Source organism: Megachile rotundata, chromosome 11, assembly GCF_050947335.1.
Source record: "Megachile rotundata isolate GNS110a chromosome 11, iyMegRotu1, whole genome shotgun sequence".
NCBI classification, from domain to species: Eukaryota; Metazoa; Arthropoda; class Insecta; order Hymenoptera; family Megachilidae; genus Megachile; species Megachile rotundata.
Window position 1 is genome coordinate 360,792 of NC_134993.1, and position 1,153,433 is coordinate 1,514,224.

Sequence of the window (1,153,433 nt, forward strand, 5' to 3'; positions counted from 1 at the left end):
CACACAATCACAATCACACAATCACGATCACACAATCACGATCACACAATCACGATCACACAAACACGATCACACGATCACAATCACACAATCACAAACACACAGTCGCGATCACACGATCACGATCACACAATCACGATCACACAGTCACGATCACACAATCACAATCACACAATCACGATCACACAATCACAATCACAATCACGATCACACAGTCACGATCACACCATCACGATCACACGATCACCATCACACAATCACGATCACACAATCACAATCACACAATGACGATCACACCATCACCATCACACAATCACGACCACACAATCACGATCACACAATCACGATCACACAATCACGATCACACAATCGCCATCACACAATCACGATCACTCAATCACAATCACACAATCACGACCACTCAATCACAATCACACAATCACAAACACACAGTCGCGATCACTCGATCACGATCACAAAGTCACGATCACACAATCACGATCACACGATCACGATCACACAATCGTTATCACACAATCACGATCACACAATCACCATCACACAATCAAGGCCACACAATGACGATCACACAATCACCATCACACAATCACAATCACACAATCACAATCACACAATCACACTGTCACAATCCCACAATCACGATCACATAATCACGATCACACAGTCACGATCACACGATCACGATCACACAATAACAATCACACAATCACAATCACACAATCACGAGCACACAATCACGATCACACAATCACGATCACACAATCACGATCACACAATCACGATCACACAATCACGATCACACAATCACGACCACTCAATCACGATCACACAATCACGATCACACAATCACAATCACACAATCACAATCACACAATCAAAATCACACAATCACAATCACACAATCAAGGTCACACAATGACGATCACACAATCACCATCACACAATCTCGACCACACAATCACGATCACACAATCACGATCACACAATCACGTTCACACAATCACAAACACAAAGTCGCGATCACTCGATCACGATCACACAATCACGATCACACAATCACGATCACACAATCACGATCACTCAATCACAATCACACAATCACAAACACACAGTCGCGATCACACGATCACGATCACACGATAACGATCACACGATCACGATCACACAATCACAATCAGACAATCGTTATCACACAATCACGATCACACAATCACGATCACACAATCACAATCACACAATCACACAATCAAGGTCACACAATGACGATCACACAATCACCATCACACAATCACGATCACACAATCACAATCACACAATCACGATCACACAATCACGATCACACAATCACGATCACACAAACACGATCACACGATCACAATCACACAATCACAAACACACAGTCGCGATCACACGATCACGATCACACGATCACGATCACACAATCACAATCACACAATCAAGGTCACACAATGACGATCACACCATCACCATCACACAACCACGACCACACAATCACGATCACACAATCACGATCACACAATCACGATCACACAATCACGATCACACGATCACGATCACACGATCACGATCACACAATCACAATCACACAATCAAGGTCACACAATGATGATCACACAATCACCATCACACAATCACGATCACACAATCACAAACACACAGTCGCGATCACTCGATCACGATCACACAATCACGATCACACAGTCACTATCACACAATCACAATCACACAATCACAATATCACAATCGCAATCACACAATCACAATAACACAATCAGACAATCACACAATCACACAATCACACAATCACACAATCACGATCACACAATCATGATCACACAATCACGATCACACAATCACGATCACACAATGACGATCACACAATCACAATCACACAATCAAGGTCACACAATGACGATCACACAATCACCATCACACAATCACGATCACACAATCACGATCACACAATCACGATCACACAATCACAAACACACAGTCGCGATCACACGATCACGATCACACAATCACGATCACACAGTCACGATCACACAATCACAATCACACAATCACGATCACACAATCACAATCACAATCACGATCACACAGTCACGATCACACCATCACGATCACACGATCACCATCACACAATCACGATCACACAATCACAATCACACAATGACGATCACACCATCACCATCACACAATCACGACCACACAATCACGATCACACAATCACGATCACACAATCACGTTCACACAATAACAAACACACAGTCGCGATCGCTCGATCACGATCACACAATCATGATCACACAGTCACGATCACACAATCACAACCACACAATCACAATGTCACAATCGCAATCACACAATCACAATAACACAATCAGACAATCACACAATCACACAATCACACAATCACACAATCACACAATCACGATAACACAATCACGATCACACAATCACGATCACACAATCACGATCACACAATCACGATCACACAATCACGATCACACAATCACCATCACACAATCACGATCACTCAATCACAATCACACAATCACGACCACTCAATCACAATCACACAATCACAAACACACAGTCGCGATCACTCGATCACGATCACAAAGTCACGATCACACAATCACGATCACACGATCACGATCACACAATCGTTATCACACAATCACGATCACACAATCACCATCACACAATCAAGGCCACACAATGACGATCACACAATCACCATCACACAATCACAATCACACAATCACAATCACACAATCACAATCACACAATCACAATCACACAATCACACTGTCACAATCCCACAATCACGATCACATAATCACGATCACACAGTCACGATCACACGATCACGATCACACAATAACAATCACACAATCACAATCACACAATCACGAGCACACAATCACGATCACACAATCACGATCACACAATCACGATCACACAATCACGATCACACAATCACGATCACACAATCACGATCACACAATCACGATCACACAATCACGATCACACAATCACGATCACACAATCACGATCACACAATCACGACCAGACAATCACGATCACACAACCACGATCACACAATCACGATCACACAATCACGATCACACAATCACGATCACACAATCACAATCACACAATCACAATCACACAATCACACAATCACAATCACACAATCACAATCACACAATCACAATCACACAATCACAATCACACAATCACAATCACACAATCACAATCACACAATCACAATCACACAATCACAATCACACAATCACAATCACACAATCACAATCACAATCACGATCACACAGTCACGAACACACCATCACGATCACACAATCAAGGTCACAAAATGACGATCACACAATCACCATCACACAATCACGATCAGACAATCACAATCACACAATCACGATCACACAATCACGATCACACAATCACAATCACACAATCAAGGTCACACAATGACGATCACACCATCACCATCACACAATCACGACCACACAATCACGATCACACAATCACGATCACACAATCACGTTCACACAATCACAAACACACAGTCGCGATCACTCGATCACGATCACACGATCACGATCACACAATCACAATCACACAATCAAGGTCTCACAATGACGATCACACCATCACCATCACACAATCACGACCACTCAATCACGATCACACAATCACGATCACACAATCGCGATCACACAATCACGTTCACACAATCACAAGCACAGAGTCGCGATCACACGATCACGATCACACAACCACGATCACACAGTCACGATCACACAATCACGATCACACAGTCACCATCACACAATCAGAGTCACACAATCACAATCACACAACCACAATCACACAATCACACAGTCACAATCCCACAATCACGACCACACAGTCACGATCACACAATCACAATCATACAATCACAATCACACAATCACATTAACACAATCAGACAATCACACAGTCACACAATCACGATCACACAATCACGATCACACAATCACGATCACACAATCACGATCACACAATCACGATCACACAATCACGATCACACAATCACGATCACACAATCACGATCACACAATCACAATCACACAATCAAAATCACACAATCACGATCACACAATCACGATCACACAATCACGATCACACAATCACGATCACACAATCACGATCACACAATCACGATCACACAATCACGATCACACAATCACGATCACACAATCACGATCACACAATCACGATCACACAATCACGATCACACAATCACGATCACACAATCACGATCACACAATCACAATCGCACAATCACAATCACACAATCACAATCACACAATCACAATCACACAATCACAATCACGATCACACAGTCACGAACACACCATCACGATCACACAATCAAGGTCACACAATGACGATCACACCATCACCATCACACAATCACGACCACACAATCACGATCACACAATCACGTTCACACAATCACAAACACACAGTCGCGATCACTCGATCACGATCACACAATCACGATCACACAATCACGATCACACAATCACGATCACACAATCACAATCGCACAATCACAATCACACAATCACAATCACACAATCACAATCACACAATCACAATCACGATCACACAGTCACGAACACACCATCACGATCACACAATCAAGGTCACACAATGACGATCACACCATCACCATCACACAATCACGACCACACAATCACGATCACACAATCACGTTCACACAATCACAAACACACAGTCGCGATCACTCGATCACGATCACACAATCACGATCACACAATCACGATCACACAATCACGATCACACAATCACAATCACACAATCACAATATCACAATCGCAATCACACAATCACAATATCACAATCAGACAATCACACAATCACACAATCACACGATCACACAATCACGATCACACAACCACGATCACACAATCACGATCACACAATCACGATCACACAATCACAATCACACAATCACAATCACACAATCACAATCACACAATCGCAATCACACAATCACAATCACACAATCACAATCACACAATCACAATCACACAATCAAAATCACACAATCACAATCACACAATCACAATCACACAATCACAATCACACAATCACAATCACGATCACACAGTCACGAACACACCATCACGATCACACAATCAAGGTCACACAATGACGATCACACCATCACCATCACACAATCACGACCACACAATCACGATCACACAATCACGATCACACAATCACGTTCACACAATCACAAACACACAGTCGCGATCACTCGATCACGATCACACAATCACGATCACACAATCACGAACACACAATCACGATCACACAATCACAGTCACACAATCACAATATCACAATCGCAATCACACAATCACAATATCACAATCAGACAATCACACAATCACGCTCACACTATCACGATCTCACAATCACGATCACACAATCACGATCACACAATCACGATCACACAATCACGATCACACAATCACGATCACACAATCACCATCACACAATCACCATCACACAATCACAATCACACAATCAAGGTCACACAATGACGATCACACAATCACCATCACACAATCACGACCACTCAATCACGATCACACAATCACGATCACACAATCACAATCACACAATCACAATCACACAATCAAAATCACACAATCACAATCACACAATCAAGGTCACACAATGACGATCACACAATCACCATCACACAATCTCGACCACACAATCACGATCACACAATCACGATCACACAATCACGTTCACACAATCACAAACACACAGTCGCGATCACTCGATCACGATCACACAATCACGATCACACAATCACGATCACACAATCACGATCACTCAATCACAATCACACAATCACAAACACACAGTCGCGATCACACGATCACGATCACACGATAACGATCACACGATCACGATCACACAATCACAATCAGACAATCGTTATCACACAATCACGATCACACAATCACGATCACACAATCACAATTACACAATCACACAATCAAGGTCACACAATGACGATCACACAATCACCATCACACAATCACGATCACACAATCACAATCACACAATCACGATCACACAATCACGATCACACAATCACGATCACACAAACATGATCACACGATCACAATCACACAATCACAAACACACAGTCGCGATCACACGATCACGATCACACGATCACGATCACACGATCGCGATCACACGATCACGATCGCACGATCACGATCACACGATCACGATCACACAATCACAATCACACAATCAAGGTCACACAATGACGATCACACCATCACCATCACACAACCACGACCACACAATCACGATCACACAATCACGATCACACAATCACGATCACACAATCACGATCACACGATCACGATCACACGATCACGATCACACAATCACAATCACACAATCAAGGTCACACAATGATGATCACACAATCACCATCACACAATCACGATCACACAATCACAAACACACAGTCGCGATCACTCGATCACGATCACACAATCACGATCACACAGTCACTATCACACAATCACAATCACACAATCACAATATCACAATCGCAATCACACAATCACAATAACACAATCAGACAATCACACAATGACACAATCACACAATCACACAATCACGATCACACAATCATGATCACACAATCACGATCACACAATCACGATCACACAATGACGATCACACAATCACAATCACACAATCAAGGTCACACAATGACGATCACACAATCACCATCACACAATCACGATCACACAATCACGATCACACAATCACAAACACACAGTCGCGATCACACGATCACGATCACACAATCACGATCACACAGTCACGATCACACAATCACAATCACACAATCACGATCACACAATCACAATCACAATCACGATCACACAGTCACGATCACACCATCACGATCACACGATCACCATCACACAATCACGATCACACAATCACAATCACACAATGACGATCACACCATCACCATCACACAATCACGACCACACAATCACGATCACACAATCACGATCACACAATCACGTTCACACAATAACAAACACACAGTCGCGATCGCTCGATCACGATCACACAATCATGATCACACAGTCACGATCACACAATCACAATCACACAATCACAATGTCACAATCGCAATCACACAATCACAATAACACAATCAGACAATCACACAATCACACAATCACACAATCACGATAACACAATCATGATCACACAATCACGATCACACAATCACGATCACACAATCACGATCACACAATCACGATCACACAATCACCATCACACAATCACGATCACTCAATCACAATCACACAATCACGACCACTCAATCACAATCACACAATCACAAACACACAGTCGCGATCACTCGATCACGATCACAAAGTCACGATCACACAATCACGATCACACGATCACGATCACACAATCGTTATCACACAATCACGATCACACAATCACCATCACACAATCAAGGCCACACAATGACGATCACACAATCACCATCACACAATCACAATCACACAATCACAATCACACAATCACACTGTCACAATCCCACAATCACGATCACATAATCACGATCACACAGTCACGATCACACGATCACGATCACACAATAACAATCACACAATCACAATCACACAATCACGAGCACACAATCACGATCACACAATCACGATCACACAATCACGATCACACAATCACGATCACACAATCACGATCACACAATCACGATCACACAATCACGATCACACAATCACGATCACACAATCACGATCACACAATCACGATCACACAATCACGACCACACAATCACGATCACACAACCACGATCACACAATCACGATCACACAATCACGATCACACAATCACGATCACACAATCACAATCACACAATCACAATCACACAATCACACAATCACAATCACACAATCACAATCACACAATCACAATCACACAATCACAATCACACAATCACAATCACACAATCACAATCACACAATCACAATCACACAATCACAATCACACAATCACAATCACACAATCACAATCACACAATCACAATCACACAATCACAATCACACAATCACAATCACACAATCACAATCACAATCACGATCACACAGTCACGAACACACCATCACGATCACACAATCAAGGTCACACAATGACGATCACACAATCACCATCACACAATCACGATCAGACAATCACAATCACACAATCACGATCACACAATCACGATCACACAATCACAATCACACAATCAAGGTCACACAATGACGATCACACCATCACCATCACACAATCACGACCACACAATCACGATCACACAATCACGATCACACAATCACGTTCACACAATCACAAACACACAGTCGCGATCACTCGATCACGATCACACGATCACGATCACACAATCACAATCACACAATCAAGGTCTCACAATGACGATCACACCATCACCATCACACAATCACGACCACTCAATCACGATCACACAATCACGATCACACAATCGCGATCACACAATCACGTTCACACAATCACAAGCACAGAGTCGCGATCACACGATCACGATCACACAACCACGATCACACAGTCACGATCACACAATCACGATCACACAGTCACCATCACACAATCAGAGTCACACAATCACAATCACACAACCACAATCACACAATCACACAGTCACAATCCCACAATCACGACCACACAGTCACGATCACACAATCACAATCATACAATCACAATCACACAATCACATTAACACAATCAGACAATCACACAGTCACACAATCACGATCACACAATCACGATCACACAATCACGATCACACAATCACGATCACACAATCACGATCACACAATCACGATCACACAATCACGATCACACAATCACGATCACACAATCACAATCACACAATCAAAATCACACAATCAAAATCACACAATCACAATCACACAATCAAGGTCACACAATGACGATCACACCATCACCATCACACAATCACGACCACACAATCACGATCACACAATCACCATCACACAATCACGATCATACAATCACGTTCACACAATAACAAACACACAGTCGCGATCACTCGATCACGATCACACGATCACGATCACATAATCACGATCACACAATCACGATCACACAATCACGATCACACAATCACGATCACACTATCACGACCACACAATAACAGTCACACAATCACAATCACACAATCACAATCACAATCACGATCACACAGTCACGATCACACAATCACGATCACACGATCACGATCACACAATCACAATCACACAATCGTTATCACACAATCACGATCACACAATCACCATCACACAATCAAGGCCACACAATGACGATCACACAATCACCATCACACAATCACAATCACACAATCACGATCACACAATCACGATCACACAATCACGATCACACAATCACGATCACACAATCACGATCACACAATCGCGATCACACAATCGCGATCACACAATCGCGATCACACAATCGCGATCACACAATCGCGATCACACAATCACGATCACACAATCACGATCACACAATCACGATCACACAATCACGATCACACAATCACGATCACACAATCACGATCACACAATCACGATCACACAATCGCAATCACACAATCGCAATCACACAATCACAATCACACAATCACAATCACACAATCACAATCACACAATCACAATCACACAATCACAATCACACAATCACAATCACACAATCACAATCACACAATCACAATCACACAATCACAATCACACAATCACAATCACACAATCACAATCACACAATCAAAATCACACAATCACAATCACACAATCAAGGTCACACAATGACGATCACACAATCACCATCACACAATCTCGACCACACAATCACGATCACACAATCACGATCACACAATCACGTTCACACAATCACAAACACACAGTCGCGATCACTCGATCACGATCACACAATCACGATCACACAATCACGATCACTCAATCACAATCACACAATCACAAACACACAGTCGCGATCACACGATCACGATCACACGATCACGATCACACGATCACGATCACACAATCACAATCAGACAATCGTTATCACACAATCACGATCACACAATCACGATCACACAATCACAATCACACAATCACAATCACACAATCAAGGTCACACAATGACGATCACACAATCACCATCACACAATCACGATCACACAATCAGAATCACACAATCACGATCACACAATCACGATCACACAATCACGATCACACAAACACGGTCACACGATCACAATCACACAATCGCAAACACACAGTCGCGATCACACGATCACGATCACACGATCACGATCACACGATCACGATCACACAATCACAATCAGACAATCGTTATCACACAATCACGATCACACAATCACGATCACACAATCACAATCACACAATCACAATCACACAATCAAGGTCACACAATGACGATCACACAATCACCATCACACAATCACGATCACACAATCACAATCACACAATCACGATCACACAATCACCATCACACAATCACAAACACACAGTCGCGATCACTCGATCACGATCACACAAACACGATCACACAGTCACTATCACACAATCACAATCACACAATCACAATATCACAATCGCAATCACACAATCACAATAACACAATCAGACAATCACACAATCACACAATCACGATCACACAATCATGATCACACAATCACGATCACACAATCACGATCACACAATCACGATCACACAATCACAATCACACAATCAAGGTCACACAATCACACTCACACAATGACGATCACACCATCACCATCACACAATCACGACCACACAATCACGATCACACAATCACGATCACACAATCACGTTCACACAATAACAAACACACAGTCGCGATCACTCGATCACGATCACACAATCATGATCACACAGTCACGATCACACAATCACAATCACACAATCACAATGTCACAATCGCAATCACACAATCACAATAACACAATCAGACAATCACACAATCACACAATCACACAATCACGATCACACAATCATGATCACACAATCACGATCACACAATCACGATCACACAATCACGATCACACAATCACGATCACACAATCACCATCACACAATCACGATCACTCAATCACAATCACACAATCACGATCACTCAATCACAATCACACAATCACAAACACACAGTCGCGATCACACGATCACGATCACACGATCACGATCACACGATCACGATCACACAATCACAATCACACAATCAACGCCACACAATGACGATCACACAATCACCATCACACAATCTCGACAACACAATCACGATGACACAATCACGATCACACAATCACGTTCACACAATCACAAACACACAGTCCCGACCACTCGATCACGATCACACAGTCACGATCACACAATCACAATCACGCAATAACAATATCACAATCGCAATCACACAATCACAATAACACAATCAGACAATCACACAATCACACAATCACACAATCACACAATCACGATCACACAATCACGATCACACAATCACGATCACACAATCACCATCACACAATCACCATCACACCATCACAATCACACAATCAAGGTCACACAATGACGATCACACAATCTCCATCACACAATCACGACCACTCAATCACGATCACACAATCACGTTCACACAATCACAAACACAGAGTCGCGATCACACGATCACGATCACACAATCACCATCACACAATCACGATCACTCAATCACAATCACACAATCACGATCACTCAATCACCATCACACAATCTCGACCACACAATCACGATCCCACAATCACGATCACACAATGACGATCACACAATCACGATCACACAATCACGATCACACAATCACCATCACACAATCAAGGCCACACAATGACGATCACACAATCACCATCACACAATCACAATCACACAATCACGATCACACAATCACGATCACACAATCACGATCACACAATCACGATCACACAATCACGATCTCACAATCACGATCACACAATCACGATCACACAATCACGATCACACAATCACGATCACACAATCACGATCACACAATCACGATCACACAATCACGATCACACAATCACGATCACACAATCACGATCACACAATCACGACCACACAATCACGATCACACAACCACGATCACACAATCACGATCACACAATCACGATCACACAATCACGATCACACAATCACAATCACACAATCACAATCACACAATCACACAATCACAATCACACAATCACAATCACACAATCACAATCACACAATCACAATCACACAATCACAATCACACAATCACAATCACACAATCACAATCACACAATCACAATCACACAATCACAATCACACAATCACAATCACACAATCACAATCACAATCACGATCACACAGTCACGAACACACCATCACGATCACACAATCAAGGTCACAAAATGACGATCACACAATCACCATCACACAATCACGATCAGACAATCACAATCACACAATCACGATCACACAATCACGATCACACAATCACAATCACACAATCAAGGTCACACAATGACGATCACACCATCACCATCACACAATCACGACCACACAATCACGATCACACAATCACGATCACACAATCACGTTCACACAATCACAAACACACAGTCGCGATCACTCGATCACGATCACACGATCACGATCACACAATCACAATCACACAATCAAGGTCTCACAATGACGATCACACCATCACCATCACACAATCACGACCACTCAATCACGATCACACAATCACGATCACACAATCGCGATCACACAATCACGTTCACACAATCACAAGCACAGAGTCGCGATCACACGATCACGATCACACAACCACGATCACACAGTCACGATCACACAATCACGATCACACAGTCACCATCACACAATCAGAGTCACACAATCACAATCACACAACCACAATCACACAATCACACAGTCACAATCCCACAATCACGACCACACAGTCACGATCACACAATCACAATCATACAATCACAATCACACAATCACATTAACACAATCAGACAATCACACAGTCACACAATCACGATCACACAATCACGATCACACAATCACGATCACACAATCACGATCACACAATCACGATCACACAATCACGATCACACAATCACGATCACACAATCACGATCACACAATCACAATCACACAATCAAAATCACACAATCACGATCACACAATCACGATCACACAATCACGATCACACAATCACGATCACACAATCACGATCACACAATCACGATCACACAATCACGATCACACAATCACGATCACACAATCACGATCACACAATCACGATCACACAATCACGATCACACAATCACGATCACACAATCACGATCACACAATCACAATCGCACAATCACAATCACACAATCACAATCACACAATCACAATCACACAATCACAATCACGATCACACAGTCACGAACACACCATCACGATCACACAATCAAGGTCACACAATGACGATCACACCATCACCATCACACAATCACGACCACACAATCACGATCACACAATCACGTTCACACAATCACAAACACACAGTCGCGATCACTCGATCACGATCACACAATCACGATCACACAATCACGATCACACAATCACGATCACACAATCACAATCGCACAATCACAATCACACAATCACAATCACACAATCACAATCACACAATCACAATCACGATCACACAGTCACGAACACACCATCACGATCACACAATCAAGGTCACACAATGACGATCACACCATCACCATCACACAATCACGACCACACAATCACGATCACACAATCACGTTCACACAATCACAAACACACAGTCGCGATCACTCGATCACGATCACACAATCACGATCACACAATCACGATCACACAATCACGATCACACAATCACAATCACACAATCACAATATCACAATCGCAATCACACAATCACAATATCACAATCAGACAATCACACAATCACACAATCACACGATCACACAATCACGATCACACAACCACGATCACACAATCACGATCACACAATCACGATCACACAATCACAATCACACAATCACAATCACACAATCACAATCACACAATCGCAATCACACAATCACAATCACACAATCACAATCACACAATCACAATCACACAATCAAAATCACACAATCACAATCACACAATCACAATCACACAATCACAATCACACAATCACAATCACGATCACACAGTCACGAACACACCATCACGATCACACAATCAAGGTCACACAATGACGATCACACCATCACCATCACACAATCACGACCACACAATCACGATCACACAATCACGATCACACAATCACGTTCACACAATCACAAACACACAGTCGCGATCACTCGATCACGATCACACAATCACGATCACACAATCACGAACACACAATCACGATCACACAATCACAGTCACACAATCACAATATCACAATCGCAATCACACAATCACAATATCACAATCAGACAATCACACAATCACGCTCACACTATCACGATCTCACAATCACGATCACACAATCACGATCACACAATCACGATCACACAATCACGATCACACAATCACGATCACACAATCACCATCACACAATCACCATCACACAATCACAATCACACAATCAAGGTCACACAATGACGATCACACAATCACCATCACACAATCACGACCACTCAATCACGATCACACAATCACGATCACACAATCACAATCACACAATCACAATCACACAATCAAAATCACACAATCACAATCACACAATCAAGGTCACACAATGACGATCACACAATCACCATCACACAATCTCGACCACACAATCACGATCACACAATCACGATCACACAATCACGTTCACACAATCACAAACACACAGTCGCGATCACTCGATCACGATCACACAATCACGATCACACAATCACGATCACACAATCACGATCACTCAATCACAATCACACAATCACAAACACACAGTCGCGATCACACGATCACGATCACACGATAACGATCACACGATCACGATCACACAATCACAATCAGACAATCGTTATCACACAATCACGATCACACAATCACGATCACACAATCACAATTACACAATCACACAATCAAGGTCACACAATGACGATCACACAATCACCATCACACAATCACGATCACACAATCACAATCACACAATCACGATCACACAATCACGATCACACAATCACGATCACACAAACATGATCACACGATCACAATCACACAATCACAAACACACAGTCGCGATCACACGATCACGATCACACGATCACGATCACACGATCGCGATCACACGATCACGATCGCACGATCACGATCACACGATCACGATCACACAATCACAATCACACAATCAAGGTCACACAATGACGATCACACCATCACCATCACACAACCACGACCACACAATCACGATCACACAATCACGATCACACAATCACGATCACACAATCACGATCACACGATCACGATCACACGATCACGATCACACAATCACAATCACACAATCAAGGTCACACAATGATGATCACACAATCACCATCACACAATCACGATCACACAATCACAAACACACAGTCGCGATCACTCGATCACGATCACACAATCACGATCACACAGTCACTATCACACAATCACAATCACACAATCACAATATCACAATCGCAATCACACAATCACAATAACACAATCAGACAATCACACAATGACACAATCACACAATCACACAATCACGATCACACAATCATGATCACACAATCACGATCACACAATCACGATCACACAATGACGATCACACAATCACAATCACACAATCAAGGTCACACAATGACGATCACACAATCACCATCACACAATCACGATCACACAATCACGATCACACAATCACGATCACACAATCACAAACACACAGTCGCGATCACACGATCACGATCACACAATCACGATCACACAGTCACGATCACACAATCACAATCACACAATCACGATCACACAATCACAATCACAATCACGATCACACAGTCACGATCACACCATCACGATCACACGATCACCATCACACAATCACGATCACACAATCACAATCACACAATGACGATCACACCATCACCATCACACAATCACGACCACACAATCACGATCACACAATCACGATCACACAATCACGTTCACACAATAACAAACACACAGTCGCGATCGCTCGATCACGATCACACAATCATGATCACACAGTCACGATCACACAATCACAATCACACAATCACAATGTCACAATCGCAATCACACAATCACAATAACACAATCAGACAATCACACAATCACACAATCACACAATCACGATAACACAATCATGATCACACAATCACGATCACACAATCACGATCACACAATCACGATCACACAATCACGATCACACAATCACCATCACACAATCACGATCACTCAATCACAATCACACAATCACGACCACTCAATCACAATCACACAATCACAAACACACAGTCGCGATCACTCGATCACGATCACAAAGTCACGATCACACAATCACGATCACACGATCACGATCACACAATCGTTATCACACAATCACGATCACACAATCACCATCACACAATCAAGGCCACACAATGACGATCACACAATCACCATCACACAATCACAATCACACAATCACAATCACACAATCACACTGTCACAATCCCACAATCACGATCACATAATCACGATCACACAGTCACGATCACACGATCACGATCACACAATAACAATCACACAATCACAATCACACAATCACGAGCACACAATCACGATCACACAATCACGATCACACAATCACGATCACACAATCACGATCACACAATCACGATCACACAATCACGATCACACAATCACGATCACACAATCACGATCACACAATCACGATCACACAATCACGATCACACAATCACGACCACACAATCACGATCACACAACCACGATCACACAATCACGATCACACAATCACGATCACACAATCACGATCACACAATCACAATCACACAATCACAATCACACAATCACACAATCACAATCACACAATCACAATCACACAATCACAATCACACAATCACAATCACACAATCACAATCACACAATCACAATCACACAATCACAATCACACAATCACAATCACACAATCACAATCACACAATCACAATCACACAATCACAATCACACAATCACAATCACACAATCACAATCACACAATCACAATCACACAATCACAATCACACAATCACAATCACAATCACGATCACACAGTCACGAACACACCATCACGATCACACAATCAAGGTCACACAATGACGATCACACAATCACCATCACACAATCACGATCAGACAATCACAATCACACAATCACGATCACACAATCACGATCACACAATCACAATCACACAATCAAGGTCACACAATGACGATCACACCATCACCATCACACAATCACGACCACACAATCACGATCACACAATCACGATCACACAATCACGTTCACACAATCACAAACACACAGTCGCGATCACTCGATCACGATCACACGATCACGATCACACAATCACAATCACACAATCAAGGTCTCACAATGACGATCACACCATCACCATCACACAATCACGACCACTCAATCACGATCACACAATCACGATCACACAATCGCGATCACACAATCACGTTCACACAATCACAAGCACAGAGTCGCGATCACACGATCACGATCACACAACCACGATCACACAGTCACGATCACACAATCACGATCACACAGTCACCATCACACAATCAGAGTCACACAATCACAATCACACAACCACAATCACACAATCACACAGTCACAATCCCACAATCACGACCACACAGTCACGATCACACAATCACAATCATACAATCACAATCACACAATCACATTAACACAATCAGACAATCACACAGTCACACAATCACGATCACACAATCACGATCACACAATCACGATCACACAATCACGATCACACAATCACGATCACACAATCACGATCACACAATCACGATCACACAATCACGATCACACAATCACGATCACACAATCACAATCACACAATCAAAATCACACAATCAAAATCACACAATCACAATCACACAATCAAGGTCACACAATGACGATCACACCATCACCATCACACAATCACGACCACACAATCACGATCACACAATCACCATCACACAATCACGATCATACAATCACGTTCACACAATAACAAACACACAGTCGCGATCACTCGATCACGATCACACGATCACGATCACATAATCACGATCACACAATCACGATCACACAATCACGATCACACAATCACGATCACACTATCACGACCACACAATAACAGTCACACAATCACAATCACACAATCACAATCACAATCACGATCACACAGTCACGATCACACAATCACGATCACACGATCACGATCACACAATCACAATCACACAATTGTTATCACACAATCACGATCACACAATCACCATCACACAATCAAGGCCACACAATGACGATCACACAATCACCATCACACAATCACAATCACACAATCACGATCACACAATCACGATCACACAATCACGATCACACAATCACGATCACACAATCACGATCACACAATCGCGATCACACAATCGCGATCACACAATCGCGATCACACAATCGCGATCACACAATCGCGATCACACAATCACGATCACACAATCACGATCACACAATCACGATCACACAATCACGATCACACAATCACGATCACACAATCACGATCACACAATCGCAATCACACAATCGCAATCACACAATCACAATCACACAATCACAATCACACAATCACAATCACACAATCACAATCACACAATCACAATCACACAATCACAATCACACAATCACAATCACACAATCACAATCACACAATCACAATCACACAATCACAATCACACAATCACAATCACACAATCAAAATCACACAATCACAATCACACAATCAAGGTCACACAATGACGATCACACAATCACCATCACACAATCTCGACCACACAATCACGATCACACAATCACGATCACACAATCACGTTCACACAATCACAAACACACAGTCGCGATCACTCGATCACGATCACACAATCACGATCACACAATCACGATCACTCAATCACAATCACACAATCACAAACACACAGTCGCGATCACACGATCACGATCACACGATCACGATCACACGATCACGATCACACAATCACAATCAGACAATCGTTATCACACAATCACGATCACACAATCACGATCACACAATCACAATCACACAATCACAATCACACAATCAAGGTCACACAATGACGATCACACAATCACCATCACACAATCACGATCACACAATCAGAATCACACAATCACGATCACACAATCACGATCACACAATCACGATCACACAAACACGGTCACACGATCACAATCACACAATCGCAAACACACAGTCGCGATCACACGATCACGATCACACGATCACGATCACACGATCACGATCACACAATCACAATCAGACAATCGTTATCACACAATCACGATCACACAATCACGATCACACAATCACAATCACACAATCACAATCACACAATCAAGGTCACACAATGACGATCACACAATCACCATCACACAATCACGATCACACAATCACAATCACACAATCACGATCACACAATCACCATCACACAATCACAAACACACAGTCGCGATCACTCGATCACGATCACACAAACACGATCACACAGTCACTATCACACAATCACAATCACACAATCACAATATCACAATCGCAATCACACAATCACAATAACACAATCAGACAATCACACAATCACACAATCACGATCACACAATCATGATCACACAATCACGATCACACAATCACGATCACACAATCACGATCACACAATCACAATCACACAATCAAGGTCACACAATCACACTCACACAATGACGATCACACCATCACCATCACACAATCACGACCACACAATCACGATCACACAATCACGATCACACAATCACGTTCACACAATAACAAACACACAGTCGCGATCACTCGATCACGATCACACAATCATGATCACACAGTCACGATCACACAATCACAATCACACAATCACAATGTCACAATCGCAATCACACAATCACAATAACACAATCAGACAATCACACAATCACACAATCACACAATCACGATCACACAATCATGATCACACAATCACGATCACACAATCACGATCACACAATCACGATCACACAATCACGATCACACAATCACCATCACACAATCACGATCACTCAATCACAATCACACAATCACGATCACTCAATCACAATCACACAATCACAAACACACAGTCGCGATCACACGATCACGATCACACGATCACGATCACACGATCACGATCACACAATCACAATCACACAATCAACGCCACACAATGACGATCACACAATCACCATCACACAATCTCGACAACACAATCACGATGACACAATCACGATCACACAATCACGTTCACACAATCACAAACACACAGTCCCGACCACTCGATCACGATCACACAGTCACGATCACACAATCACAATCACGCAATAACAATATCACAATCGCAATCACACAATCACAATAACACAATCAGACAATCACACAATCACACAATCACACAATCACACAATCACGATCACACAATCACGATCACACAATCACGATCACACAATCACCATCACACAATCACCATCACACCATCACAATCACACAATCAAGGTCACACAATGACGATCACACAATCTCCATCACACAATCACGACCACTCAATCACGATCACACAATCACGTTCACACAATCACAAACACAGAGTCGCGATCACACGATCACGATCACACAATCACCATCACACAATCACGATCACTCAATCACAATCACACAATCACGATCACTCAATCACCATCACACAATCTCGACCACACAATCACGATCCCACAATCACGATCACACAATGACGATCACACAATCACGATCACACAATCACGATCACACAATCACCATCACACAATCAAGGCCACACAATGACGATCACACAATCACCATCACACAATCACAATCACACAATCACGATCACACAATCACGATCACACAATCACGATCACACAATCACGATCACACAATCACGATCTCACAATCACGATCACACAATCACGATCACACAATCACGATCACACAATCACGATCACACAATCACGATCACACAATCACGATCACACAATCACCATCACACAATCACGATCACACAATCACGATCACACAGTCACTATCACACAATCACAATCACACAATCACAATATCACAATCGCAATCACACAATCACAATAACACAATCAGACAATCACACAATCACACAATCACACAATCACACAATCACGATCACACAATCATGATCACACAATCACGATCACACAATCACGATCACACAATGACGATCACACAATCACAATCACACAATCAAGGTCACACAATGACGATCACACCATCACCATCACACAATCACGACCACACAATCACGATCACACAATCACGATCACACAATCACGTTCACACAATAACAAACACACAGTCGCGATCGCTTGATCACGATCACACAATCACGTTCACACAATAACAAACACACAGTCGCGATCGCTTGATCACGATCACACAATCATGATCACACAGTCACGATCACACAATCACAATCACACAATCACAATGTCACAATCGCAATCACACAATCACAATAACACAATCAGACAATCACACAATCACACAATCACACAATCACACAATCACACAATCACGATAACACAATCATGATCACACAATCACGATCACACAATCACGATCACACAATCACGATCACACAATCACGATCACACAATCGCCATCACACAATCACGATCACTCAATCACAATCACACAATCACGACCACTCAATCACAATCACACAATCACAAACACACAGTCGCGATCACTCGATCACGATCACAAAGTCACGATCACACAATCACGATCACACGATCACGATCACACAATCGTTATCACACAATCACGATCACACAATCACCATCACACAATCAAGGCCACACAATGACGATCACACAATCACCATCACACAATCACAATCACACAATCACAATCACACAATCACACTGTCACAATCCCACAATCACGATCACATAATCACGATCACACAGTCACGATCACACGATCACGATCACACAATAACAATCACACAATCACAATCACACAATCACGAGCACACAATCACGATCACACAATCACGATCACACAATCACGATCACACAATCACGATCACACAATCACGATCACACAATCACGACCACTCAATCACGATCACACAATCACGATCACACAATCACAATCACACAATCACAATCACACAATCAAAATCACACAATCACAATCACACAATCAAGGTCACACAATGACGATCACACAATCACCATCACACAATCTCGACCACACAATCACGATCACACAATCACGATCACACAATCACGTTCACACAATCACAAACACAAAGTCGCGATCACTCGATCACGATCACACAATCACGATCACACAATCACGATCACACAATCACGATCACTCAATCACAATCACACAATCACAAACACACAGTCGCGATCACACGATCACGATCACACGATAACGATCACACGATCACGATCACACAATCACAATCAGACAATCGTTATCACACAATCACGATCACACAATCACGATCACACAATCACAATCACACAATCACACAATCAAGGTCACACAATGACGATCACACAATCACCATCACACAATCACGATCACACAATCACAATCACACAATCACGATCACACAATCACGATCACACAATCACGATCACACAAACACGATCACACGATCACAATCACACAATCACAAACACACAGTCGCGATCACACGATCACGATCACACGATCACGATCACACAATCACAATCACACAATCAAGGTCACACAATGACGATCACACCATCACCATCACACAACCACGACCACCCAACCACGATCACACAATCACGATCACACAATCACGATCACACAATCACGATCACACAATCACAATCACACAATCACAATCACACAATCACACAATCACAATCACACAATCACAATCACACAATCACAATCACACAATCACACAATCACAATCACACAATCACAATCACACAACCACAATCACACAATCACAATCACAATCACGATCACACAGTCACGAACACACCATCACGATCACACAATCAAGGTCACACTATGACGACCACACAATCACCATCACACAATCACGATCAGACAATCACAATCACACAATCACGATCACACAATCACGATCACACAATCACAATCACACAATCAAGGTCACACAATGACGATCACACCATCACCATCACACAATCACGACCACACAATCGCGATCACACAATCACGATCACACAATCACGTTCACACAATCACAAACACACAGTCGCGATCACTCGATCACGATCACACGATCACGATCACACAATCACAATCACACAATCAAGGTCACACAATGACGATCACACCATCACCATCACACAATCACGACCACTCAATCACGATCACACAATCACGATCACACAATCACGATCACACAATCACGTTCACACAATCACAAACACAGAGTCGCGATCACACGATCACGATCACACAACCACGATCACACAGTCACGATCACACAATCACGATCACACAGTCACGATCACACAATCAGAGTCACACAATCACAATCACACAACCACAATCACACAATCACACAGTCACAATCCCAGAATCACGACCACACAGTCACGATCACACAATCACAATCATACTATCACAATCACACAATCACATTAACACAATCAGACAATCACACAGTCACACAATCACGATCACACAATCACGATCACACAATCACGATCACACAATCACGATCACACAATCACGATCACACAATCACGATCACACAATCACGATCACACAATCACGATCACACAATCACGATCACACAATCACAATCACACAATCACAATCACGCAATCAAAATCACACAATCACAATCACACAATCAAGGTCACACAATCACGATCACACAATCACCATCACACAATCTCGACCACACAATCACGATCACACAATCACGTTCACACAATCACAAACACACAGTCGCGATCACTCGATCACGATCACACAATCACGATCACACAATCACGGTCACTCAATCACAATCACACAATCGTTATCACACAATCACGATCACACAATCACGATCACACAATCACAATCACACAATCACAATCACACAATCAAGGTCACACAATGACGATCACACAATCACCATCACACAATCACGATCACTCAATCACAATCACACAATCACAAACACACAGTCGCGATCACACGATCACGATCACACAATCACAGTCACACAATCACAATCACACAATCACAATCACAATCACGATCACAAAGTCACGATCACACAATCACGATCACACGATCACGATCACACAATCACAATCACACAATCGTTATCACACAATCACGATCACACAATCACCATCACACAATCAAGGCCACACAATGACGATCACACAATCACCATCACACAATCACAATCACACAATCACACTGTCACAATCCCACAATCACGATCACATAATCACGATCACACAGTCACGATCACACGATCACGATCACACAATAACAATCACACAATCACGAGCACGCAATCACGATCACACAATCACGATCACACAATCACGATCACACAACCACGATCACACAACCACGATCACACAATCACGATCACACAATCACGATCACACAATCACGATCACACAATCACGATCACACAATCACGATCACACAATCACAATCACACAATCACAATCACACAATCACAATCACACAATCACGATCACACAATCACAATCACACAATCACAATCACACAATCACGTTCACACAATCACAAACACAGAGTCGCGATCACACGATCACGATCACACAATCACAATCACACAGTCAACGCCACACAATGACGATCACACAATCACCATCACACAATCTCGACCACACAATCACGATCCCACAATCACGATCACACAATGACGATCACACAATCACGATCACACAATCACGATCACACAATCACCATCACACAATCAAGGCCACACAATGACGATCACACAATCACCATCACACAATCACAATCACACAATCACGATCACACAATCACGATCACACAATCACGATCACACAATCACGATCACACAATCACGATCTCACAATCACGATCACACAATCACGATCACACAATCACGATCACACAATCACGATCACACAATCACGATCACACAATCACGATCACACAATCACCATCACACAATCACGATCACACAATCACGATCACACAATCACGATCACACAATCACGATCACACAATCACGATCACACAATCACGATCACACAACCACGATCACACAACCACGATCACACAATCACGATCACACAATCACGATCACACAATCACGATCACACAATCACGATCACACAATCACGATCACACAATCACAATCACACAATCACAATCACACAATCACAATCACACAATCACAATCACACAATCACAATCACACAATCACAATCACGATCACACAGTCACGAACACACCATCACGATCACACAATCAAGGTCACACAATGACGATCACACCATCACCATCACACAATCACGACCACACAATCACGATCACACAATCACGTTCACACAATCACAAACACACAGTCGCGATCACTCGATCACGATCACACAATCACGATCACACAATCACGATCACACAATCACAATCACACAATCACAATATCACAATCGCAATCACGCAATCACAATATCACAATCAGACAATCACACAATCACACAATCACACAATCACACAATCACGCTCACACTATCACGATCACACAATCACGATCACACAATCACGATCACACAATCACGATCACACAATCACGATCACACAATCACGATCACACAATCACGATCACACAATCACCATCACACAATCACCATCACACAATCACAATCACACAATCAAGGTCACACAATGACGATCACACAATCACCATCACACAATCACGACCACTCAATCACGATCACACAATCACGATCACACAATCACGATCACACAATCACGATCACACAATCACGATCACACAATCACAATCACACAATCAAGGTCACACAATGACGATCACACAATCACCATCACACAATCACGATCACACAATCACAAACACACAGTCGCGATCACACGATCACGATCACACAATCACGATCACACAGTCACGATCACACAATCACAATCACACAATCACGATCACACAATCACAATCACAATCACGATCACACAGTCACGATCACACCATCACGATCACACGATCACCATCACACAATCACGATCACACAATCACAATCACACAATGACGATCACACCATCACCATCACACAATCACAACCACACAATCACGATCACACAATCACGATCACACAATCACGATCATACAATCACGTTCACACAATAACAAACACACAGTCGCGATCACTCGATCACGATCACACAATCAAGATCACATAATCACGATCACACAATCACGATCACACAATCACGATCACACAATCACGATCACACTATCACGATCACACAATCACAGTCACACAATCACAATCACACAATCACAATCACAATCACGATCACACAGTCACGATCACACAATCACGATCACACGATCACGATCACACAATCACAATCACACAATCGTTATCACACAATCACGATCACACAATCACCATCACACAATCAAGGCCACACAATGACGATCACACAATCACCATCACACAATCACAATCACACAATCACGATCACACAATCACGATCACACAATCACGATCACACAATCACAATCACACAATCACGATCACACAATCACAATCACACAATCACAATCACAAAATCACAATCACACAATCACAATCACACAATCACAATCACACAATCACAATCACGATCACACAGTCACGAACACACCATCACGATCACACAATCAAGGTCACACAATGACGATCACACCATCACCATCACACAATCACGACCACACAATCACGATCACACAATCACGATCACACAATCACGTTCACACAATCACAAACACACAGTCGCGATCACTCGATCACGATCACACAATCACGATCACACAATCACGAACACACAATCACGATCACACAATCACAATCACACAATCACAATATCACAATCGCAATCACACAATCACAATATCACAATCAGACAATCACACAATCACGCTCACACTATCACGATCACACAATCACGATCACACAATCACGATCACACAATCACGATCACACAATCACGATCACACAATCACGATCACACAATCACGATCACACAATCACCATCACACAATCACCATCACACAATCACAATCACACAATCAAGGTCACACAATGACGATCACACAATCACCATCACACAATCACGACCACACAATCAGGATCACACAATCACGATCACACAATCACGTTCACACAATCACAAACACACAGTCGCGTTCACTCGATCACGATCACACAATCACGATCACACAATCACGATCACACAAACACGATCACACGATCACAATCACACAATCACAAACACACAGTCGCGATCACACGATCACGATCACACGATCACGATCACACGATCACGATCACACGATCGCGATCACACGATCACGATCGCACGATCACGATCACACGATCACGATCACACAATCACAATCACACAATCAAGGTCACACAATGACGATCACACCATCACCATCACACAACCACGACCACACAATCACGATCACACAATCACGATCACACAATCACGATCACACAATCACGATCACACGATCACGATCACACGATCACGATCACACAATCACAATCACACAATCAAGGTCACACAATGACGATCACACAATCACCATCACACAATCACGATCACACAATCACAAACACACAGTCGCGATCACTCGATCACGATCACACAATCACGATCACACAGTCACTATCACACAATCACAATCACACAATCACAATATCACAATCGCAATCACAGAATCACAATAACACAATCAGACAATCACACAATCACACAATCACACAGTCACACAATCACGATCACACAATCATGATCACACAATCACGATCACACAATCACGATCACACAATCACGATCACACAATCACAATCACACAATCAAGGTCACACAATGACGATCACACAATCACCATCACACAATCACGATCACACAATCACGATCACACAATCACGATCACACAATCACAAACACACAGTCGCGATCACACGATCACGATCACACAATCACGATCACACAGTCACGATCACACAATCACAATCACACAATCACGATCACACAATCACAATCACAATCACGATCACACAGTCACGATCACACCATCACGATCACACGATCACCATCACACAATCACGATCACACAATCACAATCACACAATGACGATCACACCATCACCATCACACAATCACGACCACACAATCACGATCACACAATCACGATCACACAATCACGTTCACACAATAACAAACACACAGTCGCGATCACTCGATCACGATCACACAATCATGATCACACAGTCACGATCACACAATCACAATCACACAATCACAATGTCACAATCGCAATCACACAATCACAATAACACAATCAGACAATCACACAATCACACAATCACACAATCACGATCACACAATCATGATCACACAATCACGATCACACAATCACGATCACACAATCACGATCACACAATCACCATCACACAATCACGATCAGAAAATCACAATCACACAATCACGATCACACAATCACGATCACACAATCACAATCACACAATCAAGGTCACACAATGACGATCACACCATCACCATCACACAATCACGACCACACAATCGCGATCACACAATCACGATCACACAATCACGTTCACACAATCACAAACACACAGTCGCGATCACTCGATCACGATCACACGATCACGATCACACAATCACAATCACACAATCAAGGTCACACAATGACGATCACACCATCACCATCACACAATCACGACCACTCAATCACGATCACACAATCACGATCACACAATCACGATCACACAATCACGTTCACACAATCACAAACACAGAGTCGCGATCACACGATCACGATCACACAACCACGATCACACAGTCACGATCACACAATCACGATCACACAGTCACGATCACACAATCAGAGTCACACAATCACAATCACACAACCACAATCACACAATCACACAGTCACAATCCCACAATCACGACCACACAGTCACGATCACACAATCACAATCATACTATCACAATCACACAATCACATTAACACAATCAGACAATCACACAGTCACACAATCACGATCACACAATCACGATCACACAATCACGATCACACAATCACGATCACACAATCACGATCACACAATCACAATCACACAATCACAATCACACAATCAAAATCACACAATCACAATCACACAATCATGGTCACACAATGACGATCACACAATCACCATCACACAATCTCGACCACACAATCACGATCACACAATCACGTTCACACAATCACAAACACACAGTCGCGATCACTCGATCACGATCACACAATCACGATCACACAATCACGATCACTCAATCACAATCACACAATCGTTATCACACAATCACGATCACACAATCACGATCACACAATCACAATCACACAATCACAATCACACAATCAAGGTCACACAATGACGATCACACAATCACCATCACACAATCACGATCACTCAATCACAATCACACAATCACAAACACACAGTCGCGATCACACGATCACGATCACACAATCACAGTCACACAATCACAATCACACAATCACAATCACAATCACGATCACAAAGTCACGATCACACAATCACGATCACACAATCGTTATCACACAATCACGATCACACAATCACCATCACACAATCAAGGCCACACAATGACGATCACACAATCACCATCACACAATCACAATCACACAATCACACTGTCACAATCCCACAATCACGATCACATAATCACGATCACACAGTCACGATCACACGATCACGATCACACAATAACAATCACACAATCACAATCACACAATCACGAGCACACAATCACGATCACACAATCACGATCACACAATCACGATCACACAATCACGATCACACAATCACGATCACACAATCACGATCACACAATCACGATCACACAATCACGATCACACAATCACGATCACACAATCACGATCACACAATCACGATCACACAACCACGATCACACAATCACGATCACACAATCACGATCACACAATCACGATCACACAATCTCAATCACACAATCACAATCACACAATCACACAATCACAATCACACAATCACAATCACACAATCACAATCACACAATCACAATCACACAATCACAATCACACAATCACAATCACACAATCACAATCACACAATCACAATCACACAATCACAATCACACCATCACAATCACAATCACGATCACACAGTCACGAACACACCATCACGATCACACAATCAAGGTCACACAATGACGATCACACAATCACCATCACACAATCACGATCAGACAATCACAATCACACAATCACGATCACACAATCACGATCACACAATCACAATCACACAATCAAAGTCACACAATGACGATCACACCATCACCATCACACAATCACGACCACACAATCACGATCACACAATCACGATCACACAATCACGTTCACACAATCACAAACACACAGTCGCGATCACTCGATCACGATCACACGATCACGATCACACAATCACAATCACACAATCACGATCACACAATCACGATCACACAATCACGATCACACAAACACGATCACACGATCACAATCACACAATCACAAACACACAGTCGCGATCACACGATCACGATCACACGATCACGATCACACGATCACGATCACACGATCGCGATCACACGATCGCGATCACACGATCACGATCACACGATCACGATCACACAGTCACAATCACACAATCAAGGTCACACAATGACGATCACACCATCACCATCACACACTCACGACCACACAATCACGATCACACAATCACGATCACACAATCACAATCACGCAATCACAATCACACAATCACAATCACACAATCACAATCACACAATCACAATCACACAATCACAATCACACAATCACAATCACACAATCACAATCACACAATCACAATCACACAATCACAATCACACAATCACAATCACACAATCACAATCACACAATCACAATCACACAATCACAATCACACAATCACAATCACACAATCACGTTCACACAATCACAAACACAGAGTCGCGATCACACAATCACGATCACACAATCACGATCACACAATCACAATCACGCAATCACAATCACACAATCACGATCACACAATCACGATCATACAATCACGTTCACACAATAACAAACACACAGTCGCGATCACTCGATCACGATCACACAATCAAGATCACATAATCACGATCACACAATCACGATCACACAATCACGATCACACAATCACGATCACACTATCACGATCACACAATCACAGTCACACAATCACAATCACACAATCACAATCACAATCACGATCACACAGTCACGATCACACAATCACGATCACACGATCACGATCACACAATCACAATCACACAATCGTTATCACACAATCACGATCACACAATCACCATCACACAATCAAGGCCACACAATGACGATCACACAATCACCATCACACAATCACAATCACACAATCACGATCACACAATCACGATCACACAATCACGATCACACAATCACAATCACACAATCACGATCACACAATCACAATCACACAATCACAATCACACAATCACAATCACACAATCACAATCACACAATCACAATCACACAATCACAATCACGATCACACAGTCACGAACACACCATCACGATCACACAATCAAGGTCACACAATGACGATCACACCATCACCATCACACAATCACGACCACACAATCACGATCACACAATCACGATCACACAATCACGTTCACACAATCACAAACACACAGTCGCGATCACTCGATCACGATCACACAATCACGATCACACAATCACGAACACACAATCACGATCACACAATCACAATCTCACAATCACACAATCACAATATCACAATCGCAATCACACAATCACAATATCACAATCAGACAATCACACAATCACGCTCACACTATCACGATCACACAATCACGATCACACAATCACGATCACACAATCACGATCACACAATCACGATCACACAATCACGATCACACAATCACGATCACACAATCACCATCACACAATCACCATCACACAATCACAATCACACAATCAAGGTCACACAATGACGATCACACAATCACCATCACACAATCACGACCACACAATCAGGATCACACAATCACGATCACACAATCACGTTCACACAATCACAAACACACAGTCGCGTTCACTCGATCACGATCACACAATCACGATCACACAATCACGATCACACAAACACGATCACACGATCACAATCACACAATCACAAACACACAGTCGCGATCACACGATCACGATCACACGATCACGATCACACGATCACGATCACACGATCGCGATCACACGATCACGATCGCACGATCACGATCACACGATCACGATCACACAATCACAATCACACAATCAAGGTCACACAATGACGATCACACCATCACCATCACACAACCACGACCACACAATCACGATCACACAATCACGATCACACAATCACGATCACACAATCACGATCACACGATCACGATCACACGATCACGATCACACAATCACAATCACACAATCAAGGTCACACAATGACGATCACACAATCACCATCACACAATCACGATCACACAATCACAAACACACAGTCGCGATCACTCGATCACGATCACACAATCACGATCACACAATCACCATCACACAATCACGATCAGAAAATCACAATCACACAATCACGATCACACAATCACGATCACACAATCACAATCACACAATCAAGGTCACACAATGACGATCACACCATCACCATCACACAATCACGACCACTCAATCACGATCACACAATCACGATCACACAATCACGATCACACAATCACGTTCACACAATCACAAACACAGAGTCGCGATCACACGATCACGATCACACAACCACGATCACACAGTCACAATCACACAATCACGATCACACAGTCACGATCACACAATCACGATCACACAATCACGATCACACTATCACGATCACACAATCACAGTCACACAATCACAATCACACAATCACAATCACAATCACGATCACACAGTCACGATCACACAATCACGATCACACGATCACGATCACACAATCACAATCACACAATCGTTATCACACAATCACGATCACACAATCACCATCACACAATCAAGGCCACACAATGACGATCACACAATCACCATCACACAATCACAATCACACAATCACGATCACACAATCACGATCACACAATCACGATCACACAATCACAATCACACAATCACGATCACACAATCACAATCACACAATCACAATCACACAATCACAATCACACAATCACAATCACACAATCACAATCACACAATCACAATCACGATCACACAGTCACGAACACACCATCACGATCACACAATCAAGGTCACACAATGACGATCACACCATCACCATCACACAATCACGACCACACAATCACGATCACACAATCACGATCACACAATCACGTTCACACAATCACAAACACACAGTCGCGATCACTCGATCACGATCACACAATCACGATCACACAATCACGAACACACAATCACGATCACACAATCACAATCTCACAATCACACAATCACAATATCACAATCGCAATCACACAATCACAATATCACAATCAGACAATCACACAATCACGCTCACACTATCACGATCACACAATCACGATCACACAATCACGATCACACAATCACGATCACACAATCACGATCACACAATCACGATCACACAATCACGATCACACAATCACCATCACACAATCACCATCACACAATCACAATCACACAATCAAGGTCACACAATGACGATCACACAATCACCATCACACAATCACGACCACACAATCAGGATCACACAATCACGATCACACAATCACGTTCACACAATCACAAACACACAGTCGCGTTCACTCGATCACGATCACACAATCACGATCACACAATCACGATCACACAAACACGATCACACGATCACAATCACACAATCACAAACACACAGTCGCGATCACACGATCACGATCACACGATCACGATCACACGATCACGATCACACGATCGCGATCACACGATCACGATCGCACGATCACGATCACACGATCACGATCACACAATCACAATCACACAATCAAGGTCACACAATGACGATCACACCATCACCATCACACAACCACGACCACACAATCACGATCACACAATCACGATCACACAATCACGATCACACAATCACGATCACACGATCACGATCACACGATCACGATCACACAATCACAATCACACAATCAAGGTCACACAATGACGATCACACAATCACCATCACACAATCACGATCACACAATCACAAACACACAGTCGCGATCACTCGATCACGATCACACAATCACGATCACACAATCACCATCACACAATCACGATCAGAAAATCACAATCACACAATCACGATCACACAATCACGATCACACAATCACAATCACACAATCAAGGTCACACAATGACGATCACACCATCACCATCACACAATCACGACCACTCAATCACGATCACACAATCACGATCACACAATCACGATCACACAATCACGTTCACACAATCACAAACACAGAGTCGCGATCACACGATCACGATCACACAACCACGATCACACAGTCACAATCACACAATCACGATCACACAGTCACGATCACACAATCAGAGTCACACAATCACAATCACACAACCACAATCACACAATCACACAGTCACAATCCCACAATCACGACCACACAGTCACGATCACACAATCACAATCATACTATCACAATCACACAATCACATTAACACAATCAGACAATCACACAGTCACACAATCACGATCACACAATCACGATCACACAATCACGATCACACAATCACGATCACACAATCACGATCACACAATCACGATCACACAATCACGATCACACAATCACAATCACACAATCACAATCACACAATCAAAATCACACAATCACAATCACACAATCAAGGTCACACAATGACGATCACACAATCACCATCACACAATCTCGACCACACAATCACGATCACACAATCACGTTCACACAATCACAAACACACAGTCGCGATCACTCGATCACGATCACACAATCACGATCACACAATCACGATCACTCAATCACAATCACACAATCGTTATCACACAATCACGATCACACAATCACGATCACACAATCACAATCACACAATCACAATCACACAATCAAGGTCACACAATGACGATCACACAATCACCATCACACAATCACGATCACTCAATCACAATCACACAATCACAAACACACAGTCGCGATCACACGATCACGATCACACAATCACAGTCACACAATCACAATCACACAATCACAATCACAATCACGATCACAAAGTCACGATCACACAATCACGATCACACAATCGTTATCACACAATCACGATCACACAATCACCATCACACAATCAAGGCCACACAATGACGATCACACAATCACCATCACACAATCACAATCACACAATCACACTGTCACAATCCCACAATCACGATCACATAATCACGATCACACAGTCACGATCACACGATCACGATCACACAATAACAATCACACAATCACAATCACACAATCACGAGCACACAATCACGATCACACAATCACGATCACACAATCACGATCACACAATCACGATCACACAATCACGATCACACAATCACGATCACACAATCACGATCACACAATCACGATCACACAATCACGATCACACAATCACGATCACACAATCACGATCACACAACCACGATCACACAATCACGATCACACAATCACGATCACACAATCTCAATCACACAATCACAATCACACAATCACACAATCACAATCACACAATCACAATCACACAATCACAATCACACAATCACAATCACACAATCACAATCACACAATCACAATCACACAATCACAATCACACAATCACAATCACACAATCACAATCACACCATCACAATCACAATCACGATCACACAGTCACGAACACACCATCACGATCACACAATCAAGGTCACACAATGACGATCACACAATCACCATCACACAATCACGATCAGACAATCACAATCACACAATCACGATCACACAATCACGATCACACAATCACAATCACACAATCAAAGTCACACAATGACGATCACACCATCACCATCACACAATCACGACCACACAATCACGATCACACAATCACGATCACACAATCACGTTCACACAATCACAAACACACAGTCGCGATCACTCGATCACGATCACACGATCACGATCACACAATCACAATCACACAATCACGATCACACAATCACGATCACACAATCACGATCACACAAACACGATCACACGATCACAATCACACAATCACAAACACACAGTCGCGATCACACGATCACGATCACACGATCACGATCACACGATCACGATCACACGATCGCGATCACACGATCGCGATCACACGATCACGATCACACGATCACGATCACACAGTCACAATCACACAATCAAGGTCACACAATGACGATCACACCATCACCATCACACACTCACGACCACACAATCACGATCACACAATCACGATCACACAATCACAATCACGCAATCACAATCACACAATCACAATCACACAATCACAATCACACAATCACAATCACACAATCACAATCACACAATCACAATCACACAATCACAATCACACAATCACAATCACACAATCACAATCACACAATCACAATCACACAATCACAATCACACAATCACAATCACACAATCACAATCACACAATCACGTTCACACAATCACAAACACAGAGTCGCGATCACACAATCACGATCACACAATCACGATCACACAATCACAATCACGCAATCACAATCACACAATCACGATCACACAATCACGATCATACAATCACGTTCACACAATAACAAACACACAGTCGCGATCACTCGATCACGATCACACAATCAAGATCACATAATCACGATCACACAATCACGATCACACAATCACGATCACACAATCACGATCACACTATCACGATCACACAATCACAGTCACACAATCACAATCACACAATCACAATCACAATCACGATCACACAGTCACGATCACACAATCACGATCACACGATCACGATCACACAATCACAATCACACAATCGTTATCACACAATCACGATCACACAATCACCATCACACAATCAAGGCCACACAATGACGATCACACAATCACCATCACACAATCACAATCACACAATCACGATCACACAATCACGATCACACAATCACGATCACACAATCACAATCACACAATCACGATCACACAATCACAATCACACAATCACAATCACACAATCACAATCACACAATCACAATCACACAATCACAATCACACAATCACAATCACGATCACACAGTCACGAACACACCATCACGATCACACAATCAAGGTCACACAATGACGATCACACCATCACCATCACACAATCACGACCACACAATCACGATCACACAATCACGATCACACAATCACGTTCACACAATCACAAACACACAGTCGCGATCACTCGATCACGATCACACAATCACGATCACACAATCACGAACACACAATCACGATCACACAATCACAATCACACAATCACAATATCACAATCGCAATCACACAATCACAATATCACAATCAGACAATCACACAATCACGCTCACACTATCACGATCACACAATCACGATCACACAATCACGATCACACAATCACGATCACACAATCACGATCACACAATCACGATCACACAATCACCATCACACAATCACCATCACACAATCACAATCACACAATCAAGGTCACACAATGACGATCACACAATCACCATCACACAATCACGACCACACAATCAGGATCACACAATCACGATCACACAATCACGTTCACACAATCACAAACACACAGTCGCGTTCACTCGATCACGATCACACAATCACGATCACACAATCACGATCACACAAACACGATCACACGATCACAATCACACAATCACAAACACACAGTCGCGATCACACGATCACGATCACACGATCACGATCACACGATCACGATCACACGATCGCGATCACACGATCACGATCGCACGATCACGATCACACGATCACGATCACACAATCACAATCACACAATCAAGGTCACACAATGACGATCACACCATCACCATCACACAACCACGACCACACAATCACGATCACACAATCACGATCACACAATCACGATCACACAATCACGATCACACGATCACGATCACACGATCACGATCACACAATCACAATCACACAATCAAGGTCACACAATGACGATCACACAATCACCATCACACAATCACGATCACACAATCACAAACACACAGTCGCGATCACTCGATCACGATCACACAATCACGATCACACAGTCACTATCACACAATCACAATCACACAATCACAATATCACAATCGCAATCACAGAATCACAATAACACAATCAGACAATCACACAATCACACAATCACACAGTCACACAATCACGATCACACAATCATGATCACACAATCACGATCACACAATCACGATCACACAATCACGATCACACAATCACAATCACACAATCAAGGTCACACAATGACGATCACACAATCACCATCACACAATCACGATCACACAATCACGATCACACAATCACGATCACACAATCACAAACACACAGTCGCGATCACACGATCACGATCACACAATCACGATCACACAGTCACGATCACACAATCACAATCACACAATCACGATCACACAATCACAATCACAATCACGATCACACAGTCACGATCACACCATCACGATCACACGATCACCATCACACAATCACGATCACACAATCACAATCACACAATGACGATCACACCATCACCATCACACAATCACGACCACACAATCACGATCACACAATCACGATCACACAATCACGTTCACACAATAACAAACACACAGTCGCGATCACTCGATCACGATCACACAATCATGATCACACAGTCACGATCACACAATCACAATCACACAATCACAATGTCACAATCGCAATCACACAATCACAATAACACAATCAGACAATCACACAATCACACAATCACACAATCACGATCACACAATCATGATCACACAATCACGATCACACAATCACGATCACACAATCACGATCACACAATCACGATCACACAATCACCATCACACAATCACGATCAGACAATCACAATCACACAATCACGATCACACAATCACGATCACACAATCACAATCACACAATCAAGGTCACACAATGACGATCACACCATCACCATCACACAATCACGACCACACAATCGCGATCACACAATCACGATCACACAATCACGTTCACACAATCACAAACACACAGTCGCGATCACTCGATCACGATCACACGATCACGATCACACAATCACAATCACACAATCAAGGTCACACAATGACGATCACACCATCACCATCACACAATCACGACCACTCAATCACGATCACACAATCACGATCACACAATCACGATCACACAATCACGTTCACACAATCACAAACACAGAGTCGCGATCACACGATCACGATCACACAACCACGATCACACAGTCACGATCACACAATCACGATCACACAGTCACGATCACACAATCAGAGTCACACAATCACAATCACACAACCACAATCACACAATCACACAGTCACAATCCCACAATCACGACCACACAGTCACGATCACACAATCACAATCATACTATCACAATCACACAATCACATTAACACAATCAGACAATCACACAGTCACACAATCACGATCACACAATCACGATCACACAATCACGATCACACAATCACGATCACACAATCACGATCACACAATCACGATCACACAATCACGATCTCACAATCACAATCACACAATCACAATCACACAATCAAAATCACACAATCACAATCACACAATCAAGGTCACACAATGACGATCACACAATCACCATCACACAATCTCGACCACACAATCACGATCACACAATCACGTTCACACAATCACAAACACACAGTCGCGATCACTCGATCACGATCACACAATCACGATCACACAATCACGATCACTCAATCACAATCACACAATCGTTATCACACAATCACGATCACACAATCACGATCACACAATCACAATCACACAATCACAATCACACAATCAAGGTCACACAATGACGATCACACAATCACCATCACACAATCACGATCACTCAATCACAATCACACAATCACAAACACACAGTCGCGATCACACGATCACGATCACACAATCACAGTCACACAATCACAATCACACAATCACAATCACAATCACGATCACAAAGTCACGATCACACAATCACGATCACACAATCGTTATCACACAATCACGATCACACAATCACCATCACACAATCAAGGCCACACAATGACGATCACACAATCACCATCACACAATCACAATCACACAATCACACTGTCACAATCCCACAATCACGATCACATAATCACGATCACACAGTCACGATCACACGATCACGATCACACAATAACAATCACACAATCACAATCACACAATCACGAGCACACAATCACGATCACACAATCACGATCACACAATCACGATCACACAATCACGATCACACAATCACGATCACACAATCACGATCACACAATCACGATCACACAATCACGATCACACAATCACGATCACACAACCACGATCACACAATCACGATCACACAATCACGATCACACAATCACGATCACACAATCTCAATCACACAATCACAATCACACAATCACACAATCACAATCACACAATCACAATCACACAATCACAATCACACAATCACAATCACACAAACACAATCACACAATCACAATCACACAATCACAATCACACAATCACAATCACACAATCACAATCACACAATCACAATCACACAATCACAATCACACCATCACAATCACAATCACGATCACACAGTCACGAACACACCATCACGATCACACAATCAAGGTCACACAATGACGATCACACAATCACCATCACACAATCACGATCAGACAATCACAATCACACAATCACGATCACACAATCACGATCACACAATCACAATCACACAATCAAAGTCACACAATGACGATCACACCATCACCATCACACAATCACGACCACACAATCACGATCACACAATCACGATCACACAATCACGTTCACACAATCACAAACACACAGTCGCGATCACTCGATCACGATCACACGATCACGATCACACAATCGCAATCACACAATCACGATCACACAATCACGATCATACAATCACGATCACACAAACACGATCACACGATCACAATCACACAATCACAAACACACAGTCGCGATCACACGATCACGATCACACGATCACGATCACACGATCACGATCACACGATCGCGATCACACGATCGCGATCACACGATCACGATCACACGATCACGATCACACAGTCACAATCACACAATCAAGGTCACACAATGACGATCACACCATCACCATCACACACTCACGACCACACAATCACGATCACACAATCACGATCACACAATCACAATCACGCAATCACAATCACACAATCACAATCACACAATCACAATCACACAATCACAATCACACAATCACAATCACACAATCACAATCACACAATCACAATAACACAATCACAATCACACAATCACAATCACACAATCACAATCACACAATCACGTTCACACAATCACAAACACAGAGTCGCGATCACACGATCACGATCACACAATCACAATCACACAGTCAACGCCACTCAATGACGATCACACAATCACCATCACACAATCTCGACCACACAATCACGATCCCACAATCACGATCCCACAATCACGATCACACAATCACGATCACACAATCACGATCACACAATCACCATCACACAATCAAGGCCACACAATGACGATCACACAATCACCATCACACAATCACAATCACACAATCACGATCACACAATCACGATCACACAATCACGATCACACAATCACGATCACACAATCACGATCACACAATCACGATCACACAATCACGATCACACAATCACGATCACACAATCACGATCACACAATCACGATCACACAATCACGATCACACAATCACGATCACACAATCACGATCACACAATCACGATCACACAATCACGATCACACAACCACGATCACACAACCACGATCACACAATCACGATCACACAATCACGATCACACAATCACGATCACACAATCACGATCACACAATCACGATCACACAATCACGATCACACAATCACAATCACACAATCACAATCACACAATCAAAATCACACAATCACAATCACACAATCAAGGTCACACAATGACGATCACACAATCACCATCACACAATCTCGACCACACAATCACGATCACACAATCACGTTCACACAATCACAAACACACAGTCGCGATCACTCGATCACGATCACACAATCACGATCACACAATCACGATCACTCAATCACAATCACACAATCGTTATCACACAATCACGATCACACAATCACGATCACACAATCACAATCACACAATCACAATCACACAATCAAGGTCACACAATGACGATCACACAATCACCATCACACAATCACGATCACTCAATCACAATCACACAATCACAAACACACAGTCGCGATCACACGATCACGATCACACAATCACAGTCACACAATCACAATCACACAATCACAATCACAATCACGATCACAAAGTCACGATCACACAATCACGATCACACAATCGTTATCACACAATCACGATCACACAATCACCATCACACAATCAAGGCCACACAATGACGATCACACAATCACCATCACACAATCACAATCACACAATCACACTGTCACAATCCCACAATCACGATCACATAATCACGATCACACAGTCACGATCACACGATCACGATCACACAATAACAATCACACAATCACAATCACACAATCACGAGCACACAATCACGATCACACAATCACGATCACACAATCACGATCACACAATCACGATCACACAATCACGATCACACAATCACGATCACACAATCACGATCACACAATCACGATCACACAATCACGATCACACAATCACGATCACACAATCACGATCACACAACCACGATCACACAATCACGATCACACAATCACGATCACACAATCACGATCACACAATCTCAATCACACAATCACAATCACACAATCACACAATCACAATCACACAATCACAATCACACAATCACAATCACACAATCACAATCACACAATCACAATCACACAATCACAATCACACAATCACAATCACACAATCACAATCACACAATCACAATCACACCATCACAATCACAATCACGATCACACAGTCACGAACACACCATCACGATCACACAATCAAGGTCACACAATGACGATCACACAATCACCATCACACAATCACGATCACACAATCACGATCACACAATCACGATCACAAAGTCACGATCACACAATCACGATCACACAATCACAATCACACAATCACGATCACACAATCACGATCACACAATCACGATCACACAAACACGATCACACGATCACAATCACACAATCACAAACACACAGTCGCGATCACACGATCACGATCACACGATCACGATCACACGATCGCGATCACACGATCACGATCGCACGATCACGATCACACGATCACGATCACACAATCACAATCACACAATCAAGGTCACACAATGACGATCACACCATCACCATCACACAACCACGACCACACAATCACGATCACACAATCACGATCACACAATCACGATCACACAATCACGATCACACGATCACGATCACACGATCACGATCACACAATCACAATCACACAATCAAGGTCACACAATGACGATCACACAATCACCATCACACAATCACGATCACACAATCACAAACACACAGTCGCGATCACTCGATCACGATCACACAATCACGATCACACAGTCACTATCACACAATCACAATCACACAATCACAATATCACAATCGCAATCACAGAATCACAATAACACAATCAGACAATCACACAATCACACAATCACACAGTCACACAATCACGATCACACAATCATGATCACACATTCACGATCACACAATCACGATCACACAATCACGATCACACAATCACAATCACACAATCAAGGTCACACAAAGACGATCACACAATCACCATCACACAATCACGATCACACAATCACGATCACACAATCACGATCACACAATCACAAACACACAGTCGCGATCACACGATCACGATCACACAATCACGATCACACAGTCACGATCACACAATCACAATCACACAATCACGATCACACAATCACAATCACAATCACGATCACACAGTCACGATCACACCATCACGATCACACGATCACCATCACACAATCACGATCACACAATCACAATCACACAATGACGATCACACCATCACCATCACACAATCACGACCACACAATCACGATCACACAATCACGATCACACAATCACGTTCACACAATAACAAACACACAGTCGCGATCACTCGATCACGATCACACAATCATGATCACACAGTCACGATCACACAATCACAATCACACAATCACAATGTCACAATCGCAATCACACAATCACAATAACACAATCAGACAATCACACAATCACACAATCACACAATCACGATCACACAATCATGATCACACAATCACGATCACACAATCACGATCACACAATCACGATCACACAATCACGATCACACAATCACCATCACACAATCACGATCACTCAATCACAATCACACAATCACGATCACTCAATCACAATCACACAATCACAAACATACAGTCGCGATCACACGATCACGATCACACGATCACGATCACACGATCACGATCACACAATCACAATCACACAATCAACGCCACACAATGACGATCACACAATCACCATCACACAATCTCGACAACACAATCACGATCACACAATCACGATCACACAATCACGTTCACACAATCACAAACACACAGTCCCGACCACTCGATCACGATCACACAATCACAATCACACAGTCACGATCACAACAATCACAATCACACAATCACAATATCACAATCGCAATCACACAATCACAATAACACAATCAGACAATCACACAATCACACAATCACACAATCACACAATCACACAATCACGATCACACGATCACGATCACACGATCACGATCACACGATCGCGATCACAAGATCACGATCGCACGATCACGATCACACGATCACGATCACACAATCACAATCACACAATCAAGGTCACACAATGACGATCACACCATCACCATCACACAACCACGACCACACAATCACGATCACACAATCACGATCACACAATCACGATCACACAATCACGATCACACGATCACGATCACACGATCACGATCACACAATCACAATCACACAATCAAGGTCACACAATGACGATCACACAATCACCATCACACAATCACGATCACACAATCACAAACACACAGTCGCGATCACTCGATCACGATCACACAATCACGATCACACAGTCACTATCACACAATCACAATCACACAATCACAATATCACAATCGCAATCACACAATCACAATAACACAATCAGACAATCACACAATCACACAATCACACAATCACACAATCACGATCACACAATCATGATCACACAATCACGATCACACAATCACGATCACACAATCACGATCACACAATCACAATCACACAATCAAGGTCACACAATGACGATCACACAATCACCATCACACAATCACGATCACACAATCACGATCACACAATCACGATCACACAATCACAAACACACAGTCGCGATCACACGATCACGATCACACAATCACGATCACACAGTCACGATCACACAATCACAATCACACAATCACGATCACACAATCACAATCACAATCACGATCACACAGTCACGATCACACCATCACGATCACACGATCACCATCACACAATCACGATCACAAAATCACAATCACACAATGACGATCACACCATCACCATCACACAATCACGACCACACAATCACGATCACACAATCACGATCACACAATCACGTTCACACAATAACAAACACACAGTCGCGATCACCCGATCACGATCACACAATCATGATCACACAGTCACGATCACACAATCACAATCACACAATCACAATGTCACAATCGCAATCACACAATCACAATAACACAATCAGACAATCACACAATCACACAATCACACAATCACGATCACACAATCATGATCACACAATCACGATCACACAATCACGATCACCCAATCACGATCACACAATCACGATCACACAATCACCATCACACAATCACGATCACTCAATCACAATCACACAACCAACGCCACACAATGACGATCACACAATCACCATCACACAATCTCGACAACACAATCACGATCACACAATCACGATCACACAATCACGTTCACACAATCACAAACACACAGTCCCGACCACTCGATCACGATCACACAATCACGATCACACAGTCACGATCACACAATCACAATCACACAATCACAATATCACAATCGCAATCACACAATCACAATAACACAATCAGACAATCACACAATCACACAATCACACAATCACAATATCACAATCGCAATCACACAATCACAATAACACAATCAGACAATCACACAATCACACAATCACACAATCACACAATCACACAATCACGATCACACGATCACGATCACACGATCACGATCACACGATCACGATCACACGATCGCGATCACACGATCACGATCGCACGATCACGATCACACGATCACGATCACACAATCACAATCACACAATCAAGGTCACACAATGACGATCACACCATCACCATCACACAACCACGACCACACAATCACGATCACACAATCACGATGACACAATCACGATCACACGATCACGATCACACGATCACGATCACACAATCACAATCACACAATCAAGGACACACAATCACAATCATACAATCACAATCACACAATCACATTAACACCATCAGACAATCACACAGTCACACAATCACGATCACACAATCACGATCACACAATCACGAACACACAATCACGATCACACAATCACGATCACACAATCACGATCACACAGTCACAATCACACAATCACAATCACACAATCAAAATCACACAATCACAATCACACCATCAAGGTCACACAATGACGATCACACAATCACCATCACACAATCACGATCACACAATCACAATCACACAATCACGATCACACAATCACGATCACTCAATCACAATCACACAATCACAAACACACAGTCGCGATCACTCGATCACGATCACACGATCACGATCACACAATCACAATCACACAATCAAGGTCACACAATGACGATCACACCATCACCATCACACAATCACGACCACACAATCACGATCACACAATCACAATCACACAATCACAATATCACAATCGCAATCACACAATCACAATATCACAATCAGACAATCCCACAATCACACAATCACACAGTCACAATCCCACAATCACGATCACACAATCACGATCACACAATCACAATCACACAATCACAATCACACAATCACAATCACACAATCACACTGTCACAATCCCACAATCACGATCACATAATCACGATCACACAGTCACGATCACACGATCACGATCACACAATAACAATCACACAATCACAATCACACAATCACGAGCACACAATCACGATCACACAATCACCATCACACAATCACGATCACACAATCACGATCACACAATCACAATCACACAATCACGATCACACAATCACGATCACACAACCACGACCACACAATCACGATCACACAATCACGATCATACAATCACGTTCACACAATCGCAAACACACAGTCGCGATCACACTATCACGATCACACAATCACAGTCACACAATCACAATCACACAATCACAATCACAATCACGATCACACAGTCACGAACACACCATCACGATCACACAATCAAGGTCACACAATGACGATCACACAATCACCATCACAAAACCACGATCACTCAATCACAATCACACAATCACAAACACACAGTCGCGATCACACGATCACGATCACACAATCACAGTCACACAATCACCATCACACAATCAAGGCCACACAATGACGATCACACAATCACCATCACACAATCACAATCACACAATCACAATCACACAATCACAATCACACAATCACAATCACACAATCACACTGTCACAATCCCACAATCACGATCACATAATCACGATCACACAATCACGATCACACAATCACGATCACACAATCACGATCACACAATCACGATCACACAATCACGATCACACAATCACGATCACACAATCACGATCACACAATCACGATCACACAACCACGATCACACAATCACGATCACACAATCACGATCACACAATCACGATCACACAATCACGATCACACAATCACAATCACACAATCACACAATCACAATCACACAATCACAATCACACAATCACAATCACACAATCACAATCACACAATCACAATCACACAATCACAATCCCACAACCACAATCACACAATCGCAATCACAATCACGATCACACAGTCACGAACACACCATCACGATCACACAATCAAGGTCACACAATGACGATCACACAATCACCATCACACAATCACGATCAGACAATCACAATCACACAATCACGATCACACAATCACGATCACACAATCACAATCACACAATCAAGGTCACACAATGACGATCACACCATCACCATCACACAATCACGACCACACAATCACGATCACACAATCACGATCACACAATCACGTTCACACAATCACAAACACACAGTCGCGATCACTCGATCACGATCACACGATCACGATCACACAATCACAATCACACAATCAAGGTCACACAATGACGATCACACCATCACCATCACACAATCACGACCACTCAATCACGATCACACAATCACGATCACACAATCACGATCACACAATCACGATCACACAATCACGATCACACAATCACGATCACACAATCACGATCACACAATCACGATCACACAATCACGATCACACAATCACGATCACACAATCACAATCACACAATCACAATCACACAATCAAAATCACACAATCACAATCACACAATCAAGGTCACACAATGACGATCACACAATCACCATCACACAATCTCGACCACACAATCACGATCACACAATCGCGTTCACACAATCACAAACACACAGTCGCGATCACTCGATCACGATCACACAATCACGATCACACAATCACGATCACTCAATCACAATCACACAATCGTTATCACACAATCACGATCACACAATCACGATCACACAATCACAATCACATAATCACAATCACACAATCAAGGCCACACAATGACGATCACACAATCACCATCACACAATCACGATCACACAATCACAATCACACAATCACGATCACACAATCACGATCACACAATCACGATCACACAAACACGATCACACGATCGCAATCACACAATCACAAACACACAGTCGCGATCACACGATCACGATCACACGATCACGATCACACGATCACGATCACACGATCACGATCACACGATCGCGATCACACGATCACGATCACACGATCACGATCACACAATCACAATCACACAATCAAGGTCACGCAATGACGATCACATCATCACCATCACACAATCACGACCACACAATCACGATCACACAATCACGATCACACAATCACGATCACACAAACACGATCACACGATCACAATCACACAATCACAAACACACAGTCGCGATCACACGATCACGATCACACGATCACGATCACACGATCACGATCACACAATCACAATCACACAATCGTTATCACACAATCACGATCACACAATCACCATCACACAATCAAGGCCACACAATGACGATCACACAATCACCATCACACAATCACGACCACACAATCACGATCACACAATCACGATCACACAGTCACGATCACACAATCACAATCACACAATCACAATATCACAATCGCAATCACACAATCACAATCACACAATCACACAATCACACAATCACACAATCACACAATCACACAATCACGATCACACAATCATGATCACACAATAACGATCACACAATCACGATCACACAATCACGATCACACAATCACGATCACACAATCACCATCACACAATCACCATCACACCATCACAATCACACAATCAAGGTCACACAATGACGATCACACAATCTTCATCACACAATCACGACCACTCAATCACGATCACACAATCACGTTCACACAATCACAAACACAGAGTCGCGATCACACGATCACGATCACACAATCACGATCACACAATCACGATCACTCAATCACAATCACACAATCGTTATCACACAATCACGATCACACAATCACGATCACACAATCACAATCACACAATCACAATCACACAATCAAGGTCACACAATGACGATCACACAATCACCATCACACAATCACGATCACTCAATCACAATCACACAATCACAAACACACAGTCGCGATCACACGATCACGATCACACAATCACAGTCACACAATCACAATCACACAATCACAATTACAATCACGATCACAAAGTCACGATCACACAATCACGATCACACGATCACGATCACACAATCACAATCACACAATCGTTATCACACAATCACGATCACACAATCACCATCACACAATCAAGGCCACACAATGACGATCACACAATCACCATCACACAATCACAATCACACAATCACACTGTCACAATCCCACAATCACGATCACATAATCACGATCACACAGTCACGATCACACGATCACGATCACACAATAACAATCACACAATCACAATCACACAATCACGAGCACACAATCACGATCACACAATCACGATCACACAATCACGATCACACAATCACGATCACACAATCACGATCACACAATCACGATCACACAATCACGATCACACAATCACGATCACACAATCACGATCACACAATCACGATCACACAACCACGATCACACAATCACGATCACACAATCACGATCACACAATCACGATCACACAATCTCAATCACACAATCACAATCACACAATCACACAATCACAATCACACAATCACAATCACACAATCACAATCACACAATCACAATCACACAATCACAATCACACAATCACAATCACACAATCACAATCACACAATCACAATCACACCATCGCAATCACAATCACGATCACACAGTCACGACCACACCATCACGATCACACAATCAAGGTCACACAATGACGATCACACAATCACCATCACACAATCACGATCAGACAATCACAATCACACAATCACGATCACACAATCACGATCACACAATCACAATCACACAATCAAAGTCACACAATGACGATCACACCATCACCATCACACAATCACGACCACACAATCACGATCACACAATCACGATCACACAATCACGTTCACACAATCACAAACACACAGTCGCGATCACTCGATCACGATCACACGATCACGATCACACAATCACAATCACACAATCACAATCACACAATCACGATCACACAATCACGATCACACAATCACGATCACACAAACACGATCACACGATCACAATCACACAATCACAAACACACAGTCGCGATCACACGATCACGATCACACGATCACGATCACACGATCACGATCACACAATCACGATCACACAATCACGATCACACAATCACGATCACACAACCACGATCACACAATCACGATCACACAATCACGATCACACAATCACGATCACACAATCTCAATCACACAATCACAATCACACAATCACACAATCACAATCACACAATCACAATCACACAATCACAATCACACAATCACAATCACACAATCACAATCACACAATCACAATCACACAATCACAATCACACAATCACAATCACACCATCACAATCACAATCACGATCACACAGTCACGAACACACCATCACGATCACACAATCAAGGTCACACAATGACGATCACACAATCACCATCACACAATCACGATCAGACAATCACAATCACACAATCACGATCACACAATCACGATCACACAATCACAATCACACAATCAAAGTCACACAATGACGATCACACCATCACCATCACACAATCACGACCACACAATCACGATCACACAATCACGATCACACAATCACGTTCACACAATCACAAACACACAGTCGCGATCACTCGATCACGATCACACGATCACGATCACACAATCACAATCACACAATCACGATCACACAATCACGATCACACAATCACGATCACACAAACACGATCACACGATCACAATCACACAATCACAAACACACAGTCGCGATCACACGATCACGATCACACGATCACGATCACACGATCACGATCACACGATCGCGATCACACGATCGCGATCACACGATCACGATCACACGATCACGATCACACAATCACAATCACACAATCAAGGTCACACAATGACGATCACACCATCACCATCACACACTCACGACCACACAATCACGATCACACAATCACGATCACACAATCACAATCACGCAATCACAATCACACAATCACAATCACACAATCACAATCACACAATCACAATCACACAATCACAATCACACAATCACAATCACACAATCACAATCACACAATCACAATCACACAATCACGTTCACACAATCACAAACACAGAGTCGCGATCACACGATCACGATCACACAATCACAATCACACAGTCAACGCCACACAATGACGATCACACAATCACCATCACACAATCTCGACCACACAATCACGATCCCACAATCACGATCACACAATCACGATCACACAATCACGATCACACAATCACGATCACACAATCACCATCACACAATCAAGGCCACACAATGACGATCACACAATCACCATCACACAATCACGATCACACAATCACGATCACACAATCACGATCACACAATCACGATCACACAATCACGATCACACAATCACGATCACACAATCACGATCACACAATCACGATCACACAATCACGATCACACAATCACGATCACACAATCACCATCACACAATCACGATCACACAATCACGATCACACAATCACGATCACACAATCACGATCACACAATCACGATCACACAATCACGATCACACAACCACGATCACACAACCACGATCACACAATCACGATCACACAATCACGATCACACAATCACGATCACACAATCACGATCACACAATCACGATCACACAATCACGATCACACAATCACAATCACACAATCACAATCACACAATCACAATCACACAATCACAATCACACAATCACAATCACACAATCACAATCACACAATCACAATCACACAATCACAATCACACAATCACAATCACACAATCACAATCACACAATCACAATCACACAATCACACAGTCACGAACACACCATCACGATCACACAATCAAGGTCACACAATGACGATCACACCATCACCATCACACAATCACGACCACACAATCACGATCACACAATCACGTTCACACAATCACAAACACACAGTCGCGATCACTCGATCACGATCACACAATCACGATCACACAATCACGATCACACAATCACAATCACACAATCACAATATCACAATCGCAATCACACAATCACAATATCACAATCAGACAATCACACAATCACACAATCACACAATCACACAATCACGCTCACACTATCACGATCACACAATCACGATCACACAATCACGATCACACAATCACGATCACACAATCACGATCACACAATCACGATCACACAATCACGATCACACAATCACCATCACACAATCACCATCACACAATCACAATCACACAATCAAGGTCACACAATGACGATCACACAATCACCATCACACAATCACGACCACTCAATCACGATCACACAATCACGATCACACAATCACGATCACACAATCACGTTCACACAATCACAAACACAGAGTCGCGATCACACGATCACGATCACACAATCACAATCACACAGCCAACGCCACACAATGACGATCACACAATCACCATCACACAATCTCGACCACACAATCACGATCACACAATCACGATCACACAATCACGATCACACAATCACGATCACACAATCACGATCACACAATCACAATCACACAATCAAGGTCACACAATGACGATCACACAATCACCATCACACAATCACGATCACACAATCACGATCACACAATCACGATCACACAATCACGATCACACAATCACAATCACACAATGACGATCACACCATCACCATCACACAATCACAACCACACAATCACGATCACACAATCACGATCACACAATCACGATCACACAATCACGATCATACAATCACGTTCACACAATAACAAACACACAGTCGCGATCACTCGATCACGATCACACAATCACGATCACATAATCACGATCACACAATCACGATCACACAATCACGATCACACAATCACGATCACACTATCACGATCACACAATCACAGTCACACAATCACAATCACACAATCACAATCACAATCACGATCACACAGTCACGATCACACAATCACGATCACACGATCACGATCACACAATCACAATCACACAATCGTTATCACACAATCACGATCACACAATCACCATCACACAATCAAGGCCACACAATGACGATCACACAATCGCCATCACACAATCACGATCACACAATCACGATCACACAATCACGATCACACAATCACGATCACACAATCACAATCACACAATCACGATCACACAATCACAATCACACAATCACAATCACACAATCACAATCACACAATCACAATCACACAATCACAATCACACAATCACAATCACACAATCACAATCACACAATCACAATCACACAATCACAATCACGATCACACAGTCACGAACACACCATCACGATCACACAATCAAGGTCACACAATGACGATCACACCATCACCATCACACAATCACGACCACACAATCACGATCACACAATCACGATCACACAATCACGTTCACACAATCACAAACACACAGTCGCGATCACTCGATCACGATCACACAATCACGATCACACAATCACGAACACACAATCACGATCACACAATCACAATCACACAATCACAATATCACAATCGCAATCACACAATCACAATATCACAATCAGACAATCACACAATCACGCTCACACTATCACGATCACACAATCACGATCACACAATCACGATCACACAATCACGATCACACAATCACGATCACACAATCACGATCACACAATCACGATCACACAATCACCATCACACAATCACCATCACACAATCACAATCACACAATCAAGGTCACACAATGACGATCACAAAATCACCATCACACAATCACGACCACTCAATCACGATCACACAATCACGATCACACAATCACAATCACACAATCACAATCACACAATCAAAATCACACAATCACAATCACACAATCAAGGTCACACAATGACGATCACACAATCACCATCACACAATCTCGACCACACAATCAGGATCACACAATCACGATCACACAATCACGTTCACACAATCACAAACACACAGTCGCGTTCACTCGATCACGATCACACAATCACGATCACACAATCACGATCACTCAATCACAATCACACAATCACAAACATACAGTCGCGATCACACGATCACGATCACACGATCACGATCACACGATCACGATCACACAACCACAATCACACAATCAACGCCACACAATGACGATCACACAATCACCATCACACAATCTCGACAACACAATCACGATCACACAATCACGATCACACAATCACGTTCACACAATCACAAACACACAGTCCCGACCACTCGATCACGATCACACAATCACGATCACACAGTCACGATCACAACAATCACAATCACACAATCACAATATCACAATCGCAATCACACAATCACAATAACACAATCAGACAATCACACAATCACACAATCACACAATCACACAATCACACAATCACGATCACACGATCACGATCACACGATCACGATCACACGATCACGATCACACGATCGCGATCACACGATCACGATCGCACGATCACGATCACACGATCACGATCACACAATCACAATCACACAATCAAGGTCACACAATGACGATCACACCATCACCATCACACAATCACGATCACACAATCACGATCACACAATCACGATCACACAATCACGATCACACAATCACAAACACACAGTCGCGATCACACGATCACGATCACACAATCACGATCACACAGTCACGATCACACAATCACAATCACACAATCACGATCACACAATCACAATCACAATCACGATCACACAGTCACGATCACACCATCACGATCACACGATCACCATCACACAATCACGATCACACAATGACAATCACACAATGACGATCAAACCATCACCATCACACAATCACGACCACACAATCACGATCACACAATCACGATCACACAATCACGTTCACACAATAACAAACACACAGTCGCGATCACTCGATCACGATCACACAATCATGATCACACAGTCACGATCACACAATCACAATCACACAATCACAATGTCACAATCGCAATCACACAATCACAATAACACAATCAGACAATCACACAATCACACAATCACACAATCACGATCACACAATCATGATCACACAATCACGATCACACAATCACGATCACACAATCACGATCACACAATCACGATCACACAATCACCATCACACAATCACGATCACTCAATCACAATCACACAATCAACGCCAGACAATGACGATCACACAATCACCATCACACAATCTCGACAACACAATCACGATCACACAATCACGATCACACAATCACGTTCACACAATCACAAACACACAGTCCCGACCACTCGATCACGATCACACAATCACGATCACACAGTCACGATCACACAATCACAATCACACAATCACAATATCACAATCGCAATCACACAATCACAATAACACAATCAGACAATCACACAATCACACAATCACACAATCACAATATCACAATCGCAATCACACAATCACAATAACACAATCAGACAATCACACAAACACACAATCACACAATCACGATCACACAATCATGATCACACAATCACGATCACACAATCACGATCACACGGTCACGATCACACGATCACGATCACACGAGCACGATCACACGATCGCGATCACACGATCACGATCGCACGATCACGATCACACGATCACGATCACACAATCACAATCACACAATCAAGGTCACACAATGACGATCACACCATCACCATCACACAACCACGACCACACAATCACGATCACACAATCACGATCACACAATCACGATCACACGATCACGATCACACGATCACGATCACACAATCACAATCACACAATCAAGGACACACAATCACAATCATACAATCACAATCACACAATCACATTAACACAATCAGACAATCACACAGTCACACAATCACGATCACACAATCACGATCACACAATCACGATCACACAATCACGATCACACAATCACGATCACACAATCACGATCACACAATAACAAACACACAGTCGCGATCACTCGATCACGATCACACAATCATGATCACACAGTCACGATCACACAATCACAATCACACAATCACAATGTCACAATCGCAATCACACAATCACAATAACACAATCAGACAATCACACAATCACACAATCACACAATCACGATCACACAATCATGATCACACAATCACGATCACACAATCACGATCACACGATCACGATCACACGATCACGATCACACGATCACGATCACACGATCGCGATCACACGATCACGATCGCACGATCACGATCACACGATCACGATCACACAATCACAATCACACAATCAAGGTCACACAATGACGATCACACCATCACCATCACACAACCACGACCACACAATCACGATCACACAATCACGATCACACAATCACGATCACACGATCACGATCACACGATCACGATCACACAATCACAATCGCACAATCAAGGACACACAATCACAATCATACAATCACAATCACACAATCACATTAACACAATCAGACAATCACACAGTCACACAATCACGATCACACAATCACGATCACACAATCACGATCACACAATCACGATCACACAATCACCATCACACAATCACGATCACTCAATCACAATCACACAATCACGATCACTCAATCACAAACACACAGTCGCGATCACACGATCACGATCACACAATCACGATCACACAGTCACGATCACACAATCACAATCATACAATCACGATCACACAATCACAATCACAATCACGATCACACAGTCACGATCACACCATCACGATCACACGATCACCATCACACAATCACGATCACACATTCACAATCACACAATGACGATCACACCATCACCATCACACAATCACGATCACTCAATCACAATCACACAATCACGATCACTCAATCACAAACACACAGTCGCGATCACACGATCACGATCACACAATCACGATCACACAATCACGATCACACAATCACGTTCACACAATAACAAACACACAGTCGCGATCACTCGATCACGATCACACAATCATGATCACACAGTCACGATCACACAATCACAATCACACAATCACAATGTCACAATCGCAATCACACAATCACAATAACACAATCAGACAATCACACAATCACACAATCACACAATCACGATCACACAATCATGATCACACAATCACGATCACACAATCACGATCACACAATCACGATCACACAATCACGATCACACAATCACCATCACACAATCACGATCACTCAACCACAATCACACAATCACGATCACTCAATCACAATCACACAATCACAAACACACAGTCGCGATCACACGATCACGATCACACGATCACGATCACACGATCACGATCACACAATCACAATCACACAATCAACGCCACACAATGACGATCACACAATCACCATCACACAATCTCGACAACACAATCACGATCACACAATCACGATCACACAATCACGTTCACACAATCACAAACACACAGTCCCGACCACTCGATCACGATCACACAATCACGATCACACAGTCACGATCACAACAATCACAATCACACAATCACAATATCACAATCGCAATCACACAATCACAATAACACAATCAGACAATCACACAATCACACAATCACACAATCACACAATCACACAATCACGATCACACGATCACGATCACACGATCACGATCACACGATCACGATCACACGATCGCGATCACACGATCACGATCGCACGATCACGATCACACGATCACGATCACACAATCACAATCACACAATCAAGGTCACACAATGACGATCACACCATCACCATCACACAACCACGACCACACAATCACGATCACACAATCACCATCACACAATCAAGGCCACACAATGACGATCACACAATCACCATCACACAATCACAATCACACAATCACGATCACACAATCACGATCACACAATCACGATCACACAATCACAATCACACAATCACGATCACACAATCACAATCACACAATCACAATCACACAATCACAATCGCACAATCACAATCACACAATCACAATCACACAATCACAATCACACAATCACAATCACACAATCACAATCACGATCACACAGTCACGAACACACCATCACGATCACACAATCAAGGTCACACAATGACGATCACACCATCACCATCACACAATCACGACCACACAATCACGATCACACAATCACGTTCACACAATCACAAACACACAGTCGCGATCACTCGATCACGATCACACAATCACGATCACACAATCACGAACACACAATCACGATCACACAATCACAATCACACAATCACAATATCACAATCGCAATCACACAATCACAATATCACAATCAGACAATCACACAATCACGCTCACACTATCACGATCACACAATCACGATCACACAATCACGATCACACAATCACGATCACACAATCACGATCACACAATCACGATCACACAATCACGATCACACAATCACCATCACACAATCACCATCACACAATCACAATCACACAATCAAGGTCACACAATGACGATCACAAAATCACCATCACACAATCACGACCACTCAATCACGATCACACAATCACGATCACACAATCACAATCACACAATCACAATCACACAATCAAAATCACACAATCACAATCACACAATCAAGGTCACACAATGACGATCACACAATCACCATCACACAATCTCGACCACACAATCAGGATCACACAATCACGATCACACAATCACGTTCACACAATCACAAACACACAGTCGCGTTCACTCGATCACGATCACACAATCACGATCACACAATCACGATCACTCAATCACAATCACACAATCACAAACATACAGTCGCGATCACACGATCACGATCACACGATCACGATCACACGATCACGATCACACAATCACAATCACACAATCAACGCCACACAATGACGATCACACAATCACCATCACACAATCTCGACAACACAATCACGATCACACAATCACGATCACACAATCACGTTCACACAATCACAAACACACAGTCCCGACCACTCGATCACGATCACACAATCACGATCACACAGTCACGATCACAACAATCACAATCACACAATCACAATATCACAATCGCAATCACACAATCACAATAACACAATCAGACAATCACACAATCACACAATCACACAATCACACAATCACACAATCACGATCACACGATCACGATCACACGATCACGATCACACGATCACGATCACACGATCGCGATCACACGATCACGATCGCACGATCACGATCACACGATCACGATCACACAATCACAATCACACAATCAAGGTCACACAATGACGATCACACCATCACCATCACACAACCACGACCACACAATCACGATCACACAATCACGATCACACAATCACGATCACACAATCACGATCACACGATCACGATCACACGATCACGATCACTCAATCACAATCACACAATCACGATCACTCAATCACAATCACACAATCACAAACACACAGTCGCGATCACACGATCACGATCACACGATCACGATCACACGATCACGATCACACAATCACAATCACACAATCAACGCCACACAATGACGATCACACAATCACCATCACACAATCTCGACAACACAATCACGATCACACAATCACGATCACACAATCACGTTCACACAATCACAAACACACAGTCCCGACCACTCGATCACGATCACACAATCACGATCACACAGTCACGATCACAACAATCACAATCACACAATCACAATATCACAATCGCAATCACACAATCACAATAACACAATCAGACAATCACACAATCACACAATCACACAATCACACAATCACACAATCACGATCACACGATCACGATCACACGATCACGATCACACGATCACGATCACACGATCGCGATCACACGATCACGATCGCACGATCACGATCACACGATCACGATCACACAATCACAATCACACAATCAAGGTCACACAATGACGATCACACCATCACCATCACACAACCACGACCACACAATCACGATCACACAATCACGATCACACAATCACGATGACACAATCACGATCACACGATCACGATCACACGATCACGATCACACAATCACAATCACACAATCAAGGTCACACAATGACGATCACACAATCACCATCACACAATCACGATCACACAATCACAAACACACAGTCGCGATCACTCGATCACGATCACACAATCACGATCACACAGTCACTATCACACAATCACAATCACACAATCACAATATCACAATCGCAATCACACAATCACAATAACACAATCAGACAATCACACAATCACACAATCACACAATCACACAATCACGATCACACAATCATGATCACACAATCACGATCACACAATCACGATCACACAATCACAATCACACAATCACAAACACACAGTCGCGATCACACGATCACGATCACACGATCACGATCACACGATCACGATCACACAATCACAATCACACAATCAACGCCACACAATGACGATCACACAATCACCATCACACAATCACGACAACACAATCACGATCACACAATCACGATCACACAATCACGTTCACACAATCAAGGTCACACAATGACGATCACACCATCACCATCACACAACCATTACCACACAATCACGATCACACAATCACGATCACACAATCACGATCACACAATCACGATCACACGATCACGATCACACGATCACGATCACACGATCGCGATCACACGATCACGATCGCACGATCACGATCACACGATCACGATCACACAATCACAATCACACAATCAAGGTCACACAATGACGATCACACCATCACCATCACACAACCACGACCACACAATCACGATCACACAATCACGATCACACAATCACGATCACACAATCACGATCACACGATCACGATCACACGATCACGATCACTCAATCACAATCACACAATCACGATCACTCAATCACAATCACACAATCACAAACACACAGTCGCGATCACACGATCACGATCACACGATCACGATCACACGATCACGATCACACAATCACAATCACACAATCAACGCCACACAATGACGATCACACAATCACCATCACACAATCTCGACAACACAATCACGATCACACAATCACGATCACACAATCACGTTCACACAATCACAAACACACAGTCCCGACCACTCGATCACGATCACACAATCACGATCACACAGTCACGATCACAACAATCACAATCACACAATCACAATATCACAATCGCAATCACACAATCACAATAACACAATCAGACAATCACACAATCACACAATCACACAATCACACAATCACACAATCACGATCACACGATCACGATCACACGATCACGATCACACGATCACGATCACACGATCGCGATCACACGATCACGATCGCACGATCACGATCACACGATCACGATCACACAATCACAATCACACAATCAAGGTCACACAATGACGATCACACCATCACCATCACACAACCACGACCACACAATCACGATCACACAATCACGATCACACAATCACGATGACACAATCACGATCACACGATCACGATCACACGATCACGATCACACAATCACAATCACACAATCAAGGTCACACAATGACGATCACACAATCACCATCACACAATCACGATCACACAATCACAAACACACAGTCGCGATCACTCGATCACGATCACACAATCACGATCACACAGTCACTATCACACAATCACAATCACACAATCACAATATCACAATCGCAATCACACAATCACAATAACACAATCAGACAATCACACAATCACACAATCACACAATCACACAATCACGATCACACAATCATGATCACACAATCACGATCACACAATCACGATCACACAATCACGATCACACAATCACAATCACACAATCAAGGTCACACAATGACGATCACACAATCACCATCACACAATCACGATCACACAATCACGATCACACAATCACGATCACACAATCACAAACACACAGTCGCGATCACACGATCACGATCACACAATCACGATCACACAGTCACGATCACACAATCACAATCACACAATCACGATCACACAATCACAATCACACAATCACAATCACACAATCACAATGTCACAATCGCAATCACACAATCACAATAACACAATCAGACAATCACACAATCACACAATCACACAATCACGATCACACAATCATGATCACACAATCACGATCACACAATCACGATCACACAATCACGATCACACAATCACGATCACACAATCACCATCACACAATCACGATCACTCAATCACAATCACACAATCAACGCCACACAATGACGATCACACAATCACCATCACACAATCTCGACAACACAATCACGATCACACAATCACGATCACACAATCACGTTCACACAATCACAAACACACAGTCCCGACCACTCGATCACGATCACACAATCACGATCACACAGTCACGATCACACAATCACAATCACACAATCACAATATCACAATCGCAATCACACAATCACAATAACACAATCAGACAATCACACAATCACACAATCACACAATCACAATATCACAATCGCAATCACACAATCACAATAACACAATCAGGCAATCACACAATCACACAATCACACAATCACGATCACACAATCATGATCACACAATCACGATCACACAATCACGATCACACGATCACGATCACACGATCACGATCACACGATCACGATCACACGATCGCGATCACACGATCACGATCGCACGATCACGATCACACGATCACGATCACACAATCACAATCACACAATCAAGGTCACACAATGACGATCACACCATCACCATCACACAACCACGACCACACAATCACGATCACACAATCACGATCACACAATCACGATCACACGATCACGATCACACGATCACGATCACACAATCACAATCACACAATCAAGGACACACAATCACAATCATACAATCACAATCACACAATCACATTAACACAATCAGACAATCACACAGTCACACAATCACGATCACACAATCACGATCACACAATCACGATCACACAATCACGATCACACAATCACGATCACACAATAACAAACACACAGTCGCGATCACTCGATCACGATCACACAATCATGATCACACAGTCACGATCACACAATCACAATCACACAATCACAATGTCACAATCGCAATCACACAATCACAATAACACAATCAGACAATCACACAATCACACAATCACACAATCACGATCACACAATCATGATCACACAATCACGATCACACAATCACGATCACACGATCACGATCACACGATCACGATCACACGATCACGATCACACGATCGCGATCACACGATCACGATCGCACGATCACGATCACACGATCACGATCACACAATCACAATCACACAATCAAGGTCACACAATGACGATCACACCATCACCATCACACAACCACGACCACACAATCACGATCACACAATCACGATCACACAATCACGATCACACGATCACGATCACACGATCACGATCACACAATCACAATCGCACAATCAAGGACACACAATCACAATCATACAATCACAATCACACAATCACATTAACACAATCAGACAATCACACAGTCACACAATCACGATCACACAATCACGATCACACAATCACGATCACACAATCACGATCACACAATCACCATCACACAATCACGATCACTCAATCACAATCACACAATCACGATCACTCAATCACAAACACACAGTCGCGATCACACGATCACGATCACACAATCACGATCACACAGTCACGATCACACAATCACAATCACACAATCACGATCACACAATCACAATCACAATCACGATCACACAGTCACGATCACACCATCACGATCACACGATCACCATCACACAATCACGATCACACAATCACAATCACACAATGACGATCACACCATCACCATCACACAATCACGACCACACAATCACGATCACACAATCACGATCACACAATCACGTTCACACAATAACAAACACACAGTCGCGATCACTCGATCACGATCACACAATCATGATCACACAGTCACGATCACACAATCACAATCACACAATCACAATGTCACAATCGCAATCACACAATCACAATAACACAATCAGACAATCACACAATCACACAATCACACAATCACGATCACACAATCATGATCACACAATCACGATCACACAATCACGATCACACAATCACGATCACACAATCACGATCACACAATCACCATCACACAATCACGATCACTCAATCACAATCACACAATCACGATCACTCAATCACAATCACACAATCACAAACACACAGTCGCGATCACACGATCACGATCACACGATCACGATCACACGATCACGATCACACAATCACAATCACACAATCAACGCCACACAATGACGATCACACAATCACCATCACACAATCTCGACAACACAATCACGATCACACAATCACGATCACACAATCACGTTCACACAATCACAAACACACAGTCCCGACCACTCGATCACGATCACACAATCACGATCACACAGTCACGATCACAAGAATCACAATCACACAATCACAATATCACAATCGCAATCACACAATCACAATAACACAATCAGACAATCACACAATCACACAATCACACAATCACACAATCACACAATCACGATCACACGATCACGATCACACGATCACGATCACACGATCGCGATCACACGATCACGATCGCACGATCACGATCACACGATCACGATCACACAATCACAATCACACAATCAAGGTCACACAATGACGATCACACCATCACCATCACACAACCACGACCACACAATCACGATCACACAATCACGATCACACAATCACGATGACACAATCACGATCACACGATCACGATCACACGATCACGATCACACAATCACAATCACACAATCAAGGTCACACAATGACGATCACACAATCACCATCACACAATCACGATCACACAATCACAAACACACAGTCGCGATCACTCGATCACGATCACACAATCACGATCACACAGTCACTATCACACAATCACAATCACACAATCACAATATCACAATCGCAATCACACAATCACAATAACACAATCAGACAATCACACAATCACACAATCACACAATCACACAATCACGATCACACAATCATGATCACACAATCACGATCACACAATCACGATCACACAATCACGATCACACAATCACAATCACACAATCAAGGTCACACAATGACGATCACACAATCACCATCACACAATCACGATCACACAATCACGATCACACAATCACGATCACACAATCACAAACACACAGTCGCGATCACACGATCACGATCACACAATCACGATCACACAGTCACGATCACACAATCACAATCACACAATCACGATCACACAATCACAATCACACAATCACAATCACACAATCACAATGTCACAATCGCAATCACACAATCACAATAACACAATCAGACAATCACACAATCACACAATCACACAATCACGATCACACAATCATGATCACACAATCACGATCACACAATCACGATCACACAATCACGATCACACAATCACGATCACACAATCACCATCACACAATCACGATCACTCAATCACAATCACACAATCAACGCCACACAATGACGATCACACAATCACCATCACACAATCTCGACAACACAATCACGATCACACAATCACGATCACACAATCACGTTCACACAATCACAAACACACAGTCCCGACCACTCGATCACGATCACACAATCACGATCACACAGTCACGATCACACAATCACAATCACACAATCACAATATCACAATCGCAATCACACAATCACAATAACACAATCAGACAATCACACAATCACACAATCACACAATCACAATATCACAATCGCAATCACACAATCACAATAACACAATCAGACAATCACACAATCACACAATCACACAATCACGATCACACAATCATGATCACACAATCACGATCACACAATCACGATCACACGATCACGATCACACGATCACGATCACACGATCACGATCACACGATCGCGATCACACGATCACGATCGCACGATCACGATCACACGATCACGATCACACAATCACAATCACACAATCAAGGTCACACAATGACGATCACACCATCACCATCACACAACCACGACCACACAATCACGATCACACAATCACGATCACACAATCACGATCACACGATCACGATCACACGATCACGATCACACAATCACAATCACACAATCAAGGACACACAATCACAATCATACAATCACAATCACACAATCACATTAACACAATCAGACAATCACACAGTCACACAATCACGATCACACAATCACGATCACACAATCACGATCACACAATCACGATCACACAATCACGATCACACAATAACAAACACACAGTCGCGATCACTCGATCACGATCACACAATCATGATCACACAGTCACGATCACACAATCACAATCACACAATCACAATGTCACAATCGCAATCACACAATCACAATAACACAATCAGACAATCACACAATCACACAATCACACAATCACGATCACACAATCATGATCACACAATCACGATCACACAATCACGATCACACGATCACGATCACACGATCACGATCACACGATCACGATCACACGATCGCGATCACACGATCACGATCGCACGATCACGATCACACGATCACGATCACACAATCACAATCACACAATCAAGGTCACACAATGACGATCACACCATCACCATCACACAACCACGACCACACAATCACGATCACACAATCACGATCACACAATCACAAACACACAGTCGCGATCACACGATCACGATCACACAATCACGATCACACAGTCACGATCACACAATCACAATCATACAATCACAATCACACAATCACATTAACACAATCAGACAATCACACAGTCACACAATCACGATCACACAATCACGATCACACAATCACGATCACACAATCACGATCACACAATCACCATCACACAATCACGATCACTCAATCACAATCACACAATCACGATCACTCAATCACAAACACACAGTCGCGATCACACGATCACGATCACACAATCACGATCACACAGTCACGATCACACAATCACAATCACACAATCACGATCACACAATCACAATCACAATCACGATCACACAGTCACGATCACACCATCACGATCACACGATCACCATCACACAATCACGATCACACAATCACAATCACACAATGACGATCACACCATCACCATCACACAATCACGACCACACAATCACGATCACACAATCACGATCACACAATCACGTTCACACAATAACAAACACACAGTCGCGATCACTCGATCACGATCACACAATCATGATCACACAGTCACGATCACACAATCACAATCACACAATCACAATGTCACAATCGCAATCACACAATCACAATAACACAATCAGACAATCACACAATCACACAATCACACAATCACGATCACACAATCATGATCACACAATCACGATCACACAATCACGATCACACAATCACGATCACACAATCACGATCACACAATCACCATCACACAATCACGATCACTCAATCACAATCACACAATCACGATCACTCAATCACAATCACACAATCACAAACACACAGTCGCGATCACACGATCACGATCACACGATCACGATCACACGATCACGATCACACAATCACAATCACACAATCAACGCCACACAATGACGATCACACAATCACCATCACACAATCTCGACAACACAATCACGATCACACAATCACGATCACACAATCACGTTCACACAATCACAAACACACAGTCCCGACCACTCGATCACGATCACACAATCACGATCACACAGTCACGATCACAAGAATCACAATCACACAATCACAATATCACAATCGCAATCACACAATCACAATAACACAATCAGACAATCACACAATCACACAATCACACAATCACACAATCACACAATCACGATCACACGATCACGATCACACGATCACGATCACACGATCGCGATCACACGATCACGATCGCACGATCACGATCACACGATCACGATCACACAATCACAATCACACAATCAAGGTCACACAATGACGATCACACCATCACCATCACACAACCACGACCACACAATCACGATCACACAATCACGATCACACAATCACGATCACACAATCACGATCACACGATCACGATCACACGATCACGATCACACAATCACAATCACACAATCAAGGTCACACAATGACGATCACACAATCACCATCACACAATCACGATCACACAATCACAAACACACAGTCGCGATCACTCGATCACGATCACACAATCACGATCACACAGTCACTATCACACAATCACAATCACACAATCACAATATCACAATCGCAATCACACAATCACAATAACACAATCAGACAATCACACAATCACACAATCACACAATCACACAATCACGATCACACAATCATGATCACACAATCACGATCACACAATCACGATCACACAATCACGATCACACAATCACAATCACACAATCAAGGTCACACAATGACGATCACACAATCACCATCACACAATCACGATCACACAATCACGATCACACAATCACGATCACACAATCACAAACACACAGTCGCGATCACACGATCACGATCACACAATCACGATCACACAGTCACGATCACACAATCACAATCACACAATCACGATCACACAATCACAATCACAATCACGATCACACAGTCACGATCACACCATCACGATCACACGATCACCATCACACAATCACGATCACACAATCACAATCACACAATGACGATCAAACCATCACCATCACGCAATCACGACCACACAATCACGATCACACAATCACGTTCACACAATAACAAACACACATTCGCGATCACTCGATCACGATCACACAATCATGATCACACAGTCACGATCACACAATCACAATCACACAATCACAATGTCACAATCGCAATCACACAATCACAATAACACAATCAGACAATCACACAATCACACAATCACACAATCACGATCACACAATCATGATCACACAATCACGATCACACAATCACGATCACACAATCACGATCACACAATCACGATCACACAATCACCATCACACAATCACGATCACTCAATCACAATCACACAATCAACGCCACACAATGACGATCACACAATCACCATCACACAATCTCGACAACACAATCACGATCACACAATCACGATCACACAATCACGTTCACACAATCACAAACACACAGTCCCGACCACTCGATCACGATCACACAATCACGATCACACAGTCACGATCACACAATCACAACCACACAATCACAATATCACAATCGCAATCACACAATCACAATAACACAATCAGACAATCACACAATCACACAATCACACAATCACAATATCACAATCGCAATCACACCATCACAATAACACAATCAGACAATCACACAATCACACAATCACACAATCACGATCACACAATCACGATCACACGATCGCGATCACACGATCACGATCGCACGATCACGATCACACGATCACGATCACACAATCACAATCACACAATCAAGGTCACACAATGACGATCACACCATCACCATCACACAACCACGACCACACAATCACGATCACACAATCACGATCACACAATCACGATCACACGATCACGATCACACGATCACGATCACACAATCACAATCACACAATCAAGGACACACAATCACAATCATACAATCACAATCACACAATCACATTAACACAATCAGACAATCACACAGTCACACAATCACGATCACACAATCACGATCACACAATCACGATCACACAATCACGATCACACAATAACAAACACACAGTCGCGATCACTCGATCACGATCACACAATCATGATCACACAATCACGATCACACAATCACGATCACACAATCACGATCACACAATCACAATCACACAATCACGATCACACAATCACAATCACAATCACGATCACACAGTCACGATCACACCATCACGATCACACGATCACCATCACACAATCACGATCACACAATCACAATCACACAATGACGATCACACCATCACCATCACACAATCACGACCACACAATCACGATCACACAATCACGATCACACAATCACGTTCACACAATAACAAACACACAGTCGCGATCACTCGATCACGATCACACAATCATGATCACACAGTCACGATCACACAATCACAATCACACAATCACAATGTCACAATCGCAATCACACAATCACAATAACACAATCAGACAATCACACAATCACACAATCACACAATCACGATCACACAATCATGATCACACAATCACGATCACACAATCACGATCACACAATCACGATCACACAATCACGATCACACAATCACCATCACACAATCACGATCACTCAATCACAATCACACAATCACGATCACTCAATCACAATCACACAATCACAAACACACAGTCGCGATCACACGATCACGATCACACGATCACGATCACACGATCACGATCACACAATCACAATCACACAATCAACGCCACACAATGACGATCACACAATCACCATCACACAATCTCGACAACACAATCACGATCACACAATCACGATCACACAATCACGTTCACACAATCACAAACACACAGTCCCGACCACTCGATCACGATCACACAATCACGATCACACAGTCACGATCACAAGAATCACAATCACACAATCACAATATCACAATCGCAATCACACAATCACAATAACACAATCAGACAATCACACAATCACACAATCACACAATCACACAATCACACAATCACACAATCACGATCACACGATCACGATCACACGATCACGATCACACGATCACGATCACACGATCGCGATCACACGATCACGATCGCACGATCACGATCACACGATCACGATCACACAATCACAATCACACAATCAAGGTCACACAATGACGATCACACCATCACCATCACACAACCACGACCACACAATCACGATCACACAATCACGATCACACAATCACGATCACACAATCACGATCACACGATCACGATCACACGATCACGATCACACAATCACAATCACACAATCAAGGTCACACAATGACGATCACACAATCACCATCACACAATCACGATCACACAATCACAAACACACAGTCCCGACCACTCGATCACGATCACACAATCACGATCACACAGTCACGATCACAAGAATCACAATCACACAATCACAATATCACAATCGCAATCACACAATCACAATAACACAATCAGACAATCACACAATCACACAATCACACAATCACACAATCACGATCACACGATCACGATCACACGATCACGATCACACGATCACGATCACACGATCGCGATCACACGATCACGATCGCACGATCACGATCACACGATCACGATCACACAATCACAATCACACAATCAAGGTCACACAATGACGATCACACCATCACCATCACACAACCACGACCACACAATCACGATCACACAATCACGATCACACAATCACGATCACACAATCACGATCACACGATCACGATCACACGATCACGATCACACAATCACAATCACACAATCAAGGTCACACAATGACGATCACACAATCACCATCACACAATCACGATCACACAATCACAAACACACAGTCGCGATCACTCGATCACGATCACACAATCACGATCACACAGTCACTATCACACAATCACAATCACACAATCACAATATCACAATCGCAATCACACAATCACAATAACACAATCAGACAATCACACAATCACACAATCACACAATCACACAATCACGATCACACAATCATGATCACACAATCACGATCACACAATCACGATCACACAATCACGATCACACAATCACAATCACACAATCAAGGTCACACAATGACGATCACACAATCACCATCACACAATCACGATCACACAATCACGATCACACAATCACGATCACACAATCACAAACACACAGTCGCGATCACACGATCACGATCACACAATCACGATCACACAGTCACGATCACACAATCACAATCACACAATCACGATCACACAATCACAATCACAATCACGATCACACAGTCACGATCACACCATCACGATCACACGATCACCATCACACAATCACGATCACACAATCACAATCACACAATGACGATCAAACCATCACCATCACACAATCACGACCACACAATCACGATCACACAATCACGTTCACACAATAACAAACACACATTCGCGATCACTCGATCACGATCACACAATCATGATCACACAGTCACGATCACACAATCACAATCACACAATCACAATGTCACAATCGCAATCACACAATCACAATAACACAATCAGACAATCACACAATCACACAATCACACAATCACGATCACACAATCATGATCACACAATCACGATCACACAATCACGATCACACAATCACGATCACACAATCACCATCACACAATCACGATCACTCAATCACAATCACACAATCAACGCCACACAATGACGATCACACAATCACCATCACACAATCTCGACAACACAATCACGATCACACAATCACGATCACACAATCACGTTCACACAATCACAAACACACAGTCCCGACCACTCGATCACGATCACACAATCACGATCACACAGTCACGATCACACAATCACAACCACACAATCACAATATCACAATCGCAATCACACAATCACAATAACACAATCAGACAATCACACAATCACACAATCACACAATCACAATATCACAATCGCAATCACACCATCACAATAACACAATCAGACAATCACACAATCACACAATCACACAATCACGATCACACAATCACGATCACACGATCGCGATCACACGATCACGATCGCACGATCACGATCACACGATCACGATCACACAATCACAATCACACAATCAAGGTCACACAATGACGATCACACCATCACCATCACACAACCACGACCACACAATCACGATCACACAATCACGATCACACAATCACGATCACACGATCACGATCACACGATCACGATCACACAATCACAATCACACAATCAAGGACACACAATCACAATCATACAATCACAATCACACAATCACATTAACACAATCAGACAATCACACAGTCACACAATCACGATCACACAATCACGATCACACAATCACGATCACACAATCACGATCACACAATAACAAACACACAGTCGCGATCACTCGATCACGATCACACAATCATGATCACACAGTCACGATCACACAATCACAATCACACAATCACAATGTCACAATCGCAATCACACAATCACAATAACACAATCAGACAATCACACAATCACACAATCACACAATCACACAATCACGATCACACAATCATGATCACACAATCACGATCACACAATCACGATCACACGATCACGATCACACGATCACGATCACACGATCACGATCACACGATCGCGATCACACGATCACGATCGCACGATCACGATCACACGATCACGATCACACAATCACAATCACACAATCAAGGTCACACAATGACGATCACACCATCACCATCACACAACCACGACCACACAATCACGATCACACAATCACGATCACACAATCACGATCACACGATCACGATCACACGATCACGATCACACAATCACAATCACACAATCAAGGACACACAATCACAATCATACAATCACAATCACACAATCACATTAACACAATCAGACAATCACACAGTCACACAATCACGATCACACAATCACGATCACACAATCACGATCACACAATCACGATCACACAATCACGATCACACAATCACGATCACACAGTCACAATCACACAATCACAATCACACAATCAAAATCACACAATCACAATCACACCATCAAGGTCACACAATGACGATCACACAATCACCATCACACAATCACGATCACACAATCACAATCACACAATCACGATCACACAATCACGATCACTCAATCACAATCACACAATCACAAACACACAGTCGCGATCACTCGATCACGATCACACGATCACTATCACACAATCACAATCACACAATCAAGGTCACACAATGACGATCACACCATCACCATCACACAATCACGACCACACAATCACGATCACACAATCACAATCACACAATCACAATATCACAATCGCAATCACACAATCACAATATCACAATCAGACAATCCCACAATCACACAATCACACAGTCACAATCCCACAATCACGATCACACAATCACGATCACACAATCACAATCACACAATCACAATCACAATCACGATCACACAGTCACGAACACACCATCACGATCACACAATCAAGGTCACACAATGACGATCACACAATCACCATCACAAAACCACGATCACTCAATCACAATCACACAATCACAAACACACAGTCGCGATCACACGATCACGATCACACAATCACAGTCACACAATCACCATCACACTATCAAGGCCACACAATGACGATCACACAATCACCATCACACAATCACAATCACACAATCACAATCACACAATCACACTGTCACAATCCCACAATCACGATCACATAATCACGATCACACAGTCACGATCACACGATCACGATCACACAATTACAATCACACAATCACAATCACACAATCACGAGCACACAATCACAATCACACAATCACGATCACACGATCACGATCACACGATCACGATCACACAATCACAATCGCACAATCAAGGACACACAATCACAATCATACAATCACAATCACACAATCACATTAACACAATCAGACAATCACACAGTCACACAATCACGATCACACAATCACGATCACACAATCACGATCACACAATCACGATCACACAATCACCATCACACAATCACGATCACTCAATCACAATCACACAATCACGATCACTCAATCACAAACACACAGTCGCGATCACACGATCACGATCACACAATCACGATCACACAGTCACGATCACACAATCACAATCACACAATCACGATCACACAATCACAATCACAATCACGATCACACAGTCACGATCACACCATCACGATCACACGATCACCATCGCACAATCACGATCACACAATCACAATCACACAATGACGATCACACCATCACCATCACACAATCACGACCACACAATCACGATCACACAATCACGATCACACAATCACGTTCACACAATAACAAACACACAGTCGCGATCACTCGATCACGATCACACAATCATGATCACACAGTCACGATCACACAATCACAATCACACAATCACAATGTCACAATCGCAATCACACAATCACAATAACACAATCAGACAATCACACAATCACACAATCACACAATCACGATCACACAATCATGATCACACAATCACGATCACACAATCACGATCACACAATCACGATCACACAATCACGATCACACAATCACCATCACACAATCACGATCACTCAATCACAATCACACAATCACGATCACTCAATCACAATCACACAATCACAAACACACAGTCGCGATCACACGATCACGATCACACGATCACGATCACACGATCACGATCACACAATCACAATCACACAATCAACGCCACACAATGACGATCACACAATCACCATCACACAATCTCGACAACACAATCACGATCACACAATCACGATCACACAATCACGTTCACACAATCACAAACACACAGTCCCGACCACTCGATCACGATCACACAATCACGATCACACAGTCACGATCACAAGAATCACAATCACACAATCACAATATCACAATCGCAATCACACAATCACAATAACACAATCAGACAATCACACAATCACACAATCACACAATCACACAATCACACAATCACACAATCACGATCACACGATCACGATCACACGATCACGATCACACGATCACGATCACACGATCGCGATCACACGATCACGATCGCACGATCACGATCACACGATCACGATCACACAATCACAATCACACAATCAAGGTCACACAATGACGATCACACCATCACCATCACACAACCACGACCACACAATCACGATCACACAATCACGATCACACAATCACGATCACACAATCACGATCACACGATCACGATCACACGATCACGATCACACAATCACAATCACACAATCAAGGTCACACAATGACGATCACACAATCACCATCACACAATCACGATCACACAATCACAAACACACAGTCGCGATCACTCGATCACGATCACACAATCACGATCACACAGTCACTATCACACAATCACAATCACACAATCACAATATCACAATCGCAATCACACAATCACAATAACACAATCAGACAATCACACAATCACACAATCACACAATCACACAATCACGATCACACAATCATGATCACACAATCACGATCACACAATCACGATCACACAATCACGATCACACAATCACAATCACACAATCAAGGTCACACAATGACGATCACACAATCACCATCACACAATCACGATCACACAATCACGATCACACAATCACGATCACACAATCACAAACACACAGTCGCGATCACACGATCACGATCACACAATCACGATCACACAGTCACGATCACACAATCACAATCACACAATCACGATCACACAATCACAATCACAATCACGATCACACAGTCACGATCACACCATCACGATCACACGATCACCATCACACAATCACGATCACACAATCACAATCACACAATGACGATCAAACCATCACCATCACACAATCACGACCACACAATCACGATCACACAATCACGATCACACAATCACGTTCACACAATAACAAACACACAGTCGCGATCACTCGATCACGATCACACAATCATGATCACACAGTCACGATCACACAATCTCAATCACACAATCACAATGTCACAATCGCAATCACACAATCACAATAACACAATCAGACAATCACACAATCACACAATCACACAATCACGATCACACAATCATGATCACACAATCACGATCACACAATCACGATCACACAATCACGATCACACAATCACGATCACACAATCACCATCACACAATCACGATCACTCAATCACAATCACACAATCAACGCCACACAATGACGATCACACAATCACCATCACACAATCTCGACAACACAATCACGATCACACAATCACGATCACACAATCACGTTCACACAATCACAAACACACAGTCCCGACCACTCGATCACGATCACACAATCACGATCACACAGTCACGATCACACAATCACAATCACACAATCACAATATCACAATCGCAATCACACAATCACAATAACACAATCAGACAATCACACAATCACACAATCACACAATCACAATATCACAATCGCAATCACACCATCACAATAACACAATCAGACAATCACACAATCACACAATCACACAATCACGATCACACAATCACGATCACACGATCGCGATCACACGATCACGATCGCACGATCACGATCACACGATCACGATCACACAATCACAATCACACAATCAAGGTCACACAATGACGATCACACCATCACCATCACACAACCACGACCACACAATCACGATCACACAATCACGATCACACAATCACGATCACACGATCACGATCACACGATCACGATCACACAATCACAATCACACAATCAAGGACACACAATCACAATCATACAATCACAATCACACAATCACATTAACACAATCAGACAATCACACAGTCACACAATCACGATCACACAATCACGATCACACAATCACGATCACACAATAACAAACACACAGTCGCGATCACTCGATCACGATCACACAATCATGATCACACAGTCACGATCACACAATCACAATCACACAATCACAATGTCACAATCGCAATCACACAATCACAATAACACAATCAGACAATCACACAATCACACAATCACACAATCACGATCACACAATCATGATCACACAATCACGATCACACAATCACGATCACACGATCACGATCACACGATCACGATCACACGATCGCGATCACACGATCACGATCGCACGATCACGATCACACGATCACGATCACACAATCACAATCACACAATCAAGGTCACACAATGACGATCACACCATCACCATCACACAACCACGACCACACAATCACGATCACACAATCACGATCACACAATCACGATCACACGATCACGATCACACGATCACGATCACACAATCACAATCACACAATCAAGGACACACAATCACAATCATACAATCACAATCACACAATCACATTAACACAATCAGACAATCACACAGTCACACAATCACGATCACACAATCACGATCACACAATCACGATCACACAATCACGATCACACAATCACGATCACACAATCACGATCACACAGTCACAATCACACAATCACAATCACACAATCAAAATCACACAATCACAATCACACCATCAAGGTCACACAATGACGATCACACAATCACCATCACACAATCACGATCACACAATCACAATCACACAATCACGATCACACAATCACGATCACTCAATCACAATCACACAATCACAAACACACAGTCGCGATCACTCGATCACGATCACACGATCACGATCACACAATCACAATCACACAATCAAGGTCACACAATGACGATCACACCATCACCATCACACAATCACGACCACACAATCACGATCACACAATCACAATCACACAATCACAATATCACAATCGCAATCACACAATCACAATATCACAATCAGACAATCCCACAATCACACAATCACACAGTCACAATCCCACAATCACGATCACACAATCACGATCACACAATCACAATCACACAATCACGATCACACAATCACGATCACACAACCACGACCACACAATCACGATCACACAATCACGATCATACAATCACGTTCACACAATCGCAAACACACAGTCGCGATCACACTATCACGATCACACAATCACAGTCACACAATCACAATCACACTATCAAGGCCACACAATGACGATCACACAATCACCATCACACAATCTCGACCACACAATCACGATCACACAATCACGTTCACACAATCACAAACACACAGTCGCGATCACTCGATCACGATCACACAATCACGATCACACAAACACAGTCACACAATCAAGGTCACACAATGACGATCACACCATCACCATCACACAATCACGACCACACAATCACGATCACACAATCACAATCACACAATCACAATATCACAATCGCAATCACACAATCACAATATCACAATCAGACAATCCCACAATCACACAATCACACAGTCACAATCCCACAATCACGATCACACAATCACGATCACACAATCACAATCACACAATCACAATCACAATCACGATCACACAGTCACGAACACACCATCACGATCACACAATCAAGGTCACACAATGACGATCACACAATCACCATCACAAAACCACGATCACTCAATCACAATCACACAATCACAAACACACAGTCGCGATCACACGATCACGATCACACAATCACAGTCACACAATCACCATCACACTATCAAGGCCACACAATGACGATCACACAATCACCATCACACAATCACAATCACACAATCACAATCACACAATCACACTGTCACAATCCCACAATCACGATCACATAATCACGATCACACAGTCACGATCACACGATCACGATCACACAATTACAATCACACAATCACAATCACACAATCACGAGCACACAATCACAATCACACAATCACGATCACACAATCACGATCACACAATCACGACCACACAATCACGATCACACAATCACGATCACACAATCACGATCACACAATCACGATCACACAATCACGATCACACAATCACGTTCACACAATCACAAACACACAGTCGCGATCACTCGATCACGATCACACAATCACGATCACACAATCATGATCACTCAATCACAATCACACAATCGTTATCACACAATCACGATCACACAATCACGATCACACAATCAAGGTCACACAATGACGATCACACAATCACCATCACACAATCACGATCACACAATCACAATCACACAATCACGATCACACAATCACGATCACACAATCACGATCACACAAACACGATCACACGATCACAATCACACAATCACAAACACACAGTCGCGATCACACGATCACGATCACACGATCACGATCACACGATCACGATCACACGATCGCGATCACACGATCACGATCACACGATCACGATCACACAATCACAATCACACAATCAAGGTCACACAATGACGATCACACCATCACCATCACACAATCACGACCACACAATCACGATCACACAATCACGATCACACAATCACGATCACACAAACACGATCACACGATCACAATCACACAATCACAAACACACAGTCGCGATCACACGATCACGATCACACGATCACGATCACACGATCACGATCACACAATCACAATCACACAATCGTTATCACACAATCACGATCACACAATCACCATCACACAATCAAGGCCACACAATGACGATCACACAATCACCATCACACAATCACGACCACACAATCACGACCACACAATCACGATCACACAGTCACGATCACACAATCACAATCACACAATCACAATATCACAATCGCAATCACACAATCACAATAACACAATCAGACAATCACACAATCACACAATCACACAATCACACAATCACACAATCACGATCACACAATCATGATCACACAATAACGATCACACAATCACGATCACACAATCACGATCACACAATCACCATCACACAATCACCATCACACCATCACAATCACACAATCAAGGTCACACAATGACGATCACACAATCTTCATCACACAATCACGACCACTCAATCACGATCACACAATCACGTTCACACAATCACAAACACAGAGTCGCGATCACACGATCACGATCACACAATCACGATCACACAGTCACGATCACACAATCACGATCACACAGTCACGATCACTCGATCACGATCACACGATCACGATCACACAATCACAATCACACAATCAAGGTCACACAATGACGATCACACCATCACCATCACACAATCACGACCACACAATCACGATCACACAATCACAATCACACAATCACAATATCACAATCGCAATCACACAATCACAATATCACAATCAGACAATCCCACAATCACACAATCACACAGTCACAATCCCACAATCACGATCACACAATCACGATCACACAATCACGATCACACTATCACGATCACACAATCACGATCACACAGTCACAATCACACAATCACAATCACACAATCAAAATCACACAATCACAATCACACCATCAAGGTCACACAATGACGATCACACAATCACCATCACACAATCACGATCACACAATCACAATCACACAATCACGATCACACAATCACGATCACTCAATCACAATCACACAATCACAAACACACAGTCGCGATCACTCGATCACGATCACACGATCACGATCACACAATCACAATCACACAATCAAGGTCACACAATGACGATCACACCATCACCATCACACAATCACGACCACACAATCACGATCACACAATCACAATCACACAATCACAATATCACAATCGCAATCACACAATCACAATATCACAATCAGACAATCCCACAATCACACAATCACACAGTCACAATCCCACAATCACGATCACACAATCACGATCACACAATCACAATCACACAATCACAATCACACAATCACAATCACACAATCACACTGTCACAATCCCACAATCACGATCACATAATCACGATCACACAGTCACGATCACACGATCACGATCACACAATAACAATCACACAATCACAATCACACAATCACGAGCACACAATCACGATCACACAATCACCATCACACAATCACCATCACACAATCACGATCACACAATCACAATCACACAATCACGATCACACAATCACGATCACACAACCACGACCACACAATCACGATCACACAATCACGATCATACAATCACGTTCACACAATCGCAAACACACAGTCGCGATCACACTATCACGATCACACAATCACAGTCACACAATCACAATCACACAATCACAATGACAATCACGATCACACAGTCACGAACACACCATCACGATCACACAATCAAGGTCACACAATGACGATCACACAATCACCATCACAAAACCACGATCACTCAATCACAATCACACAGTCGCGATCACACGATCACGATCACACAATCACTGTCACACAATCACCATCACACAATCAAGGCCACACAATGACGATCACACAATCACCATCACACAATCACAATCACACATTCACAATCACACAATCACACTGTCACAATCCCACAATCACGATCACACAGTCACGATCACACGATCACGATCACACAATAACAATCACACAACACAATCACACAATCACGAGCACACAATCACGATCACACAATCACGATCACACAATCACGATCACACAATCACGATCACACAATCACGATCACACAATCACGATCACACAATCACGATCACACAATCACGATCACACAATCACGATCACACAATCTCGATCACACAATCACGATCACACAATCACGATCACACAATCACGATCACACAATCACGATCACACAACCACGATCACACAATCACGATCACACAATCACGATCACACAATCACGATCACACAATCACGATCACACAATCACAATCACACAATCACACAATCACAATCACACAATCACAATCACACAATCACAATCACACAATCACAATCACACAATCACAATCACACAATCACAATCACACAACCACAATCACACAATCACAATCACAATCACGATCACACAGTCACGAACACACCATCACGATCACACAATCAAGGTCACACAATGACGATCACACAATCACCATCACACAATCACGATCAGACAATCACAATCACACAATCACGATCACACAATCACGATCACACAATCACAATCACACAATCAAGGTCACACAATGACGATCACACCATCACCATCCCACAATCACGACCACACAATCAGTGTCACACAATCACAATCACACAACCACAATCACACAATCACACAGTCACAATCCCACAATCACGACCACACAGTCACGATCACACAATCACAATCATACAATCACAATCACACAATCACATTAACACAATCAGACAATCACACAGTCACACAATCACGATCACACAATCACGATCACACAATCACGATCACACAATCACGATCACACAATCACGATCACACAATCACGATCACACAATCACGATCACACAATCACATTCACACAATCACAATCACACAATCAAAATCACACAATCACAATCACACAATCAAGGTCACACAATGACGATCACACAATCACCATCACACAATCTCGACCACACAATCACGATCACACAATCACGATCACACAATCACGATCACACAATCACGATCACACAATCACGATCACACAATCACGATCACACAATCACGATCACACAATCACGATCACACAATCACGATCACACAACCACGATCACACAATCACGATCACACAATCACGATCACACAACCACGATCACACAATCACGATCACACAATCACGTTCACACAATCACAAACACACAGTCGCGATCACTCGATCACGATCACACAATCACGATCACACAATCACGATCACTCAATCACAATCACACAATCGTTATCACACAATCACGAGCACACAATCACGATCACACAATCACAATCACACAATCACAATCACACAATCAAGGTCACACAATGACGATTACACAATCACGATCACACAATCACGATCAGACAATCACAATCACACAATCACGATCACACAATCACGATCACACAATCACAATCACACAATCAAGGTCACACAATGACGATCACACCATCACCATCACACAATCACGACCACACAATCACGATCACACAATCACGATCACACAATCACGTTCACACAATCACAAACACACAGTCGCGATCACTCGATCACGATCACACGATCACGATCAGACAATCACAATCACACAATCACGATCACACAATCACGATCACACAATCACAATCACACAATCAAGGTCACACAATGACGATCACACCATCACCATCACACAATCACGACCACACAATCACGATCACACAATCACGATCACACAATCACAATCATACAATCACAATCACACAATCACATTAACACAATCAGACAATCACACAGTCACACAATCACGATCACACAATCACGATCACACAATCACGATCACACAATCACGATCACACAATCACGATCACACAATCACGATCACACAGTCACAATCACACAATCACAATCACACAATCAAAATCACACAATCACAATCACACCATCAAGGTCACACAATGACGATCACACAATCACCATCACACAATCACGATCACACAATCACAATATCACAATCGCAATCACACAATCACAATATCACAATCAGACAATCCCACAATCACACAATCACACAGTCACAATCCCACAATCACGATCACACAATCACGATCACACAATCACAATCACACAATCACAATCACACAATCACAATCACACAATCACACTGTCACAATCCCACAATCACGATCACATAATCACGATCACACAGTCACGATCACACGATCACGATCACACAATAACAATCACACAATCACAATCACACAATCACGAGCACACAATCACGATCACACAATCACCATCACACAATCACGATCACACAATCACGATCACACAATCACAATCACACAATCACGATCACACAACCACGACCACACAATCACGATCACACAATCACGATCATACAATCACGTTCACACAATCGCAAACACACAGTCGCGATCACACTATCACGATCACACAATCACAGTCACACAATCACAATCACACAATCACAATCACAATCACGATCACACAGTCACGAACACACCATCACGATCACACAATCAAGGTCACACAATGACGATCACACAATCACCATCACAAAACCACGATCACTCAATCACAATCACACAATCACAAACACACAGTCGCGATCACACGATCACGATCACACAATCACAGTCACACAATCACCATCACACTATCAAGGCCACACAATGACGATCACACAATCACCATCACACAATCACAATCACACAATCACAATCACACAATCACACTGTCACAATCCCACAATCACGATCACACAATCACGATCACACAATCACGACCACACAATCACGATCACACAATCACGATCACACAATCACGATCACACAATCACGATCACACAATCACGATCACACAATCACGATCACACAATCACGATCACACAATCACGATCACACAATCACGATCACACAATCACGATCACACAATCACGATCACACAACCACGATCACACAATCAAGGTCACACAATGACGATCACACAATCACCATCACACAATCTCGACCACACAATCACGATCACACAATCACGTTCACACAATCACAAACACACAGTCGCGATCACTCGATCACGATCACACAATCACGATCACACAATCATGATCACTCAATCACAATCACACAATCGTTATCACACAATCACGATCACACAATCACGATCACACAATCACAATCACACAATCACAATCACACAATCAAAGTCACACAATGACGATCACACAATCACCATCACACAATCACGATCACACAATCACAATCACACAATCACGATCACACAATCACGACCACACAATCACGATCACACAAACACGATCACACGATCACAATCACACAATCACAAACACACAGTCGCGATCACACGATCACGATCACACGATCACGATCACACGATCGCGATCACACGATCACGATCACACGATCACGATCACACAATCACAATCACACAATCAAGGTCACACAATGACGATCACACCATCACCATCACACAATCACGACCACACAATCACGATCACACAATCACGATCACACAATCACGATCACACAAACACGATCACACGATCACAATCACACAATCACAAACACACAGTCGCGATCACACGATCACGATCACACGATCACGATCACACGATCACGATCACACGATCACGATCACACAATCACAATCACACAATCGTTATCACACAATCACGATCACACAATCACCATCACACAATCAAGGCCACACAATGACGATCACACAATCACCATCACACAATCACGACCACACAATCACGATCACACAATCACGATCACACAGTCACGATCACACAATCACAATCACACAATCACAATATCACAATCGCAATCACACAATCACAATAACACAATCAGATAATCACACAATCACACAATCACACAATCACACAATCACACAATCACGATCACACAATCATGATCACACAATAACGATCACACAATCACGATCACACAATCACGATCACACAATCACGATCACACAATCACCATCACACAATCACCATCACACCATCACAATCACACAATCAAGGTCACACAATGACGATCACACAATCTTCATCACATAATCACGACCACTCAATCACGATCACACAATCACGTTCACACAATCACAAACACACAGTCGCGATCACTCGATCACGATCACACAATCACGATCACACAATCATGATCACTCAATCACAATCACACAATCGCGATCACACGATCACGATCGCACGATCACGATCACACGATCACGATCACACAATCACAATCACACAATCAAGGTCACACAATGACGATCACACCATCACCATCACACAACCACGACCACACAATCACGATCACACAATCACGATCACACAATCACGATCACACGATCACGATCACACGATCACGATCACACAATCACAATCACACAATCAAGGACACACAATCACAATCATACAATCACAATCACACAATCACATTAACACAATCAGACAATCACACAGTCACACAATCACGATCACACAATCACGATCACACAATCACGATCACACAATCACGATCACACAATAACAAACACACAGTCGCGATCACTCGATCACGATCACACAATCATGATCACACAATCACGATCACACAATCACGATCACACAATCACGATCACACAATCACAATCACACAATCACGATCACACAATCACAATCACAATCACGATCACACAGTCACGATCACACCATCACGATCACACGATCACCATCACACAATCACGATCACACAATCACAATCACACAATGACGATCACACCATCACCATCACACAATCACGACCACACAATCACGATCACACAATCACGATCACACAATCACGTTCACACAATAACAAACACACAGTCGCGATCACTCGATCACGATCACACAATCATGATCACACAGTCACGATCACACAATCACAATCACACAATCACAATGTCACAATCGCAATCACACAATCACAATAACACAATCAGACAATCACACAATCACACAATCACACAATCACGATCACACAATCATGATCACACAATCACGATCACACAATCACGATCACACAATCACGATCACACAATCACGATCACACAATCACCATCACACAATCACGATCACTCAATCACAATCACACAATCACGATCACTCAATCACAATCACACAATCACAAACACACAGTCGCGATCACACGATCACGATCACACGATCACGATCACACGATCACGATCACACAATCACAATCACACAATCAACGCCACACAATGACGATCACACAATCACCATCACACAATCTCGACAACACAATCACGATCACACAATCACGATCACACAATCACGTTCACACAATCACAAACACACAGTCCCGACCACTCGATCACGATCACACAATCACGATCACACAGTCACGATCACAAGAATCACAATCACACAATCACAATATCACAATCGCAATCACACAATCACAATAACACAATCAGACAATCACACAATCACACAATCACACAATCACACAATCACACAATCACACAATCACGATCACACGATCACGATCACACGATCACGATCACACGATCACGATCACACGATCGCGATCACACGATCACGATCGCACGATCACGATCACACGATCACGATCACACAATCACAATCACACAATCAAGGTCACACAATGACGATCACACCATCACCATCACACAACCACGACCACACAATCACGATCACACAATCACGATCACACAATCACGATCACACAATCACGATCACACGATCACGATCACACGATCACGATCACACAATCACAATCACACAATCAAGGTCACACAATGACGATCACACAATCACCATCACACAATCACGATCACACAATCACAAACACACAGTCCCGACCACTCGATCACGATCACACAATCACGATCACACAGTCACGATCACAAGAATCACAATCACACAATCACAATATCACAATCGCAATCACACAATCACAATAACACAATCAGACAATCACACAATCACACAATCACACAATCACACAATCACGATCACACGATCACGATCACACGATCACGATCACACGATCACGATCACACGATCGCGATCACACGATCACGATCGCACGATCACGATCACACGATCACGATCACACAATCACAATCACACAATCAAGGTCACACAATGACGATCACACCATCACCATCACACAACCACGACCACACAATCACGATCACACAATCACGATCACACAATCACGATCACACAATCACGATCACACGATCACGATCACACGATCACGATCACACAATCACAATCACACAATCAAGGTCACACAATGACGATCACACAATCACCATCACACAATCACGATCACACAATCACAAACACACAGTCGCGATCACTCGATCACGATCACACAATCACGATCACACAGTCACTATCACACAATCACAATCACACAATCACAATATCACAATCGCAATCACACAATCACAATAACACAATCAGACAATCACACAATCACACAATCACACAATCACACAATCACGATCACACAATCATGATCACACAATCACGATCACACAATCACGATCACACAATCACGATCACACAATCACAATCACACAATCAAGGTCACACAATGACGATCACACAATCACCATCACACAATCACGATCACACAATCACGATCACACAATCACGATCACACAATCACAAACACACAGTCGCGATCACACGATCACGATCACACAATCACGATCACACAGTCACGATCACACAATCACAATCACACAATCACGATCACACAATCACAATCACAATCACGATCACACAGTCACGATCACACCATCACGATCACACGATCACCATCACACAATCACGATCACACAATCACAATCACACAATGACGATCAAACCATCACCATCACACAATCACGACCACACAATCACGATCACACAATCACGTTCACACAATAACAAACACACATTCGCGATCACTCGATCACGATCACACAATCATGATCACACAGTCACGATCACACAATCACAATCACACAATCACAATGTCACAATCGCAATCACACAATCACAATAACACAATCAGACAATCACACAATCACACAATCACACAATCACGATCACACAATCATGATCACACAATCACGATCACACAATCACGATCACACAATCACGATCACACAATCACCATCACACAATCACGATCACTCAATCACAATCACACAATCAACGCCACACAATGACGATCACACAATCACCATCACACAATCTCGACAACACAATCACGATCACACAATCACGATCACACAATCACGTTCACACAATCACAAACACACAGTCCCGACCACTCGATCACGATCACACAATCACGATCACACAGTCACGATCACACAATCACAACCACACAATCACAATATCACAATCGCAATCACACAATCACAATAACACAATCAGACAATCACACAATCACACAATCACACAATCACAATATCACAATCGCAATCACACCATCACAATAACACAATCAGACAATCACACAATCACACAATCACACAATCACGATCACACAATCACGATCACACGATCGCGATCACACGATCACGATCGCACGATCACGATCACACGATCACGATCACACAATCACAATCACACAATCAAGGTCACACAATGACGATCACACCATCACCATCACACAACCACGACCACACAATCACGATCACACAATCACGATCACACAATCACGATCACACGATCACGATCACACGATCACGATCACACAATCACAATCACACAATCAAGGACACACAATCACAATCATACAATCACAATCACACAATCACATTAACACAATCAGACAATCACACAGTCACACAATCACGATCACACAATCACGATCACACAATCACGATCACACAATCACGATCACACAATAACAAACACACAGTCGCGATCACTCGATCACGATCACACAATCATGATCACACAGTCACGATCACACAATCACAATCACACAATCACAATGTCACAATCGCAATCACACAATCACAATAACACAATCAGACAATCACACAATCACACAATCACACAATCACACAATCACGATCACACAATCATGATCACACAATCACGATCACACAATCACGATCACACGATCACGATCACACGATCACGATCACACGATCACGATCACACGATCGCGATCACACGATCACGATCGCACGATCACGATCACACGATCACGATCACACAATCACAATCACACAATCAAGGTCACACAATGACGATCACACCATCACCATCACACAACCACGACCACACAATCACGATCACACAATCACGATCACACAATCACGATCACACGATCACGATCACACGATCACGATCACACAATCACAATCACACAATCAAGGACACACAATCACAATCATACAATCACAATCACACAATCACATTAACACAATCAGACAATCACACAGTCACACAATCACGATCACACAATCACGATCACACAATCACGATCACACAATCACGATCACACAATCACGATCACACAATCACGATCACACAGTCACAATCACACAATCACAATCACACAATCAAAATCACACAATCACAATCACACCATCAAGGTCACACAATGACGATCACACAATCACCATCACACAATCACGATCACACAATCACAATCACACAATCACGATCACACAATCACGATCACTCAATCACAATCACACAATCACAAACACACAGTCGCGATCACTCGATCACGATCACACGATCACTATCACACAATCACAATCACACAATCAAGGTCACACAATGACGATCACACCATCACCATCACACAATCACGACCACACAATCACGATCACACAATCACAATCACACAATCACAATATCACAATCGCAATCACACAATCACAATATCACAATCAGACAATCCCACAATCACACAATCACACAGTCACAATCCCACAATCACGATCACACAATCACGATCACACAATCACAATCACACAATCACAATCACAATCACGATCACACAGTCACGAACACACCATCACGATCACACAATCAAGGTCACACAATGACGATCACACAATCACCATCACAAAACCACGATCACTCAATCACAATCACACAATCACAAACACACAGTCGCGATCACACGATCACGATCACACAATCACAGTCACACAATCACCATCACACTATCAAGGCCACACAATGACGATCACACAATCACCATCACACAATCACAATCACACAATCACAATCACACAATCACACTGTCACAATCCCACAATCACGATCACATAATCACGATCACACAGTCACGATCACACGATCACGATCACACAATTACAATCACACAATCACAATCACACAATCACGAGCACACAATCACAATCACACAATCACGATCACACGATCACGATCACACGATCACGATCACACAATCACAATCGCACAATCAAGGACACACAATCACAATCATACAATCACAATCACACAATCACATTAACACAATCAGACAATCACACAGTCACACAATCACGATCACACAATCACGATCACACAATCACGATCACACAATCACGATCACACAATCACCATCACACAATCACGATCACTCAATCACAATCACACAATCACGATCACTCAATCACAAACACACAGTCGCGATCACACGATCACGATCACACAATCACGATCACACAGTCACGATCACACAATCACAATCACACAATCACGATCACACAATCACAATCACAATCACGATCACACAGTCACGATCACACCATCACGATCACACGATCACCATCACACAATCACGATCACACAATCACAATCACACAATGACGATCACACCATCACCATCACACAATCACGACCACACAATCACGATCACACAATCACGATCACACAATCACGTTCACACAATAACAAACACACAGTCGCGATCACTCGATCACGATCACACAATCATGATCACACAGTCACGATCACACAATCACAATCACACAATCACAATGTCACAATCGCAATCACACAATCACAATAACACAATCAGACAATCACACAATCACACAATCACACAATCACGATCACACAATCATGATCACACAATCACGATCACACAATCTCGACAACACAATCACGATCACACAATCACGATCACACAATCACGTTCACACAATCACAAACACACAGTCCCGACCACTCGATCACGATCACACAATCACGATCACACAGTCACGATCACAAGAATCACAATCACACAATCACAATATCACAATCGCAATCACACAATCACAATAACACAATCAGACAATCACACAATCACACAATCACACAATCACACAATCACACAATCACACAATCACGATCACACGATCACGATCACACGATCACGATCACACGATCACGATCACACGATCGCGATCACACGATCACGATCGCACGATCACGATCACACGATCACGATCACACAATCACAATCACACAATCAAGGTCACACAATGACGATCACACCATCACCATCACACAACCACGACCACACAATCACGATCACACAATCACGATCACACAATCACGATCACACAATCACGATCACACGATCACGATCACACGATCACGATCACACAATCACAATCACACAATCAAGGTCACACAATGACGATCACACAATCACCATCACACAATCACGATCACACAATCACAAACACACAGTCGCGATCACTCGATCACGATCACACAATCACGATCACACAGTCACTATCACACAATCACAATCACACAATCACAATATCACAATCGCAATCACACAATCACAATAACACAATCAGACAATCACACAATCACACAATCACACAATCACACAATCACGATCACACAATCATGATCACACAATCACGATCACACAATCACGATCACACAATCACGATCACACAATCACAATCACACAATCAAGGTCACACAATGACGATCACACAATCACCATCACACAATCACGATCACACAATCACGATCACACAATCACGATCACACAATCACAAACACACAGTCGCGATCACACGATCACGATCACACAATCACGATCACACAGTCACGATCACACAATCACAATCACACAATCACGATCACACAATCACAATCACAATCACGATCACACAGTCACGATCACACCATCACGATCACACGATCACCATCACACAATCACGATCACACAATCACAATCACACAATGACGATCAAACCATCACCATCACACAATCACGACCACACAATCACGATCACACAATCACGATCACACAATCACGTTCACACAATAACAAACACACAGTCGCGATCACTCGATCACGATCACACAATCATGATCACACAGTCACGATCACACAATCTCAATCACACAATCACAATGTCACAATCGCAATCACACAATCACAATAACACAATCAGACAATCACACAATCACACAATCACACAATCACGATCACACAATCATGATCACACAATCACGATCACACAATCACGATCACACAATCACGATCACACAATCACGATCACACAATCACCATCACACAATCACGATCACTCAATCACAATCACACAATCAACGCCACACAATGACGATCACACAATCACCATCACACAATCTCGACAACACAATCACGATCACACAATCACGATCACACAATCACGTTCACACAATCACAAACACACAGTCCCGACCACTCGATCACGATCACACAATCACGATCACACAGTCACGATCACACAATCACAATCACACAATCACAATATCACAATCGCAATCACACAATCACAATAACACAATCAGACAATCACACAATCACACAATCACACAATCACAATATCACAATCGCAATCACACCATCACAATAACACAATCAGACAATCACACAATCACACAATCACACAATCACGATCACACAATCACGATCACACGATCGCGATCACACGATCACGATCGCACGATCACGATCACACGATCACGATCACACAATCACAATCACACAATCAAGGTCACACAATGACGATCACACCATCACCATCACACAACCACGACCACACAATCACGATCACACAATCACGATCACACAATCACGATCACACGATCACGATCACACGATCACGATCACACAATCACAATCACACAATCAAGGACACACAATCACAATCATACAATCACAATCACACAATCACATTAACACAATCAGACAATCACACAGTCACACAATCACGATCACACAATCACGATCACACAATCACGATCACACAATAACAAACACACAGTCGCGATCACTCGATCACGATCACACAATCATGATCACACAGTCACGATCACACAATCACAATCACACAATCACAATGTCACAATCGCAATCACACAATCACAATAACACAATCAGACAATCACACAATCACACAATCACACAATCACGATCACACAATCATGATCACACAATCACGATCACACAATCACGATCACACGATCACGATCACACGATCACGATCACACGATCGCGATCACACGATCACGATCGCACGATCACGATCACACGATCACGATCACACAATCACAATCACACAATCAAGGTCACACAATGACGATCACACCATCACCATCACACAACCACGACCACACAATCACGATCACACAATCACGATCACACAATCACGATCACACGATCACGATCACACGATCACGATCACACAATCACAATCACACAATCAAGGACACACAATCACAATCATACAATCACAATCACACAATCACATTAACACAATCAGACAATCACACAGTCACACAATCACGATCACACAATCACGATCACACAATCACGATCACACAATCACGATCACACAATCACGATCACACAATCACGATCACACAGTCACAATCACACAATCACAATCACACAATCAAAATCACACAATCACAATCACACCATCAAGGTCACACAATGACGATCACACAATCACCATCACACAATCACGATCACACAATCACAATCACACAATCACGATCACACAATCACGATCACTCAATCACAATCACACAATCACAAACACACAGTCGCGATCACTCGATCACGATCACACGATCACGATCACACAATCACAATCACACAATCAAGGTCACACAATGACGATCACACCATCACCATCACACAATCACGACCACACAATCACGATCACACAATCACAATCACACAATCACAATATCACAATCGCAATCACACAATCACAATATCACAATCAGACAATCCCACAATCACACAATCACACAGTCACAATCCCACAATCACGATCACACAATCACGATCACACAATCACAATCACACAATCACGATCACACAATCACGATCACACAACCACGACCACACAATCACGATCACACAATCACGATCATACAATCACGTTCACACAATCGCAAACACACAGTCGCGATCACACTATCACGATCACACAATCACAGTCACACAATCACAATCACACTATCAAGGCCACACAATGACGATCACACAATCACCATCACACAATCTCGACCACACAATCACGATCACACAATCACGTTCACACAATCACAAACACACAGTCGCGATCACTCGATCACGATCACACAATCACGATCACACAATCACAGTCACACAATCAAGGTCACACAATGACGATCACACCATCACCATCACACAATCACGACCACACAATCACGATCACACAATCACAATCACACAATCACAATATCACAATCGCAATCACACAATCACAATATCACAATCAGACAATCCCACAATCACACAATCACACAGTCACAATCCCACAATCACGATCACACAATCACGATCACACAATCACAATCACACAATCACAATCACAATCACGATCACACAGTCACGAACACACCATCACGATCACACAATCAAGGTCACACAATGACGATCACACAATCACCATCACAAAACCACGATCACTCAATCACAATCACACAATCACAAACACACAGTCGCGATCACACGATCACGATCACACAATCACAGTCACACAATCACCATCACACTATCAAGGCCACACAATGACGATCACACAATCACCATCACACAATCACAATCACACAATCACAATCACACAATCACACTGTCACAATCCCACAATCACGATCACATAATCACGATCACACAGTCACGATCACACGATCACGATCACACAATTACAATCACACAATCACAATCACACAATCACGAGCACACAATCACAATCACACAATCACGATCACACAATCACGATCACACAATCACGACCACACAATCACGATCACACAATCACGATCACACAATCACGATCACACAATCACGATCACACAATCACGATCACACAATCACGTTCACACAATCACAAACACACAGTCGCGATCACTCGATCACGATCACACAATCACGATCACACAATCATGATCACTCAATCACAATCACACAATCGTTATCACACAATCACGATCACACAATCACGATCACACAATCAAGGTCACACAATGACGATCACACAATCACCATCACACAATCACGATCACACAATCACAATCACACAATCACGATCACACAATCACGATCACACAATCACGATCACACAAACACGATCACACGATCACAATCACACAATCACAAACACACAGTCGCGATCACACGATCACGATCACACGATCACGATCACACGATCACGATCACACGATCGCGATCACACGATCACGATCACACGATCACGATCACACAATCACAATCACACAATCAAGGTCACACAATGACGATCACACCATCACCATCACACAATCACGACCACACAATCACGATCACACAATCACGATCACACAATCACGATCACACAAACACGATCACACGATCACAATCACACAATCACAAACACACAGTCGCGATCACACGATCACGATCACACGATCACGATCACACGATCACGATCACACAATCACAATCACACAATCGTTATCACACAATCACGATCACACAATCACCATCACACAATCAAGGCCACACAATGACGATCACACAATCACCATCACACAATCACGACCACACAATCACGACCACACAATCACGATCACACAGTCACGATCACACAATCACAATCACACAATCACAATATCACAATCGCAATCACACAATCACAATAACACAATCAGACAATCACACAATCACACAATCACACAATCACACAATCACACAATCACGATCACACAATCATGATCACACAATAACGATCACACAATCACGATCACACAATCACGATCACACAATCACCATCACACAATCACCATCACACCATCACAATCACACAATCAAGGTCACACAATGACGATCACACAATCTTCATCACACAATCACGACCACTCAATCACGATCACACAATCACGTTCACACAATCACAAACACAGAGTCGCGATCACACGATCACGATCACACAATCACGATCACACAGTCACGATCACACAATCACGATCACACAGTCACGATCACTCGATCACGATCACACGATCACGATCACACAATCACAATCACACAATCAAGGTCACACAATGACGATCACACCATCACCATCACACAATCACGACCACACAATCACGATCACACAATCACAATCACACAATCACAATATCACAATCGCAATCACACAATCACAATATCACAATCAGACAATCCCACAATCACACAATCACACAGTCACAATCCCACAATCACGATCACACAATCACGATCACACAATCACGATCACACTATCACGATCACACAATCACGATCACACAGTCACAATCACACAATCACAATCACACAATCAAAATCACACAATCACAATCACACCATCAAGGTCACACAATGACGATCACACAATCACCATCACACAATCACGATCACACAATCACAATCACACAATCACGATCACACAATCACGATCACTCAATCACAATCACACAATCACAAACACACAGTCGCGATCACTCGATCACGATCACACGATCACGATCACACAATCACAATCACACAATCAAGGTCACACAATGACGATCACACCATCACCATCACACAATCACGACCACACAATCACGATCACACAATCACAATCACACAATCACAATATCACAATCGCAATCACACAATCACAATATCACAATCAGACAATCCCACAATCACACAATCACACAGTCACAATCCCACAATCACGATCACACAATCACGATCACACAATCACAATCACACAATCACAATCACACAATCACAATCACACAATCACACTGTCACAATCCCACAATCACGATCACATAATCACGATCACACAGTCACGATCACACGATCACGATCACACAATAACAATCACACAATCACAATCACACAATCACGAGCACACAATCACGATCACACAATCACCATCACACAATCACCATCACACAATCACGATCACACAATCACAATCACACAATCACGATCACACAATCACGATCACACAACCACGACCACACAATCACGATCACACAATCACGATCATACAATCACGTTCACACAATCGCAAACACACAGTCGCGATCACACTATCACGATCACACAATCACAGTCACACAATCACAATCACACAATCACAATGACAATCACGATCACACAGTCACGAACACACCATCACGATCACACAATCAAGGTCACACAATGACGATCACACAATCACCATCACAAAACCACGATCACTCAATCACAATCACACAGTCGCGATCACACGATCACGATCACACAATCACTGTCACACAATCACCATCACACAATCAAGGCCACACAATGACGATCACACAATCACCATCACACAATCACAATCACACATTCACAATCACACAATCACACTGTCACAATCCCACAATCACGATCACACAGTCACGATCACACGATCACGATCACACAATAACAATCACACAACACAATCACACAATCACGAGCACACAATCACGATCACACAATCACGATCACACAATCACGATCACACAATCACGATCACACAATCACGATCACACAATCACGATCACACAATCACGATCACACAATCACGATCACACAATCACGATCACACAATCTCGATCACACAATCACGATCACACAATCACGATCACACAATCACGATCACACAATCACGATCACACAACCACGATCACACAATCACGATCACACAATCACGATCACACAATCACGATCACACAATCACGATCACACAATCACAATCACACAATCACACAATCACAATCACACAATCACAATCACACAATCACAATCACACAATCACAATCACACAATCACAATCACACAATCACAATCACACAACCACAATCACACAATCACAATCACAATCACGATCACACAGTCACGAACACACCATCACGATCACACAATCAAGGTCACACAATGACGATCACACAATCACCATCACACAATCACGATCAGACAATCACAATCACACAATCACGATCACACAATCACGATCACACAATCACAATCACACAATCAAGGTCACACAATGACGATCACACCATCACCATCCCACAATCACGACCACACAATCAGTGTCACACAATCACAATCACACAACCACAATCACACAATCACACAGTCACAATCCCACAATCACGACCACACAGTCACGATCACACAATCACAATCATACAATCACAATCACACAATCACATTAACACAATCAGACAATCACACAGTCACACAATCACGATCACACAATCACGATCACACAATCACGATCACACAATCACGATCACACAATCACGATCACACAATCACGATCACACAATCACGATCACACAATCACATTCACACAATCACAATCACACAATCAAAATCACACAATCACAATCACACAATCAAGGTCACACAATGACGATCACACAATCACCATCACACAATCTCGACCACACAATCACGATCACACAATCACGATCACACAATCACGATCACACAATCACGATCACACAATCACGATCACACAATCACGATCACACAATCACGATCACACAATCACGATCACACAATCACGATCACACAACCACGATCACACAATCACGATCACACAATCACGATCACACAACCACGATCACACAATCACGATCACACAATCACGTTCACACAATCACAAACACACAGTCGCGATCACTCGATCACGATCACACAATCACGATCACACAATCACGATCACTCAATCACAATCACACAATCGTTATCACACAATCACGAGCACACAATCACGATCACACAATCACAATCACACAATCACAATCACACAATCAAGGTCACACAATGACGATTACACAATCACGATCACACAATCACGATCAGACAATCACAATCACACAATCACGATCACACAATCACGATCACACAATCACAATCACACAATCAAGGTCACACAATGACGATCACACCATCACCATCACACAATCACGACCACACAATCACGATCACACAATCACGATCACACAATCACGTTCACACAATCACAAACACACAGTCGCGATCACTCGATCACGATCACACGATCACGATCAGACAATCACAATCACACAATCACGATCACACAATCACGATCACACAATCACAATCACACAATCAAGGTCACACAATGACGATCACACCATCACCATCACACAATCACGACCACACAATCACGATCACACAATCACGATCACACAATCACAATCATACAATCACAATCACACAATCACATTAACACAATCAGACAATCACACAGTCACACAATCACGATCACACAATCACGATCACACAATCACGATCACACAATCACGATCACACAATCACGATCACACAATCACGATCACACAGTCACAATCACACAATCACAATCACACAATCAAAATCACACAATCACAATCACACCATCAAGGTCACACAATGACGATCACACAATCACCATCACACAATCACGATCACACAATCACAATATCACAATCGCAATCACACAATCACAATATCACAATCAGACAATCCCACAATCACACAATCACACAGTCACAATCCCACAATCACGATCACACAATCACGATCACACAATCACAATCACACAATCACAATCACACAATCACAATCACACAATCACACTGTCACAATCCCACAATCACGATCACATAATCACGATCACACAGTCACGATCACACGATCACGATCACACAATAACAATCACACAATCACAATCACACAATCACGAGCACACAATCACGATCACACAATCACCATCACACAATCACGATCACACAATCACGATCACACAATCACAATCACACAATCACGATCACACAACCACGACCACACAATCACGATCACACAATCACGATCATACAATCACGTTCACACAATCGCAAACACACAGTCGCGATCACACTATCACGATCACACAATCACAGTCACACAATCACAATCACACAATCACAATCACAATCACGATCACACAGTCACGAACACACCATCACGATCACACAATCAAGGTCACACAATGACGATCACACAATCACCATCACAAAACCACGATCACTCAATCACAATCACACAATCACAAACACACAGTCGCGATCACACGATCACGATCACACAATCACAGTCACACAATCACCATCACACTATCAAGGCCACACAATGACGATCACACAATCACCATCACACAATCACAATCACACAATCACAATCACACAATCACACTGTCACAATCCCACAATCACGATCACACAATCACGATCACACAATCACGACCACACAATCACGATCACACAATCACGATCACACAATCACGATCACACAATCACGATCACACAATCACGATCACACAATCACGATCACACAATCACGATCACACAATCACGATCACACAATCACGATCACACAATCACGATCACACAATCACGATCACACAACCACGATCACACAATCAAGGTCACACAATGACGATCACACAATCACCATCACACAATCTCGACCACACAATCACGATCACACAATCACGTTCACACAATCACAAACACACAGTCGCGATCACTCGATCACGATCACACAATCACGATCACACAATCATGATCACTCAATCACAATCACACAATCGTTATCACACAATCACGATCACACAATCACGATCACACAATCACAATCACACAATCACAATCACACAATCAAAGTCACACAATGACGATCACACAATCACCATCACACAATCACGATCACACAATCACAATCACACAATCACGATCACACAATCACGACCACACAATCACGATCACACAAACACGATCACACGATCACAATCACACAATCACAAACACACAGTCGCGATCACACGATCACGATCACACGATCACGATCACACGATCGCGATCACACGATCACGATCACACGATCACGATCACACAATCACAATCACACAATCAAGGTCACACAATGACGATCACACCATCACCATCACACAATCACGACCACACAATCACGATCACACAATCACGATCACACAATCACGATCACACAAACACGATCACACGATCACAATCACACAATCACAAACACACAGTCGCGATCACACGATCACGATCACACGATCACGATCACACGATCACGATCACACGATCACGATCACACAATCACAATCACACAATCGTTATCACACAATCACGATCACACAATCACCATCACACAATCAAGGCCACACAATGACGATCACACAATCACCATCACACAATCACGACCACACAATCACGATCACACAATCACGATCACACAGTCACGATCACACAATCACAATCACACAATCACAATATCACAATCGCAATCACACAATCACAATAACACAATCAGATAATCACACAATCACACAATCACACAATCACACAATCACACAATCACGATCACACAATCATGATCACACAATAACGATCACACAATCACGATCACACAATCACGATCACACAATCACGATCACACAATCACCATCACACAATCACCATCACACCATCACAATCACACAATCAAGGTCACACAATGACGATCACACAATCTTCATCACATAATCACGACCACTCAATCACGATCACACAATCACGTTCACACAATCACAAACACAGAGTCGCGATCACACGATCACGATCACACAATCACGATCACACAGTCACGATCACACAATCACGATCACACAGTCACGATCACTCGATCACGATCACACGATCACGATCACACAATCACAATCACACAATCAAGGTCACACAATGACTATCACACCATCACCATCACACAATCACGACCACACAATCACGATCACACAATCACAATCACACAATCACAATATCACAATCGCAATCACACAATCACAATATCACAATCAGACAATCCCACAATCACACAATCACACAGTCACAATCCCACAATCACGATCACACAATCACGATCACACAATCACGATCACACAATCACGATCACACAATCACGATCACACAATCACGATCACACAGTCACAATCACACAATCACAATCACACAATCAAAATCACACAATCACAATCACACCATCAAGGTCACACAATGACGATCACACAATCACCATCACACAATCACGATCACACAATCACAATCACACAATCACGATCACACAATCACGATCACTCAATCACAATCACACAATCACAAACACACAGTCGCGATCACTCGATCACGATCACACGATCACGATCACACAATCACAATCACACAATCAAGGTCACACAATGACGATCACACCATCACCATCACACAATCACGACCACACAATCACGATCACACAATCACAATCACACAATCACAATATCACAATCGCAATCACACAATCACAATATCACAATCAGACAATCCCACAATCACACAATCACACAGTCACAATCCCACAATCACGATCACACAATCACGATCACACAATCACAATCACACAATCACAATCACACAATCACAATCACACAATCACACTGTCACAATCCCACAATCACGATCACATAATCACGATCACACAGTCACGATCACACGATCACGATCACACAATAACAATCACACAATCACAATCACACAATCACGAGCACACAATCACGATCACACAATCACCATCACACAATCACCATCACACAATCACGATCACACAATCACAATCACACAATCACGATCACACAATCACGATCACACAACCACGACCACACAATCACGATCACACAATCACGATCATACAATCACGTTCACACAATCGCAAACACACAGTCGCGATCACACTATCACGATCACACAATCACAGTCACACAATCACAATCACACAATCACAATCACAATCACGATCACACAGTCACGAACACACCATCACGATCACACAATCAAGGTCACACAATGACGATCACACAATCACCATCACAAAACCACGATCACTCAATCACAATCACACAATCACAAACACACAGTCGCGATCACACGATCACGATCACACAATCACTGTCACACAATCACCATCACACAATCAAGGCCACACAATGACGATCACACAATCACCATCACACAATCACAATCACACATTCACAATCACACAATCACACTGTCACAATCCCACAATCACGATCACACAGTCACGATCACACGATCACGATCACACAATAACAATCACACAACACAATCACACAATCACGAGCACACAATCACGATCACACAATCACGATCACACAATCACGATCACACAATCACGATCACACAATCACGATCACACAATCACGATCACACAATCACGATCACACAATCACGATCACACAATCTCGATCACACAATCACGATCACACAATCACGATCACACAATCACGATCACACAATCACGATCACACAACCACGATCACACAATCACGATCACACAATCACGATCACACAATCACGATCACACAATCACGATCACACAATCACAATCACACAATCACACAATCACAATCACACAATCACAATCACACAATCACAATCACACAATCACAATCACACAATCACAATCACACAATCACAATCACACAATCACAATCACACAACCACAATCACACAATCACAATCACAATCACGATCACACAGTCACGAACACACCATCACGATCACACAATCAAGGTCACACAATGACGATCACACAATCACCATCACACAATCACGATCAGACAATCACAATCACACAATCAAGATCACACAATCACGATCACACAATCACAATCACACAATCAAGGTCACACAATGACGATCACACCATCACCATCCCACAATCACGACCACACAATCAGAGTCACACAATCACAATCACACAACCACAATCACACAATCACACAGTCACAATCCCACAATCACGACCACACAGTCACGATCACACAATCACAATCATACAATCACAATCACACAATCACATTAACACAATCAGACAATCACACAGTCACACAATCACGATCACACAATCACGATCACACAATCACGATCACACAATCACGATCACACAATCACGATCACACAATCACGATCGGGCAATCACGATCACACAATCACATTCACACAATCACAATCACACAATCAAAATCACACAATCACAATCACACAATCAAGGTCACACAATGACGATCACACAATCACCATCACACAATCTCGACCACACAATCACGATCACACAATCACGATCACACAATCACGATCACACAATCACGATCACACAATCACGATCACACAATCACGATCACACAATCACGATCACACAATCACGATCACACAATCACGATCACACAACCACGATCACACAATCACAATCACACAATCACGATCACACAACCACGATCACACAATCACGATCACACAATCACGTTCACACAATCACAAACACACAGTCGCGATCACTCGATCACGATCACACAATCACGATCACACAATCACGATCACTCAATCACAATCACACAATCGTTATCACACAATCACGAGCACACAATCACGATCACACAATCACAATCACACAATCACAATCACACAATCAAGGTCACACAATGACGATCACACAATCACGATCACACAATCACGATCAGACAATCACAATCACACAATCACGATCACACAATCACGATCACACAATCACAATCACACAATCAAGGTCACACAATGACGATCACACCATCACCATCACACAATCACGACCACACAATCACGATCACACAATCACGATCACACAATCACGTTCACACAATCACAAACACACAGTCGCGATCACTCGATCACGATCACACGATCACGATCACACAATCACAATCACACAATCAAGGTCACACAATGACGATCACACAATCACGATCACACAATCACGATCAGACAATCACAATCACACAATCACGATCACACAATCACGATCACACAATCACAATCACACAATCAAGGTCACACAATGACGATCACACCATCACCATCACACAATCACGACCACACAGTCACGATCACACAATCACAATCATACAATCACAATCACACAATCACATTAACACAATCAGACAATCACACAGTCACACAATCACGATCACACAATCACGATCACACAATCACGATCACACAATCACGATCACACAATCACGATCACACAATCACGATCACACAGTCACAATCACACAATCACAATCACACAATCAAAATCACACAATCACAATCACACCATCAAGGTCACACAATGACGATCACACAATCACCATCACACAATCACGATCACACAATCACAATCACACAATCACGATCACACAATCACGATCACTCAATCACAATCACACAATCACAAACACACAGTCGCGATCACTCGATCACGATCACACGATCACGATCACACAATCACAATCACACAATCAAGGTCACACAATGACGATCACACCATCACCATCACACAATCACGACCACACAATCACGATCACACAATCACAATCACACAATCACAATATCACAATCGCAATCACACAATCACAATATCACAATCAGACAATCCCACAATCACACAATCACACAGTCACAATCCCACAATCACGATCACACAATCACGATCACACAATCACAATCACACAATCACAATCACACAATCACAATCACACAATCACACTGTCACAATCCCACAATCACGATCACATAATCACGATCACACAGTCACGATCACACGATCACGATCACACAATAACAATCACACAATCACAATCACACAATCACGAGCACACAATCACGATCACACAATCAACATCACACAATCACCATCACGCAATCACCATCACACAATCACGATCACACAATCACAATCACACAATCACGATCACACAATCACGATCACACAACCACGACCACACAATCACGATCACACAATCACGATCATACAATCACGTTCACACAATCGCAAACACACAATCACGATCACACTATCACGATCACACAATCACAGTCACACAATCACAATCACACAATCACAATCACACAATCACAATCACAATCACGATCACACAGTCACGAACACACCATCACGATCACACAATCACCATCACAAAACCGCGATCACTCAATCACAATCACACAATCACAAACACACAGTTGCGATCACACGATCACGATCACACAATCACAGTCACACAATCACCATCACACAATCAAGGCCACACAATGACGATCACACAATCACCATCACACAATCACAATCACACATTCACAATCACACAATCACACTGTCACAATCCCACAATCACGATCACATAATCACGATCACACAGTCACGATCACACGATCACGATCACACAATAACAATCACACAACACAATCACACAATCACGAGCACACAATCACGATCACACAATCACGATCACACAATCACGATCACACAATCACGATCACACAATCACGATCACACAATCACGATCACACAATCACAATCACACAATCAAGGTCACACAATGACGATCACACCATCACCATCACACAATCACGACCACACAATCACGATCACACAATCACGATCACACAATCACGTTCACACAATCACAAACACACAGTCGCGATCACTCGATCACGATCACACGATCACGACCACACAATCACAATCACACAATCAAGGTCACACAATGACGATCACACCATCACCATCACACAATCACGACCACTCAATCACGATCACACAATCACGATCACACAATCACGATCACACAATCACGTTCACACAATCACAAACACAGAGTCGCGATCACACGATCACGATCACACAACCACGATCACACAGTCACGATCACACAATCACGATCACACAGTCACGATCACACAATCAGAGTCACACAATCGCAATCACACAACCACAATCACACAATCACACAGTCACAATCCCACAATCACGACCACACAGTCACGATCACACAATCACAATCATACAATCACAATCACACAATCACATTAACACAATCAGACAATCACACAGTCACACAATCACGATCACACAATCACGATCACACAATCACGATCACACAATCACGATCACACAATCACGATCACACAATCACGATCACACAAACACAATCACACAATCACAATCACACAATCAAAATCACACAATCACAATCACACAATCAAGGTCACACAATGACGATCACACAATCACCATCACACAATCTCGACCACACAATCACGATCACACAATCACGTTCACACAATCACAAACACACAGTCGCGATCACTCGATCACGATCACACAATCACGATCACACAATCACGATCACACAATCACGATCACACAATCACAATCACACAATCACAATCACACAATCAAGGTCACACAATGACGATCACACAATCACGATCACACAATCACGATCAGACAATCACAATCACACAATCACGATCACACAATCACGATCACACAATCACAATCACACAATCAAGGTCACACAATGACGATCACACCATCACCATCACACAATCACGACCACACAATCACGATCACACAATCACGATCACACAATCACGTTCACACAATCACAAACGCACAGTCGCGATCACTCGATCACGATCACACGATCACGATCATACAATCACAATCACACAATCAAGGTCTCACAATGACGATCACACCATCACCATCACACAATCACGACCACTTAATCACGATCACACAATCACGATCACACAATCACGTTCACACAATCACAAACACAGAGTCGCGATCACACGATCACGATCACACAACCACGATCACACAGTCACGATCACACAATCACGATCACACAGTCTCGATCACACAATCAGAGTCACACAATCACAATCACACAACCACAATCACACAATCACACAGTCACAATCCCACAATCACGACCACACAGTCACGATCACACAATCACAATCATACAATCACAATCACACAATCACATTAACACAATCAGACAATCACACAGTCACACAATCACGATCACACAATCACGATCACACAATCACGATCACACAATCACGATCACACAATCACGATCACACAATCACGATCACACAATCACGATCACACAATCACAATCACACAATCACAATCACACAATCAAAATCACACAATCACAATCACACAATCAAGGTCACCCAATGACGATCACACAATCACCATCACACAATCTCGACCACACAATCACGATCACACAATCACGTTCACACAATCACAAACACACAGTCGCGATCACTCGATCACGATCACACAATCACGATCACACAATCACGATCACACAATCACGATCACTCAATCACAATCACACAATCGTTATCACACAATCACGATCACACAATCACGATCACACAATCACAATCACACAATCACAATCACACAATCAAGGTCACACAATGACGATCACACAATCACCATCACACAATCACGATCACACAATCACAATCACACAATCACGATCACACAATCACGATCACACAATCACGATCACACAAACACGATCACACGATCACAATCACACAATCACAAACACACAGTCGCGATCACACGATCATGATCACACGATCACGATCACACGATCACGATCACACAATCACAATCACACAATCAAGGTCACACAATGACGATCACGCCATCACCATCACACAATCACGACCACACAATCACGATCACACAATCACGATCACACAATCACGATCACACAAACACGATCACACGATCACAATCACACAATCACAATCACACAATCACAAACACACAGTCGCGATCACACGATCACGATCACACGATCACGATCACACGATCACGATCACACGATCACGATCACACGATCACGATCACACGATCACGATCACACGATCACGATCACACGATCACGATCACACGATCACGATCACACGATCACGATCACACAATCACAATCACACAATCGTTATCACACAATCACGATCACACAATCACCATCACACAATCAAGGCCACACAATGACGATCACACAATCACCATCACACAATCACGATCACACAATCACGATCACACAATCACGATCACACAATCACGATCACACAATCACGATCACACAATCACGATCACACAATCACGATCACACAATCACGATCACACAATCACGATCACACAATCACGATCACACAATCACGATCACACAATCACGATCACACAACCACGATCACACAATCACGATCACACAATCACGATCACACAACCACGATCACACAATCACGATCACACAATCACGATCACACAATCACGATCACACAATCACAATCACACAATCACAATCACACAATCACAATCACACAATCACAATCACACAATCACAATCACACAATCACAATCACACAATCACAATCACACAATCACAATCACACAATCACAATCACACAATCACAATCACACAATCACAATCACACAATCACAATCACGATCACACAGTCACGAACACACCATCACGATCACACAATCAAGGTCACACAATGACGATCACACCATCACCATCACACAATCACGACCACACAATCACGATCACACAATCACGTTCACACAATCACAAACACACAGTCGCGATCACTCGATCACGATCACACGATCACGATCACACAATCACAATCACACAATCAAGGTCTCACAATGACGATCACACCATCACCATCACACAATCACGACCACTCAATCACGATCACACAATCACGATCACACAATCACGTTCACACAATCACAAACACAGAGTCGCGATCACACGATCACGATCACACAATCACGATCACACAGTCACGATCACACAATCACGACCACACAGTCACGATCACACAATCAGAGTCACACATTTACAATCACACAACCACACTCACACAATCACACAGTCACAATCCCACAATCACGATCACACAATCACGACCACACAGTCACGATCACACAATCACAATCATACAATCACAATCACACAATCACATTAACACAATCAGACAATCACACAGTCACACAATCACGATCACACAATCACGATCACACAATCACGATCACACAATCACGATCACACAATCACGATCACACAATCACGATCACACAGTCACAATCACACAATCACAATCACACAATCAAAATCACACAATCACAATCACACCATCAAGGTCACACAATGACGATCACACAATCACCATCACACAATCACGATCACACAATCACAATCACACAATCACGATCACACAATCACGATCACTCAATCACAATCACACAATCACAAACACACAGTCGCGATCACTCGATCACGATCACACGATCACGATCACACAATCACAATCACACAATCAAGGTCACACAATGACGATCACACCATCACCATCACACAATCACGACCACACAATCACGATCACACAATCACAATCACACAATCACAATATCACAATCGCAATCACACAATCACAATATCACAATCAGACAATCCCACAATCACACAATCACACAGTCACAATCCCACAATCACGATCACACAATCACGATCACACAATCACGATCACACAATCACAATCACACAATCACAATCACACAATCACAATCACACAATCACACTGTCACAATCCCACAATCACGATCACATAATCACGATCACACAGTCACGATCACACGATCACGATCACACAATAACAATCACACAATCACGATCACACAATCACGATCACACAATCACGATCACACAATCACGATCACACAATCACGATCACACAATCACGATCACACAACCACGATCACACAATCACGATCACACAACCACGATCACACAATCACGATCACACAATCACGATCACACAATCACGATCACACAACCACGATCACACAACCACGATCACACAATCACGATCACACAATCACGATCACACAATCACGATCACACAATCACGATCACACAATCACAATCACACAATCACAATCACACAATCACAATCACACAATCACAATCACACAATCACAATCACACAATCACAATCACGATCACACAGTCACGAACACACCACCACGATCACACAATCAGAGTCACACATTTACAATCACACAACCACACTCACACAATCACACAGTCACAATCCCACAATCACGATCACACAATCACGACCACACAGTCACGATCACACAATCACAATCATACAATCACAATCACACAATCACATTAACACAATCAGACAATCACACAGTCACACAATCACGATCACACAATCACGATCACACAATCACGATCACACAATCACGATCACACAATCACGATCACACAATCACGATCACACAGTCACAATCACACAATCACAATCACACAATCAAAATCACACAATCACAATCACACCATCAAGGTCACACAATGACGATCACACAATCACCATCACACAATCACGATCACACAATCACAATCACACAATCACGATCACACAATCACGATCACTCAATCACAATCACACAATCACGATCACACAACCACGATCACACAACCACGATCACACAATCACGATCACACAATCACGATCACACAATCACACTGTCACAATCCCACAATCACGATCACATAATCACGATCACACAGTCACAATCACACCATCAAGGTCACACAATGACGATCACACAATCACCATCACACAATCACGATCACACAATCACAATCACACAATCACGATCACACAATCACGATCACTCAATCACAATCACACAATCACAAACACACAGTCGCGATCACTCGATCACGATCACACGATCACGATCACACAATCACAATCACACAATCAAGGTCACACAATGACGATCACACCATCACCATCACACAATCACGACCACACAATCACGATCACACAATCACAATCACACAATCACAATATCACAATCGCAATCACACAATCACAATATCACAATCAGACAATCCCACAATCACACAATCACACAGTCACAATCCCACAATCACGATCACACAATCACGATCACACAATCACAATCACACAATCACAATCACACAATCACAATCACACAATCACACTGTCACAATCCCACAATCACGATCACATAATCACGATCACACAGTCACGATCACACGATCACGATCACACAATAACAATCACACAATCACGATCACACAATCACGATCACACAATCACGATCACACAATCACGATCACACAATCACGATCACACAATCACGATCACACAACCACGATCACACAATCACGATCACACAACCACGATCACACAATCACGATCACACAATCACGATCACACAATCACGATCACACAACCACGATCACACAACCACGATCACACAATCACGATCACACAATCACGATCACACAATCACGATCACACAATCACGATCACACAATCACAATCACACAATCACAATCACACAATCACAATCACACAATCACAATCACACAATCACAATCACACAATCACAATCACACAATCACAATCACGATCACACAGTCACGAACACACCATCACGATCACACAATCAGAGTCACACATTTACAATCACACAACCACACTCACACAATCACACAGTCACAATCCCACAATCACGATCACACAATCACGACCACACAGTCACGATCACACAATCACAATCATACAATCACAATCACACAATCACATTAACACAATCAGACAATCACACAGTCACACAATCACGATCACACAATCACGATCACACAATCACGATCACACAATCACGATCACACAATCACGATCACACAATCACGATCACACAGTCACAATCACACAATCACAATCACACAATCAAAATCACACAATCACAATCACACCATCAAGGTCACACAATGACGATCACACAATCACCATCACACAATCACGATCACACAATCACAATCACACAATCACGATCACACAATCACGATCACTCAATCACAATCACACAATCACAAACACACAGTCGCGATCACTCGATCACGATCACACGATCACGATCACACAATCACAATCACACAATCAAGGTCACACAATGACGATCATACCATCACCATCACACAATCACGACCACACAATCACGATCACACAATCACAATCACACAATCACAATATCACAATCGCAATCACACAATCACAATATCACAATCAGACAATCCCACAATCACACAATCACACAGCCACAATCCCACAATCACGATCACACAATCACGATCACACAATCACAATCACACAATCACAATCACACAATCACAATCACACAATCACACTGTCACAATCCCACAATCACGATCACATAATCACGATCACACAGTCACGATCACACGATCACGATCACACAATAACAATCACACAATCACAATCACACAATCACGAGCACAAAATCACGATCACACAATCACCATCACACAATCACCATCACACAATCACCATCACACAATCACGATCACACAATCACAATCACACAATCACGATCACACAATCACGATCACACAACCACGACCACACAATCACGATCACACAATCACGATCATACAATCACGTTCACACAATCGCAAACACACAGTCGCGATCACACTATCACGATCACACAATCACAGTCACACAATCACAATCACACAATCACAATCACAATCACGATCACACAGTCACGAACACACCATCACGATCACACAATCAAGGTCACACAATGACGATCACACAATCACCATCACAAAACCACGATCACTCAATCACAATCACACAATCACAAACACACAGTTGCGATCACACGATCACGATCACACAATCACAGTCACACAATCACCATCACACAATCAAGGCCACACAATGACGATCACACAATCACCATCACACAATCACAATCACACATTCACAATCACACAATCACACTGTCACAATCCCACAATCACGATCACATAATCACGATCACACAGTCACGATCACACGATCACGATCACACAATAACAATCACACAACACAATCACACAATCACGAGCACACAATCACGATCACACAATCACGATCACACAATCACGATCACACAATCACGATCACACAATCACGATCACACAATCACGATCACACAATCACGATCACACAATCACGATCACACAATCACGATCACACAATCACGATCACACAATCACGATCACACAATCACGATCACACAATCACGATCACACAATCACGATCACACAATCACGATCACACAATCACGATCACACAATCACGATCACACAATCACGATCACACAACCACGATCACACAACCACGATCACACAATCACGATCACACAATCACGATCACACAATCACGATCACACAATCACGATCACACAATCACGATCACACAATCACGATCACACAATCACCATCACACAATCACAATCACACAATCACAATCACACAATCACAATCACACAATCACAATCACACAATCACAATCACACAATCACAATCACACAATCACAATCACACAATCACAATCACACAATCACAATCACCATCACACAGTCACGAACACACCATCACGATCACACAATCAAGGTCACACAATGACGATCACACCATCACCATCACACAATCACGACCACACAATCACGATCACACAATCACGTTCACACAATCACAAACACACAGTCGCGATCACTCGATCACGATCACACAATCACGATCACACAATCACGATCACACAATCACAATCACACAATCACAATATCACAATCGCAATCACACAATCACAATATCACAATCAGACAATCACACAATCACACAATCACACAATCACACAATCACGCTCACACTATTACGATCACACAATCACGATCACACAATCACGATCACACCATCACGATCACACAATCACGATCACACAATCACGATCACACAATCACGATCACACAATCACCATCACACAATCACCATCACACAATCACAATCACACAATCAAGGTCACACAATGACGATCACACAATCACCATCACACAATCACGACCACTCAATCACGATCACACAATCACGATCACACAATCACGATCACACAATCACGTTCACACAATCACAAACACAGAGTCGCGATCACACGATCACGATCACACAATCACAATCACACAGTCAACGCCACACAATGACGATCACACAATCACCATCACACAATCTCGACCACACAATCACGATCACACAATCACGATCACACAATCACGATCACACAATCACGATCACACAATCACGATCACACAATCACAATCACACAATCAAGGTCACACAATGACGATCACACAATCACCATCACACAATCACGATCACACAATCACGATCACACAATCACAATGTCACAATCGCAATCACACAATCACAATAACACAATCAGACAACCACACAATCACACAATCACGATCACACAATCATGATCACACAATCACGATCACACAATCACGATCACACAATCACGATCACACAATCACGATCACACAATCACCATCACACAATCACGATCACACAATCACGATCACACAATCACGATCACACAATCACGATCTCACAACCACGATCACACAACCACGATCACACAATCACGATCACACAATCACAATCACACAATCACAATCACACAGTCACAATCACACAATCACAATCACACAATCGCAATCACACAATCACAATCACACAATCACAATCACACAATCACAATCACACAATCACAAACACACAATCACAATCACGATCACACAGTCACGAACATACCATCACGATCACACAATCAAGGTCACACAATGACGATCACACCATCACCATCACACAATCACGACCACACAATCACGATCACACAATCACGTTCACACAATCACAAACACACAGTCGCGATCACTCGATCACGATCACACAATCACGATCACACAATCACCATCACACAATCAAGGCCACACAATGACGATCACACAATCACCATCACACAATCACGACCACACAATCACGATCACACAATCACGATCACACAGTCACGATCACACAATCACAATCACACAATCACAATATCACAATCGCAATCACACAATCACAATAACACAATCAGACAATCACACAATCACACAATCACACAATCACACAATCACACAATCACGATCACACAATCATGATCACACAATAACGATCACACAATCACGATCACACAATCACGATCACACAATCACGATCACACAATCACCATCACACAATCACCATCACACCATCACAATCACACAAACAAGGTCACACAATGACGATCACACAATCTCCATCACACAATCACGACCACTCAATCACGATCACACAATCACGTTCACACAATCACAAACACAGAGTCGCGATCACACGATCACGATCACACAATCACGATCACACAGTCACGATCACACAATCAGAGTCACACATTTACAATCACACAACCACAATCACACAATCACACAGTCACAATCCCACAATCACGATCACACAATCACAATCATACAATCACAATCACACAATCACATTAACACAATCAGACAATCACACAGTCACACAATCACGATCACACAATCACGATCACACAATCACGATCACACAATCACGATCACACAATCACGATCACACAATCACGATCACACAGTCACAATCACACAATCACAATCACACAATCAAAATCACACAATCACAATCACACCATCAAGGTCACACAATGACGTTCACACAATCACCATCACACAATCACGATCACACAATCACAATCACACAATCACGATCACACAATCACGATCACTCAATCACAATCACACAATCACAAACACACAGTCGCGATCACTCGATCACGATCACACGATCGCGATCACACAATCACAATCACACAATCAAGGTCACACAATGACGATCACACCATCACCATCACACAATCACGACCACACAATCACGATCACACAATCACAATCACACAATCACAATATCACAATCGCAATCACACAATCACAATATCACAATCAGACAATCACACAATCACACAATCACACAATCACACAATCACGATCACACTATCACGATCACACAATCACGATCACACAATCACGATCACACAATCACGATCACACTATCACGATCACACTATCACGATCACACAATCACAGTCACACAATCACAGTCACACAATCACAATCACACAATCACAATCACAATCACGATCACACAGTCATGATCACACCATCACAATCACACGTTCACGATCACACAATCACAATCACACAATCGTTATCACACAATCACGACCACACAATCACCATCCCACAATCACCATCACACAATCACCATCACACAATCACGATCACACAATCACGATCACACAATCACGTTCACACAATCGCAAACACACAGTCGCGATCACACTATCACGATCACACAATCACAGTCACACAATCACAATCACACAATCACAATCACAATCACGATCACACAGTCACGAACACACCATCACGATCACACAATCAAGGTCACACAATGACGATCACACAATCACCATCACAAAACCACGATCACTCAATCACAATCACACAATCACAAACACACAGTCGCGATCACACGATCACGATCACACGATCACGATCACACGATCACGATCACACGATCACGATCACACGATCACGATCACACAATCACAGTCACACAATCCCAATCACACAATCACAATCACAATCACGATCACACAGTCACGATCACACAATCACGATCACACGATCACGATCACACAATCACAATCACACAATCGTTATCACACAATCACGATCACACGATCACGATCACACGATCACGATCACACGATCACGATCACACGATCACGATCACACGATCACGATCACACGATCACGATCACACAATCACGATCACACAATCACGATCACACAACCACGATCACACAATCACGATCACACAATCACGATTACACAATCAAGATCACACAATCACGATCACACAATCACAATCACACAATCACAATCACACAATCACAATCACACAATCACAATCACACAATCACAGTCACACAATCACAATCACAATCACGATCACACAGTCACGAACACACCATCACGATCACACAATCAAGGTCACACAATGACGATCACACAATCACCATCACACAATCACGATCAGACAATCACAATCACACAATCACGATCACACAATCACAATCACACAATCAAGGTCACACAATGACGATCACACCATCACCATCACACAATCACGACCATACAATCACGATCACACAATCACGATCACACAATCACGTTCACACAATCACAAACACACAGTCGCGATCACTCGATCTCGATCACACGATCACGATCACACAATCACAATCACACAATCAAGGTCACACAATGACGATCACACCATCACCATCACACAATCACGACCACACAATCACGACCACACAACCACAATCACACAATCACAATATCACAATCGCAATCACACAATCACAATATCACAATCAGACAATCACACAATCACACAATCACACAATCACACAATCACGATCACACAATCACGATCACACAATCACGATCACACAATCACGATCACACAATCACGATCACACAACCACGACCACACAATCACGATCACACAATCACGATCATACAATCACGTTCACACAATCGCAAACACACAGTCGCGATCACACTATCACGATCACACAATCACAGTCACACAATCACAATCACACAATCACAATCACAATCACAATCACGATCACACAGTCACGAACACACTATCACAAACACACAGTCCCGACCACTCGATCACGATCACACAATCACGATCACACAGTCACGATCACACAATCACAATCACACAATCACAATATCACAATCGCAATCACACAATCACAATAACACAATCAGACAATCACACAATCACACAATCACACAATCACGATCACACAATCATGATCACACAATCACGATCACACAATCACGATCACACAATCACGATCACACAATCACGATCACACAATAACCATCACACAATCACCATCACACAATCACAATCACACAATCAAGGCCACACAATGACGATCACACAATCACCATCACACAATCACGACCACACAATCACGATCACACAATCACGATCACACAATCACGTTCACACAATCACAAACACACAGTCGCGATCACTCGATCACGATCACACGATCACGATCACACAATCACAATCACACAATCAAGGTCACACAATGACGATCACACCATCACCATCACGCAATCACGACCACACAATCACGATCACACAATCACAATCACACAATCACAATATCACAATCGCAATCACACAATCACAATATCACAATCAGACAATCACACAATCACACAATCACACAATCACGATCACACAATCACGATCACACAATCACGATCCCACAATCACGATCACACAATCACCATCCCACAATCACAATCACACAATCACAATCACACAATCACAATCACACAATCACAATCACACAATCACAATCACACAATCACAATCACACAATCACAATCACACAATCCCAATCACACAATCACAATCACAATCACAATCCCACAATCACGATCACACAATCACGATCACACAATCACCATCACACAATCACCATCACACAATCACAATCACACAATCAAGGTCATACAATGACGATCACACAATCACCAGCATACAATCACGACCAGACAATCACGATCACACAATCACGTTCACACAATCACAAACACACAGTCGCGATCACACAATCACAATCCCACAATCACGATCACACAATCACGATCACACAATCACGATCCCACAATCACGATCACACAATCACGATCACACAATCACCATCACACAATCACCATCACACAATCACAATCACACAATCAAGGTCACACAATGACGATCACACAATCACCATCATACAATCACGACCAGACAATCACGATCACACAATCACGTTCACACAATCACAAACACACAGTCGCGATCACACAATCACAATCCCACAATCGCGATCACACGATCACGATCACACAATCACGATCACACAATCACGATCTCACAATCACGATCACACAATCACGATCACACAATCACTGTCACACAATCACAATCACACAATCACAATCACACAGTCACACAATCACAATCACAATCAGACAATCACAAACACACAATCACGATCACACAATCACGATCACACAATCACGATCACACAATCACGATCACACAATTACGATCACACGATCACAATCACGCAGTCACACTATCACAATCACAATCACAATCACAATCACAATCACAATCACAATCACAATCACAATCACACAATCACACAATCACAATCCCACAATCACAATCACACAATCACAGTCACACAATCACAATCACACAATCACACAGTCACAATCCCACAATCACGATCACACAATCACGATCGCACAGTCACGATCACACGATCACGATCACACAATCACAATCACACAATCACAATCACACAATCACGATCACACAGTCACCATCACACAATTACCATCACACAATCACGATCACACAATCAAGGTCACACAATGACGATCACACAATCACCATCACACAATCACGATCACACAATCACAATCACACAATCACGATCACACAATCACGATCACACAATCACAATCACACAATCAAGGTCACACAATGACGATCACACCATCACCATCACACAATCAGGTCCACACAATCACGATCACACAATCACAAACACACAGTCGCGATCACTCGATCACGATCACACAATCACGATCACACAGTCACTATCACACAATCACAATCACACAATCACAATATCACAATCGCAATCACACAATCACCATCACACAATCACGATCACACAATCACGATCACACAATCACGATCACACAATCACGATCACACAATCACAATCACGCAATCACAATCACACAATCGCAATCACACAATCACAATCATACAATCACAATCTCACAATCACAATCACACAATCATAATCACACAATCACAATCACACAATCACAATCACACAATCACAATCACACAATCACAATCCTACAATCACAATCCCACAATCACAATCACACAACCACAATCGCACAATCACGCAGTCACAATCCCACAACCACGATCACACAATCCCGATCACACAATCACAATCACACAATCACAATCACACAATCACACTGTCACAATCCCACAATCACGATCACACAATCACGATCACACAGTCACGATCACACGATCACGATCACACAAAAACAATGACACAATCACAATCACACAATCACGAGCACACAATCACGATCACACAATCACCATCACACAATCACGATCACACAATCACGATCACACAATCACGATCACACAATCACGTTCACACAATCACAAACACACAGTCGCGATCACTCGATCACGATCACACGATCACGATCACACAATCACAATCACACAATCAAGGTCACACAATGATGATCACACCATCACCATCACACAATCACGACCACACAATCACGATCACACAATCACAATCACACAATCACAATATCACAATCGCAATCACACAATCACAATATCACAATCAGACAATCACACAATCACACAATCACACAATCACGATCACACTATCACGATCACACAATCACGATCACACAATCACGATCACACAATCACGATCACACAATCACGATCACACAATCACGATCACACAATCACGATCACACAATCACCATCACACAATCACCATCACACAATCACAATCACACAATCAAGGTCACACAATGACGATCACACAATCACCATCACACAATCACGACCACTCAATCACGATCATACAATCACGATCACACAATCACGATCACACAATCACGTTCACACAATCACAAACACAGAGTCGCGATCACACGATCGCGATCACACAACCACGATCACACAGTCACGATCACACAATCACGATCACACAGTCACGATCACACAATCAGAGTCACACAATCACAATCACACAACCACAATCACACAATCACACAGTCACAATCCCACAATCACGACCACACAGTCACGATCACACAATCACAATCATACAATCACAATCACACAATCACATTAACACAATCAGACAATCACACAGTCACACAATCACGATCACACAATCACGATCACACAATCACGATCACACAATCACCATCACACAATCTCGACCACACAATCACGATCACACAATCACGATCACACAATCACGTTCACACAATCACAAACACACAGTCGCGATCACTCGATCACGAACACACAATCACGATCACACAATCACGATCACACAATCACGATCACACAATCACGATCACACAATCACGATCACACAATCACAATCACACAATCACAATCACACAATCACAATCACACAATCAAAATCACACAATCACAATCACACAATCAAGGTCACACAATGACGATCACACAATCACCATCACACAATCTCGACCACACAATCACGATCACACAATCACGATCACACAGTCACGTTCACACAATCGCAAACACACAGTCGCGATCACACGATCACGATCACACGATCACGATCACACGATCACGATCACACAATCACAATCACACAATCAAGGTCACACAATGACGATCACACCATCACCATCACACAATCACGACCACACAATCACGATCACACAATCACGATCACACAATCACGTTCACACAATCACCATCCCACAATCACAATCACACAATCACAATCACACAATCACAATCACACAATCACAATCACACAATCACAATCACACAATCACAATCACACAATCACAATCACAATCACAATCCCACAATCACGATCACACAATCACGATCACACAATCACCATCACACAATCACCATCACACAATCACAATCACACAATCAAGGTCACACAATGACGATCACACAATCACCAGCATACAATCACGACCAGACAATCACGATCACACAATCACGTTCACACAATCACAAACACACAGTCGCGATCACACAATCACAATCCCACAATCACGATCACACAATCACGATCCCACAATCACGATCACACAATCACGATCACACAATCACCATCACACAATCACCATCACACAATCACAATCACACAATCAAGGTCACACAATGACGATCACACAATCACCATCATACAATCACGACCAGACAATCACGATCACACAATCACGTTCACACAATCACAAACACGCAGTCGCGATCACACAATCACAATCCCACAATCGCGATCACACGATCACGATCACACAATCACGATCACACAATCACGATCTCACAATCACGATCACACAATCACGATCACACAATCACTATCACACAATCACTATCACACAATCACGATCACACAATCACGATCACACAATCACGCAGTCACACTATCACAATCACAATCACAATCACAATCACAATCACAATCACAATCACAATCACAATCACAATCACACAATCACACAATCACAATCCCACAATCACAATCACACAATCACAGTCACACAATCACAATCACACAATCACGCAATCACAATCCCACAATCACGATCACACAACCACGATCGCACAGTCACGATCACACGATCACGATCACACAATAACAATCACACAATCACAATCACACAATCACGATCACACAATCACGATCACACAGTCACGATCACACAATCACAATCTCACAATCACGATCACACAATCACCATCACACAATCACCATCACACAATCACGATCACACAATCACGATCACACTATCACGATCACACAATCACGATCACACAATCACGATCACACAATCACGATCACACAATCACTATCACACAATCACAATCACACAATCACAATCACACAGTCACACAATCACAATCACAATCAGACAATCACAAACACACAATCACGATCACACAATCACGATCACACAATCACGATCACACAATCACGATCACACAATTACGATCACACAATCACAATCACGCAGTCACACTATCACAATCACAATCACAATCACAATCACAATCACAATCACAATCACAATCACAATCACAATCACACAATCACACAATCACAATCCCACAATCACAATCACACAATCACAGTCACACAATCACAATCACACAATCACACAGTCACAATCCCACAATCACGATCACACAATCACGATCGCACAGTCACGATCACACGATCACGATCACACAATCACAATCACACAATCACAATCACACAATCACGATCACACAGTCACCATCACACAATTACCATCACACAATCACGATCACACAATCAAGGTCACACAATGACGATCACACAATCACCATCACACAATCACGATCACACAATCACAATCACACAATCACGATCACACAATCACGATCACACAATCACAATCACACAATCAAGGTCACACAATGACGATCACACCATCACCATCACACAATCAGGACCACACAATCACGATCACACAATCACAAACACACAGTCGCGATCACTCGATCACGATCACACAATCACGATCACACAGTCACTATCACACAATCACGATCACACAGTCACCATCACACAATTACCATCACACAATCACGATCACACAATCAAGGTCACACAATGACGATCACACAATCACCATCACACAATCACGATCACACAATCACAATCACACAATCACGATCACACAATCACGATCACACAATCACAATCACACAATCAAGGTCACACAATGACGATCACACCATCACCATCACACAATCAGGACCACACAATCACGATCACACAATCACAAACACACAGTCGCGATCACTCGATCACGATCACACAATCACGATCACACAGTCACTATCACACAATCACAATCACACAATCACAATATCACAATCGCAATCACACAATCACCATCACACAATCACGATCACACAATCACGATCACACAATCACGATCACACAATCACGATCACACAATCACAATCACGCAATCACAATCACACAATCGCAATCACACAATCACAATCATACAATCACAATCTCACAATCACAATCACACAATCACAATCACACAATCACAATCACACAATCACAATCACACAATCACAATCACACAATCACAATCCTACAATCACAATCCCACAATCACAATCACACAACCACAATCGCACAATCACGCAGTCACAATCCCACAACCACGATCACACAATCCCGATCACACAATCACAATCACACAAACACAATCACACAATCACACTGTCACAATCCCACAATCACGATCACACAATCACGATCACACAGTCACGATCACACGATCACGATCACACAAAAACAATGACACAATCACAATCACACAATCACGAGCACACAATCACGATCACACAATCACCATCACACAATCACGATCACACAATCACGATCACACAATCACGATCACACAATCACGTTCACACAATCACAAACACACAGTCGCGATCACTCGATCACGATCACACGATCACGATCACACAATCACAATCACACAATCAAGGTCACACAATGATGATCACACCATCACCATCACACAATCACGACCACACAATCACGATCACACAATCACAATCACACAATCACAATATCACAATCGCAATCACACAATCACAATATCACAATCAGACAATCACACAATCACACAATCACACAATCACGATCACACTATCACGATCACACAATCACGATCACACAATCACGATCACACAATCACGATCACACAATCACGATCACACAATCACGATCACACAATCACGATCACACAATCACGATCACACAATCACCATCACACAATCACCATCACACAATCACAATCACACAATCAAGGTCACACAATGACGATCACACAATCACCATCACACAATCACGACCACTCAATCACGATCATACAATCACGATCACACAATCACGATCACACAATCACGTTCACACAATCACAAACACAGAGTCGCGATCACACGATCACGATCACACAACCACGATCACACAGTCACGATCACACAATCACGATCACACAGTCACGATCACACAATCAGAGTCACACAATCACAATCACACAACCACAATCACACAATCACACAGTCACAATCCCACAATGACGACCACACAGTCACGATCACACAATCACAATCATACAATCACAATCACACAATCACATTAACACAATCAGACAATCACACAGTCACACAATCACGATCACACAATCACGATCACACAATCATGATCACACAATCACGATCACACAATCACGATCACACAATCACGATCACACAATCACGATCACACAATCACAATCACACAATCACAATCACACAATCACAATCACACAATCAAAATCACACAATCACAATCACACAATCAAGGTCACACAATGACGATCACAAAATCACCATCACACAATCTCGACCACACAATCACGATCACACAATCACGATCACACAATCACGTTCACACAATCACAAACACACAGTCGCGATCACTCGATCACGAACACACAATCACGATCACACAATCACGATCACACAATCACGATCACACAATCACGATCACACAATCACGATCACACAATCACAATCACACAATCACAATCACACAATCACAATCACACAATCAAAATCACACAATCACAATCACACAATCAAGGTCACACAATGACGATCACACAATCACCATCACACAATCTCGACCACACAATCACGATCACACAATCACGATCACACAATCACGTTCACACAATCACAAACACACAGTCGCGATCACACGATCACGATCACACGATCACGATCACACGATCACGATCACACAATCACAATCACACAATCAAGGTCACACAATGACGATCACACCATCACCATCACACAATCACGACCACACAATCACGATCACACAATCACGATCACACAATCACCATCACACAATCACCATCACACAATCACAATCACACAATCAAGGTCACACAATGACGATCACACAATCACCATCATACAATCACGACCAGACAATCACGATCACACAATCACGTTCACACAATCACAAACACGCAGTCGCGATCACACAATCACAATCCCACAATCGCGATCACACGATCACGATCACACAATCACGATCACACAATCACGATCTCACAATCACGATCACACAATCACGATCACACAATCACTATCACACAATCACTATCACACAATCACGATCACACAATCACGATCACACAATCACGCAGTCACACTATCACAATCACAATCACAATCACAATCACAATCACAATCACAATCACAATCACAATCACACAATCACACAATCACAATCCCACAATCACAATCACACAATCACAGTCACACAATCACAATCACACAATCACGCAATCACAATCCCACAATCACGATCACACAACCACGATCGCACAGTCACGATCACACGATCACGATCACACAATAACAATCACACAATCACAATCACACAATCACGATCACACAATCACCATCACACAATCACCATCACACAATCACGATCACACAATCACGATCGCACAATCACAATCACACAATCACGATCACACAATCACGATCACACAGTCACGATCACACAATCACAATCTCACAATCACGATCACACAATCACCATCACACAATCACCATCACACAATCACGATCACACAATCACGATCACACTATCACGATCACACAATCACGATCACACAATCACGATCACACAATCACGATCACACAATCACTATCACACAATCACAATCACACAATCACAATCACACAGTCACACAATCACAATCACAATCAGACAATCACAAACACACAATCACGATCACACAATCACGATCACACAATTACGATCACACAATCACAATCACGCAGTCACACTATCACAATCACAATCACAATCACAATCACAATCACAATCACAATCACAATCACAATCACAATCACAATCACACAATCACACAATCACAATCCCACAATCACAATCACACAATCACAGTCACACAATCACAATCACACAATCACACAGTCACAATCCCACAATCACGATCACACAATCACGATCGCACAGTCACGATCACACGATCACGATCACACAATCACAATCACACAATCACAATCACACAATCACGATCACACAGTCACCATCACACAATTACCATCACACAATCACGATCACACAATCAAGGTCACACAATGACGATCACACAATCACCATCACACAATCACGATCACACAATCACAATCACACAATCACGATCACACAATCACGATCACACAATCACAATCACACAATCAAGGTCACACAATGACGATCACACCATCACCATCACACAATCAGGACCACACAATCACGATCACACAATCACAAACACACAGTCGCGATCACTCGATCACGATCACACAATCACGATCACACAGTCACTATCACACAATCACAATCACACAATCACAATATCACAATCGCAATCACACAATCACCATCACACAATCACGATCACACAATCACGATCACACAATCACGATCACACAATCACGATCACACAATCACAATCACGCAATCACAATCACACAATCGCAATCACACAATCACAATCATACAATCACAATCTCACAATCACAATCACACAATCACAATCACACAATCACAATCACACAATCACAATCACACAATCACAATCACACAATCACAATCACACAATCACAATCCTACAATCACAATCCCACAATCACAATCACACAACCACAATCGCACAATCACGCAGTCACAATCCCACAACCACGATCACACAATCCCGATCACACAATCACAATCACACAATCACAATCACACAATCACACTGTCACAATCCCACAATCACGATCACACAATCACGATCACACAGTCACGATCACACGATCACGATCACACAAAAACAATGACACAATCACAATCACACAATCACGAGCACACAATCACGATCACACAATCACCATCACACAATCACGATCACACAATCACGATCACACAATCACGATCACACAATCACGTTCACACAATCACAAACACACAGTCGCGATCACTCGATCACGATCACACGATCACGATCACACAATCACAATCACACAATCAAGGTCACACAATGATGATCACACCATCACCATCACACAATCACGACCACACAATCACGATCACACAATCACAATCACACAATCACAATATCACAATCGCAATCACACAATCACAATATCACAATCAGACAATCACACAATCACACAATCACACAATCACGACCACACTATCACGATCACACAATCACGATCACACAATCACGATCACATAATCACGATCACACAATCACGATCACACAATCACGATCACACAATCACGATCACACAATCACGATCACACAATCACCATCACACAATCACCATCACACAATCACAATCACACAATCAAGGTCACACAATGACGATCACACAATCACCATCACACAATCACGACCACTCAATCACGATCATACAATCACGATCACACAATCACGATCACACAATCACGTTCACACAATCACAAACACAGAGTCGCGATCACACGATCACGATCACACAACCACGATCACACAATCACGATCACACAGTCACGATCACACAATCAGAGTCACACAATCACAATCACACAACCACAATCACACAATCACACAGTCACAATCCCACAATCACGACCACACAGTCACGATCACACAATCACAATCATACAATCACAATCACACAATCACATTAACACAATCAGACAATCACACAGTCACACAATCACGATCACACAATCACGATCACACAATCACGATCACACAATCACGATCACACAATCACGATCACACAATCACAATCACACAATCACAATCACACAATCACAATCACACAATCAAAATCACACAATCACAATCACACAATCAAGGTCACACAATGACGATCACACAATCACCATCACACAATCTCGACCACACAATCACGATCACACAATCACGTTCACACAATCACAAACACACAGTCGCGATCACTCGATCACGAACACACAATCACGAACACACAATCACGATCACACAATCACGATCACACAATCACGATCACACAATCACGATCACACAATCACGATCACACAATCACAATCACACAATCACAATCACACAATCACAATCACACAATCAAAATCACACAATCACAATCACACAATCAAGGTCACACAATGACGATCACACAATCACCATCACACAATCTCGACCACACAATCACGATCACACAATCACGATCACACAATCACGTTCACACAATCACAAACACACAGTCGCGATCACACGATCACGATCACACGATCACGATCACACGATCACGATCACACAATCACAATCACACAATCAAGGTCACACGATGACGATCACACCATCACCATCACACAATCACGACCACACAATCACGATCACACAATCACGATCACACAATCACGTTCACACAATCACAAACACACAGTCGCGATCACTCGATCACGATCACACAATCACGATCACACAGTTACTATCACACAATCACAATCACACAATCACAATATCACAATCGCAATCACACAATCAGAATAACACAATCAGACAATCACACAATCACACAATCACACAATCACGATCACACAATCATGATCACACAATCACGATCACACAATCACGATCACACAATCACGATCACACAATCACGATCACACAATCACCATCACACAATCACAATCACACAATCAAGGTCACACAATGACGATCACACAATCACCATCACACAATCACGATCACACAATCACGATCACACAATCACGATCACACAATCACGATCACACAATCACAAACACACAGTCGCGATCACACGATCACGATCACACAATCACGATCACACAGTCGCGATCACACAATCACAATCACACAATCACGATCACACAATCACAATCACAATCACGATCACACCGTCACGATCGCACCATCCCGATCACACGATCACCATCACACAATCACGATCACACAATCACAATCACACAATGACGATCACACCATCACCATCACACAATCACGACCACACAATCACGATCACACAATCACGCTCACACAATCACAAACACACAGTCGCGATCACTCGATCACGATCACACAATCACGATCACACAGTCACGATCACACAATCACAATCACACAATCACAATGTCACAATCGCAATCACACAATCACAATAACACAATCAGACAATCACACAATCACACAATCACACAATCACGATCACACAATCATGATCACACAATCACGATCACACAATCACGATCACACAATCACGATCACACAATCACCATCACACAATCACAATCACACAATCAAGGTCACACAATGACGATCACACAATCACCAGCATACAATCACGACCAGACAATCACGATCACACAATCACGTTCACACAATCACAAACACACAGTCGGGATCACACAATCACAATCCCACAATCACGATCACACAATCACGATCACACAATCACCATCACACAATCACCATCACACAATCACAATCACACAATCAAGGTCACACAATGACGATCACACAATCACCATCATACAATCACGACCACACAATCACGATCACACAATCACGATCACACAATCACGATCACACAATCACGTTCACACAATCACAAACCCACAATCGCGATCACACGATCACGATCACACAATCACGATCCCACAATCACGATCACACAATCACGATCACACAATCACCATCACACAATCACCATCACACAATCACAATCACACAATCAAGGTCACACGATGACGATCACACAATCACCATCATACAATCACGACCAGACAATCACGATCACACAATCACGATCACACAATCACTATCACACAATCACTATCACACAATCACGATCACACAATCACGATCACACAATCACGCAGTCACACTATTACAATCACAATCACAATCACAATCACAATCACAATCACAATCACAATCACAATCACAATCACACAATCACACAATCGCAATCCCACAATCACAATCACACAATCACAGTCACACAATCACAATCACACAATCACGCAATCACAATCCCACAATCACGATCACACAACCACGATCGCACAGTCACGATCACACGATCACGATCACACAATAACAATCACACAATCACAATCACACAATCACGATCACACAATCACGATCACACAATCACGTTCACACAATCACAAACACAGAGTCGCGATCACACGATCACGATCACACAACCACGATCACACAGTCACGATCACACAATCACGATCACACAGTCACGATCACACAATCAGAGTCACACAATCACAATCACACAACCACAATCACACAATCACACAGTCACAATCCCACAATCACGACCACACAGTCACGATCACACAATCGCAATCATACAATCACAATCACACAATCACATTAACACAATCAGACAATCACACAGTCACACAATCACGATCACACAATCACGATCACACAATCACGATCACACAATCACGATCACACAATCACGATCACACAATCACGATCACACAATCACGATCACACAATCACGATCACACAATCACGATCACACAATCACAATCACACAATCACAATCACACAATCAAAATCACACAATCACAATCACACAATCAAGGTCACACAATGACGATCACACAATCACCATCACACAATCTCGACCACACAATCACGATCACACAATCACGATCACACAATCACGTTCACACAATCACAAACACACAGTCGCGATCACTCGATCACGAACACACAATCACGATCACACAATCACGATCACACAATCACGATCACACAATCACGATCACACAATCACGATCACACAATCACAATCACACAATCACAATCACACAATCACAATCACACAATCAAAATCACACAATCACAATCACACAATCAAGGTCACACAATGACGATCACACAATCACCATCACACAATCTCGACCACACAATCACGATCACACAATCACGATCACACAATCACGTTCACACAATCACAAACACACAGTCGCGATCACACGATCACGATCACACGATCACGATCACACGATCACGATCACACAATCACAATCACACAATCAAGGTCACACGATGACGATCACACAATCACCATCATACAATCACGACCAGACAATCACGATCACACAATCACGATCACACAATCACTATCACACAATCACTATCACACAATCACGATCACACAATCACGATCACACAATCACGCAGTCACACTATTACAATCACAATCACAATCACAATCACAATCACAATCACAATCACACAATCACACAATCACAATCCCACAATCACAATCACACAATCACAGTCACACAATCACAATCACACAATCACGCAATCACAATCCCACAATCACGATCACACAACCACGATCGCACAGTCACGATCACACGATCACGATCACACAATAACAATCACACAATCACAATCACACAATCACGATCACACAATCACGATCACACAATCACGTTCACACAATCACAAACACAGAGTCGCGATCACACGATCACGATCACACAACCACGATCACACAGTCACGATCACACAATCACGATCACACAGTCACGATCACACAATCAGAGTCACACAATCACAATCACACAACCACAATCACACAATCACACAGTCACAATCCCACAATCACGACCACACAATCACGATCACACAATCACAATCATACAATCACAATCACACAATCACATTAACACAATCAGACAATCACACAGTCACACAATCACGATCACACAATCACGATCACACAATCACGATCACACAATCACGATCACACAATCACGATCACACAATCACGATCACACAATCACAATCACACAATCACAATCACACAATCACAATCACACAATCAAAATCACACAATCAGAATCACACAATCAAGGTCACACAATGACGATCACACAATCACCATCACACAATCTCGACCACACAATCACGATCACACAATCACGATCACACAATCACGTTCACACAATCACAAACACACAGTCGCGATCACTCGATCACGAACACACATCACGATCACACAATCACGATCACACAATCACGATCACACAATCACGATCACACAATCACGATCACACAATCACAATCACACAATCACAATCACACAATCACAATCACACAATCAAAATCACACAATCACAATCACACAATCAAGGTCACACAATGACGATCACACAATCACCATCACACAATCTCGACCACACAATCACGATCACACAATCACGATCACACAATCACGTTCACACAATCACAAACACACAGTCGCGATCACACGATCACGATCACACGATCACGATCACACGATCACGATCACACAATCACAATCACACAATCAAGGTCACACAATGACGATCACACCATCACCATCACACAATCACGACCACACAATCACGATCACACAATCACGATCACACAATCACGTTCACACAATCACAAACACACAGTCGCGATCACTCGATCACGATCACACAATCACGATCACACAGTTACTATCACACAATCACAATCACACAATCACAATATCACAATCGCAATCACACAATCACTATAACACAATCAGACAATCACACAATCACACAATCACACAATCACGATCACACAATCATGATCACACAATCACGATCACACAATCACGATCACACAATCACGATCACACAATCACGATCACACAATCACCATCACACAATCACAATCACACAATCAAGGTCACACAATGACGATCACACAATCACCATCACACAATCACGATCACACAATCACGATCACACAATCACGATCACACAATCACAAACACACAGTCGCGATCACACGATCACGATCACACAATCACGATCACACAGTCGCGATCACACAATCACAATCACACAATCACGATCACACAATCACAATCACAATCACGATCACACCGTCACGATCGCACCATCCCGATCACACGATCACCATCACACAATCACGATCACACAATCACGCAGTCACACTATTACAATCACAATCACAATCACAATCACAATCACAATCACAATCACAATCACAATCACAATCACACAATCACACAATCACAATCCCACAATCACAATCACACAATCACAGTCACACAATCACAATCACACAATCACGCAATCACAATCCCACAATCACGATCACACAACCACGATCGCACAGTCACGATCACACGATCACGATCACACAATAACAATCACACAATCACAATCACACAATCACGATCACACAATCACGATCACACAATCACGTTCACACAATCAGAAACACAGAGTCGCGATCACACGATCACGATCACACAACCACGATCACACAGTCACGATCACACAATCACGATCACACAGTCACGATCACACAATCAGAGTCACACAATCACAATCACACAACCACAATCACACAATCACACAGTCACAATCCCACAATCACGACCACACAGTCACGATCACACAATCACAATCATACAATCACAATCACACAATCACATTAACACAATCAGACAATCACACAGTCACACAATCACGATCACACAATCACGATCACACAATCACGATCACACAATCACGATCACACAATCACGATCACACAATCACGATCACACAATCACGATCACACAATCACGATCACACAATCACAATCACACAATCACAATCACACAATCAAAATCACACAATCACAATCACACAATCAAGGTCACACAATGACGATCACACAATCACCATCACACAATCTCGACCACACAATCACGATCACACAATCACGATCACACAATCACGTTCACACAATCACAAACACACAGTCGCGATCACTCGATCACGAACACACAATCACGATCACACAATCACGATCACACAATCACGATCACACAATCACGATCACACAATCACGATCACACAATCACAATCACACAATCACAATCACACAATCACAATCACACAATCAAAATCACACAATCACAATCACACAATCAAGGTCACACAATGACGATCACACAATCACCATCACACAATCTCGACCACACAATCACGATCACACAATCACGATCACACAATCACGTTCACACAATCACAAACACACAGTCGCGATCACACGATCACGATCACACGATCACGATCACACAATCACAATCACACAATCAAGGTCACACAATGACGATCACACCATCACCATCACACAATCACGACCACACAATCACGATCACACAATCACGACCACACAATCACGATCACACAATCACGCTCACACAATCACAAACACACAGTCGCGATCGCTCGATCACGATCACACAATCACGATCACACAGTCACGATCACACAATCACAATCACACAATCACAATGTCACAATCGCAATCACACAATCACAATAACACAATCAGACAATCACACAATCACACAATCACACAATCACGATCACACAATCATGATCACACAATCACGATCACACAATCACGATCACACAATCACGATCACACAATCACCATCACACAATCACAATCACACAATCAAGGTCACACAATGACGATCACACAATCACCAGCATACAATCACGACCAGACAATCACGATCACACAATCACGTTCACACAATCACAAACACACAGTCGGGATCACACAATCACAATCCCACAATCACGATCACACAATCACGATCACACAATCACCATCACACAATCACCATCACACAATCACAATCACACAATCAAGGTCACACAATGACGATCACACAATCACCATCATACAATCACGACCACACAATCACGATCACACAATCACGATCACACAATCACGATCACACAATCACGTTCACACAATCACAAACCCACAATCGCGATCACACGATCACGATCACACAATCACGATCCCACAATCACGATCACACAATCACGATCACACAATCACCATCACACAATCACCATCACACAATCACAATCACACAATCAAGGTCACACGATGACGATCACACAATCACCATCATACAATCACGACCAGACAATCACGATCACACAATCACGATCACACAATCACTATCACACAATCACTATCACACAATCACGATCACACAATCACGATCACACAATCACGCAGTCACACTATTACAATCACAATCACAATCACAATCACAATCACAATCACAATCACACAATCACACAATCACAATCCCACAATCACAATCACACAATCACAGTCACACAATCACAATCACACAATCACGCAATCACAATCCCACAATCACGATCACACAACCACGATCGCACAGTCACGATCACACGATCACGATCACACAATAACAATCACACAATCACAATCACACAATCACGATCACACAATCACGATCACACAATCACGTTCACACAATCACAAACACAGAGTCGCGATCACACGATCACGATCACACAACCACGATCACACAGTCACGATCACACAATCACGATCACACAGTCACGATCACACAATCAGAGTCACACAATCACAATCACACAACCACAATCACACAATCACACAGTCACAATCCCACAATCACGACCACACAGTCACGATCACACAATCACAATCATACAATCACAATCACACAATCACATTAACACAATCAGACAATCACACAGTCACACAATCACGATCACACAATCACGATCACACAATCACGATCACACAATCACGATCACACAATCACGATCACACAATCACGATCACACAATCACAATCACACAATCACAATCACACAATCACAATCACACAATCAAAATCACACAATCACAATCACACAATCAAGGTCACACAATGACGATCACACAATCACCATCACACAATCTCGACCACACAATCACGATCACACAATCACGATCACACAATCACGTTCACACAATCACAAACACACAGTCGCGATCACTCGATCACGAACACACAATCACGATCACACAATCACGATCACACAATCACGATCACACAATCACGATCACACAATCACGATCACACAATCACAATCACACAATCACAATCACACAATCACAATCACACAATCAAAATCACACAATCACAATCACACAATCAAGGTCACACAATGACGATCACACAATCACCATCACACAATCTCGACCACACAATCACGATCACACAATCACGATCACACAATCACGTTCACACAATCACAAACACACAGTCGCGATCACACGATCACGATCACACGATCACGATCACACGATCACGATCACACAATCACAATCACACAATCAAGGTCACACAATGACGATCACACCATCACCATCACACAATCACGACCACACAATCACGATCACACAATCACGATCACACAATCACGTTCACACAATCACAAACACACAGTCGCGATCACTCGATCACGATCACACAATCACGATCACACAGTTACTATCACACAATCACAATCACACAATCACAATATCACAATCGCAATCACACAATCACAATAACACAATCAGACAATCACACAATCACACAATCACACAATCACGATCACACAATCATGATCACACAATCACGATCACACAATCACGATCACACAATCACGATCACACAATCACGATCACACAATCACCATCACACAATCACAATCACACAATCAAGGTCACACAATGACGATCACACAATCACCATCACACAATCACGATCACACAATCACGATCACACAATCACGATCACACAATCACAAACACACAGTCGCGATCACACGATCACGATCACACAATCACGATCACACAGTCGCGATCACACAATCACAATCACACAATCACGATCACACAATCACAATCACAATCACGATCACACCGTCACGATCGCACCATCCCGATCACACGATCACCATCACACAATCACGATCACACAATCACAATCACACAATGACGATCACACCATCACCATCATACAATCACGACCACACAATCACGATCACACAATCACGCTCACACAATCACAAACCCACAATCGCGATCACACGATCACGATCACACAATCACGATCCCACAATCACGATCACACAATCACGATCACACAATCACCATCACACAATCACCATCACACAATCACAATCACCCAATCAAGGTCACACGATGACGATCACACAATCACCATCATACAATCACGACCAGACAATCACGATCACACAATCACGATCACACAATCACTATCACACAATCACTATCACACAATCACGATCACACAATCACGATCACACAATCACGCAGTCACACTATTACAATCACAATCACAATCACAATCACAATCACAATCACAATCACAATCACAATCACAATCACAATCACACAATCACACAATCACAATCCCACAATCACAATCACACAATCACAGTCACACAATCACAATCACACAATCACGCAATCACAATCCCACAATCACGATCACACAACCACGATCGCACAGTCACGATCACACGATCACGATCACACAATAACAATCACACAATCACAATCACACAATCACGATCACACAATCACCATCACACAATCACCATCACACAATCACCATCACACAATCACGATCACACAATCACGATCGCACAATCACAAGCACACGATCACGATCACACAATCACGATCACACAGTCACGATCACACAATCACAATCTCACAATCACGATCACACAATCACCATCACACAATCACCATCACACAATCACGATCACACAATCACGATCACACTATCACGATCACACATTCACGATCACACAATCACGATCACACAATCACGATCACACAATCACTATCACACAATCACAATCACACAACCACAATAACACAATCACAATCACACAGTCACACAATCACAATCACAATCAGACAATCACAAACACACAATCACGATCACACAATCACGATCACACAATCACGATCACACAATCACGATCACACAATTACGATCACACAATCACTATCACGCAGTCACACTATAACAATCACAATCACAATCACAATCACAATCACAATCACAATCACAATCACAATCACAATCACAATCACACAATCACACAATCACAATCCCACAATCACAATCACACAATCACAGTCACACAATCACAATCATGCAATCACACAGTCACAATCCCACAATCACGATCACACAATCACGATCGCACAGTCACGACCACACGATCACGATCACACAATCACAATCACACAATCACAATCACACAATCACGATCACACAGTCACCATCACACAATTACCATCACACAATCACGATCACACAATCAAGGTCACACAATGACAATCACACAATCACCATCACACAATCACGATCACACAATAACAATCACACAATCACGATCACACAATCACGATCACACGATCACAATCACACAATCAACGTCACACAATGACGATCACACCATCACCATCACACAATCAGGACCACACAATCACGATCACACAATCACAAACACACAGTCGCGATCACTCGATCACGATCACACAATCACGATCACACAGTCACTATCACACAATCACAATCACACAATCACAATATCACAATCGCAATCACACAATCACAATCACACAATCAATGTCACACAATGACGATCACACAATCACCATCACACAATCTCGACCACACAATCACGATCACACAATCTCGATCACACAATCACGTTCACACAATCACAAACACACAGTCGCGATCACTCGATCACGATCACACAATCACGATCACACAATCACGATCACACAATCACGATCACTCAATCACAATCACACAATCACAAACACACAGTCGCGATCACATGATCACGATCACACGATCACGATCACACAATCACAATCACACAATCACGATCACACAATCACGATCACACAATCACGATCACACAAACACGATCACACGATCACAATCACACAATCACAAACACACAGTCGCGATCACACGATCACGATCACACGATCACGATCACACGATCGCGATCACACGATCACGATCACACGATCACGATCACACGATCACGATCACACAATCACAATCACACAATCAAGGCACACAATGACGATCACACCATCATCATCACACAATCACGACCACACAATCACGATCACACAATCACGATCACACAATCACGTTCACACAATCACAAACACACAGTCGCGATCACTCGATCACGATCACACAATCACGATCACACAGACACTATCACACAATCGCAATCACACAATCACAATATCACAATCGCAATCACACAATCACAATAACACAATCAGACAATCACACAATCACACAATCACACAATCACGATCACACAATCATGATCACACAATCACGATCACACAATCACGATCACACAATCACGATCACACAATCACGATCACACAATCACCATCACACAATCACAATCACACAATCAAGGTCACACAATGACGATCACACAATCACGATCACACGATCACAATCACACAATCACAAACACACAGTCGCGATCACACGATCACGATCACACGATCACGATCACACGATCGCGATCACACGATCACGATCACACGATCACGATCACACAATCACAATCACACAATCAAGGTCACACAATGACGATCACACCATCACCATCACACAATCACGACCACACAATCACGATCACACAATCACGATCACACAATCACGATCACACAATCACAAACACACAGTCGCGATCACACGATCACGATCACACAATCACGATCACACAGTCACGATCACACAATCACAATCACACAATCACGATCACACAATCACAATCACAATCACGATCACACAGTCAGGATCACACCATCACGATCACACGATCACCATCACACAATCACGATCACACAATCACAATCACACAATGACGATCACACCATCACCATCACACAATCACGACCACACAATCACGATCACACAATCACGTTCACACAATCACGAACACACAGTCGCGATCACTCGATCACGATCACACAATCACGATCACACAGTCACGATCACACAATCACAATCACACAATCACAATGTCACAATCGCAATCACACAATCACAATAACACAATCAGACAATCACACAATCACACAATCACACAATCACGATCACACAATCATGATCACACAATCACGATCACACAATCACGATCACACAATCACGATCACACAATCACCATCACACAATCACAATCACACAATCAAGGTCACACAATGACGATCACACAATCACCAGCATACAATCACGACCAGACAATCACGATCACACAATCACGTTCACACAATCACAAACACACAGTCGGGATCACACAATCACAATCCCACAATCACGATCACACAATCACGATCACACAATCACCCTCACACAATCACCATCACACAATCACAATCACACAATCAAGGTCACACAATGACGATCACACAATCACCATCATACAATCACGACCACACAATCACGATCACACAATCACGATCACACAATCACGATCACACAATCACGTTCACACAATCACAAACCCACAATCGCGATCACACGATCACGATCACACAATCACGATCCCACAATCACGATCACACAATCACGATCACACAATCACCATCACACAATCACCATCACACAATCACAATCACCCAATCAAGGTCACACGATGACGATCACACAATCACCATCATACAATCACGACCAGACAATCACGATCACACAATCACGATCACACAATCACTATCACACAATCACTATCACACAATCACGATCACACAATCACGATCACACAATCACGCAGTCACACTATTACAATCACAATCACAATCACAATCACAATCACAATCACAATCACAATCACAATCACAATCACAATCACACAATCACACAATCACAATCCCACAATCACAATCACACAATCACAGTCACACAATCACAATCACACAATCACGCAATCACAATCCCACAATCACGATCACACAACCACGATCGCACAGTCACGATCACACGATCACGATCACACAATAACAATCACACAATCACAATCACACAATCACGATCACACAATCACCATCACACAATCACCATCACACAATCACGATCACACAATCACGATCGCACAATCACAAGCACACGATCACGATCACACAATCACGATCACACAGTCACGATCACACAATCACAATCTCACAATCACGATCACACAATCACCATCACACAATCACCATCACACAATCACGATCACACAATCACGATCACACTATCACGATCACACATTCACGATCACACAATCACGATCACACAATCACGATCACACAATCACTATCACACAATCACAATCACACAACCACAATAACACAATCACAATCACACAGTCACACAATCACAATCACAATCAGACAATCACAAACACACAATCACGATCACACAATCACGATCACACAATCACGATCACACAATTACGATCACACAATCACTATCACGCAGTCACACTATAACAATCACAATCACAATCACAATCACAATCACAATCACAATCACAATCACAATCACAATCACAATCACACAATCACACAATCACAATCCCACAATCACAATCACACAATCACAGTCACACAATCACAATCATGCAATCACACAGTCACAATCCCACAATCACGATCACACAATCACGATCGCACAGTCACGACCACACGATCACGATCACACAATCACAATCACACAATCACAATCACACAATCACGATCACACAGTCACCATCACACAATTACCATCACACAATCACGATCACACAATCAAGGTCACACAATGACAATCACACAATCACCATCACACAATCACGATCACACAATAACAATCACACAATCACGATCACACAATCACGATCACACGATCACAATCACACAATCAACGTCACACAATGACGATCACACCATCACCATCACACAATCAGGACCACACAATCACGATCACACAATCACAAACACACAGTCGCGATCACTCGATCACGATCACACAATCACGATCACACAGTCACTATCACACAATCACAATCACACAATCACAATATCACAATCGCAATCACACAATCACAATCACACAATCAATGTCACACAATGACGATCACACAATCACCATCACACAATCTCGACCACACAATCACGATCACACAATCTCGATCACACAATCACGTTCACACAATCACAAACACACAGTCGCGATCACTCGATCACGATCACACAATCACGATCACACAATCACGATCACACAATCACGATCACTCAATCACAATCACACAATCACAAACACACAGTCGCGATCACATGATCACGATCACACGATCACGATCACACAATCACAATCACACAATCACGATCACACAATCACGATCACACAATCACGATCACACAAACACGATCACACGATCACAATCACACAATCACAAACACACAGTCGCGATCACACGATCACGATCACACGATCACGATCACACGATCGCGATCACACGATCACGATCACACGATCACGATCACACGATCACGATCACACAATCACAATCACACAATCAAGGCACACAATGACGATCACACCATCATCATCACACAATCACGACCACACAATCACGATCACACAATCACGATCACACAATCACGTTCACACAATCACAAACACACAGTCGCGATCACTCGATCACGATCACACAATCACGATCACACAGACACTATCACACAATCGCAATCACACAATCACAATATCACAATCGCAATCACACAATCACAATAACACAATCAGACAATCACACAATCACACAATCACACAATCACGATCACACAATCATGATCACACAATCACGATCACACAATCACGATCACACAATCACGATCACACAATCACGATCACACAATCACCATCACACAATCACAATCACACAATCAAGGTCACACAATGACGATCACACAATCACGATCACACGATCACAATCACACAATCACAAACACACAGTCGCGATCACACGATCACGATCACACGATCACGATCACACGATCGCGATCACACGATCACGATCACACGATCACGATCACACAATCACAATCACACAATCAAGGTCACACAATGACGATCACACCATCACCATCACACAATCACGACCACACAATCACGATCACACAATCACGATCACACAATCACGATCACACAATCACAAACACACAGTCGCGATCACACGATCACGATCACACAATCACGATCACACAGTCACGATCACACAATCACAATCACACAATCACGATCACACAATCACAATCACAATCACGATCACACAGTCAGGATCACACCATCACGATCACACGATCACCATCACACAATCACGATCACACAATCACAATCACACAATGACGATCACACCATCACCATCACACAATCACGACCACACAATCACGATCACACAATCACGTTCACACAATCACGAACACACAGTCGCGATCACTCGATCACGATCACACAATCACGATCACACAGTCACGATCACACAATCACAATCACACAATCACAATGTCACAATCGCAATCACACAATCACAATAACACAATCAGACAATCACACAATCACACAATCACACAATCACGATCACACAATCATGATCACACAATCACGATCACACAATCACGATCACACAATCACCATCACACAATCACAATCACACAATGAAGGTCACACAATGACGATCACACAATCACCATCACACAATCACGATCACACAATCACGATCACACAATCACGATCACACAATCACGATCACACAATCACGTTCACACAATCACAAACACACAGTCGCGATCACACGATCACGATCACACAATCACGATCACACAGTCACGATCACACAATCACAATCACACAATCACGATCACACAATCACCATCGCACAATCACGATCAGACAATCACGATCACACAATCACGATCACACAATCACGATCACACAATCACAGTCACACAATCACAATCACACAATCACAACCACAATCACGATCACACAGTCACGATCACACCACCACGATCACACGATCACGATCACACAATCACAATCACACAATCGTTATCACACAATCACGATCACACAATCACCATCCCACAATCACCATCACACAATCACCATCACACAATCACAATCATACAATCACAATCACACAATCAAGGTCACACAATGACGATCACACAATCACCAGCATACAATCACGACCAGACAATCACGATCACACAATCACGTTCACACAATCACAAACACACAGTCGCGATCACACAATCACAATCCCACAATCACGATCACACAATCACGATCACACAATCACCATCACACAATCACCATCACACAAACACAATCACACAATCAAGGTCACACAATGACGATCACACAATCACCATCATACAATCACGACCACACAATCACGATCACACAATCACGATCACACAATCACGATCACACAATCACGTTCACACAATCACAAACCCACAATCGCGATCACACGATCACGATCACACAATCACGATCCCACAATCACGATCACACAATCACCATCACACAATCACCATCACACAATCACAATCACACAATCAAGGTCACACAATGACGATCACACAATCACCATCATACAATCACGACCAGACAATCACGATCACACAATCGCGTTCACACAATCACAAACCCACAATCGCGATCACACGATCACGATCACACAATCACGATCCCACAATCACGATCACACAATCACCATCACACAATCACCATCACACAATCACAATCACACAATCAAGGTCACACAATGACGATCACACAATCACCATCATACAATCACGACCAGACAATCACGATCACACAATCACGTTCACACAATCACAAACACACAGTCGCGATCACACAATCACAATCCCACAATCGCGATCACACGATCACGATCACACAATCACGATCACACAATCACGATCACACAATCACGATCACACAATCACTATCACACAATCACTATCACACAATCACGATCACACAATCACGATCACACAATCACGCAGTCACACTATCACAATCACAATCACAATCACAATCACAATCACAATCACAATCACACAATCACGCAATCACTATCACACAATCACGATCACACAATCACGATCACACAATCACGCAGTCACACTATCACAATCACAATCACAATCACAATCACAATCACAATCACACAATCACGCAATCACAATCCCACAATCACAATCACACAATCACAGTCACACAATCACAATCACACAATCACGCAATCACAATCCCACAATCACGATCACACAACCACGATCGCACAGTCACGATCACACGATCACGATCACACAATAACAATCACACAATCACAATCACACAATCACGATCACACAATCACCATCACACAATCACCATCACGCAATCACCATCACACAATCACGATCACACAATCACGATCGCACAATCACAATCACACGATCACGATCACACAATCACGATCACACAGTCACGATCACACAATCACAATCTCACAATCACGATCACACAATCACCATCACACAATCACCATCACACAATCACGATCACACAATCACGATCACACTATCACGATCACACAATCACGATCACACAATCACGATCACACAATCACGATCACACAATCACTATCACACAATCACAATCACACAATCACAATCACACAATCACAATCACACAGTCACACAATCACAATCACAATCAGACAATCACAAACACACAATCACGATCACACAATCACGATCACACAATCACGATCACACAATTACGATCACACAATCACAATCACGCAGTCACACTATCACAATCACAATCGCAATCACAATCACAATCACAATCACAATCACAATCACTATCACAATCACAATCACAATCACAATCACAATCACAATCACACAATCACACAATCACAATCCCACAATCACAATCACACAATCACAGTCACACAATCACAATCAGACAATCACACAGTCACAATCCCACATTCACGATCACACAATCACGATCGCACAGTCACGATCACACGATCACGATCACACAATCACAATCACACAATCACAATCACACAATCACGATCACACAATCACAATCACACAATCAAGGTCACACAATGACGATCACACCATCACCATCACACAATCAGGACCACACAATCACGATCACACAATCACAAACACACAGTCGCGATCACTCGATCACGATCACACAATCACGATCACACAGTCACTATCACACAATCACAATCACACAATCACAATATCACAATCGCAATCACACAATCACCATCACACAATCACAATCATACAATCGCAATCACACAATCACCATCACACAATCACGATCACACAATAACGATCACACAATCACGATCACACAATCACAATCACGCAATCACAATCACACAATCGCAATCACACAATCACAATCATACAACCACAAGCGCACAATCACGCAGTCACAATCCCACAATCACGATCACACAATCACGATCACACAATCACAATCACACAATCACAATCACACAATCACGCTGTCACAATCCCACAATCACGATCACACAATCACGATCACACAGTCACGATCACACGATCACGATCACACAAAAACAATGACACAATCACAATCACACAATCACGAGCACACAATCACGATCACACAATCACCATCACACAATCACGATCACACAATCACGATCACACAATCACGATCACACTATCACGATCACACAATCACAGTCACACAATCACAATCACACAATCACAATCACAATCACGATCACACAGTCACGATCACACAATCAGAGTCACACAATCACAATCACACAACCACAATCACACAATCACACAGTCACAATCCCACAATCACGATCACACAATCACGACCACACAGTCACGATCACACAATCACAATCACACAATCACAATCACACAATCACAATAACGCAATCAGACAATCACATAGTCACACAATCACGATCACACAAGCACGATCACACAATCACGATCACACAATCACGTTCACACAGTCGCGATCACACAATCACGATGACACAATCACGATCACACAATCACAATCACACAATCACAATCACACAATCAAAATCACACAATCACAATCACACAATCAACGTCACACAATGACGATCACACAATCACCATCACACAATCACGATCACACAATCACAATCACACAATCACGATCACACAATCACGATCACTCAATCACAATCACACAATCACAAACACACAGTCGCGATCACACGATCACGATCACACGATCACGATCACACGATCACGATCACACAATCACAATCACACAATCAACGCCACACAATGACGATCACACAATCACCATCACACAATCTCGACCACACAATCACGATCACACAATCACGATCACACAATCACGTTCACACAATCAACGCCACACAATGACGATCACACAATCACCATCACACAATCTCGACCACACAATCACGATCACACAATCACGATCACACAGTCACGTTCACACAATCACAAACACACAGTCCCGATCACTCGATCACGATCACACAATCACGATCACACAATCACGATCACACAATCACAATCACACAATCACAATCACACAGTCAAAATCACACAATCACAATCACACAATCAAGGTCACACAATGACGATCACACAATCACCATCACACAATCACGGTCACACAATCACGATCACACAATCACGATCACTCAATCACAATCACAATCACACAATCACAAACACACAGTCGCGATCACACGATCACGATCACACGATCATGATCACACGATCACGATCACACGATCACGATCACACGATCACGATCACACAATCACAATCACACAATCAAGGCCACACAATGACGATCACACAATCACCATCACACAATCTCGACCACACAATCACGATCACACAGTCACGATCACACAATCACGTTCACACAATAACAAACACACAGTCGCGATCACTCGATCACGATCACACAATCACGATCACACAGTCACGATCACACAATCACAATCACACAATCACGATCACACAATCACGATCACATAATCACGATCACACAATCACGATCACACAATCACCATCACACAATCACGATCACACAATCACGATCACACAATCACGATCACACAATCACCATCACACAATCACAATCACGCAATCAAGGCCACACAATGACGATCACACAATCACCATCACACAATCTCGACCACACAATCACGATCACACAATCACGATCACACAATCACGATCACTCAATCACAATCACAATCACACAATCACAAACACACAGTCGCGATCACACGATCACGATCACACGATCACGATCACACGATCGCGATCACACGATCACGATCACACGATCACGATCACACAATCACAATCACACAATCAAGGTCACACAATCACAATATCACAATCGCAATCACACAATCACAATATCACAATCAGACAATCACACAATCACACAATCACACAATCACGATCACACTATCACGATCACACAATCACGATCACACAATCACGATCACACAATCACGATCACACAATCACGATCACACAATCACGATCACACAATCACGATCACACAATCACCATCACACAATCACCATCACACAATCACAATCACACAATCAAGGTCACACAATGACGATCACACAATCACGACCACTCAATCACGATCACACAATCACGATCACACAATCACGATCACACAATCACGTTCACACAATCACAAACACAGAGTCGCGATCACACGATCACGATCACACAACCACGATCACACAGTCACGATCACACAATCACGATCACACAGTCACGATCACACAATCAGAGTCACACAATGACAATCACACAACCACAATCACACAATCACACAGTCACAATCCCACAATCACGACCACACAGTCACGATCACACAATCACAATCATACAATCACAATCACACAATCACATTAACACAATCAGACAATCACACAGTCACACAATCACGATCACACAATCACGATCACACAATCACGATCACACAATCACGATCACACAATCACGATCACACAATCACAATCACACAATCACAATCACACAATCACAATCACACAATCAAAATCACGCAATCACAATCACACAATCAAGGTCACACAATGACGATCACACAATCACCATCACACAATCTCGACCACACAATCACGATCACACAATCACGATCACACGATCACAATCACACAATCACAAACACACAGTCGCGATCACACGATCACGATCACACGATCACGATCACACGATCGCGATCACACGATCACGATCACACGATCACGATCACACAATCACAATCACACAATCAAGGTCACACAATGACGATCACACCATCGCCATCACACAATCACGACCACACAATCACGATCACACAATCACGATCACACAATCACGTTCACACAATCACAAACACACAGTCGCGATCACTCGATCACGATCACACAGTCACGATCACACAGTCACTATCACACAATGACAATCACACAATCACAATATCACAATCGCAATCACACAATCACAATAACACAATCAGACAATCACACAATCACACAATCACACAATCACGATCACACAATCATGATCACACAATCACGATCACACAATCGCGATCACACAATCACGATCACACAATCACGATCACACAATCACGATCACACAATCACAGTCACACAATCACAATCACACAATCACAACCACAATCACGATCACACAGTCACGATCACACCATCACGATCACACGATCACGATCACACAATCACAATCACACAATCGTTATCACACAATCACGATCACACAATCACCATCCCACAATCACCATCACACAATCACCATCACACAATCACGATCACACAATCACGATCACACAATCACAATCACACAATCACAATCACACAGTCACAATCACACAATCACAATCATACAATCACAATCACACAATCACAATCTCACAATCACAATCACACTATCACAATCACACAATCACAATCACACAATCACAATCACACAATCACAATCACACAATCACAATCACACAATCACAATCACAATCACAATCCCACAATCACGATCACACAATCACCATCACACAATCACCATCACACAATCACAATCTTACAATCAAGGTCACACAATGACGATCACACAATCACCAGCATACAATCACGACCAGACAATCACGATCACACAATCACGTTCACACAATCACAAACACACAGTCGCGATCACACAATCACCATTCCACAATCACCATCACACAATCACCATCACGCAATCACGATCACACAATCACGATCACACAATCACAATCACACAATCACAATCACACAATCACAATCACACAGTCACAATCACACAATCACAATCATACAATCACAATCACACAATCACAATCTCACAATCACAATCACACTATCACAATCACACAATCACAATCACACAATCACAATCACACAATCACAATCACACAATCACAATCACACAATCACAATCACACAATCACAATCACACAATCACACAATCACAATCACAATCACAATCCCACAATCACGATCACACAATCACGATCACACAATCACCATCACACAATCACCATCACACAATCACAATCACACAATCAAGGTCACACAATGACGATCACACAATCACCAGCATACAATCACGACCAGACAATCACGATCACACAATCACGTTCACACAATCACAAACACACAGTCGCGATCACACAATCACAATCCCACAATCACGATCACACAATCACGATCACACAATCACGATCCCACAATCACGATCACACAATCACGATCACACAATCACCATCACACAATCACCATCACACAATCACAATCACACAATCAAGGTCACACAATGACGATCACACAATCACCATCATACAATCACGACCAGACAATCACGATCACACAATCACGTTCACACAATCACAAACACACAATCACGATCACACAATCACGATCACACAATCACGATCACACAGTCACGATCACACAATCACGATCACACAGTCGCGATCACGCAATCACAATCACACAATCACAATCACACAATCACACAATCACAATCCCACAATCACAATCACACTATCACAGTCACACAATCACAATCACACAATCACACAGTCACAATCCCACAATCACGATCACACAATCACGATCGCACAGTCACGATCACACGATCACGATCACACAATCACAATCACACAATCACAATCACACAATCACGATCACACAATCACGATCACACAGTCACCATCACACAATTACCATCACACAATCACGATCACACAATCAAGGTCACACAATGACGATCACACAATTACCATCACACAATCACGATCACACAATCAAGGTCACACAATGACGATCACACAAGCACCATCACACAATCACGATCACACAATCACAATCACACAATCACGATCACACAATCACGATCACACAATCACAATCACACAATCAAGGTCACACAATGACGATCACACTATCACCATCACACAATCAGGACCACACAATCACGATCACACAATCACAAACACACAGTCGCGATCACTCGATCACGATCACACAATCACGATCACACAGTCACTATCACACAATCACAATCACACAATCACAATATCACAATCGCAATCACACAATCACCATCACACAATCACGATCACACAATCACGATCACACAATCACGATCACACAATCACAATCACGCAATCACAATCACACAATCGCAATCACACAATCACAATCATACAATCACAATCTCACAATCACAATCACACAATCACAATCACACAATCACAATCACACAATCACAATCACACAATCACAATCACACAATCACAATCCTACAATCACAATCCCACAATCACAATCACACAACCACAATCGCACAATCACGCAGTCACAATCCCACAACCACGATCGCACAATCCCGATCACACAATCACAATCACACAATCACAATCACACAATCACAATCACACAATCACACTGTCACAATCCCACAATCACGATCACACAATCACGATCACACAGTCACGATCACACGATCACGATCACACAAAAACAATGACACAATCACAATCACACAATCACGAGCACACAATCACGATCACACAATCACCATCACACAATCACGATCACACAATCACGATCACACAATCACGTTCACACAATCACAAACACACAGTCGCGATCACTCGATCACGATCACACAATCACGATCACACAATCACCATCACACAATCACCATCACACAATCACCATCACACAATCACAATCACACAATCAAGGTCACACAATGACGATCACACAATCACCATCACACAATCACGACCACTCAATCACGATCACACAATCACGATCACACAATCACGATCACACAATCACGATCACACAATCACGATCACACAATCACGATCACACAATCACGATCACACAATCACAATCACACAATCACAATCACACAATCACAATCACACAATCAAAATCACACAATCACAATCACACAATCAAGGTCACACAATGACGATCACACAATCACCATCACACAATCTCGACCACACAATCACGATCACACAATCACGATCACACAATCACGTTCACACAATCACAAACACACAGTCGCGATCACTCGATCACGAACACACAATCACGATCACACAATCACGATCACTCAATCACAATCACACAATCACAAACACACAGTCGCGATCACACGATCACGATCACACGATCACGATCACACGATCACGATCACACGATCACGATCACACGATCACGATCACACAATCACAATCACACAATCAAGGTCACACAATGACGATCACACCATCACCATCACACAATCACGACCACACAATCACGATCACACAATCACGTTCACACAATCACGATCACACAATCACGTTCACACAATCACAAACACACAGTCGCGATCACTCGATCACGATCACACAATCACGATCACACAGTTACTATCACACAATCACAATCACACAATCACAATATCACAATCGCAATCACACAATCACAATAACACAATCAGACAATCACACAATCACACAATCACACAATCACGATCACACAATCATGATCACACAATCACGATCACACAATCACGATCACACAATCACGATCACACAATCACGATCACACAATCACCATCACACAATCACAATCACACAATCAAGGTCACACAATGACGATCACACAATCACCATCACACAATCACGATCACACAATCACGATCACACAATCACGATCACACAATCACAAACACACAGTCGCGATCACACGATCACGATCACACAATCACGATCACACAGTCGCGATCACACAATCACAATCACACAATCACCATCACACAATCACAATCACAATCACGATCACACCGTCACGATCACACCATCACGATCACACGATCACCATCACACAATCACGATCACACAATCACAATCACACAATGACGATCACACCATCACCATCACACAATCACGACCACACAATCACGATCACACAATCACGTTCACACAATCATAAACACACAGTCGCGATCACTCGATCACGATCACACAATCACGATCACACAGTCACGATCACACAATCACAATCACACAATCACAATGTCACAATCGCAATCACACAATCACAATAACACAATCAGACAATCACACAATCACACAATCACACAATCACGATCACACAATCATGATCACACAATCACGATCACACAATCACGATCACACAATCACGATCACACAATCACCATCACACAATCACAATCACACAATCAAGGTCACACAATGACGATCACACAATCACCAGCATACAATCACGACCAGACAATCACGATCACACAATCACGTTCACACAATCACAAACACACAGTCGGGATCACACAATCACAATCCCACAATCACGATCACACAATCACGATCACACAATCACCATCACACAATCACCATCACACAATCACAATCACACAATCAAGGTCACACAATGACGATCACACAATCACCATCATACAATCACGACCACACAATCACGATCACACAATCACGATCACACAATCACGATCACACAATCACGTTCACACAATCACAAACCCACAATCGCGATCACACGATCACGATCACACAATCACGATCCCACAATCACGATCACACAATCACGATCACACAATCACCATCACACAATCACCATCACACAATCACAATCACACAATCAAGGTCACACAATGACGACCACACAATCACCATCATACAATCACGACCAGACAATCACGATCACACAATCACGATCACACAATCACTATCACACAATCACGATCACACAATCACGATCGCACAATCACAATCACACGATCACGATCACACAATCACGATCACACAGTCACGATCACACAATCACAATCTCACAATCACGATCACACAATCACGCAGTCACACTATCACAATCACAATCACAATCACAATCACAATCACAATCACAATCACAATCACAATCACAATCACAATCACACAATCACACAATCACAATCCCACAATCACAATCACACAATCACAGTCACACAATCACAATCACACAATCACGCAATCACAATCCCACAATCACGATCACACAACCACGATCGCACAGTCACGATCACACGATCACGATCACACGATAACAATCACACAATCACAATCACACAATCACGATCACACAATCACCATCACACAATCACCATCACACAATCACGATCACACAATCACGATCGCACAATCACAATCACACGATCACGATCACACAATCACGATCACACAGTCACGATCACACAATCACAATCTCACAATCACGATCACACAATCACCATCACACAATCACCATCACACAAACACGATCACACAATCACGATCACACTATCACGATCACACAATCACGATCACACAATCACGATCACAAAATCACGATCACACAATCACTATCACACAATCACAATCACACAACCACAATAACACAATCACAATCACACAGTCACACAATCACAATCACAATCAGACAATCACAAACACACAATCACGATCACACAATCACGATCACACAATCACGATCACACAATTACGATCACACAATCACTATCACGCAGTCACACTATCACAATCACAATCACAATCACAATCACAATCACAATCACAATCACAATCACAATCACAATCACACAATCACACAATCACAATCCCACAATCACAATCACACAATCACAGTCACACAATCACAATCATGCAATCACACAGTCACAATCCCACAATCACGATCACACAATCACGATCGCACAGTCACGACCACACGATCACGATCACACAATCACAATCACACAATCACAATCACACAATCACGATCACACAGTCACCATCACACAATTACCATCACACAATCACGATCACACAATCAAAGTCACACATGACGATCACACAATCACCATCACACAATCACGATCACACAATCACAACCACACAATCACGAACACACAATGACGATCACACAATCACAATCACACAATCAAGGTCACACAATGACGATCACACAATCACGATCACACAATCACCATCACACAATCACCATCACACAATCACAATCACACAATCAAGGTCACACAATGACGACCACACAATCACCATCATACAATCACGACCAGACAATCACGACCACACAATCACGATCACACAATCACGTTCACACAATCACAAACCCACAATCGCGATCACACGATCACGATCACACAATCACGATCCCACAATCACGATCACACAATCACGATCACACAATCACCATCACACAATCACCATCACACAATCACAATCACCCAATCAAGGTCACACGATGACGATCACACAATCACCATCATACAATCACGACCAGACAATCACGATCACACAATCACGATCACACAATCACTATCACACAATCACTATCACACAATCACGATCACACAATCACGATCACACAATCACGCAGTCACACTATTACAATCACAATCACAATCACAATCACAATCACAATCACAATCACAATCACAATCACAATCACAATCACACAATCACACAATCACAATCCCACAATCACAATCACACAATCACAGTCACACAATCACAATCACACAATCACGCAATCACAATCCCACAATCACGATCACACAACCACGATCGCACAGTCACGATCACACGATCACGATCACACAATAACAATCACACAATCACAATCACACAATCACGATCACACAATCACCATCACACAATCACCATCACACAATCACGATCACACAATCACGATCGCACAATCACAAGCACACGATCACGATCACACAATCACGATCACACAGTCACGATCACACAATCACAATCTCACAATCACGATCACACAATCACCATCACACAATCACCATCACACAATCACGATCACACAATCACGATCACACTATCACGATCACACATTCACGATCACACAATCACGATCACACAATCACGATCACACAATCACTATCACACAATCACAATCACACAACCACAATAACACAATCACAATCACACAGTCACACAATCACAATCACAATCAGACAATCACAAACACACAATCACGATCACACAATCACGATCACACAATCACGATCACACAATCACGATCACACAATCACTATCACGCAGTCACACTATAACAATCACAATCACAATCACAATCACAATCACAATCACAATCACAATCACAATCACAATCACAATCACAATCACACAATCACACAATCACAATCCCACAATCACAATCACACAAACACAGTCACACAATCACAATCATGCAATCACACAGTCACAATCCCACAATCACGATCACACAATCACGATCGCACAGTCACGACCACACGATCACGATCACACAATCACAATCACACAATCACAATCACACAATCACAATCACACAATCACGATCACACAGTCACCATCACACAATTACCATCACACAATCACGATCACACAATCAAGGTCACACAATGACAATCACACAATCACCATCACACAATCACGATCACACAATCACAATCACACAATCACGATCACACAATCACGATCACACAATCACAATCACACAATCAACGTCACACAATGACGATCACACCATCACCATCACACAATCAGGACCACACAATCACGATCACACAATCACAAACACACAGTCGCGATCACTCGATCACGATCACACAATCACGATCACACAGTCACTATCACACAATCACAATCACACAATCACAATATCACAATCGCAATCACACAATCACAATCACACAATCAATGTCACACAATGACGATCACACAATCACCATCACACAATCTCGACCACACAATCACGATCACACAATCTCGATCACACAATCACGTTCACACAATCACAAACACACAGTCGCGATCACTCGATCACGATCACACAATCACGATCACACAATCACGATCACACAATCACGATCACTCAATCACAATCACACAATCACAAACACACAGTCGCGATCACATGATCACGATCACACGATCACGATCACACAATCACAATCACACAATCACGATCACACAATCACGATCACACAATCACGATCACACAAACACGATCACACGATCACAATCACACAATCACAAACACACAGTCGCGATCACACGATCACGATCACACGATCACGATCACACGATCGCGATCACACGATCACGATCACACGATCACGATCACACAATCACAATCACACAATCAAGGCACACAATGACGATCACACCATCATCATCACACAATCACGACCACACAATCACGATCACACAATCACGATCACACAATCACGTTCACACAATCACAAACACACAGTCGCGATCACTCGATCACGATCACACAATCACGATCACACAGACACTATCACACAATCGCAATCACACAATCACAATATCACAATCGCAATCACACAATCACAATAACACAATCAGACAATCACACAATCACACAATCACACAATCACGATCACACAATCATGATCACACAATCACGATCACACAATCACGATCACACAATCACGATCACACAATCACGATCACACAATCACCATCACACAATCACAATCACACAATCAAGGTCACACAATGACGATCACACAATCACGATCACACGATCACAATCACACAATCACAAACACACAGTCGCGATCACACGATCACGATCACACGATCACGATCACACGATCGCGATCACACGATCACGATCACACGATCACGATCACACAATCACAATCACACAATCAAGGTCACACAATGACGATCACACCATCACCATCACACAATCACGACCACACAATCACGATCACACAATCACGATCACACAATCACGATCACACAATCACGATCACACAATCACAAACACACAGTCGCGATCACACGATCACGATCACACAATCACGATCACACAGTCACGATCACACAATCACAATCACACAATCACGATCACACAATCACAATCACAATCACGATCACACAGTCACGATCACACCATCACGATCACACGATCACCATCACACAATCACGATCACACAATCACAATCACACAATGACGATCACACCATCACCATCACACAATCACGACCACACAATCACGATCACACAATCACGTTCACACAATCACGAACACACAGTCGCGATCACTCGATCACGATCACACAATCACGATCACACAGTCACGATCACACAATCACAATCACACAATCACAATGTCACAATCGCAATCACACAATCACAATAACACAATCAGACAATCACACAATCACACAATCACACAATCACGATCACACAATCATGATCACACAATCACGATCACACAATCACGATCACACAATCATCATCACACAATCACAATCACACAATGAAGGTCACACAATGACGATCACACAATCACCATCACACAATCACGATCACACAATCACGATCGCACAGTCACGACCACACGATCACGATCACACAATCACAATCACACAATCACAATCACACAATCACGATCACACAGTCACCATCACACAATTACCATCACACAATCACGATCACACAATCAAAGTCACACAATGACGATCACACAATCACCATCACACAATCACGATCACACAATCACGATCACACAATCACAACCACACAATCACGAACACACAATGACGATCACACAATCACAATCACACAATCAAGGTCACACAATGACGATCACACAATCACGATCACACAATCACCATCACACAATCACCATCACACAATCACAATCACACAATCAAGGTCACACAATGACGACCACACAATCACCATCATACAATCACGACCAGACAATCACGACCACACAATCACGATCACACAATCACGTTCACACAATCACAAACCCACAATCGCGATCACACGATCACGATCACACAATCACGATCCCACAATCACGATCACACAATCACGATCACACAATCACCATCACACAATCACCATCACACAATCACAATCACCCAATCAAGGTCACACGATGACGATCACACAATCACCATCATACAATCACGACCAGACAATCACGATCACACAATCACGATCACACAATCACTATCACACAATCACTATCACACAATCACGATCACACAATCACGATCACACAATCACGCAGTCACACTATTACAATCACAGTCACAATCACAATCACAATCACAATCACAATCACAATCACAATCACACAATCACACAATCACAATCCCACAATCACAATCACACAATCACAGTCACACAATCACAATCACACAATCACGCAATCACAATCCCACAATCACGATCACACAACCACGATCGCACAGTCACGATCACACGATCACGATCACACAATAACAATCACACAATCACAATCACACAATCACGATCACACAATCACCATCACACAATCACCATCACACAATCACGATCACACAATCACGATCGCACAATCACAAGCACACGATCACGATCACACAATCACGATCACACAGTCACGATCACACAATCACAATCTCACAATCACGATCACACAATCACCATCACACAATCACCATCACACAATCACGATCACACAATCACGATCACACTATCACGATCACACATTCACGATCACACAATCACGATCACACAATCACGATCACACAATCACTATCACACAATCACAATCACACAACCACAATAACACAATCACAATCACACAGTCACACAATCACAATCACAATCAGACAATCACAAACACACAATCACGATCACACAATCACGATCACACAATCACGATCACACAATTACGATCACACAATCACTATCACGCAGTCACACTATAACAATCACAATCACAATCACAATCACAATCACAATCACAATCACAATCACAATCACAATCACACAATCACACAATCACAATCCCACAATCACAATCACACAATCACAGTCACACAATCACAATCATGCAATCACACAGTCACAATCCCACAATCACGATCACACAATCACGATCGCACAGTCACGACCACACGATCACGATCACACAATCACAATCACACAATCACAATCACACAATCACGATCACACAGTCACCATCACACAATTACCATCACACAATCACGATCACACAATCAAGGTCACACAATGACAATCACACAATCACCATCACACAATCACGATCACACAATCACAATCACACAATCACGATCACACAATCACGATCACACAATCACAATCACACAATCAACGTCACACAATGACGATCACACCATCACCATCACACAATCAGGACCACACAATCACGATCACACAATCACAAACACACAGTCGCGATCACTCGATCACGATCACACAATCACGATCACACAGTCACTATCACACAATCACAATCACACAATCACAATATCACAATCGCAATCACACAATCACAATCACACAATCAATGTCACACAATGACGATCACACAATCACCATCACACAATCTCGACCACACAATCACGATCACACAATCTCGATCACACAATCACGTTCACACAATCACAAACACACAGTCGCGATCACTCGATCACGATCACACAATCACGATCACACAATCACGATCACACAATCACGATCACTCAATCACAATCACACAATCACAAACACACAGTCGCGATCACATGATCACGATCACACGATCACGATCACACAATCACAATCACACAATCACGATCACACAATCACGATCACACAATCACGATCACACAAACACGATCACACGATCACAATCACACAATCACAAACACACAGTCGCGATCACACGATCACGATCACACGATCACGATCACACGATCGCGATCACACGATCACGATCACACGATCACGATCACACAATCACAATCACACAATCAAGGCACACAATGACGATCACACCATCATCATCACACAATCACGACCACACAATCACGATCACACAATCACGATCACACAATCACGTTCACACAATCACAAACACACAGTCGCGATCACTCGATCACGATCACACAATCACGATCACACAGACACTATCACACAATCGCAATCACACAATCACAATATCACAATCGCAATCACACAATCACAATAACACAATCAGACAATCACACAATCACACAATCACACAATCACGATCACACAATCATGATCACACAATCACGATCACACAATCACGATCACACAATCACGATCACACAATCACGATCACACAATCACCATCACACAATCACAATCACACAATCAAGGTCACACAATGACGATCACACAATCACGATCACACGATCACAATCACACAATCACAAACACACAGTCGCGATCACACGATCACGATCACACGATCACGATCACACGATCGCGATCACACGATCACGATCACACGATCACGATCACACAATCACAATCACACAATCAAGGTCACACAATGACGATCACACCATCACCATCACACAATCACGACCACACAATCACGATCACACAATCACGATCACACAATCACGATCACACAATCACAAACACACAGTCGCGATCACACGATCACGATCACACAATCACGATCACACAGTCACGATCACACAATCGCAATCACACAATCACGATCACACAATCACAATCACAATCACGATCACACAGTCACGATCACACCATCACGATCACACGATCACCATCACACAATCACGGTCACACAATCACAATCACACAATGACGATCACACCATCACCATCACACAATCACGACCACACAATCACGATCACACAATCACGTTCACACAATCACGAACACACAGTCGCGATCACTCGATCACGATCACACAATCACGATCACACAGTCACGATCACACAATCACAATCACACAATCACAATGTCACAATCGCAATCACACAATCACAATAACACAATCAGACAATCACACAATCACACAATCACACAATCACGATCACACAATCATGATCACACAATCACGATCACACAATCACGATCACACAATCACCATCACACAATCACAATCACACAATGAAGGTCACACAATGACGATCACACAATCACCATCACACAATCACGATCACACAATCACGATCGCACAGTCACGACCACACGATCACGATCACACAATCACAATCACACAATCACAATCACACAATCACGATCACACAGTCACCATCACACAATTACCATCACACAATCACGATCACACAATCAAAGTCACACAATGACGATCACACAATCACCATCACACAATCACGATCACACAATCACAACCACACAATCACGAACACACAATGACGATCACACAATCACAATCACACAATCAAGGTCACACAATGACGATCACACAATCACGATCACACAATCACCATCACACAATCACCATCACACAATCACAATCACACAATCAAGGTCACACAATGACGACCACACAATCACCATCATACAATCACGACCAGACAATCACGACCACACAATCACGATCACACAATCACGTTCACACAATCACAAACCCACAATCGCGATCACACGATCACGATCACACAATCACGATCCCACAATCACGATCACACAATCACGATCACACAATCACCATCACACAATCACCATCACACAATCACAATCACCCAATCAAGGTCACACGATGACGATCACACAATCACCATCATACAATCACGACCAGACAATCACGATCACACAATCACGATCACACAATCACTATCACACAATCACTATCACACAATCACGATCACACAATCACGATCACACAATCACGCAGTCACACTATTACAATCACAATCACAATCACAATCACAATCACAATCACAATCACAATCACAATCACAATCACAATCACAATCACACAATCACACAATCACAATCCCACAATCACAATCACACAATCACAGTCACACAATCACAATCACACAATCACGCAATCACAATCCCACAATCACGATCACACAACCACGATCGCACAGTCACGATCACACGATCACGATCACACAATAACAATCACACAATCACAATCACACAATCACGATCACACAATCACCATCACACAATCACCATCACACAATCACGATCACACAATCACGATCGCACAATCACAAGCACACGATCACGATCACACAATCACGATCACACAGTCACGATCACACAATCACAATCTCACAATCACGATCACACAATCACCATCACACAATCACCATCACACAATCACGATCACACAATCACGATCACACTATCACGATCACACATTCACGATCACACAATCACGATCACACAATCACGATCACACAATCACTATCACACAATCACAATCACACAACCACAATAACACAATCACAATCACACAGTCACACAATCACAATCACAATCAGACAATCACAAACACACAATCACGATCACACAATCACGATCACACAATCACGATCACACAATTACGATCACACAATCACTATCACGCAGTCACACTATAACAATCACAATCACAATCACAATCACAATCACAATCACAATCACAATCACAATCACAATCACACAATCACACAATCACAATCCCACAATCACAATCACACAAACACAGTCACACAATCACAATCATGCAATCACACAGTCACAATCCCACAATCACGATCACACAATCACGATCGCACAGTCACGACCACACGATCACGATCACACAATCACAATCACACAATCACAATCACACAATCACGATCACACAGTCACCATCACACAATTACCATCACACAATCACGATCACACAATCAAGGTCACACAATGACAATCACACAATCACCATCACACAATCACGATCACACAATCACAATCACACAATCACGATCACACAATCACGATCACACAATCACAATCACACAATCAACGTCACACAATGACAATCACACCATCACCATCACACAATCAGGACCACACAATCACGATCACACAATCACAAACACACAGTCGCGATCACTCGATCACGATCACACAATCACGATCACACAGTCACTATCACACAATCACAATCACACAATCACAATATCACAATCGCAATCACACAATCACAATCACACAATCAATGTCACACAATGACGATCACACAATCACCATCACACAATCTCGACCACACAATCACGATCACACAATCTCGATCACACAATCACGTTCACACAATCACAAACACACAGTCGCGATCACTCGATCACGATCACACAATCACGATCACACAATCACGATCACACAATCACGATCACTCAATCACAATCACACAATCACAAACACACAGTCGCGATCACATGATCACGATCACACGATCACGATCACACAATCACAATCACACAATCACGATCACACAATCACGATCACACAATCACGATCACACAAACACGATCACACGATCACAATCACACAATCACAAACACACAGTCGCGATCACACGATCACGATCACACGATCACGATCACACGATCGCGATCACACGATCACGATCACACGATCACGATCACACAATCACAATCACACAATCAAGGCACACAATGACGATCACACCATCATCATCACACAATCACGACCACACAATCACGATCACACAATCACGATCACACAATCACGTTCACACAATCACAAACACACAGTCGCGATCACTCGATCACGATCACACAATCACGATCACACAGACACTATCACACAATCGCAATCACACAATCACAATATCACAATCGCAATCACACAATCACAATAACACAATCAGACAATCACACAATCACACAATCACACAATCACGATCACACAATCATGATCACACAATCACGATCACACAATCACGATCACACAATCACGATCACACAATCACGATCACACAATCACCATCACACAATCACAATCACACAATCAAGGTCACACAATGACGATCACACAATCACGATCACACGATCACAATCACACAATCACAAACACACAGTCGCGATCACACGATCACGATCACACGATCACGATCACACGATCGCGATCACACGATCACGATCACACGATCACGATCACACAATCACAATCACACAATCAAGGTCACACAATGACGATCACACCATCACCATCACACAATCACGACCACACAATCACGATCACACAATCACGATCACACAATCACGATCACACAATCACAAACACACAGTCGCGATCACACGATCACGATCACACAATCACGATCACACAGTCACGATCACACAATCACAATCACACAATCACGATCACACAATCACAATCACAATCACGATCACACAGTCACGATCACACCATCACGATCACACGATCACCATCACACAATCACGATCACACAATCACAATCACACAATGACGATCACACCATCACCATCACACAATCACGACCACACAATCACGATCACACAATCACGTTCACACAATCACGAACACACAGTCGCGATCACTCGATCACGATCACACAATCACGATCACACAGTCACGATCACACAATCACAATCACACAATCACAATGTCACAATCGCAATCACACAATCACAATAACACAATCAGACAATCACACAATCACACAATCACACAATCACGATCACACAATCATGATCACACAATCACGATCACACAATCACGATCACACAATCACCATCACACAATCACAATCACACAATGAAGGTCACACAATGACGATCACACAATCACCATCACACAATCACGATCACACAATCACGATCACACAATCACGATCACACAATCACGATCACACAATCACGTTCACACAATCACAAACACACAGTCGCGATCACACGATCACGATCACACAATCACGATCACACAGTCACGATCACACAATCACAATCACACAATCACGATCACACAATCACCATCGCACAATCACGATCACACAATCACGATCACACAATCACGATCACACAATCACGATCACACAATCAGAGTCACACAATCACAATCACACAATCACAACCACAATCACGATCACACAGTCACGATCACACCACCACGATCACACGATCACGATCACACAATCACAATCACACAATCGTTATCACACAATCACGATCACACAATCACCATCCCACAATCACCATCACACAATCACCATCACACAATCACAATCATACAATCACAATCACACAATCAAGGTCACACAATGACGATCACACAATCACCAGCATACAATCACGACCAGACAATCACGATCACACAATCACGTTCACACAATCACAAACACACAGTCGCGATCACACAATCACAATCCCACAATCACGATCACACAATCACGATCACACAATCACCATCACACAATCACCATCACACAAACACAATCACACAATCAAGGTCACACAATGACGATCACACAATCACCATCATACAATCACGACCACACAATCACGATCACACAATCACGATCACACAATCACGATCACACAATCACGTTCACACAATCACAAACCCACAATCGCGATCACACGATCACGATCACACAATCACGATCCCACAATCACGATCACACAATCACCATCACACAATCACCATCACACAATCACCATCACACAATCACAATCACACAATCAAGGTCACACAATGACGATCACACAATCACCATCATACAATCACGACCAGACAATCACGATCACACAATCGCGTTCACACAATCACAAACCCACAATCGCGATCACACGATCACGATCACACAATCACGATCCCACAATCACGATCACACAATCACCATCACACAATCACCATCACACAATCACAATCACACAATCAAGGTCACACAATGACGATCACACAATCACCATCATACAATCACGACCAGACAATCACGATCACACAATCACGTTCACACAATCACAAACACACAGTCGCGATCACACAATCACAATCCCACAATCGCGATCACACGATCACGATCACACAATCACGATCACACAATCACGATCACACAATCACGATCACACAATCACTATCACACAATCACTATCACACAATCACGATCACACAATCACGATCACACAATCACGCAGTCACACTATCACAATCACAATCACAATCACAATCACAATCACAATCACAATCACACAATCACGCAATCACTATCACACAATCACGATCACACAATCACGATCACACAATCACGCAGTCACACTATCACAATCACAATCACAATCACAATCACAATCACAATCACAATCACAATCACACAATCACGCAATCACAATCCCACAATCACAATCACACAATCACAGTCACACAATCACAATCACACAATCACGCAATCACAATCCCACAATCACGATCACACAACCACGATCGCACAGTCACGATCACACGATCACGATCACACAATAACAATCACACAATCACAATCACACAATCACGATCACACAATCACCATCACACAATCACCATCACGCAATCACCATCACACAATCACGATCACACAATCACGATCACACAATCACCATCACACAATCACAATCACACAATGAAGGTCACACAATGACGATCACACAATCACCATCACACAATCACGATCACACAATCACGATCACACAATCACGATCACACAATCACGATCACACAATCACGTTCACACAATCACAAACACACAGTCGCGATCACACGATCACGATCACACAATCACGATCACACAGTCACGATCACACAATCACAATCACACAATCACGATCACACAATCACCATCGCACAATCACGATCACACAATCACGATCACACAATCACGATCACACAATCACGATCACACAATCAGAGTCACACAATCACAATCACACAATCACAACCACAATCACGATCACACAGTCACGATCACACCACCACGATCACACGATCACGATCACACAATCACAATCACACAATCGTTATCACACAATCACGATCACACAATCACCATCCCACAATCACCATCACACAATCACCATCACACAATCACAATCATACAATCACAATCACACAATCAAGGTCACACAATGACGATCACACAATCACCAGCATACAATCACGACCAGACAATCACGATCACACAATCACGTTCACACAATCACAAACACACAGTCGCGATCACACAATCACAATCCCACAATCACGATCACACAATCACGATCACACAATCACCATCACACAATCACCATCACACAAACACAATCACACAATCAAGGTCACACAATGACGATCACACAATCACCATCATACAATCACGACCACACAATCACGATCACACAATCACGATCACACAATCACGATCACACAATCACGTTCACACAATCACAAACCCACAATCGCGATCACACGATCACGATCACACAATCACGATCCCACAATCACGATCACACAATCACCATCACACAATCACCATCACACAATCACCATCACACAATCACAATCACACAATCAAGGTCACACAATGACGATCACACAATCACCATCATACAATCACGACCAGACAATCACGATCACACAATCGCGTTCACACAATCACAAACCCACAATCGCGATCACACGATCACGATCACACAATCACGATCCCACAATCACGATCACACAATCACCATCACACAATCACCATCACACAATCACAATCACACAATCAAGGTCACACAATGACGATCACACAATCACCATCATACAATCACGACCAGACAATCACGATCACACAATCACGTTCACACAATCACAAACACACAGTCGCGATCACACAATCACAATCCCACAATCGCGATCACACGATCACGATCACACAATCACGATCACACAATCACGATCACACAATCACGATCACACAATCACTATCACACAATCACTATCACACAATCACGATCACACAATCACGATCACACAATCACGCAGTCACACTATCACAATCACAATCACAATCACAATCACAATCACAATCACAATCACACAATCACGCAATCACTATCACACAATCACGATCACACAATCACGATCACACAATCACGCAGTCACACTATCACAATCACAATCACAATCACAATCACAATCACAATCACAATCACAATCACACAATCACGCAATCACAATCCCACAATCACAATCACACAATCACAGTCACACAATCACAATCACACAATCACGCAATCACAATCCCACAATCACGATCACACAACCACGATCGCACAGTCACGATCACACGATCACGATCACACAATAACAATCACACAATCACAATCACACAATCACGATCACACAATCACCATCACACAATCACCATCACGCAATCACCATCACACAATCACGATCACACAATCACGATCGCACAATCACAATCACACGATCACGATCACACAATCACGATCACACAGTCACGATCACACAATCACAATCTCACAATCACGATCACACAATCACCATCACACAATCACCATCACACAATCACGATCACACAATCACGATCACACTATCACGATCACACAATCACGATCACACAATCACGATCACACAATCACGATCACACAATCACTATCACACAATCACAATCACACAATCACAATCACACAATCACAATCACACAGTCACACAATCACAATCACAATCAGACAATCACAAACACACAATCACGATCACACAATCACGATCACACAATCACGATCACACAATTACGATCACACAATCACAATCACGCAGTCACACTATCACAATCACAATCACAATCACAATCACAATCACAATCACAATCACAATCACAATCACAATCACAATCACAATCACAATCACAATCACACAATCACACAATCACAATCCCACAATCACAATCACACAATCACAGTCACACAATCACAATCAGACAATCACACAGTCACAATCCCACATTCACGATCACACAATCACGATCGCACAGTCACGATCACACGATCACGATCACACAATCACAATCACACAATCACAATCACACAATCACGATCACACAGTCACCATCACACAATTACCATCACACAATCACGATCACACAATCAAGGTCACACAATGACGATCACACAATCACCATCACACAATCACGATCACACAATCACAATCACACAATCACGATCACACAATCACGATCACACAATCACAATCACACAATCAAGGTCACACAATGACGATCACACCATCACCATCACACAATCAGGACCACACAATCACGATCACACAATCACAAACACACAGTCGCGATCACTCGATCACGATCACACAATCACGATCACACAGTCACTATCACACAATCACAATCACACAATCACAATATCACAATCGCAATCACACAATCACCATCACACAATCACAATCATACAATCGCAATCACACAATCACCATCACACAATCACGATCACACAATAACGATCACACAATCACGATCACACAATCACAATCACGCAATCACAATCACACAATCGCAATCACACAATCACAATCATACAACCACAAGCGCACAATCACGCAGTCACAATCCCACAATCACGATCACACAATCACGATCACACAATCACAATCACACAATCACAATCACACAATCACGCTGTCACAATCCCACAATCACGATCACACAATCACGATCACACAGTCACGATCACACGATCACGGTCACACAAAAACAATGACACAATCACAATCACACAATCACGAGCACACAATCACGATCACACAATCACATAGTCACACAATCACGATCACACAAGCACGATCACACAATCACGATCACACAATCACGTTCACACAGTCGCGATCACACAATCACGATGACACAATCACGATCACACAATCACAATCACACAATCACAATCACACAATCAAAATCACACAATCACAATCACACAATGAACGTCACACAATGACGATCACACAATCACCATCACACAATCACGATCACACAATCACAATCACACAATCACGATCACACAATCACGATCACTCAATCACAATCACACAATCACAAACACACAGTCGCGATCACACGATCACGATCACACGATCACGATCACACGATCACGATCACACAATCACAATCACACAATCAACGCCACACAATGACGATCACACAATCACCATCACACAATCTCGACCACACAATCACGATCACACAATCACGATCACACAATCACGTTCACACAATCAACGCCACACAATGACGATCACACAATCACCATCACACAATCTCGACCACACAATCACGATCACACAATCACGATCACACAGTCACGTTCACACAATCACAAACACACAGTCCCGATCACTCGATCACGATCACACAATCACGATCACACAATCACGATCACACAATCACAATCACACAATCACAGTCACACAGTCAAAATCACACAATCACAATCACACAATCAAGGTCACACAATGACGATCACACAATCACCATCACACAATCACGGTCACACAATCACGATCACACAATCACGATCACTCAATCACAATCACAATCACACAATCACAAACACACAGTCGCGATCACACGATCACGATCACACGATCATGATCACACGATCACGATCACACGATCACGATCACACGATCACGATCACACAATCACAATCACACAATCAAGGCCACACAATGACGATCACACAATCACCATCACACAATCTCGACCACACAATCACGATCACACAGTCACGATCACACAATCACGTTCACACAATCACAAACACACAGTCGCGATCACTCGATCACGATCACACAATCACGATCACACAGTCACTATCACACAATGACAATCACACAATCACAATATCACAATCGCAATCACACAATCACAATAACACAATCAGACAATCACACAATCACACAATCACACAATCACGATCACACAATCATGATCACACAATCACGATCACACAATCGCGATCACACAATCACGATCACACAATCACGATCACACAATCACCATCACACAATCACAATCACACAATCAAGGTCACACAATGACGATCACACAATCACCATCACACAATCACGATCACACAATCACGATCACACAATCACGATCACACAATCACAAACACACAGTCGCGATCACACGATCACGATCACACAATCACGATCACACAGTCGCGATCACACAATCACAATCACACAATCACGATCACACAATCACCATCACACAATCACGATCACACAATCACGATCACACAATCACGATCACACAATCACAGTCACACAATCACAATCACACAATCACAACCACAATCACGATCACACAGTCACGATCACACCATCACGATCACACGATCACGATCACACAATCACAATCACACAATCGTTATCACACAATCACGATCACACAATCACCATCCCACAATCACCATCACACAATCACCATCACACAATCACGATCACACAATCACGATCACACAATCACAATCACACAATCACAATCACACAGTCACAATCACACAATCACAATCATACAATCACAATCACACAATCACAATCTCACAATCACAATCACACTATCACAATCACACAATCACAATCACACAATCACAATCACACAATCACAATCACACAATCACAATCACACAATCACAATCACACAATCACAATCACACAATCACAATCACACAATCACAATCACAATCACAATCCCACAATCACGATCACACAATCACCATCACACAATCACCATCACACAATCACAATCTTACAATCAAGGTCACACAATGACGATCACACAATCACCAGCATACAATCACGACCAGACAATCACGATCACACAATCACGTTCACACAATCACAAACACACAGTCGCGATCACACAATCACCATTCCACAATCACCATCACACAATCACCATCACGCAATCACGATCACACAATCACGATCACACAATCACAATCACACAATCACAATCACACAATCACAATCACACAGTCACAATCACACAATCACAATCATACAATCACAATCACACAATCACAATCTCACAATCACAATCACACTATCACAATCACACAATCACAATCACACAATCACAATCACACAATCACAATCACACAATCACAATCACACAATCACAATCACACAATCACAATCACACAATCACAATCACAATCACAATCCCACAATCACGATCACACAATCACGATCACACAATCACCATCACACAATCACCATCACACAATCACAATCACACAATCAAGGTCACACAATGACGATCACACAATCACCAGCATACAATCACGACCAGACAATCACGATCACACAATCACGTTCACACAATCACAAACACACAGTCGCGATCACACAATCACAATCCCACAATCACGATCACACAATCACGATCACACAATCACGATCCCACAATCACGATCACACAATCACGATCACACAATCACCATCACACAATCACCATCACACAATCACAATCACACAATCAAGGTCACACAATGACGATCACACAATCACCATCATACAATCACGACCAGACAATCACGATCACACAATCACGTTCACACAATCACAAACACACAATCACGATCACACAATCACGATCACACAATCACGATCACACAGTCACGATCACACAATCACAATCTCACAATCACGATCACACAATCACCATCACACAATCACCATCACACAATCACGATCACACAATCACGATCACACTATCACGATCACACAATCACGATCACACAATCACGATCACACAATCACGATCACACAATCACTATCACACAATCACAATCACAAAATCACAATCACACAATCACAATCACACAGTCACACAATCACAATCACAATCAGACAATCACAAACACACAATCACGATCACACAATCACGATCACACAATCACAATCACGCAGTCACACTATCACAATCACAATCACAATCACAATCACAATCACAATCACAATCACAATCACAATCACAATCACAATCACAATCACAATCACAATCACAATCACAATCACACAATCACACAATCACAATCCCACAATCACAATCACACAATCACAGTCACACAATCACAATCACACAATCACACAGTCACAATCCCACAATCACGATCACACAATCACGATCGCACAGTCACGATCACACGATCACGATCACACAATCACAATCACACAATCACAATCACACAATCACGATCACACAGTCACCATCGCACAATTACCATCACACAATCACGATCACACAATCAAGGTCACACAATGACGATCACACAATCACCATCACACAATCACGATCACACAATCACAATCACACAATCACGATCACACAATCACGATCACACAATCACAATCACACAATCACACTGTCACAATCCCACAATCACGATCACACAATCACGATCACACAATCACGATCACACAGTCGCGATCACGCAATCACAATCACACAATCACAATCACACAATCACACAATCACAATCCCACAATCACAATCACACTATCACAGTCACACAATCACAATCACACAATCACACAGTCACAATCCCACAATCACGATCACACAATCACGATCGCACAGTCACGATCACACGATCACGATCACACAATCACAATCACACAATCACAATCACACAATCACGATCACACAATCACGATCACACAGTCACCATCACACAATTACCATCACACAATCACGATCACACAATCAAGGTCACACAATGACGATCACACAAGCACCATCACACAATCACGATCACACAATCACAATCACACAATCACGATCACACAATCACGATCACACAATCACAATCACACAATCAAGGTCACACAATGACGATCACACTATCACCATCACACAATCAGGACCACACAATCACGATCACACAATCACAAACACACAGTCGCGATCACTCGATCACGATCACACAATCACGATCACACAGTCACTATCACACAATCACAATCACACAATCACAATATCACAATCGCAATCACACAATCACCATCACACAATCACGATCACACAATCACGATCACACAATCACGATCACACAATCACAATCACGCAATCACAATCACACAATCGCAATCACACAATCACAATCATACAATCACAATCTCACAATCACAATCACACAATCACAATCACACAATCACAATCACACAATCACAATCACACAATCACAATCACACAATCACAATCCTACAATCACAATCCCACAATCACAATCACACAACCACAATCGCACAATCACGCAGTCACAATCCCACAACCACGATCACACAATCCCGATCACACAATCACAATCACACAATCACAATCACACAATCACAATCACACAATCACACTGTCACAATCCCACAATCACGATCACACAATCACGATCACACAGTCACGATCACACGATCACGATCACACAAAAACAATGACACAATCACAATCACACAATCACGAGCACACAATCACGATCACACAATCACCATCACACAATCACGATCACACAATCACGATCACACAACCACGTTCACACAATCACAAACACACAGTCGCGATCACTCGATCACGATCACACAATCACGATCACACAATCACCATCACACAATCACCATCACACAATCACCATCACACAATCACAATCACACAATCAAGGTCACACAATGACGATCACACAATCACCATCACACAATCACGACCACTCAATCACGATCACACAATCACGATCACACAATCACGATCACACAATCACGATCACACAATCACGATCACACAATCACGATCACACAATCACGATCACACAATCACAATCACACAATCACAATCACACAATCACAATCACACAATCAAAATCACACAATCACAATCACACAATCAAGGTCACACAATGACGATCACACAATCACCATCACACAATCTCGACCACACAATCACGATCACACAATCACGATCACACAATCACGTTCACACAATCACAAACACACAGTCGCGATCACTCGATCACGAACACACAATCACGATCACACAATCACGATCACTCAATCACAATCACACAATCACAAACACACAGTCGCGATCACACGATCACGATCACACGATCACGATCACACGATCACGATCACACGATCACGATCACACGATCACGATCACACAATCACAATCACACAATCAAGGTCACACAATGACGATCACACCATCACCATCACACAATCACGACCACACAATCACGATCACACAATCACGATCACACAATCACGATCACACAATCACGTTCACACAATCACAAACACACAGTCGCGATCACTCGATCACGATCACACAATCACGATCACACAGTTACTATCACACAATCACAATCACACAATCACAATATCACAATCGCAATCACACAATCACAATAACACAATCAGACAATCACACAATCACACAATCACACAATCACGATCACACAATCATGATCACACAATCACGATCACACAATCACGATCACACAATCACGATCACACAATCACGATCACACAATCACCATCACACAATCACAATCACACAATCAAGGTCACACAATGACGATCACACAATCACCATCACACAATCACGATCACACAATCACGATCACACAATCACGATCACACAATCACAAACACACAGTCGCGATCACACGATCACGATCACACAATCACGATCACACAGTCGCGATCACACAATCACAATCACACAATCACGATCACACAATCACAATCACAATCACGATCACACCGTCACGATCACACCATCACGATCACACGATCACCATCACACAATCACGATCACACAATCACAATCACACAATGACGATCACACCATCACCATCACACAATCACGACCACACAATCACGATCACACAATCACGTTCACACAATCATAAACACACAGTCGCGATCACTCGATCACGATCACACAATCACGATCACACAGTCACGATCACACAATCACAATCACACAATCACAATGTCACAATCGCAATCACACAATCACAATAACACAATCAGACAATCACACAATCACACAATCACACAATCACGATCACACAATCATGATCACACAATCACGATCACACAATCACGATCACACAATCACGATCACACAATCACCATCACACAATCACAATCACACAATCAAGGTCACACAATGACGATCACACAATCACCAGCATACAATCACGACCAGACAATCACGATCACACAATCACGTTCACACAATCACAAACACACAGTCGGGATCACACAATCACAATCCCACAATCACGATCACACAATCACGATCACACAATCACCATCACACAATCACCATCACACAATCACAATCACACAATCAAGGTCACACAATGACGATCACACAATCACCATCATACAATCACGACCACACAATCACGATCACACAATCACGATCACACAATCACGATCACACAATCACGTTCACACAATCACAAACCCACAATCGCGATCACACGATCACGATCACACAATCACGATCCCACAATCACGATCACACAATCACGATCACACAATCACCATCACACAATCACCATCACACAATCACAATCACACAATCAAGGTCACACAATGACGACCACACAATCACCATCATACAATCACGACCAGACAATCACGATCACACAATCACGATCACACAATCACTATCACACAATCACGATCACACAATCACGATCGCACAATCACAATCACACGATCACGATCACACAATCACGATCACACAGTCACAATCACACAATCACAATCTCACAATCACGATCACACAATCACGCAGTCACACTATCACAATCACAATCACAATCACAATCACAATCACAATCAAAATCACAATCACAATCACACAATCACACAATCACAATCCCACAATCACAATCACACAATCACAGTCACACAATCACAATCACACAATCACGCAATCACAATCCCACAATCACGATCACACAACCACGATCGCACAGTCACGATCACACGATCACGATCACACGATAACAATCACACAATCACAATCACACAATCACGATCACACAATCACCATCACACAATCACCATCACACAATCACGATCACACAATCACGATCGCACAATCACAATCACACGATCACGATCACACAATCACGATCACACAGTCACGATCACACAATCACAATCTCACAATCACGATCACACAATCACCATCACACAATCGCCATCACACAAACACGATCACACAATCACGATCACACTATCACGATCACACAATCACGATCACACAATCACGATCACAAAATCACGATCACACAATCACTATCACACAATCACAATCACACAACCACAATAACACAATCACAATCACACAGTCACACAATCACAATCACACTCAGACAATCACAAACACACAATCACGATCACACAATCACGATCACACAATCACGATCACACAATTACGATCACACAATCACTATCACGCAGTCACACTATCACAATCACAATCACAATCACAATCACAATCACAATCACAATCACAATCACAATCACAATCACACAATCACACAATCACAATCCCACAATCACAATCACACAATCACAGTCACACAATCACAATCATGCAATCACACAGTCACAATCCCACAATCACGATCACACAATCACGATCGCACAGTCACGACCACACGATCACGATCACACAATCACAATCACACAATCACAATCACACAATCACGATCACACAGTCACCATCACACAATTACCATCACACAATCACGATCACACAATCAAAGTCACACAATGACGATCACACAATCACCATCACACAATCACGATCACACAATCACAACCACACAATCACGAACACACAATGACGATCACACAATCACAATCACACAATCAAGGTCACACAATGACGATCACACAATCACCATCACACAATCACGGTCACACAATCACGATCACACAATCACGATCACTCAATCACAATCACAATCACACAATCACAAACACAAAGTCGCGTTCACACGATCACGATCACACGATCACGATCACACGATCACGATCACACAATCACAATCACACAATCAAGGCCACACAATGACGATCACACAATCACCATCACACAATCTCGACGACACAATCACGATCACACAATTACGATCACACAATCACGTTCACACAATAACAAACACACAGTCGCGATCACTCGATCACGATCACACAATCACGATCACACAGTCACGATCACACAATCACAATCAAACAATCACGGTCACACAATCACGATCACATAATCACGATCACACAATCACGATCACACAATCACGATCACACAATCACCATCACACAATCACGATCACACAATCACGATCACACAATCACGATCACACAATCACGATCACACAATCACGATCACACAATCACGATCACACAATCACGATCACACAATCACGATCACACAATCACAATCACACAATCACAATCACACAATCACAATCACACAATCACAATCACACAATCACAATCACAATCACGACCACACAGTCACGAACACACCATCACGATCACACAATCAAGGTCACACAATGACGATCACACAATCACCATCACACAATCACGATCAGACAATCACAATCACACAATCACGATCACACAATCACGATCACACAATCACGATCACACAATCACAATCACACAATCACAAACACACAGTCGCCATCACACGATCACGATCACACGATCACGATCACACAATCACAATCACACAATCAAGGTCACACAATGACGATCACACCATCACCATCACACAATCACGACCACACAATCACGATCACACAATTACGATCACACAATCACGATCACACAATCACGTTTACACAATCACAAACACACAGTCGCGATCACTCGATCACGATCACACGATCACGATCACACAATCACAATCACACAATCAAGGTCACACAATGACGATCACACCATCACCATCACACAATCACGACCACACAATCACGATCACACAATCACAATCACACAATCACAATATCACAATCGCAATCACACAATCACAATATCACAATCAGACAATCACACAATCACACAATCACACAATCACGATCACACTATCACGATCACACAATCACGATCACACAATCACGATCACACAATCACCATCACACAATCACCATCACACAATCACAATCACACAATCAAGGTCACACAATGACGATCACACAATCACCATCACACAATCACGACCACTCAATCACGATCACACAATCACGATCACACAATCACGTTCACACAATCACAAACACAGAGTCGCGAACACACGATCACGATCACACAACCACGATCACACAGTCACGATCACACAATCACGATCACACAGTCACGATCACACAATCAGAGTCGCACAACCACAATCACACAACCACAATCACACAATCACACAGTCACAATCCCACAATCACGACCACACTGTCACGATCACACAATCACAATCATACAATCACAATCACACAATCACATTAACGCAATCAGACAATCACACAGTCACACAATCACGATCACACAATCACGATCACACAATCACGATCACACAATCACGATCACACAATCACGATCACACAATCACGATCACACAATCACGATCACACAATCACGATCACACAATCACGATCACACAATCACAATCACACAACCAAAATCACACAATCACAATCACACAATCAATGTCACACAATGACGATCACACAATCACCATCACACAATCTCGACCACACTATCACGATCACACAATCACGATCACACAATCACGTTCACACAATCACAAACACACAGTCGCGATCACTCGATCACGATCACACAATCACGATCACACAATCACGATCACTCAATCACAATCACACAATCACAAACACACAGTCGCGATCACATGATCACGATCACACGATCACGATCACACAATCACAATCACACAATCACGATCACACAATCACGATCACACAATCACGATCACACAAACACGATCACACGATCACAATCACACAATCACAAACACACAGTCGCGATCACACGATCACGATCACACGATCGCGATCACACAATCACAATCACACAATCACAATGTCACAATCGCAATCACACAATCACAATAACACAATCAGACAATCACACAATCACACAATCACACAATCACGATCACACAATCATGATCACACAATCACGATCACACAATCACGATCACACAATCACAATCACACAATGACGATCACACCATCACCATCACACAATCACGACCACACAATCACGATCACACAATCACGATCACACAATCACCATCGCACAATCACGATCACACAATCACGATCACACAATCACGATCACACAATCACGATCACACAATCACAGTCACACAATCACAATCACACAATCACAACCACAATCACGATCACACAGTCACGATCACACCACCACGATCACACGATCACGATCACACAATCACAATCACACAATCGTTATCACACAATCACGATCACACAATCACCATCCCACAATCACCATCACACAATCACCATCACACAATCACAATCATACAATCACAATCACACAATCAAGGTCACACAATGACGATCACACAATCACCATCATACAATCACGACCACACAATCACGATCACACAATCACAATCACACAATCACAATATCACAATCGCAATCACACAATCACCATCACACAATCACGATCACACAATCACGATCACACAATCACGATCACACAATCACGATCACACAATCACAATCACGCAATCACAATCACACAATCGCAATCACACAATCACAATCATACAATCGCAATCACACAATCACCATCACACAATCACGATCACACAATAACGATCACACAATCACGATCACACAATCACAATCACGCAATCACAATCACACAATCGCAATCACACAATCACAATCATACAACCACAAGCGCACAATCACGCAGTCACAATCCCACAATCACGATCACACAATCACGATCACACAATCACAATCACACAATCACAATCACACAATCACGCTGTCACAATCCCACAATCACGATCACACAATCACGATCACACAGTCACGATCACACGATCACGATCACACAAAAACAATGACACAATCACAATCACACAATCACGAGCACACAATCACGATCACACAATCACCATCACACAATCACGATCACACAATCACGATCACACAATCACGATCACACTATCACGATCACACAATCACAGTCACACAATCACAATCACACAATCACAATCACAATCACGATCACACAGTCACGATCACACAATCAGAGTCACACAATCACAATCACACAACCACAATCACACAATCACACAGTCACAATCCCACAATCACGATCACACAATCACGACCACACAGTCACGATCACACAATCACAATCACACAATCACAATCACACAATCACAATAACACAATCAGACAATCACATAGTCACACAATCACGATCACACAAGCACGATCACACAATCACGATCACACAATCACGTTCACACAGTCGCGATCACACAATCACGATGACACAATCACGATCACACAATCACAATCACACAATCACAATCACACAATCAAAATCACACAATCACAATCACACAATCAACGTCACACAATGACGATCACACAATCACCATCACACAATCACGATCACACAATCACAATCACACAATCACGATCACACAATCACGATCACTCAATCACAATCACACAATCACAAACACACAGTCGCGATCACACGATCACGATCACACGATCACGATCACACAATCACAATCACACAATCAACGCCACACAATGACGATCACACAATCACCATCACACAATCTCGACCACACAATCACGATCACACAATCACGATCACACAATCACGTTCACACAATCAACGCCACACAATGACGATCACACAATCACCATCACACAATCTCGACCACACAATCACGATCACACAATCACGATCACACAGTCACGTTCACACAATCACAAACACACAGTCCCGATCACTCGATCACGATCACACAATCACGATCACACAATCACGATCACACAATCACAATCACACAATCACAATCACACAGTCAAAATCACACAATCACAATCACACAATCAAGGTCACACAATGACGATCACACAATCACCATCACACAATCACGGTCACACAATCACGATCACACAATCACGATCACTCAATCACAATCACAATCACACAATCACAAACACACAGTCGCGATCACACGATCACGATCACACGATCATGATCACACGATCACGATCACACGATCACGATCACACGATCACGATCACACAATCACAATCACACAATCAAGGCCACACAATGACGATCACACAATCACCATCACACAATCTCGACCACACAATCACGATCACACAGTCACGATCACACAATCACGTTCACACAATAACAAACACACAGTCGCGATCACTCGATCACGATCACACAATCACGATCACACAGTCACGATCACACAATCACAATCACACAATCACGATCACACAATCACGATCACATAATCACGATCACACAATCACGATCACACAATCACCATCACACAATCACGATCACACAATCACGATCACACAATCACGATCACACAATCACCATCACACAATCACAATCACGCAATCAAGGTCACAGAATGACGATCACACAATCACCATCACACAATCACGACCACACAATCACGATCACACAATCACGCTCACACAATCACGATCACACAATCACGTTCACACAATCACAAACACACAGTCGCGATCACACGATCACGATCACACAATCACGATCACACAGTCACGATCACACAATCACAATCACACAATCACGATCACTCAATCACCATCACACAATCACGATCACACAATCACGATCACACAACCACGATCACACTATCACGATCAGACAATCACAGTCACACAATCACAATCACACAATCACAATCACAATCACGATCACACAGTCACGATCACACAATCACGATCACACGATCACGATCACACAATCACAATCACACAATCGTTATCACACAATCACCATCACACAATCAAGGCCACACAATGACGATCACACAATCACCATCACACAATCACGATCACACAATCACAATCACACAATCACAATCACAACCACAATCGCACAATCACACAATCACAATCCCACAATCACAATCACACAATCACAGTCACACAATCACAATCACACAATCACACAGTCACAATCCCACAATCACGATCACACAATCACGATCGCACAGTCACGATCACACGGTCACAATCACACAATCACAAACACACAGTCGCGATCACACGATCACGATCACACGATCACGATCACACGATCGCGATCACACGATCACGATCACACGATCACGATCACACAATCACAATCACACAATCAAGGTCACACAATCACAATATCACAATCGCAATCACACAATCACAATATCACAATAAGACAATCACACAATCACACAATCACACAATCACGATCACACTATCACGATCACACAATCACGATCACACAATCACGATCACACAATCACGATCACACAATCACGATCACACAATCACGATCACACAATCACGATCACACAATCACCATCACACAATCACCATCACACAATCACAATCACACAATCAAGGTCACACAATGACGATCACACAATCACCATCACACAATCACGACCACTCAATCACGATCACACAATCACGATCACACAATCACGATCACACAATCACGTTCACACAATCACAAACACAGAGTCGCGATCACACGATCACGATCACACAACCACGATCACACAGTCACGATCACACAATCACGATCACACAGTCACGATCACACAATCAGAGTCACACAATGACAATCACACAACCACAATCACACAATCACACAGTCACAATCCCACAATCACGACCACACAGTCACGATCACACAATCACAATCATACAATCACAATCACACAATCACATTAACACAATCAGACAATCACACAGTCACACAATCACGATCACACAATCACGATCACACAATCACGATCACACAATCACGATCACACAATCACGATCACACAATCACAATCACACAATCACAATCACACAATCACAATCACACAATCAAAATCACGCAATCACAATCACACAATCAAGGTCACACAATGACGATCACACAATCACCATCACACAATCTCGACCACACAATCACGATCACACAATCACGATCACACGATCACAATCACACAATCACAAACACACAGTCGCGATCACACGATCACGATCACACGATCACGATCACACGGTCGCGATCACACGATCACGATCACACGATCACGATCACACAATCACAATCACACAATCAAGGTCACACAATGACGATCACACCATCGCCATCACACAATCACGACCACACAATCACGATCACACAATCACGATCACACAATCACGTTCACACAATCACACACACACAGTCGCGATCACTCGATCACGATCACACAATCACGATCACACAGTCACTATCACACAATGACAATCACACAATCACAATATCACAATCGCAATCACACAATCACAATAACACAATCAGACAATCACACAATCACACAATCACACAATCACGATCACACAATCATGATCACACAATCACGATCACACAATCGCGATCACACAATCACGATCACACAATCACGACCACACAATCACCATCACACAATCACAATCACACAATCAAGGTCACACAATGACGATCACACAATCACCATCACACAATCACGATCACACAATCACGATCACACAATCACGATCACACAATCACAAACACACAGTCGCGATCACACGATCACGATCACACAATCACGATCACACAGTCGCGATCACACAATCACAATCACACAATCACGATCACACAATCACCATCACACAATCACGATCACACAATCACGATCACACAATCACAGTCACACAATCACAATCACACAATCACAACCACAATCACGATCACACAGTCACGATCACACCATCACGATCACACGATCACGATCACACAATCACAATCACACAATCGTTATCACACAATCACGATCACACAATCACCATCCCACAATCACCATCACACAATCACCATCACACAATCACGATCACACAATCACGATCACACAATCACAATCACACAATCACAATCACACAGTCACAATCACACAATCACAATCATACAATCACAATCACACAATCACAATCTCACAATCACAATCACACTATCACAATCACACAATCACAATCACACAATCACAATCACACAATCACAATCACACAATCACAATCACACAATCACAATCACACAATCACAATCACACAATCACAATCACAATCACAATCCCACAATCACGATCACACAATCACCATCACACAATCACCATCACACATCACAATCTTACAATCAAGGTCACACAATGACGATCACACAATCACCAGCATACAATCACGACCAGACAATCACGATCACACAATCACGTTCACACAATCACAAACACACAGTCGCGATCACACAATCACCATCCCACAATCACCATCACACAATCACCATCACGCAATCACGATCACACAATCACGATCACACAATCACAATCACACAATCACAATCACACAATCACAATCACACAGTCACAATCACACAATCACAATCATACAATCACAATCACACAATCACAATCTCACAATCACAATCACACTATCACAATCACACAATCACAATCACACAATCACAATCACACAATCACAATCACACAATCACAATCACACAATCACAATCACACAATCACAATCACAATCACAATCCCACAATCACGATCACACAATCACGATCACACAATCACCATCACACAATCACCATCACACAATCACAATCACACAATCAAGGTCACACAATGACGATCACACAATCACCAGCATACAATCACGACCAGACAATCACGATCACACAATCACGTTCACACAATCACAAACACACAGTCGCGATCACACAATCACAATCCCACAATCACGATCACACAATCACGATCACACAATCACGATCCCACAATCACGATCACACAATCACGATCACACAATCAACATCACACAATCACCATCACACAATCACAATCACACAATCAAGGTCACACAATGACGATCACACAATCACCATCATACAATCACGACCAGACAATCACGATCACACAATCACGTTCACACAATCACAAACACACAATCACGATCACACAATCACGATCACACAATCACGATCACACAGTCACGATCACACAATCACAATCTCACAATCACGATCACACAATCACCATCACACAATCACCATCACACAATCACGATCACACAATCACGATCACACTATCACGATCACACAATCACGATCACACAATCACGATCACACAATCACGATCACACAATCACTATCACACAATCACAATCACAAAATCACAATCACACAATCACAATCACACAGTCACACAATCACAATCACAATCAGACAATCACAAACACACAATCACGATCACACAATCACGATCACACAATCACGATCACACAATTACGATCACACAATCACAATCACGCAGTCACACTATCACAATCACAATCACAATCACAATCACAATCACAATCACAATCACAATCACAATCACAATCACAATCACAATCACAATCACACAATCACACAATCACAATCCCACAATCACAATCACACAATCACAGTCACACAATCACAATCACACAATCACACAGTCACAATCCCAAAATCACGATCACAGAATCACGATCGCACAGTCACGATCACACGATCACGATCACACAATCACAATCACACAATCACAATCACACAATCACGATCACACAGTCACCATCGCACAATTACCATCACACAATCACGATCACACAATCAAGGTCACACAATGACGATCACACAATCACCATCACACAATCACGATCACACAATCACAATCACACAATCACGATCACACAATCACGATCACACAATCACAATCACACAATCACACTGTCACAATCCCACAATCACGATCACACAATCACGATCACACAATCACGATCACACAGTCGCGATCACGCAATCACAATCACACAATCACAATCACACAATCACACAATCACAATCCCACAATCACAATCACACTATCACAGTCACACAATCACAATCACACAATCACACAGTCACAATCCCACAATCACGATCACACAATCACGATCGCACAGTCACGATCACACGATCACGATCACACAATCACAATCACACAATCACAATCACACAATCACGATCACACAATCACGATCACACAGTCACCATCACACAATTACCATCACACAATCACGATCACACAATCAAGGTCACACAATGACGATCACACAAGCACCATCACACAATCACGATCACACAATCACAATCACACAATCACGATCACACAATCACGATCACACAATCACAATCACACAATCAAGGTCACACAATGACGATCACACTATCACCATCACACAATCAGGACCACACAATCACGATCACACAATCACAAACACACAGTCGCGATCACACGATCACGATCACACGATCACGATCACACAATCACGATCACACAGTCACGATCACACAATCACAATCACACAATCACAATGTCACAATCGCAATCACACAATCACAATAACACAATCAGACAATCGCACAATCACACAATCACACAATCACGATCACACAATCATGATCACACAATCACGATCACACAATCACGATCACACAATCACGATCACACAATCACCATCACACAATCACAATCACACAATCAAGGTCACACAATGACGATCACACAATCACCAGCATACAATCACGACCAGACAATCACGATCACACAATCACGTTCACACAATCACAAACACACAGTCGGGATCACACAATCACAATCCCACAATCACGATCACACAATCACGATCACACAATCACCATCACACAATCACCATCACACAATCACAATCACACAATCAAGGTCACACAATGACGATCACACAATCACCATCATACAATCACGACCAAACAATCACGATCACACAATCACGATCACACAATCACGATCACACAATCACGTTCACACAATCACAAACCCACAATCGCGATCACACGATCACGATCACACAATCACGATCCCACAATCACGATCACACAATCACGATCACAAAATCACCATCACACAATCACCATCACACAATCACAATCACACAATCAAGGTCACACAATGACGACCACACAATCACCATCATACAATCACGACCAGACAATCACGATCACACAATCACGATCACACAATCACTATCACACAATCACTATCACACAATCACGATCACACAATCACGATCACACAATCACGCAGTCACACTATCACAATCACAATCACAATCACAATCACAATCACAATCACAATCACAATCACAATCACACAATCACACAATCACAATCCCACAATCACAATCACACAATCACAGTCACACAATCACAATCACACAATCACGCAATCACAATCCCACAATCACGATCACACAACCACGATCGCACAGTCACGATCACACGATCACGATCACACAATAACAATCACACAATCACAATCACACAATCACGATCACACAATCACCATCACACAATCACCATCACACAATCACGATCACACAATCACGATCGCACAATCACAATCACACGATCACGATCACACAATCACGATCACACAGTCACGATCACACAATCACAATCTCACAATCACGATCACACAATCACCATCACACAATCACCATCACACAAACACGATCACACAATCACGATCACACTATCACGATCACACAATCACGATCACACAATCACGATCACAAAATCACGATCACACAATCACTATCACACAATCACAATCACACAACCACAATAACACAATCACAATCACACAGTCACACAATCACAATCACAATCAGACAATCACAAACACACAATCACGATCACACAATCACGATCACACAATCACGATCACACAATTACGATCACACAATCACTATCACGCAGTCACACAATCACAATCACAATCACAATCACAATCACAATCACAATCACAATCGCACAATCACACAATCACAATCCCACAATCACAATCACACAATCACAGTCACACAATCACAATCATGCAATCACACAGTCACAATCCCACAATCACGATCACACAATCACGATCGCACAGTCACGACCACACGATCACGATCACACAATCACAATCACACAATCACAATCACACAATCACGATCACACAGTCACCATCACACAATTACCATCACGCAATCACGATCACACAATCAAAGTCACACAATGACGATCACACAATCACCATCACACAATCACGATCACACAATCACAACCACACAATCACGAACACACAATGACGATCACACAATCACAATCACACAATCAACGTCACACAATGACGATCACACCATCACCATCACACAATCAGGACCACACAATCACGATCACACAATCACAAACACACAGTCGCGATCACTCGATCACGATCACACAATCACGATCACACAGTCACTATCACACAATCACAATCACACAATCACAATATCACAATCGCAATCACACAATCACCATCACACAATCACGATCACACAATCACAATCACACAATCACAATCACACAGTCAAAATCACACAATCACAATCACACAATCAAGGTCACACAATGACGATCACACAATCACCATCACACAATCACGGTCACACAATCACGATCACACAATCACGATCACTCAATCACAATCACAATCACACAATCACAAACACAAAGTCGCGTTCACACGATCACGATCACACGATCACGATCACACAATCACAATCACACAATCAAGGCCACACAATGACGATCACACAATCACCATCACACAATCTCGACCACACAATCACGATCACACAATTACGATCACACAATCACGTTCACACAATAACAAACACACAGTCGCGATCACTCGATCACGATCACACAATCACGATCACACAGTCACGATCACACAATCACAATCAAACAATCACGGTCACACAATCACGATCACATAATCACGATCACACAATCACGATCACACAATCACGATCACACAATCACCATCACACAATCACGATCACACAATCACGATCACACAATCACGATCACACAATCACGATCACACAATCACGATCACACAATCACGATCACACAATCACGATCACACAATCACGATCACACAATCACAATCACACAATCACAATCACACAATCACAATCACACAATCACAATCACAATCACGACCACACAGTCACGAACACACCATCACGATCACACAATCAAGGTCACACAATGACGATCACACAATCACCATCACACAATCACGATCAGACAATCACAATCACACAATCACGATCACACAATCACGATCACACAATCACAATCACACAATCACAAACACACAGTCGCCATCACACGATCACGATCACACGATCACGATCACACAATCACAATCACACAATCAAGGTCACACAATGACGATCACACCATCACCATCACACAATCACGACCACACAATCACGATCACACAATTACGATCACACAATCACGATCACACAATCACGTTTACACAATCACAAACACACAGTCGCGATCACTCGATCACGATCACACGATCACGATCACACAATCACAATCACACAATCAAGGTCACACAATGACGATCACACCATCACCATCACACAATCACGACCACACAATCACGATCACACAATCACAATCACACAATCACAATATCACAATCGCAATCACACAATCACAATATCACAATCAGACAATCACACAATCACACAATCACACAATCACGATCACACTATCACGATCACACAATCACGATCACACAATCACGATCACACAATCACCATCACACAATCACCATCACACAATCACAATCACACAATCAAGGTCACACAATGACGATCACACAATCACCATCACACAATCACGACCACTCAATCACGATCACACAATCACGATCACACAATCACGTTCACACAATCACAAACACAGAGTCGCGAACACACGATCACGATCACACAACCACGATCACACAGTCACGATCACACAATCACGATCACACAGTCACGATCACACAATCAGAGTCGCACAACCACAATCACACAACCACAATCACACAATCACGCAGTCACAATCCCACAATCACGACCACACTGTCACGATCACACAATCACAATCATACAATCACAATCACACAATCACATTAACGCAATCAGACAATCACACAGTCACACAATCACGATCACACAATCACGATCACACAATCACGATCACACAATCACGATCACACAATCACGATCACACAATCACGATCACACAATCACGATCACACAATCACGATCACACAATCACAATCACACAATCACAATCACACAACCAAAATCACACAATCACAATCACACAATCAATGTCACACAATGACGATCACACAATCACCATCACACAATCTCGACCACACTATCACGATCACACAATCACGATCACACAATCACGTTCACACAATCACAAACACACAGTCGCGATCACTCGATCACGATCACACAATCACGATCACACAATCACGATCACTCAATCACAATCACACAATCACAAACACACAGTCGCGATCACATGATCACGATCACACGATCACGATCACACAATCACAATCACACAATCACGATCACACAATCACGATCACACAATCACGATCACACAAACACGATCACACGATCACAATCACACAATCACAAACACACAGTCGCGATCACACGATCACGATCACACGATCGCGATCACACAATCACAATCACACAATCACAATGTCACAATCGCAATCACACAATCACAATAACACAATCAGACAATCACACAATCACACAATCACACAATCACGATCACACAATCATGATCACACAATCACGATCACACAATCACGATCACACAATCACAATCACACAATGACGATCACACCATCACCATCACACAATCACGACCACACAATCACGATCACACAATCACGATCACACAATCACCATCGCACAATCACGATCACACAATCACGATCACACAATCACGATCACACATTCACGATCACACAATCACAGTCACACAATCACAATCACACAATCACAACCACAATCACGATCACACAGTCACGATCACACCACCACGATCACACGATCACGATCACACAATCACAATCACACAATCGTTATCACACAATCACGATCACACAATCACCATCCCACAATCACCATCACACAATCACCATCACACAATCACAATCATACAATCACAATCACACAATCAAGGTCACACAATGACGATCACACAATCACCATCATACAATCACGACCACACAATCACGATCACACAATCACGATCACACAATCACGTTCACACGATCACGATCACACAATCACGATCACACAGTCACGATCACACAATCACAATCTCACAATCACGATCACACAATCACCATCACACAATCACCATCACACAATCACGATCACACAATCACGATCACACTATCACGATCACACAATCACGACCACACAATCACGATCACACAATCACGATCACACAATCACGATCACACAATCACGTTCACACAATCACAAACCCACAATCGCGATCACACGATCACGATCACACAATCACGATCACACAATCACGATCACACAATCACGATCACACAATCACGATCACACAATCACCATCACACAATCACAATCACACAATCAAGGTCACACAATGACGATCACACAATCACCATCACACAATCACGATCACACAATCACGATCACACAATCACGATCACACAATCACAAACACACAGTCGCGATCACACGATCACGATCACACAATCACGATCACACAGTCGCGATCACACAATCACAATCACACAATCACGATCACACAATCACAATCACAATCACGATCACACCGTCACGATCACACCATCACGATCACACGATCACCATCACACAATCACGATCACACAATCACAATCACACAATGACGATCACACCATCACCATCACACAATCACGACCACACAATCACGATCACACAATCACGTTCACACAATCACAAACACACAGTCGCGATCACTCGATCACGATCACACAATCACGATCACACAGTCACGATCACACAATCACAATCACACAATCACAATGTCACAATCGCAATCACACAATCACAATAACACAATCAGACAATCACACAATCACACAATCACACAATCACGATCACACAATCATGATGACACAATCACGATCACACAATCACGATCACACAATCACGATCACACAATCACCATCACACAATCACAATCACACAATCAAGGTCACACAATGACGATCACACAATCACCAGCATACAATCACGACCAGACAATCACGATCACACAATCACGTTCACACAATCACAAACACACAGTCGGGATCACACAATCACAATCCCACAATCACGATCACACAATCACGATCACACAATCACCATCACACAATCACCATCACACAATCACAATCACACAATCAAGGTCACACAATGACGATCACACAATCACCATCATACAATCACGACCACACAATCACGATCACACAATCACGATCACACAATCACGATCACACAACCACGTTCACACAATCACAAACCCACAATCGCGATCACACGATCACGATCACACAATCACGACCACACAATCACGATCACACAATCACGTTCACACAATCACAAACACACAGTCGCGATCACTCGATCACAACCACACAATCACGAACACACAATGACGATCACACAATCACAATCACACAATCAACGTCACACAATGACGATCACACCATCACCATCACACAATCAGGACCACACAATCACGATCACACAATCACAAACACACAGTCGCGATCACTCGATCACGATCACACAATCACGATCACACAGTCACTATCACACAATCACAATCACACAATCACAATATCACAATCGCAATCACACAATCACCATCACACAATCACGATCACACAATCACAATCACACAATCACAATCACACAGTCAAAATCACACAATCACAATCACACAATCAAGGTCACACAATGACGATCACACAATCACCATCACACAATCACGGTCACACAATCACGATCACACAATCACGATCACTCAATCACAATCACAATCACACAATCACAAACACAAAGTCGCGTTCACACGATCACGATCACACGATCACGATCACACAATCACAATCACACAATCAAGGCCACACAATGACGATCACACAATCACCATCACACAATCTCGACCACACAATCACGATCACACAATTACGATCACACAATCACGTTCACACAATAACAAACACACAGTCGCGATCACTCGATCACGATCACACAATCACGATCACACAGTCACGATCACACAATCACAATCAAACAATCACGGTCACACAATCACGATCACATAATCACGATCACACAATCACGATCACACAATCACGATCACACAATCACCATCACACAATCACGATCACACAATCACGATCACACAATCACGATCACACAATCACGATCACACAATCACGATCACACAATCACGATCACACAATCACGATCACACAATCACGATCACACAATCACAATCACACAATCACAATCACACAATCACAATCACACAATCACAATCACAATCACGACCACACAGTCACGAACACACCATCACGATCACACAATCAAGGTCACACAATGACGATCACACAATCACCATCACACAATCACGATCAGACAATCACAATCACACAATCACGATCACACAATCACGATCACACAATCACGATCACACAATCACAATCACACAATCACAAACACACAGTCGCCATCACACGATCACGATCACACGATCACGATCACACAATCACAATCACACAATCAAGGTCACACAATGACGATCACACCATCACCATCACACAATCACGACCACACAATCACGATCACACAATTACGATCACACAATCACGATCACACAATCACGTTTACACAATCACAAACACACAGTCGCGATCACTCGATCACGATCACACGATCACGATCACACAATCACAATCACACAATCAAGGTCACACAATGACGATCACACCATCACCATCACACAATCACGACCACACAATCACGATCACACAATCACAATCACACAATCACAATATCACAATCGCAATCACACAATCACAATATCACAATCAGACAATCACACAATCACACAATCACACAATCACGATCACACTATCACGATCACACAATCACGATCACACAATCACGATCACACAATCACCATCACACAATCACCATCACACAATCACAATCACACAATCAAGGTCACACAATGACGATCACACAATCACCATCACACAATCACGACCACTCAATCACGATCACACAATCACGATCACACAATCACGTTCACACAATCACAAACACAGAGTCGCGAACACACGATCACGATCACACAACCACGATCACACAGTCACGATCACACAATCACGATCACACAGTCACGATCACACAATCAGAGTCGCACAACCACAATCACACAACCACAATCACACAATCACGCAGTCACAATCCCACAATCACGACCACACTGTCACGATCACACAATCACAATCATACAATCACAATCACACAATCACATTAACGCAATCAGACAATCACACAGTCACACAATCACGATCACACAATCACGATCACACAATCACGATCACACAATCACGATCACACAATCACGATCACACAATCACGATCACACAATCACGATCACACAATCACGATCACACAATCACAATCACACAATCACAATCACACAACCAAAATCACACAATCACAATCACACAATCAATGTCACACAATGACGATCACACAATCACCATCACACAATCTCGACCACACTATCACGATCACACAATCACGATCACACAATCACGTTCACACAATCACAAACACACAGTCGCGATCACTCGATCACGATCACACAATCACGATCACACAATCACGATCACTCAATCACAATCACACAATCACAAACACACAGTCGCGATCACATGATCACGATCACACGATCACGATCACACAATCACAATCACACAATCACGATCACACAATCACGATCACACAATCACGATCACACAAACACGATCACACGATCACAATCACACAATCACAAACACACAGTCGCGATCACACGATCACGATCACACGATCGCGATCACACAATCACAATCACACAATCACAATGTCACAATCGCAATCACACAATCACAATAACACAATCAGACAATCACACAATCACACAATCACACAATCACGATCACACAATCATGATCACACAATCACGATCACACAATCACGATCACACAATCACAATCACACAATGACGATCACACCATCACCATCACACAATCACGACCACACAATCACGATCACACAATCACGATCACACAATCACCATCGCACAATCACGATCACACAATCACGATCACACAATCACGATCACACATTCACGATCACACAATCACAGTCACACAATCACAATCACACAATCACAACCACAATCACGATCACACAGTCACGATCACACCACCACGATCACACGATCACGATCACACAATCACAATCACACAATCGTTATCACACAATCACGATCACACAATCACCATCCCACAATCACCATCACACAATCACCATCACACAATCACAATCATACAATCACAATCACACAATCAAGGTCACACAATGACGATCACACAATCACCATCATACAATCACGACCACACAATCACGATCACACAATCACGATCACACAATCACGTTCACACAATCACGAACACACAGTCGCGATCACTCGATCACGATCACACAATCACGATCACACAGTCACGATCACACAATCACAATCACACAATCACAATGTCACAATCGCAATCACACAATCAGACAATCACACAATCACACAATCACACAATCACGATCACACAATCATGATCACACAATCACGACCACACAATCACGATCACACAATCACGATCACACAATCACGTTCACACGATCACGATCACACAATCACGATCACACAGTCACGATCACACAATCACAATCTCACAATCACGATCACACAATCACCATCACACAATCACCATCACACAATCACGATCACACAATCACGATCACACTATCACGATCACACAATCACGACCACACAATCACGATCACACAATCACGATCACACAATCACGATCACACAATCACGTTCACACAATCACAAACCCACAATCGCGATCACACGATCACGATCACACAATCACGATCACACAATCACGATCACACAATCACGATCACACAATCACGATCACACAATCACCATCACACAATCACAATCACACAATCAAGGTCACACAATGACGATCACACAATCACCATCACACAATCACGATCACACAATCACGATCACACAATCACGATCACACAATCACAAACACACAGTCGCGATCACACGATCACGATCACACAATCACGATCACACAGTCGCGATCACACAATCACAATCACACAATCACGATCACACAATCACAATCACAATCACGATCACACCGTCACGATCACACCATCACGATCACACGATCACCATCACACAATCACGATCACACAATCACAATCACACAATGACGATCACACCATCACCATCACACAATCACGACCACACAATCACGATCACACAATCACGTTCACACAATCACAAACACACAGTCGCGATCACTCGATCACGATCACACAATCACGATCACACAGTCACGATCACACAATCACAATCACACAATCACAATGTCACAATCGCAATCACACAATCACAATAACACAATCAGACAATCACACAATCACACAATCACACAATCACGATCACACAATCATGATCACACAATCACGATCACACAATCACGATCACACAATCACGATCACACAATCACCATCACACAATCACAATCACACAATCAAGGTCACACAATGACGATCACACAATCACCAGCATACAATCACGACCAGACAATCACGATCACACAATCACGTTCACACAATCACAAACACACAGTCGGGATCACACAATCACAATCCCACAATCACGATCACACAATCACGATCACACAATCACCATCACACAATCACCATCACACAATCACAATCACACAATCAAGGTCACACAATGACGATCACACAATCACCATCATACAATCACGACCACACAATCACGATCACACAATCACGATCACACAATCACGATCACACAACCACGTTCACACAATCACAAACCCACAATCGCGATCACACGATCACGATCACACAATCACGATCCCACAATCACGATCACACAATCACGATCACACAATCACCATCACACAATCACCATCACACAATCACAATCACACAATCAAGGTCACACAATGACGACCACACAATCACCATCATACAATCACGACCAGACAATCACGATCACACAATCACTATCACACAATCACTATCACACAATCACGATCACACAATCACGATCACACAATCACGCAGTCACACTATCACAATCACAATCACAATCACAATCACAATCACAATCACAATCACAATCACAATCACAATCACAATCACACAATCACACAATCACAATCCCACAATCACAATCACACAATCACAGTCACACAATCACAATCACACAATCACGCAATCACAATCCCACAATCACGATCACACAACCACGATCGCACAGTCACGATCACACGATCACGATCACACAATAACAATCACACAATCACAATCACACAATCACGATCACACAATCACCATCACACAATCACCATCACACAATCACGATCACACAATCACGATCGCACAATCACAATCACACGATCACGATCACACAATCACGATCACACAGTCACGATCACACAATCACAATCTCACAATCACGATCACACAATCACCATCACACAATCACCATCACACAATCACGATCACACAATCACGATCACACTATCACGATCACACAATCACGATCACACAATCACGATCACACAATCACGATCACACAATCACTATCACACAATCACAATCACACAACCACAATAACACAATCACAATCACACAGTCACACAATCACAATCACAATCAGACAATCACAAACACACAATCACGATCACACAATCACGATCACACAATCACGATCACACAATTACGATCACACAATCACTATCACGCAGTCACACTATCACAATCACAATCACAATCACAATCACAATCACAATCACAATCACAATCACAATCACACAATCACACAATCACAATCCCACAATCACAATCACACAATCACAGTCACACAATCACAATCATGCAATCACACAGTCACAATCCCACAATCACGATCACACAATCACGATCGCACAGTCACGACCACACGATCACGATCACACAATCACAATCACACAATCACAATCACACAATCACGATCACACAGTCACCATCACACAATTACCATCACACAATCACGATCACACAATCAAAGTCACACAATGACGATCACACAATCACCATCACACAATCACGATCACACAATCACAATCACACAATCACGATCACACAATCACGATCACACAATCACAATCACACAATCAACGTCACACAATGACGATCACACCATCACCATCACACAATCAGGACCACACAATCACGATCACACAATCACAAACACACAGTCGCGATCACTCGATCACGATCACACAATCACGATCACACAGTCACTATCACACAATCACAATCACACAATCACAATATCACAATCGCAATCACACAATCACCATCACACAATCACGATCACACAATCACAATCACACAGTCAAGATCACACAATCACAATCTCACAATCACGATCACACAATCACCATCACACAATCACCATCACACAATCACGATCACACAATCACGATCACACTATCACGATCACACAATCACGACCACACAATCACGATCACACAATCACGATCACACAATCACGATCACACAATCACGATCACACAATCACGTTCACACAATCACAAACCCACAATCGCGATCACACGATCACGATCACACAATCACGATCACACAATCACGATCACACAATCACGATCACACAATCACGATCACACAATCACCATCACACAATCACAATCACACAATCAAGGTCACACAATGACGATCACACAATCACCATCACACAATCACGATCACACAATCACGATCACACAATCACGATCACACAATCACAAACACACAGTCGCGATCACACGATCACGATCACACAATCACGATCACACAGTCGCGATCACACAATCACAAACACACAGTCGCGATCACACGATCACGATCACACAATCACGATCACACAGTCGCGATCACACAATCACAATCACACAATCACGATCACACAATCACAATCACAATCACGATCACACCGTCACGATCACACCATCACGATCACACGATCACCATCACACAATCACGATCACACAATCACAATCACACAATGACGATCACACCATCACCATCACACAATCACGACCACACAATCACGATCACACAATCACGTTCACACAATCACAAACACACAGTCGCGATCACTCGATCACGATCACACAATCACGATCACACAGTCACGATCACACAATCACAATCACACAATCACAATGTCACAATCGCAATCACACAATCACAATAACACAATCAGACAATCACACAATCACACAATCACACAATCACGATCACACAATCATGATCACACAATCACGATCACACAATCACGATCACACAATCACGATCACACAATCACCATCACACAATCACAATCACACAATCAAGGTCACACAATGACGATCACACAATCACCAGCATACAATCACGACCAGACAATCACGATCACACAATCACGTTCACACAATCACAAACACACAGTCGGGATCACACAATCACAATCCCACAATCACGATCTCACAATCACGATCACACAATCACCATCACACAATCACCATCACACAATCACAATCACACAATCAAGGTCACACAATGACGATCACACAATCACCATCATACAATCACGACCACACAATCACGATCACACAATCACGATCACACAATCACGATCACACAATCACGTTCACACAATCACAAACCCACAATCGCGATCACACGATCACGATCACACAATCACGATCCCACAATCACGATCACACAATCACGATCACACAATCACCATCACACAATCACCATCACACAATCACAATCACACAATCAAGGTCACACAATGACGACCACACAATCACCATCATACAATCACGACCAGACAATCACGATCACACAATCACGATCACACAATCACTATCACACAATCACTATCACACAATCACGATCACACAATCACCATCACACAATCTCGACCACACTATCACGATCACACAATCACGATCACACAATCACGTTCACACAATCACAAACACACAGTCGCGATCACTCGATCACGATCACACAATCACGATCACACAATCACGATCACTCAATCACAATCACACAATCACAAACACACAGTCGCGATCACATGATCACGATCACACGATCGCGATCACACAATCACAGTCACACAATCACAATCACACAATCAATGTCACACAATGACGATCACACAATCACCATCACACAATCTCGACCACACTATCACGATCACACAATCACGATCACACAATCACGTTCACACAATCACAAACACACAGTCGCGATCACTCGATCACGATCACACAATCACGATCACACAATCACGATCACTCAATCACAATCACACAATCACAAACACACAGTCGCGATCACATGATCACGATCACACGATCACGATCACACAATCACAATCACACAATCACGATCACACAATCACGATCACACAATCACGATCACACAAACACGATCACACGATCACAATCACACAATCACAAACACACAGTCGCGATCACACGATCACGATCGCACGATCGCGATCACACAATCACAATCACACAATCACAATGTCACAATCGCAATCACACAATCACAATAACACAATCAGACAATCACACAATCACACAATCACACAATCACGATCACACAATCATGATCACACAATCACGATCACACAATCACGATCACACAATCACAATCACACAATGACGATCACACCATCACCATCACACAATCACGACCACACAATCACGATCACACAATCACGATCACACAATCACCATCGCACAATCACGATCACACAATCACGATCACACAATCACGATCACACATTCACGATCACACAATCACAGTCACACAATCACAATCACACAATCACAACCACAATCACGATCACACAGTCACGATCACACCACCACGATCACACGATCACGGTCACACAATCACAATCACACAATCGTTATCACACAATCACGATCACACAATCACAATCACACAATCAAGGTCACACAATGACGATCACACAATCACCATCACACAATCACGATCACACAATCACGATCACACAATCACGATCACACAATCACAAACACACAGTCGCGATCACACGATCACGATCATACAATCACGATCACACAGTCGCGATCACACAATCACAATCACACAATCACAATGTCACAATCGCAATCACACAATCACCATCACACAATCACGATCACACAATCACGATCACACTATCACGATCACACAATCACGACCACACAATCACGATCACACAATCACGATCACACAATCACGATCACACAATCACGTTCACACAATCACAAACCCACAATCGCGATCACACGATCACGATCACACAATCACGATCACACAATCACGATCACACAATCACGATCACACAATCACGATCACACAATCACCATCACACAATCACAATCACACAATCAAGGTCACACAATGACGATCACACAATCACCATCACACAATCACGATCACACAATCACGATCACACAATCACGATCACACAATCGCAAACACACAGTCGCGATCACACGATCACGATCACACAATCACGATCACACAGTCGCGATCACACAATCACAATCACACAATCACGATCACACAATCACAATCACAATCACGATCACACCGTCACGATCACACCATCACGATCACACGATCACCATCACACAATCACGATCACACAATCACAATCACACAATGACGATCACACCATCACCATCACACAATCACGACCACACAATCACGATCACACAATCACGTTCACACAATCACAAACACACAGTCGCGATCACTCGATCACGATCACACAATCACGATCACACAGTCACGATCACACAATCACAATCACACAATCACAATGTCACAATCGCAATCACACAATCACAATAACACAATCAGACAATCACACAATCACACAATCACACAATCACGATCACACAATCATGATCACACAATCACGATCACACAATCACGATCACACAATCACGATCACACAATCACCATCACACAATCACAATCACACAATCAAGGTCACACAATGACGATCACACAATCACCAGCATACAATCACGACCAGACAATCACGATCACACAATCACGTTCACACAATCACAAACACACAGTCGGGATCACACAATCACAATCCCACAATCACGATCACACAATCACGATCACACAATCACCATCACACAATCACCATCACACAATCACAATCACACAATGACGATCACACAATCACCATCATACAATCACGACCACACAATCACGATCACACAATCACGATCACACAATCACGATCACACAATCACGTTCACACAATCACAAACCCACAATCGCGATCACACGATCACGATCACACAATCACGATCCCACAATCACGATCACACAATCACGATCACACAATCACCATCACACAATCACCATCACACAATCACAATCACACAATCAAGGTCACACAATGACGACCACACAATCACCATCATACAATCACGACCAGACAATCACGATCACACAATCACTATCACACAATCACTATCACACAATCACGATCACACAATCACGATCACACAATCACGCAGTCACACTATCACAATCACAATCACAATCACAATCACAATCACAATCACAATCACAATCACAATCACAATCACAATCACACAATCACACAATCACAATCCCACAATCACAATCACACAATCACAGTCACACAATCACAATCACACAATCACGCAATCACAATCCCACAATCACGATCACACAACCACGATCGCACAGTCACGATCACACGATCACGATCACACAATAACAATCACACAATCACAATCACACAATCACGATCACACAATCACCATCACACAATCACCATCACACAATCACGATCACACAATCACGATCGCACAATCACAATCACACGATCACGATCACACAATCACGATCACACAGTCACGATCACACAATCACAATCTCACAATCACGATCACACAATCACCATCACACAATCACCATCACACAATCACGATCACACAATCACGATCACACTATCACGATCACACAATCACGATCACACAATCACGATCACACAATCACGATCACACAATCACTATCACACAATCACAATCACACAACCACAATAACACAATCACAATCACACAGTCACACAATCACAATCACAATCAGACAATCACAAACACACAATCACGATCACACAATCACGATCACACAATCACGATCACACAATTACGATCACACAATCACTATCACGCAGTCACACTATCACAATCACAATCACAATCACAATCACAATCACAATCACAATCACAATCACACAATCACACAATCACAATCCCACAATCACAATCACACAATCACAGTCACACAATCACAATCATGCAATCACACAGTCACAATCCCACAATCACGATCACACAATCACGATCGCACAGTCACGACCACACGATCACGATCACACAATCACAATCACACAATCACAATCACACAATCACGATCACACAGTCACCATCACACAATTACCATCACACAATCACGATCACACAATCAAAGTCACACAATGACGATCACACAATCACCATCACACAATCACGATCACACAATCACAATCACACAATCACGATCACACAATCACGATCACACAATCACAATCACACAATCAACGTCACACAATGACGATCACACCATCACCATCACACAATCAGGACCACACAATCACGATCACACAATCACAAACACACAGTCGCGATCACTCGATCACGATCACACAATCACGATCACACAGTCACTATCACACAATCACAATCACACAATCACAATATCACAATCGCAATCACACAATCACCATCACACAATCACGATCACACAATCACAATCACACAGTCAAGATCACACAATCACAATCTCACAATCACGATCACACAATCACCATCACACAATCACCATCACACAATCACGATCACACAATCACGATCACACTATCACGATCACACAATCACGACCACACAATCACGATCACACAATCACGATCACACAATCACGATCACACAATCACGATCACACAATCACGTTCACACAATCACAAACCCACAATCGCGATCACACGATCACGATCACACAATCACGATCACACAATCACGATCACACAATCACGATCACACAATCACGATCACACAATCACCATCACACAATCACAATCACACAATCAAGGTCACACAATGACGATCACACAATCACCATCACACAATCACGATCACACAATCACGATCACACAATCACGATCACACAATCACAAACACACAGTCGCGATCACACGATCACGATCACACAATCACGATCACACAGTCGCGATCACACAATCACAAACACACAGTCGCGATCACACGATCACGATCACACAATCACGATCACACAGTCGCGATCACACAATCACAATCACACAATCACGATCACACAATCACAATCACAATCACGATCACACCGTCACGATCTCACCATCACGATCACACGATCACCATCACACAATCACGATCACACAATCACAATCACACAATGACGATCACACCATCACCATCACACAATCACGACCACACAATCACGATCACACAATCACGTTCACACAATCACAAACACACAGTCGCGATCACTCGATCACGATCACACAATCACGATCACACAGTCACGATCACACAATCACAATCACACAATCACAATGTCACAATCGCAATCACACAATCACAATAACACAATCAGACAATCACACAATCACACAATCACACAATCACGATCACACAATCATGATCACACAATCACGATCACACAATCACGATCACACAATCACGATCACACAATCACCATCACACAATCACAATCACACAATCAAGGTCACACAATGACGATCACACAATCACCAGCATACAATCACGACCAGACAATCACGATCACACAATGACGTTCACACAATCACAAACACACAGTCGGGATCACACAATCACAATCCCACAATCACGATCTCACAATCACGATCACACAATCACCATCACACAATCACCATCACACAATCACAATCACACAATCAAGGTCACACAATGACGATCACACAATCACCATCATACAATCACGACCACACAATCACGATCACACAATCACGATCACACAATCACGATCACACAATCACGTTCACACAATCACAAACCCACAATCGCGATCACACGATCACGATCACACAATCACGATCCCACAATCACGATCACACAATCACGATCACACAATCACCATCACACAATCACCATCACACAATCACAATCACACAATCAAGGTCACACAATGACGACCACACAATCACCATCATACAATCACGACCAGACAATCACGATCACACAATCACGATCACACAATCACTATCACACAATCACTATCACACAATCACGATCACACAATCACGATCACACAATCACGCAGTCACACTATCACAATCACAATCACAATCACAATCGCAATCACAATCACAATCACAATCACACAATCACACAATCACACAATCACACAATCACAATCCCACAATCACAATCACACAATCACAGTCACACAATCACAATCACACAATCACGCAATCACAATCCCACAATCACGATCACACAACCACGATCGCACAGTCACGATCACACGATCACGATCACACAATAACAATCACACAATCACAATCACACAATCACGATCACACAATCACCATCACACAATCACCATCACACAATCACGATCACACAATCACGATCGCACAATCACAATCACACGATCACGATCACACAATCACGATCACACAGTCACGATCACACAATCACAATCTCACAATCACGATCACACAATCACCATCACACAATCACCATCACACAATCACGATCACACAATCACGATCACACTATCACGATCACACAATCACGATCACACAATCACGATCACACAATCACGATCACACAATCACTATCACACAATCACAATCACACAACCACAATAACACAATCACAATCACACAGTCACACAATCACAATCACAATCAGACAATCACAAACACACAATCACGATCACACAATCACGATCACACAATCACAATCACACAATCACGATCACACAATCACGATCACACAATCACAATCACACAATCAACGTCACACAATGACGATCACACCATCACCATCACACAATCAGGACCACACAATCACGATCACACAATCACAAACACACAGTCGCGATCACTCGATCACGATCACACAATCACGATCACAAAGTCACTATCACACAATCACAATCACAATCACACAATCACAATATCACAATCGCAATCACACAATCACCATCACACAATCACGATCACACAATCACAATCACACAATCACAATCACACAATCACAATCACACAATCAAGGTCACACAATGACGATCACACAATCACCATCACACAATCACGGTCACACAATCACGATCACACAATCACGATCACTCAATCACAATCACAATCACACAATCACAAACACAACGTCGCGATCACACGATCACGATCACACGATCACGATCACACGATCACGATCACACAATCACAATCACACAATCAAGGCCACACAATGACGATCACACAATCACCATCACACAATCTCGACCACACAATCACGATCACACAATTACGATCACACAATCACGTTCACACAATAACAAACACACAGTCGCGATCACTCGATCACGATCACACAATCACGATCACACAGTCACGATCACACAATCACAATCACACAATCACGATCACACAATCACGATCACATAATCACGATCACACAATCACGATCACACAATCACGATCACACAATCACCATCACACAATCACGATCACACAATCACGATCACACAATCACGATCACACAATCACGATCACACAATCACGATCACACAATCACGATCACACAATCACGATCACACAATCACGATCACACAATCACGATCACACAATCACGATCACACAATCACGATCACACAATCACGAACACACAATCACGATCACACAATCACGATCACACAATCACGATCACACAATCACGATCACACAATCACGATCACACAATCACAATCACACAATCACAATCACACAATCACAATCACACAATCACAATCACAATCACGACCACACAGTCACGAACACACCATCACGATCACACAATCAAGGTCACACAATGACGATCACACAATCACCATCACACAATCACGATCAGACAATCACGACCACACAATCACGATCACACAATTACGATCACACAATCACGATCACACAATCACGTTTACACAATCACAAACACACAGTCGCGATCACTCGATCACGATCACACGATCACGATCACACAATCACAATCACACAATCAAGGTCACACAATGACGATCACACCATCACCATCACACAATCACGACCACACAATCACGATCACACAATCACAATCACACAATCACAATATCACAATCGCAATCACACAATCACAATATCACAATCAGACAATCACACAATCACACAATCACACAATCACGATCACACTATCACGATCACACAATCACGATCACACAATCACGATCACACAATCACCATCACACAATCACCATCACACAATCACAATCACACAATCAAGGTCACACAATGACGATCACACAATCACCATCACACAATCACGACCACTCAATCACGATAACACAATCACGATCACACAATCACGATCACACAATCACGTTCACACAATCACAAACACAGAGTCGCGAACACACGATCACGATCACACAACCACGATCACACAGTCACGATCACACAATCACGATCACACAGTCACGATCACACAATCAGAGTCGCACAACCACAATCACACAACCACAATCACACAATCACACAGTCACAATCCCACAATCACGACCACACAGTCACGATCACACAATCACAATCACACAATCACAATGTCACAATCGCAATCACACAATCACAATAACACAATCAGACAATCACACAATCACACAATCACACAATCACGATCACACAATCATGATCACACAATCACGATCACACAATCACGATCACACAATGACGATCACACCATCACCATCACACAATCACGACCACACAATCACAATCACACAACCAAAATCACACAATCACAATCACACAATCAATGTCACACAATGACGATCACACAATCACCATCACACAATCTCGACCACACTATCACGATCACACAATCACGATCACACAATCACGTTCACACAATCACAAACACACAGTCGCGATCACTCGATCACGATCACACAATCACGATCACACAATCACGAACACTCAATCACAATCACACAATCACAAACACACAGTCGCGATCACATGATCACGATCACACGATCACGATCACACAATCACAATCACACAATCACGATCACACAATCACGATCACACAATCACGATCACACAAACACGATCACACGATCACAGTCACACAATCACAAACACACAGTCGCGATCACACGATCACGATCACACGATCACGATCACACGATCGCGATCACACGATCACGATCACACGATCACGATCACACAATCACAATCACACAATCAAGGCACACAATGACGATCACACCATCACCATCACACAATCACGACCACACAATCACGATCACACAATCACGATCACACAATCACGTTCACACAATCACAAACACACAGTCGCGATCACTCGATCACGATCACACAATCACGATCACACAGTCACTATCACAGAATCACAATCACACAATCACAATATCACAATCGCAATCACACAATCACAATAACACAATCAGACAATCACACAATCACACAATCACACAATCACGATCACACAATCATGATCACACAATCACGATCACACAATCACGATCACACAATCACGATCACACAATCACCATCACACAATCACAATCACACAATCAAGGTCACACAATGACGATCACACAATCACGATCACACGATCACAATCACACAATCACAAACACACAGTCGCGATCACACGATCACGATCACACGATCACGATCACACGATCGCCATCACACGATCACGATCACACGATCACGATCACACAATCACAATCACACAATCAATGTCACACAATGACGATCACACCATCACCATCACACAATCACGACCACACAATCACGATCACACAATCACGATCGCACAATCACGATCACACAATCACAAACACACAGTCGCGATCACACGATCACGATCACACAATCACGATCACACAATCACGATCACACAGTCACGATCACACAATCACAATCACACAATCACGATCACACAATCACAATCACAATCACGATCACACAGTCACGATCACACCATCACGATCACACGATCACCATCACACAATCACGATCACACAATCACAATCACACAATGACGATCACACCATCACCATCACACAATGACGACCACACAATCACGATCACACAATCACGTTCACACAATCACGAACACACAGTCGCGATCACTCGATCACGATCACATAATCACGATCACACAGTCACCATCACACAATCACAATCACACAATCACAATGTCACAATCGCAATCACACAATCACAATAACACAATCAGACAATCACACAATCACACAATCACACAATCACGATCACACAATCATGATCACACAATCACGATCACACAATCACGATTACACAATGACGATCACACCATCACCATCACACAATCACGACCACACAATCACGATCACACAATCACGATCACACAATCACCATCGCACAATCACGATCACACAATCACGATCACACAATCACGATCACACAATCACGATCACACAGTCACGATCACACAATCACAATCACACAATCACGATCACACAATCACAATCACAATCACGATCACACAGTCACGATCACACCATCACGATCACACGATCACCATCACACAATCACGATCACACAATCACAATCACACAATGACGATCACACCATCACCATCACACAATCACGACCACACAATCACGATCACACAATCACGTTCACACAATCACGAACACACAGTCGCGATCACTCGATCACGATCACACAATCACGATCACACAGTCACGATCACACAATCACAATCACACAATCACAATGTCACAATCGCAATCACACAATCACAATAACACAATCAGACAATCACACAATCACACAATCACACAATCACGATCACACAATCATGATCACACAATCACGATCACACAATCACGATCACACAATCACAATCACACAATGACGATCACACCATCACCATTACACAATCACGACCACACAATCACGATCACACAATCACGATCACACAATCACCATCGCACAATCACGATCACACAATCACGATCACACAATCACGATCACACAATCACCATCACACAATCACCATCACACAATCACAATCACACAATCAAGGTCACACAATGACGATCACACAATCACCATCATACAATCACGACCAGACAATCACGATCACACAATCACGTTCACACAATCACAAACACACAGTCGCGATCACACAATCACAATCCCACAATCGCGATCACACGATCACGATCACACAATCACGATCACGCAATCACGATCACACAATCACGATCACTCAATCACAATCACACAATCACAAACACACAGTCGCGATCACACGATCACGATCACACGATCACGATCACACGATCACGATCACACAATCACAATCACACAATCAAGGCCACACAATGACGATCACACAATCACCATCACACAATCTCGACCACACAATCACGATCACACAGTCACGATCACACAATCACGTTCACACAATAACAAACACACAGTCGCGATCACTCGATCACGATCACACAATCACGATCACACAGTCACGATCACACAATCACAATCACACAATCACGATCACACAATCACGATCACATAATCACGATCACACAATCACGATCACACAATCACCATCACACAATCACGATCACACAATCACGATCACACAATCACGATCACACAATCACCATCACACAATCACAATCACGCAATCAAGGTCACAGAATGACGATCACACAATCACCATCACACAATTACCATCACACAATCACAATCACACAATCACGAGCACACAATCACGATCACACAATCACCATCACACAATCACGATCACACAATCACGATCACACAATCACGATCACACTATCACGATCACACAATCACCGTCACACAATCACAATCACACAATCACAATCACAATCACGATAACACAGTCACGATCACACAATCAGAGTCACACAATCACAATCACACAACCACAATCACACAATCACACAGTCACAATCCCACAATCACGATCACACAATCACGACCACACAGTCACGATCACACAATCACAATCACACAATCACAATCACACAATCACAATAACACAATCAGACAATCACACAATCACACAATCACACAATCACGATCACACAATCATGATCACACAATCACGATCACACAATCACGATCACACAATCACGATCACAAAATCACGATCACACAATCACCATCACACAATCACAATCACACAATCAAGGTCACACAATGACGATCACATAATCACCATCACACAATCACGATCACACAATCACGATCACACAATCACGATCACACAATCACAAACACACAGTCGCCATCACACGATCACGATCACACAATCACGATCACACAGTCGCGATCACACAATCACAATCACACAATCACGATCACACAATCACAATCACAATCACGATCACACCGTCACGATCACACCATCGCGATCACACGATCACCATCACACAATCACGATCACACAATCACAATCACACAATGACGATCACACCATCACCATCACACAATCACGACCACACAATCACGATCACACAATCACGTTCACACAATCACAAACACACAGTCGCGATCACTCGATCACGATCACACAATCACGATCACACAGTCACGATCACACAATCACAATCACACAATCACAATGTCACAATCGCAATCACACAATCACAATAACACAATCAGACAATCACACAATCACACAATCACACAATCACGATCACACAATCATGATCACACAATCACGATCACACAATCACGATCACACAATCACGATCACACAATCACCATCACACAATCACAATCACACAATCAAGGTCACACAATGACGATCACACAATCACCAGCATACAATCACGACCAGACAATCACGATCACACAATCACGTTCACACAATCACAAACACACAGTCGGGATCACACAATCACAATCCCACAATCACGATCACACAATCACGATCACACAATCACCATCACACAATCACCATCACACAATCACAATCACACAATCAAGGTCACACAATGACGATCACACAATCACCATCATACAATCACGACCACACAATCACGATCACACAATCACGATCACACAATCACGATCACACAATCACGTTCACACAATCACAAACCCACAATCGCGATCACACGATCACGATCACACAATCACGATCCCACAATCACGATCACACAATCACGATCACACAATCACCATCACACAATCACCATCACACAATCACAATCACACAATCAAGGTCACACAATGACGACCACACAATCACCATCATACAATCACGACCAGACAATCACGATCACACAATCACGATCACACAATCACTATCACACAATCACTATCACACAATCACGATCACACAATCACGATCACACAATCACGCAGTCACACTATCACAATCACAATCACAATCACAATCACAATCACAATCACAATCACAATCACAATCACAATCACACAATCACACAATCACAATCCCACAATCACAATCACACAATCACAGTCACACAATCACAATCACACAATCACGCAATGACAATCCCACAATCACGATCACACATCCACGATCGCACAGTCACGATCACACGATCACGATCACACAATAACAATCACACAATCACAATCACACAATCACGATCACACAATCACCATCACACAATCACCATCACACAATCACGATCACACAATCACGATCGCACAATCACAATCACACGATCACGATCACACAATCACGATCACACAGTCACGATCACACAATCACAATCTCACAATCACGATCTCACAATCACCATCACACAATCACCATCACACAATCACGATCACACAATCACGATCACACAATCACGATCACACAATCACTATCACACAATCACAATCACACAACCACAATAACACAATCACAATCACACAGTCACACAATCACAATCACAATCAGACAATCACAAACACACAATCACGATCACGCAATCACGATCACACAATCACGATCACACAATTACGATCACACAATCACTATCACGCAGTCACACTATCGCAATCACAATCACAATCACAATCACAATCACAATCACAATCACAATCACAATCACAATCACAATCACACAATCACACAATCACAATCCCACAATCACAATCACACAATCACAGTCACACAATCACAATCATGCAATCACACAGTCACAATCCCACAATCACGATCACACAATCACGATCGCACAGTCACGACCACACGATCACGATCACACAATCACAATCACACAATCACAATCACACAATCACGATCACACAGTCACCATCACACAATTACCATCACACAATCACGATCACACAATCAAGGTCACACAATGACGATCACACAATCACCATCACACAATCACGATCACACAATCACAATCACACAATCACGATCACACAATCACGATCACACAATCACAATCACACAATCAACGTCACACAATGACGATCACACCATCACCATCACACAATCAGGACCACACAATCACGATCACACAAACACAAACACACAGTCGCGATCACTCGATCACGATCACACAATCACGATCACACAGTCACTATCACACAATCACAATCACACAATCACAATATCACAATCGCAATCACACAATCACCATCACACAATCACGATCACACAATCACAATCACACAATCACAATCACACAGTCAAAATCACACAATCACAATCACACAATCAAGGTCACACAATGACGATCACACAATCACCATCACACAATCACGGTCACACAATCACGATCACACAATCACGATCACTCAATCACAGTCACAATCACACAATCACAAACACAAAGTCGCGATCACACGATCACGATCACACGATCACGATCACACGATCACGATCACACGATCACGATCACACAATCACAGTCACACAATCAAGGCCACACAATGACGATCACACAATCACCATCACACAATCTCGACCACACAATCGCGATCACACAATCACGATCACACAGTCACGTTCACACAATAACAAACACACAGTCGCGATCACTCGATCACGATCACACAATCACGATCACACAGTCACGATCACACAATCACAATCACACAATCACGATCACACAATCACGATCACATAATCACGATCACACAATCACGATCACACAATCACGATCACACAATCACCATCACACAATCACGATCACACGATCACGATCACACAATCACGATCACACAATCACGATCACACAATCACGATCACACAATCACGAACGCACAATCACGATCACACAATCACGATCACACAATCACGATCACACAATCACGATCACACAATCACGATCACACAATCACGATCACACAATCACGATCACACAATCACGATCACACAATCACAATCACACAATCACAATCACACAATCACAATCACACAATCACAATCACACAATCACAATCACACAATCACAATCACACAATCACAATCACAATCACGACCACACAGTCACGAACACACCATCACGATCACACAATCAAGGTCACACAATGACGATCACACAATCACCATCACACAATCACGATCAGACAATCACAATCACACAATCACGATCACACAATCACAATCACACAATCACGATCACACAATCACAATCACACAATCACAAACACACAGTCGCCATCACACGATCACGATCACACGATCACGATCACACAATCACAATCACACAATCAAGGTCACACAATGACGATCACACCATCACCATCACACAATCACGACCACACAATCACGATCACACAATCACGATCACACAATCACGATCACACAATCACGTTCACACAATCACAAACACACAGTCGCGATCACTCGATCACGATCACACGACCACGATCACACAATCACAATCACACAATCAAGGTCACACAATGACGATCACACCATCACCATCACACAATCACGACCACACAATCACGATCACACAATCACAATCACAATCACGATCACACAGTCACGATCACACCATCACGATCACACGATCACCATCACACAATCACGATCACACAATCACAATCACACAATGACGATCACACCATCACCATCACACAATCACGACCACACAATCACGATCACACAATCACGTTCACACAATCACAAACACACAGTCGCGATCACACAATCACAATCCCACAATCACGATCACACAATCACGATCACACAATCACAATCACACAATCACCATCACACAATCACCATCACACAAACACAATCACACAATCAAGGTCACACAATGACGATCACACAATCACCATCATACAATCACGACCACACAATCACGATCACACAATCACGATCACACAATCACGATCACACAATCACCATCACACAATCACAATCACACAATCAAGGTCACACAATGACGATCACACAATCACCATCACACAATCACGATCACACAATCACGATCACACAATCACGATCACACAATCACGTACACACAATCACAAACACACAGTCGCGATCACACGATCACGATCACACAATCACGATCACACAGTCACGATCACACAATCACAATCACACAATCACGATCACACAATCACCATCGCACAATCACGATCACACAATCACGATCACACAATCACGATCACACAATCACGATCACACAATCACAGTCACACAATCACAATCACACAATCACAACCACAATCACGATCACACAGTCACGATCACACCACCACGATCACACGATCACGATCACACAATCACAATCACACAATCGTTATCACACAATCACGATCACACAATCACCATCCCACAATCACCATCACACAATCACCATCACACAATCACAATCATACAATCACAATCACACAATCAAGGTCACACAATGACGATCACACAATCACCAGCATACAATCACGACCAGACAATCACGATCACACAATCACGTTCACACAATCACAAACACACAGTCGAGATCACACAATCACAATCCCACAATCACGATCACACAATCACGGTCACACAATCACAATCACACAATCACGATCACACAATCACGATCACACTATCACGATCACACAATCACGATAACACAATCACGATCACACAATCACGATCACACAATCACTATCACACAATCAAAATCACACAATCACAATCACACAATCACAATCACACAGTCACAAAATCACAATCACAATCAGACAATCACAAACACACAATCACGATCACACAATCACGATCACACAATCACGATCACACAATTACGATCACACAATCACAATCACGCAGTCACACTATCACAATCACAATCACAATCACAATCACAATCACAATCACAATCACAATCACAATCACACAATCACACAATCACAATCCCACAATCACAATCACACAATCACAGTCACACAATCACAATCAGACAATCACACAGTCACAATCCCACATTCACGATCACACAATCACGATCGCACAGTCACGATCACACGATCACGATCACACAATCACAATCACACAATCACAATCACACAATCACGATCACACAGTCACCATCACACAATTACCATCACACAATCACGATCACACAATCAAGGTCACACAATGACGATCACACAATCACCATCACACAATCACGATCACACAATCACAATCACACAATCACGATCACACAATCACGATCACACAATCACAATCACACAATCAAGGTCACACAATGACGATCAACACCATCACCATCACACAATCAGGACCACACAATCACGATCACACAATCACAAACACACAGTCGCGATCACTCGATCACGATCACACAATCACGATCACACAGTCACTATCACACAATCACAATCACACAATCACAATATCACAATCGCAATCACACAATCACCATCACACAATCACGATCACACAATCACGATCACACAATCACGATCACACAATCACAATCACGCAATCACAATCACACAATCGCAATCACACAATCACAATCATACAATCGCAATCACACAATCACCATCACACAATCACGATCACACAATAACGATCCCACAATCACGATCACACAATCACAATCACGCAATCACAATCACACAATCGCAATCACACAATCACAATCATACAACCACAAGCGCACAATCACGCAGTCACAATCCCACAATCACGATCACACAATCACGATCACACAATTACAATCACACAATCACAATCACACAATCACGCTGTCACAATCCCACAATCACGATCACACAATCACGATCACACAGTCACGATCACACGATCACGATCACACAAAAACAATGACACAATCACAATCACACAATCACGAGCACACAATCACGATCACACAATCACCATCACACAATCACGATCACACAATCACGATCACACAATCACGATCACACAATCACGATCACACAATCACGATCACACAATCACGTTCACACAGTCGCGATCACACAATCACGATGACACAATCACGATCACACAATCACAATCACACAATCACGATCACACAATCACGATCACATAATCACGATCACATAATCACGTTCACACAATCACCATCACACAATCACGATCACACAATCACGATCACACAATCACGATCACACAATCACCATCACAAAATCACAATCACGCAATCAAGGTCACAGAATGACGATCACACAATCACCATCACACAATCACGACCACACAATCACGATCACACAATCACGCTCACACAATCACGATCACACAATCACGTTCACACAATCACAAACACACAGTCGCGATCACACGATCACGATCACACAATCACGATCACACAATCACGATCACACAATCACCATCACACAATCACAATCACACAATCAAGGTCACACAATGACGATCACACAATCACCATCACACAATCACGATCACACAATCACGATCACACAATCACGATCACACAATCACGTTCACACAATCACAAACACACAGTCGCGATCACACGATCACGATCACACAATCACGATCACACAGTCACGATCACACAATCACAATCACACAATCACGATCACACAATCACCATCGCACAATCACGATCACACAATCACGATCACACAATCACGATCACACAATCGCGATCACACAATCACAGTCACACAATCACAATCACACAATCACAACCACAATCACGATCACACAGTCACGATCACACCACCACGATCACACGATCACGATCACACAATCACAATCACACAATCGTTATCACACAATCACGATCACACAATCACCATCCCACAATCACCATCACACAATCACCATCACACAATCACAATCATACAATCACAATCACACAATCAAGGTCACACAATGACGATCACACAATCACCAGCATACAATCACGACCAGACAATCACGATCACACAATCACGTTCACACAATCACAAACACACAGTCGAGATCACACAATCACAATCCCACAATCACGATCACACAATCACGATCACACAATCACAATCACACAATCACCATCACACAATCACCATCACACAAACACAATCACACAATCAAGGTCACACAATGACGATCACACAATCACCATCATACAATCACGACCACACAATCACGATCACACAATCACGATCACACAATCACGATCACACAATCACGTTCACACAATCACAAACCCACAATCGCGATCACACGATCACGATCACACAATCACGATCCCACAATCACGATCACACAATCACCATCACACAATCACCATCACACAATCACAATCACACAATCAAGGTCACACAATGACGATCACACAATCACCATCATACAATCACGACCAGACAATCACGATCACACAATCACGTTCACACAATCACAAACACACAGTCGCGATCACACAATCACAATCCCACAATCGCGATCACACGATCACGATCACACAATCACGATCACACAATCACGATCACACAATCACGATCACACAATCACTATCACACAATCACGATCACACAATCACGATCACACAATCACGCAGTCACACTATCACAATCACAATCACAATCACAATCACAATCACAATCACAATCACACAATCACGCAATCACAATCCCACAATCACAATCACACAATCACAGTCACACAATCACAATCACACAATCACGCAATCACAATCCCACAATCACGATCACACAACCACGATCGCACAGTCACGATCACACGATCACGATCACACAATAACAATCACACAATCACAATCACACAATCACGATCACACAATCACCATCACACAATCACCATCACGCAATCACCATCACACAATCACGATCACACAATCACGATCGCACAATCACAATCACACGATCACGATCACACAATCACAATCACACGATCACGATCACACAATCACGATCACACAGTCACGATCACACAATCACAATCTCACAATCACGATCACACAATCACCATCACACAATCACCATCACACAATCACGATCACACAATCACGATCACACTATCACGATCACACAATCACGATAACACAATCACGATCACACAATCACGATCACACAATCACTATCACACAATCACAATCACACAATCACAATCACACAATCACAATCACACAATCACAATCACACAGTCACAAAATCACAATCACAATCAGACAATCACAAACACACAATCACGATCACACAATCACGATCACACAATCACGATCACACAATTACGATCACACAATCACAATCACGCAGTCACACTATCACAATCACAATCACAATCACAATCACAATCACAATCACAATCACAATCACAATCACACAATCACACAATCACAATCCCACAATCACAATCACACAATCACAGTCACACAATCACAATCAGACAATCACACAGTCACAATCCCACATTCACGATCACACAATCACGATCGCACAGTCACGATCACACGATCACGATCACACAATCACAATCACACAATCACAATCACACAATCACGATCACACAGTCACCATCACACAATTACCATCACACAATCACGATCACACAATCAAGGTCACACAATGACGATCACACAATCACCATCACACAATCACGATCACACAATCACAATCACACAATCACGATCACACAATCACGATCACACAATCACAATCACACAATCAAGGTCACACAATGACGATCACACCATCACCATCACACAATCAGGACCACACAATCACGATCACACAATCACAAACACACAGTCGCGATCACTCGATCACGATCACACAATCACGATCACACAGTCACTATCACACAATCACAATCACACAATCACAATATCACAATCGCAATCACACAATCACCATCACACAATCACGATCACACATTCACGATCACACAATCACGATCACACAATCACAATCACGCAATCACAATCACACAATCGCAATCACACAATCACAATCATACAATCGCAATCACACAATCACCATCACACAATCACGATCACACAATAACGATCCCACAATCACGATCACACAATCACAATCACGCAATCACAATCACACAATCGCAATCACACAATCACAATCATACAACCACAAGCGCACAATCACGCAGTCACAATCCCACAATCACGATCACACAATCACGATCACACAATCACAATCACACAATCACAATCACACAATCACGCTGTCACAATCCCACAATCACGATCACACAATCACGATCACACAGTCACGATCACACGATCACGATCACACAAAAACAATGACACAATCACAATCACACAATCACGAGCACACAATCACGATCACACAATCACCATCACACAATCACGATCACACAATCACGATCACACAATCACGATCACACAATCACGATCACACAATCACGATCACACAATCACGTTCACACAGTCGCGATCACACAATCACGATGACACAATCACGATCACACAATCACAATCACACAATCACGATCACACAATCACGATCACATAATCACGATCACATAATCACGTTCACACAATCACCATCACACAATCACGATCACACAATCACGATCACACAATCACGATCACACAATCACCATCACAAAATCACAATCACGCAATCAAGGTCACAGAATGACGATCACACAATCACCATCACACAATCACGACCACACAATCACGATCACACAATCACGCTCACACAATCACGATCACACAGTCACGTTCACACAATCACAAACACACAGTCCCGATCACTCGATCACGATCACACAATCACGATCACACAATCACGATCACACAATCACAATCACACAATCACAATCACACAGTCAAAATCACACAATCACAATCACACAATCAAGGTCACACAATGACGATCACACAATCACCATCACACAATCACGGTCACACAATCACGATCACACAATCACGATCACTCAATCACAATCACAATCACACAAGCACAAACACACAGTCGCGATCACACGATCACGATCACACGATCATGATCACACGATCACGATCACACGATCACGATCACACGATCACGATCACACAATCACAATCACACAATCAAGGCCACACAATGACGATCACACAATCACCATCACACAATCTCGACCACACAATCACGATCACACAGTCACGATCACACAATCACGTTCACACAATAACAAACACACAGTCGCGATCACTCGATCACGATCACACAATCACGATCACACAGTCACGATCACACAATCACAATCACACAATCACGATCACTCAATCACCATCACACAATCACGATCACACAATTACGATCACACAACCACGATCACACTATCACGATCACACAATCACAGTCACACAATCACAATCACACAATCACAATCACAATCACGATCACACAGTCACGATCACACAATCACGATCACACGATCACGATCACACAATCACAATCACACAATCGTTATCACGCAATCACGATCACACAATCACCATCACACAATCAAGGCCACACAATGACGATCACACAATCACCATCACACAATCACGATCACACAATCACAATCACACAATCACAATCACAACCACAATCACACAATCACACAATCACAATCCCACAATCACAATCACACAATCACAGTCACACAATCTCAATCACACAATCACACAGTCACAATCCCACAATCACGATCACACAATCACGATCGCACAGTCACGATCACACGATCACGATCACACAATCACAATCACACAATCACAATCACACAATCACAATCACACAATCACAAACACACAGTCGCCATCACACGATCACGATCACACGATCACGATCACACAATCACAATCACACAATCACGATCACACAATCACGATCACACAATCACGATCACACAATCACGTTCACACAATCACAAACACACAGTCGCGATCACTCGATCACGATCACACGATCACGATCACACAGTCACAATCACACAATCAAGTTCACGCAATGACGATCACACCATCACCATCACACAATCACGACCACACAATCACGATCACACAATCACAATCACACAATCACAATATCACAATCGCAATCACACAATCACAATATCACAATCAGACAATCACACAATCACACAATCACACAATCACACAATCACGATCACACTATCACGATCACACAATCACGATCACACAATCACGATCACACAATCACCATCACACAATCACCATCACACAATCACAATCACACAATCAAGGTCACACAATGACGATCACACAATCACCATCACACAATCACGACCACTCAATCACGATCACACAATCACGATCACACAATCACGTTCACACAATCACAAACACAGAGTCGCGAACACACGATCACGATCACACAACCACGATCACACAGTCACGATCACACAATCACGATCACACAGTCACGATCACACAATCAGAGTCGCACAACCACAATCACACAACCACAATCACACAATCACACAGTCACAATCCCACAATCACGACCACACAGTCACGATCACACAATCACAATCATACAATCACAATCACACAATCACATTAACACAATCAGACAATCACACAGTCACACAATCACGATCACAAAATCACGATCACACAATCACGATCACACAATCACGATCACACAATCACGATCACACAATCACGATCACACAATCACGATCACACAATCACGATCACACAATCACAATCACACAATCACAATCACACAATCAAAATCACACAATCACAATCACACAATCAATGTCACACAATGACGGTCACACAATCACCATCACACAATCTCGAACACACAATCACGATCACACAATCACGATCACACAATCACGTTCACACAATCACAAACACACAGTCGCGATCACTCGATCACGATCACACAATCACGATCACACAATCACGATCACTCAATCACAATCACACAATCACAAACACACAGTCGCGATCACATGATCACGATCACACGATCACGATCACACAATCACGATCACACAATCACGATCACACAATCACGATCACACAAACACGATCACACGATCACAATCACACAATCACAAACACACAGTCGCGATCACACGATCACGATCACACGATCACGATCACACGATCGCGATCACACGATCACGATCACACGATCACGATCACACAATCACAATCACACAATCAAGGCACACAATGACGATCACACCATCACCATCACACAATCACGACCACACAATCACGATCACACAATCACGATCACACAATCACGTTCACACGATCACAAACACACAGTCGCGATCACTCGATCACGATCACACAATCACGATCACACAGTCACTATCACACAATCACAATCACACAATCACAATATCACAATCGCAATCACACAATCACAATAACACAATCAGACTATCACACAATCACACAATCACACAATCACGATCACACAATCATGATCACACAATCACGATCACACAATCACGATCACAGAATCACGATCACACAATCACCATCACACAATCACAATCACACAATCAAGGTCACACAATGACGATCACACAATCACGATCACACGATCACAATCACACAATCACAAACACACAGTCGCGACCACACGATCACGATCACACGATCACGATCACACGATCGCGATCACACGATCACGATCACACGATCACGATCACACAATCACAATCACACAATCAAGGTCACACAATGACGATCACACCATCACCATCACACAATCACGACCACACAATCACGATCACACAATCACAAACACACAGTCGCGATCACACGATCACGATCACACAATCACGATCACACAGTCACGATCACACAATCACAATCACACAATCACGATCACACAATCACAATCACAATCACGATCACACAGTCACGATCACACCATCACCATCACACGATCACGATCACACAATCACAATCACACAATCAAGGCACACAATGACGATCACACCATCACCATCACACAATCACGACCACACAATCTCGATCACACAATCACGATCACACAATCACGTTCACACGATCACAAACACACAGTCGCGATCACTCGATCACGATCACACAATCACGATCACACAGTCACTATCACACAATCACAATCACACAATCACAATATCACAATCGCAATCACACAATCACAATAACACAATCAGACGATCACACAATCACACAATCACACAATCACACAATCACGATCACACAATCATGATCACACAATCACGATCACACAATCACGATCACACAATCACGATCACACAATCACGATCACACAATCACCATCACACAATCACAATCACACAATCAAGGTCACACAATGACGATCACACCATCACGATCACACGATCACAATCACACAATCACAAACACACAGTCGCGATCACACGATAACGATCACACGATCACGATCACACGATCGCGATCACACGATCACGATCACACGATCACGATCACACAACCACGATCACACAATCACGATCACACAATAACAATCACACAATCACGATCACACAATCACGATCACACAATCACGATCACACAATCACGATCGCACAATCGCGATCACACAATCGCGATCACACAATCGCGATCACACAATCACGATCACACAATCACGATCACACAACCACGATCACACAATCACGATCACACAATCACGATCACACAATCACGATCACACAATCACGATCACACAATCACGATCACACAATCACAATCACACAATCACACAATCACAATCACACAATCACAATCACACAATCACAATCACACAATCACAATCACACAATCACAATCACACAATCACAATCACACAATCACAATCACACAATCACAATCACACAATCACAATCACACAATCACAATCACACAATCACAATCACACAATCACAATCACACAATCACAATCACACAATCACAATCACACAATCACAATCACACAATCACAATCACACAATCACAATCACACAATCACAATCACACAATCACAATCACACAATCACAATCACACAATCACAATCACAATCACGATCACAATCACGATCACACAGTCACGATGATACCATCACGATCACACAATCAAGGTCACACAATGACGATCACACAATCACCATCACACAATCACGATCAGACAATCACAATCACACAATCACGATCACACAATCACGATCACACAATCACAATCACACAATCAAGGTCACACAATGACGATCACACAATCACCATCACACAATCACAATCACACAATCACAATCACACAATCACACTGTCACAATCCCACAGTCACGATCACATAATCACGATCACACAGTCACGATCACACGATCACGATCACACAATAACAATCACACAATCACAATCACACAATCACGAGCACACAATCACGATCACACAATCACGATCACACAATCACGATCACACAGTCACGATCACACAATCACGATCACACAATCACGATCACACAATCACGATCACACAATCACGATCACACAATCACGATCACACAATCACGATCACACAATCACGATCACACAATCACGATCACACAATCACGATCACACAATCACAATATCACAATCGCAATCACACAATCACAATAACACAATCAGACGATCACACAATCACACAATCACACAATCACACAATCACGATCACACAATCATGATCACACAATCACGATCACACAATCACGATCACACAATCACGATCACACAATCACGATCACACAATCACCATCACACAATCACAATCACACAATCAAGGTCACACAATGACGATCACACCATCACGATCACACGATCACAATCACACAATCACAAACACACAGTCGCGATCACACGATAACGATCACACGATCACGATCACACGATCGCGATCACACGATCACGATCACACGATCACGATCACACAATCACAATCACACAATCAAGGTCACACAATGACGATCACACCATCACCATCACACAATCACGATCACACAATCACGATCACACAATCACGATCACACAATCGTTATCACACAATCACGATCACACAATCACCATCACACAATCAAGGCCACACAATGACGATCACACAATCACCATCACACAATCACAATCACACAATCACAATCACACAATCACACTGTCACAATCCCACAATCACGATCACATAATCACGATCACACAGTCACGATCACACGATCACGATCACACAATAACAATCACACAATCACGATCACACAATCACGATCACACAATCACGATCGCACAATCACAATCACACAATCACAATCACACAGTCAAAATCACACAATCACAATCACACAATCAAGGTCACACAATGACGATCACACAATCACCATCACACAATCACGGTCACACAATCACGATCACACAATCACGATCACACAGTCACGTTCACACAATCACAAACACACAGTCCCGATCACTCGATCACGATCACACAATCACGATCACACAATCACGATCACACAATCACAATCACACAATCACAATCACACAGTCAAAATCACACAATCACAATCACACAATCAAGGTCACACAATGACGATCACACAATCACCATCACACAATCACGGTCACACAATCACGATCACACAATCACGATCACTCAATCACAATCACAATCACACAAGCACAAACACACAGTCGCGATCACACGATCACGATCACACGATCATGATCACACGATCACGATCACACGATCACGATCACACGATCACGATCACACAATCACAATCACACAATCAAGGCCACACAATGACGATCACACAATCACCATCACACAATCTCGACCACACAATCACGATCACACAGTCACGATCACACAATCACGTTCACACAGTAACAAACACACAGTCGCGATCACTCGATCACGATCACACAATCACGATCACACAGTCACGATCACACAATCACAATCACACAATCACGATCACTCAATCACCATCACACAATCACGATCACACAATTACGATCACACAACCACGATCACACTATCACGATCACACAATCACAGTCACACAATCACAATCACACAATCACAATCACAATCACGATCACACAGTCACGATCACACAATCACGATCACACGATCACGATCACACAATCACAATCACACAATCGTTATCACGCAATCACGATCACACAATCACCATCACACAATCAAGGCCACACAATGACGATCACACAATCACCATCACACAATCACGATCACACAATCACAATCACACAATCACAATCACAACCACAATCACACAATCACACAATCACAATCCCACAATCACAATCACACAATCACAGTCACACAATCTCAATCACACAATCACACAGTCACAATCCCACAATCACGATCACACAATCACGATCGCACAGTCACGATCACACGATCACGATCACACAATCACAATCACACAATCACAATCACACAATCACAATCACACAATCACAAACACACAGTCGCCATCACACGATCACGATCACACGATCACGATCACACAATCACAATCACACAATCACGATCACACAATCACGATCACACAATCACGATCACACAATCACGTTCACACAATCACAAACACACAGTCGCGATCACTCGATCACGATCACACGATCACGATCACACAGTCACAATCACACAATCAAGTTCACGCAATGACGATCACACCATCACCATCACACAATCACGACCACACAATCACGATCACACAATCACAATCACACAATCACAATATCACAATCGCAATCACACAATCACAATATCACAATCAGACAATCACACAATCACACAATCACACAATCACACAATCACGATCACACTATCACGATCACACAATCACGATCACACAATCACGATCACACAATCACCATCACACAATCACCATCACACAATCACAATCACACAATCAAGGTCACACAATGACGATCACACAATCACCATCACACAATCACGACCACTCAATCACGATCACACAATCACGATCACACAATCACGTTCACACAATCACAAACACAGAGTCGCGAACACACGATCACGATCACACAACCACGATCACACAGTCACGATCACACAATCACGATCACACAGTCACGATCACACAATCAGAGTCGCACAACCACAATCACACAACCACAATCACACAATCACACAGTCACAATCCCACAATCACGACCACACAGTCACGATCACACAATCACAATCATACAATCACAATCACACAATCACATTAACACAATCAGACAATCACACAGTCACACAATCACGATCACAAAATCACGATCACACAATCACGATCACACAATCACGATCACACAATCACGATCACACAATCACGATCACACAATCACGATCACACAATCACGATCACACAATCACAATCACACAATCACAATCACACAATCAAAATCACACAATCACAATCACACAATCAATGTCACACAATGACGATCACACAATCACCATCACACAATCTCGAACACACAATCACGATCACACAATCACGATCACACAATCACGTTCACACAATCACAAACACACAGTCGCGATCACTCGATCACGATCACACAATCACGATCACACAATCACGATCACTCAATCACAATCACACAATCACAAACACACAGTCGCGATCACATGATCACGATCACACGATCACGATCACACAATCACGATCACACAATCACGATCACACAATCACGATCACACAAACACGATCACACGATCACAATCACACAATCACAAACACACAGTCGCGATCACACGATCACGATCACACGATCACGATCACACGATCGCGATCACACGATCACGATCACACGATCACGATCACACAATCACAATCACACAATCAAGGCACACAATGACGACCACACCATCACCATCACACAATCACGACCACACAATCACGATCACACAATCACGTTCACACGATTACAAACACACAGTCGCGATCACTCGATCACGATCACACAATCACGATCACACAGTCACTATCACACAATCACAATCACACAATCACAATATCACAATCGCAATCACACAATCACAATAACACAATCAGACTATCACACAATCACACAATCACACAATCACGATCACACAATCATGATCACACAATCACGATCACACAATCACGATCACAGAATCACGATCACACAATCACCATCACACAATCACAATCACACAATCAAGGTCACACAATGACGATCACACAATCACGATCACACGATCACAATCACACAATCACAAACACACAGTCGCGACCACACGATCACGATCACACGATCACGATCACACGATCACGATCACACAATCACAATCACACAATCAAGGTCACACAATGACGATCACACCATCACCATCACACAATCACGACCACACAATCACGATCACACAATCACAAACACACAGTCGCGATCACACGATCACGATCACACAATCACGATCACACAGTCACGATCACACAATCACAATCACACAATCACGATCACACAATCACAATCACAATCACGATCACACAGTCACGATCACACCATCACCATCACACGATCACGATCACACAATCACAATCACACAATCAAGGCACACAATGACGATCACACCATCACCATCACACAATCACGACCACACAATCTCGATCACACAATCACGATCACACAATCACGTTCACACGATCACAAACACACAGTCGCGATCACTCGATCACGATCACACAATCACGATCACACAGTCACTATCACACAATCACAATCACACAATCACAATATCACAATCGCAATCACACAATCACAATAACACAATCAGACGATCACACAATCACACAATCACACAATCACACAATCACGATCACACAATCATGATCACACAATCACGATCACACAATCACGATCACACAATCACGATCACACAATCACGATCACACAATCACCATCACACAATCACAATCACACAATCAAGGTCACACAATGACGATCACACCATCACGATCACACGATCACAATCACACAATCACAAACACACAGTCGCGATCACACGATAACGATCACACGATCACGATCACACGATCGCGATCACACGATCACGATCACACAACCACGATCACACAATCACGATCACACAATAACAATCACACAATCACGATCACACAATCACGATCACACAATCACGATCACACAATCACGATCGCACAATCGCGATCACACAATCGCGATCACACAATCGCGATCACACAATCACGATCACACAATCACGATCACACAACCACGATCACACAATCACGATCACACAATCACGATCACACAATCACGATCACACAATCACGATCACACAATCACCATCACACAATCACAATCACACAATCACACAATCACAATCACACAATCACAATCACACAATCACAATCACACAATCACAATCACACAATCACAATCACACAATCACAATCACACAATCACAATCACACAATCACAATCACACAATCACAATCACACAATCACAATCACACAATCACAATCACACAATCACAATCACACAATCACAATCACACAATCACAATCACACAATCACAATCACACAATCACAATCACACAATCACAATCACAATCACGATCACAATCACGATCACACAGTCACGATGATACCATCACGATCACACAATCAAGGTCACACAATGACGATCACACAATCACCATCACACAATCACGATCACACAATCACAATCACACAATCAAGGTCACACAATGACGATCACACAATCACCATCACACAATCACAATCACACAATCACAATCACACAATCACAATCACACAATCACAATCACACAATCCCACTGTCACAATCCCACAGTCACGATCACATAATCACGATCACACAGTCACGATCACACGATCACGATCACACAATAACAATCACACAATCACAATCACACAATCACGAGCACACAATCACGATCACACAATCACGATCACACAATCACGATCACACAATCACGATCACACAATCACGATCACACAATCACGATCACACAATCACGATCACACAATCACGATCACACAATCACGATCACACAATCACGATCACACAATCACGATCACACAATCACGATCACACAATCACGATCACACAATCACAATATCACAATCGCAATCACACAATCACAATAACACAATCAGACGATCACACAATCACACAATCACACAATCACACAATCACGATCACACAATCATGATCACACAATCACGATCACACAATCACGATCACACAATCACGATCACACAATCACGATCACACAATCACCATCACACAATCACAATCACACAATCAAGGTCACACAATGACGATCACACCATCACGATCACACGATCACAATCACACAATCACAAACACACAGTCGCGATCACACGATAACGATCACACGATCACGATCACACGATCGCGATCACACGATCACGATCACACGATCACGATCACACAATCACAATCACACAATCAAGGTCACACAATGACGATCACACCATCACCATCACACAATCACGATCACACAATCACGATCACACAATCACGATCACACAATCGTTATCACACAATCACGATCACACAATCACCATCACACAATCAAGGCCACACAATGACGATCACACAATCACCATCACACAATCACAATCACACAATCACAATCACACAATCACACTGTCGCAATCCCACAATCACGATCACATAATCACGATCACACAGTCACGATCACACGATCACGATCACACAATAACAATCACACAATCACGATCACACAATCACGATCACACAATCACGATCGCACAATCACGATCGCACAATCGCGATCACACAATCGCGATCACACAATCGCGATCACACAATCACGATCACACAATCACGATCACACAACCACGATCACACAATCACGATCACACAATCACGATCACACAATCACCATCACACAATCACGATCACACAATCACCATCACACAATCACAATCACACAATCACACAATCACAATCACACAATCACAATCACACAATCACAATCACACAATCACAATCACACAATCACAATCACACAATCACAATCACACAATCACAATCACACAATCACAATCACACAATCACAATCACACAATCACAATCACACAATCACAATCACACAATCACAATCACACAATCACAATCACACAATCACAATCACACAATCACAATCACACAATCACAATCACACAATCACAATCACACAATCACAATCACACAATCACAATCACACAATCACAATCACACAATCACAATCACACAATCACAATCACACAATCACAATCACAATCACGATCACAATCACGATCACACAGTCACGATGATACCATCACGATCACACAATCAAGGTCACACAATGACGATCACACAATCACCATCACACAATCACGATCAGACAATCACAATCACACAATCACGATCACACAATCACGATCACACAATCACAATCACACAATCAAGGTCACACAATGACGATCACACAATCACCATCACACAATCACAATCACACAATCACAATCACACAATCACACTGTCACAATCCCACAATCACGATCACATAATCACGATCACACAGTCACGATCACACGATCACGATCACACAATAACAATCACACAATCACAATCACACAATCACGAGCACACAATCACGATCACACAATCACGATCACACAATCACGATCACACAATCACGATCACACAATCACGATCACACAATCACGATCACACAATCACGATCACACAATCACGATCACACAATCACGATCACACAATCACGATCACACAATCACGATCACACAATCACGATCACACAATCACGATCACACAATCACGATCACACAATCACGATCACACAATCACGATCACACAATCACGATCACACAACCACGATCACACAATCACGATCACACAATCACGATCACACAATCACGATCACACAATCACAATCACACAATCACAATCACACAATCACACAATCACAATCACACAATCACAATCACACAATCACAATCACACAATCACAATCACACAATCACAATCACACAATCACAATCACACAATCACAATCACACAATCACAATCACACAATCACAATCACACAATCACAATCACACAATCACAATCACACAATCACAATCACACAGTCGCGATCACACGATCACGATCACACGATCACGATCACAAAATCACAATCACACAATCAAGGCCACACAATGACGATCACACAATCACCATCACACAATCTCGACCACACAATCACGATGACACAATCGCGTTCACACAATAACAAACACACAGTTGCGATCACTCGATCACGATCACACAATCACGATCACACAATCACGATCACTCAATCACAATCACACAATCACAAACACACAGTCGCGATCACATGATCACGATCACACGATCACGATCACACAATCACAATCACACAATCACGATCACACAATCACGATCACACAATCACGATCACACAAACACGATCACACGATCACAATCACACAATCACAAACACACAGTCGCGATCACACGATCACGATCACACGATCACGATCACACGATCGCGATCACACGATCACGATCACACGATCACGATCACACAATCACAATCACACAATCAAGGCACACAATGACGATCACACCATCACCATCACACAATCACGACCACACAATCACGATCACACAATCACGATCACACAATCACGTTCACACGATCACAAACACACAGTCGCGATCACTCGATCACGATCACACAATCACGATCACACAGTCACTATCACACAATCACAATCACACAATCACAATATCACAATCGCAATCACACAATCACAATAACACAATCAGACGATCACACAATCACACAATCACACAATCACGATCACACAATCATGATCACACAATCACGATCACACAATCACGATCACACAATCACGATCACACAATCACCATCACACAATCACAATCACACAATCACAATATCACAATCGCAATCACACAATCACAATAACACAATCAGACGATCACACAATCACACAATCACACAATCACGATCACACAATCATGATCACACAATCACGATCACACAATCACGATCACACAATCACGATCACACAATCACGATCACACAATCACGTTCACAGAATGACGATCACACAATCACCATCACACAATCACGACCACACAATCACGATCACACAATCACGCTCACACAATCACGATCACACAATCACGTTCACACAATCACGATCACACAGTCACTATCACACAATCACAATCACACAATCACAATATCACAATCGCAATCACACAATCACAATAACACAATCAGACGATCACACAATCACACAATCACACAATCACGATCACACAATCATGATCACACAATCACGATCACACAATCACGATCACACAATCACCATCACACAATCACAATCACACAATCAAGGTCACACAATGACGATAACACCATCACCATCACACAATCACGACCACACAATCACGATCACACAATCACGATCACACAATCACGATCACACAATCACGATCACACAATCACGATCACACAATCACAAACACACAGTCGCGATCACACGATCACGATCACACAATCACGATCACACAGTCACGATCACACAATCACAATCACACAATCACGATGACACAATCACAATCACAATCACGATCACACAGTCACGATCACACCATCACCATCACACGATCACGATCACACAATCACAATCACACAATCAAGGCACACAATGACGATCACACCATCACCATCACACAATCACGACCACACAATCACGATCACACAATCACGATCACACAATCACGTTCACACGACCACAAACACACAGTCGCGATCACTCGATCACGATCACACAATCACGATCACACAGTCACTATCACACAATCACAATCACACAATCACAATATCACAATCGCAATCACACAATCACAATAACACAATCAGACGATCACACAATCACACAATCACACAATCACGATCACACAATCATGATCACACAATCACGATCACACAATCACGATCACACAATCACGATCACACAATCACGATCACACAATCACCATCACACAATCACAATCACACAATCAAGGTCACACAATGACGATCACACAATCACGATCACACGATCACAATCACACAATCACAAACACACAGTCGCGATCACACGATCACGATCACACGATCACGATCACACGATCGCGATCACACGATCACGATCACACGACCACGATCACACAATCACAATCACACAATCAAGGTCACACAATGACGATCACACCATCACCATCACACAATCACGACCACACAATCACGATCACACAATCACGATCACACAATCACAAACACACAGTCGCGATCACACGATCACGATCACACAATCACGATCACACAGTCACGATCACACAATCACAATCACACAATCACGATCACACAATCACGATCACACAATCACAATCACAATCACGATCACACAGTCACGATCACACCATCACGATCACACGATCACCATCACACAATCACGATCACACAATCACAATCACACAATGACGATCACACCATCACCATCACACAATCACGACCACACAATCACGATCACACAATCACGTTCACACAATCACGAACACACAGTCGCGATCACTCGATCACGATCACACAATCACGATCACACAGTCACGATCACACAATCACAATCACACAATCACAATGTCACAATCGCAATCACACAATCACAATAACACAATCAGACAATCACACAATCACACAATCACACAATCACGATCACACAATCATGATCACACAATCACGATCACACAATCACGATCACACAATCACGATCACACAATCACCATCACACAATCACAATAACACAATCAGACAATCACACAATCACACAATCACACAATCACGATCACACAATCATGATCACACAATCACGATCACACAATCACGATCACACAATCACGATCACACAATCACCATCACACAATCACGATCACACAATCACGATCACACAATCACAATCACACAATCACGATCACACAATCACGATCACACAACCACGACCACACAATCACGATCACACAATCACGATCATACAATCACGTTCACACAATCGCAAACACACAGTCGCGATCACACTATCACGATCACACAATCACAGTCACACAATCACAATCACACAATCACAATCACAATCACGATCACACAGTCACGAACACACCATCACGATCACACAATCAAGGTCGCACAATGACGATCACACAATCACCATCACAAAACCACGATCACTCAATCACAATCACACAATCACAAACACACAGTCGCGATCACACGATCACGATCACACAATCACAGTCACACAATCACAATCACACAATCACAATCACAATCACGATCACACAGTCACGATCACACAATCACAATCACACGATCACGATCACACAATCACAATCACACAATCGTTATCACACAATCACGATCACACAATCACCATCACACAATCAAGGCCACACAATGACGATCACACAATCACCATCACACAATCACAATCACACAATCACAATCACACAATCACACTGTCACAATCCCACAATCACGATCACATAATCACGATCACACAGTCACGATCACACGATCACGATCACACAATAACAATCACACAATCACAATCACACAATCACGATCACACAATCACGATCACACAATCACGATCACACAATCACGATCACACAATCACGATCACACAATCACGATCACACAATCACGATCACACAATCACGATCACACAATCACGATCACACAATCACGATCACACAATCACGATCACACAATCACGATCATACAATCACGATCACACAATCACGATCACACAATCGCGATCACACAATCGCGATCACACAATCGCGATCACACAATCACGATCACACAACCACGATCACACAATCACGATCACACAATCACGATCACACAATCACGATCACACAATCACCATCACACAACCACAATCACACAATCACACAATCACAATCACACAATCACAATCACACAATCACAATCACACAATCACAATCACACAATCACAATCACACAATCACAATCACACAATCACAATCACACAATCACAATCACACAATCACAATCACACAGTCGCGATCACACGATCACGATCACACGATCACGATCACACGATCACGATCACACGATCACGATCACACAATCACAATCACACAATCAAGGCCACACAATGACGATCACACAATCACCATCACACAATCTCGACCACACAATCACGATCACACAATCGCGTTCACACAATAACAAACACACAGTCGCGATCACTCGATCACGATCACACAATCACGATCACACAGTCACGATCACACAATCACAATCACACAATCACGATCACACAATCACGATCACATAACCACGATCACACAATCACGATCACACAATCACCATCACACAATCACGATCACACAATCACGATCACACAATCACGATCACACAATCACCATCACACAATCACAATCACACAATCAAGGTCACAGAATGACGATCACACAATCACCATCACACAATCACGACCACACAATCACGATCACACAATCACGCTCACACAATCACGATCACACAATCACGTTCACACAATCACAAACACACAGTCGCGATCACACGATCACGATCACACAATCACGATCACACAATCACGATCACACAATCACCATCACACAATCACGATCACACAATCACGATCACACAATCACGATCACACAATCACCATCACACAATCACAATCACACAATCAAGGTCACAGAATGACGATCACACAATTACCATCACACAATCACGACCACACAATCACGATCACACAATCACGCTCACACAATCACGATCACACAATCACGTTCACACAATCACAAACACAGAGTCGCGATCACACGATCACGATCACACAATCACGATCACACAGTCACGATCACACAATCACGATCACACAGTCACGATCACGCAATCAGAGTCACACATTTACAATCACACAACCACAATCACACAATCACACAGTCACAATCCCACAATCACGATCACACAATCACGAGCACACAGTCACGATCACACAATCACAATCATACAATCACAATCACACAATCACATTAACACAATCAGACAATCACACAGTCACACAATCACGATCACACAATCACGATCACACAATCACGATCACACAATCACGATCACACAATCACGATCACACAATCACGATCACAAGGTCACAATCACACAATCACAATCACACAATCAAAATCACACAATCACAATCACACCATCAAGGTCACACAATGACGATCACACAATCACCATCACACAATCACGATCACACAATCACGATCACACAATCACAATCACACAATCACGATCACACAATCACGATCACTCAATCACAATCACACAATCACAAACACACAGTCGCGATCACACGATCACGATCACACGACCACGATCACACAATCACAATCACACAATCAAGGCCACACAATGACGATCACACAATCACCCTCACACAATCTCGACCACACAATCACGATCACACAATCACGATCACACAATCACGTTCACACAATCACAAACACACAGTCGCGATCACTCGATCACGATCACACAATCACGATCACACGGTCACGATCACACAATCACAATCGCACAATCACGATCACACAATCACGATCACACTATCACGATCACACAATCGCAGTCACACAATCACAATCACACAATCACACAATCACAATCACAATCACGATCACACAGTCACGAACACACCATCACGATCACACAATCAAGGTCACACAATGACGATCACACAATCACCATCACACAATCACGATCAGACAATCACAATCACACAATCACGATCACACAATCACGATCACACAATCACAATCACACAATCACAAACACACAGTCGCGATCACTCGATCACGATCACACGATCACGATCACACAATCACAATCACACAATCAAGGTCACACAATGACGATCACACCATCACCATCACACAATCACGACCACACAATCACGATCACACAATCACAATCACACAATCACAATATCACAATCGCAATCACACAATCACAATATCACAATCAGACAATCCCACAATCACACAATCACACAGTCACAATCCCACAATCACCATCACACAATCACGATCACACAATCACAATCACACAATCACAATCACACAATCGCAATCACACAATCACACTGTCACAATCCCACAATCACGATCACATAATCACGATCACACAGTCACGATCACACGATCACGATCACACAATAACAATCACACAGTCGCGATCACACTATCGCGATCACACAATCACAGTCACACAATCACAATCACACAATCACAATCACAATCACGATCACACAGTCACGAACACACCATCACGATCACACAATCAAGGTCACACAATGACGATCACACAATCACCATCACAAAACCACGATCACTCAATCACAATCACACAATCACAAACACACAGTCGCGATCACACAATCACGACCACACAATCACGATCACACAATCACGTTCACACAATCACAAACACACAGTCGCGATCACTCGATCACGATCACACGATCACGATCACACAATCACAATCACACAATCAAGGTCACACAATGACGATCACACCATCACCATCACACAATCACGACCACACAATCACGATCACACAATCACAATCACACAATCACAATATCACAATCGCAATCACACAATCACAATATCACAATCAGACAATCACACAATCACACAATCACACAATCACGATCACACTATCACGATCACACAATCACGATCACACAATCACGATCACACAATCACCATCACACAATCACCATCACACAATCACAATCACACAATCAAGGTCACACAATGACGATCACACAATCACCATCACACAATCACGCCCACTCAATCACGATAACACAATCACGATCACACAATCACGATCACACAATCACGTTCACACAATCACAAACACAGAGTCGCGAACACACGATCACGATCACACAACCACGATCACACAGTCACGATCACACAATCACGATCACACAGTCACGATCACACAATCAGAGTCGCACAACCACAATCACACAACCACAATCACACAATCACGATCACACAATCACGATCACACAAACACGATCACACGATCACAATCACACAATCACAAACACACAGTCGCGATCACACGATCACGATCACACGATCACGATCACACGATCGCGATCACACGATCACGATCACACGATCACGATCACACAATCACAATCACACAATCAAGGCACACAATGACGATCACACCATCACCATCACACAATCACGACCACACAATCACGATCACACAATCACGATCACACAATCACGTTCACACAATCACAAACACACAGTCGCGATCACTCGATCACGATCACACAATCACGATCACACAGTCACTATCACAGAATCACAATCACACAATCACAATATCACAATCGCAATCACACAATCACAATAACACAATCAGCCAATCACACAATCACACAATCACACAATCACGATCACACAATCATGATCACACAATCACGATCACACAATCACGATCACACAATCACGATCACACAATCACCATCACACAATCACAATCACACAATCAAGGTCACACAATGACGATCACACAATCACGATCACACGATCACAATCACACAATCACAAACACACAGTCGCGATCACACGATCACGATCACACGATCACGATCACACGATCGCGATCACACGATCACGATCACACGATCACGATCACACAATCACAATCACACAATCAATGTCACACAATGACGATCACACCATCACCATCACACAATCACGACCACACAATCACGATCACACAATCACGATCGCACAATCACGATCACACAATCACAAACACACAGTCGCGATCACACGATCACGATCACACAATCACGATCACACAGTCACGATCACACAATCACAATCACACAATCACGATCACACAATCACGTTCACACAATCACGAACACACAGTCGCGATCACTCGATCACGATCACACAATCACGATCACACAGTCACGATCACACAATCACAATCACACAATCACAATGTCACAATCGCAATCACACAATCACAATAACACAATCAGACAATCACACAATCACACAATCACACAATCACGATCACACAATCATGATCACACAATCACGATCACACAATCACGATCACACAATCACAATCACACAATGACGATCACACCATCACCATTACACAATCACGACCACACAATCACGATCACACAATCACCATCGCACAATCACGATCACACAATCACGATCACACAATCACGATCACACAATCACGATCACACAATCACAGTCACACAATCACAATCACACAATCACAACCACAATCACGATCACACAGTCACGATCACACCACCACGATCACACGATCACGATCACACAATCACAATCACACAATCGTTATCACACAATCACGATCACACAATCACCATCCCACAATCACCATCACACAATCACCATCACATTATCACAATCATACAATCACAATCACACAATCAAGGTCACACAATGACGATCACACAATCACCAGCATACAATCACGACCAGACAATCACGATCACACAATCACGTTCACACAATCACAAACACACAGTCGCGATCACACAATCACAATCCCACAATCACGATCACACAATCACGATCACACAATCACCATCACACAATCACCATCACACAAACACAATCACACAATCAAGGTCACACAATGACGATCACACAATCACCATCATACAATCACGACCACACAATCACGATCACACAATCACGATCACACAATCACGATCACACAATCACGTTCACACAATCACAAACCCACAATCGCGATCACACGATCACGATCACACAATCACGATCCCACAATCACGATCACACAATCACCATCACACAATCACCATCACACAATCACAATCACACAATCAAGGTCACACAATGACGATCACACAATCACCATCATACAATCACGACCAGACAATCACGATCACACAATCACGTTCACACAATCACAAACACACAGTCGCGATCACACAATCACAATCCCACAATCGCGATCACACGATCACGATCACACAATCACGATCACACAATCACGATCACACAATCACGATCACACAATCACTATCACACAATCACGATCACACAATCACGATCACACAATCACGATCACACAGTCACGATCACACGATCACGATCACACAAAAACAATGACACAATCACAATCACACAATCAAGGTCACACAATGACGATCACACCATCACCATCACACAATCACGACCACACAATCACGATCACACAATCACGATCACACAATCACAAACACACAGTCGCGATCACACGATCACGATCACACAATCACGATCACACAGTCACGATCACACAATCACAATCACACAATCACGATCACACAATCACGATCACACAATCACAATCACAATCACGATCACACAGTCACGATCACACCATCACGATCACACGATCACCATCACACAATCACGATCACACAATCACAATCACACAATGACGATCACACCATCACCATCACACAATCACGACCACACAATCACGATCACACAATCACGTTCACACAATCACGAACACACAGTCGCGATCACTCGATCACGATCACACAATCACGATCACACAGTCACGATCACACAATCACAATCACACAATCACAATGTCACAATCGCAATCACACAATCACAATAACACAATCAGACAATCACACAATCACACAATCACACAATCACGATCACACAATCATGATCACACAATCACGATCACACAATCACGATCACACAATCACGATCACACAATCACCATCACACAATCACAATAACACAATCAGACAATCACACAATCACACAATCACACAATCACGATCACACAATCATGATCACACAATCACGATCACACAATCACGATCACACAATCACGATCACACAATCACCATCACACAATCACGATCACACAATCACGATCACACAATCACAATCACACAATCACGATCACACAATCACGATCACACAACCACGACCACACAATCACGATCACACAATCACGATCATACAATCACGTTCACACAATCGCAAACACACAGTCGCGATCACACTATCACGATCACACAATCACAGTCACACAATCACAATCACACAATCACAATCACAATCACGATCACACAGTCACGAACACACCATCACGATCACACAATCAAGGTCGCACAATGACGATCACACAATCACCATCACAAAACCACGATCACTCAATCACAATCACACAATCACAAACACACAGTCGCGATCACACGATCACGATCACACAATCACAGTCACACAATCACAATCACACAATCACAATCACAATCACGATCACACAGTCACGATCACACAATCACAATCACACGATCACGATCACACAATCACAATCACACAATCGTTATCACACAATCACGATCACACAATCACCATCACACAATCAAGGCCACACAATGACGATCACACAATCACCATCACACAATCACAATCACACAATCACAATCACACAATCACACTGTCACAATCCCACAATCACGATCACATAATCACGATCACACAGTCACGATCACACGATCACGATCACACAATAACAATCACACAATCACAATCACACAATCACGATCACACAATCACGATCACACAATCACGATCACACAATCACGATCACACAATCACGATCACACAATCACGATCACACAATCACGATCACACAATCACGATCACACAATCACGATCACACAATCACGATCACACAATCACGATCACACAATCACGATCATACAATCACGATCACACAATCACGATCACACAATCGCGATCACACAATCGCGATCACACAATCGCGATCACACAATCACGATCACACAACCACGATCACACAATCACGATCACACAATCACGATCACACAATCACGATCACACAATCACCATCACACAACCACAATCACACAATCACACAATCACAATCACACAATCACAATCACACAATCACAATCACACAATCACAATCACACAATCACAATCACACAATCACAATCACACAATCACAATCACACAATCACAATCACACAATCACAATCACACAGTCGCGATCACACGATCACGATCACACGATCACGATCACACGATCACGATCACACGATCACGATCACACAATCACAATCACACAATCAAGGCCACACAATGACGATCACACAATCACCATCACACAATCTCGACCACACAATCACGATCACACAATCGCGTTCACACAATAACAAACACACAGTCGCGATCACTCGATCACGATCACACAATCACGATCACACAGTCACGATCACACAATCACAATCACACAATCACGATCACACAATCACGATCACATAACCACGATCACACAATCACGATCACACAATCACCATCACACAATCACGATCACACAATCACGATCACACAATCACGATCACACAATCACCATCACACAATCACAATCACACAATCAAGGTCACAGAATGACGATCACACAATCACCATCACACAATCACGACCACACAATCACGATCACACAATCACGCTCACACAATCACGATCACACAATCACGTTCACACAATCACAAACACACAGTCGCGATCACACGATCACGATCACACAATCACGATCACACAATCACGATCACACAATCACCATCACACAATCACGATCACACAATCACGATCACACAATCACGATCACACAATCACCATCACACAATCACAATCACACAATCAAGGTCACAGAATGACGATCACACAATTACCATCACACAATCACGACCACACAATCACGATCACACAATCACGCTCACACAATCACGATCACACAATCACGTTCACACAATCACAAACACAGAGTCGCGATCACACGATCACGATCACACAATCACGATCACACAGTCACGATCACACAATCACGATCACACAGTCACGATCACGCAATCAGAGTCACACATTTACAATCACACAACCACAATCACACAATCACACAGTCACAATCCCACAATCACGATCACACAATCACGAGCACACAGTCACGATCACACAATCACAATCATACAATCACAATCACACAATCACATTAACACAATCAGACAATCACACAGTCACACAATCACGATCACACAATCACGATCACACAATCACGATCACACAATCACGATCACACAATCACGATCACACAATCACGATCACAAGGTCACAATCACACAATCACAATCACACAATCAAAATCACACAATCACAATCACACCATCAAGGTCACACAATGACGATCACACAATCACCATCACACAATCACGATCACACAATCACGATCACACAATCACAATCACACAATCACGATCACACAATCACGATCACTCAATCACAATCACACAATCACAAACACACAGTCGCGATCACACGATCACGATCACACGACCACGATCACACAATCACAATCACACAATCAAGGCCACACAATGACGATCACACAATCACCCTCACACAATCTCGACCACACAATCACGATCACACAATCACGATCACACAATCACGTTCACACAATCACAAACACACAGTCGCGATCACTCGATCACGATCACACAATCACGATCACACGGTCACGATCACACAATCACAATCGCACAATCACGATCACACAATCACGATCACACTATCACGATCACACAATCGCAGTCACACAATCACAATCACACAATCACACAATCACAATCACAATCACGATCACACAGTCACGAACACACCATCACGATCACACAATCAAGGTCACACAATGACGATCACACAATCACCATCACACAATCACGATCAGACAATCACAATCACACAATCACGATCACACAATCACGATCACACAATCACAATCACACAATCACAAACACACAGTCGCGATCACTCGATCACGATCACACGATCACGATCACACAATCACAATCACACAATCAAGGTCACACAATGACGATCACACCATCACCATCACACAATCACGACCACACAATCACGATCACACAATCACAATCACACAATCACAATATCACAATCGCAATCACACAATCACAATATCACAATCAGACAATCCCACAATCACACAATCACACAGTCACAATCCCACAATCACCATCACACAATCACGATCACACAATCACAATCACACAATCACAATCACACAATCGCAATCACACAATCACACTGTCACAATCCCACAATCACGATCACATAATCACGATCACACAGTCACGATCACACGATCACGATCACACAATAACAATCACACAGTCGCGATCACACTATCGCGATCACACAATCACAGTCACACAATCACAATCACACAATCACAATCACAATCACGATCACACAGTCACGAACACACCATCACGATCACACAATCAAGGTCACACAATGACGATCACACAATCACCATCACAAAACCACGATCACTCAATCACAATCACACAATCACAAACACACAGTCGCGATCACACAATCACGACCACACAATCACGATCACACAATCACGTTCACACAATCACAAACACACAGTCGCGATCACTCGATCACGATCACACGATCACGATCACACAATCACAATCACACAATCAAGGTCACACAATGACGATCACACCATCACCATCACACAATCACGACCACACAATCACGATCACACAATCACAATCACACAATCACAATATCACAATCGCAATCACACAATCACAATATCACAATCAGACAATCACACAATCACACAATCACACAATCACGATCACACTATCACGATCACACAATCACGATCACACAATCACGATCACACAATCACCATCACACAATCACCATCACACAATCACAATCACACAATCAAGGTCACACAATGACGATCACACAATCACCATCACACAATCACGCCCACTCAATCACGATAACACAATCACGATCACACAATCACGATCACACAATCACGTTCACACAATCACAAACACAGAGTCGCGAACACACGATCACGATCACACAACCACGATCACACAGTCACGATCACACAATCACGATCACACAGTCACGATCACACAATCAGAGTCGCACAACCACAATCACACAACCACAATCACACAATCACGATCACACAATCACGATCACACAAACACGATCACACGATCACAATCACACAATCACAAACACACAGTCGCGATCACACGATCACGATCACACGATCACGATCACACGATCGCGATCACACGATCACGATCACACGATCACGATCACACAATCACAATCACACAATCAAGGCACACAATGACGATCACACCATCACCATCACACAATCACGACCACACAATCACGATCACACAATCACGATCACACAATCACGTTCACACAATCACAAACACACAGTCGCGATCACTCGATCACGATCACACAATCACGATCACACAGTCACTATCACAGAATCACAATCACACAATCACAATATCACAATCGCAATCACACAATCACAATAACACAATCAGCCAATCACACAATCACACAATCACACAATCACGATCACACAATCATGATCACACAATCACGATCACACAATCACGATCACACAATCACGATCACACAATCACCATCACACAATCACAATCACACAATCAAGGTCACACAATGACGATCACACAATCACGATCACACGATCACAATCACACAATCACAAACACACAGTCGCGATCACACGATCACGATCACACGATCACGATCACACGATCGCGATCACACGATCACGATCACACGATCACGATCACACAATCACAATCACACAATCAATGTCACACAATGACGATCACACCATCACCATCACACAATCACGACCACACAATCACGATCACACAATCACGATCGCACAATCACGATCACACAATCACAAACACACAGTCGCGATCACACGATCACGATCACACAATCACGATCACACAGTCACGATCACACAATCACAATCACACAATCACGATCACACAATCACGTTCACACAATCACGAACACACAGTCGCGATCACTCGATCACGATCACACAATCACGATCACACAGTCACGATCACACAATCACAATCACACAATCACAATGTCACAATCGCAATCACACAATCACAATAACACAATCAGACAATCACACAATCACACAATCACACAATCACGATCACACAATCATGATCACACAATCACGATCACACAATCACGATCACACAATCACAATCACACAATGACGATCACACCATCACCATTACACAATCACGACCACACAATCACGATCACACAATCACCATCGCACAATCACGATCACACAATCACGATCACACAATCACGATCACACAATCACGATCACACAATCACAGTCACACAATCACAATCACACAATCACAACCACAATCACGATCACACAGTCACGATCACACCACCACGATCACACGATCACGATCACACAATCACAATCACACAATCGTTATCACACAATCACGATCACACAATCACCATCCCACAATCACCATCACACAATCACCATCACATTATCACAATCATACAATCACAATCACACAATCAAGGTCACACAATGACGATCACACAATCACCAGCATACAATCACGACCAGACAATCACGATCACACAATCACGTTCACACAATCACAAACACACAGTCGCGATCACACAATCACAATCCCACAATCACGATCACACAATCACGATCACACAATCACCATCACACAATCACCATCACACAAACACAATCACACAATCAAGGTCACACAATGACGATCACACAATCACCATCATACAATCACGACCACACAATCACGATCACACAATCACGATCACACAATCACGATCACACAATCACGTTCACACAATCACAAACCCACAATCGCGATCACACGATCACGATCACACAATCACGATCCCACAATCACGATCACACAATCACCATCACACAATCACCATCACACAATCACAATCACACAATCAAGGTCACACAATGACGATCACACAATCACCATCATACAATCACGACCAGACAATCACGATCACACAATCACGTTCACACAATCACAAACACACAGTCGCGACCACACAATCACAATCCCACAATCGCGATCACACGATCACGATCACACAATCACGATCACACAATCACGATCACACAATCACGATCACACAATCACTATCACACAATCACGATCACACAATCACGATCACACAATCACGATCACACAATCACAATCACGCAATCACAATCACACAATCGCAATCACACAATCACAATCATACAACCACAAGCGCACAATCACGCAGTCACAATCCCACAATCACGATCACACAATCACGATCACACAATCACAATCACACAATCACAATCACACAATCACGCTGTCACAATCCCACAATCACGATCACACAATCACGATCACACAGTCACGATCACACGATCACGATCACACAAAAACAATGACACAATCACAATCACACAATCACGAGCACACAATCACGATCACACAATCACCATCACACAATCACGATCACACAATCACGATCACACAATCACGATCACACTATCACGATCACACAATCACAGTCACACAATCACAATCACACAATCACAATCACAATCACGATCACACAGTCACGATCACACAATCAGAGTCACACAATCACAATCACAAAACCACAATCACACAATCACACAGTCACAATCCCACAGTCACGATCACACAATCACGACCACACAGTCACGATCACACAATCATAATCACACAATCACAATCACACAATCACAATAACACAATCAGACAATCAAACAGTCACACAATCACGATCACACAATCACGATCACACAATCACGATCACACAATCACGTTCACACAGTCTCGATCACACAATCACGATGACACAATCACGATCACACAATCAACGTCACACAATGACGATCACACAATCACCATCACACAATCACGATCACACAATCACAATCACACAATCACGATCACACAATCACGATCACTCAATCACAATCACACAATCACAAACACACAGTCGCGATCACACGATCACGATCACACGATCACGATCACACGATCACGATCACACAATCACGTTCACACAATCAACGCCACACAATGACGATCACACAGTCACCATCACACAATCTCGACCACACAATCACGATCACAAAATCACGATCACACAGTCACGATCACACAATCACAATCACACAATCACAATCACACAGTCAAAATCACACAATCACAATCACACAATCAAGGTCACACAATGACGATCACACAATCACCATCACACAATCACGGTCACACAATCACGATCACACAATCACGATCACTCAATCACAATCACAATCACACAATCACAAACACACAGTAGCGATCACACGATCACGATCACACGATCATGATCACACGATCACGATCACACGATCACGATCACACGATCACGATCACACAATCACAATCACACAATCAAGGCCACACAATGACGATCACACAATCACCATCACACAATCTCGACCACACAATCACGATCACACAGTCACGATCACACAATCACGTTCACACAATAACAAACACACAGTCGCGATCACTCGATCACGATCACACAATCACGATCACACAGTCACGATCACACAATCACGATCACACAATCACGATCACACAATCACCATCACACAATCACAATCACGCAATCAAGGTCACAGAATGACGATCACACAATCACCATCACACAATTACCATCACACAATCACAATCACACAATCACGAGCACACAATCACGATCACACAATCACCATCACACAATCACGATCACACAATCACGATCACACAATCACGATCACACTATCACGATCACACAATCACCGTCACACAATCACAATCACACAATCACAATCACAATCACGATCACACAGTCACGATCACACAATCACAATCACACAATCACAATGTCACAATCGCAATCACACAATCACAATAACACAATCAGACAATCACACAATCACACAATCACACAATCACGATCACACAATCATGATCACACAATCACGATCACACAATCACGATCACACAATCACGATCACACAATCACCATCACACAATCACAATCACACAATCAAGGTCACACAATGACGATCACACAATCACCAGCATACAATCACGACCAGACAATCACGATCACACAATCACGTTCACACAATCACAAACACACAGTCGGGATCACACAATCACAATCCCACAATCACGATCACACAATCACGATCACACAATCACCATCACACAATCACCATCACACAATCACAATCACACAATCAAGGTCACACAATGACGATCACACAATCACCATCATACAATCACGACCACACAATCACGATCACACAATCACGATCACACAATCACGATCACACAATCACGTTCACACAATCACAAACCCACAATCGCGATCACACGATCACGATCACACAATCACGATCCCACAATCACGATCACACAATCACGATCACACAATCACCATCACACAATCACCATCACACAATCACAATCACACAATCAAGGTCACACAATGACGACCACACAATCACCATCATACAATCACGACCAGACAATCACGATCACACAATCACGATCACACAATCACTATCACACAATCACTATCACACAATCACGATCACACAATCACGATCACACAATCACGCAGTCACACTATCACAATCACAATCACAATCACAATCACAATCACAATCACAATCACAATCACAATCACACAATCACACAATCACAATCCCACAATCACAATCACACAATCACAGTCACACAATCACAATCACACAATCACGCAATGACAATCCCACAATCACGATCACACAACCACGATCGCACAGTCACGATCACACGATCACGATCACACAATAACAATCACACAATCACAATCACACAATCACGATCACACAATCACCATCACACAATCACCATCACACAATCACGATCACACAATCACGATCGCACAATCACAATCACACGATCACGATCACACAATCACGATCACACAGTCACGATCACACAATCACAATCTCACAATCACGATCACACAATCACCATCACACAGTCACCATCACACAATCACGATCACACAATCACGATCACACAATCACGATCACACAATCACTATCACACAATCACAATCACACAACCACAATAACACAATCACAATCACACAGTCACACAATCACAATCACAATCAGACAATCACAAACACACAATCACGATCACGCAATCACGATCACACAATCACGATCACACAATTACGATCACACAATCACTATCACGCAGTCACACTATCGCAATCACAATCACAATCACAATCACAATCACAATCACAATCACAATCACAATCACAATCACAATCACAATCACAATCACAATCACAATCACACAATCACACAATCACAATCCCACAATCACAATCACACAATCACAGTCACACAATCACAATCATGCAATCACACAGTCACAATCCCACAATCACGATCACACAATCACGATCGCACAGTCACGACCACACGATCACGATCACACAATCACAATCACACAATCACAATCACACAATCACGATCACACAGTCACCATCACACAATTACCATCACACAATCACGATCACACAATCAAGGTCACACAATGACGATCACACAATCACCATCACACAATCACAATCACACAATCACGATCACACAATCACGATCACACAATCACAATCACACAATCGACGTCACACAATGACGATCACACCATCACCATCACACAATCAGGACCACACAATCACGATCACACAAACACAAACACACAGTCGCGATCACTCGATCACGATCACACAATCACGATCACACAGACACTATCACACAATCACAATATCACAATCGCAATCACACAATCACCATCACACAATCACGATCACACAATCACAATCACACAATCACAATCACACAGTCAAAATCACACAATCACAATCACACAATCAAGGTCACACAATGACGATCACACAATCACCATCACACAATCACGGTCACACAATCACGATCACACAATCACGATCACTCAATCACAGTCACAATCACACAATCACAAACACAAAGTCGCGATCACACGATCACGATCACACGATCACGATCACACGATCACGATCACACAATCACAATCACACAATCAAGGCCACACAATGACGATCACACAATCACCATCACACAATCTCGACCACACAATCGCGATCACACAATCACGATCACACAATCACGTTCACACAATAACAAACACACAGTCGCGATCACTCGATCACGATCACACAATCACGATCACACAATCAAGGTCACACAATGACGATCACACCATCACCATCACACAGTCACGACCACACAATCACGATCACACAATCACGATCACACAATCACGTTCACACAATCACAAACACACACCCGCGATCACTCGATCACGATCACACAATCACGATCACACAGTCAAGATCACACAATCACAATCACACAATCACAATATCACAATCGCAATCACACAATCACAATCTCACAATCACAATCACAAAATCACAATCACACAATCACAATCACACAATCACAATCTCACAATCACAATCACACAATCACAATCCCACAATCACAATCCCACAATCACAATCCCACAATCACAATCCCACAATCACACAATCACACAGTCACAATCCCACAATCACGATCACACAATCACGATCACACAATCACAATCACACAATCATACTGTCACAATCCCACAATCACGATCACACAGTCACGATCACACGATCGCGATCACACAATAACAATCACACAATCACAATCACACAATCACGAGCACACAATCACGATCACACAATCACCATCACACAATCACGATCACACAATCGCGATCACACAATCACGATCACACTATCACGATCACACAATCACAGTCACAGAATCACAATCACACAATCACAATCACAATCACGATCACACAGTCACAATCACACAATCAGAGTCACACAATCACAATCACAAAACCACAATCACACAATCACACAGTCACAATCCCACAATCACGATCACACAATCACGACCACACATTCACGGTCACACAATCACAATCCCACAATCACAATCCCACAATCACAATCCCACAGTCACAATCCCACAATCACGATCACACAATCACGATCACACAATCACAATCACACAATCATACTGTCACAATCCCACAATCACGATCACACAGTCACGATCACACGATCGCGATCACACAATAACAATCACACAATCACAATCACACAATCACGAGCACACAATCACGATCACACAATCACCATCACACAATCACGATCACACAATCGCGATCACACAATCACGATCACACTATCACGATCACACAATCACAGTCACAGAATCACAATCACACAATCACAATCACAATCACGATCACACAGTCACAATCACACAATCAGAGTCACACAATCACAATCACAAAACCACAATCACACAATCACACAGTCACAATCCCACAATCACGATCACACAATCACGACCACACATTCACGGTCACACAATCACAATCCCACAATCACAATCCCACAATCACAATCCCACAGTCACAATCCCACAATCACGATCACACAATCACGATCACACAATCACAATCACACAATCATACTGTCACAATCCCACAATCACGATCACACAGTCACGATCACACGATCGCGATCACACAATAACAATCACACAATCACAATCACACAATCACGAGCACACAATCACGATCACACAATCACCATCACACAATCACGATCACACAATCGCGATCACACAATCACGATCACACTATCACGATCACACAATCACAGTCACAGAATCACAATCACACAATCACAATCACAATCACGATCACACAGTCACAATCACACAATCAGAGTCACACAATCACAATCACACAATCACGAGCACACAATCACGATCACACAATCACCATCACACAATCACGATCACACAATCGCGATCACACAATCACGATCACACGATCACGATCACACAATCACAATCACACAATCGTTATCACACAATCACGATCACACAATCACCATCACACAATCAAGGCCACACAATGACGATCACACAATCACCATCACACAATCACAATCACACAATCACGATCACACAATCACGATCACACAATCACGATCACACAATCACGATCACACAATCACGATCACACAATCACGATCACACAATCACGATCACACAATCACGATCACACAATCACGATCACACAATCACGACCACACAATCACGATCACACAATCACGATCACACAATCACGTTCACACAATCACAAACACACAGTCGCGATCACTCGATCACGATCACACAATCACGATCACACAATCACGATCACACAATCACGATCACACAATCACAATGACACAATCCCAATCATGCAATCACAATCACACAATCACAATCTCACAATCACAATCACACAATCACAATCACACAATCACAATCCCACAATCACAATCCCACAATCACAATCCCACAATCACAATCCGACAATCACAATCCCACAATCACAATCCCACAATCACAATCCCACAATCACAATCCCACAATCACAATCCGACAATCACAATCCCACAATCACAATCCCACAGTCACAATCCCACAATCACGATCACACAATCACGATCACACAATCACAATCACACAATCACAATCACACAATCACACTGTCACAATCCCACAATCACGATCACACAATCACGATCACACAGTCACGATCACACGATCACGATCACACAATAACAATCACACAATAACAATCACACAATCACAATCACACAATCACGAGCACACAATCACGATCACACAATCACCATCACACAATCACGATCACACAATCACGATCACACAATCACAATCACACAATCACGATCACACAATCACTATCACACAATCACAATCACACAATCACAAACACACAGTCGCGATCACACGACCACGATCACACGATCACGATCACACAATCACAATCACACAATCAAGGTCACACAATGACGATCACACCATCACCATCACACAATCACGACCACACAATCACGATCACACAATCACGATCACACAATCACGTTCACACAATCACAAACACACACTCGCGATCACTCGATCGCGATCACACAATCACGATCACACAGCCAAGATCACAAAATCACAATCACACAATCACAATATCACAATCGCAATCACACAATCACAATAACACAATCAGACAATCACACAATCACACAATCACGATCACACTATCACGATCACACAATCACGATAACACAATCACGATCACACAATCACGATCACACAATCACGATCACACAATCACGATCACACAATCACAATCACGCAATCACAATCACACAATCACAATGACACAATCACAATCATGCAATCACAATCACACAATCACAATCTCACAATCACAATCACACAATCACAATCACACAATCACAATCACACAATCACAATCACACAATCACAATCACACAATCACAATCACACAATCACAATCACACAATCACAATCACACAATCACAATCACACAATCACAATCCCACAATCACAATCCCACAATCACAATCCCACAATCACAATCCCACAATCACAATCCCACAATCACAATCCCACAATCACAATCCCACAATCCCACAATCACACCGTCACAATCCCACAATCACGATCACACAATCACGATCACACAATCACAATCACACAATCACAATCACACAATCACACTGTCACAATCCCACAATCACGATCACACAATCACGATCACACAGTCACGATCACACGTTCACGATCACACAATAACAATCACACAATCACAATCACACAATCACGAGCACACAATCACGATCACACAATCACCATCACACAATCACGATCACACAATCACGATCACACAATCACAATCACACAATCACGATCACACAATCACTATCACACAATCACAATCACACAATCACAAACACACAGTCGCGATCACACGACCACGATCACACAATCACGATAACACAATCACGATCACACAATCACGATCACACAATCACGATCACATAATCACGATCACACAGTCACGATCACACGATCGCGATCACACAATAACAATCACACAATCACAATCACACAATCACGAGCACACAATCACGATCACACAATCATCATCACATAATCACGATCACACAATCGCGATCACACAATCACGATCACACTATCACGATCACACAATCACAGTCACAGAATCACAATCACACAATCACAATCACAATCACGATCACACAGTCACAATCACACAATCAGAGTCACACAATCACAATCACACAACCACAATCACACAATCACACAGTCACAATCCGACAATCACGATCACACAATCACGACCACACATTCACGGTCACACAATCGCAATCACACAATCGCAATCACACAATCGCAATCACATAATCACAATCACACAATCGCAATCACACAATCACAATCACACAATCACAATCACACAATCACAATCACACAATCACAATCACACAATCACGATCACACAATCACGTTCACACAATAACAAACACACAGTCGCGATCACTCGATCACGATCACACAATCACGATCACACAGTCACGATCACACAATCACAATCACACAATCACGATCACACAATCACGATCACATAATCACGATCACACAATCACGATCACACAATCACCATCACACAATCACGATCACACAATCACGATCACACAATCACGATCACACAATCACCATCACACAATCACGATCACACAATCACGATCACACAATCACGATCACACAATCACGATCACACAATCACGACCACACAATCACGATCACACAATCACGATCACACAATCACGTTCACACAATCACAAACACACAGTCGCGATCACTCGATCACGATCACACAATCACGATCACACAATCACAATCACGCAATCACAATCACACAATCACAATGACACAATCCCAATCATGCAATCACAATCACACAATCACAATCTCACAATCACAATCACACAATCACAATCACACAATCACAATCACACAATCACAATCACACAACCACAATCACACAATCACAATCACACAATCACAATCACACAATCACAATCACACAATCACAATCCCACAATCACAATCCCACAATCACAATCCCACAATCACAATCCCACAATCACAATCCCACAATCACAATCCCACAATCACAATCCCACAATCACAATCCCACAATCACAATCCCACAATCACAATCCCACAATCACAATCCCACAATCACAATCCGACAATCACAATCCCACAATCACAATCCCACAGTCACAATCCCACAATCACGATCACACAATCACGATCACACAATCACAATCACACAATCACAATCACACAATCACACTGTCACAATCCCACAATCACGATCACACAATCACGATCACACAGTCACGATCACACGATCACGATCACACAATAACAATCACACAATCACGAGCACACAATCACGATCACACAATCACCATCACACAATCACGATCACACAATCACGATCACACAATCACAATCACACAATCACGATCACACAATCACTATCACACAATCACAATCACACAATCACAAACACACAGTCGCGATCACACGACCACGATCACACGATCACGATCACACAATCACAATCACACAATCAAGGTCACACAATGACGATCACACCATCACCATCACACAATCACGACCACACAATCACGATCACACAATCACGATCACACAATCACGTTCACACAATCACAAACACACACTCGCGATCACTCGATCACGATCACACAATCACGATCACACAGCCAAGATCACAAAATCACAATCACACAATCACAATATCACAATCGCAATCACACAATCACAATAACACAATCAGACAATCACACAATCACACAATCACGATCACACTATCACGATCACACAATCACGATAACACAATCACGATCACACAATCACGATCACACAATCACGATCACACAATCACGATCACACAATCACAATCACGCAATCACAATCACACAATCACAATGACACAATCACAATCATGCAATCACAATCACACAATCACAATCTCACAATCACAATCACACAATCACAATCACACAATCACAATCACACAATCACAATCACACAATCACAATCACACAATCACAATCACACAATCACAATCACACAATCACAATCACACAATCACAATCACACAATCACAATCCCACAATCACAATCCCACAATCACAATCCCACAATCACAATCCCACAATCACAATCCCACAATCACAATCCCACAATCACAATCCCACAATCACAATCCCACAATCCCACAATCACACCGTCACAATCCCACAATCACGATCACACAATCACGATCACACAATCACAATCACACAATCACAATCACACAATCACACTGTCACAATCCCACAATCACGATCACACAATCACGATCACACAGTCACGATCACACGTTCACGATCACACAATAACAATCACACAATCACAATCACACAATCACGAGCACACAATCACGATCACACAATCACCATCACACAATCACGATCACACAATCACGATCACACAATCACAATCACACAATCACGATCACACAATCACTATCACACAATCACAATCACACAATCACAAACACACAGTCGCGATCACACGACCACGATCACACAATCACGATAACACAATCACGATCACACAATCACGATCACACAATCACGATCACATAATCACGATCACACAGTCACGATCACACGATCGCGATCACACAATAACAATCACACAATCACAATCACACAATCACGAGCACACAATCACGATCACACAATCATCATCACATAATCACGATCACACAATCGCGATCACACAATCACGATCACACTATCACGATCACACAATCACAGTCACAGAATCACAATCACACAATCACAATCACAATCACGATCACACAGTCACAATCACACAATCAGAGTCACACAATCACAATCACACAACCACAATCACACAATCACACAGTCACAATCCGACAATCACGATCACACAATCACGACCACACATTCACGGTCACACAATCGCAATCACACAATCGCAATCACACAATCGCAATCACATAATCACAATCACACAATCGCAATCACACAATCACAATCACACAATCACAATCACACAATCACAATCACACAATCACAATCACACAATCACGATCACACAATCACGTTCACACAATAACAAACACACAGTCGCGATCACTCGATCACGATCACACAATCACGATTACACAGTCACGATCACACAATCACAATCACACAATCACGATCACACAATCACGATCACATAATCACGATCACACAATCACGATCACACAATCACCATCACACAATCACGATCACACAATCACGATCACACAATCACGATCACACAATCACGATCACACAATCACCATCACACAATCACGATCACACAATCACGATCACACAATCACGATCACACAATCACGACCACACAATCACGATCACACAATCACGATCACACAATCACGTTCACACAATCACAAACACACAGTCGCGATCACTCGATCACGATCACACAATCACGATCACACAATCACAATCACGCAATCACAATCACACAATCACAATGACACAATCCCAATCATGCAATCACAATCACACAATCACAATCTCACAATCACAATCACACAATCACAATCACACAATCACAATCACACAATCACAATCACACAATCACAATCACACAATCACAATCACACAATCACAATCACACAATCACAATCACACAATCACAATCACACAATCACAATCACACAATCACAATCCCACAAACACAATCCCACAATCACAATCCCACAATCACAATCCCACAATCACAATCCCACAATCACAATCCCACAATCACAATCCCACAATCACAATCCCACAATCACAATCCCACAATCACAATCCCACAATCACAATCCGACAATCACAATCCCACAATCACAATCCCACAGTCACAATCCCACAATCACGATCACACAATCACAATCACACAATCACAATCACACAATCACACTGTCACAATCCCACAATCACGATCACACAGTCACGATCACACAGTCACGATCACACGATCACGATCACACAATAACAATCACACAATCACGAGCACACAATCACGATCACACAATCACCATCACACAATCACGATCACACAATCACGATCACACAATCACAATCACACAATCACGATCACACAATCACTATCACACAATCACAATCACACAATCACAAACACACAGTCGCGATCACACGACCACGATCACACGATCACGATCACACAATCACAATCACACAATCAAGGTCACACAATGACGATCACACCATCACCATCACACAATCACGACCACACAATCACGATCACACAATCACGATCACACAATCACGTTCACACAATCACGTTCACACAATCACAAACACACACTCGCGATCACTCGATCACGATCACACAATCACGATCACACAGTCAAGATCACAAAATCACAATCACACAATCACAATATCACAATCGCAATCACACAATCACAATAACACAATCAGACAATCACACAATCACACAATCACGATCACACTATCACGATCACACAATCACGATAACACAATCACGATCACACAATCACGATCACACAATCACGATCACACAATCACGATCACGCAATCACAATCACGCAATCACAATCACACAATCACAATGACACAACCACAATCATGCAATCACAATCACACAATCACAATCTCACAATCACAATCACACAATCACAATCACACAATCACAATCACACAATCACAATCACACAATCACAATCACACAATCACAATCACACAATCACAATCACACAATCACAATCACACAATCACAATCACACAATCACAATCACACAATCACAATCACACAATCACAATCACACAATCACAATCCCACAATCACAATCCCACAATCACAATCCCACAATCACAATCCCACAATCACAATCCCACAATCACAATCCCACAATCACAATCCCACAATCACAATCCCACAATCACAATCCCACAATCCCACAATCACACCGTCACAATCCCACAATCACGATCACACAATCACGATCACACAATCACAATCACACAATCACAATCACACAATCACACTGTCACAATCCCACAATCACGATCACACAATCACGATCACACAGTCACGATCACACGTTCACGATCACACAATAACAATCACACAATCACAATCACACAATCACGAGCACACAATCACGATCACACAATCACCATCACACAATCACGATCACACAATCACGATCACACAATCACAATCACACAATCACGATCACACAATCACTATCACACAATCACAATCACACAATCACAAACACACAGTCGCGATCACACGACCACGATCACACAATCACGATAACACAATCACGATCACACAATCACGATCACACAACCACGATCACATAATCACGATCACACAGTCACGATCACACGATCGCGATCACACAATAACAATCACACAATCACAATCACACAATCACGAGCACACAATCACGATCACACAATCATCATCACACAATCACGATCACACAATCGCGATCACACAATCACGATCACACTATCACGATCACACAATCACAGTCACAGAATCACAATCACACAATCACAATCACAATCACGATCACACAGTCACAATCACACAATCAGAGTCACACAATCACAATCACACAACCACAATCACACAATCACACAGTCACAATCCGACAATCACGATCACACAAACACGACCACACATTCACGGTCACACAATCGCAATCACACAATCGCAATCACACAATCGCAATCACATAATCACAATCACACAATCGCAATCACACAATCACAATCACACAATCACAATCACACAATCACAATCACACAATCACGATCACACAATCACGATCACTCAATCACAATCACACAATCACAAACACACAGTCGCGATCACACGATCACGATCACACGATCACGATCACACGATCACGATCACACAATCACGTTCACACAATCAACGCCACACAATGACGATCACACAGTCACCATCACACAATCTCGACCACACAATCACGATCACAAAATCACGATCACACAGTCACGATCACACAATCACAATCACACAATCACAATCACACAGTCAAAATCACACAATCACAATCACACAATCAAGGTCACACAATGACGATCACACAATCACCATCACACAATCACGGTCACACAATCACGATCACACAATCACGATCACTCAATCACAATCACAATCACACAATCACAAACACACAGTAGCGATCACACGATCACGATCACACGATCATGATCACACGATCACGATCACACGATCACGATCACACGATCACGATCACACAATCACAATCACACAATCAAGGCCACACAATGACGATCACACAATCACCATCACACAATCTCGACCACACAATCACGATCACACAGTCACGATCACACAATCACGTTCACACAATAACAAACACACAGTCGCGATCACTCGATCACGATCACACAATCACGATCACACAGTCACGATCACACAATCACGATCACACAATCACGATCACACAATCACCATCACACAATCACAATCACGCAATCAAGGTCACAGAATGACGATCACACAATCACCATCACACAATTACCATCACACAATCACAATCACACAATCACGAGCACACAATCACGATCACACAATCACCATCACACAATCACGATCACACAATCACGATCACACAATCACGATCACACTATCACGATCACACAATCACCGTCACACAATCACAATCACACAATCACAATCACAATCACGATCACACAGTCACGATCACACAATCACAATCACACAATCACAATGTCACAATCGCAATCACACAATCACAATAACACAATCAGACAATCACACAATCACACAATCACACAATCACGATCACACAATCATGATCACACAATCACGATCACACAATCACGATCACACAATCACGATCACACAATCACCATCACACAATCACAATCACACAATCAAGGTCACACAATGACGATCACACAATCACCAGCATACAATCACGACCAGACAATCACGATCACACAATCACGTTCACACAATCACAAACACACAGTCGGGATCACACAATCACAATCCCACAATCACGATCACACAATCACGATCACACAATCACCATCACACAATCACCATCACACAATCACAATCACACAATCAAGGTCACACAATGACGATCACACAATCACCATCATACAATCACGACCACACAATCACGATCACACAATCACGATCACACAATCACGATCACACAATCACGTTCACACAATCACAAACCCACAATCGCGATCACACGATCACGATCACACAATCACGATCCCACAATCACGATCACACAATCACGATCACACAATCACCATCACACAATCACCATCACACAATCACAATCACACAATCAAGGTCACACAATGACGACCACACAATCACCATCATACAATCACGACCAGACAATCACGATCACACAATCACGATCACACAATCACTATCACACAATCACTATCACACAATCACGATCACACAATCACGATCACACAATCACGCAGTCACACTATCACAATCACAATCACAATCACAATCACAATCACAATCACAATCACAATCACACAATCACACAATCACAATCCCACAATCACAATCACACAATCACAGTCACACAATCACAATCACACAATCACGCAATGACAATCCCACAATCACGATCACACAACCACGATCGCACAGTCACGATCACACGATCACGATCACACAATAACAATCACACAATCACAATCACACAATCACGATCACACAATCACCATCACACAATCACCATCACACAATCACGATCACACAATCACGATCGCACAATCACAATCACACGATCACGATCACACAATCACGATCACACAGTCACGATCACACAATCACAATCTCACAATCACGATCACACAATCACCATCACACAGTCACCATCACACAATCACGATCACACAATCACGATCACACAATCACGATCACACAATCACTATCACACAATCACAATCACACAACCACAATAACACAATCACAATCACACAGTCACACAATCACAATAACAATCAGACAATCACAAACACACAATCACGATCACGCAATCACGATCACACAATCACGATCACACAATTACGATCACACAATCACTATCACGCAGTCACACTATCGCAATCACAATCACAATCACAATCACAATCACAATCACAATCACAATCACAATCACAATCACAATCACAATCACAATCACAATCACACAATCACACAATCACAATCCCACAATCACAATCACACAATCACAGTCACACAATCACAATCATGCAATCACACAGTCACAATCCCACAATCACGATCACACAATCACGATCGCACAGTCACGACCACACGATCACGATCACACAATCACAATCACACAATCACAATCACACAATCACGATCACACAGTCACCATCACACAATTACCATCACACAATCACGATCACACAATCAAGGTCACACAATGACGATCACACAATCACCATCACACAATCACGGTCACACAATCACGATCACACAATCACGATCACACAATCACGTTCACACAATCACAAACACACACCCGCGATCACTCGATCACGATCACACAATCACGATCACACAGTCAAGATCACACAATCACAATCACACAATCACAATATCACAATCGCAATCACACAATCACAATCTCACAATCACAATCACAAAATCACAATCACACAATCACAATCACACAATCACAATCTCACAATCACAATCACACAATCACAATCCCACAATCACAATCCCACAATCACAATCCCACAATCACAATCCCACAATCACACAATCACACAGTCACAATCCCACAATCACGATCACACAATCACGATCACACAATCACAATCACACAATCATACTGTCACAATCCCACAATCACGATCACACAGTCACGATCACACGATCGCGATCACACAATAACAATCACACAATCACAATCACACAATCACGAGCACACAATCACGATCACACAATCACCATCACACAATCACGATCACACAATCGCGATCACACAATCACGATCACACTATCACGATCACACAATCACAGTCACAGAATCACAATCACACAATCACAATCACAATCACGATCACACAGTCACAATCACACAATCAGAGTCACACAATCACAATCACAAAACCACAATCACACAATCACACAGTCACAATCCCACAATCACGATCACACAATCACGACCACACATTCACGGTCACACAATCACAATCCCACAATCACAATCCCACAATCACAATCCCACAGTCACAATCCCACAATCACGATCACACAATCACGATCACACAATCACAATCACACAATCATACTGTCACAATCCCACAATCACGATCACACAGTCACGATCACACGATCGCGATCACACAATAACAATCACACAATCACAATCACACAATCACGAGCACACAATCACGATCACACAATCACCATCACACAATCACGATCACACAATCGCGATCACACAATCACGATCACACTATCACGATCACACAATCACAGTCACAGAATCACAATCACACAATCACAATCACAATCACGATCACACAGTCACAATCACACAATCAGAGTCACACAATCACAATCACAAAACCACAATCACACAATCACACAGTCACAATCCCACAATCACGATCACACAATCACGACCACACATTCACGGTCACACAATCACAATCCCACAATCACAATCCCACAATCACAATCCCACAGTCACAATCCCACAATCACGATCACACAATCACGATCACACAATCACAATCACACAATCATACTGTCACAATCCCACAATCACGATCACACAGTCACGATCACACGATCGCGATCACACAATAACAATCACACAATCACAATCACACAATCACGAGCACACAATCACGATCACACAATCACCATCACACAATCACGATCACACAATCGCGATCACACAATCACGATCACACTATCACGATCACACAATCACAGTCACAGAATCACAATCACACAATCACAATCACAATCACGATCACACAGTCACAATCACACAATCAGAGTCACACAATCACAATCACACAATCACGAGCACACAATCACGATCACACAATCACCATCACACAATCACGATCACACAATCGCGATCACACAATCACGATCACACGATCACGATCACACAATCACAATCACACAATCGTTATCACACAATCACGATCACACAATCACCATCACACAATCAAGGCCACACAATGACGATCACACAATCACCATCACACAATCACAATCACACAATCACGATCACACAATCACGATCACACAATCACGATCACACAATCACGATCACACAATCACGATCACACAATCACGACCACACAATCACGATCACACAATCACGATCACACAATCACGATCACACAATCACGATCACACAATCACGACCACACAATCACGATCACACAATCACGATCACACAATCACTATCACACAATCACAATCACACAATCACAAACACACAGTCGCGATCACACGACCACGATCACACGATCACGATCACACAATCACAATCACACAATCACACTGTCACAATCCCACAATCACGATCACACAATCACGATCACACAGTCACGATCACACGATCACGATCACACAATAACAATCACACAATAACAATCACACAATCACAATCACACAATCACGAGCACACAATCACGATCACACAATCACCATCACACAATCACGATCACACAATCACGATCACACAATCACAATCACACAATCACGATCACACAATCACTATCACACAATCACAATCACACAATCACAAACACACAGTCGCGATCACACGACCACGATCACACGATCACGATCACACAATCACAATCACACAATCAAGGTCACACAATGACGATCACACCATCACCATCACACAATCACGACCACACAATCACGATCACACAATCACGATCACACAATCACGTTCACACAATCACAAACACACACTCGCGATCACTCGATCGCGATCACACAATCACGATCACACAGCCAAGATCACAAAATCACAATCACACAATCACAATATCACAATCGCAATCACACAATCACAATAACACAATCAGACAATCACACAATCACACAATCACGATCACACTATCACGATCACACAATCACGATAACACAATCACGATCACACAATCACGATCACACAATCACGATCACACAATCACGATCACACAATCACAATCACGCAATCACAATCACACAATCACAATGACACAATCACAATCATGCAATCACAATCACACAATCACAATCTCACAATCACAATCACACAATCACAATCACACAATCACAATCACACAATCACAATCACACAATCACAATCACACAATCACAATCACACAATCACAATCACACAATCACAATCACACAATCACAATCACACAATCACAATCCCACAATCACAATCCCACAATCACAATCCCACAATCACAATCCCACAATCACAATCCCACAATCACAATCCCACAATCACAATCCCACAATCCCACAATCACACCGTCACAATCCCACAATCACGATCACACAATCACGATCACACAATCACAATCACACAATCACAATCACACAATCACACTGTCACAATCCCACAATCACGATCACACAATCACGATCACACAGTCACGATCACACGTTCACGATCACACAATAACAATCACACAATCACAATCACACAATCACGAGCACACAATCACGATCACACAATCACCATCACACAATCACGATCACACAATCACGATCACACAATCACAATCACACAATCACGATCACACAATCACTATCACACAATCACAATCACACAATCACAAACACACAGTCGCGATCACACGACCACGATCACACAATCACGATAACACAATCACGATCACACAATCACGATCACACAATCACGATCACATAATCACGATCACACAGTCACGATCACACGATCGCGATCACACAATAACAATCACACAATCACAATCACACAATCACGAGCACACAATCACGATCACACAATCATCATCACATAATCACGATCACACAATCGCGATCACACAATCACGATCACACTATCACGATCACACAATCACAGTCACAGAATCACAATCACACAATCACAATCACAATCACGATCACACAGTCACAATCACACAATCAGAGTCACACAATCACAATCACACAACCACAATCACACAATCACACAGTCACAATCCGACAATCACGATCACACAATCACGACCACACATTCACGGTCACACAATCGCAATCACACAATCGCAATCACACAATCGCAATCACATAATCACAATCACACAATCGCAATCACACAATCACAATCACACAATCACAATCACACAATCACAATCACACAATCACAATCACACAATCACGATCACACAATCACGTTCACACAATAACAAACACACAGTCGCGATCACTCGATCACGATCACACAATCACGATCACACAGTCACGATCACACAATCACAATCACACAATCACGATCACACAATCACGATCACATAATCACGATCACACAATCACGATCACACAATCACCATCACACAATCACGATCACACAATCACGATCACACAATCACGATCACACAATCACCATCACACAATCACGATCACACAATCACGATCACACAATCACGATCACACAATCACGATCACACAATCACGACCACACAATCACGATCACACAATCACGATCACACAATCACGTTCACACAATCACAAACACACAGTCGCGATCACTCGATCACGATCACACAATCACGATCACACAATCACAATCACGCAATCACAATCACACAATCACAATGACACAATCCCAATCATGCAATCACAATCACACAATCACAATCTCACAATCACAATCACACAATCACAATCACACAATCACAATCACACAATCACAATCACACAACCACAATCACACAATCACAATCACACAATCACAATCACACAATCACAATCACACAATCACAATCCCACAATCACAATCCCACAATCACAATCCCACAATCACAATCCCACAATCACAATCCCACAATCACAATCCCACAATCACAATCCCACAATCACAATCCCACAATCACAATCCCACAATCACAATCCCACAATCACAATCCCACAATCACAATCCGACAATCACAATCCCACAATCACAATCCCACAGTCACAATCCCACAATCACGATCACACAATCACGATCACACAATCACAATCACACAATCACAATCACACAATCACACTGTCACAATCCCACAATCACGATCACACAATCACGATCACACAGTCACGATCACACGATCACGATCACACAATAACAATCACACAATCACGAGCACACAATCACGATCACACAATCACCATCACACAATCACGATCACACAATCACGATCACACAATCACAATCACACAATCACGATCACACAATCACTATCACACAATCACAATCACACAATCACAAACACACAGTCGCGATCACACGACCACGATCACACGATCACGATCACACAATCACAATCACACAATCAAGGTCACACAATGACGATCACACCATCACCATCACACAATCACGACCACACAATCACGATCACACAATCACGATCACACAATCACGTTCACACAATCACAAACACACACTCGCGATCACTCGATCACGATCACACAATCACGATCACACAGCCAAGATCACAAAATCACAATCACACAATCACAATATCACAATCGCAATCACACAATCACAATAACACAATCAGACAATCACACAATCACACAATCACGATCACACTATCACGATCACACAATCACGATAACACAATCACGATCACACAATCACGATCACACAATCACGATCACACAATCACGATCACACAATCACAATCACGCAATCACAATCACACAATCACAATGACACAATCACAATCATGCAATCACAATCACACAATCACAATCTCACAATCACAATCACACAATCACAATCACACAATCACAATCACACAATCACAATCACACAATCACAATCACACAATCACAATCACACAATCACAATCACACAATCACAATCACACAATCACAATCACACAATCACAATCCCACAATCACAATCCCACAATCACAATCCCACAATCACAATCCCACAATCACAATCCCACAATCACAATCCCACAATCACAATCCCACAATCACAATCCCACAATCCCACAATCACACCGTCACAATCCCACAATCACGATCACACAATCACGATCACACAATCACAATCACACAATCACAATCACACAATCACACTGTCACAATCCCACAATCACGATCACACAATCACGATCACACAGTCACGATCACACGTTCACGATCACACAATAACAATCACACAATCACAATCACACAATCACGAGCACACAATCACGATCACACAATCACCATCACACAATCACGATCACACAATCACGATCACACAATCACAATCACACAATCACGATCACACAATCACTATCACACAATCACAATCACACAATCACAAACACACAGTCGCGATCACACGACCACGATCACACAATCACGATAACACAATCACGATCACACAATCACGATCACACAATCACGATCACATAATCACGATCACACAGTCACGATCACACGATCGCGATCACACAATAACAATCACACAATCACAATCACACAATCACGAGCACACAATCACGATCACACAATCATCATCACATAATCACGATCACACAATCGCGATCACACAATCACGATCACACTATCACGATCACACAATCACAGTCACAGAATCACAATCACACAATCACAATCACAATCACGATCACACAGTCACAATCACACAATCAGAGTCACACAATCACAATCACACAACCACAATCACACAATCACACAGTCACAATCCGACAATCACGATCACACAATCACGACCACACATTCACGGTCACACAATCGCAATCACACAATCGCAATCACACAATCGCAATCACATAATCACAATCACACAATCGCAATCACACAATCACAATCACACAATCACAATCACACAATCACAATCACACAATCACAATCACACAATCACGATCACACAATCACGTTCACACAATAACAAACACACAGTCGCGATCACTCGATCACGATCACACAATCACGATTACACAGTCACGATCACACAATCACAATCACACAATCACGATCACACAATCACGATCACATAATCACGATCACACAATCACGATCACACAATCACCATCACACAATCACGATCACACAATCACGATCACACAATCACGATCACACAATCACGATCACACAATCACCATCACACAATCACGATCACACAATCACGATCACACAATCACGATCACACAATCACGACCACACAATCACGATCACACAATCACGATCACACAATCACGTTCACACAATCACAAACACACAGTCGCGATCACTCGATCACGATCACACAATCACGATCACACAATCACAATCACGCAATCACAATCACACAATCACAATGACACAATCCCAATCATGCAATCACAATCACACAATCACAATCTCACAATCACAATCACACAATCACAATCACACAATCACAATCACACAATCACAATCACACAATCACAATCACACAATCACAATCACACAATCACAATCACACAATCACAATCACACAATCACAATCACACAATCACAATCACACAATCACAATCACACAATCACAATCCCACAAACACAATCCCACAATCACAATCCCACAATCACAATCCCACAATCACAATCCCACAATCACAATCCCACAATCACAATCCCACAATCACAATCCCACAATCACAATCCCACAATCACAATCCCACAATCACAATCCGACAATCACAATCCCACAATCACAATCCCACAGTCACAATCCCACAATCACGATCACACAATCACAATCACACAATCACAATCACACAATCACACTGTCACAATCCCACAATCACGATCACACAGTCACGATCACACAGTCACGATCACACGATCACGATCACACAATAACAATCACACAATCACGAGCACACAATCACGATCACACAATCACCATCACACAATCACGATCACACAATCACGATCACACAATCACAATCACACAATCACGATCACACAATCACTATCACACAATCACAATCACACAATCACAAACACACAGTCGCGATCACACGACCACGATCACACGATCACGATCACACAATCACAATCACACAATCAAGGTCACACAATGACGATCACACCATCACCATCACACAATCACGACCACACAATCACGATCACACAATCACGATCACACAATCACGTTCACACAATCACGTTCACACAATCACAAACACACACTCGCGATCACTCGATCACGATCACACAATCACGATCACACAGTCAAGATCACAAAATCACAATCACACAATCACAATATCACAATCGCAATCACACAATCACAATAACACAATCAGACAATCACACAATCACACAATCACGATCACACTATCACGATCACACAATCACGATAACACAATCACGATCACACAATCACGATCACACAATCACGATCACACAATCACGATCACGCAATCACAATCACGCAATCACAATCACACAATCACAATGACACAACCACAATCATGCAATCACAATCACACAATCACAATCTCACAATCACAATCACACAATCACAATCACACAATCACAATCACACAATCACAATCACACAATCACAATCACACAATCACAATCACACAATCACAATCACACAATCACAATCACACAATCACAATCACACAATCACAATCACACAATCACAATCACACAATCACAATCACACAATCACAATCCCACAATCACAATCCCACAATCACAATCCCACAATCACAATCCCACAATCACAATCCCACAATCACAATCCCACAATCACAATCCCACAATCACAATCCCACAATCCCACAATCACACCGTCACAATCCCACAATCACGATCACACAATCACGATCACACAATCACAATCACACAATCACAATCACACAATCACACTGTCACAATCCCACAATCACGATCACACAATCACGATCACACAGTCACGATCACACGTTCACGATCACACAATAACAATCACACAATCACAATCACACAATCACGAGCACACAATCACGATCACACAATCACCATCACACAATCACGATCACACAATCACGATCACACAATCACAATCACACAATCACGATCACACAATCACTATCACACAATCACAATCACACAATCACAAACACACAGTCGCGATCACACGACCACGATCACACAATCACGATAACACAATCACGATCACACAATCACGATCACACAACCACGATCACATAATCACGATCACACAGTCACGATCACACGATCGCGATCACACAATAACAATCACACAATCACAATCACACAATCACGAGCACACAATCACGATCACACAATCATCATCACACAATCACGATCACACAATCGCGATCACACAATCACGATCACACTATCACGATCACACAATCACAGTCACAGAATCACAATCACACAATCACAATCACAATCACGATCACACAGTCACAATCACACAATCAGAGTCACACAATCACAATCACACAACCACAATCACACAATCACACAGTCACAATCCGACAATCACGATCACACAAACACGACCACACATTCACGGTCACACAATCGCAATCACACAATCGCAATCACACAATCGCAATCACATAATCACAATCACACAATCGCAATCACACAATCACAATCACACAATCACAATCACACAATCACAATCACACAATCACGATCACACAATCACGATCACTCAATCACAATCACACAATCACAAACACACAGTCGCGATCACACGATCACGATCACACGATCACGATCACACGATCACGATCACACAATCACGTTCACACAATCAACGCCACACAATGACGATCACACAGTCACCATCACACAATCTCGACCACACAATCACGATCACAAAATCACGATCACACAGTCACGATCACACAATCACAATCACACAATCACAATCACACAGTCAAAATCACACAATCACAATCACACAATCAAGGTCACACAATGACGATCACACAATCACCATCACACAATCACGGTCACACAATCACGATCACACAATCACGATCACTCAATCACAATCACAATCACACAATCACAAACACACAGTAGCGATCACACGATCACGATCACACGATCATGATCACACGATCACGATCACACGATCACGATCACACGATCACGATCACACAATCACAATCACACAATCAAGGCCACACAATGACGATCACACAATCACCATCACACAATCTCGACCACACAATCACGATCACACAGTCACGATCACACAATCACGTTCACACAATAACAAACACACAGTCGCGATCACTCGATCACGATCACACAATCACGATCACACAGTCACGATCACACAATCACGATCACACAATCACGATCACACAATCACCATCACACAATCACAATCACGCAATCAAGGTCACAGAATGACGATCACACAATCACCATCACACAATTACCATCACACAATCACAATCACACAATCACGAGCACACAATCACGATCACACAATCACCATCACACAATCACGATCACACAATCACGATCACACAATCACGATCACACTATCACGATCACACAATCACCGTCACACAATCACAATCACACAATCACAATCACAATCACGATCACACAGTCACGATCACACAATCACAATCACACAATCACAATGTCACAATCGCAATCACACAATCACAATAACACAATCAGACAATCACACAATCACACAATCACACAATCACGATCACACAATCATGATCACACAATCACGATCACACAATCACGATCACACAATCACGATCACACAATCACCATCACACAATCACAATCACACAATCAAGGTCACACAATGACGATCACACAATCACCAGCATACAATCACGACCAGACAATCACGATCACACAATCACGTTCACACAATCACAAACACACAGTCGGGATCACACAATCACAATCCCACAATCACGATCACACAATCACGATCACACAATCACCATCACACAATCACCATCACACAATCACAATCACACAATCAAGGTCACACAATGACGATCACACAATCACCATCATACAATCACGACCACACAATCACGATCACACAATCACGATCACACAATCACGATCACACAATCACGTTCACACAATCACAAACCCACAATCGCGATCACACGATCACGATCACACAATCACGATCCCACAATCACGATCACACAATCACGATCACACAATCACCATCACACAATCACCATCACACAATCACAATCACACAATCAAGGTCACACAATGACGACCACACAATCACCATCATACAATCACGACCAGACAATCACGATCACACAATCACGATCACACAATCACTATCACACAATCACTATCACACAATCACGATCACACAATCACGATCACACAATCACGCAGTCACACTATCACAATCACAATCACAATCACAATCACAATCACAATCACAATCACAATCACACAATCACACAATCACAATCCCACAATCACAATCACACAATCACAGTCACACAATCACAATCACACAATCACGCAATGACAATCCCACAATCACGATCACACAACCACGATCGCACAGTCACGATCACACGATCACGATCACACAATAACAATCACACAATCACAATCACACAATCACGATCACACAATCACCATCACACAATCACCATCACACAATCACGATCACACAATCACGATCGCACAATCACAATCACACGATCACGATCACACAATCACGATCACACAGTCACGATCACACAATCACAATCTCACAATCACGATCACACAATCACCATCACACAGTCACCATCACACAATCACGATCACACAATCACGATCACACAATCACGATCACACAATCACTATCACACAATCACAATCACACAACCACAATAACACAATCACAATCACACAGTCACACAATCACAATAACAATCAGACAATCACAAACACACAATCACGATCACGCAATCACGATCACACAATCACGATCACACAATTACGATCACACAATCACTATCACGCAGTCACACTATCGCAATCACAATCACAATCACAATCACAATCACAATCACAATCACAATCACAATCACAATCACAATCACAATCACACAATCACACAATCACAATCCCACAATCACAATCACACAATCACAGTCACACAATCACAATCATGCAATCACACAGTCACAATCCCACAATCACGATCACACAATCACGATCGCACAGTCACGACCACACGATCACGATCACACAATCACAATCACACAATCACAATCACACAATCACGATCACACAGTCACCATCACACAATTACCATCACACAATCACGATCACACAATCAAGGTCACACAATGACGATCACACAATCACCATCACACAATCACGGTCACACAATCACGATCACACAATCACGATCACACAATCACGTTCACACAATCACAAACACACACCCGCGATCACTCGATCACGATCACACAATCACGATCACACAGTCAAGATCACACAATCACAATCACACAATCACAATATCACAATCGCAATCACACAATCACAATCTCACAATCACAATCACAAAATCACAATCACACAATCACAATCACACAATCACAATCTCACAATCACAATCACACAATCACAATCCCACAATCACAATCCCACAATCACAATCCCACAATCACAATCCCACAATCACACAATCACACAGTCACAATCCCACAATCACGATCACACAATCACGATCACACAATCACAATCACACAATCATACTGTCACAATCCCACAATCACGATCACACAGTCACGATCACACGATCGCGATCACACAATAACAATCACACAATCACAATCACACAATCACGAGCACACAATCACGATCACACAATCACCATCACACAATCACGATCACACAATCGCGATCACACAATCACGATCACACTATCACGATCACACAATCACAGTCACAGAATCACAATCACACAATCACAATCACAATCACGATCACACAGTCACAATCACACAATCAGAGTCACACAATCACAATCACAAAACCACAATCACACAATCACACAGTCACAATCCCACAATCACGATCACACAATCACGACCACACATTCACGGTCACACAATCACAATCCCACAATCACAATCCCACAATCACAATCCCACAGTCACAATCCCACAATCACGATCACACAATCACGATCACACAATCACAATCACACAATCATACTGTCACAATCCCACAATCACGATCACACAGTCACGATCACACGATCGCGATCACACAATAACAATCACACAATCACAATCACACAATCACGAGCACACAATCACGATCACACAATCACCATCACACAATCACGATCACACAATCGCGATCACACAATCACGATCACACTATCACGATCACACAATCACAGTCACAGAATCACAATCACACAATCACAATCACAATCACGATCACACAGTCACAATCACACAATCAGAGTCACACAATCACAATCACAAAACCACAATCACACAATCACACAGTCACAATCCCACAATCACGATCACACAATCACGACCACACATTCACGGTCACACAATCACAATCCCACAATCACAATCCCACAATCACAATCCCACAGTCACAATCCCACAATCACGATCACACAATCACGATCACACAATCACAATCACACAATCATACTGTCACAATCCCACAATCACGATCACACAGTCACGATCACACGATCGCGATCACACAATAACAATCACACAATCACAATCACACAATCACGAGCACACAATCACGATCACACAATCACCATCACACAATCACGATCACACAATCGCGATCACACAATCACGATCACACTATCACGATCACACAATCACAGTCACAGAATCACAATCACACAATCACAATCACAATCACGATCACACAGTCACAATCACACAATCAGAGTCACACAATCACAATCACACAATCACGAGCACACAATCACGATCACACAATCACCATCACACAATCACGATCACACAATCGCGATCACACAATCACGATCACACGATCACGATCACACAATCACAATCACACAATCGTTATCACACAATCACGATCACACAATCACCATCACACAATCAAGGCCACACAATGACGATCACACAATCACCATCACACAATCACAATCACACAATCACGATCACACAATCACGATCACACAATCACGATCACACAATCACGATCACACAATCACGATCACACAATCACGATCACACAATCACGATCACACAATCACGATCACACAATCACGATCACACAATCACGACCACACAATCACGATCACACAATCACGATCACACAATCACGTTCACACAATCACAAACACACAGTCGCGATCACTCGATCACGATCACACAATCACGATCACACAATCACGATCACACAATCACGATCACACAATCACAATGACACAATCCCAATCATGCAATCACAATCACACAATCACAATCTAACAATCACAATCACACAATCACAATCACACAATCACAATCACACAATCACAATCCCACAATCACAATCCCACAATCACAATCCCACAATCACAATCCGACAATCACAATCCCACAATCACAATCCCACAATCACAATCCCACAATCACAATCCCACAATCACAATCCGACAATCACAATCCCACAATCACAATCCCACAGTCACAATCCCACAATCACGATCACACAATCACGATCACACAATCACAATCACACAATCACAATCACACAATCACACTGTCACAATCCCACAATCACGATCACACAATCACGATCACACAGTCACGATCACACGATCACGATCACACAATAACAATCACACAATAACAATCACACAATCACAATCACACAATCACGAGCACACAATCACGATCACACAATCACCATCACACAATCACGATCACACAATCACGATCACACAATCACAATCACACAATCACGATCACACAATCACTATCACACAATCACAATCACACAATCACAAACACACAGTCGCGATCACACGACCACGATCACACGATCACGATCACACAATCACAATCACACAATCAAGGTCACACAATGACGATCACACCATCACCATCACACAATCACGACCACACAATCACGATCACACAATCACGATCACACAATCACGTTCACACAATCACAAACACACACTCGCGATCACTCGATCGCGATCACACAATCACGATCACACAGCCAAGATCACAAAATCACAATCACACAATCACAATATCACAATCGCAATCACACAATCACAATAACACAATCAGACAATCACACAATCACACAATCACGATCACACTATCACGATCACACAATCACGATAACACAATCACGATCACACAATCACGATCACACAATCACGATCACACAATCACGATCACACAATCACAATCACGCAATCACAATCACACAATCACAATGACACAATCACAATCATGCAATCACAATCACACAATCACAATCTCACAATCACAATCACACAATCACAATCACACAATCACAATCACACAATCACAATCACACAATCACAATCACACAATCACAATCACACAATCACAATCACACAATCACAATCACACAATCACAATCACACAATCACAATCCCACAATCACAATCCCACAATCACAATCCCACAATCACAATCCCACAATCACAATCCCACAATCACAATCCCACAATCACAATCCCACAATCACAATCCCACAATCCCACAATCACACCGTCACAATCCCACAATCACGATCACACAATCACGATCACACAATCACAATCACACAATCACAATCACACAATCACACTGTCACAATCCCACAATCACGATCACACAATCACGATCACACAGTCACGATCACACGTTCACGATCACACAATAACAATCACACAATCACAATCACACAATCACGAGCACACAATCACGATCACACAATCACCATCACACAATCACGATCACACAATCACGATCACACAATCACAATCACACAATCACGATCACACAATCACTATCACACAATCACAATCACACAATCACAAACACACAGTCGCGATCACACGACCACGATCACACAATCACGATAACACAATCACGATCACACAATCACGATCACACAATCACGATCACATAATCACGATCACACAGTCACGATCACACGATCGCGATCACACAATAACAATCACACAATCACAATCACACAATCACGAGCACACAATCACGATCACACAATCATCATCACATAATCACGATCACACAATCGCGATCACACAATCACGATCACACTATCACGATCACACAATCACAGTCACAGAATCACAATCACACAATCACAATCACAATCACGATCACACAGTCACAATCACACAATCAGAGTCACACAATCACAATCACACAACCACAATCACACAATCACACAGTCACAATCCGACAATCACGATCACACAATCACGACCACACATTCACGGTCACACAATCGCAATCACACAATCGCAATCACACAATCGCAATCACATAATCACAATCACACAATCGCAATCACACAATCACAATCACACAATCACAATCACACAATCACAATCACACAATCACAATCACACAATCACGATCACACAATCACGTTCACACAATAACAAACACACAGTCGCGATCACTCGATCACGATCACACAATCACGATCACACAGTCACGATCACACAATCACAATCACACAATCACGATCACACAATCACGATCACATAATCACGATCACACAATCACGATCACACAATCACCATCACACAATCACGATCACACAATCACGATCACACAATCACGATCACACAATCACCATCACACAATCACGATCACACAATCACGATCACACAATCACGATCACACAATCACGATCACACAATCACGACCACACAATCACGATCACACAATCACGATCACACAATCACGTTCACACAATCACAAACACACAGTCGCGATCACTCGATCACGATCACACAATCACGATCACACAATCACAATCACGCAATCACAATCACACAATCACAATGACACAATCCCAATCATGCAATCACAATCACACAATCACAATCTCACAATCACAATCACACAATCACAATCACACAATCACAATCACACAATCACAATCACACAACCACAATCACACAATCACAATCACACAATCACAATCACACAATCACAATCACACAATCACAATCCCACAATCACAATCCCACAATCACAATCCCACAATCACAATCCCACAATCACAATCCCACAATCACAATCCCACAATCACAATCCCACAATCACAATCCCACAATCACAATCCCACAATCACAATCCCACAATCACAATCCCACAATCACAATCCGACAATCACAATCCCACAATCACAATCCCACAGTCACAATCCCACAATCACGATCACACAATCACGATCACACAATCACAATCACACAATCACAATCACACAATCACACTGTCACAATCCCACAATCACGATCACACAATCACGATCACACAGTCACGATCACACGATCACGATCACACAATAACAATCACACAATCACGAGCACACAATCACGATCACACAATCACCATCACACAATCACGATCACACAATCACGATCACACAATCACAATCACACAATCACGATCACACAATCACTATCACACAATCACAATCACACAATCACAAACACACAGTCGCGATCACACGACCACGATCACACGATCACGATCACACAATCACAATCACACAATCAAGGTCACACAATGACGATCACACCATCACCATCACACAATCACGACCACACAATCACGATCACACAATCACGATCACACAATCACGTTCACACAATCACAAACACACACTCGCGATCACTCGATCACGATCACAGAATCACGATCACACAGCCAAGATCACAAAATCACAATCACACAATCACAATATCACAATCGCAATCACACAATCACAATAACACAATCAGACAATCACACAATCACACAATCACGATCACACTATCACGATCACACAATCACGATAACACAATCACGATCACACAATCACGATCACACAATCACGATCACACAATCACGATCACACAATCACAATCACGCAATCACAATCACACAATCACAATGACACAATCACAATCATGCAATCACAATCACACAATCACAATCTCACAATCACAATCACACAATCACAATCACACAATCACAATCACACAATCACAATCACACAATCACAATCACACAATCACAATCACACAATCACAATCACACAATCACAATCACACAATCACAATCACACAATCACAATCCCACAATCACAATCCCACAATCACAATCCCACAATCACAATCCCACAATCACAATCCCACAATCACAATCCCACAATCACAATCCCACAATCACAATCCCACAATCACAATCCCACAATCCCACAATCACACCGTCACAATCCCACAATCACGATCACACAATCACGATCACACAATCACAATCACACAATCACAATCACACAATCACACTGTCACAATCCCACAATCACGATCACACAATCACGATCACACAGTCACGATCACACGTTCACGATCACACAATAACAATCACACAATCACAATCACACAATCACGAGCACACAATCACGATCACACAATCACCATCACACAATCACGATCACACAATCACGATCACACAATCACAATCACACAATCACGATCACACAATCACTATCACACAATCACAATCACACAATCACAAACACACAGTCGCGATCACACGACCACGATCACACAATCACGATAACACAATCACGATCACACAATCACGATCACACAATCACGATCACATAATCACGATCACACAGTCACGATCACACGATCGCGATCACACAATAACAATCACACAATCACAATCACACAATCACGAGCACACAATCACGATCACACAATCATCATCACATAATCACGATCACACAATCGCGATCACACAATCACGATCACACTATCACGATCACACAATCACAGTCACAGAATCACAATCACACAATCACAATCACAATCACGATCACACAGTCACAATCACACAATCAGAGTCACACAATCACAATCACACAACCACAATCACACAATCACACAGTCACAATCCGACAATCACGATCACACAATCACGACCACACATTCACGGTCACACAATCGCAATCACACAATCGCAATCACACAATCGCAATCACATAATCACAATCACACAATCGCAATCACACAATCACAATCACACAATCACAATCACACAATCACAATCACACAATCACAATCACACAATCACGATCACACAATCACGTTCACACAATAACAAACACACAGTCGCGATCACTCGATCACGATCACACAATCACGATTACACAGTCACGATCACACAATCACAATCACACAATCACGATCACACAATCACGATCACATAATCACGATCACACAATCACGATCACACAATCACCATCACACAATCACGATCACACAATCACGATCACACAATCACGATCACACAATCACGATCACACAATCACCATCACACAATCACGATCACACAATCACGATCACACAATCACGATCACACAATCACGACCACACAATCACGATCACACAATCACGATCACACAATCACGTTCACACAATCACAAACACACAGTCGCGATCACTCGATCACGATCACACAATCACGATCACACAATCACAATCACGCAATCACAATCACACAATCACAATGACACAATCCCAATCATGCAATCACAATCACACAATCACAATCTCACAATCACAATCACACAATCACAATCACACAATCACAATCACACAATCACAATCACACAATCACAATCACACAATCACAATCACACAATCACAATCACACAATCACAATCACACAATCACAATCACACAATCACAATCACACAATCACAATCACACAATCACAATCCCACAAACACAATCCCACAATCACAATCCCACAATCACAATCCCACAATCACAATCCCACAATCACAATCCCACAATCACAATCCCACAATCACAATCCCACAATCACAATCCCACAATCACAATCCCACAATCACAATCCGACAATCACAATCCCACAATCACAATCCCACAGTCACAATCCCACAATCACGATCACACAATCACGATCACACAATCACAATCACACAATCACAATCACACAATCACACTGTCACAATCCCACAATCACGATCACACAATCACGATCACACAGTCACGATCACACGATCACGATCACACAATAACAATCACACAATCACGAGCACACAATCACGATCACACAATCACCATCACACAATCACGATCACACAATCACGATCACACAATCACAATCACACAATCACGATCACACAATCACTATCACACAATCACAATCACACAATCACAAACACACAGTCGCGATCACACGACCACGATCACACGATCACGATCACACAATCACAATCACACAATCAAGGTCACACAATGACGATCACACCATCACCATCACACAATCACGACCACACAATCACGATCACACAATCACGATCACACAATCACGTTCACACAATCACGTTCACACAATCACAAACACACACTCGCGATCACTCGATCACGATCACACAATCACGATCACACAGTCAAGATCACAAAATCACAATCACACAATCACAATATCACAATCGCAATCACACAATCACAATAACACAATCAGACAATCACACAATCACACAATCACGATCACACTATCACGATCACACAATCACGATAACACAATCACGATCACACAATCACGATCACACAATCACGATCACACAATCACGATCACGCAATCACAATCACGCAATCACAATCACACAATCACAATGACACAACCACAATCATGCAATCACAATCACACAATCACAATCTCACAATCACAATCACACAATCACAATCACACAATCACAATCACACAATCACAATCACACAATCACAATCACACAATCACAATCACACAATCACAATCACACAATCACAATCACACAATCACAATCACACAATCACAATCACACAATCACAATCACACAATCACAATCCCACAATCACAATCCCACAATCACAATCCCACAATCACAATCCCACAATCACAATCCCACAATCACAATCCCACAATCACAATCCCACAATCACAATCCCACAATCACAATCCCACAATCCCACAATCACACCGTCACAATCCCACAATCACGATCACACAATCACGATCACACAATCACAATCACACAATCACAATCACACAATCACACTGTCACAATCCCACAATCACGATCACACAATCACGATCACACAGTCACGATCACACGTTCACGATCACACAATAACAATCACACAATCACAATCACACAATCACGAGCACACAATCACGATCACACAATCACCATCACACAATCACGATCACACAATCACGATCACACAATCACAATCACACAATCACGATCACACAATCACTATCACACAATCACAATCACACAATCACAAACACACAGTCGCGATCACACGACCACGATCACACAATCACGATAACACAATCACGATCACACAATCACGATCACACAATCACGATCACATAATCACGATCACACAGTCACGATCACACGATCGCGATCACACAATAACAATCACACAATCACAATCACACAATCACGAGCACACAATCACGATCACACAATCATCATCACACAATCACGATCACACAATCGCGATCACACAATCACGATCACACTATCACGATCACACAATCACAGTCACAGAATCACAATCACACAATCACAATCACAATCACGATCACACAGTCACAATCACACAATCAGAGTCACACAATCACAATCACACAACCACAATCACACAATCACACAGTCACAATCCGACAATCACGATCACACAAACACGACCACACATTCACGGTCACACAATCGCAATCACACAATCGCAATCACACAATCGCAATCACATAATCACAATCACACAATCGCAATCACACAATCACAATCACACAATCACAATCACACAATCACAATCACACAATCACAATCACACAATCACGATCACACAATCACGTTCACACAATAACAAACACACAGTCGCGATCACTCGATCACGATCACACAATCACGATCACACAGTCACGATCACACAATCACAATCACACAATCACGATCACACAATCACGATCACATAATCACGATCACACAATCACGATCACACAATCACCATCACACAATCACGATCACACAATCACGATCACACAATCACGATCACACAATCACCATCACACAATCACAATCACACAATCAAGGTCACAGAATGACGATCACACAATCACCATCACACAATCACGACCACACAATCACGATCACACAATCACGCTCACACAATCACGATCACACATTCACGTTTACACAATCACAAACACACAGTCGCGATCACACGATCACGATCACACAATCACGATCACACAGTCACGATCACACAATCACAATCACACAATCACGATCACACAATCACCATCACACAATCACGATCACACAATCACGATCACACAATCACGATCAGACTATCACGATCACACAATCACAGTCACACAATCACAATCACACAATCACAATCACAATCACGATCACACAGTCACGATCACACAATCACGATCACACGATCACGATCACACAATCACAATCACACAATCGTTATCACACAATCACGATCACACAATCACCATCACACAATCAAGGCCACACAATGACGATCACACAATCACAATCCCACAATCACAATCCCACAATCACAATCCCACAATCACAATCCGACAATCACAATCCCACAATCACAATCCCACAGTCACAATCCCACAATCACGATCACACAATCACAATCACACAATCAGAGTCACACAATCACAATCACACAACCACAATCACACAATCACACAGTCACAATCCGACAATCACGATCACACAAACACGACCACACATTCACGGTCACACAATCGCAATCACACAATCGCAATCACACAATCGCAATCACATAATCACAATCACACAATCGCAATCACACAATCACAATCACACAATCACAATCACACAATCACGATCACACAATCACGATCACACGATCACGATCACACAATAACAATCACACAATCACGAGCACACAATCACGATCACACAATCACCATCACGCAATCACGATCACACAATCACGATCACACAATCACAATCACACAATCACGATCACACAATCACTATCACACAATCACAATCACACAATCACAAACACACAGTCGCGATCACACGACCACGATCACACGATCACGATCACACAATCACAATCACACAATCAAGGTCACACAATGACGATCACACCATCACCATCACACAATCACGACCACACAATCACGATCACACAATCACGATCACACAATCACGTTCACACAATCACAAACACACACTCGCGATCACTCGATCACGATCACACAATCACGATCACACAGCCAAGATCACAAAATCACAATCACACAATCACAATATCACAATCGCAATCACACAATCACAATAACACAATCAGACAATCACACAATCACACAATCACGATCACACTATCACGATCACACAATCACGATAACACAATCACGATCACACAATCACGATCACACAATCACGATCACACAATCACGATCACACAATCACAATCACGCAATCACAATCACACAATCACAATGACACAATCACAATCATGCAATCACAATCACACAATCACAATCTCACAATCACAATCACACAATCACAATCACACAATCACAATCACACAATCACAATCACACAATCACAATCACACAATCACAATCACACAATCACAATCACACAATCACAATCACACAATCACAATCCCACAATCACAATCCCACAATCACAATCCCACAATCACAATCCCACAATCACAATCCCACAATCACAATCCCACAATCACAATCCCACAATCACAATCCCACAATCACAATCCCACAATCACAATCCCACAATCCCACAATCACACCGTCACAATCCCACAATCACGATCACACAATCACGATCACACAATCACAATCACACAATCACAATCACACAATCACACTGTCACAATCCCACAATCACGATCACACAATCACGATCACACAGTCACGATCACACGTTCACGATCACACAATAACAATCACACAATCACAATCACACAATCACGAGCACACAATCACGATCACACAATCACCATCACACAATCACGATCACACAATCACGATCACACAATCACAATCACACAATCACCATCACACAATCACTATCACACAATCACAATCACACAATCACAAACACACAGTCGCGATCACACGACCACGATCACACAATCACGATAACACAATCACGATCACACAATCACGATCACACAATCACGATCACATAATCACGATCACACAGTCACGATCACACGATCGCGATCACACAGTCACGATCACACGATCGCGATCACACAATAACAATCACACAATCACAATCACACAATCACGAGCACACAATCACGATCACACAATCATCATCACATAATCACGATCACACAATCGCGATCACACAATCACGATCACAGAATCACAATCACACAATCACAATCACAATCACGATCACACAGTCACAATCACACAATCAGAGTCACACAATCACAATCACACAACCACAATCACACAATCACACAGTCACAATCCGACAATCACGATCACACAATCACGACCACACATTCACGGTCACACAATCGCAATCACACAATCGCAATCACACAATCGCAATCACATAATCACAATCACACAATCGCAATCACACAATCACAATCACACAATCACAATCACACAATCACAATCACACAATCACAATCACACAATCACGATCACACAATCACGTTCACACAATAACAAACACACAGTCGCGATCACTCGATCACGATCACACAATCACGATTACACAGTCACGATCACACAATCACAATCACACAATCACGATCACACAATCACGATCACATAATCACGATCACACAATCACGATCACACAATCACCATCACACAATCACGATCACACAATCACGATCACACAATCACGATCACACAATCACGATCACACAATCACCATCACACAATCACGATCACACAATCACGATCACACAATCACGATCACACAATCACGATCACACAATCACGACCACACAATCACGATCACACAATCACGATCACACAATCACGTTCACACAATCACAAACACACAGTCGCGATCACTCGATCACGATCACACAATCACGATCACACAATCACAATCACGCAATCACAATCACACAATCACAATGACACAATCCCAATCATGCAATCACAATCACACAATCACAATCTCACAATCACAATCACACAATCACAATCACACAATCACAATCACACAATCACAATCACACAATCACAATCCCACAATCACAATCCGACAATCACAATCCCACAATCACAATCCCACAGTCACAATCCCACAATCACGATCACACAATCACGATCACACAATCACAATCACACAATCACAATCACACAATCACAATCACACAATCACACTGTCACAATCCCACAATCACGATCACACAATCACGATCACACAGTCACGATCACACGATCACGATCACACAATAACAATCACACAATCACGAGCACACAATCACGATCACACAATCACCATCACACAATCACGATCACACAATCACGATCACACAATCACAATCACACAATCACGATCACACAATCACTATCACACAATCACAATCACACTATCACAAACACACAGTCGCGATCACACGACCACGATCACACGATCACGATCACACAATCACAATCACACAATCAAGGTCACACAATGACGATCACACCATCACCATCACACAATCACGATCACACAGTCACGATCACACGTTCACGATCACACAATAACAATCACACAATCACAATCACACAATCACGAGCACACAATCACGATCACACAATCACCATCACACAACCACGATCACACAATCACGATCACACAATCACAATCACACAATCACGATCACACAATCACTATCACACAATCACAATCACACAATCACAAACACACAGTCGCGATCACACGACCACGATCACACAATCACGATAACACAATCACGATCACACAATCACGATCACACAATCACGATCACATAATCACGATCACACAGTCACGATCACACGATCGCGATCACACAATAACAATCACACAATCACAATCACACAATCACGAGCACACAATCACGATCACACAATCATCATCACACAATCACGATCACACAATCGCGATCACACAATCACGATCACACTATCACGATCACACAATCACAGTCACAGAATCACAATCACACAATCACAATCACAATCACGATCACACAGTCACAATCACACAATCAGAGTCACACAATCACAATCACACAACCACAATCACACAATCACACAGTCACAATCCGACAATCACGATCACACAAACACGACCACACATTCACGGTCACACAATCGCAATCACACAATCGCAATCACACAATCGCAATCACACAATCACAATCACACAATCGCAATCACACAATCACAATCACACAATCACAATCACACAATCACAATCACACAATCACAATCACACAATCACGATCACACAATCACGTTCACACAATAACAAACACACAGTCGCGATCACTCGATCACGATCACACAATCACGATCACACAGTCACGATCACACAATCACAATCACACAATCACGATCACACAATCACGATCACATAATCACGATCACACAATCACGATCACACAATCACCATCACACAATCACGATCACACAATCACGATCACACAATCACGATCACACAATCACCATCACACAATCACAATCACACAATCAAGGTCACAGAATGACGATCACACAATCACCATCACACAATCACGACCACACAATCACGATCACACAATCACGCTCACACAATCACGATCACACATTCACGTTTACACAATCACAAACACACAGTCGCGATCACACGATTACGATCACACAATCACGATCACACAGTCACGATCACACAATCACAATCACACAATCACGATCACACAATCACCATCACACAATCACGATCACACAATCACGATCACACAATCACGATCACACTATCACGATCACACAATCACAGTCACACAATCACAATCACACAATCACAATCACAATCACGATCACACAGTCACGATCACACAATCACGATCACACGATCACGATCACACAATCACAATCACACAATCGTTATCACACAATCACGATCACACAATCACCATCACACAATCAAGGCCACACAATGACGATCACACAATCACCATCACACAATCACGAGCACACAATCACGATCACACAATCACCATCACACAATCAAGGCCACACAATGACGATCACACAATCACAATCACACAATCACGAGCACACAATCACGATCACACAATCACCATCACACAATCACGATCACACAATCGCGATCACACAATCACGATCACACGATCACGATCACACAATCACAATCACACAATCGTTATCACACAACCACGATCACACAATCACCATCACACAATCAAGGCCACACAATGACGATCACACAATCACCATCACACAATCACAATCACACAATCACGATCACACAATCACGATCACACAATCACGATCACACAATCACGATCACACAATCACGATCACACAATCACGATCACACAATCACGATCACACAATCACGATCACACAATCACGACCACACAATCACGATCACACAATCACGATCACACAATCACGTTCACACAATCACAAACACACAGTCGCGATCACTCGATCACGATCACACAATCACGATCACACAATCACGATCACACAATCACGATCACACAATCACAATGACACAATCCCAATCATGCAATCACAATCACACAATCACAATCTCACAATCACAATCACACAATCACAATCACACAATCACAATCCCACAATCACAATCCCACAATCACAATCCCACAATCACAATCCGACAATCACAATCCCACAATCACAATCCCACAATCACAATCCCACAATCACAATCCCACAATCACAATCCGACAATCACAATCCCACAATCACAATCCCACAGTCACAATCCCACAATCACGATCACACAATCACGATCACACAATCACAATCACACAATCACAATCACACAATCACACTGTCACAATCCCACAATCACGATCACACAATCACGATCACACAGTCACGATCACACGATCACGATCACACAATAACAATCACACAATAACAATCACACAATCACAATCACACAATCACGAGCACACAATCACGATCACACAATCACCATCACACAATCACGATCACACAATCACGATCACACAATCACAATCACACAATCACGATCACACAATCACTATCACACAATCACAATCACACAATCACAAACACACAGTCGCGATCACACGACCACGATCACACGATCACGATCACACAATCACAATCACACAATCAAGGTCACACAATGACGATCACACCATCACCATCACACAATCACGACCACACAATCACGATCACACAATCACGATCACACAATCACGTTCACACAATCACAAACACACACTCGCGATCACTCGATCACGATCACACAATCACGATCACACAGCCAAGATCACAAAATCACAATCACACAATCACAATATCACAATCGCAATCACACAATCACAATAACACAATCAGACAATCACACAATCACACAATCACGATCACACTATCACGATCACACAATCACGATAACACAATCACGATCACACAATCACGATCACACAATCACGATCACACAATCACGATCACACAATCACAATCACGCAATCACAATCACACAATCACAATGACACAATCACAATCATGCAATCACAATCACACAATCACAATCTCACAATCACAATCACACAATCACAATCACACAATCACAATCACACAATCACAATCACACAATCACAATCACACAATCACAATCACACAATCACAATCACACAATCACAATCACACAATCACAATCACACAATCACAATCACACAATCACAATCACACAATCACAATCCCACAATCACAATCGCACAATCACAATCCCACAATCACAATCCGACAATCACAATCCCACAATCACAATCCCACAATCACAATCCCACAATCACAATCCCACAATCACAATCCGACAATCACAATCCCACAATCACAATCCCACAGTCACAATCCCACAATCACGATCACACAATCACAATCCCACAATCACAATCCCACAATCACAATCCCACAATCACAATCCCACAATCACAATCCCACAATCACAATCCCACAATCACAATCCCACAATCACAATCCCACAATCACAATCCCACAATCCCACAATCACACCGTCACAATCCCACAATCACGATCACACAATCACGATCACACAATCACAATCACACAATCACAATCACACAATCACACTGTCACAATCCCACAATCACGATCACACAATCACGATCACACAGTCACGATCACACGTTCTCAATCACACAATAACAATCACACAATCACAATCACACAATCACGAGCACACAATCACGATCACACAATCACCATCACACAATCACGATCACACAATCACGATCACACAATCACAATCACACAATCACGATCACACAATCACTATCACACAATCACAATCACACAATCACAAACACACAGTCGCGATCACACGACCACGATCACACAATCACGATAACACAATCACGATCACACAATCACGATCACACAATCACGATCACATAATCACGATCACACAGTCACGATCACACGATCGCGATCACACAATAACAATCACACAATCACAATCACACAATCACGAGCACACAATCACGATCACACAATCATCATCACACAATCACGATCACACAATCGCGATCACACAATCACGATCACACTATCACGATCACACAATCACAGTCACAGAATCACAATCACACAATCACAATCACAATCACGATCACACAGTCACAATCACACAATCAGAGTCACACAATCACAATCACACAACCACAATCACACAATCACACAGTCACAATCCGACAATCACGATCACACAATCACGACCACACATTCACGGTCACACAATCGCAATCACACAATCGCAATCACACAATCGCAATCACATAATCACAATCACACAATCGCAATCACACAATCACAATCACACAATCACAATCACACAATCACAATCACACAATCACAATCACACAATCACGATCACACAATCACGTTCACACAATAACAAACACACAGTCGCGATCACTCGATCACGATCACACAATCACGATTACACAGTCACGATCACACAATCACAATCACACAATCACGATCACACAATCACGATCACATAATCACGATCACACAATCACGATCACACAATCACCATCACACAATCACGATCACACAATCACGATCACACAATCACGATCACACAATCACGATCACACAATCACCATCACACAATCACGATCACACAATCACGATCACACAATCACGATCACACAATCACGATCACACAATCACGACCACACAATCACGATCACACAATCACGATCACACAATCACGTTCACACAATCACAAACACACAGTCGCGATCACTCGATCACGATCACACAATCACGATCACACAATCACAATCACGCAATCACAATCACACAATCACAATGACACAATCCCAATCATGCAATCACAATCACACAATCACAATCTCACAATCACAATCACACAATCACAATCACACAATCACAATCACACAATCACAATCACACAATCACAATCACACAATCACAATCACACAATCACAATCACACAATCACAATCCCACAATCACAATCCCACAATCACAATCCCACAATCACAATCCCACAATCACAATCCCACAATCACAATCCCACAATCACAATCCCACAATCACAATCCCACAATCACAATCCCACAATCACAATCCGACAATCACAATCCCACAATCACAATCCCACAGTCACAATCCCACAATCACGATCACACAATCACGATCACACAATCACAATCACACAATCACAATCACACAATCACACTGTCACAATCCCACAATCACGATCACACAATCACGATCACACAGTCACGATCACACGATCACGATCACACAATAACAATCACACAATCACGAGCACACAATCACGATCACACAATCACGATCACAATCACGATCACACAGTCACGATCACACAATCACGATCACACGATCACGATCACACAATCACAATCACACAATCGTTATCACACAATCACGATCACACAATCACCATCACACAATCAAGGCCACACAATGACGATCACACAATCACCATCACACAATCACGAGCACACAATCACGATCACACAATCACCATCACACAATCACGATCACACAATCACGATCACACAATCACAATCACACAATCACGATCACACAATCACTATCACACAATCACAATCACACAATCACAAACACACAGTCGCGATCACACGACCACGATCACACGATCACGATCACACAATCACAATCACACAATCAAGGTCACACAATGACGATCACACCATCACCATCACACAATCACGACCACACAATCACGATCACACAATCACGATCACACAATCACGTTCACACAATCACAAACACACACTCGCGATCACTCGATCACGATCACACAATCACGATCACACAGTCAAGATCACACAATCACAATCACACAATCACAATATCACAATCGCAATCACACAATCACAATAACACAATCAGACAATCACACAATCACACAATCACGATCACACTATCACGATCACACAATCACGATAACACAATCACGATCACACAATCACGATCACACAATCACGATCACACAATCACGATCACACAATCACGATCACACAATCACAATCACGCAATCGCAATCACACAATCACAATGACACAATCACAATAATGCAATCACAATCACACAATCAAAATCTCACAATCACAATCACACAATCACAATCACACAATCACAATCACACAATCACAATCACACAATCACAATCACACAATCACAATCACACAATCACAATCCCACAATCACAATCCCACAATCACAATCCCACAATCACAATCCCACAATCCCACAATCACACAGTCACAATCCCACAATCACGATCACACAATCACGATCACACAATGACAATCACACAATCACAATCACACAATCACACTGTCACAATCCCACAATCACGATCACACAATCACGATCACACAGTCACGATCACACGATCACGATCACACAATAACAATCACACAATCACAATCACACAATCACGAGCACACAATCACGATCACACAATCACCATCACACAATCACGATCACACAATCACGATCACACAATCACAATCACACAATCACGATCACACAATCACTATCACACAATCACAATCACACAATCACAAACACACAATCACAAACACACAGTCGCGATCACACGACCACGATCACACGATCACGATCACACAATCACAATCACACAATCAAGGTCACACAATGACGATCACACCATCACCATCACACAGTCACGACCACACAATCACGATCACACAATCACGATCACACAATCACGTTCACACAATCACAAACACACACCCGCGATCACTCGATCACGATCACACAATCACGATCACGCAGTCAAGATCACACAATCACAATCACACAATCACAATATCACAATCGCAATCACACAATCACAATAACACAATCAGACAATCACACAATCACACAATCACACAATCACGATCACACTATCACGATCACACAATCACGATAACACAATCACGATCACACAATCACGATCACACAATCACGATCACACAATCACGATCACACAATCACGTTCACACAATCACAAACACACAGTCGCGATCACTAGATCACGATCACACGATCACGATCACACAACCACAATCACACAATCAAGGTCACACAATGACGATCACACCATCACCATCACACAATCACGACCACACAATCACGATCACACAATTACAATCACACAATCACAATATCACAATCGCAATCACACAATCACAATATCACAATCAGACAATCACACAATCACACAATCACACAATCACGATCACACTATCACGATCACACAATCACGATCACACAATCACGTTCACACAATCACAAACACACAGTCGCGATCACTAGATCACGATCACACGATCACGATCACACAACCACAATCACACAATCAAGGTCACACAATGACGATCACACCATCACCATCACACGATCACGACCACACAATCACGATCACACAATCACAATCACACAATCACAATATCACAATCGCAATCACACAATCACAATATCACAATCAGACAATCACACAATCACACAATCACACAATCACGATCACACAATCACGATCACACAATCACGATTACACAATCACAATCACGCAATCACAATCCCACAATCACAATCACACAATCACAATCATACAATCACAATCACACAATCACAATCTCACAATCACAATCACACAATCACAATCACACAATCACAATCACACAATCACAATCACACAATCACAATCACACAATCACAATCACACAATCACAATCACACAATCACAATCACACAATCACAATCACAATCACACAATCACAATCACACAATCACAATCCCACAATCACAAACCCACAATCACAATCCCACAATCACAATCCCACAATCACACAATCACACAGTCACAATCCCACAATCACGATCACACAATCACGATCACACAATCACAATCACACAATCACAATCACACAATCACACTGTCACAATCCCACAATCACGATCACACAATCACGATCACACAGTCACGATCACACGATCACGATCACACAATAACAATCACACAATCACAATCACACAATCACGCGCACACAATCACGATCACACAATCACCATCACACAATCACGATCACACAATCACGATCACGCAATCACGATCACGCAATCACGATCACACAATCACGATCACACAATCACGATCACACAATCACGATCACACAATCACGATCACACAATCACGATCACACAATCACGATCACACAATCACGATCACACAATCACGATCACACAATCACGATCACACAATCACGATCACACAATCACGATCACACAACCACGATCACACAATCGCCATCACACAATCGCAATCACAAAATCGCAATCACACAATCGCAATCACACAATCGTAATCACACAATCACAATCACACAATTACAATCACACAATCACAATCACACAATCACAATCACACAATCACAATCACACAATCACAATCACACAATCACAATCACACAATCACAATCACACAATCACAATCACACAATCACAATCACACAATCACAATCACACAATCACAATCCCACAATCACAATCACACAATCACACAATCACAATCCCACAATCACAATCCCGCAATCACACAATCACACAGTCACAATCCCACAATCACGATCACACAATCACGATCACACAATCACACAATCACAATCACACAATCACACTGTCACAATCCCACAATCACGATCACACAATCACGATCACACAGTCACGATCACACGATCACGATCACACAATAACAATCACACAATCACAATCACACAATCACGCGCACACAATCGCGATCACACAATCACCATCACACAATCACGATCACACAATCACGATCACACAATCACCATCACGCAATCACGATCACACAATCACGATCACACAATCACGATCACACAATCACGATCACACAATCACGATCACACAATCACGATCACACAATCACGATCACACAATCACGATCACACAATCACGATCACACAATCACGATCACACAATCACGATCACACAATCACGATCACACAATCACGATCACACAATCACGATCACACAATCACGATCACACAATCACGATCACACAACCACGATCACACAATCGCAATCACACAATCGCAATCACAAAATCGCAATCACACAATCGCAATCACACAATCGTTATCACACAATCGCAATCACACAATCGCAATCACACAATCACAATCACACAATCACAATCACACAATCACAATCACACAATCACAATCACACAATCACAATCACACAATCACAATCACACAATCACAATCACACAATCACAATCACACAATCACAATCACACAATCACAATCACACAGTCACAATCACACAGTCACAATCACACAAGCACAATCACACAATCACAATCCCACAATCACAATCACACAATCACAATCCCACAATCACACAATCACACAGTCACAATCCCACAATCACGATCACACAATCACGATCACACAATCACAATCACACAATCACAATCACACAGTCACACTGTCACAATCCCACAATCACGATCACACAATCACGATCACACGATCACGATCACACAATAACAATCACACAATCACAATCACACAATCACGAGCACACAATCACGATCACACAATCACCATCACACAATCACGATCACACAATCACGATCACACAATCACAATCACACAATCACGATCACACAATCACTATCACACAATCACAATCACACAATCACAAACACACAGTCGCGATCACACGACCACGATCTCACGATCACGATCACACAATCACAATCACACAATCACAATCACACAATCAAGGTCACACAATGACGATCACACAATCACCATCACACAATCACGGTCACACAATCACGATCACACAATCACGATCACTCAATCACAATCACAATCACACAATCACAAACACACAGTCGCGATCACACGTTCACGATCACACGATCATGATCACACGATCACGATCACACGATCACGATCACACAATCACAATCACACAATCAAGGCCACACAATGACGATCACACAATCACCATCACACAATCTCGACCACACAATCACGATCACACAATCACGATCACACAATCACGATCACACAATCACCATCACACAATCACGATCACACAATCACGATCACACAATCACGATCACACAATCACCATCACACAATCACAATCACACAATCAAGGTCACACAATGACGATCACACAATCACCATCACACAACCACGACCACACAATCACGACCACACAATCACGCTCACGCAATCACGATCACACAATCACGACCACACAATCACGATCACACAATCACGATCACACAATCACGATCACACAATCACGATCACACAATCACAAACACACAGTCGCGATCACACTATCACGATCACACAATCACAGTCACACAATCACAATCACACAATCACAATCACAATCACGATCACACAGTCACGAACACACCATCACGATCACACAATCAAGGTCACACAATGACGATCACACAATCACCATCACACAATCACGATCAGACAATCACAATCACACAATCACGATCACACAATCACGATCACACAATCACAATCACGCAATCACAAACACACAGTCGCGATCACACGATCATGATCACACAATCACAATCACACAATCAAGGTCACACAATGACGATCACACCATCACCATCACACAATCACGACCACACAATCACGATCACACAATCACGTTCACACAATCACAAACACACAGTCGCGATCACTCGATCACGATCACACGATCACGATCACACAATCACAATCACACAATCAAGGTCACACAATGACGATCACACCATCACCATCACACAATCACGACCACACAATCACGATCACACAATTACAATCACACAATCACAATATCACAATCGCAATCACACAATCACAATATCACAATCAGACAATCACACAATCACACAATCACACAATCACGATCACACTATCACGATCACACAATCACGATCACACAATCACGTTCACACAATCACAAACACACAGTCGCGATCACTAGATCACGATCACACGATCACGATCACACAACCACAATCACACAATCAAGGTCACACAATGACGATCACACCATCACCATCACACGATCACGACCACACAATCACGATCACACAATCACAATCACACAATCACAATATCACAATCGCAATCACACAATCACAATATCACAATCAGACAATCACACAATCACACAATCACACAATCACGATCACACAATCACGATCACACAATCACGATTACACAATCACAATCACGCAATCACAATCCCACAATCACAATCACACAATCACAATCATACAATCACAATCACACAATCACAATCTCACAATCACAATCACACAATCACAATCACACAATCACAATCACACAATCACAATCACACAATCACAATCACACAATCACAATCACACAATCACAATCACACAATCGCAATCACAATCACACAATCACAATCACACAATCACAATCCCACAATCACAAACCCACAATCACAATCCCACAATCACAATCCCACAATCACAATCCCACAATCACACAATCACACAGTCACAATCCCACAATCACGATCACACAATCACGATCACACAATCACAATCACACAATCACAATCACACAATCACACTGTCACAATCCCACAATCACGATCACACAATCACGATCACACAGTCACGATCACACGATCACGATCACACAATAACAATCACACAATCACAATCACACAATCACGCGCACACAATCACGATCACACAATCACCATCACACAATCACGATCACACAATCACGATCACGCAATCACGATCACGCAATCACGATCACACAACCACGATCACACAATCGCCATCACACAATCGCAATCACAAAATCGCAATCACACAATCGCAATCACACAATCGTAATCACACAATCACAATCACACAATTACAATCACACAATCACAATCACACAATCACAATCACACAATCACAATCACACAATCACAATCACACAATCACAATCACACAATCACAATCACACAATCACAATCACACAATCACAATCACACAATCACAATCACACAATCACAATCACACAATCACAATCACACAATCACAATCACACAATCACAATCACACAATCACAATCCCACAATCACAATCACACAATCACACAATCACAATCCCACAATCACAATCCCGCAATCACACAATCACACAGTCACAATCCCACAATCACGATCACACAATCACGATCACACAATCACACAATCACAATCACACAATCACACTGTCACAATCCCACAATCACGATCACACAATCACGATCACACAGTCACGATCACACGATCACGATCACACAATAACAATCACACAATCACAATCACACAATCACGCGCACACAATCGCGATCACACAATCACCATCACACAATCACGATCACACAATCACGATCACACAATCACCATCACGCAATCACGATCACACAATCACGATCACACAATCACGATCACACAATCACGATCACACAATCACGATCACACAATCACGATCACACAATCACGATCACACAATCACGATCACACAATCACGATCACACAATCACGATCACACAATCACGATCACACAATCACGATCACACAATCACGATCACACAATCACGATCACACAATCACGATCACACAATCACGATCACACAATCACGATCACACAACCACGATCACACAATCGCAATCACACAATCGCAATCACAAAATCGCAATCACACAATCGCAATCACACAATCGTTATCACACAATCGCAATCACACAATCGCAATCACACAATCACAATCACACAATCACAATCACACAATCACAATCACACAATCACAATCACACAATCACAATCACACAATCACAATCACACAATCACAATCACACAATCACAATCACACAATCACAATCACACAATCACAATCACACAATCACAATCACACAGTCACAATCACACAGTCACAATCACACAGTCACAATCACACAAGCACAATCACACAATCACAATCCCACAATCACAATCACACAATCACAATCCCACAATCACACAATCACACAGTCACAATCCCACAATCACGATCACACAATCACGATCACACAATCACAATCACACAATCACAATCACACAGTCACACTGTCACAATCCCACAATCACGATCACACAATCACGATCACACGATCACGATCACACAATAACAATCACACAATCACAATCACACAATCACGAGCACACAATCACGATCACACAATCACCATCACACAATCACGATCACACAATCACGATCACACAATCACAATCACACAATCACGATCACACAATCACTATCACACAATCACAATCACACAATCACAAACACACAGTCGCGATCACACGACCACGATCTCACGATCACGATCACACAATCACAATCACACAATCACAATCACACAATCAAGGTCACACAATGACGATCACATAATCACCATCACACAATCACGGTCACACAATCACGATCACACAATCACGATCACTCAATCACAATCACAATCACACAATCACAAACACACAGTCGCGATCACACGTTCACGATCACACGATCATGATCACACGATCACGATCACACGATCACGATCACACAATCACAATCACACAATCAAGGCCACACAATGACGATCACACAATCACCATCACACAATCTCGACCACACAATCACGATCACACAATCACGATCACACAATCACGATCACACAATCACCATCACACAATCACGATCACACAATCACGATCACACAATCACGATCACACAATCACCATCACACAATCACAATCACACAATCAAGGTCACACAATGACGATCACACAATCACCATCACACAACCACGACCACACAATCACGACCACACAATCACGCTCACGCAATCACGATCACACAATCACGACCACACAATCACGATCACACAATCACGATCACACAATCACGATCACACAATCACGATCACACAATCACAAACACACAGTCGCGATCACACTATCACGATCACACAATCACAGTCACACAATCACAATCACACAATCACAATCACAATCACGATCACACAGTCACGAACACACCATCACGATCACACAATCAAGGTCACACAATGACGATCACACAATCACCATCACACAATCACGATCAGACAATCACAATCACACAATCACGATCACACAATCACGATCACACAATCACAATCACGCAATCACAAACACACAGTCGCGATCACACGATCATGATCACACAATCACAATCACACAATCAAGGTCACACAATGACGATCACACCATCACCATCACACAATCACGACCACACAATCACGATCACACAATCACGTTCACACAATCACAAACACACAGTCGCGATCACTCGATCACGATCACACGATCACGATCACACAATCACAATCACACAATCAAGGTCACACAATGACGATCACACCATCACCATCACACAATCACGACCACACAATCACGATCACACAATTACAATCACACAATCACAATATCACAATCGCAATCACACAATCACAATATCACAATCAGACAATCACACAATCACACAATCACACAATCACGATCACACTATCACGATCACACAATCACGATCACACAATCAGGTTCACACAATCACAAACACACAGTCGCGATCACTCGATCACGATCACACGATCACGATCACACAATCACAATCACACAATCAAGGTCACACAATGACGATCACACCATCACCATCACACAATCACGACCACACAATCACGATCACACAATCACAATCACTCAATCACAATATCACAATCGCAATCACACGATCACAATATCACAATCAGACAATCACACAATCACACAATCACACAATCACGATCACACTATCACGATCACACAATCACGATCACACAATCACGATCACACAATCACCATCACACAATCACAATCACACAATCAAGGTCACACAATGACGATCACACAATCACCATCACACAACCACGACCACACAATCACGACCACACAATCACGCTCACGCAATCACGATCACACAATCACGACCACACAATCACGATCACACAATCACGATCACACAATCGCAATCACACAATCGCAATCACACAATCGCAATCACACAATCGCAATCACACAATCACAATCACACAATCACAATCACACAATCACAATCACACAATCACAATCACAATCACGATCACACAGTCACGACCACACGATCACGATCACACGATCATGATCACACAATCACGATCACACAATCACGATCACACAATCACCATCACACAATCACGATCACACAACCACGATCACACAATCGCTATCACACAATCGCTATCACACAATCACGATCACACAATCACGATCACACAATCACGATCACACAATCACGATCGCACAATCACTATCACACAATCACACAATCACACAATCACAATCACACAATCACACAGTCACAATCCCACAATCACGATCACACAATCACAATCACACAATCACAATCACACAATCACAATCACACAATCACGATCACACAATCACAATCACGCAGTCACACTAACACAATCACAATCACAATCACAATCACAATCACGATCACACAGTCACGATCACACGATCACGATCACACGATCACGATCACACAATCACGATCACACAATCACGATCACACAATCGCTATCACACAATCGCTATCACACAATCACAATCACACAATCACGATCACACAATCACCATCACACAATCACCATCACACAATCACGATCACACAATCACGATCACACAATCACGATCAGACTATCACGATCACACAATCACAGTCACACAATCACAATCACACAATCACAATCACAATCACGATCACACAGTCACGACCACACGATCACGATCACACGATCATGATCACACAATCACGATCACACAATCACGATCACACAATCACCATCACACAATCACGATCACACAACCACGATCACACAATCGCTATCACACAATCGCTATCACACAATCACGATCACACAATCACGATCACACAATCACGATCACAATATCACAATCACACAGTCCCACTTTCACAATCACAATCACAATCACAATCACAATCACAATCACGATCACAGAATCACAATCACACACTCACACAATCACAACCACAATCACAATCGCAATCACAATCACAATCACAATCACAATCACAATCACAATCACAATCACAATCACAATCACAATCACAATCACAATCACAATCACAATCACATTCACAATCACACAATCACATCACACAATCACGATCACACAATCACGATCACACAATCACGATCACACAATCACGATCACACAATCACGATCACACAATCACGATCACACAATCACGATCACACAATCACGATCACACAATCACGATCACACAATCACGATCACACAATCACGATCACACAAACACGATCACACAATCACGATCACACAATCACGATCACACAATCACAGTCACACAATCACGATCACACACTCCCAATCACACAATCACAATCACACAATCACGATCACTCAATCACGATCACACAATCACGATCGCACAATCACGATCACACAATCACGATCACACAATCACGATCACACAATCACGATCACACTATCACGATCACACAATCACGGTCACACCATCACGATCACACAATCACGATCACACAATCACTATCACAAAATCACAATCACACAGTCACACAATCACAATCACAATCAGACAATCACAAACACACAATCACGATCACACAATCACGATCACACAATCACGATCACACAATCACAAACACACAGTCGCGATTACACGATCACGATCACACGATCACGATCACACGATCACGATCACACAATCACAATCACACAATCAAGGTCACACAATGACGATCACACCATCACCATCACACAATCACGACCACACAATCACGATCACACAATCGCGATCACACAATCACGATCACAATATCACAATCACACAGTCACACAATCCCAATCACAATAACAATCACAATCACAATCACAATCACAATCACAATCACAATCACAATCACAATCACAATCACAATCACAATCACGATCACACAATCACGATCACACAATCACGATCACACAATCACGATCACACAATCACGATCACACAATCACGATCACACAATCACGATCACACAATCACGATCACACAATCACGATCACACAATCACGATCACACAATCACGATCACACAATCACGATCACACAATCACGATCACACAATCACGATCACACAATCACGATCACACAATCACGATCACACAATCACGATCACACAATCACGTTCACACAATCACAAACACACAATCACGATCACACAATCACGATCACACAATCACGATCACACTATCACGATCACACAATCACAGTCACACAATCACAATCACACAATCACAATCACAATCACGATCACACAGTCACGATCACACAATCACGATCACACGATCACGATCACACAATCACAATCGCACAATCGTTATCACACAATCACGATCACACAATCACGATCACACAGTCACGATCACACAATCACAATCACACAATCACGATCACACAATCACGATCACATAATCACGATCACACAATCACGATCACACAATCACCATCACACAATCACGATCACACAATCACGATCACACAATCACGATCACACAATCACCATCACACAATCACAATCACACAATCAAGGTCACAGAATGACGATCACACAATCACCATCACACAATCACGACCACACAATCACGATCACACAATCACGCTCACACAATCACGATGACACAATCACGTTCACACAATCACAAACACACAGTCGCGATCACACGATCACGATCACACAATCACGATCACACAGTCACGATCACACAATCACAATCACACAATCACGATCACACAATCACCATCACACAATCACGATCACACAATCACGATCACACAATCACGATCACACTATCACGATCACACAATCACAGTCACACAATCACAATCACACAATCACAATCACAATCACGATCACACAGTCACGATCACACAATCACGATCACACGATCACGATCACACAATCACAATCACACAATCGTTATCACACAATCACGATCACACAATCACCATCACACAATCAAGGCCACACAATGACGATCACACAATCACCATCACACAATCACAATCACACAATCACGATCACACAATCACGATCACAACATCACGATCACACAATCACGATCACACAATCACGATCACACAATCACGATCACACAATCACAATCACACAATCACAATTACACAAACACGATCACACAATCACGATCACACAATCACGATCACACAATCACTATCACACAATCACACAATCACACAATCACAATCACACAATCACACAGTCACAATCCTACAATCACGATCACACAATCACAATCACACAATCACAATCACACAATCACGATCACACAATCACAATCACGCAGTCACACTAACACAATCACCATCACAATCACAATCACAATCACGATCACACAGTCACGATCACACGATCGCGATCACACGATCACGATCACACAATCACGATCACACAATCGCTATCACACAATCGCTATCACACAATCACGATCACAAAATCACGATCACAAAATCACGATCACAATATCACAATCACACAGTCCCACAATCACAATCACAATCACAATCACAATCACAATCACAATCACAATCACAATCACAATCACAATCACAATCACAATCACGATCACAGAATCACAATCACACAGTCACACAATCACAATCGCAATCACAATCGCAATCACGATCACGATCACAATCACAATCACAATCACAATCACAATCACAATCACAATCACAATCACAATCACAATCACAATCACAATCACAATCACAATCACAATCACAATCACAATCACAATCACAATCACAATCACAATCACATTCACAATCACACAATCACATCACACAATCACGATCACACAATCACGATCACACAATCACGATCACGCAGTCACACTATCACAATCACAATCACAATCAAAATCACAATCACAATCACAATCACAATCACACAATCACACAATCACAATCCCACAATCACAATCACACAATCACAGTCACACAATCACAATCACACAATCACACAGTCACCATCCCACAATCGCAATCACACAATCACGATCGCACAGTCACGATCACACGATCACGATCACACAATCACAATCACACAATCACAATCACACAATCACGATCACACAATCACCATCACACAATCACCATCACACAATCACGATCACACAATCAAGGTCACACAATGACGATCACACAATCACCATCACACAATCACGATCACACAATCACAATCACACAATCACGATCACACAATCACGATCACAGAATAACAATCACACAATCACGATCACACAATCACGATCACACAATCACGATCACACAATCACTATCACACAATCACACAATCACACAATCACAATCACACAATCACACAGTCACAATCCTACAATCACGATCACACAATCACAATCACACAATCACAATCACACAATCACGATCACACAATCACAATCACGCAGTCACACTAACACAATCACCATCACAATCACAATCACAATCACGATCACACAGTCACGATCACACGATCGCGATCACACGATCACGATCACACAATCACGATCACACAATCGCTATCACACAATCGCTATCACACAATCACGATCACAAAATCACGATCACAAAATCACGATCACAATATCACAATCACACAGTCCCACAATCACAATCACAATCACAATCACAATCACAATCACAATCACAATCACAATCACAATCACAATCACAATCACAATCACGATCACAGAATCACAATCACACAGTCACACAATCACAATCGCAATCACAATCGCAATCACGATCACGATCACAATCACAATCACAATCACAATCACAATCACAATCACAATCACAATCACAATCACAATCACAATCACAATCACAATCACAATCACAATCACAATCACAATCACAATCACAATCACAATCACAATCACATTCACAATCACACAATCACATCACACAATCACGATCACACAATCACGATCACACAATCACGATCACGCAGTCACACTATCACAATCACAATCACAATCAAAATCACAATCACAATCACAATCACAATCACACAATCACACAATCACAATCCCACAATCACAATCACACAATCACAGTCACACAATCACAATCACACAATCACACAGTCACCATCCCACAATCGCAATCACACAATCACGATCGCACAGTCACGATCACACGATCACGATCACACAATCACAATCACACAATCACAATCACACAATCACGATCACACAATCACCATCACACAATCACCATCACACAATCACGATCACACAATCAAGGTCACACAATGACGATCACACAATCACCATCACACAATCACGATCACACAATCACAATCACACAATCACGATCACACAATCACGATCACAGAATAACAATCACACAATCACAAACACACAGTCGCGATCACACGATCACGATCACACGATCACGATCACACAATCACAATCACACAATCAAGGTCACACAATGACGATCACACCATCACCATCACACAATCACGACCACACAATCACGATCACACAATCACGATCACACAATCACGTTCACACAATCACAAACACACAGTCGCGATCACTCGATCACGATCACACAATCACGATCACACAGTCACGATCACACAATCACAATCACACAATCACAATATCACAATCGCAATCACACAATCACAATAACACAATCAGACAATCACACAATCACACAATCACACAATCACACAATCACGATCAGACTATCACGATCACACAATCACGATCACACAATCACGATCACACAATCACGATCACACAATCACGATCACACTATCACGATCAGACAATCACAGTCACACAATCACAATCACACAATCACAATCACAATCACGATCACACAGTCACGATCACACCATCACGATCACACGATCACGATCACACAATCACAATCACACAATCACGATCACACAATCACTATCACACAATCACAATCACACAATCACAATCACACAATCACACTGTCACAATCCCACAATCACGATCACACAATCACGATCACACAGTCACGATCACACGATCACGATCACACAATAACAATCACACAATCACAATCACACAATCACGAGCACACAATCACGATCACACAATCACCATCACACAATCACGATCACACAATCACGATCACACAATCACAATCACACAATCACGATCACACAATCACTATCACACAATCACAATCACACAATCACAAACACACAGTCGCGATCACACGACAACGATCACACGATCACGATCACACAATCACAATCACACAATCAAGGTCACACAATGACGATCACACCATCACCATCACACAATCACGACCACACAATCACGATCACACAATCACGATCACACAATCACGTTCACACAATCACAAACACACACTCGCGATCACTCGATCACGATCACACAATCACGATCACACAGTCAAGATCACAAAATCACAATCACACAATCACAATATCACAATCGCAATCACACAATCACAATAACACAATCAGACAATCACACAATCACACAATCACGATCACACTATCACGATCACACAATCACGATAACACAATCACGATCACACAATCACGATCACACAATCACGATCACACAATCACGATCACACAATCACAATCACGCAATCACAATCACACAATCACAATGACACAATCCCAATCATGCAATCACAATCACACAATCACAATCTCACAATCACAATCACACAATCACAATCACACAATCACAATCACACAATCACAATCACACAATCACAATCACACAATCACAATCACACAATCACAATCACACAATCACAATCACACAATCACAATCCCACAATCACAATCCCACAATCACAATCCCACAATCACAATCCCACAATCACAATCCCACAATCACAATCCCACAATCACAATCCCACAATCACAATCCGACAATCACAATCCCACAATCACAATCCCACAGTCACAATCCCACAATCACGATCACACAATCACGATCACACAATCACAATCACACAATCACAATCACACAATCACACTGTCACAATCCCACAATCACGATCACACAATCACGATCACACAGTCACGATCACACGATCACGATCACACAATAACAATCACACAATCACAATCACACAATCACGAGCATACAATCACGATCACACAATCACCATCACACAATCACGATCACACAATCACGATCACACAATCACAATCACACAATCACGATCACACAATCACTATCACACAATCACAATCACACAATCACAAACACACAGTCGCGATCACACGACCACGATCACACGATCACGATCGCACAATCACAATCACACAATCAAGATCACACAATGACGATCACACCATCACCATCACACAATCACGACCACAAAATCACGATCACACAATCACGATCACACAATCACGTTCACACAATCACAAACACACACTCGCGATCACTCGATCACGATCACACAATCACGATCACACAGTCAAGATCACACAATCACAATCACACAATCACAATATCACAATCGCGATCACACAATCACAATAACACAATCAGACAATCACACAATCACACAATCACGATCACACAATCACAATCACACAATCACGATCACACAATCACTATCACACAATCACGACCACACAATCACGATCACACAATCACGATCACACAATCACGTTCACACAATCACAAACACACACTAGCGATCACTCGATCACGATCACACAATCACGATCACACAGTCAAGATCACAAAATCACAATCACACAATCACAATATCACAATCGCAATCACACAATCACAATAACACAATCAGACAATCACACATTCACACAATCACGATCACACTATCACGATCACACAATCACGATAACACAATCACGATCACACAATCACGATCACACAATCACGATCACACAATCACGATCACACAATCACACAATCACAATGACACAATCACAATCATGCAATCACAATCACACAATCACAATCTCCCAATCACAATCACACAATCACAATCACACAATCACAATCACACAATCACAATCACACAATCCCAATCACACAATCACAATCACACAATCACAATCACACAATCACAATCACACAATCACAATCCCACAATCACAATCCCACAATCACAATCCCACAATCACAATCCCACAATCACAATCCCACAATCACAATCCCACAATCACAATCCCACAATCACAATCCCACAATCACAATCCCACAATCACAATCCCACAATCACAATCCCACAATCACAATCCCACAATCCCACAATCACACAGTCACAATCCCACAATCACGATCACACAATCACGATCACACATTCACAATCACACAATCACAATCACACAATCACACTGTCACAATCCCACAATCACGATCACACAATCACGATCACACAGTCACGATCACACGTTCACGATCACACAATAACAATCACACAATCACAATCACACAATCACGAGCACACAATCACGATCACACAATCACCATCACACAATCACGATCACACAATCACGATCACACAATCACAATCACACAATCACGATCACACAATCACTATCACACAATCACAATCACACAATCACAAACACACAGTCGCGATCTCACGACCACGATCACACAATCACGATAACACAATCACGATCACACAATCACGATCACACAATCACGATCACATAATCACGATCACACAGTCACGATCACATGATCGCGATCACACAATAACAATCACACAATCACAATCACACAATCACGAGCACACAATCACGATCACACAATCACCATCACACAATCACGATCACACGATCACGATCACACAATCACCATCACACAATCACAATCACACAATCACGATCACACAATCACGGTCACACAATCACGATCACACAATCACGATCACACCATCACGGTCACACAATCACGATCACACAATCACGATCACACAATCACGACCACACAATCACGATCACACAATCACGATCACACAATCACGTTCACACAATCACAAACACACAGTCGCGATCACTCGATCACGACCACACAATCACGATCACACAATCACAATCACGCAATCACAATCACACAATCACAATGACACAATCCCAATCATGCAATCACAATCACACAATCACAATCTCACAATCACAATCACACAATCACAATCACACAATCACAATCACACAATCACAATCACACAATCACAATCACACAATCACAATCACACAATCACAATCACACAATCACAATCACACAATCACAATCCCAAAATCACAATCCCACAATCACAATCCCACAATCACAATCCCACAATCACAATCCCACAATCACAATCCCACAATCACAATCCCACAATCACAATCCCACAATCACAATCCCACAATCACAATCCGACAATCACAATCCCACAATCACAATCCCACAGTCACAATCCCACAATCACGATCACACAATCACGATCACACAATCACAATCACACAATCACAATCACACAATCACACTGTCACAATCCCACAATCACGATCACACAACCACGATCACACAGTCACGATCACACGATCACGATCACACAATAACAATCACACAATCACAATCACACAATCACGAGCACACAATCACGATCACACAATCACCATCACACAATCACGATCACACAATCACGATCACACAATCACAATCACACAATCACGATCACACAATCACTATCACACAATCACAATCACACAATCACAAACACACAGTCGCGATCACACGACCACGATCACAGGATCACGATCACACAATCACAATCACACAATCAAGGTCACACAATGACGATCACACCATCACCATCACACAATCACGACCACACAATCACGATCACACAATCACGATCACACAATCACGTTCACACAATCACAAACACACACTCGCGATCACTCGATCACGATCACACAATCACGATCACACAGTCAAGATCACAAAATCACAATCACACAATCACAATATCACAATCGCAATCACACAATCACAATAACACAATCAGGCAATCACACAATCACACAATCACGATCACACTATCACGATCACACAATCACGATAACACAATCACGATCACACAATCACGATCACACAATCACGATCACACAATCACGATCACACAATCACAATCACACAATCACAATGACACAATCACAATCATGCAATCACAATCATGCAATCACAATCTCACAATCACAATCTCACAATCACAATCACACAATCACAATCACACAATCACAATCACACAATCACAATCACACAATCACAATCACACAATCACAATCACACAATCACAATCACACAATCACAATCACACAATCACAATCACACAATCACAATCACACAATCACAATCACACAATCACAATCACACAATCACAATCCCACAACCACAATCCCACAATCACAATCCCACAATCACAATCCCACAATCACAATCCCACAATCACAATCCCACAATCACAATCCCACAATAACAATCCCACAATCACAATCCCACAATCACAATCCCACAATCACAATCCCACAATCCCACAATCACACAGTCACAATCCCACAATCACGATCACACAATCACGATCACACAATCACAATCACACAATCACAATCACACAATCACACTGTCACAATCCCACAATCACGATCACACAATCACGATCACACAGTCACGATCACACGTTCACGATCACACAATAACAATCACACAATCACGATCACACAATCAAGGTCACACAATGACGATCACACAATCACCATCACACAATCACGATCACACAATCACAATCACACAATCACGATCACACAATCACGATCACAGAATAACAATCACACAATCACAAACACACAGTCGCGATCACACGATCACGATCACACAATCACAATCACACAATCAAGGTCACACAATGACGATCACACCATCACCATCACACAATCACGACCACACAATCACGATCACACAATCACGATCACACAATCACGTTCACACAATCACAAACACACAGTCGCGATCACTCGATCACGATCACACAATCACGATCACACAGTCACGATCACACAATCACAGTCACACAATCACAATATCACAATCGCAATCACACAATCACAATAACACAATCAGACAATCACACAATCACACAATCACACAATCACACAATCACGATCAGACTATCACGATCACACAATCACGATCACACAATCACGATCACACAATCACGATCACACAATCACGATCACACTATCACGATCAGACAATCACGATCACACAATCACTATCACACAATCACAATCACACAATCACAATCACACAATCACACTGTCACAATCCCACAATCACGATCACACAATCACGATCACACAGTCACGATCACACGATCACGATCACACAATAACAATCACACAATCACAATCACACAATCACGAGCACACAATCACGATCACACAATCACCATCACACAATCACGATCACACAATCACGATCACACAATCACAATCACACAATCACGATCACACAATCACTATCACACAATCACAATCACACAATCACAAACACACAGTCGCGATCACACGACAACGATCACACGATCACGATCACACAATCACAATCACACAATCAAGGTCACACAATGACGATCACACCATCACCATCACACAATCACGACCACACAATCACGATCACACAATCACGATCACACAATCACGTTCACACAATCACAAACACACACTCGCGATCACTCGATCACGATCACACAATCACGATCACACAGTCAAGATCACAAAATCACAATCACACAATCACAATATCACAATCGCAATCACACAATCACAATAACACAATCAGACAATCACACAATCACACAATCACGATCACACTATCACGATCACACAATCACGATAACACAATCACGATCACACAATCACGATCACACAATCACGATCACACAATCACGATCACACAATCACAATCACGCAATCACAATCACACAATCACAATGACACAATCCCAATCATGCAATCACAATCACACAATCACAATCTCACAATCACAATCACACAATCACAATCACACAATCACAATCACACAATCACAATCACACAATCACAATCACACAATCACAATCACACAATCACAATCACACAATCACAATCACACAATCACAATCACACAATCACAATCACACAATCACAATCACACAGTCACAATCCCACAATCACGATCACACAATCACGATCACACAATCACAATCACACAATCACAATCACACAATCACACTGTCACAATCCCACAATCACGATCACACAATCACGATCACACAGTCACGATCACACGTTCACGATCACACAATAACAATCACACAATCACAATCACACAATCACGAGCACACAATCACGATCACACAATCACCATCACACAATCACGATCACACAATCACGATCACACAATCACAATCACACAATCACGATCACACAATCACTATCACACAATCACAATCACACAATCACAAACACACAGTCGCGATCACACGACCACGATCACACAATCACGATAACACAATCACGATCACACAATCACGATCACACAATCACGATCACATAATCACGATCACACAGTCACGATCACACGATCGCGATCACACAATAACAATCACACAATCACAATCACACAATCACGAGCACACAATCACGATCACACAATCACCATCACACAATCACGATCACACGATCACGATCACACAATTACCATCACACAATCACAATCACACAATCACGATCACACAATCACGATCACACAATCACGATCACACAATCACGATCACACAATCACGATCACACAATCACGATCACACAATCACGATCACACAATCACGATCACACAATCACGACCACACAATCACGATCACACAATCACGATCACACAATCACGTTCACACAATCACAAACACACAGTCGCGATCACTCGATCACGATCACACAATCACGATCACACAATCACAATCACGCAATCACAATCACACAATCACAATGACACAATCCCAATCATGCAATCACAATCACACAATCACAATCTCACAATCACAATCACACAATCACAATCACACAATCACAATCACACAATCACAATCACACAATCACAATCACACAATCACAATCACACAATCACAATCACACAATCACAATCACACAATCACAATCCCAAAATCACAATCCCACAATCACAATCCCACAATCACAATCCCACAATCACAATCCCACAATCACAATCCCACAATCACAATCCCACAATCACAATCCCACAATCACGATCACACAATCACGATCACACAATCACAATCACACAATCGCAATCACACAATCACACTGTCACAATCCCACAATCACGATCACACAATCACGATCACACAGTCACGATCACACGATCACGATCACACAATAACAATCACACAATCACAATCACACAATCACGAGCACACAATCACGATCACACAATCACCATCACACAATCACGATCACACAATCACGATCACACAATCACAATCACACAATCACGATCACACAATCACTATCACACAATCACAATCACACAATCACAAACACACAGTCGCGATCACACGACCACGATCACAGGATCACGATCACACAATCACAATCACACAATCAAGGTCACACAATGACGATCACACCATCACCATCACACAATCACGACCACACAATCACGATCACACAATCACGATCACACAATCACGTTCACACAATCACAAACACACACTCGCGATCACTCGATCACGATCACACAATCACGATCACACAGTCAAGATCACAAAATCACAATCACCCAATCACACAATCACAATATCACAATCGCAATCACGCATTCACAATAACACAATCAGGCAATCACACAATCACACAATCACGATCACACTATCACGATCACACAATCACGATAACACAATCACGATCACACAATCACGATCACACAATCACGATCACACAATCACGATCACACAATCACAATCACGCAATCACAATCACACAATCACAATGACACAATCACAATCATGCAATCACAATCACACAATCACAATCTCACAATCACAATCACACAATCACAATCACACAATCACAATCACACAATCACAATCACACAATCACAATCACACAATCACAATCACACAATCACAATCACACAATCACAATCACACAATCACAATCCCACAATCACAATCCCACAATCACAATCCCACAATCACAATCCCACAATCACAATCCCACAATCACAATCCCACAATCACAAACCCACAATCACAATCCCACAATCACAATCCCACAATCCCACAATCACACAGTCACAATCCCACAATCACGATCACACAATCACGATCACACAATCACAATCACACAATCACAATCACACAATCACACTGTCACAATCCCACAATCACGATCACACAATCACGATCACACAGTCACGATCACACGTTCACGATCACACAATAACAATCACACAATCACAATCACACAATCACGAGCACACAATCACGATCACACAATCACCATCACACAATCACGATCACACAATCACGATCACACAATCACAATCACACAATCACGATCACACAATCACTATCACACAATCACAATCACACAATCACAAACACACAGCCGCGATCACACGACCACGATCACACAATCACGATAACACAATCACGATCACACAATCACGATCACACAATCACGATCACATAATCACGATCACACAGTCACGATCACACGATCGCGATCACACAATAACAATCACACAATCACAATCACACAATCACGAGCACACAATCACGATCACACAATCACCATCACACAATCACGATCACACAATCGCGATCACACAATCACGATCACACTATCACGATCACACAATCACAGTCACAGAATCACAATCACACAATCACAATCACAATCACGATCACACAGTCACAATCACACAATCAGAGTCACACAATCACAATCACACAACCACAATCACACAATCACACAGTCACAATCCGACAATCACGATCACACAATCACGACCACACATTCACGGTCACACAATCGCAATCACACAATCGCAATCACACAATCGCAATCACATAATCACAATCACACAATCGCAATCACACAATCACAATCACACAATCACAAACACACAGTCGCGATCACACGACCACGATCACACAATCACGATAACACAATCACGATCACACAATCACGATCACACAATCACGATCACATAATCACGATCACACAGTCACGATCACACGATCGCGATCACACAATAACAATCACACAATCACAATCACACAATCACGAGCACACAATCACGATCACACAATCACCATCACACAATCACGATCACACAATCGCGATCACACAATCACGATCACACTATCACGATCACACAATCACAGTCACAGAATCACAATCACACAATCACAATCACAATCACGATCACACAGTCACAATCACACAATCAGAGTCACACAATCACAATCACACAACCACAATCACACAATCACACAGTCACAATCCGACAATCACGATCACACAATCACGACCACACATTCACGGTCACACAATCGCAATCACACAATCGCAATCACACAATCGCAATCACATAATCACAATCACACAATCGCAATCACACAATCACAATCACACAATCACAATCACACAATCACAATCACACAATCACAATCACACAATCACGATCACACAATCACGTTCACACAATAACAAACACACAGTCGCGATCACTCGATCACGATCACACAATCACGATCACACAGTCACGATCACACAATCACAATCACACAATCACGATCACACAATCACGATCACATAATCACGATCACACAATCACGATCACACAATCACCATCACACAATCACGATCACACAATCACGATCACACAATCACGGTCACACAATCACCATCACACAATCACAATCACACAATCAAGGTCACAGAATGACGATCACACAATCACCATCACACAATCACGACCACACAATCACGATCACACAATCACGCTCACACAATCACGATCACACAATCACGTTCACACAATCACAAACACACAGTCGCGATCACACGATCACGATCACACAATCACGATCACACAGTCACGATCACACAATCACAATCACACAATCACGATCACACAATCACCATCACACAATCACGATCACACAATCACGATCACACAATCACGATCACACTATCACGATCACACAATCACAGTCACACAATCACAATCACACAATCACAATCACAATCACAATCACGATCACACAGTCACGATCACACATTCACGATCACACGATCACGATCACACAATCACAATCACACAATCGTTATCACACAATCACGATCACACAATCACCATCACACAATCAAGGCCACACAATGACGATCACACAATCACCATCACACAATCACAATCACACAATCACGATCACACAATCACGATCACACAATCACGATCACACAATCACGATCACACAATCACGATCACACAATCACGATCACACAATCACGACCACACAATCACGATCACACAATCACGTTCACACAATCACAAACACACAGTCGCGATCACTCGATCACGATCACACAATCACGATCACACAGTCACGATCACACAATCACAATCACACAATCACAATATCACAATCGCAATCACACAATCACAATAACACAATCAGACAATAACACAATCACACAATCACACAATCACACAATCACGATCAGACTATCACGATCACACAATCACGATCACACAATCACGATCATACAATCACGATCACACTATCACGATCAGGCAATCACAGTCACACAATCACAATCACACAATCACAATCACAATCACGATCACACAGTCGCGATCACACCATCACGATCACACGATCACGATCACACAATCGCAACCACACAATCGTTATCACACAATCACGATCACACAATCACCATCCCACAATCACCATCACACAATCACAATCACACAATCACGATCACACAATCACGATCACACAATCACGATCACACAACCACGATCACACAATCGCAATCACACAATCGCAATCACACAATCACAATCACACAATCACAATCACACAATCACAATCACACAATCACAATCACACAATCACAATCACACAATCACAATCACACAATCACAATCACACAATCACAATCCCACAATCACAATCCCACAATCACAATCCCACAATCACAATCCCACAATCACAATCCCACAATCCCACAATCACACAGTCACAATCCCACTATCACGATAACACAATCACGATCACACAATCACAATCACACCATCACAATCACACAATCACAATCACACAATCACACTGTCACAATCCCACAATCACGATCACACAATCACGATCACACAGTCACGATCACACGATCACGATCACACAATAACAATCACACAATCACAATCACACAATCACGAGCACACAATCACGATCACACAATCACCATCACACAATCACGATCACACAATCACGATCACACAATCACAATCACACAATCACTATCACACAATCACAATCACACAATCACAAACACACAATCACAAACACACAGTCGCGATCACACGACCACGATCACACGATCACGATCACACAATCACAATCACACAATCAAGGTCACACAATGACGATCACACCATCACCATCACACAGTCACGACCACACAATCACGATCACACAATCACGATCACACAATCACGTTCACACAATCACAAACACACACCCGCGATCACTCGATCACGATCACACAATCACGATCACACAGTCAAGATCACACAATCACAATCACACAATCACAATATCACAATCGCAATCACACAATCACAATAACACAATCAGACAATCACACAATCACACAATCACGAACACACTATCACGATCACACAATCACGATAACACAATCACGATCACACAATCACGATCACACAATCACGATCACACAATCACGATCACACAATCACAATCACGCAATCACAATCACACAATCACAATGACACAATCACAATCATGCAATCACAATCACACAATCACAATCTCACAATCACAATCACACAATCACAATCACACAATCACAATCACACAATCACAATCACACAATCACAAACACACAATCACAATCACACAATCACAATCACACAATCACAATCACACAATCACAATCACACAATCACAATCCCACAATCACAATCCCACAATCACAATCCCACAATCACAATCCCACAATCACAATCCCACAATCACAATCCCACAATCACAATCCCACAATCCCACAATCACACCGTCACAATCCCACAATCACGATCACACAATCACGATCACACAATCACAATCACACAATCACAATCACACAATCACACTGTCACAATCCCACAATCACGATCACACAATCACGATCACACAGTCACGATCACACGTTCACGATCACACAATAACAATCACACAATCACAATCACACAATCACGAGCACACAATCACGATCACACAATCACCATCACACAATCACGATCACACAATCACGATCACACAATCACAATCACACAATCACGATCACACAATCACTATCACACAATCACAATCACACAATCACAAACACACAGTCGCGATCACACGACCACGATCACACAATCACGATAACACAATCACGATCACACAATCACGATCACACAATCACGATCACATAATCACGATCACACAGTCACGATCACACGATCGCGATCACACAATAACAATCACACAATCACAATCACACAATCACGAGCACACAATCACGATCACACAATCACGATCACACAATCATCATCACATAATCACGATCACACAATCGCGATCACACAATCACGATCACACTATCACGATCACACAATCACAGTCACAGAATCACAATCACACAATCACAATCACAATCACGATCACACAGTCACAATCACACAATCAGAGTCACACAATCACAATCACACAACCACAATCACACAATCACACAGTCACAATCCGACAATCACGATCACACAATCACGACCACACATTCACGGTCACACAATCGCAATCACACAATCGCAATCACACAATCGCAATCACATAATCACAATCACACAATCGCAATCACACAATCACAATCACACAATCACAATCACACAATCACAATCACACAATCACAATCACACAATCACGATCACACAATCACGTTCACACAATAACAAACACACAGTCGCGATCACTAGATCACGATCACACAATCACGATCACACAGTCACGATCACACAATCACAATCACACAATCACGATCACACAATCACGATCACATAATCACGATCACACAATCACGATCACACAATCACCATCACACAATCACGATCACACAATCACGATCACACAATCACGATCACACGATCACGATCACACAATCGCAATCACACAATCACGATCACACAATCACGATCACACAGTCACGATCACACGATCACGATCACACAATAACAATCACACAATCACAATCACACAATCACGAGCACACAATCACGATCACACAATCACCATCACACAATCACGATCACACAATCACGATCACACAATCACAATCACACAATCACTATCACACAATCACAATCACACAATCACAAACACACAATCACAAACACACAGTCGCGATCACACGACCACGATCACACGATCACGATCACACAATCACAATCACACAATCAAGGTCACACAATGACGATCACACCATCACCATCACACAGTCACGACCACACAATCACGATCACACAATCACGATCACACAATCACGTTCACACAATCACAAACACACACCCGCGATCACTCGATCACGATCACACAATCACGATCACACAGTCAAGATCACACAATCACAATCACACAATCACAATATCACAATCGCAATCACACAATCACAATAACACAATCAGACAATCACACAATCACACAATCACGATCACACTATCACGATCACACAATCACGATAACACAATCACGATCACACAATCACGATCACACAATCACGATCACACAATCACGATCACACAATCACGATCACACAATCACAATCACGCAATCACAATCACACAATCACAATGACACAATCACAATCATGCAATCACAATCACACAATCACAATCTCACAATCACAATCACAAAATCACAATCACACAATCACAATCACACAATCACAATCACACAATCACAATCACACAATCACAATCCCACAATCACAATCCCACAATCACAATCCCACAATCACACAATCACACAGTCACAATCCCACAATCACGATCACACAATCACGATCACACAATCACAATCACAATCATACTGTCACAATCCCACAATCACGATCACACAGTCACGATCACACGATCGCGATCACACAATAACAATCACACAATCACAATCACACAATCACGAGCACACAATCACGATCACACAATCACCATCACACAATCACGATCACACAATCGCGATCACACAATCACGATCACACTATCACGATCACACAATCACAGTCACAGAATCACAATCACACAATCACAATCACAATCACGATCACACAGTCACAATCACACAATCAGAGTCACACAATCACAATCACACAACCACAATCACACAATCACACAGTCACAATCCCACAATCACGATCACACAATCACGACCACACATTCACGGTCACACAATCACAATCCCACAATCACAATCCCACAATCACAATCCCACAGTCACAATCCCACAATCACGATCACACAATCACGATCACACAATCACAATCACACAATCATACTGTCACAATCCCACAATCACGATCACACAGTCACGATCACACGATCGCGATCACACAATAACAATCACACAATCACAATCACACAATCACGAGCACACAATCACGATCACACAATCACCATCACACAATCACGATCACACAATCGCGATCACACAATCACGATCACACTATCACGATCACACAATCACAGTCACAGAATCACAATCACACAATCACAATCACAATCACGATCACACAGTCACAATCACACAATCAGAGTCACACAATCACAATCACACAATCACGAGCACACAATCACGATCACACAATCACCATCACACAATCACGATCACACAATCGCGATCACACAATCACGATCACACGATCACGATCACACAATCACAATCACACAATCGTTATCACACAATCACGATCACACAATCACCATCACACAATCAAGGCCACACAATGACGATCACACAATCACCATCACACAATCACAATCACACAATCACGATCACACAATCACGATCACACAATCACGATCACACAATCACGATCACACAATCACGATCACACAATCACGATCACACAATCACGATCACACAATCACGATCACACAATCACGATCACACAATCACGACCACACAATCACGATCACACAATCACGATCACACAATCACGTTCACACAATCACAAACACACAGTCGCGATCACTCGATCACGATCACACAATCACGATCACACAATCACAATCACGCAATCACAATCACACAATCACAATGACACAATCCCAATCATGCAATCACAATCACACAATCACAATCTCACAATCACAATCACACAATCACAATCACACAATCACAATCACACAATCACAATCACACAATCACAATCACACAATCACAATCACACAATCACAATCACACAATCACAATCACACAATCACAATCCCACAATCACAATCCCACAATCACAATCCCACAATCACAATCCCACAATCACAATCCCACAATCACAATCCCACAATCACAATCCCACAATCACAATCCCACAATCACAATCCGACAATCACAATCCCACAATCACAATCCCACAGTCACAATCCCACAATCACGATCACACAATCACGATCACACAATCACAATCACACAATCACAATCACACAATCACACTGTCACAATCCCACAATCACGATCACACAATCACAATCATGCAATCACAATCACACAATCACAATCTCACAATCACAATCACACAATCACAATCACACAATCACAATCACACAATCACAATCACACAATCACAAACACACAATCACAATCACACAATCACAATCACACAATCACAATCACACAATCACAATCACACAATCACAATCCCACAATCACAATCCCACAATCACAATCCCACAATCACAATCCCACAATCACAATCCCACAATCACAATCCCACAATCACAATCCCACAATCACAATCCCACAATCCCACAATCACACCGTCACAATCCCACAATCACGATCACACAATCACGATCACACAATCACAATCACACAATCACAATCACACAATCACACTGTCACAATCCCACAATCACGATCACACAATCACGATCACACAGTCACGATCACACGTTCACGATCACACAATAACAATCACACAATCACAATCACACAATCACGAGCACACAATCACGATCACACAATCACCATCACACAATCACGATCACACAATCACGATCACACAATCACAATCACACAATCACGATCACACAATCACTATCACACAATCACAATCACACAATCACAAACACACAGTCGCGATCACACGACCACGATCACACAATCACGATAACACAATCACGATCACACAATCACGATCACACAATCACGATCACATAATCACGATCACACAGTCACGATCACACGATCGCGATCACACAATAACAATCACACAATCACAATCACACAATCACGAGCACACAATCACGATCACACAATCACGATCACACAATCATCATCACATAATCACGATCACACAATCGCGATCACACAATCACGATCACACTATCACGATCACACAATCACAGTCACAGAATCACAATCACACAATCACAATCACAATCACGATCACACAGTCACAATCACACAATCAGAGTCACACAATCACAATCACACAACCACAATCACACAATCACACAGTCACAATCCGACAATCACGATCACACAATCACGACCACACATTCACGGTCACACAATCGCAATCACACAATCGCAATCACACAATCGCAATCACATAATCACAATCACACAATCGCAATCACACAATCACAATCACACAATCACAATCACACAATCACAATCACACAATCACAATCACACAATCACGATCACACAATCACGTTCACACAATAACAAACACACAGTCGCGATCACTCGATCACGATCACACAATCACGATCACACAGTCACGATCACACAATCACAATCACACAATCACGATCACACAATCACGATCACATAATCACGATCACACAATCACGATCACACAATCACCATCACACAATCACGATCACACAATCACGATCACACAATCACGATCACACAATCACCATCACACAATCACGATCACACAATCACGATCACACAATCACGATCACACAATCACGATCACACAATCACGACCACACAATCACGATCACACAATCACGATCACACAATCACGTTCACACAATCACAAACACACAGTCGCGATCACTCGATCACGATCACACAATCACGATCACACAATCACAATCACGCAATCACAATCACACAATCACAATGACACAATCCCAATCATGCAATCACAATCACACAATCACGATCACACAATCACGATCACACAATCACGATCACACAATCACCATCACACAATCACGATCACACAATCACGATCACACAATCACGATCACACAATCACGATCACACAATCACGACCACACAATCACGATCACACAATCACGATCACACAATCACGTTCACACAATCACCATCACACAGTCGCGATCACTCGATCACGATCACACAATCACGATCACACAATCACAATCACGCAATCACAATCACACAATCACAATGACACAATCACGATCACACAATCACGATCACACAATCACAATCACACAATCACAATCACACAATCACAATCACACAATCACAATCACACAATCACAATCACACAATCACAATCCCACAATCACAATCCCACAATCACAATCCCACAATCACAATCCCACAATCACAATCCCACAATCACAATCCCACAATCACAATCCCACAATCACAATCCCACAATCACAATCCGACAATCACAATCCCACAATCACAATCCCACAGTCACAATCCCACAATCACGATCACACAATCACGATCACACAATCACAATCACACAATCACAATCACACAATCACACTGTCACAATCCCACAATCACGATCACACAATCACAATCATGCAATCACAATCACACAATCACAATCTCACAATCACAATCACACAATCACAATCACACAATCACAATCACACAATCACAATCACACAATCACAAACACACAATCACAATCACACAATCACAATCACACAATCACAATCACACAATCACAATCACACAATCACAATCCCACAATCACAATCCCACAATCACAATCCCACAATCACAATCCCACAATCACAATCCCACAATCACAATCCCACAATCACAATCCCACAATCACAATCCCACAATCCCACAATCACACCGTCACAATCCCACAATCACGATCACACAATCACGATCACACAATCACAATCACACAATCACAATCACACAATCACACTGTCACAATCCCACAATCACGATCACACAATCACGATCACACAGTCACGATCACACGTTCACGATCACACAATAACAATCACACAATCACAATCACACAAACACGAGCACACAATCACGATCACACAATCACCATCACACAATCACGATCACACAATCACGATCACACAATCACAATCACACAATCACGATCACACAATCACTATCACACAATCACAATCACACAATCACAAACACACAGTCGCGATCACACGACCACGATCACACAATCACGATAACACAATCACGATCACACAATCACGATCACACAATCACGATCACATAATCACGATCACACAGTCACGATCACACGATCGCGATCACACAATAACAATCACACAATCACAATCACACAATCACGAGCACACAATCACGATCACACAATCACGATCACACAATCATCATCACATAATCACGATCACACAATCGCGATCACACAATCACGATCACACTATCACGATCACACAATCACAGTCACAGAATCACAATCACACAATCACAATCACAATCACGATCACACAGTCACAATCACACAGTCACAATCACACAATCAGAGTCACACAATCACAATCACACAACCACAATCACACAATCACACAGTCACAATCCGACAATCACGATCACACAATCACGACCACACATTCACGGTCACACAATCGCAATCACACAATCGCAATCACACAATCGCAATCACATAATCACAATCACACAATCGCAATCACACAATCACAATCACACAATCACAATCACACAATCACAATCACACAATCACAATCACACAATCACGATCACACAATCACGTTCACACAATAACAAACACACAGTCGCGATCACTCGATCACGATCACACAATCACGATCACACAGTCACGATCACACAATCACAATCACACAATCACGATCACACAATCACGATCACATAATCACGATCACACAATCACGATCACACAATCACCATCACACAATCACGATCACACAATCACGATCACACAATCACGATCACACAATCACCATCACACAATCACGATCACACAATCACGATCACACAATCACGATCACACAATCACGATCACACAATCACGACCACACAATCACGATCACACAATCACGATCACACAATCACGTTCACACAATCACAAACACACAGTCGCGATCACTCGATCACGATCACACAATCACGATCACACAATCACAATCACGCAATCACAATCACACAATCACAATGACACAATCCCAATCATGCAATCACAATCACACAATCACAATCTCACAATCACAATCACACAATCACAATCACACAATCACAATCACACAATCACAATCACACAATCACAATCACACAATCACAATCACACAATCACAATCACACAATCACAATCCCACAATCACAATCCCACAATCACAATCCCACAATCACAATCCCACAATCACAATCCCACAATCACAATCCCACAATCACAATCCCACAATCACAATCCCACAATCACAATCCCACAATCACAATCCCACAATCACAATCCGACAATCACAATCCCACAATCACAATCCCACAGTCACAATCCCACAATCACGATCACACAATCACGATCACACAATCACAATCACACAATCACAATTACACAATCACACTGTCACAATCCCACAATCACGATCACACAATCACGATCACACAGTCACGATCACACGATCACGATCACACAATAACAATCACACAATCACAATCACACAATCACGAGCACACAATCACGATCACACAATCACCATCACACAATCACGATCACACAATCACGATCACACAATCACAATCACACAATCACGATCACACAATCACAATCACACAATCACAATCACACAATCACAAACACACAGTCGCGATCACACGACCACGATCACACGATCACGATCACACAATCACAATCACACAATCAAGGTCACACAATGACGATCACACCATCACCATCACACAATCACGACCACACAATCACGATCACACAATCACGATCACACAATCACGTTCACACAATCACAAACACACACTCGCGATCACTCGATCACGATCACACAATCACGATCACACAGTCAAGATCACAAAATCACAATCACACAATCACAATATCACAATCGCAATCACACAATCACAATAACACAATCAGACAATCACACAATCACACAATCACGATCACACTATCACGATCACACAATCACGATAACACAATCACCATCACACAATCACGATCACACGATCACGATCACACAATCACCATCACACAATCACAATCACACAATCACGATCACACAATCACGATCACACAATCACGATCACACAATCACGATCACACCATCACGGTCACACAATCACGATCACACAATCACGATCACACAATCACGACCACACAATCACGATCACACAATCACGATCACACAATCACGTTCACACAATCACAAACACACAGTCGCGATCACTCGATCACGACCACACAATCACGATCACACAATCACAATCACGCAATCACAATCACACAATCACAATGACACAATCCCAATCATGCAATCACAATCACACAATCACAATCTCACAATCACAATCACACAATCACAATCACACAATCACAATCACACAATCACAATCACACAATCACAATCACACAATCACAATCACACAATCACAATCACACAATCACAATCACACAATCACAATCCCAAAATCACAATCCCACAATCACAATCCCACAATCACAATCCCACAATCACAATCCCACAATCACAATCCCACAATCACAATCCCACAATCACAATCCCACAATCACAATCCCACAATCACAATCCGACAATCACAATCCCACAATCACAATCCCACAGTCACAATCCCACAATCACGATCACACAATCACGATCACACAATCACAATCACACAATCACAATCACACAATCACACTGTCACAATCCCACAATCACGATCACACAACCACGATCACACAGTCACGATCACACGATCACGATCACACAATAACAATCACACAATCACAATCACACAATCACGAGCACACAATCACGATCACACAATCACCATCACACAATCACGATCACACAATCACGATCACACAATCACAATCACACAATCACGATCACACAATCACTATCACACAATCACAATCACACAATCACAAACACACAGTCGCGATCACACGACCACGATCACAGGATCACGATCACACAATCACAATCACACAATCAAGGTCACACAATGACGATCACACCATCACCATCACACAATCACGACCACACAATCACGATCACACAATCACGATCACACAATCACGTTCACACAATCACAAACACACACTCGCGATCACTCGATCACGATCACACAATCACGATCACACAGTCAAGATCACAAAATCACAATCACACAATCACAATATCACAATCGCAATCACACAATCACAATAACACAATCAGGCAATCACACAATCACACAATCACGATCACACTATCACGATCACACAATCACGATAACACAATCACGATCACACAATCACGATCACACAATCACGATCACACAATCACGATCACACAATCACAATCACACAATCACAATGACACAATCACAATCATGCAATCACAATCATGCAATCACAATCTCACAATCACAATCTCACAATCACAATCACACAATCACAATCACACAATCACAATCACACAATCACAATCACACAATCACAATCACACAATCACAATCACACAATCACAATCACACAATCACAATCACACAATCACAATCACACAATCACAATCACACAATCACAATCACACAATCACAATCCCACAACCACAATCCCACAATCACAATCCCACAATCACAATCCCACAATCACAATCCCACAATCACAATCCCACAATCACAATCCCACAATAACAATCCCACAATCACAATCCCACAATCACAATCCCACAATCACAATCCCACAATCCCACAATCACACAGTCACAATCCCACAATCACGATCACACAATCACGATCACACAATCACAATCACACAATCACAATCACACAATCACACTGTCACAATCCCACAATCACGATCACACAATCACGATCACACAGTCACGATCACACGTTCACGATCACACAATAACAATCACACAATCACGATCACACAATCAAGGTCACACAATGACGATCACACAATCACCATCACACAATCACGATCACACAATCACAATCACACAATCACGATCACACAATCACGATCACAGAATAACAATCACACAATCACAAACACACAGTCGCGATCACACGATCACGATCACACAATCACAATCACACAATCAATGTCACACAATGACGATCACACCATCACCATCACACAATCACGACCACACAATCACGATCACACAATCACGATCACACAATCACGTTCACACAATCACAAACACACAGTCGCGATCACTCGATCACGATCACACAATCACGATCACACAGTCACGATCACACAATCACAGTCACACAATCACAATATCACAATCGCAATCACACAATCACAATAACACAATCAGACAATCACACAATCACACAATCACACAATCACACAATCACGATCAGACTATCACGATCACACAATCACGATCACACAATCACGATCACACAATCACGATCACACAATCACGATCACACTATCACGATCAGACAATCACGATCACACAATCACTATCACACAATCACAATCACACAATCACAATCACACAATCACACTGTCACAATCCCACAATCACGATCACACAATCACGATCACACAGTCACGATCACACGATCACGATCACACAATAACAATCACACAATCACAATCACACAATCACGAGCACACAATCACGATCACACAATCACCATCACACAATCACGATCACACAATCACGATCACACAATCACAATCACACAATCACGATCACACAATCACTATCACACAATCACAATCACACAATCACAAACACACAGTCGCGATCACACGACAACGATCACACGATCACGATCACACAATCACAATCACACAATCAAGGTCACACAATGACGATCACACCATCACCATCACACAATCACGACCACACAATCACGATCACACAATCACGATCACACAATCACGTTCACACAATCACAAACACACACTCGCGATCACTCGATCACGATCACACAATCACGATCACACAGTCAAGATCACAAAATCACAATCACACAATCACAATATCACAATCGCAATCACACAATCACAATAACACAATCAGACAATCACACAATCACACAATCACGATCACACTATCACGATCACACAATCACGATAACACAATCACGATCACACAATCACGATCACACAATCACGATCACACAATCACGATCACACAATCACAATCACGCAATCACAATCACACAATCACAATGACACAATCCCAATCATGCAATCACAATCACACAATCACAATCTCACAATCACAATCACACAATCACAATCACACAATCACAATCACACAATCACAATCACACAATCACAATCACACAATCACAATCACACAATCACAATCACACAATCACAATCACACAATCACAATCACACAATCACAATCACACAATCACAATCACACAATCACAATCACACAGTCACAATCCCACAATCACGATCACACAATCACGATCACACAATCACAATCACACAATCACAATCACACAATCACACTGTCACAATCCCACAATCACGATCACACAATCACGATCACACAGTCACGATCACACGTTCACGATCACACAATAACAATCACACAATCACAATCACACAATCACGAGCACACAATCACGATCACACAATCACCATCACACAATCACGATCACACAATCACGATCACACAATCACAATCACACAATCACGATCACACAATCACTATCACACAATCACAATCACACAATCACAAACACACAGTCGCGATCACACGACCACGATCACACAATCACGATAACACAATCACGATCACACAATCACGATCACACAATCACGATCACATAATCACGATCACACAGTCACGATCACACGATCGCGATCACACAATAACAATCACACAATCACAATCACACAATCACGAGCACACAATCACGATCACACAATCACCATCACACAATCACGATCACACGATCACGATCACACAATTACCATCACACAATCACAATCACACAATCACGATCACACAATCACGATCACACAATCACGATCACACAATCACGATCACACAATCACGATCACACAATCACGATCACACAATCACGATCACACAATCACGACCACACAATCACGATCACACAATCACGATCACACAATCACGTTCACACAATCACAAACACACAGTCGCGATCACTCGATCACGATCACACAATCACGATCACACAATCACAATCACGCAATCACAATCACACAATCACAATGACACAATCCCAATCATGCAATCACAATCACACAATCACAATCTCACAATCACAATCACACAATCACAATCACACAATCACAATCACACAATCACAATCACACAATCACAATCACACAATCACAATCACACAATCACAATCACACAATCACAATCACACAATCACAATCCCAAAATCACAATCCCACAATCACAATCCCACAATCACAATCCCACAATCACAATCCCACAATCACAATCCCACAATCACAATCCCACAATCACAATCCCACAATCACGATCACACAATCACGATCACACAATCACAATCACACAATCGCAATCACACAATCACACTGTCACAATCCCACAATCACGATCACACAATCACGATCACACAGTCACGATCACACGATCACGATCACACAATAACAATCACACAATCACAATCACACAATCACGAGCACACAATCACGATCACACAATCACCATCACACAATCACGATCACACAATCACGATCACACAATCACAATCACACAATCACGATCACACAATCACTATCACACAATCACAATCACACAATCACAAACACACAGTCGCGATCACACGACCACGATCACAGGATCACGATCACACAATCACAATCACACAATCAAGGTCACACAATGACGATCACACCATCACCATCACACAATCACGACCACACAATCACGATCACACAATCACGATCACACAATCACGTTCACACAATCACAAACACACACTCGCGATCACTCGATCACGATCACACAATCACGATCACACAGTCAAGATCACAAAATCACAATCACCCAATCACACAATCACAATATCACAATCGCAATCACGCATTCACAATAACACAATCAGGCAATCACACAATCACACAATCACGATCACACTATCACGATCACACAATCACGATAACACAATCACGATCACACAATCACGATCACACAATCACGATCACACAATCACGATCACACAATCACAATCACGCAATCACAATCACACAATCACAATGACACAATCACAATCATGCAATCACAATCACACAATCACAATCTCACAATCACAATCACACAATCACAATCACACAATCACAATCACACAATCACAATCACACAATCACAATCACACAATCACAATCACACAATCACAATCACACAATCACAATCACACAATCACAATCCCACAATCACAATCCCACAATCACAATCCCACAATCACAATCCCACAATCACAATCCCACAATCACAATCCCACAATCACAATCCCACAATCACAATCCCACAATCACAATCCCACAATCCCACAATCACACAGTCACAATCCCACAATCACGATCACACAATCACGATCACACAATCACAATCACACAATCACAATCACACAATCACACTGTCACAATCCCACAATCACGATCACACAATCACGATCACACAGTCACGATCACACGTTCACGATCACACAATAACAATCACACAATCACAATCACACAATCACGAGCACACAATCACGATCACACAATCACCATCACACAATCACGATCACACAATCACGATCACACAATCACAATCACACAATCACGATCACACAATCACTATCACACAATCACAATCACACAATCACAAACACACAGCCGCGATCACACGACCACGATCACACAATCACGATAACACAATCACGATCACACAATCACGATCACACAATCACGATCACATAATCACGATCACACAGTCACGATCACACGATCGCGATCACACAATAACAATCACACAATCACAATCACACAATCACGAGCACACAATCACGATCACACAATCACCATCACACAATCACGATCACACAATCGCGATCACACAATCACGATCACACTATCACGATCACACAATCACAGTCACAGAATCACAATCACACAATCACAATCACAATCACGATCACACAGTCACAATCACACAATCAGAGTCACACAATCACAATCACACAACCACAATCACACAATCACACAGTCACAATCCGACAATCACGATCACACAATCACGACCACACATTCACGGTCACACAATCGCAATCACACAATCGCAATCACACAATCGCAATCACATAATCACAATCACACAATCGCAATCACACAATCACAATCACACAATCACAAACACACAGTCGCGATCACACGACCACGATCACACAATCACGATAACACAATCACGATCACACAATCACGATCACACAATCACGATCACATAATCACGATCACACAGTCACGATCACACGATCGCGATCACACAATAACAATCACACAATCACAATCACACAATCACGAGCACACAATCACGATCACACAATCACCATCACACAATCACGATCACACAATCGCGATCACACAATCACGATCACACTATCACGATCACACAATCACAGTCACAGAATCACAATCACACAATCACAATCACAATCACGATCACACAGTCACAATCACACAATCAGAGTCACACAATCACAATCACACAACCACAATCACACAATCACACAGTCACAATCCGACAATCACGATCACACAATCACGACCACACATTCACGGTCACACAATCGCAATCACACAATCGCAATCACACAATCGCAATCACATAATCACAATCACACAATCGCAATCACACAATCACAATCACACAATCACAATCACACAATCACAATCACACAATCACAATCACACAATCACGATCACACAATCACGTTCACACAATAACAAACACACAGTCGCGATCACTCGATCACGATCACACAATCACGATCACACAGTCACGATCACACAATCACAATCACACAATCACGATCACACAATCACGATCACATAATCACGATCACACAATCACGATCACACAATCACCATCACACAATCACGATCACACAATCACGATCACACAATCACGGTCACACAATCACCATCACACAATCACAATCACACAATCAAGGTCACAGAATGACGATCACACAATCACCATCACACAATCACGACCACACAATCACGATCACACAATCACGCTCACACAATCACGATCACACAATCACGTTCACACAATCACAAACACACAGTCGCGATCACACGATCACGATCACACAATCACGATCACACAGTCACGATCACACAATCACAATCACACAATCACGATCACACAATCACCATCACACAATCACGATCACACAATCACGATCACACAATCACGATCACACTATCACGATCACACAATCACAGTCACACAATCACAATCACACAATCACAATCACAATCACAATCACGATCACACAGTCACGATCACACATTCACGATCACACGATCACGATCACACAATCACAATCACACAATCGTTATCACACAATCACGATCACACAATCACCATCACACAATCAAGGCCACACAATGACGATCACACAATCACCATCACACAATCACAATCACACAATCACGATCACACAATCACGATCACACAATCACGATCACACAATCACGATCACACAATCACGATCACACAATCACGATCACACAATCACGACCACACAATCACGATCACACAATCACGTTCACACAATCACAAACACACAGTCGCGATCACTCGATCACGATCACACAATCACGATCACACAGTCACGATCACACAATCACAATCACACAATCACAATATCACAATCGCAATCACACAATCACAATAACACAATCAGACAATAACACAATCACACAATCACACAATCACACAATCACGATCAGACTATCACGATCACACAATCACGATCACACAATCACGATCATACAATCACGATCACACTATCACGATCAGGCAATCACAGTCACACAATCACAATCACACAATCACAATCACAATCACGATCACACAGTCGCGATCACACCATCACGATCACACGATCACGATCACACAATCGCAACCACACAATCGTTATCACACAATCACGATCACACAATCACCATCCCACAATCACCATCACACAATCACAATCACACAATCACGATCACACAATCACGATCACACAATCACGATCACACAACCACGATCACACAATCGCAATCACACAATCGCAATCACACAATCACAATCACACAATCACAATCACACAATCACAATCACACAATCACAATCACACAATCACAATCACACAATCACAATCACACAATCACAATCACACAATCACAATCCCACAATCACAATCCCACAATCACAATCCCACAATCACAATCCCACAATCACAATCCCACAATCACAATCCCACAATCCCACAATCACACAGTCACAATCCCACTATCACGATAACACAATCACGATCACACAATCACAATCACACCATCACAATCACACAATCACAATCACACAATCACACTGTCACAATCCCACAATCACGATCACACAATCACGATCACACAGTCACGATCACACGATCACGATCACACAATAACAATCACACAATCACAATCACACAATCACGAGCACACAATCACGATCACACAATCACCATCACACAATCACGATCACACAATCACGATCACACAATCACAATCACACAATCACTATCACACAATCACAATCACACAATCACAAACACACAATCACAAACACACAGTCGCGATCACACGACCACGATCACACGATCACGATCACACAATCACAATCACACAATCAAGGTCACACAATGACGATCACACCATCACCATCACACAGTCACGACCACACAATCACGATCACACAATCACGATCACACAATCACGTTCACACAATCACAAACACACACCCGCGATCACTCGATCACGATCACACAATCACGATCACACAGTCAAGATCACACAATCACAATCACACAATCACAATATCACAATCGCAATCACACAATCACAATAACACAATCAGACAATCACACAATCACACAATCACGAACACACTATCACGATCACACAATCACGATAACACAATCACGATCACACAATCACGATCACACAATCACGATCACACAATCACGATCACACAATCACAATCACGCAATCACAATCACACAATCACAATGACACAATCACAATCATGCAATCACAATCACACAATCACAATCTCACAATCACAATCACACAATCACAATCACACAATCACAATCACACAATCACAATCACACAATCACAAACACACAATCACAATCACACAATCACAATCACACAATCACAATCACACAATCACAATCACACAATCACAATCCCACAATCACAATCCCACAATCACAATCCCACAATCACAATCCCACAATCACAATCCCACAATCACAATCCCACAATCACAATCCCACAATCCCACAATCACACCGTCACAATCCCACAATCACGATCACACAATCACGATCACACAATCACAATCACACAATCACAATCACACAATCACACTGTCACAATCCCACAATCACGATCACACAATCACGATCACACAGTCACGATCACACGTTCACGATCACACAATAACAATCACACAATCACAATCACACAATCACGAGCACACAATCACGATCACACAATCACCATCACACAATCACGATCACACAATCACGATCACACAATCACAATCACACAATCACGATCACACAATCACTATCACACAATCACAATCACACAATCACAAACACACAGTCGCGATCACACGACCACGATCACACAATCACGATAACACAATCACGATCACACAATCACGATCACACAATCACGATCACATAATCACGATCACACAGTCACGATCACACGATCGCGATCACACAATAACAATCACACAATCACAATCACACAATCACGAGCACACAATCACGATCACACAATCACGATCACACAATCATCATCACATAATCACGATCACACAATCGCGATCACACAATCACGATCACACTATCACGATCACACAATCACAGTCACAGAATCACAATCACACAATCACAATCACAATCACGATCACACAGTCACAATCACACAATCAGAGTCACACAATCACAATCACACAACCACAATCACACAATCACACAGTCACAATCCGACAATCACGATCACACAATCACGACCACACATTCACGGTCACACAATCGCAATCACACAATCGCAATCACACAATCGCAATCACATAATCACAATCACACAATCGCAATCACACAATCACAATCACACAATCACAATCACACAATCACAATCACACAATCACAATCACACAATCACGATCACACAATCACGTTCACACAATAACAAACACACAGTCGCGATCACTAGATCACGATCACACAATCACGATCACACAGTCACGATCACACAATCACAATCACACAATCACGATCACACAATCACGATCACATAATCACGATCACACAATCACGATCACACAATCACCATCACACAATCACGATCACACAATCACGATCACACAATCACGATCACACGATCACGATCACACAATCGCAATCACACAATCACGATCACACAATCACGATCACACAGTCACGATCACACGATCACGATCACACAATAACAATCACACAATCACAATCACACAATCACGAGCACACAATCACGATCACACAATCACCATCACACAATCACGATCACACAATCACGATCACACAATCACAATCACACAATCACTATCACACAATCACAATCACACAATCACAAACACACAATCACAAACACACAGTCGCGATCACACGACCACGATCACACGATCACGATCACACAATCACAATCACACAATCAAGGTCACACAATGACGATCACACCATCACCATCACACAGTCACGACCACACAATCACGATCACACAATCACGATCACACAATCACGTTCACACAATCACAAACACACACCCGCGATCACTCGATCACGATCACACAATCACGATCACACAGTCAAGATCACACAATCACAATCACACAATCACAATATCACAATCGCAATCACACAATCACAATAACACAATCAGACAATCACACAATCACACAATCACGATCACACTATCACGATCACACAATCACGATAACACAATCACGATCACACAATCACGATCACACAATCACGATCACACAATCACGATCACACAATCACGATCACACAATCACAATCACGCAATCACAATCACACAATCACAATGACACAATCACAATCATGCAATCACAATCACACAATCACAATCTCACAATCACAATCACAAAATCACAATCACACAATCACAATCACACAATCACAATCACACAATCACAATCACACAATCACAATCCCACAATCACAATCCCACAATCACAATCCCACAATCACACAATCACACAGTCACAATCCCACAATCACGATCACACAATCACGATCACACAATCACAATCACAATCATACTGTCACAATCCCACAATCACGATCACACAGTCACGATCACACGATCGCGATCACACAATAACAATCACACAATCACAATCACACAATCACGAGCACACAATCACGATCACACAATCACCATCACACAATCACGATCACACAATCGCGATCACACAATCACGATCACACTATCACGATCACACAATCACAGTCACAGAATCACAATCACACAATCACAATCACAATCACGATCACACAGTCACAATCACACAATCAGAGTCACACAATCACAATCACACAACCACAATCACACAATCACACAGTCACAATCCCACAATCACGATCACACAATCACGACCACACATTCACGGTCACACAATCACAATCCCACAATCACAATCCCACAATCACAATCCCACAGTCACAATCCCACAATCACGATCACACAATCACGATCACACAATCACAATCACACAATCATACTGTCACAATCCCACAATCACGATCACACAGTCACGATCACACGATCGCGATCACACAATAACAATCACACAATCACAATCACACAATCACGAGCACACAATCACGATCACACAATCACCATCACACAATCACGATCACACAATCGCGATCACACAATCACGATCACACTATCACGATCACACAATCACAGTCACAGAATCACAATCACACAATCACAATCACAATCACGATCACACAGTCACAATCACACAATCAGAGTCACACAATCACAATCACACAATCACGAGCACACAATCACGATCACACAATCACCATCACACAATCACGATCACACAATCGCGATCACACAATCACGATCACACGATCACGATCACACAATCACAATCACACAATCGTTATCACACAATCACGATCACACAATCACCATCACACAATCAAGGCCACACAATGACGATCACACAATCACCATCACACAATCACAATCACACAATCACGATCACACAATCACGATCACACAATCACGATCACACAATCACGATCACACAATCACGATCACACAATCACGATCACACAATCACGATCACACAATCACGATCACACAATCACGATCACACAATCACGACCACACAATCACGATCACACAATCACGATCACACAATCACGTTCACACAATCACAAACACACAGTCGCGATCACTCGATCACGATCACACAATCACGATCACACAATCACAATCACGCAATCACAATCACACAATCACAATGACACAATCCCAATCATGCAATCACAATCACACAATCACAATCTCACAATCACAATCACACAATCACAATCACACAATCACAATCACACAATCACAATCACACAATCACAATCACACAATCACAATCACACAATCACAATCACACAATCACAATCACACAATCACAATCCCACAATCACAATCCCACAATCACAATCCCACAATCACAATCCCACAATCACAATCCCACAATCACAATCCCACAATCACAATCCCACAATCACAATCCCACAATCACAATCCGACAATCACAATCCCACAATCACAATCCCACAGTCACAATCCCACAATCACGATCACACAATCACGATCACACAATCACAATCACACAATCACAATCACACAATCACACTGTCACAATCCCACAATCACGATCACACAATCACAATCATGCAATCACAATCACACAATCACAATCTCACAATCACAATCACACAATCACAATCACACAATCACAATCACACAATCACAATCACACAATCACAAACACACAATCACAATCACACAATCACAATCACACAATCACAATCACACAATCACAATCACACAATCACAATCCCACAATCACAATCCCACAATCACAATCCCACAATCACAATCCCACAATCACAATCCCACAATCACAATCCCACAATCCCACAATCACACCGTCACAATCCCACAATCACGATCACACAATCACGATCACACAATCACAATCACACAATCACAATCACACAATCACACTGTCACAATCCCACAATCACGATCACACAATCACGATCACACAGTCACGATCACACGTTCACGATCACACAATAACAATCACACAATCACAATCACACAATCACGAGCACACAATCACGATCACACAATCACCATCACACAATCACGATCACACAATCACGATCACACAATCACAATCACACAATCACGATCACACAATCACTATCACACAATCACAATCACACAATCACAAACACACAGTCGCGATCACACGACCACGATCACACAATCACGATAACACAATCACGATCACACAATCACGATCACACAATCACGATCACATAATCACGATCACACAGTCACGATCACACGATCGCGATCACACAATAACAATCACACAATCACAATCACACAATCACGAGCACACAATCACGATCACACAATCACGATCACACAATCATCATCACATAATCACGATCACACAATCGCGATCACACAATCACGATCACACTATCACGATCACACAATCACAGTCACAGAATCACAATCACACAATCACAATCACAATCACGATCACACAGTCACAATCACACAATCAGAGTCACACAATCACAATCACACAACCACAATCACACAATCACACAGTCACAATCCGACAATCACGATCACACAATCACGACCACACATTCACGGTCACACAATCGCAATCACACAATCGCAATCACACAATCGCAATCACATAATCACAATCACACAATCGCAATCACACAATCACAATCACACAATCACAATCACACAATCACAATCACACAATCACAATCACACAATCACGATCACACAATCACGTTCACACAATAACAAACACACAGTCGCGATCACTCGATCACGATCACACAATCACGATCACACAGTCACGATCACACAATCACAATCACACAATCACGATCACACAATCACGATCACATAATCACGATCACACAATCACGATCACACAATCACCATCACACAATCACGATCACACAATCACGATCACACAATCACGATCACACAATCACCATCACACAATCACGATCACACAATCACGATCACACAATCACGATCACACAATCACGATCACACAATCACGACCACACAATCACGATCACACAATCACGATCACACAATCACGTTCACACAATCACAAACACACAGTCGCGATCACTCGATCACGATCACACAATCACGATCACACAATCACAATCACGCAATCACAATCACACAATCACAATGACACAATCCCAATCATGCAATCACAATCACACAATCACGATCACACAATCACGATCACACAATCACGATCACACAATCACCATCACACAATCACGATCACACAATCACGATCACACAATCACGATCACACAATCACGATCACACAATCACGACCACACAATCACGATCACACAATCACGATCACACAATCACGTTCACACAATCACCATCACACAGTCGCGATCACTCGATCACGATCACACAATCACGATCACACAATCACAATCACGCAATCACAATCACACAATCACAATGACACAATCACGATCACACAATCACGATCACACAATCACAATCACACAATCACAATCACACAATCACAATCACACAATCACAATCACACAATCACAATCACACAATCACAATCCCACAATCACAATCCCACAATCACAATCCCACAATCACAATCCCACAATCACAATCCCACAATCACAATCCCACAATCACAATCCCACAATCACAATCCCACAATCACAATCCCACAATCACAATCCGACAATCACAATCCCACAATCACAATCCCACAGTCACAATCCCACAATCACGATCACACAATCACGATCACACAATCACAATCACACAATCACAATCACACAATCACACTGTCACAATCCCACAATCACGATCACACAATCACAATCATGCAATCACAATCACACAATCACAATCTCACAATCACAATCACACAATCACAATCACACAATCACAATCACACAATCACAATCACACAATCACAAACACACAATCACAATCACACAATCACAATCACACAATCACAATCACACAATCACAATCACACAATCACAATCCCACAATCACAATCCCACAATCACAATCCCACAATCACAATCCCACAATCACAATCCCACAATCACAATCCCACAATCACAATCCCACAATCCCACAATCACACCGTCACAATCCCACAATCACGATCACACAATCACGATCACACAATCACAATCACACAATCACAATCACACAATCACACTGTCACAATCCCACAATCACGATCACACAATCACGATCACACAGTCACGATCACACGTTCACGATCACACAATAACAATCACACAATCACAATCACACAAACACGAGCACACAATCACGATCACACAATCACCATCACACAATCACGATCACACAATCACGATCACACAATCACAATCACACAATCACGATCACACAATCACTATCACACAATCACAATCACACAATCACAAACACACAGTCGCGATCACACGACCACGATCACACAATCACGATAACACAATCACGATCACACAATCACGATCACACAATCACGATCACATAATCACGATCACACAGTCACGATCACACGATCGCGATCACACAATAACAATCACACAATCACAATCACACAATCACGAGCACACAATCACGATCACACAATCACGATCACACAATCATCATCACATAATCACGATCACACAATCGCGATCACACAATCACGATCACACTATCACGATCACACAATCACAGTCACAGAATCACAATCACACAATCACAATCACAATCACGATCACACAGTCACAATCACACAATCAGAGTCACACAATCACAATCACACAACCACAATCACACAATCACACAGTCACAATCCGACAATCACGATCACACAATCACGACCACACATTCACGGTCACACAATCGCAATCACACAATCGCAATCACACAATCGCAATCACATAATCACAATCACACAATCGCAATCACACAATCACAATCACACAATCACAATCACACAATCACAATCACACAATCACAATCACACAATCACGATCACACAATCACGTTCACACAATAACAAACACACAGTCGCGATCACTCGATCACGATCACACAATCACGATCACACAGTCACGATCACACAATCACAATCACACAATCACGATCACACAATCACGATCACATAATCACGATCACACAATCACGATCACACAATCACCATCACACAATCACGATCACACAATCACGATCACACAATCACGATCACACAATCACCATCACACAATCACGATCACACAATCACGATCACACAATCACGATCACACAATCACGATCACACAATCACGACCACACAATCACGATCACACAATCACGATCACACAATCACGTTCACACAATCACAAACACACAGTCGCGATCACTCGATCACGATCACACAATCACGATCACACAATCACAATCACGCAATCACAATCACACAATCACAATGACACAATCCCAATCATGCAATCACAATCACACAATCACAATCTCACAATCACAATCACACAATCACAATCACACAATCACAATCACACAATCACAATCACACAATCACAATCACACAATCACAATCACACAATCACAATCACACAATCACAATCCCACAATCACAATCCCACAATCACAATCCCACAATCACAATCCCACAATCACAATCCCACAATCACAATCCCACAATCACAATCCCACAATCACAATCCCACAATCACAATCCCACAATCACAATCCCACAATCACAATCCGACAATCACAATCCCACAATCACAATCCCACAGTCACAATCCCACAATCACGATCACACAATCACGATCACACAATCACAATCACACAATCACAATTACACAATCACACTGTCACAATCCCACAATCACGATCACACAATCACGATCACACAGTCACGATCACACGATCACGATCACACAATAACAATCACACAATCACAATCACACAATCACGAGCACACAATCACGATCACACAATCACCATCACACAATCACGATCACACAATCACGATCACACAATCACAATCACACAATCACGATCACACAATCACAATCACACAATCACAATCACACAATCACAAACACACAGTCGCGATCACACGACCACGATCACACGATCACGATCACACAATCACAATCACACAATCAAGGTCACACAATGACGATCACACCATCACCATCACACAATCACGACCACACAATCACGATCACACAATCACGATCACACAATCACGTTCACACAATCACAAACACACACTCGCGATCACTCGATCACGATCACACAATCACGATCACACAGTCAAGATCACAAAATCACAATCACACAATCACAATATCACAATCGCAATCACACAATCACAATAACACAATCAGACAATCACACAATCACACAATCACGATCACACTATCACGATCACACAATCACGATAACACAATCACGATCACACAATCACGATCACACAATCACGATCACACAATCACGATCACACAATCACAATCACGCAATCACAATCACACAATCACAATGACACAATCACAATCATGCAATCACAATCACACAATCACAATCTCACAATCACAATCACACAATCACAATCACACAATCACAATCACACAATCACAATCACACAATCACAATCACACAATCACAATCACACAATCGCAATCACACAATCACAATCACACAATCACAATCACACAATCACAATCCCACAATCACAATCCCACAATCACAATCCCACAATCACAATCCCACAATCACAATCCCGCAATCACAATCCCACAATCACAATCCCACAATCACAATCCCACAATCCCACAATCACACCGTCACAATCCCACAATCACGATCACACAATCACGATCACACAATCACAATCACACAATCACAATCACACAATCACACTGTCACAATCCCACAATCACGATCACACAATCACGATCACACAGTCACGATCACACGTTCACGATCACACAATAACAATCACACAATCACAATCACACAATCACGAGCACACAATCACGATCACACAATCACCATCACACAATCACGATCACACAATCACGATCACACAATCACAATCACACAATCACAATATCACAATCACAAACACACAGTCGCGATCACACGATCACGATCACACAATCACGATCACACAGTCACGATCACACAATCACAATCACACAATCACGATCACACAATCACCATCACACAATCACGATCACACAATCACGATCACACAATCACGATCACACTATCACGATCACACAATCACAGTCACACAATCACAATCACACAATCACAATCACAATCACGATCACACAGTCACGATCACACAATCACGATCACACGATCACGATCACACAATCACAATCACACAATCGTTATCACACAATCACGATCACACAATCACCATCACACAATCAAGGCCACACAATGACGATCACACAATCACCATCACACAATCACGAGCACACAATCACGATCACACAATCACCATCACACAATCACGATCACACAATCACGATCACACAATCACAATCACACAATCACGATCACACAATCACTATCACACAATCACAATCACACAATCACAAACACACAGTCGCGATCACACGACCACGATCACACGATCACGATCACACAATCACAATCACACAATCAAGGTCACACAATGACGATCACACCATCACCATCACACAATCACGACCACACAATCACGATCACGCAATCACGATCACACAATCACGTTCACACAATCACAAACACACACTCGCGATCACTCGATCACGATCACACAATCACGATCACACAGTCAAGATCACACAATCACAATCACACAATCACAATATCACAATCGCAATCACACAATCACAATAACACAATCAGACAATCACACAATCACACAATCACGATCACACTATCACGACCACACAATCACGATAACACAATCACGATCACACAATCACGATCACACAATCACGATCACACAATCACGATCACAAAATCACAATCACGCAATCGCAATCACACAATCACAATGACACAATCACAATAATGCAATCACAATCACACAATCAAAATCTCACAATCACAATCACACAATCACAATCACACAATCACAATCACACAATCACAATCACACAATCACAATCACACAATCACAATCACACAATCACAATCCCACAATCACAATCCCACAATCACAATCCCACAATCACAATCCCACAATCCCACAATCACACAGTCACAATCCCACAATCACGATCACACAATCACGATCACACAATGACAATCACACAATCACAATCACACAATCACACTGTCACAATCCCACAATCACGATCACACAATCACGATCACACAGTCACGATCACACGATCACGATCACACAATAACAATCACACAATCACAATCACACAATCACGAGCACACAATCACAATCACACAATCACAATCACACAATCACGATCACACAATCACGTTCACACAATAACAAACACACAGTCGCGATCACTCGATCACGATCACACAATCACGATCACACAGTCACGATCACACAATCACAATCACACAATCACGATCACACAATCACGATCACATAATCACGATCACACAATCACGATCACACAATCACCATCACACAATCACGATCACACAATCACGATCACACAATCACGATCACACAATCACCATCACACAATCACGATCACACAATCACGATCACACAATCACGATCACACAATCACGATCACACAATCACGACCACACAATCACGATCACACAATCACGATCACACAATCACGTTCACACAATCACAAACACACAGTCGCGATCACTCGATCACGATCACACAATCACGATCACACAATCACAATCACGCAATCACAATCACACAATCACAATGACACAATCCCAATCATGCAATCACAATCACACAATCACAATCTCACAATCACAATCACACAATCACAATCACACAATCACAATCACACAATCACAATCACACAATCACAATCACACAATCACAATCACACAATCACAATCACACAATCACAATCACACAATCACAATCCCACAATCACAATCCCACAATCACAATCCCACAATCACAATCCCACAATCACAATCCCACAATCACAATCCCACAATCACAATCCCACAATCACAATCCCACAATCACAATCCCACAATCACAATCCCACAATCACAATCCGACAATCACAATCCCACAATCACAATCCCACAGTCACAATCCCACAATCACGATCACACAATCACGATCACACAATCACAATCACACAATCACAATTACACAATCACACTGTCACAATCCCACAATCACGATCACACAATCACGATCACACAGTCACGATCACACGATCACGATCACACAATAACAATCACACAATCACAATCACACAATCACGAGCACACAATCACGATCACACAATCACCATCACACAATCACGATCACACAATCACGATCACACAATCACAATCACACAATCACGATCACACAATCACAATCACACAATCACAATCACACAATCACAAACACACAGTCGCGATCACACGACCACGATCACACGATCACGATCACACAATCACAATCACACAATCAAGGTCACACAATGACGATCACACCATCACCATCACACAATCACGACCACACAATCACGATCACACAATCACGATCACACAATCACGTTCACACAATCACAAACACACACTCGCGATCACTCGATCACGATCACACAATCACGATCACACAGTCAAGATCACAAAATCACAATCACACAATCACAATATCACAATCGCAATCACACAATCACAATAACACAATCAGACAATCACACAATCACACAATCACGATCACACTATCACGATCACACAATCACGATAACACAATCACGATCACACAATCACGATTACACAATCACGATCACACAATCACGATCACACAATCACAATCACGCAATCACAATCACACAATCACAATGACACAATCACAATCATGCAATCACAATCACACAATCACAATCTCACAATCACAATCACACAATCACAATCACACAATCACAATCACACAATCACAATCACACAATCACAATCACACAATCACAATCACACAATCGCAATCACACAATCACAATCACACAATCACAATCACACAATCACAATCCCACAATCACAATCCCACAATCACAATCCCACAATCACAATCCCACAATCACAATCCCGCAATCACAATCCCACAATCACAATCCCACAATCACAATCCCACAATCACAATCCCACAATCCCACAATCACACCGTCACAATCCCACAATCACGATCACACAATCACGATCACACAATCACAATCACACAATCACAATCACACAATCACACTGTCACAATCCCACAATCACGATCACACAATCACGATCACACAGTCACGATCACACGTTCACGATCACACAATAACAATCACACAATCACAATCACACAATCACGAGCACACAATCACGATCACACAATCACCATCACACAATCACGATCACACAATCACGATCACACAATCACAATCACACAATCACAATATCACAATCACAAACACACAGTCGCGATCACACGATCACGATCACACAATCACGATCACACAGTCACGATCACACAATCACAATCACACAATCACGATCACACAATCACCATCACACAATCACGATCACACAATCACGATCACACAATCACGATCACACTATCACGATCACACAATCACAGTCACACAATCACAATCACACAATCACAATCACAATCACGATCACACAGTCACGTTCACACAATCACGATCACACGATCACGATCACACAATCACAATCACACAATCGTTATCACACAATCACGATCACACAATCACCATCACACAATCAAGGCCACACAATGACGATCACACAATCACCATCACACAATCACGAGCACACAATCACGATCACACAATCACCATCACACAATCACGATCACACAATCACGATCACACAATCACAATCACACAATCACGATCACACAATCACTATCTCACAATCACAATCACACAATCACAAACACACAGTCGCGATCACACGACCACGATCACACGATCACGATCACACAATCACAATCACACAATCAAGGTCACACAATGACGATCACACCATCACCATCACACAATCACGACCACACAATCACGATCACGCAATCACGATCACACAATCACGTTCACACAATCACAAACACACACTCGCGATCACTCGATCACGATCACACAATCACGATCACACAGTCAAGATCACACAATCACAATCACACAATCACAATATCACAATCGCAATCACACAATCACAATAACACAATCAGACAATCACACAATCACACAATCACGATCACACTATCACGATCACACAATCACGATAACACAATCACGATCACACAATCACGATCACACAATCACGATCACACAATCACGATCACAAAATCACAATCACGCAATCGCAATCACACAATCACAATGACACAATCACAATAATGCAATCACAATCACACAATCAAAATCTCACAATCACAATCACACAATCACAATCACACAATCACAATCACACAATCACAATCACACAATCACAATCACACAATCACAATCACACAATCACAATCCCACAATCACAATCCCACAATCACAATCCCACAATCACAATCCCACAATCCCACAATCACACAGTCACAATCCCACAATCACGATCACACAATCACGATCACACAATGACAATCACACAATCACAATCACACAATCACACTGTCACAATCCCACAATCACGATCACACAATCACGATCACACAGTCACGATCACACGATCACGATCACACAATAACAATCACACAATCACAATCACACAATCACGAGCACACAATCACGATCACACAATCACCATCACACAATCACGATCACACAATCACGATCACACAATCACAATCACACAATCACGATCACACAATCACTATCACACAATCACAATCACACAATCACAAACACACAATCACAAACACACAGTCGCGATCACACGACCACGATCACACGATCACGATCACACAATCACAATCACACAATCAAGGTCACACAATGACGATCACACCATCACCATCACACAGTCACGACCACACAATCACGATCACACAATCACGATCACACAATCACGTTCACACAATCACAAACACACACCCGCGATCACTCGATCACGATCTCACAATCACGATCACGCAGTCAAGATCACACAATCACAATCACACAATCACAATATCACAATCGCAATCACACAATCACAATAAAACAATCAGACAATCACACAATCACACAATCACGATCACACTATCACGATCACACAATCACGATAACACAATCACGATCACACAATCACGATCACACAATCACGATCACACAATCACGATCACACAATCACGATCACACAGTCACAATCACGCAATCACAATCACACAATCACAATGACACAATCACAATCATGCAATCACAATCACACAATCACAATCTCACAATCACGATCCCACAATCACACAATCACACAGTCACAATCCCACAATCACGATCACACAATCACGATCACACAATCACAATCACACAATCATACTGTCACAATCCCACAATCACGATCACACAGTCACGATCACACGATCGCGATCACACAATAACAATCACACAATCACAATCACACAATCACGAGCACACAATCACGATCACACAATCACCATCACACAATCACGATCACACAATCGCGATCACACAATCACGATCACACTATCACGATCACACAATCACAGTCACAGAATCACAATCACACAATCACAATCACAATCACGATCACACAGTCACAATCACACAATCAGAGTCACACAATCACAATCACACAACCACAATCACACAATCACACAGTCACAATCCCACAATCACGATCACACAATCACGACCACACATTCACGGTCACACAATCACAATCCCACAATCACAATCCCACAATCACAATCCCACAATCACAATCCCACAATCCCACAATCACACAGTCACAATCCCACAATCACGATCACACAATCACGATCACACAGTGACAATCACACAATCACAATCACACAATCACACTGTCACAATCCCACAATCACGATCACACAATCACGATCTCACAGTCACGATCACACGATCACGATCACACAATAACAATCACACAATCACAATCACACAATCACGAGCACACAATCACGATCACACAATCACCATCACACAATCACGATCACACAATCACGATCACACAATCACAATCACACAATCACGATCACACAATCACTATCACACAATCACAATCACACAATCACAATCACACAATCACGAGCACACAATCACGATCACACAATCAGCATCACACAATCACGATCACACAATCACGATCACACAATCACAATCACACAATCACAAACACACAGTCCCGACCACTCGATCACGATCACACAATCACGATCACACAGTCACGATCACACAATCACAATCACACAATCACAATATCACAATCGCAATCACACAATCACAATAACACAATCAGACAATCACACAATCACACATTCACACAATCACACAATCACACAATCACGATCACGCAATCATGATCACACAATCACGATCACACAATCACGATCACACAATCACGATCACACAATCACGATCACACAATCACCATCACACGATCACGATCACACAATCACAATCACACAATCAAGGTCACACAATGACGATCACACCATCACCATCACACAATCACGACCACACAATCACGATCACACAATCACGTTCACACAATCACAAACACACACTCGCGATCACTCGATCACGATCACACAATCACGATCACACAGTCAAGATCACACAATCACAATCACACAATCACAATATCACAATCGCAATCACACAATCACAATAACACAATCAGACAATCACACAATCACACAATCACGATCACACTATCACGATCACACAATCACGATCACACAATCACGATCACACAATCACAATCACGCAATCACAATCACACAATCACAATGACACAATCACAATCATGCAAGCACAATCACACAATCACAATCTCACAATCACAATCACACAATCACAATCACACAATCACAATCACACAATCACAATCACACAATCACAATCACACAATCACAATCACACAATCACAATCCCACAATCACAATCCCACAATCACACAATCACACAGTCACAATCCCACAATCACGATCACACAATCACGATCACACAATCACCATCACACAATCACGATCCCACAATCACGATCACACAATCACGACCACACATTCACGGTCACACAATCACAATCACACAATCACAATCACACAATCACAATAACACATTCAGACAATCACACAGTCACACAATCACGATCACACAATCACGATCACACAATCACGATCACACAATCGCGATCACACAACCACGATCACACAATCACGATCACACAATCGCAATCACACAATCACAATCACACAATCACGATCACACAGTCACGATCACACAATCACGATCACACAGTCACGATCACACAATCAGAATCACACAATCACAATCACACAACCAGAATCACACAATCACACAGTCACAATCCCACAATCACGATCACACAATCACGACCACACAGTCACGATCACACAATCACAATCATACAATCACAATCACACAATCACATTAACACATTCAGACAATCACACAGTCACACAATCACGATCACACAATCACGATCACACAATCACGATCACACAATCACGATCACACAGTCACAATCACACAATCACAATCACACAATCAAAATCACACAATCACAATCACACCATCAAGGTCACACAATGACGATCACACAATCACCATCACACAATCACGATCAGACAATCACAATCACACAATCACGATCACACAATCACGATCACTCAATCACAATCACACAATCACAAACACACAGTCGCGATCACACGATCACGATCACACGACCACGATCACACGATCACGATCACACAATCACAATCACACAATCAAGGCCACACAATGACGATCACACAATCACCATCACACAATCTCGACCACACAATCACGATCACACAATCACGATCACACAATCACGTTCACACAATCACAAACACACAGTCGCGATCACTCGATCACGGTCACACAATCACGATCACACAGTCACGATCACACAATCACAATCGCACAATCACGATCACACAATCACGATCACACAATCACGATCACACAATCACGATCACACAATCACCATCACACAATCACGATCACACAATCACGATCACACAATCACGATCACACAATCACCATCACACAATCACAAGCACACAATCAAGGTCACACAATGACGATCACACAATCACCATCACACAACCACGACCACACAATCACGATCACACAATCACGCTCACGCAATCACGATCACACAATCACGACCACACAATCACGATCACACAATCACGATCACACAATCACAAACACACAGTCGCGATCACACTATCACGATCACACAATCACAGTCACAATCACACAATCACAATCACAATCACGATCACACAGTCACGAACACACCATCACGATCACACAATCAAGGTCACACAATGACGATCACACAATCACCATCACAAAATCACGATCACTCAATCACAATCACACAATCACAAACACACAGTCGCGATCACACGATCACGATCGCACGACCACGATCACACGATCACGATCACACAATCACAATCACACAATCAAGGCCACACAATGACGATCACACAATCACCATCAAACAATCTCGACCACACAATCACGATCACACAATCACAATCACACAATCACGTTCACACAATCACAAACACACAGTCGCGATCACTCGATCACGATCACACAATCACGATCACACAGTCACGATCACACAATCACAATCGCACAATCACGATCACACAATCACGATCACACAATCACGATCACACAATCACGATCACACAATCACCATCACACAATCACAATCACACAATCAAGGTCACACAATGACGATCACACAATCACCATCACACAACCACGACCACACAATCACGACCACACAATCACGCTCACGCAATCACGATCACACAATCACGACCACACAATCACGATCGCACAATCACGATCACACAATCACGATCACACAATCACAAACACACAGTCGCGATCACACTATCACGATCACACCATCACAGTCACACAATCACAATCACACAATCACAATCACAATCACGATCACACAGTCACGAACACACCATCACGATCACACAATCAAGGTCACACAATGACGATCACACAATCACCATCACACAATCACGATCAGACAATCACAATCACACAATCACGATCACACAATCACGATCACACAATCACAATCACACAATCACAAACACACAGTCGCGATCACACGATCACGATCACACAATCACAATCACACAATCAAGGTCACACAATGACGATCACACCATCACCAGCACACAATCACGACCACACAATCACGACCACACAATCACGATCACACAATCACGTTCACACAATCACAAACACACAGTCGCGATCACTCGATCACGATCACACGATCACGATCACACAATCACAATCACACAATCAAGGTCACACAATGACGATCACACCATCACCATCACACAATCACGACCACACAATCACGATCACACAATTACAATCACACAATCACAATATCACAATCGCAATCACACAATCACAATATCACAATCAGACAATCACACAATCACACAATCACACAATCACGATCACACTATCACGATCACACAATCACGATCACACAATCACGTTCACACAATCACAAACACACAGTCGCGATCACTAGATCACGATCACACGATCACGATCACACAACCACAATCACACAATCAAGGTCACACAATGACGATCACACCATCACCATCACACGATCACGACCACACAATCACGATCACACAATCACAATCACACAATCACAATATCACAATCGCAATCACACAATCACAATATCACAATCAGACAATCACACAATCACACAATCACACAATCACGATCACACAATCACGATCACACAATCACGATCACACAATCACAATCACGCAATCACAATCCCACAATCACAATCACACAATCACAATCATACAATCACAATCACACAATCACAATCTCACAATCACAATCACACAATCACAATCACACAATCACAATCACACAATCACAATCACACAATCACAATCACACAATCACAATCACAATCACACAATCACAATCACACAATCACAATCCCACAATCACAATCCCACAATCACAATCCCACAATCACAATCCCACAATCACACAATCACACAGTCACAATCCCACAATCACGATCACACAATCACGATCACACAATCACAATCACACAATCACAATCACACAATCACACTGTCACAATCCCACAATCACGATCACACAATCACGATCACACAGTCACGATCACACGATCACGATCACACAATAACAATCACACAATCACAATCACACAATCACGCGCACACAATCACGATCACACAATCACCATCACACAATCACGATCACACAATCACGATCACGCAATCACGATCACGCAATCACGATCACACAATCACGATCACACAATCACGATCACACAATCACGATCACACAATCACGATCACACAATCACGATCACACAATCACGATCACACAATCACGATCACACAATCACGATCACACAATCACGATCACACAATCACGATCACACAACCACGATCACACAATCGCCATCACACAATCGCAATCACAAAATCGCAATCACACAATCGCAATCACACAATCGTAATCACACAATCACAATCACACAATCACAATCACACAATCACAATCACACAATCACAATCACACAATCACAATCACACAATCACAATGACACAATCACAATCACACAATCACAATCACACAATCACAATCACACAATCACAATCACACAATCACAATCACACAATCACAATCACACAATCACAATCACACAATCACAATCACACAATCACAATCACACAATCACAATCCCACAATCACAATCACACAATCACAATCCCACAATCACAATCCCACAATCACACAATCACACAGTCACAATCCCACAATCACGATCACACAATCACGATCACACAATCACACAATCACAATCACACAATCACACTGTCACAATCCCACAATCACGATCACACAATAACAATCACACAATCACAATCACACAATCACGCGCACACAATCGCGATCACACAATCACCATCACACAATCACGATCACACAATCACGATCACACAATCACCATCACGCAATCACGATCACACAATCACGATCACACAATCACGATCACACAATCACGATCACACAATCACGATCACACAATCACGATCACACAATCACGATCACACAATCACGATCACACAATCACGATCACACAATCACGATCACACAATCACGATCACACAATCACGATCACACAATCACGATCACACAATCACGATCACACAATCACGATCACACAAACACGATCACACAATCGCAATCACACAATCGCAATCACAAAATCGCAATCACACAATCGCAATCACACAATCGTTATCACACAATCGCAATCACACAATCGCAATCACACAATCACAATCACACAATCACAATCACACAATCACAATCACACAATCACAATCACACAATCACAATCACACAATCACAATCACACAATCACAATCACACAATCACAATCACACAATCACAATCACACAATCACAATCACACAGTCACAATCACACAGTCACAATCACACAGTCACAATCACACAGTCACAATCACACAAGCACAATCACACAATCACAATCCCACAATCACAATCACACAATCACAATCCCACAATCACACAATCACACAGTCACAATCCCACAATCACGATCACACAATCACGATCACACAATCACAATCACACAATCACAATCACACAGTCACACTGTCACAATCCCACAATCACGATCACACAATCACGATCACACGATCACGATCACACAATAACAATCACACAATCACAATCACACAATCACAATCACACAATCACAATCACACAATCACGATCACACAATCACGTTCACACAATAACAAACACACAGTCGCGATCACTCGATCACGATCACACAATCACGATCACACAGTCACGATCACACAATCACCATCACACAATCACGATCACACAATCACGATCACACAATCACGATCACACAATCACGATCACACAATCACGACCACACAATCACGATCACACAATCACGATCACACAATCACGTTCACACAATCACAAACACACAGTCGCGATCACTCGATCACGATCACACAATCACGATCACACAATCACAATCACGCAATCACAATCACACAATCACGATCACACAATAACAATCACACAATCACAATCACACAATCACGAGCACACAATCACGATCACACAATCACCATCACACAATCACGATCACACAATCACGATCACACAATCACAATCACACAATCACGATCACACAATCACAATCACACAATCACAATCACACAATCACAAACACACAGTCGCGATCACACGACCACGATCACACGATCACGATCACACAATCACAATCACACAATCAAGGTCACACAATGACGATCACACCATCACCATCACACAATCACGATCACACAATCACTATCACACAATCACAATCACACAATCACAAACACACAATCACAAACACACAGTCGCGATCACACGACCACGATCACACGATCACGATCACACAATCACAATCACACAATCAAGGTCACACAATGACGATCACACCATCACCATCACACAGTCACGACCACACAATCACGATCACACAATCACGATCACACAATCACGTTCACACAATCACAAACACACACCCGCGATCACTCGATCACGATCACACAATCACGATCACGCAGTCAAGATCACACAATCACAATCACACAATCACAATATCACAATCGCAATCACACAATCACAATAAAACAATCAGACAATCACACAATCACACAATCACGATCACACTATCACGATCACACAATCACGATAACACAATCACGATCACACAATCACGATCACACAATCACGATCACACAATCACGATCACACAATCACGATCACACAGTCACAATCACGCAATCACAATCACACAATCACAATGACACAATCACAATCATGCAATCACAATCACACAATCACAATCTCACAATCACGATCCCACAATCACACAATCACACAGTCACAATCCCACAATCACGATCACACAATCACGATCACACAATCACAATCACACAATCATACTGTCACAATCCCACAATCACGATCACACAGTCACGATCACACGATCGCGATCACACAATAACAATCACACAATCACAATCACACAATCACGAGCACACAATCACGATCACACAATCACCATCACACAATCACGATCACACAATCGCGATCACACAATCACGATCACACTATCACGATCACACAATCACAGTCACAGAATCACAATCACACAATCACAATCACAATCACGATCACACAGTCACAATCACACAATCAGAGTCACACAATCACAATCACACAACCACAATCACACAATCACACAGTCACAATCCCACAATCACGATCACACAATCACGACCACACATTCACGGTCACACAATCACAATCCCACAATCACAATCCCACAATCACAATCCCACAATCACAATCCCACAATCCCACAATCACACAGTCACAATCCCACAATCACGATCACACAATCACGATCACACAGTGACAATCACACAATCACAATCACACAATCACACTGTCACAATCCCACAATCACGATCACACAATCACGATCTCACAGTCACGATCACACGATCACGATCACACAATAACAATCACACAATCACAATCACACAATCACGAGCACACAATCACGATCACACAATCACCATCACACAATCACGATCACACAATCACGATCACACAATCACAATCACACAATCACGATCACACAATCACTATCACACAATCACAATCACACAATCACAATCACACTATCACGAGCACACAATCACGATCACACAATCAGCATCACACAATCACGATCACACAATCACGATCACACAATCACAATCACACAATCACAAACACACAGTCCCGACCACTCGATCACGATCACACAATCACGATCACACAGTCACGATCACACAATCACAATCACACAATCACAATATCACAATCGCAATCACACAATCACAATAACACAATCAGACAATCACACAATCACACATTCACACAATCACACAATCACACAATCACGATCACGCAATCATGATCACACAATCACGATCACACAACCACGATCACACAATCACGATCACACAATCACGATCACACAATCACCATCACACGATCACGATCACACAATCACAATCACACAATCGCCATCACACAATCGCAATCACAAAATCGCAATCACACAATCGCAATCACACAATCGTAATCACACAATCACAATCACACAATCACAATCACACAATCACAATCACACAATCACAATCACACAATCACAATGACACAATCACAATCACACAATCACAATCACACAATCACAATCACACAATCACAATCACACAATCACAATCACACAATCACAATCACACAATCACAATCACACAATCACAATCACACAATCACAATCACACAATCACAATCACACAATCACAATCACACAATCACAATCCCACAATCACAATCACACAATCACAATCCCACAATCACAATCCCACAATCACACAATCACACAGTCACAATCCCACAATCACGATCACACAATCACGATCACACAATCACACAATCACAATCACACAATCACACTGTCACAATCCCACAATCACGATCACACAATAACAATCACACAATCACAATCACACAATCACGCGCACACAATCGCGATCACACAATCACCATCACACAATCACGATCACACAATCACGATCACACAATCACCATCACGCAATCACGATCACACAATCACGATCACACAATCACGATCACACAATCACGATCACACAATCACGATCACACAATCACGATCACACAATCACGATCACACAATCACGATCACACAATCACGATCACACAATCACGATCACACAATCACGATCACACAATCACGATCACACAATCACGATCACACAATCACGATCACACAAACACGATCACACAATCGCAATCACACAATCGCAATCACAAAATCGCAATCACACAATCGCAATCACACAATCGTTATCACACAATCGCAATCACACAATCGCAATCACACAATCACAATCACACAATCACAATCACACAATCACAATCACACAGTCACAATCACACAGTCACAATCACACAGTCACAATCACACAAGCACAATCACACAATCACAATCCCACAATCACAATCACACAATCACAATCCCACAATCACACAATCACACAGTCACAATCCCACAATCACGATCACACAATCACGATCACACAATCACAATCACACAATCACAATCACACAGTCACACTGTCACAATCCCACAATCACGATCACACAATCACGATCACACGATCACGATCACACAATAACAATCACACAATCACAATCACACAATCACGAGCACACAATCACGATCACACAATCACCATCACACAATCACGATCACACAATCACGATCACACAATCACAATCACACAATCACGATCACACAATCACTATCACACAATCACAATCACACAATCACAAACACACAGTCGCGATCACACGACCACGATCTCACGATCACGATCACACAATCACAATCACACAATCACAATCACACAATCACAATCACACAATCACAATCACACAATCACAATCACACAATCACAATCACAATCACACAATCACAATCACACAATCACAATCCCACAATCACAATCCCACAATCACAATCCCACAATCACAATCCCACAATCACACAATCACACAGTCACAATCCCACAATCACGATCACACAATCACGATCACACAATCACAATCACACAATCACAATCACACAATCACACTGTCACAATCCCACAATCACGATCACACAATCACGATCACACAGTCACGATCACACGATCACGATCACACAATAACAATCACACAATCACAATCACACAATCACGCGCACACAATCACGATCACACAATCACCATCACACAATCACGATCACGCAATCACGATCACGCAATCACGATCACGCAATCACGATCACACAATCACGATCACACAATCACGATCACACAATCACGATCACACAATCACGATCACACAATCACGATCACACAATCACGATCACACAATCACGATCACACAATCACGATCACACAATCACGATCACACAATCACGATCACACAACCACGATCACACAATCGCCATCACACAATCGCAATCACAAAATCGCAATCACACAATCGCAATCACACAATCGTAATCACACAATCACAATCACACAATCACAATCACACAATCACAATCACACAATCACAATCACACAATCACAATCACACAATCACAATGACACAATCACAATCACACAATCACAATCACACAATCACAATCACACAATCACAATCACACAATCACAATCACACAATCACAATCACACAATCACAATCACACAATCACAATCACACAATCACAATCACACAATCACAATCACACAATCACAATCCCACAATCACAATCACACAATCACAATCCCACAATCACAATCCCACAATCACACAATCACACAGTCACAATCCCACAATCACGATCACACAATCACGATCACACAATCACACAATCACAATCACACAATCACACTGTCACAATCCCACAATCACGATCACACAATAACAATCACACAATCACAATCACACAATCACGCGCACACAATCGCGATCACACAATCACCATCACACAATCACGATCACACAATCACGATCACACAATCACCATCACGCAATCACGATCACACAATCACGATCACACAATCACGATCACACAATCACGATCACACAATCACGATCACACAATCACGATCACACAATCACGATCACACAATCACGATCACACAATCACGATCACACAATCACGATCACACAATCACGATCACACAATCACGATCACACAAACACGATCACACAATCGCGATCACACAATCGCAATCACAAAATCGCAATCACACAATCGCAATCACACAATCGTTATCACACAATCGCAATCACACAATCGCAATCACACAATCACAATCACACAATCACAATCACACAATCACAATCACACAATCACAATCACACAATCACAATCACACAATCACAATCACACAATCACAATCACACAATCACAATCACACAATCACAATCACACAATCACAATCACACAATCACAATCACACAATCACAATCACACAGTCACAATCACACAGTCACAATCACACAGTCACAATCACACAGTCACAATCACACAAGCACAATCACACAATCACAATCCCACAATCACAATCACACAATCACAATCCCACAATCACACAATCACACAGTCACAATCCCACAATCATGATCACACAATCACGATCACACAATCACAATCACACAATCACAATCACACAGTCACACTGTCACAATCCCACAATCACGATCACACAATCACGATCACACGATCACGATCACACAATAACAATCACACAATCACAATCACACAATCACGAGCACACAATCACGATCACACAATCACCATCACACAATCACGATCACACAATCACGATCACACAATCACAATCACACAATCACGATCACACAATCACTATCACACAATCACAATCACACAATCACAAACACACAGTCGCGATCACACGACCACGATCTCACGATCACGATCACACAATCACAATCACACAATCACAATCACACAATCAAGGTCACACAATGACGATCACACAATCACCATCACACAATCACGGTCACACAATCACGATCACACAATCACGATCACTCAATCACAATCACAATCACACAATCACAAACACACAGTCGCGATCACACGTTCACGATCACACGATCACGATCACACGATCACGATCACACGATCACGATCACACAATCACAATCACACAATCAAGGCCACACAATGACGATCACACAATCACCATCACACAATCTCGACCACACAATCACGATCACACAATCACGATCACACAATCACGATCACACAATCACCATCACACAATCACGATCACACAATCACGATCACACAATCACGATCACACAATCACCATCACACAATCACAATCACACAATCAAGGTCACACAATGACGATCACACAATCACCATCACACAACCACGACCACACAATCACGACCACACAATCACGCTCACGCAATCACGATCACACAATCACGACCACACAATCACGATCACACAATCACGATCACACAATCACGATCACACAATCACGAACACACCATCACGATCACACAATCAAGGTCACACAATGACGATCACACAATCACCATCACACAATCACGATCAGACAATCACAATCACACAATCACGATCACACAATCACGATCACACAATCACAATCACGCAATCACAAACACACAGTCGCGATCACACGATCATGATCACACAATCACAATCACACAATCAAGGTCACACAATGACGATCACACCATCACCATCACACAATCACGACCACACAATCACGATCACACAATCACGTTCACACAATCACAAACACACAGTCGCGATCACTCGATCACGATCACACGATCACGATCACACAATCACAATCACACAATCAAGGTCACACAATGACGATCACACCATCACCATCACACAATCACGACCACACAATCACGATCACACAATTACAATCACACAATCACAATATCACAATCGCAATCACACAATCACAATATCACAATCAGACAATCACACAATCACACAATCACACAATCACGATCACACTATCACGATCACACAATCACGATCACACAATCACGTTCACACAATCACAAACACACTGTCGCGATCACTCGATCACGATCACACGATCACGATCACACAATCACAATCACACAATCAAGGTCACACAATGACGATCACACCATCACCATCACACAATCACGACCACACAATCACGATCACACAATCACAATCACTCAATCACAATATCACAATCGCAATCACACGATCACAATATCACAATCAGACAATCACACAATCACACAATCACACAATCACGATCACACTATCACGATCACACAATCACGATCACACAATCACGATCACACAATCACGATCACACAATCACCATCACACAATCACAATCACACAATCAAGGTCACACAATGACGATCACACAATCACCATCACACAACCACGACCACACATTCACGACCACACAATCACGCTCACGCAATCACGATCACACAATCACGACCACACAATCACGATCACACAATCACGATCACACAATCGCAATCACACAATCGCAATCACACAATCGCAATCACACAATCGCAATCACACAATCACAATCACACAATCACAATCACACAATCACAATCACACAATCACAATCACGATCTCGATCACACAATCACAATCACACAATCACACAATCACAATCCCACAATCACAATCACACAATCACAGTCACACAATCACAATCACACAATCACAATCACACAATCACAATCACACAATCACAATCACACAATCACAGTCACACAATCACAGTCACACAATCACAATCACACAATCACAATTACACAAACACGATCACACAATCACGATCACACAATCACGATCGCACAATCACTATCACACAATCACACAATCACACAATCACAATCACACAATCACACAGTCACAATCCCACAATCACGATCACACAATCACAATCACACAATCACAATCACACAATCACAATCACACAATCACGATCACACAATCACAATCACGCAGTCACACTAACACAATCACAATCACAATCACAATCACAATCACGATCACACAGTCACGATCACACGATCACGATCACACGATCACGATCACACAATCACGATCACACAATCACGATCACACAATCGCTATCACACAATCGCTATCACACAATCACAATCACACAATCACGATCACACAATCACCATCACACAATCACCATCACACAATCACGATCACACAATCACGATCACACAATCACGATCAGACTATCACGATCACACAATCACAGTCACACAATCACAATCACACAATCACAATCACAATCACGATCACACAGTCACGACCACACGATCACGATCACACGATCATGATCACACAATCACGATCACACAATCACGATCACACAATCACCATCACACAATCACGATCACACAACCACGATCACACAATCGCTATCACACAATCGCTATCACACAATCACGATCACACAATCACGATCACACAATCACGATCACAATATCACAATCACACAGTCCCACTTTCACAATCACAATCACAATCACAATCACAATCACAATCACGATCACAGAATCACAATCACACACTCACACAATCACAATCACAATCACAATCGCAATCACAATCACAATCACAATCACAATCACAATCACAATCACAATCACAATCACAATCACAATCACAATCACAATCACAATCACAATCACAATCACAATCACAATCACATTCACAATCACACAATCACATCACACAATCACGATCACACAATCACGATCACACAATCACGATCACACAATCACGATCACACAATCACGATCACACAATCACGATCACACAATCACGATCACACAATCACGATCACACAATCACGATCACACAATCACGATCACACAATCACGATCACACAATCACGATCACACAAACACGATCACACAATCACGATCACACAATCACGATCACACAATCACAGTCACACAATCACGATCACACACTCCCAATCACACAATCACAATCACACAATCACGATCACTCAATCACGATCACACAATCACGATCGCACAATCACGATCACACAATCACGATCACACAATCACGATCACACAATCACGATCACACTATCACGATCACACAATCACGGTCACACCATCACGATCACACAATCACGATCACACAATCACTATCACAAAATCACAATCACACAGTCACACAATCACAATCACAATCAGACAATCACAAACACACAATCACGATCACACAATCACGATCACACAATCACGATCACACAATCACAAACACACAGTCGCGATCACACAATCACGATCACACGATCACGATCACACGATCACGATCACACAATCACAATCACACAATCAAGGTCACACAATGACGATCACACCATCACCATCACACAATCACGATCACACAATCACGATCACACAATCGCGATCACACAATCACGATCACAATATCACAATCACACAGTCACACAATCCCAATCACAATAACAATCACAATCACAATCATGATCACACAATCACAATCACACAGTCACACAATCACAATCACAATCACAATCACAATCACAATCACAATCACAATCACAATCACAATCACAATCACGATCACACAATCACGATCACACAATCACGATCACACAATCACGATCACACAATCACGATCACACAATCACGATCACACAATCACGATCACACAATCACGATCACACAATCACGATCACACAATCACGATCACACAATCACGATCACACAATCACGATCACACAATCACGATCACACAATCACGATCACACAATCACGATCACACAATCACGATCACACAATCACGATCACACAATCACAATCAAAATCACAATCACAATCACACAATCACACAATCACACAATCACAATCCCACAATCACAATCACACAATCACAGTCACACAATCACAATCACACAATCACACAGTCACAATCCCACAATCACGATCACACAATCACAATCGCACAGTCACGATCACACGATCACGATCACACAATCACAATCACACAATCACAAACACACAGTCGCGATCACACGATCACGATCTCACGATCACGATCACACTATCACAATCACACAATCAAGGTCACACAATGACGATCACCCAATCACCATCACACAATCACGACCACACAATCACGATCACACAATCACGATCACACAATCACGTTCACACAATCACAAACACACAGTCGCGATCACTCGATCACGATCACACAATCACGATCACACAGTCACGATCACACAATCACAATCACACAATCACAATATCACAATCGCAATCACACAATCACAATAACACAATCAGACAATCACACAATCACACAATCACACAATCACACAATCACGATCAGACTATCACGATCACACAATCACGATCACACAATCACGATCACACAATCACGATCACACTATCACGATCAGACAATCACAGTCACACAATCACAATCACACAATCACAATCACAATCACGATCACACAGTCACGATCACACCATCACGATCACACGATCACGATCACACAATTACAATTACACAATCGTTATCACACAATCACGATCACACAATCACCATCCCACAATCACCATCACACAATCACCGTCACACAATCACGATCACACAATCACAATCACGCAATCACAATCCCACAATCACAATCACAAAATCACAATCATACAATCACAATCACACAACCACAATCTCACAATCACAATCACACAATCACAATCACACAATCACAATCACACAATCACAATCACAATCACACAATCACAATCACACAATCACAATCACACAATCACAATCACACAATCACAATCCCACAATCACAATCCCACAATCACAATCCCACAATCACAATCCCACAATCACAATCCCACAATCACAATCCCACAATCACAATCCCACAATCACACAATCACACAGTCACAATCCCACAATCACGATCACACAATCACGATCACACAATCACAATCACACAATCACGCGCACACAATCACGATCACACAATCACCATCACACAATCACGATCACACAATCACGATCACACAATCACGATCACGCAATCACAAACACACACTCGCGATCACTCGATCACGATCACACAATCACGATCACACAATCACAATCACACAATCACGATCACACAATCACTATCACACAATCACAATCGCACAATCACAAACACACAGTCGCGATCACACGACCACGATCACACGATCACGATCACACAATCACAATCACACAATCAAGGTCACACAATGACGATCACACCATCACCATCACAAAATCACGACCACACAATCACGATCACACAATCACGATCACACAATCACGTTCACACAATCACAAACACACACTCGCGATCACTCGATCACGATCACACAATCACGATCACACAGTCAAGATCACACAATCACAATCACACAATCACAATATCACAATCGCAATCACACAATCACAATAACATAATCAGACAATCACACAATCACACAATCACGATCACACTATCACGATCACACAATCACGATAACACAATCACGATCACACAATCACGATCACACAATCACGATCACACAATCACGATCACACAATCACAATCACGCAATCAGAATCACACAATCACAATGACACAATCACAATCATGCAATCACAATCACACAATCATACTGTCACAATCCCACAATCACGATCACATAATCACGATCACACAGTCACGATCACACGATCGCGATCACACAATAACAATCACACAATCACAATCACACAATCACGAGCACACAATCACGATCACAATCACGATCACAATCACGATCACAATCACGATCACACAGTCACAATCACACAATCAGAGTCACACAATCACAATCACACAACCACAATCACACAATCACACAGTCACAATCCCACAATCACGATCACACAATCACGACCACACATTCACGGTCACACAATTACAATCACACAATCACAATCACACAATCACAATAACACAATCAGACAATCGCACAGTCACACAATCACGATCACACAATCACGATCACACAATCACGATCACACAATCGCGATCACACAATCACGATCACACAGTCACGATCACACATTCACAATCACACAATCACAATCACACAATCAAAATCACACAATCACAATCACACAATCAAGGTCACACAATGACGATCACACAATCACCATCACACAATCACGATCACACAATCACAATCACACAATCACGATCACACAATCACGATCACTCAATCACAATCACACAATCACAAACACACAGTTGCGATCACACGATCACGATCACACGATCACGATCACACGATCACGATCACACAATCACAATCACACAATCAACGCCACACAATGACGATCACACAATCACCATCACACAATCTCGACCACACAATCACGATCACACAATCACGTTCACACAATCACAAACACACAGTCCCGACCACTCGATCACGATCACACAATCACGATCACACAGTCACGATCACACAATCACAATCACACAATCACAATATCACAATCGCAATCACACAATCACAATAACACAATCAGACAATCACACAATCACACAATCACGATCACACAATCATGATCACACAATCACGATCACACAACCACGATCACACAATCACGATCACACAATCACGATCACACAATCACCATCACACAATCACCATCACACAATCACAATCACACAATCAAGGTCACGCAATGACGATCACACAATCACCATCACACAATCACGATCACACAATCACAATCACACAATCACGATCACACAATCACGATCACTCGATCACAATCACACAATCACAAACACACAGTTGCGATCACACGATCACGATCACACGATCACGATCACACGATCACGATCACACGATCACGATCACACGATCACGATCACACGATCACGATCACACAATCGCAATCACACAATCAAGGTCACACAATGACGATCACACCATCACCATCACACAATCACGACCACACAATCACGATCACACAATCGCGATCACACAATCACGATCACAATATCACAATCACACAGTCACACAATCCCAATCACAATAACAATCACAATCACAATCACAATCACAATCATGATCACACAATCACAATCACACAGTCACACAATCACAATCACAATCACAATCACAATCACAATCACAATCACAATCACAGTCACAATCACAATCACAATCACGATCACACAATCACGATCACACAATCACGATCACACAATCACGATCACACAATCACGATCACACAATCACGATCACACAATCACGATCACACAATCACGATCACACAATCACCATCACACAATCACGACCACACAATCACGATCACACAATCACGATCACACAATCACGTTCACACAATCACAAACACACAGTCGCGATCACTCGATCACGATCACACAATCACGATCACACAGTCACGATCACACAATCACAATCACACAATCACAATATCACAATCGCAATCACACAATCACAATAACACAATCAGACAATCACACAATCACACAATCACACAATCACACAATCACGATCAGACTATCACGATCACACAATCACGATCACACAATCACGATCACACAATCACGATCACACTATCACGATCAGACAATCACAGTCACACAATCACAATCACACAATCACAATCACAATCACGATCACACAGTCACGATCACACCATCACGATCACACGATCACGATCACACAATTACAATTACACAATCGTTATCACACAATCACGATCACACAATCACCATCCCACAATCACCATCACACAATCACCGTCACACAATCACGATCACACAATCACAATCACGCAATCACAATCCCACAATCACAATCACAAAATCACAATCATACAATCACAATCACACAACCACAATCTCACAATCACAATCACACAATCACAATCACACAATCACAATCACACAATCACAATCACAATCACACAATCACAATCACACAATCACAATCACACAATCACAATCACACAATCACAATCCCACAATCACAATCCCACAATCACAATCCCACAATCACAATCCCACAATCACAATCCCACAATCACAATCCCACAATCACACAATCACACAGTCACAATCCCACAATCACGATCACACAATCACGATCACACAATCACAATCACACAATCACGCGCACACAATCACGATCACACAATCACCATCACACAATCACGATCACACAATCACGATCACACAATCACGATCACGCAATCACAAACACACACTCGCGATCACTCGATCACGATCACACAATCACGATCACACAATCACAATCACACAATCACGATCACACAATCACTATCACACAATCACAATCGCACAATCACAAACACACAGTCGCGATCACACGACCACGATCACACGATCACGATCACACAATCACAATCACACAATCAAGGTCACACAATGACGATCACACCATCACCATCACAAAATCACGACCACACAATCACGATCACACAATCACGATCACACAATCACGTTCACACAATCACAAACACACACTCGCGATCACTCGATCACGATCACACAATCACGATCACACAGTCAAGATCACACAATCACAATCACACAATCACAATATCACAATCGCAATCACACAATCACAATAACATAATCAGACAATCACACAATCACACAATCACGATCACACTATCACGATCACACAATCACGATAACACAATCACGATCACACAATCACGATCACACAATCACGATCACACAATCACGATCACACAATCACGATCACACAATCACGATCACACAATCACGATCACACAATCACGATCACACAATCACGATCACACAATCACGATCACACAATCACGATCACACAATCACGATCACACAATCACGATCACACAATCACGATCACACAATCACAATCGCACAGTCACGATCACACGATCACGATCACACAATCACAATCACACAATCACAATCGCACAATCACGATCACACAATCACCATCACACAATCACCATCACACTATCACGATCACACAATCAAGGTCACACAATGACGATCACACAATCACCATCACACAATCACGATCACACAATCACAATCACACAATCACAAACACACAGTCGCGATCACACGATCACGATCACACGATCACGATCACACAATCACAATCACACAATCAAGGTCACACAATGACGATCACCCCATCACCATCACACAATCACGACCACACAATCACGATCACACAATCACGATCACACAATCACGTTCACACAATCACAAACACACAGTCGCGATCACTCGATCACGATCACACAATCACGATCACACAGTCACGATCACACAATCACAATCACACAATCACAATATCACAATCGCAATCACACAATCACAATAACACAATCAGACAATCACACAATCACACAATCACACAATCACACAATCACGATCAGACTATCACGATCACACAATCACGATCACACAATCACGATCACACAATCACGATCACACAATCACGATCACACTATCACGATCAGACAATCACAGTCACACAATCACAATCACACAATCACAATCACAATCACGATCACACAGTCACGATCACACCATCACGATCACACGATCACGATCACACAATCACAATCACACAATCGTTATCACACAATCACGATCACACAACCACCATCCCACAATCACCATCACACAATCACCATCACACAATCACGATCACACAATCACAATCACGCAATCACAATCCCACAATCACAATCACAAAATCACAATCATACAATCACAATCACACAACCACAATCTCACAATCACAATCACACAATCACAATCACACAATCACAATCACAATCACACAATCACAATCACACAATCACAATCACACAATCACAATCACACAATCACAATCCCACAATCACAATCCCACAATCACAATCCCACAATCACAATCTCACAATCACAATCCCACAATCACAATCCCACAATCACAATCCCACAATCACACAATCACACAGTCACAATCCCACAATCACGATCACACAATCACGATCACACAATCACAATCACACAATCACGCGCACACAATCACGATCACACAATCACCATCACACAATCACGATCACACAATCACGATCACACAATCACAATCACGCAATCACGATCACACAATCACGATCACACAATCACGATCACACAATCACGATCACACAATCACGATCACACAATCACGATCACACAATCACGATCACACAATCACGATCACACAATCACGATCACACAATCACGATCACACAATCACGATCACACAATCACGATCACACAATCACGATCACACAACCACGATCACACAATCGCAATCACACAATCGCAATCACACAATCGCGATCACACAATCACGATCACACATTCACAATCACACAATCACAATCACACAATCAAAATCACACAATCACAATCACACAATCAAGGTCACACAATGACGATCACACAATCACAATCACACAATCACAATCACACAATCACGATCCCACAATCACGATCACACAATCAGGATCACACAATCACAATCACACAATCACAATCACACAATCACACTGTCACAATCCCACAATCACGATCACACAATCACGATCACACAGTCACGATCACACGATCACGATCACACAATAACAATCACACAATCACAATCACACAATCACGAGCACCCAATCACGATCACACAATCACCATCACACAATCACGATCACACAATCACGATCACACAATCACAATCACACAATCACGATCACACAATCACTATCACACAATCACAATCGCACAATCACAAACACACAGTCGCGATCACACGACCACGATCACACGATCACGATCACACAATCACAATCGCACAATCAAGGTCACACAATGACGATCACACCATCACCATCACAAAATCACGACCACACAATCACGATCACACAATCACGATCACACAATCACGTTCACACAATCACAAACACACACTCGCGATCACTCGATCACGATCACACAATCACGATCACACAGTCAAGATCACACAATCACAATCACACAATCACAATATCACAATCGCAATCACACAATCACAATAACACAATCAGACAATCACACAATCACACAATCACGATCACACTATCACGATCACACAATCACGATAACACAATCACGATCACACAATCACGATCACACAATCACGATCACACAATCACGATCACACAATCACAACCACGCAATCAGAATCACACAATCACAATGACACAATCACAATCATGCAATCACAATCACACAATCATACTGTCACAATCCCACAATCACGATCACATAATCACGATCACACAGTCACGATCACACGATCGCGATCACACAATAACAATCACACAATCACAATCACACAATCACGAGCACACAATCACGATCACAATCACGATCACACAGTCACAATCACACAATCAGAGTCACACAATCACAATCACACAACCACAATCACACAATCACACAGTCACAATCCCACAATCACGATCACACAATCACGACCACACATTCACGGTCACACAATCACCATCACACAATCACGATCACACAATCACAATCACACAATCACGATCACACAATCACGATCACTCAATCACAATCACACAATCACAAACACACAGTTGCGATCACACGACCACGATCACACGATCACGATCACACGATCACGATCACACAATCACAATCACACAATCAACGCCACACAATGACGATCACACAATCACCATCACACAATCTCGACCACACAATCACGATCACACAATCACGTTCACACAATCACAAACACACAGTCCCGACCACTCGATCACGATCACACAATCACGATCACACAGTCACGATCACACAATCACAATCACACAATCACAATATCACAATCGCAATCACACAATCACAATAACACAATCAGACAATCACACAATCACACAATCACACAATCACACAATCACACAATCACACAATCACGATCACACAATCATGATCACACAATCACGATCACACAACCACGATCACACAATCACGATCACACAATCACGATCACACAATCACCATCACACAATCACCATCACACAATCACAATCACACAATCAAGGTCACGCAATGACGATCACACAATCACCATCACACAATCACGACCACTGAATCACGATCACACAACCACGTTCACACAATCACAAACACAGAGTCGCGATCACACGATCACGATCACACAATCACGATCACACAGTCACGATCACACAATCACGATCACACAGTCACGATCACACAATCAGAATCACACAATCACAATCACACAACCACAATCACACAATCACACAGTCACAATACCACAATCACGATCACACAATCACGACTACACAGTCGCGATCACACAATCACAATCATACAATCACAATCACGCAATCTCATTAACACAATCAGACAATCACACAGTCACACAATCACGATCACACAATCACGATCACACAATCACGATCACACAATCACGATCACACAGTCACAATCACACAATCACAATCACACAATCAAAATCACACAATCACAATCATGCAATCACAATCACACAATCATACTGTCACAATCCCACAATCACGATCACATAATCACGATCACACAGTCACGATCACACGATCGCGATCACACAATAACAATCACACAATCACAATCACACAATCACGAGCACACAATCACGATCACAATCACGATCACACAGTCACAATCACACAATCAGAGTCACACAATTACAATCACACAACCACAATCACACAATCACACAGTCACAATTCCACAATCACGATCACACAATCACGACCACACATTCACGGTCACACAATCACAATCACACAATCACAATCACAGAATCACAATAACACAATCAGACAATCACACAGTCACACAATCACGATCACACAATCACCATCACACAATCACGATCACACAATCACGATCACACAATCACGATCACACAATCACGATCACACAATCACGATCACACAATCACGATCACACAATCCCGATCACACAATCGCGATCACACAATCGCGATCACACAATCGCGATCACACAATCGCGATCACACAACCGCGATCACACAACCGCGATCACACAACCGCGATCACACAATCGCGATCACACAATCGCGATCACACAATCGCGATCACACAATCGCGATCACACAATCGCGATCACACAATCGCAATCACACAATCGCAATCACACAATCGCAATCACACAATCGCAATCACACAATCACAATCACACAATCACAATCACACAATCGCAATCACACAATCGCAATCACACAATCGCTATCACACAATCACGATCACACAATCACGATCACACAATCACGATCACAATATCACAATCACACAGTCCCACTTTCACAATCACAATCACAATCACAATCACAATCACAATCACAATCACAATCACGATCACAGAATCACAATCACACAGTCACACAATCACAATCACAATCACAATCGCAATCACAATCACAATCACAATCATGATCACACAATCACAATCACACAGTCACACAATCACAATCACAATCACAATCACAATCACAATCACAATCACAATCACAATCACAATCACAATCACAATCACAATCACAATCACAATCACAATCACAATCACAATCACAATCACAAGCACAATCACAATCACAATCACAATCACAATCACAATCACAATCACAATCACAATCACAATCACAATCACAATCACAATCACGATCACACAATCACGATCACACAATCACCATCACACAATCACCATCACACAATCACGATCACACAATCACGATCACACGATCACGATCAGACTATCACGATCACACAATCACAGTCACACAATCACAATCACACAATCACAATCACAATCACGATCACACAGTCACGACCACACGATCACGATCACACGATCATGATCACACAATCACGATCACACAATCACGATCACACAATCACCATCACACAATCACGATCACACAACCACGATCACACAATCGCTATCACACAATCGCTATCACACAATCACGATCACACAATCACAATCACACAATCAAGGTCACACAATGACGATCACACCATCACCATCACACAATCACGACCACACAATCACGATCACACAATCACGATCACACAATCACGTTCACACAATCACAAACACACACTCGCGATCACTCGATCACGATCACGCAATCACAATCACACAATCACAATGACACAATCACAATCATGCAATCACAATCACACAATCACAATCACACAATCACAATCACGATCTCGATCACACAATCACAATCACACAATCACAATCACGATCTCGATCACACAATCACAATCACACAATCACACAATCACAATCCCACAATCACAATCACACAATCACAGTCACACAATCACAATCACACAATCACAATCACACAATCACAATCACACAATCACAGTCACACAATCACAGTCACACAATCACAATCACACAATCACAATTACACAAACACGATCACACAATCACGATCACACAATCACGATCGCACAATCACTATCACACAATCACACAATCACACAATCACAATCACACAATCACACAGTCACAATCCCACAATCACGATCACACAATCACAATTACACAATCACAATCACACAATCACGATCACACAATCACAATCACGCAGTCACACTAACACAATCACAATCACAATCACAATCGCAATCACGATCACACAGTCACGATCACACGATCACGATCACACGATCACGATCACACAATCACGATCACACAATCACGATCACACAATCGCTATCACACAATCGCTATCACACAATCACAATCACACAATCACGATCACACAATCACCATCACACAATCACCATCACACAATCATGATCACACAATCACGATCACACAATCACGATCAGACTATCACGATCACACAATCACAGTCACACAATCACAATCACACAATCACAATCACAATCACGATCACACAGTCACGACCACACGATCACGATCACACGATCATGATCACACAATCACGATCACACAATCGCGATCACACAATCACGATCACAATATCACAATCACACAGTCACACAATCCCAATCACAATAAAAATCACAATCACAATCACAATCACAATCATGATCACACAATCACAATCACAATCACAATCACAATCACAATCACAATCACAATCACAATCACAATCACAATCACAATCACAATCACAATCACAATCACAATCACAATCACAATCACAATCACAATCACAATCACAATCACAATCACGATCACACAATCACGATCACACAATCACGATCACACAATCACGATCACACAATCACGATCACACAATCACGATCACACAATCACGATCACACAATCACGATCACACAATCACGATCACACAATCACGATCACACAATCACGATCACACAATCACGATCACACAATCACGATCACACAATCACGATCACGCAGTCACTATCACAATCACAATCACAATCAAAATCACAATCAAAATCACAATCACACAATCACACAATCACACAATCACAATCCCACAATCACAATCACACAATCACAGTCACACAATCACAATCACACAATCACACAGTCACAATCCCACAATCACGATCACACAATCACAATCGCTCAGTCACGATCACACGATCACGATCACACAATCACAATCACACAATCACAATCGCTCAATCACGATCACACAATCACCATCACACAATCACCATCACACAATCACGATCACACAATCAAGGTCACACAATGACGATCACACAATCACCATCACACAATCACGATCACACAATCACAATCACACAATCACAATCACACAATCAAAATCACACAATCACAATCACACAATCAAGGTCACACAATGACGATCACACAATCACAATCACACAATCACAATCACACAATCACGATCCCACAATCACGATCACACAATCACGATCACACAATCACAATCACACAATCACAATCACACAATCACACTGTCACAATCCCACAATCACGATCACACAAACACGATCACACAGTCACGATCACACGATCACGATCACACAATAACAATCACACAATCACGAGCACCCAATCACGATCACACAATCACCATCACACAATCACGATCACACAATCACGATCACACAATCAGAATCACACAATCACGATCACACAATCACTATCACACAATCACAATCACACAATCACAAACACACAGTCGCGATCACACGACCACGATCACACGATCACGATCACACAATCACAATCACACAATCAAGGTCACACAATGACGATCACACCATCACCATCACACAATCACGACCACACAATCACGATCACACAATCACGATCACAGAATCACGTTCACACAATCACAAACACACACTCGCGATCATTCGATCACGATCACACAATCACGATCACACAGTCAAGATCACACAATCACAATCACACAATCACAATATCACAATCGCAATCACACAATCACAATAACACAATCAGACAATCACACAATCACACAATCACGATCACACTATCACGATCACACAATCACGATCACACAATCACGATCACACAATCACGATCACACAATCACGATCACACAATCACAATCACGCAATCACAATCACACAATCACAATGACACAATCACAATCATGCAATCACAATCACACAATCATACTGTCACAATCCCACAATCACGATCACATAATCACGATCACACAGTCACGATCACACGATCGCGATCACACAATAACAATCACACAATCACAATCACACAATCACGAGCACACAATCACGATCACAATCACGATCACACAGTCACAATCACACAATCAGAGTCACACAATCACAATCACACAACCACAATCACACAATCACACAGTCACAATCCCACAATCACGATCACACAATCACGACCACACATTCACGGTCACACAATCACAATCACACAATCACAATCACACAATCACAATAACACAATCAGACAATCACACAGTCACACAATCACGATCACACAATCACGATCACACAATCACGGTCACACAATCGCGATCACACAATCACGATCACACAATCACGATCACACATTCACAATCACACAATCACAATCACACAATCAAAATCACACAATTACAATCACACAATCAAGGTCACACAATGACGATCACAAAATCACCATCACACAATCACGATCACACAATCACAATCACACAATCACGATCACACAATCACGATCACTCAATCACAATCACACAATCACAAACACACAGTTGCGATCACACGATCACGATCACACAATCACAATCACACAATCACAATATCACAATCGCTATCACACAATCGCTATCACACAATCACAATCACACAATCACGATCACACAATCACCATCACACAATCACCATCACACAATCACGATCACACAATCACGATCACACAATCACGATCAGACTATCACGATCACACAATCACAGTCACACAATCACAATCACACAATCACAATCACAATCACGATCACACAGTCACGACCACACGATCACGATCACACGATCATGATCACACAATCACGATCACACAATCACGATCACACAATCACCATCACACAATCACGATCACACAACCACGATCACACAATCGCTATCACACAATCGCTATCACACAATCACGATCACACAATCACGATCACACAATCACGATCACAATATCACAATCACACAGTCCCACTTTCACAATCACAATCACAATCACAATCACAATCACAATCACGATCACAGAATCACAATCACACAGTCACACAATCACAATCACAATCACAATCGCAATCACAATCACAATCACAATCACAATCACAATCACAATCACAATCACAATCACAATCACAATCACAATCACAATCACAATCACAATCACATTCACAATCACACAATCACATCACACAATCACGATCACACAATCACGATCACACAATCACGATCACACAATCACGATCACACAATCACGATCACACAATCACGATCACACAATCACGATCACACAATCACGATCACACAATCACGATCACACAATCACGATCACACAATCACGATCACACAAACACGATCACACAATCACGATCACACAATCACGATCACACAATCACAGTCACACAATCACGATCACACACTCCCAATCACACAATCACAATCACACAATCACGATCACTCAATCACGATCACACAATCACGATCGCACAATCACGATCACACAATCACGATCACACAATCACGATCACACAATCACGATCACACTATCACGATCACACAATCACGGTCACACCATCACGATCACACAATCACGATCACACAATCACTATCACAAAATCACAATCACACAGTCACACAATCACAATCACAATCAGACAATCACAAACACACAATCACGATCACACAATCACGATCACACAATCACGATCACACAATCACGATCACACAATCACAAACACACAGTCGCGATCACACGATCACGATCACACGATCACGATCACACAATCACAATCACACAATCAAGGTCACACAATGACGATCAGACCATCACCATCACACAATCACGACCACACAATCACGATCACACAATCGCGATCACACAATCACGATCACAATATCACAATCACACAGTCACACAATCCCAATCACAATAACAATCACAATCACAATCACAATCACAATCACAATCATGATCACACAATCACAATCACACAGTCACACAATCACAATCACAATCACAATCACAATCACAATCACAATCACAATCACAATCACAATCACAATCACAATCACGATCACACAATCACGATCACACAATCACGATCACACAATCACGATCACACAATCACGATCACACAATCACGATCACACAATCACGATCACACAATCACGATCACACAATCACGATCACACAATCACGATCACACAATCACGATCACACAATCACGATCACACAATCACGATCACACAATCACGATCACACAATCACGATCACACAATCACGATCACACAATCACGATCACACAATCACGATCACACAATCACAATCAAAATCACAATCACAATCACACAATCACACAATCACACAATCACAATCCCACAATCACAATCACACAATCACAGTCACACAATCACAATCACACAATCACACAGTCACAATCCCACAATCACGATCACACAATCACAATCGCACAGTCACGATCACACGATCACGATCACACAATCACAATCACGCAATCACAATCCCACAATCACAATCACAAAATCACAATCATACAATCACAATCACACAACCACAATCTCACAATCACAATCACAATCACACAATCACAATCACAATCACACAATCACAATCACACAATCACAATCACACAATCACAATCACACAATCACAATCCCACAATCACAATCCCACAATCACAATCCCACAATCACAATCCCACAATCACAATCCCACAATCACAATCCCACAATCACAATCCCACAATCACAATCCCACAATCACACAATCACACAGTCACAATCCCACAATCACGATCACACAATCACGATCACACAATCACTATCACAAAATCACAATCACACAGTCACACAATCACAATCACAATCAGACAATCACAAACACACAATCACGATCACACAATCACGATCACACAATCACGATCACACAATCACGATCACACAATCACGATCACAATATCACAATCACACAGTCCCACTTTCACAATCACAATCACAATCACAATCACAATCACAATCACGATCACAGAATCACAATCACACAGTCACACAATTACAATCACAATCACAATCGCAATCACAATCACAATCACAATCACAATCACAATCACAATCACAATCACAATCACAATCACAATCACAATCACAATCACAATCACAATCACAATCACAATCACAATCACATTCACAATCACACAATCACAATCACACAATCACAATCACAATCACGATCACACAGTCACGATCACACCATCACGATCACACGATCACGATCACACAATCACAATCACACAATCGTTATCACACAATCACGATCACACAACCACCATCCCACAATCACCATCACACAATCACCATCACACAATCACGATCACACAATCACAATCACGCAATCACAATCCCACAATCACAATCACAAAATCACAATCATACAATCACAATCACACAACCACAATCTCACAATCACAATCACACAATCACAATCACACAATCACAATCACAATCACACAATCACAATCACACAATCACAATCACACAATCACAATCACACAATCACAATCCCACAATCACAATCCCACAATCACAATCCCACAATCACAATCCCACAATCACAATCCCACAATCACACAATCACACAGTCACAATCCCACAATCACGATCACACAATCACGATCACACAATCACAATCACACAATCACGCGCACACAATCACGATCACACAATCACCATCACACAATCACGATCACACAATCACGATCACACAATCACAATCACGCAATCACGATCACACAATCACGATCACACAATCACGATCACACAATCACGATCACACAATCACGATCACACAATCACGATCACACAATCACGATCACACAATCACGATCACACAATCACGATCACACAATCACGATCACACAATCACGATCACACAATCACGATCACACAATCACGATCACACAATCACGATCACACAACCACGATCACACAATCGCAATCACACAATCGCAATCACACAATCGCAATCACACAATCACGATCACATATTCACAATCACACAATCACAATCACACAATCAAAATCACACAATCACAATCACACAATCAAGGTCACACAATGACGATCACACAATCACAATCACACAATCACAATCACACAATCACGATCCCACAATCACGATCACACAATCAGGATCACACAATCACAATCACACAATCACAATCACACAATCACACTGTCACAATCCCACAATCACGATCACACAATCACGATCACACAGTCACGATCACACGATCACGATCACACAATAACAATCACACAATCACAATCACACAATCACGAGCACCCAATCACGATCACACAATCACCATCACACAATCACGATCACACAATCACGATCACACAATCACAATCACACAATCACGATCACACAATCACTATCACACAATCACAATCGCACAATCACAAACACACAGTCGCGATCACACGACCACGATCACACGATCACGATCACACAATCACAATCGCACAATCAAGGTCACACAATGACGATCACACCATCACCATCACAAAATCACGACCACACAATCACGATCACACAATCACGATCACACAATCACGATCACACAATCACGTTCACACAATCACAAACACACACTCGCGATCACTCGATCACGATCACACAATCACGATCACACAGTCAAGATCACACAATCACAATCACACAATCACAATATCACAATCGCAATCACACAATCACAATAACACAATCAGACAATCACACAATCACACAATCACGATCACACTATCACGATCACACAATCACGATAACACAATCACGATCACACAATCACGATCACACAATCACGATCACACAATCACGATCACACAATCACAACCACGCAATCAGAATCACACAATCACAATGACACAATCACAATCATGCAATCACAATCACACAATCATACTGTCACAATCCCACAATCACGATCACATAATCACGATCACACAGTCACGATCACACGATCGCGATCACACAATAACAATCACACAATCACAATCACACAATCACGAGCACACAATCACGATCACAATCACGATCACACAGTCACAATCACACAATCAGAGTCACACAATCACAATCACACAACCACAATCACACAATCACACAGTCACAATCCCACAATCACGATCACACAATCACGACCACACATTCACGGTCACACAATCACCATCACACAATCACGATCACACAATCACAATCACACAATCACGATCACACAATCACGATCACTCAATCACAATCACACAATCACAAACACACAGTTGCGATCACACGATCACGATCACACGATCACGATCACACGATCACGATCACACAATCACAATCACACAATCAACGCCACACAATGACGATCACACAATCACCATCACACAATCTCGACCACACAATCACGATCACACAATCACGTTCACACAATCACAAACACACAGTCCCGACCACTCGATCACGATCACACAATCACGATCACACAGTCACGATCACACAATCACAATCACACAATCACAATATCACAATCGCAATCACACAATCACAATAACACAATCAGACAATCACACAATCACACAATCACACAATCACACAATCACACAATCACACAATCACGATCACACAATCATGATCACACAATCACGATCACACAACCACGATCACACAATCACGATCACACAATCACGATCACACAATCACCATCACACAATCACCATCACACAATCACAATCACACAATCAAGGTCACGCAATGACGATCACACAATCACCATCACACAATCACGACCACTCAATCACGATCACACAACCACGTTCACACAATCACAAACACAGAGTCGCGATCACACGATCACGATCACACAATCACGATCACACAGTCACGATCACACAATCACGATCACACAGTCACGATCACACAATCAGAATCACACAATCACAATCACACAACCACAATCACACAATCACACAGTCACAATACCACAATCACGATCACACAATCACGACTACACAGTCGCGATCACACAATCACAATCATACAATCACAATCACGCAATCTCATTAACACAATCAGACAATCACACAGTCACACAATCACGATCACACAATCACGATCACACAATCACGATCACACAATCACGATCACACAGTCACAATCACACAATCACAATCACACAATCAAAATCACACAATCACAATCATGCAATCACAATCACACAATCATACTGTCACAATCCCACAATCACGATCACATAATCACGATCACACAGTCACGATCACACGATCGCGATCACACAATAACAATCACACAATCACAATCACACAATCACGAGCACACAATCACGATCACAATCACGATCACACAGTCACAATCACACAATCAGAGTCACACAATTACAATCACACAACCACAATCACACAATCACACAGTCACAATCCCACAATCACGATCACACAATCACGACCACACATTCACGGTCACACAATCACAATCACACAATCACAATCACAGAATCACAATAACACAATCAGACAATCACACAGTCACACAATCACGATCACACAATCACCATCACACAATCACGATCACACAATCACGATCACACAATCACGATCACACAATCACGATCACACAATCACGATCACACAATCACGATCACACAATCCCGATCACACAATCGCGATCACACAATCGCGATTACACAATCGCGATCACACAATCGCGATCACACAACCGCGATCACACAACCGCGATCACACAACCGCGATCACACAATCGCGATCACACAATCGCGATCACACAATCGCGATCACACAATCGCGATCACACAATCGCAATCACACAATCGCAATCACACAATCGCAATCACACAATCGCAATCACACAATCGCAATCACACAATCACAATCACACAATCACAATCACACAATCGCAATCACACAATCGCTATCACACAATCACGATCACACAATCACGATCACACAATCACGATCACAATATCACAATCACACAGTCCCACTTTCACAATCACAATCACAATCACAATCACAATCACAATCACAATCACAATCACGATCACAGAATCACAATCACACAGTCACACAATCACAATCACAATCACAATCGCAATCACAATCACAATCACAATCATGATCACACAATCACAATCACACAGTCACACAATCACAATCACAATCACAATCACAATCACAATCACAATCACAATCACAATCACAATCACAATCACAATCACAATCACAATCACAATCACAATCACAATCACAATCACAATCACAATCACAAGCACAATCACAAGCACAATCACAATCACAATCACAATCACAATCACAATCACAATCACAATCACAATCACAATCACAATCACAATCACAATCACAATCACGATCACACAATCACGATCACACAATCACCATCACACAATCACCATCACACAATCACGATCACACAATCACGATCACACAATCACGATCAGACTATCACGATCACACAATCACAGTCACACAATCACAATCACACAATCACAATCACAATCACGATCACACAGTCACGACCACACGATCACGATCACACGATCATGATCACACAATCACGATCACACAATCACGATCACACAATCACCATCACACAATCACGATCACACAACCACGATCACACAATCGCTATCACACAATCGCTATCACACAATCACGATCACACGATCACAATCACACAATCAAGGTCACACAATGACGATCACACCATCACCATCACACAATCACGACCACACAATCACGATCACACAATCACGATCACACAATCACGTTCACACAATCACAAACACACACTCGCGATCACTCGATCACGATCACGCAATCACAATCACACAATCACAATGACACAATCACAATCATGCAATCACAATCACACAATCACAATCACACAATCACAATCACGATCTCGATCACACAATCACAATCACACAATCACAATCACACAATCACAATCACGATCTCGATCACACAATCACAATCACACAATCACACAATCACAATCCCACAATCACAATCACACAATCACAGTCACACAATCACAATCACACAATCACAATCACACAATCACAATCACACAATCACAGTCACACAATCACAGTCACACAATCACAATCACACAATCACAATTACACAAACACGATCACACAATCACGATCACACAATCACGATCGCACAATCACTATCACACAATCACACAATCACACAATCACAATCACACAATCACACAGTCACAATCCCACAATCACGATCACACAATCACAATTACACAATCACAATCACACAATCACGATCACACAATCACAATCACGCAGTCACACTAACACAATCACAATCACAATCACAATCGCAATCACGATCACACAGTCACGATCACACGATCACGATCACACGATCACGATCACACAATCACGATCACACAATCACGATCACACAATCGCTATCACACAATCGCTATCACACAATCACAATCACACAATCACGATCACACAATCACCATCACACAATCACCATCACACAATCATGATCACACAATCACGATCACACAATCACGATCAGACTATCACGATCACACAATCACAGTCACACAATCACAATCACACAATCACAATCACAATCACGATCACACAGTCACGACCACACGATCACGATCACACGATCATGATCACACAATCACGATCACACAATCACGATCACAATATCACAATCACACAGTCCCACAATCACAATCACAATCACAATCACAATCACAATCACAATCACAATCACAATCACAATCACAATCACAATCACGATCACAGAATCACAATCACACAGTCACACAATCACAATCACAATCACAATCGCAATCACAATCACATTCACAATCACACAATCACATCACACAATCACCATCACACAATCATGATCACACAATCATGACCACACAATCACGATCACACAATCGCGATCACACAATCACGATCACAATATCACAATCACACAGTCACACAATCCCAATCACAATAACAATCACAATCACAATCACAATCACAATCATGATCACACAATCACAATCACACAGTCACACAATCACAATCACAATCACAATCACAATCACAATCACAATCACAATCACAATCACAATCACAATCACAATCACAATCACAATCACAATCACAATCACAATCACAATCACAATCACAATCACAATCACAATCACGATCACACAATCACGATCACACAATCACGATCACACAATCACGATCACACAATCACGATCACACAATCACGATCACACAATCACGATCACACAATCACGATCACACAATCACGATCACACAATCACGATCACACAATCACGATCACACAATCACGATCACACAATCACGATCACACAATCACGATCACACAATCACGATCACACAATCACGATCACGCAATCACGATCACGCAGTCACTATCACAATCACAATCACAATCAAAATCACAATCACACAATCACACAATCACACAATCACAATCCCACAATCACAATCACACAATCACAGTCACACAATCACAATCACACAATCACACAGTCACAATCCCACAATCACGATCACACAATCACAATCGCTCAGTCACGATCACACGATCACGATCACACAATCACAATCACACAATCACAATCGCACAATCACGATCACACAATCACCATCACACAATCACCATCACACAATCACGATCACACAATCAAGGTCACACAATGACGATCACACAATCACCATCACACAATCACGATCACACAATCACAATCACACAATCACAATCACACAATCAAAATCACACAATCACAATCACACAATCAAGGTCACACAATGACGATCACACAATCACAATCACACAATCACAATCACACAATCACGATCCCACAATCACGATCACACAATCACGATCACACAATCACAATCACACAATCACAATCACACAATCACACTGTCACAATCCCACAATCACGATCACACAAACACGATCACACAGTCACGATCACACGATCACGATCACACAATAACAATCACACAATCACGAGCACCCAATCACGATCACACAATCACCATCACACAATCACGATCACACAATCACGATCACACAATCACAATCACACAATCACAAACACACAGTCGCGATCACACGACCACGATCACACGATCACGATCACACAATCACAATCACACAATCAGGGTCACACAATGACGATCACACCATCACCATCACACAATCACGACCACACAATCACGATCACACAATCACGATCACACAATCACGTTCACACAATCACAAACACACACTCGCGATCATTCGATCACGATCACACAATCACGATCACACAGTCAAGATCACACAATCACAATCACACAATCACAATATCACAATCGCAATCACACAATCACAATAACACAATCAGACAATCACACAATCACACAATCACGATCACACTATCACGATCACACAATCACGATCACACAATCACGATCACACAATGACGATCACACAATCACGATCACACAATCACAATCACGCAATCACAATCACACAATCACAATGACACAATCACAATCATGCAATCACAATCACACAATCATACTGTCACAATCCCACAATCACGATCACATAATCACGATCACACAGTCACGATCACACGATCGCGATCACACAATAACAATCACACAATCACAATCACACAATCACGAGCACACAATCACGATCACAATCACGATCACACAGTCACAATCACACAATCAGAGTCACACAATCACAATCACACAACCACAATCACACAATCACACAGTCACAATCCCACAATCACGATCACACAATCACGACCACACATTCACGGTCACACAATCACAATCACACAATCACAATCACACAATCACAATAACACAATCAGACAATCACACAGTCACACAATCACGATCACACAATCACGATCACACAATCACGGTCACACAATCGCGATCACACAATCACGATCACACAATCACGATCACACATTCACAATCACACAATCACAATCACAAAATCAAAATCACACAATTACAATCACACAATCAAGGTCACACAATGACGATCACAAAATCACCATCACACAATCACGATCACACAATCACAATCACACAATCACGATCACACAATCACGATCACTCAATCACAATCACACAATCACAAACACACAGTTGCGATCACACGATCACGATCACACGATCACGATCACACGATCACGATCACACAATCACAATCACACAATCAACGCCACACAATCACAATCACACAATCAACGCCACACAATGACGATCACACAATCACCATCACACAATCTCGACCACACAATCACGATCACACAATCACGTTCACACAATCACAAACACACAGTCCCGACCACTCGATCACGATCACACAATCACGATCACACAGTCACGATCACACAATCACAATCACACAATCACAATATCACAATCGCAATCACACAATCACAATAACACAATCAGACAATCACACAATCACACAATCACACAATCACACAATCACACAATCACACAATCACGATCACACAATCATGATCACACAATCACGATCACACAACCACGATCACACAATCACGATCACACAATCACGATCACACAATCACCATCACACAATCACCATCACACAATCACAATCACACAATCAAGGTCACGCAATGACGATCACACAATCACCATCACACAATCACGACCACTCAATCACGATCACACAACCACGTTCACACAATCACAAACACAGAGTCGCGATCACACGATCACGATCACACAATCACGATCACACAGTCACGATCACACAATCACGATCACACAGTCACGATCACACAATCAGAATCACACAATCACAATCACACAACCACAATCACACAATCACACAGTCACAATACCACAATCACGATCACACAATCACGACTACACAGTCGCGATCACACAATCACAATCATACAATCACAATCACGCAATCTCATTAACACAATCAGACAATCACACAGTCACACAATCACGATCACACAATCACGATCACACAATCACGATCACACAATCACGATCACACAGTCACAATCACACAATCACAATCACACAATCAAAATCACACAATCACAATCATGCAATCACAATCACACAATCATACTGTCACAATCCCACAATCACGATCACATAATCACGATCACACAGTCACGATCACACGATCGCGATCACACAATAACAATCACACAATCACAATCACACAATCACGAGCACACAATCACGATCACAATCACGATCACACAGTCACAATCACACAATCAGAGTCACACAATTACAATCACACAACCACAATCACACAATCACACAACCACAATCACACAATCACACAGTCACAATCCCACAATCACGATCACACAATCACGACCACACATTCACGGTCACACAATCACAATCACACAATCACAATCACAGAATCACAATAACACAATCAGACAATCACACAGTCACACAATCACGATCACACAATCACCATCACACAATCACGATCACACAATCACGATCACACAATCACGATCACACAATCACGATCACACAATCACGATCACACAATCACGATCACACAATCCCGATCACACAATCGCGATCACACAATCGCGATTACACAATCGCGATCACACAATCGCGATCACACAACCGCGATCACACAACCGCGATCACACAACCGCGATCACACAATCGCGATCACACAATCGCGATCACACAATCGCGATCACACAATCGCGATCACACAATCGCAATCACACAATCGCAATCACACAATCGCAATCACACAATCGCAATCACACAATCGCAATCACACAATCACAATCACACAATCACAATCACACAATCGCAATCACACAATCGCTATCACACAATCACGATCACACAATCACGATCACACAATCACGATCACAATATCACAATCACACAGTCCCACTTTCACAATCACAATCACAATCACAATCACAATCACAATCACAATCACAATCACAATCACAATCACGATCACAGAATCACAATCACACAGTCACACAATCACAATCACAATCACAATCGCAATCACAATCACAATCACAATCATGATCACACAATCACAATCACACAGTCACACAATCACAATCACAATCACAATCACAATCACAATCACAATCACAATCACAATCACAATCACAATCACAATCACAATCACAATCACAATCACAATCACAATCACAATCACAATCACAAGCACAATCACAATCACAATCACAATCACAATCACAATCACAATCACAATCACAATCACAATCACAATCACAATCACAATCACAATCACGATCACACAATCACGATCACACAATCACCATCACACAATCACCATCACACAATCACGATCACACAATCACGATCACACAATCACGATCAGACTATCACGATCACACAATCACAGTCACACAATCACAATCACACAATCACAATCACAATCACGATCACACAGTCACGACCACACGATCACGATCACACGATCATGATCACACAATCACGATCACACAATCACGATCACACAATCACCATCACACAATCACGATCACACAACCACGATCACACAATCGCTATCACACAATCGCTATCACACAATCACGATCACACGATCACAATCACACAATCAAGGTCACACAATGACGATCACACCATCACCATCACACAATCACGACCACACAATCACGATCACACAATCACGATCACACAATCACGTTCACACAATCACAAACACACACTCGCGATCACTCGATCACGATCACGCAATCACAATCACACAATCACAATGACACAATCACAATCATGCAATCACAATCACACAATCACAATCACACAATCACAATCACGATCTCGATCACACAATCACAATCACACAATCACAATCACACAATCACAATCACGATCTCGATCACACAATCACAATCACACAATCACACAATCACAATCCCACAATCACAATCACACAATCACAGTCACACAATCACAATCACACAATCACAATCACACAATCACAATCACACAATCACAGTCACACAATCACAGTCACACAATCACAATCACACAATCACAATTACACAAACACGATCACACAATCACGATCACACAATCACGATCGCACAATCACTATCACACAATCACACAATCACACAATCACAATCACACAATCACACAGTCACAATCCCACAATCACGATCACACAATCACAATTACACAATCACAATCACACAATCACGATCACACAATCACAATCACGCAGTCACACTAACACAATCACAATCACAATCACAATCGCAATCACGATCACACAGTCACGATCACACGATCACGATCACACGATCACGATCACACAATCACGATCACACAATCACGATCACACAATCGCTATCACACAATCGCTATCACACAATCACAATCACACAATCACGATCACACAATCACCATCACACAATCACCATCACACAATCATGATCACACAATCACGATCACACAATCACGATCAGACTATCACGATCACACAATCACAGTCACACAATCACAATCACACAATCACAATCACAATCACGATCACACAGTCACGACCACACGATCACGATCACACGATCATGATCACACAATCACGATCACACAATCACGATCACAATATCACAATCACACAGTCCCACAATCACAATCACAATCACAATCACAATCACAATCACAATCACAATCACAATCACAATCACAATCACAATCACGATCACAGAATCACAATCACACAGTCACACAATCACAATCACAATCACAATCGCAATCACAATCACATTCACAATCACACAATCACATCACACAATCACCATCACACAATCATGATCACACAATCACGACCACACAATCACGATCACACAATCGCGATCACACAATCACGATCACAATATCACAATCACACAGTCACACAATCCCAATCACAATAACAATCACAATCACAATCACAATCACAATCATGATCACACAATCACAATCACACAGTCACACAATCACAATCACAATCACAATCACAATCACAATCACAATCACAATCACAATCACAATCACAATCACAATCACAATCACAATCACAATCACAATCACAATCACAATCACAATCACAATCACGATCACACAATCACGATCACACAATCACGATCACACAATCACGATCACACAATCACGATCACACAATCACGATCACACAATCACGATCACACAATCACGATCACACAATCACGATCACACAATCACGATCACACAATCACGATCACGCAATCACGATCACGCAGTCACTATCACAATCACAATCACAATCAAAATCACAATCACACAATCACACAATCACACAATCACAATCCCACAATCACAATCACACAATCACAGTCACACAATCACAATCACACAATCACACAGTCACAATCCCACAATCACGATCACACAATCACAATCGCTCAGTCACGATCACACGATCACGATCACACAATCACAATCACACAATCACAATCGCACAATCACGATCACACAATCACCATCACACAATCACCATCACACAATCACGATCACACAATCAAGGTCACACAATGACGATCACACAATCACCATCACACAATCACGATCACACAATCACAATCACACAATCACAATCACACAATCAAAATCACACAATCACAATCACACAATCAAGGTCACACAATGACGATCACACAATCACAATCACACAATCACAATCACACAATCACGATCCCACAATCACGATCACACAATCACGATCACACAATCACAATCACACAATCACAATCACACAATCACACTATCACAATCCCACAATCACGATCACACAAACACGATCACACAGTCACGATCACACGATCACGATCACACAATAACAATCACACAATCACGAGCACCCAATCACGATCACACAATCACCATCACACAATCACGATCACACAATCACGATCACACAATCACAAACACACAGTCGCGATCACACGACCACGATCACACGATCACGATCACACAATCACAATCACACAATCAAGGTCACACAATGACGATCACACCATCACCATCACACAATCACGACCACACAATCACGATCACACAATCACGATCACACAATCACGTTCACACAATCACAAACACACACTCGCGATCATTCGATCACGATCACACAATCACGATCACACAGTCAAGATCACACAATCACAATCACACAATCACAATATCACAATCGCAATCACACAATCACAATAACACAATCAGACAAACACACAATCACACAATCACGATCACACTATCACGATCACACAATCACGATCACACAATCACGATCACACAATCACGATCACACAATCACGATCACACAATCACAATCACGCAATCACAATCACACAATCACAATGACACAATCACAATCATGCAATCACAATCACACAATCATACTGTCACAATCCCACAATCACGATCACATAATCACGATCACACAGTCACGATCACACGATCGCGATCACACAATAACAATCACACAATCACAATCACACAATCACGAGCACACAATCACGATCACAATCACGATCACACAGTCACAATCACACAATCAGAGTCACACAATCACAATCACACAACCACAATCACACAATCACACAGTCACAATCCCACAATCACGATCACACAATCACGACCACACATTCACGGTCACACAATCACAATCACACAATCACAATCACACAATCACAATAACACAATCAGACAATCACACAGTCACACAATCACGATCACACAATCACGATCACACAATCACGGTCACACAATCGCGATCACACAATCACGATCACACAATCACGATCACACATTCACAATCACACAATCACAATCACAAAATCAAAATCACACAATTACAATCACACAATCAAGGTCACACAATGACGATCACAAAATCACCATCACACAATCACGATCACACAATCACAATCACACAATCACGATCACACAATCACGATCACTCAATCACAATCACACAATCACAAACACACAGTTGCGATCACACGATCACGATCACACGATCACGATCACACGATCACGATCACACAATCACAATCACACAATCAACGCCACACAATGACGATCACACAATCACCATCACACAATCTCGACCACACAATCACGATCACACAATCACGTTCACACAATCACAAACACACAGTCCCGACCACTCGATCACGATCACACAATCACGATCACACAGTCACGATCACACAATCACAATCACACAATCGCTATCACACAATCGCTATCACACAATCGCTATCACACAATCACAATCACACAATCACGATCACACAATCACCATCACACAATCACCATCACACAATCACGATCACACAATCACGATCACACAATCACGATCACACAATCACGATCAGACTATCACGATCACACAATCACAGTCACACAATCACAATCACACAATCACAATCACAATCACGATCACACAGTCACGACCACACGATCACGATCACACGATCATGATCACACAATCACGATCACACAATCACGATCACACAATCACCATCACACAATCACGATCACACAACCACGATCACACAATCGCTATCACACAATCGCTATCACACAATCACGATCACACAATCACGATCACACAATCACGATCACAATATCACAATCACACAGTCCCACTTTCACAATCACAATCACAATCACAATCACAATCACAATCACGATCACAGAATCACAATCACACAGTCACACAATCACAATCACAATCACAATCGCAATCACAATCACAATCACAATCACAATCACAATCACAATCACAATCACAATCACAATCACAATCACAATCACAATCACAATCACAATCACAATCACAATCACATTCACAATCACACAATCACATCACACAATCACGATCACACAATCACGATCACACAATCACGATCACACAATCACGATCACACAATCACGATCACACAATCACGATCACACAATCACGATCACACAATCACGATCACACAATCACGATCACACAATCACGATCACACAATCACGATCACACAATCACGATCACACAAACACGATCACACAATCACGATCACACAATCACGATCACACAATCACAGTCACACAATCACGATCACACACTCCCAATCACACAATCACAATCACACAATCACGATCACTCAATCACGATCACACAATCACGATCGCACAATCACGATCACACAATCACGATCACACAATCACGATCACACAATCACGATCACACTATCACGATCACACAATCACGGTCACACCATCACGATCACACAATCACGATCACACAATCACTATCACAAAATCACAATCACACAGTCACACAATCACAATCACAATCAGACAATCACAAACACACAATCACGATCACACAATCACGATCACACAATCACGATCACACAATCACGATCACACAATCACAAACACACAGTCGCGATCACACGATCACGATCACACGATCACGATCACACGATCACGATCACACAATCACAATCACACAATCAAGGTCACACAATGACGATCAGACCATCACCATCACACAATCACGACCACACAATCACGATCACACAATCGCGATCACACAATCACGATCACAATATCACAATCACACAGTCACACAATCCCAATCACAATAACAATCACAATCACAATCACAATCACAATCATGATCACACAATCACAATCACACAGTCACACAATCACAATCACAATCACAATCACAATCACAATCACAATCACAATCACAATCACAATCACAATCACAATCACAATCACAATCACAATCACGATCACACAATCACGATCACACAATCACGATCACACAATCACGATCACACAATCACGATCACACAATCACGATCACACAATCACGATCACACAATCACGATCACACAATCACGATCACACAATCACGATCACACAATCACGATCACACAATCACGATCACACAATCACAATCAAAATCACAATCACAATCACACAATCACACAATCACACAATCACACAATCACAATCCCACAATCACAATCACACAATCACAGTCACACAATCACAATCACACAATCACACAGTCACAATCCCACAATCACGATCACACAATCACAATCGCACAGTCACGATCACACGATCACGATCACACAATCACAATCACGCAATCACAATCCCACAATCACAATCACAAAATCACAATCATACAATCACAATCACACAACCACAATCTCACAATCACAATCACACAATCACAATCACACAATCACAATCACAATCACACAATCACAATCACACAATCACAATCACACAATCACAATCACACAATCACAATCCCACAATCACAATCCCACAATCACAATCCCACAATCACAATCCCACAATCACAATCCCACAATCACAATCCCACAATCACAATCCCACAATCACACAATCACACAGTCACAATCCCACAATCACGATCACACAATCACGATCACACAATCACAATCACACAATCACGCGCACACAATCACGATCACACAATCACCATCACACAATCACGATCACACAATCACGATCACACAATCACAATCACGCAATCACGATCACACAATCACGATCACACAATCACGATCACACAATCACGATCACACAATCACGATCACACAATCACGATCACACAATCACGATCACACAATCACGATCACACAATCACGATCACACAATCACGATCACACAATCACGATCACACAACCACGATCACACAATCGCAATCACACAATCGCAATCACACAATCGCAATCACACAATCACGATCACACATTCACAATCACACAATCACAATCACACAATCAAAATCACACAATCACAATCACACAATCAAGGTCACACAATGACGATCACACAATCACAATCACACAATCACAATCACACAATCACGATCCCACAATCACGATCACACAATCAGGATCACACAATCACAATCACACAATCACAATCACACAATCACACTGTCACAATCCCACAATCACGATCACACAATCACGATCACACAGTCACGATCACACGATCACGATCACACAATAACAATCACACAATCACAATCACACAATCACGAGCACCCAATCACGATCACACAATCACCATCACACAATCACGATAACACAATCACGATCACACAATCACGATCACACAATCACGATCACACAATCACGATCACACAATCACAATCACGCAATCAGAATCACACAATCACAATGACACAATCACAATCATGCAATCACAATCACACAATCATACTGTCACAATCCCACAATCACGATCACATAATCACGATCACACAGTCACGATCACACGATCGCGATCACACAATAACAATCACACAATCACAATCACACAATCACGAGCACACAATCACGATCACAATCACGATCACACAGTCACAATCACACAATCAGTGTCACACAATCACAATCACACAACCACAATCACACAATCACACAGTCACAATCCCACAATCACGATCACACAATCACGACCACACATTCACGGTCACACAATCACCATCACACAATCAAGATCACACAATCACAATCACACAATCACGATCACACAATCACGATCACTCAATCACAATCACACAATCACAAACACACAGTTGCGATCACACGATCACGATCACACGATCACGATCACACGATCACGATCACACAATCACAATCACACAATCAACGCCACACAATGACGATCACACAATCACCATCACACAATCTCGACCACACAATCACGATCACACAATCACGTTCACACAATCACAAACACACAGTCCCGACCACTCGATCACGATCACACAATCACGATCACACAGTCACGATCACACAATCACAATCACACAATCACAATATCACAATCGCAATCACACAATCACAATAACACAATCAGACAATCACACAATCACACAATCACACAATCACACAATCACGATCACACAATCATGATCACACAATCACGATCACACAACCACGATCACACAATCACGATCACACAATCACGATCACACAATCACCATCACACAATCACCATCACACAATCACAATCACACAATCAAGGTCACGCAATGACGATCACACAATCACCATCACACAATCACGACCACTCAATCACGATCACACAACCACGTTCACACAATCACAAACACAGAGTCGCGATCACACGATCACGATCACACAATCACGATCACACAGTCACGATCACACAATCACGATCACACAGTCACGATCACACAATCAGAATCACACAATCACAATCACACAACCGCAATCACACAATCACACAGTCACAATACCACAATCACGATCACACAATCACGACTACACAGTCGCGATCACACAATCACAATCATACAATCACAATCACGCAATCTCATTAACACAATCAGACAATCACACAGTCACACAATCACGATCACACAATCACGATCACACAATCACGATCACACAATCACGATCACACAGTCACAATCACACAATCACAATCACACAATCAAAATCACACAATCACAATCATGCAATCACAATCACACAATCATACTGTCACAATCCCACAATCACGATCACATAATCACGATCACACAGTCACGATCACACGATCGCGATCACACAATAACAATCACACAATCACAATCACACAATCACGAGCACACAATCACGATCACAATCACGATCACACAGTCACAATCACACAATCAGAGTCACACAATTACAATCACACAACCACAATCACACAATCACACAGTCACAATACCACAATCACGATCACACAATCACGACTACACAGTCGCGATCATACAATCACAATCATACAATCACAATCACGCAATCTCATTAACACAATCAGACAATCACACAGTCACACAATCACGATCACACAATCACGATCACACAATCACGATCACACAATCACGATCACACAGTCACAATCCCACAATCACGATCACACAATCACGACCACACATTCACGGTCACACAATCACAATCACACAATCACAATCACAGAATCACAATAACACAATCAGACAATCACACAGTCACACAATCACGATCACACAATCACCATCACACAATCACGATCACACAATCACGATCACACAATCGCGATCACACAATCGCGATCACACAATCGCGATCACACAATCGCGATCACACAATCGCGATCACACAATCGCGATCACACAATCGCGATCACACAATCGCGATCACACAATCGCGATCACACAATCGCGATCACACAATCGCGATCACACAATCGCGATCACACAATCGCGATCACACAATCGCGATCACACAATCGCGATCACACAACCGCGATCACACAACCGCGATCACACAATCGCGATCACACAATCGCGATCACACAATCGCAATCACACAATCGCAATCACACAATCGCAATCACACAATCGCAATCACACAATCGCAATCACACAATCCCAATCACACAATCCCAATCACACAATCGCAATCACACAATCGCAATCACACAATCGCAATCACACAATCACAATCACACAATCACAATCACACAATCACCATCACACAATCACGATCACACAATCACGATCACACAATCACGATCACACAATCACGATCACACAATCACGATCACACAATCCCGATCACACAATCGCGATCACACAATCGCGATCACACAATCGCGATCACACAACCGCGGTCACACAACCGCGATCACACAACCGCGATCACACAATCGCGATCACACAATCGCGATCACACAATCGCAATCACACAATCGCAATCACACAATCGCAATCACACAATCGCAATCACACAATCGCAATCACACAATCACAATCACACAATCACAATCACACAATCACAATCACACAATCACAATCACACAATCACAATCACACAATCACAATCACACAATCACAATCACACAATCACAATCACACAATCACAATCACGATCTCGATCACACAATCACAATCACACAATCACACAATCACAATCCCACAATCACAATCACACAATCACAGTCACACAATCACAATCACACAACCACGATCACACAATCGCTATCACACAATCGCTATCACACAATCACGATCACACAATCACGATCACACAATCACGATCACAATATCACAATCACACAGTCCCACTTTCACAATCACAATCACAATCACAATCACAATCACAATCACAATCACAATCACGATCACAGAATCACAATCACACAGTCACACAATCACAATCACAATCACAATCGCAATCACAATCACAATCACAATCATGATCACACAATCACAATCACACAGTCACACAATCACAATCACAATCACAATCACAATCACAATCACAATCACAATCACAATCACAATCACAATCACAATCACAATCACAATCACAATCACAATCACAATCACAATCACAATCACAATCACAATCACAATCACAAGCACAATCACAATCACAATCACAATCACAATCACAATCACAATCACAATCACAATCACAATCACAATCACAATCACGATCACACAATCACGATCACACAATCACCATCACACAATCACCATCACACAATCACGATCACACAATCACGATCACACAATCACGATCAGACTATCACGATCACACAATCACAGTCACACAATCACAATCACACAATCACAATCACAATCACGATCACACAGTCACGACCACACGATCACGATCACACGATCATGATCACACAATCACGATCACACAATCACGATCACACAATCACCATCACACAATCACGATCACACAACCACGATCACACAATCGCTATCACACAATCGCTATCACACAATCACGATCACACAATCACAATCACACAATCACGATCTCGATCACACAATCACAATCACACAATCACACAATCACAATCCCACAATCACAATCACACAATCACAGTCACACAATCACAATCACACAATCACAATCACACAATCACAATCACACAATCACAATCACACAATCACAGTCACACAATCACAGTCACACAATCACAATCACACAATCACAATTACACAAACACGATCACACAATCACGATCACACAATCACGATCGCACAATCACTATCACACAATCACACAATCACACAATCACACAATCACAATCACACAATCACACAGTCACAATCCCACAATCACGATCACACAATCACAATTACACAATCACAATCACACAATCACGATCACACAATCACAATCACGCAGTCACACTAACACAATCACAATCACAATCACAATCGCAATCACGATCACACAGTCACGATCACACGATCACGATCACACGATCACGATCACACAATCACGATCACACAATCACGATCACACAATCGCTATCACACAATCGCTATCACACAATCACAATCACACAATCACGATCACACAATCACCATCACACAGTCACGATCACACAATCAGAATCACACAATCACAATCACACAATCACGATCACACAATCACGATCACACAATCACGATCGCACAATCACTATCACACAATCACACAATCACACAATCACAATCACACAATCACACAGTCACAAACCCACAATCACGATCACACAATCACAATTACACAATCACAATCACACAATCACGATCACACAATCACAATCACGCAGTCACACTAACACAATCACAATCACAATCACAATCGCAATCACGATCACACAGTCACGATCACACGATCACGATCACACGATCACGATCACACAATCACGATCACACAATCACGATCACACAATCACGATCACACAATCGCTATCACACAATCACGATCACACAATCACGATCACACAATCACGATCACAATATCACAATCACACAGTCCCACAATCACAATCACAATCACAATCACAATCACAATCACAATCACAATCACGATCACAGAATCACAATCACACAGTCACACAATCACAATCACAATCACAATCGCAATCACAATCACAATCACAATCACAATCACAATCACAATCACAATCACAATCACAATCACAATCACAATCACAATCACAATCACCATCACAATCACAATCACAATCACAATCACATTCACAATCACACAATCACATCACACAATCACGATCACACAATCACGATCACACAATCACGATCACACAATCACGGTCACACAATCACGATCACACAATCACGATCACACAATCACGATCACACAATCACGATCACACAATCACGATCACACAATCACGATCACACAATCACGATCACACTATCACGATCACACAATCACGGTCACACAATCACAATCACACAATCACGAGCACACAATCACGATCACAATCACGATCACACAGTCACAATCACACAATCAGAGTCACACAATCACAATCACACAACCACAATCACACAATCACACAGTCACAATCCCACAATCACGATCACACAATCACGACCACACATTCACGGTCACACAATCACAATCACACAATCACAATCACACAATCACAATAACACAATCAGACAATCACACAGTCACACAATCACGATCACACAATCACCATCACACAATCACGATCACATAATCACGATCACACAGTCACGATCACACGATCGCGATCACACAATAACAATCACACAATCACAATCACACAATCACGATCACACAATCACGATCACACAATCACGATCACACAACCGCGATCACACAATCGCGATCACACAATCGCGATCACACAATCGCAATCACACAATCGCAATCACACAATCGCAATCACACAATCACAATCACACAACCACAATCACACAATCACAATCACACAATCACGATCACACAATCACGATCACACATTCACGATCGCACAATCACTATCACACAATCACACAATCACACAATCACAATCACACAATCACACAGTCACAATCCCACAATCACGATCACACAATCACAATTACACAATCACAATCACACAATCACGATCACACAATCACAATCACGCAGTCACAATAACACAATCACAATCACAATCACAATCGCAATCACGATCACACAGTCACGATCACACGATCACGATCACACGATCACGATCACACAATCACGATCACAATCACGATCACACAGTCACAATCACACAATCAGAGTCACACAATCACAATCACACAACCACAATCACACAATCACACAGTCACAATCCCACAATCACGATCACACAATCACGACCACACATTCACGGTCACACAATCACAATCACACAATCACAATCACACAATCACAATAACACAATCAGACAATCACACAGTCACACAATCACGATCACACAATCACGATCACACAATCACGGTCACACAATCGCGATCACACAATCACGATCACACAATCACGATCACACATTCACAATCACACAATCACAATCACACAATCAAAATCACACAATTACAATCACACAATCAAGGTCACACAATGACGATCACAAAATCACCATCACACAATCACGATCACACAATCACAATCACACAATCACGATCACACAATCACGATCACTCAATCACAATCACACAATCACAAACACACAGTTGCGATCACACGATCACGATCACACGATCACGATCACACGATCACGATCACACAATCACAATCACACAATCAACGCCACACAATGACGATCACACAATCACCATCACACAATCTCGACCACACAATCACGATCACACAATCACGTTCACACAATCACAAACACACAGTCCCGACCACTCGATCACGATCACACAATCACGATCACACAGTCACGATCACACAATCACAATCACACAATCACAATATCACAATCGCAATCACACACTCACAATAACACAATCAGACAATCACACAATCACACAATCACACAATCACACAATCACACAATCACGATCACACAATCATGATCACACAATCACGATCACACAACCACGATCACACAATCACGATCACACAATCACGATCACACAATCACCATCACACAATCACCATCACACAATCACAATCACACAATCAAGGTCACGCAATGACGATCACACAATCACCATCACACAATCACGACCACTCAATCACGATCACACACCCACGTTCACACAATCACAAACACAGAGTCGCGATCACACGATCACGATCACACAATCACGATCACACAGTCACGATCACACAATCACGATCACACAGTCACGATCACACAATCAGAATCACACAATCACAATCACACAACCACAATCACACAATCACACAGTCACAATCCCACAATCACGATCACACAATCACGACTACACAGTCACGATCACACAATCACAATCATACAATCACAATCACACAATCACATTAACACAATCAGACAATCACACAGTCACACAATCACGATCACACAATCACGATCACACAATCACGATCACACAATCACGATCACACAGTCACAATCACACAATCACAATCACACAATCAAAATCACACAATCACAATCATGCAATCACAATCACACAATCATACTGTCACAATCCCACAATCACAATCACACAATCACAATCACACAATCACAATCACGATCTCGATCACACAATCACAATCACACAATCACACAATCACAATCCCACAATCACAATCACACAATCACAGTCACACAATCACAATCACACAACCACGATCACACAATCGCTATCACACAATCGCTATCACACAATCACGATCACACAATCACGATCACACAATCACGATCACAATATCACAATCACACAGTCCCACTTTCACAATCACAATCACAATCACAATCACAATCACAATCACAATCACAATCACGATCACAGAATCACAATCACACAGTCACACAATCACAATCACAATCACAATCGCAATCACAATCACAATCACAATCATGATCACACAATCACAATCACACAGTCCCGACCACTCGATCACGATCACACAATCACGATCACACAGTCACGATCACACAATCACAATCACACAATCACAATATCACAATCGCAATCACACACTCACAATAACACAATCAGACAATCACACAATCACACAATCACACAATCACACAATCACACAATCACGATCACACAATCATGATCACACAATCACGATCACACAACCACGATCACACAATCACGATCACACAATCACGATCACACAATCACCATCACACAATCACCATCACACAATCACAATCACACAATCAAGGTCACGCAATGACGATCACACAATCACCATCACACAATCACGACCACTCAATCACGATCACACACCCACGTTCACACAATCACAAACACAGAGTCGCGATCACACGATCACGATCACACAATCACGATCACACAGTCACGATCACACAATCACGATCACACAGTCACGATCACACAATCAGAATCACACAATCACAATCACACAACCACAATCACACAATCACACAGTCACAATCCCACAATCACGATCACACAATCACGACTACACAGTCACGATCACACAATCACAATCATACAATCACAATCACACAATCACATTAACACAATCAGACAATCACACAGTCACACAATCACGATCACACAATCACGATCACACAATCACGATCACACAGTCACAATCACACAATCACAATCACACAATCAAAATCACACAATCACAATCATGCAATCACAATCACACAATCATACTGTCACAATCCCACAATCACGATCACATAATCACGATCACACAGTCACGATCACACGATCGCGATCACACAATAACAATCACACAATCACAATCACACAATCACGAGCACACAATCACGATCACAATCACGATCACACAGTCACAATCACACAATCAGAGTCACACAATTACAATCACACAACCACAATCACACAATCACACAGTCACAATCCCACAATCACGATCACACAATCACGACCACACATTCACGGTCACACAATCACAATCACTCAATCACAATCACACAATCACAATAACACAATCAGACAATCACACAGTCACACAATCACGATCACACAATCACCATCACACAATCACGATCACATAATCACGATCACACAGTCACGATCACACGATCGCGATCACACAATAACAATCACACAATCACAATCACACAATCACGATCACACAATCACGATCACACAATCACGATCACACAACCGCGATCACACAATCGCGATCACACAATCGCGATCACACAATCGCAATCACACAATCGCAATCACACAATCGCAATCACACAATCACAATCACACAATCACAATCACACAATCACAATCACACAATCACGATCACACAATCACGATCACACAATCACGATCGCACAATCACTATCACACAATCACACAATCACACAATCACAATCACACAATCACACAGTCACAAACCCACAATCACGATCACACAATCACAATTACACAATCACAATCACACAATCACGATCACACAATCACAATCACGCAGTCACACTAACACAATCACAATCACAATCACAATCGCAATCACGATCACACAGTCACGATCACACGATCACGATCACACGATCACGATCACACAATCACGATCACACAATCACGATCACACAATCACGATCACACAATCGCTATCACACAATCGCTATGACACAATCACAATCACACAATCACGATCACACAATCACCATCACACAATCACCATCACACAATCACGATCACACAATCACGATCACACAATCACGATCAGACTATCACGATCACACAATCACAGTCACACAATCACAATCACACAATCACAATCACAATCACGATCACACAGTCACGACCACACGATCACGATCACACGATCATGATCACACAATCACGATCACACAATCACGATCACACAATCACCATCACACAATCACGATCACACAACCACGATCACACAATCGCTATCACACAATCGCTATCACACAATCACGATCACACAATCACGATCACACAATCACGATCACAATATCACAATCACACAGTCCCACAATCACAATCACAATCACAATCACAATCACAATCACAATCACAATCACGATCACAGAATCACAATCACACAGTCACACAATCACAATCACAATCACAATCGCAATCACAATCACAATCACAATCACAATCACAATCACAATCACAATCACAATCACAATCACAATCACAATCACAATCACAATCACCATCACAATCACAATCACAATCACAATCACATTCACAATCACACAATCACATCACACAATCACGATCACACAATCACGATCACACAATCACGATCACACAATCACGATCACACAATCACGGTCACACAATCACGATCACACAATCACGATCACACAATCACGATCACACAATCACGATCACACAATCACGATCACACAATCACGATCACACAATCACGATCACACTATCACGATCACACAATCACGGTCACACAATCACAATCACACAATCACGAGCACACAATCACGATCACAATCACGATCACACAGTCACAATCACACAATCAGAGTCACACAATCACAATCACACAACCACAATCACACAATCACACAGTCACAATCCCACAATCACGATCACACAATCACGACCACACATTCACGGTCACACAATCACAATCACACAATCACAATCACACAATCACAATAACACAATCAGACAATCACACAGTCACACAATCACGATCACACAATCACCATCACACAATCACGATCACATAATCACGATCACACAGTCACGATCACACGATCGCGATCACACAATAACAATCACACAATCACAATCACACAATCACGATCACACAATCACGATCACACAATCACGATCACACAACCGCGATCACACAATCGCGATCACACAATCGCGATCACACAATCGCAATCACACAATCGCAATCACACAATCGCAATCACACAATCACAATCACACAACCACAATCACACAATCACAATCACACAATCACGATCACACAATCACGATCACACATTCACGATCGCACAATCACTATCACACAATCACACAATCACACAATCACAATCACACAATCACACAGTCACAATCCCACAATCACGATCACACAATCACAATTACACAATCACAATCACACAATCACGATCACACAATCACAATCACGCAGTCACAATAACACAATCACAATCACAATCACAATCGCAATCACGATCACACAGTCACGATCACACGATCACGATCACACGATCACGATCACACAATCACGATCACAATCACGATCACACAGTCACAATCACACAATCAGAGTCACACAATCACAATCACACAACCACAATCACACAATCACACAGTCACAATCCCACAATCACGATCACACAATCACGACCACACATTCACGGTCACACAATCACAATCACACAATCACAATCACACAATCACAATAACACAATCAGACAATCACACAGTCACACAATCACGATCACACAATCACGATCACACAATCACGGTCACACAATCGCGATCACACAATCACGATCACACAATCACGATCACACATTCACAATCACACAATCACAATCACACAATCAAAATCACACAATTACAATCACACAATCAAGGTCACACAATGACGATCACAAAATCACCATCACACAATCACGATCACACAATCACAATCACACAATCACGATCACACAATCACGATCACTCAATCACAATCACACAATCACAAACACACAGTTGCGATCACACGATCACGATCACACGATCACGATCACACGATCACGATCACACAATCACAATCACACAATCAACGCCACACAATGACGATCACACAATCACCATCACACAATCTCGACCACACAATCACGATCACACAATCACGTTCACACAATCACAAACACACAGTCCCGACCACTCGATCACGATCACACAATCACGATCACACAGTCACGATCACAGAATCACAATCACACAATCACAATATCACAATCGCAATCACACACTCACAATAACACAATCAGACAATCACACAATCACACAATCACACAATCACACAATCACACAATCACGATCACACAATCATGATCACACAATCACGATCACACAACCACGATCACACAATCACGATCACACAATCACGATCACACAATCACCATCACACAATCACCATCACACAATCACAATCACACAATCAAGGTCACGCAATGACGATCACACAATCACCATCACACAATCACGACCACTCAATCACGATCACACACCCACGTTCACACAATCACAAACACAGAGTCGCGATCACACGATCACGATCACACAATCACGATCACACAGTCACGATCACACAATCACGATCACACAGTCACGATCACACAATCAGAATCACACAATCACAATCACACAACCACAATCACACAATCACACAGTCACAATCCCACAATCACGATCACACAATCACGACTACACAGTCACGATCACACAATCACAATCATACAATCACAATCACACAATCACATTAACACAATCAGACAATCACACAGTCACACAATCACGATCACACAATCACGATCACACAATCACGATCACACAATCACGATCACACAGTCACAATCACACAATCACAATCACACAATCAAAATCACACAATCACAATCATGCAATCACAATCACACAATCATACTGTCACAATCCCACAATCACGATCACATAATCACGATCACACAGTCACGATCACACGATCGCGATCACACAATAACAATCACACAATCACAATCACACAATCACGAGCACACAATCACGATCACAATCACGATCACACAGTCACAATCACACAATCAGAGTCACACAATTACAATCACACAACCACAATCACACAATCACACAGTCACAATCCCACAATCACGATCACACAATCACGACCACACATTCACGGTCACACAATCACAATCACTCAATCACAATCACACAATCACAATAACACAATCAGACAATCACACAGTCACACAATCACGATCACACAATCACCATCACACAATCACGATCACATAATCACGATCACACAGTCACGATCACACGATCGCGATCACACAATAACAATCACACAATCACAATCACACAATCACGATCACACAATCACGATCACACAATCACGATCACACAACCGCGATCACACAATCGCGATCACACAATCGCGATCACACAATCGCAATCACACAATCGCAATCACACAATCGCAATCACACAATCACAATCACACAATCACAATCACACAATCACAATCACACAATCACGATCACACAATCACGATCACACAATCACGATCGCACAATCACTATCACACAATCACACAATCACACAATCACAATCACACAATCACACAGTCACAAACCCACAATCACGATCACACAATCACAATTACACAATCACAATCACACAATCACGATCACACAATCACAATCACGCAGTCACACTAACACAATCACAATCACAATCACAATCGCAATCACGATCACACAGTCACGATCACACGATCACGATCACACGATCACGATCACACAATCACGATCACACAATCACGATCACACAATCACGATCACACAATCGCTATCACACAATCGCTATGACACAATCACAATCACACAATCACGATCACACAATCACCATCACACAATCACCATCACACAATCACGATCACACAATCACGATCACACAATCACGATCAGACTATCACGATCACACAATCACAGTCACACAATCACAATCACACAATCACAATCACAATCACGATCACACAGTCACGACCACACGATCACGATCACACGATCATGATCACACAATCACGATCACACAATCACGATCACACAATCACCATCACACAATCACGATCACACAACCACGATCACACAATCGCTATCACACAATCGCTATCACACAATCACGATCACACAATCACGATCACACAATCACGATCACAATATCACAATCACACAGTCCCACAATCACAATCACAATCACAATCACAATCACAATCACAATCACAATCACGATCACAGAATCACAATCACACAGTCACACAATCACAATCACAATCACAATCGCAATCACAATCACAATCACAATCACAATCACAATCACAATCACAATCACAATCACAATCACAATCACAATCACAATCACAATCACCATCACAATCACAATCACAATCACAATCACATTCACAATCACACAATCACATCACACAATCACGATCACACAATCACGATCACACAATCACGATCACACAATCACGATCACACAATCACGGTCACACAATCACGATCACACAATCACGATCACACAATCACGATCACACAATCACGATCACACAATCACGATCACACAATCACGATCACACAATCACGATCACACTATCACGATCACACAATCACGGTCACACAATCACAATCACACAATCACGAGCACACAATCACGATCACAATCACGATCACACAGTCACAATCACACAATCAGAGTCACACAATCACAATCACACAACCACAATCACACAATCACACAGTCACAATCCCACAATCACGATCACACAATCACGACCACACATTCACGGTCACACAATCACAATCACACAATCACAATCACACAATCACAATAACACAATCAGACAATCACACAGTCACACAATCACGATCACACAATCACCATCACACAATCACGATCACATAATCACGATCACACAGTCACGATCACACGATCGCGATCACACAATAACAATCACACAATCACAATCACACAATCACGATCACACAATCACGATCACACAATCACGATCACACAACCGCGATCACACAATCGCGATCACACAATCGCGATCACACAATCGCAATCACACAATCGCAATCACACAATCGCAATCACACAATCACAATCACACAACCACAATCACACAATCACAATCACACAATCACGATCACACAATCACGATCACACATTCACGATCGCACAATCACTATCACACAATCACACAATCACACAATCACAATCACACAATCACACAGTCACAATCCCACAATCACGATCACACAATCACAATTACACAATCACAATCACACAATCACGATCACACAATCACAATCACGCAGTCACAATAACACAATCACAATCACAATCACAATCGCAATCACGATCACACAGTCACGATCACACGATCACGATCACACGATCACGATCACACAATCACGATCACACAATCACGATCACACAATCACGATCACACAATCACGATCACACAATCGCTATCACACAATCGCTATCACACAATCACAATCACACAATCACGATCACACAATCACCATCACACAATCACCACCACACAATCACGATCACACAATCACGATCACACAATCACGATCAGACTATCACGATCACACAATCACAGTCACACAATCACAATCACACAATCACAATCACAATCACAAACACACAGTCCCGACCACTCGATCACGATCACACAATCACAATCACACAGTCACGATCACACAATCACAATCACACAATCACAATATCACAATCGCAATCACACAATCACAATAACACAATCCGACAATCACACAATCACACAATCACACAATCACACAATCACACAATCACGATCACACAATCATGATCACACAATCACGATCACACAACCACGATCACACAATCACGATCACACAATCACGATCACACAATCACGATCAGACTATCACGATCACACAATCACAGTCACACAATCACAATCACACAATCACAATCACAATCACGATCACACAGTCACGACCACACGATCACGATCACACGATCATGATCACACAATCACGATCACACAATCACGATCACACAATCACGATCACACAACCACGATCACACAATCGCTATCACACAATCGCTATCACACAATCACGATCACACAATCACGATCACACAATCACGATCACAATATCACAATCACACAGTCCCACAATCACAATCACAATCACAATCACAATCACAATCACAATCACGATCACAGAATCACAATCACACAGTCACACAATCACAATCACAATCACAATCGCAATCACAATCACAATCACAATCACAATCACAATCACAATCACAATCACAATCACATTCACAATCACACAATCACATCACACAATCACGATCACACAATCACGATCACACAATCACGATCACACAATCACGATCACACAATCACGGTCACACAATCACGATCACACAATCACGATCACACAATCACGATCACACAATCACGATCACACAATCACGATCACACAATCACGATCACACAATCACGATCACACTATCACGATCACACAATCACGGTCACACAATCACAATCACACAATCACGAGCACACAATCACGATCACAATCACGATCACACAGTCACAATCACACAATCAGAGTCACACAATCACAATCACACAACCACAATCACACAATCACACAGTCACAATCCCACAATCACGATCACACAATCACGACCACACATTCACGGTCACACAATCACAATCACACAATCACAATCACACAATCACAATAACACAATCAGACAATCACACAGTCACACAATCACGATCACACAATCACCATCACACAATCACGATCACATAATCACGATCACACAGTCACGATCACACGATCGCGATCACACAATAACAATCACACAATCACAATCACACAATCACGATCACACAATCACGATCACACAATCACGATCACACAACCGCGATCACACAATCGCGATCACACAATCGCGATCACACAATCGCAATCACACAATCGCAATCACACAATCGCAATCACACAATCACAATCACACAACCACAATCACACAATCACAATCACACAATCACGATCACACAATCACGATCACACATTCACGATCGCACAATCACTATCACACAATCACACAATCACACAATCACAATCACACAATCACACAGTCACAATCCCACAATCACGATCACACAATCACAATTACACAATCACAATCACACAATCACGATCACACAATCACAATCACGCAGTCACAATAACACAATCACAATCACAATCACAATCGCAATCACGATCACACAGTCACGATCACACGATCACGATCACACGATCACGATCACACAATCACGATCACACAATCACGATCACACAATCACGATCACACAATCACGATCACACAATCGCTATCACACAATCGCTATCACACAATCACAATCACACAATCACGATCACACAATCACCATCACACAATCACCACCACACAATCACGATCACACAATCACGATCACACAATCACGATCAGACTATCACGATCACACAATCACAGTCACACAATCACAATCACACAATCACAATCACAATCACGATCACACAGTCACGACCACACGATCACGATCACACGATCATGATCACACAATCACGATCACACAATCACGATCACACAATCACCATCACACAATCACGATCACACAACCACGATCACACAATCGCTATCACACAATCGCTATCACACAATCACGATCACACAATCACGATCACACAATCACGATCACAATATCACAATCACACAGTCCCACAATCACAATCACAATCACAATCACAATCACAATCACAATCACAATCACGATCACAGAATCACAATCACACAGTCACACAATCACAATCACAATCACAATCGCAATCACAATCACAATCACAATCACAATCACAATCACAATCACAATCACAATCACAATCACAATCACAATCACAATCACAATCACAATCACAATCACAATCACAATCACAATCACAATCACAATCACAATCACATTCACAATCACACAATCACATCACACAATCACGATCACACAATCACGATCACACAATCACGATCACACAATCACGATCACACAATCACGATCACACAATCACGATCACACAATCACGATCACACAATCACGATCACACAATCACGATCACACAATCACGATCACACAATCACGATCACACAATCACGATCACACAATCACGATCACACAAACACGATCACACAATCACGATCACACAATCACGATCACACAATCACAGTCACACAATCACGATCACACACTCCCGATCACACAATCACAATCACACAATCACGATCACACAATCACGATCACACAATCACGATCACACAATCACGATCACACAATCACGATCACACAATCACGATCACACAATCACGATCACACAATCACGTTCACACAATCACGATCACACTATCACGATCACACTATCACGATCACACAATCACGGTCACACAATCACAATCACACAATCACGAGCACACAATCACGATCACAATCACGATCACACAGTCAGAATCACACAATCAGAGTCACACAATCACAATCACACAACCACAATCACACAATCACACAGTCACAATCCCACAATCACGATCACACAATCACGACCACACATTCACGGTCACACAATCACAATCACACAATCACAATCACACAATCACAATCACACAATCACAATAACACAATCAGACAATCACACAGTCACACAATCACGATCACACAATCACGATCACACAATCACGGTCACACAATCGCGATCACACAATCACGATCACACAATCACGATCACACATTCACAATCACACAATCACAATCACACAATCAAAATCACACAATCACAATCACACAATCAATGTCACACAATGACGATCACACAATCACCATCACACAATCACGATCACACAATCACAATCACACAATCACGATCACACAATCACGATCACTCAATCACAATCACACAATCACAAACACACAGTTGCGATCACACGATCACGATCACACGATCACGATCACACGATCACGATCACACAATCACAATCACACAATCAACGCCACACAATGACGATCACACAATCACCATCACACAATCTCGACCACACAATCACGATCACACAATCACGTTCACACAATCACAAACACACAGTCCCGACCACTCGATCACGATCACACAATCACAATCACACAGTCACGATCACACAATCACAATCACACAATCACAATATCACAATCGCAATCACACAATCACAATAACACAATCCGACAATCACACAATCACACAATCACACAATCACACAATCACACAATCACGATCACACAATCATGATCACACAATCACGATCACACAACCACGATCACACAATCACGATCACACAATCACGATCACACAATCACGATCAGACTATCACGATCACACAATCACAGTCACACAATCACAATCACACAATCACAATCACAATCACGATCACACAGTCACGACCACACGATCACGATCACACGATCATGATCACACAATCACGATCACACAATCACGATCACACAATCACGATCACACAACCACGATCACACAATCGCTATCACACAATCGCTATCACACAATCACGATCACACAATCACGATCACACAATCACGATCACAATATCACAATCACACAGTCCCACAATCACAATCACAATCACAATCACAATCACAATCACAATCACGATCACAGAATCACAATCACACAGTCACACAATCACAATCACAATCACAATCGCAATCACAATCACAATCACAATCACAATCACAATCACAATCACAATCACAATCACATTCACAATCACACAATCACATCACACAATCACGATCACACAATCACGATCACACAATCACGATCACACAATCACGATCACACAATCACGATCACACAATCACGATCACACAATCACGATCACACAATCACGATCACACAATCACGATCACACAATCACGATCACACAAACACGATCACACAATCACGATCACACAATCACGATCACACAATCACAGTCACACAATCACGATCACACACTCCCAATCACACAATCACAATCACACAATCACGATCACACAATCACGATCACACAATCACGATCACACAATCACGATCACACAATCACGATCACACAATCACGATCACACAATCACGATCACACTATCACGATCACACAATCACGGTCACACAATCACAATCACACAATCACGAGCACACAATCACGATCACAATCACGATCACACAGTCACAATCACACAATCAGAGTCACACAATCACAATCACACAACCACAATCACACAATCACACAGTCACAATCCCACAATCACGATCACACAATCACGACCACACATTCACGGTCACACAATCACAATCACACAATCACAATCACACAATCACAATAACACAATCAGACAATCACACAGTCACACAATCACGATCACACAATCACGATCACACAATCACGGTCACACAATCGCGATCACACAATCACGATCACACAATCACGATCACACATTCACAATCACACAATCACAATCACACAATCAAAATCACACAATCACAATCACACAATCAAGGTCACACAATGACGATCACACAATCACCATCACACAATCACGATCACACAATCACAATCACACAATCACGATCACACAATCACGATCACTCAATCACAATCACACAATCACAAACACACAGTTGCGATCACACAATCACGATCACACGATCACGATCACACGATCACGATCACACGATCACGATCACACAATCACAATCACACAATCAACGCCACACAATGACGATCACACAATCACCATCACACAATCTCGACCACACAATCACGATCACACAATCACGTTCACACAATCACAAACACACAGTCCCGACCACTCGATCACGATCACACAATCACGATCACACAGTCACGATCACACAATCACAATCACACAATCACAATATCACAATCGCAATCACACAATCACAATAACACAATCCGACAATCACACAATCACACAATCACACAATCACACAATCACACAATCACGATCACACAATCATGATCACACAATCACGATCACACAACCACGATCACACAATCACGATCACACAATCACGATCACACAATCACCATCACACAATCACCATCACACAATCACAATCACACAATCAAGGTCACGCAATGACGATCACACAATCACCATCACACAATCACGACCACTCAATCACGATCACACAACCACGTTCACACAATCACAAACACAGAGTCGCGATCACACGATCACGATCACACAATCACGATCACACAGTCACGATCACACAATCACGATCACACAGTCACGATCACACAATCAGAATCACGCAATCACAATCACACAACCACAATCACACAATCACACAGTCACAATCCCACAATCACGATCACACAATCACGACTACACAGTCACGATCACACAATCACAATCATACAATCACAATCACACAATCACATTAACACAATCAGACAATCACACAGTCACACAATCACGATCACACAATCACGATCACACAATCACGATCACACAATCACGATCACACAGTCACAATCACACAATCACAATCACACAATCAAAATCACACAATCACAATCATGCAATCACAATCACACAATCATACTGTCACAATCCCACAATCACGATCACATAATCACGATCACACAGTCACGATCACACGATCGCGATCACACAATAACAATCACACAATCACAGTCACACAATCACGAGCACACAATCACGATCACAATCACGATCACACAGTCACAATCACACAATCAGAGTCACACAATTACAATCACACAACCACAATCACACAATCACACAGTCACAATCCCACAATCACGATCACACAATCACGACCACACATTCACGGTCACACAATCACAATCACACAATCACAATCACACAATCACAATCACACAATCACAATCACACAATCACAATCACACAATCACAATCACACAATCACAATCACGATCTCGATCACACAATCACAATCACACAATCACAATCACGATCTCGATCACACAATCACAATCACACAATCACAATCACGATCTCGATCACACAATCACAATCACACAATCACACAATCACAATCCCACAATCACAATCACACAATCACAGTCACACAATCACAATCACACAATCACAATCACACAATCACAATCACACAATCACAATCACACAATCACAGTCACACAATCACAGTCACACAATCACAATCACACAATCACAATTACACAAACACGATCGCACAATCACGATCACACAATCACGATCGCACAATCACTATCACACAATCACACAATCACGCAATCACAATCACACAATCACACAGTCACAATCCCACAATCACGATCACACAATCACAATTACACAATCACAATCACGCAATCACGATCACACAATCACAATCACGCAGTCACACTAACACAATCACAATCACAATCACAATCGCAATCACGATCACACAGTCACGATCACACGATCACGATCACACGATCACGATCACACAATCACGATCACACAATCACGATCACACAATCGCTATCACACAATCGCTATCACACAATCACAATCACACAATCACGATCACACAATCACCATCACACAATCGCCATCACACAATCACGATCACACAATCACGATCACACAATCACGATCAGACTATCACGATCACACAATCACAGTCACACAATCACAATCACACAATCACAATCACAATCACGATCACACAGTCACGACCACACGATCACGATCACACGATCATGATCACACAATCACGATCACACAATCACGATCACACAATCACCATCACACAATCACGATCACACAACCACGATCACACAATCGCTATCACACAATCGCTATCACACAATCACGATCACACAATCACGATCACACAATCACGATCACAATATCACAATCGCAATCACAATCACAATCACAATCACAATCACAATCACAATCACGATCACAGAATCACAATCACACAGTCACACAATCACAATCACAATCACAATCGCAATCACAATCACAATCACAATCACAATCACAATCACAATCACAATCACAATCACAATCACAATCACAATCACAATCACATTCACAATCACACAATCACATCACACAATCACGATCACACAATCACGATCACACAATCACGATCACACAATCACGATCACACAATCACGATCACACAATCACGATCACACAATCACGATCACACAATCACGATCACACAATCACAAACACACAGTCGCGATCACACGATCACGATCACACGATCACGATCACACAATCACAATCACACAATCAAGGTCACACAATGACGATCACACCATCACCATCACACAATCACGACCACACAATCACGATCACACAATCGCGATCACACAATCACGATCACAATATCACAATCACACAGTCACACAATCCCAATCACAATAACAATCACAATCACAATCACAATCACAATCATGATCAAACAATCACAATCACACAGTCACACAATCACAATCACAATCACAATCACAATCACAATCAAAATCACAATCACAATCACAATCACAATCACAATCACAATCACAATCACAATCACAATCACAATCACAATCACAATCACGATCACACAATCACGATCACACGATCACGATCACACAATCACGATCACACAATCACGATCACACAATCACGATCACACAATCACGATCACACAATCACGATCACACAATCACGATCACACAATCACGATCACACAATCACGATCACACAATCACGATCACACAATCACGATCACACAATCACGATCACACAATCACGATCACACAATCACGATCACACAATCACGATCACACAATCACGATCACGCAGTCACACTATCACAATCACAATCACAATCAAAATCACAATCACAATCACAATCACACAATCACACAATCACACAATCACAATCCCACAATCACAATCACACAATCACAGTCACACAATCACAATCACACAATCACAATCACACAATCACACAGTCACAATCCCACAATCACGATCACACAATCACAATCGCACAGTCACGATCACACGATCACGATCACACAATCACAATCACACAATCACAATCGCACAATCACGATCACACAATCACCATCACACAATCACCATCACACAATCACGATCACACAATCAAGGTCACACAATGACGATCACACAATCACCATCACACAATCACGATCACACAATCACAATCACACAATCACAAACACACAGTCGCGATCACACGATCACGATCACACGATCACGATCACACAATCACAATCACACAATCAAGGTCACACAATGACGATCACCCCATCACCATCACACAATCACGACCACACAATCACGATCACACAATCACGTTCACACAATCACAAACACACAGTCGCGATCACTCGATCACGATCACACAATCACGATCACACAGTCACGATCACACAATCACAATCACACAATCACAATATCACAATCGCAATCACACAATCACAATAACACAATCAGACAATCACACAATCACACAATCACACAATCACACAATCACGATCAGACTATCACGATCACACAATCACGATCACACAATCACGATCACACAATCACGATCACACAATCACGATCACACTATCACGATCAGACAATCACAGTCACACAATCACAATCACACAATCACAATCACAATCACGATCACACAGTCACGATCACACCATCACGATCACACGATCACGATCACACAATCACAATCACATAATCGTTATCACACAATCACGATCACACAATCACCATCCCACAATCACCATCACACAATCACCATCACACAATCACGGTCACACAATCACAATCACGCAATCACAATCCCACAATCACAATCACAAAATCACAATCATACAATCACAATCACACAATCACAATCTCACAATCACAATCACACAATCACAATCACACAATCACAATCACACAATCACAATCACAATCACACAATCACAATCACACAATCACAATCACACAATCACAATCCCACAATCACAATCCCACAATTACAATCCCACAATCACAATCCCACAATCACAATCCCACAATCACAATCCGACAATCACACAATCACACAGTCACAATCCCACAATCACGATCACACAATCACGATCACACAATCACAATCACACAATCACGCGCACACAATCACGATCACACAATCACCATCACACAATCACGATCACACAATCACGATCACACAATCACGATCACGCAATCACGATCACACAATCACGATCACACAATCACGATCACACAATCACGATCACACAATCACGATCACACAATCACGATCACACAATCACGATCACACAATCACGATCACACAATCACGATCACACAACCACGATCACACAATCGCAATCACACAATCGCAATCACACAATCGCAATCGCACAATCGCGATCACACAATCGCGATCACACAATCACGATCACACATTCACAATCACACAATCACAATCACACAATCAAAATCACACAATCACAATCACACAATCAAGGTCACGCAATGACGATCACACAATCACAATCACACAATCACAATCACACAATCACAATCACACAATCACCATCACACAATCACGATCACACAATCACAATCACACAATCACGATCACACAATCACGATCACTCAATCACAATCACACAATCACAAACACACAGTCGCGATCACACGATCACGATCACACGATCACGATCACACAATCACAATCACACAATCAAGGTCACACAATGACGATCACACCATCACCATCACACAATCACGACCACACAATCACGATCACACAATCGCGATCACACAATCACGATCACAATATCACAATCACACAGTCACACAATCCCAATCACAATAACAATCACAATCACAATCACAATCACAATCATGATCACACAATCACAATCACACAGTCACACAATCACAATCACAATCACAATCACAATCACAATCACAATCACAATCACAATCACAATCACAATCACAATCACAATCACAATCACAATCACAATCACAATCACAATCACAATCACAATCACAATCACAATCACAATCACAATCACAATCACAATCACAATCACAATCACAATCACAATCACAATCACAATCACAATCACAATCACATTCACAATCACACAATCACATCACACAATCACGATCACACAATCACGATCACACAATCACGATCACACTATCACGATCACACAATCACGATCACACAATCACGATCACACAATCACGATCACACAATCACGATCACACAATCACGATCACACAATCACGATCACACAATCACAATCACACAATCACAATAACACAATCAGACAATCACACAGTCACACAATCACGATCACACAATCACGATCACACAATCACGGTCACACAATCGCGATCACACAATCACGATCACACAATCACGATCACACATTCACAATCACACAATCACAATCACACAATCAAAATCACACAATCACAATCACACAATCAAGGTCACACAATGACGATCACACAATCACCATCACACAATCACGATCACACAATCACAATCACACAATCACGATCACACAATCACGATCACTCAATCACAATCACACAATCACAAACACACAGTTGCGATCACACGATCACGATCACACGATCACGATCACACGATCACGATCACACGATCACGATCACACAATCACAATCACACAATCAACGCCACACAATGACGATCACACAATCACCATCACACAATCTCGACCACACAATCACGATCACACAATCACGTTCACACAATCACAAACACACAGTCCCGACCACTCGATCACGATCACACAATCACGATCACACAGTCACGATCACACAATCACAATCACACAATCACAATATCACAATCGCAATCACACAATCACAATAACACAATCCGACAATCACACAATCACACAATCACACAATCACACAATCACACAATCACGATCACACAATCATGATCACACAATCACGATCACACAACCACGATCACACAATCACGATCACACAATCACGATCACACAATCACCATCACACAATCACCATCACACAATCACAATCACACAATCAAGGTCACGCAATGACGATCACACAATCACCATCACACAATCACGACCACTCAATCACGATCACACAACCACGTTCACACAATCACAAACACAGAGTCGCGATCACACGATCACGATCACACAATCACGATCACACAGTCACGATCACACAATCACGATCACACAGTCACGATCACACAATCAGAATCACACAATCACAATCACACAACCACAATCACACAATCACACAGTCACAATCCCACAATCACGATCACACAATCACGACTACACAGTCACGATCACACAATCACAATCATACAATCACAATCACACAATCACATTAACACAATCAGACAATCACACAGTCACACAATCACGATCACACAATCACGATCACACAATCACGATCACACAATCACGATCACACAGTCACAATCACACAATCACAATCACACAATCAAAATCACACAATCACAATCATGCAATCACAATCACACAATCATACTGTCACAATCCCACAATCACGATCACATAATCACGATCACACAGTCACGATCACACGATCGCGATCACACAATAACAATCACACAATCACAATCACACAATCACGAGCACACAATCACGATCACAATCACGATCACACAGTCACAATCACACAATCAGAGTCACACAATTACAATCACACAACCACAATCACACAATCACACAGTCACAATCCCACAATCACGATCACACAATCACGACCACACATTCACGGTCACACAATCACAATCACACAATCACAATCACACAATCACAATAACACAATCAGACAATCACACAGTCACACAATCACGATCACACAATCACCATCACACAATCACGATCACATAATCACGATCACACAGTCACGATCACACGATCGCGATCACACAATAACAATCACACAATCACAATCACACAATCACGATCACACAATCACGATCACACAATCACGATCACACAACCGCGATCACACAATCGCGATCACACAATCGCGATCACACAATCGCAATCACACAATCGCAATCACACAATCGCAATCACACAATCGCAATCACACAATCACAATCACACAATCACAATCACACAATCACAATCACACAATCACAATCACACAATCACAATCACACAATCACAATCACACAATCACAATCACACAATCACAATCACACAATCACAATCACACAATCACAATCACGATCTCGATCACACAATCACAATCACACAATCACAATCACGATCTCGATCACACAATCACAATCACACAATCACACAATCACAATCCCACAATCACAATCACACAATCACAGTCACACAATCACAATCACACAATCACAATCACACAATCACAATCACACAATCACAATCACACAATCACAGTCACACAATCACAGTCACACAATCACAATCACACAATCACAATTACACAAACACGATCACACAATCACGATCACACAATCACGATCGCACAATCACTATCACACAATCACACAATCACACAATCACAATCACACAATCACACAGTCACAATCCCACAATCACGATCACACAATCACAATTACACAATCACAATCACGCAATCACGATCACACAATCACAATCACGCAGTCACACTAACACAATCACAATCACAATCACAATCGCAATCACGATCACACAGTCACGATCACACGATCACGATCACACGATCACGATCACACAATCACGATCACACAATCACGATCACACAATCGCTATCACACAATCGCTATCACACAATCACAATCACACAATCACGATCACACAATCACCATCACACAATCGCCATCACACAATCACGATCACACAATCACGATCACACAATCACGATCAGACTATCACGATCACACAATCACAGTCACACAATCACAATCACACAATCACAATCACAATCACGATCACACAGTCACGACCACACGATCACGATCACACGATCATGATCACACAATCACGATCACACAATCACGATCACACAATCACCATCACACAATCACGATCACACAACCACGATCACACAATCGCTATCACACAATCGCTATCACACAATCACGATCACACAATCACGATCACACAATCACGATCACAATATCACAATCACACAGTCCCACAATCGCAATCACAATCACAATCACAATCACAATCACAATCACAATCACGATCACAGAATCACAATCACACAGTCACACAATCACAATCACAATCACAATCGCAATCACAATCACAATCACAATCACAATCACAATCACAATCACAATCACAATCACAATCACAATCACAATCACAATCACATTCACAATCACACAATCACATCACACAATCACGATCACACAATCACGATCACACAATCACGATCACACAATCACGATCACACAATCACGATCACACAATCACGATCACACAATCACGATCACACAATCACGATCACACAATCACAAACACACAGTCGCGATCACACGATCACGATCACACGATCACGATCACACAATCACAATCACACAATCAAGGTCACACAATGACGATCACACCATCACCATCACACAATCACGACCACACAATCACGATCACACAATCGCGATCACACAATCACGATCACAATATCACAATCACACAGTCACACAATCCCAATCACAATAACAATCACAATCACAATCACAATCACAATCATGATCAAACAATCACAATCACACAGTCACACAATCACAATCACAATCACAATCACAATCACAATCAAAATCACAATCACAATCACAATCACAATCACAATCACAATCACAATCACAATCACAATCACAATCACAATCACAATCACAATCACGATCACACGATCACGATCACACGATCACGATCACACAATCACGATCACACAATCACGATCACACAATCACGATCACACAATCACGATCACACAATCACGATCACACAATCACGATCACACAATCACGATCACACAATCACGATCACACAATCACGATCACACAATCACGATCACACAATCACGATCACACAATCACGATCACGCAGTCACACTATCACAATCACAATCACAATCAAAATCACAATCACAATCACAATCACACAATCACACAATCACACAATCACACAATCACAATCCCACAATCACAATCACACAATCACAGTCACACAATCACAATCACACAATCACACAGTCACAATCCCACAATCACGATCACACAATCACAATCGCACAGTCACGATCACACGATCACGATCACACAATCACAATCACACAATCACAATCGCACAATCACGATCACACAATCACCATCACACAATCACCATCACACAATCACGATCACACAATCAAGGTCACACAATGACGATCACACAATCACCATCACACAATCACGATCACACAATCACAATCACACAATCACAAACACACAGTCGCGATCACACGATCACGATCACACGATCACGATCACACAATCACAATCACACAATCAAGGTCACACAATGACGATCACCCCATCACCATCACACAATCACGACCACACAATCACGATCACACAATCACGTTCACACAATCACAAACACACAGTCGCGATCACTCGATCACGATCACACAATCACGATCACACAGTCACGATCACACAATCACAATCACACAATCACAAAATCACAATCGCAATCACACAATCACAATAACACAATCAGACAATCACACAATCACACAATCACACAATCACACAATCACGATCAGACTATCACGATCACACAATCACGATCACACAATCACGATCACACAATCACGATCACACAATCACGATCACACTATCACGATCAGACAATCACAGTCACACAATCACAATCACACAATCACAATCACAATCACGATCACACAGTCACGATCACACCATCACGATCACACGATCACGATCACACAAACACAATCACACAATCGTTATCACACAATCACGATCACACAATCACCATCCCACAATCACCATCACGCAATCACCATCACACAATCACGATCACACAATCACAATCACGCAATCACAATCCCACAATCACAATCACAAAATCACAATCATACAATCACAATCACACAATCACAATCTCACAATCACAATCACACAATCACAATCACACAATCACAATCACACAATCACAATCACAATCACACAATCACAATCACACAATCACAATCACACAATCACAATCCCACAATCACAATCCCACAATTACAATCCCACAATCACAATCCCACAATCACAATCCCACAATCACAATCCGACAATCACACAATCACACAGTCACAATCCCACAATCACGATCACACAATCACGATCACACAATCACAATCACACAATCACGCGCACACAATCACGATCACACAATCACCATCACACAATCACGATCACACAATCACGATCACACAATCACGATCACGCAATCACGATCACACAATCACGATCACACAATCACGATCACACAATCACGATCACACAATCACGATCACACAATCACGATCACACAATCACGATCACACAATCACGATCACACAATCACGATCACACAACCACGATCACACAATCGCAATCACACAATCGCAATCACACAATCGCAATCGCACAATCGCGATCACACAATCACGATCACACATTCACAATCACACAATCACAATCACACAATCAAAATCACACAATCACAATCACACAATCAAGGTCACGCAATGACGATCACACAATCACAATCACACAATCACAATCACACAATCACCATCACACAATCACGATCACACAATCACAATCACACAATCACGATCACACAATCACGATCACTCAATCACAATCACACAATCACAAACACACAGTCGCGATCACACGATCACGATCACACGATCACGATCACACAATCACAATCACACAATCAAGGTCACACAATGACGATCACACCATCACCATCACACAATCACGACCACACAATCACGATCACACAATCGCGATCACACAATCACGATCACAATATCACAATCACACAGTCACACAATCCCAATCACAATAACAATCACAATCACAATCACAATCACAATCATGATCACACAATCACAATCACACAGTCACACAATCACAATCACAATCACAATCACAATCACAATCACAATCACAATCACAATCACAATCACAATCACAATCACAATCACAATCACAATCACAATCACAATCACAATCACAATCACAATCACAATCACAATCACAATCACAATCACAATCACAATCACGATCACGATCACAGAATCACGATCACACAATCACGATCACACAATCACGATCACACAATCACGATCACACAATCACGATCACACAATCACGATCACACAATCACGATCACACAATCACGATCACACAATCACGATCACACAATCACGATCACACAATCACGATCACACAATCACGATCACACAAACACGATCACACAATCACGATCACACAATCACGATCACACAATCACAGTCACACAATCACGATCACACAATCACGATCACACACTCCCAATCACACAATCACGATCACACAATCACGATCACACAATCACGATTACCCAATCACGATCACACAATCACGATCACACAATCACGGTCACACAATCACGATCACACAATCACGATCACACAATCACGATCACACAATCACGATCACACAATCACGATCACACAATCACGATCACGCAGTAACACTATCACAATCACAATCACAATCTAAATCACAATCACAATCACAATGACACAATCACACAATCACACAATCACAATCCCACAATCACAATCACACAATCGCAGTCACACAATCACAATCACACAATCACACAGTCACAATCCCACAATCACGATCACACAATCACGATCGCACAGTCACGATCACACGATCACGGTCACACAATCACAATCACACAATCACAATCACACAATCACGATCACACAATCACCATCACACAATCACCATCACACAATCACGATCACACAATCAAGGTCACACAATGACGATCACACAATCACCATCTCACAATCACGATCACACAATCACAATCACACAATCACAAACACACAGTCGCGATCACACGATCACGATCACACGATCACGATCACACAATCACAATCACACAATCAAGGTCACACAATGACGATTACCCCATCACCATCACAAAATCACGACCACACAATCACGATCACACAATCACGATCACACAATCACGTTCACACAATCACAAACACACAGTCGCGATCACTCGATCACGATCACACAATCACGATCACACAGTCACGATCACACAATCACAATCACACAATCACATTATCACAATCGCAATCACACAATCACAATAACACAATCAGACAATCACACAATCACAATAACACAATCAGACAATCACACAATCACACAATCACGATCAGACTATCACGAACACAATCACGATCACACAATCACGATCACACAATCACGATCACACTATCACGATCAGACAATCACAGTCACACAATCACAATCGCACAATCACAATCACAATCACGATCACACAGTCACGATCACACCATCACGATCACACGATCACGATCACACAATCACAATCACACAATCGTTATCACACAATCACGATCACACAATCACCATCCCACAATCACCATCACACAATCACCATCACACAATCACGATCACACAATCACGATCACACAATCACGATCACACAATCACAATCACGCAATCACAATCCCACAATCACAATCACACAATCACAATCATACAATCACAATCACACAATCACAATCTCACAATCACAATCACACAATCACAATCACACAATCACAATCACACAATCACAATCACACAATCACAATCACACAATCACAATCACACAATCACAATCCCACAATCACAATCCCACAATCACAATCCCACAATCACACAATCACACAGTCACAATCCCACAATCACGATCACACAATCACGATCACACAATCACAATCACACAATCACGCGCACACAATCACGATCACACAATCACCATCACACAATCACGATCACACAATCACGATCACACAATCACAATCACGCAATCACGATCACACAATCACGATCACACAATCACGATCACACAATCACGATCACACAATCACGATCACACAATCACGATCACACAATCACGATCACACAATCACGATCACACAATCACGGTCACACAATCACGGTCACACAATCACGATCACACAATCACGATCACACAATCACGATCACACAATCACGATCACACAATCACGATCACACAACCACGATCACACAATCGCAATCACACAATCGCAATCACACAATCGCAATCACACAACCGCAATCACAAAATCGCAATCACACAATCGCAATCACACAATCACAATCACACAATCACAATCACACAATCACAATCACACAATCACAATCACACAATCATGATCACACAATCACGATCACACAACCACGATCACACAAACACGATCACACAATCACGATCACACAATCACCATCACACAATCGCCATCACACAATCACAACCACACAATCAAGGTCACGCAATGACGATCACACAATCACGATCACACAATCACGATCACACAATCACCATCACACAATCACGATCACACAATCACGATCACACAATCACGATCACACAATCACGATCACACAGTCACAATCACACAATCACAATCACACAATCAAAATCACACAATCACAATCATGCAATCACAATCACACAATCATACTGTCACAATCCCACAATCACGATCACATAATCACAATCACACAATCACGAGCACACAATCACGATCACAATCACGATCACGCAGTCACAATCACACAAGCAGAGTCACACAATTACAATCACACAACCACAATCACACAATCACACAGTCACAATCCCACAATCACGATCACACAATCACGACCACACATTCACGGTCACACAATCACAATCACACAATCACAATCACACAATCACAATAACACAATCAGACAATCACACAGTCACACAATCACGATCACACAATCACGATCACACAATCACGATTACCCAATCACGATCACACAATCACGATCACACAATCACGGTCACACAATCACGATCACACAATCACGATCACACAATCACGATCACACAATCACGATCACACAATCACGATCACACAATCACGATCACGCAGTCACACTATCACAATCACAATCACAATCAAAATCACAATCACAATCACAATGACACAATCACACAATCACACAATCACAATCCCACAATCACAATCTCACAATCACGATCACACAGTCACCATCACACAATCACCATCACACAATCACGATCACACAATCAAGGTCACACAATGACGATCACACAATCACCATCACACAATCACGATTACACAATCACAATCACACAATCATGATCACACAATCACGATCACACAATCACAATCACGCAATCACGATCACACAATCACGACCACACAATCACGATCACACAATCACAAACACACAGTCGCGATCACACTATCACGATCACACAATCACAGTCACACAATCACAATCACACAATCACAATCACAATCACGATCACACAGTCACGAACACACCATCACGATCACACAATCAAGGTCACACAATGACGATCACACAATCACCATCACACAATCACGATCACTCAATCACAATCACACAATCACAAACACACAGTCGCGATCACACGATCACGATCGCACGACCACGATCACACGATCACGATCACACAATCACAATCACACAATCAAGGTCACACAATGACGATCACACCATCACCATCACACAATCACGACCACACAATCACGATCACACAATCACGATCACACAATCACGTTCACACAATCACAAGCACACAGTCGCGATCACTCGATCACGATCACACGATCACGATCATACAATCACAATCACACAATCAAGGTCACACAATGACGATCACACCATTACCATCACACAATCACGACCACACAATCACGATCACACAATTACAATCACACAATCACAATATCACAATCGCAATCACACAATCACAATATCACAATCAGACAATCACACAATCACACAATCACACAATCACGATCACACTATCACGATCACACAATCACGATCACACAATCACGTTCACACAATCACAAACACACAGTCGCGATCACTCGATCACGATCACACAATCACAATCACACAACCACAATCACACAATCACACAGTCACAATCCCACAATCACGACCACACAGTCACGATCACACAATCACAATCATACAATCACAATCACACAATCACATTAACACAATCAGACAATCACACGGTCACACAATCACGATCACACAATCACGATCACACAATCACGATCACACAATCACGATCACACAATCACGTTCACACAATCACAAACACACAGTCGCGATCACTCGATCACGATCACACAATCACGATCACACAATCACGATCACACAATCACGATCACACAATCACGATCACACAATCACGACCACACAATCACAATCACGCAATCACAATCCCAAAATCACAATCACACAATCACAATCATACAATCACAATCACACAATCACAATCTCACAATCACAATCACACAATCACAATCACAATCACACAATCACAATCACACAATCACAATCACACAATCACAATCACACAATCACAATCACACAATCACAATCACACAATCACAATCCCACAATCACAATCCCACAATCAGAATCCCACAATCACAATCCCACAATCACAATCCCACAATCACAATCCCACAATCACAATCCCACAATCACAATCCCACAATCACACAATCACACAGTCACAATCCCACAATCACGATCACACAATCACGATCACACAATCACAATCACACAATCACGCGCACACAATCACGATCACACAATCACGATCACACAATCACGATCACACAATCACGATCACGCAATCACGATCACACAATCACGATCACACAATCACGATCACACAATCACGATCACACAATCACGATCACAAAATCACGATCACACAATCACGATCACACAATCACGATCACACAATCGCGATCACGCAGTCACACTATCACAATCACAATCACAATCAAAATCACAATCACAATCACAATCACACAATCACACAATCACACAATCACAATCCCACAATCACAATCACACAATCACAGTCACACAATCACAATCACACAATCACACTGTCACAATCCCACAATCACGATCACACAATCACGATCACACAGTCACGATCACACGATCACGATCACGCAATAACAATCACACAATCACAATCACACAATCACGAGCACACAATCACGATCACACAATCACCATCACACAATCACGATCACACAATCACGATCACACAATCACAATCACACAATCACGATCACACAATCACTATCACACAATCGCAATCACACAATCGCAAACACTCAGTCGCGATCACACGACCACGATCACAAGATCACGATCACACAATCACAATCACACAATCAAGGTCACACAATGACGATCACACCATCACCATCACACAATCACGACCACACAATCACGATCACACAATCACGATCACACAATCACGTTCACACAATCACAAACACACACTCGCGATCACTCGATCACGATCACACAATCACGATCACACAGTCAAGATCACACAATCACAATCACACAATCACAATATCACAATCGCAATCACACAATCACAATAACACAATCAGACAATCACACAATCACACAATCACGATCACACTATCACGATCACACAATCACGATAACACAATCACGATCACACAATCACGATCACACAATCACGATCACACAATCACGATCACACAATCACAATCACGCAATCACAATCACACAATCACAATGACACAATCACAATCATGCAATCACAATCACACAATCATACTGTCACAATCCCACAATCACGATCACATAATCACGATCACACAGTCACGATCACACGATCGCGGTCACACAATAACAATCACACAATCACAATCACACAATCACAATCACACAATCACGAGCACACAATCACGATCACAATCACGATCACACAGTCACAATCACACAATCAGAGTCACACAATCACAATCACACAACCACAATCACACAATCACACAGTCACAATCCCACAATCACGATCACACAATCACGACCACACATTCACGGTTACACAATCACAATCACACAATCACAATCACACAATCACAATAACACAATCAGACAATCACACAATCACACAATCACGATCACACAATCACGATCACACAATCACGATCACACAATCGCGATCACACAATCACGATCACACGATCACGATCACACAATCACAATCACACAATCAAGGCCACACAATGACAATCACACAATCACCATCACACAATCTCGACCACACAATCACGATCACACAATCACGTTCACACAATCACAAACACACAGTTGCGATCACTCGATCACAATCACACAATCACGATCACACAATCACCATCACACAATCACAATCACACAATCAAGGTCACACAATGACGATCATACAATCACCATCACACAACCACGACCACACAATCACGATCACACAATCACGCTCACGCAATCACGATCACACAATCACGACCACACAATCACGATCACACAATCACGATCACACAATCACAAACACACAGTCGCGATCACACTATCACGATCACACAATCACAGTCACACAATCACAATCACACAATCACAATCACAATCACGATCACACAGTCACGAACACACCATCACGATCACACAATCAAGGTCACACAATGACGATCACACAATCACCATCACACAATCACGATCACTCAATCACAATCACTCAATCACAATCACACAATCACAAACACACAGTCGCGATCACACGATCACGATCGCACGACCACGATCACACGATCACGATCACACAATCACAATCACACAATCAAGGCCACACAATGACGATCACACAATCACCATCACACAATCTCGACCACACAATCACGATCACACAATCACGTTCACACAATCACAAACACACAGTCGCGATCACACAATCACGATCACACAATCACAAACACACAGTCGCGATCACACTATCACGATCACACAATCACAGTCACACAATCACAATCACACAATCACAATCACAATCACGATCACACAGTCACGAACACACCATCACGATCACACAATCAAGGTCACACAATGACGATCACACAATCACCATCACACAATCACGATCACTCAATCACAATCACTCAATCACAATCACACAATCACAAACACACAGTCGCGATCACACGATCACGATCGCACGACCACGATCACACGATCACGATCACACAATCACAATCACACAATCAAGGCCACACAATGACGATCACACAATCACCATCACACAATCTCGACCACACAATCACGATCACACAATCACGATCACACAATCACGTTCACACAATCACAAACACACAGTCGCGATCGCTCGATCACGATCACACAATCACGATCACACAGTCACGATCACACAATCACAATCGCACAATCACGATCACACAATCACCATCACACAATCACGATCACACAATCACGATCACACAATCACGACCACACAACCACGCTCACGCAATCACGATCACACAATCACGACCACACAATCACGATCACACAATCACGATCACACAATCACGATCACACAATCACGATCACACTATCACGATCACACTATCACGATCACACAATCACAGTCACACAATCACAATCACACAATCACAATCACAATCACGATCACACAGTCATGATCACACCATCACGATCACACGATCACGATCAGACAATCACAATCACACAATCGTTATCACACAGTCACGATCACACAATCACGATCACACAATCACGAGCACACAATCACAAACACACAGTCGCGATCACACTATCACGATCACACAATCACAGTCACACAATCACAATCACACAATCACAATCACAATCACGATCACACAGTCACGAACACACCATCACGATCACACAATCAAGGTCACACAATGACGATCACACAATCACCATCACACAATCACGATCAGACAATCACAATCACACAATCACGATCACACAATCACGATCACACAATCACAATCACACAATCACAAACACACAGTCGCGATCACACGACCACGATCACACAATCACAATCACACAATCAAGGTCACACAATGACGATCACACCATCACCATCACACAATCACGACCTCACAATCACGATCACACAATCACGTTCTCACAATCACAAACACACAGTCGCGATCACTCGATCACGATCACACGATCACGATCACACAATCACAATCACACAATCAGGGTCACACAATGACGATCACACCATCACAATCACACAATCACGACCACACAATCACGATCACACAATTACAATCACACAATCACAATATCACAATCGCAATCACACAATCACAATATCACAATCAGACAATCACACAATCACACAATCACACAATCACGACCACACAATCACGCTCACGCAATCACGATCACACAATCACGACCACACAAACACGATCACACAATCACAATCACACAATCACGATCACACAATCACGACCACACATTCACGGTCACACAATCACAATCACACAATCACAATCACACAATCACAATAACACAATCAGACAATCACACAGTCACACAATCACGATCACACAATCACGATCACACAATCACGATCACACAATCGCGATCACACAATCACGATCACACGATCACGATCACACAATCACAATCACACAATCAAGGCCACACAATGACGATCACACAATCACCATCACACAATCTCGACCACACAATCACGATCACACAATCACGATCACACAATCACGTTCACACAATCACAAACACACAGTCGCGATCACTCGATCACAATCACACAATCACGATCACACAATCACCATCACACAATCACAATCACACAATCAAGGTCACACAATGACGATCACACAATCACCATCACACAACCACGACCACACAATCACGATCACACAATCACGCTCACGCAATCACGATCACACAATCACGACCACACAATCACGATCACACAATCACGATCACACAATCACAAACACACAGTCGCGATCACACTATCACGATCACACAATCACAGTCACACAATCACAATCACACAATCACAATCACACAATCACAATCACAATCACGATCACACAGTCACGAACACACCATCACGATCACACAATCAAGGTCACACAATGACGATCACACAATCACCATCACACAATCACGATCACTCAATCACAATCACACAATCACAAACACACAGTCGCGATCACACGATCACGATCGCACGACCACGATCACACAATCACCATCACACAATCACAATCACACAATCAAGGTCACACAATCACGATCACACAATCACGATCTCACAATCACGATCACACAATCACCATCACACAATCACGATCACACAATCACGATCACACAATCACGATCACACAATCACCATCACACAATCACAATCACACAATCAAGGTCACACAATGACGATCACACAATCACCATCACACAACCACGACCACACAATCACGACCACACAATCACGCTCACGCAATCACGATCACACAATCACGACCACACAATCACGATCACACAATCACAGTCACACAATCACAATCACACAATCACAATCACAATCACGATCACACAGTCATGATCACACCATCACGATCACACGATCACGATCAGACAATCACAATCACACAATCGTTATCACACAGTCACGATCACACAATCACGATCACACAATCACGATCACACAATCACAAACACACAGTCGCGATCACACTATCACGATCACACAATCACAGTCACACAATCACAATCACACAATCACAATCACAATCACGATCACACAGTCACGAACACACCATCACGATCACACGATCACGATCACACAATCACAATCACACAATCAAGGTCACACAATGACGATCACACCATCACCATCACACAATCACGATCACACAATCACGATCACACAATCACGTTCACACAATCACAAACACACAGTCGCGATCACTCGATCACGATCACACGATCACGATCACACAATCACAATCACACGATCAAGGTCACACAATGACGATCACACCATCACCATCACACAATCACGACCACACAATCACGATCACACAATCAAAATCACACAATCACAATATCACAATCGCAATCACACAATCACAATATCACAATCAGACAATCACACAATCACACAATCACACAATCACGATCACACTATCACGATCACACAATCACGATCACACAATCACGATCACACAATCACGGTCACACAATCACGATCACACAATGACGATCACACAATCACCATCACACAATCACGATCACACAATCACAATCACACAATCACGATCACACAATCACGATCACACAATCACGATCACACAAACACGATCACACGATCACAATCACACAATCACAAACACACAGTCGCGATCACACTATCACGATCACACGATCACGATCACACGATCGCGATCACACGATCACGATCACACGATCACGATCACACAATCACAATCACACAATCAAGGTCACACAATGACGATCACACCATCACCATCACACAATCACGACCACACAATCACGATCACACAATCACGTTCACACAATCACAAGCACACAGTCGCGATCACTCGATCACGATCACACAATCACGATCACACAGTCACCATCACACAATCACAATCACACAATCACAATATCACAATCGCAATCACACAATCACAATAACACAATCAGACAATCACACAATCACACAATCACACAATCACGATCACACAATCATGATCACACAATCACGATCACACAATCACGATCACACAATCACGATCACACAATCACAGTCACACAATCACAATCACACAATCACAATTACACAAACACGATCACACAATCACGATCACACAATCACGATCACACAATCACGATCACACAATCACACAATCACACAATCACAATCACACAATCACACAGTCACAATCCCACAATCACGATCACACAATCACGATCACACAGTTACGATCACACAATCACGATCACACAATCACAGTCACACAATCACAATCACACAGTCACAATCACAATCACGATCACACAAACACGATCGCACAATCACGATCACACAATCTCGACCACACAATCACGATCACACAAACACGATCACACAATCACTATCACACAATCACTATCACACAATCACGATCACACAATTACGATCACACAATCACAATCACGCAGTCACACTATCACAATCACAATCACAATCACAATCACAATCACAATCACACAATCACACAATCACAATCCCACAATCACAATCACACAATCACCATCACACAATCACGATCACACAATCAAGGTCACACAATGACGATCACACAATCACCATCACACAATCACGATTACACAATCACAATCACACAATCACGATCACACAATCACGATCACACAATCACAATCAAGCAATCACGATCACACAATCACGACCACACAATCACGATCACACAATCACGATCACACAATCACAAACACACAGTCGCGATCACACTATCACGATCACACAATCACAGTCACACAATCACAATCACACAATCACAATCACAATCACGATCACACAGTCACGAAGACACCATCACGATCACACAATCAAGGTCACACAATGACGATCACACAATCACCATCACACAATCACGATCACTCAATCACAATCACACAATCACAAACACACAGTCGCGATCACACGATCACGATCGCACGACCACGATCACACGATCACGATCACACAATCACAATCACACAATCAAGGTCACACAATGACGATCACACCATCACCATCACACAATCACGACCACACAATCACGATCACACAATCACGATCACACAATCACAAACACACAGTCGCGATCACACTATCACGATCACACAATCACAGTCACACAATCACAATCACACAATCACAATCACAATCACGATCACACAGTCACGAACACACCATCACGATCACACAATCAAGGTCACACAATGACGATCACACAATCACCATCACACAATCACGATCAGACAATCACAATCCCACAATCACGATCACACAATCACGATCACACAATCACAATCACACAATCACAATCACACAATCACACTGTCACAATCCCACAATCACGATCACATAATCACGATCACACAGTCACGATCACACGATCACGATCACACAATTGTGGGAATGAGAGAATGATGAGAGAATGACTGAGAGAATGTGAGAGAATGATGAGAGAATGACTGAGAGAATGACGCTGTCGGTGACCGAATGTCGGTAACAACATTGTAAATTATTATAAGTTATCGACAGTATTACTATAAGTTATCGACAGTTTAGAATGTTGTAAGCGAGCGGGCGTGATGTGTGTTTTTTTTATAAAAGGAGCGTTGTTGATTAGAGACCGTGTTTGTGAGTGGACGTATGAGAAGAGAAAAGGCGAAAAAAGTCGGGAAAAAAGTTGTAAATGTAAAGTCGTTTTATTTTAAAAGTTCTTGTGTTAAGTTTTGTTCTTTAGTATTAGTGTTAATGTTTTGTTTTACCCTTAATACATAATAAAAGAGTCTTTTTTCTTTGTACAAAAACCGAATCAAACGGTGCAAAAATCATTTCAACATCTTAATTCCTACAATTTTTGGGGGCTCGTCCGGGATTCAGAGAAAAGGATCCGAAAAGATTGCGTGGTTATTTGCATTGTTGGTGCGTGCAAAGAATCAAACGTTTAAGAACAAAATATGCCGAGGCACACTGTATCAGAATTAAAAGACATGCTGCGAACTTTCGGACTAAATACATCAGGAAGTAAGACCGAACTAATAGCGCGACTGCACGAACATGATCCGTCGGGCAGGTGGATGAATGCTTCGAATGAGGAGAACGATCTGCGTAATGAAAGTGTGTCCATCACGGAAGAGGAAGAAGGAGCAGTTGGTGGGGTAAGTGCTCCTTTGATAATGGGAAAAGATGAACTTGAAAGAAGTCGTTTAGAAATTGATCTCCTGCGACGGGAAAAAGCTTTGATGGAGCGTGAGCTTGCGGTCACGCAGCGTGAGCTTCAGATGGTAAGAATGGAGCGTCCGAGTATTGCCGAAGAACAGCCGGCAGTGCGTAGCAGCCGGATAGGGGTGGCGACTGTTGCAGAGTTGCTGAAATTCTTCGACGGGAAGTCGGAAGATTTTCCAAGCTGGGCCAAGCAAATTCAGATGTTGCAGGCAACGTATCGGCTTGAGGATGAAGAAGTGAAAGTGCTAATAGGAATGAGGCTGCAAGGAAAAGCTAGGGAATGGATGCAGTCTCGTCCAGAATTCATTGAGATGAATGTTAAACAGCTGCTTGACCGATTCAAAGAAATGTTTCACCATAGGCCAAGCGTAGTTGCGGTGCGTCAGCAGTTCCAGGAGCGGACTTGGAAAAGGGGTGAGCCGTTTGATGAATATTTTTATGACAAAATTATAAAAGCAAACAGGGTGCCGGTGGAAGATCCAATAGAGCTCGTTGAGTATCTGGTCGAGGGAATTCCGGATCCTATGCTTCGGAATCAAGCAAGAATGCAATGTTTCGTCACTCCGGATGCATTATTGCGCGCATTCGAGAGGCTTTCGCTGCCGTCAGGGAATCAGCAGACTGGTGCTGTTCGAGTAAATCATCCAAAACCTGTGGCTGCAGCGATGGCAGGTACTTCAGGAGTTAGAAGAGTTGACGAATGGGCGCCAAGAAGAGGATCGGATAGGTGTTATAACTGCGGAGGAGCGGGGCATATTAGCAGGAACTGTCCCACTAAGGAGCGCGGATTAAAATGCTATCATTGCAACGAATATGGACACATCGCTCCAGAATGTAAAAAACATGATGAGAAGCAAGCAACCCGGAGTACGAATTACGTGGAGCAACCGGCAGCGGAAAAAACTTATAAAACGGTGAGAATGAATGATCATGACATTCTAGCGCTCATTGATACAGGTAGTGACTTGACTCTCATGACGGTAGCATGTTATGTTAAAATTGGTGAGCCGCGATTATCAACAAGCGAGTTAGTGTTCCGAGGCGTAGGAGGAACTACTTTTAAGACGTTAGGAAAGTTTATAGCGAAACTCGCGGTGGACGGTCATTTGTATGAGGTTATGGTTCATGTGGTGTTAGATACGGTATTAAAACACGACGTTTTGTTAGGTACGGATTTTTTGGGCTCAGTAAAAGTAACAATAAATTGCGGATCGGTCACAATCCTTCCAACTTGCCAAAAATCTGATTCTGATAATGAGGTTCCGGATATTTTTCTAATTGAATGTGATGAGAAAAAATCAAAGGTAGACTTATCTCATCTTGGAGAGGGTATGATTAAGGAAAAAGTACAGACATTGGTTGAAAGTTATATTCCTGATAGAACGCGAGAAACTGAAGTGCGAATGCATATAATATTGAAAGACGACAGGCCAGTTTACCAGCGAGCGAGGCGATTAGCTCCGATAGAAAGGCAAATTGTGAATACACAAATAGAAGAGTGGTTGAGAGATGGTATCATCCAGCCATCGCTTTCTGAATATGCTAGTCCTGTCGTCTTAGTAAAAAAAAAAGACGGCTCCACACGTTTATGTGTAGATTATCGACAGATAAATAAGAAAATTGTAAAAGATCGCTATCCTTTACCCCTTGTCGAAGATCAGTTGGATGCGTTACAAGGGGCGAGAATTTTTAGCACTCTCGATCTTAAAAACGGATTTTTCCATGTGCCAGTAGGTGAGGATAGTCGAAAATTTACTGCTTTTATCGTACCTGATGGCCAGTACGAATTTTTACGCGTACCTTTCGGTCTTTGCAACTCGCCAGCTGTCTTCGCCAAATTTATTCATGCTGAGTTCAGAGGATTGATAAATGAGGGAATTGTAATGGTATACATGGATGATTTAATAATACCGTCGAATAACATTGAAGAGGGGGTGCAGAGGCTCGAGAGAATTCTTTTAGTGGCAAGGGACGGGGGGTTAGATATTAATTGGAAAAAATGCCGAATTTTACAGAAAAGGGTTCAATTTCTTGGACATGTAATAGAGAATGGGAATGTTCAGCCTTCTGAAGAAAAAACGGAAGCCGTAGTAAAATTTCCGATACCGAAGAGCGCGAAAAATGTACAAAGCTTCCTGGGATTGACCGGTTATTTCCGTAAATTTGTACGCGAATACGCCTTGATTGCTAGACCTTTAACGAATTTGTTGCGGGCTGATGCGAAATTTAAATTTGAGAATGAGGAAGTAAAAGCATTTGAAACTTTGAAAGCTCGATTGTGTGAAAAACCGATATTAAGATTGTATCAAATAGGTGCGGCAACTGAACTGCATACTGATGCTTCAATGTATGGGTTTGGGGCGATTTTGATGCAGTATGATGATAGCGATGGCAAAATGCACCCTGTACACTTCGCGAGCGGGAAAACGACATCTGCGGAATCAAGATACGCGAGTTACGAACTTGAAGTTTTAGCTATAGTGCGGGCACTTAAAAAATTTCGTGTATATTTAATAGGGATACGATTCAAGATTGTAACAGATTGTAAGGCTTTTGCCTTAACTATGAATAAGCGTGATTTATGTGTTCGGGTTGCTAGATGGGCCCTACTGTTGGAGGAGTTCGATTACGAAATTGAGCATCGTGCAAGTGGGCGTATGGCGCATGTAGATGCACTGAGTCGAAATCCTCTTCCCAGGTGCTTATTAGTATATAGAGAATTGGATGGTTTATCAGCGAAAATTTACAAGGCGCAACGGGAGGATGAAGGAGTTCGGAAAGTATTGGAGTTAGTTGAGCAGGGGAAAATTGAGGGTTATTTAACACGAGGAGGCGTTTTATTTAAATTAGTTGAGGGTGATATTCGTCTTGTGGTACCGAAGGCGTTACAGTCGCAGCTTATACGCAGTGTACATGAAAGGGGGCATTTTGCGGTGGCTAAAACAGAGGCGATGTTGCGTGGGGACTACTGGTTTCAGGGTATTGGGCCGAAAGTTGAGAGAGTGGTTAAAAATTGTGTGCAATGTATTTTAGCCGAAAGAAAAGCAGGTAGACAGGAGGGGTTTCTCCATCCGATTGACAAGGGAGAGTTGCCTCTTGACACTTATCATATTGATCATCTCGGCCCACTTTTGTCGACAAAAAAAAGCTATAAATATATTTTTGCCGTAGTCGATGCATTTACTAAATTTGTTTGGTTGTATACGACTAAAACCACTAATAGTCGCGAGGTAGTTCGGCACTTAGAGAAACAGGCGGTTATATTCGGGAATCCACGTCGGATTATCTCTGATCGAGGAACGGCATTCACTTCCAGCGAATTTGAAGAATATTGCGTGCGAGAAAAAATTGAACATTCGCTCATTGCAACAGGTGTACCACGAGGCAACGGACAAGTAGAAAGGCTGAACCGAACGCTTATTCCACTCTTAACAAAATTGGCAACGCCGAATCCGAATGAGTGGTTCAAATATCTAGAGTCAATCCAGAGGTATCTAAATTCAACACATCATCGAAGTATAAACACCACGCCTTTTCAATTATTTTTCGGGACACGAATGCGAGCGAAAGATGACGCACCGGTTCGGGAGATTCTTGAACAGGAATGGGCGACAATGTTTCAAGAAGAACGGGATAAAGAGAGGACAGTCGCCAAAAACAACATTGCAAAGATCCAGGCCGAAAATCGAAAAACTTATGATAAAAACAGGAAGGAGGCTAGAGTCTACGGTGATGGTGAATTGGTAGCAATTAAGCGAACTCAATTGGGGCCCGGATTGAAACTAGCAACGAAATACCTTGGTCCGTACCGCGTTAGCAGAACATTGCGCAACCATCGCTACGTTGTAGAAAAAGAAGGAGATCATGAAGGGCCGCGACAGACAACCACTGTTGCGGACCATATGAAACCATGGGTGGACATGGATTCGGAGATGAGCGACGAAGACGAGGATTCGGAAGGTGCAGCATCCGAGGGCGGATGCTAGTGCAGGATGGCCGAGTGTGGGAATGAGAGAATGATGAGAGAATGACTGAGAGAATGTGAGAGAATGATGAGAGAATGACTGAGAGAATGACGCTGTCGGTGACCGAATGTCGGTAACAACATTGTAAATTATTATAAGTTATCGACAGTATTACTATAAGTTATCGACAGTTTAGAATGTTGTAAGCGAGCGGGCGTGATGTGTGTTTTTTTTATAAAAGGAGCGTTGTTGATTAGAGACCGTGTTTGTGAGTGGACGTATGAGAAGAGAAAAGGCGAAAAAAGTCGGGAAAAAAGTTGTAAATGTAAAGTCGTTTTATTTTAAAAGTTCTTGTGTTAAGTTTTGTTCTTTAGTATTAGTGTTAAAGTTTTGTTTTACCCTTAATACATAATAAAAGAGTCTTTTTTCTTTGTACAAAAACCGAATCAAACGGTGCAAAAATCATTTCAACATCTTAATTCCTACACAATCAAGGTCACACAATGACGATCACACCATCACCATCACACAATCACGATCACACAATCACGATCACACAATCACGTTCACACAATCACAAACACACAGTCGCGATCACTCGATCACGATCACACGATCACGATCACACAATCACAATCACACGATCAAGGTCACACAATGACGATCACACCATCACCATCACACAATCACGACCACACAATCACGATCACACAATCAAAATCACACAATCACAATATCACAATCGCAATCACACAATCACAATATCACAATCAGACAATCACACAATCACACAATCACACAATCACGATCACACTATCACGATCACACAATCACGATCACACAATCACGATCACACAATCACGGTCACACAATCACGATCACACAATCACGATCACACAATGACGATCACACAATCACCATCACACAATCACGATCACACAATCACAATCACACAATCACGATCACACAATCACGATCACACAATCACGATCACACAAACACGATCACACGATCACAATCACACAATCACAAACACACAGTCGCGATCACACGATCACGATCACACGATCACGATCACACGATCGCGATCACACGATCACGATCACACGATCACGATCACACAATCACAATCACACAATCAAGGTCACACAATGACGATCACACCATCACCATCACACAATCACGACCACACAATCACGATCACACAATCACGTTCACACAATCACAAGCACACAGTCGCGATCACTCGATCACGATCACACAATCACGATCACACAGTCCCTATCACACAATCACAATATCACAATCGCAATCACACAATCACAATAACACAATCAGACAATCACACAATCACACAATCACACAATCACGATCACACAATCATGATCACACAATCACGATCACACAATCACGATCACACAATCACGATCACACAATCACAGTCACACAATCACAATCACACAATCACAATTACACAAACACGATCACACAATCACGATCACACAATCACGATCACACAATCACGATCACACAATCACACAATCACACAATCACAATCACACAATCACACAGTCACAATCCCACAATCACGATCACACAATCACGATCACACAGTTACGATCACACAATCACGATCACACAATCACAGTCACACAATCACAATCACACAGTCACAATCACAATCACGATCACACAAACACGATCGCACAATCACGATCACACAATCTCGACCACACAATCACGATCACACAAACACGATCACACAATCACTATCACACAATCACTATCACACAATCACGATCACACAATTACGATCACACAATCACAATCACGCAGTCACACTATCACAATCACAATCACAATCACAATCACAATCACAATCACAATCACAATCACAATCACAATCACAATCACACAATCACACAATCACAATCCCACAATCACAATCACACAATCACAGCCACACAATCACAATCACACAATCACACAGTCACAATCCCACAATCACGATCACACAATCACGATCGCACAGTCACGATCGCACGATCACGATCACACAATCACAATCACACAATCACAATCACACAATCACGATCACACAGTCACCATCACACAATCACCATCACACAATCACAAACACACAGTCGCGATCACACTATCACGATCACACAATCACAGTCACACAATCACAATCACACAATCACAATCACAATCACGATCACACAGTCACGAACACACCATCACGATCACACAATCAAGGTCACACAATGACGATCACACAATCACCATCACACAATCACGATCACTCAATCACAATCACACAATCACAAACACACAGTCGCGATCACACGATCACGATCGCACGACCACGATCACACGATCACGATCACACAATCACAATCACACAATCAAGGTCACACAATGACGATCACACCATCACCATCACACAATCACGACCACACAATCACGATCACACAATCACGATCACACAATCACGTTCACACAATCACAAGCACACAGTCGCGATCACTCGATCACGATAACACGATCACGATCACACAATCACAATCACACAATCAAGGTCACACAATGACGATCACACCATCACCATCACACAATCACGACCACACAATCACGATCACACAATTACAATCACACAATCACAATATCACAATCGCAATCACACAATCACAATATCACAATCAGACAATCACACAATCACAAAATCACACAATCACGATCACACTATCACGATCACACAATCACGATCACACAATCACGTTCACACAATCACAAACACACAGTCGCGATCACTCGATCACGATCACACGATCACGATCACACAATCACAATCACACAATCAATGTCACACAATGACGATCACACCATCACCATCACACAATCACGACCACACAATCACGATCACACAATTATAATCACACAATCACAATATCACAATCGCAATCACACAATCACAATATCACAATCAGACAATCACACAATCACAAAATCACACAATCACGATCACACTATCACGATCACACAATCACGATCACACAATCACGTTCACACAATCACAAACACACAGTCGCGATCACTCGATCACGATCACACGATCACGATCACACAATCACAATCACACAATCAATGTCACACAATCACACAATCACACAATCACGACCACTCAATCACGATCACACAATCACGATCACACAATCACGATCACACAATCACGTTCACACAATCACAAACACAGAGTCGCGATCACACGATCACGATCACACAACCACGATCACACAGTCACGATCACACAATCACGATCACACAGTCACGATCACACAATCAGAGTCACACAATCACAATCACACAACCACAATCACACAATCACACAGTCACAATCCCACAATCACGACCACACAGTCACGATCACACAATCACAATCATACAATCACAATCATACAATCACAATCACACAATCACATTAACACAATCAGACAATCACACAGTCACACAATCACGATCACACAATCACGATCACACAATCACGATCACACAATCACGATCACACAATCACGATCACACAATCACAATCACACAATCACAATCACACAATCACAATCACACAATCAAAATCACACAATCACAATCACACAATCAAGGCCACACAATGACGATCACACAATCACCATCACACAATCTCGACCACACAATCACGATCACACAATCACGATCACACAATCACGTTCACACAATCGCAAACACACAGTCGCGATCACTCGATCACGATCACACAATCACGATCACACAATTACGATCACTCAATCACAATCACACAATCACAAACACACAGTCGCGATCACACGATCACGATCACACGATCACGATCACACAATCACAATCACACAATCGTTATCACACAATCACGATCACACAATCACGATCACACAATCACAATCACACAATCACAATCACACAATCAAGGTCACACAATGACGATCACACAATCACCATCACACAATCACGATCACACAATCACAATCACACAATCACGATCACACAATCACGATCACACAATCACGATCACACAAACACGATCACACGATCACAATCACACAATCACAAACACACAATCAAGGTCACACAATGACGATCACACAATCACCATCACACAATCACGACCACTCAATCACGATCACACAATCACGATCACACAATCACGATCACACAATCACGTTCACACAATCACGATCACACAATCACAATCACACAATCACGGTCTCACAATGACGATCACACAATCACCATCACACAATCACGACCACTCAATCACGATCACACAATCACGATCACACAATCACGTTCACACAATCACAAACACAGAGTCGCGATCACACGATCACGATCACACAACCACGATCACACAGTCACGATCACACAATCAGAGTCACACAATCACAATCACACAACCACAATCACACAATCACACAGTCACAATCCCACAATCCTGACCACACAGTCACGATCACACAATCACAATCATACAATCACAATCACACAATCACATTAACACAATCAGACAATCACACAGTCACACAATCATGATCACACAATCACGATCACACAATCACGATCACACAATCACGATCACACAATCACGATCACACAATCACGATCACACAATCACGATCACACAATCACAATCACACAATCACAATATCACAATCGCAATCACACAATCACAATATCACAATCAGACAATCACACAATCACACAATCGCACAATCACGATCACACAATCACGATCACACAATCACGATCACACAATCACGATCACACAATCGCGATCACACTATCACGATCACACTATCACGATCACACAATCACAGTCACACAATCACAATCACACAATCACAATCACAATCACGATCACACAGTCATGATCACACCATCACGATCACACGATCACGATCAGACAATCACAATCACACAATCGTTATCACACAATCACGATCACACAATCACCATCCCACAATCACCATCACACAATCACCATCACACAATCACCATCACACAATCACGATCACACAATCACAATCTCACAATCACAATCACACAATCACAATCACACAATCACAATCACACAATCACAATCACACAATCACAATTACACAATCACAATCACACAATCACAATCCCACAATCACAATCCCACAATCACAGTGCCACAATCACAATCCCACAATCACAATCCCACAATCACACAATCACACAGTCACAATCCCACAATCACGATCACACAATCACAATCACACAATCACAATCACACAATCACACTGTCACAATCCCACAATCACGATCACATAATCACGATCACACAGTCACGATCACACGATCACGACCACACAATCACAATCACACAATCGTTGTCACACAATCACGATCACACAATCACGATCACACAATCACAATCACACAATCACAATCACACAATCACAATCACACAATCAAGGTCACACAATGACGATCACACAATCACCATCACACAATCACGATCACACAATCACAATCACACAATCACGATCACACAATCACGATCACACAATCACGATCACACAAACACGATCACACGATCACAATCACACAATTACAAACACACAGTCGCGATCACACGATCACGATCACACGATCACGATCACACGATCGCGATCACACGATCACGATCACACGATCACGATCACACAATCACAATCACACAATCAAGGTCACACAATGACGACCACACCATCACCATCACACAATCACGACCACACAATCACGATCACACAATCACGTTCACACAATCACAAGCACACAGTCGCGATCACTCGATCACGATCACACAATCACGATCACACAGTCACTATCACACAATCACAATCACACAATCACAATATCACAATCGCAATCACACAATCACAATATCACAATCAGACAATCACACAATCACACAATCACACAATCACGATCACACTATCACGATCACACAATCACGATCACACAATCACGTTCACACAATCACAAACACACAGTCGCGATCACTCGATCACGATCACACGATCACGATCACACAATCACAATCACACAATCAAGGTCACACAATGACGATCACACCATCACCATCACACAATCACGACCACACAATCACGATCACACAATCACAATCACACAATCACAATATCACAATCGCAATCACACAATCACAATATCACAATCAGACAATCACACAATCACACAATCGCACAATCACGATCACACAATCACGATCACACAATCACGATCACACAATCACGATCACACAATCGCGATCACACTATCACGATCACACTATCACGATCACACAATCACAGTCACACAATCACAATCACACAATCACAATCACAATCACGATCACACAGTCATGATCACACCATCACGATCACACGATCACGATCAGACAATCACAATCACACAATCGTTATCACACAATCACGATCACACAATCACCATCCCACAATCACCATCACACAATCACCATCACACAATCACCATCACACAATCACGATCACACAATCACAATCTCACAATCACAATCACACAATCACAATCACACAATCACAATCACACAATCACAATCACACAATCACAATTACACAATCACAATCACACAATCACAATCCCACAATCACAATCCCACAATCACAGTCCCACAATCACAATCCCACAATCACAATCCCACAATCACACAATCACACAGTCACAATCCCACAATCACGATCACACAATCACAATCACACAATCACAATCACACAATCACACTGTCACAATCCCACAATCACGATCACATAATCACGATCACACAGTCACGATCACACGATCACGATCACACAATCAAGGTCACACAATGACGATCACACCATCACCATCACACAATCACGACCACACAATCACGATCACACAATCACGGTCACACAATCACGTTCACACAATCACAAACACACAGTCGCGATCACTCGATCACGATCACACGATCACGATCACACAATCACAATCACACAATCAAGGTCACACAATGACGATCACACCATCACCATCACACAATCACGACCACACAATCACGACCACACAATCACGATCACACAATCACAATCACACAATCACAATATCACAATCGCAATCACACAATCACAATATCACAATCAGACAATCACACTATCACACAATCACACAATCACGATCACACTATCACGATCACACAATCACGATCACACAATCACGATCACACAATCACGGTCACACAATCACGATCACACAATCACGATCTCACAATCACGACCACACAATCACGATCACACAATCACCATCACACAATCACCATCACACAATCACAATCACACAATCAAGGTCACACAATGACGATCACACAATCACCATCACACAATCACGACCACTCAATCACGATCACACAATCACGATCACACAATCACGATCACACAATCACGTTCACACAATCACAAACACAGAGTCGCGATCACACGATCACCATCACACAACCACGATCACACAGTCACGATCACACAATCACGATCACACAGTCACGATCACACAATCAGAGTCACACAATCACAATCACACAACCACAATCACACAATCACACAGTCACAATCCCACAATCACGACCACACAGTCACGATCACACAATCACAATCATACAATCACAATCACACAATCACATTAACACAATCAGACAATCACACAGTCACACAATCACGATCACACAATCACGATCACACAATCACGATCACACAATCACGATCACACAATCACGATCACACAATCACGATCACACAATCACAATCACACAATCACAATCACACAATCAAAATCACACAATCACAATCACACAATCAAGGTCACACAATGACGATCACACAATCACCATCACACAATCTCGACCACACAATCACGATCACACAATCACGATCACACAATCACGATCACACAATCACGTTCACACAATCGCAAACACACAGTCGCGATCACTCGATCACGATCACACAATCACGATCACACAATCACGATCACACAATCACATTCACACAATCACAAACACACAATCACAATCACACAATCAAGGTCACACAATGACGATCACACAATCACCATCACACAATCACGATCACACAATCACAATCACACAATCACGATCACACAATCACGATCACACAAACACGATCACACGATCACAATCACACAATCACAAACACACAGTCGCGATCGCACGATCACGATCACACGATTACGATCACACAATCACAATCACACAATCAAGGTCACACAATGACGATCACACCATCACCATCACACAATCACGACCACACAATCACGATCACACAACCACGTTCACACAATCACAAGCACACAGTCGCGATCACTCGATCACGATCACACAATCACGATCACACAGTCACTATCACACAATCACAATCACACAATCACAATATCACAATCGCAATCACACAATCACAATAACACAATCAGACAATCACACAATCACACAATCACACAATCACGATCACACAATCATGATCACACAATCACGATCACACAATCACGATCACACAATCACGATCACACAATCACAGTCACACAATCACAATCACACAATCACAATTACACAAACACGATCACACAATCACGATCACACAATCACGATCACACAATCACGATCACACAATCACACAATCACACAATCACAATCACACAGTCACAATCCCACAATCACGATCACACAATCACGATCACACAATCACTATCACACAATCACTATCACACAATCACGATCACACAATTACGATCACACAATCACAATCACGCAGTCACACTATCACAATCAGAATCACAATCACAATCACAATCACACAATCACACAATCACAATCCCACAATCACAATCACACAATCACAGTCACACAATCACAATCACACAATCACACAGTCACAATCCCACAATCACGATCACACAATCACGATCGCACAGTCACGATCACACGATCACGATCACACAATCACAATCACACAATCACAATCACACAATCACGATCACACAGTCACCATCGCACAATCACCATCACACAATCACGATCACACAATCAAGGTCACACAATGACGATCACACAATCACCATCACACATTCACGATTACACAATCACAATCACACAATCACGATCACACAATCACGATCACACAATCACGATCACACAATCACAATCACGCAATCACGATCACACAATCACGACCGCACAATCACGATCACACAATCACGATCACACAATCACAAACACACAGTCGCGATCACACTATCACGATCACACAATCACAGTCACACAATCACAATCACACAATCACAATCACAATCACGATCACACAGTCACGAACACACCATCACGATCACACAATCAAGGTCACACAATGACGATCACACAATCACCATCACACAATCACGATCACTCAATCACAATCACACAATCACAAACACACAGTCGCGATCACACGATCACGATCGCACGACCACGATCACACGATCACGATCACACAATCACAATCACACAATCAAGGTCACACAATGACGATCACACCATCACCATCACACAATCACGACCACACAATCACGATCACACAATCACGATCACACAATCACGTTCACACAATCACAAGCACACAGTCGCGATCACTCGATCACGATCACACGATCACGATCACACAATCACAATCACACAATCAAGGTCACACAATGACGATCACACCATCACCATCACACAATCACGACCACATAATCACGATCACACAATTACAATCACACAATCACAATATCACAATCGCAATCACACAATCACAATATCACAATCAGACAATCACACAATCACACAATCACACATTCACGATCCCACTATCACGATCACACAATCACGATCACACAATCACGATCACACAATCACGATCACACAATCACGTTCACACAATCACAAACACAGAGTCGCGATCACACGATCACGATCACACAACCACGATCACACAGTCACGATCACACAATCACGATCACACAGTCACGATCACACAATCAGAGTCACACAATCACAATCACACAACCACAATCACACAATCACACAGTCACAATCCCACAATCACGACCACACAGTCACGATCACACAATCACAATCATACAATCACAATCACACAATCACATTAACACAATCAGACAATCACACAGTCACACAATCACGATCACACAATCACGATCACACAATCACGATCACACAATCACGATCACACAATCACGATCACACAATCACAATCACACAATCACAATCACACAATCACAATCACACAATCAAAATCACACAATCACAATCACACAATCAAGGCCACACAATGACGATCACACAATCACCATCACACAATCTCGACCACACAATCACGATCACACAATCACGATCACACAATCACGTTCACACAATCGCAAACACACAGTCGCGATCACTCGATCACGATCACACAATCACGATCACACAATCACGATCACTCAATCACAATCACACAATCACAAACACACAGTCGCGATCACACGATCACGATCACACGATCACGATCACACAATCACAATCACACAATCGATATCACACAATCACGATCACACAATCACGATCACACAATCACAATCACACAATCACGTTCACACAATCACAAACACAGAGTCGCAATCACACGATAACGATCACACAACCACGATCACACAGTCACGATCACACAATCACGATCACACAGTCACGATCACACAATCAGAGTCACACAATCACAATCACACAACCACAATCACACAATCACACAGTCACAATCCCACAATCACGACCACACAGTCACGATCACACAATCACAATCATACAATCAAGGTCACACAATGACGATCACGCCATCACCATCACACAATCACGACCACACAATCACGATCACACAATCACGATCACACAATCACGTTCACACAATCAGAAGCACACAGTCGCGATCACTCGATCACGATCACACGATCACGATCACACAATCACAATCACACAATCAAGGTCACACAATGACGATCACACCATCACCATCACACAATCACGACCACACAATCACGATCACACAATTACAATCACACAATCACAATATCACAATCGCAATCACACAATCACAATATCACAATCAGACAATCACACAATCACACAATCACACAATCACGATCACACTATCACGATCACACAATCACGATCACACAATCACGTTCACACAATCACAAACACACAGTCGCGATCACTCGATCACGATCACACGATCACGATCACACAATCACAATCACACAATCAATGTCACACAATGACGATCACACCATCACCATCACACAATCACGACCACACAATCACGATCACACAATCACAATCACACAATCACAATATCACAATCGCAATCACACAATCACAATATCACAATCAGACAATCACACAATCACACAATCACACAATCACGATCACACTATCACGATCACACAATCACGATCACACAATCACGATCACACAATCACGATCACACAATCACGATCACACAATCACCATCACACAATCGCCATCACACAATCACAATCACACAATCAAGGTCACACAATGACGATCACACAATCACCATCACACAATCACGACCACTCAATCACGATCACACAATCACGATCACACAATCACGATCACACAATCACGTTCACACAATCACAAACACAGAGTCGCGATCACACGATCACGATCACACAACCACGATCACACAGTCACGATCACACAGTCACGATCACACAATCACGATCACACAGTCACGATCACACAATCAGAGTCACACAATCACAATCACACAACCACAATCACACAATCACACAGTCACAATCCCACAATCACGACCACACAGTCACGATCACACAATCACAATCATACAAACACAATCACACAATCACATTAACACAATCAGACAATCACACAGTCACACAATCACGATCACACAATCACGATCACACAATCACGATCACACAATCACGATCACACAATCACGATCACACAATCACAATCACACAATCACAATCACACAATCACAATCACACAATCAAAATCACAAAATCACAATCACACAATCAAGGCCACACAATGACGATCACACAATCACCATCACACAATCTCGACCACACAATCACGATCACACAATCACGATCACACAATCACGTTCACACAATCGCAAACACACAGTCGCGATCACTCGATCACGATCACACAATCACGATCACACAATCACGATCACCCAATCACAATCACACAGTCACGATCACACAATCAGAGTCACACAATCACAATCACACAACCACAATCACACAATCACACAGTCACAATCCCACAATCACGACCACACAGTCACGATCACACAATCACAATCATACAATCACAATCACACAATCACACTAACACAATCAGACAATCACACAGTCACACAATCACGATCACACAATCACGATCACACAATCACGATCACACAATCACGATCACACAATCACGATCACACAATCACAATCACACAATCACAATCACACAATCACAATCACACAATCAAAATCACACAATCACAATCACACAATCAAGGCCACACAATGACGATCACACAATCACCATCACACAATCTCGACCACACAATCACGATCACACAATCACGATCACACAATCACGTTCACACAATCGCAAACACACAGTCGCGATCACTCGATCACGATCACACAATCACGATCACACAATCACGATCACTCAATCACAATCACACAATCACAAACACACAGTCGCGATCGCACGATCACGATCACACGATCACGATCACACAATCACAATCACACAATCGTTATCACACAATCACGATCACACAATCACGATCACACAATCACAATCACACAATCACAATCACACAATCACAATCACACAATCAAGGTCACACAATGACGATCACACAATCACCATCACACAATCACGATCACACAATCACAATCACACAATCACAGCCACACAATCACAATCACACAATCACGATCACACAAACACGATCACACGATCACAATCACACAATCACAAACACACAGTCGCGATCACACGATCACGATCACACGATCACGATCACACGATCACGATCACACGATCGCGATCACACGATCACGATCACACGATCACGATCACACAGTCACGATCACACCATCACGATCACACGATCACGATCACACAATCACAATCACACAATCGTTATCACACAATCACGATCACACAATCACCATCCCACAATCACCATCACACAATCACCATCACACAATCACGATCACAAAATCACGATCACACAATCACAATCACACAATCAAGGCCACACAATGACGATCACACAATCACCATCACACAATCTCGACCACACAATCACGATCACACAATCACGATCACACAATCACGTTCACACAATCACAAACACACAGTCGCGATCACTCGATCACAATCACACAATCACGATCACACAATCACCATCACACAATCACAATCACACAATCAAGGTCACACAATGACGATCACACAATCACCATCACACAACCACGACCACACAATCACGATCACACAACCACGCTCACGCAATCACGATCACACAATCACGACCACACAATCACGATCACACAATCACGATCACACAATCACAAACACACAGTCGCGATCACACTATCACGATCACACAATCACAGTCACACAATCGCAATCACACAATCACAATCACAATCACGATCACACAGTCACGAACACACCATCACGATCACACAATCAAGGTCACACAATGACGATCACACAATCACCATCACACAATCACGATCACTCAATCACAATCACACAATCACAAACACACAGTCGCGATCACACGATCACGATCGCACGACCACGATCACACGATCACGATCACACAATCACAATCACACAATCAAGGCCACACAATGACGATCACACAATCACCATCACACAATCTCGACCACACAATCACGATCACACAATCACGATCACACAATCACGTTCACACAATCACAAACACACATTCGCGATCACTCGATCACGATCACACAATCACGATCACACAGTCACGATCACACAATCACAATCGCACAATCACGATCACACAATCACGTTCACACAATCACGATCACACAATCACGATCACACAATCACCATCACACAATCACGATCACACAATCACGATCACACAATCACCATCACACAATCACAATCACACAATCAAGGTCACACAATGACGATCACACAATCACCATCACACAACCACGACCACACAATCACGACCACACAATCACGCTCACGCAATCACGATCACACAATCACGACCACACAATCACGATCACACAATCACGATCACACAATCACGATCACACAATCACAAACACACAGTCGCGATCACACTATCACGATCACACAATCACAGCCACACAATCACAATCACACAATCACAATCACAATCACGATCACACAGTCACGAACACACCATCACGATCACACAATCAAGGTCACACAATGACGATCACACAATCACCATCACACAATCACGATCAGACAATCACAATCACACAATCACGATCACACAATCACGATCACACAATCACAATCACACAATCACAAACACACAGTCGCGATCACACGATCACGATCACACAATCACAATCACACAATCAAGGTCACACAATGACGATCACACCATCACCATCACACAATCACGACCACACAATCACGATCACACAATCACAAACGCACAGTCGCGATCACTCGATCACGATCACACGATCACGATCACACAATCACAATCACACAATCAAGGTCACACAATGACGATCACACCATCACCATCACACAATCACGACCACACAATCACGATCACACAATTACAATCACACAATCACAATATCACAATCGCAATCACACAATCACAATATCACAATCAGACAATCACACAATCACACAATCACACAATCACGATCACACTATCACGATCACACAATCACGATCACACAATCACGTTCACACAATCACAAACACACAGTCGCGATCACTCGATCACGATCACACGATCACGATCACACAATCACAATCACACAATCAAGGTCACACAATGACGATCACACCATCACCATCACACAATCACGACCACACAATCACGATCACACAATCACAATCACACAATCACAATATCACAATCGCAATCACACAATCACAATATCACAATCAGACAATCACACAATCACACAATCACACAATCACGATCACACAATCACGATCACACAATCACGATCACACAATCACGATCACACAATCACGATCACACTATCACGATCACACTATCACGATCACACAATCACAGTGACACAATCACAATCACACAATCACAATCACAATCACGATCACACAGTCATGATCACACCATCACGATCACACGATCACGATCAGACAATCACAATCACACAATCGTTATCACACAATCACGATCACACAATCACCATCCCACAATCACCATCACACAATCACCATCACACAATCACCATCACACAATCACGATCACACAATCACAATCTCACAATCACAATCACACAATCACAATCACACAATCACAATCACACAATCACAATCACACAATCACAATCACACAATCACTATTACACAATCACAATCACAATCCCACAATCACAATCCCACAATCACAATCCCACAATCACAATCCCACAATCACACAATCACACAGTCACAATCCCACAATCACGATCACACAATCACGATCACACAATCACAATCACACAATCACAATCACACAATCACACTGTCACAATCCCACAATCACGATCACACAGTCACGATCACACGATCACGATCACACAATCAAGGTCACACAATGACGATCACACCATCCCCATCACACAATCACGACCACACAATCACGATCACACAATCACGATCACACAATCACGTTCACACAATCACAAACACACAGTCGCGATCACTCGATCACGATCACACGATCACGATCACACAATCACAATCAAACAATCAAGGTCACACAATGACGATCACACCATCACCATCACACAGTCACGACCACACAATCACGACCACACAATCACGATCACACAATCACAATCACACAATCACAATATCACAATCGCAATCACACAATCACAATATCACAATCAGACAATCACACAATCACACAATCACACAATCACGATCACACTATCACGATCACACAATCACGATCACACAATCACGATCACACAATCACGGTCACACAATCACGATCACACAATCACGATCACACAATCACGATCACACAATCACTACCACTCAATCACGATCACACAATCACGATCACACAATCACGATCACACAGTCACGATCACACAATCACGATCACACAGTCGCGATCACACGATCACGATCACACGATCACGATCACACAATCACAATCACACAATCGTTATCACACAATCACGATCACACAATCACGATCACACAATCACAATCACACAATCACAATCACACAATCAAGGTCACACAATGACGATCACACAATCACCATCACACAATCACGATCACACAATCACAATCACACAATCACGATCACACAATCACGATCACACAATCACGATCACACAAACACGATCACACGATCACAATCACACAGTCACAAACACACAGTCGCGATCACACGATCACGATCACACGATCACGATCACACGATCGCGATCACACGATCACGATCACACGATCACGATCACACAATCACAATCACACAATCAAGGTCACACAATGACGATCACACCATCACCATCACACAATCACGACCACACAATCACGATCACACAATCACGTTCACACAATCACAAGCACACAGTCGCGATCACTCGATCACGATCACACAATCACGATCACACAGTCACTATCACACAATCACAATCGCACAATCACAATATCACAATCGCAATCACACAATCACAATAACACAATCAGACAATCACACAATCACACAATCACACAATCACGATCACACAATCATGATCACACAATCACGATCACACAATCACGATCACACAATCACGATCACACAATCACAGTCACACAATCACAATCACACAATCACAATTACACAAACACGATCACACAATCACGATCACACAATCACGATCACACAATCACGATCACACAATCACACAATCACACAATCACAATCACACAATCACACAGTCACAATCCCACAATCACGATCACACAATCACGATCACACAGTTACGATCACACAATCACGATCACACAATCACAGTCACACAATCACAATCACACAGTCACAATCACATTCACGATCACACAAACACGATCACACAATCACGATCACACAATCTCGACCACACAATCACGATCACACAAACGCGATCACACAATCACTATCACACAATCACTATCACACAATCACGATCACACAATTACGATCACACAATCACAATCACGCAGTCACACTATCACAATCACAATCACAATCACAATCACAATCACACAATCACACAATCGCAATCCCACAATCACAATCACACAATCACAGTCACACAATCACAATCACACAATCACACAGTCACAATCCCACAATCACGATCACACAATCAGGATCGCACAGTCACGATCACACGATCACGATCACACAATCACAATCACACAATCACAATCACACAATCACGATCACACAGTCACCATCACACAATCACCATCACACAATCACGATCACACAATCAAGGTCACACAATGACGATCACACAATCACCATCACACAATCACGATTACACAATCACAATCACACAATCACGATCACACAATCACGATCACACAATCACAATCACGCAATCACGATCACACAATCACGACTACACAATCACGATCACACAATCACGATCACACAATCACAAACACACAGTCGCGATCACATAATCACGATCACACAATCACAGTCACACAATCACAGTCACACAATCACAATCACACAATCACACAGTCACAATCCCACAATCACGATCACACAATCAGGATCGCACAGTCACGATCACACGATCACGATCACACAATCACAATCACACAATCACAATCACACAATCACGATCACACAGTCACCATCACACAATCACCATCACACAATCACGATCACACAATCAAGGTCACACAATGACGATCACACAATCACCATCACACAATCACCATCACTCAATCACAATCACACAATCACAAACACACAGTCGCGATCACACGATCACGATCGCACGACCACGATCACACGATCACGATCACACAATCACAATCACACAATCAAGGTCACACAATGACGATCACACCATCGCCATCACACAATCACGACCACACAATCACGATCACACAATCACGATCACACAATCACGTTCACACAATCACAAGCACACAGTCGCGATCACTCGATCACGATCACACGATCACGATCACGCAATCACAATCACACAATCAAGGTCACACAATGACGATCACACCATCACCATCACACAATCACGACCACACAACCACGATCACACAATTACAATCACACAATCACAATATCACAATCGCAATCACACAATCACAATATCACAATCAGACAATCACACAATCACACAATCACACAATCACGATCACACTATCACGATCACACAATCACGATCACACAATCACGTTCACACAATCACAAACACACAGTCGCGATCACTCGATCACGATCACACGATCACGATCACACAATCACAATTACACAATCAATGTCACACAATGACGATCACACCATCACCATCACACAATCACGACCACACAATCACGATCACACAATCACAATCACACAATCACAATATCACAATTGCAATCACACAATCACAATATCACAATCAGACAATCACACAATCACACAATCACACAATCACGATCACACTATCACGATCACACAATCACGATCACACAATCACGATCACACAATCACGATCACACAATCACGATCACACAATCACGATCACACAATCACCATCACACAATCACCATCACACAATCACAATCACACAATCAAGGTCACACAATGACGATCACACAATCACCATCACACAATCACGACCACTCAATCACGATCACACAATCACGATCACACAATCACGATCACACAATCACGTTCACACAATCACAAACACAGAGTCGCGATCACACGATCACGATCACACAACCACGATCACACAGTCACGATCACACAATCACGATCACACAGTCACGATCACACAATCAGAGTCACACAATCACAATCACACAACTACAATCACACAATCGCACAGTCACAATCCCACAATCACGACCACACAGTCACGATCACACAATCACAATCATACAATCACAATCACACAATCACATTAACACAATCAGACAATCACACAGTCACACAATCACGATCACACAATCAAGGCCACACAATGACGATCACACAATCACCATCACACAATCTCGACCACACAATCACGATCACACAATCACGATCACACAATCACGATCACACAAACACGATCACACGATCACAATCACACAGTCACAAACACACAGTCGCGATCACACGATCACGATCACACGATCACGATCACACGATCGCGATCACACGATCACGATCACACGATCACGATCACACAATCACAATCACACAATCAAGGTCACACAATGACGATCACACCATCACCATCACACAATCACGACCACACAATCACGATCACACAATCACGTTCACACAATCACAAGCACACAGTCGCGATCACTCGATCACGATCACACAATCACGATCACACAGTCACTATCACACAATCACAATCGCACAATCAAGGTCACACAATCACGATCACACAATCACCATCACACAATCACGACCACTCAATCACGATCACACAATCACGATCACACAATCACGATCACACAATCACGTTCACACAATCACAAGCACACAGTCGCGATCACTCGATCACGATCACACAATCACGATCACACAGTCACTATCACACAATCACAATCGCACAATCACAATATCACAATCGCAATCACACAATCACAATAACACAATCAGACAATCACACAATCACACAATCACACAATCACGATCACACAATCATGTTCACACAATCACGATCACACAATCACGATCACACAATCACGATCACACAATCACAGTCACACAATCACAATCACACAATCACGATTACACAAACACGATCACACAATCACGATCACACAATCACGATCACACAATCACGATCACACAATCACACAATCACACAATCACAATCACACAATCACACAGTCACAATCCCACAATCACGATCACACAATCACGATCACACAGTTACGATCACACAATCACGATCACACAATCACAGTCACACAATCACAATCACACAGTCACAATCACAATCACGATCACACAAACACGATCACACAATCACGATCACACAATCTCGACCACACAATCACGATCACACAGACACGATCACACAATCACTATCACACAATCACTATCACACAATCACGATCACACAATTACGATCACACAATCACAATCACGCAGTCACACTATCACAATCACAATCACAATCACAATCACAATCACACAATCACACAATCGCAATCCCACAATCACATTCACACAATCACAGTCACACAATCACAATCACACAATCACACAGTCACAATCCCACAATCACGATCACACAATCACGATCACACAATCATGATCACACAATCACGATCACACAGTCACCATCACACAATCACCATCACACAATGACGATCACACAATCACCATCACACAATCACGATCACTCAATCACAATCACACAATCACAAACACACAGTCGCGATCACACGATCACGATCGCACGACCACGATCACACGATCACGATCACACAATCACAATCACACAATCAAGGCCACACAATGACGATCACACAATCACCATCACACAATCTCGACCACACAATCACGATCACACAATCACGATCACACAATCACGTTCACACAATCACAAACACACAGTCGCGATCACTCGATCACGATCACACAATCACGATCACACAGTCACGATCACACAATCACAATCGCACAATTACGATCACACAATCACGATCACACAATCACGATCACACAATCACGATCACACAATCACCATCACACAATCACGATCACACAATCACGATCACACAATCACCATCACACAATCACAATCACACAATCAAGGTCACACAATGACGATCACACAATCACCATCACACAACCACGACCACACAATCACGACCACACAATCACGCTCACGCAATCACGATCACACAATCACGACCACACAATCACGATCACACAATCACGATCACACAATCACGATCACACAATCACAAACACACAGTCGCGATCACACTATCACGATCACACAATCACAGTCACACAATCACAATCACACAATCACAATCACAATCACGATCACACAGTCACGAACACACCATCACGATCACACAATCAAGGTCACACAATGACGATCACACAATCACCATCACACAATCACGATCAGACAATCACAATCACACAATCACGATCACACAATCACGATCACACAATCACAATCACACAATCACAAACACACAGTCGCGATCACACGATCACGATCACACAATCACAATCACACAATCAAGGTCACACAATGACGATCACACCATCACCATCACACAATCACGACCACACAATCACGATCACACAATCACAAACACACAGTCGCGATCACTCGATCACGATCACGCGATCACGATCGCACAATCACAATCACACAATCAAGGTCACACAATGACGATCACACCATCACAATCACACAATCACGACCACACAATCACGATCACACAATTACAATCACACAATCACAATATCACAATCGCAATGACACAATCACAATATCACAATCAGACAATCACACAATCACACAATCACACAATCACGATCACACTATCACGATCACACAATCACGATCACACAATCACGTTCACACAATCACAAACACACAGTCGCGATCACTCGATCACGATCACACGATCACGATCACACAATCACAATCACACAATCAAGGTCAGACAATGACGATCACACCATCACCATCACACAATCACGACCACACAATCACGATCACACAATCACAATCACACAATCACAATATCACAATCGCAATCACACAATCACAATATCACAATCAGACAATCACACAATCACACAATCACACAATCACGATCACACAATCACCATCACACAATCACGATCACACAATCACAGTCACACAATCACAATCACACAATCACAATCACAATCACGATCACACAGTCATGATCACACCATCACGATCACACGATCACGATCAGACAATCACAATCACACAATCGTTATCACACAATCACGATCACACAATCACCATCCCACAATCACCATCACACAATCACCATCACACAATCACCATCACACAATCACGATCACACAATCACAATCTCACAATCACAATCACACAATCACAATCACACAATCACAATCACACAATCACAATCACAATCACACAATCACTATTACACAATCACAATCACAATCCCACAATCACAATCCCACAATCACAATCCCACAATCACAATCCCACAATCACAATCCCACAATCACACAATCACACAGTCACAATCCCACAATCACGATCACACAATCACGATCACACAATCACAATCACACAATCACAATCACACAATCACACTGTCACAATCCCACAATCACGATCACATAATCACGATCACACAGTCACGATCACACGATCACGATTACACAATCAAGGTCACACAATGACGATCACACCATCACCATCACACAATCACGACCACTCAATCACGATCACACAATCACGATCACACAATCACGTTCACACAATCACAAACACACAGTCGCGATCACTTGATCACGATCACACTATCACGATCACACAATCACAATCACACAATCAAGGTCACACAATGACGATCACACCATCACCATCACACAATCACGATCACACAATCACGATCACACAATCACGATCACACAATCACCATCACACAATCACCATCACACAATCACCATCACACAATCACCATCACACAATCACAATCACACAATCAAGGTCACACAATGACGATCACACAATCACCATCACACAATCACGACCACTCAATCACGATCACACAATCACGATCACACAATCACGATCACACAATCACGTTCACACAATCACAAACACAGAGTCGCGATCACACGATCACGATCACACAACCACGATCACACAGTCACGATCACACAATCACGATCACACAGTCACGATCACACAATCAGAGTCACACAATCACAATCACACAACCACAATCACACAATCGCACAGTCACAATCCCACAATCACGACCACACAGTCACGATCACACAATCACAATCATACAATCACAATCACACAATCACATTAACACAATCAGACAATCACACAGTCACACAATCACGATCACACAATCAAGGCCACACAATGACGATCACACAATCACCATCACACAATCTCGACCACACAATCACGATCACACAATCACGATCACACAATCACGATCACACAAACACGATCACACGATCACAATCACACAGTCACAAACACACAGTCGCGATCACACGATCACGATCACACGATCACGATCACACGATCGCGATCACACGATCACGATCACACGATCACGATCACACGATCACAATCACACAATCAAGGTCACACAATGACGATCGCACCATCACCATCACACAATCACGACCACACAATCACGATCACACAATTACGTTCACACAATCACAAGCACACAGTCGCGATCACTCGATCACGATCACACAATCACGATCACACAGTCACTATCACACAATCACAATCGCACAATCACAATATCACAATCGCAATCACACAATCACAATAACACAATCAGACAATCACACAATCACACAATCACACAATCACACAATCACGATCACACAATCATGATCACACAATCACGATCACACAATCACGATCACACAATCACGATCACACAATCACAGTCACACAATCACAATCACACAATCACGATTACACAAACACGATCACACAATCACGATCACACAATCACGATCACACAATCACGATCACACAATCACACAATCACAATCACACAATCACACAGTCACAATCCCACAATCACGATCACACAATCACGATCACACAGTTACGATCACACAATCACGATCACACAATCACAGTCACACAATCACAATCACACAGTCACAATCACAATCACGATCACACAAACACGATCACACAATCACGATCACACAATCTCGACCACACAATCACGATCACACAAACACGATCACACAATCACTATCACACAATCACTATCACACAATCACGATCACACAATTACGATCACACAATCACAATCACGCAGTCACACTATCACAATCACAATCACAATCACAATCACAATCACACAATCACTCAATCGCAATCCCACAATCACAATCACACAATCACAGTCACACAATCACAATCACACAATCACACAGTCACAATCCCACAATCACGATCGCACAATCACGATCGCACAGTCACGATCACACGATCACGATCACACAATCACAATCACACAATCACAATCACACAATCACGATCACACAGTCACCATCACACAATCACCATCACACAATCACGATCACACAATCAAGGTCACACAATGACGATCACACAATCACCATCACACAATCACGATCACACAATCACAATCACACAATCACGATCACACAATCACGATCACACAATCACGATCACACAATCACGATCACACTATCACGATCACACTATCACGATCACACAATCACAGTGACACAATCACAATCACACAATCACAATCACAATCACGATCACACAGTCATGATCACACCATCACGATCACACGATCACGATCAGACAATCACAATCACACAATCGTTATCACACAATCACGATCACACAATCACCATCCCACAATCACCATCACACAATCACCATCACACAATCACCATCACACAATCACGATCACACAATCACAATCTCACAATCACAATCACACAATCACAATCACACAATCACAATCACACAATCACAATCACACAATCACAATCACACAATCACTATTACACAATCACAATCACAATCCCACAATCACAATCCCACAATCACAATCCCACAATCACAATCCCACAATCACACAATCACACAGTCACAATCCCACAATCACGATCACACAATCACGATCACACAATCACAATCACACAATCACAATCACACAATCACACTGTCACAATCCCACAATCACGATCACACAGTCACGATCACACGATCACGATCACACAATCAAGGTCACACAATGACGATCACACCATCCCCATCACACAATCACGACCACACAATCACGATCACACAATCACGATCACACAATCACGTTCACACAATCACAAACACACAGTCGCGATCACTCGATCACGATCACACGATCACGATCACACAATCACAATCAAACAATCAAGGTCACACAATGACGATCACACCATCACCATCACACAGTCACGACCACACAATCACGACCACACAATCACGATCACACAATCACAATCACACAATCACAATATCACAATCGCAATCACACAATCACAATATCACAATCAGACAATCACACAATCACACAATCACACAATCACGATCACACTATCACGATCACACAATCACGATCACACAATCACGATCACACAATCACGGTCACACAATCACGATCACACAATCACGATCACACAATCACGATCACACAATCACTACCACTCAATCACGATCACACAATCACGATCACACAATCACGATCACACAGTCACGATCACACAATCACGATCACACAGTCGCGATCACACGATCACGATCACACGATCACGATCACACAATCACAATCACACAATCGTTATCACACAATCACGATCACACAATCACGATCACACAATCACAATCACACAATCACAATCACACAATCAAGGTCACACAATGACGATCACACAATCACCATCACACAATCACGATCACACAATCACAATCACACAATCACGATCACACAATCACGATCACACAATCACGATCACACAAACACGATCACACGATCACAATCACACAGTCACAAACACACAGTCGCGATCACACGATCACGATCACACGATCACGATCACACGATCGCGATCACACGATCACGATCACACGATCACGATCACACAATCACAATCACACAATCAAGGTCACACAATGACGATCACACCATCACCATCACACAATCACGACCACACAATCACGATCACACAATCACGTTCACACAATCACAAGCACACAGTCGCGATCACTCGATCACGATCACACAATCACGATCACACAGTCACTATCACACAATCACAATCGCACAATCACAATATCACAATCGCAATCACACAATCACAATAACACAATCAGACAATCACACAATCACACAATCACACAATCACGATCACACAATCATGATCACACAATCACGATCACACAATCACGATCACACAATCACGATCACACAATCACAGTCACACAATCACAATCACACAATCACAATTACACAAACACGATCACACAATCACGATCACACAATCACGATCACACAATCACGATCACACAATCACACAATCACACAATCACAATCACACAATCACACAGTCACAATCCCACAATCACGATCACACAATCACGATCACACAGTTACGATCACACAATCACGATCACACAATCACAGTCACACAATCACAATCACACAGTCACAATCACATTCACGATCACACAAACACGATCACACAATCACGATCACACAATCTCGACCACACAATCACGATCACACAAACGCGATCACACAATCACTATCACACAATCACTATCACACAATCACGATCACACAATTACGATCACACAATCACAATCACGCAGTCACACTATCACAATCACAATCACAATCACAATCACAATCACACAATCACACAATCGCAATCCCACAATCACAATCACACAATCACAGTCACACAATCACAATCACACAATCACACAGTCACAATCCCACAATCACGATCACACAATCAGGATCGCACAGTCACGATCACACGATCACGATCACACAATCACAATCACACAATCACAATCACACAATCACGATCACACAGTCACCATCACACAATCACCATCACACAATCACGATCACACAATCAAGGTCACACAATGACGATCACACAATCACCATCACACAATCACGATTACACAATCACAATCACACAATCACGATCACACAATCACGATCACACAATCACAATCACGCAATCACGATCACACAATCACGACTACACAATCACGATCACACAATCACGATCACACAATCACAAACACACAGTCGCGATCACATAATCACGATCACACAATCACAGTCACACAATCACAGTCACACAATCACAATCACACAATCACACAGTCACAATCCCACAATCACGATCACACAATCAGGATCGCACAGTCACGATCACACGATCACGATCACACAATCACAATCACACAATCACAATCACACAATCACGATCACACAGTCACCATCACACAATCACCATCACACAATCACGATCACACAATCAAGGTCACACAATGACGATCACACAATCACCATCACACAATCACCATCACTCAATCACAATCACACAATCACAAACACACAGTCGCGATCACACGATCACGATCGCACGACCACGATCACACGATCACGATCACACAATCACAATCACACAATCAAGGTCACACAATGACGATCACACCATCGCCATCACACAATCACGACCACACAATCACGATCACACAATCACGATCACACAATCACGTTCACACAATCACAAGCACACAGTCGCGATCACTCGATCACGATCACACGATCACGATCACGCAATCACAATCACACAATCAAGGTCACACAATGACGATCACACCATCACCATCACACAATCACGACCACACAACCACGATCACACAATTACAATCACACAATCACAATATCACAATCGCAATCACACAATCACAATATCACAATCAGACAATCACACAATCACACAATCACACAATCACGATCACACTATCACGATCACACAATCACGATCACACAATCACGTTCACACAATCACAAACACACAGTCGCGATCACTCGATCACGATCACACGATCACGATCACACAATCACAATTACACAATCAATGTCACACAATGACGATCACACCATCACCATCACACAATCACGACCACACAATCACGATCACACAATCACAATCACACAATCACAATATCACAATCGCAATCACACAATCACAATATCACAATCAGACAATCACACAATCACACAATCACACAATCACGATCACACTATCACGATCACACAATCACGATCACACAATCACGATCACACAATCACGATCACACAATCACGATCACACAATCACGATCACACAATCACCATCACACAATCACCATCACACAATCACAATCACACAATCAAGGTCACACAATGACGATCACACAATCACCATCACACAATCACGACCACTCAATCACGATCACACAATCACGATCACACAATCACGATCACACAATCACGTTCACACAATCACAAACACAGAGTCGCGATCACACGATCACGATCACACAACCACGATCACACAGTCACGATCACACAATCACGATCACACAGTCACGATCACACAATCAGAGTCACACAATCACAATCACACAACTACAATCACACAATCGCACAGTCACAATCCCACAATCACGACCACACAGTCACGATCACACAATCACAATCATACAATCACAATCACACAATCACATTAACACAATCAGACAATCACACAGTCACACAATCACGATCACACAATCAAGGCCACACAATGACGATCACACAATCACCATCACACAATCTCGACCACACAATCACGATCACACAATCACGATCACACAATCACGATCACACAAACACGATCACACGATCACAATCACACAGTCACAAACACACAGTCGCGATCACACGATCACGATCACACGATCACGATCACACGATCGCGATCACACGATCACGATCACACGATCACGATCACACAATCACAATCACACAATCAAGGTCACACAATGACGATCACACCATCACCATCACACAATCACGACCACACAATCACGATCACACAATCACGTTCACACAATCACAAGCACACAGTCGCGATCACTCGATCACGATCACACAATCACGATCACACAGTCACTATCACACAATCACAATCGCACAATCAAGGTCACACAATCACGATCACACAATCACCATCACACAATCACGACCACTCAATCACGATCACACAATCACGATCACACAATCACGATCACACAATCACGTTCACACAATCACAAGCACACAGTCGCGATCACTCGATCACGATCACACAATCACGATCACACAGTCACTATCACACAATCACAATCGCACAATCACAATATCACAATCGCAATCACACAATCACAATAACACAATCAGACAATCACACAATCACACAATCACACAATCACGATCACACAATCATGTTCACACAATCACGATCACACAATCACGATCACACAATCACGATCACACAATCACAGTCACACAATCACAATCACACAATCACGATTACACAAACACGATCACACAATCACGATCACACAATCACGATCACACAATCACGATCACACAATCACACAATCACACAATCACAATCACACAATCACACAGTCACAATCCCACAATCACGATCACACAATCACGATCACACAGTTACGATCACACAATCACGATCACACAATCACAGTCACACAATCATAATCACACAGTCACAATCACAATCACGATCACACAAACACGATCACACAATCACGATCACACAATCTCGACCACACAATCACGATCACACAGACACGATCACACAATCACTATCACACAATCACTATCACACAATCACGATCACACAATTACGATCACACAATCACAATCACGCAGTCACACTATCACAATCACAATCACAATCACAATCACAATCACACAATCACACAATCGCAATCCCACAATCACATTCACACAATCACAGTCACACAATCACAATCACACAATCACACAGTCACAATCCCACAATCACGATCACACAATCACGATCACACAATCATGATCACACAATCACGATCACACAGTCACCATCACACAATCACCATCACACAATGACGATCACACAATCACCATCACACAATCACGATCACTCAATCACAATCACACAATCACAAACACACAGTCGCGATCACACGATCACGATCGCACGACCACGATCACACGATCACGATCACACAATCACAATCACACAATCAAGGCCACACAATGACGATCACACAATCACCATCACACAATCTCGACCACACAATCACGATCACACAATCACGATCACACAATCACGTTCACACAATCACAAACACACAGTCGCGATCACTCGATCACGATCACACAATCACGATCACACAGTCACGATCACACAATCACAATCGCACAATTACGATCACACAATCACGATCACACAATCACGATCACACAATCACGATCACACAATCACCATCACACAATCACGATCACACAATCACGATCACACAATCACCATCACACAATCACAATCACACAATCAAGGTCACACAATGACGATCACACAATCACCATCACACAACCACGACCACACAATCACGACCACACAATCACGCTCACGCAATCACGATCACACAATCACGACCACACAATCACGATCACACAATCACGATCACACAATCACGATCACACAATCACAAACACACAGTCGCGATCACACTATCACGATCACACAATCACAGTCACACAATCACAATCACACAATCACAATCACAATCACGATCACACAGTCACGAACACACCATCACGATCACACAATCAAGGTCACACAATGACGATCACACAATCACCATCACACAATCACGATCAGACAATCACAATCACACAATCACGATCACACAATCACGATCACACAATCACAATCACACAATCACAAACACACAGTCGCGATCACACGATCACGATCACACAATCACAATCACACAATCAAGGTCACACAATGACGATCACACCATCACCATCACACAATCACGACCACACAATCACGATCACACAATCACAAACACACAGTCGCGATCACTCGATCACGATCACGCGATCACGATCGCACAATCACAATCACACAATCAAGGTCACACAATGACGATCACACCATCACAATCACACAATCACGACCACACAATCACGATCACACAATTACAATCACACAATCACAATATCACAATCGCAATGACACAATCACAATATCACAATCAGACAATCACACAATCACACAATCACACAATCACGATCACACTATCACGATCACACAATCACGATCACACAATCACGTTCACACAATCACAAACACACAGTCGCGATCACTCGATCACGATCACACGATCACGATCACACAATCACAATCACACAATCAAGGTCAGACAATGACGATCACACCATCACCATCACACAATCACGACCACACAATCACGATCACACAATCACAATCACACAATCACAATATCACAATCGCAATCACACAATCACAATATCACAATCAGACAATCACACAATCACACAATCACACAATCACGATCACACAATCACCATCACACAATCACGATCACACAATCACAGTCACACAATCACAATCACACAATCACAATCACAATCACGATCACACAGTCATGATCACACCATCACGATCACACGATCACGATCAGACAATCACAATCACACAATCGTTATCACACAATCACGATCACACAATCACCATCCCACAATCACCATCACACAATCACCATCACACAATCACCATCACACAATCACGATCACACAATCACAATCTCACAATCACAATCACACAATCACAATCACACAATCACAATCACACAATCACAATCACAATCACACAATCACTATTACACAATCACAATCACAATACCACAATCACAATCCCACAATCACAATCCCACAATCACAATCCCACAATCACACAATCACACAGTCACAATCCCACAATCACGATCACACAATCACGATCACACAATCACAATCACACAATCACAATCACACAATCACACTGTCACAATCCCACAATCACGATCACATAATCACGATCACACAGTCACGATCACACGATCACGATTACACAATCAAGGTCACACAATGACGATCACACCATCACCATCACACAATCACGACCACTCAATCACGATCACACAATCACGATCACACAATCACGTTCACACAATCACAAACACACAGTCGCGATCACTTGATCACGATCACACTATCACGATCACACAATCACAATCACACAATCAAGGTCACACAATGACGATCACACCATCACCATCACACAATCACGATCACACAATCACGATCACACAATCACGATCACACAATCACCATCACACAATCACCATCACACAATCACCATCACACAATCACAATCACACAATCAAGGTCACACAATGACGATCACACAATCACCATCACACAATCACGACCACTCAATCACGATCACACAATCACGATCACACAATCACGATCACACAATCACGTTCACACAATCACAAACACAGAGTCGCGATCACACGATCACGATCACACAACCACGATCACACAGTCACGATCACACAATCACGATCACACAGTCACGATCACACAATCAGAGTCACACAATCACAATCACACAACCACAATCACACAATCGCACAGTCACAATCCCACAATCACGACCACACAGTCACGATCACACAATCACAATCATACAATCACAATCACACAATCACATTAACACAATCAGACAATCACACAGTCACACAATCACGATCACACAATCAAGGCCACACAATGACGATCACACAATCACCATCACACAATCTCGACCACACAATCACGATCACACAATCACGATCACACAATCACGATCACACAAACACGATCACACGATCACAATCACACAGTCACAAACACACAGTCGCGATCACACGATCACGATCACACGATCACGATCACACGATCGCGATCACACGATCACGATCACACGATCACGATCACACGATCACAATCACACAATCAAGGTCACACAATGACGATCGCACCATCACCATCACACAATCACGACCACACAATCACGATCACACAATTACGTTCACACAATCACAAGCACACAGTCGCGATCACTCGATCACGATCACACAATCACGATCACACAGTCACTATCACACAATCACAATCGCACAATCACAATATCACAATCGCAATCACACAATCACAATAACACAATCAGACAATCACACAATCACACAATCACACAATCACACAATCACGATCACACAATCATGATCACACAATCACGATCACACAATCACGATCACACAATCACGATCACACAATCACAGTCACACAATCACAATCACACAATCACGATTACACAAACACGATCACACAATCACGATCACACAATCACGATCACACAATCACGATCACACAATCACACAATCACAATCACACAATCACACAGTCACAATCCCACAATCACGATCACACAATCACGATCACACAGTTACGATCACACAATCACGATCACACAATCACAGTCACACAATCACAATCACACAGTCACAATCACAATCACGATCACACAAACACGATCACACAATCACGATCACACAATCTCGACCACACAATCACGATCACACAAACACGATCACACAATCACTATCACACAATCACTATCACACAATCACGATCACACAATTACGATCACACAATCACAATCACGCAGTCACACTATCACAATCACAATCACAATCACAATCACAATCACACAATCACTCAATCGCAATCCCACAATCACAATCACACAATCACAGTCACACAATCACAATCACACAATCACACAGTCACAATCCCACAATCACGATCGCACAATCACGATCGCACAGTCACGATCACACGATCACGATCACACAATCACAATCACACAATCACAATCACACAATCACGATCACACAGTCACCATCACACAATCACCATCACACAATCACGATCACACAATCAAGGTCACACAATGACGATCACACAATCACCATCACACAATCACGATTACACAATCACAATCACACAATCACGATCACACAATCACGATCACACAATCACAATCACGCAATCACGATCACACAATCACGACTACACAATCACGATCACACAATCACGATCACACAATCACAAACACACAGTCGCGATCACACTATCACGATCACACAATCACAGTCACACAATCACAATCACACAATCACAATCACAATCACGATCACACAGTCAAGAACACACCATCACGATCACACAATCAATGTCACACAATGACGATCACACAATCACCATCACACAATCACCATCACACAATCACAATCACACAATCACAAACACACAGTCGCGATCACACGATCACGATCGCACGACCACGATCACACGATCACGATCACACAATCACAATCACACAATCAAGGTCACACAATGACGATCACACCATCGCCATCACACAATCACGACCACACAATCACGATCACGCAATCACGAACACACAATCACGTTCACACAATCACAAGCACACAGTCGCGATCACTCGATCACGATCACACGATCACGATCACACAATCACAATCACACAATCAAGGTCACACAATGACGATCACACCATCACCATCACACAATCACGACCACACAATCACGATCACACAATTACAATCACACAATCACAATATCACAATCGCAATCACACAATCACAATATCACAATCAGACAATCACACAATCACACAATCACACAATCACGATCACACTATCACGATCACACAATCACGATCACACAATCACGTTCACACAATCGCAAACACACAGTCGCGATCACTCGATCACGATCACACAATCACGATCACACAATCACAATAACACAATCAGACAATCACACAATCACACAATCACACAATCACGATCACACAATCATGATCACACAATCACGATCACACAATCACGATCACACAATCCCGATCACACAATCACAGTCACACAATCACAATCACACAATCACAATTACACAAACACGATCACACAATCACGATCACACAATCACGATCACACAATTACAATCACACAATCACAATATCACAATCGCAATCACACAATCACAATATCACAATCAGACAATCACACAATCACACAATCACACAATCACGATCACACTATCACGATCACACAATCACGATCACACAATCACGTTCACACAATCACAAACACAGAGTCGCGATCACACGATCACGATCACACAACCACGATCACACAGTCACGATCACACAATCACGATCACACAGTCACGATCACACAATCAGAGTCACACAATCACAATCACACAACCACAATCACACAATCACACAGTCACAATCCCACAATCACGACCACACAGTCACGATCACACAATCACAATCATACAATCACAATCACACAATCACATTAACACAATCAGACAATCACACAGTCACACAATCACGATCACACAATCAGGATCACACAATCACGATCACACAATTACGATCACACAATCACGATCACACAATCACAATCACACAACCACAATCACACAATCACACAGTCACAATCCCACAATCACGACCACACAGTCACGATCACACAATCACAATCATACAATCACAATCACACAATCACATTAACACAATCAGACAATCACACAGTCACACAATCACGATCACACAATCAGGATCACACAATCACGATCACACAATTACGATCACACAATCACGATCACACAATCACAATCACACAATCACAATCACACAATCACAATCACACAATCAAAATCACACAATCACAATCACACAATCAAGGCCACACAATGACGATCACACAATCACCATCACACAATCTCGACCACACAATCACGATCACACAAACACGATCACACGATCACAATCACACAGTCACAAACACACAGTCGCGATCACACGATCACGATCACACGATCACGATCACACGATCGCGATCACACGATCACGATCACACGATCACGATCACACAATCACAATCACACAATCAAGGTCACACAATGACGATCACACCATCACCATCACACAATCACGACCACACAATCACGATCACACAATCACGTTCACACAATCACAAGCACACAGTCGCGATCACTCGATCACGATCACACAATCACGATCACACAGTCACTATCACACAATCACAATCGCACAATCACAATATCACAATCGCAATCACACAATCACAATAACACAATCAGACAATCACACAATCACACAATCACACAATCACGATCACACAATCATGATCACACAATCACGATCACACAATCACGATCACACAATCACGATCACACAATCACAGTCACACAATCACAATCACACAATCACAATTACACAAACACGATCACACAATCACGATCACACAATCACGATCACACAATCACGATCACACAATCACACAATCACACAATCACAATCACACAATCACACAGTCACAATCCCACAATCACGATCACACAATCACGATCACACAGTTACGATCACACAATCACGATCACACAATCACAGTCACACAATCACAATCACACAGTCACAATCACAATCACGATCACACAAACACGATCACACAATCACGATCACACAATCTCGACCACACAATCACGATCACACAAACACGATCACACAATCACTATCACACAATCACTATCACACAATCACGATCACACAATTACGATCACACAATCACAATCACGCAGTCACACTATCACAATCACAATCACAATCACAATCACAATCACACAATCACACAATCGCAATCCCACAATCACAATCACACAATCACAGTCACACAATCACAATCACACAATCACACAGTCACAATCCCACAATCACGATCACACAATCACGATCGCACAGTCACGATCACACGATCACGATCACACAATCACAATCACACAATCACAATCACACAATCACGATCACACAGTCACCATCACACAATCACCATCACACAATCACGATCACACAATCAAGGTCACACAATGACGATCACACAATCACCATCACACAATCACGATTACACAATCACAATCACACAATCACGATCACACAATCACGATCACACAATCACAATCACGCAATCACGATCACACAATCACGACTACACAATCACGATCACACAATCACGATCACACAATCACAAACACACAGTCGCGATCACACTATCACGATCACACAATCACAGTCACACAATCACAATCACACAATCACAATCACAATCACGATCACACAGTCAAGAACACACCATCACGATCACACAATCAAGGTCACACAATGACGATCACAAAATCACCATCACACAATCACCATCACTCAATCACAATCACACAATCACAAACACACAGTCGCGATCACACGATCACGATCGCACGACCACGATCACACGATCACGATCACACAATCACAATCACACAATCAAGGTCACACAATGACGATCACACCATCGCCATCACACAATCACGATCACACAATCACGATCACACAATCACGATCACACAATCACGTTCACACAATCACAAGCACACAGTCGCGATCACTCGATCACGATCACACGATCACGATCACACAATCACAATCACACAATCAAGGTCACACAATGACGATCACACCATCACCATCACACAATCACGACCACACAATCACGATCACACAATTACAATCACACAATCACAATATCACAATCGCAATCACATAATCACAATATCACAATCAGACAATCACACAATCACACAATCACACAATCACGATCACACTATCACGATCACACAATCACGATCACACAATCACGTTCACACAATCACAAACACAGAGTCGCGATCACACGATCACGATCACACAACCACGATCACACAGTCACGATCACACAATCACGATCACACAGTCACAATAACACAATCAGACAATCACACAATCACACAATCACACAATCACACAATCACGATCACACAATCATGATCACACAATCACGATCACACAATCACGATCACCAAATCACGATCACACAATCACAGTCACACAATCACAATCACACAATCACAATTACACAAACACGATCACACAATCACGATCACACAATCACGATCACACAATCACAAACACACAGTCGCGATCACACTATCACGATCACACAATCACAGACCCACAATCACAATCACACAATCACAATCACACAATCAAAATCACACAATCACAATCACACAATCAAGGCCACACAATGACGATCACACAATCTCGACCACACAATCACGATCACACAATCACGATCACACAATCACGTTCACACAATCGCAAACACACAGTCGCGATCACTCGATCATGATCACACAATCACGATCACACAATCACGATCACTCAATCACAATCACACAATCACAAACACACAGTCGCGGTCACACGATCACGATCACACGATCACGATCACACGATCACGATCACACAATCACAATCACACAATCGTTATCACACAATCACGATCACACAATCACGATCACACAATCACAATCACACAATCACAATCACACAATCAAGGTCACACAATGACGATCACACAATCACCATGACACAATCACGATCACACAATCACGTTCACACAATCACTGTCACACAATCACAATCACACAATCACAATCACAATCACGATCACACAAACACGATCACACAATCACGATCACACAATCACAATCACACAATCAAGGTCACACAATGACGATCACACCATCGCCATCACACAATCACGACCACTCAATCACGATCACACAATCACGATCACACAATCACGTTCACACAATCACAAGCACACAGTCGCGATCACTCGATCACGATCACACGATCACGATCACACAATCACAATCACACAATCAAGGTCACACAATGACGATCACACCATCACCATCACACAATCACGACCACACAATCACGATCACACAATTACAATCACACAATCACAATATCACAATCGCAATCACACAATCACAATATCACAATCAGACAATCACACAATCACACAATCACGATCACACTATCACGATCACACAATCACGATCACACAATCACGATCACACAATCACGATCACACAATCACGATCACACAATCACCATCACACAATCACCATCACACAATCACCATCACACAATCACCATCACACAATCACAATCACACAATCAAGGTCACACAATGACGATCACACAATCACCATCACACAATCACGACCACTCAATCACGATCACACAATCACGATCACACAATCACGATCACACAATCACGTTCACACAATCACAAACACAGAGTCGCGATCACACGATCACGATCACACAACCACGATCACACAGTCACGATCACACAATCACGATCACACAGTCACGATCACACAATCAGAGTCACACAATCACAATCACACAACCACAATCACACAATCGCACAGTCACAATCCCACAATCACGACCACACAGTCACGATCACACAATCACAATCATACAATCACAATCACACAATCACATTAACACAATCAGACAATCACACAGTCACACAATCACGATCACACAATCAAGGCCACACAATGACGATCACACAATCACCATCACACAATCTCGACCACACAATCACGATCACACAATCACGATCACACAATCACGATCACACAAACACGATCACACGATCACAATCACACAGTCACAAACACACAGTCGCGATCACACGATCACGATCACACGATCACGATCACACGATCGCGATCACACGATCACGATCACACGATCACGATCACACGATCACAATCACACAATCAAGGTCACACAATGACGATCGCACCATCACCATCACACAATCACGACCACACAATCACGATCACACAATCACGTTCACACAATCACAAGCACACAGTCGCGATCACTCGATCACGATCACACAATCACGATCACACAGTCACTATCACACAATCACAATCGCACAATCACAATATCACAATCGCAATCACACAATCACAATAACACAATCAGACAATCACACAATCACACAATCACACAATCACACAATCACGATCACACAATCATGATCACACAATCACGATCACACAATCACGATCACACAATCACGATCACACAATCACAGTCACACAATCACAATCACACAATCACGATTACACAAACACGATCACACAATCACGATCACACAATCACGATCACACAATCACGATCACACAATCACACAATCACAATCACACAATCACACAGTCACAATCCCACAATCACGATCACACAATCACGATCACACAGTTACGATCACACAATCACGATCACACAATCACAGTCACACAATCACAATCACACAGTCACAATCACAATCACGATCACACAAACACGATCACACAATCACGATCACACAATCTCGACCACACAATCACGATCACACAAACACGATCACACAATCACTATCACACAATCACTATCACACAATCACGATCACACAATTACGATCACACAATCACAATCACGCAGTCACACTATCACAATCACAATCACAATCACAATCACAATCACACAATCACTCAATCGCAATCCCACAATCACAATCACACAATCACAGTCACACAATCACAATCACACAATCACACAGTCACAATCCCACAATCACGATCACACAATCACGATCGCACAGTCACGATCACACGATCACGATCACACAATCACAATCACACAATCACAATCACACAATCACGATCACACAGTCACCATCACACAATCACCATCACACAATCACGATCACACAATCAAGGTCACACAATGACGATCACACAATCACCATCACACAATCACGATTACACAATCACAATGACACAATCACGATCACACAATCACGATCACACAATCACAATCACGCAATCACGATCACACAATCACGACTACACAATCACGATCACACAATCACAAACACACAGTCGCGATCACACTATCACGATCACACAATCACAGTCACACAATCACAATCACACAATCACAATCACAATCACGATCACACAGTCAAGAACACACCATCACGATCACACAATCAATGTCACACAATGACGATCACACAATCACCATCACACAATCACCATCACACAATCACAATCACACAATCACAAACACACAGTCGCGATCACACGATCACGATCGCACGACCACGATCACACGATCACGATCACACAATCACAATCACACAATCAAGGTCACACAATGACGATCACACCATCGCCATCACACAATCACGACCACACAATCACGATCACGCAATCACGAACACACAATCACGTTCACACAATCACAAGCACACAGTCGCGATCACTCGATCACGATCACACGATCACGATCACACAATCACAATCACACAATCAAGGTCACACAATGACGATCACACCATCACCATCACACAATCACGACCACACAATCACGATCACACAATTACAATCACACAATCACAATATCACAATCGCAATCACACAATCACAATATCACAATCAGACAATCACACAATCACACAATCACACAATCACGATCACACTATCACGATCACACAATCACGATCACACAATCACGTTCACACAATCGCAAACACACAGTCGCGATCACTCGATCACGATCACACAATCACGATCACACAATCACAATAACACAATCAGACAATCACACAATCACACAATCACACAATCACGATCACACAATCATGATCACACAATCACGATCACACAATCACGATCACACAATCCCGATCACACAATCACAGTCACACAATCACAATCACACAATCACAATTACACAAACACGATCACACAATCACGATCACACAATCACGATCACACAATTACAATCACACAATCACAATATCACAATCGCAATCACACAATCACAATATCACAATCAGACAATCACACAATCACACAATCACACAATCACGATCACACTATCACGATCACACAATCACGATCACACAATCACGTTCACACAATCACAAACACAGAGTCGCGATCACACGATCACGATCACACAACCACGATCACACAGTCACGATCACACAATCACGATCACACAGTCACGATCACACAATCAGAGTCACACAATCACAATCACACAACCACAATCACACAATCACACAGTCACAATCCCACAATCACGACCACACAGTCACGATCACACAATCACAATCATACAATCACAATCACACAATCACATTAACACAATCAGACAATCACACAGTCACACAATCACGATCACACAATCAGGATCACACAATCACGATCACACAATTACGATCACACAATCACGATCACACAATCACAATCACACAACCACAATCACACAATCACACAGTCACAATCCCACAATCACGACCACACAGTCACGATCACACAATCACAATCATACAATCACAATCACACAATCACATTAACACAATCAGACAATCACACAGTCACACAATCACGATCACACAATCAGGATCACACAATCACGATCACACAATTACGATCACACAATCACGATCACACAATCACAATCACACAATCACAATCACACAATCACAATCACACAATCAAAATCACACAATCACAATCACACAATCAAGGCCACACAATGACGATCACACAATCACCATCACACAATCTCGACCACACAATCACGATCACACAAACACGATCACACGATCACAATCACACAGTCACAAACACACAGTCGCGATCACACGATCACGATCACACGATCACGATCACACGATCGCGATCACACGATCACGATCACACGATCACGATCACACAATCACAATCACACAATCAAGGTCACACAATGACGATCACACCATCACCATCACACAATCACGACCACACAATCACGATCACACAATCACGTTCACACAATCACAAGCACACAGTCGCGATCACTCGATCACGATCACACAATCACGATCACACAGTCACTATCACACAATCACAATCGCACAATCACAATATCACAATCGCAATCACACAATCACAATAACACAATCAGACAATCACACAATCACACAATCACACAATCACGATCACACAATCATGATCACACAATCACGATCACACAATCACGATCACACAATCACGATCACACAATCACAGTCACACAATCACAATCACACAATCACAATTACACAAACACGATCACACAATCACGATCACACAATCACGATCACACAATCACGATCACACAATCACACAATCACACAATCACAATCACACAATCACACAGTCACAATCCCACAATCACGATCACACAATCACGATCACACAGTTACGATCACACAATCACGATCACACAATCACAGTCACACAATCACAATCACACAGTCACAATCACAATCACGATCACACAAACACGATCACACAATCACGATCACACAATCTCGACCACACAATCACGATCACACAAACACGATCACACAATCACTATCACACAATCACTATCACACAATCACGATCACACAATTACGATCACACAATCACAATCACGCAGTCACACTATCACAATCACAATCACAATCACAATCACAATCACACAATCACACAATCGCAATCCCACAATCACAATCACACAATCACAGTCACACAATCACAATCACACAATCACACAGTCACAATCCCACAATCACGATCACACAATCACGATCGCACAGTCACGATCACACGATCACGATCACACAATCACAATCACACAATCACAATCACACAATCACGATCACACAGTCACCATCACACAATCACCATCACACAATCACGATCACACAATCAAGGTCACACAATGACGATCACACAATCACCATCACACAATCACGATTACACAATCACAATCACACAATCACGATCACACAATCACGATCACACAATCACAATCACGCAATCACGATCACACAATCACGACTACACAATCACGATCACACAATCACGATCACACAATCACAAACACACAGTCGCGATCACACTATCACGATCACACAATCACAGTCACACAATCACAATCACACAATCACAATCACAATCACGATCACACAGTCAAGAACACACCATCACGATCACACAATCAAGGTCACACAATGACGATCACAAAATCACCATCACACAATCACCATCACTCAATCACAATCACACAATCACAAACACACAGTCGCGATCACACGATCACGATCGCACGACCACGATCACACGATCACGATCACACAATCACAATCACACAATCAAGGTCACACAATGACGATCACACCATCGCCATCACACAATCACGATCACACAATCACGATCACACAATCACGATCACACAATCACGTTCACACAATCACAAGCACACAGTCGCGATCACTCGATCACGATCACACGATCACGATCACACAATCACAATCACACAATCAAGGTCACACAATGACGATCACACCATCACCATCACACAATCACGACCACACAATCACGATCACACAATTACAATCACACAATCACAATATCACAATCGCAATCACACAATCACAATATCACAATCAGACAATCACACAATCACACAATCACACAATCACGATCACACTATCACGATCACACAATCACGATCACACAATCACGTTCACACAATCACAAACACAGAGTCGCGATCACACGATCACGATCACACAACCACGATCACACAGTCACGATCACACAATCACGATCACACAGTCACAATAACACAATCAGACAATCACACAATCACACAATCACACAATCACACAATCACGATCACACAATCATGATCACACAATCACGATCACACAATCACGATCACCAAATCACGATCACACAATCACAGTCACACAATCACAATCACACAATCACAATTACACAAACACGATCACACAATCACGATCACACAATCACGATCACACAATCACAAACACACAGTCGCGATCACACTATCACGATCACACAATCACAGACCCACAATCACAATCACACAATCACAATCACACAATCAAAATCACACAATCACAATCACACAATCAAGGCCACACAATGACGATCACACAATCTCGACCACACAATCACGATCACACAATCACGATCACACAATCACGTTCACACAATCGCAAACACACAGTCGCGATCACTCGATCATGATCACACAATCACGATCACACAATCACGATCACTCAATCACAATCACACAATCACAAACACACAGTCGCGGTCACACGATCACGATCACACGATAACGATCACACGATCACGATCACACAATCACAATCACACAATCGTTATCACACAATCACGATCACACAATCACGATCACACAATCACAATCACACAATCACAATCACACAATCAAGGTCACACAATGACGATCACACAATCACCATGACACAATCACGATCACACAATCACGTTCACACAATCACTGTCACACAATCACAATCACACAATCACAATCACAATCACGATCACACAAACACGATCACACAATCACGATCACACAATCACAATCACACAATCAAGGTCACACAATGACGATCACACCATCGCCATCACACAATCACGACCACTCAATCACGATCACACAATCACGATCACACAATCACGTTCACACAATCACAAGCACACAGTCGCGATCACTCGATCACGATCACACGATCACGATCACACAATCACAATCACACAATCAAGGTCACACAATGACGATCACACCATCACCATCACACAATCACGACCACACAATCACGATCACACAATTACAATCACACAATCACAATATCACAATCGCAATCACACAATCACAATATCACAATCAGACAATCACACAATCACACAATCACGATCACACTATCACGATCACACAATCACGATCACACAATCACGATCACACAATCACGATCACACAATCACGATCACACAATCACCATCACACAATCACCATCACACAATCACCATCACACAATCACCATCACACAATCACAATCACACAATCAAGGTCACACAATGACGATCACACAATCACCATCACACAATCACGACCACTCAATCACGATCACACAATCACGATCACACAATCACGATCACACAATCACGTTCACACAATCACAAACACAGAGTCGCGATCACACGATCACGATCACACAACCACGATCACACAGTCACGATCACACAATCACGATCACACTGTCACGATCACACAATCAGAGTCACACAATCACAATCACACAACCACAATCACACAGTCACAATCCCACAATCACGACCACACAGTCACGATCACACAATCACAATCATACAATCACAATCACACAATCACATTAACACAATCAGACAATCACACAGTCACACAATCACAATCACACAATCACAATCACACAATCAAAATCACACAATCACAATCACACAATCAAGGCCACACAATGACGATCACACAATCACCATCACACAATCTCGACCACACAATCACGATCACACAATCACGATCACACAATCACGATCACACAAAAACGATCACACGATCACAATCACACAGTCACAAACACACAGTCGCGATCACACGATCACGATCGCACGACCACGATCACACGATCACGATCACACAATCACAATCACACAATCACGATCACACAGTCACCATCACACAATCACCATCACACAATCACGATCACACAATCAAGGTCACACAATGACGATCACACAATCACCATCACACAATCACGATTACACAATCACAATCACACAATCACGATCACACAATCACGATCACACAATCACAATCACGCAATCACGATCACACAATCACGACTACACAATCACGATCACACAATCACGATCACACAATCACAAACACACAGTCGCGATCACACTATCACGATCACACAATCACAGTCACACAATCACAATCACACAATCACAATCACAATCACGATCACACAGTCAAGAACACACCATCACGATCACACAATCAATGTCACACAATGACGATCACACAATCACCATCACACAATCACCATCACTCAATCACAATCACACAATCACAAACACACAGTCGCGATCACACGATCACGATCGCACGACCACGATCACACGATCACGATCACACAATCGCAATCACACAATCAAGGTCACACAATGACGATCACACCATCGCCATCACACAATCACGACCACACAATCACGATCACGCAATCACGAACACACAATCACGTTCACACAATCACAAGCACACAGTCGCGATCACTCGATCACGATCACACGATCACGATCACACAATCACAATCACACAATCAAGGTCACACAATGACGATCACACCATCACCATCACACAATCACGACCACACAATCACGATCACACAATTACAATCACACAATCACAATATCACAATCGCAATCACACAATCTCAATATCACAATCAGACAATCACACAATCACACAATCACACAATCACGATCACACTATCACGATCACACAATCACGATCACACAATCACGTTCACACAATCACAAACACAGAGTCGCGATCGCACGATCACGATCACACAACCACGATCACACAGTCACGATCGCACAATCACGATCACACAGTCACGATCACACAATCAGAGTCACACAATCACAATCACACAACCACAATCACACAATCACACAGTCACAATCCCACAATCACGACCACACAGTCACGATCACACAATCACAATCATACAATCACAATCACACAATCACATTAACACAATCAGACAATCACACAGTCACACAATCACGATCACACAATCAGGATCACACAATCACGATCACACAATTACGATCACACAATCACGATCACACAATCACAATCACACAACCACAATCACACAATCACACAGTCACAATCCCACAATCACGATCACACAGTCACGATCACACAATCACAATCATACAATCACAATCACACAATCACATTAACACAATCAGACAATCACACAGTCACACAATCACGATCACACAATCAGGATCACACAATCACGATCACACAATTACGATCACACAATCACGATCACACAATCACAATCACACAATCACAATCACACAATCACAATCACACAATCAAAATCACACAATCACAATCACACAATCAAGGCCACACAATGGCGATCACACAATCACCATCACACAATCTCGACCACACAATCACGATCACACAATCACGATCACACAATCACGATCACACAAACACGATCACACGATCACAATCACACAGTCACAAACACACAGTCGCGATCACACGATCACGATCACACGATCACGATCACACGATCGCGATCACACGATCACGATCACACGATCACGATCACACAATCACAATCACACAATCAAGGTCACACAATGACGATCACACCATCACCATCACACAATCACGACCACACAATCACGATCACACAAGCACGTTCACACAATCACAAGCACACAGTCGCGATCACTCGATCACGATCACACAATCACGATCACACAGTCACTATCACACAATCACAATCGCACAATCACAATATCACAATCGCAATCACACAATCACAATAACACAATCAGACAATCACACAATCACACAATCACACAATCACGATCACACAATCATGATCACACAATCACGATCACACAATCACGATCACACAATCACGATCACACAATCACAGTCACACAATCACAATCACACAATCACAATTACACAAACACGATCACACAATCACGATCACACAATCACGATCACACAATCACGATCACACAATCACACAATCACACAATCACAATCACACAATCACACAGTCACAATCCCACAATCACGATCACACAATCACGATCACACAGTTACGATCACACAATCACGATCACACTATCACAGTCACACAATCACAATCACACAGTCACAATCACAATCACGATCACACAAACACGATCACACAATCACGATCACACAATCTCGACCACACAATCACGATCACACAAACACGATCACACAATCACTATCACACAATCACTATCACACAATCACGATCACACAATTACGATCACACAATCACAATCACGCAGTCACACTATCACAATCACAATCACAATCACAATCACAATCACACAATCACACAATCGCAATCCCACAATCACAATCACACAATCACAGTCACACAATCACAATCACACAATCACACAGTCACAATCCCACAATCACGATCACACAATCACGATCGCACAGTCACGATCACACGATCACGATCACACAATCACAATCACACAATCACAATCACACAATCACGATCACACAGTCACCATCACAGAATCACCATCACACAATCACGATCACACAATCAAGGTCACACAATGACGATCACACAATCACCATCACACAATCACGATTACACAATCACAATCACACAATCACGATCACACAATCACGATCACACAATCACAATCACGCAATCACGATCACACAATCACGACTACACAATCACGATCACACAATCACGATCACACAATCACAAACACACAGTCGCGATCACACTATCACGATCACACAATCACAGTCACACAATCACAATCACACAATCACAATCACAATCACGATCACACAGTCAAGAACACACCATCACGATCACACAATCAAGGTCACACAATGACGATCACACAATCACCATCACACAATCACCATCACTCAATCACAATCACACAATCACAAACACACAGTCGCGATCACACGATCACGATCGCACGACCACGATCACACGATCACGATCACACAATCACAATCACACAATCAAGGTCACACAATGACGATCACACCATCGCCATCACACAATCACGACCACACAATCACGATCACACAATCACGATCACACAATCACGTTCACACAATCACAAGCACACAGTCGCGATCACTCGATCACGATCACACGATCACGATCACACAATCACAATCACACAATCAAGGTCACACAATGACGATCACACCATCACCATCACACAATCACGACCACACAATCACGATCACACAATTACAATCACACAATCACAATATCACAATCGCAATCACACAATCACAATATCACAATCAGACAATCACACAATCACACAATCACACAATCACGATCACACTATCACGATCACACAATCACGATCACACAATCACGTTCACACAATCACAAACACAGAGTCGCGATCACACGATCACGATCACACAACCACGATCACACAGTCATGATCACACAATCACGATCACACAGTCACGATCACACAATCAGAGTCACACAATCACATTAACACAATCAGACAATCACACAGTCACACAATCACGATCACACAATCAGGATCACACAATCACGATCACACAATTACGATCACACAATCACGATCACACAATCACAATCACACAATCACAATCACACAATCACAATCACACAATCAAAATCACACAATCACAATCACACAATCAAGGCCACACAATGACGATCACACAATCACCATCACACAATCTCGACCACACAATCACGATCACACAATCACGTTCACACAATCGCAAACACACAGTCGCGATCACTCGATCACGATCACACAATCACGATCACACAATCACAATAACACAATCAGACAATCACACAATCACACAATCACACAATCACACAATCACGATCACACAATCATGATCACACAATCACGATCACACAATCACGATCACCAAATCACGATCACACAATCACAGTCACACAATCGCAATCACACAATCACAATTACACAAACACGATCACACAATCACGATCACACAATTACAATCACACAATCACAATATCACAATCGCAATCACACAATCACAATATCACAATCAGACAATCACACAATCACACAATCACACAATCATGATCACACTATCACGATCACACAATCACGATCACACAATCACGTTCACACAATCACAAACACAGAGTCGCGATCACACGATCACGATCACACAACCACGATCACACAGTCACGATCACACAATCACGATCACACAGTCACGATCACACAATCAGAGTCACACAATCACAATCACACAACCACAATCACACAATCACACAGTCACAATTCCACAATCACGACCACACAGTCACGATCACACAATCACAATCATACAATCACAATCACACAATCACATTAACACAATCAGACAATCACACAGTCACACAATCACGATCACACAATCAGGATCACACAATCACGATCACACAATTACGATCACACAATCACGATCACACAATCACAATCACACAATCACAATCACACAATCACAATCACACAATCAAAATCACACAATCACAATCACACAATCAAGGCCACACAATGACGATCACACCATCAGCATCACACAATCACGACCACACAATCACGATCACACAATCACGTTCACACAATCACAAGCACACAGTCGCGATCACTCGATCACGATCACACAATCACGATCACACAGTCACTATCACACAATCACAATCGCACAATCACAATATCACAATCGCAATCACACAATCACAATAACACAATCAGACAATCACACAATCACACAATCACACAATCACGATCACACAATCATGATCACACAATCACGATCACACAATCACGATCACACAATCACAGTCACACAATCACAATCACACAATCACAATTACACAAACACGATCACACAATCATGATCACACAATCACGATCACACAATCACGATCACACAATCACACAATCACACAATCACAATCACACAATCACACAGTCACAATCCCACAATCACGATCACACAGTTACGATCACACAATCACGATCACACAATCACAGTCACACAATCACAATCACGCAGTCACAATCACAATCACGATCACACAAACACGATCGCACAATCACGATCACACAATCTCGACCACACAATCACGATCACACAATCACAATCACGCAGTCACACTATCACAATCACAATCACAACCACAATCACAATCACAATCACACAATCACACAATCGCAATCCCACAATCACAATCACACAATCACAGTCACACAATCACAATCACACAATCACACAGTCACAATCCCACAATCACGATCACACAATCACGATCGCACAGTCACGATCACACGATCACGATCACACAATCACAATCACACAATCACGATCACACAGTCACCATCACACAATCACCATCACACAATCACGATCACACAATCAAGGTCACACAATGACGATCACACAATCACCATCACACAATCACGATTACACAATCACAATCACACAATCACGATCACACAATCACGATCACACAATCACGATCACACAATCACAAACACATAGTCGCGATCACACTATCACGATCACACAATCACAGTCACACAATCACAATCACACAATCACAATCACAATCACGATCACACAGTCAAGAACACACCATCACGATCACACAATCAAGGTCACACAATGACGATCACACAATCACCATCACACAATCACCATCACTCAATCACAATCACACAATCACAAACACACAGTCGCGATCACACGATCACGATCGCACGACCACGATCACACGATCACGATCACACAATCACAATCACACAATCAAGGCCACACAATGACGATCACACAATCACCATCACACAATCTCGACCACACAATCACGATCACACAATCACGATCAAACAATCACAATCACGTTCACACAATCGCAAACACACAGTCGCGATCACTCGATCACGATCACACAATCACGATCACACAATCACAATAACACAATCAGACAATCACACAATCACACAATCACACAATCACGATCACACAATCATGATCACACAATCACGATCACACAATCACGATCACACAATCACGATCACACAATCACAGTCACACAATCACAATCACACAATCACAATTACACAAACACGATCACACAATCACGATCACACAATCACGATCACACAATCACGATCACACAATCACACAATCACACAATCACAATCACACAATCACACAGTCACAATCCCACAATCACGATCACACAATCACGATCACACAATCACGATCACACAGTTACGATCACACAATCACGATCACACAATCACAGTCACACAATCACAATCACACAGTCACAATCACAATCACGATCACACAAACACGATCACACAATCACGATCACACAATCTCGACCACACAATCACGATCACACAAACACGTTCACACAATCACTATCACACAATCACTATCACACAATCACGATCACACAATTACGATCACACAATCACAATCACGCAGTCACACTATCACAATCACAATCACAATCACAATCACAATCACACAATCACACAATCACAATCCCACAATCACAATCACACAATCACAGTCACACAATCACAATCACACAATCACGATCACACAGTCACCATCACACAATCACCATCACACAATCACGATCACACAATCAAGGTCACACAATGACGATCACACAATCACCATGACACAATCACGATCACACAATCACGATCACACAATCACAGTCACACAATCACAATCACACAATCACAATTACACAAACACGATCACACAATTACGATCACACAATCACAACCACGCAGTCACACTATCACAATCACAATCACAATCACAATCACAATCACACAATCACACAATCACAATCCCACAATCACAATCACACAATCACAGTCACACAATCACAATCACACAATCACACAGTCACAATCCCACAATCACGATCACACAATCACGATCGCACAGTCACGATCACACGATCACGATCACACAATCACAATCACACAATCACAATCACACAATCACGATCACACAGTCACCATCACACAATCACCATCACACAATCACGATCACACAATCAAGGTCACACAATGACGATCACACAATCACCATCACACAATCACGATTACACAATCACAATCACACAATCACGATCACACAATCACGATCACACAATCACAATCACGCAATCACGATCACACAATCACGACTACACAATCACGATCACACAATCACGATCACACAATCACAAACACACAGTCGCGATCACACTATCACGATCACACAATCACAGTCACACAATCACAATCACACAATCACAATCACACAATCAAAATCACACAATCACACTCACACAATCAAGGCCACACAATGACGATCACACAATCACCATCACACAATCTCGACCACACAATCACGATCACACAATCACGATCACACAATCACGTTCACACAATCGCAAACACACAGTCGCGATCACTCGATCACGATCACACAATCACGATCACACAATCACGATCACTCAATCACAATCACACAATCACAAACACACAGTCGCGGTCACACGATCACGATCACACGATCACGATCACACAATCACAATCACACAATCGTTATCACACAATCACGATCACACAATCACGATCACACAATCACAATCACACAATCACAATCACACAATCAAGGTCACACAATGACGATCACACAATCACCATGACACAATCACGATCACACAATCACGTTCACACAATCACAGTCACACAATCACAATCACACAATCACAATCACAATCACGATCACACAAACACGATCACACAATCACGATCACACAATCACAATCACACAATCAAGGTCACACAATGACGATCACACCATCGCCATCACACAATCACGACCACTCAATCACGATCACACAATCACGATCACACAATCACGTTCACACAATCACAAGCACACAGTCGCGATCACTCGATCACGATCACACGATCACGATCACACAATCACAATCACACAATCAAGGTCACACAATGACGATCACACCATCACCATCACACAATCACGACCACACAATCACGATCACACAATTACAATCACACAATCACAATATCACAATCGCAATCACACAATCACAATATCACAATCAGACAATCACACAATCACACAATCACACAATCACGATCACACTATCACGATCACACAATCACGATCACACAATCACGATCACACAATCACGATCACACAATCACGATCACACAATCACGATCACACAATCACGATCACACAATCACCATCACACAATCACCATCACACAATCACAGTCACACAATCACAATCACACAATCACACAGTCACAATCCCACAATCACGATCACACAATCACGATCGCACAGTCACGATCACACGATCACGATCACACAATCACAATCACACAATCACAATCACACAATCACGATCACACAGTCACCATCACACAATCACCATCACACAATCACGATCACACAATCAAGGTCACACAATGACGATCACACAATCACCATCACACAATCACGATTACACAATCACAATCACACAATCACGATCACACAATCACGATCACACAATCACAATCACGCAATCACGATCACACAATCACGACTACACAATCACGATCACACAATCACGATCACACAATCACAAACACACAGTCGCGATCACACTATCACGATCACACAATCACAGTCACACAATCACAATCACACAATCACAATCACACAATCAAAATCACACAATCACACTCACACAATCAAGGCCACACAATGACGATCACACAATCACCATCACACAATCTCGACCACACAATCACGATCACACAATCACGATCACACAATCACGTTCACACAATCGCAAACACACAGTCGCGATCACTCGATCACGATCACACAATCACGATCACACAATCACGATCACTCAATCACAATCACACAATCACAAACACACAGTCGCGGTCACACGATCACGATCACACGATCACGATCACACAATCACAATCACACAATCGTTATCACACAATCACGATCACACAATCACGATCACACAATCACAATCACACAATCACAATCACACAATCAAGGTCACACAATGACGATCACACAATCACCATGACACAATCACGATCACACAATCACGTTCACACAATCACAGTCACACAATCACAATCACACAATCACAATCACAATCACGATCACACAAACACGATCACACAATCACGATCACACAATCACAATCACACAATCAAGGTCACACAATGACGATCACACCATCGCCATCACACAATCACGACCACTCAATCACGATCACACAATCACGATCACACAATCACGTTCACACAATCACAAGCACACAGTCGCGATCACTCGATCACGATCACACGATCACGATCACACAATCACAATCACACAATCAAGGTCACACAATGACGATCACACCATCACCATCACACAATCACGACCACACAATCACGATCACACAATTACAATCACACAATCACAATATCACAATCGCAATCACACAATCACAATATCACAATCAGACAATCACACAATCACACAATCACACAATCACGATCACACTATCACGATCACACAATCACGATCACACAATCACGATCACACAATCACGATCACACAATCACGATCACACAATCACGATCACACAATCACGATCACACAATCACCATCACACAATCACCATCACACAATCACCATCACACAATCACAATCACACAATCAAGGTCACACAATGACGATTACACAATCACCATCACACAATCACGACCACTCAATCACGATCACACAATCACGATCACACAATCACGATCACACAATCACGTTCACACAATCACAAACACAGAGTCGCGATCACACGATCACGATCACACAACCACGATCACACAGTCACGATCACACAATCACGATCACACAGTCACGATCACACAATCAGAGTCACACAATCACAATCACACAACCACAATCACACAATCGCACAGTCACAATCCCACAATCACGACCACACAGTCACGATCACACAATCACAATCATACAATCACAATCACACAATCACATTAACACAATCAGACAATCACACAGTCACACAATCACGATCACCCAATCACGATCACACAATCACGATCACACAATCACGATCACACAATCACGATCACACAATCACGATCACACAATCACAATCACACAATCACAATCACACAATCACAATCACACAATCAAAATCACACAATCACAATCACCCAATCAAGGCCACACAATGACGATCACACAATCACCATCACACAATCTCGACCACACAATCACGATCACACAATCACGAAAACACAATCACGTTCACACAATCGCAAACACACAGTCGCGATCACTCGATCACGATCACACAATCACGATCACTCAATCACAATCACACAATCACAAACACACAGTCGCGATCACACGATCACGATCACACGATCACGATCACACAATCACAATCACACAATCGTTATCACACAATCACGATCACACAATCACGATCACACAATCACAATCACACAATCACAATCACACAATCAAGGTCACACAATGACGATCACACAATCACCATCACACAATCACGATCACACAATCACAATCACACAATCACGATCACACAATCACGATCACACAATCACGATCACACAAACGCGATCACACGATCACAATCTCACAATCACAAACACACAATCAAGGTCACACAATGACGATCACACAATCACCATCACACAATCACGACCACTCAATCACGATCACACAATCACGATCACACAATCACGTTCACACAATCACAAACACAGAGTCGCGATCACACGATCACGATCACACAACCACGATCACACAGTCACGATCACACAATCACGATCACACTGTCACGATCACACAATCAGAGTCACACAATCACAATCACACAACCACAATCACACAATCACACAGTCACAATCCCACAATCACGACCACACAGTCACGATCACACAATCACAATCATACAATCACAATCACACAATCACATTAACACAATCAGACAATCACACAGTCACACAATCACGATCACACAATCAGGATCACACAACCACGATCACACAATTACGATCACACAATCACGATCACACAATCACAATCACACAATCACAATCACACAATCACAATCACACAATCAAAATCACACAATCACAATCACACAATCAAGGCCACACAATGACGATCACACAATCACCATCATACAATCTCGACCACACAATCACGATCACACAATCACGATCACACAATCACGATCACACAAACACGATCACACGATCACAATCACACAGTCACAAACACACAGTCGCGATCACACGATCACGATCACACGATCACGATCACACGATCGCGATCACACGATCACGATCACACGATCACGATCACACAATCACAATCATACAATCAAGGTCACACAATGACGATCACACCATCACCATCACACAATCACGACCACACAATCACGATCACACAATCACGTTCACACAATCACAAGCACACAGTCGCGATCACTCGATCACGATCACACAATCACGATCACACAGACACTATCACACAATCACAATCGCACAATCACAATATCACAATCGCAATCACACAATCACAATAACGCAATCAGACAATCACACAATCACACAATCACACAATCACGATCACACAATCATGATCACACAATCACGATCACACAATCACGATCACACAATCACGATCACACAATCACAGTCACACAATCACAATCACACAATCACAATTACACAAACACGATCACACAATCATGATCACACAATCACGATCACACAATCACACAATCACACAATCACAATCACACAATCACACAGTCACAATCCCACAATCACGATCACACAGTTACGATCACACAATCACGATCACACAATCACAGTCACACAATCACAATCACGCAGTCACAATCACAATCACGATCACACAAACACGATCACACAATCACGATCACACAATCTCGACCACACAATCACGATCACACAAACACGATCACACAATCACTATCACACAATCACTATCACACAATCACGATCACACAATTACGATCACACAATCACAATCACGCAGTCACACTATCACAATCACAATCACAATCACAATCACAATCACAATCACACAATCACACAATCGCAATCCCACAATCACAATCACACAATCACAGTCACACAATCACAATCACACAATCACACATTCACAATCCCACAATCACGATCACACAATCACGATCGCACAGTCACGATCACACGATCACGATCACACAATCACAATCACACAATCACGATCACACAGTCACCATCACACAATCACCATCACACAATCACGATCACACAATCAAGGTCACACAATGACGATCACACAATCACCATCACACAATCACGATTACACAATCACAATCACACAATCACGATCACACAATCACGATCACACAATCACAATCACGCAATCACGATCACACAATCACGACTACACAATCACGATCACACAATCACGATCACACAATCACAAACACACAGTCGCGATCACACTATCACGATCACACAATCACAGTCACACAATCACAATCACACAATCACAATCACAATCACGATCACACAGTCAAGAACACACCATCACGATCACACAATCAAGGTCACACAATGACGATCACACAATCACCATCACACAATCACCATCACTCAATCACAATCACACAATCACAAACACACAGTCGCGATCACACGATCACGATCGCACGACCACGATCACACGATCACGATCACACAATCACAATCACACAATCAAGGTCACACAATGACGATCACACCATCGCCATCACACAATCACGACCACACAATCACGATCACACAATCACGATCACACAATCACGTTCACACAATCACAAGCACACAGTCGCGATCACTCGATCACGATCACACGATCACGATCACACAATCACGATCACACAATTACAATCACACAATCACAATATCACAATCGCAATCACACAATCACAATATCACAATCAGACAATCACACAATCACACAATCACACAATCACGATCACACTATCACGATCACACAATCACGATCACACAATCACGTGCACACAATCACAAACACAGAGTCGCGATCACACGATCACGTTCACACAACCACGATCACACAGTCACGATCACACAATCACGATCACACAGTCACGATCACACAATCAGAGTCACACAATCACAATCACACAACCACAATCACACAATCACACAGTCACAATCCCACAATCACGACCACACAGTCACGATCACACAATCACAATCATACAATCACAATCACACAATCACATTAACACAATCAGACAATCACACAGTCACACAATCACGATCACACAATCAGGATCACACAATCACGATCACACAATTACGATCACACAATCACGATCACACAATCACAATCACACAATCACAATCACACAATCACAATCACACAATCAAAATCACACAATCACAATCACACAATCAAGGCCACACAATGACGATCACACAATCACCATCACACAATCTCGACCACACAATCACGATCACACAATCACGATCAAACAATCACAATCACGTTCACACAATCGCAAACACACAGTCGCGATCACTCGATCACGATCACACAATCACGATCACACAATCACAATAACACAATCAGACAATCACACAATCACACAATGACACAATCACGATCACACAATCATGATCACACAATCACGATCACACAATCACGATCACACAATCACGATCACACAATCACAGTCACACAATCACAATCACACAATCACAATTACACAAACACGATCACACAATCACGATCACACAATCACGATCACACAATCACGATCACACAATCACACAATCACACAATCACAATCACACAATCACACAGTCACAATCCCACAATCACGATCACACAATCACGATCACACAGTTACGATCACACAATCACGATCACACAATCACAGTCACACAATCACAATCACGCAGTCACAATCACAATCACGATCACACAAACACGATCACACAATCACGATCACACAATCTCGACCACACAATCACGATCACACAAACACGATCACACAATCACTATCACACAATCACTATCACACAATCACGATCACACAATTACGATCACACAATCACAATCACGCAGTCACACTATCACAATCACAATCACAATCACAATCACAATCACAATCACAATCACACAATCACACAATCGCAATCCCACAATCACAATCACACAATCACAGTCACACAATCACAATCACACAATCACACATTCACAATCCCACAATCACGATCACACAATCACGATCGCACAGTCACGATCACACGATCACGATCACACAATCACAATCACACAATCACGATCACACAGTCACCATCACACAATCACCATCACACAATCACGATCACACAATCAAGGTCACACAATGACGATCACACAATCACCATCACACAATCACGATTACACAATCACAATCACACAATCACGATCACACAATCACGATCACACAATCACAATCACGCAATCACGATCACACAATCACGACTACACAATCACGATCACACAATCACGATCACACAATCACAAACACACAGTCGCGATCACACTATCACGATCACACAATCACAGTCACACAATCACAATCACACAATCACAATCACAATCACGATCACACAGTCAAGAACACACCATCACGATCACACAATCAAGGTCACACAATGACGATCACACAATCACCATCACACAATCACCATCACTCAATCACAATCACACAATCACAAACACACAGTCGCGATCACACGATCACGATCGCACGACCACGATCACACGATCACGATCACACAATCACAATCACACAATCAAGGTCACACAATGACGATCACACCATCGCCATCACACAATCACGACCACACAATCACGATCACACAATCACGATCACACAATCACGTTCACACAATCACAAGCACACAGTCTCGATCACTCGATCACGATCACACGATCACGATCACACAATCACGATCACACAATTACAATCACACAATCACAATATCACAATCGCAATCACACAATCACAATATCACAATCAGACAATCACACAATCACACAATCACACAATCACGATCACACTATCACGATCACACAATCACGATCACACAATCACGTGCACACAATCACAAACACAGAGTCGCGATCACACGATCACGATCACACAACCACGATCACACAGTCACGATCACACAATCACGATCACACAGTCACGATCACACAATCAGAGTCACACAATCACAATCACACAACCACAATCACACAATCACACAGTCACAATCCCACAATCACGACCACACAGTCACGATCACACAATCACAATCATACAATCACAATCACACAATCACATTAACACAATCAGACAATCACACAGTCACACAATCACGATCACACAATCAGGATCACACAATCACGATCACACAATTACGATCACACAATCACGATCACACAATCACAATCACACAATCACAATCACACAATCACAATCACACAATCAAAATCACACAATCACAATCACACAATCAAGGCCACACAATGACGATCACACAATCACCATCACACAATCTCGACCACACAATCACGATCACACAATCACGATCAAACAATCACAATCACGTTCACACAATCGCAAACACACAGTCGCGATCACTCGATCACGATCACACAATCACGATCACACAATCACGATCACACAATCACAATAACACAATCAGACAATCACACAATCACACAATGACACAATCACGATCACACAATCATGATCACACAATCACGATCACACAATCACGATCACACAATCACGATCACACAATCACAGTCACACAATCACAATCACACAATCACAATTACACAAACACGATCACACAATCACGATCACACAATCACGATCACACAATCACGATCACACAATCACACAATCACACAATCACAATCACACAATCACACAGTCACAATCCCACAATCACGATCACACAATCACGATCACACAGTTACGATCACACAATCACGATCACACAATCACAGTCACACAATCACAATCACACAGTCACAATCACAATCACGATCACACAAACACGATCACACAATCACGATCACACAATCTCGACCACACAATCACGATCACACAAACACGTTCACACAATCACTATCACACAATCACTATCACACAATCACGATCACACAATTACGATCACACAATCACAATCACGCAGTCACACTATCACAATCACAATCACAATCACAATCACAATCACACAATCACACAATCACAATCCCACAATCACAATCACACAATCACAGTCACACAATCACAATCACACAATCACACAGTCACAATCCCACAATCACGATCACACAATCACGATCGCACAGTCACGATCACACGATCACGATCACACAATCACAATCACACAATCACAATCACACAATCACGATCACACAGTCACCATCACACAATCACCATCACACAATCACGATCACACAATCAAGGTCACACAATGACGATCACACAATCACCATCACACAATCACGATTACACAATCGCAATCACACAATCACGATCACACAATCACGATCACACAATCACAATCACGCAATCACGATCACACAATCACGACTACACAATTTCGATCACACAATCACGATCACACAATCACAAACACACAGTCGCGATCACACTATCACGATCACACAATCACAGTCACACAATCACAATCACACAATCACAATCACACAATCACAATATCACAATCAGACAATCACACAATCACACATTCACACAATCACGATCACACTATCACGATCACACAATCACGATCACACAATCACGATCACACAATCACGTTCACACAATCACGATCACACAATCACCATCACACAATCACCATCACACAATCACAACCACACAATCAAGGTCACACAATGACGATCACACAATCACCATCACACAATCACGACCACTCAATCACGATCACACAATCACGATCACACAATCACGATCACACAATCACGTTCACACAATCACAAACACAGAGTCGCCATCACACGATCACGATCACACAACCACGATCACACAGTCACGATCACACAATCACGATCACACAGTCACGATCACACAATCAGAGTCATACAATCACAATCACACAACCACAATCACACAATCGCACAGTCACAATCCCACAATCACGACCACACAGTCACGATCACACAATCACAATCATACAATCACAATCACACAATCACATTAACACAATCAGACAATCACACAGTCACACAATCACGATCACACAATCACGATCACACAATCACGATCACACAATCACGATCACACAATCACGATCACACAATCACAATCACACAATCACAATCACACAATCACAATCACACAATCAAAATCACACAATCACAATCACACAATCAAGGCCACACAATGACGATCACACAATCACCATCACACAATCTCCACCACACAATAATTATCACACAATCACGATCACACAATCACGTTCACACAATCGCAAACACACAGTCGCGATCACTCGATCACGGTCACACAATCACGATCACACAATCACGATCACTCAATCACAATCACACAATCACAAACACACAGTCGCGATCACACGATCACGATCACACGATCACGATCACACAATCACAATCACACAATCGTTATCACACAATCACGATCACACAATCACGATCACACAATCACGATCACACAATCACAATCACACAATCACGATCACACAATCAGGATCACACAATCACGATCACACAAACACGATCACACGATCACAATCACACAATCACAAACACACAATCAAGGTCACACAATGACGATCACACAATCACCATCACACAATCACGACCACTCAATCACGATCACACAATCACGATCACACAATCACGATCACACAATCACGTTCACACAATCACAAACACAGAGTCGCGATCACACGATCACGATCACACAACCACGATCACACAGTCACGATCACACAGTCACGATCACACAATCAGAGTCACACAATCACAATCACACAACCACAATCACACAATCACACAGTCACAATCCCACAATCACGACCACACAGTCACGATCACACAATCACAATCATACAATCACAATCACACAATCACATTAACACAATCAGACAATCACACAGTCACACAATCACGATCACACAATCAGGATCACACAATCACGATCACACAATCACGATCACACAATCACGATCACACAATCACAATCACACAATCACAATCACACAATCACAATCACACAATCAAAATCACACAATCACAATCACACAATCAAGGCCACACAATGACGATCACACAATCACCATCACACAATCTCGACCACACAATCACGATCACACAATCACGATCACACAATCACGATCACACAATCACAATCACGCAATCACGATCACACAATCACGACTACACAATCACGATCACACAATCACGATCACACAATCACAAACACACAGTCGCGATCACACTATCACGATCACACAATCACAGTCACACAATCACAATCAAACAATCACAATCACAATCACGATCACACAGTCACGAACACACCATCACGATCACACAATCAAGGTCACACAATGACGATCACACAATCGCCATCACACAATCACGATCACTCAATCACAATCACACAATCACAAACACACAGTCGCGATCACACGATCACGATGGCACGACCACGATCACACGATCACGATCACACAATCACAATCACACAATCAAGGTCACACAATGACGATCACACCATCACCATCACACAATCACGACCACACAATCACGATCACACAATCACGATCACACAATCACGTTCACACAATCACAAGCACACAGTCGCGATCACTCGATCACGATCACACGATCACGATCACACAATCACAATCACACAATCAAGGTCACACAATGACGATCACACAATCGCCATCACACAATCACGATCACTCAATCACAATCACACAATCACAAACACACAGTCGCGATCACACGATCACGATGGCACGACCACGATCGCACGATCACGATCACACAATCACAATCACACTATCAATGTCACACAATGACGATCACACCATCACCATCACACAATCACGACCACACAATCACGATCACACAATCACAATCACACAATCACAATATCACAATCGCAATCACACAATCACAATATCACAATCAGACAATCACACAATCACACAATCACACAATCACGATCACACTATCACGATCACACAATCACGATCACACAATCACGATCACACAATCACGATCACACAATCACGATCACACAATCACCATCACACAATCACCATCACACAATCACAATCACACAATCAAGGTCACACAATGACGATCACACAATCACCATCACACAATCAGGACCACTCAATCACGATCACACAATCACGATCACACAATCACGATCACACAATCACGTTCACACAATCACAAACACAGAGTCGCGATCACACGATCACGATCACACAACCACGATCACACAGTCACGATCACACAATCACGATCACACAGTCACGATCACACAATCAGAGTCACACAATCACAATCACACAACCACAATCACACAATCGCACAGTCACAATCCCACAATCACGACCACACAGTCACGATCACACAATCACAATCATACAATCACAATCACACAATCACATTAACACAATCAGACAATCACACAGTCACACAATCACGATCACACAATCACGATCACACAATCACGATCACACAATCACGATCACACAATCACGATCACACAATCACAATCACACAATCACAATCACACAATCAAAATCACACAATCACAATCACACAATCAAGGCCACACAATGACGATCACACAATCACCATCACACAATCTCGACAACACAATCACGATCACACAATCACATTCACACAATCGCAAACACACAGTCGCGATCACTCGATCACGATCACACAATCACGATCACACAATCACGATCACTCAATCACAATCACACAATCACAAACACACAGTCGCGATCACACGATCACGATCACACGATCACGATCACACAATCACAATCACACAATCGTTATCACACAATCACGATCACACAATCACAATCACACAATCACAATCACACAATCAAGGTCACACAATGACTATCACACAATCACCATCACACAATCACGATCACACAATCACAATCACACAATCACGATCACACAATCACGATCACACAATCACGATCACACAAACACGATCACACGATCACAATCACACAATCACAAACACACAATCAAGGTCACACAATGACGATCACACAATCACCATCACACAATCACGACCACTCAATCACGATCACACAATCACGATCACACAGTCACGATCACACAATCAGAGTCACACAATCACAATCACACAACCACAATCACACAATCACACAGTCACAATCCCACAATCACGACCACACAGTCACGATCACACAATCACAATCATACAATCACAATCACACAATCACATTAACACAATCAGACAATCACACAGTCACACAATCACGATCACACAATCAGGTTCACACAATCACGATCACACAATCACGATCACACAATCACGATCACACAATCACAATCACACAATCACAATCACACAATCACAATCACACAATCAAAATCACACAATCACAATCACACAATCAAGGCCACACAATGACGATCACACAATCACCATCACACAATCTCGACCACACAATCACGATCACACAATCACGATCACACAATCACGTTCGCACAATCGCAAACACACAGTCGCGATCACTCGATCACGATCACACAATCACGATCACACAATCACGATCACTCAATCACAATCACACAATCACAAACACACAGTCGCGATCACACGATCACGATCACACGATCACGATCACACAATCACAATCACACAATCGTTATCACACAATCACGATCACACAATCACGATCACACAATCACGATCACACAATCACAATCACACAATCACAATCACACAATCAAGGTCACACAATGACGATCACACAATCACCATCACACAATCACGATCACACAATCACAATCACACAATCACGATCACACAATCACGATCACACAATCACGATCACACAATCACAATCACACAATCAAGGTCACACAATGGCGATCACACCATCACCATCACACAATCACGACCACACAATCACGATCACACAATCACGTTCACACAATCACAAACACACAGTCGCGATCACTCGATCACGATCACACAATCACGATCACACAGTCACTATCACACAATCACAATCACACAATCACAATATCACAATCGCAATCACACAATCACAATAACACAATCAGACAATCACACAATCACACAATCACGATCACACAATCATGATCACACAATCACGATCACACAATCACGATCACACAATCACGATCACACAATCACAGTCACACAATCACAATCACACAATCACAATTACACAAACACGATCACACATTCACGATCACACAATCACGATCACACAATCACGATCACACAATCACACAATCACACAATCACACAATCACACAATCACACAATCACAATCACACAATCACACAGTCACAATCCCACAATCACGATCACACAATCACGATCACACAGTCACGATCACACAATCACGATCACACAATCACAGTCACACAATCACAATCACACAGTCACAATCACAATCAAGATCACACAAACACGATCACACAATCACGATCACACAATCTCGACCACACAATCACGATCACACAAACACGATCACACAATCACTATCACACAATCACTATCACACAATCACGATCACACAATTACTATCACGCAATCACAATCACGCAGTCACACTATCACAATCACAATCACAATCGCAATCACAATCACACAATCACACAATCACAATCCCACAATCACAATCACAATAACACAATCACAGTCACACAATCACAGTCACACAATCACAATCACACAATCACACAGTCACAATCCCACAATCACGATCACACAATCACGATCGCACAGTCACGATCACACGATCACGATCACACAATCACAATCACACAATCACAATCACACAATCACGATCACACAGTCACCATCACACAATCACCATCACACAATCACGATCACACAATCAAGGTCACACAATGACGATCACACAATCACCATCACACAATCACGATTACACAATCACAATCACACAATCACGATCACAAAATCACGATCACACAATCACAATCACGCAATCACGATCACACAATCACGACCACACAATCACGATCACACAATCACGATCACACAATCACAAACACACAGTCGCGATCACACTATCACGATCACACAATCACAGTCACACAATCACAATCACACAATCACAATCACAATCACGATCACACAGTCACGAACACACCATCACGATCACACAATCAAGGTCACACAATGACGATCACACAATCACCATCACACAATCACGATCACTCAATCACAATCACACAATCACAAACACACAGTCGCGATCACACGATCACGATCGCACGACCACGATCACACAATCACAATCACACAATCACAATTACACAAACACGATCACACATTCACGATCACACAATAACGATCACACAATCACGATCACACAATCACACAATCACACAATCACAATCACACAATCACACAGTCACAATCCCACAATCACGATCACACAATCACGATCACACAGTCACGATCACACAATCACGATCACGCAATCACAGTCACACAATCACAATCACACAGTCACAATCACAATCAAGATCACACAAACACGATCACACAATCACGATCACACAATCTCGACCACACAATCACGATCACACAAACACGATCACACAATCACTATCACACAATCACTATCACACAATCACGATCACACAATTACGATCACACAATCACAATCACGCAGTCACACTATCACAATCACAATCACAATCACAATCACAATCACACAATCACACAATCACACAATCACAATCCCACAATCACAATCACACAATCACAGTCACACAATCACAATCACACAATCACACAGTCACAATCCCACAATCACGATCACACAATCACGATCGCACAGTCACGATCACACGATCACGATCACACAATCACAATCACACAATCAAGGCCACACAATGACGATCACACAATCACAATCGCACAATCACGATCACACAATCACGATCACACAATCACGATCACACAATCACCATCACACAATCACGATCACACAATCACGATCACACAATCACGATCACACAATCACCATCACACAATCACAACCACACAATCAAGGTCACACAATGACGATCACACAATCACCATCACACAACCACGACCACACAATCACGACCACACAATCACGCTCACGCAATCACGATCACACAATCACGACCACACAATCACGATCACACAATCACGATCACACAATCACGATCACACAATCACGATCACACAATCACGATCACACAATCACGATCACACAATCACAAACACACAGTCGCGATCACACTATCACGATCACACAATCACAGTCACACAATCACAATCACACAATCACACTCACAATCACGATCACACAGTCAAGGTCACACAATCACAATCACACAATCACAAACACACAGTCGCGATCACACGATCACGATCACACAATCACGATCACACAATCACAATCACACAATCAAGGTCACACAATGACGATCACACCATCACCATCACACAATCACGACCACACAATCACGATCACACAATCACGATCACACAATCACGTTCACACAATCACAAACACACAGTCGCGATCACTCGATCACGATCACACGATCACGATCACACAATCACAATCACACAATCAAGGTCACACAATGACGATCGCACCATCACCATCACACAATCACGACCACACAATCACGATCACACAATCACAATCACACAATCACAATATCACAATCGCAATCACACAATCACAATATCACAATCAGACAACCACACAATCACACAATCACACAATCACGATCACACTATCACGATCAGACAATCACGATCACACAATCACGTTCACACAATCACAAACACACAGTCGCGATCACTCGATCACGATCACGCGATCACGATCACACAATCACAATCACACAATCAAGGTCACACAATGACGATCACACCATCACCATCACACAATCACGACCACACAATCACGATCACACAATCACGATCACACAATCACGTTCACACAATCACAAACACACAGTCGCGATCACTCGATCACGATCACACGATCACGATCACACAATCACAATCACAAAATCAAGGTCACACAATGACGATCACACCATCACCATCACACAATCACGACCACACAATCACGATCACACAATTACAATCACACAATCACAATATCACAATCGCAATCACACAATCACAATATCACAATCAGACAATCACACAATCACACAATCACACAATCACGATCACACTATCACGATCACACAATCACGATCACACAATCACGTTCACACAATCACAAACACACAGTCGCGATCACTCGATCACGATCACACGATCACGATCACACAATCACCATCACACAATCACCATCACACAATCACAATCACACAATCAAGGTCACAAAATGACGATCACACAATCACCATCACACAATCACGACCACTCAATCACGATCACACAATCACGATCACACAATCACGATCACTCAATCACAATCACACAATCACAAACACACAGTCGCGATCACACGATCACGATCACACAATCACAATCACACAATCGTTCTCACACAATCACGATCACACAATCACAATCACACAATCACAATCACACAATCAAGGTCACACAATGACTATCACACAATCACCATCACACAATCACGATCACACAATCACAATCACACAATCACGATCACACAATCACGATCACACAATCACGATCACACAAACACGATCACACGATCACAATCACACAATCACAAACACACAATCAAGGTCACACAATGACGATCACACAATCACCATCACACAATCACGACCACTCAATCACGATCACACAATCACGATCACACAATCACGATCACACAATCACGTTCACACAATCACAAACACAGAGTCGCGATCACACGATCACGATCACACAACCACGATCACACAGTCACGATCACACAATCACGATCACACAGTCACGATCACACAATCAGAGTCACACAATCACAATCACACAACCACAATCACACAATCACACAGTCACAATCCCACAATCACGACCACACAGTCACGATCACACAATCACAATCATACAATCACAATCACACAATCACATTAACACAATCAGACAATCACACAGTCACACAATCACGATCACACAATCAGGTTCACACAATCACGATCACACAATCACGATCACACAATCACGATCACACAATCACAATCACACAATCACAATCACACAATCACAATCACACAATCAAAATCACACAATCACAATCACACAATCAAGGCCACACAATGACGATCACACAATCACCATCATACAATCTCGACCACACAATCACGATCACACAATCACGATCACACAATCACGTTCACACAATCGCAAACACACAGTCGCGATCACTCGATCACGATCACACAATCACGATCACACAATCACGATCACTCAATCACAATCACACAATCACAAACACACAGTCGCGATCACACGATCACGATCACACGATCACGATCACACAATCACAATCACACAATCGTTATCACACAATCACGATCACACAATCACGATCACACAATCACGATCACACAATCACAATCACACAATCACAATCACACAATCAAGGTCACACAATGACGATCACACAATCACCATCACACAATCACGATCACACAATCACAATCACACAATCACGATCACACAATCACGATCACACAATCACGATCACACAATCACAATCACACAATCAAGGTCACACAATGGCGATCACACCATCACCATCACACAATCACGACCACACAATCACGATCACACAATCACGTTCACACAATCACAAACACACAGTCGCGATCACTCGATCACGATCACACAATCACGATCACACAGTCACTATCACACAATCACAATCACACAATCACAATATCACAATCGCAATCACACAATCACAATAACACAATCAGACAATCACACAATCACACAATCACGATCACACAATCATGATCACACAATCACGATCACACAATCACGATCACACAATCACGATCACACAATCACAGTCACACAATCACAATCACACAATCACAATTACACAAACGCGATCACACATTCACGATCACACAATCACGATCACACAATCACGATCACACAATCACACAATCACACAATCACAATCACACAATCACACAGTCACAATCCCACAATCACGATCACACAATCACGATCACACAGTCACGATCACACAATCACGATCACACAATCACAGTCACACAATCACAATCACACAGTCACAATCACAATCAAGATCACACAAACACGATCACACAATCACGATCACACAATCTCGACCACACAATCACGATCACACAAACACGATCACACAATCACTATCACACAATCACTATCACACAATCACGATCACACAATTACTATCACACAATCACAATCACGCAGTCACACTATCACAATCACAATCACAATCACAATCACAATCACAATCACACAATCACACAATCACAATCCCACAATCACAATCACACAATCACAGTCACACAATCACAGTCACACAATCACAATCACACAATCACACAGTCACAATCCCACAATCACGATCACACAATCACGATCGCACAGTCACGATCACACGATCACGATCACACAATCACAATCACACAATCACAATCACACAATCACGACCACACAGTCACCATCACACAATCACCATCACACAATCACGATCACACAATCAAGGTCACACAATGACGATCACACAATCACCATCACACAATCACGATTACACAATCACAATCACACAATCACGATCACAAAATCACGATCACACAATCACAATCACGCAATCACGATCACACAATCACGACCACACAATCACGATCACACAATCACGATCACACAATCACAAACACACAGTCGCGATCACACTATCACGATCACACAATCACAGTCACACAATCACAATCACACAATCACAATCACAATCACGATCACACAGTCACGAACACACCATCACGATCACACAATCAAGGTCACACAATGACGATCACACAATCACCATCACACAATCACGATCACTCAATCACAATCACACAATCACAAACACACAGTCGCGATCACACGATCACGATCGCACGATCACGATCACACAATCACAATCACACAATCACAATTACACAAACACCATCACACATTCACGATCACACAATAACGATCACACAATCACGATCACACAATCACACAATCACACAATCACAATCACACAATCACACAGTCACAATCCCACAATCACGATCACACAATCACGATCACACAGTCACGATCACACAATCACGATCACACAATCACAGTCACACAATCACAATCACACAGTCACAATCACAATCAAGATCACACAAACACGATCACACAATCACGATCACACAATCTCGACCACACAATCACGATCACACAAACACGATCACACAATCACTATCACACAATCACTATCACACAATCACGATCACACAATTACGATCACACAATCACAATCACGCAGTCACACTATCACAATCACAATCACAATCACAATCACAATCACACAATCACACAATCACACAATCACAATCCCACAATCACAATCACACAATCACAGTCACACAATCACAATCACACAATCACACAGTCACAATCCCACAATCACGATCACACAATCACGATCGCACAGTCACGATCACACGATCACGATCACACGATCACAATCACACAATCAAGGCCACACAATGACGATCACACAATCACAATCGCACAATCACGATCACACAATCACGATCACACAATCACGATCACACAATCACCATCACACAATCACGATCACACAATCACGATCACATAATCACGATCACACAATCACCATCACACAATCACAACCACACAATCAAGGTCACACAATGACGATCACACAATCACCATCACACAACCACGACCACACAATCACGACCACACAATCACGCTCACGCAATCACGATCACACAATCACGACCACACAATCACGATCACACAATCACGATCACACAATCACGATCACACAATCACGATCACACAATCACGATCACACAATCACGATCACACAATCACAAACACACAGTCGCGATCACACTATCACGATCACACAATCACAGTCACACAATCACAATCACACAATCACACTCACAATCACGATCACACAGTCAAGGTCACACAATCACAATCACACAATCACAAACACACAGTCGCGATCACACGATCACGATCACACAATCACGATCACACAATCACAATCACACAATCAAGGTCACACAATGACGATCACACCATCACCATCACACAATCACGACCACACAATCACGATCACACAATCACGATCACACAATCACGTTCACACAATCACAAACACACAGTCGCGATCACTCGATCACGATCACACGATCACGATCACACAATCACAATCACACAATCAAGGTCACACAATGACGATCGCACCATCACCATCACACAATCACAACCACACAATCACGATCACACAATCACAATCACACAATCACAATATCACAATCGCAATCACACAATCACAATATCACAATCAGACAACCACACAATCACACAATCACACAATCACGATCACACTATCACGATCAGACAATCACGATCACACAATCACGTTCACACAATCACAAACACACAGTCGCGATCACTCGATCACGATCACGCGATCACGATCACACAATCACAATCACACAATCAAGGTCACACAATGACGATCACACCATCGCCATCACACAATCACGACCACACAATCACGATCACACAATCACGATCACACAATCACGTTCACACAATCACAAACACACAGTCGCGATCACTCGATCACGATCACACGATCACGATCACACAATCACAATCACAAAATCAAGGTCACACAATGACGATCACACCATCACCATCACACAATCACGACCACACAATCACGATCACACAATTACAATCACACAATCACAATATCACAATCGCAATCACACAATCACAATATCACAATCAGACAATCACACAATCACACAATCACACAATCACGATCACACTATCACGATCACACAATCACGATCACACAATCACGTTCACACAATCACAAACACACAGTCGCGATCACTCGATCACGATCACACGATCACGATCACACAATCACCATCACACAATCACCATCACACAATCACAATCACACAATCAAGGTCACAAAATGACGATCACACAATCACCATCACACAATCACGACCACTCAATCACGATCACACAATCACGATCACACAATCACGATCACTCAATCACAATCACACAATCACAAACACACAGTCGCGATCACACGATCACGATCACACAATCACAATCACACAATCGTTCTCACACAATCACGATCACACAATCACAATCACACAATCACAATCACACAATCAAGGTCACACAATGACGATCACACAATCACAATCGCACAATCACGATCACACAATCACGATCACACAATCACGATCACACAATCACCATCACACAATCACGATCACACAATCACGATCACACAATCACGATCACACAATCACCATCACACAATCACAATCACACAATCAAGGTCACACAATGACGATCACACAATCACCATCACACAACCACGACCACACAATCACGACCACACAATCACGCTCACGCAATCACGATCACACAATCACGACCACACAATCACAAACGCACAGTCGCGATCACACTATCACGATCACACAATCACAGTCACACAATCACAATCACACAATCACAATCACAATCACGATCACACAGTCACGAACACACCATCACGATCACACAATCAAGGTCAGACAATCACAATCACACAATCACAAACACACAGTCGCGATCACACGATCACGATCACACGATCACGATCACACAATCACGATCACACAGTCACGATCACACAATCACGATCACACAATCACAGTCACACAATCACAATCACACAGTCACAATCACAATCAAGATCACACAAACACGATCACACAATCACGATCACACAATCACAAACACACAGTCGCGATCACACGATCACGATCACACAATCACGATCACACAATCACAATCACACAATCAAGGTCACACAATGACGATCACACCATCACCATCACACAATCACGACCACACAATCACGATCACACAATCACGATCACACAATCACGTTCACACAATCACAAACACACAGTCGCGATCACTCGATCACGATCACACGATCACGATCACACAATCACAATCACACAATCAAGGTCACACAATGACGATCGCACCATCACCATCACACAATCACAACCACACAATCACGATCACACAATCACAATCACACAATCACAATATCACAATCGCAATCACACAATCACAATATCACAATCAGACAACCACACAATCACACAATCACACAATCACGATCACACTATCACGATCAGACAATCACGATCACACAATCACGTTCACACAATCACAAACACACAGTCGCGATCACTCGATCACGATCACGCGATCACGATCACACAATCACAATCACACAATCAAGGTCACACAATGACGATCACACCATCACCATCACACAATCACGACCACACAATCACGATCACACAATCACGATCACACAATCACGTTCACACAATCACAAACACACAGTCGCGATCACTCGATCACGATCACACGATCACGATCACACAATCACAATCACAAAATCAAGGTCACACAATGACGATCACACCATCACCATCACACAATCACGACCACACAATCACGATCACACAATTACAATCACACAATCACAATATCACAATCGCAATCACACAATCACAATATCACAATCAGACAATCACACAATCACACAATCACACAATCACGATCACACTATCACGATCACACAATCACGATCACACAATCACGTTCACACAATCACAAACACACAGTCGCGATCACTCGATCACGATCACACGATCACGATCACACAATCACCATCACACAATCACCATCACACAATCACAATCACACAATCAAGGTCACAAAATGACGATCACACAATCACCATCACACAATCACGACCACTCAATCACGATCACACAATCACGATCACACAATCACGATCACTCAATCACAATCACACAATCACAAACACACAGTCGCGATCACACGATCACGATCACACAATCACAATCACACAATCGTTCTCACACAATCACGATCACACAATCACAATCACACAATCACAATCACACAATCAAGGTCACACAATGACGATCACACAATCACAATCGCACAATCACGATCACACAATCACGATCACACAATCACGATCACACAATCACCATCACACAATCACGATCACACAATCACGATCACACAATCACGATCACACAATCACCATCACACAATCACAATCACACAATCAAGGTCACACAATGACGATCACACAATCACCATCACACAACCACGACCACACAATCACGACCACACAATCACGCTCACGCAATCACGATCACACAATCACGACCACACAATCACAAACGCACAGTCGCGATCACACTATCACGATCACACAATCACAGTCACACAATCACAATCACACAATCACAATCACAATCACGATCACACAGTCACGAACACACCATCACGATCACACAATCAAGGTCAGACAATCACAATCACACAATCACAAACACACAGTCGCGATCACACGATCACGATCACACGATCACGATCACACAATCACGATCACACAGTCACGATCACACAATCACGATCACACAATCACAGTCACACAATCACAATCACACAGTCACAATCACAATCAAGATCACACAAACACGATCACACAATCACGATCACACAATCTCGACCACACAATCACGATCACACAAACACGATCACACAATCACGATCACACAATCACAATCACACAATCAAGGTCACACAATGACGATCGCACCATCACCATCACACAATCACGACCACACAATCACGATCACACAATCACAATCACACAATCACAATATCACAATCGCAATCACACAATCACAATATCACAATCAGACAACCACACAATCACACAATCACACAATCACGATCACACTATCACGATCACACAATCACGATCACACAATCACAAACACACAGTCGCGATCACTCGATCACGATCACACGATCACGATCACACAATCACAATCACACAATCAAGGTCACACAATGACGATCACACCATCACCATCACACAATCACGACCACACAATCACGATCACACAATCACGATCACACAATCACGTTCACACAATCACAAGCACACAGTCGCGATCACTCGATCACGATCACACGATCACGATCACACAATCACAATCACACAACCAAGGTCACACAATGACGATCACACCATCACCATTACACAATCACGACCACACAATCACGATCACACAATCACAATCACACAATCACAATATCACAATCGCAATCACACAATCACAATATCACAATCAGACAATCACACAATCACACAATCACACAATCACGATCACACTATCACGATCACACAATCACAATCACACAATCACAGTCACACAATCACAATCACACAGTCACAATCCCACAATCACGATCACACAATCACGATCGCACAGTCACGATCACACGATCACGATCACACAATCACAATCACACAATCACAATCACACAATCACGATCACACAGTCACCATCACACAATCACCATCACACAATCACGATCACACAATCAAGGTCACACAATGACGATCACACAATCACCATCACACAATCACGATTACACAATCACAATCACACAATCACGATCACACAATCACGATCACACAATCACAATCACGCAATCACGATCACACAATCACGACCACACAATCACGATCACACAATCACGATCACACAATCACAAACACACAGTCGCGATCACACTATCACGATCACACAATCACAGTCGCACAATCACAATCACACAATCACAATCACACAATCACAATCACACAATCACGATCACTCAATCACAATCACACAATCATAAACACACAGTCGCGATCACACGATCACGATCGCACGACCACGATCACACGATCACGATCACACAATCACAATCACACAATCAAGGTCACACAATGACGATCACACCATCACCATCACACAATCACGACCACACAATCACGATCACACAATCACGATCACACAATCACGTTCACACAATCACAAACACACAGTCGCGATCACTCGATCACAATCACACGATCACGATCACACAATCACAATCACACAATCAAGGTCACACAATGACGATCACACCATCACCATCACACAATCACGACCACACAATCACGATCACACAATCACAATCACACAATCACAATATCACAATCGCATACACACAATCACAATATCACAATCAGACAATCACACAATCACACAATCACACAATCACGATCACACTATCACGATCACACAATCACGATCACACAATCACGATCACACAATCACGATCACACAATCACGTTCACACAATCACAAACACAGAGTCGCGATCACACGATCACGATCACACAACCACGATCACACAGTCACGATCACACAGTCACGATCACACAATCAGAGTCACACAATCACAATCACACAACCACAATCACACAATCACACAGTCACAATCCCACAATCACGACCACACAGTCACGATCACACAATCACAATCATACAATCACAATCACACAATCACATTAACACAATCAGACAATCACACAGTCACACAATCACGATCACACAATCAGGATCACACAATCACGATCACACAATCACGATCAGACAATCACGATCACACAATCACAATCACACAATCACAATCACACAATCACAATCACACAATCAAAATCACACAATCACAATCACACAATCAAGGCCACACAATGACGATCACACAATCACCATCACACAATCTCGACCACACAATCACGATCACACAATCACGATCACACAATCACGATCACACAATCACAATCACGCAATCACGATCACACAATCACGACTACACAATCACGATCATACAATCACGATCACACAATCACAAACACACAGTCGCGATCACACTATCACGATCACACAATCACAGTCACACAATCACAATCACACAATCACAATCACAATCACGATCACACAGTCACGAACACACCATCACGATCACACAATCAAGGTCACACAATGACGATCACACAATCACCATCACACAATCACGATCACTCAATCACAATCACACAATCACAAACACACAGTCGCGATCACACGATCACGATGGCACGACCACGATCACACGATCACGATCACACAATCACAATCACACAATCAAGGTCACACAATGACGATCACACCATCACCATCACACAATCACGACCACACAATCACGATCACACAATCACGATCACACAATCACGTTCACACAATCACAAGCACACAGTCGCGATCACTCGATCACGATCACACGATCACGATCACACAATCACAATCACACAATCAAGGTCACACAATGACGATCACACCATCACCATCACACAATCACGACCACACAATCACGATCACACAATTACAATCACACAATCACAATATCACAATCGCAATCACACAATCACAATATCACAATCAGACAATCACACAATCACACAATCACACAATCACGATCACACTATCACGATCACACAATCACGATCACACAATCACGTTCACACAATCACAAACACACAGTCGCGATCACTCGATCACGATCGCACGATCACGATCACACAATCACAATCACACTATCAATGTCACACAATGACGATCACACCATCACCATCACACAATCACGACCACACAATCACGATCACACAATCACAATCACACAATCACAATATCACAATCGCAATCACACAATCACAATATCACAATCAGACAATCACACAATCACACAATCACACAATCACGATCACACTATCACAATCACACAATCACGATCACACAATCACGATCACACAATCACGATCACACAATCACGATCACACAATCACCATCACACAATCACCATCACACAATCACAATCACACAATCAAGGTCACACAATGACGATCACACAATCACCATCACACAATCAGGACCACTCAATCACGATCACACAATCACGATCACACAATCACGATCACACAATCACGTTCACACAATCACAAACACAGAGTCGCGATCACACGATCACGATCACACAACCACGATCACACAGTCACGATCACACAATCACGATCACACAGTCACGATCACACAATCAGAGTCACACAATCACAATCACACAACCACAATCACACAATCGCACAGTCACAATCCCACAATCACGACCACACAGTCACGATCACACAATCACAATCATACAATCACAATCACACAATCACATTAACACAATCAGACAATCACACAGTCACACAATCACGATCACACAATCACGATCACACAATCACGATCACACAATCACGATCACACAATCACGATCACACAATCACAATCACACAATCACAATCACACAATCAAAATCACACAATCACAATCACACAATCAAGGCCACACAATGACGATCACACAATCACCATCACACAATCTCGACAACACAATCACGATCACACAATCACGATCACACAATCACATTCACACAATCGCAAACACACAGTCGCGATCACTCGATCACGATCACACAATCTCGATCACACAATCACGATCACTCAATCACAATCACACAATCACAAACACACAGTCGCGATCACACGATCACGATCACACGATCACGATCACACAATCACAATCACACAATCGTTATCACACAATCACGATCACACAATCACAATCACACAATCACAATCACACAATCAAGGTCACACAATGACTATCACACAATCACCATCACACAATCACGATCACACAATCACAATCACAGAATCACGATCACACAAACACGATCACACAATCACGATCACACAAACACGATCACACGATCACAATCACACAATCACAAACACACAATCAAGGTCACACAATGACGATCACACAATCACCATCACACAATCACGACCACTCAATCACGATCACACAATCACGATCACACAATCACGATCACACAATCACGTTCACACAATCACAAGCACAGAGTCGCGATCACACGATCACGATCACACAACCACGATCACACAGTCACGATCACACAATCACGATCACACAGTCACGATCACACAATCAGAGTCACACAATCACAATCACACAACCACAATCACACAATCACACAGTCACAATCCCACAATCACGACCACACAGTCACGATCACACAATCACAATCATACAATCACAATCACACAATCACATTAACACAATCAGACAATCACACTGTCACACAATCACGATCACACAATCAGGTTCACACAATCACGATCACACAATCACGATCACACAATCACGATCACACAATCACAATCACACAATCACAATCACACAATCACAATCACACAATCAAAATCACACAATCACAATCACACAATCAAGGCCACACAATGACGAACACACAATCACCATCACACAATCTCGACCACACAATCACGATCACACAATCACGATCACACAATCACGTTCACACAATCGCAAACACACAGTCGCGATCACTCGATCACGATCACACAATCACGATCACTCAATCACAATCACACAATCACAAACACACAGTCGCGATCACACGATCACGATCACACGATCACGATCACACAATCACAATTACACAATCGTTATCACACAATCACGATCACACAATCACGATCACACAATCACGATCACACAATCACAATCACACAATCACAATCACACAATCAAGGTCACACAATGACGGTCACACAATCACCATCACACAATCACGATCACACAATCACAATCACACAATCACGATCACATAATCACGATCACACAATCACGATCACACAATCACAATCACACAATCAAGGTCACACAATGGCGATCACACCATCACCATCACACAATCACGACCACACAATCACGATCACACAATCACGTTCACACAATCACAAACACACAGTCGCGATCACTCGATCACGATCACACAATCACGATCACACAGTCACTATCACACAATCACAATCACACAATCACAATATCACAATCGCAATCACACAATCACAATAACACAATCAGACAATCACACAATCACACAATCACGATCACACAATCATGATCACACAATCACAATCACACAATCACGATCCCACAATCACGATCACACAATCACAGTCACACAATCACAATCACACAATCACAATTACACAAACACGATCACACATTCACGATCACACAATCACGATCACACAATCACGATCACACAATCACACAATCACACAATCACACAATCACAATCACACAATCACACAGTCACAATCCCACAATCACGATCACACAATCACGATCACACAGTCACGATCACACAATCACGATCACACAATCACAGTCACACAATCACAATCACACAGTCACAATCACAATCAAGATCACACAAACACGATCACACAATCACGATCACACAATCTCGACCACACAATCACGATCACACAAACACGATCACACAATCACTATCACACAATCACTATCACACAATCACGATCACACAATTACTATCACACAATCACAATCACGCAGTCACACTATCACAATCACAATCACAATCACAATCACAATCACAATCACACAATCACACAATCACAATCCCACAATCACAATCACACAATCACAGTCACACAATCACAATCACACAATCACACAGTCACAATCCCACAATCACGATCACACAATCACGATCGCACAGTCACGATCACACGATCACGATCACACAATCACAATCACACAATCACAATTACACAAACACGATCACACAATCACGATCACACAATCACAGTCACACAATCACAATCACACAGTCACAATCACAATCAAGATCACACAAACACGATCACACAATCACGATCACACAATCTCGACCACACAATCACGATCACACAAACACGATCACACAATCACTATCACACAATCACGATCACACAATCACCATCACACAATCACGATCACACAATCACGATCACACAATCACGATCACACAATCACCATCACACAATCACAACCACACAATCAAGGTCACACAATGACGATCACACAATCACCATCACACAACCACGACCACACAATCACGACCACACAATCACGCTCACGCAATCACGATCACACAATCACGACCACACAATCACGATCACACAATCACGATCACACAATCACGATCACACAATCACGATCACACAATCACGATCACACAATCACGATCACACAATCACAAACACACAGTCGCGATCACACTATCACGATCACACAATCACAGTCACACAATCACAATCACACAATCACAATCACAATCACGATCACACAGTCAAGGTCACACAATCACAATCACACAATCACAAACACACAGTCGCGATCACACGATCACGATCACACAATCACGATCACACAATCACAATCACACAATCAAGGTCACACAATGACGATCACACCATCACCATCACACAATCACGACCACACAATCACGATCACACAATCACGATCACACAATCACGTTCACACAATCACAAACACACAGTCGCGATCACTCGATCACGATCACACGATCACGATCGCACAATCACAATCACACAATCAAGGTCACACAATGACGATCGCACCATCACCATCACACAATCACGACCACACAATCACGATCACACAATCACAATCACACAATCACAATATCACAATCGCAATCACACAATCACAATATCACAATCAGACAACCACACAATCACACAATCACACAATCACGATCACACTATCACGATCAGACAATCACGATCACACAATCACGTTCACACAATCACAAACACACAGTCGCGATCACTCGATCACGATCACGCGATCACGATCACACAATCACAATCACACAATCAAGGTCACACAATGACGATCACACCATCACCATCACACAATCACGACCACACAATCACGATCACACAATCACGATCACACAATCACGTTCACACAATCACAAGCACACAGTCGCGATCACTCGATCACGATCACACGATCACGATCACACAATCACAATCACACAATCAAGGTCACACAACGACGATCACACCATCACCATCACACAATCACGACCACACAATCACGATCACACAATTACAATCACACAATCACAATATCACAATCGCAATCACACAATCACAATATCACAATCAGACAATCACACAATCACACAATCACACAATCACGATCACACTATCACGATCACACAACCACGATCACACAATCACGTTCACACAATCACAAACACACAGTCGCGATCACTCGATCACGATCACACGATCACGATCACACAATCACCATCACACAATCACCATCACACAATCACAATCACACAATCAAGGTCACACAATGACGATCACACAATCACCATCACACAATCACGACCACTCAATCACGATCACACAATCACGATCACACAATCACGATCACTCAATCACAATCACACAATCACAAACACACAGTCGCGATCACACGATCACGATCACACAATCACAATCACACAATCGTTCTCACACAATCACGATCACACAATCACAATCACACAATCACAATCACACAATCAAGGTCACACAATGACGATCACACAATCACAATCGCACAATCACGATCACACAATCACGATCACACAATCACGATCACACAATCACCATCACACAATCACGATCACACAATCACGATCACACAATCACGATCACACAATCACCATCACACAATCACAATCACACAATCAAGGTCACACAATGACGATCACACAATCACCATCACACAACCACGACCACACAATCACGACCACACAATCACGCTCACGCAATCACGATCACACAATCACGACCACACAATCACGATCACACAATCACGATCACACAATCACGATCACACAATCACGATCACACAATCACGATCACACAATCACAAACGCACAGTCGCGATCACACTATCACGATCACACAATCACAGTCACACAATCACAATCACACAATCACAATCACAATCACGATCACACAGTCACGAACACACCATCACGATCACACAATCAAGGTCAGACAATCACAATCACACAATCACAAACACACAGTCGCGATCACACGATCACGATCACACAATCACGATCACACAGTCACGATCACACAATCACGATCACACAATCACAGTCACACAATCACAATCACACAGTCACAATCACAATCAAGATCACACAAACACGATCACACAATCACGATCACACAATCTCGACCACACAATCACGATCACACAAACACGATCACACAATCACGATCACACAATCACAATCACACAATCAAGGTCACACAATGACGATCGCACCATCACCATCACACAATCACGACCACACAATCACGATCACACAATCACAATCACACAATCACAATATCACAATCGCAATCACACAATCACAATATCACAATCAGACAACCACACAATCACACAATCACACAATCACGATCACACTATCACGATCACACAATCACGATCACACAATCACAAACACACAGTCGCGATCACTCGATCACGATCACACGATCACGATCACACAATCACAATCACACAATCAAGGTCACACAATGACGATCACACCATCACCATCACACAATCACGACCACACAATCACGATCACACAATCACGATCACACAATCACGTTCACACAATCACAAGCACACAGTCGCGATCACTCGATCACGATCACACGATCACGATCACACAATCACAATCACACAACCAAGGTCACACAATGACGATCACACCATCACCATCACACAATCACGACCACACAATCACGATCACACAATCACGATCACACAATCACGTTCACACAATCACAAGCACAGAGTCGCGATCACACGATCACGATCACACAACCACGATCACACAGTCACGATCACACAATCACGATCACACAGTCACGATCACACAATCAGAGTCACACAATCACAATCACACAACCACAATCACACAATCACACAGTCACAATCCCACAATCACGACCACACAGTCACGATCACACAATCACAATCATACAATCACAATCACACAATCACATTAACACAATCAGACAATCACACTGTCACACAATCACGATCACACAATCAGGTTCACACAATCACGATCACACAATCACGATCACACAATCACGATCACACAATCACAATCACACAATCACAATCACACAATCACAATCACACAATCAAAATCACACAATCACAATCACACAATCAAGGCCACACAATGACGAACACACAATCACCATCACACAATCTCGACCACACAATCACGATCACACAATCACGATCACACAATCACGTTCACACAATCGCAAACACACAGTCGCGATCACTCGATCACGATCACACAATCACGATCACTCAATCACAATCACACAATCACAAACACACAGTCGCGATCACACGATCACGATCACACGATCACGATCACACAATCACAATCACACAATCGTTATCACACAATCACGATCACACAATCACGATCACACAATCACGATCACACAATCACAATCACACAATCACAATCACACAATCAAGGTCACACAATGACGATCACACAATCACCATCACACAATCACGATCACACAATCACAATCACACAATCACGATCACACAATCACGATCACACAATCACGATCACACAATCACAATCACACAATCAAGGTCACACAATGGCGATCACACCATCACCATCACACAATCACGACCACACAATCACGATCACACAATCACGTTCACACAATCACAAACACACAGTCGCGATCACTCGATCACGATCACACAATCACGATCACACAGTCACTATCACACAATCACAATCACACAATCACAATATCACAATCGCAATCACACAATCACAATAACACAATCAGACAATCACACAATCACACAATCACGATCACACAATCATGATCACACAATCACAATCACACAATCACGATCACACAATCACGATCACACAATCACAGTCACACAATCACAATCACACAATCACAATTACACAAACACGATCACACATTCACGATCACACAATCACGATCACACAATCACGATCACACAATCACACAATCACACAATCACAATCACACAATCACACAGTCACAATCCCACAATCACGATCACACAATCACGATCACACAGTCACGATCACACAATCACGATCACACAATCACAGTCACACAATCACAATCACACAGTCACAATCACAATCAAGATCACACAAACACGATCACACAATCACGATCACACAATCTCGACCACACAATCACGATCACACAAACACGATCACACAATCACTATCACACAATCACTATCACACAATCACGATCACACAATTACTATCACACAATCACAATCACGCAGTCACACTATCACAATCACAATCACAATCACAATCACAATCACACAATCACACAATCACAATCCCACAATCACAATCACACAATCACAGTCACACAATCACAATCACACAATCACACAGTCACAATCCCACAATCACGATCACACAATCACGATCGCACAGTCACGATCACACGATCACGATCACACAATCACAATCACACAATCACAATCACACAATCACGATCACACAGTCACCATCACACAATCACCATCACACAATCACGATCACACAATCAAGGTCACACAATGACGATCACACAATCACCATCACACAATCACGATTACACAATCACAATCACACAATCACGATCACAAAATCACGATCACACAATCACAATCACGCAATCACGATCACACAATCACGACCACACAATCACGATCACACAATCACGATCACACAATCACAAACACACAGTCGCGATCACACTATCACGATCACACAATCACAGTCACACAATCACAATCACACAATCACAATCACAATCACGATCACACAGTCACGAACACACCATCACGATCACACAATCAAGGTCACACAATGACGATCACACAATCACCATCACACAATCACGATCACTCAATCACAATCACACAATCACAAACACACAGTCGCGATCACACGATCACGATCGCACGACCACGATCACACAATCACAATCACACAATCACAATTACACAAACACGATCACACATTCACGATCACACAATAACGATCACACAATCACGATCACACAATCACACAATCACACAATCACAATCACACAATCACACAGTCACAATCCCACAATCACGATCACACAATCACGATCACACAGTCACGATCACACAATCACGATCACACAATCACAGTCACACAATCACAATCACACAGTCACAATCACAATCAAGATCACACAAACACGATCACACAATCACGATCACACAATCTCGACCACACAATCACGATCACACAAACACGATCACACAATCACTATCACACAATCACTATCACACAATCACGATCACACAATTACGATCACACAATCACAATCACGCAGTCACACTATCACAATCACAATCACAATCACAATCACAATCACACAATCACACAATCACACAATCACAATCCCACAATCACAATCACACAATCACAGTCACACAATCACAATCACACAATCACACAGTCACAATCCCACAATCACGATCACACAATCACGATCGCACAGTCACGATCACACGATCACGATCACACAATCACAATCACACAATCAAGGCCACACAATGACGATCACACAATCACAATCGCACAATCACGATCACACAATCACGATCACACAATCACGATCACACAATCACCATCACACAATCACGATCACACAATCACGATCACACAATCACGATCACACAATCACCATCACACAATCACAACCACACAATCAAGGTCACACAATGACGATCACACAATCACCATCACACAACCACGACCACACAATCACGACCACACAATCACGCTCACGCAATCACGATCACACAATCACGACCACACAATCACGATCACACAATCACGATCACACAATCACGATCACACAATCACGATCACACAATCACGATCACACAATCACGATCACACAATCACAAACACACAGTCGCGATCACACTATCACGATCACACAATCACAGTCACACAATCACAATCACACAATCACAATCACAATCACGATCACACAGTCAAGGTCACACAATCACAATCACACAATCACAAACACACAGTCGCGATCACACGATCACGATCACACAATCACGATCACACAATCACAATCACACAATCAAGGTCACACAATGACGATCACACCATCACCATCACACAATCACGACCACACAATCACGATCACACAATCACGATCACACAATCACGTTCACACAATCACAAACACACAGTCGCGATCACTCGATCACGATCACACGATCACGATCACACAATCACAATCACACAATCAAGGTCACACAATGACGATCGCACCATCACCATCACACAATCACGACCACACAATCACGATCACACAATCACAATCACACAATCACAATATCACAATCGCAATCACACAATCACAATATCACAATCAGACAACCACACAATCACACAATCACACCATCACGATCACACTATCACGATCAGACAATCACGATCACACAATCACGTTCACACAATCACAAACACACAGTCGCGATCACTCGATCACGATCACGCGATCACGATCACACAATCACAATCACACAATCAAGGTCACACAATGACGATCACACCATCACCATCACACAATCACGACCACACAATCACGATCACACAATCACGATCACACAATCACGTTCACACAATCACAAACACACAGTCGCGATCACTCGATCACGATCACACGATAACGATCACACAATCACAATCACACAATCAAGGTCACACAATGACGATCACACCATCACCATCACACAATCACGACCACACAATCACGATCACACAATTACAATCACACAATCACAATATCACAATCGCAATCACACAATCACAATATCACAATCAGACAATCACACAATCACACAATCACACAATCACGATCACACTATCACGATCACACAATCACGATCACACAATCACGTTCACACAATCACAAACACACAGTCGCGATCACTCGATCACGATCACACGATCACGATCACACAATCACCATCACACAATCACCATCACACAATCACAATCACACAATCAAGGTCACACAATGACGATCACACAATCACCATCACACAATCACGACCACTCAATCACGATCACACAATCACGATCACACAATCACGATCACTCAATCACAATCACACAATCACAAACACACAGTCGCGATCACACGATCACGATCACACAATCACAATCACACAATCGTTCTCACACAATCACGATCACACAATCACAATCACACAATCACAATCACACAATCAAGGTCACACAATGACGATCACACAATCACAATCGCACAATCACGATCACACAATCACGATCACACAATCACGATCACACAATCACCATCACACAATCACGATCACACAATCACGATCACACAATCACGATCACACAATCACCATCACACAATCACAATCACACAATCAAGGTCACACAATGACGATCACACAATCACCATCACACAACCACGACCACACAATCACGACCACACAATCACGCTCACGCAATCACGATCACACAATCACGACCACACAATCACGATCACACAATCACGATCACACAATCACGATCACACAATCACGATCACACAATCACGATCACACAATCACAAACGCACAGTCGCGATCACACTATCACGATCACACAATCACAGTCACACAATCACAATCACACAATCACAATCACAATCACGATCACACAGTCACGAACACACCATCACGATCACACAATCAAGGTCAGACAATCACAATCACACAATCACAAACACACAGTCGCGATCACACGATCACGATCACACGATCACGATCACACAATCACGATCACACAGTCACGATCACACAATCACGATCACACAATCACAGTCACACAATCACAATCACACAGTCACAATCACAATCAAGATCACACAAACACGATCACACAATCACGATCACACAATCACGATCACACAATCACAATCACACAATCACAATCACACAATAAAGGTCACACAATGACGATCACACAATCACCATCACACAATCACGATCACACAATCACAATCACACAATCACGATCACACAATCACAATCACACAATCAAGGTCACACAATGACGATCACACAATCACCATCACACAACCACGACCACACAATCACGACCACACAATCACGCTCACGCAATCACGATCACACAATCACGACCACACAATCACGATCACACAATCACGATCACACAATCACGATCACACAATCACGATCACACAATCACGATCACACAACCACAAACGCACAGTCGCGATCACACTATCACGATCACACAATCACAGTCACACAATCACAATCACACAATCACAATCACAATCACGATCACACAGTCACGAACACACCATCACGATCACACAATCAAGGTCAGACAATCACAATCACACAATCACAAACACACAGTCGCGATCACACGATCACGATCACACGATCACGATCACACAATCACGATCACACAGTCACGATCACACAATCACGATCACACAATCACAGTCACACAATCACAATCACACAACCAAGGTCACACAATGACGATCACACCATCACCATCACACAATCACGACCACACAATCACGATCACACAATCACAATCACACAATCACAATATCACAATCGCAATCACACAATCACAATATCACAATCAGACAATCACACAATCACGATCACACTATCACGATCACACAATCACGATCACACAATCACGATCACACAATCACGATCACACAATCACCATCACACAATCTCGACCACACAATCACGATCACACAATCACGATCACACAATCACAATCACACAACCAAGGTCACACAATGACGATCACACAATCACCATCACACAATCACGACCACTCAATCACGATCACACAATCACGACCACTCAATCACGATCACACAATCACGATCACACAATCACGATCACACAATCACGATCACACAATCACGTTCACACAATCACAAACACAGAGTCGCGATCACACGATCACGATCACACAACCACGATCACACAGTCACGATCACACAATCACGATCACACAGTCACGATCACACAATCAGAGTCACACAATCACAATCACACAACCACAATCACACAATCACACAGTCACAATCCCACAATCACGACCACACAGTCACGATCACACAATCACAATCATACAATCACAATCACACAATCACATTAACACAATCAGACAATCACACAGTCACACAATCACGATCACACAATCACGATCACACAATCACGATCACACAATCACGATCACACAATCACGATCACACAATCACGATCACACAATCACGATCACACAATCACGATCACACAATCACAATCACACAATCACAATCACACAATCACAATCACACAATCAAAATCACACAATCACAATCACACAATCAAGGCCACACAATGACGATCACACAATCACCATCACACAATCTCGACCACACAATCACGATCACACAATCACGATCACACAATCACGTTCACACAATCGCAAACACACAGTCGCGATCACTCGATCACGATCACACAATCACGATCACACAATCACGATCACTCAATCACAATCACACAATCACAAACACACAGTCGCGATCACACGATCACGATCACACAATCACAATCACACAATCGTTATCACACAATCACGATCACACAATCACGATCACACAATCACAATCACGCCATCACAATCACACAATCAAGGTCACACAATGACGATCACACCATCACCATCACACAATCACGATCACACAATCACGTTCACACAATCACAAACACACAGTCGCGATCACTCGATCACGATCACACAATCACGATCACACAGTCACTATCACACAATCACAATCACAAAATCACAATATCACAATCGCAATCACACAATTACAATAACACAATCAGACAATCACACAATCACACAATCACGATCACACAATCATGATCACACAATCACGATCACACAATCACGATCACACAATCACGATCACACAATCACAGTCACACAATCACAATCACACAATCACAATTACACAAACACGATCACACAATCACGATCACACAATCACGATCACACAATCACGTTCACACAATCACACAATCACACAATCACGATCACACAATCACGATCACACAATCACGATCACACTATCACGATCACACTATCACGATCACACAATCACAGTCACACAATCACAATCACACAATCGCAATCACAATCACGATCACACAGTCATGATCACGCCATCACGATCACACGATCACGATCACACAATCACAATCACACAATCGTTATCACACAATCACGATCACACAATCACCATCCCACAATCACCATCATACAATCACCATCACACAATCACCATCACACAATCACGATCACACAATCACAATCTCACAATCACAATCACACAATCACAATCACACAATCACAATCACACTATCACAATCACACAATCACAATTACACAATGACAATCACACAATCACAATCCCACAATCACAATCCCACAATCACAATCCCACAATCACAATCCCACAATCACAATCCCACAATCACACAATCACACAGTCACAATCCCACAATCACGATCACACAATCACGATCACACAATCACAATCACACAATCACAATCACACAATCACAATCACACAATCACACTGTCACAATCCCACAATCACGATCACATAATCACGATCACACAGTCACGATCACACGATCACGATCACACAATCAAGGTCACACAATGACGATCACACCATCACCATCACACAATCACGACCACACAATCACGATCACACAATCACGATCACACAATCACGTTCACACAATCACAAACACAGAGTCGCGATCACACGATCACGATCACACAACCACGATCACACAGTGACGATCACACAATCACGATCACACAATCAGAGTCACACAATCACAATCACACAACCACAATCACACAGTCACAATCCCACAATCACGACCACACAGTCACGATCACACAATCACTATCATACAATCACAATCACACAATCACATTAACACAATCAGACAATCACACAGTCACACAATCACGATCACACAATCACGATCACACAATCACGATCACACAATCACGATCACACAGTCGCGATCACTCGATCACGATCACACGATCACGATCACACGATCACGATCACACAATCACAATCACACAATCAAGGTCACACAATGACGATCACACCATCACCATCACACAATCACGACCACACAATAACGATCACACAATCACAATCACACAATCACAATATCACAATCGCAATCACACAATCACAATATCACAATCAGACAATCACACAATCACACAATCACACAATCACGATCACACTATCACGATCACACAATCACGATCACACAATCACGATCACACAATCACGATCACACAATCACGATCACACAGTCATGATCACGCCATCACGATCACACGATCACGATCACACAATCACAATCACACAATCGTTATCACACAATCACGATCACACAATCACCATCCCACAATCACCATCACACAATCACCATCACACAATCACCATCACACAATCACGATCACACAATCACAATCTCACAATCACAATCACACAATCACAATCACACAATCACAATCACACAATCACAATCACACAATCACAATCACACAATCACAATTACACAATGACAATCACACAATCACATTCCCACAATCACAATCCCACAATCACAATCCCACAATCACAATCCCACAATCACAATCCCACAATCACAATCCCACAATCACAATCCCACAATCACACAATCACACAGTCACAATCCCACAATCACGATCACACAATCACGATCACACAATCACAATCACACAATCACAATCACACAATCACAATCACACCATCACACTGTCACAATCCCACAATCACGATCACATAATCACGATCACACAGTCACGATCACACGATCACGATCACACAATCAAGGTCACACAATGACGATCACACCATCACCATTACACAATCACGACCACACAATCGCGATCACACAATCACGATCACACAATCACGTTCACACAATCACAAACACACAGTCGCGATCACTCGATCACGATCACACAATCACAATCACACAATCAAGGTCACGCAATGACGATCACACCATCGCCATCACACAATCACGACCACACAATCACGATCACACAATCACAATCACACAATCACAATATCACAATCGCAATCACGCAATCACAATATCACAATCAGACAATCACACAATCACACAATCACACAATCACGATCAAACTATCACGATCACACAATCACGATCACACAATCACGATCACACAATCACGATCACACAATCACGATCACACAATCACGATCACACAATCACCATCACACAATCACCATCACACAATCACAATCACACAATCAAGGTCACACAATGACGATCACACAATCACCATCACACAATCACGAGCACTCAATCACGATCACACAATCACGATCACACAATCACGATCACACAATCACGTTCACACAATCACAAACACATAGTCGCGATCACACGATCACGATCACACAACCACGATCACACAGTGACGATCACACAATCACGATCACACAGTCACGATCACACAATCAGAGTCACACAATCACAATCACACAACCACAATCACACAGTCACAATCCCACAATCACGACCACACCGTCACGATCACACAATCACAATCATACAATCACAATCACACAATCACATTAACACAATCAGACAATCACACAGTCACACAATCGCGATCACACAATCACGATCACACAATCACGATCACACAATCACGATCACACAATCACGATCACACAATCACGATCACACAATCACGATCACACAATCACGGTCACGCAGTCACACTATCACAATCACAATCACAATCACAATCACAATCACAATCACAATCACAATCACAATCACATAATCACACAATCACACAATCACAATCCCACAATCACAATCACACAATCACAGTCACACAATCACAATCACACAATCACACAGTCACAATCCCACAATCACGATCACACAATCACGATCGCACAGTCACGATCACACGATCACGATCACACAATCACAATCACACAATCACAATCACACAATCACGATCACACAATCACCATCACACAATCACCATCACACAATCACGATCACACAATCAAGGTCACACAATGACGATCACACAATCACCATCACACAATCACGATCACACAATCACAATCACACAATCACAATCACACAATCACAATCACACAATCAAAATCGCACAATCACAATCACACAATCAACGCCACACAATGACGATCACACAATCACCATCACACAATCTCGACCACACAATCACGATCACACAATCACGATCACACAATCACAATCACACAACCAAGGTCACACAATGACGATCACACCATCACCATCACACAATCACGACCGCACAATCACGATCACACAATCACAATCACACAATCACAATATCACAATCGCAATCACACAATCACAATATCACAATCAGACAATCACACAATCACACAATCACACAATCACGATCACACTATCACGATCACACAATCACAATCACACAATCACAGTCACACAATCACAATCACACAATCACACAGTCACAATCCCACAATCACGATCACACAATCACGATCGCACAGTCACGATCACACGATCACGATCACACAATCACAATCACACAATCACAATCACACAATCACGATCACACAGTCACCATCACACAATCACCATCACACAATCACGATCACACAATCAAGGTCACACAATGACGATCACACAATCACCATCACACAATCACGATTACACAATCACAATCACACAATCACGATCACACAATCACGATCACACAATCACAATCACGCAATCACGATGACACAATCACGACCACACAATCACGATCACACAATCACGATCACACAATCAAGGTCACACAATGACGATCACACAATCACCATCACACAATCACGACCACTCAATCACGATCACACAATCACGATCACACAATCACGATCACACAATCACGTTCACACTATCACAAACACAGAGTCGCGATCACACGATCACGATCACACAACCACGATCACACAGTCACGATCACACAATCACGATCACACAGTCACGATCACACAATCAGAGTCACACAATCACAATCACACAACCACAATCACACAATCACACAGTCACAATCCCACAATCACAACCACACAGTCACGATCACACAATCACAATCATACAATCACAATCACACAATCACATTAACACAATCAGACAATCACACAGTCACACAATCACGATCACACAATCACGATCACACAATCACGATCACACAATCACGATCACACAATCACGATGACACAATCACGATCACACAATCACAATCACACAATCACAATCACACAATCACAATCACACAATCAAAATCACACAATCACAATCACACAATCAAGGCCACACAATGACGATCACACAATCACCATCACACAATCTCGACCACACAATCACGATCACACAATCACGATCACACAATCACGTTCACACAATCGCAAACACACAGCCGCGATCACTCGATCACGATCACACAATTACGATCACACAATCACGATCACTCAATCACAATCACACAATCACAAACACACAGTCGCGATCACACGATCACGATCACACAATCACAATCACACAATCGTTATCACACAACCACGATCACACAATCACGATCACACAATCACAATCACGCAATCACAATCACACAATCAAGGTCAGACAATGACGATCACACCATCACCATCACACAATCACGATCACACAATCACGTTCACACAATCACAAACACACAGTCGCGATCACTCGATCACGATCACACAATCACGATCACACAGTCACTATCACACAATCACAATCACACAATCACAATATCACAATCGCAATCACACAATTACAATAACACAATCAGACAATCACACAATCACACAATCACGATCACACAATCATGATCACACAATCACGATCACACAATCGCGATCACACAATCACGATCACACAATCACGATCACACAGTCACGATCACACAATCACAATCGCACAATCACGATCACACAATCACGATCACACAATCACGATCACACAATCACCATCACACAATCACGATCACACAATCACGATCACACAATCACGATCACACAATCACCATCACACAATCACAATCACACAATCACAATATCACAATCGCAATCACGCAATCACAATATCACAATCAGACAATCACACAATCACACAATCACACAATCACGATCAAACTATCACGATCACACAATCACGATCACACAATCACGATCACACAATCACGATCACACAATCACGATCACACAATCACGATCACACAATCACCATCACACAATCACCATCACACAATCACAATCACACAATCAAGGTCACACAATGACGATCACACAATCACCATCACACAATCACGACCACTCAATCACGATCACACAATCACGATCACACAATCACGATCACACAATCACGTTCACACAATCACAAACACATAGTCGCGATCACACGATCACGATCACACAACCACGATCACACAGTGACGATCACACAATCACGATCACACAGTCACGATCACACAATCAGAGTCACACAATCACAATCACACAACCACAATCACACAGTCACAATCCCACAATCACGACCACACCGTCACGATCACACAATCACAATCATACAATCACAATCACACAATCACATTAACACAATCAGACAATCACACAGTCACACAATCACGATCACACAATCACGATCACACAATCACGATCACACAATCACGATCACACAATCACGATCACACAATCACGATCACACAATCACGATCACACAATCACGATCACGCAGTCACACTATCTCAATCACAATCACAATCACAATCACAATCACATAATCACACAATCACACAATCACAATCCCACAATCACAATCACACAATCACAGTCACACAATCACAATCACACAATCACACAGTCACAATCCCACAATCACGATCACACAATCACGATCGCACAGTCACGATCACACGATCACGATCACACAATCACAATCACACAATCACAATCACACAATCACGATCACACAATCACCATCACACAATCACCATCACACAATCACCATCACACAATCACGATCACACAATCAAGGTCACACAATGACGATCACACAATCACCATCACACAATCACGATCACACAATCACAATCACACAATCACAATCACACAATCACAATCACACAATCAAAATCACACAATCACAATCACACAATCAACGCCACACAATGACGATCACACAATCACCATCACACAATCTCGACCACACAATCACGATCACACAATCACGATCACACAATCACAATCACACAACCAAGGTCACACAATGACGATCACACCATCACCATCACACAATCACGACCGCACAATCACGATCACACAATCACAATCACACAATCACAATATCACAATCGCAATCACACAATCACAATATCACAATCAGACAATCACACAATCACACAATCACACAATCACGATCACACTATCACGATCACACAATCAGAATCACACAATCACAGTCACACAATCACAATCACACAATCACACAGTCACAATCCCACAATCACGATCACACAATCACGATCGCACAGTCACGATCACACGATCACGATCACACAATCACAATCACACAATCACAATCACACAATCACGATCACACAGTCACCATCACACAATCACCATCACACAATCACGATCACACAATCAAGGTCACACAATGACGATCACACAATCACCATCACACAATCACGATTACACAATCACAATCACACAATCACGATCACACAATCACGATCACACAATCACAATCACGCAATCACGATCACACAATCACGACCACACAATCACGATCACACAATCACGATCACACAATCAAGGTCACACAATGACGATCACACAATCACCATCACACAATCACGACCACTCAATCACGATCACACAATCACGATCACACAATCACGATCACACAATCACGTTCACACTATCACAAACACAGAGTCGCGATCACACGATCACGATCACACAACCACGATCACACAGTCACGATCACACAATCACGATCACACAGTCACGATCACACAATCAGAGTCACACAATCACAATCACACAACCACAATCACACAATCACACAGTCACAATCCCACAATCACGACCACACAGTCACGATCACACAATCACAATCATACAATCACAATCACACAATCACATTAACACAATCAGACAATCACACAGTCACACAATCACGATCACACAATCACGATCACACAATCACGATCACACAATCACGATCACACAATCACGATCACACAATCACGATCACACAATCACAATCACACAATCACAATCACACAATCACAATCACACAATCACAATCACACAATCAAAATCACACAATCACAATCACACAATCAAGGCCACACAATGACGATCACACAATCACCATCACACAATCTCGACCACACAATCACGATCACACAATCACGATCACACAATCACGTTCACACAATCGCAAACACACAGTCGCGATCACTCGATCACGATCACACAATTACGATCACACAATCACGATCACTCAATCACAATCACACAATCACAAACACACAGTCGCGATCACACGATCACGATCACACAATCACAATCACACAATCGTTATCACACAACCACGATCACACAATCACGATCACACAATCACAATCACGCAATCACAATCACACAATCAAGGTCAGACAATGACGATCACACCATCACCATCACACAATCACGATCACACAATCACGTTCACACAATCACAAACACACAGTCGCGATCACTCGATCACGATCACACAATCACGATCACACAGTCACTATCACACAATCACAATCACACAATCACAATATCACAATCGCAATCACACAATTACAATAACACAATCAGACAATCACACAATCACACAATCACGATCACACAATCATGATCACACAATCACGATCACACAATCACGATCACACAATCACGATCACACAATCACGATCACACAGTCACGATCACACAATCACAATCGCACAATCACGATCACACAATCACGATCACACAATCACGATCACACAATCACCATCACACAATCACGATCACACAATCACGATCACACAATCACGATCACACAATCACCATCACACAATCACAATCACACAATCAAGGTCACACAATGACGATCACACCATCACCATCACACAATCACGACCACACAATCACGATCACACAATCACGATCACACAATCACGTTCACACAATCACAAACACACAGTCGCGATCACTTGATCACGATCACACAATCACCATCACACAATCACCATCACACAATCACAATCACACAATCAAGGTCACACAATGACGATCACACAATCACGATCACACAATCACGATCACACAATCACGATCACACAATCACGATCACACAATCACGATCACACAATCACGTTCACACAATCACAAACACAGAGTCGCGATCACACGATCACGATCACACAACCACGATCACACAGTGACGATCACACAATCACGATCACACAGTCACGATCACACAATCAGAGTCACACAATCACAATCACACAACCACAATCACACAGTCACAATCCCACAATCACGACCACACAGTCACGATCACACAATCACAATCATACAATCACAATCACACAATCACATTAACACAATCAGACAATCACACAGTCACACAATCACGATCACACAATCACGATCACACAATCACGATCACACAATCACGATCACACAATCACGATCACACAATCACGATCACACAATCACGATCACACAATCACGATCACACAATCACAATCACACAATCACAATCACACAATCAAAATCACACAATCACAATCACACAATCAAGGTCACACAATGACGATCACACAATCACCATCACACAATCTCGACCACACAATCACGATCACACAATCACGATCACACAATCACGATCACACAATCACGTTCACACAATCGCAAACACACAGTCGCGAACACTCGATCACGATCACACAACCACGATCACACAATCACTATCACTCAATCAAAATCACACAATCACAAACACACAGTCGCGATCACACGATCACGATCACACGATCACGATCACACAATCACAATCACACAATCGTTATCACACAATCACGATCACACAATTACAATCACACAATCACAATCACACAATCACAATCACACAATCAAGGTCACACAATGACGATCACACAATCACCATCACACAATCACGATCACACAATCGCAATCACACAATCACGATCACACAATCACGATCACACAATCACAATCACACAAACACGATCACACGATCACAATCACACAATCACAAACACACAGTCGCGATCACACGATCACGATCACACGATCACGATCACACGACCGCGATCACACGATCACGATCACACGATCACGATCACACAATCACAATCACACAATCAAGGTCACACAATGACGATCACACCATCACCATCACACAATCACGACCACACAATCACAATCACACAATCACGTTCACACAATCACAAACACACAGTCGCGATCACTCGATCACGATCACACAATGACGATCACACAGTCACTATCACACAATCACAATCACACAATCACAATATCACAATCGCAATCACACAATCACAATAACACAATCAGACAATCACACAATCACACAATCACACAATCACGATCACACAATCATGATCACACAATCACGATCACACAATCACGATCACACAATCACGATCACACGATCACAGTCACACAATCACAATCACACAATCACAATTACACAAACACGGTCACACAATCACGATCACACAATCACGATCACACAATCACGATCACACAATCACGATCACACAAACACGATCACACAATCACGATCACACAATCACGATCACACAATCACAGTCACACAATCACGATCACACACTCCCAATCACACTATCACAATCACACAATCACAATCACACAATCACGATCACACAATCACGATCACACAATCACGATCACACAATCACGTTCACACAATCACGATCACACTGTCACGATCACACAATCACGGTCACACAATCACGATCACAAAATCACAATCACACAGTCACACAATCACAATCACAATCAGACAATCACAAACACACAATCACGATCACACAATCACGATCACACAATCACTCTCACAGAATCACAAACACACAGTCGCGATCACACGATCACGATCACACGATCACGATCACACAATCACAATCACACAATCAAGGTCACACAATGACGATCACACCATCACCATTTCACAATCACGATCACACAATCGCGATCACACAATCACGATCACAATATCACAATCACACAGTCACACAATCCCAATCACAATAACAATCACAATCACAATCACAATCACAATCATGATCACACAATCACAATCACACTGTCACACAATCACAATCACAATCACAATCACAATCACAATCACAATCACAATCACAATCACAATCACAATCACAATCACGATCACAATCACGATCACAATCACAATCACGATCACAATCACAATCACGACCACACAATCACGATCACACAATCACGATCACACAATCACGATCACACAATCACGATCACACAATCACGATCACACAATCACGATCACACAATCACGATCACACAATCACGATCACACAATCACGATCACACAATCACGATCACACAATCACGATCACACAATCACGATCACACAATCACGATCACGCAGTCACACTATCACAATCACAATCACAATCACAATCACAATCACAATCACAATCACAATCACAATCACAATCACAATCACAATCACACAATCACACAATCACACAATCACACAATCACAATCCCACAATCACAATCACACAATCACAGTCACACAATCACAATCACACAATCACACAGTCACAATTCCACAATCACGATCACACAATCACGATCGCACAGTCACGATCACACGATCACGATCACACAATCACAATCACACAATCACAATCACACAATCACAATCACACAATCACGATCACACAATCACCATCACACAATCACCATCACACAATCACCATCACACAATCAAGGTCACACAATGACGATCACACAATCACCATCACACAATCACGATCACACAATCACAATCACACAATCACGATCACACAATCACGATCACACAATCACGATCACACAATAACAATCACACAATCACAAACACACAGTCGCGATCACACGATCACGATCACACAATCACAATCACACAATCAAGGTCACACAAAGACGATCACACCATCACCATCACACAATCACGACCACACAATCACGATCACACAATCACGATCACACAATCACGTTCACACAATCACAAACACACAGTCGCGATCACTCGATCACGATCGCACAATCACGATCACACAGTCACGATCACACAATCACAATCACACAATCACAATATCACAATCGCAATCACACAATCACAATAACACAATCAGACAATCACACAATCACACAATCACACAATCACACAATCACGATCAGACTATCACGATCACACAATCACGATCACACAATCACGATCACACAATCACGATCACACAATCACGATCACACTATCACGATCAGACAATCACAGTCACACAATCACAATCACACAATCACAATCACACAATCACAATCACAATCACGATCACACAGTCACGATCACACCATCACGATCACACGATCACGATCACACAATCACAATCACACAATCGTTATCACACAATCACGATCACACAATCACCATCCCACAATCACCATCACACAATCACCATCACACAATCACGATCACACAATCACGATCACACAATCACGATCACACAATCACAATCACGCAATCACAATCCCATAATCACAATCACACAATCACAATCATACAATCACAATCACACAATCACAATCTCACAATCAGAATCACACAATCACAATCACACAATCACAAACACACAGTCGCGATCACACGACCACGATCACACGATCACGATCGCACAATCACAATCACACAATCAAGGTCACACAATGACGATCACACCATCACCATCACACAATCACGACCACACAATCACGATCACACAATCACGATCACACAATCACGTTCACACAATCACAAACACACACTCGCGATCACTCGATCACGATCACACAATCACGATCACACAGTCCAGATCACACAATCACAATCACACAATCGCAATATCACAATCAGACAATCACACAATCACCCAATCACGATCACACTATCACGATCACACAATCACGATAGCACAATCACGATCACACAATCACGATCACACAATCACGATCACACAATCACGATCACACAATCACAATCACGCAATCACAATCACACAATCACAATGACACAATCACAATCATGCAATCACAATCACACAATCACAATCTCACAATCACAATCACACAATCACAATCACACAATCACAATCACACAATCACAATCACACAATCACAATCACACAATCACACAATCACAATCACACAATCACAATCACACAATCACAATCACACAATCACAATCCCACAATTACAATCCCACAATCACAATCCCACAATCACACAATCACACAGTCACAATCCCACAATCACGATCACACAATCACAATCACACAATCACAATCACACAATCATACTGTCACAATCCCACAATCACGATCACATAATTACGATCACACAGTCACGATCACACGATCGCGATCACACAATAACAATCACACAATCACAATCACACAATCACGAGCACACAATCACGATCACACAATCACCATCACACAATCACGATCACACAATCGCAATCACACAATCACGATCACACTATCACGATCACACAATCACAGTCACAGAATCACAATCACACAATCACAATCACAATCACGATCACACAGTCACAATCACACAATCAGAGACACACAATCACAATCACACAACCACAATCACACAATCACACAGTCACAATCCCACAATCACGATCACACAATCACGACCACACATTCACGGTCACACAATCACAATCACACAATCACAATCACACAATCACAATAACACAATCAGACAATCACACAGTCACACAATCACGATCACACAATCACGATCACACAATCACGATCACACAATCGCGATCACACAATCACGATCACACAATCACGATCACACAATCACAATCACACAATCACAATCACACAATCACAATCACACAATCACAATCACACAATCAAGGTCACACAATGACGATCACACAATCACCATCACACAATCACGATCACACAATCGCAATCACACAATCACGATCACACAATCACGATCACACAATCACAATCACACAAACACGATCACACGATCACAATCACACAATCACAAACACACAGTCGCGATCACACGATCACGATCACACAATCACGATCACACAATCACGGTCACACAATCACAATCACGCAATCACAATCCCATAATCGCAATCACACAATCACAATCATACAATCACAATCACACAATCACAATCTCACAATCAGAATCACACAATCACAATCACACAATCACAATCACACAATCGCAATATCACAATCAGACAATCACACAATCACCCAATCACGATCACACTATCACGATCACACAATCACGATAGCACAATCACGATCACACAATCACGATCACACAATCACGATCACACAATCACGATCACACAATCACAATCACGCAATCACAATCACACAATCACAATGACACAATCACAATCATGCAATCACAATCACACAATCACAATCTCACAATCACAATCACACAATCACAATCACACAATCACAATCACACAATCACAATCACACAATCACAATCACACAATCACAATCACACAATCACAATCCCACAATTACAATCCCACAATCACAATCCCACAATCACACAATCACACAGTCACAATCCCACAATCACGATCACACAATCACAATCACACAATCACAATCACACAATCATACTGTCACAATCCCACAATCACGATCACATAATTACGATCACACAGTCACGATCACACGATCGCGATCACACAATAACAATCACACAATCACAATCACACAATCACGAGCACACAATCACGATCACACAATCACCATCACACAATCACGATCACACAATCGCAATCACACAATCACGATCACACTATCACGATCACACAATCACAGTCACAGAATCACAATCACACAATCACAATCACAATCACGATCACACAGTCACAATCACACAATCAGAGACACACAATCACAATCACACAACCACAATCACACAATCACACAGTCACAATCCCACAATCACGATCACACAATCACGACCACACATTCACGGTCACACAATCACAATCACACAATCACAATCACACAATCACAATAACACAATCAGACAATCACACAGTCACACAATCACGATCACACAATCACGATCACACAATCACGATCACACAATCGCGATCACACAATCACGATCACACAATCACGATCACACAATCACAATCACACAATCACAATCACACAATCACAATCACACAATCAAGGTCACACAATGACGATCACACAATCACCATCACACAATCACGATCACACAATCGCAATCACACAATCACGATCACACAATCACGATCACACAATCACAATCACACAAACACGATCACACGATCACAATCACACAATCACAAACACACAGTCGCGATCACACGATCACGATCACACGACCGCGATCACACGATCACGATCACACGATCACGATCACACAATCACAATCACACAATCAAGGTCACACAATGACGATCACACCATCACCATCACACAATCACGACCACACAAGCACAATCACACAATCACGTTCACACAATCACAAACACACAGTCGCGATCACTCGATCACGATCACACAATGACGATCACACAGTCACTATCACACAATCACAATCACACAATCACAATATCACAATCGCAATCACACAATCACAATAACACAATCAGACAATCACACAATCACACAATCACACAATCACGATCACACAATCATGATCACACAATCACGATCACACAATCACGATCACACAATCACGATCACACGATCACAGTCACACAATCACAATCACACAATCACAATTACACAAACACGGTCACACAATCACGATCACACAATCACGATCACACAATCACGATCACACAATCACGATCACACAAACACGATCACACAATCACGATCACACAATCACGATCACACAATCACAGTCACACAATCACGATCACACACTCCCAATCACACAATCACAATCGCACAATCACAATCACACAATCACGATCACACAATCACGATCACACAATCACGATCACACAATCACATTCACACAATCACGATCACACTGTCACGATCACACAATCACGGTCACACAATCACGATCACAAAATCACAATCACACAGTCACACAATCACAATCACAATCAGACAATCACAAACACACAATCACGATCACACAATCACGATCACACAATCACTCTCACAGAATCACAAACACACAGTCGCGATCACACGATCACGATCACACGATCACGATCACACAATCACAATCACACAATCAAGGTCACACAATGACGATCACACCATCACCATTTCACAATCACGATCACACAATCGCGATCACACAATCACGATCACAATATCACAATCACACAGTCACACAATCCCAATCACAATAACAATCACAATCACAATCACAATCACAATCATGATCACACAATCACAATCACACTGTCACACAATCACAATCACAATCACAATCACAATCACAATCACAATCACAATCACAATCACAATCACAATCACAATCACAATCACAATCACAATCACAATCACGATCACAATCACGATCACAATCACAATCACGATCACAATCACAATCACGATCACACAATCACGATCACACAATCACGATCACACAATCACGATCACACAATCACGATCACACAATCACGATCACACAATCACGATCACACAATCACGATCACACAATCACGATCACACAATCACGATCACACAATCACGATCACACAATCACGATCACACAATCACAATCACACAATCACCATCACACAATCACCATCACACAATCACAGTCACACAATCACAATCACACAATCACACAGTCACAATTCCACAATCACGATCACACAATCACGATCGCACAGTCACGATCACACGATCACGATCACACAATCACAATCACACAATCACAATCACACAATCACAATCACACAATCACGATCACACAATCACCATCACACAATCACCATCACACAATCACCATCACACAATCAAGGTCACACAATGACGATCACACAATCACCATCACACAATCACGATCACACAATCACAATCACACAATCACGATCACACAATCACGATCACACAATAACAATCACACAATCACAAACACACAGTCGCGATCACACGATCACGATCACACAATCACAATCACACAATCAAGGTCACACAAAGACGATCACACCATCACCATCACACAATCACGACCACACAATCACGATCACACAATCACGATCACACAATCACGTTCACACAATCACAAACACACAGTCGCGATCACTCGATCACGATCACACAATCACGATCACACAGTCACGATCACACAATCACAATCACACAATCACAATATCACAATCGCAATCACACAATCACAATAACACAATCAGACAATCACACAATCACACAATCACACAATCACGATCAGACTATCACGACCACACAATCACGATCACACAATCACGATCACACAATCACGATCACACAATCACGATCACACTATAACGATCAGACAATCACAGTCACACAATCACAATCACACAATCACAATCACACAATCACAATCACAATCACGATCACACAGTCACGATCACACCATCACGATCACACGATCACGATCACACAATCACAATCACACAATCGTTATCACACAATCACGATCACACAATCACCATCCCACAATCACCATCACACAATCACCATCACACAATCACGATCACACAATCACGATCACACAATCACGATCACACAATCACAATCACGCAATCACAATCCCATAATCACAATCACACAATCACAATCATACAATCACAATCACACAATCACAATCTCACAATCAGAATCACACAATCACAATCACACAATCACAAACACACAGTCGCGATCACACGACCACGATCACACGATCACGATCGCACAATCACAATCACACAATCAAGGTCACACAATGACGATCACACCATCACCATCACACAATCACGACCACACAATCACGATCACACAATCACGATCACACAATCACGTTCACACAATCACAAACACACACTCGCGATCACTCGATCACGATCACACAATCACGATCACACAGTCAAGATCACACAATCACAATCACACAATCGCAATATCACAATCAGACAATCACACAATCACCCAATCACGATCACACTATCACGATCACACAATCACGATAGCACAATCACGATCACACAATCACGATCACACAATCACGATCACACAATCACGATCACACAATCACAATCTCGCAATCACAATCACACAATCACAATGACACAATCACAATCATGCAATCACAATCACACAATCACAATCTCACAATCACAATCACACAATCACAATCACACAATCACAATCACACAATCACAATCACACAATCACAATCACACAATCACAATCACACAATCACAATCACACAATCACAATCCCACAATTACAATCCCACAATCACAATCCCACAATCACACAATCACACAGTCACAATCCCACAATCACGATCACACAATCACAATCACACAATCACAATCACACAATCATACTGTCACAATCCCACAATCACGATCACATAATTACGATCACACAGTCACGATCACACGATCGCGATCACACAATAACAATCACACAATCACAATCACACAATCACGAGCACACAATCACGATCACACAATCACCATCACACAATCACGATCACACAATCGCGATCACACAATCACGATCACACTATCACGATCACACAATCACAGTCACAGAATCACAATCACACAATCACAATCACAATCACGATCACACAGTCACAATCACACAATCAGAGACACACAATCACAATCACACAACCACAATCACACAATCACACAGTCACAATCCCACAATCACGATCACACAATCACGACCACACATTCACGGTCACACAATCACAATCACACAATCACAATCACACAATCACAATAACACAATCGGACAATCACACAGTCACACAATCACGATCACACAATCACGATCACACAATCACGATCACACAATCGCGATCACACAATCACGATCACACAATCACGATCACACAATCACAATCACACAATCACAATCACACAATCAAAATCACACAATCACAATCACACAATCAAGGTCACACAATGACGATCACACAATCACCATCACACAATCACGATCACACAATCACAATCACACAATCACGATCACACAATCATGATCACACAATCACGATCACACAACCACGATCACACAATCACGATCACACAATCACGATCACACAATCACCATCACACAATCACCATCACACAATCACAATCACACAATCAAGGTCACGCAATGACGATCACACAATCACCATCACACAATCACGACCACTCAATCACGATCACACAATCACGTTCACACAATCACAAACACAGAGTCGCGATCACACGATCACGATCACACAATCACGATCACACAATCAGGATCACACAATCACGATCACACAATCACAATCACACAATCACAAACACACAGTCGCGATCACACGATCACGATCACACGACCACGATCACACGATCACGATCACACAATCACAATCACACAATCAAGGCCACACAATGACGATCACACAATCACCATCACACAATCTCGACCACACAATCACGATCACACAATCACGATCACACAATCACGTTCACACAATCACAAACACACAGTCGCGATCACTCGATCACGATCACACAATCACGATCACACAGTCACGACCGCACAATCACGATCACACAATCACGATCACACAATCACGATCACACAATCACGATCACACAATCACCATCACACAATCACGATCACACAATCACGATCACACAATCACGATCACACAATCACCATCACACAATCACAATCACACAATCAAGGTCACACAATGACGATCACACAATCACCATCACACAACCACGACCACACAATCACGATCACACAATCACGCTCACGCAATCACGATCACACAATCACGACCACACAATCACGATCACACAATCACGATCACACAATCACAAACACACAGTCGCGATCACACTATCACTATCACACAATCACAGTCACACAATCACAATCACACAATCACAATCACAATCACGATCACACAATCACCATCCCACAATCACCATCACACAATCACCATCACACAATCACGATCACACAATCACGATCACACAATCACGATCACACAATCACAATCACGCAATCACAATCCCACAATCACAATCACACAATCACAATCATACAATCACAATCACACAATCACAATCTCACAATCACAATCACACAATCACAATCACACAATCACAAACACACAGTCGCGATCACACGACCACGATCACACAATCACAATCACACAATCAAGGTCACACAATGACGATCACACCATCACCATCACACAATCACGACCACACAATCACGATCACACAATCACGATCACACAATCACGTTCACACAATCACAAACACACACTCGCGATCACTCGATCACGATCACACAATCACGATCACACAGTCAAGATCACAAAATCACAATCACACGATCACAATATCACAATCAGACAATCACACAATCACACAATCACGATCACACTATCACGATCACACAATCACGATAACACAATCACGATCACACAATTACGATCACACAATCACGATCACACAATCACAATGACGCAATCACAATCACACAATCACAATGACACAATCACAATCATGCAATCACAATCACACAATCACAATCTCACAATCACAATCACACAATCACAATCACACAATCACAATCACACAATCACAATCACACAATCACAATCACACAATCACAATCACACAATCACAATCCCACAATCACAATCCCACAATCACAATCCCACAATCACAATCCCACAATCACACAATCACACAGTCACAATCCCACAATCCCGATCACACAATCACGATCACACAATCACAATCACACAATCACAATCACACAATCATACTGTCACAATCCTACAATCACGATCACATAATCACGATCACACAGTCACGATCACACGATCGCGATCACACAATAACAATCACACAATCACAATCACACAATCACGAGCACACAATCACGATCACACAATCACCATCACACAATCACGATCACACAATCGCGATCACACAATCACGATCACACTATCACGATCACACAATCACAGTCACAGAATCACAATCACACAATCACAATCACAATAACGATCACACAGTCACAATCACACAATCAGAGACACACAACCACAATCACACAACCACAATCACACAAACACACAGTCACAATCCCACAATCACGATCACACAATCACGACCACACATTCACGGTCACACAATCACAATCACACAATCACAATCACACAATCACAATAACACAATCAGACAATCACACAGTCACACAATCACGATCACACAATCACGATCACACAATCACGATCACACAATCGCGATCACACAATCACGATCACACAATCACGATCACACAATCACAATCACACAATCACAATCACACAATCAAAATCACACAATCACAATCACACAATCAAGGTCACACAATGACGATCACACAATCACCATCACACAATCACGATCACACAATCACGATCACACAATCACGATCACACAGTCACGATCACACAATCACGATCACACAGTCACGATCACACAATCAGAATCACACAATCACAATCACACAACCACAATCACACAATCACACAGTCACAATCCCACAATCACGATCACACAATCACGACCACACAGTCACGATCACACAATCACAATTATACAATCACAATCACACAATCACATTAACACAATCATACAATCACACAGTCACACAATCACGATCACACAATCACGATCACACAATCACGATCACACAATCACGATCACACAATCACGATCACACAATCACGATCACACAATCACAATCACACAATCACAAACACACAGTCGCGATCACACGATCACGATCACACGACCACGATCACACGATCACGATCACACAATCACAATCACACAATCAAGGCCACACAATGACGATCACACAATCACCATCTCACAATCTCGACCACACAATCACGATCACACAATCACGATCACACAATCACGTTCACACAATCACAAACACACAGTCGCGATCACTCGATCACGATCACACAATCACGATCACACAGTCACGATCGCACAATCACGATCACACAATCACGATCACACAATCACGATCACACAATCACGATCACACAATCACCATCACACAATCACGATCACACAATCACGATCACACAATCACCATCACACAATCACCATCACACAATCACGATCACACTATCACGATCACACAATCACAATCACGCAATCACAATCCCACAATCACAATCACACAATCACAATCATACAATCACAATCACACAATCACAATCTCACAATCACAATCACACAATCACAATCACACAATCACAAACACACAGTCGCGATCACACGACCACGATCACACGATCACGATCACACAATCACAATCACACAATCAAGGTCACACAATGACGATCACACCATCACCATCCCACAATCACCATCACACAATCACCATCACACAATCACCATCACACAATCACGACCACACAATCACGATCACACAATCACGATCACACAATCACGTTCACACAATCACAAACACACACTCGCGATCACTCGATCACGATCACACAATCACGATCACACAGTCAAGATCACACAATCACAATCACACAATCACAATATCACAATCAGACAATCACACAATCACACAATCACGATCACACTATCACGATCACACAATCACGATCACACAATCACGATCACACAATTACGATCACACAATCACCATCACACAATCACGATCACACAATCGCGATCACACAATCACGATCACACTATCACGATCACACAATCACAGTCACAGAATCACAATCACACAATCACAATCACAATCACGATCACACAGTCACAATCACACAATCAGAGACACACAATCACAATCACACAACCACAATCACACAATCACACAGTCACAATCCCACAATCACGATCACACAATCACGACCACACATTCACGGTCACACAATCACAATCACACAATCACAATCACACAATCACAATAACACAATCAGACAATCACACAGTCACACAATCACGATCACACAATCACGATCACACAATCACGATCACACAATCGCGATCACACAATCACGATCACACAATCACGATCACACAATCACAATCACACAATCACAATCACACAATCAAAATCACACAATCACAATCACACAATCAAGGTCACACAATGACGATCACACAATCACCATCACACAATCACGATCACACAATCACAATCACACAATCACGATCACACAATCATGATCACACAATCACGATCACACAACCACGATCACACAATCACGATCACACAATCACGATCACACAATCACCATCACACAATCACCATCACACAATCACAATCACACAATCAAGGTCACGCAATGACGATCACACAATCACCATCACACAATCACGACCACTCAATCACGATCACACAATCACGTTCACACAATCACAAACACAGAGTCGCGATCACACGATCACGATCACACAATCACGATCACACAATCAGGATCACACAATCACGATCACACAATCACAATCACACAATCACAAACACACAGTCGCGATCACACGATCACGATCACACGACCACGATCACACGATCGCGATCACACAATCACAATCACACAATCAAGGCCACACAATGACGATCACACAATCACCATCACACAATCTCGACCACACAATCACGATCACACAATCACGATCACACAATCACGTTCACACAATCACAAACACACAGTCGCGATCACTCGATCACGATCACACAATCACGATCACACAGTCACGACCGCACAATCACGATCACACAATCACGATCACACAATCACGATCACACAATCACCATCACACAATCACGATCACACAATCACGATCACACAATCACGATCACACAATCACCATCACACAATCACAATCACACAATCAAGGTCACACAATGACGATCACACAATCACCATCACACAACCACGACCACACAATCACGATCACACAATCACGCTCACGCAATCACGATCACACAATCACGACCACACAATGACGATCACACAATCACGATCACACAATCACAAACACACAGTCGCGATCACACTATCACGATCACACAATCACAGTCACACAATCACAATCACACAATCACAATCACAATCACGATCACACAATCACCATCCCACAATCACCATCACACAATCACCATCACACAATCACGATCACACAATCACGATCACACAATCACGATCACACAATCACAATCACGCAATCACAATCCCACAATCACAATCACACAATCACAATCATACAATCACAATCACACAATCACAATCTCACAATCACAATCACACAATCACAATCACACAATCACAAACACACAGTCGCGATCACACGACCACGATCACACGATCACGATCACACAATCACAATCACACAATCAAGGTCACACAATGACGATCACACCATCACCATCACACAATCACGACCACACAATCACGATCACACAATCACGATCACACAATCACGTTCACACAATCACAAACACACACTCGCGATCACTCGATCACGATCACACAATCACGATCACACAGTCAAGATCACAAAATCACAATCACACGATCACAATATCACAATCAGACAATCACACAATCACACAATCACGATCACACTATCACGATCACACAATCACGATAACACAATCACGATCACACAATTACGATCACACAATCACGATCACACAATCACAATGACGCAATCACAATCACACAATCACAATGACACAATCACAATCATGCAATCACAATCACACAATCACAATCTCACAATCACAATCACACAATCACAATCACACAATCACAATCACACAATCACAATCACACAATCACAATCACACAATCACAATCACACAATCACAATCCCACAATCACAATCCCACAATCACAATCCCACAATCACAATCCCACAATCACACAATCACACAGTCACAATCCCACAATCCCGATCACACAATCACGATCACACAATCACAATCACACAATCACAATCACACAATCATACTGTCACAATCCTACAATCACGATCACATAATCACGATCACACAGTCACGATCACACGATCGCGATCACACAATAACAATCACACAATCACAATCACACAATCACGAGCACACAATCACGATCACACAATCACCATCACACAATCACGATCACACAATCGCGATCACACAATCACGATCACACTATCACGATCACACAATCACAGTCACAGAATCACAATCACACAATCACAATCACAATAACGATCACACAGTCACAATCACACAATCAGAGACACACAACCACAATCACACAACCACAATCACACAAACACACAGTCACAATCCCACAATCACGATCACACAATCACGACCACACATTCACGGTCACACAATCACAATCACACAATCACAATCACACAATCACAATAACACAATCAGACAATCACACAGTCACACAATCACGATCACACAATCACGATCACACAATCACGATCACACAATCGCGATCACACAATCACGATCACACAATCACGATCACACAATCACAATCACACAATCACAATCACACAATCAAAATCACACAATCACAATCACACAAACAAGGTCACACAATGACGATCACACAATCACCATCACACAATCACGATCACACAATCACGATCACACAATCACGATCACACAGTCACGATCACACAATCACGATCACACAGTCACGATCACACAATCAGAATCACACAATCACAATCACACAACCACAATCACACAATCACACAGTCACAATCCCACAATCACGATCACACAATCACGACCACACAGTCACGATCACACAATCACAATCATACAATCACAATCACACAATCACATTAACACAATCATACAATCACACAGTCACACAATCACGATCACACAATCACGATCACACAATCACGATCACACAATCACGATCACACAATCACGATCACACAATCACGATCACACAATCACAATCACACAATCACAAACACACAGTCGCGATCACACGATCACGATCACACGACCACGATCACACGATCACGATCACACAATCACAATCACACAATCAAGGCCACACAATGACGATCACACAATCACCATCACACAATCTCGACCACACAATCACGATCACACAATCACGATCACACAATCACGTTCACACAATCACAAACACACAGTCGCGATCACTCGATCACGATCACACAATCACGATCACACAGTCACGATCGCACAATCACGATCACACAATCACGATCACACAATCACGATCACACAATCACGATCACACAATCACCATCACACAATCACGATCACACAATCACGATCACACAATCACCATCACACAATCACCATCACACAATCACGATCACACTATCACGATCACACAATCACAATCACGCAATCACAATCCCACAATCACAATCACACAATCACAATCATACAATCACAATCACACAATCACAATCTCACAATCACAATCACACAATCACAATCACACAATCACAAACACACAGTCGCGATCACACGACCACGATCACACGATCACGATCACACAATCACAATCACACAATCAAGGTCACACAATGACGATCACACCATCACCATCCCACAATCACCATCACACAATCACCATCACACAATCACCATCACACAATCACGACCACACAATCACGATCACACAATCACGATCACACAATCACGTTCACACAATCACAAACACACACTCGCGATCACTCGATCACGATCACACAATCACGATCACACAGTCAAGATCACACAATCACAATCACACAATCACAATATCACAATCAGACAATCACACAATCACACAATCACGATCACACTATCACGATCACACAATCACGATCACACAATCACGATCACACAATCACGATCACACAATCACAATCACGCAATCACAATCACACAATCACAATGACACAATCACAATCATGCAATCACAATCACACAATCACAATCTCACAATCACAATCACACAATCACAATCACACAATCACAATCACACAATCACAATCACACAATCACAATCACACAATCACAATCACACAATCACAATCACACAATCACAATCCCACAATCACAATCCCACAATCACAATCCCACAATCACACAATCACACAGTCACAATCCCACAATCACAATCACACAATCACAATCACACAATCACAATCACAAAATCACGATCACACAATCACGATCACACAATCACGATCACACAATCACGATCACACAATCACGATCACACAATCACAATCACACAATCACAAACACACAGTCGCGATCACACGATCACGATCACACGACCACGATCACACGATCACGATCACACAATCACAATCACACAATCAAGGCCACACAATGACGATCACACAATGACCATCACACAATCTCGACCACACAATCACGATCACACAATCACGATCACACAATCACGTTCACACAATCACAAACACACAGTCGCGATCACTCGATCACGATCACACAATCACGATCACACAGTCACGATCGCACTATCACGATCACACAATCACGATCACACAATCACGATCACACAATCACGATCACACAATCACCATCACACAATCACGATCACACAATCACGATCACACAATCACGATCACACAATCACCATCACACAATCACAATCACACAATCAAGGTCACACAATGACGATCACACAATCACCATCACACAACCACGACCACACAATCACGATCACACAATCACGCTCACGCAATCACGATCACACAATCACGACCACACAATCACGATCACACAATCACGATCACACAATCACAAACACACAGTCGCGATCACACTATCACGATCACACAATCACAGTCACACAATCACAATCACACAATCACAATCACAATCACGATCACACAGTCACGAACACACCATCACGATCACACAATCAAGGTCACACAATGACGATCACACAATCACCATCACACAATCACGATCACTCAATCACAATCACACAATCACAAACACACAGTCGCGATCACACGATCACAATCGCACGACCACGATCACACGATCACGATCACACAATCACAATCACACAATCAAGGCCACACAATGACGATCACACAATCACCATCACACAATCTCGACCACACAATCACGATCACACAATCACGATCACACAATCACGTTCACACAATCGCAAACACACAGTCGCGATCACTCGATCACGATCACACAATCACGATCACACAGTCCCGATCACACAATCACAATCGCACAGTCACGATCACACAATCACGATCACACAATCACGATCACACAATCACGATCACACAATCACCATCACACAATCACGATCACACAATCACGATCACACAATCACGATCACACAATCACCATCACACAATCACAATCACACAATCAAGGTCACACAATGACGATCACACAATCACCATCACACAACCACGACCACACAATCACGATCACACAATCGCGATCACACAATCACGATCACACTATCACGATCACACAATCACAGTCACAGAATCACAATCACACAATCACAATCACAATAACGATCACACAGTCACAATCACACAATCAGAGACACACAACCACAATCACACAACCACAATCACACAAACACACAGTCACAATCCCACAATCACGATCACACAATCACGACCACACATTCACGGTCACACAATCACAATCACACAATCACAATCACACAATCACAATAACACAATCAGACAATCACACAGTCACACAATCACGATCACACAATCACGATCACACAATCACGATCACACAATCGCGATCACACAATCACGATCACACAATCACGATCACACAATCACAATCACACAATCACAATCACACAATCAAAATCACACAATCACAATCACACAATCAAGGTCACACAATGACGATCACACAATCACCATCACACAATCACGATCACACAATCACGATCACACAATCACGATCACACAGTCACGATCACACAATCACGATCACACAGTCACGATCACACAATCAGAATCACACAATCACAATCACACAACCACAATCACACAATCACACAGTCACAATCCCACAATCACGATCACACAATCACGACCACACAGTCACGATCACACAATCACAATCATACAATCACAATCACACAATCACATTAACACAATCATACAATCACACAGTCACACAATCACGATCACACAATCACGATCACACAATCACGATCACACAATCACGATCACACAATCACGATCACACAATCACGATCACACAATCACAATCACACAATCACAAACACACAGTCGCGATCACACGATCACGATCACACGACCACGATCACACGATCACGATCACACAATCACAATCACACAATCAAGGCCACACAATGACGATCACACAATCACCATCACACAATCTCGACCACACAATCACGATCACACAATCACGATCACACAATCACGTTCACACAATCACAAACACACAGTCGCGATCACTCGATCACGATCACACAATCACGATCACACAGTCACGATCGCACAATCACGATCACACAATCACGATCACACAATCACGATCACACAATCACGATCACACAATCACCATCACACAATCACGATCACACAATCACGATCACACAATCACCATCACACAATCACCATCACACAATCACGATCACACTATCACGATCACACAATCACAATCACGCAATCACAATCCCACAATCACAATCACACAATCACAATCATACAATCACAATCACACAATCACAATCTCACAATCACAATCACACAATCACAATCACACAATCACAAACACACAGTCGCGATCACACGACCACGATCACACGATCACGATCACACAATCACAATCACACAATCAAGGTCACACAATGACGATCACACCATCACCATCCCACAATCACCATCACACAATCACCATCACACAATCACCATCACACAATCACGACCACACAATCACGATCACACAATCACGATCACACAATCACGTTCACACAATCACAAACACACACTCGCGATCACTCGATCACGATCACACAATCACGATCACACAGTCAAGATCACACAATCACAATCACACAATCACAATATCACAATCAGACAATCACACAATCACACAATCACGATCACACTATCACGATCACACAATCACGATCACACAATCACGATCACACAATCACGATCACACAATCACAATCACGCAATCACAATCACACAATCACAATGACACAATCACAATCATGCAATCACAATCACACAATCACAATCTCACAATCACAATCACACAATCACAATCACACAATCACAATCACACAATCACAATCACACAATCACAATCACACAATCACAATCACACAATCACAATCACACAATCACAATCCCACAATCACAATCCCACAATCACAATCCCACAATCACACAATCACACAGTCACAATCCCACAATCACAATCACACAATCACAATCACACAATCACAATCACAAAATCACGATCACACAATCACGATCACACAATCACGATCACACAATCACGATCACACAATCACGATCACACAATCACAATCACACAATCACAAACACACAGTCGCGATCACACGATCACGATCACACGACCACGATCACACGATCACGATCACACAATCACAATCACACAATCAAGGCCACACAATGACGATCACACAATGACCATCACACAATCTCGACCACACAATCACGATCACACAATCACGATCACACAATCACGTTCACACAATCACAAACACACAGTCGCGATCACTCGATCACGATCACACAATCACGATCACACAGTCACGATCGCACTATCACGATCACACAATCACGATCACACAATCACGATCACACAATCACGATCACACAATCACCATCACACAATCACGATCACACAATCACGATCACACAATCACGATCACACAATCACCATCACACAATCACAATCACACAATCAAGGTCACACAATGACGATCACACAATCACCATCACACAACCACGACCACACAATCACGATCACACAATCACGCTCACGCAATCACGATCACACAATCACGACCACACAATCACGATCACACAATCACGATCACACAATCACAAACACACAGTCGCGATCACACTATCACGATCACACAATCACAGTCACACAATCACAATCACACAATCACAATCACAATCACGATCACACAGTCACGAACACACCATCACGATCACACAATCAAGGTCACACAATGACGATCACACAATCACCATCACACAATCACGATCACTCAATCACAATCACACAATCACAAACACACAGTCGCGATCACACGATCACAATCGCACGACCACGATCACACGATCACGATCACACAATCACAATCACACAATCAAGGCCACACAATGACGATCACACAATCACCATCACACAATCTCGACCACACAATCACGATCACACAATCACGATCACACAATCACGTTCACACAATCGCAAACACACAGTCGCGATCACTCGATCACGATCACACAATCACGATCACACAGTCCCGATCACACAATCACAATCGCACAGTCACGATCACACAATCACGATCACACAATCACGATCACACAATCACGATCACACAATCACCATCACACAATCACGATCACACAATCACGATCACACAATCACGATCACACAATCACCATCACACAATCACAATCACACAATCAAGGTCACACAATGACGATCACACAATCACCATCACACAACCACGACCACACAATCACGACCACACAATCACGCTCACGCAATCACGATCACACAATCACGACCACACAATCACGATCACACAATCACGATCACACAATCACGATCACACAATCACAGTCACACAATCACAATCACACAATCACAATCACAATCACGATCACACAGTCACGAATACACCATCACGATCACACAATCAAGATCACACAATGACGATCACACCATCACCATCACACAATCACGACCACACAATCACGATCACACAATTACAATCACACAATCACAATATCACAATCGCAATCACACAATCACAATATCACAATCAGACAATCAGACAATCACACAATCACACAATCACACAATCACGATCACACTATCACGATCACACAATCACGATCACACAATCACGTTCACACAATCACAAACACACAGTCGCGATCACTCGATCACGATCACACGATCACGATCACACAATCACAATCACACAATCAAGGTCACACAATGACGATCACACCATCACCATCACACAATCACGACCACACAATCACGATCACACAATCACAATCACACAATCACAATATCACAATCGCAATCACACAATCACAATATCACAATCAGGCAATCACACAATCACACAATCACACAATCACGATCACACTATCACGATCACACAACCACGATCACACAATCACGATCACACAATCACGATCACACAGTCACGATCGCACAATCACGATCACACAATCACGATCACACAATCACGATCACACAATCACGATCACACAATCACCATCACACAATCACGATCACACAATCACGATCACACAATCACCATCACACAATCACCATCACACAATCACGATCACACTATCACGATCACACAATCACAATCACGCAATCACAATCCCACAATCACAATCACACAATCACAATCATACAATCACAATCACACAATCACAATCTCACAATCACAATCACACAATCACAATCACACAATCACAAACACACAGTCGCGATCACACGACCACGATCACACGATCACGATCACACAATCACAATCACACAATCAAGGTCACACAATGACGATCACACCATCACCATCCCACAATCACCATCACACAATCACCATCACACAATCACCATCACACAATCACGACCACACAATCACGATCACACAATCACGATCACACAATCACGTTCACACAATCACAAACACACACTCGCGATCACTCGATCACGATCACACAATCACGATCACACAGTCAAGATCACACAATCACAATCACACAATCACAATATCACAATCAGACAATCACACAATCACACAATCACGATCACACTATCACGATCACACAATCACGATCACACAATCACGATCACACAATCACGATCACACAATCACCATCACACAATCACGATCACACAATCGCGATCACACAATCACGATCACACTATCACGATCACACAATCACAGTCACAGAATCACAATCACACAATCACAATCACAATCACGATCACACAGTCACAATCACACAATCAGAGACACACAATCACAATCACACAACCACAATCACACAATCACACAGTCACAATCCCACAATCACGATCACACAATCACGACCACACATTCACGGTCACACAATCACAATCACACAATCACAATCACACAATCACAATAACACAATCAGACAATCACACAGTCACACAATCACGATCACACAATCACCATCACACAATCACGATCACACAATCACAATCACACAATCACGATCACACAATCATGATCACACAATCACGATCACACAACCACGATCACACAATCACGATCACACAATCACGATCACACAATCACCATCACACAATCACCATCACACAATCACAATCACACAATCAAGGTCACGCAATGACGATCACACAATCACCATCACACAATCACGACCACTCAATCACGATCACACAATCACGTTCACACAATCACAAACACAGAGTCGCGATCACACGATCACGATCACACAATCACGATCACACAATCAGGATCACACAATCACGATCACACAATCACAATCACACAATCACAAACACACAGTCGCGATCACACGATCACGATCACACGACCACGATCACACGATCACGATCACACAATCACAATCACACAATCAAGGCCACACAATGACGATCACACAATCACCATCACACAATCTCGACCACACAATCACGATCACACAATCACGATCACACAATCACGTTCACACAATCACAAACACACAGTCGCGATCACTCGATCACGATCACACAATCACGATCACACATTCACGACCGCACAATCACGATCACACAATCACGATCACACAATCACGATCACACAATCACCATCACACAATCACGATCACACAATCACGATCACAAAATCACGATCACACAATCACCATCACACAATCACAATCACACAATCAAGGTCACACAATGACGATCACACAATCACCATCACACAACCACGACCACACAATCACGATCACACAATCACGCTCACGCAATCACGATCACACAATCACGACCACACAATCACGATCACACAATCACGATCACACAATCACAAACACACAGTCGCGATCACACTATCACGATCACACAATCACAGTCACACAATCACAATCACACAATCACAATCACAATCACGATCACACAATCACCATCCCACAATCACCATCACACAATCACCATCACACAATCACGATCACACAATCACGATCACACAATCACGATCACACAATCACAATCACGCAATCACAATCCCACAATCACAATCACACAATCACAATCATACAATCACAATCACACAATCACAATCTCACAATCACAATCACACAATCACAATCACACAATCACAAACACACAGTCGCGATCACACGACCACGATCACACGATCACGATCACACAATCACAATCACACAATCAAGGTCACACAATGACGATCACACCATCACCATCACACAATCACGACCACACAATCACGATCACACAATCACGATCACACAATCACGTTCACACAATCACAAACACACACTCGCGATCACTCGATCACGATCACACAATCACGATCACACAGTCAAGATCACAAAATCACAATCACACGATCACAATATCACAATCAGACAATCACACAATCACACAATCACGATCACACTATCACGATCACACAATCACGATAACACAATCACGATCACACAATTACGATCACACAATCACGATCACACAATCACAATGACGCAATCACAATCACACAATCACAATGACACAATCACAATCATGCAATCACAATCACACAATCACAATCTCACAATCACAATCACACAATCACAATCACACAATCACAATCACACAATCACAATCACACAATCACAATCACACAATCACAATCACACAATCACAATCTCACAATCACAATCACACAATCACAATCACACAATCACAAACACACAGTCGCGATCACACGACCACGATCACACGATCACGATCACACAATCACAATCACACAATCAAGGTCACACAATGACGATCACACCATCACCATCCCACAATCACCATCACACAATCACCATCACACAATCACCATCACACAATCACGACCACACAATCACGATCACACAATCACGATCACACAATCACGTTCACACAATCACAAACACACACTCGCGATCACTCGATCACGATCACACAATCACGATCACACAGTCAAGATCACACAATCACAATCACACAATCACAATATCACAATCAGACAATCACACAATCACACAATCACGATCACACTATCACGATCACACAATCACGATCACACAATCACGATCACACAATCACGATCACACAATCACAATCACGCAATCACAATCACACAATCACAATGACACAATCACAATCATGCAATCACAATCACACAATCACAATCTCACAATCACAATCACACAATCACAATCACACAATCACAATCACACAATCACAATCACACAATCACAATCACACAATCACAATCACACAATCACAATCACACAATCACAATCCCACAATCACAATCCCACAATCACAATCCCACAATCACACAATCACACAGTCACAATCCCACAATCACAATCACACAATCACAATCACACAATCACAATCACACAATCACGATCACACAATCACGATCACACAATCACGATCACACAATCACGATCACACAATCACGATCACACAATCACAATCACACAATCACAAACACACAGTCGCGATCACACGATCACGATCACACGACCACGATCACACGATCACGATCACACAATCACAATCACACAATCAAGGCCACACAATGACGATCACACAATGACCATCACACAATCTCGACCACACAATCACGATCACACAATCACGATCACACAATCACGTTCACACAATCACAAACACACAGTCGCGATCACTCGATCACGATCACACAATCACGATCACACAGTCACGATCGCACTATCACGATCACACAATCACGATCACACAATCACGATCACACAATCACGATCACACAATCACCATCACACAATCACGATCACACAATCACGATCACACAATCACGATCACACAATCACCATCACACAATCACAATCACACCATCAAGGTCACACAATGACGATCACACCATCACCATCCCACAATCACCATCACACAATCACCATCACACAATCACCATCACACAATCACGATCACACTATCACGATCACACAATCACAATCACGCAATCACAATCCCACAATCACAATCACACAATCACAATCATACAATCACAATCACACAATCACAATCTCACAATCACAATCACACAATCACAATCACACAATCACAAACACACAGTCGCGATCACACGACCACGATCACACGATCACGATCACACAATCACAATCACACAATCAAGGTCACACAATGACGATCACACCATCACCATCCCACAATCACCATCACACAATCACCATCACACAATCACCATCACACAATCACGACCACACAATCACGATCACACAATCACGATCACACAATCACGTTCACACAATCACAAACACACACTCGCGATCACTCGATCACGATCACACAATCACGATCACACAGTCAAGATCACACAATCACAATCACACAATCACAATATCACAATCAGACAATCACACAATCACACAATCACGATCACACTATCACGATCACACAATCACGATCACACAATCACGATCACACAATCACGATCACACAATCACCATCACACAATCACGATCACACAATCGCGATCACACAATCACGATCACACTATCACGATCACACAATCACAGTCACAGAATCACAATCACACAATCACAATCACAATCACGATCACACAGTCACAATCACACAATCAGAGACACACAATCACAATCACACAACCACAATCACACAATCACACAGTCACAATCCCACAATCACGATCACACAATCACGACCACACATTCACGGTCACACAATCACAATCACACAATCACAATCACACAATCACAATAACACAATCAGACAATCACACAGTCACACAATCACGATCACACAATCACCATCACACAATCACGATCACACAATCACAATCACACAATCACGATCACACAATCATGATCACACAATCACGATCACACAACCACGATCACACAATCACGATCACACAATCACGATCACACAATCACCATCACACAATCACCATCACACAATCACAATCACACAATCAAGGTCACGCAATGACGATCACACAATCACCATCACACAATCACGACCACTCAATCACGATCACACAATCACGTTCACACAATCACAAACACAGAGTCGCGATCACACGATCACGATCACACAATCACGATCACACAATCAGGATCACACAATCACGATCACACAATCACAATCACACAATCACAAACACACAGTCGCGATCACACGATCACGATCACACGACCACGATCACACGATCACGATCACACAATCACAATCACACAATCAAGGCCACACAATGACGATCACACAATCACCATCACACAATCTCGACCACACAATCACGATCACACAATCACGATCACACAATCACGTTCACACAATCACAAACACACAGTCGCGATCACTCGATCACGATCACACAATCACGATCACACAGTCACGACCGCACAATCACGATCACACAATCACGATCACACAATCACGATCACACAATCACCATCACACAATCACGATCACACAATCACGATCACAAAATCACGATCACACAATCACCATCACACAATCACAATCACACAATCAAGGTCACACAATGACGATCACACAATCACCATCACACAACCACGACCACACAATCACGATCACACAATCACGCTCACGCAATCACGATCACACAATCACGACCACACAATCACGATCACACAATCACGATCACACAATCACAAACACACAGTCGCGATCACACTATCACGATCACACAATCACAGTCACACAATCACAATCACACAATCACAATCACAATCACGATCACACAATCACCATCCCACAATCACCATCACACAATCACCATCACACAATCACGATCACACAATCACGATCACACAATCACGATCACACAATCACAATCACGCAATCACAATCCCACAATCACAATCACACAATCACAATCATACAATCACAATCACACAATCACAATCTCACAATCACAATCACACAATCACAATCACACAATCACAAACACACAGTCGCGATCACACGACCACGATCACACGATCACGATCACACAATCACAATCACACAATCAAGGTCACACAATGACGATCACACCATCACCATCACACAATCACGACCACACAATCACGATCACACAATCACGATCACACAATCACGTTCACACAATCACAAACACACACTCGCGATCACTCGATCACGATCACACAATCACGATCACACAGTCAAGATCACAAAATCACAATCACACGATCACAATATCACAATCAGACAATCACACAATCACACAATCACGATCACACTATCACGATCACACAATCACGATAACACAATCACGATCACACAATTACGATCACACAATCACGATCACACAATCACAATGACGCAATCACAATCACACAATCACAATGACACAATCACAATCATGCAATCACAATCACACAATCACAATCTCACAATCACAATCACACAATCACAATCACACAATCACAATCACACAATCACAATCACACAATCACAATCACACAATCACAATCTCACAATCACAATCACACAATCACAATCACACAATCACAAACACACAGTCGCGATCACACGACCACGATCACACGATCACGATCACACAATCACAATCACACAATCAAGGTCACACAATGACGATCACACCATCACCATCCCACAATCACCATCACACAATCACCATCACACAATCACCATCACACAATCACGACCACACAATCACGATCACACAATCACGATCACACAATCACGTTCACACAATCACAAACACACACTCGCGATCACTCGATCACGATCACACAATCACGATCACACAGTCAAGATCACACAATCACAATCACACAATCACAATATCACAATCAGACAATCACACAATCACACAATCACGATCACACTATCACGATCACACAATCACGATCACACAATCACGATCACACAATCACGATCACACAATCACGTTCACACAATCACAAACACACACTCGCGATCACTCGATCACGATCACACAATCACGATCACACAATCACGATCACACTATCACGATCAGACAATCACAGTCACACAGTCACAATCACACAATCACAATCACAATCACGATCACACAGTCACGATCACACCATCACGATCACACGATCACGATCACACAATCACAATCACACAATCGTTATCACACAATCACGATCACACAATCACCATCCCACAATCACCATCACACAATCACCATCACACAATCACGATCACACTATCACGATCACACAATCACGATCACACAATCACAATCACGCAATCACAATCCCACAATCACAATCACACAATCACAATCATACAATCACAATCACACAATCACAATCACACAATCACAATCACACAATCACAAACACACAGTCGCGATCACACGACCACGATCACACGATCACGATCACACAATCACAATCACACAATCAAGGTCACACAATGACGATCACACCATCACCATCCCACAATCACCATCACACAATCACCATCTCACAATCACGACCACACAATCACGATCACACAATCACGTTCACACAATCACAAACAGTCACTCGCGATCACTCGATCACGATCACACAATCACGATCACACAGTCAAGATCACACAATCACAATCACACAATCACAATATCACAATCAGACAATCACACAATCACACAATCACGATCACACTATCACGATCACACAATCACGATCACACAATCACGATCACACAATCACGATCACACAATCACAATCACGCAATCACAATCACACAATCACAATGACACAATCACAATCATGCAATCACAATCACACAATCACAATCTCACAATCACAATCACACAATCACAATCACACAATCACAATCACACAATCACAATCACACAATCACAATCACACAATCACAATCACACAATCACAATCACACAATCACAATCACACAATCACAATCACACAATCACAATCACACAATCACAATCCCACAATCACAATCCCACAATCACAATCCCACAATCACAATCCCACAATCACACAATCACACAGTCACAATCCCACAATCCCGATCACACAATCACGATCACACAATCACAATCACACAATCACAATCACACAATCATACTGTCACAATCCTACAATCACGATCACATAATCACGATCACACAGTCACGATCACACGATCGTGATCACACAATAACAATCACACAATCACAATCACACAATCACGAGCACACAATCACGATCACACAATCACCATCACACAATCACGATCACACAATCGCGATCACACAATCACGATCACACTATCACGATCACACTATCACGATCACACAATCACAGTCACAGAATCACAATCACACAATCACAATCACAATCACGATCACACAGTCACAATCACACAATCAGAGACACACAATCACAATCACACAACCACAATCACACAATCACACAGTCACAATCCCACAATCACGATCACACAATCACGACCACACATTCACGGTCACACAATCACAATCACACAATCACAATCACACAATCACAATAACACAATCAGACAATCACACAGTCACACAATCACGATCACACAATCACGATCACACAATCACGATCACACAATCGCGATCACACAATCACGATCACACAATCACGATCACACAATCACAATCACACAATCACAATCACACAATCAAGATCACACAATCACAATCACACAATCAAGGTCACACAATGACGATCACACAATCACCATCACACAATCACGATCACACAATCACAATCACACAATCACGATCACACAATCATGATCACACAATCACGATCACACAACCACGATCACACAATCACGATCACACAATCACGATCACACAATCACCATCACACAATCACCATCACACAATCACAATCACACAATCAAGGTCACGCAATGACGATCACACAATCACCATCACACAATCACGACCACTCAATCACAATCACACAATCACGATCACACAATCATGATCACACAATCACGATCACACTATCACGATCACACAATCACGTTCACACAATCACAAATACACAGTCGCGATCACTCGATCACGATCACACGATCACGATCACACAATCACAATCACACAATCAAGGTCACACAATGACGATCACACCATCACCATCACACAATCACGACCACACAATCACGATCACACAATCACAATCACACAATCACAATATCACAATCGCAATCACACAATCACAATATCACAATCAGGCAATCACACAATCACACAATCACACAATCACGATCACACTATCACGATCACACAACCACGATCACACAATCACGATCACACAATCACGATCACACTATCACGATCACACTATCACGATCACACAATCACAGTCACACAATCACAATCACACAATCACAATCACAATCACGATCACACAATCATGATCACACCATCACGATCACACGATCACGATCACACAATCACCATCACACAATCACGATCACACAATCACAATCTCACAATCACAATCACACAATCACAATCACACAATCACAATCCCACAATCACACAATCACACAGTCACAATCCCACAATCACGATCACACAATCACGATCACACAATCACGATCACACAATCACGTTCACACAATCACAAACACAGAGTCGCTATCACACGATCACGATCGCACAACCACGATCACACAGTCACGATCACACAATCACGATCACACAGTCACGATCACACAATCAGAGTCACACAATCACAATCACACAATCACAATAACACAATCAGACAATCACACAATCACACAATCACACAATCACGATCACACAATCATGATCACACAATCACGATCACACAATCACGATCACACAATCACGATCACACAATCACGATCACACAATCACAATCACGCAATCACAATCACACAATCACAATGACACAATCACAATCATGCAATCACAATCACACAATCACAATCTCACAATCACAATCACACAATCACAATCACACAATCACAATCACACAATCACAATCACACAATCACAATCACACAATCACAATCACACAATCACAATCACACAATCACAATCCCACAATCACAATCCCACAATCACAATCCCACAATCACACAATCACACAGTCACAATCCCACAATCACAATCACACAATCACAATCACACAATCACAATCACACAATCACGATCACACAATCACGATCACACAATCACGATCACACAATCACGATCACACAATCACGATCACACAATCACAATCACACAATCACAAACACACAGTCGCGATCACACGATCACGATCACACGACCACGATCACACGATCACGATCACACAATCACAATCACACAATCAAGGCCACACAATGACGATCACACAATGACCATCACACAATCTCGACCACACAATCACGATCACACAATCACGATCACACAATCACGTTCACACAATCACAAACACACAGTCGCGATCACTCGATCACGATCACACAATCACGATCACACAGTCACGATCGCACTATCACGATCACACAATCACGATCACACAATCACGATCACACAATCACGATCACACAATCACCATCACACAATCACGATCACACAATCACGATCACACAATCACGATCACACAATCACCATCACACAATCACAATCACACAATCAAGGTCACACAATGACGATCACACCATCACCATCCCACAATCACCATCACACAATCACCATCACACAATCACCATCACACAATCACGATCACACTATCACGATCACACAATCACAATCACGCAATCACAATCCCACAATCACAATCACACAATCACAATCATACAATCACAATCACACAATCACAATCTCACAATCACAATCACACAATCACAATCACACAATCACAAACACACAGTCGCGATCACACGACCACGATCACACGATCACGATCACACAATCACAATCACACAATCAAGGTCACACAATGACGATCACACCATCACCATCCCACAATCACCATCACACAATCACCATCACACAATCACCATCACACAATCACGACCACACAATCACGATCACACAATCACGATCACACAATCACGTTCACACAATCACAAACACACACTCGCGATCACTCGATCACGATCACACAATCACGATCACACAGTCAAGATCACACAATCACAATCACACAATCACAATATCACAATCAGACAATCACACAATCACACAATCACGATCACACTATCACGATCACACAATCACGATCACACAATCACGATCACACAATCACGATCACACAATCACCATCACACAATCACGATCACACAATCGCGATCACACAATCACGATCACACTATCACGATCACACAATCACAGTCACAGAATCACAATCACACAATCACAATCACAATCACGATCACACAGTCACAATCACACAATCAGAGACACACAATCACAATCACACAACCACAATCACACAATCACACAGTCACAATCCCACAATCACGATCACACAATCACGACCACACATTCACGGTCACACAATCACAATCACACAATCACAATCACACAATCACAATAACACAATCAGACAATCACACAGTCACACAATCACGATCACACAATCACCATCACACAATCACGATCACACAATCACAATCACACAATCACGATCACACAATCATGATCACACAATCACGATCACACAACCACGATCACACAATCACGATCACACAATCACGATCACACAATCACCATCACACAATCACCATCACACAATCACAATCACACAATCAAGGTCACGCAATGACGATCACACAATCACCATCACACAATCACGACCACTCAATCACGATCACACAATCACGTTCACACAATCACAAACACAGAGTCGCGATCACACGATCACGATCACACAATCACGATCACACAATCAGGATCACACAATCACGATCACACAATCACAATCACACAATCACAAACACACAGTCGCGATCACACGATCACGAACACACGACCACGATCACACGATCACGATCACACAATCACAATCACACAATCAAGGCCACACAATGACGATCACACAATCACCATCACACAATCTCGACCACACAATCACGATCACACAATCACGATCACACAATCACGTTCACACAATCACAAACACACAGTCGCGATCACTCGATCACGATCACACAATCACGATCACACAGTCACGACCGCACAATCACGATCACACAATCACGATCACACAATCACGATCACACAATCACCATCACACAATCACGATCACACAATCACGATCACAAAATCACGATCACACAATCACCATCACACAATCACAATCACACAATCAAGGTCACACAATGACGATCACACAATCACCATCACACAACCACGACCACACAATCACGATCACACAATCACGCTCACGCAATCACGATCACACAATCACGACCACACAATCACGATCACACAATCACGATCACACAATCACAAACACACAGTCGCGATCACACTATCACGATCACACAATCACAGTCACACAATCACAATCACACAATCACAATCACAATCACGATCACACAATCACCATCCCACAATCACCATCACACAATCACCATCACACAATCACGATCACACAATCACGATCACACAATCACGATCACACAATCACAATCACGCAATCACAATCCCACAATCACAATCACACAATCACAATCATACAATCACAATCACACAATCACAATCTCACAATCACAATCACACAATCACAATCACACAATCACAAACACACAGTCGCGATCACACGACCACGATCACACGATCACGATCACACAATCACAATCACACAATCAAGGTCACACAATGACGATCACACCATCACCATCACACAATCACGACCACACAATCACGATCACACAATCACGATCACACAATCACGTTCACACAATCACAAACACACACTCGCGATCACTCGATCACGATCACACAATCACGATCACACAGTCAAGATCACAAAATCACAATCACACGATCACAATATCACAATCAGACAATCACACAATCACACAATCACGATCACACTATCACGATCACACAATCACGATAACACAATCACGATCACACAATTACGATCACACAATCACGATCACACAATCACAATGACGCAATCACAATCACACAATCACAATGACACAATCACAATCATGCAATCACAATCACACAATCACAATCTCACAATCACAATCACACAATCACAATCACACAATCACAATCACACAATCACAATCACACAATCACAATCACACAATCACAATCTCACAATCACAATCACACAATCACAATCACACAATCACAAACACACAGTCGCGATCACACGACCACGATCACACGATCACGATCACACAATCACAATCACACAATCAAGGTCACACAATGACGATCACACCATCACCATCCCACAATCACCATCACACAATCACCATCACACAATCACCATCACACAATCACGACCACACAATCACGATCACACAATCACGATCACACAATCACGTTCACACAATCACAAACACACACTCGCGATCACTCGATCACGATCACACAATCACGATCACACAGTCAAGATCACACAATCACAATCACACAATCACAATATCACAATCAGACAATCACACAATCACACAATCACGATCACACTATCACGATCACACAATCACGATCACACAATCACGATCACACAATCACGATCACACAATCACAATCACGCAATCACAATCACACAATCACAATGACACAATCACAATCATGCAATCACAATCACACAATCACAATCTCACAATCACAATCACACAATCACAATCACACAATCACAATCACACAATCACAATCACACAATCACAATCACACAATCACAATCACACAATCACAATCCCACAATCACAATCCCACAATCACAATCCCACAATCACAATCCCACAATCACACAATCACACAGTCACAATCCCACAATCACAATCACACAATCACAATCACACAATCACAATCACACAATCACGATCACACAATCACGATCACACAATCACGATCACACAATCACGATCACACAATCACGATCACACAATCACAATCACACAATCACAAACACACAGTCGCGATCACACGATCACGATCACACGACCACGATCACACGATCACGATCACACAATCACAATCACACAATCAAGGCCACACAATGACGATCACACAATGACCATCACACAATCTCGACCACACAATCACGATCACACAATCACGATCACACAATCACGTTCACACAATCACAAACACACAGTCGCGATCACTCGATCACGATCACACAATCACGATCACACAGTCACGATCGCACTATCACGATCACACAATCACGATCACACAATCACGATCACACAATCACGATCACACAATCACCATCACACAATCACGATCACACAATCACGATCACACAATCACGATCACACAATCACCATCACACAATCACAATCACACAATCAAGGTCACACAATGACGATCACACAATCACCATCACACAACCACGACCACACAATCACGATCACACAATCACGCTCACGCAATCACGATCACACAATCACGACCACACAATCACGATCACACAATCACGATCACACAATCACAAACACACAGTCGCGATCACACTATCACGATCACACAATCACAGTCACACAATCACAATCACACAATCACAATCACAATCACGATCACACAGTCACGAACACACCATCATGATCACACAATCAAGGTCACACAATGACGATCACACAATCACCATCACACAATCACGATCACTCAATCACAATCACACAATCACAAACACACAGTCGCGATCACACGATCACGATCGCACGACCACGATCACACGATCACGATCACACAATCACAATCACACAATCAAGGCCACACAATGACGATCACACAATCACCATCACACAATCTCGACCACACAATCACGATCACACAATCACGATCACACAATCACGTTCACACAATCGCAAACACACAGTCGCGATCACTCGATCACGATCACACAATCACGATCACACAGTCCCGATCACACAATCACAATCGCACAGTCACGATCACACAATCACGATCACACAATCACGATCACACAATCACCATCACACAATCACGATCACACAATCACGATCACACAATCACGATCACACAATCACCATCACACAATCACAATCACACAATCAAGGTCACACAATGACGATCACACAATCACCATCACACAACCACGACCACACAATCACGACCACACAATCACGCTCACGCAATCACGATCACACAATCACGACCACACAATCACGATCACACAATCACGATCACACAATCACGATCACACAATCACAGTCACACAATCACAATCACACAATCACAATCACAATCACGATCACACAGTCACGAATACACCATCACGATCACACAATCAAGATCACACAATGACGATCACACCATCACCATCACACAATCACGACCACACAATCACGATCACACAATTACAATCACACAATCACAATATCACAATCGCAATCACACAATCACAATATCACAATCAGACAATCACACAATCACACAATCACACAATCACGATCACACTATCACGATCACACAATCACGATCACACAATCACGTTCACACAATCACAAACACACAGTCGCGATCACTCGATCACGATCACACGATCACGATCACACAATCACAATCACACAATCAAGGTCACACAATGACGATCACACCATCACCATCACACAATCACGACCACACAATCACGATCACACAATCACAATCACACAATCACAATATCACAATCGCAATCACACAATCACAATATCACAATCAGGCAATCACACAATCACACAATCACACAATCACGATCACACTATCACGATCACACAACCACGATCACACAATCACGATCACACAATCACGATCACACTATCACGATCACACTATCACGATCACACAATCACAGTCACACAATCACAATCACACAATCACAATCACAATCACGATCACACAGTCATGATCACACCATCACGATCACACGATCACGATCACACGATCACGATCACACGATCACGATCACACGATCACGATCACACAATCACAATCACACAATCGTTATCACACAATCACGATCACACAATCACCATCCCACAATCACCATCACACAATCACCATCACACAATCACCATCACACAATCACGATCACACAATCACAATCTCACAATCACAATCACACAATCACAATCACACAATCACAATCATACAATCACAATTACACAATCACAATCACACAATCACAATCCCACAATCACAATCCCACAATCACAATCCCACAATCACAATCCCACAATCACAATCCCGCAATCACACAATCACACAGTCACAATCCCACAATCACGATCACACAATCACGATCACACAATCACGATCACACAATCACGTTCACACAATCACAAACACAGAGTCGCTATCACACGATCACGATCACACAACCACGATCACACAGTCACGATCACACAATCACGATCACACAATCACCATCCCACAATCACCATCACACAATCACCATCACACAATCACCATCACACAATCACGATCACACAATCACAATCTCACAATCACAATCACACAATCACAATCACACAATCACAATCATACAATCACAATCACACAATCACGATCACACAATCACGATCACACAATAACAATCACACAATCACAAACACACAGTCGCGATCACACGATCACGATCACACGATCACGATCACACAATCACAATCACACAATCAAGGTCACACAATCACGATCACACCATCACCATCACACAATCACGACCACACAATCACGATCACACAATCACGATCACAAAATCACGTTCACACAATCACAAACACACAGTCGCGATCACTCGATCACGATCACACAATCACGATCACACAGTCACGATCACACAATCAGAATCACACAATCACAATATCACAATCGCAATCACACAATCACAATAACACAATCAGACAATCACACAATCACACAATCACACAATCACGATCAGACTATCACGATCACACAATCACGATCACACAATCACGATCACACAATCACGATCACACTATCACGATCAGACAATCACAGTCACACAGTCACAATCACACAATCACAATCACAATCACGATCACACAGTCACGATCACACCATCACGATCACACGATCACGATCACACAATCACAATCACACAATCGTTATCACACAATCACGATCACACAATCACCATCCCACAATCACCATCACACAATCACCATCACACAATCACGATCACACTATCACGATCACACAATCACGATCACACAATCACAATCACGCAATCACAATCCCACAATCACAATCACACAATCACAATCATACAATCACAATCACACAATCACAATCACACAATCACAATCACACAATCACAAACACACAGTCGCGATCACACGACCACGATCACACGATCACGATCACACAATCACAATCACACAATCAAGGTCACACAATGACGATCACACCATCACCATCCCACAATCACCATCACACAATCACCATCTCACAATCACGACCACACAATCACGATCACACAATCACGTTCACACAATCACAAACAGTCACTCGCGATCACTCGATCACGATCACACAATCACGATCACACAGTCAAGATCACACAATCACAATCACACAATCACAATATCACAATCAGACAATCACACAATCACACAATCACGATCACGCTATCACGATCACACAATCACGATCACACAATCACGATCACACAATCACGATCACACAATCACAATCACGCAATCACAATCACACAATCACAATGACACAATCACAATCATGCAATCACAATCACACAATCACAATCTCACAATCACAATCACACAATCACAATCACACAATCACAATCACACAATCACAATCACACAATCACAATCACACAATCACAATCACACAATCACAATCACACAATCACAATCACACAATCACAATCACACAATCACAATCACACAATCACAATCCCACAATCACAATCCCACAATCACAATCCCACAATCACAATCCCACAATCACACAATCACACAGTCACAATCCCACAATCCCGATCACACAATCACGATCACACAATCACAATCACACAATCACAATCACACAATCATACTGTCACAATCCTACAATCACGATCACATAATCACGATCACACAGTCACGATCACACGATCGTGATCACACAATAACAATCACACAATCACAATCACACAATCACGAGCACACAATCACGATCACACAATCACCATCACACAATCACGATCACACAATCGCGATCACACAATCACGATCACACTATCACGATCACACTATCACGATCACACAATCACAGTCACAGAATCACAATCACACAATCACAATCACAATCACGATCACACAGTCACAATCACACAATCAGAGACACACAATCACAATCACACAACCACAATCACACAATCACACAGTCACAATCCCACAATCACGATCACACAATCACGACCACACATTCACGGTCACACAATCACAATCACACAATCACAATCACACAATCACAATAACACAATCAGACAATCACACAGTCACACAATCACGATCACACAATCACGATCACACAATCACGATCACACAATCGCGATCACACAATCACGATCACACAATCACGATCACACAATCACAATCACACAATCACAATCACACAATCAAGATCACACAATCACAATCACACAATCAAGGTCACACAATGACGATCACACAATCACCATCACACAATCACGATCACACAATCACAATCACACAATCACGATCACACAATCATGATCACACAATCACGATCACACAACCACGATCACACAATCACGATCACACAATCACGATCACACAATCACCATCACACAATCACCATCACACAATCACAATCACACAATCAAGGTCACGCAATGACGATCACACAATCACCATCACACAATCACGACCACTCAATCACAATCACACAATCACGATCACACAATCATGATCACACAATCACGATCACACTATCACGATCACACAATCACGTTCACACAATCACAAATACACAGTCGCGATCACTCGATCACGATCACACGATCACGATCACACAATCACAATCACACAATCAAGGTCACACAATGACGATCACACCATCACCATCACACAATCACGACCACACAATCACGATCACACAATCACAATCACACAATCACAATATCACAATCGCAATCACACAATCACAATATCACAATCAGGCAATCACACAATCACACAATCACACAATCACGATCACACTATCACGATCACACAACCACGATCACACAATCACGATCACACAATCACGATCACACTATCACGATCACACTATCACGATCACACAATCACAGTCACACAATCACAATCACACAATCACAATCACAATCACGATCACACAATCATGATCACACCATCACGATCACACGATCACGATCACACAATCACCATCACACAATCACGATCACACAATCACAATCTCACAATCACAATCACACAATCACAATCACACAATCACAATCCCACAATCACACAATCACACAGTCACAATCCCACAATCACGATCACACAATCACGATCACACAATCACGATCACACAATCACGTTCACACAATCACAAACACAGAGTCGCTATCACACGATCACGATCGCACAACCACGATCACACAGTCACGATCACACAATCACGATCACACAGTCACGATCACACAATCAGAGTCACACAATCACAATCACACAATCACAATAACACAATCAGACAATCACACAATCACACAATCACACAATCACGATCACACAATCATGATCACACAATCACGATCACACAATCACGATCACACAATCACGATCACACAATCACGATCACACAATCACAATCACGCAATCACAATCACACAATCACAATGACACAATCACAATCATGCAATCACAATCACACAATCACAATCTCACAATCACAATCACACAATCACAATCACACAATCACAATCACACAATCACAATCACACAATCACAATCACACAATCACAATCACACAATCACAATCACACAATCACAATCCCACAATCACAATCCCACAATCACAATCCCACAATCACACAATCACACAGTCACAATCCCACAATCACAATCACACAATCACAATCACACAATCACAATCACACAATCACGATCACACAATCACGATCACACAATCACGATCACACAATCACGATCACACAATCACGATCACACAATCACAATCACACAATCACAAACACACAGTCGCGATCACACGATCACGATCACACGACCACGATCACACGATCACGATCACACAATCACAATCACACAATCAAGGCCACACAATGACGATCACACAATGACCATCACACAATCTCGACCACACAATCACGATCACACAATCACGATCACACAATCACGTTCACACAATCACAAACACACAGTCGCGATCACTCGATCACGATCACACAATCACGATCACACAGTCACGATCGCACTATCACGATCACACAATCACGATCACACAATCACGATCACACAATCACGATCACGCAATCACCATCACACAATCACGATCACACAATCACGATCACACAATCACGATCACACAATCACCATCACACAATCACAATCACACAATCAAGGTCACACAATGACGATCACACAATCACCATCACACAACCACGACCACACAATCACGATCACACAATCACGCTCACGCAATCACGATCACACAATCACGACCACACAATCACGATCACACAATCACGATCACACAATCACAAACACACAGTCGCGATCACACTATCACGATCACACAATCACAGTCACACAATCACAATCACACAATCACAATCACAATCACGATCACACAGTCACGAACACACCATCACGATCACACAATCAAGGTCACACAATGACGATCACACAATCACCATCACACAATCACGATCACTCAATCACAATCACACAATCACAAACACACAGTCGCGATCACACGATCACGATCGCACGACCACGATCACACGATCACGATCACACAATCACAATCACACAATCAAGGCCACACAATGACGATCACACAATCACCATCACACAATCTCGACCACACAATCACGATCACACAATCACGATCACACAATCACGTTCACACAATCACAATATCACAATCGCAATCACACAATCACAATATCACAATCAGGCAATCACACAATCACACAATCACACAATCACGATCACACTATCACGATCACACAACCACGATCACACAATCACGATCACACAATCACGATCACACTATCACGATCACACTATCACGATCACACAATCACAGTCACACAATCACAATCACACAATCACAATCACAATCACGATCACACAATCATGATCACACCATCACGATCACACGATCACGATCACACAATCACCATCACACAATCACGATCACACAATCACAATCTCACAATCACAATCACACAATCACAATCACACAATCACAATCCCACAATCACACAATCACACAGTCACAATCCCACAATCACGATCACACAATCACGATCACACAATCACGATCACACAATCACGTTCACACAATCACAAACACAGAGTCGCTATCACACGATCACGATCGCACAACCACGATCACACAGTCACGATCACACAATCACGATCACACAGTCACGATCACACAATCAGAGTCACACAATCACAATCACACAATCACAATAACACAATCAGACAATCACACAATCACACAATCACACAATCACGATCACACAATCATGATCACACAATCACGATCACACAATCACGATCACACAATCACGATCACACAATCACGATCACACAATCACAATCACGCAATCACAATCACACAATCACAATGACACAATCACAATCATGCAATCACAATCACACAATCACAATCTCACAATCACAATCACACAATCACAATCACACAATCACAATCACACAATCACAATCACACAATCACAATCACACAATCACAATCACACAATCACAATCACACAATCACAATCCCACAATCACAATCCCACAATCACAATCCCACAATCACAATCCCACAATCACACAATCACACAGTCACAATCCCACAATCACAATCACACAATCACAATCACACAATCACAATCACACAATCACGATCACACAATCACGATCACACAATCACGATCACACAATCACGATCACACAATCACAATCACACAATCACAAACACACAGTCGCGATCACACGATCACGATCACACGACCACGATCACACGATCACGATCACACAATCACAATCACACAATCAAGGCCACACAATGACGATCACACAATGACCATCACACAATCTCGACCACACAATCACGATCACACAATCACGATCACACAATCACGTTCACACAATCACAAACACACAGTCGCGATCACTCGATCACGATCACACAATCACGATCACACAGTCACGATCGCACTATCACGATCACACAATCACGATCACACAATCACGATCACACAATCACGATCACACAATCACCATCACACAATCACGATCACACAATCACGATCACACAATCACGATCACACAATCACCATCACACAATCACAATCACACAATCAAGGTCACACAATGACGATCACACAATCACCATCACACAACCACGACCACACAATCACGATCACACAATCACGCTCGCGCAATCACGATCACACAATCACGACCACACAATCACGATCACACAATCACGATCACACAATCACAAACACACAGTCGCGATCACACTATCACGATCACACAATCACAGTCACACAATCACAATCACACAATCACAATCACAATCACGATCACACAGTCACGAACACACCATCACGATCACACAATCAAGGTCACACAATGACGATCACACAATCACCATCACACAATCACGATCACTCAATCACAATCACACAATCACAAACACACAGTCGCGATCACACGATCACGATCGCACGACCACGATCACACGATCACGATCACACAATCACAATCACACAATCAAGGCCACACAATGACGATCACACAATCACCATCACACAATCTCGACCACACAATCACGATCACACAATCACGATCACACAATCACGTTCACACAATCACAAACACACAGTCGCGATCACTCGATCACGATCACACAATCACGATCACACAGTCCCGATCACACAATCACAATCGCATAGTCACGATCACACAATCACGATCGCACAATCACGATCACACAATCACGATCACACAATCACCATCACACAATCACGATCACACAATCACGATCACACAATCACGATCACACAATCACCATCACACAATCACAATCACACAATCAAGGTCACACAATGACGATCACACAATCACCATCACACAACCACGACCACACAATCACGACCACACAATCACGCTCACGCAATCACGATCACACAATCACGACCACACAATCACGATCACACAATCACGATCACACAATCACGATCACACAATCACAAACACACAGTCGCGATCACACTATCACGATCACACAATCACAGTCACACAATCACAATCACACAATCACAATCACAATCACGATCACACAGTCACGAATACACCATCACGATCACACAATCAAGGTCACACAATGACGATCACACAATCACCATCACACAATCACGATCAGACAATCACAATCACACAATCACGATCACACAATCACGATCACACAATCACAATCACACAATCACAAACACACAATCGCGAACACACGATCACGATCACACGATCACGATCACACAATCACAATCACACAATCAAGGTCACACAATGACGATCACACCATCAATATCACACAATCACGACCACACAATCACGATCACACAATTACGATCACACAATCACGTTCACACAATCACAAACACACAGTCGCGATCACTCGATCACGATCACACGATGAAGATCACACAATCACAATCACACAATCAAGATCACACAATGACGATCACACCATCACCATCACACAATCACGACCACACAATCACGATCACACAATTACAATCACACAATCACAATATCACAATCGCAATCACACAATCACAATATCACAATCAGACAATCACACAATCACACAATCACACAATCACGATCACACTATCACGATCACACAACCACGATCACACAATCACGATCACACAATCACGATCACACTATCACGATCAGACTATCACGATCACACAATCACAGTCACACAATCACAATCACACAATCACAATCACAATCACGATCACACAGTCATGATCACACCATCACGATCACACGATCACGATCACACGATCACGATCACACAATCACAATCACACAATCGTTATCACACAATCACGATCACACAATCACCATCCCACAATCACCATCACACAATCACCATCACACAATCACCATCACACAATCACGATCACACAATCACAATCTCACAATCACAATCACACAATCACAATCACACAATCACAATCATACAATCACAATTACACAATCACAATCACACAATCACAATCCCACAATCACAATCCCACAATCACAATCCCACAATCACAATCCCACAATCACAATCCCGCAATCACACAATCACACAGTCACAATCCCACAATCACGATCACACAATCACGATCACACAATCACGATCACACAATCACGTTCACACAATCACAAACACAGAGTCGCTATCACACGATCACGATCACACAACCACGATCACACAGTCACGATCACACAATCACGATCACACAATCACCATCCCACAATCACCATCACACAATCACCATCACACAATCACCATCACACAATCACGATCACACAATCACAATCTCACAATCACAATCACACAATCACAATCACACAATCACAATCATACAATCACAATCACACAATCACGATCACACAATCACGATCACACAATAACAATCACACAATCACAAACACACAGTCGCGATCACACGATCACGATCACACGATCACGATCACACAATCACAATCACACAATCAAGGTCACACAATCACGATCACACCATCACCATCACACAATCACGACCACACAATCACGATCACACAATCACTATCACACAATCACGTTCACACAATCACAAACACACAGTCGCGATCACTCGATCACGATCACACAATCACGATCACACAGTCACGATCACACAATCAGAATCACACAATCACAATATCACAATCGCAATCACACAATCACAATAACACAATCAGACAATCACACAATCACACAATCACACAATCACACAATCACGATCAGACTATCACGATCACACAATCACGATCACACAATCACGATCACACAATCACGATCACACTATCACGATCAGACAATCACAGTCACACAGTCACAATCACACAATCACAATCACAATCACGATCACACAGTCACGATCACACCATCACGATCACACGATCACGATCACACAATCACAATCACACAATCGTTATCACACAATCACGATCACACAATCACCATCCCACAATCACCATCACACAATCACCATCACACAATCACGATCACACTATCACGATCACACAATCACGATCACACAATCACAATCACGCAATCACAATCCCACAATCACAATCACACAATCACAATCATACAATCACAATCACACAATCACAATCACACAATCACAATCACACAATCACAAACACACAGTCGCGATCACACGACCACGATCACACGATCACGATCACACAATCACAATCACACAATCAAGGTCACACAATGACGATCACACCATCACCATCCCACAATCACCATCACACAATCACCATCACACAATCACGACCACACAATCACGATCACACAATCACGTTCACACAATCACAAACACTCACTCGCGATCACTCGATCACGATCACACAATCACGATCACACAGTCAAGATCACACAATCACAATCACACAATCACAATATCACAATCAGACAATCACACAATCACACAATCACGATCACACTATCACGATCACACAATCACGATCACACAATCACGATCACACAATCACGATCACACAATCACGATCATACAATCACAATCACGCAATCACAATCACACAATCACAATGACACAATCACAATCATGCAATCACAATCACACAATCACAATCTCACAATCACAATCACACAATCACAATCACACAATCACAATCACACAATCACAATCACACAATCACAATCACACAATCACAATCACACAATCACAATCACACAATCACAATCCCACAATCACAATCCCACAATCACAATCCCACAATCACACAATCACACAGTCACAATCCCACAATCCCGATCACACAATCACGATCACACAATCACAATCACACAATCACAATCACACAATCATACTGTCACAATCCTACAATCACGATCACATAATCACGATCACACAGTCACGATCACACGATCGTGATCACACAATAACAATCACACAATCACAATCACACAATCACGAGCACACAATCACGATCACACAATCACCATCACACAATCACGATCACACAATCGCGATCACACAATCACGATCACACTATCACGATCACACAATCACAGTCACAGAATCACAATCACACAATCACAATCACAATCACGATCACACAGTCACAATCACACAATCAGAGACACACAATCACAATCACACAACCACAATCACACAATCACACAGTCACAATCCCACAATCACGATCACACAATCACGACCACACATTCACGGTCACACAATCACAATCACACAATCACAATCACACAATCACAATCACACAATCACAATCACACAATCACAATAACACAATCAGACAATCACACAGTCACACAATCACGATCACACAATCACGATCACACAATCACGATCACACAATCGCGATCACACAATCACGATCACACAATCACGATCACACAATCACAATCACACAATCACAATCACACAATCAAAATCACACAATCACAATCACACAATCAAGGTCACACAATGACGATCACACAATCACCATCACACAATCACGATCACACAATCACAATCACACAATCACGATCACACAATCATGATCACACAATCACGATCACACAACCACGATCACACAATCACGATCACACAATCACGATCACACAATCACCATCACACAATCACCATCACACAATCACAATCACACAATCAAGGTCACGCAATGACGATCACACAATCACCATCACACAATCACGACCACTCAATCACAATCACACAATCACGATCACACAATCATGATCACACAATCACGATCACACTATCACGATCACACAATCACGTTCACACAATCACAAATACACAGTCGCGATCACTCGATCACGATCACACGATCACGATCACACAATCACAATCACACAATCAAGGTCACACAATGACGATCACACCATCACCATCACACAATCACGACCACACCATCACGATCACACAATCACAATCACACAATCACAATATCACAATCGCAATCACACAATCACAATATCACAATCAGGCAATCACACAATCACACAATCACACAATCACGATCACACTATCACGATCACACAACCACGATCACACAATCACGATCACACAATCACGATCACACTATCACGATCACACTATCACGATCACACAATCACAGTCACACAATCACAATCACACAATCACAATCACAATCACGATCACACAGTCATGATCACACCATCACGATCACACGATCACGATCACACAATCACCATCACACAATCACGATCACACAATCACAATCTCACAATCACAATCACACAATCACAATCACACAATCACAATCCCACAATCACACAATCACACAGTCACAATCCCACAATCACGATCACACAATCACGATCACACAATCACGATCACACAATCACGTTCACACAATCACAAACACAGAGTCGCTATCACACGATCACGATCGCACAACCACGATCACACAGTCACGATCACACAATCACGATCACACAGTCACGATCACACAATCAGAGTCACACAATCACAATCACACAATCACAATAACACAATCAGACAATCACACAATCACACAATCACACAATCACGATCACACAATCATGATCACACAATCACGATCACACAATCACGATCACACAATCACAGTCACACAATCACAATCACACAATCACAATTACACAAACACGATCACACAATCACGATCACACAATCACGATCACACAATCACACAATCACACAATCACAATCACACAATCACACAGTCACAATCCCACAATCACGATCACACAATCACGATCACACAGTTACGATCACACAATCACGATCACACAATCACGATCGCACAGTCACGATCACACGATCACGATCACACAATCACAATCACACAATCACAATCACACAATCACGATCACACAGTCACCATCACACAATCACCATCACACAATCACGATCACACAATCAAGGTCACACAATGACGATCACACAATCACCATCACACAATCACGATTACACAATCACAATCACACAATCACGATCACACAATCACGATCACACAATCACAATCACACAATCACACAATCACACAATCACAATCACACAATCACACAGTCACAATCCCACAATCACGATCACACAATCACGATCACACAGTTACGATCACACAATCACGATCCCACAATCACGATCACACAATCACGACCACACAATCGCGATCACACAATCACAATCACACAATCACAAACACACAGTCGCGATCACACTATCACGATCACTCAATCACAATCACACAATCACGATCACACAATCACGATCACACAATCACGATCACACAATCACGATCACACAATCACGATCACACAATCACGATCACACAATCACCATCACACAATCACCATCACACAATCACAATCACACAATCAAGGTCACGCAATGACGATCACACAATCACCATCACACAATCACGACCACTCAATCACGATCACACAATCACGTTCACACAATCACAAACACAGAGTCGCGATCACACGATCACGATCACACAATCACGATCACACAATCAGGATCACACAATCACGATCACACAATCACAATCACACAATCACAAACACACAGTCGCGATCACACGATCACGATCACACGACCACGATCACACGATCACGATCACACAATCACAATCACACAATCAAGGCCACACAATGACGATCACACAATCACCATCACACAATCTCGACCACACAATCACGATCACACAATCACGATCACACAATCACGTTCACACAATCACAAACACACAGTCGCGATCACTCGATCACGATCACACAATCACGATCACACAGTCACGACCGCACAATCACGATCACACAATCACGATCACACAATCACGATCACACAATCACCATCACACAATCACGATCACACAATCACGATCACAAAATCACGATCACACAATCACCATCACACAATCACAATCACACAATCAAGGTCACACAATGACGATCACACAATCACCATCACACAACCACGACCACACAATCACGATCACACAATCACGCTCACGCAATCACGATCACACAATCACGACCACACAATCACGATCACACAATCACGATCACACAATCACAAACACACAGTCGCGATCACACTATCACGATCACACAATCACAGTCACACAATCACAATCACACAATCACAATCACAATCACGATCACACAATCACCATCCCACAATCACCATCACACAATCACCATCACACAATCACGATCACACAATCACGATCACACAATCACGATCACACAATCACAATCACGCAATCACAATCCCACAATCACAATCACACAATCACAATCATACAATCACAATCACACAATCACAATCTCACAATCACAATCACACAATCACAATCACACAATCACAAACACACAGTCGCGATCACACGACCACGATCACACGATCACGATCACACAATCACAATCACACAATCAAGGTCACACAATGACGATCACACCATCACCATCACACAATCACGACCACACAATCACGATCACACAATCACGATCACACAATCACGTTCACACAATCACAAACACACACTCGCGATCACTCGATCACGATCACACAATCACGATCACACAGTCAAGATCACAAAATCACAATCACACGATCACAATATCACAATCAGACAATCACACAATCACACAATCACGATCACACTATCACGATCACACAATCACGATAACACAATCACGATCACACAATTACGATCACACAATCACGATCACACAATCACAATGACGCAATCACAATCACACAATCACAATGACACAATCACAATCATGCAATCACAATCACACAATCACAATCTCACAATCACAATCACACAATCACAATCACACAATCACAATCACACAATCACAATCACACAATCACAATCACACAATCACAATCTCACAATCACAATCACACAATCACAATCACACAATCACAAACACACAGTCGCGATCACACGACCACGATCACACGATCACGATCACACAATCACAATCACACAATCAAGGTCACACAATGACGATCACACCATCACCATCCCACAATCACCATCACACAATCACCATCACACAATCACCATCACACAATCACGACCACACAATCACGATCACACAATCACGATCACACAATCACGTTCACACAATCACAAACACACACTCGCGATCACTCGATCACGATCACACAATCACGATCACACAGTCAAGATCACACAATCACAATCACACAATCACAATATCACAATCAGACAATCACACAATCACACAATCACGATCACACTATCACGATCACACAATCACGATCACACAATCACGATCACACAATCACGATCACACAATCACAATCACGCAATCACAATCACACAATCACAATGACACAATCACAATCATGCAATCACAATCACACAATCACAATCTCACAATCACAATCACACAATCACAATCACACAATCACAATCACACAATCACAATCACACAATCACAATCACACAATCACAATCACACAATCACAATCACACAATCACAATCACACAATCACAATCCCACAATCACAATCCCACAATCACAATCCCACAATCACACAATCACACAGTCACAATCCCACAATCACAATCACACAATCACAATCACACAATCACAATCACACAATCACGATCACACAATCACGATCACACAATCACGATCACACAATCACGATCACACAATCACGATCACACAATCACAATCACACAATCACAAACACACAGTCGCGATCACACGATCACGATCACACGACCACGATCACACGATCACGATCACACAATCACAATCACACAATCAAGGCCACACAATGACGATCACACAATGACCATCACACAATCTCGACCACACAATCACGATCACACAATCACGATCACACAATCACGTTCACACAATCACAAACACACAGTCGCGATCACTCGATCACGATCACACAATCACGATCACACAGTCACGATCGCACTATCACGATCACACAATCACGATCACACAATCACGATCACACAATCACGATCACACAATCACCATCACACAATCACGATCACACAATCACGATCACACAATCACGATCACACAATCACCATCACACAATCACAATCACACAATCAAGGTCACACAATGACGATCACACAATCACCATCACACAACCACGACCACACAATCACGATCACACAATCACGCTCACGCAATCACGATCACACAATCACGACCACACAATCACGATCACACAATCACGATCACACAATCACAAACACACAGTCGCGATCACACTATCACGATCACACAATCACAGTCACACAATCACAATCACACAATCACAATCACAATCACGATCACACAGTCACGAACACACCATCACGATCACACAATCAAGGTCACACAATGACGATCACACAATCACCATCACACAATCACGATCACTCAATCACAATCACACAATCACAAACACACAGTCGCGATCACACGATCACGATCGCACGACCACGATCACACGATCACGATCACACAATCACAATCACACAATCAAGGCCACACAATGACGATCACACAATCACCATCACACAATCTCGACCACACAATCACGATCACACAATCACGATCACACAATCACGTTCACACAATCGCAAACACACAGTCGCGATCACTCGATCACGATCACACAATCACGATCACACAGTCCCGATCACACAATCACAATCGCACAGTCACGATCACACAATCACGATCACACAATCACGATCACACAATCACCATCACACAATCACGATCACACAATCACGATCACACAATCACGATCACACAATCACCATCACACAATCACAATCACACAATCAAGGTCACACAATGGCGATCACACAATCACCATCACACAACCACGACCACACAATCACGACCACACAATCACGCTCACGCAATCACGATCACACAATCACGACCACACAATCACGATCACACAATCACGATCACACAATCACGATCACACAATCACAGTCACACAATCACAATCACACAATCACAATCACAATCACGATCACACAGTCACGAATACACCATCACGATCACACAATCAAGATCACACAATGACGATCACACCATCACCATCACACAATCACGACCACACAATCACGATCACACAATTACAATCACACAATCACAATATCACAATCGCAATCACACAATCACAATATCACAATCAGACAATCACACAATCACACAATCACACAATCACGATCACACTATCACGATCACACAATCACGATCACACAATCACGTTCACACAATCACAAACACACAGTCGCGATCACTCGATCACGATCACACGATCACGATCACACAATCACAATCACACAATCAAGGTCACACAATGACGATCACACCATCACCATCACACAATCACGACCACACAATCACGATCACACAATCACAATCACACAATCACAATATCACAATCGCAATCACACAATCACAATATCACAATCAGGCAATCACACAATCACACAATCACACAATCACGATCACACTATCACGATCACACAACCACGATCACACAATCACGATCACACAATCACGATCACACTATCACGATCACACTATCACGATCACACAATCACAGTCACACAATCACAATCACACAATCACAATCACAATCACGATCACACAGTCATGATCACACCATCACGATCACACGATCACGATCACACGATCACGATCACACGATCACGATCACACGATCACGATCACACAATCACAATCACACAATCGTTATCACACAATCACGATCACACAATCACCATCCCACAATCACCATCACACAATCACCATCACACAATCACCATCACACAATCACGATCACACAATCACAATCTCACAATCACAATCACACAATCACAATCACACAATCACAATCATACAATCACAATTACACAATCACAATCACACAATCACAATCCCACAATCACAATCCCACAATCACAATCCCACAATCACAATCCCACAATCACAATCCCGCAATCACACAATCACACAGTCACAATCCCACAATCACGATCACACAATCACGATCACACAATCACGATCACACAATCACGTTCACACAATCACAAACACAGAGTCGCTATCACACGATCACGATCACACAACCACGATCACACAGTCACGATCACACAATCACGATCACACAATCACCATCCCACAATCACCATCACACAATCACCATCACACAATCACCATCACACAATCACGATCACACAATCACAATCTCACAATCACAATCACACAATCACAATCACACAATCACAATCATACAATCACAATCACACAATCACGATCACACAATCACGATCACACAATAACAATCACACAATCACAAACACACAGTCGCGATCACACGATCACGATCACACGATCACGATCACACAATCACAATCACACAATCAAGGTCACACAATCACGATCACACCATCACCATCACACAATCACGACCACACAATCACGATCACACAATCACGATCACAAAATCACGTTCACACAATCACAAACACACAGTCGCGATCACTCGATCACGATCACACAATCACGATCACACAGTCACGATCACACAATCAGAATCACACAATCACAATATCACAATCGCAATCACACAATCACAATAACACAATCAGACAATCACACAATCACACAATCACACAATCACACAATCACGATCAGACTATCACGATCACACAATCACGATCACACAATCACGATCACACAATCACGATCACACTATCACGATCAGACAATCACAGTCACACAGTCACAATCACACAATCACAATCACAATCACGATCACACAGTCACGATCACACCATCACGATCACACGATCACGATCACACAATCACAATCACACAATCGTTATCACACAATCACGATCACACAATCACCATCCCACAATCACCATCACACAATCACCATCACACAATCACGATCACACTATCACGATCACACAATCACGATCACACAATCACAATCACGCAATCACAATCCCACAATCACAATCACACAATCACAATCATACAATCACAATCACACAATCACAATCACACAATCACAATCACACAATCACAAACACACAGTCGCGATCACACGACCACGATCACACGATCACGATCACACAATCACAATCACACAATCAAGGTCACACAATGACGATCACACCATCACCATCCCACAATCACCATCACACAATCACCATCTCACAATCACGACCACACAATCACGATCACACAATCACGTTCACACAATCACAAACAGTCACTCGCGATCACTCGATCACGATCACACAATCACGATCACACAGTCAAGATCACACAATCACAATCACACAATCACAATATCACAATCAGACAATCACACAATCACACAATCACGATCACACTATCACGATCACACAATCACGATCACACAATCACGATCACACAATCACGATCACACAATCACAATCACGCAATCACAATCACACAATCACAATGACACAATCACAATCATGCAATCACAATCACACAATCACAATCTCACAATCACAATCACACAATCACAATCACACAATCACAATCACACAATCACAATCACACAATCACAATCACACAATCACAATCACACAATCACAATCACACAATCACAATCACACAATCACAATCACACAATCACAATCACACAATCACAATCCCACAATCACAATCCCACAATCACACTCCCACTAATCCAACAATCACAATACACAGTCACATCACTATCCCACACAATCACAATCCCACAATCGATCACACAATCACACGATCACACAACTACAATCACATCACACAATCACAATCACATACTTCACAATCACACAATCACGATCCACTAATCCGATCACACAACTCACATCAACACAGATCACACATACACGATCACACAATCACGATCACACAATCACAATCACACAATCACCATCACACAATCACGATCACACAATCGCGATCACACAATCACGATCACACTATCACGATCACACTATCACGATCACACAATCACAGTCACAGAATCACAATCACACAATCACAATCACAATCACGATCACACAGTCACAATCACACAATCAGAGACACACAATCACAATCACACAACCACAATCACACAATCACACAGTCACAATCCCACAATCACGATCACACAATCACGACCACACATTCACGGTCACACAATCACAATCACACAATCACAATCACACAATCACAATAACACAATCAGACAATCACACAGTCACACAATCACGATCACACAATCACGATCACACAATCACGATCACACAATCGCGATCACACAATCACGATCACACAATCACGATCACACAATCACAATCACACAATCACAATCACACAATCAAGATCACACAATCACAATCACACAATCAAGGTCACACAATGACGATCACACAATCACCATCACACAATCACGATCACACAATCACAATCACACAATCACGATCACACAATCATGATCACACAATCACGATCACACAACCACGATCACACAATCACGATCACACAATCACGATCACACAATCACCATCACACAATCACCATCACACAATCACAATCACACAATCAAGGTCACGCAATGACGATCACACAATCACCATCACACAATCACGACCACTCAATCACAATCACACAATCACGATCACACAATCATGATCACACAATCACGATCACACTATCACGATCACACAATCACGTTCACACAATCACAAATACACAGTCGCGATCACTCGATCACGATCACACGATCACGATCACACAATCACAATCACACAATCAAGGTCACACAATGACGATCACACCATCACCATCACACAATCACGACCACACAATCACGATCACACAATCACAATCACACAATCACAATATCACAATCGCAATCACACAATCACAATATCACAATCAGGCAATCACACAATCACACAATCACACAATCACGATCACACTATCACGATCACACAACCACGATCACACAATCACGATCACACAATCACGATCACACTATCACGATCACACTATCACGATCACACAATCACAGTCACACAATCACAATCACACAATCACAATCACAATCACGATCACACAATCATGATCACACCATCACGATCACACGATCACGATCACACAATCACCATCACACAATCACGATCACACAATCACAATCTCACAATCACAATCACACAATCACAATCACACAATCACAATCCCACAATCACACAATCACACAGTCACAATCCCACAATCACGATCACACAATCACGATCACACAATCACGATCACACAATCACGTTCACACAATCACAAACACAGAGTCGCTATCACACGATCACGATCGCACAACCACGATCACACAGTCACGATCACACAATCACGATCACACAGTCACGATCACACAATCAGAGTCACACAATCACAATCACACAATCACAATAACACAATCAGACAATCACACAATCACACAATCACACAATCACGATCACACAATCATGATCACACAATCACGATCACACAATCACGATCACACAATCACGATCACACAATCACGATCACACAATCACAATCACGCAATCACAATCACACAATCACAATGACACAATCACAATCATGCAATCACAATCACACAATCACAATCTCACAATCACAATCACACAATCACAATCACACAATCACAATCACACAATCACAATCACACAATCACAATCACACAATCACAATCACACAATCACAATCACACAATCACAATCCCACAATCACAATCCCACAATCACAATCCCACAATCACACAATCACACAGTCACAATCCCACAATCACAATCACACAATCACAATCACACAATCACAATCACACAATCACGATCACACAATCACGATCACACAATCACGATCACACAATCACGATCACACAATCACGATCACACAATCACAATCACACAATCACAAACACACAGTCGCGATCACACGATCACGATCACACGACCACGATCACACGATCACGATCACACAATCACAATCACACAATCAAGGCCACACAATGACGATCACACAATGACCATCACACAATCTCGACCACACAATCACGATCACACAATCACGATCACACAATCACGTTCACACAATCACAAACACACAGTCGCGATCACTCGATCACGATCACACAATCACGATCACACAGTCACGATCGCACTATCACGATCACACAATCACGATCACACAATCACGATCACACAATCACGATCACGCAATCACCATCACACAATCACGATCACACAATCACGATCACACAATCACGATCACACAATCACCATCACACAATCACAATCACACAATCAAGGTCACACAATGACGATCACACAATCACCATCACACAACCACGACCACACAATCACGATCACACAATCACGCTCACGCAATCACGATCACACAATCACGACCACACAATCACGATCACACAATCACGATCACACAATCACAAACACACAGTCGCGATCACACTATCACGATCACACAATCACAGTCACACAATCACAATCACACAATCACAATCACAATCACGATCACACAGTCACGAACACACCATCACGATCACACAATCAAGGTCACACAATGACGATCACACAATCACCATCACACAATCACGATCACTCAATCACAATCACACAATCACAAACACACAGTCGCGATCACACGATCACGATCGCACGACCACGATCACACGATCACGATCACACAATCACAATCACACAATCAAGGCCACACAATGACGATCACACAATCACCATCACACAATCTCGACCACACAATCACGATCACACAATCACGATCACACAATCACGTTCACACAATCACAATATCACAATCGCAATCACACAATCACAATATCACAATCAGGCAATCACACAATCACACAATCACACAATCACGATCACACTATCACGATCACACAACCACGATCACACAATCACGATCACACAATCACGATCACACTATCACGATCACACTATCACGATCACACAATCACAGTCACACAATCACAATCACACAATCACAATCACAATCACGATCACACAATCATGATCACACCATCACGATCACACGATCACGATCACACAATCACCATCACACAATCACGATCACACAATCACAATCTCACAATCACAATCACACAATCACAATCACACAATCACAATCCCACAATCACACAATCACACAGTCACAATCCCACAATCACGATCACACAATCACGATCACACAATCACGATCACACAATCACGTTCACACAATCACAAACACAGAGTCGCTATCACACGATCACGATCGCACAACCACGATCACACAGTCACGATCACACAATCACGATCACACAGTCACGATCACACAATCAGAGTCACACAATCACAATCACACAATCACAATAACACAATCAGACAATCACACAATCACACAATCACACAATCACGATCACACAATCATGATCACACAATCACGATCACACAATCACGATCACACAATCACGATCACACAATCACGATCACACAATCACAATCACGCAATCACAATCACACAATCACAATGACACAATCACAATCATGCAATCACAATCACACAATCACAATCTCACAATCACAATCACACAATCACAATCACACAATCACAATCACACAATCACAATCACACAATCACAATCACACAATCACAATCACACAATCACAATCACACAATCACAATCCCACAATCACAATCCCACAATCACAATCCCACAATCACAATCCCACAATCACACAATCACACAGTCACAATCCCACAATCACAATCACACAATCACAATCACACAATCACAATCACACAATCACGATCACACAATCACGATCACACAATCACGATCACACAATCACGATCACACAATCACGATCACACAATCACAATCACACAATCACAAACACACAGTCGCGATCACACGATCACGATCACACGACCACGATCACACGATCACGATCACACAATCACAATCACACAATCAAGGCCACACAATGACGATCACACAATGACCATCACACAATCTCGACCACACAATCACGATCACACAATCACGATCACACAATCACGTTCACACAATCACAAACACACAGTCGCGATCACTCGATCACGATCACACAATCACGATCACACAGTCACGATCGCACTATCACGATCACACAATCACGATCACACAATCACGATCACACAATCACGATCACACAATCACCATCACACAATCACGATCACACAATCACGATCACACAATCACGATCACACAATCACCATCACACAATCACAATCACACAATCAAGGTCACACAATGACGATCACACAATCACCATCACACAACCACGACCACACAATCACGATCACACAATCACGCTCGCGCAATCACGATCACACAATCACGACCACACAATCACGATCACACAATCACGATCACACAATCACAAACACACAGTCGCGATCACACTATCACGATCACACAATCACAGTCACACAATCACAATCACACAATCACAATCACAATCACGATCACACAGTCACGAACACACCATCACGATCACACAATCAAGGTCACACAATGACGATCACACAATCACCATCACACAATCACGATCACTCAATCACAATCACACAATCACAAACACACAGTCGCGATCACACGATCACGATCGCACGACCACGATCACACGATCACGATCACACAATCACAATCACACAATCAAGGCCACACAATGACGATCACACAATCACCATCACACAATCACGATCAGACAATCACAATCACACAATCACGATCACACAATCACGATCACACAATCACAATCACACAATCACAAACACACAATCGCGAACACACGATCACGATCACACGATCACGATCACACAATCACAATCACACAATCAAGGTCACACAATGACGATCACACCATCAATATCACACAATCACGACCACACAATCACGATCACACAATTACGATCACACAATCACGTTCACACAATCACAAACACACAGTCGCGATCACTCGATCACGATCACACGATGAAGATCACACAATCACAATCACACAATCAAGATCACACAATGACGATCACACCATCACCATCACACAATCACGACCACACAATCACGATCACACAATTACAATCACACAATCACAATATCACAATCGCAATCACACAATCACAATATCACAATCAGACAATCACACAATCACACAATCACACAATCACGATCACACTATCACGATCACACAACCACGATCACACAATCACGATCACACAATCACGATCACACTATCACGATCAGACTATCACGATCACACAATCACAGTCACACAATCACAATCACACAATCACAATCACAATCACGATCACACAGTCATGATCACACCATCACGATCACACGATCACGATCACACGATCACGATCACACAATCACAATCACACAATCGTTATCACACAATCACGATCACACAATCACCATCCCACAATCACCATCACACAATCACCATCACACAATCACCATCACACAATCACGATCACACAATCACAATCTCACAATCACAATCACACAATCACAATCACACAATCACAATCATACAATCACAATTACACAATCACAATCACACAATCACAATCCCACAATCACAATCCCACAATCACAATCCCACAATCACAATCCCACAATCACAATCCCGCAATCACACAATCACACAGTCACAATCCCACAATCACGATCACACAATCACGATCACACAATCACGATCACACAATCACGTTCACACAATCACAAACACAGAGTCGCTATCACACGATCACGATCACACAACCACGATCACACAGTCACGATCACACAATCACGATCACACAATCACCATCCCACAATCACCATCACACAATCACCATCACACAATCACCATCACACAATCACGATCACACAATCACAATCTCACAATCACAATCACACAATCACAATCACACAATCACAATCATACAATCACAATCACACAATCACGATCACACAATCACGATCACACAATAACAATCACACAATCACAAACACACAGTCGCGATCACACGATCACGATCACACGATCACGATCACACAATCACAATCACACAATCAAGGTCACACAATCACGATCACACCATCACCATCACACAATCACGACCACACAATCACGATCACACAATCACTATCACACAATCACGTTCACACAATCACAAACACACAGTCGCGATCACTCGATCACGATCACACAATCACGATCACACAGTCACGATCACACAATCAGAATCACACAATCACAATATCACAATCGCAATCACACAATCACAATAACACAATCAGACAATCACACAATCACACAATCACACAATCACACAATCACGATCAGACTATCACGATCACACAATCACGATCACACAATCACGATCACACAATCACGATCACACTATCACGATCAGACAATCACAGTCACACAGTCACAATCACACAATCACAATCACAATCACGATCACACAGTCACGATCACACCATCACGATCACACGATCACGATCACACAATCACAATCACACAATCGTTATCACACAATCACGATCACACAATCACCATCCCACAATCACCATCACACAATCACCATCACACAATCACGATCACACTATCACGATCACACAATCACGATCACACAATCACAATCACGCAATCACAATCCCACAATCACAATCACACAATCACAATCATACAATCACAATCACACAATCACAATCACACAATCACAATCACACAATCACAAACACACAGTCGCGATCACACGACCACGATCACACGATCACGATCACACAATCACAATCACACAATCAAGGTCACACAATGACGATCACACCATCACCATCCCACAATCACCATCACACAATCACCATCACACAATCACGACCACACAATCACGATCACACAATCACGTTCACACAATCACAAACACTCACTCGCGATCACTCGATCACGATCACACAATCACGATCACACAGTCAAGATCACACAATCACAATCACACAATCACAATATCACAATCAGACAATCACACAATCACACAATCACGATCACACTATCACGATCACACAATCACGATCACACAATCACGATCACACAATCACGATCACACAATCACGATCATACAATCACAATCACGCAATCACAATCACACAATCACAATGACACAATCACAATCATGCAATCACAATCACACAATCACAATCTCACAATCACAATCACACAATCACAATCACACAATCACAATCACACAATCACAATCACAATCACACAATCACAATCACACAATCACAATCACACAATCACAATCACACAATCACAATCCCACAATCACAATCCCACAATCACAATCCCACAATCACACAATCACACAGTCACAATCCCACAATCCCGATCACACAATCACGATCACACAATCACAATCACACAATCACAATCACACAATCATACTGTCACAATCCTACAATCACGATCACATAATCACGATCACACAGTCACGATCACACGATCGTGATCACACAATAACAATCACACAATCACAATCACACAATCACGAGCACACAATCACGATCACACAATCACCATCACACAATCACGATCACACAATCGCGATCACACAATCACGATCACACTATCACGATCACACAATCACAGTCACAGAATCACAATCACACAATCACAATCACAATCACGATCACACAGTCACAATCACACAATCAGAGACACACAATCACAATCACACAACCACAATCACACAATCACACAGTCACAATCCCACAATCACGATCACACAATCACGACCACACATTCACGGTCACACAATCACAATCACACAATCACAATCACACAATCACAATCACACAATCACAATCACACAATCACAATAACACAATCAGACAATCACACAGTCACACAATCACGATCACACAATCACGATCACACAATCACGATCACACAATCGCGATCACACAATCACGATCACACAATCACGATCACACAATCACAATCACACAATCACAATCACACAATCAAAATCACACAATCACAATCACACAATCAAGGTCACACAATGACGATCACACAATCACCATCACACAATCACGATCACACAATCACAATCACACAATCACGATCACACAATCATGATCACACAATCACGATCACACAACCACGATCACACAATCACGATCACACAATCACGATCACACAATCACCATCACACAATCACCATCACACAATCACAATCACACAATCAAGGTCACGCAATGACGATCACACAATCACCATCACACAATCACGACCACTCAATCACAATCACACAATCACGATCACACAATCATGATCACACAATCACGATCACACTATCACGATCACACAATCACGTTCACACAATCACAAATACACAGTCGCGATCACTCGATCACGATCACACGATCACGATCACACAATCACAATCACACAATCAAGGTCACACAATGACGATCACACCATCACCATCACACAATCACGACCACACCATCACGATCACACAATCACAATCACACAATCACAATATCACAATCGCAATCACACAATCACAATATCACAATCAGGCAATCACACAATCACACAATCACACAATCACGATCACACTATCACGATCACACAACCACGATCACACAATCACGATCACACAATCACGATCACACTATCACGATCACACTATCACGATCACACAATCACAGTCACACAATCACAATCACACAATCACAATCACAATCACGATCACACAGTCATGATCACACCATCACGATCACACGATCACGATCACACAATCACCATCACACAATCACGATCACACAATCACAATCTCACAATCACAATCACACAATCACAATCACACAATCACAATCCCACAATCACACAATCACACAGTCACAATCCCACAATCACGATCACACAATCACGATCACACAATCACGATCACACAATCACGTTCACACAATCACAAACACAGAGTCGCTATCACACGATCACGATCGCACAACCACGATCACACAGTCACGATCACACAATCACGATCACACAGTCACGATCACACAATCAGAGTCACACAATCACAATCACACAATCACAATAACACAATCAGACAATCACACAATCACACAATCACACAATCACGATCACACAATCATGATCACACAATCACGATCACACAATCACGATCACACAATCACAGTCACACAATCACAATCACACAATCACAATTACACAAACACGATCACACAATCACGATCACACAATCACGATCACACAATCACACAATCACACAATCACAATCACACAATCACACAGTCACAATCCCACAATCACGATCACACAATCACGATCACACAGTTACGATCACACAATCACGATCACACAATCACGATCGCACAGTCACGATCACACGATCACGATCACACAATCACAATCACACAATCACAATCACACAATCACGATCACACAGTCACCATCACACAATCACCATCACACAATCACGATCACACAATCAAGGTCACACAATGACGATCACACAATCACCATCACACAATCACGATTACACAATCACAATCACACAATCACGATCACACAATCACGATCACACAATCACAATCACGCAATCACGATCACACAATCACGACCACACAATCGCGATCACACAATCACAATCACACAATCACAAACACACAGTCGCGATCACACTATCACGATCACTCAATCACAATCACACAATCACGATCACACAATCACGATCACACAATCACGATCACACAATCACGATCACACAATCACGATCACACAATCACGATCACACAATCACGATCACACAATCACCATCACACAATCACCATCACACAATCACAATCACACAATCAAGGTCACACAATGACGATCACACAATCACCATCACACAATCACGACCACTCAATCACGATCACACAATCACGATCACACAATCACAATCACACAATCACAAACACACAGTCGCGATCACACGATCACGATCACACGACCACGATCACACGATCACGATCACACAATCACAATCACACAATCAAGGCCACACAATGACGATCACACAATCACCATCACACAATCTCGACCACACAATCACGATCACACAATCACGATCACACAATCACGTTCACACAATCACAAACACACAGTCGCGATCACTCGATCACGATCACACAATCACGATCACACAGTCACGATCGCACAATCACGATCACACAATCACGATCACACAATCACGATCACACAATCACGATCACACAATCACCATCACACAATCACGATCACACAATCACGATCACACAATCACCATCACACAATCACCATCACACAATCACGATCACACTATCACGATCACACAATCACAATCACGCAATCACAATCCCACAATCACAATCACACAATCACAATCATACAATCACAATCACACAATCACAATCTCACAATCACAATCACACAATCACAATCACACAATCACAAACACACAGTCGCGATCACACGACCACGATCACACGATCACGATCACACAATCACAATCACACAATCAAGGTCACACAATGACGATCACACCATCACCATCCCACAATCACCATCACACAATCACCATCACACAATCACCATCACACAATCACGACCACACAATCACGATCACACAATCACGATCACACAATCACGTTCACACAATCACAAACACACACTCGCGATCACTCGATCACGATCACACAATCACGATCACACAGTCAAGATCACACAATCACAATCACACAATCACAATATCACAATCAGACAATCACACAATCACACAATCACGATCACACTATCACGATCACACAATCACGATCACACAATCACGATCACACAATCACGATCACACAATCACAATCACGCAATCACAATCACACAATCACAATGACACAATCACAATCATGCAATCACAATCACACAATCACAATCTCACAATCACAATCACACAATCACAATCACACAATCACAATCACACAATCACAATCACACAATCACAATCACACAATCACAATCACACAATCACAATCACACAATCACAATCACACAATCACAATCCCACAATCACAATCCCACAATCACAATCCCACAATCACAATCCCACAATCACACAATCACACAGTCACAATCCCACAATCACAATCACACAATCACAATCACACAATCACAATCACACAATCACGATCACACAATCACGATCACACAATCACGATCACACAATCACGATCACACAATCACGATCACACAATCACAATCACACAATCACAAACACACAGTCGCGATCACACGATCACGATCACACGACCACGATCACACGATCACGATCACACAATCACAATCACACAATCAAGGCCACACAATGACGATCACACAATGACCATCACACAATCTCGACCACACAATCACGATCACACAATCACGATCACACAATCACGTTCACACAATCACAAACACACAGTCGCGATCACTCGATCACGATCACACAATCACGATCACACAGTCACGATCGCACTATCACGATCACACAATCACGATCACACAATCACGATCACACAATCACGATCACACAATCACCATCACACAATCACGATCACACAATCACGATCACACAATCACGATCACACAATCACCATCACACAATCACAATCACACAATCAAGGTCACACAATGACGATCACACAATCACCATCACACAACCACGACCACACAATCACGATCACACAATCACGCTCACGCAATCACGATCACACAATCACGACCACACAATCACGATCACACAATCACGATCACACAATCACAAACACACAGTCGCGATCACACTATCACGATCACACAATCACAGTCACACAATCACAATCACACAATCACAATCACAATCACGATCACACAGTCACGAACACACCATCACGATCACACAATCAAGGTCACACAATGACGATCACACAATCACCATCACACAATCACGATCACTCAATCACAATCACACAATCACAAACACACAGTCGCGATCACACGATCACGATCGCACGACCACGATCACACGATCACGATCACACAATCACAATCACACAATCAAGGCCACACAATGACGATCACACAATCACCATCACACAATCTCGACCACACAATCACGATCACACAATCACGATCACACAATCACGTTCACACAATCACAAACACACAGTCGCGATCACTCGATCACGATCACACAATCACGATCACACAGTCCCGATCACACAATCACAATCGCACAGTCACGATCACACAATCACGATCACACAATCACGATCACACAATCACGATCACACAATCACCATCACACAATCACGATCACACAATCACGATCACACAATCACGATCACACAATCACGATCACACAATCACCATCACACAATCACAATCACACAATCAAGGTCACACAATGACGATCACACAATCACCATCACACAACCACGACCACACAATCACGACCACACAATCACGCTCACGCAATCACGATCACACAATCACGACCACACAATCACGATCACACAATCACGATCACACAATCACGATCACACAATCACAAACACACAGTCGCGATCACACTATCACGATCACACAATCACAGTCACACAATCACAATCACACAATCACAATCACAATCACGATCACACAGTCACGAATACACCATCACGATCACACAATCAAGGTCACACAATGACGATCACACAATCACCATCACACAACCACGATCAGACAATCACAATCACACAATCACGATCACACAATCACGATCACACAATCACAATCACACAATCACAAACACACAATCGCGATCACACGATCACGATCACACGATCACGATCACACAATCACAATCACACAATCAAGGTCACACAATGACGATCACACCATCAATATCACACAATCACGACCACACAATCACGATCACACAATTACGATCACACAATCACGTTCACACAATCACAAACACACAGTCGCGATCACTCGATCACGATCACACGATCAAGATCACACAATCACAATCACACAATCAAGATCACACAATGACGATCACACCATCACCATCACACAATCACGACCACACAATCACGATCACACAATTACAATCACACAATCACAATATCACAATCGCAATCACACAATCACAATATCACAATCAGACAATCACACAATCACACAATCACACAATCACGATCACACTATCACATTCACACAATCACGATCACACAATCACGATCACACAATCACGATCACACTATCACGATCACACTATCACGATCACACAATCACAGTCACACAATCACAATCACACAATCACAATCACAATCACGATCACACAGTCATGATCACACCATCACGATCACACGATCACGATCACACGATCACGATCACACAATCACAATCACACAATCGTTATCACACAATCACGATCACACAATCACCATCCCACAATCACCATCACACAATCACCATCACACAATCACCATCACACAATCACGATCACACAATCACAATCTCACAATCACAATCACACAATCACAATCACACAATCACAATCATACAATCACAATTACACAATCACAATCACACAATCACAATCCCACAATCACAATCCCACAATCACAATCCCACAATCACAATCCCACAATCACAATCCCGCAATCACACAATCACACAGTCACAATCCCACAATCACGATCACACAATCACGATCACACAATCACGATCACACAATCACGTTCACACAATCACAAACACAGAGTCGCTATCACACGACCACGATCACACAACCACGATCACACAGTCACGATCACACAATCACGATCACACAATCACCATCCCACAATCACCATCACACAATCACCATCACACAATCACCATCACACAATCACGATCACACAATCACAATCTCACAATCACAATCACACAATCACAATCACACAATCACAATCATACAATCACAATCACACAATCACGATCACACAATCACGATCACACAATAACAATCACACAATCACAAACACACAGTCGCGATCACACGATCACGATCACACGATCACGATCACACAATCACAATCACACAATCAAGGTCACACAATGACGATCACACCATCACCATCACACAATCACGACCACACAATCACGATCACACAATCACGATCACACAATCACGTTCACACAATCACAAACACACAGTCGCGATCACTCGATCACGATCACACAATCACGATCACACAGTCACGATCACACAATCACAATCACACAATCACAATATCACAATCGCAATCACACAATCACAATAACACAATCAGACAATCACACAATCACACAATCACACAATCACACAATCACGATCAGACTATCACGATCACACAATCACGATCACACAATCACGATCACACAATCACGATCACACTATCACGGTCAGACAATCACAGTCACACAGTCACAATCACACAATCACAATCACAATCACGATCACACAGTCACGATCACACCATCACGATCACACGATCACGATCACACAATCACAATCACACAATCGTTATCACACAATCACGATCACACAATCACCATCCCACAATCACCATCACACAATCACCATCACACAATCACGATCACACTATCACGATCACACAATCACGATCACACAATCACAATCACGCAATCACAATCCCACAATCACAATCACACAATCACAATCATACAATCACAATCACACAATCACAATCACACAATCACAAACACACAGTCGCGATCACACGACCACGATCACACGATCACGATCACACAATCACAATCACACAATCAAGGTCACACAATGACGATCACACCATCACCATCCCACAATCACCATCACACAATCACCATCACACAATCACGACCACACAATCACGATCACACAATCACGTTCACACAATCACAAACACTCACTCGCGATCACTCGATCACGATCACACAATCACGATCACACAGTCAAGATCACACAATCACAATCACACAATCACAATATCACAATCAGACAATCACACAATCACACAATCACGATCACACTATCACGATCACACAATCACGATCACACAATCACGATCACACAATCACGATCACACAATCACAATCACGCAATCACAATCACACAATCACAATGCCACAATCACAATCATGCAATCACAATCACACAATCACAATCTCACAATCACAATCACACAATCACAATCACACAATCACAATCACACAATCACAATCACACAATCACAATCACACAATCACAATCACACAATCACAATCACACAATCACAATCACACAATCACAATCCCACAATCACAATCCCACAATCACAATCCCACAATCACAATCCCACAATCACACAATCACACAGTCACAATCCCACAATCCCGATCACACAATCACGATCACACAATCACAATCACACAATCACAATCACACAATCATACTGTCACAATCCTACAATCACGATCACATAATCACGATCACACAGTCACGATCACACGATCGTGATCACACAATCACCATCACACAATCACCATCACACAATCACAATCACACAATCAAGGTCACGCAATGACGATCACACAATCACCATCACACAATCACGACCACTCAATCACAATCACACAATCACGATCACACAATCATGTTCACACAATCACGATCACACTATCACGATCACACAATCACGATCACACAATCACGTTCACACAATCACAAATACACAGTCGCGATCACTCGATCACGATCACACGATCACGATCACACAATCACAATCACACAATCAAGGTCACACAATGACGATCACACCATCACCATCACACAATCACGACCACACAATCACGATCACACAATCACAATCACACAATCACAATATCACAATCGCAATCACACAATCACAATATCACAATCAGGCAATCACACAATCACACAATCACACAATCACGATCACACTATCACGATCACACAACCACGATCACACAATCACGATCACACAATCACGATCACACTATCACGATCACACTATCACGATCACACAATCACAGTCACACAATCACAATCACACAATCACAATCACAATCACGATCACACAGTCATGATCACACCATCACGATCACACGATCACGATCACACAATCACCATCACACAATCACGATCACACAATCACAATCTCACAATCACAATCACACAATCACAATCACACAATCACAATCCCACAATCACACAATCACACAGTCACAATCCCACAATCACGATCACACAATCACGATCACACAATCACGTTCACACAATCACAAACACAGAGTCGCTATCACACGATCACGATCGCACAACCACGATCACACAGTCACGATCACACAATCACGATCACACAGTCACGATCACACAATCAGAGTCACACAATCACAATCACACAATAACAATAACACAATCAGACAATCACACAATCACACAATCACACAATCACGATCACACAATCATGATCACACAATCACGATCACACAATCACGATCACACAATCACGATCACACAATCACAGTCACACAATCACAATCACACAATCACAATTACACAAACACGATCACACAATCACGATCACACAATCACGATCACACAATCACGATCACACAATCACACAATCACACAATCACAATCACACAATCACACAGTCACAATCCCACAATCACGATCACACAATCACGATCACACAGTTACGATCACACAATCACGATCACACAATCACAGTCACACAATCACAATCACACAGTCACAATCACAATCACGATCACACAAACACGATCACACAATCACGATCACACAATCACGATCACACAATCACGATCACACAATCACCATCACACAATCACCATCACACAATCACCGTCACACAATCTCGACCACACAATCACGATCACACAATCACGATCACACAATCACGTTCACACAAACGCAAACACACAGTCGCGATCACTCGATCACGATCACACAATCACGATCACACAATCACAATCACACAATCACAAACACACAGTCGCGATCACACGATCACGATCACACGATCACGATCACACAATCACGATCACACAATCATGTTCACACAATCACGATCACACTATCACGATCACACAATCACGATCACACAATCACGTTCACACAATCACAAATACACAGTCGCGATCACTCGATCACGATCACACGATCACGATCACACAATCACAATCACACAATCAAGGTCACACAATGACGATCACACCATCACCATCACACAATCACGACCACACAATCACGATCACACAATCACAATCACACAATCACAATATCACAATCGCAATCACACAATCACAATATCACAATCAGGCAATCACACAATCACACAATCACACAATCACGATCACACTATCACGATCACACAACCACGATCGCACAATCACGATCACACAATCACGATCACACTATCACGATCACACTATCACGATCACACAATCACAGTCACACAATCACAATCACACAATCACAATCACAATCACGATCACACAGTCATGATCACACCATCACGATCACACGATCACGATCACACAATCACCATCACACAATCACGATCACACAATCACAATCTCACAATCACAATCACACAATCACAATCACACAATCACAATCCCACAATCACACAATCACACAGTCACAATCCCACAATCACGATCACACAATCACGATCACACAATCACGTTCACACAATCACAAACACAGAGTCGCTATCACACGATCACGATCGCACAACCACGATCACACAGTCACGATCACACAATCACGATCACACAGTCACGATCACACAATCAGAGTCACACAATCACAATCACACAATAACAATAACACAATCAGACAATCACACAATCACACAATCACACAATCACGATCACACAATCATGATCACACAATCACGATCACACAATCACGATCACACAATCACGATCACACAATCACAGTCACACAATCACAATCACACAATCACAATTACACAAACACGATCACACAATCACGATCACACAATCACGATCACACAATCACGATCACACAATCACACAATCACACAATCACAATCACACAATCACACAGTCACAATCCCACAATCACGATCACACAATCACGATCACACAGTTACGATCACACAATCACGATCACACAATCACAGTCACACAATCACAATCACACAGTCACAATCACAATCACGATCACACAAACACGATCACACAATCACGATCACACAATCACGATCACACAATCACGATCACACAATCACCATCACACAATCACCATCACACAATCACAATCACACAATCAAGGTCACACAATGACGATCACACAATCACCATCACACAATCACGACCACTCAATCACGATCACACAATCTCGATCACACAATCACGATCACGCAAACACGATCACACAATCACTATCACACAATCACTATCACACAATCACGATCACACAATTACGATCACACAATCACAATCAGGCAGTCACACTATCACAATCACAATCACAATCACAATCACAATCACAATCACACAATCACAATCCCACAATCACAATCACACAATCACAGTCACACAATCACACAGACACAGTCCCACAATCACGATCACACAATCACGATCGCACAGTCACGATCACACGATCACGATCACACAATCACAATCACACAATCACAATCACACAATCACGATCACACAGTCACCATCGCACAATCACCATCACACAATCACGATCACACAATCAAGGTCACACAATGACGATCACACAATCACCATCACACAATCACGATTACACAATCACAATCACACAATCACGATCACACAATCACGATCACACAATCACAATCACGCAATCACGATCACACAATCACGACCACACAATCGCGATCACACAATCACAATCACACAATCACAAACACACAGTCGCGATCACACTATCACGATCACTCAATCACAATCACACAATCACGATCACACAATCACGATCACACAATCACGATCACACAATCACGATCACACAATCACGATCACACAATCACGATCACACAATCACGATCACACAATCACGATCACACAATCACAATCACACAATCACAATCACACACTCAAAATCACACAATCACAATCACACAATCAAGGTCGCACAATGACGATCACACAATCACCGTCACACAATCTCGACCACACAATCACGATCACACAATCACGATCACACAATCACGTTCACACAATCGCAAACACACAGTCGCGATCACTCGATCACGATCACACAATCACGATCACACAATCACAATCACACAATCACAAACACACAGTCGCGATCACACGATCACGATCACACGATCACGATCACACAATCACAATCACACAATCGCTATCACACAATCACGATCACACAATCACGATCACACAATCACAATCACACAATCACAATCACACGATCACAATCACACAATCAAGGTCACACAATGACGATCACACAATCACCATCACACAATCACGATCACACAGTCACAATCACACAATCACGATCACACAATCACGATCACACAATCACGATCACACAAACACGATCATACGATCACAATCACACAATCACAAACACACAGTCGCGATCACACGATCACGATCACACGATCACGATCACACGATCGCGATCACACGATCACGATCACACGATCACGATCACACAATCACAATCACACAACCAAGGTCACACAATGACGATCACACCATCACCATCACACAATCACGACCACACAATCACGATCACACAATCACGTTCACACAATCACAAACACTCACTCGCGATCACTCGATCACGATCACACAATCACGATCACACAGTCAAGATCACACAATCACAATCACACAATCACAATATCACAATCAGACAATCACACAATCACACAATCACGATCACACTATCACGATCACACAATCACGATCACACAATCACGATCACACAATCACAATCACACGATCACAATCACACAATCAAGGTCACACAATGACGATCACACAATCACCATCACACAATCACGATCACACAGTCACAATCACACAATCACGATCACACAATCACGATCACACAATCACGATCACACAAACACGATCATACGATCACAATCACACAATCACAAACACACAGTCGCGATCACACGATCACGATCACACGATCACGATCACACGATCGCGATCACACGATCACGATCACACGATCACGATCACACAATCACAATCACACAACCAAGGTCACACAATGACGATCACACCATCACCATCACACAATCACGACCACACAATCACGATCACACAATCACGTTCACACAATCACAAACACTCACTCGCGATCACTCGATCACGATCACACAATCACGATCACACAGTCAAGATCACACAATCACAATCACACAATCACAATCACACAATCACAATATCACAATCAGACAATCACACAATCACACAATCACGATCACACTATCACGATCACACAATCACGATCACACAATCACGATCACACAATCACGATCACACAATCACAATCACGCAATCACAATCACACAATCACAATGACACAATCACAATCATGCAATCACAATCACACAATCACAATCCCACAATCACAATCCCACAATCACACAATCACACAGTCACAATCCCACAATCCCGATCACACAATCACGATCACACAATCACAATCACACAATCACAATCACACAATCATACTGTCACAATCCTACAATCACGATCACATAATCACGATCACACAGTCACGATCACACGATCGTGATCACACAATAACAATCACACAATCACAATCACACAATCACGAGCACACAATCACGATCACACAATCACCATCACACAATCACGATCACACAATCGCGATCACACAATCACGATCACACTATCACGATCACACAATCACAGTCACAGAATCACAATCACACAATCACAATCACAATCACGATCACACAGTCACAATCACACAATCAGAGACACACAATCACAATCACACAACCACAATCACACAATCACACAGTCACAATCCCACAATCACGATCACACAATCACGACCACACATTCACGGTCACACAATCACAATCACACAATCACAATCACACAATCACAATAACACAATCAGACAATCACACAGTCACACAATCACGATCACACAATCACGATCACACAATCACGATCACACAATCGCGATCACACAATCACGATCACACAATCACGATCACACAATCACAATCACACAATCACAATCACACAATCAAAATCTCACAATCACAATCACACAATCAAGGTCACACAATGACGATCACACAATCACCATCACACAATCACGATCACACAATCACAATCACACAATCACGATCACACAATCATGATCACACAATCACGATCACACAACCACGATCACACAATCACGATCACACAATCACGATCACACAATCACCATCACACAATCACCATCACACAATCACAATCACACAATCAAGGTCACGCAATGACGATCACACAATCACCATCACACAATCACGACCACTCAATCACAATCACACAATCACGATCACACAATCATGATCACACAATCACGATCACACTATCACGATCACACAATCACGATCACACAATCACGTTCACACAATCACAAACACACAGTCGCGATCACTCGATCACGATCACACGATCACGATCACACAATCACAATCACGCAATCAAGGTCACACAATGACGATCACACCATCACCATCACACAATCACGACCACACAATCACGATCACACAATCACAATCACACAATCACAATATCACAATCGCAATCACACAATCACAATATCACAATCAGGCAATCACACAATCACACAATCACACAATCACGATCACACTATCACGATCACACAACCACGATCACACAATCACGATCACACAATCACGATCACACTATCACGATCACACAATCACAGTCACACAATCACAATCACACAATCACAATCACAATCACGATCACACAGTCATGATCACACCATCACGATCACACGATCTCGATCACACAATCATAATCACACAATCGTTATCACACAATCACGATCACACAATCACCATCCCACAATCACCATCACACAATCACCATCACACAATCACCATCACACAATCACGATCACACAATCACAATCTCACAATCACAATCACACAATCACAATCCCACAATCACACAATCACACAGTCACAATCCCACAATCACGATCACACAATCACGATCACACAATCACGATCACACAATCACGTTCACACAATCACAAACACAGAGTCGCTATCACACGATCACGATCACACAACCACGATCACACAGTCACGATCACACAATCACGATCACACAGTCACGATCACACAATCTCGATCACACAATCACGATCACGCAAACACGATCACACAATCACTATCACACAATCACTATCACACAATCACGGTCACACAATCACGATCACACAATCACAATCACGCAATCACGATCACACAATCACGACCACACAATCGCGACCACACAATCACAATCACACAATCACAAACACACAGTCGCGATCACACTATCACGATCACTCAATCACAATCACACAATCACAATCACACAATCACAATCACAATCACGATCACACAGTCACAATCACACAATCAGAGACACACAATCACAATCACACAACCACAATCACACAATCACACAGTCACAATCCCACAATCACGATCACACAATCACGACCACACATTCACGGTCACACAATCACAATCACACAATCACAATCACACAATCACAATAACACAATCAGACAATCACACAGTCACACAATCACGATCACACAATCACGATCACACAATCACGATCACACAATCGCGATCACACAATCACGATCACACAATCACGATCACACAATCACAATCACACAATCACAATCACACAATCAAAATCACACAATCACAATCACACAATCAAGGTCACACAATGACGATCACACAATCACCATCACACAATCACGATCACACAATCACAATCACACAATCACGATCACACAATCATGATCACACAATCACGATCACACAACCACGATCACACAATCACGATCACACAATCACGATCACACAATCACCATCACACAATCACCATCACACAATCACAATCACACAATCAAGGTCACGCAATGACGATCACACAATCACCATCACACAATCACGACCACTCAATCACGATCACACAATCACGTTCACACAATCACAAACACAGAGTCGCGATCACACGATCACGATCACACAATCACGATCACACAATCAGGATCACACAATCACGATCACACAATCACAATCACACAATCACAAACACACAGTCGCGATCACACGATCACGATCACACGACCACGATCACACGATCACGATCACACAATCACAATCACACAATCAAGGCCACACAATGACGATCACACAATCACCATCACACAATCTCGACCACACAATCACGATCACACAATCACGATCACACAATCACGTTCACACAATCACAAACACACAGTCGCGATCACTCGATCACGATCACACAATCACGATCACACAGTCACGACCGCACAATCACGATCACACAATCACGATCACACAATCACGATCACACAATCACGATCACACAATCACCATCACACAATCACGATCACACAATCACGATCACACAATCACGATCACACAATCACCATCACACAATCACAATCACACAATCAAGGTCACACAATGACGATCACACAATCACCATCACACAACCACGACCACACAATCACGATCACACAATCACGCTCACGCAATCACGATCACACAATCACGACCACACAATCACGATCACACAATCACGATCACACAATCACAAACACACAGTCGCGATCACACTATCACGATCACACAATCACAGTCACACAATCACAATCACACAATCACAATCACAATCACGATCACACAATCACCATCCCACAATCACCATCACACAATCACCATCACACAATCACGATCACACAATCACGATCACGCAATCACGATCACACAATCACAATCACGCAATCACAATCCCACAATCACAATCACACAATCACAATCATACAATCACAATCACACAATCACAATCTCACAATCACAATCACACAATCACAATCACACAATCACAAACACACAGTCGCGATCACACGACCACGATCACACGATCACGATCACACAATCACAATCACACAATCAAGGTCACACAATGACGATCACACCATCACCATCACACAATCACGACCACACAATCACGATCACACAATCACGATCACACAATCACGTTCACACAATCACAAACACACACTCGCGATCACTCGATCACGATCACACAATCACGATCACACAGTGAAGATCACAAAATCACAATCACACGATCACAATATCACAATCAGACAATCACACAATCACACAATCACGATCACACTATCACGATCACACAATCACGATAACACAATCACGATCACACAATTACGATCACACAATCACGATCACACAATCACAATGACGCAATCACAATCACACAATCACAATGACACAATCACAATCATGCAATCACAATCACACAATCACAATCTCACAATCACAATCACACAATCACAATCACACAATCACAATCACACAAACACAATCACACAATCACAATCACACAATCACAATCACACAATCACAATCACACAATCACAATCACACAATCACAATCCCACAATCACAATCCCACAATCACAATCCCACAATCACAATCCCACAATCACAATCCCACAATCACACAATCACACAGTCACAATCCCACAATCCCGATCACACAATCACGATCACACAATCACGATCACACAATCACGTTCACACAATCACAAACACAGAGTCGCTATCACACGATCACGATCACACAACCACGATCACACAGTCACGATCACACAATCACGATCACACAGTCACGATCACACAATCTCGATCACACAATCACGATCACGCAAACACGATCACACAATCACTATCACACAATCACTATCACACAATCACGGTCACACAATCACGATCACACAATCACAATCACGCAATCACGATCACACAATCACGACCACACAATCGCGACCACACAATCACAATCACACAATCACAAACACACAGTCGCGATCACACTATCACGATCACTCAATCACAATCACACAATCACAATCACACAATCACAATCACAATCACGATCACACAGTCACAATCACACAATCAGAGACACACAATCACAATCACACAACCACAATCACACAATCACACAGTCACAATCCCACAATCACGATCACACAATCACGACCACACATTCACGGTCACACAATCACAATCACACAATCACAATCACACAATCACAATAAAACAATCAGACAATCACACAGTCACACAATCACGATCACACAATCACGATCACACAATCACGATCACACAATCGCGATCACACAATCACGATCACACAATCACGATCACACAATCACAATCACACAATCACAATCACACAATCAAAATCACACAATCACAATCACACAATCAAGGTCACACAATGACGATCACACAATCACCATCACACAATCACGATCACACAATCACAATCACACAATCACGATCACACAATCATGATCACACAATCACGATCACACAACCACGATCACACAATCACGATCACACAATCACGATCACACAATCACCATCACACAATCACCATCACACAATCACAATCACACAATCAAGGTCACGCAATGACGATCACACAATCACCATCACACAATCACGACCACTCAATCACGATCACACAATCACGTTCACACAATCACAAACACAGAGTCGCGATCACACGATCACGATCACACAATCACGATCACACAATCAGGATCACACAATCACGATCACACAATCACAATCACACAATCACAAACACACAGTCGCGATCACACGATCACGATCACACGACCACGATCACACGATCACGATCACACAATCACAATCACACAATCAAGGCCACACAATGACGATCACACAATCACCATCACACAATCTCGACCACACAATCACGATCACACAATCACGATCACACAATCACGTTCACACAATCACAAACACACAGTCGCGATCACTCGATCACGATCACACAATCACGATCACACAGTCACGACCGCACAATCACGATCACACAATCACGATCACACAATCACGATCACACAATCACGATCACACAATCACCATCACACAATCACGATCACACAATCACGATCACACAATCACGATCACACAATCACCATCACACAATCACAATCACACAATCAAGGTCACACAATGACGATCACACAATCACCATCACACAACCACGACCACACAATCACGATCACACAATCACGCTCACGCAATCACGATCACACAATCACGACCACACAATCACGATCACACAATCACGATCACACAATCACAAACACACAGTCGCGATCACACTATCACGATCACACAATCACAGTCACACAATCACAATCACACAATCACAATCACAATCACGATCACACAATCACCATCCCACAATCACCATCACACAATCACCATCACACAATCACGATCACACAATCACGATCACGCAATCACGATCACACAATCACAATCACGCAATCACAATCCCACAATCACAATCACACAATCACAATCATACAATCACAATCACACAATCACAATCTCACAATCACAATCACACAATCACAATCACACAATCACAAACACACAGTCGCGATCACACGACCACGATCACACGATCACGATCACACAATCACAATCACACAATCAAGGTCACACAATGACGATCACACCATCACCATCACACAATCACGACCACACAATCACGATCACACAATCACGATCACACAATCACGTTCACACAATCACAAACACACACTCGCGATCACTCGATCACGATCACACAATCACGATCACACAGTGAAGATCACAAAATCACAATCACACGATCACAATATCACAATCAGACAATCACACAATCACACAATCACGATCACACTATCACGATCACACAATCACGATAACACAATCACGATCACACAATTACGATCACACAATCACGATCACACAATCACAATGACGCAATCACAATCACACAATCACAATGACACAATCACAATCATGCAATCACAATCACACAATCACAATCTCACAATCACAATCACACAATCACAATCACACAATCACAATCACACAAACACAATCACACAATCACAATCACACAATCACAATCACACAATCACAATCACACAATCACAATCACACAATCACAATCCCACAATCACAATCCCACAATCACAATCCCACAATCACAATCCCACAATCACAATCCCACAATCACACAATCACACAGTCACAATCCCACAATCCCGATCACACAATCACGATCACACAATCACAATCACACAATCACAATCACACAATCATACTGTCACAATCCTACAATCACGATCACATAATCACGATCACACAGTCACGATCACACGATCGCGATCACACAATAACAATCACACAATCACAATCACACAATCACGAGCACACAATCACGATCACACAATCACCATCACACAATCACGATCACACAATCGCGATCACACAATCACGATCACACTATCACGATCACACAATCACAGTCACAGAATCACAATCACACAATCACAATCACAATAACGATCACACAGTCACAATCACACAATCAGAGACACACAATCACAATCACACAACCACAATCACACAAACACACAGTCACAATCCCACAATCACGATCACACAATCACGACCACACATTCACGGTCACACAATCACAATCACACAATCACAATCACACAATCACAATAACACAATCATACAATCACACAGTCACACAATCACGATCACACAATCACGATCACACAATCACGATCACACAATCGCGATCACACAATCACGATCACACAATCACGATCACACAATCACAATCACACAATCACAATCACACAATCAAAATCACACAATCACAATCACACAATCAAGGTCACACAATGACGATCACACAATCACCATCACACAATCACGATCACACAATCACGATCACACAATCACGATCACACAGTCACGATCACACAATCACGATCACACAGTCACGATCACACAATCAGAATCACACAATCACAATCACACAACCACAATCACACAATCACACAGTCACAATCCCACAATCACGATCACACAATCACGACCACACAGTCACGATCACACAATCACAATCATACAATCACAATCACACAATCACATTAACACAATCATACAATCACACAGTCACACAATCACGATCACACAATCACGATCACACAATCACGATCACACAATCACGATCACACAATCACGATCACACAATCACGATCACACAATCACAATCACACAATCACAAACACACAGTCGCGATCACACGATCACGATCACACGACCACGATCACACGATCACGATCACACAATCACAATCACACAATCAAGGCCACACAATGACGATCACACAATCACCATCACACAATCTCGACCACACAATCACGATCACACAATCACGATCACACAATCACGTTCACACAATCACAAACACACAGTCGCGATCACTCGATCACGATCACACAATCACGATCACACAGTCACGATCGCACAATCACGATCACACAATCACGATCACACAATCACGATCACACAATCACGATCACACAATCACCATCACACAATCACGATCACACAATCACGATCACACAATCACCATCACACAATCACCATCACACAATCACGATCACACTATCACGATCACACAATCACAATCACGCAATCACAATCCCACAATCACAATCACACAATCACAATCATACAATCACAATCACACAATCACAATCTCACAATCACAATCACACTATCACAATCACACAATCACAAACACACAGTCGCGATCACACGACCACGATCACACGATCACGATCACACAATCACAATCACACAATCAAGGTCACACAATGACGATCACACCATCACCATCCCACAATCACCATCACACAATCACCATCACACAATCACCATCACACAATCACGACCACACAATCACGATCACACAATCACGATCACACAATCACGTTCACACAATCACAAACACACACTCGCGATCACTCGATCACGATCACACAATCACGATCACACAGTCAAGATCACACAATCACAATCACACAATCACAATATCACAATCAGACAATCACACAATCACACAATCACGATCACACTATCACGATCACACAATCACGATCACACAATCACGATCACACAATCACGATCACACAATCACAATCACGCAATCACAATCACACAATCACAATGACACAATCACAATCATGCAATCACAATCACACAATCACAATCTCACAATCACAATCACACAATCACAATCACACAATCACAATCACACAATCACAATCACACAATCACAATCACACAATCACAATCACACAATCACAATCACACAATCACAATCCCACAATCACAATCCCACAATCACACAATCACACAGTCACAATCCCACAATCACAATCACACAATCACAATCACACAATCACAATCACACAATCACGATCACACAATCACGATCACACAATCACGATCACACAATCACGATCACACAATCACGATCACACAATCACAATCACACAATCACAAACACACAGTCGCGATCACACGATCACGATCACACGACCACGATCACACGATCACGATCACACAATCACAATCACACAATCAAGGCCACACAATGACGATCACACAATGACCATCACACAATCTCGACCACACAATCACGATCACACAATCACGATCACACAATCACGTTCACACAATCACAAACACACAGTCGCGATCACTCGATCACGATCACACAATCACGATCACACAGTCACGATCGCACTATCACGATCACACAATCACGATCACACAATCACGATCACACAATCACGATCACACAATCACCATCACACAATCACGATCACACAATCACGATCACACAATCACGATCACACAATCACCATCACACAATCACAATCACACAATCAAGGTCACACAATGACGATCACACAATCACCATCACACAACCACGACCACACAATCACGATCACACAATCACGCTCACGCAATCACGATCACACAAGCACGACCACACAATCACGATCACACAATCACGATCACACAATCACAAACACACAGTCGCGATCACACTATCACGATCACACAATCACAGTCACACAATCACAATCACACAATCACAATCATACAATCACAATCACACAATCACAATCTCACAATCACAATCACACAATCACAATCACACAATCACAAACACACAGTCGCGATCACACGACCACGATCACACGATCACGATCACACAATCACAATCACACAATCAAGGTCACACAATGACGATCACACCATCACCATCACACAATCACGACCACACAATCACGATCACACAATCACGATCACACAATCACGTTCACACAATCACAAACACACACTCGCGATCACTCGATCACGATCACACAATCACGATCACACAGTGAAGATCACAAAATCACAATCACACGATCACAATATCACAATCAGACAATCACACAATCACACAATCACGATCACACTATCACGATCACACAATCACGATAACACAATCACGATCACACAATTACGATCACACAATCACGATCACACAATCACAATGACGCAATCACAATCACACAATCACAATGACACAATCACAATCATGCAATCACAATCACACAATCACAATCTCACAATCACAATCACACAATCACAATCACACAATCACAATCACACAAACACAATCACACAATCACAATCACACAATCACAATCACACAATCACAATCACACAATCACAATCACACAATCACAATCCCACAATCACAATCCCACAATCACAATCCCACAATCACAATCCCACAATCACAATCCCACAATCACACAATCACACAGTCACAATCCCACAATCCCGATCACACAATCACGATCACACAATCACAATCACACAATCACAATCACACAATCATACTGTCACAATCCTACAATCACGATCACATAATCACGATCACACAGTCACGATCACACGATCGCGATCACACAATAACAATCACACAATCACAATCACACAATCACGAGCACACAATCACGATCACACAATCACCATCACACAATCACGATCACACAATCGCGATCACACAATCACGATCACACTATCACGATCACACAATCACAGTCACAGAATCACAATCACACAATCACAATCACAATAACGATCACACAGTCACAATCACACAATCAGAGACACACAATCACAATCACACAACCACAATCACACAAACACACAGTCACAATCCCACAATCACGATCACACAATCACGACCACACATTCACGGTCACACAATCACAATCACACAATCACAATCACACAATCACAATAACACAATCATACAATCACACAGTCACACAATCACGATCACACAATCACGATCACACAATCACGATCACACAATCGCGATCACACAATCACGATCACACAATCACGATCACACAATCACAATCACACAATCACAATCACACAATCAAAATCACACAATCACAATCACACAATCAAGGTCACACAATGACGATCACACAATCACCATCACACAATCACGATCACACAATCACGATCACACAATCACGATCACACAGTCACGATCACACAATCACGATCACACAGTCACGATCACACAATCAGAATCACACAATCACAATCACACAACCACAATCACACAATCACACAGTCACAATCCCACAATCACGATCACACAATCACGACCACACAGTCACGATCACACAATCACAATCATACAATCACAATCACACAATCACATTAACACAATCATACAATCACACAGTCACACAATCACGATCACACAATCACGATCACACAATCACGATCACACAATCACGATCACACAATCACGATCACACAATCACGATCACACAATCACAATCACACAATCACAAACACACAGTCGCGATCACACGATCACGATCACACGACCACGATCACACGATCACGATCACACAATCACAATCACACAATCAAGGCCACACAATGACGATCACACAATCACCATCACACAATCTCGACCACACAATCACGATCACACAATCACGATCACACAATCACGTTCACACAATCACAAACACACAGTCGCGATCACTCGATCACGATCACACAATCACGATCACACAGTCACGATCGCACAATCACGATCACACAATCACGATCACACAATCACGATCACACAATCACGATCACACAATCACCATCACACAATCACGATCACACAATCACGATCACACAATCACCATCACACAATCACCATCACACAATCACGATCACACTATCACGATCACACAATCACAATCACGCAATCACAATCCCACAATCACAATCACACAATCACAATCATACAATCACAATCACACAATCACAATCTCACAATCACAATCACACTATCACAATCACACAATCACAAACACACAGTCGCGATCACACGACCACGATCACACGATCACGATCACACAATCACAATCACACAATCAAGGTCACACAATGACGATCACACCATCACCATCCCACAATCACCATCACACAATCACCATCACACAATCACCATCACACAATCACGACCACACAATCACGATCACACAATCACGATCACACAATCACGTTCACACAATCACAAACACACACTCGCGATCACTCGATCACGATCACACAATCACGATCACACAGTCAAGATCACACAATCACAATCACACAATCACAATATCACAATCAGACAATCACACAATCACACAATCACGATCACACTATCACGATCACACAATCACGATCACACAATCACGATCACACAATCACGATCACACAATCACAATCACGCAATCACAATCACACAATCACAATGACACAATCACAATCATGCAATCACAATCACACAATCACAATCTCACAATCACAATCACACAATCACAATCACACAATCACAATCACACAATCACAATCACACAATCACAATCACACAATCACAATCACACAATCACAATCACACAATCACAATCCCACAATCACAATCCCACAATCACACAATCACACAGTCACAATCCCACAATCACAATCACACAATCACAATCACACAATCACAATCACACAATCACGATCACACAATCACGATCACACAATCACGATCACACAATCACGATCACACAATCACGATCACACAATCACAATCACACAATCACAAACACACAGTCGCGATCACACGATCACGATCACACGACCACGATCACACGATCACGATCACACAATCACAATCACACAATCAAGGCCACACAATGACGATCACACAATGACCATCACACAATCTCGACCACACAATCACGATCACACAATCACGATCACACAATCACGTTCACACAATCACAAACACACAGTCGCGATCACTCGATCACGATCACACAATCACGATCACACAGTCACGATCGCACTATCACGATCACACAATCACGATCACACAATCACGATCACACAATCACGATCACACAATCACCATCACACAATCACGATCACACAATCACGATCACACAATCACGATCACACAATCACCATCACACAATCACAATCACACAATCAAGGTCACACAATGACGATCACACAATCACCATCACACAACCACGACCACACAATCACGATCACACAATCACGCTCACGCAATCACGATCACACAAGCACGACCACACAATCACGATCACACAATCACGATCACACAATCACAAACACACAGTCGCGATCACACTATCACGATCACACAATCACAGTCACACAATCACAATCACACAATCACAATCACAATGACGATCACACAGTCACGAACACACCATCACGATCACACAATCAAGGTCACACAATGACGATCACACAATCACCATCACACAATCACGATCAGACAATCACAATCACACAATCACGATCACACAATCACGATCACACAATCACAATCACACAATCACAAACACACAATCGCGAACACACGATCACGATCACACGATCACGATCACACAATCACAATCACACAATCAAGGTCACACAATGACGATCACACCATCAATATCACACAATCACGACCACACAATCACGATCACACAATTACGATCACACAATCACGTTCACACAATCACAAACACACAGTCGCGATCACTCGATCACGATCACACGATCAAGATCACACAATCACAATCACACAATCAAGATCACACAATGGCGATCACACCATCACCATCACACAATCACGACCACACAATCACGATCACACAATTACAATCACACAATCACAATATCACAATCGCAATCACACAATCACAATATCACAATCAGACAATCACACAATCACACAATCACACAATCACGATCACACTATCACGATCACACAACCACGATCACACAATCACGATCACACAATCACGATCACACTATCACGATCACACTATCACGATCACACAATCACAGTCACACAATCACAATCACACAATCACAATCACAATCACGATCACACAGTCATGATCACACCATCACGATCACACGATCACGATCACACGATCACGATCACACAATCACAATCACACAATCGTTATCACACAATCACGATCACACAATCACCATCCCACAATCACCATCACACAATCACCATCACACAATCACCATCACACAATCACGATCACACAATCACAATCTCACAATCACAATCACACAATCACAATCACACAATCACAATCAAACAATCACAATTACACAATCACAATCACACAATCACAATCCCACAATCACAATCCCACAATCACAATCCCACAATCACAATCCCACAATCACAATCCCGCAATCACACAATCACACAGTCACAATCCCACAATCACGATCACACAATCACGATCACACAATCACGATCACACAATCACGTTCACACAATCACAAACACAGAGTCGCTATCACACGATCACGATCACACAACCACGATCACACAGTCACGATCACACAATCACGATCACACAATCACCATCCCACAATCACCATCACACAATCACCATCACACAATCACCATCACACAATCACGATCACACAATCACAATCTCACAATCACAATCACACAATCACAATCACACAATCACAATCATACAATCACAATCACACAATCACGATCACACAATCACGATCACACAATAACAATCACACAATCACAAACACACAGTCGCGATCACACGATCACGATCACACGATCACGATCACACAATCACAATCACACAATCAAGGTCACACAATCACGATCACACCATCACCATCACACAATCACGACCACACAATCACGATCACACAATCACTATCACACAATCACGTTCACACAATCACAAACACACAGTCGCGATCACTCGATCACGATCACACAATCACGATCACACAGTCACGATCACACAATCAGAATCACACAATCACAATATCACAATCGCAATCACACAATCACAATAACACAATCAGACAATCACACAATCACACAATCACACAATCACGATCAGACTATCACGATCACACAATCACGATCACACAATCACAATCACAATCACGATCACACAGTCACGAACACACCATCACGATCACACAATCAAGGTCACACAATGACGATCACACAATCACCATCACACAATCACGATCAGACAATCACAATCACACAATCACGATCACACAATCACGATCACACAATCACAATCACACAATCACAAACACACAATCGCGAACACACGATCACGATCACACGATCACGATCACACAATCACAATCACACAATCAAGGTCACACAATGACGATCACACCATCAATATCACACAATCACGACCACACAATCACGATCACACAATTACGATCACACAATCACGTTCACACAATCACAAACACACAGTCGCGATCACTCGATCACGATCACACGATCAAGATCACACAATCACAATCACACAATCAAGATCACACAATGACGATCACACCATCACCATCACACAATCACGACCACACAATCACGATCACACAATTACAATCACACAATCACAATATCACAATCGCAATCACACAATCACAATATCACAATCAGACAATCACACAATCACACAATCACACAATCACGATCACACTATCACGATCACACAACCACGATCACACAATCACGATCACACAATCACGATCACACTATCACGATCACACTATCACGATCACACAATCACAGTCACACAATCACAATCACACAATCACAATCACAATCACGATCACACAGTCATGATCACACCATCACGATCACACGATCACGATCACACGATCACGATCACACAATCACAATCACACAATCGTTATCACACAATCACGATCACACAATCACCATCCCACAATCACCATCACACAATCACCATCACACAATCACCATCACACAATCACGATCACACAATCACAATCTCACAATCACAATCACACAATCACAATCACACAATCACAATCAAACAATCACAATTACACAATCACAATCACACAATCACAATCCCACAATCACAATCCCACAATCACAATCCCACAATCACAATCCCACAATCACAATCCCGCAATCACACAATCACACAGTCACAATCCCACAATCACGATCACACAATCACGATCACACAATCACGATCACACAATCACGTTCACACAATCACAAACACAGAGTCGCTATCACACGATCACGATCACACAACCACGATCACACAGTCACGATCACACAATCACGATCACACAATCACCATCCCACAATCACCATCACACAATCACCATCACACAATCACCATCACACAATCACGATCACACAATCACAATCTCACAATCACAATCACACAATCACAATCACACAATCACAATCATACAATCACAATCACACAATCACGATCACACAATCACGATCACACAATAACAATCACACAATCACAAACACACAGTCGCGATCACACGATCACGATCACACGATCACGATCACACAATCACAATCACACAATCAAGGTCACACAATCACGATCACACCATCACCATCACACAATCACGACCACACAATCACGATCACACAATCACTATCACACAATCACGTTCACACAATCACAAACACACAGTCGCGATCACTCGATCACGATCACACAATCACGATCACACAGTCACGATCACACAATCAGAATCACACAATCACAATATCACAATCGCAATCACACAATCACAATAACACAATCAGACAATCACACAATCACACAATCACACAATCACGATCAGACTATCACGATCACACAATCACGATCACACAATCACGATCACACAATCACGATCACACTATCACGATCAGACAATCACAGTCACACAGTCACAATCACACAATCACAATCACAATCACGATCACACAGTCACGATCACACCATCACGATCACACGATCACGATCACACAATCACAATCACACAATCGTTATCACACAATCACGATCACACAATCACCATCCCACAATCACCATCACACAATCACCATCACACAATCACGATCACACTATCACGATCACACAATCACGATCACACAATCACAATCACGCAATCACAATCCCACAATCACAATCACACAATCACAATCATACAATCACAATCACACAATCACAATCACACAATCACAATCACACAATCACAAACACACAGTCGCGATCACACGACCACGATCACACGATCACGATCACACAATCACAATCACACAATCAAGGTCACACAATGACGATCACACCATCACCATCCCACAATCACCATCACACAATCACCATCACACAATCACGACCACACAATCACGATCACACAATCACGTTCACACAATCACAAACACTCACTCGCGATCACTCGATCACGATCACACAATCACGATCACACAGTCAAGATCACACAATCACAATCACACAATCACAATATCACGATCAGACAATCACACAATCACACAATCACGATCACACTATCACGATCACACAATCACGATCACACAATCACGATCACACAATCACGATCACACAATCACAATCACGCAATCACAATCACACAATCACAATGACACAATCACAATCATGCAATCACAATCACACAATCACAATCTCACAATCACAATCACACAATCACAATCACACAATCACAATCACACAATCACAATCACACAATCACAATCACACAATCACAATCACACAATCACAATCACACAATCACAATCCCACAATCACAATCCCACAATCACAATCCCACAATCACACAATCACACAGTCACAATCCCACAATCCCGATCACACAATCACGATCACACAATCACAATCACACAATCACAATCACACAATCATACTGTCACAATCCTACAATCACGATCACATAATCACGATCACACAGTCACGATCACACGATCGTGATCACACAATAACAATCACACAATCACAATCACACAATCACGAGCACACAATCACGATCACACAATCACCATCACACAATCACGATCACACAATCGCGATCACACAATCACGATCACACTATCACGATCACACAATCACAGTCACAGAATCACAATCACACAATCACAATCACAATCACGATCACACAGTCACAATCACACAATCAGAGACACACAATCACAATCACACAACCACAATCACACAATCACACAGTCACAATCCCACAATCACGATCACACAATCACGACCACACATTCACGGTCACACAATCACAATCACACAATCACAATCACACAATCACAATAACACAATCAGACAATCACACAGTCACACAATCACGATCACACAATCACGATCACACAATCACGATCACACAATCGCGATCACACAATCACGATCACACAATCACGATCACACAATCACAATCACACAATCACAATCACACAATCAAAATCACACAATCACAATCACACAATCAAGGTCACACAATGACGATCACACAATCACCATCACACAATCACGAACACACAATCACAATCACACAATCACGATCACACAATCATGATCACACAATCACGATCACACAGCCACGATCACACAATCACGATCACACAATCACGATCACACAATCACCATCACACAATCACCATCGCACAATCACAATCACACAATCAAGGTCACGCAATGACGATCACACAATCACCATCACACAATCACGACCACTCAATCACAAACACACAATCACGATCACACAATCATGATCACACAATCACGATCACACTATCACGATCACACAATCACGTTCACACAATCACAAATACACAGTCGCGATCACTCGATCACGATCACACGATCACGATCACACAATCACAATCACACAATCAAGGTCACACAATGACGATCACACCATCACCATCACACAATCACGACCACACAATCACGATCACACAATCACAATCACACAATCACAATATCACAATCGCAATCACACAATCACAATATCACAATCAGGCAATCACACAATCACACAATCACACAATCACGATCACACTATCACGATCACACAACCACGATCACACAATCACGATCACACAATCACGATCACACTATCACGATCACACTATCACGATCACACAATCACAGTCACACAATCACAATCACACAATCACAATCACAATCACGATCACACAGTCATGATCACACCATCACGATCACACGATCACGATCACACAATCACCATCACACAATCACGATCACACAATCACAATCTCACAATCACAATCACACAATCACAATCACACAATCACAATCCCACAATCACACAATCACACAGTCACAATCCCACAATCACGATCACACAATCACGATCACACAATCACGTTCACACAATCACAAACACAGAGTCGCTATCACACGATCACGATCGCACAACCACGATCACACAGTCACGATCACACAATCACGATCACACAGTCACGATCACACAATCAGAGTCACACAATCACAATCACACAATCACAATAACACAATCAGACAATCACACAATCACACAATCACACAATCACGATCACACAATCATGATCACACAATCACGATCACACAATCACGATCACACAATCACAGTCACACAATCACAATCACACAATCACAATTACACAAACACGATCACACAATCACGATCACACAATCACGATCACACAATCACACAATCACACAATCACAATCACACAATCACACAGTCACAATCCCACAATCACGATCACACAATCACGATCACACAATTACGATCACACAATCACGATCACCCAATCACAGTCACACAATCACAATCACACAGTCACAATCACAATCACGATCACACAAACACGATCACACAATCACGATCACACAATCACGATCACACAATCACGATCACACAATCACCATCACACAATCACCATCACACAATCACAATCACACAATCAAGGTCACACAATGACGATCACACAATCACCATCACACAATCACGACCACTCAATCACGATCACACAATCTCGATCACACAATCACGATCACGCAAACACGATCACACAATCACTATCACACAATCACTATCACACAATCACGATCACACAATTACGATCACACAATCACAATCAGGCAGTCACACTATCACAATCACAATCACAATCACAATCACAATCACAATCACACAATCACACAATCACAATCCCACAATCACAATCACACAATCACAGTCACACAATCACACAGACACAGTCCCACAATCACGATCACACAATCACGATCGCACAGTCACGATCACACGATCACGATCACACAATCACAATCACACAATCACAATCACACAATCACGATCACACAGTCACCATCACACAATCACCATCACACAATCACGATCACACAATCAAGGTCACACAATGACGATCACACAATCACCATCACACAATCACGATTACACAATCACAATCACACAATCACGATCACACAATCACGATCACACAATCACAATCACGCAATCACGATCACACAATCACGACCACACAATCGCGATCACACAATCACAATCACACAATCACAAACACACAGTCGCGATCACACTATCACGATCACTCAATCACAATCACACAATCACGATCACACAATCACGATCACACAATCACGATCACACAATCACGATCACACAATCACGATCACACAATCACGATCACACAATCACCATCACACAATCACCATCACACAATCACAATCACACAATCAAGGTCACACAATGACGATCACACAATCACCATCACACAATCACGACCACTCAATCACGATCACACAATCACAATCACACAATCACAAACACACAGTCGCGATCACACGATCACGATCACACGACCACGATCACACGATCACGATCACACAATCACAATCACACAATCAAGGCCACACAATGACGATCACACAATCACCATCACACAATCTCGACCACACAATCACGATCACACAATCACGATCACACAATCACGTTCACACAATCACAAACACACAGTCGCGATCACTCGATCACGATCACACAATCACGATCACACAGTCACGATCGCACAATCACGATCACACAATCACGATCACACAATCACGATCACACAATCACGATCACACAATCACCATCACACAATCACGATCACACAATCACGATCACACAATCACCATCACACAATCGCCATCACACAATCACGATCACACTATCACGATCACACAATCACAATCACGCAATCACAATCCCACAATCACAATCACACAATCACAATCATACAATCACAATCACACAATCACAATCTCACAATCACAATCACACAATCACAATCACACAATCACAATCACACAATCACAAACACACAGTCGCGATCACACGACCACGATCACACGATCACGATCACACAATCAAGGTCACACAATGACGATCACACCATCACCATCCCACAATCACCATCACACAATCACCATCACACAATCACCATCACACAATCACGACCACACAATCACGATCACACAATCACGATCACACAATCACGTTCACACAATCACAAACACACACTCGCGATCACTCGATCACGATCACACAATCACGATCACACAGTCAAGATCACACAATCACAATCACACAATCACAATATCACAATCAGACAATCACACAATCACACAATCACGATCACACTATCACGATCACACAATCACGATCACACAATCACGATCACACAATCACGATCACACAATCACAATCACGCAATCACAATCACACAATCACAATGACACAATCACAATCATGCAATCACAATCACACAATCACATTCTCACAATCACAATCACACAATCACAATCACACAATCACAATCACACAATCACAATCACACAATCACAATCACACAATCACAATCACACAATCACAATCACACAATCACAATCACACAATCACAATCCCACAATCACAATCCCACAATCACAATCCCACAATCACACAATCACACAGTCACAATCCCACAATCACAATCACACAATCACAATCACACAATCACAATCACACAATCACAATCACACAATCACGATCACACAATCACGATCACACAATCACGATCACACAATCACGATCACACAATCACAATCACACAATCACAAACACACAGTCGCGATCACACGATCACGATCACACGACCACGATCACACGATCACGATCACACAATCACAATCACACAATCAAGGCCACACAATGACGATCACACAATGACCATCACACAATCTCGACCACACAATCACGATCACACAATCACGATCACACAATCACGTTCACACAATCACAAACACACAGTCGCGATCACTCGATCACGATCACACAATCACGATCACACAGTCACGATCGCACTATCACGATCACACAATCACGATCACACAATCACGATCACACAATCACGATCACACAATCACCATCACACAATCACGATCACACAATCACGATCACACAATCACGATCACACAATCACCATCACACAATCACAATCACACAATCAAGGTCACACAATGACGATCACACAATCACCATCACACAACCACGACCACACAATCACGATCACACAATCACGCTCACGCAATCACGATCACACAATCACGACCACACAATCACGATCACACAATCACGATCACACAATCACAAACACACAGTCGCGATCACACTATCACGATCACACAATCACAGTCACACAATCACAATCACACAATCACAATCACAATCACGATCACACAGTCACGAACACACCATCACGATCACACAATCAAGGTCACACAATGACGATCACACAATCACCATCACACAATCACGATCACTCAATCACAATCACACAATCACAAACACACAGTCGCGATCACACGATCACGATCGCACGACCACGATCACACGATCACGATCACACAATCACAATCACACAATCAAGGCCACACAATGACGATCACACAATCACCATCACACAATCTCGACCACACAATCACGATCACACAATCACGATCACACAATCACGTTCACACAATCACAAACACACAGTCGCGATCACTCGATCACGATCACACAATCACGATCACACAGTCCCGATCACACAATCACAATCGCACAGTCACGATCACACAATCACGATCACACAATCACGATCACACAATCACGATCACACAATCACCATCACACAATCACGATCACACAATCACGATCACACAATCACGATCACACAATCACGATCACACAATCACCATCACACAATCACAATCACACAATCAAGGTCACACAATGACGATCACACAATCACCATCACACAACCACGACCACACAATCACGACCACACAATCACGCTCACGCAATCACGATCACACAATCACGACCACACAATCACGATCACACAATCACGATCACACAATCACGATCACACAATCACAAACACACAGTCGCGATCACACTATCACGATCACACAATCACAGTCACACAATCACAATCACACAATCACAATCACAATCACGATCACACAGTCACGAATACACCATCACGATCACACAATCAAGGTCACACAATGACGATCACACAATCACCATCACACAACCACGATCAGACAATCACAATCACACAATCACGATCACACAATCACGATCACACAATCACAATCACACAATCACAAACACACAATCGCGATCACACGATCACGATCACACGATCACGATCACACAATCACAATCACACAATCAAGGTCACACAATGACGATCACACCATCAATATCACACAATCACGACCACACAATCACGATCACACAATTACGATCACACAATCACGTTCACACAATCACAAACACACAGTCGCGATCACTCGATCACGATCACACGATCAAGATCACACAATCACAATCACACAATCAAGATCGCACAATGACGATCACACCATCACCATCACACAATCACGACCACACAATCACGATCACACAATTACAATCACACAATCACAATATCACAATCGCAATCACACAATCACAATATCACAATCAGACAATCACACAATCACACAATCACACAATCACGATCACACTATCACGATCACACAATCACGATCACACAATCACGTTCACACAATCACAAACACACAGTCGCGATCACTCGATCACGATCACACGATCACGATCACACAATCACAATCACACAATCAAGGTCACACAATGACGATCACACCATCACCATCACACAATCACGACCACACAATCACGATCACACAATCACAATTACACAATCACAATATCACAATCGCAATCACACAATCACAATATCACAATCAGGCAATCACACAATCACACAATCACACAATCACGATCACACTATCACGATCACACAACCACGATCACACAATCACGATCACACAATCACGATCACACTATCACGATCACACTATCACGATCACACAATCACAGTCACACAATCACAATCACACAATCACAATCACAATCACGATCACACAGTCATGATCACACCATCACGATCACACGATCACGATCACACGATCACGATCACACAATCACAATCACACAATCGTTATCACACAATCACGATCACACAATCACCATCCCACAATCACCATCACACAATCACCATCACACAATCACCATCACACAATCACGATCACACAATCACAATCTCACAATCACAATCACACAATCACAATCACACAATCACAATCATACAATCACAATTACACAATCACAATCACACAATCACAATCCCACAACCACAATCCCACAATCACAATCCCACAATCACAATCCCACAATCACAATCCCGCAATCACACAATCACACAGTCACAATCCCACAATCACGATCACACAATCACGATCACACAATCACGATCACACAATCACGTTCACACAATCACAAACACAGAGTCGCTATCACACGATCACGATCACACAACCACGATCACACAGTCACGATCACACAATCACGATCACACAATCACCATCCCACAATCACCATCACACAATCACCATCACACAATCACCATCACACAATCACGATCACACAATCACAATCTCACAATCACAATCACACAATCACAATCACACAATCACAATCATACAATCACAATCACACAATCACGATCACACAATCACGATCACACAATAACAATCACACAATCACAAACACACAGTCGCGATCACACGATCACGATCACACGATCACGATCACACAATCACAATCACACAATCAAGGTCACACAATGACGATCACACCATCACCATCACACAATCACGACCACACAATCACGATCACACAATCACGATCACACAATCACGTTCGCACAATCACAAACACACAGTCGCGATCACTCGATCACGATCACACAATCACGATCACACAGTCACGATCACACAATCACAATCACACAATCACAATATCACAATCGCAATCACACAATCACAATAACACAATCAGACAATCACACAATCACACAATCACACAATCACACAATCACGATCAGACTATCACGATCACACAATCACGATCACACAATCACGATCACACAATCACGATCACACTATCACGGTCAGACAATCACAGTCACACAGTCACAATCACACAATCACAATCACAATCACGATCACACAGTCACGATCACACCATCACGATCACACGATCACGATCACACAATCACAATCACACAATCGTTATCACACAATCACGATCACACAATCACCATCCCACAATCACCATCACACAATCACCATCACACAATCACGATCACACTATCACGATCACACAATCACGATCACACAATCACAATCACGCAATCACAATCCCACAATCACAATCACACAATCACAATCATACAATCACAATCACACAATCACAATCACACAATCACAAACACACAGTCGCGATCACACGACCACGATCACACGATCACGATCACACAATCACAATCACACAATCAAGGTCACACAATGACGATCGCACCATCACCATCCCACAATCACCATCACACAATCACCATCACACAATCACGACCACACAATCACGATCACACAATCACGTTCACACAATCACAAACACTCACTCGCGATCACTCGATCACGATCACACAATCACGATCACACAGTCAAGATCACACAATCACAATCACACAATCACAATATCACAATCAGACAATCACACAATCACACAATCACGATCACACTATCACGATCACACAATCACGATCACACAATCACGATCACACAATCACGATCACACAATCACAATCACGCAATCACAATCACACAATCACAATGCCACAATCACAATCATGCAATCACAATCACACAATCACAATCTCACAATCACAATCACACAATCACAATCACACAATCACAATCACACAATCACAATCACACAATCACAATCACACAATCACAATCACACAATCACAATCACACAATCACAATCACACAATCACAATCCCACAATCACAATCCCACAATCACAATCCCACAATCACACAATCACGCAGTCACAATCCCACAATCCCGATCACACAATCACGATCACACAATCACAATCACACAATCACAATCACACAATCATACTGTCACAATCCTACAATCACGATCACATAATCACGATCACACAGTCACGATCACACGATCGTGATCACACAATCACCATCACACAATCACCATCACACAATCACAATCACACAATCAAGGTCACGCAATGACGATCACACAATCACCATCACACAATCACGACCACTCAATCACAATCACACAATCACGATCACACAATCATGTTCACACAATCACGATCACACTATCACGATCACACAATCACGATCACACAATCACGTTCACACAATCACAAATACACAGTCGCGATCACTCGATCACGATCACACGATCACGATCACACAATCACAATCACACAATCAAGGTCACACAATGACGATCACACCATCACCATCACACAATCACGACCACACAATCACGATCACACAATCACAATCACACAATCACAATATCACAATCGCAATCACACAATCACAATATCACAATCAGGCAATCACACAATCACACAATCACACAATCACGATCACACTATCACGATCACACAACCACGATCACACAATCACGATCACACAATCACGATCACACTATCACGATCACACTATCACGATCACACAATCACAGTCACACAATCACAATCACACAATCACAATCACAATCACGATCACACAGTCATGATCACACCATCACGATCACACGATCACGATCACACAATCACCATCACACAATCACGATCACACAATCACAATCTCACAATCACAATCACACAATCACAATCACACAATCACAATCCCACAATCACACAATCACACAGTCACAATCCCACAATCACGATCACACAATACCGATCACACAATCACGTTCACACAATCACAAACACAGAGTCGCTATCACACGATCACGATCGCACAACCACGATCACACAGTCACGATCACACAATCACGATCACACAGTCACGATCACACAATCAGAGTCACACAATCACAATCACACAATAACAATGACACAATCAGACAATCACACAATCACACAATCACACAATCACGATCACACAATCATGATCACACAATCACGATCACACAATCACGATCACACAATCACGATCACACAATCACAGTCACACAATCACAATCACACAATCACAATTACACAAACACGATCACACAATCACGATCACACAATCACGATCACACAATCACGATCACACAATCACACAATCACACAATCACAATCACACAATCACACAGTCACAATCCCACAATCACGATCACACAATCACGATCACACAGTTACGATCACACAATCACGATCACACAATCACAGTCACACAATCACAATCACACAGTCACAATCACAATCACGATCACACAAACACGATCACACAATCACGATCACACAATCACGATCACACAATCACGATCACACAATCACCATCACACAATCACCATCACACAATCACAATCACACAATCAAGGTCACACAATGACGATCACACAATCACCATCACACAATCACGACCACTCAATCACGATCACACAATCTCGATCACACAATCACGATCACGCAAACACGATCACACAATCACTATCACACAATCACTATCACACAATCACGATCACACTATCACGATCACACAATAACGATCACACAATCACAAACACACAGTCGCGATCACTCGATCACGATCACACGATCACGATCACACAATCACAATCACGCAATCAAGGTCACACAATGACGATCACACCATCACCATCACACAATCACGACCACACAATCACGATCACACAATCACAATCACACAATCACAATATCACAATCGCAATCACACAATCACAATATCACAATCAGGCAATCACACAATCACACAATCACACAATCACGATCACACTATCACGATCACACAACCACGATCACACAATCACGATCACACAATCACGATCACACTATCACGATCACACAATCACAGTCACACAATCACAATCACACAATCGCAATCACAATCACGATCACACAGTCATGATCACACCATCACGATCACACGATCTCGATCACACAATCGTTATCACACAATCACGATCACACAATCACCATCCCACAATCACCATCACACAATCACCATCACACAATCACCATCACACAATCACGATCACACCATCACAATCTCACAATCACAATCACACAATCACAATCCCACAATCACACAATCACACAGTCACAATCCCACAATCACGATCACACAATCACGATCACACAATCACGATCACACAATCACGTTCACACAATCACAAACACAGAGTCGCTATCACACGATCACGATCACACAACCACGATCACACAGTCACGATCACACAATCACGATCACACAGTCACGATCACACAATCAGAGTCACACAATCACAATCACACAATCACAATAACACAATCAGACAATCACACAATCACACAATCACACAATCAAGATCACACAATCATGATCACACAATCACGATCACACATCACGATCACACAATCACGATCACACAATCACAGTCACACAATCACAATCACACAATCACAATCACACAATCACAATTACACAAACACGATCACACAATCACGATCACACAATCACGATCACACAATCACACAATCACACAATCACAATCACACAATCACACAGTCACAATCCCACAATCACGATCACACAATCACGATCACACAGTTACGATCACACAATCACGATCACACAATCACAGTCACACAATCACAATCACACAGTCACAATCACAATCACGATCACACAAACACGATCACACAATCACGATCACACAATCACGATCACACAATCACGATCACACAATCACCATCACACAATCACCATCACACAACCACAATCACACAATCAAGGTCACACAATGACGATCACACAATCACCATCACACAATCACGACCACTCAATCACGATCACACAATCTCGATCACACAATCACGATCACGCAAACACGATCACACAATCACTATCACACAATCACTATCACACAATCACGATCACACAATCACGATCACACAATCACAATCACGCAATCACGATCACACAATCACGACCACACAATCGCGACCACACAATCACAATCACACAATCACAAACACACAGTCGCGATCACACTATCACGATCACTCAATCACAATCACACAATCACAATCACACAATCACAATCACAATCACGATCACACAGTCACAATCACACAATCAGAGACACACAATCACAATCACACAACCACAATCACACAATCACACAGTCACAATCCCACAATCACGATCACACAATCACGACCACACATTCACGGTCACACAATCACAATCACACAATCACAATCACACAATCACAATAACACAATCAGACAATCACACAGTCACACAATCACGATCACACAATCACGATCACACAATCACGATCACACAATCGCGATCACACAATCACGATCACACAATCACGATCACACAATCACAATCACACAATCACAATCACACAATCAAAATCACACAATCACAATCACACAATCAAGGTCACACAATGACGATCACACAATCACCATCACACAATCACGATCACACAATCACAATCACACAATCACGATCACACAATCATGATCACACAATCACGATCACACAACCACGATCACACAATCACGATCACACAATCACGATCACACAATCACCATCACACAATCACCATCACACAATCACAATCACACAATCAAGGTCACGCAATGACGATCACACAATCACCATCACACAATCACGACCACTCAATCACGATCACACAATCACGTTCACACAATCACAAACACAGAGTCGCGATCACACGATCACGATCACACAATCACGATCACACAATCAGGATCACACAATCACGATCACACAATCACAATCACACAATCACAAACACACAGTCGCGATCACACGATCACGATCACACGACCACGATCACACGATCACGATCACACAATCACAATCACACAATCAAGGCCACACAATGACGATCACACAATCACCATCACACAATCTCGACCACACAATCACGATCACACAATCACGATCACACAATCACGTTCACACAATCACAAACACACAGTCGCGATCACTCGATCACGATCACACAATCACGATCACACAGTCACGACCGCACAATCACGATCACACAATCACGATCACACAATCACGATCACACAATCACGATCACACAATCACCATCACACAATCACGATCACACAATCACGATCACACAATCACGATCACACAATCACCATCACACAATCACAATCACACAATCAAGGTCACACAATGACGATCACACAATCACCATCACACAACCACGACCACACAATCACGATCACACAATCACGCTCACGCAATCACGATCACACAATCACGACCACACAATCACGATCACACAATCACGATCACACAATCACAAACACACAGTCGCGATCACACTATCACGATCACACAATCACAGTCACACAATCACAATCACACAATCACAATCACAATCACGATCACACAATCACCATCCCACAATCACCATCACACAATCACCATCACACAATCACGATCACACAATCACGATCACACAATCACGATCACACAATCACAATCACGCAATCACAATCCCACAATCACAATCACACAATCACAATCATACAATCACAATCACACAATCACAATCTCACAATCACAATCACACAATCACAATCACACAATCACAAACACACAGTCGCGATCACACGACCACGATCACACGATCACGATCACACAATCACAATCACACAATCAAGGTCACACAATGACGATCACACCATCACCATCACACAATCACGACCACACAATCACGATCACACAATCACGATCACACAATCACGTTCACACAATCACAAACACACACTCGCGATCACTCGATCACGATCACACAATCACGATCACACAGTCAAGATCACAAAATCACAATCACACGATCACAATATCACAATCAGACAATCACACAATCACACAATCACGATCACACTATCACGATCACACAATCACGATAACACAATCACGATCACACAATTACGATCACACAATCACGATCACACAATCACAATGACGCAATCACAATCACACAATCACAATGACACAATCACAATCATGCAATCACAATCACACAATCACAATCTCACAATCACAATCACACAATCACAATCACACAATCACAATCACACAATCACAATCACACAATCACAATCACACAATCACAATCACACAATCACAATCCCACAATCACAATCCCACAATCACAATCCCACAATCACAATCCCACAATCACACAATCACACAGTCACAATCCCACAATCCCGATCACACAATCACGATCACACAATCACAATCACACAATCACAATCACACAATCATACTGTCACAATCCTACAATCACGATCACATAATCACGATCACACAGTCACGATCACACGATCGCGATCACACAATAACAATCACACAATCACAATCACACAATCACGAGCACACAATCACGATCACACAATCACCATCACACAATCACGATCACACAATCGCGATCACACAATCACGATCACACTATCACGATCACACAATCACAGTCACAGAATCACAATCACACAATCAAAATCACACAATCACAATCACACAATCAAGGTCACACAATGACGATCACACAATCACCATCACACAATCACGATCACACAATCACGATCACACAATCACGATCACACAGTCACGATCACACAATCACGATCACACAGTCACGATCACACAATCAGAATCACACAATCACAATCACACAACCACAATCACACAATCACACAGTCACAATCCCACAATCACGATCACACAATCACGACCACACAGTCACGATCACACAATCACAATCATACAATCACAATCACACAATCACATTAACACAATCATACAATCACACAGTCACACAATCACGATCACACAATCACGATCACACAATCACGATCACACAATCACGATCACACAATCACGATCACACAATCACGATCACACAATCACAATCACACAATCACAAACACACAGTCGCGATCACACGATCACGATCACACGACCACGATCACACGATCACGATCACACAATCACAATCACACAATCAAGGCCACACAATGACGATCACACAATCACCATCACACAATCTCGACCACACAATCACGATCACACAATCACGATCACACAATCACGTTCACACAATCACAAACACACAGTCGCGATCACTCGATCACGATCACACAATCACGATCACACAGTCACGACCGCACAATCACGATCACACAATCACGATCACACAATCACGATCACACAATCACGATCACACAATCACCATCACACAATCACGATCACACAATCACGATCACACAATCACGATCACACAATCACCATCACACAATCACAATCACACAATCAAGGTCACACAATGACGATCACACAATCACCATCACACAACCACGACCACACAATCACGATCACACAATCACGCTCACGCAATCACGATCACACAATCACGACCACACAATCACGATCACACAATCACGATCACACAATCACAAACACACAGTCGCGATCACACTATCACGATCACACAATCACAGTCACACAATCACAATCACACAATCACAATCACAATCACGATCACACAATCACCATCCCACAATCACCATCACACAATCACCATCACACAATCACGATCACACAATCACGATCACACAATCACGATCACACAATCACAATCACGCAATCACAATCCCACAATCACAATCACACAATCACAATCATACAATCACAATCACACAATCACAATCTCACAATCACAATCACACAATCACAATCACACAATCACAAACACACAGTCGCGATCACACGACCACGATCACACGATCACGATCACACAATCACAATCACACAATCAAGGTCACACAATGACGATCACACCATCACCATCACACAATCACGACCACACAATCACGATCACACAATCACGATCACACAATCACGTTCACACAATCACAAACACACACTCGCGATCACTCGATCACGATCACACAATCACGATCACACAGTCAAGATCACAAAATCACAATCACACGATCACAATATCACAATCAGACAATCACACAATCACACAATCACGATCACACTATCACGATCACACAATCACGATAACACAATCACGATCACACAATTACGATCACACAATCACGATCACACAATCACAATGACGCAATCACAATCACACAATCACAATGACACAATCACAATCATGCAATCACAATCACACAATCACAATCTCACAATCACAATCACACAATCACAATCACACAATCACAATCACACAATCACAATCACACAATCACAATCACACAATCACAATCACACAATCACAATCCCACAATCACAATCCCACAATCACAATCCCACAATCACAATCCCACAATCACACAATCACACAGTCACAATCCCACAATCCCGATCACACAATCACGATCACACAATCACAATCACACAATCACAATCACACAATCATACTGTCACAATCCTACAATCACGATCACATAATCACGATCACACAGTCACGATCACACGATCGCGATCACACAATAACAATCACACAATCACAATCACACAATCACGAGCACACAATCACGATCACACAATCACCATCACACAATCACGATCACACAATCGCGATCACACAATCACGATCACACTATCACGATCACACAATCACAGTCACAGAATCACAATCACACAATCAAAATCACACAATCACAATCACACAATCAAGGTCACACAATGACGATCACACAATCACCATCACACAATCACGATCACACAATCACGATCACACAATCACGATCACACAGTCACGATCACACAATCACGATCACACAGTCACGATCACACAATCAGAATCACACAATCACAATCACACAACCACAATCACACAATCACACAGTCACAATCCCACAATCACGATCACACAATCACGACCACACAGTCACGATCACACAATCACAATCATACAATCACAATCACACAATCACATTAACACAATCATACAATCACACAGTCACACAATCACGATCACACAATCACGATCACACAATCACGATCACACAATCACGATCACACAATCACGATCACACAATCACGATCACACAATCACAATCACACAATCACAAACACACAGTCGCGATCACACGATCACGATCACACGACCACGATCACACGATCACGATCACACAATCACAATCACACAATCAAGGCCACACAATGACGATCACACAATCACCATCACACAATCTCGACCACACAATCACGATCACACAATCACGATCACACAATCACGTTCACACAATCACAAACACACAGTCGCGATCACTCGATCACGATCACACAATCACGATCACACAGTCACGATCGCACAATCACGATCACACAATCACGATCACACAATCACGATCACACAATCACGATCACACAATCACCATCACACAATCACGATCACACAATCACGATCACACAATCACCATCACACAATCACCATCACACAATCACGATCACACTATCACGATCACACAATCACAATCACGCAATCACAATCCCACAATCACAATCACACAATCACAATCATACAATCACAATCACACAATCACAATCTCACAATCACAATCACACAATCACAATCACACAATCACAAACACACAGTCGCGATCACACGACCACGATCACACGATCACGATCGCACAATCACAATCACACAATCAAGGTCACACAATGACGATCACACCATCACCATCCCACAATCACCATCACACAATCACCATCACACAATCACCATCACACAATCACGACCACACAATCACGATCACACAATCACGATCACACAATCACGTTCACACAATCACAAACACACACTCGCGATCACTCGATCACGATCACACAATCACGATCACACAGTCAAGATCACACAATCACAATCACACAATCACAATATCACAATCAGACAATCACACAATCACACAATCACGATCACACTATCACGATCACACAATCACGATCACACAATCACGATCACACAATCACAATCACACAATCACAATCACGCAATCACAATCACACAATCACAATGACACAATCACAATCATGCAATCACAATCACACAATCACAATCTCACAATCACAATCACACAATCACAATCACACAATCACAATCACACAATCACAATCACACAATCACAATCACACAATCACAATCACACAATCACAATCACACAATCACAATCCCACAATCACAATCCCACAATCACACAATCACACAGTCACAATCCCACAATCACAATCACACAATCACAATCACACAATCACAATCACACAATCACGATCACACAATCACGATCACACAATCACGATCACACAATCACGATCACACAATCACGATCACACAATCACGATCACACAATCACAATCACACAATCACAAACACACAGTCGCGATCACACGATCACGATCACACGACCACGATCACACGATCACGATCACACAATCACAATCACACAATCAAGGCCACACAATGACGATCACACAATGACCATCACACAATCTCGACCACACAATCACGATCACACAATCACGATCACACAATCACGTTCACACAATCACAAACACACAGTCGCGATCACTCGATCACGATCACACAATCACGATCACACAGTCACGATCGCACTATCACGATCACACAATCACGATCACACAATCACGATCACACAATCACGATCACACAATCACCATCACACAATCACGATCACACAATCACGATCACACAATCACGATCACACAATCACCATCACACAATCACAATCACACAATCAAGGTCACACAATGACGATCACACAATCACCATCACACAACCACGACCACACAATCACGATCACACAATCACGCTCACGCAATCACGATCACACAATCACGACCACACAATCACGATCACACAATCACGATCACACAATCACAAACACACAGTCGCGATCACACTATCACGATCACACAATCACAGTCACACAATCACAATCACACAATCACAATCACAATCACGATCACACAGTCACGAACACACCATCACGATCACACAATCAAGGTCACACAATGACGATCACACAATCACCATCACACAATCACGATCACTCAATCACAATCACACAATCACAAACACACAGTCGCGATCACACGATCACGATCGCACGACCACGATCACACGATCACGATCACACAATCACAATCACACAATCAAGGCCACACAATGACGATCACACAATCACCATCACACAATCTCGACCACACAATCACGATCACACAATCACGATCACACAATCACGTTCACACAATCACAAACACACAGTCGCGATCACTCGATCACGATCACACAATCACGATCACACAGTCCCGATCACACAATCACAATCGCACAGTCACGATCACACAATCACGATCACACAATCACGATCACACAATCACGATCACACAATCACCATCACACAATCACGATCACACAATCACGATCACACAATCACGATCACACAATCACCATCACACAATCACAATCACACAATCAAGGTCACACAATGACGATCACACAATCACCATCACACAACCACGACCACACAATCACGACCACACAATCACGCTCACGCAATCACGATCACACAATCACGACCACACAATCACGATCACACAATCACGATCACACAATCACGATCACACAATCACAAACACACAGTCGCGATCACACTATCACGATCACACAATCACAGTCACACAATCACAATCACACAATCACAATCACAATCACGATCACACAGTCACGAATACACCATCACGATCACACAATCAAGGTCACACAATGACGATCACACAATCACCATCACACAATCACGATCAGACAATCACAATCACACAATCACGATCACACAATCACGATCACACAATCACAATCACACAATCACAAACACACAATCGCGAACACACGATCACGATCACACGATCACGATCACACAATCACAATCACACAATCAAGGTCACACAATGACGATCACACCATCAATATCACACAATCACGACCACACAATCACGATCACACAATTACGATCACACAATCACGTTCACACAATCACAAACACACAGTCGCGATCACTCGATCACGATCACACGATCAAGATCACACAATCACAATCACACAATCAAGATCACACAATGACGATCACACCATCACCATCACACAATCACGACCACACAATCACGATCACACAATTACAATCACACAATCACAATATCACAATCGCAATCACACAATCACAATATCACAATCAGACAATCACACAATCACACAATCACACAATCACGATCACACTATCACGATCACACAATCACGATCACACAATCACGTTCACACAATCACAAACACACAGTCGCGATCACTCGACCACGATCACACGATCACGATCACACAATCACAATCACACAATCAAGGTCACACAATGACGATCACACCATCACCATCACACAATCACGACCACACAATCACGATCACACAATCACAATCACACAATCACAATATCACAATCGCAATCACACAATCACAATATCACAATCAGGCAATCACACAATCACACAATCACACAATCACGATCACACTATCACGATCACACAACCACGATCACACAATCACGATCACACAATCACGATCACACTATCACGATCACACTATCACGATCACACAATCACAGTCACACAATCAAAATCACACAATCACAATCACAATCACGATCACACAGTCATGATCACACCATCACGATCACACGATCACGATCACACGATCACGATCACACGATCACGATCACACAATCACAATCACACAATCGTTATCACACAATCACGATCACACAATCACCATCCCACAATCACCATCACACAATCACCATCACACAATCACCATCACACAATCACGATCACACAATCACAATCTCACAATCACAATCACACAATCACAATCACACAATCACAATCATACAATCACAATTACACAATCACAATCACACAATCACAATCCCACAATCACAATCCCACAATCACAATCCCACAATCACAATCCCACAATCACAATCCCGCAATCACACAATCACACAGTCACAATCCCACAATCACGATCACACAATCACGATCACACAATCACGATCACACAATCACGTTCACACAATCACAAACACAGAGTCGCTATCACACGATCACGATCACACAACCACGATCACACAGTCACGATCACACAATCACGATCACACAATCACCATCCCACAATCACCATCACACAATCACCATCACACAATCACCATCACACAATCACGATCACACAATAACAATCACACAATCACAAACACACAGTCGCGATCACACGATCACGATCACACGATCACGATCACACAATCACAATCACACAATCAAGGTCACACAATCACGATCACACCATCACCATCACACAATCACGACCACACAATCACGATCACACAATCACGATCACACAATCACGTTCACACAATCACAAACACACAGTCGCGATCACTCGATCACGATCACACAATCACGATCACACAGTCACGATCACACAATCAGAATCACACAATCACAATATCACAATCGCAATCACACAATCACAATAACACAATCAGACAATCACACAATCACACAATCACACAATCACGATCAGACTGTCACGATCACACAATCACGATCACACAATCACGATCACACAATCACGATCACACTATCACGATCAGACAATCACAGTCACACAGTCACAATCACACAATCACAATCACAATCACGATCACACAGTCACGATCACACCATCACGATCACACGATCACGATCACACAATCACAATCACACAATCGTTATCACACAATCACGATCACACAATCACCATCCCACAATCACCATCACACAATCACCATCACACAATCACGATCACACTATCACGATCACACAATCACGATCACACAATCACAATCACGCAATCACAATCCCACAATCACAATCACACAATCACAATCATACAATCACAATCACACAATCACAATCACACAATCACAATCACACAATCACAATCACACAATCACAAACACACAGTCGCGATCACACGACCACGATCACACGATCACGATCACACAATCACAATCACACAATCAAGGTCACACAATGACGATCACACCATCACCATCCCACAATCACCATCACACAATCACCATCACACAATCACGACCACACAATCACGATCACACAATCACGTTCACACAATCACAAACACTCACTCGCGATCACTCGATCACGATCACACAATCACGATCACACAGTCAAGATCACACAATCACAATCACACAATCACAATATCACAATCAGACAATCACACAATCACACAATCACGATCACACTATCACGATCACACAATCACGATCACACAATCACGATCACACAATCACGATCACACAATCACAATCACGCAATCACAATCACACAATCACAATGACACAATCACAATCATGCAATCACAATCACACAATCACAATCTCACAATCACAATCACACAATCACAATCACACAATCACAATCACACAATCACAATCACACAATCACAATCACACAATCACAATCACACAATCACAATCACACAATCACAATCACACAATCACAATCACACAATCACAATCACACAATCACAATCACACAATCACAATCCCACAATCACAATCCCACAATCACAATCCCACAATCACACAATCACACAGTCACAATCCCACAATCCCGATCACACAATCACGATCACACAATCACAATCACACAATCACAATCACACAATCATACTGTCACAATCCTACAATCACGATCACATAATCACGATCACACAGTCACGATCACACGATCGTGATCACACAATAACAATCACACAATCACAATCACACAATCACGAGCACACAATCACGATCACACAATCACCATCACACAATCACGATCACACAATCGCGATCACACAATCACGATCACACTATCACGATCACACTATCACGATCACACAATCACAGTCACAGAATCACAATCACACAATCACAATCACAATCACGATCACACAGTCACAATCACACAATCAGAGACACACAATCACAATCACACAACCACAATCACACAATCACACAGTCACAATCCCACAATCACGATCACACAATCACGACCACACATTCACGGTCACACAATCACAATCACACAATCACAATCACACAATCACAATAACACAATCAGACAATCACACAGTCACACAATCACGATCACACAATCACGATCACACAATCACGATCACACAATCGCGATCACACAATCACGATCACACAATCACGATCACACAATCACAATCACACAATCACAATCACACAATCAAAATCACACAATCACAATCACACAATCAAGGTCACACAATGACGATCACACAATCACCATCACACAATCACGATCACACAATCACAATCACACAATCACGATCACACAATCATGATCACACAATCACGATCACACAACCACGATCACACAATCACGATCACACAATCACGATCACACAATCACCATCACACAATCACCATCACACAATCACAATCACACAATCAAGGTCACGCAATGACGATCACACAATCACCATCACACAATCACGACCACTCAATCACAATCACACAATCACGATCACACAATCATGATCACACAATCACGATCACACTATCACGATCACACAATCACGTTCACACAATCACAAATACACAGTCGCGATCACTCGATCACGATCACACGATCACGATCACACAATCACAATCACACAATCAAGGTCACACAATGACGATCACACCATCACCATCACACAATCACGACCACACAATCACGATCACACAATCACAATCACACAATCACAATATCACAATCGCAATCACACAATCACAATATCACAATCAGGCAATCACACAATCACACAATCACACAATCACGATCACACTATCACGATCACACAACCACGATCACACAATCACGATCACACAATCACGATCACACTATCACGATTACACTATCACGATCACACAATCACAGTCACACAATCACAATCACACAATCACAATCACAATCACGATCACACAGTCATGATCACACCATCACGATCACACGATCACGATCACACAATCACCATCACACAATCACGATCACACAATCACAATCTCACAATCACAATCACACAATCACAATCACACAATCACAATCCCACAATCACACAATCACACAGTCACAATCCCACAATCACGATCACACAATCACGATCACACAATCACGATCACAAAATCACGTTCACACAATCACAAACACAGAGTCGCTATCACACGATCACGATCGCACAACCACGATCACACAGTCACGATCACACAATCACGATCACACAGTCACGATCACACAATCAGAGTCACACAATCACAATCACACAATCACAATAACACAATCAGACAATCACACAATCACACAATCACACAATCACGATCACACAATCATGATCACACAATCACGATCACACAATCACGATCACACAATCACGATCACACAATCACGATCACACAATCACAATCACGCAATCACAATCACACAATCACAATGACACAATCACAATCATGCAATCACAATCACACAATCACAATCTCACAATCACAATCACACAATCACAATCACACAATCACAATCACACAATCACAATCACACAATCACAATCACACAATCACAATCACACAATCACAATCCCACAATCACAATCCCACAATCACAATCCCACAATCACACAATCACACAGTCACAATCCCACAATCACAATCACACAATCACAATCACACAATCACAATCACACAATCACGATCACACAATCACGATCACACAATCACGATCACACAATCACGATCACACAATCACGATCACACAATCACAATCACACAATCACAAACACACAGTCGCGATCACACGATCACGATCACACGACCACGATCACACGATCACGATCACACAATCACAATCACACAATCAAGGCCACACAATGACGATCACACAATGACCATCACACAATCTCGACCACACAATCACGATCACACAATCACGATCACACAATCACGTTCACACAATCACAAACACACAGTCGCGATCACTCGATCACGATCACACAATCACGATCACACAGTCACGATCGCACTATCACGATCACACAATCACGATCACACAATCACGATCACACAATCACGATCACACAATCACCATCACACAATCACGATCACACAATCACGATCACACAATCACCATCACACAGTCACAATCACACAATCAAGGTCACACAATGACGATCACACAATCACCATCACATAACCACGACCACACAATCACGATCACACAATCACGCTCACGCAATCACGATCACACAATCACGACCACACAATCACGATCACACAATCACGATCACACAATCACAAACACACAGTCGCGATCACACTATCACGATCACACAATCACAGTCACACAATCACAATCACACAATCACAATCACAATCACGATCACACAGTCACGAACACACCATCACGATCACACAATCAAGGTCACACAATGACGATCACACAATCACCATCACACAATCACGATCACTCAATCACAATCACACAATCACAAACACACAGTCGCGATCACACGATCACGATCGCACGACCACGATCACACGATCACGATCACACAATCACAATCACACAATCAAGGCCACACAATGACGATCACACAATCACCATCACACAATCTCGACCACACAATCACGATCACACAATCACGATCACACAATCACGTTCACACAATCACAAACACACAGTCGCGATCACTCGATCACGATCACACAATCACGATCACACAGTCCCGATCACACAATCACAATCGCACAGTCACGATCACACAATCACGATCACACAATCACGATCACACAATCACGATCACACAATCACCATCACACAATCACGATCACACAATCACGATCACACAATCACGATCACACAATCACCATCACACAATCACAATCACACAATCAAGGTCACACAATGACGATCACACAATCACCATCACACAACTACGACCACACAATCACGACCACACAATCACGCTCACGCAATCACGATCACACAATCACGACCACACAATCACGATCACACAATCACGATCACACAATCACGATCACACAATCACAAACACACAGTCACGATCACACTATCACGATCACACAATCACAGTCACACAATCACAATCACACAATCACAATCACAATCACGATCACACAGTCACGAATACACCATCACGATCACACAATCAAGGTCACACAATGACGATCACACAATCACCATCACACAATCACGATCAGACAATCACAATCACACAATCACGATCACACAATCACGATCACACAATCACAATCACACAATCACAAACACACAATCGCGAACACACGATCACGATCACACGATCACGATCACACAATCACAATCACACAATCAAGGTCACACAATGACGATCACACCATCAATATCACACAATCACGACCACACAATCACGATCACACAATTACGATCACACAATCACGTTCACACAATCACAAACACACAGTCGCGATCACTCGATCACGATCACACGATCAAGATCACACAATCACAATCACACAATCAAGATCACACAATGACGATCACACCATCACCATCACACAATCACGACCACACAATCACGATCACACAATTACAATCACACAATCACAATATCACAATCGCAATCACACAATCACAATATCACAATCAGACAATCACACAATCACACAATCACACAATCACGATCACACTATCACGATCACACAACCACGATCACACAATCACGATCACACAATCACGATCACACTATCACGATCACACTATCACGATCACACAATCACAGTCACACAATCACAATCACAGAATCACAATCACAATCACGATCACACAGTCATGATCACACCATCACGATCACACGATCACGATCACACGATCACGATCACACGATCACGATCACACAATCACAATCACACAATCGTTATCACACAATCACGATCACACAATCACCATCCCACAATCACCATCACACAATCACCATCACACAATCACCATCACACAATCACGATCACACAATCACAATCTCACAATCACAATCACACAATCACAATCACACAATCACAATCATACAATCACAATTACACAATCACAACCACACAATCACAATCCCACAATCACAATCCCACAATCACAATCCCACAATCACAATCCCACAATCACAATCCCGCAATCACACAATCACACAGTCACAATCCCACAATCACGATCACACAATCACGATCACACAATCACGATCACACAATCACGTTCACACAATCACAAACACAGAGTCGCTATCACACGATCACGATCACACAACCACGATCACACAGTCACGATCACACAATCACGATCACACAATCACCATCCCACAATCACCATCACACAATCACCATCACACAATCACCATCACACAATCACGATCACACAATCACAATCTCACAATCACAATCACACAATCACAATCACACAATCACAATCATACAATCACAATCACACAATCACGATCACACAATCACGATCACACAATAACAATCACACAATCACAAACACACAGTCGCGATCACACGATCACGATCACACGATCACGATCACACAATCACAATCACACAATCAAGGTCACACAATCACGATCACACCATCACCATCACACAATCACGACCACACAATCACGATCACACAATCACGATCACACAATCACGATCACACAATCACGTTCACACAATCACAAACACACAGTCGCGATCACTCGATCACGATCACACAATCACGATCACACAGTCACGATCACACAATCAGAATCACACAATCACAATATCACAATCGCAATCACACAATCACAATAACACAATCAGACAATCACACAATCACACAATCACACAATCACACAATCACGATCAGACTATCACGATCACACAATCACGATCACACAATCACGATCACACAATCACGATCACACTATCACGATCAGACAATCACAGTCACACAGTCACAATCACACAATCACAATCACAATCACGATCACACAGTCACGATCACACCATCACGATCACACGATCACGATCACACAATCACAATCACACAATCGTTATCACACAATCACGATCACACAATCACCATCCCACAATCACCATCACACAATCACCATCACACAATCACGATCACACTATCACGATCACACAATCACGATCACACAATCACAATCACGCAATCACAATCCCACAATCACAATCACACAATCACAATCATACAATCACAATCACACAATCACAATCACACAATCACAATCACACAATCACAATCACACAATCACAAACACACAGTCGCGATCACACGACCACGATCACACGATCACGATCACACAATCACAATCACACAATCAAGGTCACACAATGACGATCACACCATCACCATCCCACAATCACCATCACACAATCACCATCACACAATCACGACCACACAATCACGATCACACAATCACGTTCACACAATCACAAACACTCACTCGCGATCACTCGATCACGATCACACAATCACGATCACACAGTCAAGATCACACAATCACAATCACACAATCACCATCACACAATCACAATCCCACAATCACAATCCCACAATCACAATCCCACAATCACACAATCACACAGCCACAATCCCACAATCCCGATCACACAATCACGATCACACAATCACAATCACACAATCACAATCACACAATCATACTGTCACAATCCTACAATCACGATCACATAATCACGATCACACAGTCACGATCACACGATCGTGATCACACAATAACAATCACACAATCACAATCACACAATCACGAGCACACAATCACGATCACACAATCACCATCACACAATCACGATCACACAATCGCGATCACACAATCACGATCACACTATCACGATCACACAATCACAGTCACAGAATCACAATCACACAATCACAATCACAATCACGATCACACAGTCACAATCACACAATCAGAGACACACAATCACAATCACACAACCACAATCACACAATCACACAGTCACAATCCCACAATCACGATCACACAATCACGACCACACATTCACGGTCACACAATCACAATCACACAATCACAATCACACAATCACAATAACACAATCAGACAATCACACAGTCACACAATCACGATCACACAATCACGATCACACAATCACGATCACACAATCGCGATCACACAATCACGATCACACAATCACACAATCACACAATCACACAATCACGATCACACTATCACGATCACACAACCACGATCACACAATCACGATCACACAATCACGATCACACTATCACGATCACACTATCACGATCACACAATCACAGTCACACAATCACAATCACACAATCACAATCACAATCACGATCACACAGTCATGATCACACCATCACGATCACACGATCACGATCACACAATCACCATCACACAATCACGATCACACAATCACAATCTCACAATCACAATCACAGAATCACAATCACACAATCACAATCCCACAATCACACAATCACACAGTCACAATCCCACAATCACGATCACACAATCACGATCACACAATCACGATCACACAATCACGTTCACACAATCACAAACACAGAGTCGCTATCACACGATCACGATCGCACAACCACGATCACACAGTCACGATCACACAATCACGATCACACAGTCACGATCACACAATCAGAGTCACACAATCACAATCACACAATCACAATAACACAATCAGACAATCACACAATCACACAATCACACAATCACGATCACACAATCATGATCACACAATCACGATCACACAATCACGATCACACAATCACAGTCACACAATCACAATCACACAATCACAATTACACAAACACGATCACACAATCACGATCACACAATCACGATCACACAATCACACAATCACACAATCACAATCACACAATCACACAGTCACAATCCCACAATCACGATCACACAATCACGATCACACAGTTACGATCACACAATCACGATCACACAATCACAGTCACACAATCACAATCACACAGTCACAATCACAATCACGATCACACAAACACGATCACACAATCACGATCACACAATCACGATCACACAATCACGATCACACAATCACCATCACACAATCACCATCACACAATCACAATCACACAATCAAGGTCACACAATGACGATCACACAATCACCATCACACAATCACGACCACTCAATCACGATCACACAATCTCGATCACACAATCACGATCACGCAAACACGATCACACAATCACTATCACACAATCACTATCACACAATCACGATCACACAATTACGATCACACAATCACAATCAGGCAGTCACACTATCACAATCACAATCACAATCACAATCACAATCACAATCACACAATCACACAATCACAATCCCACAATCACAATCACACAATCACAGTCACACAATCACACAGACACAGTCCCACAATCACGATCACACAATCACGATCGCACAGTCACGATCACACGATCACGATCACACAATCACAATCACACAATCACAATCACACAATCACGATCACACAGTCACCATCACACAATCACCATCACACAATCACGATCACACAATCAAGGTCACACAATGACGATCACACAATCACCATCACACAATCACGATTACACAATCACAATCACACAATCACGATCACACAATCACGATCACACAATCACAATCACGCAATCACGATCACACAATCACGACCACACAATCGCGATCACACAATCACAATCACACAATCACAAACACACAGTCGCGATCACACTATCACGATCACTCAATCACAATCACACAATCACGATCACACAATCACGATCACACAATCACGATCACACAATCACGATCACACAATCACGATCACACAATCACGATCACACAATCACCATCACACAATCACCATCACACAATCACAATCACACAATCAAGGTCACACAATGACGATCACACAATCACCATCACACAATCACGACCACTCAATCACGATCACACAATCACAATCACACAATCACAAACACACAGTCGCGATCACACGATCACGATCACACGACCACGATCACACGATCACGATCACACAATCACAATCACACAATCAAGGCCACACAATGACGATCACACAATCACCATCACACAATCTCGACCACACAATCACGATCACACAATCACGATCACACAATCACAAACACACAGTCGCGATCACTCGATCACGATCACACAATCACGATCACACAGTCACGATCGCACAATCACGATCACACAATCACGATCACACAATCACGATCACACAATCACGATCACACAATCACCATCACACAATCACGATCACACAATCACGATCACACAATCACCATCACACAATCACCATCACACAATCACGATCACACTATCACGATCACACAATCACAATCACGCAATCACAATCCCACAATCACAATCACACAATCACAATCATACAATCACAATCACACAATCACAATCTCACAATCACAACCACACAATCACAATCACACAATCACAAACACACAGTCGCGATCACACGACCACGATCACACGATCACGATCACACAATCACAATCACACAATCAAGGTCACACAATGACGATCACACCATCACCATCCCACAATCACCATCACACAATCACCATCACACAATCACCATCACACAATCACGACCACACAATCACGATCACACAATCACGATCACACAATCACGTTCACACAATCACAAACACACACTCGCGATCACTCGATCACGATCACACAATCACGATCACACAGTCAAGATCACACAATCACAATCACACAATCACAATATCACAATCAGACAATCACACAATCACACAATCACGATCACACTATCACGATCACACAATCACGATCACACAATCACGATCACACAATCACGATCACACAATCACAATCACGCAATCACAATCACACAATCACAATGACACAATCACAATCATGCAATCACAATCACACAATCACAATCTCACAATCACAATCACACAATCACAATCACACAATCACAATCACACAATCACAATCACACAATCACAATCCCACAATCACAATCCCACAATCACAATCCCACAATCACACAATCACACAGTCACAATCCCACAATCACAATCACACAATCACAATCACACAATCACAATCACACAATCACAATCACACAATCACGATCACACAATCACGATCACACAATCACGATCACACAATCACGATCACACAATCACAATCACACAATCACAAACACACAGTCGCGATCACACGATCACGATCACACGACCACGATCACACGATCACGATCACACAATCACAATCACACAATCAAGGCCACACAATGACGATCACACAATGACCATCACACAATCTCGACCACACAATCACGATCACACAATCACGATCACACAATCACGTTCACACAATCACAAACACACAGTCGCGATCACTCGATCACGATCACACAATCACGATCACACAGTCACGATCGCACTATCACGATCACACAATCACGATCACACAATCACGATCACACAATCACGATCACACAATCACCATCACACAATCACGATCACACAATCACGATCACACAATCACGATCACACAATCACCATCACACAATCACAATCACACAATCAAGGTCACACAATGACGATCACACAATCACCATCACACAACCACGACCACACAATCACGATCACACAATCACGCTCACGCAATCACGATCACACAATCACGACCACACAATCACGATCACACAATCACGATCACACAATCACAAACACACAGTCGCGATCACACTATCACGATCACACAATCACAGTCACACAATCACAATCACACAATCACAATCACAATCACGATCACACAGTCACGAACACACCATCACGACCACACAATCAAGGTCACACAATGACGATCACACAATCACCATCACACAATCACGATCACTCAATCACAATCACACAATCACAAACACACAGTCGCGATCACACGATCACGATCGCACGACCACGATCACACGATCACGATCACACAATCACAATAACACAATCAAGGCCACACAATGACGATCACACAATCACCATCACACAATCTCGACCACACAATCACGATCACACAATCACGATCACACAATCACGTTCACACAATCACAAACACACAGTCGCGATCACTCGATCACGATCACACAATCACGATCACACAGTCCCGATCACACAATCACAATCGCACAGTCACGATCACACAATCACGATCACACAATCACGATCACACAATCACGATCACACAATCACCATCACACAATCACGATCACACAATCACGATCACACAATCACGATCACACAATCACCATCACACAATCACAATCACACAATCAAGGTCACACAATGACGATCACACAATCACCATCACACAACCACGACCACACAATCACGACCACACAATCACGCTCACGCAATCACGATCACACAATCACGACCACACAATCACGATCACACAATCACGATCACACAATCACGATCACACAATCACAAACACACAGTCGCGATCACACTATCACGATCACACAATCACAGTCACACAGTCACAATCACACAATCACAATCACAATCACGATCACACAGTCACGAATACACCATCACGATCACACAATCAAGGTCACACAATGACGATCACACAATCACCATCACACAACCACGATCAGACAATCACAATCACACGATCACGATCACACAATCACGATCACACAATCACAATCACACAATCACAAACACACAATCGCGATCACACGATCACGATCACACGATCACGATCACACAATCACGACCACACAATCACGATCACACAATCACGATCACACAATCACGATCACACAATCACAAACACACAGTCGCGATCACACTATCACGATCACACAATCACAGTCACACAGTCACAATCACACAATCACAATCACAATCACGATCACACAGTCACGAATACACCATCACGATCACACAATCAAGGTCACACAATCACGATCACACAATCACCATCACACAATCACGATCAGACAATCACAATCACACAATCACGATCACACAATCACGATCACACAATCACAATCACACAATCACAAACACACAATCGCGAACACACGATCACGATCACACGATCACGATCACACAATCACAATCACACAATCACAATATCACAATCAGACAATCACACAATCACACAATCACGATCACACTATCACGATCACACAATCACGATCACACAATCACGATCACACAATCACGATCACACAATCACAATCACGCAATCACAATCACACAATCACAATGACACAATCACAATCATGCAATCACAATCACACAATCACAATCTCACAATCACAATCACACAATCACAATCACACAATCACAATCACACAATCACAATCACACAATCACAATCACACAATCGCAATCACACAATCACAATCACACAATCACAATCACACAATCACAATCCCACAATCACAATCCCACAATCACAATCCCACAATCACACAATCACACAGCCACAATCCCACAATCCCGATCACACAATCACGATCACACAATCACAATCACACAATCACAATCACACAATCATACTGTCACAATCCTACAATCACGATCACATAATCACGATCACACAGTCACGATCTCACGATCGTGATCACACAATAACAATCACACAATCACAATCACACAATCACGAGCACACAATCACGATCACACAATCACCATCACACAATCACGATCACACAATCGCGATCACACAATCACGATCACACTATCACGATCACACAATCACAGTCACAGAATCACAATCACACAATCACAATCACAATCACGATCACACAGTCACAATCACACAATCAGAGACACACAATCACAATCACACAACCACAATCACACAATCACACAGTCACAATCCCACAATCACGATCACACAATCACGACCACACATTCACGGTCACACAATCACAATCACACAATCACAATCACACAATCACAATAACACAATCAGACAATCACACAGTCACACAATCACGATCACACAATCACGATCACACAATCACGATCACACAATCGCGATCACACAATCACGATCACACAATCACGATCACACAATCACAATCACACAATCACAATCACACAATCAAAATCACACAATCACAATCACACAATCAAGGTCACACAATGACGATCACACAATCACCATCACACAATCACGATCACACAATCACAATCACACAATCACGATCACACAATCATGATCACACAATCACGATCACACAACCACGATCACACAATCACGATCACACAATCACGATCACACAATCACCATCACACAATCACCATCACACAATCACAATCACACAATCAAGGTCACGCAATGACGATCACACAATCACCATCACACAATCACGACCACTCAATCACAATCACACAATCACGATCACACAATCATGATCACACAATCACGATCACACTATCACGATCACACAATCACGTTCACACAATCACAAATACACAGTCGCGATCACTCGATCACGATCACACGATCACGATCACACAATCACAATCACACAATCAAGGTCACACAATGACGATCACACCATCACCATCACACAATCACGACCACACAATCACGATCACACAATCACAATCACACAATCACAATATCACAATCGCAATCACACAATCACAATATCACAATCAGGCAATCACACAATCACACAATCACACAATCACGATCACACTATCACGATCACACAACCACGATCACACAATCACGATCACACAATCACGATCACACTATCACGATCACACTATCACGATCACACAATCACAGTCACACAGTCACAATCACACAATCACAATCACAATCACGATCACACAGTCATGATCACACCATCACGATCACACGATCACGATCACACAATCACCATCACACAATCACGATCACACAATCACAATCTCACAATCACAATCACACAATCACAATCACACAATCACAATCCCACAATCACACAATCACACAGTCACAATCCCACAATCACGATCACACAATCACGATCACACAATCACGATCACACAATCACGTTCACACAATCACAAACACAGAGTCGCTATCACACGATCACGATCGCACAACCACGATCACACAGTCACGATCACACAATCACGATCACACAGTCACGATCACACAATCAGAGTCACACAATCACAATCACACAATCACAATAACACAATCAGACAATCACACAATCACACAATCACACAATCACGATCACACAATCATGATCACACAATCACGATCACACAATCACGATCACACAATCACAGTCACACAATCACAATCACACAATCACAATTACACAAACACGATCACACAATCACGATCACACAATCACGATCACACAATCACACAATCACACAATCACAATCACACAATCACACAGTCACAATCCCACAATCACGATCACACAATCACGATCACACAGTTACGGTCACACAATCACGATCACACAATCACAGTCACACAATCACAATCACACAGTCACAATCACAATCACGATCACACAAACACGATCACACAATCACGATCACACAATCACGATCACACAATCACGATCACACAATCACCATCACACAATCACCATCACACAATCACAATCACACAATCAAGGTCACACAATGACGATCACACAATCACCATCACACAATCACGACCACTCAACCACGATCACACAATCTCGATCACACAATCACGATCACGCAAACACGATCACACAATCACTATCACACAATCACTATCACACAATCACGATCACACAATTACGATCACACAATCACAATCAGGCAGTCACACTATCACAATCACAATCACAATCACAATCACAATCACAATCACACAATCACACAATCACAATCCCACAATCACAATCACACAATCACAGTCACACAATCACACAGACACAGTCCCACAATCACGATCACACAATCACGATCGCACAGTCACGATCACACGATCACGATCACACAATCACAATCACACAATCACAATCACACAATCACGATCACACAGTCACCATCACACAATCACCATCACACAATCACGATCACACAATCAAGGTCACACAATGACGATCACACAATCACCATCACACAATCACGATTACACAATCACAATCACACAATCACGATCACACAATCACGATCACACAATCACAATCACGCAATCACGATCACACAATCACGACCACACAATCGCGATCACACAATCACAATCACACAATCACAAACACACAGTCGCGATCACACTATCACGATCACTCAATCACAATCACACAATCACGATCACACAATCACGATCACACAATCACGATCACACAATCACGATCACACAATCACGATCACACAATCACGATCACACAATCACCATCACACAATCACCATCACACAATCACAATCACACAATCAAGGTCACACAATGACGATCACACAATCACCATCACACAATCACGACCACTCAATCACGATCACACAATCACAATCACACAATCACAAACACACAGTCGCGATCACACGATCACGATCACACGACCACGATCACACGATCACGATCACACAATCACAATCACACAATCAAGGCCACACAATGACGATCACACAATCACCATCACACAATCTCGACCACACAATCACGATCACACAATCACGATCACACAATCACGTTCACACAATCACAAACACACAGTCGCGATCACTCGATCACGATCACACAATCACGATCACACAGTCACGATCGCACAATCACGATCACACAATCACGATCACACAATCACGATCACACAATCACGATCACACAATCACCATCACACAATCACGATCACACAATCACGATCACACAATCACCATCACACAATCACCATCACACAATCACGATCACACTATCACGATCACACAATCGCAATCACGCAATCACAATCCCACAATCACAATCACACAATCACAATCATACAATCACAATCACACAATCACAATCTCACAATCACAACCACACAATCACAATCACACAATCACAAACACACAGTCGCGATCACACGACCACGATCACACGATCACGATCACACAATCACAATCACACAATCAAGGTCACACAATGACGATCACACCATCACCATCCCACAATCACCATCACACAATCACCATCACACAATCACCATCACACAATCACGACCACACAATCACGATCACACAATCACGATCACACAATCACGTTCACACAATCACAAACACACACTCGCGATCACTCGATCACGATCACACAATCACGATCACACAGTCAAGATCACACAATCACAATCACACAATCACAATATCACAATCAGACAATCACACAATCACACAATCACGATCACACTATCACGATCACACAATCACGATCACACAATCACGATCACACAATCACGATCACACAATCACAATCACGCAATCACAATCACACAATCACAATGACACAATCACAATCATGCAATCACAATCACACAATCACAATCTCACAATCACAATCACACAATCACAATCACACAATCACAATCACACAATCACAATCACACAATCACAATCACACAATCACAATCACACAATCACAATCACACAATCACAATCCCACAATCACAATCCCACAATCACAATCCCACAATCACACAATCACACAGTCACAATCCCACAATCACAATCACACAATCACAATCACACAATCACAATCACACAATCACAATCACACAATCACGATCACACAATCACGATCACACAATCACGATCACACAATCACGATCACACAATCACAATCACACAATCACAAACACACAGTCGCGATCACACGATCACGATCACACGACCACGATCACACGATCACGATCACACAATCACAATCACACAATCAAGGCCACACAATGACGATCACACAATGACCATCACACAATCTCGACCACACAATCACGATCACACAATCACGATCACACAATCACGTTCACACAATCACAAACACACAGTCGCGATCACTCGATCACGATCACACAATCACGATCACACAGTCACGATCGCACTATCACGATCACACAATCACGATCACACAATCACGATCACACAATCACGATCACACAATCACCATCACACAATCACGATCACACAATCACGATCACACAATCACGATCACACAATCACCATCACACAATCACAATCACACAATCAAGGTCACACAATGACGATCACACAATCACCATCACACAACCACGACCACACAATCACGATCACACAATCACGCTCACGCAATCACGATCACACAATCACGACCACACAATCACGATCACACAATCACGATCACACAATCACAAACACACAGTCGCGATCACACTATCACGATCACACAATCACAGTCACACAATCACAATCACACAATCACAATCACAATCACGATCACACAGTCACGAACACACCATCACGATCACACAATCAAGGTCACACAATGACGATCACACAATCACCATCACACAATCACGATCACTCAATCACAATCACACAATCACAAACACACAGTCGCGATCACACGATCACGATCGCACGACCACGATCACACGATCACGATCACACAATCACAATCACACAATCAAGGCCACACAATGACGATCACACAATCACCATCACACAATCTCGACCACACAATCACGATCACACAATCACGATCACACAATCACGTTCACACAATCACAAACACACAGTCGCGATCACTCGATCACGATCACACAATCACGATCACACAGTCCCGATCACACAATCACAATCGCACAGTCACGATCACACAATCACGATCACACAATCACGATCACACAATCACGATCACACAATCACGATCACACTATCACGATCACACTATCACGATCACACAATCACAGTCACACAATCACAATCACACAATCACAATCACAATCACGATCACACAGTCATGATCACACCATCACGATCACACGATCACGATCACACGATCACGATCACACGATCACGATCACACAATCACAATCTCACAATCGTTATCACACAATCACGATCACACAATCACCATCCCACAATCACCATCACACAATCACCATCACACAATCACCATCACACAATCACGATCACACAATCACAATCTCACAATCACAATCACACAATCACAATCACACAATCACAATCATACAATCACAATTACACAATCACAATCACACAATCACAATCCCACAATCACAATCCCACAATCACAATCCCACAATCACAATCCCACAATCACAATCCCGCAATCACACAATCACACAGTCACAATCCCACAATCACGATCACACAATCACGATCACACAATCACGATCACACAATCACGTTCACACAATCACAAACACAGAGTCGCTATCACACGATCACGATCACACAACCACGATCACACAGTCACGATCACACAATCACGATCACACAATCACCATCCCACAATCACCATCACACAATCACCATCACACAATCACCATCACACAATCACGATCACACAATCACAATCTCACAATCACAATCACACAATCACAATCACACAATCACAATCATACAATCACAATCACACAATCACGATCACACAATCACGATCACACAATAACAATCACACAATCACAAACACACAGTCGCGATCACACGATCACGATCACACGATCACGATCACACAATCACAATCACACAATCAAGGTCACACAATCACGATCACACCATCACCATCACACAATCACGACCACACAATCACGATCACACAATCACGATCACACAATCACGTTCACACAATCACAAACACACAGTCGCGATCACTCGATCACGATCACACAATCACGATCACACAGTCACGATCACACAATCAGAATCACACAATCACAATATCACAATCGCAATCACACAATCACAATAACACAATCAGACAATCACACAATCACACAATCACACAATCACACAATCACGATCAGACTATCACGATCACACAATCACGATCACACAATCACGATCACACAATCACGATCACACTATCACGATCAGACAATCACAGTCACACAGTCACAATCACACAATCACAATCACAATCACGATCACACAGTCACGATCACACCATCACGATCACACGATCACGATCACACAATCACAATCACACAATCGTTATCACACAATCACGATCACACAATCACCATCCCACAATCACCATCACACAATCACCATCACACAATCACGATCACACTATCACGATCACACAATCACGATCACACAATCACAATCACGCAATCACAATCCCACAATCACAATCACACAATCACAATCATACAATCACAATCACACAATCACAATCACACAATCACAATCACACAATCACAATCACACAATCACAAACACACAGTCGCGATCACACGACCACGATCACACGATCACGATCACACAATCACAATCACACAATCAAGGTCACACAATGACGATCACACCATCACCATCCCACAATCACCATCACACAATCACCATCACACAATCACGACCACACAATCACGATCACACAATCACGTTCACACAATCACAAACACTCACCCGCGATCACTCGATCACGATCACACAATCACGATCACACAGTCAAGATCACACAATCACAATCACACAATCACAATATCACAATCAGACTATCACACAATCACACAATCACGATCACACTATCACGATCACACAATCACGATCACACAATCACGATCACACAATCACGATCACACAATCACAATCACGCAATCACAATCACACAATCACAATGACACAATCACAATCATGCAATCACAATCACACAATCACAATCTCACAATCACAATCACACAATCACAATCACACAATCACAATCACACAATCACAATCACACAATCACAATCACACAATCACAATCACACAATCACAATCACACAATCACAATCACACAATCACAATCACACAATCACAATCCCACAATCACAATCCCACAATCACAATCCCACAATCACACAATCACACAGTCACAATCCCACAATCCCGATCACACAATCACGATCACACAATCACAATCACACAATCACAATCACACAATCACAATCACACAATCATACTGTCACAATCCTACAATCACGATCACATAATCACGATCACACAGTCACGATCACACGATCGTGATCACACAATAACAATCACACAATCACAATCACACAATCACGAGCACACAATCACGATCACACAATCAACATCACACAATCACGATCACACAATCGCGATCACACAATCACGATCACACTATCACGATCACACAATCACAGTCACAGAATCACAATCACACAATCACAATCACAATCACGATCACACAGTCACAATCACACAATCAGAGACACACAATCACAATCACACAACCACAATCACACAATCACACAGTCACAATCCCACAATCACGATCACACAATCACGACCACACATTCACGGTCACACAATCACAATCACACAATCACAATCACACAATCACAATAACACAATCAGACAATCACACAGTCACACAATCACGATCACACAATCACGATCACACAATCACGATCACACAATCGCGATCACACAATCACGATCACACAATCACGATCACACAATCACAATCACACAATCACAATCACACAATCAAAATCACACAATCACAATCACACAATCAAGGTCACACAATGACGATCACACAATCACCATCACACAATCACGATCACACAATCACAATCACACAATCACGATCACACAATCATGATCACACAATCACGATCACACAACCACGATCACACAATCACGATCACACAATCACGATCACACAATCACCATCACACAATCACCATCACACAATCACAATCACACAATCAAGGTCACGCAATGACGATCACACAATCACCATCACACAATCACGACCACTCAATCACAATCACACAATCACGATCACACAATCATGATCACACAATCACGATCACACTATCACGATCACACAATCACGTTCACACAATCACAAATACACAGTCGCGATCACTCGATCACGATCACACGATCACGATCACACAATCACAATCACACAATCAAGGTCACACAATGACGATCACACCATCACCATCACACAATCACGACCACACAATCACGATCACACAATCACAATCACACAATCACAATATCACAATCGCAATCACACAATCACAATATCACAATCAGGCAATCACACAATCACACAATCACACAATCACGATCACACTATCACGATCACACAACCACGATCACACAATCACGATCACACAATCACGATCACACTATCACGATCACACTATCACGATCACACAATCACAGTCACACAATCACAATCACACAATCACAATCACAATCACGATCACACAGTCATGATCACACCATCACGATCACACGATCACGATCACACAATCACCATCACACAATCACGATCACACAATCACAATCTCACAATCACAATCACACAATCACAATCACACAATCACAATCCCACAATCACACAATCACACAGTCACAATCCCACAATCACGATCACACAATCACGATCACACAATCACGATCACACAATCACGTTCACACAATCACAAACACAGAGTCGCTATCACACGATCACGATCGCACAACCACGATCACACAGTCACGATCACACAATCACGATCACACAGTCACGATCACACAATCAGAGTCACACAATCACAATCACACAATCACAATAACACAATCAGACAATCACACAATCACACAATCACACAATCACGATCACACAATCATGATCACACAATCACGATCACACAATCACGATCACACAATCACAGTCACACAATCACAATCACACAATCACAATTACACAAACACGATCACACAATCACGATCACACAATCACGATCACACAATCACACAATCACACAATCACAATCACACAATCACACAGTCACAATCCCACAATCACGATCACACAATCACGATCACACAGTTACGATCACACAATCACGATCACACAATCACAGTCACACAATCACAATCACACAGTCACAATCACAATCACGATCACACAAACACGATCACACAATCACGATCACACAATCACGATCACACAATCACGATCACACAATCACCATCACACAATCACCATCACACAATCACAATCACACAATCAAGGTCACACAATGACGATCACACAATCACCATCACACAATCACGACCACTCAATCACGATCACACAATCTCGATCACACAATCACGATCACGCAAACACGATCACACAATCACTATCACACAATCACTATCACACAATCACGATCACACAATTACGATCACACAATCACAATCAGGCAGTCACACTATCACAATCACAATCACAATCACAATCACAATCACACAATCACACAATCACAATCCCACAATCACAATCACACAATCACAGTCACACAATCACACAGACACAGTCCCACAATCACGATCACACAATCACCATCACACAATCACCATCACACAATCACAATCACACAATCAAGGTCACACAATGACGATCACACAATCACCATCACACAATCACGACCACTCAATCACGATCACACAATCACAATCACACAATCACAAACACACAGTCGCGATCACACGATCACGATCACACGACCACGATCACACGATCACGATCACACAATCACAATCACACAATCAAGGCCACACAATGACGATCACACAATCACCATCACACAATCTCGACCACACAATCACGATCACACAATCACGATCACACAATCACGTTCACACAATCACAAACACACAGTCGCGATCACTCGATCACGATCACACAATCACGATCACACAGTCACGATCGCACAATCACGATCACACAATCACGATCACACAATCACGATCACACAATCACGATCACACAATCACCATCACACAATCACGATCACACAATCACGATCACACAATCACCATCACACAATCACCATCACACAATCACGATCACACTATCACGATCACACAATCACAATCACGCAATCACAATCCCACAATCACAATCACACAATCACAATCATACAATCACAATCACACAATCACAATCTCACAATCACAACCACACAATCACAATCACACAATCACAAACACACAGTCGCGATCACACGACCACGATCACACGATCACGATCACACAATCACAATCACACAATCAAGGTCACACAATGACGATCACACCATCACCATCCCACAATCACCATCACACAATCACCATCACACAATCACCATCACACAATCACGACCACACAATCACGATCACACAATCACGATCACACAATCACGTTCACACAATCACAAACACACACTCGCGATCACTCGATCACGATCACACAATCACGATCACACAGTCAAGATCACACAATCACAATCACACAATCACACAATCACGATCACACTATCACGATCACACAATCACGATCACACAATCACGATCACACAATCACGATCACGCAATCACAATCACACAATCACAATGACACAATCACAATCATGCAATCACAATCACACAATCACAATCTCACAATCACAATCACACAATCACAATCACACAATCACAATCACACAATCACAATCACACAATCACAATCACACAATCACAATCACACAATCACAATCACACAATCACAATCACACAATCACAATCCCACAATCACAATCCCACAATCACAATCCCACAATCACACAATCACACAGTCACAATCCCACAATCACAATCACACAATCACAATCACACAATCACAATCACACAATCACAATCACACAATCACGATCACACAATCACGATCACACAATCACGATCACACAATCACGATCACACAATCACAATCACACAATCACAAACACACAGTCGCGATCACACGATCACGATCACACGACCACGATCACACGATCACGATCACACAATCACAATCACACAATCAAGGCCACACAATGACGATCACACAATGACCATCACACAATCTCGACCACACAATCACGATCACACAATCACGATCACACAATCACGTTCACACAATCACAAACACACAGTCGCGATCACTCGATCACGATCACACAATCACGATCACACAGTCACGATCGCACTATCACGATCACACAATCACGATCACACAATCACGATCACACAATCACGATCACACAATCACCATCACACAATCACGATCACACAATCACGATCACACAATCACGATCACACAATCACCATCACACAATCACAATCACACAATCAAGGTCACACAATGACGATCACACAATCACCATCACACAACCACGACCACACAATCACGATCACACAATCACGCTCACGCAATCACGATCACACAATCACGACCACACAATCACGATCACACAATCACGATCACACAATCACAAACACACAGTCGCGATCACACTATCACGATCACACAATCACAGTCACACAATCACAATCACACAATCACAATCACAATCACGATCACACAGTCACGAACACACCATCACGATCACACAATCAAGGTCACACAATGACGATCACACAATCACCATCACACAATCACGATCACTCAATCACAATCACACAATCACAAACACACAGTCGCGATCACACGATCACGATCGCACGACCACGATCACACGATCACGATCACACAATCACAATCACACAATCAAGGCCACACAATGACGATCACACAATCACCATCACACAATCTCGACCACACAATCACGATCACACAATCACGATCACACAATCACGTTCACACAATCACAAACACACAGTCGCGATCACTCGATCACGATCACACAATCACGATCACACAGTCCCGATCACACAATCACAATCGCACAGTCACGATCACACAATCACGATCACACAATCACGATCACACAATCACGATCACACAATCACCATCACACAATCACGATCACACAATCACGATCACACAATCACGATCACACAATCACCATCACACAATCACAATCACACAATCAAGGTCACACAATGACGATCACACAATCACCATCACACAACCACGACCACACAATCACGACCACACAATCACGCTCACGCAATCACGATCACACAATCACGACCACACAATCACGATCACACAATCACGATCACACAATCACGATCACACAATCACAAACACACAGTCGCGATCACACTATCACGATCACACAATCACAGTCACACAATCACAATCACACAATCACAATCACAATCACGATCACACAGTCACGAATACACCATCACGATCACACAATCAAGGTCACACAATGACGATCACACAATCACCATCACACAACCACGATCAGACAATCACAATCACACAATTACGATCACACAATCACGATCACACAATCACAATCACACAATCACAAACACACAATCGCGATCACACGATCACGATCACACGATCACGATCACACAATCACAATCACACAATCAAGGTCACACAATGACGATCACACCATCAATATCACACAATCACGACCACACAATCACGATCACACAATTACGATCACACAATCACGTTCACACAATCACAAACACACAGTCGCGATCACTCGATCACGATCACACGATCAAGATCACACAATCACAATCACACAATCAAGATCACACAATGACGATCACACCATCACCATCACACAATCACGACCACACAATCACGATCACACAATCACAATCACACAATCACAATATCACAATCGCAATCACAGAATCACAATATCACAATCAGGCAATCACACAATCACACAATCACACAATCACGATCACACTATCACGATCACACAACCACGATCACACAATCACGATCACACAATCACGATCACACTATCACGATCACACTATCACGATCACACAATCACAGTCACACAATCACAATCACACAATCACAATCACAATCACGATCACACAGTCATGATCACACCATCACGATCACACGATCACGATCACACGATCACGATCACACAATCACAATCACACAATCGTTATCACACAATCACGATCACACAATCACCATCCCACAATCACCATCACACAATCACCATCACACAATCACCATCACACAATCACGATCACACAATCACAATCTCACAATCACAATCACACAATCACAATCACACAATCACAATCATACAATCACAATTACACAATCACAATCACACAATCACAATCCCACAATCACAATCCCACAATCACAATCCCACAATCACAATCCCACAATCACAATCCCGCAATCACACAATCACACAGTCACAATCCCACAATCACGATCACACAATCACGATCACACAATCACGATCACACAATCACGTTCACACAATCACAAACACAGAGTCGCTATCACACGATCACGATCACACAACCACGATCACACAGTTACGATCACACAATCACGATCACACAATCACAGTCACACAATCACAATCACACAGTCACAATCACAATCACGATCACACAAACACGATCACACAATCACGATCACACAATCACGATCACACAATCACGATCACACAATCACCATCACACAATCACCATCACACAATCACAATCACACAATCAAGGTCACACAATGACGATCACACAATCACCATCACACAATCACGACCACTCAATCACGATCACACAATCTCGATCACACAATCACGATCACGCAAACACGATCACACAATCACTATCACACAATCACTATCACACAATCACGATCACACAATTACGATCACACAATCACAATCAGGCAGTCACACTATCACAATCACAATCACAATCACAATCACAATCACACAATCACACAATCACAATCCCACAATCACAATCACACAATCACAGTCACACAATCACACAGACACAGTCCCACAATCACGATCACACAATCACCATCACACAATCACCATCACACAATCACAATCACACAATCAAGGTCACACAATGACGATCACACAATCACCATCACACAATCACGACCACTCAATCACGATCACACAATCACAATCACACAATCACAAACACACAGTCGCGATCACACGATCACGATCACACGACCACGATCACACGATCACGATCACACAATCACAATCACACAATCAAGGCCACACAATGACGATCACACAATCACCATCACACAATCTCGACCACACAATCACGATCACACAATCACGATCACACAATCACGTTCACACAATCACAAACACACAGTCGCGATCACTCGATCACGATCACACAATCACGATCACACAGTCACGATCGCACAATCACGATCACACAATCACGATCACACAATCACGATCACACAATCACGATCACACAATCACCATCACACAATCACGATCACACAATCACGATCACACAATCACCATCACACAATCACCATCACACAATCACGATCACACTATCACGATCACACAATCACAATCACGCAATCACAATCCCACAATCACAATCACACAATCACAATCATACAATCACAATCACACAATCACAATCTCACAATCACAACCACACAATCACAATCACACAATCACAAACACACAGTCGCGATCACACGACCACGATCACACGATCACGATCACACAATCACAATCACACAATCAAGGTCACACAATGACGATCACACCATCACCATCCCACAATCACCATCACACAATCACCATCACACAATCACCATCACACAATCACGACCACACAATCACGATCACACAATCACGATCACACAATCACGTTCACACAATCACAAACACACACTCGCGATCACTCGATCACGATCACACAATCACGATCACACAGTCAAGATCACACAATCACAATCACACAATCACACAATCACGATCACACTATCACGATCACACAATCACGATCACACAATCACGATCACACAATCACGATCACGCAATCACAATCACACAATCACAATGACACAATCACAATCATGCAATCACAATCACACAATCACAATCTCACAATCACAATCACACAATCACAATCACACAATCACAATCACACAATCACAATCACACAATCACAATCACACAATCACAATCACACAATCACAATCACACAATCACAATCACACAATCACAATCCCACAATCACAATCCCACAATCACAATCCCACAATCACACAATCACACAGTCACAATCCCACAATCACAATCACACAATCACAATCACACAATCACAATCACACAATCACAATCACACAATCACGATCACACAATCACGATCACACAATCACGATCACACAATCACGATCACACAATCACAATCACACAATCACAAACACACAGTCGCGATCACACGATCACGATCACACGACCACGATCACACGATCACGATCACACAATCACAATCACACAATCAAGGCCACACAATGACGATCACACAATGACCATCACACAATCTCGACCACACAATCACGATCACACAATCACGATCACACAATCACGTTCACACAATCACAAACACACAGTCGCGATCACTCGATCACGATCACACAATCACGATCACACAGTCACGATCGCACTATCACGATCACACAATCACGATCACACAATCACGATCACACAATCACGATCACACAATCACCATCACACAATCACGATCACACAATCACGATCACACAATCACGATCACACAATCACCATCACACAATCACAATCACACAATCAAGGTCACACAATGACGATCACACAATCACCATCACACAACCACGACCACACAATCACGATCACACAATCACGCTCACGCAATCACGATCACACAATCACGACCACACAATCACGATCACACAATCACGATCACACAATCACAAACACACAGTCGCGATCACACTATCACGATCACACAATCACAGTCACACAATCACAATCACACAATCACAATCACAATCACGATCACACAGTCACGAACACACCATCACGATCACACAATCAAGGTCACACAATGACGATCACACAATCACCATCACACAATCACGATCACTCAATCACAATCACACAATCACAAACACACAGTCGCGATCACACGATCACGATCGCACGACCACGATCACACGATCACGATCACACAATCACAATCACACAATCAAGGCCACACAATGACGATCACACAATCACCATCACACAATCTCGACCACACAATCACGATCACACAATCACGATCACACAATCACGTTCACACAATCACAAACACACAGTCGCGATCACTCGATCACGATCACACAATCACGATCACACAGTCCCGATCACACAATCACAATCGCACAGTCACGATCACACAATCACGATCACACAATCACGATCACACAATCACGATCACACAATCACCATCACACAATCACGATCACACAATCACGATCACACAATCACGATCACACAATCACCATCACACAATCACAATCACACAATCAAGGTCACACAATGACGATCACACAATCACCATCACACAACCACGACCACACAATCACGACCACACAATCACGCTCACGCAATCACGATCACACAATCACGACCACACAATCACGATCACACAATCACGATCACACAATCACGATCACACAATCACAAACACACAGTCGCGATCACACTATCACGATCACACAATCACAGTCACACAATCACAATCACACAATCACAATCACAATCACGATCACACAGTCACGAATACACCATCACGATCACACAATCAAGGTCACACAATGACGATCACACAATCACCATCACACAACCACGATCAGACAATCACAATCACACAATTACGATCACACAATCACGATCACACAATCACAATCACACAATCACAAACACACAATCGCGATCACACGATCACGATCACACGATCACGATCACACAATCACAATCACACAATCAAGGTCACACAATGACGATCACACCATCAATATCACACAATCACGACCACACAATCACGATCACACAATTACGATCACACAATCACGTTCACACAATCACAAACACACAGTCGCGATCACTCGATCACGATCACACGATCAAGATCACACAATCACAATCACACAATCAAGATCACACAATGACGATCACACCATCACCATCACACAATCACGACCACACAATCACGATCACACAATCACAATCACACAATCACAATATCACAATCGCAATCACAGAATCACAATATCACAATCAGGCAATCACACAATCACACAATCACACAATCACGATCACACTATCACGATCACACAACCACGATCACACAATCACGATCACACAATCACGATCACACTATCACGATCACACTATCACGATCACACAATCACAGTCACACAATCACAATCACACAATCACAATCACAATCACGATCACACAGTCATGATCACACCATCACGATCACACGATCACGATCACACGATCACGATCACACAATCACAATCACACAATCGTTATCACACAATCACGATCACACAATCACCATCCCACAATCACCATCACACAATCACCATCACACAATCACCATCACACAATCACGATCACACAATCACAATCTCACAATCACAATCACACAATCACAATCACACAATCACAATCATACAATCACAATTACACAATCACAATCACACAATCACAATCCCACAATCACAATCCCACAATCACAATCCCACAATCACAATCCCACAATCACAATCCCGCAATCACACAATCACACAGTCACAATCCCACAATCACGATCACACAATCACGATCACACAATCACGATCACACAATCACGTTCACACAATCACAAACACAGAGTCGCTATCACACGATCACGATCACACAACCACGATCACACAGTCACGATCACACAATCACGATCACACAATCACCATCCCACAATCACCATCACACAATCACCATCACACAATCACCATCACACAATCACGATCACACAATCACAATCTCACAATCACAATCACACAATCACAATCACACAATCACAATCATACAATCACAATCACACAATCACGATCACACAATCACGATCACACAATAACAATCACACAATCACAAACACACAGTCGCGATCACACGATCACGATCACACGATCACGATCACACAATCACAATCACACAATCAAGGTCACACAATGACGATCACACCATCACCATCACACAATCACGACCACACAATCACGATCACACAATCACGATCACACAATCACGTTCACACAATCACAAACACACAGTCGCGATCACTCGATCACGATCACACAATCACGATCACACAGTCACGATCACACAATCACAATCACACAATCACAATATCACAATCGCAATCACACAATCACAATAACACAATCAGACAATCACACAATCACACAATCACACAATCACACAATCACGATCAGACTATCACGATCACACAATCACGATCACACAATCACGATCACACAATCACGATCACACTATCACGGTCAGACAATCACAGTCACACAGTCACAATCACACAATCACAATCACAATCACGATCACACAGTCACGATCACACCATCACGATCACACGATCACGATCACACAATCACAATCACACAATCGTTATCACACAATCACGATCACACAATCACCATCCCACAATCACCATCACACAATCACCATCACACAATCACGATCACACTATCACGATCACACAATCACGATCACACAATCACAATCACGCAATCACAATCCCACAATCACAATCACACAATCACAATCATACAATCACAATCACACAATCACAATCACACAATCACAAACACACAGTCGCGATCACACGACCACGATCACACGATCACGATCACACAATCACAATCACACAATCAAGGTCACACAATGACGATCACACCATCACCATCCCACAATCACCATCACACAATCACCATCACACAATCACGACCACACAATCACGATCACACAATCACGTTCACACAATCACAAACACTCACTCGCGATCACTCGATCACGATCACACAATCACGATCACACAGTCAAGATCACACAATCACAATCACACAATCACAATATCACAATCAGACAATCACACAATCACACAATCACGATCACACTATCACGATCACACAATCACGATCACACAATCACGATCACACAATCACGATCACACAATCACAATCACGCAATCACAATCACACAATCACAATGCCACAATCACAATCATGCAATCACAATCACACAATCACAATCTCACAATCACAATCACACAATCACAATCACACAATCACAATCACACAATCACAATCACACAATCACAATCACACAATCACAATCACACAATCACAATCACACAATCACAATCACACAATCACAATCCCACAATCACAATCCCACAATCACAATCCCACAATCACACAATCACACAGTCACAATCCCACAATCCCGATCACACAATCACGATCACACAATCACAATCACACAATCACAATCACACAATCATACTGTCACAATCCTACAATCACGATCACATAATCACGATCACACAGTCACGATCACACGATCGTGATCACACAATCACCATCACACAATCACCATCACACAATCACAATCACACAATCAAGGTCACGCAATGACGATCACACAATCACCATCACACAATCACGACCACTCAATCACAATCACACAATCACGATCACACAATCATGTTCACACAATCACGATCACACTATCACGATCACACAATCACGATCACACAATCACGTTCACACAATCACAAATACACAGTCGCGATCACTCGATCACGATCACACGATCACGATCACACAATCACAATCACACAATCAAGGTCACACAATGACGATCACACCATCACCATCACACAATCACGACCACACTATCACGATCACACAACCACGATCACACAATCACGATCACACAATCACGATCACACTATCACGATCACACTATCACGATCACACAATCACAATATCACAATCGCAATCACACAATCACAATAACACAATCAGACAATCACACAATCACACAATCACACAATCACACAATCACGATCAGACTATCACGATCACACAATCACGATCACACAATCACGATCACACAATCACGATCACACTATCACGGTCAGACAATCACAGTCACACAGTCACAATCACACAATCACAATCACAATCACGATCACACAGTCACGATCACACCATCACGATCACACGATCACGATCACACAATCACAATCACACAATCGTTATCACACAATCACGATCACACAATCACCATCCCACAATCACCATCACACAATCACCATCACACAATCACGATCACACTATCACGATCACACAATCACGATCACACAATCACAATCACGCAATCACAATCCCACAATCACAATCACACAATCACAATCATACAATCACAATCACACAATCACAATCACACAATCACAAACACACAGTCGCGATCACACGACCACGATCACACGATCACGATCACACAATCACAATCACACAATCAAGGTCACACAATGACGATCACACCATCACCATCCCACAATCACCATCACACAATCACCATCACACAATCACGACCACACAATCACGATCACACAATCACGTTCACACAATCACAAACACTCACTCGCGATCACTCGATCACGATCACACAATCACGATCACACAGTCAAGATCACACAATCACAATCACACAATCACAATATCACAATCAGACAATCACACAATCACACAATCACGATCACACTATCACGATCACACAATCACGATCACACAATCACGATCACACAATCACGATCACACAATCACAATCACGCAATCACAATCACACAATCACAATGCCACAATCACAATCATGCAATCACAATCACACAATCACAATCTCACAATCACAATCACACAATCACAATCACACAATCACAATCACACAATCACAATCACACAATCACAATCACACAATCACAATCACACAATCACAATCACACAATCACAATCACACAATCACAATCCCACAATCACAATCCCACAATCACAATCCCACAATCACACAATCACACAGTCACAATCCCACAATCCCGATCACACAATCACGATCACACAATCACAATCACACAATCACAATCACACAATCATACTGTCACAATCCTACAATCACGATCACATAATCACGATCACACAGTCACGATCACACGATCGTGATCACACAATCACCATCACACAATCACCATCACACAATCACAATCACACAATCAAGGTCACGCAATGACGATCACACAATCACCATCACACAATCACGACCACTCAATCACAATCACACAATCACGATCACACAATCATGTTCACACAATCACGATCACACTATCACGATCACACAATCACGATCACACAATCACGTTCACACAATCACAAATACACAGTCGCGATCACTCGATCACGATCACACGATCACGATCACACAATCACAATCACACAATCAAGGTCACACAATGACGATCACACCATCACCATCACACAATCACGACCACACAATCACGATCACACAATCACAATCACACAATCACAATATCACAATCGCAATCACACAATCACAATATCACAATCAGGCAATCACACAATCACACAATCACACAATCACGATCACACTATCACGATCACACAACCACGATCACACAATCACGATCACACAATCACGATCACACTATCACGATCACACTATCACGATCACACAATCACAGTCACACAATCACAATCACACAATCACAATCACAATCACGATCACACAGTCATGATCACACCATCACGATCACACGATCACGATCACACAATCACCATCACACAATCACGATCACACAATCACAATCTCACAATCACAATCACACAATCACAATCACACAATCACAATCCCACAATCACACAATCACACAGTCACAATCCCACAATCACGATCACACAATCACGATCACACAATCACGTTCACACAATCACAAACACAGAGTCGCTATCACACGATCACGATCGCACAACCACGATCACACAGTCACGATCACACAATCACGATCACACAGTCACGATCACACAATCAGAGTCACACAATCACAATCACACAATAACAATAACACAATCAGACAATCACACAATCACACAATCACACAATCACGATCACACAATCATGATCACACAATCACGATCATACAATCACGATCACACAATCACGATCACACAATCACAGTCACACAATCACAATCACACAATCACAATTACACAAACACGATCACACAATCACGATCACACAATCACGATCACACAATCACGATCACACAATCACACAATCACACAATCACAATCACACAATCACACAATCACACAGTCACAATCCCACAATCACGATCACACAATCACGATCACACAGTTACGATCACACAATCACGATCACACAATCACAGTCACACAATCACAATCACACAGTCACAATCACAATCACGATCACACAAACACGATCACACAATCACGATCACACAATCACGATCACACAATCACGATCACACAATCACCATCACACAATCACCATCACACAATCACCATCACACAATCACAATCACACAATCAAGGTCACACAATGACGATCACACAATCACCATCACACAATCACGACCACTCAATCACGATCACACAATCTCGATCACACAATCACGATCACGCAAACACGATCACACAATCACTATCACACAATCACTATCACACAATCACGATCACACAGTTACGATCACACAATCACAATCAGGCAGTCACACTATCACAATCACAATCACAATCACAATCACAATCACAATCACACAATCACACAATCACAATCCCACAATCACAATCACACAATCACAGTCACACAATCACACAGACACAGTCCCACAATCACGATCACACAATCACGATCGCACAGTCACGATCACACGATCACGATCACACAATCACAATCACACAATCACAATCACACAATCACGATCACACAGTCACCATCACACAATCACCATCACACAATCACGATCACACAATGACGATCACACAATCACCATCACACAATCACCATCACACAATCACAATCACACAATCAAGGTCACACAATGACGATCACACAATCACCATCACACAACCACGACCACACAATCACGACCACACAATCACGCTCACGCAATCACGATCACACAATCACGACCACACAATCACGATCACACAATCACGATCACACAATCACGATCACACAATCACAAACACACAGTCGCGATCACACAATCACGATCACACAATCACGATCACACAATCACAATCACGCAATCACGATCACACAATCACGACCACACAATCGCGATCACACAATCACAATCACACAATCACAAACACACAGTCGCGATCACACTATCACGATCACTCAATCACAATCACACAATCACGATCACACAATCACGATCACACAATCACGATCACACAATCACGATCACACAATCACGATCACACAATCACGATCACACAATCACGATCACACAATCACGATCACACAATCACGATCACACAATCACGATCACACAATCACAATCACACAATCACAATCACACACTCAAAATCACACAATCACAATCACACAATCAAGGTCACACAATGACGATCACACAATCACCGTCACACAATCTCGACCACACAATCACGATCACACAATCACGATCACACAATCACGTTCACACAATCGCAAACACACAGTCGCGATCACTCGATCACGATCACACAATCACGATCACACAATCACAATCACACAATCACAAACACACAGTCGCGATCACACGATCACGATCACAAGATCACGATCACACAATCACAATCACACAATCGCTATCACACAATCACGATCACACAATCACGATCACACAATCACAATCACACAATCACAATCACACGATCACAATCACACAATCAAGGTCACACAATGACGATCACACAATCACCATCACACAATCACGATCACACAGTCACAATCACACAATCACGATCACACAATCACGATCACACAATCACGATCACACAAACACGATCATACGATCACAATCACACAATCACAAACACACAGTCGCGATCACACGATCACGATCACACGATCACGATCACACGATCGCGATCACACGATCACGATCACACGATCACGATCACACAATCACAATCACACAACCAAGGTCACACAATGACGATCACACCATCACCATCACACAATCACGACCACACAATCACGATCACACAATCACGTTCACACAATCACAAACACTCACTCGCGATCACTCGATCACGATCACACAATCACGATCACACAGTCAAGATCACACAATCACAATCACACAATCACAATATCACAATCAGACAATCACACAATCACACAATCACGATCACACTATCACGATCACACAATCACGATCACACAATCACGATCACACAATCACGATCACACAATCACAATCACGCAATCACAATCACACAATCACAATGACACAATCACAATCATGCAATCACAATCACACAATCACAATCCCACAATCACACAATCACACAGTCACAATCCCACAATCCCGATCACACAATCACGATCACACAATCACAATCACACAATCACAATCACACAATCATACTGTCACAATCCTACAATCACGATCACATAATCACGATCACACAGTCACGATCACACGATCGTGATCACACAATAACAATCACACAATCACAATCACACAATCACGAGCACACAATCACGATCACACAATCACCATCACACAATCACGATCACACAATCGCGATCACACAATCACGATCACACTATCACGATCACACAATCACAGTCACAGAATCACAATCACACAATCACAATCACAATCACGATCACACAGTCACAATCACACAATCAGAGACACACAATCACAATCACACAACCACAATCACACAATCACACAGTCACAATCCCACAATCACGATCACACAATCACGACCACACATTCACGGTCACACAATCACAATCACACAATCACAATCACACAATCACAATAACACAATCAGACAATCACACAGTCACACAATCACGATCACACAATCACGATCACACAATCACGATCACACAATCGCGATCACACAATCACGATCACACAATCACGATCACACAATCACAATCACACAATCACAATCACACAATCAAAATCACACAATCACAATCACACAATCAAGGTCACACAATGACGATCACACAATCACCATCACACAATCACGATCACACAATCACAATCACACAATCACGATCACACAATCATGATCACACAATCACGATCACACAACCACGATCACACAATCACGATCACACAATCACGATCACACAATCACCATCACACAATCACCATCACACAATCACAATCACACAATCAAGGTCACGCAATGACGATCACACAATCACCATCACACAATCACGACCACTCAATCACAATCACACAATCACGATCACACAATCATGATCACACAATCACGATCACACTATCACGATCACACAATCACGATCACACAATCACGTTCACACAATCACAAACACACAGTCGCGATCACTCGATCACGATCACACGATCACGATCACACAATCACAATCACACAATCAAGGTCACACAATGACGATCACACCATCACCATCACACAATCACGACCACACAATCACGATCACACAATCACAATCACACAATCACAATATCACAATCGCAATCACACAATCACAATATCACAATCAGGCAATCACACAATCACACAATCACACAATCACGATCACACTATCACGATCACACAACCACGATCACACAATCACGATCACACAATCACGATCACACTATCACGATCACACAATCACAGTCACACAATCACAATCACACAATCACAATCACAATCACGATCACACAGTCATGATCACACCATCACGATCACACGATCTCGATCACACAATCATAATCACACAATCGTTATCACACAATCACGATCACACAATCACCATCCCACAATCACCATCACACAATCACCATCACACAATCACCATCACACAATCACGATCACACAATCACAATCTCACAATCACAATCACACAATCACAATCCCACAATCACACAATCACACAGTCACAATCCCACAATCACGATCACACAATCACGATCACACAATCACGATCACACAATCACGTTCACACAATCACAAACACAGAGTCGCTATCACACGATCACGATCACACAACCACGATCACACAGTCACGATCACACAATCACGATCACACAGTCCCGATCACACAATCAGAGTCACACAATCACAATCACACAACCACAATCACACAATCACACAGTCACAATCCCACAATCACGACCACACAGTCACGATCACACAATCACAATCATACAATCACAATCACACAATCACATTAACACAATCAGACAATCACACAGTCACACAATCACGATCACACAATCACGATCACACAATCACGATCACACAATCACGATCACACAATCACAATCACACAATCACAATCACACAATCAAAATCACACAATCACAATCACACAATCAAGGTCACACAATGACGATCACACAATCACCGTCACACAATCTCGACCACACAATCACGATCACACAATCACGATCACACAATCACGTTCACACAATCGCAAACACACAGTCGCGATCACTCGATCACGATCACACAATCACGATCACACAATCACGATCACACAATCACAATCACACAATCACAAACACACAGTCGCGATCACACGATCACGATCACACGATCACGATCACACAATCACAATCACACAATCGCTATCACACAATCACGATCACACAATCACGATCACACAATCACAATCACACAATCACAATCACACGATCACAATCACACAATCAAGGTCACACAATGACGATCACACAATCACCATCACACAATCACGATCACCCAGTCACAATCACACAATCACGATCACACAATCACGATCACACAATCACGATCACACAAACACGATCATACGATCACAATCACACAATCACAAACACACAGTCGCGATCACACGATCACGATCACACGATCACGATCACACGATCGCGATCACACGATCACGATCACACGATCACGATCACACAATCACAATCACACAACCAAGGTCACACAATGACGATCACACCATCACCATCACACAATCACGACCACACAATCACGATCACACAATCACGTTCACACAATCACAAACACACAGTCGCGATCACTCGATCACGATCACACAATCACGATCACACAGTCACTATCACACAATCACAATAACACAATCACAATATCACAATCGCAATCACACCATCACAATAACACAATCAGACAATCACACAATCACACAATCACACAATCACGATCACACAATCATGATCACACAATCACGATCGCACAATCACGATCACACAATCACGATCACACAATCACAGTCACACAATCACAATCACACAATCACAATTACACAAACAAGATCACACAATCACGATCACACAATCACACAATCACACAATCACAATCACACAATCACACAGTCACAATCCCACAATCACGATCACACAGTCACGATCACACAGTTACGATCACACAATCACGATCACACAATCACAGTCACACAATCACAATCACACAGTCACAATCACAATCACGATCACACAAACACGATCACACAAACACGATCACACAATCACGATCACACAATCTCGACCACACAATCACGATCCCACAATCACGATCACACAATCACGATCGCACAGTCACGATCACACGATCACGATCACACAATCACAATCACACAATCACAATCACACAATCACAATCACACAATCACAATCACACAATCACAATCACACAGTCACCATCACACAATCACCATCACACAATCACGATCACACAATCAAGGTCACACAATGACGATCACACAATCACGATCACACAATCACGTTCACACAATCACAAACACACAGTCGCGATCACTCGATCACGATCACACAATCACGATCACACAGTCCCGATCACACAATCACAATCGCACAATCACGATCACACAATCACGATCAAACAATCACGATCACACAATCACGATCACACAATCACCATCACACAATCACGATCACACAATCACGATCACACAATCACGATCACACAATCACGATCACACAATCACCATCACACAATCACAATCACACAATCAAGGTCACACAATGACGATCACACAATCACCATCACACAACCACGACCACACAATCACGACCTCACAATCACGCTCACGCAATCACGATCACACAATCACGACCACACAATCACGATCACACAATGACGATCACACAATCACCATCACACAATCACGATCAGACAATCACAATCACACAATCACGATCACACAATCACGATCACGCAATCACAATCACACAATCACAAACACACAGTCGCGATCACACGTTCACGATCACACGATCACGATCACACAATCACAATCACAAAATCAAGGTCACACAATGACGATCACACCATCACCATCACACAATCACGACCACACAATCACGATCACACAATCACGATCACACAATCACGATCACACAATCACGTTCACACAATCACAAACACACAGTCGCGATCACTCGATCACGATCACACGATCACGATCACACCATCACAATCACACAATCAAGGTCACACAATGACGATCACACCATCACCATCACACAATCACGACCACATAATCACGATCACACAATTACAATCACACAATCACAATATCACAATCGCAATGACACAATCACAATATCACAATCAGACAATCACACAATCACACAATCGCACAATCACGATCACACTATCACGATCACACAATCACGATCACACAATCACGTTCACACAATCACAAACACACAGTCGCGATCACTCGATCACGATCACACGATCACGATCACACAATCACAATCACACAATCAAGGCCACACAATGACGATCACACCATCACCATCACACAATCACGACCACACAATCACGATCACACAATCACAATTACACAATCAAAATATCGCAATCGCAATCACACAATCATAATATCACAATCAGACAATCACACAATCACACAATCACACAATCACGATCACACTATCACGATCACACAATCACGATCACACAATCACGATCACACAATCACGATCACACTATCACGATCACACTATCACGATCACACTATCACGATCACACAATCACAGTCACACAATCACAATCACACAATCACAATCACAATCACGATCACACAGTCATGATCACACCATCACGATCACACGATCACGATCACACAATCACAATCACACATTCGTTATCACACAATCACGATCACACAATCACCATCCCACAATCACCATCACACAATCACCATCACACAATCACCATCACACAATCACGATCACACAATCACAATCTCACAATCACAATCACAATCACACAATCACAATCACACAATCACAATCACACAATCACAATCACACAATCACAATCACACAATCACAATTACACAATCACAATCACACAATCACAATCCCACAATCACAATCCCACAATCACAATCCCACAATCACATTCCCACAATCACACAATCACACAGTCACAATCCCACAATCACGATCACACAATCACGATCACACAATCACAGTCACACAATCACAATCACACAATCACACTGTCACAACCCCCACAATCACGATCACATAATCACGATCACACAGTCACGATCACACGATCACGATCACACAATCAAGGTCAGACAATGACGGTCACACCATCACCATCACACAATCACGACCACACAATCACGATCACACAATCACGATCACACAATCACGTTCACACAATGACAAACACACAGTCGCGATCACTCGATCACGATCACACGATCACGATCACACGATCACGATCACACAATCACAATCACACAATCAAGGTCAGACAATGACGATCACACCATCACCATCACACAATCACGACCACACAATCACGATCACACAATCACAATCACACAATCACAATATCACAATCGCAATCACACAATCACAATATCACAATCAGACAATCACACAATCACACAATCACACAATCACGATCACACTATCACGATCACACTATCACGATCACACAATCACAGTCACACAATCACAATCACACAATCACAATCACAATCACGATCACACAGTCATGATCACACCATCACGATCACACGATCACGATCACACAATCACAATCACACAATCGTTATCACACAATCACGATTACACAATCACCATCCCACAATCACCATCACACAATCACCATCACACAATCACCATCACACAATCACGATCACACAATCACAATCTCACAATCACAATCACACAATCACAATCACACTATCACAATCACACAATCACAATCACACAATCACAATTACACAATCACAATCACACAATCACAATCCCACAATCACAATCCCACAATCACAATCCCACAATCACAATCCCACAATCACAATCCCACAATCACAATCCCACAATCACAATCCCACAATCACACAATCACACAGTCACAATCCCACAATCACGATCACACAATCACGATCACACAATCACAATCACACAATCACAATCACACAATCACAATCACACAATCACACTGTCACAATCCCACAATCACGATCACATAATCACGATCACACAGTCACGATCACACGATCACGATCACACAATCACACTGTCACAATCCCACAATCACGATCACATAATCACGATCACACAGTCACGATCACACGATCACGATCACACAATCACAAACACACAGTCGCGATCACTCGATCACGATCACACAATCACGATCACACAACCACGATCACACAATCACAGTCACACAATCACAATCACACAATCACAATTACACAAACACGATCACACAATCACGATCACACAATCACGATCACACAATCACGATCACACAATCACACAATCACAATCACACAATCACACAGTCACAATCCCACAATCACGATCACACAATGACGATCACACAGTCACGATCATACAATCACGATCACACAATCACAGTCACACAATCACAATCACACAGTCACAATCACAATCACGATCACACAAACACGATCACACAATCACGATCACACAATCTCGACCACACAATCACGATCACACAAACACGATCACACAATCACTATCACACAATCACTATCACACAATCACGATCACACAATTACGATCACACAATCACAATCACGCAGTCACACTATCGCAATCACAATCACAATCACAATCACAATAACACAATCACACAATCACAATCCCACAATCACAATCACACAATCACAGTCACACAATCACAATCACACAATCACACAGTCACAATCCCACAATCACGATCACACAATCACGATCGCACAGTCACGATCACACGATCACGATCACACAATCACAATCACACAATCACAATCACACAATCACGATCACACAGTCACCATCACACAATCACCATCACACAATCACGATCACACAATCAAGGTCACACAATGACGATCACACAATCACCATCACACAATCACGATTACACAATCACAATCACACAATCACGATCACACAATCACGATCACACAATCACAATCACACAATCAAGGTCACACAATGACGATCACAAGATCACCATCACACAATCACGACCACACAATCACGATCACACAATCACAAACACACAATCACAATCTCACAATCACAATCACACAATCACAATCACACAATCACAATCACACAATCACAATCACACAATCACAATCCTACAATCACAATCCCACAATCACAATCACACAACCACAATCGCACAATCACGCAGTCACAATCCCACAATCACGATCACACAATCACGATCACACAATCACAATCACACAATCACAATCACACAATCACACTGTCACAATCCCACAATCACGATCACACAATCACGATCACACAGTCACGATCACACGATCACGATCACACAAAAACAATGACACAATCACAATCACACAATCACGAGCACACAATCACGATCACACGATCACCATCACACAATCACGATCACACAATCACAATCACACAATCACAAACACGCAGTCGCGATCACACGATCACGATCACACGATCACGATCACAATCACAATCACGATCACACAGTCACGATCACACAATCAGAGTCACACAATCACAATCACACAACCACAATCACACAATCGCACAGTCACAATCCCACAATCACGATCACACAATCACGACCACACAATCACGATCACACAATCACAATCACACAATCACAATCACACAATCATACTGTCACAATCCTACAATCACGATCACATAATCACGATCACACAGTCACGATCACACGATCGTGATCACACAATAACAATCACACAATCACAATCACACAATCACGAGCACACAATCACGATCACACAATCACCATCACACAATCACGATCACACAATCGCGATCACACAATCACGATCACACTATCACGATCACACAATCACAGTCACAGAATCACAATCACACAATCACAATCACAATCACGATCACACAGTCACAATCACACAATCAGAGACACACAATCACAATCACACAACCACAATCACACAATCACACAGTCACAATCCCACAATCACGATCACACAATCACGACCACACATTCACGGTCACACAATCACAATCACACAATCACAATCACACAATCACAATAACACAATCAGACAATCACACAGTCACACAATCACGATCACACAATCACGATCACACAATCACGATCACACAATCGCGATCACACAATCACGATCACACAATCACGATCACACAATCACAATCACACAATCACAATCACACAATCAAAATCACACAATCACAATCACACAATCAAGGTCACACAATGACGATCACACAATCACCATCACACAATCACGATCACACAATCACAATCACACAATCACGATCACACAATCATGATCACACAATCACGATCACACAACCACGATCACACAATCACGATCACACAATCACGATCACACAATCACCATCACACAATCACCATCACACAATCACAATCACACAATCAAGGTCACGCAATGACGATCACACAATCACCATCACACAATCACGACCACTCAATCACAATCACACAATCACGATCACACAATCATGATCACACAATCACGATCACACTATCACGATCACACAATCACGATCACACAATCACGTTCACACAATCACAAACACACAGTCGCGATCACTCGATCACGATCACACGATCACGATCACACAATCACAATCACACAATCAAGGTCACACAATGACGATCACACCATCACCATCACACAATCACGACCACACAATCACGATCACACAATCACAATCACACAATCACAATATCACAATCGCAATCACACAATCACAATATCACAATCAGGCAATCACACAATCACACAATCACACAATCACGATCACACTATCACGATCACACAACCACGATCACACAATCACGATCACACAATCACGATCACACTATCACGATCACACAATCACAGTCACACAATCACAATCACACAATCACAATCACAATCACGATCACACAGTCATGATCACACCATCACGATCACACGATCTCGATCACACAATCATAATCACACAATCGTTATCACACAATCACGATCACACAATCACCATCCCACAATCACCATCACACAATCACCATCACACAATCACCATCACACAATCACGATCACACAATCACAATCTCACAATCACAATCACACAATCACAATCCCACAATCACACAATCACACAGTCACAATCCCACAATCACGATCACACAATCACGATCACACAATCACGATCACACAATCACGTTCACACAATCACAAACACAGAGTCGCTATCACACGATCACGATCACACAACCACGATCACACAGTCACGATCACACAATCACGATCACACAGTCCCGATCACACAATCAGAGTCACACAATCACAATCACACAACCACAATCACACAATCACACAGTCACAATCCCACAATCACGACCACACAGTCACGATCACACAATCACAATCATACAATCACAATCACACAATCACATTAACACAATCAGACAATCACACAGTCACACAATCACGATCACACAATCACGATCACACAATCACGATCACACAATCACGATCACACAATCACAATCACACAATCACAATCACACAATCAAAATCACACAATCACAATCACACAATCAAGGTCACACAATGACGATCACACAATCACCGTCACACAATCTCGACCACACAATCACGATCACACAATCACGATCACACAATCACGTTCACACAATCGCAAACACACAGTCGCGATCACTCGATCACGATCACACAATCACGATCACACAATCACGATCACACAATCACAATCACACAATCACAAACACACAGTCGCGATCACACGATCACGATCACACGATCACGATCACACAATCACAATCACACAATCGCTATCACACAATCACGATCACACAATCACGATCACACAATCACAATCACACAATCACAATCACACGATCACAATCACACAATCAAGGTCACACAATGACGATCACACAATCACCATCACACAATCACGATCACCCAGTCACAATCACACAATCACGATCACACAATCACGATCACACAATCACGATCACACAAACACGATCATACGATCACAATCACACAATCACAAACACACAGTCGCGATCACACGATCACGATCACACGATCACGATCACACGATCGCGATCACACGATCACGATCACACGATCACGATCACACAATCACAATCACACAACCAAGGTCACACAATGACGATCACACCATCACCATCACACAATCACGACCACACAATCACGATCACACAATCACGTTCACACAATCACAAACACACAGTCGCGATCACTCGATCACGATCACACAATCACGATCACACAGTCACTATCACACAATCACAATAACACAATCACAATATCACAATCGCAATCACACCATCACAATAACACAATCAGACAATCACACAATCACACAATCACACAATCACGATCACACAATCATGATCACACAATCACGATCGCACAATCACGATCACACAATCACGATCACACAATCACAGTCACACAATCACAATCACACAATCACAATTACACAAACAAGATCACACAATCACGATCACACAATCACACAATCACACAATCACAATCACACAATCACACAGTCACAATCCCACAATCACGATCACACAGTCACGATCACACAGTTACGATCACACAATCACGATCACACAATCACAGTCACACAATCACAATCACACAGTCACAATCACAATCACGATCACACAAACACGATCACACAAACACGATCACACAATCACGATCACACAATCTCGACCACACAATCACGATCCCACAATCACGATCACACAATCACGATCGCACAGTCACGATCACACGATCACGATCACACAATCACAATCACACAATCACAATCACACAATCACAATCACACAATCACAATCACACAATCACAATCACACAGTCACCATCACACAATCACCATCACACAATCACGATCACACAATCAAGGTCACACAATGACGATCACACAATCACGATCACACAATCACGTTCACACAATCACAAACACACAGTCGCGATCACTCGATCACGATCACACAATCACGATCACACAGTCCCGATCACACAATCACAATCGCACAATCACGATCACACAATCACGATCAAACAATCACGATCACACAATCACGATCACACAATCACCATCACACAATCACGATCACACAATCACGATCACACAATCACGATCACACAATCACGATCACACAATCACCATCACACAATCACAATCACACAATCAAGGTCACACAATGACGATCACACAATCACCATCACACAACCACGACCACACAATCACGACCTCACAATCACGCTCACGCAATCACGATCACACAATCACGACCACACAATCACGATCACACAATGACGATCACACAATCACCATCACACAATCACGATCAGACAATCACAATCACACAATCACAATCGCACAATCACGATCACACAATCACGATCAAACAATCACGATCACACAATCACGATCACACAATCACCATCACACAATCACGATCACACAATCACGATCACACAATCACAATCACACAGTCACCATCACACAATCACCATCACACAATCACGATCACACAATCAAGGTCACACAATGACGATCACACAATCACGATCACACAATCACGTTCACACAATCACAAACACACAGTCGCGATCACTCGATCACGATCACACAATCACGATCACACAGTCCCGATCACACAATCACAATCGCACAATCACGATCACACAATCACGATCAAACAATCACGATCACACAATCACGTTCACACAATCACAAACACACAGTCGCGATCACTCGATCACGATCACACGATCACGATCACACCATCACAATCACACAATCAAGGTCACACAATGACGATCACACCATCACCATCACACAATCACGACCACATAATCACGATCACACAATTACAATCACACAATCACAATATCACAATCGCAATGACACAATCACAATATCACAATCAGACAATCACACAATCACACAATCGCACAATCACGATCACACTATCACGATCACACAATCACGATCACACAATCACGTTCACACAATCACAAACACACAGTCGCGATCACTCGATCACGATCACACGATCACGATCACACAATCACAATCACACAATCAAGGCCACACAATGACGATCACACCATCACCATCACACAATCACGACCACACAATCACGATCACACAATCACAATTACACAATCAAAATATCGCAATCGCAATCACACAATCATAATATCACAATCAGACAATCACACAATCACACAATCACACAATCACGATCACACTATCACGATCACACAATCACGATCACACAATCACGATCACACAATCACGATCACACTATCACGATCACACTATCACGATCACACTATCACGATCACACAATCACAGTCACACAATCACAATCACACAATCACAATCACAATCACGATCACACAGTCATGATCACACCATCACGATCACACGATCACGATCACACAATCACAATCACACATTCGTTATCACACAATCACGATCACACAATCACCATCCCACAATCACCATCACACAATCACCATCACACAATCACCATCACACAATCACGATCACACAATCACAATCTCACAATCACAATCACAATCACACAATCACAATCACACAATCACAATCACACAATCACAATCACACAATCACAATTACACAATCACAATCACACAATCACAATCCCACAATCACAATCCCACAATCACAATCCCACAATCACATTCCCACAATCACACAATCACACAGTCACAATCCCACAATCACGATCACACAATCACGATCACACAATCACAGTCACACAATCACAATCACACAATCACACTGTCACAACCCCCACAATCACGATCACATAATCACGATCACACAGTCACGATCACACGATCACGATCACACAATCAAGGTCAGACAATGACGGTCACACCATCACCATCACACAATCACGACCACACAATCACGATCACACAATCACGATCACACAATCACGTTCACACAATGACAAACACACAGTCGCGATCACTCGATCACGATCACACGATCACGATCACACGATCACGATCACACAATCACAATCACACAATCAAGGTCAGACAATGACGATCACACCATCACCATCACACAATCACGACCACACAATCACGATCACACAATCACAATCACACAATCACAATATCACAATCGCAATCACACAATCACAATATCACAATCAGACAATCACACAATCACACAATCACACAATCACGATCACACTATCACGATCACACTATCACGATCACACAATCACAGTCACACAATCACAATCACACAATCACAATCACAATCACGATCACACAGTCATGATCACACCATCACGATCACACGATCACGATCACACAATCACAATCACACAATCGTTATCACACAATCACGATTACACAATCACCATCCCACAATCACCATCACACAATCACCATCACACAATCACCATCACACAATCACGATCACACAATCACAATCTCACAATCACAATCACACAATCACAATCACACTATCACAATCACACAATCACAATCACACAATCACAATTACACAATCACAATCACACAATCACAATCCCACAATCACAATCCCACAATCACAATCCCACAATCACAATCCCACAATCACAATCCCACAATCACAATCCCACAATCACAATCCCACAATCACACAATCACACAGTCACAATCCCACAATCACGATCACACAATCACGATCACACAATCACAATCACACAATCACAATCACACAATCACAATCACACAATCACACTGTCACAATCCCACAATCACGATCACATAATCACGATCACACAGTCACGATCACACGATCACGATCACACAATCACACTGTCACAATCCCACAATCACGATCACATAATCACGATCACACAGTCACGATCACACGATCACGATCACACAATCACAAACACACAGTCGCGATCACTCGATCACGATCACACAATCACGATCACACAACCACGATCACACAATCACAGTCACACAATCACAATCACACAATCACAATTACACAAACACGATCACACAATCACGATCACACAATCACGATCACACAATCACGATCACACAATCACACAATCACAATCACACAATCACACAGTCACAATCCCACAATCACGATCACACAATGACGATCACACAGTCACGATCATACAATCACGATCACACAATCACAGTCACACAATCACAATCACACAGTCACAATCACAATCACGATCACACAAACACGATCACACAATCACGATCACACAATCTCGACCACACAATCACGATCACACAAACACGATCACACAATCACTATCACACAATCACTATCACACAATCACGATCACACAATTACGATCACACAATCACAATCACGCAGTCACACTATCGCAATCACAATCACAATCACAATCACAATAACACAATCACACAATCACAATCCCACAATCACAATCACACAATCACAGTCACACAATCACAATCACACAATCACACAGTCACAATCCCACAATCACGATCACACAATCACGATCGCACAGTCACGATCACACGATCACGATCACACAATCACAATCACACAATCACAATCACACAATCACGATCACACAGTCACCATCACACAATCACCATCACACAATCACGATCACACAATCAAGGTCACACAATGACGATCACACAATCACCATCACACAATCACGATTACACAATCACAATCACACAATCACGATCACACAATCACGATCACACAATCACAATCACACAATCAAGGTCACACAATGACGATCACAAGATCACCATCACACAATCACGACCACACAATCACGATCACACAATCACAAACACACAATCACAATCTCACAATCACAATCACACAATCACAATCACACAATCACAATCACACAATCACAATCACACAATCACAATCCTACAATCACAATCCCACAATCACAATCACACAACCACAATCGCACAATCACGCAGTCACAATCCCACAATCACGATCACACAATCACGATCACACAATCACAATCACACAATCACAATCACACAATCACACTGTCACAATCCCACAATCACGATCACACAATCACGATCACACAGTCACGATCACACGATCACGATCACACAAAAACAATGACACAATCACAATCACACAATCACGAGCACACAATCACGATCACACGATCACCATCACACAATCACGATCACACAATCACAATCACACAATCACAAACACGCAGTCGCGATCACACGATCACGATCACACGATCACGATCACAATCACAATCACGATCACACAGTCACGATCACACAATCAGAGTCACACAATCACAATCACACAACCACAATCACACAATCGCACAGTCACAATCCCACAATCACGATCACACAATCACGACCACACAATCACGATCACACAATCACAATCACACAATCACGATCACACAATCACGTTCACACAATCACAAACACACAGCCGCGATCACTCGATCACGATCACACAATCACGATCACACAATTACAATGACACAATCACAATATCACAATCGCAATCACACAATCACAATATCACAATCAGACAATCACACAATCACACAATCACACAATCACGATAACACTATCACGATCACACAATCACGATCACACAATCACGTTCGCACAATCACAAACACACAGTCGCGATCACTCGATCACGATCACACGATCACGATCACACAATCACAATCACACAATCAAGGTCACACAATGACGATCACACCATCACCATCACACAATCACGACCACACAATCACGATCACACAATCACAATCACACAATCACAATATCACAATCGCAATCACACAATCACAATATCACAATCAGACAATCACACAATCACACAATCACACAATCACGATCACACTATCACGATCACACTATCACGATCACACAATCACGATCACACAATCACGATCACACTATCACGATCACACTATCACGATCACACAATCACAGTCACACAATCACAATCACACAATCACAATCACAATCACGATCACACAGTCATAATCACACCATCACGATCACACGATCACGATCACACAATCACAATCACACAATCGTTATCACACAATCACGATCACACAATTACCATCCCACAATCACCATCACACAATCACCATCACACAATCACGATCACACACTCACAATCTCACAATCACAATCACACAATCACAATCACACAATCACAATCCCACAATCACAATCCCACAATCACACAATCACACAGTCACAATCCCACAATCACGATCACACAATCACGATCACACAATCACAATCACACAATCACAATCACACAATCACACTGTCACAATCCCACAATCACGATCACATAATCACGATCACACAGTCACGATCACACGATCACGATCACACAATCAAGGTCACACAATGACGATCACACAATCACCATCACACAATCACGACCACTCAATCACGATCACACAATCACGATCCCACAATCACGATCACACAATCACGACCACACAGTCACGATCACACAATCACAATCACACAATCACGATCACACAATCACGTTCACACAATCACAAACACACAGCCGCGATCACTCGATCACGATCACACAATCACCATCGCACAATCACGACCACACAATCACGATCACACAATCACGATCACACAATCACGTTCACACAATCACAAACACACAGTCGCGATCACTCGATCACGATCACACAATCACGATCACACAATCACGATCACTCAATCACAATCACACAATCACAAACACACAGTCGCGATCACACGATCACGATCACACGATCACGATCACACAATCACAATCACACAATCGTTATCACACAATCACGATCACACAATCACGATCACACAATCACAATCACACAATCACAATCACACAATCAAGGTCACACAATGACGATCACACAATCACCATCACACAATCACGATCACACAATCAAAATCACACAATCACGATCACACAATCACGATCACACAAACACGATCACACGATCACAATCACACAATCACAAACACACAGTCGCGATCACACGATCACGATCACACGATCACGATCACACGATCGCGATCACACGATCACGATCACACGATCACGATCACACAATCACAATCACACAATCAAGGTCACACAATGACGATCACACCATCACCATCACACAATCACGACCACACAATCACGATCACACAATCACGTTCACACAATCACAAACACACAGTCGCGATCACTCGATCACGATCACACAATGACGATCACACAGTCACTATCACACAATCATGATCACACAATCACGATCACACAATCACGATCACACAATCACAGTCACACAATCACAATCACACAATCACAATTACACAAACACGATCACACAATCACGATCACACAATCATGATCACACAATCACCATCACACAATCACGATCACACAATCACGATCACACAATCACGATCACACAATCACCATCACACAATCACAATCACACAATCAAGGTCACACAATGACGATCACACAATCACCATCACACAACCACGACCACACAATCACGACCACACAATCACGCTCACGCAATCACGATCACACAATCACGACCGCACAATCACGATCACACAATCACGATCACACAATCACGATCACACAATCACAAACACACAGTCGCGATCACACTATCACGATCACACAATCACCATCACACAATCACAATCACACAATCAAGGTCACACAATGACGATCACACAATCACCATCACACAATCACGACCACTCAATCACGATCACACAATCACGATCACACAGTCACGATCACACAATCACGTTCACACAATCACAAACACAGAGTCGCGATCACACGATCACCATCACACAACCACGATCACACAGTCAGGATCACACAATCACGATCACACAGTCACGATCACACAATCAGAGTCACACAATCACAATCACACAACCACAATCACACAATCAAAATCACACAATCACAATCACACAATCAAGGTCACACAATGACGATCACACAATCACCATCACACAATCTCGACCACACAATCACGATCACACAATCACGATCACACAATCACGTTCACACAATCGCAAACACACAGTCGCGATCACTCGATCACGATCACACAATCACGATCACACAATCACGATCACTCAATCACAATCACACAATCACAAACACACAGTCGCGATCACACGATCACGATCACACAATCACAATCACACAATCGTTATCACACAATCACGATCACACAATCACGATCACACAATCACAATCACACAATCACAATCACACAATCAAGGTCACACAATGACGATCACACAATCACCATCACACAATCACGATCACACAATCACGATCACACAATCACGATCACACAATCACGATCACACAATCACGATCACACAAACACCATCACACGATCACAATCACACAATCACAAACACACAGTCGCGATCACACGATCACGATCACACGATCACGATCACACGATCGCGATCACACGATCACGATCACACGATCACTATCACACAATCACAATCACACAATCAAGGTCACACAATGACGATCACACCATCACCATCACACAATCACGACCACACAATCGCGATCACACAATCACGTTCACACAATCACAAACACACAGTCGCGATCACTCGATCACGATCACACAATGACGATCACACAGTCACTATCACACAACCACAATCACACAATCACAATATCACAATCGCAATCACACAATCACAATAACACAATCAGACAATCACACAATCACACAATCACACAATCACGATCACACAATCATGATCACACAATCACGATCACACAATCACGATCACACAATTACGATCACACAATCACAGTCACACAATCACAATCACACAATCACAATTACACAAACACGATCACACAATCACGATCACACAATCACGATCACACAATCACACAATCACACAATCACAATCACACAATCACACAGTCACAATCCCACAATCACGATCACACAATCACGATCACACAGTCACGATCACACAATCACGATCACACAATCACAGTCACACAATCACAATCACACAGTCACAATCACAATCACGATCACACAAACACGATCACACAATCACGATCACACAATCTCGACGACACAATCACGATCACACAAACACGATTACACAATCACAATCACACAATCACGATCACACAATCACGATCACACAATCACAATCACACAATCAAGGTCACACAATGACGATCACACCATCACCATCACACAATCACGATCACACAATCACGATCACACAATCACAGTCACACAATCACAATCACACAGTCACAATCACAATCACGATCACACAAACACGATCACACAATCACGATCACACAATCTCGACCACACAATCACGATCACACAAACACGATCACACAATCACTATCACACAATCACTATCACACAATCACGATCACACAATTACGATCACACAATCACAATCACGCAGTCACACTATCGCAATCACAATCACAATCACAATCACAATCACACAATCACACAATCACAATCCCACAATCACAATCACACAATCACAGTCACACAATCACACAGTCACAATCCCACAATCACGATCACACAATCACGATCGCACAGTCACGATCACACGATCACGATCACACAATCACATTCACACAATCACAATCACACAATCACGATCACACAGTCACCATCACACAATCACCATCACACAATCACGATCACACAATCAAGGTCACACAATGACGATCGCACAATCACCATTACACAATCACGATTACACAATCACAATCACACAATCACGATCACACAATCACGATCACACAATCACAATCACACAATCAAGGTCACACAATCACGATCACACCATCACCATCACACAATCACGACCACACAATCACGATCACACAATCACAAACACACAATCACAATCTCACAATCACAATCACACAATCACAATCACACAATCACAATCACACAATCACAATCCTACAATCACAATCCCACAATCACAATCACACAACCACAATCGCACAATCACGCAGTCACAATCCCACAATCACGATCACACAATCACGATCACACAATCACAATCACAATCACGATCACACAGTCACGATCACACAATCAGAGTCACACAATCACAATCACACAACCACAATCACACAATCACACAGTCACAATCCCACAATCACGATCACACAATCACGACCACACAGTCACGATCACACGATCACGATAACACAATCAAGGTCACACAATGACGATCACACCATCACCATCACACAATCACGACCACACAATCACGATCACACAATCACGATCACACAATCACGTTCACACAATCACAAACACACAGTCGCGATCACTCGATCACGATCACACGATCACGATCACACAATCACAATCACACAATCAAGGTCACACAATGACGATCACACCATCACCATCACACAATCACGACCACATAATCACGATCACACAATCACAATCACACAACCACAATCGCACAATCACGATCACACAATCACGATCACACAATCACGATCACACAATCACGATCACACAATCACGATCACACAATCACGATCACACAATCACGATCACACAATCACGATCACACAATCACGGTCACACAATCACGATCACACAATCACGATCACACAATCACGACCACACAATGACGATCACACAATCACCATCACACAAACACCATCACACAATCACAATCACACAATCAAGGTCACACAATGACGATCACACAATCACCATCACACAATCACGACCACTCAATCACGATCACACAATCACGATCACACAATCACGTTCACACAATCACAAACACAGAGTCGCGATCACACGATCACGATCACACAACCACGATCACACAGTCACGACCACACAATCACGATCACACAGTCACGATCACACAATCAGAGTCACACAATCACAATCACACAACCACAATCACACAATCACACAGTCGCAATCCCACAATCACGACCACACAGTCACGATCACACAATCACAATCATACAATCACAATCACACAATCACATTAACACAATCAGGCAATCACACAGTCACACAATCACGATCACACAATCACGATCACACAATCACGATCACACAATCACGATCACACAATCACGATCACAAAATCACGATCACACAATCACGATCACACAATGACAATCACACAATCACAATCACACAATCAAAATCACACAATCACAATCACACAATCAAGGTCATACAATGACGATCACACAATCACCATCACACAATCTCGACCACACAATCACGATCACACAATCAAGGTCACACAATGACGATCACACAATCACCATCACACAATCACGATTACACAATCACAATCACACAATCACGATCACACAAACACCATCACACAATCACAATCACACAATCAAGGTCACACAATGACGATCACACAATCACGATCACACAATCACGTTCACACAATCACAAACACAGAGTCGCGATCACACGATCACGATCACACAACCACGATCACACAGTCACGACCACACAATCACGATCACACAGTCACGATCACACAATCAGGGTCACACAATCACAATCACACAACCACAATCACACAATCACACAGTCGCAATCCCACAATCACGACCACACAGTCACGATCACACAATCACAATCATACAATCACAATCACACAATCACATTAACACAATCAGGCAATCACACAGTCACACAATCACGATCACACAATCACGATCACACAATCACGATCACACAATCACGATCACACAATCACGATCACAAAATCACGATCACACAATCACGATCACACAATGACAATCACACAATCACAATCACACAATCAAAATCACACAATCACAATCACACAATCAAGGTCATACAATGACGATCACACAATCACCATCACACAATCTCGACCACACAATCACGATCACACAATCAAGGTCACACAATGACGATCACACAATCACCATCACACAATCACGATTACACAATCACAATCACACAATCACGATCACACAATCACGATCACACAATCACGATCACACAATCACAATCACGCAATCACGATCACACAATCACGACCACACAATCACGATCACACAATCACGATCACACAATCACAAACACACAGTCGCGATCACACTATCACGATCACACAATCACAGTCACACAATCACAATCACACAATCACAATCACAATCACGATCACACAGTCACGAACACACCATCACGATCATACAATCAAGGTCACACAATGACGATCACACAATCACCATCACACAATCACGATCAGTCAATCACAATCACACAATCACAAACACACAGTCGCGATCACACGATCACGATCGCACGACCACGATCACACGATCACGATGACACAATCACAATCACACAATCAAGGTCACACAATGACGATCACACCATCACCATTACACAATCACGACCACACAATCACGATCACACAATCACGATCACACAATCACGTTCACACAATCACAAACACACAGTCGCGATCACTCGATCACGATCACACGATCACGATCACACAATCACAATCACACAATCAAGGTCACACAATGACGATCACACCATCACCATCACACAATCACGACCACACAATCACGATCACACAATTACAATCACACAATCACAATATCACAATCGCAATCACACAATCACAATATCACAATCAGACAATCACACAATCACACGATCACACAAACACAATCACACAATCACGATCACACAATCTCGACCACACAATCACGATCACACAAACACGATCACACAATCACTATCACACAATCACTATCACACAATCACGATCACACAATTACGATCACACAATCACAATCACGCAGTCACACTATCGCAATCACAATCACAATCACAATCACAATCACACAATCACACAATCACAATCCCACAATCACAATCACACAATCACAGTCACACAATCACACAGTCACAATCCCACAATCACGATCACACAATCACGATCGCACAGTCACGATCACACGATCACGATCACACAATCACATTCACACAATCACAATCACACAATCACGATCACACAGTCACCATCACACAATCACCATCACACAATCACGATCACACAATCAAGGTCACACAATGACGATCGCACAATCACCATTACACAATCACGATTACACAATCACAATCACACAATCACGATCACACAATCACGATCACACAATCACAATCACACAATCAAGGTCACACAATCACGATCACACCATCACCATCACACAATCACGACCACACAATCACGATCACACAATCACAAACACACAATCACAATCTCACAATCACAATCACACAATCACAATCACACAATCACAATCACACAATCACAATCCTACAATCACAATCCCACAATCACAATCACACAACCACAATCGCACAATCACGCAGTCACAATCCCACAATCACGATCACACAATCACGATCACACAATCACAATCACAATCACGATCACACAGTCACGATCACACAATCAGAGTCACACAATCACAATCACACAACCACAATCACACAATCACACAGTCACAATCCCACAATCACGATCACACAATCACGACCACACAGTCACGATCACACGATCACGATAACACAATCAAGGTCACACAATGACGATCACACCATCACCATCACACAATCACGACCACACAATCACGATCACACAATCACGATCACACAATCACGTTCACACAATCACAAACACACAGTCGCGATCACTCGATCACGATCACACGATCACGATCACACAATCACAATCACACAATCAAGGTCACACAATGACGATCACACCATCACCATCACACAATCACGACCACATAATCACGATCACACAATCACAATCACACAACCACAATCGCACAATCACGATCACACAATCACGATCACACAATCACGATCACACAATCACGATCACACAATCACGATCACACAATCACGATCACACAATCACGATCACACAATCACGATCACACAATCACGGTCACACAATCACGATCACACAATCACGATCACACAATCACGACCACACAATGACGATCACACAATCACCATCACACAAACACCATCACACAATCACAATCACACAATCAAGGTCACACAATGACGATCACACAATCACCATCACACAATCACGACCACTCAATCACGATCACACAATCACGATCACACAATCACGTTCACACAATCACAAACACAGAGTCGCGATCACACGATCACGATCACACAACCACGATCACACAGTCACGACCACACAATCACGATCACACAGTCACGATCACACAATCAGAGTCACACAATCACAATCACACAACCACAATCACACAATCACACAGTCGCAATCCCACAATCACGACCACACAGTCACGATCACACAATCACAATCATACAATCACAATCACACAATCACATTAACACAATCAGGCAATCACACAGTCACACAATCACGATCACACAATCACGATCACACAATCACGATCACACAATCACGATCACACAATCACGATCACAAAATCACGATCACACAATCACGATCACACAATGACAATCACACAATCACAATCACACAATCAAAATCACACAATCACAATCACACAATCAAGGTCATACAATGACGATCACACAATCACCATCACACAATCTCGACCACACAATCACGATCACACAATCAAGGTCACACAATGACGATCACACAATCACCATCACACAATCACGATTACACAATCACAATTACACAATCACGATCACACAAACACCATCACACAATCACAATCACACAATCAAGGTCACACAATGACGATCACACAATCACGATCACACAATCACGTTCACACAATCACAAACACAGAGTCGCGATCACACGATCACGATCACACAACCACGATCACACAGTCACGACCACACAATCACGATCACACAGTCACGATCACACAATCAGGGTCACACAATCACAATCACACAACCACAATCACACAATCACACAGTCGCAATCCCACAATCACGACCACACAGTCACGATCACACAATCACAATCATACAATCACAATCACACAATCACATTAACACAATCAGGCAATCACACAGTCACACAATCACGATCACACAATCACGATCACACAATCACGATCACACAATCACGATCACACAATCACGATCACAAAATCACGATCACACAATCACGATCACACAATGACAATCACACAATCACAATCACACAATCAAAATCACACAATCACAATCACACAATCAAGGTCATACAATGACGATCACACAATCACCATCACACAATCTCGACCACACAATCACGATCACACAATCAAGGTCACACAATGACGATCACACAATCACCATCACACAATCACGATTACACAATCACAATCACACAATCACGATCACACAATCACGATCACACAATCACGATCACACAATCACAATCACGCAATCACGATCACACAATCACGACCACACAATCACGATCACACAATCACGATCACACAATCACAAACACACAGTCGCGATCACACTATCACGATCACACAATCACAGTCACACAATCACAATCACACAATCACAATCACAATCACGATCACACAGTCACGAACACACCATCACGATCATACAATCAAGGTCACACAATGACGATCACACAATCACCATCACACAATCACGATCAGTCAATCACAATCACACAATCACAAACACACAGTCGCGATCACACGATCACGATCGCACGACCACGATCACACGATCACGATGACACAATCACAATCACACAATCAAGGTCACACAATGACGATCACACCATCACCATTACACAATCACGACCACACAATCACGATCACACAATCACGATCACACAATCACGTTCACACAATCACAAACACACAGTCGCGATCACTCGATCACGATCACACGATCACGATCACACAATCACAATCACACAATCAAGGTCACACAATGACGATCACACCATCACCATCACACAATCACGACCACACAATCACGATCACACAATTACAATCACACAATCACAATATCACAATCGCAATCACACAATCACAATATCACAATCAGACAATCACACAATCACACAATCACACAATCACGATCACACTATCACGATCACACAATCACGATCACACAATCACGTTCACACAATCACAAACACACAGTCGCGATCACTCGATCACGATCACACGATCACGATCACACAATCACAATCACACAATCAAGGTCACACAATGACGATCACACCATCACCATCACACAATCACGACCACACAATCACGATCACACAATCACAATCACACAATCACAATATCACAATCGCAATCACACAATCACAATATCACAATCAGACAATCACACAATCACACAATCACACAATCACGATCACACTATCACGATCACACAATCACGATCACACAGTCACGATCACACAATCAGAGTCACACAATCACAATCACACAACCACAATCACACAATCACACAGTCACAATCCCACAATCACGAACACACAGTCGCGATCACACAATCACAATCATACAATCACAATCACACAATCACATTAACAGAATCAGACAATCACACAGTCACACAATCACGATCACAAAATAACGATCACACAATCACGATCACACAATCACGATCACACAATCACGATCACACAATCACGATCACACAATCACAATCACACAATCAAAATCACACAATCACAATCACACAATCAAGGCCACACAATGACGATCACACAATCACCATCACACAATCTCGACCACACAATCACGATTACACAATCACGATCACACAATCACGTTCACACAATCGCAAACACACAGTCGCGATCACTCGATCACGATCACACAATCACGATCACACAATCACGATCACTCAATCACAATCACACAATCACAAACACACAGTCGCGATCACACGATCACGATCACACGATCACGATCACACAATCACAATCACACAATCGTTATCACACAATCACGATCACACAATCACGATCACACAATCACAATCACACAATCACAATCACCCAGTCGCGATCACACGATCACGATCACACGATCACGATCACACGATCGCGATCACACGATCACGATCACACGATCACGATCACACAATCACAATCACACAATCAAGGTCACACAATGACGATCACACCATCACCATCACACAATCACGACCACACAATCACGATCACACAATCACGTTCACACAATCACAAACACACAGTCGCGATCACTCGATCACGATCACACAATAACGATCACACAATCACAATCACACAATCACAATCACACAATCACAATCACACAATCAAGGTCACACAATGACGATCACACAATCACGATCACACAATCATGATCACACAATCACGATCACACAATCACGATCACACAATCACACAATCACACAATCACAATCACACAATCACACAGTCACAATCCCACAATCACGATCACACAATCACGATCACACAGTCACGATCACACAATCACGATCACACAATCACAGTCACACAATCACAATCACACAGTCACAATCACAATCACGATCACACAAACACGATCACACAATCACGATCACACAATCTCGACCACACAATCACGATCACACAAACACGATCACACAATCACTATCACACAATCACTATCACACAATCACGATCACACAATTACGATCACACAATCACAATCACGCAGTCACACTATCACAATCACAATCACAATCACAATCACAATCACACAATCACACAATCACAATCCCACAATCACAATCACACAATCACAGTCACACAATCACAGTCACACAATCACACAGTCACAATCCCACAATCACGATCACACAATCACGATCGCACAGTCACGATCACACGATCACGATCACACAATCACAATCACACAATCACAATCACACAATCACGATCACACAGTCACCATCACACAATCACCATCACACAATCACGATCACACAATCAAGGTCACACAATGACGATCACACAATCACCATCACACAATCACGATTACACAATCACAATCACACAATCACGATCACACAATCACAATCACACAATCACGATCACACAATCACGTTCACACAATCACAAACACACAGCCGCGATCACTCGATCACGATCACACAATCACGATCACACAATTACAATCACACAATCACAATATCACAATCGCAATCACACAATCACAATATCACAATCAGACAATCACACAATCACACAATCACACAATCACGATCACACTATCACGATCACACAATCACGATCACACAATCACGTTCACACAATCACAAACACACAGTCGCGATCACTCGATCACGATCACACGATCACGATCACACAATCACAATCACACAATCAAGGTCACACAATGACGATCACACCATCACCATCACATAATCACGACCACACAATCACGATCACACAATCACAATCACACAATCACAATATCACAATCGCAATCACACAATCACAATATCACAATCAGACAATCACACAATCACACAATCACACAATCACGATCACACTATCACGATCACACTATCACGATCACACAATCACGATCACACAATCACGATCACACTATCACGATCACACTATCACGATCACACAATCACAGTCACACAATCACAATCACACAATCACAATCACAATCACGATCACACAGTCATGATCACACCATCACGATCACACGATCACGATCACACAATCACAATCACACAATCGTTATCACACAATCACGATCACACAATTACCATCCCACAATCACCATCACACAATCACCATCACACAATCACGATCACACAATCACAATCTCACAATCACAATCACACAATCACAATCACACAATCACAATCCCACAATCACAATCCCACAATCACACAATCACACAGTCACAATCCCACAATCACGATCACACAATCACGATCACACAATCACAATCACACAATCACAATCACACAATCACACTGTCACAATCCCACAACCACGATCACATAATCACGATCACACAGTCACGATCACACGATCACGATCACACAATCAAGGTCACACAATGACGATCACACAATCACCATCACACAATCACGACCACTCAATCACGATCACACAATCACGATCCCACAATCACGATCACACAATCACGACCACACAGTCACGATCACACAATCACAATCACACAATCACGATCACACAATCACGTTCACACAATCACAAACACACAGCCGCGATCACTCGATCACGATCACACAATCACCATCGCACAATCACGACCACACAATCACGATCACACAATCACGATCACACAATCACGTTCACACAATCACAAACACACAGTCGCGATCACTCGATCACGATCACACAATCACGATCACACAATCACGATCACTCAATCACAATCACACAATCACAAACACACAGTCGCGATCACACGATCACGATCACACGATCACGATCACACAATCACAATCACACAATCGTTATCACACAATCACGATCACACAATCACGATCACACAATCACAATCACACAATCACAATCACACAATCAAGGTCACACAATGACGATCACACAATCACCATCACACAATCACGATCACACAATCACAATCACACAATCACGATCACACAATCACGATCACACAAACACGATCACACGATCACAATCACACAATCACAAACACACAGTCGCGATCACACGATCACGATCACACGATCACGATCACACGATCACGATCACACAATCACAATCACACAATCAAGGTCACACAATGACGATCACACCATCACCATCACACAATCACGACCACACAATCACGATCACACAATCACGTTCACACAATCACAAACACACAGTCGCGATCACTCGATCACGATCACACAATGACGATCACACAGTCACTATCACACAATCATGATCACACAATCACGATCACACAATCACGATCACACAATCACAGTCACACAATCACAATCACACAATCACAATTACACAAACACGATCACACAATCACGATCACACAATCACGATCACACAATCACACAATCACACAATCACAATCACACAATCACACAGTCACAATCCCACAATCACGATCATACAATCACGATCACACAGTCACGATCACACAATCACGATCACACAATCACAGTCACATAATCACAATCACACAGTCACAATCACAATCACGATCACACAAACACGATCACACAATCACGATCACACAATCTCGACCACACAATCACGATCACACAAACACGATCACACAATCATTATCACACAATCACTATCACACAATGACGATCACACAATTACGATCACACAATCACAATCACGCAGTCACACTATCGCAATCACAATCACAGTCACAATCACAATCACAATCACAATCACACAATCACACAATCACAATCCCACAATCACAATCACACAATCACAGTCACACAATCACAATCATACAATTACACAGTCACAATCCCACAATCACGATCACACAATCACGATCGCACAGTCACGATCACACGATCACGATCACACAATCACAATCACACAATCGCAATCACACAATCACGATCACATAGTCACCATCACACAATCACCATCACACAATCACGATCACACAATCAAGGTCACACAATGACGATCACACAATCACCATCACACAATCACGATTACACAATCACAATCACACAATCACGATCACACAATCACGATCACACAATCACAATCACACAATCAAGGTCACACAATGACGATCACACCATCACCATCACACAATCACGACCACACAATCACGATCACACAATCACAAACACACAATCACAATCTCACAATCACAATCACACAATCAGAATCACACAATCACAATCACACAATCACAATCACACAATCACAATCACACAATCACAATCCTACAATCACAATCCCACAATCACAATCACACAACCACAATCGCACAATCACGCAGTCACAATCCCACAATCACAATCACACAATCACGATCACACAATCACAATCACACAATCACAATCACACAATCACACTGTCACAATCCCACAACCACGATCACACAATCACGATCACACAGTCACGATCACACGATCACGATCACACAAAAACAATGACACAATCACAACCACACAATCACGAGCACACAATCACGATCACACAATCACCATCACACAATCACGATCACACAATCACGATCACACAATCACGATCACACTATCACGATCACACAATCACAGTCACACAATCACAATCACACAATCACAATCACAATCACGATCACACAGTCACGATCGCACAATCAGAGTCACACAATCACAATCACACAACCACAATCACACAATCACGCAGTCACAATCCCACAATCACGATCACACAATCACGACCACACAGACACGATCACACAATCACAATCACACAATCACGATCACACAATCACGTTCACACAATCACAAACACACAGTCGCGATCACTCGATCACGATCACACAATCACGATCACACAGTCACGATCACACAATCACAATCGCACAATCACGATCATACAATCACGATCACACAATCACGATCACACAATCACGATCACACAATCACCATCACACAATCACGATCACACAATCACGATCACACAATCACGATCACACAATCACCATCACACAATCACGATCACACAATCACGATCACACAATCACGATCACACAATCACCATCACACAATCACAATCACACAATCAAGGTCACACAATGACGATCACACAATCACGTTCACACAATCACAAACACAGAGTCGCGATCACACGATCACACAGTCAGGATCACACATTCACGATCACACAGTCACGATCACACAATCAGAGTCACACAATCACAATCACACAACCACAATCACACAATCAAAATCACACAATCACAATCACACAATCAAGGTCACACAATGACGATCACACAATCACCATCACACAATCTCGACCACACAATCACGATCACACAATCACGATCACACAATCACGTTCACACAATCGCAAACACACAGTCGCGATCACTCGATCACGATCACACAATCACGATCACACAATCACGATCACTCAATCACAATCACACAATCACAAACACACAGTCGCGATCACACGATCACGATCACACGATCACGATCACACAATCACAATCACACAATCGTTATCACACAATCACGATCACACAATCACGATCACACAATCACAATCACACAATCACAATCACACAATCACAATCACACAATCAAGGTCACACAATGACGATCACACAATCACCATCACACAATCACGATCACACAATCACGATCACACAATCACGATCACACAATCACGATCACACAATCACGATCACACAAACACCATCACACGATCACAATCACACAATCACAAACACACAGTCGCGATCACACGATCACGATCACACGATCACGATCACACGATCGCGATCACACGATCACGATCACACGATCACTATCACACAATCACAATCACACAATCAAGGTCACACAATGACGATCACACCATCACCATCACACAATCACGACCACACAATCACGATCACACAATCACGTTCACACAATCACAAACACACAGTCGCGATCACTCGATCACGATCACACAATGACGATCACACAGTCACTATCACACAACCACAATCACACAATCACAATATCACAATCGCAATCACACAATCACAATAACACAATCAGACAATCACACAATCACACAATCACACAATCACGATCACACAATCATGATCACACAATCACGATCACACAATCACGATCACACAATTACGATCACACAATCACAGTCACACAATCACAATCACACAATCACAATTACACAAACACGATCACACAATCACGATCACACAATCACGATCACACAATCACACAATCACACAATCACAATCACACAATCACACAGTCACAATCCCACAATCACGATCACACAATCACGATCACACAATCACGATCACACAATCACAATCACACAATCAAGGTCATCAATGACGATCACACCATCACCATCACACAATCACGACCACACAATCACGATCACACAATCACAAACACACAATCACAATCTCACAATCACAATCACACAATCACAATCACACAATCACAATCACACAATCACAATCACACAATCACAATCCTACAATCACAATCCCACAATCACAATCACACAACCACAATCGCACAATCACGCAGTCTCAATCCCACAATCACGATCACATAATCACGATCACACAATCACGATCACACAATCACAATCACAATCACGATCACACAGTCACGATCACACAATCAGAGTCACACAATCACAATCACACAACCACAATCACACAATCACACAGTCACAATCCCACAATCACGATCACACAATCACGACCACACAGTCACGATCACACGATCACGATAACACAATCAAGGTCACACAATGACGATCACACCATCACCATCACACAATCACGACCACACAATCACGATCACACAATCACGATCACACAATCACGTTCACACAATCACAAACACACAGTCGCGATCACTCGATCACGATCACACGATCACGATCACACAATCACAATCACACAATCAAGGTCACACAATGACGATCACACCATCACCATCACACAATCACGACCACACAATCACAATCACACAATCACAATCACACAATCACAATATCACAATCGCAATCACACAATCACAATATCACAATCAGACAATCACACAATCACACAATCACACAATCACGATCACACAATCACGATCACACAATCACGATCACACAATCACGATCACACAATCACGATCACACAATCACGATCACACAATCACGATCACACAATCACGATCACACAATCACGATCACACAATCACGATCACACAATCACCATCACACAATCACCATCACACAATCACAATCACACAATCAAGGTCACACAATGACGATCACACAATCACCATCACACAATCACGACCACTCAATCACGATCACACAATCACGATCACACAATCACGTTCACACAATCACAAACACAGAGTCGCGATCACACGATCACGATCACACAACCACGATCACACAGTCACGATCACACAATCACGATCACACAGTCACGATCACACAATCAGAGTCACACAATCACAATCACACAACCACAATCACACAATCACACAGTCGCAATCCCACAATCACGACCACACAGTCACGATCACACAATCACAATCATTCAATCACAATCACACAATCACATTAACACAATCAGACAATCACACAGTCACACAATCACGATCACACAATCACGATCACACAATCACGATCACACAATCACGATCACACAATCACGATCACACAATCACGATCACACAATCACAATCCCACAATCACAATCCCACAATCACAATCCCACAATCACAATCCCACAATCACACAATCACACAGTCACAATCCCACAATCACGATCACACGATCACGATCACACAATCACAATCACACAATCGTTATCACACAATCACGATCACACAATCACGATCACACAATCACAATCACACAATCAAGGTCACACAATGACGATCACACCATCACCATCACACAATCACGACCACACAATCACGATCACACAATCACGTTCACACAATCACAAACACACAGTCGCGATCACTCGATCACGATCACACAATGACGATCACACAGTCACTATCACACAACCACAATCACACAATCACAATATCACAATCGCAATCACACAATCACAATAACACAATCAGAAAATCACACAATCACACAATCACACAATCACGATCACACAATCATGATCACACAATCACGATCACACAATCACGATCACACAATTACGATCACACAATCACAGTCACACAATCACAATCACACAATCACAATTACACAAACACGATCACACAATCACGATCACACAATCACGATCACACAATCACACAATCACACAATCACAATCACACAATCACACAGTCACAATCCCACAATCACGATCACACAATCACGATCACACAGTCACGATCACACAATCACGATCACACAATCACAGTCACACAATCACAATCACACAGTCACAATCACAATCACGATCACACAAACACAATCACACAATCACGATCACACAATCTCGACCACACAATCACGATCACACAAACACGATCACACAATCACTATCACACAATCACTATCACACAATCACGATCACACAATTACGATCACACAATCACAATCACGCAGTCACACTATCGCAATCACAATCACAATCACAATCACAATCACACAATCACACAATCACAATCCCACAATCACAATCACACAATCACAATCACACAGTCACAATCCCACAATCACGATCACACAATCACGATCGCACAGTCACGATCACACGATCACGATCACACAATCACATTCACACAATCACAATCACACAATCACGATCACACAGTCACCATCACACAACCACCATCACACAATCACGATCACACAATCAAGGTCACACAATGACGATCGCACAATCACCATTACACAATCACGATTACACAATCACAATCACACAATCACGATCACACAATCACGATCACACAATCACAATCACACAATCAAGGTCACACAATGACGATCACACCATCACCATCACACAATCACGACCACACAATCACGATCACACAATCACAAACACACAATCACAATCTCACAATCACAATCACACAATCACAATCACACAATCACAATCACACAATCACAATCACACAATCACAATCCTACAATCACAATCCCACAATCACAATCACACAACCACAATCGCACAATCACGCAGTCACAATCCCACAATCACGATCACACAATCACGATCACACAATCACAATCACAATCACGATCACACAGTCACGATCACACAATCAGAGTCACACAATCACAATCACACAACCACAATCACACAATCACACAGTCACAATCCCACAATCACGATCACACAATCACGACCACACAGTCACGATCACACGATCACGATAACACAATCAAGGTCACACAATGACGATCACACCATCACCATCACACAATCACGACCACACAATCACGATCACACAATCACGATCACACAATCACGTTCACACAATCACAAACACACAGTCGCGATCACTCGATCACGATCACACGATCACGATCACACAATCACAATCACACAATCAAGGTCACACAATGACGATCACACCATCACCATCACACAATCACGACCACATAATCACGATCACACAATCACAATCACACAATCACAATCTCACAATCACAATCACACAATCACAATCACACAATCACAATCACACAATCACAATCACACAATCACAATCACACAATCACAATCCTACAATCACAATCCCACAATCACAATCACACAACCACAATCGCACAATCACGCAGTCACAATCCCACAATCACGATCACACAATCACGATCACACAATCACAATCACAATCACGATCACACAGTCACGATCACACAATCACAATCCCACAATCACAATCACACAATCACGATCACACAGTCACCATCACACAATCACCATCACACAATCACGATCACACAATCAAGGTCACACAATGACGATCACACCATCACCGTCACACAATCACGACCACATAATCACGATCACACAATCACAATCACACAATCACAATATCACAATCGCAATCACACAATCACAATATCACAATCAGACAATCACACAATCACACAATCACACAATCACGATCACACAATCACGATCACACAATCACGATCACACAATCACGATCACACAATCACGATCACACAATCACGATCACACAATCACGATCACACAATCACGATCACACAATCACGATCACACAATCACGATCACACAATCACGGTCACACAATCACGATCACACAATCACGATCACACAATCACGACCACACAATGACGATCACACAATCACCATCACACAAACACCATCACACAATCACAATCACACAATCAAGGTCACACAATGACGATCACACAATCACCATCACACAATCACGACCACTCAATCACGATCACACAATCACGATCACACAATCACGTTCACACAATCACAAACACAGAGTCGCGATCACACGATCACGATCACACAACCACGATCACACAGTCACGACCACACAATCACGATCACACAGTCACGATCACACAATCAGAGTCACACAATCACAATCACACAACCACAATCACACAATCACACAGTCGCAATCCCACAATCACGACCACACAGTCACGATCACACAATCACAATCATACAATCACAATCACACAATCACATTAACACAATCAGGCAATCACACAGTCACACAATCACGATCACACAATCACGATCACACAATCACAATCACGCAATCACGATCACACAATCACGACCACACAATCACGATCACACAATCACGATCACACAATCACAAACACACAGTCGCGATCACACTATCACGATCACACAATCACAGTCACACAATCACAATCACACAATCACAATCACAATCACGATCACACAGTCACGAACACACCATCACGATCATACAATCAAGGTCACACAATGACGATCACACAATCACCATCACACAATCACGATCAGTCAATCACAATCACACAATCACAAACACACAGTCGCGATCACACGATCACGATCGCACGACCACGATCACACGATCACGATCACACAATCACAATCACACAATCAAGGTCACACAATGACGATCACACCATCACCATTACACAATCACGACCACACAATCACGATCACACAATCACGATCACACAATCACGTTCACACAATCACAAACACACAGTCGCGATCACTCGATCACGATCACACGATCACGATCACACAATCACGATCACACAATCAAGGTCACACAATGACGATCACACCATCACCATCACACAATCACGACCACACAATCACGATCACACAATTACAATCACACAATCACAATATCACAATCGCAATCACACAATCACAATATCACAATCAGACAATCACACAATCACACAATCACACAATCACGATCACACTATCACGATCACACAATCACGATCACACAATCACGTTCACACAATCACAAACACACAGTCGCGATCACTCGATCACGATCACACGATCACGATCACACAATCACAATCACACAATCAAGGTCACACAATGACGATCACACCATCACCATCACACAATCACGACCACACAATCACGATCACACAATCACAATCACACAATCACAATATCACAATCGCAATCACACAATCACAATATCACAATCAGACAATCACACAATCACACAATCACACAATCACGATCACACTATCACGATCACACAATCACGATCACACAATCACGATCACACAACCACGATCACATAGTCACGATCACACAATCACGATCACACAGTCGCGATCACACAATCAGAGTCACACAATCACAATCACACAACCACAATCACACAATCACACAGTCACAATCCCACAATCACGAACACACAGTCGCGATCACACAATCACAATCATACAATCACAATCACACAGTCACACAATCACGATCACAAAATAACGATCACACAATCACGATCACACAATCACGATCACACAATCACGATCACACAATCACGATCACACAATCACGATCACACAATCACAATCACACAATCAAAATCACACAATCACAATCACACAATCAAGGCCACACAATGACGATCACACAATCACCATCACACAATCTCGACCACACAATCACGATTACACAATCACGATCACACAATCACGTTCACACAATCGCAAACACACAGTCGCGATCACTCGATCACGATCACACAATCACGATCACACAATCACGATCACTCAATCACAATCACACAATCACAAACACACAGTCGCGATCACACGATCACGATCACACGATCACGATCACACAATCACAATCACACAATCGTTATCACACAATCACGATCACACAATCACGATCACACAATCACAATCACACAATCACAATCACACAATCAAGGTCACACAATGACGATCACACAATCACCATCACACAATCACGATCACACAATCACAATCACACAATCACGATCACACAATCACGATCACACAATCACGATCACACAAACACGATCACACGATCACAATCACACAATCACAAACACCCAGTCGCGATCACACGATCACGATCACACGATCACGATCACACGATCGCGATCACACGATCACGATCACACGATCACGATCACACAATCACAATCACACAATCAAGATCACACAATGACGATCACACCATCACCATCACACAATCACGACCACACAATCACGATCACACAATCACGTTCACACAATCACAAACACACAGTCGCGATCACTCGATCACGATCACACAATAACGATCACACAATCACAATCACACAATCACAATCACACAATCACAATCACACAATCACACAGTCACAATCCCACAATCACGATCACACAATCACGACCACACAGTCACGATCACACGATCACGATAACACAATCAAGGTCACACAATGACGATCACACCATCACCATCACACAATCACGACCACACAATCACGATCACACAATCACGATCACACAATCACGTTCACACAATCACAAACACACAGTCGCGATCACTCGATCACGATCACACGATCACGATCACACAATCACAATCACACAATCAAGGTCACACAATGACGATCACACCATCACCATCACACAATCACGACCACACAATCACAATCACACAATCACAATCACACAATCACAATATCACAATCGCAATCACACAATCACAATATCACAATCAGACAATCACACAATCACACAATCACACAATCACGATCACACAATCACGATCACACAATCACGATCACACAATCACGATCACACAATCACGATCACACAATCACGATCACACAATCACGATCACACAATCACGATCACACAATCACGATCACACAATCACCATCACACAATCACCATCACACAATCACAATCACACAATCAAGGTCACACAATGACGATCACACAATCACCATCACACAATCACGACCACTCAATCACGATCACACAATCACGATCACACAATCACGTTCACACAATCACAAACACAGAGTCGCGATCACACGATCACGATCACACAACCACGATCACACAGTCACGATCACACAATCACGATCACACAGTCACGATCACACAATCAGAGTCACACAATCACAATCACACAACCACAATCACACAATCACACAGTCGCAATCCCACAATCACGACCACACAGTCACGATCACACAATCACAATCATTCAATCACAATCACACAATCACATTAACACAATCAGACAATCACACAGTCACACAATCACGATCACACAATCACGATCACACAATCACGATCACACAATCACGATCACACAATCACGATCACACAATCACGATCACACAATCACAATCCCACAATCACAATCCCACAATCACAATCCCACAATCACAATCCCACAATCACACAATCACACAGTCACAATCCCACAATCACGATCACACGATCACGATCACACAATCACAATCACACAATCGTTATCACACAATCACGATCACACAATCACGATCACACAATCACAATCACACAATCAAGGTCACACAATGACGATCACACCATCACCATCACACAATCACGACCACACAATCACGATCACACAATCACGTTCACACAATCACAAACACACAGTCGCGATCACTCGATCACGATCACACAATGACGATCACACAGTCACTATCACACAACCACAATCACACAATCACAATATCACAATCGCAATCACACAATCACAATAACACAATCAGAAAATCACACAATCACACAATCACACAATCACGATCACACAATCATGATCACACAATCACGATCACACAATCACGATCACACAATTACGATCACACAATCACAGTCACACAATCACAATCACACAATCACAATTACACAAACACGATCACACAATCACGATCACACAATCACGATCACACAATCACACAATCACACAATCACAATCACACAATCACACAGTCACAATCCCACAATCACGATCACACAATCACGATCACACAGTCACGATCACACAATCACGATCACACAATCACAGTCACACAATCACAATCACACAGTCACAATCACAATCACGATCACACAAACACAATCACACAATCACGATCACACAATCTCGACCACACAATCACGATCACACAAACACGATCACACAATCACTATCACACAATCACTATCACACAATCACGATCACACAATTACGATCACACAATCACAATCACGCAGTCACACTATCGCAATCACAATCACAATCACAATCACAATCACACAATCACACAATCACAATCCCACAATCACAATCACACAATCACAATCACACAGTCACAATCCCACAATCACGATCACACAATCACGATCGCACAGTCACGATCACACGATCACGATCACACAATCACATTCACACAATCACAATCACACAATCACGATCACACAGTCACCATCACACAACCACCATCACACAATCACGATCACACAATCAAGGTCACACAATGACGATCGCACAATCACCATTACACAATCACGATTACACAATCACAATCACACAATCACGATCACACAATCACGATCACACAATCACAATCACACAATCAAGGTCACACAATGACGATCACACCATCACCATCACACAATCACGACCACACAATCACGATCACACAATCACAAACACACAATCACAATCTCACAATCACAATCACACAATCACAATCACACAATCACAATCACACAATCACAATCACACAATCACAATCCTACAATCACAATCCCACAATCACAATCACACAACCACAATCGCACAATCACGCAGTCACAATCCCACAATCACGATCACACAATCACGATCACACAATCACAATCACAATCACGATCACACAGTCACGATCACACAATCAGAGTCACACAATCACAATCACACAACCACAATCACACAATCACACAGTCACAATCCCACAATCACGATCACACAATCACGACCACACAGTCACGATCACACGATCACGATAACACAATCAAGGTCACACAATGACGATCACACCATCACCATCACACAATCACGACCACAGAATCACGATCACACAATCACGATCACACAATCACGTTCACACAATCACAAACACACAGTCGCGATCACTCGATCACGATCACACGATCACGATCACACAATCACAATCACACAATCAAGGTCACACAATGACGATCACACCATCACCATCACACAATCACGACCACATAATCACGATCACACAATCACAATCACACAATCACAATCTCACAATCACAATCACACAATCACAATCACACAATCACAATCACACAATCACAATCACACAATCACAATCACACAATCACAATCCTACAATCACAATCCCACAATCACAATCACACAACCACAATCGCACAATCACGCAGTCACAATCCCACAATCACGATCACACAATCACGATCACACAATCACAATCACAATCACGATCACACAGTCACGATCACACAATCACAATCCCACAATCACAATCACACAATCACGATCACACAGTCACCATCACACAATCACCATCACACAATCACGATCACACAATCAAGGTCACACAATGACGATCACACCATCACCGTCACACAATCACGACCACATAATCACGATCACACAATCACAATCACACAATCACAATATCACAATCGCAATCACACAATCACAATATCACAATCAGACAATCACACAATCACACAATCACACAATCACGATCACACAATCACGATCACACAATCACGATCACACAATCACGATCACACAATCACGATCACACAATCACGATCACACAATCACGATCACACAATCACGATCACACAATCACGATCACACAATCACGGTCACACAATCACGATCACACAATCACGATCACACAATCACGACCACACAATGACGATCACACAATCACCATCACACAAACACCATCACACAATCACAATCACACAATCAAGGTCACACAATGACGATCACACAATCACCATCACACAATCACGACCACTCAATCACGATCACACAATCACGATCACACAATCACGTTCACACAATCACAAACACAGAGTCGCGATCACACGATCACGATCACACAACCACGATCACACAGTCACGACCACACAATCACGATCACACAGTCACGATCACACAATCAGAGTCACACAATCACAATCACACAACCACAATCACACAATCACACAGTCGCAATCCCACAATCACGACCACACAGTCACGATCACACAATCACAATCATACAATCACAATCACACAATCACATTAACACAATCAGGCAATCACACAGTCACACAATCACGATCACACAATCACGATCACACAATCACAATCACGCAATCACGATCACACAATCACGACCACACAATCACGATCACACAATCACGATCACACAATCACAAACACACAGTCGCGATCACACTATCACGATCACACAATCACAGTCACACAATCACAATCACACAATCACAATCACAATCACGATCACACAGTCACGAACACACCATCACGATCATACAATCAAGGTCACACAATGACGATCACACAATCACCATCACACAATCACGATCAGTCAATCACAATCACACAATCACAAACACACAGTCGCGATCACACGATCACGATCGCACGACCACGATCACACGATCACGATCACACAATCACAATCACACAATCAAGGTCACACAATGACGATCACACCATCACCATCACACAATCACGACCACACAATCACGATCACACAATTACAATCACACAATCACAATATCACAATCGCAATCACACAATCACAATATCACAATCAGACAATCACACAATCACACAATCACACAATCACGATCACACTATCACGATCACACAATCACGATCACACAATCACGTTCACACAATCACAAACACACAGTCGCGATCACTCGATCACGATCACACGATCACGATCACACAATCACAATCACACAATCAAGGTCACACAATGACGATCACACCATCACCATCACACAATCACGACCACACAATCACGATCACACAATCACAATCACACAATCACAATATCACAATCGCAATCACACAATCACAATATCACAATCAGACAATCACACAATCACACAATCACACAATCACGATCACACTATCACGATCACACAATCACGATCACACAATCACGATCACACAACCACGATCACATAGTCACGATCACACAATCACGATCACACAGTCGCGATCACACAATCAGAGTCACACAATCACAATCACACAACCACAATCACACAATCACACAGTCACAATCCCACAATCACGAACACACAGTCGCGATCACACAATCACAATCATACAATCACAATCACACAATCACATTAACAGAATCAGACAATCACACAGTCACACAATCACGATCACAAAATAACGATCACACAATCACGATCACACAATCACGATCACACAATCACGATCACACAATCACGATCACACAATCACGATCACACAATCACAATCACACAATCAAAATCACACAATCACAATCACACAATCAAGGCCACACAATGACGATCACACAATCACCATCACACAATCTCGACCACACAATCACGATTACACAATCACGATCACACAATCACGTTCACACAATCGCAAACACACAGTCGCGATCACTCGATCACGATCACACAATCGCGATCACACAATCACGATCACTCAATCACAATCACACAATCACAAACACACAGTCGCGATCACACGATCACGATCACACGATCACGATCACACAATCACAATCACACAATCGTTATCACACAATCACGATCACACAATCACGATCACACAATCACAATCACACAATCACAATCACACAATCAAGGTCACACAATGACGATCACACAATCACCATCACACAATCACGATCACACAATCACAATCACACAATCACGATCACACAATCACGATCACACAATCACGATCACACAAACACGATCACACGATCACAATCACACAATCACAAACACCCAGTCGCGATCACACGATCACGATCACACGATCACGATCACACGATCGCGATCACACGATCACGATCACACGATCACGATCACACAATCACAATCACACAATCAAGATCACACAATGACGATCACACCATCACCATCACACAATCACGACCACACAATCACGATCACACAATCACGTTCACACAATCACAAACACACAGTCGCGATCACTCGATCACGATCACACAATAACGATCACACAATCACAATCACACAATCACAATCACACAATCACAATCACACAATCACAATCACACAATCACAATCACACAATCAAGGTCACACAATGACGATCACACAATCACGATCACACAATCATGATCACACAATCACGATCACACAATCTCGACCACACAATCACGATCACACAAACACGATCACACAATCACTATCACACAATCACTATCACACAATCACGATCACACAATTACGATCACACAATCACAATCACGCAGTCACACTATCACAATCACAATCACAATCACAATCACAATCACACAATCACACAATCACAATCCCACAATCACAATCACACAATCACAGTCACACAATCACAGTCACACAATCACACAGTCACAATCCCACAATCACGATCACACAATCACGATCGCACAGTCACGATCACACGATCACGATCACACAATCACAATCACACAATCACAATCACACAATCACGATCACACAGTCACCATCACACAATCACCATCACACAATCACGATCACACAATCAAGGTCACACAATGACGATCACACAATCACCATCACACAATCACGATTACACAATCACAATCACACAATCACGATCACACAATCACAATCACGCAATCACGATCACACAATCACGACCACACAATCACGATCACACAATCACGATCACACAATCACAAACACACAGTCGCGATCACACTATCACGATCACACAATCACAGTCACACAATCACAATCACACAATCACAATCACAATCACGATCACACAGTCACGAACACAAAATCACGATCACACAATCAAGGTCACACAATGACGATCACACAATCACGATCATTCAATCACAATCACACAATCAAAATCACACAATCACAATCACACAATCAAGGTCACACAATGACGATCACACAATCACCATCACACAATCTCGACCTCACAATCACGATCACACAATCACGATCACACAATCACGACCACACAATCACGATCACACAATTACAATCACACAATCACAATATCACAATCGCAATCACACAATCACAATATCACAATCAGACAGTCACACAATCACACAATCACACAATCACGATCACACTATCACGATCACACAATCACGATCACACAATCACGTTCACACAATCACAAACACACAGTCGCGATCACTCGATCACGATCACACGATCACGATCACACAGTCAGGATCACACAATCACGATCACACAGTCACGATCACACAATCAGAGTCACACAATCACAATCACACAACCACAATCACACAATCAAAATCACACAATCACGATCACACAATCACGATCACTCAATCACAATCACACAATCACAAACACACAGTCGCGATCACACGATCACGATCACACAATCACAATCACACAATCGTTATCACACAATCACGATCACACAATCACGATCACACAATCACAATCACACAATCACAATCACACAATCAAGGTCACACAATGACGATCACACAATCACCATCACACAATCACGATCACACAATCACGATCACACAATCACGATCACACAATCACGATCACACAATCACGATCACACAAACACCATCACACGATCACAATCACACAATCACAAACACACAGTCGCGATCACACGATCACGATCACACGATCACGATCACACGATCGCGATCACACGATCACGATCACACGATCACTATCACACAATCACAATCACACAATCAAGGTCACACAATGACGATCACACCATCACCATCACACAATCACGACCACACAATCACGATCACACAATCACGTTCACACAATCACAAACACACAGTCGCGATCACTCGATCACGATCACACAATGACGATCACACAGTCACTATCACACAACCACAATCACACAATCACAATATCACAATCGCAATCACACAATCACAATAACACAATCAGACAATCACACAATCACACAATCACACAATCACGATCACACAATCATGATCACACAATCACGATCACACAATCACGATCACACAATTACGATCACACAATCACAGTCACACAATCACAATCACACAATCACAATTACACAAACACGATCACACAATCACGATCACACAATCACGATCACACAATCACACAATCACACAATCACAATCACACAATCACACAGTCACAATCCCACAATCACGATCACACAATCACGATCACACAGTCACGATCACACAATCACGATCACACAATCACAGTCACACAATCACAATCACACAGTCACAATCACAATCACGATCACACAAACACGATCACACAATCACGATCACACAATCTCGACGACACAATCACGATCACACAAACACGATTACACAATCACAATCACACAATCACGATCACACAATCACGATCACACAATCACAATCACACAATCAAGGTCACACAATGACGATCACACCATCACCATCACACAATCACGACCACACAATCACGATCACACAATCACAAACACACAATCACTATCTCACAATCACAATCACACAATCACAATCACACAATCACAATCACACAATCACAATCACACAATCACAATCCTACAATCACAATCCCACAATCACAATCACACAACCACAATCGCACAATCACGCAGTCTCAATCCCACAATCACGATCACATAATCACGATCACACAATCACGATCACACAATCACAATCACAATCACGATCACACAGTCACGATCACACAATCAGAGTCACACAATCACAATCACACAACCACAATCACACAATCACACAGTCACAATCCCACAATCACGATCACACAATCACGACCACACAGTCACGATCACACGATCACGATAACACAATCAAGGTCACACAATGACGATCACACCATCACCATCACACAATCACGACCACACAATCACGATCACACAATCACGATCACACAATCACGTTCACACAATCACAAACACACAGTCGCGATCACTCGATCACGATCACACGATCACGATCACACAATCACAATCACACAATCAAGGTCACACAATGACGATCACACCATCACCATCACGCAATCACGACCACACAATCACAATCACACAATCACAATCACACAATCACACAGTCACAATCACACAGTCACAATCCCACAATCACGATCACACAATCACGATCACACAGTCACGATCACACAATCACGATCACACAATCACAGTCACACAATCACAATCACACAGTCACAATCACAATCACGATCACACAAACACAATCACACAATCACGATCACACAATCTCGACCACACAATCACGATCACACAAACACGATCACACAATCACTATCACACAATCACTATCACACAATCACGATCACACAATTACGATCACACAATCACAATCACGCAGTCACACTATCGCAATCACAATCACAATCACAATCACAATCACACAATCACACAATCACAATCCCACAATCACAATCACACAATCACAGTCACACAATCACACAGTCACAATCCCACAATCACGATCACACAATCACGATCGCACAGTCACGATCACACGATCACGATCACACAATCACAATCACACAATCAAGGTCACACAATGACGATCACACCATCACCATCACACAATCACGACCACACAATCACGATCACACAATCACGATCACACAATCACGATCACACAATCACGTTCACACAATCACAAACACACAGTCGCGATCACTCGATCACGATCACACGATCACGATCACACAATCACAATCACACAATCAAGGTCACACAATGACGATCACACCATCACCATCACACAATCACGACCACATAATCACGATCACACAATCACAATCACACAATCACAATCTCACAATCACAATCACACAATCACAATCACACAATCACAATCACACAATCACAATCACACAATCACAATCACACAATCACAATCCTACAATCACAATCCCACAATCACAATCACACAACCACAATCGCACAATCACGCAGTCACAATCCCACAATCACGATCACACAATCACGATCACACAATCACAATCACAATCACGATCCCACAGTCACGACCACACAATCACAATCCCACAATCACAATCACACAATCACGATCACACAGTCACCATCACACAATCACCATCACACAATCACGATCACACAATCAAGGTCACACAATGACGATCACACCATCACCGTCACACAATCACGACCACATAATCACGATCACACAATCACAATCACACAATCACAATATCACAATCGCAATCACACAATCACAATATCACAATCAGACAATCACACAATCACACAATCACACAATCACGATCACACAATCACGATCACACAATCACGATCACACAATCACGATCACACAATCACGATCACACAATCACGATCACACAATCACGATCACACAATCACGATCACACAATCACGATCACACAATCACGGTCACACAATCACGATCACACAATCACGATCACACAATCACGACCACACAATGACGATCACACAATCACCATCACACAAACACCATCACACAATCACAATCACACAATCAAGGTCACACAATGACGATCACACAATCACCATCACACAATCACGACCACTCAATCACGATCACACAATCACGATCACACAATCACGTTCACACAATCACAAACACAGAGTCGCGATCACACGATCACGATCACACAACCACGATCACACAGTCACGACCACACAATCACGATCACACAGTCACAATCCCACAATCACACAATCACACAGTCACAATCCCACAATCACGATCACACGATCACGATCACACAATCACAATCACACAATCGTTATCACACAATCACGATCACACAATCACGATCACACAATCACAATCACACAATCACAATCACACAATCAAGGTCACACAATGACGATCACACAATCACCATCACACAATCACGATCACACAATCACGATCACACAATCACGATCACACAATCACGATCACACAATCACGATCACACAAACACCATCACACGATCACAATCACACAATCACAAACACACAGTCGCGATCACACGATCACGATCACACGATCACGATCACACGATCGCGATCACACGATCACGATCACACGATCACTATCACACAATCACAATCACACAATCAAGGTCACACAATGACGATCACACCATCACCATCACACAATCACGACCACACAATCACGATCACACAATCACGTTCACACAATCACAAACACACAGTCGCGATCACTCGATCACGATCACACAATGACGATCACACAGTCACTATCACACAACCACAATCACACAATCACAATATCACAATCGCAATCACACAATCACAATAACACAATCAGAAAATCACACAATCACACAATCACACAATCACGATCACACAATCATGATCACACAATCACGATCACACAATCACGATCACACAATTACGATCACACAATCACAGTCACACAATCACAATCACACAATCACAATTACACAAACACGATCACACAATCACGATCACACAATCACGATCACACAATCACACAATCACACAATCACAATCACACAATCACACAGTCACAATCCCACAATCACGATCACACAATCACGATCACACAGTCACGATCACACAATCACGATCACACAATCACAGTCACACAATCACAATCACACAGTCACAATCACAATCACGATCACACAAACACAATCACACAATCACGATCACACAATCTCGACCACACAATCACGACCACACAAACACGATCACACAATCACTATCACACAATCACTATCACACAATCACGATCACACAATTACGATCACACAATCACAATCACGCAGTCACACTATCGCAGTCACAATCACAATCACAATCACAATCACACAATCACACAATCACAATCCCACAATCACAATCACACAATCACAGTCACACAATCACACAGTCACAATCCCACAATCACGATCACACAATCACGATCGCACAGTCACGATCACACGATCACGATCACACAATCACATTCACACAATCACAATCACACAATCACGATCACACAGTCACCATCACACAATCACCATCACACAATCACGATCACACAATCAAGGTCACACAATGACGATCGCACAATCACCATTACACAATCACGATTACACAATCACAATCACACAATCACGATCACACAATCACGATCACACAATCACAATCACACAATCAAGGTCACACAATGACGATCACACCATCACCATCACACAATCACGACCACACAATCACGATCACACAATCACAAACACACAATCACAATCTCACAATCACAATCACACAATCACAATCACACAATCACAATCACACAATCACAATCACACAATCACAATCCTACAATCACAATCCCACAATCACAATCACACAACCACAATCGCACAATCACGCAGTCACAATCCCACAATCACGATCACACAATCACGATCACACAATCACAATCACAATCACGATCACACAGTCACGATCACACAATCAGAGTCACACAATCACAATCACACAACCACAATCACACAATCACACAGTCACAATCCCACAATCACGATCACACAATCACGACCACACAGTCACGATCACACGATCACGATAACACAATCAAGGTCACACAATGACGATCACACCATCACCATCACACAATCACGACCACACAATCACGATCACACAATCACGATCACACAATCACGTTCACACAATCACAAACACACAGTCGCGATCACTCGATCACGATCACACGATCACGATCACACGATCACGATCACACAATCACAATCACACAATCAAGGTCACACAATGACGATCACACCATCACCATCACACAATCACGACCACATAATCACGATCACACAATCACAATCACACAATCACAATCTCACAATCACAATCACACAATCACAATCACACAATCACAGTCACACAATCACAATCACACAATCACAATCACACAATCACAATCCTACAATCACAATCCCACAATCACAATCACACAACCACAATCGCACAATCACGCAGTCACAATCCCACAATCACGATCACACAATCACGATCACACAATCACAATCACAATCACGATCACACAGTCACGATCACACAATCACAATCCCACAATCACAAACACAACATCACGATCACACAGTCACCATCACACAATCACCATCACACAATCACGATCACACAATCAAGGTCACACAATGACGATCACACCATCACCGTCACACAATCACGACCACATAATCACGATCACACAATCACAATCACACAATCACAATATCACAATCGCAATCACACAATCACAATATCACAATCAGACAATCACACAATCACACAATCACACAATCACGATCACACAATCACGATCACACAATCACGATCACACAATCACGATCACACAATCACGATCACACAATCACGATCACACAATCACGATCACACAATCACGATCACACAATCACGGTCACACAATCACGATCACACAATCACGATCACACAATCACGACCACACAATGACGATCACACAATCACGTTCACACAATCACAAACACAGAGTCGCGATCACACGATCACGATCACACAACCACGATCACACAGTCACGACCACGCAATCACGATCACACAATCACGATCACACAATCACAAACACACAGTCGCGATCACACTATCACGATCACACAATCACAGTCACACAATCACAATCACACAATCACAATCACAATCACGATCACACAGTCACGAACACACCATCACGATCATACAATCAAGGTCACACAATGACGATCACACAATCACGATCACACAATCTCGACGACACAATCACGATCACACAAACACGATTACACAATCACAATCACACAATCACGATCACACAATCACGATCACACAATCACAATCACACAATCAAGGTCACACAATGACGATCACACCATCACCATCACACAATCACGATCACACAATCACGATCACACAATCACAGTCACACAATCACAATCACACAGTCACAATCACAATCACGATCACACAAACACGATCACACAATCACGATCACACAATCTCGACCACACAATCACGATCACACAAACACGATCACACAATCACTATCACACAATCACTATCACACAATCACGATCACACAATTACGATCACACAATCACAATCACGCAGTCACACTATCGCAATCACAATCACAATCACAATCACAATCACACAATCACACAATCACAATCCCACAATCACAATCACACAATCACAGTCACACAATCACACAGTCACAATCCCACAATCACGATCACACAATCACGATCGCACAGTCACGATCACACGATCACGATCACACAATCACATTCACACAATCACAATCACACAATCACGATCACACAGTCACCATCACACAATCACCATCACACAATCACGATCACACAATCAAGGTCACACAATGACGATCGCACAATCACCATTACACAATCACGATTACACAATCACAATCACACAATCACGATCACACAATCACGATCACACAATCACAATCACACAATCAAGGTCACACAATCACGATCACACCATCACCATCACACAATCACGACCACACAATCACGATCACACAATCACAAACACACAATCACAATCTCACAATCACAATCACACAATCACAATCACACAATCACAATCACACAATCACAATCCTACAATCACAATCCCACAATCACAATCACACAACCACAATCGCACAATCACGCAGTCACAATCCCACAATCACGATCACACAATCACGATCACACAATCACAATCACAATCACGATCACACAGTCACGATCACACAATCAGAGTCACACAATCACAATCACACAACCACAATCACACAATCACACAGTCACAATCCCACAATCACGATCACACAATCACGACCACACAGTCACGATCACACGATCACGATAACACAATCAAGGTCACACAATGACGATCACACCATCACCATCACACAATCACGACCACACAATCACGATCACACAATCACGATCACACAATCACGTTCACACAATCACAAACACACAGTCGCGATCACTCGATCACGATCACACGATCACGATCACACAATCACAATCACACAATCAAGGTCACACAATGACGATCACACCATCACCATCACACAATCACGACCACATAATCACGATCACACAATCACAATCACACAACCACAATCGCACAATCACGATCACACAATCACGATCACACAATCACGATCACACAATCACGATCACACAATCACGATCACACAATCACGATCACACAATCACGATCACACAATCACGATCACACAATCACGGTCACACAATCACGATCACACAATCACGATCACACAATCACGACCACACAATGACGATCACACAATCACCATCACACAAACACCATCACACAATCACAATCACACAATCAAGGTCACACAATGACGATCACACAATCACCATCACACAATCACGACCACTCAATCACGATCACACAATCACGATCACACAATCACGTTCACACAATCACAAACACAGAGTCGCGATCACACGATCACGATCACACAACCACGATCACACAGTCACGACCACACAATCACGATCACACAGTCACGATCACACAATCAGAGTCACACAATCACAATCACACAACCACAATCACACAATCACACAGTCGCAATCCCACAATCACGACCACACAGTCACGATCACACAATCACAATCATACAATCACAATCACACAATCACATTAACACAATCAGGCAACCACACAGTCACACAATCACGATCACACAATCACGATCACACAATCACGATCACACAATCACGATCACACAATCACGATCACAAAATCACGATCACACAATCACGATCACACAATGACAATCACACAATCACAATCACACAATCAAAATCACACAATCACAATCACACAATCAAGGTCATACAATGACGATCACACAATCACCATCACACAATCTCGACCACACAATCACGATCACACAATCAAGGTCACACAATGACGATCACACAATCACCATCACACAATCACGATTACACAATCACAATCACACAATCACGATCACACAAACACCATCACACAATCACAATCACACAATCAAGGTCACACAATGACGATCACACAATCACGATCACACAATCACGTTCACACAATCACAAACACAGAGTCGCGATCACACGATCACGATCACACAACCACGATCACACAGTCACGACCACACAATCACGATCACACAGTCACGATCACACAATCAGGGTCACACAATCACAATCACACAACCACAATCACACAATCACACAGTCGCAATCCCACAATCACGACCACACAGTCACGATCACACAATCACAATCATACAATCACAATCACACAATCACATTAACACAATCAGGCAATCACACAGTCACACAATCACGATCACACAATCACGATCACACAATCACGATCACACAATCACGATCACACAATCACGATCACAAAATCACGATCACACAATCACGATCACACAATGACAATCACACAATCACAATCACACAATCAAAATCACACAATCACAATCACACAATCAAGGTCATACAATGACGATCACACAATCACCATCACACAATCTCGACCACACAATCACGATCACACAATCAAGGTCACACAATGACGATCACACAATCACCATCACACAATCACGATTACACAATCACAATCACACAATCACGATCACACAATCACGATCACACAATCACGATCACACAATCACAATCACGCAATCACGATCACACAATCACGACCACACAATCACGATCACACAATCACGATCACACAATCACAAACACACAGTCGCGATCACACTATCACGATCACACAATCACAGTCACACAATCACAATCACACAATCACAATCACAATCACGATCACACAGTCACGAACACACCATCACGATCATACAATCAAGGTCACACAATGACGATCACACAATCACCATCACACAATCACGATCAGTCAATCACAATCACACAATCACAAACACACAGTCGCGATCACACGATCACGATCGCACGACCACGATCACACGATCACGATGACACAATCACAATCACACAATCAAGGTCACACAATGACGATCACACCATCACCATTACACAATCACGACCACACAATCACGATCACACAATCACGATCACACAATCACGTTCACACAATCACAAACACACAGTCGCGATCACTCGATCACGATCACACGATCACGATCACACAATCACAATCACACAATCAAGGTCACACAATGACGATCACACCATCACCATCACACAATCACGACCACACAATCACGATCACACAATTACAATCACACAATCACAATATCACAATCGCAATCACACAATCACAATATCACAATCAGACAATCACACAATCACACGATCACACAAACACAATCACACAATCACGATCACACAATCTCGACCACACAATCACGATCACACAAACACGATCACACAATCACTATCACACAATCACTATCACACAATCACGATCACACAATTACGATCACACAATCACAATCACGCAGTCACACTATCGCAATCACAATCACAATCACAATCACAATCACACAATCACACAATCACAATCCCACAATCACAATCACACAATCACAGTCACACAATCACACAGTCACAATCCCACAATCACGATCACACAATCACGATCGCACAGTCACGATCACACGATCACGATCACACAATCACATTCACACAATCACAATCACACAATCACGATCACACAGTCACCATCACACAATCACCATCACACAATCACGATCACACAATCAAGGTCACACAATGACGATCGCACAATCACCATTACACAATCACGATTACACAATCACAATCACACAATCACGATCACACAATCACGATCACACAATCACAATCACACAATCAAGGTCACACAATCACGATCACACCATCACCATCACACAATCACGACCACACAATCACGATCACACAATCACAAACACACAATCACAATCTCACAATCACAATCACACAATCACAATCACACAATCACAATCACACAATCACAATCCTACAATCACAATCCCACAATCACAATCACACAACCACAATCGCACAATCACGCAGTCACAATCCCACAATCACGATCACACAATCACGATCACACAATCACAATCACAATCACGATCACACAGTCACGATCACACAATCAGAGTCACACAATCACAATCACACAACCACAATCACACAATCACACAGTCACAATCCCACAATCACGATCACACAATCACGACCACACAGTCACGATCACACGATCACGATAACACAATCAAGGTCACACAATGACGATCACACCATCACCATCACACAATCACGACCACACAATCACGATCACACAATCACGATCACACAATCACGTTCACACAATCACAAACACACAGTCGCGATCACTCGATCACGATCACACGATCACGATCACACAATCACAATCACACAATCAAGGTCACACAATGACGATCACACCATCACCATCACACAATCACGACCACATAATCACGATCACACAATCACAATCACACAACCACAATCGCACAATCACGATCACACAATCACGATCACACAATCACGATCACACAATCACGATCACACAATCACGATCACACAATCACGATCACACAATCACGATCACACAATCACGATCACACAATCACGGTCACACAATCACGATCACACAATCACGATCACACAATCACGACCACACAATGACGATCACACAATCACCATCACACAAACACCATCACACAATCACAATCACACAATCAAGGTCACACAATGACGATCACACAATCACCATCACACAATCACGACCACTCAATCACGATCACACAATCACGATCACACAATCACGTTCACACAATCACAAACACAGAGTCGCGATCACACGATCACGATCACACAACCACGATCACACAGTCACGACCACACAATCACGATCACACAGTCACGATCACACAATCAGAGTCACACAATCACAATCACACAACCACAATCACACAATCACACAGTCGCAATCCCACAATCACGACCACACAGTCACGATCACACAATCACAATCATACAATCACAATCACACAATCACATTAACACAATCAGGCAATCACACAGTCACACAATCACGATCACACAATCACGATCACACAATCACGATCACACAATCACGATCACACAATCACGATCACAAAATCACGATCACACAATCACGATCACACAATGACAATCACACAATCACAATCACACAATCAAAATCACACAATCACAATCACACAATCAAGGTCATACAATGACGATCACACAATCACCATCACACAATCTCGACCACACAATCACGATCACACAATCAAGGTCACACAATGACGATCACACAATCACCATCACACAATCACGATTACACAATCACAATCACACAATCACGATCACACAAACACCATCACACAATCACAATCACACAATCAAGGTCACACAATGACGATCACACAATCACGATCACACAATCACGTTCACACAATCACAAACACAGAGTCGCGATCACACGATCACGATCACACAACCACGATCACACAGTCACGACCACACAATCACGATCACACAGTCACGATCACACAATCAGGGTCACACAATCACAATCACACAACCACAATCACACAATCACACAGTCGCAATCCCACAATCACGACCACACAGTCACGATCACACAATCACAATCATACAATCACAATCACACAATCACATTAACACAATCAGGCAATCACACAGTCACACAATCACGATCACACAATCACGATCACACAATCACGATCACACAATCACGATCACACAATCACGATCACAAAATCACGATCACACAATCACGATCACACAATGACAATCACACAATCACAATCACACAATCAAAATCACACAATCACAATCACACAATCAAGGTCATACAATGACGATCACACAATCACCATCACACAATCTCGACCACACAATCACGATCACACAATCAAGGTCACACAATGACGATCACACAATCACCATCACACAATCACGATTACACAATCACAATCACACAATCACGATCACACAATCACGATCACACAATCACGATCACACAATCACAATCACGCAATCACGATCACACAATCACGACCACACAATCACGATCACACAATCACGATCACACAATCACAAACACACAGTCGCGATCACACTATCACGATCACACAATCACAGTCACACAATCACAATCACACAATCACAATCACAATCACGATCACACAGTCACGAACACACCATCACGATCATACAATCAAGGTCACACAATGACGATCACACAATCACCATCACACAATCACGATCAGTCAATCACAATCACACAATCACAAACACACAGTCGCGATCACACGATCACGATCGCACGACCACGATCACACGATCACGATGACACAATCACAATCACACAATCAAGGTCACACAATGACGATCACACCATCACCATTACACAATCACGACCACACAATCACGATCACACAATCACGATCACACAATCACGTTCACACAATCACAAACACACAGTCGCGATCACTCGATCACGATCACACGATCACGATCACACAATCACAATCACACAATCAAGGTCACACAATGACGATCACACCATCACCATCACACAATCACGACCACACAATCACGATCACACAATTACAATCACACAATCACAATATCACAATCGCAATCACACAATCACAATATCACAATCAGACAATCACACAATCACACAATCACACAATCACGATCACACTATCACGATCACACAATCACGATCACACAATCACGTTCACACAATCACAAACACACAGTCGCGATCACTCGATCACGTTCACACGATCACGATCACACAATCACAATCACACAATCAAGGTCACACAATGACGATCACACCATCACCATCACACAATCACGACCACACAATCACGATCACACAATCACAATCACACAATCACAATATCACAATCGCAATCACACAATCACAATATCACAATCAGACAATCACACAATCACACAATCACACAATCACGATCACACTATCACGATCACACAATCACGATCACACAGTCACGATCACACAATCAGAGTCACACAATCACAATCACACAACCACAATCACACAATCACACAGTCACAATCCCACAATCACGAACACACAGTCGCGATCACACAATCACAATCATACAATCACAATCACACAATCACATTAACAGAATCAGACAATCACACAGTCACACAATCACGATCACAAAATAACGATCACACAATCACGATCACACAATCACGATCACACAATCACGATCACACAATCACGATCACACAATCACAATCACACAATCAAAATCACACAATCACAATCACACAATCAAGGCCACACAATGACGATCACACAATCACCATCACACAATCTCGACCACACAATCACGATTACACAATCACGATCACACAATCACGTTCACACAATCGCAAACACACAGTCGCGATCACTCGATCACGATCACACAATCACGATCACACAATCACGATCACTCAATCACAATCACACAATCACAAACACACAGTCGCGATCACACGATCACGATCACACGATCACGATCACACAATCACAATCACACAATCGTTATCACACAATCACGATCACACAATCACGATCACACAATCACAATCACACAATCACAATCACCCAGTCGCGATCACACGATCACGATCACACGATCACGATCACACGATCGCGATCACACGATCACGATCACACGATCACGATCACACAATCACAATCACACAATCAAGGTCACACAATGACGATCACACCATCACCATCACACAATCACGACCACACAATCACGATCACACAATCACGTTCACACAATCACAAACACACAGTCGCGATCACTCGATCACGATCACACAATAACGATCACACAATCACAATCACACAATCACAATCACACAATCACAATCACACAATCAAGGTCACACAATGACGATCACACAATCACGATCACACAATCATGATCACACAATCACGATCACACAATCACGATCACACAATCACACAGTCACAATCCCACAATCACGATCACACAATCACGATCACACAGTCACGATCACACAATCACGATCACACAATCACAGTCACACAATCACAATCACACAGTCACAATCACAATCACGATCACACAAACACGATCACACAATCACGATCACACAATCTCGACCACACAATCACGATCACACAAACACGATCACACAATCACTATCACACAATCACTATCACACAATCACGATCACACAATTACGATCACACAATCACAATCACGCAGTCACACTATCACAATCACAATCACAATCACAATCACAATCACACAATCACACAATCACAATCCCACAATCACAATCACACAATCACAGTCACACAATCACAGTCACACAATCACACAGTCACAATCCCACAATCACGATCACACAATCACGATCGCACAGTCACGATCACACGATCACGATCACACAATCACAATCACACAATCACAATCACACAATCACGATCACACAGTCACCATCACACAATCACCATCACACAATCACGATCACACAATCAAGGTCACACAATGACGATCACACAATCACCATCACACAATCACGATTACACAATCACAATCACACAATCACGATCACACAATCACAATCACACAATCACGATCACACAATCACGTTCACACAATCACAAACACACAGCCGCGATCACTCGATCACGATCACACAATCACGATCACACAATTACAATCACACAATCACAATATCACAATCGCAATCACACAATCACAATATCACAATCAGACAATCACACAATCACACAATCACACAATCACGATCACACTATCACGATCACACAATCACGATCACACAATCACGTTCACACAATCACAAACACACAGTCGCGATCACTCGATCACGATCACACGATCACGATCACACAATCACAATCACACAATCAAGGTCACACAATGACGATCACACCATCACCATCACATAATCACGACCACACAATCACGATCACACAATCACAATCACACAATCACAATATCACAATCGCAATCACACAATCACAATATCACAATCAGACAATCACACAATCACACAATCACACAATCACGATCACACTATCACGATCACACTATCACGATCACACAATCACGATCACACAATCACGATCACACTATCACGATCACACTATCACGATCACACAATCACAGTCACACAATCACAATCACACAATCACAATCACAATCACGATCACACAGTCATGATCACACCATCACGATCACACGATCACGATCACACAATCACAATCACACAATCGTTATCACACAATCACGATCACACAATTACCATCCCACAATCACCATCACACAATCACCATCACACAATCACGATCACACAATCACAATCTCACAATCACAATCACACAATCACAATCACACAATCACAATCCCACAATCACAATCCCACAATCACACAATCACACAGTCACAATCCCACAATCACGATCACACAATCACGATCACACAATCACAATCACACAATCACAATCACACAATCACACTGTCACAATCCCACAACCACGATCACATAATCACGATCACACAGTCACGATCACACGATCACGATCACACAATCAAGGTCACACAATGACGATCACACAATCACCATCACACAATCACGACCACTCAATCACGATCACACAATCACGATCCCACAATCACGATCACACAATCACGACCACACAGTCACGATCACACAATCACAATCACACAATCACGATCACACAATCACGTTCACACAATCACAAACACACAGCCGCGATCACTCGATCACGATCACACAATCACCATCGCACAATCACGACCACACAATCACGATCACACAATCACGATCACACAATCACGTTCACACAATCACAAACACACAGTCGCGATCACTCGATCACGATCACACAATCACGATCACACAATCACGATCACTCAATCACAATCACACAATCACAAACACACAGTCGCGATCACACGATCACGATCACACGATCACGATCACACAATCACAATCACACAATCGTTATCACACAATCACGATCACACAATCACGATCACACAATCACAATCACACAATCACAATCACACAATCAAGGTCACACAATGACGATCACACAATCACCATCACACAATCACGATCACACAATCACAATCACACAATCACGATCACACAATCACGATCACACAAACACGATCACACGATCACAATCACACAATCACAAACACACAGTCGCGATCACACGATCACGATCACACGATCACGATCACACGATCGCGATCACACGATCACGATCACACGATCACGATCACACAATCACAATCACACAATCAAGGTCACACAATGACGATCACACCATCACCATCACACAATCACGACCACACAATCACGATCACACAATCACGTTCACACAATCACAAACACACAGTCGCGATCACTCGATCACGATCACACAATGACGATCACACAGTCACTATCACACAATCATGATCACACAATCACGATCACACAATCACGATCACACAATCACAGTCACACAATCACAATCACACAATCACAATTACACAAACACGATCACACAATCACGATCACACAATCACGATCACACAATCACGATCACACAATCACACAATCACACAATCACAATCACACAATCACACAGTCACAATCCCACAATCACGATCATACAATCACGATCACACAGTCACGATCACACAATCACGATCACACAATCACAGTCACACAATCACAATCACACAGTCACAATCACAATCACGATCACACAAACACGATCACACAATCACGATCACACAATCTCGACCACACAATCACGATCACACAAACACGATCACACAATCATTATCACACAATCACTATCACACAATGACGATCACACAATTACGATCACACAATCACAATCACGCAGTCACACTATCGCAATCACAATCACAGTCACAATCACAATCACAATCACAATCACACAATCACACAATCACAATCCCACAATCACAATCACACAATCACAGTCACACAATCACAATCATACAATTACACAGTCACAATCCCACAATCACGATCACACAATCACGATCGCACAGTCACGATCACACGATCACGATCACACAATCACAATCACACAATCGCAATCACACAATCACGATCACATAGTCACCATCACACAATCACCATCACACAATCACGATCACACAATCAAGGTCACACAATGACGATCACACAATCACCATCACACAATCACGATTACACAATCACAATCACACAATCACGATCACACAATCACGATCACACAATCACAATCACACAATCAAGGTCACACAATGACGATCACACCATCACCATCACACAATCACGACCACACAATCACGATCACACAATCACAAACACACAATCACAATCTCACAATCACAATCACACAATCAGAATCACACAATCACAATCACACAATCACAATCACACAATCACAATCACACAATCACAATCCTACAATCACAATCCCACAATCACAATCACACAACCACAATCGCACAATCACGCAGTCACAATCCCACAATCACAATCACACAATCACGATCACACAATCACAATCACACAATCACAATCACACAATCACACTGTCACAATCCCACAACCACGATCACACAATCACGATCACACAGTCACGATCACACGATCACGATCACACAAAAACAATGACACAATCACAACCACACAATCACGAGCACACAATCACGATCACACAATCACCATCACACAATCACGATCACACAATCACGATCACACAATCACGATCACACTATCACGATCACACAATCACAGTCACACAATCACAATCACACAATCACAATCACAATCACGATCACACAACCACGATCACACAGTCACGATCACACAATCACGATCACACAGTCACGATCACACAATCAGAGTCACACAATCACAATCACACAACCACAATCACACAATCACACAGTCGCAATCCCACAATCACGACCACACAGTCACGATCACACAATCACAATCATTCAATCACAATCACACAATCACATTAACACAATCAGACAATCACACAGTCACACAATCACGATCACACAATCACGATCACACAATCACGATCACACAATCACGATCACACAATCACGATCACACAATCACGATCACACAATCACAATCCCACAATCACAATCCCACAATCACAATCCCACAATCACAATCCCACAATCACACAATCACACAGTCACAATCCCACAATCACGATCACACAATCACAATTACACAAACACGATCACACAATCACGATCACACAATCACGATCACACAATCACACAATCACACAATCACAATCACACAATCACACAGTCACAATCCCACAATCACGATCACACAATCACGATCACACAATCACGATCACACAGTCACGATCACACAATCACGATCACACAATCACAGTCACACAATCACAATCACACAGTCACAATCACAATCACGATCACACAAACACGATCACACAATCACGATCACACAATCTCGACGACACAATCACGATCACACAAACACGATTACACAATCACAATCACACAATCACGATCACACAATCACGATCACACAATCACAATCACACAATCAAGGTCACACAATGACGATCACACCATCACCATCACACAATCACGATCACACAATCACGATCACACAATCACAGTCACACAATCACAATCACACAGTCACAATCACAATCACGATCACACAAACACGATCACACAATCACGATCACACAATCTCGACCACACAATCACGATCACACAAACACGATCACACAATCACTATCACACAATCACTATCACACAATCACGATCACACAATTACGATCACACAATCACAATCACGCAGTCACACTATCGCAATCACAATCACAATCACAATCACAATCACACAATCACACAATCACAATCCCACAATCACAATCACACAATCACAGTCACACAATCACACAGTCACAATCCCACAATCACGATCACACAATCACGATCGCACAGTCACGATCACACGATCACGATCACACAATCACATTCACACAATCACAATCACACAATCACGATCACACAGTCACCATCACACAATCACCATCACACAATCACGATCACACAATCAAGGTCACACAATGACGATCGCACAATCACCATTACACAATCACGATTACACAATCACAATCACACAATCACGATCACACAATCACGATCACACAATCACAATCACACAATCAAGGTCACACAATCACGATCACACCATCACCATCACACAATCACGACCACACAATCACGATCACACAATCACAAACACACAATCACAATCTCACAATCACAATCACACAATCACAATCACACAATCACAATCACACAATCACAATCCTACAATCACAATCCCACAATCACAATCACACAACCACAATCGCACAATCACGCAGTCACAATCCCACAATCACGATCACACAATCACGATCACACAATCACAATCACAATCACGATCACACAGTCACGATCACACAATCAGAGTCACACAATCACAATCACACAACCACAATCACACAATCACACAGTCACAATCCCACAATCACGATCACACAATCACGACCACACAGTCACGATCACACGATCACGATAACACAATCAAGGTCACACAATGACGATCACACCATCACCATCACACAATCACGACCACACAATCACGATCACACAATCACGATCACACAATCACGTTCACACAATCACAAACACACAGTCGCGATCACTCGATCACGATCACACGATCACGATCACACAATCACAATCACACAATCAAGGTCACACAATGACGATCACACCATCACCATCACACAATCACGACCACATAATCACGATCACACAATCACAATCACACAACCACAATCGCACAATCACGATCACACAATCACGATCACACAATCACGATCACACAATCACGATCACACAATCACGATCACACAATCACGATCACACAATCACGATCACACAATCACGATCACACAATCACGGTCACACAATCACGATCACACAATCACGATCACACAATCACGACCACACAATGACGATCACACAATCACCATCACACAAACACCATCACACAATCACAATCACACAATCAAGGTCACACAATGACGATCACACAATCACCATCACACAATCACGACCACTCAATCACGATCACACAATCACGATCACACAATCACGTTCACACAATCACAAACACAGAGTCGCGATCACACGATCACGATCACACAACCACGATCACACAGTCACGACCACACAATCACGATCACACAGTCACGATCACACAATCAGAGTCACACAATCACAATCACACAACCACAATCACACAATCACACAGTCGCAATCCCACAATCACGACCACACAGTCACGATCACACAATCACAATCATACAATCACAATCACACAATCACATTAACACAATCAGGCAATCACACAGTCACACAATCACGATCACACAATCACGATCACACAATCACGATCACACAATCACGATCACACAATCACGATCACAAAATCACGATCACACAATCACGATCACACAATGACAATCACACAATCACAATCACACAATCAAAATCACACAATCACAATCACACAATCAAGGTCATACAATGACGATCACACAATCACCATCACACAATCTCGACCACACAATCACGATCACACAATCAAGGTCACACAATGACGATCACACAATCACCATCACACAATCACGATTACACAATCACAATCACACAATCACGATCACACAAACACCATCACACAATCACAATCACACAATCAAGGTCACACAATGACGATCACACAATCACGATCACACAATCACGTTCACACAATCACAAACACAGAGTCGCGATCACACGATCACGATCACACAACCACGATCACACAGTCACGACCACACAATCACGATCACACAGTCACGATCACACAATCAGGGTCACACAATCACAATCACACAACCACAATCACACAATCACACAGTCGCAATCCCACAATCACGACCACACAGTCACGATCACACAATCACAATCATACAATCACAATCACACAATCACATTAACACAATCAGGCAATCACACAGTCACACAATCACGATCACACAATCACGATCACACAATCACGATCACACAATCACGATCACACAATCACGATCACAAAATCACGATCACACAATCACGATCACACAATGACAATCACACAATCACAATCACACAATCAAAATCACACAATCACAATCACACAATCAAGGTCATACAATGACGATCACACAATCACCATCACACAATCTCGACCACACAATCACGATCACACAATCAAGGTCACACAATGACGATCACACAATCACCATCACACAATCACGATTACACAATCACAATCACACAATCACGATCACACAATCACGATCACACAATCACGATCACACAATCACAATCACGCAATCACGATCACACAATCACGACCACACAATCACGATCACACAATCACGATCACACAATCACAAACACACAGTCGCGATCACACTATCACGATCACACAATCACAGTCACACAATCACAATCACACAATCACAATCACAATCACGATCACACAGTCACGAACACACCATCACGATCATACAATCAAGGTCACACAATGACGATCACACAATCACCATCACACAATCACGATCAGTCAATCACAATCACACAATCACAAACACACAGTCGCGATCACACGATCACGATCGCACGACCACGATCACACGATCACGATGACACAATCACAATCACACAATCAAGGTCACACAATGACGATCACACCATCACCATTACACAATCACGACCACACAATCACGATCACACAATCACGATCACACAATCACGTTCACACAATCACAAACACACAGTCGCGATCACTCGATCACGATCACACGATCACGATCACACAATCACAATCACACAATCAAGGTCACACAATGACGATCACACCATCACCATCACACAATCACGACCACACAATCACGATCACACAATTACAATCACACAATCACAATATCACAATCGCAATCACACAATCACAATATCACAATCAGACAATCACACAATCACACGATCACACAAACACAATCACACAATCACGATCACACAATCTCGACCACACAATCACGATCACACAAACACGATCACACAATCACTATCACACAATCACTATCACACAATCACGATCACACAATTACGATCACACAATCACAATCACGCAGTCACACTATCGCAATCACAATCACAATCACAATCACAATCACACAATCACACAATCACAATCCCACAATCACAATCACACAATCACAGTCACACAATCACACAGTCACAATCCCACAATCACGATCACACAATCACGATCGCACAGTCACGATCACACGATCACGATCACACAATCACATTCACACAATCACAATCACACAATCACGATCACACAGTCACCATCACACAATCACCATCACACAATCACGATCACACAATCAAGGTCACACAATGACGATCGCACAATCACCATTACACAATCACGATTACACAATCACAATCACACAATCACGATCACACAATCACGATCACACAATCACAATCACACAATCAAGGTCACACAATCACGATCACACCATCACCATCACACAATCACGACCACACAATCACGATCACACAATCACAAACACACAATCACAATCTCACAATCACAATCACACAATCACAATCACACAATCACAATCACACAATCACAATCCTACAATCACAATCCCACAATCACAATCACACAACCACAATCGCACAATCACGCAGTCACAATCCCACAATCACGATCACACAATCACGATCACACAATCACAATCACAATCACGATCACACAGTCACGATCACACAATCAGAGTCACACAATCACAATCACACAACCACAATCACACAATCACACAGTCACAATCCCACAATCACGATCACACAATCACGACCACACAGTCACGATCACACGATCACGATAACACAATCAAGGTCACACAATGACGATCACACCATCACCATCACACAATCACGACCACACAATCACGATCACACAATCACGATCACACAATCACGTTCACACAATCACAAACACACAGTCGCGATCACTCGATCACGATCACACGATCACGATCACACAATCACAATCACACAATCAAGGTCACACAATGACGATCACACCATCACCATCACACAATCACGACCACATAATCACGATCACACAATCACAATCACACAACCACAATCGCACAATCACGATCACACAATCACGATCACACAATCACGATCACACAATCACGATCACACAATCACGATCACACAATCACGATCACACAATCACGATCACACAATCACGATCACACAATCACGGTCACACAATCACGATCACACAATCACGATCACACAATCACGACCACACAATGACGATCACACAATCACCATCACACAAACACCATCACACAATCACAATCACACAATCAAGGTCACACAATGACGATCACACAATCACCATCACACAATCACGACCACTCAATCACGATCACACAATCACGATCACACAATCACGTTCACACAATCACAAACACAGAGTCGCGATCACACGATCACGATCACACAACCACGATCACACAGTCACGACCACACAATCACGATCACACAGTCACGATCACACAATCAGAGTCACACAATCACAATCACACAACCACAATCACACAATCACACAGTCGCAATCCCACAATCACGACCACACAGTCACGATCACACAATCACAATCATACAATCACAATCACACAATCACATTAACACAATCAGGCAATCACACAGTCACACAATCACGATCACACAATCACGATCACACAATCACGATCACACAATCACGATCACACAATCACGATCACAAAATCACGATCACACAATCACGATCACACAATGACAATCACACAATCACAATCACACAATCAAAATCACACAATCACAATCACACAATCAAGGTCATACAATGACGATCACACAATCACCATCACACAATCTCGACCACACAATCACGATCACACAATCAAGGTCACACAATGACGATCACACAATCACCATCACACAATCACGATTACACAATCACAATCACACAATCACGATCACACAAACACCATCACACAATCACAATCACACAATCAAGGTCACACAATGACGATCACACAATCACGATCACACAATCACGTTCACACAATCACAAACACAGAGTCGCGATCACACGATCACGATCACACAACCACGATCACACAGTCACGACCACACAATCACGATCACACAGTCACGATCACACAATCAGGGTCACACAATCACAATCACACAACCACAATCACACAATCACACAGTCGCAATCCCACAATCACGACCACACAGTCACGATCACACAATCACAATCATACAATCACAATCACACAATCACATTAACACAATCAGGCAATCACACAGTCACACAATCACGATCACACAATCACGATCACACAATCACGATCACACAATCACGATCACACAATCACGATCACAAAATCACGATCACACAATCACGATCACACAATGACAATCACACAATCACAATCACACAATCAAAATCACACAATCACAATCACACAATCAAGGTCATACAATGACGATCACACAATCACCATCACACAATCTCGACCACACAATCACGATCACACAATCAAGGTCACACAATGACGATCACACAATCACCATCACACAATCACGATTACACAATCACAATCACACAATCACGATCACACAATCACGATCACACAATCACGATCACACAATCACAATCACGCAATCACGATCACACAATCACGACCACACAATCACGATCACACAATCACGATCACACAATCACAAACACACAGTCGCGATCACACTATCACGATCACACAATCACAGTCACACAATCACAATCACACAATCACAATCACAATCACGATCACACAGTCACGAACACACCATCACGATCATACAATCAAGGTCACACAATGACGATCACACAATCACCATCACACAATCACGATCAGTCAATCACAATCACACAATCACAAACACACAGTCGCGATCACACGATCACGATCGCACGACCACGATCACACGATCACGATGACACAATCACAATCACACAATCAAGGTCACACAATGACGATCACACCATCACCATTACACAATCACGACCACACAATCACGATCACACAATCACGATCACACAATCACGTTCACACAATCACAAACACACAGTCGCGATCACTCGATCACGATCACACGATCACGATCACACAATCACAATCACACAATCAAGGTCACACAATGACGATCACACCATCACCATCACACAATCACGACCACACAATCACGATCACACAATTACAATCACACAATCACAATATCACAATCGCAATCACACAATCACAATATCACAATCAGACAATCACACAATCACACAATCACACAATCACGATCACACTATCACGATCACACAATCACGATCACACAATCACGTTCACACAATCACAAACACACAGTCGCGATCACTCGATCACGATCACACGATCACGATCACACAATCACAATCACACAATCAAGGTCACACAATGACGATCACACCATCACCATCACACAATCACGACCACACAATCACGATCACACAATCACAATCACACAATCACAATATCACAATCGCAATCACACAATCACAATATCACAATCAGACAATCACACAATCACACAATCACACAATCACGATCACACTATCACGATCACACAATCACGATCACACAGTCACGATCACACAATCAGAGTCACACAATCACAATCACACAACCACAATCACACAATCACACAGTCACAATCCCACAATCACGAACACACAGTCGCGATCACACAATCACAATCATACAATCACAATCACACAATCACATTAACAGAATCAGACAATCACACAGTCACACAATCACGATCACAAAATAACGATCACACAATCACGATCACACAATCACGATCACACAATCACGATCACACAATCACGATCACACAATCACAATCACACAATCAAAATCACACAATCACAATCACACAATCAAGGCCACACAATGACGATCACACAATCACCATCACACAATCTCGACCACACAATCACGATTACACAATCACGATCACACAATCACGTTCACACAATCGCAAACACACAGTCGCGATCACTCGATCACGATCACACAATCACGATCACACAATCACGATCACTCAATCACAATCACACAATCACAAACACACAGTCGCGATCACACGATCACGATCACACGATCACGATCACACAATCACAATCACACAATCGTTATCACACAATCACGATCACACAATCACGATCACACAATCACAATCACACAATCACAATCACCCAGTCGCGATCACACGATCACGATCACACGATCACGATCACACGATCGCGATCACACGATCACGATCACACGATCACGATCACACAATCACAATCACACAATCAAGGTCACACAATGACGATCACACCATCACCATCACACAATCACGACCACACAATCACGATCACACAATCACGTTCACACAATCACAAACACACAGTCGCGATCACTCGATCACGATCACACAATAACGATCACACAATCACAATCACACAATCACAATCACACAATCACAATCACACAATCAAGGTCACACAATGACGATCACACAATCACGATCACACAATCATGATCACACAATCACGATCACACAATCACGATCACACAATCACACAGTCACAATCCCACAATCACGATCACACAATCACGATCACACAGTCACGATCACACAATCACGATCACACAATCACAGTCACACAATCACAATCACACAGTCACAATCACAATCACGATCACACAAACACGATCACACAATCACGATCACACAATCTCGACCACACAATCACGATCACACAAACACGATCACACAATCACTATCACACAATCACTATCACACAATCACGATCACACAATTACGATCACACAATCACAATCACGCAGTCACACTATCACAATCACAATCACAATCACAATCACAATCACACAATCACACAATCACAATCCCACAATCACAATCACACAATCACAGTCACACAATCACAGTCACACAATCACACAGTCACAATCCCACAATCACGATCACACAATCACGATCGCACAGTCACGATCACACGATCACGATCACACAATCACAATCACACAATCACAATCACACAATCACGATCACACAGTCACCATCACACAATCACCATCACACAATCACGATCACACAATCAAGGTCACACAATGACGATCACACAATCACCATCACACAATCACGATTACACAATCACAATCACACAATCACGATCACACAATCACAATCACACAATCACGATCACACAATCACGTTCACACAATCACAAACACACAGCCGCGATCACTCGATCACGATCACACAATCACGATCACACAATTACAATCACACAATCACAATATCACAATCGCAATCACACAATCACAATATCACAATCAGACAATCACACAATCACACAATCACACAATCACGATCACACTATCACGATCACACAATCACGATCACACAATCACGTTCACACAATCACAAACACACAGTCGCGATCACTCGATCACGATCACACGATCACGATCACACAATCACAATCACACAATCAAGGTCACACAATGACGATCACACCATCACCATCACATAATCACGACCACACAATCACGATCACACAATCACAATCACACAATCACAATATCACAATCGCAATCACACAATCACAATATCACAATCAGACAATCACACAATCACACAATCACACAATCACGATCACACTATCACGATCACACTATCACGATCACACAATCACGATCACACAATCACGATCACACTATCACGATCACACTATCACGATCACACAATCACAGTCACACAATCACAATCACACAATCACAATCACAATCACGATCACACAGTCATGATCACACCATCACGATCACACGATCACGATCACACAATCACAATCACACAATCGTTATCACACAATCACGATCACACAATTACCATCCCACAATCACCATCACACAATCACCATCACACAATCACGATCACACAATCACAATCTCACAATCACAATCACACAATCACAATCACACAATCACAATCCCACAATCACAATCCCACAATCACACAATCACACAGTCACAATCCCACAATCACGATCACACAATCACGATCACACAATCACAATCACACAATCACAATCACACAATCACACTGTCACAATCCCACAACCACGATCACATAATCACGATCACACAGTCACGATCACACGATCACGATCACACAATCAAGGTCACACAATGACGATCACACAATCACCATCACACAATCACGACCACTCAATCACGATCACACAATCACGATCCCACAATCACGATCACACAATCACGACCACACAGTCACGATCACACAATCACAATCACACAATCACGATCACACAATCACGTTCACACAATCACAAACACACAGCCGCGATCACTCGATCACGATCACACAATCACCATCGCACAATCACGACCACACAATCACGATCACACAATCACGATCACACAATCACGTTCACACAATCACAAACACACAGTCGCGATCACTCGATCACGATCACACAATCACGATCACACAATCACGATCACTCAATCACAATCACACAATCACAAACACACAGTCGCGATCACACGATCACGATCACACGATCACGATCACACAATCACAATCACACAATCGTTATCACACAATCACGATCACACAATCACGATCACACAATCACAATCACACAATCACAATCACACAATCAAGGTCACACAATGACGATCACACAATCACCATCACACAATCACGATCACACAATCACAATCACACAATCACGATCACACAATCACGATCACACAAACACGATCACACGATCACAATCACACAATCACAAACACACAGTCGCGATCACACGATCACGATCACACGATCACGATCACACGATCGCGATCACACGATCACGATCACACGATCACGATCACACAATCACAATCACACAATCAAGGTCACACAATGACGATCACACCATCACCATCACACAATCACGACCACACAATCACGATCACACAATCACGTTCACACAATCACAAACACACAGTCGCGATCACTCGATCACGATCACACAATGACGATCACACAGTCACTATCACACAATCATGATCACACAATCACGATCACACAATCACGATCACACAATCACAGTCACACAATCACAATCACACAATCACAATTACACAAACACGATCACACAATCACGATCACACAATCACGATCACACAATCACGATCACACAATCACACAATCACACAATCACAATCACACAATCACACAGTCACAATCCCACAATCACGATCATACAATCACGATCACACAGTCACGATCACACAATCACGATCACACAATCACAGTCACACAATCACAATCACACAGTCACAATCACAATCACGATCACACAAACACGATCACACAATCACGATCACACAATCTCGACCACACAATCACGATCACACAAACACGATCACACAATCATTATCACACAATCACTATCACACAATGACGATCACACAATTACGATCACACAATCACAATCACGCAGTCACACTATCGCAATCACAATCACAGTCACAATCACAATCACAATCACAATCACACAATCACACAATCACAATCCCACAATCACAATCACACAATCACAGTCACACAATCACAATCATACAATTACACAGTCACAATCCCACAATCACGATCACACAATCACGATCGCACAGTCACGATCACACGATCACGATCACACAATCACAATCACACAATCGCAATCACACAATCACGATCACATAGTCACCATCACACAATCACCATCACACAATCACGATCACACAATCAAGGTCACACAATGACGATCACACAATCACCATCACACAATCACGATTACACAATCACAATCACACAATCACGATCACACAATCACGATCACACAATCACAATCACACAATCAAGGTCACACAATGACGATCACACCATCACCATCACACAATCACGACCACACAATCACGATCACACAATCACAAACACACAATCACAATCTCACAATCACAATCACACAATCAGAATCACACAATCACAATCACACAATCACAATCACACAATCACAATCACACAATCACAATCCTACAATCACAATCCCACAATCACAATCACACAACCACAATCGCACAATCACGCAGTCACAATCCCACAATCACAATCACACAATCACGATCACACAATCACAATCACACAATCACAATCACACAATCACACTGTCACAATCCCACAACCACGATCACACAATCACGATCACACAGTCACGATCACACGATCACGATCACACAAAAACAATGACACAATCACAACCACACAATCACGAGCACACAATCACGATCACACAATCACCATCACACAATCACGATCACACAATCACGATCACACAATCACGATCACACTATCACGATCACACAATCACAGTCACACAATCACAATCACACAATCACAATCAAAATCACGATCACACAGTCACGATCGCACAATCAGAGTCACACAATCACAATCACACAACCACAATCACACAATCACGCAGTCACAATCCCACAATCACGATCACACAATCACGACCACACAGACACGATCACACAATCACAATCACACAATCACGATCACACAATCACGTTCACACAATCACAAACACACAGTCGCGATCACTCGATCACGATCACACAATCACGATCACACAGTCACGATCACACAATCACAATCGCACAATCACGATCATACAATCACGATCACACAATCACGATCACACAATCACGATCACACAATCACCATCACACAATCACGATCACACAATCACGATCACACAATCACGATCACACAATCACCATCACACAATCACGATCACACAATCACGATCACACAATCACGATCACACAATCACCATCACACAATCACAATCACACAATCAAGGTCACACAATGACGATCACACAATCACCATCACACAACCACGACCACACAATCACGACCACACAATCACGCTCACGCAATCACGATCACACAATCACGACCACACAATCACGATCACACAATCACGATCACACAATCACGATCACACAATCACAAACACACAGTCGCGATCACACTATCACGATCACACAATCACCATCACACTATCACAATCACACAATCAAGGTCACACAATGACGATCACACAATCACCATCACACAATCACGACCACTCAATCACGATCACACAATCACGATCACACAATCACGATCACACAATCACGTTCACACAATCACAAACACAGAGTCGCGATCACACGATCACACAGTCAGGATCACACATTCACGATCACACAGTCACGATCACACAATCAGAGTCACACAATCACAATCACACAACCACAATCACACAATCAAAATCACACAATCACAATCACACAATCAAGGTCACACAATGACGATCACACAATCACCATCACACAATCTCGACCACACAATCACGATCACACAATCACGATCACACAATCACGTTCACACAATCGCAAACACACAGTCGCGATCACTCGATCACGATCACACAATCACGATCACACAATCACGATCACTCAATCACAATCACACAATCACAAACACACAGTCGCGATCACACGATCACGATCACACGATCACGATCACACAATCACAATCACACAATCGTTATCACACAATCACGATCACACAATCACGATCACACAATCACAATCACACAATCACAATCACACAATCACAATCACACAATCAAGGTCACACAATGACGATCACACAATCACCATCACACAATCACGATCACACAATCACGATCACACAATCACGATCACACAATCACGATCACACAATCACGATCACACAAACACCATCACACGATCACAATCACACAATCACAAACACACAGTCGCGATCACACGATCACGATCACACGATCACGATCACACGATCGCGATCACACGATCACGATCACACGATCACTATCACACAATCACAATCACACAATCAAGGTCACACAATGACGATCACACCATCACCATCACACAATCACGACCACACAATCACGATCACACAATCACGTTCACACAATCACAAACACACAGTCGCGATCACTCGATCACGATCACACAATGACGATCACACAGTCACTATCACACAACCACAATCACACAATCACAATATCACAATCGCAATCACACAATCACAATAACACAATCAGACAATCACACAATCACACAATCACACAATCACGATCACACAATCATGATCACACAATCACGATCACACAATCACGATCACACAATTACGATCACACAATCACAGTCACACAATCACAATCACACAATCACAATTACACAAACACGATCACACAATCACGATCACACAATCACGATCACACAATCACACAATCACACAATCACAATCACACAATCACACAGTCACAATCCCACAATCACGATCACACAATCACGATCACACAATCACGATCACACAATCACAATCACACAATCAAGGTCATCAATGACGATCACACCATCACCATCACACAATCACGACCACACAATCACGATCACACAATCACAAACACACAATCACAATCTCACAATCACAATCACACAATCACAATCACACAATCACAATCACACAATCACAATCACACAATCACAATCCTACAATCACAATCCCACAATCACAATCACACAACCACAATCGCACAATCACGCAGTCTCAATCCCACAATCACGATCACATAATCACGATCACACAATCACGATCACACAATCACAATCACAATCACGATCACACAGTCACGATCACACAATCAGAGTCACACAATCACAATCACACAACCACAATCACACAATCACACAGTCACAATCCCACAATCACGATCACACAATCACGACCACACAGTCACGATCACACGATCACGATAACACAATCAAGGTCACACAATGACGATCACACCATCACCATCACACAATCACGACCACACAATCACGATCACACAATCACGATCACACAATCACGTTCACACAATCACAAACACACAGTCGCGATCACTCGATCACGATCACACGATCACGATCACACAATCACAATCACACAATCAAGGTCACACAATGACGATCACACCATCACCATCACACAATCACGACCACACAATCACAATCACACAATCACAATCACACAATCACAATATCACAATCGCAATCACACAATCACAATATCACAATCAGACAATCACACAATCACACAATCACACAATCACGATCACACAATCACGATCACACAATCACGATCACACAATCACGATCACACAATCACGATCACACAATCACGATCACACAATCACGATCACACAATCACGATCACACAATCACGATCACACAATCACGATCACACAATCACCATCACACAATCACCATCACACAATCACAATCACACAATCAAGGTCACACAATGACGATCACACAATCACCATCACACAATCACGACCACTCAATCACGATCACACAATCACGATCACACAATCACGTTCACACAATCACAAACACAGAGTCGCGATCACACGATCACGATCACACAACCACGATCACACAGTCACGATCACACAATCACGATCACACAGTCACGATCACACAATCAGAGTCACACAATCACAATCACACAACCACAATCACACAATCACACAGTCGCAATCCCACAATCACGACCACACAGTCACGATCACACAATCACAATCATTCAATCACAATCACACAATCACATTAACACAATCAGACAATCACACAGTCACACAATCACGATCACACAATCACGATCACACAATCACGATCACACAATCACGATCACACAATCACGATCACACAATCACGATCACACAATCACAATCCCACAATCACAATCCCACAATCACAATCCCACAATCACAATCCCACAATCACACAATCACACAGTCACAATCCCACAATCACGATCACACGATCACGATCACACAATCACAATCACACAATCGTTATCACACAATCACGATCACACAATCACGATCACACAATCACAATCACACAATCAAGGTCACACAATGACGATCACACCATCACCATCACACAATCACGACCACACAATCACGATCACACAATCACGTTCACACAATCACAAACACACAGTCGCGATCACTCGATCACGATCACACAATGACGATCACACAGTCACTATCACACAACCACAATCACACAATCACAATATCACAATCGCAATCACACAATCACAATAACACAATCAGAAAATCACACAATCACACAATCACACAATCACGATCACACAATCATGATCACACAATCACGATCACACAATCACGATCACACAATTACGATCACACAATCACAGTCACACAATCACAATCACACAATCACAATTACACAAACACGATCACACAATCACGATCACACAATCACGATCACACAATCACACAATCACACAATCACAATCACACAATCACACAGTCACAATCCCACAATCACGATCACACAATCACGATCACACAGTCACGATCACACAATCACGATCACACAATCACAGTCACACAATCACAATCACACAGTCACAATCACAATCACGATCACACAAACACAATCACACAATCACGATCACACAATCTCGACCACACAATCACGATCACACAAACACGATCACACAATCACTATCACACAATCACTATCACACAATCACGATCACACAATTACGATCACACAATCACAATCACGCAGTCACACTATCGCAATCACAATCACAATCACAATCACAATCACACAATCACACAATCACAATCCCACAATCACAATCACACAATCACAATCACACAGTCACAATCCCACAATCACGATCACACAATCACGATCGCACAGTCACGATCACACGATCACGATCACACAATCACATTCACACAATCACAATCACACAATCACGATCACACAGTCACCATCACACAACCACCATCACACAATCACGATCACACAATCAAGGTCACACAATGACGATCGCACAATCACCATTACACAATCACGATTACACAATCACAATCACACAATCACGATCACACAATCACGATCACACAATCACAATCACACAATCAAGGTCACACAATGACGATCACACCATCACCATCACACAATCACGACCACACAATCACGATCACACAATCACAAACACACAATCACAATCTCACAATCACAATCACACAATCACAATCACACAATCACAATCACACAATCACAATCACACAATCACAATCCTACAATCACAATCCCACAATCACAATCACACAACCACAATCGCACAATCACGCAGTCACAATCCCACAATCACGATCACACAATCACGATCACACAATCACAATCACAATCACGATCACACAGTCACGATCACACAATCAGAGTCACACAATCACAATCACACAACCACAATCACACAATCACACAGTCACAATCCCACAATCACGATCACACAATCACGACCACACAGTCACGATCACACGATCACGATAACACAATCAAGGTCACACAATGACGATCACACCATCACCATCACACAATCACGACCACAGAATCACGATCACACAATCACGATCACACAATCACGTTCACACAATCACAAACACACAGTCGCGATCACTCGATCACGATCACACGATCACGATCACACAATCACAATCACACAATCAAGGTCACACAATGACGATCACACCATCACCATCACACAATCACGACCACATAATCACGATCACACAATCACAATCACACAATCACAATCTCACAATCACAATCACACAATCACAATCACACAATCACAATCACACAATCACAATCACACAATCACAATCACACAATCACAATCCTACAATCACAATCCCACAATCACAATCACACAACCACAATCGCACAATCACGCAGTCACAATCCCACAATCACGATCACACAATCACGATCACACAATCACAATCACAATCACGATCACACAGTCACGATCACACAATCACAATCCCACAATCACAATCACACAATCACGATCACACAGTCACCATCACACAATCACCATCACACAATCACGATCACACAATCAAGGTCACACAATGACGATCACACCATCACCGTCACACAATCACGACCACATAATCACGATCACACAATCACAATCACACAATCACAATATCACAATCGCAATCACACAATCACAATATCACAATCAGACAATCACACAATCACACAATCACACAATCACGATCACACAATCACGATCACACAATCACGATCACACAATCACGATCACACAATCACGATCACACAATCACGATCACACAATCACGATCACACAATCACGATCACACAATCACGATCACACAATCACGGTCACACAATCACGATCACACAATCACGATCACACAATCACGACCACACAATGACGATCACACAATCACCATCACACAAACACCATCACACAATCACAATCACACAATCAAGGTCACACAATGACGATCACACAATCACCATCACACAATCACGACCACTCAATCACGATCACACAATCACGATCACACAATCACGTTCACACAATCACAAACACAGAGTCGCGATCACACGATCACGATCACACAACCACGATCACACAGTCACGACCACACAATCACGATCACACAGTCACGATCACACAATCAGAGTCACACAATCACAATCACACAACCACAATCACACAATCACACAGTCGCAATCCCACAATCACGACCACACAGTCACGATCACACAATCACAATCATACAATCACAATCACACAATCACATTAACACAATCAGGCAATCACACAGTCACACAATCACGATCACACAATCACGATCACACAATCACAATCACGCAATCACGATCACACAATCACGACCACACAATCACGATCACACAATCACGATCACACAATCACAAACACACAGTCGCGATCACACTATCACGATCACACAATCACAGTCACACAATCACAATCACACAATCACAATCACAATCACGATCACACAGTCACGAACACACCATCACGATCATACAATCAAGGTCACACAATGACGATCACACAATCACCATCACACAATCACGATCAGTCAATCACAATCACACAATCACAAACACACAGTCGCGATCACACGATCACGATCGCACGACCACGATCACACGATCACGATCACACAATCACAATCACACAATCAAGGTCACACAATGACGATCACACCATCACCATCACACAATCACGACCACACAATCACGATCACACAATTACAATCACACAATCACAATATCACAATCGCAATCACACAATCACAATATCACAATCAGACAATCACACAATCACACAATCACACAATCACGATCACACTATCACGATCACACAATCACGATCACACAATCACGTTCACACAATCACAAACACACAGTCGCGATCACTCGATCACGATCACACGATCACGATCACACAATCACAATCACACAATCAAGGTCACACAATGACGATCACACCATCACCATCACACAATCACGACCACACAATCACGATCACACAATCACAATCACACAATCACAATATCACAATCGCAATCACACAATCACAATATCACAATCAGACAATCACACAATCACACAATCACACAATCACGATCACACTATCACGATCACACAATCACGATCACACAATCACGATCACACAACCACGATCACATAGTCACGATCACACAATCACGATCACACAGTCGCGATCACACAATCAGAGTCACACAATCACAATCACACAACCACAATCACACAATCACACAGTCACAATCCCACAATCACGAACACACAGTCGCGATCACACAATCACAATCATACAATCACAATCACACAATCACATTAACAGAATCAGACAATCACACAGTCACACAATCACGATCACAAAATAACGATCACACAATCACGATCACACAATCACGATCACACAATCACGATCACACAATCACGATCACACAATCACGATCACACAATCACAATCACACAATCAAAATCACACAATCACAATCACACAATCAAGGCCACACAATGACGATCACACAATCACCATCACACAATCTCGACCACACAATCACGATTACACAATCACGATCACACAATCACGTTCACACAATCGCAAACACACAGTCGCGATCACTCGATCACGATCACACAATCGCGATCACACAATCACGATCACTCAATCACAATCACACAATCACAAACACACAGTCGCGATCACACGATCACGATCACACGATCACGATCACACAATCACAATCACACAATCGTTATCACACAATCACGATCACACAATCACGATCACACAATCACAATCACACAATCACAATCACACAATCAAGGTCACACAATGACGATCACACAATCACCATCACACAATCACGATCACACAATCACAATCACACAATCACGATCACACAATCACGATCACACAATCACGATCACACAAACACGATCACACGATCACAATCACACAATCACAAACACCCAGTCGCGATCACACGATCACGATCACACGATCACGATCACACGATCGCGATCACACGATCACGATCACACGATCACGATCACACAATCACAATCACACAATCAAGATCACACAATGACGATCACACCATCACCATCACACAATCACGACCACACAATCACGATCACACAATCACGTTCACACAATCACAAACACACAGTCGCGATCACTCGATCACGATCACACAATAACGATCACACAATCACAATCACACAATCACAATCACACAATCACAATCACACAATCACAATCACACAATCACAATCACACAATCAAGGTCACACAATGACGATCACACAATCACGATCACACAATCATGATCACACAATCACGATCACACAATCTCGACCACACAATCACGATCACACAAACACGATCACACAATCACTATCACACAATCACTATCACACAATCACGATCACACAATTACGATCACACAATCACAATCACGCAGTCACACTATCACAATCACAATCACAATCACAATCACAATCACACAATCACACAATCACAATCCCACAATCACAATCACACAATCACAATCACACAGTCACAATCCCACAATCACGATCACACAATCACGATCGCACAGTCACGATCACACGATCACGATCACACAATCACATTCACACAATCACAATCACACAATCACGATCACACAGTCACCATCACACAACCACCATCACACAATCACGATCACACAATCAAGGTCACACAATGACGATCGCACAATCACCATTACACAATCACGATTACACAATCACAATCACACAATCACGATCACACAATCACGATCACACAATCACAATCACACAATCAAGGTCACACAATGACGATCACACCATCACCATCACACAATCACGACCACACAATCACGATCACACAATCACAAACACACAATCACAATCTCACAATCACAATCACACAATCACAATCACACAATCACAATCACACAATCACAATCACACAATCACAATCCTACAATCACAATCCCACAATCACAATCACACAACCACAATCGCACAATCACGCAGTCACAATCCCACAATCACGATCACACAATCACGATCACACAATCACAATCACAATCACGATCACACAGTCACGATCACACAATCAGAGTCACACAATCACAATCACACAACCACAATCACACAATCACACAGTCACAATCCCACAATCACGATCACACAATCACGACCACACAGTCACGATCACACGATCACGATAACACAATCAAGGTCACACAATGACGATCACACCATCACCATCACACAATCACGACCACAGAATCACGATCACACAATCACGATCACACAATCACGTTCACACAATCACAAACACACAGTCGCGATCACTCGATCACGATCACACGATCACGATCACACAATCACAATCACACAATCAAGGTCACACAATGACGATCACACCATCACCATCACACAATCACGACCACATAATCACGATCACACAATCACAATCACACAATCACAATCTCACAATCACAATCACACAATCACAATCACACAATCACAATCACACAATCACAATCACACAATCACAATCACACAATCACAATCCTACAATCACAATCCCACAATCACAATCACACAACCACAATCGCACAATCACGCAGTCACAATCCCACAATCACGATCACACAATCACGATCACACAATCACAATCACAATCACGATCACACAGTCACGATCACACAATCACAATCCCACAATCACAATCACACAATCACGATCACACAGTCACCATCACACAATCACCATCACACAATCACGATCACACAATCAAGGTCACACAATGACGATCACACCATCACCGTCACACAATCACGACCACATAATCACGATCACACAATCACAATCACACAATCACAATATCACAATCGCAATCACACAATCACAATATCACAATCAGACAATCACACAATCACACAATCACACAATCACGATCACACAATCACGATCACACAATCACGATCACACAATCACGATCACACAATCACGATCACACAATCACGATCACACAATCACGATCACACAATCACGATCACACAATCACGATCACACAATCACGGTCACACAATCACGATCACACAATCACGATCACACAATCACGACCACACAATGACGATCACACAATCACCATCACACAAACACCATCACACAATCACAATCACACAATCAAGGTCACACAATGACGATCACACAATCACCATCACACAATCACGACCACTCAATCACGATCACACAATCACGATCACACAATCACGTTCACACAATCACAAACACAGAGTCGCGATCACACGATCACGATCACACAACCACGATCACACAGTCACGACCACACAATCACGATCACACAGTCACGATCACACAATCAGAGTCACACAATCACAATCACACAACCACAATCACACAATCACACAGTCGCAATCCCACAATCACGACCACACAGTCACGATCACACAATCACAATCATACAATCACAATCACACAATCACATTAACACAATCAGGCAATCACACAGTCACACAATCACGATCACACAATCACGATCACACAATCACAATCACGCAATCACGATCACACAATCACGACCACACAATCACGATCACACAATCACGATCACACAATCACAAACACACAGTCGCGATCACACTATCACGATCACACAATCACAGTCACACAATCACAATCACACAATCACAATCACAATCACGATCACACAGTCACGAACACACCATCACGATCATACAATCAAGGTCACACAATGACGATCACACAATCACCATCACACAATCACGATCAGTCAATCACAATCACACAATCACAAACACACAGTCGCGATCACACGATCACGATCGCACGACCACGATCACACGATCACGATCACACAATCACAATCACACAATCAAGGTCACACAATGACGATCACACCATCACCATCACACAATCACGACCACACAATCACGATCACACAATTACAATCACACAATCACAATATCACAATCGCAATCACACAATCACAATATCACAATCAGACAATCACACAATCACACAATCACACAATCACGATCACACTATCACGATCACACAATCACGATCACACAATCACGTTCACACAATCACAAACACACAGTCGCGATCACTCGATCACGATCACACGATCACGATCACACAATCACAATCACACAATCAAGGTCACACAATGACGATCACACCATCACCATCACACAATCACGACCACACAATCACGATCACACAATCACAATCACACAATCACAATATCACAATCGCAATCACACAATCACAATATCACAATCAGACAATCACACAATCACACAATCACACAATCACGATCACACTATCACGATCACACAATCACGATCACACAATCACGATCACACAACCACGATCACATAGTCACGATCACACAATCACGATCACACAGTCGCGATCACACAATCAGAGTCACACAATCACAATCACACAACCACAATCACACAATCACACAGTCACAATCCCACAATCACGAACACACAGTCGCGATCACACAATCACAATCATACAATCACAATCACACAATCACATTAACAGAATCAGACAATCACACAGTCACACAATCACGATCACAAAATAACGATCACACAATCACGATCACACAATCACGATCACACAATCACGATCACACAATCACGATCACACAATCACGATCACACAATCACAATCACACAATCAAAATCACACAATCACAATCACACAATCAAGGCCACACAATGACGATCACACAATCACCATCACACAATCTCGACCACACAATCACGATTACACAATCACGATCACACAATCACGTTCACACAATCGCAAACACACAGTCGCGATCACTCGATCACGATCACACAATCGCGATCACACAATCACGATCACTCAATCACAATCACACAATCACAAACACACAGTCGCGATCACACGATCACGATCACACGATCACGATCACACAATCACAATCACACAATCGTTATCACACAATCACGATCACACAATCACGATCACACAATCACAATCACACAATCACAATCACACAATCAAGGTCACACAATGACGATCACACAATCACCATCACACAATCACGATCACACAATCACAATCACACAATCACGATCACACAATCACGATCACACAATCACGATCACACAAACACGATCACACGATCACAATCACACAATCACAAACACCCAGTCGCGATCACACGATCACGATCACACGATCACGATCACACGATCGCGATCACACGATCACGATCACACGATCACGATCACACAATCACAATCACACAATCAAGATCACACAATGACGATCACACCATCACCATCACACAATCACGACCACACAATCACGATCACACAATCACGTTCACACAATCACAAACACACAGTCGCGATCACTCGATCACGATCACACAATAACGATCACACAATCACAATCACACAATCACAATCACACAATCACAATCACACAATCACAATCACACAATCACAATCACACAATCAAGGTCACACAATGACGATCACACAATCACGATCACACAATCATGATCACACAATCACGATCACACAATCTCGACCACACAATCACGATCACACAAACACGATCACACAATCACTATCACACAATCACTATCACACAATCACGATCACACAATTACGATCACACAATCACAATCACGCAGTCACACTATCACAATCACAATCACAATCACAATCACAATCACACAATCACACAATCACAATCCCACAATCACAATCACACAATCACAGTCACACAATCACAGTCACACAATCACACAGTCACAATCCCACAATCACGATCACACAATCACGATCGCACAGTCACGATCACACGATCACGATCACACAATCACAATCACACAATCACAATCACACAATCACGATCACACAGTCACCATCACACAATCACCATCACACAATCACGATCACACAATCAAGGTCACACAATGACGATCACACAATCACCATCACACAATCACGATTACACAATCACAATCACACAATCACGATCACACAATCACAATCACGCAATCACGATCACACAATCACGACCACACAATCACGATCACACAATCACGATCACACAATCACAAACACACAGTCGCGATCACACTATCACGATCACACAATCACAGTCACACAATCACAATCACACAATCACAATCACAATCACGATCACACAGTCACGAACACAAAATCACGATCACACAATCAAGGTCACACAATGACGATCACACAATCACGATCATTCAATCACAATCACACAATCAAAATCACACAATCACAATCACACAATCAAGGTCACACAATGACGATCACACAATCACCATCACACAATCTCGACCTCACAATCACGATCACACAATCACGATCACACAATCACGACCACACAATCACGATCACACAATTACAATCACACAATCACAATATCACAATCGCAATCACACAATCACAATATCACAATCAGACAGTCACACAATCACACAATCACACAATCACGATCACACTATCACGATCACACAATCACGATCACACAATCACGTTCACACAATCACAAACACACAGTCGCGATCACTCGATCACGATCACACGATCACGATCACACAGTCAGGATCACACAATCACGATCACACAGTCACGATCACACAATCAGAGTCACACAATCACAATCACACAACCACAATCACACAATCAAAATCACACAATCACAATCACACAATCAAGGTCACACAATGACGATCACACAATCACCATCACACAATCTCGACCACACAATCACGATCACACAATCACGATCACACAATCACGTTCACACAATCGCAAACACACAGTCGCGATCACTCGATCACGATCACACAATCACGATCACACAATCACGATCACTCAATCACAATCACACAATCACAAACACACAGTCGCGATCACACGATCACGATCACACGATCACGATCACACAATCACAATCACACAATCGTTATCACACAATCACGATCACACAATCACGATCACACAATCACAATCACACAATCACAATCACACAATCAAGGTCACACAATGACGATCACACAATCACCATCACACAATCACGATCACACAATCACGATCACACAATCACGATCACACAATCACGATCACACAATCACGATCACACAAACACCATCACACGATCACAATCACACAATCACAAACACACAGTCGCGATCACACGATCACGATCACACGATCACGATCACACGATCGCGATCACACGATCACGATCACACGATCACTATCACACAATCACAATCACACAATCAAGGTCACACAATGACGATCACACCATCACCATCACACAATCACGACCACACAATCACGATCACACAATCACGTTCACACAATCACAAACACACAGTCGCGATCACTCGATCACGATCACACAATGACGATCACACAGTCACTATCACACAACCACAATCACACAATCACAATATCACAATCGCAATCACACAATCACAATAACACAATCAGACAATCACACAATCACACAATCACACAATCACGATCACACAATCATGATCACACAATCACGATCACACAATCACGATCACACAATTACGATCACACAATCACAGTCACACAATCACAATCACACAATCACAATTACACAAACACGATCACACAATCACGATCACACAATCACGATCACACAATCACACAATCACACAATCACAATCACACAATCACACAGTCACAATCCCACAATCACGATCACACAATCACGATCACACAGTCACGATCACACAATCACGATCACACAATCACAGTCACACAATCACAATCACACAGTCACAATCACAATCACGATCACACAAACACGATCACACAATCACGATCACACAATCTCGACGACACAATCACGATCACACAAACACGATTACACAATCACAATCACACAATCACGATCACACAATCACGATCACACAATCACAATCACACAATCAAGGTCACACAATGACGATCACACCATCACCATCACACAATCACGACCACACAATCACGATCACACAATCACAAACACACAATCACTATCTCACAATCACAATCACACAATCACAATCACACAATCACAATCACACAATCACAATCACACAATCACAATCCTACAATCACAATCCCACAATCACAATCACACAACCACAATCGCACAATCACGCAGTCTCAATCCCACAATCACGATCACATAATCACGATCACACAATCACGATCACACAATCAAAATCACAATCACGATCACACAGTCACGATCACACAATCAGAGTCACACAATCACAATCACACAACCACAATCACACAATCACACAGTCACAATCCCACAATCACGATCACACAATCACGACCACACAGTCACGATCACACGATCACGATAACACAATCAAGGTCACACAATGACGATCACACCATCACCATCACACAATCACGACCACACAATCACGATCACACAATCACGATCACACAATCACGTTCACACAATCACAAACACACAGTCGCGATCACTCGATCACGATCACACGATCACGATCACACAATCACAATCACACAATCAAGGTCACACAATGACGATCACACCATCACCATCACGCAATCACGACCACACAATCACAATCACACAATCACAATCACACAATCACACAGTCACAATCACACAGTCACAATCCCACAATCACGATCACACAATCACGATCACACAGTCACGATCACACAATCACGATCACACAATCACAGTCACACAATCACAATCACACAGTCACAATCACAATCACGATCACACAAACACAATCACACAATCACGATCACACAATCTCGACCACACAATCACGATCACACAAACACGATCACACAATCACTATCACACAATCACTATCACACAATCACGATCACACAATTACGATCACACAATCACAATCACGCAGTCACACTATCGCAATCACAATCACAATCACAATCACAATCACACAATCACACAATCACAATCCCACAATCACAATCACACAATCACAGTCACACAATCACACAGTCACAATCCCACAATCACGATCACACAATCACGATCGCACAGTCACGATCACACGATCACGATCACACAATCACATTCACACAATCACAATCACACAATCACGATCACACAGTCACCATCACACAATCACCATCACACAATCACGATCACACAATCAAGGTCACACAATGACGATCGCACAATCACCATTACACAATCACGATTACACAATCACAATCACACAATCACGATCACACAATCACGATCACACAATCACAATCACACAATCAAGGTCACACAATGACGATCACACCATCACCATCACACAATCACGACCACACAATCACGATCACACAATCACAAACACACAATCACAATCTCACAATCACAATCACACAATCACAATCACACAATCACAATCACACAATCACAATCACACAATCACAATCCTACAATCACAATCCCACAATCACAATCACACAACCACAATCGCACAATCACGCAGTCACAATCCCACAATCACGATCACACAATCACGATCACACAATCACAATCACAATCACGATCACACAGTCACGATCACACAATCAGAGTCACACAATCACAATCGCACAACCACAATCACACAATCACACAGTCACAATCCCACAATCACGATCACACAATCACGACCACACAGTCACGATCACACGATCACGATAACACAATCAAGGTCACACAATGACGATCACACCATCACCATCACACAATCACGACCACACAATCACGATCACACAATCACGATCACACAATCACGATCACACAATCACGTTCACACAATCACAAACACACAGTCGCGATCACTCGATCACGATCACACGATCACGATCACACAATCACAATCACACAATCAAGGTCACACAATGACGATCACACCATCACCATCACACAATCACGACCACATAATCACGATCACACAATCACAATCACACAATCACAATCTCACAATCACAATCACACAATCACAATCACACAATCACAATCACACAATCACAATCACACAATCACAATCACACAATCACAATCCTACAATCACAATCCCACAATCACAATCACACAACCACAATCGCACAATCACGCAGTCACAATCCCACAATCACGATCACACAATCACGATCACACAATCACAATCACAATCACGATCCCACAGTCACGATCACACAATCACAATCCCACAATCACAATCACACAATCACGATCACACAGTCACCATCACACAATCACCATCACACAATCACGATCACACAATCAAGGTCACACAATGACGATCACACCATCACCGTCACACAATCACGACCACATAATCACGATCACACAATCACAATCACACAATCACAATATCACAATCGCAATCACACAATCACAATATCACAATCAGACAATCACACAATCACACAATCACACAATCACGATCACACAATCACGATCACACAATCACGATCACACAATCACGATCACACAATCACGATCACACAATCACGATCACACAATCACGATCACACAATCACGATCACAAAATCACGATCACACAATCACGGTCACACAATCACGATCACACAATCACGATCACACAATCACGACCACACAATGACGATCACACAATCACCATCACACAAACACCATCACACAATCACAATCACACAATCAAGGTCACACAATGACGATCACACAATCACCATCACACAATCACGACCACTCAATCACGATCACACAATCACGATCACACAATCACGTTCACACAATCACAAACACAGAGTCGCGATCACACGATCACGATCACACAACCACGATCACACAGTCACGACCACACAATCACGATCACACAGTCACAATCCCACAATCACACAATCACACAGTCACAATCCCACAATCACGATCACACGACCACGATCACACAATCACAATCACACAATCGTTATCACACAATCACGATCACACAATCACGATCACACAATCACAATCACACAATCACAATCACACAATCAAGGTCACACAATGACGATCACACAATCACCATCACACAATCACGATCACACAATCACGATCACACAATCACGATCACACAATCACGATCACACAATCACGATCACACAAACACCATCACACGATCACAATCACACAATCACAAACACACAGTCGCGATCACACGATCACGATCACACGATCACGATCACACGATCGCGATCACACGATCACGATCACACGATCACTATCACACAATCACAATCACACAATCAAGGTCACACAATGACGATCACACAAACACGATCACACAATCACTATCACACAATCACTATCACACAATCACGATCACACAATTACGATCACACAATCACAATCACGCAGTCACACTATCGCAATCACAATCACAATCACAATCACAATCACACAATCACACAATCACAATCCCACAATCACAATCACACAATCACAGTCACACAATCACACAGTCACAATCCCACAATCACGATCACACAATCACGATCGCACAGTCACGATCACACGATCACGATCACACAATCACATTCACACAATCACAATCACACAATCACGATCACACAGTCACCATCACACAATCACCATCACACAATCACGATCACACAATCAAGGTCACACAATGACGATCGCACAATCACCATTACACAATCACGATTACACAATCACAATCACACAATCACGATCACACAATCACGATCACACAATCACAATCACACAATCAAGGTCACACAATGACGATCACACCATCACCATCACACAATCACGACCACACAATCACGATCACACAATCACAAACACACAATCACAATCTCACAATCACAATCACACAATCACAATCACACAATCACAATCACACAATCACAATCACACAATCACAATCCTACAATCACAATCCCACAATCACAATCACACAACCACAATCGCACAATCACGCAGTCACAATCCCACAATCACGATCACACAATCACGATCACACAATCACAATCACAATCACGATTACACAGTCACGATCACACAATCAGAGTCACACAATCACAATCACACAACCACAATCACACAATCACACAGTCACAATCCCACAATCACGATCACACAATCACGACCACACAGTCACGATCACACGATCACGATAACACAATCAAGGTCACACAATGACGATCACACCATCACCATCACACAATCACGACCACACAATCACGATCACACAATCACGATCACACAATCACGTTCACACAATCACAAACACACAGTCGCGAACACTCGATCACGATCACACGATCACGATCACACAATCACAATCACACAATCAAGGTCACACAATGACGATCACACCATCACCATCACACAATCACGACCACATAATCACGATCACACAATCACAATCACACAATCACAATCTCACAATCACAATCACACAATCACAATCACACAATCACAATCACACAATCACAATCACACAATCACAATCACACAATCACAATCCTACAATCACAATCCCACAATCACAATCACACAACCACAATCGCACAATCACGCAGTCACAATCCCACAATCACGATCACACAATCACGATCACACAATCACAATCACAATCACGATCACACAGTCACCATCACACAATCACCATCACACAATCACGATCACACAATCAAGGTCACACAATGACGATCGCACAATCACCATTACACAATCACGATTACACAATCACAATCACACAATCACGATCACACAATCACGATCACACAATCACAATCACACAATCAAGGTCACACAATGACGATCACACCATCACCATCACACAATCACGACCACACAATCACGATCACACAATCACAAACACACAATCACAATCTCACAATCACAATCACACAATCACAATCACACAATCACAATCACACAATCACAATCACACAATCACAATCACACAATCACAATCCTACAATCACAATCCCACAATCACAATCACACAACCACAATCGCACAATCACGCAGTCACAATCCCACAATCACGATCACACAATCACGATCACACAATCACAATCACAATCACGATCACACAGTCACGATCACACAATCAGAGTCACACAATCACAATCACACAACCACAATCACACAATCACACAGTCACAATCCCACAATCACGATCACACAATCACGACCACACAGTCACGATCACACGATCACGATAACACAATCAAGGTCACACAATGACGATCACACCATCACCATCACACAATCACGACCACACAATCACGATCACACAATCACGATCACACAATCACGTTCACACAATCACAAACACACAGTCGCGATCACTCGATCACGATCACACGATCACGATCACACAATCACAATCACACAATCAAGGTCACACAATGACGATCACACCATCACCATCACACAATCACGATCACACAATCACAATCACAATCACGATCACACAGTCACGATCACACAATCACAATCCCACAATCACAATCACACAATCACGATCACACAGTCACCATCACACAATCACCATCACACAATCACGATCACACAATCAAGGTCACACAATGACGATCACACCATCACCGTCACACAATCACGACCACATAATCACGATCACACAATCACAATCACACAATCACAATATCACAATCGCAATCACACAATCACAATATCACAATCAGACAATCACACAATCACACAATCACACAATCACGATCACACAATCACGATCACACAATCACGATCACACAATCACGATCACACAATCACGATCACACAATCACGATCACACAATCACGACCACACAATGACGATCACACAATCACCATCACACAAACACCATCACACAATCACAATCACACAATCAAGGTCACACAATGACGATCACACAATCACCATCACACAATCACGACCACTCAATCACGATCACACAATCACGATCACACAATCACGTTCACACAATCACAAACACAGAGTCGCGATCACACGATCACGATCACACAACCACGATCACACAGTCACGACCACACAATCACGATCACACAGTCACAATCCCACAATCACACAATCACACAGTCACAATCCCACAATCACGATCACACGATCACGATCACACAATCACAATCACACAATCGTTATCACACAATCACGATCACACAATCACGATCACACAATCACAATCACACAATCACAATCACACAATCAAGGTCACACAATGACGATCACACAATCACCATCACACAATCACGATCACACAATCACGATCACACAATCACGATCACACAATCACGATCACACAATCACGATCACACAAACACCATCACACGATCACAATCACACAATCACAAACACACAGTCGCGATCACACGATCACGATCACACGATCACGATCACACGATCGCGATCACACGATCACGATCACACGATCACTATCACACAATCACAATCACACAATCAAGGTCACACAATGACGATCACACCATCACCATCACACAATCACGACCACACAATCACGATCACACAATCACGTTCACACAATCACAAACACACAGTCGCGATCACTCGATCACGATCACACAATGACGATCACACAGTCACTATCACACAACCACAATCACACAATCACAATATCACAATCGCAATCACACAATCACAATAACACAATCAGAAAATCACACAATCACACAATCACACAATCACGATCACACAATCATGATCACACAATCACGATCACACAATCACGATCACACAATTACGATCACACAATCACAGTCACACAATCACAATCACACAATCACAATTACACAAACACGATCACACAATCACGATCACACAATCACGATCACACAATCACACAATCACACAATCACAATCACACAATCACACAGTCACAATCCCACAATCACGATCACACAATCACGATCACACAGTCACGATCACACAATCACGATCACACAATCACAGTCACACAATCACAATCACACAGTCACAATCACAATCACGATCACACAAACACAATCACACAATCACGATCACACAATCTCGACCACACAATCACGATCACACAAACACGATCACACAATCACTATCACACAATCACTATCACACAATCACGATCACACAATTACGATCACACAATCACAATCACGCAGTCACACTATCGCAGTCACAATCACAATCACAATCACAATCACACAATCACACAATCACAATCCCACAATCACAATCACACAATCACAGTCACACAATCACACAGTCACAATCCCACAATCACGATCACACAATCACGATCGCACAGTCACGATCACACGATCACGATCACACAATCACATTCACACAATCACAATCACACAATCACGATCACACAGTCACCATCACACAATCACCATCACACAATCACGATCACACAATCAAGGTCACACAATGACGATCGCACAATCACCATTACACAATCACGATTACACAATCACAATCACACAATCACGATCACACAATCACGATCACACAATCACAATCACACAATCAAGGTCACACAATGACGATCACACCATCACCATCACACAATCACGACCACACAATCACGATCACACAATCACAAACACACAATCACAATCTCACAATCACAATCACACAATCACAATCACACAATCACAATCACACAATCACAATCACACAATCACAATCCTACAATCACAATCCCACAATCACAATCACACAACCACAATCGCACAATCACGCAGTCACAATCCCACAATCACGATCACACAATCACGATCACACAATCACAATCACAATCACGATCACACAGTCACGATCACACAATCAGAGTCACACAATCACAATCACACAACCACAATCACACAATCACACAGTCACAATCCCACAATCACGATCACACAATCACGACCACACAGTCACGATCACACGATCACGATAACACAATCAAGGTCACACAATGACGATCACACCATCACCATCACACAATCACGACCACACAATCACGATCACACAATCACGATCACACAATCACGTTCACACAATCACAAACACACAGTCGCGATCACTCGATCACGATCACACGATCACGATCACACGATCACGATCACACAATCACAATCACACAATCAAGGTCACACAATGACGATCACACCATCACCATCACACAATCACGACCACATAATCACGATCACACAATCACAATCACACAATCACAATCTCACAATCACAATCACACAATCACAATCACACAATCACAGTCACACAATCACAATCACACAATCACAATCACACAATCACAATCCTACAATCACAATCCCACAATCACAATCACACAACCACAATCGCACAATCACGCAGTCACAATCCCACAATCACGATCACACAATCACGATCACACAATCACAATCACAATCACGATCACACAGTCACGATCACACAATCACAATCCCACAATCACAAACACAACATCACGATCACACAGTCACCATCACACAATCACCATCACACAATCACGATCACACAATCAAGGTCACACAATGACGATCACACCATCACCGTCACACAATCACGACCACATAATCACGATCACACAATCACAATCACACAATCACAATATCACAATCGCAATCACACAATCACAATATCACAATCAGACAATCACACAATCACACAATCACACAATCACGATCACACAATCACGATCACACAATCACGATCACACAATCACGATCACACAATCACGATCACACAATCACGATCACACAATCACGATCACACAATCACGATCACACAATCACGGTCACACAATCACGATCACACAATCACGATCACACAATCACGACCACACAATGACGATCACACAATCACGTTCACACAATCACAAACACAGAGTCGCGATCACACGATCACGATCACACAACCACGATCACACAGTCACGACCACGCAATCACGATCACACAGTCACGATCACACAATCAGAGTCACACAATCACAATCACACAACCACAATCACACAATCACACAGTCGCAATCCCACAATCACGACCACACAGTCAGGATCACACAATCACAATCATACAATCACAATCACACAATCACATTAACACAATCAGGCAATCACACAGTCACACAATCACGATCACACAATCACGATCACACAATCACGATCACACAATAACGATCACAAAATCACGATCACACAATCACGATCACACAATGACAATCACACAATCACAATCACACAATCAAAATCACACAATCACAATCACACAATCAAGGTCATACAATGACGATCACACAATCCCCATCACACAATCTCGACCACACAATCACGATCACACAATCAAGGTCACACAATGACGATCACACAATCACCATCACACAATCACGATTACACAATCACAATCACACAATCACGATCACACAATCACGATCACACAATCACAATCACGCAATCACGATCACACAATCACGACCACACAATCACGATCACACAATCACGATCACACAATCACAAACACACAGTCGCGATCACACTATCACGATCACACAATCACAGTCACACAATCACAATCACACAATCACAATCACAATCACGATCACACAGTCACGAACACACCATCACGATCATACAATCAAGGTCACACAATGACGATCACACAATCACCATCACACAATCACGATCAGTCAATCACAATCACACAATCACAAACACACAGTCGCGATCACACGATCACGATCGCACGACCACGATCACACGATCACGATCACACAATCACAATCACACAATCAAGGTCACACAATGACGATCACACCATCACCATTACACAATCACGACCACACAATCACGATCACACAATCACGATCACACAATCACGTTCACACAATCACAAACACACAATCGCGATCACTCGATCACGATCACACGATCACGATCACACAATCACAATCACACAATCAAGGTCACACAATGACGATCACACCATCACCATCACACAATCACGACCACACAATCACGATCACACAATCACAATCACACAATTACAATATCACAATCGCAATCACACAATCACAATATCACAATCAGACAATCACACAATCACACAATCACACAATCACGATCACACTATCACGATCACACAATCACGATCACACAATCACGATCACACAACCACGATCACACAGTCACGATCACACAATCACGATCACACAGTCACGATCACACAATCAGAGTCACACAATCACAATCACACAACCACAATCACACAATCACACAGTCACAATCCCACAATCACGAACACACAGTCGCGATCACACAATCACAATCATACAATCACAATCACACAATCACATTAACAGAATCAGACAATCACACAGTCACACAATCACGATCACAAAATAACGATCACACAATCACGATCACACAATCACGATCACACAATCACGATCACACAATCACAATCACACAATCAAAATCACACAATCACAATCACACAATCAAGGCCACACAATGACGATCACACAATCACCATCACACAATCTCGACCACACAATCACGATTACACAATCACGATCACACAATCACGTTCACACAATCGCAAACACACAGTCGCGATCACTCGATCACGATCACACAATCACGATCACACAATCACGATCACTCAATCACAATCACACGATCACAAACACACACAGTCGCGATCACACGATCACGATCACACGATCACGATCACACAATCACAATCACACAATCGTTATCACACAATCACGATCACACAATCACGATCACACAATCACAATCACACAATCACAATCACACAATCAAGGTCACACAATGACGATCACACAATCACCATCACACAATCACGATCACACAATCACAATCACACAATCACGATCACACAATCACTATCACACAATCACGATCACACAAACACGATCACACGATCACAATCACACAATCACAAACACCCAGTCGCGATCACACGATCACGATCACACGATCACGATCACACGATCGCGATCACACGATCACGATCACACGATCACGATCACACAATCACAATCACACAATCAAGGTCACACAATGACGATCACACCATCACCATCACACAATCACGATCACACAATCACGTTCACACAATCACAAACACACAGTCGCGATCACTCGATCACGATCACACAAGAACGATCACACAATCACAATCACACAATCACAATCACACAATCACAATCACACAATCACAATCACACAATCCAGGTCACACAATGACGATCACACAATCACGATCACACAATCATGATCACACAATCACGATCACACAATCACGATCACACAATCACACAATCACACAATCACAATCACACAATCACACAGTCACAATCCCACAATCACGATCACACAATCACGATCACACAGTCACGATCACACAATCACGATCACACAATCACAGTCACACAATCACAATCACACAGTCACAATCACAATCACGATCACACAAACACGATCACACAATCACGATCACACAATCTCGACCACACAATCACGATCACACAAACACGATCACACAATCACTATCACACAATCACTATCACACAATCACGATCACACAATTACGATCACACAATCACAATCACGCAGTCACACTATCACAATCACAATCACAATCACAATCACAATCACACAATCACACAATCACAATCCCACAATCACAATCACACAATCACAGTCACACAATCACAGTCACACAATCACACAGTCACAATCCCACAATCACGATCACACAATCACGATCGCACAGTCACGATCACACGATCACGATCACACAATCACAATCACACAATCACAATCACACAATCACGATCACACAGTCACCATCACACAATCACCATCACACAATCACGATCACACAATCAAGGTCACACAATGACGATCACACAATCACCATCACACAATCACGATTACACAATCACAATCACACAATCACGATCACACAATCACAATCACGCAATCACGATCACACAATCACGACCACACAATCACGATCACACAATCACGATCACACAATCACAAACACACAGTCGCGATCACACTATCACGATCACACAATCACAGTCACACAATCACAATCACACAATCACAATCACAATCACGATCACACAGTCGCGAACACAAAATCACGATCACACAATCAAGGTCACACAATGACGATCACACAATCACGATCACTCAATCACAATCACACAATCACAAACACACAGTCGCGATCACACGATCACGATCGCACGACCACGATCACACGATCACGATCACACAATCACAATCACACAATCAAGGCCACACAATGACGATCACACAATCACCATCACACAATCTCGACCACACAATCACGATCACACAATCACGATCACACAATCACAATCACACAATCACAAACACACAGTCGCGATCACACGATCACGATCACACGATCACGATCACACAATCACAATCACACAATCGTTATCACACAATCACGATCACACAATCACGATCACACAATCACAATCACACAATCACAATCACACAATCAAGGTCACACAATGACGATCACACAATCACCATCACACAATCACGATCACACAATCACAATCACACAATCACGATCACACAATCACGATCACACAATCACGATCACACAAACACGATCACACGATCACAATCACACAATCACAAACACCCAGCCGCGATCACACGATCACGATCACACGATCACGATCACACGATCGCGATCACACGATCACGATCACACGATCACGATCACACAATCACAATCACACAATCAAGGTCACACAATGACGATCACACCATCACCATCACACAATCACGACCACACAATCACGATCACACAATCACGTTCACACAATCACAAACACACAGTCGCGATCACTCGATCACGATCACACAATAACGATCACACAATCACAATCACACAATCACAATCACACAATCACAATCACACAATCAAGGTCACACAATGACGATCACACAATCACGATCACACAATCATGATCACACAATCACGATCACACAATCACGATCACACAATCACACAATCACACAATCACAATCACACAATCACACAGTCACAATCCCACAATCACGATCACACAATCACGATCACACAGTCACGATCACACAATCACGATCACACAATCACAGTCACACAATCACAATCACACAGTCACAATCACAATCACGATCACACAAACACGATCACACAATCACGATCACACAATCTCGACCACACAATCACGATCACACAAACACGATCACACAATCACTATCACACAATCACTATCACACAATCACGATCACACAATTACGATCACACAATCACAATCACGCAGTCACACTATCACAATCACAATCACAATCACAATCACAATCACACAATCACACAATCACAATCCCACAATCACAATCACACAATCACAGTCACACAATCACAGTCACACAATCACACAGTCACAATCCCACAATCACGATCACACAATCACGATCGCACAGTCACGATCACACGATCACGATCACACAATCACAATCACACAATCACAATCACACAATCACGATCACACAGTCACCATCACACAATCACCATCACACAATCACGATCACACAATCAAGGTCACACAATGACGATCACACAATCTCCATCACACAATCACGATTACACAATCACAATCACACAATCACGATCACACAATCACAATCACGCAATCACGATCACACAATCACGACCACACAATCACGATCACACAATCACGACCACACAATCACAAACACACAGTCGCGATCACTCGATCACGATCACACAATCACGATCACACAGTCACGATCACACAATCACAATCGCACAATCACGATCACACTATCACGATCACACAATCACGATCACACAATCACGATCACACAATCCCGATCACACTATCACGATCACACTATCACGATCACACAATCACAGTCACACAATCACAATCACACAATCACAATCACACAATCACAATCACAATCACGATCACACAGTCATGATCACACCATCACGATAACACGATGCCGATCACACAATCACAATCACACAATCGTTATCACACAATCACGATCTCACAATCACCATCCCACAATCACCATCACACAATCACCATCACACAATCACCATCACACAATCACGATCACACAATCACAATCTCACAATCACAATCACACAATCACAATCACACAATCACAATCACACAATCACAATTACACAATCACAATCACACAATCACAATCCCACAATCACAATCCCACAATCACAATCCCACAATCACAATCCCACAATCACAATCCCACAATCACACAATCACACAGTCACAATCCCACAATCACGATCACACAATCACGATCACACAATCACAATCACACAATCACAATCACACAGTCACACTGTCACAATCCCACAATCACGATCACATAATCACGATCACACAGTCACGATCACACGATCACGATCACACAATCAAGGTCACACAATGACGATCACACCATCACCATCACACAATCACGACCACACAATCACGATCACACAATTACAATCACACAATCACAATATCACAATCGCAATCACACAATCACAATATCACAATCAGACAATCACACAATCACACAATCACACAATCACACAATCACGATCACACTATCACGATCACACAATCACGATCACACAATCACGATCACACAATCACGATCACACAATCACGATCACACAATCACCATCACACAATCACCATCACACAATCACCATCACACAATCACAGTCACACAATCAAGGTCACACAATGACGATCACACAATCACCATCACACAATCACGACCACTCAATCACGATCACACAATCACGATCACACAATCACGATCACACAATCACGTTCACACAATCACAAACACAGAGTCGTGATCACACGATCACGATCACACAACCACGATCACACAGACACCATCACACAATCACGATCACACAGTCACGATCACACAATCAGAGTCACACAATCACAATCACACAACCACAATCACACAATCACACAGTCACAATCCCACAATCACGACCACACAGTCACGATCACACAATCACAATCATACAATCACAATCACACAATCACATTAACACAATCAGACAATCACACAGTCACACAATCACGATCACACAATCACGATCACACAATCACGATCACACGATCACGATCACACGATCGCGATCACACGATCACGATCACACGATCACGATCACACAATCACAATCACACAATCAAGGTCACACAATGACGATCACACCATCACCATCACACAATCACGACCACACAATCACGATCACACAATCACGTTCACACAATCACAAACACACAGTCGCGATCACTCGATCACGATCACACAATGACGATCACACAGTCACTATCACACAATCACAATATCACAATCGCAATCACACAATCACAATAACACAATCAGACAATCACACAATCACACAATCACACAATCACGATCACACAATCATGATCACACAATCACGATCACACAATCACGATCACACAATCACGATCACACAATCACAGTCACACAATCACAATCACACAATCACAATTACACAAACACGATCACACAATCACGATCACACAATCACGATCACACAATCACACAATCACACAATCACACAATCACACAATCACAATCACACAATCACACAGTCCCAATCCCACAATCACGATCACACAATCACGATCACACAGTCACGATCGCACAATCACGATCACACAATCACAGTCACACAATCACAATCACACAGTCACAATCACAATCACGATCACACAAACACGATCACACAATCACTATCACACAATCACGATCACACAATTACGATCACACAATCACAATCACGCAGTCACACTATCGCAATCACAATCACAATCACAATCACAATCACACAATCACACAATCACAATCCCACAATCACAATCACACAACCACAGTCACACAATCACAATCACACAATCACACAGTCACAATCCCATAATCACGATCACACAATCACGATCGCACAGTCACGATCACACGATCACGATCACACAATCACAATCACACAATCACAATCACACAATCACGATCACACAGTCACCATCACACAATCACCATCACACAATCACGATCACACAATCAAGGTCACACAATGACGATCACACAATCACCATCACACAATCACGATTACACAATCACAATCACACAATCACGATCACACAATCGCGATCACACAATCACAATCACACAATCAAGGTCACACAATGACGATCACACCATCACCATCACACAATCACGTCCACACAATCACGATCACACAATCACAAACACACAATCACAATCTCACAATCACAATCACACAATCACAATCACACAATCACAATCACACAATCAAAATCACACAATCACAATCCTACAATCACAATCCCACAATCACAATCACACAACCACAATCGCACAATCACGCAGTCACAATCCCACAATCACGATCACACAATCACGATCACACAATCACAATCACACAATCACAATCACACAATCACGCTGTCACAATCCCACAATCACGATCACACAATCACGATCACACAGTCACGATCACACGATCACGATCACACAAAAACAATGACACAATCACAATCACACAATCACGAGCACAGAATCACGATCACACAATCACCATCACACAATCACGATCACACAATCACGATCACACAATCACGATCACACTATCACGATCACACAATCACAGTCACACAATCACAATCACACAATCACAATCACAATCACGATCACACAGTCACGATCACACAATCAGAGTCACACAATCACAATCACACAACCACAATCACACAATCACACAGTCACAATCCCACAATCACGATCACACAATCACGACCACACAGTCACGATCACACAATCACAATCACACAATCACAATCACACAATCACAATCACACAATCACAATCACACAATCACAATCACACAATCACAATAACACAATCAGACAATCACACAGTCACACAATCACGATCACACAATCACGATCACACAATCACGATCACACAATCACGATCACACAATCACGATCACACAATCACGATCACACAGTCGCGATCACACAATCACGATGACACAATCACGATCACACAATCACAATCACACAATCACAATCACACAATCAAAATCACACAATCACAATCACACAATCAAGGTCACACAATGACGATCACACAATCACCATCACACAATCACGATCACACAATCACGATCACACAATCACGATCACACTATCACGATCACACAATCACAGTCACACAATCACAATCACACAATCACAATTACACAAACACGATCACACAATCACGATCACACAATCACGATCACACAATCACACAATCACACAATCACACAATCACACAATCACAATCACACAATCACACAGTCCCAATCCCACAATCACGATCACACAATCACGATCACACAATCACGATCACACAATCACGATCACACAATCACAATCACACAATCAAGGTCACACAATGACGATCACACCATCACCATCACACAATCACGACCACACAATCACGATCACACAATCACAAACACACAATCACAATCTCACAATCACAATCACACAATCACAATCACACAATCACAATCACACAATCACAATCACACAATCACAATCCTACAATCACAATCCCACAATCACAATCACACAACCACAATCGCACAATCACGCAGTCACAATCCCACAATCACGATCACACAATCACGATCACACAATCACAATCACAATCACGATCACACAGTCACGATCACACAATCAGAGTCACACAATCACAATCACACAACCACAATCACACAATCACACAGTCACAATCCCACAATCACGATCACACAATCACGACCACACAGTCACGATCACACGATCACGATAACACAATCAAGGTCACACAATGACGATCACACCATCACCATCACACAATCACGACCACACAATCACGATCACACAATCACGATCACACAATCACGTTCACACAATCACAAACACACAGTCGCGATCACTCGATCACGATCACACGATCACGATCACACGATCACGATCACACAATCACAATCACACAATCAAGGTCACACAATGACGATCACACCATCACCATCACACAATCACGACCACATAATCACGATCACACAATCACAATCACACAATCACAATCTCACAATCACAATCACACAATCACAATCACACAATCACAATCACACAATCACAATCACACAATCACAATACTACAATCACAATCCCACAATCACAATCACACAACCACAATCGCACAATCACGCAGTCACAATCCCACAATCACGATCACACAATCACGATCACACAATCACAATCACAATCACGATCACACAGTCACCATCACACAATCACCATCACACAATCACGATCACACAATCAAGGTCACACAATGACGATCGCACAATCACCATTACACAATCACGATTACACAATCACAATCACACAATCACGATCACACAATCACGATCACACAATCACAATCACACAATCAAGGTCACACAATGACGATCACACCATCACCATCACACAATCACGACCACACAATCACGATCACACAATCACAAACACACAATCACAATCTCACAATCACAATCACACAATCACAATCACACAATCACAATCACACAATCACAATCACACAATCACAATCCTACAATCACAATCCCACAATCACAATCACACAACCACAATCGCACAATCACGCAGTCACAATCCCACAATCACGATCACACAATCACGATCACACAATCACAATCACAATCACGATCACACAGTCACGATCACACAATCAGAGTCACACAATCACAATCACACAACCACAATCACACAATCACACAGTCACAATCCCACAATCACGATCACACAATCACGACCACACAGTCACGATCACACGATCACGATAACACAATCAAGGTCACACAATGACGATCACACCATCACCATCACACAATCACGACCACACAATCACGATCACACAATCACGATCACACAATCACGTTCACACAATCACAAACACACAGTCGCGATCACTCGATCACGATCACACGATCACGATCACACAATCACAATCACACAATCAAGGTCACACAATGACGATCACACCATCACCATCACACAATCACGATCACACAATCACAATCACAATCACGATCACACAGTCACGATCACACAATCACAATCCCACAATCACAATCACACAATCACGATCGCACAGTCACCATCACACAATCACCATCACACAATCACGATCACACAATCAAGGTCACACAATGACGATCACACCATCACCGTCACACAATCACGACCACATAATCACGATCACACAATCACAATCACACAATCACAATATCACAATCGCAATCACACAATCACAATATCACAATCAGACAATCACACAATCACACAATCACACAATCACGATCACACAATCACGATCACACAATCACACAATCACACAATCACACAATCACACAATCACAATCACACAATCACAACGTCCCAATCCCACAATCACGATCACACAATCACGATCACACAGTCACGATCGCACAATCACGATCACACAATCACAGTCACACAATCACAATCACACAGTCACAATCACAATCACGATCACACAAACACGATCACACAATCACTATCACACAATCACGATCACACAATTACGATCACACAATCACAATCACGCAGTCACACTATCGCAATCACAATCACAATCACAATCACAATCACACGATCACACAATCACAATCCCACAATCACAATCACACAACCACAGTCACACAATCACAATCACACAATCACACAGTCACAATCCCATAATCACGATCACACAATCACGATCGCACAGTCACGATCACACGATCACGATCACACAATCACAATCACACAATCACAATCACACAATCACGATCACACAGTCACCATCACACAATCACCATCACACAATCACGATCACACAATCAAGGTCACACAATGACGATCACACAATCACCATCACACAATCACGATTACACAATCACAATCACACAATCACGATCACACAATCGCGATCACACAATCACAATCACACAATCAAGGTCACACAATGACGATCACGCCATCACCATCACACAATCACGTCCACACAATCACGATCACACAATCACAAACACACAATCACAATCTCACAATCACAATCACACAATCACAATCACACAATCACAATCACACAATCAAAATCACACAATCACAATCCTACAATCACAATCCCACAATCACAATCACACAACCACAATCGCACAATCACGCAGTCACAATCCCACAATCACGATCACACAATCACGATCACACAATCACAATCACACAATCACAATCACACAATCACGCTGTCACAATCCCACAATCACGATCACACAATCACGATCACACAGTCACGATCACACGATCACGATCACACAAAAACAATGACACAATCACAATCACACAATCACGAGCACAGAATCACGATCACACAATCACCATCACACAATCACGATCACACAATCACGATCACACAATCACGATCACACTATCACGATCACACAATCACAGTCACACAATCACAATCACACAATCACAATCACAATCACGATCACACAGTCACGATCACACAATCAGAGTCACACAATCACAATCACACAACCACAATCACACAATCACACAGTCACAATCCCACAATCACGATCACACAATCACGACCACACAGTCACGATCACACAATCACAATCACACAATCACAATCACACAATCACAATCACACAATCACAATCACACAATCACAATCACACAATCACAATCACACAATCACAATAACACAATCAGACAATCACACAGTCACACAATCACGATCACACAATCACGATCACACAATCACGATCACACAATCACGATCACACAATCACGATCACACAATCACGATCACACAATCACGATCACAATCACGATCACACAGTCACCATCACACAATCACCATCACACAATCACGATCACACAACCAAGGTCACACAATGACGGTCGCACAATCACCATTACACAATCACGATTACACAATCACAATCACACAATCACGATCACACAATCACGATCACACAATCACAATCACACAATCAAGGTCACACAATGACGATCACACCATCACCATCACACAATCACGACCACACAATCACGATCACACAATCACAAACACACAATCACAATCTCACAATCACAATCACACAATCACAATCACACAATCACAATCACACAATCACAATCACACAATCACAATCCTACAATCACAATCCCACAATCACAATCACACAACCACAATCGCACAATCACGCAGTCACAATCCCACAATCACGATCACACAATCACGATCACACAATCACAATCACAATCACGATCACACAGTCACGATCACACAATCAGAGTCACACAATCACAATCACACAACCACAATCACACAATCACACAGTCACAATCCCACAATCACGATCACACAATCACGACCACACAGTCACGATCACACGATCACGATAACACAATCAAGGTCACACAATGACGATCACACCATCACCATCACACAATCACGACCACACAATCACGATCACACAATCACGATCACACAATCACGTTCACACAATCACAAACACACAGTCGCGATCACTCGATCACGATCACACGATCACGATCACACAATCACAATCACACAATCAAGGTCACACAATGACGATCACACCATCACCATCACACAATCACGATCACACAATCACAATCACAATCACGATCACACAGTCACGATCACACAATCACAATCCCACAATCACAATCACACAATCACGATCGCACAGTCACCATCACACAATCACCATCACACAATCACGATCACACAATCAAGGTCACACAATGACGATCACACCATCACCGTCACACAATCACGACCACATAATCACGATCACACAATCACAATCACACAATCACAATATCACAATCGCAATCACACAATCACAATATCACAATCAGACAATCACACAATCACACAATCACACAATCACGATCACACAATCACGATCACACAATCACGATCACACAATCACGATCACACAATCACGATCACACAATCACGATCACACAATCACGATCACACAATCACGATCACACAATCACGATCACACAATCACGATCACACAATCACGATCACACAATCACGGTCACACAATCACGATCACACAATCACGATCACACAATCACGACCACACAATGACGATCACACAATCACCATCACACAAACACCATCACACAATCACAATCACACAATCAAGGTCACACAATGACGATCACACAATCACCATCACACAATCACGACCACTCAATCACGATCACACAATCACGATCACACAATCACGTTCACACAATCACAAACACAGAGTCGCGATCACACGATCACGATCACACAACCACGATCACACAGTCACGACCACACAATCACGATCACACAGTCACAATCCCACAATCACACAATCACACAGTCACAATCCCACAATCACGATCACACGATCACGATCACACAATCACAATCACACAATCGTTATCACACAATCACGATCACACAATCACGATCACACAATCACAATCACACAATCACAATCACACAATCAAGGTCACACAATGACGATCACACAATCACCATCACACAATCACGATCACACAATCACGATCACACAATCACGATCACACAATCACGATCACACAATCACGATCACACAAACACCATCACACGATCACAATCACACAATCACAAACACACAGTCGCGATCACACGATCACGATCACACGATCACGATCACACGATCGCGATCACACGATCACGATCACACGATCACTATCACACAATCACAATCACACAATCAAGGTCACACAATGACGACCACACCATCACCATCACACAATCACGACCACACAATCACGATCACACAATCACGTTCACACAATCACAAACACACAGTCGCGATCACTCGATCACGATCACACAATGACGATCACACAGTCACTATCGACAACCACAATCACACAATCACAATATCACAATCGCAATCACACAATCACAATAACACAATCAGAAAATCACACAATCACACAATCACACAATCACGATCACACAATCATGATCACACAATCACGATCACACAATCACGATCACACAATTACGATCACACAATCACAGTCACACAATCACAATCACACAATCACAATTACACAAACACGATCACACAATCACGATCACACAATCACGATCACACAATCACACAATCACACAATCACAATCACACAATCACACAGTCACAATCCCACAATCACGATCACACAATCACGATCACACAGTCACGATCACACAATCACGATCACACAATCACAGTCACACAATCACAATCACACAGTCACAATCACAATCACGATCACACAAACACAATCACACAATCGCGATCACACAATCTCGACCACACAATCACGATCACACAAACACGATCACACAATCACTATCACACAATCACTATCACACAATCACGATCACACAATTACGATCACACAATCACAATCACGCAGTCACACTATCGCAATCACAATCACAATCACAATCACAATCACACAATCACACAATCACAATCCCACAATCACAATCACACAATCACAGTCACACAATCACACAGTCACAATCCCACAATCACGATCACACAATCACGATCGCACAGTCACGATCACACGATCACGATCACACAATCACATTCACACAATCACAATCACACAATCACGATCACACAGTCACCATCACACAATCACCATCACACAATCACGATCACACAATCAAGGTCACACAATGACGATCGCACAATCACCATTACACAATCACGATTACACAATCACAATCACACAATAACGATCACACAATCACGATCACACAATCACAATCACACAATCAAGGTCACACAATGACGATCACACCATCACCATCACACAATCACGACCACACAATCACGATCACACAATCACAAGCACACAATCACAATCTCACAATCACAATCACACAATCACAATCACACAATCACAATCACACAATCACAATCACACAATCACAATCCTACAATCACAATCCCACAATCACAATCACACAACCACAATCGCACAATCACGCAGTCACAATCCCACAATCACGATCACACAATCACGATCACACAATCACAATCACAATCACGATCACACAGTCACGATCACACAATCAGAGTCACACAATCACAATCACACAACCACAATCACACAATCACACAGTCACAATCCCACAATCACGATCACACAATCACGACCACACAGTCACGATCACACGATCACGATAACACAATCAAGGTCACACAATGACGATCACACCATCACCATCACACAATCACGACCACACAATCACGATCACACAATCACGATCACACAATCACGTTCACACAATCACAAACACACAGTCGCGATCACTCGATCACGATCACACGATCACGATCACACAATCACAATCACACAATCAAGGTCACACAATGACGATCACACCATCACCATCACACAATCACGACCACATAATCACGATCACACAATCACAATCACACAATCACAATCTCACAATCACAATCACACAATCACAATCACACAATCACAATCACACAATCACAATCACACAATCACAATCACACAATCACAATCCTACAATCACAATCCCACAATCACAATCACACAACCACAATCGCACAATCACGCAGTCACAATCCCACAATCACGATCACACAATCACGATCACACAATCACAATCACAATCACGATCACACAGTCACGATCACACAATCACAATCCCACAATCACAAACACAACATCACGATCACACAGTCACCATCACACAATCACCATCACACAATCACGATCACACAATCAAGGTCACACAATGACGATCACACCATCACCGTCACACAATCACGACCACATAATCACGATCACACAATCACAATCACACAATCACAATATCACAATCGCAATCACACAATCACAATATCACAATCAGACAATCACACAATCACACAATCACACAATCACGATCACACAATCACGATCACACAATCACGATCACACAATCACGATCACACAATCACGATCACACAATCACGATCACACAATCACGATCACACAATCACGATCACACAATCACGATCACACAATCACGGTCACACAATCACGATCACACAATCACGATCACACAATCACGACCACACAATGACGATCACACAATCACCATCACACAAACACCATCACACAATCACAATCACACAATCAAGGTCACACAATGACGATCACACAATCACCATCACACAATCACGACCACTCAATCACGATCACACAATCACGATCACACAATCACGTTCACACAATCACAAACACAGAGTCGCGATCACACGATCACGATCACACAACCACGATCACACAGTCACGACCACACAATCACGATCACACAGTCACGATCACACAATCAGAGTCACACAATCACAATCACACAACCACAATCACACAATCACACAGTCGCAATCCCACAATCACGACCACACAGTCACGATCACACAATCACAATCATACAATCACAATCACACAATCACATTAACACAATCAGGCAATCACACAGTCACACAATCACGATCACACAATCACGATCACACAATCACGATCACACAATCACGATCACAAAATCACGATCACACAATCACGATCACAAAATGACAATCACACAATCACAATCACACAATCAAAATCACACAATCACAATCACACAATCAAGGTCATACAATGACGATCACACAATCACCATCACACAATCTCGACCACACAATCACGATCACACAATCAAGGTCACACAATGACGATCACACAATCACCATCACACAATCACGATTACACAATCACAATCACACAATCACGATCACACAATCACGATCACACAATCACAATCACGCAATCACGATCACACAATCACGACCACACAATCACGATCACACAATCACGATCACACAATCACAAACACACAGTCGCGATCACACTATCACGATCACACAATCACAGTCACACAATCACAATCACACAATCAAGGTCACACAATGACGATCACACCATCACCATTACACAATCACGACCACACAATCACGATCACACAATCACGATCACACAATCACGTTCACACAATCACAAACACACAGTCGCGATCACTCGATCACGATCACACGATCACGATCACACAATCACAATCACACAATCAAGGTCACACAATGACGATCACACCATCACCATCACACAATCACGACCACACAATCACGATCACACAATCACAATCACACAATTACAATATCACAATCGCAATCACACAATCACAATATCACAATCAGACAATCACACAATCACACAATCACACAATCACGATCACACTATCACGATCACACAATCACGATCACACAATCACGATCACACAACCACGATCACACAGTCACGATCACACAATCACGATCACACAGTCACGATCACACAATCAGAGTCACACAATCACAATCACACAACCACAATCACACAATCACACAGTCACAATCCCACAATCACGAACACACAGTCGCGATCACACAATCACAATCATACAATCACAATCACACAATCACATTAACAGAATCAGACAATCACACAGTCCCACAATCACGATCACAAAATAACGATCACACAATCACGATCACACAATCACGATCACACAATCACGATCACACAATCACGATCACACAATCACAATCACACAATCAAAATCACACAATCACAATCACACAATCAAGGCCACACAATGACGATCACACAATCACCATCACACAATCTCGACCACACAATCACGATTACACAATCACGATCACACAATCACGTTCACACAATCGCAAACACACAGTCGCGATCACTCGATCACGATCACACAATCACGATCACACAATCACGATCACTCAATCACAATCACACAATCACAAACACACAGTCGCGATCACACGATCACGATCACACGATCACGATCACACAATCACAATCACACAATCGTTATCACACAATCACGATCACACAATCACGATCACACAATCACAATCACACAATCACAATCACACAATCAAGGTCACACAATGACGATCACACAATCACCATCACACAATCACGATCACACAATCACAATCACACAATCACGATCACACAATCACGATCACACAATCACGATCACACAAACACGATCACACGATCACAATCACACAATCACAAACACCCAGTCGCGATCACACGATCACGATCACACGATCACGATCACACGATCGCGATCACACGATCACGATCACACGATCACGATCACACAATCACAATCACACAATCAAGGTCACACAATGACGATCACACCATCACCATCACACAATCACGACCACACAATCACGATCACACAATCACGTTCACACAATCACAAACACACAGTCGCGATCACTCGATCACGATCACACAATAACGATCACACAATCACAATCACACAATCACAATCACACAATCACAATCACACAATCAAGGTCACACAATGACGATCACACAATCACGATCACACAATCATGATCACACAATCACGATCACACAATCACGATCACACAATCACACAATCACACAATCACAATCACACAATCACACAGTCACAATCCCACAATCACGATCACACAATCACGATCACACAGTCACGATCACACAATCACGATCACACAATCACAGTCACACAATCACAATCACACAGTCACAATCACAATCACGATCACACAAACACGATCACACAATCACGATCACACAATCTCGACCACACAATCACGATCACACAAACACGATCACACAATCACTATCACACAATCACTATCACACAATCACGATCACACAATTACGATCACACAATCACAATCACGCAGTCACACTATCACAATCACAATCACAATCACAATCACAATCACACAATCACACAATCACAATCCCACAATCACAATCACACAATCACAGTCACACAATCACAGTCACACAATCACACAGTCACAATCCCACAATCACGATCACACAATCACGATCGCACAGTCACGATCACACGATCACGATCACACAATCACAATCACACAATCACAATCACACAATCAAGGTCACACAATGACGATCACACAATCACCATCACACAATCACGATTACACAATCACAATCACACAATCACGATCACACAATCAAGGTCACACAATGACGATCACACAATCACCATCACACAATCACGATTACACAATCACAATCACACAATCACGATCACACAATCACAATCACGCAATCACGATCACACAATCACGACCACACAATCACGATCACACAATCACGATCACACAATTACGATCACACAATCACAATCACGCAGTCACACTATCGCAATCACAATCACAATCACAATCACAATCACACAATCACACAATCACAATCCCACAATCACAATCACACAACCACAGTCACACAATCACAATCACACAATCACACAGTCACAATCCCATAATCACGATCACACAATCACGATCGCACAGTCACGATCACACGATCACGATCACACAATCACGATCACACAATCACAATCACACAATCAAGGTCACACAATGACGATCACACCATCACCATCACACAATCACGACCACACAATCACGATCACACAATCACAAACACACAATCACAATCTCACAATCACAATCACACAATCACAATCACACAATCACAATCACACAATCAAAATCACACAATCACAATCCTACAATCACAATCCCACAATCACAATCACACAACCACAATCGCACAATCACGCAGTCACAATCCCACAATCACGATCACACAATCACGATCACACAATCACAATCACACAATCACAATCACACAATCACGCTGTCACAATCCCACAATCACGATCACACAATCACGATCACACAGTCACGATCACACGATCACGATCACACAAAAACAATGACACAATCACAATCACACAATCACGAGCACAGAATCACGATCACACAATCACCATCACACAATCACGATCACACAATCACAATCACACAATCACAATCACACAATCAAAATCACACAATCACAATCACACAATCAAGGTCACACAATGACGATCACACAATCACCATCACACAATCACGATCACACAATCACGATCACACAATCACGATCACACTATCACGATCACACAATCACAGTCACACAATCACAATCACACAATCACAATCACAATCACGATCACACAGTCACGATTACACAATCAGAGTCACACAATCACAATCACACAACCACAATCACACAATCACACAGTCACAATCCCACAATCACGATCACACAATCACGACCACACAGTCACGATCACACAATCACAATCACACAGTCACGATCACACAATCACAATCATACAATCACAATCACACAATCACATTAACACAATCAGACAATCACACAGTCACACAATCACGATCACACAATCACGATCACACAATCACGATCACACAATCACGATCACACAATCACGATCACACAATCACGATCACGCAATCACGATCACACAATCACAATCACACAATCACAATCACACAATCACAATCACACAATCAAAATCACACAATCACAATCACACAATAAAGGTCACACAATGACGATCACACAATCACCATCACACAATCTCGACCACACAATCACGATCACACAATCACGATCACACAATCACGTTCACACAATCGCAAACACACAGTCGCGATCACTCGATCACGATCACACAATCACGATCACTCAATCACAATCACACAATCACAAACACACAGTCGCGATCACACGATCACGATCACACGATCACGATCACACAATCACAATCATACAATCGTTATCACACAATCACGATCACATAATCACGATCACACAATCACAATCACACAATCACAATCACACAATCAAGGTCACACAATGACGATCACACAATCACCATCACACAATCACGATCACACAATCACAATCACACAATCACGATCACACAATCACGATCACACAATCACGATCACACAATCACAATCACACAATCAAGGTCACACAATGACGATCACACCATCACCATCACACAATCACGACCACACAATCACGATCACACAATCACAAACACACAATCACAATCTCACAATCACAATCACACAATCACAATCACACAATCACAATCACACAATCACGCTGTCACAATCCCACAATCACGATCACACAATCACGATCACACAGTCACGATCACACGATCACGATCACACAAAAACAATGACACAATCACAATCACACAATCACGAGCACAGAATCACGATCACACAATCACCATCACACAATCACGATCACACAATCACGATCACACAATCACGATCACACTATCACGATCACACAATCACAGTCACACAATCACAATCACACAATCACAATCACAATCACGATCACACAGTCACGATCACACAATCAGAGTCACACAATCACAATCACACAACCACAATCACACAATCACACAGTCACAATCCCACAATCACGATCACACAATCACGACCACACAGTCACGATCACACAATCACAATCACACAATCACAATCACACAATCACAATCACACAATCACAATCACACAATCACACAATCACAATCACACAATCACAATCACACAATCACAATAACACAATCAGACAATCACACAGTCACACAATCACGATCACACAATCACGATCACACAATCACGATCACACAATCACGATCACACAATCACGATCACACAGTCACGATCACACAATCACGATCACACAGTCGCGATCACACAATCACGATGTCACAATCACGATCACACAATCACAATCACACAATCACAATCACACAATCAAAATCACACAATCACAATCACACAATCAAGGTCACACAATGACGATCACACAATCACCATCACACAATCACGATCACACAATCACAATCACACAATCACGATCACACAATCACGATCACTCAATCACAATCACACAACCGCAAACACACAGTCGCGATCACACGATCACGATCACAGGATCACGATCACAGGATCACGATCACACGATCACGATCACACAATCACAATCACACAATCAACGCCACACAATGACGATCACACAATCACCATCACACAATCTCGACCACACAATCACGATCACACAATCACGATCACACAATCGCGTTCACACAATCAACGCCACACAATGACGATCACACAATCACCATCACACAATCACAATCACACAATCACGATCACACAATCACAATCACGCAGTCACACAGTCACAATCCCACAATCACGATCACACAATCACGATCGCACAGTCACGATCACACGATCACGATCACACAATTACAATCACACAATCACAATCACACAATCACAATCACACAATCACGATCACACAATCACCATCACACACTCACCATCACACAATCACGATCACACAATCACGATCACACAATCACGATCACACTATCACGATCACACAATCACAGTCACACAATTACAATCACACAATCACAATCACACAATCACAATCACACAATCACGATCACACAATCACCATCACACACTCACCATCACACAATCACGATCACACAATCACGATCACACAATCACGATCACACTATCACGATCACACAATCACAGTCACACAATCACAATCACACAATCACAATCACAATCACGATCACACAATCACCATCACACAATCACCATCACACAATCACGATCACACAATCACGATCACACAATCACGATCAGACTATCACGATCACACAATCACAGTCACACAATCACAATCACACAATCACAATCACAATCACGATCACACAGTCACGATCACACGATCACGATCACACGATCATGATCACACAATCACAATCACACAATCACGATCACACAACCACGATCACACAATCACGATCACACAATCACGATCACACAACCACGATCACACAATCGCTATCACACAATCACGATCACACAATCACGATCACACAATCACGGTCACACAATCACGGTCACACAATCACGATCACATAATCACTATCACACAATCACACAATCACACAATCACACAATCACAATCACACAATCACACAGTCACAATCCCACAATCACGATCACACAATCACAATCACACAATCACAATCACACAATCACGATCACACAATCACAATCACGCAGTCACACAGTCACAATCCCACAATCACGATCACACAATCACGATCGCACAGTCACGATCACACGATCACGATCACACAATTACAATCACACAATCACAATCACACAATCACAATCACACAATCACGATCACACAATCACCATCACACACTCACCATCAGACAATCACGATCACACAATCACGATCACACAGTCACGATCACACGATCACGATCACACGATCACGATCACACAATCACGATCACACAATCACGATCACACAATCGCTATCACACAATCACAATCACACAATCACGATCACACAATCACCATCACACAATCACCATCACACAATCACGATCACACAATCACGATCACACAATCACGATCAGACTATCACGATCACACAATCACAGTCACACAATCACAATCACACAATCACAATCACAATCACGATCACACAGTCACGACCACACGATCACGATCACACGATCATGATCACACAATCACAATCACACAATCACGATCACACAATCACGATCACACAATCACGATCACACAACCACGATCACACAATCGCTATCACACAATCGCTATCACACAATCACGATCACACAATCACGATCACACAATCACGGTCACACAATCACAATAACACAATCAGACAATCACACAATCACACAATCACACAATCACACAATCACGATCAGACTATCACGATCACACAACCACGATCACACAATCACGATCACACAATCACGATCACACTATCACGATCAATCACAGTCACACAATCACAATCATACAATCACAATCACACAATCACAATCTCACAATCACAATCACACAATCACAATCACACAATCACAATCACGCAATCACAATCACACAATCACAATCACACAATCACAATCACACAACCACAATCACACAAGCACAATCCCACAATCACAATCCCACAATCACAATCCCACAATCACAATCCAACAATCACAATCCCACAATCACAATCCCACAATCACAATCCCACAATCACACAATCACACAGTCACAATCCCACAATCACGATCACACAATCACGATCACACAATCACAATCACACAATCACACTGTCATAATCCCACAATCACGATCACACAATCACGATCACACGATCACGATCACACAATAACAATCACACAATCACAATCACACAATCACGAGCACACAATCACGATCACACAATCACCATCACACAATCACGATCACACAATCACGTTCACACAATCACAAACACACAGTCGCGATCACTCGATCACGATCACACGATCACGATCACACAATCACAATCACACAATCAAGGTCACACAATGACGATCACACCATCACCATCACACAATCACGACCACATAATCACGATCACACAATCACAATCACACAATCACAATCTCACAATCACAATCACACAATCACAATCACACAATCACAATCACACAATCACAATCACACAATCACAATCACACAATCACAATCCTACAATCACAATCCCACAATCACAATCACACAACCACAATCGCACAATCACGCAGTCACAATCCCACAATCACGATCACACAATCACGATCACACAATCACAATCACAATCACGATCACACAGTCACGATCACACAATCACAATCCCACAATCACAAACACAACATCACGATCACACAGTCACCATCACACAATCACCATCACACAATCACGATCACACAATCAAGGTCACACAATGACGATCACACCATCACCGTCACACAATCACGACCACATAATCACGATCACACAATCACAATCACACAATCACAATATCACAATCGCAATCACACAATCACAATATCACAATCAGACAATCACACAATCACACAATCACACAATCACGATCACACAATCACGATCACACAATCACGATCACACAATCACGATCACACAATCACGATCACACAATCACGATCACACAATCACGATCACACAATCACGATCACACAATCACGATCACACAATCACACAGTCACAATCCCACAATCACGAACACACAGTCGCGATCACACAATCACAATCATACAATCACAATCACACAATCACATTAACAGAATCAGACAATCACACAGTCACACAATCACGATCACACAATCACGATCACACAATCACGATCACACAGTCACGATCACACAATCAGAGTCACACAATCACAATCACACAACCACAATCACACAATCACACAGTCACAATCCCACAATCACGAACACACAGTCGCGATCACACAATCACAATCATACAATCACAATCACACAATCACATTAACAGAATCAGACAATCACACAGTCACACAATCACGATCACAAAATAACGATCACACAATCACGATCACACAATCACGATCACACAATCACGATCACACAATCACGATCACACAATCACAATCACACAATCAAAATCACACAATCACAATCACACAATCAAGGCCACACAATGACGATCACACAATCACCATCACACAATCTCGACCACACAATCACGATTACACAATCACGATCACACAATCACGTTCACACAATCGCAAACACACAGTCGCGATCACTCGATCACGATCACACAATCACGATCACACAATCACGATCACTCAATCACAATCACACAATCACAAACACACAGTCGCGATCACACGATCACGATCACACGATCACGATCACACAATCACAATCACACAATCGTTATCACACAATCACGATCACACAATCACGATCACACAATCACAATCACACAATCACAATCACACAATCAAGGTCACACAATGACGATCACACAATCACCATCACACAATCACGATCACACAATCACAATCACACAATCACGATCACACAATCACGATCACACAATCACGATCACACAATCACGATCACACAAACACGATCACACGATCACAATCACACAATCACAAACACCCAGTCGCGATCACACGATCACGATCACACGATCACGATCACACGATCGCGATCACACGATCACGATCACACGATCACGATCACACAATCACAATCACACAATCAAGGTCACACAATGACGATCACACCATCACCATCACACAATCACGACCACACAATCACGATCACACAATCACGTTCACACAATCACAAACACACAGTCGCGATCACTCGATCACGATCACACAATAACGATCACACAATCACAATCACACAATCACAATCACACAATCACAATCACACAATCACAATCACACAATCAAGGTCACACAATGACGATCACACAATCACGATCACACAATCATGATCACACAATCACGATCACACAATCACGATCACACAATCACACAATCACACAATCACAATCACACAATCACACAGTCACAATCCCACAATCACGATCACACAATCACGATCACACAGTCACGATCACACAATCACGATCACACAATCACAGTCACACAATCACAATCACACAGTCACAATCACAATCACGATCACACAAACACGATCACACAATCACGATCACACAATCTCGACCACACAATCACGATCACACAAACACGATCACACAATCACTATCACACAATCACTATCACACAATCACGATCACACAATTACGATCACACAATCACAATCACGCAGTCACACTATCACAATCACAATCACAATCACAATCACAATCACACAATCACACAATCACAATCCCACAATCACAATCACACAATCACAGTCACACAATCACAGTCACACAATCACACAGTCACAATCCCACAATCACGATCACACAATCACGATCGCACAGTCACGATCACACGATCACGATCACACAATCACAATCACACAATCACAATCACACAATCACGATCACACAGTCACCATCACACAATCACCATCACACAATCACGATCACACAATCAAGGTCACACAATGACGATCACACAATCACCATCACACAATCACGATTACACAATCACAATCACACAATCACGATCACACAATCACAATCACGCAATCACGATCACACAATCACGACCACACAATCACGATCACACAATCACGATCACACAATCACAAACACACAGTCGCGATCACACTATCACGATCACACAATCACAGTCACACAATCACAATCACACAATCACAATCACAATCACGATCACACAGTCGCGAACACAAAATCACGATCACACAATCAAGGTCACACAATGACGATCACACAATCACGATCACTCAATCACAATCACACAATCACAAACACACAGTCGCGATCACACGATCACGATCGCACGACCACGATCACACGATCACGATCACACAATCACAATCACACAATCAAGGCCACACAATGACGATCACACAATCACCATCACACAATCTCGACCACACAATCACGATCACACAATCACGATCACACAATCACAATCACACAATCACAAACACACAGTCGCGATCACACGATCACGATCACACGATCACGATCACACAATCACAATCACACAATCGTTATCACACAATCACGATCACACAATCACGATCACACAATCACAATCACACAATCACAATCACACAATCAAGGTCACACAATGACGATCACACAATCACCATCACACAATCACGATCACACAATCACAATCACACAATCACGATCACACAATCACGATCACACAATCACGATCACAAAAACACGATCACACGATCACAATCACACAATCACAAACACCCAGCCGCGATCACACGATCACGATCACACGATCACGATCACGATCACACGATCACGATCACACAATCACAATCACACAATCAAGGTCACACAATGACGATCACACCATCACCATCACACAATCACGACCACACAATCACGATCACACAATCACGTTCACACAATCACAAACACACAGTCGCGATCACTCGATCACGATCACACAATAACGATCACACAATCACAATCACACAATCACAATCACACAATCACAATCACACAATCAAGGTCACACAATGACGATCACACAATCACGATCACACAATCATGATCACACAATCACGATCACACAATCACGATCACACAATCACACAATCACACAATCACAATCACACAATCACACAGTCACAATCCCACAATCACGATCACACAATCACGATCACACAGTCACGATCACACAATCACGATCACACAATCACAGTCACACAATCACAATCACACAGTCACAATCACAATCACGATCACACAAACACGATCACACAATCACGATCACACAATCTCGACCACACAATCACGATCACACAAACACGATCACACAATCACTATCACACAATCACTATCACACAATCACGATCACACAATTACGATCACACAATCACAATCACGCAGTCACACTATCACAATCACAATCACAATCACAATCACAATCACACAATCACACAATCACAATCCCACAATCACAATCACACAATCACAGTCACACAATCACAGTCACACAATCACACAGTCACAATCCCACAATCACGATCACACAATCACGATCGCACAGTCACGATCACACGATCACGATCACACAATCACAATCACAAAATCACAATCACACAATCACGATCACACAGTCACCATCACACAATCACCATCACACAATCACGATCACACAATCAAGGTCACACAATGACGATCACACAATCACCATCACACAATCACGATTACACAATCACAATCACACAATCACGATCACACAATCACAATCACGCAATCACGATCACACAATCACGACCACACAATCACGATCACACAATCACGATCACACAATCACAAACACACAGTCGCGATCACTCGATCACGATCACACAATCACGATCACACAGTCACGATCACACAATCACAATCGCACAATCACGATCACACTATCACGATCACACAATCACGATCACACAATCACGATCACACAATCACGATCACACTATCACGATCACACTATCACGATCACACAATCACAGTCACACAATCACAATCACACAATCACAATCACAATCACGATCACACAGTCATGATCACACCATCACGATCACACGATGCCGATCACACAATCACAATCACACAATCGTTATCACACAATCACGATCTCACAATCACCATCCCACAATCACCATCACACAATCACCATCACACAATCACCATCACACAATCACGATCACACAATCACAATCTCACAATCACAATCACACAATCACAATCACACAATCACAATCACACAATCACAATTACACAATCACAATCACACAATCACAATCCCACAATCACAATCCCACAATCACAATCCCACAATCACAATCCCACAATCACAATCCCACAATCACACAATCACACAGTCACAATCCCACAATCACGATCACACAATCACGATCACACAATCACAATCACACAATCACAATCACACAGTCACACTGTCACAATCCCACAATCACGATCACATAATCACGATCACACAGTCACGATCACACGATCACGATCACACAATCAAGGTCACACAATGACGATCACACCATCACCATCACACAATCACGACCACACAATCACGATCACACAATTACAATCACACAATCACAATATCACAATCGCAATCACACAATCACAATATCACAATCAGACAATCACACAATCACACAATCACACAATCACACAATCACACAATCACGATCACACTATCACGATCACACAATCACGATCACACAATCACGATCACACAATCACGATCACACAATCACGATCACACAATCACGATCACACAATCACCATCACACAATCACCATCACACAATCACCGTCACACAATCACAGTCACACAATCAAGGTCACACAATGACGATCACACAATCACCATCACACAATCACGACCACTCAATCACGATCACACAATCACGATCACACAATCACGATCACACAATCACGTTCACACAATCACAAACACAGAGTCGTGATCACACGATCACGATCACACAACCACGATCACACAGACACCATCACACAATCACGATCACACAGTCACGATCACACAATCAGAGTCACACAATCACAATCACACAACCACAATCACACAATCACACAGTCACAATCCCACAATCACGACCACACAGTCACGATCACACAATCACAATCATACAATCACAATCACACAATCACATTAACACAATCAGACAATCACACAGTCACACAATCACGATCACACAATCACGATCACACAATCACGATCACACGATCACGATCACACGATCGCGATCACACGATCACGATCACACGATCACGATCACACAATCACAATCACACAATCAAGGTCACACAATGACGATCACACCATCACCATCACACAATCACGACCACACAATCACGATCACACAATCACGTTCACACAATCACAAACACACAGTCGCGATCACTCGATCACGATCACACAATGACGATCACACAGTCACTATCACACAATCACAATATCACAATCGCAATCACACAATCACAATAACACAATCAGACAATCACACAATCACACAATCACACAATCACGATCACACAATCATGGTCACACAATCACGATCACACAATCACGATCACACAATCACGATCACACAATCACAGTCACACAATCACAATCACACAATCACAATTACACAAACACGATCACACAATCACGATCACACAATCACGATCACACAATCACACAATCACACAATCACACAATCACACAATCACAATCACACAATCACACAGTCCCAATCCCACAATCACGATCACACAATCACGATCACACAGTCACGATCGCACAATCACGATCACACAATCACAGTCACACAATCACAATCACACAGTCACAATCACAATCACGATCACACAAACACGATCACACAATCACTATCACACAATTACGATCACACAATTACGATCACACAATCACAATCACAATCACAATCACAATCACACAATCACACAATCACAATCCCACAATCACAATCACACAACCACAGTCACACAATCACAATCACACAATCACACAGTCACAATCCCATAATCACGATCACACAATCACGATCGCACAGTCACGATCACACGATCACGATCACACAATCACAATCACACAATCACAATCACACAATCACGATCACACAGTCACCATCACACAATCACCATCACACAATCACGATCACACAATCAAGGTCACACAATGACGATCACACAATCACCATCACACAATCACGATTACACAATCACAATCACACAATCACGATCACACAATCACGATCACACAATCACAATCACACAATCAAGGTCACACAATGACGATCACACCATCACCATCACACAATCACGACCACACAATCACGATCACACAATCACAAACACACAATCACAATCTCACAATCACAATCACACAATCACAATCACACAATCACAATCACACAATCAAAATCACACAATCACAATCCTACAATCACAATCCCACAATCACAATCACACAACCACAATCGCACAATCACGCAGTCACAATCCCACAATCACGATCACACAATCACGATCACACAATCACAATCACACAATCACAATCACACAATCACGCTGTCACAATCCCACAATCACGATCACACAATCACGATCACACAGTCACGATCACACGATCACGATCACACAAAAACAATGACACAATCACAATCACACAATCACGAGCACAGAATCACGATCACACAATCACCATCACACAATCACGATCACACAATCACGATCACACAATCACGATCACACTATCACGATCACACAATCACAGTCACACAATCACAATCACACAATCACAATCACAATCACGATCACACAGTCACGATCACACAATCAGAGTCACACAATCACAATCACACAACCACAATCACACAATCACACAGTCACAATCCCACAATCACGATCACACAATCACGACCACACAGTCACGATCACACAATCACAATCACACAATCACAATCACACAATCACAATCACACAATCACAATCACACAATCACAATCACACAATCACAATCACACAATCACAATAACACAATCAGACAATCACACAGTCACACAATCACGATCACACAATCACGATCACACAATCACGATCACACAATCACGATCACACAATCACGATCACACAGTCGCGATCACACAATCACGATGACACAATCACGATCACACAATCACAATCACACAATCACAATCACACAATCAAAATCACACAATCACAATCACACAATCAAGGTCACACAATGACGATCACACAATCACCATCACACAATCACGATCACACAATCACGATCACACAATCACGATCACACTATCACGATCACACAATCACAGTCACACAATCACAATCACACAATCACAATCACAATCACGATCACACAGTCACGATCACACAATCAGAGTCACACAATCACAATCACACAACCACAATCACACAATCACACAGTCACAATCCCACAATCACGATCACACAATCACGACCACACAGTCACGATCACACAATCACAATCACACAGTCACGATCACACAATCACAATCATACAATCACAATCACACAATCACATTAACACAATCAGACAATCACACAGTCACACAATCACGATCACACAATCACGATCACACAATCACGATCACACAATCACGATCACACAATCACGATCACACAATCACGATCACACAATCACGATCACACAATCACGATCACACAATCACAATCACACAATCACAATCACACAATCACAATCACACAATCAAAATCACACAATCACAATCACACAATAAAGGTCACACAATGACGATCACACAATCACCATCACACAATCTCGACCACACAATCACGATCACACAATCACGATCACACAATCACGTTCACACAATCGCAAACACACAGTCGCGATCACTCGATCACGATCACACAATCACGATCACTCAATCACAATCACACAATCACAAACACACAGTCGCGATCACACGATCACGATCACACGATCACGATCACACAATCACAATCATACAATCGTTATCACACAATCACGATCACACAATCACGATCACACAATCACAATCACACAATCACAATCACACAATCAAGGTCACACAATGACGATCACACAATCACCATCACACAATCACGATCACACAATCACAATCACACAATCACGATCACACAATCACGATCACACAATCACGATCACACAATCACAATCACACAATCAAGGTCACACAATGACGATCACACCATCACCATCACACAATCACGACCACACAATCACGATCACACAATCACAAACACACAATCACAATCTCACAATCACAATCACACAATCACAATCACACAATCACAATCACACAATCACGCTGTCACAATCCCACAATCACGATCACACAATCACGATCACACAGTCACGATCACACGATCACGATCACACAAAAACAATGACACAATCACAATCACACAATCACGAGCACAGAATCACGATCACACAATCACCATCACACAATCACGATCACACAATCACGATCACACAATCACGATCACACTATCACGATCACACAATCACAGTCACACAATCACAATCACACAATCACAATCACAATCACGATCACACAGTCACGATCACACAATCAGAGTCACACAATCACAATCACACAACCACAATCACAGAATCACACAGTCACAATCCCACAATCACGATCACACAATCACGACCACACAGTCACGATCACACAATCACAATCACACAATCACAATTACACAATCACAATCACACAATCACAATCACACAATCACAATCACACAATCACAATAACACAATCAGACAATCACACAGTCACACAATCACGATCACACAATCACGATGACACAATCACGATCACACAATCACGATCACACAATCACGATCACACAGTCACGATCACACAATCACGATCACACAGTCGCGATCACACAATCACGATGACACAATCACGATCACACAATCACAATCACACAATCACAATCACACAATCAAAATCACACAATCACAATCACACAATCAAGGTCACACAATGACGATCACACAATCACCATCACACAATCACGATCACACAATCACAATCACACAATCACGATCACACAATCACGATCACTCAATCACAATCACACAACCGCAAACACACAGTCGCGATCACACGATCACGATCACAGGATCACGATCACAGGATCACGATCACACGATCACGATCACACAATCACAATCACACAATCAACGCCACACAATGACGATCACACAATCACCATCACACAATCTCGACCACACAATCACGATCACACAATCACGATCACACAATCGCGTTCACACAATCAACGCCACACAATGACGATCACACAATCACCATCACACAATCACAATCACACAATCACGATCACACAATCACAATCAGGCAGTCACACAGTCACAATCCCACAATCAGGATCACACAATCACGATCGCACAGTCACGATCACACGATCACGATCACACAATTACAATCACACAATCACAATCACACAATCACAATCACACAATCACGATCACACAATCACCATCACACACTCACCATCACACAATCACGATCACACAATCACGATCACACAATCACGATCACACTATCACGATCACACAATCACAGTCACACAATTACAATCACACAATCACAATCACACAATCACAATCACACAATCACGATCACACAATCACCATCACACACTCACCATCACACAATCACGATCACACAATCACGATCACACAATCACGATCACACTATCACGATCACACAATCACAGTCACACAATCACAATCACACAATCACAATCACAATCACGATCACACAATCACCATCACACAATCACCATCACACAATCACGATCACACAATCACGATCACACAATCACGATCAGACTATCACGATCACACAATCACAGTCACACAATCACAATCACACAATCACAATCACAATCACGATCACACAGTCACGACCACACGATCACGATCACACGATCATGATCACACAATCACAATCACACAATCACGATCACACAACCACGATCACACAATCACGATCACACAATCACGATCACACAACCACGATCACACAATCGCTATCACACAATCACGATCACACAATCACGATCACACAATCACGGTCACACAATCACGGTCACACAATCACGATCACATAATCACTATCACACAATCACACAATCACACAATCACACAATCACAATCACACAATCACACAGTCACAATCCCACAATCACGATCACACAATCACAATCACACAATCACAATCACACAATCACGATCACACAATCACAATCACGCAGTCACACAGTCCCAATCCCACAATCACGATCACACAATCACGATCGCACAGTCACGATCACACGATCACGATCACACAATTACAATCACACAATCACAATCACACAATCACAATCACACAATCACGATCACACAATCACCATCACACACTCACCATCAGACAATCACGATCACACAATCACGATCACACAGTCACGATCACACGATCACGATCACACGATCACGATCACACAATCACGATCACACAATCACGATCACACAATCGCTATCACACAATCACAATCACACAATCACGATCACACAATCACCATCACACAATCACCATCACACAATCACGATCACACAATCACGATCACACAATCACGATCAGACTATCACGATCACACAATCACAGTCACACAATCACAATCACACAATCACAATCACAATCACGATCACACAGTCACGACCACACGATCACGATCACACGATCATGATCACACAATCACAATCACACAATCACGATCACACAATCACGATCACACAATCACGATCACACAACCACGATCACACAATCGCTGTCACACAATCGCTATCACACAATCACGATCACACAATCACGATCACACAATCACGGTCACACAATCACAATAACACAATCAGACAATCACACAATCACACAATCACACAATCACACAATCACGATCAGACTATCACGATCACACAACCACGATCACACAATCACGATCACACAATCACGATCACACTATCACGATCAATCACAGTCACACAATCACAATCATACAATCACAATCACACAATCACAATCTCACAATCACAATCACACAATCACAATCACACAATCACAATCACGCAATCACAATCACACAATCACAATCACACAATCACAATCACACAACCACAATCACACAAGCACAATCCCACAATCACAATCCCACAATCACAATCCCACAATCACAATCCAACAATCACAATCCCACAATCACAATCCCACAATCACACAATCACACAGTCACAATCCCACAATCACGATCACACAATCACGATCACACAATCACAATCACACAATCACACTGTCATAATCCCACAATCACGATCACACAATCACGATCACACGATAACGATCACACAATAACAATCACGCAATCACAATCACACAATCACGAGCACACAATCACGATCACACAATCACCATCACACAATCACGATCACACAATCACGATCACACAATCACAATCACACAATCACGATCACACAATCACTATCACACAATCACAATCACACAATCACGACCACACAATCACGATCACACAATCACGATCACACAATCACGTTCACACAATCACAAACACACAGTCGCGATCACTCGATCACGGTCACACAATCACAATCACACAATCACAATCACACAATCACAATCACACAATCACAATCACACAATCACAATCACACAATCACAATCACACAATCACAATCACACAATCACAATGACACAATCACAATCACACAATCACAATCACACAATCACAATCACACAATCACAATCACACAATCACAATCACACAATCACAATCACACAATCACAATCACAATCACACAATCACAATCACACAATCACAATCACACAATCACACAATCACAATCACACAATCACAATCACACAATCACAATCACACAATCACAATCACACAATCACAATCACACAATCACAATCACACAATCACAATCACACAATCACAATCACACAATCACAATCACACAATCACAATCACACAATCACAATCACACAATCACAATCACACAATCACAATCACACAATCACACAATCACAATCACACAATCACAATCACACAATCACAATCACACAATCACAATCACACAATCACAATCACACAATCACAATCACACAATCACAATCACACAATCACAATCACACAATCACAATCACACAATCACAATCACACAATCACAATCACACAATCACAATCACACAATCACAATCACACAATCACAATCACACAATCACAATCACACAATCACAATCACACAATCACAATCACACAATCACAATCACACAATCACAATCACACAATCACAATCACACAATCACAATCACACAATCACAATCACACAATCACAATCACACAATCACAATCACACAATCACAATCACACAATCACAATCACACAATCACAATCACACAATCACAATCACACAATCACAATCACACAATCACAATCACACAATCACAATCACACAATCACAATCACACAATCACAATCACACAATCACAATCACACAATCACAATCACACAATCACAATCACACAATCACAATCACACAATCACAATCACACAATCACAATCACACAATCACAATCACACAATCACAATCACACAATCACAATCACACAATCACAATCACACAATCACAATCACACAATCACAATCACACAATCACAATCACACAATCACAATCACACAATCACAATCACACAATCACAATCACACAATCACAATCACACAATCACAATCACACAATCACAATCACACAATCACAATCACACAATCACAATCACACAATCACAATCACACAATCACAATCACACAATCACAATCACACAATCACAATCACACAATCACAATCACACAATCACAATCACACAATCACAATCACACAATCACAATCACACAATCACAATCACACAATCACAATCACACAATCACAATCACACAATCACAATCACACAATCACAATCACACAATCACAATCACACAATCACAATCACACAATCACAATCACACAATCACAATCACACAATCACAATCACACAATCACAATCACACAATCACAATCACACAATCACAATCACACAATCACAATCACACAATCACAATCACACAATCACAATCACACAATCACAATCACACAATCACAATCACACAATCACAATCACACAATCACAATCACACAATCACAATCACACAATCACAATCACACAATCACAATCACACAATCACAATCACACAATCACAATCACACAATCACAATCACACAATCACAATCACACAATCACAATCACACAATCACAATCACACAATCACAATCACACAATCACAATCACACAATCACAATCACACAATCACAATCACACAATCACAATCACACAATCACAATCACACAATCACAATCACACAATCACAATCACACAATCACAATCACACAATCACAATCACACAATCACAATCACACAATCACAATCACACAATCACAATCACACAATCACAATCACACAATCACAATCACACAATCACAATCACACAATCACAATCACACAATCACAATCACACAATCACAATCACACAATCACAATCACACAATCACAATCACACAATCACAATCACACAATCACAATCACACAATCACAATCACACAATCACAATCACACAATCACAATCACACAATCACAATCACACAATCACAATCACACAATCACAATCACACAATCACAATCACACAATCACAATCACACAATCACAATCACACAATCACAATCACACAATCACAATCACACAATCACAATCACACAATCACAATCACACAATCACAATCACACAATCACAATCACACAATCACAATCACACAATCACAATCACACAATCACAATCACACAATCACAATCACACAATCACAATCACACAATCACAATCACACAATCACAATCACACAATCACAATCACACAATCACAATCACACAATCACAATCACACAATCACAATCACACAATCACAATCACACAATCACAATCACACAATCACAATCACACAATCACAATCACACAATCACAATCACACAATCACAATCACACAATCACAATCACACAATCACAATCACACAATCACAATCACACAATCACAATCACACAATCACAATCACACAATCACAATCACACAATCACAATCACACAATCACAATCACACAATCACAATCACACAATCACAATCACACAATCACAATCACACAATCACAATCACACAATCACAATCACACAATCACAATCACACAATCACAATCACACAATCACAATCACACAATCACAATCACACAATCACAATCACACAATCACAATCACACAATCACAATCACACAATCACAATCACACAATCACAATCACACAATCACAATCACACAATCACAATCACACAATCACAATCACACAATCACAATCACACAATCACAATCACACAATCACAATCACACAATCACAATCACACAATCACAATCACACAATCACAATCACACAATCACAATCACACAATCACAATCACACAATCACAATCACACAATCACAATCACACAATCACAATCACACAATCACAATCACACAATCACAATCACACAATCACAATCACACAATCACAATCACACAATCACAATCACACAATCACAATCACACAATCACAATCACACAATCACAATCACACAATCACAATCACACAATCACAATCACACAATCACGATTACACAAACACGATCACACAATCACGATCACACAATCACGATCACACAATCACGATCACACAATCACTATCACACAATCACACAATCACACAATCACACAATCACACAATCACAATCACACAGTCACGATCCCACAATCACGATCACACAATCACAATCACACAATCACGATCACACTATCACAATCACAATCACAATCACAATCACAATCACAATCACACAATCACACAATCACAATCCCACAATCACAACCACACAATCACAGTCACACAATCACAATCACACAATCACAATCACACAATCACAGTCACACAATCACAGTCACACAATCACAATCACACAATCACAATTACACAAACACGATCACACAATCACGATCACACAATCACGATCACACAATCACTATCACACAATCACACAATCACACAATCACACAATCACAATCACACAATCACACAATCACACAGTCACAATCCCACAATCACGATCACACAATCACAATCACACAATCACAATCACACAATCACGATCACACAATCACGATCACACAATCACAATCACGCAGTCACACAGTCACAATCCCACAATCACGATCACACAATCACGATCGCACAGTCACGATCACACGATCACGATCACACAATCACAATCACACAATCACAATCACACAATCACAATCACACAATCACGATCACACAATCACCATCACACACTCACCATCACACAATCACGATCACACAATCACGATCACACTATCACGATCACACAATCACAGTCACACAATCACAATCACACAATCACAATCACAATCACGATCACACAGTCACGATCACACGATCACGATCACACGATCACGATCACACAATCACGATCACACAATCACGATCAGACTATCACGATCACACAATCACAGTCACACAATCACAATCACACAATCACAATCACAATCACGATCACACAGTCACGACCACACGATCACGATCACACGATCATGATCACACAATCACAATCACACAATCACGATCACACAATCACGATCACACAATCACGATCACACAATCACGATCACACAACAACGATCACACAATCGCTATCACACAATCGCTATTACACAATCACGATCACACAATCACGATCACACATTCACGATCACGCAGTCACACTATCACAATCACAATCACAATCACAATCACAATCACAATCACAATCACAATCACAATCACACAATCACACAACCACACAATCACAATCCCACAATCACAATCACACAATCACAGTCACACAATCACAATCCCACAATCACAATCACACAATCACAGTCACACAATCACAATCACACAATCACACAGTCACAATCTCACAATCACGATCACACAATCACGATCGCACAGTCACGATCACACGATCACGATCACACAATCACAATCACACAATCACAATCACACAATCACGATCACACAATCACCATCACACAATCACCATCACACAATCACGATCACACAATTAAGGTCACACAATGACGATCACACAATCACCATCACACAATCACGACCACTCAATCACGATCACACAATCACGATCACACAATCACGATCACACAATCACGTTCACACAATCACAAACACAGAGTCGCGATCACACGATCACGATCACACAACCACGATCACACAATCACAATCACACAATCACGATCCCACAATCACAATCCCACAATCACAATCCCACAATCACAATCCCACAATCACACAATCACACAGTCACAATCCCACAATCACGATCACACAATCACAATCACACAATCACGATCACACAATCACCATCACACAATCACCATCACACAATCACGATCACACAATCACGATCACACAATCACAGTCACACAATCACAATCACACAATCACAATCACAATCACGATCACACAGTCACGACCACACGATCACGATCACACGATCATGATCACACAATCACAATCACACAATCACGATCACACAATCACGATCACACAATCACGATCACACAACCACGATCACACAATCGCTATCACACAATCGCTATCACACAATCACGATCACACAATCACGATCACACAATCACGGTCACACAATCACAATAACACAATCAGACAATCACACAATCACACAATCACACAATCACACAATCACGATCAGACTATCACGATCACACAACCACGATCACACAATCACGATCACACTATCACGATCAATCACAGTCACACAATCACAATCATACAATCACAATCACACAATCACAATCTCACAATCACAATCACACAATCACAATCACACAATCACAATCACGCAATCACAATCACACAATCACAATCACACAATCACAATCACACAATCACAATCACACAAGCACAATCCCACAATCACAATCCCACAATCACAATCCCACAATCACAATCCCACAATCACAATCCCACAATCACACAATCACACAGTCACAATCCCACAATCACGATCACACAATCACGATCACACAATCACAATCACACAATCACACTGTCATAATCCCACAATCACGATCACACAATCACGATCACACGATCACGATCACACAATAACAATCACACAATCACAATCACACAATCACGAGCACACAATCACGATCACACAATCACCATCACACAATCACGATCACACAATCACGATCACACAATCACAATCACACAATCACGATCACACAATCACTATCACACAATCACAATCACACAATCACGACCACACAATCACGATCACACAATCACGATCACACAATCACGTTCACACAATCACAAACACACAGTCGCGATCACTCGATCACGGTCACACAATCACAATCACACAATCACAATCACACAATCACAATCACACAATCACAATCACACAATCACAATCACACAATCACAATCACACAATCACAATCACACAATCACAATCACACAATCACAATCACACAATCACAATCACACAATCACAATCACACAATCACAATCACACAATCACAATCACACAATCACAATCACACAATCACAATCACACAATCACAATCACACAATCACAATCACACAATCACAATCACACAATCACAATCACACAATCACAATCACACAATCACGATTACACAAACACGATCACACAATCACGATCACACAATCACGATCACACAATCACGATCACACAATCACTATCACACAATCACACAATCACACAATCACACAATCACACAATCACAATCACACAGTCACGATCCCACAATCACGATCACACAATCACAATCACACAATCACGATCACACTATCACAATCACAATCACAATCACAATCACAATCACAATCACACAATCACACAATCACAATCCCACAATCACAACCACACAATCACAGTCACACAATCACAATCACACAATCACAATCACACAATCACAGTCACACAATCACAGTCACACAATCACAATCACACAATCACAATTACACAAACACGATCACACAATCACGATCACACAATCACGATCACACAATCACTATCACACAATCACACAATCACACAATCACACAATCACAATCACACAATCACACAATCACACAGTCACAATCCCACAATCACGATCACACAATCACAATCACACAATCACAATCACACAATCACGATCACACAATCACGATCACACAATCACAATCACGCAGTCACACAGTCACAATCCCACAATCACGATCACACAATCACGATCGCACAGTCACGATCACACGATCACGATCACACAATCACAATCACACAATCACAATCACACAATCACAATCACACAATCACGATCACACAATCACCATCACACACTCACCATCACACAATCACGATCACACAATCACGATCACACTATCACGATCACACAATCACAGTCACACAATCACAATCACACAATCACAATCACACAATCACAATCACACAATCACAATCACACAATCACAATCACACAATCACAATCACACAATCACAATCACACAATCACAATCACACAATCACAATCACACAATCACAATCACACAATCACAATCACACAATCACAATCACACAATCACAATCACACAATCACAATCACACAATCACAATCACACAATAACAATCACACAATCACAATCACACAATCACAATCACACAATCACAATCACACAATCACAATCACACAATCACAATCACACAATCACAATCACACAATCACAATCACACAATCACAATCACACAATCACAATCACACAATCACAATCACACAATCACAATCACACAATCACAATCACACAATCACAATCACACAATCACAATCACACAATCACAATCACACAATCACAATCACACAATCACAATCACACAATCACAATCACACAATCACAATCACACAATCACAATCACACAATCACAATCACACAATCACAATCACACAATCACAATCACACAATCACAATCACACAATCACAATCACACAATCACAATCACACAATCACAATCACACAATCACAATCACACAATCACAATCACACAATCACAATCACACAATCACGATCACACAATCACAATCACACAATCACGATCACACAATCACGATTACGCAAACACGATCACACAATCACGATCACACAATCACGATCACACAATCACTATCACACAATCACACAATCACACAATCACACAATCACAATCACACAATCACACAGTCACAATCCCACAATCACGATCACACAATCACAATCACACAATCACAATCACACAATCGCGATCACACAATCACAATCACGCAGTCACACAGTCACAATCCCACAATCACGATCACACAATCACGATCGCACAGTCACGATCACACGATCACGATCACACAATCACAATCACACAATCACAATCACACAATCACAATCACACAATCACGATCACACAATCACCATCACACACTCACCATCACACAATCACGATCACACAATCACGATCACACAATCACGATCACACTATCACGATCACACAATCACAGTCACACAATCACAATCACACAATCACAATCACAATCACGATCACACAGTCACGATCACACGATCACGATCACACGATCACGATCACACAATCACGATCACACAATCACGATCAGACTATCACGATCACACAATCACCGTCACACAATCACAATCACACAATCACAATCACAATCACGATCACACAGTCACGACCACACGATCACGGTCACACGATCATGATCACACAATCACAATCACACAATCACGATCACACAATCACGATCACACAATCACGATCACACAATCACGATCACACAATCACGATCACACAACAACGATCACACAATCGCTATCACACAATCGCTATTACACAATCACGATCACACAATCACGATCACACAATCACGATCACGCAGTCACACTATCACAATCACAATCACAATCACGATCACGCAGTCACACTATCACAATCACAATCACAATCACAATCACAATCACAATCACAATCACAATCACAATCACAATCACAATCACAATCACAATCACAATCACAATCACAATCACAATCACACAATCACACAACCACACAATCACAATCCCACAATCACAATCACACAATCACAGTCACACAATCACAATCCCACAATCACAATCACACAATCACAGTCACACAATCACAATCACACAATCACACAATCACACAGTCACAATCTCACAATCACGATCACACAATCACGATCGCACAGTCACGATCACACGATCACGATCACACAATCACAATCACACAATCACAATCACACAATCACGATCACACAATCACCATCACACAATCACCATCACACAATCACGATCACACAATCAAGGTCACACAATGACGATCACACAATCACCATCACACAATCACGACCACTCAATCACGATCACACAATCACAATCACACAATCACAATCATGCAATCACAATCACACAATCACAATCTCACAACCACAATCACACAATCACAATCACACAATCACAATCACACAATCACAATCACACAATCACAATCACACAATCACAATCACACAATCACAATCACACAATCACAATCACACAATCACAATCACACAATCACAATCACACAATCACAATCACACAATCACAATCACACAATCACAATCACACAATCACAATAACACAATCAGACGATCACACAGTCACACAATCACAGATCACACAATCACGATCACACAATCACGATCACACAATCACGATCACACAGTCGCGATCACACAATCACGATGACACAATCACGATCACACAATCACAATCACACAATCACAATCACACAATCAAAATCACACAACCACAATCACACAATCAAGGTCACACAATGACGATCACACAATCACCATCACACAATCACGATCACACAATCACAATCACACAATCACGATCACACAATCACGATCACTCAATCACAATCACACAATCACAAACACACAGTCGCGATCACACGATCACGCTCACACGATCACGATCACACGATCACGATCACACGATCACGATCACACGATCACGATCACACGATCACGATCACACGATCCCGATCACACGATCACGATCACACAATCACAATCACACAATCAACGCCACACAATGACGATCACACAGTCACCATCACACAATCTCGACCACACAATCACGATCACACAATCACGATCACACAATCACGTTCACACAATCAAAGCCACACAATGACGATTACACAATCACCATCACACAATCTCGACCACACAATCACGATCACACAATCACGATCACACAATCACGTTCACACAATCACAAACACACAGTCCCGATCACTCGATCACGATCACACAATCACGATCACACAATCACGATCACACAATCACAATCACACAATCACAATCACACAATCACAATCACACAGTCAAAATCACACAATCACAATCACACAATCAAGGTCACACAATGACGATCACACAATCACCATCACACAATCACGGTCACACAATCACGATCACACAATCACGATCACTCAATCACAATCACAATCACACAATCACAAACACACAGTCGCGATCACACGATCACGATCACACGGTCACGATCACGCGATCACGATCACACGATCACGATCACACAATCACAATCACACAATCAAGGCCACGCAATGACGATCACACAATCACCATCACACAATCTCGACCACACAATCACGATCACACAATCACGATCACACAATCACGTTCACACAATAACAAACACACAGTCGCGATCACTCGATCACGATCACACAATCACGATCGCACAGTCACGATCACACAATAACAATCACACAATCACAATCACACAATCACGAGCACACAATCACGATCACACAATCACCATCACACAATCACGATCACACAATCACGATCACACAATCACAATCACACAATCACGATCACACAATCACTATCACACAATCACAAACACACAATCACAAACACACAGTCGCGATCACACGACCACGATAACACGATCACGATCACACAATCACAATCACACAATCAAGGTCACACAATGACGATCACACCATCACCATCACACAATCACGACCACACAATCACGATCACACAATCACGATCACACAATCACGTTCACACAATCACAAACACACAGTCGCGATCACTCGATCACGATCAGACAATCACGATCACACAGTCAAGATCAAACAACCACAATCACACAATTACAATATCACAATCGCAATCACACAATCACAATAACACAATCAGACAATCACACAATCACACAATCACGATCACACTATCACGATCACACAATCACGATAACACAATCACGATCACACAATCACGATCACACAATCACGATCACACAATCACAATCATGCAATCACAATCACACAATCACAATCTCACAATCACAATCACACAATCACAATCACACAATCACAATCACACAATCACAATCACACAATCACAATCACACAATCACAATCACACAATCACAATCACACAATCAAAATCACACAATCACAATCACACAATCACAATCACACAATCACAATCACACAATCACAATCACACAATCACAATAACACAATCAGACAATCACACAGTCACACAATCACGATCACACAATCACGATCACATAATCACGATCACACAATCACGATCACACAGTCGCGATCACACAATCACGATGACACAATCACGATCACACAATCACAATCACACAATCACAATCACACAATCAAAATCACACAACCACAATCACACAATCAAGGTCGCACAATGACGATCACACAATCACCATCACACAATCTCGACCACACAATCACGATCACACAATCACGATCACACAATCACGTTCACACAATAACAAACACACAGTCGCGATCACTCGATCACGATCACACAATCACGATCGCACAGTCACGATCACACAATAACAATCACACAATCACAATCACACAATCACGAGCACACAATCACGATCACACAATCACCATCACACAATCACGATCACACAATCACGATCACACAATCACAATCACACAATCACGATCACACAATCACTATCACACAATCACAAACACACAATCACAAACACACAATCACAAACACACAGTCGCGATCACACGACCACGATAACACGATCACGATCACACAATCACAATCACACAATCAAGGTCACACAATGACGATCACACCATCACCATCACACAATCACGACCACACAATCACGATCACACAATCACGATCACACAATCACGTTCACACAATCACAAACACACAGTCGCGATCACTCGATCACGATCAGACAATCACGATCACACAGTCAAGATCAAACAACCACAATCACACAATTACAATATCACAATCGCAATCACACAATCACAATAACACAATCAGACAATCACACAATCACACAATCACGATCACACTATCACGATCACACAATCACGATAACACAATCACGATCACACAATCACGATCACACAATCACGATCACACAATCACAATCATGCAATCACAATCACACAATCACAATCTCACAATCACAATCACACAATCACAATCACACAATCACAATCACACAATCACAATCACACAATCACAATCACACAATCACAATCACACAATCACAATCACACAATCACAATCACACAATCACAATCACACAATCACAATCACACAATCACAATCACACAATCACAATCACACAATCACAATAACACAATCAGACAATCACACAGTCACACAATCACGATCACACAATCACGATCACACAATCACGATCACACAATCACGATCACACAGTCGCGATCACACAATCACGATGACACAATCACGATCACACAATCACAATCACACAATCACAATCACACAATCAAAATCACACAACCACAATCACACAATCAAGGTCGCACAATGACGATCACACAATCACCATCACACAATCACGATCACACAATCACAATCACACAATCACGATCACACAATCACGATCACTCAATCACAATCACACAATCACAAACACACAGTCGCGATCACACGATCACGCTCACACGATCACGATCACACGATCACGATCACACGATCACGATCACACGATCACGATCACAGAATCACAATCACACAATCAAGGCCACACAATGACGATCACACAATCACCATCACACAATCTCGACCACACAATCACGATCACACAATCACGATCACACAATCACGTTCACACAATAACAAACACACAGTCGCGATCACTCGATCACGATCACACAATCACGATCACACAGTCACGATCACACAATCACAATCACACAATCACGATCACACAATCACGATCACATAATCACGATCACACAATCACGATCACACAATCACCATCACACAATCACGATCACACAATCACGATCACACAATCACGATCACACAATCACCATCACACAATCACAATCACACAATCAAGGTCACAGAATGACGATCACACAATCACCATCACACAATCACGACCACACAATCACGATCACACAATCACGCTCACACAATCACGATCACACAATCACGTTCACACAATCACAAACACACAGTCGCGATCACACGATCACGATCACACAATCACGATCACACGATCACGATCACACGATCACGATCACACAATCACAATCACACAATCGTTATCACACAATCACGATCACACAATCACCATCACACAATCAAGGCCACACAACGACGATCACACAATCACCATCACACAATCACAATCACACAATCACAATCACACAATCACAATCACACAATCACAGTCACACAATCACAATCACACGATCACGATCACACAATAACAATCACACAATCACAATCACACAATCACGAGCACACAATCACGATCACACAATCACCATCACACAATCACGATCACACAATCACGATCACACAATCACAATCACACAATCACGATCACACAATCACTATCACACAATCACAAACACACAATCACAAACACACAGTCGCGATCACACGACCACGATAACACGATCACGATCACACAATCACAATCACACAATCAAGGTCACACAATGACGATCACACCATCACCATCACACAATCACGATCACACAATCACCATCACACAATCACGATCACACAATCACGATCACACAATCACAGTCACACAATCACGATCACACACTCCCAACCACACAATCACAATCACACAATCACGATCACACAATCACGATCACACAATCACGATCACACAATCACGATCACACAATCACGATCACACAATCACGCTCACACAATCACGATCACACAATCACCATCACACAATCACAATCACACAATCAAGGTCACAGAATGACGATCACACAATCACCATCACACAATCACGACCACACAATCACGATCACACAATCACGCTCACACAATCACGATCACACAATCACGTTCACACAATCACAAACACACAGTCGCGATCACACGATCACGATCACACAATCACGATCACACAGTCACGATCACACAATCACAATCACACAATCACGATCACACAATCACCATCACACAATCACGATCACACAATCACGATCACACAATCACGATCACACTATCACGATCACACAATCACAGTCACACAATCACAATCACACAGTCACAATCACACAATCACAATCACAATCACGATCACACAGTCACGATCACACAATCACGATCACACGATCACGATCACAGAATCACAATCACACAATCGTTATCACACAATCACGATCACACAATCACCATCACACAATCAAGGCCACACAATGACGATCACACAATCACCATCACACAATCACAATCACGCAATCACAATCACACAATCACAATCACACAATCACAATCACACAATCACATTCACACAATCACAATCACACAATCACAATCACTCTATCACAATCACACAATCACAATCACACAATCACAATCACACAATCACAATCACACAATCACAATCACACAATCACAATCACACAATCACAATCACACAATCACAATCTCACAATCACAATCACACAATCACAATCACACAATCACAATCACACAATCACAATCACACAATCACAATCACACAATCACAATCACACAATCACAATCACACAATCACAATCACACAATCACAATCACACAATCACAATCACACAATCACAATCACACAATCACAATCACGATCTCGATCACACAATCACAATCACACAATCACACAATCACAATCCCACAATCACAATCACACAATCACAGTCACACAATCACAATCACACACTCACATTCACACAATCACAATCACACAATCACAGTCACACAATCACGACCACACAATCACGATCACACAATCGCGATCGCACAATCACGATCACAATATCACAATCACACAGTCACACAATCACAATCACAATAACAATCACAATCACAATCATGATCACACAATCACAATCACACAGTCACACAATCACAATCACAATCACAATCACAATAACAATCACAATCACAATCACAATCACAATCACAATCACAATCACAATCACAATCACAATCACAATCACGATCACACAATCACGATCACACAATCACGATCACACAATCACGATCACACAATCACGATCACACAATCACGATCACACAATCACGATCACACAATCACAATCACACAATCGTTATCACACAATCACGATCACACAATCACCATCCCACAATCACCATCACACAATCACCATCACACAATCACGATCACACAATCACGATCACACAATCGCGATCACACAATCACAATCACGCAATCACAATCACACAATCACAATCACACAATCACAATCATACAATCACAATCACACAATCACAATCTCACAATCACAATCACACAATCACAATCACACAATCACAATCACACAATCACAATCACACAATCACAATCACACAATCACAATCCCACAATCACAATCCCACAATCACAATCCCACAATCGCAATCCCACAATCACACAATCACACAGTCACAATCCCACAATCACGATCACACAATCACGATCACACAATCACAATCACACAATCACAATCACACAATCACACTGTCACAATCCCACAATCACGATCACACAATCACGATCACACAGGCACGATCACACGATCACGATCACACAATAACAATCACACAATCACAATCACACAATCACGAGCACACAATCACGATCACACAATCACCATCACACAATCACGATCACACAATCACGATCACACAATCACAATCACACAATCACGATCACACAATCACTATCACACAATCACAAACACACAATCACAAACACACAGTCGCGATCACACGACCACGATAACACGATCACGATCACACAATCACAATCACACAATCAAGGTCACACAATGACGATCACACCATCACCATCACACAATCACGACCACACAATCACGATCACACAATCACGATCACACAATCACGTTCACACAATCACAAACACACAGTCGCGATCACTCGATCACGATCAGACAATCACGATCACACAGTCAAGATCAAACAACCACAATCACACAATTACAATATCACAATCGCAATCACACAATCACAATAACACAATCAGACAATCACACAATCACACAATCACGATCACACTATCACGATCACACAATCACGATAACACAATCACGATCACACAATCACGATCACACAATCACGATCACACAATCACAATCATGCAATCACAATCACACAATCACAATCTCACAATCACAATCACACAATCACAATCACACAATCACAATCACACAATCACAATCACACAATCACAATCACACAATCACAATCACACAATCACAATCACACAATCACAATCACACAATCACAATCACACAATCACAATCACACAATCACAATCACACAATCACAATCACACAATCACAATCACACAATCACAATAACACAATCAGACAATCACACAGTCACACAATCACGATCACACAATCACGATCACACAATCACGATCACACAATCACGATCACACAGTCGCGATCACACAATCACGATGACACAATCACGATCACACAATCACAATCACACAATCACAATCACACAATCAAAATCACACAACCACAATCACACAATCAAGGTCGCACAATGACGATCACACAATCACCATCACACAATCACGATCACACAATCACAATCACACAATCACGATCACACAATCACGATCACTCAATCACAATCACACAATCACAAACACACAGTCGCGATCACACGATCACGCTCACACGATCACGATCACACGATCACGATCACACGATCACGATCACACGATCACGATCACAGAATCACAATCACACAATCAAGGCCATACAATGACGATCACACAATCACCATCACACAATCTCGACCACACAATCACGATCACACAATCACGATCACACAATCACGTTCACACAATAACAAACACACAGTCGCGATCACTCGATCACGATCACACAATCACGATCACACAGTCACGATCACACAATCACAATCACACAATCACGATCACACAATCACGATCACATAATCACGATCACACAATCACGATCACACAATCACCATCACACAATCACGATCACACAATCACGATCACACAATCACGATCACACAATCACCATCACACAATCACAATCACACAATCAAGGTCACAGAATGACGATCACACAATCACCATCACACAATCACGACCACACAATCACGATCACACAATCACGCTCACACAATCACGATCACACAATCACGTTCACACAATCACAAACACACAGTCGCGATCACACGATCACGATCACACAATCACGATCACACGATCACGATCACACGATCACGATCACACAATCACAATCACACAATCGTTATCACACAATCACGATCACACAATCACCATCACACAATCAAGGCCACACAACGACGATCACACAATCACCATCACACAATCACAATCACACAATCACAATCACACAATCACAATCACACAATCACAATCACACAATCACAGTCACACAATCACAATCACACGATCACGATCACACAATAACAATCACACAATCACAATCACACAATCACGAGCACACAATCACGATCACACAATCACCATCACACAATCACGATCACACAATCACGATCACACAATCACAATCACACAATCACGATCACACAATCACTATCACACAATCACAAACACACAATCACAAACACACAGTCGCGATCACACGACCACGATAACACGATCACGATCACACAATCACAATCACACAATCAAGGTCACACAATGACGATCACACCATCACCATCACACAATCACGATCACACAATCACCATCACACAATCACGATCACACAATCACGATCACACAATCACAGTCACACAATCACGATCACACACTCCCAACCACACAATCACAATCACACAATCACGATCACACAATCACGATCACACAATCACGATCACACAATCACGATCACACAATCACGATCACACAATCACGCTCACACAATCACGATCACACAATCACCATCACACAATCACAATCACACAATCAAGGTCACAGAATGACGATCACACAATCACCATCACACAATCACGACCACACAATCACGATCACACAATCACGCTCACACAATCACGATCACACAATCACGTTCACACAATCACAAACACACAGTCGCGATCACACGATCACGATCACACAATCACGATCACACAGTCACGATCACACAATCACAATCACACAATCACGATCACACAATCACCATCACACAATCACGATCACACAATCACGATCACACAATCACGATCACACTATCACGATCACACAATCACAGTCACACAATCACAATCACACAATCACAATCACACAATCACAATCACAATCACGATCACACAGTCACGATCACACAATCACGATCACACGATCACGATCACAGAATCACAATCACACAATCGTTATCACACAATCACGATCACACAATCACCATCACACAATCAAGGCCACACAATGACGATCACACAATCACCATCACACAATCACAATCACGCAATCACAATCACACAATCACAATCACACAATCACAATCACACAATCACATTCACACAATCACAATCACACAATCACAATCACTCTATCACAATCACACAATCACAATCACACAATCACAATCACACAATCACAATCACACAATCACAATCACACAATCACAATCACACAATCACAATCACACAATCACAATCTCACAATCACAATCACACAATCACAATCACACAATCACAATCACACAATCACAATCACACAATCACAATCACACAATCACAATCACACAATCACAATCACACAATCACAATCACACAATCACAATCACACAATCACAATCACACAATCACAATCACACAATCACAATCACACAATCACAATCACGATCTCGATCACACAATCACAATCACACAATCACACAATCACAATCCCACAATCACAATCACACAATCACAGTCACACAATCACAATCACACACTCACAATCACACAATCACAATCACACAATCACAGTCACACAATCACGACCACACAATCACGATCACACAATCGCGATCGCACAATCACGATCACAATATCACAATCACACAGTCACACAATCACAATCACAATAACAATCACAATCACAATCATGATCACACAATCACAATCACACAGTCACACAATCACAATCACAATCACAATCACAATAACAATCACAATCACAATCACAATCACAATCACAATCACAATCACAATCACAATCACGATCACACAATCACGATCACACAATCACGATCACACAATCACGATCACACAATCACGATCACACAATCACGATCACACAATCACGATCACACAATCACGATCACACAATCACAATCACACAATCGTTATCACACAATCACGATCACACAATCACCATCCCACAATCACCATCACACAATCACCATCACACAATCACGATCACACAATCACGATCACACAATCGCGATCACACAATCACAATCACGCAATCACAATCACACAATCACAATCACACAATCACAATCATACAATCACAATCACACAATCACAATCTCACAATCACAATCACACAATCACAATCACACAATCACAATCACACAATCACAATCACACAATCACAATCACACAATCACAATCCCACAATCACCACCCCACAATCACAATCCCACAATCGCAATCCCACAATCACACAATCACACAGTCACAATCCCACAATCACGATCACACAATCACGATCACACAATCACAATCACACAATCACAATCACACAATCACACTGTCACAATCCCACAATCACGATCACACAATCACGATCACACAGGCACGATCACACGATCACGATCACACAATAACAATCACACAATCACAATCACACAATCACGAGCACACAATCACGATCACACAATCACCATCACACAATCACGATCACACAATCACGATCACACAATCACAATCACACAATCACGATCACACAATCACTATCACACAATCACAAACACACAATCACAAACACACAGTCGCGATCACACGACCACGATAACACGATCACGATCACACAATCACAATCACACAATCAAGGTCACACAATGACGATCACACCATCACCATCACACAATCACGACCACACAATCACGATCACACAATCACGATCACACAATCACGTTCACACAATCACAAACACACAGTCGCGATCACTCGATCACGATCAGACAATCACGATCACACAGTCAAGATCAAACAACCACAATCACACAATTACAATATCACAATCGCAATCACACAATCACAATAACACAATCAGACAATCACACAATCACACAATCACGATCACACTATCACGATCACACAATCACGATAACACAATCACGATCACACAATCACGATCACACAATCACGATCACACAATCACAATCATGCAATCACAATCACACAATCACAATCTCACAATCACAATCACACAATCACAATCACACAATCACAATCACACAATCACAATCACACAATCACAATCACACAATCACAATCACACAATCACAATCACACAATCACAATCACACAATCACAATCACACAATCACAATCACACAATCACAATCACACAATCACAATCACACAATCACAATCACACAATCACAATAACACAATCAGACAATCACACAGTCACACAATCACGATCACACAATCACGATCACACAATCACAATCACACAATCGTTATCACACAATCACGATCACACAATCACCATCACACAATCAAGGCCACACAACGACGATCTCACAATCACCATCACACAATCACAATCACACAATCACAATCACACAATCACAATCACACAATCACAGTCACACAATCACAATCACACGATCACGATCACACAATAACAATCACACAATCACAATCACACAATCACGAGCACACAATCACGATCACACAATCACCATCACACAATCACGATCACACAATCACGATCACACAATCACAATCACACAATCACGATCACACAATCACTATCACACAATCACAAACACACAATCACAAACACACAGTCGCGATCACACGACCACGATAACACGATCACGATCACACAATCACAATCACACAATCAAGGTCACACAATGACGATCACACCATCACCATCACACAATCACGATCACACAATCACCATCACACAATCACGATCACACAATCACGATCACACAATCACAGTCACACAATCACGATCACACACTCCCAACCACACAATCACAATCACACAATCACGATCACACAATCACGATCACACAATCACGATCACACAATCACGATCACACAATCACGATCACACAATCACGCTCACACAATCACGATCACACAATCACCATCACACAATCACAATCACACAATCAAGGTCACAGAATGACGATCACACAATCACCATCACACAATCACGACCACACAATCACGATCACACAATCACGCTCACACAATCACGATCACACAATCACGTTCACACAATCACAAACACACAGTCGCGATCACACGATCACGATCACATAATCACGATCACACAGTCACGATCACACAAACACAATCACACAATCACGATCACACAATCACCATCACACAATCACGATCACACAATCACGATCACACAATCACGATCACACTATCACGATCACACAATCACAGTCACACAATCACAATCACACAATCACAATCACAATCACGATCACACAGTCACGATCACACAATCACGATCACACGATCACGATCACAGAATCACAATCACACAATCGTTATCACACAATCACGATCACACAATCACCATCACACAATCAAGGCCACACAATGACGATCACACAATCACCATCACACAATCACAATCACGCAATCACAATCACACAATCACAATCACACAATCACAATCACACAATCACATTCACACAATCACAATCACACAATCACAATCACTCTATCACAATCACACAATCACAATCACACAATCACAATCACACAATCACAATCACACAATCACAATCACACAATCACAATCACACAATCACAATCACACAATCACAATCTCACAATCACAATCACACAATCACAATCACACAATCACAATCACACAATCACAATCACACAATCACAATCACACAATCACAATCACACAATCACAATCACACAATCACAATCACACAATCACAATCACACAATCACAATCACACAATCACAATCACACAATCACAATCACGATCTCGATCACACAATCACAATCACACAATCACACAATCACAATCCCACAATCACAATCACACAATCACAGTCACACAATCACAATCACACACTCACAATCACACAATCACAATCACACAATCACAGTCACACAATCACGACCACACAATCACGATCACACAATCGCGATCGCACAATCACGATCACAATATCACAATCACACAGTCACACAATCACAATCACAATAACAATCACAATCACAATCATGATCACACAATCACAATCACACAGTCACACAATCACAATCACAATCACAATCACAATAACAATCACAATCACAATCACAATCACAATCACAATCACAATCACAATCACAATCACAATCACAATCACGATCACACAATCACGATCACACAATCACGATCACACAATCACGATCACACAATCGCGATCACACAATCACAATCACGCAATCACAATCACACAATCACAATCACACAATCACAATCATACAATCACAATCACACAATCACAATCTCACAATCACAATCACACAATCACAATCACACAATCACAATCACACAATCACAATCACACAATCACAATCACACAATCACAATCCCACAATCACAATCCCACAATCACAATCCCACAATCGCAATCCCACAATCACACAATCACACAGTCACAATCCCACAATCACGATCACACAATCACGATCACACAATCACAATCACACAATCACAATCACACAATCACACTGTCACAATCCCACAATCACGATCACACAATCACGATCACACAGGCACGATCACACGATCACGATCACACAATAACAATCACACAATCACAATCACACAATCACGAGCACACAATCACGATCACACAATCACCATCACACAATCACGATCACACAATCACGATCACACAATCACAAACACACAGTCGCGATCACACGACCACGATAACACGATCACGATCACACAATCACAATCACACAATCAATGTCACACAATGACGATCACACCATCACCATCACACAATCACGACCACACAATCACGATCACACAATCACGATCACACAATCACGTTCACACAATCACAAACACACAGTCGCGATCACTCGATCACGATCAGACAATCACGATCACACAGTCAAGATCAAACAACCACAATCACACAATTACAATATCACAATCGCAATCACACAATCACAATAACACAATCAGACAATCACACAATCACACAATCACGATCACACTATCACGATCACACAATCACGATAACACAATCACGATCACACAATCACGATCACACAATCACGATCACACAATCACAATCATGCAATCACAATCACACAATCACAATCTCACAATCACAATCACACAATCACAATCACACAATCACAATCACACAATCACAATCACACAATCACAATCACACAATCACAATCACACAATCACAATCACACAATCACAATCACACAATCACAATCACACAATCACAATCACACAATCACAATCACACAATCACAATCACACAATCACAATCACACAATCACAATAACACAATCAGACAATCACACAGTCACACAATCACGATCACACAATCACGATCACACAATCACGATCACACAATCACGATCACACAGTCGCGATCACACAATCACGATGACACAATCACGATCACACAATCACAATCACACAATCACAATCACACAATCAAAATCACACAACCACAATCACACAATCAAGGTCGCACAATGACGATCACACAATCACCATCACACAATCACGATCACACAATCACAATCACACAATCACGATCACACAATCACGATCACTCAATCACAATCACACAATCACAAACACACAGTCGCGATCACACGATCACGCTCACACGATCACGATCACACGATCACGATCACACGATCACGATCACACGATCACGATCACAGAATCACAATCACACAATCAAGGCCACACAATGACGATCACACAATCACCATCACACAATCTCGACCACACAATCACGATCACACAATCACGATCACACAATCACGTTCACACAATAACAAACACACAGTCGCGATCACTCGATCACGATCACACAATCACGATCACACAGTCACGATCACACAATCACAATCACACAATCACGATCACACAATCACGATCACATAATCACGATCACACAATCACGATCACACAATCACCATCACACAATCACGATCACACAATCACGATCACACAATCACGATCACACAATCACCATCACACAATCACAATCACACAATCAAGGTCACAGAATGACGATCACACAATCACCATCACACAATCACGACCACACAATCACGATCACACAATCACGCTCACACAATCACGATCACACAATCACGTTCACACAATCACAAACACACAGTCGCGATCACACGATCACGATCACACAATCACGATCACACGATCACGATCACACGATCACGATCACACAATCACAATCACACAATCGTTATCACACAATCACGATCACACAATCACCATCACACAATCAAGGCCACACAACGACGATCACACAATCACCATCACACAATCACAATCACACAATCACAATCACACAATCACAATCACACAATCACAGTCACACAATCACAATCACACAATCACAATCACACAATCACAATCACACAATCACAGTCACACAATCACAGTCACACAATCACAATCACACAATCACAATTACACAAACACGATCACACAATCACGATCACACAATCACGATCACACAATCACTATCACACAATCACACAATCACACAATCACACAGTCACAATCACACAATCACGATCACACAATCACAATCACACAATCACAATCACACAATCACGATCACACAATCACATTCACGCAGTCACACTATCACAATCGCAATCACACAATCACACAATCACAATCCCACAATCACAATCACACAATCACAGTCACACAATCACAATCACACAATCACACAGTCACAATCCCACAACCACGATCACACAATCACGATCGCACAGTCACGATCACACGATCACGATCACACAATCACAATCACACAATCACAATCACACAATCACGATCACACAATCACCATCACACACTCACCATCACACAATCACGATCACACAATCACGATCACACAATCACGATCACACTATCACGATCACACAATCACAGTCACACAATCACAATCACACAATCACAATCACAATCACGATCACACAGTCACGATCACACAATCACGATCACACGATCACGATCACACAATCACAATCACACAATCACAGTCACACAATCACAATCACACAATCGCAATTACACAAACACTATCACACAATCACGATCACACAATCACGATCACACAATCACTATCACACAATCACACAATCACACAATCACACAGTCACAATCACACAATCACGATCACACAATCACAATCACACAATCACAATCACACAATCACGATCACACAATCACAATCACGCAGTCACACAGACACAATCCCACAATCACGATCACACAATCACGATCGCACAGTCACGATCACACGATCACGATCACACAATCACAATCACACAATCACAATCACACAATCACAATCACACAATCACAATCACACAATCACGATCACACAATCACCATCACACACTCACCATCACACAATCACGATCACACAATCACGATCACACAATCACGATCACACTATCACGATCACACAATCACAGTCACACAATCACAATCACACAATCACAATCACAATCACGATCACACAGTCACGATCACACGATCACGATCACACGATCACGATCACGCAATCACGATCACACAATCACGATCGCACGATCATGATCACACAATCACGATCACACAATCACGATCACACAATCACGATCACACAACCACGATCACACAATCGCTATCACACAATCGCTATCACACAATCGCTATCACACAATCGCTATCACACAATCACGATCGCACAATCACGATCACACAATCACGATCACAATATCACAATCACACAGTCACACAATCACAATCGCAATCACAATCACAATCACGATCACAGAATCACAATCACACAGTCACACAATCACAATCACAATCACAATCGCAATCACAATCACAATCACAATCACAATCACAATCACAATCACAATCACAATCACAATCACAATCACAATCACAATCACAATCACAATCACAATCACAATCACAATCACAATCACAATCACAATCACAATCACAATCACAATCACGATCACAATCACGATCACAATCACGATCACAATCACAATCACAATCACACAATCACATCACACAATCACGATCACACAATCACGATCACACAATCACGATCACACAATCACGATCACACAATCACGATCACACAATCACGATCACACAATCACGATCACACAATCACGATCACACAAACACGATCACACAATCACGATCACACAATCACGATCACACAATCACGATCACACAATCACGATCACACAATCACGATCACACAATCACGATCACACTATCACGATCACACAATCACGGTCACACAATCACGATCACACAATCACGATCACACAATCACGATCACACAATCACAATCACAAAATCACAATCACACAGTCACACAATCACATCACAATCAGACAATCACAAACACACAATCACGATCACACAATCACGATCACACAATCACGATCACACAATCACAAACACACAGTCGCGATCACACGATCACGATCACACGATCACGATCACACGATCACGATCACACAATCACGATCACACAATCACGATCACACAATCACGATCACACAATCACGATCACACAAACACGATCACACAATCACGATCACACAATCACGATCACACAATCACAGTCACACAATCACGATCACACAATCAGGATCACACAATCACAATCACACAATGAAGGTCACACAATGACGATCACACCATCACCATCACACAATCACGACCACACAATCACGATCACACAATCGCGATCGCACAATCACGATCACAATATCACAATCACACAGTCACACAATCACAATCACAATAACAATCACAATCACAATCACAATCACAATCATGATCACACAATCACAATCACACAGTCGCACAATCACAATCACAATCACAATCACAATCACAATCACAATCACAATCACAATCACAATCACAATCACAATCACAATCACAATCACAATCACAATCACAATCACAATCACAATCACAATCACGATCACACAATCACGATCACACAATCACGATCACACAATCACGATCACACAATCACGATCACACAATCACGATCACACAATCACGATCACACAATCACGATCACACAATCACGATCACACAATCACAATCACACAATCGTTATCACACAATCACGATCACACAATCACCATCACACAATCACCATCACACAATCACGATCACACAATCGCGATCACGCAATCGCGATCACGCAATCACAATCACGCAATCACAATCACGCAATCACAATCACACAATCACAATCACACAATCACAATCACACAATCACAATCTCACAATCACAATCTCACAATCACAATCACACAATCACAATCACACAATCACAATCACACAATCACAATCACACAATCACAATCACACAATCACAATCCCACAATCACAATCCCACAATCACAATCCCACAATCACACAATCACACAGTCACAATCCCACAATCACGATCACACAATCACGATCACACAATCACAATCACACAATCACAATCACACAATCACACTGTCACGATCCCACAATCACGATCACACAATCACGATCACACAGTCACGATCACACGATCACGATCACACAATAACAATCACACAATCACAATCACACAATCACGAGCACACAATCACGATCACACAATCACCATCACACAATCACGATCACACAATCACGATCACACAATCACAATCACACAATCACGATCACACAATCACTATCACACAATCACAATCACACAATCACAAACACACAGTCGCGATCACACGACCACGATCACACGATCACGATCACACAATCACAGTCACACAATCAAGGTCACACAATGACGATCACACCATCACCATCACACAATCACGACCACACAATCACGATCACACAATCACGATCACACAATCACGTTCACACAATCACAAACACACAGTCGCGATCACTCGATCACGATCACACAATCACGATCACACAGTCAAGATCAAACAACCACAATCACACAATCACAATATCACAATCGCAATCACACAATCACAATAACACAATCAGACAATCACACAATCACACAATCACGATCACACTATCACGATCACACAATCACGATAACACAATCACGATCACACAATCACGATCACACAATCACGATCACACAATCACAATCACGCAATCACAATCACACAATCACAATGACACAATCACAATCATGCAATCACAATCACACAATCACAATCTCACAATCACAATCACACAATCACAATCACACAATCACAATCACACAATCACAATCACACAATCACAATCACACAATCACAATCACACAATCACAATCACACAATCACAATCACACAATCACAATCACACAATCACAATCACACAATCACAATCACACAATCACAATCACACAATCACAATCACACAATCACAATCACACAATCACAATCACACAATCACAATCACACAATCACAATCACACAATCACAATCACACAATCACAATCACACAATCACAATAACACAATCAGACAATCACACAGTCACACAATCACGATCACACAATCACGATCACACAATCACGATCACACAATCACGATCACACAGTCGCGATCACACAATCACGATGACACAATCACGATCACACAATCACAATCACACAATCACAATCACACAATCACAATCACACAATCACAATCACACAATCAAAATCACACAACCACAATCACACAATCAAGGTCACACAATGACGATCACACAATCACCATCACACAATCACGATCACACAATCACAATCACACAATCACGATCACACAATCACGATCACTCAATCACAATCACACAATCACAAACATACAGTCGCGATCACACGATCACGCTCACACGATCACGATCACACGATCACGATCACACGATCACGATCACACGATCACGATCGCACGATCACGATCGCACGATCACGATCACACGATCACGATCACACGATCACGATCACACGATCACGATCACACAGTCACAATCACACAATCAACGCCACACAATGACGATCACACAATCACCATCACACAATCTCGACCACACAATCACGATCACACAATCACAATCACACAATCACAATCACAATCACACAATCACACAATCACTATCACACAATCACAATCACGATCTCGATCACACAATCACAATCACACAATCACACAATCACAATCCCACAATCACAATCACACAATCACAATCACACAATCACAATCACACAATCACAGTCACACAATCACAGTCACACAATCACAATCACACAATCACAATTACACAAACACGATCACACAATCACGATCACACAATCACGATCACACAATCACTATCACACAATCACACAATCACACAATCACACAGTCACAATCACACAATCACGATCACACAATCACAATCACACAATCACAATCACACAATCACGATCACACAATCAGAATCACAATCACAATCACAATCACACAATCACACAATCACAATCCCACAATCACAATCACACAATCACAGTCACACAATCACAATCACACAATCACACAGTCACAATCCCACAATCACGATCACACAATCACGATCGCACAGTCACGATCACACGATCACGATCACACAATCACAATCACACAATCACAATCACACAATCACAATCACACAATCACGATCACACAATCACCATCACACACTCACCATCACACAATCACGATCACACAATCACGATCACACAATCACGATCACACTATCACGATCACACAATCACAGTCACACAATCACAATCACACAATCACAATCACAATCACGATCACACAGTCACGATCACACGATCACGATCACACGATCACGATCACACAATCACGATCACACAACCACGATCACACAATCGCTATCACACAATCGCTATCACACAATCACAATCACACAATCACGATCACACAATCACCATCACACAATCACCATCACACAATCACGATCACACAATCACGATCACACAATCACGATCAGACTATCACGATCACACAATCACAGTCACACAATCACAATCACACAATCACAATCACAATCACAATCACGATCACACAGTCACGACCACACGATCACGATCACACGATCATGATCACACAATCACAATCACACAATCACGATCACACAATCACGATCACACAATCACGACCACACAATCACGATCACACAACCACGATCACACAATCGCTATCACACAATCGCTATCACACAATCACGATCGCACAATCACGATCACACAATCACGATCACAATATCACAATCACACAGTCACACAATCACAATCACAATCACAATCACAATCACGATCACAGAATCATAATCACACACTCACACAATCACAATCACAATCACAATCGCAATCACAATCACAATCACAATCACAATCACAATCACAATCACAATCACAATCACAATCACAATCACAATCACAATCACAATCACAATCACAATCACAATCACAATCACAATCACAATCACAATCACAATCACAATCACACAATCACATCACACAATCACGATCACACAATCACGATCACACAATCACGATCACACAATCACGATCACACAATCACGATCACACAATCACGATCACACAATCACGATCACACAATCACGATCACACAATCACGGTCACACAATCACGATCACACAATCACGATCACACAATCACGATCACACAATCACAGTCACACAATCACGATCACACACTTCCAACCACACAATCACAATCACACAATCACAATCACACAATCACGATCACACAATCACGATCACACAATCACGATCACACAATCACGATCACACAATCACGATCACACTATCACGATCACACAATCACGGTCACACAATCACGATCACACAATCACGATCACACAATCACTATCACAAAATCACAATCACACAGTCACACAATCACAATCACAATCAGACAATCACAAACACACAATCACGATCACACAATCACGATCACACAATCACGATCACACAATCACGATCACACAATCACAAACACACAGTCGCGATCACACGATCACGATCACACGATCACGATCACACAATCACAATCCCACAATCAAGGCCACACAATGACGATCACACAATCACCATCACACAATCTCGACCACACAATCACGATCACACAATCACGATCACACAATCACGATCACACAATCACGATCACACAATCACGTTCACACAATAACAAACACACAGTCGCGATCACTCGATCACGATCACACAATCACGATCACACAGTCACGATCACACAATCACAATCACACAATCACGATCACACAGTCACGATCACACAATCACGATCACACAATCACGATCACACAATCACGATCACACAATCACGATCACACAATCACGATCACACAATCACGATCACACAATCACGTTCACACAATCACAAACACACAGTCGCGATCACACGATCACGATCACACAATCACGATCACACAGTCACGACCACACAATCACAATCACACAATCACGATCACGCAATCACGATCACGCAATCACGATCACACAATCACGATCACACTATCACGATCACACAATCACAGTCACACAATCACAATCACAATCACGATCACACAGTCACGATCACACAATCACGATCACACGATCACGATCACACAATCACAATCACACAATCGTTATCACACAATCACGATCACACAATCAAGGCCACACAATGACGATCACACAATCACCATCACACAATCACAATCACACAATCACAATCACACAATCACAATCACACAATCACAATCACACAATCACAATCACACAATCACAATCACACAATCACAATCACACAATCACAATCACACAATCACAATCACACAATCACAATCACACAATCACAATCACACAATCACAATCACACAATCACAATCACACAATCACAATCACTCAATCACAATCACACAATCACATTCACACAATCACAATCACACAATCACAATCACACAATCACAATCACACAATCACAATCACACAATCACAATCACACAATCACAATCACACAATCAGAATCTCACAATCACAATCACGCAATCACAATCACGCAATCACAATCACGCAATCACAATCACGCAATCACAATCACGCAATCACAATCACACAATCACAATCACACAATCACAATCACACAATCACAATCACACAATCACAATCACACAATCACAATCACACAATCACAATCACACAATCACAATCACACAATCACAATCACACAATCACAATCACACAATCACAATCACACAATCACAATCACACAATCACAATCACACAATCACAATCACACAATCACAATCACACAATCACAATCACACCATCACAATCACACAATCACAATCACACAATCACAATCACACAATCACAATCACACAATCACAATCACACAATCACAATCACACAATCACAATCACACAATCACAATCACACAATCACAATCACACAATCACAATCACACAATCACAATCACACAATCACAATCACACAATCACAATCACACAATCACAATCACACAATCACAATCACACAATCACAATCACACAATCACAATCACACAATCACAATCACACAATCACAATCACACAATCACAATCACACAATCACAATCACGATCTCGATCACACAATCACAATCACACAATCACACAATCACAATCCCACAATCACAATCACACAATCACAGTCACACAATCACAATCACACAATCACAATCACACAATCACAATCACACAATCACAGTCACACAATCACAGTCACACAATCACAATCACACAATCACAATTACACAAACACTATCACACAATCACGATCACGCAATCACGATCACACAATCACTATCACACAATCACACAATCACACAATCACACAATCACACAGTCACAATCACACAATCACGATCACACAATCACAATCACACAATCACAATCACACAATCACGATCACACAATCACAATCACGCAGTCACACTATCACAATCACAATCACAATCACAATCACAATCACAATCACACAATCACACAATCACAATCCCACAATCACAATCACACAATCACACAGTCACAATCCCACAATCACGATCACACAATCACGATCGCACAGTCACGATCACACGATCACAATCACACAATCACAATCACACAATCACAATCACACAATCACAATCACACAATCACAGTCACACAATCACAGTCACACAATCACAATCACACAATCACAATTACACAAACACGATCACACAATCACGATCACACAATCACGATCACACAATCACTATCACACAATCACACAATCACACAGTCACAATCCCACAATCACGATCACACAATCACAATCACGCAATCACAATCACACAATCACGGTCACACAATCACAATCACGCAGTCACACAGGCACAATCCCACAATCACGATCACACAATCACGATCGCACCGTCACGATCACACGATCACGATCACACAATCACAATCACACAATCACAATCACACAATCACAGTCACACAATCACAGTCACACAATCACAATCACACAATCACAATTACACAAACACGATCACACAATCACGATCACACAATCACCATCACACACTCACCATCACACAATCACGATCACACAATCACGATCACACAATCACGATCACACTATCACGATCACACAATCACAGTCACACAATCACAATCACACAATCACAATCACAATCACGATCACACAGTCACGATCACACGATCACGATCACACAATCACGATCACACAATCACGATCACACAATCGCTATCACACAATCGCTATCACACAATCACGATCACACAATCACGATCACACAATCACCATCACACAATCACCATCACACAATCACGATCACACAATCACGATCACACAATCACGATCAGACTATCACGATCACACAATCACAGTCACACAATCACAATCACACAATCACAATCACAATCACAATCACGATCACACAGTCACGACCACACGATCACGATCACACGATCATGATCACACAATCACAATCACACAATCACGATCACACAATCACGATCACACAATCACGACCACACAATCACGATCACACAACCACGATCACACAATCGCTATCACACAATCGCTATCACACAATCACGATCGCACAATCACGATCACACAATCACGATCACAATATCACAATCACACAGTCACACAATCACAATCACAAACACAATCACAATCACGATCACAGAATCATAATCACACACTCACACAATCACAATCACAATCACAATCACAATCACGATCACAGAATCATAATCACACACTCACACAATCACAATCACAATCACAATCGCAATCACAATCACAATCACAATCACAATCACAATCACAATCACAATCACAATCACAATCACAATCACAATCACAATCACAATCACAATCACAATCACAATCACAATCACAATCACAATCACAATCACAATCACAATCACAATCACAATCACAATCACAATCACAATCACAATCACAATCACAATCACAATCACAATCACAATCACACAATCACATCACACAATCACGATCACACAATCACCATCAGACAATCACGATCACACAATCACGATCACACAATCACGATCACACAATCACGATCACACAATCACGGTCACACAATCACGATCACACAATCACGATCACACAATCACGATCACACAATCACGACCACACAATCACGATCACACTATCACGATCACACAATCACGGTCACACAATCACGATCACACAATCACGATCACACAATCACTATCACAAAATCACAATCACACAGTCACACAATCACAATCACAATCAGACAATCACAAACACACAATCACGATCACACAATCACGATCACACAATCACGATCACACAATCACAAACACACAGTCGCGATCACACGATCAGGATCACACGATCACGATCACACAATCTCGACCACACAATCACGATCACACAATCACGATCACACAATCACGTTCACACAATAACAAACACACAGTCGCGATCACTCGATCACGATCACACAATCACGATCACACAGTCACGATCACACAATCACGATCACATAATCACGATCACACAATCACGATCACACAATCACCATCACACAATCACGATCACACAATCACGATCACACAATCACGATCACACAATCTCCATCACACAGTCACAATCACACAATCAAGGTCACAGAATGACGATCACACAATCACCATCACACAATCACGACCACACAATCACGATCACACAATCACGCTCACACAATCACGATCACACAGTCACGTTCACACAATCACAAACACACAGTCGCGATCACACGATCACGATCACACAATCACGATCACACAGTCACGATCACACAATCACAATCACACAATCACGATTACACAATCACAATCACACAATCACGATCACACAATCACGATCACACTATCACGATCACACAATCACAGTCACACAATCACAATCACAATCACGATCACACAGTCACGATCACACAATCACGATCACACGATCACGATCACACAATCACAATCACACAATCGTTATCACACAATCACGATCACACAATCAAGGCCACACAATGACGATCACACAATCACCATCACACAATCACAATCACACAATCACAATCACACAATCACAATCACACAATCACAATCACACAATCACAATCACACAATCACAATCACACAATCACAATCACACAATCACAATCACACAATCACAATCACACAATCACAATCACACAATCACAATCACACAATCACAATCACACAATCACAATCACACAATCACAATCACACAATCACAATCACACAATCACAATCTCACAATCACAATCACACAATCACAATCACACAATCACAATCACACAATCACAATCACACAATCACAATCACACAATCACAATCACACAATCACAATCACACAATCACAATCACACAATCACAATCACACAATGACAATCACACAATCACAATCACACAATCACAATCACACAATCACAATCACACAATCACAATCACACAATCACAATCACACAATCACAATCACACAATCACAATCACACAATCACAATCACACAATCACAATCACACAATCACAATCACACAATCACAATCACACAATCACAATCACACAATCACAATCACGATCTCGATCACACAATCACAATCACACAATCACACAATCACAATCCCACAATCACAATCACACAATCACAATCACACAATCACGATCACACAATCACAATCACGCAGTCACACTATCACAATCACAATCACAATCACAATCACAATCACAATCACACAATCACACAATCACAATCCCACAATCACAATCACACAATCACAATCACACAATCACAGTCACACAATCACAATCACACAATCACACAGTCACAATCCCACAATCACGATCACACAATCACGATCGCACAGTCACGATCACACGATCACAATCACACAATCACAATCACACAATCACAATCACACAATCACAATCACACAATCACAATCACACAATCACAGTCACACAATCACAGTCACACAATCACAATCACACAATCACAATTAGACAAACACGATCACACAATCACGATCACACAATCACGATCACACAATCACTATCACACAATCACACAATCACACAGTCACAATCCCACAATCACGATCACACAATCACAATCACACAATCACAATCACACAATCACGATCACACAATCACAATCACGCAGTCACACAGGCACAATCCCACAATCACGATCACACAATCACGATCGCACGATCACGATCACACAATCACAATCACACAATCACAATCACACAATCACAATCACACAATCACGATCACACAATCACCATCACACACTCACCATCACACAATCACGATCACACAATCACGATCACACAATCACGATCACACTATCACGATCACACAATCACAGTCACACAATCACAATCACACAATCACAATCACAATCACGACCACACAGTCACGATCACACGATCACGATCACACGATCACGATCACACAATCACGATCACACAATCACGATCACACAATCGCTATCACACAATCGCTATCACACAATCACGATCACACAATCACGATCACACAATCACCATCAGACAATCACCATCACACAATCACGATCACACAATCACGATCACACAATCACGATCACACAATCACAATCACACAATCACAATCACACAATCACAATCACACAATCACAACCACACAATCACAGTCACACAATCACAGTCACACAATCACAATCACACAATCACAATTACACAAACACGATCACACAATCACGATCACACAATCACCATCACACACTCACCATCACACAATCACGATCACACAATCACGATCACACAATCACGATCACACTATCACGATCACACAATCACAATCACACATTCACAATCACAATCACGATCACACAGTCACGATCACACGATCACGATCACACGATCACGATCACACAATCACGATCACACAATCACGATCACACAATCGCTATCACACAATCGCTATCACACAATCACAATCACACAATCACGATCACACAATCACCATCACACAATCACCATCACACAATCACGATCACACAATCACGATCACACAATCACGATCAGACTATCACGATCACACAATCACAGTCACACAATCACAATCACACAATCACAATCACACAGTCACACAATCACAATCACAATCAGACAATCACAAACACACAATCTCGATCACACAATCACGATCACACAATCACGATCACACAATCACGATCACACAATCACAAACACACAGTCGCGATCACACGATCACGATCACACGATCACGATCACACGATCACGATCACACGATCACGATCACACGATCACGATCACACAATCACAATCCCACAATCAAGGCCACACAATGACGATCACACAATCTCGACCACACAATCACGATCACACAATCACGATCACACAATCACGTTCACACAATAACAAACACACAGTCGCGATCACTCGATGACGATCACACAATCACGATCACACAGTCACGATCACACAATCACAATCACACAATCACGATCACACAATCACGATCACATAATCACGATCACACAATCACGATCACACAATCACCATCACACAATCACGATCACACAATCACGATCACACAATCACGATCACACAATCACCATCACACAATCACAATCACACAATCAAGGTCACAGAATGACGATCACACAATCACCATCACACAATCACGACCACACAATCACGATCACACAATCACGCTCACACAATCACGATCACACAATCACGTTCACACAATCACAAACACACAGTCGCGATCACACGATCACGATCACACAATCACGATCACACAGTCACGATCACACAATCACAATCACACAATCACGATCACACAATCACCATCACACAATCACGATCACACAATCACGATCACACAATCACGATCACACTATCACGATCACACAATCACAGTCACACAATCGCAATCACAATCACGATCACACAGTCACGATCACACAATCACGATCACACGATCACGATCACACAATGACGATCACACAATCACCATCACACAATCACAATCACACAATCACAATCACACAATCACGATCACACAATCACGATCACATAATCACGATCACACAATCACGATCACACAATCACCATCACACAATCACGATCACACAATCACGATCACACAATCACGATCACACAATCACCATCACACAATCACAATCACACAATCAAGGTCACAGAATGACGATCACACAATCACCATCACACAATCACGACCACACAATCACGATCACACAATCACGCTCACACAATCACGATCACACAATCACGTTCACACAATCACAAACACACAGTCGCGATCACACGATCACGATCACACAATCACGATCACACAGTCACGATCACACAATCACAATCACACAATCACGATCACACAATCACCATCACACAATCACGATCACACAATCACGATCACACAATCACGATCACACTATCACGATCACACAATCACAGTCACACAATCGCAATCACAATCACGATCACACAGTCACGATCACACAATCACGATCACACGATCACGATCACACAATCACAATCACACAATCGTTATCACACAATCACGATCACACAATCACCATCACACAATCAAGGCCACACAATGACGATCACACAATCACCATCACACAATCACAATCACACAATCACAATCACACAATCACAATCACACAATCACAATCACACAATCACAATCACACAATCACAATCACACAATCACAATCACACAATCACAATCACACAATCACAATCACACAATCACAATCACACAATCACAATCACACAATCACAATCACACAATCACAATCACACAATCACAATCACACAATCACAATCACTCAATCACAATCACACAATCACAATCACACAATCACAATCACACAATCACAATCACACAATCACAATCACACAATCACAATCACACAATCACAATCACACAATCACAATCACACAATCACAATCTCACAATCACAATCACACAATCACAATCACACAATCACAATCACACAATCACAATCACACAATCACAATCACACAATCACAATCACACAATCACAATCACACAATCACAATCACACAATCACAATCACACAATCACAATCACACAATCACAATCACACAATCACAATCACACAATCACAATCACACAATCACAATCACACAATCACAATCACACAATCACAATCACACAATCACAATCACACAATCACAATCACACAATCACAATCACACAATCACAATCACACAATCAGAATCACACAATCACAATCACACAATCACAATCACACAATCACAATCACACAATCACGATCACACAATCACCATCACACAATCACGATCACACAATCACGATCACACAGTCACGATCACACTATCACGATCACACAATCACAGTCACACAATCACAATCACACAATCACAATCACAATCACGATCACACAGTCACGATCACACAGTCACGATCACACAATCACGATCACACGATCACGATCACACAATGACGATCACACAATCACCATCACACAATCACAATCACACAATCACGATCACACAATCACGATCACACAATCACGATCACATAATCACGATCACACAATCACGATCACACAATCACCATCACACAATCACGATCACACAATCACGATCACACAATCACGATCACACAATCACCATCACACAATCACAATCACACAATCAAGGTCACAGAATGACGATCACACAATCACCATCACACAATCACGACCACACAATCACGATCACACAATCACGCTCACACAATCACGATCACACAATCACGTTCACACAATCACAAACACACAGTCGCGATCACACGATCACGATCACACAATCACGATCACACAGTCACGATCACACAATCACAATCACACAATCACGATCACACAATCACCATCACACAATCACGATCACACAATCACGATCACACTATCACGATCACACAATCACGATCACACAATCACGATCACACAATCACGATCACACAATCACGATCACACAATCACGATCACACAATCACGATCACACAATCACGATCACACAATCACAATCACACAATCGTTATCACACAATCACGATCACACAATCACCATCACACAATCACCATCACACAATCACGATCACACAATCGCGATCACACAATCGCGATCACGCAATCACAATCACGCAATCACAATCACACAATCACAATCACACAATCACAATCATACAATCACAATCACACAATCACAATCTCACAATCACAATCACACAATCACAATCACACAATCACAATCACACAATCACAATCACACAATCACAATCACACAATCACAATCACACAATCACAATCCCACAATCACAATCCCACAATCACAATCCCACAATCACACAATCACACAGTCACAATCCCACAATCACGATCACACAATCACGATCACACAATCACAATCACACAATCACAATCACACTGTCACGATCCCACAATCACGATCACACAATTACGATCACACAGTCACGATCACACGATCACGATCACACAATAACAATCACACAATCACAATCACACAATCACGAGCACACAATCACGATCACACAATCACCATCACACAATCACGATCACACAATCACGATCACACAATCACAATCACACAATCACGATCACACAATCACTATCACACAATCACAATCACACAATCACAAACACACAGTCGCGATCACACGACCACGATCACACGATCACGATCACACAATCACAGTCACACAATCAAGGTCACACAATGACGATCACACCATCACCATCACACAATCACGACCACACAATCACGATCACACAATCACGATCACACAATCACGTTCACACAATCACAAACACACAGTCGCGATCACTCGATCACGATCACACAATCACGATCACACAGTCAAGATCAAACAACCACAATCACACAATCACAATATCACAATCGCAATCACACAATCACAATAACACAATCAGACAATCACACAATCACACAATCACGATCACACTATCACGATCACACAATCACGATAACACAATCACGATCACACAATCACGATCACACAATCACGATCACACAATCACAATCACGCAATCACAATCACACAATCACAATGACACAATCACAATCATGCAATCACAATCACACAATCACAATCTCACAATCACAATCACACAATCACAATCACACAATCACAATCACACAATCACAATCACACAATCACAATCACACAATCACAATCACACAATCACAATCACACAATCACAATCACACAATCACAATCACACAATCACAATCACACAATCACAATCACACAATCACAATCACACAATCACAATCACACAATCACAATCACACAATCACAATCACACAATCACAATCACACAATCACAATCACACAATCACAATCACACAATCACAATCACACAATCACAATCACACAATCACAATCACACAATCACAATCACACAATCACAATCACACAATCACAATCACACAATCACAATCACACAATCACAATCACACAATCACAATCACACAATCACAATCACACAATCACAATCACACAATCACAATCACACAATCAGACAATCACACAGTCACACAATCACGATCACACAATCACGATCACACAATCACGATCACACAATCACGATCACACAGTCGCGATCACACAATCACGATGACACAATCACGATCACACAATCACAATCACACAATCACAATCACACAATCAAAATCACACAACCACAATCACACAATCAAGGTCACACAATGACGATCACACAATCACCATCACACAATCACGATCACACAATCACAATCACACAATCACGATCACACAATCACGATCACTCAATCACAATCACACAATCACAAACATACAGTCGCGATCACACGATCACGCTCACACGATCACGATCACACGATCACGATCACACGATCACGATCACACGATCACGATCGCACGATCACGATCGCACGATCACGATCACACGATCACGATCACACGATCACGATCACACGATCACGATCACACAGTCACAATCACACAATCAACGCCACACAATGACGATCACACAATCACCATCACACAATCTCGACCACACAATCACGATCACACAATCACAATCACACAATCACAATCACAATCACACAATCACTATCACACAATCACAATCACGATCTCGATCACACAATCACAATCACACAATCACACAATCACAATCCCACAATCACAATCACACAATCACAGTCACACAATCACAATCACACAATCACAATCACACAATCACAATCACACAATCACAGTCGCACAATCACAGTCACACAATCACAATCACACAATCACGATTACACAAACACGATCACACAATCACGATCACACAATCACGATCACACAATCACTATCACACAATCACACAATCACACAATCACACAGTCACAATCACACAATCACGATCACACAATCACAATCACACAATCACAATCACACAATCACGATCACACAATCAGAATCACAATCACAATCACAATCACACAATCACACAATCACAATCCCACAATCACAATCACACAATCACAGTCACACAATCACAATCACACAATCACACAGTCACAATCCCACAATCACGATCACACAATCACGATCGCACAGTCACGATCACACGATCACGATCACACAATCACAATCACGCAATCACAATCACACAATCACAATCACACAATCACAATCACACAATCACGATCACACAATCACCATCACACACTCACCATCACACAATCACGATCACACAATCACGATCACACAATCACGATCACACAATCACGATCACACAATCACGACCACACAATCACGATCACACAACCACGATCACACAATCGCTATCACACAATCGCTATCACACAATCACGATCGCACAATCACGATCACACAATCACGATCACAATATCACAATCACACAGTCACACAATCACAATCACAATCACAATCACAATCACGATCACAGAATCATAATCACACACTCACACAATCACAATCACAATCACAATCGCAATCACAATCACAATCACAATCACAATCACAATCACAATCACAATCACAATCACAATCACAATCACAATCACAATCACAATCACAATCACAATCACAATCACAATCACAATCACAATCACAATCACAATCACAATCACAATCACAATCACAATCACAATCTCAATCACAATCACAATCACAATCACAATCACAATCACAATCACAATCACAATCACAATCACAATCACAATCACAATCACAATCACAATCACAATCACAATCACAATCACAATCACAATCACAATCACAATCACAATCACAATCACACAATCACATCACACAATCACGATCACACAATCACGATCACACAATCACGATCACACAATCACGATCACACAATCACGATCACACAATCACGATCACACAATCACGATCACACAATCACGATCACACAATCACGATCACACAATCACGGTCACACAATCACGATCACACAATCACGATCACACAATCACAATCACACAATCACGATCACACAATCACGATCACACAATCACGATCACACAATCACGATCACACAATCACGATCACACTATCACGATCACACAATCACGGTCACACAATCACGATCACACAATCACGATCCCACAATCACTATCACAAAATCACAATCACACAGTCACACAATCACAATCACAATCAGACAATCACAAACACACAATCACGATCACACAATCACGATCACACAATCACAAACACACAGTCGCGATCACACGATCACGATCACACGATCACGATCACACAATCACAATCCCACAATCAAGGCCACACAATGACGATCACACAATCACCATCACACAATCTCGACCACACAATCACGATCACACAATCACGATCACACAATCACGATCACACAATCACGATCACACAATCACGTTCACACAATAACAAACACACAGTCGCGATCACTCGATCACGATCACACAATCACGATCACACAGTCACGATCACACAATCACAATCACACAATCACGATCACACAATCACGATCACATAATCACGATCACACAATCACGATCACACAATCACCATCACACAATCACGATCACACAATCACGATCACACAATCACGATCACACAATCACGATCACGCAATCACAATCACGCAATCACAATCACGCAATCACAATCACGCAATCACAATCACGCAATCACAATCACACAATCACAATCACACAATCACAATCACACAATCACAATCACAAAATCACAATCACACAATCACAATCACACAATCACAATCACACAATCACAATCACACAATCACAATCACACAATCACAATCACACAATCACAATCACACAATCACAATCACACAATCACAATCACACAATCACAATCACACAATCACAATCACACAATCACAATCACACAATCACAATCACACAATCACAATCACACAATCACAATCACACAATCACAATCACACAATCACAATCACACAATCACAATCACACAACAACAATCACACAATCACAATCACACAATCACAATCACACAATCACAATCACACAATCACAATCACACAATCACAATCACACAATCACAATCACACAATCACAATCACGATCTCGATCACACAATCACAATCACACAATCACACAATCACAATCCCACAATCACAATCACACAATCACAGTCACACAATCACAATCACACAATCACAATCACACAATCACAGTCACACAATCACAGTCACACAATCACAATCACACAATCACAATTACACAAACACTATCACACAATCACGATCACGCAATCACGATCACACAATCACTATCACACAATCACACAATCACACAATCACACAATCACACAATCACACAGTCACAATCACACAATCACGATCACACAATCACAATCACACAATCACAATCACACAATCACGATCACACAATCACAATCACGCAGTCACACTATCACAATCACAATCACAATCACAATCACAATCACAATCACACAATCACACAATCACAATCCCACAATCACAATCACACAATCACAATCACACAATCACAGTCACACAATCACAATCACACAATCACAATTACACAAACACTATCACACAATCACGATCACGCAATCACGATCACACAATCACTATCACACAATCACACAATCACACAATCACACAATCACACAATCACACAGTCACAATCACACAATCACGATCACACAATCACAATCACACAATCACAATCACACAATCACGATCACACAATCACAATCACGCAGTCACACTATCAAAATCACAATCACAATCACAATCACAATCACAATCACACAATCACACAATCACAATCCCACAATCACAATCACACAATCACAATCACACAATCACAGTCACACAATCACAATCACACAATCACACAGTCACAATCCCACAATCACGATCACACAATCACGATCGCACAGTCACGATCACACGATCACAATCACACAATCACAATCACACAATCACGATCACACAATCACAATCACACAATCACTATCACACAATCACACAATCACACAGTCACAATCCCACAATCACGATCACACAATCACAATCACACAATCACAATCACACAATCACGATCACACAATCACAATCACGCAGTCACACAGGCACAATCCCACAATCACGATCACACAATCACGATCGCACGATCACGATCACACAATCACAATCACACAATCACAATCACACAATCACAATCACACAATCACGATCACACAATCACCATCACACACTCACCATCACACAATCACGATCACACAATCACGATCACACAATCACGATCACACTATCACGATCACACAATCACAGTCACACAATCACAATCACACAATCACAATCACAATCACGATCACACAGTCACGATCACACGATCACGATCACACGATCACGATCACACAATCACGATCACACAATCACGATCACACAATCGCTATCACACAATCGCTATCACACAATCACAATCACACAATCACGATCACACAATCACCATCACACAATCACCATCACACAATCACGATCACACAATCACGATCACACAATCACGATCAGACTATCACGATCACACAATCACAGTCACACAATCACAATCACACAATCACAATCACACAGTCACACAATCACAATCACAATCAGACAATCACAAACACACAATCTCGATCACACAATCACGATCACACAATCACGATCACACAATCACGATCACACAATCACGATCACACAATCACGATCACACAATCACAAACACACAGTCGCGATCACACGATCACGATCACACGATCACGATCACACGATCACGATCACACGATCACGATCACACGATCACGATCACACAATCACAATCCCACAATCAAGGCCACACAATGACGATCACACAATCTCGACCACACAATCACGATCACACAATCACGATCACACAATCACGTTCACACAATAACAAACACACAGTCGCGATCACTCGATCACGATCACACAATCACGATCACACAGTCACGATCACACAATCACAATCACACAATCACGATCACACAATCACGATCACACAATCTCGATCACACAATCACGATCACACAATCACGATCACACAATCACGATCACACAATCACAAACACACAGTCGCGATCAGACGATCACGATCACACGATCACGATCACACGATCACGATCACACGATCACGATCACACGATCACGATCACACAATCACAATCCCACAATCAAGGCCACACAATGACGATCACACAATCTCGACCACACAATCACGATCACACAATCACAATCACACAATCGTTATCACACAATCACGATCACACAATCACCATCACACAATCAAGGCCACACAATGACGATCACACAATCACCATCACACAATCACAATCACACAATCACAATCACACAATCACAATCACACAATCACAATCACACAATCACAATCACACAATCACAATCACACAATCACAATCACACAATCACAATCACACAATCACAATCACACAATCACAATCACACAATCACAATCACACAATCACAATCACACAATCACAATCACACAATCACAATCACTCAATCACAATCACACAATCACAATCACACAATCACAATCACACAATCACAATCACACAATCACAATCAAACAATCACAATCACACAATCACAATCACACAATCACAATCACACAATCACAATCTCACAATCACAATCGCACAATCACAATCGCACAATCACAATCGCACAATCACAATCGCACAATCACAATCGCACAATCACAATCACACAATCACAATCACACAATCACAATCACACAATCACAATCACACAATCACAATCACACAATCACAATCACACAATCACAATCACACAATCACAATCACACAATCACAATCACACAATCACAATCACACAATCACAATCACACAATCACAATCACACAATCACAATCACACAATCACAATCACACAATCACAATCACACAATCACAATCACACAATCACAATCACACAATCACAATCACACAATCACAATCACACAATCACAATCACACAATCACAATCACACAATCACAATCACACAATCACAATCACACAATCACAATCACACAATCACAATCACACAATCACAATCACACAATCACAATCACACAATCACAATCACGATCTCGATCACAATCACACAATCACAGTCACACAATCACAATCACACAATCACAATCACACAATCACAATCACACAATCACAGTCACACAATCACAGTCACACAATCACAATCACACAATCACAATTACACAAACACTATCACACAATCACGATCACGCAATCACGATCACACAATCACTATCACACAATCACACAATCACACAATCACACAGTCACAATCACACAATCACGATCACACAATCACAATCACACAATGACAATCACACAATCACGATCACACAATCACAATCACGCAGTCACACTATCACAATCACAATCACAATCACAATCACAATCACAATCACAATCACACAATCACACAATCACAATCCCACAATCACAATCACACAATCACAGTCACACAATCACAATCACACAATCACACAGTCACAATCCCACAATCACGATCACACAATCACGATCGCACAGTCACGATCACACGATCACGATCACACAATCACAATCACACAATCACAATCACACAATCACAATCACACAATCAGAGTCACACAATCACAGTCACACAATCACAATCACACAATCACAATTACACAAACACAATCACACAATCACGATCACACAATCACGATCACACAATCACTATCACACAATCACACAATCACACAGTCACAATCCCACAATCACGATCACACAATCACAATCACACAATCACAATCACACAATCACGATCACACAATCACAATCACGCAGTCACACAGGCACAATCCCACAATCACGATCACACAATCACGATCGCACAGTCACGATCACACGATCACGATCACACAATCACAATCACACAATCACAGTCACACAATCACAATCACACAATCACAATCACAATCACGATCACACAGTCACGATCACACGATCACGATCACACGATCACGATCACACAATCACGATCACACAATCACGATCACACAATCGCTATCACACAATCGCTATCACACAATCACAATCACACAATCACGATCACACAATCACCATCACACAATCACCATCACACAATCACGATCACACAATCACGATCACACAATCACGATCACACAATCACCATCACACAATCACAATCACACAATCAAGGTCACAGAATGACGATCACACAATCACCATCACACAATCACGACCACACAATCACGATCACACAATCACGCTCACACAATCACGATCACACAATCACGTTCACACAATCACAAACACACAGTCGCGATCACACGATCACGATCACACAATCACGATCACACAGTCACGATCACACAATCACAATCACACAGTCACGATCACACAATCACCATCACACAATCACGATCACACAATCACGATCACACAGTCACGATCACACTATCACGATCACACAATCACAGTCACACAATCACAATCACACAATCACAATCACAATCACGATCACACAGTCACGATCACACAGTCACGATCACACAATCACAATCACACAATCACGATCACACAATCACGATCACATAATCACGATCACACAATCACGATCACACAATCACCATCACACAATCACGATCACACAATCACGATCACACAATCACGATCACACAATCACGATCACACAATCACCATCACACAATCACAATCACACAATCAAGGTCACAGAATGACGATCACACAATCACCATCACACAATCACGACCACACAATCACGATCACACAATCACGCTCACACAATCACGATCACACAATCACGTTCACACAATCACAAACACACAGTCGCGACCACACGATCACGATCACACAATCACGATCACACAGTCACGATCACACAATCACAATCACACAATCACGATCACACAATCACCATCACACAATCACGATCACACAATCACGATCACACAATCACGATCACACTATCACGATCACACAATCACAGTCACACAATCGCAATCACAATCACGATCACACAGTCACGATCACACAATCACGATCACACGATCACGATCACACAATCACAATCACACAATCGTTATCACACAATCACGATCACACAATCACCATCACACAATCAAGGCCACACAATGACGATCACACAATCACCATCACACAATCACAATCACACAATCACAATCACACAATCACAATCACACAATCACAATCACACAATCACAATCACACAATCACAATCACACAATCACAATCACACAATCACAATCACACAATCACAATCACACAATCACAATCACACAATCACAATCACACAATCACAATCACACAATCACAATCACACAATCACAATCACACAATCACAATCACTCAATCACAATCACACAATCACAATCACACAATCACAATCACACAATCACAATCACACAATCACAATCACACAATCACAATCACACAATCACAATCACACAATCACAATCACACAATCACAATCACACAATCACAATCTCACAATCACAATCACACAATCACAATCACACAATCACAATCACACAATCACAATCACACAATCACAATCACACAATCACAATCACACAATCACAATCACACAATCACAATCACACAATCACAATCACACAATCACAATCACACAATCACAATCACACAATCACAATCACACAATCACAATCACACAATCACAATCACACAATCACAATCACACAATCACAATCACACAATCACAATCACACAATCACAATCACACAATCACAATCACACAATCACAATCACACAATCACAATCACACAATCACAATCACACAATCACAATCACACAATCACAATCACACAATCACAATCACACAATCACAATCACACAATCACAATCACACAATCACAATCACACAATCACAATCACACAATCACAATCACACAATCACGATCACACAATCACAATCACACAATCACAATCACACAATCACAATCACACAATCACAATCACGATCTCGATCACAATCACACAATCACAGTCACACAATCACAATCACACAATCACAATCACACAATCACAATCACACAATCACAGTCACACAATCACAGTCACACAATCACAATCACACAATCACAATTACACAAACACTATCACACAATCACGATCACGCAATCACGATCACACAATCTCGATCACACAATCACGATCACACAATCACGATCACACAATCACGATCACACAATCACGATCACACAATCACAAACACACAGTCGCGATCACACGATCACGATCACACGATCACGATCACACGATCACGATCACACGATCACGATCACACAATCACAATCCCACAATCAAGGCCACACAATGACGATCACACAATCTCGACCACACAATCACGATCACACAATCACAATCACACAATCGTTATCACACAATCACGATCACACAATCACCATCACACAATCAAGGCCACACAATGACGATCACACAATCACCATCACACAATCACAATCACACAATCACAATCACACAATCACAATCACACAATCACAATCACACAATCACAATCACACAATCACAATCACACAATCACAATCACACAATCACAATCACACAATCACAATCACACAATCACAATCACACAATCACAATCACACAATCACAATCACACAATCACAATCACTCAATCACAATCACACAATCACAATCACACAATCACAATCACACAATCACAATCACACAATCACAATCACACAATCACAATCACACAATCACAATCACACAATCACAATCACACAATCACAATCACACAATCACAATCTCACAATCACAGTCGCACAATCACAGTCGCACAATCACAATCGCACAATCACAATCGCACAATCACAATCGCACAATCACAATCACACAATCACAATCACACAATCACAATCACACAATCACAATCACACAATCACAATCACACAATCACAATCACACAATCACAATCACACAATCACGATCACACAATCACGATCACACAATCACGATCACACAATCACAATCACACAATCACAATCACACAATCACAATCACACAATCACAATCACACAATCACAATCACACAATCACAATCACACAATCACAATCACACAATCACAATCACACAATCACAATCACACAATCACAATCACACAATCACAATCACACAATCACAATCACACAATCACAATCACACAATCACAATCACACAATCACAATCACACAATCACAATCACACAATCACAATCACACAATCACAATCACACAATCACAATCACACAATCACAATCACACAATCACAATCACACAATCACAATCACACAATCACAATCACACAATCACAATCACACAATCACAATCACACAATCACAATCACACAATCACAATCACACAATCACAATCACACAATCACAATCACGATCTCGATCACAATCACACAATCACAGTCACACAATCACAATCACACAATCACAATCACACAATCACAATCACACAATCACAGTCACACAATCACAGTCACACAATCACAATCACACAATCACAATTTCACAAACACTATCACACAATCACGATCACGCAATCACGATCACACAATCACTATCACACAATCACACAATCACACAATCACACAGTCACAATCACACAATCACGATCACACAATCACAATCACACAATGACAATCACACAATCACGATCACACAATCACAATCACGCAGTCACACTATCACAATCACAATCACAATCACAATCACAATCACAATCACAATCACAATCACAATCACACAATCACACAATCACAATCCCACAATCACAATCACACAATCACAGTCACACAATCACAATCACACAATCACACAGTCACAATCCCACAATCACGATCACACAATCACGATCGCACAGTCACGATCACACGATCACGATCACACAATCACAATCACACAATCACAATCACACAATCACAATCACACAATCAGAGTCACACAATCACAGTCACACAATCACAATCACACAATCACAATTACACAAACACAATCACACAATCACGATCACACAATCACGATCACACAATCACGATCACACAATCACTATCACACAATCACACAATCACACAGTCACAATCCCACAATCACGATCACACAATCACAATCACACAATCACAATCACACAATCACAATCACACAATCACAATCACGCAGTCACACAGGCACAATCCCACAATCACGATCACACAATCACGATCGCACAGTCACGATCACACGATCACGATCACACAATCACAATCACACAATCACAGTCACACAATCACAATCACACAATCACAATCACAATCACGATCACACAGTCACGATCACACGATCACGATCACACGATCACGATCACACAATCACGATCACACAATCACGATCACACAATCGCTATCACACAATCGCTATCACACAATCACAATCACACAATCACGATCACACAATCACCATCACACAATCACCATCACACAATCACGATCACACAATCACGATCACACAATCACGATCACACAATCACCATCACACAATCACAATCACACAATCAAGGTCACAGAATGACGATCACACAATCACCATCACACAATCACGACCACACAATCACGATCACACAATCACGCTCACACAATCACGATCACACAATCACGTTCACACAATCACAAACACACAGTCGCGATCACACGATCACGATCACACAATCACGATCACACAGTCACGATCACACAATCACAATCACACAATCACGATCACACAATCACCATCACACAATCACGATCACACAATCACGATCACACAGTCACGATCACACTATCACGATCACACAATCACAGTCACACAATCACAATCACACAATCACAATCACAATCACGATCACACAGTCACGATCACACAGTCACGATCACACAATCACAATCACACAATCACGATCACACAATCACGATCACATAATCACGATCACACAATCACGATCACACAATCACCATCACACAATCACGATCACACAATCACGATCACACAATCACGATCACACAATCACCATCACACAATCACAATCACACAATCAAGGTCACAGAATGACGATCACACAATCACCATCACACAATCACGACCACACAATCACGATCACACAATCACGCTCACACAATCACGATCACACAATCAGGTTCACACAATCACAAACACACAGTCGCGATCACACGATCACGATCACACAATCACGATCACACAGTCACGATCACACAATCACAATCACACAATCACGATCACACAATCACCATCACACAATCACGATCACACAATCACGATCACACAATCACGATCACACTATCACGATCACACAATCACAGTCACACAATCGCAATCACAATCACGATCACACAGTCACGATCACACAATCACGATCACACGATCACGATCACACAATCACAATCACACAATCGTTATCACACAATCACGATCACACAATCACCATCACACAATCAAGGCCACACAATGACGATCACACAATCACCATCACACAATCACAATCACACAATCACAATCACACAATCACAATCACACAATCACAATCACACAATCACAATCACACAATCACAATCACACAATCACAATCACACAATCACAATCACACAATCACAATCACACAATCACAATCACACAATCACAATCACACAATCACAATCACACAATCACAATCACACAATCACAATCACTCAATCACAATCACACAATCACAATCACACAATCACAATCACACAATCACAATCACACAATCACAATCACACAATCACAATCACACAATCACAATCACACAATCACAATCACACAATCACAATCTCACAATCACAATCACACAATCACAATCACACAATCACAATCACACAATCACAATCACACAATCACAATCACACAATCACAATCACACAATCACAATCACACAATCACAATCACACAATCACAATCACACAATCACAATCACACAATCACAATCACACAATCACAATCACACAATCACAATCACACAATCACAATCACACAATCACAATCACACAATCACAATCACACAATCACAATCACACAATCACAATCACACAATCACAATCACACAATCACAATCACACAATCACAATCACACAATCACAATCACACAATCACAATCACACAATCACAATCACACAATCACAATCACACAATCACAATCACACAATCACAATCACACAATCACAATCACACAATCACAATCACACAATCACAATCACACAATCACAATCACACAATCACAATCACACAATCACAATCACACAATCACAATCACACAATCACAATCACACAATCACAATCACACAATCACAATCACACAATCACAATCACACAATCACAATCACACAATCACAATCACACAATCACAATCACACAATCACAATCACACAATCACAATCACACAATCACAATCACACAATCACAATCACACAATCACAATCACACAATCACAATCACACAATCACAATCACACAATCACAATCACGATCTCGATCACAATCACACAATCACAGTCACACAATCACAATCACACAATCACAATCACACAATCACAATCACACAATCACAGTCACACAATCACAGTCACACAATCACAATCACACAATCACAATTACACAAACACTATCACACAATCACGATCACGCAATCACGATCACACAATCACTATCACACAATCACACAATCACACAATCACACAGTCACAATCACACAATCACGATCACACAATCACAATCACACAATCACAATCACACAATCACGATCACACAATCACAATCACGCAGTCACACTATCACAATCACAATCACAATCACAATCACAATCACACAATCACACAATCACAATCCCACAATCACAATCACACAATCACAGTCACACAATCACAATCACACAATCACACAGTCACAATCCCACAATCACGATCACACAATCACGATCGCACAGTCACGATCACACGATCACGATCACACAATCACAATCACACAATCACAATCACACAATCACAATCACACAATCACGATCACACAATCACCATCACACACTCACCATCACACAATCACGATCACACAATCACGATCACACAATCACGATCACACTATCACGATCACACAATCACAGTCACACAATCACAATCACACAATCACAATCACAATCACGATCACACAGTCACGATCACACGATCACGATCACACGATCACGATCACACAATCACGATCACACAATCACGATCACAAAATCGCTATCACACAATCGCTATCACACAATCACAATCACACAGTCACGACCACACGATCACGATCACACGATCATGATCACACAATCACAATCACACAATCACGATCACAAAAACACGATCACACAATCACGATCACACAACCACGATCACACAATCGCTATCACACAATCGCTATCACACAATCACGATCGCACAATCACGATCACACAATCACGATCACAATATCACAATCACACAGTCACACAATCACAATCACAATCACAATCACAATCACGATCACAGAATCACAATCACACAGTCACACAATCACAATCACAATCACAATCGCAATCACAATCACAATCACAATCACAATCACAATCACAATCACAATCACAATCACAATCACAATCACAATCACAATCACAATCACAATCACAATCACAATCACAATCACAATCACAATCACAATCACAATCACAATCACAATCACAATCACAATCACAATCACAATCTCAATCACACAATCACATCACACAATCACGATCACACAATCACGATCACACAATCACGATCACACAATCACGATCACACAATCACGATCACACAATCACGATCACACAATCACGATCACACAATCACGATCACACAATCACGATCACACAATCACGATCACACAAACACGATCACACAATCACGATCACACAATCACGGTCACACAATCACGATCACACAATCACGATCACACAATCACTATCACAAAATCACAATCACACAGTTACAAAATCACAATCACAATCAGACAATCACAAACACACAATCACGATCACACAATCACGATCACACAATCACGATCACACAATCACCATCACACAATCACGATCACACAATCACGATCACACAATCACGATCACACAATCAAGGTCACAGAATGACGATCACACAATCACCATCACACAATCACGACCACACAATCACGATCACACAATCACGCTCACACAATCACGATCACTCAATCACGATCACACAATCACGCTCACACAATCACGATCACACAATCACGTTCACACAATCACAAACACACAATCACGATCAGACAATCACGTTCACACAATAACAAACACACAGTCGCGATCACTCGATCACGATCACACAATCACGATCACACAGTCACGATCACACAATCACAATCACACAATCACCATCACACAATCACGATCACACAATCACGATCACACAATCACGATCACACAATCACGATCACACAAACACGATCACACAATCACGATCACACAATCACGATCACACAATCACAGTCACACAATCACGATCACACACTCCCAATCACACAATCACAATCACACAATCACAATCACAAAATCACGATCACACAATCACGATCACACAACCACGATCACACAATCACGATCACACAATCACGATCACACTATCACGATCACACAATCACGATCACACAATCACGATCACACAATCACTATCACAAAATCACAATCACACAGTCACACAATCACAATCACAATCAGACAATCACAAACACACAATCACGATCACACAATCACGATCACACAATCACGATAACACAATCACAAACACACAGTCGCGATCACACGATCACGATCACACGATCACGATCACACGATCACGATCACACAATCACAATCCCACAATCAAGGCCACACAATGACGATCACACAATCACCATCACACAATCTCGACCACACAATCACGATCACACAATCACGATCAGACAATCACGTTCACACAATAACAAACACACAGTCGCGATCACTCGATCACGATCACACAATCACGATCACACAGTCACGATCACACAATCACAATCACACAATCACGATCACACAATCACGATCACATAATCACGATCACACAATCACGATCACACAATCACCATCACACAATCACGATCACACAATCACGATCACACAATCACGATCACACAATCACCATCACACAATCACAATCACACAATCAAGGTCACAGAATGACGATCACACAATCACCATCACACAATCACGACCACACAATCACGATCACACAATCACGCTCACACAATCACGATCACACAATCACGTTCACACAATCACAAACACACAGTCGCGATCACACGATCACGATCACACAATCACGATCACACAGTCACGATCACACAATCACGATCACACAATCACGATCACACAAACACGATCACACAATCACGATCACACAATCACGATCACACAATCACAGTCACACAATCACGATCACACACTCCCAATCACACAATCACAATCACACAATCACAATCACACAATCACGATCACACAATCACGATCACACAACCACGATCACACAATCACGATCACACAATCACGATCACACTATCACGATCACACAATCACGGTCACACAATCACGATCACACAATCACGATCACACAATCACTATCACAAAATCACAATCACACAGTCACACAATCACAATCACAATCAGACAATCACAAACACACAATCACGATCACACAATCACGATCACACAATCACGATAACACAATCACAAACACACAGTCGCGATCACACGATCACGATCACACGATCACGATCACACGATCACGATCACACAATCACAATCCCACAATCAAGGCCACACAATGACGATCACACAATCACCATCACACAATCTCGACCACACAATCACGATCACACAATCACGATCAGACAATCACGTTCACACAATAACAAACACACAGTCGCGATCACTCGATCACGATCACACAATCACGATCACACAGTCACGATCACACAATCACAATCACACAATCACGATCACACAATCACGATCACATAATCACGATCACACAATCACGATCACACAATCACCATCACACAATCACGATCACACAATCACGATCACACAATCACGATCACACAATCACCATCACACAATCACAATCACACAATCAAGGTCACAGAATGACGATCACACAATCACCATCACACAATCACGACCACACAATCACGATCACACAATCACGCTCACACAATCACGATCACACAATCACGTTCACACAATCACAAACACACAGTCGCGATCACACGATCACGATCACACAATCACGATCACACAGTCACGATCACACAATCACAATCACACAATCACGATCACACAATCACCATCACACAATCACGATCACACAATCACGATCACACAATCACGATCACACTATCACGATCACACAATCACAGTCACACAATCACAATCACACAATCACAATCACAATCACGGTCACACAGTCACGATTACACAATCACGATCACACGATCACGATCACACAATCACAATCACACAATCGTTATCACACAATCACGATCACACAATCACCATCACACAATCAAGGCCACGCAATGACGATCACACAATCACAATCACACAATCACAATCACACAATCACAATCACACAATCACAATCACACAATCACAATCCCACAATCACAATCACACAATCACAATCACACAATCACAATCACACAATCACAATCACACAATCACAATCACACAATCACAATCACACAATCACAATCACACAATCACAATCACACAATCACAATCACACAATCACAATCACTCAATCACAATCACACAATCACAATCACACAATCACAATCACACAATCACAATCACACAATCACAATCACACAATCACAATCACACAATCACAATCACACAATCACAATCACACAATCACAATCACACAATCACAATCACACAATCACAATCTCACAATCACAATCACACAATCAAAATCACACAATCACAATCACACAATCACAATCACACAATCACAATCACACAATCACAATCACACAATCACAATCACACAATCACAATCACACAATCACAATCACACAATCACAATCACACAATCACAATCACACAATCACAATCACACAATCACAATCACACAATCACAATCACACAATCACAATCACACAATCACAATCACACAATCACAATCACACAATCACAATCACACAATCACAATCACACAATCACAATCACACAATCACAATCACACAATCACAATCACACAATCACAATCACACAATCACAATCACACAATCACAATCACACAATCACAATCACACAATCACAATCACACAATCACAATCACACAATCACAATCACACAATCACAATCACACAATCACAATCACACAATCACAATCACACAATCACAATCACACAATCACAATCACACAATCACAATCACACAATCACAATCACACAATCACAATCACACAATCACAATCACACAATCACAATCACACAATCACAATCACACAATCACAATCACACAATCACAATCACACAATCACAATCACACAATCACAATCACACAATCACAATCACACAATCACAATCACACAATCACAATCACACAATCACAATCACACAATCACAATCACACAATCACAATCACACAATCACAATCACACAATCACAATCACACAATCACAATCACACAATCACAATCACACAATCACAATCACACAATCACAATCACACAATCACAATCACACAATCACAATCACACAATCACAATCACACAATCACAATCACACAATCACAATCACACAATCACAATCACACAATCACAATCACACAATCACAATCACACAATCACAATCACACAATCACAATCACACAATCACAATCACACAATCACAATCACACAATCACAATCACACAATCACAATCACACAATCACAATCACACAATCACAATCACACAATCACAATCACACAATCACAATCACACAATCACAATCACACAATCACAATCACACAATCACAATCACACAATCACAATCACACAATCACAATCACACAATCACAATCACACAATCACAATCACACAATCACAATCACACAATCACAATCACACAATCACAATCACACAATCACAATCACACAATCACAGTCACACAATCACAATCACACAATCACAATCACACAATCACAATCACACAATCACAATCACACAATCACAATCACACAATCACAATCACACAATCACAATCACACAATCACAATCACACAATCACAATCACACAATCACAATCACACAATCACAATCACACAATCACAATCACACAATCACAATCACACAATCACAATCACACAATCACAATCACACAATCACAATCACACAATCACAATCACACAATCACAATCACACAATCACAATCACACAATCACAATCACACAATCACAATCACACAATCACAATCACACAATCACAATCACACAATCACAATCACACAATCACAATCACACAATCACAATCACACAATCACAATCACACAATCACAATCACACAATCACAATCACACAATCACAATCACACAATCACAATCACACAATCACAATCACACAATCACAATCACACAATCACAATCACACAATCACAATCACACAATCACAATCACACAATCACAATCACACAATCACAATCACACAATCACAATCACACAATCACAATCACACAATCACAATCACACAATCACAAAATCACACAGTCACAATCCCACAATCACGATCACACAATCACAATCACACAATCACGATCACACAATCACAATCACGCAGTCACACAGTCACAATCCCACAATCACGATCACACAATCACGATCGCACAGTCACGATCACACGATCACGATCACACAATCACAATCACACAATCACAATCACACAATCACAATCACACAATCACGATCACACAATCACCATCACACACTCACCATCACACAATCACGATCACACAATCACGATCACACAATCACGATCACACTATCACGATCACACAATCACAGTCACACAATCACAATCACACAAACACAATCACAATCACGATCACACAGTCACGATCACACGATCACGATCACACGATCACGATCACACAATCACGATCACACAATCACGATCACACAATCACGATCACACAAACACGATCACACAATCACGATCACACAATCACGATCACACAATCACGATCACACAATCACGATCACACAATCACGATCACACAAACACGATCACAAAATCACGATCACACAATCACGATCACACAATCACAGTCACACAATCACGATCACACACTCCCAATCACACAATCACAATCGCACAATCACAATCACACAATCACGATCACACAATCACGATCACACAATCACGATCACACAATCACGATCACACAATCACGATCACACTATCACGATCACACAATCACGGTCACACAATCACGATCACACAATCATGATCACACAATCACTATCACAAAATCACAATCACACAGACACACAATCACAATCACAATCAGACAATCACAAACACACAATCACGATCACACAATCACGACCACACAATCACGATCACACAATCACAAACACACAGTCGCGATCACACGATCACGATCACACGATCACGATCACACAATCACAATCACACAATCAAGGTCACACAATGACGATCACACCATCACCATCACACAATCACGACCACACAATCACGATCACACAATCGCGATCACACAATCACGATCACAATATCGCAATCACGCAGTCACACAATCACAATCACAATAACAATCACAATCACAATCACAATCACAATAACAATCACAATCACAATCACAATCACGATCACACAATCACAATCACAATCACGATCACACAATCACGATCACACAATCACGATCACACAATCACGATCACACAATCACGATCACACAATCACGATCACACAATCACGATCACACAATCACGATCACACAATCACGATCACACAATCACGATCACACAATCACGATCACACAATCACGATCACACAATCACGATCACACAATCACGATCACACAATCACGATCACAAAATCACAATCACACAGTCACACAATCACAATCACAATCAGACAATCACAAACACACAATCACGATCACACAATCACGATCACACAATCACGATAACACAATCACAAACACACAGTCGCGATCACACGATCACGATCACACGATCACGATCACACGATCACGATCACACAATCACAATCCCACAATCAAGGCCACACAATGACGATCACACAATCACCATCACACAATCTCGACCACACAATCACGATCACACAATCACGATCAGACAATCACGTTCACACAATAACAAACACACAGTCGCGATCACTCGATCACGATCACACAATCACGATCACACAGTCACGATCACACAATCACAATCACACAATCACGATCACACAATCACGATCACATAATCACGATCACACAATCACGATCACACAATCACCATCACACAATCACGATCACACAATCACGATCACACAATCACGATCACACAATCACCATCACACAATCACAATCACACAATCAAGGTCACAGAATGACGATCACACAATCACCATCACACAATCACGACCACACAATCACGATCACACAATCACGCTCACACAATCACGATCACACAATCACGTTCACACAATCACAAACACACAGTCGCGATCACACGATCACGATCACACAATCACGATCACACAGTCACGATCACACAATCACGATCACACAATCACGATCACACAAACACGATCACACAATCACGATCACACAATCACGATCACACAATCACAGTCACACAATCACGATCACACACTCCCAATCACACAATCACAATCACACAATCACAATCACACAATCACGATCACACAATCACGATCACACAACCACGATCACACAATCACGATCACACAATCACGATCACACTATCACGATCACACAATCACGGTCACACAATCACGATCACACAATCACGATCACACAATCACGATCACACAATCACTATCACAAAATCACAATCACACAGTCACACAATCGCAATCACAATCAGACAATCACAAACACACAATCACGATCACACAATCACGATCACACAATCACGATAACACAATCACAAACACACAGTCGCGATCACACGATCACGATCACACGATCACGATCACACGATCACGATCACACAATCACAATCCCACAATCAAGGCCACACAATGACGATCACACAATCACCATCACACAATCTCGACCACACAATCACGATCACACAATCACGATCAGACAATCACGTTCACACAATAACAAACACACAGTCGCGATCACTCGATCACGATCACACAATCACGATCACACAGTCACGATCACACAATCACAATCACACAATCACGATCACACAATCACGATCACATAATCACGATCACACAATCACGATCACACAATCACCATCACACAATCACGATCACACAATCACGATCACACAATCACGATCACACAATCACCATCACACGATCACAATCACACAATCAAGGTCACAGAATGACGATCACACAATCACCATCACACAATCACGACCACACAATCACGATCACACAATCACGCTCACACAATCACGATCACACAATCACGTTCACACAATCACAAACACACAGTCGCAATCACACGATCACGATCACACAATCACGATCACACAGTCACGATCACACAATCACAATCACACAATCACAATCACACAATCACCATCACACAATCACGATCACACAATCACGATCACACAATCACGATCACACTATCACGATCACACAATCACAGTCACACAATCACAATCACACAATCACAATCACAATCACGGTCACACAGTCACGATCACACAATCACGATCACACGATCACGATCACACAATCACAATCACACAATCGTTATCACACAATCACGATCACACAATCACCATCACACAATCAAGGCCACGCAATGACGATCACACAATCACAATCACACAATCACAATCACACAATCACAATCACACAATCACAATCCCACAATCACAATCACACAATCACAATCACACAATCACAATCACACAATCACAATCACACAATCACAAGCACACAATCACAATCACACAATCACAATCACACAATCACAATCACACAATCACAATCACTCAATCACAATCACACAATCACAATCACACAATCACAATCACACAATCACAATCACACAATCACAATCACACAATCACAATCACACAATCACAATCACACAATCACAATCACACAATCACAATCACACAATCACAATCACACAATCACAATCACACAATCACAATCACGATCTCGATCACACAATCACAATCACACAATCACACAATCACAATCCCACAATCACAATCACACAATCACAGTCACACAATCACAATCACACACTCACAATCACACAATCACAATCACACAATCACAGTCACACAATCACGACCACACAATCACGATCACACAATCGCGATCGCACAATCACGATCACAATATCACAATCACACAGTCACACAATCACAATCACAATAACAATCACAATCACAATCATGATCACACAATCACAATCACACAGTCACACAATCACAATCACAATCACAATCACAATAACAATCACAATCACAATCACAATCACAATCACAATCACAATCACAATCACAATCACAATCACAATCACGATCACACAATCACGATCACACAATCACGATCACACAATCACGATCACACAATCGCGATCACACAATCACAATCACGCAATCACAATCACACAATCACAATCACACAATCACAATCATACAATCACAATCACACAATCACAATCTCACAATCACAATCACACAATCACAATCACACAATCACAATCACACAATCACAATCACACAATCACAATCACACAATCACAATCCCACAATCACAATCCCACAATCACAATCCCACAATCGCAATCCCACAATCACACAATCACACAGTCACAATCCCACAATCACGATCACACAATCACGATCACACAATCACAATCACACAATCACAATCACACAATCACACTGTCACAATCCCACAATCACGATCACACAATCACGATCACACAGGCACGATCACACGATCACGATCACACAATAACAATCACACAATCACAATCACACAATCACGAGCACACAATCACGATCACACAATCACCATCACACAATCACGATCACACAATCACGATCACACAATCACAATCACACAATCACGATCACACAATCACTATCACACAATCACAAACACACAATCACAAACACACAGTCGCGATCACACGACCACGATAACACGATCACGATCACACAATCACAATCACACAATCAAGGTCACACAATGACGATCACACCATCACCATCACACAATCACGACCACACAATCACGATCACACAATCACGATCACACAATCACGTTCACACAATCACAAACACACAGTCGCGATCACTCGATCACGATCAGACAATCACGATCACACAGTCAAGATCAAACAACCACAATCACACAATTACAATATCACAATCGCAATCACACAATCACAATAACACAATCAGACAATCACACAATCACACAATCACGATCACACTATCACGATCACACAATCACGATAACACAATCACGATCACACAATCACGATCACACAATCACGATCACACAATCACAATCATGCAATCACAATCACACAATCACAATCTCACAATCACAATCACACAATCACAATCACACAATCACAATCACACAATCACGATCACACAATCACGATCACACAAATACGATCACACAATCACGATCACACAATCACGATCACACAATCACGATCACACAATCACGATCACACAATCACGATCACACAAACACGATCACAAAATCACGATCACACAATCACGATCACACAATCACAGTCACACAATCACGATCACACACTCCCAATCACACAATCACAATCGCACAATCACAATCACACAATCACGATCACACAATCACGATCACACAATCACGATCACACAATCACGATCACACAATCACGATCACACTATCACGATCACACAATCACGGTCACACAATCACGATCACACAATCATGATCACACAATCACTATCACAAAATCACAATCACACAGACACACAATCACAATCACAATCAGACAATCACAAACACACAATCACGATCACACAATCACGACCACACAATCACGATCACACAATCACAAACACACAGTCGCGATCACACGATCACGATCACACGATCACGATCACACAATCACAATCACACAATCAAGGTCACACAATGACGATCACACCATCACCATCACACAATCACGACCACACAATCACGATCACACAATCGCGATCACACAATCACGATCACAATATCGCAATCACGCAGTCACACAATCACAATCACAATAACAATCACAATCACAATCACAATCACAATAACAATCACAATCACAATCACAATCACGATCACACAATCACAATCACAATCACGATCACACAATCACGATCACACAATCACGATCACACAATCACGATCACACAATCACGATCACACAATCACGATCACACAATCACGATCACACAATCACGATCACACAATCACGATCACACAATCACGATCACACAATCACGATCACACAATCACGATCACACAATCACGATCACACAATCACGATCACACAATCACGATCACAAAATCACAATCACACAGTCACACAATCACAATCACAATCAGACAATCACAAACACACAATCACGATCACACAATCACGATCACACAATCACGATAACACAATCACAAACACACAGTCGCGATCACACGATCACGATCACACGATCACGATCACACGATCACGATCACACAATCACAATCCCACAATCAAGGCCACACAATGACGATCACACAATCACCATCACACAATCTCGACCACACAATCACGATCACACAATCACGATCAGACAATCACGTTCACACAATAACAAACACACAGTCGCGATCACTCGATCACGATCACACAATCACGATCACACAGTCACGATCACACAATCACAATCACACAATCACGATCACACAATCACGATCACATAATCACGATCACACAATCACGATCACACAATCACCATCACACAATCACGATCACACAATCACGATCACACAATCACGATCACACAATCACCATCACACAATCACAATCACACAATCAAGGTCACAGAATGACGATCACACAATCACCATCACACAATCACGACCACACAATCACGATCACACAATCACGCTCACACAATCACGATCACACAATCACGTTCACACAATCACAAACACACAGTCGCGATCACACGATCACGATCACACAATCACGATCACACAGTCACGATCACACAATCACGATCACACAATCACGATCACACAAACACGATCACACAATCACGATCACACAATCACGATCACACAATCACAGTCACACAATCACGATCACACACTCCCAATCACACAATCACAATCACACAATCACAATCACACAATCACGATCACACAATCACGATCACACAACCACGATCACACAATCACGATCACACAATCACGATCACACTATCACGATCACACAATCACGGTCACACAATCACGATCACACAATCACGATCACACAATCACGATCACACAATCACTATCACAAAATCACAATCACACAGTCACACAATCGCAATCACAATCAGACAATCACAAACACACAATCACGATCACACAATCACGATCACACAATCACGATAACACAATCACAAACACACAGTCGCGATCACACGATCACGATCACACGATCACGATCACACGATCACGATCACACAATCACAATCCCACAATCAAGGCCACACAATGACGATCACACAATCACCATCACACAATCTCGACCACACAATCACGATCACACAATCACGATCAGACAATCACGTTCACACAATAACAAACACACAGTCGCGATCACTCGATCACGATCACACAATCACGATCACACAGTCACGATCACACAATCACAATCACACAATCACGATCACACAATCACGATCACATAATCACGATCACACAATCACGATCACACAATCACCATCACACAATCACGATCACACAATCACGATCACACAATCACGATCACACAATCACCATCACACGATCACAATCACACAATCAAGGTCACAGAATGACGATCACACAATCACCATCACACAATCACGACCACACAATCACGATCACACAATCACGCTCACACAATCACGATCACACAATCACGTTCACACAATCACAAACACACAGTCGCAATCACACGATCACGATCACACAATCACGATCACACAGTCACGATCACACAATCACAATCACACAATCACAATCACACAATCACCATCACACAATCACGATCACACAATCACGATCACACAATCACGATCACACTATCACGATCACACAATCACAGTCACACAATCACAATCACACAATCACAATCACAATCACGGTCACACAGTCACGATCACACAATCACGATCACACGATCACGATCACACAATCACAATCACACAATCGTTATCACACAATCACGATCACACAATCACCATCACACAATCAAGGCCACGCAATGACGATCACACAATCACAATCACACAATCACAATCACACAATCACAATCACACAATCACAATCCCACAATCACAATCACACAATCACAATCACACAATCACAATCACACAATCACAATCACACAATCACAAGCACACAATCACAATCACACAATCACAATCACACAATCACAATCACACAATCACAATCACTCAATCACAATCACACAATCACAATCACACAATCACAATCACACAATCACAATCACACAATCACAATCACACAATCACAATCACACAATCACAATCACACAATCACAATCACACAATCACAATCACACAATCACAATCACACAATCACAATCACACAATCACAATCACGATCTCGATCACACAATCACAATCACACAATCACACAATCACAATCCCACAATCACAATCACACAATCACAGTCACACAATCACAATCACACACTCACAATCACACAATCACAATCACACAATCACAGTCACACAATCACGACCACACAATCACGATCACACAATCGCGATCGCACAATCACGATCACAATATCACAATCACACAGTCACACAATCACAATCACAATAACAATCACAATCACAATCATGATCACACAATCACAATCACACAGTCACACAATCACAATCACAATCACAATCACAATAACAATCACAATCACAATCACAATCACAATCACAATCACAATCACAATCACAATCACAATCACAATCACGATCACACAATCACGATCACACAATCACGATCACACAATCACGATCACACAATCGCGATCACACAATCACAATCACGCAATCACAATCACACAATCACAATCACACAATCACAATCATACAATCACAATCACACAATCACAATCTCACAATCACAATCACACAATCACAATCACACAATCACAATCACACAATCACAATCACACAATCACAATCACACAATCACAATCCCACAATCACAATCCCACAATCACAATCCCACAATCGCAATCCCACAATCACACAATCACACAGTCACAATCCCACAATCACGATCACACAATCACGATCACACAATCACAATCACACAATCACAATCACACAATCACACTGTCACAATCCCACAATCACGATCACACAATCACGATCACACAGGCACGATCACACGATCACGATCACACAATAACAATCACACAATCACAATCACACAATCACGAGCACACAATCACGATCACACAATCACCATCACACAATCACGATCACACAATCACGATCACACAATCACAATCACACAATCACGATCACACAATCACTATCACACAATCACAAACACACAATCACAAACACACAGTCGCGATCACACGACCACGATAACACGATCACGATCACACAATCACAATCACACAATCAAGGTCACACAATGACGATCACACCATCACCATCACACAATCACGACCACACAATCACGATCACACAATCACGATCACACAATCACGTTCACACAATCACAAACACACAGTCGCGATCACTCGATCACGATCAGACAATCACGATCACACAGTCAAGATCAAACAACCACAATCACACAATTACAATATCACAATCGCAATCACACAATCACAATAACACAATCAGACAATCACACAATCACACAATCACGATCACACTATCACGATCACACAATCACGATAACACAATCACGATCACACAATCACGATCACACAATCACGATCACACAATCACAATCATGCAATCACAATCACACAATCACAATCTCACAATCACAATCACACAATCACAATCACACAATCACAATCACACAATCACAATCACACAATCACAATCACACAATCACAATCACACAATCACAATCACACAATCACAATCACACAATCACAATCACACAATCACAATCACACAATCACAATCACACAATCACAATCACACAATCACAATCACACAATCACAATCACACAATCACAATAACACAATCAGACAATCACACAGTCACACAATCACGATCACACAATCACGATCACACAATCACGATCACACAATCACGATCACACAGTCGCGATCACACAATCACGATGACACAATCACGATCACACAATCACAATCACACAATCACAATCACACAATCAAAATCACACAACCACAATCACACAATCAAGGTCGCACAATGACGATCACACAATCACCATCACACAATCACGATCACACAATCACAATCACACAATCACGATCACACAATCACGATCACTCAATCACAATCACACAATCACAAACACACAGTCGCGATCACACGATCACGCTCACACGATCACGATCACACGATCACGATCACACGATCACGATCACACGATCACGATCACAGAATCACAATCACACAATCAAGGCCACACAATGACGATCACACAATCACCATCACACAATCTCGACCACACAATCACGATCACACAATCACGATCACACAATCACGTTCACACAATAACAAACACACAGTCGCGATCACTCGATCACGATCACACAATCACGATCACACAGTCACGATCACACAATCACAATCACACAATCACGATCACACAATCACGATCACATAATCACGATCACACAATCACGATCACACAATCACCATCACACAATCACGATCACACAATCACGATCACACAATCACGATCACACAATCACCATCACACAATCACAATCACACAATCAAGGTCACAGAATGACGATCACACAATCACCATCACACAATCACGACCACACAATCACGATCACACAATCACGCTCACACAATCACGATCACACAATCACGTTCACACAATCACAAACACACAGTCGCGATCACACGATCACGATCACACAATCACGATCACACGATCACGATCACACGATCACGATCACACAATCACAATCACACAATCGTTATCACACAATCACGATCACACAATCACCATCACACAATCAAGGCCACACAACGACGATCACACAATCACCATCACACAATCACAATCACACAATCACAATCACACAATCACAATCACACAATCACAGTCACACAATCACAATCACACAATCACAATCACACAATCACAATCACACAATCACAGTCACACAATCACAGTCACACAATCACAATCACACAATCACAATTACACAAACACGATCACACAATCACGATCACACAATCACGATCACACAATCACTATCACACAATCACACAATCACACAATCACACAATCACACAGTCACAATCACACAATCACGATCACACAATCACAATCACACAATCACAATCACACAATCACGATCACACAATCACATTCACGCAGTCACACTATCACAATCGCAATCACACAATCACACAATCACAATCCCACAATCACAATCACACAATCACAGTCACACAATCACAATCACACAATCACACAGTCACAATCCCACAACCACGATCACACAATCACGATCGCACAGTCACGATCACACGATCACGATCACACAATCACAATCACACAATCACAATCACACAATCACGATCACACAATCACCATCACACACTCACCATCACACAATCACGATCACACAATCACGATCACACAATCACGATCACACTATCACGATCACACAATCACAGTCACACAATCACAATCACACAATCACAATCACAATCACGATCACACAGTCACGATCACACAATCACGATCACACGATCACGATCACACAATCACAATCACACAATCGTTATCACACAATCACGATCACACAATCAACATCACACAATCAAGGCCACACAATGACGATCACACAATCACCATCACACAATCACAATCACACAATCACAATCACACAATCACAATCACACAATCACAATCACACAATCACAGTCACACAATCACAATCACACAATCACAATTACACAAACACGATCACACAATCACGATCACACAATCACGATCACACAATCACTATCACACAATCACACAATCACACAATCACACAATCACAATCACACAATCACACAGTCACACCCCCACAATCACGATCACACAATCACAATCACACAATCACGATCACACAATCACAATCACGCAGTCACACAGTCACAATCCCACAATCACGATCACACAATCACGATCGCACAGTCACGATCACACGATCACGATCACACAATCACAATCACACAATCACAATCACACAATCACAATCACACAATCACGATCACACAATCACCATCACACACTCACCATCACACAATCACGATCACACAATCACGATCACACAATCACGATCACACTATCACGATCACACAATCACAGTCACACAATCACAATCACACAATCACAATCACAATCACGATCACACAGTCACGATCACACGATCACGATCACACAATCACGATCACACAATCACGATCACACAATCACGATCACACAATCGCTATCACACAATCGCTATCACACAATCACAATCACACAATCACGATCACACAATCACCATCACACAATCACGATCACACAATCACGATCACACAATCACAGTCACACAATCACGATCACACACTCCCAACCACACAATCACAATCACACAATCACGATCACACAATCACGATCACACAATCACGATCACACAATCACGATCACACAATCACGATCACACAATCACGATCACACAATCACGATCACACAATCACGATCACATAATCAAGATCACACAATCACGATCACACAATCACCATCACACAATCACGATCACACAATCACGATCACACAATCACGATCACACAATCACCATCACACAATCACAATCACACAATCAAGGTCACAGAATGACGGTCACACAATCACCATCACACAATCACGACCACACAATCACGATCACACAATCACGCTCACACAATCACGATCACACAATCACGTTCACACAATCACAAACACACAGTCGCGATCACACGATCACGATCACACAATCACGATCACACAGTCACGATCACACAATCACAATCACACAATCACGATCACACAATCACCATCACACAATCACGATCACACAATCACGATCACACAATCACGATCACACTATCACGATCACACAATCACAGTCACACAATCACAATCACACAATCACAATCACGATCACGATCACACAGTCACGATCACACAATCACGATCACACGATCACGATCACAGAATCACAATCACACAATCGTTATCACACAATCACGATCACACAATCACCATCACACAATCAAGGCCACACAATGACGATCACACAATCACCATCACACAATCACAATCACGCAATCACAATCACACAATCACAATCACACAATCACAATCACACAATCACATTCACAGAATCACAATCACACAATCACAATCACTCTATCACAATCACACAATCACAATCACACAATCACAATCACACAATCACAATCACACAATCACAATCACACAATCACAATCACACAATCACAATCACACAATCACAATCTCACAATCACAATCACACAATCACAATCACACAATCACAATCACACAATCACAATCACACAATCACAATCACACAATCACAATCACACAATCACAATCACACAATCACAATCACACAATCACAATCACACAATCACAATCACACAATCACAATCACACAATCACAATCACACAATCACAATCACACAATCACAATCACGATCTCGATCACACAATCACAATCACACAATCACACAATCACAATCCCACAATCACAATCACACAATCACAGTCACACAATCACAATCACACACTCAGAATCACACAATCACAATCACACAATCACAGTCACACAATCACAGTCACACAATCACAATCACACAATCGCAATTACACAAACACTATCACACAATCACGATCACACAATCACGATCACACAATCACTATCACACAATCACACAATCACACAATCACACAGTCACAATCACACAATCACGATCACACAATCACAATCACACAATCACAATCACACAATCACGATCACACAATCACAATCACGCAGTCACACAGACACAATCCCACAATCACGATCACACAATCACGATCGCACAGTCACGATCACACGATCACGATCACACAATCACAATCACACAATCACAATCACACAATCACAATCACACAATCACAATCACACAATCACGATCACACAATCACCATCACACACTCACCATCACACAATCACGATCACACAATCACGATCACACAATCACGATCACACTATCACGATCACACAATCACAGTCACACATTCACAATCACACAATCACAATCACAATCACGATCACACAGTCACGATCACACGATCACGATCACACGATCACGATCACGCAATCACGATCACACAATCACGATCGCACGATCATGATCACACAATCACGATCACACAATCACGATCACACAATCACGATCACACAACCACGATCACACAATCGCTATCACACAATCGCTATCACACAATCGCTATCACACAATCGCTATCACACAATCACGATCGCACAATCACGATCACACAATCACGATCACAATATCACAATCACACAGTCACACAATCACAATCGCAATCACAATCACAATGACGATCACAGAATCACAATCACACAGTCACACAATCACAATCACAATCACAATCGCAATCACAATCACAATCACAATCACAATCACAATCACAATCACAATCACAATCACAATCACAATCACAATCACAATCACAATCACAATCACAATCACAATCACAATCACAATCACAATCACAATCACAATCACAATCACAATCACAATCACAATCACGATCACAATCACGATCACAATCACGATCACAATCACAATCACAATCACACAATCACATCACACAATCACGATCACACAATCACGATCACACAATCACGATCACACAATCACGATCACACAATCACGATCACACAATCACGATCACACAATCACGATCACACAATCACGATCACACAAACACGATCACACAATCACGATCACACAATCACGATCACACAATCACGATCACACAATCACGATCACACAATCACGATCACACAATCACGATCACACTATCACGATCACACAATCACGGTCACACAATCACGATCACACAATCACGATCACACAATCACGATCACACAATCACAATCACAAAATCACAATCACACAGTCACACAATCACATCACAATCAGACAATCACAAACACACAATCACGATCACACAATCACGATCACACAATCACGATCACACAATCACAAACACACAGTCGCGATCACACGATCACGATCACACGATCACGATCACACGATCACGATCACACAATCACGATCACACAATCACGATCACACAATCACGATCACACAATCACGATCACACAAACACGATCACACAATCACGATCACACAATCACGATCACACAATCACAGTCACACAATCACGATCACACAATCAGGATCACACAATCACAATCACACAATGAAGGTCACACAATGACGATCACACCATCACCATCACACAATCACGACCACACAATCACGATCACACAATCGCGATCGCACAATCACGATCACAATATCACAATCACACAGTCACACAATCACAATCACAATAACAATCACAATCACAATCACAATCACAATCATGATCACACAATCACAATCACACAGTCACACAATCACAATCACAATCACAATCACAATCACAATCACAATCACAATCACAATCACAATCACAATCACAATCACAATCACAATCACAATCACAATCACAATCACAATCACAATCACAATCACAATCACAATCACAATCACAATCACAATCACAATCACGATCACACAATCACGATCACACAATCACGATCACACAATCACGATCACACAATCACGATCACACAATCACGATCACACAATCACGATCACACAATCACGATCACACAATCACGATCACACAATCACAATCACACAATCGTTATCACACAATCACGATCACACAATCACCATCACACAATCACCATCACACAATCACGATCACACAATCGCGATCACACAATCGCGATCACGCAATCACAATCACGCAATCACAATCACACAATCACAATCACACAATCACAATCATACAATCACAATCACACAATCACAATCTCACAATCACAATCACACAATCACAATCACACAATCACAATCACACAATCACAATCACACAATCACAATCACACAATCACAATCACACAATCACAATCCCACAATCACAATCCCACAATCACAATCCCACAATCACACAATCACACAGTCACAATCCCACAATCACGATCACACAATCACGATCACACAATCACAATCACACAATCACAATCACACAATCACACTGTCACGATCCCACAATCACGATCACACAATCACGATCACACAGTCACGATCACACGATCACGATCACACAATAACAATCACACAATCACAATCACACAATCACGAGCACACAATCACGATCACACAATCACCATCACACAATCACGATCACACAATCACGATCACACAATCACAATCACACAATCACGATCACACAATCACTATCACACAATCACAATCACACAATCACAAACACACAGTCGCGATCACACGACCACGATCACACGATCACGATCACACAATCACAGTCACACAATCAAGGTCACACAATGACGATCACACCATCACCATCACACAATCACGACCACACAATCACGATCACACAATCACGATCACACAATCACGTTCACACAATCACAAACACACAGTCGCGATCACTCGATCACGATCACACAATCACGATCACACAGTCAAGATCAAACAACCACAATCACACAATCACAATATCACAATCGCAATCACACAATCACAATAACACAATCAGACAATCACACAATCACACAATCACGATCACACTATCACGATCACACAATCACGATAACACAATCACGATCACACAATCACGATCACACAATCACGATCACACAATCACAATCACGCAATCACAATCACACAATCACAATGACACAATCACAATCATGCAATCACAATCACACAATCACAATCTCACAATCACAATCACACAATCACAATCACACAATCACAATCACACAATCACAATCACACAATCACAATCACACAATCACAATCACACAATCACAATCACACAATCACAATCACACAATCACAATCACACAATCACAATCACACAATCACAATCACACAATCACAATCACACAATCACAATCACACAATCACAATCACACAATCACAATCACACAATCACAATCACACAATCACAATCACACAATCACAATCACACAATCACAATCACACAATCACAATCACACAATCACAATCACACAATCACAATAACACAATCAGACAATCACACAGTCACACAATCACGATCACACAATCACGATCACACAATCACGATCACACAATCACGATCACACAGTCGCGATCACACAATCACGATGACACAATCACGATCACACAATCACAATCACACAATCACAATCACACAATCACAATCACACAATCACAATCACACAATCAAAATCACACAACCACAATCACACAATCAAGGTCACACAATGACGATCACACAATCACCATCACACAATCACGATCACACAATCACAATCACACAATCACGATCACACAATCACGATCACTCAATCACAATCACACAATCACAAACATACAGTCGCGATCACACGATCACGCTCACACGATCACGATCACACGATCACGATCACACGATCACGATCACACGATCACGATCGCACGATCACGATCGCACGATCACGATCACACGATCACGATCACACAATCACAATCACGATCTCGATCACACAATCACAATCACACAATCACACAATCACAATCCCACAATCACAATCACACAATCACAATCACACAATCACAATCACACAATCACAGTCACACAATCACAGTCACACAATCACAATCACACAATCACAATTACACAAACACGATCACACAATCACGATCACACAATCACGATCACACAATCACTATCACACAATCACACAATCACACAATCACACAGTCACAATCACACAATCACGATCACACAATCACAATCACACAATCACAATCACACAATCACGATCACACAATCAGAATCACAATCACAATCACAATCACACAATCACACAATCACAATCCCACAATCACAATCACACAATCACAGTCACACAATCACAATCACACAATCACACAGTCACAATCCCACAATCACGATCACACAATCACGATCGCACAGTCACGATCACACGATCACGATCACACAATCACAATCACACAATCACAATCACACAATCACAATCACACAATCACGATCACACAATCACCATCACACACTCACCATCACACAATCACGATCACACAATCACGATCACACAATCACGATCACACTATCACGATCACACAATCACAGTCACACAATCACAATCACACAATCACAATCACAATCACGATCACACAGTCACGATCACACGATCACGATCACACGATCACGATCACACAATCACGATCACACAACCACGATCACACAATCGCTATCACACAATCGCTATCACACAATCACAATCACACAATCACGATCACACAATCACCATCACACAATCACCATCACACAATCACGATCACACAATCACGATCACACAATCACGATCAGACTATCACGATCACACAATCACAGTCACACAATCACAATCACACAATCACAATCACAATCACAATCACGATCACACAGTCACGACCACACGATCACGATCACACGATCATGATCACACAATCACAATCACACAATCACGATCACACAATCACGATCACACAATCACGACCACACAATCACGATCACACAACCACGATCACACAATCGCTATCACACAATCGCTATCACACAATCACGATCGCACAATCACGATCACACAATCACGATCACAATATCACAATCACACAGTCACACAATCACAATCACAATCACAATCACAATCACGATCACAGAATCATAATCACACACTCACACAATCACAATCACAATCACAATCGCAATCACAATCACAATCACAATCACAATCACAATCACAATCACAATCACAATCACAATCACAATCACAATCACAATCACAATCACAATCACAATCACAATCACAATCACAATCACAATCACAATCACAATCACAATCACAATCACAATCACAATCACAATCACAATCACAATCACAATCACAATCACAATCACAATCACAATCACAATCACAATCACAATCACAATCACAATCACAATCACAATCACAATCACAATCACAATCACAATCACAATCACAATCACACAATCACATCACACAATCACGATCACACAATCACGATCACACAATCACGATCACACAATCACGATCACACAATCACGATCACACAATCACGATCACACAATCACGATCACACAATCACGATCACACAATCACGGTCACACAATCACGATCACACAATCACGATCACACAATCACGATCACACAATCACAGTCACACAATCACGATCACACACTTCCAACCACACAATCACAATCACACAATCACAATCACACAATCACGATCACACAATCACGATCACACAATCACGATCACACAATCACGATCACACAATCACGATCACACTATCACGATCACACAATCACGGTCACACAATCACGATCACACAATCACGATCACACAATCACTATCACAAAATCACAATCACACAGTCACACAATCACAATCACAATCAGACAATCACAAACACACAATCACGATCACACAATCACGATCACACAATCACGATCACACAATCACGATCACACAATCACAAACACACAGTCGCGATCACACGATCACGATCACACGATCACGATCACACAATCACAATCCCACAATCAAGGCCACACAATGACGATCACACAATCACCATCACACAATCTCGACCACACAATCACGATCACACAATCACGATCACACAATCACGATCACACAATCACGTTCACACAATAACAAACACACAGTCGCGATCACTCGATCACGATCACACAATCACGATCACACAGTCACGATCACACAATCACAATCACACAATCACGATCACACAGTCACGATCACACAATCACGATCACACAATCACGATCACACAATCACGATCACACAATCACGATCACACAATCACGATCACACAATCACAATCACACAATCAAGGTCACAGAATGACGATCACACAATCACCATCACACAATCACGACCACACAATCACGATCACACAATCACGCTCACACAATCACGATCACACAATCACGTTCACACAATCACAAACACACAGTCGCGATCACACGATCACGATCACACAATCACGATCACACAGTCACGACCACACAATCACAATCACACAATCACGATCACGCAATCACGATCACGCAATCACGATCACACAATCACGATCACACTATCACGATCACACAATCACAGTCACACAATCACAATCACAATCACGATCACACAGTCACGATCACACAATCACGATCACACGATCACGATCACACAATCACAATCACACAATCGTTATCACACAATCACGATCACACAATCAAGGCCACACAATGACGATCACACAATCACCATCACACAATCACAATCACACAATCACAATCACACAATCACAATCACACAATCACAATCACACAATCACAATCACACAATCACAATCACACAATCACAATCACACAATCACAATCACACAATCACAATCACACAATCACAATCACACAATCACAATCACACAATCACAATCACACAATCACAATCACTCAATCACAATCACACAATCACATTCACACAATCACAATCACACAATCACAATCACACAATCACAATCACACAATCACAATCACACAATCACAATCACACAATCACAATCACACAATCAGAATCTCACAATCACAATCACCCAATCACAATCACGCAATCACAATCACGCAATCACAATCACGCAATCACAATCACGCAATCACAATCACACAATCACAATCACACAATCACAATCACACAATCACAATCACACAATCACAATCACACAATCACAATCACACAATCACAATCACACAATCACAATCACACAATCACAATCACACAATCACAATCACACAATCACAATCACACAATCACAATCACACAATCACAATCACACAATCACAATCACACAATCACAATCACACAATCACAATCACACAATCACAATCACACAATCACAATCACACAATCACAATCACACAATCACAATCACACAATCACAATCACACAATCACAATCACACAATCACAATCACACAATCACAATCACACAATCACAATCACACAATCACAATCACACAATCACAATCACACAATCACAATCACACAATCACAATCACACAATCACAATCACGATCTCGATCACACAATCACAATCACACAATCACACAATCACAATCCCACAATCACAATCACACAATCACAGTCACACAATCACAATCACACAATCACAATCACACAATCACAATCACACAATCACAGTCACACAATCACAGTCACACAATCACAATCACACAATCACAATTACACAAACACTATCACACAATCACGATCACGCAATCACGATCACACAATCACTATCACACAATCACACAATCACACAATCACACAATCACACAATCACACAGTCACAATCACACAATCACGATCACACAATCACAATCACACAATCACAATCACACTATCACGATCACACAATCACAATCACGCAGTCACACTATCACAATCACAATCACAATCACAATCACAATCACAATCACACAATCACACAATCACAATCCCACAATCACAATCACACAATCACACAGTCACAATCCCACAATCACGATCACACAATCACGATCGCACAGTCACGATCACACGATCACAATCACACAATCACAATCACACAATCACAATCACACAATCACAATCACACAATCACAGTCACACAATCACAGTCACACAATCACAATCACACAATCACAATTACACAAACACGATCACACAATCACGATCACACAATCACGATCACACAATCACTATCACACAATCACACAATCACACAGTCACAATCCCACAATCACGATCACACAATCACAATCACACAATCACAATCACACAATCACGATCACACAATCACAATCACGCAGTCACACAGGCACAATCCCACAATCACGATCACACAATCACGATCGCACAGTCACGATCACACGATCACGATCACACAATCACAATCACACAATCACAATCACACAATCACAGTCACACAATCACAGTCACACAATCACAATCACACAATCACAATTACACAAACACGATCACACAATCACGATCACACAATCACCATCACACACTCACCATCACACAATCACGATCACACAATCACGATCACACAATCACGATCACACTATCACGATCACACAATCACAGTCACACAATCACAATCACACAATCACAATCACAATCACGATCACACAGTCACGATCACACGATCACGATCACACAATCACGATCACACAATCACGATCACACAATCGCTATCACACAATCGCTATCACACAATCACAATCACACAACACGATCACACAATCACCATCACACAATCACCATCACACAATCACGATCACACAATCACGATCACACAATCACGATCAGACTATCACGATCACACAATCACAGTCACACAATCACAATCACACAATCACAATCACAATCACAATCACGATCACACAGTCACGACCACACGATCACGATCACACGATCATGATCACACAATCACAATCACACAATCACGATCACACAATCACGATCACACAATCACGACCACACAATCACGATCACACAACCACGATCACACAATCGCTATCACACAATCGCTATCACACAATCACGATCGCACAATCACGATCACACAATCACGATCACAATATCACAATCACACAGTCACACAATCACAATCACAATCACAATCACAATCACGATCACAGAATCATAATCACACACTCACACAATCACAATCACAATCACAATCACAATCACGATCACAGAATCATAATCACACACTCACACAATCACAATCACAATCACAATCGCAATCACAATCACAATCACAATCACAATCACAATCACAATCACAATCACAATCACAATCACAATCACAATCACAATCACAATCACAATCACAATCACAATCACAATCACAATCACAATCACAATCACAATCACAATCACAATCACAATCACAATCACAATCACAATCACAATCACAATCACAATCACAATCACAATCACAATCACAATCACACAATCACATCACACAATCACGATCACACAATCACCATCACACAATCACGATCACACAATCACGATCACACAATCACGATCACACAATCACGATCACACAATCACGGTCACACAATCACGATCACACAATCACGATCACACAATCACGATCACACAATCACGACCACACAATCACGATCACACTATCACGATCACACAATCACGGTCACACAATCACGATCACACAATCACGATCACACAATCACTATCACAAAATCACAATCACACAGTCACACAATCACAATCACAATCAGACAATCACAAACACACAATCACGATCACACAATCACGATCACACAATCACGATCACACAATCACAAACACACAGTCGCGATCACACGATCAGGATCACACGATCACGATCACACAATCACAATCCCACAATCAAGGCCACACAATGACGATCACACAATCACCATCACACAATCTCGACCACACAATCACGATCACACAATCACGATCACACAATCACGTTCACACAATAACAAACACACAGTCGCGATCACTCGATCACGATCACACAATCACGATCACACAGTCACGATCACACAATCACGATCACATAATCACGATCACACAATCACGATCACACAATCACCATCACACAATCACGATCACACAATCACGATCACACAATCACGATCACACAATCACCATCACACAGTCACAATCACACAATCAAGGTCACAGAATGACGATCACACAATCACCATCACACAATCACGACCACACAATCACGATCACACAATCACGCTCACACAATCACGATCACACAGTCACGTTCACACAATCACAAACACACAGTCGCGATCACACGATCACGATCACACAATCACGATCACACAGTCACGATCACACAATCACAATCACACAATCACGATTACACAATCACAATCACACAATCACGATCACACAATCACGATCACACTATCACGATCACACAATCACAGTCACACAATCACAATCACAATCACGATCACACAGTCACGATCACACAATCACGATCACACGATCACGATCACACAATCACAATCACACAATCGTTATCACACAATCACGATCACACAATCAAGGCCACACAATGACGATCACACAATCACCATCACACAATCACAATCACACAATCACAATCACACAATCACAATCACACAATCACAATCACACAATCACAATCACACAATCACAATCACACAATCACAATCACACAATCACAATCACACAATCACAATCACACAATCACAATCACACAATCACAATCACACAATCACAATCACACAATCACAATCACACAATCACAATCACACAATCACAATCACACAATCACAATCACACAATCACAATCACACAATCACAATCACACAATCACAATCACACAATCACAATCACACAATCACAATCACACAATCACAATCACACAATCACAATCACACAATCACAATCTCACAATCACAATCACACAATCACAATCACACAATCACAATCACACAATCACAATCACACAATCACAATCACACAATCACAATCACACAATCACAATCACACAATCACAATCACACAATGACAATCACACAATCACAATCACACAATCACAATCACACAATCACAATCACACAATCACAATCACACAATCACAATCACACAATCACAATCACACAATCACAATCACACAATCACAATCACACAATCACAATCACACAATCACAATCACACAATCACAATCACACAATCACAATCACAAAATCACAATCACACAATCACAATCACGATCTCGATCACACAATCACAATCACACAATCACACAATCACAATCCCACAATCACAATCACACAATCACAGTCACACAATCACAATCACACAATCACAATCACACAATCACAGTCACACAATCACAGTCACACAATCACAATCACACAATCACAATTACACAAACACTATCACACAATCACGATCACGCAATCACGATCACACAATCACTATCACACAATCACACAATCACACAATCACACAATCACACAGTCACAATCACACAATCACGATCACACAATCACAATCACACAATCACAATCACACAATCACGATCACACAATCACAATCACGCAGTCACACTATCACAATCACAATCACAATCACAATCACAATCACAATCACACAATCACACAATCACAATCCCACAATCACAATCACACAATCACAATCACACAATCACAGTCACACAATCACAATCACACAATCACACAGTCACAATCCCACAATCACGATCACACAATCACGATCGCACAGTCACGATCACACGATCACAATCACACAATCACAATCACACAATCACAATCACACAATCACAATCACACAATCACAATCACACAATCACAGTCACACAATCACAGTCACACAATCACAATCACACAATCACAATTAGACAAACACGATCACACAATCACGATCACACAATCACGATCACACAATCACTATCACACAATCACACAATCACACAGTCACAATCCCACAATCACGATCACACAATCACAATCACACAATCACAATCACACAATCACGATCACACAATCACAATCACGCAGTCACACAGGCACAATCCCACAATCACGATCACACAATCACGATCGCACGATCACGATCACACAATCACAATCACACAATCACAATCACACAATCACAATCACACAATCACGATCACACAATCACCATCACACACTCACCATCACACAATCACGATCACACAATCACGATCACACAATCACGATCACACTATCACGATCACACAATCACAGTCACACAATCACAATCACACAATCACAATCACAATCACGATCACACAGTCACGATCACACGATCACGATCACACGATCACGATCACACAATCACGATCACACAATCACGATCACACAATCGCTATCACACAATCGCTATCACACAATCACGATCACACAATCACGATCACACAATCACCATCAGACAATCACCATCACACAATCACGATCACACAATCACGATCACACAATCACGATCACACAATCACAATCACACAATCACAATCACACAATCACAATCACACAATCACAACCACACAATCACAGTCACACAATCACAGTCACACAATCACAATCACACAATCACAATTACACAAACACGATCACACAATCACGATCACACAATCACCATCACACACTCACCATCACACAATCACGATCACACAATCACGATCACACAATCACGATCACACTATCACGATCACACAATCACAATCACACATTCACAATCACAATCACGATCACACAGTCACGATCACACGATCACGATCACACGATCACGATCACACAATCACGATCACACAATCACGATCACACAATCGCTATCACACAATCGCTATCACACAATCACAATCACACAATCACGATCACACAATCACCATCACACAATCACCATCACACAATCACGATCACACAATCACGATCACACAATCACGATCAGACTATCACGATCACACAATCACAGTCACACAATCACAATCACACAATCACAATCACACAGTCACACAATCACAATCACAATCAGACAATCACAAACACACAATCTCGATCACACAATCACGATCACACAATCACGATCACACAATCACGATCACACAATCACAAACACACAGTCGCGATCACACGATCACGATCACACGATCACGATCACACGATCACGATCACACGATCACGATCACACGATCACGATCACACAATCACAATCCCACAATCAAGGCCACACAATGACGATCACACAATCTCGACCACACAATCACGATCACACAATCACGATCACACAATCACGTTCACACAATAACAAACACACAGTCGCGATCACTCGATGACGATCACACAATCACGATCACACAGTCACGATCACACAATCACAATCACACAATCACGATCACACAATCACGATCACATAATCACGATCACACAATCACGATCACACAATCACCATCACACAATCACGATCACACAATCACGATCACACAATCACGATCACACAATCACCATCACACAATCACAATCACACAATCAAGGTCACAGAATGACGATCACACAATCACCATCACACAATCACGACCACACAATCACGATCACACAATCACGCTCACACAATCACGATCACACAATCACGTTCACACAATCACAAACACACAGTCGCGATCACACGATCACGATCACACAATCACGATCACACAGTCACGATCACACAATCACAATCACACAATCACGATCACACAATCACCATCACACAATCACGATCACACAATCACGATCACACAATCACGATCACACTATCACGATCACACAATCACAGTCACACAATCGCAATCACAATCACGATCACACAGTCACGATCACACAATCACGATCACACGATCACGATCACACAATGACGATCACACAATCACCATCACACAATCACAATCACACAATCACAATCACACAATCACGATCACACAATCACGATCACATAATCACGATCACACAATCACGATCACACAATCACCATCACACAATCACGATCACACAATCACGATCACACAATCACGATCACACAATCACCATCACACAATCACAATCACACAATCAAGGTCACAGAATGACGATCACACAATCACCATCACACAATCACGACCACACAATCACGATCACACAATCACGCTCACACAATCACGATCACACAATCACGTTCACACAATCACAAACACACAGTCGCGATCACACGATCACGATCACACAATCACGATCACACAGTCACGATCACACAATCACAATCACACAATCACGATCACACAATCACCATCACACAATCACGATCACACAATCACGATCACACAATCACGATCACACTATCACGATCACACAATCACAGTCACACAATCGCAATCACAATCACGATCACACAGTCACGATCACACAATCACGATCACACGATCACGATCACACAATCACAATCACACAATCGTTATCACACAATCACGATCACACAATCACCATCACACAATCAAGGCCACACAATGACGATCACACAATCACCATCACACAATCACAATCACACAATCACAATCACACAATCACAATCACACAATCACAATCACACAATCACAATCACACAATCACAATCACACAATCACAATCACACAATCACAATCACACAATCACAATCACACAATCACAATCACACAATCACAATCACACAATCACAATCACACAATCACAATCACACAATCACAATCACTCAATCACAATCACACAATCACAATCACACAATCACAATCACACAATCACAATCACACAATCACAATCACACAATCACAATCACACAATCACAATCACACAATCACAATCACACAATCACAATCTCACAATCACAATCACACAATCACAATCACACAATCACAATCACACAATCACAATCACACAATCACAATCACACAATCACAATCACACAATCACAATCACACAATCACAATCACACAATCACAATCACACAATCACAATCACACAATCACAATCACACAATCACAATCACACAATCACAATCACACAATCACAATCACACAATCACAATCACACAATCACAATCACACAATCACAATCACACAATCACAATCACACAATCACAATCACACAATCACAATCACACAATCAGAATCACACAATCACAATCACACAACCACAATCACACAATCACAATCACACAATCACAATCACACAATCACAATCACGATCTCGATCACAATCACACAATCACAGTCACACAATCACAATCACACAATCACAATCACACAATCACAGTCACACAATCACAGTCACACAATCACAGTCACACAATCACAATCACACAATCACAATTACACAAACACTATCACACAATCACGATCACGCAATCACGATCACACAATCACTATCACACAATCACACAATCACACAATCACACAGTCACAATCACACAATCACGATCACACAATCACAATCACACAATCACAATCACACAATCACGATCACACAATCACAATCACGCAGTCACACTATCACAATGACAATCACAATCACAATCACAATCACACAATCACACAATCACAATCCCACAATCACAATCACACAATCACAGTCACACAATCACAATCACACAATCACACAGTCACAATCCCACAATCACGATCACACAATCACGATCGCACAGTCACGATCACACGATCACGATCACACAATCACAATCACACAATCACAATCACACAATCACAATCACACAATCAGAGTCACACAATCACAGTCACACAATCACGATCACACAATCACCATCACACACTCACCATCACACAATCACGATCACACAATCACGATCACACAATCACGATCACACTATCACGATCACACAATCACAGTCACACAATCACAATCACACAATCACAATCACAATCACGATCACACAGTCACGATCACACGATCACGATCACACGATCACGATCACACAATCACGATCACACAATCACGATCACACAATCGCTATCACACAATCGCTATCACACAATCACAATCACACAATCACGATCACACAATCACCATCACACAATCACCATCACACAATCACGATCACACAATCACGATCACACAATCACGATCACACAATCACCATCACACAATCACAATCACACAATCAAGGTCACAGAATGACGATCACACAATCACCATCACACAATCACGACCACACAATCACGATCACACAATCACGCTCACACAATCACGATCACACAATCACGTTCACACAATCACAAACACACAGTCGCGATCACACGATCACGATCACACAATCACGATCACACAGTCACGATCACACAATCACAATCACACAATCACGATCACACAATCACCATCACACAATCACGATCACACAATCACGATCACACAGTCACGATCACACTATCACGATCACACAATCACAGTCACACAATCACAATCACACAATCACAATCACAATCACGATCACACAGTCACGATCACACAGTCACGATCACACAATCACAATCACACAATCACGATCACACAATCACGATCACATAATCACGATCACACAATCACGATCACACAATCACCATCACACAATCACGATCACACAATCACGATCACACAATCACGATCACACAATCACCATCACACAATCACAATCACACAATCAAGGTCACAGAATGACGATCGCACAATCACCATCACACAATCACGACCACACAATCACGATCACACAATCACGCTCACACAATCACGATCACACAATCACGTTCACACAATCACAAACACACAGTCGCGATCACACGATCACGATCACACAATCACGATCACACAGTCACGATCACACAATCACAATCACACAATCACGATCACACAATCACCATCACACAATCACGATCACACAATCACGATCACACAATCACGATCACACTATCACGATCACACAATCACAGTCACACAATCGCAATCACAATCACGATCACACAGTCACGATCACACAATCACGATCACACGATCACGATCACACAATCACAATCACACAATCGTTATCACACAATCACGATCACACAATCACCATCACACAATCAAGGCCACACAATGACGATCACACAATCACCATCACACAATCACAATCACACAATCACAATCACACAATCACAATCACACAATCACAATCACACAATCACAATCACACAATCACAATCACACAATCACAATCACACAATCACAATCACACAATCACAATCACACAATCACAATCACACAATCAGAATCACACAATCACAATCACACAATCACAATCACACAATCACAATCACTCAATCACAATCACACAATCACAATCACACAATCCCAATCACACAATCACAATCACACAATCACAATCACACAATCACAATCACACAATCACAATCACACAATCACAATCACACAATCACAATCTCACAATCACAATCACACAATCACAATCACACAATCACAATCACACAATCACAATCACACAATCACAATCACACAATCACAATCACACAATCACAATCACACAATCACAATCACACAATCACAATCACACAATCACAATCACACAATCACAATCACACAATCACAATCACACAATCACAATCACACAATCACAATCACACAATCACAATCACACAATCACAATCACACAATCACAATCACACAATCACAATCACACAATCACAATCACACAATCACAATCACACAATCACAATCGCACAATCACAATCACACAATCACAATCACACAATCACAATCACACAATCACAATCACACAATCACAATCACACAATCACAATCACACAATCACAATCACACAATCACAATCACACAATCACAATCACACAATCACAATCACACAATCACAATCACACAATCACAATCACACAATCACAATCACACAATCACAATCACACAATCACAATCACACAATCACAATCACACAATCACAATCACACAATCACAATCACACAATCACAATCACACAATCACAATCACACAATCACAATCACACAATCACAATCACACAATCACAATCACACAATCACAATCACACAATCACAATCACGATCTCGATCACAATCACACAATCACAGTCACACAATCACAATCACACAATCACAATCACACAATCACAATCACACAATCACAGTCACACAATCACAGTCACACAATCACAATCACACAATCACAATTACACAAACACTATCACACAATCACGATCACGCAATCACGATCACACAATCACTATCACACAATCACACAATCACACAATCACACAGTCACAATCACACAATCACGATCACACAATCACAATCACACAATCACAATCACACAATCACGATCACACAATCACAATCACGCAGTCACACTATCACAATCACAATCACAATCACAATCACAATCACACAATCACACAATCACAATCCCACAATCACAATCACACAATCACAGTCACACAATCACAATCACACAATCACACAGTCACAATCCCACAATCACGATCACACAATCACGATCGCACAGTCACGATCACACGATCACGATCACACAATCACAATCACACAATCACAATCACACAATCACAATCACACAATCAGAGTCACACAATCACAGTAACACAATCACAATCACACAATCACAATTACACAAACACAATCACACAATCACGATCACACAATCACGATCACACAATCACTATCACACAATCACACAATCACACAGTCACAATCCCACAATCACGATCACACAATCACAATCACACAATCACAATCACACAATCACGATCACACAATCACAATCACGCAGTCACACAGGCACAATCCCACAATCACGATCACACAATCACGATCGCACAGTCACGATCACACGATCACGATCACACAATCACAATCACACAATCACAATCACACAATCACAATCACACAATCACAATCACACAATCACGGTCACACAATCACCATCACACACTCACCATCACACAATCACGATCACACAATCACGATCACACAATCACGATCACACTATCACGATCACACAATCACAGTCACACAATCACAATCACACAATCACAATCACAATCACGATCACACAGTCACGATCACACGATCACGATTACACGATCACGATCACACAATCACGATCACACAATCACGATCACACAATCGCTATCACACAATCGCTATCACACAATCACAATCACACAATCACGATCACACAATCACCATCACACAATCACCATCACACAATCACGATCACACAATCACGATCACACAATCACGATCACACAATCACCATCACACAATCACAATCACACAATCAAGGTCACAGAATGACGATCACACAATCACCATCACACAATCACGACCACACAATCACGATCACACAATCACGCTCACACAATCACGATCACACAATCACGTTCACACAATCACAAACACACAGTCGCGATCACACGATCACGATCACACAATCACGATCACACAGTCACGATCACACAATCACAATCACACAATCACGATCACACAATCACCGTCACACAATCACGATCACACAATCACGATCACACAGTCACGATCACACTATCACGATCACACAATCACGATCACACAATCACAATCACACAATCGTTATCACACAATCACGATCACACAATCACAATCACACAATCACAATCACACAATCACGATCACACAATCACAATCACGCAGTCACACAGTCACAATCCCACAATCACGATCACACAATCACGATCGCACAGTCACGATCACACGATCACGATCACACAATCACAATCACACAATCACAATCACACAATCACAATCACACAATCACAATCACACAATCACGATCACACAATCACCATCACACACTCACCATCACACAATCACGATCACACAATCACGATCACACAATCACGATCACACTATCACGATCACACAATCACAGTCACACAATCACAATCACACAATCACAATCACAATCACGATCACACAGTCACGATCACACGATCACGATCACACGATCACGATCACGCAATCACGATCACACAATCACGATCGCACGATCATGATCACACAATCACGATCACACAATCACGATCACACAATCACGATCACACAACCACGATCACACAATCGCTATCACACAATCGCTATCACACAATCGCTATCACACAATCGCTATCACACAATCACGATCGCACAATCACGATCACACAATCACGATCACACAATCAGGATCACACAATCACAATCACACAATGAAGGTCACACAATGACGATCACACCATCACCATCACACAATCACGACCACACAATCACGGTCACACAATCGCGATCGCACAATCACGATCACAATATCACAATCACACAGTCACACAATCACAATCACAATAACAATCACAATCACAATCATGATCACACAATCACAATCACACAGTCACACAATCACAATCACAATCACAATCACAATCACAATCACAATCACAATCACAATCACAATCACAATCACAATCACAATCACAATCACAATCACAATCACAATCACAATCACAATCACAATCACAATCACAATCACAATCACAATCACGATCACACAATCACGATCACACAATCACGATCACACAATCACGATCACACAATCACGATCACACAATCACGATCACACAATCACGATCACACAATCACGATCACACAATCACGATCACACAATCACGATCACACAATCACGATCACACAATCACAATCACACAATCGTTATCACACAATCACGATCACACAATCACCATCACACAATCACCATCACACAATCACGATCACACAATCGCGATCACACAATCGCGATCACGCAATCACAATCACGCAATCACAATCACACAATCACAATCACACAATCACAATCATACAATCACAATCACACAATCACAATCTCACAATCACAATCACACAATCACAATCACACAATCACAATCACACAATCACAATCACACAATCACAATCACACAATCACAATCACACAATCACAATCCCACAATCACAATCCCACAATCACAATCCCACAATCACACAATCACACAGTCACAATCCCACAATCACGATCACACAATCACGATCACACAATCACAATCACACAATCACAATCACACTGTCACGATCCCACAATCACGATCACACAATTACGATCACACAGTCACGATCACACGATCACGATCACACAATAACAATCACACAATCACAATCACACAATCACGAGCACACAATCACGATCACACAATCACCATCACACAATCACGATCACACAATCACGATCACACAATCACAATCACACAATCACGATCACACAATCACTATCACACAATCACAATCACACAATCACAAACACACAGTCGCGATCACACGACCACGATCACACGATCACGATCACACAATCACAGTCACACAATCAAGGTCACACAATGACGATCACACCATCACCATCACACAATCACGACCACACAATCACGATCACACAATCACGATCACACAATCACGTTCACACAATCACAAACACACAGTCGCGATCACTCGATCACGATCACACAATCACGATCACACAGTCAAGATCAAACAACCACAATCACACAATCACAATATCACAATCGCAATCACACAATCACAATAACACAATCAGACAATCACACAATCACACAATCACGATCACACTATCACGATCACACAATCACGATAACACAATCACGATCACACAATCACGATCACACAATCACGATCACACAATCACAATCACGCAATCACAATCACACAATCACAATGACACAATCACAATCATGCAATCACAATCACACAATCACAATCTCACAATCACAATCACACAATCACAATCACACAATCACAATCACACAATCACAATCACACAATCACAATCACACAATCACAATCACACAATCACAATCACACAATCACAATCACACAATCACAATCACACAATCACAATCACACAATCACAATCACACAATCACAATCACACAATCACAATCACACAATCACAATCACACAATCACAATCACACAATCACAATCACACAATCACAATCACACAATCACAATCACACAATCACAATCACACAATCACAATCACACAATCACAATCACACAATCACAATCACACAATCACAATCACACAATCACAATCACACGATCACAATCACACAATCACAATCACACAATCACAATCACACAATCACAATCACACAATCAGACAATCACACAGTCACACAATCACGATCACACAATCACGATCACACAATCACGATCACACAATCACGATCACACAGTCGCGATCACACAATCACGATGACACAATCACGATCACACAATCACAATCACACAATCACAATCACACAATCAAAATCACACAACCACAATCACACAATCAAGGTCACACAATGACGATCACACAATCACCATCACACAATCACGATCACACAATCACAATCACACAATCACGATCACACAATCACGATCACTCAATCACAATCACACAATCACAAACATACAGTCGCGATCACACGATCACGCTCACACGATCACGATCACACGATCACGATCACACGATCACGATCACACGATCACGATCGCACGATCACGATCGCACGATCACGATCACACGATCACGATCACACGATCACGATCACACGATCACGATCACACAGTCACAATCACACAATCAACGCCACACAATGACGATCACACAATCACCATCACACAATCTCGACCACACAATCACGATCACACAATCACAATCACACAATCACAATCACAATCACACAATCACTATCACACAATCACAATCACGATCTCGATCACACAATCACAATCACACAATCACACAATCACAATCCCACAATCACAATCACACAATCACAGTCACACAATCACAATCACACAATCACAATCACACAATCACAATCACACAATCACAGTCGCACAATCACAGTCACACAATCACAATCACACAATCACGATTACACAAACACGATCACACAATCACGATCACACAATCACGATCACACAATCACTATCACACAATCACACAATCACACAATCACACAGTCACAATCACACAATCACGATCACACAATCACAATCACACAATCACAATCACACAATCACGATCACACAATCAGAATCACAATCACAATCACAATCACACAATCACACAATCACAATCCCACAATCACAATCACACAATCACAGTCACACAATCACAATCACACAATCACAATCACACAATCACAATCACACAATCACAGTCGCACAATCACAGTCACACAATCACAATCACACAAACACGATCACACAATCACGATCACACAATCACGACCACACAATCACGATCACACAACCACGATCACACAATCGCTATCACACAATCGCTATCACACAATCACGATCGCACAATCACGATCACACAATCACGATCACAATATCACAATCACACAGTCACACAATCACAATCACAATCACAATCACAATCACGATCACAGAATCATAATCACACACTCACACAATCACAATCACAATCACAATCGCAATCACAATCACAATCACAATCACAATCACAATCACAATCACAATCACAATCACAATCACAATCACAATCACAATCACAATCACAATCACAATCACAATCACAATCACAATCACAATCACAATCACAATCACAATCACAATCACAATCACAATCACAATCACAATCACAATCTCAATCACAATCACAATCACAATCACAATCACAATCACAATCACAATCACAATCACAATCACAATCACAATCACAATCACAATCACAATCACAATCACAATCACAATCACAATCACAATCACAATCACAATCACAATCACAATCACAATCACAATCACAATCACAATCACAATCACAATCACAATCACACAATCACATCACACAATCACGATCACACAATCACGATCACACAATCACGATCACACAATCACGATCACACAATCACGATCACACAATCACGATCACACAATCACGATCACACAATCACGATCACACAATCACGGTCACACAATCACGATCACACAATCACGATCACACAATCACAATCACACAATCACGATCACACAATCACGATCACACAATCACGATCACACAATCACGATCACACAATCACGATCACACAATCACGATCACACTATCACGATCACACAATCACGGTCACACAATCACGATCACACAATCACGATCCCACAATCACTATCACAAAATCACAATCACACAGTCACACAATCACAATCACAATCAGACAATCACAAACACACAATCACGATCACACAATCACGATCACACAATCACGATCACACAATCACAAACACACAGTCGCGATCACACGATCACGATCACACGATCACGATCACACAATCACAATCCCACAATCAAGGCCACACAATGACGATCACACAATCACCATCACACAATCTCGACCACACAATCACGATCACACAATCACGATCACACAATCACGATCACACAATCACGATCACACAATCACGTTCACACAATAACAAACACACAGTCGCGATCACTCGATCACGATCACACAATCACGATCACACAGTCACGATCACGCAATCACAATCACACAATCACGATCACACAATCACGATCACATAATCACGATCACACAATCACGATCACACAATCACCATCACACAATCACGATCACACAATCACGATCACACAATCACGATCACACAATCACGATCACGCAATCACAATCACGCAATCACAATCACGCAATCACAATCACGCAATCACAATCACGCAATCACAATCACACAATCACAATCACACAATCACAATCACACAATCACAATCACAAAATCACAATCACACAATCACAATCACACAATCACAATCACACAATCACAATCACACAATCACAATCACACAATCACAATCACACAATCACAATCACACAATCACAATCACACAATCACAATCACACAATCACAATCACACAATCACAATCACACAATCACAATCACACAATCACAATCACACAATCACAATCACACAATCACAATCACACAATCACAATCACACAATCACAATCACACAATCACAATCACACAATCACAATCACACAATCACAATCACACAATCACAATCACGATCTCGATCACACAATCACAATCACACAACCACACAATCACAATCCCACAATCACAATCACACAATCACAGTCACACAATCACAATCACACAATCACAATCACACAATCACAGTCACACAATCACAGTCACACAATCACAATCACACAATCACAATTACACAAACACTATCACACAATCACGATCACGCAATCACGATCACACAATCACTATCACACAATCACACAATCACACAATCACACAATCACACAATCACACAGTCACAATCACACAATCACGATCACACAATCACAATCACACAATCACAATCACACAATCACGATCACACAATCACAATCACGCAGTCACACTATCACAATCACAATCACAATCACAATCACAATCACAATCACACAATCACACAATCACAATCCCACAATCACAATCACACAATCACAATCACACAATCACAGTCACACAATCACAATCACACAATCACAATTACACAAACACTATCACACAATCACGATCACGCAATCACGATCACACAATCACTATCACACAATCACACAATCACACAATCACACAATCACACAATCACACAGTCACAATCACACAATCACGATCACACAATCACAATCACACAATCACAATCACACAATCACGATCACACAATCACAATCACGCAGTCACACTATCACAATCACAATCACAATCACAATCACAATCACAATCACACAATCACACAATCACAATCCCACAATCACAATCACACAATCACAATCACACAATCACAGTCACACAATCACAATCACACAATCACACAGTCACAATCCCACAATCACGATCACACAATCACGATCGCACAGTCACGATCACACGATCACAATCACACAATCACAATCACACAATCACAATCACACAATCACAATCACACAATCACAATCACACAATCACAGTCACACAATCACAGTCACACAATCACAATCACACAATCACAATTACACAAACACGATCACACAATCACGATCACACAATCACGATCACACAATCACTATCACACAATCACACAATCACACAGTCACAATCCCACAATCACGATCACACAATCACAATCACACAATCACAATCACACAATCACGATCACACAATCACAATCACGCAGTCACACAGGCACAATCCCACAATCACGATCACACAATCACGATCGCACGATCACGATCACACAATCACAATCACACAATCACAATCACACAATCACAATCACACAATCACGATCACACAATCACCATCACACACTCACCATCACACAATCACGATCACACAATCACGATCACACAATCACGATCACACTATCACGATCACACAATCACAGTCACACAATCACAATCACACAATCACAATCACAATCACGATCACACAGTCACGATCACACGATCACGATCACACGATCACGATCACACAATCACGATCACACAATCACGATCACACAATCGCTATCACACAATCGCTATCACACAATCACGATCACACAATCACGATCACACAATCACCATCAGACAATCACCATCACACAATCACGATCACACATTCACGATCACACAATCACGATCACACAATCACAATCACACAATCACAATCACACAATCACAATCACACAATCACAATCACACAATCACAATCACACAATCACAGTCACACAATCACAGTCACACAATCACAATCACACAATCACAATTACACAAACACGATCACACAATCACGATCACACAATCACCATCACACACTCACCATCACACAATCACGATCACACAATCACGATCACACAATCACGATCACACTATCACGATCACACAATCACAGTCACACAATCACAATCACACAATCACAATCACAATCACGATCACACAGTCACGATCACACGATCACGATCACACGATCACGATCACACAATCACGATCACACAATCACGATCACACAATCGCTATCACACAATCGCTATCACACAATCACAATCACACAATCACGATCACACAATCACCATCACACAATCACCATCACACAATCACGATCACACAATCACGATCACACAATCACGATCAGACTATCACGATCACACAATCACAGTCACACAATCACAATCACACAATCACAATCACACAGTCACACAATCACAATCACAATCAGACAATCACAAACACACAATCTCGATCACACAATCACGATCACACAATCACGATCACACAATCACGATCACACAATCACGATCACACAATCACAAACACACAGTCGCGATCACACGATCACGATCACACGATCACGATCACACGATCACGATCACACGATCACGATCACACGATCACGATCACACAATCACAATCCCACAATCAAGGCCACACAATGACGATCACACAATCTCGACCACACAATCACGATCACACAATCACGATCACACAATCACGTTCACACAATAACAAACACACAGTCGCGATCACTCGATCACGATCACACAATCACGATCACACAGTCACGATCACACAATCACAATCACACAATCACGATCACACAATCACGATCACACAATCTCGATCACACAATCACGATCACACAATCACGATCACACAATCACGATCACACAATCACAAACACACAGTCGCGATCAGACGATCACGATCACACGATCACGATCACACGATCACGATCACACGATCACGATCACACGATCACGATCACACAATCACAATCCCACAATCAAGGCCACACAATGACGATCACACAATCTCGACCACACAATCACGATCACACAATCACAATCACACAATCGTTATCACACAATCACGATCACACAATCACCATCACACAATCAAGGCCACACAATGACGATCACACAATCACCATCACACAATCACAATCACACAATCACAATCACACAATCACAATCACACAATCACAATCACACAATCACAATCACACAATCACAATCACACAATCACAATCACACAATCACAATCACACAATCACAATCACACAATCACAATCACACAATCACAATCACACAATCACAATCACACAATCACAATCACACAATCACAATCACTCAATCACAATCACACAATCACAATCACACAATCACAATCACACAATCACAATCACACAATCACAATCAAACAATCACAATCACACAATCACAATCACACAATCACAATCACACAATCACAATCTCACAATCACAATCGCACAATCACAATCGCACAATCACAATCGCACAATCACAATCGCACAATCACAATCACACAATCACAATCACACAATCACAATCACACAATCACAATCACACAATCACAATCACACAATCACAATCACACAATCACAATCACACAATCACAATCACACAATCACAATCACACAATCACAATCACACAATCACAATCACACAATCACAATCACACAATCACAATCACACAATCACAATCACGATCTCGATCACAATCACACAATCACAGTCACACAATCACAATCACACAATCACAATCACACAATCACAATCACACAATCACAGTCACACAATCACAGTCACACAATCACAATCACACAATCACAATTACACAAACACTATCACACAATCACGATCACGCAATCACGATCACACAATCACTATCACACAATCACACAATCACACAATCACACAGTCACAATCACACAATCACGATCACACAATCACAATCACACAATGACAATCACACAATCACGATCACACAATCACAATCACGCAGTCACACTATCACAATCACAATCACAATCACAATCACAATCACAATCACAATCACACAATCACACAATCACAATCCCACAATCACAATCACACAATCACAGTCACACAATCACAATCACACAATCACACAGTCACAATCCCACAATCACGATCACACAATCACGATCGCACAGTCACGATCACACGATCACGATCACACAATCACAATCACACAATCACAATCACACAATCACAATCACACAATCAGAGTCACACAATCACAGTCACACAATCACAATCACACAATCACAATTACACAAACACAATCACACAATCACGATCACACAATCACGATCACACAATCACAATCACGCAGTCACACAGGCACAATCCCACAATCACGATCACACAATCACGATCGCACAGTCACGATCACACGATCACGATCACACAATCACAATCACACAATCACAGTCACACAATCACAATCACACAATCACAATCACAATCACGATCACACAGTCACGATCACACGATCACGATCACACGATCACGATCACACAATCACGATCACACAATCACGATCACACAATCGCTATCACACAATCGCTATCACACAATCACAATCACACAATCACGATCACACAATCACCATCACACAATCACCATCACACAATCACGATCACACAATCACGATCACACAATCACGATCACACAATCACCATCACACAATCACAATCACACAATCAAGGTCACAGAATGACGATCACACAATCACCATCACACAATCACGACCACACAATCACGATCACACAATCACGCTCACACAATCACGATCACACAATCACGTTCACACAATCACAAACACACAGTCGCGATCACACGATCACGATCACACAATCACGATCACACAGTCACGATCACACAATCACAATCACACAATCACGATCACACAATCACCATCACACAATCACGATCACACAATCACGATCACACAGTCACGATCACACTATCACGATCACACAATCACAGTCACACAATCACAATCACACAATCACAATCACAATCACGATCACACAGTCACGATCACACAGTCACGATCACACAATCACAATCACACAATCACGATCACACAATCACGATCACATAATCACGATCACACAATCACGATCACACAATCACCATCACACAATCACGATCACACAATCACGATCACACAATCACGATCACACAATCACCATCACACAATCACAATCACACAATCAAGGTCACAGAATGACGATCACACAATCACCATCACACAATCACGACCACACAATCACGATCACACAATCACGCTCACACAATCACGATCACACAATCACAATCACACAATCACAATCACACAATCACAATCACACAATCACAATCACACAATCACAATCACACAATCACAATCACACAATCACAATCACACAATCACAATCACACAATTACAATCACACAATCACAATCACACAATCACAATCACACAATCACAATCACACAATCACAATCACACAATCACAATCACACAATCACAATCACACAATCACAATCACACAATCACAATCACACAATCACAATCACACAATCACAATCACACAATCACAATCACACAATCACAATCACACAATCACAATCACACAATCACAATCACACAATCACAATCACGATCTCGATCACAATCACACAATCACAGTCACACAATCACAATCACACAATCACAATCACACAATCACAATCACACAATCACAGTCACACAATCACAGTCACACAATCACAATCACACAATCACAATTACACAAACACTATCACACAATCACGATCACGCAATCACGATCACACAATCACTATCACACAATCACACAATCACACAATCACACAGTCACAATCACACAATCACGATCACACAATCACAATCACACAATCACAATCACACAATCACGATCACACAATCACAATCACGCAGTCACACTATCACAATCACAATCACAATCACAATCACAATCACACAATCACACAATCACAATCCCACAATCACAATCACACAATCACAGTCACACAATCACAATCACACAATCACACAGTCACAATCCCACAATCACGATCACACAATCACGATCGCACAGTCACGATCACACGATCACGATCACACAATCACAATCACACAATCACAATCACACAATCACAATCACACAATCAGAGTCACACAATCACAGTCACACAATCACAATCACACAATCACAATTACACAAACACAATCACACAATCACGATCACACAATCACGATCACACAATCACGATCACACAATCACTATCACACAATCACACAATCACACAGTCACAATCCCACAATCACGATCACACAATCACAATCACACAATCACAATCACACAATCACGATCACACAATCACAATCACGCAGTCACACAGGCACAATCCCACAATCACGATCACACAATCACGATCGCACAGTCACGATCACACGATCACGCTCACACAATCACAATCACACAATCACAATCACACAATCACAATCACACAATCACAATCACACAATCACGATCACACAATCACCATCACACACTCACCATCACACAATCACGATCACACAATCACGATCACACAATCACGATCACACTATCGCGATCACACAATCACAGTCACACAATCACAATCACACAATCACAATCACAATCACGATCACACAGTCACGATCACACGATCACGATCACACGATCACGATCACACAATCACGATCACACAATCACGATCACACAATCGCTATCACACAATCGCTATCACACAATCACAATCACACAATCACGATCACACAATCACCATCACACAATCACCATCACACAATCACGATCACACAATCACGATCACACAATCACGATCACACAATCACCATCACACAATCACAATCACACAATCAAGGTCACAGAATGACGATCACACAATCACCATCACACAATCACGACCACACAATCACGATCACACAATCACGCTCACACAATTACGATCACACAATCACGTTCACACAATCACAAACACACAGTCGCGATCACACGATCACGATCACACAATCACGATCACACAGTCACGATCACACAATCACAATCACACAATCACGATCACACAATCACCATCACACAATCACGATCACACAATCACGATCACACAGTCACGATCACACTATCACGATCACACAATCACAGTCACACAATCACAATCGCACAATCACAATCACAATCACGATCACACAGTCACGATCACACAATCACGATCACACGATCACGATCACACAATCACAATCACACAATCGTTATCACACAATCACGATCACACAATCACCATCACACAATCAAGGCGACACAATGACGATCACACAATCACCATCACACAATCACAACCACACAATCACAATCACACAATCACAATCACACAATCACAATCACACAATCACAATCACACAATCACAATCACACAATCACAATTACACAAACACGATCACACAATCACGATCACACAATCACGATCACACAATCACTATCACACAATCACACAATCACACAATCACAATCACACAATCACACAGTCACAATCCCACAATCACGATCACACAATCACAATCACACAATCACAATCACACAATCACGATCACACAATCACACAGTCACAATCCCACAATCACGATCACACTATCACGATCGCACAGTCACGATCACACGATCACGATCACACAATCACAATCACACAATCACAATCACACAATCACAATCACACAATCACGATCACACAATCACCATCACACATTCACCATCACACAATCACGATCACACAATCACGATCACACAATCACGATCACACTATCACGATCACACAATCACAGTCACACAATCACAATCACACAATCACAATCACAATCACGATCACACAGTCACGATCACACGATCACGATCACACGATCACGATCACACAATCACGATCACACAATCACGATCACAAAATCGCTATCACACAATCGCTATCACACAATCACAATCACACAGTCACGACCACACGATCACGATCACACGATCATGATCACACAATCACAATCACACAATCACGATCACAAAAACACGATCACACAATCACGATCACACAACCACGATCACACAATCGCTATCACACAATCGCTATCACACAATCACGATCGCACAATCACGATCACACAATCACGATCACAATATCACAATCACACAGTCACACAATCACAATCACAATCACAATCACAATCACGATCACAGAATCACAATCACACAGTCACACAATCACAATCACAATCACAATCGCAATCACAATCACAATCACAATCACAATCACAATCACAATCACAATCACAATCACAATCACAATCACAATCACAATCACAATCACAATCACAATCACAATCACAATCACAATCACAATCACAATCTCAATCACACAATCACATCACACAATCACGATCACACAATCACGATCACACAATCACGATCACACAATCACGATCACACAATCACGATCACACAATCACGATCACACAATCACGATCACACAATCACGATCACACAATCACGATCACACAATCACGATCACACAAACACGATCACACAATCACGATCACACAATCACGGTCACACAATCACGATCACACAATCACGATCACACAATCACTATCACAAAATCACAATCACACAGTTACAAAATCACAATCACAATCAGACAATCACAAACACACAATCACGATCACACAATCACGATCACACAATCACGATCACACAATCACCATCACACAATCACGATCACACAATCACGATCACACAATCACGATCACACAATCAAGGTCACAGAATGACGATCACACAATCACCATCACACAATCACGACCACACAATCACGATCACACAATCACGCTCACACAATCACGATCACACAATCACGATCACACAATCACGCTCACACAATCACGATCACACAATCACGTTCACACAATCACAAACACACAATCACGATCAGACAATCACGTTCACACAATAACAAACACACAGTCGCGATCACTCGATCACGATCACACAATCACGATCACACAGTCACGATCACACAATCACAATCACACAATCACCATCACACAATCACGATCACACAATCACGATCACACAATCACGATCACACAATCACGATCACACAAACACGATCACACAATCACGATCACACAATCACGATCACACAATCACAGTCACACAATCACGATCACACACTCCCAATCACACAATCACAATCACACAATCACAATCACAAAATCACGATCACACAATCACGATCACACAACCACGATCACACAATCACGATTACACAATCACGATCACACTATCACGATCACACAATCACGATCACACAATCACGATCACACAATCACTATCACAAAATCACAATCACACAGTCACACAATCACAATCACAATCAGACAATCACAAACACACAATCACGATCACACAATCACGATCACACAATCACGATAACACAATCACAAACACACAGTCGCGATCACACGATCACGATCACACGATCACGATCACACGATCACGATCACACAATCACAATCCCACAATCAAGGCCACACAATGACGATCACACAATCACCATCACACAATCTCGACCACACAATCACGATCACACAATCACGATCAGACAATCACGTTCACACAATAACAAACACACAGTCGCGATCACTCGATCACGATCACACAATCACGATCACACAGTCACGATCACACAATCACAATCACACAATCACGATCACACAATCACGATCACATAATCACGATCACACAATCACGATCACACAATCACCATCACACAATCACGATCACACAATCACGATCACACAATCACGATCACACAATCACCATCACACAATCACAATCACACAATCAAGGTCACAGAATGACGATCACACAATCACCATCACACAATCACGACCACACAATCACGATCACACAATCACGCTCACACAATCACGATCACACAATCACGTTCACACAATCACAAACACACAGTCGCGATCACACGATCACGATCACACAATCACGATCACACAGTCACGATCACACAATCACGATCACACAATCACGATCACACAAACACGATCACACAATCACGATCACACAATCACGATCACACAATCACAGTCACACAATCACGATCACACACTCCCAATCACACAATCACAATCACACAATCACAATCACACAATCACGATCACACAATCACGATCACACAACCACGATCACACAATCACGATCACACAATCACGATCACACTATCACGATCACACAATCACGGTCACACAATCACGATCACACAATCACGATCACACAATCACTATCACAAAATCACAATCACACAGTCACACAATCACAATCACAATCAGACAATCACAAACACACAATCACGATCACACAATCACGATCACACAATCACGATAACACAATCACAAACACACAGTCGCGATCACACGATCACGATCACACGATCACGATCACACGATCACGATCACACAATCACAATCCCACAATCAAGGCCACACAATGACGATCACACAATCACCATCACACAATCTCGACCACACAATCACGATCACACAATCACGATCAGACAATCACGTTCACACAATAACAAACACACAGTCGCGATCACTCGATCACGATCACACAATCACGATCACACAGTCACGATCACACAATCACAATCACACAATCACGATCACACAATCACGATCACATAATCACGATCACACAATCACGATCACACAATCACCATCACACAATCACGATCACACAATCACGATCACACAATCACGATCACACAATCACCATCACACAATCACAATCACACAATCAAGGTCACAGAATGACGATCACACAATCACCATCACACAATCACGACCACACAATCACGATCACACAATCACGCTCACACAATCACGATCACACAATCACGTTCACACAATCACAAACACACAGTCGCGATCACACGATCACGATCACACAATCACGATCACACAGTCACGATCACACAATCACAATCACACAATCACGATCACACAATCACCATCACACAATCACGATCACACAATCACGATCACACAATCACGATCACACTATCACGATCACACAATCACAGTCACACAATCACAATCACACAATCACAATCACAATCACGGTCACACAGTCACGATCACACAATCACGATCACACGATCACGATCACACAATCACAATCACACAATCGTTATCACACAATCACGATCACACAATCACCATCACACAATCAAGGCCACGCAATGACGATCACACAATCACAATCACACAATCACAATCACACAATCACAATCACACAATCACAATCCCACAATCACAATCACACAATCACAATCACACAATCACAATCACACAATCACAATCACACAATCACAATCACACAATCACAATCACACAATCACAATCACACAATCACAATCACACAATCACAATCACACAATCACAATCACTCAATCACAATCACACAATCACAATCACACAATCACAATCACACAATCACAATCACACAATCACAATCACACAATCACAATCACACAATCACAATCACACAATCACAATCACACAATCACAATCACACAATCACAATCACACAATCACAATCACACAATCACAATCACACAATCACAATCACACAATCACAATCACACAATCACAATCACACAATCACAATCACACAATCACAATCACACAATCACAATCACACAATCACAATCACACAATCACAATCACACAATCACAATCACACAATCACAATCACACAATCACAATCACACAATCACAATCACACAATCACAATCACACAATCACAATCACACAATCACAATCACACAATCACAATCACACAATCACAATCACACAATCACAATCACACAATCACAATCACACAATCACAATCACACAATCACAATCACACAATCACAATCACACAATCACAATCACACAATCACAATCACACAATCACAATCACACAATCACAATCACACAATCACAATCACACAATCACAATCACACAATCACAATCACACAATCACAATCACACAATCACAATCACACAATCACAATCACACAATCACAATCACACAATCACAATCACACAATCACAATCACACAATCACAATCACACAATCACAATCACACAATCACAATCACACAATCACAATCACACAATCACAATCACACAATCACAATCACACAATCACAATCACACAATCACAATCACACAATCACAATCACACAATCACAATCACACAATCACAATCACACAATCACAATCACACAATCACAATCACACAATCACAATCACACAATCACAATCACACAATCACAATCACACAATCACAATCACACAATCACAATCACACAATCACAATCACACAATCACAATCACACAATCACAATCACACAATCACAATCACACAATCACAATCACACAATCACAATCACACAATCACAATCACACAATCACAATCACACAATCACAATCACACAATCACAATCACACAATCACAATCACACAATCACAATCACACAATCACAATCACACAATCACAATCACACAATCACAATCACACAATCACAATCACACAATCACAATCACACAATCACAATCACACAATCACAATCACACAATCACAATCACACAATCACAATCACACAATCACAATCACACAATCACAATCACACAATCACAATCACACAATCACAATCACACAATCACAATCACACAATCACAATCACACAATCACAATCACACAATCACAATCACACAATCACAATCACACAATCACAATCACACAATCACAATCACACAATCACAATCACACAATCACAATCACACAATCACAATCACACAATCACAATCACACAATCACAATCACACAATCACAATCACACAATCACAATCACACAATCACAATCACACAATCACAATCACACAATCACAATCACACAATCACAATCACACAATCACAATCACACAATCACAATCACACAATCACAATCACACAATCACAATCACACAATCACAATCACACAATCACAATCACACAATCACAATCACACAATCACAATCACACAATCACAATCACACAATCACAATCACACAATCACAATCACACAATCACAATCACACAATCACAATCACACAATCACAAAATCACACAGTCACAATCCCACAATCACGATCACACAATCACAATCACACAATCACGATCACACAATCACAATCACGCAGTCACACAGTCACAATCCCACAATCACGATCACACAATCACGATCGCACAGTCACGATCACACGATCACGATCACACAATCACAATCACACAATCACAATCACACAATCACAATCACACAATCACGATCACACAATCACCATCACACACTCACCATCACACAATCACGATCACACAATCACGATCACACAATCACGATCACACTATCACGATCACACAATCACAGTCACACAATCACAATCACACAAACACAATCACAATCACGATCACACAGTCACGATCACACGATCACGATCACACGATCACGATCACACAATCACGATCACACAATCACGATCACACAATCGCTATCACACAATCGCTATCACACAACAACAATCACACAATCACGATCACACAATCACCATCACACAATCACCATCACACAATCACGATCACACAATCACGATCACACAATCACGATCAGACTATCACGATCACACAATCACAGTCAAACAATCACAATCACACAATCACAATCACAATCACGATCACACAGTCACGACCACACGATCACGATCACACGATCATGATCACACAATCACAATCACACAATCACGATCACACAATCACGATCACACAATCACGATCACACAATCACGATCACACAACCACGATCACACAATCGCTATCACACAATCGCTATCACACAATCACGATCACACAATCACGATCACACAATCACGATCACAATATCACAATCACACAGTCACACAATCACAATCACAATCACAATCACAATCACGATCACAGAATCACAATCACACAGTCACACAATCACAATCACAATCACAATCGCAATCACAATCACAATCACAATCACAATCACAATCACAATCACAATCACAATCACAATCACAATCACAATCACACTCACAGTCACAGTCACAATCACAATCACAATCACAATCACAATCACAATCACAATCACAATCACAATCACAATCACAATCACAATCACAATCACACAATCACATCACACAATTACGATCACACAATCACGATCACACAATCACGATCACACAATCACGATCACACAATCACGATCACACAATCACGATCACACAATTACGATCACACAATCACAATCACACAATCACAATCACACAATCACAATCACACAATCACGATCACACAATCACCATCACACACTCACCATCACACAATCACGATCACACAATCACGATCACACAATCACGATCACACTATCGCGATCACACAATCACAGTCACACAATCACAATCACACAATCACAATCACAATCACGATCACACAGTCACGATCACACGATCACGATCACACGATCACGATCACACAATCACGATCACACAATCACGATCACACAATCGCTATCACACAATCGCTATCACACAATCACAATCACACAATCACGATCACACAATCACCATCACACAATCACCATCACACAATCACGATCACACAATCACGATCACACAATCACGATCACACAATCACCATCACACAATCACAATCACACAATCAAGGTCACAGAATGACGATCACACAATCACCATCACACAATCACGACCACACAATCACGATCACACAATCACGCTCACACAATTACGATCACACAATCACGTTCACACAATCACAAACACACAGTCGCGATCACACGATCACGATCACACAATCACGATCACACAGTCACGATCACACAATCACAATCACACAATCACGATCACACAATCACCATCACACAATCACGATCACACAATCACGATCACACAGTCACGATCACACTATCACGATCACACAATCACAGTCACACAATCACAATCGCACAATCGAAATCACAATCACGATCACACAGTCACGATCACACAATCACGATCACACGATCACGATCACACAATCACAATCACACAATCGTTATCACACAATCACGATCACACAATCACCATCACACAATCAAGGCGACACAATGACGATCACACAATCACCATCACACAATCACAACCACACAATCACAATCACACAATCACAATCACACAATCACAATCACACAATCACAGTCACACAATCACAATCACACAATCACAATTACACAAACACGATCACACAATCACGATCACACAATCACGATCACACAATCACTATCACACAATCACACAATCACACAATCACAATCACACAATCACACAGTCACAATCCCACAATCACGATCACACAATCACAATCACACAATCACAATCACACTATCACGATCACACAATCACACAGTCACAATCCCACAATCACGATCACACTATCACGATCGCACAGTCACGATCACACGATCACGATCACACAATCACAATCACACAATCACAATCACACAATCACAATCACACAATCACGATCACACAATCACCATCACACACTCACCATCACACAATCACGATCACACAATCACGATCACACAATCACGATCACACTATCACGATCACACAATCACAGTCACACAATCACAATCACACAATCACAATCACAATCACGATCACACAGTCACGATCACACGATCACGATCACACGATCACGATCACACAATCACGATCACACAATCACGATCACAAAATCGCTATCACACAATCGCTATCACACAATCACAATCACACAGTCACGACCACACGATCACGATCACACGATCATGATCACACAATCACAATCACACAATCACGATCACAAAAACACGATCACACAATCACGATCACACAACCACGATCACACAATCGCTATCACACAATCGCTATCACACAATCACGATCGCACAATCACGATCACACAATCACGATCACAATATCACAATCACACAGTCACACAATCACAATCACAATCACAATCACAATCACGATCACAGAATCACAATCACACAGTCACACAATCACAATCACAATCACAATCGCAATCACAATCACAATCACAATCACAATCACAATCACAATCACAATCACAATCACAATCACAATCACAATCACAATCACAATCACAATCACAATCACAATCACAATCACAATCACAATCACAATCACAATCACAATCTCAATCACACAATCACATCACACAATCACGATCACACAATCACGATCACACAATCACGATCACACAATCACGATCACACAATCACGATCACACAATCACGATCACACAATCACGATCACACAATCACGATCACACAATCACGATCACACAAACACGATCACACAATCACGATCACACAATCACGGTCACACAATCACGATCACACAATCACGATCACACAATCACTATCACAAAATCACAATCACACAGTTACAAAATCACAATCACAATCAGACAATCACAAACACACAATCACGATCACACAATCACGATCACACAATCACGATCACACAATCACCATCACACAATCACGATCACACAATCACGATCACACAATCACGATCACACAATCAAGGTCACAGAATGACGATCACACAATCACCATCACACAATCACGACCACACAATCACGATCACACAATCACGCTCACACAATCACGATCACACAATCACGATCACACAATCACGCTCACACAATCACGATCACACAATCACGTTCACACAATCACAAACACACAATCACGATCAGACAATCACGTTCACACAATAACAAACACACAGTCGCGATCACTCGATCACGATCACACAATCACGATCACACAGTCACGATCACACAATCACAATCACACAATCACCATCACACAATCACGATCACACAATCACGATCACACAATCACGATCACACAATCACGATCACACAAACACGATCACACAATCACGATCACACAATCACGATCACACAATCACAGTCACACAATCACGATCACACACTCCCAATCACACAATCACAATCACACAATCACAATCACAAAATCACGATCACACAATCACGATCACACAACCACGATCACACAATCACGATCACACAATCACGATCACACTATCACGATCACACAATCACGATCACACAATCACGATCACACAATCACTATCACAAAATCACAATCACACAGTCACACAATCACAATCACAATCAGACAATCACAAACACACAATCACGATCACACAATCACGATCACACAATCACGATAACACAATCACAAACACACAGTCGCGATCACACGATCACGATCACACGATCACGATCACACGATCACGATCACACAATCACAATCCCACAATCAAGGCCACACAATGACGATCACACAATCACCATCACACAATCTCGACCACACAATCACGATCACACAATCACGATCAGACAATCACGTTCACACAATAACAAACACACAGTCGCGATCACTCGATCACGATCACACAATCACGATCACACAGTCACGATCACACAATCACAATCACACAATCACGATCACACAATCACGATCACATAATCACGATCACACAATCACGATCACACAATCACCATCACACAATCACGATCACACAATCACGATCACACAATCACGATCACACAATCACCATCACACAATCACAATCACACAATCAAGGTCACAGAATGACGATCACACAATCACCATCACACAATCACGACCACACAATCACGATCACACAATCACGCTCACACAATCACGATCACACAATCACGTTCACACAATCACAAACACACAGTCGCGATCACACGATCACGATCACACAATCACGATCACACAGTCACGATCACACAATCACGATCACACAATCACGATCACACAAACACGATCACACAATCACGATCACACAATCACGATCACACAATCACAGTCACACAATCACGATCACACACTCCCAATCACACAATCACAATCACACAATCACAATCACACAATCACGATCACACAATCACGATCACACAACCACGATCACACAATCACGATCACACAATCACAGTCACACTATCACGATCACACAATCACGGTCACACAATCACGATCACACAATCACGATCACACAATCACGATCACACGATCACGATCACACAATCACAATCACACAATCGTTATCACACAATCACGATCACACAATCACCATCACACAATCAAGGCCACGCAATGACGATCACACAATCACAATCACACAATCACAATCACACAATCACAATCACACAATCACAATCCCACAATCACAATCACACAATCACAATCACACAATCACAATCACACAATCACAATCACACAATCACAATCACACAATCACAATCACACAATCACAATCACACAATCACAATCACACAATCACAATCACTCAATCACAATCACACAATCACAATCACACAATCACAATCACACAATCACAATCACACAATCACAATCACACAATCACAATCACACAATCACAATCACACAATCACAATCACACAATCACAATCACACAATCACAATCACACAATCACAATCACACAATCAAAATCACACAATCACAATCACACAATCACAATCACACAATCACAATCACACAATCACAATCACACAATCACAATCACACAATCACAATCACACAATCACAATCACACAATCACAATCACACAATCACAATCACACAATCACAATCACACAATCACAATCACACAATCACAATCACACAATCACAATCACACAATCACAATCACACAATCACAATCACACAATCACAATCACACAATCACAATCACACAATCACAATCACACAATCACAATCACACAATCACAATCACACAATCACAATCACACAATCACAATCACACAATCACAATCACACAATCACAATCACACAATCACAATCACACAATCACAATCACACAATCACAATCACACAATCACAATCACACAATCACAATCACACAATCACAATCACACAATCACAATCACACAATCACAATCACACAATCACAATCACACAATCACAATCACACAATCACAATCACACAATCACAATCACACAATCACAATCACACAATCACAATCACACAATCACAATCACACAATCACAATCACACAATCACAATCACACAATCACAATCACACAATCACAATCACACAATCACAATCACACAATCACAATCACACAATCACAATCACACAATCACAATCACACAATCACAATCACACAATCACAATCACACAATCACAATCACACAATCACAATCACACAATCACAATCACACAATCACAATCACACAATCACAATCACACAATCACAATCACACAATCACAATCACACAATCACAATCACACAATCACAATCACACAATCACAATCACACAATCACAATCACACAATCACAATCACACAATCACAATCACACAATCACAATCACACAATCACAATCACACAATCACAATCACACAATCACAATCACACAATCACAATCACACAATCACAATCACACAATCACAATCACACAATCACAATCACACAATCACAATCACACAATCACAATCACACAATCACAATCACACAATCACAATCACACAATCACAATCACACAATCACAATCACACAATCACAATCACACAATCACAATCACACAATCACAATCACACAATCACAATCACACAATCACAATCACACAATCACAATCACACAATCACAATCACACAATCACAATCACACAATCACAATCACACAATCACAATCACACAATCACAATCACACAATCACAATCACACAATCACAATCACACAATCACAATCACACAATCACAATCACACAATCACAATCACACAATCACAATCACACAATCACAATCACACAATCACAATCACACAATCACAATCACACAATCACAATCACACAATCACAATCACACAATCACAATCACACAATCACAATCACACAATCACAATCACACAATCACAATCACACAATCACAATCACACAATCACAATCACACAATCACAATCACACAATCACAATCACACAATCACAATCACACAATCACAATCACACAATCACAATCACACAATCACAATCACACAATCACAATCACACAATCACAATCACACAATCACAATCACACAATCACAATCACACAATCACAATCACACAATCACAATCACACAATCACAAAATCACACAGTCACAATCCCACAATCACGATCACACAATCACAATCACACAATCACGATCACACAATCACAATCACGCAGTCACACAGTCACAATCCCACAATCACGATCACACAATCACGATCGCACAGTCACGATCACACGATCACGATCACACAATCACAATCACACAATCACAATCACACAATCACAATCACACAATCACGATCACACAATCACCATCACACACTCACCATCACACAATCACGATCACACAATCACGATCACACAATCACGATCACACTATCACGATCACACAATCACAGTCACACAATCACAATCACACAAACACAATCACAATCACGATCACACAGTCACGATCACACGATCACGATCACACGATCACGATCACACAATCACGATCACACAATCACGATCACACAATCGCTATCACACAATCGCTATCACACAACAACAATCACACAATCACGATCACACAATCACCATCACACAATCACCATCACACAATCACGATCACACAATCACGATCACACAATCACGATCAGACTATCACGATCACACAATCACAGTCAAACAATCACAATCACACAATCACAATCACAATCACGATCACACAGTCACGACCACACGATCACGATCACACGATCATGATCACACAATCACAATCACACAATCACGATCACACAATCACGATCACACAATCACGATCACACAATCACGATCACACAACCACGATCACACAATCGCTATCACACAATCGCTATCACACAATCACGATCACACAATCACGATCACACAATCACGATCACAATATCACAATCACACAGTCACACAATCACAATCACAATCACAATCACAATCACGATCACAGAATCACAATCACACAGTCACACAATCACAATCACAATCACAATCGCAATCACAATCACAATCACAATCACAATCACAATCACAATCACAATCACAATCACAATCACAATCACAATCACACTCACAATCACAGTCACAATCACAATCACAATCACAATCACAATCACAATCACAATCACAATCACAATCACAATCACAATCACAATCACAATCACACAATCACATCACACAATTACGATCACACAACCACGATCACACAATCACGATCACACAATCACGATCACACAATCACGATCACACAATCACGATCACACAATCACGATCACACAATCACGATCACACAATCACGATCACACAATCACGATCACACAATCACGATCACACAAACACGATCACAAAATCACGATCACACAATCACGATCACACAATCACGATCACACAATCACGATCACACAATCACGATCACACAATCACGATCACACAATCACGATCACGCAGTCACACGATCACAATCACAATCACAATCACAATCACAATCACAATCACAATCACAATCACACAATCACACAATCACACAATCACAATCCCACAATCACAATCACACAATCACAGTCACACAATCACAATCACACAATCACACAGTCACAATCCCACAATCACGATCACACAATCACGATCACACAATCACGATCGCACAGTCACGATCACACGATCACGATCACACAATCACAATCACACAATCACAATCACACAATCACGATCACACAATCACCATCACACAATCACCATCACACAATCACCATCACACAATTAAGGTCACACAATGACGATCACACCATCACGATCACACAATCACGATCAGACTATCACGATCACACAATCACAGTCAAACAATCACAATCACACAATCACAATCACAATCACGATCACACAGTCACGACCACACGATCACGATCACACGATCATGATCACACAATCACAATCACACAATCACGATCACACAATCACGATCACACAATCACGATCACACAATCACGATCACACAACCACGATCACACAATCGCTATCACACAATCGCTATCACACAATCACGATCACACAATCACGATCACACAATCACGATCACAATATCACAATCACACAGTGACACAATCACAATCACAATCACAATCACAATCTCGATCACAGAATCACAATCACACAGTCACACAATCACAATCACAATCACAATCGCAATCACAATCACAATCACAATCACAATCACAATCACAATCACAATCACAATCACAATCACACTCACAATCACAATCACAATCAGAATCACAATCACAATCACAATCACAATCACAATCACAATCACAATCACAATCACAATCACAATCACAATCACAATCACAATCACACAATCACATCACACAATTACGATCACACAATCACGATCACACAATCACGATCACACAATCACGATCACACAATCACGATCACACAATCACGATCACACAATCACGATCACACAATCACGATCACACAATCACGATCACACAATCACGATCACACAATCACGATCACACAATCACGATCACACAAACACGATCACAAAATCACGATCACACAATCACGATCACACAATCACGATCACACAATCACAGTCACACAATCACGATCACACAATCACAATCGCACAATCACGATCACACAATCACGATCACACAATCACGATCACACAATCACGATCACACAATCACGATCACACAATCACGATCACACTATCACGATCACACAATCACGGTCACACAATCACGATCACACAATCATGATCACACAATCACTATCACAAAATCACAATCACACAGACACACAATCACAATCACAATCAGACAATCACAAACACACAATCACGATCACACAATCACGACCACACAATCACGATCACACAATCACAAACACACAGTCGCGATCACACGATCACGATCACACGATCACGATCACACAATCACAATCACACAATCAAGGTCACACAATGACGATCACACCATCACCATCACACAATCACGACCACACAATCACGATCACACAATCGCGATCACACAATCACGATCACAATATCGCAATCACGCAGTCACACAATCACAATCACAATAACAATCACAATCACAATCACAATCACAATAACAATCACAATCACAATCACAATCACGATCACACAATCACAATCACAATCACGATCACACAATCACGATCACACAATCACGATCACACAATCACGATCACACAATCACGATCACACAATCACGATCACACAATCACGATCACACAATCACGATCACACAATCACGATCACACAATCACGATCACACAATCACGATCACACAATCACGATCACACAATCACGATCACACAATCACGATCACAAAATCACAATCACACAATCACGATCACACAATCACGATCACATAATCACGATCACACAATCACGATCACACAATCACCATCACACAATCACGATCACACAATCACGATCACACAATCACGATCACACGATCACGATCACACGATCACGATCACACGATCACGATCACACAATCACAATCCCACAATCAAGGCCACACAATGACGATCACACAATCACCATCACACAATCTCGACCACACAATCACGATCACACAATCACGATCAGACAATCACGTTCACACAATAACAAACACACAGTCGCGATCACTCGATCACGATCACACAATCACGATCACACAGTCACGATCACACAATCACAATCACACAATCACGATCACACAATCACGATCACATAATCACGATCACACAATCACGATCACACAATCACCATCACACAATCACGATCACACAATCACGATCACACAATCACGATCACACAATCACCATCACACAATCACAATCACACAATCAAGGTCACAGAATGACGATCACACAATCACCATCACACAATCACGACCACACAATCACGATCACACAATCACGCTCACACAATCACGATCACACAATCACGTTCACACAATCACAAACACACAGTCGCGATCACACGATCACGATCACACAATCACGATCACACAGTCACGATCACACAATCACGATCACACAATCACGATCACACAAACACGATCACACAATCACGATCACACAATCACGATCACACAATCACAGTCACACAATCACGATCACACACTCCCAATCACACAATCACAATCACACAATCACAATCACACAATCACGATCACACAATCACGATCACACAACCACGATCACACAATCACGATCACACAATCACGATCACACTATCACGATCACACAATCACGGTCACACAATCACGATCACACAATCACGATCACACAATCACTATCACAAAATCACAATCACACAGTCACACAATCGCAATCACAATCAGACAATCACAAACACACAATCACGATCACACAATCACGATCACACAATCACGATAACACAATCACAAACACACAGTCGCGATCACACGATCACGATCACACGATCACGATCACACGATCACGATCACACAATCACAATCCCACAATCAAGGCCACACAATGACGATCACACAATCACCATCACACAATCTCGACCACACAATCACGATCACACAATCACGATCAGACAATCACGTTCACACAATAACAAACACACAGTCGCGATCACTCGATCACGATCACACAATCACGATCACACAGTCACGATCACACAATCACAATCACACAATCACGATCACACAATCACGATCACATAATCACGATCACACAATCACGATCACACAATCACCATCACACAATCACGATCACACAATCACGATCACACAATCACGATCACACAATCACCATCACACGATCACAATCACACAATCAAGGTCACAGAATGACGATCACACAATCACCATCACACAATCACGACCACACAATCACGATCACACAATCACGCTCACACAATCACGATCACACAATCACGTTCACACAATCACAAACACACAGTCGCAATCACACGATCACGATCACACAATCACGATCACACAGTCACGATCACACAATCACAATCACACAATCACGATCACACAATCACCATCACACAATCACGATCACACAATCACGATCACACAATCACGATCACACTATCACGATCACACAATCACAGTCACACAATCACAATCACACAATCACAATCACAATCACGGTCACACAGTCACGATCACACAATCACGATCACACGATCACGATCACACAATCACAATCACACAATCGTTATCACACAATCACGATCACACAATCACCATCACACAATCAAGGCCACGCAATGACGATCACACAATCACAATCACACAATCACAATCACACAATCACAATCACACAATCACAATCCCACAATCACAATCACACAATCACAATCACACAATCACAATCACACAATCACAATCACACAATCACAAGCACACAATCACAATCACACAATCACAATCACACAATCACAATCACACAATCACAATCACTCAATCACAATCACACAATCACAATCACACAATCACAATCACACAATCACAATCACACAATCACAATCACACAATCACAATCACACAATCACAATCACACAATCACAATCACACAATCACAATCACACAATCACAATCACACAATCACAATCTCACAATCACAATCACACAATCAAAATCACACAATCACAATCACACAATCACAATCACACAATCACAATCACACAATCACAATCACACAATCACAATCACACAATCACAATCACACAATCACAATCACACAATCACAATCACACAATCACAATCACACAATCACAATCACACAATCACAATCACACAATCACAATCACACAATCACAATCACACAATCACAATCACACAATCACAATCACACAATCACAATCACACAATCACAATCACACAATCACAATCACACAATCACAATCACACAATCACAATCACACAATCACAATCACACAATCACAATCACACAATCACAATCACACAATCACAATCACACAATCACAATCACACAATCACAATCACACAATCACAATCACACAATCACAATCACACAATCACAATCACACAATCACAATCACACAATCACAATCACACAATCACAATCACACAATCACAATCACACAATCACAATCACACAATCACAATCACACAATCACAATCACACAATCACAATCACACAATCACAATCACACAATCACAATCACACAATCACAATCACACAATCACAATCACACAATCACAATCACACAATCACAATCACACAATCACAATCACACAATCACAATCACACAATCACAATCACACAATCACAATCACACAATCACAATCACACAATCACAATCACACAATCACAATCACACAATCACAATCACACAATCACAATCACACAATCACAATCACACAATCACAATCACACAATCACAATCACACAATCACAATCACACAATCACAAAATCACACAGTCACAATCCCACAATCACGATCACACAATCACAATCACACAATCACGATCACACAATCACAATCACGCAGTCACACAGTCACAATCCCACAATCACGATCACACAATCACGATCGCACAGTCACGATCACACGATCACGATCACACAATCACAATCACACAATCACAATCACACAATCACGATCACACAATCACCATCACACACTCACCATCACACAATCACGATCACACAATCACGATCACACTATCACGATCACACTATCACGATCACACAATCACAGTCACACAATCACAATCACACAATCACAATCACAATCACGATCACACAGTCACGATCACACGATCACGATCACACGATCACGATCACACAATCACGATCACACAATCACGATCACACAATCGCTATCACACAATCGCTATCACACAATCACAATCACACAATCACGATCACACAATCACCATCACACAATCACCATCACACAATCACGATCACACAATCACGATCACACAATCACGATCAGACTATCACGATCACACAATCACAGTCAAACAATCACAATCACACAATCACAATCACAATCACGATCACACAGTCACGACCACACGATCACGATCACACGATCATGATCACACAATCACAATCACACAATCACGATCACACAATCACGATCACACAATCACGATCACACAATCACGATCACACAACCACGATCACACAATCGCTATCACACAATCGCTATCACACAATCACGATCACACAATCACGATCACACAATCACGATCACAATATCACAATCACACAGTCACACAATCACAATCACAATCACAATCACAATCACGATCACAGAATCACAATCACACAGTCACACAATCACAATCACAATCACAATCGCGATCACAATCACAATCACAATCACAATCACAATCACAATCACAATCACAATCACAATCACAATCACAATCACACTCACAATCACAATCACAATCACAATCACAATCACAATCACAATCACAATCACAATCACAATCACAATCACAATCACAATCACAATCACAATCACACAATCACATCACACAATTACGATCACACAATCACGATCACACAATCACGATCACACAATCACGACCACACAATCACGATCACACAATCACGATCACACAATCACGATCACACAATCACGATCACACAATCACGATCACACAATCACGATCACACAATCACGATCACACAAACACGATCACAAAATCACGATCACACAATCACGATCACACAATCACGATCACACAATCACGATCACACAATCACGATCACACAATCACGATCACACAATCACGATCACACAATCACGGTCACACAATCACGATCACACAATCATGATCACACAATCACTATCACAAAATCACAATCACACAGACACACAATCACAATCACAATCAGACAATCACAAACACACAATCACGATCACACAATCACGACCACACAATCACGATCACACAATCACAAACACACAGTCGCGATCACACGATCACGATCACACGATCACGATCACACAATCACAATCACACAATCAAGGTCACACAATGACGATCACACCATCACCATCACACAATCACGACCACACAATCACGATCACACAATCGCGATCACACAATCACGATCACAATATCGCAATCACGCAGTCACACAATCACAATCACAATAACAATCACAATCACAATCACAATCACAATCACAATCACAATCACAATCACAATCACAATCACAATCACAATCACAATCACGATCACACAATCACAATCACAATCACGATCACACAATCACGATCACACAATCACGATCACACAATCACGATCACACAATCACGATCACACAATCACGATCACACAATCACGATCACACAATCACGATCACACAATCACGATCACACAATCACGATCACGCAGTCACACGATCACAATCACAATCACAATCACAATCACAATCACAATCACAATCACAATCACAATCACAATCACACAATCACACAATCACACAATCACAATCCCACAATCACAATCACACAATCACAGTCACACAATCACAATCACACAATCACACAGTCACAACCCCACAATCACGATCACACAATCACGATCGCACAGTCACGATCACACGATCACGATCACACAATCACAATCACACAATCACAATCACACAATCACGACCACACAATCACGATCACACAATCACGCTCACACAATCACGATCACACAATCACGTTCACACAATCACAAACACACAGTCGCAATCACACGATCACGATCACACAATCACGATCACACAGTCACGATCACACAATCACAATCACACAATCACGATCACACAATCACCATCACACAATCACGATCACACAATCACGATCACACAATCACGATCACACTATCACGATCACACAATCACAGTCACACAATCACAATCACACAATCACAATCACAATCACGGTCACACAGTCACGATCACACAATCACGATCACACGGTCACGATCACACAATCACAATCACACAATCGTTATCACACAATCACGATCACACAATCACCATCACACAATCAAGGCCACGCAATGACGATCACACAATCACAATCACACAATCACAATCACACAATCACAATCACACAATCACAATCCCACAATCACAATCACACAATCACAATCACACAATCACAATCACACAATCACAATCACACAATCACAAGCACACAATCACAATCACACAATCACAATCACACAATCACAATCACACAATCACAATCACTCAATCACAATCACACAATCACAATCACACAATCACAATCACACAATCACAATCACACAATCACAATCACACAATCACAATCACACAATCACAATCACACAATCACAATCACACAATCACAATCACACAATCACAATCACACAATCACAATCTCACAATCACAATCACACAATCAAAATCACACAATCACAATCACACAATCACAATCACACAATCACAATCACACAATCACAATCACACAATCACAATCACACAATCACAATCACACAATCACAATCACACAATCACAATCACACAATCACAATCACACAATCACAATCACACAATCACAATCACACAATCACAATCACACAATCACAATCACACAATCACAATCACACAATCACAATCACACAATCACAATCACACAATCACAATCACACAATCACAATCACACAATCACAATCACACAATCACAATCACACAATCACAATCACACAATCACAATCACACAATCACAATCACACAATCACAATCACACAATCACAATCACACAATCACAATCACACAATCACAATCACACAATCACAATCACACAATCACAATCACACAATCACAATCACACAATCACAATCACACAATCACAATCACACAATCACAATCACACAATCACAATCACACAATCACAATCACACAATCACAATCACACAATCACAATCACACAATCACAATCACACAATCACAATCACACAATCACAATCACACAATCACAATCACACAATCACAATCACACAATCACAATCACACAATCACAATCACACAATCACAATCACACAATCACAATCACACAATCACAAAATCACACAGTCACAATCCCACAATCACGATCACACAATCACAATCACACAATCACGATCACACAATCACAATCACGCAGTCACACAGTCACAATCCCACAATCACGATCACACAATCACGATCGCACAGTCACGATCACACGATCACGATCACACAATCACAATCACACAATCACAATCACACAATCACGATCACACAATCACCATCACACACTCACCATCACACAATCACGATCACACAATCACGATCACACTATCACGATCACACTATCACGATCACACAATCACAGTCACACAATCACAATCACACAATCACAATCACAATCACGATCACACAGTCACGATCACACGATCACGATCACACGATCACGATCACACAATCACGATCACACAATCACGATCACACAATCGCTATCACACAATCGCTATCACACAATCACAATCACACAATCACGATCACACAATCACCATCACACAATCACCATCACACAATCACGATCACACAATCACGATCACACAATCACGATCAGACTATCACGATCACACAATCACAGTCAAACAATCACAATCACACAATCACAATCACAATCACGATCACACAGTCACGACCACACGATCACGATCACACGATCATGATCACACAATCACAATCACACAATCACGATCACACAATCACGATCACACAATCACGATCACACAATCACGATCACACAACCACGATCACACAATCGCTATCACACAATCGCTATCACACAATCACGATCACACAATCACGATCACACAATCACGATCACAATATCACAATCACACAGTCACACAATCACAATCACAATCACAATCACAATCACGATCACAGAATCACAATCACACAGTCACACAATCACAATCACAATCACAATCGCGATCACAATCACAATCACAATCACAATCACAATCACAATCACAATCACAATCACAATCACAATCACAATCACACTCACAATCACAATCACAATCACAATCACAATCACAATCACAATCACAATCACAATCACAATCACAATCACAATCACAATCACAATCACAATCACACAATCACATCACACAATTACGATCACACAATCACGATCACACAATCACGATCACACAATCACGACCACACAATCACGATCACACAATCACGATCACACAATCACGATCACACAATCACGATCACACAATCACGATCACACAATCACGATCACACAATCACGATCACACAAACACGATCACAAAATCACGATCACACAATCACGATCACACAATCACGATCACACAATCACGATCACACAATCACGATCACACAATCACGATCACACAATCACGATCACACAATCACGGTCACACAATCACGATCACACAATCATGATCACACAATCACTATCACAAAATCACAATCACACAGACACACAATCACAATCACAATCAGACAATCACAAACACACAATCACGATCACACAATCACGACCACACAATCACGATCACACAATCACAAACACACAGTCGCGATCACACGATCACGATCACACGATCACGATCACACAATCACAATCACACAATCAAGGTCACACAATGACGATCACACCATCACCATCACACAATCACGACCACACAATCACGATCACACAATCGCGATCACACAATCACGATCACAATATCGCAATCACGCAGTCACACAATCACAATCACAATAACAATCACAATCACAATCACAATCACAATCACAATCACAATCACAATCACAATCACAATCACAATCACAATCACAATCACGATCACACAATCACAATCACAATCACGATCACACAATCACGATCACACAATCACGATCACACAATCACGATCACACAATCACGATCACACAATCACGATCACACAATCACGATCACACAATCACGATCACACAATCACGATCACACAATCACGATCACGCAGTCACACGATCACAATCACAATCACAATCACAATCACAATCACAATCACAATCACAATCACAATCACAATCACACAATCACACAATCACACAATCACAATCCCACAATCACAATCACACAATCACAGTCACACAATCACAATCACACAATCACACAGTCACAACCCCACAATCACGATCACACAATCACGATCGCACAGTCACGATCACACGATCACGATCACACAATCACAATCACACAATCACAATCACACAATCACGATCACACAATCACCATCACACAATTAAGGTCACACAATGACGATCACACCATCACCATCACACAATCACGACCACACAATGACGATCACACAATCACCATCACACAATCACGATCACACAATCACAATCACACAATCACGATCACACAATCACGATCACACAATCACAATCACACAATCACAAACACACAGTCCCGACCACACGATCACGATCACACGATCACGACCACACAATCACGATCACACAATCACGATCACACAATCACGTTCACACAATCACAAACACACAGTCGCGATCACTCGATCACGATCACACAATCACGATCACACAGTCACGATCACACAATCACAATCACACAATCACAATATCACAATCGCAATCACACAATCACAATAACACAATCAGACAATCACACAATCACACAATCACACAATCACACAATCACGATCAGACTATCACGATCACACTATCACGATCACACAATCACGATCACACAATCACCATCACGCAATCACAATCACACAATCAAGGTCACACAATGACGATCACACAATCACCATCACACAATCACGACCACTCAATCACGATCACACAATCACGATCACATAATCACGATCACACAATCACGCTCACACAATCACAAACACAGAGTCGCGATCACACGATCACGATCACACAACCACGATCACACAGTCACAATCCCACAATCACGACCACACAATCACGATCACACAATCACCATCACACAATCACAATCACACAATCAAGGTCACACAATGACGATCACACAATCACCATCACACAATCACGACCACTCAATCACGATCACACAATCACGATCACACAATCACAATCATACAATCACAATCACACAATCACATTAACACAATCAGACAATCACACAGTCACACAATCACGATCACACAATCTCGACCACTCAATCACGATCACACAATCACCATCACACAATCACGTTCACACAATCACAGTCACACAATCACAATTACACAATCACAATCACAATCACGATCACACAGTCACGATCACACCATCACGATCACACGATCACCATCACACAATCACGATCACACAATCACAATCACACAATGACGATCACACCATCACCATCACACAATCACGACCACACAATCACGATCACACAATCACGATCACACAATCACGTTCACACAATCACAAGCACACAGTCGCGATCACTCGATCACGATCACACAATCACGATCACACAGTCACGGTCACACAATCACAATCACACAATCACAATCACACAATCACAATGTCACAATCGCAATCACACAATCACAATAACACAATCAGACAATCACACAATCACACAATCACACAATCACGATCACACAATCATGATCACACAATCACGATCACACAATCACGATCACACCATCACGATCACACAATCACGATCACACAATCACCATCACACAATCACAATCACACAATCAAGGTCACACAATGACGATCACACAATCACCATCACACAATCACGATCACACAATCACGATCACACAATTACGATCACACAATCACGATCACACAATCACGTTCACACAATCACAAACACACAGTCGCGATCACACGATCACGATCACACAATCACGATCACACAGTCACGATCACACAATCACAATCACACAATCACGATCACACAATCACCATCACACAATCACGATCACACAATCACGATCACACAAACACGATCACACAATCACGATCACACAATCACGATCACACAATCACAGTCACACAATCACAATCACACAATCACAACCACAATCACGATCACACAGTCACGATCACACCATCACGATCACACGATCACGATCACACAATCACAATCACACAATCGTTATCACACAATCACGATCACACAATCACCATCCCACAATCACCATCACACAATCACCATCACACAATCACGATCACACAATCACGATCACACAATCACAATCACACTGTCACAATCACACAATCACAATCATACAATCACAATCACACAATCACAACCTCACAATCACAATCACACTATCACAATCACACAATCACAATCACACAATCACAATCGCACAATCACAATCACACAATCACCATCACACAATCACAATCACACAATCACAATCACACAATCACAATCACAATCACAATCCCACAATCACGATCACACAATCACGATCACACGATCACCATCACACAATCACGATCACACAATCACGATCACACAATCACGATCACACAAACACGATCACACAATCACGATCACACAATCACGATCACACAATCACGATCACACAATCACAGTCACACAATCACGATCACACACTCCCAATCACACAATCACCATCACACAATCACAATCACACAATCACGATCACACAATCACGATCACACAACCACGATCACACAATCACGATCACACAATCACGATCACACTATCACGATCACACAATCACGGTCACACAATCACGATCACACAATCACGATCACACAATCACTATCACAAAATCACAATCACACAGTCACACAATCACAATCACAATCAGACAATCACAAACACACAATCACGATCACACAATCACGATAACACAATCACAAACACACAGTCGCGATCACACGATCACGATCACACGATCACGATCACACAATCACAATCCCACAATCAAGGCCACACAATGACGATCACACAATCACCATCACACAATCTCGACCACACAATCACGATCACACAATCACGATCAGACAATCACGTTCACACAATAACAAACACACAGTCGCGATCACTCGATCACGATCACACAATCACGATCACACAGTCACGATCACACAATCACAATCACACAATCACGATCACACAATCACGATCACACAATCACGACCACATAATCACGATCACACAATCACGATCACACAATCACCATCACACAATCACGATCACACAATCACGATCACACAATCACGATCACACAATCACCATCACACAATCACAATCACACAATCAAGGTCACAGAATGACGATCACACAATCACCATCACACAATCACGACCACACAATCACGATCACACAATCACGCTCACACAATCACGATCACACAATCACGTTCACACAATCACAAACACACAGTCGCGATCACACGATCACGATCACACAATCACGATCACACAGTCACGATCACACAATCACAATCACACAATCACGATCACACAATCACCATCACAAAATCACGATCACACAATCACGATCACACAATCACGATTACACTATCACGATCACACAATCACAGTCACACAATCACAATCACACAATCACAATTACAATCACGATCACACAGTCACGATCACACAATCACGATCACACGATCACGATCACACAATCACAATCACACAATCGTTATCACACAATCACGATCACACAATCACCATCACACAATCAAGGCCACACAATGACGATCACACAATCACCATCACACAATCACAATCACACAATCACAATCACACAATCACAATCACACAATCACAATCACACAATCACAATCACACAATCACAATCACACAATCACAATCACACAATCACAATCACACAATCACAATCACACAATCACAATCACACAATCACAATCACACAGTCACAATCACACAATCACAATCACACAATCACAATCACACAATCACAATCACACAATCACAATCACACAATCACAATCACACAATCACAATCACACAATCACAATCACACAATCACAATCACACAATCAGAATCACACAATCACAATCACACAATCACAATCACACAATCACAATCACACAATCACAATCACGATCTCGATCACACAATCACAATCACGATCTCGATCACACAATCACAATCACACAATCACACAATCACAATCCCACAATCACAATCACACAATCACAGTCACACAATCACAATCACACAATCACAATCACACAATCACAATCACACAATCACAGTCACACAATCACAGTCACACAATCACAATCACACAATCACAATTACACAAACACTATCACTCAATCACGATCACACAATCACGATCACACAATCACGATCACACAATCACTATCACACAATCACACAATCACACAATCACAATCACACAATCACGATCACACAATCACAATCACGCAGTCACACTATCACAATCACAATCACAATCACAATCACACAATCACACAATCACAATCCCACAATCACAATCACACAATCACAATCACACAATCACAAACACACAGTCGCGATCACACGATCACGATCACACGATCACGATCACACAATCACAATCACACAATCAAGGTCACACAATGACGATCACACCATCACCATCACACAATCACGACCACACAATCACGATCACACAATCACGATCACACTATCACGATCAGACAATCACAGTCACACAATCTCAATCACACAATCACAATCACAATCACGATCACACAGTCACGATCACACCATCACGATCACACGATCACGATCACACAATCACAATCACACAATCGTTATCACACAATCACGATCACACAATCACGATCACACAGTCAAGATCACACAACCACAATCACACAATCACAATCCCACAATCACACAATCACACAGTCACAATCCCACAATCACGATCACACAATCACGATCACACAATCACAATCACACAATCACAATCACACAATCACACTGTCACAATCCCACAATCACGATCACATAATCACGATCACACAGTCACGATCACACGATCGCGGTCACACAATAACAATCACACAATCACGAGCACACAATCACGATCACACAATCACCATCACACAATCAGAGTCACACAATCACAATCACACAACCACAATCACACAATCACACAGCCACAATCCCACAATCACGATCACACAATCACGATCACACAATCACAGTCACAGAATCACAATCACACAATCACAATCACAATCACGATCACACAGTCACAATCACACAATCAGAGTCACACAATCACAATCACACAACCACAATCACACAATCACACAGCCACAATCCCACAATCACGATCACACAATCACGACCACACATTCACGGTCACAAAATCACAATCACACAATCACAATCACACAATCACAATAACACAATCAGACAATCACACAGTCACACAATCACGATCACACAATCACGATCACACAATCACGATCACACAATCGCGATCACACAATCACGATCACACAATCACGATCACACAATCACAATCACACAATCACAATCACACAATCAAAATCACACAATCACAATCACACAATCAAGGTCACACAATGACGATCACACAATCACCATCACACAATCACGATCACACAATCACAATCACACAATCACCATCACACAATCACGATCACTCAATCACAATCACACAATCACAAACACACAGTTGCGATCACACGATCACGATCACACGATCACGATCGCACGATCACGATCACACAATCACAATCACACAATCAACGCCACACAATGACGATCACACAATCACCATCACACAATCTCGACCACACAATCACGATCACACAATCACGATCACACAATCACGTTCACACAATCACAAACACACAGTCCCGACCACTCGATCACGACCACACAATCACGTTCACACAATCACAAACACAGAGTCGCGATCACACGATCACGATCACACAATCACGATCACACAGTCACGATCACACAATCACGATCACACAGTCACGATCACACAATCAGAATCACACAATCACAATCACACAACCACAATCACACAATCACACAGTCACAATCCCACAATCACGATCACACAATCAGTACCACACAATCATGATCACACAATCACAATCATACAATCACAATCACACAATCACATTAACACAATCAAAATCACACAATCACAATCACACCATCAAGGTCACACAATGACGATCACACAATCACCATCACACAATCACGATCACACAATCACAATCACACAATCACGATCACACAATCACGATCAATCAATCACAATCACACAATCACAAACACACAGTCGCGATCACTCGATCACGATCACACAATCACGATCACACAGTCACGATCACACAATCACAATCGCACAATCGCGATCACACAATCACGATCACACAATCACCATCACACAATCACGATCACACAATCACGATCACACAATCACCATCACACAATCACAATCACACAATCAAGGTCACACAATGACGATCACACAATAACCATCACACAACCACGACCATACAATCACGATCACACAATCACGCTCACGCAATCACGATCACACAATCACGACCACACAATCACGATCACACAATCACGATCACACAATCACAAACACACAGTCGCGATCACACTATCGCGATCACACAATCACAGTCACACAATCACAATCACACAATCACAATCACAATCACGATCACACAGTCACGAACACTCCATCACGATCACACAATCAAGGTCACACAATGACTATCACACAATCACCATCACACAATCACGATCACACAATCACGTTCACACAATCACAAACACACAGTCGCGATCACTCGATCACGATCACACAATCACGATCACACAGTCACGATCACACAATCACAATCACACAATCACGATCACACAATCACCATCACAAAATCACGATCACACAATCACGATCACACAATCACGATCACACAGTCACGATCACACAATCACAATCACACAATCACGATCACACAATCACCATCACAAAATCACGATCACACAATCACGATCACACAATCACGATTACACTATCACGATCACACAATCACAGTCACACAATCACAATCACACAATCACAATTACAATCACGATCACACAGTCACGATCACACAATCACGATCACACGATCACGATCACACAATCACAATCACACAATCGTTATCACACAATCACGATCACACAATCACCATCACACAATCAAGGCCACACAATGACGATCACACAATCACCATCACACAATCACAATCACACAATCACAATCACACAATCACAATCACACAATCACAATCACACAATCACAATCACACAATCACAATCACACAATCACAATCACACAATCACAATCACACAATCACAATCACACAATCACAATCACACAGTCACAATCACACAATCACAATCACACAATCACAATCACACAATCACAATCACACAATCACAATCACACAATCACAATCACACAATCACAATCACACAATCACAATCACACAATCACAATCACACAATCAGAATCACACAATCACAATCACACAATCACAATCACACAATCACAATCACGATCTCGATCACACAATCACAATCACGATCTCGATCACACAATCACAATCACACAATCACACAATCACAATCCCACAATCACAATCACACAATCACAGTCACACAATCACAATCACACAATCACAATCACACAATCACAATCACACAATCACAGTCACACAATCACAGTCACACAATCACAATCACACAATCACAATTACACAAACACTATCACTCAATCACGATCACACAATCACGATCACACAATCACGATCACACAATCACTATCACAATCACAATCACAATCACAATCACACAATCACACAATCACAATCCCACAATCACAATCACACAATCACAATCACACAATCACAATTACACAAACACTATCACTCAATCACGATCACACAATCACGATCACACAATCACAATCACGCAGTCACACTATCACAATCACAATCACAATCACAATCACACAATCACACAATCACAATCCCACAATCACAATCACACAATCACAATCACACAATCACAAACACACAGTCGCGATCACACGATCACGATCACACGATCACGATCACACAATCACAATCACACAATCAAGGTCACACAATGACGATCACACCATCACCATCACACAATCACGACCACACAATCACGATCACACAATCACGATCACACTATCACGATCAGACAATCACAGTCACACAATCTCAATCACACAATCACAATCACAATCACGATCACACAGTCACGATCACACCATCACGATCACACGATCACGATCACACAATCACAATCACACAATCGTTATCACACAATCACGATCACACAATCACGATCACACAGTCAAGATCACACAACCACAATCACACAATCACAATCCCACAATCACACAATCACACAGTCACAATCCCACAATCACGATCACACAATCACGATCACACAATCACAATCACACAATCACAATCACACAATCACACTGTCACAATCCCACAATCACGATCACATAATCACGATCACACAGTCACGATCACACGATCGCGATCACACAATAACAATCACACAATCACGAGCACACAATCACGATCACACAATCACCATCACACAATCAGAGTCACACAATCACAATCACACAACCACAATCACACAATCACACAGCCACAATCCCACAATCACGATCACACAATCACGATCACACAATCACAGTCACAGAATCACAATCACACAATCACAATCACAATCACGATCACACAGTCACAATCACACAATCAGAGTCACACAATCACAATCACACAACCACAATCACACAATCACACAGCCACAATCCCACAATCACGATCACACAATCACGACCACACATTCACGGTCACAAAATCACAATCACACAATCACAATCACACAATCACAATAACACAATCAGACAATCACACAGTCACACAATCACGATCACACAATCACGATCACACAATCACGATCACACAATCGCGATCACACAATCACGATCACACAATCACGATCACACAATCACAATCACACAATCACACTCACACAATCAAAATCACACAATCACAATCACACAATCAAGGTCACACAATGACGATCACACAATCACCATCACACAATCACGATCACACAATCACAATCACACAATCACCATCACACAATCACGATCACTCAATCACAATCACACAATCACAAACACACAGTTGCGATCACACGATCACGATCACACGATCACGATCGCACGATCACGATCACACAATCACAATCACACAATCAACGCCACACAATGACGATCACACAATCACCATCACACAATCTCGACCACACAATCACGATCACACAATCACGATCACACAATCACGTTCACACAATCACAAACACACAGTCCCGACCACTCGATCACGACCACACAATCACGTTCACACAATCACAAACACAGAGTCGCGATCACACGATCACGATCACACAATCACGATCACACAGTCACGATCACACAATCACGATCACACAGTCACGATCACACAATCAGAATCACACAATCACAATCACACAACCACAATCACACAATCACACAGTCACAATCCCACAATCACGATCACACAATCACGACCACACACTCATGATCACACAATCACAATCATACAATCACAATCACACAATCACATTAACACAATCAAAATCACACAATCACAATCACACCATCAAGGTCACACAATGACGATCACACAATCACCATCACACAATCACGATCACACAATCACAATCACACAATCACGATCACACAATCACGATCAATCAATCACAATCACACAATCACAAACACACAGTCGCGATCACTCGATCACGATCACACAATCACGATCACACAGTCACGATCACACAATCACAATCGCACAATCGCGATCACACAATCACGATCACACAATCACCATCACACAATCACGATCACACAATCACGATCACACAATCACCATCACACAATCACAATCACACAATCAAGGTCACACAATGACGATCACACAATAACCATCACACAACCACGACCATACAATCACGATCACACAATCACGCTCACGCAATCACGATCACACAATCACGACCACACAATCACGATCACACAATCACGATCACACAATCACAAACACACAGTCGCGATCACACTATCACGATCACACAATCACAGTCACACAATCACAATCACACAATCACAATCACAATCACGATCACACAGTCACGAACACTCCATCACGATCACACAATCAAGGTCACACAATGACTATCACACAATCACCATCACACAATCACGATCACACAATCACGTTCACACAATCACAAACACACAGTCGCGATCACTCGATCACGATCACACAATCACGATCACACAGTCACGATCACACAATCACAATTGCACAATCACGATCACACAATCACGATCACACAATCACGATCACACAATCACGATCACACAATCACCATCACACAATCACGATCACACAATCACGATCACACAATCACAATCACACAATCACAATCACACAATCACCATCACACAATCACAATCACACAATCAAGGTCACACAATGACGATCACACAATCACCATCACACAACCACGACCACACAATCACGATCACACAATCACGCTCACGCAATCACGATCACACAATCACGACCACACAATCACGATCACACAACCACGATCACACAATCACGATCATACAATCACAAACACACAGTCGCGATCACACTATCACGATCACACAATCACAGTCACACAATCACAATCACACAATCACAATCACAATCACGACCACACAATCACGCCCACGCAATCACGATCACACAATCACGACCACACAATCACGATCACACAATCACGATCACACAATCACAAACACACAGTCGCGATCACACTATCACGATCACACAATCACAGTCACACAATCACAATCACACAATCACAATCACAATCACGATCACACAGTCACGAACACTCCATCACGATCACACAATCAAGGTCACACAATGACTATCACACAATCACCATCACACAATCACGATCACACAATCACGTTCACACAATCACAAACACACAGTCGCGATCACTCGATCACGATCACACAATCACGATCACACAGTCACGATCACACAATCACAATTGCACAATCACGATCACACAATCACGATCACACAATCACGATCACACAATCACGATCACACAATCACCATCACACAATCACGATCACACAATCACGATCACACAATCACAATCACACAATCACAATCACACAATCACCATCACACAATCACAATCACACAATCAAGGTCACACAATGACGATCACACAATCACCATCACACAACCACGACCACACAATCACGATCACACAATCACGCTCACGCAATCACGATCACACAATCACGACCACACAATCACGATCACACAACCACGATCCCACAATCACGATCATACAATCACAAACACACAGTCGCGATCACACTATCACGATCACACAATCACAGTCACACAATCACAATCACACAATCACAATCACAATCACGACCACACAATCACGCCCACGCAATCACGATCACACAATCACGACCACACAATCACGATCACACAATCACGATCACACAATCACAAACACACAGTCGCGATCACACTATCACGATCACACAATCACAGTCACACAATCACAATCACACAATCACAATCACAATCACGATCACACAGTCACGAACACACCATCACGATCACACAATCAAGGTCACACAATGACGATCACACAATCACCATCACACATTCACGATCACTCAATCACAATCACACAATCACAAACACACAGTCGCGATCACACGATCACGATCGCACGACCACGATCACACGATCACGATCACACAATCACAATCACACAATCAAGGCCACACAATGACGATCACACAATCACCATCACACAATCACGATCACACAATCACCATCACACAATCACGATCACACAATCACGATCACACAATCACGATCACACAATCACGATTACACAATCACGATCACACAATCACAGTCACACAATCACAATCACACAATCACAACCACAATCACGATCACACAGTCATGATCACACCATCACGATCACACGATCACGATCACACAATCACAATCACACAATCGTTATCACACAATCACGATCACACAATCACCATCCCACAATCACCATCACACAATCACCATCACACAATCACGATCACACAATCACGATCACACAATCACAATCACACTGTCACAATCACACAATCACAATCATACAATCACCATCACACAATCACAACCTCACAATCACAATCACACTATCACAATCACACAATCACAATCACACAATCACAATCACACAATCACAATCACACAATCACAATCACACAATCACAATCACACAATCACCATCACACAATCACAATCACACAATCACAATCACACAATCACGATCACATAATCACGATCACACAATCACGCTCACACAATCACAAACACAGAGTCGCGATCACACGATCACGATCACACAACCACGATCACACAGTCACAATCCCACAATCACGACCACACAATCACGATCACACAATCACCATCACACAATCACAATCACACAATCAAGGTCACACAATGACGATCACACAATCACCATCACACAATCACGACCACTCAATCACGATCACACAATCACGATCACACAATCACAATCATACAATCACAATCACACAATCACATTAACACAATCAGACAATCACACAGTCACACAATCACGATCACACAATCTCGACCACTCAATCACGATCACACAATCACCATCACACAATCACGTTCACACAATCACAGTCACACAATCACAATTACACAATCACAATCACAATCACGATCACACAGTCACGATCACACCATCACGATCACACGATCACCATCACACAATCACGATCACACAATCACAATCACACAATGACGATCACACCATCACCATCACACAATCACGACCACACAATCACGATCACACAATCACGATCACACAATCACGTTCACACAATCACAAGCACACAGTCGCGATCACTCGATCACGATCACACAATCACGATCACACAGTCACGGTCACACAATCACAATCACACAATCACAATCACACAATCACAATGTCACAATCGCAATCACACAATCACAATAACACAATCAGACAATCACACAATCACACAATCACACAATCACGATCACACAATCATGATCACACAATCACGATCACACAATCACGATCACACCATCACGATCACACAATCACGATCACACAATCACCATCACACAATCACAATCACACAATCAAGGTCACACAATGACGATCACACAATCACCATCACACAATCACGATCACACAATCACGATCACACAATTACGATCACACAATCACGATCACACAATCACGTTCACACAATCACAAACACACAGTCGCGATCACACGATCACGATCACACAATCACGATCACACAGTCACGATCACACAATCACAATCACACAATCACGATCACACAATCACCATCACACAATCACGATCACACAATCACGATCACACAAACACGATCACACAATCACGATCACACAATCACGATCACACAATCACAGTCACACAATCACAATCACACAATCACAACCACAATCACGATCACACAGTCACGATCACACCATCACGATCACACGATCACGATCACACAATCACAATCACACAATCGTTATCACACAATCACGATCACACAATCACCATCCCACAATCACCATCACACAATCACCATCACACAATCACGATCACACAATCACGATCACACAATCACAATCACACTGTCACAATCACACAATCACAATCATACAATCACAATCACACAATCACAACCTCACAATCACAATCACACTATCACAATCACACAATCACAATCACACAATCACAATCGCACAATCACAATCACACAATCACCATCACACAATCACAATCACACAATCACAATCACACAATCACAATCACAATCACAATCCCACAATCACGATCACACAATCACGATCACACGATCACCATCACACAATCACGATCACACAATCACGATCACACAATCACGATCACACAAACACGATCACACAATCACGATCACACAATCACGATCACACAATCACGATCACACAATCACAGTCACACAATCACGATCACACACTCCCAATCACACAATCACCATCACACAATCACAATCACACAATCACGATCACACAATCACGATCACACAACCACGATCACACAATCACGATCACACAATCACGATCACACTATCACGATCACACAATCACGGTCACACAATCACGATCACACAATCACGATCACACAATCACTATCACAAAATCACAATCACACAGTCACACAATCACAATCACAATCAGACAATCACAAACACACAATCACGATCACACAATCACGATAACACAATCACAAACACACAGTCGCGATCACACGATCACGATCACACGATCACGATCACACAATCACAATCCCACAATCAAGGCCACACAATGACGATCACACAATCACCATCACACAATCTCGACCACACAATCACGATCACACAATCACGATCAGACAATCACGTTCACACAATAACAAACACACAGTCGCGATCACTCGATCACGATCACACAATCACGATCACACAGTCACGATCACACAATCACAATCACACAATCACGATCACACAATCACGATCACACAATCACGACCACATAATCACGATCACACAATCACGATCACACAATCACCATCACACAATCACGATCACACAATCACGATCACACAATCACGATCACACAATCACCATCACACAATCACAATCACACAATCAAGGTCACAGAATGACGATCACACAATCACCATCACACAATCACGACCACACAATCACGATCACACAATCACGCTCACACAATCACGATCACACAATCACGTTCACACAATCACAAACACACAGTCGCGATCACACGATCACGATCACACAATCACGATCACACAGTCACGATCACACAATCACAATCACACAATCACGATCACACAATCACCATCACAAAATCACGATCACACAATCACGATCACACAATCACGATTACACTATCACGATCACACAATCACAGTCACACAATCACAATCACACAATCACAATTACAATCACGATCACACAGTCACGATCACACAATCACGATCACACGATCACGATCACACAATCACAATCACACAATCGTTATCACACAATCACGATCACACAATCACCATCACACAATCAAGGCCACACAATGACGATCACACAATCACCATCACACAATCACAATCACACAATCACAATCACACAATCACAATCACACAATCACAATCACACAATCACAATCACACAATCACAATCACACAATCACAATCACACAATCACAATCACACAATCACAATCACACAATCACAATCACACAATCACAATCACACAGTCACAATCACACAATCACAATCACACAATCACAATCACACAATCACAATCACACAATCACAATCACACAATCACAATCACACAATCACAATCACACAATCACAATCACACAATCACAATCACACAATCAGAATCACACAATCACAATCACACAATCACAATCACACAATCACAATCACACAATCACAATCACGATCTCGATCACACAATCACAATCACGATCTCGATCACACAATCACAATCACACAATCACACAATCACAATCCCACAATCACAATCACACAATCACAGTCACACAATCACAATCACACAATCACAATCACACAATCACAATCACACAATCACAGTCACACAATCACAGTCACACAATCACAATCACACAATCACAATTACACAAACACTATCACTCAATCACGATCACACAATCACGATCACACAATCACGATCACACAATCACTATCACACAATCACACAATCACACAATCACAATCACACAATCACGATCACACAATCACAATCACGCAGTCACACTATCACAATCACAATCACAATCACAATCACACAATCACACAATCACAATCCCACAATCACAATCACACAATCACAATCACACAATCACAAACACACAGTCGCGATCACACGATCACGATCACACGATCACGATCACACAATCACAATCACACAATCAAGGTCACACAATGACGATCACACCATCACCATCACACAATCACGACCACACAATCACGATCACACAATCACGATCACACTATCACGATCAGACAATCACAGTCACACAATCTCAATCACACAATCACAATCACAATCACGATCACACAGTCACGATCACACCATCACGATCACACGATCACGATCACACAATCACAATCACACAATCGTTATCACACAATCACGATCACACAATCACGATCACACAGTCAAGATCACACAACCACAATCACACAATCACAATCCCACAATCACACAATCACACAGTCACAATCCCACAATCACGATCACACAATCACGATCACACAATCACAATCACACAATCACAATCACACAATCACACTGTCACAATCCCACAATCACGATCACATAATCACGATCACACAGTCACGATCACACGATCGCGGTCACACAATAACAATCACACAATCACGAGCACACAATCACGATCACACAATCACCATCACACAATCAGAGTCACACAATCACAATCACACAACCACAATCACACAATCACACAGCCACAATCCCACAATCACGATCACACAATCACGATCACACAATCACAGTCACAGAATCACAATCACACAATCACAATCACAATCACGATCACACAGTCACAATCACACAATCAGAGTCACACAATCACAATCACACAACCACAATCACACAATCACACAGCCACAATCCCACAATCACGATCACACAATCACGACCACACATTCACGGTCACAAAATCACAATCACACAATCACAATCACACAATCACAATAACACAATCAGACAATCACACAGTCACACAATCACGATCACACAATCACGATCACACAATCACGATCACACAATCGCGATCACACAATCACGATCACACAATCACGATCACACAATCACAATCACACAATCACAATCACACAATCAAAATCACACAATCACAATCACACAATCAAGGTCACACAATGACGATCACACAATCACCATCACACAATCACGATCACACAATCACAATCACACAATCACCATCACACAATCACGATCACTCAATCACAATCACACAATCACAAACACACAGTTGCGATCACACGATCACGATCACACGATCACGATCGCACGATCACGATCACACAATCACAATCACACAATCAACGCCACACAATGACGATCACACAATCACCATCACACAATCTCGACCACACAATCACGATCACACAATCACGATCACACAATCACGTTCACACAATCACAAACACACAGTCCCGACCACTCGATCACGACCACACAATCACGTTCACACAATCACAAACACAGAGTCGCGATCACACGATCACGATCACACAATCACGATCACACAGTCACGATCACACAATCACGATCACACAGTCACGATCACACAATCAGAATCACACAATCACAATCACACAACCACAATCACACAATCACACAGTCACAATCCCACAATCACGATCACACAATCAGTACCACACAATCATGATCACACAATCACAATCATACAATCACAATCACACAATCACATTAACACAATCAAAATCACACAATCACAATCACACCATCAAGGTCACACAATGACGATCACACAATCACCATCACACAATCACGATCACACAATCACAATCACACAATCACGATCACACAATCACGATCAATCAATCACAATCACACAATCACAAACACACAGTCGCGATCACTCGATCACGATCACACAATCACGATCACACAGTCACGATCACACAATCACAATCGCACAATCGCGATCACACAATCACGATCACACAATCACCATCACACAATCACGATCACACAATCACGATCACACAATCACCATCACACAATCACAATCACACAATCAAGGTCACACAATGACGATCACACAATAACCATCACACAACCACGACCATACAATCACGATCACACAATCACGCTCACGCAATCACGATCACACAATCACGACCACACAATCACGATCACACAATCACGATCACACAATCACAAACACACAGTCGCGATCACACTATCGCGATCACACAATCACAGTCACACAATCACAATCACACAATCACAATCACAATCACGATCACACAGTCACGAACACTCCATCACGATCACACAATCAAGGTCACACAATGACTATCACACAATCACCATCACACAATCACGATCACACAATCACGTTCACACAATCACAAACACACAGTCGCGATCACTCGATCACGATCACACAATCACGATCACACAGTCACGATCACACAATCACAATCACACAATCACGATCACACAATCACCATCACAAAATCACGATCACACAATCACGATCACACAATCACGATCACACAGTCACGATCACACAATCACAATCACACAATCACGATCACACAATCACCATCACAAAATCACGATCACACAATCACGATCACACAATCACGATTACACTATCACGATCACACAATCACAGTCACACAATCACAATCACACAATCACAATTACAATCACGATCACACAGTCACGATCACACAATCACGATCACACGATCACGATCACACAATCACAATCACACAATCGTTATCACACAATCACGATCACACAATCACCATCACACAATCAAGGCCACACAATGACGATCACACAATCACCATCACACAATCACAATCACACAATCACAATCACACAATCACAATCACACAATCACAATCACACAATCACAATCACACAATCACAATCACACAATCACAATCACACAATCACAATCACACAATCACAATCACACAATCACAATCACACAGTCACAATCACACAATCACAATCACACAATCACAATCACACAATCACAATCACACAATCACAATCACACAATCACAATCACACAATCACAATCACACAATCACAATCACACAATCACAATCACACAATCAGAATCACACAATCACAATCACACAATCACAATCACACAATCACAATCACGATCTCGATCACACAATCACAATCACGATCTCGATCACACAATCACAATCACACAATCACACAATCACAATCCCACAATCACAATCACACAATCACAGTCACACAATCACAATCACACAATCACAATCACACAATCACAATCACACAATCACAGTCACACAATCACAGTCACACAATCACAATCACACAATCACAATTACACAAACACTATCACTCAATCACGATCACACAATCACGATCACACAATCACGATCACACAATCACTATCACAATCACAATCACAATCACAATCACACAATCACACAATCACAATCCCACAATCACAATCACACAATCACAATCACACAATCACAATTACACAAACACTATCACTCAATCACGATCACACAATCACGATCACACAATCACAATCACGCAGTCACACTATCACAATCACAATCACAATCACAATCACACAATCACACAATCACAATCCCACAATCACAATCACACAATCACAATCACACAATCACAAACACACAGTCGCGATCACACGATCACGATCACACGATCACGATCACACAATCACAATCACACAATCAAGGTCACACAATGACGATCACACCATCACCATCACACAATCACGACCACACAATCACGATCACACAATCACGATCACACTATCACGATCAGACAATCACAGTCACACAATCTCAATCACACAATCACAATCACAATCACGATCACACAGTCACGATCACACCATCACGATCACACGATCACGATCACACAATCACAATCACACAATCGTTATCACACAATCACGATCACACAATCACGATCACACAGTCAAGATCACACAACCACAATCACACAATCACAATCCCACAATCACACAATCACACAGTCACAATCCCACAATCACGATCACACAATCACGATCACACAATCACAATCACACAATCACAATCACACAATCACACTGTCACAATCCCACAATCACGATCACATAATCACGATCACACAGTCACGATCACACGATCGCGATCACACAATAACAATCACACAATCACGAGCACACAATCACGATCACACAATCACCATCACACAATCAGAGTCACACAATCACAATCACACAACCACAATCACACAATCACACAGCCACAATCCCACAATCACGATCACACAATCACGATCACACAATCACAGTCACAGAATCACAATCACACAATCACAATCACAATCACGATCACACAGTCACAATCACACAATCAGAGTCACACAATCACAATCACACAACCACAATCACACAATCACACAGCCACAATCCCACAATCACGATCACACAATCACGACCACACATTCACGGTCACAAAATCACAATCACACAATCACAATCACACAATCACAATAACACAATCAGACAATCACACAGTCACACAATCACGATCACACAATCACGATCACACAATCACGATCACACAATCGCGATCACACAATCACGATCACACAATCACGATCACACAATCACAATCACACAATCACACTCACACAATCAAAATCACACAATCACAATCACACAATCAAGGTCACACAATGACGATCACACAATCACCATCACACAATCACGATCACACAATCACAATCACACAATCACCATCACACAATCACGATCACTCAATCACAATCACACAATCACAAACACACAGTTGCGATCACACGATCACGATCACACGATCACGATCGCACGATCACGATCACACAATCACAATCACACAATCAACGCCACACAATGACGATCACACAATCACCATCACACAATCTCGACCACACAATCACGATCACACAATCACGATCACACAATCACGTTCACACAATCACAAACACACAGTCCCGACCACTCGATCACGACCACACAATCACGTTCACACAATCACAAACACAGAGTCGCGATCACACGATCACGATCACACAATCACGATCACACAGTCACGATCACACAATCACGATCACACAGTCACGATCACACAATCAGAATCACACAATCACAATCACACAACCACAATCACACAATCACACAGTCACAATCCCACAATCACGATCACACAATCACGACCACACACTCATGATCACACAATCACAATCATACAATCACAATCACACAATCACATTAACACAATCAAAATCACACAATCACAATCACACCATCAAGGTCACACAATGACGATCACACAATCACCATCACACAATCACGATCACACAATCACAATCACACAATCACGATCACACAATCACGATCAATCAATCACAATCACACAATCACAAACACACAGTCGCGATCACTCGATCACGATCACACAATCACGATCACACAGTCACGATCACACAATCACAATCGCACAATCGCGATCACACAATCACGATCACACAATCACCATCACACAATCACGATCACACAATCACGATCACACAATCACCATCACACAATCACAATCACACAATCAAGGTCACACAATGACGATCACACAATAACCATCACACAACCACGACCATACAATCACGATCACACAATCACGCTCACGCAATCACGATCACACAATCACGACCACACAATCACGATCACACAATCACGATCACACAATCACAAACACACAGTCGCGATCACACTATCACGATCACACAATCACAGTCACACAATCACAATCACACAATCACAATCACAATCACGATCACACAGTCACGAACACTCCATCACGATCACACAATCAAGGTCACACAATGACTATCACACAATCACCATCACACAATCACGATCACACAATCACGTTCACACAATCACAAACACACAGTCGCGATCACTCGATCACGATCACACAATCACGATCACACAGTCACGATCACACAATCACAATTGCACAATCACGATCACACAATCACGATCACACAATCACGATCACACAATCACGATCACACAATCACCATCACACAATCACGATCACACAATCACGATCACACAATCACAATCACACAATCACAATCACACAATCACCATCACACAATCACAATCACACAATCAAGGTCACACAATGACGATCACACAATCACCATCACACAACCACGACCACACAATCACGATCACACAATCACGCTCACGCAATCACGATCACACAATCACGACCACACAATCACGATCACACAACCACGATCACACAATCACGATCATACAATCACAAACACACAGTCGCGATCACACTATCACGATCACACAATCACAGTCACACAATCACAATCACACAATCACAATCACAATCACGACCACACAATCACGCCCACGCAATCACGATCACACAATCACGACCACACAATCACGATCACACAATCACGATCACACAATCACAAACACACAGTCGCGATCACACTATCACGATCACACAATCACAGTCACACAATCACAATCACACAATCACAATCACAATCACGATCACACAGTCACGAACACTCCATCACGATCACACAATCAAGGTCACACAATGACTATCACACAATCACCATCACACAATCACGATCACACAATCACGTTCACACAATCACAAACACACAGTCGCGATCACTCGATCACGATCACACAATCACGATCACACAGTCACGATCACACAATCACAATTGCACAATCACGATCACACAATCACGATCACACAATCACGATCACACAATCACGATCACACAATCACCATCACACAATCACGATCACACAATCACGATCACACAATCACAATCACACAATCACAATCACACAATCACCATCACACAATCACAATCACACAATCAAGGTCACACAATGACGATCACACAATCACCATCACACAACCACGACCACACAATCACGATCACACAATCACGCTCACGCAATCACGATCACACAATCACGACCACACAATCACGATCACACAACCACGATCCCACAATCACGATCATACAATCACAAACACACAGTCGCGATCACACTATCACGATCACACAATCACAGTCACACAATCACAATCACACAATCACAATCACAATCACGACCACACAATCACGCCCACGCAATCACGATCACACAATCACGACCACACAATCACGATCACACAATCACGATCACACAATCACAAACACACAGTCGCGATCACACTATCACGATCACACAATCACAGTCACACAATCACAATCACACAATCACAATCACAATCACGATCACACAGTCACGAACACACCATCACGATCACACAATCAAGGTCACACAATGACGATCACACAATCACCATCACACATTCACGATCACTCAATCACAATCACACAATCACAAACACACAGTCGCGATCACACGATCACGATCGCACGACCACGATCACACGATCACGATCACACAATCACAATCACACAATCAAGGCCACACAATGACGATCACACAATCACCATCACACAATCACGATCACACAATCACCATCACACAATCACGATCACACAATCACGATCACACAATCACGATCACACAATCACGATTACACAATCACGATCACACAATCACAGTCACACAATCACAATCACACAATCACAACCACAATCACGATCACACAGTCATGATCACACCATCACGATCACACGATCACGATCACACAATCACAATCACACAATCGTTATCACACAATCACGATCACACAATCACCATCCCACAATCACCATCACACAATCACCATCACACAATCACGATCACACAATCACGATCACACAATCACAATCACACTGTCACAATCACACAATCACAATCATACAATCACCATCACACAATCACAACCTCACAATCACAATCACACTATCACAATCACACAATCACAATCACACAATCACAATCACACAATCACAATCACACAATCACAATCACACAATCACAATCACACAATCACCATCACACAATCACAATCACACAATCACAATCACACAATCACAATCACAATCACAATCCCACAATCACGATCACACAATCACGATCACACGATCACCATCACACAATCACGATCACACAATCACGATCACACAATCACGATCACACAAACACGATCACACAATCACGATCACACAATCACGATCACACAATCACGATCACACAATCACAGTCACACAATCACGATCACACACTCCCAATCACACAATCACCATCACACAATCACAATCACACAATCACGATCACACAATCACGATCACACAACCACGATCACACAATCACGATCACACAATCACGATCACACTATCACGATCACACAATCACGGTCACACAATCACGATCACACAATCACGATCACACAATCACTATCACAAAATCACAATCACACAGTCACACAATCACAATCACAATCAGACAATCACAAACACACAATCACGATCACACAATCACGATCACACAATCACGATAACACAATCACAAACACACAGTCGCGATCACACGATCACGATCACACGATCACGATCACACAATCACAATCCCACAATCAAGGCCACACAATGACGATCACACAATCACCATCACACAATCTCGACCACACAATCACGATCACACAATCACGATCAGACAATCACGTTCACACAATAACAAACACACAGTCGCGATCACTCGATCACGATCACACAATCACGATCACACAGTCACGATCACACAATCACAATCACACAATCACGATCACACAATCACGACCACATAATCACGATCACACAATCACGATCACACAATCACCATCACACAATCACGATCACACAATCACGATCACACAATCACGATCACACAATCACCATCACACAATCACAATCACACAATCAAGGTCACAGAATGACGATCACACAATCACCATCACACAATCACGACCACACAATCACGATCACACAATCACGCTCACACAATCACGATCACACAATCACGTTCACACAATCACAAACACACAGTCGCGATCACACGATCACGATCACACAATCACGATCACACAGTCACGATCACACAATCACAATCACACAATCACGATCACACAATCACCATCACACAATCACGATCACACAATCACGATCACACAATCACGATTACACTATCACGATCACACAATCACAGTCACACAATCACAATCACACAATCACAATCACAATCACGATCACACAGTCACGATCACACAATCACGATCACACGATCACGATCACACAATCACAATCACACAATCGTTATCACACAATCACGATCACACAATCACCATCACACAATCAAGGCCACACAATGACGATCACACAATCACCATCACACAATCACAATCACACAATCACAATCACACAATCACAATCACACAATCACAATCACACAATCACAATCACACAATCACAATCACACAATCACAATCACACAATCACAATCACACAATCACAATCACACAATCACAATCACACAATCACAATCACACAATCACAATCACACAATCACAATCACACAATCACAATCACACAATCACAATCACACAATCACAATCACACAATCACAATCACACAATCACAATCACACAATCACAATCACACAATCACAATCACACAATCACAATCACACAATCACAATCACACAATCACAATCACACAATCACAATCACACAATCACAATCACACAATCAGAATCACACAATCACAATCACACAATCACAATCACACAATCACAATCACGATCTCGATCACACAATCACAATCACGATCTCGATCACACAATCACAATCACACAATCACACAATCACAATCCCACAATCACAATCACACAATCACAGTCACACAATCACAATCACACAATCACAATCACACAATCACAATCCCACAATCAAAATCACACAATCACAATCACACAATCAAGGTCACACAATGACGATCACACAATCACCATCACACAATCTCGACCACTCAATCACGATCACACAATCACCATCACACAATCACGTTCACACAATCACAGTCACACAATCACAATTACACAATCACAATCACAATCACGATCACACAGTCACGATCACACCATCACGATCACACGATCACCATCACACAATCACGATCACACAATCACAATCACACAATGACGATCACACCATCACCATCACACAATCACGACCACACAATCACGATCACACAATCACGATCACACAATCACAATCACACTGTCACAATCACACAATCACAATCATACAATCACAATCACACAATCACAACCTCACAATCACAATCACACTATCACAATCACACAATCACAATCACACAATCACAATCACACAATCACAATCACACAATCACAATCACACAATCACCATCACACAATCACAATCACACAATCACAATCACACAATCACAATCACAATCACAATCCCACAATCACGATCACACAATCACGATCACACGATCACCATCACACAATCACGATCACACAATCACGATCACACAAACACGATCACACAATCACGATCACACAGTCACGATCACACAATCACGATCACACGATCACGATCACACAATCACAATCACACAATCGTTATCACACAATCACGATCACACAATCACCATCACACAATCACCATCACACAATCACAATCACACAATCACAATCACACAATCACAATCACACAATCACAATCACACAATCACAATCACACAATCACAATCACACAATCACAATCACACAATCACAATCACACAATCACAATCACACAATCACAATCACACAATCACAATCACACAATCACAATCACACAATCACAATCACACAATCACAATCACACAATCACAATCACACAATCACAATCACACAATCACAATCACACAATCACAATCACACAATCAGAATCACACAATCACAATCACACAATCACAATCACACAATCACAATCACACAATCACAATCACACAATCACAATCACACAATCACAATCACGATCTCGATCACACAATCACAATCACACAATCACACAATCACAATCCCACAATCACAATCACACAATCACAGTCACACAATCACAATCACACAATCACAATCACACAATCACAATCACACAATCACAGTCACACAATCACAGTCACACAATCACAATCACACAATCACAATTACACAAACACTATCACACAATCACGATCACACAATCACGATCACACAATCACTATCACACAATCACACAATCACACAATCACACAGTCACAATCACAAAATCACGATCACACAATCACAATCACACAATCACAATCACACAATCACGATCACACAATCACAACCACGCAGTCACACTATCACAATCACAATCACAATCACAATCACACAATCACACAATCACAATCCCACAATCACAATCACACAATCACAATCACACAATCACAAACACACAGTCGCGATCACACGATCACGATCACACGATCACGATCACACAATCACAATCACACAATCAAGGTCACACAATGACGATCACACCATCACCATCACACAATCACGACCACACAATCACGATCACACAATCACGATCACACTATCACGATCAGACAATCACAGTCACACAATCACAATCACACAATCACAATCACAATCACGATCACGCAGTCACGATCACACCATCACGATCACACGATCACGATCACACAATCACAATCACACAATCGTTATCACACAATCACGATCACACAATCACGATCACACAGTCAAGATCACACAACCACAATCACACAATCACAATCCCACAATCACACAATCACACAGTCACAATCCCACAATCACGATCACACAATCACGATCACACAATCACAATCACACAATCACAATCACACAATCACACTGTCACAATCCCACAATCACGATCACATAATCACGATCACACAGTCACGATCACACGATCGCGATCACACAATAACAATCACACAATCACGAGCACACAATCACGATCACACAATCACCATCACACAATCAGAGTCACACAATCACAATCACACAACCACAATCACACAATCACACAGCCACAATCCCACAATCACGATCACACAATCACGATCACACAATCACAGTCACAGAATCACAATCACACAATCACAATCACAATCACGATCACACAGTCACAATCACACAATCAGAGTCACACAATCACAATCACACAACCACAATCACACAATCACACAGCCACAATCCCACAATCACGATCACACAATCACGACCACACATTCACGGTCACAAAATCACAATCACACAATCACAATCACACAATCACAATAACACAATCAGACAATCACACAGTCACACAATCACGATCACACAATCACGATCACACAATCACGATCACACAATCGCGATCACACAATCACGATCACACAATCACGATCACACAATCACAATCACACAATCACAATCACACAATCAAAATCACACAATCACAATCACACAATCAAGGTCACACAATGACGATCACACAATCACCATCACACAATCACGATCACACAATCACAATCACACAATCACCATCACACAATCACGATCACTCAATCACAATCACACAATCACAAACACACAGTTGCGATCACACGATCACGATCACACGATCACGATCGCACGATCACGATCACACAATCACAATCACACAATCAACGCCACACAATGACGATCACACAATCACCATCACACAATCACAAACACACAGTCCCGACCACTCGATCACGACCACACAATCACGTTCACACAATCACAAACACAGAGTAGCGATCACACGATCACGATCACACAATCACGATCACACAGTCACGATCACACAATCACGATCACACAGTCACGATCACACAATCAGAATCACACAATCACAGTCACACAACCACAATCACACAATCACACAGTCACAATCCCACAATCACGATCACACAATCACGACCACACACTCATGATCACACAATCACAATCATACAATCACAATCACACAATCACATTAACACAATCAAAATCACACAATCACAATCACACAATCGCGATCACACAATCACGATCACACAATCACCATCACACAATCACGATCACACAATCACAATCACACAATCACGATCACACAATCACGATCACTCAATCACAATCACACAATCACAAACACACAGTCGCGATCACTCGATCACGATCACACAATCACGATCACACAGTCACGATCACACAATCACAATCGCACAATCGCGATCACACAATCACGATCACACAATCACCATCACACAATCACGATCACACAATCACGATCACACAATCACGATCACACAATCACGATCACACAATCACGATCACACAATCACCATCACACAATCACAATCACACAATCAAGGTCACACAATGACGATCACACAATAACCATCACACAACCACGACCATACAATCACGATCACACAATCACGCTCACGCAATCACGATCACACAATCACGACCACACAATCACGATCACACAATCACGATCACACAATCACAAACACACAGTCGCGATCACACTATCACGATCACACAATCACAGTCACACAATCACAATTACACAATCACAATCACAATCACGATCACACAGTCACGATCACACCATCACGATCACACGATCACCATCACACAATCACGATCACACAATCACAATCACACAATGACGATCACACCATCACCATCACACAATCACGACCACACAATCACGATCACACAATCACGATCACACAATCACGTTCACACAATCACAAGCACACAGTCGCGATCACTCGATCACGATCACACAATCACGATCACACAGTCACGATCACACAATCACAATCACACAATCACAATCACACAATCACAATGTCACAATCGCAATCACACAATCACAATAACACAATCAGACAATCACACAATCACACAATCACACAATCACGATCACACAATCATGATCACACAATCACGATCACACAATCACGATCACACAATCACGATCACACAATCACGATCACACAATCACCATCACACAATCACAATCACACAATCAAGGTCACACAATGACGATCACACAATCACCATCACACAATCACGATCACACAATCACGATCACACAATTACGACCACACAATCACGATCACACAATCACGTTCACACAATCACAAACACACAGTCGCGATCACACGATCACGATCACACAATCACGATCACACAGTCAAGATCACACAATCACAATCACACAATCACGATCACACAATCACCATCACACAATCACGATCACACAATCACGATCACACAATCACGATCACACAATCACGATCACACAATCACGATCACACAATCACAGTCACACAATCACAATCACACAATCACAACCACATTCACGATCACACAGTCACGATCACACCATCACGATCACACGCTCACGATCACACAATCACAATCACACAATCGTTATCACACAATCACGATCACACAATCACCATCCCACAATCACCATCACACAATCACCATCACACAATCACGATCACACAATCACGATCACACAATCACAATCACACTGTCACAATCACACAATCACAATCATACAATCACAATCACACAATCACAACCTCACAATCACAATCACACTATCACAATCACACAATCACAATCACACAATCACAATCACACAATCACAATCACACAATCACAATCACACAATCACCATCACACAATCACAATCACACAATCACAATCACACAATCACAATCACAATCACAATCCCACAATCACGATCACACAATCACGATCACACGATCACCATCACACAATCACGATCACACAATCACGATCACACAAACACGATCACACAATCACGATCACACAGTCACGATCACACAATCACGATCACACGATCACGATCACACAATCACAATCACACAATCGTTATCACACAATCACGATCACACAATCACCATCACACAATCACCATCACACAATCACAATCACACAATCACAATCACACAATCACAATCACACAATCACAATCACACAATCACAATCACACAATCACAATCACACAATCACAATCACACAATCACAATCACACAATCACAATCACACAATCACAATCACACAATCACAATCACACAATCACAATCACACAATCACAATCACACAATCACAATCACACAATCACAATCACACAATCACAATCACACAATCACAATCACACAATCACAATCACACAATCAGAATCACACAATCACAATCACACAATCACAATCACACAATCACAATCACACAATCACAATCACACAATCACAATCACACAATCACAATCACGATCTCGATCACACAATCACAATCACACAATCACACAATCACAATCCCACAATCACAATCACACAATCACAGTCACACAATCACAATCACACAATCACAATCACACAATCACAATCACACAATCACAGTCACACAATCACAGTCACACAATCACAATCACACAATCACAATTACACAAACACTATCAAACAATCACGATCACACAATCACGATCACACAATCACTATCACACAATCACACAATCACACAATCACACAGTCACAATCACAAAATCACGATCACACAATCACAATCACACAATCACAATCACACAATCACGATCACACAATCACAACCACGCAGTCACACTATCACAATCACAATCACAATCACAATCACACAATCACACAATCACAATCCCACAATCACAATCACACAATCACAATCACACAATCACAAACACACAGTCGCGACCACACGATCACGATCACACGATCACGATCACACAATCACAATCACACAATCAAGGTCACACAATGACGATCACACCATCACCATCACACAATCACGACCACACAATCACGATCACACAATCACGATCACACTATCACGATCAGACAATCACAGTCACAATCACAATCACACAATCACAATCACAATCACGATCACGCAGTCACGATCACACCATCACGATCACACGATCACGATCACACAATCACAATCACACAATCGTTATCACACAATCACGATCACACAATCACGATCACACAGTCAAGATCACACAACCACAATCACACAATCACAATCCCACAATCACACAATCACACAGTCACAATCCCACAATCACGATCACACAATCACGATCACACAATCACAATCACACAATCACAATCACACAATCACACTGTCACAATCCCACAATCACGATCACATAATCACGATCACACAGTCACGATCACACGATCGCGATCACACAATAACAATCACACAATCACGAGCACACAATCACGATCACACAATCACCATCACACAATCAGAGTCACACAATCACAATCACACAACCACAATCACACAATCACACAGCCACAATCCCACAATCACGATCACACAATCACGATCACACAATCACAGTCACAGAATCACAATCACACAATCACAATCACAATCACGATCACACAGTCACAATCACACAATCAGAGTCACACAATCACAATCACACAACCACAATCACACAATCACACAGCCACAATCCCACAATCACGATCACACAATCACGACCACACATTCACGGTCACAAAATCACAATCACACAATCACAATCACACAATCACAATAACACAATCAGACAATCACACAGTCACACAATCACGATCACACAATCACGATCACACAATCACGATCACACAATCGCGATCACACAATCACGATCACACAATCACGATCACACAATCACAATCACACAATCACAATCACACAATCAAAATCACACAATCACAATCACACAATCAAGGTCACACAATGACGATCACACAATCACCATCACACAATCACGATCACACAATCACAATCACACAATCACCATCACACAATCACGATCACTCAATCACAATCACACAATCACAAACACACAGTTGCGATCACACGATCACGATCACACGATCACGATCGCACGATCACGATCACACAATCACAATCACACAATCAACGCCACACAATGACGATCACACAATCACCATCACACAATCTCGACCACACAATCACGATCACACAATCACGATCACACAATCACGTTCACACAATCACAAACACACAGTCCCGACCACTCGATCACGACCACACAATCACGTTCACACAATCACAAACACAGAGTAGCGATCACACGATCACGATCACACAATCACGATCACACAGTCACGATCACACAACCACAATCACACAATCACACAGTCACAATCCCACAATCACGATCACACAATCAGTACCACACAATCATGATCACACAATCACAATCATACAATCACAATCACACAATCACATTAACACAATCAAAATCACACAATCACAATCACACCATCAAGGTCACACAATGACGATCACACAATCACCATCACACAATCACGATCACACAATCACAATCACACAATCACGATCACACAATCACGATCAATCAATCACAATCACACAATCACAAACACACAGTCGCGATCACTCGATCACGATCACACAATCACGATCACACAGTCACGATCACACAATCACAATCGCACAATCGCGATCACACAATCACGATCACACAATCACCATCACACAATCACGATCACACAATCACGATCACACAATCACCATCACACAATCACAATCACACAATCAAGGTCACACAATGACGATCACACAATAACCATCACACAACCACGACCATACAATCACGATCACACAATCACGCTCACGCAATCACGATCACACAATCACGACCACACAATCACGATCACACAATCACGATCACACAATCACAAACACACAGTCGCGATCACACTATCACGATCACACAATCACAGTCACACAATCACAATCACACAATCACAATCACAATCACGATCACACAGTCACGAACACTCCATCACGATCACACAATCAAGGTCACACAATGACTATCACACAATCACCATCACACAATCACGATCACACAATCACGTTCACACAATCACAAACACACAGTCGCGATCACTCGATCACGATCACACAATCACGATCACACAGTCACGATCACACAATCACAATCACACAATCACGATCACACAATCACCATCACAAAATCACGATCACACAATCACGATCACACAATCACGATCACACAGTCACGATCACACAATCACAATCACACAATCACGATCACACAATCACCATCACAAAATCACGATCACACAATCACGATCACACAATCACGATTACACTATCACGATCACACAATCACAGTCACACAATCACAATCACACAATCACAATTACAATCACGATCACACAGTCACGATCACACAATCACGATCACACGATCACGATCACACAATCACAATCACACAATCGTTATCACACAATCACGATCACACAATCACCATCACACAATCAAGGCCACACAATGACGATCACACAATCACCATCACACAATCACAATCACACAATCACAATCACACAATCACAATCACACAATCACAATCACACAATCACAATCACACAATCACAATCACACAATCACAATCACACAATCACAATCACACAATCACAATCACACAATCACAATCACACAGTCACAATCACACAATCACAATCACACAATCACAATCACACAATCACAATCACACAATCACAATCACACAATCACAATCACACAATCACAATCACACAATCACAATCACACAATCACAATCACACAATCAGAATCACACAATCACAATCACACAATCACAATCACACAATCACAATCACGATCTCGATCACACAATCACAATCACGATCTCGATCACACAATCACAATCACACAATCACACAATCACAATCCCACAATCACAATCACACAATCACAGTCACACAATCACAATCACACAATCACAATCACACAATCACAATCACACAATCACAGTCACACAATCACAGTCACACAATCACAATCACACAATCACAATTACACAAACACTATCACTCAATCACGATCACACAATCACGATCACACAATCACGATCACACAATCACGATCACACAATCACTATCACAATCACAATCACAATCACAATCACACAATCACACAATCACAATCCCACAATCACAATCACACAATCACAATCACACAATCACAATTACACAAACACTATCACTCAATCACGATCACACAATCACGATCACACAATCACAATCACGCAGTCACACTATCACAATCACAATCACAATCACAATCACACAATCACACAATCACAATCCCACAATCACAATCACACAATCACAATCACACAATCACAAACACACAGTCGCGATCACACGATCACGATCACACGATCACGATCACACAATCACAATCACACAATCAAGGTCACACAATGACGATCACACCATCACCATCACACAATCACGACCACACAATCACGATCACACAATCACGATCACACTATCACGATCAGACAATCACAGTCACACAATCTCAATCACACAATCACAATCACAATCACGATCACACAGTCACGATCACACCATCACGATCACACGATCACGATCACACAATCACAATCACACAATCGTTATCACACAATCACGATCACACAATCACGATCACACAGTCAAGATCACACAACCACAATCACACAATCACAATCCCACAATCACACAATCACACAGTCACAATCCCACAATCACGATCACACAATCACGATCACACAATCACAATCACACAATCACAATCACACAATCACACTGTCACAATCCCACAATCACGATCACATAATCACGATCACACAGTCACGATCACACGATCGCGATCACACAATAACAATCACACAATCACGAGCACACAATCACGATCACACAATCACCATCACACAATCAGAGTCACACAATCACAATCACACAACCACAATCACACAATCACACAGCCACAATCCCACAATCACGATCACACAATCACGATCACACAATCACAGTCACAGAATCACAATCACACAATCACAATCACAATCACGATCACACAGTCACAATCACACAATCAGAGTCACACAATCACAATCACACAACCACAATCACACAATCACACAGCCACAATCCCACAATCACGATCACACAATCACGACCACACATTCACGGTCACAAAATCACAATCACACAATCACAATCACACAATCACAATAACACAATCAGACAATCACACAGTCACACAATCACGATCACACAATCACGATCACACAATCACGATCACACAATCGCGATCACACAATCACGATCACACAATCACGATCACACAATCACAATCACACAATCACAATCACACAATCAAAATCACACAATCACAATCACACAATCAAGGTCACACAATGACGATCACACAATCACCATCACACAATCACGATCACACAATCACAATCACACAATCACCATCACACAATCACGATCACTCAATCACAATCACACAATCACAAACACACAGTTGCGATCACACGATCACGATCACACGATCACGATCGCACGATCACGATCACACAATCACAATCACACAATCAACGCCACACAATGACGATCACACAATCACCATCACACAATCTCGACCACACAATCACGATCACACAATCACGATCACACAATCACGTTCACACAATCACAAACACACAGTCCCGACCACTCGATCACGACCACACAATCACGTTCACACAATCACAAACACAGAGTCGCGATCACACGATCACGATCACACAATCACGATCACACAGTCACGATCACACAATCACGATCACACAGTCACGATCACACAATCAGAATCACACAATCACAATCACACAACCACAATCACACAATCACACAGTCACAATCCCACAATCACGATCACACAATCACGACCACACACTCATGATCACACAATCACAATCATACAATCACAATCACACAATCACATTAACACAATCAAAATCACACAATCACAATCACACCATCAAGGTCACACAATGACGATCACACAATCACCATCACACAATCACGATCACACAATCACAATCACACAATCACGATCACACAATCACGATCAATCAATCACAATCACACAATCACAAACACACAGTCGCGATCACTCGATCACGATCACACAATCACGATCACACAGTCACGATCACACAATCACAATCGCACAATCGCGATCACACAATCACGATCACACAATCACCATCACACAATCACGATCACACAATCACGATCACACAATCACCATCACACAATCACAATCACACAATCAAGGTCACACAATGACGATCACACAATAACCATCACACAACCACGACCATACAATCACGATCACACAATCACGCTCACGCAATCACGATCACACAATCACGACCACACAATCACGATCACACAATCACGATCACACAATCACAAACACACAGTCGCGATCACACTATCACGATCACACAATCACAGTCACACAATCACAATCACACAATCACAATCACAATCACGATCACACAGTCACGAACACTCCATCACGATCACACAATCAAGGTCACACAATGACTATCACACAATCACCATCACACAATCACGATCACACAATCACGTTCACACAATCACAAACACACAGTCGCGATCACTCGATCACGATCACACAATCACGATCACACAGTCACGATCACACAATCACAATTGCACAATCACGATCACACAATCACGATCACACAATCACGATCACACAATCACGATCACACAATCACCATCACACAATCACGATCACACAATCACGATCACACAATCACAATCACACAATCACAATCACACAATCACCATCACACAATCACAATCACACAATCAAGGTCACACAATGACGATCACACAATCACCATCACACAACCACGACCACACAATCACGATCACACAATCACGCTCACGCAATCACGATCACACAATCACGACCACACAATCACGATCACACAACCACGATCACACAATCACGATCATACAATCACAAACACACAGTCGCGATCACACTATCACGATCACACAATCACACAATCACAATCACAATCACGACCACACAATCACGCCCACGCAATCACGATCACACAATCACGACCACACAATCACGATCACACAATCACGATCACACAATCACAAACACACAGTCGCGATCACACTATCACGATCACACAATCACAGTCACACAATCACAATCACACAATCACAATCACAATCACGATCACACAGTCACGAACACTCCATCACGATCACACAATCAAGGTCACACAATGACTATCACACAATCACCATCACACAATCACGATCACACAATCACGTTCACACAATCACAAACACACAGTCGCGATCACTCGATCACGATCACACAATCACGATCACACAGTCACGATCACACAATCACAATTGCACAATCACGATCACACAATCACGATCACACAATCACGATCACACAATCACGATCACACAATCACCATCACACAATCACGATCACACAATCACGATCACACAATCACAATCACACAATCACAATCACACAATCACCATCACACAATCACAATCACACAATCAAGGTCACACAATGACGATCACACAATCACCATCACACAACCACGACCACACAATCACGATCACACAATCACGCTCACGCAATCACGATCACACAATCACGACCACACAATCACGATCACACAACCACGATCCCACAATCACGATCATACAATCACAAACACACAGTCGCGATCACACTATCACGATCACACAATCACAGTCACACAATCACAATCACACAATCACAATCACAATCACGACCACACAATCACGCCCACGCAATCACGATCACACAATCACGACCACACAATCACGATCACACAATCACGATCACACAATCACAAACACACAGTCGCGATCACACTATCACGATCACACAATCACAGTCACACAATCACAATCACACAATCACAATCACAATCACGATCACACAGTCACGAACACACCATCACGATCACACAATCAAGGTCACACAATGACGATCACACAATCACCATCACACATTCACGATCACTCAATCACAATCACACAATCACAAACACACAGTCGCGATCACACGATCACGATCGCACGACCACGATCACACGATCACGATCACACAATCACAATCACACAATCAAGGCCACACAATGACGATCACACAATCACCATCACACAATCACGATCACACAATCACCATCACACAATCACGATCACACAATCACGATCACACAATCACGATCACACAATCACGATTACACAATCACGATCACACAATCACAGTCACACAATCACAATCACACAATCACAACCACAATCACGATCACACAGTCATGATCACACCATCACGATCACACGATCACGATCACACAATCACAATCACACAATCGTTATCACACAATCACGATCACACAATCACCATCCCACAATCACCATCACACAATCACCATCACACAATCACGATCACACAATCACGATCACACAATCACAATCACACTGTCACAATCACACAATCACAATCATACAATCACCATCACACAATCACAACCTCACAATCACAATCACACTATCACAATCACACAATCACAATCACACAATCACAATCACACAATCACAATCACACAATCACAATCACACAATCACAATCACACAATCACCATCACACAATCACAATCACACAATCACAATCACACAATCACAATCACAATCACAATCCCACAATCACGATCACACAATCACGATCACACGATCACCATCACACAATCACGATCACACAATCACGATCACACAATCACGATCACACAAACACGATCACACAATCACGATCACACAATCACGATCACACAATCACGATCACACAATCACAGTCACACAATCACGATCACACACTCCCAATCACACAATCACCATCACACAATCACAATCACACAATCACGATCACACAATCACGATCACACAACCACGATCACACAATCACGATCACACAATCACGATCACACTATCACGATCACACAATCACGGTCACACAATCACGATCACACAATCACGATCACACAATCACTATCACAAAATCACAATCACACAGTCACACAATCACAATCACAATCAGACAATCACAAACACACAATCACGATCACACAATCACGATCACACAATCACGATAACACAATCACAAACACACAGTCGCGATCACACGATCACGATCACACGATCACGATCACACAATCACAATCCCACAATCAAGGCCACACAATGACGATCACACAATCACCATCACACAATCTCGACCACACAATCACGATCACACAATCACGATCAGACAATCACGTTCACACAATAACAAACACACAGTCGCGATCACTCGATCACGATCACACAATCACGATCACACAGTCACGATCACACAATCACAATCACACAATCACGATCACACAATCACGACCACATAATCACGATCACACAATCACGATCACACAATCACCATCACACAATCACGATCACACAATCACGATCACACAATCACGATCACACAATCACCATCACACAATCACAATCACACAATCAAGGTCACAGAATGACGATCACACAATCACCATCACACAATCACGACCACACAATCACGATCACACAATCACGCTCACACAATCACGATCACACAATCACGTTCACACAATCACAAACACACAGTCGCGATCACACGATCACGATCACACAATCACGATCACACAGTCACGATCACACAATCACAATCACACAATCACGATCACACAATCACCATCACACAATCACGATCACACAATCACGATCACACAATCACGATTACACTATCACGATCACACAATCACAGTCACACAATCACAATCACACAATCACAATCACAATCACGATCACACAGTCACGATCACACAATCACGATCACACGATCACGATCACACAATCACAATCACACAATCGTTATCACACAATCACGATCACACAATCACCATCACACAATCAAGGCCACACAATGACGATCACACAATCACCATCACACAATCACAATCACACAATCACAATCACACAATCACAATCACACAATCACAATCACACAATCACAATCACACAATCACAATCACACAATCACAATCACACAATCACAATCACACAATCACAATCACACAATCACAATCACACAATCACAATCACACAATCACAATCACACAATCACAATCACACAATCACAATCACACAATCACAATCACACAATCACAATCACACAATCACAATCACACAATCACAATCACACAATCACAATCACACAATCACAATCACACAATCACAATCACACAATCACAATCACACAATCACAATCACACAATCAGAATCACACAATCACAATCACACAATCACAATCACACAATCACAATCACGATCTCGATCACACAATCACAATCACGATCTCGATCACACAATCACAATCACACAATCACACAATCACAATCCCACAATCACAATCACACAATCACAGTCACACAATCACAATCACACAATCACAATCACACAATCACAATCCCACAATCAAAATCACACAATCACAATCACACAATCAAGGTCACACAATGACGATCACACAATCACCATCACACAATCTCGACCACTCAATCACGATCACACAATCACCATCACACAATCACGTTCACACAATCACAGTCACACAATCACAATTACACAATCACAATCACAATCACGATCACACAGTCACGATCACACCATCACGATCACACGATCACCATCACACAATCACGATCACACAATCACAATCACACAATGACGATCACACCATCACCATCACACAATCACGATCACACTATCACGATCAGACAATCACAGTCACACAATCACAATCACACAATCACAATCACAATCACGATCACGCAGTCACGATCACACCATCACGATCACACGATCACGATCACACAATCACAATCACACAATCGTTATCACACAATCACGATCACACAATCACGATCACACAGTCAAGATCACACAACCACAATCACACAATCACAATCCCACAATCACACAATCACACAGTCACAATCCCACAATCACGATCACACAATCACGATCACACAATCACAATCACACAATCACAATCACACAATCACACTGTCACAATCCCACAATCACGATCACATAATCACGATCACACAGTCACGATCACACGATCGCGATCACACAATAACAATCACACAATCACGAGCACACAATCACGATCACACAATCACCATCACACAATCAGAGTCACACAATCACAATCACACAACCACAATCACACAATCACACAGCCACAATCCCACAATCACGATCACACAATCACGATCACACAATCACAGTCACAGAATCACAATCACACAATCACAATCACAATCACGATCACACAGTCACAATCACACAATCAGAGTCACACAATCACAATCACACAACCACAATCACACAATCACACAGCCACAATCCCACAATCACGATCACACAATCACGACCACACATTCACGGTCACAAAATCACAATCACACAATCACAATCACACAATCACAATAACACAATCAGACAATCACACAGTCACACAATCACGATCACACAATCACGATCACACAATCACGATCACACAATCGCGATCACACAATCACGATCACACAATCACGATCACACAATCACAATCACACAATCACAATCACACAATCAAAATCACACAATCACAATCACACAATCAAGGTCACACAATGACGATCACACAATCACCATCACACAATCACGATCACACAATCACAATCACACAATCACCATCACACAATCACGATCACTCAATCACAATCACACAATCACAAACACACAGTTGCGATCACACGATCACGATCACACGATCACGATCGCACGATCACGATCACACAATCACAATCACACAATCAACGCCACACAATGACGATCACACAATCACCATCACACAATCACAAACACACAGTCCCGACCACTCGATCACGACCACACAATCACGTTCACACAATCACAAACACAGAGTAGCGATCACACGATCACGATCACACAATCACGATCACACAGTCACGATCACACAATCACGATCACACAGTCACGATCACACAATCAGAATCACACAATCACAGTCACACAACCACAATCACACAATCACACAGTCACAATCCCACAATCACGATCACACAATCACGACCACACACTCATGATCACACAATCACAATCATACAATCACAATCACACAATCACATTAACACAATCAAAATCACACAATCACAATCACACAATCGCGATCACACAATCACGATCACACAATCACCATCACACAATCACGATCACACAATCACAATCACACAATCACGATCACACAATCACGATCACTCAATCACAATCACACAATCACAAACACACAGTCGCGATCACTCGATCACGATCACACAATCACGATCACACAGTCACGATCACACAATCACAATCGCACAATCGCGATCACACAATCACGATCACACAATCACCATCACACAATCACGATCACACAATCACGATCACACAATCACGATCACACAATCACGATCACACAATCACCATCACACAATCACAATCACACAATCAAGGTCACACAATGACGATCACACAATAACCATCACACAACCACGACCATACAATCACGATCACACAATCACGCTCACGCAATCACGATCACACAATCACGACCACACAATCACGATCACACAATCACGATCACACAATCACAAACACACAGTCGCGATCACACTATCACGATCACACAATCACAGTCACACAATCACAATTACACAATCACAATCACAATCACGATCACACAGTCACGATCACACCATCACGATCACACGATCACCATCACACAATCACGATCACACAATCACAATCACACAATGACGATCACACCATCACCATCACACAATCACGACCACACAATCACGATCACACAATCACGATCACACAATCACGTTCACACAATCACAAGCACACAGTCGCGATCACTCGATCACGATCACACAATCACGATCACACAGTCACGATCACACAATCACAATCACACAATCACAATCACACAATCACAATGTCACAATCGCAATCACACAATCACAATAACACAATCAGACAATCACCCAATCACACAATCACACAATCACGATCACACAATCATGATCACACAATCACGATCACACAATCACGATCACACAATCACGATCACACAATCACGATCACACAATCACCATCACACAATCACAATCACACAATCAAGGTCACACAATGACGATCACACAATCACCATCACACAATCACGATCACACAATCACGATCACACAATTACGATCACACAATCACGATCACACAATCACGTTCACACAATCACAAACACACAGTCGCGATCACACGATCACGATCACACAATCACGATCACACAGTCAAGATCACACAATCACAATCACACAATCACGATCACACAATCACCATCACACAATCACGATCACACAATCACGATCACACAATCACGATCACACAATCACGATCACACAATCACGATCACACAATCACAGTCACACAATCACAATCACACAATCACAACCACATTCACGATCACACAGTCACGATCACACCATCACGATCACACGCTCACGATCACACAATCACAATCACACAATCGTTATCACACAATCACGATCACACAATCACCATCCCACAATCACCATCACACAATCACCATCACACAATCACGATCACACAATCACGATCACACAATCACAATCACACTGTCACAATCACACAATCACAATCATACAATCACAATCACACAATCACAACCTCACAATCACAATCACACTATCACAATCACACAATCACAATCACACAATCACAATCACACAATCACAATCACACAATCACAATCACACAATCACCATCACACAATCACAATCACACAATCACAATCACACAATCACAATCACAATCACAATCACAATCCCACAATCACGATCACACAATCACGATCACACGATCACCATCACACAATCACGATCACACAATCACGATCACACAAACACGATCACACAATCACGATCACACAGTCACGATCACACAATCACGATCACACGATCACGATCACACAATCACAATCACACAATCGTTATCACACAATCACGATCACACAATCACCATCACACAATCACCATCACACAATCACAATCACACAATCACAATCACACAATCACAATCACACAATCACAATCACACAATCACAATCACACAATCACAATCACACAATCACAATCACACAATCACAATCACACAATCACAATCACACAATCACAATCACACAATCACAATCACACAATCACAATCACACAATCACAATCACACAATCACAATCACACAATCACAATCACACAATCACAATCACACAATCACAATCACACAATCACAATCACACAATCAGAATCACACAATCACAATCACACAATCACAATCACACAATCACAATCACACAATCACAATCACACAATCACAATCACACAATCACAATCACGATCTCGATCACACAATCACAATCACACAATCACACAATCACAATCCCACAATCACAATCACACAATCACAGTCACACAATCACAATCACACAATCACAATCACACAATCACAATCACACAATCACAGTCACACAATCACAGTCACACAATCACAATCACACAATCACAATTACACAAACACTATCACACAATCACGATCACACAATCACGATCACACAATCACTATCACACAATCACACAATCACACAATCACACAGTCACAATCACAAAATCACGATCACACAATCACAATCACACAATCACAATCACACAATCACGATCACACAATCACAACCACGCAGTCACACTATCACAATCACAATCACAATCACAATCACACAATCACACAATCACAATCCCACAATCACAATCACACAATCACAATCACACAATCACAAACACACAGTCGCGACCACACGATCACGATCACACGATCACGATCACACAATCACAATCACACAATCAAGGTCACACAATGACGATCACACCATCACCATCACACAATCACGACCACACAATCACGATCACACAATCACGATCACACTATCACGATCAGACAATCACAGTCACACAATCACAATCACACAATCACAATCACAATCACGATCACGCAGTCACGATCACACCATCACGATCACACGATCACGATCACACAATCACAATCACACAATCGTTATCACACAATCACGATCACACAATCACGATCACACAGTCAAGATCACACAACCACAATCACACAATCACAATCCCACAATCACACAATCACACAGTCACAATCCCACAATCACGATCACACAATCACGATCACACAATCACAATCACACAATCACAATCACACAATCACACTGTCACAATCCCACAATCACGATCACATAATCACGATCACACAGTCACGATCACACGATCGCGATCACACAATAACAATCACACAATCACGAGCACACAATCACGATCACACAATCACCATCACACAATCAGAGTCACACAATCACAATCACACAACCACAATCACACAATCACACAGCCACAATCCCACAATCACGATCACACAATCACGATCACACAATCACAGTCACAGAATCACAATCACACAATCACAATCACAATCACGATCACACAGTCACAATCACACAATCATAGTCACACAATCACAATCACACAACCACAATCACACAATCACACAGCCACAATCCCACAATCACGATCACACAATCACGACCACACATTCACGGTCACAAAATCACAATCACACAATCACAATCACACAATCACAATAACACAATCAGACAATCACACAGTCACACAATCACGATCACACAATCACGATCACACAATCACGATCACACAATCGCGATCACACAATCACGATCACACAATCACGATCACACAATCACAATCACACAATCACAATCACACAATCAAAATCACACAATCACAATCACACAATCAAGGTCACACAATGACGATCACACAATCACCATCACACAATCACGATCACACAATCACAATCACACAATCACCATCACACAATCACGATCACTCAATCACAATCACACAATCACAAACACACAGTTGCGATCACACGATCACGATCACACGATCACGATCGCACGATCACGATCACACAATCACAATCACACAATCAACGCCACACAATGACGATCACACAATCACCATCACACAATCTCGACCACACAATCACGATCACACAATCACGATCACACAATCACGTTCACACAATCACAAACACACAGTCCCGACCACTCGATCACGACCACACAATCACGTTCACACAATCACAAACACAGAGTAGCGATCACACGATCACGATCACACAATCACGATCACACAGTCACGATCACACAATCACGATCACACAGTCACGATCACACAATCAGAATCACACAATCACAGTCACACAACCACAATCACACAATCACACAGTCACAATCCCACAATCACGATCACACAATCACGACCACACACTCATGATCACACAATCACAATCATACAATCACAATCACACAATCACATTAACACAATCAAAATCACACAATCACAATCACACCATCAAGGTCACACAATGACGATCACACAATCACCATCACACAATCACGATCACACAATCACAATCACACAATCACGATCACACAATCACGATCACTCAATCACAATCACACAATCACAAACACACAGTCGCGATCACTCGATCACGATCACACAATCACGATCACACAGTCACGATCACACAATCACAATCGCACAATCGCGATCACACAATCACGATCACACAATCACCATCACACAATCACGATCACACAATCACGATCACACAATCACGATCACACAATCACGATCACACAATCACCATCACACAATCACAATCACACAATCAAGGTCACACAATGACGATCACACAATAACCATCACACAACCACGACCATACAATCACGATCACACAATCACGCTCACGCAATCACGATCACACAATCACGACCACACAATCACGATCACACAATCACGATCACACAATCACAAACACACAGTCGCGATCACACTATCACGATCACACAATCACAGTCACACAATCACAATCACACAATCACAATCACAATCACGATCACACAGTCACGAACACTCCATCACGATCACACAATCAAGGTCACACAATGACTATCACACAATCACCATCACACAATCACGATCACACAATCACGTTCACACAATCACAAACACACAGTCGCGATCACTCGATCACGATCACACAATCACGATCACACAGTCACGATCACACAATCACAATTGCACAATCACGATCACACAATCACGATCACACAATCACGATCACACAATCACGATCACACAATCACCATCACACAATCACGATCACACAATCACGATCACACAATCACAATCACACAATCACAATCACACAATCACCATCACACAATCACAATCACACAATCAAGGTCACACAATGACGATCACACAATCACCATCACACAACCACGACCACACAATCACGATCACACAATCACGCTCACGCAATCACGATCACACAATCACGACCACACAATCACGATCACACAACCACGATCACACAATCACGATCATACAATCACAAACACACAGTCGCGATCACACTATCACGATCACACAATCACAGTCACACAATCACAATCACACAATCACAATCACAATCACGACCACACAATCACGCCCACGCAATCACGATCACACAATCACGACCACACAATCACGATCACACAGTCACGATCACACAATCACAAACACACAGTCGCGATCACACTATCACGATCACACAATCACAGTCACACAATCACAATCACACAATCACAATCACAATCACGATCACACAGTCACGAACACACCATCACGATCACACAATCAACGTCACACAATGACGATCACACAATCACCATCACACAATCACGATCACTCAATCACAATCACACAATCACAAACACACAGTCGCGATCACACGATCACGATCGCACGACCACGATCACACGATCACGATCACACAATCACAATCACACAATCAAGGCCACACAATGACGATCACACAATCACCATCACACAATCTCGACCACACAATCACGATCACACAATCACGATCACACAATCACGTTCACACAACCACAAACACACAGTCGCGATCACTCGATCACGATCACACAATCACGATCACACAGTCACGATCACACAATCACAATCGCACAATCACGATCACACAATCACGATCACACAATCAGGATCACACAATCACGATCATACAATCACCATCACACAATCACGATCACACCATCACGATCACACAATCACGATCACACAATCACCATCACACAATCACAATCACACAATCAAGGTCACACAATGACGATCACACAATCACCATCACACAACCACGACCACACAATCACGATCACACAATCACGCTCACGCAATCACGATCACACAATCACGACCACACAATCACGATCACACAATCACGATCACACAATCACAAACACACAGTCGCGATTACACTATCACGATCACACAATCACAGTCACACAATCACAATCACACAATCACAATCACAATCACGATCACACAGTCACGAACACACCATCACGATCACACAATCACGATCACACAATCACAATCACACAATCACAATCACACAATCAAAATCACACCATCACAATCACACAATCAAGGTCACACAATGACGATCACACAATCACCATCACACAATCACGATCACACAATCACAATCACACAATCACCATCACACAATCACGATCACTCAATCACAATCACACAATCACAAACACACAGTTGCGATCACACGATCACGATCACACGATCACGATCGCACGATCACGATCACACAATCACAATCACACAATCAACGCCACACAATGACGATCACACAATCACCATCACACAATCTCGACCACACAATCACGATCACACAATCACGATCACACAATCACGTTCACACAATCACAAACACACAGTCCCGACCACTCGATCACGACCACACAATCACGTTCACACAATCACAAACACAGAGTCGCGATCACACGATCACGATCACACAATCACGATCACACAGTCACGATCACACAATCACGATCACACAGTCACGATCACACAATCAGAATCACACAATCACAATCACACAACCACAATCACACAATCACACAGTCACAATCCCACAATCACGATCACACAATCACGACCACACACTCATGATCACACAATCACAATCATACAATCACAATCACACAATCACATTAACACAATCAAAATCACACAATCACAATCACACCATCAAGGTCACACAATGACGATCACACAATCACCATCACACAATCACGATCACACAATCACAATCACACAATCACGATCACACAATCACGATCACTCAATCACAATCACACAATCACAAACACACAGTCGCGATCACTCGATCACGATCACACAATCACGATCACACAGTCACGATCACACAATCACAATCGCACAATCGCGATCACACAATCACGATCACACAATCACCATCACACAATCACGATCACACAATCACGATCACACAATCACGATCACACAATCACCATCACACAATCACAATCACACAATCAAGGTCACACAATGACGATCACACAATAACCATCACACAACCACGACCATACAATCACGATCACACAATCACGCTCACGCAATCACGATCACACAATCACGACCACACAATCACGATCACACAATCACGATCACACAATCACAAACACACAGTCGCGATCACACTATCACGATCACACAATCACAGTCACACAATCACAATCACACAATCACAATCACAATCACGATCACACAGTCACGAACACTCCATCACGATCACACAATCAAGGTCACACAATGACTATCACACAATCACCATCACACAATCACGATCACACAATCACGTTCACACAATCACAAACATACAGTCGCGATCACTCGATCACGATCACACAATCACGATCACACAGTCACGATCACACAATCACAATTGCACAATCACGATCACACAATCACGATCACACAATCACGATCACACAATCACGATCACACAATCACCATCACACAATCACGATCACACAATCACAATCACAATCACGACCACACAATCACGCCCACGCAATCACGATCACACAATCACGACCACACAATCACGATCACACAGTCACGATCACACAATCACAAACACACAGTCGCGATCACACTATCACGATCACACAATCACAGTCACACAATCACAATCACACAATCACAATCACAATCACGATCACACAGTCACGAACACACCATCACGATCACACAATCAAGGTCACACAATGACGATCACACAATCACCATCACACAATCACGATCACTCAATCACAATCACACAATCACAAACACACAGTCGCGATCACACGATCACGATCGCACGACCACGATCACACGATCACGATCACACAATCACAATCACACAATCAAGGCCACACAATGACGATCACACAATCACCATCACACAATCTCGACCACACAATCACGATCACACAATCACGATCACACAATCACGTTCACACAATCACAAACACACAGTCGCGATCACTCGATCACGATCACACAATCACGATCACACAATCACCATCCCACAATCACCATCACACAATCACCATCACACAATCACGATCACACAATCACGATCACACAATCACAATCACACTGTCACAATCACACAATCACAATCATACAATCACAATCACACAATCACAACCTCACAATCACAATCACACTATCACAATCACACAATCACAATCACACAATCACAATCACACAATCACAATCACACAATCACAATCACACAATCACCATCACACAATCACAATCACACAATCACAATCACACAATCACAATCACAATCACAATCACAATCCCACAATCACGATCACACAATCACGATCACACGATCACCATCACACAATCACGATCACACAATCACGATCACACAAACACGATCACACAATCACGATCACACAGTCACGATCACACAATCACGATCACACGATCACGATCACACAATCACAATCACACAATCGTTATCACACAATCACGATCACACAATCACCATCACACAATCACCATCACACAATCACAATCACACAATCACAATCACACAATCACAATCACACAATCACAATCACACAATCACAATCACACAATCACAATCACACAATCACAATCACACAATCACAATCACACAATCACAATCACACAATCACAATCACACAATCACAATCACACAATCACAATCACACAATCACAATCACACAATCACAATCACACAATCACAATCACACAATCACAATCACACAATCACAATCACACAATCACAATCACACAATCAGAATCACACAATCACAATCACACAATCACAATCACACAATCACAATCACACAATCACAATCACACAATCACAATCACACAATCACAATCACACAATCACAATCACGATCTCGATCACACAATCACAATCACACAATCACACAATCACAATCCCACAATCACAATCACACAATCACAGTCACACAATCACAATCACACAATCACAATCACACAATCACAATCACACAATCACAGTCACACAATCACAGTCACACAATCACAATCACACAATCACAATTACACAAACACTATCACACAATCACGATCACACAATCACGATCACACAATCACTATCACACAATCACACAATCACACAATCACACAGTCACAATCACAAAATCACGATCACACAATCACAATCACACAATCACAATCACACAATCACGATCACACAATCACAACCACGCAGTCACACTATCACAATCACAATCACAATCACAATCACACAATCACACAATCACAATCCCACAATCACAATCACACAATCACAATCACACAATCACAAACACACAGTCGCGACCACACGATCACGATCACACGATCACGATCACACAATCACAATCACACAATCAAGGTCACACAATGACGATCACACCATCACCATCACACAATCACGACCACACAATCACGATCACACAATCACGATCACACTATCACGATCAGACAATCACAGTCACACAATCACAATCACACAATCACAATCACAATCACGATCACGCAGTCACGATCACACCATCACGATCACACGATCACGATCACACAATCACAATCACACAATCGTTATCACACAATCACGATCACACAATCACGATCACACAGTCAAGATCACACAACCACAATCACACAATCACAATCCCACAATCACACAATCACACAGTCACAATCCCACAATCACGATCACACAATCACGATCACACAATCACAATCACACAATCACAATCACACAATCACACTGTCACAATCCCACAATCACGATCACATAATCACGATCACACAGTCACGATCACACGATCGCGATCACACAATAACAATCACACAATCACGAGCACACAATCACGATCACACAATCACCATCACACAATCAGAGTCACACAATCACAATCACACAACCACAATCACACAATCACACAGCCACAATCCCACAATCACGATCACACAATCACGATCACACAATCACAGTCACAGAATCACAATCACACAATCACAATCACAATCACGATCACACAGTCACAATCACACAATCAGAGTCACACAATCACAATCACACAACCACAATCACACAATCACACAGCCACAATCCCACAATCACGATCACACAATCACGACCACACATTCACGGTCACAAAATCACAATCACACAATCACAATCACACAATCACAATAACACAATCAGACAATCACACAGTCACACAATCACGATCACACAATCACGATCACACAATCACGATCACACAATCGCGATCACACAATCACGATCACACAATCACGATCACACAATCACAATCACACAATCACAATCACACAATCAAAATCACACAATCACAATCACACAATCAAGGTCACACAATGACGATCACACAATCACCATCACACAATCACGATCACACAATCACAATCACACAATCACCATCACACAATCACGATCACTCAATCACAATCACACAATCACAAACACACAGTTGCGATCACACGATCACGATCACACGATCACGATCGCACGATCACGATCACACAATCACAATCACACAATCAACGCCACACAATGACGATCACACAATCACCATCACACAATCTCGACCACACAATCACGATCACACAATCACGATCACACAATCACGTTCACACAATCACAAACACACAGTCCCGACCACTCGATCACGACCACACAATCACGTTCACACAATCACAAACACAGAGTAGCGATCACACGATCACGATCACACAATCACGATCACACAGTCACGATCACACAATCACGATCACACAGTCACGATCACACAATCAGAATCACACAATCACAGTCACACAACCACAATCACACAATCACACAGTCACAATCCCACAATCACGATCACACAATCACGACCACACACTCATGATCACACAATCACAATCATACAATCACAATCACACAATCACATTAACACAATCAAAATCACACAATCACAATCACACCATCAAGGTCACACAATGACGATCACACAATCACCATCACACAATCACGATCACACAATCACAATCACACAATCACGATCACACAATCACGATCACTCAATCACAATCACACAATCACAAACACACAGTCGCGATCACTCGATCACGATCACACAATCACGATCACACAGTCACGATCACACAATCACAATCGCACAATCGCGATCACACAATCACGATCACACAATCACCATCACACAATCACGATCACACAATCACGATCACACAATCACGATCACACAATCACGATCACACAATCACCATCACACAATCACAATCACACAATCAAGGTCACACAATGACGATCACACAATAACCATCACACAACCACGACCATACAATCACGATCACACAATCACGCTCACGCAATCACGATCACACAATCACGACCACACAATCACGATCACACAATCACGATCACACAATCACAAACACACAGTCGCGATCACACTATCACGATCACACAATCACAGTCACACAATCACAATCACACAATCACAATCACAATCACGATCACACAGTCACGAACACTCCATCACGATCACACAATCAAGGTCACACAATGACTATCACACAATCACCATCACACAATCACGATCACACAATCACGTTCACACAATCACAAACACACAGTCGCGATCACTCGATCACGATCACACAATCACGATCACACAGTCACGATCACACAATCACAATTGCACAATCACGATCACACAATCACGATCACACAATCACGATCACACAATCACGATCACACAATCACCATCACACAATCACGATCACACAATCACGATCACACAATCACAATCACACAATCACAATCACACAATCACCATCACACAATCACAATCACACAATCAAGGTCACACAATGACGATCACACAATCACCATCACACAACCACGACCACACAATCACGATCACACAATCACGCTCACGCAATCACGATCACACAATCACGACCACACAATCACGATCACACAACCACGATCACACAATCACGATCATACAATCACAAACACACAGTCGCGATCACACTATCACGATCACACAATCACAGTCACACAATCACAATCACACAATCACAATCACAATCACGACCACACAATCACGCCCACGCAATCACGATCACACAATCACGACCACACAATCACGATCACACAGTCACGATCACACAATCACAAACACACAGTCGCGATCACACTATCACGATCACACAATCACAGTCACACAATCACAATCACACAATCACAATCACAATCACGATCACACAGTCACGAACACACCATCACGATCACACAATCAACGTCACACAATGACGATCACACAATCACCATCACACAATCACGATCACTCAATCACAATCACACAATCACAAACACACAGTCGCGATCACACGATCACGATCGCACGACCACGATCACACGATCACGATCACACAATCACAATCACACAATCAAGGCCACACAATGACGATCACACAATCACCATCACACAATCTCGACCACACAATCACGATCACACAATCACGATCACACAATCACGTTCACACAACCACAAACACACAGTCGCGATCACTCGATCACGATCACACAATCACGATCACACAGTCACGATCACACAATCACAATCGCACAATCACGATCACACAATCACGATCACACAATCAGGATCACACAATCACGATCATACAATCACCATCACACAATCACGATCACACCATCACGATCACACAATCACGATCACACAATCACCATCACACAATCACAATCACACAATCAAGGTCACACAATGACGATCACACAATCACCATCACACAACCACGACCACACAATCACGATCACACAATCACGCTCACGCAATCACGATCACACAATCACGACCACACAATCACGATCACACAATCACGATCACACAATCACAAACACACAGTCGCGATTACACTATCACGATCACACAATCACAGTCACACAATCACAATCACACAATCACAATCACAATCACGATCACACAGTCACGAACACACCATCACGATCACACAATCACGATCACACAATCACAATCACACAATCACAATCACACAATCAAAATCACACCATCACAATCACACAATCAAGGTCACACAATGACGATCACACAATCACCATCACACAATCACGATCACACAATCACAATCACACAATCACCATCACACAATCACGATCACTCAATCACAATCACACAATCACAAACACACAGTTGCGATCACACGATCACGATCACACGATCACGATCGCACGATCACGATCACACAATCACAATCACACAATCAACGCCACACAATGACGATCACACAATCACCATCACACAATCTCGACCACACAATCACGATCACACAATCACGATCACACAATCACGTTCACACAATCACAAACACACAGTCCCGACCACTCGATCACGACCACACAATCACGTTCACACAATCACAAACACAGAGTCGCGATCACACGATCACGATCACACAATCACGATCACACAGTCACGATCACACAATCACGATCACACAGTCACGATCACACAATCAGAATCACACAATCACAATCACACAACCACAATCACACAATCACACAGTCACAATCCCACAATCACGATCACACAATCACGACCACACACTCATGATCACACAATCACAATCATACAATCACAATCACACAATCACATTAACACAATCAAAATCACACAATCACAATCACACCATCAAGGTCACACAATGACGATCACACAATCACCATCACACAATCACGATCACACAATCACAATCACACAATCACGATCACACAATCACGATCACTCAATCACAATCACACAATCACAAACACACAGTCGCGATCACTCGATCACGATCACACAATCACGATCACACAGTCACGATCACACAATCACAATCGCACAATCGCGATCACACAATCACGATCACACAATCACCATCACACAATCACGATCACACAATCACGATCACACAATCACGATCACACAATCACCATCACACAATCACAATCACACAATCAAGGTCACACAATGACGATCACACAATAACCATCACACAACCACGACCATACAATCACGATCACACAATCACGCTCACGCAATCACGATCACACAATCACGACCACACAATCACGATCACACAATCACGATCACACAATCACAAACACACAGTCGCGGTCACACTATCACGATCACACAATCACAGTCACACAATCACAATCACACAATCACAATCACAATCACGATCACACAGTCACGAACACTCCATCACGATCACACAATCAAGGTCACACAATGACTATCACACAATCACCATCACACAATCACGATCACACAATCACGTTCACACAATCACAAACATACAGTCGCGATCACTCGATCACGATCACACAATCACGATCACACAGTCACGATCACACAATCACAATTGCACAATCACGATCACACAATCACGATCACACAATCACGATCACACAATCACGATCACACAATCACCATCACACAATCACGATCACACAATCACGATCACACAATCACAATCACACAATCACAATCACACAATCACCATCACACAATCACAATCACACAATCAAGGTCACACAATGACGATCACACAATCACCATCACACAACCACGACCACACAATCACGATCACACAATCACGCTCACGCAATCACGATCACACAATCACGACCACACAATCACGATCACACAACCACGATCACACAATCACGATCATACAATCACAAACACACAGTCGCGATCACATTATCACGATCACACAATCACAGTCACACAATCACAATCACACAATCACAATCACAATCACGACCACACAATCACGCCCACGCAATCACGATCACACAATCACGACCACACAATCACGATCACACAGTCACGATCACACAATCACAAACACACAGTCGCGATCACACTATCACGATCACACAATCACAGTCACACAATCACAATCACACAATCACAATCACAATCACGATCACACAGTCACGAACACACCATCACGATCACACAATCAAGGTCACACAATGACGATCACACAATCACCATCACACAATCACGATCACTCAATCACAATCACACAATCACAAACACACAGTCGCGATCACACGATCACGATCGCACGACCACGATCACACGATCACGATCACACAATCACAATCACACAATCAAGGCCACACAATGACGATCACACAATCACCATCACACAATCTCGACCACACAATCACGATCACACAATCACGATCACACAATCACGTTCACACAATCACAAACACACAGTCGCGATCACTCGATCACGATCACACAATCACGATCACACAGTCACGATCACACAATCACAATCGCACAATCACGATCACACAATCACGATCACACAATCAGGATCACACAATCACGATCATACAATCACCATCACACAATCACGATCACACAATCACGATCACACAATCACGATCACACAATCACCATCACACAATCACAATCACACAATCAAGGTCACACAATGACGATCACACAATCACCATCACACAACCACGACCACACAATCACGATCACACAATCACGCTCACGCAATCACGATCACACAATCACGACCACACAATCACGATCACACAATCACGATCACACAATCACAAACACACAGTCGCGATTACACTATCACGATCACACAATCACAGTCACACAATCACAATCACACAATCACAACCACAATCACGATCACACAGTCACGAACACACCATCACGATCACACAATCAAGGTCACACAATGACGATCACACAATCACCATCACACAATCACGATCAGACAATCTCAATCACACAATCACGATCACACAATCACGATCACGCAATCACAATCACACAATCACAAACACACAGTCGCGATCACACGATCACGATCACACGATCACGATCACACAATCACAATCACACAATCAAGGTCACACAATGACGATCACACCATCACCATCACACAATCACGACCACACAATCACGATAACACAATCACGATCACACAATCACAATCACACAATCACAATATCACAATCGCAATCACACAATCACAATATCACAATCAGACAATCACACAATCACACAATCACACAATCACGATCACACTATCGCGATCACACAATCACGATCACACAATCAGGATCACACAATCACGATCACACAATCACGATCACACAATCACGATCACACAATCACGATCACACAATCACGATCACACAATCACCATCACACAATCACAATCACACAATCAAGGTCACACAATGACGATCACACAATCACCATCACACAATCACGACCACTCAATCACGATCACACAACCACGATCACACAATCACGATCACACAATCACGTTCACACAATCACAGACACAGAGTCGCGATCACACGATCACGATCACACAACCACGATCACATAGTCACAATCCCACAATCACGACCACACAGTCACGATCACACAATCACAATCATACAATCACAATCACACAATCACATTAACACAATCAGACAATCACACAGTCACACAATCACGATCACACAATCACGATCACACAATCACGATCACACAATCACGATCACACAATCACGATCACACAATCACGATCACACAATCACCATCACACCATCACGATCACACAATCAAGGTCACACAATGACGATCACACAATCACCATCACACAATCACGATCACTCAATCACAATCACACAATCACAAACACACAGTCGCGATCACACGATCACGATCGCACGACCACGATCACACGATCACGATCACACAATCACAATCACACAATCAAGGCCACACAATGACGATCACACAATCACCATCACACAATCTCGACCACACAATCACGATCACACAATCACGATCACACAATCACGTTCACACAATCACAAACACACAGTCGCGATCACTCGATCACGATCACACAATCACGATCACACAGTCACGATCACACAATCACAATCGCACAATCACGATCACACAATCACGATCACACAATCAGGATCACACAATCACGATCATACAATCACCATCACACAATCACGATCACACAATCACGATCACACAATCACGATCACACAATCACCATCACACAATCACAATCACACAATCAAGGTCACACAATGACGATCACACAATCACCATCACACAACCACGACCACACAATCACGATCACACAATCACGCTCACGCAATCACGATCACACAATCACGACCACACAATCACGATCACACAATCACGATCACACAATCACAAACACACAGTCGCGATTACACTATCACGATCACACAATCACAGTCACACAATCACAATCACACAATCACAATCACAATCACGATCACACAGTCACGAACACACCATCACGATCACACAATCACGATCACACAATCACAATCACACAATCACAATCACACAATCAAAATCACACAATCACAATCACACAATCAAGGTCACACAATGACGATCACACAATCACCATCACACAATCACGATCACACAATCACAATCACACAATCACCATCACACAATCACGATCACTCAATCACAATCACACAATCACAAACACACAGTTGCGATCACACGATCACGATCACACGATCACGATCGCACGATCACGATCACACAATCACAATCACACAATCAACGCCACACAATGACGATCACACAATCACCATCACACAATCTCGACCACACAATCACGATCACACAATCACGATCACACAATCACGTTCACACAATCACAAACACACAGTCCCGACCACTCGATCACGACCACACAATCACGTTCACACAATCACAAACACAGAGTCGCGATCACACGATCACGATCACACAATCAGAATCACACAATCACAATCACACAACCACAATCACACAATCACACAGTCACAATCCCACAATCACGATCACACAATCACGACCACACACTCATGATCACACAATCACAATCATACAATCACAATCACACAATCACATTAACACAATCAAAATCACACAATCACAATCACACCATCAAGGTCACACAATGACGATCACACAATCACCATCACACAATCACGATCACACAATCACAATCACACAATCACGATCACACAATCACGATCACTCAATCACAATCACACAATCACGATCACTCAATCACAATCACACAATCACAAACACACAGTTGCGATCACACGATCACGATCACACGATCACGATCGCACGATCACGATCACACAATCACAATCACACAATCAACGCCACACAATGACGATCACACAATCACCATCACACAATCTCGACCACACAATCGCGATCACACAATCACGATCACACAATCACCATCACACAATCACGATCACACAATCACGATCACACAATCACGATCACACAATCACCATCACACAATCACAATCACACAATCAAGGTCACACAATGACGATCACACAATAACCATCACACAACCACGACCATACAATCACGATCACACAATCACGCTCACGCAATCACGATCACACAATCACGACCACACAATCACGATCACACAATCACGATCACACAATCACAAACACACAGTCGCGATCACACTATCACGATCACACAATCACAGTCACACAATCACAATCACACAATCACAATCACAATCACGATCACACAGTCACGAACACTCCATCACGATCACACAATCAAGGTCACACAATGACTATCACACAATCACCATCACACAATCACGATCACACAATCACGTTCACACAATCACAAACACACAGTCGCGATCACTCGATCACGATCACACAATCACGATCACACAGTCACGATCACACAATCACAATTGCACAATCACGATCACACAATCACGATCACACAATCACGATCACACAATCACGATCACACAATCACCATCACACAATCACGATCACACAATCACGATCACACAATCACAATCACACAATCACAATCACACAATCACCATCACACAATCACAATCACACAATCAAGGTCACACAATGACGATCACACAATCACCATCACACAACCACGACCACACAATCACGATCACACAATCACGCTCACGCAATCACGATCACACAATCACGACCACACAATCACGATCACACAACCACGATCACACAATCACGATCATACAATCACAAACACACAGTCGCGATCACATTATCACGATCACACAATCACAGTCACACAATCACAATCACACAATCACAATCACAATCACGACCACACAATCACGCCCACGCAATCACGATCACACAATCACGACCACACAATCACGATCACACAGTCACGATCACACAATCACAAACACACAGTCGCGATCACACTATCACGATCACACAATCACAGTCACACAATCACAATCACACAATCACAATCACAATCACGATCACACAGTCACGAACACACCATCACGATCACACAATCAAGGTCACACAATGACGATCACACAATCACCATCACACAATCACGATCACTCAATCACAATCACACAATCACAAACACACAGTCGCGATCACACGATCACGATCGCACGACCACGATCACACGATCACGATCACACAATCACAATCACACAATCAAGGCCACACAATGACGATCACACAATCACCATCACACAATCTCGACCACACAATCACGATCACACAATCACGATCACACAATCACGTTCACACAATCACAAACACACAGTCGCGATCACTCGATCACGATCACACAATCACGATCACACAGTCACGATCACACAATCACAATCGCACAATCACGATCACACAATCACGATCACACAATCAGGATCACACAATCATGATCATACAATCACCATCACACAATCACGATCACACAATCACGATCACACAATCACGATCACACAATCACCATCACACAATCACAATCACACAATCAAGGTCACACAATGACGATCACACAATCACCATCACACAACCACGACCACACAATCACGATCACACAATCACGCTCACGCAATCACGATCACACAATCACGACCACACAATCACGATCACACAATCACGATCACACAATCACAAACACACAGTCGCGATTACACTATCACGATCACACAATCACAGTCACACAATCACAATCACACAATCACAACCACAATCACGATCACACAGTCACGAACACACCATCACGATCACACAATCAAGGTCACACAATGACGATCACACAATCACCATCACACAATCACGATCAGACAATCTCAATCACACAATCACGATCACACAATCACGATCACGCAATCACAATCACACAATCACAAACACACAGTCGCGATCACACGATCACGATCACACGATCACGATCACACAATCACAATCACACAATCAAGGTCACACAATGACGATCACACCATCACCATCACACAATCACGACCACACAATCACGATAACACAATCACGATCACACAATCACAATCACACAATCACAATATCACAATCGCAATCACACAATCACAATATCACAATCAGACAATCACACAATCACACAATCACACAATCACGATCACACTATCGCGATCACACAATCACGATCACACAATCAGGATCACACAATCACGATCACACAATCACGATCACACAATCACGATCACACAATCACGATCACACAATCACGATCACACAATCACCATCACACAATCACAATCACACAATCAAGGTCACACAATGACGATCACACAATCACCATCACACAATCACGACCACTCAATCACGATCACACAACCACGATCACACAATCACGATCACACAATCACGTTCACACAATCACAGACACAGAGTCGCGATCACACGATCACGATCACACAACCACGATCACATAGTCACAATCCCACAATCACGACCACACAGTCACGATCACACAATCACAATCATACAATCACAATCACACAATCACATTAACACAATCAGACAATCACACAGTCACACAATCACGATCACACAATCACGATCACACAATCACGATCACACAATCACGATCACCCTATCACGATCACACAATCACGATCACACAATCACGATCACACAATCACGATCACACAATCACGATCACCCTATCACGATCACACAATCACGATCACACAATCACGATCACACAATCACGATCACACAATCACAATCACACAATCACAATCACACAATCAAAATCACACAATCACAATCACACAATCAAGGTCACACAATGACGATCACACAATCACCATCACACAATCTCGACCACTCAATCACGATCACACAATCACCATCACACAATCACGTTCACACAATCACAGTCACACAATCACAATCACACAATCACAATCACAATCACGATCACACAGTCACGATCACACCATCACGATCACACGATCACCATCACACAATCACGATCACACAATCACAATCACACAATGACGATCACACCATCACCATCACACAATCACGACCACACAATCACGATCACACAATCACGATCTCACATTCACGTTCACACAATCACAAGCACACAGTCGCGATCACTCGATCACGATCACACAATCACGATCACACAGTCACGATCACACAATCACAATCACACAATCACAATCACACAATCACAATGTCACAATCGCAATCACACAATCACAATAACACAATCAGACAATCACACAATCACACAATCGCACAATCACGATCACACAATCATGATCACACAATCACGATCACACAATCACGATCACACAATCACGATCACACAATCACGATCACACAATCACCATCACACAATCACAATCACACAATCAAGGTCACACAATGACGATCACACAATCACCATCACACAATCACGATCACACAATCACGATCACACAATTACGATCACACAATCACGATCACACAATCACGTTCACACAATCACAAACACACAGTCGCGATCACACGATCACGATCACACAATCACGATCACACAGTCACGATCACACAATCACAATCACACAATCACGACCACACGATCACGATCACACAATCACAGTCACACAATCACAGTCACACAATCACAATCACACAATCACAACCACAATCACGATCACACAGTCACGATCACACAATCACGATCACACAATCACCATCACACAATCACAATCACACAATCAAGGTCAAACAATGACGATCACACAATCACCATCACACAATCTCGACCACTCAATCACGATCACACAGTCACCATCACACAATCACGTTCACACAATCACAGTCACACAATCACAATCACACAATCACAATCACAATCACGATCACACAGTCACGATCACACCATCACGATCACACGATCACCATCACACAATCACGATCACACAATCACGATCACACAATCACGATCACACAATCACGATCACACAATCACAGTCACACAATCACAGTCACACAATCACAATCACACAATCACAACCACAATCACGATCACACAGTCACGATCACACCATCACGATCACACGATCACGATCACACAATCACAATCACACAATCGTTATCACACAATCACGATCACACAATCACCATCCCACAATCACCATCACACGATCACCATCACACAATCACGATCACACAATCACGATCACACAATCACAATCACACAATCACAATCACACTGTCACAATCACACAATCACAATCATACAATCACAGTCACACAATCACAATCACACAATCACAATCACACAATCACAATCACACAATCACAGTCACACAATCACAGTCACACAATCACAATCACACAATCACAATTACACAATCACAATCACACAATCACAATCACGATCTCGATCACACAATCACAATCACGATCTCGATCACACAATCACAATCACACAATCACACAATCACAATCCCACAATCACAATCACACAATCACAGTCACACAATCACAATCACACAATCACAATCACACAATCACAATCACACAATCACAGTCACACAATCACAGTCACACAATCACAATCACACAATCACAATTACACAAACACTATCACACAATCACGATCACACAATCACGATCACACAATCACTATCACACAATCACACAATCACACAATCACACAGTCACAATCACACAATCACGATCACACAATCACAATCACACAATCACAATCACACAATCACGATCACACAATCACAATCACGCAGTCACACTATCACAATCACAATCACAATCACAATCACACAATCACACAATCACAATCCCACAATCACAATCACACAATCACAATCACACAATCACAAACACACAGTCGCGATCACACGATCACGATCACACGATCACGATCACACAATCACAATCACACAATCAAGGTCACACAATGACGATCACACCATCACCATCACACTATCACGACCACACAATCACGATCACACAATCACGATCACACTATCACGATCAGACAATCACAGTCACACAATCACAATCACACAATCACAATCACAATCACGATCACACAGTCACGATCACACCATCACGATCACACGATCACGATCACACAATCACAATCACACAATCGTTATCACACAATCACGATCACACAATCACGATCACAGAGTCAAGATCACACAACCACAATCACACAATCACAATCCCACAATCACACAATCACACAGTCACAATCCCACAATCACGATCACACAATCACGATCACACAATCACAATCACACAATCACAATCACACAATCACACTGTCACAATCCCACAATCACGATCACATAATCACGACCACACAGTCACGATCACACGATCGCGATCACACAATAACAATCACACAATCACGAGCACACAATCACGATCACACAATCACCATCACACAATCAGAGTCACACAATCACAATCACACAACCACAATCACACAATCACACAGCCACAATCCCACAATCACGATCACACAATCACGATCACACAATCACAGTCACAGAATCACAATCACACAATCACAATCACAATCACGATCACACAGTCACAATCACACAATCAGAGTCACACAATCACAATCACACAACCACAATCACACAATCACACAGCCACAATCCCACAATCACGATCACACAATCACGACCACACATTCACGGTCACAAAATCACAATCACACAATCACAATCACACAATCACAATAACACAATCAGACAATCACACAGTCACACAATCACGATCACACAATCACGATCACACAATCACGATCACACAATCGCGATCACACAATCACGATCACACAATCACGATCACCCAATCACAATCACACAATCACAATCACACAATCAAAATCACACAATCACAATCACAATCACACAATCAAGGTCACACAATGACGATCACACAATCACCATCACACAATCACGATCACACAATCACAATCACACAATCACCATCACACAATCACGATCACTCAATCACAATCACACAATCACAAACACACAGTTGCGATCACACGATCACGATCACACGATCACGATCGCACGATCACGATCACACAATCACAATCACACAATCAACGCCACACAATGACGATCACACAATCACCATCACACAATCTCGACCACACAATCACGATCACACAATCACGATCACACAATCACGTTCACACAATCACAAACACACAGTCCCGACCACTCGATCACGACCACACAATCACGTTCACACAATCACAAACACAGAGTCGCGATCACACGATCACGATCACAGAATCACGATCACACAATCACAATCACACAACCACAATCACACAATCACACAGCCACAATCCCACAATCACGATCACACAATCACGACCACACATTCACGGTCACAAAATCACAATCACACAATCACAATCACACAATCACAATAACACAATCAGACAATCACACAGTCACACAATCACGATCACACAATCACGATCACACAATCACGATCACACAATCGCGATCACACAATCACGATCACACAATCACGATCACCCAATCACAATCACACAATCACAATCACACAATCAAAATCACACAATCACAATCACAATCACACAATCAAGGTCACACAATGACGATCACACAATCACCATCACACAATCACGATCACACAATCACAATCACACAATCACCATCACACAATCACGATCACTCAATCACAATCACACAATCACAAACACACAGTTGCGATCACACGATCACGATCACACGATCACGATCGCACGATCACGATCACACAATCACAATCACACAATCAACGCCACACAATGACGATCACACAATCACCATCACACAATCTCGACCACACAATCACGATCACACAATCACGATCACACAATCACGTTCACACAATCACAAACACACAGTCCCGACCACTCGATCACGACCACACAATCACGTTCACACAATCACAAACACAGAGTCGCGATCACACGATCACGATCACAGAATCACGATCACACAGTCACGATCACACAATCACGATCACACAGTCACGATCACACAATCAGAATCACACAATCACAATCACACAACCACAATCACACAATCACACAGTCACAATCCCACAATCACGATCACACAATCACGACCACACACTCATGATCACACAATCACAATCATACAATCACAATCACACAATCACATTAACACAATCAAAATCACACAATCACAATCACACCATCAAGGTCACACAATGACGATCACACAATCACCATCACACAATCACGATCACACAATCACAATCACACAATCACGATCACACAATCACGATCACTCAATCACAATCACACAATCACAAACACACAGTCGCGATCACTCGATCACGATCACACAATCACGATCACACAGTCACGATCACACAATCACAATCGCACAACCGCGATCACACAATCACGATCACACAATCACCATCACACAATCACGATCACACAATCACGATCACACAATCACGATCACACAATCACCATCACACAATCACAATCACACAATCAAGGTCACACAATGACGATCACACAATAACCATCACACAACCACGACCATACAATCACGATCACACAATCACTCTCACGCAATCACGATCACACAATCACGACCACACAATCACGATCACACAATCACGATCACACAATCACAAACACACAGTCGCGATCACACTATCACGATCACACAATCACAGTCACACAATCACAATCACACAATCACAATCACAATCACGATCACACAGTCACGAACACTCCATCACGATCACACAATCAAGGTCACACAATGACTATCACACAATCACCATCACACAATCACGATCACACAATCACGTTCACACAATCACAAACACACAGTCGCGATCACTCGATCACGATCACACAATCACGATCACACAGTCACGATCACACAATCACAATCGCACAATCACGATCACACAATCACGATCACACAATCAAGATCACACAATCACGATCACACAATCACCATCACACAATCACGATCACACAATCACGATCACACAATCACAATCACACAATCACCATCACACAATCACAATCACACAATCAAGGTCACACAATGACGATCACACAATCACCATCACACAACCACGACCACACAATCACGATCACACAATCACGCTCACGCAATCACGATCACACAATCACGACCACACAATCACGATCACACAACCACGATCACACAATCACGATCATACAATCACAAACACACAGTCGCGATCACACTATCACGATCACACAATCACAGTCACACAATCACAATCACACAATCACAATCACAATCACGACCACACAATCACGCTCACGCAATCACGATCACACAATCACGACCACACAATCACGATCACACAATCACGATCACACAATCACAAACACACAGTCGCGATCACACTATCACGATCACACAATCACAGTCACACAATCACAATCACACAATCACAATCACAATCACGATCACACAGTCACGAACACACCATCACGATCACACAATCAAGGTCACACAATGACGATCACACAATCACCATCACACAATCACGATCACTCAATCACAATCACACAATCACAAACACACAGTCGCGATCACACGATCACGATCGCACGACCACGATCACACGATCACGATCACACAATCACAATCACACAATCAAGGCCACACAATGACGATCACACAATCACCATCACACAATCTCGACCACACAATCACGATCACACAATCACGATCACACAATCACGTTCACACAATCACAAACACACAGTCGCGATCACTCGATCACGATCACACAATCACGATCACACAGTCACGATCACACAATCACAATCGCACAATCACGATCACACAATCACGATCACACAATCAGGATCACACAATCACGATCATACAATCACCATCACACAATCACGATCACACAATCACGATCACACAATCACGATCACACAATCACCATCACACAATCACAATCACGCAATCAAGGTCACACAATGACGATCACACAATCACCATCACACAACCACGACCACACAATCACGATCACACAATCACGCTCACGCAATCACGATCACACAATCACGACCACACAATCACGATCACACAATCACGATCACACAATCACAAACACACAGTCGCGATTACACTATCACGATCACACAATCACAGTCACACAATCACAGTCACACAATCACAATCACACAATCACAATCACAATCACGACCACACAATCACGCTCACGCAATCACGATCACACAATCACGACCACACAATCACGATCACACAATCACGATCACACAATCACAAACACACAGTCGTGATCACACTATCACGATCACACCATCACCATCACACAATCACGACCACACAATCACGACCACACAATCACGATCACACAATCACAAACACACAGTCGCGATCACTCGATCACGATCACACGATCACGATCACACAATCACAATCACACAATCAAGGTCACACAATGACGATCACACCATCACCATCACACAATCACGACCACACAATCACGATAACACAATCACGATCACACAATCACAATCACACAATCACAATATCACAATCGCAATCACACAATCTCAATATCACAATCAGACAATCACACAATCACACAATCACACAATCACGATCACACTATCGCGATCACACAATCACGATCACACAATCACGATCACACAATCACGATCACACAATCACGATCACACAATCACCATCACACAATCACAATCACACAATCAAGGTCACACAATGACGATCACACAATCACCATCACACAATCACGACCACACAATCACGATCACACAATCACGATCTCACAATCACGTTCACACAATCACAAGCACACAGTCGCGATCACTCGATCACGATCACACAATCACGATCACACAGTCACGATCACACAATCACAATCACACAATCACAATCACACAATCACAATGTCACAATCGCAATCACACAATCACAATAACACAATCAGACAATCACACAATCACACAATCACACAATCACGATCACACAATCATGATCACACAATCACGATCACACAATCACGATCACACAATCACGATCACACAATCACCATCACACAATCACAATCACACAATCAAGGTCACACAATGACGATCACACAATCACCATCACACAATCACGATCACACAATCACGATCACACAATTACGATCACACAATCACGATCACACAATCACGTTCACACAATCACAAACACACAGTCGCGATCACACGATCACGATCACACAATCACGATCACACAGTCACGATCACACAATCACAATCACACAATCACGTTCACACAATCACAGTCACACAATCACAATCACACAATCACAATCACAATCACGATCACACAGTCACGATCACACCATCACGATCACACGATCACCATCACACAATCACGATCACACAATCACGATCACACAATCACGATCACACAATCACGATCACACAATCACAGTCACACAATCACAGTCACACAATCACAATCACACAATCACAACCACAATCACGATCACACAGTCACGATCACACCATCACGATCACACGATCACGATCACACAATCACAATCACACAATCGTTATCACACAATCACGATCACACAATCACCATCCCACAATCACCATCACACAATCACCATCACACAATCACGATCACACAATCACGATCACACAATCACAATCACACAATCACAATCACACTGTCACAATCACACAATCACAATCACACAATCACAATCACACAATCACAATCACACAATCACAATCACACAATCACAATCACACAATCACAATCACACAATCACAATCACACAATCACAATCACACAATCACAATCACACAATCACAATCACACAATCACAATCACACAATCACAATCACACAATCACAATTACACAATCACAATCACACAATCACAATCACGATCTCGATCACACAATCACAATCACGATCTCGATCACACAATCACAATCACACAATCACACAATCACAATCCCACAATCACAATCACACAATCACAGTCACACAATCACAATCACACAATCACAATTACACAATCACAATCACACAATCACAGTCACACAATCACAGTCACACAATCACAATCACACAATCACAATTACACAAACACTATCACACAATCACGATCACACAATCACGATCACACAATCACTATCACACAATCACACAATCACACAATCACACAGTCACAATCACACAATCACGATCACACAATCACAATCACACAATCACAATCACACAATCACGATCACACAATCACAATCACGCAGTCACACTATCACAATCACAATCACAATCACAATCACACAATCACACAATCACAATCCCACAATCACAATCACACAATCACAATCACACAATCACAAACACACAGTCGCGATCACACGATCACGATCACACGATCACGATCACACGATCACGATCACACAATCACAATCACACAATCAAGGTCACACAATGACGATCACACCATCACCATCACACTATCACGACCACACAATCACGATCACACAATCACGATCACACTATCACGATCAGACAATCACAGTCACACAATCACAATCACACAATCACAATCACAATCACGATCACACAGTCACGATCACACCATCACGATCACACGATCACGATCACACAATCACAATCACACAATCGTTATCACACAATCACGATCACACAATCACGATCACAGAGTCAAGATCACACAACCACAATCACACAATCACAATCCCACAATCACACAATCACACAGTCACAATCCCACAATCACGATCACACAATCACGATCACACAATCACAATCACACAATCACAATCACACAATCACACTGTCACAATCCCACAATCACGATCACATAATCACGACCACACAGTCACGATCACACGATCGCGATCACACAATAACAATCACACAATCACGAGCACACAAACACGATCACACAATCACCATCACACAATCAGAGTCACACAATCACAATCACACAACCACAATCACACAATCACACAGCCACAATCCCACAATCACGATCACACAATCACGATCACACAATCACAGTCACAGAATCACAATCACACAATCACAATCACAATCACGATCACACAGTCACAATCACACAATCAGAGTCACACAATCACAATCACACAACCACAATCACACAATCACACAGCCACAATCCCACAATCACGATCACACAATCACGACCACACATTCACGGTCACAAAATCACAATCACACAATCACAATAACACAATCAGACAATCACACAGTCACACAATCACGATCACACAATCACGATCACACAATCACGATCACACAATCGCGATCACACAATCACGATCACACAATCACGATCACCCAATCACAATCACACAATCACAATCACACAATCAAAATCACACAATCACAATCACACAATCAAGGTCACACAATGACGATCACACAATCACCATCACACAATCACGATCACACAATCACAATCACACAATCACCATCACACAATCACGATCACTCAATCACAATCACACAATCACAAACACACAGTTGCGATCACACGATCACGATCACACGATCACGATCGCACGATCACGATCACACAATCACAATCACACAATCAACGCCACACAATGACGATCACACAATCACCATCACACAATCTCGACCACACAATCACGATCACACAATCACGATCACACAATCACGTTCACACAATCACAAACACACAGTCCCGACCACTCGATCACGACCACACAATCACGTTCACACAATCACAAACACAGAGTCGCGATCACACGATCACGATCACAGAATCACGATCACACAGTCACGATCACACAATCACGATCACACAGTCACGATCACACAATCAGAATCACACAATCACAATCACACAACCACAATCACACAATCACACAGTCACAATCCCACAATCACGATCACACAATCACGACCACACACTCATGATCACACAATCACAATCATACAATCACAATCACACAATCACATTAACACAATCAAAATCACACAATCACAATCACACCATCAAGGTCACACAATGACGATCACACAATCACCATCACACAATCACGATCACACAATCACAATCACACAATCACGATCACACAATCACGATCACTCAATCACAATCACACAATCACAAACACACAGTCGCGATCACTCGATCACGATCACACAATCACGATCACACAGTCACGATCACACAATCACAATCGCACAATCGCGATCACACAATCACGATCACACAATCACCATCACACAATCACGATCACACAATCACGATCACACAATCACGATCACACAATCACCATCACACAATCACAATCACACAATCAAGGTCACACAATGACGATCACACAATAACCATCACACAACCACGACCATACAATCACGATCACACAATCACGCTCACGCAATCACGATCACACAATCACGACCACACAATCACGATCACACAATCACGATCACACAATCACAAACACACAGTCGCGATCACACTATCCCGATCACACAATCACAGTCACACAATCACAATCACACAATCACAATCACAATCACGATCACACAGTCACGAACACTCCATCACGATCACACAATCAAGGTCACACAATGACTATCACACAATCACCATCACACAATCACGATCACACAATCACGTTCACACAATCACAAACACACAGTCGCGATCACTCGATCACGATCACACAATCACGATCACACAGTCACGATCACACAATCACAATCGCACAATCACGATCACACAATTACGATCACACAATCAAGATCACACAATCACGATCACACAATCACCATCACACAATCACGATCACACAATCACGATCACACAATCACAATCACACAATCACCATCACACAATCACAATCACACAATCAAGGTCACACAATGACGATCACACAATCACCATCACACAACCACGACCACACAATCACGATCACACAATCACGCTCACGCAATCACGATCACACAATCACGACCACACAATCACGATCACACAACCACGATCACACAATCACGATCATACAATCACAAACACACAGTCGCGATCACACTATCACGATCACACAATCACAGTCACACAATCACAATCACACAATCACAATCACAATCACGACCACACAATCACGCTCACGCAATCACGATCACACAATCACGACCACACAATCACGATCACACAATCACGATCACACAATCACAAACACACAGTCGCGATCACACTATCACGATCACACAATCACAGTCACACAATCACAATCACACAATCACAATCACAATCACGATCACACAGTCACGAACACACCATCACGATCACACAATCAAGGTCACACAATGACGATCACACAATCACCATCACACAATCACGATCACTCAATCACAATCACACAATCACAAACACACAGTCGCGATCACACGATCACGATCGCACGACCACGATCACACGATCACGATCACACAATCACAATCACACAATCAAGGCCACACAATGACGATCACACAATCACCATCACACAATCTCGACCACACAATCACGATCACACAATCACGATCACACAATCACGTTCACACAATCACAAACACACAGTCGCGATCACTCGATCACGATCACACAATCACGATCACACAGTCACGATCACACAATCACAATCGCACAATCACGATCACACAATCACGATCACACAATCAGGATCACACAATCACGATCATACAATCACCATCACACAATCACGATCACACAATCACGATCACACAATCACGATCACACAATCACCATCACACAATCACAATCACACAATCAAGGTCACACAATGACGATCACACAATCACCATCACACACCCACGACCACACAATCACGATCACACAATCACGCTCACGCAATCACGATCACACAATCACGACCACACAATCACGATCACACAATCACGATCACACAATCACAAACACACAGTCGCGATTACACTATCACGATCACACAATCACAGTCACACAATCACAGTCACACAATCACAATCACACAATCACAATCACAATCACGACCACACAATCACGCTCACGCAATCACGATCACACAATCACGACCACACAATCACGATCACACAATCACGATCACACAATCACAAACACACAGTCGTGATCACACTATCACGATCACACCATCACCATCACACAATCACGACCACACAATCACGACCACACAATCACGATCACACAATCACAAACACACAGTCGCGATCACTCGATCACGATCACACGATCACGATCACACAATCACAATCACACAATCAAGGTCACACAATGACGATCACACCATCACCATCACACAATCACGACCACACAATCACGATAACACAATCACGATCACACAATCACAATCACACAATCACAATATCACAATCGCAATCACACAATCTCAATATCACAATCAGACAATCACACAATCACACAATCACACAATCACGATCACACTATCGCGATCACACAATCACGATCACACAATCACGATCACACAATCACGATCACACAATCACGATCACACAATCACCATCACACAATCACAATCACACAATCAAGGTCACACAATGACGATCACACAATCACCATCACACAATCACGACCACTCAATCACGATCACACAATCACGATCACACAATCACGATCACACAATCACGTTCACACAATCACAGACACAGAGTCGCGATCACACGATCACGATCACACAACCACGATCACATAGTCACAATCCCACAATCACGACCACACAGTCACGATCACACAATCACAATCATACAATCACAATCACACAATCACATTAACACAATCAGACAATCACACAGTCACACAATCACGATCACACAATCACGATCACACAATCACGATCACACAATCACGATCACACAATCACGATCACACAATCACGATCACACAATCACGATCACACAATCACAATCACACAATCACAATCACACAACCACAATCACACAATCAAAATCACACAATCACAATCACACAATCAAGGTCACATAATGACGATCACACAATCACCATCACACAATCTCGACCACTCAATCACGATCACACAATCACCATCACACAATCACGTTCACACAATCACAGTCACACAATCACAATCACACAATCACAACCACAATCACGATCACACAGTCACGATCACACCATCACGATCACACGATCACGATCACACAATCACAATCACACAATCGTTATCACACAATCACGATCACACAATCACCATCCCACAATCACCATCACACGATCACCATCACACAATCACGATCACACAATCACGATCACACAATCACGATCACACAATCACGATCACACAATCACGATCACACAATCACAGTCACACAATCACAGTCACACAATCACAATCACACAATCACAACCACAATCACGATCACACAGTCACGATCACACCATCACGATCACACGATCACGATCACACAATCACAATCACACAATCGTTATCACACAATCACGATCACACAATCACCATCCCACAATCACCATCACACGATCACCATCACACAATCACGATCACACAATCACGATCACACAATCACAATCACACAATCACAATCACACTGTCACAATCACACAATCACAATCATACAATCACAGTCACACAATCACAATCACACAATCACAATCACACAATCACAATCACACAATCACAGTCACACAATCACAGTCACACAATCACAATCACACAATCACAATTACACAATCACAATCACACAATCACAATCACGATCTCGATCACACAATCACAATCACGATCTCGATCACACAATCACAATCACACAATCACACAATCACACAATCACAATCCCACAATCACAATCACACAATCACAGTCACACAATCACAATCACACAATCACAATCACACAATCACAATCACACAATCACAGTCACACAATCACAGTCACACAATCACAATCACACAATCACAATTACACAAACACTATCACACAATCACGATCACACAATCACGATCACACAATCACTATCACACAATCACACAATCACACAATCACACAGTCACAATCACACAATCACGATCACACAATCACAATCACACAATCACAATCACACAATCACGATCACACAATCACAATCACGCAGTCACACTATCACAATCACAATCACAATCACAATCACACAATCACACAATCACAATCCCACAATCACAATCACACAATCACAATCACACAATCACAAACACACAGTCGCGATCACACGATCACGATCACACGATCACGATCACACAATCACAATCACACAATCAAGGTCACACAATGACGATCACACCATCACCATCACACTATCACGACCACACAATCACGATCACACAATCACGATCACACTATCACGATCAGACAATCACAGTCACACAATCACAATCACACAATCACAATCACAATCACGATCACACAGTCACGATCACACCATCACGATCACACGATCACGATCACACAATCACAATCACACAATCGTTATCACACAATCACGATCACACAATCACGATCACAGAGTCAAGATCACACAACCACAATCACACAATCACAATCCCACAATCACACAATCACACAGTCACAATCCCACAATCACGATCACACAATCACGATCACACAATCACAATCACACAATCACAATCACACAATCACACTGTCACAATCCCACAATCACGATCACATAATCACGACCACACAGTCACGATCACACGATCGCGATCACACAATAACAATCACACAATCACGAGCACACAATCACGATCACACAATCACCATCACACAATCAGAGTCACACAATCACAATCACACAACCACAATCACACAATCACACAGCCACAATCCCACAATCACGATCACACAATCACGATCACACAATCACAGTCACAGAATCACAATCACACAATCACAATCACAATCACGATCACACAGTCACAATCACACAATCAGAGTCACACAATCACAATCACACAACCACAATCACACAATCACACAGCCACAATCCCACAATCACGATCACACAATCACGACCACACATTCACGGTCACAAAATCACAATCACACAATCACAATCACACAATCACAATAACACAATCAGACAATCACACAGTCACACAATCACGATCACACAATCACGATCACACAATCACGATCACACAATCGCGATCACACAATCACGATCACACAATCACGATCACCCAATCACAATCACACAATCACAATCACACAATCAAAATCACACAATCACAATCACAATCACACAATCAAGGTCACACAATGACGATCACACAATCACCATCACACAATCACGATCACACAATCACAATCACACAATCACCATCACACAATCACGATCACTCAATCACAATCACACAATCACAAACACACAGTTGCGATCACACGATCACGATCACACGATCACGATCGCACGATCACGATCACACAATCACAATCACACAATCAACGCCACACAATGACGATCACACAATCACCATCACACAATCTCGACCACACAATCACGATCACACAATCACGATCACACAATCACGTTCACACAATCACAAACACACAGTCCCGACCACTCGATCACGACCACACAATCACGTTCACACAATCACAAACACAGAGTCGCGATCACACGATCACGATCACAGAATCACGATCACACAGTCACGATCACACAATCACGATCACACAGTCACGATCACACAATCAGAATCACACAATCACAATCACACAACCACAATCACACAATCACACAGTCACAATCCCACAATCACGATCACACAATCACGACCACACACTCATGATCACACAATCACAATCATACAATCACAATCACACAATCACATTAACACAATCAAAATCACACAATCACAATCACACCATCAAGGTCACACAATGACGATCACACAATCACCATCACACAATCACGATCACACAATCACAATCACACAATCACGATCACACAATCACGATCACTCAATCACAATCACACAATCACAAACACACAGTCGCGATCACTCGATCACGATCACACAATCACGATCACACAGTCACGATCACACAATCACAATCGCACAATCGCGATCACACAATCACGATCACACAATCACCATCACACAATCACGATCACACAATCACGATCACACAATCACGATCACACAATCACCATCACACAATCACAATCACACAATCAAGGTCACACAATGACGATCACACAATAACCATCACACAACCACGACCATACAATCACGATCACACAATCACGCTCACGCAATCACGATCACACAATCACGACCACACAATCACGATCACACAATCACGATCACACAATCACAAACACACAGTCGCGATCACACTATCACGATCACACAATCACAGTCACACAATCACAATCACACAATCACAATCACAATCACGATCACACAGTCACGAACACTCCATCACGATCACACAATCAAGGTCACACAATGACTATCACACAATCACCATCACACAATCACGATCACACAATCACGTTCACACAATCACAAACACACAGTCGCGATCACTCGATCACGATCACACAATCACGATCACACAGTCACGATCACACAATCACAATCGCACAATCACGATCACACAATCACGATCACACAATCAAGATCACACAATCACGATCACACAATCACCATCACACAATCACGATCACACAATCACGATCACACAATCACAATCACACAATCACCATCACACAATCACAATCACACAATCAAGGTCACACAATGACGATCACACAATCACCATCACACAACCACGACCACACAATCACGATCACACAATCACGCTCACGCAATCACGATCACACAATCACGACCACACAATCACGATCACACAACCACGATCACACAATCACGATCATACAATCACAAACACACAGTCGCGATCACACTATCACGATCACACAATCACAGTCACACAATCACAATCACACAATCACAATCACAATCACGACCACACAATCACGCTCACGCAATCACGATCACACAATCACGACCACACAATCACGATCACACAATCACGATCACACAATCACAAACACACAGTCGCGATCACACTATCACGATCACACAATCACAGTCACACAATCACAATCACACAATCACAATCACAATCACGATCACACAGTCACGAACACACCATCACGATCACACAATCAAGGTCACACAATGACGATCACACAATCACCATCACACAATCACGATCACTCAATCACAATCACACAATCACAAACACACAGTCGCGATCACACGATCACGATCGCACGACCACGATCACACGATCACGATCACACAATCACAATCACACAATCAAGGCCACACAATGACGATCACACAATCACCATCACACAATCTCGACCACACAATCACGATCACACAATCACGATCACACAATCACGTTCACACAATCACAAACACACAGTCGCGATCACTCGATCACGATCACACAATCACGATCACACAGTCACGATCACACAATCACAATCGCACAATCACGATCACACAATCACGATCACACAATCAGGATCACACAATCACGATCATACAATCACCATCACACAATCACGATCACACAATCACGATCACACAATCACGATCACACAATCACCATCACACAATCACAATCACGCAATCAAGGTCACACAATGACGATCACACAATCACCATCACACAACCACGACCACACAATCACGATCACACAATCACGCTCACGCAATCACGATCACACAATCACGACCACACAATCACGATCACACAATCACGATCACACAATCACAAACACACAGTCGCGATTACACTATCACGATCACACAATCACAGTCACACAATCACAGTCACACAATCACAATCACACAATCACAATCACAATCACGACCACACAATCACGCTCACGCAATCACGATCACACAATCACGACCACACAATCACGATCACACAATCACGATCACACAATCACAAACACACAGTCGTGATCACACTATCACGATCACACCATCACCATCACACAATCACGACCACACAATCACGACCACACAATCACGATCACACAATCACAAACACACAGTCGCGATCACTCGATCACGATCACACGATCACGATCACACAATCACAATCACACAATCAAGGTCACACAATGACGATCACACCATCACCATCACACAATCACGACCACACAATCACGATAACACAATCACGATCACACAATCACAATCACACAATCACAATATCACAATCGCAATCACACAATCTCAATATCACAATCAGACAATCACACAATCACACAATCACACAATCACGATCACACTATCGCGATCACACAATCACGATCACACAATCACGATCACACAATCACGATCACACAATCACGATCACACAATCACCATCACACAATCACAATCACACAATCAAGGTCACACAATGACGATCACACAATCACCATCACACAATCACGACCACTCAATCACGATCACACAATCACGATCACACAATCACGATCACACAATCACGTTCACACAATCACAGACACAGAGTCGCGATCACACGATCACGATCACACAACCACGATCACATAGTCACAATCCCACAATCACGACCACACAGTCACGATCACACAATCACAATCATACAATCACAATCACACAATCACATTAACACAATCAGACAATCACACAGTCACACAATCACGATCACACAATCACGATCACACAATCACGATCACACAATCACGATCACACAATCACGATCACACAATCACGATCACACAATCACGATCACACAATCACAATCACACAATCACAATCACACAATCACAATCACACAATCAAAATCACACAATCACAATCACACAATCAAGGTCACACAATGACGATCACACAATCACCATCACACAATCTCGACCACTCAATCACGATCACACAATCACCATCACACAATCACGTTCACACAATCACAGTCACACAATCACAATCACACAATCACAATCACAATCACGATCACACAGTCACGATCACACCATCACGATCACACGATCACCATCACACAATCACGATCACACAATCACAATCACACAATCACAATGTCACAATCGCAATCACACAATCACAATAACACAATCAGACAATCACACAATCACACAATCACACAATCACGATCACACAATCATGATCACACAATCACGATCACACAATCACGATCACACAATCACGATCACACAATCACCATCACACAATCACAATCACACAATCAAGGTCACACAATGACGATCACACAATCACCATCACACAATCACGATCACACAATCACGATCACACAATTACGATCACACAATCACGATCACACAATCACGTTCACACAATCACAAACACACAGTCGCGATCACACGATCACGATCACACAATCACGATCACACAGTCACGATCACACAATCACAATCACACAATCACGTTCACACAATCACAGTCACACAATCACAATCACACAATCACAATCACAATCACGATCACACAGTCACGATCACACCATCACGATCACACGATCACCATCACACAATCACGATCACACAATCACGATCACACAATCACGATCACACAATCACGATCACACAATCACAGTCACACAATCACAGTCACACAATCACAATCACACAATCACAACCACAATCACGATCACACAGTCACGATCACACCATCACGATCACACGATCACGATCACACAATCACAATCACACAATCGTTATCACACAATCACGATCACACAATCACCATCCCACAATCACCATCACACAATCACCATCACACAATCACGATCACACAATCACGATCACACAATCACAATCACACAATCACAATCACACTGTCACAATCACACAATCACAATCACACAATCACAATCACACAATCACAATCGCACAATCACAATCACACAATCACAATCACACAATCACAATCACACAATCACAATCACACAATCACAATCACACAATCACAATCACACAATCACAATCACACAATCACAATCACACAATCACAATCACACAATCACAATCACACAATCACAATTACACAATCACAATCACACAATCACAATCACGATCTCGATCACACAATCACAATCACGATCTCGATCACACAATCACAATCACACAATCACACAATCACAATCCCACAATCACAATCACACAATCACAGTCACACAATCACAATCACACAATCACAATTACACAATCACAATCACACAATCACAGTCACACAATCACAGTCACACAATCACAATCACACAATCACAATTACACAAACACTATCACACAATCACGATCACACAATCACGATCACACAATCACTATCACACAATCACACAATCACACAATCACACAGTCACAATCACACAATCACGATCACACAATCACAATCACACAATCACAATCACACAATCACGATCACACAATCACAATCACGCAGTCACACTATCACAATCACAATCACAATCACAATCACACAATCACACAATCACAATCCCACAATCACAATCACACAATCACAATCACACAATCACAAACACACAGTCGCGATCACACGATCACGATCACACGATCACGATCACACGATCACGATCACACAATCACAATCACACAATCAAGGTCACACAATGACGATCACACCATCACCATCACACTATCACGACCACACAATCACGATCACACAATCACGATCACACTATCACGATCAGACAATCACAGTCACACAATCACAATCACACAATCACAATCACACAATCACAATCACAATCACGATCACACAGTCACGATCACACCATCACGATCACACGATCACGATCACACAATCACAATCACACAATCGTTATCACACAATCACGATCACACAATCACGATCACAGAGTCAAGATCACACAACCACAATCACACAATCACAATCCCACAATCACACAATCACACAGTCACAATCCCACAATCACGATCACACAATCACGATCACACAATCACAATAACACAATCACAATCACACAATCACACTGTCACAATCCCACAATCACGATCACATAATCACGACCACACAGTCACGATCACACGATCGCGATCACACAATAACAATCACACAATCACGAGCACACAAACACGATCACACAATCACCATCACACAATCAGAGTCACACAATCACAATCACACAACCACAATCACACAATCACACAGCCACAATCCCACAATCACGATCACACAATCACGATCACACAATCACAGTCACAGAATCACAATCACACAATCACAATCACAATCACGATCACACAGTCACAATCACACAATCAGAGTCACACAATCACAATCACACAACCACAATCACACAATCACACAGCCACAATCCCACAATCACGATCACACAATCACGACCACACATTCACGGTCACAAAATCACAATCACACAATCACAATAACACAATCAGACAATCACACAGTCACACAATCACGATCACACAATCACGATCACACAATCACGATCACACAATCGCGATCACACAATCACGATCACACAATCACGATCACCCAATCACAATCACACAATCACAATCACACAATCAAAATCACACAATCACAATCACACAATCAAGGTCACACAATGACGATCACACAATCACCATCACACAATCACGATCACACAATCACAATCACACAATCACCATCACACAATCACGATCACTCAATCACAATCACACAATCACAAACACACAGTTGCGATCACACGATCACGATCACACGATCACGATCGCACGATCACGATCACACAATCACAATCACACAATCAACGCCACACAATGACGATCACACAATCACCATCACACAATCTCGACCACACAATCACGATCACACAATCACGATCACACAATCACGTTCACACAATCACAAACACACAGTCCCGACCACTCGATCACGACCACACAATCACGTTCACACAATCACAAACACAGAGTCGCGATCACACGATCACGATCACAGAATCACGATCACACAGTCACGATCACACAATCACGATCACACAGTCACGATCACACAATCAGAATCACACAATCACAATCACACAACCACAATCACACAATCACACAGTCACAATCCCACAATCACGATCACACAATCACGACCACACACTCATGATCACACAATCACAATCATACAATCACAATCACACAATCACATTAACACAATCAAAATCACACAATCACAATCACACCATCAAGGTCACACAATGACGATCACACAATCACCATCACACAATCACGATCACACAATCACAATCACACAATCACGATCACACAATCACGATCACTCAATCACAATCACACAATCACAAACACACAGTCGCGATCACTCGATCACGATCACACAATCACGATCACACAGTCACGATCACACAATCACAATCGCACAATCGCGATCACACAATCACGATCACACAATCACCATCACACAATCACGATCACACAATCACGATCACACAATCACGATCACACAATCACCATCACACAATCACAATCACACAATCAAGGTCACACAATGACGATCACACAATAACCATCACACAACCACGACCATACAATCACGATCACACAATCACGCTCACGCAATCACGATCACACAATCACGACCACACAATCACGATCACACAATCACGATCACACAATCACAAACACACAGTCGCGATCACACTATCCCGATCACACAATCACAGTCACACAATCACAATCACACAATCACAATCACAATCACGATCACACAGTCACGAACACTCCATCACGATCACACAACCAAGGTCACACAATGACTATCACACAATCACCATCACACAATCACGATCACACAATCGCGTTCACACAATCACAAACACACAGTCGCGATCACTCGATCACGATCACACAATCACGATCACACAGTCACGATCACACAATCACAATCGCACAATCACGATCACACAATTACGATCACACAATCAAGATCACACAATCACGATCACACAATCACCATCACACAATCACGATCACACAATCACGATCACACAATCACAATCACACAATCACCATCACACAATCACAATCACACAATCAAGGTCACACAATGACGATCACACAATCACCATCACACAACCACGACCACACAATCACGATCACACAATCACGCTCACGCAATCACGATCACACAATCACGACCACACAATCACGATCACACAACCACGATCACACAATCACGATCATACAATCACAAACACACAGTCGCGATCACACTATCACGATCACACAATCACAGTCACACAATCACAATCACACAATCACAATCACAATCACGACCACACAATCACGCTCACGCAATCACGATCACACAATCACGACCACACAATCACGATCACACAATCACAAACACACAGTCGCGATCACACTATCACGATCACACAATCACAGTCACACAATCACAATCACACAATCACAATCACAATCACGATCACACAGTCACGAACACACCATCACGATCACACAATCAAGGTCACACAATGACGATCACACAATCACCATCACACAATCACGATCACTCAATCACAATCACACAATCACAAACACACAGTCGCGATCACACGATCACGATCGCACGACCACGATCACACGATCACGATCACACAATCACAATCACACAATCAAGGCCACACAATGACGATCACACAATCACCATCACACAATCTCGACCACACAATCACGATCACACAATCACGATCACACAATCACGTTCACACAATCACAAACACACAGTCGCGATCACTCGATCACGATCACACAATCACGATCACACAGTCACGATCACACAATCACAATCGCACAATCACGATCACACAATCACGATCACACAATCAGGATCACACAATCACGATCATACAATCACCATCACACAATCACGATCACACAATCACGATCACACAATCACGATCACACAATCACCATCACACAATCACAATCACACAATCAAGGTCACACAATGACGATCACACAATCACCATCACACAACCACGACCACACAATCACGATCACACAATCACGCTCACGCAATCACGATCACACAATCACGACCACACAATCACGATCACACAATCACGATCACACAATCACAAACACACAGTCGCGATTACACTATCACGATCACACAATCACAGTCACACAATCACAGTCACACAATCACAATCACACAATCACAATCACAATCACGACCACACAATCACGCTCACGCAATCACGATCACACAATCACGACCACACAATCACGATCACACAATCACGATCACACAATCACAAACACACAGTCGTGATCACACTATCACGATCACACCATCACCATCACACAATCACGACCACACAATCACGACCACACAATCACGATCACACAATCACAAACACACAGTCGCGATCACTCGATCACGATCACACGATCACGATCACACAATCACAATCACACAATCAAGGTCACACAATGACGATCACACCATCACCATCACACAATCACGACCACACAATCACGATAACACAATCACGATCACACAATCACAATCACACAATCACAATATCACAATCGCAATCACACAATCTCAATATCACAATCAGACAATCACACAATCACACAATCACACAATCACGATCACACTATCGCGATCACACAATCACGATCACACAATCACGATCACACAATCACGATCACACAATCACGATCACACAATCACCATCACACAATCACAATCACACAATCAAGGTCACACAATGACGATCACACAATCACCATCACACAATCACGACCACTCAATCACGATCACACAATCACGATCACACAATCACGATCACACAATCACGTTCACACAATCACAGACACAGAGTCGCGATCACACGATCACGATCACACAACCACGATCACATAGTCACAATCCCACAATCACGACCACACAGTCACGATCACACAATCACAATCATACAATCACAATCACACAATCACATTAACACAATCAGACAATCACACAGTCACACAATCACGATCACACAATCACGATCACACAATCACGATCACACAATCACGATCACACAATCACGATCACACAATCACGATCACACAATCACGATCACACAATCACAATCACACAATCACAATCACACAACCACAATCACACAATCAAAATCACACAATCACAATCACACAATCAAGGTCACATAATGACGATCACACAATCACCATCACACAATCTCGACCACTCAATCACGATCACACAATCACCATCACACAATCACGTTCACACAATCACAGTCACACAATCACAATCACACAATCACAATCACAATCACGATCACACAGTCACGATCACACCATCACGATCACACGATCACCATCACACAATCACGATCACACAATCACAATCACACAATGACGATCACACCATCACCATCACACAATCACGACCACACAATCACGATCACACAATCACGATCTCACAATCACGTTCACACAATCACAAGCACACAGTCGCAATCACTCGATCACGATCACACAATCACGATCACACAGTCACGATCACACAATCACAATCACACAATCACAATCACACAATCACAATGTCACAATCGCAATCACACAATCACAATAACACAATCAGACAATCACACAATCACACAATCACACAATCACGATCACACAATCATGATCACACAATCACGATCACACAATCACGATCACACAATCACGATCACACAATCACGATCACACAATCACCATCACACAATCACAATCACACAATCAAGGTCACACAATGACGATCACACAATCACCATCACACAATCACGATCACACAATCACGATCACACAATTACGATCACACAATCACGATCACACAATCACGTTCACACAATCACAAACACACAGTCGCGATCACACGATCACGATCACACAATCACGATCACACAGTCACGATCACACAATCACAATCACACAATCACGTTCACACAATCACAGTCACACAATCACAATCACACAATCACAATCACAATCACGATCACACAGTCACGATCACACCATCACGATCACACGATCACCATCACACAATCACGATCACACAATCACGATCACACAATCACGATCACACAATCACGATCACACAATCACAGTCACACAATCACAGTCACACAATCACAATCACACAATCACAACCACAATCACGATCACACAGTCACGATCACACCATCACGATCACACGATCACGATCACACAATCACAATCACACAATCACAATCACACAATCACAATCACACAATCACAATCACACAATCACAATCACACAATCACAATCACACAATCACAATCACACAATCACAATCACACAATCACAATCACAATCACAATCCCACAATCACGATCACACAATCACGATCACACAATCACCATCACACAATCACCATCACACAATCAAGGCCACGCAACGACGATCACATAATCAGCATCACACAATCACAATCACACAATCACAATCACACAATCACAATCACACAATCACTATCACTCAATCACAATCACGATCTCGATCACACAATCACAATCACACAATCACACAATCACAATCCCACAATCACAATCACACAATCACAGTCACATAATCACAATCACACAATCACAATCACACAATCACAATCACACAATCACAGTCACACAATCACAGTCACACAATCACAATCACACAATCACAATTACACAAACACGATCACACAATCACGATCACACAATCACGATCACACAATCACTATCACACAATCACACAATCACACAATCACACAGTCACAATCACACAATCACGATCACACAATCACAATCACACAATCACAATCACACAATCACGATCACACAATCACAATCACGCAGTCACACAATCACAATCACAATCACAATCACAATCACAATCACAATCACAATCACAATCACACAATCACACAATCACAATCACACAATCACAATCCCACAATCACAATCACACAATCACAGTCACACAATCACAATCACACAATCACACAGTCACAATCCCACAATCACGATCACACAATCACGATCGCACAGTCACGATCACACGATCACGATCACACAATCACAATCACACAATCACAATCACACAATCACAATCACACAATCACAGTCACACAATCACAATCACACAATCACAATTACACAAACACGATCACACAATCACGATCACACAATCACGATCACACAATCACTATCACACAATCACACAATCACACAATCACAATCACACAATCACACAGTCACAATCCCACAATCACGATCACACAATCACAATCACACAATCACAATCACACAATCACGATCACACAATCACAATCACGCAGTCACACAGTCACAATCCCACAATCACGATCACACAATCACGATCGCACAGTCACGATCACACGATCACAAACACACAATCTCAATCACACAATCACAATCACACAATCACAATTACACAAACACGATCACACAATCACGATCACACAATCACGATCACACAATCACGATCACACAATCACACAATCACAATCACACAATCACACAGTCACAATCCCACAATCACGATCACACAATCACGATCGCACAGTCACGATCACACGATCACAAACACACAATCACAGTCACACAATCACAATCACACAATCACAATTACACAAACACGATCACACAATCACGATCGCACAGTCACGATCACACGATCACAAACACACAATCACAGTCACACAATCACAATCACACAATCACAATCACACAATCACAATCACACAATCAAGGCCACACAATGACGATCACACAATCACCATCACACAATCACAATCACACAATCACAATCACACAATCACGATCACACAATCACACAATCACAATCACACAATCACACAGTCACAATCCCACAATCACGATCACACAATCACAATCACACAATCACAATCACACAATCACGATCACACAATCACAATCACGCAGTCACACAGTCACAATCCCACAATCACGATCACACAATCACGATCACACAATCACGATCCCACAATCACCATCACACAATCACGATCACACAATCACGATCACACAATCACGATCACACTATCACGATCACACAATCACAGTCACACAATCACAATCACACAATCACAATCACAATCACGATCACACAGTCACGATCACACAATCACAAACACACAGTCGCGATCACACGATCACGATCACACAATCACGATCACACAGTCACGATCACACAATCACAATCACACAATCACGATCACACAATCACCATCACACAATCACGATCACACAATCACGATCACACAATCACGATCACACTATCACGATCACACAATCACAGTCACACAATCACAATCACACAATCACAATCACAATCACGATCACACAGTCACGATCACACAATCACGATCACACGATCACGATCACACAATCACAATCACACAATCGTTATCACACAATCACGATCACACAATCACCATCACACAATCAAGGCCACACAATGACGATCACACAATCACCATCACACAATCACAATCACACAATCACAATCACACAATCACAATCACACAATCACAATCACACAATCACAGTCACACAATCACAATCACGCAGTCACACAGTCACAATCCCACAATCACGATCACACAATCACGATCGCACAGTCACGATCACACGATCACGATCACACAATCACAATCACACAATCACAATCACACAATCACAATCACACAATCACGATCACACAATCACCATCACACACTCACCATCACACAATCACGATCACACAATCACGATCACACAATCACGATCACACTATCACGATCACACAATCACAGTCACACAATCACAATCACACAATCACAATCACAATCACGATCACACAGTCACGATCACACGATCACGATCACACGATCACGATCACACAATCACAATCACACAATCAAGGTCACACAATGACGATCACACCATCACCATCACACAATCACGACCACACAATCACGATCACACAATCACGATCACACAATCACAATCACACAATCACAATCACACAATCACAATCACACAATCACAAACACACAATTGCGATCACACGATCACGATCACACGATCACGATCGCACGATCACGATCACACAATCACAATCACACAATCACAAACACACAGTCGCGATCACTCGATCACGATCACACGATCACGATCGCACGATCACGATCACACAATCACAATCACACAATCAACGCCACACAATGACGATCACACAATCACCATCACACAATCTCGACCACACAATCACGATCACACAATCACGATCACACAATCACAAACACACAGTCGCGATCACACTATCACGATCACACAATCACAGTCACACAATCACAATCACACAATCACAATAACACAATCAGACAATCACACAGTCACACAATCACGATCACACAATCACGATCACACAATCACGATCACACAATCGCGATCACACAATCACGATCACACAATCACGATCACACAATCACAATCACACAATCACAATCACACAATCAAAATCACACAATCACAATCACACAATCAAGGTCACACAATGACGATCACACAATCACCATCACACAATCACGATCACACAATCACGATCACTCAATCACAATCACACAATCACAAACACACAGTTGCGATCACACGATCACGATCACACGATCACGATCGCACGATCACGATCACACAATCACAATCACACAATCAACGCCACACAATGACGATCACACAATCACCATCACACAATCTCGACCACACAATCACGATCACACAATCACGATCACACAATCACGTTCACACAATCACAAACACACAGTCCCGACCACTCGATCACGACCACACAATCACGTTCACACAATCACAAACACAGAGTCGCGATCACACGATCACGATCACACAATCACGATCACACAGTCACGATCACACCATCACGATCACACAGTCACGATCACACAATCAGAATCACACAATCACAATCACACAACCACAATCACACAATCACACAGTCACAATCCCACAATCACGATCACACAATCACGACCACACAGTCATGATCACACAATCACAATCATACAATCACAATCACACAATCACATTAACACAATCAAAATCACACAATCACAATCACACCATCAAGGTCACACAATGACGATCACACAATCACCATCACACAATCACGATCACACAATCACAATCACACAATCACGATCACACAATCACGATCACTCAATCACAATCACACAATCACAAACACACAGTCGCGATCACTCGATCACGATCACACAATCACGATCACACAGTCACGATCACACAATCACAATCGCACAATCGCGATCACACAATCACGATCACACAATCACCATCACACAATCACGATCACACAATCACGATCACACAATCACGATCACACAATCACCATCACACAATCACAATCACACAATCAAGGTCACACAATGACGATCACACAATAACCATCACACAACCACGACCATACAATCACGATCACGCAATCACGCTCACGCAATCACGATCACACAATCACGACCACACAATCACGATCACACAATCACGATCACACAATCACAAACACACAGTCGCGATCACACTATCACGATCACACAATCACAGTCACACAATCACAATCACACAATCACAATCACAATCACGATCACACAGTCACGAACACACCATCACGATCACACAATCAAGGTCACACAATGACGATCACACAATCACCATCACACAATCACGATCACTCAATCACAATCACACAATCACAAACACACAGTCGCGATCACACGATCACGATCGCACGACCACGATCACACGATCACGATCACACAATCACAATCACACAATCAAGGCCACACAATGACGATCACACAATCACCATCACACAATCTCGACCACACAATCACGATCACACAATCACGATCACACAATCACGTTCACACAATCACAAACACACAGTCGCGATCACTCGATCACGATCACACAATCACGATCACACAGTCACGATCACACAATCACAATCGCACAATCACGATCACACAATCACGATCACACAATCAGGATCACACAATCACGATCATACAATCACCATCACACAATCACGATCACACAATCACGATCACACAATCACGATCACACAATCACCATCACACAATCACAATCACACAATCAAGGTCACACAATGACGATCACACAATCACCATCACACAACCACGACCACACAATCACGATCACACAATCACGCTCACGCAATGACGATCACACAATCACGACCACACAATCACGATCACACAATCACGATCACACAATCACAAACACACAGTCGCGATTACACTATCACGATCACACAATCACAGTCACACAATCACAGTCACACAATCACAATCACACAATCACAATCACAATCACGACCACACAATCACGCTCACGCAATCACGATCACACAATCACGACCACACAATCACGATCACACAATCACGATCACACAATCACAAACACACAGTCGTGATCACACTATCACGATCACACCATCACCATCACACAATCACGACCACACAATCACGACCACACAATCACGATCACACAATCACAAACACACAGTCGCGATCACTCGATCACGATCACACGATCACGATCACACAATCACAATCACACAATCAAGGTCACACAATGACGATCACACCATCACCATCACACAATCACGACCACACAATCACGATAACACAATCACGATCACACAATCACAATCACACAATCACAATATCACAATCGCAATCACACAATCTCAATATCACAATCAGACAATCACACAATCACACAATCACACAATCACGATCACACTATCGCGATCACACAATCACGATCACACAATCACGATCACACAATCACGATCACACAATCACGATCACACAATCACCATCACACAATCACAATCACACAATCAAGGTCACACAATGACGATCACACAATCACCATCACACAATCACGACCACTCAATCACGATCACACAATCACGATCACACAATCACGATCACACAATCACGTTCACACAATCACAGACACAGAGTCGCGATCACACGATCACGATCACACAACCACGATCACATAGTCACAATCCCACAATCACGACCACACAGTCACGATCACACAATCACAATCATACAATCACAATCACACAATCACATTAACACAATCAGACAATCACACAGTCACACAATCACGATCACACAATCACGATCACACAATCACGATCACACAATCACGATCACACAATCACGATCACACAATCACGATCACACAATCACGATCACACAATCACAATCACACAATCACAATCACACAACCACAATCACACAATCAAAATCACACAATCACAATCACACAATCAAGGTCACACAATGACGATCACACAATCACCATCACACAATCTCGACCACTCAATCACGATCACACAATCACCATCACACAATCACGTTCACACAATCACAGTCACACAATCACAATCACACAATCACAATCACAATCACGATCACACAGTCACGATCACACCATCACGATCACACGATCACCATCACACAATCACGATCACACAATCACAATCACACAATGACGATCACACCATCACCATCACACAATCACGACCACACAATCACGATCACACAATCACGATCTCACAATCACGTTCACACAATCACAAGCACACAGTCGCGATCACTCGATCACGATCACACAATCACGATCACACAGTCACGATCACACAATCACAATCACACAATCACAATCACACAATCACAATGTCACAATCGCAATCACACAATCACAATAACACAATCAGACAATCACACAATCACACAATCACACAATCACGATCACACAATCATGATCACACAATCACGATCCCACAATCACGATCACACAATCACGATCACACAATCACAAACACACAGTCGCGATCACACGATCACGATCACACAATCACGATCACACAGTCACGATCACACAATCACAATCACACAATCACGTTCACACAATCACAGTCACACAATCACAATCACACAATCACAATCACAATCACGATCACACAGTCACGATCACACCATCACGATCACACGATCACCATCACACAATCACGATCACACAATCACGATCACACAATCACGATCACACAATCACGATCACACAATCACAGTCACACAATCACAGTCACACAATCACAATCACACAATCACAACCACAATCACGATCACACAGTCACGATCACACCATCACGATCACACGATCACGATCACACAATCACAATCACACAATCGTTATCACACAATCACGATCACACAATCACCATCCCACAATCACCATCACACAATCACCATCACACAATCACGATCACACAATCACGATCACACAATCACAATCACACAATCACAATCACACTGTCACAATCACACAATCACAATCACACAATCACAATCACACAATCACAATCACACAATCACAATCACACAATCACAATCACACAATCACAATCACACAATCACAATCACACAATCACAATCACACAATCACAATCACACAATCACAATCACACAATCACAATCACACAATCACAATCACACAATCACAATCACACAATCACAATCACACAATCACAATCACACAATCACAATCACAATCACAATCCCACAATCACGATCACACAATCACGATCACACAATCACCATCACACAATCACCATCACACAATCAAGGCCACGCAACGACGATCACATAATCAGCATCACACAATCACAATCACACAATCACAATCACACAATCACAATCACACAATCACTATCACTCAATCACAATCACGATCTCGATCACACAATCACAATCACACAATCACACAATCACAATCCCACAATCACAATCACACAATCACAGTCACATAATCACAATCACACAATCACAATCACACAATCACAATCACACAATCACAGTCACACAATCACAGTCACACAATCACAATCACACAATCACAATTACACAAACACGATCACACAATCACGATCACACAATCACGATCACACAATCACTATCACACAATCACACAATCACACAATCACACAGTCACAATCACACAATCACGATCACACAATCACAATCACACAATCACAATCACACAATCACGATCACACAATCACAATCACGCAGTCACACAATCACAATCACAATCACAATCACAATCACAATCACAATCACAATCACACAATCACACAATCACACAATCACAATCACACAATCACAATCCCACAATCACAATCACACAATCACAGTCACACAATCACAATCACACAATCACACAGTCACAATCCCACAATCACGATCACACAATCACGATCGCACAGTCACGATCACACAATCACAATCACACAATCACAATCACACAATCACAATCACACAATCACAATCACACAATCACAATCACACAATCACAATCACACAATCACAATCACACAATCACAATCACACAATCACAATCACACAATCACAATCACACAATCACAATCACACAATCACAATCACACAATCACAATCACACAATCACAATCACACAATCACAATCACACAATCACAATCACACAATCACAATCACACAATCACAATCACACAATCACAATCACACAATCACAATCACACAATCACAATCACACAATCACAATCACACAATCACAATCACACAATCACAATCACACAATCACAATCACACAATCACAATCACACAATCACAATCACACAATCACAATCACACAATCACAATCACACAATCACAATCACACAATCACAATCACACAATCACAATCACACAATCACAATCACACAATCACAATCACACAATCACAATCACACAATCACAATCACACAATCACAATCACACAATCACAATCACACAATCACAATCACACAATCACAATCACACAATCACAATCACACAATCACAATCACACAATCACAATCACACAATCACAATCACACAATCACAATCACACAATCACAATCACACAATCACAATCACACAATCACAATCACACAATCACAATCACACAATCACAATCACACAATCACAATCACACAATCACAATCACACAATCACAATCACACAATCACAATCACACAATCACAATCACACAATCACAATCACACAATCACAATCACACAATCACAATCACACAATCACAATCACACAATCACAATCACACAATCACAATCACACAATCACAATCACACAATCACAATCACACAATCACAATCACACAATCACAATCACACAATCACAATCACACAATCACAATCACACAATCACAATCACACAATCACAATCACACAATCACAATCACACAATCACAATCACACAATCACAATCACACAATCACAATCACACAATCACAATCACACAATCACAATCACACAATCACAATCACACCATCACAATCACACAATCACAATCACACAATCACAACCACACAATCACAATCACACAATCACAATCACACAATCACAATCACACAATCACAATCACACAATCACAATCACACAATCACAATCACACAATCACAATCACACAATCACAATCACACAATCACAATCACACAATCACAATCACACAATCACAATCACACAATCACAATCACACAATCACAATCACACAATCACAATCACACAATCACAATCACACAATCACAATCACACAATCACAATCACACAATCACAATCACGATCTCGATCACACAATCACAATCACACAATCACACAATCACAATCCCACAATCACAATCACACAATCACAGTCACACAATCACAATCACACAATCACAATCACACAATCACAATCACACAATCACAGTCACACAATCACAGTCACACAATCACAATCACACAATCACAATTACACAAACACTATCACACAATCACGATCACACAATCACGATCACACAATCACTATCACACAATCACACAATCACACAATCACACAATCACACAGTCACAATCACACAATCACGATCACACAATCACAATCACACAATCACAATCACACAATCACGATCACACAATCACAATCACGCAGTCACACTATCACAATCACAATCCCAATCACAATCACAATCACACAATCACACAATCACAATCCCACAATCACAATCACACAATCACAGTCACACAATCACAATCACACAATCACACAGTCACAATCCCACAATCACGATCACACAATCACGATCGCACAGTCACGATCACGCAATCACAATCACACAATCACAATCACACAATCACAGTCACACAATCACAGTCACACAATCACAATCACACAATCACAATTACACAAACACGATCACACAATCGCGATCACACAATCACGATCACACAATCACACAATCACACAGTCACAATCCCACAATCACGATCACACAATCACAATCACACAATCACAATCACACAATCACGATCACACAATCACAATCACGCAGTCACACAGTCACAATCCCACAATCACGATCACACAATCACGATCGCACAGTCACGATCACACGATCACGATCACACAATCACAATCACACAATCACAATCACACAATCACAATCACACAATCACGATCACACAATCACCATCACACACTCACCATCACACAATCACGATCACACAATCACGATCACACAATCACGATCACACTATCACGATCACACAATCACAATCACACAATCACAATCACACAATCACAATCACACAATCACAATCACACAATCACAACCACACAATCACAATCACACAATCACAATCACACAATCACAATCACACAATCACAATCACACAATCACAATCACACAATCACAATCACACAATCACAATCACACAATCACAATCACACAATCACAATCACACAATCACAATCACACAATCACAATCACACAATCACAATCACACAATCACAATCACGATCTCGATCACACAATCACAATCACACAATCACACAATCACAATCCCACAATCACAATCACACAATCACAGTCACACAATCACAATCACACAATCACAATCACACAATCACAATCACACAATCACAGTCACACAATCACAGTCACACAATCACAATCACACAATCACAATTACACAAACACTATCACACAATCACGATCACACAATCACGATCACACAATCACTATCACACAATCACACAATCACACAATCACACAGTCACAATCACACAATCACGATCACACAATCACAATCACACAATCACAATCACACAATCACAATCACAATCACGATCACACAGTCACGATCACACGATCACGATCACACGATCACGATCACACAATCACGATCACACAATCACGATCACACAATCGCTATCACACAATCGCTATCACACAATCACAATCACACAATCACGATCACAGAATCACCATCACACAATCACCATCACACAATCACGATCACACAATCACGATCACACAATCACGATCAGACTATCACGATCACACAATCACAGTCACACAATCACAATCACACAATCACAATCACAATCACGATCACACAGTCACGACCACACGGTCACGATCACACGATCATGATCACACAATCACAATCACACAATCACGATCACACAATCACGATCACACAATCACGATCACACAATCACGATCACACAACCACGATCACACAATCGCTATCACACAATCGCTATCACACAATCACGATCACACAATCACGATCACACAATCACGATCACAATATCACAATCACACAGTCACACAATCACAATCACAATCACAATCACGATCACAATCACGATCACAGAATCACAATCACACAATCACAATCACACAATCACAATCACACAATCGCAATCACACAATCACAATCACACAATCACAATCACACAATCACAATCACAATCACAATCCCACAATCACGATCACACAATCACGATCACACAGTCACCATCACACAATCACAATCACACAATCACAATCACACAATCACAATCACACAATCACAATCACACAATCACAATCACACAATCACAACCACACAATCACAATCACACAATCACAATCACACAATCACAATCACACAATCACAATCACACAATCACAATCACACAATCACAATCACACAATCACAATCACACAATCACAATCACACAATCACAATCACACAATCACAATCACACAATCACAATCACACAATCACAATCACACAATCACAATCACACAATCACAATCACGATCTCGATCACACAATCACAATCACACAATCACACAATCACAATCACACAATCACAGTCACACAATCACAATCACACAATCACAATCACACAATCACAATCACACAATCACAGTCACACAATCACAGTCACACAATCACAATCACACAATCACAATTACACAAACACTATCACACAATCACGATCACACAATCACGATCACACAATCACTATCACACAATCACACAATCACACAATCACACAATCACACAGTCACAATCACACAATCACGATCACACAATCACAATCACACAATCACAATCACACAATCACGATCACACAATCACAATCACGCAGTCACACTATCACAATCACAATCCCAATCACAATCACAATCACACAATCACACAATCACAATCCCACAATCACAATCACACAATCACAGTCACACAATCACAATCACACAATCACACAGTCACAATCCCACAATCACGATCACACAATCACGATCGCACAGTCACGATCACGCAATCACAATCACACAATCACAATCACACAATCACAGTCACACAATCACAGTCACACAATCACAATCACACAATCACAATTACACAAACACGATCACACAATCGCGATCACACAATCACGATCACACAATCACACAATCACACAGTCACAATCCCACAATCACGATCACACAATCACAATCACACAATCACAATCACACAATCACGATCACACAATCACAATCACGCAGTCACACAGTCACAATCCCACAATCACGATCACACAATCACGATCGCACAGTCACGATCACACGATCACGATCACACAATCACAATCACACAATCACAATCACACAATCACAATCACACAATCACGATCACACAATCACCATCACACACTCACCATCACACAATCACGATCACACAATCACGATCACACAATCACGATCACACTATCACGATCACACAATCACAGTCACACAATCACAATCACACAATCACAATCACAATCACGATCACACAGTCACGATCACACGATCACGATCACACGATCACGATCACACAATCACGATCACACAATCACGATCACACAATCGCTATCACACAATCGCTATCACACAATCACAATCACACAATCACGATCACAGAATCACCATCACACAATCACCATCACACAATCACGATCACACAATCACGATCACACAATCACGATCAGACTATCACGATCACACAATCACAGTCACACAATCACAATCACACAATCACAATCACAATCACGATCACACAGTCACGACCACACGGTCACGATCACACGATCATGATCACACAATCACAATCACACAATCACGATCACACAATCACGATCACACAATCACGATCACACAATCACGATCACACAACCACGATCACACAATCGCTATCACACAATCGCTATCACACAATCACGATCACACAATCACGATCACACAATCACGATCACAATATCACAATCACACAGTCACACAATCACAATCACAATCACAATCACAATCACAATCACGATCACAGAATCACAATCACACAATCACAATCACACAATCACAATCACACAATCGCAATCACACAATCACAATCACACAATCACAATCACACAATCACAATCACAATCACAATCCCACAATCACGATCACACAATCACGATCACACAGTCACCATCACACAATCACCATCACACAATCAAGGCCACACAACGACGATCACACAATCACCATCACACAATCACAATCACACAATCACAATCACAAAATCGCAATCACACAATCACAATCACACAATCACAATCACACAATCACAATCACAATCACAATCCCACAATCACGATCACACAATCACGATCACACAGTCACCATCACACAATCACCATCACACAATCAAGGCCACACAACGACGATCACACAATCACCATCACACAATCACAATCACACAATCACAATCACACAATCACAATCACACAATCACAATCACACAATCACAATCACACAATCACAATCACACAATCACAATCACACAATCACAATCACACAATCACAATCACACAATCACTATCACTCAATCACAATCACGATCTCGATCACACAATCACAATCCCACAATCACAATCACACAATCACAGTCACACAATCACAATCACACAATCACAATCACACAATCACAATCACACAATCACAGTCACACAATCACAGTCACACAATCACAATCACACAATCACAATTACACAAACACGATCACACAATCACGATCACACAATCACGATCACACAATCACTATCACACAATCACACAATCACACAATCACACAATCACACAGTCACAATCACACAATCACGATCACACAATCACAGTCACACAATCACCATCACACAATCACACAGTCACAATCCCACAATCACGATCACACAATCACAATCCCACAATCAAGGCCACACAATGACGATCACACAATCACCATCACACAATCTCGACCACACAATCACGATCACACAATCACGATCACACAATCACGTTCACACAATAACGAACACACAGTCGCGATCACTCGATCACGATCACACAATCACGATCACACAGTCACGATCACACAATCACAATCACACAATCACGATCACACAATCACGATCACATAATCACGATCACACAATCACGATCACACAATCACCATCACACAATCACGATCACACAATCACGATCACACAATCACGATCACACAATCACCATCACACAATCACGATCACACAATCACGATCACACAATCACGATCACACTATCACGATCACACAATCACAGTCACACAATCACAATCACACAGTCACAATCACAATCACGATCACACAGTCACGATCACACAATCACAAACACACAGTCGCGATCACACGATCACGATCACACAATCACGATCACACAGTCACGATCACACAATCACAATCACACAATCACGATCACACAATCACCATCACACAATCACGATCACACAATCACGATCACACAATCACGATCACACTATCACGATCACACAATCACAGTCACACAATCACAATCACACAATCACAAACACAATCACGATCACACAGTCACGATCACACAATCACGATCACACGATCACGATCACACAATCACAATCACACAATCGTTATCACACAATCACGATCACACAATCACCATCAAACAATCAAGGCCACACAATGACGATCACACAATCACCATCACACAATCACAATCACACAATCACAATCACACAATCACAATCACGCAATCACGATCACACAATCACAATCACGCAGTCACACAGTCACAATCCCACAATCACGATCACACAATCACGATCGCACAGTCACGATCACACGATCACGATCACACAATCACAATCACACAATCACAATCACACAATCACAATCACACAATCACAATCACACAATCACAATCACACAATCACAATCACACAATCACAATCACACAATCACAATCACACAATCACAATCACACAATCACAATCACACAATCACAATCACACAATCACAATCACACAATCACAATCACACAATCACAATCACACAACCACAATCACACAATCACAATCACACAATCACAATCACACAATCACAATCACACAATCACAATCACACAATCACAATCACACAATCACAATCACACAATCACAACCACACAATCACAATCACACAATCACAATCACACAATCACAATCACACAATCACAATCACACAATCACAATCACACAATCACAATCACACAATCACAATCACACAATCACAATCACACAATCACAATCACACAATCACAATCACACAATCACAATCACACAATCACAATCACACAATCACAATCACGATCTCGATCACACAATCACAATCACACAATCACCATCACACAATCACGATCACACAATCACGATCACACAATCACGATCACACTATCACGATCACACAATCACAGTCACACAATCACAATCACACAATCACAATCACAATCACGATCACACAGTCACGATCACACGATCACGATCACACGATCACGATCACACAATCACGATCACACAATCACGATCACACAATCGCTATCACACAATCGCTATCACACAATCACAATCACACAATCACGATCACAGAATCACCATCACACAATCGCCATCACACAATCACGATCACACAATCACGATCACACAATCACGATCAGACTATCACGATCACACAATCACAGTCACACAATCACAATCACACAATCACAATCACAATCACGATCACACAGTCACGACCACACGGTCACGATCACACGATCATGATCACACAATCACAATCACACAATCACGATCACACAATCACAATCACACAATCACAATCACACAATCACGATCACACAATCACAATCACGCAGTCACACAGTCACAATCCCACAATCACGATCACACAATCACGATCGCACAGTCACGATCACACGATCACGATCACACAATCACAATCACACAATCACAATCACACAATCACAATCACACAATCACGATCACACAATCACCATCACACACTCACCATCACACAATCACGATCACACAATCACGATCACACAATCACGATCACACTATCACGATCACACAATCACAGTCACACAATCACAATCACACAATCACAATCACAATCACGATCACACAGTCACGATCACACGATCACGATCACACGATCACGATCACACAATCACGATCACACAATCACGATCACACAATCGCTATCACACAATCGCTATCACACAATCACAATCACACAATCACGATCACAGAATCACCATCACACAATCGCCATCACACAATCACGATCACACAATCACGATCACACAATCACGATCAGACTATCACGATCACACAATCACAGTCACACAATCACAATCACACAATCACAATCACAATCACGATCACACAGTCACGACCACACGGTCACGATCACACGATCATGATCACACAATCACAATCACACAATCACGATCACACAATCACGATCACACAATCACGATCACACAATCACGATCACACAACCACGATCACACAATCGCTATCACACAATCGCTATCACACAATCACGATCACACAATCACGATCACACAATCACGATCACAATATCACAATCACACAGTCACACAATCACAATCACAATCACAATCACAATCACAATCACGATCACAGAATCACAATCACACAGTCACACAATCACAATCACAATCACAATCGCAATCACAATCACAATCACAATCACAATCACAATCACAATCACAATCACAATCACAATCACACTCACAATCACAATCACAATCACAATCACAATCACAATCACAATCACAATCACAATCACAATCACAATCACAATCACAATCACAATCACAATCACAATCACAATCACAATCACAATCAGAATCACACAATCACATCACACAATCACGATCACACAATCACGATCACACAATCACGATCACACAATCACGATCACACAATCACGATCACACAATCACGATCACACAATCACGATCACACAATCACGATCACACAATCACGATCACACAATCACGATCACACAAACACGATCACACAATCACGATCACACAATCACGATCACACAATCACAGTCACACAATCACGATCACACACTCCCAATCACACAATCACAATCACACAATCACGATCACACAATCACGATCACACAATCACGATCATACAATCACGATCACACAATCACGATCACACAATCACGATCACACTATCACGATCACACAACCACGGTCACACAATCACGAACACACAATCACGATCACACAATCACTATCACAAAATCACAATCACAGAGACACACAATCACAATCACAATCAGACAATCACAAACACACAATCACGATCACACAATCACGATCACACAATCACAAACACACAGTCGCGATCACACGATCACGATCACACGATCACGATCACACAATCACAATCACACAATCAAGGTCACACAATGACGATCACACCATCACCATCACACAATCACGACCACACAATCACGATCACACAATCGCGATCACACAATCACGATCACAATGTCGCAATCACACAGTTACACAATCACAATCACAATAACAATCACAATCACAATCACAATCACAATCATGATCACACAATCACAATCACACAGTCACACAATCACAATCACAATCACAATCACAATCACAATCACAATCACAATCACAATCACAATCACAATCACAATCACAATCACAATCACAATCACAATCACAATCACAATCACAATCACAATCACAATCACAATCACAATCACAATCACAATCACAATCACAATCACAATCACAATCACAATCACAATCACAATCACAATCACAATCACAATCACAATCACAATCACAATCACAATCACGATCACACAATCACAATCACAATCAAGATCACACAATCACGATCACACAACCACGATCACACAATCACGATCACACAATCACGATCACACCATCACGATCACACAATCACGGTCACACAATCACGATCACACAATCACGATCACACAATCACGATCACACAATCACGATCACACAATCACGATCACACAATCACGATCACGCAGTCACACGATCACAATCACAATCACAATCACAATCACAATCACAATCACACAATCACACAATCACACAATCACAATCCCACAATCACAATCACACAATCACAGTCACACAATCACACAGTCACAATCCCACAATCACGATCACACAATCACGATCGCACAGTCACGATCACACGATCACGATCACACAATCACAATCACACAATCACAATCACACAATCACGATCACACAATCACCATCACACAATCACCATCACACAATCACGATCACACAATCAAGGTCACACAATGACGATCACACAATCACCATCACACAATCACGATCACACAATCACAATCACACAATCACGATCACACAATCACGATCACACAATCACAATCACACAATCACAAACAGACAGTCGCGATCACACGATCACGATCACACAATCACGATCACACAGTCACAATCACACAATCACGATCACACAATCACAATCACGCAGTCACACAGTCACAATCCCACAATCACGATCACACAATCACGATCGCACAGTCACGATCACACGATCACGATCACACAATCACAATCACACAATCACAATCACACAATCACAATCACACAATCACGATCACACAATCACCATCACACACTCACCATCACACAATCACGATCACACAATCACCATCACACAATCACGATCACACTATCACGATCACACAATCACAGTCACACAATCACAATCACACAATCACAATCACAATCACGATCACACAGTCACGATCACACGATCACGATCACACGAACACGATCGCACAATCACGATCACACAATCACGATCACACAATCGCTATCACACAATCGCTATCACACAATCACAATCACACAATCACGATCACAGAATCACCATCACACAATCACCATCACACAATCACGATCACACAATCACGATCACACAATCACGATCAGACTATCACGATCACACAATCACAGTCACACAATCACAATCACACAATCACAATCACAATCACGATCACACAGTCACGACCACACGATCACAATCACACAATCACGATCACACAATCACAATCACACAATCACAATCACACAATCACGATCACACAATCACAATCACGCAGTCACACTATCACAATCACAATCACAATCACAATCACAATCACACAATCACACAATCACAATCCCACAATCACAATCACACAATCACAGTCACACAATCACAATCACACAATCACAATCACGCAGTCACACAATCACAATCACAATCACACAATCACAATCACACAATCACAATCACACAATCACAATCACACAATCACAATCACACAATCACAATCACACAATCACAATCACACAATCACAATCACACAATCACAATCACACAATCACAATCACACAATCACAATCACACAATCACAATCACACAATCACAATCACGCAGTCACACAGTCACAATCCCACAATCACGATCACACAATCACGATCGCACAGTCACGATCACACGATCACGATCACACAATCACAATCACATAATCACAATCACACAATCACAATCACACAATCACGATCACACAATCACCATCACACACTCACCATCACACAATCACGATCACACAATCACGTTCACACAATCACGATCACACAATCACGATCACACAATCGCTATCACACAATCGTTATCACACAATCACAATCACACAATCACGATCACACAATCACCATCACACAATCACCATCACACAATCACGATCACACAATCACGATCACACAATCACGATCAGACTATCACGATCACACAATCACAGTCACACAATCACAATCACACAATCACAATCACAATCACGATCACACAGTCACGACCACACGATCACGATCACACGATCATGATCACACAATCACAATCACACAATCACGATCACACAATCACGATCACACAATCACGATCACACAATCACGATCACACAACCACGATCACACAATCGCTATCACACAATCGCTATCACACAATCACGATCGCACAATCACGATCACACAATCACGATCACAATATCACAATCACACAGTCACACAATCACAATCACAATCACAATCACAATCACGATCACAGAATCACAATCACACAGTCACGCAATCACAATCACAATCGCAATCGCAATCACAATCACAATCACAATCACAATCACAATCACAATCACAATCACAATCACAATCACAATCACAATCACAATCACAATCACAATCACAATCACAATCACAATCACAATCACAATCACAATCACAATCACAATCACAATCACAATCACAATCACAATCACAATCACAATCACAATCACAATCACAATCACAATCACAATCACAATCACAATCACAATCACAATCACAATCACAATCACAATCACAATCACAATCACAATCACAATCACAATCACAATCACAATCACAATCACAATCACAATCACAATCACAATCACAATCACAATCACAATCACAATCACAATCACAATCACAATCACAATCACAATCACAATCACAATCACAATCACACAATCACATCACACAATCACGATCACACAATCACGATCACACAATCAGGATCACACAATCACGATCACACAATCACGATCACACAATCACGTTCACACAATTACGATCACACAATCACGATCACACAAACACGATCACACAATCACGATCACACAATCACGATCACACAATCACAGTCACACAATCACGATCACACACTCCCAATCACACAATCACAATCACACAATCACGATCACACAATCACGATCACACAATCACGATCACACAATCACGATCACACAATCACGATCACACTATCACGATCACACAATCACGGTCACACAATCACGATCACACAATCACGATCACACAATCACTATCACAAAATCACAATCACACAGTCACACAATCACAATCACAATCAGACAATCACAAACACACAATCACGATCACACAATCACGATCACACAATCACGATCACTCAATCACAAACACACAGTCGCGATCACACGATCAGGATCACACGATCACGATCACACAATCACAATCCCACAATCAAGGCCACACAATGACGATCACACAATCACCATCACACAATCTCGACCACACAATCACGATCACACAATCACGTTCACACAATAACAAACACACAGTCGCGATCACTCGATCACGATCACACAATCACGATCACACAGTCACGATCACACAATCACAATCACACAATCACGATCACACAATCACGATCACATAATCACGATCACACAATCACGATCACACAATCACCATCACACAATCACGATCACACAATCACGATCACACAATCACGATCACACAATCACCATCACACAATCACAATCACACAATCAAGGTCACAGAATGACGATCACACAATCACCATCACACAATCACGACCACACAATCACGATCACACAATCACGCTCACACAATCACGATCACACAATCACGTTCACACAACCACAAACACACAGTCGCGATCACACGATCACGATCACACAATCACGATCACACAGTCACGATCACACAATCACAATCACACAATCACGATCACACAATCACCATCACACAATCACGATCACACAATCACGATCACACAATCACGATCACACTATCACGATCACACAATCACAGTCACACAATCACAATCACACAATCACAATCACAATCACGATCACACAGTCACGATCACACAATCACGATCACACGATCACGATCACACAATCACAATCACACAATCGTTATCACACAATCACCATCACACAATCAAGGCCACACAATGACGATCACACAATCACCATCACACAATCACAATCACACAATCACAATCACACAATCACAATCACACAATCACAATCACACAATCACAATCACACAATCACAATCACACAATCACAATCACACAATCACAATCACACAATCACAATCACACAATCACAATCACACAATCACAATCACACAATCACAATCACACAATCACAATCACACAATCACAATCACACAATCACAATCACACAATCACAATCACTCAATCACCATCACACAATCACCATCACACAATCACAATCACACAATCACAATCACACAATCACAATCACACAATCACAATCACACAATCACAATCACACAATCACAATCACACAATCACAATCACACAATCACAATCACACAATCACAATCACACAATCACAATCACACAATCACAATCACACAATCACAATCACACAATCACAATCACACAATCACAATCACACAATCACAATCACACAATCACAATCACACAATCACAATCACACAATCACAATCACACAATCACAATCACACAATCACAATCACACAATCACAATCACACAATCACAATCACACAATCACAATCACACAATCACAATCACACAATCACAATCACACAATCACAATCACACAATCACAATCACACAATCACAATCACACAATCACAATCACACAATCACAATCACACAATCACAATCACACAATCACAATCACACAATCACAATCACACAATCACAATCACACAATCACAATCACACAATCACAATCACACAATCACAATCACACAATCACAATCACACAATCACAATCACACAATCACAATCACACAATCACAATCACACAATCACAATCACACAATCACAATCACACAATCACAATCACACAATCACAATCACACAATCACAATCACACAATCACAATCACACAATCACAATCACACAATCACAATCACACAATCACAATCACACAATCACAATCACACAATCACAATCACACAATCACAATCACACAATCACAATCACACAATCACAATCACACAATCACAATCACACAATCACAATCACACAATCACAATCACACAATCACAATCACACAATCACAATCACACAATCACAATCACACAATCACAATCACACAATCACAATCACACAATCACAATCACACAATCACAATCACACAATCACAATCACACAATCACAATCACACAATCACAATCACACAATCACAATCACACAATCACAATCACACAATCACAATCACACAATCACAATCACACAATCACAATCACACAATCACAATCACACAATCACAATCACACAATCACAATCACACAATCACAATCACACAATCACAATCACACAATCACAATCACACAATCACAATCACACAATCACAATCACACAATCACAATCACACAATCACAATCACACAATCACAATCACAATCACACAATCACAATCACAATCACACAATTACAATCACACAATCACAATCACACAATCACAATCACACAATCACAATCACACAATCACAATCACACAATCACAATCACACAATCACAATCACACAATCACAATCACACAATCACAATCACACAATCACAATCACACAATCACAATCACACAATCACAATCACACAATCACAATCACACAATCACAATCACACAATCACAATCACACAATCACAATCACACAATCACAATCACGATCTCGATCACACAATCACAATCACACAATCACACAATCACAATCCCACAATCACAATCACACAATCACAGTCACACAATCACGATCACACAATCACGATCACACTATCACAATCACACAATCACAATTACACAAACACTATCACACAATCACGATCACACAATCACGATCACACAATCACGATCACACAATCACGATCACTCAATCACAAACACACAGTCGCGATCACACGATCAGGATCACACGATCACGATCACACAATCACAATCCCACAATCAAGGCCACACAATGACGATCACACAATCACCATCACACAATCTCGACCACACAATCACGATCACACAATCACAATCACACAATCACAATCACACAATCACAATCACAATCACACAATCACAATCACAATCACACAATTACAATCACACAATCACAATCACACAATCACAATCACACAATCACAATCACACAATCACAATCACACAATCACAATCACACAATCACAATCACACAATCACAATCACACAATCACAATCACACAATCACAATCACACAATCACAATCACACAATCACAATCACACAATCACAATCACACAATCACAATCACACAATCACAATCACACAATCACAATCACACAATCACAATCACGATCTCGATCACACAATCACAATCACACAATCACACAATCACAATCCCACAATCACAATCACACAATCACAGTCACACAATCACGATCACACAATCACGATCACACTATCACAATCACACAATCACAATTACACAAACACTATCACACAATCACGATCACACAATCACGATCACACAATCACGATCACACAATCACGATCACTCAATCACAAACACACAGTCGCGATCACACGATCAGGATCACACGATCACGATCACACAATCACAATCCCACAATCAAGGCCACACAATGACGATCACACAATCACCATCACACAATCTCGACCACACAATCACGATCACACAATCACGTTCACACAATAACAAACACACAGTCGCGATCACTCGATCACGATCACACAATCACGATCACACAGTCACGATCACACAATCACAATCACACAATCACGATCACACAATCACGATCACATAATCACGATCACACAATCACGATCACACAATCACCATCACACAATCACGATCACACAATCACGATCACACAATCACGATCACACAATCACCATCACACAATCACAATCACACAATCAAGGTCACAGAATGACGATCACACAATCACCATCACACAATCACGACCACACAATCACGATCACACAATCACGCTCACACAATCACGATCACACAATCACGTTCACACAACCACAAACACACAGTCGCGATCACACGATCACGATCACACAATCACGATCACACAGTCACGATCACACAATCACAATCACACAATCACGATCACACAATCACCATCACACAATCACGATCACACAATCACGATCACACAATCACGATCACACTATCACGATCACACAATCACAGTCACACAATCACAATCACACAATCACAATCACAATCACGATCACACAGTCACGATCACACAATCACGATCACACGATCACGATCACACAATCACAATCACACAATCGTTATCACACAATCACCATCACACAATCAAGGCCACACAATGACGATCACACAATCACCATCACACAATCACAATCACACAATCACAATCACACAATCACAATCACACAATCACAATCACACAATCACAATCACACAATCACAATCACACAATCACAATCACACAATCACAATCACACAATCACAATCACACAATCACAATCACACAATCACAATCACACAATCACAATCACACAATCACAATCACACAATCACAATCACACAATCACAATCACACAATCACAATCACTCAATCACCATCACACAATCACCATCACACAATCACAATCACACAATCACAATCACACAATCACAATCACACAATCACAATCACACAATCACAATCACACAATCACAATCACACAATCACAATCACACAATCACAATCACACAATCACAATCACACAATCACAATCACACAATCACAATCACACAATCACAATCACACAATCACAATCACACAATCACAATCACACAATCACAATCACACAATCACAATCACACAATCACAATCACACAATCACAATCACACAATCACAATCACACAATCACAATCACACAATCACAATCACACAATCACAATCACACAATCACAATCACACAATCACAATCACACAATCACAATCACACAATCACAATCACACAATCACAATCACACAATCACAATCACACAATCACAATCACACAATCACAATCACACAATCACAATCACACAATCACAATCACACAATCACAATCACACAATCACAATCACACAATCACAATCACACAATCACAATCACACAATCACAATCACACAATCACAATCACACAATCACAATCACACAATCACAATCACACAATCACAATCACACAATCACAATCACACAATCACAATCACACAATCACAATCACACAATCACAATCACACAATCACAATCACACAATCACAATCACACAATCACAATCACACAATCACAATCACACAATCACAATCACACAATCACAATCACACAATCACAATCACACAATCACAATCACACAATCACAATCACACAATCACAATCACACAATCACAATCACACAATCACAATCACACAATCACAATCACACAATCACAATCACACAATCACAATCACACAATCACAATCACACAATCACAATCACACAATCACAATCACACAATCACAATCACACAATCACAATCACACAATCACAATCACACAATCACAATCACACAATCACAATCACACAATCACAATCACACAATCACAATCACACAATCACAATCACACAATCACAATCACACAATCACAATCACACAATCACAATCACACAATCACAATCACACAATCACAATCACACAATCACAATCACACAATCACAATCACACAATCACAATCACACAATCACAATCACACAATCACAATCACACAATCACAATCACACAATCACAATCACACAATCACAATCACACAATCACAATCACACAATCACAATCACACAATCACAATCACACAATCACAATCACACAATCACAATCACACAATCACAATCACACAATCACAATCACACAATCACAATCACACAATCACAATCACACAATCACAATCACACAATCACAATCACACAATCACAATCACAATCACACAATCACAATCACAATCACACAATTACAATCACACAATCACAATCACACAATCACAATCACACAATCACAATCACACAATCACAATCACACAATCACAATCACACAATCACAATCACACAATCACAATCACACAATCACAATCACACAATCACAATCACACAATCACAATCACACAATCACAATCACACAATCACAATCACACAATCACAATCACACAATCACAATCACACAATCACAATCACACAATCACAATCACGATCTCGATCACACAATCACAATCACACAATCACACAATCACAATCCCACAATCACAATCACACAATCACAGTCACACAATCACGATCACACAATCACGATCACACTATCACAATCACACAATCACAATTACACAAACACTATCACACAATCACGATCACACAATCACTATCACACAATCACACAATCACACAGTCACAATCCCACAATCACGATCACACAATCACAATCACACAATCACAATCACACAATCACAATCACACAATCACAATCACACAATCACAATCACACAATCACAATCACACAATCACAATCACACAATCACAATCACACAATCACAATCACACAATCACAATCACACAATCACAATCACACAATCACAATCACACAATCACAATCACACAATCACAATCACACAATCACAATCACACAATCACAATCACACAATCACAATCACACAATCACAATCACACAATCACAATCACACAATCACAATCACACAATCACAATCACACAATCACAATCACACAATCACAATCACACAATCACAATCACACAATCACAATCACACAATCACAATCACACAATCACAATCACACAATCACAATCACACAATCACAATCACACAATCACAATCACACAATCACAATCACACAATCACAATCACACAATCACAATCACACAATCACAATCACACAATCACAATCACACAATCACAATCACACAATCACAATCACACAATCACAATCACACAATCACAATCACACAATCACAATCACACAATCACAATCACACAATCACAATCACACAATCACAATCACACAATCACAATCACACAATCACAATCACACAATCACAATCACACAATCACAATCACACAATCACAATCACACAATCACAATCACACAATCACAATCACACAATCACAATCACACAATCACAATCACACAATCACAATCACACAATCACAATCACACAATCACAATCACACAATCACAATCACACAATCACTATCACACAATCACAATCACACAATCACAATCACACAATCACAATCACACAATCACAATCACACAATCACAATCACACAATCACAATCACACAATCACAATCACACAATCACAATCACACAATCACAATCACACAATCACAATCACACAATCACAATCACACAATCACAATCACACAATCACAATCACACAATCACAATCACACAATCACAATCACACAATCACAATCACACAATCACAATCACACAATCACAATCACACAATCACAATCACACAATCACAATCACACAATCACAATCACACAATCACAATCACACAATCACAATCACACAATCACAATCACACAATCACAATCACACAATCACAATCACACAATCACAATCACACAATCACAATCACACAATCACAATCACACAATCACAATCACACAATCACAATCACACAATCACAATCACACAATCACAATCACACAATCACAATCACACAATCACAATCACACAATCACAATCACACAATCACAATCACACAATCACAATCACACAATCACAATCACACAATCACAATCACACAATCACAATCACACAATCACAATCACACAATCACAATCACACAATCACAATCACACAATCACAATCACACAATCACAATCACACAATCACAATCACACAATCACAATCACACAATCACAATCACACAATCACAATCACACAATCACAATCACACAATCACAATCACACAATCACAATCACACAATCACAATCACACAATCACAATCACAATCACACAATCACAATCACAATCACACAATTACAATCACACAATCACAATCACACAATCACAATCACACAATCACAATCACACAATCACAATCACACAATCACAATCACACAATCACAATCACACAATCACAATCACACAATCACAATCACACAATCACAATCACACAATCACAATCACACAATCACAATCACACAATCACAATCACACAATCACAATCACACAATCACAATCACACAATCACAATCACACAATCACAATCACACAATCACAATCACACAATCACAATCACACAATCACAATCACACAATCACAATCACACAATCACAATCACGATCTCGATCACACAATCACAATCACACAATCACACAATCACAATCCCACAATCACAATCACACAATCACAGTCACACAATCACGATCACACAATCACGATCACACTATCACAATCACACAATCACAATTACACAAACACTATCACACAATCACGATCACACAATCACTATCACACAATCACACAATCACACAGTCACAATCCCACAATCACGATCACACAATCACAATCACACAATCACAATCACACAATCACGATCACACAATCACAATCACGCAGTCACACAGTCACAATCCCACAATCACGATCACACAATCACGATCGCACAGTCACGATCACACGATCACGATCACACAATCACAATCACATAATCACAATCACACAATCACAATCACACAATCACGATCACACAATCACCATCACACACTCACCATCACACAATCACGATCACACAATCACGATCACACAATCACGATCACACAATCACGATCACACAATCGCTATCACACAATCGTTATCACACAATCACAATCACACAATCACGATCACACAATCACCATCACACAATCACCATCACACAATCACGATCACACAATCACGATCACACAATCACGATCAGACTATCACGATCACACAATCACGATCACACAATCACAGTCACACAATCACAATCACACAATCACAATCACAATCACGATCACACAGTCACGACCACACGATCACGATCACACGATCATGATCACACAATCACAATCACACAATCACGATCACACAATCACGATCACACAATCACGATCACACAATCACGATCACACAACCACGATCACACAATCGCTATCACACAATCGCTATCACACAATCACGATCGCACAATCACGATCACACAATCACGATCACAATATCACAATCACACAGTCACACAATCACAATCACAATCACAATCACAATCACGATCACAGAATCACAATCACACAGTCACGCAATCACAATCACAATCGCAATCACAATCACAATCACAATCACAATCACAATCACAATCACAATCACAATCACAATCACAATCACAATCACAATCACAATCACAATCACAATCACAATCACAATCACAATCACAATCACAATCACAATCACAATCACAATCACAATCACAATCACAATCACAATCACAATCACAATCACAATCACAATCACAATCACAATCACAATCACAATCACAATCACAATCACAATCACAATCACAATCACAATCACAATCACAATCACAATCACAATCACAATCACAATCACAATCACAATCACAATCACAATCACAATCACAATCACAATCACAATCACAATCACAATCACAATCACAATCACAATCACAATCACAATCACAATCACAATCACAATCACAATCACAATCACACAATCACATCACACAATCACGATCACACAATCACGACCACACAATCAGGATCACACAATCACGATCACACAAACACGATCACACAATCACGTTCACACAATTACGATCACACAATCACGATCACACAAACACGATCACACAATCACGATCACACAATCACGATCACACAATCACAGTCACACAATCACGATCACACACTCCCAATCACACAATCACAATCACACAATCACGATCACACAATCACGATCACACAATCACGATCACACAATCACGATCACACAATCACGATCACACTATCACGATCACACAATCACGGTCACACAATCACGATCACACAATCACGATCACACAATCACTATCACAAAATCACAATCACACAGTCACACAATCACAATCACAATCAGACAATCACAAACACACAATCACGATCACACAATCACGATCACACAATCACGATCACTCAATCACAAACACACAGTCGCGATCACACGATCAGGATCACACGATCACGATCACACAATCACAATCCCACAATCAAGGCCACACAATGACGATCACACAATCACCATCACACAATCTCGACCACACAATCACGATCACACAATCACGATCACACAATCACGTTCACACAATAACAAACACACAGTCGCGATCACTCGATCACGATCACACAATCACGATCACACAGTCACGATCACACAATCACAATCACACAATCACGATCACACAATCACGATCACATAATCACGATCACACAATCACGATCACACAATCACCATCACACAATCACGATCACACAATCACGATCACACAATCACGATCACACAATCACCATCACACAATCACAATCACACAATCAAGGTCACAGAATGACGATCACACAATCACCATCACACAATCACGACCACACAATCACGATCACACAATCACGCTCACACAATCACGATCACACAATCACGTTCACACAATCACAAACACACAGTCGCGATCACACGATCACGATCACACAATCACGATCACACAGTCACGATCACACAATCACAATCACACAATCACGATCACACAATCACCATCACACAATCACGATCACACAATCACGATCACACAATCACGATCACACTATCACGATCACACAATCACAGTCACACAATCACAATCACACAATCACAATCACAATCACGATCACACAGTCACGATCACACAATCACGATCACACGATCACGATCACACAATCACAATCACACAATCGTTATCACACAATCACCATCACACAATCAAGGCCACACAATGAGGATCACACAATCACCATCACACAATCACAATCACACAATCACAATCACACAATCACAATCACACAATCACAATCACACAATCACAATCACAATCACAATCACAATCACAATCACAATCACAATCACAATCACAATCACAATCACAATCACAATCACAATCACAATCACAATCACAATCACAATCACAATCACAATCACAATCACAATCACAATCACAATCACAATCACAATCACAATCACAATCACACAATCACATCACACAATCACGATCACACAATCACGACCACACAATCAGGATCACACAATCACGATCACACAATCACGATCACACAATCACGTTCACACAATTACGATCACACAATCACGATCACACAAACACGATCACACAATCACGATCACACAATCACGATCACACAATCACAGTCACACAATCACGATCACACACTCCCAATCACACAATCACAATCACACAATCACGATCACACAATCACGATCACACAATCACGATCACACAATCACGATCACACAATCACGATCACACTATCACGATCACACAATCACGGTCACACAATCACGATCACACAATCACGATCACACAATCACTATCACAAAATCACAATCACACAGTCACACAATCACAATCACAATCAGACAATCACAAACACACAATCACGATCACACAATCACGATCACACAATCACGATCACTCAATCACAAACACACAGTCGCGATCACACGATCAGGATCACACGATCACGATCACACAATCACAATCCCACAATCAAGGCCACACAATGACGATCACACAATCACCATCACACAATCTCGACCACACAATCACGATCACACAATCACGATCACACAATCACGTTCACACAATAACAAACACACAGTCGCGATCACTCGATCACGATCACACAATCACGATCACACAGTCACGATCACACAATCACAATCACACAATCACGATCACACAATCACGATCACATAATCACGATCACACAATCACGATCACACAATCACCATCACACAATCACGATCACACAATCACGATCACACAATCACGATCACACAATCACCATCACACAATCACAATCACACAATCAAGGTCACAGAATGACGATCACACAATCACCATCACACAATCACGACCACACAATCACGATCACACAATCACGCTCACACAATCACGATCACACAATCACGTTCACACAATCACAAACACACAGTCGCGATCACACGATCACGATCACACAATCACGATCACACAGTCACGATCACACAATCACAATCACACAATCACGATCACACAATCACCATCACACAATCACGATCACACAATCACGATCACACAATCACGATCACACTATCACGATCACACAATCACAGTCACACAATCACAATCACACAATCACAATCACAATCACGATCACACAGTCACGATCACACAATCACGATCACACGATCACGATCACACAATCACAATCACACAATCGTTATCACACAATCACCATCACACAATCAAGGCCACACAATGAGGATCACACAATCACCATCACACAATCACAATCACACAATCACAATCACACAATCACAATCACACAATCACAATCACACAATCACAATCACACAATCACAATCACACAATCACAATCACACAATCACAATCACACAATCACAATCACACAATCACAATCACACAATCACAATCACACAATCACAATCACACAATCACAATCACACAATCACAATCACACAATCACAATCACACAATCACAATCACACAATCACAATCACACAATCACAATCACACAATCACAATCACACAATCACAATCACACAATCACAATCACACAATCACAATCACACAATCACAATCACACAATCACAATCACACAATCACAATCACACAATCACAATCACACAATCACAATCACACAATCACAATCACACAATCACAATCAGACAATCACAATCACACAATCACAATCACACAATCACAATCACACAATCACAATCACACAATCACAATCACACAATCACAATCACACAATCACCATCACACAATCACGATCACACAATCACGATCACACAATCACGATCAGACTATCACGATCACACAATCACGATCACACAATCACAGTCACACAATCACAATCACACAATCACAATCACAATCACGATCACACAGTCACGACCACACGATCACGATCACACGATCATGATCACACAATCACAATCACACAATCACGATCACACAATCACGATCACACAATCACGATCACACAATCACGATCACACAACCACGATCACACAATCGCTATCACACAATCGCTATCACACAATCACGATCGCACAATCACGATCACACAATCACGATCACAATATCACAATCACACAGTCACACAATCACAATCACAATCACAATCACAATCACGATCACAGAATCACAATCACACAGTCACGCAATCACAATCACAATCGCAATCACAATCACAATCACAATCACAATCACAATCACAATCACAATCACAATCACAATCACAATCACAATCACAATCACAATCACAATCACAATCACAATCACAATCACAATCACAATCACAATCACAATCACAATCACAATCACAATCACAATCACAATCACAATCACAATCACAATCACAATCACAATCACAATCACACAATCACATCACACAATCACGATCACACAATCACGACCACACAATCAGGATCACACAATCACGATCACACAATCACGATCACACAATCACGTTCACACAATTACGATCACACAATCACGATCACACAAACACGATCACACAATCACGATCACACAATCACGATCACACAATCACAGTCACACAATCACGATCACACACTCCCAATCACACAATCACAATCACACAATCACGATCACACAATCACGATCACACAATCACGATCACACAATCACGATCACACAATCACGATCACACTATCACGATCACACAATCACGGTCACACAATCACGATCACACAATCACGATCACACAATCACTATCACAAAATCACAATCACACAGTCACACAATCACAATCACAATCAGACAATCACAAACACACAATCACGATCACACAATCACGATCACACAATCACGATCACTCAATCACAAACACACAGTCGCGATCACACGATCAGGATCACACGATCACGATCACACAATCACAATCCCACAATCAAGGCCACACAATGACGATCACACAATCACCATCACACAATCTCGACCACACAATCACGATCACACAATCACGATCACACAATCACGTTCACACAATAACAAACACACAGTCGCGATCACTCGATCACGATCACACAATCACGATCACACAGTCACGATCACACAATCACAATCACACAATCACGATCACACAATCACGATCACATAATCACGATCACACAATCACGATCACACAATCACCATCACACAATCACGATCACACAATCACGATCACACAATCACGATCACACAATCACCATCACACAATCACAATCACACAATCAAGGTCACAGAATGACGATCACACAATCACCATCACACAATCACGACCACACAATCACGATCACACAATCACGCTCACACAATCACGATCACACAATCACGTTCACACAATCACAAACACACAGTCGCGATCACACGATCACGATCACACAATCACGATCACACAGTCACGATCACACAATCACAATCACACAATCACGATCACACAATCACCATCACACAATCACGATCACACAATCACGATCACACAATCACGATCACACTATCACGATCACACAATCACAGTCACACAATCACAATCACACAATCACAATCACAATCACGATCACACAGTCACGATCACACAATCACGATCACACGATCACGATCACACAATCACAATCACACAATCGTTATCACACAATCACCATCACACAATCAAGGCCACACAATGAGGATCACACAATCACCATCACACAATCACAATCACACAATCACAATCACACAATCACAATCACACAATCACAATCACACAATCACAATCACAATCACAATCACAATCACAATCACAATCACAATCACAATCACAATCACAATCACAATCACAATCACAATCACAATCACAATCACAATCACAATCACAATCACAATCACAATCACAATCACAATCACAATCACAATCACAATCACAATCACAATCACACAATCACATCACACAATCACGATCACACAATCACGACCACACAATCAGGATCACACAATCACGATCACACAATCACGATCACACAATCACGTTCACACAATTACGATCACACAATCACGATCACACAAACACGATCACACAATCACGATCACACAATCACGATCACACAATCACAGTCACACAATCACGATCACACACTCCCAATCACACAATCACAATCACACAATCACGATCACACAATCACGATCACACAATCACGATCACACAATCACGATCACACAATCACGATCACACTATCACGATCACACAATCACGGTCACACAATCACGATCACACAATCACGATCACACAATCACTATCACAAAATCACAATCACACAGTCACACAATCACAATCACAATCAGACAATCACAAACACACAATCACGATCACACAATCACGATCACACAATCACGATCACTCAATCACAAACACACAGTCGCGATCACACGATCAGGATCACACGATCACGATCACACAATCACAATCCCACAATCAAGGCCACACAATGACGATCACACAATCACCATCACACAATCTCGACCACACAATCACGATCACACAATCACGATCACACAATCACGTTCACACAATAACAAACACACAGTCGCGATCACTCGATCACGATCACACAATCACGATCACACAGTCACGATCACACAATCACAATCACACAATCACGATCACACAATCACGATCACATAATCACGATCACACAATCACGATCACACAATCACCATCACACAATCACGATCACACAATCACGATCACACAATCACGATCACACAATCACCATCACACAATCACAATCACACAATCAAGGTCACAGAATGACGATCACACAATCACCATCACACAATCACGACCACACAATCACGATCACACAATCACGCTCACACAATCACGATCACACAATCACGTTCACACAATCACAAACACACAGTCGCGATCACACGATCACGATCACACAATCACGATCACACAGTCACGATCACACAATCACAATCACACAATCACGATCACACAATCACCATCACACAATCACGATCACACAATCACGATCACACAATCACGATCACACTATCACGATCACACAATCACAGTCACACAATCACAATCACACAATCACAATCACAATCACGATCACACAGTCACGATCACACAATCACGATCACACGATCACGATCACACAATCACAATCACACAATCGTTATCACACAATCACCATCACACAATCAAGGCCACACAATGAGGATCACACAATCACCATCACACAATCACAATCACACAATCACAATCACACAATCACAATCACACAATCACAATCACACAATCACAATCACACAATCACAATCACACAATCACAATCACACAATCACAATCACACAATCACAATCACACAATCACAATCACACAATCACAATCACACAATCACAATCACACAATCACAATCACACAATCACAATCACACAATCACAATCACACAATCACAATCACACAATCACAATCACACAATCACAATCACACAATCACAATCACACAATCACAATCACACAATCACAATCACACAATCACAATCACACAATCACAATCACACAATCACAATCACACAATCACAATCACACAATCACAATCACACAATCACAATCACACAATCACAATCACACAATCACAATCACACAATCACAATCACACGATCACAATCACACGATCACAATCACACGATCACAATCACACGATCACAATCACACAATCACAATCACACAATCACAATCACACAATCACAATCACACAATCACAATCACACAATCACAATCACACAATCACAATCACACAATCACAATCACACAATCACAATCACACAATCACAATCACACAATCACAATCACACAATCACAATCACACAATCACAATCACACAATCACAATCACACAATCACAATCACACAATCACAATCACACAATCACAATCACACAATCACAATCACACAATCACAATCACACAATCACAATCACACAATCACAATCACACAATCACAATCACACAATCACAATCACACAATCACAATCACACAATCACAATCACACAATCACAATCACACAATCACAATCACACAATCACAATCACACAATCACAATCACACAATCACAATCACACAATCACAATCACACAATCACAATCACACAATCACAATCACACAATCACAATCACACAATCACAATCACACAATCACAATCACACAATCACAATCACACAATCACAATCACACAATCACAATCACACAATCACAATCACACAATCACAATCACACAATCACAATCACACAATCACAATCACACAATCACAATCACACAACCACAATCACACAATCACAATCACACAATCACAATCACACAATCACAATCACACAATCACAATCACACAATCACAATCACACAATCACAATCACACAATCACAATCACACAATCACAATCACACAATCACAATCACACAATCACAATCACACAATCACAATCACACAATCACAATCACACAATCACAATCACACAATCACAATCACACAATCACAATCACACAATCACAATCACACAATCACAATCACACAATCACAATCACACAATCACAATCACACAATCACAATCACACAATCACAATCACACAATCACAATCACACAATCACAATCACACAATCACAATCACACAATCACAATCACACAATCACAATCACACAATCACAATCACACAATCACAATCACACAATCACAATCACACAATCACAATCACACAATCACAATCACACAATCACAATCACACAATCACAATCACACAATCACAATCACACAATCACAATCACACAATCACAATCACACAATCACAATCACACAATCACAATCACACAATCACAATCACACAATCACAATCACACAATCACAATCACACAATCACAATCACACAATCACAATCACACAATCACAATCACACAATCACAATCACACAATCACAATCACACAATCACAATCACACAATCACAATCACACAATCACAATCACACAATCACAATCACACAATCACACAATCACAATCACACAATCACAATCACACAATCACAATCACACAATCACAATCACACAATCACAATCACGATCTCGATCACACAATCACAATCACACAATCACACAATCACAATCCCACAATCACAATCACACAATCACAGTCACACAATCACGATCACACAATCACGATCACACTATCACAATCACACAATCACAATTACACAAACACTATCACACAATCACGATCACACAATCACTATCACACAATCACACAATCACACAGTCACAATCACACAATCACGATCACACAATCACAATCACACAATCACAATCACACAATCACACAATCACAATCCCACAATCACAATCACACAATCACAGTCACACAATCACAATCACACAATCACACAGTCACAATCCCACAATCACGATCACACAATCACGATCGCACAGTCACGATCACACAATCACAATCACACAATCACAATCACACAATCACAGTCACACAATCACAGTCACACAATCACAATCACACAATCACAATTACACAAACACGATCACACAATCACGATCACACAATCACGATCACACAATCACTATCACACAATCACACAATCACACAGTCACAATCCCACAATCACGATCACACAATCACAATCACACAATCACAATCACACAATCACGATCACACAATCACAATCACGCAGTCACACAGTCACAATCCCACAATCACGATCACACAATCACGATCGCACAGTCACGATCACACGATCACGATCACACAATCACAATCACACAATCACAATCACACAATCACAATCACACAATCACGATCACACAATCACCATCACACACTCACCATCACACAATCACGATCACACAATCACGATCACACAATCACGATCACACTATCACGATCACACAATCACAGTCACACAATCACAATCACACAATCACAATCACAATCACGATCACACAGTCACGATCACACGATCACGATTACACGATCACGATCACACAATCACGATCACACAATCACGATCACACAATCGCTATCACACAATCGCTATCACACAATCACAATCACACAATCACGATCACAGAATCACCATCACACAATCACCATCACACAGTCACGATCACACAATCACGATCACACAATCACGATCAGACTATCACGATCACACAATCACAGTCACACAATCACAATCACACAATCACAATCACAATCACGATCACACAGTCACGACCACACGATCACGATCACACGATCATGATCACACAATCACAATCACACAATCACGATCACACAATCACGATCACACAATCACGATCACACAATCACCATCACACAACCACGATCACACAATCGCTATCACACAATCGCTATCACACAATCACGATCACACAATCACGATCACACAATCACGATCACAATATCACAATCACACAGTCACACAATCACAATCACAATCACAATCACAATCACAATCACGATCACAGAATCACAATCACACAGTCACACAATCACAATCACAATCACAATCGCAATCACAATCACAATCACAATCACAATCACAATCACAATCACAATCACAATCACAATCACAATCACACTCACAATCACAATCACAATCACAATCACAATCACAATCACAATCACAATCACAATCACAATCACAATCACAATCACAATCACAATCACAATCACAATCACAATCACAATCACAATCACAATCACAATCACAATCACAATCACAATCACAATCACAATCACAATCACAATCACAATCACAATCACAATCACAATCACAATCACAATCACAATCACAATCACAATCACAATCACAATCACAATCACAATCACAATCACAATCACAATCACAATCACAATCACAATCACAATCACGATCACACAATCACAATCACAATCACGATCACACAATCACGATCACACAACCACGATCACACAATCACGATCACACAATCACGATCACACCATCACGATCACACAATCACGATCACACAATCACGATCACACAATCACGATCACACAATCACGATCACACAATCACGATCACACAATCACGATCACACAATCACGATCACGCAGTCACACGATCACAATCACAATCACAATCACAATCACAATCACAATCACAATCACACAATCACAATCCCACAATCACAATCACACAATCACAGTCACACAATCACGATCACACACTCCCAATCACACAATCACAATCACACAATCACAATCACACAATCACGATCACACAATCACGATCACACAATCACGATCACACAGTCAAGAATACACAACCACAATCACACAATCACAATCCCACAATCACACAATCACACTGTCACAATCCCACAATCACGATCACATAATCACGATCACACAGTCACGATCACACGATCGCGATCACACAATCACGATCACACTATCACGATCACACAATCACAGTCACAGAATCACAATCACAATCACAATCACAATCACAATCACAATCACAATCACAATCACAATCACAATCACAATCACAATCACACTCACAATCACAATCACAATCACAATCACAATCACAATCACAATCACAATCACAATCACAATCACAATCACAATCACAATCACAATCACAATCACAATCACAATCACAATCACAATCACAATCACAATCACAATCACAATCACAATCACACAATCACATCACACAATCACGATCACACAATCACGATCACACAATCACGATCACACAATCACGATCACACAATCACGATCACACAATCACGATCACACAATCACGATCACACAATCACGATCACACAATCACGATCACACAAACACGATCACACAATCACGATCACACAATCACGATCACACAATCACACTCACACAATCACGATCACACACTCCCAATCACACAATCACAATCACACAATCACAATCACACAATCACGATCACACAATCACGATCACACAATCACGATCACACAATCACGATCACACAATCACGATCACACTATCACGATCACACAATCACGGTCACACAATCACGATCACACAATCACGATCACACAATCACTATCACAAAATCACAATCACACAGACACAAAATCACAATCACAATCAGACAATCACAAACACACAATCACGATCACACAATCACGATCACACAATCACAAACACACAGTCGCGATCACACGATCACGATCACACGATCACGATCACACAATCACAATCACACAATCAAGGTCACACAATGACGATCACACCATCACCATCACACAATCACGACCACACAATCACGATCACACAATCGCGATCACACAATCACGATCACAATGTCGCAATCACACAGTCACACAATCACAATCACAATAACAATCACAATCACAATCACAATCACAATCATGATCACACAATCACAATCACACAGTCACACAATCACAATCACAATCACAATCACAATCACAATCACAATCACAATCACAATCACAATCACAATCACAATCACAATCACAATCACAATCACAATCACAATCACAATCACAATCACAATCACAATCACAATCACAATCACAATCACAATCACAATCACAATCACAATCACAATCACAATCACAATCACAATCACAATCACAATCACAATCACAATCACAATCACGATCACACAATCACAATCACAATCACGATCACACAATCACGATCACACAACCACGATCACACAATCACGATCACACAATCACGATCACACCATCACGATCACACAATCACGATCACACAATCACGATCACACAATCACGATCACACAATCACGATCACACAATCACGATCACACAATCACGATCACACAATCACGATCACACAATCACGATCACACAATCACGATCACGCAGTCACACGATCACAATCACAATCACAATCACAGTCACAATCACAATCACAATCACACAATCACACAATCACACAATCACAATCCCACAATCACAATCACACAATCACAGTCACACAATCACAATCACACAATCACACAGTCACAATCCCACAATCACGATCACACAATCACGATCGCACAGTCACGATCACACGATCACGATCACACAATCACAATCACACAATCACAATCACACAATCACGATCACACAATCACCATCACACAATCACCATCACACAATCACGATCACACAATCAAGGTCACACAATGACGATCACACAATCACCATCACACAATCACGATCACACAATCACAATCACACAATCACGATCACACAATCACGATCACACAATCACAATCACACAATCACAAACAGACAGTCGCGATCACACGATCACGATCACACGATCACGATCACACAATCACAATCACACAATCAAGGTCACACAATGACGATCACACAATCACCATCACACAATCACGACCACACAATCACGATCACACAATCACGATCACACAATCACGTTCACACAATCACAAACACACAGTCGCGATCACTCGATCGCGATCACACAATCACGATCACACAGTCACGATCACACAATCACAATCACACAATCACAATATCACAATCGCAATCACACAATCACAATAACACAATCAGACAATCACACAATCACACAATCACACAATCACACAATCACGATCAGACTATCACGATCACACAATCACGATCACACAATCACGATCACACAATCACGATCACACTATCACGATCAGACAATCACAGTCACACAATCACAATCACACAATCACAATCACAATCACGATCACACAGTCACGATCACACCATCACGATCACACGATCACGATCACACAATCACAATCACACAATCGTTATCACACAATCACGATCACACAGTCAAGATCACACAACCACAATCACACAATCACAATCCCACAATCACACAATCACACAGTCACAATCCCACAATCACGATCACACAATCACGATCACACAATCACAATCACACAATCACAATCACACAATCACACTGTCACAATCCCACAATCACGATCACATAATCACGATCACACAGTCACGATCACACGATCGCGATCACACAATAACAATCACACAATCACAATCACACAATCACGAGCACACAATCACGATCACACATACACCATCACACAATCACGATCACACAATCGCGATCACACAATCACGATCACACTATCACGATCACACAATCACAGTCACAGAATCACAATCACACAATCACAATCACAATCACGACCACACAGTCACAATCACACAATCAGAGTCACACAATCACAATCACACAACCACAATCACACAATCACACAGCCACAATCCCACCATCACGATCACACAATCACGACCACACATTCACGGTCACAAAATCACAATCACACAATCACAATCACACAATCACAATAACACAATCAGACAATCACACAGTCACACAATCACGATCACACAATCACGATCACACAATCACGATCACACAATCGCGATCACACAATCACGATCACACAATCACGATCACACAATCACAATCACACAATCACAATCACACAATCAAAATCACACAATCACAAACACACAGTTGCGATCACACGATCACGATCACGCGATCACGATCACACGATCACGATCACACAATCACAATCACACAATCAACGCCACACAATGACGATCACACAATCACCATCACACAATCTCGAACACACAATCACGATCACACAATCACGATCACACAATCACGTTCACACAATCACAAACACACAGTCCCGACCACTCGATCACGATCACACAATCACGATCACACAGTCACGATCACACAATCACAATCACACAATCACAATATCACAATCGCAATCACACAATCACAATAACACAATCAGACAATCACACAATCACACAATCACACAATCACACAATCACACAATCACGATCACACAATCATTATCAAACAATCACGATCACACAACCACGATCACACAATCACGATCACACAATCACGATCACACAATCACGATCACACAATCACGATCACACAATCACGATCACACTATCACGATCACACAATCACAGTCACACAATCACAATCACACAATCACAATCACAATCACGATCACACAGTCACGATCACACAATCACGATCACACGATCACGATCACGCAATCACAATCACACAATCGTTATCACACAATCACGATCACACAATCACCATCACACAATCAAGGCCACACAATGACGATCACACAATCACCATCACACAATCACAATCACACAATCACAATCACACAATCACAATCACACAATCACGATCACACAATCACGATCACACAATCACGATCACTCAATCACAAACACACAGTCGCGATCACACGATCACGATCACACGATCACGATCACACAATCACAATCCCACAATCAAGGCCACACAATGACGATCACACAATCACCATCACACAATCTCGACCACACAATCACGATCACACAATCACGATCACACAATCACAATCACACAATCACAATCACACAATCACAATCACACAATCACAATCACACAATCACAATCACACAATCACAATCGCACAATCACAATCACACAATCACAATCACACAATCACAATCACACAATCACAATCACACAATCACGATCACACAATCACGATCACACAATCACGATCACACAATCACGATCACACAACCACGATCACACAATCGCTATCACACAATCGCTATCACACAATCACGATCGCACAATCACGATCACACAATCACGATCACAATATCACAATCACACAGTCACACAATCACAATCACAATCACAATCACGATCACAGAATCACAATCACACAGTCACACAATCACAATCACAATCACAATCGCAATCACAATCACAATCACAATCACAATCACAATCACATCACACAATCACGATCACACAATCACGATCACACAATCACGATCACACAATCACGATCACACAACCACGATCACACAATCGCTATCACACAATCGCTATCACACAATCACGATCGCACAATCACGATCACACAATCACGATCACACAACCACGATCACACAATCGCTATCACACAATCGCTATCACACAATCACGATCGCACAATCACGATCACACAATCACGATCACAATATCACAATCACACAGTCACACAATCACAATCACAATCACAATCACAATCACGATCACAGAATCACAATCACACAGTCACACAATCACAATCACAATCACAATCGCAATCACAATCACAATCACAATCACAATCACAATCACAATCACAATCACAATCACAATCACAATCACAATCACAATCACAATCACAATCACAATCACAATCACAATCACAATCACAATCACAATCACAATCACAATCACAATCACAATCACAATCACAATCACAATCACAATCACATCACACAATCACGATCACACAATCACGATCACACAATCACGATCACACAATCACGATCACACAATCACGATCACACAATCACGATCGCACAATCACGATCGCACAATCACGATCGCACAATCACGATCACACAATCACGATCACACAATCACGATCACACAAACACGATCACACAATCACGATCACACAATCACGATCACACAATCACAGTCACACTATCACGATCACACACTCCCAATCACACAATCACAATCACACAATCACGATCACACAATCACGATCACACAATCACGATCACACAATCACGATCACACAATCACGATCACACAATCACGATCACACTATCACGATCACACAATCACGGTCACACAATCACGATCACACAATCACTATCACAAAATCACAATCACACAGTCACACAATCACAATCACAATCAGACAATCACAAACACACAATCACGATCACACAATCACGATCACACAATCACGATCACTCAATCACAAACACACAGTCGCGATCACACGATCACGATCACACGATCACGATCACACAATCACAATCCCACAATCAAGGCCACACAATGACGATCACACAATCACCATCACACAATCTCGACCACACAATCACGATCACACAATCACGATCACACAATCACAATCACACAATCACAATCACACAATCACAATCACACAATCACAATCACACAATCACAATCACACAATCACAATCGCACAATCACAATCACACAATCACAATCACACAATCACAATCACACAATCACAATCACACAATCACAATCACACAATCACAATCACACAATCACAATCGCACAATCACAATCACACAATCACAATCACACAATCACAGTCACACAATCACAGTCACACAATCACAATCACACAATCACAATTACACAAACACGATCACACAATCACGATCACACAATCACGATCACACAATCACAATCACACAATCACAATCACACAATCACGATCACACAATCACAATCACGCAGTCACACAGTCACAATCCCACAATCACGATCACACAATCACGATCGCACAGTCACGATCACACGATCACGATCACACAATCACAATCACACAATCACAATCACACAATCACAATCACACAATCACGATCACACAATCACCATCACACACTCACCATCACACAATCACGATCACACAATCACGATCACACAATCACGATCACACTATCACGATCACACAATCACAGTCACACAATCACAATCACACAATCACAATCACAATCACGATCACACAGTCACGATCACACGATCACGATCACACGATCACGATCACACAATCACGATCACACAATCACGATCACACAATCGCTATCACACAATCGCTATCACACAATCGCTATCACACAATCACAATCACACAATCACGATCACAGAATCACCATCACACAATCACGATCACACAATCACGATCACAATATCACAATCACACAGTCACACAATCACAATCACAATCACAATCACAATCACGATCACAGAATCACAATCACACAGTCACACAATCACAATCACAATCACAATCGCAATCACAATCACAATCACAATCACAATCACAATCACAATCACAATCACACTCACAATCACAATCACAATCACAATCACAATCACAATCACAATCACAATCACAATCACAATCACAATCACAATCACAATCACAATCACAATCACAATCACAATCACAATCACAATCACACTATCACATCACACAATCACGATCACACAATCACGATCACACAATCACGATCACACAATCACGATCACACAATCACGATCACACAATCACGATCACACAATCACGATCACACAATCACGATCACACAAACACGATCACACAATCACGATCACACAATCACGATCACACAATCACAGTCACACAATCACGATCACACACTCCCAATCACACAATCACAATCACACAATCACAATCACACAATCACGATCACACAATCACGATCACACAATCACGATCACACAATCACGATCACACAATCAGGATCACACTATCACGATCACACAATCACGGTCACACAATCACGATCACACAATCACGATCACACAATCACTAAAACAAAATCACAATCACACAGACACACAATCACAATCACAATCAGACAATCACAAACACACAATCACGATCACACAATCACGATCACACAATCACAAACACACAGTCGCGATCACACGATCACGATCACACGATCACGATCACACGATCACGATCACACGATCACGATCACACAATCACAATCACACAATCAAGGTCACACAATGACGATCACACCATCACCATCACACAATCACGACCACACAATCACGATCACACAATCGCGATCACACAATCACGATCACAATGTCGCAATCACACAGTCACACAATCACAATCACAATAACAACCACAATCACAATCACAATCACAATCACAATCACAATCACAATCACAATCACAATCACAATCACAATCACAATCACAATCACAATCACAATCACAATCACAATCACAATCACAATCACAATCACAATCACAATCGCAATCGCAATCACAATCACAATCGCAATCACAATCACAATCACAATCACAATCACAATCACAATCACAATCACAATCACAATCACAATCACGATCACACAATCACGATCGCACAGTCACGATCACACGATCACGATCACACAATCACGATCACACAATCACGTTCACACAATCACAAACACACAGTCGCGATCACTCGATCACGATCACACAATCACGATCACACAGTCACGATCACACAATCACAATCACACAATCACAATATCACAATCGCAATCACACAATCACAATAACACAATCAGACAATCACACAATCACACAATCACACAATCACACAATCACGATCAGACTATCACGATTACACAATCACGATCACACAATCACGATCACACAATCACGATCACACTATCACGATCAGACAATCACAGTCACACAATCACAATCACACAATCAAAATCACAATCACGATCACACAGTCACGATCACACCATCACGATCACACGATAACGATCACACAATCACAATCACACAATCGTTATCACACAATCACGATCACACAATCACGATCACACAGTCAAGATCACACAACCACAATCACACAATCACAATCCCACAATCACACAATCACACAGTCACAATCCCACAATCACGGTCACACAATCACGATCACACAATCACAATCACACAATCACAATCACACAATCACACTGTCACAATCCCACAATCACGACCACATAATCACGATCACACACTCACGATCACACGATCGCGATCACACAATAACAATCACACAATCACAATCACACAATCACGAGCACACAATCACGATCACACAATCACCATCACACAATCACGATCACACAATCGCGATCACACAATCACGATCACACTATCACGATCACACAATCACAGTCACAGAATCACAATCACACAATCACAATCACAATCACGATCACACAGTCACAATCACACAATCAGAGTCACACAATCACACTCACAACACCACAATCACACAATCACACAGCCACAATCCCACCATCACGATCACACAATCACGACCACACATTCACGGTCACAAAATCACAATCACACAATCACAATCACACAATCACAATCACACAATCAAAATCACACAATCACAATCACACAATCAAGGTCACACAATGACGATCACACAATCACCATCACACAATCACGATCACACAATCACAATCACACAATCACGATCACACAATCACGATGACTCAATCACAATCACACAATCACAAACACACAGTTGCGATCACACGATCACGATCACACGATCACGATCACACAATCACGATCACACAATCCCAATCACACAATCAACGCCACACAATGACGATCACACAATCACCATCACACAATCTCGACCACACAATCACGATCACACAATCACGATCACACAATCACGTTCACACAATCACAAACACACAGTCCCGATCACTCGATCACGATCACACAATCACGATCACACAGTCACGATCACACAATCACAATCACACAATCACAATATCACAATCGCAATCACACAATCACAATAACACAATCAGACAATCACACAATCACACAATCACACAATCACACAATCACGATCACACAATCATGATCACACAATCACGATCACACAACCACGATCACACAATCACGATCACACAATCACGATCACACAATCACCATCACACAATCACCATCACACAATCACAATCACACAATCAAGGTCACACAATGACGATCACACAATCACCATCACACAATCACGACCACTCAATCACGATCACACAATCACGTGCACACAATCACAAACACACAGTCCCGACCACTCGATCACGATCACACAATCACGATCACACAGTCACGATCACACAATCACAATCACACAATCACAATATCACAATCGCAATCACACAATCACAATAACACAATCAGACAATCACACAATCACACAATCACACAATCACACAATCACACAATCACACAATCACGATCACACAATCATGATCACACAATCACGATCACACAACCACGATTACACAATCACGATCACACAATCACAATCACACAATCACAATCACACAATCACAATCACACAATCACAATCACACAATCACAATCACACAATCACAATCACACAATCACAATCACACAATCACAATCACACAATCACAATCACACAATCACAATCACACAATCACAATCACACAATCACAATCACACAATCACAATCACACAATCACAATCACACAATCACAATCACACAATCACAATCACACAATCACAATCACACAATCACAATCACACAATCACAATCACACAATCACAATCACACAATCACAATCACACAATCACAATCACACAATCACAATCACACAATCACAATCACACAATCACAATCACACAATCACAATCACACAATCACAATCACACAATCACAATCACACAATCACAATCACACAATCACAATCACACAATCACAATCACACAATCACAATCACACAATCACAATCACACAATCACAATCACACAATCACAATCACACAATCACAATCACAAAATCACAATCACACAATCACAATCACACAATCACAATCACACAATCACAATCACACAATCACAATCACACAATCACAATCACACAATCACAATCACACAATCACAATCACACAATCACAATCACACAATCACAATCACACAATCACAATCACACAATCACAATCACACAATCACAATCACACAATCACAATCACACAATCACAATCACACAATCACAATCACACAATCACAATCACGATCTCGATCACACAATCACAATCACACAATCACACAATCACAATCCCACAATCACAATCACACAATCACAGTCACACAATCACGATCACACAATCACGATCACACTATCACAATCACACAATCACAATTACACAAACACTATCACACAATCACGATCACACAATCACTATCACACAATCACACAATCACACAGTCACAATCACACAATCACGATCACACAATCACAATCACACAATCACAATCACACAATCACACAATCACAATCCCACAATCACAATCACACAATCACAGTCACACAATCACAATCACACAATCACACAGTCACAATCCCACAATCACGATCACACAATCACGATCGCACAGTCACGATCACACAATCACAATCACACAATCACAATCACACAATCACAGTCACACAATCACAGTCACACAATCACAATCACACAATCACAATTACACAAACACGATCACACAATCACGATCACACAATCACGATCACACAATCACTATCACACAATCACACAATCACACAGTCACAATCCCACAATCACGATCACACAATCACAATCACACAATCACAATCACACAATCACGATCACACAATCACAATCACGCAGTCACACAGTCACAATCCCACAATCACGATCACACAATCACGATCGCACAGTCACGATCACACGATCACGATCACACAATCACAATCACACAATCACAATCACACAATCACAATCACACAATCACGATCACACAATCACCATCACACACTCACCATCACACAATCACGATCACACAATCACGATCACACAATCACGATCACACTATCACGATCACACAATCACAGTCACACAATCACAATCACACAATCACAATCACAATCACGATCACACAGTCACGATCACACGATCACGATTACACGATCACGATCACACAATCACGATCACACAATCACGATCACACAATCGCTATCACACAATCGCTATCACACAATCACAATCACACAATCACGATCACAGAATCACCATCACACAATCACTATCACACAGTCACGATCACACAATCACGATCACACAATCACGATCAGACTATCACGATCACACAATCACAGTCACACAATCACAATCACACAATCACAATCACAATCACGATCACACAGTCACGACCACACGATCACGATCACACGATCATGATCACACAATCACAATCACACAATCACGATCACACAATCACGATCACACAATCACGATCACACAATCACCATCACACAACCACGATCACAATATCACAATCACACAGTCACACAATCACAATCACAATCACAATCACAATCACAATCACGATCACAGAATCACAATCACACAGTCACACAATCACAATCACAATCACAATCGCAATCACAATCACAATCACAATCACAATCACAATCACAATCACAATCACAATCACAATCACAATCACACTCACAATCACAATCACAAT